The sequence below is a fragment of the Choloepus didactylus genome, chromosome 5 (assembly GCF_015220235.1).
Source record: "Choloepus didactylus isolate mChoDid1 chromosome 5, mChoDid1.pri, whole genome shotgun sequence".
In the NCBI taxonomy this organism is placed as follows: domain Eukaryota; kingdom Metazoa; phylum Chordata; class Mammalia; order Pilosa; family Megalonychidae; genus Choloepus; species Choloepus didactylus.
In genome coordinates, this window is record NC_051311.1 from 141293612 (window position 1) to 142351392 (window position 1057781).

Sequence of the window (1057781 nt, forward strand, 5' to 3'; positions counted from 1 at the left end):
GAAAGGACAATAGCAGTACTAAAGCTTACACTGGAGGAGAGTAGAACTGCTGTGTAAAATATTGATCAGTGATATGAAGGACAATTGTAAAAGTCTTTCAGAATCCAGAGAGTATATACATAATGAGAACAACAATGAGAAAAAAGAAGATAAACACTGAAGCCAAATATAGACAGTCAACTTGCAAATAACTATTATTTCTGAATGAAATCCTGGAAAAAGTAAAAATGACATAAAAGAGCACTTTCTGCATATTGCATACAAAGACAAAGAAATGACAACTACATCCTGAGATGATCCAAATAAGAAAAACAAGTTTTCTGCAAAGAAACTAATATCAATTTTGCTCATTTTCTCATTTATAACCCTAAATGCCAGTAGACAATGAAGTAATAATTTTCTTCCTTAGTGAAGAGTTTTCAGATCCAAGAATTTCAGACTTGGTCAATTGTTAGAAGGTAAAATAAATATATGTTTTGATAAACAAATGTTCATAAAATATACTGATAATGTACCTATCCTTCCCGATAAAGTTATTTGAAGATCCACTCCAACAGGCAAAGAGGTGAAGCAAAATCAGAAGCTCAAGAATGAAGAAATCATAATATAAAAGGAGGAAACTTGAGTACATCCAGGCCTATTTAACAAGTCTTTGTTTGAACAAATGCATAATGCATATACACAAATAATATAATATAATATAATATATAATAAGCAAGATTATAGTTGATATGAATAATATAATTAATACAGCTGATTTTAAAAATTTATATCACATTTACATCCTTACTACCTGAGAATCTACCTTAAATTCCAAAAATTCAATTGTACCAGCCTTAGTATCTTTATCTCTGGCCTAATACAATGCTAGAATATTAATGGCAAAATATTAGAATATTTATAGCAAAAGGTTAATCTATAGAAACATCAGTAAAAAACAAAAATCAGTAATAATAAATAAAAAATAAACTCAACCAGCTTGAGTTTTGGGGTTTTGTTTTTCGCTTAGGCACTAAGGGTTGGAAGTCTTCAGAAGAGGACCGGTTTTGGTTTGTTTGTTTTAATCTCAAAGATGGGTAGGGTTTAAAGAGGATTTCACATTGCTAGTTTACACAAAGTTGTGAGATTTAGAGAAGATTGGATTTTTTTCCTTAGTGGATTTTATTACCAAGTGATGCCTCACCCCTCAGATCAAATTGCTTTTCTAAGAACTATAAAATATTTTTCAAACCTGAAAGAAATTTGACTCCAACCAATCAAAATTTCCTACAGAGAAACAGGACAACATCAACCAAATCAGGCATGTATTTGCTCACCTGCCACCTAAATTCTGCATAGTCTTTTCCTTCCCCAAAAAGGTGAGCATTCACTAATCAGGAAGCGTCACCAAACCCCTTTCGTCTTCTCTTCTTGGCCTGTGTTTAAAAATGTTATCTGAAACATTTACTGCATTGTGCTTTAGTTGAAAAACCAGTCCCAGGAGCGCTGTGGAATCTTCCCAGAAGTTCAGCGGTGACTTCTGGCTCTTCTCCAGGCCCTGGGTCACAGAGTTGGGCACAGGCAGAACCACTGAGGGCAACTTCACTGGGCTCAGGCCTGTGGTTTGGTGGTGGCTTGACTTTCTTTCACAGCCCTGGTGGCCCATAAGCTTTGTGTTGCCACCTGGATGTGCTGCTCCATGGTTACGAGGTGAAAGAAAGCAATCCACAGTTTTTCAAAACAAAAAGATAAGTTTGATTCTTGAATTGCTCTTGAGTAAAATGCTGATACTTCTCTGCCATTGAAAGTGCTGGAGTTATTGCTTTGTTGAACCATAATGTTTAATGGCTTATAAAGTAAAAAAGAATATTTTTAAATGCGATTGAAGTGTAGTTCTTTGCTAGGGCTTGGTAAGATTGGTGCAAGAATTTCTATAGCAGGAAGCCAGAATCACTGGTTTGTTGTTTTTTTGTTTTTTTGTTTTTTTTTTGCCTATGACTGGTTCTAATTGCTCATGTTTTGAATCTACTTTTTTCTTAACACAGGATGAGAAAGATAGCAGATAGATATTTACTAAATATTTGTTGAAAATATCCCAAGAGACAGTGTGTGGTGACAATGCAGACTAGATTATTCTAGAACCTTCTTCATTTAAAATCTTCTGCTCCATGATACACAGAGATATTATTTTGTCTGGATTATTGGTTAAAGAAACATGGCTTCACTGTTCTGGGCTTTGGACAATTAAAGGAAGAAACTCTGACTGTGTGTGGATATTAAAAAGAAAATAAAAGCCATCGAAAATGGCAAAACATTATGATCACAAGATCAAAGAAAAATATTTCTCCCAAAGTTAACATAATTGGTAAGTGTGTGTGTCTATTAAGGAAAGCAAGAATGGGGGATTGGACAGGGAGAGAAACTATGGGGTCACATTTCCTAGACCCGAAACTCAGAATGCCCTTGTTCTCCTAATACCACACGCGTTGTCTTCATAGTCAACTCCCCATACCTCCAGCTTTACCTCCATAAAACAGGCAAAGTTGCCAACACTTGTCCTCCTAAAATGCCTGGGAAGGGAAGAGGAATTCAGCAATGTCTCAGTACCTTTATGTTGGGAAAAGAAATGTTTACTTCCACTCCCGCTCTTTCAACAGACCTGGGAGGATATTTGCAGTGCAGTCTATGACTCTTCAATTGTTAAGAAGTATTTCATTCAACATCACAAATCTGCTGCAAGCATTGCAGAATCATTCCAGTTTGGTGGAAAGCAAAGGCAGGAAGAAAGGAAGACTGTTTCATATGGGAAAACCTTTCACAAGTAAACCTCTATGATAATGACAGCCTCTGTATTTAATTGTGCTGACACTTGTTCTTTCTCTGGTGGAAATATAATGCATCTTATCACCAGCCAGAGCTGCTTCCTACCTCATTGTAATGGAATAACAGCATCATAGCTAAATTCCACCTGTGCCATTCTCTAACCACAAGGTTTGGCCAGTGGCCTAAAATACTTGGCTGCCATGCAGGGAAATTAGATTGTGAGTAACTTGTATGACTAACTCACCTCTAAACTCGGGGTAAATGAAACTCCCTTTGGCTAGGGGAGGGGGTAGAGGTTGTAATAGTTACAGAACCTGTTTCCAGCCCTCAAGAAGAAATTAGCAAATGAACTTGGACCCACTGACCAGAAATTTGTCAGTAATTGAAAAATAAAATTGGATTCAGTTATGCAACCTGACCACTTTCAGGGTTTAGAGATACCCTAGGAGCCTTGGTCTATAACACATCATGTGTCTCTTTACCATAGTAAAACCTTCTAATGCAGGTGCTAAATTGTCAATGCATTGCATTTGTACCAAGCACAACACTTTCAAATCAAGTGAGCATCCATTAACTCATTTGTGCCTCAAAACCAACCTCTGAGTCAGGCAGGTAAGACACTATTATCACCCCTTGGCAGATAAGTAAACTAAGGCTCAAAAAGTTAAGCAGCTGGCCACTGTTGTAGGGCTACTAAGTGACTGGTCTGGTTCTTAAATAGAGGAAATTTAAATAAACTACAAATTTATTTTGAGAAATAGAAAGTTATTTCTTCTATGTATATATGTTATATTCTACAATAAAAAATTTTGATTAAAAAAAACCCAAATGCATGGAGCATCTCCTTCTCTCCAACCACATCTCAATGCTTCATCCTGAGACCCAATATCAGGGTCACTTTGAGGGTCCATCGGGTTCTCCAGCCACAGTCCTGGCCCTGCATTTCTTCAGACTGATGCTCAGAGCTATCAGCTGTGTCTCACAAAGCTTTTTAGAAACCATTTCCTTTGTGAGGGCTTCATAGACACCGATTGTTATGTGTCCCCTCAACTATGCATGTTTAAAATACTCAACAGTCTATGTCACCTATAGAGTAAGGCCATGTAAAATACATTTTTGTAGCTTTTCATCCAGCATAGAGTCTAAAATGTAAAAGAAACTTGATATGTGTTTGTTGAAATAATGATAATTATATTTACAGTCCTATAATAATACTAGTAACGGGTGCTATTTACTGATGACCAACTATTCTCCAAGTGCTTTATACAATTAGATCATTTAATCCTCATAAAAATACTAAACTGGATGGAACACTAACATGGGCTTTGGATCCCTTTCTAAGACCCAATCCTGGAACTACCCCAGATGATAAAGGAAGACAAAGGTAATCTCCATCACCCTAACATAGACTATGAGACATTCCTGGGCAATGGAAGGCCAGACAGCAAAGATGTATGATTTGGTAAAGAGGGGATTTTAGATGCCCTTTTTCCTCCACATTTCCCTGGATAGACTATTGCCCTTCTTACTGCCTCTGAATGCAAACATCAGCCCAGCAGGGCAAGGGGCTAGTTAAACAACTTCAGGTTAGGGCTGGAGCCAGGCAATGGTGAGAACCAATGACAACAGACACCAGGCAACTGGACCAATCAGCATTTAAACATTTCTTCCTTAATCATCACCCTCTGCCACCCCAAAAGAAGTTGGGGGATGACAAGTGAATGGGAAAGCAGTCAGCACACTGCTATAAAACAGTGCCAGGAACTCTTCTTGCCAAAGGACATTCCTTCACTCTAAGCCCCTGTTTAAACTCATATGAGCATAAAGAAAGGTCCAGGCTTTAGCCCTTTCACACAGGTTCATATCACCATCTCAGATGTCCACTATATCCAGGGGAATATGAGCTCAGAGGGAAAAAATAATAAGGTCTCTGAGGAACAGACTGCATTAAGAGAGACATCAACTTTAACTGACTATACCAGAAAAAGCAATATTCATGGGCCAGAGAAAAATTGAGAAATAACCCCACACCCAGCAGACAGCACCACAACCAAATGATCAAGGTCAACATCACCATTAATGGGGCAAACTGACTTCACATGACTCTTGATGGTCTGCATTGAGAAGGACACAGAATAACTTTTTCTCTAACGCAATTTTATTGGGATATATTCACATACCATATAATCCATCCAAAGTATACAATCAGTGGCTCACAGTATCATCATATAATTGTACATTCATCACCACAATCAATTTTTGAACATTTTCATTACTCCAAACTAAAGAAAAAAATAAAAATAAAAATAAAAAGAACACTCAAAACATCCCATACCCTTTATCCCTCCCTATTATTTAATACATTTTTTGTCTTTATTTTATTACTCATCTGCCCATACACTGGATAAAGGTGGTGACAGTTACAAGGTTTTCACAATCACGATAAAAGTCATATAGTTATACAATCATCATCAAGAATCAAGTCTACTGGACTACAGTTCAACAGATTCAAATATTTCTTTATAACTACTCTAATACAGTAGAAACTAAAAAGGAATAGCTATACAATTCATAAGAATAACCTCTAGAGTGACCTCTCGACTCTATTTGAAATCTCTCAGCCACTGAAACTTTATTTTGTTTCATTTCTTTTCCCTCTTTTGTTCTAAGAAGGCTTTCTCAACCCCAGGATGACAGGGCCAGGCTCACCCCTGGGAGTCATGTCCCACGTGGCGGGGTGGGTAGTGCATTTATTTTCAGAGCTGGCTGAGAGAGGCCACATCTGCGCAACAAAAGAGGTTCTCTGGGGGTGACTCTTAGGCATAATTGTAAGTAGGCTTAGCTTCTCCTTTGTGGGAACAAGTTTCATAAGGGCAAGTCCCAAGATCGAGGGCTTGACTTATTGAATTGGGAGTTCCTAATGCTTGTGAGAGTATCAGGAATTCCCCAGGTGAAGAAGTTTAATATATCCACATTTTCCCCCAGTCCCTCAGGGGCACTTTGCAAATACTTCTTTATTTTCTGCCCCAAATACTCTGGAATACATTGGGGGTATATTACATTAACCTGTACAGAATTAACAAGATTTCATTCCCTATTCTAGGTTCCATGTAATTATGTTGTTTACGTAAACTGATCATACAGGTTAAATTAGATAAAGTGCTACAGAGAATATAAATGTTGTACCCAATAAATATCTCTTAAATAACAGTTAAAACTCAAGAATAGATGTGACTGCTGTAAGAGCTTACAATCTACAAACATTTACAGTCAGCCTCATTGAATACTCTGCACTCCTGCACTGTTGATTGCCCAATCTCTGCCACGTTCTATCCCCTGATAACCTATGCTCTGAAATTCAATTCTCAGCATTTGCTCATCATAGTTAGTTTATATTAGTGAGGCCTTACAATATTTGTCCTTTTTTTTCTGGCTTAATGTCAGAATGTCCTCAATGTAATGTCCTCAAGTTTCAGTCATCTAGTTGCATGCCTCACAGCTTCATTCCTTCTTGCAGCCACTCAATATTTTGTTGTATGTATACACCACAGTTTGCCCGTCTGTTCACCCATCGAAGTACCCTTAGGCCACCTCCATCCGTTGCAAATTGTGAGTGCTGCCGCCATCAACAGCAGTGTGCAAATGCCTATTTGTGTCCCTGCTTTCAGTTTTTCCAAGTACATACCAAATAATGAGGTTGCAGGATTATATGGCAACCCTATAATTAGCCTCCTGTGGAACCACCACACTGCCCTCCAGAGGGGCTGCACTGTTCTATTTCCCTACCAAGAGTCAATAGCTATATCTCTCTTTCCACATCTTCTTCGGCACTTGTATCTTTCTATTTATTTTTAAACAGTTTTATTCACACACCATACAATCCATCCTAAGTGAACAATAAGTAGCTCCCAGTATAATCACATAGCTATGCATTCATCACCACAATCTTTAAGAGAACAGTTCCATTTCTTCTGCAAAGAAAGAAGAGGGAAAAAATAAAAGAATAAAGAATTAAAAAAAGGAGAAACAACAACAACAAGAACTCCATACCCCTCTCTTATATCCCCCTCTATTGACATTTAGCTTTGGTATATTGCCTTTGTTACAATTAATGGAAGAATATTATAATACTACTGTTAATTATAGACCCTAGCCATTGATTGTATTATTTACCATATACCATCCCACTCTGCCTTGCAATGTTGACATTCACTTGTTCTCCCTCATGTAAAAACTTTTACTCACCAACATTGTCCACTCTAGGTTTTGCTAAGTTATACAGTCTCAATTTTTTCCTCTATCTTATGGAATCACTTTTGCAATAGTTCTGCCAAAAATGGATAGCATGAATCAAATCATGAGGGAACCTTAGACAAGTCCAAACTGAAGCACATTCTACAAGATAATTCTTCAAAATGTTGCTGTCTTGATACTCAAGGGACTCAAAGGATAACAAAATATATGACAACTGAAAGCATTTTATAATTCCAAGTTTCTTCTGTTAATAAGGACATTTTGGAACTGGGATTCTGAATAAATTCTATAGATTAGATTATAGCATCGTATCAATGTTAATTTCCTGCCTTTTTATCACTGCAGAATACACACACACACACACACTAAAGTATTTAGGGGTAAAAAGTCACCATGTCTGCAATTGACTCTCAATATGAGTTAGATCTAGCTATCTATAAGTAGATAGATAAATAGATATAGGTATACACATACACAGAGAGAGAGAGAGGCACAAATGTGGTAAAAATGTTAAGAATTAAGGAATAAGGGTGAAAGGCATATAGGAATCCTTTTCACTATTCTTTTTACTATTCTTGCAACTTTTCTCTAAGAAATGAATTTATGTCAAAATAGAACTTTTGAAAATATGACTCCCACTCATATTTTCTGCCACTCTCCTCGGTTTATAGCTCTTTTCTGCACTCATTTCCACCTGGCATGTTTATTTGATTATTTGTTTGTCTGCTCCCTCCACTATAAAATAACTTCAACGGCACCTGTTTTGTCCCAGCTGTATTCCCAGCATGGAGATTAGTTCCTGGAACATAATAGGTTGACAACAAATACGTGTGTAATGACTGTTGAATTCTCTCAAAAGATAAGGGAGGATACTGAAAAAATAAAGCTGGAAAAAGATCATCAAGAAAAACCAATAGAAATACAGGGTGCAAAATATGTAACAGTCGTATTACGGTGAAATTTAAGAACATCAAAGAAAAGAGAAAGTTCTAAAAGCCTCCAAGAAGGAAAAGAATGTCACCTGTATAGGATCAATAATCAGAATGACAACAGATTTCTCAATTGCAACACTGGATGTAAGAACACAATTAAATACAGTTTTAAAAGATTGAAGGAAAAGAGCTTTAACATAGAATTTTTAACCAGTTAAATTCTCGTCTAAATTTGAACATTATAAAAGATATCCTCAGGTATGTAAGATTTCAGAAGTTTTGCCAAACAAAGTTCTTTAAAAACACGTAAATGCAACAGAAAAGAAATAGAATTCAGGAAATTCTATGAAAAATAGGAAGTAAGAATGAATGAATAACTTCACAAAGTTTACTGTCTAAAATTAAGGACAAAAGCAAAACAACATGGGGGACAGTGTGCTTATTAAAATCCAGAAATAAAATCATAGATATTACAATTGGTTACTTACACATAAGTTTAAGAAATTGAAAGGAAGTACACAAAAGTATGAGTCATAGTAACTTACAGATCACCACCAGAAGAATAAAAATACAAGGGATAATTTTCAAAATAACAATAAAATTTTATTCATCCAATGGAAGACAGTGAAAGAGAAAACAAGCAACAAAAAGTAAATATGAAAAGAGGAAATATGAAATAAGATGGCTTAAATAAATTAAAAACAAGTAATAACTTTCAGTGTTAATGTTAATATGACCTCAGTCAAAATACAGAACAACTAAAAACAACGCACATTGTCTAAAAGAGCATCTTTCAAAATTAAAAGCTGAGAAAAATAAGAATAAAAATTTAAACAAAAATGCAAAAATATTTAAAATAAAGTGATGAGAAAAGTCAATTTGGATAATAAATTTTACATTCAGATGAAATATATGTACAGTGAAAAAATTAGAGGAAAACAAATTAAAAGATACAATGATCAATCATAAACATTTATGTATTTAATGATGTCTCTCAAGATACATAAGGAAATGAACAAGTGAACAAATAGATAAATAAATAGTAAATGCAGGGAAAAATAGGTAAATCAACCATTGTTTTTGAGATTTTAGCAAACTCACTTCTGAAACTTACAGATGAAGCAGTAAGTATAAACAAATATATAAAATATTTGAATAACCTTTTTTACAAGTTTGAATGAATAGTTATGTAGAGAACCCACAGAATTAAAATTCATATTATTTACAATAATAAATAGAACATTCATAAAAATTGCCTACAAATTAATTCCATATAACCAACATCATATAAAGTATGTTCTCTATCCAAAATTTAATAAAATTCAGGAAAATAACAAGAAGATAACTTAAAACCCGTGTGCTTGGAAACTATAAAAGTACTACAAAGTCCCAGAATATCCAAAACAATCTGGAGCAAGAACAAAGTTGGAGGACTCATACTTCGTAATTTCAAAATCTGCTATAAAGCTATAGTAATCAAGGCAGTGTGGCAATGGCATACGGATTGATAAATAGATCAATGGAATACAATTGAGAGTCCAAAAATAAACCCTCACATTTATGCATATATGATCAATTAAATTTTGACAAGACTGCTAAGACAATCCAGTGGGGGAAAGTACAGTCTTTTCAACAAATGGTGCTCTAATAGCTGAATAGCTCCTGTTAAAGAAGGAAGCAGGACCCCAACATTATATACTGTACATGAAATTAACTCAAAATGGATCATAGACCTAAATATAAGAGCTACAACCATAAAACTCATAGAAGAAAATATTGGAGTAAATATTCATGACCTTGGGTGAGGCAATGGTGTCTTAGATATGACACCAAAATCACAATGACAAAAGAAAACAATGATAATGATAATTGGACTACATCAAAATGCAAAAAAATAAAATGTTTTGTTGCAAATGATACCAATGAGAAAGTGAAAAGACAGTCCATGACCTAGGAGAAAATATTTGCAAGTTATGTGTATGATCAAGGACTTGTATCCAGAATCTATAAAGAACTCCTCAATTCAATAATAAAAAGACAAATAATTCAATCAATGGGAAAGGATTTCACTAAACATTTCTCCAAAGAAGATAATAGAAATGGCCGTTAAGCACAGGAGATGTTCAAAATCATTACTCATTTCTGAAATGCAAATCAAAGCTACAGTGAGATACTACTTTAAACCCAGTAAAAAAAATGTCAGACAGTAACAAGCCTTTCAAGAATGTGAAGAAATTGGAACCTGCATACATTGCTAACGGGAATGTAAAATGAAGTCACCAGTTTGGAAAAAAGTTCAGCAGTTCCTCAAAAAGTTAAAGATAGAGTAACCACATGATTGAACAATTCAATGCCTAGGATTACACCCAAGAGAAAAGAAAACATATGTCCACACAAAACTTTGTACATGAATGTTGGTAGCAGCACTATTTATAATAGCCTCGAAGTGGAAATAACCTAAATGTCCATCAACTGATGAATGGATTAATACTATGTGGTATAACCACACAATGAACTATCATTCAGCAATAAAAAGAAATGAAGTACTGATACATGCTACAACATGGATGAACCTTGAAAACATTATGCTACATGAAAGAAGCCAGTTACAAAAGGCCAAAATTCTATGATTTCTTTACATGAAATATCCAGAATAGGTAAACCTATGGTGACAGAAAGTAGACGGGTGTTTGCCCAGGACTGGGGGAGAGAATGAGGAATGACTGCTAAAGGGTACAAAGCTTCTTTTAGGGGGGAAGAAAATGTTCTAAAATTAGAGTGTGGTGATTACTGCACAACCCTCTGAATATACTAAAAACATTGAATTGTACAATTTACATGAGTAAATTTTATAGTATGTGAATTATATTTCAATATAGCTGTTTTTTTTAAAAAAATCTATCCAAATTCAGTTAATGCAAACTAAGGTCTATAGTTGACAGCAACATTGTAATATTCTTTCATTAATTGCAACAAAGGCAATACAGCAGAGCTAAATGTCAATAAGAGGGGGATACTAGGGAGGAGCATGGGATTTTTTTTTCCTCTTTCTTTTTGGAAGAAATGGAAATGTTCTCATATAGATTGTGGTGGTGAATGCATAATTATGTGATTATACCAGAAGGCACTGATTGTACACTTAAGATGGACTGTATGGTGTGTGAATAAAATGTATATATACACATACATATATATATATATGTATAAGTACCCAAGAATACTCGGGTTGTAGATAAAATTTCAAAGGAAATTTAAAAATATTTAGAACTGAATAAAGTGGAAGAACTGTGTATCAAAATTTATGAGACACAGAATACAACAATACATTAAGATTATAGTTTTAAATATATTGTCCTGTAAACAAGATAGATTTAAAACTCAATGTAATATGTAATTCAAGTAGCTTGATTCAGAGCAAGAGAGTAAACCTTTACAAATGAGAAAGGAGGAAACAACAAAGTTTAGAGCAAAAATAAATGAAGACAGAACCATAGAACAAACAATATAGACTAACAAAACCAAAACGTGAGTATGCCAGTTTGAAACTGTTATGGACTCCAGAGAGATATGATCTTTTAATCCAATCTTGTTAGGTAGAACCTTTTGATTGAGTGTTTCCATGGAGATGTGACTCACCCAACTGTGGGTGAAACCTTTGATTAAATTATTTTCATGGAGATGTGACCCCGCCCATTCTAGTCCTTTTAAGAGAGCTCACAGAAACAAGAAATTCAGAGAAGCTGAGAGAGACATTTTGGAGAGAAGCTAAAAGCCAACGAAGACCCAGATGCTTGGAAATGCAGACAGAAAGACGTTTGGAGATGCTAAGAGATGAAGCTCAGAGTTTGCCCTGGAGAAGCTAAGAGAGGACTCCCAGATGCTTAGAGAGAAATGCCCCAGGAGAACCAAAAAGAGAGCTGAGGGAAGCTAAGAGTGGCAGAAGCTCAGAGACATTTTGGAGAAAGCCATTCTGAAATCAGAACACAGGAGCAAAGGACCAACAGATGCCAGCCATGTGCCTTCCCAGCTGACAGACGTGTTCCAGCACCATCAGCCTTTCTTCAGTGAAGGTATCCTCTTGTTGATACCTCAGTTTGGACACTTTTATGGCCTTAGGACTGTAGGTTTGTAACCTAATAAAACCTAATAAAAGCCAATCCATTTCTGGTATTTTGCATAACAGCAGCTTTAGTAAACAAGAACAATAAGTCTTTGCAAAGATTTATAAACTAGGCATTTGTACTGCAAGATTAACCAGGTGAATAAAAAGATATTTATTAGAAAAATATTTCAAAAAAATTAAGAAGTAATTACTGACACAATGGAGAGTTTAAAACAGTTTTTAAAAATACCATTAACAACTATTGCCAATAAATTGGAAAATGAGCCAAATGCATAAATTTGAAGAAAGATATTAAATATCAAAATTGGCATAAGAATAATGGAAAACAAATAAATCATATCATCAAAAAAAATGTTTAACAATCTTCACCTCTACTGCTTTCACGAAAAGAAAGCCCAGGCTCAAATGTCTTTAAAGAAAAGTTATATCAATTTTTAAGTGAAATGGGGGTGGGGGGTGGGGAGGAAACTGAGAAATTTATTCTATCAGGCTAATTTACCTGTAATCCCAAAATTAGGTAAGAACAAGAAATGGAAGTTATGAAAATTTCCCTTAAAAGCATAAATGAAAAATTCAAATTAAATATTAGCTAATGGAATTCTTGGTATATTTAAAAGAAAATATGCTATTATCACTGAGGATGTATCTCAGGAAAATGGAACTTAAAAGGAAAATTTAACTCAGAAAAAATATTAGGCTACTAGGACTAGAAAATAGTCTCCTTAACTTAATAAGGTCCATATATTAAAGACCTTCAGCAGGCATCATATACAATAGAGAGAGAGATTTGGTCCTCTTAATGTAGGGAATAAGACAAGGGTAAGCTCACTATCACTACTGTTCAAAATACTGTTAGAAATTCTAGCCAACACAATAAGACAAAAAAGAAACAGGAAAGGAGAGGAAGGGAGGGGAAAGGAGGGGAAAGGATAGGAAAGATGTGGGGGGAGGGAAGGAGGGTATGAAGATAGAAAGGGAAGGGACAACAGACATTACTGTGAATTATATGATCATCTGCACAGAAAACCTAAAAATTTTCAAACTATGGTAGCAAATAAGAGAGTTCATCAAGGTTGACAGATAGAAATTTAAGTTATATGTATTATTATTGTTTCTATATACCAGCAATAACCAATTAGATAATGTAATAGAAAGCAAGTAGCCACTCCCTGTAGCAAGTAACTATTCATTATCTAGGAATAAACCTAAGAAACAAAGTATAAAACATTTAGTGAGGGAAAATGTTAACACTACTAGAGAACAAAGATGAATCTTACAATAAATGAGGAGATAAGCCAACATTATCAATGAGAAGAACAAAATTTTAAGATGTTAATTACCTCAAAATCATTCTATAAATCCAATGCAATGCCCATTAAATACCAGCTTGGGTAGTAAATTTCAGTATCTCTGAGTATTTCAACAAATTCATGATAAAATTTTAGGTAGGAATAACATCTAAGGCAATTTTGAAAAACAAGAGCAAAGAAAGGGGACTTGCCCTGCCAGTTATGAAGTTCTAACATAAAACTACAGTAATAGAAAACAGTGTGGTAGAAATGCAGACAAGTAGACAAATAGAACAAACTCAATACAGAAAGAGGTGCGGGGAAAAGAGCGAGAGATTTGGTATATGGAAGAAATGGCACCAGCAACAGGAGCAAGGAAAAGTGGGTGGACTGATGGACTGTTTAGTGGATGGTATTCAGAAAACTGACTCACTATAGCCTAAAAAATAAGGTTGGGTCCAGATTTTATATCCTATCTCAGAGTGACCTCCAAAGACATAAAAGACCTAAATGTAAGGACAAAACTTAAAACAAATGGGGGATTACACAAGGATATTTTTATGATTGGATGGGGAAGTACTTCTTGAATAATGGCCTCAAACCACAAACCATAAGACAAAAATTGGATTTAGCTATGTCAAAATTAAAGATGTCTGTTCAGTGAACAACTCAATAGATGAAATTAGTTTATATGTGGCAGATTAGGAGAACACACTGGCAACTTCAAAGACCAACAAGGGATTAATCAAGAAAATACAAAGGGCTCTTATGAATCAACCAGAAACAAAATGAACAATAGAAAAACAGGCAAAGATTATGAATATACAATTCAAAGAAAGGTGGGGAGGGAGGTGGAAGGATAACAAGTATATGGAGAGATTCTCAACTTCATTAGTGAGGGGCTAATAAAAGAAATAAAAATTAAAATAATAGATATACCATTTTATACCCATCCTTATGAAAATTTAGTAGCATCCAAAGTTAGCAAGTATTTGGGAAATGTATTGCTCCTGCTCTGCTGGTGGGAGCGTGGACCCTCTGGAGAGCAATCTAGCAGAAGTGGGTGAAATTAAGTGGGCATGAACCCTCCAGGGCAGGCAGTGGCCTGTCCTGTGAAGACTTGAGTAGGCTCGATGATACCATAAGTATAAAACAAACATAAAGCAACCAGATCATTCAGTTCTGCCATAGCATAAAATCCCCTCTGTGGTAATGAGAAGGACATTGACAACTGATGTTACCATGCCACCACCTTCCCACCCACCCCAGACAGCATAAATGACAGCCCAGGGGTCTGGGCCTCTCAGATATGGCAATGCCTTCAGCCTTTGAGGTCAGCTATGACCTCCAAATTTTGGAGTGGCTTCCTTGAGTTCAAAAGAGACCCCTGAGAGCTGTGATCATTCCAAACACCATATATCCTTGATCTTAAATACACTAGTCGCACAAAACCAAAGTAAATATAGCCTTAGCCATATCTGAGTCATCTTGACTCTGGATGAGACTTTCTGACCTTGACATCCTGACTTTGACCTTGCAATCTGCCTCCTAGGTATATATCCCAGACAAAGTCATATACAGGGACAAGAAAGGAATGTGAATCAGAATGCTCAAAATTTCATTATGGGTGACTGGGTAGGGTGGGAGACTGACAAAGGTTCCATCAATAGTGGAATGGATAAGTAAAATAAATGGATTGAGTTGGCCCTTAAAGGATGATTTGGAATTACACCAGGAAAGAAGTTAGGAGAAGTCTGTCTTAAGAATGGAAGCAGCATCTACGTGCAAAAACAGAAGACATTTGGGGTACTGCAAGCAATAACAATAGGTGAGTGGCAGGTCAGTTCACTACTATCTATGAAGATGGACTGGAGTGAGAGGAAGTCAGGAAGCAGGAAGATCAGAAAACTGGCTGCTGTAATTCAGACAAGAGCTTTTGCACGCCTGAGCTGGAAACGAGGGTGGAGATGGAAATAAAGGGATATGTTTGAAATGGATTTAGGAGAAAGGATCGACAGGACTTGGTTGTGAAAAGAATGAGAAGGAAGAAGGCATAAGTCTGGGATAACACCCATATTTCTGGCTTGGGTTTTGGATGAATGTTGATGTCATTAATTGACATCAGAAATAAAGGAAGAACATTTTCTGGAGTTATCAAGTACAAGGTTGGGCACAGGGTGTACAAAGATAAGTCATCCAGAATCCAGAATCTTTATTTAAATGCTAAAAAAGCCACATAGGCAAACATCTACTATGAGGTGTGGTAAGGGATGTTACAGCAGCCTTTCTAAGGTACAGTAGTAGCATCAGGGAGGGGAAACTACCTGTGCCTTGTAGGCAATATAGGGTAGTAGTTTGGAGTACAGACTCTGGAACCAATTACCAGCAAATCCTGATTCTCACTCTGAGAGGCTGTGTTACTTACCTTTTGGTGTACCAGGTTCTTTATCTGAAAGGGGAGAATAGCAGTAGCACCGTTATCATAGGATTTCTGTGTGGCTTAAAGTAGAACAGTGCCAGGAACACAGACAGGGCTCAAATAATTGATGAATTAGTCACTAAGGCGAGATTCAGAAAGGAGATAATTTTTCAGTCGAGCCCTGGCAAATGCTTAGGAGTTTTTCAAGTGGACCAACCATCAAAGAGATGTCAGGCAGAAGAAAAAAATGCTAGCAAAAGTGTAGAGGCAAGATAGAGCACAGCGAGCACAGCGGATCTGGGGAGATTAGAAAAGCTCAGTGTGGCTGGAGGGGACCATTTGTTTCTGGTATTCAGAATAGATGGGACTGGGACAGTGCCCAGAGCCAGACCAAGAAGTGCCTTATGTTCTGTGTTAAGGCATTTGACTTCATCTTGTAGAAAGTCCTGGAAAGCAAATGTAGGATGATAAAAAGTTGAGGATTGACCTGACATAGTCTCTTCTGCCAGAAGTTCTGTCCACACAACTCACCTCGGGCTGGGGAGATATGAGGGACATCACTGCAGGAATTTGAGGCTGGTGAAAGCACAACTGAAGAACCCCCTTAACTACACAGGGGGGATTATTTTTCCCTCCTGATATGGCTGTGAGGATTCTAGAGCTAGATCTGATATCTGATCTCTAGCTCATATAAAACATTTTGTTCTGAGTGAGTGCATGGATACAACAACCTAATCTATTTCTGCTTTATCTCTGTGATTCCTATGTTTAGCAACTTAGAGCCATATGCTACCGACACAGCCTACCTTGGGAAAGCAGCCCCCTTGGTGTGACCTGTCCCAGGATGTCCATCTTGGTTCTAGCCAAGTGGACGCCATGTCCTGCTTGATCCCGGCTCAGCAAGCAGGAACCAGATGTGGTTAGTGTGCAGCTGTGCCCTTTACTGATATCCCTTGTCCATGTTCTTTGGGGGCAGTTAGCTTTATGCCTATATCCCTCTGTGTCTAATTCCTCTTTGAAAGGAAACTGACAGAGATGCAGGACATGGGACTGAGCCTGACATAAGATCAAGACATCACTTATTTCATGATCTGTAGTTCATAGTCTTCACAGACACAATTAAGAAAGCAGCATCAGTGGAAGAAACAGAAATTGCAGACAGGTAGGCCATCCAAAAAAGACGTGAATTTTAGATTGCTAGAAGGAGACAGGCAGGAGACAGAACCTGGGAAAACCAGGTAAGTGCAAGAGAGGTCAAAGTCAAAGTGAAAGCAAACAGCCAATTCGTATAAGGTGCTGACCTGGCCAGGACATTGGAGACGGCTAGGGAAGTTGGGCACTGGACCAACTAAAATCATTTGGAGGCTATGGGAACTGCTCAGGAGCCCCTGGAGACCATCCCAGCAGCACAATTTACTGACTGTGGACATCCTATTTTAAGGGAATGTGCACGAGGCAGTATGATACTCAAGACTTGGAGATAGGAAAATGAGTTGTCGTTCAGGTCATGTTACCTTTGTACAAAGCACTTCACCGTTCTGAACTTTCACTTCTTACATGTTAAATGAAGAAAAAAACAAAAACAAAAACAAAAACAAACCCTTCCCTGCCCCTATCCTGGGTATCCAATAGGTCTTTAGAAACAAAGTCAAATAATGGATACAAAAGGACTTAATGAAGCTGTAAAGTCTATACTAATGAAGCATATTATAATCATTAATGTGATTTCACTAGGGAAAGAAATGTTGACACCAGTAGATACTTGCTCTTTCAAGGGTTTGCCGGTCTGTGGGAACAGGGAAATATCAAGGACTGAGATCTGACCTAGGGATAAAATTACCAATTCTTTCCACCTTCTTTTCAGGGTTCTTATGACAGTTAACTTGCCAAGTTTCAACCACAAGAACATATGTTTGCTAGATCACGTGGGGACATGTGGTTTATTCTGATTATTTCTTTGTATTAACATTATTAGTGCAGTGCCTCCTTTATTACACTGGCCCAAATTAATCTGTCAGGAGACTTCACAGCACATGAAAGTGTAAAAATACTCTACGATCTAAGTGATTTTTACAAAGGAGGAAGCTGAGCTCACCTCCTCCTCAGCAGACCTTGTAGGATGCACCTTGGTCCAGACAGATTGATGTTCATGCTAATGACAGTCCTGAGCCGTTCTTAGGTTGTGAAGAGCCTTCTGAATTGTCAAAGAAATAGCCAAATGTACTAATAGCTTTAATATTAAATGTACTGTAATTATTCCAATTATTTGGAAGTCAGTAATCTGTGTCCTTACCTAGCTAGGTCATCTGATCAACTGGAGCACACTGGGTAACTAAACATTGAAATTTCCTCCTCAATGCTTCTGTCACAATTACAAATAATCTGCTAAATTCAGACACTAAGGTGAAGAATCGTTATAATATCCAAATTCACAATGATTGCTTTCTAAGTCATAAGTTAGCCCAACAGACAAAGATTGTTCTTTCTTTAGTCTCATCTCTCCCCTTTGTTTTTACATACTACATGTTTACGCCCCACAAACTTCTTTGCAGTTCCCCAAATATAACCATCCTGTTTAATAAATCTCCACCTTTCTCTTTCTGCCTTCAACATCCCCCTCACAGTGTGAACGCTAGCCCAGCCCTCATTCATCAAGAATGCTCATCCTCTCTCCCTCTACGTCTTTCATACTCCCTCACAGACATTAACAGTTAAGTTTATGTTTGTGGCCCCCAAAAGGCTGCAAGCTCCTGAGGGGAGAGGAATTTGGTGTGTTCATCTTCAACATCTCCTTCTCCCAGTACAGGGTCTGGCACTTCGTAGGGCTCAAAAGATCCTGTAGGGTCCATGAAAGGAGATGCCTCCTGCCGTTTCGGTTCATTCATCTGAAGAGCCACTCTGTCCCCTGCTTTGGGTGTTTCCTGATCCCTTCAGATCAGGAAAACAGGTTTTTCCTTAGGACAAATGGGTGTGGATTATGAAAATATTATGCAAGATTAGTCAAACATTACACTGTTTCCTTCAGGAACTGTCCAGACACAAAAATTTCAGGCAGTTCAGTGTGGAGTTTGCTGCATGCAGGTGGATGAGGGCTGGTGGCGGGGGGTTGATGACCAGCTTCTTTAAGGGATTGATGTTGCCAGGTCCCAGAGCTCTACTACAGCCGGAGGAGGTAAGACTGTTTATCAAGAACTTTTCTTTGTGCCATAGCAACCTAAATGTTTTCCCTGGTCACAGAAAAAAGAGGCACAGAAAGTCTGCCTCCTTTCTCCCTCTTTCCCATCATAAGAATCTTTTGACTGTTCCGTTTCCAACAGGCTTGGATTGAATGCAGGAGAAATTGATCAGATAGGAGTTGTGAGAAACAAATAGAATGCTGTTAAATGCTCTGGGTGATCCAAGGGTTGACAAGTTCACTGGGGAAGAGACATGGGAATGAGTATAAAGTCTGGGTGATTTTTGTGGATAGAGGAGCAGTGTGGAAAAAATAATCTACAGTTATAGGGGCTACTAATAAGCAATTAAATGGTGCGGTCATGGAAACAAGCAGATTCCAAGGGAGCATATATAGAGAGAAGTCAAGGAGGTATGAACTCCTTTTCAGTATGGGGCTCCATTTCTGGTTTTCAGCCAGTGATATTCTTCGTGTGTACCCAAACATTGCAGAACAATTTTAGACTGCATAAATCAGAGTGGTACTTTGGTACCACATCATCAACAGATAGAAGTTGCTAATTAATAAAACATGTGCAGAACACTAATGAAATTGAATGTTCCAATCAGACAACAGAACACATTTACTTGTGTATATTTTTATCCCCTTATGTAATAAAAGCAGTTGTACTTTTAGTAGATATTCTTTTCACTTCTCCTGGTTGTGATGTGAGGCTGGCCCATTTCAATCACCATCACTAGGAAATTGTCAGGAGAGAGGAAAGTGGTGATTTCATAATTATTTATTTGTGTTTGACACTATGTAGTTAAATAATAACTTTACTGGATAATTCCCCCCAAATCCTACAAGATAAGAGATCAAGAAAAGAAGGGAGTTGAGGGAAATATTTTTTTTTTTAAGGAAGTTGTTGCAGGACTGCTGTTTTCATTCCTTTCACTAAAAGCAGTTAAAAATCCAATGAGGGAAATGCTTTGCTTCCTGCAGTGGTATAAAGAGAACCAGAGATAAATGGTATGCTCTTTCAATGGACTATATGGCCTCTAAAAAATGTCAGATTTGTGTGCTTGGATGTGTATGATAGCCACCATGCAGTCCTAAGTGAAAAAAGTCTGGAGGATAATAACTGGCAACAACTTTTATGATAATTACCTTGCAAGACTGAGAGTGTGGGGACATGAATTTCTCACTTCATTTTGTAGACAACTGTATCATTTAAAATGTTTGCAGTTAAAAAAAATTGTTTGCAATGAGCCAAACTGATATATTCCATATATAAAGAAAGAATGACTGAAGAAGGGGATGTGCATGAGAGACTGAGAACAAGAAAACAAAAGAGCCAGGGTGAAGACTGCAAGAATATGATTAGCAAGTGAAGCTTTTGGGAGGCCAGTGATCTATTTCATTATGAGATGATAAAGGTATTGTGTTAAGAAAATAAATAAACTATCTGTTTTGAATCATCTTTAATAGATTTTTTTTGCTAATAATATACTAGTTTTTTAATTAAACATTAAACTTTTAGCAAATTTAATGTAATATTTATAAAAGAGGGGCATCAGGGAAAGGAAGAGGAGTACATTTGGGAACCCACTTTAATTAAAAATAAAGAAAGAAAGAAAGAACTGGACTCCCAGAACCATGGGCAAACAGAACAACTTGGACACATTTCAGAGAATCACAGAGACATTAGGGTTGGGAAAGGAGAGGGACAGACCAGAAGATTAATAATAAAACTCTCTTTGTAAATACCATTTTATAATGTGCTTAATATTTCATAACCTGGTTATGGACATAAGTAGTTTTCCAAAGTTTTGTGTGTGTGTGTGTTTGCTTTGTTTGTCTTGTTTTTTTCTTTCTTGTGTGTGTGTGTGTGTGTGTGTGTGTGTTATAGGTTCTGGTAAATAACTATCGAAATATTTTCAGAAAAGAGAATTCATATCATATCTTAGACTTTTCATGTAAAAAACACCCAACCAGATTATAAGATCTTACTCATTTTCTACCTATTTATTTCTACTAAATCACTGATGTTTGATTATGACTCTCATAAAATAATTTAAGACAACCTATATGTCCCTCAAATGTCTCACAGAGAAATCTCAGGGATGGGAGGGATGGAGTATGAAGTTGGTGGAAAAGATGGCCAGGTCAGAGATGGCAAAGCTCAGAAAAAGAAAGCAGCTTGCTAAGTGTAAGAGCTATTAGGTAGTGGAGCCCAGACCTAAATTTAAGTCCGTCTGACTAAAAGCTTATGCTCCTAAGAAAAAAAAAAGGTTTTGCAAATGCAAAACATTACATAGTCAGGTAGATGTACTTAGAACCTTGTGTGTCTATTTGCACTTTCTGAAAGGGCAGTCTTATAGAACTGACAAAGCAGGTGGCTTCTCTGTGATGAGCTGTGACTGGTGCTGAAGAGTTTTTACTTGGAGATTGCCATGAAACTCTCATCCAGCACTAGTGACTCCACTTCGTAGGATAACAGGGGAAAGATGGGTGCTGTGGTAGACAGAATAATGCCCTTACATGGCAAAAGGGACTTCACAGATGTGATTAAATTAAGAATCTTGCTTTGGGGAGATTATTCTGGATTATCTGGGTGGGCCCAGTGTAGTCAGAAGGATTTTTATAAGAGGGAGGCAAGAAGGTCAAAATCAGAGAGAAGATATGTGGCAATGGCAGCAGATAGCATGATGCACTTTGAAGACGCAGGAAGGGGCCATGAGCCAAGGAAGACAGGCAGCCTCTAAAAGCTAGAAAAAACAAGGAAACAGATTCTCCTCTAGAGCCTCCAGAAAGGATGCAGCTCTGCTGTCATGTTGATTTTAACTTATAAAACCCATTTCAGTCTTCTGAACTCCAGAAATATGAGATAATAAATTTGTGTTGTTTTAAGCTGCTAAACTTGTGACTGTTAAAGTGGCAGGAGAAAACTAATAGAGATGGTAAAACCAGGCGTAGACAGAATCTAGGGTCAACTTCACCCCTTAGTGGTGTGATTCAGCCTGCTGAGTTCTGGGAATGCATCCACAGAGAACAGCAAGTGGCCTGCAGCCTGTCCTAAGCCAGGGCTGAGGAGAGAGTGGGCCTTGTGCATTGAAAAAAGTGGAAGGGGAAGTTTCATAGTAATATATTTTATCCACCTCCCTGACTTTGGTATTTACCCTTTCTCCTGTGGCTTCCTAAATGTGGTTTCTAACTCCCCAGGGTAAGAATGGTGCATGCGTTTGTGGGGTGGGGCAGGGGGGATGCTGGGAGATAGAACAGAGGATAGGGGCAGTGAAGGTCTTAATTGAAGGGCACTTTCATAATGACCTCATATAGGCATACTCTGCTTTAACAGTGCTCAAAGACAATTTTCCCAAGGAGCACTATAATGGGCTCTTCAAAGACACTCTCCAAGTCTACATTTTAACCTCCTTTTACATCTGTCTACTGAGATCTGAGACAGGAAATTGATTCCACTGTCACACAGCAATGTTAGACTAGCAGTTACATAGCCATATTTTCCTCTTCCTGAATTACAGCACATATTTTGATATGTAGTCCTTCAATGGTGCAAACTATTTGAAATTGAGATTGTTCCAAAAATCTTGACCATGATGGCTGGTTTTGAGGAAACATTTCCTGTTCTTGAATAATGAAAGTAACTAGAATTCATACAAAACCTTTAAAAGCCCCCTTATTTTTCCAAGATAGTTAGATGGAATCCTAAGCAAAGTCTGGGGAAGGGAACACAAAGTCATCACTCTTATTCTAAACCCCAATTTGCTAATCTAACTCAACTTTTGTAAAACTACATCCCAAAGATGTCCATGTTCTAATCCCCAGAACCTGTGAATATGTTACACTATATGAAAAAGGGGGATTGAGGTAGCAGACAGAATTAACATTGATAATCAGCTGACTTTATAATAGGGAGATTATCCTAGATTATCTGGTTGGGCCCATTATAATCACCATGGTCCTTAGATGTGGAAGAGAGAGAGAGAATTGTCAGTATGAGGGTTATGCAATCTGAAAAGAATTCACCAGTCATTGCTGGTTCTGTAGAGGGAGGGAGGTCCATGAGCCAAGGAGTGTGGGCAGCTTCTAAAAGCTGGAAAAGGCAAGGAAACAGGTCTCCCTAATAGCTTCCAGAAAGAACGCAGTCCTGCTGACAACTTGATTTTAGCCAGGTAGGACCAATTTTGGACTTCTGGCTTCTAGAACTACAAGATAATAAATTTGTATGGTTTTAAGCTACTAAGTTTGTGGTAATTTGTTACAGCCACAATAGGAAACTAATAGACTATAATAGGATCTTTTCAGTGAACTTGATCTTCTACCACAATCAATGTTTGAGATGAGGGAGGATAGGGATGGGATAATTAGAAAACGTTGCTGTGTGAGAGATGGATGAATCACTGATACTGGAAGGGCCTTATGGTTTGACTATGAGACATGTAGGCCATGAATTGTGTGCTTTTCTGGCATTCTTCCTTAACCTAAGGTCCAAAGAAAAAGCAGCATAATTAGAATGAAAACTATATAGCAAGATGCTCACTTCATCACACAGGGTATTTTCTGCATATTATAGAAAAATTGAACAACAATTCAGCCAAGGTCTTATGAAATAATTATCCTTGTATTTAATTCTTCAATATTTAACCATTCTCATTTGTTCAGACCTTTGCAAATTTGCAAGGACAAATTTAATTGCAAATAATTCATTATTTAAAGCCTACAGAAAAGGTTTCCTGAGCCAATTCCCATAGAGCAGACATCTTCCGAATCTCAATCTTACATCATCTTCCAGACGATGCAAAAGAAGAAATTGGGCAAATCACATAAACTCCCCAGCGTTCTTAGTTTGTGAAATCATGTGTAATTCCTTGAGACAGGCAGAGAATCTTGAATCTTAGATGTGGAAGAAACCCCAGAGATGATGGTAGCCCAAATTTCTCATTTTACACTTCAGAAAACCGAGGCAAGGTTGCACACTGCACTGTACTCTGCCTGTGCTCAGCACTGCACACTGCATTGCATTCTGCATGTATGCAAGACTGCACACTGCTATGCACACTGCCTGTGCCTCAGAAATTACGCGATTTTCCAGACTTGGTGTAAGACAGTATGAGGCAGAAATGAGAGATTTGTTTTTTGTTGTTGTTGTTTTTTACCTCGAAGCTTATAGTCTAGGTAGGAAGATAGGCAAATAATATTAACTTATAAACTTGTTTCTAAAGCATAATGACAGAGTTAATCACATAACCCAGACAGTTGTCCTTTACAGATACTCATTACTTTTTCAAAATCAAAGATTGTATTAATTTCTTTTCATTTTACAAAAAAATCGGTCAACTATTTTGAAAATATAGTTAAATAAAATGAGGAAAATAAAAATGTCTATAATCATAGCACTCAGAGATAACCACTCTTAAAATTGTTTTATATTTCCTTACAGGGTAATATTACATCTATACCTAAATACACACAGTTGTGTATCTATGTATATATTTCCAGTTTCTCTCAATATGTAAAGCTTTTAATAGTATCATCCTATACATAAACACGGACACCTACACACATATTTTAAGGGTATCCTGCTGCTATTGTCCCTTAGCACACCATCAAAAATATCTTATTTTAGAATCATTGAATGTCAGAGTAGGAGTGGATATACCAAATACAGTCTAGTCCAACTATTAACTTAATAAACTTTTTTTCAAAATAGTTTTAGATTTATAGAAAAATTGCAAAGTTAACTCAGAAAGTTCCCATATACTCCACACTCACCCCTATTATTAGTATCTTGCATTAGTATGGTACATTTGTTATAATTAATGAACCAATATTGATACATTGTTATTAACTAAAGTGTATGATTTTTCAAACTTCCTTTGTTTTCACCTAGCATCTTTTTTCCATTCCAGGATCCCATCCAGGAGATCATATTGCATTTTATCCTCATGTTTTCTTAGGCTGCTCTTGACCATGATAGTTTCTCAGACTTCCCTTCTTGTTTTTGATGACCTTGACATTTTTGATGAATACTGGTCAAGTATTTGTTAGAATGTCCCTCAATTGGGATTTGTCTGATCTTTTTCTCATGATTAGATCAGGATTATGGGTTTGGGGGAGGAAGACCACAGACGTAAATTACCACTCTCATCAGATAGCGTCAAGGGTACAATACTATCAGTCTGACCGATCAGTGTTGATCTTGACCTAGAACACCTCAATGAGGTAGGTGTGTCAGGTTTTTCCCCAGCAAAGTTATTCTTTTCCTCTTTTTGTACTGTGTTCTTTGGAAGGAAGTCTCTTACACACAGCCCACACCTAAAGAGTGGGGAGTTATGCTCCTTCTTGAGGGCAGAGTATCTACATAAGTGATTTGGAATTCTTCTAAACTGGAGATTTGTCTAATTTCCCACAATTATTTACTTATTCAATAATTTATAGCAGTATGGACCTATTGATATTTATTTTACATTTTCCTTTATAATTCAATACTGCTTTATTTATTTTGTTCCTCAAATGGTTTCAGCTTTGACCACTGGGAGCTCTTTCAGTTGGCTTCTTTGTCCCTTTGATATATTCCATATACCCTATCACTGGACTTTTTTAGACTTTCTTTACTTTCTAGCATGTCAAGATGTTATGGATTCATCTTTTATATTGTGTACCTCAAACCTGGAATCAGCCATTTCTCCAAGGAGCCTGGCTCCTTTTGTTGGAGAATGGTGTTAGAAACCAAGAACTGGGTAGTAGGTGTGCTCATTGCTACTGGGGTATTGTTGCTTCTAGGCTCTCTCAACTGACAGAGCAAGAAAATATGCATGTATATACTAACCCATGTATGCACACACATATATAAGTAAATAAATACATGTAAATATGTGTATATTTTTATATGTAACTATCTGTATCTACATTAAGCTGAACATACAACTCTAATACATTACCATATGGATAATTCTGGCCTCTTCCCCTTGTTCATCTGCTATCTCTCACTCCAACAGTAGAAAAACCTGGTTCTCACTATCTACCATTTATTTCCTTGAATCCCTGGCCCCTCTTGACTGTATATTTTTTTCCTTAAGTGAGACAAGAAGGTTACAGTGAGCCAGAGTGGGGAGAATATTCTTCCTCAACTGTGGATAAGGCTCTGGCAGAGTAGGCCTTTATTACGGAGAAGGAGCTGGGCATATTTCACAATCATTATTCTTCCCCTCCCTCTGCTAGACTCTTGAGGGGATCTTTCCTGAAGCTTCACTGTGAGACCCTGGTGAGTTTCCTGGAGGTACAGTCCACAAAAGTATGCAGCCTCATAAAATGAGGTGTTTCTCACTCTCATGCTGTACTATGCTCAGCCCCCAGAAATTCACCAAATTACCATTTCAGTAATTTGTCTCAGTAACTTCCGTTCCTGGTAAGCACATCTCAGATGTGTCTCTGGATTTTGGTGTTGTGATTTTCCCTAAGACCTCAGTTCTTGCATGTGACCAAGAAAATTTGTTGATTTCAGTTTGTCCAGCTTTTTCTTACTGTAAGGACATGAGCGACAATTTAGCTTTCTACCAGAAAAAAAGCTGAAACTAGAAGTGCCAACCAAAGTTTTTGATTCCTTTATAATGTCCCCACCCTGCCCCCCCCCAAAAAAAAAAAAAAATCAGTGAGCAAGTCTTTTCCTAAGTCCCACCAGGGACTGGAGCTCATGTTCCATCTCATTGCTGAGCATTAGAAAGTTGTTTTTCACATTGGCCCCACATCCCTTGCTATTTTTCCATGGTTCCATCCATCGGGTTTAATTCCATCCATCTCTGGTCTGCTTCCTTCTTCCACATGACCACCATTAAAGTATATGAAGACAGTGAACATATCCAATCTGATTCCTCTCCCTCAGGTTAAGCATCTGTTTCTTTGTTCCTCATTTGAGATCTTTCACCATCTAGCTCATTAAGAGTGCAGAGTGAAGGTTTATATTCATTATGATTGAGCACTCACTATGGCTCAGGTACTGAACCAGGGCCCTGCTGGGGATACACTGGTTAGCGAAAACATACACAGTTATTTTTCTTATGGGTCTTATGGCCTGGAGAGACAATGTCACTTAAAAACTTAAATAACTTTATGGGAGATACCCAGGAAAGAAAAAGCCAGATTTGTTTCAATAGAGTTTTACATTTATCTGCCTTCTGCAGTGTGAAGGGAGTCCATATTACTCAAAGTTAGGTAAATGACAAACACATTCCCCTGAAGAACTCTTTACTCAATATCAGTCTTTCTTATAAACTTCCTATTTGCTTCTGATCTGGTTTGAATACCTCCTCTGATTTTACCAGGCATGTTTCCATCATGCTAGGCTATTAGGCAGAAGTCTCAAGAGTAGCAACTTGTGGTAGAACACAATCTCAAATCCCAAGCAAGTTTAAAAAAATCCAAAAAACAGTCTTTGGTAGGTAGTTCACAAGAGGACAGGTGAATGTTTATTGACCTCTGGGTATATATAGGGTTAGTTTGACCCTATCTGAACCACATTTATCACTTAACCCAGATATAATGACATAGTGGAAAAATAAGTGTTTTATAGTTAGTAATATATGTATTCAAATCCTGATTCCTGATAACTATATGATCTGGGGGAATGTATTTAACCTGAGGTCCTCAGTCTCTTCACCTGTACAATGTGGATAATAATTCTGACTTCACAGGGCTAATACAAGTTTCACATAAGATAATGTCTGTAAAGTATCTACCATGGTGCTTGGCATTTAGTAGGCACCATATCGAGTCCCTTTCAGAGTTTGCTTTAACACAACTTTCTTTGTTAATACAACAAGATGGCTGGTGGGGAGGCTATAGATGCTAAAATGTGAGAAAAAAAATTCTTTTTTTAATAATCAAGGAAGAATTCAGCCCTTTTGCTTCTTCTCCGTAGGGTTGGGATGCATGAACTTGGCTCAGAGGTAAATACCAGGAAAAATGGCTATAAAGATTTCTTTTCTTTCAGTATTCCAGATAAACCCAGTTGATTTTGTGAACTGCTGGCCAAAGGATAAGGATATCATGTGGCGAGCTGCCCTGATGACATCCCTAAAATAACTCCCTAGCAAACTAAGGTTTATCAGGTGATCAAAGAGGTTCAATAGTGATCCATGAAGGCTTTTAGGTGCCCCCAAACTATTCATATTCACAGTGTTCATGTCATGGAATAGTAACACATGTAAGCTGTACCTCATCAGGATTGTAGCAGAAGCCTGGGCTTTCTTCTTACTAATTATGTGAGGGTTGCTGACATAAATGGTAATTATAAGGGTGTTGGTTCTTCTTGAACCACTGAAGAGCCATTTGGACTAAAATGGTCGGAACCACCAGCTTAGGAAAAATTAGGTATATTCTAGGTCAAGAAATCCATGGAAGAGGATATAAGAAGGGACAGGATAGGGTGTGTCCGTCAGTTATATTATATTTTATGATCTTGATATTTTTTGATTACCCAAGACAGTGTATAGGCAAGAGTTCTACTCACTGTTTTCAGTGAAATGTCCCTGGATATTTGATAATCTTCCTTCTAACCAAAACTATGGTGGCTTGGTAAAGAAAGGGCCAAAATCAGTGCCCACTTCTTATATTATTATGTCAAGTCAATTCAGTTCAATTTATCAAATTATTGAGCAATTATTTATTTTCTATGAGCAAAGTATATGGGGACACTGTCCACCTGCCTAGAGTGGCCTAGAAAACTTTCCCTAAATACCACTCATTTGTATTCTGACAGCATTTTATATCTCAGATACAGCAAAGCACAATTCACAACATATGCAGCCTTTTTAAGTCATGGCTAGTAGACTCATTTCAAGATTAAAGATTAGGGAGCTGCCTCCATTTTGTTACTTTTCAGTAAGGCCAGATTTTACGTATTAGTTGTTAAAAAGCCATTTCAGTTTTCTTATTGACTTTTTTCTATGCTTTAGAGTGGGTAATCTAAGTCATAAGAATGTATATCTTCCCTCATGGGAATCAGTAAAGTAATGTAGTAAAGATGATTTTTTCGTTGCCAGTTATAATGCATCCCATAAATGTTTTTATATTTCTTGAACTGGTCTGCATGTAAAAATACTTTATTGACCTATCTATCCTCTGTTAGCTTATTGTACATAGCATTAGATCTATTTGCTTATGATTCTAGTCAAAAAAAGAGTGAGAATGTCTTGTTTTTACATCCATAGTATCTGGAAGAGGGCTTGCCCAGAAATGGTGCTCAATAATTAATTGTTGAAATGAAGTAAAAACTGAACACAGTTTTGATCAAGGTCTCAAAAAGCTTGCAATCTACTAGGAGACAGCAGCCCTGCCAAAAAATCCTCATTATAACGTTCATTGTATTGAGTTTACAGGCAATATTTCACACATTATTCCTTTGACCCCTACAATAATTCTGTCATGGGAGCATCAGTAAATTATTGGCATTTTATTGATGAGAATATTGTGGCTCAGAAATTAAGATCTGCCCATCATTTCACAGCTAGTAAGTACTGGAGGAAGACTGGAAGTAAGCACTTAGTTAACTCCAAGACCTAAGGTCTTTATGCTTTTGTCTGGTCTAAAAGAGTGTTTCTTAACCTTGGCACTGCTGACATTTTGGGTCATATTCTTTGTTGGGTGTGGTTTGTACTGTGCACTGTAACATGTGTAGCAGCATCCTTGGCCTCTACCTACTAGATGCCAGTAGAAGCCCCAACCCAATTTTCACAATCAAAAATGTCTGTAGACATTGCAAATGTTCCCTGGGGGAGACCACTCCCAGTTTAGAATCATTGGTCTAATAGAATGCATGATGCTCTAAGTGCTCTGGGACATGTATAAGCAAAAAGAGGCAAAGATTGGCCCCCCTTCATAATGGAGGTGGCATTTGATTTGGATCATTATCAGAAAGATTGAATTGACCTAGCAGGATTTATTGTGATGAGAATGAATACCAAATATTTGCTGAGCATTTGTAGTGTGTTACATTTAATTCTAAGGGGGGAAATATAATAAGCATTGTTAAATGGCTTCCTAAAATGGAACACCATCTTAAAGTCCATCTAGTGGAACATAATGCTATCTGGGAACACTTAATCTCATGACATGCATTTAGCAGATAGATTTATCATATTATCTACTAAAGATTACTTAGAAAAGAATTGCCTCCCATTTATTCATGTTGCTTACTAACCTACAAATCAGTCCCAATCATCAGTTAATTGTACTGTACATGGAGATTGTGTTTCTAGTAAGTTTCTGGCTCATTGGGAATGTTCAAAACTATTGAGCAGAACCCCTGGACCGGCTTAGAAACTATCTCAACAAACACTACAAGCAATTCTCTGGCTTTGCTTGGTAGACATAGAACAGCTGGGTTAAATACTTCCCTACTATGCAGAATCATTGGAAAACTTAGAAAGATTCTCACATCCCTGAAATAATGTACTCTCCTTCCCTGAACTAACCATTTGGAAAGTGCAAAGGAGCTGTCAGCATACCTCTATTTGATCTCTAAGCATGTATTTATTTGTTGAGAGTATGGCTTTGGGAGTCAGATAGACCTAGCTCTACCTGAATCCTGACTCTACCTATTACTAGCTGTGTGAATGGGGATATCTGTAAACCTGTTTCCTCATGTATAAAATAGGAATAAGAATAACTTATGCCTAAGTTTGTTGAGAGAATCAAGTAAGAAAGTGTTAAAAAACTTTTATCTTGAGACTTGGAACAAGTCAATAATAAGTGGTGGTCGTCATTATCATCTCATCATCTTATTTTCAGCATCAGTGTTAAGCCCCAAATTTCAGTATAGGAAGGACTTCGCTGAAGTAAGAGTAGAAACCTTTGAAGTTGTGTTTACATAATCCTTTTTATAAGACAGAAAACACTTCAATTAGTCATAATGAAGAATGGGGGTTTGATGGAGATGCTAGGGAGGGCAAAGCTCCCTCCCTCACCCTCAGACTGTCTCTGACCATTGAAGCCATCATCACCATCATCATCCTCATCATCTGTTAGACATGTTCCCCCTGGTGAAGGTGAGAAGAGTGGCACAACACTTCTAAAGTCTAAAATAATAGGTCTTTTAAATGCATAATAACACAAAGGGAGTGTTGTGTGTAGAAAAACAATGTCAAGAAGCAAAACTGGTCAGACTTCAACAAGAAGAAAGGATGCACTAACCAGAAACAATGATTCTGAAATGCTGCTCTTGGGACTAGCTATATCAGAATTGTTGTAGCAGTGAATGATAATACAGATTTTCTTATCCCACCCAGACCTAATGACTAAAAAAACCCTAAGAACAGAGATTTGCCTACACAGTCGGGTTTGAGAACCCTTGAACCAAAAGTTTCAACTATTTGTCCTCGAGTAAAAATGGGTGTCTCTCCTTATGACAGTTTGAACCCATTAGACATTTCCAAATACTCTTCAAGCAAGCTGATAAGTATAATTTGGCTTCTCATGTAGATCAAAGGTTTTAATTCTCTAGAGCTCACAAGCCTGCTTTTGCTTTGGGCACTCTTAATCCTCCCCCATATCCCATCCCCATCCTACCCTCCATCTTGGCCAAGACCCTCTTCTCCAGACTCCTTCCTGAAGTGAACTTATTCATCATCTTGGCTTCAATTAGGAGATATTTGGTGGCTGGTCATGCATGTTAGCTGAGATTTCATTACTGAGCTCTAGACCCATGTGTTGGGGATTGAATCTTGTCCCCTATGAAAGACACACTCAAGTCTTAAATGCATTCCCATGGGTGTGAACCCATTTGTAAGTAGGACCTTTGAAGATGTTACTATCAGTTAAGGTGTGGACTCCTTTGTGAATACGACCGTATTTGAAGATCCTTTGCAAATGAGGCCAATTTGAATCAGGGTGGGCCTTAATCCACATAACTGGAGGCGTTATAAGGAGAGGAAGTTCTGATGCAGTCAGTGCATCAGAAGTAGAAGCTGGAAGTCAGAAGAAGCCAAAGAAGAGAGATCATCAGGTGACAGAACGCTACAGACTCTGGGAGCAATCATGGCCTTGCTGACATCCTGAATTTTGGACTTCTAGCCTTCAAAACTATGATACAATAAATACTTGTTGTTTAAGCCAACCCATTGTGTGGCATCTGTCCTAGCTCTAGGATCTTAGTCCTAGCCTGTGGTAGATTGAATTATGCACCCCAGAAAAAAATGTTAATTTTAATCTTATTCCTGTGGGTGTGAACCCATCTATAAACAGGACCTTTTGAAGATATTATTTTTAGTTAAGGTGTGGCTAACTGAATCAGGGTGGACTTTAATCCATATTGCTGGAGGCCTTATAAAGAAAACCCAGAAGTCATAGAATTCAGAAAGGACAGGACATTGCCACATGATTGCAGAGATACAAGCCAATAAACCCCAAGGATTGCCAGCAGCCAACACCAGAATGCAACAGATTCTGTAGAAAGCCAGCATTGCTGATGTCTTGATTCTGGACTTCTTCTCAGAACTGTGAGCTAACAAATGCTTGTTGTTTAAGCCAACCCATTGTGTGGCATTTGTCATAGCCACCTGGCAAACTAAGATAGGGCCTCAGTTTCTTCATCCCTGCCATCCTACTAGTGGGTTACTGTCTAGATCCAGAAAGATTAAGGTTATGAAAATCACTTACTACTTAAAAATATAGAAAAGTCACAGCATCACTTTCCCAATCTCACCTGCCATCTCCCTTACCTCCATACTAATTGGAGCACCTCCCATTTGAGTTTATTTCCCTCTCCCCTACCTTCTTGGCTAATTCTTATACTTCTTTAAGATCAAACTGAGACTCCACATTTTCCAGGATGCATTCCCCAGACCCTCAAAGCTGGCTAAGTGCTCCACCCATGAGCTCCCAAAGGACCCTTTATTTTTCCCAAAAAACACCTAGCAACCATATTGTCATTTTGGATTTACTTCTTTGTTGCCTCTATTGGACACTGAATTACTTCAACTTGCTTTAAGTATCTCTTTGTCACTAACAATGATATTCTTCCATATGCTGGAGGACAGACCTGGAAGGAAGTGTTCTATTTGAAAGAGTTTTCTTAGAATAACAATGCTTTGGCTATGAATTAACCATTGTTTCAGAGACCTCATCACATATTCATTTTCATGAAGACAGCTTTGTTTTGATTCAGTGAGGCACAGTGATGCACCTTGAAGTTAACTATGACTCTGTAGAGGAAACTGATTTTCCCAAGATCACTCTAGTTGGGACTAGGTTTAGATAGGTTCCTGATCTCCTCATTTCTAATGGAGTCTTCAAGGTACTGCATACTCTGGTGGTTTGGAGCTGTATGTACCACAGAAAAAACCTGTTCTTAAACATAATCCATTCTTGTGGGTGAGAACCCATTGCAAGTAGGATCTTTTGATGAATTACTTCAGTTAAGGTATGACCTAATTCAATCAGGATGGGTTGTAATCCTATTACTGGAGCACTTTATAAGAAGAATGAAATTGAGACACAGAGAAAAAAAAGCTGAAGGGAGCAAGAATCTGAAATTCGACAGAACCCAGAGGACAATGGAGAGGTCAGGAGAGGCCGCCATGTGCATTGCCGTATGACAGAGGAGCCAAGGACCAGGGATCACTGGCAGCCAGCCCCAGAATGCCAGTCTTTGGGAAGAAAGAATTGCCTTGATGATGCCTTGATTTGGACTTTCTCCTGGCCTCAAAACCGAGAGCCATCAAAGTCTGACTGTTTAAGCCATCCTTTTGCATGGTATTTGCTTGAGTAGCCTAGGAACTAATATGTATATACTCACAACTAATAGGTAATTTAAAAAATGGATAATTAAGGCTTACTTTTGTGGAGGCAATTGCATGCCCATTTTTACTAAAAAGTCAATTATATTAAAATCTTCTAGAATGAAAACTGTTAAAATAGGAACTTCATTTTGCAAGTGTAGTAGTTCTGGATATGCTTTGTCAATTAACTTTATCCAAGACCACCATGTCCCAGTGGGTGTTGCAACAGGTTCTGGTCTTTTCAGGGCTAAGTGAATAGTAAATACCACAGGAGGAAAGAAGGCTGTTTGTTATCTCAGGGTCAAGAAACATCTGGGCTGCTGAGAGTCTCAGCTCCTGGTAGTCAAGAGGTGGGAAAAGTGTTAAGACAAGAGAGAACTGCCATCCTAGGCTGAGGGCTAGTTTGTAGGGGATGACAGGATTCTAATCCTGCTTGTGGACACTGGGAGTTCTGCAGCAGACCCTCAAAAACTGTCACAGATGTAGAGGGAAGTGTCTATAAGTCTCCCTCCCTTCATTTCTTCTGCTTTTCAACCTCAGTACTTCATTTTCTCTCTTTTATGTATTGGGGTTCCTCCTTCTTTGAAGTTAAATATAATTTAAAATGCATAATGTTTTTCTCATCATTTCAAATTCTGACAGTGCAGCTTATTGAAATGAAAAGTACTGAAATGCATGACTCAAGAATAGGATTATTTGTAGGTAGTACTTTAGCATAATGTCATTCATAATGGTGCATGCTAAATGTGCCTGTGAAATTTAATTTAAAAAATAAGATTGATAATGTGCTTATTTACCTTTCTAATGTGAAATTAAATCTCATCTTTCAACTAAAGTATCCCAAAGGTATTGAAATTCCAAGGAGGATACGACTGACTGTGTTAGCCCCTACAGTTTGGCCCCCTTCTTTATGGTGGTGTGCGTATGTTTATGTTTTGTTCCCTCTGAACTTCCCAATAGCAGCCCCTGTGAATTGAATCTCTCCACCCTGAATATCAAGTTCTACTGTCCTCATTTCCAGTGATGGTTTGCAATGCAAATGGTTGGGCTGGTAACACATAGGACCGTGACCATGGTAACCAAAGGAAGACAAGCTTGTTTTACTTCCTCAGTGAAGTGCATTCTAGTCCTGCAACCAGACTGATACCACTGCCAACAGATCAAAGGGCATGAAAGGAACAGCAAGTGGTTTCATAGAAATAAAAGCACAACTGGAACCACTGTGTTTGTTTCCCATACACACTTCCACTGAGTCCAGGATTGGTTACTAATAACTCTCGCCATCTCTAACTACTGCTCTCGTTGCTGTAGAGAGGCGAGTAAAGAGTATCACTACATATCTTTGCTTCCAAGTTGACCATGGCTTTTGGACAGACTGTCCTGGCTTTATATGACTTTTAAACTGGGGCAGACAGGAACCCAGGTCACAGTTGTATAGTCACAAGGACTTTTCAGTCTTTGCAGCTGTGCCACTCAAGAAGACAGGAAGGCACCCAAGACCTCCACAAAGCCTTTGAGAGCAACTACAGCAAGCTACAAGGGCCAGCTCTCTACCGGTCTTCTTGATTCTGGTATAGTAGCTTTTATACTTGGGTTTTGTTTTGTTTTTCCCAGCCTGTGGGTAAAGGGGCATTAACTCTGTTCTAATTTTCTCTCAGTTGGAATGAAAGGGCAGCTATAGCAGGTTCTAAAACTTCTTAACCTGCAGCTGTGTTTCTGGGTGATTCCTAGGAAGAGAGACTATTAGCAATAAAATAAGGTGAAGCAATCTAATTGTCATGGATCCTGGCCTGGATAATTTTAATTCTCCCTTGAATGCCTGAATGGTGTCATTAACACCAAAAGGTCTAAGACACAGGGGATGGGAGTGCTCTAGGCTCAGTCATTAGGTTGTTTCCCCTATATTCTGAATAATATTTTAAACAATGTTTATGAAACAAGATTCAGGGATTATAGTTGCCCTTCCTTCTGTAGCTATTCTTTGTATCTTGGGGCTCCTGACCCATTTTCACTGATTTTTTTCCCCATACCCCCTAAGGACTAATTCATTAAGAAGAAGCTAAAGAAATGAAATAAGCTTCAGTGGCAGAGAGATTCCAAAACGAGCCGAGAGATCACTCTGGTGGGCACTCTTACGCACACTTTAGACAACCTTTTTTAGGTTCTAAAGAATTGGGGTAGCTGGTGGTGGATACCTGAAACTATTAAACTACAACCCAGAACCTATGAATCTCGAAGTCAGTTGTATAAAAATGTAGCTTATGAGGGGTGACAGTGGGATTGGGAATGCCATAAGGACCAAACTCCACTTTGTCTAGTTTATGGATCGATGTGTAGAAAAGTAGGGGAAGCAAACAAACAGACAAAGGTACCTAGTGTTCTTTTTTACTTCAATTGCTCTTTTTCACTCTAATTATTATTCTTGTTATTTTTGTGTGTGTGCTAATGAAGGTGTCAGGGATTGATTTAGGTGATGAATGTACAACTATGTAATGGTACTGTAAACAATCGAAAGTACAATTTGTTTTGTATGACTGCGTGGTATGTGAATATATCTCAATAAAATGATGATTAAAAAAAAAAAAAAAAAAAAAAAAAGAAGAAGCTAAAGAGTTAAACTCTTTAGTTTCTAACTAATGAGTGAATTCACTAAATATGAAAACTGAGCTTGAACGTGCTGGGGCCAGGTGGAGTCTTCTGGTAGAAGCAGAACCTGCTATAAAGGTGAAGATTTCTCCTTTTCAAAGAGCTGAGAAAGCTGATTCAGGGATAGGATTGCCAGATAAAATACTGGACACCCAATTACATTTGAATTGCATATGAACAATGATTTTTTTTTATAAGTATATCCTAAACATTGCATGGCCCATTCTTATGATAAAAATTATTTGTTTATCTGAAATTCAAATATGACTGGGCATCCTGTATTTTTATTTGCTAAACCAGGCATCTTTTATTCAAGGATGAAAATTGAAGAAGGCTGTAAGAAGACAGAATCCATTTCACACTAGAAACTTCTCGCTATAATTTTCCATTTAGCTGGGGCTAAAACCTTAAAAGGAGGAAGCAAAACAATCATACAAAGTCCAGAGTTTAGTGATATATGCTTCATAATATTAACACCTGGGATTGTTATCAGTTTCCTGACTAGATACTGCAAAGGATTATGATCATGATTACATGTAGGATTTGTGCCCATCTGATAGTTGGGACCTCAGAGTGGGGCCTAAATAGCTTTGCTCAGAGCTTCTCTACCAATGTGTCCCAGTGAGTGTCCTAGTGAAGGGAAATATTTGATTCCTTTTCTCTGGGGCAGGGCATGGAGATTTCCAAGGGTGGCCACTTCCCAGCTTCCCCAGAGCTCCAGAGGGGAACAAAAAGGGAGCTGGGTCCAAAGGCTAAAAAAGCTGGAAAGCGTTTTCCAATTTATAAGGGCATAGTTTGGGCAAGGTGATTTCTACATTCTACAAAGGTAAGTTGAGCAAGTTGAATTTTTTAGGAAGAAGGAAATAATATAGAGATAATTAATTTTATTTGGTAATTTTTATAATTATACCACAGGGCACAGAAGAAAATATTTTAAAGCGTGTATATTTTTCTGATTATGAAAATAATTCATGATCATGATAAAAGTTTACCAAATATGGAGAAGTATGAGAAAAAAAATTCAATTATACCCATCCCACCACCACCAAGAGAGGTTCCCTATCAACATTCTGGGCTAATTCCTCTCAATTTTGAGATAATATTATATTTTATATATACAATTCGATAAACTGTTTCTTTTACTTCATTGTGTATATGTCTATTTTGGGGAAGTTTTTTTTATACAATTAAAGTTTATGGTAGTGGCAGTGTTAATATTGAATAATATACTGCATCCTTTATTACAAAAGGATGGGTCTACAAATAAGGACAGTTTTATTTCCTCCTTTATAATCTGTATGCCTTGTATTTCCTTTCTTGCTTTATTGAACTGATTAGGAGTTCTAGAACAAGGCTGAATAGAAGTGACATCTTTGCCTTGTTAGTGATTTGAGGGGGAAATTTTCAGTCTTTCACGGTTAGGTGTGATATCAGCTGTAGGTTTTAAACAGATGCCTTTTGAATTTGAGGAATTTCACTTGTGTTCCTAGTTTGCTAAGAGTTTTTGATAATGAATGGGTGTTGAATTTTGTCTGTTGTCTTTTCTGCATCTGTTAAGTGATCATTTGGTTTTTCTCTTTTATTCTGTTAATACGGTATATTATATTGATCAATATTTTAATAAATAAATCTTGCATTCCTGGTCCTGATGTATTATCTGTTCTATTTGTTGCTGGGTTTATTTGCTCACGTTTTGTTTAGGATTTTTGCATTTGCATTAATGAAGGCCTATAGTTTTCTTTTCTTGTAATATCTTTATCAAATTTTGTTCTCAGAGTAATAGTGGCCCCATAACGTGAATTGAGAAGTGTCCCTTCTTTCTCTATGCTCAGAAAGTTTGTGTACTAATTGGTGCTATTTTGCCTTGAAAAGTTTGGTAGAATTCACCAATGAAGACATCTGCCCCCAAGGTTTCCCAGTGGGAAGGATTTTAATTACAAATTCAAATTCTTTAATGAATTTTTCATTAAAGTTGTCATTCAAATTTTTAAATTTTTTCCTTTGTTAGTTTTAGTAAGTTATGTTTTCCAATAAATTAGTCATTTCATCTATTTTGTCAAATATGTTGCCATAAAGTTTTTCATAATAGTCATCTTTTTAAATGTCTGTAGAATCTGTTGTGATATACCCCTTCCTTAGGGTTTTAATCACTTTTTTTTTTTCAAAAAAAAACTTTTCAGATGCCTAACAGTTGAGTTTGCTAGTTTGCTTTTTCTGTTTTCTATTTCATTGATTTCTGTGCTTATTTTTATTATTTCCTTTCCTCTACTTCCTCTGTGTTTAATTTTTCCTCCTTTCCTATCTTCTGAAGGTGGGACACAGGCAATTTATTTTCTAGATTTCTTCTTTTCTCTAAGTACTAGTTAACCTGCATCCCACAATTTTGATATATTGTATTTTCATTAATTTTTTTTTTTTTTATCATCATTTTATTGAGATATATTCACATACCACGCAGTCATACAAAACAAATTGTACTTTCGATTGTTTACAGTACCATTACATAGTTGTACATTCATCACCTAAATCAATCCCTGACACCTTCATTAGCACACACACAAAAATAACAAGAATAATAATTAGAGTGAAAAAGAGCAATTGAAGTAAAAAAGAACACTAGGTACCTTTGTCTGTTTGTTTGCTTCCCCTACTTTTCTACACATCGATCCATAAACTAGACAAAGTGGAGTTTGGTCCTTATGGCATTCCCAATCCCACTGTCACCCCTCATAAGCTACATTTTTTTTTTTTTTTTTTTTTTTTTTTTTTTTTAATCATCATTTTATTGAGATACATTCACATACCACGCAGTCATACAAAACAAATTGTACTTTCGATTGTTTACAGTACCATTACATAGTTGTACATTCATCACCTAAATCAATCCCTGACACCTTCATTAGCACACACACAAAAATAACAAGAATAATAATTAGAGTGAAAAAGAGCAATTGAAGTAAAAAAGAACACTAGGTACCTTTGTCTGTTTGTTTGCTTCCCCTACTTTTCTACACATCGATCCATAAACTAGACAAAGTGGAGTTTGGTCCTTATGGCATTCCCAATCCCACTGTCACCCCTCATAAGCTACATTTTTATACAACTGTCTTCGAGATTCATGGGTTCTGGGTTGTAGTTTAATAGTTTCAGGTATCCACCACCAGCTACCCCAATTCTTTAGAACCTAAAAAAGGTTGTCTAAAGTGTGCGTAAGAGTGCCCACCAGAGTGATCTCTCGGCTCGTTTTGGAATCTCTCTGCCACTGAAGCTTATTTCATTTCCTTTCACATCCCCCTTTTGGTCAAGAAGACGTTCTCCATCCCACAATGCCGGGTCTACATTCCTCCCCGGGAGTCATATTCCACGTTGCCAGGGAGATTCACTTCCCTGGGTGTCTGATCCCACGTAGGGGGGAGGGCAGTGATTTCACCTTTCAAGTTGGCTTAGCCAGAGAGAGAGGGCCACATCTGAGCAACAAAGAGGCATTCAGGAGGAGACTCTTAGGCACAAATACAGGGAGGCCTAGCCTCTCCTTTGCAGCAACCGTCTTCCCAAGGGTAAAACTTATGGTAGAGGGCTCAACCCATCAAACCACCAGTCCCCTATGTCTGTGGTCATGTTAGCAACCATGGAGGTGGGGTAGGCGAATACCCCTGCATTCTCCACAGGCTCCTCAAGGGGGCACTACATCGTTTTTTTTTTTTTTTTTTCCTTGTTTGTCTTTTTTCTTTTTTTTTTTTTTTTTTTAACTTTCCCTTCTTTTTTCAAATCAACTGTATGAAAAAAAAGTTAAAAAGAAAACAAACATACAATAAAAGAACATTTCAAAGAGACCATAACAAGGGAGTAAGAAAAAGACAACTAACCTAAGATAACTGCTTAACTTCCAACATGTTCCTACTTTACCCCAAGAAAGTTACATACTATAGCAACATTTCAGTGAACTTGTTCCTACTACATCCATCAGAAATTAACAGACCATAGTCATTTCTGGGCATCCCCAGAACGTTAAATAGCTTATCTGTTCTTCTTGGATTATTGTTCCCCCTTCCTTAATTGCTCTCTACTGCTAGTTCCCCTACATTCTACATTATAAACCATTTGTTTTACATTTTTCAAAGTTCACATTAGTGGTAGCATATAATATTTCTCTTTTTGTGCCTGGCTTATTTCGCTCAGCATTATGTCTTCAAGGTTCATCCATGTTGTCATATGTTTCACCAGATCGTTCCTTCTTACTGCCGCGTAGTATTCCATCGTGTGTATATACCACATTTTATTTGTCCACTCATCTGTTGATGGACATTTGGGTTGTTTCCATCTCTTGGCAATTGTGAATAATGCTGCTATGAACATTGGCGTGCAGATATCTGTTCGTGTCACTGCTTTCCGATCTTCCGGGTATATCCCGAGAAGTGCAATCGCTGGATCGAATGGTAGCTCTATCTCTAGTTTTCTAAGGAACTGCCAGACTGACTTCCAGAGTGGCTGAACCATTATACAGTCCCACCAACAATGAATAAGAGTTCCAATTTCTCCACATCCCCTCCAGCATTTGTAGTTTCCTGTTTGTTTAATGGCAGCCATTCTAACCGGTGTTAGATGGTATCTCATTGTGGTCTTAATTTGCATCTCTCTAATAGCTAGTGAAGCTGAACATTTTTTCATGTGTTTCTTGGCCATTTGTATTTCCTCTTCAGAGAACTGTCTTTTCATATCTTTTGCCCATTTTATAATTGGGCTGTCTGTACTATTGTCATTGAGTTGTAGGATTTCTTTGTATATGCAAGATATCAGTCTTTTGTCAGATACATGGTTTCCAAAAATTTTTTCCCATTGAGTTGGCTGCCTCTTTACCTTTTTGAGAAATTCCTTTGAGGTGCAGAAACTTCTAAGCTTGAGGAGTTCCCATTTATCTATTTTCTCTTTTGTTGCTTGTGCTTTGGGTGTAAAGTCTAGGAAGTGGCCTCCTAATACAAGGTCTTGAAGATGTTTTCCTACATTATCTTCTAGGAGTTTTATGGTACTTTCTTTTATATTGAGATCTTTGGTCCATTTTGAGTTAATTTTTGTGTAGGGGGTGAGGTAGGGGTCCTCTTTCATTCTTTTGGATATGGATATCCAATTCTCCCAGCCCCATTTGTTGAAAAGACCATTATGGCTCAGTTCGGTGACTTTGGGGGCCTTATCAAAGATCAGTCGGCCATAGATCTGAGGGTCTATCTCTGAATTCTCAATTCGATTCCATTGATCTATATGTCTATCTTTGTGCCAGTACCATGCTGTTTTGGCAACTGTGGCTTTATAATAAGCTTCAAAGTCAGGGAGTGTAAGTCCTCCCACTTCGTTTTTCTTTTTTAAAGTGTCCTTAGCAATTCGAGGCATCTTCCCTTTCCAAATAAATTTGATAACTAGCTTTTCCAAGTCTGCAAAGTAGGTTGTTGGAATTTTGATTGGGATTGCATTGAATCTGTAGATGAGTTTGGGTAGAATTGACATCTTAATGACATTTAGCCTTCCTATCCATGAACATGGAATATTTTTCCATCTTTTAAGGTCCCCTTCTATTTCTTTTAGTAGAGTTATGTAGTTTTCTTTGTATAGGTCTTTTACATCTTTGGTTAAGTTTATTCCTAGGTACTTGATTTTTTTAGTTGCTATTGAAAATGGTATCTTTTTCTTGAGTGTCTCTTCAGTTTGTTCATTTCTAGCATATAGAAACATTACTGACTTATGTGCATTAATCTTGTATCCCGCTACTTTGCTAAATTTGTTTATTAGCTCTAGTAGGTGTATCGTTGATTTCTCAGGGTTTTCTAGATATAAGATCATATCGTCTGCAAACAATGACAGTTTTACTTCTTCTTTTCCAATTTGGATGCCTTTTATTTCTTTGTCTTGCCGGATTGCCCTGGCTAGCACTTCCAGCACAATGTTGAATAACAGTGGTGACAGCGGGCATCCTTGTCTTGTTCCTGATCTTAGAGGGAAGGCTTTCAGTCTCTCACCATTGAGTACTATGCTGGCTGTGGGTTTTTCATATATGCTCTTTATCATGTTGAGGAAGTTTCCTTCAATTCCTACCTTTTGAAGTGTTTTTATCAAAAACGGATGTTGGATTTTGTCAAATGCTTTTTCAGCATCTATTGAGATGATCAATTGATTTTTCCCTTTCGAGTTTTTAATGTGTTGTAATACATTGATTGTTTTTCTTATGTTGAACCATCCTTGCATGCCTGGAATGAACCCCACTTGGTCATGGTGTATGATTTTTTTAATGTGTCTTTGGATTCGATTTGCAAGTATTTTGTTGAGGATTTTTGCATCTATATTCATTAGGGAGATTGGCCGGTAGTTTTCCTTTTTTGTAGCATCTTTGCCTGGTTTTGGTATTAGATTGATGTTAGCTTCATAAAATGAATTAGGTAGTGTTCCATTTTTTTCAATGTTTTGAAAGAGTTTGAGTAAGATTGGTGTCAGTTCTTTCTGGAAAGTTTGGTAGAATTCCCCTGTGAAGCCATCTGGCCCTGGGCATTTATTTGTGGGAAGATTTTTGATGACTGATTGGATCTCTTTGCTTGTGATGGGTTGGTTGAGGTCTTCTATTTCTTCTCTGGTCAGTCTAGGTTGTTCATATGTTTCCAGGAAATTGTCCATTTCTTCTACATTATCCAGTTTGTTGCCATACAGTTGTTCATAATATCCTCTTATAATTTTTTTAATTTCTTCAGGATCTGCAGTTATGTCACCTTTTTCATTCATTATTTTGTTTATATGGGTCTTCTCTCTTTTTGATTTTGTCAGTCTAGCTAGGGGCTTGTCAATCTTGTTGATCTTCTCAAAGAACCAACTTTTGGTGATATTTATCCTTTCTATTGTTTTTTTGTTCTCTATGTCATTTATTTCTGCTTTAATCCTTGTTATTTCTTTTCTTGTACTTGGTTTAGGATTGGTTTGCTGTTCATTTTCTAGCTTCTTCAGTTGATCCATTAGTTCTTTGATTTTGGCTCTTTCTTCCTTTTTAATATATGCATTTAGTGCTATAAATTTCCCCCTTAGCACTGCTTTTGCTGCATCCCATAGGTTTTGGTATGTTGTGTTCTCATTTTCATTCGTCTCTATATATTTAGCAATTTCTCTTGCTATTTCTTCTTTAACCCACTGATTGTTTAGGAGTGTGTTGTTTAACCTCCAGGTATTTGTGAATTTTCTAAGTCTCTGATGGTTATTGACTTCTAATTGTATTCCATTGTGGTCAGAGAATGTGCTTTGAATAATTTCAATCTTTTTAAATTTATTGAGGCTTGTTTTATGTCCCAGCATATGATCTATTCTGGAGAAAGTTCCGTGAGCACTAGAAAAGTATGTGTATCCTGTTGATTTGGGATGTAATGTCCTGTAGATGTCTGTTAAATCTAATTCATTTATCAGATTGTTTAGGTTTTCAATTTCCTTATTGGTCTTCTGTCTGGTTGATCTATCTATAGGAGAGAGTGATGTGTTGAAGTCTCCCACAATTATTGTGGAAACATCAATTGCTTCCTTTAGTTTTGCCAATGTTTCTCTCATGTATTTTGTGGCACCTTGATTGGGTGCATAGACATTTACGATTGTTATTTCTTCTTGCTGAATTGCCCCTTTTATTAGTATGTAGTGGCCTTCTTTGTCTCTCAAAACATCCCTGCATTTGAAGTCTATTTTATCTGAGATTAATATTGCTACACCTGCTTTCTTTTGGCTGTAGCTTGCATGAAATATTTTTTTCCATCCTTTCACTTTCAGTTTCTTTGTGTCCCTGTGTCTAAGATGAGTCTCTTGTATGCAACATATTGATGGTTCATTTTTTTTGATCCATTCCGCGAATCTATATCTTTTAATTGGGGAGTTTAATCCATTTACATTCAACGTTAAAACCGTGAAGGCATTTCTTGAATCGGCCATCTTATCCTTTGGATTATGTTTGCCATGTTTTTCCCTCTCTCTATTAATATCCTTTATTGTACCCATACCGAATCTCTTTAGTACTGAACCTTTCTCCAAGTCTCTCTGTCCTGTCTTTGTTTCTCTGTCTGTAGGGCTCCCTTTAGTATCTCCAGTAGGGCAGGTCTCTTGTTAGCAAATTCTCTCAGCATTTCTTTGTCTGTGAAAAATTTAAGCTCTCCCTCAAATTTGAAGGAGAGCTTTGCTGGATAAAGTATTCTTGGCTGGAAATTCCTCTCACTCAGAATTTTAAATATATCGTGCCACTGCCTTCTCGCCTCCATGGTGGCTGCTGAGTAGTCACTACTTAGTCTTATGCTGTTTCCTTTGTATGTGGTGAATTGCTTTTCTCTTGCTGCTTTCAGAACTTGCTCCTTCTCTTCTATGTTTGACAGTGTGATCAGTATATGTCTCGGAGTGGGTTTTTTTGGATTTATTCTATTTGGAGTTCGCTGAGCATTTATGATTTGTGTATTTATGTTGTTTAGAAGATTTGGGAAGTTTTCCCCAACAATTTCTTTGAATACTCTTCCTAGACCTTTACCCTTTTCTTCCCCTTCTGGGACACCAATGAGTCTTATATTCGGACGTTTCATATTATCTATCATATCCCTGAGGTCCATTTCGAGTTTTTCAATTTTTTTCCCCATTCTTTCTTTTATGTTTTCATTTTCCATTCTGTCATCTTCCAGGTCACTGATTCGTTGTTCAACTTCCTCTAGTCTTGTACTATGAGTGTCCAGAATCTTTTTAATTTGGTCAACAGTTTCTTTAATTTCCATAAGATCATCCATTTTTTTATTTAGTCTTGCAATGTCTTCTTTATGCTCTTCTAGGGTCTTCTTGATTTCCTTCATATCCCGTACTAGGGTCTCATTGTTCATCTTTAGTTCTTTGAGTAGCTGCTCTAGGTGTGTCTCTTCTGGTCTTTTGATTTGGGTGCTTGGGCTTGGGTTATCCATATCGTCTGGTTTTTTCATATGCTTTATAATTTTCTGTTGTTTTTGGCCTCGTGGCATTTGCTGACCTTGATAGGGTTCTTTTAGGGTTTGTAGACCAGTTGAAGTCCTTATCTCTAATTTATCAGATCTACAGCTTCGTGGAGTACACTTTCTCTAACTAACCAGCAGGTGGCGTCCACGAGCCACCTGTTCTCCACAAGCCAGATCTCCCCTGCTTAGCCTTTTTGGTGAGTGGGGGAGTGAGTCTTGTGGGGCCCAATTGGTGTCCCAAGCTTGCGTGTGTAGTTGGTGTTGCCTGCCCTGTATGTGGGGCGTGTTTCTGGGCAGTCGGGGAGGGGGGGTGGCCCTAACAATCAAATCTCCCTGATGATCCTAGAGTTTTAAAGCTACTGCAATAGTCTAATCCTTCAGTTCAGTCCTGCCACAGTTTGTCTCTGCCACTGACCCACAAGTCTTTGGTATTGGCGTATGGCTCCTGAGACTTGCAAGTGGGCCCCTCTTCCAGGCTGTGCACCCCGGGTCCTCTGTTGAGGGATGACTGTGCTATGTCGCAGGTGAGTGCCGTCCCCCCAGGGCAGTTCTGGGCTGCTGGGCTGTGTTGGGAGGCTCCCAGTCTGCTCAAATGATGGCTGAATGGGGCTCTGTTAATTCACACTGCTCCCCCTTCCCAGCTCTGGGACATTCAGCTGAGGTTGCAGGGAAGGCTAATGTCCACGCCCAGTTTTGTGGTGTGTGCCTGTTATTTGAAGCACTTCCGTCACACTGGGTTGTCTGGGGCAGCTCTGGGCTATGGGGCTGGCGATGGGCAGGAGTGTTTCCTGTCCACCAGGATGGTGGCTGTGAGCGGACACCCCCCTTTTCTTGGGAAGTTGTGTTGTTTAGTGAATTTTCTCAGCCACTGGATTATTGCCTTTTGTCTCAGAGCTCTCTTAGTTCTGCTCTTGACTTGACGTGCCCAAATTTCAATTCTTTGAAGCTTTCTGTATTGAGCTTCTTAGAGTAATTGTTTTAGAAAAAGCAAAAAGGATTTAAAAAAAATAAATAAATAAAAAAAAACGGCCCTCCTCAGAGATCTAATGGGTTATTGAAATGCTAATAGACAAAGCAACCAGGGCCATTAAGGAAAAGTGCCCAGGGCAGAGAGATCAGCCTTGCTTCGGGATTTGCATATGCGCCTCAAGGCCTGATCTCCGCCCTTCCCCTTTCTGTGTTCACCAGAACTCCAAAAATCCTCTGCTTTTATTTTGGAGTTTTTTCGTGTTGTTTTTTTTCTATGCCTGTCTCCTCTCTGCTGGGCTGGCTGCTCTCAGAGTCTCTGGTGTCTGGCCTCAGTCTATCTATGGTTGGAGTTTGAATCAGTAGAATGAGTTTCCGGTAAGAGCAGCCACTGCAATTCTCCCTTCTCCTTCCTGGAGCTGACAGCCCCTCCTCCCCCGGGACTGAGCCTGGCAGGGAGGGGCGCGGGTCCCCTGGCCGCAAAAACTTACAGATTTCGCTGATCTCAGCAGTTCCACGTTTTCATGAGTGTTGTATGAAGTATGCCCAAAGACAGATTGCTCTGTGGTGTCCAGTCCACGCAGTTCCTGGCTTTTTACCTACTTTCCTGGAGGAGTAACTAAAACATACAGCTCACCAGTCTGCCATCTTGCCCCGCCTCCATAAGCTACATTTTTATACAACTGTCTTCGAGATTCATGGGTTCTGGGTTGTAGTTTAATAGTTTCAGGTATCCACCACCAGCTACCCCAATTCTTTAGAACCTAAAAAAGGTTGTCTAAAGTGTGCGTAAGAGTGCCCACCAGAGTGATCTCTCGGCTCGTTTTGGAATCTCTCTGCCACTGAAGCTTATTTCATTTCCTTTCACATCCCCCTTTTGGTCAAGAAGATGTTCTCCATCCCACGATGCCGGGTCTACATTCCTCCCCGGGAGTCATATTCCACGTTGCCAGGGAGATTCACTTCCCTGGGTGTCTGATCCCACGTAGGGGGGAGGGCAGTGATTTCACCTTTCAAGTTGGCTTAGCCAGAGAGAGAGGGCCACTTTCATTAATTTTTATAATGAAATATAAATATTTTCAAATCAAAATGTTTCTTATTGCAGTTTATATTGAAGTTCAAATATTTTATAATTTTCCTTGTGATTTATTCTTTAACCCATGGGTTATTTAAAGTATTATGCTTTGATTTCCAAATATTTGGGAATTCTCTAGGTACTTTATTGTTATGGGTTCCTAATTTAATACTGTTTTTTGTCAGAAAACATGATTTGTGTGATTTTGATTTTCAAAACTTAATAAGATGTGTTTTATGGTCTAGTGTATGGTCTATACTGGTGAATGTTCCATGTGCACTAGAGAAAAATGTATATTCTGCTATTGTTGTGTTGAGTGTTCCATAAAATGTTCATTAGATCATTTGGTTCATGGTGCTGTTCAAATCTTCTATATCCTTTCTGAATTTCTGTCTACTTTTTGTATTTTTTTTGAGAGGAGGATGTTAAATCTCTAGCTATGATTTGGGATTTGCCTGTGTCTCTCTTTACTTCTGTCAATGTTTACGTTATGTTTTGGGGAGCTGTTTTATTAAATGTAAGATCATTTAATGATTGTTAAGCCTTCTTTTTGGTTTGACCATTTCATAATTGTAAAATTTTCCCCTTTATCTTGAAGCCTACTTTAACTGATACTTAATGTGGCTACAGCAGCATTCTCATGCTTAGTGTTTGCCTGGCAATTTTTTTCTTTGACTTTCAACCTATCTCTGTGCCTTTATGTTTAAAGTGCATTGTAAATAGCATATAGTTGGGTATTACTTTTTTTTTTTTTTAATCCAGTTTGACAATCTCTACCTTGTATTTGGGTGTTTGGCCTATTTACATTTAAAGTAATTATTGATATGTTTGGTTTAAGTCTACTGTGTTGGTGGATATTTTTGTATTTGTCCATATACTTTTTATTTCACTGTTCTTTTGTTTCTGCCTTATTTTAAGGAAGGAGTTGAATTAAGCAATTTTTATTATTCTACTTTATACATTTTATTTCAATACTCTTCTCTATTTGTTAGTTATGCCTCATTTTAATTTTTAAACTTTTTATTTAATTTTTATTTTTCAGTGTTTTCTCTAGAACAGCACTGTCCAATAGAACATTTTACACTGATGGAAATGGTCCATTCTTCACTGTCCAATATAATAGCTATTGGCCGTGTGTGGCTACAGAGCACTTGAAATGTGGCTAGTGCTACTGATGGACTAAATGTTTCCCACATATGTCTTCTGACTACAATATTGTACAGAACAGCTCTAGAGATTGCAAGATGCATCTTTAACTTATGAGAATCTACTTTTAGAATGTTATGATATTTTACAGCTTACAAAAGTATTCATCTAAATCCCACCCTCTGCATTTTGTGATCTTGTCACATATTTTGCTTCTGCATATGTTTAAATCCCACAAAGCCCTGCAAATATTTTTGTTCTAATCAATCAATAGTCTTTTAAGGAGACTTAAACATCTTATCCATCTATCTATCTATCTATCTATCTATCTATCTATCTATCATCAGCTATTGAAGCAAGGATGGGATTATAAGCAGGTGAACATAACAGATATGTAATTAATATATTATGTATTATATGTTTTGATGTATATGTCTAAATATAATATTCCTTATATAACAGGACTTTTTTATGTCTTTTATTTTTATTTATGTTTTACCTTTTTAGGTATATTCATTCTCTCTTCCTAAACCAGGTTTTTAACTGGTATAATTTCTCTTAAATTTAAAGCTCTTCTTTAAGCATTTTTGCAGCATGGCTCTGCTCAAGATGAATTATTTAAGTTTTTTTTTCTGAGAATGTCTTTATTTATTCTTCATTTTTGAAGGGTGTTTTCAGTGGTCATAATTTTGCAATTTCACTTTTTTTTTAGTTTCAAAATGGTAAGTTTATCCTTCTTTTCTTTTACCTTCCTTTGTTTCTGATGTGAAATCAAATATCATTCTTACTGTTGTGCTTCTCTATGTGATATGTCTTTTTTATCTGGGTGCTTTTAAGATTTTTCTCATTATTTTCAGTTTTTAGCAGGTTGACTATGATGTGCCTAAGTATAGTTTTCCTGCTTGGAATTCACTGAGCTTCCTGGATCCATGGGTTGATGTCTTTCCTCAACCTTGGAGAATATCCAGCCATTATATTGTGAAACTTTTCTTCTACCCCAGTCTCCCTCTCTTCTCCATCTAGGACAATTGTCACATATATTGGGTCATTTGCTATTTTCCTACAGATATTGGGAACTCTGCTCCATTTTAAAAATCTTTGCCCACTTTGTATTGCAGTCTGGATAATTTCTATTGATCTGACTTCAAATTCGCCTACAGTTCACTTATTTTTCCCCTGCTGTGTCTAGTCTGCTATTGCATCTATCAGAAGAATTCTTTATTTCTGATATTGTATGTTTTTCATTTCTCGAATTCCATTTAGCTCTTTCTTTCTGTATTTTTCATCTTTATGTTTAAATTCCCTATCTATTCATATGTTTTCTATCCTTTCCACTAGATTCTTTAATATATTTATTAGAATTATTTTAAAGTCCCTGGCTGATAGTTCCAGTATCTGGACTCTCTCTGGGTCTGGTTGTATTGACTGTTTCTGCTTTTAAAGAGGGGTCATATTTCCTTGCTTCTTTTTGTGTCTTGTAATTTTTTTAATTAAATGATAAATGCTGTATGTAAAAAAAGAATGGAAAAAGAAATAAATAATTTTATGCTCTAAAAAAGGCATATTCCTTTGGTCAATCACTTGTACAGAGGGTTGAATCCACATAGCCTGTAGTAATATTGGACCTAGGGTTTGCTGTTACTTTGTGCTTCTAAGCCATCTGTCAGAAACTTTTGCCAAAATCTTTATGAATTAATTATCCATACCTGTTTACTTATTCCATTCTTTCATGACCTCCTATAGCAGTGGGGAACAGTTGCTTTGAATTTGCTGAAGCTTAGAGATTGATGAGCAAGACCTGACCATCAAGAATGGTGGGAATTGGGAGACATATTTCTGGGTCAAAGAGCTTATGGCCACACAAAGTATGATTGATTGGTTGTGCAAAGGTTATTTTAAGCAGGGCAGCAGTAGGAACATACTACGATTGCTCCCTCTCTCTGTCTTTTTTAACATTTTTAAATGTGAAATATAACATAAATACAGAAAAGTGATAACTGTCAAAGTGCCATTTAACAAGTAGTTACAGAACAAATTTCAAAGAATGTTATGGATTACAGTTCCACCATTTCAATTATTTCCTTCCACCATTTCAATTTTTCATTCTAGCTGTTCTATACCTTAGAGGCAGATGACAGATGATAGACAGACAGATAGATAGATAGATGATAGATAGATAGATAGATAGATAGATAGATAGACAGATAGATGATAGACACAGACAGATAGATAGATAGATAGATAGATAGATAGATAGATAGATAGATAGATATAGATAAAGATTCAGTATTTGTAATCCTCTGTTAAATCCTATCTTGTCTGTTGCTACTCCTCCCTCTCATTAAATCACTATCTCAGTCTTCCAGGATATCTGGGCAGTGACCATCCTAACTTGTTCATATTGAAAAGGGGTGTCAACATTATGGTGAAGGGAGTTGTACCTGGTTGATGTTCTCGAAGAGGCTGTTGCCTCTGGGTTTGGGACTTATCTGGCCTAGGAACACTCTGGAGGATTTAAGTTTCTGAGGAATAAACTTAGTGAGTGAAACTTTTATATAGTCTCCACTAGGGACCTAGGTATTCTTTAGGATTTGGGGGACTACTGTTGATTTGGGCTTGACATACTGTGGCCATTTGCAATATATAGCTGAAGCTTGCATAAGAGTAATCTCCAGGATAGCTACCTCTCGACTCTATTTGAAATCTCTTAGCCACTGAAACCTTATTTTGTTACCTTTCTTTTCCCCCTTTTGGTCAAGAAGGCATTCTCAAGCCCTTGATGCCCAGGCCATGCTCATTCCTGTCATGCCCCACATCACCAGGGAAACTTACTCCCCTGGGAGTCATGTCCCACATAGTAGGAAGGGTAGTGGGTTTATTTGCAGAGTTGGGCTTAGAGAGACAAAGGCCACATCTGAGAAACAAAAGAGGTTCTCTGGAATTGATTCTTAGGCATAATTACAGGTAGGCTTAGCATCCCCTTTATAGCCATAAGTTTCACAAGGGCAAGCCTCAAGATTGAGGGCTTGACTTATTAAGTAGGGGGTTCCTAATTTCACGTAGATATATTCTGTCCAAGATAAACAATCAATGTCACACACCATCTTCACTTAGTTGTACAATCATCATAACTCTCAGTTTTAAACAATTATCATAACCCAAAACACCCCAAAGCCCTTATCACCCCAAATTATTTATCCCTAGTATTAGTGTGGTACTAGTAAGGTATTCCTATTAAATATAGTCCATAGTATGCAATAGGTAGTTTTTCCCATATACCACTCTGTTGTTAACTTTCTGTACCAGTGTCATACCTTAGAAGTAAATCATGCAACACTTACTTATGTTTGTAGTGCTAATCTGTGGGATGCATGCTTTTAAACAACCCCTTTCAATGATGTTCACCTTCAATACAGCACTGATACTTATAATCCTGTTAATGTACCATCATCACTCATGTCCATTCCCATACCCTTAAGTTCAACCTCATTAACAGGTCTGTACAGATTAGGTAATCAGTTACCCTTCTCTAGCTTTTGTCTATCTATAGGTCCCCTATATTCTACATTTTAAGACACTGATTTTACATTATTCAAATAGTTCATATTAGTGATAACATACAGTATCTCTTCTTTTGTGTCTGATTTATTTCACTCAGCATTATGTCCTCAAGGTTCATCCATGTTGTCACGTTTCAGGACCTCATTCCTTCTTACTGCTGCATAGTATTCTAACATATGTATATACCACATTTTGTTTATCCATTCATTTTTTGTTAAAGGGCACTTGGATTGTTTCCATCTTTTGGCAACTGTGAATAATGCACTATGTGCACGTGTGCTCGTGTCACTGCTTTCAGATCTTCTGAGTACATGCCTAGTAGTAGAATTGCCAGATCGTAGGGTAACTTGATATTTAGTTTTCTGAGGAACTGTCAAACTGTTTTCCACAGCAGCTGTACAATTATACATTCCCACCAGCGGTGGATAAGAGTTCTGATTTCTCCATCAGTGGTGGAAAAGAGTTCTGATTTCTCCACTTCCTCTCCAGCATTTGTAGTTTCCTGTTTGTTTAATGGTCTCTCTCTTTTTAATAGGATCCTATGGCTGAGCTTGTGGCATCTAGTCATAAACCTGGAACAATGATAAGCAAGCTTATATTTAGGTTTATTTATATGAAATGAATGATGGGGGCCTTTAGGATCAAATCTTCAAGTTAGAAAGCACCTTAAGTTTATTGAAGTCTACCTGCCTTAATGCAGGAATCCTTTAAACAGTGCATCCATTTCCTATTTCTACAGATGTGGATTTTTATCTAGAAAGGTTTGTCTTCTCAATATACTCAAAAAGGTACAAAGTTGTATTATCATGACAATTTCTTATGATTATTTATAAGGAATAAGAATCTTTCCCATTCTCTACTTCCCCAGGGATTTTATGATTATGATTACAGTGCAAAAGGAAGAAGGATGGCATCTCTGATAACAGAAGAGTAAAAAATACTGTTATAATTTGCTTCTATAATTAATACAGGTAGGAAAGAGGATTTAGACACATGACCTGGCTTAAATCTTGATTTCTTATCCTCACTAGCAGTTACTTCTTTGTTTTCTTGGCCATGGAACTTTCCATTTATGCAATTAAGAACTTCACCATTATGGTGGTTTCCTGTTGGACTGAAATGTGGTGCGATTTTTATTGTGTAACAAGATATTTTTTAAAAGTTATTATGTGCACCTGAAGATCTTGAATTGAATTACTTGACCAGCCATTTTAAAATACACCAGGAATTAAACGGAAGGAAGATGTGATGGAGTCCAATTAAAACTTTTCTTAAGAGAAACAGCCATGAGACAAGACGGCTTGTGATTTAAGTTAGCTAACATTAAAGAACATTTGTTTATCGTCACAAAGCCACTGTTGGTGGAATTTATGCTATAATTGCTCACTTGTATTTCAACCCCTTTGTCTGGAAAGTTTGCCCCATCTTCAAAGATGTGAGTCAATGCTTCCCCTTCCAAGAAGCCTTCTATTATGCCCCCAAATGTGCAATTTCCTCCTTTAGTAGTTGAGAACAGTTGTTATATACTTCTCTTACAATGCATAGTATATTCTGTTTCAAAGTATAGTTAATAAGCATTGTTCTTGTAATCAACTGTAAGCTCTTGAAAGTTTCCTCATACACAGTAGACATACATATTTAATTGACTTGAATTCATGGATGTCATTCTTGAATACATGTATTTTGTGGGTCATTTATATAATGCACTTTAATGAGCAGCTACTAGTCCACAGTACTATGCCTGACTCAATAGAGGCTACAAAGATGAGTGAGTCACAATTCTCAGCCACTGAGAGCAAAGATGGAGTCCAGGGTCAGAAGTACTCATTTATTCACCAGTTACTGCTGATCCTCTACTAATGTCCATGACCTGCACCTGGCACCATGGATACAAAACTGAATGTCACATATTTATGTAATGAATGAGCTTTTTTTTTATTATTAACAATAATATCCTTTCAGAAATTTCTAACTACTTTGTAACTGCATGACATAACCTGGTGATAAAAGCAGTTATTAAAAGTCTACCTTTTCCAAAAAAAAAAAAAAAAAAAAAATGAATGTCACAATTCTTGACTTCAAGGAGTTCATTTAATTCAGTGTGGAAGGAAAGAATGTAAATAAACCACTAAAATAGAGTCTGTGTGATAAGTGCTACCCTAGGGGCTTGCACAAGTTTGCTGTGAGTTCCAGAGGCAGGTGAGGGTAAGAATGGAAGGAGATAAGGAAAGAAAGTTCTACTTGAGTTCAGTGTTCTCAGTGAGCTCAATATTAAGCTCAGTGAAATGGTATTCAGTGAAGAGATGGGCAGCTTTAGTATAGGGAGCTACTTCCAGAGAGATCCAAGAAGAAGGCATGTTTGAGAATAACAAGTAGTTATGTGCATCTGGATTGTGGTGTGCATGAAGGAACATGAATTGCAGTGATGTTGGGAAGAAAGACTAGAGCAAGATTATAGATGCCCTTTGTCACACTGCTAAAGCCTTTTGGTTCTCTATCCCCTACAATATTAAAAATTGCTGAAAAAAGTCTAAGCTGAGTTAAGGGGTGCTCAGAAGTACTTTTTAGAATGATGACTGTCAGCTATGTCGAGGATAAAACAGGACCCAAAGACAAGGTGATTTCCCTTAGTGTGGCAAACATAGTGTGCATTGATTCAAAGTTGTGCCTCTTCAAAATTATAAATTACCATATTGAATGGGTACATGGAGTTGCTTTTAAATAGTCAAAATCATGAATGTCAAGTACAAGCATTTGCTGTTTACAGACACAAAGGTCAAACGTTAGCATTTCCTACTCCTAACTGAATGCCTACTACACACTTAACATACAACTTAATTAATAAACTTTACTGAGTGACTGTTTTCACATGTGAAAAGTTATGAGCAATAGATAAAGGAGCAAATCCATTGCAGCTATAGAGAGAAGATAGCATTTGATCTGATCACTGAAGGATGAACAGGTATTTTCCGGAGAGAAAAGCCATTCCTAGGAAGTAATGGGAGGAAAAGTCAGTAATGGAACGGGTTGGGGGAGAAAAGGTGAAAATGTATCCTGTGTAGAGTTCTAAAAGTAGTGTTAACCAGGATCTCTCCCAAATCCAGTTGAAGCAAAGAAACACTAATACCTGAAACAAAACTAATAAACTGGCAAAGCAATTCAGCCTGTCTAGGGCCAAGAAGTTTACTCCAAGGTTAAGCTAGTTTTCTGGAAATCGGTCTACATGGAGAAGTGCCTTAATGAAGTGGCCAAAAGCATGACACCGGAGGCAGATGGATTAAATTCAAATCTTAACATGTGGCAAGTTGCTAACCCACTCTTAGCTTTGGCTTTCTCATCTACTTTGTTGTAAAGTAAGATTGTTCTTATGAAGTAGGTTATTGTAAAGGTTAAGTGATATAAAGCACAAATAACATTTAGCTCAGTCATAATAGTTAGTAAATCCTCAATAAAGGTTATATTTTCATTATAATTTTATTTCCTTTAGAAACAATGTTATAAATGAGGGTTCATGATTCATGATGACTACCAAAGAATCCATTGCCTTACACCATATATGACACACAGGAGACGTTCAACTTCCTGTTGAATAAATGAATAGATGAATTAAAATTTCTTTTATATTAAGTCAAGTGATGTTAAGTGAAAGAAGCTTTATGTAACTGCTTTTACCATTTTTATGAGAAAATGCTCCTTGATATTCCTATTCTCCCTATAACCACCACCACATTGAAGCCTCCTACCTCAAAAGCAATAATGATTCACGACACGCATCCCATGTGCTGGTCCTGGAGATGAGATAAGACTTCCCCACTCATGGAGGCCCTGGCAGCAACACAGGGCTTTTGCCTTATTGTCTCAATATCAATAACCAATAGTAGCAAAAGGGAAAACTTTCATCTTCTCTTTCACAGTGACCTTGCCGGCAACATTTGTGATTCCCAAGTGGTAGCAGCATGGGGTCTATTCCTTCACCTAATTATTCGCAGACTGTGTGTTCATAATATACAGAGACATGTTACCAATGAGAGCAGAAGTGACTGGTGTTCATAGAAAATACTGTAAAAATCAAACAAAGGAAATATCACCAAGAACCAGTATTCAGGGAGGATGAGTGGCAGAAAAGAGACTTGTATTAGCTCCAGAAGACTAGCTGGGTTTTGAAGATAGAGAGAACTAGGAGACTTCTTCCAGGCTTTACAGCAAAAACTCTTCCTGAAGAATGAGCCTGTGTGTCTAGGGGACTTTGCAGATTGTCCTGGCTGGAACCAGGGATTGCACTTAGTAATAGCAGGAAGGGAGTATGGAGAGGTTAGAAGTTACAGTAAGAAAAGGAAAGAGAGCAAACAGAGAAGGAGGAGGAGAAAGGGAGTCCTGGATTATGAGAGAAGGAGGTATGTCTTATTTCAAGAAAGGCAGAAGAAACCAAGCTCAGCAGTTTCAAGAAGCATGAAAATGTATTAAAGACCATTAACTTTGGTGAAGAGGATATTTATTTCCTTCTACAGCAGTTTTAATAGAGCAGAGAGGACAAAAGGCAGATTTCAGGGATTTTATAACTAAGTACAAACCCAATGATGGCAGCAGAATAATTCAGCTTTGAAAGGAAGGAAAAGAAAGCAATACATATCCAATAAAAGGCTCACTCTCCCTCATAACCCCCACATCCTTTCTTTCCCCCTCCCCAGGAGGAACCAAGGAAAGTTTTGAGAAGAAAGAGTGGAAATGGTGGGGAAAAAGAGAATCATTGAGAAAAGAAAATCTCCTTAAAGTTGAAAAGGTATTGGAACAGCAGTGATGAATCATATAATCCAACTTTACCAGTCTTGAAGCCCTTTCAAGTTTCCAGGAAGCTGTCTGTATGATCCTGTAATGAACAATCTTTTGCTTATTTTCACCAGCAAAAGGTGAAAACTCCAAGCACAAGAGGACTAATTTTGGGTTCTGGCTTGGGCATGGCTGCCTTGTCTTTCAATCCAACTTGCTCCTAAGTGGCAGGAGTGAGCGTCCTTTACATATTTCATGGTGGGAGGAAGCCACCCACAGAACAAGTCATCACAGACTGCTTGTTCCTCCCAGCAGAGTGTTGACGGAACGCTCTCTTCCCCAGGATCTGCCTCTACTCCACTGAATCATTTGGAAATCTTTAGAAGATTGATTCTTGGATAGGGAGAGAGAGCAGGCGGCTATTCCTGACTTGACTTTGTTGCTTTAGTTTTTGAGGCTCTTAGAGGTCTTTCAAACTTATGAGTAATGGGAACAATGTCCTGTTATTCTCATTTTACAGTTGTGATTAATGTAGCTTTAAAATATTTTAACAATATGAGCTCCACTAGCCAAATATGAAACAGTCTACATGAAGGCTAGAAATAGAATAATTAAACTAGAGAATTATTTTATCTTATCCAATTGTCTCATTTCATGCAAGAGGAAATTACACTCCCAGAGAACTTGAAACTACATGCCCAATGTCATACAGCCAGTCAATAACTATTTGTTAATTAAAATAAATTACTTTTGTGTTTCTCTGGTGATGGATTAAGATCGTTCATTTGCTCATTAGCTGTTGGGAGGTCCATAACAGAAGTTAAGAGAAAGTATTTATTCAGAAAGTTTTGCTTTGAAATGACAGAAGATGTGCACATTAAAAGCTTGTTTAGAAAATTTTTCTTCAAAATGGAGCAAAAATATACATCTATAAGTGTTTGTGTACACGTCACATATATTTCATATATGTAATTTTTCTAATTCAGATCTACTATGCATTATTTTCTGATTCTGTGTACCTATTCCTGGCAAGTATATAGTACTTGCACCCTCTGAGAAATTTACTGCTGAATACCAAAACATCTTTAATAATTCTATAACAAAATTTCTTTTAATATTCCTTAATTCCTTGTTGGTATGCATTTAGAGAATCATTCATTCAACACAGACGTTAAGGACCTTTTCCAAGCCACTGTGATATGACAGCTATGATCTCTGTTCTGAACAATAGCCCAGGGTGGTCAGACAAAAGTGCAAACACAGACTTACAAAACAATGTGAAAGTACTTTAATAGTGATGAACACTGAACTATAGGATTACCCAGGAGCAATTACAGTGACAGTCATATAAGGAGGGCATGTAGATAAAGAGGATAAAAGGGGCTGAGGATTGAGGTCCAGAGAACTCATCATTTAGGGGCTGGAATGGAGAAAACCAGCAAAAGAGCTTGAAAAAAAAACTTGTGAGTGACATAGGAGGAAACCTGGGAGAGTGTGGTGTTAAAAATCAAGTTAAAAGTTTGTTACTATTAAGAGGAAGCCATCAACTACATCAAATGCTGCTGGAATTTATAAAATAAGAACTGAGAGTTGACCACTAGCCTATTGGAAGTCGATAATTTTGACAAGAGCAGTTGCAGTGAAGGTATGGCTACAAAAGTCTGATTTGAGTGGGTTATCATGAGAATGGGGGGTGTGGATGGTGCTGTAAAGAGGAGCCTTTTGCTATGATCCACATGAGACTATAAATTCTGGTTCACATCAGGTTGATTGGTTGGATCCGAGATATACTGTAAAGGCAGGTTTTGTTTGTTTCTATGATGATATGAGATGTGAAAGGACTTGAGGAATCAAGGAATACTCGCAAGTTTTTGGCCTAAGCAATGGTATGAATAGTGGTGCCATTTACTGAAATGGGGAACATTGGATTGGGGGCAGGTTTGTGGACAGTCATGTAGAAGTCAAGGAGAGAGTACAGAAGTCAGTGTGGGACATATTCAGTTTAAGATGGGTATAAATATCCAAGTGGAGACATCCAGTGAGTGGGAATACACTAGTCTGAAGATGGGGGCTAGGCCAAATTTGGAGAAATGAATTTGGGAATAATCACTGGTTAAACAGAAGACTGGGTGAGTAGTGGGAGAAGGTGGTGAGGGTGTCAATAAAGCATTATTGTAAGAAGGGAGATAACAGCGTGCTTGTAACCTGAAAGGATTGATACATAGGGAGAGCAAAATTGGTGACCAAGTGAAATCCATGAGTAGGTTATAGGTGACAGGGGATGCTTGAAATTGGGATTTTGGTGCAAGTGTCCTTACCAGTGATGAAGTAACCAAGGGAATCAATGACTGTGGTCAATGGAGGGAAACATTGTTAAATGAGCAGGTCATTGAACTGCGTGGCCAGGTGTATTAGTCAGGGTTCTCTAGGGAAACAGAACCAACAGGAGATATCTGTAAATATGAGATTTTATAAAAGTGTCTCACACAACTGTGGGGATGCACGAGCCCAAATTCTGTGGGGCAGGATGCACGAGTCCAAATTCTATAGGACAGGATGCACAAGTCCAAATTCCGTAGGGCAGGCAGCAAGCTGGCAACCCCAATGAAGTTGGAGAGTCTGGCTGGCTCTCCCCAGGAGAACTCCCCAGGAGAACTCCCCAGGAGAGGCTGGCTGGCTGCGAAGAAATGAAAGTTCTCTCTCTTGTCCCTTAAAAGTCTTCAAATGATTTGATTAAATCCAGCTGATTGCATTCTCTCAAGCAAAAGGCACACCCTTCATTGATGTAATCAGCCATGGATGCAATCAGTTGATGATTTAATAAACCAGCCTTCTGTTTTATTAACCAGCCACAAATGTCCTTGCAGTAACGGTTAGGCCAGTGCTTGCTTGACCAGACACCTGGGCACCATCACATGACTCCACTGACACATGAACCTAACCATCACACTAGGTATTAATGGGTCATCTACATTGATAATGAAATCTTCCACAGAAAGATGATAGGTGTGCTGCCCTAAAACTTTCAGAATTTCAAGAATGCCTTGATGTTTAAGATTACAACATAGTCTGATGGCATAGACTTCGAAGGATAGAGGATACAAGGTATGAGGACAGCAGTGAAGAGCAGGGAGGAAATCTCAATCTCCAAATCTATGGTCCAGATTGTAAGGGAGGAAGAAAAAATGAACCACAGATTGGGAGAGCAGTAAAGGAAGCCACGGCCATGTTTCAATTAGAGTAAAGAAGTGAAGGAACATTCAGAGAAGAATTTAGGATAAGGACATTTGGCAGGTGATGGTACCTGAATTAGAGAGGGCACAGAAGTTTGGAGGGTCCAAGTAGGATGAGAGATTGAGTCAGACGAGGAGACTTTCAGTGCCATGTGAGGACAGAAGTCTGGGTGACAAGACTTGGTTCTCAGTGGTCACTGAATTAAGCATGTCTCCTGGATATGATGGGATTACTCCTAATGGTCTCCTAGGGTAAGAACAGTCAGTCAGTTCTTCATACAACATCAGCCTCTCAGGACAGGTCTCTTAGTTTCTGCAGGTGATGTGAGTAGTATTGAGGCTCGGGGGCATCATCTTTTTAAGAGCATAAGGGGCTCTGGAGGCTTCTCCAAGAGTGGAATCACAGCATGTGGAGAGGTAGGCTTCTCTTAAATCCTACTATTTGGGAGTTCCTGAGTGTGGAGGCTGGAGGGGAACAAGGAAAGCCTGGTCACTATTTGAGACCTTATAAGGGTCTGAACAGAGGCTATGATAATAAGAATCCACAGAGGAGACATAAAGATGGAGTTAGAGATCCCTGTGAACCTAGGGTGCCTTGGAACTGTTCTCCCATTATGAAGTACTCCTCTTGACCACAAGGCACATTCCAAAGTGGTGGCCCGACTAGAGCTTCAGCCTGTGGTCCCTGGTGGAGGGAATGTTTAGACTCCAATGTGCCTTCAACTAGTCTCAGAGAAATCTGCAGTTTACATGCTTGCACGATCACAAAAATACTCTGTCTCTTGCTGTCCAATATTTCCCCTTCTCTTTTATCCAAACGAAGTGATCTCATGATGATGGCATTATCCACAAATTTAGTGCCAAAGGTATCTTCTATGAGAGCCTTCATCAGAAACATTGCATTGACTGGTGATTCTTCTCCTTTCACTCACCAGTTCTTGGCAGGACAAAGACAGAGGGCAATATGGAGAACAGAAAGAAAAAGAAAGAAAACTGACCCATTGGAGTGTTAATTGGTTCATAAACATTTTTTTCATTACATTTTCCCAATGAAGTGGTTATTTCATAACCATTTCAAAGATGAGAAAATGTGAAAATTCTCCTCAAGATATCAGAAAGCAGCAGAGCTGAGATTAAAATCCAGAGTTATATGACCTGAAAAACTTGCTCTTTTAACTACATAAGAACCATGAATCCTGGCTAAGCCAACTGTATATTCCTTTCCCAAATAACCAATCTATTGACTAATATTTATAGATAATGTACCCTGGGCAAAGTGTTGTACTAGAATTAATGGAGAACACAAAGATAAATGAACAACAAATTTGGAAAGACAACCTGTTTGACTTTAGGTGGGAAAAGTTCAATAACTCCAGAGGAAAAGAATATAATCACTCTCACTCCTTTAAGTTTATCTAAGTACCAAGTTCTATGATATCACTCTGGTCTGAAGGTTTCACAGGAAAAAGGAGCATGTATGGACGAAATTGTACAAGTTAAAGCAAATATGATGTAAAATTAATGCAGTAAAGTCCATTTTTCCTAATTTTGATTATTTTTAAAATTTTGAAAGCTTGAAAACATTTGGTAAATTTCATTTTTGTCTTTTTCAATACATTGGGTTTTTTGTTTCATTTTGTTTTACACATTTGAAGTCTTGGTATGGATAGAAAGATCAGTGATCAGTATAAGATTAGGGATGCTAGAAATATTTTTACATCTTTTAAAATTATGCATGATAATATAAGCAACTTCTCATGTAAAAACACATCGTTGTTCTTTACACACATAAGGATTAACAATGACATAGTGATCATAACAGAAGAGATCTGAAGAGAGAGACAGTACTGGGACCCTCAGACCTGGGAACCTCCAGGATGAGGTTTCCACTTTGGACCAAGTCAGAGCTGGCAAGAATTTGGATCCAAAATGGTCCTGGGGACAGAGGGGTAACTTGGGAAGTCAGCCAAAGTCAGCTACTTGCCATAACTTCTCCTGTTGAACCGCTGGACTCTTCAGGCTGTCACCTGACCTGTGTCCCTTTCCAAAGGGCAGCTTTTGGGGGACCAGGGATGGGGATCAAGGATGTAGATGCCAAAGGAAGCTCATTCAAGTGTTGGAGAATCCATTTCCAGAAACAGACTTATTTACTAACTGGGAAGGCATCCATGAAAACAGAAGGAACGAAAGAGTGTTTCATTACAAACTGGTCCCTGACCCTTACCTTGAGCAAGGGTTCCCACTTTCTTTGGCAGATGTTTTCCTGCCTTATGGCCAAGTACAACTTAGCTGGCAGAGAGGACATCCTTGCTGGTTGTGCAAGGCTGGTGGCTGAGGTCAAACATATTATCGAATTCAAGTTTGGGGACATCAGAATAAAGCAACACTTTTGCTTAAAAATGTAATGATTTTTACAATGTTGTATGTCAACTACTGATAGCTAAATTAAATTTTGACATTATAGTACAGAAGCAACTATTTGAGTACTGTCAGCTGCTTGATAGCTCCTTCTCTCAGTGCAGTGCAAATCTTCCCTGCTAAATAGACACTGAGGTCAGTGAAGGGGCAAGATTGTTTGGGGATCTTATTCTTCTTCAACCTTTATGACTCTTGATTGTCTTGTATTTTATAGATGTTGCTAAGCATGATTTTAGAGGTTTCCTCCTTGTGAAATTTTGCATTATCATTGATTCTCTGATTAGAATTCACACTTATAAGATGTGAGGCATTCCCAAAGAGAACTTTCAATTTGGAAGACCCATGGCTAATACAAAATCAAATAACTACAAATTAAATGTAATTCTTAAAGTTATTTTTTTTATATTATGAATTCTAGTATACCAAACAATTCTGTAAAGGTTAGAAATGTAATTTAATCTGCATTAATTCTGTCTTGTGTTACCACTGACATTTTATAACTATTTATTAGCTTCCAAAGGGTATAAAGCTTTTCCTAATTGGCTAAAATGCTAACTCATAATATAGAAGTTAACTCTTTACCTTTTGCCTTCATTTTTAACTAACTGAAATTTGTTTGTAATTGCTTTTTTTTACATAACATTAACAGTCATCACAATTATCATTAATTATTGTAGCAACTGACTGTTGCAACAATAAATGTATATTTATACTTCAACTAAATGATAAAATTTAAATACATAAAATATGCAAGGGGACTGTCACACCAATTTCACCTAGAATGCTCATCTGGACTTGACAGAAAATACTCCGAGGTTTACAATAAATCTGAATGACTTGCCTTGTTCAAGCATTGATTAGAAATGATGATCCACATTCATGTGATAAGTGATTATATATAAGTTGAGGGATGCTAGAAATGTTCCTGATGTTGGTGTTTGGCTATATGGTCATTTCTCTAAACTGGAAGAAAAAATCAATAAAAATTCAGGAGGCCGGGCAAGATGGCAGCATAGGGAGGAGAGGAATTTAGCTAGTCACCTGGAGCAACTAGTAAACAGCCAGGAATAACCAGAAAATAGTGTGAAACAATTGATGGGGGTACATCCATCACTGAACACACATCATACACCAGTCTGGAATGGGTGAAATGACTGAGATCACAGCATAGAACTGTAAGCAAAGCTCCCCAAACTGTGGAGCTGTTGCCCCTCCCCCACTAGCACAGCTGGTTGAGTTGGAAAATTTCACTATGGGAAAAATAAGCAGTCCCTGCCAGGAGCAAGGACATATAGCTTAACCAAGCTTCAACTGTGGTTTTAATTAACAAATTTGGACTACTGAGTACATGCTATGAGCAAAGATAAACTCAGAGCAAGCAGGAAAGGAACCTGGAGCTTTCTGCTGGAAGACAGGAGGTGGGGCTGATGGAAAAAAATACATAAATAAAAACAAAGGCTTTTGGAGTCAGCTGAGCTCAGTAAGTACTCTGAACAAAGAGGAGTGTGAGTATGGTTGAAAGAGGAAGGCTACGGGCACGTATGACAACAGAAAGAAAGATAGTAGATAAAGACTGGAATTACATAACTTAGTAAAACCTAAAGTGGTCAATGATGGTGATTAAATTTACAAATACAATGTTTTTAAATGAGGGAGAACAAATGAATGTCAACATTGCAAGGTGTTGAAAATTGGATGGCATAGGGGAAAAAATACAATCAATGCAAACCAGAGTCTATAGTTAACGGTAACATTGTAAGATGGTTCCACTAATTGTAACAAAGGCAACATATCAAAGCTAAATGTCTATAAGAGGGGGATATAAGGGAATGATACGGGATTCTTGGTGGTGGTGGTGGTGGTATCTGACCTTTTCACTGTATTTTACTTTTATTTTTCTTCTATCTTTTGTATTTTTCTTCTTCAATTTTTTTCTCCTTTCTTTGGGGAAGAAATGGAAATGTCCTCATATAGACTGTGGTGATGAATGCATAATTATGTGATTATACTTGGAATCACTGATTGTTTACTTAGGGTGGATTATATGGTGTGTGAATAAAACTGTTTAAAAAACAAACAGAGGGATACAAGTGCTGGAGAAAATGAGGAGAGAGGGATGTACCTATCCTCTATTGGTAGGGAGGTGGAATGGCACAGCCCAGCTGGAGGGCAGTGTGGTGGTTCCACAGGAAGCTAACTATGGGGTTGCCATATGGTCCTGCAACCCCCTTTTGGGTATATACTTGGAAGAACTGAGAGCAGGAACATGAGTGGACATTACACACTGGTATTTATGGCAGCCATATTCACGATTCGCAATGGATGGAGGTGGCCTAAGGATATATCAATTGATAAATGGAGTGGAACTGTGATGTATACATACAACAGAATACTGAGTGGCAACAAGAAGAAATGAAGTTGTGAGGTATGCAGCTAGGTGAATGGACCTTGAGGACAGTATGTTGAGTGAAATAAGCCATAACTGAAAAGACAAACATTATAATGTCTCACTAATATGGACTAACTATAATGTGCAAATTCTGAGAATTGAATCTGAGAGCATAGTTTATCAGGGGAAGGCTTACAGTGAAGTTTCGTAGATTGTAAGTTCTTACAGCAGTCACATCTATTCATGAGTTGCAACCATTGTCTCTAAATTCTGAGATGTTTGTGTATAACCAGGTTGGGCCCTGGAACTGCAGGTATCTGAGATGACACCCGAGACTCAGAGCCAAAGTTCAGCAGCTATAAATGTCAGCATTACCCCATACAGCAAATGTTAAAGAAGATGAAAAAGAATCAGACTTCAATTAGAAATATGACCAAAACAGACTTCATTAGAACTAAATGAACCAGACTAAAAGGAAAAGGATGATATTGACCATGTTTTAAAACCTCAACTTGTGTGTGAGACCAAAGGAAGAGATGTTTATTTGGTAGGAAAATCTGTATTTTCTGTAGCATGCTATATAAGTTATCTTGAATGGTCAGTTTATTCAAACACCATAATTACATGGAACCTTGAATAGGGGATGAGATCTGATTGGTTTGTACGTGTTAGCATGAAACCCTGATATATCCCAGAGAAATTTGGGCAAAGAATAAAAAGTATTTGTAAAGGGCCCTTGAGGGCCTGGGGGAAAATGTGGAAACAATAAAATTCCCTACCTGGGGAATTCCTGATAATTCCGCAAGCATTAAGGACTACTATGGTAGTAGGCCAAGTCCTCGATCTGTCTCTCTCTAAGCCCACTCAGCAGGTATACTCACTGCCTCCCCATTACATGGCACATGACTCCCAGGGGTATAAATCTCCCTGGCGATGTGGGACATAACTCCCAGGGATGAGCCTGGACCCAGCATCTTGGGATTGAGAAAGCCTTCCTGACCAAAAGGGGTTATTCTTATGCATTATATAGATATCCGTTTTTTAGTTTTTGGTGTCTTAGAATAGCTAGAAGGAAACACCTGAAACTGCTGAACTGCAATCCAGTATCCTTGATTCTTGAAGACTGTATAACTATATAGCTTATACGGTGTGACTGTGTGATTGTGAAAACCCTGTGGCTCACACTCACGTTTTCCAGTGTATGGATAGATGAGTAGAAAAAGGGGGACAAAAAGTAAATGAAGAAAAGGAGTATGACATGTTTTGTGTGTTTTTTACTTTTATTTTTATTCTTATTTTTAGTTTTATTTTTTGGAGGATTGAAAATGTTCAAAAAATTAATTGTGGTGATGAATGCACAACTATATGATGATACTGTGAACAACTGTACACTTTGGATGACTGTATGGTGTGTGAATATATCAATAAAATTGCACTAAAAATCAATACAAATTCGAATACATGTCATAGAAGAGAACAGAGAGAAAGTATGGGTGTGAATGCTAGCTTTGCTATTTTAGTTTAATACACATTTATTTAGCACATACTATGTGCAAGGAAGTCAGTAGAAACACAGAAATGAGCAAGAGGGTGGCCCTTGTTCTCAAGGTACTTATAGTCTGGTAGAGCTTGAGCAATTTACACAGCTACCATCAGTTTCTGTTTCCTTCTTTTACCCTGCAAGACGCGTAAAGATGCTATTAAAGTTCAAATGAGGTCATGGGAACATCTGATAGTTCTTGATAGTTCTTGTGCCGTGTGCATAATATATTTATTAATGTCCTAATTTTCCCAACAACCCTAGAGGGTACAGCTCTTCAGTCACAGGTATGGGTTTGAACTCCAGCACCTGGCTTTGAGTCCTGGCTGTCTGTATGGCTTTGGGGTGTAACTTAATGCCCCTGATCTTCAGTTTTCTATAAAATGATGACAATTATATTACCTCCTTCACTGCAATTACATTAAATAATGGATGTAATTCAAGACAGAACCAAGCACAAAATAAGAGCTCCATAGACGCTAACAGTTACTACAACACAGCACAATTTACCCACTGTCAGAGCCAGGACCTAGGCCTCTCCCTGACGTCCTTGAAATCCCAAAAGCACACAGCAGACTGCACCTAGGTCAGCTAATGTGTAAGCTAACTCCCTAAGGAGAGAGGGGTGTGCAGATGGTCAGTGTAAGCGAGGCACCATGCTCTCCTCTGCATAGGATGTCAGCCTGTGCCCTGCTCTTCTCTGGAGTCATTGAGGTATTATCTGACACTCTGCAGATAGTCAATCTTTCCCCTATATCACAAGAACCCCTTTCGGGTATCCATGTCCTCATGCTCTTTGGAATGTCTTTGTTTCAAGCCTCTGTAACTGGCCTTGCTAATCTCTGCCTAATTGCAGAGTACTTGCACACTAAGCTGTGAACCAGTGGTGTCAGAGCAACTTGACTGACTTCCTGCTTCACTTCTGTAAGTTCCCATAATAAAGTTTATGTCTCACTTTGTTCCTGATGTTTCCTTTTGTCTCCCTGCCAGACCAGCCCCTGCAGGCCAGAACACCCACAACTTAAAAATAAGGGTATTCAGAGAGGTTATGTAATTTGCCCCAGGCCACGTAATGTCTCAGAGACAGAACTCAGCCAGGTCTATCTGATTCCAGAGCCATCATTGTCTCCAAATTTTGGATCTTTAAAAATGATTCTACAGACGTAACTATTAAATAAATTTGAAGGATATTCATCACGCCGATCAATGTTTTTAAGCTTTCTCCTTGGCTGGGCATGTTCTCAAGTCCAGTTTCTCTGCTCTCCCTCCCCATTCCAGATCACCGAATTAAATCCTATCACACCACACTGTGGAGTGGCTTCAGAGTGCAGTGTATGTCCTGGTGAATGGTAAGGCCAAGCTAATCCCTGGTTTCCAGCTGCCTTCCCACTGAGAAGTCACTATTCCAGTACACTGATTCAGGCACCTCACTCAGGTGTGAGCCAAGCACCCATAAGATAGTAAAGGTTGATCAACCGATTTACTAAGAGTGTTCTTCTCTCTCTAGAAAGCTGAGCTCATTGTGTCTGGTTTGTTTGTGTGTATATTTTAAATTAGTTTGCTGAATTACTCTCCTATGATGATGGAGAAGTCACCGGGTTCTGCCAACCTTCAAGGAGGCCAGGAAAAGAGCAAGAGGGCGATCCTGAGGTCCACCAAGAGGGCATGGACCCCCCTGGATGAGCAGCTGCCTCCTGGCACTTTGGAGGAAAGCCATGGTCTGAGCATCCCCACGATGGGTGAGAAAGAGCCTTCGGGGCTGTTGGAAGGAATCTTATCGTTGGTGGGAGGGCACTGGAGCTTTTGGCTGGGGGGTAGATGATTCCAGAACAAGGACTTGGCTTTCCCTGGAATGATGCTGGAAACTTCTAAGAAATAAGCTCTTCTGACTTCCCACACAGATGCTCAGAACGCAGCCCCTCTTGATGGAGACAGACAACTAAAGAGTGGACACTGCTTCCTTCCCAAGCCAATGTCCTCTCATCTTGAAGCTCCAGGACCCTGAAACTGTGCCAGAGACATAGAGCTTCTTTTAGACATCAAATATTTTATTAAAAGGCTCTTATTCACATGAAGCCTTGATAATAATTTTAATGTTTAAAGAGTAGTAAGAGTGTACCCCCCATGACATAACAGTTTGATGGCTTTTCCTCCTTGTCCACCATCCTGTCCAATTCATTCTGCCCCTTCACAGCACTTCATTTAGCGGGTGATGACAGCCTTCCACACCCACTGTCCTCTTCAGTTCATCTTTATGCCTTGTGAGGGGTGATTCAAGTGCCTCACTCTTTAATAGGATAGAGTCACAGAAAATCAGCTCAGAATAGCCTGTAGCCAACCAGAATGGAAACAAATATTTAACAGGAAATGCTGCCTTTATAACCTTTCTGTTTTGCTGTTGACTATTTGTTGAGCCAGTATTAAAGATCCACCTTAAAAGATTGGTGCCTCTTCAACATAGGGTGCCTTTGGCTTTTCAGGATTCTGGTGCAAATTGTCCCTGGAATGTATGCAAATTTGGTTTCTAACCTGGCAGAGAACTCCTTGCAAATAAACATCACTGGCTGGCTGCCTTAGGTAAATGTTCTGATTCAATAAGGAGAGGCTCTGTGGTGATTTATATCCAACAAGGAAAACACAAAGGTCTCTTATGTTTTTTTCACCCTCCGTATTCACGCCAGGTAATTTGGAAATTACTCTAACATCTCTTGCTCTTTGGAGGTTTATTTTTCTTCCCTTTCACATTTTTTTTTCCTTTTTCATTTTTTAAAGTTACAGTCTTTGGCATGTTTATACCGCATACTCAGGAAAGGCTGATTATGGAAAAGAAGTTTGTCTTGGGAAAAAAATGAACATAAGTATTGGAACATAAGACTAAATATGAAGGCAATAGAACGATTTAATGGTGGCTGGATAATGAGAGTAATTTTAGCTGGTTGTGCTTTGGCTGACTGGTTTGTCTCTTTCTCATTTGTAGAAGATTCTAAACAAGGAAGTATTCAGCAGTGGCTGGACTCTGGATTTTTGTAAGTGTTTCTTTGTGCCCTTATTATGAAATTATTTTGCACTTTAGTATTTGAAGTAGTATCAGTGAGGCCCCTCTCCTACTTCCTGCCTGGGCTCCCACTCCTGAAAAATCCTTAAGAGAAATGGTTGTTTCTATCTAAAAGCCTAGTTTCAAAGATAAATTACTCTCATTTCTCTCTGTACCCTATCCCCAGAGTCTCTGGTCTGGTTTTCTGTTGCAAAGATCCATGAAAACAATGCAGGTGACACTGCCAGGGTGAGATGTGGTACATAGGGGTTTTTATTTTAATTGGGTACTTGCATGATTACCCTTTTAACGCAAATGCTCTATGTCAGTTTAAAAGTACAAACTAGACTATTATTTTAGTCCCTGGCTGTTTATTGGTTTCCAAAAGTCCTCTCTTAATAAAGTCAGACTGTAAATTTACTCTTGTCTGTTTAATTAAAAACGTAATTCAGTATAATTTATTTAAACATATTGTTTAAATCATGATTTTTTTTTGTCTCTTTATAGTGTCTCTGTAAATGAAAATTTTCAGCAAGGCATTGACCACTCTGGTAAGACAGGAGAACCCAGAAGCGTTACGTGTTGTGGGCTTCAGTGGGAGATGTATTAAAATGTTTGTTGGAATAAATCTTCTTAAAATGAGAATGATCATTGGCTCCTAGAAAAGGAACTCATTTCATAAACCATTCAGCTCAATCCTTTCACTTGGTATATAAGACTGAAGCCCAGAAAGGATGCGTATTTACCCAGGGGCAGGTCAGGGTCTACAAACCAAGACTCTTGCTGTATCAGACTGTGGCAGAGGCCTCACTGGGGTCTATGGAGGGCATCTGCAAGGGACAGAATCAATGGTACTGAAACTGCTTAATTTTTCCTCACTCTGCATTGTAGTTTATTTATAAATCTAGCTTCTTTCTATTCTTCAGCCTCAAAATTTTACTCATTGTTTCTCTCTGCAATGATGCATTTGTTCTCAAGAAGAAAAAATGACTGAATTCTAATGTTAACAGTACAAGTATTTCTAAGTCAGAAAATGTATCACACTTGTTTCACTGAGATTTAAGAACATTACAAAAAGAAAGATTTAATTACAAGTCTCATGGTTGCTATCTTCATTAAATGAAATACTATATTTCATAGAAGCCAAGATCCCTCAATTATAAGCTACACTTATATTTTAAGTACCACTCAGACAGAAAAAAATTGACAATTATAAATGAAAACCAATATTGACTACAAGGCACATCCTGATTTCGTAGATGTTAAAATGTGAAAACAAACTGCATCTTGAAACTGACAATAAATATACCATAAAAAATGTGAGTGAAAAACATTGACACAAGTTAAGAGTTTTATGATTAAAGGGAAAATTATTAGTCTAGTATTTACTTACTTTATGGTTTTAATTACGTGTCTTCCTCTACTGCCATCTTAAATTAAGATTGATCACTGGGTACAAACCAGTTCAAATCAGAGATTTTTTGCTTTTGCCTTTTGTTTTGCTTTTAACTAGGTGTATGACTGAAATCTCCTCCTTCACCAAGCTTCATTTTTTTTTAACATAAAAGTTCCATGATGCCGGAATCTCTGAAGATTTTTGGCAATAGACTGAATTTAAGTATCTCTGTTCATAATAGTTGACTCTCAAGAAAAGCAAGAACTTGAGAAATATAAACTAGCTTTTCATAACCCCCCGACAATTCCTGGCACAGGTTCTGGTATTGTAACTGTATTAAAATCCTCACTTCCTGGAAATTAAAGACAAATCATGGCCCTTTCTCCTTGGACTCAAGTCAGTGAACTGTAAAGGCACAACATGAGGTAAAGACCTGGAAGAAAGGAAGGATATTAGCCTGGCTCCGGGAAAAGCAGTGCACAGTTTCGATTTGCCAGGTCCTTTGTCTTCAGCAAGGTTTTTAATAATAATGGAATAGCTTCTTACAAGTTTCACTGAGCCTTCACTTTCACGGGGCCCTTTCTCATCGATCATATTCTGAACTCTGTAACCCATGTGGTGGCAAGGCTGGTCTCCTTTGGTTACGCAGGTGGACCATGAGGGCACAGGGTGCTAAGGGCAGTGGCTTCGGTCACAGCTGGTTAGAGGTGGGAGGAGGAACGCAAGGCCCAGGCTTTCCGTGAGCCCCACTGTGTGCTGGTTTCAGCCACGCTGAAAGAGCACACTCTGAGTTCGGGACCTGTGGAAGCTCGGATAACTGCCAGAAACCTGGGACCTGAAGGCCGCGGGCAGGGTGGCAGGGAGAAAAACCAAGTGGAAATGACAGGGACCTGAAGAGGAGATGAAAAGTAGTGGCTGCTGGAAGAAACATCTATTTGAAACTCCTAACTTCCTAATCTGTTGTAGAGTGGAATTCAACCTGAAGCTGTTTCTTGTGTTGAGACTTCAGAGGCTTTATACCTCGAGGTAGCAACTGGACTCAAGCATCTGCACATCTTGTAGGCGATCCCAGTGCCTGCCATATTGCGTGTTCTAGGGGGCCTACAGACCTGTGCCAGGCCCCAAACAAAATGGAGAAGCAGACTAAGGTTTCAATGGTATTGTTAGTTCCCCTGACAGCTGAGATGGCCAAGGTGAGGTCTTGGCTTTTGGTGGTGACTCTGTGGCCACCTGCCATCTTAGTTTCATTAAGCTGGTATCCGGTTGGTTCATTTCCCACGTTGTTCAACAGTGTTATGCTAGGGTAAAGCCCCTGGCCCTTGGCACTTCAGCCTGTCATCAGTAGAACCGGAAGGGAAAAGAAATTAAGACATATTGAGGGCATGTGTGCTGGGAACTTTACATACATTATCTCATTTACCAGAACCATCCTCTAAGGTGATTTTTACCATTAATTCTTAATAGGAGACAAACGAGGCGCAGAAAGGTTGAGTAACATACCCGAGGTAGCCCAGTTAGTAAGTGAGGGAGTCAAGAATTGCGCTTACATTCTGTCTCTCTCCACAGCTATGTTGCCTCCCTAGAGCTTATAGTAATTTAATAGACATGTTATATGTGGAAAGTCCTGAGAGGAAAGCCCTTATCCACACTCCCTGTTGCAAAAGTCAAAGCATAAGCAATGCAAGTTTGTTCACTGGTATTTATTTCCCTCTCCAGTTTTTCTGTGGTCTCATCTTCTGGGGTCACAATCCAGTTCTCTTGAATTTAATTCTTCTGATATGGGACAATACAAATCTTTCATGTTAAGCATCTATTGAAATGCAAAATGGCCTCATCTGGATCTTAAAATAAAAAAGATACATCAAATCATTGCTTTAGTAATCTGTAAGAAGTCATTTGATCCTGATTCCAGAAACGAAATTACAAGAACTTAAACTCTTGTGACTTCTGAAAATTGTGTCTTGTGAAAACTGATGTGGCCGAGAAACTAATGCTTAACAGTGTTTTTCTGAGGCTCACTCAATCTCTATCTTTTCTGATCTCTATACAAAACTTTCCACATAAGCAAGTACATCCCCTAGATATGAGAAGTGGTACAAGGCCACTCTTTGAATCATAAAAGCAACTCACTATCCCTCAGTCATTGAAGAAGTGTTATCTTCTTATCGACTCTAGACCAGTGAGGAAGAGTATCTTTCTATTATACATTTCTAAATTAAAGAGTATCTTTTGTATCCTTTTCATTAGGAGATAAGGGAGTGGATATATATGAAGTATTCACCCTTTTTATCCAAGTTGAACACATTTAGAAAAGAAGCAAAAGTATTCACACAAAACTAAAATGGGAAGTAAAAATTGCTCCTATGTCAACAGCTACCATTGTCTATTGGAATATATATTTTCAGACTTAAAAGTAAAAATAACATTAACTATAAATAGTAATTATTATTGTTTATCAGGCACTTACTGCATATTTAAAAACTGGGCCAAGTATTCCTCAAAATAAAGCAGCAAGGTGATTAACCCATTAAACATTGAAGTAACAGAGACTCAGAAAGTTTAAGTTGCCTAAAACCACACAGCCAATATGAGATGGAGACATGATTTGAATTTGAGTCTGTCTGATCTCAAAGTGCATGGTCTTTCTACCAGCAATTAGCACACCTCCAGTGATAGCACACTGGTGTAAACTCACTGCCATTGATTTTATCTCTAGCTTTTCCAGTCTTGGGTGGCAGAAAGGGAAAGTTCTGAAATGTAAGATTTTTAATGTTGGGCCACACTCCAAAACTTATTCCATTTAAAGCTAGAGGTAAAGTAATTTTAGGTCAAAGGGCCAATTATTGGCTAAATAGTATAAAAGTAAGAAAGAGGTACAAAGCTATTCTGCGATTAACCTAAAAATAATTCCTATCACTTGAAATTGCCTCAAGTCTCACCAGTCTGGGGGTACAAAATTTGGTTACAATAGCATCAGTACCCTAACGTTGATGGCTTTTGAACCCATCTTGGTGACGTAAGAGTTATCTGAACATTACTCCTCTTAAGTATTTTGGAGAGGCATCAGGGATGTCTCACATGCATCCATGAATGATTCTGCTTCCACTGTCACTCCTGCTACCCCACTAGATTCCCTTGGGAGCCACCATACAGACAAGTCATGTTTCATCACCTCCCGAGCATCACATCTGCTGCTGCCTCTCTGGGCTCCACCTTGAGCTGACATGCTGCTCTGTTTCTTGCAGAATTTGTAGAAACATTCATTTCCATTGTATTGCATGATCCTTTATCACTTGAGGACTCAGGCAGTATTACTAGGGTTCTAGGTCACACAAAACCCCTGGCAGAAATACTCTTTCAGCTTCTTTCTACAGTCCAAATCTCTTCTTAGACCTTAGTCCCTGGCTGAGTGATAGGAGAACATTTCCCTGCTCATAGGCACACAGCAATTCTGACAGATTCCCTTCTACCATTTAATCCATTATCTATTTAACACATATGCATTAATTGCCTCCTACAAAGCAGGCACTCTTTTAGGACTGGGGATACTGAAGAAAACAGATGCAGTGGAGATAGAGACAAGAAACAAATAAATAAATAGGTAATATGCCAGGTGGTGATAAATGCTTAGAAGAAAAATAACAAAGGGTAAGACGTATAGGAAGGAGATACAATTCATACACATTGTCCAGGGAAGGCATCTCAGATAAGCTTACCTTTGAGAAGGTACCTGAAAGAAGAAAGAGGGCAGGACATTTGCTTCTCTGGGGGAAGAGTATTTCCTGGCAGAGGAGAAAGCACAAGCAAAGGCCCTGGGTTGGGAACATGCCCACTGTATTCTAGGAATAGCAAGGAGGTCTGAATGGTTGGAGCTAAGTGAATGAAGAAGAGAGTAGATGGCTAGGGGTTGAAGAATTATCCAGAGGCCAAATAATTTAGGACCATATATATCCTTGTAAATACTTTGGCTTTACTCTGAGTTAGAAGAGAACCCATTCAAGTGTTTTTGTGATGAGGAGTAGCATAGTCTTGGTTCTGTTTTTATAGGACAACTCTGGCTGCTCTGGAGAAAAGATGACAGAGGAAGGGAATTTGGGAGGATGGAAGCAGGGAACCTAGTTAGGAAGCTAATATAATAATTCAGAGAAAGGAGGATGAACGTTTAGACTAGGGTAGTAGCGATGGTTATATAGGGAACTGTTGGATTCTGAATATTTTGGGAAGGCAGGTAGGACAGAATTTGCTGGAGGATTTGATATGTTATATGAAATAGAGAAAAGTCAAGGATGACTGCAACAGATTTTGACCTAAGCATCTGGAAGGATGGGGTGGCCATTTATTGGGATGAGAAAAATTATAGAAGGATCATGCTCAGGGGAAGAGATGAGAAATTAAATTTTAGGTGTGTCAAGATTCAAATGATTAATAGATATCCAAGAGATACTACGGAATAGGCAGTTTGACATACAAATCTAGATTTCAGAGGTAAGGTTCAGAAATAAATATATACATTTGGGAGTGGTCAGCATATAGATGGTGTCTAAAGCCATGGGGTTGGATGTATCCTGAGTCTCACTAATGCACTTCATACAGGGTGTCCTCTCAGTCACCTCCTGCCCTGTCTTCTGAGAAATATCAGGACATCTTAGCTGAATGGTCTCACGGTCTCTTTATAATCCTTGTATCTTCAGAGCATTGTCTGCTCAGGATGACTTACAGGGAAAAACCTCTTGGGCATCCTTCAAGTTCTTTTCCCTTTCCAAGAACTACCACCACTGATGGTGCAGATTAACTCCTGTTAGTGGTCATGAACTGCACTGCACAAGCAAGCAAGTTCAATTCTCAATGTGGGTTCAACCAGAATCCATGAACCATCCTATAACCACAAACACAATGAACTTTCAGAGACTCTTTGGGGTCAAACATGGTGATAAAGCATGACCAAGGTCAGGGGACTGTGAGGGTCTTTGTTCCAAGGATTCTGATTCATTCTTAATCCTAGATGCCATATTGAAGCTGTGTATAAGAAAATCTAAGAAGAATAACTGTTTGGTGGCAAATCCTTTCCCACGTACAAGAGAAAAAAACTAAACATCGGTACTGTCTGACCATCAGAAAGCATTGTTATTAGACACATAGGATGAAAGCACATTTCAACATATAGGTTTATATGATATGCACTTATTTAATAACACATCCAAGCATAACTGTGGGAAAATTAGAACTAATTCCAATAGCAAAGAGACAGTTTCTGTCAAAGATATGCTCAGTGCCATTTAATTCATTTGTCTTTGCATATTTTTAAATATTTCTTCTCTAAACCTTATAGAGGCCCCAGAAGAATAAATTTATCTCTTTCCAGACGGAATTTATGAAATAATAAGAACTTATAAAATCAAATTTTAAATTTTGTCACCTATATTATTTAAGAAGAGGTCAAAGTAAATCCAATCAAACATAATAGGTGTTCTGTGAGTGCTTGTTGAATGAATGCATTTAGAGCAAGGAACTATACTTGGTGGAGGGTACAAAGAAGAAAAAAATATGGCTTCTTCTTTCAAGAATGTCACTGTGACTTTCCAGGACCATAAAAGCTGTGTATAACCTATGCCAACCCTTCTACAAAACCCTCTAGCCTTATCAACAAAACCTTCTAGTCCTATACCCTCTTATTACATTTCAGATTCTGTATATTTCTTTGTCCAGTTCTTCCTGTCTTAAAACTCTTTCCTATTCTGTTCTCCTGTTACCCTGCTTTTGAGGCCTGACACCCATCTTCTCTATAAGGCTAGGGATTAGAGACTCATTTTCCCTTCTGAATGCCAGGAACATCCCTCATGTGTTCTACCCATGTGTCACTCAGCCTGTGCTGCCTCCTATCATTAGGGCTATGCTCTGCCTCACTAAAAAAACTGCAAACCCCACTAGGGCAAGAACCATGTCTAAATCATCTGATTTCTCCAAAGCCACTCAACAAAAGGATCTTAATAAAATTTGTTAATAATGAAGATGAAGTAATCAGGTTGGGAAATCTTCACGGAAGAGGTAGGACTTGATTTAGGAAATGAAAGAGGGATGTGTTTTTCTTAACAGTTTTATTCATACACCATACAATCCATCCTAAGTGTACAATCAATGGCTCCTCATATAATCACATAGTTATGCATTCAGGGATGTGGTTTGGAAAGAATAAAGAGGAAAATCAAGAAAATTTCATTTGGTGAAAGCAACTAGGACTTCAACAAAGGCATAGAAATGAGCAGAAAACTAAGTGTGTGCAGGAAAGCATAGAAGAGTGGTCAGACTAGAGAAATGGTTTCATGCTAGAGAGAAATGGTTGGAATTTTTCTTTTAAATAGGGTGTGGCCAGATTATAAAATGGTTTTACAATCCAGAAAGAGGGACTTACTTGATGTGATAGGGCAGGGATGGCAAAGATGTGTCATCTCATATTCTGGTTCAAACTGATAGGTGATTGTATTGGGTCTGGGTTGACTGGGAGTTTAAAGTCATACTTTTGTTCGCCTGGAAAGAGGGTCATGAATAATTAGTGATAACAGTCATAGGTACAACATTTGGGAATTGAAGCAAGTGTGTTTCTTGGTGAATTATGAAAGGTATTGGGGAAATGGAATGACAGATTGCAGTGTTTATCCTGGCAATGGGAAAAAGGTGCACACATTAGGAAGATGGTTATTATGAATTCAGGATTGAGATAACAAGGACTTGGGCTGGAATCAGCAGTGGAATGGAAAGAAAGAGCCTATAGCATCTTGGAAATGAACAGATAAGTGGGTAAAGAGCAAAGATCACAATTGGCTTTGAGGTTTTGGCATCAGAGAGAATGTAGGTGTCTCTTGAAAGAATAAGTGCTAATGATTTGCCAACCGAGGAAATAGATGCAGCTGACAACTCTAGTAAGGGTCCTGGTCACAGAAGAGTTAAATATTCAGAAAGCTGCAAAATGTTATTATTTTAGAGCCCTGTGAAAATGTAATTTGATTAGTCTATTGGACGATATTCCAAAGAACCAAATGTCTTCCATGAATCAGTCAGAAATGCTTAGGAAAACCAAAATAAAAATTGCTTTCTAAGCCAATAAAGGTGCTAATTAGTGCCTTCTGCATATCTAACTACATCTTCCCCAGTAATACATTTTGCAGGGTTAAGTGTGGAGTCTGCTGCTTCAGATGGCAGAAGTCCTAACAGTAGGGAGGGTGGCTGGAGACTCAAGCACATAAAAGGGAAGCAGAGCTGGCGTTTTAACCCAGAGAATGGGATGCAGTGATTAGAGCAGGGAAAAAATTTTTTTCTTGCTTTAATTTTCCTCCAAACTAACTGTTAGGCAATTTGGGGATAGTATGACCTTAGAGAAAATACAATATACTGTTTTCCATCTTCCTCCCTAATGTTTTTAGGGAGTAAAAATCTGGTTTAAAAGACTAACAACAGTATCCTGGGAGGGAAAAAAAATGGAGAAAATATCATAAGCAAGCAACTAGAGAAGTGACTGTGGTATGGAGGAGGGCTTTATGGGGGAAATTCCGGTATATTTGTAAGGCTCATCCAGGGTCAAAGGAGCAGTCTGTTTGCCCCACCATGACATTCCCTAGAACTGAAATTCCTGCTCTGATCAGAAGTAGCAAACTCGAATGCTTTCAGGAGCCAGACAGGTAACCACAAATGAGTTGAGCTGGATAGGGACTGTGGAAAAGTGGAGAGCACATCTCCAACAGATTGCTGCCCGGAAGAGAACTGGGCTAGCACTGATGGATCTTCCAAGTTTTAAGGAATGTCTAGGAATCCCATTGCCTGTGAGAACTGTCACATTATGGGCCACCAGCTGTGCCTTTTTGTTCAGGTTCAGTATTGAAAACAGGCACAGGACAGCATGGGCAAGACTCCTGACAAGCCTGCCATAGGCTCCAGGTTTACCTTAAAAATTAGTAAAATAGGAGAAAAAAAAATTAGCAAAATAGGAGAAAAAAAAAGAAAGAAAGAAAGGAATCCTCCAGTGAGCAAGGAATAGCAATTTTACACTGCCCTGTGCAAGAATCTCAAATGCCTAGGCCCAAAATCTGGAACAGCTTCAGCAGTCACAAAGAAGTAAGCACACAATAACACTCTGAAAACACCACATGGTTGACAGAACCTAGGGAGCCAGGGATAAGAAACAGAAGTCAAGCAGCAAACTGACTTAATTTTTAATAATTTTATTACAACTTTTTAAAAAATCAGGCTTATATTTTGAGTTCTAAAAATATCAATTCTCTTTTGGATTGGTTTTCTCAAAAATTCAAGCTTGTACTTATGTATGTATATATGTATGTATGAATTGCATGTATACATATGTATCAATTGGATGTAGGTAGACATTTTTGTCATTTTAAATAAGATCAAGAAGAGAAAGTATCAGGAGTCTAATGAAGGATGTCAATGCTGGTGTTTGTACACCAGTGAAGGAGGGATTCTGGGGTGGGGTAGTTAAAAATCCCTCCCGACTCCTAATTGTCAATGATGGCTGGACTGCAGAGGGAGCTACAGGGTGGAGAGCAAGAAGACTCTTTTTCCAGATGGTACTAAAATTATGTAAGGCTTTCATGTGTGCTATCAAACTAGAAAACCCCTACTGTGACCCAGCCACGTCCACTTGCATGCCTTTAGAGAATTCTTTTCCTCTCCCAGGCTGCCCTGGGTTCTCTGGTGACCAGATGGCCCCAGAATAAGGAAGACGGGGCTGAGAAATGTAGTCCATGTGGTATGGGTTCTGGATTCATGTAGGCACTAGAGTCCCATGAAGATTCTCTGGGTGAAAGGACTGCAGACTTTTCTGGATGACTAACTAGATTTTCTGTAGAGCTAGGATTTTTGAAAACTCAGCAAGCTGAACTAACTCTTCTAAAAATGGATCATTTCCTCACAAAACATTTGAGCGATTCACTGTGACCACAATGCCAGGTTCCTGACCCAGGCTGTACACATTCACTCACTCACTCTAGGAAATCCAGAGCATCAACAGACAGGCAGATTGAAACATGGAAAAGGGTGCAGCACTGGCAGCATAAGCAACTAAATGTTATAGAACCATAGAATGTTTTAGGAGAAAGGAGAAGAGGTGCTCAGAAACCCTCCAGAATTCTCTGGAGTAGCTAAACCATCAAGAATGGAGCCTTCCTTTGTGAGCTATGTGCAAAGCAATAGACAGAGGTGGTAGGGGTGTGGTGGGGTTGAGAGAAATGGAAAATTTTTGCTTAAAATGATAAATACTTATTTTACCTTCCATTTTGGCCAACTTATTACTTAATTCATTACAACATGAAGTCATTTCAACATGATTGACTAAAGATTATACTGTGCTTGCACCATAGCACAATTAATAACATAGCAAATGTGTTTTCTCTCATGTGACAACTTCAATCAATTGGCAATAGCTTCATGAGCTTGAAAAGCTCTGAGATTGTATTGAGTTCACTGAGAAAGAGTGCTGCAAAAGATTGGCAATGCCTGTCTAAATAAGAGTGTTGTATATTGAATAGAGTTGCATTTTTCAAACTCTGGATACTGGAGTTGCCTCATGGGTTGAAGGAGAAGCTAAATGAGAGAACACTTCATCCAAAAAAAGCTCCCTAAAACCCAAAGTTTTGAAACTATGGAGGTAATGGGCCAAAAAAAAAAAAAAAAAAAAAAAAAAAGATTGGAGTTCTGGTTCTAAATTCATTGCCGACTTGGTGCATAAGTTTGAATGAAATGTTTTATTTTCACTTACATGAATATTTGCCACCAGATATTGCACAGGAAATTTTTAAAATGACACGCAGTATCATAAAAATGCTCGTTCACCGTAATATTCTATCATTGGCAGTGGCTCCCTGAAATGTTTGATTAAGCAGTCTGTGTTTTCTTCAAGTTATCAACTTCTGAGGTTTAAATACATACTCCCAAATTATTCCATTTTTCTCAAAAAATCCACCCTTGAGTTTATTTTAAACAAAACATGGCAAATAAGCTTCACCTCATGTAATAATTCCATCTGATTGTTAATGGCTTCCCTGACAACTTTGAGAGCCCGTCTATGCTGGAGGAGAAAGTGATGCAATTGATTAAGAATGGCTCCTGGTGGAGTGGGATTGGGTGCAGTAGCTCAGGGGCCATACATATCCCTCCTCTGAATTTAAACCTTTAAAATAGATTCATGGTGTTCATCCTACATGGCTCTTGTAGTGACCAAGTTCCATTTGTTCTGTAGGGCATCAACTTTATCCCATTTACTTGTTTGCTCAAAATCTTTCAGGGTTTTCCATTTTCTAACACCTACATATAAACCCCTCTTTCTGGCTTTCAAACAAGCTACAAGACATTCATTCTGTTTAGCAGTGTGCTATTATGAAACGAAACAAAGAAACAACAGCAAAAAGAAATAAGCTGTGGCATCCTACTGGCCATGAAAAATTTACTTATAACCTCGTCCAGCCTCAGTTTTTTCCTCCGTTGAATGGGGATTAGTAAATAATGCCTACTTCATGGATTTGTTGTGAGCTTTTAAAGAGACTGTGTATGCAACATGCTTAGCACAGGGCTTCCCACAAAGTGAGTGTTAAATAAGTAGTGACTAGTATTGCTGAAATTAATAATAGAGGTAATAATAAATACCCAGATCTGCTACTGTATCATCCTGGGCTCATTACTTAACTTCTATGATTCTCAGTTTTTTATCTGAAAAGTAAGGAGAGTTCCTAAATTATAAGGCTGTTGTAAAGATTAGATAACATGAATGAATGGCAAATGCACAATAAGTGATGGGTCCTTCATGTATTTTTTTACCTGCCCCCACTCTTGTTCCCCAACCTTGTTATACCATGAGAGGACCTCCCAAAATGTCCTATGATCTAACTGGAACAGCTCTATCACTGCTTTTTTTAAAATCCAGTTTTATTGAGATACAGTCTACATACCCTATAATCATTCACAGTATACAATCCATTGTTCACAGTACTATCATACAGTTGTACATCACCAAAATCAATTTTTGAACATTTTCATTACTTCAAAAAAAAAAAAATGAGTAAGAATAAAACTACAAGTAGAGAAGGAGACCCAAAACATCCCATTCCCCGCATCCCCCCTATTATTCATTTAATTTTTGTTCCCATTTTTCTACTCATCTGTTCATACACTGGATAAAGGGAGTGCCTATCATTTTGCACTGCACTTGCTAAAGGCCCCTTCTTTACTATTCTTTCACAGAAATACCTCTTTTCCATCCATCCAATTCTGCTCATTCTTTAAAACTTCAAGACAATTACCATTTCCTCTGTAAAACCTTTGCTGACTACATTTGCCACTGACTTCCCTCTTCACTGAACAAGTACCTCACACCTTCAAGTGCCTGTCACACAATTCAGCCATTAGTTATCCTCCGCCTTGTTCACTACGGGGATGCCTTGTATCTCATGCCTATACCTCCTTGGATATGGAAATCAATCCCATGTTGGTTCATTTGGGGATGAAAAAATCTTCCAGGAGACAAAAAGAAATTAAATCCACCCTCCCTTTTTTTTATTGCAGTTTCTGTGCATGAACAAGGAGTGGTTCAAATGACTGTGAAAGACTACATGAGGTAGGTGGTAGAATCAGTGTTATTAATAGTTATAACTATAAATAGTTATAATGCCACTATTTTACAGCCACATCTTTGATAAATGAGAGAGACATGAGGAAGTTCGTTAATTATACCATGGATTTGGGATCTTGTGAAAGGTCACTGGTTTGTTAAACAAAACACAGTGCCTGTAACTTTTCCATCAGCCATGAGAGAAATAGGGGTTCTTTAAACGTCATAATATAGTGAGCAAATGAAATCAACAAATGCTGATTTAGAGGGAAATTTAATTAAAATATATATTCTAATGGCACTCTACTACACAAGTTAATAAGGACTTGTTCACAAAACAGTTACATTCTCAATTTCCTATTGCCAGGTTTATTATCATCATGCTGTTTGCTGGACAATCATACATACATTTTCCAATATTACATAGAAAGTAGTGAGCGTCTCTTGATGTGAGGACCAATTCGGTCTCGTGTGATTGCTCAGTAGCAGGATTGGCACCACCTGAGAACCTGACAGCAGTTCACATTCCTGGGCCCTGCCTCAGACATACCCAGGAAACCTGGAGGTTTCAGAGGGTCCTTCCAAGGACTCCAGTTCACACTCAGCTTTAGGCACTACTGAAACAGACTATGAGCTCTTTGATGTTGGGTCCTATGCTTTAGTTACCCTTGCATTTTCAGGGACCAGCATAGAGCCTGGCAAATGGGGAGTGTGGAAATATTTTTAAATGAATTGAACTGAATTAGACTACCTAAATCCCACAAGCAGGCAACACAAAATGTAAGGGATAAACAGAAAAACTTTAGATTAAACTGACCAAATAAAGACTAAAATGGAGTATTGATATTTATTTGGTCAGTCTGTGTGACATAATCAGAAAATTTGTATATTTCAGGAATAAAAGTCCTCTGTGTCATGTAGAAATTACACTGAAAAGGATGACAGTTCACAAAATGTTGGCATCAGGGTTCTTTTTTTAACACTTTCAAAATGGCAGGTGGTTCTGGGTTGGTCTGGATGTAATTTTCCCCCCTTTATTAGAAAAGTTGTGGGTTTACAGAACAATCATACATAAAGTACAGGACTCCCATATACTATCCTACCACCAACATCTTGCATTGGTGTGGAATATTTGTTACAATTGATGACAACACATTTTTATAGTTGTACTATTAATTAAAATCTATGATTTAACTTAGGGTTCACTGTTTATGTAGTGTAGTTCCATTATTTTTTTAAAAAATTTTATCCAGTTACCATATATATAATCTAACATTCCCCCCTTTAATCACACTCAGATATATGTATTTCAGTGTTGTTAACTGCATTCACAATATTTTGCTACCACTTGTCTCCATTTTCCTTTTTCCTCACCTGGCTTCACTGCAGTGACTGTAGTTGCCAACCTTGTCCTTGGGTGCAGATTAGAATCACCTGGGGGACCTTGCAAGAAATGCAGATGCCTGGAGCCCAGCTCCTGAGGTTCTGATTCTATAGGTTTCCAATGGGCCTGGGCCTCAGCATCCAGGTGATTCTACTGGGCAGTCAGGCCTGAGAACTGTCCCTTTAAGGGACACTTCCCTTGACTGCATGGAACTGGATTGCTGGAATGGTGGTATTTCATTTGGAATTTTTTGTTGTTTTCTTTCACATTTTTGAATGCTATATTTTATAAGAGAATTTTTTGGAGATAGTTTTATCAAGAAAAGAATCCTGCATAAGAAATGTAAACTCCTGGCTAGTCCATCCTACTGCTGTTCATAGTTGTTTGGTCATTTTCACCAAAGTAGTCATTAATTTGAAATTCTAGAGGCGTAGATGAAGGGAAAAGGGGGACATGAATCTCTACAATACTGTAGAAGATGCAGAAATTGGGCAATTGCCCTTTTCCATCCTTTCTCTTCTACCTAAGTGATTGGCCATAAATGCCTTACTACCCCATCAAAAGCAATGGCTCTAGTGCAGTCATAAGCGATCCCTTGAACTTGGTGTTAATTTGCCAAGTCATTGAGCTTTATGAATCTTCCTAAAGAACGTAGGAAAAATACTGAGAAATTTTCTAATTAAACGTCCTCATTTTTCAGGTGAGGATATGGAAAACCAGAGGGTAATGTGACTGTCCTAAGTCTCGTGGCCTGATAGTTGCAAAGCCGAGATAGAAGCCCTCCCAGCCCCACCACCTCCCACCCCATGCTCTGAAAGTTCAGTCACATTCTGTAGTCTCTCTCTCTGTTAAGCTACCAAATTTGTGCTTTGAAGAGCTGCAAAGGAACCAATTTTAAAAACTCTATTAAGACATCAGTGCCATTCCCCACTGCTGTCTTGTAAAAATTATTTGTGACATTAAGATGCAAAAGGGAAGGAGAAAGAGAATGGAAGACAATCAGGGAGAGAGAGGATGAGAAGGAAAGAAACAATATCAAATATGTGCATCATGTGGTGGAAGATACCCCAAGAGTGAACCCAGCTATATGGCTGGAGTCAATTAAGCTTAACTAAACATGTTTACCAAAGGATTTAATTATCACGAATGGAAAGCCAAATATTCAGTCAGTACTGTGTCACTCCCACTCTCACCAATTCATCACCAAAATGCTATACCGTATGTCTTAATGCTTGACCCTTAAAGGATTGGTTGTTTTTGCCACTCACAGAAGCACAGAGCTAGAAGGGACCACAGAAATCTCTTGGGAAACAGTCTCATTTTGTTGAAGAGGAAAAGTAAGAGCCAGGTCCAGGGACTCTCGTGTGCTCCCATGGCTTGATGGGAACCCTAATGTGACTATACATGGATTTTCCTGGGTACAAGGCCAGCTTCTGGGTGGCTCTGCTGAATATTAGCTACATTAGCTAGAAAATAAGGTGTGACACACAAACCCAGAATGAGAAGAAAATGTGGCAGACCTAATACAAACTGAGGTGAGGAAATCAGTGAAAGGGTACCTTCTGCCTTTCTTCCAGGCTCCCAGAAGCTCAACTGTCTGTTACCACCAGAGTTTTTATCATTTAAAAACATGCACTTTCTCTGCCTTAATGTACAGAGGTAATTTGAAGAAAGAAGAGGCAGGGCCACCTGTTCTTAATAAATGTGGACAGGACTAAGGCAAATGCAGCTACCCAAGTAGGTTTTAATGAAAAAGTCCTTCCATAACCTGATCTCCTTGGGAAGATTGATATGAGCCTTTTAGTCTGTGATAAATTCCAATTTTATGCCAGCTGGCTGTTACATTTAATGGGGCTAGATCCGATCCATGGTATATCTGAGATATAAAATTGAATTGAGTGACACTCCTTTTTGTGATAGTAAAGGATATTGCTACCTTTGCATACAGATGGCCCCCTGAGCCCTGCAAACAGCACTTAGAGCTCCTTAGCTCTGCAGTATGAAACCCTTCACCAGCATGAGAATAAATGTGGAATTGCTTCAGTGGCTGCTCGCTATACCTCTTTCATCACATAATTTCAACTTCTTCCCGGAAGTGGGTGCCTAGCAAAGCTGTGTTCCTGAAAGGTTCCCCAAAGATTTGCCATCTGTCAGAAGTGAGAGATTCTGTCACCTTTATAATGAGCACTGGTGGGTCCCTAACACCTACATTCTCACACCTTCTGTAATGCAGCACTCTCAAAAAGAGGAGCAGCTCTTCAGCTGCCTGCCCTCTCTTCTACAAAGGAGTGGCCATTGTGGGATTATTAGAAACTAAGAGGAAATGCAAATGTTTGCTCTGGAAAGGAAAGATTCACAACAAACCTCCCAGGGGACTATCTAAATCAACAAATCTCATGAGTGGTATTTTCCCAACTGTAGATCTCTGCATCAGTTTTCAGAAACTCCTGCCCTATCCAGAGGGACCAGTTTCAACTCTTGCCATTCTGCTGCAAATGTACCACAAAGGTATGTGATTTCCAGGCACTTATCATCCAGAGAAATCATTCTGTGGAACAATGGATTTCATGAAATTATAAATAGGCACTTGAGAAATATTTGTTGAATGAATGGATGAGAAAATTAATAAAGGATTTCTAAACTCCAACTTGCAAGATACAAAATAGATTCAATGAAACTGTAAACAAGCTAAACATCTGCCAATGGGGAAATGACCAAATAAATTGCGGGTCCATCCATCTTATAAACTTCTATACAGTGATAAAAGCAACAGGTAGAGATATACATCCTAACACAGATCTTCAAGTCATATTTTTGAGGGAAAAGAGCAAGATGTAAAAGGATACATATAATATGTTACTATTTATAAAGCAAGCATGTAAAAATGATAAAAGTATGTGTATGCAACTACATAGAAAAATGTCTGAAAGGATACACATAAATCTAACAGGAAAGGGGTTGGGATTGGTAGGGGTAATGACCAAATGAGAAAAGAGCCTTATATGTAATATTAAAATTTTTTACTAAGGTGAGCACATTTTATGTATTTCTTGCATAATTGAATATATATATAAATACAAAACAGAGTTAATGATACTGAAACTGTGTTAATGACAAATCAACCAATGATTACATTCTTAACCATTAGACTGTGGGCCTTTGGAAGGCAGGGACCACGTCTTTGTTTATTTTTGTGGCTGAAGTGCTGAGTCGAGAGCCTAGAAGATTACATTTGTTCAGTATATACTTGCTTAAATGAATGGAATAAAAATTCATAATGAGGTCTACATGATAGATTAAGTCATTCATGCAGAATTTAGATTTCTCTCAATAATTTTGCTTTCATCCACTGAAGCTTTTATACCAAGGTGACTGTGTTAATTTAATCAAGTGATATGGCACCCAGAACTGACAAATATTAAGAGATATATTATAAGAACTGGCTCATGCAACCATGGCGATTGAATTCCATAGGGTAGGCCACGAGTTGGGAACTCGATGATGACACTGAATTCCCCAGGAGAAGCTGTCTGGCTGAAATAGATACAGAAATTCTTCTAACTGCTGAAATCATCAGCTCTCCCTTTAAGTACTTCAACTTATTGATGAGACTTCTCTCATTGCTGAAGGCAATCTCCTTTGTAGATTGTAGGTGTCATCAGCTGTAGATCCAATCAACTGACTAATGATTTAATTCCAAGGAATATCCTCACCATAACAATGAGGCCAGTGCTTGCTGAACCAAACAACTGGACACCATAACCTAAGTTGACATATGAACTTAACCATGTCACTGGCCCAGTTATCCAATTAATTCCTGTGATTAAGATATCCAAGCTGAGCCATTTAAGCGCCACAGTAAGGGTTCCTGGTCTACCTTTCCCTGCTTGATCGAATTAGGAGCTAAAGCACCAGCTTCCTACATCACATCAGATTGCGTGAAGGTGATGCCAGTTGGTATCTGACAAGTGGGCCTGCCCAGTGAACCTAGAGGTGGCTGTTGTTGAATGTGCAGACAGTTAAGTGAATGATTTGTAATTATTCCAATTTAAATGATGGAATCATGGACGTAAAATCATTTAAACAATATCAATAAGCTCATTGGTATTTCATGTAAAGTAAAGGCATTCAGAAACTCAACAAAAGAGCAGAGCAAACCTGGTAAAGTGTTATCAAATGTTTTGATTCCCATAGAGTCCATGAGTTTTAAAAAGGGGATAGCCTATTGACAGAGAAGTTCAGTAATTGGGAAGTGAGTTGTTATACATAAATTCAATTTCCAGATAACTGGTGTTTATCATTTAAGTGCCAAAACTGAATAAAACAATTTGATAAAAGTGCATCTTGTTTCACAGCCAAGTCCAAAAATATATATACATACAACGTAACTTCATAACTTTAACCCTAGAGACTTAAAATCATTATTTGTAAACATCAGTCCTTGTGTCTACATTTAGTGATACCCCTACAGATTTGTGTAGCTGAGCATGCCCCAGATTGATACACTTTAAAAATATTCTTCTTTGAGTCACTGTTTCTAAATTTTTTTAGTTTCTTCTCTTGCTGTCAGTTACCACTTGTATAGCTGTCAGGGTACTGACTCTGGCTGCTGTCCCACAATATACCTGCCTTAATTTAACATGTGCCAATTGTGAAATGGAAAGCCAGATAAATAAAATCATTGGCATTGTATGTAAAGGCAAACAGTCCCTTCATGGGGGTGGTGAAACTCCCATTAAGTAAGTACATAAATAAGCTTTAGTAAATGAACCAAGTGTTTGTCTATTCAGGTCCCTCTTTTACTCAATTCCTAGAAGATGGGATAGTTGAGGTGACTAGAAAATTGGTTTTGGGTTAATTGAACTATTACTGGATAAAGATATTCATATTTTTACTGCAGCATTCCTGAATGGTTACAATTTTGGGAAGAAGATCCAGTGGAGATTCTCCTGGATTTGGGGTTTGGTGCTGAAGAGCCAGACATATGCACACAAATCCCAGCCAGATTTCTGGGTTGTGGCTCTGCAGCCAAAGGAATCAACATCCATGTTTTTCTTGAAGCACAAAAGCAGCGCATGGAAACTGAGAACCCTAGCTTGTGTGGTAAGTGAGGACTACGTGGTGTGTACATCACAGCCATGGCCAAGTGGACAGCCAAGGCCTGTGTCAGGCAGGGTAGACTAGGAGATCATGTACAGTAGCAACCAATCCCTCTATCTCAGTGGCTGGAAGCAGAGAAGACTGGGTTCTTGATCACTCTACATGTCACTGTGTATGTTTGGGGGAGGGAGAGCTCTGCCCCACATAGTGCTCACTCAGGGACATGGCTCCACCACCTGGAACATCGCTGGTTGCCATGCAAGGGGAAGGGTGAAAAGAACCATAGTTGGCTCTTAAATCCTTCTGCTCAGACCCTATACATACCAGGTCTGCTCAAATTTTATTAGCAAAAATGTCACCCAGCCACACTTAACTTCAAGGGAGTGGGGATGTGCAATCCTACTGGACACCCAGAAGGAAGAAAACTGGCAACAATGATGAACAGCACTAATATTTACAACAGCTACAAACCCAGTAGGCAGAGAAACCAGGTTCTGAGTCTTTAGGGGAAACCTGAACCGTATCCTCTAGGAGGTTTAAACATTACTTATTCCATCATGGGTCATGAGTGGCAGTTACTGATGAGTTGTCTGTCATACCTCCATTCAGGCATACTATGCCTTAATCTTATAGCTACCATGCATGCTACTATCTTTCTCCAAATGGTGGCAGTGGAATACTTTTCTTCAGAATATTACCAAGAGTGTTGTTGGGGTATGTATACTGTGCTCAAATATTTTGGGGAAAAGATACCTGAAAGTGAAACAGACTTAATTCCTGCAGTATTTACTGATTATGCCAAGGTACACACTCATCCTCCTAGGGAAGTTATGGTGCAGCACTTTCAAAGTCATTTAGTGTAGAACCCCTCTTGGAGTCTCATCAAAATATATACCCTCTATAGAACAGTGTTTGAGGAATTCTGAATTGGAAAAAAAAATGCCAAAATTCTGTTTCTGAAACAATTTATTTTAAATAAATAAATTCTCTGAAAGGAAAGCCAAGTGAGATGAAATAGTTTTCTCCTCAAACAATATCTGGAGCAGAGTTTGCCAGAAGTCTTCATTTCAGTTTGCTTTTCTCCTGGGTTTTCATCATTATGTGGATGAAATGGGTCTCAAAATCTCAGCAATGAGATTTTTGAAGAAGAGTATGAAACCCTGAAGGTGTTACTATGTAATATGTCTTTACCTTTTAGAAGAAATTAAAATTGCCCTTTGTTATGTCCTCTTCCAAGTAACACAGAGATGCAAGTTCTTTGATCAATTTCTTATTTTGAGTGAATAATAACACTTAACCAATATCTGAGTAGTGTTGGAGCTGATCTGTGAAGTAAACCTCTTAGAGATGAAGTTGACACATGAATTATAGAGGAACTGGGGTTTGGCCCCCGTTCCTGTGATTGTTGGCCCCCTCGTATTTCACTTCCACTGTGCTAATACTGCATGATGACTATTCTCACCCAATACTTATCAATACACTTTTAATTAAAAAAGCTGAGGTCAGATATCAAAGAAGCAATAGTAAAATCAATTGGCTGTTCATAAGATAGAATGGAAAACATGGAAAGTTATGTCTCCATTTGAAATCAATACAGAAGTTTGGAAGTTGGGTGGGGGAAGAGGGATCAATGGATTCATTGTTCAATCTACCCAAAGGCAAAAAAAAGAAAGAAAAAAAAAACTCATCCAACATTTCAGACTATTTTGTTCTCTGAACTGACTGAACCAATTTAATTGATAGGCTTGTCTTAGCCTAAGTAGAAAAACCTATGGGATGGATATAAAACAGTCATAAAAGCTGAACTGTGATTCAGTCATACCCTCTGGCTCACAAGAGAGATTTAGCTTCCGCTAAAGCTGGAACTTTGACAGAATTTAGGGAAGCCATGTAACCAGAATGTTTCTTCTGAGAAATTTCAGAACCCAAGAGTTCCTATAGATCTTGAAGCAATATCATAGCTCTCCATGAGAAACCCATCACATTTTGGACACAGAAGGATGATTAGTCAGTATTTTCCCCTTTTGGGTGAAGGAAACAAGTGATCATAAGCATAGGGAATTACTGTGAAGGTGTAAACAGAGGACAGCATCCTTACCCATGTGTGTGGTCTTGAGCACCTGAGCTGTGCAACCCCGGATGCTATCCTGAGTTGAGAGAAGGCTGTGCAATTGAAACAAAGCATTCTGCTTTCATTGCTACTGTTTCATTATCCTGAAAAACCAAAAATATTTTCCAAACTGGCAATGTGTCCCCAAATTAGCCTTGCTTCATTAGGTCTCTCCCTTCTGCTAATTAAGCCAATACCTACATAAAGCCTAAATGGTTGATCATCCAGAGAGGTCTACAAGTTGAGGAGTAACATCCATCTTCTCTTGGAAGATTGACCACAATATATACCCTTCATGAATTTTGCACATTTATAATCATTATTTTATTTTAACAACCAATATTTATACAGCATTGTGCTTATACAACTTTGCTTTGATGCTCACAGTAGGTGTGAGAGATACATGAGACAGGTATTATTACCCTCACTTTCCAGCTGAAAACACTGACCACTTACAATGTGCATGGCACAGGGCTAAGTACTATCTGTACATTAATCCATCGACTCAGTCACATGTCCAGGGACTGGCTGACTTGGGATTTGGATCCAGGTCTTCTGACTCCACATGCTATGATCTGTCCACACTGTAAGGTGAATACAGATGGAAATGATGGAGATGGTGATGAGGATACCTACTGGATAAAGTTGTGGAGGAATACACAAGATCTCCTCTTGTGAGAAGACCTTAAGTTTACTCCCTTAAATTTAGTTTAATATACCTAAGTGTACAGATTTGCCTATACCTGTGGTTTTTGTTTATTGCTTAACACATATAAAAACTATAGGCATATTTGAATCTATCTAGTTAAAAACTATAGGCATATTTGAATCTATCTAGTTATGTATATTCAACTAAATGGTATTCACTTTCCCCACAACACTGTGGGGAAATACCCCTTGCGATGTGGGGGAAATATTTCCATAATATCAATGACATGTATTGAGAATAACTTGAGTTTCAAGAAACTTACAGTCCTTCCCAACTTGAAAATCACATGTTCAGTTTTGACTACAATGATAAAATTTTATTGAAAAGACTCAGTCTAATAATTTGTGTGTTCCTTCTATTGTTCAGGCCGTTTCCGACAGCTGGAAATCCTGGACCATGTGACCAATGCCTTCTCCTCTTTGCTGAATGATATTAACATCCTACAGAACAAAGCTGAAGAGAAAGATGGAGGAAAGAGTATGCAAAAAGGCACAGTGAGTGGGGCCAAAGAACATCGAAGAAGAATAGATGAACTTTTCAGGACAGCTTCAAAATGGAGCATTAGCAGGGACTGTTACCCAGAAATGTTGGAATCATTGAAGACGAAGGACAAAGTTTTCATCCCCTCTGCAAAACCAGAAAAGAGTGGAGCAGAGTTACCAGGGATAACAAACAGCCACGATCAAAGTCATTTGTCTACTTCGGCAGAACCTCAGTCTCTCCAAGCCTGTGCTGACCAGATACCAAGGCATCCTCCCCCATCTCTTCTGGGCAAAAGCTGGCCTCTCTCATGCATGCTGGCCAAGCATGCACCCCCTTCCTATGCGCCTGGCAATTTGGTCAGCAGCAGAACCCGAAAGGAGAACTGGATTCAGACTAACAGACTCAAAAACATGTCTCATCTTGCGGATAAATCCCCAGACTCCTTTGAAATGGAAGAGGTCAGTGTTGTCGCTTTGTGCTCAACTTCCTAAGGGAGATAACCCGCAGCAAGGCAGCCTTTGCCTTCTAGCCCTCATCCAACCATTCCATCTTTTAATCCCTCAGTACTGCATTATTACTATTAACTTGTTATTCCCCAACTCTTGTTGAGTCTAAAACATTTAAGGTTACTCTTGTTGCTCCAGTCGTAAATATACTGCCTTTGCTTTCTCCCACTCCTTTTGCTTTTCTTGCTCACAATTCAATCTGCAGGTCATTTGTGAATTGGTTTTTGCTCAGTGTCTTATTAAACATCTCAGCATTGTTTTATCTGCCCTCTAACTTCCCATATTTCACTTTCTTCCCACTCAGGGAAACTTGCCCTGACCACTCCTCCTCAGCATTCTTACAGCCTTGGCAGGGAGAGGCTTGTTATGTGAGAAACTGGATGTACCAATGTCATCTCCCCTCTAGACTGTGAGCTCCTTGAGGACGAGGGGATGTGCCTTAGAAATATTTCCCCCACAAGGCCTAATGTAGGGCCTTGGACAAGGACGGAGAGACTCAGGCTTGTTTTTTGTTTCTTTGGGTTAGTATTTTGACTGCTTGCTTTGGAATTTATCAAAATTCACAAAGCTCCACCCCCATTTCATGTGCAGGCTCTGTTTCTTCAGCTCCACCATCACTCACATTTATCTTCACATTTATCTAATTGACATCCACCCATACTTCTCAGGGTTTTTCTTCCCCAAACACATTCTCACCATTTCTCTATTCATAATGGCAAACAACTTGAGGAATTAGCTTGTTCATAACTGTTATTTAAGAGATTTACAAAAGAATACAGAAGAGCAAGGTTTACCCCTCCTCAAGCCCCCCCCCCATGCTTCCCCCCTCCCCCCAGCTGCCTTTCACCTATATTATCCAAAGGTAGGGCAAGATCTTTACATGCAAACTCCAAGGTGGGGCCCACCTCTTCATGGATTCCTCAATGGGCAAGGCTCTGTGACAGGCTCTGGACACCAACTCAGTGGTCAAGGGAGCCAGCAGGACAACTGCAGAGGGGAGCACAAACCAGTGATGTGATGGGGACAAGGACAGCCCTAGACATATACTTTCATGTCACCAGGGTGACATGTTTGGGGCTCTGGGGAGCAAGAGGAGGTTTTTCGATAGCCAAGGGGCTTAGAGGATCAAGGAACTTGTAGGAAGCAAAGCTCAACCATCATCTGAAAAAAAAAACCTAGGAGTTAAGTGAATATGCTTATTGGTGGTTCTCTCCACCCCACAAAGATATAAAAACTGCTCCAACATGTCGTCGTTAGTAGTTCTAACATCTATATATGTATGTATGTATATTTGCACAAGTATGCTTAGGCTTTATATCGAAAGATTTTAAGAATCTTAAAATTTTAAACTGAATTTAAAACAGTACCATAAAAACAAACAAAAATTATGAAAGGAGGTAAAAAAAATAGACCTTCGGCCAAATGCCCTGATTTGAGAATAAACTGAGATGATATTACAAAATAGCATTTTCTTTTAACTCAATCTTGCAAAAATAATTTAATTACCAAGTGAACAGTTAAATTACTATAAAGAATGTCAACCATACCTCTAATCTGTTAGTCACTCTGCTATATTAACCAGGATCCAAATAAGAACCTTTGCCAAACCCCAGCTCATTTTCAAGATTCAGTAGACTCAACTGTCCCGGACTGACTTACAAGGAAAGAAATGTTCATTTTATGTCATCTATATTTGAGAGTACAGAGATTGATAAATATCAAATTTAACATAAAGAACTAAGAAATGAATTCAGCTATTTCCCAGTATATTTTCAAATATGTTTAAATGGCAACTGTTCAAGAAAAAACTATACCTAAGTAGATGTAGTTATGGGGGGGGGGGACTCCCTAAGACACCAAAATAAAAGAAAACAAAAGCACATGTTCCTTGACACATAGTAGATACTCAGTAAATAATTGTTGAATGCGTCAATTACCACTAAATGTTTGGGACACTATAAATTGAGTCCATGGGTGGTTTTCATATTGCTAGAAAAACAGAAAATTCCGTTCAACTTCATAGCCAACTTTGTTTATGGTATTTCCTTTACTATTTTCCCAGATACTTATGTGTGCAGTTGATGTGTATCTAAGGCAGAGATAGCCCTAAAAAAGATGAAACAAAACAAAACAAAACAACTCAGCACTTAGATTTCATTTTTCTAAAAAGTATATTTAATATACATGCTCATTACACAGCCTGAGGAAAAATTATTTGTTTTACTCAATGCCAGTGGAGGAGTAAATGACGCTTGGGTAGGTTGTATCCTAAACAGGAGCTAATGCCAGGTTTAATATTTATTTTTCAATGGCAATTCTAAAAATCCAATTATAAGAAATGAAAAATATGTGTGAAATTGGCAGATTTTCATGGCATTTAAAATGTGAGCCAACATACTTACATATCTAGCTATTAAAATTTCAATTACTTTTGGCCAAATTTTGCCTCTAGATCAATCTATGATGCTTTCCCTAAAGTCCTACGAAAGACTGAATTTGGCAATATTTGGATCACTTCTTAAAATTATGATTGCAACAAACTTTGCATAGATTTTTAATACAAAAATTGACATATTTTTGCTTTTATTTTTATTTTGTAGACTTGAGCTTACTCCTTTCTCTTTTACATTTTAAGTAAATTTAGTATTTATGAAACTTATACAATTATAAACTCAAGGTAGGATCCACAACAAATAATCTTTAACCTTCCACCCTGCTTGCATATAGGGATCCTACTGTCTAAAAGTCACATGTAAGAATATTACCCATGTTACTAAACAGTGCCGATCAGCATCTTGATTAGAAGAGGAACACTTCTAAAGTTATCATTATTTCTTGATTTTTAATATTTTAGAAGAGAAAAAACAATTTTATTCTTGAATTAGCATTAAACCAAAATGTGATGCATCATACGCAATCTGCAAATAAATTTATTTTTTTTAAATCAATTAATAAGAGTGCTTCAGGTGGAATAACCCAGGCTTCATTTTAGATAGGTCTGACTCTTTTTTGCTTTTTTTTCAATAGGTAAACGTGCTTTATGTTGCACGAAGTGGATTTTTCTCCTTGGTATTGGTCACAGCAAATATATTCTTAATATACTTGCAAATTTATATGCTGCACAGAGGGGTTTGTGTTACCAAAACCAATAAAAATAATGCTAAAAAGCATGACTAATTAATTACAGGTATAAAGTAACTTTTTTGAAAAAAAAACAAAAGAGATGAAGGATTGAAAAAGAGGGAATAATTATTTCTTCTTGCATTCTTGAGCAATATCCTCATGGGCCTCAGTTTATTCCCAAATTAAAGTTCATTTTTGGCCACATGTACCACCAGAAAATGTTTATGTCCTTTGATCCAGTTTCCAGTATTAAGAATGTAATTCCAAATAAATAATATGACATGTAGACATAGATTTATGTACAAAAATAGTCATTTAACCATCATTTCTATTTGCAAAATTTAGAAACAATTCTAACAGTGGGAGAATGGTTAAGTAAACCAATGTGCATTCAACATATGGCCTATTTTGCAGTCATTAAAAAAGGTGTTTTTAAAGAAATTTCATGATGTGGGGGAAAAAAATCCTCCCTCCAAATTTTTAAGTAAAAAAATGAAACTACATAAGTATATCCAGAACAAATTTTTAACCAGAGTACCTGCAAATAAACACCCCAAAATATTAATAGCAACTGTTTTCTTACTTTCTCAAGTTTTCTGTATTTATCAAGTATCTATAGTATCTATCAGGTATGACTGTTTTAAAGGTAATATTTATTATTTTGTTCTAGCAGTTAATTTTATTCTTATTAAGAAAGTAATACTTATTAATTCATAACAATAACTTAAAAATAAATTTTGCTCTATAAATTTAGAAATTAAATTTGCTTTGAGTTGTGGAAGCCCTAAACAACTCAGTCATGAATTTTCTGAATGGCTCTCCATAAATTTACCAAGTCCTAACTAAATTCCAAGAGGTCTAAGCTCACAATTGGGAAATGACTTGATTTCTCCAAATATGTTTGAAGTTCTTTAGGAGAAAAAAAACCAAGCCTATAATAATGACAATATTATCATTTAAATTTCTTTCATATGCCACATGGTCCAGGAAGGGCCTCTGATTCTGCCACTCAGAATGGTCTCCCCTGAACTCCTTTAGCTCGTTGAAAATTTGTCATGGGTACTTGGCACATGCTATTTGAGGTCAAGAAGTCATGCTCATTCCTCCTAGTGGTACCAGCAGACATCCAATATATGGTGATTAAATAAATGAAGTGACTTTATGGTGAAAAAATTTCTGAGATTGATGCATTTTGATTTCTCAGGTCCAGAGCTTTGAAGAAGAGATTGGCAAGCCTCTTGACATAACTTCAGGAACTCTAGGTAAGAATTCATCAAGGTGAGCAATTTCATTGATCACCTTTCAGAAAGAGAATGTAAATAACTGTGACTCAACTTTCTCTATATATACAAAGTTTTAATTATCTTCAGGAGAGGCCATACATCTCTGCAGCATCTGGAACGTTAAAAACCTACTAGCAATGCAAATGTACATGTGAATTTAAAAATACTTATCACAGAAATGTTCAACATCCTTGGGGATAATTTAGTAGGTGTCTTTTCTGACACTAACTCTATACGATCTTACCAGGATGGTGGAATGGGTTGCAGAAAGGAGTGGGACTAACCCATGAATGCTGCCTTATTCCTAAATTCACTTGCCTACTTGATGTTGCTCAAGTCATATCACTTTACAGGGCCTTAGTTTTCTCATTTGTAATAAAAAGATAAGCCCAGAGGATGTTTAAGTTCTCTGACAGTACTAATATTCTACATTAAATGATAATAGGACCTTCACATTATACTCTCAGTGGAAGTAAGTTGCAACTTTCCAAATCATCTCTTAGAATGAGTCTATATCATCCTAGACAACAGAGAAGGAAGCCTTTCTCTACTCCTTACTCATATGCTCCCATTCAGCCATCACTGTGATTCAGCATTTCCATATTCCAATAATGGAGCTAGAAGCAGACAGGGATTAGTCAAGCAAAATAGAGCAGATGAAGCTAGCACATTTCCTGGAAGAAAATATGCAAATTTTTAATTTAATTTAGTGTGGTGTCAAACACATCTTTTTCATTACAAAGTGTATGTATAGGCATCATTTTGCTAAATGCTGTTTTAGAAATTATGCATTAGTAATTATAGGGTCCTGCTGATTACATAAATTGTTATCCTGCTCTTCAAAGTAATTACCACATAACCTGCATTGAGGTTTATAAGACAAAAATAAGCATCTGTTTTCCATCTAATTGAATGCTTCTCAGTGAAGCTGGAGGCCCCCTTGCCAATAGGAATTGCCTTCCTTGACATTCAATTAAGAGGTCTGCTGGTATCATGGAAGTCACACCAATCATTCCAAAAAATAATCTGGGAAGTTAGGCAAAAGTACTAATCTACATTTAACCTCCAATTGAGGAAACAAAGTAAAAGAGATGAAGGTTAGCCTAATGGAGAAACAAGAAATGGGATTTTATTACCTTCAAAAATAGTGCTAATCTAAGAAAGAATAGGACTGAGGAAAAATAGGTAAAACAGTTTCAATCAATGGAGAAAAGGGGAAATCATCACTTTGATATAATAGTTTCTGATTGCACATGGACTCCCTTAACCAATAGACTATGGGAACAGTGGTGCTTGCTGGTTCCAGGCCACAGGCCCTAACCTGCCTGGAAATGTCTGCTCTTGGGATACCCACTCTTGGGATACCCACTCTTGGAACACTCTCTCTGGGAATCCAGTCACCATGTTGTGGGAAGCCTAAACTACATGAAAAGGCCACATGTAGGCACTCTAATGGACAGCCCCAAATGAGTTTCCATATGAATAAGCTATCTGGGATGTCCAGCCCAGTCAAGCTGTCAGATGACTCCAGTCCCAGATGCCATCTGACTGCAACTGCATGAGAGAACCAAGCAACAGCTACACAACTGAGCTGAGTCAACCCACAGAATCATGAAGATAATAACAACTTGTTGTTTTAAGCCATACATATACACACACAAATAGTTTAAGACACATGATACACTCTTCAGATACTTTTAAAACTGAGTTAAAAACCATTTTTAAGACTGTATTTTCTCTTCTCAAAAAACTTTTCTGAAAATTATCAGAAAATTGTATTTAAGCATTTCACTAAATAATTTTGAGCAAGTTGACTTCATACATAAGATTATGACCTTGTGACCAAGGCCACACATTTACTACCTACCTTCACCTTGAAAAATTATTACTGAAATGGCAAAGGAATATAAAGAGAAGAAGGAAATGAATCTATCATTCATATTCCAGAAGGCTTGAGAAATTTAAGTGGGGTATATTATGGGTAAAATTGCAAACAATCCCAGGGGAAGAGCCAACCTAGGGATTGAAGAGACAAGTCCACTACAAAACTTCACTAACACCTTAAGGTCATTAATTTCCGAAAGAATCTCATTTAATTCTCAAATTGGACAAACATCCTGGTCTTCTCATAAGATGAGCAAACATAGGAAAATTACCATAAAAAGATTAAACAGTTCAAAATCAGAGGCTATTCAAAAGAAATGCTCACTAATAAAGGAATGACTACAAAGACTCATTAGAAATCTTTAGAAAAGAATATTTTCAGTGATATGTGTGAGAACATTGCATCTGTATAACAGAATAATCTTCAATGTGTAAAGATGGCTTTCAGAGAAAAAGCACAACATCTGATTCTGCTTCTGATAATGGCTAAGCAGCTCCTAATGGACCAACCATCCCACAGATAATAACTATAAACTCTGGACAAAATATTTTTAAAGTTGCTACCTAAAGGTACTAGAGAATGACCAAAAGCAGGTACACAGTGAAGGGGATTTCAACACTTGGATGAATGAGAGGGCATTGGATGAGTTTCGTATTTTTATGAGTCCTTTATACTGAAGGCTGGCTCCAGTTGGCACCATTCATAAACTCTGATAGAAAGCAGCAGACTCACTAGCAAAAACAGAGTTTGGGGCAGTGACAACAGCTGCAAATCCCAAAAAGAATGAGTCAGAAAGGAAGATCCTCAGTTTCTGGCTGTGAAATTCATACAAATCTTTAGCCAATCTTTGAAACAAAACACATGAGAAAGACTTCAAGAATCTCAGTTAAGGCTAAAAGAATTGAATAGAGATTTCCATTTGGTGTTTGATTCCAGCCAAATTTCCTGCTTGTTAAAACAATGTATCATTCATAATGTCAAGGCATATTAAGAAAATTATTAGAAAATTATGAGGAAACATGAAAATATAACCCATACTCTAGAAAAGAGGCAATCAATGGAGGCAAACCTGAGATAACCTAGATTTTAGAATTAACAGATAAGTGTTTTTAGAAAGTTAATATAATCATGATGAAGAATGCAAAGGAAAATATGCTCATAATGAATGAAAAGAGAAAATCTCAGAACCATATCTCACTGTAAGTGATGCTAAATGAAGCTTTTCTAACCCAAGATAAATCTTCAGGAAGGAACAAAGAACACATTTCATGGTATCTATCAGGATAAATATAAAGATGCTTTTTTCCTGCACAAATTTCTTTATTTCTTTAAAAACACATAATCATTTAAAGAAAAATTATAACAGTATTATGGTGTTTGTACCATATGTAGTTGTAATGCATATGACAATTATAGCATAGAGATAGGGGTGTTAAATGGACCAAAATGGCTGTAAGGTTTCTACATTTTATATGAAGTGGTACAATATTAACTCTAACTAGAACGTAAAAAATTAAAGATACAAAACAACCACTAAAAAAAAAAGAGGAATAACAAAATGCCAATAGAGAAATTAAAATGCAATTGTAAAAACCCAATGAACCCAGTGACAGTTTAAATACTGCAGAAAAATAAGCAAATTATAAAAGTAGGAGAAGTGTGAGAAATTCCCTAAGAACTGAGTGGAAAAAGCTAAAGAAGCAAATGTAATATACAAAATGTCAAGGATGTCAGATCCTGGAAATATGCCATAGATGCAACAGGAGGTTGGGGTTTAACTGTTCAGATCTTAGTTTTGACTGAGGTTTAAGGAAGATAAATATCAGATACAAAGTCAGTGTGTGACAAATTTATACATGCAGCTTTCCTAAGAAAATTGTAGGAACCACTTGCATAGCTCTCAAGCATTTCCTCACATCATGGATATAAAGAGAGGACAAATTGCAGAACGGGGAGAAGACTGATGAAGAGATTCCATTGCGTAACACTGTTGCCCTGCTGTGGTTTTCCACTGCACTTTGGAGGAGGGTTGGGGATGCTAACTTTTAACCCCAAGAAGTAGGAAACATTCAAGGAGACCATGCTTCAAATGTATTAGTTCATTTAATCCTCAAAATAAATATTTGAAGTAGGCACTTGGTATCATCTGTGTTTATTAGAGAAGGGGATTGGGGCACAGAGAGCTAAATGATTTGCCCTGGTCTCACAAACAGCAAAGAGATATTTCAGGTTTCAAGTTCAAGGTGGTCTAGCTCTAGAGCCTTGCCTCTTAAATACTGCACTGTGCTGCCTTGGAACGCCTCCCCTGCTGTGAGGAGACACTTGACTTGTGCAAGAATAGGCTGCATAGGCTACGGAAAGGCTTGTGACTCCAGGTCGAGGGCTTGAGAGAGCAAGGGGAGTTGATTGCTATTTCTTCATCAATTATAAAGTGAAACATTTTTTCCAGTATGTCATCCTTGAAATCAAGATACATCTTAGAATAGTTGGAAGAACATATTTTAATTGGGAGAGGATTTTCTTAGTGGTACATAAAATAATGAGAACCTTAAAATTGATGATATCTAATATCTGATGGCAGTGGACTTAAAGAACAGGAAACGCCACCCGATTCTACTACTGATCTTGTAGTCAATCACATTTACTTACTCATAACACTGTAAATGCAGTTTATTGGCTTTCCTCTTTGGAAATCAATACCTAGACAAGCAGCAAGACTTAATTCTGGTCATATAATAAATTGGAAATATTATCAAAGTAATACATTTGGAAGATAAAAGTATAGCTGTTCAGAAATGGTAGGTGAAAAGTTTGCAGAAAGGTGGAGGAAAAGGAAGGAACTTTCATCCCCAAAGAAAAACAGATGGCACTCAAATTGGGTGATTGAGGAGCAGTGTCCACACAAGCATGAGCAAGCTTTAGCAAAACCAACAATGAATGGTTCCAAATCCTAGGTTTAGAAACAGCAAGGAGAAATTACCTCTCTAAGGACTGTAGGGGTAGAGGACAGCGTAGTGACTGGAACCTGAATGAGTTGCTGAATGGAAAGCTGTAGACCTTGGTGGAGAGAGGCAGCCAAGCTGTAGATGAACCAGAAGGGAGGCAGCTGGAAAAACAAATTCTCCAAATTCCCTTTCTTCCTGTTCTCTGATCTCCATTGGCAAACCCAAGCTAAAGCTAGACATCAAGGGAGCTCATTAATGCAGGCCATATGGGGCACATGCAAAAGAGGGGAGAGAAAAAAGGAAAGTGGATGTAGAGAGGCAAACAGAAAATGTTCAGTGCAAAGACTAATACCCTCACCTTAGATAGAGGGCACGTGAGATACTGACTGAAGCTGATGGCCTAAGAAATAGGGAAAAGTTTAGCTAGGTAGATAGATGAGAGAGAGATAGAGAGATAGAGACAGAGAGAGAGAGAGACAAAGGGAGAGAGAGAGAGGGAGAGAAAGAAGGAGAAAGATGAAAGAAAAAGGAAGAGGAGTAGAAGTGTAAATTAGCTAAATCTTTATCTTTTATATTGGAGTCAGATGGCCTGGATTCAAAATGTGGCAGGCTTCATTACTTACAAAATATGTAACTTAGAGCAAGTCACGTAATTTCTCTGTGCTTCAATTTTTTCATAGGTAAAATAATGGCAATCTAATTTATAGATTGTGAAAATAAAATGAGCTAATCCATGAAACTGTATTAGAAGACTGTCTGGAACATGTTAAGCCATCGAATAAGTATGTTGTTAAATTAATAAATCAAGAACTAGAGTTACAAGCATATTGCTTAGAAATAAACTACATAATTAGAAGAAGTCCAAATGGAAAGCATTCTACAATAAAAATGGTTTTTATTAATACCAGGCACATCAATGAAACAAGAACACCTAATTATGATAAAACATATGAAGTAGACGGATAACGTGGGGGGAGAGAGATAATCCTCAAAATTCTATCGGAAAAATACTGATTACCTAAAACGAGAAAAAAAAAAAATCAAACATCTTGTTAACAACACTAAATGGCAGAAGACAATAAACATATATAAAATAGAATGCATGTCATTTAGAATAAATGTAATTTAGAAATGGAAAAATGTGAACCAAAAATTTTATACCCAGCCACACTTTTGTTTATACATAAGGGCAGCATGAAGTCATTCTCAGAGATAGGATTTAGGAAGTACATCTCCCACTACTCTTACAGGAAAATGCCTGAAAGAAGTGGATGGAGCATGAACTTGGGAGCCAGACCATCTGAATTCCAGTTCCATGCCCTAACATTCCCCAGTTGTATGGGGGAATGATCCGAACTATTCAGTCTTTGCTTCTGTTTTCCCATCTAGGAAAAAAAAAAAAAACTTTTTAAAGGATAATAGTACCTAACTCATGGGATTGTTAAAAACATTAAATAAGTGAGTACACATAAAGACATAAAGCCCTTAGTTTAGATTAGATTGTTTTCTTACTACTTAAGCTGATTAAGGTGTTATTCAAAATAAAGTATGCTGGATAATAAAAATGGGATATGGAATAAAACAGGTTTAAGCAATAAAACTAACAAAATTTACAGTTAAAAGTTTAACTTAAACCTCATTTGAGACTTAACAATCATGAATCATTACATGTCAAGCAACTTAACATCCAATATATAAACCATAATTGGGCTGATTTGATTTATTTGTAAAGAACCTTTACAAATCAATGAGGAAGAGACCCATGATCTTATTAATGGCCAAAGAAAATGCACAGGCAGACAAGGAAGAAAAATAAAAGCTCCACAAAAATGGGAAAACATGATCTACCTCACCTGTAACTAAATAAATGCAAATTTAAACAATACTGATACCATTACACCTAATTATATTAGCAAATAATTAAAAATTCAGTAATACTCAATGATAGTAAAAGTGTGGGAAAAACACTTATCCACTGTTAGTTGAAGTTAAATTATCCTGGTTACTTTGAAGTGTGATCTCTCAATGTCTCAAAAATTTAAATGTATACACCTTTTGATGCAATTATTCCAGTTTTAGGAATTTGAGCTATTGATAGACTCAAATGTATAGGATTTTTTTCCTGCAACATGTTTATAACAGCAAACAACTAGAAAAACTGAAATGCTCAATGATAGCCTATTTTAAACAATCACGGTACATTCTTAAAATGAAAAACTGTACAGTCATTATTTTGAAAAATGAGGATGATTTTGATGTGTTGATATGGAAAGGTCTCTGAAATCTAGTTGTTAAATGAAAAAAAAATGCTACATGCAAAAGATTCTACATAAGTATCCCTTTATAATAAAAGAGTTTATTTCTATTGGTGAGGATTGGGAGGTATGCATATAATGTTCTGGAAGGATGTATAAACTGTTAATGGCAATTCATTAACAGAAGGGAAACTGGCATGTTTTAAATTAATTAGCATCTTTTAATTTTCTTTTGTTAGCATATGCATATGTCTATTTTCATAATACTACTTAGCAAAAAAAATCTGGCAATACCATAAGAAATTGACAGAATAAAAGTGGGAGATTTTAATATTCATCTCAGTCTTTTAAAGATTAAGCATGATACTATAATAGGATAGAAAAGATATTAATACTATAATTTGTAACATGTATTTAACGGAAAAATATTGAAATGAGTATTCTTTGCCAGTGTTCTTGAAATACTTACCAAAAATCTATCAATTTATAAATGCAAATATTATTTCATTGTTTCCTTAAACACACACTCACGTAAGGTACAGGCCACTTGTTTATAGACATAAATGCCATAACATTTGAAATAATAGAAGTATAAGCAACACTCTTCTCCTTAAAATAAGACAGAACAAAATACCAAAACTGAGTACTTGAGAGCTGGATTCTCCGTCTTACAGAAAAATACAGAAAAGGCTAAGCTAAAAATTTCAGATAATTTGAATAATGATTGATGAACATTTCACAGAATTGTGAAAAAAGCAATAGTCTGAGGCAAATTCATAGCATAAATTGATTTCATTATAAAACAAGAAAAATTAAAATGAAGAATTTAACTCAAGAAATCATTATGAAAACAATAAACATAATCAAAAGTTAGAGATTGATGAATATAAGTGGAAATAATTTAGAAAGCAGACAAGTGATTTGATAAATATAATCAAAGCATTTGTTTTTTTGTGTGGGGAAATGATGAAACTTTCATGAAATAAAAGATAATGCATGCAAACAAAATTAGGAAATTAAAATAAAATTAGAGAAAAGAGACATAACCACTTATATAGGAAGGAAATGATATAGTATGTAAAAGCTATATTTAAATTATAAAGGAATACCAGTGCAACTAGTGTAATTAAAACCAGAGGTAATTAACATGGATTATATTTTAGGAAATACATATGCATTTGTCTATATTTATAGGACCAAAATTAACTCAATACATAATAGAAAAGCTAAATAAAATAAAAGTACAGGGGAAAAGACAAACAAAAATTAAATTTATTAAAAATTAGCTCTGATAAAAGCACTGAAAAAAAACAAATTAACCTAGCCAGGTTCCTTAAATTTTTCAAAAAAGAAATACTCTTCTACATTATTTTAATAATATAAAAATAATGCAAAAATATGTAAATCTTTCCACTGTACTTTAGATTTTAGAAACATCAAAATATAACAAAAATGCCTCACAAATTGATAAATTTCACTTATGAGTATGGATGCAAAAAAATTTCACTAAAATAATGGTGTTTTGAATCCAGTAAAATATTAAATGAATATTTATCCTTTACCAAATAACTTTTATTTCATGATGGCCAGTTTGGATATATTCTGCCCCACCAAAAGCCATGTTTTCATCTAATCTTGTGGGATATTTGTATTAGGTTATTTCCATGGAGATGTGACTTTCCCAACTGTAGGTGATACTTTTGATTACATTATTTCCATGGAGATGTGGCCCCGTCCATTCAGCATGAGTCTTGATTAGTTTACTAGAGTCCTTTAAAAAGAGCCATCACAGGCCCAGACTTTTGCTGATGCTTTGGAGATACTAGCTCAGAGTTTGCTGGGAGAAGCTAAGAGAGAAAAGCCCAGAGACATTTTGGAGAAAGCCATTTTGAAACCAGAACCTCGCCAGCCACATCCCTTCCCAGCTAACAGAGGTTTTCCAGATGCTATCAGCCATTCTTCACTGAAGGTATCTTCTTGTTGATGCCTTAATTTGGACACTTTCATGGCTGTAGAACTGTAAATCTGTAGCCAAATAAACCCCCTTAATAAAAGCCAATCCATTTCTGGTATTCTGCATAATGGTAGCATTAGCAAACTAGAACAGATGATTTCAAGAATAAGTCAACAATTTAAAAACTGATATAATTACTGATATAATTTATCATAATAATAAAGGAAATAAATGATGTGACCAACTTAACAGATTTTGAAAAAGATTTGTGTGTGTACATAAATTATTTCCACATCATCCTTTACCAACAGAAATGCAAATGGGTTAAAAAACTAAATACAATCATCACAAACTATAAAGGGATTGAAAGTAAATGTAGGTGAATATTTATATAATTTTGGAATAGAGAATTGTTTCTAAAGCTTGAAACAAAATAGAATAGAAGTAACAGATATTTACTACTTAAAATTGATAACTTATATGAAAAAAGCATTAAAAAGTAAATCTGATATGACAAACAGGGACCATATTTCCTCATAAATGGCAAAGGATTATGATTTTTACTACATAAAGATTTCTCATAAATTAGACATCTAACAACAATAAGAACAACATTTGTCAATAAATTTGAAGATGGGTCAATGTCAGTAAAATCAGTTAATAAAGCATAATACATTAATAGTTCAAAAAAGTAAAGTTTAAATAATTTCAAAAATGCAGAAAAAGAATATAACAAAATGTGAATGTAAAAACCAAACTAGCAAACGAACAAAATTTTAACAAATAGAAGGAAAGTTTCTTAATCTAATAAGGTGCATCTATCAGATGTTGCTAGGAAATGTCAATCCAAAGAGTGACTCCTGAGGAAAATCCCATTAAACCAGGAACAAAACCTGCTAGCACTACTTTTGTTCAACATTGAACTAAAGGTCAATACAGGCACAGAACTCAAAGAAATGTACAAACTAGAAAACTGTTTTTATTTGAAGGCAAGATAACTATCTACATAGGAATCCCAAGTGAATCAATAGTTATATTGTAGAATTATTAGTAGCATAATATGTTTGTTGGATACAACCTCAAAATACACAAATCAGTATCATTTCCATGCATTAGCAATAACCAGTGAGGAAGACACTGAAGGAAAATTAAAGATTCCTTTCACAACTGCAACAACAATAAACGCATACAGGTATCCTAGAATATATATCTAAATGAAATTTTTTAAGATATTTATTGGGAAAATGATAAAATATTATTATATCTCAAAAAGAACTAAGTAAAAGCAGAGCCATATCATGTTCTTGAATAGGAAAACTCAATATCACAATGAAGTCAAATCTCCCTCGTTAACCTAGAAATGCAACAACATTCTGATAAAATTACTGATAGGGCTTTTTGTGGAACCTGCAAGGTTGCCCTAAAATTCATATATACCAGCAAAGGGCCATGAATTGCTAAGACAATCATGAAGATCATTGAGGAGAAATATGCCCTATTAAAAATTAAGACTTTTTTATATACTAAGTGCAATTAAGACAACGTGCTATCATTAAAAACACAGATAACAGACCAGTGGAACAGAGAGTTCAGAACAAACTCCGCCCCTGACTTATATGGAGATAAGTCAGACAGAATTGCAAAATCAGTGGAGGAAGCATGAACATAATTAATGCGGTAAATTGGTTATCCAAACACAAAATTAAATTCCATGTATAGCCAAGCATGAAAAGCAAAGCATTGCTACTTTCAGAAGAAAGAACAGTACATTTATGAACCTCAGAGAAAAAATTCTTTGATTAAGACCCCCAAAAAAGTACACACTATAAAGAGGAACTTTAATAATATGACTTCATAATAATTGTTAACATTGTGTTCCGGTTTGCTAATGCTGCTGCTATGCAAAATACCAGAAATGGATTGGCTTTTATAAAGGGCATTTATTAAGGTACAAATTTAGTTTTATGGCCATAAAAATGTCCAAACTAAGGCATCAACATGAGGATACCTTCACTAAGGAAAGGCCAATGGTGTCCAGAATACATTTGTCAAATGGGAAGGCAAGTGGCTGGAATCTGCTGGTTCCAGGTTGTGTTTCAGCTCCTCTCTCAGTTCCTGTGCATCTTAGTTGAGCATCTCCAAATGGTCTTCTGTCCACAACTCCAACCATCTCTGAGCATCTCTGTCAGCTTCCAAGTGTCTCTCCAAAAGTCTCTGATGTTCTGAGGTCCTTCTGTCTGTGAGCCCTTTAATAGGACTCCAGCAATTTAAGTAAGACCCACTCTAAATGGGCAGGGTCCACATCTCCATGGAAATAATCTAATCAAAAGTATAACCCACAGTTGGGAGTCACATCTCCATGGAAACAACCTAATCCAAATTTTCCACAACATTGGATTAAAACATGGTTTTGTGGGGGACATAATATATCCAAACTAGCACATTCCACCCCCTGGACCCCAAAAAAGACATGTTTTCCTATATATAAAATACATTCATTTCATCACAATATCACAAAAGTTTCAATCATTTTAGTAAGTTACTTATCTATTGTTACTGAAGTGAAAAATCAGTTACAGTTGTGATTGTCCTAAGACAAAATTCCCCTCTAGCTGTGGGCCTGTGAAACTTAGAACAATTATCTGCTGCCAATATATAAAGGAGGGACAGTCATAGAATAAACATTCCCATTGCCATAAGGAGAAACTGAAAGGAAAACAAGGTTTACAGGACTGAAACAGTTCCTAAAACCTGCAGGGCAGAGTTCACTGGAGCACTATGTAAGCTCAGACAGGAGTGAGCTTGCTACAGCCAAGATGGACACTTTGAAGAATGCAAAGGAGCTGAGAGAGGAACTGCAGTTTACAGAGACATTTTGGAGACAGCCTTTGAAAGCAGACTTTTGCTCTGGAGAAGCTAAGAGATGAAAAACACCTCCAAGAGCTGCTGAGAGTGATGTTTTGGAGAGAAGCTGAATCCTAAGAGGAACATCCTGGGAGAAAGCCATTTTTGAAACCAGAACTCCAGAGGAGACACCAGCCATGTGCCTTCCCAGCTAACAGAGGTTTTCCAGACATCATTGGCCACCCTCCAGTGAAGGTACCTGATTGTTGATGTGTTACCTTGGACACTTTGTGGCCTTCAGACTGTAACTGTGTAACCAAATATACCCCCTTTTTATAAAAGCCAATCCATTTCTGGTGTTTTGCATTCCAGCAGCATTAGCAAACTAGGACAGATTTCAGTACCAGAGAAGTGGGGTGCTGGTGCTGCTGAGTTTGCAAATACCAAACATGTTGGAATGACTTTTTGAATGGATAAGGGGAAGATTCTGGAAGAACTGTGAAGAGCTTGACAGAAAAGGCCTAAACTGCTTTGCTGCTTTGAAGAGACTGTTTGTGATAATATGGACTCTAAAGATTCTTCTGATGAGGACTTGAGCAGAAATGATGAATATGTTGTTGCAAACTGGAAGGAAGGTGATCCTTGTTTTAAAGTGGCAGAGAATTTGGCAAAATTGAGTCCTGGTGTTGGATGGAAGGCAGAATTTGAAAGTGATGACCTGGAATATTTAGCTGATAAGATCTCCAAGCAAAATATAAAAGAAGTAGCCTGGCTTTTACTTGTAGCTTATAGTAGAACGTGAGAGGACAGAGATAAGCTGAGAAATGAACACTTGGCTTCAAAGAAACCAGACACTGATGGCCTGAAAAATTCTGGGCTTCCAGGGGGTGAAACCCCAGAAGCTACAGCCCAATGGGAGGATGTAACCAAACATGGAACCCAGCTGCCATTTCAGTACAAGCCAAGATTGGAGAAGGAGTTAAGCAGAAAAGATTTGTGGAAAGTCCTATTGTCTGATGGCTTTGACCCCTGTGTGCTTCATGTGAAGCCAATAGAATTTTTGTGAGTTCTTTACAGATAGAGCCGCTGCCGGTCAGCACTGGAGGAGACAAACAAGGAACAAATTGAAGAAAAAATTTCTTCAAAAACAGAGCCATGGAGGTTGAGGTCTGGAGTCAAGAGGTCTCAGGCTGGGAGAGCAGAGTGGCCCACATGCATGGCAAGGGGTGTGACCTTTGGATTCAGTGTTTCCATGGAGATGTGACCCACCCAACTGTAGGCGATAACTCTGATTAGGTAATTTCCATGGAGGTGTGGCCCCGCCCATTCAGCATGGGCCTTGATTAGTTCACTGGACCACTATATAAGCTCAGACAGAAGGAGTGAGCTTTCTACAGCCAAGAGGGACAATTTGAAGAATGCAAAGGAGCTGAGAGAGGAGCTGCAGTTTACAGAGACATTTTGTAGACAGCCTTTGAAAGCAGACTTTTGCTCTGGAGAAGCTAAGAGATGACAAACACCCCAAGAGCTACTGAGAGTGACCTTTTGGAGAGAAGCTGAAGCCTAGGGAGGAACGTCCTTGGGGAAAGCCATTTTTGAAACCAGAACTCCAGAGCAGACACCAGCCACGTGCCTTCCCAGCTTACAGAGGTTTTCCGGACACCATTGGCCATCCTCCAGAGAAGGCATCCAGTTACTGATGTGTTACCTTGAACACTTTATGGCCTTAAGACTGTAACTGTTTAACCAAATAAACCCCTTTTTATAAAAGCCAATCCATTTCTGGTGTTTTGCATTCTGGCAGATTAGCAAACTAGAACACACATCTTGAGTGTGAGGATCTGTATGACCTGGAGAAGGCCTGGAAGAACAGTCATGTAGACTCCTACATGGGGACATGGGAATGGGTAGTGGAAACAGAAACACAGCCACAAAATGCAAATATACCTGAAGTGAACCTACCCTTCCACCTACCCTGAGTGAAAATCATGCAAAAGAGTCTTCTCTGATAAAAAAAAAAAAAAAAATGAAAAAAAAAATCTGCAGGGCATACTTCATTAGATCTCAAAGTCTGATAGTCATTTATAAAATGAGGTTTTATCCTTGGAACTTGAGAGAGCAGGAGTCCAACCCTTTCCAAGGGTCTTCGCGGCAGCCCTTTTCTCTCCAAATGCTGGGGTGAGTGCTCTAACGTATCCACACATTGGGGAGACCACCTTTTCCTTGGCCCCACCCTCCTCAAGCATCGGGGCAGCACGCAGACTCTCTTCCATCTCCAGAGCACACCCTCAACCCCTTCAGAAACAGTGGGGGCATGGCCAGGCTCTCCCTAATCCCTGGGGAATGTGTTCCAACCTCTCTGAGGCCTGGGGCAGCAGCACTCTTCCCGAGCATCAGGGTGGAAGGCCCGTGCTCTGCCTCCAGGGCAAACTCACCCTTTCCAAGTGTGTGGGTTGCTCTGCTCTCCTTTCCTGAGATTTCTTGACTCTAGACCTCAACTTCCATGCCTCTGTCTTTGAAGAAATTTTTCCTTCAACTTTTCCCTTCCCTGTGCCCTCCAGTCCAGACTAGCAGTGGTTCCATCTATACAGATGTCACAAAAAAACTTGTTGGCTTGGCATGAAGCTTACAGGGGTCAAAACTGTCAGACAATAGGACTTCCCACAAATCCATTCTGGACAACTCCATCTCCAATCCCAGCTTGTACTGAAATGGCTAGCTGGTTCCAGGTTTCATTAAATCCTCATATGGGGCTGTAACCTTTGGGCTTTCACTTTCTGGAAGCCCAGTGTTTTCCAGACCATCAATTTCTGGTTTCTTTGCACCCAAGTGTTCAGTTCTCAGCTTATCTCTTTCCTCTCACATTTTACTATAAGCTGCAAGGAGAAGCCAGCCTGCATTTTCAACTTTTAGTTTCAGAATCTCTTCAGCTAAGTATCCCAGCTCATTGCTTTCAAATTCTGCATTCCATCTGACACCAGGACTCAATTTTGTCAAATTCTCTGCCACTTTAAAACAAGGATCGTCTTTCTTTCAGTTAGCAACAACATATTCATTTTCTGTTTAAGGCCTCATCAGAAGTATATTTACAGTCTGTATTTCTGCCAACAGTCTCTTCAAGGCAATCTAGGCCTTTTCTATCAAGCTCCTCACAATTCTTCCAGAATCTTCCCCTTATCCATTTAAAAAGCCGTTTCAACTGCAAACTCAGCAGCAGTACCCCACTCCTCTGTTACCAAAATCTGTTCTGGTTTGCTAACACTGCTGTTGTGCAAAATACCTGAAATAGATTGGCTTTTATAAAGGAGATTTATTAAGTTACAAATTTGCAGTTCTATGGTCACAAAAGTGTCCAAACTAAGGCATCATTGAAGAAAGGCCAACAAAGTTAAAAGAATAGCTACCAAGTAGGAGGAGGTATGTGCAATTTATATATAACAAAATATCAGCTTCCAGAATTAATATATAATTTTTAAAAGTCAACAAAGAAAAGGTAAATGATCTGAAAAAATGGACACATGAATATACGACTATAAAATGCACAGAAAAATTGGCCAATAAACAACAAAAAATTATTTATTCCACCATAATCAGGAATGGATAAATTTAAATGATGAGATACCACTTTAGAGCTAAACAATTGGCTTGTTTTTAAATTTGATGCTACCAAGTGATGGTGAGTCTATAGCGAAGGAGGAGCACTCTTATTTGGCTAGTGGGGTTGTAAATTAGTATACCCACTTTGCAAACAGTTTGGCAAAATTTAGTAAATTTTAGGATACAAAGACTTTTTAACCCAGCCATTCCTCTTTTAGTATACGCCCTAGAGAAATCCTCACATATATGCAGAAGAGAGGTATAAGAACATTTTTTGCAGCATTGAAAGAGTGAAAACTTGAAACAAACAAAAGGGAAATCAAATCAATAAAAAATGATTAAATATATTGTAGCATATTCAGACAGTAGAATAATATTCAGCAATGAAGATAAATGAACAAAAGTTAATTTATCCACATGCATAAATGTCACAAATACAAGGTGAGGATAAAGAAATCACAGTTGGGTACATACAATATATAAAATTGATGTTAACCTTAGCAACATTCATTGTGCATTAATAAAATGCATACAAAGTAAAAGCACAAAAATACACAGTGAAAAATATAAACTCCAAGTTCAAGGTCATGGTTATCTCTGGAGAGGAAGGAAACAGGAGGAAATGAGGTCAGCGAGAGATAAACACAGGGCATCTACAGTGTCTGTAATATGTGTAATAGTCCCTAAAAAAATGTGAAGTAACTATGGCAAAAGGATAATATTTAATAGAGCTGGTGAGTGGTTGCAAGGAATGGACACTTGTGTTATTTTCTATGTGTTCAAAATATTTCTTGATGTGAAAAATTTAAGAAAACAAAGATGTCAATAGGAATTTTACTAAATAAGACATATATAAGTGAAACCATTTTCAACCTCAGTAGTAATCTAAGAAATACAAATTAAAATTCTCATAAAGACAGATCAGTTATTAAATGAAAATTTAAAAGATCATATAATCTAATGTTGGCAAGAATATACATTGCTTTTTGGAAGGCAATATAACAATATGTATCAGAAATCTTACAGCTGTTTACATTCTGACGTGTGTAAACCACTTAGAAATATATCCTAAGGCAATTATACAAGATGTATTAGGCCATATTAGACATGGCCTAAATACCTAATAGGGGATTATTTAAATAAATAATGATACATCCACAAAATGGAATATAATTTGAACATTCAATATGAGAACACAAATGATATTTTATGAAAAAGTGGCTAAAGACATAAAGTTAAGAGACAAAAACAAGTTGTAATATAAAATATATGTTCAGACAGAAAAATATCTGAATTCTCTAATGTAAAATTACATATGTAATCTGTATAATATATCTATAAATGGCATGTAGGAAAATACAGTTAACAGTTTGGTGACCATCCTATGGTAATGGTTTCAAGTAATATTTTTACTGTCTTCCTTTTACTTTGTTTATTGTTACAGATTTACATTTCAACATCCTTCTAACCCTCATTCCTTCCACGCAAAAAATGGACAGTGTGGATGATTGTCCCCCATAAATATGTTCAAGTGTCAGTCTGTGTTCCTGGGGGTGTGGACCTTGGAAGGTGTTATTAGTTAAGGTGTGGACTTGTTTGTGAATAGGATCTATGAAAATCCTATTTGGATGAGGCCAAACTGAATCAGAGTGGGCCTTAATCCATATGATTGGAGTCCTAAGGCAGAGGAAATTCAGGTGCAGTTGGTCTGAGAAAGCCACAAGAGGAGATCAAGGAGAGAGGGAGCCATGGGTGGAGCTTGGGGGCACACTACGGACTCCAGGAGCAAGCAAGCCCTGCCAAGCCCCTGATGTTGGACATCTAGCCTCCAAAATCATGAGACACTAGATTCCTTTTGTTTAAGCTGACCATTTGTGTGGTATTTGTCACAGTAGCCCTGGCAAACTCAGACAGTTTTAGATAGAGAGATGATTGATAGATCAATCAATAGATCAGAGTGGACAACTGCAATTCCTAGGTAATGGGATTTCATCTGATTTTTCTTCTTTTGCTTCTCTGTATTTTAAAAAAATTTTCCCCAAATTAAATGATCATTCCCAAAGATAACCATAAATGTTAATTTTTACAAATTGAGTATATTTGGGATTTAACGAGCATTAAACCACAAAGGTTTTGCTAGTAGGATTTTCGTTCCCGAGCACATTTGGAAAATGTAACTTTGATATAGGTAACTTTCATAACTTGTCTCCTGGCTGATCTTTAAGGTCCTCTTCTTCATCAGTTACCACTGAAGTAGATTCTGTTTATCATTCTCTTGCACTCGTGTTCTCTCCAACCCCCGCCCCCCCCCCCCAACTGCCTCTCTCTCTCTGTGCTATTTCAGAGGGGCTGATGTGCTAATTTAGAATTCCAAAAATGGCCCTTCTTCCTTTCCTCAGCTGGTGCTGCTTCTCTCCTTTGTTTTCTCTACCTGTCACATCCTTACGCTTTTGCTGATCTTGATAAATGACACCTCTACAGTACTCACCTGGAGAAACTGCAACTATCTGCTTGTATTTCTTTCTCATTGAGTTCTTCTGGAGAGTAGGAATCTTGTCTTATTTACCCTGTATTCCCAAGCCAAGTGCAGTGCCTGCCTCCTAAGGGAAACCCCATGTGCCGATCGCCCCCCCTGCAGCAGCCAGGCCACCATTTGAGCTGCTCTTGTTTTAGCCAGAAGAGTTCCCATTCTAATTTGCCAATGGTGATTTACCCTTTAGCCAAAACTTATGTGCAGTGTAGTAATAACTTTAAAATATTCCCAAAGGTATTTTTAATGATTTTTACAGGCATGGATATTAATATTTGTAATTTGGGAATGTATTATTTTCAAAATATGGTGTTTATTTTTGCATGTTGCCAATTATTTGTTCAGTAGTGGCCCCCTGACTTTAGTCACAAGTAATGTAAACTCATTTACTTTGGTTTTGTACACAGTCCAGCAATATCTCTCAGAAAGTTTGTTTACCTGAATATAGGTGGAGTCTGTTGCTTTAACTTTGTATTTCAGATCAATTACAATTGTCACTGGGGAGAAGCTCATCGTTAATTAACAATTACATTGACATATAGGTTTGCAGTGTTCCAGGCAGTTTCAATTATATCACTTAATGTGACCATCAAACTATTATTTCCTCTTTAGAGAGCTGACATCAACATATTAAGTATCTTTTCTTAGCTTCCAGAGCTGGCAAAGGCAATAACCTAAAATCAAGCCAGGTTCTTCTGAATTCAAATCTAGCACTCCTTCCATTCAAATTCATTCATTCAACAAACAGTTAAGCACTTATATGTACAAATTCCTGTTCTAGGTGCTGGGGATACAAAAGGAAACAAAAGTGATGGAATCTAGTCTCATGGAGCTTGTAAGTTTCAGGAGGCACTAACTCATTATTGAATTAAAATTGTGGTAAGTGTCATGAAGAAAAAGAAGTTGCATCAAGAGCTGCTAACATCCAGTAAAGAGCCAAATATAGGTTTGATTCACTTTATAAAGTGTCCTTTAAAATTTTTGGCAATACTTGTTGAGTGTTTACTCTGTGCCATGGATTCTATTTATCACCATCTGCATTGTACAGATGAGGAAACCAAAGCAGATTCTATTATCACCATCCCCATTGTACAGATGAGCAAACTGAGGCAGGAACAGGCACACATTTCAGAGCTCCTGCCTGCCCCCTGCTTCTGGAAGCCCTCTCTCTGAACTGACTTCCAGAAAATGTCCCTGGTCATGCATGCTTAGCACTTGCTTTAAATCCTAGTGCAAAAAGCTATTAAAACAACAAGATTGATCAAAGAAAACACAGATTCAGACTATGAACCTCAGAAGGTACTGGCTTCTGCAGTAACCACCTACATGTGGACGTACTTGGTCCTCTATGTTTTCATACTTTGAGTTGACACCACAGGCCTCCTTGCTGATGGAGTTGAGAAGGTCTGCCTGGTGAGAGGAGGGGCTGGAGCACCTGTCTTTTTGTTTGTTTGGTTTGGGTAGCGCTATTTGTTTTCAGGGTATCAGTGTATGAGGAAGAGGGATGCTAAGATGAAGGGAACTGATCGCTGCCGACTGCCTGTTCATAAGAAACATTAGGACCACAACACCGGAGAAGAACAAGTCCCGGTGGCCTTATCCCTTGGCTCAGTCACCTGGCCTCAATTTGAGTCCAATTGCTTAATTTTCTGCACATCCCATGAAAGCCAATTCCCTTGCTGCTCTGTGTCTTCTTTATATTTCTCCATAAAGTAGTTTCTGGCTGTTTAACTGCAGCAGGTTTTATGATAAGGGTTGTTGTTGGCTGTTTTTTTTTTTTCCTTGGCAGTAGGCAAAGACTTAATTTTAAAAGACACACTCAAACTCAAACAGCCCTGAATGACTTACACAGAAAGCAGGGTGTTTTCTAGCCTTGTTTTTAAAAATATTACAATTTTTTATTAGGCAATTTTATCATTGTTATAAATAAGTAATTGTACTGGGGAGAAGGGATAATCCTTATTTAATTAAATTCATCTATACTCCCAGGTTGGCAGCAACAAGACATATGTGAGACTAATACCCACAGCCTGCCTCTTCACATGTGCAATTAAAAATTCACTCTACAGTAGCACTGGCAGTTTAGTGTTGCTTTTGGCATTTACAAATTCTTTTATTTTGTGACTTTTTTTTTTTACCATACACATATGCTGGAGCAGATGTTGCTTATTTGTTGTTTATTCAAATCTGTAGGCTCTGGCAGCTAACTCCATTGTTCTGTAATGAAACTTTATTCACTGTCCTGTATTAGGACCCAGCGCCTGCACGAGAGGCTGCTTTAGTTCCCAGTAGGATGCCACAGTTATTGCCCTTGTAGTTGGCTGTTTATAGTTGGAAGCTTGCACTGGGGGAAACAACAACAACAAAGGACTGGGTGGTTACGGTCGGGAAGAGTGGAAGAGAACGGGCGGAAGGTCAGCCAGCAATCCTCTGCTCGGAATTTCTGCCCAGTGGCCTCAGACTGGCCTCCGGACTCATCTGCTGTGGGGATTTGGTGCCTGAGGCTGGGAAGCACAGTCTTCCTGCCCGTTCTCTTCTTTTCCCTTCTCTTCCTCTTTCTAGATACTTATTTCGTTCACAAGCAGGGTGTCTACCGCATCTCCCCTCCCCTTATTTCAAGTGCGTCCTTAGATTCATTAACGGTCACTTAGCTGCAGAAGCTCTGTCCAGCACAAACCTGTTTCTTCCACAGATCACACCCTCATCACATCTTTCCCCATCCAGATAGTTTTTGGCTGCCCATGTCTTGGGGGTAGCCACACTTCATAAAGCCGAAAATGTCAAGTCCATGTTGACCAAGATAAAGACCTGCTGATCCCTAGAGCTAGCATGCCAATTTGGAGACGTTTGCCTTCTGGAAAACCCCTGTCTTGGCCAGGAGGCAATCAATCAGAGATGTAACCACCTCCATCTGGCACATTATGACATGGAACCTCACTATGAACACATTTGTGATTCATCTTGTCCCAATGAGTGGTGCCAGGGATCAAACCACAACCTCCTTCCTCGTGGCAGCTGGGAGCACTCTAGCATCCCAGCATGCAGTTAACACATTGGCTCCTGTGACATAGCAAGTAACAATTCTTTTAATTATCACACCTTCCCTCCCCCTACCCACCCACTCCACAGACATTTTGGCACCATGGGGATATTTTGCAGCTGGCAATCAGTACTTTTCTTAATTGACTGAGTACATTCCAATAGCATGAAGTCTGGTATTATCCACTATCAAATGAAAAGGACAGTTGCCTGATGCTAAGTTCTGTAGACATAACACCCGACCCTTGTTGCGGGACTTTTACTTCCATAAGGATGCTACAGTGCTCGTTTGTAATTTATTTTCAAAAAGTTGATTTCTCTTAATTGCCTACACAATAAGAGAAATCTCCTTAGGATTGAAATCAAGGCATTTCACATTCTGGCCTCAGCCCATCCTTCCAGCCTCCTTTCCTCTCCCAACACCCAGACTCTGCATGCATTGGTTTGCTCAGTATGCACCCCACATTCCCGACCTTTATATCTCTGTCACTACATTGTTATCTTTTCAGGGAATCCACTTCCAACCTCCTTTTCCACATCAAAATGTACCCATCCTTTAGGTCCCAGTTCAATTATTACCTGAAGGGATACTCTTTCCTCAGTGCTTCCATAAATTTAGATCTGTCTTAATCTCCGGACTTGACACATCTTTGCTTCGTATTATAATTAGCTCTGTAAAACATATACCCCTGAATACATTGTTACTTTTTTTAAGGACTCCTTGCAGGCATTTTTGTAGCTATCTCCAGACAAGGAGTGGTGTGGCATCTGCAGAAGGGTAAGCACAAGTAGTGGATTATAAGGAATGAGAATAAACCTTCTTTGAACATTTTGTGGACTGTATACACAAACTATACAAGACATTTTACATTCTTAATTCATCCTCATGACAGCCATGGGAGTAAGTGGATTTTATCTTCAATGTACAGATAGGGATTTAAGACTCAGAGAGGATCAGTAATTGGCTCAAAGGTAACCCAGCCAGTGAGTAATGGAGCTAGGATTCAGAGTTCTGTCTGACCCCAAAGCTTTTGTACTTGCTGCAAGACCCCTCTATTGCCCTAGCAAAAATTTTAATTTTGCTATGTTAAAATATAGTTAAGATACCATCACTACCATCACCCCGAAGAACTACATTATACATAAAAATAAACAGGAACATGCTTTTTTATGCATCTTATAAAAATGCAAGAAATGTACAGAAATGTCAAAAGATATGTTTCAGAGATTTTTTATAGTTCATTTAATAATATATGAAGCCAAGAACCCTTTAATAATTTTAGCCTGAGATGCTGTTTTGGAAGAGGGCTAGGAAACGAATTTTCATAGGTCTTTTGAGTCTGGAAAGATGATTACTGAAGGAAGGGAGGGTGTGGCCAAGGTAGGTGATAGAAGGCACCAAAGAGGAAGGAAGTAGAGGGAGGGAGGGAGGATCAATGGGTTTTATGTCTATGTCTCAAGTTTTACCTTCTTGCTTCCTTGCCCCAGCTCATCCCTTTCACTCTTCATCCTTTCTTTCTTGGTCTCTTTAATTACTGGCCAAGTGCAAACATAAAGCAGTTCAGGGTGAATACTGCATCAGGTAGTCCAAGCCATTAATTAAGGAGTTTATATTTTTTCAAAAGTCCCAGGAAGTATTAACTAAATGTGAAGATCAGTGTGCAAGAGGAAATATCATAGCTTCCCACCTCCTTCTCGGGGATCTGTTGGAAGGAAGATCCCAGTGCTTGCTCTTGGATAGGAAGCATCATCCTTTAGGATGAGCATGAACCTCTAGAAAAGCTTGAGCACATAAGGCATCTGAATGAAAAAGGAACTGGTCATAGAAAAGGCTTTGGGTATTAGGGTTCTTCCTTCCATAACTGATCTTATTCTGGCTGTTCTCCTTACCTTGGAAAGAGAGTTGGCACTTCCCCCTCCTGGTCTTCCCTGAGAAAGTTGAAGCCAGAGGTGGGGCTGATTCTCCTTCCTAGGAAGAGAGGTTAGAAAGCAGCTCAGTGCCAGAACAGCTGAGAATATGATTGGTTTTTCTGCTGCCAATTCTTGTCTGCTTCTGGTGCCCACACAGACATCAGCCATGATGTCTGACATGGTGTATTTCCTTCAGCATGTGTAATTTGCTCATCTGCATGGCAATCACACTGGTTTAACCTTGGTCATGGACTGATACATTAACCAACAGGATATCCACGAATCACTTTATAAACTATAACATGATATGAACTTGCAGACACTCTATTTTTATGAAATGATTTTCTTTAAAAACGTGTAGAGTTGGTCTACAGAGTTTCATTATTGTTCCTACTACATTAAGTATTTTTTAAAAAGATGCTTTAAATTATGGTTACATAGTTTTATTGGAGTTGATAGATAAAGGTATTTGTTTTAGATCAATGTTTATAGGGCTTTTTAATGCATTTTTTATTGTGAACTTTAACATATCTACATAACAGTGATAACTTTCAAAGTACAATTTAACAAGTAGAGAACAGATTTCAAAGAATGGCATGGGTCATCGTTCAATAACTTCAGCTATTTCCATTATTGTAAAATATAACATATATACAGAAAGGTGTTAACTTTTGATGTACAGCTCAACAAGCAGTTACATAGGTAATTTCAAAAATTGTTACGGGTTACAGTTCTTTACTTATTTCATGAAATACAGGGTATATGCAAAAAGTTGAAGACTTTCAAAGCACAATTCAATGAATAGCTATAGAGAAAATTTAAAAAAATGTTATAGGTTACAGTTCCACCATGTCATCTACCTCCTTCTAGCTATTCCAATACCCCAGCATCTAAAAACATATGTGTATATATATATAAAGTTTCAGTATTCATAGACCTTTGTTAAATCTTATCTTGTTTGTTGCTACCTCTTCCTCTCACTTAATCTCTCCATCTTCAGGTGTGTCTAGGCAGTGACCACCCTAACTTGTTCATATTGAAAGGGGGTGTCGACAGTATTGGGAAAGGGGCTGCATCTGATTGTTGTTCTTAAAGAGGCTGTTGCCTCTGGGTTTTAGAACTTGTCTGGCATTGGAATAGTCTGGTGGATTTAAGTTTCTGAGAGAGAAAACTTAGTGAGTGAATCTTTTATAGAATCTCAGGTAGGGACCTTATTTGGGGACTACTTTTGGTAAGGGCTTGGCATACTGTGGCCATTTGGGATGTCTAGCTGGAGGTTACATAAGAGAAACCACCAGGATAGCCTCTTGCCTCTATTTGGAATCTCTTAGCCACTGTAACCTCAGCTTGTTACCTTTCTTTTTCCCCCTGTTGGTCAAGTTGACATTTTCAATACCTCACTGCCAGGGTCAGGCTCATTCCTGGGAGTCATGTCCCACATCGCCAGGGAGATTCATTCCCCTGGGAGTCATGTCCCCCATGGGGGGCAGGGGTGTTAATGAATTTATTTGCCAAGTTGGGCTTAGAGAGAGAAAGGCCACATCTGAGCGACAAAAGAGGTTCCCTGGAGGTGCCTCTTAGGCATAATTATAGGAGGGCTCAGCCTCCCATTTACAACCCTAAGTTTCACAAGAGCAAGCCTCAAGTCAAAGGCCTGATTTATTAAGTAGTGGGTTCCTAATTTCACTTAATATGTATTCTATCCCAAGATAAATGGTCAGTTTCTTACATTATCTTTACTTAGTTGTACAATCAACACTCTCAACAATTATCAGAACATAAAACATCCCAGAGCTCTTATCACCTGCAGGTTTGTGGTGCTACTCTGTGGGTTACACACATTTAAACAACCATTTATGAACATGTTTACCTTCAATGTGTCACTGATACTTCTAATCCCACTAACGAACCATAGTCACAACCTGACCATTCTCATACCATTAAATTCACCCTCATTATCATATATTTACATATTAGATAATCATTCCCCCTTCATTAGCTTCTCTCTATTTCTAGGTCTCCTATATTCTGCATTGTAAGACACTTATTTTACATTTTTCATGAATTCACATTAGTGGTAACAGACAATATCTCTCCTTTTGTGTCTGGCTTATGTCACTCAGCATTATGTCTTCAAGTTCCATTCATGTTGTCATGTGTTTCACAACTTCATTCCTTCTTACTGCTGCATAGTATTCCTTATGTATATACCACATTTTGTTTATCCACTCATCTGTTAAAGGACATTTGGATTGTTTCCATCTCTTGGCAATTGTGAACAATGCCGCTATGAACATTGGTGAGCAAATACCTGTTCGTGTCACTGCTTTCAGATCTTCTGGGTGTATACTGAGAAGTGAAATTGCTGGATCATAGGATAACTTGATATCTGGTTTTCTGAGGAAGAGCCAAACTGTCTTCCACGGTGTCTGCACCATTATACAGTCCCACAAGCAATGAATAAGAGTTCCAATTTCTCCACATCCTCTCCAGCATTTGTAGCTTTCTGTTTATTTAATGGCAGCCATTCTTACTGATGTGACTTGTATCTCATTGTAGTCTTGATTTGCATTTGCATAATAGCTAGTGAAGATGAACATTTTTTTTTCATGTGTTTTTTAGCGATTTTATTTCCTCTTTGGAGAAATGTCTTTTCATATCTTTTGCCCAACTATTGTTATTGAGTTGTAGGATTTCTTTACATATGCAAGGTATGAGTCTCTTATCAGATACATGGTTTCCAAATATTTTTGCCATTGTGTTGGCTGCCTCTTCACCTTTTTGACAAATCCCTTTGGGCACAGAAGCTTTCAATTTTAAGGAGTTCCCATTTATCTATTCTTTCTTTTGTTGCTTGTGCTTTGGGTATAAGGTCTAAGAAGCTACCTCCTAATACTAGGTCTTGAAGGTGTTTCCCTATATTACCTTCTAGGAGTTTTATGGTACTGTCTCTTATATTGAGGTCTTTGATCCACTTTGAGTTAATTTTTGTATTGGGTGTGAGGTAGGGGTCCTCTTTTATTCTTTTGGATATGGATATCCAGTTCTCCCAGCCTCATTTGTTGAAAAGACTGTTCTGTCCCAGTTCAGTGGATTTGGGGGACTTATCAAGAATCAGTCAACTATAGATCTGGGGGTCTATTTCCAAATTCTCAATTCGATTCCACTGATCAATATATCTATCTTTTTGCCAATACCACGTTCTTTGGACTACTGTGGTTTTATAGTAAGCTTCAAAGTCAAGAAATGTAAGTACTCCCACTTCATTTTTCTTTGTTACAATGTTTTTAGCAATTTGAGGCACTTGTCTCTTCCAAATAAATTTGATAACTAGCTTTTCCAAGTCTGCAAAGTAGGTTGTTGGAATTTTGATTGAAGTTGCTGAAGCTGTAGATCAGTTTGGGTAGGATTGACATCTTAACAATGTTTAACCTCCCTATCCATGAACACGGAATATCTTTCCATCTTTTTAGGCCCCTTTCATTTCTTTTAGTAAAGTTATATAATTTTCTATGTAGTGATCTTTTACATCTTTGGTTAAGTTTATTTCTAGGTACTTGAGTTTTTCAGTTGCTACTGTGAATAGAATCTTTTTTCTTGAGTATCTCTTCAGTTAGGTCATTTCTAGTGTATAGGAACATTACTGACTTATGTGCATTAATCTTGTATCCCATCACTTTGCTTGAATTTGTTCATTAGCCCAAGTAGCTGTGTCATCGATTTCTCAGGATTTTCCAAATATGAGATCATATCATCTGCAAATAATGACAATTTTACCTCTTCCTTTCTAATTTGGATGCCTTTTATTTCTTTGTCTTACTGGATTGTTCTGGCAAGAACTTCTAGCACAATGTTGAATAACAGTGGTGACAGTGGGCATTGTTGTCTCATTCCTGTTTTAGAGGGAAGGCTTTCAGCCTCTCACCATTGAGTACTATGCAGGCTGTGGGTTTTTCATATATGCCCTGTATCATATTGAGGACGTTTACTTCAATTCCTACCTTTTGAAGTGTTTTTATCAAAAAAGGATGCTGAATTTTCTCAAATGCCTTTTCAGCATCTATTGAAATGATCATTTGATTTTTTCCTTTTGATGTTAATGTGTTGTATTACATTGATTTTCTTACGTTGAACCATCCTTGCATGCCTGGGATGAACCCCACTTGGTCATGGTATACAATTTTTTTAATGTGTCTTTGGATTCGATTTGCAAATATTTTGTTGAGAATTTTTGCATCTATATTCATTAGGGAGACTGGCCTGTAGTTTTCCTTTCTTTTAGCATCTTTACCTGGTTTTGGTATTAGAGTGATGTTGGCTTCATAAAATGAGTTAGGTAGTGCTCCATTTTCTTCAGTTTTTTGAAAACTTTGAGTAGGAATGGTGTCAGTTCTTTTTGGAAAGTTTGGTAAAATTCCCGTGAAGCCATCTGGCCCTGAGCTTTTATTTGTTGGAAGCTTTTGTTGACTGGATCTCTTTACTTGTGATTGGTTTGTTGAGATCTTCTATTTCTTCTCTGGTCAGTCTAAGTTGTTCATGTGTTTCCATAAAATTATCCATTTCCTCTAAATTGTCTAGTTTGTGGACATACAGTTGTTCATAGTATCCTCTTATGATTTTTTAAATTTCTTTGGGATCTGCAGTAATGTCCCCCCTCTCATTTATTAATTTGTTTATTTGGGTCTTCTCTCTTTTTGACTTTGTCAGTCTAGCTACAGGTTTGTCAATCTTGTTGATCTTCTCAAAGAACCAACTTGGTTTTATTTATTCTCTCTATTGTATTTTTTTGTGTTTCCTATATCATTTATTTCTGCTTTAATCCTTGTTATTTCTTTTCTTCTACTTGCTTTAGAGTTAGTTTGCTGATAATTCTCTGGCTTCTTCAACTGTTCCATTAGTTCTTCCTGGAAGTCCACTCATAGGGTTTTATATCATGAGAGGCTTATAGGGAAAGATGATTTAGGAAAATAACTGGTGCATTTTCAAAACAATTGTCATAATATTAAGGGACTACCTGCTAGAATTTCAGAAATTGGTAGAAAAGGGTAGAAATTAGAGGTCACCTGGTCTAACAATTTCAATTTATAAAAAAAGGCAGATGACTTGTTCAGTGTAAACTAAAAAACTAATTTGTGGATAATTAAAAACCACATGCTCAGTTTTAAGACCATGAATGAATTTGTGTTTATTAGCATGCAAGTAAGAGTATGCTTGCCTTACCATCCCAACAAATTTATTAAAACATGCACTTTATTTCAGTGTCAATGTATAGCTGCTGTGTCAAATTTAAAGACAGACAATGTGCCTCTTAAAAGTTTGCCATATTTAAGGCAAAAACAAATTAACATCAATAAAAACAGTTAATGATAATAATATCAATAATGTAAATTCTTGTTTCCTAAAAATATGAATCTTTAAAAATTGAGCATTTGTTAAATGTAAAGTAAATAAATTATGATACTTTAGGAGTTCAAAAGCACTGATGTCTTCAAATCTTTTGCACATTTTTAAATTGGGTTGTTATTTTATTACTGAATTGTAAGAGTTTTTTTTTAATATATATTTTGAATGCAAGTTCCCTATTAGATATGATTTGCAAATATTTTCTAGTACTATTTTTTTTTTTAATTTTCTTTTTGGTGTCATTTGAACCTCACAAGTTTTTAATTTGATGAAATCTAATTTACCTAATTTTCTTTTGTTGCTTGTGCTTTTGAGAAACCATTGCCTATCACAAGGTCCTGAAGATCCTTCCCTACATTTTCTTTCAGGAGTTTTATAGGTTTGGTTCTTCTATTTAGGTTCTTGATCCACTTTGTTAATTTTTCCATATGGTGTGATAAAGGGGTCCACCTTCATTCTTTTGCAAATGGATAGTTTTCCCAGAACCATCTGTTGAAAAGGCTGTTCTTTCCCCATTGAGTGGACTTGGCACCCTTATCAAAAATCAATTGGCCATAGATGTGAAGGTCTATTTCTGAACTTTCAGTTCAATTCCATTGGTCTATATGTCTGTCCTTGTGCCAGTATCATGCTGTTTTGTATTAAGTTTTAAAATCGGGAATTGTGAGTACTCTGGCTTCCCTCTTCTTCTTCTTTTTAAATTTTTTGATGTTTGGCTATTCTGGGGCACTTCCCCTTCCAAATAAACATGATGATTGGGTTTTCCATTTCTGGAAAGAAGGTTGTTGGAATTTTGATTAGGATTGTTCTGAATCTGTAAACTGCATTGGCTAGACTTGACACCTTGACACTATTTAGTCTTCCAAACTATGAGCATGGAATATACTTCCATTTATTTAGGTACTCTTTGATTCCTTTCAGCAATGTTTTGTGGTTTTCTGGGTATAAATCCTTTACATCCTTGGTTAAATTCATTCCTAGATATTTGATTATTTTAGTTGCTATTGTAAATGGAATTTTTTTCTTAATTTCATCTTCAGATTGTTCATTAATAGTGTATAGAAACACTACTAACTTTTGTGTGCTGATCATATACCTTGCTACTTTGCTGAATTAGTTTATTAGCAGTAGTAGCTTTGCTGTAGATTTTTTGGACTTTCTATATACGATCATATTGTCTGAAAATAGTGAAAGTTTCACGTCTTCCTTTCCAATTTGGATGCCTTTTATTTCATTTTCTTGCCTAAGTGTTCTAGCTGGAATTTCCAGTACAGTGGTACCTTGGTACTTGTCATTAATTGGTTCTAGGAGTCGTGATGAGTACCAAAAATGACAAGTATGAAACAAATTTTTGCCATAAGGAATAATGTAAATAAATTTAATGCATTCCCAAACCAAAGACAATGATATTTTTAAGGCAAAATGTAAAAAGATATTATTGTATATTACTTTACATGATAAATAAACCAATAAATTAATAGACACTTAGATTAAATAAAATAAAAACTTCACTTTACCATGGCCTAATGGGATGGTGGGAGGAGAGTGGTAAAGAGGAGAGGGTACATGGAGTGATGCTTGGAAGGAGAGTCTCCCTCCAATAGAACATCAGGTGTCCTTTCTCTTTTCTGCCTTTTTTTCAAATTGCACCACAGGTTCGGACACAATCTTTGTCATCTTCACTAAAAACTTGTCCAGTGAATACTGCTTCTGTCTTCTTTTCAGAATTCCTCAAAAATGAAAAATTCTTTGGTCATTCAACAAATTCACGTTTCTGCCTGTCAGAGTTTTGTCCAGATGGTACTTCTCCACAAAGTTTTGAACCTCTGCCCATTTTGTACACATTTCTTTCATAAAGAAACTGGGGACATCCTCTCTTACCTCCTCCTCACCCAAGGAAATCTCTTCAGCCCCCTTCTTGTTGCTGCTCCTTCTGTAGTTCCTGCAGCTCCTCAGTGCTGAGCTCTTCAGGATGTTCCTCCACTAACTCCTCAACATCAGCCTTTTTTTTTTTTATCACTTCTTTTTTCTTAATGATCATGGAGACTGTTATTCTAGGTACAACATGTTCCCTAGCAGGATCAGTTATGTGAATACTGCTCTCATATTTGCCTATTGCTTCTGTTTTTTGCTCAGTGGTGTGGGAAGCAATTTTCTTTTCTGCTAAGCACTATCACTGCTCATTTTCTTAAGAACCATGATATGGGAAAAAAAAAAAAGGCACAAAAACACACAAAATGACCAGAGAAGCTAAGAAAAGATCACAAGGGGATGTGCACAGGGCAAGAGCTACTGCATGCCTAATGTGTGGCCCTTTGTTTCAGCTGAAAAGGGTAGCAAGTCACAAGGCAACTGATGCTTACACATTAAGTACTAAACAAATGATGAGTACCAGGACAAAACTTTCACATCAAAATGTGCTGAGTACCAAATTCAATGAGTTTCAAAGCAGTTGAGTACCGAGGTACCACTGTACAATGTTGAATAACAGTGGTGTCAGTGGGCGTCCTTGTCTTCTTTGGAGTGTGAACAAGAGAAGCATTTTAGAGGAATAGAGCAAATATCAAATCTTAGAGGGAAAGCTTTCAGTCTTTCGCCATTGACTATATTAGTGGTGGGTTCTTCATATATGCCCTTTATCATATTAAGGAGGTTTCCTTCTATTTCTAGTTGTCTCAGTATTTTTATCAAGAAGGGATGCTGGATTTTCTCAGATGTCTTTTCTGCATCAATTGAGATGTTCATGTGATTTTTTTCCTGTGCTCTGTTAATGGAGTACATTACATTAATTGATTTTCTTATGATGAATCACCCTTGCGTACCTGGGATAAATCCCATTCAATCATAGTATATAATTCTACTGATGTGCTGTTGGATTTGGTTTAATAGTATTTTGCTGAGGATTTTTGCATCTAGCATAAGGGATATTGGTCTGTAATTTTCTGTCCTTGTGGTATCTTTGTATGGCTTTGGTATTAGAGTAATGTTGGTCTTGTACAATGAGTTAGGGAATATTCCCTCCTCTTAAATTTCTTGGAAGAGTTTGAACAGGATTTGTGTTAATTCTCCTTGGGTTGATTGATAGAATTCACCTATGAAGACATATGGTCCTGGACTTTCTTTGTTAGGAGGTTTTTGATTGCTGATTCAATCTCTTTACCTGTAATTGGTCTGTTGAGATCTTCTGTTTCTTCCAAAGTCAGTGTAAATTGTTTGCTTGTTTCTAAAAAATTTGTCCATTAAGTCTAGGTTATTTTTTGGCATACAATTGTTCATAGCATCCTTTTATGATCTTATTTATTTCTGTGGGCTTCGTAGTAAGTACCCCCTTCTTGTTTGCTTTTGTATATGCCCTCTTTCAAGCAGAGGTTGTTCACTTCTGTTCCTAGATTGTTGAGTGTTTTTATCATGAAAGGGAGTTGGATTTCACTGAATTCTTTTTCTGTATCTATTGAGATCATCATGTGACTTTGGTCCTTTATTGTTTTCATACGTTGTATTACATTGATTGATTTTCAGATGTTCAAACAGCCTTGCCTTCCTGTGACAAATCCCATTTGATCTGGTGAATAATCCTTTTTGATATGTTTCTGGGTTCAGTTGCTAGTATTTTGTTGAAGAGTTTTGTTTCTATATTCACAGAGGCTATTGGTCTGTCATTTTCTTTTCTGATAATGTCTTTATCTGGTTTTGGTGTCAGTAATACTGCCTTCATTGAATGAGTTGGGAAGCCTTTTCCCCTTGCAGATTTTTTTGGAAGAGATTGTGAAAGATTGGTATTCATTTTGCTTTAAACATTTGGTAGAATTCTCCACTCAAGGCATTTGAACTGGGCTTTTCTTTATGGAAGTTTTAAAATTAAAAATACAAATATTTGACTTAAAATACAAATTAAATCTCTTGTTTAGATCTATTCAGATTTTCCCTTTCTTCTAGAATAAATTTCAGTAGTTTACTTCTTTATACGAATTTGTCCATTCTATATAAGTCATCTAATTTGCTGCTCATAGTATTTCCCTATAATCCTTTTTATTTCTGGATCAATGTTAGTGGTGTCTCTTCTTTCATTCTTGATTTCATTAACTGAAACTTCTTTCCTAGTCAGGCTAGATAGAGGGTTGCCATTTTTGTTAATCTTTTCAAAGAACCTACTTTTGGTTTTGTTGATTCTATTATTTTTCTATCATTTTGTTTTTCTCCTCTCCAGTGTTTCTTCTGGTTGCTTTGCATTTGTTTGATCTTATTTTTTTTAGTTTTTTAAGATGTAAAATTCGTTTATCAGTTTGATGTCCTTCTTCATTTTGAAATAGATATTTACAGCTATAAACTTCCCTTGAACCACTGCTTTAACTGTATCTCATAAGCTTTCATATGCTGTGTTTTGGTTTTCATTTATCTCAAAGTATTTTATAATTTCCCTGTGATTTCTTTTTGACTTATTAGTTATTTAGGAGTATGTTGTTTAATTTCCACAAATTAGTAATTGTCCAAATTTCCTTCTGTTATTGATTTTTAATTTCATTCCATTGTGGCCAGAGAACATACTTTGTGTGATTCCAATCCTTTAAATTTATTGAGGCTTGTTTAATGACCTAATATATGGTCTATCATTGTTGGAGATTGAATCATGTCCCCCACAAGAGTCAGGTTCACATCCCAATCCCTGGCCCTATTGGTATGAACCCATCTGTAAATAGGATGTTTGAAGATGTTATTAATTAAGGGGTGTCCAAACTGAATGAGCATATGCATTGATCCAAAATGGCTAATGTCCTTATAAGCAAACTAATTTGGATACAGAAAGAGTAGCTATGGGAGAAGCAAGAGGCTGAAACCTAGGAGAGAAAGGAGAAGTCACTGCCATATGCATTTCTCTGTGATGGAAAAGTGAAGGAACCCCAAAGATTGCTGGCCAGCTAGAAGATATTGCCTCCCAGGAGAAAACAAGCCTTCTAGCTTCTGAAACCATGAGCCAATAAATTCCTCTTGTTTCAGCAACCCATTGTATGGTATTTGTTTTAGCAGCTGAGAAACCAAAACAATCATCTATCCTAGAGAATGTTCCCTGTGCATTTGAGAAAAAATGGATGTATGTGTATACACACACATGCATGCTTTTTCTTTTCAATAGAATGTTCTATAGATGTCTATTAGGTCTAGTTGGTTTATAGTTCAAGTCTTCTATTTTGTTGTGGATCTTCTGCATAGTTTTTTAATCTATTGCTGAAAGTGAGGCATTGAGGTAATGACTATTATTGTTGAATTTTCTATTGCTCCCTTTAGGGCTGTCAGTTTTTATTTCACATCCCTTGGGGCTCTGTTTAGGGTGCATGTATGTTTTTAATCACTATATCTTTTTCATGGATTGATTCTTCTATCATTATATATCCTCCTTTGTCACTAGTAATAATTTTTGTCTTAACCTCTATTTAGTCTGATATTTGTATAGCCATTCCAGCTTGCTTTTGGTTATAGTTGCCTGTTAATGCTATTGAGTATCCCATGTACATAAAAGGTATTTTTCTCTTCTGCTCTCAAGATTTCTTCTTTGTCTCTTGTTTGATGATCATGTATCTAGACATGAACCTCTTTGAATTTACCCTACTTGGAATTCATTGAGTCTCTTGGGTGTATAGATTAATGTTTTATATCAAACTTGGGAAGGTTTTGGCCATTATTTCTTGAAATATTCTTTCAGACCCTTTTTTTCTTTTCCGTCTTGGACTACTATCATGTGTCCTACAGATAGCAAGTGCTCCACTAATTTTTCTTCATTATTCTGTCAGTTCTCAAGCTGAATAATATAAATTGACCTATCATCCAATTTGCTGCTTCTTTCTTCTGCCAGCTAAAATCTGACAATGAGCACGTATCACGATATTTTTCATTTCAGTTATTGTACCTTTCAACTCCAGAATATCTCTTTGGTTCTTTTTATAAATCTGCCTCTATCAATGTTCTTTATTGATAAAGAAAGATTTATAATGAGGCATTGTACTCATACTTTGCTTTAATTCTTTGGACATGATTTCCTTAGTTGTTTGATCATATTTTATAATGCCTGATATCATGTTTTTGTCTAGTGAGTCCAATGTCTTGACTTCATCAAGGACAGTTTTAATTGATTGCCTTTTCCCATGTATGGACTATATTTTCCTGTTTTCATTGCATATCCTATAATTTTTTGTTGAAAACTGGCCACTTAAAATAATATAATATGACAACTCTTGTACTCAGATACCCCTAGTGTTTGTTGTTGTTGCTGATATTGTTGTTTTTATTGTTTCTGTTTGGCTTTTATAGTGACTTTCCTGGATTAATTCTGTAAGCTTTGTATTATTTGTCATGTGTAGCTATTGAAGTCTCTTCTCAGATAGTTTAGTGGTCAGTTAATGATTAGACAGAGATTTCCTTAAATGCTTTGAAGATTTGCCATTTGGGGCTCCACGTGTATACTGGAACATGCCTTCAGTGATCCAATCATCCACAATTGTGCCTCGGTGCTTGTTCGGAACTTTATAGTCAGAGATGCACAGCCTTCTGGATCCTCAGAAATATGCTGGGGCTGTTCAAAATCACCTATGGACATCCCATCCCCCAGTTTTCCTTTTGTGTTTTGGTCAGCTTCTTGTTTGCCCCATCTGGTGTCACCGTCTCAGACAGCTTCAGGTTAAACTGCTTACTGTTTTTAACAAATGCTCTGAGGATAGGCTTTTAGTCACTGAGTGAGATGTGAGTCTGGTCAAATGAAGACAAGATCAGTAAATGGGGTTCTCCCAGAGAACTCCAAGAGAGGTCAAATAGTGACAATTATCTACGATGGGGCTTTTTTGGGGAGTTCAAAACACTTCTGCCTTGTCCAGTAACTGCTAGACTTCTGGTTTTCACAGCTACCCTTGTTCTGAGGCTGCTGACTTTCAAGGCTAAACACAGCTGGCAGAAGGTAATGGAAACAGAGCAAGTTAAAATGCCACAAAGCTCGCTGTTCTTATTGAGAGTAAGCCATTTTTTTCTTGAATAAATGCTCTTTGTATTTTTGCAAACCTTTGGTTACTATCTGTGGTTCTGAAAAGGTTGATTTGACCATTATTGCTAAGGTTTTTGTTAATTTTATGGAAGAATGAGTTTGAGGTTCTTTGCTATTCCAGAAGTGATTCTCACCCTGGATATCTTTTTAATTAAAAAAAGTTTTACAGTAGTTTAGTGGGATATTTGCAAATAAAAATAGGTAAGTTCATTCTAGAATTTTAACCCAGAGTCTGTGATTGTTTTACCACTAAGAAACAATGGATTTAAATTTTTCTAATACTGGAATGTCAGGTAAAAAGACCAGAAGAATAGATATTCTTGATTAAGACCATCCTTCCTTTATATCTCCATATGATGAGCAGCCTAGCACCAGACCCAGTGGCTATGTTTATATTTATGATGTGTACCAACAGCATTCTGGACCTTCCTGAAATTGAAAGGCAGCTTCTTAGCAATGCAGATCTCATTTTGAACCCTTTTTTGCCTCCTATATAGCATAATAATATTAAATTACATTTGTGTCATTCTTGCCATCAATAAGGGTGTCAGTATTCTCTAGCTCACACACATATATATATATATTTTTCCCTTTCAGTCACCTATGTGATAGCTCAGTCAGGATTATCCATATTTTTCAGATGCTGAACTTTGACACAGAGGAGTTAAGTGACTTGTACCAAAACAACCAGTCAGTATGAACTAAGCTTGAGAGTTGAATCCAGGTCATCTACATTAAAGTTCTCCACTATACCACCCAATGTGTTTGGCCCCAGATTCCATGAGTGTTAAGTTGTCATTTAGTCCTCATCATCCAATGTGTAAAAGCCCCATATAGCATCCAGTATCTTCTTAAGTACCTAAAGAAAGGGGGGGGGGGTAGAGAGATGACTCTATAAATGCTTTCCAATAAAATTAAGCCTTACAAGGGAAAGATGGAGATAGTTAACCTTTCCTTTCAGGGAAACAGAAGGAAGGGAGGGTGTAAGTCAACTTAAGCTCAATAGCTTATTAAAGAAATAACTTCTGTGTGAAGTATTTTGGACTTATTCTAGTAATTTAATAAATATTGATTGAGCGACCATTGTGTGTCCAGAGCTATAAATAAGACAGACAAATCCTCTACAAGGGAGTAGAACACAGACAATTAAAAGGATATATGTCTCATGAGAACAGTGATTTTGTCTGTTTTGCTTAATACTCTATATCTAGATTCTTAGAACTCCCTGCACTTCATGGGTGCTCAATAAGTATTTATGGAATTCATTTACGGAATGAGAGAATGAATAAATAAGAGAATTTCAGGTGACAGTAAAGGTTACGAAAAAAATAAATTGGAATAGTAGTATAGAGTCACCCGGTACAAGGAGCTACTTTGTATTGGATTGCTGGGGAAGGTTCTCTGAGAGACTACTGGACTCCCTTATTATTTGATTTTAAAACAGTTGCTCATTTTTTGTGAAACCTACTTCAAAAGCAACCATTAAAAAAGCTCCTGTCTCAGGAGGCCTGTTTATGTTTTCAGATCTCAGGGAACCCTGGCATATCCTTTCTTCTTCCCATGCTAGTAGAAAATACTGAACTTTACTGGGGTTCATTACTAACGTTCTTCATCACCATCAGCCAAGGGACTAACAGGATATTTCTGTTTCATCTGCAGCCTATATAGGCTTGAGAATGTAACTTAGGCTAATTTTGTATTATCTTAATGAGAATAAAAATGACTTCAAGAAAGTATAAATTAATTAGCAAAGTTCTAGAAGCAACCATAATCCAGAATATAGCCCTTAGAAAATAAAGGCATATGGGGTCACTAAACCCCTAATGCCAATATGTTCTCATTTCTTCTTTGGACTTGGATATGTAACCAGTGAAATCCCAAAGATCTGATAAGCATGGTTTAATAGAAAAAACATGAGTGTAGGAGCCAACAGATGTGGATTTGAATATTAGTTCTTCCAAATTATCACCTTTATGGCCTACAGTAAGTTATTTGAGGCCCACAAGCCTCAGAGCTCCCATCTTCACAATGGGCAGATACTACCTACCCAGCCTGGCTGTTGTGGGGATTAGTGACCATGTGTACAGAAGACAAGGAACAATAATAGCGAGCAGTAAATGGTAGCTGTCACTACTATTACTCCTACTATGAATTCATCCTGCAAGTCATCTGCAAAGTCTTTCAGGCCATATCTATGGGCAAAAACATGAAGACCAGCTCAGCAATTATTGGCACTCACTGGTACTCTCTTAAGGAAAATGAGCTGATTAAAACATGGAAATTATTTCATTGGTTCCTATGGGCAAATTTATCTGTAATTCTACTGACTTTCATTTTCAGATATGACCAAGAGTATTACTAGGAACACATTTAGTGACTTGTGAGGGGTTATACAAATGGTGTGCTACTAGAGTTTACTGAAAATTCTAATTCAGTATACTGCTAAGAAGCCTGACTTCTATAAAATGCTTTGACAATGTTGCAAGTTTCCTTCAGCACAGATAAACATGTAAACTGGTAAAATTCTTGCACTTTTCAAGAATTATGGTTTGTTATCAATATATTAATAGCATATCTTGAATTGGTTTCCAATTGTGGCTATTCTTGGTTTTTAAATATTAATTATTGTTAATTTATCTTTTAAATTTATTATGGATTAATGGTTATCCCTTCAGAGCGTAGTGATAGTGATAGATATTTACACATATGTGCCTATTGTTTTCAATAATTAGATTTTTAAACATGTAGGTCTTACAATTCAATTATGAATCATCCTTACTCTTTGTCTTAGATTGGGATCCCCAGAAGTGGACCTTAGGAGGAGTTTTGTGTTAAAGTGATTTATTAGGAAGTGTTCCCAGGAAAAACAGCAGACGAGTGGGACCTGAAAGAGAACCCACTCATTAACACACCTTTCCCCCTAATCCCAAAGCCAACTCCTGGATCCAGTTTTTCCATCGATCTTATTCATTCCACAGGCATTATTTGTCATTTTAGCTTTGAAAATTGTTAGTACCTTAAATCACACAATAAATCCCTGAGATAGGTGGAAGAGTAGTTTTCAATGGCCTTTTACTGGTTTCCTCTGTGTCCAAAGCAGGAAGCTGCCTCAGGATTACGCACAAGTGAATTAGACAAAAAACTTAACACCAAAAGGGTTTCTAAAATTCATATGTTGGCAGCATAAAAATGTTAGATTGACTTTCAAACAACTGGCAGACCCCCAAACCTCCCCTGCCTACTTTTTGCCTTTTTGCCTACTTTTTCCCAGTACTCCATGTATAAAAGGAGTGATTTTAATCTTGGTTGTTTGGAGGTATGTTCTTGTCCTGGTCATATTCAAATCTAGATAATTATATCTTAGCTCTTCCTTAGACACTCTGTTGCTTACATTCCAAATGTCATTCTCCTTTCCTTTTCAACAAACTTCCCAAGGCATCTCTGTGAGGTAGTCAACAGCTGGAGAGAGCTACCCCAGAGATGGCTGTACCTCAGTGGTAGGTGAGCTGGTCCCACTGCAATTTTTCTCTCAACTTGTTCAGTTTTAAAAGCATTTGGGGTTTTCCAGGAAGAAAAGCCTGGAGAACGGAAGATCCTATTATCACTGCCTATGAGCTCAGTAGATTTAAAGTACTGCTCTAATTAGAATGGCGCTAACACCACCAATTCCAAAGTAATAGACCTTTGCTGAGAGGGTGGATAATGTAAATGAGCTTCTCAATAACAAGTACTTCATTGATAATCTGTATTAAGAGTATTTCATTGATCATCTATATTAAAAGTAAGTCTTAAGTTTCAGATTGCCAAATATACCAAACCTCTATGTAGTGGTAAGCATTTCTAAATGAGGCACAGAGGAGCATTTGAAATAGTAACCAGATCACCCTAACAATTTAATTAAAAGAACATGAACAAGGGCATAAAATCAAAACCAGCTTGCTTTTTGTGAAGAAAATTTCATTATGGATGGAGTTAGAGTTCGGGCAAAATTTTTTAAGAGGAAACAAATTCTGATAGGTCTCCCCCATCAACAATGGCCATTAGTCAAGACCCTTGCCTTCTAAACGAATCCATGTTCCCTCTTTTAAAGGGAAAAAATCACTATACTATTTGGTAATTTTCTGGTTTATATTTGTGCACTATCACCACCCCCTCACCCTGCAATACTTTAGGAACACTGCCCTGCCTAAAATAAATTCTGTAAATTTTGTTGAGAGAATGCAGAGAAAAAATTTAAAGGATACTTGAATTTCAGAAGAAAATAACTGACTTCTTCAGAAGAAAGTGTGTAGATTTATTTCTAACACTACAAAACACCACAGGAAAAGAAAATAAAATCCCTTGTCTATTTGTAGCAAGAGAAATGGTGGGAAAAGAAGCACCGTTATATTTTTTGTTGTTAGAGAGATTGCTCTTCTGACATTTCCTGGTGGTTGTGGCCTCCCTGGGATCCTAAGGGAGCACAGAGGAGGCAGAGGCCCATCTGGCTCAGGGACCCTCCGGAAATGTTAGGCCCTCTTGATGGCCACAAATCAGTGTCTCCAGTGATTCAGGAGCAAGGGCTGTGATGCCTGTCACCCATATCCAAGATGTAGCCATTTCCCCAAACTTACACAGATTAAGATCTTTTCCATTTTACCTATATCTTCTCCAACCTTCACCCAAGCCCTCCTACCACCCCACCCCCAGCAGAACACAACCCATACCCCATAATAAATAATTAGGGCTGTTCGTGGGAAATCCAAAGGACACAAATTGAAGTTATTCTGTGGGGCATTTACCTCTTGCGCTTTTCCTCTGACTCCTAACACTGCTAATGAGCCTATTAAAGCTCCAGAGGCATCTGGCTGTTGCCAACTCTTGGCAGACAAGTTTCATGAATCAAGGAAGGGAAGGTACAGAATATTTCTTTGCTTGTCCACTGCCTGATTCCAAGTTAAAATGCCTCCAGGAGGCCCTTCTCCTTGGAGAAGGCAGAGATGAGGTTAGAAAATGTTTTTTAGTCTAGAAAGTAAAAGGGGTTCAAGAAAGGACAAAAGTGCATTTCTGAAACTTCCCTTCCTTAAATGGAGTTACCTTGTAGACCCCCTTAATTCTACTTGAGTATTGGACTTACCTACAATTATTTCTAATTATGAACAAGGAAACTAAGATTCATAAAAATTAAGTAACTTGTTCAAGTTCCTGTAGCTGCAAGTGTCAACATCAGGATGAAACCCAGGTCTACCTGACTCCAAATCACATGACCTGCCCCATAATCCATACTGTGAACAACTTAATAGATATAACTGCAAAGTGAACTTTGCTGATGCAGATTGTATTCTATAAGAATTTTATCCTGAATGGATAAAATGATTTATCGCAAGTATCATGAGGAAGTGAGTGAAACAAAGCATTTTAGGATTTACTATGTAAGATTCGATTACTCATCACCTTATTATTGTATGTCTAAGAAAGGAAATCCCTCTCTGCTCTCCTCCCTGACTCAATGTTTACTTTTGTCTTCTTCCAATATCTAAAACATACTAACTTTGCAAATAATCTATGTATATTAATCATAATATTTTATGAGCCTTTCTAAGATAGATTTAGTTCTCCATTTATTTTGTCTGGAAATACATGCAAGGTATATTTCCAAAGCCTTCACTGGACCATGTTGAGCCAGTATACATACATGTGTTGGGTATTCGGGGGGATTATGCTATTTTGAGGCTACCACATTTTCATCATTATAAAACAGACAGCTTAATGACTAGATTTCTAGGCCAACCCTCATACTTTACAAGCAAGGAAAGAAAGGCCCATGAGCTTAGTGATGCATTTTAGGTGCCAAAGATGATTAGTGACAAAGCCAGACCCAGGGCTCTCAGTTCTGAATTTTCAATTCTGATTATTTTATGATAACCAGTTGTTTGTGTAATGTGTTCATCACTTATTCTTTGTTCAAACCAGATACGTAAAGTTAAGTTTCAAGCAGGTAAATCCACTAAACTGTAAGTACTTTGCAGCTTGCAGCAATAATGTCTAATTTCTCATCAACCCCCAAAATTTACCTCAATGCCTCACACATAGCAAACACTCAAAAATACATATGCAGAGAGAGATCCAAGATGGTGGCACAGAGAGGAGTGGAAGCTAGTTAGTCCCCCTGGAACAACTAATAAGCAACCAGGAGCAGCTAGTAAATAATCTGGAATAACTGGGGGGGGACAAACATGACCATCCACTCATCATATACCAACCTGAATTGGGAGGAATGCCCAAGATCGCAGAATAAAATCTTTAAGTAAAAACTGCAGATCAAAGCTAGGAGCCCCCTCCCCAACAGCCTGAGCTGCAAAGCCTCATGGACCCAGAGAGCAGCTCTCTCTGAGTGAGCAATATAGCTCAGCTGAGCTCTAACTGGGGTTTTAATTAACAAGTGTGGACTGCTCAATACGAATCCCCAACAAGCAGAGGCTTTGGGTGAAGACTGACCTTGGAGAGCTGGAGAGTGGCTGCAGACTAGCCCTGAAGGGGGCTTTCTGTCCCTGTTTTGGCTCAGTGGAGAGAGCCTCAACCATTTTCAGTTCCCAGTGCTCTGACCCAGACAAGGGTGGAGATAGCACAGGCAAAGAGAGACCACTGAAATGCTAATTACCTCTTCCTAGGGGGACTATCTTTCCTAAGAGGAAAGGGGTGGGGCCCAACTCTACTACCCCTCTTCCATTCAGAACCAGACCCCATAGCCTGAGGGAAAACAGCCACAGGCCACACCTTCTTACACCAGTCTGGAGTTACAGATTGACAGGCACCACCTGCTGGGCAGAAAAGCACAGTGACCTGAGGCCTCACAGGGTGTACCAATTTTCTAAGACACACCCTCAGGAAAACCGGATACTGAATAGTTCTTCCTTCTGGGACCAGAGCCCGTTTTGGTCTGGGAAAACCTGACTGGGGTAACCAAGGAAACCATGCCTAGACAACATAAAACTACAACCTACACTAAGAGAAATGAAGTTATGGCCCAGTCAAAGGAACAAACTTACACTTCAACTGAGATACAGGAACTTAAACAACTAATACTAAGTCAATTCAAAAAGTTTAGGGAGGACATGGCAAAAGAGATGGACCATATAATGAAAACACTGGATGTACATAAGGTAGAAATTAAAAGTTCGAGAAACCAACTAGCAGAATCTGTGGAAATGAAAGGCACAATAGAAACATACAACAGCAGCTCTCAAGAGGCAGAAGGAAACACTCAGGAACTGGAGAACAAGGCACCTGAAAGCCTACACACAAAAGAACAGATAGAGAAAAGAATGGAAAAATATGAGCAAGGTCTCTGGGAACTTAAGGACGAAACGAAAATCAGGAATGTATGTGTCATTGGTGTCCCCAAAGGAGAAGAGAAGGGAAAAGGGGCAGAAGCATAATAGAGGAAATAATCAATGAGAATTTCCCATCTCTTATGAAAGACATGAAATTACAGATCCAAGAAGTGCAGCGTACCCCAAACAGAATAAACCTGAATAGGCCCATGCCAAGACACTTAATAATCAGATTATCAAACATCAAAGATAAACAGAGAATCCTGAAAGCAGCAAGAGAAAAGCAATCCATCACATACAAAGGAAGCTTGATAAGAATATGTGTGGATTTCTCAACAGAAACCATGGAGGCAAGAAGGAAGTGGGTGATATATTAAGATACTGAAAGAGAAAAACCACCAACCAAGAATACTACATCCAGCAAAACTGTCCTTCAAATATGAGGGAGAGCTTAAAATATTCTCAGGCAAACAGGTAATGACAGAGTTTGTGAACAAGATACCTCCTCTACAGGAAACATTAAAGGAAGCACTGCAGACAGAAAAGACGAGACAGGAGTGAGAGGTTTGGAAACACAACTTTGGGAGATAGTAGCATAGCAATGTAAGTACACTGAACAAAGATGACTGTGAGTATGGTTGAAAGAGGAAGGTTGGGACCATGTGGGACACCAGAACAAAAGATGAAGGATAAAGACTGGGACTGTGTAACTCAGGGAAACCTAGGGTGTTCAACGATTGTAATAAAAGGTGCAAATATGTTTTTACGTGAGGGAGAACAAATGAATGTCAACATTGCAAGGTGTTAAAAATAGGGTGGGATTGGGGGGAAAATACAATCAATGCAAACTAGAGACTACAATTAACAGAAACATTGTATTATGCTTCCTTTAATACAACAAAGGTAATATACCAAAGCTAAATGCATATGTGGGTGGGGAATATGGGAAGGTTATGGGACTCCCGGCATTGGTGATGTTGTCTGACTCTTTATTCTACTTTAGATTAATGCTATCTTTCCTTTTGTTGCTTTCTTGCTGTCATGTTTTTTTTTTGTTGTTGTTGTTTTATTTCTCGCTTTCTTTTCTTTTTCTTTTGTCTCTCTGCCTTCTTTGACTCTTCCTCCTCTTTCGGGAAGAAATGGAGACGTCCTTATATAGATAGTGGCGAGGGTGCTGAATATATAAATATGTGACTATACAGGGAACCAATGATTGTTTACTTAGGATGGAATGTATGGTGTGTGAACAAAACTGTCTTAAAAGAAAGGCGTTGATGAAGAAACCTTGAGGGCACTATGTTGAGTGAAATAAGACAGACACATAAAGGCAAATATTGCTGGATCTCACTGATATGAACTAATTATAATATGTAAACTCATAGACATGAAATATAAGTTACCAAGATATAGAATGAGCCTAAAGTAGGGGAAGTGTTTGCTTATTATGAGCAGAATGTTCAACTAGGGTGAACTTAAACATTTGGAAATGGACAGGGGTGATGGTAGCCATGTTGTGAGAATAACTAACAGTGTTGAAAGGTGTGTGAAGGTGGTGGAAAGGGTAAGCACAGAGTTATGTATAGTTGGAGGTTAGAAGATGGGAATGTATAAAACATTGAATCTTGTGGTGGACAATGTCCATGATTAACTATACAAATATTAGAAGTCTCTCTTACGAACTAGAATAAATGTATGACACTATAACTAGAAGTTAATATTAGAGAGGCATATAGGAAAAATATATATATCTATTGCAAACTATATACTACAGTTAGTAGTATTTTAACATTCTTTCATCAACAGTAACAAATGTACTATACCAAAACTATGAATCAATAATGGGGGGGGGAGTGGTTAGGGGTATGAGAGGATTTGAGTTTCCTTTTTCTGTCTTTGTTTCTTTTCTGGAGTAATGAAAATGTTCTAAAAATTGAAAAAAAAAATTGTGGTGATGGATACACAGCTATATGATGGTATCATGGGCAACTGATTGTACACTTTTGGATCTATGGATAGTTGTATGGCATGTGAAAAATCTCAATAAAAATATAAATATATATAAATACATATGCAGAGAAAATGAATGAGCAAATGGGTTTAGAAATAGTGTTCTACTTATAACTTTAGTTAAAAGATTAGACTAAGTTCATAGAATGTCTCTTTTTCTATAAAGTTATTTTATAAATGCTAAGTAAAAAATAAAGTGATCCCACCTAAAATAAAAATAACATATTTCAGATTCAAATGTTAATAAGAAGGCTCTTTATTTACAGATATTTGGTGATGATAAAAACCTTCAGCAAATTTTGTTAAGATTTCTTTTTCAATGACTAAATCTGTGATTTTTCCAATGTTAAAATGAGTCCAAGTTGATTCTAAAACCAAAGAACAGACAGAAGTTCAAGTGGGTTGTAAACTTGGCATAAACATATTCTACCAAGAAAAAAAGAATTCAGCCTCAAAATCTGTTACTGTGCATGGCACTTCTGGTTTTACTTTTGCAGGCACAAAGTCCAGAAAAATAGAATCAAATATTGCATAAAGCAGTGGAGTATACTTCACATGACTAAAGATACTGAAATTGCTTGAAATTAGGCCAACTTTGTAACTTACTCTCTTTGAAAAATCAATTTGAAATAAGCCACCTAGAGCCCTCCTTCATGTTTTCAGTTTGGGAGTGTGACCCTATAAGTTGTGCACTGTCATAGATAACATTCTAAGTTGCCATAACTAACATGAAGCTACTAGGTAGAAATTAAGTTTTTCTAATGTATTTTTGTTTGCATTGTACTATTTAGAGATCCATGATTAACCTTTCTATGTTATGCTTCTTTTTGCTATCATGAATATTACAAACAAGGATAAAAGAGATTAATTTGATTTTTTCTCCTGTAATAGGTATTCAATATTTCTCTTCTCTATAGTATTTAGTACTCTGAACCCTAACAGTTTTTTATATGTCAGAAACCATGTTTTACAGGAGGGGTCAGTGCTGCTGGGACCCCAGATAAGTCACATTGTTTTGAAAATACCCAAAGACTCTTGTTGTTATAAGATGGTTTTACTCTTCCTACTGAACATCCTTGTAACATTAGACTGAATTTCTGGAGAGTAGAGACCCAGTTTTATTCATCATTGTATTCTTTGCCTCTAGGACACTGCCTAGCACCCAGTAAGCACTCAAAAGATAAATATTTGTAGAATGAATGAATAAATAGAATAAGCTTCCTTTCGGAGGGTGGCTGGTCATCCAACTTTAAGATTAACCAATTTTATTCCATTGCTTAGGAAGTATAACTTGTGAATTGTGTTTATCTAAAACACATATGATGGGGAAAGGAGTATTTTTCATTGCTATTAAATTGAAAGGCATTCTTAGTATTTTTTTTACCATCTATTTTATCCTTAATATGTAACTGTGCACTAGACAAGCTCTGTCATAGCTGAGACTGTATATTTTATCTCTCTCCTTTGTCCATCCAGTGCCTGAACAGAGTAGCCACTCAGTAAATGCTTGTCATTAAATCAATGAATCAGAATATATATAAAATAATTTTTAATCATATTGTTAAATATTTTGGAGCAGGAAAGAATAACATTGGTAGTGTAAAAAATGATATGGAAGATACCCTTCAGAGAATCATCGGTGCAGGCAAACTGGACAGAGAAATAAAAGTGATTAAATATGACACAAACGGCGAGCAATGTCCTAATTCTCTGGCCATCTTTCCTCAAGCTTGGGTGGGACTTCCCCGAAAACCCAACTTCCTTTTCCTCCAAAAGGAGGTTTAATTAAAATGAAAAGATACAAATCACATAATATAGGTGAAGTAGGGTGAGGCATTAACTGGTTTATTGTACCAGTTATCATTAAGGCACTAAAGAGACAGCATATTGCAAAAGGTTTAGCTGCAGAGAATTTTGACAAAGGACCATTTACTGAGCTGCTCAGGGTTCAGGGAGCCAATAAGAAAAGCACCCCAAGACTAGCAAAAGCATAAAGCTTTGTCGACCCTAGGTCTAAAAGAAAAGAAGGAAAGAATCACGTTACTAGAACCTGGTAAAAGTTGGAGGCTTGGAAGAGGGACAAATCAACAAATTTCTCAAAAGAAAGGAAAGGAAGCTGTCAGCCATTTTCAACATTGTCCTAGAGGTAGGGATGGAGAATAAATACCCCAAGCTCTCTCTCCTGCCCTGCAATCTCCTCCTCCTTCCATTGACTGAACACAAGTGAAAATCTGGAGCAGAGCCTGGAGGGCAGAGAGTGGCCAGAGTGGGGGTTAAGGGAGGCAAGAGAGGACAAATGGAGACTCGCCAGCACACAACTGGCTTCCCTGAATTTCCTTTGTTTATGAGGATTCCAGCCATAAGGATTAAAGCCCACCCTGATTCAATTTGGCTTCATCTTAACAGGATCTTCAAATGAGTCCACATCTTAACTAACAATAACACCTTTAAAAGGTCCAATTTACAAAGGGTTCACGCCCATAGGAATACAGATTAAGAGTTGAACAGGACGTGATTCAATCCCCAACACCTCCCAAAAGGAAGAACTATATTCCCCCAAAGTGTCCATTTGACAGTCTTTGAGGTGGTGTGTTCTTGTGGCAGTTGATAACAGAATAGTATGAAAGGACATGGGAGGAAGCAGTGTAAGCTAGAGTGACCCTCTGACCCTGGGACCACTGCCTCTTACTTTATTCTTGTTCGCTCTTCTCTCAACGTCCTCATGTTAGACATCTGAAGACAGGAGAGGCATATCGATTGTTTTTGTAACAAGAATTCTATACCCTTTCAAGTTGTCACATATTTGTGAAAGCAACATTTCAGATAAGCAAAGGCTCTGGAAGTAGAGCACCTATATCTGTTTCCTGAAAAAGAAATGTCAAAGATGTACACAGCCTATGAGTGAGGGAGTCCTGTTCAAAAGATGGGCAAGGCAAAGTCTAAAGAATTGCTCTAAATTATACAGGTATCATGAAAATTCTTAAAACAGAAAAAACATAAAGAATAATTAAAAAACAGTATTCTGGATCTAAAATCCTAGAGCATATCGTAGAAAACTAAGTGGTAGAAGAAAATGAAACTATCAGTGCACACTGATTAGTTGGGGGACCAACAGATACTTTTTAATTCTTGATGTTGGTAACTGTACAGTTTGAAATATGTTTGAATTTTTAAAGTTACCACTAATTAAATTTAAAAACAGGTTGTATGCCTCCTGAATTACCAGAGGAAACAAAGCAATCAAAGAAAATATAGTCTACCTGGCAAAGAAATAAACATTGAAAATTAATCATATTAATAATACTGCCAAATATTGAATGCCAGGCACTAGGCAAAGTGTTTTACATTATCTCATTTAATTGTCACTTAAATCTCTGAAGTTGCTATTTATGATCCAGTTCAAAACCAGTTCTGCTTCAATGCGAAGTTTTATGACCTTTATTAATACAGCAGTAGGGTCGCAAATAGATTTTAACTTATGTCCCAATTCTGATTGATTAGTACTAGCTACTAGTAATGTCAAACTAAGAAAGATGCTGGGTCTGAACCCCAACTCATCAGAAAAGACTCTCATGGACAATTAGTGATGCCTGTTGTCCTAATGAGAGGGAAGTTCTCCATCAAGTGTGCCACAGGTTTACTGCAGTGATCACAGCTAGAAAAATAGCATAAAGTTACAAAAATAAGACCAAATGCATTTCTTTTAAAAATAGTTATACATGAAATAAACGGACCTAACAAAGAAAAAGACTCAATTATCATGTAACAAATTTTATCCATATTTAAAATAAGAAATCAAATAAAAGTTAAAAGCAAAATAAATGGAGAAAAATGTACGAAAAACTGTGACTGCAAACAGAAAGAACAAAGGAATTACAATATTATTAGAAAGAAAAGAATTCAAGAAAAAAGAATAAAACAAAAATTTATGAAATAAGGCCAAAGCTATGACAAGAAACAGTCTCTTCCCTTTTTAGAGAATACAGAATGAATATAAATTCATTATTTTCCTGATGATGTTAGGAAATAAGTTTTTAAAAAAACATTAGAAAATAAGTTTTAAATACCATTAACTTGAGAAGTACAACAACTATTGTAGAAATTAAAAGTTGTCAATGAGTTTCATCTTTTAAGATCTGTCGTGGTCAGTGTTTTTATGGCTGAGGTTTTTTAAAAGGTTAAGTATGTGATACCACCTATGCTTTACAAGCTGCTTGAGAGCATACGAGAAAAGAGAGAAACCTATTCAATCTTTATAGACTCATATAAATGTTCTGTTTCAAAAATACTTAATTGGAAAAAATTCTAACTTGTTTCATTCCAAGAAGTGGCACAATAGCATGTGCACACACACAAATTAAAAACTAAACTCAGTATTTCAACCTCATTTATCTAGTCAAATAAATGAAAATTTAAATCAACATTTTTCACCTCTCACACTGGCAAAGATTAAAATTTTTGTTGTTGAACTCTCAAAAACATTATAGATAACTGTGTGACCTGTTTGAACATTCTTAGAAAGAAATTTGATGCTGTTTCTATAGCCATAAAATTCTGCACTTCCAGTTCTACACTTATTAAATCTATTTTAATTAAGATGCCACAACTTTTATGTTTAAGGATATTCATTGCTTTACTGTTTATATTGGAAGCTATAAAAATTAATATATGGTACACCCATGCACCATTTTCAAATATGTTCTTTAGGAATATTTAAGGAGAAAAGAAAATTCACAATATATTTTGTGAAAAGCAGGATATAAAATGCGTATGGTATGATTTTTATTTTATAAAACACACACACACATACGTGCACAAAGAAAGTATATATAAATGCATAGAAATATTATAGTAATTTTCCCTGCATAATTAGATTATAGATGATTTTATTTTCCCATATTCTTTCATTTTCAAAATTTACTTCATCACCACACATTATTTTTATAATGCTGAAAAGCAATTAAGGATATCAAGTTTAAAAGAAGTTAATTTTAGAGAAAGCTTTTTATTTCTGTAATGATGAAGCACTTATTTTCTGACTAAAGAAATAAAAAAAAAAGAAACTGCTTAACCTAGAGCAGTAAAAGAGAGAGAGAATTTCCAAGCTGTACGAGCTTGAAACAAAAATGTCAACAAGACATTAATGGAAGTTATCAAAACATTATATAGAAATCTTTATAGGATAAAAACTCTTCTGCCTAAGACTTTTGGCAAAGAAGGAAGAATTAAATTGCCTGAAGAATATTTTCCACAACCACCCCCAATTATTCTCAGCCTTTCTTCAGTTCTATAATCAGAGTCAAATTAAATGTATGCTCCATGAGGGCCAAGTCCCTTTGCAGACAGTGTCCGTGAAGTTATCTAGAACACTGCAGCCCCCTGCAGGGGCCTGAGGATCACTTGTTAGAGGAATGAATGGGGTGTCCAGGAGAGCACTCTTCTTTGTGGCCTATTCTGGTGAGAATATTAACAGTGATTTGGCCACCCAGCAAGGATGGTTATTGAAGCCATAGATAACACAGATAGATTTCAGAAAGAAAATAAAAACTATACCTGACAGTTTGGAACCATGGTCCCAAATCAGCTAGATCAAACTCTACACAGATACAATTGAAATCATTCATTTAGGTTAAAACATTTATTTCTTGATTTCAAAATAGAGACTGCTCTCAGTATAGCTTAGCACTGTGACACAGGGTCTGACTAAGCCACCCAACCTTAGGCTGAAATTTCCAGAAGAGAAAATTTCCAGAAGAGGAAGCAGACAAGCCCTCTCTCTGCCATGCTGGACAGACCAGATCTCAAGGAGTAAGTCTAGTCCAGGTGCCAGATTTTACAGCAAGCACTGTTAAATAAGCACTTATTCAAAAGTGCAAAAGAATATGAATGGCCTGGAAACTCTGCTGTGTGGGGGCTGACTTAAAAGTTCTGGGTGCTGTCTTGAGGAAAAGCGGTTAGACATGTTCTATATTACTCCACGGTGCAGAGCTATGACCAACAGATGGAAAATGCTAAAGTAGATCTGTCACAATATAAAGAAGCATTTTCTAAAAGTTATGATATGTTCTGACTACATAAACAGTAAGTTCCCTGTCACCAGAAGTGTGTAGCACCACCTAGAAGGGCTTCCTACACTGGATGGCAGGTGGCATCATCATCCTGGTTTCCAACTCTGTGGTCTGTAGACTGACAGTGGCCCATAAAGAGCTCTTCTTTATTCCACAAAAAACATTTAAAGTTAGTTTTTTAAATGCCTTTGGGGGTCATACAATCTCTAGTCCAAAACCATCCACACTACTTCCTATTGTCTTGAATCCTCGTTATTTCACATATTTATGCCACCTGCCCAGCTCCTAAAGGCAGTTGAGTACATAATCTGTAATGGTCAATTCAATCCTAAAATAACTTGCTTCTGAGACCCGACTTTACCAGAAGCTGTCACAGAATTCTCTGTCACTGGTGAAACAGAAGCGAGAGGAACTTGGTGTGGAATAGATAAAGTTGATTGGGTGGAGGAAGATGTTCAATCACAGCGTCAAACTTGAACCACTGCCCTTGCTCTACATAACTACAACAACACACAAACCCCAGACCCCTTTTCTCTTTCTCCCTCCCCCAATACCCCCATTTATGTTTTCAATTCCATAGGCTTTTTTCCCCTGCATCTCTATGAAGTTGGACCCTGTTAAATGTAGAACTTTCCACTTAGGATTCAGAAGCTTTTACTACCAAAACAGGCCAGAAAAGCAGCCCTTTAGGTTGACTTTTCTTACTAATTTTAGCGGCTCCAGAGACTCGTGGCAGGGCCCTGCTCCACGGGTGCCGTGATTGGTGTGATGCTGCCATCTGGTGACAGTTCTCACAAAGTGCCCCAGGCATCTTAAGGGACAGCAGAGTGGTCCTGACACCAGGCAGGGACCACCTAACTTGGAAAGGTAAAACCCAACTTCATGAAAACAGTTGTGTGCTAAGAAAGGTAATTTCTACTAAATATTAATGATACGGAATAATGATGCTAATAGTGACTGAGTTCTAGTAGATAAAATTAATAATGAAGAATTCTGCAGCAAAAGCTATATATAAAATTACATCATCTTTTATGTGTTCAGAAAATCTCTGTGTATATATTATTGGATATTATTCTCACACAACCCCACAATTAACATTCTATTACTACATTCACTGTTTTCCCTATGAGGACACAGCTTCAGAGAGGGTAAGAAGCATGACAAAAGATCACACAGCTACTAAGTTGTGGAGTCAGAACTTGAACCCAGCACATCTGGCTCCACATGTTCTCGGTGACTCAGTCACAGGCCCTAACTGGATTTCAGTAGCATAGCCATAGAGATGTTAGTTCACCTAAGCTATGGGATTGGCAGGGTGGGGTAATCAGCAGCCTAAGGGGGCATGACAAAGTCAGATAGGTGGCGGTGGTAGTCAAAGGGCTCCAATTATCCAACAGGTTTGGAGCAGGACCCAGCCAGCAATGGAGGTTTTGGATGACAGGATCTAGCTAGGGGAAAAGGACTGGTAGGAGCAAGGTGGAGGTCAAGGCCTTGGTCTAGTGGAGTAAGGAAGAGCTATCGCTTACTGAGCATAAGGTGTGCCTAGGGAAAATTTCACTGGAGGTGACAAGCTTCTGAAGTTATCCAGATAGTTTCAGCAACTGGGTGGGACTGATCTGGAGAGGCTGGTATGACTTCCACTGCTCTTGCCAGATGCCATACTGCCTCCCCCAAACCCAAGCCTTCATATTACCTATTAGGGTGTGAACATGTGGGAATAATAGAGAAAAGATGGAAAGTTTTATTTATCTGTTTAATAATCTGTCATAGTCATCCCAGGCTAAGCAATTTCTCATGCTTATCCTCATTTAATTCCTACAATCCTAAGAGAATATTTAGAATTTGCAAACCTACTTTGAGATATTATAGGTAGGAAAGATTTTTTCAGCCTCCTGAAGAAATTAAACCATCTGTAGATTGGCCCATATTTTGCTTGGGGAATCTTAAAATAATTTGCATGCATGCCATCTGACTTCTAAACACAAGATAAATGAGCCTCTACTCTTGAGACAACTATGCCCAATTCCATCCTACCTCATCATCAAAGTGAGGTTCTCAGAGGCCTGGCTGTTCCAGATTTATTTAAATGAGTTTCGTAGTTTTCTTTTGCACGCTACACAAATGCAGTTAAATAAAGATAATATTTATATCACCAATGTATCTCTTTTAGAGAAAATTACTCTTTTTACTTTTAGGGACCCTTTCTGTTTGGGGTTACTTTCCTTTGAACCAGGCTGATATGGGCCAGCCAGCATATGAACATATAATTTTGTTCTAGTACTCTAACATAAAATTTCATTCTAGGGTTGTAAGAAGGTGAATAGCAACCATTTTATATGAAGCTTATGTCTCACAATAACTATTGCTTAGAGATTATCTGAAAAGTTTAAATAATAATAATGGTGTACAGGAGTCATTCGTGGTCTATGGTGCAAATCTTGCACCAAAACCTACAGAAATAACAGGAGGGCCCAGAATCTTGTCTTGTCCATCCTTCACCAAGGCCCAAGCCCTGTTTACTGAATATCTTTGGATTCCCTAATGCTTATTATAGAATGGGCATGATGAGTGAGGAGTGGAAGTTGGTCCTGGCTTGCTGTCTCCTATCCATACACTCTGCCCACTGCAGAAAGGCCCTGGGGACTGAGTAGGAACAAGCTGTGGAGAGTCCTGAAGCACATAAGGGGAGCTTAGGACAGGGAGCTTGTGTGGACAAGTCTTGAGGATGAGCTTCCCACCCTAGAGGGTTGTTCAGTGGAGAGGCTCCAGCCACAGTGGTGGTACCTTAGAAGTATTTGAATTTCTGCACCGAGTTTTTGAAATGTGTCTTCCATAATCATCATTTATTTTTTATCAATTGTTGATACAAGGGGAGAAATAGGTGATTTTTTCCTAACTCTAAAGGGATCTGAAGCGCTTTCAGTTGGCTGAGTTAACTAAGCAAAGCAGTGAAGTCATGGTCAATGGGTTAGATATTACACAAGTAAATTTCCTATAATAAATATGCAATGAGTATACACTAATTCCTCTGAAAACAAGATAACAAATATTCTATTACCCAGGTTAAAGTCTCCATTAAAAATTACACATCATAGTTAAAGGGAAATCTTGCAGGCAGCTCCTTCCATAGAAATTATTCTACTGTACATGTGTTGTTATATATAGACTCTTCTAGGTCTTGTTATGAGCCTGCACTGCATTATTATTTTTGCTTAGTCAATTTTCCTTTTAAGATAATAAATCATAAAAACAAAATCTTTAATAATTACCCTCATGGTTACCATTTCCAGTGAAGTTCATTCCTTTCTGTGCATCCATAATTCTATCTGGTACTCTCCTTTTGCCTGCAGACCTTCCTTTTTCTATGGCTGCTGTTAAGATTTTTTTTTCTCTTTATTACAATTATTAATTTTACTGTGCTTTGGTATGGTGGTTTTTTTTTTTTTTTTTCATGTTTCTTGTGCTTGGGATTCATTGAGCTTCTTGGATTTGCAAGTTTATAGTTTTCATCAAATTTGTAAAATGTCTTCAGATGCCTTCCTGCTTCTGGGGATTTCAATTACCTGTATATTAATCAGCTTAAAGTTGTCCAATAACTCAAAGATTCTCTTTCAATTTCAAAAATTTTTTTTCTCTCTGTTTCATTTGGGATTGTTTCTATGGCTATATCTTCAATTTCACTAATCTTCTCTTCTGCAATCTCTAATCTGCTGCTAATGCCATTCAGTGTAAATTTTATTTGAAACATTGTACTTTTGATCTCTAAAAGTTCAATTTGGGTCTACTGTATAGCTTGCATATCTCCACTTAACATATTTACTCTTTCCCCCAGTTTCCTGAACATATGAAATAGAGTCATGATAACAGTTTTAATGTCCTCGTCTGCTAATTCTAAAATCTGCATCAGTTCTAGGTCAGTTTTGATTGACTGATTTTTCTCCTCATTATGAGTCATCTTTCCCTGCTTCTTTGTATTCTGGTATTTTTTTTTGAATGCCAGACATTGTGAATTTTACTTTGTAGGTGCTATATATTATTGTGTTCTTATAGATATTTTGAATATAGGTCTGAGCCACAGTTTAATTACTTGGAAACAGTGTTTGACCCTTTCAGATCTTGCTTTTCAGATATGTTAGGTGGGACTGGAGCAATGATCATTCTAGGGATAAGAATTCCTGACTCCTGAGGCAAGACCCTCCTGAGGACTCTCTCCCCTAATGCCCTGCGAATCACAGGGGTTCCCAATATGGCTGGTGGGAGCATGCTCTATTCCCAGCCCTCAGTGAGTGCTGGGCACTGTACCCTCTAATTCTTTCAGGTAGTTCTTTCTGCAGTTTGTGGCTGTTTCTTCACATGCACATACTGATCAGTGCTCGGCTGAATACCAAGAGGAACTCTCTGCATTTCTCTAGAGTTCTCTCTGTGCCTGTCTATCTTTCTGGAACTCTGCCCTGTGACTGCTAGCTGTCTCAGCCTCCCAGGATTCTCAGCTCTATGTCCTCAACTTAGGAATTCTGCCAGTCTTTACCCCGACCTGCTTCCCTTCACCATGGCCTGAAAACTCTCTCAAGTCAGTAAACTGGGGCAATGAGATGGTTCACTTCATTTGTTCCTGTCTCTCAGGGATTTGTGTCCTTCATTGTCTGATGTCCATTGTCTTGAAAACCATTTTTTTTTTTTACATATTTTGTCCAGTTTTTTAGTAGTTTCAGGTAAGAGGGAAAACCTGTTCCTTATTACTCCCATCTTGAACAGGAGCAGAAGTCTTATTTAGGTCTCCATCTAGTAAACAGTTTCCATGGTTGACCCTTACTTATGTAACAAAAAGCAGGGGCTAGATCATGGCATTGTTTTCTCAAATTCACTTAATCTCCATGATTCAGCTATTAAAAATGTACGTCCTCTGACTTTAAGCATTTAATTTTACTTGAGACTGACTTAAAGGATTTGGAGTTCATTTAAAATTTTACAAAGTTAAGACTCTTTATTCTTTATCTTGATCTCTGGGAGGAGTAGTTGAGACTCGGGCAGGGTGGCCCTTTCTGCGATGTGTGTCCACCTGCTGTGTCTGCTCACACATGCGGGCAGTTAGGATTGTGGTGGGAGACAGCCCTCCGGGGAAATACACTGTTGCCCTTATTGGCAGAGCTGTCCTTGAAGGTTTGGCCTGGTTTGGGCCTGTGTTTTTTTCCTCTGAATCGTTCTGCAGCAGTTAGTTCTTCAAACTAAGGCAATCACCTTATTCAGGTACTGGATACCAAACATTATATCCCCCAACAGTTAGCCTTTCCTTTCAAGGCACTCCTCCAACACATGCCCAGTCTTTTCTCCTCGGACAGACTGTGCCCTTCCCTCTGCTCCTTGTATTCTAAGGGAGGGTACCCTCTAATGCCACTCCCCCTATGGATTTCTTATTCTATTCTATACCTTGGTGAGGCTGGAAGCATTTCTCATTAAAAAAGAGAAAAAGAGAAAAAAAAAAGTCCTATAATTTAATCTTTGTCAGATGAATCTCTAGTAGCCACCCAGTTCCTCAACCCTGCAATAGTAGCACAATATTTACCTGCAAATCTACAGATAGGTTTAGCATGTCAAGAAGCTCTTGTTTGCAAAGTGTTTAGCAGCCTACGCTTAACACTGTTCTTTCTCTGCCTGTTCCAGCCTGTCACAATTGACAGGAGCAGCAGTCTAGAGCATGAGCATAAACTATTAGTCATATAAATATGGTCCAACTGAACTTAAAAAGGGATTCTTACTCAAAATTTAGTAAAAAGAAAATATGTATAATTTAACATATATAAATTTTTTATCTTTATTGTCTTATTATAGTGGCATACAGAGCAAATGTTTTCTTCTGGACTTTCTTTACCTAACTAAAGATTCATCTCATGATCATATTGTTTTTAGTTTAAAACTTCCTTTGTTTCCATTGTTCCCTTTTTTATTCTTATATCAGGACAAAGTGATTTACATGGGCTTTCTGAGACTTGAGAAAGAGCTGTCCCTGGAGTTCCCATGTTTATTATATTTCCATGCAATAGGAATATATTGGGCACCTGTGACCTGCCAGGCACATAGAAGATTTGACTCCAGTCCTGTTAGCAGCATGTTTCCACTTTGCTATCCTCAAGGCCTCTTTCTTTCTTTCTTTTTGTTTCTGTAGGTGCCGGGGTGAACAGAGCAAACAGTTGTCAGTCTGACAGCAGTGGGTTCCTGGAGGAGCCACCAGAACCGCTGTCCCTCCAGGTAGAGGTGCTGCTGAAGGGTTGGGATGGGAATAGAAGGGAACATAATTTCAAAAGGGCCCCTCCACAGTTAGAAAGAGCCAACCAATGCCTATAAGGTGCATTGTACATGAACTCAGGAGGCAGCAGACAATGGACTCATGCCAGACAAGGTATCAGAAAGCTCAGGCTTCTTTTCCTTTTAATTTCTTTTGATTTTTCTAAACAAGGAAGCTGAGCATCACAGAGAGGAGATCCTAGGTAAAATAGTTAATTGATGTAAAATGTGAATTTATCTCCTGACCCATAAGTCAATGATAACTATAAGAAACCTAGTCCTCCCCCACCTTCCTGACCCATTTACCTTTATCTTGGTTTCACTTACAGATGCCTTCCTTGCCAAGCAACCAGAGCCCTATTGAGAATGGATGCAGAAAGGCAAGGGATCAGAGCCACAACTTAGCATCAACCCAGAACCGTCAGCAAGAGTCTTATAAGTCTGATTCCAAGAGTATGGTGAGCACACCTTTTTCAAGCCAAGACTGGAGTGTCTTGAAAGAAAAGACCTCAACATTTGTGGTGGACAAAGAGTCTCAGCCTGATGCCATGGAGGGTCCATCAGAGCTGTTGATCCCAGATATGGCCCCTGGAAAGACCCCCACCAGTGGGGGTGGATACACAATGAAGGACAGCTACCTGCAGCACCTCCCGTCAACACCCCACATTGAATATGACGTTGTTGGAAGCACAGTCACTTCCAAATGTGACTGCCTTCTGGGCTTTATGGCAGCCCACATCACAGAAGTGAAAGAAGAGCTTCTGAGGCCTGAGGAAGCAGGGGGAGTATATGTAGAAAGCCACCACCAGGAGTCTCAAAGGTCACCTGGAAATGAATGTGCTCAAGATAAGTTCATTCATGTCGACTCTGAGGCCCCAAGAGCAGGGAAAACCAGCAAACTCAGTCCTGACATCAGCAACATCTTGCTGACACTAGAAAGTCCACCACAGCTTATCTCCAAGCACAGTGAAGTCACCTCCCATAAAGGTAACCTTATTCATACAGCTGAGGATTCCACTGCCTACCCAGATAAACCGTCGGGAGATATCCTCCAAGCAAAGCCAAGCAGTAGTGCTTTGGGTCAGATGCCATGTAGGGCAGAAGCCAAGATGGGAAACACTTCTCCAAATGCTGACTCAAACACAGGCAGCTCCAGGTCTGTGACAGTCCGGATGCCCTCCAATCTGGTGTCAGCTGCTCAGAGTGCTCCCGCCTTAGGGACTGATTCTATAGGAACATCTTTGGAATGCATTGTGTGTGACCCTATTACCCCAGCAGGACCAGGACTGGGGATGGAGGCGAGGCAGTCCAAAGACGCTTCCGTTCAGGCTTATTTATTTGAGCCCAGACCCTGGCAATGCTGTTCGGCCTTAAGTAACAAGGCCTTGAAACACAGACACCAGCCCCTCACCAAGTCTATCTCTCTAGACACAGGCTTTCCTGGTGCCCACCTGGTGGGCATCTGCCATGCCTCGCCTGTGCACTGCTGCATCTGCCGTCATCGCCATCTCCACTGCCCCGCGGAGAGGAAAAGCCCCAGCCCCACGCCCTCAGCCTGTACCCATTGCCTGTGCTCATATATTGATCATCTGGAAGCCCAGGTCATGGAGACATTGAAAGTCCTCCAGGATACTACAGTGAGAGAGCTCTGTTCCGTAAGTGTTCACCTCTGCAAAGATGGGAAAGCAGATGCATCAACAACAGACACATCAAAGATAATGTTTGCCCTTCTTTTCCAAATGCAAAATCCCAGGGTATACCTTTCAATTTTAAATCATGAGTAATATTTGTAGAATGCTTTATTGCTTATGATATAGTCTCACATATTTCTTCCTGTTTGATGCTTCCAATTATCTTGTGAAGTAAGGAAAGTAATTTCATTATCAATCCTCATTTTACAGATGGGAAAACTAAGGCCTAGAACAATAAAATAATATGTCTAAGGTTATCAACATTAATGAATCGTCCCTCATCTCCAGTTCTAAGAAGTTCACTGTCTTAAGTTCACTTAGCTGTACAATCTTGCACAAGCCATTTCATCTTTCTGGGCCTGGTTTCTGTTTTGTAAAATAGGGAGACTACTTGTGCCACCAACACAAGATTGTCTTAGGATTAAAGGAGATAAAGCCAGGAAAGCACTCTGGCACATGGAAAGCTCTGGCATGTTACTATTACTTTTTTTACTATTTTTGTTACTATTACATGATTTTTGTTACTCTTATATTTTATTATATTATAATGTTCGAGTCTTGAATCCAGAGTTTCCAACATCAAATAGAGGGACTTTTGGTCTACCTACGCTAAGCTTGTTTAAAAGTGGAGACTGGGGTGCTGAGAACTGAACGACTCCAACGTTCTTCAGCTCCTGATTTACTGACACATATTTAATGACTCTTCCTGACATCCCCTATGTGGTGATGCTCAAGGTAAGAAATGATACAGACCTTCAAAGACAGACGCTGGTTAAAAATTTAAGGCTACCAGACAGTACAGAGAGTAAAAAACCATGTGGCACAGATAATTCAGACCTACTACCTTTCAAAGGAGAATGAAGGGGAGCTATGGTTTACTGAGCATGTACTGCTTGGTGCCTGAAGGGTTACTCTCCCAGTTCTTAATTCCAAAATATTTATTGAGCACCTATGCTAGCCACTTTGTTCATATTTTTTCATTTACTCTTCATTTTCATCCAGTCCGTAAGTAGTTAGCAAGTCATAACTGTGTGCCATGCTGTCCCTCTTTTATAGATGAGGAAAACAGAACTTGGGGAGTTTAAGTAACTTTCACAACATCACACAACTACAAAGGTGTAGGTCCAGATTCAAAATCAGGTCTGGCTGACAGCAAATTCCTGGACAGTACACTCTAGGCAAAGATGCGTCCAACATTAAAATATCTAAATCTATATAATTGTTCTATAACATTAGAAAGTAATTCTTTGAAAGACAGAACAAATTACTACCCAGGTCTTTCAATGCATAGAAATCTACATAAATATAATAGCAACATTAGAAAGTGATTACATAAAAGATAAAATAATTTACCACATCATTCTTTTAAATTGAAGAATTTCTAGGCATTTGGAATATTATCAAGTAAGCCACTAATGAGGGTCAAACTAGTAAGAGAAAGCTTTTCAGTGCTGAGATCAATTCTAGGTGTAATATTGTCTGAAAGTTCATTAGTTTTACTAAGTAGGAAAAAAAGCAAAGGCTAATGTGTAGCTGGGGGGCCTTCTGGAGAATCAAAAGGCCCAGGTTCAAATCCTGGAAAACAGTAGTGGAAGGAATAGCAAAAGAATAAGCGTACAAGTAAGAGTAAGAGTAAGAATAAGAATAAGAGGGGGAGAGGGTGGTTGATATTTATCGAGGTATTTTAAATGCTCCAAGACAGTGATTCTCAATTGGCGATGATTTTGCCCCCTGGGGGAAAATTGGCAATGTTTGGTGACGTTTTTGGTTGTCATGACCGGCAGGATGAGGCTCACTTGCTACTGGCATCTAGAGGTTAGAGACCGGGAAGCTGCTAAACATCCCACCATGCACAGAACTGACTCCCACCACAAGGCTGAAAACCCTGCTCTAAGGAAATAAACATTTACTTGACCACATATTCCACATGAGAAAATGTTAAGAATGAAAGACAGCTGGAGTAGTGGACATTCTGAGAGGCTGTAGGGGAAAAAAAAATTCAACCCCAAAATTAAGTACTCGGTTGCCATGATGAAAACTAGCTTGTTATTCTAACATATGAATACATATCCTGAAAAAGGTTATTTTTCTAATTTATATTTTTAGGATACGCCTTATAAAGATATACAAATGATTTCATATTTACTTTTACATTTAAAAAAAAATCGTATAAAATTAAAACTGTGTTCAAAATTGCAGAAGAAATGGCCCAACGAGACATATACAATATCATTTTTAGTGTAAATGCTGTAGATATTTATTTCATAATGAGATAATATCTAGTTTCTGTTCATATCACCACTATTAAAAGCAGCATAAATCATTCATTGATTGTGTTGAGAAAGAAAGAAAAAACATGTTCCCCTAGACTAGGAAGCTAAAAGTCTGTTGCACCAAACTATAATTCAGATTATCTTTACAAAACACCATCACTTAATTTATCAATACTATAATCAGGTATCTAATATGGCAACAGCTGTATGTTGATACTCAATTAGACAGTCATTTATTCAGTTACATGTCTATGAGTTAAAAACAAATAAAGGTAATACAGCCTCCCATGGTACAAATAGAAAACACTTTTCTTGCTCATCTCATAACAGGATGTATATGTCCTACCTAATGAGATTATCTGACACAGTTGGGTGCCCATGACAGATCAGTGCAGACAAAGGAGACATCAGCGTCTAGAGTAGCTCGGGGATTGAAATGGTGAGCCTGACTGCAGGTGTGGAAGATGTTAAGTTCCTCAGGCAAATAAGGGCATCCAGAGAACACAGCAGCTGAACTGGTACAGCCCAGTGAAACCACGAGTATTAGACAGTATTATACACTTAGTATACAGTACTGGTGTGCCCTTATGAATCTGTAGGAGCACGGTGCTGGTGTTGAAAAACCAGGTGGACAGCTGGTTCCTGGGGAGTATATTAGCAGATGGAGATTGCAGCTTCTTGGAGGAAGGTAGACTGGTGGGTGTAAGATAGGGCCCTGGAGAACTCAGGCACAGGACATAAAACCAGAGCCAGATACAAGGTAAGGCCTGGATCTGGGGAAGTAGGGAAAGGACCACTGCTTAGAATAGGAGCTAAAGAGCAAAGCTGAGTCAGTTCAGAGATGCCAAAAGACCTGAGTGCGGGTGGGCAGAGCTCCTCCCTTTACTCCATGTAACATCAAATGAGGTCTTGGCCCTGAGTAGGTGTGTAGAGTTGGCAGCTGGAAGCAGATGTCTCTTCTGACTTGGCAATATAAGGCCATTATGCACATGGCCAACTTCAGACTTGTGTGTAAGTTTTATATGTGTAGGAGTTTGAACAAGTGTGCATTCCACCATCTCACATCTCCCAAGGCCTCACCTCATGTTACTTTAGCCTTCTCTCCTCCTGGAATTTGCAATTATACCAAAGAACAGTACTTTTATATCAAATTGATTCAGCATTACCCCTGCTGAAGCACTACCATTTAGTGTTTAACCAGGTGACAATGCATCTCTCATTATCTAGGTCCAAGGAACTAGGAACAGACACACAAAAGACACAATCAAAACACACACAGACACATAGACACACACACACACGAGCCACATGCCTGAAAAGTTAGCAAAACTAAGGAACTATACTCATCTACAGGAGGAAGCTGCTTAATAAACTAAAGCACAAACTCAAGAACAAAGATAAAAAGGCTGATACACACAGCAGACTCTTCATGAGTGAAATCTGGGTTTGCAAAGATTTAAACTATTCTGGAGAAAAATGGCTTTGTAAATTAGATGCTAGAGTTAGAAAATCTATTTAAGAGAAAATTAACTAGAAAATAGGCCTTGGACCAAGTGAAGATTATATGCAAATACCATCCCTTACCCAACAAAGGGCACTCCATGCAGATGTTGAAACTAAAAACAAGTTTAGGTCAAAACACTTGAAGACAAGGAAACACCCCCATTTCACCCCCCACATTATGCAGCAATATGTAACAGTGCAGAGAAACACTTGACTAGCTGTGAACAGTAGAGTGCCATTTTTGTGGTCTTGAGGATTACCTAAGATAAGAGTTTGTTTCTATAATTAAAATAAATTTTTCACAATGAATTTTTATGTATACTAGGTGCTTCTACTTAAAAGCTATCACTTATTGAGCACATACTATATGTCAGGCATTATAGTAGGTACCTTAAGATAGCATTAATTTAATCAGTCCTGCAAAGACCTAATGGACATTTTTATCAGAAGGTTTTAGAAACTTGTACAAGAACACACAAGTAGTGGTACAAGTAAGAATTCAACCATTTTGTTTGATTGCAAAGCTTCTCCCTATATCTCACAGATGCCCCCCTGTGGTAAGAGGTGGGAATAGCACCCCTTTAAAATGGGGTGCTAATACAGGTTCTTCAATTGTTTAGCAAGACATTTAAAAAAATTGAAAGGAAAAAAATCTTTTCATGATTTAAAAGCAAAATATTCTTTAAGATAAAATATATATGGTCTTAAAAACATTCTTTCCTTGGGAACGTCCAACAGAGCATTATGTTTATAGCAGATTATTAATAAGTGTTTAATAAGTGGAAAGAAAAAATGTTTTAATAATAGGACCTAAGAAAAAATAATATCTGGGAATTGAAGCAACTTTTTCAAAATTGATTTGTTAGGGGCAATCCCAGTTGATCCTCATGGGAATTCTTTGGAGTGGTCAGATAAAATTTCACCCATTTCTAGATAAAGTTAAGTGACTTTTTTCAGGATTTATAAGCAGTAGCTAGAAAAATTGCTTGTTCTTTTCACAATATTGTAATGTTTCAGAATAAGAGAAAGCACTTGTTATTGTGTTAATATTAATAATTAATTAATATTAATTGTCCAAAATAATTGTTTTTATTCATATCAACAAAGCATAATTTCAAAGGTATCTGATAAAACAATGAAAATGCTGATATACAGAGCACTTCCAGGTAGTTACTGTACCTGTAATATAAAATCATCATTTTCCATAGAAAATAAAATAAGAAAATACTTATACTTGCTTACACACTTGCTCTGAAAATTAGGGACTCTAAGTTGGTGATTTAGTTTTAAAAAAAACTTCAGGATCAAACTATAAAATTAAATCAATTAGCAAACTAGTTAATTTTTTAATTAAAAAATATTTTTCCAGAAAATTAAATATTGTAAACAGGATTTTTTATTATAAGAAAATTCTTCTATGATGATTATAATTTTGGTTTAAAAAAAGTATATTCATTTTTAAAAGTAATATGGGCCAATTCAAAACTGAAAGTCCATTGTTTTTCTTTAACTTTATTTATCAAAAAATAAAAAAAAAACATTTCAAACAAAACAAGGGATATTTGTTTTTCTTATTCCTTTGTTTTGTTTGAAATGTTTTTAGTTCATTGGTTTTTGGTGGTAGTGCTCTTACTGTTGAAGTTAAAGTTTATTTTAATGGACTTAGGTCAATAGAGCAGCTCTTGTATTGTATTTGGGTTGTAATCTCTTATGTTGGAAAGAAAGAGTTCAAAACCTTCTCCTTTATTTCCTTGTGTAAATTTTCCTTTATTCCAAAACAACTTGTATACCTGTTCTAGAGCTGTTTCATTGTTTCCAAATGACCAGAAGATGGCAGTGTTTCAGAATCTTTCACATCACTCTTCACCGTGAATGGGGAGAGTCAGTTACCCCCAAATCTAATCCCCCCATACCTTCCAACCACAAAGAGTTACCACAAACTAAGAAGACAAAGCATGAACCCTTATCTATAAAATATGTCCTTTGTGGTCTCTAAGATCTTTTGTAGTTTTAAGAGCCCATAATTCTAATGGCATTTCAGGCACTCTTGCCAACATCAATCAAGCTTCAAATACCCCCCTAACTGGTTCAAACTCATTCACATTGAGGCAAAAGTGATTGGAGAGTTTTATTATGCAAAGTAAGTTAGCTCTGAATAAAAAATTAGAGGATAGAGTAAAACCAAGCTCTCAAAGCAAAATGATGAGAAATGTTTCCAATGTAAAAATATTATTCTTGGGAAAGTATTTCTGTTATGACAATTGCAGTCTAAACAGCCATCAGGCTGTTAGGATCTTGACCATGGTGGCTTTGGGGAGAAAGGTAAGAAAACTGGGACTGCCTAGAAAAAGGGCTGGGATGTTTAACCTGGCTGTAAGGTTGGTCTCCAAGGAAGGAGGAAAAAGAAAAGGTTAAAAGAGGCCAGCTAGATCAGTTCTCTTTAAAGAGCTTCCAGAAGCTCCACTCCATGTTCTCCACTTCCATGTCATTGTCCATCCTGTCTGCAAGGGAGACTGGGAAATGTCGACACATTGCTGCTTCTAGGGAATCAGAATTCTTTTAATAAGGATAATGGGGAAAAAGATACTAAGAAGGAAACAAGCAGCCCCTACCATACTGAGCCAAACTCACAGGCCTAGAAAGATAGCATTAGGGTCCAAGAAGCATTCGTATCACTCACGGCAGATGGGTAGTTGTACTCTTGTTCTGGGACGTGGATCTCTTCAAAGCCTGATCCAAGAAGGATAGCTGGTAAGAATTCAGCAAATTCGTCCCTGACAAAAGGACTGAGTTTGGGGACATCAAGAATATGGCATTTAAGTCAAGAAACTAAAGCAAAAGCACAGTCATAAACAGTAAGATTTAGAGGATGACACATCAGGAGAAATGAGGCGCAAGACTAGTGTTATGGGAGGAGAGCTAAATTCTAGACTCCAACTCCAGGAGAGGATGAGATGCCTAATCTATTCTTGCCCTAGTCTGGATGGGCTCATTAGCTGGGTGGAGCTGAACCTGCACTTTCAAACCACCAGCGACTGTGGTTCAGTAGGACTAAGACTAATAAAAATATTATGAGATTTTCTTTAATCACACACATACCATCCAAAAAGATGTGTTCAATGTTACTGATATTCAGGAGGCAGTACTCAGCACCATGGTTAAATAAGATTAAGCAAGACAACTTTTCTACGCACAAAGTCCTCACTCTGGCCCTTCCCCCTGCTCTGTCCACATCCTTACATCCCTATATCACATATCCACCTAGACTGCCAATCTGTCTCTGGGATATACTACTCTTCACCCAATGTCCACCCAACAATTGCTATCCTCCTGTCCCAGCCAAGTTCTTTCTCTAGTTGCTTCAAGAAGCCAAAGGCTGGGCTCTCCCTAGTCTCTTCCCTGGCGTTGGCAGCTTGGCTTCTTTGCAAATGGGTGAGACCAAATCGGGAGGCAGGCTCCATCCACTATGGTGAGCTTTTGCAGTGAATCAGAAAGGACTTCCAGGAAAGTTATTCTCTGCCCTTCCTAATTATTCTCAGTGCACAGTACACGAGATGGAAATGATGAAGACGGTATGCCACAGTTTCCGGGAGCATTTAGAAGAAATCGAACAGCATCTTGTGAGGCAGCAGACACTCTTTTCCAGGGACATGTCAGAGGAGGAAAGGTAATCATCTAAGGGAGCTATAAAAGTAAGTACCAGCTCACACACCTGGAGCAACAAAAGGTAATCAGGTCAGGACAGATGAGCTTCAGGGAGCAGGGCTAATGAGAAATCTGCCAGCTTTTCCTTTGCTTCCATTTGCTTGTTTTTGCTTTCTCCGTGGGAGTCAGTGAGAGCCATTCACTAGATAGCAGCACTTACGCCTTCAGTCCAGGAATACGTGAGAGGTCAGAAGGGGGGCAATCAGCTGGGAGGAGGGGGATTGCCAGCAAGACATCTTTAATCACTGTGAATGGGACTCAGGCAAATGCAAATGTTGGAGGGTATTAGGAGTTTGGAAAGCTACATTATTTTCTCATAAAGAATACCTGTCCCAAAAGCAGTTGTTTGGGGCTGGGGTGGGAATAGGGATTAACTCTAAAGGGCACAAGGAATCTTACTGGGGTAATGGAAATGTTCTAATACTGGATGGTGGTGATGGCTACACGATTCAGTAAATTAATTTAAAATCATTGAATTGCACTCTTAAAACAAGTGAATTTTATGGTATGTAAATTCTACAATAGAGTTGTTAAAAAAAAAAAAAAAGAAAAGAAAGACGGTCCTAGTACCAAACCAATGCCTGCAACAGATTCAACTTGTTCTTTGAACAAATTTCAAAGGCGTGACCTACGTTGTGCGAGAGACAATTGCAGACTGCACCTGGAGATACAGTTACATTTTCTATTCTTCACCTGCAGGGAGGAGGCCTGGCAACTGCAGACTCTACGGGAGGCCCTGCGACAGCAGGTGGCGGAGCTGGAGTTTCAGTTAGGAGACCGTGCTCGGCAAATCAGAGAAGGGATTCTGTTGGTATGGAGTGATGGGGTGTGGAGTTTGTACCCTGCCACCATAGGAGGGAGAAATTAAAGAAACCTGAGTGTGCAAGTCATTCTGGTTGCTACTGTGCACCAATTCTTCATATGCTCGATCTGGAAGGCAGCTTAGAGAATGTGGGATACTCATTTTAAGTATAAAGAAACTGAAGACCAGAGAAGTACATTAGTTTGCCTAAGGCCACACAGCCAGCTGATGGTGTTCCAGGACTAGAACTGAGGTCACCAAACTCCCATGCCAATCCTTTTTCCCTGCCCCATAAATATTATTAGTCCATTTTCCAAATGAGAACAAGAAACACAGGGATGTGAGGCTTGTCTTTTGAGCTGCTAGCAAAGTCCACTCTAGGGAATTCACCATCTCATGAATGCCTCTCCCACAAGTCTGAATTAGCTGTCTGGTGAAAATATGATATATTATGGTGTGTTAGCTGTTTGGTGCAAAGAGAATATGTTGTCCAATTTTTTTTGTTCTTGTTTTCCTTTTAGCAGCTTGAGCTTATCACAGGGGAACTGCCTGAACTCTATGCCCACCTGCGTCAATATAACTGGACCGAAGGAACAAATGGCCAGACTTTATGTGCTAAAGCCCTAATGCACCCAGCCACGGCTGCCAGGGCTGCCTTTCTTCCCAACGATGGGCAGCAGGCTCCTGGCTCAGGGGTGGCCCATTTGGTTGCCTTCGCTCCACCAGCCATGGAAAGCAGAATCAGGATGTCTCCTCCATCACCAGCTCGGCCAGAGTCAGGTTCAGCCCCTTTGTCAAATCGTCTTGCTGGTGAAAAGGATAAAAACAAAAAAAAGTCTTTCTTAGATCACAGTGGACTTGATGAACTTCCTGCAGATTTAAGACAAGATTCTAGCCCTAGAAAGGAAATCTAAATTTGACCCAATAGAGCCCCTATTCCTTGAGGAAAAGGGTCTATGAACCTTTAATCAGCTGTTTTTTTAAATATTCTACTCTATGGTTAAACCTAAGCAGAGCAGAACATTTTAACGCTCATTCAATATAGAATAACTAAGCACCTATTAAGTGCCTGGCCCAGGAATTCCATGGTGGCCACATGAGACACAGTGTCTGCCCTGGAGGGACTTACAGGCTAGTGGGGGGCAGAGGAGGCGGACAGAATAGGAACAGAAATACAGTCATAATTTTAAAACTGTGAACATGCTTTGAAGGCAACAGCAGGATTTTAGGAAAGAGAACGCAGCAGGGGGTCTGATTTAGACTCGGGTTTCAGGGTGGGCCCAGTTGAGGGAGAAGGAAAGTGGATCCAGGCCTCAGAGGTACCAGACTGTCCAAAGCCTAAGGCAGCCAGCCAGCCAGAGGTACTGATGGCACACCATGATGTCCCAGGGACCCTTCCAGTGCTGGAGACAGAGCTGTGAACAAGACAGGCAAAATTTCTATTCATAAGAGTTGGGTGAAGAATGGGAGAGACAGGAGGAAAACAAAAAAAAAAAAAAACAAGAAAACTAACAGGAAACAAATCAGTAAGATAATTCCAGATATCGACCAATGTCAAGGAGAAGACAGTGTGATGGTACACTAGAGTGACATGGTGGGGAGGGTGCACTGTGTTAGCCAGGGTGGTTGAGGAAGGCCATGCAGAAGGAAAGATACCTAGGTAAGACCTGAATGCAGAGGAGGAGGAAGCCGTGTGACATTCTGGGGAAAGAACATTTAAAGCAGGAGGAATCAAAACTTTAAAGGCTCTGTGGCATAGAAAAAGCCAGCAACTCTGGGTGCAGTGGGGGATGGGGGATGGAGGGAGAGGACGTTGGAGAGGTGGGCTGGGATGACCAGAGGCTGTGGCCAGCAATGTGAGTGCCAGATTCCTTTTCCAATGGCCATGGAAAGCCACTGTGGGTTTTAAGCAAGATTGTTATGTGATCCAATTGACATTTAAAGACTTGCTTGGCTGCAGGGTGGAGCATGCACCATTGGGCAGAGCTCCCAGTTAGGAGGTTGTGGCTGTCATCCCTGAGATGAGAACCAGAGGCTTGTCAAATTGCTTCCATGCAGCTGGGGAGGCTTGAGAAGCACCCAGCCCAGTGAAACGCAGAGAGGTGTACTCAAAGGCCAAACACACAGGCAGTCTCTGAGCACTAGAGAAATTCTAAGGGCTGGGGAATACATGAAGAAAGAAATAGAAAAGCAATGGAAAAACTGAAGCCTGAAGGATGTTTGTCATTTGTATAAGAAGAGGGGCCAGCAGAGGCCACTTCTTAGAAAGGAAAAGTAAGAAGCTACTTCCTTGAAACTACCCACCACCAGACCTATCTAACAGCCCGTTTTCAGTCTCCACCCTCCTTGCTCTTTGGAAACCCTTTGGCTTCAGAGAGCCCTCCCACCCTCAGCCCCATCTGCTGTTCCATCTGTTGACTGTCGTTGGACTGTGAGCATTCCCTTTCCACCCTGGACTTTGTCTTCCTTTTCTCCTTCCATCTTCCTCCACATTCACACTCATGCCATAGCATCTTTACCCCCCAGTTTCCATCTCTCTCCAGAATTCCAGCCCAGCATTTCCTTTTCACCTGAAAGACCGTGCCCGTATGTCTTACTCAGGATCTAAAACTGATCACCTCTTTCTCCTGACACTCCTCCTGTCAAGGGCACTGTGGTTCTCCTTCCCATGCAGACTAAGAACCATGAATTTGCATTGTCCCCCTCATTCTCCCTTCATCCTGTTCCCTCAGATTCAGTCAATAATCGTATGTCATTGCCAAGACGATTGCCAACACTTTTGTTCCCAGAAAGGCTTTCAGAACCAGTTACCTGATGAGGGCACAACTGAGAAGCCTCCTAACTGCCTCCAGCTCTTTCTCTCTGAGCTACACTGGCCTCTGCCAAATCAGGCACCACGTGGGTCATATTTCCCTGACCTAGGGTGAACCCCCAGGGAGTCCTTTTAGGCTATCCCAGGGAATTAAAGAAAAATTACAGAAATACTTCCCAGAACAATCTTGCACCAGAAAAGCTCTGTGCCCTGGAATTATCATTCCCCTCTCCTCCCCTCCTACTGCCTCATTTCCCTTTGCCACATCCCTATTTTGGCTCCTAGATTCTAGCTCAGGTTCCAGGCCCACCTTGGCTCCTGATGTATTGTATTTGCTTTTGATTCCCTTTCTAAATTCTTTCTTAAACTCTGCCTGGATCACACTTTGACCACCAGTTCTCTGATGTAGACACTGAGCCTACCTGTGTTTTCTGCCTTGCTCCTTCTTGCATCAGCTATTGAATGAAGAGGAACACCTGGCTGTGGAGCCACCCCCATAACCTGGGGGCCAGCTGCTTTGCAAGCCTCCTCTCCATTCTGCCCTATTATGAAACTTAAACCCTATTCCCCTAAACCATCTGACGCTTCCCCGTTCCCTCTCCTTTGATAATACACATGAAATATCTCTCCAATAAGTTCCATGTCAGATCCCATCCCTTGCAGAGGCATTCTTTGATGATCCCTGGTCAAAGGGATCCCTATTTTTATTATTATTATTATTTTTTGGAACTCATATAGCAATTTTCACCCTTACTACGACATTTATAACTTACTGCCTTGTGTTTCCATTATTTGTATAGGTCCTATCTTCTTCAATATTTTTAAAGCTACTTAAGGGCTGTGTTAACAGCCTCTACCATTGTGTTTAAGAGTGAGACTATCTGGATCAAAGCACAGGCTCCCACCTTTACTGTGTGTGCACTTAAGCACTTATTGTCTTTACTCCAAGTTTCTTCCTCTGTAAAACAGGAATAAGAAAAATAACACAGGGTTGCTGTGCAGAATAAATCATGTGCAGTATTTAACCCAGTGCCCATCACTCAGCAACTGCTCAATGAATGTTGGCTATTATGAGTGTTCCTACCAGATCAATAAATACAAGCTTTTATTATTTTCTTCCTTCTGTTGGAAAGTACTCATAATGTTAGTAAATTCTTGATGAAAAAATGAGATGGGAACAAGCTTGGCAGTCTAAGGATACAGTGAAGGGAAGGGTCAACTAGGGCTGAGACACCATTTTGGGCTATAGAATGAGCTAGGTTTGGATAAATAACAGGGCTTGTTCATGGATGGCTTTGACAATTAAGCAGATTTCAGATAAGGTACAGAAGGAAAAGGGCAAAAGGTAGCATTTAGAATCCCCAAGGATCTCCAGTCAAAGGTATTTCCTGGTTTATTCTCTCAACTCTCCAACAAAGAGCACAAAAGAAGAACCAAGAGACAAGATGGCGGCATAGAGAGGAGTGGAAGCTAAGTAGTCCCCCTGGAACAACTACAAAAAACCAGAAACAACTAGTAAATAATCCAGAATAATTGCGGGGGGACAAATGAGACCATCCACTCATCATACACCAACCTGAACTGGGAGGAATGCCCAAGATCACAGCATAAAATCTGTAAGTAAAACCTGTGGATCCAAGTCGTGAGACCCCCTCCCCCATAGCCCGAGCTGCAAAGCCTTGTGGTGCCAGAGAGAAGCTCTCCCCCAGCAAGCAAATATAGCTCAGCTGAGCTCCAACTGGGGTTTTAAGTAGCGAGCGTGAACTGCTCACTACAGGTACGCAGCCCCAAAAAACAGACAGAGGCTTTGGGTGACGACTGACCTTGGAGAGCCAGAGGGTCACCTTGGACTGGGTCTAAAGGGGACTATCTGTTTCTTTTTCGGCTCAGTGGACAAAGCCCCAGTCATTTTCAGTTACCAGGGCTGTGACTCGGAGAAGGGTGGAGACAGCACAAGCAGAGAGCCAGACCACTGAAATGCTAATGACCTTCACCTGGGGTATCTGTCTTCTCTAGGAGGAAAGGGGTGGGACCCTTTCCATTCAGAACCAGACCCCAGAACCTGGGGGAACACGGCCATACCTCCTCACACAAGTCAAGAATTATAGGCTAACAGGCATCACCTGCTGGGCAGAAAAGCACAGTGACCTGAGGCATCAAAGTGGAGCAATTTTCTAAGACATACCCGCAGGGAAACCAGATACTGAATATTTCTTCCCTCTGGGCCCTGAACCTGTTCTGGTCTGGGAAAACCTGATTTGGACAACCAAGGAAACCATGCCTAGACAACAGAAAATTACAACCTACACTAACAAAAACAAAGTTATGACCCAGTCAAAGGAACAAACATACACTTCAACTGAGATACAGGAATTTAAACAACTAATGCTAAATCAATTCAAAAAGTTTAAAGATATTGCAAAAGAGATAGAGGCTGTAAAGGAAGCACTGGGCATGTATACGGCAGAAATCAAAAGTTCAAAAAAACAACTAGTAGAATCTATGGAAATGAAAGGCACAACACAAGAGATGAAAGACACAATGGAAACATACAACAGCAGATCTCAAGAGGCAGAAGAAAACACTCAGGAACTGGAGAACAAAACACCTGAAAGCCTACACACAAAGGAGCAGATGGAGAAAAGAATGAAAAAATATGAGCAACGTCTCCGGGAACTCAAGGATGAAACAAAGTACAATAATGTAAGTATCATTGGTGTCCCAGAAGGAGAAAAGAAGGGAAAGGGGGCAGAAGCAATAATAGAGGAAATAATTAATGAAAATTTCCCATCTCTTATGAAAGACATAAAATTACAGATCCAAGAAGCGCAGCGTACTCCAAACAGAACAGATATGAATAGGCCTATGCCAAGACACTTAATAATCAGATCATCAGATGTCAAAGACAGAGAGAGAATCCTGAAAGCAGCAAGAGAAAAACGATCCATTACATACAAAGGAAGCTTAATAAGACTATGTGCGGATCTCTCAGCAGAAACCATGGAGGCAAGAAGGAAGTGGTGTGATATATTTAAGATACTGAAAGAGAAAAACCGCCAACCAAGAATCCTGTATCCAGCAAAGCTGTCCTTCAAATATGAGGGAGAGCTCAAAATATTTTCTGATAAACAGACAATGAGAGACTTTGTGAACAAGACACCTGCCCTACAGGAAATACTAAAGGGAGCACTACAGGGTGATAGAAGACAGGAGTGCGTGGTTTGGAACACAATTTTGGGAAATGGTAGCACAACAATGTAAGTACACTGAACAAAGGTAACTATGAGTACGGTTGAGAGAGGAAGGTGGAGAGCATGTGAGACACCACAAGAAAGGAGGAAAGATAAAGACTGGGACTGTGTAACTTGGTGAAATCTAGAGTATTCAACAATTATGATAAAATGTACAAATATGTTCTTTTATGAGGGAGAACAAGCAAATGTCAACCTTGCAAGGTGTTAAAAGTGGGGAGGCATTGTGGGAGGGATGCAGTCAGCATGGACTGGAGACTGTGACTAATAGAATCGTGTTGTGCTTCCTTTGATGTAGCAAGGGTGATGTGCCAGGGTGGATGCGGATGAGAGGGGGGGATGGGTGAGGCGTGTTGGACACTTGACATTGGTGATATTGTCTGATTCTTTATTCTACTTTGATTTAAGATTGTTTTTCCTTTTGCTGCTTCCTAGCTGTCATTTTTTTTTCCTCTTTCTTTTGCCTCTCTGCCTTCTTTGACTCTCCCTCCTGCCTTGTGGGGGAAATGTAGATGCCCTTGTATAGATAGTGGTGAAGGTGGTGAACACATAGATGTATGACCATGCAGAGAACCATCGATTATTTACTTGGGATGGAATGTATGGTGAGTGAACGGGACCATATTAAAAAAAAAAAATAGGTTGATGACAAAACCTCGAGGGCGGTGTACTCGGTGAGATGGGCTGGACACATGAGGACAATTATTGCAGGGTCTCACCGATTGGAACTAATTGTAATATGTAAACTCATAGACATGAGGTGTAGGGTGCCAGGATATAGGACGGGGCTTAAGGATGGGGAGTGGTTGCTTAGTGTGAGTGAGGTGTTCAATTGGGATGAACTTGGATGTTTGGAGATGAACGGGGGTGTTGGTAGCAAGATGTGAGAATAACTAACAGTGCCCAGTGGTGTGTGGGTGAGGTGGATGGGGGCGAGCTCAGAGTCATGTGTGTCACCAGAGGGAAAGTTGGAGATCAAAGGATGGGAGTGTGTAAGACTGAATCCTATGGTGGGCAATGTCCATGACCAACTGTACAGATGCTGGAGATCGCTTCCATGGACCAGAACAAATGTGTGACAATGCAATTAGAAGTTGATGGTAGAGGGGCATGTAGGGAAGAACTATATACCTATTACAAACTATATACTACAGTTAGTGGTATTTCAACATTTTTTCATAAACAGTAACAAATGTACTACACCAATACTACGAGTCAACAATTGAGGGGGTTGGTTAGGGATAGGGGAGGATTAGAGTTTCCTTTTCTTTTTTTCTTTTTTCATCTTTCACTTTATTTCTTGTCTGGAGTAATGAAAAGTTTCTAAAAATTGAACAAAAATTAAGTATGATGGATGCACAGCTGTATGAGGGTACCCAGGGGCAAGTGATTGTATACTTTGGATCTTTGGATAATTGTATGGTATCTGAACAATCTCAGTAAAAATGGAAAAAAAAAAAAAAAAAGAAGAAGAAGAACCAAGATACAGAGAGGCTGGTCCATACTACTCAGAATCTTTGGTGTCTTCAGTCCATGGTGAACTGATTGCCAATGCTATTTCCAAATATCACTGTTTCTAGTTCATGCCCTTTTTTTAATGGCTGTGAGAACCCTGCAGGCCCAGCCCCACCTAATGATCTGTGGATTAACTGTTAGTCTAACCCAGTGGTTCTCAATCCTGGCTGCACTTTAGACTCACTGGAGAGTTTTAAAAATAATGATACCAAGGCCCCACACAAATGAATTAAATAAAACCAGGGGTGGGGTCCAGGTATAGACAAATTTTAAAACCTCCCCCAGGTGATTCTGATGTTCAGGTAGAGTTGAAAATGATTGTTCCAGATGAAGAGGCTAACTTACAACTCTATTTTTCCTGTATTTTATTCTAAGAACTCTCTTTAATTTCTCTTCTTTTTTCCAGCTAAAGAAGTCTTTCAAGAATTCATTTGGTAGTGACAATCACTGAATGACAAATTGGGAAGACAAGAGAAAGAAAAAAATGACGTGGACTTTCTTTTTTGTTTTTACAGTTTTGACTTCTTCCTTACTTAGCTGTCCCAATTTTTCATCTTTATTCACAGAAGAATGAAACAGATGACTTTGCTGTTGGAAAACCTTGGTATCTGATTTTCCTTTCCTCCCAAAGGGTCTATTCCAAATTTGACAAGCTCAATTAAATATACATATTTGATTAGGTAGGTCAGGGTAAAGGTTATTTTTTTTCTCAAGGCTAACATCTCCATCACTTGCAGAGTATGTATGTATAAAATAGCCAATTACAAAAATTTTGGAAATATGAATAGGCTTTCAAATGTATCTAGATGTTTCACTGTGAGGATACAGCTGAAGCATTCTAGGAAGTTGGGCAAGTAAACAAGTCTCCTTTACAGTGGAAACATTAAAAGATGAGAAACTGGGTGACTGGGTATTTTGAATATTATTTATAGCACATGAGGATATGAAGCAAATCTCTCAAGGACTGAATCTAAAGCAAGCACTCAGATAAACGAAGTTATCTTTTAATGCCCCCTATATTTTTTTCTGCCACCTTTTTCATAAATACATTTCATAAAATTATGCATATATCATAATATGTTCTACTCCGACTCAACCTAAAACTTCATAAATCATTATGCATATGGACAAAATGTCAAAGCATTTTCTGCAGTTACCCTGCAAAACAAATATCTCCCACCTAGGCCTTCAGGCATTCCTAGCTGGCCTGTGCTTTTATTTCAATGTGACGCACAATGCCCATGCCAAACACATGGCAATCTCCTGCCCTCAAAAGCAGGTGCACAGCAAAGCTATTCATTAGACTTGGAACCCCCCCCTCCAAGAACCTAGTTTTAGCCTAAATAAGATTACATTTTTGAGCTCAGACTTCTTTTTTACCAGAGTTGCTTCCACACAAAATAAGTGGAAATGAAGATTTGGTGGTTATTACTTCATGTGATCAAACTGGATAAAATGACTGACAGTGCAAGTCGCCATTTGCTTGTGCAGAAATAGAAGTCTTTTGCAGGTGACCAATTTTACCTCATGTGAGCCTCACAACACCAAGGGAAGTATTCCCCATTTGAACAGTGAACAAGCTAAGATATGGACAGATTGGCCTACACAGACACACACCGAGTCTGCAGTTTATTATAACAAGAGGCATTTGAGCCCTGGGGCTAAGAAGGGATTGATTCTACTACTTACTATTTACGTGGCCTTAGATAAACTAGTCAATTTCCCTAGGCCTCAGTGTCATAATCTGTAAATTGACACAGTCAGTGCATATGTAACCCTTTGGAACAAACCTGGGACATGTAGGGCTCTGTAAATGATAGTATTAATGATAACTAGGATGATGACTATAATGAGTAGATGGCATTTACTGAATGTCTACCTACATTTAAGGTCCTGGGCAAAGCACTTTATGTTTATTATCACTTATCTTTACAACAATCTTGAGAGGTAGGAAATAATCTACAAACACACACACACACACACACACACACACACACACACGAGTTTAAAGAGACTGTAAATTGTCTGTCATCCAGCAACTAGTAAGTGCTTGAGTTCACTCTCTGATTTCCTGTTTTGCTAAAACAGTGGCTGTTATTATGTCTTTGCCAAGCCCTGGGCTTATGTGGAGACCACTTATGGGCCCATATCAACCAGAGTAGCCTTGCTTCTACTGGCATTAAACAACAGACTTTAGCAGAGATCTTATTTCAAGGAAAATGTCTCATTGCTATAGAAAAGTTGACAAGTAGTGCATTGGGTTAATCTCATTTGGCTCTGGCAGCTGGATATGGTTTTGAATTGCTTCTCTACATGGAGATGACTTCCACCAATGGGAAACCTCCCAATCTACCACCCTGGTAACTCTTAGCTTGCTACCATTTGCCTTACCACCATGCTTGTAAGAGTAACGTCAAGATTACAAGGGGTGACAGTGTGATTGTGAAGACCTTGTGGATCACACCCCCTTTATCTAGTGTATGGATGAGTAGAAAAATGGGGATAAAAACTAAAGGACAAATAGGGCGGGATGGGGAGATTGTTTGGGTGTTCTTTTTTCACTTTTTTTTTTTATTCTTGTTCTGGTTCTTTCTGATGTAAGGAAAATGTTCAGAGATAGATTGTGGTGATGAACGCATAACTATGTTATCATACTGTGGACAGTGGATTGTATACCATGGATGATTGTATGGTGTGTGAATGTATTTCAATAAAACTGAATAAAAAAAAAAAAAAGAGTAACGTCAAGAGTCCCTTTGCAGTCCCTGAATGATTATCTAGGGTTCTTATTGCTCTATCATCAAGTCCCAAGATCCTGCATTCTCTTTCCTCTTATACATGGACGATATTCAGGAAAATTCAGACATATATTTGAAAACAGAGGAGAAAATGGCAGCAAATATTTGCGGCTAAGTCAACATAGCAAACCCTTGGTTTATGAAACCAACTCAGGGCTGGAGTAATTTCATTTAAATGAAAACGAAGAAAGACATAAAATCAAACTACCTCATATTTATCAAATTTAGAAATCAGCAAGTGAACAATTTGATCTCTTCAACCTTAATGGACAGGGTCCTTAACGTGTATTAATTTCATTCAACCCAGGTTCCATTTTAGTATACAAACACAAAAATTTTGAACACAGAAGACTGATTTGAGAGACAATACCTGGAAACTCAAGTCAGAATTTCGTTGGTTTTGGTTATGAATGAATGAAGACCCAGTTTGCAAGATGGAGATAAAATGATAAAACCTTGAACCTTGAAGTTTGCCCTGAATCACAACATTTGCACAGGCCATGTAGATCTGTGCAAGGAAATTAACAGAAAAATACTCCCCTGAAAAGTGTCTCATTAGATCTTGTTTCTTTAACAGTTATTCCCTAACATGGATTTTTGTCTGCAGAGCTAGCATTTTTTTTTTTTTTCCGAAAGGAAATCATTCTCTTAAAGAGGGGAAAAAATCAAAACACTATCTAATGACATGAGAATCTAGTCTATCGTACCTGTTTTTTCTTTGGTGAGAAAGTAATCAGTTTCTGTGGTGTAACACAAGTCAAAAAATAAGACTTTTGTGAAGAGGTTAAAGGATAAAATAGTTTCCCCTTGAGAAGAAAAAGTCGCATAGTGTTTCCATGTGGGATGGTGGGCTGCATATCTGATTTAAAACTGTAATTTGAACAATAAAATGAGACTTAATTTGCAAGGATTTTAAATTACTAAGGAAAGATGTCAAATTGTGTTTCTTGAAAATAGGAAGTCAACAGAAGCCGAAGTATGAATGACCTCTTTCTCTAACCCAAACTCAGCCTCTAACAGTCCAATCAGGAAAACATCAACAGACTTAAAGATTGGTATGGGATGCTTCTTCTATGAATCTGCCCCAGTTAAGGAAAGAAAAAAAATCCTCCACATTAAAAATGACTTGAAATCTCAAGAATCAAATTGAAGAATTTTGCTGTTTAGATACTTCATGAACTAAACGCCATCCAGTGCTGGCAATCCCCTCTAACAAGCAAAGAACACACTTCTCTGATTCACCAGCAAAATAGAAGTGAAAGAAAACATTTCCTAAACACACCTACACTTTCTTCATTCCCAATGTCAATTAATAATTGCTTATTTACTAATCACAATGTACCAGAGTCACAGGACATCTATATTTTTCTTTTTTATAACTCAAATAATTTGGGAGGGATATTTTATAATTTTGTAATTTATAAGATTTAATAAATATAATAGATGTGCAGCATTTTCTCTCCCAAAATTCAAGTATTTATATATTTTTTAAAATGTTACATGTATCTAGTTCATATGGTCTATATTTTTATATGGATATAGACAGGCATTTGTAAAATGAATTGCTTTTTAACAATTCCTATGAGCAAAATAAAGGTATTTACCTCTATATTGTATTACCCACCGACATATTTTTCCTGAACTGCTGCAAACAGTGAATGAGCACTTTGCCAGTGGTGCACTGGAGGGGTAGATTTCCTGCACCGTTCAGCACTATGACTCTCATTCCTGCCCAGTTCCACCCCTTGTTTTCTCTCTTACATGAGCCCCACATTCCACCAACTCCTCTGCCTTCTCTTCTGCCCACAGTGAAGACTCCAGAGCCAGGTAGCTCAAGGGATGTACTAGGATATTTGTCCAATGTGTGTATGCTTCTGTATTTTGTTTTAGAAAACAACTCCCTGCTAGCTATTTAATCCAAATAAATGTAAAGCCAAGAGTTATACGTTTCCTTTCTATGAAAACTCTTGATTAAAATAGGGATCTTTTTGAAATCTAGAAAAGTAAGAAGTTTTCTTTCTTGTAGTTGCCTGATATGTTCTTTTAAGAGTTGCAGGTTGCAAAAATACCTTCTGTGCCCTTGTGCAAAACATTAAAGTTATTTGGCATTATAGCAGAAACTTGCAACTCTATCTTTTTCACTTTTGTATATTTTACTTCTGAAAATGGGGCCTTGCTTGTGGTCACTTCTCTATAAATGTTTATTGGAATAAATTAAATGGCTTTCTTTTGTATAAAAAAATGATTTGGGATTTCTCTTCTTTTATATTCAAACTGAAGTATATTCATACACATATCTATGTAAAGGCATAGTCCACTACATCTTGTAACATTCCCTTTATATAAAGACCCACAATAGAAATTTCTCTAAAATAATTACCAAGAAAGGCTAGAGTATTTCAGAGCAATTGATTTATTATTTTTGAAAATTAGTTGTGTCCCTCCCCATTTCTTTTGTTTAGTTGGTTTATTTGGTTTGATTAGGGAAATCAGAGACTATTTTGCTGTCCATTTCTAGTAACTGGGCATAAAAATTAGAATAAAATGTTTGAACAATGATAACTTCTGACTTTATCTTATTTTCCAATCCTTATCTTCCCATTCTTTTAATTTCCTAATCTTTTTGTATCATGGTATATTTAATGTTCCTTTTGGTAAAACATCTCAAATCTCTTGGACTAGATATTACATCAATCAATAAACGTATGCGTATTAGTTCAAATATGAATATACATATGTGGAGAAAAATAACCAGCAGTAATACCTAGCAGAAAATCAATCAAGATGTGTGTGTGTGTGTGTGTGTGTGTGTGTGTGTGTGTGTTTGTGTGTGTGTGTTTGGTTTTATTCTGTCAATCTGTAAACCTAAAATGCTACAGTTAACCAAGTTAACCAAATTCTAAGAGTCATCTTTGAATCCTACCTTTCTCACTCAGTAACTGTCCACATTCAGTAAAAAAAAATTATATAGAAACTTCAATCCCACTTCCTTTTCCTACTGCCTTAGATCTGCCCCTTTTCATTTCTCTTCTACACAACTGCAAGATTTCCCTGACTGACTTCTTTCTCTAAAATTTATACCTCTACTTCAAGCTCCATACCAGAATAACCAAAAACCTGATCATACTACTCTCCAAATTAAAAGTATTCATTGGGTCCTTACTGCATGCAGATTGTAGTCAAACTCTTTTCCTTTTCCTACAAAGCATCATGACCCCATCCCTATCTGGTTTGTCCCATTCAAACCTTTCCACAAACTCTGAATGCTAGTCGTAACTGTCAGTAGTGGACATTATGCAGTGCCACTTGTTCAGGAATTACAACATATTTTCCTGCTGCTGCGAATTATACTTGACTAAAGAGAAATACCTTGCTCAAAGTCAAGTTCCTATCCTCAAGACAACCTACATCCAATAATGGTTGATGTGGGGGTATCTAGGCTTAGTCCCTTCATCTTAACTTGAGACAACTCCCAAGGACCATCCAAGCTTCAGAGTTTCCAACAGAGACACCCGAGACCTTTGTTGTGACTAATCTCAACTTCACCCTCTGCCCAACCCTGCTTCCTTCCATTCTCTCTCAGATGTTCCAAGAGCTTTCCCTAATAAACTCTAAATTTCCCTATTAGAGTCTGCTTCTTGGAAACCTATTTGTGACACTGTTTTAGTTTGAGTTCTCTTAGAAGATGACCCTGAGAAAAGGAGTTTATTTGAGAAGTGATCTCAGAAAATACCAATACAATAGTGGGGAAGCACAAAAGAAGAGACAAAAGGCAATAAAATACACATTATCAAGCAAGTTACAACACTAAGCAACCAGAGAGTAATTCCACTGGGGAAATCTGAGACCCAGTGGAGAACATACTTAAGAGTTACCTTGCCCAAGGGATTAGGGAACTGGGGTATTTATTTATTTACTCCCATCATTTATCTATTGAGAGCTGCTCCAGGAACATTAATTCCCCAGTACTGTCAGACTGCTGTGTGGGGAGAAAGAGCTGGACCCAGCCCTCAATCAATGTGTTGAGGGACTGGCAGTTGGAAATTGGGTTGGAGTGCAAAGAAATTAGTGTTTAGCTATATCAGTGTATGTGCTACAATACCTGAGGTTGCCCAAGTGCACCAACAAACCATTGCAGGTTGTGGTCACATTTCTCCCTGTTACTAGAGGGTCTGCTCTACTACACTAGTCCCCTTACTCACTGGGGTGCACTTCTAAAGATTCAATTTAAACATTAGCTCCTCTTGAAAGTATACCTTGCCCCCCTCTTTTTACCTGAATTGTTCCTCCAGTGAACTCCTAACTTAACCCCTAACTTAACTCTTAACTTAACCCCTAAGCCTATGTGGCACTTAACTGCACATTTCCACTTTACCATGGACTTCAGAGAAAGATTCTTGTAGGGAGTGGCTGAGTCTTTATCTTTCTCATAGCCCTCCTGCCTAGTACTACGGGTAAAACACAGTAAGGGAATTTGGTAAATAAAAATTTACATTTTTAAATAACAGACCTAGTCCAAAGACTAAATTCTTGAAGGATATTTTCACTGGGTAAACAAACCTGGGTTGATAATTCTTTTCTTTCAGCACTTTAAAAATGTTGTTCCATTGTTTATTGGTCTCCATGATTTCTGATGAGAAATACGCAGTCATTCAAATCATTGATCCCTTATATGTAATGTGTTGTTTTTCTCTGGTTTTTCTTAATTTTTTTTTTTTATTTTGTTTTCCACTCTTTGATTATGATGAATCATGCCTGGTTTCCTTTGAAGTTATCATACTTGAAGTTTGCTAAGCTTCTTGCATCTGTAATTGTCCTCTGACAAATTTGGGAAATTTTGAGTCTTTATATGTTCAAATATTCCATTTGGTTCTTTGGAATACCCTGTATTTTTTAGCTGAGACCATCTATCTTTCCATTCATTGTAACAGTGTTAGCCCTTACTTCTTGGATCATTATTATAGGAGGTGTTTTAAAGTCTTTGTCTGTTAATTCCAACATCTGGATACTCTTGAAGTTTGCATCTGTTGATTATTTTTCCCTTGAAGATTATTGAGATTTTCCTGATTCCTTGAATTTTCAGTATTTTTGGATTGTATCCTGGACATTTTGAATATTATGCTACAAGTTCTGGATTCTATTAAAATTTTCTGGGGGAATGTTGTATTTGTTTGTTTGTTGTTTTGCTTTAGCAAACAACCAACCCAGTTAGGTTCAGAGCACAGTCCTGGCCCACCTGCAGGCTTTGGTTTCTAGGCCAGTTTTGTTTCACAATCTTTGCAGTATTTTCTGGTCAGAAAATTCCTTTTAATTTGACAACACTTCCTATGCAATTTATATTATATCAAATAAACCTATTTCTAGCCCCTCTCTTTTTATAAGGTAGAAGTAGATTTTTTGTAATTTTCCAGGGGCTCTCTGGAAAATCCCAAACACACTTTGAAATAAAAAACATATCATTTAGCATTTGATTTGAGGAGGCAAAATATTAAAAGTTGTCAGGAGGAACAAACATTTGGTTCAATAGGATCACAGGTCACTGTGAAATAATATTTGGCTCTCTTCTTTAATTAAAGTGGCAATAAAATATTTTAAAAGCAAATATAGGAGATAACATGATACAAAAAACCTTTATTTTCCTTAAAAGTGAGCATACTTGTTTCTTTTAAACAATTAAGGAAATGATAAAGTTAACATAAAGTACAAGAACTTATTTTCATGAAACATAGACTCCCTGCCTTCTACATTAATTATTCAGAGAAAAACATTTACAATCTTTTATTAAGAACAGACCAATAATCTAAGAAAAAACTGTCATTTTAATAGAGAGGAAACCAAATTTTAGTTTTGCATTAGTATACTATTTGATACTAAGGTTTTTATAAATTTTATAGATAGATTCATCAAACCTTATCCAATTTTAACCATAAATAAAATTTTTTTTTCTGGAAACCTTTTACAACCCTCTATACCCATTCAGGTTTTGTCTTACATTTCCTCTTTCTCACTCTGTAACAACCAAATCATTCTATTTTGGGACAAAGCTACTCTTTTTTTCGTTAATAAAAACACATCCTATATACTTTATATACCTAAATTACCAAAATGATTTTGGAAACTGTCCTCAAGCTGACACCTTACAAAACATAATTACTGTTAAATTAAGACCTATAATAATAATGACTCAATTTGATTAAATGAAATGTGTATTTATATATGTGTGTGTATATATACATATTCATTTAAACATTTAGTATATATAATACTAGCTTATTTGATTAGTAAACGTGTATATGTTAAGGAAAAATATCTCCAAAAACATGCCTTTTTAACACTGGTAACTCAGAATACATAGTTGTTTTCTTTTAAATTAACACTATTCAATTAATGACCAAACAGAGAATTTACAGCTTAAAATTTTCAACGATGAGTAAGAAAAAAACAGATTTAGAAACACAAAGATAAAAACATAGATATAAAACTCACTCATTTTATAAAAGAGCTGACTTTTTGTCCTTGCTCCACTTTATATATACATATATATTAATTAGAGTTTTTTTGTGTGTGTTTTTGGTAAAGAGGCTATTTTAGAATTAATATATGTGTTAGAAGCTTTTGAATATTAAGTAAAGAATGTACCCCATTTTTGGTGGAGTCTGGAAAAACTTTTTTAATGTACCTTTTTAAATGTATAACTTTGTTTAAATGAAAACTTCCCCATCATGGCTACTGCAGCTTTAAGCTATTTTTAAACATCTATTTTTTTAAAAAAAAAGCACATCAAGAACCCATTTCAAACTGGGTCTTTTATGTGTTCATGGCTCATTTTTATCCTTTAAAAATGGACAATCTCATTTTCACTGTTCTTGTTGCTGGAAATAAAGACAGCTATTGTCCTTAATATTTTTTCCCTTACAAAAAAAACCTCTATTTTTGTATTGATTGTCATTAAAGTGGCAATTGGGGACTCTTTTATAATTTTTTATTCCACTCTTTTGGAGTTGCTGTAATTATAAAGCTATGATTTTATTTGTTTGTTTGTTTTATTTTTATCCTCATCCAGAATTTTTTAAAAACGTTTAACAAATTTATCTAAAGGAGCAGATTTTTACTCAAGTTTACGTTTTTTTAACCAACTTCCCAAGATTAGGTTTAAGTCCACTGACAAATAATAGGACAGTGTCCCTTCAAATATGTCAACAAAAGATGCAAGACCTGAATGAACAACAAAGGTCTAAGACAATTACTTTTTAAAAATCCTAGATGAATTCATCTGTTTTTGTTAAGAAGTTTAGATTATTGACCAATCAGTTTTTGTTTTGTTTTGTTTTTTTGAGGTAAAACCCTTGGCATGGCATTTAATAAATCCATAGTAATTTTTTTTATTAGAGAAGTTGTAAGTTTACAGAAAATAATGCAGAAAATAGAGTGTGCCCCCCTATTATTAATAGCTTGCATTAGTATAGTACATTTGTTACAACTGGTAAGATAATATTATTATAATTATACTATTAACTCTAGTTCATGGTTTACTTTAGCTTTGGGGGAGCATTCCTACCTGTATTAGTCAGGGTTCTCTAGGGAAACAGAACCAACAGGAGATATCTGTAAATATGAGATTTATAGAAGTGTCTCATGCAACTGTGGAGATGTACTAGTCCAAATTCTGTAGGGTAGGATGCATAAATCCTAATTCCGTGGGGCAGTCAGTGAGCTGGCAACTCTGATGAAGATCTTCAATGAACTCCCCAGGAGAGGCTGGCTGGTTGAAGAAGAAATGAAAGTTCTTTCTTCTCCCTTAAAAGTCTTCAACTGATTGGATTCTCTCATTGCGGAAGACACATCCTTAGTTGATGTAATCAGACACAAATGCAATCAATTGACTGATGATTTAATAAACCAGCCTTCTGGTTTATTGCCAGCCACAAATGTCCTTGCAGTAATGGTTAGGCCAGTGCTTGCTTGACCAGACACCTGGGTACCATCACCTGGCCAAGCTGACACATGAACCTAACCATCACACTACCTGTAATATTTATAGGGTCCCTTACATAATTTTGCAGATTTTCCCATTTAGCTGTCTTCATTTATTTATATTTTTTGTTTCGCCTGGACTTCAAGCCATATGTACAAATTGAAAAAGGTCAGGCAATACTGAATTATAAACTCCAATTAGAATTCTAAATTCAATATATATATATAATTTTTTTAAATCTCCTTTAGGATTGGGAAATTCCTTAACAATAGCCCTGGGCGCTGCTCTTGATCAGGGGCTCAGAGTTACAACAGGTGCCATTCTGGCAGTCTCAGAAGGTCTTGACTTACAGGGCATTTGCCAAATTTTAGTAGTCGGGAAAGAAGGATGTAAGGAAGGAACACAACGGGGAGCAGTAGGGTTAGGAGAAGCAGGAAGGGCATCATCATCATCCAGTCCAGCCTTTTTAGTTAGAGGGTTATCAAGAGAGATTTTTATTTTTCTTAAGCTCTCTGTAAGGAGATCCTTAAAGAAGCAATTTTGGAATCAAATACTCTTCTGGCTGATTCAGCATACAATATCAGCTTGTTCAATCTAATAGCCCTTAATTCTCTAATTGAATATGCAAATACACTAATTTGGGCATATCAAAAGAGCCTTATTGCATCAATGTAATTCAAGATTGTCTTTAGTATGCCTTGTCCAGTGAGATAGGAATTTACATGATGCAGACCATAATTCTTATACATAAAATCAAATGGAGTACTTGATGCTGGTGCACCATTAGAAATCTTGAAGTATTAGAGTCCATTGTTTCTGATTGATAGCAATCCTAAAGTCTAAAAGCCCGACAGGCTCTATCTTAAGGTTGTTAATGAGGTATTTTACAGTGTTCCTTACAAAGGATACTTCTTTAACCTGGCAGACAGCCTGTGCTCTAGTTGTCCAACCTGTGACCAAGTCTCCCTAGTTGCACAGAAATTGTCTTGAGGGCAGCAGGTGACCTACTGTCAATCTTGCCTGCCCATAATCACCTTACCCTTACCCTGGAGTCTGTTTTAGTCTTTGGAAGCCAAGAATTCAAAGAAAGTGGTGGGTGCTCTAATAACGTGTAAGTGCCCACCTGTGCCCAACAAGATGCTTATTTGACTGCTCTCCGTCAGGACAAAGGTCAACTGAAATGTTAGAGAAAGAGAGAAAGAAGAGATTCCAAATATTTGAGTACTCACCAAACAGGAGAAATTCCTATAAATCAAAAGGGCATCCAAAAAGATGGCTGCCGCCAGTCCAAACCAAAAGAGCAAAGTTCAAAATGCCATCAACCAGCAGATGCCCAAACAAAGGCCCAAATCTCAACCAGAAGAAGGGAGATTTGGACCCAAGAGGACTCACCAACAGAAACCAAAGACATCAGGGAGACAGACAACAGAGCACAAGGGGCTCCAGCAGGTTTCATGCCAAATTCAATGGTGACTCCAGAGCAGAGGTGATGATCGCCTCGGATCCCTCTTCTGACTCCATGTAATGGCGATTGAGAAATTACGGACAGAGCTGCAAGGCAACACAAGCGTTTATTTGGGGTCTTAGAATTGCAATTCAAAGAGCACAGATTCAGATTCCGATAGCAAACTAAACTGTGTCCATCTTGGGGCGTCACGCCAAGGGTTTTTAAAAAGACAACTACATAATTTGTTTGTATAGAATTATGATTAGTGGATATTTGGGGCTTCTCAAATGTCCTTCAAGTTAGACAGTTTACTGATTTCTTTATCTTGTACTTGGTTCATGGCATCCAGATGTCCTCAGAAACATTGTTGCTTTTGGTTTTGCATACCTCGGCAGTTTGTGATATCTGTCTCAGATGTGCGTAACAACTTCCTAAATGGCCACCCAACTCTGTTTTAAATCTCTTAGACATGGTAACTCCATTTTGTTTGATCTCTTTTCTCAGTATTATCCTATTTTAGAACCTAAACCTACTTGCACTCCAAATTGCAGTGTCAAAGTAAAACACAGGTCACTTTATTTGTCTAAAGCAACTCTGTCCACACCAATTTCCTAGCTCGCAGCAGCCAAATGAGTTTCCTACATCACAAACAAACTGCAGTCTTCAGTGCAATGTTTGGAAAAGAAACAATAAGGCATCTGTAGAAAAACAGCATTTTCATCAAACTCCTTTTCTAAGGGGTTATTTCCTTTGTGCAAGCTAAAGTGGGTGGCAAAGAGGCAAGCTTTGTTAGATCATTACTCATGTAATGAGATTTAGGCCTGCTATTCAACACAATTTTCAATGGGCACTTTCCCCAGGGCTAAATTGCTGCCTACAGACATTTTGATTATCATATATGATTTGGAAATAAAAGAATACAAAATACTCCTTTCTTTTCTCTAGCCCTGCCCTTTTGTGTTTGTCAGTTTATCTGATAAAGGGGATTTGCACAGCAGGGTACTGTCCTTGACCTGGGAATGTCTCAGGCTCATCTGGGACTCCTCCAGCCCTCCTCCCACACTGGGGCCAGCTCCGTTTCTCTCCAGATGACCCAGATATTTCCATGTCTGGAGCCAATCAACCTTGAAAGTAGGAGAGACTTGACACCATATCTTTAAGCCAGCCCAAACATTCATATACCACATACCCACTTCGCCTAGAATTTAAGCCACACTCACCCACTGTTGATCCTACCAATTATTCCACAGTCTATGCATCACTTCTAAACCTGCTCCTGCCTCGGTATAATTTTCTTGCAGCTTCCCTCCTTTATAATTCTGCACTTCTCTACGTGAACTTTATTTTGCCCTTAATCCTCTCTGGCTGATAACTCTTTTCCCAGTTTAGGCTCTAGTTTGGGCACTACAGGCATCAAGATATGCTTTAGAGTAGATGTGCAGGTAACTTTAGGAATTCAGGCTCAAGCCCTGTCCATAAACTGACATAACACTATCTTACCACCTGTCTTAATTTCCACGGTATTACAGGACCAATACCATAAACAACAGGAATTTATTGGCTCACAGTTTCAGAGGTTAGAAAACTTGTTTCATCCTGGGGTCAGTAGTGCTCTGGTTGGCCAGCAATCCTTGGGAGCCTCGGCTTTCCTAACACATGGCAATGTCTTCTCCTCCGTCTTCTGGGTTCTATGGCTTCTGGCTTCTGACTCCTCCCCATGGCTTTCTTTGACTTTGTCTGAATTTCTTCTGCTTATAAAGGACTCCAGCAAACTGATGGAGACCCTCCCTCATTCAGCTGGGCCACAACTTAACTGAAAATAACATCTTCAAGAGCTTCTATTTACAATGGGTTCACAACAGCAAGAATGCAGTTTAAGAACATGATTTTTTAGAGTACACAATTCAACCTATTACAACACCCATGAGCTATAAGCTACACTGTGTGAAATTGTATGGCTCATCTCCTATGTCATCACTGCTTCTACTGCCAGACCCAGAAGTGCCTGAGTTCAAAATTGTCTGATGGCTCTGCCTCTATGCAGGACCTGACACTGCTGAGTTGGCCCTACTTCAGCTGAGGCTGAGATACCAACCCTCCCTGAGGCTTAGTGGCTTTCCTCCCATAGCTCCTAGCTTTAGGCAGTCCATCCTGCAACCTCTGCTATAAGGTCCCATTTTCTCTCTTTGGTCACTCTTGCCTTGTGCCATGGTGATAGCCTCACAGGTCCTGGTTCTCAACTGTTAGCTGCCTGCTGTGTGCCCCTAGTCCCACTACCAGACTGAGGCACTGTGAAATGTCTGGATCTCTTCCACACCATGCCCAGGCTGGGGGGAACCACAGCACACTATCTCACACCCTTTCTTTACCTAAGCCCACCACACTGGCATTTCTAATATGTTGTGCCCATTCCATATAGCCATGGGTCACTTTGCCAGGTGGTCACCCAAAGTCCAGATGGAAAGTTGGCCATAAGTCTCCTCAGCTCTGTGATACCCAAACCTCTCTCAGGAACCCCGGAAATCTACCAGCAGTCTAATGAGACACCATAACTAGGGCACAAATTCTACACCATAACCAAATTCTTTTGTCCTCCTCTCTGTCCTAGTTTCCCTCATCCCCAGCCCTACAAGGGATTTTAATTCACAAGGGATAGCAATGTTCCTTCTTTTATAACCTCCATTCTTTCACGCTCCAAAGATTGATTCCTGACTTAAGAAAATGCAGTTTGGGAATTTTCTAGAAAATTATTAGTTTTCTTTCCTAAAACTCTGCTAATATGAATTTTGTTCTTGATATGGACTTTAGAGTACTCAAAGCTGAACTATGGGTTCTTTATTCTAGGTACTATCTGTCCTCCCCTTACTGCAGCAAGAAGGGTCAGACTCATGACCAAGACTTAATGTCAGAAAAACTGCTTGGGAAGGGGAAGAGAAGTATACTTTACCAGGAAGGAAAATACATGGTGTGATCTTTCAAAAAATCATGCAGCTGCAAATAAAATGTAGGTATTGTTTCATGGCTGCATCATATTTTATTAAAGGTTGTTTTACTAATCCTGCTAATTTCCCATATTGATATTTAGATAGCTTCTCATATTTCCCTCTTGTTGCAACGAAATAGATGTCTTTATACATACGTCAAACTATTTTTGTAGATTAAACTCATAAAAGTGGAATTTCAGGATCAAAATATAAACATTTTTAAAATTTTAAATACGTGTTGACAAAATACCTTCCCCTCTCAACATCTGCATAAAAGACAAAACTTACCAACAATGATCCTTACTCCATTATTAGTCATTATCATTCATTTAAATCTTTGTCAGCTTGACAGGTGAGTTTTATTTACATTTATCTGAATACCAGTGAGGATAAACATTTTCTTATACTTTTGACCCTTTTTGTTTCTCTATTCTTTCCACTTTCTTTGGCTTTTAATTTTCTATTCAAATGTATTGCCTATTTTTCTATTAAGTACATGTTTGGAAATGTGGAAATAAATGAAGACCACTCAGATGTGAATAAGCCGGAACTGTTCATTCACACCTTGCTATATAGCAAGGAAGTCAGCCAGCAACATCACTAGCATTTGGCAGAGATTCAAGGGCAGGCAGGGGAGTGGGAAAGCTTTATAGTGGGAAAAAAGGGAAGGCTTCAGGTAAGTCTTGATTGGAAGATGCTGGCATGAGGAAGCTGGAGGCATAACTAGAAGCAGGACATCCCATGTGATTATTTTGGGATGCATATTTGGTTTTCTCTGGTTGGTCCTGTGTTGGAAACAGGAGCAAAAATTAGGAAAGCTGGCAACAATTATCAAGTCCTGACCATTCGGGGACTGCTGCAGGGGGTTGTGGTTTAGCTTCCCGGACTGACTGCTGCTGAGTTTGTGGGTCAGAGATATATTTTTACATAAGTTCTGGTCATTATCCATTTGTATATTCAGTCTCTCATGAGGGGGAAGCTATCCCTTTCTCTTTGATATGCAAGAACCCTATATTAAGGAGATTCAATCTTTGTCATATACGTTGAGTAATATGTATTCTCAATTGATTCTTAATTTTGATTTTGTTAATGGTATTATGCTATACCTGTTTTAAATTTTTATTTAAACAATTGATTTTCAGGGCTTCCAAGCTAGTTTAGAAAGATTTTTCACATTCAAAGATTATAAAATATTCTATTGTATTTTCTTCTAAGATTTTTATGATCCTATTTTTTTAACATATAATATTTAACCTATTTGAAATTTATGTTGGTAAAGGTGGGTGGGAAAGAACTAGTTTTCTTTTTACCCAAACTGCTATTTAGTTGTCTCGACATCAATTACTCATAAGCCTATCTATTCTCCAAAGGACTACGCATAGTTTTAGTTTTCTTGAGATTACAACATGAGCAAATAAATTTTCAATTACACTCTAAGCTGATGAAGTACCTCACAGAGCTTCAAATGGTAAGAGTCCCATGCGAAAAAAAGGGCAAGGAGTAAAATATCAGCATGGGCAGTTTAAAGAAATTCCAGAATTAATTCTTTGGAAATACTTACATTCATTAATGTATTGGGTCATGTGGTCTACAGTAAAGAAAACTGTCTGTCAAATTTTGGTACTGAGTATGGGAAAAAAAAAAGTCTCAGAATTTACCACACCAAGATTTGCCACATTTGAGTTTCCTACTTGAATTCACCATATCTGAGTGGTTCAAAAATCCTTAAGTAGAGAAATTAGATTACTGATTTCCTACATAATAGTTATTACAGGCACTTGGCAAAAGCAAAAACAAATTCTTTCTGGAGGAATCTCCTTCCTTTTTAGGTGTCAAAGGATTTCACAAATTAAGTTAAATGAAAATGAGAAGTTTGCCTTTTTAAAAGATCACAAAATACATAAGGAAACAAAGTAGCACATGCAAGAATCAGTAGGGTAAACAGATATCAGGATAAAATATTCAAATATTTCAGATATTAGAATTGTCAGAGACAATATTTCTTGAAAAGAATGTTAAATATGTTTGAAGAAATAAAAAGATTAGAAAGATATTGAAAGTCAAGAGCAAACATATCTAGAAAAAAACATTCATCTATTAAAAATGTAAATTATTGTAAGTCATTTAAAATGCAATGGATACAATATTGTTAAAAGACTAATCAGTCCCCCAAATAGACCATTTTAGAGTCACTGCAATCCCAATCAGAACCCCAGCAGGCTTTTAAATAGAAACTGAAAAAATGAATCTACAATTTATAGGAAAATGCAAACAATCCAGAAAAAGAAGAAAGAAGACTTATATCAGCTGACTCAAGACTTACTATAAAACAACACTAACCAAGACAATGTGCTACCAATAAAAGATTGACAAATAGACCAGTAGAACAGATAGAGGGCTCAGAAATAGACCTATACATACGCCATCCTCTGATTTGCAACCAAAGCACCAAAGCAATCCAATAGGGGAAAGGAAAGTCTTTACAAAAAATGGTGCTGAAATAACTGGGTATCCATATGGAAAAAATTAATTCAAAATGGAACACAGACCTAAACACACAGTCTAAACCCAAATTCTTTTTGGAAGAAAACATAGAAGAATATCTTTGTGACTTTTTAGAGAGGACACAGAAAGCCATAACTAGAGCTTTCATACCCTGCAGGAGGAAGGTACAATGGTTCAACCATTTTAAAAGAGTTCAGCAGTTTCACATGAAACTAAATATATATCCACTCTTTGTTTGACCCAGCGATTTCACTCCTAGACAAATAAAAGCATATGTCCACAAAATGACTTGTATCACAATGTTTATAGCAACTTATTCATAATAACAGAAAATAGCTAAATGTAGAAATAGCACAGTTGTCCATCAATAGGAGAATGGATAAATAAAAAGGAGTAACAAATACATAAAATAACATGGGAATAAAAAAAATCATTACGTGGAATGAAAAAACCTTACACAAAAAAGGATATAATCTATTATTCCATTTATGTGAAGTTCTAAAACAGGCAAAACTAATCTATGTTGGGAAAAAATCAGAACAGTGATTGCCCCTGTGGCGTGGGGCAAAAGCACACATTTTCATACACAAGAGTTTATTGAATGTTGATAGTTTTTTCTCCCTTTAAGCATACAATGAAATGCACAAATCTTAAGTGTACCATTCAAGGACTTTCGAAAGCATATAACTGTGCAAAACAAACCATTATCAAGATTTAGAATATCACAATCACATCAGAAGTTCCTTCCTATTCTTTCCCAGTCAGCCTTGCCCCACCCCACAGAGGCAATCACTGTTCTGATTTTTTCCCAGTGTAGATTAGTTTTGCCTGTTGTCTACAAATTACTTTGAAATGCATCAAAAATAGTAGGCATTGATGGAGGGATAGAGGGATGAATACATGCATAGTTACATGATAAAGCAAGTATAGCAACATATCAATGGTAAAATCTGGGTAGTAGGTATGTGTATATTCCTTGTACAGTGCTTTCAAATTTTCTGTATGTTTGGAAATTTTCATATTAAAATGTTAGAAAGGACAAAGGAAAAGCAAAAGCACAAAGAAGAGCTAAAAGAGTTCTGAAGGAGCTCAAGATCAAGGGAATATATCTTACTAGATATCAAGAATGGTAATAAAGTTATATGACTACAGTGTGGTGTTGGGGCAGAGAGAGAGAAAAATTGAACAATGGAGCAAAATAGAGAATCCAAAAGCGGACCCACACTTATGCAGTGGCTTTATTTATGACAGAAATAGCATTGCAGATTGGGGGGGGTGGGTAGACTTTTCAAGAAACGGTACTTAGACAATTATCCACTTGGAAAAACAAAATAAAATAGGATTCCTTCCCAACCGCACAATACCAGATGAATTAAAGACTTAAACAGGAAAGCAAAACCATGAAAGTTTTAAAGAATATGCTAGCTGAGGTTGACTGATGCTTAGAAACCATCCCCATTTCCTTCTGGTATGTCTCCCTGCACTACAGAAAAAATAATAATAACTAACAATAATAATAAAGACATTTCCCAAACTCCCAGCAGCTATAGATCTGGACCCAAAATAGGTCTCATCAATTAGGTGCACTCTCATGAGATTCAGAAGGTGGCAAGGAGACCAGTTTCTGCTCCTTTAGGCTCTTTTCTGATCTAGGCAAGACCATGGAGATTCCTGGTGGCAGCTTCTCTGACTGGTGGAAGAGGCAGGTGTGGGGTTGGCAGTGGCCAGCCTCCATTCCAGTCTCAGAAATCTGCTTCAGAGCTGTCAAGATGGGCTGATCTGATGCGGTGGCAGAATTGAGTTACAGCTTCTTGATCCTGGATCATAAATACAGTGGTATGCTATTGAATTCAATGGTTGCAGTGGTGGCTTTTTTCTTCCCTTCTTCCAGATTGTGAGCAGATATAAATTCCCCGTTAGTCTATTCTATGGTTTCTGGGAGTCACTGCTAGAAACTAGTCAACCTAGAGCTTACAGCTGGGAGACCAAAACAGATTTCATCAGCATTAACTCCCTGTTTTAAACTCCCCTCTGGTTAAAATTCATAGATTATGTTGCATGCACCATTTGCTGACTGATAGAAAACAAAATTGGAAAATATCCTTATCATCTTGCTGTGGGAAAGGATTTCTTAAACAAGATACATATAGGAACAGCCATAAATCAATCTAATTCACATTTGACTGCTGTTCATCAAACGATACCATAAATACCTATGGGTACATTGATGGGTGAATGGAACGGTGAACTGTGGTGTATACATGCAATAGAATATTGAGCAGCTGCAAGAAGGACTGAAGTTGGAAGGCATGCAACTTCATTATGTTGTATCAAGTAACCCAGAAACGAAAGGACAAATATTGTAAGGTCTCACTAATATAAACTATAATGAGCAAATGCTGAGAACAGAATTTGAGAGCATAGGTTATGAGGGATAGAACGTGGGCAGAGACTGGGCAATCGACAATGCAGGAGTGCGGAATATTCAATGAGGCTTATTGTCAAGGTTCCTAGACTGTAAGCTCTTACAGCAGTCGCATCTATTCCTGAGTCCACTGTTATTTAAAAGATGTTTATTTGGAACAAAATTTATATTCTCTCTAACACACTATCTAATTTAACTTGTATGGTCAGTTTATTTAAGCAACATAATTACACGGAAACTAGAATAGGAATATGATCTTGTTATTCTGTACGGGTTAATGTAATACACCAATACATTTTGGGCAGAAAATAAAAAAGTATTTGTGAAGTTCCCTTGAGGGACTGGGGAAAATGTGGAAATATTAAACTTCCCCACCTGGAGAATTCCTGATATTCTTGCAAGCATTAGGGGCTCCCAATTTAATAAATCAAGCCCTAGATCTGGGGGCTTGCCCTTATGACACTTATTCCTGCAAAGGAGAAGCTAAGCCTACTTATAATTACACCTAAGAGTCAATGCTGGAGAACCAATCTGGTTGCTCAGATGTGACCTCTCTCTCTCAGCCTACTCTGCAAATAAACTCACTGCCCTCCCCCACTACGTGGGACATGACTCCCAAGGGTGTAAGTCTCCCTGGCAAGGTGGAACATAACTTCCAGGGATAATCCTGGCCCTGGCATTGTGGGATTGAGAAAGCTTTTCTTAGACCAAAAGAGGGAAGAGAAATGAAACAAAATAAGAGTTTCAGTGGCTGAAAGATTTCAAATAGAGTTGAGAAGTCATCCTGAAGTTTATTCTTATGCCTTATGAAGATATTCCTTTATAGTTTCTACTGTGTTAGAATAGCTAGAAAGAAATACCTGAAACTGCTGAACTGTAATCCAGTAGACTTGATTTTTGTTGATGACTGTTTAACTATACAGCTTTGATTATGTGACCATGTGATTGTGAAAACCTTGTAACCAACACTCCCTTTTATTACTCGTCTGTAGGGCAGACGAGTAATAAAAAAAAACAAAATGTATATAAATAATGGGGGAGGGGGGTGTTAGGGGATATTTTGGGTGTTCTTTTTTATTTTTAGTTTTATTTTTTTCTTTATTTTGGAGCAATGAAAATGTTCAAAAATTGATTGTGGCAATGAATGAACAACTATATGATGACACTGTGAGCCACTGATGTATACTTTAGATGGATTATATGGTGTGTGAATATACCTCAATAAAATTACATTTAAAAAAAAGATACCATAAATAGAGGGGGGAAGCATGAAATGGTAGATATTCTTTGCCACACATAACTTGGCACAGGTTAGAATCCAAAATAGATCTTTAAAAAACCAGTGTGAATCAACAATAAAAAAGGGGACAGGGCAGAAAAATGGGCAAAAGACTTGAACAAGTGGAAGTGCAAATGCCCTGTAAACATATGAGCATATTTAACCTTGTTAGTAATTAATAGAAAGCAAATTAAAATCACAAGATGAAAGTCTAAACCCATCAGACTGGTGAACCTTTAAAAACTGGACCATACAAAGGGATATTAGGATATGGTACCACCAGAATTCTAAGACAATGCTAATAGGAATTATATACTGCTTCAGACCTTTGGAAAACAGTCTGGTGTTACCTAGAAAAGTCCAAAATGGACATTCTCTGCACCACAGAAATTCCGATGCTAGGTGCTCCTCTTTGGAAAACTCACATGTATGAATCAGAAGAAAAGAATCAGAATCTTTCTGGTCACATTATCTTTAATGGGAAAAACATTATCTTTAAAAGGAAAAATTCAGAAATCAAATTTTCACCAATAGTAGAATAGATAAATGAACAGTGTGAGATTTATTCAATGGAATACTATACAGCAGTGAAAATGAAAGAACCACAGCTAGTCATTGCCTGTTGCTCTGAGATCTATTTCTTGTCCTTCTGCAAACAACATTTCATAGATTTCTTTTCCAACTCATTTCTAATTAGTTGTGTATCCTGCTCAGTGGGATTCACAGGATGGGGACTGGAGACTTAGAGGAAGGAAGAACCCAGTTATTTCTTCCCCTATTGCTCTGCTTTAGTGGACTTTCTCTAGTCTAGTCTACATCTCTGCCATTCCCCACCAGACAACTCTTCCCTCTATGGATCCAGCTGCTGCTATGGTTTTAGACCCTGCCAGACAGCCGGCTCAGTTTACACCAGCTCCTGCCTATGTCTCTCCAGCCCTAATAGGACCAGTGGTTTTGGGCTGTTGCTAATAGCTGGCTTGCCTCCTCATCCCTTATTTGACTTCCTAGCTCTTCTAACTTCTTTGGAACCCATGCCCTATATTAAATTTCCTTTGCTTCATAACCAGAGTGTTTTCTGTTTTTCTGGTGGTTTCTGACTGATAGACACAACTATATATGTCACTATGCATGGATATCAAAACCTAATGAAAAAAAAAAAAAAAAAAACCCACAGCAAAATACCAACAATGTAATCCCATTTATATAAATTCCAAAAATATGTGATAGTAAACAATATATACGTTAGCATAAATGTGTCAAATTTAATAAAGAAAACCTGCAGGAAAATGACATCAGTAAAGGGATAATTTTTGAATCTCACTGTATTATGCACAAAACAAGAGAGCACAATCTAGTAGCAAAACCAAAACCCACAAGCAACATCTACAACAAAAGCAGGTGACAAGGCATCCCCTAAGGAACCATCTAGAACATGTCTCACGGTCAACTGCCTGAGACATGGAGAATATTTATCCACTGGCTCCCACCCCTGAGAGTTGCCACAAAGGATGTTAATGACTCGTTAAAAGGGTGATCCCTCCAAGTTTACACATGCACCTAAGTAGCTGAGCAGACTCCTGATGGTGCTCCACATGGCAGTAGAAGCCAAGAAATAGTAGAAAGTAGAAAGCAAGAGATAGTGCAGCTGAGGGAATGACTGCCCGCAATGGTCAGAGCACAACAGTGGGCCAGGATCTAGGATAAATCCATCACAAACTCTGAATCCTGACAATAGAAAATATATTTTCTTTCCAAGTACGCATGGAGCATACAGGAAAACAGACCATCGTAGACCACAAGGAAACCTTGATGAACTTCCAGGAACAGAAATAATATAAAGAGCATTCTCAGTACACTAGGGCAAAGGGGAAACTGCAGAATTTCTTGAAAATAACAAAAATGAAAATATTGCATATCAGAAGCTGGCATACAGCTGAAGCACTAGCAAGAGGGGGAAATTATACATGAGTATGTATGTATCATATTAACACCCAAATAAAAAAACTAAAAAAAAAAAAAAAAAAGAAACCAAAGTAAGGCCACAAAAGGAACTAATAAAGGCAAGAGAAGAAATTAAGGAGTTAGAAAACAGAAATATCCTAGAATCATTAGATAAATACAAAAGCTGTTTCTTTGAACAAAATTAATGAAATAAGCAAACCATTAGCCAAACTATTTAAAGAAAAGCATGGAGGAGAAAGTACATATAGACAAAACTAGAAATGAGGAAGGAGAATAATCTTAATTAGGGAATTTTAACAAACCTTAATAAACTTGTGTGCATACGGAGACCATGAATCCCACCTTCCCCAGGGCAGTTCAAGATTACATCTGTTGCCCCAGCATCCTGTAAAGTTTTGACAGCTTTAGGTCTAAAAAGTGTCCTGATTTGGAAAATGATTTGCATGATCACCCTAATTTTTCCAACTATATGAATAGATTTGAAAATCCAAATTGAAATGAATAATTCTGTAGAAAAATGTACCTTCTGTAAAGTGTCTGCTCAAATCCTTTGTCCATTTTTATTTACTATTTGCCATTTTATTGTTGATCTGGAGAAGTTCTTTATATACTCTGTTATATGTGATTATTGTGAAAATATTTTCCTGGTCTGTGGTTTGCCTGTCCATTTTCTTGATGTTGTCTTTTGAAGAGCAAAAGACTTTACTTTTGATGAGGTGCTGTTTATCACATATTTATTTTAGTTACTGCTTTTTGGTTCTAGTCAGGAAATAGTTATCTGCTCCAAGATTGTGAAATGGATTATTTTATGTTTTCTTCTAGAAGCTTTAGAGACTTAGCTTTTACATTTAGGCCTCTGATACATCTCAAATTAATGATTTTGCGTGGTATGAGGTATGGATTGAAACTTACTCTTCACCATATAGATAACAAGTTGACCCAGCATCATGTGTTGCAAAGACTTTCCTTTCCTCATTGAATTGCTTTGGCACCTTTGTCAAAAAACAATTGCTAATATAAGTGAGTGTCTACTTCAGGACTCTGAGGACTGTTTCATTGTTCCATCTGTCTATCTGTATGCCAGTACTTCTCAACTGGACAGTTTTGCCCCACCACCCTTGGGGAAGGGGAGCATTTGGCAATGTAAGGAGACATTTTTTATTTGTCACACTGGGAGAAGGGGGCTGGTTGCTATCGGCATCTAGTGGATGGAGGCCATCATAAGAGCCTACAGTGTACAGGACAGCCCCTACAACAAAGAATTTTCCAGCCCAAAATATCAATAGTACCAAGTTTGAGAAACCCTGCTCTATACCAATATTAACACTGACTTGATTATGGTAGCTTGATAGTAAGTCTTGACATAAGTTAATGTAAGTCTACCAACTTAGTTCCTCTTTATCAAGATTGTTTTGGTTATTCAAATTCCTTTGGGATTTCGAATGGGAATAGCATTAAATCTTTAAATAAATTGGAGAAAGTTAACTTCTTAATAATATTGTCTTCCAATTCATGAACCTGATATATCTGCTTTTATTTCGGACTTCTTAATTTCTCTCAGCAATGCTCTGGAGTTTTTGGTGTAGAAGTTTTGCATATATTTTGTTAAATTTATCCCAAAGTGTCTCATGATATTTGATTCTATGTAAATGGTATTTTAAATCTCATTTTCCAATTGTGCATTGCTACTACAGAAAAATAACTGGATTATATTGACTTTGTCCCACAACCTTGCTAAATTCACTTACACTAGATTTTTTTTGTACATTACTTAAGAATTTCTATGAGTACAATCATCTTATATGCAAATAAAGACAATTTTACATCTCCCTTTCTAATATTTCCATGTTCCTGATCCTTGGGAGGGGGGCAGAGAATTGAGGTTTTAACCAATAAGCATTGTATTAGTAGTAGGTTTTATTCCAGATACCCTTTATCAAGTTGAAAAATTCCCAGTTTGATGATAAATTTTACAATAAGTGGATTTTAAATTTATTTAAATGCCAATTCTGCATCTAATAAGGTGATCATACATATTCCATCCTCTATTCTGAACAATTGGTTATGATGTATTATTCTTTTCTAACATTTTAAGGATTTTATTGGAAGAGTTTTGCATTCATGAGGGATACTGGTTGACAGTTCTCTTTTCTTGTAATGTTCTTGTGTGGTCTTGGTATGAAAATCATGCTGACCTTATAAAATGATTTAGAAGATATTCCTTTATATCTAAATTCTGAAAGGTTTTGTGTAAGCTCAGTATTATTTCTGTCTTGAATGTTGACAGAATTCAGCAGGAAAGCCATCTGAGCTGGGAGTTTTCTTTCTGGAAGGTTTTAATTAGAAATGAAATTTCATTATAGATGAAGGGCTATTCAAATTTTCTACTTTTTTCTCCCAACTACTTTTGGTAATCTGTCTTTCTAGGAATATGTCTGTATTATCTAAGTTGTAAAATTTATTGAAATAGAGTTGTTAATAATATTGTCTTATTGTACCAAAGTTCCCTTTTTTATTCCTGGTATTAGAATTTTATGCTTTCTCTTTTCTTGATCAGTTTTGTGAGGACTTTTTACCAATCCTGTGGACATTTTCAAAGAACTGACTTTTGGTTTCATTCATTTTCCACTATCATTTATCCATTTTCTATTTCATTGACTTCTGCTATTTATTACTGTTCAATTTTATCTACTTTTCTTAGCTTTGTAATATAGGAGCTTAAATCATAGATTTTGAAAGTTTTTCATAAGTTCTCCTCTAAGAATTTTTAAAGGTATTCTACAAGTATTGCTATGTTGCATTTTACTATCATTCAGTTCAAAATATTTTTCTTAGATTTATTCCTTGACTAATGGGTGATTTAGAAGTGTGAGTCCTTGTTCTAGTTTGTTAATGCTGCTGGAATGCAAAACACCAGAGACAGATTGGCTTTTATAAAGGCGGGTTTATTTGGTTACACAATTACAGTCTTAAGACCATAAAATGTCCAAGTTAACACATCAGGAATCGGGTACCTTCACTGAAGGATGACCAATGGTGTCCAGAAAACCTCTGTTAGCTGGGAAGGCATGTGGCTGGTGTCTGCTTCAAAGTTCTGGTTTCAAAATGGCTTTCTCCCAGGACGTTCCTCTCTAGGCTGCAGTTTCTCAAAAACGTCACTCTCAGTTGCACCTGGAATATTTGTCCTGTCTCAGCTTCTCCAGAGCCAAGAGTCTGCTTTCAACAGCTGTCTTCAAACTGTCTCTCATCTGCAGCTCCTGTGCTTTCTTCAAAGTGTCCCTCTTGGCTGTAGCTCCTCTTCAAAATATCACTCACAGCTGCACTGAGTTCCCTCTGCCCATCAGCTCATTTATATGCCTCCAATGATCAAGGCCCACCCAATGGGCGGGTCAACACTCCATGGAAATTATCCAATTAGAGTCATCACCCACAGTTGGGTGGGGTGCATCTCCACAGAAACACTCAAAGAATTACAATCTAATCAACACTGATAATATCTGCCCACACAAGATTACATCAAAGATAATGACATTTGGGGGACACAATATATTCAAACTGGCATAGTCCTAATTACCAGTATTGGGGATTTTTCAAATATTTTGGTTTTTTAATTTCTAATTTAATTCTGTGGTCAGAAAATATACTCTGTTACTATTTTAGATTTAGAAATGGATTAATTGATTAATTGATTTTGTGTTTGTGTGTACGTGTGTGTTTATGGTCCAGCATATAGTCTTTATTGGTAATGTCCCATGTGTACTTGAAAAGAATGTGTTGTTGGGTAGAATGCTCTAAAATGTCAATTAGTTTAATTTGGCTGACACTGTTATCCAAATCTATTTTGTTACTGATTTTTCTACTTGTTCTATTGATTATTGAGAAGGGATTATAAAAATATTTGATTATAATTGTCAATTTATTTTATTTCTTCTTCCTTCAGTTCTGCCAGTTTTCTTCTTTACAAAAACTCGGTTGTGAGTTGGCTACACATTTAAGACTTTTATATATTCCTGATGAATTGATCTTTTTGTCATTGTTAAATGCCCCTCTTTATGTCTGGTAATACATCTTGTACTGAAGTCTGTTTTGCCTAATATTAATATTGGAATTCCACCTTTCTTAAGCTGTCTAAAATATTTTTCCAAGCTTTTATTCTATTTATGCTTTTATATTTTGTCTGTCTCTTTATACACAGCTTATAATTTTGACTTTCTTTTATATTAAATCTGACAATCTTTGCCTTTTAATTGGAGTATTTATTACATTTACATTTAACATAATTACCAATATTGTCAGTTTTAATTGTACAATCTTAATATTTGCTATTTGTCTATCTGTTCTTTGTTTTACTTTTCTCAATCCCTGCCTTCTTCTGAATTACTTGAGTATTTCTTAAGATTCCATTTTATAGCCATTCCTGGTTTAAAAGATATACCTATTTGTTTTCTTTTTTAATATATTGCTCTATGATTTACAATATGCAATTTCAACTCTTTACAGTATATTGTAAAGTGGTATTTTATCACTTTACATGGAATGGAAGAAGAAACATATGGGAATATGCTTCCCTCTACTTTTTTCCCCAACCTTTGCTCCCTTTTGTCATACATTTAACTTCCCATATAATTAAAATCTCTACAATAAGTTGTACTTCTTTATGCTTTCAGCATTAACTCATTTTTAAAGTAAGAAATTATAAAAATAGAAGTCTTTTATATTACTCACATATTTACCATTTCTATGGCTCATATTTTCTTGCTTCTTTACATATCTCACAATTTTTTATTGCATGCCAGATATTGGGCGATGGAGGTGGGGGGGGGGTGGAGAACAAAGAGACTGAAATAAATAACATTTACCCCAGAAAAGAGCACATTTATTTTTCTGTCACATAGTACCACCGAAGTCTGAATAAATCTAATCTGTGGTTGAGCTAGGCATGGGCTTTATTATAGGTTCTTCCAGTTCACTACTGGCTTCAAATGTTTTCAGGGTGGAATCAGAACTTTCTCTTCATCAGGGTTGAACTACGTGCATTAGTGATTTCAAATCTCTTTAAAATTCACTGCCTAGCTGCCAGCTTTCAGAACCATAGGCTAACCGTCTCTGCCTAACAGCTCAACTTGCAGCTTTTTGCTTCATTAGGGTATTTTCTTTGCTCTCTAGTCCCTCCTCCATTTCCTGTGTCTTGGGAGATCTCTCTCCACCATGCCACTCTGCTTCTAGACATTGACAGTCTCCAAAATATACTTTGTGATAGCCTGGAGTGCCTTAAAACAATTTCTTATTTTCCTGCTCTGCTCTCAGCATTCAAGTGGTCGCTACCTTCCCTTCAGCAAAGGTAAGTTGGGAACAGATCAAGTGAACACTGATTCTAGTTGAAGATATTAAAAATTGACCTAAAAGGCAATTCGTGTCATTACAATTTCCCAAAATTATTATGGGATTGTAAGAAAAGTTCCTCCAGAAGCACTGGCAGAGACAAAGAATGGCTGACAGCCTCCCCATAACCTGCATCAGCACCACCAAGACAAACTCAAACAAGCACACGATCTAGTAAAAACTGTGCGCTTGCTTTACAAATGCAGCTTACAGGCAGGTCTACTGATCTCCCCTTTCAACCAGAGCACACCCTTGAGCCCCTCCTAGGAAGGCATTCTAGAGCTGCCACTGTCGGGCCAGGGGGTACTGGAGGAGAGGGCCACAGCTCTGTTCAGAGACCCTTGCCAGAAATTGGGTAGCTGACCTACTCACTGGCAAAAGACAAGAGAGTTTCCCACTGGGTTTTATGAGTGTAGTAACATGAGGCATGTAATTTCCTTGAAATCAAGTACAGAAGTTATAACTGCTATTTTAAATACATGCTGGGTTTTAAATTTGCTTTCACATATTCCTAAATTGTGTATCATTTTTCATGCAGTTGAAACCAAAGAGGAAAGTCCTAAAGCTTTAAAATATTTTTTCCACATCATAAAAACCTTAGTCAACACTTTTCCCTATGATCATACAAAGTGAACAAACTTACTTATTAATATTTTTGTAACACAATTCAAATGTGATAACCTCTCATATTTTACCATGTCCCTCTGAGCAACAGAAACTTTAAACTGCATTGCACATACCTTAAAATTCTATGTACCCTTTGGGAAAAAATATGTGCTAGCTCCCTCTGTGTTTAGAAGCCCCATAAACAGAGTCTAGTGTCTGCCATTATTACCATCTGGTAACTGACATCAATTCCCTTGCCAGTTTCCTCCAACAAGGCAGCCTTAGCTGAGTGCTTGCAGTAATGTTTGACAGGCTTTGGCGGCACAGTGGGGATTAGGCTTGGTTCCTTTGTTATGCTACGTCTCCAGTGGAGATTTTGTAGAATCTACGCAAGTCTCAGATTTTGGAAGGAAGCAAGCAAGGCAATAAATTCAGTTCTCCACAGGCCTATTTCTTCTCATGTGCTGTAAGAGGTGACCAGTGACCAGACAGTATTCGGGGTGCCTGTTAATGAGTTAGTGCTGCTTTAGTCACCGTATTTTCAGGATGTTTCTCATCTTTAGTACTTCACTGAGCAGCAGAGATAGAATGGTAGAATTAATATTCAAACAAAGGTTTGGATTAGTAACCAAATGAAAGCCACATGGTTGTCTTGCTGTTCTGCTGAGTATGGTCACCATCTGATACAGAAGGGCAATGTCCAGTTTTGTGAGCACATTATTCAGGAAGAATAAAATCAGCTGTGGGGAATAGAGTTACTGCTTAAACAATGCAGAAATTTCTATTATGGGTGAAGAAAAAGTTTTGGTAATGGACAGTGGTGATGACAGCACAACACTGTGGACATAATTAACGAACTGGATAGATGAGAGTAGAGGGCAGAGTATGGGCCAAGTATTTTTAGACCTCTTCTCACCTGTACTAGGTACTAGTGTTTCTGGTTAAAAGGGGAAATTTTAGGTTGCATATATGTTATTAGAATAAAATTTTAAAAAATCATAGGACTCTCCAACTCAAACAGTGAACAACTCTATTGTAAACCACAGAGTATAGTTAATGGCACAATTGTATTAATATTCTTTTATCAATTGTAACAAATGAACAACACTAATGCATGGTGTTAATTAGGGGGGGACGTATGAGAACCCTGTATTTTCTACATAATTTTTCTGTGAATCTATAACTTCTCTAATAAAAAAAAAGAAAATAAAAAGAAAGAAAGGCTCAAAACTTCCCAAATTTGGTGAAAGACATAAATCTTTAGATCCAAGAAACTGAGCAAATCTCAAATAGAATAAGCAAAGAAATCCAAACCAGGCATACCATAATTAAAACTTTTGAAAACTAAAAGGAAAAGAAAAACTTTTGAAAGTAGCCATAGGGAAATGACATATCACCTATAGGGGAAGACCAAATCAAATGAGAGTGAATTTCTAATCTAAAACCACTGAGGCCTGAAGGGTTTGGCATAGTATTTTCCAAGTGCTGAAAGAAAAAATACTTTCAATTGTAAATTCTATATCTACTGAAATGACCCTTCAGGAATAAAGGGGAAATAAAACTATTATCAGACAAAAGAAAATGAAAAGAATTTGCTCTCAGCAAACTTACTCTAAAAGATTGGGTAAAGGAAGTGTGCCACTTTGGATGTATTATGTCCCCCAAAATGCCATGTTCTTTGATGCAATCTTGTTGGGGCAAATGTATTACTGTTGATTAGACTGGAGTTCTTTGATTGAGTGCTTCCATGGAGATGTGACTCAATCAACTGTGAGTGAAATGTTTCATTGGATAATTTCCATGGAGGTGTTACCTCACCCATCCAGAGTGGGTGTTAATTGGATCACTGGAGTCATATAAAGGAATTCACAGACAGAAGGACCTCAGAGTAGCTAAGAATGACATTTTGGAGAGCAACTGAGAATGACATTTTGAAGAGCAGCTGCAGCTAAGAGAGGACAAAACGCCCCAAGAGCAACACTTTGGAGAATGCCATTTTGAAACGCAACCTGGGAGCAAGCAGATGCCAGCCACGTGCCTTCCCAGCTAACAGAGGTTTTTCCAGATGCCAATGGCCTTTCTCCAGTGAAGGTACCCTTTGTTAATGCCTTACCTTGGATACTTTATGGCCTTAAGACTGTAATTTTGTAACAAAATTAACCCCCTTTATAAAAGCCAATCCATTTCTGGTGTTTTGCAAAAGGCCAGCATTAGCAAATCAGAACAATAATTTCTTAAAATAGAAATAAAATGACAAAAGAAGGGATCTAGGAGCATTGGGAAGGAAAAGAGAAAAACAGAAAGAGCAGAAATATGGGTACGTGCAAAACTCTTACATGAGTTTTATAAATCATATTGGATTATTACACCATGTGGCTTTCAATAAATTTGTGTTTAAAAATGGGGAGGTAAAAGGACGTGTTTCAGTTTGCTAAAGCTTCTGTGAGGAAAGGCTACTGGCATCTGGGGTTCCTCTGTCACACAGGAAGGCATCTGGTGACATCTGTTGGTCCTTCTCTCCTAGGCCTTAGTTTCAAAAATGGCTTTCTCAGTTTCTGTGGGTCCTTCAGGCTTCTCCCAGGGCATTTTCTTTCTAAGTTCTCTCCATGAGCTATCTTAAAGGACTCCAGTAAAGGGTCAAGACCCATCCTGAATGGGCTGGGTCACATCTCCATGGAAACAGCTTCATTGAAAGGTCCCACCCAACAATAGGTCTACACCCATAAGAATGGATTAAAAGAATACAGCTTAGGACCTAAATGGAAACAAAGTTTCCACACTTCATTAGAAGCAGTAAAATGTTGATAGAAACAATCTCAGTGATATATATAATAATACCCAGGGAAACTAATACAAAACAACTATGTGAAGAAATACAACCAGAAAACTATAAGTAAATCAAAATGTACTCGTAAAAAATATTCAAGTAACCTGTAAGAAGGCAACAAAAGAAAAACAGTGGAATGAAAACAAAGGAGGAAAATAGAAAACAAATAACAGTAACAAACCAATAATTTTCTTAAATTTAAATTATCTAAAATACACCAATCAAATGAGAGAGATCTGTAGAATGGACCAAAAAACAACACCAAATATATGCTGCTTTTAAGAAAGTCACTTCAAAGTTCATGACAGAAGTCGGTTGACAGTAAAAGAATGAAAAAAGGTACACCATGAAAACACTATTTAAAAGAGTAGGAATGGGTATATTAACATCTGACAAAGGAGAATGGAGCAAAGGAAATTCCTACAAAGTAGGACATTACATAACGATAAAAGGAAAAATCCACCAAGAAGACATAACAACTCTAAATGTCTACATACCAAATGACACAGCCTCAAAATACATGAAGCAAAGACTGATAGAGGTGCAGGGAGAAACAGACAAATCCACAATTAAAATTGGGGATTTCAATTCCTTACCCCGCAGCAACTTGTAAAACTACTAGATCAAAAATTAGCAAGGATATAGACAATCTGAACAATGCAGTCAACCAATTGCATCTAACGGACATAGAACACTACACACAGCAACAACAGAATATACCTTTTTATCAAGCATCCATGGAATATTCATAAAAACAGACCATATCCTGAGCGATAAAACAAACCTCAACAAATTTAAAAGAATTTAAATCATACAAAGTGTGTTCTCTGGCCACAGTGAAATCAAACTAGAAATCAACAACAGAAGGACAACAGGAAAATCTGTAAACATATAGAAATTAGTTCTATAGAGATTGTGGGTAAAATAGGAAGTCTCAAAGGAAATAAAAAACTATCCAGAATTAAGTGAAAATGAAAACACAACATATAACAAACATGTGGGATGCAGCAAAAGCAGGGCTAAAAGGGAAATTTATAGCACTAAAAATGCTTACATTAGAAATGAGGAAAGGTCTCAAATGAATAACTTAACTTCCTACCTCAAGAAACTTGTAAAAAAACAAAACAAATCCAAAGCAGCAGAAGGAAGGCAATAATAAAGATAAGAACATACATCAATGAAATTGAAAATAAGAAAACAATATAGAAAATCAATAACATGAAAAGCTTGTTCTTCAAAAAAAATCAATAAAATGGATAAACTTCTAGCAAAACTGACAAAAATAGAGATAAAACACAAATCACCAATACCAGGAATGAACTGGGTGATATCACTACAGATCCTGTAGCCATCAAAAATATAATAAAGGAACAAGTTTCCACTCATAAATTCAACATCTCTGAAGAAATGGACCAATTCCCCAAAAAACAAAAACCACCAACATTCGACCAAGATGAAAGAGACAATCTGAATAGACCATAACCAGTAAAGAAATTGCATTTGTAACTTAAAACTCTCAAAAAGAAAGCTATAGGCCCAGACGGTTTCACTGGAGAATTCCACCAAACATTCAAAGAAGAATTAGCACCAAATTAACACAAGTTCTTCCAAACAATGAAAGAGGAAGGAATATTTCCCCCCTCAGTTTACGAGTACAGGATTAACTTGATAGCAAAACCAGAAAAAGACAACACAAAAAAGAAAACTACAGACTAATCAATGCCTCTCATGAAACTAAATGCTAAAATCCTCCACAAAATACAAAAACCAAACCTGACAATGTGTAAAAAGAATTGTACGCTATGACCAAATGGGATTTATTCTATGCATGCAAGTCTGGACCAACACTTGAAAATCAATCTACCAAATCCAGAAATCAAGAAGAAAGTTCACATGATCATACCAATTTTTGCAGTAGAAGCATTTGACAAAATTCAGTACCAATTTATGAATTAAAAAGCTCTTAGCAAATTAGGGAGGAAAAGAAAAGAATTACTTTAACTTGATCCATTAAAAAAAAACTTCAGTTAACATATTTAATGGTGAAAGACTGGATGCTTTCTCCCTAAGATGAGGAACAAGGCAAGGATGTCCGCTCTCCCCACTCTTATTTCACATGGTACTGGAAATTCTATCCAGCACAATAAGGCAAAAAAAAGAAGACATACAGATTGGAAAGGAAGAAATAAAATGATCTCTACACGTAGATCATGCAATTGTCTATGTAGAAAATCCCAAAGAATCTACAAAATCAAAATAAAACAAAACACCTCCCAGAACTAATAAATGAGTTCAGCAAGGTCACAGGGTGAGAGACACAAAAATCAATTGCATTTCTATAAACTAAATGAACATGCAGAAACCTACACTTGAACCACTGTAGTGTCATTCAAAATCACTCCAAAGAAAAATTAATATCTAGGTATACATTTAACAAAACTTGTATAGGATCCACATGCTGAAAATTGTGAAGTGCTGGTGAAGAAATCAAAGAATACCTAAATTAACAGAGACATACTGTGTTCACAGATGTCAATTCTCCTCCAAATTGATGTATAGGTTTAATGAAATTCCTACCAAAATCCCAGCGAGGCTTTTTGTAAACACAAGTTTATTCTAAAATTTCTATGGGAAGGTAAAGGCTAAAATAATATTGACAAAGAAGGATAAAGTGGGAAGAATCAGTCTAGTTGATATTTAGGACTTCTATGTGTGCCGGTTTGAATGCATTATGTCCCCCAGAAAAAAAAGCCATATTCTTTGATGGAGTCTTGTGGGGCAGACACTTTAGTGCTGATTAGATTGTAATTCTTTGAGTGTTTCCATGGAAATGTGCCTCACCCAACTGTGGGTGATAACTCTGACTGGATAATTTCCATGGACGTGTGGCCCCGCCCATTCACCATGGGCCTTGATTGGTTTACTGGAGCACTATATAAGCTCAGACAGAAGGCACAAGCTTGCTACAGCCAAGAGGAACACTCTGAAGAATGCACAGGAGCTGAGAGAGCAGCTGCAGATGAGAGACGGCCCTTGAAAGCAGACTCTTGCTCCAGAGAAGCTAAAACAGGACAAACACCCCAAGAGAAACTGAGAGTGACATTTTTGAAGAACTGCAGCTTAGAGAGGAACATCCTGGGAGAAAGCCATTTTGAAACCAGAACTCCAGAGTAGACGCCAGCCACGGGCCTTCCCAGGTAACAGAGGTTTTCCGGACACCATTGGCCATCCTCCAGTGAAGGTACCCTATTGCTAATGTGTTACCTTGGATACTTTATGGCCTTAAGACTGTAACTATGTAACCAAATAAACTCCCTTTTATAAAAGCCAATCCATCTCCGGTGTTTTGCATTCCAGCAGCATTAGCAAACTAGAACACTATGTATCTACAGTAAACAAGTATGGTATCAACAGAAGAATAGACACACAGCTCACTGGAATAGAACAGAGAACCCAGAAATAGATCCATACAATTATGCCCAGCTGATTTCTGACAAAGGCGCAAAGAGATTTAATGGAATGTGCATAAGCAAAAATAATTAACTGTGACTTAAACTTCATACTTTATATAAAGGTTAATTCAAAATGAATCATGCACTTAAGTGTGAAATACAAAACTATAGAACACTTAGAAAAATACAAAGGAGAAAACTTTGGGGATCTAAACCAAGCAAAGTGTTCTGAGACTTGACACCATAAGCACAATAAAAGGAAAATTGATGTGGACCTCATCAAAATTAAAACTTTTACTCTACACAAGTCCATGTGAAGATGAAAACCTACAGACTAGAAAAATATCTTTGCAAACTACAATCCAACAAAAGACTCATATGTAGAATATATAAAGAATTCTCAAAACTCAGGAATAAAAATCAAAATGCAATTAGAAAATGGGCAAGGTATATAAAGAGACATTTCAGCAATGAGGATATACATGAGCAAATAAGAAGATGCAAAGATGTTCACCATCATTAGCATCAGGGAAAAGCACATTAAAACCACAATGAGTTATCACTACACACCTATCAGAATGGCTAAAATGAATAGTGATGGTACCAAATGCTGGAGAGGATGCAGAGAAATGGACCACTCATACTTTGATGCAGGATGTAAAATGGTACGGCAACTCTGGAAAACAGTTGGGTGGTTGTTTTTTGTTGTTGTTGTTGTTGTGTTTCTTTGAGATTGGATGTGCAACTACCATCTAATCCAGATGAGTGAAAAAAGCCAATCCCAAAGGTTACATACTGCATGATTCCATTTTCATAACATTTTGAAATGCAAAAATTATAGAAATGGAGGACAAATTAGTGGTTGTAAGGGCTTAAGGAACGGATGGGAGCAGGAGGAAGGTGGGAGCAGTTATGAAATAACAGCATAGGAAACATTCAGTATTCTGACTGTGGTAGCAGTTCCAAGAGGCTGATAAGATTGTAAAGAGCTGAAGTGCACACACACACACACACACACACACACACACACACAAGTAAGTACAAGTAACAATGGGGAAATCTGAATAAGGTATGTGAATTGTGCTATTGTGATATTTTACTACAGTTTTACAAAATGTCACCAGTGAGGAAACTGGGCACATTATACAAGGGATGCCTCTGTATTATTTCTTACAACTGCATGTGATCCTACAATCGTCTCAATAAAATTTTAGAAAAAAAAAGATGATTATTCACTTTATCTCGTATTTCATTGGTACTTATAAAGTATTTGACTATTAATTTCTAAAAGATCAAATAGGTTCTATATTTTAATTTCAATCAGAGGACAATAAACATTAGATTTTCTCACAGTGCATTAACTCAAATAGCCTCTTATTATCAAGAGTTAAAATGTGTTCAAAGCTGCTAAAAAGCAAGACATAGACACTTATTTCGCAGAAAGTATTGATTTGAGAATGAATTCTCCTCTCTGAGAGGCTGATGGAGACAACAAAAGACATCCAGCAACATTGCTGGGATAAAACCACCCTGCAAATATTTGGCGCTTTCTCCGTGGATTTGAGAGGCTAAAGCCCCACAACACAGTGGCCTTGGATTGATTTTGGAAGGCAGATATTTCAAGTGGATGTTTTATAGGTTATTGTCTGAAATCAATTATCTGGAAATGTTCGCAACTATGATCATCCTTATTTAAAAAGATTGAGTACTCGTGATTAAAATATATTCATTTAAAGCCAGTTACCATTAGGTCTCCATCAGGAATGGAGCCAAAAGTCAATTCAGCCACACATACGATGGCTCCTGGCCCTACAAATCATATCATTGACACAATGGCTCCTTGCACTTACAATGGGAGCACTGGAGTCCAAGGGTCTATGACTTCAGCCCTGCACATATGCAGCTGTTATTTAGAACTCTCTGAGGTATAGATTTACAATACCATCTGCCATTTCAGTTGCTGTTTACATCTGCCTTTAAAAAAGAAGAGGGGGTGGGCATAATCAATTAAAGTGTGTTGAGAAAACCCTGAAGGAAAAAAAAAGGGCAACCTGAATTTGGAAGAAGTGTGTATGTCCACTCAAAACAGAAATAAGGAATAAGGAATTCATACTCTCTTCTGTCTTTGAAAATAATTCCCTTTGAACTATGGAAAATTAAATGGCACAAGGGTTTGTTAAAATCCACAGAGTAGAATATCCTAACACAGTACAGCATTTCCAAAGAGCCTCAGAAATAATCTCAACTATATATCCTTTAAAATTAATTTAATAAGTTGGACTTCATGAAAATTAAAAACCTTTACACTGTGAAAGACCCTGTTAAGAGGTCGAAAAGTCTAGCTACAGACTGAGATTTCTTCAAATCAAATTTGCAAACCATATTTCTGATAAAGGACTAACAATCTAGAATATATAAAGAACTTTCAAAATTCAAAAATAAAACAAACTGAATAATCCAATTAGAAAAAGGGCAAAAGACATGAAGAGATTTCATAAAATAGGATATATAGATGACAAATAAACACTGGAAAAATGCTCTTGATCGTTAGCCATCAGGGGAATGCAAATTAAAATCACAATGAGATATCACTACACACCTATCAGAATGACTTAAAAAAAACACTGACAACAATTGCTGGCAAGGATACAGAGAAATGGATATTTCATACCATGCTGGTAAGAATGTAAAATGATCCTGTTGGATGTCATTTTTTCAGATTGCACATGCAACTCCCATCTAACCCAGAAATTTCATTCCTGGCCACTTATCCCAGAGAAATGAAAATTTATGTTTACCCAAACACTTGTACATGAATGTTCATAGCAGCTTTATTTGTAATGGCCAAACAATGGAAATAACCCAAACAACAGAAATAATCCAACAGGTGAATGGTTCAACAAACTGTGGTATTTGCATTCCATGGAATGCTACGCCACAATAACAAGAATGAATTATTGATACACACAAGAACCTGGATGAATCTACAGGGAATTATGCTGAGTGAAAAAAGCCAATCTCAAAGGTTACTGTATTATATAACTATAACATTCTATTTATATAACATTTTGAAATGGCAAAATTATGGAAATGGAGAATAGACTAGTGGTTGCCAGGGGTTAATGAATGACTGGGTATGGGAGTGAACTTGGTGTAACTATAAAAGGGCAACAATGAGGGATCCCTGTGGTGATGGAAATGTTCGGCATATCAGCTGCATCAGTATCAATATCCTGGCTGTGACACTGTACTAGAGTTTTGCAAGGTTGAGGGAAACTCTTTAAAGGGCACAGGGGATCTCTCTGTATTATTTCTTAGGACTACATGTGAATCTCCAATTATCTCAAAAAAGGTCAATTAAAAAAGAATTTAAGAGTCTAGGAAGAAAGTATATCTCTTCCACATAAGTTTGGAAATGGGATGCTGCTCAGCCATTGACCAACAAGGCAGTAGATATGAAGGTGGAGCAGGCAGTTCGGATCAGAGAGCTACTTCTAAGGGTTTTCCCTCAGCATCCAGGAAACTCTCTTCTGAGCCAGGAGCATCACCATTTGGAAGCCCCCATCTCTTTCCAGGAAGTTCCAACAAGGACCAAAACAAATAAGACAGGGAAGCCCACTCTTCGGAGATTTTTTACCAGGCCTCTGAAGATATTCTGACACCAGGAGTCAACCCAAGGAAGAGTTTACTATGGTTCCAGTTCTATGACTTGGAATGATGGCAGATGGGAAGGAGGCATTAACCATCCCATTGCCTGTAACTTGTAGGTAGTTGAAACCAACTAGCAGCTGCCCAGGCAACATAGATGCACTCCCATCTCTTCTGGGAGAACCCGTTTCTTGGGTGTCATTGGTGGGCTGCCTCTTGGGTGCCCTCGAGGGTCTCAAGCCCTTCCAGGATGTTTTGATCCCTAAATGGCCCCCCAGACTGTGTGCTCATGATGCCCAGACTGGTGACTACAAGCCTCCAATCAGTGCAGAACAATTTCCTCCAGTGAGCTTATCCGAAACAGACCCTTCCCCTCCAATCTGATAGCACATCATACCTCCTACCTTTGTTTAAAAACCCATTGACCCCAAGCCTTTCAAAGGGTGCCTGTGTATTCCTAATATTGGAGCATTTGGAGTAGTTCCTCTCAGGAAGCAACATGCTCCTGGCCTCCACACCCCCAATCTATCCAGTTAAAGGCTGCTTCTCTTTGCTATGTGCTATTTCTCTTTGAAATGCATTTTTTGGTGAGCATTATAGCAAAGTGGTTAAAAAATGGACTCTAGGTGTTAAGCATCTGATTCAAGCCCTACCCTTACCATCTACTAGCCATGGTGAGACCTTGGGCAGGTTATTTAACAACTCTGTGCCCCAGCTTCCTCATCAGTAAAATGGGGATAATGAGACCGACACTCATCTCACAAGGCTGTTATGAGAAGTAAATGAGTTGTTATGTGCAAAATGTTTGGAAGACTGCTGGGCACGTGGGAAGTGTTATATAAAGATTAGTGATTAACACTACTATTATTATTCTCATTATGATATTATGCTGAGAGGCAGCAGTGGTGAGTGAAAGTACTCTGAACTTAAAGTCAAACAGATCTGAGGATCAAAATTTGCTGTGGCATTTCTTGGGCAAGTCACTTAATCTCTCCATGCCTCAGTTTCCATATTTGCAAAGATGGGCTAAAACACTAATTCATGGGGTTGTTATGGAAAAAAACAGATGTGGCTCCTTTGTCTGGATTTTTCTGACATGCACTCTAGGTACTCAATGCACAAGTCTGTGTATTGCATTTTTCTAATGGACGCATATCACAGTGGAGAGCAGTGGTGGTGAGTTTGTCCTCTTTCCTTCTCCATCCCCCTTGCCCTGGAGCTGGAGAAACAGAGCATCGCCATGGCAACATCAGCAGCTGTTCCCCAGATAAGAGGAGCTGAAGCCGAGCAGAGCAGCCACAGCAGCCGAGGAGACTAGCAAGCACGCCTCCCCATCTCTTGCCTTCTCATCCCAGTACCTGCACAGATTGGTAAGTGCTTCGAAATTTTACTCCAAGAACTTTAGTGGAGAGAAAAGCAAGTTTCTGATAAGTTGCAGCTTCTTTATGATTGCTGGGACAAAGAAGGTAGCAGCTGGTGGCACGGGGTTATGCTTCATGGAGCAGGGTTGGCTGGGGCTTGGTGGGGAGCAGAAGTCACCACTCTCAAGTCATTTTTCCAAGGGAGGTGGGGTCCTGAGTTCACTAAGGGCCTCAAGTGCTCACAAATTAAACTGCAGAATCTGAGGCGAACATTGGTGCATCAGGATATTCATGGGGGACAGGGAGCTTTCACTTAACAACGTTGCCCAAGTACGCTTATCAAAAAAATCTCCATCCCCTACTTCAAGTTAGAGTCACTCCTCGAGGAATACTCTAAATTCAGGTCTTCTAAATGAACAAATTTGACTTTTTTAAAATTGGATACTTTTTACCGGAATTCAATCCGCAATTTAAAAAGAGGTTTGACAAAGGATGTGAATTTTACAATCAGAGGAGAGATTAACCAGACATCACATTGGGCTGTGGATATGCCCTACTAACTTTTTTACTGTATCAAGTAAATTGGGGCCCTATTACTTTGGGGAAATTATTCAGAATACTGCAGCCTAGCTGAGAGTCAGCGTGCTTCTAAGAACCTGTCTCACCCCTCTTCCGAGACCTGGAAATAGGTGTTCTGCAGTGGGTTTGCTCCTTGGGCTGCTCTAAGTCTCATCATTAGCTTCAGGGAAAGCCAGACATGGGACTATGAGTTGATTTTGATGGTTCAATGTAGACACACATATTATAATCACAGGGGGAGGACTGGCAGAGAAAAGAAGACAAACCATACCTGAAGTATTAGCATGAGCCACACTGTATTGTTACTATTTTCAACAACCCTGAAGAAGAGCCACTGTTACCCCATATTAAAGATGTGGTAACTAAGTTCCCAAGGGGACATATAACTTTCCTAATTTCACCCAGTCAGGGAGTGGTACAGACAGCCAAACATGTGCTTCGATCTCATATAGTCTCCCAGCAACAAATGCTTGCAGTCAGCAAGGAACTTTCTGTCCATGAGTTCAACTACATATTCTAACATCCAACTGAGAAAACTACTCATTGTTACAGAACAAAAGCAAAATGCCCAGACCGGCTTCTGGCGTCAGACTGGACCAACCAGTCTTTCTTTAGCTATACAGATAGCACTGTTGACCTCCCCAAATAGAGAACACCCTGGAGCTAGGGGAGGCAAGCCTCTGCAAGATGCTTCCTCAGTTTCCCCAGGCTACTCTGCTGCGCTGGCCTGTCTAAACTTAGTGGAGTTCCTCCCCAGCCACCCAGTTCTCTGGCCTTATTGGTTCCTGCTCTCAAAAGAGATCTGATCTTTGTCACAAACAAACCCTGTCTATTCTGGTATCAGTTAATATATTTCCTCTCTCAGTGGTATTTGCATTTACATGTTTCCCTCTGTCTGTGAAAAGAAAGGCTGCATCCCTTGTGAGAAAGAATGTAAGTATTAGCCAGAGACAGACACAACAATTTAGCATCTGGGATTCTGAAAGCCTCGCTCAAACCCCTGAAATCACATCACTTGTTCTGTTCTACGTGCTACATTCAGCCACCCACATTCTCTCAAACAAACAACAAAGAAAAAAACACAGATTCCCAACTCCTTATTCTCAATTAAGAAATCCGAAAAACAAAATCGTCTTTTTTTTTTCTTGGTAACTTCATCACAAACTCATTTGGTAACAAAACCTGACCTGAAAGGATATGGGTCTTTCTGTATTCTTTATTTATGTCATTTCTTGTGAATAATCATATTTTTGCTTCAGAAATAATGTTAGTGCATTTGATTGCTGGTGCTGCCTGAGACCCTGCTGGGTGTGTTACACAATAAAAATGTTCTGTTGTCCTCAGCACGTTTGGGTCCAGGCTTTCCAGGTAAGGGTATGTGGGCTTATATTGACAAGCACAGTGGCTGCCCAAGTCACACACTGTGTGGGGTTAAAATTCAGAGACCACACTGAACCAGTAAATGGCAAAAGAATATTAAATCTTTGTACTAGAGCACAGTTTGTAAAATGCCCCTGAATGTAAAGTATCAGTCAACATCTTTTAATGCCCTAACTTTTTGGTGGGACTCTGAAGACCACGGGGACCAGGTGTTTCAGTACGAAAAAGGAGCTAGTGCCCCCCAAAGTCCCCACATTCTAGGGAGCTGCTGAGGTAAATAAAGAAAGCTTCCTGGGCAGCAGGACAAGAGTGGCATACCTTTGCCCACGCAGGAAAGTGAAGTGAAGGGGGGAATTTATGAGCAGGGTCGCGATAGGAAATAGACACATTCTATTCCTAAGTTCAAGAATTAGACCAGCTCACGTCTTACAATGGCTCAGTTAGAAAGAGCACCTCTTCTCACTGAGGATAGGGTAAGGAGACTGGCTCATCTTTTACTAATAGGCAAGTAAATGACAATGATTAGTAAGGTGATGCTAAAACCCTAGTATCCCACTCCTCCACATCCTTGCTCTTTTTTTTTACGTGAAAGTTTTTCTGCCAAGAGGTTGTAATGATATCATCTATGTCATTCCATCATCTGTGATGGAAAGTGCTTCTAACCCCCCATGGGCAAAGCACATCCTGGCCCAGCACAGCATATTTTATGAATGTGATATCCAAAATCTGGAAATCATCTCTCAGCATAGACAATATGTGCTGTTTGTAGAGGACATGTGTGTTAGTTTCGTGAATAACCACAAATAATCACCTATAGACAATGTTTCATAATAATAGCTAACCTTTATTCAGTACCTACAATATGCAAAGCATGGAGCTATCCTATTTAATCTTCACAATAACTCTATGACGTAGATATTATTATCTCTATTTCACAGATAAGTAAACCAAGGGTAAGACTGGGGAACAGAGAGAGACATATGTCCCTGGATGCCTGTTTATGGGGACACTACAGTGATGCTAGCCTTTGAAACTTCTAGCAGAGAAGCAATGGCTTATAGAAAGAGAGGGAAAAAATCATTACATTGCCCTTGGGTTCCATTTACCTTCACTACACCATTCAGGTTTAGCAATTTCATCAAAGTCATATGGGTTTTTGGTGAAAGAGATGAGATTTAACCTTGGTCTATTTGATTCAAAAGTTCAGGTTTAAATTAAATATCTAGCTATTGGGTACCTAGGAGCAGCCATCTGGTCCAAGTATAAAGAAGAGCTTACCTTAGATAGGGGAGGAGAGGGATGCTATTGCCAAGTAGAGAAGAAGGTAGGGGGCCTGAGTTCAAGTGCTGACTCTGCCTCAAACTGTGTAACTAATGTAGGACATTTTAACCTGTCAAAGTCTCAGGTTCTTGTGGAGAATGAAGATCTTAACCAGATCCTCCATGGAGTTCTTTTCCACACTAAGTCCATGACATCACCCATGACTCTATGCCCAGAGGAGGAAGACTGGTTTAAGTAGGAGCACACAGTCACATCTGAGGCTATAATTGCCTCCAGACCTCAGCACTGAGCCCATTCATCCCTAGCGATGTTTCCATATCTTTCCTCTTTGCTCAAGCCGGTGGGGGCTAGCCCAACCCAAGTTAACAGCATCCTTCCTATGGCCCCGGGAATTGGCAGTCACTCTATTCATAAACTGAAAACAATGGTCTGAATTGATTTCTGTTGAAGTCACTCAGAAGCATCAGCCTGCTCAGAGTGACACTAAAAGCCGGGCTCAAGTGATCAGTTAATGGTTCCATCTGCTGTACAGTTATCTCAGAGACTGGAGAAGCCCTCCAGCCTTCCCAGAGAAGGATGGCTTATTTCGCAGAAGAAAACTGAGTTGCACTAATTCTATGAACTTGAAATGTTAGCACAACTGGTCTGTATGCCAATGACCCAGGAATTAAGAATCAGATGGGTCACTTTAATCATTTATTCTTCTCCAGCCATTCTTGCAAAGGTAGGACACAAGTAATAAATTACCTAAAAGGAACTCAATAAACAGAATCTAGTGGGCCCTAATGAATATTTCCTATAAATCTCAGCTAATGCATTTCTAATTCAGATCTGACACATGTCTATTCTGGATTTCCATTCCTCCTGGACAATGGCTACAACTAATAGCTCTGGAGACTTCAATGGTTTTGTGGTTCATGAAAGATGGAAGATGGGGAGATGGGAAAGGGAAACAGATTTGCTCTAATGCCGGGAATCTCTAGGGATAAAATAATAAAGCTCCATTCTAGACCTAGATTTTCTCCTATCATGCCTCTACCACCATGTAAAATGGATGAGGAGAGAGTCTCATTATTTATAGTTACAGGATTTAATGGCAGAAAACCAAAAGCCTGGTTCAGTTATGACTATTAGAAGTCATCAGAACTGGATCTGAAACCAGACTTAGCTACTTAATAGATAAGAGACTAAATAAATTAATTACATGTTCTGAGTCTCAGTGTCCTCAACTATGAAGTGGGCATGATCCTACTTTGCAGAACTTGAGAGAGAATATCAGTAAGGTCTAATCAAGATTTTCTGTAGCTCTCTGCTAACTAATTTCTAATTCTAATTTACTCATTCTGAATTTTCCTAAGTGCCTCTGACAAAGGGCAAATATTGAACATGTGATAAATGACAATTACTAGTAAATCTGTGTGTGTTTGTGTGTGCAAGTGTGCATGAGAGACTCATTCTATTTTGGCTTAAATCTCCAGTTTACTTCTTCTAATAGCTAAGTGTAAGAAGCAGACTTGAAAAACAGGATTGAATCAGGAGTGAAATAGTAATGCTTAATAAATACACTTACTTTAAAAACAAATGAATAAAAGAACAGAAGGCATACTAATGGACTCCTTTCTTATACTTCTGCAGTGCTTGAGAAGAAATACACACACCTGCCCTCCTTTGATGATGTCCACTGAGCAAATGCAGCCACTGGAGCTCTCAGAAGACAGACTGGACAAGCTAGACCCTCGTTGCAGCCATTTAGGTAAATGCTCCAGCATGAATGTCAGTGACTGGAAGTCACAAAGAGGGCTTTCCTGCCACTAAGTTTGCAGAAAAGTCAGAGCAAGCACCCTGAAATCTGATAGACTGTGCCTTCTGGTGGCAGCTAACTCCAGATGGACAGGCAAATAGCCACAGGCCTGTGGAGTCTGCCATGTAAATATTAGCTGATGCACTGGAGAGAAGTTCATTCAAGTTAAAAAGAGAGAAAAGGCATTGTCCTCTTTTTTGGGTCTGACAGAGTCCCAGGCAGAGCATTTCTGAGGCAATAAATGGAATGTGGCAGTATAGCTCGTTTCCAGTATTTTCCAGCACACTTACACCCCACGTGCAGTGCCAATAAAATATTTCAAATATCTCTTTGTCTATCAAGACAGAATTTTAAATAGCCTTCTTCTGCTTTATTGTCAATCTGTTTCCTTTCCAGAACTGACTTTTTGCATAACCTTTGTAATGAAAATACCAGAAACATTTCTGCCTCTACCCATTTCTAAAAATGAGACATGCAGACTTTTGATGGATGGGCCTTTTGCATATTCATAGCCTTTGTTTATGTCTTGCCTGGTTATATGACTCCCCCTCCTCTCCCCTCTCCCCATTTGCCATCAAGATATTTTATGTTCAGGGTTTTCTCCAAAAATGGGGAAAAGTGCAATCAAAGTAAAAAAATCAAAACTGAAGCAGAAGCCTTGCGCTCTGTATTATGCATTGAGCAGCATCCTAGGGACAAAGAGAGACCAACAAGAAGTTCATGTCCAGTCTGTACATCCAGAGAGCCCAAAGATGGACAGCCCATTCTGAGCAAATTAATTCATTCATTTCACAAATGTCTATGATGTATATAATACGGGGGAAAATAATTGTGTCGTGCGGTAATAAATTTTAAAAATTGATTTTTCATCCAGGCAGTAAGATATATAGTCCCAAGAGCCTGGGTTTAATCTTCATCCCATGATTTGCCAACAGAGTGATCTCCAGCCTCTCACCTGGCCTTATAAACCTCAGTGTCCTCATCTGCATATTGGGCATAATAGTATAACTTCCTTGTGGGCTTGTTGCGAGAGCTAAGCAAGATACTGTGTTCAGAGATGATATTAATATTTAACAAATGGTAAAGCACAGGCACTTACAAGTCAGAGAAGATGTTGTCCAAGCCCACAAACTGGAACATGCATGAAATGTATGTGAACTCACCTAGCACATGGGTGGTACTCAGTCAAGTCCCTCTCCCACTTCCTTTCTTTGTGTATGTAAATTTGACAGCATACAGTCCAGTGCCTTACACATGGTACAACCCTAATAAATGTTTATCAAATTGAAATGACTGAATGAAATTATCAAAATATTACAGGTGAAAATAAATATTTATTACTATTAAATGTGTCTGAAGAAAATAATGTCATTTGATTCCTTTGGTTATATATAGTGATCTTTGGATGATGCAGACATAGTGATGTATGGTTACTAAATATTTCTGGTGGTAGGTTCTGTTGGGTTTTCCAAAATAAAAGATTATCCAGACATAAAGACCAATAGAACATGCACAATGTGAAGGCTAGGATCATCTCTTGCTTGTATTTTTATGCCTGGAACCTAGCAAAAGGCCTGGCATACATACAGTAGGAGCTTAAACAACATTTGTTGAATGTGCAAAACTGAAAAGATTTGACAGTGATTACTGACTTATCATTTAATCCTCTTAGACATTTTAAAGAAATTTACCAGAATATATTTAGAGAGAGAGAGAGGAAAGGAAGGAAGGAAGGAAGGGAGGGAGGGAGGAAAGAAGGGGAGGGGAAGGAAGAGAAGAGGGAAGGGAGCAAGGAAGGAAGGAAGGAAGGAAAAGGGGGTCAGAAAGATCCAACTAACCTCTCAATTTCCCCATATTAATTCATATTTGTAGATATAGTAAGACTGTATAGAGGCTGTAGTTAGAGTTTCCAGAGAAGACAAATAAATACAGTTGCCTTGTGGCTGTCTGAATCCTATTAGAATAACTCCTTACACATAACATATTTTAGTTCCTTCACTGAAACACATATTCAACAAGCATTCAGTCATTGCTCCTAAGGAGATAAAAGATATGATGTGTCATCAAAGAGGGCAGAGAAACATGAGAAATAAGAATTAGATCACCTTTTTAAGATATTTCATGAGCAGAAATACTGTGGCTACTCAGAAACTGAGAAAGAACACCTAGGACTCGAGTTAGTAAGAAAAGACTCATGAAGAGGGGGGCTTTACTCTGGGTCTTGTGGACGGTTAGGTACGAGCAATAGCCAGAGTGAACATTTATTGAGCATTGACAATATATTAATGAAATATATTAGGTGCTTTACAAACATTAACAAATTTAATTTTCTCTCTCTCTCTCTCTCTCTCTCTCTCACACACACACACACACACACACACACACACATGGAGTGAATGAATATTATCCTCACCTTAAAAATTTAGAATATTAAAATTACTTGAAATTAAGGCCCAAGTTCATAGAACCACCAAGTGACAGAGACAGGATTTGAACTCAGATTATTCTAACCCACTTACTAACTTATCCATTCAACATGTATTTGTTGAGTACCTCTGGAGGGAGTAGCAATGAAGAATAAAATTATAGAAAGAATATAGACCTTAACCTCCAGGAAAGCTCTGCCTAGAGCAGGAGATAAATCATTACAGATCAATGATCATGTACTAGAACAGAAACAAAGGAGCTAAAGGAGAACATTAAAGCAGAGAAATGTAAGATAGAACAGAGAAAATACTTTAATGGGCAAGGAGTGACTGGATTGGATAAATCATTGCTGGAGATTGAACAAAAGACATGTTCAAGTCTTAATCCACATTCCTATAGGTGTGGACCCATTTCTAAATAGAACCTCAGAAGATATTATTATTAATTACTGGTCAAAGAGAATGAGAGCGGCCTTAATCCAATATGGCTAAAGTCCTTATAAGCAAAGGAAATTGAACATGGAAGTAGAAGCCAGAGGCAGGAGGAGCCAGAGAATGAGGCAGATTGCCACATGAGGCAAGAACCCCAAGGACTGCAGCCAGCAACAACTCCTATTGTTTAAGCCAACCCATTTTGTGGTATTTGTCATAGCAGTCCTGGCAAGCTGAGACAATTACATAAAACAATTTCTGATAAAAGTGATATAGAACCCCAGCTTCAAAAGCTTTAGAAAAGTAAAGCAATGGATAAGAAGATAAATAGGACCTTGGATGAGGATTGAAACATAGCAGGAGAGTTGCAAAGCCAGGGGTGGTGAAAAGGAAAATGGTGAAGCCCAGGCCTGAGCCATCCGGGGTACTTGGCTGGCCGCAGAAAAGAAGACAGGTGGGGAATTTACCGATAACCCTTGGGAAACTTCCCAAGACTGAGACAAGAGCCAAAGGCTCCATACTGGTTCTTTGGGGTCATCAAAGAGAGTACATCCTGAGGAAAGGGATTTGAGAAGGAACATTTAGAATAAAGAATCTATTCTATCAGAAATTTAACTCCAACTCACTGTACGACTTAACTAACCATATTTTAAAGTTCCTCTTTGCCTTGATTAACCATTCCATCTGAGTTTTCCTTAATTGGGGTTTTACATAATTCTAGTTTCCCATTTTAGTATATGTATCCATGCAAGACTACTAAAGTCTTCTGTAGAAGAGGCCAAAATAATTAACTGTTTTTCTTTTACAGACCAAATGGCCTGTATTCTGTCATTAGGTATAGCTGGAAACCAACCCGTGTGTAACTGGATCCTTACTCATTTTATATTCTTTTTTATTTTTCATTGTATTCTATCAAGATGATCTTTCAGACCAGTTCATTAATGATTGCAATCTCAAAAAGAAGACAAGAAAGGGGAAGAATGTCCAGGCTACCCAGAATGTTGAGTCAGATCAAAAAAAGCCAAGGAGGAAGGACACACCAGCACTGCACATCCCTCCTTTTATACCAGGTAACAGACAATGAGGTCAGTTCACACGTCTGTAAAGGGAAGCCACTTATTGTTGGATTTCATGGGTCTTACAGATTTTTCTGTAAATATTTGGGTATTTTTTAAATAACTGGTACACTCCCCACCTTTGTATTAGTTGTGACATGGTCAGCTACTGTAACAGATAAATTTGAAAATCTTAGTGGCTTTAACACATAGAGGTTTATTTCTTACTCACCAATAGTGGCAGATGGGAGTGGGGAAGGCAGGCTCTGCTCCAAATAGTCATTCAGGGACCAATCAACACATGGCTTCCAAAGACACCATGAGTATCAACGGCCAGCAGGGATGGGAGCAGAGGGCAGACCACATGGAGGACTGAGAGAGAGTTTTATGTGGCAAGCCCTGGAGGTAGCTCACATCTGGTCCAGCAATCATAAGGCCACACCTGACTGAAAAGGGGATGGAAAATGCAGTCTAGTAGTGAGCCCAGGAGAAGAGCAAACAGTTTAGTGAGGAGCTAGCAGGTCTCTATAATACCCCTGAGTTTGACATGTAATACTCTTATTCCCAAAAGTTTTACTTTGTTTTATTTCTTTTTCTCCTTCCTCCCTGGTCATTTATTTCATACTCTCTCTATGTACAACACACTTTGAGTGATAAAAGTAAATGAAACAGATCTTTTTGTGAAGGAACTTTCAGTTGTATACGAAATATCAGAAGTATGTAAATAGCTGAAATATGTACTAAAAATTGGGAGCTCAGTCTAGGCGATGAATTGTGGAAAGTTTCATAGAAGAGGTTGGTTTTAGTGAGATATTAAATGATGGAGAAAATTCCACACGCAGAAGAGAGGTGAGAGAGCACGTGAATGGAGGGTAGAGCACTAGAGAAGGCTTTGAGGTGGGAGTGTGTCCATGAGGACTGCAGAACAGCTAATGGTCCTGAACAGCTGAGGACGGGCTTTGAATGCAGACACACCTGGGCTCAAATCCTGTCTTTGACGCCAATGAGCTGTGCTACGGCAGGCACATTTCTTTACCTCACTTAGCCTCATTTTTCTCAGAAAGTTGATAATGGTAGTAATATTAAATTCCTCCAGAATTTGTGAAACTAAAATGAAATCATGCGTGTAAAATCCTTTGCCTATAGCATGTTCCATCATGTAGCCTCAATAAATGTTAATTCTTAGTATAAGGAAACTTCTATTATTAAAATAAGTTTGAAAAGCTACAGTAACTACATTCACCAGGTATATTTGCAAAAAAGTATATAGAGCCCCCGTATATTAGGACTTTGACCCTGTCTCTCCTTCTGTCCCCCTAACCATCCAGGTGTGCTTTCAGAACACTTACTTAAAAGATGTGATATCCAAGAGAGACAGCCAAAGGGCAAAATGAATTCAGCTCTTCATAATGTTGACCTGGACCAGAAAAAGCCCAGGAGAAAAGACACACCTGCTCTACACATGCCCCCCTTTGCAGCAGGTAAAAGAGCTAGTACAGGGCATTTGCAGGGGTGATGGGAGAAGGTCAACAGCCTGACCATCTGGAGGTGCATGGGCACGGCCCGCGCCCTGGCCCAGCAAGCTGTGTCTCACTGGAGGGCTCTGAGGAGAAGCCACATTTACTGCTGTCTTTCTGGTTTATCCTCCTGGCAGCTCCCCAAGGGCTGACCCAGGGATGGGGGAGAGTGAGAGCACTGCTTATGCTCCAGCAGAACTGGTCAAATTCACTGATCCCAGGAAACAGAAATGTCAGTAGGTCCTTGAGAAGAGTTAAAATACACCCTTCCCACTCCCACCCCCAAAATCTACCATGGAGAGGGCATCCTGTGGCTGATGGCTGATTCTTGAAGGAACCCTGGAATAACTGACAAAATCTGCAGAGCAAAAGGGGGGGAGGTGTGCAGAAATACTGACAGCTATTATTTGTGTCAAATTAAACCAAAAAATCCTACTGAACTATGTACACAACCCCAGGCTATTAGGGATCCAGCGTGTGAGGTACAGTCCTTGTCCATGAGATGTTTATGTGCCAGTCAGGAAATAAGACGTTTACATTCGTGATTAGCGTATGAGACAGTATGTGTATGTATGTACAGACACATACATACAAGCACACACAAATAAATTATATAGATAGGGAATGATAGAGAAGACATACTGATGTTTTTGAGCACCTACTAAATGTTAACTTCTGAGGTAGGCATATCTCATGACTTCTTAAAAATCAACTGAATAACACACAAGAATAGGTATTATGTCCCTATAAAGAAAGAAATTTAAAGAAAATTTAATTAAACCAGTCATCCTCTTTAAATTCTAGTGTGGCATGAAATCAGTGGATGGATGGATGGATGGATGGATGGATGGATGGGTAATAGATTGGATCAATGATTGGATGACTAGATGCATAAATGAATGGATAAAATTATACCCAAGACCAAACACTATTATGTTGCAGAGCTAGGGCTCAAATCCAGATACGTTTGACCTTTGGTCAATTTTCCATTGTATTATGCTGTGATTTGAACTTTTAGAATTATAGCCAACCAGGAGGAACACTTTGGGGAGAGATGAAATTTGGTTATTATTATAAAATCATGTTTCCCCGTTATTTCATTCAATAAAGAAAAAAGATTAAATACTCAGCTCAGAAGAATATATCATGACAAAGACAGGAGGCTTGACATTCCCAACCATTGGAGAATCTAGTCCGAAGTTCCATGAGATTTGTGTTCTTTGCCCTTCTGTTCTCTTCCCTCTCCCTCTTCCTCACTTCCCACCTCCTTCTCCCTCTTTCCAGCCCTCAGTCTTCACTGGACTGTAAACTCAAGATGAATGGTGAGTGTGTGACTCTACCCCTGGACAATACAGTTCAGTGACAACTCTCTCCCTCTCCCTCTCTCTCTCTAACACACACAAACACGCATTTCTAGAGACCAGCTTTTCTGAGCACCAACCACGTGCAAGCTTCTGAGACAATACAAACACAAAAATACAAGAAGCTTGGGACATGCAGAAGTCTAATTCTCAATTAATTAATTCTTCATCCTTTTAACACATGTTTATTGGGTACCTCCTATGTTCTAGCCACTGGTACTGGGAGAAAGGCAATAACAAATAAATTGGTAATAGAACATCTGCTAAGGATAAATGCTATGAAGAAAATTAAAGCTAGGTAGTGGAGGAAAGAGAGATGGCAACAGCTTGTTTAAACGGGGTATGCAGGAACAATATCTCCGGGGAAGGGATATGTGGACAGAGACCTGAAAGAAGTGCGTGGGGGGGGGGGGGGGGTCATGGGGATAAATGAGAAAAGAGTGTTCAAGGCAAGGGAACAAGTCCAAGAGCCCTGAGGTGGGACTTTCTTTGCTTTTATCCAATTAATATTTATTGAGAACCTATTATGTACCAGGCTTTTTTCAACTACTGGTAATACAACAGATGATAAAATTGAAAAAAGGCCCTGCCCTCCTTGAGTTTGCAGTCTAGGTGGGGGAGATTAAATAAATAATTATTTGGGCTTGAAGCAGAGCAGAGAGGTTTTCCTAAAACTCACAGAATGGGCATCACAAAATGATTTCTTCAAAGAGAGGGTAGGTTCTGAGTTCTCCCTTTATTTTCACCCTGTTAGCCCTCAGTACCTCCTCCATAACTATCTTAACTCACGAAAGTAGGGTCAGTAGAGATGTTAAATCACAGCCCTCTTACCTCATGTAGGCCATGAAGTGCAAAGTTGTTCTCTATTTTCTATCAGAAACATGGAAGCAAGTCAGAATGATATCCCCAAAAAAGGAGCCTTCTGTAAATAATTCTTTGGCATTATTTTATCTTATTTCAGAGTAGTTTTGCTATTGGGAAAGAGGCCCACAGGTCTTGGTATAACTGACCTAAGAATAATAGCCAATAGTCATAATTTGTTAACTCTGTTTTCCAAGGGAAGAAAGAATTGTTAAGTGGTGATATTTCCATAATAGAGATTCAGAATGCTGTTGGAATACTAAAGGCTCTGAGAAGTCCTGCAGTTAAGGAATCCATTTGACTTCATATAACTCAGCTCCCACCTATTTGCCATAGAAATTTTTTTTTCTTCTGCCTATCAGTCTAGTAATTCTATAGGTCATGCTCCAATATGGGAAATGCTTTCTTAAAATGGTATAAAACTTAAGCCTTTTCACCTTTTTTCTTTTTTCTTTCTTTTTTTTCTTTTTTGCTTTTGCCAAAGGATTGCTGGCCCTAAATAGAATGAGAGCCAAACAGGGGTACAGACAGGGTCACGTTTTCTGATTTTCAAGTAAGGAGCAGAGCCAGGCAAGGAGACAAGGAGCATGAGAAGGCTCATCTCTAGAGAAATGGACCAAGGACCAATTAGGAGGGGCTGAACATGCCTCAGCCGGCTTCTCCCAGGTTACACACATTCCTCTCTACACTGGTCCTCTAGCCTATGACACATTTTCCCCAAGCTCGGCCTCTGACCAGGTCACAGCTACCTTTCAAGGCTCTGCCAGCTCAAACCCACTACTAACAGATCCCTCCAAGACTAAAAGGACCATTCTCTTTTCTGAACTCACAGGCTTGCAATTACCCAACACTCTGTCATCTCTTTTAATATTGCCTTTATTGTTATTGTGGCTACTATAGCAGCTGCTGTTTAATTTGCCTTACATCAACAACTTGTTTGAGAAACTCACGAGGCCTGGGCCGTGACTGTTTCCGGTACTGGCCTCAGAGCCTAGTCCAGTCTCTTCCATACGTCAGAGCTCACTAAGTATCTGCTAATTTGATATTCTAGTTGGCCATCACAATTCTGCGGTTCGTAAAGGAGAGTGATTATTTTCTGTGCATTACTGAAGACCTTCTAGGGAAGACTCCATACAGGCAAATGAACATTTATGAGCAGGGAGTCATCCTAGCACATGGGATTGAACATGGGCTGTGGACTCAGAAAGGCCTGGGTTTGATCTCCGGTTCTGCCCCACACCAGCTCTGCGACCCTGGGAAATTAACATAAATACGAGATCCTCCTTCGTTGCCTCCATCCATGAAAGACAGACCATAAATTCTGATTCACAGGGTTGATGAGAGAATAAATAAAGCATATGGAACACTTAGCACAGTTCCTGGCATACTGGAAGTCCTCAGTAAGTGTTAGTTTCCCTCGGGTCTCTGTTGAATCTTACATTCTTGGAGATAAGTCAGACCTATTTATGAAGGTGAGAATTTCCCTGGCCACAGCGTTTTACCTCTCCATGCAAACCTGCTGATTCAGGGAACTTCCTAAATTGTTGAGCTTGTTCCACCTGGCAAGGGATGCTACCTACATGCCACTATTTATATACTGAGAGAGTAGCTTCCCGACCAAATAAAAAAATGTTTTTCAAACAGGGCAGAGTAAACAAGGTGGCAGGAGGAAGCTATATACCCAAAGACTCTATCCACATTATGGAATCCTTTGAATCAGCAAATCTCTGTGTTATAAGTATGTGCAATTATAGATTTTGTTCTATGATACCAGCTTTTCTTAGCATATTAACTGAAGTGCTTTATTTTTGAAGAGCTTTTTAGTATCTAAAGATTTGGCAGTAATCAAAATGCTAGTTAAGCTGATAAGGATAGAGCCTTCGGCAGATGTTTAGACAGATTCACATTTATTCTAATAAGGGTGTTGAGAGGAACTCACCGACAAATGCACCCTGGAGATAGCTCCTCTCATTAGCCCTTGGCATGTGAAAACTGGACAAGGATTCACTCTCCACTAAATCTCTCGCTAACTACCTTCATTCCCCTAGGTTATTTGTTGAGTTCCAACTGTCAGCACCACCCCTCAACAAGGAGTCATCTCAGGCTTCCCTGCCAGCCCAAGGTTTGCTCCTAACGTGGCCCACAGTTACCCCAGCTCCCCAACTTGCAGAATGCCTAGTAGGAAGCATTGGTTGTAATTGGTCAGATCTGGGTGATTGGGGTCTGTTTTAAGAGAGAAAGAGGCTTTAAAGTATGTCTGTGGGAAAGGAACCAGGCAAAGTAAAGAAAAACTGAGATAGAAAGCATTGAAGAGAAGCCTCCTGGAAAACTGGCCCATGAGTTACAAACATTTGGGCAATTCCAGACATCAAAGCTCAAAACACTGTACTTGTACAAAGAAAAAGGACCCATGTGTCCTTTGAAAGTGGCAACTCTTCTGTCCTGCAGGGAATACAGCATTCTCTGTTTCTAGGAGAGATCGTTTCTTAGCCCTGGCTCCCTTGGACCAGAGGTACACACCTGTAATGTGGGTGACCAGCTTCAGAAGGTTCATTGGGATGGGATCAGGATTCTAAAACAGCTTGCTGTGAGGCTAACTGCCCTTTAGAGACCACAGACTGCTTTGGCCTTAAACCACATCAAGCTCTAACAAACAGCCTAAAAAACTCCTCAAACTCTCCTATACAGAGAGAGGGAGAAGGGAAAGGAACTGACATTTACTGAATCCCTACTATATTCCAAGTCCTGAGCTACAAGTTAGAAATATTCTTTGAGAACCTCACAGCTCAGTAGGGAAGAAGGACGTATTGTCTACTGGTTCCTATGACATGAAAACTGCTTTTACAAAGGCTCATGCAAGGTGTGGCTGGAGCATAAAAGAATGCTGGCCTAAGTCTATCTGGGGACATCACAACTGTGAGAGATACACATTTTTTCTCCAGTTTTACAGATGAATAAACTGAGTCTCAGACAACAGGTTCAGTGACCTGCTTAAAGCAGAACGACCACCAAAGACAAAGCTTTCTGGCTTTCAAGTCTACATTCCCTCAATGACACACCTCTTCTTCCCACAGAATAGTATGAAGATCAGGAGGGGTTTAAACCAGACCAGTGTCTCTCAAACTTCAGTTGTCTTCAAATCACCAAAAACAGTGATATGAAGCATCAAGAAAAAGAATGCACTGATGGCATATAGTCACTACTGACTTATTTCAATGCCTCTTCCTAAGCAATGTTATGTGTGAATCAAGATTCTAATGAGTTAGCATTTATTTTTCATATGAGACATTAAAATTAATGCCTAGCTATATTAATAAAAAATTGTAGTTCACTTTCCACTTGAAATTGACCCTGTGCCCCTGTGGAAAATCCAGTCCATTTTGATTCCTCTTATTCCTGAAATCTCAGGTCTTCTCTTTTTCCACCTGAAAGTTATTACATGATTAGGTTTCAAGGAATCCAAAGCAACCAGAAAGTTGGCCAGGATCTGGGAAATTAAAGGTACTTACCATTTTGAAACTCCCCAAATTTGGGTTAACTTGGGAGGTCAAGGAAGGAAGGAAGGATGGAAAGTTTGTGGGTTCAGCATAGCTAACTCTACGCTTCCCTACCATTTTAGTGTTAATTCCAAATAAGAATCTAAACCTCTAAAATATCTCCCACTGTGTTTCATAAGTGATTTATGCAAAAGCCTTAGTTTCAGCCAGCCGCTTGAAATTGTTTTTCCCCTTCAATAAATATTAGCTAATTGGTAAAGAACCCATATGAACAAACTAGGAACTGAATCAAATGAATAATCATTAAAATCAACACATAGTTTCCAGTAATTTGCTGCCATTGAATGGTGACCAGTGTGGTAGGAAAACCTCTTGTGGTGCACAGCTTCTCTCCCTCAAGTTTAGATCTCTATGAAATTCTTCATGAACTGTAAAGTCTCTAATTATGAGCAGACGGTGGGTGTGAGGCAGTGGGGGGGAAGGGAAGTTGGATACCATGCGATGAAAGAAATCATGGAGGATTGGCCTCAAATCACAGCTTCCTTTTGCCCTTTTATTAAAATGACCCTACTTCACACACTGCAGAGGATTAGCAGAACCACCCAAACCAACTTGGCTGGCCTTTCTGGGCTGGTTAGTCCTGCAAAACTGTGCTCAGGCTTTTGAATTTCAAAGACCAGTAAACTTTTAAAAGCAACATATTGTAGTGACAATACAAGGATAGCAACTTATATTTTTTTCTAGAAAGGATGCTAAAACACAACTAACACCCCTAAAATTTCATTTCACAAAGGGTATTTCAACCCCCAAAAGAAGGAAAAGAATCATCTCAAAATAAAGAATAGCCTTTTACACTGTAACCATATAGCTGTCTGAAAAACTTACTATGCATCCTTATTTTCTCCTTTGGCTCTGAACCAGGCAATCTTTATCATCTTCTGCAACTGATATTTGGAAATGATATGTCCAGGACCTTAGCTCAGTATTTTCCCCAAATGCCAGCAAAATGTCTTGAGGTTAGACTTCATGAGGCATACTAGTTCTTTTCCAAAGGAAAATAATAAAGCAAAAAGTAAAAGAAAGCAGGAACTGCGTCTTATCAGTTGCTTGCTGGTGTGGCTCTGTGCTAAACATTGCCACATGCACCTTATTTGATCGCCAAAATAAGTATTAATGTCCTCACTTTACCTATAAGAAAATTTAGGTATGACAATGTTAACTGGACCAACACGCATTAACTGAGTGGCAGAACAAGAAGTCTAAGCAGCCGAACCCCCACATCCATGCTCTACATCCCACCATGCTGCAAGCTTGGGAGCAGGACTTAGAGAAGAGAGCGAAGGCTGCCTCCAACTCCCATGTTGCCAATTCCCAGACTGCACAACCCCTTGTAACCAAAGAGGTGTCCTCATTGAACCACAGCATCTCTGGGGAGGCCAAATGAGGCCACCCAGCTCCTTCTCTCGCCATTGATTTAGCAGTTAGCTTTGCACTGAAAGGTTTCTGGGTTGCTGCGCTCGAGTGCTGTGTCTATGCCTTAAGGTTGTCTAATATTTTCATTAAAGGCACTTAATTGCAGGTCTGTGCTTTGTTTTGCAGGTGTGAGACTGCTCAGGGACGAGAGATCCAAAGTGATCATGGAAGATGACGAAAAGGATGCTGACAAGATAGCTATTTAAAGATATTTCCCCTGAGACCACTTGTAAATAGGTTAGGTTGGTTCCCTATGGTGACCTGGAAAAAAAAATAGACTTGTTTCTGCTCTCATTTTGTCGTAGTCTGCCTTTAAGATCCAGACACCTTTTTCCCACAAGACACACTACATCAGATTGCCAGTCACCTCTTTGTTTCTATCTTCTTCCTTGAGTCTGGTTTCTATTCAGTGCTGTTTCACCTCCTAAATTTTCATTTCCCAATGTCATGAAAATGAAAGCAGATCATCCTAAAGAGGTGTCAGGGAAAGATCTGGTGGTCAGCCTCCACATTTTCTCTGTCAATACATGGAGCAAAGGACATGGATAACATGGGACTCCTTTATTTTGTCCATCTGTTGGGAAGGACTTGACTTAGCATCCAAACACCCAGTCCAAGTGAGAGAGGTGAGGATGTCTGAAGACTGCTTTGAGCATGCAGTCTTCTATCCTCTTGTGCTATCTCAACACTGCAAGCATTTCGGATGACACCCCAGAGATGCTTATAGCAGACATCTTAAAGGTAAATATAGGAGATGGAGGCATCAACCCAGTCAGCCAGGCCTTGGCCAAAAATACCAGAAGCAGAGAGTTCTGGTCTGTCTGGGAAGCTTAGGAATACATCCTAATATACATTTTTAATTTTAAAAGCAACAGTTTTTAGCCATGTTGTCCTACCAGTTGTGAGTCATGTCAGAAGTGATCCATTACTAATACTAGGTAAAACATCAACGGTTACAATTGACTTACTTTAAAAAAAAAAATTGATGATGGTTCATTGAAGACCATTCCTGTATTTTCAACATTTTCACTAATTTAGACCCTGATGTGCTTTCTTGCAGGGGAGGGAGAGGTGTGGTGTCAAGTAGGGAGCAGGGACATGTACATAAGCCCTGCCCAGCCTGCAAGCTGTGGGTGCTCAGGCAAGGGCTAAGCACATGAGCCTCATCCACCAGGTGACGGACATGGGGAAAGGTGAAAATTATTGTTAAAAAGAGAAAGGCAGCTCTTCAAACATTCACACATAAGAGTGATCATTTTTAAGCTATGTACATACCCTGGCTCTGAAAATGTGTTAATTCCTTCCGTCTGTCTGTACTCCTCACAAAGGTGGAGAGATGCAGGATCCTGCTGGTAATAAAGAAGCTCCTGTCCACGTCTCCATGCCATGGTGCATTTCTCCTAAAAATACTCTATTTTTTGTTCTACTCATTTTTTTTTTTTTTTTTGAGAGTCAAAATGAAAAATTTTGTTATTAATGGTTTCAACAAGAAAACAGGCAGAAGCACCTAAGAAACATGGTTATCTCCTCCAGCAGCAGGCAGTGGGGAGGAGGAGGCGGGGGGTAGGCCTAAGTTTCTCTCTCTGCCTCTGCAAAATCAGGGCCCTGCAGGCTCCCTCCATTCAGCTGGGGCCCCCAAGCCCTCCTCACCCAGGGAAGCCAGGACAGCAGCGGAGGTCAGGATGCTGAGCAGCCAAAGGCAGGCCTGGTGTAAGTGGATAAAGGACACTGGGAGGGGACCCCTCTGGCCTGGCATCACTGGTGGGGCTTCATGGGCTGCGTGTTCTGCAGATAGGACATCATCACCACAGAGATGGATGGCATGAAGCTACTCATTGTCTGCTCGGTGTCCTCTGAGCTCCAGGAGTTGGCAAAGCTGATGACGGAGCAGTAGACTGCGACCCAAGCACACCCACTTCAGCTTAAGCATGAGGCCGCACATGATGAAGATCATGCCGAGGAGGTTCATGTGGTCGGCGTCGGGTCGTCCAAGGCCGGGTGACATTCGCTCAACGGGGGCTTGTACCTCACTCAGCACTTTGTTCGGCCTCGGTGGATCCCACACACTGTTTGTGGACACAGTGAGTGGAAGGCCAGGCAGCGCCTCTTCTGCCTTGGAGCAACAATGATAACAAGTAGACGTTCAAAAGGGAGATTCCCAAGTTCTGTTTGTTTCAAACCACAGAGGTTTGAAAATGTCTCAATTTGCTATAACTAGTTAACAATCAAAGAAATTTACATAAAATGTTGGATATCCAGATTCTCTGGGAAAAATAACATTTCAAGATCTGGCAACCCTGGGCTAATTATCAGCACGGCAACCATCAGCTGGAACTGAGCCCTGGGCACCCTTTTAGAAGGGCCATGCCTTCTTCACTTTGCCATAAGCCCCATCTGGCCTGTTTCACTCAGCATTTCACCCTCCTCCAGATTCCTGAAGGCATTTGAATTTGGGGCCTCCAAGAAAGACCCTTACTCTGACTTCCTAATGCACTCTCACCCCTGTGCTTCCCAGTGTTCCCGTCCCACTGTGACAGCCCCAATTACAGCTTTGGAGGGAGGTAAGAGTGTGGCCAGGCTGCTGGTTGAGACAGAAACGGTGAAACAGGCCACCCTGAGGGCTTTAAGAAGCACAAAGCAGTGACGGGTATGCAAGTAATAGAACTACTTCACCACTAGCAATTTTTACCATAGGATCCTCACTCAGTAAATACACACGTACCCCAGGTCTATCAGATTTGCTGTATAAACCCAGTGCACACCTGCAGCCATGTCCGCAGGATGTGCTCGATAAACTGACAGTCTACACAGAAAGCCCTCGCCATTTCTGAGCTTCTGGGTGGGGTGGCAAGTACACTGGCTGTGAAGCCCTAGGTTTCACCCCCAGCTGTGTGACACCAAACAAGTCCCGAGAACTCTCAAGTCTCCTCTATCTTTAAAATGAGGATAATAACCTCTACTTTGTCATCTTCATAATTTGAGAATTAAATGAAATAATGCATGGCAAAGGGCTTTGTAAACTAAAATGCCTTGCCCAACTGTAGCAGAGGATAATTTTAGGACACCTTCAGAGCATGTACTGTGCCTTTTCTGTTACTGAATCCCCACTGCCTGGTTCAGAGTAGGTGCTCAATAACAGGTATTGAACAGATAGCAATTATGTGGAATTTACTCACAGCATCTGAAGAAGTACTTCAGGTAGGGAGATCCCATCACTTGTACCCATTAACTAAAGACCAGCCCTTCTCTTCCTGGGAAGATGGCCTTCATAACACAGTACCAGCCTCAAAGGAACAATTAAAGAATGGTGAGGGGCAAACCAGCCAAAATATCCAACCAACCCTAGACAACACTGGAGTGACTTAGATTGAAGTCAAATTCCCCTCTTCCCCTGGCCCCATGTGGCCCTTTCCTGGACAGGTAAAGGTTTAATGACTAGGGCTATGTTTCAATTAAAACAGTTCTCAATTCATTGTCAAGAATTTCCCTCCAACTAAATAATAGTTATATTAAGAAAATAAAAGCATTCAGTTGCAGCCCATTCAGAAAGAAGGCCCTAATTAAAGACATCCCAATAGAGCTGGCAACCCAGTTGACTTTTTGTGCATTCTGAAGGCATTTACTCCAATTTAGGCCAAGATTAGGAAGCACTAGACGTGAGAGACTTAGCTCTCTTACAAAAGCCCCACACAGGACTGGAGCCTGTCTTTAAACCCAGACACCCTTTAAAAGCCAATGGCTGAGATCACACAGCCAACTTCTAATGTCTAATTATCACTTGGGGGGGCAGAAGCTGGTGCTGGAGGATCGGGGTTGGGAACGTAAAGGGCTCAAGCAGTGTCTCCTTTTAAATGCAATAAATGAGATTTTCCCCCTCAGACTGTGTCATTCAGGTTGTTCTTTTAAAAGGATAGACTGAGACGCCATGTGGTTTTGAAAATAAGTTAGCCCAGCAATTATTTTTCCAAGCTGAGAATAAGAGGCTGGTTACATGACACCTTTCGTGGAATCTCTGTCATCTTGTATAAATGAGGCTCCCTTGCCACTTGCAATTTGTAGATGTGAAAGTGTTACCCTGAAAACTCCCCAAGGAAGTGGGTGAATGCACAGAAAAAAGGATGAACTGAGAATATTCTCTTCCCATTCTTCTGGATACAGTTCAGAACACTATGGTGGCCGTGATTCCTGGTGCCAAAATCCAGACAGAAGACTCTCCACAGGTACGTGTATGTAAAGGGAAAACAAGGCACTACTTTGAAATCAGCTCTGCCCTGAGAAATCCAAGATACCAGTTCACCTTCCTCAACAGGAAAGGCATAGGTGTCCTCTAACCTACAATAGCAGGATGGGGTTCCTAAAGGAAACTGCTAGAGAATCCTGAAAAGGAGCAACAGAAAACGGAGGACAACTGTGCTCCTCTTAGCCAAAGTGGCTCTTCGCTCTGGCATCAAATATATGCTTTGAGTGGGTTGAATTCAAACAGTAAACTATAGATGCTCATATTCTTATAACTACATGTTGAAGCTCTAGAAAAAGGATATATACATTAATATTTACCCTCAAATCACATATGAATTATATTTGAAATCAATTGCTTAAAAAATGAACTCCCCGGAAGGAACAGTGAGCTCTGAGTCCTTGCATTTTTTCAGCCATTTCCTGTATCCTCTCATTTGATCCTCAAAAGCAATTGTCAGAAAACCAAGTAGCCAGGGAAAATGAATTGGAGAAGAAGTCAGGACAGGAACTTGGATCTCTGAACTCCAAGCCCAGTGTTGTTTATACTGTGTGGAAGCATTTTGAAAATCTTCCTTAAAACAGAGTCCTAAGTATAGAGAAGGTTAGAGGGAGAAGTTTTTTTAGTGACCCAGAAAGGAGTAAATTATACAAGTGGTTCTTGTCAGTGTCTTTCCTTCACTTTCTCTGCCTCAAATTATGAATGAATAAGTATCAAATAAAAACGTCCATTTTTCCAACACTCAAAATGTAATCATTGCTTGCAGGCTCTATGTTTTGGGTAATCAGGGTATTTTTGCCTTTGAAGTTTACTAGAAACCCTATATAATCCATTCTCTAATTTGCAGCCGGAGTAACCCTTTACAAAACACAAATGGGCCAGAACCCTCTTTAATGTCTTCTCATTGCTTAGAATAAAGGCAAAGATTCCAAGCCCAGATTAAAGACCCGGCCTGCTCCGGGCCTGCTCCCTCCACTGCGCCACCCTCCTCTGTGCTTCAGTGACACTGGCCTCCTTACAGTCCCTAAACTGTGCCACATTCCTCCTTCGTCAGCATCTTCCCACATGCTGTGGACACTGACAGGAATGCTTCTTGCCCTCCCTCCACCCACACCCCACCAGGAACCCCATGCCATCCAGCACAGCCCTGCTCACCCTTACATCTCAGCAACATGCTCCTTCCTCAGGGAAACTCTGCCTTGCCTTTTTGACCTGAGCAGATTTCTCCATCATATGCATGTTCTAAAGCCACCATATTCCTTTCCTCCATAGTCCTTACTTCCTTTCATCATCATGCATTTGTGTAACTGGTCAATGTCTGTCTCCTCACTGTTGTACAAGGATTGTCTCTGGTTTTGCACCACTTTGTCCCCTATGCCTGCCACGGATGTAGATGTTTGAGAAATATCAATGAATGAATGAATGAATGAATGAATGAAAAAATGAACAAACTTTGTAAGAGGCCAAACCTGATAGTCTGAGGTTGCCCTGCCATCTGTCCAATTACAGGAACACCAGATTATTAACTCCTGCAATGGACCAGCTATCAGTATAGAGCTGAAAACAAACTAAGTCACAGCAAGCTGGTCTGTTTCTCTGACCCTGGGTATTCCCTACAGTACAACACATTCCCCTCAATAAGCAGCCCCCCTCTCCAAGAACAAGATTTCCTGTCAATCAAATCCTCCCACCTTCAGGAAGCAATGGTAGAGGCAGGGGGAGGGCAGCTGCCCAACAACTTGAGATGCTGGAATTGGGGAGTTTCAACCTGAGGGGTAGGGGACAGGCCAGTGTGCTTCAACATTCAAGACTTCTGTTTTTTAAGTTGCTGCATTATTACCATGTGTGTACAACCTCATGGTTTTGTGCAGGAGGAGAGAATGCCAATCATCAACGGCATTGGAGAGCTAGCAAAATGACAAGAAAAACTTAAGATGTTGGTTTAATCATGTAAAAAGTCACAACAATTTCAATTGCAGCCATTTGTAGGAATTGTTTATTATTCAAATATTATTATCATTTTGCACTTGGCAAGTAGGTTCTTCTGATTATTTGTGAAGGCATTTTTCTTCTACCTTTTTTTTTTTTTTTTAATTGTAGAGGGAACCTCTCTGTATTTTGGCTCTGTCTTCCCAGCCTGTTGACATGATAGCACAAATGTTCACATCTTAGATTGGGAAGCCCTGAGTCGTAGACATCAGCCTTTTCCCTGGGCCTACAGTTCTGGTCCTTCCAGTTAGCTATAGCCCAAATCTTTTGTGATATACAGTCCTGAGAATATCAGCTCCCTTGTTCTTACTGTATTGAATGCCTTACAAGTGAGGTAAACAGGAACTTAGTTGGGGCTGAAACTCATTAGGGCCCAAGTCATTCTCGTGGTTCCAGGTGACATCTAAGGAGTCGACTGGGAAGGTGGGGACCACGAGCCCCAGAGAGGCCATGCCTACCTAGGTCTGGGCCCTGGAGAATTCACATTTGCTGTGAGATTTGCTGAGACCCCCTGTTTCAAAAAATCCTGATCCTCTTAGGGTTTTGCTGTACAGCTAAGGACCAACTGCCCCTCATTGGTGCTGTGATCCTTGAAACTGTCCTTTGTCCTTTGGAGACTCTGGGCCTGGACCTAGGGCTGGGACTAGGGTGAGGCAAGCAAGGCACCCAGGACACAAAATTTAAGCAGATGTGCAGGGTCATGCTAGGACTGACCTGTCAGATTTGCATCTTCCTTTCCCTTGAATGCCTGATAGCTTCCCATTCATCATCCTCCACAGCCTTAATTTCACACGGTTGCCCAAAAAAACCAGACACTTGGCCTCATCTTTGACCCTTTCCTCCTCCTTAGCCTTCAATCTATCCACTCCTCTCCATCTCACCCTTCATCCTCACTCTGGACTTTGACACCTGCCTTTAACTGTCTCCCTCATCCACTCTTATCCATCCTATCCCCCAATCTATACTGCACTCAACATCCAAAGTAACTTTTTAAAAATATACAATTCTGATTTTTATTGCTTAAAGCTACTACATGGCTTCCCAATACTCTTATTAAAGATAGAGACCCATATGATAAATTTCTTGCAGGAGCTGTCTAGCCCCTTGGGACCTGGCACCTGCCCGCCCCTCCAGGCACCTCCCTGTACCCACTCATATCCTGTTCACCACACACCTGCCACTCCCCTTTCTTTCAGGCCCCCTCCCTTTCTGTTCTCTGCCCCTCTCCCTTATCTTCTAATCCTTCAGAGATCAGTTCAAATATCTCTTCCTCAAGAAACATGTCCCTGATCTCCAAAGCAGGCTCAGACCACCTGATACATAATCTAATAGCAACCTCTACTCTCCCTTTATCACATTTGTAACAATCCTATATATATATATATAATCATTGTTTATTTTCTCCTCCAGGCAGGATCTATGTTTATCTTTCACCCCTGGGTCCTTAATGTCTAACAAAGTGGCTTGGATAACATAACCATTCAATAATTACTTGTAAGTCAAATGAATGAATGAATACCTACAGGACATGATCCTACTCAGTATGAGCTGTCCAGGAAAAGAGAACAGGCAATTGTCCTATTGCAGTCACCAGGGTTTAGTTAAATACCACCATTCACCTGACAACACTGCTCAAGTTTCAGTTATCACGGTATATTAACTATGAGTAATTGCATAGAGTGCAAACTTCCCTGCCAGTTCTTCAATCCATAAATCACTACGTAAATAGCAGGTGCTCACCACGACCAGTGACCAATCGTGTCACTTCTGCGCATGTGTCATTCAGTTCATGCACAGACAGCAAAGCGTGGAATTGCACTGCCTCCTTGTCGCCTAGTCTAAGCCCACATGGCACTTTACCAAAATGGATATGTGAAAGAGAGAATCAGCCAATAAAGATGAAAATGCAGCAAAGAAACAAAAAACAATAATGCTGAAAATGAAATCTGAATTTGATGCAAATGGAGTTACAGAAGATGCCACTGACCATGGGAAAGCTGACACTGCCACCATTCGAGAGAATCTTGATGTACAGCCAGAGGAACTTGGAGAAGGTGAATTTATCAGCATAAATGAGTAAAGCAATTGTGACAAAAAGCATGACTATGTTCCAGAAGAAGCAACACCAACAAAAACTTTAACATTAAAAGAAATCTCAGAGATATTTCATGACTTTGAAAGTGCAAAGAATAAAATGTTGGAAGTTGATCCAAACTTAGAAAATTGACAATTCACCAAGGCACAGAAAAGACACTCACACTATACCGTAAGTTAGATGATGAAAAGAAGGCGAGTGCCATTCAAACTCTCTTGATAAGTTTTTTACAAAGAAATAAATATTTTCAACATCACTGTTTTAAATTACAATGTACTAAACAAATAGTTTTACCATTTTTTCATCCTGGGAATACTGCTCCTTGTGACATATCTTTATATGGAACCTCAGGCAACTGGCACAGGATTGAGACTGGGGGGAAGTCTTAGTCAATGATGATGGAGAATGGGTCCACTACGAGTTCGACTGGGCAGACTGTGGGCCACATTTATAACCAAAAATAACAGAATTTTTAATGCTTTGACAAAATGTTTAAATGTCATAGAACAATGGTAATTTCTCACATTTATTATCAAGATTACTTCGCATGCCTTCAGATTGCATTGTCATTTATATGGTCACAAACTACCTTGCAAAGCAAAGACCGCCGAAATTTAGATCTGGAGGCCAAGCCAAAGTGAATGAGTGTTACTTGGGGATGAAGAGAGGTAGTTGGGATTACATATTATCAGTTCACAGAGACCCTAACAACCAAAAAGAAATAAATCCAGAAAATGGAGCGGAAGTTCAGAAACCAGAATATTAACCAATCAGTCTAGAGACTAGGTAGAAAAACAATAAAACAGCAAATAAATATCAATGACAAGAAGACCAAGAGATCAAGCAAGTTCTTGATGCATTAGATATACCAGTTCTGGAGCTAAATGTGCCTGAGGCTTTGATTTTATTCACAGAAGTGGATACTTCCCTAGCACAGGAACAGGCCCTTAAAGGACCCAAGAGTTTCCAAGAGTCTATCCCTACTTTCCTAAGTCCCCTTCTGTGCAGAAAGAGAGCATGACTTCTTCTGCCCTAGGTTGTCCAGGGACTTGAAATGGACACAGGAGCCCATGTGACTGGACCCTGACTATAGTGGATGGAACAAAGGGAGAAGGAAAGGGAAGAGAAGTCACACTCAAATTACTTGAAAAAAATAATGGTTTAATGCACAGATATGAAAGGAAGGAGATGGAGCAGACCGCATGGCTTTCTTCACTGTGTGCTCCCTCTAGGCCTGACTCAAGGAGAAAAGTAATAAGAGCCTTGGTCTCACAGTATACCCACTTAGTCAGAGCTTGGTCCCACAGTCAAGGATGTGGCAGGGCCAAAGGAGCACTTCCCTACCCAGTATCTGGGAATACTGCTCCTTGGGAGGTATCTTTATATGGAACCTCAGGCAACTGGCAGGGATGGCACAAGACTGAGACTGCTGGGAAGGCTTAGTCAATGTGATGGAGAAAGGGTCCACTGGAGTCGATGGGGGAGACCGTGGGCCACAGTGTGGCATCACCAGCAGATCAGTGCACTCAGCTCTCCTCTGCTACACACAGGTCCATACACAGGGACTGAGGTCACAGTGCATAGAAAACCACGGCCCTTTCGGAACATAAGAACTCAACTTTGTGACTCCCAGCCAAGTGAAAAGCCAGGAAGTACCCCATGACTGTCTTCCTGGAGTTTGGGGGTAGTGGTTTAACCATATCTGAAGGAAAAGCAGGCCAGGGTCTCCAGGCTGCTGATGCATTGTCTCAGGAGGAGTGAGCGTCAGCATCAGGAGCGCTGGGGGCTGGGCACAGGGAAAGGCCTGAATCCTACACACAGCACATGTCCTTGAAGCTGGCAGGCAACAAGGAATGAAGAGGCATCTCCATTACCAGCACCATCCACCTATGGCATGAACTGGGGGCTAGAGGTGGGAACTCAGGGGACTGGCCTGGCAGCTGGGCAAGGAGAAATTACTACTATGTCCACCCTTCTGCAGCCACTGGCTTCTGCTGGGCACCCAGGCTAGCTCCTGTGAGCTTGTCATGGGTCCTTGGGGCACTTGAGGGAAAAGTGTCTGTAACACCCTCCAGAGTTAATAGAGTCAAGGCTATGACCCCTCCTGGGGTTCTGAAATGAGCCCTAATACCAAATTGGCCCTCAGTTACCAGACAGGGCCAGTGAGGCAGGCAAAGCAGGTTGAGAGACCTAAAGTTAGAAAGACATGTGTGGAACCTGGAGATAAGAGGAGCCTGTGGAATCAGGGAGGGGTTGGGCCCACTGGTAAATGCAGGTTCTATGGGCCTGCATCTGGCATAATTTGGCTGGGGGGGGGAGGGTATACTTTCTTTTAAAATTGCAATTAAAATCACAAGAAATCACTGGAATCTTGGACATTTGGGTCCCTTTCTTCTGTGAGTTCTTCAGCAATTTACAAAAATGTTTATATAGAAATGTTTCCTGATGGCAGCCTGGCTTCTCCCTCTCTTCAAATACTCTACAACTCCCAGCCACTCCCAGCACTCACGAGAAACCATGCAAGGGAGGGGCCCTGAGGCTTAAGGTTTATTAACTTCCAGGTGAGCCTCAGAGATAGATGGCCACTGTCCTGGGAGGGGCACAGAGCTGCTAAGAGCATGAACAAGCCCGGACACCAGCTTCTTTCATCCTTTGTGCAGGGGTTCTCAAATAGAATATGCTCTCCACACTTTCACTGACAGACTAGAATTTTCAGCAGCATGACTGATGGACTTAAAAAGTGAACATTAATAAGACAAAAAGGTCCATTTCAGAATGTCTAAAAAGGAAATCTTTCCACAGTTCTTGCAGTATCAACTAGATTGTTCCTCAGCCCTGTGTGACTGAGGATGATTCTGTACAGCCCTGTTCAGCGCGATTATAACTCCTTGGTGCCGAGTCCTCACATTGATCTTTCCGTGACACTGGCTGACATCCAGCTCTCCCTCCACCCTCTCCCTGCCCCATGTCCTCCTCCCTCTCTACTTCACTACATGGCCCACTTGCCTCTGTGTACAGTCCAACAGACAGCACTTGGAACAAAAATAAATGGTATGCATTAACTGAAATGAGCCATCACACATATGAAGGGTTTGAGGGATACTGGTCAATACCCATTGCTCCACAGCTTCTACTCAGAAAGAAAACAAGCGCACAGCCAATCTCATTCTTACACAAGCCCTTTGATCCCACAAGAGAGCTTCTTGCTTCCATTGTGAAATGTTTTGGGCATGCTTTTGTTTAAAGGGAACATACTTGGAAGCCCAAAGTGTAGAATACATAAAAGCTGAGGTGCTGTGTTAGAGGAAAGGGGCAGCCTCATGCCTTGCCCCACTTTCCCCCTCCACCCCACCACCTCCTCTGGTGGTCTTTAAAGAAACCCCAAGGACTTTGCCAAGCTGGGTTAGAAAACACTACACTAGGTAATCAGGCAGCTCTGAGAATTCCTTCAGCCATCTCCAACATGAGAGTCCTTGGTTCACACTCGGCCCCAAGCCTCCCATGTCGAGTGGGATGAGGATTTTCATTGTGTGGATAATGTATGGGTTTTAATATACAAGTTTGCAAGCTCAGTCTTCGATACACCCCATGCATTTCTGAATAGGAACAATGTCCCTGGCGACTCCTCTCTTTGAGCAGCAGCCAAATCTGCAGCCAGTCTCCTATAGAGCAATGCAAAAAGCCAGCAATAAAAAAACTAAATAGCAAATCAACAGGGTACAGTTCTTGAACAAATGCACATTCATAATTTGTAACTGTGTAGTTATAAATCCCCTCCTAGAGCTTTGCTCTAACGATCCAAAACAGAGAGGAAGCTTTTATTTTTTCCTCCATTTGGGTATTTGGTGAAGGAGCAATGCACAGTTGCCAACAGTACAAATATTTATTTTTTTAATACTTTAAAGTGTTACTTCAGATGTAATGGAGTTACAGAGATTATACTAACCCCTGGTTCTGAAATAAAATTAACATCAGCCATAGATATTAATTTTAGAAGCAAAAAAGTTTTCTTGATTCACCATAAGAGGTTTAAAGACAAAAATTCAATCACCAAGTCCTCAACTGTATGCATGTATGTATTTATGAGTGTGTGCATATAAATCTCAGCCTAGAATTGCTCTTTTCAACCAATGTCAAGCACAGTTTGACAAAAGACAGAACAACCTGGGGTCCATTTCATCTCAAGCTCAATCATGATCATGGGGGAAAGGGGAAGAGGTCAACAAGAAGAGAATTCTTTAAGCACAGATTCTCAGACATCTCTTGGGAGAAATGTGGGACGTAGTGAAGGAGCCGACAACAGAGGCTCAGGTTCTAGAGCTCCCGTCCAGGTACCTGAGGATCCTCCCCAAATGGCACATGTGGAGGGAACCACAGCAGGTCCTCAAAGGAATTGTGGCTGGTGTAGCTCCTGTTATCACTGGTGCTTAAATTAGGGAATGACATCTAGGTATTTGGAGCAGTGCTAATAGAACTGTTGGCTATGACAGAAACGTTCTAGATCTGTGCCATCCACTAAGGTAGGCACTAGCCACCACGTGGCTACTGAGCACTTGAAATGTGGCTCTCAAGACTGAGGAGCTCAATGTTTCATTTTACTTAATTTTAATTAACTTAAATAAAAAGAGACACAAGTGGCTAGTGGCTGCTGTATAGGCCAAGGCAGATTTGGAGGGTTAAAATAATCTCATTTGGGACACTGATTGGGAATAGAATCAACCATTCAAGTTGTCAGTTATTGTATTGCAAGGCATTTTAAGTTGGAAAATATCTTAACATCCTCATATAGCAAAGAGAATAAGGTTTAGGAACTTCATGTTAAATGCTAAAGGCTAAATAACCATAAGAAATGGGATTCAATAGGAGTAACAGTAATGCTTGGAAAATCCCTACTCGGGAGGCTCTATCCCAAATACAACCCCCTGCAGCAGTGCTCTTGACTTTGAGAGAGCCAGATTACATGAAATTCCCAGCTTCTTCCATTTTTGCACAAAGAAAACGCTAAACCCAAAAGGACAGAAATGATATTCCCTGAATAACTATCCTGTGCCAGACGCTTTCACCAAGAACTCAAATCTCATCCTCAAAACCACCCTACTCCCAGAGATTACAAAACAGAAAAAGTCCCAGAAAAGTAAGTGACTGACCCAAGGCACACACAGCTAGTAAGTGCAACCCCTGGGGTCAAACGCTGGTCATTCTTGCACCAAAACCTCTCGGAGGGTACCACCATCTCTCTTCTGCTAAGGGCTTTCTCTAGAGGACCACTCTTGGATTTGGCGCTTCTCTCCGGCTCAACTCTCTCCCTCGGATTTCTCACCCCTCCCAGTGTGCTTCAGTCTTACCCCTTATGAGCTAGGCGGCAATTTTGTACAGCACAAACTGTTTCTGCTTAAACAACAGTAATTTATTGACTCACGGTTTCAGAGTCCAGAAAGTTTTCTTCCTCGCAAAGCTGGCAACCCTCTGGCTGGCCGGCACCCCTTAAGTTCCTTGGCTTCCTTCTCACGAGAAGATACCCTCTCCTTTCTCTTCCGGGTTCCTGCAGACTTCCGGCTTCCGACTTCCGGCTTCCGGCTCCTGGCTCCGCCCTATAGCTTTCTCGGGTTGTGTGTGAATGTCTTCATTTGAGGAAGGTCTCCTGTTATCCGAATTAAGACCCAACCATTGGGTTACTCCTTAGCTAAAAATAGCATCTTCAAGAGATACTGTTTACAGTGGTTCACATCCACAGGAATGCACATTAAGATTAAGAACACGTCTAAATTAGGGTTCCTGCTAAGTCAAATCTACCACACTGAGGTACCCTTGGTTTCTCTCCAGCCTTGCTGCAAGCTCGGATTCCCACACCCTCCCTTGCTGTTGTAAGCTTCCGGCTCATGCTTCACTCTGGACAGGTCTGTTCTGAATCCATTGTCTCCTCGACCCGACTGCCTTTATGGTCTACATTCAAATTCTATGTTCTACTTGAAGTATAAAATTCAGTAGCTACATTCATGCAGCAAATACTTATGGAGACACTACAGACATGGTGGGAAAAATATAGACTTTATCCAGAGGCAGTTTACAGTCCTCCAGTAGGACAGGCATCAAACAGGAAATAACTCAATTATTTAAATACAATTACACTGGCTACATCAGGGCTATGGGAGCTTATAACAAAGGGACCTGACCTGGTCGGGGGGAGGGGTCTCCCCTGAAGGAATGGGATTCCATTTGAGACCTGGAGGATGCATATGAATTAACCAGGTGTAGAAATAGGAGGGATGGGAGGGGAGAACAAGCTGGGGGAAGAGCAGGTGTTAAATCCCTTAGGAAGTATCAAGCCTTCTTAGAAGAACTCAAAATAAGCCAGTGTGACTGCAATGCAGAAAGCAGGGGAGGTGGGAAAAGGGTATGGTGTGGAAGGAGGTGAAATGTCCTTTAAATCTGGAAAAATCTGTCTTTATTTTTTCAAGCATGTATCCCTTCCATTTATTTATTTATTTTTTTCTTCTAGGACTCCTATTGCACAGGTATTGGCAGTTCTTTTCTCCTACGTCTCTCTTAATGTGTGATATGTTTTCTCATATTTCATCCTTTTCTTATGCCTTCTGGGTGAGTTCCTCAATCTGATCTTTTAATTCACTAATTTGCTCTTTGCTTTATCCATTCTGCTCTTCAACTCATCTACCAAGTTTTTATGTCAACTAATATGTTTTCTTATCTGATTGTTATAATAACTGCTTATTCCTGCTTCATGCTACCAATATCCTCCCTTATCTTTATAAGGATATTTATTTTGCTTCTTTGAACATTGTTTTCTGCCTAGTCTATTAGATCGGCTTCATCTTTGGAAGTTTCCAGTTCAATGCCCTTTGTTTTGATTGTAGGTACTCTCCTCTGGTGTCTTCCTCTCCTTCTGTGTGTGAGCTCACACTCCCTGGGGTATAGCCGCTACCTTAGCTGATAATTTGCACCTGGGGAACAACTTAGGCCTAAATCTAGTTTGATCCCTTCTTGGTGATTCAGGGAGTGGGGCGTGAGGAGGGCCTGCCTGGGGGCACTCTCTGCTATCACATCTGGACATACATATTTCCATGTGCTGCTCCTCCCCAACTGACTGTGTGCTCAGGGAAAATCCCGTTATCTCCGTTTGGGATGAGCCAGCGCTCAAAACAGGTGGACACTCCTGGGGAAGGAGGAACACTCAGGGGTAGGCAGGTAAGTCTATACCTGCTGTTACCTGCTTCCTGCCCCAGCCAGATGTGAGCCTGACCCTCAAGTTTCTCCACCATCTCAGGTCTTGCTGCTTCTCTTTGCCACAAAGTGGCCACAGAGGAAGCACTTATTTACATACAATAATAGGGGGTGGGAGAAAAAAGGGGCATGATTTCAAAGCTTTTCCTAAGTTTATTCTCATTCGGAGAGCATCCTGGCCCCTCTGGTTCTGGGCTGCTCCTCTCCACCCCCACTCCCATGCCCCAAAATGTATTCACACACCCAAACATACCACACTCCTACTATCCCAATCTCTCTAAGAGGTTCTCACTGTGTTTGCATTATTTTCTCAGATGCTTCAACTTCCTTCTCACTTCCATGGTGTCTTCAATGTCAGCAGTAGGAGAGGGAGCCGAAATCCCACACTAGGTTACCGTCTCATTGCTGTTTACTTTTCCAAATGTAACTAGCTTAATTAAGAGTCTGAACCCAATGGTTCAGTTCAAAACAAGTCCGTATTTGTCCTATCCCTGCTTTCAACAACGCACTGCCTTCTCTATGTCCTGTCCTACTTGATGGCACCTTGGAAAGATGCCATAGTTCTGCAGTCACTTCTACTTACTAGAACGGTTTCAATATGGTAATTAAGACTGATTTTCCGCTACTAAAATGTTTATCCAAAATTAGTTAAATTTTCAATCTGAAACCAATCAAGTGTCTCCCTCCCCGTTGCCACCCCCACAGGGGAACTGCAAGGTCTGTCCTTTCAAGCCTGCTGGCTGGGTCTCTGCTTCACCCCAGGGCACTGTCTCCTCAGGTTCTGACTCTTAATGAGAATTACAATTGGAAGTTTCCAGTAGGAAAACCTCAGAGAAACTTGCTAAAGTGTCTCATGATGGAAAGAGCAGCATTAAACATCTGCCAAGCCCAGAGAGGAGACTATCGGCTTCAAAAAAGCTTTTTTCTTTTCCCCAACAGATTTCTCCAAGCACTTTTCTCTCATGCCTTCTTCCCACTTTACCTTTTAAAAAGTGGGTGATAGGCTAAAGGTTGCAAAACCATCCCCTTTGAAAGGTCTGTATTCGTGAATTTGCACCTTAGAATGCAATGGTATATGACATCTAGTGTTTCTGTGTTTAGCTTATGGAGCTCAGCCAAAGCGGAGACAGGAAAATACCATTTTAAGCATCTTATTACATGAGCTATTCTACATAAAGCACGGGGCACATGGTAGACATTTAAAATTTCTCTTACTTCCTTTGTAACCTCCCAGGACCTAGCACCAACTAGTTTGTGTGAAAAGAGTTAAGACTTGCTACTGTCACCGCATTTCCCAGTTGCTTTGTGCATCATTCATCCCTTCAGGAGCACAGAAGTCTGCTTTTGTGCCACTGCCTACAATACCCCATCTCCTGGCCATGAGCAGGTACTGTTACTACACAGGGAGCTCGTTCTACACGGCTGTTTCCACCAAACATCATGCAGGCAAACAAGAGTGACATTGGCTGTACAGATGAGGTTTCACACCATGATTTCATTCCATCTTCTGGTGAAGGTCCATCCAAAATTACGAGATCCTGCTGACTTTTTTTGGCGTGAAAGAATTTATGGCAGCTAAACTGCTCTCTCCTTACAATGGGGAACCTCTTAAGCTCGCATCAAACATAGATCCTGCTGGTGATGCTTTCCTACCAAATTAATAAATGCTAGGTTGTTGCTCTGTCCACTCCTTCTAAGGACCGTCCACTAGGAGTGAAGGCACCCTGAGTCTTTGAATGTTGAAATCAAAGAGGCACTGAATTGTATTAATATCAATTTCTTGGTATGATAATGCAAGATGTTACCACTAGGGGAAACCGGTATCAGGTTTCTGTGTATTACTTCTTACAACCACATGTGAATGTATAATTATCTCAAAATAAAAAGTTACTTTTTGAAAAAGGGACTGGAGATCATCAAGTTCAATACCTCCCATTATAAACGGAAGTTCTTACTCAGTTTACAATTATATCTAACTGTCCTTTATAGTTTATTTTCTCTTACAGAAGCAACCTCTGATTTTAAAAAAACAGAGCAAGAAATCCTGAAAAGTAGGAAGAAAATTAAAAACTGGAAAAAATTATGTTCATTCCCACCTCATTAATTTGATTATGGTGCACCTGCAGTATGTATTTCTTTTCATACAACCTTTACAAAATTAAAAATAATACTCTTATTTTGTATATTCAATTTCATGTTGTGCTTTTAAAATCAATAATTGAGAAAGAGAAAAGCTGCCCATGATAATGGGGGGCTGGCCTGGCACTCACACCGGGGCCTGGGTGTTCTGCTGAACATAAACAGTTTCACAGAACGGTATGAGGCCAGGCCATTCTGTGACCATGACGGATCAAGCCAAAAACAAGACCTCTCCAGAATCATGCCTGACCACAGACAAAACACAAACATTGTCCAAACCACAAAATGACCGATCAAAACACCCCCCATCCCAGCTAATATGAATGACTATTGTTTCTTTTTTTATTACTATTTTTTTACTAGAGACTATTGTTTCTTTACCAGTTACAGATTTTGCTTCTGTCTAGTCTTCCCTCCTTCTAGATAAGCTTTATTAAGATACCTGGTCATAGAATTCCCCTCACGTCCTCACAGCATCCAATCCTAACACCCTCCCCAAATCATCTATCACTAGCCTAAATCCTATAATAAGACCTTCCTAACACCTTCTTACTCAGACACCCCACAGTTCCCCATGGTGTGCGTTTTCTCTCACTACAGTATGTAATAAACCTAACTTGTTCCACTGCAGGTGTGTTTCTGGTGGGTTTTTTGCTGGAAGGCATTGATACAATATATTATAAGCATTCAATTCTGCTATCTTACATGCATCTTAACTCTACTTTTTAATAGTTGCATGATTTTTCACTCCATGAATTTACCTCTGATATCGGATCCTCCATTCTTCTCTAGGTTCTCCATATTGTAAATAAATACTGTGATGTGCACCTTGATGTTTAAACTTTTCTAGCAATATTTCTGGATAATCCCTCAGGTAAGAGTCATAAAAGTAGAATTCCTGAGACAGTATGGACATTTTTAAGGCCCTTGATGCCTATTATCCACCTTCAGTTTACAGAGGAGAAAACTAAGGAAGAGGTATGGAAAGTGACTCTGCCAACATCAACAACCAGCTAAGAACAGATTCAAAACACAGGTTTCCTGACTCTAAATACTGCTTTCTTTTATTTTTTGAGACTATAATGTATATATAAATCAGGGAGTGTCCATTTATGCTTGATCCATAATCATAGCAATTGTAGGGACTCATCAGAGGTAAAGCCCATGAGCAGTCGTCAATCATGCTGAGACTCTCTGAAGCCTGTCTGGCTCTTTAGTCTCTCAAAGGCCACTGTGGATAAGGTTCTTTTCCTAAGTGCTTTATGTGCAGAGGCCATTTGGGCACTGTTCCAGTTTGGTAATGCTGCCATTATGCAAAATACCAGAAACGGATTGGCTTTTATAAAGGGGGTTTATTTGGTTACAAATTTACAGTCTGAAGGCCATGAAAATGTCCAGAGTAAGGCATCAACACAAGTATGCCTTCACCTAAGGAAGGCCACTGGCGTCAGGAAAACCTCTGTTAGCTGGGAAGGCACATGGCTGGTGTCTGCTGATCCCAGGTTATATTCCAGCTCCTTTCTCAGCTCCTGTGTGTTCTTCAAAATGTTGCTCTTGGGGTGTTTGTCCTCTCTTAGCTTCTCTAGAGCAAAGTGTCAGCAAAAGTCTGCTTTCAAAGGCCGTCTCCAAAATGTCTCTCTAAGCTGCTCTGAGGTTCTTCTGTTTGTGAGCTCTTTTATAGGACTCCAATGATTAAATCAAGATGCACCCTGAATGGGCAGGCTCCATATCTCCATGGAAGTAATTTAATCAAACAGTTCACCCACAGGTGATTGAGTCACATCTCCATGTAAACACTCAATCAAAGGATTCCAACCTAATGAACACTAATTTGTCTACCCCCACAAGATTGCATTAAAGAACATACCATTTTGGGGGACATAATAATCCAAACTGGCACAGGCCAGTGGGTCCAGGGCAGCCTGGAGCTACCCTCTCTCCTCTGGGACAGAAAACCAGCCAGCACTTCTCTGTTGACTGAAGACAACCAGGCCCTCCCAAGGCACACCCCAGCAGCCCCAGGAGGGCCTCTAGCCTGTTTCTCCTGTTGGCTGAGAAGGATCATTCCAGGCCAACCAAATCCCCCAGCCTGAGAAATGCAGCATTTATCTTCTCTGACTCTGATATTTATTGAGTTATTTTGGAAGTTGCTTCATGGTCAGTTTTCTGCTCTTAAGTTCTGGAATTCGTATTAATTCATGTATGTATTTATTCACTCTTTCCTCAGATGTTAATGGATCATCCACTGTTTTTAGGCACTGGGGGTTCCGATATATTCTGAGACACAGTTCCAGCCCTCCATGAGCTCACACCACCTGGAAGAAGCTCTCATGCAAATGCTGATGATGCACTATGTTCAGTGCTAAATAAATATCAGTTCTGGAACTCAGAAGAGTGGAGAAGGGGTAAGTGCTGCCAGGGAGGTATTAAAAGAATTCACAGAGGAGGCAAAATTTGAACTTGCTTTGATTCATTTGGTAGAAAATGAGAGAATGGAAAAGAGAGCAGGCATTTCAGACTTCCGGACATCTTAATGAAAACCAAGAGGGACAGAAACAAAGAAATATGTTCCATATCTTTGGGTGATGAAACTTTCTGGTATAGAGTCTGGATATGATACTTTGTAAGTTTGTAGATCTCAACTAACCTCCAGCTCCATACCATCGACTTGGGGTTTGGCCCTAGGCAAGTGTCATTACCTCTTTGGAGACTTCCTTAGAAAAAAATAATTGATCAGACTTTGCTAGGCTGTTGTGAGATTAAATGTGATATGTGAAAGTTTCTGTTACTGGGCCTGACCTAAAGAAGGCACAAAATAAACAGTAGAAACTCTTCAGTAAAAGTTAATTTTTCTTTTTACTTTCTAGTGGACAAAGATAACCTTCCACTTGGGCCTTTCTCATAAATGACAGCCCCTTCCCCGGGAACCAGCTTAGGCTGAATGGATTCCATTTGCTCCCTATTGAATGTTTTACATTGACAAGAATCACAGATTTCATAAGAGCTCTAACTCCTAATATACCACAAGCCTGGAGAGTGGGCACTAGATGATGACCTAGCTGAGAGTAAAGGTAAAATATGCTTTGCATTTTTCAGCATTTTTACCTGTGTGCATTGAACTTTTAAAATTTAACCATAGCAGTAAAGTTAGCCTTAGGGACACCTGCTGATTCTGAATCTAAAAGTGCCCAGAAGGTGACCACCTTCCAAAGGAACAGCTGCTCACGGCAAGAGTATTTAGAGAGGTGGGATACAAGCTAAATGATTCCTACCCCAAATGTTGACTGGAGGAGAACAAGACCAGGTAATTGAGGCTGGCAAAGATCTTGGGAGTTGGGGTTGGCAGTGGATCTTGGGAATTGGGGCTGGCAAAGGATCTTAGGAGATCCGGGATTCCTAGCTACCTGAGAAGTATTTCTGACTTATTCTACCTTGGGGAGCAAAAACTTTTAATTTTCCTCAGGACCTTAAAGCTCAAGTTTGCTAAAGCTGCTGAAATGCAATGTACCAGAAATAGACAGGCTTTCAACAATAGGGATTTATTAGCTTACAAGTTACAGTTCTAATGCCGTGAAAATGTCCAAATTAAGGCATAAACAGGATGGTACCTTCTCTGAAAACAGGCTGCTGGGATCTGGGACACCGTCACATGGGAAGGCACAGGGCCAGTGCCTGCTGGTCCTTCTCTCCCTGGTTTCATTGGTTTCAGCTTCCAGCTTCAGTTGGCTCTTTCAACTTCTGTAGGTCCTTGCTTGCTTCTCTGGGGCTTTTCTCTCTCTAAGCTCTCTCAGCTTTTTCTGTCCTTTATCCTCTCATAAAGGACTCCGGTAAAAGGATTACAACCCACCTTGAATGGACTGGGTCACATCTCAAATTGAAACAATCTAACCAAAAGATCCCATCCACAATAGGTCTGCACCCACATGAACAGATTAAAAGAACATGGCCTTTTTGGGGGTACATAACAGCTTCAAACCAGCATAGGACCCTCCTGTAAATAAAGCATGAAAACATAACTTAGAGCAAAAATATGCATCTATGGAAGACATGTGATACAATGGGGAGCTTTCGAACCTGGCTCATGAGGTATAAATAACAGCTCAGTCCTTTGCCAGCTATGCATTCTGTGGCAAGTTGCTTAACCTCTCTTGGCTCCACATCTTCAGCTATAAAAAGGATTTGATTACACCTTCATTGCCAGCTTGACGTGAGAATGAATCAAGATCATGCTATAAATTCTCTGGCTCCCGTAGTCCTTAATTCATTCTTAGTTCACCTGCCCTCCCCACCAATTTCCTCCTGGCCACTGAGGCCTTGTTTTCACTAATTAGACAGCTCACCAGTAGATGCTGGGCTGCACTAACTCACACACAGCGTTACAGCACGACAGAAATATCTCAAGAATGTTGACCTCCAATCTCAGTTCCTGAATTCACTTTCTGCTCCCTTCACTCCATCTTCTCCTCACTCCCTTCATCAGGTTCCAGGTAACACCCCGGAAGCCCTCATTCCTCCACGGTGGGTGCCGTTATAGCCAGTGTTCCCATTTTATCTGCATCTGTCACACTTCAGCCTCCCTACTCTCCAAGCTGCCCACTGGCCAGGGGCTTTGCCTCGTCTGTGACATCTTCAACTCGAAACTGCCCCTTTTCCGTGAGGGAAAGAAATACTGAGCTTCCAGCTCAATTGAATTAAATAAACATTAACAAAGAACTCTTTTTTAATTTTTTAAATTGAAGAGTCAGCGCCTACTCTGTGCCAACTACTTTATTAGCTACTGCAGATATAGAAGTTGAATGGTTGCTGTCCTTGGTGAGTAAGGAAGGCAGACATGTAAATAAATACTAAATGCACTAACAGATATGTGTTCAAGGAACGGAGGTCACATGGGTGAGGGTGGGATTTACTCTGCTCGGAAGGAAGCAAGTGGACCAGAAAAAGCTTAAAGATGATTTGACACATGAGCAACATTTCAAAGGATGAATAAAAGTTCTTTAAAATGGATAAAAGAGGGAACGGCACTGCAGAGAGAGGAAACCACTTAAAATTAGCCTGGGCATTCAGGGTCTGGATTAACTGCAAGATCAAAAAATGCAAGGAAGGTGAGGGAGAGGAATGTCAGGAAATTAAACTAGAAAATTCCAGGTAGGCAAACCATGGGGGGCCTTGCAGTCCATGCAAAGGAAATTGAACTGTATTCCCCCATCAATGGGAAGCTATTGAATGGTATTACAAAAGGATGGACATGATATGATTTGTGTTTCAGAAAGCTCACCCAGGCTGCATGGTGGGGAATGGATTGGGAGTCAAACCCTGAGAGGGGCAGGCAGGGAAACCAGAGCCCACCACTCAGGATGCTCACAGTGACCAGCAGTTCTCTGCAGATGGGAAAGGAAGGCTGAGCATCACTGGGTCGACTTAGCTTAGCTCTTCTCAGGAGCTCCAACCAAGCCTGGCTAGAGGTCACCTCCTAATACAACTGTGCGTATTTGGGAAGAAAAAAAAAACCAAATATTTGAAAACACTTTATAAGTGTTATCAAATAACACTTAAAAATAAGTGTTATTATTTATAGCACTTACAACAAATAACAAATAAGCAGGCAAAATATTTCCAGAAATACCTTTTCCACAAGACTCCAGGTAGGATGCCAATCTTCTTCCAAGTTAACCTCCTGCTGTGAGCCTAATATGGCCCAAATTCTGGCAGAATGAGCTGGGGAGAGCTGGGGATGGGGGACACAACTTTCACCAAGTGACAATGTTGTGTTGTTTTGTTCCCCAGAGTTCTATCACCTCCAGTTGTGAATCTGATGAAGCAGAGTGGTACTCCCCAAAGGACTTGCCGAGGGGAAGAGGAAATGTGGATGAAATGGGTATATCCCACCAAAGATTGATTGCATCCTCATGAGTACACATGAGCAGATGTTCCCACACCCACTCAGATGTCCCCCTTCACTGCGCAGGGCCAGGAAGCCCAGACTTGGGTGCTGGAGGAGGAGCTTTAGTACTTCATTTTCCTAAGACATTTTCCTCCTTCTCCTCTCACTTGGTTTTTCTCATCTATTGTGAGAAATAGCTGGCTGTCAGCTGCTTTTGAGGGTTTCACCCATTTTCAGACACCCACACACTTAGAGTTCTTCATTCCCACAATGCATGTTGAGTCTATTTTATATCTAACAGTTAATAGTGCCACAATCATAGTGGGAAACTGTAAATGCAAGGGGGAATAAAAGACAGCCCAGCCAGAGACCCCTTGAAATTAATTGATGGGTGTTCCTGGATCCGATTCTCTAAAGAGAGGGCTGAGTCTGCAATTGGCAAGTGCTGGTGATCTAGTGAGTGGAGAAAGTGATTCATCCGTTATTCAGGTAGGCTTGGAAGGTGGTCCTATCATTTTAGGGAATGTGTTAGGCTCTATTCCTAAGGGAAAATCCTTCTGCAGGGTGGGCCTGAGAAGAGAATAGTTGGCATTCCACCTATATCTGTCTCCTCTTGTTTCCTAGATGAAGGTGAAGGGTTCTGTCCCAAAGGACACGTGACTACTTATGAAATAAATTGCTCTATGATATCTAATTTGTTCCTTCAAATGGATAGTGATTGAATGTCTCCTTGTCTTCTCCTGATAACTCCTTTCCATTTACCTGGACAACATCTGAGCCCCATAAGTGGTGTTGGGAAGGGATCTCCTCTCACTACTGTCATTCACTGAACAGATTACCACAGTTGGCCAATTCCATACCGAGGGGACAGTGAGAAATCTATGGGGCTTCCTCAGTGACAAAGCTCTTTCACTTTTGGAATGCTTTCTGATGCTCTTAGTTACCCCCTAGACAGACAGCAGCTCTTACGATTCCCATGAAATAGAAGAAAGAAACTGAAGTACTGAGAATCAGGTGACTCGCCCACATTTGCACAGCTAGTGAGCACTTGTTCTAGAACCGGAATCCAGGCCTTTTGCCTCTGAGTTCCCATCCATTGCCATTTATAGTCCTGCCCTTCTGCAAAGTCTCCACCATGTGCCCTCCTTTCTTTTTAAAAATTACTGCAAAAGCACTGACCAGCAAAGTGCTTCTTTCATGCATAAAAATGTTTGGAATATTAAAGAAGTAGTAAAAACTTCCACCAGGAGATTGATTAAGAGATTTTCAAATGGCATTTATTTCACATCTCTTTACTGAGCAAGTACTATGATGGCAGCACCGTGGGGGTTGATGCTAAAGAACATATCTCTCTTCTCTGAGAGCTTAATCTCATACAGGAGCAAAATCAGAATCTGATACTGTACAAAATCAGATATTGTATCTGAATGAGTTAAGTTAATGTGGTTTCCTCTCTCTTCAGAAAAGAACCCCAAGACCCCGGCAATCTGCTGAGGTCACACAGTAATTTAATGGAAGAGTCTCTTAGCTCCCAGGCCAAAGCTCTCTCCACTACTCCTCACTGCTCTTCTTTAACACAAATCAGGATGCATGAGAGCTGTGGTTCCTAGACTGTGCACCAAAGTGCTCTGGGATGCCATGGAATGTTTTGAATTTTTGATATTTTTTACTTCTGTCAAACTCCATATGAACTATCAGTTCCAGGTAGTTCATAATTCCAATGGGCTAACTTCTTCTGGATGATGTCATATCTTGGCAAAGCCAGGTTTTCAGCTGTTGCTGTGTGTTCCAGTTTGCTGAACTTGCTGAAATACAATATACCAGAAATGGGCTGGCTTTTAACAATGGAGATTTACTAGCTTACAAGCTTACAGTTCTGAGGCCGTGAAAATGTCCAAATCAAGGCATCATCAGACGATACCTGGGCTCCTCTGTCAGATGACCAGGCACAAGGCATCTGCTGATCTCTCCCATCCCTTACAGGCTTTGTTGCTTCCAGCTTCTGGCTTCAGTGGCTTCCTCTCTGTGTCTGTGTCCTTCTCTCTCAGCTTCTGTTCTTTCCCTCCATTTCATCCTCTTCATAAAGGACTCCAGTAAGAGGATTAAGACCCGCCTGGGGCATGCCTCAACTGAAATAATCTAATCAAAAGGTCCCACCCACAATACATCTACACCCACAGGGATGGATTAGTTTTAAGGACATTATCTTCTAGAGTCCATACAGCTTCAGGCTATCACAGTGTGCTAAAACCAAGTATAACAAAAAATCAATATAGAACAAGACACGAGGGTGACAGTATCCAATCCTATTCCAAGATTGGAGAAGTTGTTCAGGGCCCAGTGGCTCATATATCCCATTAGTAAGTAATTGTGATTTAAAAATAAAATTAAAATATTATATGCATTATTTTTTTCTTTATATGTATTATTTTTTCAAATGGCTACTCAGTTGTTAGGACATGACTATTTATTCAGTTGTTTGGACCTTACAATTCAATAAATAGAATAGGAATTTCTTTCGGCCTAGAGACCCCAAGAAAAAATTACTGACAATCAGAAAGTTTGGAAACCTCTGCACAGATTAAAGCCTTGGTAGAAGTGTGGGCTCCCAACCAGCAACTTTGGTATCACCTGGAGCTCGTTAGAAATGCAGAATCCCCTGCCCCACCCGAATCAGAATTTCATTTTTACAAGAGCCCCAGGTGAGTCTATGCACTTGGTTGACATTAGTGTCCTAGGGCCATGTTGGCAAATTCCAGGGTCACCACCTCCTCCTCGTACCACACAGAAAGTGCACAAGGGAGTCCAATTCCATGTCCTGCCCTGACACCAGCTACTGATCCTGGGTGATATTCTGAGTGTCGAGCCTCAGTTTCCCCTCCTGTCCAGGGAGGCTCTTCCTCCCAGCTTCTTAGTAGGGGTTAAATGAGATAACAACTGTCAGGAATGATGCCGGGTACATGGTCAATGAACAAGAGTTTCCTTTTGTTTCCTGGGGCTTCAGAGCAGGTTATTTTCCTCCCTTTGTGGCTATTTGTAAGGTCACAACTGCAGGAGCAAAACAGTTTATATCCAGTCACTGGAGCAGTGAGCACGCCGCTCCTAGAGGCAACCAAATGCTGCAAACACACTCTCTGGGTCTTGCACCAAGGTGGCTGTCTGGAAATGTGCGTGGGCCTGCCTTGGGGACTTCTTTGCTTCTGCCACTAGGGCAAACACCGCACACCCAGGGGCAGAGAAGAGCTTGCAGTGGGGTTGATTTTGCTTTTATTTCCCAAGAGCAGCATGAATGACCCTGCCTAATGGACAAGGACACGATCTCCGCTGAAAGACTGTGAGGTCCCCCAAGCAGGAAGACTCTGCCTCCCTCATGTTGGACGCTGCACCCCTAGGGCTTGGCGTGGAGGAGGCCAGAAGGGCTCAGTAAGTCTCCTCAGTGTGCCCAGCCGGCCTCCATTCTCCTCTATCCTGGAGACTTTTCCCAGAGTGTGGCTTTTCTTCCTGTGCGACATTGCCACCTGCTGGGTCAATTCTGACATTGCAGTTCCCGGGCGGCTAATAACTGGTGAAGACCGGGCTCTCATGCACCGATTTAGAACCCCCAATTCAGGTTTCTGTGGTCATCTAGACAAGGATGAGACTTCTACTTTTGCTTCACAAACATTCTGTCTCAGAGACAGAAATAGGGTCCATTTTTAAGTTTATGGGTGCACAATAGATCTGTGTGTATGTGTGTGCGTGTGGAGAGAGGGAGAGAGAGAAAGAGAGAGAGAGAGAGAGAGAGAGAGGGAAACATTCTAGATTAGTGAGCACAGCTCCTCTGGAGAGAAGCCCTGAGAGGGGCTGGAATGTGGTAAAGTTTGCAAAAGGACTCAGGAGGCCCAAGGCCTTTGGGCATTTTGGAAGGAACCACTGCCACTGATGTTCTAATTACAAACTATTTGTGCATGTTAACAAATCCTCTAAATTTAGCCATAATACAGGAGAAAATAATAATAAGTGAACACCACCACCATTAACCTAGTTTGATTTCTTTGTCTTCATAAACAATAAAACGGTTCCTTTTGAAACCTAGGATTGAGGATTTGACTTTTCAGTAGTTCAGACTGACCTCCACAAAATAATAGTCTGAATTCATCTTTGATCTAGAAAACATCACCCCAATCCAAAGATATCATAGTATGGTAAAATAAGTCTAAAACCTGAACTTATATATATTTCTTCTGCAAGAATCATTCCAAAATACTCTGATTTGGGTCATCATTAATAAGGAGAGGAACGATAGGGAGATTTAAGGTCTGCTTGCCTCGCAAGACTGTTATATAAGGTAAATGAGATAATTTAAAGCCTGAGAGACATGGAAGATCTCAATAAAAATGTGTTTCCTTTTTCACTGGGGCCAGAGTTTTTCTTCCTGGCCCCCATCTGTGCCTACCCGTGCAAGGTGCTCCAGGGGATGGGGTAGGGTCTACCAGCTCACACCTCCTCTAGCCACTCAGCCAGGCGGGCAAGTGGGAAGCCCAGGGAGAGAGCCTGTGTGAGTTGAGAAGAGGTGAGGAAAAGGAGGAACAGACACAGTCTCTTTTGAAATAGACACAGGTGTTTCTGAGATGCCAGGCAAAGGAGGCCAATTCCCACAGCACCAAAGACTTCACAAACAGGCCCCAGTGGACCTGGAGGGCCACAAATCCATGGGTTGTTCAGGGTAGCAGGGCCTGTCAGGGAAGAAGCAGGGGCTTTGGACTCAGGCTTCTCCAATTGCCAGCTGGGTAGCCTGGTGCAAGGCACCAACTCTCTAAGACTCGGTTTCCTCCTAAGTGAAACAGGGATGATAATTCCCGCCTCGTGATGTGGTGGAGATATACTATCTCACACGTGAAAGCCCCTCCCATAATGCCCTACTCATAGGAAATGTTCAGAATGTGTGTGTCCCCCTTGGGGAAACCAGAAATCCCCAAGGCACATTTCCAGACAGCCACCTTGGTGCAAGACCCAAAGAGCATGTTCACAGCATTCGGTTGGCTCCAATGATTGGACATAAACTGCTTTTCTCCTGCAGTTGTGACCTTTCAAAGGTCCACAAAGAGAGGACAAATAACCTGCCCTAGAGCCTCAGATCTGGGAAACAAAAGGAAACTCTTGTTCATTGACCACCTACTCGGGGCAGGCATCCTGAAACCCCTGTTACTGCTCCCAGGAGTCAGGAAGAGCCTCTCTGAACAGGAAGGGAAACTGAGGCCCAGCATTCAGAGTATCACCCAGGATCAGTAGTGGTGTCAGGGCAGGACATGGAATTGGACTTCCCTGTGCACTCTCTGTGTGGTATGAGGAGGAGGCGGTGGCCCTGGAATTTGCCAACAGTGCCCTGGGACACCTACATGCAGAGCTTTTCCAATCCCAACAAGGGCATAAGACTCACTCAGGGCTCTTGTGAAAATGAAATTCTGATTCGGTGGGGCAGGGAACATATACACTTACCTCATCCCATCCACCCCCCCTTATAAATGCCCCCACCTGCCCATCCCCATCCTCAAATCCTCAGCCTCCAAACTCAGTGGCAACTTTCCACTCATGCCGTGTTGTCATGATCTCGCAGATTCCCTGTTCACTAAGTGGTCAGTGACTGATGTCAGCAATGGCTTTTAGACACACACACACTCACTCACACAAAAATTGGCTTTTCTAGAGAGGATCTTTGGCAGTCGAGTCTTTAAACAAATGGGACAAAGCCTGACTGAGGCACCAGCCAGCTCGGGGAAAGGCCATGGAAAAGGGAGGGGAAATAGAGCCTTCAGGGGCCCTAGAAATCTATAGCATGGGTGAGCGCTAATGTCCTTATTTTTATGAAGGCTGCTGAAGTACTCATACTCTAGATGGAAATATAAACATCGTTTCTTGATTATTGATCATGTGCCGGGCACCGTGCTATGAGCTTTACATGCATCATATAATGCCATCATTCCAGCTATTATGTGCACTCAGTAGATCAGGAAACGGTTGCTGAAAGGATTAAATTACTTGTCAAGGCCACCCAGCTCTCAAGCCTTGGGGCTGCTGAATAAGCCCAATAAGGAAGGTGTGTCCTAGAGCCCAGGGAACTAGCAGGAGGGGTCACAGGTCCCCTCAGAGCACACTCACAGACGCAGATGGCACCAGAGCCCTCTGGCTACTCTCTCCCATCTCCCTCTGACCTTGAATTGTGACCTTGACTCACAGCAACTGCACTTGTCGGCCCAGGCCATGAGATCCCAATCAGCTCAGCCTACCAAGGATCAGGCCCCAGATGCCACCTCCACCCGCTGGGTTCCTACCCCACCCTACCCCCAATTCCAGCTCACCAGCCCAACCTAGACCAAAAAGGTCTTCCAAGCAGAGGGAACAAAGTATGCAAAGGCTATGAGTCCTGGGAACGTTGGGCATCTATCAGTGGCTGGAGCTTATGAAGCACATGTGTGAGGGACAAGAAATGAAGGCAAGAGGCAGGCAGGCCAGTTCCCAGAGGACACCTAAGATACTCTTAAGCGTTCAGTACGTGCCCTGAAAGCAGTAGGAAGTCACTAGGGTGTTGAAGCAGGGGAAATGACGTGATCAAATTTGGGATTAAAAATATCACTCTGGTAGTTTTAGTGGCTATGACTTTTCATTCTTCAGTCAACCTGTACTTTTATTCCATAATCCAGCAGATTGTTTCTAGGTATCTAACAAAATCTGTAGTATTTTCCTCTTTGTGGTGTTTCTCAGGTTTGCATATACTTGGAAGAAAACTGTGTTGGTCAGGATGGGCTAACTGCTGAAATAAACAGCCCCCAGATCTGAGTGGATTGTATCACAGGAGGATTTTTTTCATCACCCCACAGTCTGGTGGTTGGTAGCATTGGATGAGGGTTGGTGGGGGTGGAGATGCCCCTTCCACTCAGTCATGCAGGGGCCCAGGTGCCTTCCATCTCAGTTCCACCACCTTCTGGGGCCCCAGAGCCCCCTGCCCTCTGTATCTAGCAGCCGATCATCGTTGAAACTAGATAGGAGGTTTGGGGACCAGAACTGGAGAAGTCACACAGCCCTTCTCTCCATTTTCCAGAACCCAGTCAGATGATGAACCTGATTGCAAAGGATGCTGAGAAAGGAAGTCTAAGGGAGCAACCAGCAGGAAAGGGAGCCAGTATGGTGAACACCCAGTCAGTGTCAGCATCCCTACTCTTTCCTCCTCCCAAATTAAAAATCCCAAGAATTAGTATCCTTATCCCAGGAGGACCAAGCAGGCAGCAGACAAGGTCATCTCAAACAGCAGTTTGAGATACGCTTTACCATGTGCATGCATGAGGACTTCCCAAGGGATGCTGTATTAGTTACGGTTCTCTAGGGAAACAGAATCAGTGAGAGATATCTATGAATATAAGATTTATAAAAGTGTCTCACACAACTGTGGGTATGCACGAGTCCAAATTCCATAGGGCAGGCAGCAAACTAGCAACTCCAATGAAGATGTTCGATGAACTTCTCAGGAAACAAACCGGCAACTTCAACAGACTCCTCAGGAAACGCTTCGCTGGTCAGCTGAAGAAGAAGTGAAGGTCCTCTATCTGTCTCACTTAAAGGTTTTCAACTGATTGATTGGATTAAATCCAGCCGATTGCATTCTCTCATTATGGAAGACACGCCCTTCATTGACATCATCAGTCACAGCTGCATCCAGTTGACTGGTGATTTAATAAACCAGCCTTCTGGTTTATTAACCAGCCACAAACAACCTCACAGCAACAGTTAGGCCAATGCTTGCTTGACCAGACAGCTGGGTACCATCACCTGGCTGAGTTGACACGTGAACCTAACCATCACAGGTGCATAGACACAGGACACCTTAAATGACTCAATTTCTGAATGTTTAACTCTCTCCTAACACTGACCTGCCTGAGAACTGGTCTGCACATTCATGCATGTTTTCATTCCCAGCTCAACTTTCTCACTATAGTCCTTCTCCTGCTCTAGGAAAGGAAGGAATGCTATAAAATCCCAGCGGTGGAAGCCTCATTTCGTGGTTAATCAAGGCACCGCAAGCCTCTCTAGTGCTTGTTTTCCTCTGTCTTGAACCTTTTTCTGTGCAGGGATAAGTTCAGCGTTGGGAACTGGCACCCAGGCTCCCTTTGGTTGCTCTTGTGGGCTCCCTCTAATGGCAATGGGCTCTTTGCCGATATGTGGGGGGTGGAGGCAATGACATCACTCACAGCCTCATTCTATGATATGGGGAAAAAACCTAATGTCTCTATTTCCCAATGTGGTGAATGACTGATGCATAATTTATAATCTTTTGGTATACATGAAAATTGAGAAAGCAAATCACTCTAATGCCTGGGTTATAAATCCTTCTGGTCAAGTAGTTTCCAATTCTTCACTTACAACAAAATTGAAATAGGAACTTTTATGTGGCTCATCCCAAGGGCCACGAAGAAAGGTGCTTAGCTAGGTAGGGATAAAAAGAAACGGGATGACTGGAGTGGAAGGTATCTGGGCTGGGAAATGGTTGCAAATGACATTTGAGGTGACACAGGGGTTAGATCACATATACCCCAGTTCTCTTCCAATGGCCTCCCCCAAGCTAACAACTCTGTCGTTAGCTGTCTGTTCTTACAACACTTTACTCACAGCTGTTACAGCCCTCATTGCAATGCTTGGTCGTTATTTGTTCATAAAGCTGTCTACCCCCGAGATGAGAGCTCCTTGGGTACATCATGGGTGCATTCCCAGCACCTCACAAAGTGGAGGGATTCAATGAATTGTGTTGAATAAGAGATTGAATTAATGGTATTCAAGGCCAGGAGGAAGAGGCATGAATAAAGAAAATGAAAATGGTGTGTGTGTTTACCCATGGACAACACATCCTGTTCTAAGAAAACAAAATAGGAACAAACCTACCCTCAGGACTTCGTTTTGCTCAAGAAAGTCCCAAGGCTTGGATCTCTGCTGCTATCAGTCAGTGTCCAACATAAGCTGATAATCCAATGCCTTCTTAAGGCCTTACTTACTGATGACTCTCTAGACCCTGCAGTTTCTGTTCTTTTAACAACTACACGTTTCTTACCAATTAGAGCCTTAGAACTACATTTTCACTGAATTCAAGCAGCACTTCCCAATTTTTCTTCACAGAAACACTGCACTGGTGTAAGATCTGCTCTGGGATCTTGCTTCCCACATTCTCAGAGCTTAATTGCCCAGAAACCACTTAGACAACCAAAAGTAATGCTAAGGGCAATTGGGGCCAAGAGCAGGTGGAGTGTGAACTTTTGGGAATTATTCAATGTGGTCCTCCTGAAATTTCTGGCTATGATTCAAACGGTCTTCTGAGCTCTTGACCAGCAAATCAAACTGCTAATTGTGTGTTTTATAAACTCTACACGTGCAGAATTGAATGGGTGATTTCCATTATGTTCCTACGTGCTCTCTTTTTGTCCCCATCACCACCACCTGTGTGTTCTTCATACCAGTAACCAGTACCTTCATCTACATCGACTCATGCAGAAACCCCTAGCCAAGTTCTGTTGAGTCTACATCTCAAAGTCACACCAAACCCACCTCCTTCTCTATTTCCAATGCCATCTCCTAGTCCAGGCTCAATTTCTGCCAGCCTCTGTGGTCTCCTTATTGGCTTCTTAGTTTCCTCTTTTTACCCCTTCCAACCCATTCTCCATTTAGCAGACAAGGTGGTCTTTCTAAAATATGAATTTTATGCTGTTTGATCCCTGCTAACATTTTTTAAACCTTCCCATTACATTTAAAATCAAGCCCACAATCCTTAGTACACCTCAATACAGCACAGCATGATACAGGCCTTGCCTATTCCAAGAGGCTCATCTCAGGCCAGCTTCCCAATTGTTCACACCGTGCTCCTATAATACATGCCCTTTTCCAGTTCATTAAGTGTATGCTCCTTGTTCACTCTCAGTTTCTTAATTCCTATCAGAGACTGCCCTTCTGCAGTAATTAAGATGAAGGGAGTCGACAGGAGGGTGAGAAGAAAGGACAGAATGATGGGGTCAACAATTGAAGACATCAGATCACATGAGGTTGAACATTTGGTTGGAGAAAGCAGTGCACACACATGTGTACATGTGCACATACACACAACCAGTTCTGTTCTGCAAAAAAGTAACACTAATGTGTAAGCATCACATTGAAACTTTCTGGAAGCAAGATCTTCTACTTCATCAGGAACTGGTTTCCAGGGTAGCACCAGACATAGTAACTCGACAGTAACATAAAAATAGCGGTTTATTTTTCTCATGCAATAGTAGGTCTCAAGAAGTTAGCACAGGGCTGGTGCAGTGGCTCAGCGATAGGGACCCGGGCCTGTTCTAACGTGCTGCTCATTGGATTTCATTTTCATGCTTGTCTTCACCTCATGGACCCCAAATGGCTGCTGTACCTCTAGGCTCAAGTCAGTACTCCAGATAGGAGGAAGGGGGACTGGGAGTAGGCACTGTACACCTCACTAGCCAGCACTGTGTCACAGTCACATAGTCATCCCTAGATGTACAAAAACTAGGAAATTGAGTGTTTTGCTTCTACATCTTCTCTAGAAGGGACAGGCAAGGGGGAAAGGATTTAGAAATGGAGGTTGGGTCAGCATGCTAGCATATTAGGGAGAATAAATAGAAATCAGTGGTGCTGTAGCCATTGGTATTTATTTCCTTATATAAAACACCATGGATAGTGTTTTTTATTTAGTTCTGCCTTTATACATTTATTAGGATTTCTACAGTTTTATCTCCTGATACTTCCCCCAACTATTTTCTCTATAGGATATATAGAGAGAATATATATATTATATATATTTATAGTAATAACATTCAAGAACCTAAGCCCGGTGTTTGATGAAGTGACAAACATAGACGAAAACATAATGGCACTATTTTCAGAAGGAGAATGGCATTCCCCACAGCCTGCTTGCCCTCTTGAATTCTAAGAAGATTCATCCAGCTAAAAGCTTTCACCCTTAAAGATCGCCTGGGACTCAGCTAAATGGCTCAGGCCTCTGAACTCCACCAGGTGGCAATGCAGTGAAGGTTATCTACTCAGGTTAGCTCAGTAACAGGATGTCATCAAATTCAATAAACCAATACACTTAAGTATGTCCCTTACCCAAGTCCTTGTGCTGCTGATTCATTGTAGCTTCAACTTCATTTCTAGAAATGATCAAGGTGTGATGCACTTTATCCATTTTATTTGGCTTATTAACATCTGAATTCATTTATTGAAAAAAAAGCTGCGTTGTCTAATGAACACAACCCAAGGCATTTTTAGCCTATTTTATGAAATGGTGCAGTCACACCCTGAGATTTGTTTCCAAAATTCTGGATCATTATGGTGCCTTCATGGGTAGGATGTTAGAGGGTCAGAAATCCAAACAGCCTAGGCAAACTATCCATTTTCAAGGGTGAAGCTCTGAGGTTTAGAGCTGTATTCCTTTCCTCTCTAGGAATTTTGAGTCTTAAAGGTGCAACAGTGACATATGAGTAGCAAAGTAGGTTTAAACACTTCAATCTTTAAATATATATTCATTTTCCAATCAAGTGATTATTTTTGACACGTAAAGAAATGTTTCAGCAGTACAGCAGAACATTGGGGTAAAGGCAAAGCTAGGTTATATCTTCATGATAAATTGATTTTAATGAATGAAAACTCCCATGGATTAGAACCCATGGCCTGGAGCTCTGCACTGGGAGGGCTTCTGGGCTTGGTGAGAAAGGGCACGGCGATTACTTAGTGATTCTGCCATGAGTGCAGAGGTGAGGGGTGGTAATACACCTGCCATGTGCTTACACATTTTCTGTGCCTGTCTTACCCCCGTTCGGTACCACCTCCAGCCAGTAAATTTTTGAGGATCCATTTTATATCAAGCACTGTGTTGGCTGCCATACAGGACACAAATACAAAAAAGAAATGGGGTTATCCCTGTTCTCTAGGAGATAACATTGTAGAGAAGAAACAAGATCTATGTGATTGTGGCAAAATCACTTAATTATCATGAAGTAAAGATGGGGAGAGGATTAACCAGGGCCAAACACCACTTAGAGTTGGGAAGATCAGAAAGGTGAAATTTCCTGCTGGTCTTGAAGAATAACTAAGATGTCTCCAGAAAAAAAACGAATGTAGAGGGAATTCCAAAAAAAATGGAGTGGTGTGGACAAAAATGAGAATAGGCCTGGCTCAGTCAGGAAACAGCTCCCTGGGAAGGTAGATGGGCAAATAGTGCAGGAGGCGGTGGATGTTGCTTCATGGAGAATCTTGTCCTATAGACAAAGCACAGTTAATATATTCCCCACATATTTATTCGTTAAACAGAGCCTCTTGGTGATATCTACATGCCTTTATGCTTAGAATACTTGAATTCAAACCAAATGTTTTGGAATTCACTTGATCTCCTTCTGCTGAGCATGGTTGGGGTGTGGGAGGGTTGGGGACAGCGTGTGCACAGCTGTAGCAGCACTTGGTTCTCGTGTGAACTCTTCAGGGCTAATGGACCAATGCTGAGTCTCCATCTGCAAGAAGCCCACAGGATGAGCACACAGCCCACAGTTCTCCAACGCAGGGCACACTCACATCAGCAGACCTGTTCTGTGTGTCTCTTTTGACAAAGCCTCCGGCACTGGTCATTGGAAGTGGTTTTTGTTTTGTTTTGTTTCGTTTTTGTTTTCTGGTGCTAGGAGGTATCTGTCATGGGAGAGAATGTCATCTCTTGCAATGGAAGGCTATGCTTCCTAAGGACAGAACCTGGAGCTGTAGCAGAAGTCCAGAGAAGTAACAATGACAAAACATAAAGGCTGATTTGGGGGAATATAAAAAGTAAACGACTTTGATCCCACTTAACATGAATTATCTAGAATAAGCAAATTCATAGAGGCAGAAAGTAAATTAGAGGTGACTGGAGGCCTTGGGGAGGGGAAATTGAAGGAATTGCTGCTTAATGGATATAGATTTTCTGCTGGAGGTAATGAAAAAATTTGGGTAATGGTTGGTGGTGAAGTTCACACAACATTGTGAATGTAATTAATACCATTCAATTGCACATGATAGAGGTTAAAATGGGGATGTTTGAGTTGTATGTATGTAACTGCAATATTCTTTTTTAAAAATCAACAACTTTGAGAATGGGTTACCAAAAAAACAGTGGTAGCCATAACAGATGTACAGAAATTAGGAAAAAGGCTGCCTGGCAACGTGGAATATGACTCCCGGGGAGGAATGTAGACCTGGCATCGTGGGACAGAGAACATCTTCTTGACCAAAAGGGGGATGTGAAAGGAAATGAAATAAGCTTCAGTGGCAGAGAGATTCCAAAACGAGCCCAGAGGTCACTCTGGTGGGCACTCTTACGCACACTTTACACAACCCTTTTTAGGTTCTAAAGAATTGGGGTAGCTGGTGGTGGATACCTGAAACTATCAAACTACAACCCAGAACCCATGAATCTCGAAGACAGTTGTATAAAAATATAGCTTATGAGGGGTGACAATGGGATTGGGAAAGCCATAAGGACCACACTCCACTTTGTCTAGTTTATGGATGGATGTGTAGAAAAATAGGGGAAGGAAACAAACAGACAAAGATACCCAGTGTTCTTTTTTACTTCAATTGCTCTTTTTCACTCTAATTATTATTCTTGTTATTTTTGTGTGTGTGCTAATGAAGGTGTCAGGGATTGATTTAGGTGATGAATGTACAAGTATGTAATGGTACTGTAAACAATCGAAAGTACGATTTGCTTTGTATGACTGCGTGGTATGTGAATATATCTCAATAAAATGATGATTAAAAAAAAAAAAAAAAAGGCTGCCTGGGAGTTGCAGAAGAATTCGGGAGGAGGCTTATGGTACCTTCAAGACATTCAGATTAACAAATCCAGAGGGTACTTGTGAATGCAGATGTAGGCTTCAGAGAGTGATAGGGATTTATAGATTTAGAAGTCAAGTTGATGGAGTTGGTGGTTAATATATGAGAAAAGACACAGTTTATGAGAACAAATTTGAGAAAGACAAGAAGAAGTTTGAGGGCATGATCTTAGAGAAAGCCCTGTAAGTAGAAGTGGCAGACACTGGCAAAGCAGAGAAGTAAAAGGTGAAAGATAAATCAGGAGGATGCAGTGCTCACAGTCAAATGGTAGAGATTTCTACATGAAATGGTGTGGCCAACAATGTGAAAGCTAGCGGGGACGAGGGGCATGGGCCTGTGGAAATGGCACTGTGCTAAAGCAGTTGGGTACCTGTCCATTTAATGGTTGGGTTTCATTGCTGATTTTCTCTGAAAAGCAAATGTAAGTCTATTTTGGCTGTAGAAATAGTACATGATTCCATGGTAGAAGGTATGTTTCTTAAGAGGAGAAGAAATATGGCTTACTCTGAGACATCGGAGAAGATTAAGAGGATGATACACAGAGACAGATATCACAGAGGTGGGAAGCAAAATAATTAGGGAATGTTTTTCCCCATATGGACTCTGTTTTCTTAATGCTTTGATGGAGAGGACAGTAAACAGGAAGCAGAAGTTGAGGAAAGAGCCATCCATTTGGATTATCTGATGAGAAGTATGGAAGATGAGTTCAGTGACCAATGGTCAATGGAAGACTGAGATACAGGTGTGTGAGTGGTTATGTTAGCTCACCTGCAGGGCTTTTCCTAACAATGTTTCCTGACATGATTTTAATACAGGGCACTACTCTGTCCAAGGTGGGGAGGGAAAGCAAGAGTTTCAGGTGTAGGGAAGGACCATGCTAATGTTGCGGGCCCTTGATTCCATGTTGCAATGACATGAGCATGGTTGAAAAACAGAATATTCATGAGGATGCCAAGAAGGCTCAACAAAGAGATACACAGGAGAACTTCCAGGGAAGATGGTGGAGTAGGGAGCTCCAGGACTCACTCGTCGTGCAAAACAGCTAGTGGTCAGGCAGGCACTGTCTGAAACAACTGTCCTGGGCTCTGGAAGCCAGGGGAGCACTGTGCAACATCCAGGGAAGAGCAGAATGAAGAGGCCAAGAAACTGGTAAAGAATCGTGAATAGCTTGCTCCATGGTGGATACCAGCACTCAGACCCCACTCTTGAAGTGTGCCGCCTCAGGGTCCAGTCCTGGGCTGGAGACACGAAAGCAGGTCAGGAAAGTTCTCTCCCTAAGAATGGAGGAGGGGGAACACAGCTGAGCAATGATCACAGCTTTTGATCAGCAAAATTGGATCTCGGGGTCCTACTTCTGAGCTGCTGTTTCAGACTGCTCCAGACAGGTGCAGCCACAGCCATTGTTCAATCCCACCCCCAACATGGGCGTGGGCAGTGGAGGCTTAAACACACCGTGCCAACTTAGGTTGGCAGGAAACAGTGTGCTGAAGGGCACCATCTGCTGGGCGGGCCAGGAAAGAGCAGCTTCAGGGAGTTGTCAAAAAGGCTTTTGGCATTTTTCCTGACCCTCTCCAAGGGACTCTTTGGAGCCGGTTTGTGCCCCCTTCACGGGTCCCTGGCCCTGGTTTCACTGGGAAATCTGACGGGAAGGCCTCTCCAGAGTGACCCTCAGCTCATGGATCATTCTCCAGGGTAGACCACATGTTGTGTCACAAAACAAGTCTCAAACAAATTTAAAAAGATTGAAGTTATACAAAGCAATTTCTCTGATCATTATGGAATGAAGCTGTAAATCAATAACAGGTGGGGAAATGGAAAATTAACTGAAATGCAAGTTAAGCAAAACACCCTTACCAATCAGTGAGTCAAAGAAGAAATTACAAGAGAAATCAGTAAACATGTTGAGGCAAAAAATAATGAGAACACAGCATATCAAAACTTACAGGATGCAGTGAAGTCAGGGCTGAAAGAGAAATTTATAGCACTAAACACCTACATTGAAAAAGAAGAAAGAACTAAAATCAAAGACCTGACTGCACACCTGGAGAACTAAGAAAAGAACAGCAAACTAATCCCAAAGCAAGCAGGAGGAAAGAAATAACAAAGATTAGAGCTGAAATACATGAAATTGAGAATTAAAAAACAACAGAGCGAACGAACAAAATAAAAAATTGGTCTTTGAGAAGATCAATAAAATTGGCAATCCTCTTAGCTAGACTGACAAAGAAAAAAAGAAAGAAGATGGAAAAAAAAATCAGAAATGAGAAGGAGTCATTACCACAGCCTCCACAGAAATAAAAATGGATCATAAGAGGATATTACAAACAACTGTAAGCCAACAAATTAGACCAATTAGGTGACATGGGCAAATTCCTAGAAACATACAAACAACCTACACTGACTCTAGAAGAAATAGAAGACCGCATCAGACCAATTACAAGAGATTGAATCAGTCATCAAAAAGCTCCCAACAAAGAAAAGTTCAGGACTGCAGGACTTCACAGGTGAATTCTACAATCATTCCAATAAGAATTAATACTGATCCTGCAGAAACTCTGTCAAAAATTGAAAAGGGGGAAAAACTACCTAACTCATTCTATGAAGTCAACATCAGCCTAATACCAAAGCCAGATAAAGATACTACAAGAAAAGAAAATTACAGACCAATTCCTCTAATGAATACAGATACAAAAAATCCTCAAGAAAATGCTTGCAAATTGAATTTAGCAGCATATTAAAAGAGATATACACCTTGATCAAGTGGGTTTTATTCCAGGTATGTAAGGTGGTTCAACACAGGAAAATGAATTAATGTAATGCACCACAATAACAAATCAAAGGGGAAAAACCACAGGATCATCTCAATTGATGCAGAAAAGACATTTGAAAAAATCCAACATCATTTCTTGATAAAAACACTTCAAAAGACAACAAGAATAGAAGGAAACTTCCTCAACATGATAAAGGGCATATATGATAAACCCATAGCTAACATTGTACTCAATGGTAAAAGACTGAAAACTTCCCCTGTAAGATTGGGAACAAGAAAAGGATGCCCACTGTCACCACTGTTATTCAACATTGTGCTAGAAGTTCTAGCTAGAGCAATTAGGCAAGAAATAGAAATGAAATGCATCCAAATTGGTAAGGAAGAAGTAAAACTTTCACTATTCACAGATGACATGATTCTATATTGAAAGTCCCAATAAATCTACAAGAAAGCTACTAGAGCCAATAAACAAGTTCAGCAAAGTGGCTTGATAAAAGATCAACATTCAAAAATAAGCAGTGTTTCTATACACTAGTAATGAGCAATTTGAGGAGGAAATCAAGAAAAAAAATCTATTTACAATAGCAATGAAAAGAATCAAATATCTAGAATAAAAATAACCAAGGATGTAAAGGACTCATATGCAGAAAACCACAAAATATTGCTAAAAGAAATCAAGAAAACCCTGAATAAATGGAAGGATATCCTGCATTCATGGACTGGAAGACCAAATATCATTAAGATGTTAATTCTACCCAAATTGATTTACAAATTCAGTGCAATCCCAATCAAAATTTTAAAAGCCTACTTTGCAGAGAAGGAAAAGCCAAAAGAAGGGTAAGGGGCCCCGAATAGCTAAAAGCATCTTGAAAAAGAAGAACAAAATTGGAGGACTCACACTTCTTGACTTTAAAGCATATTACGAAGCTACAGTGGCCTAAACAGCATGGCACTGGCATAAGGATAGATATATTGATCAAAGGAATCAAGTTGAAAGCTCAGAAATAGACCCTCACATCTCTGGCCAATTGATATTTGACAAGGCTGCCAAGTCCACTCAACTGGGACAAACATTGATGTGAGAACTAAATACCCATATGCAAAAGAATGAAAGAGAACCCCTATCTCACACCTTATACAGAAATTAACTCAAAATGGATCAAGATCTAAATATATGAACCGGACCATAATCTAGAAGAAAATATAGGGAAGTGTCTTCAAGGCCCTAGTTTCTTAGACTTTACATGCAATGTACAAGCAATAAAAAAAAAAAAAAAAAAAAAAAGATAAATGGGACCTTAAAAACTTCTGTGCTTGAAAGGACTTTGTCAAGAAAGTGAAAAGGGAGAAAATATTTGGAAACCACATATCTGATAAGGGTTTAATATCCAGGATATAAAAAGAAATCCTACAACTCAACAATAGAAAGGCAAACAACCCAATTAAAAACTTGGCAAAAGACTTGAATAGACATTTTATCAAAGAGGAAATATAAATGGCTAAAAACCACATGAAAGAATGCTCAAAATCACTAGCTGTTAGGGAAATGAAAATCAAAACCACAATGGGATAATTTCACAACTACTAGAATGGTGACTGTTAAAAAAAAAACAGAAAACCACAAGTGCTGAAGAGGACGTGGAGAAACAGGAACACTTCTTCACCGCTGGTGGGAATGTAAAATGGACAGCTGCTGTGGAAGATGGCTTGGTGGTTCCTCAGAAAGATAAATAAAGAGTTGCTGTATCATCTGGCAACTCTGCTACTAGGTATATACCAAGAAGAACTGAAAGCAGGGACTCAAACATTTGCTCACCGATGTTCATGGCGGCATTATTCACAATTGCCAAAAGACAGAACAACCCATGTCCATCAACAGATGAATGGATAAACAAAAGGTGGTACATACATACAATGAAAATGTTCAGCTTCAAGAAGGAGTGAAGTCCTGGTGCATGCAACAACACGGATAAACCTCGAGGACATTATGTTGAGTGAAATACGCCAGCAAAAGGACAAATATTGTATGATCTCACTGATAAGAAATAATTATAATAAAGAGAGATAGAATCTAGAAGATAGGTTACGAGGGGATAGGTGGTGGTAGAGAATGGGGAGTTGATGCTTAATTTGTGCAGAATTTCTATTTAGTTTGATTATAAATGTTTGGAAATGTATAGTGGTGATGATAGCACATTATCATGACTGTAATTAAAAGTGCTGAATTATGTTTGTGAACATGCTTGAAAGGGGAAATTTGGGGTTGTCTTTGTTATTAGAAGGAAAGTTAGAAGATAAAAAATGGGACTGTATAACACAGTGAATCCTGTTGTGGATGATGGACTGTGATTAATAGTGTAAATATAAGAATGTTCTTTCATGAATTATAACAAATGCATGACATATTACAAGGTGTTAATAATAGAATGGTATATGGGAAAAATACACCTAATGTAAACTATGGACTACAGTTAACAGTGATATTTTACTATTCTTTCATCAATTGTTACAAAGTTACCACACTAATGCTAAGTGTCAGCAACAGGGAGGTATAGAGGAATGTCGTATTTTTTACATGACTCTTCTGCAAACCCACAACTTCTCTAATTAAAAAAAAGCAACAATATGTTTAAAGAAAACTTTATGTTGGGTGAAAGAAACCAGACACAAAGTACTACATATTGTATGATTCCATTTATATAAAATGTAAATATAAATAAGTTTATAGAGTCAGAATTAGATTAGTGGTTACATAGGGTCAGGGAAGGACGGATTGAGAGATGACGGCTAAGGGGTGTGGGGTTTTTCTTTTCGGAGTAATGAAAATATTCTAAAATGGATTGTGGTGATGAATGCACAACACCATGATTATACTAAAAGCCACTGATTGTACACCTCGGATGGATTATATGGTATATGTGAATATATCTCAATAAAACTGCTTTAAAAAAGAGAAACAAGGGCACAAGATAAAGGCTATATAGTTATACAATCACTATCAAAGATCAAGGCAACTAGATTACAGTTTGTCAATTTCGGGTGTTTCCTTCTGGCTATTCTAATAACACATTAGAAAGTAAAAATATACACCGATATTATGATTCAATAGTCATGATCATTTGGTAATTCCTAACTTCTCAGTTACAGTATTGTGGTTATGTGGGAGAATGTCCTATCCTCAGAAGCTGCATGCTAAAGTATTTAGGGGTCAGGGGTCATGATGTCAAGCAATTTACTTTCAAATGATTTAACTGTTGCTGAATCTAGGTGGTTCATTGTACTATAAACTTTTCTGTATATTTGAACTTTTTCATAATATGACCTGGGAAAATAATGCTAATATGGTAATTCCTTACAATTTGACAACAGAAGATGACAATAAGAAAGCTAGTTTGAAGCAACCCAAGTGTCCAGCAACAGATGAATGGATAAACAAAATGCGGTATATGCACAGTGGAATATTACTCAGCTGTAAAAAGGAATGACGTTCTGGTACATGCTACAACATAGATAAGGCTTGAAGACATCATGATAAGCTGCAACAGGTCTATGAATGAACTGATATGGAAGATGTATGCAGTGGAGAGAGACTGTTCTCGAGCAGCCTAGTGGCCTAGAAAGCTAAAAGTTTGCTGCTTTAAGAAGGGGATCAAGATCTGCAACTACAGCTACTCCAACACCACATTGGCCGTCAAGTTGAACAGGTAGAGGTTAATAGTATGCCTGGAAGAGTCTCCGTATATACACATTAGGGACATGAAGGATCTGCATACAATCAGGGAGATGCCCCTGAACCCTGCAGGCTTGTGCACACTGTCCATCAGCACCGGGGAGCGCTACCATGGGGAGGTGCAAGTCTTCCACACCATGAATTTGGGAAAAAAAAAAAAAAGATATACACAAACAAAGTCTGTGGGGGCAACATGGTATTATGGGAAAAATGCTTAACAAGGCAATCAAAGGGCCTGTAATTGAATTTTCTCTCTACCTTTTCTTAATAGCGCTGCAAACTTCAGCAAATAATTTAACTTCTCTGAACATCAGTTTGCTAATAAGCATAAGGATAATTCTTCCCACACAGGAAAGAGTTAAATTTGTTAGTACATATTAAAGAGCCTAGAATCTAGGGGATTTTCACAAATATTAAATCAATTTTCAAACCTATTGTGCTAATGTTTTGTTCCATAATTTCAACTTTTCAACAGTTCTGATTGGACAAATGTGTCTCTGTTTTCAAATTTACTCAGTATCTTTTTACATTTGTTTCTTAAAGTCTGGGATCTTCCTTTATCTACTGTTTCATAAGAGATGCTGCGAAAAGGGCAATGATTATAAATTAATTATTTCCATAGTGTCAGATTTTCAGACAAGGTGCTTCTGTCAGCACAGGTCAGCTGCCCCTCTTATTCAGCCATACAAAACAAAGCACGTCATGAAAAATCTTCAGACAGTCCAAGTTGAACACTAAAATATACAGGTGAGGAGAGTATTCTACAGTTATTGTCACCCATTATTCCCCAAAGAAACTTTTCATGTTCTTTGAATGTAACAGAAGTAAAATGAATGCTTATAAGCCTCCTAGATTAGTCCTGAAAATAATACTCACCACGAGGGATGAATTCCTTTCTCTACCTATGATCCCACAGGGCCTTCTCTCACCAGCCGGCCTTGCAGAGGACACCTGAGGCTGTACTCCAGGATGAACCTGCAGGCCAAGTCTAAAACCCCTAACCCACCCCACCCTCAGCCCTAAGGCATGTTCACTTCTGACCTAATTTTATAGACTCCCACTAATCCAAGGTGTTGGCTCAATAGGACTTTTTTTTTTAACTTGGAAATGGATCAAAAAGAATATAATTGATGAAGTGAAGTTGGCAGGCAACGGAAAAACAAATTCAAACCTTGTGGAGAAATAAGTGGCCTTCCATCTGTTTTAGGAACTGCAATTTGGATGGAAATGCTAGTCTTAAAAAATAGTGTTCAGCAACCATCTCTACAGTCTCCCCCTGTTTCATAGGGAATTCCAAGGAATTCCAAGCCGTTGTAACGGGAGCGGGAGCGCTGGGGTGCCTTTCTAATTCAAAAGCTCAGGAAAGGGCTTAACCAGCTTGTGGTAGGCAGTAGTAATAGAAGGAATTAGCATTCTCTAGCCCCTTTTGGTGACAGTCACCATGTTCCCCCCATGAGGCTGGTGTTATAACTAGATAGGGAAAAAAGTAAACAAAACAACAAAAGCCAACAACTAGAACTCCTGGGGCTTATTCCAGCAGTGGAAAGACAAATTTATATAGCTCTTTTCTTATGGGGTCTGGTGTGGGAGATTTCCTGCCAAAGAAATGAATTGTGTTAAGGAGAGAAACTGCCATTCCGAAGCTTCTGTTGACTCTTTATGCTTATAGGATCCAGAGTAAATGCTCTTTGTTTCTTTGTTTGGTAGAGCAAGCTCTTAGCTTTTAATATGGACTGAGCTTCTATGGCGTGAGGGGTGTTGCTCTGTATACTCACAGGAATTTGAGGGCTCAATTTTTTTTTTTTTAAAGTATGCATTATTTCACCGGAATGATTTGCCTTGAAAAATATCCTGTCCTCCTTTCTTTTTAATATACCATAATTTCAGGTAAAAAAACCACAAAAACAAAAACACAACAACAACAAAAAAACACCCTTTCCAAAGAAGATAGAGTATTGAAAAGGAAGAAAAATGCTGTTATTTAATATGGTTTCTTCCTTAGCCTTGGGCAGAATAGCAATTATTAAAAAAAGAGAGGGGAGAAGGGTCTTGGTAGAAGAAGAAGTCCTAAAGAAGACATAGGCAGTAAGAAATCCTGGGACACTAGTTGATATTTTGTTGTTGTTGTTGTTGTTGAATTTTTAATATAAGTAGTTGCTCCTGCTGCGCTGTCATCCTAGACCTTTAGGAAAAGTGGTAGACTTGTGTTTTTGGAGCTTTGGGAGAATAAAGGAAATGGGTATGAGGGATGAAATGGCCGAATAAGAACAGAAAAAAGGATAGCAGTTGCAGAAAGTGAGAGGCAGGGAGGTGGTTTGGGATTCAGAGTAAGTGGGGCATCAGAGCAAGAGGTGACCTTGACAGCTGGAGGCCTGACAACTCCAAAGGTGCGTGGATATGGGAAAGGGTACACTGAGGGTGGGGACATTAGGTGTCCTACTGAACATAAACATACACATTTAAAACTAAAGTTTAGGGTGATGCAGAAACCTGGAGCCTCTGGGAACAGCTGGATGGGTACTACATGGTTAAATTATTAATTCCTTTTAACTGAAATTGAAGGAAATAAAAAATCTGCCCAATGTCATAATAAGGGGCATTGTTCTCAAACTCAAAAGCCTAACTTATTTTAACCCCACTCCACTCTCTCTCCATACAATAACAGCTAATACTGATTTAACCCTTACTGTATGTCCTATGCTATGCCAAATTAAGTATTATTATCATCCTCATTGTACAGCTGAGAAAACTATTTAGAGAAATTACATAACTTTGTAAAGATCACAGAGCAAACAAAAGGCAGATCCAGGATTTAATTTTAGTTTTTTTTTCAAATTCAACAAAGTCCCAGTTCTTAACCATCACTATACCATTCAGCCTGGAATGCTATAAACTGAGTGTGGTAACACTGGTTTTCACCTACTGATTAGACACTATTACTGCTTACTCATATTAACAAATTAATTTCTTGGGTTAGTGGTGTAGGGAAGAGGGGGTTTTTAAAAAGCAGTCACTGGCATAATCAGTAAACAAATTTTAAAGTCTTAAGTTACATAATTCACCTTAACAAGATATCCAGGATGGAATAGTGCCAAAGTTATGGGAAAATCCAACTCTTTTCAAAAGAATTCCAAAAATTCTGGAAAAGGAAAAAGATGACTCACATACAAAAGTCCTTTAAAAGCATCTTTTTATTTGCTGTAAGAATATAATCTGGCATTTCTATACAATCCATCATGCAAAAAACATACTAGACATTTTACAAACAATGCAGAATCTCAACATCTGTACCTTTGTGCAACCAAAATATAGGCAAAGGTTGAAAAATAACATCTTGGGACAAAAGAATACAGAAGGAGCCAACTTTCTTCTCCAGGATCATGGCTTCTAACATCAAGAAGCACAGCCACAGAAAACCTTTAAGACTGAAGATATCGAGAGATGGGTGAGTGACATTATTTGTGGGTTGATCCATTGGGTAACAAGGTCATTACCTCACAGGCAGCCTCATTGTGTGGCCGTGGCTCTTGGCAGCAAGTACTAAGGAGTCTACAAACAGGTAGGAATTGCCTGTTAAGTTAACCTAATTCAGGTAGAAGAGAAACTAACAGCCTGCAGAAGAGGCTTCTTGCCCAGTCACCAGGCAGGGAGCTAAGAATTACAATTGTTTCCTTAACAAAAAGTCACATGAAGGGCACTAAACTCTGGAGCTGCCTCGACTTGTATAACTGTGGTTTGTTAGAAATGAGCTATGGGAAATAAGAGAGGACATTAAATCCCTTACAATCAAGCCCCAAAGGGTGTGGCCATCAAGGCACAGCGCCGTCATTGTGGGGGTGTCTGGGAGTCTGTCCTGGGGGCCGAGTCCTCCTGCACCTACTGTTCTCCAGGCTCAGCATGAACACTCAGAGTTTGCATTAACATTCATCTTCATCTCAAAAGTGCAGAGCAGGTATTACAAATCCTACTTACTAATTAAGCAAACGGAGGCTTTTAAAGATTATACCACTAGACTGACAACCTGCAAAGGGAATTATAGCCAGGACCAAGATTGGAGATCAGACCTACATGACAACACGCCTAGATTTTGCACTGTGCCAGTCTGTTTCTGAAGGGATCAAAGACTATTTCTGGTCTTGAACCTTGCTGTTTCCATGATTTTAGCCCCCAACTAAAACCTCTATAGAGAGACACAGGAGGGCTAAAAATGCCATCATGAAGAGAGGTAAGTTATGGAAACTTCTGTTCCACCAACAGCTGTGAAATCATCGGGATGCCAAAGGGCTTTGGGTATGTGGTCTGTTAGGCAGGCAATCTGAAATTTAATGTAAAAGCATCTCCAACCTTATGGAGAAAATCTGGAAATAGGGAATTCAAACTGGGTTCAGCATTTTACACCCTCCTGCCCCAGGATCACGTGACCAAATCAACATCTGCTGGGGTCAGTCTCACACCTGGAGCTGCTCGGGCATGGGCATCCCATTGATTTCTAGCATTTTCTAGTGTAGGTGGAAGTGAAGGGTCAGAGGGAAGCTGAGCCCAAATGCATCTCCTGCAAACTCAAATCTGTAAAGGTACGATGAGGCTATTAGGCCTGAGTTATAGAACCAAAGGGGCCTGTTTTTTGTTTTAGTTTTTTTTTTTTTTTTTTTTTTTTTTTTTTTAAATTTGGATCTGCTGTGTGAAGCCTGATTTCAGAAATAACCATGAAAACAACAATTCATCAGTCTTCTTTTCCCTCTAAGGTTACATTCAGGAGTACAACTTCTGTTTTGAATGCATTTCCTTTTAAGGTTACATATTTACTTGAATTTTAAATAAGTGCATTTAAAATTGGGAAAAGTGTCCTAAGAAGAGCATTTCTTAAAATGATGATTAATTACTACACCAATATTCTAATTGGGGCAAGTCAACTTCCAAGGATGAGAAAAAGTGGCAATGGGAAAAATTTCATTTTTGTACACAAGTGATATTATTTTAATTTGGGTCCAATTTAGACTTTGAAAGACCTATTCCAATTAAAGCCACAGGAGAAAATCCTCTTACTGTTTTTCTGCTGGACTCTGGATTAACTCTAAACCCAGGGAATGAGGAGTTGACAACAAGAACTAAAGAGGGGGAATCACATACTGTCTTCACCTCGCCTTGGAGGAGTCAACCATGAAAGTGCCAGGCCTGAGGGACCCTCAGGGGTCTTGGAGATGAATCCCACCATGGCTAATAAGCTCAGAGAGGCAGATAGGTGGGACTCTCCCTCACTCCCTCTCTTCTTTTCCACTGACCTATTTTCTATTCCAGTTATGTGAGATGTTCTGAATCTTTTTCATTTTGATCCTCTGGTCCAGCATCTTGTACCGTGCAGGGTGTTCGTCGGTTTTCTTTGGAATGGAAGGTGCATAGGAGCTGGACGCATAGGCAGGGCGTTTAAAGTGACGCAAAGGAGGCTTGATGACTGGAGGCCATGGAAAGGAAGACAGACAACCGTTAGCCTCACCAAGGATGTGGCGCAACCTAATACTGTAGGCAACTTCCCCTTCCCTAGACCTGTTTGCTTCCTCCCAAACCAAGAAACAAACAGAGCTGGACGCTCTGTTTATTGCAGATAGATGGATACACATTATCACCGTAGTCATTCACTTAAAATAAATAAAAACAAGAAATTCCCACCTATAGACAGTGATGACTCTAGGGCATGCAGGTTCTTTGACAACAGATGGATGGGATTAAGGAAGTGGAAGGGAAAAATGGGATTGCTATTCAGAACCACAAAGGCAAACATATGTGAGCAAAGCCGTATCATTAGCCAGCACTCAACACTGTATGCAAGCTTTTAGAGTTGGAAAGTGGGACGGAAAACTGAAGTGCTAATAAAATGTACAACACTGAGACAATATATGCAAAACACATATCTTTGTATCCAAAATATACAAAGAACTCTTAAAACTCAACAATAAGAAACAAACAACCCATTAAAAAAAAAAAATGGGCAAAAGATCTGAACAGTCACCTCCCAAAGAAGATAAACAGATAGCAAATAACATATGCAAAGATGCTCAATAGAATTTGTTATAAGGGATTGCAAGTTAAAAACAACAATGACATACCACCACATACCTAGTGGAATCGCTAAAATGCCAAGAACTACAGTACCAAACGCTGGTGAGGATGCTGAACATCAAGAACTCTCATTCATTCTTGGGGGTTGGGGAGCCTGCGAAATGTTACAGCAACTGTGGAAACAGTTTGGCAGTTTCTTACAAAGCTAAACATAGTCTTACCATATGATCCAGCAATTGCCCTCATAGGTATTTACCCAACTGGTATGAAAACATGACAACGGAAAACACTATGTATGAATTTTTATATCAATTTTATTTATAATCACCAAAACTTGAAAGCAACCAAGATATACTTAATAGTTGAATTAATAAAGAAATTGTGATACATCCATACAATAGAATGTTATTCAGCAATAAAAATAAATGAGCTGTCAAGCCATGCAAAGGCATGGATGAATCATAAATGCATATTGCTAAGTGAAAGAAGCCAGTCTGAAGGCTACATACTGCATAAAAAGTCTACATTTTCCTTTCTGGAAGAGGTAAGATTGTAAAGATGACAAAAGATCAGTGATTACCAGGAGTTTGCAGGAAGAGGAGGGTTGAGGAGCTGATGTACAGGGCATTTTTAAGGCATTAAAACTATTCTGTATGATAGCCTAATTGAGGATGCATGACACTATGCATTTGTCAAAATCCAAAGTATTTCACAGCACAAAGAGTGAATCTTAATATACGCCAAAAAAAAAAAAAAAAAAAAAAAAGAAAGAAAGTCATTTAGGAAGTCTGGGGATCCCAGGAAGAAATACAGAATGTAACAAAACAATCTAACTGCACGGCACATGTATGAAACAACCTCACTGAAGGGAGTGGGGGAAAAGATGCTGACCTAAGTAACTTTGAAAATGAGTGGAATTTGTAAGACTAAAGGCAAAAGAAATAGTACACAATTACTGTACTCTCGTTGATAAAGTTGTTTTCCACAGAAGTGCAGCTTTACAGCACGCATAACTAGAATTGAACAGTTAAATAAGTGGATGGTGATGATGAAGCCAGTTTTCTCTCTTGGAGTGTGAGCTTATGGATAAGCGAGAGGAGGAGGCTAGAATAATCTGTCTGGTAACAGATTAGAGTTGGAGACATCAGTATGAACCCATGTTGAGTTTAATATCGATACAGGTGGTTACATATAGAAATATTTATAGATATGTTTATGTACAAGGGTTAGTTTATACTCATATATTTCCTTGCTCTATCAGCTGAGATTGCCTAGTAGCAATGAACACACCTGCTACCCAGATACTGGTTTTTAGTACCATTCTCCTTGTAGAAAAGGCTGCTTTTAGCACTGGGGCAGAAAATAGACAAGATGAGCCTGGAACATCTTGTAGTGTCAATAAGTAAGAAAGTGTTCAAAAACAAAACCAAAGAAAATTCCACAAAGAAGGGCACAGGAGCCAATGGAAAGAGCTCCCAATGGCCAAAGCTGGAACAATTTGAGCAAAGAAATAAAGTAGTCTTGGATTATAACTCAAAGTATAAAACAATTATCCACAAGTTCGTACTGGTATAAATAAGTGAATGGATAAGTAAATAAATGTAGACCAATCTTTTCTACAGAGGAATCCAAATAATTTATGCAGATACACAGCCCTCATGGAGATGGAGCATAACTTTAGTGTAGAATGAGCACAGTAACTTCCTCCAAAGAGTATAGAATGGAAAGGAGAGAAACTTGACGAACACTACCGCAGCCAGGAGGTTGAAGTCAGCGTCAATAGTGATGTTATTCTGGCAGTATATACCTTGATATGATGTGATGAAAATAGCACTTTCCCTGTGCGGCTTTCTCCCCCAAATACCCACCGAGTCTAATAATGAGAAAATTATCAGATAAATGCAAATTGGGGGACATTCTATAAAATACCTAACCAGTATTTCTCAAAACTGTCAAGGTCATCAAAACAAGGAAAGTTTGAGAAACTGTTACAGCCAAAGGAATCTATTAACATAGTATCCCAGATAAGGTCCTGGAACAGAAAAAGGATATTAGGTAAAAACTAAGGAAATCTGAGTAGAGCATGCAATTTAGTTAATAATAATACATTCCAAAGTACATCGTTTAATCTGCCGATCTATAAACACAAAAAGGTAAGGTACTGACTGATTCTTCTGAGTGATTCTACTCCACTCTCTCCACCCCCACGTCCCCCTTGGCTTCACTGCTTCCTCTTCTTGATCCTGCTGGAAAGTGTTCAGTCAGTGAGATGACATCAACATGAATAAAGGTAAAAACAGGTTAAATAAATGATGAGCAATAAACAGGTTAGAGATATTAATCAGGCAAAAGGTGTGAAGGAGCAAAACTGGTGCAGAGTGACTGCCTCAAACGGAGGCTTACCTGTGAGGGCCAAGGGTGTGGGGTTTGGGGAGCACATCTAGCAGAGCACTGAGGCTGCCTTGGTGAAAAATCAGCTTTGCATCTCTTCCCCAAACAGGAAAATATATGGTGTTTATGATCAAGGGTACTTACCACACAGCTCTGTTTATAATAGCAAAAGATTAGAAACAACTTAAATATTCAATTATAGGGAATTGGTTAAATAAATCCTGGTACATTATCAAAATATACTACTTTGATGCTATGGAAAAATGATATAGATATCTATTTGTTAATATAAATAGGGGCTTATGAAATATTGTTAAATGAAAAAAACAGAGGTGGATATAATTTAATCTCATTAATATAAAATATATAAATATGTGCATAGGAAAATCTGGAAGAACATGCATTTGGATCATAGCAGTGATCATTCTGAGTAGTATAAATATGGCTGATATTTTATTTCTTTTTGTTTGTTTATACTTTCTAATTTTTCTATGATGATCAGGTTTAGTTATGTAACTTTAAAAAAGGAAAACATATTACTGAAATTTTCTCCTCTAGAGTACTATATGAGAGCTACACTACAAAGTCATACCTAAGAGAAAAAGTCAGTAAAGCTGAATTCATTCCGGGCTTTAATACTAGATCTCTCAGAAAGCCCATAGCTGAGTACACTTTTCACAACCTACAGACTAACATTCATTCATTGAAAGCGCTACTGTTCGCTGCTGATATAGCAGTGAACAAAACAGATGGAAATCCCTGCTCTCATGGGATGTCCATTCAAGTAATATCCTCTGAAAGTTGTGGCTTTCAGAAAAATGGTCAAGTATAAGAGATGCTATTGCTACAGGCTCCCTAATAGCCATGCCAACTTTTTCTTTAACACGTAGTAGAGACTTTCAGCAAATGATCCTGTAGTGATATAGATGGTGGTGATAGCAGCACGACATTGTGAACACAATTAACAGCACTGAAATAAATATCTGGATATATATTTTTAAAAGAGAAATGATAGATTGTATATATGGTATCAGAATAAAATTTTTTTTAAAAATCCATGAAACTACACTATACAGTGAATGGTACAATTATAAAAATGGTTTATCATCAGTTGTAACAAATGTCCTGCACCAATGCAAGGGGTTGGTGGCTGGGTAGTATATGGGAATCCTGTATTTTATACATGATTGTTCTATAAGCCCACAACTTCTCTAATAAAGAAAAAAAATTTTTAAAAACATATATATGCAGGGGACTGAGAACATCTTCTTAACCAAAAGGGGGATGCAAAATGAGACGAGATACTTTCAGTGGCTGAGAGATTTCAAGTGGAGTCGAGAGGTCACTCTGGTGGACATTCTTATGCACTATATAGATAACACCTCTTAGGTTTTTTTTTTTTTTTTTTTTTTTTATCATCATTTTATTGAGATATATTCACATACCACGCAGTCATACAAAACAAATTGTACTTTCGATTGTTTACAGTACCATTACATAGTTGTACATTCATCACCTAAATCAATCCCTGACACCTTCATTAGCACACACACAAAAATAACAAGAATAATAATTAGAGTGAAAAAGAGCAATTGAAGTAAAAAAGAACACTGGGTACCTTTGTCTGTTTGTTTCCTTCCCCTACTTTTCTACACATCCATCCATAAACTAGACAAAGTGGAGTTTGGTCCTTATGGCTTTCCCAATCCCATTGTCACCCCTCATAAGCTACATTTTTATACAACTGTCTTCGAGATTCATGGGTTCTGGGTTGTAGTTTGATAGTTTCAGGTATCCACTACCAGCTACCCCAATTCTTTAGAACCTAAAAAAGGTTGTCTAAAGTGTGCGTAAGAGTGCCCACCAGAGTGATCTCTCGGCTCGTTTTGGAATCTCTCTGCCACTGAAGCTTATTTCATTTCCTTTCACATCCCCCTTTTGGTCAAGCAGATGTTCTCCATCCCACGATGCCAGGTCTACATTCCTCCCCGGGAGTCATATTCCACGTTGCCAGGGAGATTCACTCCCCTGGGTGTCTGGTCCCACGTAGGGGGAAGGGCAGTGATTTCACCTTTCAAGTTGGCTTAGCCAGAGAGAGAGGGCCACATCTGAGCAACAAAGAGGCATTCAGGAGGAGACCCCTAGGCACAAATACAGGGAGGCCTAGCCTCTCCTTTGCAGCAACCTTCTTCCCAAGGGTAAAACTTATGGTAGAGGGCTCAACCCATCAAACCACCAGTCCCCTATGTCTGTGGTCATGTTAGCAACCATGGAGGTGGGGTAGGCGAATACCCCTGCATTCTCCACAGGCTCCTCAAGGGGGCACTACATCTTTTTTTTTTTTTTCCTTGTTTGTCTTTTTTCTTTTTTTTTTTTTTTTTTTAACTTTCCCTTCTTTTTTAAATCAACTGTATGAAAAAAAAAGTTAAAAAGAAAACAAACATACAATAAAAGAACATTTCAAAGAGACCATAACAAGGGAGTAAGAAAAAGACAACTAACCTAAGATAACTGCTTAACTTCCAACATGTTCCTACTTTACCCCAAGAAAGTTACATAATATAGCAACATTTCAGTGAACTTGTTCCTACTACATCCATGAGAAATTAACAGACCATAGTCATTTCTGGGCATCCCCAGAACGTTAAATAGCTTATCTGTTCTTCTTGGATTATTGTTCCCCCTTCCTTAATTGCTCTCTACTGCTAGTTCCCCTACATTCTACATTATAAACCATTCGTTTTACATTTTTCAAAGTTCACATTAGTGGTAGCATATAATATTTCTCTTTTTGTGCCTGGCTTATTTCGCTCAGCATTATCTCTTAGGTTTTAATGTATTGGAATAGCTAGAAGTAAATACCTGAAACTACCAAATTCCAACTCACTAGTCTGGACTCCTGAAGACGACTGTATAATAATGTAGATTACAAGGGGTGACAGTGTGATTGTGAAGACCTTGTGGATCACACTTCCTTTGTCTAGTGTGTGGATGGATGGGTAGAAAAGTGGGGACAAAAACTAAATGACAAATAGGATGGGATGGGGGGGATGGTTTGGGTGTTCTTTTTTTACTTTTATTTTTTATTCTGATTCTGATTCTTTCTGATGTAAGGAAAATGTTCAGAAATAGATTGTGGTGATGAATGCATAACTATATGATCATACTGTGAACAGCTGATTGTATACCATGGATGATTGTATGGTATGTGAATATATTTTGATAAAACTGAATTAAAAACAAACAAACAAAAAAACAAACAAAAAAACAAAAAAAACATGTATATGCAGAATAAATTTTTTTTAAGATCTCAGAGCGCCTAATTCTGCTTCTTAGGGTAAACAAGGGCTCATGGCCCAAAATACTCTAGGACAAGTGTAAAAACAGTTCTGTTTCCCTGGAGAATGGTTTCCGATTCAAAGCTGCTTGCTGCAAACGTCTGGGCTAACTGATTTATTGTTCTTGAAGCCACATCCCTCTCCATATTCATTCCATTTTCACTACTCAGCACGATTCCAGCCAAAGTATTATTGAATTTCCCACTTCTCAGCATGAAGAAACATTTACTGTTCGCTGGAATTCTGATTGTCAGAACAAAAACTCTCTTTGCCACTGGAGTCGCTGCAAATAGAGTTGAACCCGCTGGTAGACAGAGGCTCCCGACTGAGACTGTGGAAATACGTATATGCCCGCTGTCACCCTAACTCAAAATGTGGGAAAAAGGAAGCATTCATAAAGTGCTGTTTTTATATGCAGTCATTGCCTTTCTCCCTCTGCTGGGGAAAGTGATTTGATGGCAAAGCCAGACAGCAGAGCCAGGGGCGAGGGCACCATTTTGAATTTAGTGTGGACCTTTCTTCTGGGGTATTGTTCCAGTGGTGTCACTCCTCCCCTGGTAGAGAAGAACCAAGCGGGAACAGAACCCTGCCCCCACCCAATATTCTTGACTATCAATAAGCCGGACACTTCCTCCCCAGGACACATTCAAAAAGCCTGTTCTCATCCCTTAGCTAATTAGCTAAATGAAGATTTTGACAAAGGCCCATATTTCAGTTCAGAGACTGAACTTCGGAAACTGATTGTCTTCATTACTTTTAAATGTGCTTAGGAAAAGAAAAGTCCAAGACAAAAAATTGATGCATCACCATGCTTTATTTTACAATTACATACAATGCTTGTTTTTCATCTGAGATGCTCTTTTAAGAAGTTTTAATTCTCATCTATTTAACTCTCATCTTCTTCACAAACACCACAACTCCTCCCAAAGGTGACTTTTACTTTACCCCTTTCCTCTGCCACCACCATTGTATCATTCTCTCTCTCTCTCTCTCAAACCATTTTGCTTGGTGGATGGCTACGTTTTTTTGTCATTGCTTAAGGTTTGGTGGGGGAGACAATTGTGTAGGATTATTCTGAAAATAGATTTAGATTTACCCATATATAAAATAATATATCTGTTAGTTGGATTCAATTATTAAAACATAAATGAGTGTCCTAAAATTTCCTTATTTCAGCTTATTTGTATTGGTTTACTGTTTCCCAAAGTATCCTTCCATAAATCTGGGAATGCTGTAAGCATCACTGTGGAGGGAGGAGTTCCTCAGTTAAATTTAATGAAGGCTGGGTTAAAGTTAACCCATTATCTTCACTGCAGGACTATTCTGAGCCTTAAATAATAGCTACGTGCACTGTGAATCCCTAAGAACAACCACTAGCATGTAGTTTTTCTTAATTCTATTTGGCTCTGGAACCCCTTTTCTAGGAGCTCTCACAGAAGGTTCAGCAGAAAACACCTTCAGAAAGATGTGATGGATTCACTGAATATTCAGCTCACCCTGATGGTTTATACTAAGTGAGAGAAGAATAGAGAGAATTGTCACTGTCATTCTTTGACTCTGGGGTGGGTATCATTCTCTTTAGTTAAATGATATATTTTATTAAAATCAGTCTCCAGTCTTTCAGTCCCCTGGACTTGGGCATGATCTTTGAAACCACCACACTGCAGTGCAGTCACATCCTCGTATAGAGAGTTTCTGAATCTCGGTTACTGAGCATTACCTCAAATGGCACCAATGTGGTCTACTCGGAGCTTCTGAATAAATTACAATATTGGCAGCTTTTTTAAAAAAAAGAAGCATTGGACTTCTGTTTTGTTCTCTTTCAAAGATAATGTCATGATATAAACTTTGAAGAAAGCATTTCCATCTGTAGATATTTTTTATCTGCATTTACACACACACACAAACACACATTCAGATAAAAAAACATATGCTAACCTTACAAAATGAAAAATAATCATTTATTGCCTCTTAAATGTTGTTTTACATGAAGAACAAAATCCCAGTTCCAAAATCAGTATCCATTTGTGGTGTCTCCCTGAAAACTGATGGAAAACCTTTATAAAATGCACAAACTATCTGAGTTTTGAATTGCAAGGGATTGAAATGTTAACATCTGCTCCACTGAAGAAGGGACAATCTAAGAATTGAGCCTGCGATTTTCATTTCGGGAACCGCTATGGTAAAATAAGTACAATAGCTAACCTATATTGTATACTAAGTGTGGTACTAGGAATTTAACATGAATTAACTTTTAATCCTCACTACAATCCTACGAGACAAGCACTCTTATCGCTCCCCATTGTAGGTGAGGAAACTGAAGCTGAGGACCCTTCAGTAACTTGCTCACTGTCACACAGCTAGCATGGGGGGTACCCAGATTCAAATACAGACAGTCTCACTTCAGACCATTTCTCCCATATTTAAAATAACCTTGGGCCAAAGTTCAGAGTAAGTTTTAATAATTACCACAGTATGTTAAAAGAGTTCCAATTATGCTATCAATATTCAAGTGTATACCTGTGTCATATTCTGGATTCTTGAATGCCTTTGTTAGTAGCTATAATCAAGCTTCCCCCAAAGCAAAAGCAAATCCTCCCTCCTAAGATGATTTGTGGTAATGACTCAGGAAGTAACTTCATCAAGGTCCCGGTTAACATGTCTCTTGAGTAACTGCTTTTGTCTCTGCTCTCACCCTTGGGGACAGGTTAGAATGTTGACAGATATTCCGAAGTTCTGGGCCAGTTCAGACATTAGCCTGGGCACTGCAGGGGAGCTCCAGGATCATGGGTGAAGTTTTTAACTCAGTGGTTCTCAACCCTGGCTGCATATGAGAACCATTCGGGGAACATTTAAAACTTGTGATATTCACGATATATCCCAGACCAATTGATTCAGAATCTCTGAGAGGGAAACTCAGGTCTCGAGTGTTTTTAAAGCATTCCAGATCATTCCACTGTGCAGTCAAGTTTGAGAACTACGGCTTTAATCTCTCCCATCCTCTCCTCCCTCATATTCACGAAAGGGACAATGACGATAATATTTTGCACACACTGAGAGTGTTCTACAAACTGTAAAGTGCTGGCTAGTGCGGTTATATCTTGACCACAATGAACTGCTTGGGTGGGGGAGTCCTCTATGCATCTATTAAAGTTGCTTCTTCAAACCTATGCATTATTTTTCTCTCTTCTGTCCTCTACATTTTGTTCTCCCAGTTAGGACTGCCATGAAGACAAAAGCTCTGGGAAATGAAAAAAGCATCCTTTAGTCTGAGAAAACGACTTTGATGCTACCATGTAAGGAATGTGAGAAAATCCCCAACAGACGAGTCAACACGGATGTCAGCCAATCTTTCCTGAATAAATCTAACACTTGGAAAAACAAAGAATAAGACCAAACAAAGAGAATGTCCATGACATCTGGCTAAGAGTTAAGAATAAGAATGAGAGCTTTACAGTAAGATTAGATTTTAAAGCCTCCATCCACCTTTACTAGCTGTTTCACCTTGGGCAAGAACTTCATCTCCCTAAGCTTCACGTTTCCCCTCTGAAACCTGAACCTAATAATACTACATTTCTAATAGGGCTCAGTGAGATGGTGCACGCAAAGCATTTACCAGTGTCTGGCACAGAATATACCTTCACTTAATGGCAACTTTTACTATTAGTCACCACCATGTGATACTAAAACCCTAACAAACAGTGACCAGGGAGACTTCTACAACAGGCACTGCCATTTCTTGCAGTACTGTTTGGTGCTAGTCGAGCCAATGTTGCCCAGCTTATTCTTCCCTTTGTCTTCTCTCTGGGATCTTTCTAGCTTCTCTCTAGGACATCTTTTCAAATTCTCTGGATTTCAACCTTGGCCTATGCCTGCTCCTGATTGAGTCTGCCACATCAGCTAATTTTGAATGATCAATTGCATTCTGAAGGTGAGGTCATGGGAATGGGCCAAATCAGCCCCAAACTCCTCTCAATGTTAACATCATCTCCATGGAGGGCTGAACTCAAGAAAGGCCCACGTGAGTCCCCAAAGGCAGACACTCAGCCTCTAACTCTAGTAGTTTGGCTGAATTTGTTTGCAAACCTGGTCTTTTTCTTAAAGGCAAGGTAGAAGATCTTAATTTGTTTCACCAAATAAGATGGGAAAAGCCTCCCACAGGGTACTGGTCCTTGTTCATCACCTAGGCTTCCCCTGAGGCATTTTTAAAGTGAAGGTAAAATATAACAATCTCTGTAAACTCAGTACTTTGCTGTGGAAGGAGCCCCTACTCTGTAGCTTTCAGAGTGTTTTCACATCTGTTATCACAGTTGCACGATCCTAGGTGCCAGATTCAAATTCTGCCTCTGCTCCCATGTGAGTTTTCCACCTTAAAATATGGAGATAACATTCGCCTCTAAGAACCGTGGTGAAAATGAAAAGATATGGTGCACATGAAAGCACCTGCTTGGTCGATACCAATTTCTAATCCCTTTCCTCAGATGAAGCCCCTACATTTCAGAAGTTATCTGGAAGATATGCAATTGCCAGGAAATTCAGTAGCAGCATATTTTTCCAACTAGGGAACTGATCTGCATCCCCAAGATGCAAAAGCATTATAGTGAGGCCATCCTGATAGGATTCTCTTCCTTTTGTAGAAATAAAACTTAGCGACATCAATCCAGCCAGAAAATTACTCTTAAACCATGCACATGAGCTGCAGTGTTGTCTAAGGTGATAATCTATTCTTAAACTCTGTAAGGAGTATTTTATATTAAAAAATAGAACAATTAAATCCATCATCTACATTTTTAAAGACTCTGGCTCTCCAAGGACTTTACTTCAAGAAAATGAGAGTGCTAAATAAGCCAGTGGTCCCATAGTTTAAGAGACCACTCAGAGAACCAACCTAATGCCAGTCCAATATAGGAGGAATCCTAACAGCACTTCCAGGTCCCCAGAGGAACATATGTACATAGGGAACACATGAACCCATCTTTCTTGCTTTTGTCCAACCTGAAGCTGTTTGTTTCTATCTATGGTTCTCAAGCTTGGATGCATATTAAATTACCTAGGGAGCTTTAAAATATACAGATGTCCAGGTCCCAGCCCCCAAGAGTCTCTGGATTACTTATTTTGGAGCACAGCCCAAGCATCAATAAATACTCTAATGCCTCATGATTCTAATGTGTAGCCAGGGTTAAGAGGCACTGACTTGGGTGCTGAGCTCGTTTTGAGAACAAGTCGGCTTATCCTTAGATCTGGAGGCTTGGGGCAGCTGACCAGGTGTGGTCATCACACAAGGCCACCTTGCTCCCTGTTCCCCTGGCTGGGACTCACCAATCCTTGACCTGTGCTAAGACCTTGACAGGAAATGATCCCACGGAAGCCAATTTTTGGGAGAGGTGGTGTGATATTATGAGAGTAGCTTGGGCTCAGGGTGGAATGATCTGGGGTAAGTTAATTACCAGCTGGGGGATCCTAAGAAGATAATCTGTTCTGGGTTCAAGTGTTTTTTGTTTTGTTTTGTTTTTCATCTTGAAAATAGGAAAAATAGAAACTACCTTGCCAGATTGTTGTGATGTTTTTAAAGGTAACATAAATGAGAGAATATATGTATGGTACCTTGCACAGTGCCCAATATGGTGTAGGTACTTGGAATATGGCAACTATTATTATGTGGCTCAGAAATATAAAAGGTCACTACTGGTGCCTTTTAATGCTGCCCTCCCTCCTAGATATGCTTACTGTAGTGAAAAAAAAAAGTCACATAATTCTCCACAATGAATTGGTATTTACTAATGAAAAACCTCAAACACAATGAAGAGATTGACTTATAAATTTATTTGTGAATATTTGGGAGAGAATAAACTGCTTTGATTCACAAGAGACCAATCATACAAAATGTGCATTTGTGGAAATATATATACGTATTTGTGTGTGTGTGTATATATATATTTATGTTTTTTTTCCCAATCAGCTACCTGAGGGAACCACTTTACTGAAGCTGACTGCCATTTTACACAAATCAAAATCATCTAGCTTGCATTCTAAAATGTTTTTGCAATTTAAAAGCATGGAGGTTCATTTAATCACTTGGAGCAATGCCTAACCATGAGTGTAAAGGAATGCTCAGAATCCCAGATGGGAAGTATGGTTTAGACAACAAACAGGATGGAAGGGATTTCAGTCCCTGAATTTTAATCACGATGTAATTAGGAAAATGACAAGGTCACTTTTGAGTCTGAAGACTCTTTGAATTTCTCATGCTGAGTCGTATTAACTCTTGGAGGTGCCTTCATTGGAAGTCTTCCCTGAACCACTAGTTCCCTGATCTCTTAGTTACTTCTTTGTGCTTTACCCCATAGATAATTCAATCCTGGTTATAAACCTTATGAGGACAGGTACAGGGTGTTATGCATATTTACATTCCCAGAACTTAACTGCAGAACTGATAACAGTTGGTGCTGTGAAATATTTAATGAACGAGTAAACTTAGTAACCTTCATAAGAGGTAACATTCCTATTTTTTCCTATTTACTAAAGACTCAATGAACCACTCAGAATACACACCAGCTGGCAATATTGATTGCAATCTGGAGAACCTAGGATATCTCCTTTGTTTCAGTAATGCCCTGATACCTAGATTTGCTGCTTGTATTTGTTCCAGAATGTCAGCAAGTTCTTTTCTGTTCAAGTTTCAAGTTTGAGGCCTGAGCACCTTTGTTTCACATGAATGCTACAAACTCAGCTCATTTCTACAGGTCTCGCTTTGGTAGGGAGGAGGCACTGAGGGATAGTTTTCAAGCCACCTCCCTCGGACAAATAGGTAAAAGGGGAGGAGCAATTAAGCAAAGCTGAAAAATAGCTCTTACTCAAAAGACAGTTACTTACCAAATGCCCACAACCTTGTGATTTAACACTGAAGATATATATATATATATATATTTTTTTTTTTTTAAAAAAAAAAAAAGAATAAGGAAGCCCTCCCTCAAGGAGACAATAATCTTAAATATAATTATTTGTTTGCATTTTATTTGCCCTGGCAAGCACAAAGTACGTGATGCTTGCTTTTTCAAAGGACAAAACAATTTTGGGTATTATGCAAACCAAGCCCTTTGCTTGATTTTTCTCATCAACATGTGCATTTTTCCACGTGTATGTTGTATGTGTAAAGATGAGAATTGTAAGGCTAAATCAATAGTTCTATGTCCTTTATTCACACTAATAATGAGCTAAGTCAGAAGAGGCCTGTAAAGATAAATTTCTGCAGGGCAAAAAAGCTCTGAAGTGCTTAATCAATGCATAACAAATGAGCTTCAATCCAGTCCACAGTAAGAACGACAAATGCCATCCCTCAAACTGAACTCAAGGTAAAAGGCAGTTGCAGAGAGACCACTCATTTGAGTCCTCACTTAAAAGATAGTTCAGGATTCCCACCACACTCCACCTATCTGCTTGGAATTGATGGGCAGGCAATTGATCTAATCCCCAGGCAGAGCACAAGTGTGAAAGAAAGGAAGTTACAGTGTGGACTATTTGACGTTGTTCTTTACCTACAGGTTTGGGAGTCAAGCTGGGACTTTAGATCTGGCTCTCTCACCTGCCAACTGCTAGCTTTGGGCAAGCTATTTAATCTGTTTGTGCCTTAGTTTTCCAAGCTGTGAAACAGAGATAACAGTACCTTCATTGGAGGCTTGTTGTGAGGATTAAATGAGATAGTATATGTTAAAGATCTAGCATAGTCCTTGATATCTGGGTGTGCAGTATATATTGAAGTATTTGTTTGAAACCTGAATTAGGGAGCTCAGAAATCATCATTTTTGGGAAGTTAATTTCTCAAAAACTTACAATATTCTTAATGTTTTGGTAAAAAAAAAATAAAAGTTTTCTAAAATGTCTTCAGACCTCAGAGCTGGCCAAGTCTCTTCTGAGGAATCCTCTGGGTAGATGCTTTATCCGTAGTCCCCTGAAACAGGATACACAACAATGTCATTGTGAGCCAGCTGGCATGGAAACGCACAACGCTCTCTACAGCAGGCGGCGGAGTTTATAAGCAGAGCCACATCGACTGTCAATGCTACCGTGCAGCCTAGCAGAAGCACACAGAAGGCACAATCAGCTATCTGTATCCGCTAACAACTATGGTTCCGTACCTCTCCATCTAAGGATCCCTCCAGGAAAGTGATGTGACCGAGGTGCCCTGGGAAAACTGCTCAGAAGAGAGTCACTGACTAGTCTCCATTGTTAGTAGTCATGACTGCCAGCGGTAGTCCTCTTGCGAGAGCCAACATTTCCCCAGGTCTCCATCATTTAACCCACCCGTGGAGCTTGACTGGGTTTACAGATCCCATGGGGCATTAGGTAAAGTGGGCACTAGAAACAAAATGGCTGTGGGTGCTTTTACTTTATCAAAGAAGAGTCACTTTGCTTTGTACATGCAAGGAATCAAGGGGATGTCCCCAGAGCAGTTTTCTGGTGCTGAGGCTCCAGGATGTCCCCTTAGATAATCTTGGAAAACACACGAGCCGTTCTTTAATGAAGTGGTCTCTGGTAGCTTCTGGATTGAGACAAGTTACTTGCAAAACTTTCTTCATACCTGAATCCTCATATCCCAACACCCGTTTCAGAAAGCATTACATTTTTTTGAAAGATAAGTGAAATCAAGTCTACATGGCTGAAACGAAACAAAACTGTCTTGGAAAAGAGCCACAGAGTTTTCACTTAAATGTTATTAAATAGAAAGTATTTTAAGTATACAGAAAAGTATAAATAATAATGTAACAAATATCCTTGTACTACTCCATATGGTTTAATCAAATCTTACCATTTTGCATATTTGTTCAGAAAAGAGTTTTAAAGAAATTAAGTATCATAAGTAGAGCTGAAGTACCAAGTATATCCCTTTATGATACTTTCCTTTCTCCCCAAGAAAATCATCATCCAGAATTTGGTGCTTATTATTTCTGTGCATATATGCACGCAATTATTGCATTTGTATGCATCTATAACAATACATATGTCTGCATGTTTAAAACTGTTTCAACAAAAAATTGGACATTATTTTATAGTCAATATTTAATCACATTTACCAACATATTTTATGTTTTTGTGTGTTCACCATTAATTCTTCTCACACCTCCCTTTTGGGTTCATTTTCTTCTTGTTCAAGTAAATCTCTTACTACTTTTAGTGAATGTCTGTGAGCAGTCAATTATGTAACTGTATTTTTTACTAAAAAATGTTTTTATTTTCCTTTCATTCACGACTAAAAATTAAGCTATTTTAGCTATCATAGGTTGCCTTATTTTCTCTCAGCACTTGGAATATATTCTTCATTGGAATATAATCTTCAGTGTCTTCAGGCATCTACTGTTGCCAATGAGAATTTTGCTGTCAGTCAATTTTTATTTTATTATAGGCAATCTGCTTGCAGTTTCCCTGAACATAACCAGCTTCTCATAACATTTAAGACTTTCTCACCTTTGTTGTAATTTTGAGCAATTTCACAACAGTGTTTTTTTTGTTTGTTTGTTTTGTTTTGTTTTTTTTTTTTAATCTTCATTTTATTGAGATATATTCACATACCACGCAGTCATACAAAACAAATCGTACTTTCGATTGTTTACAGTACCATTACATAGTGGTACATTCATCACCCAAATCAATCCCTGACACCTTCATTAGCACACACACAAAAATAACAAGAATAATCATTAGAGTGAAAAAGAGCAATTGAAGTAAAAAAGAACACTGGGTACCTTTGTCTGTTTGTTTCCTTCCCCTATTTTTCTACTCATCCATCCATAAACTAGACAAAGTGGAGTGTGGTCCTTATGGCTTTCCCAATCCCATTGTCACCCCTCATAAGCTACATTTTTATACAACTGTCTTCGAGATTCATGGGTTCTGGGTTCACAACAGTGTTTTTGGATATGCATTTATTTTCAATTAGGTATGGCAATTAGGGTGCATTTTCCTTCTAATAATTTGAGTTTTTCTTCAATTCTGGGAAATTATCAGCTATTATCTCTTGACATATTGCTTATCCACCATTTCTTCCATTACCTACTAGAATTAATGAAAGATGTATCTTAGAGCCATTTAATCCATCCTCTATGCTCTTTCATTTTTTTATTGAGATGTCATTCACATACCATAAAATTCACTCTTATACAACTCAGTGTGTTTTAGCATTTTCACAAGGTCACACAACCATCACCACTTTATAATTCCAGAACATCTTCATTACCCCCAAAAGAAACCCCATAGTCATGAGAAGTCACTCCCCATTCTCCTCTCTCCTCAGCCCCTGGCAGCCACTAATCTGCTTTCTTTCTCTATGGATTTGACTTTTCTGGACATATCGTATAAATTGTACCATACAACATGTGGACTTTTTTGTCTGGCTTCTTTCATTTATCATAATGTCTTCAAGGTATACCCATGTTGCATCATGTAACAGTTCTTCATTCCTTTTCACACCAAATAATATTTCATTGTATGGCTGTACCACATGTTGTTCAAACATTCATAAGCTGATGAACATTTGGGTTGTTTACACTTTGGGGCTATTATGAAGTAATGATGCTATGAATACTTGTAGACAAGTTTTTGTGTGACTATGTTTTCAATTCACTTGGCTATAAACCTGTGTGCCAGTATGAAACTGTTATGTACCCCAGTAAAGGCTATGTTCTTTTAATCCAATCTTGTGGATGCAGACTTATTGTGGGTAGGACCTTTTGAGTAGGTTGTTTCCATGGAGATGCGACCCACCCAACTGTGTGTGAGAACTTTGGATTAGATTATTTCCATGGAGATGTGGACCTTGCCCATGCAGGTTGGTCTTGATTAGTTTCCTGGAGTCCTTAAGAGAGCTCAGGAGTCAACACAGACCCAGATGCTCAGAGATGCAGACAGAAAGACATATGGAGATGCTAAGCTAATAGATGAAGCCTAGAGTTTGCCCTGAAGAAGCTGAGAGGACCCCCAGATGCCTAGAGAGAAACGCCCTGGGAAAACAAGCAAGTATGCAACAGGAGCTGAGAAAGAGAAGTTAAGAGAGACAGAAGCCCAGAGACATTTTGGGGAAAGCCATTTTGAAACTGGAACCCGGGAGTATAGGACCAGCAGACACTAGCCACATGACTTCCCAGCTGACAAAGGTGTTCCGGACGCCATCGGCCTTCCTTCAGTGAAGTTATCCTATTGTTGATGCCTTAGTTGGACACTTTTATGGCCTTAGAACAATAAATCTGTAACCTAATAAATCCCCTTTATAAGAGCCAATCCATTTCTGGTATTTTGCATAACAGCAGCTTTAGCAAACTGGAATAACCTGGGAGTGGAATTGCTGGGTCACATGGTAACACTGTGTTTAACTTTTTGAGGTACTGCCAAATTGCTTTCCACAGTGGCTGCAGCATTTTACATTCCCACCAGCAATGTATGAGGCTTTCAATTTCTCCACATCCTGCTGAAACTTGCTATTGCTCACCTTATTTTATTCCAGCCATCCTAGTGGATATAAAGTGGTATCTCATTGTGGTTTCATTTGCGTTTTCGTAATTACTAATGAGGTTGATCATCTTGTCATGTGACATTTGTGTATCTTCTTTGGAGAAATGTCTATTCAAATCTGTTTCCCACCTTTTAATTGGGTTATTTGTCCTTTTAATGTTGAGTTGTAGGAATTCTTTATATATTCTGGATACTAGACCCTTATCGATATGTACTTTGCAAATATCTTTTCCCATTCTGTGTTTTGTCTTTCCTCTTCCATGGCAGTGTCCTTTGAAGCACTAAGGTTTTTAATTTTGATGTAGTCACTTTATTTTTTCTTTGGTTGTTTATGCTTTAAGTATTTTATTTGAGAAATCAGTGCCTATTCCAATGTCATGAAGATTTACTCATGTTTTCTTCTAAGAGTTGTTATGCTTTATGTTTTTTCACTTTTGATCTCGTTCCCTCTCTAATCTGTGTTTGGGGTAAAGTCCTCAGGACTATTTTCCAATATTAATTTTCTTTCAGCTATGTTTCCAACCTTGAGTTTATCCCATCAAAAGAGTTTTTCTGCCTTTTCAAACATTTTAATGACTATATGCTTGTTTGCTTTCTTAAATTTCTCATTTTGAATTTCTTCTTTTGCACATCTCTCTTCTTGTTTTGTTTCTGTATGATTTTACTTTATTGTTCTTTCAAGGACTACTCTTCCCCCATTTGGCACTCTGAATATTCTAAACATAGTATTTTAAAGGGTTTGATAGCCTGCATATAAAGTTAACTTCATCCAGAAGAAATCCATGTCCCAGTTGCTGATTTCTGCAGCAGTTGTTACTGGCACCAGTTCTTTCCCCCTCCCTCATCCAAGTGCCTGCTGTGTAACTCTGCAGTGCTCCCTCACCGTAGCAGGGCAGACTTCCCCTCTTCTTGACTTTGTGTTTGGCCATGCTGCTTGCTTTGTCCATTGCATGGGTGGGTATGACAGTGTACCAGTTCCTCATATCCATAAGAGGGGTGTGCCTGGCTGGACTCACCCACGGGTCCCAGGAGGAGGAGGAGAGACACATGGGCCAGGGCCAAGTAGTCCTGCCCAAGGTTAGCCTGCATCAGCTGACCCCCAGAGTGAGTGAGGCCAGCCAAGCACAGCCTACGTCAGCCTAGACCAGCCAACCTCCAGTCAACCCCCAGATCAGTGAGAATAAATGACTGTTTAAACCAAGGCGTTTTGGGGTGGTTTGTTATGCAACTGGGGTTTTTGGCCATATTTAACCAAAATTAAATATGATACTATCTGATGTTATTTCATGGGCTCACCCAATTAGCATTAGATTTCTTCATTGAATTTCAGCTCGTTTTTTGGCTTTATGCTCTTCTTCCTTCCTCCCTCCCTATCTCTCTTTCTTTATCTGCCACCCCCTTGCCTGTCTAGAGTTTTATGGTAACTTCTACTTGGCCCATTAGTTTCTATTTCCAGAGCCAGGACTTACAGTGGCATTTTACAACCATTGCCCACATTCATATTGGGGATATTGTAGATCCAATTCCAAAGCTAGCTTGGTTTGCTATAAAAGCTGAATCAACGTCCTCCTACATCTCTAGGTTGACAGCTTCCAGTTATTAAGCTGTAGCTCCAGGCAACAGGTCAGCAGCAGTTTTTTGAGTCTCCCCACTACATGCCCTACAGTCAGCCACTGACCCTGGCTCTGCTTCCCACTGTCCCATGGAGCTCTTAGTCCCTGTTGCTCTGCAGGAGGCAAACTCCTTGCTCATATTGCCTGCTCTCATGCTGCATCCAGCTCTGCCTGGCTTCCATCCTGCAGCACTGGTCTGCACATTGCTTACTTCTCTTTATGTTCTGGTCCCCAGAGCTGTTTGTCTTTGGAACTGCTCCCCCCCTTTTTTTTCTTTAAATTTGTTTATATTACCCATCCTTGTGTGTGATTAGAGCAGAGGGATGTGTGTCACAGAATGAATGAACTTAGGCCATTTTGAACAGAATTCTCAACAGATGCTTCATCTCTTAATGAGTGAATTGGATTAGCCTGCAGCTGATTGATTTGATTACACTAGATTTAGCCATGTAGAAGGTGGGGAAGAAAAGAACACAGAAACCTTGAAATCCCCAAACAGGCCCATTCAGTGACTGTGTCATGCAAGGTTTTTTAAAAAAGATGTTATTAATTGGTGATTAAGAAGAACTGTCTCTCGTGTAGCTGTGATACCAAAGAAAGGCTCCTCTGAGGTGTTGACCTGAAAGGTGAGCAGAAGCAGCCAGGCACGGGGAGGGTGGCAGAGTATCTGAGTCAGAGGGAGGTGACACGTGGTGTTCCTGGGGTAGGAAGGGGCGGTGAGCCGACCACTGTAATGAGTGAGGCAGAGGGTGTCTGCCAGACAAAGCATGGTTAATTATGCCCAATGTTTTGGAAATTACCCACTACACTCCTACAGGCTTTGGAGATGTTCAAAACTCAGAGCCAAAGACACAAAGTGTGGGAACAGTGTAGACGGCCAAACTATGGTCAAAGGCAAAGGTGACAGTGACTCCAACTCAGAGGCCCTGGACAGAGCACCAGCTTTTGGCCCCCAGCACAGCAGGCTGGAACCAGGTCACCTCACCATGTTCTTGACGATGACCAGATGACCTTGGTGGCCTGGTGCCCCTTTCCCAGGAATGTTCTGACCTCACCAAGCACTGTACACTGGCGTTGCTTGGCTTAAAGCTGTTTTCTTCCTACTGCCCTGTAGTCTTAAAACAACCACAGGCAGGGTCAAGATGAAAGGGGTTTCCGGAGACGGTGGAGCAAGGTCTACTGAATGCTAAAATGCAAGCTAGTAATAGCTGAAGCAAACCGTAACCTTAAAATGGGCCTCTGCTTGAGGACAGTTGCGTTCTGCATAACTGTAAATTAAATTGGGCTGTGCTTGCTCAGTTGGCCACACATTCAGCCTTCAACATTAATGAGCACCTGATATTGTGCTTGTCATCCTGGTAGAAAGGAATTAGTCTCTATCCTTTAAAATGCCACCAATCAACAGATAAAGGAGGCTTATAAACCAATAGCTACAATACAGTATTAATTCTGCCCATAAAATTAAGAGAGAACTGCAAAGAGAAATCAGCCAGGGGAAGGAAAGGATGAGGGCATTCCAGGCAGGCACAGAGGCAGGCAAGGTCCAGGGCTGCTCAGGGGAGACTGGTTGGGCTGGGACGGGGAGCTGCAGGAATTGAGGTTGGAAAAGCAGGAATACATAGAAACCATATTTCATCTAATCTAAGATGCCACCAAATGTAAAGTGCACTATTATTTTACGAACAACCAAGAACAAAAGTGCTGCTGATTAAACTATAATACACCTTTGATTACAAAACACAACCCGATTTCAAAGGGATTAAAATGCAAAGCAACATGCCTCCAAGAATGGATGAAATGTGGTAATGCCCAAAAGAAGGAATGTAAAAGATGAATTAATATTAGAAAAAGGATTTTTAAAGATAAATGAAATAAATGCAAATGTATAAGGATATCATTTTTCCTTATCAAATTGGCAAAAAGTTCAAAAACAATGTTCAGTGTTAGCAAGAGAAGGGTGCAATGGGCAAACTCATAATTCACTGCTGAAAAGTATAAATTAATCCTCCTTTATGGAAATCACTTTCATCATAACATGCAAGAACCTTACATATGTACATATTCTTTAAGCCAATAATCCTACCTATAGGAGTCTATCCTAAATCCATAGTTAAGAGACTCAAAGATTTATGTACAAGAATTTAAGGTTATTTATAATAACAAAAATACAAACTACATAAATGCCAAATTATCAATGAATCTATAAATAGATTGTGGTAAAATCATATGAAATGTTACCCAATCACTGGAATATTTTTTAAAATATTTAATAACATGAGGGAAATCTCACAATGTAATGGTAAACTTTTCTAAGAGGCAAGAAACAAAACTCCATCTAATGTATAATTCCAATCTAGAAAAAAAAATATTTAATAAAGACTGGAAGAAGAGATGATCTTGGGCAGCTCTGAGTAGGCAGAATTATTGGTGATATTTTTCTTTCTTATAATTTTTATCATTTTTTTCAATATTTCTACCATGCCCATGTTTACCTTTTGTAAACTTTTCTTCCATATAAACAGTTGTATTTTTCAAAGTTCTACTTGACAAAATTAAATTATAGCAGAAAATGCAGGCATATGCATGAAGTACGAATGACCCACAGGTGCCCTTTATATTACAAAAAGTAATTACATGCAAGCATCATGAATGCTTAAAATTTTCTAATAAATATAGATGGGATCCAATACAAATCATTTGTCACATCCCTATTTCTCAGTGATAGAGATTAGCTATGAGCACCCACTATGTATAAGTACAAAGCTACATTTACAAGCATTATTTCTAATCCTTATTATCACCCAGATGATAAAAGAAAGTTCCCAAAAGCTGGATGTATGTGAGCTTGCATAATTTGGACACAGTAAAGCTGCAGTTTGAACCTATGTCTGTCTATTGCCAACAGCTCACGCTTCTTCTCCTGCACTATCTGCCTCCCCAAAATATACTTCCGTAACAGGTTCAGATGAACATCTAGGTAAGTGATGAAGGAAGAGCAAGATTCTGTTCTTTCCATGGGTGAACGTGAGTGAATGCAAACCAACTATGTAGATATATTGTGTCACCTCCTTGAGGAACCTCAGATATTGGAAGACAGAGACACAGCTCTGGGATAACATGGAATGGCCTGGATAAACTAGGGGCCAGATTCTCAGTTTATCAAGTGTTAAGCTCAACTCCAGAGAAAGCAGTCCCTTCCCTCATCTGTGGTCACTAGGATGAAGGAACACAGCCATTTACCCACCTGGCAAGGTAAGGCGACTTGTGGAGCTGGTGCTTGGAGCTGGTGAGCCGTGGGAACGCCGCTTTGTGCCTGTAAAGAGGGAAAAGAGGATGAGGAAAGGTAGGACTGTGGGAAGGCTTGTCAGACAGGTAAATGTTCATCTGGGACAACAGCAAACAATCCAGAGTTTGGATCTGCAAACAAGTTTGGAAGAAGGTTGGGGAGGTTGCAGATGGTAGCAGTGCATATCCCCGTGGGTCAGAGAAGGCAGGAGAGCAGCCGTCACTGATGTGCACGTGATGTGCTCAGTTCCCCTCGTTGGCAGGTTGGCACACTGGCTGCCAATGCACCACTGAGCAGGGCTACCCCTTAGGATCACAGGAAAGCTTTTTTAAATATGCAGTTTCCTGGGTGCCACCCCTGAGGATTCTCATTTCACTGTACTAGGGTGGAGTCCTGCCATCAGTATGTTTAAAGTTCCCTGGATGATTCTAATGTGCATCCAGGGTGGAGAAATACTGATGTGGGAGGAAACGATCTGGACTTAGAATTGAGGAATCAGAGGTTTTGTCCCAGCTTTGTAGGGCCCCAAGCAATTAATCTAATCTCTCCAAGACTCAGGCCTTCATCTGCAAAATGAGAGAAATAACAATTTTGTCAAAGTGTTTTCCTGAGGATTAAAGGACCCAAGGTGTGTTTGAGTGCGTGGGGAGGGTGGGAGGCTAAACACAGACTAGGGAAGTGGGGACTGTGAGGTTCCCAGCAGCTGGCAACAAAATTCCTACTAGAAAGGGGATTGTCTTTGTTCATAGAAAACAATTTGATGGGCTGTGGGGGAACGAAAGGGCAGATATCAGGGTGGAAAACCAAGGAGAGAGCAGAACAAAGGGCTGAACTGTTCTGCATAGTAAAAGAGGATACATTTCTTAAATATTTTTTCTCCTTCTTTTTTCACTGTCTGGGGGGAAGAGTGGGGAGAAAGAGGCTTGGAAGGCAGAGTCCAGGAACATGGCAAATACTTGGAGGCAGAGCTGGCAGAAATGGAGAGGGAATTCTTAAAAGGAGGATATTCACGGTTCAATGCCATCATTTCTGTTACAAATCTCAATCTCCCCAAACTTACACACAGAGGCCTGGTATGCGTGGAAATTGTGTTCATTGAGGCAACCCCTGTCTGAATCAACACAGGCATGGGTAAGGATGACAAGATGGCCCTACACTGACTGACGTGAGACGAGGCAGGGGCTGGAGCTGCTGCTGAGCAGAAAAGCTGATGAGATGTGAGAAGGACATCTGGGATGGTGTTGGAGCCTGCTTCATTTTAGTCTCAATGAACAGGGTGTCAGCGCTGGCATTCTACATCATTAGTAGCAGTTGCAGTAGTAGCAGTAAAAATAGAAAACACAAAATTAATCCAAACACATTAGATCCGAGAAAACTGTGACTCTGTGGAGGTGAGAGAAGCTCTGTTTGGCCAACTTTACGTCTCCATTTTCCAGGTCTCACAGGTGCCCCGAGTGTCAGAGCTGGCAGGGAACCTGGAGAACCCGGACCTGCCATAACTATGCTTCAGAATCCCCAAGGTGATTATAAATGTGTATTCCAGGGTCTTTTCCTGGACTTCCTGAAGTAGACTCTCCAGGGGACAGGGCCAGAAGTCTGCATTCTAACCAGTTCCAGATGAGTTTGGTGATCATCAGTCTAACGAGATTTCTTAGGCACCCTGAGGTGAAAGGATTTGCCCAAGTGATCCTGTGGGTCAGGACCTCAGAAGTCTCATTGCACAACTCCAGGAGGTGCCATTCACACTGGATCTTACACAAAGAAGAGGATGCAACATTGGCCCTGATCAGGGACACTGCTGCACGGAACGACCTCTGTCCCACTGGATCTACCACCACTGTGGGGATGCCATTGGTTGCGTCTATTTACTCCTTCACTTGGCCCACCTCCCCTGCAGGACAGGGTTCCTCACAAGGGGTGCTATTGACATTTGGGCCACATGCTTCTTTTCCATGGCCTGTCCTGTGCACTGTCAGATGTTTAGCAGTATTCCTGGTCTCTACCCACCAGATGACAGTGGCATCTCCCCTCAGTCATAATAATCAGAAATGTCTCCAGAGTTTTGAGCCACATGTCCTCTGGTTGAGAATTACTATTAGAGGCAGGGTTGAGGTGCTTTCTTCTGAGCCATGATTCACAATTTGACCACTCGGTTGTTAGTCATTGTCACTATCACACAACAAGCAGTTACTATATCCCACACCCCCTATTAGCAAGACACCATTCTTATGACAAAATTATTCCAATTTTACAGATGAGGATTCAGAGACAGAGGGAGTTCAAATAATTTGCCCAAAGTTACTGAGTGCTGGATCCTTCAGAGTTCAAGCCTAGGGAAGCTTCTTTCCATGATGCTTGCTGCTTCTTGACCAACCCATTATCTAGAAAGTACAGCCTTCCCAAATTTGCCTAAGGATAAGAAAAACCTAGAAGAGTTATTTTAACAAAAGGGAAAAATAAAACGATATTCCCAGGCCCCAGGAAACCCTAGTGAGTTAGCATTTCCAGAGGTGCCCTAAGATGACTTTGATCCTCAGGTAGGGTTGAGAAACAGTGTGTGATAGAAATTTCCCTTCTCTTGTCTAATTAATAGAAAATGTGGCACTCTGCTTTCTGGGAAATCCTTGTGAAGCTGAGAGATCAAATTTTATGTTGCACATGTGAGATCTTGAAAAACTGAAAGACACTCAACAATTACAAGCTTTCAAAGTTATTACCTGTAGAAACATTCCCTATTGCCCAAGGGTTATTCCATATGAATGCTTGGCACAATTTTGTTATTGTTTTTAACTACCTACTATGGTCTTCCAAAAAGCCTGCAGCTCGGTGTCTTTTCCTTGGGGCAGTTTTTCATTCCCTTAGTATTTTCTTTGCAGACACTAAGATAGGATTGAACCTTGGATCAGTGAAAAGGCAGAACGTCAAGCCTTCTAGAAAGGCTATTTCCTCTAGGTTTGATGAAATGCCCAGTATATATATTTAAAAGGGGGGTGAAACTCTCCTTGCCTCTCATAATCATGGGTCATAAAAAGGTAGTGGGCGGGATGCATCAAATAAACCTGTTTGTGACTGCTCCAGCCCTTTGCTCGGCTCCAGCCGTTTGCTCGGCACCAGCAGGACACTGGGGGTGGATGGGCTGCTGGGTCACCCTCCCGCTGGCTCCCCGTTAACTCAGGCTGTATTCCTGAAATCATTTTCCATTCCCCAGCCACCAAATTACCTGTCACTTGACTCAACATTCCATTTGTAAGAATAATACTCACTTTATTGACGCTTCATTTTCTAAAACCCTTTACCCCTTTTTTGCCCCCTTTCCCAGGGAAAACATCAGACACAGAGTCAGAAGAGCCTGTGTGATCTCTGGCATGTGACAACCTGAACTGTACCATGCCTTGAGGGCAGAAAGAAGCCCAGGGGCAAACCCTCACAGAAAATTCATTCTTGGATGTATCCTAGAAATCTACTAGGGGACGCTGCTCACACATGACTCAGCATTCACTCTTGAGGTTTTCAATCCTGACTACATAATGGAATCATCTGGGACGTTTTAAAAATATGCTGGTGCCGGGGCCCCTTCCCCAGAGATGCTGATTACTTGGTGGGGTGGGGGCTGGGCATGGGTACTTCTCGAGATCCAAGATCCAGGTTAATTCTGATCTGCAGCCATGAGCAAGAATCCCCACCCTGGTTGTGAACACCCGAAGAAGAATTTTCTTTCAGCTCTCAGGGTGGAAGCATTCTTTTTTCTGAACAACTGATACACATTCTCCTCATGGATGATGTGAATCTTGTTAAATGTTTTTTTTTTTTTTTCCTTTTTTTATTTAGGTTTCCAGGAAGCTCAGATTCAATTTATTACTTAATACTAGGAACTGAGGAGGCCTATTTAGCCTGCAATTCTGCATACTAGCATTTCCCCTGATTTGTTCTATGTATATTAGCTCTACTTTCTGCCTCCAGTTTTATTCCTTAAAAAAAAAATTCTTAAAAAAATAAATTTGTCATTTTAGAACTCACAAAATTTTATAAATAAAAGCAAATAAGCAACTACATCAGTGCTGCCATTGCTAAGCTTCATTTTTCTCACCTATACAATTTTAAAAACACCCATCAATTTCAGGGCCTTATTGTGATAAGCAAAAAAGAGTACACGTAGGAAATGCAATATAGTGTTTATTATTTAGTTTATATTCAAAAGAAAGAGAAACGTGTGTGTGTGTTTGCACACGTATATGGGCGTGTATGTGTATGTGCACAAAGGAGTTAATATCTTATCTTTGGGAGCACTTTAAGGTCAGCAATTTCATCATCCTTGACCCTCAGCATGTGAATGTTCAAAGAATAAACAACCCAATCAGTCAGCCCGGGGCAGAAATGTCATCACCACAGCTGGTGTGACTTGAGGTACCTTTCTGACAAACAAATAGCTTTCAGATATTGCAAATTAATGTCCTTGGTTGGTTCAGCTAAAGGACAATGAATCCAATTCGTCAGGAATCTGGAGGAGAGGACAATGATGGAAGTGACAACCAAGGCTGCCAGCCTTAGGGGAACCCACACCTAAGAAACGTGAGGTTAGCACTAAACCCCAGTGATCTGTGGCTTGACCTCAAGCAAATAATTTCACCTCTGCAAAGTGGGGTTAGCACAGCCAGACCCAAAGTCTTCTGTGGAAAGGGAGATTTATTGAGCCTTTGAGACAATGTGTCATCGTTATTAATGGTCCAACAATATCAGTGTTGTTGAAATACAACCAGATCCCACTGGGTGGAGATGGATGCTGAAAGACTGAGGTAGAAAAAGTTTCCGTCACCCTATCGGGCATTTTCAACCTCCAGCATAATTGCAAATGCTTGCCTTTATGACACCCTCAAACCCCTCTGATCATTATTGTTTAGTGTATCTGCAAACATCTGTTCCATTTGGGCTACGGCAATGGGCAACAAGCTATTGCCTGCTGCCTCAGAACTAATCCTCAATTTTCCCCTATTACATGCAGCCTTGAAGAAGGAGCATCAAGAGAAGTTCAAAGTTCAGCTTAGGGCTGTGGAATCCCTAAAACAGTTTGAAGGGCTTCAAACTTGCCTGCATCTCCCTAAGAGTTGTTTTCCAGTTGTATATAAATTAGAACTACATATCCAGAGTGTTTAACAGCATTAATTCTGATTTTTCCCTCCACAATACAAGCATCATCAGTATGAGGCTTGATTTTGTATGACTTGATTATGTCTGCTCATTACAGAAAACAATGGCCAAAACCTCAAGCACATGCAACACTATATACTACTTACATATGCCTATTCTAATATTTGAATATGCTTCAGAATTGGGCATATGAATGAGTAACCCTGAAAATGTTCACAACCTTTGACCCAGTATTTGTACGTTTTAAGATTTTGCCCAGTGGAGATATTCAGAAATGTGGCAAAGCCTTACGTATAACTGCCAAAAATAAAATAAAAGCAATTAACTTAATTGTTCAAGAGCAGAGGGGTGGTTGAGTAAAACGTGTTAGAGCCACAAAATAAAATTCCATGTTGCTATTGAAATTATATTAAGGAAGAGCTTTTTAAAAGTGGGGAAATGCTCACAATCCAATGCTGTGTGAACAAACCATAACTCAAAATTAAATATACTGTATGTCTTCAAATGTGTAAAAACACATAGCAAACAACCACAAGGAAAGATAATGAAGTATTAACACTGATTTATTGCTGGATGGGGGTATTTACAAGTGATTTTAATTTTCTTCATTATACTTCTTTGTTTTCCAAAATAGGTAACATATCTTGTCTTTGTTTTCAGGGAAAAATAAATTTTAAAAATATGTTCCAATACATGCCAGGCATAGCCACTCTGGGAGACAGACACCAGAGCCCGTTTGTCAGTGTAATTATCCAGTGCAGTTGCTGTACAGGAACAATGCGATGACTTAGCCCAGACGAGGGTGTGGAATTTGTGAGATCCACATCATCGCCGCTAAGGGGTATCCTCTTAGCAGCCAGTTTGAAGAAGGCGGCCTGGGTGCCACAACGTACACAAATCACTCAGCGCCCCGAAAAACAAGGGTAATCATTATTCCCTGGTCAGATTCTTTATGCTCATGGCTGGAGAGAAGGAAAATATTGTCAAGTAGCTCTTTAAAGAGAAGGAAAAAGCTAAGTTTGGGATTCGGAAGCTGGTATCACAGGACTACAAAACCCTGGAGACAACTGAAGAACATGGAAGCTCACCTAATCCACGAATACTGAGATTTCTTCTGCCTCTGAGAAACTTCTGTAAAGCAATCTGTCCCACCCCTCATAATCAAAGCCGATGAAATGAAACATGATACAGTCATGCACTGCATGCAGGCAAAGGCACTCAGTCCTCCTGAGTATTATGTGGCATTTGGGGGAATACAAAGAGAGAGATGGTTGAGTGTGCTTGGGCAAGCCCTGTATCTGGGACAGGACCCCTACAACAAAGGAAATTGTTAAACAAACAAACAAAAAACAAAACAGAAAACAGCTTTTTTGTTATTCAAATTCCAATTAACAGGTTAACTCATTGTTTTTATTTGGTAACTGGAAGTACATACAAGTACTAGGTGCTGGGGAAAATTATACATTAGAGGCACTCAGCCTCATCTGTGTAATAAAGACTTATAATATACATGTTTAATTTTTTGAGAACAGTTTAGCATACTCTGTTTCACATGAATCCCTATGATTTATTTTTGCATTTGGAGATACGATGTTATGCCATTTGAATAGGTTGTTTTAATACAAACCAGCATTATAGGAAACAAAGCACTCTTCCTAAGAACAGATGGTCATTCTCTTGCCTTTTGATGTACAAATGCAAATTGCAACCTGAATTTTATCTGCCTCAAACATTTTTCACATCATAGAAGTACATTTTTAATCACTGAAGTAAAATAAAAACAAGTTCAATTTTACCATCATCCCTTTGGAAGGGCATTTTCAGAATGTAGATACAAATCCCTTCCTCACTGCTCCAAAGAATATTTAATCGTTATGATCTAGGTGGAGACTTGGGTTTTGGTTCTGCTTGTCTCCCTCTTTTGAGTCTTGTTAAACATTTTTTTATCTTAATCCAGATATTTCCCACAAATCCAGCAGAGCAGCAGCCAAATCTAAGGCTGAGGAGAGGAACAAAGTGTTTCCATTCACATATGGCAAGTGCCCTTAGGAAAGTCTACAGACACAGGGTGAGGGCATAGAATCATAAGAAGAAAAGCCCTGTCATTGCAAAAATTTTGCTCTACACTGAAGGAAGGTAATAGCATTGTATTAGCCTCAGAGTGACTCACCTTGCTTTTGGTAATTGATCTCCCAAGGGGATTTCCTCTTTCCTCCTCCTTTTGCCAATCCATTCCCTCTTCTACATCTATCCTCATCCCAATCTTAGCACCCAACATTTCCTCATGGGGATTACACTGGAGTGAGTTGCTTTTGTTTTTTCAGTACTTTTGTGTTTCTGTGTGCTAAAGTGATACTGCAAGCAGAATGTCTTACTGGACAGAAGCAAAAGAAGCAATCTGTGAAAGGTAGAAAAATAGGAGAAGAAGGGAAAGGTGTGGGAAAGGGCATGAAAAAGGGAGAGGACACTAAATTAGATGGGGGGAATCTGGCTGTACAATGGGCACAAGAGCTGATTAAAAACCTAATCAAGCTTGACAAACGAAAATAGAAAATATTTCTTAAAAATTTTACAGCATACAAAATTGTATAAAAATATCATCAAAACAAGAAAAAGGGAGAATGCATACTGTACAGTTCTATCTCTGAAATCAGTCATTGGACAATAATACTACGGCTATGGGTGTTTACATAATTCTATGTATACTGGGGTGTGGCCATCACACATCTACCCTACTGAAGACAAGGACAGTACACAAATCCCTACCCCAAGATCATGACAGAGAAGCAATATAATAATGATTTGCCTCTAGGACAATCTACTTAAAAGCCATTCCATAATCACTGGATTTTAATGGGTTTTATTTTAAATGAGTTACCCTGTACCCTAATCTGACCAAGAAGAGCCTCTGCAGGTTCAGAATCTAGCTCCCACGAAGATAACTGAGTGAAGTTCAGGAATCACGGCTGAAGCCTGTCTAGGTGAAGTGTAGGGGATGATGGCACTGATTCTGGCCTGCTAAGGTCGTTTTCCCCCTGAGCTGGTGAAGTCTTCCCAAGGGATACAGAGTAAGTGTGCCCTGCCTGAGCTGAAATGACCCTGTCACCACTCCCTGCTTCTCCTGGCTCAGGAGATGGCAACTGTGGTGACCCAGGGCCCAGGCCCCCCCTCCATATGGATGTCTGACTCTGTGTCTGGTGTGTTCTTTGGTCTTGCAGCTGCCCCAACGTGAGCCCTTCAAAAGTTGGGCTGGGTCCAAATTCACTTAGTGGAGCCAGGCTCCAGGGCTGTTGATCCACTTCTATTCGAGAAGAGAAGCTGGAATAAATGCATCTCAAATTATGGCTGCCAATATTTTAAAGAAAAACAGGTGGAGTAGAGGGAGGATTATATAGAAAATAATCAGAAATTCATGTTTACAATTTGACTTTCATCTACCTTTCAGTCCAGGTCTTCCATTGCACCCCACCTTTGTTTAACGTAAAACCAAAAAGTTCTTTCGATGAAAGAGAAACAATTCTTATTGTAGACTTTCCTGCAGGGGCACCTAGTCATTTACAAATGCCCAGTGAAAACATCTCGAGACCTGCTTCCCATTTTTCTAACCTCACTTATCAGATGAACTGTCTAATGTCGTAGACAGCTCTGTTCCCATTCTAATTCCCGTACCACTTCTGTTCCCATCAGCAACTTTGACGAGAGGAAAACTTAAAAACTGAGATGTGTCTTGGCAGGTCCTGTATCTCTTGGTTCTCAAGGGGATATTTCATAGGTGTATTGTAGCTGTTCATTATGGTTTTTCATCAAGTTCATTTACTAAGTGATAATGAGGCCGTTAATCATGGATCACTGCTGATGAATTACAAGTATTACTTTCCACTTATTCAAGAATAAGATCCAATATAACATAATTATTGCAACATTTTGTTCTTTAAAGTCCAATTTTGCCAATCATAACAGGGGTGGAGCTAAACCATGCCATGAGCCCCCACCCTGCATGTACAGAATCTCCTGTTTGCTCCAAGAGGATGGTTTGGAATTTAACAGTTTCAACTTGGATCCTAAGAAGTCCACTGGTGTCCCAGAAAGGCTGGTGTCTTATTTCCATCAACACTTACAGATAAATTCTTTTTTTTTTCCTCAAGTCAGAAGGCCATAGATTTCCCTTTGCTTTCAGTTTCTCAAAAAGAATGAATAAAATGAAATACAGCAAAATGTTAACCCATATAAAAATATACCCAAATATTGTAATGTATATTGCTGCTCTTAAAATTAAATAAAGGTTTTAAACCACTTGATCGGTAATTAATAACATCTCAGTTGATAACAAGTAAGTGTGCTTGGTATACATTAATATTTTCTTCTAAAGATGTGTCTTTGGTTAGAAACACACACAAAAATTAAAACGAATAATATTGTATGTTTATCATTCTCTACATATTTCCAGCAAATTTAGTGTTAACAGATCTGTCCTGGTAACTGTGTCTTTGGGATTTCATTTTGGTTCCATCAAATTAGGAAAAGAAATGGCTTAGTTGTGTGTGATTAGTTAGAGATTTTTAGAGCCAGACACCTGCTATTTAGGAGATACATGGTACAGAGTCTAAACTTGTCATTTCATTTCTTTTTCTCATAGAATAGCAAACCATTCCTGCTGTCTTTCCAACTACCACTGCCCTTTCAAAAACACTCTTGTCTCTATAATTACATGTTCAGAGTATGCATACACACCTAGCTAGGTGCTCAAATATTAATTTCCTTCTTACATTTCTTATCTACCACGTATCCTTCATTTTCCTACATGATTCAAACTCAATAGCAAATGACATTTACATGTTACGAAAACATCTGTTGTGTAAAATTGGGATACATCTATAGGGATAAAAGGAATTCTGACTTTCATATAGTAGAAGGAAAAATAACAGAGGAAAGTCTTCTTCAGGAGAAGATTTTTTACATTTAGGAAAGAAATATGGACAATTACTATGTAAATTTGCTCAGGTTACTTTGAAACACATGTTTTGGGTGGATTTTTTTTTCCTCAAAGAACTCTCCAATTGCTGGATTCCTCACCTGTCACCATGTTGGAAACCCTTATTAGACCTATTTTTGCAAGGAGTTTTGTCAGAAAACATTTTTAACTTGCAGCATTTAAAAGAATCATATTTACTGTTCTTAAAAATGTCATTCAAATCCATGTATTTTCTATTGTTTGGGATGGGAACTAGTTTTGCAAAAAACACCTAATGTTGTATAACAATGCCCCAGTGATCTTGCTGATTAAAAATACAGTATTTTTGACCATCAAAAAAAGGCCATAGAGAAGTTATTTTTCTTTATTTCATAAACTTCAAACAATTTCCCTCAAATTATGTGCAATTTCCCAGCTCTTGTGATAGGCTCACATATACTTGGAATGTAAGCGTTTAGCAATGTGCTTGGCATATAAAAGACACTGAATAAATTTTCGGGTAAATTTGAATTTTGTTTGCATTCACAAGTGGATAGTGAAATTCAGTTTGACAATTTTGCATATGTTTCCTGAATGCCTACCATGTGCCAGACACTGCAGTGGGGCAGAACTACAACTCCTGCTGGGTTGTGCGGGAACCTCAGAATTAGGAGAATGGAACTTCCAACTGGAACAATAAATTCTACCTGAATTCCCTAATTCCCCTTTTCTTGGGTTATAATATTACAGGCATAGGCTTCCAATCTCAGGATCTTCTCCATATTATTACGAGGAAAGAGATTTTGTGCTTTTTATGCTTGTTTGTTTTTCCCCCATAACTCCATGGGGAACATTACGAAGCAACTTTTATCATCCAAGTCTTCTCTCAGAGGTTAAGAATGAAGAAAATATATATCTATATCTATCAAGAAAAAGTGATCCATGAGAGAGGTGATAGTAATAAACCAGTATCCTTTACTCCCAGAATATGGGTTATAAGATTGCTCTCCACCGTTTTGTCTGCTCTCTATCTCACATCCCTTGATAATGTTATTCTTTACTTTTCACTTTTTACATTTATGTAATGTAAATAGTTCCAGGTGGAAAATATAACGTAATGGCTTAAATTTTGCAAATGAAATGAACAAGTATGCTACATTATTCTTTGGCTTTCAGCTGTTTAGATGTCATTTTATTGTTTAACTATATCATATCATTAATGGGATCCTATCATATGTTTTCATTAGTTTTTTAAAATCTCCAAGGATGAAATGGACAGTGAAAGAAAATCCATTTGAATTTAATGGGTTAGAAATCAGTCTCTTGCCTGTCACCATAAGCTATTAGGCATCAGAAGTTAAGAAGGTTTGGCGTGAATAAAAGATGGTACCAACCCTCCCTAAGGATGGGTCCTTATACCTCCACATACTCATTAACAAAACCTGGAAGTAAAGCTATCTGGTGACATGAGGGAACCAAACTCGCTGGCCGATGCCATTTGTCGCTCCCCCCACATGACACATGACATGTAGAACTTGTGGTTTGTCGGTAGTGAGAATGTTCTTCCTACTTTCACCACATACCCATCAATTCCTAATCCAGGTGTGTAAGTCTGTGCTTTCTGAGTGAAAATGTAAAACAGAGTAAGATTCCATAAGCTGCGCAATGAAAGAATGTTCATCACATGTTGCTCAACTTGGAGGAAGTTGCTTCAAAAGAACCAGAAAACCATAAAATATGAGTTAGAACTTTGGAAATACTGTTCTTCCGGTCAATACTGACTTGGAATAATTATCTTAATGTTTTATCAGCTCCAGTATCAATTCATAGCATAATAATACTTTGTTTTGTATTTTTCAAAATAGATAACTTGGCATTTTTACTCAATGCCCTTTCAAAGCACTTTTTTACGATTTAAAAATAAGTGTTACATGGAACTTTTGTTTTTTTCTCACTGAGAGTTGCAAGCAGAGCTCTTTATGGGCTGAAATTCTCTCCCCACTCTTTTTCAGCTAATGAATGACTTAAAACAAACAAAAACAATTTTCATCTTTATTGGCGCTAGAAAAAATGGCTATATTCCTGTTTCTTTCCAAATATTGTTTAGTTTTACTAGTTAGATTATAAAAGGGAGCTATAGATTTTCTATTTTGACAAGCTGCAAGGCCCCACGTACAAAACACAGAATAGAGGCAAGGTACAAAAAAAATCCAGCTTCCAAGCACGAAGAATTGACATACAGTTTGTTGTATTTAATTCCTATACAAAATCACCCCCCCTCAAAGAACTTAGCAAACCGATGCCCCGTGGGTTGAAGGCAGCTCAAATACATGGCTTGTTTGACCGGTATAGTATTTTCTGAATTAGATGCCAATATTAAAAAAATTGGAGAGTGTTTATATAAAATCCAGGTATCTAGCTCTGAGAAATCAGAAGATCTGGCAATGACACTGGACACCCATTCCTACTTGCCACTGATCCAGTAGTCAGCCAGCAGCTGCCTCTTTTTGACAACACATGCCCACTCCAATTCCTCAGTCCTTGCCACTCCCTACTGCCTCACTGATACTGAGGCTTATTATGAATTGCCATTTATCACAATATTGCTGACACTGCGTGGCTTGCTTTATTCATTTACTTTATCTGCTAGGCCCCTGGGGTGATTTGAATTGGTGACCATATTATTTATTGTAGTCAACTTTAGGAAAGAAGGAGGAGGAATAGAAAAATATGTGTTGTTAACAAGGCAAAATGTAATGCTGACAAGAAGCCTGCTCAAATAGCAGCCTGCTACTGTGAAATTCTCTACAACAAAGTCCCTCAAACCTTTCTGCTGGGGAATATTTCAGCAAGGCAAAAGGCCTTGTAGACCACATACACAGTCTTCTTTCTGTCTAAAGAAATACCAATAATTTTCCTTTGTAATGAGATTTTTAAAATGTCCCTTCTTGTGCTTTTTAATACTGAAATTAAATCTGCAACAGGGGAAACACTTAAATCTGTTGTCTAGCTCTCTCTCTTCCTATGACTATCCCACTCCTTCCAAAGCATATTCCTGTGATTTGCTTTTGGGAAGGACTCAACAATTCCTTTGTGGCCCATGGCCATGTTTTACAAATCACTTTTATACAAATTACACCACTCAGAGCCACAAAATTACACTTCACTCATACACCATTGAATCCCACCTTTAATTTGGTTTCCGGGGGGCTAAGTGTCTTTGCCCTCTTTCTATGCTAATTTGTTTTATTCTAATTTTTATTCATGCTCTTACTCAGTTCCTACCTGGTATTTTTAAAGACCTGCTAAAACAAAAAGAATTCTCTAATATACCTCCCTCAGACTAACCCCCTCAGAATTTTTCTGAATGAAAACAGGAGTAATAAAGGCAAACCACAGACAGCCCAAAGAAGAGGACTGGCCAATGGCAAAAATCTCAGTAACTTCTTACTGGATGATACTCAAAGAAAACAACGGATTTTCCAACTGAACAGCATGATCAACAGCTGAACCGTTCAGATTAATAATAATTAATGCCACACAAAATAAATTAAGCATCAAATAAAGGTTCCTCTAGGGCAATCTCCTTTTAAAAATACAAACAGAATTTCATATTGTATAAGTGAAAAGAAAAGCATAAGAGCAATTTTTAAGTAGGAAAGGAAGTTGGAAAAAAAGAATGTTCCTGACATGGGAAAGAAACAGTGACAGATGGAAGCGTCCTCTTAGCTGTGAAGAAGGCCAGCATGTGTGTATCCACTGTGAGTCACCAGTGCAAAAAATAACATTTAACATAAAAACATTGACAGTACAAAAAAATGGCAATTACGGTGTACGTGGCTTTTTCAGGCCTCTCTTGGCATATCCAGGAAGTCCGTTTTCATCGGGCCAGACAGGTGCCTTGAAAGCCAGGGCATTAGCAAAGGATTCTGAGGAAGTTCCTTCATGTTTTGTTTCTGTTTGTGCAAAAATTTCAAGTTGTTTTGATTTCTCAAGGGGAACTCCCCCCGAGTTCTAGACCTCAAACCAACTCCCAAAGAGTCATTCCCTGGGATGAAATGGCATGAGAGAAGGCCAAGGGTAGGGGCTTGTTTTTGAAAGTTGTACACCTTCCCCAGATTTGGGTCTTTGTGGAAGAAGAAGAAGAAGGAGGAGGAGAATGAAGAAGCTCAGCTAAAATGATGCAAGACCTTGGCAGTCTCTTTAATTGTATATGAGGTGTTTTTTACTCTTCTGAATCTGAAAAAAAGAAAAAGAAAAGTGTCAATGCTGTCTTCCCCCACCCCCTCTACCCTCCAGGTCTGAGGAGAAGAAAATCTGGGGGAGAAAAAAATGGGAAGGAATCAATTATACATTCCAATACTGGTCGTTGCTGTCTCCTCTGTGACACGATTTCTTCTATTCATAAGGAGAAAACCTCTGCAGAACTTGAAACACTGGTTGCATTTGAAATCTTAATAGTTGCTTTAAATTAGATGGTCAAACATTTGGTTCATGCAATACGGATGTTAAGACACCTGATTTTGCAATCTGAATGACTAGGGCTGTAAGAACTCATCAATCTGCCTCTGGGGTCAGTGGGATTGAATGAAATCAGAGCCATCTAATCGCAACAGTTTCCATACTAAAAGCAATGTTCCTCTCTCATAATTGCTGCCCACCCTCAGAAGATTCCCTAAAAGATTTAAAGCAAGATGGGTCCCAACCAAATCATCGTGCAGATGGGTAAGCCACTTGAATTCTCTACTAGTCCGAGAGTCAGGGGATGGAGGAAGAGGACAAAGATGGAAATCAGACTCAGTTAATGCAAACAGACAATATTGGATATCTTTTTTTCACATGGTATCGTCTACCACATGTAACCTCAATGGACTTGGACAGAACTGAAAAGAAACACATACACACACTATGTTATTGCTTTCCACAAACATTCTGTTCTCTGCAAGTCATCATGTCTTACAGTTAGAGAGGGGTTCCCCTCTGTGCAGGCCTCCAAGGGGACAGGAGTACAATGGTTTAGATTTCAAGAAGGGTGGCAGTAGCATCTACAGAGATGTTAGGAGTCATTGGAGGACAAGGAGAGTTTCCCAGTCAACTTTAAGCCTAAGATACTCTCCTACATAACACTTAGCTGAAATTAGGAAATGGAAGGGCACTTTCTGATCTATTGTAATTAGTTAATTCTCAATTTTTCAGGAGCCATTGATCCAAGCCTCCTGCTGTTGCTTTCTTCATTCAGGTCTTGACCTTTGGTATGCTCACTCTCCATTAGCACCCTCACCCATCTGGGAGAAAAATCAAAGAGAAGAGAAAAGCTTCTGACCAAACTTTACTCTGATACCAGAGCTGATAAACTTGCTAGTAAGGGTAAGAGGTGAAACAAAAGCACCAATCAAGCATCGGAATTGTCCACTGATTTTGATAGTTGACACATAGTTTGGTCCACACGGGAGTTGCAAGGCACGACTCCCGTGTTAGTGTTCTGGCCCTGCCATTCTCAGCTTGGGGTCACATGGAATGAGACTCTGTTTAGATGATCCTCATAGTGCTGGCCACCTTAAGAGATCTCTTGGCCCTCATATATAAAACTGTTTTTTTTATGATGACTAGATTGGGTTTGAGTTTTGAGTAACTGACCAATGGGTTGGAAGGAAGCTAGGGACACGTGGCTTGGGATAGTGGACAAGAACCACTGCTACACCCAACTGGTCCCATAAAAAGGGAAATGCTGAACCTCCTTTTCCAGGAAGCTTACATTAGCAGTGGCCTGCTCTCCAGACTGCTGGGACCGAGGAAGGGAAACAAGTCCGTTCGGGGTCTTAATGGGCCCCAGGGGTTGTTGAGAGATCTTCCAGCCTTTCTCATCATTGCTGTGCACCAACTGTGGGTGAGATAATAGGGTGTGACTGTTGGGGATGGATTTCAGCCCCCCTATGCCTTTTGGTCAAAGGACAGAGGGAAGGAGCTGGTGAAGGGGTAGAGGGAAGGGTTAAACAGAGGAAGCCTATGTGTTTGTGTGCCTTTTCATTAATTACAACAAAAAGTGAACAGAAGAATAAAAAGCTGATGTTCTATAGCTGCGTCCCCAGGTTTCTCAGGCATGTGCTCTCTCTCCAGTAACTTCTGTTTATGAATCTCGTAGGGCATTTATCCTAAGATGTCTAATATTACAGCTGTCTGCATAAAGATGTTCCACACCGGACCACAGACTCTTTGAGGACAGGGAAAATATTTATCTGTGTGACTCTTCTTGCACATAGTGCAATGCCTGGCACATAGCATATGCTCAATGAATTATTTTTCAATAGAGAAAAAATGAATAGAATAAGCATGTGGTAGATGGGATAGATAAAGGTGTAGAATGAGTAGGAAATCTTCCTCCATGCTTTTTCTAATTTCGACTTTCATAAAATGAAAGAAAAATTTAAAAGAAAATCACAAATAATTGATCTTGCACTTTATTCAACAAGAAGGTATGACATACATATATAAAAAAAATTTTGATTCCCTATGAAGAAATAGCTCCACTGAGGATGGCTATTCACGGGACTAATCTCCCAGAGAAGGAGTACCGGCTACCCAGGCAACTTTGACATGTTTGTAAATCAGGCCTGGGTTCCTCTCCTCACTCCGTTTGTCCTCACCTGAACCTCAGATGGATTTTGCATTTGCTTTGTTGTGTCAAGTTTGGTGTATACGTTTTCAATTTAACCTAAAATTGGGTAAGCATCAATAAGACTCCAGAGCATATGAAAATGAGACAAAGCATAAGAAACTGCTCTGTATTTAGGTGAGATATATAGATATTTTTGTTAGAGCCATTTTGAATTTCATTGATTCGAAATGTATTAAATTCTAGATCTTCCTCCATGCTTTTTCTAATTTTGGCTTTCATAAAAAGCATGGCCTTTTGGAGGGCATAAAAAGTGGTTAAAACCAACCATGTTCTTTCTTAACCACAATCACTAAACTGAAACGGAAAATTTCATCACCTGACTTGGGACAATTCAAGAAATGAAGTCACAGAAAGTGCCATCCCCTCACCAGCCCCTGGTCCAAAGGCCTTCCTACACCTCACACATGGACAGGTGTGGATACTTTGTATACTGAAGTGCACAGTGTATGAATTCCCAGAAATGTCTTTACTCTAGGGGAATGTTTTAGCAACTTCAGTTGGAGAAATGGGCGTTGGAGACTTAAAACATAGTGTCCATTTACCGAAGGTAAATGCTGCATATGGATCTTAAAACCATTTGGTTCAAAGACAATTATTTTAAGGAAGAGCATAAAGTGTGAGTTAATAGGATTTAACTAAAAATGTGTGTGTCAGTCATAGCGCTTATCCTTGGACCACATCTGGAGTATCTATGAGGTGGGCCTCATAAGAACCTGGTACAGCCTTTTTTAAAAGTCTGTAAATGTTCTACTTTTTCAATTTCCTTTGGTTTGACTTTTTAAAATCCTGATTCAACTATTGCTCAGGATCAAAGAAGAAAGCTGACCTGGTTGAGGACAGAGTTGGGATGCAAACCCAGGCTTTCAACGCCCAGGAACTTTACCACGGCTGCCTCCCCATGGAGTCGGCTTTCTATAAAAACAACACGATGATACAGTAAGCAACATAAAGAGTTGTCAAAGGCTAAATGGAAAAAAAAAATGGGGAAGAATAAATGTGGTGAAACCAAACCCAATTTTAAATATCAAGTAGAGCTTATGAGTAGCTTCTAGTTTTGTTTTTTAATAATAAGGAAATACTAAGAAAAAATTATTTTGGAGTCAGCCGTTAGGCTTTATCTAGTCATAGATTTCACTGTCCTAGGTCATAAGTGCATGACAGCTATTTTAAATGGCTATCACCAAATTCCTGAAAGCAAGTGTGCATGCTTTCTTCTTGCCCCAAAATAAGAGAGGATATGATGATAGCTAGTTTACTCTAAATTAATTTCACTGCATCATCCCAATGCTACAGCACTGCTAAAACAGAATACTCTGACCATCTAGCATCCCACACAGATGGATAAATACACAGGCAGACAGATCAACAGGCAGAATGAATGAATTTGTGGGAATATCAAAATTTCATGAAACCTTGCCTATGTCATCCTCTCCCAAAATTTACCCATTCAAGCCAAATAAACAGAATAAGAAAGGTACAAAGGATGGTAGTTCTTAGGTCCAACACTTGTCCTAATTCTTTGCTTTTCTTTTGGATCCATGGTACCTCCGATACCAGTGAGAATATGAGCAGCATTCAACTTTTCTTCTCTACATATGCTTTCTCTCTTCCTGTAGCATGCTCATTCTTTCCAAACTTAAAATATATGAATAACTTTTCTTCTGCTTTGCACTACCCAAGTATGTTACTGCTATTACTCTGTGTTAAGAACCTGGTACTTTAATAAGGAATTGAAGGGGATACCCAGCTCTCTAAGTATCCCCAGGGTCTATCTCACTCTCAGCAGGTAAATGAAGGTCAAGCATCAGATCCTCCTATAACTCCCTGACTCACAGAGGTGCAGGGGAGGATGGAGTTAAGCACCCTTGTCTGCAGAGAAAAATCTTGTTTCTGATCAGTCTTTGAATCTGCTCTTTTTGAAGCTAACAAGAAGCCAGAGACCATAAAGACTAAAGAAGCTCTTCAGAACAAGGAAATGAGGCTGGGACTTCAAACCTGAAACACCGTGACCAGTCTTCATGGTTTTCTCCACTGTATTAGTTCAGCAAAAGTAGGAAAAGATTCAGAATTAATGAAAGGGGGAAAAAAAAAAAAAGAAAAAGAAAAGAATATTTTTCTCAAATTTTCACTGTGACTCCAGGATATAGAATAAAAATAGCATATGTTGTAGAGGGCTAAATGTATGAAATACAGATGCTGTCACTTGGAGATCAGGGTGCCCTTCAGTAGAGAAAGCTAAGAATAAATATAAGGGGGGTAGCTTCAATACTTGCATGATACTGCATTTTTAACAGCTCTCCTAGCATTTGGATGTCTAGAAAAAAAATGGTATTAATGTTGTAGGCAGCAGTAGCTCCTGCTTTTGGCACATATTTATTTCAAAGGCGGTTGTTATTTTAAAGAATGTTTATAATGTTAATATAGTTTCTTTTGACAAATCCATTTTTACTTGTGTTTCTCCAATCTGTTATATAGAATCCGATAAAATATATTTGTTCTAGTGGGAAAACAGTTAAATATTTGTTTCATGATTACTAAGAAGTTTTTTTTTTTAATCCTGAAGTATCAAGGAAAAGAGAAAAATCACATTTCTGCAGTAGTTTTAAAATATTAATCCTCTCTGTCAAACAGGGATCCTTTAAAAACACAATGTTACATTAAGAGTGTAACGAAATGTCCAGAAGATAGAGTGAAACAATGAAAGCTTATATTCCAATAATTGCAAGGGAAAAGTTGTTTAAAAAGATTAATACTGTCATTAACAGCATGCCTAATATACTTTTATTTGACATTTTTATGAGGTAGTTATTTGGTAAGAGATTGGGATCTAAATGGCTATGTAAAAAGTTGTAATTATTTTAAAAGTTTCCTTTAGTATAGCATAAATTTAATTTTTTAAAAATCCACCCATTTACATCAAACATTATATATTCACATGCACACAAACACACATGAAAATTCAGGTGTTGCTTTGATCCTACAAATGTGAATATCAACAACACAAAAATCTACAAGAGGAACATTACAGTCTCACGTCACCTTTTTCATTTATATTACATACCCTCTTTGAAAACCACAAGAACATTCAATATATCTAAAGCTATATAAAAAAACGCAGTAGATTAAAATGGATATTTGTAACCAAAAGAGGTAACTAACCGCTCAGATTCGGTATGACTCATCAGTATTAGAACTGTAACAGGCATTGTACTTCCGTGGTCCCAAGAGTATAGCAAAAAGGAATAAGTGGATTTTTCAAATTCACCCATTTGACCACCTCCCATCCACAGATTTCCCCAAATCCATACAAAACAAAACAAAACAAAACAAAAAAAACAATCATGTGGGGCTTTGGCAACACTGAACTCAACTCTTACTGTTGGGTCAAACTATAGCATAGCTTCCAAAATTCGCTCTAAAATGACATTGAAATACATCAATCCAAATGTTTAAGCAAAAAGCCTGTTAGAGTCTAAATAATGAGGTCTTATCCAGCTGCTTGAGAATAACAGGCACCTAAAAATAATATTCAATTCTGCCCATCATTTATTACCATTCTGTTACTTTCCTTTAACAGAGACATTGGTGTAGAGTGTTTAAATACTTGGTATATCAAAATACTTGAAAAGAAAAAAAAAGATATAAAATGCTTTGAAAAACAAATATTTCATGTCTCTTCTTGCTACATCATAACTTTTACTTACTGTTGGTGTTCCATGTGTTAATATACACAAATATATTAAAGAAAGGGGTCACAGGAGTATTCAAGGACAAATGGCTAAGGGGAATGGGACACTAATCAGAACATGTGTGGTCATGATGACTTATCTTAATTGGAAACCAGGGCATTTCAGATGTTTGGTCCCTACACACTCATGGAATACAGTCAACAATCCTCGTGTTGAGGGAAATTCCTTTGCTAAAGAAATAGGCTTGCTTTTTGTCAATACCCAGAAGGCTACAGCGAAATACCTTACCGGAACTAGAAGTAAGGTTTTCCTCTGAGAGGGCAACAAGTCAAAATCTAAATAGAAACTTGAGTAGAAACTATCTCAAAGCAGCAGATGTCAATTTCAGTGGCACGGTAAATTGTGAGGTATGTTGCAAAGCATTTATTACCAAAATCAGTTAGGCACTGAAGTTATGGAGATTTAATTTTTAAAATTAACTCAAAGAATTCAAGGTTATTGCTATAGTAGCACTGTCTTGGGTGTGAAAGGAAAGGATGGGGTAACTGCAAGTGTTCCCTAAACAGTCCCCCGTTTTTGACCTGTCTTACCTACCACAGAATCCATGATCTATCTGGGCACACCTCTAGGGATGTGCAGAGCTTGTGAAAATCTGATATGCTAAGGTGGAAAAAATAATGAGAAAGTTAAAGTTTGAGAAGCCTGCCTTAAAGACAAAGAAGTCTTCTCAAGATTAAGGCCAGGACATACAACAAGGATGAATGAAGTGAATAAGAATGATCATCTACTGCAAAATATCAACATATCTGATGACTGAACATGTGACTGCAAAGAAGGCTAGAAGACAGAGTATTCAAGGCAGACAAGAGGGCTCATATGCACCCTTCTTGGCAGGTCATGCCAACATCCCTGACACATCTCAGATAGATATATATCAGGTCACAATTCCTTCACTAACACCCCTTACATTCTCAGCTCACCAAACAACTTTCTGATATGATATGACTTCCCAAGCAGGTTTTCCTTCAGGAGAGAAAAACCACTGATTGGCCAATTAACATGAGCATTACAGTGGACACAGAAGATAGATATCACTCGAGTTCAATCAAACCATGAATTGGTCACAAGTGTTCATTTTAGTGTCCACAAGTCCTCCGTAGCATAATCAACTCTTCATGCACTATAGAAATAGTGCATGAAGATCTCCATCATGTAAAGCCCTTCTTGCTAATCAGCAGACCTTTCTCTTAATTGTCACATCCATCTTATGCGCCCAGGTGAAGACAGAATTGCTTGTTCTCCAGCAAAGACAGTTTACATACAGGAAAAAACAATGAATCGCAAAGTGGACTTCACTTCAAAACTCCTATGGCAAGAAGTCCTAATTTGCCATAACCTTCTGCTGTTACTAAATTGTCTTCTGTGCAACTTATACAACATAAATTGAGATAGAAGTTTGAACTAAGATGGTCATTAAAACCACATTATTCTATAAATTGTTGTGAGCCCATTAGAATTTTGACCAAAATCATATTGACATTGCTTAGACACAAATCAATCTTTTAGAAATTAGGAAAATGCTAAATGAATGAAAAAGTATTCATTTCACTATTGCCCCCAAATCTAGGGTGTGTGGGAAGAATTGAATTATTAGTGTGCTGAAGATGAGTCTGTGTTCAAGTGTAGCTTTGGCTCTGCATGGGCCAAAGCACAGCCAACATTAGCTACAAGTGATAACAGAAAGCCCTGCAGGAAGAAATAGCAGGGAGAAGAACAATGAAGTGATAAAATAAAGCATCAGTGACAAGCGAGAGCTTTGATGGGTCTGAAATAGGGCACTTCTTTATAAAGACAGCCTGAGGCCATTCTCCTGAGTGACATGGGGAAAAATATTGGGAAGAAAATGAGGTGAGTATGATTGCATGAGATGAGAACACTAGGACACAGGTGTCTATGCAGACATGAAAACTGATGCGGGCCTCAGTGACTCTACAATGGGCCTTAGTGGCTCTATAACCAACAAATGCTTGCCTCGTGAATAATCGTCAATGTTCCTGTGTGCCTGTTTCTTCTCAAATCCCTGGGCATGAACCTCAGTCATAAATAATCTCTGTGCTAAAGACAGCCATGAGTCTCGGTTTTATCTGCACCCTGACATTCGACTGTTTCCTTCCACTACCTGCAGAGCAGGGAACATCCCCAGACTTGCAAAGACCTCATTAGTTGCTCACCGCCAGCTGCATCGCAGAGCAGGTCGGAATACTCATCTGCAGCCCAGGACTGGAGTCATGTCCTTTGAGCAACTTACAAAAAATATTCAACTAACACTGTGAATTGTAAGCACAAATCTAGTGTAAAGGTTCAGGCAGCAATTTGCTTCTACTGTTTCTATTAACAACTTGGTAAATGTGTCAGAATAGAACAGAAAGACATCTAACAAACTCAAAGTCATCCATGTCGTTTATTTATCCATTCCAAACTAACTTGTAGAGGTCATCTAGAAGGAAAACAGGAAAAACACATACACTTCTTCAGGTAACTCGTGTGAGCCCCTAGCAGTTAGGGTCAGGAGGCATCAACCCAGCCAAGGATCAAATCACAGGCAAATTCCTCTAATGGACACAACAAACTTTTAAATCACAATTAGCTGTTCCATTCAAACTAACAGGGCTATTGTGGCTGCTGCCTCCTCAATTTTTCCTGTACTGAGATCCTAAAGAGGAGCACATGAATAGCCTGGGAAATACAAAGAGTGGCTGTAAGCAATACCATTTCCTCCCTGAGAAAATGAGCTGAAAAGGCTGTGTCCTGACAGGCAAAGTGAAGTTGAGAGCTAAGAAATTACTAGAATATAATATATAAGTGTACAATCATTTCATCCCCATACATGAAACTTTGCTTTGTTTGATCTGGTTTCCATATGGTTTTTGGGTCTGCGCCATCAAGACAATTGAGTCACTTCATTTGTCTAGGCTCACTCAAAAGATGACTGATTCCTGATTTCGTGTTGCATTTATTTGTTTTGCTTTTGTTTTTGTTTTAGGAGAGTTTTATAGAGATATACAAAGAGTGAAGTCTGACTATAAAAGCCACCAATCTTAAAATCGATGATTATGTGTGGGTAGCTGTAGAGGGGGCTCCAACAGAGCCCTGCTACTCGCCTGTCTATTACGAAGATATAAATAACTGACATGATCTACAGGGCACACAAGGGCACTGTCATGAAGAGATCTGAAATTAACCACAGAGAAGAACAGTGATGCTGAGAAATATACACCAACAACTGCAAGCTCCCATGAGTCTCTTGTGAGATGGTAGACAACACAGACCTGCCTCCTTCTCCATGTTGAATGGATCATGAGATCTGATGTGTGTGAATATCTTAACCACATACATTAATGAGAACTTGGGCTCATTAAGTTCCAACATGCTACTGAGAGGCATGGGACCTACCAGTACGGACCAAATTAAGAATGTTCCCCCTATTTTTCAATATGAAACCTCATCAGGAGCTGCATGTATGAAAAGTGGCATCCTCTTTCCTGACTAAATCATCACCAGTTACAGGCAGAATGATTAGGAGGAACACTTCAAAGTAAAGTTCCCTTTGGTATTTATCTTAAAATATTCCAGCAGTCAGAAAGACAGGCTGCATCCTTCTAGAACCTTGTTGTCTAATGAGAAAGACAATGAAACAAGCAATTACTCTACACCATAGTTAGTGGTGTGGCAGAGCACGCAGAGAACATTATAGGAGGTTGGATCTCAGACAGAGATGTTAAAGTAAATAAGAAGGTATATAATTTATATACTAGGATATAGCTTAGCCTATTCACTCACAACAAATAGAAACTTATATAAGACTACTTTATCCTCAGACGTGCTAACAACAAGCAACTCAGTCCCATAGCCCTCATTTGCAAACCGCCCTTATTAGAGTTTGTTTTGAGAGAGCAGCTAGTTGTGAAAACTAGCCTTTTTTTTTAAAAAAAAAGCTTTATTGAGGTATAATCGGCATATAATAAACTGCATACATTTAAAATGTACAACCTGATAAGTTTTGACATATGTACACACCAGTGGAATCATCACCACAATTGATAAATAATACATCTACTACCTCCCAAATTTTCCTTGTGCCTCTTTATAATCCCTACCTCCTGCCCCTCACTTCTACTCCTCTTGCCCTGTCCCCAGGCAACTACTGATTTGCCTTATGGATTAGTTTACATTTTTCTGGAGTTTTACATAAATGGAATTATACAGAATGTACTCTTTTTTTGGTCTGGCTTTTTTTCACTTAGCATAATTTGGAGATTCATCCATTTTATTGTGTATATCAATAACTTATTCCTTTCTATTGCTGATTACTATTCCATTGTATGAATAGACCACAATTTGTTTATCCATTCACCTGCAATAGACATTTAGATTGTTTCCCTTTTTGGCTATTACAAATAAAGCTGATATGAACGTATGTGTATAAGTCTTTATGGAATGGAACGGAAATAGATTTTCTTTTTTCTTGTGTAAATAACCTAGGAGTCAAATGTCTAGATCCTATGATATGTATATGTTTACATTCTCAAGAAACTGCCAAAATATATTCCAAAAGTGGCTGGACCATTTTAAATTCCCATCAGTAGGGCATGAGAGTTCTAGTTGCTCCACATCCTCCTTAACAGTTGGTGTGGTCAGTCTTCTTAATTTTGGCCATTTTAACAGATGTGAAATGATACCCTGCTGTGATTTTAATTTTCAGTTCCCTAATAAATCAAGCATTTTTTTATTGTGCTTTTTTGGCTAGCTGTATATCTTCTTTGGTGAAGTGTCTTCCAAATCTTTTGCATGTTTTTAGTTGGGCTGTTTTCTTATTATTGAATATTGAGAGTAGACTTCTTTATACATTCTGGGTACGAATCCTTTATCAGACATAGGCTTTGCAAATATTCTTCTCCAATCTGTGGGTTGTCTTTTCATTCTTCTCATAAAGGCTTTTGAAGATTAGAAGTTTTAAATTTTGACAAAATATAACCTATCAATTTGTTATTTTATGGTTTGTACTTTTGTATCAAATCTAGGAAATCCTTGCCCAACCCAAAGTCACAACGATTTTTTCCTACATTTTCTTACCTAGAAATTTTACATTTTGTACTTAGGTTTATGATCCATTTTGGATTAATGTTTGTATATGGTGTGGTGTAGAGGTAGAAGTTCATTATTTTGCATAAGGATATCCAATTGCTCCATCACCATTCACTGATGACTCTCCTTTCTCTGTTGACGTTCCTTTGCCATTCATCCAAAATTTGTTGTCCATATACATATGGGTCTACTTCTGAATTCTCTATTCTATTCCATTGACTGACTATATACCTTGATGCCAACACCATGCTACTTTGATTCCTGTGGCTTTTTAATTAAAGCCTAGGAATCAGGACTACCTGATTAGGCCTCCAACTTTTTTCTTCATTATCAAAGCTGCTTTGTCTATTCTGGACCTTTGCAATTCCATATAAATTTTAGAATCAGCTTGTCAATTTCTATAAAAATCCTATGATTTATTTTGTTTAGGATTGTGTTGAATCTATAGTCAAAATTGAGGAAAAATGACATTGTAACAATCTCTAGAAAATCCCCAAATATTTGGAAACTAAACAACATCCCCTCTTAACAATGTGTATTCTCCTATTGTTGGGTGTTCTATGAATGTCAATTAGGACAAGTTGGTAGACAACATTACTCAAATCTTTTTTCCCTTGTTGATTTCATGTCTACTTGTTCTATCAATTATTGAGTAGGGATATTGATTTCTCTGACTAAAATTGTGGGATTTTATCTATTTCATTTTGTAGTTTCCTTCATGTGTTGTGGTGCATAAATATAAAGCATTATTGTATTCTCTTGATGAATGGACCACTTTATCATAATGAAATGACCTTTTTTATTCCTGGTGATAGCTTTTGTTCTGAAATCTACTTTGTCATAGATTAAAACAGCCACTTCAGCTTTCTTTTGATTAGTGTTAGCACAGAATATCAAATTCCATCCCTTTACTTTTTTTTTTTTTTTATTTTTTTTTATTTTTTTTATTTTTTTTTTATTTTTTATTTTTTTTTATCATTTTATTGAGATATATTCACATACCACGCAGTCATACAAAACAAATTGTACTTTCGATTGTTTACAGTACCATTACATAGTTGTACATTCATCACCTAAATCAGTCCCTGACACCTTCATTAGCACACACACAAAAATAACAAGAATAATAATTAGAGTGAAAAAGAGCAATTGAAGTAAAAAAGAACACTGGGTACCTTTGTCTGTTTGTTTCCTTCCCCTACTTTTCTTTTTTTTTTTTTTTTTTTTTTTTTTAATCATCATTTTATTGAGATATATTCACATACCACGCAGTCATACAAAACAAATTGTACTTTCGATTGTTTACAGTACCATTACATAGTTGTACATTCATCACCTAAATCAATCCCTGACACCTTCATTAGCACACACACAAAAATAACAAGAATAATAATTAGAGTGAAAAAGAGCAATTGAAGTAAAAAAGAACACTAGGTACCTTTGTCTGTTTGTTTGCTTCCCCTACTTTTCTACACATCGATCCATAAACTAGACAAAGTGGAGTTTGGTCCTTATGGCATTCCCAATCCCACTGTCACCCCTCATAAGCTACATTTTTATACAACTGTCTTCGAGATTCATGGGTTCTGGGTTGTAGTTTGATAGTTTCAGGTATCCACCACCAGCTACCCCAATTCTTTAGAACCTAAAAAGGGTTGTCTAAAGTGTGCATAAGAGTGCCCACCAGAGTGACCTCTCGGCTCCTTTTGGAATCTCTCTGCCACTGAAGCTTATTTCATTTCCTTTCACATCCCCCTTTTGGTCAAGAAGATGTTCTCCGTCCCACGGTGCCAGGTCTACATTCCTCCCTGGGAGTCATATTCCACGTTGCCAGGGAGATTCACTTCCCTGGGTGTCTGATCCCACGTAGGGGGGAGCCATCCCTTTACTTTTAAGCTATCGTGTCTTTGTATTTAAAGTTGTTCTTTTGTAGGTAGATACAGTTTAGTCTTATAATCTGGCAATTGTTGCCTATTAATTAGGGTGTTTCGGTCATTTTACATTTAATGTGACTACTGATAGTCTCTCGTCTTGTTGTTTGTTTTCTATTTGCCTCCTCTGTTCCCTTTCTACTCTTTTTCTGCCTTCTTTTGAATTAATTGATCATTTTTACAATTCCATTTTAACTCCTTTGTTAACTTATTAGCTATAAATCTTTGCTTTGTTATTTTATTGAAGGCTTTAAACTTTATGGTATGAACCTTTAATTTATTTCAATCTATTTTCAGGTGTTATTATACAACTTCATGAATAATAATAGAACCTTCTAATAGTGCATTTCTACTTCTTCTTTCCCAGCCTCTATGCTATTATCGCCATACATTTTAGTTATTACATGTTATGAACCCCACAATGCATTATTTTTGTTTAAACAGTCAATTATCTTTTAAAGATATCAAAACATTAAGAAAAACACACACATTTATCCATGTAATTACCATTTCTAGTGCTCTTCATTCTTTCGTGTCCATCTATATTTTCACCTGTCATAATATCCCTTCTACCATTCATTAAATATTTCTTGCAGTGTGGATCTACTGGTTATGGATTCTTTCAGTTTTTGTATGTGTGAAAACATCCTTTCAGCTGTCTTTCTGAAAGATATTTTTGCTGGGTATAGAATTCTTGGTTGATTTTTTTTTCTTTCAGTACTTTAAGATGTTGCTCCATTGTCTTCTTGCTTGCACTGTTTCCGATGAGAAATATACTTTGTTCATCTATATATAATGTATGCTTATATCTGGTTTATTTAATTTTTTTCTCTTCATAACTGGTTTTGAGTACTTTGACTATGATATCCCTTGGGTAAAGTTTTCTTCATGTTGCTTGAGCTGGGACTTCATTGAGCTTCTCAGATCTGTAGATTTATAGTTTTCATCATTTGCCAAATTTTAGCCATTATTTATTTGAATAGTTTTTTCCTCCACTTCCTCTCTCCTCTATTTTGGGGACTCCAAATGCACATATATTAGGCTTCTGGAAGGTGTCCAAAAATTCACTGATGCTTTTTACAATAAATTTTATTCTTTTTTCTTTCTGTGAGTTTCATTTTAGACAGTTTCTATTGCTAAACTTTTCACTAATCTTTTCTTCTGCAGTACATAATCCAATTTAGTGTATTTCCTATTAATCTCATCCAGTGTATTTTTCATAATGGGCATTTCATCTCTAGTTCAGCCTGGGTCTTTTAAAATATACAGTATCTTCCATGTCTCTACTTATCTTTTTCAGCATATTAACTACAGTTAGAGTAATAGTTTTAATGTACTTGTCTGTTAATCATTTCAGCTTTGTTTTGGTTTTGAAATATTGATTTTTTCTCCTCATTATGGGTAATGCTTCTTTGTTTCTTTGCATGTCCAGTAATTGTGACTGGATGCCAGACATTGTTAATTTGATCTTTTTGGGTACTGGATATTTTTGTATTTATATTTATATATCCTTGTCCTATACTTGGATGCAGTTAAGTTACTTGGAAAAACTTTGATCCTTTTTGATCTTGCATTTAAGATTTGTTAGGTGGGACCAGAGTCACATTTAGCCTGGATCAAATTATTCCCCACTATTAAGACAAGGCAATAAGGAGCATTCTACCCACTACCACTTCAATTGGAAGTATTCAAGCCTGGCTAGTGGGAACAGGCACTTCTCCCTGCCCTTTGTCATCAGGACTTTTTCCTCTAGTCCTCTTGAATGGTTCTCTCCTGACCTCAGGTAGTTTCCTCTTGGCATCAGTGCTTTGCTGAACATTTAAGGGGAACCCTCATCACATCTCTGGAGTTCAATCCCTCTGCAGTTGTCTCCCTTCCAGTACTTTAGTCTGTGAACTCCAGCTATCTTGGCCTCCCAGGAATCTTATTCAATCCCTCAACTCAGGGAGTCCACTGGGTTCACCTGGGTTCTCCCATGCCACGCCATCTGGAAACCCACTCAAGTCAGCAAGCTGGGGCAACTGCAGAGAGCATCTCATTTATTTCTGTTTCTCAGAGATCACTATCCTTTGTAACCTGATGTCCAGTGTCTTTAAAACTACTCTTTCATATGTTTTTGTCTAATTTTTTGGATGTTTCAGGTGGGAGAGTAAAACCAGTTCTTGTTACTCCATCTTTGGCAGAAGCATATGGCCAGAGATTGCATTTTGTCTACCCGTCCACTCTTCACAACTGACTTTCACATTTCCTGGACCAACATCCATAAACATTCCAATTCCCAGGACACTCAATGAAGGAGAAACTCCTGCTGATCTCACTCTCTGGGACTTGGCTAATAATCTAGAAGGGCCTAATTATAATCAATCCTTTGAAACACACAAAAGGTGGGTATCTTCTGTATTTCTATTAATGTGGTCAGGTGAAGTTAAAAGCAAGTTCGTATTTCCGGGCAACTAAAATTATGACAGGTCCAAGAAGCTATGTTATTACAAACACAGCTAGAAACACACTCAAAATAATTTATTTGTGTGGTTCCCCCCAAGTCTCCCAATGACAGTGGAAAAGTTTAGACACTGAGGAAATCTTTGCTTAAGAGACCCAGACCTCTTTATGCTAGCACATTTCTCCCTAGGGGTAAGCAAGGTACTTTCAAAGGGTATTCATTCTTTGAGGTCAGTTAGAAAATCAGTGCTGAAGGGCAGTGAATAGTACCTCAGTGGCCTGACAGATATAATGTACAATTTCAATGTGTTCATTATGTCAGGATGTAATTTACCCTTTCAGCACATACCGCTTCCCTCTGTGTGTGCCCCAGCTCATGAGAGTTTGAGAATAACCAACTGTGGGACAATTTGCATTGGGTTTCTCCCTGAATGTGCACAATGCCGAAACTTTAAACCATAGTGGGTTTGATTACACCAGGCAATGAATTGTGCCTAAATACTCCCTCACAAAAATTAGAGAAAGCTGGTCACTGATGATTCCCAGGGGTTGGATCAGGAGTAGGGTCAGTTACATTGACTTCATCTGGTCATTGGATATAATAGGATCCACTAAAAAGGAATGTTCAAAACATATCTGATTATTTCTAGAAAGTTTTTAAAAATCAGTTTATCTGCTGATCTACATATTCCTTTACACATTTTTTTTTCTAAAGTAGAGAACTTCAATGACTAAAGGGGAAGGAGTGACTGAGAATTAGCTTTTTTCCTGGTGAAAGTTTTAGACCAAGATAGTACAAGTCACTGAAGCCCTATGACCTTGGTCCTGAGGTTACTGGAGCATAACGTAATGGCTTAGGGCTGAAAGCTAAGGGGGCTTCTTCCTGTATAACACACTGTGAAGAACTGTGTTCAGATTTCTTCCTCCTCCTCAACCTGTTTACCCAGAATTTTTCTTCTAAGATGTTCTAGCCACATTATTTAAAGAATAGCTTAGCATCAAATATGTCTCCAGGGAGGTATGATTCAAAGAGAGTCTGAGATTCTAACAAAAACCACTCCCTGGAAACTTTCCATTTTACTTTTAAGATCTTGTACATTTATGAGTGAGTAACCAGGAATGTTAAAACAGAAACTATGTTAAAATAGAAACTATGAGATTTATGTAAAGGTTGAGTATAGGTTTCTCAGTCTGATAGCTCAAAGGTTGGAGGGTAATATATGAATTTTTAGGTTTTAGAAAGAGTGGAATGTTGTGCATGAAAAGTTAAATCAGTGCTCACAATGTAGGTTGAGTCTAACTTTGGTTTAGAGAAATCACTAAAGCCTTGCCTCTTCATGACTTGTTCTTGGTGGCAAACTATATTCTATAAACATGTATGTTTCTCCAGTACTTAAGTCTCCCAACACAATGATAATACTGATGCCTGAATTTAATTTTAACCAAAATAAATAACTCAATCAAGGTAAAAAAAAATTAAAACTGAAAACATGAAACAGTTCTAATTTATGCTGCACAATTCACAAAGATTTGTAAATATATTAGCAGTACGTGTTATTCCATTCCACTACACGTGTTATTCCATTCCACTACAATCAGCAAGTCCAGAATCAACTTTTAATAAAGTTTAAAATTGAAAAATCGCAAATAGGAAAGCAAAGAGTGCAGAAAGCATTTGTGATGGAGAAAGTATGATGGAGGGGAAATCAGACACAATAATTTGTAAATTATTTAAAAACATAACAGTACTTTTAAAATGTACTGAAGTGTTTTTTCAGAATATAAAAATATATTTACAACCACAATTTCAATTTTAGGTATAATTCTAACAAGCTTGCATTAAATTGCACATTTTATGGAAAAATGAAATGGGAATTATATGCTTACCATCTGTTTTCTTTGAATCACTTCTGACATTGGATTGATCCTTCTTGTCTGTCTTAGTTTTACTATCTTTCAAGTTACCTGAAAGTAATAAACATGACAAACAGTATATGTATACAGCTGAGGGGGAAGTTACAAATATCTTTAAACCTGTCAAGATTTAAAAAAAGCAGCACAATTTTATAGTCATGAAGGTGTAACATGTCTGAGTATAAATATCTTTTGTAACCACATATGTTAGGCTCCAGAATTTGGATCATGATTGGATTATGATCCAGAAATCAAGACTGAAAGTTCTTATTCAACAGGGTTGTATTTAAGTCCACAATATTTATCTTCAAAGAAAGGCAATTCAGCTTTATTGTTAGGCTATGGTAAGGAATAACCCAGGTTAAATGTAAGTTCTACTAATTTATAGATGTTAAACTTCTCTGTCCTTCAGTTGTCTGTGTAATTTGTAAGAAAGTTAAAAAAAAAAAAAAAAAACTTTCTTACAAATGTAGAATGAACATGGGTCAAAAATTTATTCAACTGATTTATAAAGGAACCAGTGAGATAGTGAGGCTGGTTCCAAAAGCATTTGAAGAATTGAGCACTTATAGGCACTAAAAACATATGTTAAAATAAGACTGCAAAATTAGAGACAAAGCTGGCTCTGTCCTACAGGATAATAAAATGATAATCTAGGGTTATCTTCTCTACCAGTCAAAAACCTACACGTTAGTTAAGACATAACCTTACAGTACCGTAAGTATGCTTCCCTGCATCAGAGGTCAGCAAATTCTAGCCCATGGGCCAAGGTGATCTGCCGCCTGGTTTTGCAAATAAGGTTTTATTGAACACAGCCACACCCATCAATTTATATATGGCCTATGGCTGCTTTCGTATTACAATAGCAGAGATGAATAGTTGCAAAAGAGACCTACACAGCTGGAATTATTTACTATAACTTCATATAAAGTTCTGCTGACCCCTGTCCAAGATAATTAAATCATCCTTTGGCAGGTCTGTTAAACAATCCGCCAGTGTGACATTGAAAACATATGGTACCTCTCTCCTCAGCCTTATTTTCAAATGTTGGATATTTTTCTTACCAATCTTACTAATGGCAGCTTTCTTTCAAAAGCTGCATAAAACCAAGAATACGTTACTATTAAAATACCAGTACTTATTGAAACCAAAAGATGCTAATAATAATTACAATCTGAAAAGAGTGAGCAGGGCCTGAAAAGGGGGAGGGGGTTAAAAAGAGCATTTACCTTTTTGACTTTCTTTGTGCCAGACAGTGTGCTAAATGCTTAGCATGCATCATTTCATTAGAGTCTTAGAGCAACCCCATTACAAAGAATGATTTTTGAAAGTAGACAAATTCATTAAAGATTAATTCATTAATGATCAATTTGCTGAATAACAAATTCACCATTAACCGAAGATGTTTTCTAAGTTTTGGTTTATCCTTGACTTCACTGCAGCCACTTTGGCAAATATCGGTCAGACCAGCTCCATTGCGCCCAGAATACTGCTCACCAGCACAGGCCTCAAACACCACCCGCGGGCCTGCCTCTGCCCCAGCCCTACATGCATCTCTGGAAACAAAACTGCTGCCACAGGTTACCGCAGATGTTGTTCAAGCCATTTGTCTGACAACTTTTGATCAAAAGGCCCAGAGAGCTTTCTACAAAGTGACTTTGCTTAAAATTGGCCAGTAAGGAATTGATCTGCAGCTTGTATTAGCACCCCCCACTTCATGGCTGAGGGACCCAAGGCACTGGCAGATTAAGCGAAGTTCTGTAAGATACATGCATCGGTGATTCCAGAGGCCAAGCTCTCGGCTACTAATTTTTGCTGGCTTCCGTGTGAAGCTCGAGTTTTAGATTTCAGGCTTCCTTTTACTGTTTCCATTTCTAAATGCCCTTAACCTAAAAAAATGTATAAAAGAATGGTGTGTAAGGATAATCTTTTATTTTGTTTTGTGCTCTAGCCCAACTCAACTCCAAGACCAAAGAACATGCCAGGCAACAAGTTACCCATGAGTTTTAATTAGGGACTTACAGGAGGATTTTTCCCAATGGCGGCTGGTCAGGAAATGGACGTCAATGATCCATGCAAACAAGAGGAAGAGGAACCTTGCACAGCTCAGCAGAGCCTTGTGAGATTTGGTTACAAGGCAAGGAAACCTCAGCTGCCTCTCCTTTGTAAAGTTGATTACCAATTGTGATTCAGCTCAATGACCTTCAATTTTCTGCTCTGGTCATCGGGCTGATGCGTGCTCAAGGCTCCACCCTTTTCCCTTAGGGAGTGGGTGGTGCCAACCCCTGGGCTGCCATATTTTGTTTTTTGGCTACGATATATTTCACAGACCAAACAGTTTTAATGGAATTTGACAAATCCTAAGCTAAGTTAGGAGTAAATAAACTCTAGGTTCCCTCTCATGATCCACTCTCTACCACAACCAATGGCCCAAAGATCTTCTGGAGGTTTCATGAAGCAACCCAAGTACTGGCTTTTTCCTGTTGTAAGGATTCCAGAGATGGACTCAAGTATCTCAAGTCCTGTCGTGAAACTAGCTCCCTGCAGAAATTGTTCCTCCTTCCCTAAATGTGCCTTCATCCCCACTAATGGACTCTAAGCCTTCCAGGATGTTCTGGACTGGAGCTTTACCCAGGGCTGCAGAGGACGAGGATGTCTTCCAGAAGCCTGAGGAGCAGCTCCATTTGCTGGATGCTAGCCAACAGCAGGGGCAGATCGCCTTCTCCTCAGCCAGGGTTGGGAGAGCCTGAGAGAGCAAGTTTTCTCGATGGAGACCAAAGCATCAGGGATCTCATTATTGCCAACAGGGAACCAAACCTCTAGAACTCCACTTAACCAATGTCTTTCGGCTCTAACCTGGAAAATACCTAGGGTAGCTGACCAAGAAGTGTGCTGGGAAAGTGACACACTCTTATTTGATGATGTTCCTTGAACAGAACCCATTAAGTAATTTCCCATGGGTGGTATATGGAGTAACGGCCAATGTGAGCTGTTATTCAATAAGCTGGGGGAAATAAAAGAGCCTTTCTGTACAGTTATAAATCATTTTAATTATGCTGCTATGATGCAGGCCCAAATCACCATTAGCAGTTCTTATTCCTCTAAATTGATTTTTTTCCCACCTCTTATTTAATACTTACATTTTTAAGGGAAATGGTAGACCACTGATTACTTTGGGAAATACATACATTTGTAAAATTGACCCAGCCTAGTTGAAGATTGAGGCTCCTGTTTTGTTTCTTTCAAGCATTCCCCCTAAATCTTCTTCAAAATCAATGGTTTCCACCTATGCACTTTCTGGGCCTCTGTTTATAACCCCTTGTAGAATTTATAACCTTCTTTATGATGGCCTTGTTTGTGATCATTGTTTCTCTCACTGACTAAAGCAGGAGTTGGTAGACTGGGGCCTGTGGGCCAAACCAAGCCCACTGCCTGTTTTTGTAGGGCCCGCAAAGCAAGAGTAGCTTTTATACTTTAAAATGGTTGAGGAAAGAAGAATACTGTGTGATATAAAAATTACATAAAATTTGAATTTCAGTGCACAAAAGTTTTATTGGAATTTGGCCTCAGTTATTTATTGACATATTGTCTGTGACTCCTTTTGTGCTAAACAGCAGTTGAGTAGTTACAGCAGAGACTGTGTGGCCTGCAGAGCCTAACATTTTACTGTTTGGTCCTTGACTGAAAAACTTTGCCAACCCCTAGAATTTATCGATTATAAGCTCTCTGTACTCAGCAATTGAATCTCAATACTTCTCTGATTCCCTCCTCCCCTTGATGGCACCAAACCTCTCAAATACTAGGGATATTCTGGCTAAAGAATAAAGAAATTGGACTCACACAGAACTGAGTTGGGCTCTAGATCTCTATTTAGTGGTTGTTTCACTTTAAGCAAGCTATTTAACTTCTCTGAGCCTCAGTATCCCCATCTGTAAAAGAGAAATGTGTATCTACCTAATAAGGTTTTTATGGTTTTTAAATGCTTTAATGTAGGTGAAATCTCAAGTACAAATATTTGGCACATACTAAGAATTCAATAAAATAGGAGTGGTTTTAAAGGTTACTTGGGGAGGGAATACCTTCTCCCTACTACTTCTGTGGCCATTGAGGGAAAGACATTTTTATACTATTCTCTAAAAGAAAAAAGAAGGAAAGAAAACAGCTTGCCTCTCACCACCTGTGGATATAGTATGTCCCCAAGAAAAGTCATATTCTTTAATGCAATCTTGTAGGGGCAGACTGATTAGTCTGTTGACTGGGGTAGAAACTCTGAATTATTTCCGTGGTGGTGTGGACCCCACCCTTTCAGGGTGGGTCTTAATTAGATGACTGGAGTCCTTTAAAGAAAGCACTCACAGAGAGCAGAGGACAAAACTCCTCAAGAGAAGCTGAGAGAGACATTTTGGAGACGACTGTTGAAAGCTGATGCTTAGAGTTGCTTGGAGATGTGGACAGAAGGACGTTTGGAGAAGAAGCCCAGAGTTTGCCCTGGAGAAGCTAAGAGAGGACCCCAGATGCTTAGAGAGAAACGTCCTGGGAGAAAGAAGCAAGGACACCCAGGAGCTGAGAGAGAGGAACCAAGACAGGAGCCCCAAGTCATTTTGGAGAAAGCCATTTGGAAACACAACCCGGGAGCAAAGGACCAGCAGACACCAGCTGTTCTTCAGTGAAGGTATCCTCACGTTGATGCCTTAGTTTGGACACATTTATGGCCAGAGAACTGTAAATTTGTAACCTAATAGATTCCCTTTATAAAAGCCAACCCATTTCTGGTATTTTGCATAATGGTGGCTTTAGCAAACTGGAACACCACCACTGCTTACACTTTCCTCAGCCTAGCCATCCTCTCCCCCACTCCCCTTCTAGATGTGTGTTCCACAGCCTACACCTCTTCAGTCCCTCCAGAATGGGGTGCTGGGGTGGGTGATGAGGCTGGGTCTGGGTGGCTCAGCCAGGGTCTATAAGCTCAGTTAGGGCAGATGTGTTAAGAAGCCCAACAGTCCAAATCCAAATTTTCCAATTCAGTTCCAGTTGGAGTAGAGCAAATATTTTGGCCACCAGCTTTCTAGTTCTGGTATCTATCTCTCAGTTGGTTCAGACCTCAGAAGGGAATAGAGAGGTGGTCTGCACTGCCCTCTAAAATCCAACAGATGCTCCGTACGTTCTTATTAAATCGAAAATATTTCCTGGACTATGAGGCATTTGAATACAAAGCAAACCAGTGCTTCCTTTGGTCAAAGTTAATATTCTCCCTCTCTGTCATTTCTATCTCAAACTTTCTTTAAAAATAGTCTGCAAGAAAAATTATCTGGTGAAACTCCTTTTAACAGAAGCAGCAACATGAAAATGCTGAGCTAAATCAACCAAGAGGAGAGTTAAATCAAATTCCCTGGATGCTAATTCTGGCATTACTATTAGTATCTATGACCTTGGGCATCTTATGTTCTCTCTTTTCCTCCATTCCACCATCTGCAAAATGAAGATGACAGCACCTACTTTGTATGAGAAAATGCTTGTTAATTGCTCAAAACAGAGCCTGGCATACTGTAGGTGATCAATAAATGTCACCCATCACCGTTATAGGTTTTGACTTCTTGGTACCACAAAACATTTTTTTCTTAAAAATATGTATCTAAAAAAATTCTTCTAGAATATTTGCCACCAAACATAATTCAGGTAATTGTGATTAAATCCCTGATTACGAGGTCATTAGCCCTATCTGGAAAAAATGAGGAAGCAGGGGTCAAAGGTTGTGCTGTGGACAGCCGAAGGATGATGTCAAATAGGTCAACTGATCCTGCTAGTGTGGAAGTCAGAGAAATATGGGCCAGAGATATAAAATGGAAATCATCAGCATGGATAGTATTTCAAACCATAGGAACTGACAAGATTCCCCAAAAAGAGATTGTAAGTGAAGAGAAGGTGATCCTGAGAAACCCCAATATTTGGGGGTCATACTGAGAAAGAGAATCCCCAAGAAAGACTGAGAAGAAGCAACAAAGAAGGAAGGAGGTAAATGAGGAGATGGTAGTATCTCTGAAGCAAGTGGGGTTGGGTTTCAAGAAGGAAAAAGTCACTGAGGTGAAGGCTCCTGAATGGCCCAGCTAGTTGAGTACCCAGAATGCCCGCTGGCCTCTCACCCTACTCACTGCCCCCAGTGCTTGCCAGCCACCCTGAACCTCATTAGTCTCCCCGAACGTACCACACTTCCTCCGGGAAGTCTTCCTGAACAGCCTCCCGCCACTTCCCCAGGCCAAATTAGGTGCCCAGGGCCCACTCTTTATGTGTTCTCTTAGCACCTAGAAGGTCACATATCTTACTGTGTCATGTTTCCCCTTCTCCATTGTAGGTTTGAGCTCCTCAAATGCTAGGGGGGCTATCAGATCAGTATTACCCAGCATTGTGTTCAGCACATGGGAAGTGCTCAATAAATATTTCTGTACAAGTGGCCTGGAGCGGCCTGTAAATGGGATTTCCACCACTCCTCAAGCTCACTCTCATGCCCCAGCCCAAACAGGGCACTGCCATGAACTAGACATGGCAGGAGGCTTACACACAACATCTCATTTCATCCTCGCAGTTTCTCTCCTTGCCGTATCTCACCCCCCACCTCATCACCCCCATCAGATAAAGAAACATGGTCAGATGGGCTTAATAGGTTGCCCAAGATCACAAAGCTGCAAAGAGAAGGAGCTGGAATTCCAACCCACATGTGTCTGGCTTCAATGCCACACTCTAATAAGTATTTCTGCTTTGCGTAGATTCGATTTCTTTCTCCACAAGATGGCAAGCTCCCTAGGATGATGAACACGGCCCCTATTTTCTTTTCATCTGCAAGTGTCTAACACAAAGCATGTGGAAGAGGTGATCGATAAATGCAATTTCATTTAGGCATTACAAGCAGTCTCCAGAAACAGGCTGCCTGGTTTAAATCTGGCTCTGTTCTTACCAGCTGAGGGGCTGGTGAAGTCAGGACAACAGATTTCCCTGCCTCCTTAGGAGGTCAGGAAGGTTAACTGAGCAAATGTATGCAAAGTTACCGGATGGTGATAAGAGCTATTATTATTATTATCATATGAATTAAAACGTTGTTTTGTGGTTATACCTGTCATATATGTTAATTGTAAAAATAACTGCAGAATTTTGTGCTAAGCACTTCCTGTTTATTTCTCATTAACTGAGGCTGCAGAGCCCAATGGCCAGAGTGCAACTCTGGAGTAGATCCCCTGGCCCTGCTAGGCACTGGAAATGTAAAGAGGGAACGTAAAACAGCACCCAACGCAGTTAATAAAGGCTATTTTGTGTTGCTGTTATCACTGTTCTTGCAATTATAATTACTAAAGGCTCACAGAGGCCCAGGCTGTGAATTGGTGTTATTATGTGCATTTTGCCAAAGTCACAGAGAAGTGAGAGGCACAGCTGTGACATGCATCCAGGTCTGATGACTGCAAAACCAATGCTCACAACTACCTTGCTACTGGGCCACAACTGGGCACATCAGTGCTCCAGAGACTCTGAACCACCTGCCCTTCCCCAAACAAGGTAACTATTTCATGCCCCTTTGCCTTAGCCCATCTTGTTCTCTCTGGCTGAGAATCCCCTTGCTGCCATCTGACCAGGAAACTTCTATTCAGGTGTTAATAATGGGGTAGGGTGGGGAAGATGTGGGAAGTATGTATTCACTGCATGGTTTTCCTGTAAACCTACAACTTCTGCAATTAAAAAAAAAAATGAAAAAAAAATTAAATTAAATTTTAAAAACCCAGCTGAGACATCAGCTCCTCTTGAAGCCTTCTGTGACATTTCCATCATCCCACAACCTCTAGTCCCAACAAAGCTAACATCTCTTTCTTCACACACGTCCTTTGGGTGTTCTCCTTGCCATGTCACTACTGTGACTTGCTCCCATTCTACTGAATAATTTGTGAGGATATTTATATCCCCTATGAGACTGTGGGCTTCTTGTGGCCATTCCAGTTCTCAACTCCCAATGCCAAGCACAGTGCCTGCTATACACACACTGTGGTGACCAAGCTCATCCTGTTTGCCTGGAACTTTTCTGATTTCAAAATGGAAAGTCCTGCACTCCTGAAAACCCTTCAGTTCCAGGTAAATGGGGATGGTTGGTTGCCCTAATATAAACACATGCACAGTATATAGATACATATTAGAGGACGAGAATTCAGGCAGATCCAAGGCCTGGCCCAGCTAGGAGGATGGTACATCTGGGAATGTGAACTTCAAGTCCCCATCTGAGCAGTAAGCACCCAGACATGTGCTGGGTGGTTGATGGTAACTTCCACTGGCTGGGCAGGTGGGCAAGTGGGCACAGGTGAGCTGCTTGCTGCTTCTGATGGGATCCTACTGGGATCCACACCCACTGAAGTAGGATCAGCCAGCAGCTGGATGGCAGGGAAGCCTGCTCGGTGAGCTGTCCTCCCAGAGAGAAGCTGTTTGCCAGTGTCCATTCATCATGTCGTTAACACCCTGGGAAGAGTCTTCCCAGCTGCAAATCCACTCTTGTGGCTGAGAACTCACCATTCTGTTGCTTTTCTCCAGAGGATTTCTCAGCTTTGGAATGTTTCCCACGAGGGTTGTCACTTTTGTTTGTGCGTGTTCCATTGACTTGATTCTTGGTTTCCCCAGATGTCTTTTTCTCAGCTTTGCCAGCTGTACCTTCCTCAGCCTGGCTTTTGGCTTCCATTTCCTTTTGCTTCTCCTCTGCGGCCAGGCGAGCCTTTTCCTCTGCTTCCTTCTTGGCCTTCTCCTCTGCAACCACAGCAAGTTAAGAAATGTGCAGAACAGATTAAAAAAAAAAAAAAAAAAAAAAAAAGTCATGCCATTAGGAGAATTGCCTCTTTGAAAAGCAAAAATTGTTTACACAGGGAACTAATACATTTAAAATGGCCCAAGGTGCTTACTTAGTGTTTTGGGTATACTTTTGGGTAATTCCAGTCAAAGTGGCAAGAACATTTGGGAAGCCAATAAAAGAGGTTTGTGGTGATGTCATTTCTGAAGACAGAGGGTTAGAGAGGGGGCAGGGAGAAAATCATAAAAAGGGTAATGATAATTAAGGAATTAATTTTGTAGTTGGCATTACTGTTATTTATTACTGGTAGCTTCTACTGTGTGCATCCTCTATTCAAAGTATTATGCTAAGTGCTTTCCAAGAATTGTTTCTTTTCATTCTCAAAACAACCTTATGCAGTAGCCCATATTGTAACCCTGTTTCATGAATGTGGAAACGAAGTTCAAAGAATGTATAAAACTTTCCCCTGGCTTCAGTAAGAACTGGAGCTTTATGTAGGTTGGCTTAAGACCTGGGGTTTAAAGATAAACAATTGATTAAAAAACAAAACATCAAGGAAAATAATCACCCCTAAAGCACAGTTTCAGGCCACTGTTTGTGAATTAAAATGTATGGAGAGGATAATTAGGCCTAACAAAAACATGGTCTTAAGACCACAAGATTAAGAGTTCAGCCAGGTATCCTAGTCCACGTCCTCCCCTTCAATGAAAGGATGTCAATGTTTCCAACTCAGCTGATCATAAAAGAGTCTGCTCTATGCTAAATCAAAAACACAGCATTTGATCCAGTATTGCATATGGTCAAGTATTTATGAAAATATTTGTTCACTCATTCAACTAATATTTATTGAGCATCTATATAGTGCCAAACACTATTTTAGGCCCTGGAAATACAATAGCAAATGAGACAGACTTTTGCAGTAGAGAAGACAATAATTAAGTAAACAAATCACTTAGATAATTTGAAGTAATGAAAAGCACTTTGCAAAATAGAAAACAGTGTCATATGGTGAAACACGATCAGCACAGGGGAGGAAGGTGGCATTAGATAGGGATGTGGAGAAAGCTTCTTTGAGAAGGTGATATTTGACCCAAGCCCCAATTGACAAAGATCCGGCCGTGCAGTAATGTGGGGAAAGAGCATTTCAGGCAGAGGAGAAAGCAAATGCAAGGGCTATGAGGCAGGAATGAGCCTGGTGTGTTTAAAGAACATTGAGTTGGTCAGTACGGCTATTTGAAAGTTGACAAGGCATTATCGAGAGATATGACCAAAGGACCAAGGGCAGACAGGGCCTTGGATGCAACAGGGTGGAGCTGGGATGGATGGAGTAACATAGGTGGAATGGCACTTAACAGAGATTAATCTTTCCTTAAGGTCTAGAGACCCACTCTGCATAGCATTCATCTCACTCAAAGGCCTTCCAGATTGTGCCATCAACTTCCATTGTGAAAAGCATGATTGCATCTTTCTGGAAGTGTGTTATAAATGCCATGCCTCTCATCATCACATGTCCATTTTCTTTCCTTTGTGTTATTCTTGGTCCTGAAAAAGCTGACTATTCTAGACATTTGTTTTTAATCTAAAAGACATCGGGGTGATTGTGCATCTGCTCATGTTTCTCTTTGTTTTAGCTGCTAAAGAACACGAAGTCAGATTTGGTCTGGGTTCCTGTGTTATTGAGGCTTTATGGCATGTGTATTGTGGGTTTCTATGACCACTGGCTTCATTTTTCTTTTCTGCCCTTACAATTGCTTGGCTCAGATGCCCCCCTTAATATATTATGAATTTCTCACTCATCCTTCATTGATCCAACCATCGATCCAACAAAACCAATGCCCTGGCCTCATCCCAGACACATTAAGTCAGATTCTGGAGGGAGAGGGGGCAGGAATAGGATATTTTAAATGCTCTTCAGCTAACTACAACATGAAATGGGGTCGAAAAGCACTGATTTAAATTGTAAATGTTTGCCATTCAATTTTTCATGGTGCACTATCTTCCATCAGGACATACTTAAAATTTACAGTGGAAAGGTAAGGAAAATTTCTTTACAAAATAACATAATTAGATGCATATACAGTACAAGAAGTCTGTTGACTTCTACAGAGAGGTAGAACTAAAGAGTGAAAGAATTCCCTTGCAGAAAGAGATGGTGAGACGGCATTTTCAGCAGACTGCAGGGACACAAAAGGCCCCTAGAATGTTCATACCAGACTTTTTGTCATCCTTCTTTAGTGCTCCAAGGACACAGGCCAAATGTCATCTCTATCACTGAACTCCCAGTGCTTAGCAGAGTGCCTGATAGAGCAGGTACTCATGAGTATTTGTTGACTGAATTAATGTACGCAATGGGCATGATTTGCCCTCCCTGCCAATGTGACCTTATTTGTATACCCTCCATCTTCAGCAATCAAGATGGATGTAAAATACACCAAATATCCAAACTCTAAAGTCTTATTATTAAAAAGTTAGTTATTTGACAAATGTTGGTTTCCTTAACCACTAATGTTAAGTAAGTAAAAAATGAAGACCATTCTTACGACACAGAGATGGGAACTGAGGCAAGGAGAAGGAGTAATCATCCACACTCAGGTAAAGGGTGTATAAACCTCTCACAGAATCTCCAATGAATCTGTGGCAAACTTTCAACATTCAGAAAAATATCCCCAACTTGAAAATAATAACACTGAAGGTGTTAACTTCTGGTTTGCTACAAAAGAGCATAAAATGTTATCTGAGCAAGAAAAATTCATTTGACAACTGAGTCAAACGAATTTTCTACAGGAAATCTAGCAAAAAATAAAAACGGGGTGGGGGTGCATTTCAGAAGCAAATCTTTTTTTGCTCAACTGCAACTGACATTGGACAATTAGTGCTGAAATGAATAAATAGTAGCCCTTATGACATCATAATCAAATCAGATATAAGTCTGCTCCAATGTATGATTCCTTTCCCTGGAATAATCATATTCCAGCAGGTGGCTCTGTAACCTCTTCAACTTCACTGCTCGACTTCTATCTCAACTTCACCCCTCTGAAGTATTTTCTATTAGTGTGATCAACTGCAGGCACCTAAAGGGGCACTACTCAAAGTAAGTGAACAAACCAAATAAACAGATAAATAAAAAAACAGAAAATAATTCTACAGGAGGTACTGCAATGAAACCCCATTATATTTTCAGGGTGAACGTAGAAGGACAGATAAAATTTTCCTACAATGGTGAAAAAGTAGATGAAAACACAGTTAATTTATGTGTGCTAATAGATTCCAAAGATAGCATGTATACAGAGAATTAACTTTTTGGGTCTTAGGTTTAACATCTTTGGCACTGCAAGGCTTCTATACTAGCAGAAAGCAAACATCATAGTTCAATTTTGTTTCCTTTTGTTTCCAAACTACCTGTGGGGATGCCACTGATGAGTAAATGGCCAAAAGCAAGCACCTAAGGAGCAAAGGTGGAGCAGAGCCCTCGAGATCCATAAATTACATCCTGGTAACTGATAGCTGCTTCTATCCCACACAGAATGCCAGTGCAGGCTTGAAGAAATATGCTGATTTCATCAATTAATTTGCCTTCCTGAATAATGATCCTGCAAGCTCTTGATTAAAAAAGGTATTGTGCTTGTTAGTCCTTGATATAATTTTCTGAAATGCCTACTTACACTGCCTACAAACAGAGAAAGAGAAACTGAAAAGAACCACCAAAATACTGTATGCATTTTGAACACTCAACTCTCACTTAAGTACAAGAACAACAGAAAGACACTTTCAGACATCTAAGGCCTCAGAAGTTCCCACAGGCCCTTCCTGAAATGATAAGCAAAGAAACCAGTAAAGCTTAGTGTCAAAAAAAAAAAAAAAAAAAATTGTTACTGAACTAAATATGAAACTTGATGCAAATATTAAAAATCATTATTAAAGGATATGGTAATGATAAATGTATTTACAATCTGCTAGATTTAAAATCCCATGTTATTTCAATGAAACATGAATGATGATAGGGGAATTAAATAAAAATTCACTAAATTTCTTAGCATTCACAAAGGAGTGTCAATACATACTATTCCACTATTTACACTGATAGAGACTTGTAGTTCAATAAAAACATAAAGATAATCTCTAGACAAATGAAAATTGGGTGTATAAAAAGCAAAGTTGAAAGGCATATGATAAATTGGGGTAGAAATTGCAACATATTTTGTCAACTAAAGAATTATCATCCTTAACATATAAAGAATACTTACAAATCAATAATAAAAATATAAACATACTAATGGGGAAAATGGAAGGGAAATATGATTGTGGAACCACAAAATTAAATAAAACTGAGACTTTAAAAGAAATACTATATTCACTTATAATACCAGCAAGGATGAAAAAGAATCATGATAACCTGTATTGGCCTATCAATCTACGGAAATATGCATTTTCATTATACTTCTACTGGGAGAGAAAATTGGTAAAAACTTTCTAGAGAGAAATTTGATAATTTGTATCAAGAGCCTTAAAAATATTCATCTACTATGACACAGGAATTCCACATTTAGGAATTTGTCCTGGTTAAATAATCAGAGATAGGCCCAAAGATTTGAACTTGTATGTTCAACGCAGTTTTACATACAATACTGAAGAATTGGAAATTTACATGTCCCTAATTAAGGGAATGGTTGATTATGGTAGTCAATACAATGTAGTCATTTAAATCAGATTTTCTAAGAATATTCAGTGTCAGTACAAAATGCTTAAGATAGAAGTATCCTGATTTACTTACAAATGTGCATGGTAAAACAAATTGAAATGAATTGCATCAGAATTTCAACTGATATCTGGCTATAGAGGTTAGTAGTAGTTTTTATTTTCCTACATATATACGTATATGTAAGTATATGTGTATACAGATGTGTGTGTGTGTGTGTGTGTGTGTGTGTATACAAAACATTATAAAACACTTCAACATTTCAGCATCTGTAATGTAAGCATGTATTATTCATGCTCCAGAAAAAAATTTTAAAATGTTTAGTACTGAATGGAAATTGATGAATATTGATCATACTTACAAATTGTTATACCAGCATATCTTTGATTGGGAATAACGCTTCTCAGCCCTAAGAGCTGTAAAGAATATTGAATTAATCTTTCCTAACCATTATGGGCTCTGTCGTGGCTAGCTTATAAATAAGGTTGGCTAGTAAAACCAAGATTTTAGGTCCAATCCCATTTCTGATCAGTTTAATAACGATATATGGTCACGCACCCGAAGCAGGGCAGGCTTTCTCAAAATCAGGGTTCTTGGTGAAAAAGAGCAATGAGCAAAATAACTGGGGATAATCTAATACAAATTAACCACCAATGGGAAAACAAATGCCAACTGGATTTCTTATCAACACCGGTCAACATTACTGAGAGGCTGAAAAATTTATAAAATATTAGTTATTGCTTGGTATTTTTACCCTTAGCTTCTTAACTTTGCATTCAAAGCTCCAAACTTCTTTTCCAATTTGTTTCAATAACAGCTACCGTAATCAGCTCTGTTCTCAGTGTTACACATGTAATTTTTTTTTGTTTTGCATCAGCTCTGTGGTATGTATTATCACCCCCCAAACAGAGCCTCAAAAACCTACCTGAATTTGCCCAAGAGCACAGGCAAACAGGGATTCAATTCTCTCTTTTTACATTAGCCTAAATTTGCACTGATAACCGAACTATCTTCTCATAAAATATCTATATATATCTATATCTCTATCTATATGTATATATCTCCCAGGTTCTGAGCTGTTATCCATTACCTTTCTCCTTGTTTCCTATCTCTAATTACAACACTTCCTTCAGGAACCAACCCCAGGCACCCTTGAGTCTGGCTACAAGATGCTTTCCTAAATGTCCCAAGTAGCATTAGGAACAAGTCCTTTTATGCTTCCAAAATAGCTTAAGCATATCTCTATCAGCACACCAACCATATTTATAAATTATTAGCTGCTTATTTATCTGTCCTTTTTTAAAGGGTCAGTTTTCCCCTGTAAAAGTAACTTTATAGTTCCCTAGGTGATTAGTTTGGGAAAGTAACTTTAGTAAGTCAAATAACTTCAAACAAATTATTCTGAAGTACCTCTTTAAATTGCATATTGTCAGGAGTTGAATTTTCGAATGTAATGAGTATAATTGATTATAAGAGAACGCTTCTTTTGAGATGATGCAGTAGGTGCCATCACTGTTTGCAATGCCTGCCAACAGGGAGGATTTCAATGTCTAAAGCATTTGAACGGACTGTTAGGGGATACATCTAAAATAGGGAGGAGGCATTGGATTCTTCCATAGCTCAGGACGTGTGTCCTGAAATGATAAGGGACCAATTATGCCCTAAAGCCACCATAAGCATAAACTCTGCCCCAAATAAAATGAACAGTGTACTTGGTCAGAATTTTGCAAGTCACAGCAGCTGCATTTGAATAACTTCAACAGAGAGGCTTCTCCTTCTCCCACATTAGAAGCAGATCCCCCAAGTACAGGAGACCAAGTGTCCAGAAGCTGCTCTTCCCCACCACCCACACCCTTCTTCTCGCCTGTTATGCTGAGATTGGGAGGATAATGTGGTGCAGTGTGTTGGGGGATAAAACCGTCCTTGGCCTGCTGTGAGGGTCTGGGGCAGAAGGCTGGTGGGCACTGGTGACAAGTGCAAGACCTTGAACTCTCGTTCTTCCTCTGAAAGAAACCCTAGAGTAACGTCTTCCCCTTCTTCTTATGAGACTGTGAACTTTGAGGACAGGGGTGTCTGTTACTCATCTCCGTACCCTTGGCACAGAACAAGAACCCAGCACATAGTAGGCCCTTGGCAGATGTAAGATGTTGCTGAGGTCTTGCCTCCTCAAAACTGGCTGGGATTGGTCTCCCCGTGAGCTCTGAGAGCCCTCCACGTCTGTGCCCCTCCCTGCAATCAGGCATCACAGCTTCGTGCTCTTGTCTTATGTGCTCCCCGGGCTCATGCTCCTCTCTGCTTAGACTAGTATGACCATGTAGTACGTGCTGATCATGTAGGATATGCTCAATGAATATGAATACATGTATGAACAGACAAATCTCAGCCACCAAAAAACCATGGATTTCAGTCCTTTCCTGCATATAGTACCAAGAGCAATGACTTTTCTTGTCTGAATTGTGGAGATGTTTGCTTTAGGGATTTGATTATCTATAAGATACTTCCATTTCAGGAGATCAGATCTGAGGTCTGCATAATGATTGAAGGGAAATTGGGAACATAAAAGGAAGACAAAAATTCAGGTAAGGAAATTAAAGGTTATTATATCCATTCACAGTGGCGTAGGTGGCTATTGACTGGGCTTTACTTATATGAAGTTGTGTCACATGGCATGAAATGAGAATGACAAGATGGTCTAGCAGAAAACAAGAAATAATCAAATTCATTCCCTGTAGAATCCCCCTACAGAGAAAATGAGTTCAGCCATAGAGCACCAGAGCATATTGACAGGATACTTGGAGACCTGATTTTATCATGCATTGAGTGTTGGATATGACAATCAAAAGATGGTAGATCTCTATGCAGATAGGTAGATAGATAGGTAGGTAGAAAGATCAATAGAAAGATAGATAGATGGGCAGACAGACAGACAGACAGATAAATGGTAGATCTTACTATCCTGCAATGTGAACTGTATCTTGAGTAACTGCGTTTCATTTGTAGAACCTATAAATCAGGGATGGTAATTGCATGGTCTTTAGGTGGGTGCTGAGTTGGTTTGGGCAGGTCTTCTGGAGGGTTCCCCTGTAGCACGTTACCTTTGGGCACTTTGGCCCTCCATCTCTCACGGTTGATGTGTACCACCTCCGTCCAAGTGGTTTTGAAACTCTTACAGTTAACAGGGATGACAGAATTGTTGATGGGGGCACTTCCTTCTGACCCACTGCTCTTGACACCTGATCGCTTTACATCTGATGAGCTGATGCTGTTCAAACTGGAGGGTGGAAAACACATCAAAGAGGAGGGTCAGTGCTTGAAAAAGGTATGCCAGTGAGCAAGCCCAAGAGACAGGTGGTTAGCATTCATGAAGTTACTGCTATGAAATTCCTGGGTCCTGAAGTTTGTAATTACCCTATTTTCCAGCTGTGACAGGTGGAAAATTCTGTTCTTTTTAACAAAAGAAAATCAAGATTTCAGCCTCATGAGTCCTGATAGTCTCCATATCTCTTCTCTATTGATTGATTGGTCTCATCTCTTCTCCAATATGAGTAGAGTGGCCTCCCATAAATTTTCTCTACTCTTTTTTTTAGGTTAAATTAAGAATAAGCATAAAAGCTATTATTTATTAAGCACTACATGTAGGCCAGTCTTTCTTCTTTCACAGTATTCTTAAAAGAGAGATATCATTATCACCATTTTATAGAAGAAAAACACAAAGGGCAGAAAGTAAAGTGAATTGCTAAAGATCTACTCTCTCTTTTGAAATTAAGTTATTGGAACTTGGACTTCTACTTGGTTCCACAGTTAATCTGCCTGCATCCATGCTCACTGCTCTTCCAAGTTACCCAGCAACTTGGTCCTCTTCCTTTCCAGCTCCACCCTCCGCCTGTACTTAGGGGCCCGTGATACTGGGATCCCCAAGGCCAAGGGCAGTGGTCATTGTCTTATGTTCCTGGGAGAAGGTACAAAGGCACAAACAACTTTGTGATTGTGGGAAAGCAGGTCATATAAAAAGCCTTTCTTTATATGAACATTACTCTATGCTTTAAACACAAATTACTTTGCAAATATTAGGACATTTATTAGAAACCAAAAACATTTTAATAAATATTAGAAATTTAAAAGCTTCCTCAATAAGCCCAGCATGTTTCAGCCCAGTGCTTGAAGAGCTGAGGAGACCCATGCAGGGGGCTCCTGCTCTCACTGTAAGCAATGAGACCCTGGTGGGGTCCATACCCCACTGAGTATTCTGTGCTCCCATTTTATTCAAGTTCCTCTTGCCTTCTCTTTTCTATATTTACTCCCTCGCCTACCATTTCTTTCTCTTCTTCTTCCTATTCATTCCATTCTCTCCTTTCTGCTTTACAGCAAATCCCAAGGTTTTGAATGGATGAGGAGGAGAGTAATAGTATTAGTAGCACTAATAATTTTATTTGTTTTATTAGTACTACTAATAAAGACTAAGTGCTAGCTTTATCGTAGCTAGCACTTCCTCTGTGCTTGACTCTAAGTACTTTACATTTATTGATTAACTCACTCAATCCTCCTAGCAACCTATGAGTATTATAATCCACATTTTCTCAGATGGGGAAATTGAGGCAATGTGCCTGAGATTGCACAGCTAATAAGTGATGGGGTCTGAATTTTTCACCTTGGCAATTTGACTCCAGAGGCTGAACTCTTAACTAATCTACATTTGATATAGTGATAGTGCAGCAGAAGGTGATTTTAAATTTTCACTGTTTTTCTCTACTTCATTCTCTTTCTGGACCTTGAACTGAAAGTCAGTTTCATTCCTTGTGATAACTCTGATCGGTGGTAGTGTCTTTCTGGAATATCAGAGACAAGGAGTCTAAGCCTCCTGGGCACCAAATGGATAAGTGCTGTGATTGGTGCCGCAGTAGCAAAGCCTGGGAAAGGATGGGGCACACGTGTCTGCATATCACAAGTGGAGCCTTGGCCTCCCACAGGCCAGCCTGGAGAATACAGATAGTAGAATTTCAACTCCTCTGAGAGAAGCAAAGGGGCAGACAGATGCCTCTTACAAGGAGGACCGCAAACACAACATCATTATGAAAGACCACCCCACCCCCGCCAAAAGGAGATGTCTAATCTCACGGACGGGCCAACCTCACCCCCAGCCCACTGTGTGTTCCCACAGACCTTGATCGCCTCTGTGCCGTCCCGCCAGTCTGGGAGGGCTCATCCATCAGTGGGTTCACGATCCTCTCGGTCATGTCCGTGAGCACAGTAAAGGTGGGCTCCACGATGAAATCAATAAAACCTGAAGAGAAACAGCAGAGCTTCAGGGGAACGAACTAGTCACTTGGGCCTTTCCACATTTTCCAATGGAAACCGATGAGTCTTTTCTTCCTTTTAAGGATCATCCACATGGGAGTTCTAGATGTGATTAGGAGAGAATGGGTCTTATTCATTTAATATATTCCTTGATTTGCATATCTTGAGTCAGTTCTATTTCCCCTACACTTTTCAGCAGATAATTCAAGAAAGTGCCCGTGACACACATATCCAATGCCTGTTCCACCATAATCACCGTGGTAGGAGTTCTTTAGAATACTAAGATGAATAACATGGCTGGCCTGCCCTCCAGGAGGTTATAGGAGAGATTTAATGATCACAAAAATGACCCCTAGAGTGTATGGAAAGGGACAAAGGAGAAGCCCTGAGAAAGGCGGCTGGGAAAGCAGAGGAGGGAGAATATTTTCCCTCCACCAAGAGGCTCAAGAACAGCTTTATGGAGGTGCCAATGTTTGAGCTGGGCTCAAAAGACCAAGCAGACAGGAAGATAAGGCTAGTTCTCTAGGTGGAGGGGGTGGAATAAGCAAAGGGACAGGGACGTGGAAAGTGCCGGATACGTCTGAGGAGTGATGAGGGCTTAGGGATTCTATTGGGGGTGGGGGATTGGAGGTGGAAAGCCAAGGAAGGCAGAACACGGATTGCTCAGGGAGAGAGGCTCCTAAGTGTCAGGCTGAGGGGACGGCCTCAGGGGAGCACTAGAAGCCCCTGGACTTAGGAGGGATTTTAATGAGATTTAGAAAACCTTCTTGAGGGAAATTAATCTGGAAAGATGGAAGGGAAAGGAGAGAGTGGGAGGGGATCAAGATAGGAAAATCATTTTAGGAGTTAGTGCAGTAGCTCAAACCACAGGTAAGGGAGGCTGGAAGTGGTACTGTCATAAGGTGGGAATGCAAAGCAGAGCACAGATAAACACAGTATAGGAGGTGGCTCTGCTGGATGTGGGATCTGCCAAAGATGGTTCTAAAAGCAAGGCTGGGAAAATCAGAGTGAGAAGGACAATGGGCTTGGTTTTAGATCTTTTGACTTGGAGGTCTGGGGGAAACATCTGGAAGAGGCCAGAGTTCGAAGAAACAGCGTTTGGAGATTGAGTGGGGGGTCAGAGCTGGAACGTACTTTTGAGAGATCCCCATGCCTTGAAGTTGGGCTAGAGAGACTGTTTCAACAGCTCAAAACTACCTGAGTGTTCTGGGGCACATTAGGTTAAAAATACATGATTTGGAGCTAATGGAGATAGTGGTGATCTGATATGCCAGATGAAAGCTGCAAGAAAGCTGTGAGCATTGGGAAAGTTAAATATCGACAAAAGGAGTACTGCCCGCCCTCTTCTGAGGGGGTATTTGGAAATGCATGAATGCATTTTTGGTCTTCACAATGACTTGGTGGGGGATGATACTGGCTTTTAATGCCCAGCAGTCAGAGATTATAAAAGTCTTGCAATGTAATGACAGAGCAAGCATTGCCCCAAGCAAATGCCAATAGCTTCCTGGTAAGGAAACAAGATAGCAGCCAAATTTGCATTATACAGTTCATAACAATATAATTTTAAGCTGAAACTGAAGTGTTTGATGGCACTAATAAAGTCCGAGGTATATTGATAATATGCACAAAATAAGGGTTATGAGATCTTTTATTGTTTAGTACCCTACGGTGAACGTATCTATAAGATGGTTTAATTTGTCATGTTCAAAAATACATATTAAATCAGTCGCTGTTTTCTGAAGTTAGAAGCAAAACCAAAACAATGAATATTTATTTTCTAAAAACATACTGAGAAGTTGGAACCTGCCCTTCCATTCCACCTTCATTTCTACTCTTTGTTCAAAACTGTTATCACTAGCCTAAATGTATGTAGATTCTTCTAACTGATGTCTCCAGATAAATTCGCACCCCATTCAATCCACCTTTTTTCTACACAGCTACTAAAATGTTCCTCTTGAAATCCATTATCTGTCTCTAACCTCTGTAGAGGCCTTCAAAGAGAAGACTCCCCCAGATTTGTAGGCCAATTTGCAAGGTTTGCTGTTATTAGGCCCAATGATTCATTGCCAGCTTCACCTTAACTATTTTCCTCCCCTCACCAAGTTGTCCTTCTTTATTCAAATATAAGGAAAGGTCCTTGGAATTTCCTCCTTCTCAGGGAAAAATAACTACTATTTGTCCAGTGCAAACATAGCACTTATCCATACCTCACCATAGGCACATATTTAATATATTTATACACATCTCTGTTCACCTAGTTACACACAAGATCCCTGAAGGCAGAGAATACATCTTATTTGTTCTACTATCTTCCCAAATCTATCTCAGTGCCTTGTACAAAGTAATCTACCCTTAGCCTCCCTTCTCATCCTTTTTCATTCTTTTTCCACATAATTCTTTTCAGGTGATCTACTACTTTCTTTTCAGCTAGCACTTCTCACAAACCGGTACCTATCAAATCTATATATCTAACGCAGTCTTGTCCCATGAGCTTTAGAACTGTTTATTAAATAGACTCCTGGATATTTTTTCCCCACAAGTTAAACTCAACATGTCCAAACCAGAACTAACTCATCAGCTTTCCCTCCAACCCTAAGTGGGACCAAGTTCCAGTCATTTACACAAGCTTGATTCCTGCTTTTACCTTAGCTTTCAACCCAGGTGAATCCCTCCACACTGTGTCTCCTGGATAGCCCCTGTTCACCTTAGCTCTGGCCATGGCATCTCTTCCCTAGAACCCTGCAGGAGGCAACCAACTGGTTTCCTTGCCTCAAATCTCATTCAAAACCCTCTGATTACTCTTCCACATTACTAGTAGAGAAATCTTTCTAAAACATGGGGTTGGCAAACTTTCTATGAAGGGAGAGAGAGCAAATATTTTAGGTTTTACATGCAATACAGTCTCTAGGGCAACTATTTAATTCTGCTGTTGTGGTGCAAAAGACATCAAGGACAATATGTAAATGAATGAGCTTAGCTGTGTCACAAGAAACTTTTATCTGTAAGAACCTACAAAAAGGTGCTAATTTTTTTCAAAAGGAAGGAAGGGAGGGAGGGAGGGAGGAAGTGAGGAAAGGAAGGAGAGAGAAGAAGAGTGGAGAGGGATACAGCATGGAAGGAAGAAAAAGAAAGAGAGGGAGGAGGGAAACATTTCAAAAGAGTCACCCTGAAAGTAGGATCACCCAGGAAATGGGGCTGTTCTGTAAACAGGCTAGAGAAAACTTAAATGAGGTGAAGTGCCATGGTGACTTCCAGCACTGGATATAAAACGGAGAGATTGAAATAGAATGGGCTTCCTGCCAATGGTACTTGTCATCTCCTTGGCAAGTCGAGGCCCTGTTTTATGTTGGCAGGGGATGAGGAGACACCAGAATGTCGTTGTCTAATCGTCCTGTCAACCAGTCACATTCTAGGGAGAAGGATGGAGGGAGAGGCTCCATCAACCCAACTAGCCAAAGCCATGAGCACAGCATGGTGGGATGGAGCCAGCATGGCAGGTTGGAGCCAAAGAGTTACTGGGAACTTCTGAGCTTACTTCTCTGGGTTTTTTCTTCCATCCAAAGTGCTGGCAAACACTTACCTACTTGTGACTGAGCTACCATGGTTGACTTTCGGTCACACAGAGGAGAAAATGGCAGCCCCAGTTCTGCTTCTCTGTCACCCTACAAAAACAGGAAGTCATAATAAATTAAAATCTGAGTCTTCCAGATTTTATTTAGCAGCTTCAGCTGCCATGAGGGTCACTGGTCTTCATTTTAATTATTTCAATTACAGTAGGTGATTAGCCCTTATGGAGCCTGCTTCTTTGCAAAAAAGACACCAAGAGGAAGCCCTCTGGGATCCAGTCATTCCATCCAACTGCACGCTGTTTTAAAGAAAGCTTCATTGGGCAGCAAGAGGTCTCCCATGGAAAATAAGAAAAGCAACATATCCTGTGGCTTGGAGACAACACTAGAGTCAGAATTTCTGTGTTTTCTCAACCTGCTCTGCAGTAACCACTACAGCCTGCTCAACTGTGTATGGTGTCCAAGACACTAATGCAAACTGGACCAATTTGGGTTTATTCTCTTAGAGCTGTCTAAAGTTACACATAACTGGAGCAAGCATTTCTGGGTTCTTAATCTTAGAACTCAGTCCATAACAAAAACTGGACCAAAGAGAAACAGAGCAAATAACTGTTTGGGTTTGCCAAGATAAAGAAAAATAAAACATGTTTCTCTGGCCAGTATACACTCAATTTCATTAAAAAAAAAATCATTGTAATAATCAAGAGCCATGGAAAGTCTAAACAATGATAGATACGATTTTAGAAACCTGAACCAGAAGTTCAATACTTCAGTCACATGTACAGAGGAAAGGGGAAAATCCTCAACTTTCTTATATCAATGAAGTAGGCTGATTCACTTAAGTCAGAAAGAATCTGCTCAGAATCGCCACATGGACTTTGTATTCAAACCGACTTATGCTTGAATCCCGGTAGGAGAACTACCAGTTCTGTGATCACAGGAAGGTTATTTTCCTTCCCTAAGTTTCAGCTTACAACTGGTGAATTTTGGGACAATAATCTCTACTTCATAGGGTTATAATGAGGATTAAATGAGAAAATGTATGTAAAGTGCCCAGAATGCTCCATAAATAAAAAGATCTGTTTTTGTATCCTAGTAGTTACCTCTAATATTTATGTGAAGATTTGAGAAACATTTAGTGTATTTGCTACATTGAATACACTCTTGCTTCTAATAAGTATCACCAATTAACTCATAGTAAATAAAGATTAACAAAAACTTGCAATCAGGCCTAGATCAAAACCTGAATGCCTCTTCCTTCCAATGCATGGAACTCAAGAAAAAAGATGCTAGTTTACATGTACATGTAACATCTACTGAAAGGACGGGAAAGGAATGGGTGTCTAAGGAAACTGAACAGTTGGGTCACAATGAGAGCTGGGGTCTCAGGAACAGTAATAAAGTGGCTCAGTTCCTTCTGCACCCTTTTCCTGTGCACGTCAGACCCTCCACGGGAAACAATGGCTCCTTTGATTCTGAGTACGCCTTGCTGACGGCTGCTCCATCCCTCAAGTGGCATGATAAAATGATGAACTCCTGAGCTATTTTGACCCAGGCAGAATGAAGAGAAAGAATAGTATTTATAACATAAAATTGGAGTTGGGTAGATAGCTTAGAGCCATAGCTCAGCTAAAACAACCCTTTTTCACTCCCTGTGTGGCATGGGTTCAACTTGTTCTGTTGGTACATTTTCATGGGGGCAATGAGAAGGGGAGGTGGTGAAACTGTTCCACTTTGACTTTTAAGATGCAGCATTAATGAGGATTTTATTACTGAAAACCTGTATGAGAGTAAACAACTTGTAATCCCATGGATTTGCCCATTCCCAAATCTACATATAATTTACATCTTTCAGATATAATTGAGCTGAATAGAATCAACTACTAAAATTCTACTTAGTTTTGCATTTCTCTGATGACCAATGATGTTGAGCATTTTTTCATGCCCCTACTGGCTATCTGTATATCTTCTTTGGAGGAATGCCTATTCAAGTCCTTTGCCCATTTTTATATGGGTTGCATGTCTTGTTTTGTATCACTTCATACCCACTAGGATGGTTACTATTAAAAACAGAAAATAACAAGTGCTGGCAAGGATGTAGAAAACCTGGAACCCTTATACATTGCTGATGGGAATATAAAATGGTGTAGCCACTGTGGAAATCTGTTTGCTGATTCCTCAGGTAGTTCAGCATAGAATTACCATATAACCTGGCAATACTACTTCTTAGTATATAGCCAAAAGTGTTAAAAGTGGGACTTGAACATGTATTTGTACACCAATGTTTATAGCAGACTTACTCACAAAAGCCAAACAGTGGAAGCAACCTAAGGATTCAACAACAGATAAATAGATAAACAAAATGTGGTATATACACACGATGGAATATTATTCAGCCATAAAAGGCATGAAGTTCCGATACATGGTACAACATGGATAAACCCTGAACAGATGATAAGTGAAATAAACCAGATAGAGTAAGTCAAATATTGTATGATCTTGCTCAAATGAAATACCTAAAATAAGCAAATTTATAGAAATATATAGTAGATTACAGGTTATCAGAGACTGGGGGCTGGGGATTATTGCTTAATGGATACAGAATATCTGCTTGAGGTGATGAAAAAGTTGGGGTAATGGATATCAGTGATGGTAGCACAATATTGTAGATATAATTATACTACTGAATTGTACACTTCAAAGTGGTTAAAATGGGAAATTTAGAGTTGTATATGTGTTACTACAATAAAAACTTTAAAAAACATATAAACAAAGCCTATTTAAAATGGTAATCATCTTGAATTCAGGAGGACAGATACACTTATGAAGTGGGGGGAAATGTGCAGAAAGTAATAGGAGGAATGTACTTCTACAAGTGAATCCAACTTGATTGATAACACAGTATTGTATGACTCTATAACTACTGGCTCTTGTGAAATTATTCATATACTTTCCTCTTTACTAAAGAGGTCAACATTTTCAAGAAAGAGCAAACATCTCAGTTGGCACAAAGAATTCTTTTTCAACTAAATTTTTTTTCTTTCAGGACAGCTCAGAAAAATAAGTTATCATTCTTGTAGAAGTTCCGAAGACTCTGATTTATAAAGTCATGTCACTGGCATGCAGAAGGAACACCATGAGTATTTGTTGAATGAATGAAAAGATGAACTTGGCTAGAAACACTTAAGTTCCTTTGGCCACTCAACTATGACAGTTGAGCTAGAGGTAGTAATTAGGCAGTTAGCTGTTCCCCAACTCCCCCTCCTTCTCCTCTACCTTTTCCTGTCTACACAGCTGAACTACATTTCCCAGAATGTCTGGCAGTTAGCCCTAGATAATAGAATAAGAGGGAAAGGATGTATTTCCACCATATTTCTGGCCTATAATATTGCTTATGGCTAGTTCTCCATGCTCTTCCCTCATTGTTGACTTGATGGGGACAAGCACCTTGGAAAGCTACATGTTGTAGAAGGCAGAGTCTGGGTCTAAAGTCACTGCATATTGGAGAATCACCTGCTAATCAAGATCACTTGTTCTGTACTTGCTCTGAATGGGTGATAAACGTCAATTATTTGTGTGCACACATTTTGGGGTTTATTTGTTGCAGCAGCTATATGGAAGTGGCAAACCAATCAAGAGAAACAAGGGTTCTCTCTGTACTGAAAGTTCACAGGGCAGATGGCATCTGTCAATGCAAGAGCTTTAAAAGCCCTTTGGACAACATCTCAAGTGAGTCTACTCAGGTGGAGTGAAGAAAAAGCAGACGTTTGGGGAGGCAATGAGAGCATCAAGCTGAACAAAATGCAACAATGTATAACTCTTCTTTCCCAAAAGAAGCCACAAATATGAGGTATAAGAAAATTATTGTTGTTTTGTAAGATAGTATAGCGAAGACATCTCTGCTTTTTCCTCTCAGAAATTGTCCCCCAAAATAAAAATGACAAGCAGAAATGTACATCATTATGAAGTCATCATTATAAAGTTAACCATGAGAAAAACTAAAAACAAAATATAAAACTTGTATATCATTAGAAAAGACAAATAAATAGCAAAGTAGACAATGCTGACAGTGAAATAGTAAAAAAAAAAAACTTAAAAAATGAAGCCATAAAAGAGACAGCGTTATATAAAATATGATAGAATATGATAGAACACAGATAAACATTTCTGTCATTTCCATAGACGTTTATATAGGCTGATTTCAAATAATAAAAGAAAAGAATCTCAGATTGGCTCATTTTTAAAAAGTCCACTAGATACAGCTTATAAAAGACACACCCAAACCAAAGTGTCTCTGAAAGGTTAAAAACAGTAATTTGTGCAAAGGTGGGAGTCATATTCTGAGTATGAGTTAAATTTGAATTTCATGTGAAAAGCTTAAATGAGGCAAAGAAGCAGATTTTACAATGATAAAAGGTACAATAAAAATTTTATAGTGTTGAAAATTCTAACAGTTCTGAATATCCATGAACCAAATAAAATAGAATTAGCATTCATCAAGTAAAAATGACACTGGACAAAAAGAGAAAATAATAGAAACACCTTTCAGCTTATGATAGATCAAATTTTTTAAAATGAGATATAAAATACCTAAATGATATCATAAGGTAAATATGCCTGATGTTCTTTGAACTTGATATCCTGCAAGCACAAAATAGATCTACTTCATAAGGGCCTTGAATATTTGCAAACAGTGATTATTCAGTAGATGACAAACATTTCACAATAAATTCCAAACAATTAAAACATTCTTTGATCACATTTCAATAAAGCACAAGTTAATTACAAAACTAGAAATTAAGAAACCTGGAGAATTATAAAAAGAAGACAAATAACGCTCTCTGACATAATTCTTAGGTAAAAGGAAAATGAAAACTAAAATTACAGAATAGTTAGAAAAGAATGCTTGTGAACACATGGCATACCAAAACCTATGAAATTTATGATAAGAAAAAGATAAGCTTTTCATTTATTAATATTAAACAGACAAGAATGAAAATAAATGAATTGGACATCCAACTCAGGGAGACAGCAAAAGAACAAAATAAAGTCAAGCAAAGGGAAGGAATTAATAAAGATTAAAACACAAAATAAGGCATTATAAAACAACAAAAATAAGAAAAACACAAAATAATCAAATAATTTTGAAGAGAAAAAGGAAGAAAACACAAATATGTGAAATAAGAAACAAATGATAAAATAACCACAGACACAGAGGAAATTAAAAGAATTATGAGACTTTTGCCAAATATAACAATATACAGCAATACAAAGGAAATGAACCTCAAGGTTCTGACAACAAAATATACTTACAAAGAGGCAAACTTTTACTTCTTTAAGCAAAAAAGGTCCATTCAAAAAGGCCATGAGGCAATGGTTTGAATTCCATAATATGTGGTTTTAAAACTCTTAGCAAAGCATGTAAGGTCTGGTCCATTGGCACTGAGGCCATGCCTTTATTTTAAAATATAACACAATTGTTCAAATGTAATTTTTTAAAAAAATTAACAGTCCCATTGAGATTCCCCTTTTGAACTGTCCAATTTAAAATCTATAGTCAAGTGCTGAGGCAACATTTCTACTACATGGGTTATTTACTGTGGCTTTTGGCATCTGGGTTAAAATATTAAGTCAATAAAAATAATTTACTAAATCATAATTACTAAAAAATAGTTCCAGTCCAATGAGCTCACATTTGGTTCCCAATAGGCAAGAAATTCAATATGACTATTTTCACATTGCCTCTAGCACATTTTCTTTCAATTTGAACATATATATATGCAAATTAAGTTCCTTTATGGGAAAAATCTCACATATTTAAGTAATTTCTCATATTTACTCCACAATTTTAAAAGGAATCACTTATGGACCTAAAACTTGTGTGAGTTAGCGATGATGTGCCAGTTTGAATATGTTATGTTCCCCCCAAAAGCCATGTTTTAATCCAATCTTGTGGGATATTTGGATTAGGTTGTTTCCATGGAGATGTGACTCACCCAACTATGGGTGATACATCTTGATTGAATGTTTCCGTGGAGATTTGACCCCACCCATTCAGGGTAGGTTTTGATTAGTTCACTGGACCACTTAAGACAGCTCCAGGCCCAGACGCTGCTTTGAGTTGCTAGCCCAGCATTTGCTCTGGAGAATCTAAGAGAGGACAAATCACCCCAAGAGCAGCTGAGAGACTTTTGGAGAGATGCTTGCTGATGCTCTGAGATGCTTGGAGATATCTGGATTTGTTAGCCCAGAGTTTGTTCCAGAGAAGCTAAGAGAGGACCCTGATGCTTAGATGCACAGAGCTGAAGAAGTTAAGAGAGACAAGCCCAGAGACATTTTGGAGAAAAGCCATTTTGAAACACAACCCAGAAGCAAAGGACCAGCAGACGCCATCCACATGTCTTTCCAGCTGACAGAGGGGTTCCAGAGGCCATCAGCCATTCTTCAGTGAAGGTATCCTCTTGTTGAATTTGGACACTTTTATGGACTTAGAACTGTAAATCTGTGACCTAATAAACCCCATTTATAATAGCCAATTCATTTTTGGTGTTTTGCATAACAGCAGCGTTAACAAACCAGAAAAGAAGATCTGTCCTTTGGTCACAAAGACTGAATACCCCTAGCTACAGGGGATGTTATTGGGAAAGTAATATCAAAGGAAGCATATGAGAAGGGGAGTTCAGATTTGGAGAAAATCCTTTCACTATTATTAGAAAAATAGTTTTTGGAAAAATGGCTCAAAATGAGCCCCCAATTAAGGATGAATTTGTGGTTTGTATGTATAACACAGCCATACCTGTATAGCTCTAGTTCCGATATCAGGTACCCTTTGAGAACTAATCTGTGAGGCCAAGTGATGGCTTTGCAGAGGGAGATGTCCACATGCTGAAAGGGGTGCCTGCTGGTGTAGTCATAATAAAGATTAGGGGTGCATGTGCATGTGTGGCACGAAGTGAAGGGTATGCAGGGCATTTAATGCTGGGAGGGCTGCAAGAGAACATCTGGGCCAACCTTCCCCCAAATCTCCCTCCTTAAAAAAAAAAAAAGTCACAGAAAAACACAGGGATCCAGAGGCATGATTTGATTAATCCCAGGTCACAAACTAGTTGGAATAAAAATTCCAATAAAAAAGGCTTCTGGCCTTTGTTCAACATGCTGTTAACTCTTGTTCCACTTCATTACCAGTTATTGCTCATGGCTTCAGAGAGCAAACAAACAAACAAACACAGGTGTTTTCTACAGTTTCTCCATTTGAACCAGAATCATAAGAGTAATTAGCTCCCCAAAGTCTGTGTAATCAGTGAAAGAAAGGAACCTGTCAGTTTAGGGTACAAAGTTGAAACTGGTGTTAGTAAGCCATGTTTGATGACCTCTCAGGGGTCTCTGAATACATGCTATGAACGTCCCTTCTTGAATTAATAAACATAAAATTTAGGTCCTATCTACATGTCATCCTGCCTTCTTCACCCTCAGGACCGTGTGCCTTGAAGCAGAAGCTTTAACAGCAGCTCTTCTAGAAATGAGACCAGTGCACATGCCTGACTTTAGGAATATGGCAGTCTTGGGACTGTGTGTGCCTCTTCCTTGCTATGTCTATAGTTTCATGCACATTTTAATTGTGTTTTAATTTTAAAGTAATGTATACTCATTAAAGACCATGACTATTCTTGTAGGAAACACAGCTCTGTGTCTTAGATCCTAGTGTCTTAGGTTCTAGTAAGCTTAACTATAATTGAAACGGTTTCTAGTGATTTTCTGACTCCACACTGCTACATATGACTTTGGAATTTTACAAGCTTGTCTGCATGAAAGAACAGTCCAACTGATTGTAACTGAGATGGAAATGAAAGATCAACACGTTAATTGCAATACGGGGACAACGACAAAGTGGCCGCCATTTTGTCAACCCATTAATAAAAGTAAATGAAGGGGCTCCTCACAATGTCTTTTGACCAAAGGCTGCCACAAGGAACAGCTTTTTTTTTCAAACAGAAATGCATGGCATAAATACCATAATGGTCTGAGAATCAGAATTTAGATAAGATTCAAACCTTATAAGACCAGGACACAAAAGAAGCTATGGAACCTTCCCTCCCCAAAGAAAATCACTTTTTTTTTAAATCTCAAAAGTCTTTATCATAGCACTGCTGAAATAGAAAATTCAGAAAATGTCCAAGCCCTGCTTAACTGGCTAACACAACAAGGTACCTGTCTGAAGAACTCCTCCAGAAGTGACATAGTCCAGCGATGATGGAGATCCCAGGCTTTTGCTGGATGGCTAATATCTGCTGTGTGCAGCATCAGGGATAAGGCTTTTGGCTTTTCAATTCTGTAAACCCAAAGGACCCAAACACTTCATGATCAAACACTTCAGAGCTTCAATAAGAATTAAAGAAAAAAAAAAACAGTAATTTTTTAATCCCTTCCCATTCTTCTATCTCAAACCCCACTTCAGCAGAATTGGGGAAAAGAAATAGCCCCATAACTAGGCTATTCATCAAGTTGGTCTCTGTTTTTATTGCACTGGACACCTCTGACTCAAAACCCTTTCTGGAGCTTTTGCATAATTCAAAAGGACAATGAAAACCCAAAAGTCACTGACTTGTTTTCATCTGTTACTTCTGCATTGAGTTGATGTTTGATAATTTGGTTTCTCACAGGAAGTATTTTAAATTCTAGTTGGGGCAAATAACTGGCCCTATTATTTATCCCCAGGCTGATGAGCACATTCTTAATTGTGAGATGTACAATTTCCACACTTTCTCCTCAAAGCATCACCACTTTAAGAGACTACTCAATAAAGTTATGTTGAAGGAGATGCTCGTTAATGGCTCAATGACACAGCCAAGTACCAGTTCAAAAGCCAATAAAAACACATGATGTCAAAGGCCCACTCACGCTTCTGGCTGCTGCAGGGCAGTCTTCATCGCTTTGATTTGTTGGAAGTGACAGGACATATCCGTGGCCATCACCATCTCAATTACCAAGGTCCGAAACTCCCTTTCAGGGACACCCCGTGGAGAAAGACGGATGGAAGGAAAAATTGAAAAGTAAAAATTAGTTTATTTTTTGCCACTTCTAATCAAAATCAGTTAATTATTTCTGACATTTCTAATCTAATTTGGGCCTCTAATGAGCTTTTTATGAGGAATTAATGAAGGTTAAGGATTACGGAAAAGATCATTTATTAAGAACACAACATGTAGAATGCACATATTATTTGGAAAATTAACTCATAGGGAAAAATTCCAATGAAGCTGAAAACATGTAGTAAAGCTTCTCAGCTGAATTTAAAGTGTTAAGAAAGAATCAATTTGGAAATAATCCTGGGAGATAGACTGTTAATACATATTACCCTTGGGGAATAGGTAGTCCACATTTTTTTTAATAGATTTTATTTTTCAGGGCAGTTTTAGGTTTACAAAAAAAATGTGGTAGATAGTACAGACTTCTTAAATACCCCCTTCCTCTGCACAGTTTCCCCTATTATTAACTTCTTGCATTAGTGCGGTACACTGTTAAAATTGATGAACCAATAATGATACCTGATTATTGACTGAAGCCCATAGTTTACATGTTGGTTCTTTGTTTGTGTTGGGTTCTATGGGTTTGACAAATGCAAAATGCCTTGAATCCACCATTACGATAACAGAATAGTTTCAACACCCTAAAAATGCCCTGTACTCCACCTATTCATCCCTTCCTTCCCTCCCCACCAAATCCCTGGCAACCACTGATCTTTTTACTGTTTCTACCAACTATATATGAGATGTAATTTTAAAATGAACTGTTTCCATATAAATTGTACAATTCAGTGAGTTTTAACAATTGAATATACCTTTGAAAACACCACTACAACAAGATCCAGAACATTTCCATCACCCTCGAAACCCTTTGCAAACATCCCTCCCTCTGTCGATAGGATCCCCAGGCAACAACTGATCTGCTTTAAAATGGTTTGCATTTTCATGAATGATATATGCACGCACAAACACAAACCCACACACACACGTATATATAAATGCATTCTTTTATGTCTGGCTTCCTTAACTTGGCAAAATGATCATGCAATGGATGGATGAGTAGAAAACTGGAGACAAAAACTCAATGAAAAATAGGGTGGGATGGGGGGATGATTTGGGTGTTCTTTTTTTACTTTTATTTTATTCTTATTCTGATTCTTCCTGATGTAAGGAAAATGTTCAAAAATAGATTGGGGTGATGAATGCACAACCATATGATGGTACTGTGAACAGTTGATTGTACACCATGGATGACTGTATGGTATGTGAATATATCTCAATAAAACTGAATTTAAAAAAAAGTAAAAAAAAAATGATCATGTGATACATACAAATAATGGTTCATCAGTGGTTCATTTGCTTTTATTGCTGAGTGGTATTCCATTGTATGGATATACCACAATTTATTTATTCATACACCAGCTGATGGACATTGGAGTAGTTAGATTCCAGTTTGGGGCAAATGCTAATAAAGCTGCTATGAAAAATCCTGTGCAAGTCTTTGTGTAGACACATGTTTAAACTTCTTTTGGATAAATACCTAGGAGTGGAATGGCTGGTTTATAAATAGACGATGTTTATTAGAAACTGCCAAAAATATTTCAAAGTGATTCTATCACTTTACATTTTGACCATCAGTGTCTGAGAGTTCCAGGTTTTCTACATCTTTGTCTACTCTTCGTTTCGTTAGTTTTTAATTACAGAATTCTAATGTATATATACGGTGTCTCATTATGGCTTTAATTTGTATTTTTTTGATAAGTAATGATGTCAAGCACCTATTCAGGTACTTAGGACATTTATATATCTTATTAGGGAAATGCCTCTTTTAAAACTTTGGCATTTTAAAAAATTGAATTATTTGTCTTATTGATTTTAAGAGTGCTTTATATATTCTGGATAAAATTCTATATAAGATATATGTTTTAAGAATAATTTTTGTCATTAAGGACTTGATTTTTTTTTTTTTTTTTTTTTTTGCAGTATCTCCTAAAGAACAAAAGTTCTTAATTTCCATAAAGTTCAACTTATTTTTTTAATGTTTTCTGCTTTGTATGTCCCAGCTAAGAAACCTCAAGTTACCGCCAAGGACTTTGCTGTTTTCTTCTGAAAGTCTTATCATTTTAGCATTTACCTTTGGGTCTATGATCAAATTTGAGTTAATTTTTGAGCGTGGTGTGAGATAAGGGCCAAGGTTATTTTTTTACACGTGGATATTTAGTCGTTCCAACACCATTTGTTGAAAAGATTTTCCTTCGCCCATTGAATCGTATTGGCTTTCTGGTCATAAATCAATTGACGAGTCATTTCTAAACTCTCAAATCTGTCCCATGGATCTGAATGTCTATCCTTTCAACATTAAAAGTGTCTTGATCACTAGAGCTTTATAGCATGCTTGAAATCAGGTAGTCTGACTCATCTAACTTTGTCCTTTTCATAAAATTTTGTTTCATTTCTATACAAATTTTAGAATAACCTTGGCAATTTCTAATATAATTCTGCTAGAATTCTGATGGAGGGTTGAATCTTTGGATACATTTGGGAAGACTTGACACCTTAAGAATACTGAGTCTTCCACTCATGACAATAATATATTTCTCAATTTAGTTAGCTTCTTTTAAATTTCTCTCAGCAATGTTCTGTTGTTTTTAAGTGAACTGGCATTGCTTGTGTTTTTTAAAGTTACTCCTAAGTACTTTGCTATTTTTTTGTGCTACTGTAAATGAAAGTTTTATTTCATTTTCCAATGATTTTCTACGTCTATCTGCCTATCTATCTTTCTCTTTCTTCCCCTTCTCTCTCTCTCTCCCCCTTTCTCTCTCTCTTACATTAACCTCATATCCTGTGACCTAGAAAGATTCATTATTAGTTCTAGTGGCTGCTTTACATATTCTTAGGATTTTCTGCTTAGACAAGCAGGTCATCTGCTATCATAGACATTTTATGATGTTGATGAGAATAAGAGCAGGCCTCCTTTTCTTATTCCCAATCACAGGAGGAAAGCATTCAATATTTCACTATTAAGTATAATGTCAGTTCTAAGTTTTTCACAGGTACCTGTCATCAAGTTGAGGCTGTTCTCTTCTGTTTCTAGATAGGTGTGCGGGTTTTTTTGTTTGTTTGTTTGTTTTAAATCATGAATGAGTGTTGAATTTTGTCAAATGCTTTTCATGCCTCTATTGAAATGACCATATGCTTTTCTCCTTTTTAAAAATATTGTGAATTATATTAATTGATTTTTTCAATGTAAAACTGATATCACATTTCTGGGATAAATCCCACCTGGTTATGATGTATTATCCTTTTTGTATACTGCTATATTCAATTTGCTAATATCTTGTTAAGCATTATTATATCTGTTTATGACAAATATTGGCCTCTATTTTTCATTTTTTGTAATGTTGTTTGTCAAGGTATGGTATCAGAGCTAGGCCTCATAAAATTAGTTGGAAAGTGTTTCCTCCATCTCTATTTTCTAAATAAATCTGCATAAAATTGGTGTTATTTCTTCTTTGAACATCTGATAGAATCCATCAGTGAAACTGAGGTGGGAGATTCCTTTGTAGAAAGGTATTTTTATGACAAATGCAAATTTTAAATAGACACAGAATCCTGTTTTTCTAGATTCAGATAGAATCAGATTTTTTGCTTCATCTTGTTTTTCAAGGAACTTACCCATTTCATCAAGGTTTTTGTATTTGTTGAGATAAAGTTGTTTGTAATCTTTTATTATCTATCTGATATTCCACAGGCTCTGTGATGACAAGCCCTTTTTCATATCTCATACTGGTAATTTGTGTTCTTTGTCTTTTCATTGATCAGTTTAGTTAGGGGTTTATAAATTTTGTTGATCCTTTTGAAGAACTGCTTTCAGCTTTAAAATAGTTTCTGTTTATTTTATATTTTGTTGATTTCTTTTCTTCTTAATATTAATTCCTCCTACCTACTTTGAGTTTACAATGCTATTGTTTTTCTAGCTTCTTGAAGTCATTGCAGTTAGACCTTTTCTTTTCTAATATGAGAATTTATAGCTACAAATTTCCATCTAAGCACTGCTATAACAATATTTAAAACATTTGAATATGTTGCTTTGTCATTCTCATTCAATTTGAAATATTTTATAGTTTCCTCTGTGATTTCTTTTTTGAACTCTTCAGACATGTGTTGTTTAATCTTCAAATATTTTGGGGTTACCTAGATATCTTATTCTTATTGATTTTTAATTTTAATCCATTTTGGTCAAAGAACATATCCTGTAAGTGTTAGATAATTTTAAGTTTCTTAAGCCTTTTTTATGTCACAGCATAGATTATCCTGAATTTAGCATGTGCACTTGAAGAGAATGCATATTCCACAGTTGTTTCGTTTAATGTTCTGTAAATATCAATTAGAGCAAAGTGGTTGTTGTTGTTTAAATCCTCTTCTTTACTGATATTTTTGCCTAGTTTTTTTTTTTTTTTTAATTTTAAAAATTGCTGAGTGGTGGGGTGGTGTTAAAATCCTACTATGATTGTGGAAATGTATCGTTCTGTCTTTTCTCCTGTCCTCTTTTACAGTATCTTTTCAAACTTTATAATTAGGTAATCTCATTTATGATTATCATTTCTTCCTGGTGAATCAACCTTTAACACATCAGAAAATTTCCTTCTTTACCTTTGGTAATACTCTTTGTCTTGCAGTCCATTTTTTCTGATATTAATATCAGGTCTCCATTATTATTATACTTAATGTCTGCATGGTATATCTTTTTATATACTTTTACTTTCTACCTATCTGGGAACTTATATTTAAAGGATATCTCTTGTAGATATCACATAATTGGAGCTTGATTTCCTGTTTATTCTGACAATCATAGTAGCCTTTTAACCATAGCCTTTTAATTAGAGTATGTTTAGTTCTTTAACATTTAATATAATTATTGATATGATTAGATAGATTTAAGTCTAACATGTTATATAGGTTTTCTGTTTCTTCCCTCTTTGTTTCCCCCTCTGTAACCTCTGTTCTACCTTTTTTGTTGGATTATTTAATTATCTTTGAATTCCATTTTAATTTATCCATTGAATTTTTACCTAATTTTATCTATTACATTTTATTTTTTAGTAGTTTATCAGGGAATTAAAATATACACCCTTAATTTTCATGGTCTATTTAGAGTTAATATTGTACCATTTCACATAAAAATATAAAAAAAATTGCAACAGTATAAGTCCATTTGTGACCTCTAGCCATCCTTTATGTTATAGTTCTTATATGTCTTTCATAAACCCTACAAAATAACGTAATTTTGTTTTAAATAGTCACATTTTAAAGAAATTAAGAAAAGTAATCTTTTTATATTTATCCAGATACTAAACATTTTATTTTTACCTGAAAATCTGATTTCCCTCTGATACCATTTCCCTTCAACCTACTTTCTTTAGCATTTCTTATAATGCAGGAATGTTAATGACAAGTTCCTACAGTTTTCCTTTATCTGAGTTTCATTCTTGAAGATTACTCTATTTCACTTTAATTCTTGAAGGATATTTTCAAGGGATTAATGTTAGACATTAATTTTTCTTTTAGCACTTAAAAGAAGGTATTCTATTGTCTCTGGCTTCCATGGCTTCTGATGAAATGCCTACAATCATTACAATTGTTGTTTCTCTAAATGTAATGTGTCATTTTTCTCTAATTGTAGCTTTGATTTTTAGAAGTTTGACTATAATATGTGCCTATGTGTGATTTTCTTTGAATTTATCCAGTTTTTGGTGTGCTGAGGTTCTTGAATATGTAAATTTATATATTTCACCATATTTGAGAAGTTTTCAGTCATTATTTTCAAATATTTTTTCTGCCCTATACTTTCTCCTCCTCTTTCTGGAACTGCAATTATCTTTATGTTTGATCATTTGAAGTTGTCCCACAGGTCTCTAAGACTGTTCTTGTTTTTCAATCTTTTTTCCCTTCTTCAAATTGGATAATTTTATCTTGATCCCTTTCAACTTCACTGATTCTTTCCCCTGTCTGCTCCATCTTGCTGTTAAGCTTATACAAAATTTAGACATTTTATTTTTCACTTCTGAAATTTGTTTTGTTCTTGTTTATATTTTTATTGCACTGGTAAATTTCAATATCTCTTCATTCATTACCAGCACATCTTTCTTCACCTCACTGGGTAGAGATATAATAGCTGCTCTAAAAATCCTTGTCTGATAATACCAAGACTTGGGTTCATCTAGGGGATTGCATCTGTTTGCTGTCATTTCCCTTGCAAATTAGCCACATTTGCTTGGTTCTTTGTATGTCATTTAGAGAGTGTAGCCTAAACATTATAAATGTTATGTTGGAGAGACTCTGGGTTCTTTAATTTTGCTCTGAATACTATTGATGTTATGGTTTTTGATAGGTAATTACTTGTTTAGACTCAAAATTCAAGTTCTTCACAGTTTTAGTGAGCAGCAGATCAGATCTTGGTTCAGACTGCTTTCAGTAGTCAGTCAGAGACTTGGGCAGAATTTAGACTAAGAATTTAAGTTTAATTTGGCTCTCTCCTTTTTAGGGTCCCACCTCACTTTCCAGCAGCCTTGGTAGTCCCTGATGCCTTACCCTGGTTCTTCTAAGCAGAAAAATGGTATAAATTTTTCTCATTTTATTTTGGTTTTTAATTTTACCCATCTAGTGTCCTTGCCTTGCCTGAAACTGACTTCAGGGTAAAGTTACAAAGAATGTGAAACTCACCTCATCCTGTCACTTTCTCCAAATTTTATTACTTCCCAAAATCTGCCTTCCTTTATTCACCCTCTAGAGCCTCAAGTAGTTGTTCTTTACTTTATGTATTCCAGACATTGAGGAAAACTTCTGCAGCAATATTGGTTTATTAGTAGCTTATTTGGCTGTAACTCCATGGTATTCCATTTGAAATGCAACAAATACCTAGCAATGTATTCACTTACAAATGTCCTAAAAAGTCTAAAGCACATATATATCCACATAGGACATACCAGCTATTTAAAGCGCTTTCCTAGAAAGACAAAGGATACTAAACATATGTGGTAATGAGCTTCAATGAGAAGTCTAAATAATAGGTTCATATTTTATTTATGAGAAAATACCAATGTCTTGGAACATTGTATCTAAAAATGAATAAAATATGATGAAAACAATACTTTATTTTAAAAACTATGCTTGAATGAAAATGTAAAATACTGAATCTATGTAACTTAAGCACAAGAGTCATCAGTTTTGGTCTTTTTTAAACCTACAGAATCCCACTAAAACAGGGAGTAGAAACAAGGTACGGTACTACAGGCCATAAGTACAAAGAAGTTTCCTCTGAATTGGGTTGTCCCAATGCCTGAGATACTCTATGATTCTAACAATTATATTTCACTCTCTCTTTGAGATAATAGAGTGCTGAATAAAAAACAAATATATGAGGCTAGCACATAAACAGGTTTCAGTAAACTGTATTGTCAAATAAATGACTAGTTTGACTTTTTTTAAACATTAAATTCACTGATATTTTGCTGAATCACTCAATTTTATAACTTGTTTTGGTCATAAATAATATTCAAATTACTCACAACTGGTACTTCACAGTACCCACCAGCAGAAAGGAGAACTAATGATAAATAACCCGTATGGTTGCACCAGTGTGTTCCAGTTTGGACTGGTGTGTTCCAGTTCTGGGTGACCTGGTGTAGATACCACCTAGGTCAGTCACACCACTCCAGCAGACTGAAAGAGTGAATGCATTCTAGAGTTGAAGCACAAATAATAGTTAATTTTTTGGTAAAACTATAGTCAAATAGAGGTAGAGATGCATTAAAAATATAAACAGAGGAGATACATCTATGCTTTGAAATTAAGAGGCAATTACACAATCTCTGGAATACTTTATTAGTTTGTAAGGCCAGGATTATATGCTATCTAAACAAACCTTCACACAAATCCTTCAAAAATATGATGAATGGGAATATGAGTGAAGCTGTTCTCTGCCTTATTTAAACCTTTTATTATATTTTTATAAGCATTTAAATTGGATAGAGGATTCCTTTTTTCCTGAAGATGTGCATTGATTAACTGACGTGTTCTGCATTTTCTGGATGCTGGCTGAATCTATCACTTCCCAACACAAATTCAAGCCAAATATTTCCTTATGTTTTAACAAACTAGACTGGCATGGAAACTACTAGCCAACTCTTACTGGAAACAGTTTCTCAGTATGGCTTATTTCTCTGAATCTTTGCATAATGGCTAGTGTGCAGGTTTGGATATATTATGTCCCCCAAAACGCCATGTTCTTTGATGCATTCTTGTGGGGGCAGATGTATTAGTGTTGGTTAGGTTGGAACCTTTTGATTTAGTGTCTCCATGGAGATGTGACCCACTCAACTGTGAGTGACACTTTTGATTAGGGTGTGACCTCTTGATTGAATGTTTCCATGGAAATGTGGCCCCACCCATTCAGTGTAGGTCTTTGATTTAATCACTGGAGTCATAGGAAAGCTCAGACAGAAGGAGCTGGCTGCTGCAGCTTAGAGAGACATTTTGGAAATGGCCATTGAAAGCTGATGCTGACATTTTGATATACAATCTGTGGGCAAGGAGATGCCAGTCACGTGCCTTCTCAGCTAACAGAGGTTTTTCGGACGCCAATGGCCTTTCTCCATTGAAGGTACCCCATTGTTGATGGCTTACCTTTGACACTGTATGGCCTTAAGACTCTAACTTTGTAAACAAATAAACCCCCTTTATAAAAGCCAATCCATTTCTGGTATTTTGCATAATGTCAGCATTACCAAACCAGAACAGCTAGCAAACAGATACTCAATAAACAGCTGATCATTTAAACAAAACATAAGTACCATTTGAGTCACAGTAGATTCAAAATTTTATAAAGATTTAAATGACTTTGCCTAAAAGCTTTGAAGTACTTTGACTTATATTTATAATTATAATCATTTGCAGGCTTGCTATATATGCCAGCAAGAGTGCTAAGCATTTAAAATGGATTATCTAATTTATTACAATCCTCACAAAATTACAGGAAAGATATTATCTCTTATTTAGAAATAAATAAAATGGCTTAAAGAGGTTGAGTAACTTCCCCAATGCCATATAACTAGTAAGTAACTGAATCCAAATTCAAACCAGGTATGATTAAACCCAAAGTCACACAGGATCATTTCAGCAAAAGTATTAAGTACTGAAGAATTTTTTTAAGTATCAGGAAAATGTGCAAAGCAAATTTCGACAGATTTTTAAGAATTCCAAATATTGGTTAAAAACAAATGTTAAATTGTAAAATTCAGATTTAAGGTGCAAAAGATAAGAGCAACTTAAGTTTCCTAAGCTAACCAACAGCCAATATTTCCAGAGTGCCTACAACTGGACACTGTTAGAAATGGGTGTTCAACTTTTATTCTTTGTGAATTTTTAGCACATTACTGAATTATTGGACCCAAACTGTTTCCATTTCTTGGTTTATTAATAGAAAAGCCATAAAAAGATGGCACAATAAAGTTGCTGAAACCAAATAACATCCTATAGCTTTTCTTGTCAAATATTTTGTGTCAAGAAAAAAATATGTGTGTGCGGAGAAAGAGAGAGAGAGAGAGAGAGAGAGAGAGAGAGAGAGAGAGAGAGAGAGAGAGAGAGAGAGAGAGAGAAAGAGAGAAGAAGAAGGAGGAAGAGAAAGAAAGAGCAATTAAACTTTTAAACGAGGTAAAGCAGCTTGTTTCATTCTTCCTCACAGTTCTTGCCCTGGCCTCCAAATCTCTTTCTTGTTTCATCCTTACCTCCAATCTTCCTTTGAAAGGTTGACCAAAATATTCATTTCTTCATCCTCTTGTAGAAGGCGATAAGTTGCACTTAAATGGTGGTTTTCCAATACAGACCTATCATTGTACAGAATGGCTGGATCAGATCTGAACAGAAAGTCAAGAAAAATTGTTTAGGATGTTAAACAGTTGGGATTTTTTCAAGTAACTTTCCTAAGCTGAAATGCATCATCTTTTTTTCCCCCATGTTTGGAAATTATCTTCTCTCCATGTTCTCTATGTCAACAAAAAAGCCAAAACTAACACTACAAATTATCAATATATGTGTATAGGGTACTTTAATGTCAATATGTAGAAGTGAAATATGTGACACCAACCTAAGAATTCTCTGAAAACCGTTTTATAGCCAGACCTCAATTACCTGTATTAGTGGCAAAGGTGATCTTTTAAAATAAGGGTAATAAACATCCTTATATTTTCTGGAACATCTTAACTCTTTTATTTTCTTTTCATTCAATTAACTCATTTGCTTACTTATTTTAATTGTACTTATCCATACAGTCAGCAGGCTGCCTCTGGTACTAGCTTGATCTTAAAATTTTACCATAGAAAAGCCAGATGCAGAAAACTGAGTTAGGAATAGAAAGATTACCTAAGACAATTGTCAGTCACTGCGCCAGTTTGAATGTATTATGTCCTGCAAAATGCCATTATCTTTGATGTAATCTTGTGTGGGCGGACATATTAGTGTTGATTAGATTGTAATTCTTTAAGTGTTTCTATGGAGATGTGACCCACCCAACTGTAGGTGATCCTCTGATTGGATGATTTCCATGGAGGTGTGTCCCCACCTATTCAGCATGGACCTTGATTAGTTTACTGAAGCACTATATAAACTCAGACAGAAGGAGCTAGCTTGCTACAGCCAAGAGGGACACTTTGAAGAAAGCACAGGAGCTGCAGATGACAGACAGTTTGAAGACGGCTGTTGAAAGCACTCTTGCTCTGGAGAAGCTAAGAGAGGACAAATACCCCAACTGCAAGTAAGAGTGACATTTTTGAGGAACTGCAGCCTAGACAGGAACATCCTGGGAGAAAGCCATTTTGAAACCAGAACTTTGGAGCAGACACCAGCCACGTGCCTTCCCAGCTAACAGAGGTTTTCTGGACGCCATTGGCCATCCTCCAGTGAAGGTACCCGATTACTGATGTGTTACCTTGGACACTTTATGGCCTTAAGACTGTAACTGTGTAACCAAATAAACCCCCTTTTATAAAAGCCAATCCATTTCTGGTGTTTTGCATTCTGGCAGCATTAGCAAACTAGAATAGTCACTTTCTCAAAAAACATTATACAACTTAATGTCACTAAACATGGGGCTGTATATTATTTTAACATCTTTAATTGAATAAAACCTTAGATTGTTCAAGCGTATTTGTTTCTCATTGGGGAAACCCTGTCCCAGAGATTTAAAATATTCCTTTGGCCCCCACTGTGGGTAAGTGTCAAAGCTAGGACGAAGGCAGTCTTCTGACATCCAGGTCAGCATTCCCAAAATAACTTCCATCTGCCCCTGGCCAAACTTTGGGAAGTGTCTAGCATACCTTTAAAGCTTAATACTTTGTCCATCAATGGACAAATGTACATTATCACAGACTTAGTTCTCTGAGCAGGGATCACATGGCATGAGATGCTTTGGATAAAGTTCTGTTAAAGGCGGCCAGTGTTTACAATGCATCCCAAACCAAGCTTAACCAACCTCCCTGGAGTTTTCCCACTCCTATGGAGATAGACAGAACATGCAAATCCTCAGGTGAAGGATCTGCTCTTTTATCTGTTGAAAAAGTAAGATACAAACTGATTTGCATTTCCTGACACTAAGCTATTTCCCAACCCCTGTAATTAAGCTATTTTCCTTTGAGTTGTGACAGTTTTTGATATTGGTCTCTAGCCAAGATCATCTGCAGTTGTCCACCCTCCTCTTTTTTCAGCAGAAGATATTTGCTGAGATTTTCTGTCCTCAGCACAAAAGTTCCACTCGCAGATACACATTCAACAGAGTTACCCCATGGAATCATCTGTATTTGAAGACCTTGGAAGAACCATAAAAGGCTATTTCCCAGCTGCCAGGGCTGTGAGGAGGCAGGAGGTGGGAAGTGAAGTGAACTCAGCCTAAGCCCCTTTGTCCACTTCCATTTCACCGAAATTCCCCTTCTGAACAGGGATCAGATGGTATTGTCTTCTTCTCTGTACCCCATAATTAAGTGTTGGGTTCATTAAATACATGTGGATTGATTTAATGCATACAAATCTATCTGGAATGTGCCTCTACCTTTTCAAGTGAAATCAGCAAGTATTTATTTAGTGTTAAGCTCCAACTCCTCCCTGTTTAGTTCTTTCTCTTTGCCTTGCCCCTTTTCCCAAACCCTAGCTGCTTTTGATTCCTATGTCAAGGCCCAATTAATCCTACTATCAGATTCTCTCCAGTTCCACATCATTGTTTTAGGAGTAGGTAAATTCTTAGGCCAAGGGAGGGCAGATGAGGTCTCATACTAAGTGAAAATGACAGTTGACTGCTACTGCCTGTCTGGAATTCTGGGCTGAAAGGAATACTAAGGATAAGCTCACAGCTTGGCAAGAAAAAAAATACCAAAGTCAGTTAGCGATGTCTGTGGCAGTTGAGGAGGTTCAGAATGGGGCACTTGGACCCACATTTACTACTCCTGAGGGAGGTTTCCATTTACCTTCACAGCTCCCCAGGGTTGCCTGTGGTGGAGGGTGGGCTGCACAAGATGGCCCTGTGCCAGTGAATCCAGCACTGAGCAGAGCAGAGACGAAATCAGGGAGAGTGAGAACCCCAAAGAACAGAGAGTAAGAAGGCTTGATTATTGTTAATGCCGGCAGAAACACCACAATCTTCACCAGTCCCAACCGATTTAGTTTACATGGCATCAGGAAATTTATGTAAACTTTATGTAAACTGCCCCTCATCCTGTTAGAAATAGGTAAAGTATGCACAGTGCACAACTAAGAGGAGAAAAGGACATTCAAGTTAGAGCTGAAGAAAATATCAAATCTGGGAGCAGATGGATTCTTAAACTACAAATCTTGATTGAGGTTAACCAGATGGATTCTTGTCTATAAACTCATAATTCATATTTTTTCCAGAAAGTCAAATTATAGCCACCAGGCAAAAGAAAGTCCCTTTCTGACCTCTAAAACTCTACCTGTCCCCTCTTGCCTCTTCTCAAACATTTCAACATTCTAACATTCTCACCGTGTCTGAATGTGGAAGTTGTTGGTGGTTCCAGTATGCTCATAGTCATGGATAGCAGCTGAGAAGATTATAGCAAAGATCTCCAGCTCCGTCAGCCAGTTCTGAAAGGGAGATTACAGAGCAATCAGTTAATGTCTCTTTCTCGGGCAGAGTCTCCAGCTTGCTGACAATACACCCACACGGCTGCCTTTCCACCCTGCAGCTGGCAAGCGATTGCCAAACGCAAGTTTTCTGACAGACAGAAATGAGTTTTATTTCTGGGAGGAGACTGGGGAACATGTACTTTGAAAACAGCATGCCCAGCAAGGTTGAAAGAGCTAACTAGTAGTTTTATCTTTTTCAAGCAAGCAAAAAGACGGTGAACATGAAGACTTTAAAAGCCCTCATGTATTCTCTCCCAATTTCCAAATAAAGTTCCAAGGTAGACACGGAAAAAGAAAAAAGAAAAGATTTAAAATGTCAACACAACACCAAGAACTCAGAGTAATAGAGGAGCTGATGTCTGATTATGAAAGGGACATCCACTGGAAGGTGGAAAGAGACAGAATACAAGAAACACTTGGCCTTCTGCCTCCTGCATGCTGGGGTTTTATGGAAACTGTCCCCATCCATGCTACCAAAATGTGCTGTAGTTCAGTGGTTCTCAAAGTGTGTTCCGTGGACCAACAGCACTAGCATCACCTGGAAGCTTGTTGGAAATGCAAATTCTCATGCACAGCCCAATCTACTGAATCAGAAACTGGGCGGCCCAGCAATGTGTGTTTTAACAAGCCCTCCAGACGATTCTCACGTAGCACACTTGAGTTTGAGAACCACTGCCGTGCTGGAAGCTCCCTTAAATGACACCCATTTAATGATCTCTGCGATCCACAGATGCTTGCCATCCCTTCTGTAAACCTTACTGCCTGGTGTGCAAGTGACAGATCATTCACGGCTCTACGCCTCCCTTTGGTGCCCTTTGCTCACCTTTGTAACCAGGTGAGTTGATGCTCACAAGATTCAGTATGGTTTATCCCAAACACTGTTGTGACAAATTGTACTTGTTATTATAATTATGTAATTAAATATGGCATAAACCAATGAACTAAAAGTACAAAGATGGGTTGTTATTTCCATAGAACCTATGTTCAAAGCTTTGGACAGCTACTAAAAGAACTGCTGCCAAATATATATGACAGCAGTAGAAACAATTATAAAATTTAGAGAGCTTCTGCATCTCAGCTTGTTTCACAAGTATCTCTGAGTTCCCATTTCATTTTAAAAAAGTGAAACTGGAAATCTAAGACAGGGGTGGGGTACATGCAAGACATATGAGTACTCAAATCAGTGGAACTCAGAAAAAGGTCTGGGGTCTAAATTAATATTAGTGAATGAAATGTAATTTAAGTTAATACAGAATGATTAAAAATGAACATACAAATTTTTATGATTCTCCATTTTAGCCATTTTTTCAATGAATTACTAATTTTTATCCTCAGCTAAGAAATTTCCTGAGAATGACTACCTTTTTTGAGGATAAGTAAGGAGAAAATAAATAAACAAACAACATAAAACCTATGGAAAAACTTCAGTCAGGGAAAGAATAAGCATGGTGATAACTAAGGAAAAAATATATATACTTTGGGAAATTATTTATTGGGGAATCCTATATGAAATGTCAGAAAACTTCTTGGCAACCTCAATAATGTGCTTCAAAAAAAAAAAAAAAAAAACAAATTGATGTACTAGGAGTAGAGAGGCATTAAGAGAAAACAGACTCAGATGAAAATCAACAAAATGAGATGGAAAATAGACAAGTAAAAAAAAGGGGGCGGGGAGGGAAGATTACAAGGAAACTAAAGTTGCAAAATCTATACTGAAGGTAGCCAAGAGCCTCATCACCAGGGTTAACACTCAGCAAGGCCTTCCTCTGAGTCAGGCAGGCACTTTTCTAGGTGCTTTACATATATAAGCTCGTGGGAATGCTCACAGCTCCAGGGAGGAGTACAGCTGTTGTCTCCATTTTATAGATGAGAAAACCGAAGCCTGGAGGTTAAGTAACTTATCTAAGGTCAGGTAGCTCGTCATGCGGCAAGTCACACAATGTGACTCCAGAGTTCTCACTCAATCTTTAAATTATATTTCCTTTGGGTTGTTGTTCATATATTTATTAAACATTGCATAAAGTTATGTAGGTATAACTTTATGTTACCCATTTTTCTTGACATTTTACATATATATATGTATAGTCCTGTTTGGTAATGTCTTTCTTTTCTTCTCCAGCATCCTGTCCCTAACCATCTACCCCTGCTGCCTTCTACCACCATTCACACACACTTATCTCTTTCTCCAAACTCATGCAAAGTTAACGTTTTAGAATAAGATTATGAATGGGAGACAGTGAACCATCAGCCCAGACAGCAGAAAGCATCTGGGGTGGGGGGTGGAGGCAGGAAGGGGTTTCAGTCAAGGACAAATATGAATTAAAGACGACCCCAACCCTCTAAGGCTGGGTTGCTGAAAGAACAGGTGGCATTACATGGCATGGTTAACAGAAATGGTGTAAGGAGGAGAAACTATCTTGAGGGTAATTTGGCTTCATATTTTAATAATGCACAGATTTCCTTGCCTCTTAAAAATGAATTGCTATGAACCCAGAAGGTTTTGTGTCAACCTGTAAAAAGCCATACGTTTAAGTCCCACATGAAATTTTTTCCAGAACTATCAAGCTGTGACACAGGACAAGTCACAGATCCTATCAGTGTTTTCCTGTTTATAAAATATGAGTGTCACGACTAATTAAATGACAGGGGTGCTATGACAATGGTTAAAAGTGGACTTTGAATTTCTTTGTGTGTGAGTCATATGGGCAAGCTGTTTGTGTATGCACATGGGGGCAGAGAGGGAGTGGTGGGGTACATAAGATCAGGAGATCTGAAGGAAAAGAATAGAGACAATTTCTCATTGCCAGAGCAAGAGACATTTTCAAATTATGGCTTTGAAACGTGAATGATAGAGTTTTTTTAGTAATTTGTTCCTACTTTTGTATTAGTTTTTTTACTGCTGCTGTCATAAATTACCACAAATGTGGAGGCTGAAAGAATAACACCTATTTATTAGCACACCGTTCTGTAGGTCAAAAGTCTGGCCTGGCATGGCTGGATTCTCTTTTCAGGGTTTCTCAAGACTGAACCAAGGTAATGCCAAGCTGGTTCCTTTCTGGAGGCTCTGGGGAAGAATCTCCTTCTAGGCTCATTCAGGATGTTGACTGAATTCATACCCTTCTCACGCTTTCCATGTAACCCCCTCTATCTTTAGCCAGCAATGGCCAGTGAAGTTCCTGCTCACTCTTCAAATCTCCATGACTTCTACCTTATCTCTTTGATTTTTAAGGACTTGTGTGATTACATTGGGCCCACTCAGGTAATCCTGGATAATCTTCCCGTTTCAAGGCTCACTGTTTAGTGACCTTAATTATATCTGCAAAGTCACTTTTGCCATGTAAGGTAACAATGGGAGTGACATCAGGGAGTGAGGGTCATAAGAGCCAAAATTCTGCCTACCATAAACCATAACAAAATTACTCAGCACTCTTTAGCCAGGATGTCATTTTAATATCTCTGATGTTTCCTTCATCCACATGATGATGTCATATATGATCAAAAGAGCAAAAACAGTTAGCTTCTCCTTCCTAAGAAATTAGGCAAAAGTAAAACTAGTGTGACCTAACCCAAAGGGAGCAATGAAAATGGCTAAGTGACAACTTTGGAGCTTGGAATCTTTTGACCTAAATCCAGAGCAAATTGGAGTTATTCAATCAACAACTCTTCAATCTAATTCTGTTCAAGGATTTTTCCTTAGAAATGAGCAAAAGAATTCTGAAAGGATTCAACCATCTCCTAGACACTTCTAGTTAAGCAATAATGAGTAATACAAACAGATTACAATGAGTAATACTGCTGATGTTGAACCCCAGACATCACTTTATCAATGAGATGTTTTAATTCCCAAGGTGCCTTACAGTTTATAAAACTGAAATGATTTAAAGCATTTTTCCCCCTCTTGGTTTGTAAAGAGAGGTTAGAGTAGCAATATGTTCTCCATTCATCAGAATGCTCCCCACTGTTTTTGTAAGCCTGCAATGAAAGAAGTTTGTTTTGAGCTGCATTTCTAAGAGGGAGTGGGTGGGAAGCAGTTTCTATATTTAAGCATTATTCTGAATATGACCTGAATTGATAATGAAAATTCAATGGCAAAAGGCAAATGAGCTGATGCAAGCACAGTATGAGTTCATCAAGATCATTGGCTGCTAGGACATAGCATTTATGTTAATGATAATTTGCATTACATAAATGCTTGAGAATTTTTCTTCAGGGCTGGAGCTGTGTATGATTCCATATATTCCCCATAGTATACTGTATCCAGTAGATAAAAACTAAATATATGCAGAAAAGTTAAACTACAATTGCATTTTTGCATCCATTTTTATCCTCACCACAATACCTTCATGTAAGTGTGCTTGAGGAAACCAAGATATAAGAATAATTAGGGACTCCATTTTGCCAAGGGTGTTGTAGAAGCACAGCTAAATAGTTCAAATCATGGGCTTAGAAGGCAAACAGATACCTTCCCTTTGGAGTGTTTCTATAATTTATAAAACAGCTTTTTAAGAAATATTTTCAAGAAATCAGCCTTCCAATAAAGAAAAATTGAAAAATGAGAAGAGGTTTTGGGAAAACGTTACAAAGCTTTAAAATGATTTCTAGTTGCTAACCTTTTATGACACAAAGTACTTTACATTTTTAATATTTTATTCTTAATTGTTGCAGCATTTCTATAAGGTAGAATATTTTGCATCATTTTGGAAATCAAGAAATTCTGGCTCAGAGATTCAAGTAATTTGTCATGGGTCACACAGCATAATAAGTAATTAAGCAGGGCTTTATATCCAAGTATATCTAGATCTGATATACACTACTTCCACTGTATTTCATTTTTAATTCAGTGAGATAATAGAGCAAGTCTTTCAACATGCCCTAGCGTAAAAGATAAATGTGTAGTGGGTTTATGGGCAAATTGATAACTGTACTCAAAGAATATCTATGTTGATGTTGATGTTAATTCTGAAGGAAATTTCAAAGTAAAAAGACATAGGACCCACTGTTTGTCACTATCAGCCATACTTTTTAAAATTAATGACTTAGATGAGGGCAAAGAGGCATAAGGCACCCATAGCCAAGCTGAGCAGGTTAGCTAATAGAATGGATTACAGACACTCAAAAATATCTGAAGAACTGAAAAGTTTAGAAGTAAAGATTGACACTTAGGTTCCAAAATATAAAATACAAATAAATAGAATGTGAATAATGGTAGTCCTGTGAAAAAGATCTGGTGGAGTAAACCAAAAGCAAACTTTGTGTAACACAGTTGCTAAATACACACAATGCAACTTCAGTATGCGTGAATGTCGTCATTACTCACCACAGCAAGAAATTAACAGGGGCACTCTCCACATCTGTAAATACATGCTTAGTTCTGTAATTATATTTTCATTGGTCATTACTTATGATGCAAGCCATTGCCAGCCATCTCTTTCATCAAGTCCAGGCTGGAGGAAATTTCAGGGCAAGACTGAGCCCCTAGACTTTCCATGAATTGGACAACTCTTGGGGAAATGGGAGTCCACAAAACCAGGCCCCTGCTGTGGGTTCAACCTCATCATAATAAGAACATCCTCCACTGAAACCCAAATCATCTTCACACCCTTTGTAATCTAAGAATTCCTATCTGTACTTACTGCTACTCCTGTCTTATAGAGGAGGTAGTGGACAGTCTGAGTGACGTCTGCAGCATGCATCAAATTGTGGTAAGGGTTCTTATGCTTGCTGTACCCCACTTCCAGGGCTTCCACAAATGAGACAAGTGCAGAAATGGGGATCTGAAAGAGAGCAGCAAGGGTACTTGAAATGAAAAAGAAAAGTCTCAGGCACTATGACTGTTCCATTCTGGAGGCATAACATATCAAATGAAGAAATAACTTCTCATAGTTCATAAAAATCACTGAAGAAATTATCAGATAATATAAAAGCTTGACAGGAAGTCTCTGGTTTAGGAATAGTCTGCTTTGGAAATTGTCCTTGGCTCCAAGGGGAATGCCATCTGAAAAGATATTTAGTTTTATTTAGATAAAAAGCATAACTTTTGATGCATATGTAGAAAATTAAGTTATTGATGACTGTACTAATTTTTTGTATTTGTTTATCCTCATCTACCCTTAAATATTTTTTCTTCTAGTCCTAAGGGGGAAGAGAAACTACACTGGACATCAAACAATGCTGTAATCAATATTTGGGGAATGTTGAAGCAGCACTAATAATTAGTTCCTGTTTGTGGAATCATTCACTATTTGTAACACAATATCTGTGGAATGAGACTTTCCAGATCATGTTACCAATAATAAATTGCCAAGTAATAAACCTAAGAACACAGCCTGTTCCTGTTTCCCTGCATAACATAACTTATCACAGGTCTGTTTAGGTTTTTTTCCCCATGTGTTCTATGTGTATACAATCACTCTTTTTAGAGGGCATAATTTTCAAGAGGTCAATATTTTCTCTGATGCTGGTGGTGGCTTGTGTTTGATTTGGAATGATTTTATAGCTTCAATCTCTGGAGACTTCTTGCTTTTTCACAAATAAATGAGATACATGGCATAGTATATGCTCATTTATTTCACAAGAAACAAAAGATTTGAACCTTTGCTTGGAACTACCAGTAACCTAGAATATTATTTCCAATGAGCCTGATTGCTTTTCTGCCTTAACTATCTATAAGTCTTCCTTTTCTATGTGCCAAAAAGTGAAGAAAAATTGCCAAATGCTTGTACAAATAAAGGGATCCTGAAAACATTCATCATGTTAGTTTTCTGGACCAAATCCAAAGTTTAGGGTAAATGATCAAGTACATAGCTGGGAGAAGAGGAAAGGGTATGTGTTTCAGGAGACAAGGATTAAGTGAGTAAGAAAGAATAAGGGAAAATGCTATTGCAATGCTGAGATTCTATAACACGTTCTCCCTCGGGCATCTTCTTCCATAGTTATCATTTGTGTATTTTTAGAAATTTAAATATGGCTTTTTAGAGGTCAGAAATTAATTTGTTATCATGTTTAAGAATGACGATCCAGTGATTCTGGGTTCCTTGTGTTGTTCTTCAGAACCCACTGAAGCCACCACAATGTTAGGTAAAAGGGGTGTGGATGTGCCTGAGAGCTTTGTCTGAGGAGAGGGTCTTGAGCATCCACTGGAGCCTCAAGTACATTTCTGAGGCAAAACAAATTGAGAAACTGTAAGAAATACATCCCCAAATAATCAGTCCTCAGAAAACTGATAAATGACTGTGGATGTCCAGAGACATCAATATGCTACATAGAAAAAGACCTGCACATTTCAGAGGCTCGTCCATGAGAAGAGAAACCCAAAGAGACAGATGTCAGCGAACAAACACACAGGTTCCCTGGAGAACCTGGTCTGACCTCAACAGTCAGGCATTAGGAAGCTGAGGGGGTTGAGCGCTGGAAATAATCCATGCTCTTTATTTAAAGTTGAAGGATTAATTTGAAGCATGAATATCTGGGAAATACCAAGGATCTGTCACAGATGATAAGCGAGACCATTTGTCTGCGTGAGCCAAATGGCAGGAAAAAGTCTGCAGCAATGGCAAACGAACATTCTGTCTCCATGACTGCCTCAGTGATGGTGGTGGTTGACAGCGTAGAAAATCAGGCTGAAATGAGCTCTGTGAGCAGATCTCACAGGGGAGCTCTGCTATAGCAGGCTTTGGATTGTGCTTCTAGGAAGGCTGGGCTCTAAAGGGGCTTCTTCAGCCTCTCCCTTGTCAACTAGCCCCACCAGGCAAAGGAGTAATGCAAAGGTTCCACCACTGAGGGGTCTGGCCACAGACACTGTGCAAAGGATGCTTCTCAAGTCATCCAGAGCAGTTTTCTGTTGGTAGTAAAAGGATTTTCTTGGTCTTGGCCCAGGAATCATACAAAGAAGAACAAATGGGTGGAGTTTATTTATTTATCTTATTAGTTTAAATGTGTTTTTAAAGTGTGCCTGAGAAGAAAGGAGACTTGTGTCCTAGTTACTGACCTTGAAACGGCTAATCAGGTCGTAGCGTGTGAGTAATTCATAGAAAATGAATTTCAGTGCATGATCCCCGCTGGCGTCATTGAGGGAAAAGACATCAAAGGACCACTGGTCCACATCCTGCAGGACAGGGAAGGGAGAAAGGACGTCATCAGTCCACGGCCACTCACAGAACCACTCAGGTCCCCACTTTTGATCTGGTGGGCAGCCCTTACTCAGGATTTCATAGCCCAAGACTCTAGAATCCTTTCCACTCTCAAACTTTTCCCACCCTGGTAGCTGAACACAGCATTTACTGTTAAAAAATTAAATAAAATGGTATTATTACTAACAACAATAGCCATAATTTATTGTGTATCTACAGTATGCTAGACATTGTGATCTGTGATAAATATGTAATTTGTACTGAAAACCACCTTCTGTGGTAAGTATTATTAGTCCCATTTTACAGATGAGAGCACCAAAAAGCTACTTAATTTCCCTAACATCAACTGTGAGCAAGTAGTAGGGACACAGGAAGGGCCTGAATGCAAACACAAAGTTTACTGACCCTAAGTCAGGCTCTTTCCATTATGCCCTTCAGCCATCACTACTTAATTTCAAATTTTTAATTAACTCCACAACAACCTCTAAACCTCTCCCCAACCCCTTGCCACTCTACTGGCTTCTTCTTAGTCTACGGTTGAGAAGGTTGACTCATGTATAAATGTCCAAAAACATGTGTGATATCAAATACAAAATAATGAGTCACTTCAATCTAAAATGCTGAGCTGAAACCAAGATAACCCTGAGCAGAAAGTATTCGTTTCACAGGACAGAAAAATGCTACCAGTTCTGGAGTCATTAATCTGGAGATCTAGGCCTCAAATCGGTAAATCACGTGATTGAAAAAAGTAAAACTAAAAGCTAAGCTGAATACACTCCTCAAACACAGTTCTTGAACTCCAAAGCCTTCTTTGTCCATAAATAGCTGCTCCAAAATATGTGTGCACATTGTCTGATGGGCTTTTGACCTACCATAATGAGCTTTTTTGAATACAGTAAACAACAACGTGTCTAAGCAACAGTTACTTGTTTACTCATCATGTCAAGAGTCTCACTTTCTGTCAGTAAAGAAAACTTCTTGACTTGAGTATCTGAGGGCTTGAGCATGACCGTGAGAACACGTGTGAGCCCAAACTGACTGCAGGCAAGGCTCAGATGGTTCCCCACAGAGACCCTGGATTTCAGGAGCACCTGGCCGAGTGGCTCTTGTCCCAGCCCCCACTGCCTCCCAACATGATCCATCCATCACAGCCCTGTCCCTGTCCAGACATCCCAACTGTCAAATCCACCCAGGGGACAGCAAGGCACAGGAAAGTCAGGGCACAGGAAAGCTAAATCATACCCAGAGAAAACAAACTCTTTCAAAGGGTTTCTATTGAATTCATTCAATTTGCAATTTGTGATGACTTCACCTCAGTTTCAATAATTTCCCTCCACTATTTTAACTAAAGAAAAATATCTACAAGTATGGAGCATGCTTTCTGGGCAACGTGTTTAGACATTCACAAAACTTCACATCCAGAAATAGGCATTACTTTCCCCAATTGTACAGATGACAACCTCAGAAAGATTAAATGAGTCAGAGTGAATTAAGCGTGGCAGAACTTCATAATAATCCCACTGACACCCCACTGGTCTCACTGTCGACAGCTGACAATTGTAAACTCAATGAATATATGTTGTGACCCAGGCCTCAACCCCTAAATATCCCTCTTGGACCCAGGCCATAAATAGTGGGGTCCTTTAAGATCAACCTAAGACTTAAAACTTCACCTAGCTCATGGTGAATTGGGATTATCATGAGTCATATCCACTGCCTGGCCATTAGTTCTAAGGAAAGGTCCACTGACAACTTAGTAGTTTGGAAAATATTTCATCATGTCTGAACATTTTAAGTATTAGTCCCCAGAATGAATAAAAAGGAGAAAAAGTCTCTGTCACTGGATTATTACAATAAAAAGCAAAGATTGATTCTGAACTGTAAGCCTTAGAGAAAAGGGAGGATGAGTAAATAGGGACAGTGACATGGATGTCCTTTGCCTCTCTGATCCCTCCTTTTAGGGATGTCTTGGCTGTGATTCTCAAATTTTAATGTTCCTCAGAACCACTTGGGGTGCTCAGTAAAAAATGCAGATTCTAGGGTAGGGGACTCTGAAAATCTACAAAACCAGAATCCTGGCAGTGGGTTCTGGAATCTGTATTTTAATTCATATCCAGTTTAACTGCCTGTGCAGGTTTGGATATATTATGTCCCCCACAAAGCCATGACCTTTTAATTCAATCTTGTGGGATATTTGGATTAGGTTGTTTCCATGGAGCTGTGACCCACCCAACTGTAGGTGATACTTTTGATTAGATTATTTCCATGGAGATGTGGCCCTACCCATTCAGCATGGGTCTTGATTCGTTTACTGGAGTTCTTTAAAAAGAGCCATCACAGGCCCAGACTGCTGCAGCTGAGAGAGATATTTTGGAGACAGCCATTAAAAGCAGACTTTTGCTAGCCCACAGTTTGTCTGGGAGAAACTGAGAACACCCCCAGATGCTTAGAGAGAAACATCTGGGGAGAAAGCCATTTTGAAACCAGCACCCCAGAGCAGACACCAGCCACATGCCTTCCCAGCTGACAGAGATTTTCTAGATGCCATAGGCCATTATTCCGTGAAGATACCCTATTGTTGATGCCTTAGCTTGGACACTTTTATGGCCTCAGGACTGAAACTTTGTAACCAAATAAACCCCCTTTATAAAAGCCAATCTATTTCTGGCATTTTGCATAAGGGCAGCATTAGCAAACCGGAACACTGTCTTAAACCATTCTTCTTCTTTTGCCAAACTTTGCCCAAGGACTCTTCTCATAGAGAAACTGCGTGGACTTCCTAGCAGTATAACGTAAAGGAAACCTGAAGCTCCTCAGTTCCTTTCCTTCCACTTTAAACTTGGAGTCACTCCAAGGTGTGTCTTCCTGAGTCACACAACAGATGTCCTCCTAAAGAACAGTACATTTCTACATTTCCAAAAACTCCACCCCAGATGACAAGAGATAGATAAAACACCCCAAGTTAGAAGGTAATATATATTGAATGCAAGAAAAAGCAAAAATGCAGCATATTTCAAATTGGGAGATTGGTCAAGATTATTTATTATCTTATGCCATTTTATGCCACGTTCTTTTCATTAATCACAAAGATTAATCTGACAGTAGTATCATGTTTATTTTATTGAACTGTATTCTCTCAGTCTTTGGGGAAATTTTCTGCGATTGAAGAAAACAGTAGTGATGCCATAAAAACCGCTGGCAGTAAAGTGTAAATAACCTTTTTTCTAATAGGAACTTCATAAAAAAGAACAACAAAAAAAAAATCTTTGTAATTTCTCCCACTCCCCTCCAATTCACTGCTAATAAAACCAGAGTCTGGGGAGGTGGTAAAATATTCAATTGTAAAAAGATTTTGAACTTCCCCAGGAAATAGGGGATGGGGCAAAAGAAACAGCAGCTTTAGCCTTCCTGCTTGTTATCAGTTATACATATGGAGAAGGGTAACAATGTAGAGAGTTAGTACTTATTCCCCATCTAAATAATCCTCCCTCAGAAAGACAACTTGTGCATCTGTGACTGCTTTTCCCCAAGCATAAAATAACAAGTCAAGCACATCTCAGGTTGTTCCACAATATTCTGTAGAAACAGGATGCTTCAACTGGGAAGAAACATTTTCATAAATTTCTTGGCATATGTATACCCACCTGTATATTTATGCTCACGATAAGGGAAGAAATTAAAGGTAGCAGATGCTTTTAATGTTCCTAAGACTTTCAATGACTCTTTCAGATTCGATTATGAAAAATCAATGGGACTTCATACCAGGTGTTATGCAACATCAGATCTCATAAAGTGACTTCACTGATTAAATAGGAAATGCTATAAATTATACTGGTGTATTGGGCATTACCACGGGGCTTAAGGAGGAATGCGAAAACATGCAAGTTAACATAAGAAGAAACAAAAAATATAGAGATAGGAAATAGAGAAATGAGAATTTGTGCATATAAGGACTCACAAACTCAGCTAGTGAATGTCTCAGAGATTGGAGACAGGATTATGAATATATAATCAAATGGTCCTAATGAGCTCTTTCCTGACATTGAATTAACCAAGAAACCCTCCCACCACCGACTCAATGAGTAGGTAATTTAACTTACCTTCTAGAATTATCATCAGGTAATAACAATGGCTTTATGAAGGTCAGAACGTTGTGATGTCTCCAAGCCTGTGGACCGCATTACATGTGTGGACACCAGGCAATGTCAACCAGCCCAGTGATCTTGGGCCTTAGCTCAGTCCCACCATCGGATCCCAAAGCCAAATCAGGTTAGGCACAGCTGGAATAGCCTGGGACCAGCGGGTCTGACCCAGCACACACCCAGAATACATCTACTTTGGAGCTTTTAGAAATACACTATACAATCCCAAGTGCGTTTCTAATTGGGAGTAATTCTGCAGGATTTAGCCCATTTAAACACAGACATTTGCAGGACTACTCATGGAAAATTTTGGCTCAGTGAGAGTCTTGGGAAAATAGGATATATGGAGAAGACAAGGCTCTGGAGGCCTTTATCATGCAATAAAATGTTACTGAGAGCTTATGATGTCTTGAGAATCTAGTATGAGATTTAGTTCTGTCTAGCAAACAGTGCCTTTAAAATCTCACTGAGTGTTTGTTTCTTCAGTTATGAAATGGACTTAGAGCGAGTGTTTGGATATTGGTACTATATCATCACCAAAGATCCCTTTAATGTTGAATATTTATAGCCAGAACAAATTTGATTCCCTATGGCCAAAGTCAGACCAGGTCTCATGAAGCCAGATCACTCTGCAAAACCTAAACTGCACAAGGGGCATAGAAAGAAATGCAACCAGAAGAGTCTGATTTTAAAAGAAAAAATTATTAGGAAGAAGTCTGAAAAGATAGTTATACTGTTAGATAGAAACAAAAAAACAATGAAATAAAAAGTCAGGAATGACTGGGAAAAGAACTGTAAATGAAAGATTTTTGTTCTCTAACAACAAATTGCACTGTACTTTTTATAGGGCACCAAATACATTTGACAACGCCTCCATTGGTTTTACCTTTAACGCTTCAATAACAGCAGGTGGGTAGCTCAGTCCAACCATGTTTGATGTCCGTCTGTACATTCTGGCAAAGTCAGAGAGGGAAATGCAACATGATATTTTAAAAGAAGGATTCACAGCTCATAGAATTAAACCAAGGATTGAAAACTAATTAGAAAATTTCCCCCTGGCAACTCAAAGAAACTTAAATTTCCTCTTTTACCTTTTCATAGTCACTCAAGTGGCCTAAGTGTTACATTCAAAATGTGTTAAAGCAACCCCAAACACATAAACCATTGGAAGCAAAAAAAAATTACATCTCTGTGCCCAAAATTGGGAATTATATTACTAAAATGGTCACCTCTTCTGCTAGATATGAATTATGACTGAAAACTCCCATGGACAACCCATTTAGAAGAGCACGTGCTTTAGAGCTGTTGAAAACAAGAAAGAAAAATGTGCCAGGTGAACTTTGAACTCAACATTGCATTCCTAAAATCTGTAATTGCACAATAGGGGTTCTAGAAAGATTGAGTTTCTGGAATCTGTTTCTGAGGAAGGGAGGGAGGGAGACAATTCACTTTCAAAGAGCAAGCTGGCTAACAAAACGAAAAGTGGCACAGGGTCCTCGAACCCTTGTGAATGAACCGTCTTCCCCAGGTCAGCAATCTAAGAGTACCCCTGACCTGTTCCAAATGTAGACAGCATCTGCATATGACAAAGGACGATGGATTAGACCGTCCTTCAAAAATTAGGGACTGAACTCAAACCAAACCTTCTCTAATTAATAAAAAGAATTCTGAGCAAATGCAAAAAGCTTATTGTAATGACTACAGAGGTTAAAGTAGATATTTGTCTGCCATTTCTTACTCAAGACTATGTTCTTGAATTCTCAGTATTTACTAAGGAACCAAAACTGCATTGAAACAAAGCTTCAAGTTATTGAAATCAGTGTTCTGTTGTGGCTTTGGTCGTGGTGTGATGGCCATCTTTACCTCTCCACAAATATCCCAGCCTGCACTGCATGGACGATGGTCTTGAACCGCGGTTTCTCCTCACTCCTTCTGAGCATCATCCCCATCTGCCGTGTGAAGGTGGAGGCCAGCCAGTCTCGGACCTCAGAAGGCACAGCATCAGACTGGATGTCACTCAGCTCATCCTCAGTATCCAGGAGTCGCCTGTACAAGATACATAAACAAGACACTGAGATTAAACTTGAAGTTGGAGCACTCTGTTCAAAGCAACTGCTCCTTCTCGCCACCCTGCCTGCATACACAGGTGCAAAGAAACTCAATTAAGTTGGCCACAAAAGACACAGCACCTTTGTGGTAAGGCTTGTGGATGCTTGCCAATTGTGTTTTAGATGGTTCTCTCTACCAGCCTGGGCAAAGGAATAAAGGGGTCAGGCAGAGTCAGATATCCCCCATCTCAGGCTTCGTGGGTCTCAGATCCATTGCACTCAGGAGCACCCAGTATATTTATTCCTAGAAGGTCTATGGAATTTGAGTTGAATATAAGCCTACCATTCAAAAATGCATTCACAGAAAGGGGCCTGGTTGCCAGTCAATGAATTATTTCACAGATGGACCTTGTGGCACTGTTTTCCCCAAATAAAAAGTGTGTTTAGGAAGGGGGGTGTTTGCATTTCAAGACTTTGCAAAAAATTAACCAAACTACAGCAACTGTCTTCTGCAGTATTGATCCTAAGTGATGTCAACTGATATTCTTTCCCATTTGATAGGATGTAACAGAAATTTGAATGTTTAAATTCAAGCAAAATTTCCAAAATAATGCACTTCTTTATTTGAGCACAGTGGTTTAAATCATCTGACAGCTGTGATTAGCTGATTTTTCAATTTTGTTCATAGGGCAGCCCACTAGAAAGGAACATAATTAAATAATAATAGTTTATAATAAAGCTGAAAATCATATTTTATACTTACATTAAGCCCTACTAAAAACAAGCAGCAGAAGCAAATGTCAATATAAGGTTTGATTTTGTTTTTCTTTTAGACACATCAATGGGGGAAGGAGGCAGAACTTAATATTAGAAAAAATATATATTAACTTTCCTTAAATTAGGAGCCATGCATGTCTGTCAATAAAAAATAAACCATACAATCCATAGATTAAGGTGAAATACTTTCAGATTGCAATTTGGCAAAGAAAAGTAAAATATCACAAATACAGTTTTTTTCCAAATCTATCTGAATTAGGAAAAAAAGCTTTTCACATTCACCATTTCAACATTTTTCAAAAGAAAACCAATTCTGTTACTTTTAAATGCTTAGGCACTGGAACTGCTTTAAAACTTTTGGATATGGTAAGGGAAACCTTCTGCTACAAATATCAATAACATACAAAAGACTGAAGGAAAATACTGGATATGCTTAAGAGAACAAATGCTTCTTAATCACTTCAGAAGTTGCTGTTTACTTGTGGATATTGTGAATAAAAACTTGTATATAGTTTTTAGATAGAGGCTAACAATATGTGATAATAGTGGAACCCTTCCTTTGATAAAAATCTTACTGGTTTTTTTTTTTTTTTTTTTTTTTTTTTTTTTTTTTAACTTTCCCTTCTTTTTTCAAATCACCTGTATGAAAAAAAAAGTTAAAAAGAAAACAAACATACAATAAAAGAACATTTCAAAGAGACCATAGCAAGGGAGTAAGAAAAAGACAACTAACCTAAGATAACTGCTTAACTTCCAGCATGTTCCTACTTTACCCCAAGAAAGTTACATAATATAGCAACATTTCAGTGAACTTGTTCCTACTACATCCATCAGAAATTAACAGACCATAGTCATTTCTGGGCATCCCCAGAACGTTAAATAGCTTATCTGTTCTTCTTGGATTATTGTTCCCCCTTCCTTAATTGCTCTCTACTGCTAGTTCCCCTACATTCTACATTATAAACCATTTGTTTTACATTTTTCAAAGTTCACATTAGTGGTAGCATATAATATTTCTCTTTTTGTGCCTGGCTTATTTCGCTCAGCATTATGTCTTCAAGGTTCATCCATGTTGTCATATGTTTCACCAGATCGTTCCTTCTTACTGCCGCGTAGTATTCCATCGTGTGTATATACCACATTTTATTTATCCACTCATCTGTTGAAGGACATTTGGGTTGTTTCCATCTCTTGGCAATTGTGAATAATGCTGCTATGAACATTGGCGTGCAGTTATCTGTTCGTGTCACTGCTTTCCGATCTTCCGGGTATATACCGAGGAGTGCAATCGCTGGATCGAATGGTAGCTCTATATCTAGTTTTCTAAGGAACTGCCAGACTGACTTCCAGAGTGGCTGAACCATTATACAGTCCCACCAACAATGAATAAGAGTTCCAATTTCTCCACATCCCCTCCAGCATTTGTAGTTTCCTGTTTGTTTAATGGCAGCCATTCTAACCGGTGTTAGATGGTATCTCATTGTGGTCTTAATTTGCATCTCTCTAATAGCTAGTGAAGCTGAACATTTTTTCATGTGTTTCTTGGCCATTTGTATTTCCTCTTCAGAGAACTGTCTTTTCATATCTTTTGCCCATCTTATAATTGGGCTGTCTGTACTATTGTCATTGAGTTGTAGGATTTCTTTGTATATGCAAGATATCAGTCTTTTGTCAGATACATGGTTTCCAAAAATTTTTTCCCATTGAGTTGGCTGCCTCTTTACCTTTTTGAGAAATTCCTTTGAGGTGCAGAAACTTCTAAGCTTGAGGAGTTCCCATTTATCTATTTTCTCTTTTGTTGCTTGTGCTTTGGGTGTAAAGTCTAGGAAGTGGCCTCCTAATACAAGGTCTTGAAGATGTTTTCCTACATTATCTTCTAGGAGTTTTATGGTACTTTCTTTTATATTGAGATCTTTGATCCATTTTGAGTTAATTTTTGTGTAGGGGGTGAGGTAGGGGTCCTCTTTCATTCTTTTGGATATGGATATCCAACTCTCCCAGCCCCATTTGTTGAAAAGACCATTATGGCTCAGTTCGGTGACTTTGGGGGCCTTATCAAAGATCAGTCGGCCATAGATCTGAGGGTCTATCTCTGAGTTCTCAATTCGATTCCATTGATCTATATGTCTATCTTTGTGCCAGTACCATGCTGTTTTGGCAACTGTGGCTTTATAATAAGCTTCAAAGTCAGGGAGTGTAAGTCCTCCCACTTCGTTTTTCTTTTTTAGAGTGTCTTTAGCAATTCGAGGCATCTTCCCTTTCCAAATAAATTTGATAACTAGCTTTTCCAAGTCTGCAAAGTAGGTTGTTGGAATTTTGATTGGGATTGCATTGAATCTGTAGATGAGTTTGGGTAGAATTGACATCTTAATGACATTTAGCCTTCCTATCCATGAACATGGAATATTTTTCCATCTTTTAAGGTCCCCTTCTATTTCTTTTAGTAGAGTTATGTAGTTTTCTTTGTATAGGTCTTTTACATCTTTGGTTAAGTTTATTCCTAGGTACTTGATTTTTTTAGTTGCTATTGAAAATGGTATCTTTTTCTTGAGTGTCTCTTCAGTTTGTTCATTTCTAGCATATAGAAACATTACTGACTTATGTGCATTAATCTTGTATCCCGCTACTTTGCTAAATTTGTTTATTAGCTCTAGTAGGTGTATCGTCGATTTCTCAGGGTTTTCTAGATATAAGATCATATCATCTGCAAACAATGACAGTTTTACTTCTTCTTTTCCAATTTGGATGCCTTTTATTTCTTTGTCTTGCCGGATTGCCCTGGCTAGCACTTCCAGCACAATGTTGAATAACAGTGGTGACAGCGGGCATCCTTGTCTTGTTCCTGATCTTAGAGGGAAGGCTTTCAGTCTCTCACCATTGAGTACTATGCTGGCTGTGGGTTTTTCATATATGCTCTTTATCATGTTGAGGAAGTTTCCTTCAATTCCTACCTTTTGAAGTGTTTTTATCAAAACGGATGTTGGATTTTGTCAAATGCTTTTTCAGCATCTATTGAGATGATCAATTGATTTTTCCCTTTCGAGTTTTTAATGTGTTGTAATACATTGATTGTTTTTCTTATGTTGAACCAGCCTTGCATGCCTGGAATGAACCCCACTTGGTCATGGTGTATGATTTTTTTAATGTGTCTTTGGATTCGATTTGCAAGTATTTTGTTGAGGATTTTTGCATCTATATTCATTAGGGAAATTGGCCGGTAGTTTTCCTTTTTTGTAGCATCTTTGCCTGGTTTTGGTATTAGATTGATGTTAGCTTCATAAAATGAGTTAGGTAGTGTTCCATTTTTTTCAATGTTTTGAAAGAGTTTGAGTAAGATTGGTGTCAGTTCTTTCTGGAAAGTTTGGTAGAATTCCCCTGTGAAGCCATCTGGCCCTGGGCATTTATTTGTGGGAAGATTTTTGATGACTGATTGGATCTCTTTGCTTGTGATGGGTTGGTTGAGGTCTTCTATTTCTTCTCTGGTCAGTCTAGGTGGTTCATATGTTTCCAGGAAATTGTCCATTTCTTCTACATTATCCAGTTTGTTGCCATACAGTTGTTCATAATATCCTCTTATAATTTTTTTAATTTCTTCAGGATCTGCAGTTATGTCACCTTTTTCATTCATTATTTTGTTTATATGGGTCTTCTCTCTTTTTGATTTTGTCAGTCTAGCTAGGGGCTTGTCAATCTTGTTGATCTTCTCAAAGAACCAACTTTTGGTGATATTTATCCTTTCTATTGTTTTTTTGTTCTCTATGTCATTTATTTCTGCTTTAATCCTTGTTATTTCTTTTCTTGTACTTGGTTTAGGATTGGTTTGCTGTTCATTTTCTAGCTTCTTCAGTTGATCCATTAGTTCTTTGATTTTGGCTCTTTCTTCCTTTTTAATATATGCGTTTAGTGCTATAAATTTCCCCCTTAGCACTGCTTTTGCTGCATCCCATAGGTTTTGGTATGTTGTGTTCTCATTTTCATTCGTCTCTATATATTTAGCAATTTCTCTTGCTATTTCTTCTTTAACCCACTGATTGTTTAGGAGTGTGTTGTTTAACCTCCAGGTATTTGTGAATTTTCTAAGTCTCTGATGGTTATTGACTTCTAATTGTATTCCATTGTGGTCAGAGAATGTGCTTTGAATAATTTCAATCTTTTTAAATTTATTGAGGCTTGTTTTATGTCCCAGCATATGATCTATTCTGGAGAAAGTTCCGTGAGCACTAGAAAAGTATGTGTATCCTGGTGATTTGGGATGTAATGTCCTGTAGATGTCTGTTAAATCTAATTCATTTATCAGATTGTTTAGGTTTTCAATTTCCTTATTGGTCTTCTGTCTGGTTGATCTATCTATAGGAGAGAGTGATGTGTTGAAGTCTCCCACAATTATTGTGGAAACATCAATTGCTTCCTTTAGTTTTGCCAATGTTTCTCTCATGTATTTTGTGGCACCTTGATTGGGTGCATAGACATTTACGATTGTTATTTCTTCTTGCTGAATTGCCCCTTTTATTAGTATGTAGTGGCCTTCTTTGTCTCTCAAAACATCCCTGCATTTGAAGTCTATTTTATCTGAGATTAATATTGCTACACCTGCTTTCTTTTGGCTGTAGCTTGCATGAAATATTTTTTTCCATCCTTTCACTTTCAGTTTCTTTGTGTCCCTGTGTCTAAGATGAGTCTCTTGTATGCAACATATTGATGGTTCATTTTTTTTGATCCATTCTGCGAATCTATATCTTTTAATTGGGGAGTTTAATCCATTTACATTCAACGTTAAAACCGTGAAGGCATTTCTTGAATCGGCCATCTTATCCTTTGGATTATGTTTGCCATATTTTTCCCTCTCTCTATTAATATCCTTTATTGTACCCATACCGAATCTCTTTAGTACTGAACCTTTCTCCAAGTCTCTCTGTCCTGTCTTTGTTTCTCTGTCTGTAGGGCTCCCTTTAGTATCTCCAGTAGGGCAGGTCTCTTGTTAGCAAATTCTCTCAGCATTTCTTTGTCTGTGAAAAATTTAAGCTCTCCCTCAAATTTGAAGGAGAGCTTTGCTGGATAAAGTATTCTTGGCTGGAAATTCCTCTCTCTCAGAATTTTAAATATATCGTGCCACTGCCTTCTCGCCTGCATGGTGGCTGCTGAGTAGTCACTACTTAGTCTTATGCTGTTTCCTTTGTATGTGGTGAATTGCTTTTCTCTTGCTGCTTTCAGAACTTGCTCCTTCTCTTCTATGTTTGACAGTGTGATCAGTATATGTCTCGGAGTGGGTTTTTTTGGATTTATTCTATTTGGAGTTCGCTGAGCATTTATGATTTGTGTATTTATGTTGTTTAGAAGATTTGGGAAGTTTTCCCCAACAATTTCTTTGAATACTCTTCCTAGACCTTTACCCTTTTCTTCCCCTTCTGGGACACCAATGAGTCTTATATTCGGACGTTTCATATTATCTATCATATCCCTGAGGTCCATTTCGAGTTTTTCAATTTTTTTCCCCATTCTTTCTTTTATGCTTTCATTTTCCATTCTGTCATCTTCCAGGTCACTGATTCGTTGTTCAACTTCCTCTAGTCTTGTACTATGAGTGTCCAGAATCTTTTTAATTTGGTCAACAGTTTCTTTAATTTCCATAAGATCATCCATTTTTTTATTTAGTCTTGCAATGTCTTCTTTATGCTCTTCTAGGGTCTTCTTGATTTCCTTCATATCCCGTACTAGGGTCTCATTGTTCATCTTTAGTTCTTTGAGTAGCTGCTCTAGGTGTGTCTCTTCTGGTCTTTTGATTTGGGTGCTTGGGCTTGGGTTATCCATATCGTCTGGTTTTTTCATATGCTTTATAATTTTCTGTTGTTTTTGGCCTCGTGGCATTTGCTGACCTTGATAGGGTTCTTTTAGGGTTTGTAGACCAGTTGAAGTCCTTATCTCTAATTTATCAGATCTACAGCTTCATGGAGTACACTTTCTCTAACTAACCAGCAGGTGGCGACCACGAGCCACCTGTTCTCCACAAGCCAGATCTCCCCTGCTTAGCCTTTTTGGTGAGTGGGGGAGTGAGTCTTGTGGGGCCCAATTGGTGTCCCAAGCTTGCGTGTGTAGTTGGTGTTGCCTGCCCTGTATGTGGGGCGTGTTTCTGGGCAGTCGGGGAGGGGGGGTGGCCCTAACAATCAAATCTCCCTGATGATCCTAGAGTTTTAAAGCTACTGCAATAGTCTAATCCTTCAGTTCAGTCCTGCCACAGTTTGTCTCTGCCACTGACCCACAAGTCTTTGGTATTGGCGTATGGCTCCTGAGATTTGCAAGTGGGCCCCTCTTCCAGGCTGTGCACCCCGGGTCCTCTGTTGAGGGATGACTGTGCTATGTCACAGGTGAGTGCCGTCCCCCCAGGGCAGTTCTGGGCTGCTGGGCTGTGTTGGGAGGCTCCCAGTCTGCTCAAATGATGGCTGAATGGGGCTCTGTTAATTCACACTGCTCCCCCTTCCCAGCTCTGGGACATTCAGCTGAGGTTGCAGGGAAGGCTAATGTCCACGCCCAGTTTTGTGGTGTGTGCCTGTTATTTGAAGCACTTCCGTCACACTGGGTTGTCTGGGGCAGCTCTGGGCTATGGGGCTGGCGATGGGCAGGAGTGTTTCCTGTCCACCAGGATGGTGGCTGTGAGCGGACACCCCCCTTTTCTTGGGAAGTTGTGTTGTTTAGTGAATTTTCTCAGCCACTGGATTATTGCCTTTTGTCTCAGAGCTCTCTTAGTTCTGCTCTTGACTTGACGTGCCCAAATTTCAATTCTTTGAAGCTTTCTGTATTGAGCTTCTTAGAGTAATTGTTTTAGAAAAAGCAAAAAGGATTTAAAAAAAAAAAAAAAAAAAAAAAAACCGGCCCTCCTCAGAGATCTAATGGGTTATTGAAATGCTAATAGACAAAGCAACCAGGGCCATTAAGGAAAGGTGCACAGGGCAGAGAGATCAGCCTTGCTTCGGGATTTGCATATGCGCCTCAAGGCCTGATCTCCGCCCTTCCCCTTTCTGTGTTCACCAGAACTCCAAAAATCCTCTGCTTTTACTTTGGAGCTTCTCGTGTTGTTTTCCTTCTATGCCCGTCTCCTCTCTGCTGGGCTGGCTGCTCTCAGAGTCTCTGGTGTCTGGCCTCAGTCTATCTATGGTTGGAGTTTGAATCAGTAGAATGAGTTTCCGATAAGAGCAGCCACTGCAATTCTCCCTTCTCCTTCCTGGAGCTGACAGCCCCTCCTCCCCCGGGACTGAGCCTGGCAGGGAGGGGCGCGGGTCCCCTGGCTGCAAAAACTTACAGATTTCGCTGATCTCAGCAGTTCCACGTTTTCATGAGTGTTGTATGAAGTATGCCCAAAGACAGATTGCTCTGTGGTGTCCAGTCCACGCAGTTCCTGGCTTTTTACCTACTTTCCTGGAGGAGTAACTAAAACATACAGCTCACCAGTCTGCCATCTTGCCCCGCCTCCTTACTGGATTTTTAAAAATTTATTTTTCTCCTCTTATACTATCCCACTTCATTGTCTTAATGGCTGTGTAAGACAAGTTCTATTAATTAACTCCTTTTACAGTTAAAGAAGCACAGAGGCTAAGTGACTTGTCCAAATCTACCCAGTTTGTCTGTGGAAACTAAGGCTCTATGGCCAGTATGTCTCCACCTGCCATGGGGACAGTTTCAGAAAAGCCAGTTAACAGAAAATTTACTGGCAGTGGACTTACCGTCTCTTGTTTTCAGCTTACCTGGTTTCATCAATATATACAGATTCAAGTACTGTGGCTGCATATTCCAAATTCTTCTTAAGATCTACCACTGAAGCCTCCCCTCTCTCTAATTGTTTGACCAAAGACCGCAACCTATGAGGAAAAAAAGATATGCTTCAGTCAGAATAGAAAACAAACAAACAAACAAACAAAAAAAACCCCAAATAATAATGCTATAATTATAATGACATTTTACAGTCATTTAATGTTCTTATTTATTCCAATATATCTGAAAGGAAAATAAGCATGGGGCAGACCAGTACTTTTCAAAGAAGTACATTAGGAAAGAAATCCATACATTTTTGCCATTGTGAAGCAAGAACAAAAATTTTCTTATCAACTAAGCTTCAACAATGCCTAACACTCTCTAGCTACCTTGTACCTTTTCAAAAGTTCCTAGGTTACAATGATTTTGTTTTCTCTTTAATTTTTTTGTTCTAGTTGGATATACTAAAGCACCCACCAGTAGCAACATCACTAAATTCCCCTTGAGATTCTGCTACATTTAAGGCACTGGGATTGGCAATGGGCAGAGGGAACAGAAGCATGTTACAAGACAGACGAGGAGATTTGCCCCACCAAAATATCCAGAAGAAGTTGCATAAGGAATAGATGAAGATAAATCATTTTACAGGAATAATCCCTACTAAGAAAATAAAAATCCTAGTTTTTTTCAAAAAAGACTATGGGTAATAAACCAAGGTGCTGAGAACATGCCTCCCTCCATTGCTAGCCAAGAGTTTCAGCCAGTATAAGAGAAAAAAAAAACACAAGCTCTGCTCTTATGTACATGAAGGTTATCCATACAGAGAATGACTTGGTATATATCTGAGCAATAAAATGCCTACAGATGATCAAAGTCCAGTAACTGGGAACACTTTTCATACCACAAAGATTTGGAGATTGGACAACTCTTTGGGTTGTTTGAGAGGCAACAATGAGAAAAACAGAGACTCTGAAGACAAACTTGAGTTTGATTCCCGCTTCGCAATGTACCAGCTGCGAGACATGAGGTAAGTCATTTAACTTCTCTGAGACTCATCTATAAAATGGAGAGCCAATCACCAAATTCCCTAGGTTAATATAAAGATGAAATTAAATTGAAATAGACAATGTGGCACACAGTAGTTTTTAAAAAAGGTACCTGCTCTAACCATTGTCACTGTTATTATTCAGTGGCCTTGATCATCATAGGTAACCAAAGGAGAAAAATCTAAGCAGAATTCTTAAGATTACTGTCAAGTCTCCACTTCACACTGATTTATATAATCTGCACCCATATTTTTCACCTTAAAATATTCTTAGACTTCCATTCATAGGAGACAATAGGTCAACTTGCAAGATGTGAACTCCTCCCTTCCAAATCTACATGAAAATGATCAACAAAAGAGAATGAGGAAAAATCATGCATTAACCTTTAAAAGCAGGCGTGAGCATCAACTATAAAAAAGAAACTTCCAGGGATTTCAGTGATGTAACGTACAGATGAGATTAGATTGAAGGTAGTCCCTACCTGACTTGTGAGTCTGCAGCAAGCAAAGGGGAAATATGCATAGGCAATTAGCAGAGGCCTCTGCAGATTTGGTGGTGAAGGTCAGCCACTGGGAACCCATAAGCAGTGCTAGGAAATGTCCTGGGTTTCTGAGGCAGCACGGGACAGGGAACTGGCACGCAAGGGCTTACTAATCACTTGCACTCATGGACAGCCAGCCTGCCAAAGAATGGGGAGACCATAGCAGCTAGCCCTGACTGCTGCCCCAAATAAGGACAGGCAGCTCTTTAGCAAACACACATTCCTGGCTAAGCCTACCTCCAATTCTGACTCTCACCTCAAAGAGCCCAACTACCCTCAGGCTGTTTGGTCTCTGCACTGGCAAAGTAAAATGAGAGTACATTTAAACTTTTTACTCCTCCCTTCTTTTGGGGCTTAAAGATTTTACTGGGGATTGACCTGAATCTCTGAAAGGACCCATCTCAATTCTCAAAACCTAAGGGAAAAGGACTAAGCAGGAAAAAAAGTGATGAGAGAAAATATAAGACAAATAGAAATAAGAACCAGAAGATCCTAACTACCCCTAGGAGGGCTTCCATAAGAAAAAAAGCAAGCAAGCTTTAATCAAAAATACAATAAAAACAAGTTTTCCTCGGCCAAAGAAACCCATATAAACAGATGAAAAGGGATCAAGTGAAACCAGAAAAAAAAAATGATGAGAAAACATCCACATGTCACAACATATGTGTTGTTACGATTTTTGAATTCAAAGAACAAAGAAAATAACTTGCAAAAATCTTTGGGGACAAAACCCAGATTACTTACAAATTAATGAAAATTCAAGCTTGCATAGACTTCTACTATGCCTAACACCAGAAAGCAATTTAACACACCACCAGAGTTTGATAGTAACAAGTTGCAATTTGAGATTTCTATATTTTTTAGAGTTTCCATGTACATGTGAATCCAATAAAGATATTCTCAGACATAAACAGCTCAAAAATTGTATCATTCATGTGCTTTTCCAAGAAAAAAAAGAAAGTAAGACATACTCTAGGAACAGTGATCTCCCAAGGGGGTAGGATTCATAGGTGTCCCATTAAATGGCTTGTGGGTTCATGATCTAGATTTAACTAAGCCAACCTTTACAAAACAGATAAAGCATTTTAAAAGATTCATAAAAGAAGTGGTAGGCTAAATATAATGCAAGAACAAAGAAATGACATGAAAGTGACCAGCGTGACACGTCTCCTTTTCCTGGGAGAATCTCTTATTTGTAGTCTAAACTCTTCCTTGGTCACTTCACAAAATAAAAACTAATACTAATCAGTTAAAAACCAATTAAAATTATTACGAACATTATATGGAGTGTGGATTGATATCCACTAACAATTCCCACTCCTGGGAAATCACAGTGTTGAGGGAATGAAGTAATGAAGTAGTGATGAAGTAGATCAATAGCACTGAAAAATGAGCGCCACTGAAGTCCCAGGCTTTGCGCCAGGACTGGCAGAAAATCAGCAGTGTGGGGTTTCTCCCTGATACACTGACCAGGAGAGCCAGGCAACATTGGATGCAGCCCCCTTTATGCATCCAGTGGATAGCCTGTCCGCAGTAGAAAGCTGTAAACAGGAAGCAAACCCCTAGCCCAGGGGCTTCAACAAACCCAGAGAAAAAATTACACAGCAATCAAGTGCCTGGTTTAGGTTGCAGAAGAGGTACTAGAGAGTTACCTCCACCCCGTCTTTCTAGCTTATGAGCAGAAGTTTCTACCAACACCACGGCAGATGGCGAGGGGAACATAAGACATCCCACCCATTCTGCTTATGGGAAAACACCAGCCTGCATTCACTTCTGTTTATTCAAGGACGACTAAACAGAAACAATATCCATGAAAAGATTCAGTACTCTTTAGAGGCAGAGAACACCACATTCAAAATGAAAAGGAAGGGCTCACTTTTTAAAACAATTCGCTAACGGAAACAGAAGTAAGTGTGGGGGTAGCAAATGCTTTGTGTTCACTTGAATTCAGGAAAATACAGATTCCCTGAAACAAAGGTGAAAGCTGAAATCATAAGGCAATAAGAAGTTTACAAACAGAGGGAAGAAATTAAAAAGAAATGAAACATGACAACAGAAAGTCAAAGAAAATTTTTTTAAAAAGGTAAAGGGTGATTAACTTTACATAAACCCAGCTCCCGTTTGGACTAGCACCCATGTCAGATACAAGCTACAGCTGTCTCCTGCCGCACGGCCACTGGCTTTCTGTTTTATGCGGCTGCCACACAAACCCTAAGAATTTCCAGATGCTCCTTCTTTCAAATCTTGTTGAGCTTTAGCAGAGCGTTCAGCTGTGGGCTGCTCCTCCAGTCCTTTATCCTTCTCATGTAGAACACCCTGCCCCTGTCTCCTCTACCCACCTTCCGCCTCTGGGTGAAATTGTTATTTCTGGGGCAGAAGAGTTTTTGCTAATTTGCAGCCACTACTCTCAAAGATAAAAAAAAATTGCTTAAACTTTCTGGGAATACAGAGGCACCTTTCCCTATTTTCCATCACAATATAGGTTCTCCCTAGATCTGAATCTATCTTATAAAGGGATGTCAGGAAAGAGCCAGGGTCTTTCATACCCACATTGTCAAGTATTTTCATTAAACCTGGAGATTAGCTGGGACAGAAAGGTTCAGTGATCTTCTTTTGTTTTCCAATTAATTTTGTATGGATGTTTTTCCCCGTGAATGCATTTAGCCCAAAAGACCAATGTTCCCAAGAGCCTGTATCTTGGGAAAGCTGAAAATTTAGCTTTTTAATACAACCCCAAAAGATTTTTGGTCTGGGTAACTGATGGGAGTTCATGTCATAAGCATTCAAAATAAATTCACAAAAAAGGAAGAAAGAAGGAAGGAAAGGAGAAAGAAAGGGAGGAGGGCAAGGAGAAGGGGAGGAAGGATGGGAGAGCTAAGAGGAAATATACAATAATAAAAATAGCAATAATAAAATTTCTCTTCTGAGTGAATTTTCATAGTTTCCAGCACTCCATCAATTTCTATCACTATGGCTGCCAAATACTAGTTACAGCATAGATGCGCAACACCGTTTTAGGAATAGCTTATGCTTTTAAACTTTGGCAAGATGCCTGTCTGTTAAGGTGGTGTATAATTTCACTGTGATGAGCCATTGCATCTTTACTCAAGTCTTTTGCTTCTCCACATAAACTCTTTGCTTTCCTCATGCTTCTTCACTGCAAGGCATATGATGAAAAGCTGTATCACATCAGTTCTCTGTACCCTCAAGTCCAAACCAGGGAGCGTGGACGCTAAGTTACCCTGAAACCATGCCCAACACATGGATGCATAAAGGAGATGGAAGAGGGCAACTAAGTGAGGATGAGTCCAAGCATTGTATTTTGGAATTTGAAAAGCTGTTGGGATGGAAGAGAGAGAGGATTTTTGTTTTTGTTTTTCTCCGCAAAGATAATCATGCGACCAATGGGCTTGATCTGATTAGGAAGCAACTAATTGATTCAAATAAGGTGAAACTTTCTGACTTAGGAAACTGCCCTACAAAGTACTCTGCACTATTGCCTTACTCAACTGAAGTCCCTGAAAACCCTATGATAACATGCCTCAAAAGCATGCACATTCCACTGAGATTTAGACATTGCTAGAAAGAAAAGATTGGAAAAGCACAAGTGAAAATGAACTGGAATAAGAAGCTACAGAGTTTTTTTTTTATATCGGTCCATTCTACCAAAGGTTATTCCCTCTGAGAATGAATATGCAGCTCCTAAAATGCCAGGGTGGCTGACAATGATTGTGGTCTCAGACACTTAGCTTACTTTGGAAGAATGTGAAGGGAATTGGGTTTTGACAGCATTTCCCATATATGACCCAACAAATCATGGGTCCTAAACACTTGTTTGAATAAGAAAACACCTTTTCAGTTCATCACATCCATGTAGTTGTAAGGCATAGCATCTCTGTGCAATTTTCACACACCTGTTTCCTCCACATCACTCCCACCCCTGCCACTTACCTAAATGCCATAGATCATACCTTAAAACCACTCCTCCACATGTGATGCTCCAAAGGGGCTTTCAGGCTTTTGCTTTAAGGCCATCTGATGGTGACATCTGACCACTCTTCTGGGGATTTTTTTCTTTTTCTACTTAATCCCCACTGATTAAGATGCCTGCACATGAAACACCCATTCAGCATTTACTGAGTGCTTTTTGTGTGCAGGCACTATGATTGGCTCTGGGAATACAGAAGTGGAAAATTCAGTGCCTTCCTTTAGTTAGGGAAGATGGCTCATCAGCACCTACAATAAAGTGCAGTGATTGTGACAGCAGAGGTGTGGCAAAGGTGTGAGAAAGCACAAAGAAATCTCTAGGTAGGAAGCAAGGGCTTCCCCAGAGGAGGTGACATCAGAGCTCTCCTGGAGGTCACACACAGGTCAGCCAGGCAAGCAACTGGGATAGAGAGATGGTGGTCTCTGGAGAGAGGCTGCAAACAGCATGTGCAAAAGGCCCCACGGGTGTGGAGATTGTGATCTACTCATGGCATTCATGGAGCTCAGCAGCATGTCAAGGGATAATATTTCAAAAGAAGGCAAGAGCCAGACCATCGTGGACTTAGTATGCTGGGCTAAAGACATTTAATCTTCCCCTGGAAATAATGGGGAGCCTGGAGAATTTTTAAAGGGGGGGGGGGGTGGCATGATAGCTTTTTATTTTAAAAAGATCAATCTAGCAGTAGAGAAGTGCAGGTACTTAGTAGGTGGGGAAATTCTGTTTTCATTGTAACCAGGCTCGTCTGAGACCCTGAACAGCAGAGTCTGAATATTCTCTCTAGGGTGACAGCCCTTCAATGGGGTGCTGCATGAATTTAGTGGTGGTATAGCTGGTCACTTTTTTTTTTCTCTTTTTTTCTTTTTTAATTGTGATTGTTCACATACAATACAATTATCCAAAGTTCCAAATTGTACAATCAGTTGCCCCCAGTATAGCTGTCACTTTTAAGAATTTATGGGAGAGGGCATGTTTTGGACCTAGTATTTCCTCAGCCTAGTGAATGCCAAACCCAAATCAAGAATGCCACCAATAAAAATAATGTCCAGAAAGAAAAGTCTAGTTATATGTAACCTTTACCTTTCGATAATGTTGTAAATAAAAAAGACTTTTGCTTCTATGGCTCCCAATTATACCTGCTTAAGGCAAATTTAAAAATAGATTTAAATAAGTTATTAGGTTCCAACTACTTTTTCCAGTAAGGAAAAAAAAAACGGTACTTAGGTTCATATCTGTATTTTTACATACCTCTCTATATAAGTGACTAACTAGTAGAAAATTAATAGTTACAGAAAATTTGAACATCATTAATAAAATTGATCTAATTGACATATACTAAATACTACACACAAGTACTACAGAATGTACTCTTCTTTTCAAGTGCATGTGCAACATTTGCCAAAATGGACCACATGAAGGCTTAAAGGGAAAGTCTCAACAAATTTGAAATTATTCAAACCACATGGATTATATTCTCTGATAATAGTGGAACGAAGCTTTTAAATAACAACAAAAAATAACTAGAAACATTCCAAATATTTGGAAATTTAGCAATATACTTCAAAATAGCAGCATGCATTTAAAATGATAATGAAAGGATATCATAAATAAATTCTGAAGATAATATTTCAAATTTAGATGAAATAAAAATTTAATCGAAGCATAACTTATCAAAACAGACAAGAAAAATAGAAAATATGAATAGTTCTCTATTGAAGATACTGAATCCATAATTTAAAATTTTCTTACAGAGAAAACTAGTCCTAAATCACTTCATTGATGAATTTATCTAAACATTGAAAGAAGAAATAACAAAGTCTTCCAGATAATAGAAAAAGGGAATACACTTTCCAACTCATTTTATGAGGCCAGCATACTCTTGATTCCAGCACACTGGAGATTACAGGAAAAGAATTTTAGGCCAGCCTGTCTTGTAAATGTAGATACAAAAATCTTAAATAAAATTCTAGCAAGTTGAATCCAGCAACAAATAAAAAGAATAACAAACACTGAGCATCACTTGTATAAATGCAACATTGGTTTAACATTTAAAATCAACAAGTAGACAGCCACATTCAAAAGGAAACAAAAAGGATTTAAACACAGATCTTTACACTTTTTACAAAAATTAACTCCTATTGAGAGAAGTTTAAAATAACCCAAATAAATAGAAAGATAACCCATGTGCATAAATTTAAAAACTCTGTATTTTAGAGATATGAATTCTCCCTAAATTTATGTCTATATTAAACGTAATCCTAGATAAATTCCCCACAGGTTATTTGGTGAAATTTAACAGATCGATTCTATTTTTTTTTTTTTTGAAATGTAAAGAACCAATTACAGCCAATAAAATTTTGATCAAGAACAACAAAGCTGAGCAGTCACACTCCCAGCAATCAAGACTTACTATAAAGCATTTGTTTTTAATTCTAGGCCTGCGTCTATCACCTAGTGACCTCTAGCCCTTCTCTTAACATCCAACTGTGTGTGCTGAGGAATTACACATGTATTTTTATTAATCAACATAAGCAAGGAAACCTGGTATAAGAAAAAAGAAATCACATTACACCTGAGCCAGTTATCAATTGCTTTTGAATTATCCAATTCTACCCGTGACTGTCCTATTCCATCAGCATGGACCCATTCTTTGGATACCCGGTTAAGGGTATCACTACCTACTTTCTTGATGGCTGTGGATTTTCTGATCAATATTTGCATTCCTTTTGTTTCCATGAAGCTGTACCACAAAGAAGCCCTGCATACTCTATCTTCTTAGAGTTTCTGCTCCACAGGGAGGTCTCCTTTCAGGATGTGTGTTTGTGGGCATGAGAGTGAGTGACTGTGTGTGCACATGTGTGTATAAGCTCAGTGTAAATGTGAGTACTAGGCAGAAAGTTCAGTTTTGTCCAAGAGAGGCTTCATATTTTTATGGTATTCTAGAAAGGACTATGACCCAAGATTAAAGTATTAATTCACTTTGAATTTATAATATTGATTTTGTGCCTCTGTAGTTTTTGTAGTTATATAAAAGGCAATAATATAAAAAGAATTTAAAAGTCTTATAAAGAACTGGTTCTTAAAAATCTGTTTATTTCTTGCCTGTTTTTACTGCCACTCAACTCACACATTTTGTTAAAAGGAAATAATTAAAAAAAAAAAGTGCAAGATTCATGATCATGCTAAGAGATTGCTTATTCCCGAAGGAAAGTGTTGACTCTCTAAAACAGAATTCTCTGTGACAGAGCTTATGGGAAAGAGCATTGATATAAGAACCCACTTTATTGGCCATTGTCCTTTGGAGAAAGAAATAAAAAGAACAAGAAATAAAACCCAGAGCATCATTCAGGATCCACCAGAGGTTACGCTGGGGACTGGAGAGGGGGAGAAAGGTAAAATCCTTTCAGGCAGCCAAGAGGAAAGTTCCAGAAGCCATTTTTCATTTGCAGCTATTCATGTGGAAAGAATCACCATCTCTTTTCTCTGCTGACAAACACACCACTTCAAAAACATCTGTCTCGAAAGATCAAAGCAATGAGAAGAACTAAAAAACATCTTTGAATGGCTCTAATGAGAAAAGGAAGAAAGTTTGCAGGAAGATTTTGGAAGGTTGAAACCCATGCATAGACATGTTTCCCAATGACTCCCTCATTTTCCTTCCCTGAGTTCAGTTTCTCATTCAGTCTAATAGCACTGGGTTGATATGATTATCCAGAAAAGCAAATATCCCTCACCTACAGGAATCCCACTATATGAGAAACATAATGTGTTTTAGCATGATAAACCCAAGATTACCTTTTATCCTACTTCTGCTTTTATTTTTTCATAATAACAAAAATAAATAAATAAAATTAATTCATGGAAAACACTCAAGTAATGGTTAATAAGGCATTGAATTAGAAAGCTCCCTTCCTCAAGATAAATTCCAAAAGAATTACAGAAAGAAAAAGCAAATATCAAAGAAGAACTTCCAGGGAAGATGTGAGAAGTAGGGAGCTCCAGGGCTCACTCCTCCTCCAAAATAGTAACTGGGCAGGCAGGAACTGTCTGAAACAACTGTTCTAGGGCTCCAGAGGGCAGGGAAGTCCTGTACATCATCTAGAGAGAAGTGGGATGAAGAGGCTGAGAAACTGTGGTGAAGAATTGTGAGTAACTCGCTCTGTAGCAGCAGCTGGCACCCACCCCCCACCCTACAGGAGGCCACCTCAGGGTCCAGTCACTGGCAGGCTGCTGAGGTGGAGAGGGTCATGGAAGTCCTCCTCCACAAGAATGGGGGTGGGTAGAAAGACTGAGCACTGATCATGGCTTTTCATTGACAAAGTTGTATATTGAGCTGCTGTTTCAGCCTGCCCCGGACAGGAACAGCTGTAGCCATTGTTTCAACCACACCCCAGTTATAACTTCTTCTTAAGTGCTTATGGATCATTCTCCATAATAGACCCCTTGTCGGGTCACAAAACAATAGCCATGGGTGTAGGCTATGGAGGCTGAAAGACATGGTGCTTCCCCAGGGCTGCAGGAAACAGTTTGCTGAGGGCGCTATCTGCTAGGCAAGTCTGAAAAGTACAGCTTTGGGGACTTGTCAAATAGGCTTTTGGTAACTTTCCTTACCTTCTCCACAGGGCTTTTTGGAGCTGTCTGCACCCCCTTTGTGGGTCCCTGGCCCTGTCTTTGCTGGAAAATACTGACTTGGGAAAGTCCTCTCTGGGGTGACCTTCCTCCCAGAATTTGCCCTCCAGTCAAAAACAGCTAGAGGAAATGAAAGGAGTGTAAAGAAAACTATAGATGCAAAGCAAAAACAAACAGAATAGCTCAAGATTCCTGGAGAAGGAATGGTGGAAAGGAAACTTTCTCTTGGGAGTGAAATTATTGCAGTTAGTGCAATTTTAAAAATTGCCCCACATATCCAAGGCAAGAATCAGATGAAAAAGAACTGAAAATATCTGATCAGCTAAACACGAGCAATACTAATGGTCTAGAATAAGTTGAACCAAGAGTCAAAGAAAAGCCTTAACACAAAGCCAATCAACAATAAAACCCTAGGCAAGAGAAAGAAACAAACTTACATAGTAAACTCATCAAGTAATCAGACTCCTAGACATCAGCAAAAAATCACATGCAAATAAAGAAACGGGAAGATATGGCTCAGTCATAGGAACAAGTTAAATTTTTGGAGGAAACACAGAATTTGAACAGCTAATCAAAGATGTTCAAACAAATCTCCTAAATCAGTTCAAGGAAATGAAGGAAAATATGACTAAAGAGATAAAAGATATTAAGAAAACACTGGGTTAGCATAAAAAAGAATCTGAACATATAAAAAGAAACATATCAGAAATTATGGGAATGAACAGCACAATAGAACAGATCAGAAACACACTAGAGGCATGTGACAGCAGATTCGAACAGGCAGAAGAATCAGTGAACTAAAAGACAGGACAATCAAAATCTTTACAGACAGAACAGATGGAGAAGAGAATGGATAAAAATGAGCAGGGTCTCAGGGATTTGAATGACCACACAAAGGGCACATACATACACACAATGGGTGTCCCATATGGAGAAGAGAAGAGAAAAGGGGAAGAGAGATATATTTGAGGATATAATGGCCCCAAATTTCCCAACTCTTATGAAAGACATAAATACACACATCCAAGAAGTGCAATGTATTCCAGTGGTTGAAGTAAGTATTGCCTTTACAGTAATAACGCTGAATGTTAATGGAGTAAACTCCTCAATCAAGACAGTTTGGCAGAATGGATTTTACAAGTATGAACCAACAATATACTGTCTACAAGAGCCTCACTTTAAACCCAAAGACACAAATAGGAGCAGGAGTAGCTGTACAAAAATCAGACAAAAGAGATTTAAATGCAGAACTGTTATAAGAGACAAAGAAGAACACTATATATTAATAAAATGGGTAGTCCGTCAAAGAAGAAGTAACAATCAAATATTTATGCCTGTAACCATGGTGCCCCAAAATACATGAAGTAAACACTGGCAAAAAGAAGGGAGAAATAGACATCTCTACAATTATAGTTGGAGATTTCAATAAACCACTCTCACTAATAAATAGAACATTTAAACAGAGGATCAATAAGAGAACAGAGAACTTGAATAATATGATAAATGAACTAGATCTAACAGACATATACAGATCACTGTCCCCCAAAAACACAGGTTATAACTTCTTCTTAAGTGCTTATGGATCATTCTCCATGATAGACCACTTGTTGGGTCACAAAACAAGTCTCAATAAATTTTAAAAGACTGAAATTATACAAAGCACTTTCTCTGACATAATGGACTGAAGCTGGAAATCAATAACTGAAGGAGAACTGGAAAATGCACAAATACATGGAAGTTAACTAACACACTCTTAAACAATCAGTAGGTCAAAGAAGAAATTGCAAGAGAAATAAGTAATATTTCAAGATGAATGAAAATGAGGGCACAGCTTATCAAAACTTATGGGATGCAGTGAATGCAGTGCTGAAAGGGAAATTTATAACCCTAAATGCCTACATTAAAAAAAGAAGAGCTAAAATCAAAGACCTAATTGCACCCCTGGAGGAACTAGAAAAATAAAAGCAAACTAATCTCAAAGCAAGCAGAAGGAAAGAAATAAAGAGATTAGAGCAGAAATAAGTGTAATTGAGATTAAAAAGAAAAAAAGCAATAGAGAGACTCAACAAAACTGAAATTTGGTTCTTTGAGAAGATCAATAAAATTGGCAAACCCTTAGCTAGACTGACAAAAAAAAAAAAAAAGAAAATAGAAAAATACAAACGAATAAAATCAGAAATGAGAGGGAGGACATTACTACTGACCCCACAGAAATAAAAGAGATCAAAAGAAGATACTATGAAAAACGGTATACCAACAGATTAGACAACTTAGATGCAATGGACTAGTTCCTATAACACATGAACAACCTACGCTGAGTCTAGAAAAAATGGAAGGCCTCAACAGATCAATTCTAAGTAAAGAGATTGAATTGGTCATCAAAAATCTCCCAAAAAAGAAAGACCCAAGACCACAGGACTTCACAAGTGAATTCTATCAATCATTCCAAGAATTAATACCAATCCTGCTCAAACTTTTCCACAAAATTAAACAGGAAGGAATACTATATAACTCATTCTATAAAGCCAGCATCACCCTAAATCCAAAGCCACATAAAGATACAAGAAAACAAAATTACAGACCAATTTCTATAATGAATATAGATGCAATAATCCTCAACAAAATACTTGTAAATCAAATCCAACAGCACATTAAAAGAATTATACATCATGATCAAGTGGTTTTTATCCCAAGTATGAAGGGTGGTTCAACACAAGAAAACACATTAACAAACTGAATGGGAAAAAACATGTGATCATCTTGATCAATACAGAAAAGTCATTTGAGAAAATTCAACATATTTTCTTGATAAAATCACTTCAAAAGACAGGAATAAAAAGACTAACAACCCAATTTAAAATGGGCAAAAGATTTGAACGGACATTTTTCCAAAGAGGAAATATAAATGGCTAAAATCCCCATGAAAAGATGCTCTTCAATAGCTACTAGACAAATGCAAATAAAAACCACTATGAGATATCATTTCACATCTATTCAAATGGCACTGTTAAAAACAAAACAAAACACAAAACTACCAATGTTGGAAAGGATGTGGAGAAATAGGAACACCCATTCACTGCTGGTAGGAATGTAAAATACTACAGCTGCTGTAGAAGACAGTTTGGTGATTCCTCAGGAAGCTAAGTATAGAATTGCCACATCATCTGGCCATCCCACTATTATATATATACATATATACCCAGAAGAACTGAAAGCAAGGATGCAAACAGACATTTGCAATCCAATATTCAGAACAGCATTATTCACAATTGCCAAAAGATGGAAGCAACCCATCTGTCCATCAACTGATGAATGGTTAAACAAATGTTGTGTATACATATGACGGAGTATTATTCAGCTTTAAGAAGGAATGAAGTCCTGATGCATGAGACAACATGGATAACCTTGAGGACATTATGTTGTGTGAAATAAGTCAGACAGAAAAGGAAAAATATTGTATAACCTCACTGATATGAACTACTTATTATAAGCAAACTCATAGAGTTAGAATCTGGAATATAGGTAACCAGGGGATAAAATGTGGGCAGAGAAGGAGGAGCTGATGCTTAATTTGTGCAGAATTTCTACTTAGGTTGATTATAAATGTTTGGAAATGGATAGTGGTGATTGTAGCACACTATTGAGAGTGCAGTTAACAGTGCTGAAGTGTGTATTGCAGTATCACAACCAGGATATTGACACAGGTACTGTACCTGGATCTTCTTCAGACTCCCCCAGTTTTACCTGTATTCGTGTCTGTGTGTGTCTGTGTGTGTATTATAGTCTTGCAGGATGTTTCCATTGGGGTAAATGGGTAAAAAGTGCATGGGGATCTCTTTGTATTATTTCTTACAATAATGTGAATCTACGATTTTCTAAAAATAAAAAGTTTATAATTAAAAGGAAATGAAGCATAGCCATCAGCTTGGTTGATGATGATAGATTGGGCATAGGCTGCCCTCACCCTAGCCGGTTTTATAAGTGCCTCTGTGGTCACACCATAACCTACCCTGTATCTCCCAGATACTCCTGCTGAGCTTCAGCAGCAGTAAGAAGGAAAGGACAAGCGTTCACTGGAGAGCTGTTAACCAAGTCTGACAACTTTGGAAAGGCTCCAAAGAGGGCTTACAATCAGCAATGCTTGGAGCATGGTGAGAACCAGAGAAAGACCCAAGTCGATTTCATGCAGAAACTGAAATGCTAGCCAAGGGCTCCACACAGATAAGATGAGGGGAGAAGAATCCAACTTTACTTTCAGCAACCCCTGGGGCTCTCTAAGGTAGGATACACAATTTGCATTTTCCCTGTGCCTTTTCAGTTCATCCTCAGAAGTCTGTTTGATTTTGAAGGCAATTTCACTAAGTCAGGCTGGCCATGAACGGTTTATAAAGAAAGGAATTCAGAGCTAGGCATGAGGTTGAGAGAGCAAGTGTGAGTAAGTAGGGGGTGAAACAAACTGTCATGGTGATTGTGTTGTATTTTATAGCCATTTCCAATCAAATAGGAAAACAATTTGCATATTATTAACATTTTAAGTTTGTTTACAATATAATTAGCATTTAATTTCCTCCCAACCATAAATTATTCTGTAATAGTGGTGGGGGTAGGGGTGGGGGGTAGAGTGGGGTCTAGACATGATGTTGCATTTTTATTTTTTGCTTGCTCTCATGTCTAGTGTATTATAACAAATGAATATATATATATATAAAAGAAAAAAAAGAGTTGAGGAGTCATTTACTGTCACTGCCTCCTTTGTACATGAGGACTGGGGTTACATTTTCCATTCTATCAAAATAGCTCCTCAGTGGTTCAAACTACAAGCTTGTTATTGCTCAGGTAGCTAAACAAGGTAAATGGGGCTAATACAGGACCTAACTCTTAGGAAGAAAACTCATCCCCCATTAGCTATTTTCTGTCAGAATTTGTGAGGAAAGCTGACTTACAGAGGAATTAGCAGCCATTGTAACAAATGCTGATGAATCAATATGGATCAAACACTACACTTGCCCCAAGTAGACTATTCCTCATCGTTCACAAAGGCAATTTTTGGGTTTTATAAATATGGTCTAGGGCTTTGGAGTTTTTCCCTTATAAACAGTCTGAGTTTCCATTCTACTAGGACTTCCTCATTTAGCATTTTTTAAACCTCCTACATCTGTGCACTTACTCTGTAAGATTTTTTTAATGACATTTGAACCTAAGTGGTGTCTTAATATATTCTATCATTGAATGTAAAAAGAAGAACTGTTTTCGAAGAGCTTTGTTGAGCTTTAGACTCTGGCTTGGGGAACTGGAAAAAGGAAGGAAAAATTCCTTTACGTGATTTTCTGTTAAAGGAAAAACAGACACCAAGGGACTCACACTATGCTTGATACTGACGCTCTGAAAGTGTACATGGGATTTGTGAAATCTCAAGGAAGGAGTGGTGTGCTTTTCACACTTTTGCTATTAAGTGTTTCTAGAGAAGGGGTTTTCCTTTCTCCCTGCCCAGCTGTGGACATGAATAAGGGGTCTCAGTGATGGTCCTTTACCTGGCATCCCTGCCGAGAGGACACCTGCTCTGTCCCCAAACTGGCTCTCCCATTAGCTTGAGAAATGGCTGAGTTTTGCCCATCTGTGGTGTGAAATGAGAAAAAAAATGAGTGCCTTTACTGAACTTAGGGCTGGTCTTTAAATTTTATATTCATGTGTATGGTGCAACAAACAGCCTGAGTCTCTTCTGAGGGCAACTTTTGCTCTTGCTTGCTGTGGACTAGTTGCTGCTTCCTTCCTTCTCTTTTCTCATAGCCCCCACACTCACACATTTCCCCAACAAAGGTGCCATTGGAATCAGAAGCGCAAAGCTGAAACCTTTGGTTTGCGTGACCTACTGCTTTTGAATCCCCTCACCTCTTGCAGGGATTTCCACTGATGTATAACAGAGAAGAGCACTGTGCTTTTTCAGTGCCCACCCCAACACTCCTCCTCAGCAGCATTCCACCATGACAAGCCCTGGGGAGTGGTGGGGCAGGTTTCACTCAGAAAAGGAGTCGATGATGTAGGGTAGTGTCCCAGGCCAAGGTCCTGAGGTGGGATATTGTTAGGTTAAAAATTAAGGGAAACTTTTTTGGACTCAGCAAGGCACTGGCTGCTCAGAAGACTTCCAGGCTGCCCTTACATGAACACAGGACAATTACACCAGAGTAAAAGCAGCTGCATGTTATGGTGAGGCAGATCCCTTGAATCTCCCTGGGCTCCTGGGCAGGAAGAGGAAGGTCTGAGGCCCCCGTGCACTGCAGAGGGATACAGAAAGCAGCCGATAGTGTGACTGATGGGATCACAAGGGGTATTCATGGCTGATGGCCACAGGATGTCCTCCCAAGCCAGGGACCAAATGAGAGTTACGGCCAGACTTCAGCAAGGAGCCACAGTGCCTGCCAGAGCTGAACAGGGCCACACTGGCAGGGAGAAGCACAGCCACGGACCTTGGCAAGATACGTCACTAAGACATACAGTGCCACTTGGTCAGGAGACAATACCTTGGAGACAAGAGGTACCAGAGAACCACACAAGGAGAGGAACAGGGCAGGGATAAGGGAATCTGGAAACGTGAGTTACCTAAAGAGACTCTTCATTAGATTGGGTGGATTTTCAGGAATCGAAATATAATTAGCTTTTCTCCCTCCACCCCTCTTGCTTTCCCTCCTCTTTCTCTGTGTGTTTCTGTCTCTGACTGACTCTCTCTCTTCTCTCTCTCTCTACACACACACACACACACACACACACACACACACACACACATTACAGACACAGATCCAGCAGGGTGGGGGCTCGTGAAGATCAGATCACACACAGGAAATAAAAAAGCCACAGTTTCTTTGCACATCTGAGTGTGCGGTGAATAAATGACCGACCCCGCTACATTCACAGCACTGAGCCCCTCCTGTGGCAGGCAGCGTGCATGGGACGCAGGGATGGATGTGATGCAAGGCCAGCTCCCAAGGCCCTCTCAACCCGCTGTGGAGGCAAACGCAAAACAACTATAACAGTATGTGGTTAGTCCTGTGACAGAGCCATAACCAAATATTATTCAAGGACAGAGAAGAGGAAAATTACTCCTGATAATAACTAGTTGGGCAAGGCTCCACTGGTGTCCACATGGGATTCAACAGTTCAATTTAACAAATATTTAATGGGAATGGATAATACGTCTGCCACTGTGCTGAGTCCCACACATAAGCCCATGCATCTTGAGGGCACAGTCTGATAACAGGGAGGCAGACACAAACAAATAACATCCACATAATATGTTAAGCCTTGAAATAGAATGTGCATTGGGCATTATGGAAGAATTCACAAAGTTAGAGTTTTCCAACCTCAATTTCTAAAGAACACCAAGAGACCCACAGTTGAAAGCAATCAGTGGCAGAGTTTATTGGAACTTTCCACCTACTGTTTGTAACAGTGTATTGAGTAGGAACAGAGGACTTTGAAAGAGACATTTCCAAATAAGGGATAAACAAGAGATTATTCCCAAGTGATTCCCTGAACTTCCTCCTTTCTGATTTGGGAATATAGGATCTTTGGTCCCATTGAAGAGGAAGGCAATTATGAGTCCAGTATACTGTGCATGCCTGCCTCAAGCACGAACACTGCCTGTGCCAGCCCGCAGCCCTGCTTCCCTAGCCAGAGAGGTGGAAGAACCATCAGTGTAAACTGAGAGCGAGGAGGAGGCTGGGCAGCTGTTAAAAAGACAGCGCCGAGGACGCTCCCACCCAGGACAAGGAAGAGCAGCGGGTCTTCCTGTGAGGTCTGCTTTGCAAGGAGAGAGAGACCACCCACTTAAAATGGCTTCCTGTGGGCAATGAGAGTTACTGCCTCACACAGAGGAGAACGTAAGGGGAGGAAAGAAAAGTTATAAAGATTAAGAAAAACTTAAGTTTCCTTACTCCAAAATGTGGGCAGTAAGGAAAAAAAGGAATTCCAAAAGGACAGAAAGGTGAGTAAACAAGGCAGGTCTTGCAGTGACTTCTGTGCTTTTATACCTGCCTGAATCTCAGACGCCCAGGGCAAACGTGGGATGGAAGGAACCCCCTGCTTGGGAGAGTGATTTGCTGTTGGTCATTTCAGTTTACATATCATTGGAGCCAAGCTCTGGGATCGTTCCATAGGGATGACTACAAAGCTGCAAAGAAGGTTAGACATCTGTCAGTGATTCCTCCTAGAGCACTGCCTGGGTACCCATGACCAGCCGAAACCCCCAGATGCCAGGGAAGTGGGTGTTCTGAGCACCCTGTTGCACCCATGGCTTTCCCAGGAAGCCGAGGATGCCTTCTCCTGGGATCACAGGGAGGAAGGTGGGGTGGAAATGGAACTTGTGCAGAGAATGGACTGAAGTGGGGCAGCCATGGGAAGCAGAATCAGCCAAACTGCTTGATTTTATGATCAGAAATAATGATCCTTATTAGGAGATGCTCTCTGTTTCCATGTCCTCTTATCCTCTCACCAGCTCTTCTGACCCAGTTGATAAGGATTTGTTTTCCACCTCCATGCTGCTTAAGAGTAATGGCCGCCAAGAGGGTCTTTATTCAAATACAGTCTCCAGAATGCTCTCCTTGGCAATTGTTGTGGTTTCCTTGCCTTGCTGGCTGCTAGTGCCCAGGCATTGACAACAAGGTAAGAAGGGAAAAAGAAAGTGTAAAGGAGATAATGATACTAGTATTGTCATTATTCTAAATTGCTTCTAGTACAATGATTCCCAACATCAATTCTGCATTTGAATTTCCTGGGAAACTTTTTAAAAATATAGAATCCCAGGCTGACTTTAGACTCAAGTGTAAAATGACATAATATTGATGATAATTCTGACCTTGTGGGGTGGGGAGAAAACCTTCAACCAAAGAATCTGAATAATTAAACTATCTTGTTATGGGTTTGAATTCTCTTGAACGGTGCTTTCTAAATTGTATTCCATAGGACAGTTGGTCCAGGGGATGTTAATAGGAGTTGCTAGAGAATAGTTTGTGTGTAAAAGTTTTGGAAATCCAGGTTAAACAAAGTGAAGTAAAGTGTGTTTGGTCTATGCCTGCTCAGAGCTTTTTACATTATTGTGCCCTCAGACTCTCCAAGGGGAAGCTGTTGTGCACAGCACAGATCTGCAAAAGAGCCTTGTGTTTCTCTGTAGATTCCCTAGGATTAGAGGGTCCTATTGCATGGGATTTGGGGAATGGTTCTAGGTTGCTGCCACAGGTCTCCGCCCAGATCTGCAGGTGTAGTCATTAAAGTCAAGGGATCTGGCAAACTTGAGATGAAACGACAATTGTCAACTTAAAACGAGACAATTCCCCTCCTTTTTATACACTGAAACTGTTCTATGATCTATTGAGAAGCAAAGGTAAAGAGCAGAAAACATGCAAGATTATACATTCATGGAAGCAAAATAATAAGTCACGACATGCTGCTATCCCTGAAACCATCTTCCTATTTTATGAACATTTCATTCACTTGTTTGGCTTTCTCTCTTTTCCAATTTTGTGGCATTACTACATTATTAACCTATGATGTCATAAGTTAAATGAGAGAGATCAGTCTCAGATAATTTGATGTACTTCATTTTTACCTCTGCAATAAAAGGATATTAAAAAGTCTTCTCCCTTTGAATACTACTTCTCTCTAATATTTTTCCTCTCTCTGACTGAATACATTCTGATGACAAGTTAATATGATCTACAAGACAAATGGGCATATCATGATGATTACCAATTCTCAAGTGCACTGTTAGATAGGTGGATTATTTGTGAATTAAGGACAGAATACCCAAGTCTATTTACTTTTCCACATTCACATGCCTTTGGGCAGAAGAATTTCTCATCAAGACGGTATATAATATAATATATTAATTTTTAGTTCTTTTTTTTCCAGCAGTCAGAAAATCAATAAGTTGTTTACTGACCATAGAACATTCTCAACTATGATGCTGCTATGAAATTATTCCCAGGTTTTGTGTTTTTTTAAATGCTTTTCCTAATATTCTTTTAAGTCACAGAGGTTTGCTGTTGTTTTCTTATTTATTTTTTTACTATAACATGTGGAAAAACATGAGATGAAAATAAAGTTTTCTTAGTTCGTGTTCTTTTTAAAGTATCAGACAAGATTCAAAAAGAAATAAGTATTTCACAAATTATAGACACATCTGCCATTGGTATTTCTCTTCATAGTTCCCCATCAGATTTTTTCATTTTAAAAAAAATCTTTGTTTTATTTTGGTTCAGAAAGATACACAGTCATTATGGGAAATTTATAAAATACCTCTCAGCAAATAAGATAAAATAAAATTACACCAAATTGTTCTACCAGGGATGACAACTATTAATATTTTGTCACATATCCATAGATAGATGTTTAAAATTGTGATTTTGTTATCCTGCCCTATAAAAATTATTTTGTAGCTTGTTTTTATACTTATATTACGGATATCTTTCCATATTATTAAATATTTTTCTCCAACATCATTCTTTTAATACCTACATAGTTTGCCATTAAATGTATGTACCATAATTTATATAATCTGTCCACTTACGCAGGATATTTAGGTTGTTTCTAATTTTTGCTATTGTGAAATGCATTAAAATGAAATTTTTATAGCTACATTTTTGTGCACTTCTTTCATCATCTTCTTTTGATTAGGACAAAATTTAGGAGCCCAATATCAGGATTAAAGGAAAGGAATATTTCTAAACATTTTGACATTTATTGACAAACTTCCACCAAAGAATTTATAGACATCTCCACTCTTTCACCAGCAGTATACATGAGCATGGCCACTTTCCAAATCTTCACCAAAATCTGGTTAAGACTGTCTGAAACGCAATGGAAATACATTTGCATTGATATTTATTGTGTCTCATTTTTATATTCCTTGGATTTTCAAATGGTAATTTTGGAAAGGGGGAAATCAAGGACTCGAGGTAAGACGATCATCTTTAACTGGAATAGCTCCCTCCATCCCAAACTAGATTTTAACCTGTGAAGGTTGTTTATATGTCTAAAATAAAACACTAAAGAAGTCACTTTCTGTCCTTCTCGCTTCTCTGTCTGGTAAAATGAAGCTTCACATCACTAGTGCGGGGTAGTGTCCTTGTCCTCAGCACAGCCCACTTTGCAGGTTTATTGATTCTAGTCCTTATCAATGGCACAGGTTTTCCCAGACTCAAATGTAGATAACAGTGAAGTGCAACTGATACTGTAAACCCCAGGAGATACAAGGATGTCCAGTGGTTAACAGAAGTGTTACCCTCCAAAAAGCATCACAGATTTTACAAGTCATGTATGAGAAAGCTATTGGGTTCAAGGAAAGCAAAGGAGATGTAATGAAAGAAAAAAATGAGGGAGAGAGATGAAAAAGTTTTGTAACCCCTTAGAATGAACATGCATGAGTTTTACTCAGTAAGTGGAAGGAAGCAGGTTAATCTATTGCCTATTTCATTCTGTCCAAAGGTTTCCACGACAGTAAAGTGACTCTTGAATGTATTCATCATCTTTGTGTCATTCTAAGGCAGTGGTTCTCAACTAGGGGCGATTTTGTCCCCCCAGGGAACTTTGGCAATGTATAAACACATATTGGTTGTCACAACTGGAGGGTGCTACTAGCATCTGGTGGATAAAAGTCAGGGATGTTGCAAAATAAAGTAAAATGCAGAAGACAGCCATGCCCCATCCCAACAAATTATCTGGCCCAAAATGTCATGAAGTTGAGAAACTCTAAGGACAGCAAATCTTTAGGTATCTATTCTCATTGGAGAAAAGCAATGAATGCCATTTGGCTATCTGTCTCTTCAACTACTACCACCACCACCACCACCACCAACCACACACAGAGAAATAAGTTCAAAAGCACAAACAGAAAAATATTTTGGCAGATCTCAGATTCCCTACTTACCTAATTAATTGCTGTTCATACATATTTTAATTTCCATATTCTCTTTTATGTACACTATTTATCAATTTGCATTAAATATCTATTGCATTAATCACACATATGCAGTAATTTCTCTTATCAAATGCTTATTTTTCCTTAACTGAAATACACCATTCTTAAAGTTACATCCTTTGGAAAACAAGAAAAATGATTAGGTAACATTTATTAGCTTTCTCTTCCTAGTTACTTGTTTACCATGGTATGCAATCCTTTACTGGAGTGGTGATAGTACTACCAAAATATTAAATTATAGATAGTTTATCTGTTATATTCATGTGTAAATCAAATTTTACTATCCAAACACAACTACCAATCAATAAAGCTATAAATCAAACATCTCTCAAGAATGTACTGTGTCCAATACTCTACATATTTATGTGAAAGATACAAAAGCACAATGACATCATGTATCTACATATGTATGTATGTACGTATGTATGTATATATGTATATATATATTAGTGTCCATTATGTCATAATTTAAGTCCAAAAATTTTAAATGGAATCTTAACAAAATATATTATGTAATAATCCTTGTTTTTCAATAATATTCCCAATATAATATGGATGTTTAATGATTCAAGGTAATTCTGACTACATTAATTAGTTTTATACTTATATCATCAGAAGGGAGCAATCAGTAACATTTATAGATTTAATTACCTTATAGCTATCTCAGATATAACACAACAAAATAGGAGTGTTGTCTAGGGAGCCCTATTGACACCCTAAGTAGCCCAGAATTTCCTGTTTCAGAGTTTGGTTTTCAGTTTTAAAAATGTAAAAATTCAACCTTTTCAGTGGATCCATAGTTTAACAAGTTCTTAAGATTCACATTGACCAAGTGTTCTGGTTTGCTAATGCTGCTGTTATGCAAAATACCAGAAATGGATTGGCTTTTATAAAGGGGATTTCTTAAGTTATAAAGTCACAGTTCTAAGGCCATAAAAGAGTCCAGACCAAGGCATCAACAAGATGATACCTTCACTGAAGAAAGGCTGATGGCATCCTGAAAACCTTGGATAGCTGGGAAGGCACGTGGCTGTTGTCTGTCCCGGATTGTGTTTCAGCTCCTCTCTCAGCTCCTGTGTGTCCTTAACTTAGCGTCTCCAAATGTCTCCAAGCATCTGCTTTCAACGTCCATCTCCAAAATGTCTCTGTCAGCTCCTCTTGGGGTTTTTGTCCTCTCTTAGCTTCTCCAGAGCAAACTCTGGGCCAGCATTTCTTAGCTAAGCATCTCCAAACTTCCTTCTGTCTGCATCTCCAAGCATCTCTAGGCATCTCTAAGTGTCAGCAGCATCTGGGTCTGTGTTGGCTCCTTTTAAAGGACTCCAGTAAACTAACCAAGACCACCCTGAATGGGCGGGACAAATCTCCATGGAAACATTCAATCAAGAGGACACACCCTAATCAAAAAGATTAATCAGTCTGCCCCCACAAGATTGCATTTAGAATATGGCTTTTTGAGGGACATAATATAACCAAACTGGCACACCAAGGATGGTTCAATATTTAAAAACCTGTTAATAGATGTACCAAATTAATGTCTTAAGAGAAAATCTATATGATCTTTTTCATGGATGCTAAAAAGAAATTTGATAAAGTTCAGTATTTTTCCTGATTTTAAAAAACCCATAGTAAATTAGTAATTTAATAACTCTTAAAAAGTGATAAAGGACATATATTTGAAAACAATAGTCAGGGTTATATTTTGTGAACAAACTCTAAAGGGATCTCATTCAAGACTGGGACAAGACAAGGATACCTTCCAGTATCACCGTTATTTAGAGAAATTGTTGGAGATTGTAGTCAATTAATAAGACTAGAAAAAATGGAGATATAAATAATGGAAAGATTATATAAAATTTTCATTACTTCTTGATTATGGAATACCAAACAGAATTGATGTAAAAACCACTAGAACCTATAAAGAAATTTGATATTGTAACTGGTTACAAAACAAATATGCAAAACAAAACAAAAACAAACAAAAAAACAGAAACTCTCCATTAAAACATCAATAACAGATTAGAAAATACAAATAAAAATGCCCCATTCAGTATAGCAACCCCAAATATTAAATATCTAGGAATAAATTTTAGAAAGCAATACTGTGGGTTTATGTGAGGAAAACTATAAATTTCTACTGAGGGAGTAAAATAAATATTGGATTAATGGAGACCCATATCATATTTCTGGATGGGAAATCTTACTAGTTTAAAGATATATATTTCTTATCCAGTTAAAATATAAACTAAACATGTGTTGTAGAATTTTAGAAATTATTCTAAAATTAATTTACAAGATTGAACTTTGAAAAATAGCCAGATATTTTTCAAACAAAAAGTAATTCAAAATAAAAGTAATTTTATATCTTCTCTTGCCAAATGTAAAAATACAAAGTTTTAAAATAAAAACAATATGGCACTACTGTCAATATAGAAAGAACAGTGTGATATAAGAGAATAGAATTTCTGGGAAAAAATACTGTCGTATAATAATATTATATGTGAGAAATGCATTTCATAATAGCATGAAAAGTTTGGATTACTGAACAAATAGTATATGAACAAACTTGTTAAGCAACTGTAGAAAGAACTAATATTCTTCACACCTTACACCAAAATTGTTTTCAGATGTACAAAAGATTTAAATGTAAAAAATGAAACCATGTAAATACTCAAAATGAGTATTACTTTTAAAGTTGTATAATTAAATGAGAAAACAATATTTACAACTTATGTAACAAAGGATTATTTCTAGAGGATTTTTGAAATCAGCAAAACTACAAACATGCTTTTGCTGAAAAAATATCCAAAGGAAATGAGCAAAAGCACTTCACAATAAAAGAAATATAAATGTCCAATAAGCTAGAAAATTTGATCAGCCTTGGAAACGCAATAAAAATTTCATTGGTATTTCATTTTGCTTATTAAATAGGCAAGAATCATAAATGATAATAAAAAGTACTGAGAGGCATAGGAGAAAATGGTTGTTCTCATAAGTTGCTGATGGTTCCATACATTGGTAAGATCTTGGTGAGCAATTTGGCATTGTTTGCAGAAAATGTAGGTATCCTTTGATTTTACAATTCCTCTTCTAGTTATTCAGCCTAGTAATTGATTACATACATTATTGTGATACTGTATGTGGGGGGTTGAATAATGAACCCCACAAAAGTATGTTCAAGTCACAACTCCTGGTCCTGTGAGTGTATAAACAGGACTTTTGAAGATGTTATTAGTTGAGGTGTGCCCAAACGGAATGAGGCTGGGCCTTATCCAGTAAGGCAGAAGTCCTTATAGACAAAGGAAATTGGGCACAGGAAGAGAAGCAGCCAGAAGCTGGAAGTCATTGGAAACTGGAAAAGAAAGAAGACACCACTATGTGCATTGTCGTGGGACAGAAAAGCCAAGGACCAAGTACGGCTGGCAGCCAGCCCCAGAACACGACAGTACTCAGGGGGAAAGCATAAGCTTTGCTGACAGCTCAATTCTGAACTTCTCTTAGCCTCAAAACCTTGAGCTAATGAATTCCCATTGTTTATGCCAATTCATTATATGGTATTTGTTTTAGCAGCTGGCAAACTAATACGACCATAAAATGGAAAAGTCTTCAAATTTCGTAGTTATATCTAATAATTATAACATATAATTTTCAATTATATAAAATATGATTATTTATAATATTTATTAAGACTGAAAGATGGTCATAATATATTAAGTAAAAGGGGTATATATACATACACTTATCAGTTACCTTATAGAGTCCATATAGTAAGAGATCCTTTTTACCCTCCCCAAACCAAATGCTGAAAATACTAAACAAGTAAGTCTTAATTCTGAAATCAAAATGCTATTTTTTTCTGTCATATTTTGGATATTGTATAATCTTGTGTTCCACTTGAACAAAGGAATTTCACATATTAATGTGTAATAAGGCAAAAGGCATACTGGCCTTTCTTAAGGAAGTCATTATTAACAAGGTTTTAAAGCACTAGCAATGAGTAGTGATTTATGCAACATTTCATTTCTAATGAAAACATAATTTTTAAAGATAAAGGAATTTTTGAAAAGAATATAAAGTTTTTGCAAATATTAGAGTTATGGGATACTATGAAGGATTGTTTAAAAATGTTCAAATAAATATTTCCATAGAAAACAAAAATATTTGAAGACATATGCAATGATCAAAACTCTTAAGTTGTATACAGAGTCAGGACATATCCTATTTTTACAAATATGCCATAAAACAAAAGGAAAAACATTTTTAAAACTTACAGACATTACTGATAAGACAAATCAATCCAATTGGAAAGGGATTCTAAAGCTTCAACTTTCCTTACATCTGTGCCCCAGTGAATTGTAAATGGCACTCAAATACCATGAGGTCAGAATCTTAGACCAATTAGTGCACTGATACTCATTGTATAACTTGTCAATCTTGTCAGACCTTAGATTAGGTAATGATTTTAAGAATTTAAAATTTAATTTAATTTAATTTTAAATTCTTATATAATTAATTAATTGTATAAGTTTACAATTATAATTTATATAATTAAATTATATAATATAATTTTATAATTATATAATTATATATAATTAAAATTATAGCCAGTGCTTTGGCCAAAGTTTCAAAGTGGGAAATTTGGAATGGGAAGACTGCTTCCAAATTTAAGGGAGATTTCTCCAAAGATAGCAGTCTGACTCAAACAGGAAAACACTTGGTCAAACTTATTATTATTATAATCTGTTCATGTTTTACAGCTACCCATGGGAAGTCTAGGAAATTACATGCACAGCTTTAATCATGGGGCCAGCATTAATGCTTATTTAATAATCAGTTCTTTGGTTATCTCTATTATTGAGATAAACAAGATTGGGACAAGATAGGAAGTGATAATTTCCCTCTTAAACTTATTCTGACCCTCAATACTGATTTCCCGATTTATAACTACACACACATAACTGCAGCAGTGAAACTAGGCTCGTAAGAAAATTCTCACAATGAGGATGTCCTCAATTTCCTGTCAACTTTGTGAGTACACAGGAACACACAGGGCTCTATGCACAGTGTTTTGGAAAATGCTTGTCCTTCCAGCTCTGTACTAACCCAGGACAGAGGTTGAATCCAGCCCGAATTGGCAATGGACCCAGCAATTGAAAAATAAACCATTTTTATCTCTTGGTTTGATAATTACCAGAGAGAAGCATAGAACAAAATGAAAAACAATAACAACAATAACAGAAAACAGAAACAACTTTAAACTTTAATGAACTAATAGCTCTAAGGAAACCTTGATCAAATCACATAGTTTTTTGTTTGTTTGTTTGTTTGTTTAGTTCAAATTATTTTAAAGGCTACTTAATATTTAGAAGCAGAAATACATTAAAATAGATCTCAATGGGAGACTTTAGAATTTGTCATTAGGGGTAAAACTGAATCCAGATTTGAAAACATTGATCTCACAACATGAAATTTGCAAGCAAAATCACTGAAGATAAAAATTTGTATATGATTAAAGAAATTTCTCTTATATTTAGGATCCTACAACAATTGTCAATTTTGCAGATCCCTCAGATTCTCCTGAATGGGGATCTAACATCACCACTCCCATTTTAAAAATTGAAATACAGTGTGTCCAGAAATTAAATAAGCAGCAAGCAGTTTTCATGAATAATTATTCTCCTGCTGATTGCTACTAAGCACTACTTCAACTCACTGTGAAAATGGCTAAAAGTAGCCAACAATTTTTTCCAGCATTCACTGACTTTCCATCACCCTTTCAGATTTCATTAAAGCTCCCATCTTGATTGAAGTGACTAAAAATAATATTTAAACAGTAAACTATTTTAGCTTATCTGTCCTCTATGCTTCATACCTATAACTGGTTAACTTTAAATGGCTTTTGGAAATAGTGTGGATGCTCTGTCAATAGACCATATTTGTTGAGAGATGATTTTATCATCACAAACGAGGAGCATCTTCATCAGTAGTTGAATGTATTACCTAATTATTATTCAATTGAAAAACCTGACAAAAACTATGCTAAAACTTTTGTTCATTTCATTCTTTTATACATTGGGTGAACATGCCTATATATATAAGCTGGATACCATGTTAGATTCCGGTGACTATCAGTCAGATGAACCAGACATGACCTTGGCCTCATATTGTTCACAGTACAAGTTCCACTTAATATAATAAACATTTGAAGACTGCTAATGTGATAGACATTGCTTTAGACCCTAAGAAACAAAAGCAGATAAGTTACAAATTGAGAATATTTTAGTTGGTTTCAGGTATATATATAAGGGAGACTGAGTATTCTTACAGACTAAGCATTATCACTGTATTACATTACATAATCAGATAACAGTAGACCTGGACTTTGTTATCTTGACTCCTGAAAAAACACACTAAGATCAAATGTCATGCCATCTATTTTTAGAAATTTTTTAGAGATAAAACGATCTACTTGAAAAGATTATGCCTTTACTTGCAAAATTATCCTCTATAAGGACCCAAGAAATACATCCCTTCTACACTTTAGAGCCAGGAAATAATCTCCCACTTCATTTGGACAGTGAGAGCTATATAACTTAATATGCATAAAATTTTGCTTTTTGTAAAAGCCCTTGAAGTCAAAATTTTCCTTTATAGTACTATGTTCTTAGTGGACTTTTAATAAATAGGTTGTATGAATGATGAATGTCAAACCAAACTTCACTTTAAGTAAGGACCATTTCTCTTATGCTTAAGTTGAAAAAAAATTAGTGACTACTAGTGTCTTCCCCTATTTTCATACATATGAACATTATCTAACCATAACCTTTTCTTTATGTTAAATATTCCCAAGTCATTTCCCCCCAAGTACCTACATTTACCACCTTTAATCATCTTTCTCATTCTTACAGACTTTGAGTTTCTCCAGGTTCTTTATAAAATGTTAGTATCATAAGATTCTAATTAGTTAAATTCTAATTAGATATTATCTTTCAAATGTCAACTTCTCTTAATATTTCCCTAGAGCATGCTAATTTTTTGCATAGCAGTAGAAGCTTAAACTTGGGCTATGGTCAATCGGTGATTCATGTGTTTTCCTTCACTTTAAATAAATCAGCTGTACTTTCCTTGGGTTGGTCTTCAAATAGGAAGATGTTTAGATCAAAACTCCCATGCCCCAGGCCAAGTGTACTGTTGAGTCAACAGCATTTGCTGGTGCCAAGTACATGGGTTGCAGAGACAAATGACGTGAGTAGTTTCCGGTCGAGTGCAGGGGAGTGGCATTCTTTTGTGCAACAACAGTGAACAAGAGATGGCAAAGCCAACAGTCTAGTATGTGGGCTTTGACGTACAAATACTTCCATTCCAAAGCCTGACCTTGTTCTCTTAGTAGCTGTATGACCTTGAAAAAATTTTCCAAACTCTCTATATTTCCATTTCTTCTTTGGTAAAATAGAGATGGCACGAGTATCTACCTTAATAGGTTTGATGATGATTACATGAAATAATGTATGTAGAGAGTTTAGCACACTGCTGTTAAGCCCTCAGGAGCTGTTTATGTAGATATAAGTATATGTACATATATTTACTGATAGTACACACACACGCATACATATATAGCAATACTTTGTGCCCCAGGTACTCTGCTATGTATATAAATAATACGATGCAAGGCAGAATAGGAAAAAAGAGATACAGTCAAGAATAGAGGTTGAGACTCAGCCTACTGTCCCCAATGTGTGGTATGTGTATACCTGTTTTTTACTTCAGAGTCAGAGCTAATCTTAGAGGGTGCACAGTTCTAAGCTTACAGGTAGAAGCAAGATAAATATCCCAATCCAAGGAAGCAAAAGGCAAGAAAAGTGGCAGTCGAGTTACATTACACGGAAATCCACCTTCGTTATTTGGATTCCTTTGTGTGACGGCTTCCTTCCCAAGACGTACAGGTCTGCATAGATAGGGTTTACTGTGATTCACAGCTCACACAATTCAGACTATCACAGAGGAAAATCAGAAAGCATAAGAGGTATTTAATACATAAGAACCTATAAAACTTTATGGGAAGCAAGTGTTTGGGTCCCATTTTATGGAATGTGAGCCTGAAGAGAAGGATTATATATACTACTGTGAGGTTGTTCCACCTGTGAACAACGATGGGCATGTAAGCATATGCCTCACAAGCTAGACCATGATAAGTCTCCTGTTAGGATAATGCCATTTATACAGCTATTTAAAATTTTATATACCTCCCTTTCACTTCATTCTTTGTCAAAAGTTAATGTACTGCAATGCATCAGCAGGCAATTTATTTTAGGGTGAAAAGTAATTTAATAAAAAAACAATACAAACTGTGAATGTGAAAAAATATCCCAAAGATATAAGCAGATGTATTATACATAACTGGAAAATACATCTCTTACATGAAGGCATTCATAAAGTGAGTTAACTTCTCTTTGCAGAAGTTTTTTGAAAATATACTCGTTGTGCAGAGTCAACTTTCAATGTCAGAAATCACCTGGGAACAGGTGAAAATTACTTCTAATTCCTACAAGTCAAGAAGTATTTATATGCAGCAAAATAAGTGAAGCAAAATAAAACTTTATGGGAGAAACAGAGGAATGCACTGGAGGGGGAAAGGAGGAGAGAAAGATGCAGAACACTAATTTAAGTTTAAATGCAACCTAGCATCTGCACCATGACTGAATTAAAGAACATCCATAATCTTGACTTCATTTGTCAACTTTTATCAGGGAAATCTCTAAGAAAGTGACATTTCATCATTTCTTAATTTTTCTCTTCATATCTAGAAATTGTTCTTTAGAATCTTCGAAGGGTGAAAAGATTCAATATAGTTTTGTTTCATTTTTTTCCTAATTATTGCTTCTTGAGTCAACAGTTAATCTATTATCGCCTCATTAACCTCAATGCCACATTTTGAAGGTGATGCTGAGGTTCTCTACCTGTGTGGGCTCCACGATAAGGGCACAGGGGCACAATCTTTCCAGAGTGCTCCCACCATGCTCTGTTACCCACCACTCCATGGCACAACACAGTGCATTTTCATCTGTTTTGTCAGTTACCGTGCTGTGCCATGGCATAAAAAGATGGCAAGTAAGGTTCCTGACCTCAAGGAGTAAATAATCTGGGGTTTTCTTTGCAATGGATAATCTCACCTAATCCTCAAAATGAATCTATGAAATAGTTACTATTATTATCCCCATTTCAGAAATGAGGAAACTGGCTTTAGGTGATTTTCCAGGGTCACACACCAGAAAGTGATGGCATTTGAGTCCAGAACTTATGCTTTAGGCATTATGCCATTCAACAACACATTTGGATTGGATAAATTAACAAGTGGCTAAATGAATGAGTGAGACATATTAAAATGAATTAATTACCATGAACATATCCCTAATTCAAGCTCTCTAGTTTCTTTGAGATAAAACATTATTGAATTTCATTCTGAAAATTTCCCAAGTCAAAATTAGATCCCAAACACCATGTGTAGTATTACGGACACTGCCATTGAGTGACTGAGCTGTAGTACTGAAGAGAAACTTTAGTAGCTAGAGATGTATCCTCAAGATGCTGATATAACTAGTTACACACTTAAAGTCTTAGTTTGTAAACTGACCAAATAAATAGAGTCTAACATAATTTCATTTCACTGATTCTAACAACTAACTGTTGCAATGTTTTATAAATACAGCTCCCAAAATGAAATAATTTCCAAGTTCTGTTAGAAAATTAACAGTGGATAACACAGTATGGCCATTACTTATCCATAAAAAAATGTAAAGCAAATTTCTGTCAAACATAACTGTGACGGTATTTTTGATGTGTCAACCTGGGTAGGCTACAGTCCCCAGTTATTCAGTAAGAATAATCTAGGTGCTGCTGTGAAGGAATTTTGTAGATGTGATTAAAGTTCATAATCAGTTGACTTTAGATAAGGGAGATAATCAAAGATAATCTGGGTGGGCTTAATTAAATCAGTTGAAAGTTCTTAAAAGCTGAACTGAAACTTCCCAGAAGATGAAAAAATATTGACTGAGGACAGTAGCTTTAGCCTGTGCCTGAGATTTCCACATGCCCTTCCTGACGGTCTCCCCTACAGATTACATACTTGCCTGGCCAGTCCCCTGTAATTACAATGGTCTATTCATTGCAATAAGTCTCTTAATATATATCTCCTATTGGCTCTGGTTTTTCTGGTTGAACGCTGCTGGTACAGTCACGCTTACACAACAAAGAGTTGTGGTTATTCTAGTCAGTTTATCAGCCTCTTTTCATGAGCTGCACAGGATTTGAGAGCGATATAAAACTTAACAATGGCTAGAACTTCCTACTACCATTTTAGTGAGGAATAAATTAGAGAACAAGACACAGATATGTGGATTTTTAATAAAGATCTTGAACTCTGATTCGTCTTTGTAACTTCAGTGGTTATCACATAGTAGGTACTCAACAAATGACTGATAAGTGCATGAATGAGTGAATGAACGAACTGATTTGACTGGCAGTTCTCATGAACTTTATCTCTGATATTCTTCACTGCAAGGTTTGGGATACATAGAATACAAGACCCCAGCACAGAACCCATAGCTCATTCTTTAGAACTCCTATGTGAATTCTCCATTTTTAAGATGGTGATTTGTACCCACAAATTTCATAGCTCTCTTACTCAAAATCCCATTAGAACAACCAGTGAAATATAAAAATACAGTGTCATTACAGAGGAACAAGAAAATGAGCCAAAGACAAGAAACTTCTTAAATGTGCCCTAAGTCCTCTTAGCTTGATACCAGATGTCAATTTCTAATTATAACTAAATAAATACGTGGTTTTGGCCACCATCACTATTTCCAAGTATTTGTTATCAGTGACTTAAATCATTGTTCGAGAACAACACAGCTCCTTGGATGTCATCTAACACCATAAACACACAGTCAGAACACTCCAAAAAGACTCCATGCTCTCTCAACAAAGGAAATGACTTCAGATACTCTTCCTATTGTGGCTTTGACACTCAAACACAACTCTTTTTGGCTTCATCTCTTTGCTCCCTCACTAGGTTCCACTTGGAGCTGATGATCAGGATCCAGAAGTATGCTCTGTTTCAGAGGAAGCCCCCAGGGCCCTGGCTCTTCTAGGTTCATTAACACCAAAGAGGGAACTGGTAGTAAGAAAGAAAAGGAAACTTCCCTTCTTCATTCCCCATTGCCTCTAAACCTCATAGAGCACCTCGTTTGTCTCTGGAACTGTTCTAAGAAATTTATACGTATTTATTCATTTAATCCTTCCAAAACCCTATGAAATACATCTGCTGGGGAAGTCACAGAGGTACTCAGAGGACTTCTCCCAGCCCCTGACTATCCCCCTCTTTTTCCCATCTTGCTTGTTTTGGTGCAGGTATTTGTTATGTTTCCATTCTTGCTTGTTTGCATGTAGCTGTTTAATACGTGTCCATTCTTGCTTGTTTGTGTGTAGTTATTTGGTATGCTTCCATTTGTTCTTGTTTACATGCAGGCATTCAGCAAGTTTTTACTTATGTGTGTCTTTGGGTCTAACATGAGTCTCTTGTAAACAGTGTATAGATGGATCATATTTGTTATCCATTCTGCCAGTCTGTGTCTTTTGATTGGAGAGTTTAATCCATGAACATTCAATGATATTTCTGTATAGATAGCACTTTCTTCAACCATTTTATCCTTTGTTTTTTATATATCATAGCTTATTTTTGTCTCTCTTTTTACCCTTTAGTTACTCTTACTGATAATCATCATTGCTACGCTCTCCTCCAAGCCTCTCTCTCCTTTCAGCTTGCAGAATCCCCTTTAGTAATTCTTGTAGGGGAGGTCTCTTGCTGACAAACTCTCTGTTTCTCTGTGAATATTTAAAACTCTATCTCAGTTTTGAAGGACAGTTTTGCTGGATAAAGAATACTTGGCTGGAAGATATTCTCTTTCAGTAACTTAAATATATCATACCACTGCATTCTCGTCTCCATGGCTTCTGATGAGAAATTGGCACATAATCTTATTGTGGTTCCCTTGTATGTGGTGAATTGCTTTATTCTAGGTGCTTTCAGGATGCTCTCTTTATCTTTGGCATTGACATTCTGATTAGTATGTGTCTTGGAGTAGGTCTACTAGGATTTATTCTGTTTGGAGTATGTTACACTTCTTGGACATGTGTATTTATGTCTTTCATAAGAGCTGGGAAATTTTGGGCCATATTTCCTCAAACATTCTTTCCCTTCTCTTTTCCTTCTGGAACACCCATCACATGTATGCCTGTATACTTCAGGCTGTCACTCAGATCCCTGAGACTTGCTCAATTTTATCCATTCTCTTCTCTACCTACTCTTCTGTCTGTAAGTTTTGGTTGTCTTGTCTTCTAGTTCACTGATTCTTTCTTCTGCCGATTCATCTCCTATTGTATGTCTCTAGAGTATTTTTAATCTTTTCTATTCTGCCTTCCATTCCCATTTCTGTTGTTTCTTTTTATACCTTCAAATTCTTCTTTTTGCTCACCCAGTGTCTTCTTAATATCATTTATCTCTTTAGCCATATTTCCCTTCATCTCCTTGAATTTTAGGAGATTTGTTTGAACACCCTTAATTGGTTGTTCAAAATTCTGTGTCTCCTCTGAAGTTTTAATTTGTTCCTCTGGGTGAGCCATAGCTTCTTGTTTTTTAAGTATGGCTTGTGAGTTTTTGCTGATATCCAGGCATCTGATTATCTTAATGCATTTGCTCTGAAGGTCAGTTTCTCTTTATTGCCTAGGGTTTTATTGTTGATTGGCCTTGTGTTAAGGCTCTTCTTTAACACTTGGTTCAACTTACTCTAACTTTTAGAATTGCCTGTGTTTAACTGTTCAGAGTTTTTCAGCTCTTCTTCATTTGATCCTTACCTTGGATATGTAGTACAATTTTTTAAGATTCTATTTCCTTTCATCTGTTCCTTCTCTGGGAATCTTGATCTATTCTGTTTGGTTTTTGTGCATTCCTGTAGAGTTGTGGATTTTTTTTCTTTTTTTTAAACACTCCTTTTGTTGCCTCTAGATGCTTTTGACTGGAGGGCAAATTCTGGGCAGGGGGATGCCCCAGAGAGGACTTTCCCAAGTCATTATTTCCCAGCCATAACAGGGCCAGGGACACATGAAAGGAGTGAAGACCACCTCCAAAAATCCCTGTAGAGAGGGTCAGGAAAGATGCCAAAAGCCTTTTGACAAAGTCCCTGAGGCTGCTCTTTCCTGACTTGCCCAGCAGATGGTGCCCTCAGCACACTGTTTCCTGCAGCCTTAGGGAGGCACTGTGTCTTTAAACCTCCACCACCTACGCCCCTGTTGGGAGTGGCACTGAAACACAATACACAGACACACACACACACACACAAGTAAAATTCCAGTAATGGTAAAATTACCAGTATTTTACTAACAATGATTCTGAATATCTGAAATACTATACTATATGTTGTTATTACAACATACACAAATACATCAATGATCGTATATCCTGAAGTGCCTTCTGAAGCATAAAAATTAAATAATGGTTGGGACATTTTAGTATTCATATTTGTATACTTCATGGAAATTTAATCCCTTGAAAATCGAGAGAGGTCTATATGGTATCTGTGGTATGACCCATGGCCTTTCTGCCTGGTACGTAATTCCTAGGAATAGGAAAATCTCTAGGGACCAAGGAACCCACTAAGCTGCCCTGCAGAACCCACTACACTTACTATAGTTTTTATATCAGTCATCATAACTGATGGAGCGAACCTTCTCCTGTTGCTGCTGATCTCCCTAACCCCATTCCTGGAGCCCCTTCCCTGACACCCCAGGGTAATCCATCCATGAGGTGTGCAGCAGGGGAGGCCTTCCTGACTCTTACTCTATGATAGTATATAGTATATAACAAATCGTTTTCACTTACTATGAGCCAGGTGTACCATTAGTCAATGGCAGATGCAGAATTTTTACCCAAGATGTCTGCATGAAGACTCCATTGCCTATATTCAATGCAGCCACTGAGATTCCTGGTTTACTTCTCTTAAAGTGTGCTCCCTGTTATCTATGCTTCCTGAGGGAGCAAACTTGGTTTCATTCCCTGTACCCCTTTCCAAGACTACCAACTGCTGTCCTTTCATCCAAAGCCAATTCTTCTAGCCAAAGCTTCACAGGACCTTTCATCTTATCTCCCATTTCTGTTTAGGCAAATGGTGCTACATTCAGTGTGCTACTTTTCTTTTAATCAAAAGTTCAATCCCTTGATTTCCAGGAAGGAAACAGCTACTCTACAGAGGTAGAAGTGATGTTAGCTGAGTATAAATATATACAGGTCACCATGGTCAGTAAGGAAGATAAAAAATCAATAAAACCTATTAATTCTGAAACAACAGATGGGGAGAAAGAATTTTTCCTCAAATCTATTTATTCTTCTGATCTAATAGTCTTATTTCCATATAACTATTACATAAATATTCAGAATATTTATGACTTGATATAGAGGTTTCTTTCCATTCAGGTAAAAATGTATTTCTAAAATAAAATTTATTTTAAAAGAGGTACTCTTTTCATATCATGGTGTATTAAAACCCAGAAATTGTTTTCTTAAACTGGGCTTTGGGACAAGGAGTTAGCTCCTTGTAAGACAGCAAGATGTATTCAATAGGCTTGTATACAGAGTTAGCTGACTAGAAATTACATGAAGTCTATTGTGTTTCTCAGATTAGTACTATAATATTGGTCTGCATAGTCGGACTTGATTTTTATCTTCTTGACCCCAAATGGCTGGTTAGGCCAAATGTTTCACAGGTCAGCCTGTAGTTTTAGTGACCAGGAGACACAAGGACTCAGAACTGAGATGCCTTCCCAGTTCTGTTGATTCACCACGTAAATTCAAGTACACGAGCACCCCAGACTTCAGCTTCATCCCCTGAAAAGGAGTGGTCATAAGGGTTCATTATTATTGTCACAACGAAAGGCTGCATACATTTGGGGCTATACTAGGTCCCACAATATTTACAATTCACAAGCCCTGTTTTCAACCTTCACTTTAGCTCTCTGTGTGGTAAGCAGCCAACCACATTAATTTTCTATGAACTTTCTATACTGCTTAAAAGAAAATCAGTCCCCAAGGTACAAGCTAATGTTTTGCAATAGTTCTGTCTGGCTCCATTTGATTGGAGAATGAACTGGGAAAACATGCCATCAATAACAAACTGTACACTATTTGGTTCACAGGAGGTAGCAGGAGAGAGGCTAATTGTGACAATCAACACTGGGCCAGAAAGACAAAGCCAAAACCTGGAGCAGGAGGGCAGGAGTTCTACAGCTGGTGTGAAATCACAAACGTGACTCTGGATGAACAGAAAAACACCAGACAAAAGTCACTGAAATTTGTATAGGGCAAGTGAAGGGTGATTTGAAGTTTAAAGGCAACCCAAGTGATCAAGTCAAACACAGGATTTGTGATCTGGGACGAGGACAAGAACTCTCTGGAGCAATATCGAGACATGGTGGTGCTGGCTCCCTCTTTGAAGGACCACGTACAAACTGGTATCCCTCCTTAAACAGAGTTCTCCAAACCTAGCTTCAAAAAAACTGGATCAGCTATGGCTATTGAGCACTATTTATGGCTGGTTTGCCATTTCTGTTCATGCACTCAAAGAACAAAGTTTTTCAAAAAGAACCTGCACGGTCCACTTCATAAATCACCCTTCAGCTCACCACCTTCTGTCCAACTTCTCAGTTAAATCCACAACAGAAATATTTTTAAACCAGCAATTATCCTCATTCTTTCTCACTGATGTTCCATTCAGTTAATCTGGTTTAGGTCCAAGACTATAAATATACACTAGCTAAATAAATTCACTCAGACATAACTAAGATGGGCTCAAAATCACTTAAATGATTTTTAAAAAGAGTTTCAATCTGATTTACAGGTCAGATTCAAAGTTGGTTCTATATCAAGTATGAATCAATTATCACAAATATTTTCAAAATAACTATGAAAGAAATCAAAAGCCAAAATCTTAATTAAAATAAGATTTACTTTAGAGAAGGTAGACATTAACATTGTAAAGCCCTATCACATCAAGACAAATGTAATAGCTTGGATTATATACGCAAAAATAAACCCAATGTTCTTTTTTACTTTTATTTTTTATTCTTATTCTGATTCTTCCTGGTGTATGGAAAATGTTCAAAAATAGATTTGGGTGATGAATGCACAGCTATATTGTGGTACTGTGAACAGCTGATTGTACACCATGGATGACTGTATGGTATGTGAAAATATCTCAATAAAACTGAATTAAATAAATAAATAAACCCAAGCTGTAAGGGAAAACTTTATGACAAAGAGTTAAGAGAATAATTTAGCAATTCTAGGTTTATCCGTCTACATCCAAATGTCAACATATACTATGCTTGTTCTATTTGTTTATTAAATATGGATGCTTATACTGGCTCTGACGGTTAACAGGAATCTAGGAAAGCAAATAGCAGATCTAACACAATATCTCTCAATTTAACTGTAGTCATCTCACTCTATCTATATACATGTTTTTAAGGCAAGATTATGGGAATTAGGCAAATTGATTCCTCCTCCTTCAATCATCACAAAGGTTGAATACTAAGCTACCAAATGCATACGACATTACCTCAAGAATAATTTTGGTTAAAGATCCCACGCTACACAGACTAATTTAACTTACAATTATCATAAGCTTCTTTTTTTAATGCTTCCTGTTAACATCAATAATTGCAAAAATTTCTGTCCAGTTGAAAAGTATTTGGAAGAGAAGGCTCCAATTTAATCATTAAGGACAGTCTTCATTCCTCCGAAGCTTTGAGAGGATTTGGGGCAGACATGGAGGGTGATGATCAGGGAAGGGTAGGGGCACTCATCTTTTGTATCCTCTCCCAAGAAATAACGCAAGCAAACGGTGGAGACTGGCTAAAGAGAGACAATTACCCAGAAAAACTTGGAAAACTGGTAAACTAATTAAAACTAAATAATGAAGCTATTATCACAAAATAACCACTTATGAGACAATGTCTGCCTGTTTCCAATTTACCCAGCTCTACCTAATTAGCCTCACCAAGATAAAGTATCTGAAGGTGCTGAACTGCTGAACACATTGCCCGACCTGTAGTAGACACACAATGATGCTCATTCATTCATTTCAGACATTCCTTCATTCCATCATCCCTCTAGAACCCTCTATAACCAATCAAGCCCAAGATGGGATTGGAGGTGCACTAAGAATCTAATCGAAAGTCAGCCTTATTGCTGGGTAGACTCTGACCCTGTGGGCTCCAAGCCTGTGTCCTTTAGTAAGATCCTGTTTCACAAAATGAGAGTTATAGTCCCGTGTCTCAACCTCTGTCATAACGGTCTGACGCAGATCCTCCCCAGTGGTCCCAGGCCCAGCCTTGGCCTTGCTTCATTGTTCTCATCACTCAAGGTTCAGCTTCTCAGTTACAGCACTTTCACCTGAGTCCTGGCTGGAGCATGCTAAATCTTCTTAAACCCCCAGCCTGCCCTCAAGGACTGCTTTTGCTACCCTGCCCTGAAAATCTGCTCAACAGTCAGTTTTAATATTGATGAAGCGGTCTAGACTGATACTATTTTTGCATTTTCTAAATTAATGATATCCACATATACTTCATATTTCATTGAATCCAAAGAATTTCTCTGGGATTGCCTAGGCTTAAATGGCTATATTAACTTCTTGTTGTCTTGGTTTCCTTATCTGTAAAATAAGAATAATGTTAGTATCTACCACAGACGATATTCGTAAAATATATAGAGAGATGGATGTATCTTAGAAACTTACAATGATGGTACCTGGCAGACAATACATACTATATAAGTGTTATTGTTGACTTCCTACAGTAAAGTGCAGGATCCTTAAAGATGGAAACTGTGTCTCTTTCATTCTTAAAAACCTGTTACCTACCTGGTGATTTGCATATCTCAGGCAATAAGATGCTGTCAAATAAAATTTAATTACTGAGTACTTTACAGAGATATTTAGGAATATTATGATGACTATGACTATCATGTAGTTGTAGAAAGTAAGTGAGACCATGGAATTCAAATTGCTTACTTAAGAACATAAAGTCACTAGCAGACAGGAACGCAAGACAATCATAACCCGCTGGTTCCATGTACCATCCTCACGCCACACTGCTTTTCTGATATGAGAACCAATGCATTTATTCCTACATTACGTTTTCTGAAAATCTGCTTCGCTTGGGCAGGAGCAGGGCATAGGGGTAGCTTTGGCATTCTTCATTTATTTGTGTATTTATTGAGTAGCCCTGTGTCAGACACTGTTCTAGGTGCAAAGAAACTACAGCAAAGCAAATGGATAAAAAAGCATTTCCTCATGGAGTCTAATTCTTTTGGAGGGAGAGCTTGACAAACAAAATATTGTTTCTTATTCAATAGTGATAAGTGTGAAACAGAGCACTAGGAGATGCTCCATCATATCCCCTTTAATAGGAATGTCATCTCCTTCCCCATTTAATCATGTCCCCTTCAGGAGGCCACAGGACTAGTTTCTCTCCAACACTCAGTCAGGGAACAGAAATATATTGGTAGGCTGAGAGTGGATATGACATTGTTATTTTGCTGTCAAGCCTCCTGTCAGAGCATTATAGGGTACAGCCTACCTGGGAGAAGAAATCCACTACCAGGTATGGATAGAAACTTAATTGGCCCTAGGACAGCCTACCAAATCAAAACAAGGTAGCACCCTTGGGTGGAAAAGGCATCATTTCTACCAGCCACAGGTAGAAAAGTAAATGGCCCTAACCTTGACACAGTTTCTATCTAAAATACAACCACAAGAGAAACAGAAAGTTAAACTTGATACCAAAAGAGAATTCTCTTTCTGCAAGTAGAAAATACAAGTTAGATTAAGTGCTCTAAGAAGCCAGGTAATTTTTTAGAGAAAAACAAGACATTTACAGCCATCAATTTCATTTTGAGGTTTTGTGGCCCCTTTAAGATTTTTACAACCTTTCAAAAATGCAACAGTTACAGATGAGTATTGCTCTTTAAAGCAAATTAATGTTAATGTAAGTATAAATGAGTCAGGCCTATGAGTCTCTGAGCATTATGTTTCATTATGCTGCCAAAACCAAGCCCGTGTAGAGCAGTTATAATACTCTGGCTCTGTGAATAAACCTGCTAAAGAAATATTCTACTTAATGACATTAATTGTCTTGAGGCTGGGTTTGAATAAGATGATTTTCATATACCAATTGAATTAAAAAGAAAAACACCAAACCTTACAAGAGGCATAAGAAATATCACAGAAATCAATCAATAATGTTCTTTTCTCCTAAATTACTGTACTAAATCTGGATTAAGGGGCTGGAAAGCTATCGATTGACTCTTCATAATTCTTCATGTCTCTTTCACATTCTTCAGTAAGAAATTACTCTTCAGTCATAATACTTAATAATCAACTTGAATAACCAAACAGCCTATTAAAAATACCCATACTCCTTCTCTGGGAAAGCCCCTGTTAGAAACGACATATCAAATAGTTTAGATTCAAATCACTGCCTTTATTTAAACTTGTGGAAATAATAATACGCAGTAAATAGTATTGGGTGCCATACACCACAAGTCCATACATCAAAGAGTGTCAGAGATACTTAGTATTGAAGGTCTTTCCAATACTAAACCCCTAGAAATGTGCAGGAGGTCAAACTGATAAAGATAATTAGAATGTAAATTCATTTATTGATTTATTGTATCAAACCAATCCATGAGTAGCTACTGATTTCTTTTAACACTTTCATTTTCCATTACAATGTCAGATATTAATTAAATATTCATTAGAATCTCCTTTCAATATTCTGGGCTCAAGTTAAGCATGACTGGGACATTCTATGTCACAAATTTGTCCCATTCTGGCTTTAGAGTTTAGAAATAGAATACCCTCCACTAAACAAAATTTGCAACAAAATGCCAACTGAGGTAAATTATTATTTTCTGTAGATCCATATATCATGCACGTACACCCAGGAACATAGTAAATACCACATAAATATTTACAAATACAGTTAAGGAAATGAATAAATAAAAATAACAAATGTTCCACTGGCCAAGAGAAAAAGAGATCCCACCCCCACTCCACCTTTTCAAACTGGACTTTGGCCTCTGTTTCCCTGAGAAAAATGACACCAAGCCACAATGTAAAAAGAAAGAAAAGAAGCTAAATCTTTACTGCTGAGCTTCTAAGAAAATAAGTTCTTGAGATTTATAAGCAATGTGAGTATTCTGCCTACACAGGATATTTAATATTAAATTTGACTTAAAACTCAACCCTTACATAAGGGGCAAGTCCACTCACCCTCCTGGAGGCTGGCCCTACAAGTCCCCCTGGGTGTAGTAATATTGAAAACCCCAAGTTACTCAGGAAAGTCCAGCACCCAAGCTCATGGTGCTGCCAATCTATCTTCAACTGGGTAGACGTAGGTTGTGTTTTCCATGTTATTCCTACCAGCCCCATCTCCTTGGAACCGGGCTCTGCTCCAACCTCCCTTGCCAGTCTTGGGGAAGATTCCTATAATGATGCCAGATCTGCCAGTCATTCCCTTATTCACCAACATTCCTTTTAACTTCTCTATGCTTTATTTTCTTGGGTGGGATCTGCCCTGAGACGTCCAAAGCCTGACCTGGAAGTGGACCATATCTGCCAGGCCTCCACTCAGAGTTGGAGTTGCACCTGTAGGGCTCAATGTTCTTCCCAACCTGGGTCTTGGCTTCCCTGGAACTCCCTGGCACCAGTACCTCCTCCTCCTTTGCTACCAGGAGGCCACAAGGCAGACAGCGAATCCTAACCCCTTGGAGGCACCAGTATCTCCAGAATGACCTTCAGAAGAAGTGGCATCATCTTGTCTCTTCTTCTTCCTGTCTCTCTCAATCAGGGTATTCTGGTCACTCATTCTTCTCTGCTCTCTTTAGCAAAGTAGACCCCCCTCAGAAGTTGCTGCCCCCTGCAGCCTTCTGTCCCTTAGCAGAGAAGACTCCTGCTCCCCATAAGTTGAGATTGGGATGACCTGGCTAGAATTCTCCTGTCACAGCAAAAGCCAAAGAGAGAGAAAGTCAAAGGAGACTGAGCTGAGAGTATAACTACCTTGCAACTCTTTTTACCACCACTTTTATTAAGAAACATTTCATAAGTACAAAGAATATGAAAATGTATGAAGGTATAAAGAACAATGAGAAAATGATAACATGTTCCCACAACTCAGCTTAAGAAGGAGCATACCAATCATAAGAAGATCCTTCCCCAAGCATTCATCTCCCTGACTCCCCCAAAGTTGATCATTACCCTGAATTTACCCTTCATTTAGCCCCATTGTGAGGACAATAACACAGTCTCCCAGAAACATGGCAGTGTCTGATTCCAGCTATTTACTACATTTCTCTTTACCCCCTGCCTAGTGGAAAACTCATAGCCAGATCCAAGACTCAAGCCTAGAAACTGTATTAAGCTTCTCAAGGGCTTGATTTCTTATCCCTATTTGTTTTATGAACCTCATGTGTATACGTGTCCTGACTGAGTCTTCATTAGAGGTTGTGAATCCCTCAAGGAATCAAAGCCATTCAGAAATGCTCACTCAAAGCCTAAATCAAACTCCAGCTACTGAAAAATCAGAGTTCAAGTGTGGCACGTAAGATGGATGAGCATTCACGTGGCCTCGGCTCCAACTTACTTCTAGTGGGCCTTCCAGGGCTGTTGAGTTTGGAAAACACAAAACTCGTTTTCTAAACTCTCTTGCAACTAGCGTTCAAGAGGTGATTCAGTTTCCTCCAAGCAGGCATGCTTGCACGAGACTTGATTCAGCACTGAGTTAAGAAGGGACAGCGCCTGCCGTCCCTTTTATTGGGGATTTGGGAGGGTCATGGATATAGCAGGTAGGTTGAGCCCGTGGAGCTGGTTGCCCTCACAGCAGCTCCTGATCTCTACACAGTGGCTCAAGTGACGTGATACTAAAGTCAGAAGTTGGGACGCTGGTTTCCTGATTCCTCAGCTTCCCGAATGTGGCAGAGTGAGTTGCCCCCTCAGTGGTTTGTCAGTTCTCTGGGGTTTTCGAGGAGTCATTCCTCGAAGTCAAACTAAGAACCTGCTCCAGTCCTTCTAATGATTTTGTAACCATTTAACTCCCTGTATTAAATCCCTTTCCGCTTAAAATAATGACAGTCTTTTCTGTTGCCCACAACTTAATTCTAGCTGATATATGGAGTAAAGAGAGAGGTTGGTGAAGAAAAGCTTGAATCATAAAAGAACACTACCTCAAGTTTTTGTCAAGGAAACAAGAATCACATTTATTTTTAAATAAACTACTTACTTTTAATGTCATGTAATACCACTTCTATTATAATTACTAACAACCATTTATTGAGCATGGTTATGTAATGTTGCTTCCATTATTAATAAATATATTTATTATAATAATGATTTGTTGAGCAATTATTTCGTATCAGGCACTATGTCACATATTTTATATATATTAACTCTTTTAATCCTCACAACCAGATGAGATACAAGCTATTATTGATATCGATTCTATAGGTGAGAAAATTGGACTTGAGAGGTTAATAAGCAACATGTCAAAGTCACACAGCTGATATGTGGTAGAAGTAGAAACTGAATCCTATCTGTCAGCCTCCAAAGCTCACCTCTTAAACCTTTTATTATACTACCTGTCTATGCTTATGAAACCCCATTGCATGAAGTGTGAAAAGGCAGTATGTATTGATAATATTTAACTTTTCTTTAAATACCTTCTTGTGTGATGTTCTTGTCCCACTTACAAATACTTCAGATTATTTTGGGTAGACTCTATTTAACAGTCTTAAGGAAATGCTCTCAAAGTACTGATGGAATTGAGCTATTACAATATAAAATCTTATTGTCCCAAGCAAGAATGTGCTCTAAAATTAAAGCCAGATTTTGCTTATAGTTTAATAGTCTTGTTTCTCCATCATTTGTATACTAATATAGCTTTTATGGAGTTTTAATTCCGAATTTATATTCCAGTAATGTTGATTTGGAGGCTGTAATCCTACTAACTTTTCTGCATGCCTACTTTTCTGAACACTTATAAATGATATTTTCTTTAAGCAGCATATTCCAGAGGTAAAATGTATTTTGAACACTTTAATCTATGCACAGGCCATCAAAATACTTCCCTGGCATATCCTTCTCTTACAGTTAACCAAATTACCTTTGGGTATTTGAGGCAAATGAAGATATATAACAAAGCGATTTGAGTGGATGAAATATATGAACTGCATTCTGTTTATGGAACATTTTTACAATTGCATAGGCTGACAACTATGCTTGGAGAAACAGTTGAAGAAGCAAATAAAATCATTCTCTCAGTGGTTTATAAGCAAAAGGGAAATGAAAGGATGTTAATCTTCAAGATAAAAGTATGGAGTCAGGAATGAGTTTTATGGAAAAAAAATCCTCATTACAAAAGCCCTTGAAAGAATATGTAAAAGACAACACAATTTATAATGACTGTTGGAAAAGTGGATGTGCTATCCCAGCCTTGGAAGTCTCTGTAACTTCTTTCTTTCTGTGTATCTGTTGGCTTAGGTGGTAGAAGTAAATGTACATGTACATTTGGGAAGCTATGACTCAGCATAGACCAATGGCACATGCTGAATCGACTTGGGCAGAGAGAGGCAGGTTCTCAGAGCAGCTGATGCTGAAGCACAGTAGGGAGGTCTGTGCAAGAGGCATTAGGATGCTCAAAACAGGGAAAACATACAGAGATTTTAGCATAAGCCCCAAATGAATAGGCCCAATGGGAGATGCTCTGAATTGCCTTCCTGATTTTGGATTGAACTGCTTCTCACCTTGACCACACAGCATGTTTCGGATGCAATGGTTTTCAACCCTGACTGCAAGTTAAAATCACTTGGAGGACTTGTAAAAATTATGGATGACCAGGTCCCATCCAGATTAGTTAAACTGGAGTGGAGGGTGGTCCCAAGACACCTGCATTTTTAAAAGCTCCCCAGCAGATTTTAAAGTGTTGCCAGAATTGAAAATCAGATTCAGGGTGAGTAGCAGCCAGAAATTATTTAATGATGGCTAACAATTCTCTCCCGAGTAACATGGAGACCAAACAGTATTATATAAAATTAACATGACACCTTGCTTATGAATAGTTGAAAATATTTTAAGTTAACATATGTCTGTGTCCCACCATGTGCATGCAAGAAGCTTAGACAATGAACAGTTAGAAACTTACAGGAGAGCAGAAGTGGGATTTGGTCTCAGCAAAGCCAAAGTAAGGTGCTTCCAAGTCCAGTGCTTACGAGAGGGCTTCCTTTAATCACATGTTCCAGGTTCCTAAAGTGAACTTTTTTCTATTACACATGATCCCACTACATTGTAGCTCTTGTTTTAAGTCAATAGCCACCTGAGTTTTGAAATCCCAATGTGGAGGATTCCACCATCTTGGCTAGCACTATCTATTCTATCTTCAGAAGAGGAAAGCTAGGGTCTGCAAAAATGGGTAAAGGGGCCGGGCTTAATTTGTAGCAAAGTCAAGTAGCAGAAGATGCCTCTGAGTTTACAAACATTTGCTACTCTTCCCATACAATCAGTTTTGGATTCCAGGGTGAGGAACAGAAGGGACTGGCTTGTTGCCTGCAGGCATCAAGGCTGGCACTGACAAATCCCTGCCTTGAGGCATTGCAGAAACTTTGATCAACAAATCAATGAGAACTACAGACACTTTGTTTCTGTTGAGGGCCTCTGCTGTCAAGTTTCATTCCCCCACTGATCCAGCAGCTGCTCCTTCCTTTTGGGAACCCCTGCATTAATATGGACAAGGTGCAGGGTTTACTCTGTTGGCCTCTCCATTCAATGAAATCAGCAGTGGCCAACGTTCTCTCCTGCTGCTAGAACCAAATGGAGAGTCCAAAGCATAGGGTTTTCCCCAGGGGGAAAAGTTGGTGCTTTATGAAAACAATATGGTCCTTCCTGTTATTAAAATAATTTTAGCATTCAAGAAACTGAAGGTCAAATACAAGACCATCAGCAAAAAATGAGAAGAGGCTTAGCCTCCTGTAACTAATTATGTTTATGCCAGCAGTGTACTTTATTGTGGTCTAATTAATTCAGATTACATTTGCCAAGTTAGCTGACATACTCCCCAACCCGATGCTAAAATATATAAAAGACAGGAGAAGAATGAATGAGGGAAAAGATGCTGTGTCATGGATCTAACTTAGAGCCATGACTTTGTGAGACGTGAAAGACAGAATCGTACCAATCAACCCCAACCAAACTACAGGAATCAATGAGTTTTCATTACTGTATCTTTAACGCAAAATCAGAGCTAACAGAGCCAAAAAAAAGGAGTCCTTAACTCAGATATCAATATAAAATTTCCAAATAAATGACTCAATCAGCTGGATTTATAGAAATGAACTGGTAGAAATTTTATTATATTTGCTTGAAGCGGCTGTCTAAGAACAGATATTTCTTTACTATTGTGTTTGGGGCAGATGAGAAGGGTTGGGGAGGGACTGGAGGAAAGCGAGAGGAGGGAGAGGAGGAAGAAAAAGAAGGAAAGAGAGGGAAGGAAGTAACCATGAGAGACAGGAGCAAATCAATGTTCTTTCCATTGATCCTGTGGGAAAAAAAAAAATCTCCTCTAAATTATTTGTGTAAAGGGAAGAGGCTAGGCATGGAACAATCATCCAAAGTGACACAAAAGTTTTTAAAGCCTCTTTGGTTTTGAAGATATTTTTAAACATTTTTTGATTTGAGGTTCTCGTGACTCATATTTAAATGAAATAGAGTGAGGCAAAAGGCTAGAATATGATTCAGTTTTTTCTCTCCTATCTCTTTATTCATAATATTAGACAAGGAAAGTTGTGGACTTCTTCACAGAAGAATGTAATTATCCCTATCATGAAATACCAAGATAAATGGCCAATCCATTTCTTTGCTATGGTCTCAGGCACTGTAACTTGTGCTTCAGACACAGTATTTCATTATTCTTCACCTTGCTATAGATGAGGTTCAAAGAGCCTGTCCTTTGCCTTAAGTTCTAGAGCTGGTAGGTAGGTAAGATTTTAACTCAAGTCTTGCCCCTCAACCCATACTCTCTCCACCGTATGAACAGTTCTCCTTTTTCTGCAACAATATGCTTCCCAGATAACATTTGCAGGCGTAAACACTCCCAACAGGCATTCCCAGGTGAAAGCAGGATAGTGGTGGTAAAGAGTTTGCAGTCAGACTGGCTGGGTTCATAACCCAGCTCTACCGCTTCCTGACTGTGTAGTCCTGGATACATTAACTAATCGCTAGGCCTCAGTAAACTCAACTGTACAATGGGGACAATAATAGTAATACCCACCCAATGGGTTGTGCTATGGATTAAATGAACTGTAATGTATAGTTCTTAGACAGGAATAATCCACCCATAGTAAACATGACATAAGTAGTTACCCTCAGTATCCACATTTCTGAATACAGTAGATTTCCTGCAGCCCATTCTTGCCTACTCAAGAAAGCATATTGAAAAGCAAAAGAATGACAGTGACCTTAAATGTAATTCATAAAATAAATCCATCAAAAAATTTGATACTTAATTATCAGTAACAATGCCTTTTGACACACCTCCCAGCTGATATTGAACGACCACTGTTTGGAAATGCCTTGTTTCTGCTCCACTAAAAGCTGGATTTGTCATGGATAGGCTCTTTACATATTGGAAAAACAAAGAAACAAAAAAACAACAACAACAAAAAAAAACTGATGGTAAAAGACAAATCAACCAGGCAACAAATCATTACTATGCCACAAAAGATAGCCCCCAAATTTTCACTATATTCCAGGAATGCTGGGGCCTAACTTACACATTTATAGAGGAAACTTGATTAGATTTAGGTGGGGAGGAGCGGAGTTGGTTGTGCATAAGTGACTTTTGCCAAATAAACCAAGAGACAGATATATGCGTGAGATCAGATTCACTATTACCAAGACCTGAGCTGAAGAAGAGCTTTAAAATGAGCCCCACCGCTAAGTAGACTCCAAGGAATGATGGTTTCTAGTGCTCACTTGCACCTCATCATTAGTTTTGCTCATTATTAGTTTTTTTTTTCTTGACTATGTCAGTACTTATCAGTGAAATGACTCTTATCTATCAACGGGGAAAACAGTCAAATTATTAACTTTATTAAGTCAACAAATATTTATTGATAGTCTATCATAGGTGAGGCACTAGTTAAGACTCTGGTTCATCCATACAATAATATTCCATGTAGTTTTTTAAAAGAATAAGGAAAATCTGTATGTGGTGCTTGGGAAAAATTCCAATAAAAATTCAAAGATAGTCATTAACATGTATCTTACATTTGTGTTTAAAAATTATTATATATATACATATGTAATCGTATGTGCATGTCATTACATGGGAAGCTTTTGATATAATATACATGGAACCATTGACAATCTCTTGGGAATGGGTGCTTCTGGGGTGGAAGGGAGACTCAACTTCCCTCACAGCGTCTGCAATTTTTTACCATTTGCTTCTGTTATTTTCATCATTAAAAGGGAAATGTTTAAGGCACAAGCACCATTTTCTAGAGGAGAAAAAAAGAAGAGCAGATTTCAAAAACCATGAAGTTTTATACTTTTATAAGATATTCAAATATTTTAAGCCTTAGGACTAAACAATTTTAAATACAGATTAGTATAATTAGACCTTTACTTCTCAAGGGTTTGGCAAACTTGAAAGTTATACCCATCAGCACCCACCCCCTCCCCAATGTCCAGGTGTGCCTTTGTGCAGCTCCATGTCCTGTTGCCTTGTCTCCCTCTTCCTGCCCACTGCAGCCCACCCCCAAACAGGCTAGTCCTCTTGAATTGGCTGTAACATGGGGCACAAGTGTATCTGTTATTACCCATTGAAGTTTATGAGCAGAATATATAGATAGGATACATTATATTTACCCTACACACATGCACACACACAATTACACACGTGCATATAGCCCAAAATTCACATTTCTTTTCAATTCTGTGTCCTCAAATGCATTTTCTTTTTTAGCGAGTTGTTCACCAGCCTATGATATAAAATGTTTTCCTATTCAGAGATTTACAATGCGAACATTCAAACCTACATATGGTATTGTTATGTGAATTAGAGCATGTGAGAACCCCTAACTCAGATCCTAGCATACAGCAGTCACTCAATAAATGTCTGTGGAATACGAATGTGTTGAATACACATATTGACTGTGAATGCAAACCTATGAACATTTTAGAAAATAACCTCTAAAAGATAGAGCTATGTTAGAAAACTAAGAAGTTGAATAGTTTACTAGATGTTTTGCTCTTTTATTAGATAAGACAGCAAAATATATCAATAAAAAAGCTTCAACTTATTTAAACAATTTAAAAACAAGGATAAGAATAATACCCAAGTATTTACTTCTGGAAGTGATGCTAAAAATACATGTTGAAATGGAAGGATGGTTTCTAATTCATTTTCCAGAATTGAAGAACCTTATGCATTTTTAAAAGCAATTATCGTATTAGAAGAAACTGCCAAGCAAAGCCAATGGGGCCCATTATGTAAGCAAATTTATAACAGTTTTAGGATGACACTTAAAGAACAGCACCCAAAAAATGAATTTTACTTTTTTGAGGTACTTTAACATGCACTCTTCCATTTGATGCTTTTTCCACAATTTTGTGAATTCAAAAAATGCTATGAAAAGAAACAGGGACTTATCTTACTAGAATTAGGTGCTACCTCCCAGGTCACTACCAGGAGACTCCATATCCTTATATATTCTGGTTGCCACAATACTAAGACAACATCACATGTGGGACTCCCCCAGTTTAAGAAGAGCTTTAAACAGATGCCTGATTAGATGTACATTTCTGCTGTGAGAAGTGCACCAATTTAAAAAATGATTCAATTTTTTAAAATGTGCTTATGGTATGTATTTCTAAGACTCTTAACCTTAGTCCATTAACACTTCATTGAGAAGTATAATTCAGATAATAAAATAGTAAGTAGTGTAATCCCTGTCATTTATTCCAGTGGTAACTGTCCCTGCGTGCAGGCTTTGTATTGTAACTAGCTTTTGTGAACAGCCCCTGTTTGAAGTAGCAAGCATGTGACAAAAGATCTCTAGCAAATTCACTTAGCAGCACCAACAACAACGAAAAAAATCACACTAGCTTACGAGTTGATACCAATCTGGTTTACACGGTAAACTGTGACTTGTGTCTCATAATTTAAAAGTTCATAGAAGGAACCCTCTGGAGCTATCCAATGTGCAGTACAGACGGGGAAGGACAATCTCTCCTCGTTCCTCCCTTCTCTTAAGTGCTCCTTTGTGATCAGAACTTTTACTAAAAGGACCTTGTGACACCTGATGTTCTCAGCGTGACTAAGGCCAGAACTGCCACCCATTTCCTGTAGGATCTCTGCAAGCCAGAAGAACATGAAGGTCTCGTTCTACAAGAAAGAAATTACTGAATTTCTTGACCACTAATACAAACACTTAATTTCATAAAAGAAAGAAAATGGAGGAAAGTGAAGGATTATGTTCCAATTTCATTTTTTAAAAGCAATACTACTACTTTTTTAAACTGAAGATTTCATTTCTGAAACATACATGTAATGATAAAAATGTCAAATTAATGGCGTTTCTTATTGTATAACCTTCTCTACAATGAAAGCAACAAAAGTTCAAATGCTTTCTTTAGTAACAGCCAATAGATAAAGCTATTCTCTAAACATGGGATTAGAAATTCTAAAATGTCAAAACATGGAAAGAGTGATGAGAAGGCATCCTGGGTAGATGGAAAAGAATAAAAAGTTTCACTAATTGACACAAAAATCATTGGTTTAAATGAGATTAACACTTTGCAAAAAACATGCTTGGCTGAGATGGGCCCTGGGCAGTCTCCATTTCCCTAAAAAATCAAGCCAGTTATTTCAGCTCTCCCCTTGCCTCAGACCTGCACTTCACTCTATTACAGAAGTCCCCTCGTATCGATTTCGGGATACAAGTTCATTCTCCTCCAGCTTTTGTTTTCCACACTGAAGTTTCCATCCCTAAAAAGAAAACTGACAGTTCATCTCTCAGGACAAATGAAAATCCAGCAATGCCAAGGTTAGAGACAGGTTCCAAGGTTAGGAGGGCACCTTCATTCAGTTATTCCGTTATTCACAAGCACTTATTAAGCCCCAGAGAAGATATAATGACCAATGGGACTCCATCCCTGGTCTGAAGGTGTTTAAAATCTGGTTGGGGAGAATAAAGTCTATTAAAGTTATGACACATGGGTTAAAAGCAATTTAAAGTGGTGCTATGGGATAATCAAGCCAGAAGATGGTTCCAGGGATCCCCTGCGCCAAAGCTTCACTGCCTCCTATTTTTCAGGGTCTAACGTGACCAAGAAGCAATGGGTAGGGGAAAAAGGCCATTCTGAAGTAACAGCTTCTGCAGGCTCACTACCCTGAGCATGGAATGGTGAGGGGTCAGGCAGAAAGGGCCTTTGGCCTCACTTCTCACATGGAAGGGGACTTCACCCCACTCCCCATAAGGGAACACAGGAGGGAGCACCTTCCAGGCCCTGTCTCCACTCACAGGAGGAAACAGGAGCTGTCCCGGAGCCGGATAGTGTGAGTCGGACACCCTTGCATCTGATGGGGAGTTAATGTTCTATAGATCAGTGATCTTTAAACTTCTCTGCTTTCTGAATCCTTAAAATAATTTTGAAAAATCACACACTTCACACATTTTTAAGTTGACATTTAACATTTTTCATCATAAAAAAAAATTAAAAAAAAAAAGACAATTTTCTGGAATATTGGAATTTTAACATGAAACTGTTGTCACTATATAAAATACATCCAATAAAAAGTTTATATACTAGCAATTTGATACCCACCATTATCCACTTAAAGTATCACACAAACACACTCTTTAACAGTCAGAAATTTTCCATCATTCTTTATTTTCTTGAACTTATATTTGCATTCCACTTCCCTAGCCAATTTTAACAATCTTACTGTAATATATTTTATACTTGAAAGTCTCTTATTCAGCATGTAATCTTCCAGTTGTTTGAAAGACTTTAGTTGATGATTACCTCTAAGCTGTCACTTAGACAAGGTGGAGAATTGGAATAATTCTAGACCCTGGAGGCAGCAACCTCTGCCCAGCACCTAACATCGGAACATGTAGTCTGACAAAGAATAAGTTTTCTTTCAGATTAGAAAATAAGTGTATTTTTTATGAACAGCTTTGAAGACCTAAAGACTGAATCACATGTGGCTATATACTCAAAAATGGCCTTTATTAAAAAGAACTAACTCATAGGAATTAGGGAATGGCCCTTAAAATCCATTACTCATGTTGGGACAGTAATAAGTAGCAGACAGTAACAAGTAGTACCCATGTATTTGCTTCATGTATTTGCTTTCATCACAACCAAATTACATTGGTGCTGATGCTATGAAAACCCAATTTAAAGGGTTATTTCTGCCAGTTATTAATAAAGGTTTAAGTTCTCTTTTCTAGAGATTTTAAAGAAAAGGTTTACAGAAAGAGAACTCAAAGATATGTTCTTACAAACCATATTTGTGGCCGTCTAATTCCATTTCTTCCAGGGGAGAGAAGAATTCCAGAAAGCTATGAACCTCATTTATTCCAAACCTATAGGTATCAGAAATACACATTTGAGAAGAAAAGAGGCAGGAGGTCCAAGAAAAACTCCACTAAGTTCAGGTTCTAAGCTTTATGAGGGTGATGATAGCAAGCAAGAAATGCAGAGCCTCACGGATCCATTAACTCATATTTTACATACAAGTCTAATAACTTTGCTTCTCTGATTTACAGATCATTGTAGATTAAAAACAAGAAATTACAAATGGGGTAGAGGGAAGAATGACTTACGTTAAGCATACAAACAGTGCCTGGGACATAGTAGATTCACTCTATGAATCCCAGGGATGAATAAATGAATGACAAAATGAATCACACCTAATAGCTTTACAATAAAAATACAAAATGCATTAAATGCTGATCAAAAGATATCCAGGACCATGTAGTACCCTTATAAATTTCTATACACATCAGTTATGCTCATTATTATTCACCAGTGCTAACGATACTGACCAAGAGATAGTCAAATTTTATTCAGAACATTCTGCTTAAGAAGACAAGACACAATGCAAAATAATTAGCTTTTGCAAGTGGCATTTGAAGTAGCAAACTTCAGCTGTTTGTAAAATTCATTAACGTGGGGACTCCATTCCCAGACATTGCAAGGTAAACAGAGTGTTTCTATATGAAACTTCAAAAAAAAAAAGTTTTCTTTATGGAGGTATTTTATGCACATTTAAAAGAAACTTCTTTATGATGAAGGAAAAGTCTTTTTTGTCCTTAACTATTCCAGACAGGAGATCTATATTGATTGAGCCCTCTGGATAATTACTCACCAGTACATTTTACGTTGTGGAGAAACAATCCAATGCCCACTATAAGACTTACAAGCTATTTTGAAATTCTTTCAGGAATGGCATTTCGGAAGATGGATACATTTCTGATTCAACAACAATTATTAATCCAGTATCCTGGAAAAAATCAGTAGGTATCTAAAACATTTAAAATTGGTATACAGAGGTATAGGATTTGAAGTTTCCAAAAGCATTCACAATTTTGTGTAATTCCAAATAGTTTCTTTGTAGTTTTTGTCTTGTAAATTATCTCAAAAAGAAGAAGGCAACTCAAATAAACTGAGAGCAGATAGATGAAACAGTTTAAAGCCACACTCAATTTTACTGCTAGAAAGTCTTTTTTACTTATTATAATTTTTGCTCTTAGAATATGTTCCTTTCAATCATGTGTTCAACGCTATAAGAATCTGCCTCTACTTCATTATTGCCAATATAATTGGCAATAATTTACTGTGGAACTTTACAAAAATCTACATTGGGTCATCTTCTTACATTATAATTAGCTCCTAGCACTTAAAGGTATTCAATAATTCACAATTTTTGTTGAATGAATGATTCAGTGAGTGGTTTATCTTACAGATCTCAGTGACACAATGACAAATGTTGTATTTCTAACCTTAATTATGCTCACAGCACCACACTGACACAGCTCCAATGTTAGCACCTCAACACCACCACCCCCCACACCAGCACCAGCTCACTGAGCTCCTAGTGGCACTCTCTAGTATTGCACAGGACAACTGAGGCACATAATCCAAGTCCTTTAGGAGAGTCCAAACTAAACAAGCACAGGCAAATCTTTTTTTTCTTTTTTTTTAATTTGGTTTTATTGAGATATATTCATATACCACACAATCATCCATGGTGTACAATCAACTGTTCACAGCACCATCATATAGTTATGCATTCACCACCCCAATCTATTTTTGAACAGTTTCCTTACACCAAAAAGCATCAGAATCAGAATAAAAAATAAAAATAAAAAAAGAACACCCAAATCACCCCCCCCCATTCCACCCTATTTTTCACTTAGGTTTTGTACCCATTTTTCTACTCATCCATCCATACACTGGATAAAGGGAGTGCAATCCACAGGGTTTTCACAATCACACTGTCACCCCTTGTAATCGACATTGTTATACAATTGTCTTCAAGAGTCCAGATTACTGGGTTGGAGTTTGGTAGTTTCAGGTATTTACTTCTAGCTATTCCAATATACTAAAATCTAAAAAGCGTTATCTATATAGTGTGTAAGAATGTCCACCAGAGTGATCTCTCAACTCCATTTGAAATCTCTCAGCCACTGAAGCTTCATTTTGTTTCATTTCGCATCCCCCTTTTGGTCCTTTTGGTCAAGAAGATGTTCTCAATCCCAGGATGCCGGGTCCAGATTCATCCCCAGGAGTCATATCCTGTGTTGGCGGGCAAATCTTTTAATTTAAAATTATTATGCAAACAATGTGAGTACAAAACAATTATTTAGTGTTCTCTCACACATACACAAACACACACAGAGTAAAAGAAGTAGCTAAATCATTTACATGGTTATTAAGTAATGCATAACTGATTTGAGTGGGCAATGACTTGACAATATCACCGAGTTTTCAAGATTGGTATCTATATAGTTGGCAGAGTCCGACAAGAGTTAAAAACAAAGTTAGTGTTAAAAGTTAAACTCTTGCTTTGTTTTAATTTTCAGTGATATAATCTTCATCAAGGGACCATTATATTGCTGCACTGCCAGAAAACACAGAAGAGACATTGGTAAGCATCTTATACAAGACAAATAAGAAGTCAATCTGAGAAAGAGAGTATCGACAAATCCCAAAGAACAAACCACCTAGGACCAATTGAGATTCATGGACAGAGGAAATGTGCTTGGCTTTCCACAGCCTGGGCAAAGGGAATGTGGAAAAGATGAGTCAGCCACCATCAGGAGAGATGGGCAATATAGAAACTGCAACAAGGAGATTCCCCCCAAACTGGGGGCTGTAAGTGGGAGAAATTTTAGACCAATGGTGCTCAACTCTGACTGCACATTAGAAATGCCTGGAGAACTTTTAAAAATACTGCTGCCCAAGCCTCACCTGGGAAGACTGGTTCATTTGATTCAGGTTGGATCCGGGTATAGAGAAAAATTTTAAAGATGTCCCAGGGATTCTAATGCACGATCAGGGTTGAGAATCATGGTTTCCATTCTGACTGTTTGACAGAGGATAAACCACAGCAAAGAGGGACTGTAATTCATCCTCTGCAACAATTTCCTGGCTTTCTCCTCTCAAGGATATCTTTTGGCATCTCTTGGTATCATATTGTAATGGAAAGAGCATCAAACTGGGAAGCTAGGGACTTCACTCTGAGTACTGATTTATCTACATCACCTGAAGCAAGGCTTTTAACTTTCAGCAAAGATAAAGAGCCAGTTAAACAAATTCCTTGGCAATGTAAAGAGGCCACTTTTCTGCTAATGTAGCCTTCTCCAAAGTGGTTTATCATCTTCTTCACTGCTACCAAAGTCTTTTGATTTATCAACAAATTCAAATCACTTATTTCTGCATCACCATCAGCTGGCGCTGGTGCTTCTCTCAGCACTGAGCTTACTCTTGGGATATGAAAGAGGCTCTTCCTTCTTCAATTCAGAAATCATAACTAAGTATTCACAAGAGGGTTTCCTCCAAAGTCTGTAAATTCTTCATCAGAAGATATTTCCCCATGTGGCGATAATATTTTCAGATATGATCCCAGGCCACAATCTTTTTTAAGTTCTCCAATAATGTTTTACTCCAAAAATAATTCAAAGCATAAGCAAAAAGATTAATGGCTTAAATGGCATTTTTAGTATTATCTTGATAATGAAATTCTATATATGGGATCTACTTGATGGATAGACTTTCTCATAAAATATCTGTAGGAATATTTTGTATTCCAAAAAACACTCTGGACCCAAAATTGAATTAGCAATATTAGACTAGAGCAGTGGTCAGCAACTCTAGCCCAGCACCTATTTTTGTAAATAAAGTTTTATTGGAACATAGCCATACCAATTCATTTACATACTGTCCATGGCTGCTTTCACACCACAACAGCAGAGTTGAGTAGCTGTAACATAGACCATGGAGCTCACTAGGCCTAAAATATTTCTATCTAGCCCTTAACAGAAAATGTTTGCTGATCTATCCTTGCACTAGACAGTTAGACTGAGGATGCTGTCATCAGATACTGACCCAGCACCCTCAGAGGACCTTCTGCCACTGCCCACCCAAGAAGACTTTGCTCTGCTATACTGTGAAGAGCCTCCAGCTCTAATGAGATTTCTCACTGATTTTAAGAATTGTGATCTAATCAGCCAGAGAGTGAAAGAAAAAAAAAAAGTCTGTGTCCTCCCACGCATTAGCCTTTGAGAAACAGATAAACGGGGATTGGGTGACTGACTGAACACATGAATTTTCTCTACCTCCCACCTAAAATTCCTTGAAATGACCAAAAAGATATTTTTTAAAGAGAATAAATGTATGACATCCTGGGAAACCAATAAAAAATAGCATGGTGAAACAGGAAAGTTGAAGAAAGAGCATAAAGAGACAGGATCAGCAAAACCAGAAGAAATCATATTCCAAAACACACAGAGGCAAAAATGGCTTATGTAGAAACATTTGGGGGAACCCAATCCAAGGTCAACTGATGCAGGGGGCAAGAGAAGCTCCTGGGCCATTCATCAGGGTGATGCACGGGGAGCTCGATTCTGAGTTCTTTGGCCATTTGAACTCACCTCTATCTGACTTCAAATCCCAGGTCCTTTCTACTGTGCCATGCTGCCTCCTCCCAGCCCTGCCCATCTCACTGTACTGGTGAGGCAGAGATGCCTGAGCTGCATTTTCTCCTCTAACATACCCTCAGGTAAAGGCAAACTTGTTTGTTGCCTGAGATGAAGGCAGAGGATTTGGGAGAGCAGATGGAAGAGAATTGAGTTGGTTTCCCATGAATGATTTCCAGTTCTTCTGCACAAGGTAGATTTGTTGATCCATCCTCTTCTGGATTAGAAGAAAACATGTGCAAAGGCCTAAAGTCAACGCAAAGCATAGAGTCCTAGCAGATGTGCAGATGGTTCAGTATATCTGGCCTAAAGAGCCTGAGTGGAGGTAGGGGGTGGGTGGAGTGGGAGTGAGAGCAAGGGGTGAAACAATTCCGACTTTACCCTGAAGGGGACGGGGATCCACAGAACCCATAGACAGGGATGCTCTGAGGTATTCAGAAGAGGGGGGCAACAAGGGCTATGTCTAGAAACCTGAGCAGCCACCTGGCCTGTGGACACACTTGCTCCCTCACTGGTCCCCATTTGCTGAGCACTAACTGTAGTAAGGAGTTGGGGATGGCGAGAGGAATGAAAGTCAGTCACCTCCTGTGGGCAGGTGAATCCAGAGTTTCACCCTGAGCATCCTGACTGGGCCTCCCCTTCCAGCCACACAGAATCATCGATTCATTTCCATACCTCCCCTCTCTCCAGGTCCCCTAGTCTACCCATCCCACCCCCTACAAGAATAGGCAACAGACACAATTTCCACTTCACACACCGACATGTAAATTCAGGGCTAATCTGAAATAGGAAATTAATTCCAGCTAAAGCTCCATTTCTGCTCATAATAGAAAATAAAGTATCAATCTTAGCAGCCACTTACCTAAGCTGTCCCTCCAAGCACAGAGCAGTCACCTAAGGTACAAGGTTATAAAAATACCCCATGGTAGAGCGAAGGTGGCCTGAATTCTGGGGTACTTCAAACACACTGGGCAATGATGCACAAAACAAGGAATAAATACTTCCAGAAACACTGTGAGTCACATATCTATTTGAGAAACAGGTATCTATTCACGTGAATATTAAAAAAAAAAAAAAAAAAAAAAACATTTCTGGATTCTCTTTTTGCATTCACTTCTCAAAGACAGTGGCTAAACATCTTCCTAAGAATGGAGACAAGAACAGTCCTATTCTTCCCTTCAAAAGTGGCCTGGGGGTTATAGGAGCCCAGGTGTGGATTCTACCTGAAGAGTCTGTCTAGACCTCTTTTCAAAGCTGAGGAGCATCCCATTTTGTGAAAATCTGAATCATAACTCCCTCCAAAGTTCTCCAGGAAAAGTATCAGTTTCAGGGCTGCTAGTTCCCAATTTATGCCCCTAAATTAACCTTTTATCATGCAGCCCTTAGTTGACCCTGAAAGGGAATTCATTTACAAAGTTATGACCCTCAATAATTTATGAACCCAACAGAATGTTGTTGAAGCCATCTGAATTTCCAGATGAAATACACTCTAGAAATGTCATGAATTGAAACTGATGAAGGGATCTAAAAATGGATATGTGCCTCCCTTTGTCTCAATCGTTGCTAGTATCTGGACTTGCTTTGCTACTTAAAAGGTATATTGCACTGATGTATTGTCTTGTCTTCTTACACATGCATCCTATACCCTGGGACTCAAAAACTTTGAAGCTGCTAAAGGACAGGGTATTTTTTTGGGGTGGCCTCATCAGGGAACACACCTCCACTCAAAAATACTAAATGAACACGTATTACTATCAAGTCATTGTGGAGATACAAGGTAGTGGGTACCTCAAGGAACTCAAATTATAGTTGAGAAGACAAGACAATACATCAGTGCAATATACCTTTTTAAGTAGCAAAGCAAGTCCAGATACTAGCAACGATTGATCCAGGACGGTCCACTCCAGCTCTATTACTATTGCAAAGAAAATGTGGTAAGAGTCAGAGGTTGATGGTGGTGAGATCTGACTGACATCGTTAAAGGAGACTTATCTCTATTTTTAGGATCATGTCAAAGTTTGGGATCCTGAAACCAGTACTAACCAGAGTAGCCACAAGGTTCTGCTACAGGTACAGGCCTCTCCACCTGCACAGCACCTGAAACTTTGCTAGCCTCAACCAGGTCTTCTCTCCAGGACTTTTTAACAACCCAGCTCACCAGACTACAACTTGACATCCATTCAAACGCTCAGATTATAAAAATGCATTCTGATTTCTCTAGAGATGTCAGTTTCAGTGATTCATGTGAGCATTCCTCCCCAATAGTTAGGTGTACTTTGAACTTGCCTCATGGGAATTCTCTCATACCATAAATATAGATCTCTTAGCTAACTGGCAACCAGGAAAAGAAGCTGTGGATACACAGATACAGTGCACCTTCCCTTCAAAACAACAGTATAGATATTGACTGAAGAAAATGTCATCTGAAGTTCAAAACAGTTAATTATTTCAAGCTATAGTTGAATTTTATTTTATTAATATCATTTGGAAGTGACTCATCATTTTTCAGTTAATTAGCTACATGAAGTCTGTGACTCAATCAGCATACTTGTGGTTTTAAGCATAAAATAAGGGAAGGTATTCAAAGTTACCGTTTCTTAACATCTTCTCCAGACCTTTTTTCTTCCTCCTGTCTTCCTTTCCCTACTCTTGATGTTTCAGTCTTCCTTATTCTTTAACAGGGAAAGGTTGTTTGGAGGGGAATACTCTTTCCTGATCATCTAGGTGAGTTAAAACTACAGATCTCAGTTTAATAGTCATCACAAATCTGGCAACCCAAATGCATGTCAAACCCTAAATTGGAGTAAAGCAAAAAGAGTACCCCAAAGCCAGCACACTAAAATGTTTGTAGTTTGCTGCAAAGCCCCTTATTTTGCAGGCAACCCTAGCTTTGGGTGACAAACTGGTTTACCACAAGTGTATTAGAAGAGGTGGACGGGGGCAAAAGGCAGGCACAATATCTGCAGTAGGAGATCATATTGGACACAAGAAAACCTAGAATGAGCAGACAAAGTTGCTCCACAAACAATGAAGGCTGGGTTGGTTCAACTGATGAACCATATTCAGCAGCTCTGTCCAGTGTGGGCTAAAAACATTACTACCATGTTCCACTTTTTAATATTTCTGAAATTGAAACAAAAATTGAACTGATGTGTTCTTTTAGTGTAAAAGTGTTTCTTGACTTCAATGAAATTCATTGATGGCATTTCTTATGATCTAGAATAGATGAAATGAGGCACTTAGAATTCATAAAGAAGTTGAGTAGGGTTCACTGTCCTGTGGAGTGATAGCTTTAAAATATTTTATAAAATTTTTCACCCAAAACAGAGCATTTTTATCTCTGAATTTGGCTTAAAGGGGTAGTCTGGAAAATTAAGTTATATGGAGTACCACATTCCCTGAAGATGTCTGATAAATGAACTATATTCTTAGGTATATGGAGCTCCCCAAAAAGAAGCCAACAGCAGCTGGTTTGCTTTCTTACTAGGTTTTCTTTTTTCCTGATTAACTGGTGTTTGACACTCCTGTTTCTTCAAAGACCTACTCCAGTGAAGTATGGATGCCCCTTATGGCTGAAAGAATAATTTTTCACCTTCCCACATAAAAAATGTACACATTGTTCTATTCTCACTTAATAAAGAAAAGTTACATGCTTAAAAGCATGTCATATTTCTTGGCTGTTTCTTTTGCTTTATTTTTGTAACAGTTAATTAAACTAGTCTTCAAGCTATCCTTCGACATGTTTAAAAAAATTCAAACTTCCACTTGAATATTTTTTAAGTCTTTATATGTGGCTTAAATATAAGTCACATTCATGTGCATGCATGCAAAGATAAAGAAGATGCAAAATTCTACTCCCAAGGGCTTGAGAGAGTGTTGAGATGAAAAAAAGAGCTCTTGTAATTAAAGGCTTAACATTAATCAATACAAATCATGTGAAATATACTCCATACCCAACCCCAATTTCAATAAATGAAACATGTTCAATTTCTATAACACCCCAATTTCTATAAAACCCTCAGAAGTTTGCAAAGTAGAAAAGAATAAATAGGTTATTGCTGCAACTGCAAACCTCATGTCAGGTAAGGGTCTTCTCTGGCAGAGATCATGTGTATGTGTGTGATTTGAAGTGTGTACACACATAGTGTATGTTTCTGCTCTGTCTCCACTCCCTTTCACACTCAGTCATGAAAGCATATTTGAAGGAAAGTAAAGGTTGTAGGAATAGCTTTGAATTCACTCATTAATTTAAGTGAATCATTCACATACTTTAGCGTGTTATTATCAGCAACAAATTACTGTGACAACCAACAAAACCAATCCAGAGTGGACATTACCCAGAGAATCTAATCAGGTGCAAATTCTACAAATTAAATCAGAACAGTGAGATTTAAACTTGAAGGAATGTCAGAGATGGTTAGAAATTTCAGCTATCTTTACCAAAGTACAGAATTCCCTGACTGCCTAGTAATCCTCAGGAATTTAGTTTTTACTCCTCCTAAAACAAGAATCATCTGACCCTGGAATTGTCCATGTCTCAAAGAAGAGTGGATTCCAAACCCATCAAGGCACACCTGCTAGTTCAGCCACTGGCTCCTGGCTTCAGCCCTCAGGTAAGCTGTCACCCCCTCACCGAGTGTATTCTATTTCCCACTACAGTTTGCTGTCGGCAGTTACTAGTAGCCAAGTAGGTCTAAACAATGTGGCAAAGGAGAAATGGTGAAGCCAATGGTTACAACATTTGTTACGCAGGTTGTCTACTCAGCTGTGGGCATCACTCAATCAGCTGTCCTCTCGGTCTCAGTCCTCACACCCACCTCAGCCTAAACCCTGACTTCCCCCATCCACTGGACACAGAACATTGGCCGCTGTCCCTCTGTCTGCCATGGAGAGGCGACAGCTGGTTTCAACTCTGTCCTTCCATTGGGCTTCCACAAGGGCACACCAACGTATGGTTCCACCTGCCCCATCACTGTTATGAAATCCATAAACAATTAAGAATATCAAAATAAAATAACTGAGTGCCTACTGTGTGTCAGGCAATGTGCTAAGTGTTTTCCTTACATCATTTCATAAATACTCTCCACCAACCGAAGAGAGTATCGCTAACTCCTGTTTTACAGAAGGGAGAATTGAGACTCAGAGAAGTTAAGTAACTGCCCCAGGGCCACACAACTAGTAAAGGGCAGAGTTAATATGCTAATCTCTCTATTCCCAACACTCAAGTTTTATCTATTATCTTTCCTGCTTGCCTAAGTATAAAGTTCCTACCCTCCTTAGGTATAAGAATGTACCTATATTTGGGGACTACTTATTTTATGCAAAAAGTTATTTTATAGGGAGACAGAGGTCTAATGGAAGAAGTACTACTTCTGTATTAGTCCTGGATTTCACACACTAAGTATCTCCAGTGGGGCTACTGCTATGCCTCCCTGTGCTTCTCATTCCACATCTGAAAAATGGACTAACAATACCTGCTCTTCACATTGCACAGAGTTGCAAAAATAGAAATGAGATGCTTCATGTGAATGGGTTTTGAGAAAAATCAGTTAAAAAGTTAATAAATTTCATTATATTATGCAAATTTCAAGGAGGAATAATATTGTTCTATCCTCCATGGTGTCTCCCTTGACAGCCTCAGCCATCCAAGATCCCTCCCTCCTCTGAACCCCTCTACTAACTTACATTTCACTCTCTGTTTCACTCTTTTGGTTCCTAAACATACGCTACACCTGATATTATTTAATTCTTACATGTATAGATCTAGAGACATCGATGAGCCTGTAAGTACCTCAATTTTGCAGACCATGTTCCTTATTCTTGATATTTCCTATAGTGCCCTGCGTGTTTTTCTACATACCATCATGCTGTTGGACTGACGATAAATATGTATACCCACTGTTACAGCCAGAGAGCTGGCAACAACTGGCAGTCACTGAAAATAAGACATTAACTGAGTATTCACTGTGTATCTTCAACCAAACTGCCTAAATCTGTTTGGACCTACAAGGACACAGGTTTGCAGCCATGCTGATTCAATAAGTTACCACGGTAGGTTCTACACATCACTCGGCTTAATGGACTCTACCATTTGCATCTTATTTCCATAGCAAAGGGAAACAACACCCCATTCTGAAGGCAAAGGGGCTACATTTGGGAGAGAAGAGGGAGGCTTTTGATTTACTATCAAAGTGAATGCAAAACCATTTGTCCCACTGTGTAAGCTGGATATGGACAGATCTTCAGCAAAATCACTGAAATTATGAGGAGTCACAACTGGAAATTGATAGCTATCATGGCACTAGAGAGCCCTATATAAGAACACTTTCACTAGGAAGACTTTGCTTGCTGGATTTCCTCTATAAATACAGATTTTGTTTTCCTTTCAAATCAGTCTCTCCCTAGAAAATATCTACCCATCATGCCAGGTACATAATACTCCCATGTGCTACATTTGACACATCAGAACAGCAGTAGAAACTGTCTCAGATGAAAGCTTCAACTCAGAGAACATTTTCTGGTCTCTTAAATGAAAAAAAAAAAAAAAAAAAAACGAAAGAAAGGAGACAAAAATAGGGCAATGAGTCCTGTTCTTTTGAGTTTGTAAAATGTTACTCATACAAAAAAAAATGAACAATAAAACAAGAGAAGTAGAAGTAGAGAAAGAGTGTATCTTAAAACTTTGGTGTGTAACATTTTTGATAGGAATATTTTACACTGTGATGCTCTGCAACTTTGCCATTTGAAGTTAAGCACCACCACCCTATTCCTTTCACCAAATATATCCTTCAATTCAATCCTCTGCTATAATAGGCAAGCACAACTCATGTACATGAGGCCTATAATGCTAAAGAAGTCTCTGTGTTGCCAGATGTCTGATGGTCTGCCAAGGACTCATGCACCCCCTTCCATAATGTAAAATCATGGCTGAGAAGTGACTGCCCAGCCAGTGGCTACAGTTCCCAACACCTGTGCACCTAGGGGAGGTCATGTGGGTAGTTCTTGAGAGGAGGTGATAAGTGTACCACAGGGCCAAGGGCTTTAAGGGGCAAGTGTCCCTTCTTCACTCTCTCTTTCTCCCCCATTTTCTGATTACATGCAGAGGTTTCAGAACTGTTAGGAGGAGGTGGCTCCACAAAGTGGAAAGAGCCCAGGTACCTGAATCACCAGGTAGCCCACCCACTGACTAGCAACAGGAGAGCAGGAAGTGAAGGTCAATAATGCCAAGTCACTAAGAGTCTGGGGTTTGTTGTTATAGCATCGAGCAGTACAAGACCTGACACAATTTGCTAGTATAGTTTCCCTTCTATTATAACCCTTTTAATTTTAATGTATTTTTTAATGGCTCTATTCCTATATAAGTAGCAATTTGATTTTCTATGATCTATTCCTGGTTTATATCTTGACCATGAAGATTGTCAAGAATCTGTCACTCTGGCTTACTAAAATACTTATCTATCCTTTCTTTTCTCCATTTATCTGTAGCATCTTGGCTTAGCATACCAAATACTACTTGATGGGAATGATTATAATGGAATTGTAGCATAGTGTATATATTTAAGTTTAAATGTTGGTCCTGGACAAGTTACTTAGTTTCACCAAGCCTCAGTTTCCTAATTTGTAAAAAGAAAATAACACATTTAACCCCTCCTTTGACATTTTGTTCTCTAGTCTGTGAAGAGATGACTTTTCACTCAGTCCAAAATGGCTTCATCTGTATCACTTTTAACACTTTGAACACCACCCCAACAGACCTGGCAACAGTTCTGGTACTGAGGAATCTTATTCTAAATAACCGACAAGAATCCCTCTGACGCAGGGCGGTTGATCTTGAGAATCCTTCCTGGCGCCGTTAGGATTGTTACGTACAATTTGATACAGCTGCTGATTTGTCACGTATGATTTATCAAACTGATATCTACTATGCTCATTTCATTAAATGCTCTCCAAGGAAACAGAACACTGAGGTATACCCAGAGTGTATTTCCTCCTCCTTTTTCTGACAGATAAGGAAATAGCACTGAAGCTCTACACTCACTGTAAAGCTAATCACACTCAAGTCAAAACAAAACAAAATGTTGAAAGCCTGTGTTAAATATGAACTAGTCTAAAAGAGAAGCCTGAAAGTTTAAACTTCAGGAGGCAATTTCCAAAGAATAGATTCAAAGATGCAAATTTCTTTCTGCCCACAATGAGGTGGAGTAGTATGAAGTATACTGATTGTTTTCACACCCCAAAATCCCCAAATCCCAACAAATAATTGCAGTACTCCAGATTGGACATTAGTCTAATGGAAGTGCATATTTGAGCACTTAAAGAATATTATAAGATGCTGATAGTATCCTGTACAACTGTCCCATTTTCAGGTCAGGAAAATATCCCTGGGAGATTAAACAACTTACCTATGGCCACCAAAGGAACATATTAATGTATCCAAGAGATTCCCACTTGCTGGAATCCATGTCATTCTGGTGTCAGAAATTCACCGTCAAACCTCCTCTTCTCTGAGGCTGTCTTCCTTCTGAAGCAATACAGCCTGTGCTTAAGAGTTCAGGGGCACACAGACCTGATTTGAGCTGAGTGACCTTGAGCCACTCACTTACCCTCTCTGAGTTTCAGTTCCTCGCCAGTAAAATGGGATTAATAAGACCCTTCGTCAAAGGGTTATGGTGGGGAAGAAACAAGCTTGGATGTGTGATGCACAGACCCTTAGCTCCTGGCACGTGTAGTGACCTCAGGAAGCGTCCACTCTTTCTCCCCTTATGGGCATTTGGTCCCGTAATGTCTGTAACAGTGAGGCAAGAAGGTTCTGGCTATTTCTTTGATCACAATTAAGAGGATTCTGGTTTTAAAAATACCATGCAACTTAAATATATATGGATGTGCCCCTGTGCAAGCAAGTAGAAAAGTCCTATTCATGTAAAGAGAAAAACCTTCTTCCTACTCAGAGATGTGAAGTTGATGGGTGGAAGGAACCATCCCCGGGTGAAGTAGTTCAGAAGTACCAGGACAATGCTTTTGTTTGCCAGTACAGAGTTGAAGCTGATTAATTTGACTTTGAGGCAATGCATCAAAAATGAAAGGTTTTCTATGTATTTATTTTCATGGGAGAAGTTGTAGGTTTACAGAAAAATCATGCATAAAATAGAGTTCCCATATACATGCAATTGTCCCTATTATTAACACATTGCATTAATGTGGTAAATCTGTTACAATTAAGGAAACAATATTATAATAATACTAACTATAGTCCATAATTTATTTACATTAGGACTCACTGCTCTGTGCAGTCCTAAGGTGGTTTTTTTAAATATTATTTTTATGCTAGTACCATATATACAACCTAAAATTTGCTCTTCAAACCACATTCAGATATATAATTTAGTGGTGTTCATTACATTCACAATGTTGTGCTACTATTACCACATCTATTACCAAAAACTTTTCTACCACCTCAAAGAGAAACTCTTGACTATTTAAGCATTAACTCCCCATTCCCTACCACCACCCAATCCCTGTTAACCTGTATTCTAGTTTCTGAATCTAAGAATTTGCTTTTTACAATTGTTTCATATCAGTGAGATCATATAATATTGTCCTTTTGTGCCTGGTTTATTTCACTCAACATGATCTCTTCAAGGTTCATCCATGTTGTAGCATGTATCAATTGCATTATGGTTGCATACTATTCTACTGTGTGTATATACCACATTTTGTTTACCCATTCATCAGTTGATGAGCACTTGGGTTACTTACACCTTTGGGAAACTGTGAGTAATGCCACTATAAGCATCCATATGCAAATATGTGTTCAGGTCCCTGTTTCAATTCTTTTGGGTTTATACATAGAAGTGGATTCCCAGTAATGGTAATTCTACACTTAACTTTCTGAGGAACTGCCAAACGCTTTGGTTGAGGTATTCAAATTGTAAATGATCAATAATTGGATAACACTGACTCATCAGCTCTTTCTGGAGTCCTAACTGCTGGCTATTTGGGGGTCCCAAGGTCTCAGAAGTTATTCATTTAGCATTGCTTACTCCTTGATACATAGCAGCTTCACCATTTTACATTCGCCCCAATGATGAACAAGTTTTCCTATTTTGCCATGTCCTTTCCAACACTTCTTATTTTTATAAGAAGTATAAAGTCTAAGAAGCCATTACCTAACAAAAGGTCCTGAAGATGCTTCACTATTGCTTTCTTCTAACAGTGTGATAGTTCTGGTTCTTATATTTAGGTCTTTGATCCACTATGAGTTGATTTTTGTAAATGTTGTGAGGTAAGGGTCCCCCTTCATTGGTTTGCAAACGAAGACCCAGTTTTCCCAGCACCATTTGTTGAAGACACTATTCTTTCCCCATTGGGTGGACTTGGCACTCATATAAAAAATCAACTGGCCATAGATGTGAGGCTTTATTTCTGAACACTCTGTTTGATTCCATTGGTTTATATGTCTATCCTTGTGCCAGCACCATACTATTTTGATTACTCTTGCTTTGTAATAAGATTTAAAACCAGGAAGTGTGAGTCCTCCAACTTTGTTTTACTTTTTCAAGATGATTTTGGCTATCAGGTGCTCTTTACCATGCCATATAAATTTGACTATTGGGTTTTCCATTTCTGCAAAGAGGCTGTTTGGATTTTGTTTATGATTGTTTTGAAACTATACATTGCTTTGAGTAGAATTGAAAATCTGGACTAAATTTAGTCTTGTGATGTATGAACAAAGAATGCTCTTAAATTTATTTAGGCCTTCTTTGATTTCTTTTAGCAATGTTTTGTAGTTTTCCATGTATAAGTCCCTTACATCCTTGGCTAAATTTGTTCATTTAGAAAGAATAGGGAGGTGGTCCTAGAATTTACATTTATCACAAGCACTACTGATGATTTTGATGCAGGTAGTACACAGACCACATTTTTCAGAGGGGAGGATTTTCATTTATAGGATGAAATTACTTAATTCAGGGATCATTTCAATGACCAAATAAAATCAATAGCCTGATTTGATCAACTGTGCAGAAACTGGTCATTACCATGGCAAAGGAGGGAGGGACATTAAATAAAATGGAAAAAAACAAACAAACAAACAAAAAACAGTGCATTAAACACTACTGATTTTGTGTGTGGTCTTGTACCCTGCCAATTTCCTGAATTCATTCATTGGCTCTAGTAGCTTTGTTGTAGTTTTTCAGGATTTTCTATATACATATGATCAGCTCATCTGCAAATAGGGAAAATTTTACTTCTTTCTTTCTAATTTGGATATCTTTTATTTCTTTTTCTTGCCTAATTTCTCTAGCTACAACTTCCAGTACAATGTTGAATAATAGTGGTGATAGTGGGCATCCTTGTCTTGTTCCTGATCTTAGAGGGAAAGCTCTCAGTCTTGAGTACTGAATATGTTAGCTGTGGGGTTTTCATATATGCCCTTTACCGTGTTGAGGAAGTTTCCTTCTATACCTAGTTTTCTGAGTGTTATATCTAGAATGGGTGCCAGATTTTGTCAGATACCTTTTCTGCATAAATTGAGATGAGCACTTGCTTTTCTTCCCCTTTGTCCTATTAATGTGGTGTATTAATTGATTGATTACCTTATGTTGAACTACCTTCATACATGGGATGAATCCCACTTGACCATTATGTATAATTCTTTTAATGAGCTATTGGATTTGGTATGCTAGTATTTTATTGAGGATTTTGGCATCCATATGTATAAGGGATATATGTATATTAAATTACATATTTAATTTTCTTTTCTTATGGTTTGTTTATCTGGCTTCATTTTTTAGGGTTATGTTGGCTTCTAGAATGAGTTAGGGTGTGTACCCTCCTCTTCAGTTTCTTGGAAGAGTTTGAGCAGGAATGGTGTCGATTTTTCTTGGAATATTTGGTAAAATTCCCTGGTGAAGCCATCTGGTCCTGGGCTTTTCTTAGCTGGGAGGTTTTTGAGCACTGATTCAATCTCTTTACTTTCACTGGCCTGTTGAAATCGTCTATTTCTTCTTGAGTCTGTGTAGCTGGTTTGCCCACTTCATCTAGGTTATCTCATTCATTGGCATACAGTTGTTCATCGTAGCCTCTTACAGTTCTTTTTATTTCACTGTGGGTTGGTAGTAATGTCCCCCCACTTTCATTTCTGATTTTAGTTATTAGCATCCTCTCTTTTTTCCTTTCTCAGTCTAGCTAAAGGTTGGTCAATTTTATTGATCTTTACAAAGAATCAATTATTGGTTTCATTGATTCTCTTGATTGTGTTCTTATTCTTTATTTCTTTTCCCTCTGCCTCTAGTCTTTGTTATTTCCTTTCCTCTGCTCACTTTTGGTTTAGTTTGCTCTTCTTTTCCTAAATCCTCCAAGTTGTGAGGTTAGGTTGCCGATTTGAGATCTTTTTTCTTTTTTAATGTAGGCATTTAGAGATATAAATTTCCCTCTCAGCACTGCCTTTGCTGCATTCCATAAGTTTGGGGTTTGTTGTGTTTTACTTTCATTGGCTTGAAGATATTTCCAACTTCCCTTGTGATTTCTTCTTTGACACACTGGTTAAGAATATGCTGTTTAATTTCCACACATTTTAAAATTTTCCAGTTCTACCTCTGTTACTGATTTCTATCTTCATTCCATTGTGGTCATAGAAGATACATTATGTAATTTCAATATTTTTAAATTTATTGACACTTGTTTTGTGAACTAACATATGGTCTATCCTAGAGAATGATCTATGTGCACTAGAGAGGAATGTGTATTCTGCTATTGTTGGTCATGTATTCTATATATGTCTGTTAGGTCTAGTTGGTTCAGAGTATCATTCAAGTCTTCTATTTCCTTATTGATCTTTTGTATAGATGTTCTATGCACTATTGAAATTGGTTTATTAAAGTCCCCTATTATTACTGTAGAACCATCTATGTCTCCCTAAAGTGAAAGATTTTTTAAAACTTTAAATATTTATACATTTGTTCTTAAATATGCAACTACTAGAGTTTAATGTATTTTCAGAAGTTGCTCAATAGCAGATTTCCAAATAAAATGAGCTTTTAACATGTGTGCCAAAACTTTCTTGCTATGGAGAACATGCTATTTAAACCTTTCAGTAGGTAAAGACAAATTAAGACGTGAACATTTGTTAACTAGAGTTATTTTCAATTAATTTCTCATTCATCCACAGTATCAACTTGTGAGTCACCTCAACTTGTCCTTTGTGAAACCCTGTCCTGCATTTTGCCACTGTTTGACCTACCTATCCATGTGACCTGCAGCCACGAAGGGAGTAAAAATGCAGAATGAGTTAACCTAAAATGCAAACTAAAGCCAAACTCACTTGTTTTCCAAGAAAACAGAGTCAACAACCAAACTAAAATTCCTAACCTTTATCACAACTGTGGAGTCTTTCGAATATTCATAAACAGAAAGTTCAGCACCAAACAGTCAAAACCATGGGCAGACATACAGTGGAAACTATTCATATTTGTGCAAGTCTCCACTACCCATTTATAAAATGGCATGTTCACATGTGCAGAAGAGATTTTTCTCTTTGAGTACAAATATTCTTCCTAACAAGCCTACCTAATTTCCCTACAAAGAGATCATAATCTAAATATATGCCAGAGCCAGAGGCAAAATTGGCTGATATGTAAACTAAGGAATAAAAATTGGAAAATTAATTAATGATCCTTTTCAAGGAGAAAAAAATTGATCTTCATTAAAACCATAATGCTAATTAAAGTGGAAATTTAAAAATAAACATGATTTTCCCTAGTCCTGCATTTCATACTGGAGAGCCATGTCAGTTACACCTATGATACACACATAAAGACTGTCTCTGCAACCTAATACTTTGCATTTCAAGCATAAAGTTAACTTATCAGTTTTCCATTTGTTCTTCCTAATGTGGGCACTGGATAGCTTGTGGTTATTAGGCACAATTATAAATGTTTTTTCTATAACTTTGGCATCACCCTGTTCTGACACTCAACAGTTTCCTTCTACATGGTCCTTGCAAACAGCTGTAGAAATGCTGGTAGAGTCTGGGTAACCCATCAGCTGTATGGGACAGAACAAATCACACAATCCACACAGATGCACTGGGTAATTCCATGACTCATCTTCAAGTTGCAGAGCAAGGGGATGGTAGTAAGTAACTAAGCATTTGGGAACTGGGCCTTCACTGGAAGTTTTGGACTGACTCCCTGTACGATTTAACAAGAGAATTCTTTCTTTTCCCATCAACACTGTAATTTTTTTTTTTTTTTTAATGGGGAACACTGGCCACATGAGCACAGTTTTCATCCAGCATTACCTACATCATGGACCCTTCCTGATAGCTCAGCAAAAGTGCATTTTCTCAGCAGCTTACTCTCCATGTGTGACTTTGGTTAAGGCTAGAGGTGGGTGGGGACAGGTAGAAAACGTTATCCACTTCAAACCACCAAGAGGCAACCAGGATCTGATGTACTCGATGTATTTTTAACAAGTTGTCATCCAGATATTAAGCAATTCTGAAAATCAACTGGGTTGTATTAAAAGCACTGTTTCCCCACTGGGGACTGCCAATTCAGTGGGCCGAGCCCTTGATCTGCAAAGGAGAGGCTAAGCCTACTTATAATTGTGCCTAAGAGTCACCCCCAGATGCCCCCTTTTGTTGCTCAGATGTGGCCTCTCTCTCTCTAAGCCCACTCGGCAGGTAAACTCACTGCCTTCCCCACTAGGTGAGACATGACTCCTAGGAGTATAAATCTCCCTGGCAATGTGGGGCATAACTCCCAGGGATGAGCCTGGACCTGGCATCATGGGATTGAGAAAATCTTCTTGACCAAAAGGGGGAAGTGAAATGAAACAAAATAAAGAGTCAGTGTCTGAGACATTTCAAATGAAGTTGAGAGGTCACTCTGGAGGGTATTCTTATGTGCTATAAGCTATATAGATATCCCTTTTTAGTTTTTAGTGTATTGGAATAGCTAGAAAGAAATACCTAAAACTGTCGAACTGCAACCCAGTAGCCTTGATTCTTGAAGACAACTGTATAACTGTGTAGCTTACATGGTGGGACTGTGTGATTGTGAAAACCTTGTGGCTCACACTCCCTTTATCCAGAATATGGATAGATGAGTAGAAAAATGTGGACAGAAATTAAATGAAAAATAGGGTGGGATGTGGGGATGGAATGCTATGGGTATTCTTTTTTTACTTTTATTTTTATTCTTATTTTTATTTTTTAAAGTAAGGAAAATGCTCAAAGATTGATTGTGGTGATGAATAAACAACTATATGTTGGTACTGTGAATAGTTGATTGTACACTGTGGATGATCGTATGGTTATGTGACTAAATCTCAATAAAACCGAATTTTTTTTAAAAAAAGGCACTGTTTGCTGCCACAGTTCTCTAGTTTGACCCAACATGGAATGCTGAATATGCCAGTGAACTGCTGACTTTCCATTCACTCAGGAGCTCTAAACTTTAAATACCACAGTGATTAAATGAAATGCTTTTTCTAGCTTACAAATTATTTTAAAGCTAATGATGTACAAAAAATATTTCCTTAACCAAGCATCTGCAGGGCAAATTACATTGCATTCATTCTAGAGCCAAGCCGAGTGACAGATAGGAAAGACTTGAACTCAGTTTCCCCATTCCAGCATATCAATATACCCTAATGAGTCTCCAACCAGTACCCTAATTGCCTCCTTGAAATTCAATCATATTTAGACATGTTTCAGCTTTTTAAAATACTTGTTTCAAGGACAAAGGTATATCTGACATTACATGGTCAAAAGATTCCTAAGGACCTGTCTATAAATTAATTTTTTTTTGTAAATTGAGCAATTTAAATATGCAGTAGAGGGTACTCATTATTTACAGAAACCATGCGATTAATTCTTTCGCAAGGCAAAGTTCCCTTCTGCAATCTGAACATCCAGCCCTGATTTATCTATCTGTAAATCCCAATTTTCATACATCAAGCATATCTAAAAAGTGCCTACCATAGCACCTGGCAAATAGCAGCCACTCAATAAATGTTCTGGTTTAATGATCTTGCTGCAGTTTTTCAAGAAATCTGCAAAACAACTTCCTATAGATCATAGTGCACCCATACACAACCCATAAATCTGTACACAAGATTGTGACCTTGAAATAACTTGGGCATATTGGTTCCCTTTCACATATTAGATGGCATTTTTGAATTCCAGAGAAATTTCTGGCTTGGGTTAACTAGCAGAGCATTATTTATCTGGGTTACTTCATGCTCTCAGGGCTCCACAAGGATATTACAAGGTATACGCCACACAGATAAATTTAAAGGAATCAATTGCCAGATCCTCAAGTTCTATGCATTTTTTTTCTCAGAACTAATCTACAACTGAGGCTTCCTAACAGTTCTCCTCCTCACTATCCCTTTCACAATTATCCTTCACCCAGATGTAAAAAACTCAGAAGTGGCGAACAAAAAGATAAGACAAATGAGGAGCCCTCAAAGCCTAATTTAATCAGGTTTCGAACCACCTCCATTGGTTTCATTAAGAGATGTATTGCTATTTTAGTATTTATGTTTAATAATTAGTTATAAAAATTATAATCCATTAATGTAGTTTTGGATCAATTTTATACTAACAATAATTGTATACACAAAGCAATCCAGAAGAAGGTAATTTAACACTTAAAGTCTTATGGTCACAGGAAATTGAGACTAAATAAAGTTCAGTCAACATTCACTTTTTTTTTTTGGAAATCATGAAAGGGTGATTGTGGTGGTTTGAAGCTGTAGGTATTCCAGAAAAAACATGTTCTTAAGTTTAATCCATTCCTATAGGTGTGAGCCCATTTGTAAATAGGACCTTTTGATGAGGTTACCTTTGAGGTGTGTCTCACCTCAGTCAAGACGGGTCTTAATACTATTGCTGGAGTCCTCCATAAGAAATGAAATTCAGACACAGAGAGAGAAAGCCACAGAAGCAAGAAGCTGAAATCAACAAAATCAGGAAAAGAAGAGACAGGCCAGCAGGTGCCACCATGTGCCTTGCCATGTGAGAAACTAAGGAGCAAGGGTCACCAGCAGCCAGCCCCAGAATGCCAGTTTTGCAGAGAAAGCAGTGCCTGGATGATGCCTTTGATTTGAACATTTTCCAAGCCTCAAAACCATAAACTAACAAATTCCCATTGTTTAAGTCCAACTCAATTCATGGTATTTGCTTAAGCAGTCTAGGTTAAACAGAGATCAATAAGAGATGTTCAAATATAGGATAATATTCAATAGGAGAAATGGCATAAAAATAGAGTCTCCAATTGTTAAAGAAGACCTTGTTCCTGATAGTTTTTAAGGATGATATTAGGCATCAAATAAAATAAAATCAAAGATTCCATTGCATGCACTTTAAGGATTAACATAAGAATTTCACTGTAAATTATCAACCTTTACAACACACCAGAAATATCATAGTTTTCACCTTGTTAAAACTGAAAATAGTAACTTTACAGTGGAGGAATCAGGCAGACATGATCTTAATGAGGTGATCAAAGTTAACAGACCCATAATGAGACAACTGACATCTATGCCTCCTGACATGACAGACTGAGGACACACATCACTTCTGATATTCCTGCCAAATATTCAAAACCTGAATCCAATCTTCAGGAAAAGTTCTGACAAACCCAAATTGAGGGACAGTCTACAAAATAAATGGCCTTGACTCTTCAAAATGTCAAAGTTACTAAAGCAAAGGAAAAGGTGGAGGAAATGTTTTGGATTTATGCAACAGGTAATCCAGTGCTGGAGAAAAAGTGCTATATATAAAGACAAGTGGTGAAAATTGAATACAAACTTTAAATTAGATAATAATATTTTATCAATGTTAAAATTCCTCGTTTTTGATAATTGTAGTCTGATTATGTTAGAGAATGTCATTGTTTGTAGGAAATACATACTGAAGTATTTAGGGGTAAAAGGGCACTTATGCTTAAATGGCTCAGGAAAAAAAATGAGTTAGATGATAGATAGATAAATAAGTAGGTAGGTAGATAAACAGATAGATATAGACTGACAGAGATAATGAATGATGAGGCAGAAGTGGCAAAATATTAGCAATTAGCGGATATGGGTGAAGGGTATATGGAAGTATTTTGTACTATTCTTGCAATTTCTCTGTGAGTTTGAAATTATTTTAAATTTAAAAGTAAAAGATAAATAAATAAAATGAAATCTACATGTCAAAGGAAAATATGGGAGCAATTACATAATTTCCAAAGTGTCAAGAGGGTATCCATCAAAATGCGGCAAAACACTGCAAACGCTGGATTGTCTTTTTGTTTCTCTCTAGGATCCCTGTCAGTCACATATCTATTCTCCTGAGCACTTTCAGTTCATGTGTTTTCCAACAACAAGATCTGCATGTTCAATTTGATCATCTCCTTTCTCAATCTGGTCTAACAATTCAATACTTTCTGTCTGCCACCCTCTTAAGGAATAGAAAAGAAATTACTGCTTTCTGTTCAATAATCATGAACTGTTTTGCCTACAAAGCAAGAAATTAATTAAGTTTAAAGATGAAGGATCTACAAATAATCTAGCTCAGTTTATCTTATTGGTATATAGAGAAAAAAAGAAGAGCCTTCAGGTAGAAAATAAAATGCATCCAAAATTCTTCACTACTATTAAGTCACTTTTATCTATACCCTATCTGTAATATTTTTCATATGTATTATATATTATATACAGTACATATATATACATGTGCACAGTGTGTGTATATATATATAGTACATATATATATATACAGTATATGTGTGTGTGTTGAGTTTTGTGTGTATGACTAAAGTTACTCTATATATAACTTGGGAAAATATACACAGTATAATATTGAAATTTTTCAATTTAAACATAAACTATGAGTTACCTACTAGTAAAGATTCCCTTAAGCCAGTATTTTAAAAAGAATGAAGTGGCTCTAAATGCCATATTTCAGATTTGCCTTACATATAGGTCTCCGAATGTGCAGGACACACACTCTCATGTACTCCATTCTTCTGAGGAAGAGAGCAAATCCCATCTGACAGATAAGTATACCAGGGCAAGGTAGGACATGGGACTTGCACTCTGTAAAATCGGAGGCAGAAAGACCAGTAAATTAGAGCAAGAAATCAGCTTGCCTGAATGTCTGTGTATATAGGTCCATACTGGGCCATGCTGAGTTCTGTTGGAATTTTTCCCATTTCCACATACATAAATGTATCTACATGTGCATGTACATAAACATATGCACACACAAATCATTTCACCCAAACTCAGGCAAGAAGCAGCACCAATAAAAATATCTTCTTCTTTATGCCCTTATTAACAAAAGGAGTTAATGAATATGTGAATAGAAGAAAGTGGGTATTTGCAAAGACAAATCTTACCTCATGTTGCTAAGATGATCCTTAAGTCACAGAGAGTTCAAATTTCAAGCCCCAGAGACAAACTTACAGCCAGCAAGTTCTATAAAATCTAGAGTAAATGTCAACCAAAAATGAATGGTATACTGTCTATCTGTCCAGAGTTTCATAATTAGAAATCAAATTCTCACTTCTAAATGTTCAAAAATCTTCCAGTATCTTTTCATCAAAATAGCAAAAAATAAAGAGGCCCTTTGTTCCCACTGACCTCTCAACCCTGTTACTAAAAGCAACCCAGTTACAACTAAAGGAACCTAAATAATATTTTAAAATATAGTGCTACTCCTAAAATGCCTTTCCTGTGGAACCATTAAAGTGCAAATGTCTTTCAAAACAAGTTCCCCTCCACTGGTCAGTGCTGATAACCACCACACAGAAAAGTGAGTCCCTCAGCGCTATTTGCGTTGGTTGAAAAGCAAAGCTTTCCAGTTCAACATACGTCAGTCTGTTGAGAGAAAATAAACCCTGCTGTGGATGTGCTCACGACCCACATTTTCCACTCAAAGAGAGTGACTCATGTCTGTGTCACCTGCCGTCCCTGAGGGGCTGGAGTGGTGGAGGGATTTGGCAGGAGGGGGCGGTTAGAGGAAGGATAAAGGAGGTAGGGAATTGGAACTAAAGCAGCACAGCCTTAAAATGATCTAGTCAGAGAATCTAGAGAAGACTCCAACACAGAAGAAAGGAGAGAAGACTCGTTTGCATCATGAATCCTAAAGGAGAAGGTGGCTGGCAAATGAAAGGAGCCCTGGGGGTCAACAAACTACTATGAGGCTGTCAGATGCCCGATGTGCCCATCCAGATCAATCTCAGCCAAATGACTCGGCACCCGCACTTCTGAGTTTTACATCTGCAGTCCCTCTATCTTCAGTTCAGACAAGACTCACATACGCTCAGGGGGCAGGCTAGATAAAAGGTCAGCAGAAATAATTTGAGAACCAAGACAGGCCATGAACTGGTCACAAAACACACCAAGAGGCTCCTGACAAGACAAGTTTCCTTGGCCTGTGACTAGGACCAAGTTGAAATATCTTGCTTATGATGCCTCTGTATTCTCCCTTTTTCCTTCTAATTAAAACCAACCTTTGTTAACGTCTTGTTACAGAAGTAATGCTTTAGAAAAATTATAAAATGCATATAAGAACACAAAGGCATATGCCTACCACAGAGATAAACATGAACATCTAGGTCTATAATAAAGGTAATAACAAAAGCAAATAAGAATAACTGCCCATATTTATCAATCAATTACTATATGCCAGGCACCCTACTAAGCATGTTATAAATATTACCTTATTTAGTCCTCACAGTAAATTTGCCAAAAAGACATGAAGCCCATATTACAGACATCTGGCAAAAAATATCATGTCAAGTCACTAGGTTATATCTGCCCAGTATATATTTGCTGGTTTGTTCACTTGTTTATGTATGTCTACTTAGTGATGAAACAAGTTCCATCTTAAAATGTGACATCTTCTTATTCAGAAACATGGACTATATCTCAATTTATTCAGACCTTTTTTTATGTCTCTCCAGTAAAGAACTACAGTGTTCTTCATAAAAGTTCTGCCCATATCTTGGCTGACTTTATTCGACATTGGTATTTTGATGCAATTATGACTAGGATCTTTTTCTTCCAATTACATTATTGCTTGCATAGTTATTCTGGGTTCCCTGTAATTTGAGAGTAATTGGTTATACTTGAGAAGAGAATCAAGATATTTACTAAAAGGATTAAAAGATGGGGTGGGACAGGGGAAGGAGGGATAACTAGATGTTAATTTGAATCAGTTTCCTTGGAAGAGACAGAAAGAAGCTTAGGACATGGTAAATCTCTATCAGCATCTACTTATTGACTTGGCTTGGCATTGAATCTGGCACTGGACGGTTATTTAAAAATTCTATAACTGCTGACCTTGGCATGAAAGAGTTTGCAAAATGGTTGGGAGGTTGCAAGTTAATGCATGAAAATCAGCTAGAGCCTGTAGAGAGTGTTAACTAGTAAATGTGTTATATGACTTTACCTGTGCTAGGTTTTAAGAAAAAAAAGTGTTTAGAGAGCTGAGGGGGACAAAAGGCTTCCTGGAGGAGCAGGGGAGATGGAAGAGAACAGACTACTTTGATTGGCTGACACCACTGGGTCTTGCCCATTGGCAGCAGCTCCAGATCAGGCACCTACTTGGTTCTGCAGACTTTTCTCAAAGGCAGGCACCCAATAAAGCCTCCAGAGACTGAGAGACTGCAGCATTCCCCTGAGACTCCCTGCAGAACCTGACCAGGCTGTAGTTCAGCTCTTTTCAGGGGTCAGTGAGGAGACCTGAACTCCTGAAGTTGGTGTGTGAAACAGGCAGGATGGAGCTGCCCTGCCCTCCATTCTCCAGCCCTGCACAGCCCGATGCACAAAGTCCTCCTCAGACTTTTCCACCTGTTAAAATCTTACACCTCCTCCTCAATGAAGCCATTCCTTATCACACTCCCTCTGGCATAATTCATTGGAATTATATCATCATCATTCATTCACATAGCACTCTCCCATCTTCAGACTGTGGATTCTAAGAGAGCAGGGAGTGTGTTTTATTTAATTTGTATCACAAGCACTTAGCATTGGGTCTGACAGTAGTAGGTATCTAATGTTGGTTTAATTGAATTATTTATCTTCCTTTCCATAGCACTTTGCTTATACATTTTCTGGGTCAAATGTTTTGTGCAATTTTCTTATGATAGGAACGAAGATTCGGTGGTCAGAAGTATGCAGAATGGACCCTGGAGGCAGCTGGATCGGAGTTCAAATCCCTGTCCCCCACTTACTAGCTGTGACTTCACACATGTGACTTTACCTTTCCAAGCCTCAGTTTTCTCATCTGTTAAAGGATGAGGATCCTAACAGTACCTTCAATTATCTCAACACATATTCTGATGGGTTAGCTAAATTGGAGATGGAGGTATTTTAACCCTCATCAGTTCTAAATTTTGAAGATCCCAACAAAATAAGAAGCTTACATATCGCTGGGTCAGTGGGCAGTTGGCAGATAAGAAGACAATGTAAACACAGAGATGTTTTTAATAGGTAAACCAGAACAACATTGTTATGCTGGGCCCTGATATCCCCTTAAACCTTAACACTGTACCTCCTCAAACAGTGAAAACAATCAACAATACACCCTACTGCAAAATCTTGGGGGTCAGAAGACACGGATATATGAACCTGCTTCTCAGCATTGAAACAATATGTGTTACTAAGATGTGGGAAAACCAGAGCATGGGCTGACTTTGTCCTTGAGGCCTAATGTATTCAATTGTTCTGGACACAGATTTCCTTTCTTTGGTTAAACACTGAGCATAGTTTCACCTTTCCTAAGAAATGAAAACTACAATTGTTGAGTAAACAACTTGTAAAGCTATTTTTGCTGACACTTAAATACCTTTGCTCCCTGAATTGAATTTCTATTTAGTCACTTCCCTCAACACGTCACTAGATCTGAACTGACACCTTGATTATAATCCTTCAAGGGAGAAGGGAAAAGACTTTTTAAAGCTCTCACTGGTGAGGAAAACGTCCTAGCCACCTGGGGCTGCATATCACACTTTTTTTTTTTCTTTTTTTTTCCATTTTTATCTGGAAAGGAGAATCATGACAGAAAAGGAACCTGAAGGGAATGAACCACTGTTGAGCACCTACGTTCCCAGGATGGTGATCAATGCTTTCCAGTGTTTTTCTCACAATGACCTTCTGAAGGAGACAGCGTATCCTATTTCACCGGTTTGGAAGCTGAGGCATACAGCACATAGGCTTCAGAAACATAAAATTAGGGCTCAAATACCAGCTCAGCTGCTTACTAGCTGTGTGACTTTGATTGAACCGATCACTCTGAGGATCCATTTCTTTGTCAAGAAAATGGGGGTGAGGGTGGGTGAGGCTCTTTTAGGGTCACTGTGAGGATTATGTATACAGGGCACTTAGCACAGTGCTTGGCATATAGCAAAAATCCAATAAATGGCAGCCATTATTATTACGATCTGCACTGATTGTTCTCTGTTTGTCCCCAAAACCACTCTGAGTTATTCCTCCTGCCTTCTCTGCCCTGCTCTATGTCCGAGAGACTTCCTTCCAAAGATGTGTTATCTGGGCTCTTTCACTAGCTGGCTTCTGTTTGGATGAGGCCAATGGGAGGCACTAGCAAGAGCCCAGAGGTCAGGAGGAGAGAGAAGTTGCAGTACTTCCTCCCTACTCCCTTAGAGCTATGTGTTCTGACAATAGTTGTGTTCCTCTAGGACTCTGCTCCTGTAGGAGACCCATCTTGGCTTCCTGTACTTCTTAGTCCTCCCCTTTCCCCTTAAGAAGAAAGGGTAGTAATAACTTCCCATTGTTACACCCCTTGGTGGCTCCCTCACCTTGCCCCCACATCTGTAGGGAGGCCCTTCATTAAATTTTCTTGAACCATCTTGAGTTGGAATTTAATAGACCCTGATTGATACCCAAATTCAAAAACCATGCCAGCAAGTGAGGGACTTACCTACCACTATGATCCATCATCAATCTTTTATGAAGCGCTCACTTGCCAATAGTAATTGCCAATGGTAATAGTAATTTAAACTGGAATGGCAGTTTATGATCAAGTATTCTTAAAAGGGAGCAGTCTAAATTTGGTGATTTATTCTGATGATATTTAATATGTTCTGTATCTCACTCCAAAAGCCCCACCCCAAATACACAGGTTGGTGCAAACCCAATCCTGCATGTATCACCAACTGCGATCCAATTTCCTTTCTGAGAAACTTCAATCTGACTTTATTCTGAGAAATAAAATGTAACCAGCACAGTTTTTCTCACTGTTCCTAAAAAGTGTTTATCACAATCTCCAAGCTCTGGAAACTACTGTTACTAAAATACCACCAGAGCAATTTTGCAAGCCGTCATTTTCAACTACGTTCAGTAAAGACTTGGTGGAACCCAGTTTAGCAGGTCTCATTTTTTCCTTAGCAATTCCAAGTATAATTGCTAATCAATCCACGGGGCATGAATAAGCATGTAATTACTCAGTTAAAGAGTAATTATATGGGCATTTATTGGTACTCTCCAAGCTCAAGAGATATTGGATGCAATATACAAAAGGGGCGTACTGTATGTTTTCAAAGACTCAAATTTGTGTTTGCCTCAGTGTTTTATTTTTGCTGTTTCTGTGGATTTTTTTTAATAGCTTTGCTTTGGGTGCACAGTTTTGCTGTGTGAAGTTTAAGCACATTAGATGAAACACTCAGAGTAATGTGCTACAGCATTTCACATGATTGTATAATCAGTTTTGAGGATTAGAAGTAATTTTATAAGTGACCCCCCATTATTAGTGAATCATTGCAAATTTCTCATGTTGGAATGAAGCAATAAGTTGGTGGTCTTGACAATTGCCAGTCTTCAGCTAGTTTCTATGGGGCTGGTAAGGTTGGCAGAGTATGAGCTCTGAGACCCTGGCAGCTTGCCACTTTCAATAATTACATTCTGCCAATCTTAATTCTCAGCTGCAATGTCAGCTGGATATGGAATTCTTAACCCACTTCCTGCCCTGAACATGGCACCATGCAGCCACAGAGCTACTGGGTGTTATCTCAGATGCCAAGGCATTCCACAGTGGGTTAAGTGATGGCTTTGAAAGGTCATCATATCAGAAAGAAGGTGCCATAAAAATTTGTTTTGGAGTCATATGGGCCCACGAAGAAAGGGGCAGCCTCAGTCACGCTTCCTTGTCATCTGGGTCTTCTTGCATGCAAACTCTGTTCATTCAGGCCTATTCATCATTTTTGCCAGGATGTCTCTGAATTAACATTTCTCTTTCCTGTTGTCAACCCTCATATTTAGCTTTCTAGTTCTTCCCTAGTTCGTAGCAGGCAAAAAATAAATATATGATAAACGAGTGAGTGAATGAATGTCTGAATGAATGAAAGAATGAATGAGTCCTCCTGGGTGTCTAAAAACAGAGCTGATTTTCCCATCTAATAAATAGCCCTCTCTCCTGGCTCCATGAGACATCCTACATCCATAAGGCCCTGCTGGGTTTACATACATCTGAGAACCCAGGTTGTGGCTCCACCTGGCATCCCTGCTGTCTCAACCAGAACAATGAGTTTGGCCCCTGCCTTGCCCCTATCCCAGCTCCTACAACAGTTTGCAATGGATTCATTCAAAAAGGCACACCATGTGACTCCAGTCTTGCCCTCACAGAGCTCCCCTTCCTTTCTTCCTTTGTACTCCCCATGCCTGACCCATTGCAATCAGCCACTACAGAACAAACTGTACCTGGCACATAGCAATCCATAAATTACAGTTTGACATTCTAGTCAATATGAACAATTTACCAGTAAAAAGAAAAATGCTATACCCTCAGATGAGTGCTACATAGTGGAAATTATAGAACTGAGAAATACAGCTGAAATAAAAAGCTCATTGGAAGGATTCAATAACAGAGTGAGTTAGGTAGAGGAAAGACTAAGTGAACTTGAAGATAGAACAACAGAAGTTACCCATCCTGAACAACAGAGAAAAATCGAAAGGAAAAAAAATGATGAACAAATTCCCACACACATGTGGGACAAAAAAGAAATTTCTAACATTCATGTCATTGGAGTACCAGAAGGAGAGAAGAAAGACAATGGGTCTGAAAACATATCTAAAGAAAAAAATGACAGAAAACTTCCAAATTTAGCAAAAAGAAACAAAAAGCAAGCAAGCAAACAAACAAACAAAAAACCCCCAACCTACAGATTCAAGAAGCTGAGAACACCTCAGATAGGATAAACTCAAAGATATTTACACTGACACATCATAATTAACTTCTGAAAACTAATGAAAGTAATGAAGTTGATATGAGAAAGAGTCAAAGTTTGATGATATTGTGCACTGGGGGACTTTGCATCCCAAGAAAGCTTTGCCAAGTAGATATATTGATAGATACAGATATTAATATAACAGAATATCATGCTTACAATGCCTGGTACTTATAAATTCTTTGATAATTATTAAATTCTCTAAAGAATCCGACGAGGTAGGCATTATTATTCTTATTTTACAAACAGGGAAACTGAGTCAGAGAGCAGTGAAATAACTTGTCCAACATTGCACAACTAGTGAGTGACAGAGCCCAGAATTCCAACCCAGGCCGTATGGGTTGACAGCCTATTCTCTTAACTACTCTGCATGGAAGTAATTTTATAATCAGCTGCCAGAAAGGACAAGGTCTTTATAAACTAGATGATGGGACAAGGAATAATCCAAGATTTGTTTCCAATTTTGTTTTTATAGCATATGTAGGCCTGGATATTTGCAGCTTTTTTTTTTTTTGAACTGTGTCTAAATGGAAGCTGTATTTGATGAGACCAGTATTTTTCTTTCAGAATTGTATAGTAAAAGACAGCCGTGATTTTTTTAAAACTATGAAATTCAGCAGTAGTCTCTTTGGCTTACTGCTTTCATTAAACATCAGTGCTAATGTCTTATTTTCCAGAGACCAATGTCCTAAATGGTTTTTATTAAGACAGAAATAGTTTCAAATATTGAAAGCAGATGTCTTAATTATTCAATTAATTAAAAGGGAAATACTAGAAAAAGAAGGAAGACAGGGAGGAGGAGGAGGGGGAAGGAGGGTGGGGAGGAGGAGGAAGAGGAGGAGAAGGGGGAGGAGGAAGAAAGAATCAGACAGCTAAACAATACAGGCACATTTAACACTGAAAATATTTTGTCAAATTAGAAAATGGCACAGGTCTCAAGATAAAATTGTCCATCTTAGGATTGCCCAGCCAATGTTTTCTTTTAGTTGCAATATGGAACCATTTCCAGAAAGTCTTCTGTCACCCTAAACTACACGAAGGCTCACTGTAGATGGCAGCACTGCTCATGAATGACATTTACTCTGGGACTGGAGGAGGCCATTTGGACACAATATTTCCAGTATCACTCAAGGCCCATGCAACACAACCCTTCCAAGCAATCAAGAGACTTTTACTTTAAGCTATTTAGGCCTCCGCTTCCTTGTCAACAAGAAGATTAAGGGATGTAGCTGCATGTTCTCTTAGATCCTTCTGGCCGGCTGCTTCTGTCCTTCCCCCACTGCTACATCCCAGCCCCAATCCAAACCCTCACATCTCCATGACCTGCATCTCACTGATCTGCTTCTCTCCCAGTGCCAGGAATGCCCTCACCCTCTCTGCCCAGCTGGTGCACTTTTCTTCAAGTCCCCCTTCCTGAAGCCTTCCCTGGGCTGTGCATTCTCTCCCAGGCAGCCCAGTATTCCTTGTAGTTTCTCTCACACTGTAATGTGATAACATTTTACCATCTGTCTTATTCTATCAGACTGTGAGCTCCCTGAGGGCAATGACCAAACCTTATACTGATAATGTGGGTGATATTCCAAATACTTAAAAATTGGTTCAGCAGGGGAACCAACCAGCTAGAAAAGACCACAGCCACATCACTGGCAGACAGTCCTCTGGGGCCCCTCCTGGGTCAGTCATGACCCCTTTTCTAGCTGGATAATAGGAGACCGAGGAGCTGATACTGAGGTCCTAGGATAGGGGCCACGGTGGCCCAGGAAATGATTTAGCAACTGGGCCTAGAGCACTTCCACATTTTAACATGCACATAGCCAAACAGGTACACACCAGTGAAAATCAAACGCTTGTATGCCTGATAGCATAAGGCCTGTGTACATACAAAGTGTTCAATAAATATAAGCTTGATGGATAAAAGGGAAGGAGGAAGATATCTCCCCACATAAATGCATTCTCTATTTTGTCTCTAGAGCTCTTGAATGAAATGCAAAGCTAACGCCTAAAAAACTTGCAAACAAAGGTCCCACACTAACGCAAAGTGTTAATAATGGGGTGGAGATACATGGGAATACTTTATGTTTTACATAATTTTTCTGTAAACCTATGAAGTCTCTAATTAAAAGTAAATACAGTGTGGGAAATTAACTGTAAATAGGCACAAAAGATCTTTTTGGGGTGTTGGAAGGTTTCTAAAACTGCTGTGGTGATAGTTATACAATTCCAAATTTACTGAAAATTATTGAATTATGCACTTAAAACAGACAAACGTTATGGTATTTAAACTATACTTCAATAAAGCTGTTAAAAGAAAAAAAGAAAAAGTCTGTAGGGTGTCCCCATGGTTTTGAGAATAAAGCCCAAATTCATGAAAGCATAGAAGATCCTTTATGATAAGGCCCCTGATTATCTCACTGCTTATCTTTTGCCACCTGTGTTCCCCCAATCTAAAAACCCACCACTCCAGTTATGTGCTATCTATTGAGCAACTTGCAGTTTTCAAAAAAATCTGAGGTGGTTTTACACCCCCCTGTACCTGTTCACCTGCTCCCTCTCCTTCTACTTTGAAATATCCCTTGTCACGGCTGCTGAGCAAATACCAACTGGGGATTCAAGACACAACTCAACCAGATTCCTAATCTATGAATTTTTCCTGACCCTCTGGGAAGAACAGGTCATTCCTTCTTGTACACTTTCAAAGACCTCAGTATAATTCAATGTCTATAAATACTTTATCCTTAAAGATGGCAAATATATCTGCAATTCTGTCAAAATATCCATAAGGCACCAACATCTCCTCCCTGCACCTATACGTGTAATGAATGAGGCTGACAAAGAGTTGATCCATTATGGAAAGGAAGCAGAAGAAGTCAAACAACTATGTTAGCAGCAATGAAAAGAATGGGTTAAAAAAAAATTAGCCACAGATAGTAGAAAGAAGATAAGCTTTGGAGTCAGAGAGACCTAAGTCAAACCCTATTCTACTATTTACTAGTTATATGACTATACAAATTATCAGTGTCCGGAATGAGCACATAATTTTCTCATCTGTAAAATGGAACTATCTATACTTACCTTGCAGGTTATCATAAGGACCAAGGAATAATATTTGATTAGCCTAGTAAAGTTGTGGCACTTAGGTGTTATTTCACTTTCACTTGCCTTCCTTATTTAGGTTGTTGGTTCTATAATTAATTCTTTTAAACCAGATGTGCTAAGAACCTTATCATGATTTACTCTCTGCTCCTCAAGTTCGACTCAGAGGTAACCAACCAAAAAGCATTACGATTGAGATAGATGGGTATTCAGTCTCACGTCACACAGCATCTCCATCTGCTTTTAAAACCACAGGTCTATAGAGCTTATTCCAACAAAAAAATGTTCATAGCCAGGCCGTGGATCATCAAAAAATGTTCAACTCTACTTCAAACGCTCTGCTTAAGAAGGTGGGGAAATATTTAGGGATTTTATACTGGCTTCCTTAAAGAAAAATTAACATTTTAGCACATAGAGAATTAACACACAGTATGGGAAACTAAATATATATGCCTGCATTCTCTCCCAGTAGATGAAGAATTATGGATTTCTGTTTTCAATCCAGTGTGGGGAAGAAGTTTATTCATTTGACAGCCATTCAAACATTTGTTGAACAAATGACTGAATGGAAAGATGAAAGAATCAGTCCAGATGGTGGTTACTTGAGATGTGCAGGTTGAATACATGTTACAAAGATGCTAAGAGGAATGCTGTGGGGTCCTTAATTTCAGAAAGTTAACAAAAGACTCAGAGTCAGTGATAACTAAATTCATAATGAAAATCTCTTAGCAGATATGAAATTTCCATTAAATATTAATTAAGTCATCCTTGACTGATATTTTTTCCTCTTGCCATATCCAAACTATCACAGCAAGAATTGGAAGGTCTACCTCCAAAATGCCTCTGAAATCATGCACCCCACTGCCACCATCGTGTTCCAATCCACCATGGGCTCTCAATTGGGCAGTTCCATTAGCCTCCTAGCAGGTCTCCCTGCCTCTACTTACCTGCAGCAGAATCTTTTAAAACATCAGATTAACACTTTATAAAGACTTCCCATTGTACTTGGAAGAAAAGGCAAATGCTTTCTCATGAACTCTGGGACCCTCACATCCTGGCCCCTGCCAGCCTCTCTCTCTTCATCTCTACCACTCACCAGCCCACTGTGCTCAGAACAGTGGTTCTCAAAGTGTGGTCCCTGAATCAGAAGCAGCAACATCACCTAGAAACTTGTTAGAAATGCAGATTCCCAGGCACACCCCAGATATACTGAATCAAGAGACTCTGGGGCCCAGCCATCAGTGCTTCAACAACCCCTCCAGTGGTTCTGATGCAAACTCAACTTGAGAACCACCGCTCCAGACACATTAGCCTTCTTTCTATTCTTAGAAAATGTCAAGCTCTTTTATATCTCAGGGCTTTGTCTAGAATGCACTCCCTTCTACCCCACATCACTACCTTTACCTTTCCTCATCAGCTATGTAAAAACTCCAGCTGACGGAAATACTATCATATCACTCCATTGTAACCTTTGGCACAATCTGATTTTGTCTTGTTTATCTTTTGTGTGTTTTATTTGTTGCTCCTTGAAAGCAAGGACCTTGTCTATCTAATAAACCAATTGAGCCCCAAGATATGCCACACACTAGTTGCTCAATAACTATTAAATAAACTAATGAGTAAACCCAGGGGTTGCCATTTAACATGACAAGGTTTGAATAATAAGGTTAGAAAAAATAATAGTCATAAAGATCTGACATGATTTATAATGACAAGTATCCAAATTGGCCTGCGTACTCCAGGCCCTGGGCTAAATACTTGTCCAGCATTTTCTCCTTTAATTCTCCTTAGAGCTAAATGATGTAGAAGTATCATCACCCCCTCTTTAGAGATGAAACCATTACGATGTAGAGAAGTTGAATTGCCTGACTCTAAGAATCTACTGAGCTGGTCATTTTGCACAGCCAGGTTTCAAACCCAGGCTGTCCAAACTCCATGGTTCATACTCTTCACCACCTCCCTAAACTGCCTTTGCTGAAAAAGGCATCTGCCCAGACATTTTCAATGTGGATTTCAGCCGATTCTCTGCAGGGATGCCCCAGTGAGGCAGCAATCTTCCCAAGTCAGATCTCCTACAGACAGAAGCAGAGCAGTGGGGTAGCCAATTCTGTCATCAGAGCCTCATGAAATTATTATGTAAACTGATGGGTACTTAAGGAATATACATTTCAGAAGATTCTTAAATTGAGTACAGATGTTTAGAAGATTAGGTGGTATTAGGAAGACATTCACGTAGACCAGATTGGTCTTTTCTGAAAGCTGGGTCAGGATAGCAGAAACGTGTGCTTAGCAAAGCACAGGTTACTCAGAGGCAGGCCCCCTAACTCTGAAATCAGTGAGCGGGGCCAGCTTTGCCAGAGGACTAGGCAGGGTAAGAGGCCTAAACCCCAAGGCTGGGGACGTGGGGAAAGAGGGTTGGATTCTCCTGCCAAGTCTTCGCAGCAGCATTGCCCCTGGTCTGTAGATGCAGCACTGGAACCTGAGAACTCCGGAGTGTCTTAGCTATTAACCTGACGCTGGGGACGCTGGAACTGTCTTTGACCTCCCAGCTTTTTCAACAGAGATCACTGGAAGAAATGAATCCTACCCCCTAAAGAGCAAGCTCACATCACCCACCTATTGGTTTCCAGGAGAGCCAATGGTCTCTGAGGCTCTTTTGAACCAAACCGTAGCTTTATTTTCATTCAGTGGTTTCATCAAATTCAGCAAGTTTAGGTATATTTCCCTCTTATGAAATCTCACTCTCAAAATTCCTTTTGGAATATATGTGTTTCTCTCCAAATGATGCTACATGTCCAGCCACACCTGATTCTAAGACTAGATGGGAATAATAAACCCTCAGGCTAAGATATTTCATCTTGTGCGGCAACAATGCTGACCATCTGACTTTCCAACTCCAGCACTCTTGGCTGTCATTGTTAATTAATCACAGTCTTAGACTCCTTCTTAGTCCATCAAGCAGAATGATGTGCCTCCCCTATTATGAGTAATTTGTACAGAAATAAAGAAGAATATGAGGCAGCATTGATTGGCAGTTAAGAATTCCACTCTGGAGTTCAACAGACATAGGTTCACATTTTGGATCCATCACCTATCAACCATGTAATAACAGACAAGTTATTCATGTCACAGTTTCTAAAATGGAATAAAGAGTTACTAACTCATCATATGGAAGTTAGAAAGATTAAATAATTCAGGTAATTTTATAGTCACCATATTATAAAAACGTACCAGGAACTACTCTCGGTGCTTTTCACATAACTCATCTAATCCTCAAACAATCGTAAGATGTAGAAGCATCATAAGTTCCCTTTTGAGAAAACGGGCACATAGAGAAGTAGAGTACGTTGTTGGGATTCAAACCCAGGTGGTGTGGCCCCAAGCAAATAAGTACTGAATTATTAAGAAGATAATCCCCAGTCTTACTAGCTTCTTGTTCCAGGAATTCACTAGGGCTTTGTCAAAGTGAGTAAAAACTGTTTGTGGCGTTGGCTTTGAGATCTCCACATGAAAGCAGCTAGAGAAACATAATCACTTTATTGCTCAGCACCTTCCAAGGAGAAACAGAAGCAGCAGGACAAACTGTGCTCAAGTACTGGATGGTTATTTTGCTCCAGGTCAACAACTCTAGCAGGTGATGGTGTCAACCTTCCTGACAGGTGGCAGGTAGTGCCTACACTACTCAAATCATAAGATCTCAAAGAAGTCATCTTATCCAGCACCTGACTGTAGGGGTCAGGGGTAGGGGGCGTGAAAATCACGATAGGAAGATGGAAGCCTAAATAAATGTTCCAGAAAATAGCTCCTTTAGCACAAAGTATCCTTCTTCACATTTGTTCAGACTTCAGAAAGAAGGCACCCTATAGCTGTCAGCTCTTCTCTGCTCTGCAGATGGCCAGCTTTTTCTAGCAACACAATCCAGCATTGTAACCCCAGCCCAAAGCTGGGCAGGGCCACTTCATGACAAGGTTTCAGGTGAGTCACATAAAAATGATTCCTTAAGCATCAGGGAGTAATATTTCAGGAAGTAATTTTTTTAGAAATCATATTTAAATTTAAGAAGTATGGAAATTAAAGCTTTACGGTGTGCAGAATGATTTAAACTGTGGTTTAATTTCCACCTACTAATACAATTATGATGACTAACCTTGATAAAAATACTTTGTATTTGCCTAACACTTTCTAGATGATGAATTCCAAGGGCTTCAGTCATGCCTGGGTAGCAAGATTACTGTTATCTTTTTAATTCCATAAGACCTTTGGGTTGTCATTCTAGGAAATAAGCCACAAGCAGGTTTTCACCTTCCAATCAAAATCACAGTTATACTCGTGACCAACTTTCTTCCTGACTGTATTAGTTTCCTACTGATACCATAACAAATCACCACCAACAGCAGCTTAAAACAATACACATTTCTTATCGTACAGCTCTGAGGGGCAGAAGTGGAATGGCGCATTCCTCCACCTTCAAAGTCAGCCTGCCCAGCATCTTCAATCTCTCTCTCACTCTGCCCCCTCCTAGAATGGCCCTTGTAGTTACAACAGGCTCACCTGGATCATCTAGGACTGTGTCCTGAAATGATATTAATGACCTTGAAAACATTGTGAACACGTTGACCAAAATCTGAATGTAGACAAATTGAGAAAAAATCCTGAATAGTGTAACCCAAACATAGAATGTAAACAAACTGAGACTAACACTTGCCCCAAATAACCCGCCCAGGGTCACGCAGTGCTACTCTCAACATCCTGCCGCCGCCCAGGACCAGATTCCCAGTCTGTAAGTTCCCTGATAAACTGTTACTATTTTGCTGAATGGAGTGGCCTGCTTCCATTTTTTCGGTCTTAAGTGCCCATCAAACTTTGACAGAACCTATACTATAGGCTCTTGGCCGGACATTCCATATGGCTGGGGTGATAAGAAGCTGCCCTCAGCTCCTCCAAAAGCCCCTTGCTGCTTCTGCTTTTTGCACCATGTAGTTTGGAACTTCCAATCCCCAGTATCTGCGGGAAAGCCCTAACGCTCCCCTTTGGGTCAAAATACAGGCAAGAGCCCAGCCCACATGTGCTCTTTTTCCCCGCCACCTCTTCCACGGACCCTCCCAGGAGCCTGGGTTAGGTCAGCCCAGGGTCCCTACGCCACCATCATTCTCCCCTCACCCCTCCAGGGCCCCTGCTCTAACAAAGCTGTCCTTTCATGGATTCTCCAGTGTATGGTCATCTGTGTTTGCACCTCACCACCCAAAGAACTTCCACCCAACATGCAAAACACCCTTGTCTTTAATTGGTCCACTTCATATATTTTAATTACAAAAATTTTTGCTAACAAAATTTCATATCAAGTTAATTTGTTTCCTTCTGCAAATCTTCCTGAATGTTGATCAATAATATTTGTTTACTCATTAACAATGAACACTTAAAAAACTATGAACTACAGTTTATCCCATTACCTCAAATAACAAATTTTAATCACTGCTTTTAGCTTTAAAAATATGTTTGCCTACAATCACTTTTTCAAGACTACCATGCCTACTTACTTAGCTTAAGGAGAAGGTACATATGCCACTATATCTGTAGTTGTATGTGTCAATACACATAGAAGGAAAGAAGAGATAACAGGGAAGGTGTTAATCTGCATATACTATATATTTTGGTAATAGAAAAGAAATTTACAAAATTCCATATATGAAAACATTGTAGGGTAACAATCAACATCATCTTACAGATGAAATTGATGCCTTAGAAGCAGGAAAAGAATGGAACATTTTCTGAGTATTTATTATGTGTTAAGCCCTATTTTGTGTGCTCTACTCAAACAACCATTCTCAAATATATCTTTTGTCAATGTCTTAATAAGAGCCAATTATGTTACCATAAATAACAACCTTATAAGCCGTATAGTGCAATTCATTCACCATTCTGACCTGATATTCCATCTGAAGTGTACAGTAAAGCATTATGCTTTCCATTTGCAAATACCCAAAGAGAATTATGTGGAGGCTAAGCAACTCCTCCAAGGAACAAAAAAGGCAACCCAGGGAATGGTTCTCAACAAAACCCTGATCTGGCAGACATTCAGTCACAGTGCTCTAGGAGAAGTCAGACTAAGGTTCTGCTTCACGGAAGTGTCTCTCCCTCAATGAGTACATCAATATGTATTCAAAAGAATGAAAAACATTTCCATATGACAGTCATCTGATTGTTTTTTTCTAGGAGTGGCTACAGTAAATAACAAACCAATCATTTAAAGTCAAATCCCTGTGCTGGGCTCTGCATGACAGCTTTCTGGAGCCTAGAAAAAAGAAAATGAAAGGATAAAGAACAATAAAATTCACAGAAAATGGGAATACTTTGGAACTAAAAGGTGAGACAACTTCCTGCCATTTAAGCTATTTTTAGCATATGTTAATGGGTCTCTCTTAAGTTTGGAAAATTCTGAGTGACAAGCCAAAACCAATAGACTTTGAATGGGACCCAAGAATAACACTCAAAAAAAAAGAGCTTTTAATGAGCTAAGCAGAGTCAAAAAAACAACTCACTACAGCAATTATTGAGTCTAGGTGGTAAGATCATAGTGTTCATTATGCTAATCTTTTAACTTTCCTGTATGTTTGAAAAAAAGTCAAAATCAAAAGTTTGAAATAAAAAGAAGGCTACAAAAAGAAAGAACTCAGAAGAAACTTTTGAAATGTTTGGACTTTGAGAAATCTGTTTAAATTTGAGGCATATTCAGATGTAACCAAGAAGTTAGGATTTAGGGGATGATTGTGATTATTGAATCATTATATAGATATTCCTTTTTACTTCCTGGTATACTAGAGTAGACAGAGAGAAATACCTGAAACCTGAACTGTAATCCAGCTGCCTTGATCTCTGATAATGATCACATAGCCTTTATCTTATGCCCTTATGATTGTAAAAACCTTGTGACTGACCCTCACTAGAACCCATTTTATCCGGTTTTTCAACTTTAGAGTCTTTTATGATCACTAAAGACAGCCCCCAATATTTATTAATGAAGGACCTTGAGTCAGCCCAGAACTAACCCACCCAAATTCCAAAGATACCTTGAAAAAGCAATCTGTATCTAACCAAAACGGGCCTGACATGCGTAGTAGCTTCAACTGTAACCAACAAGTAGCTTCAACTGTAACCAACAAGTGACCTGCCCCTCATTATACACTAAAAATCATGCCCATCATCATATTAAGGCCACCACTTTCTTACATATGTTCTGTGACTAAGCATGTAATCAATCTGCACATGCTCAATAATTAGATCCCCCCCTAATTACATCATTTAGAGCCATTGTGCTCATTACCCTAAAACCTGCCCATCTTTTGATCCTATAAAACCATCAGTGACTACAGTTTTGGGAGACAGCTTTTTAGGCTGATATGCTGTCTGATCTGCTTGCATCGAGCAATGAACTCTTTCTCTCTTTGAGACTCTAGTGTCTCAGGAATTTGTGATTTATGCACATAGGGCAGAGAACCCACCACTTTTGATCAGTATCGCAGACAAATCAGTTAGTTCATCTCTCCAGACACAGTTCCACCCCCCAAAAAGTTAATACATAAATAAAATCTACCACCTGAGAAAAACGGAGATCTACATTGCTTCATTCATCTTCTGAATGAACAAAATGTGACTGGTGTAGAGTTAAATACTTTAGAGAAATTTCCTTCTGCAGGTCATGTTATGTTGACATGTACTAGAGTGGCAGCTAAAATCCCCCTTTCCATATTAACTATCCTTGTTATACTGTCTTCAAGTCAGAGTACAAATTGTCCCAGAGCTAAGCTGTGACAGAAACATCTCTCAATTGCTCCTGTTACACAGATCAAAGATGGGAATAATAAACATTCTGATGTCTACACAATCCTTAGTGAATTCAAATTTTCCAAAATGATGAATGATCAAAAAAAGTCATACGAAAGCTTCTACATAACAAAAAGGAAATGAGAGTCAGGGTAGCGGGGAGAGGGACAGCAAGGAAGAGGAGGATACAGATAGATTCTTAAAACCTATTTATGGGTGACTCTAATACCCCACGTGAATGTGATACGAAAGAATGCACTGAAACATGCATCCCATTTACTATCACCGCTGATAACCCAAAGTATTTTGTTGTTATCAGACAGTGAAACAAAAGCTCCTGCAAAAGTGAAAGAAGAATCAAAATGCTCCATGATTTTATTTCCCAAAGCATTGTGCAAATGCCTCTTTGTGTCTATTCTTTTCACTAAACATGGGAGTTCATTTAAAAATTAGAAAGCCATCTGATTTATAATCCCAACACCTTGCTTATTCTGTCTAACCAACTAAACGAAGAATGAGTAAACTCTTAACAGAAGTACCAAGAACTTCTGCGAGTTACTAGGGGTTACTGTCTTACAATGAAAAACTCAGCTGGCCTTTGGCCCCCAGTTCCTGGGGAGGTAACCTCTGAATCTTTGGAGTTTCCCAGGACAGGTGTGTCTTTTATTATTTGTGGTGGGCACAGCACCACACCTGATATGCTAATGAGATGTCAAGGTGGAGCCAACCTAAACTGTAGCCTTGGGGCGGGTGCTGGCCATACCAGATGGGCCATCCATGTGATTAGGGAGCTGGAGCCCTGAGTCGCCTCAGGTCAGCTGCTTCCGGACCTCTGAGAGGGGTGGGCTGCAGACTGAGCTCAACCAAGCGGGCATTGAGCCCATCAGTCATGCCTATATAATGAAGCCCCACACAACTGCAGGACACTTGAAGTTCTCAGGAGCTTCCATGATTGAGAAAATACATCTCTGTGCCAGGAGGGTGATGCGTTCTCACTCCACATGGAAAGGACATGGATGCTTGTGTTTGAGACCCTCCCAGACCTCACTCCATGCCTCTCTTCTCTTGGATTCTTCTTATTTGTATCCATTTACTATAATAAAATTATAATCATTTGTATAGCACTCTCTGTGAGTTCTGTCTTTCTAACAAAGTATCAAACCAAGGAGGTGGCAAGAACCTGCAAATTTGTAGCGTTTGTCATGAATGTGGGCAGCTTGGGCTCCTAAACTTCTGACTGCTGCCTGAAGGGGAATATAGTGGAGGATTCTCCTTATTCTGGGGAGTCTGGCCTAACTGCAGGTATTTAAGCATCAGAATTGAATTGATTGACTTAGTGTAGTGTTTGCGGTTGGTGTCAGAAGCTGTTGGAAGGTGTAAATGTTTTTCCAACCTACCTAGTTGTGCCAGCTTGAATGTATTATGTCCCCCAAAATGCCATTATCTTTGATGCAATCTTGTGTGGGCAGACATATTAGTGTTGATTAGATTGTAACTGATTGAGTGTTTCCATGGAGATGTGACCTACCCAACTGTAGGTGATAATTTTGATTGGATAATTTCCATGGAGGTGAGGCTCCGCCCATTCAGCATGGGCCTTGATTAGTTTACTAGAGCACTATATAAGCTCAGACAGAAGGAATGAGCTTGCTACAGTCAAGAGGGACACTTTGAAGGACGTACAGGAACTGAGAGAGGAACTGCAACTTACAGAAACATTTTGAAGATGGCCGTTGGAAGCTGATGCAGACATTTTGGAGAACACCATTTTGAAATGCAACCTGGGAGCCAGCAGACGCCAGCCACGTGCCTTCCCAGCTAACAGAGGTTTGTGGACGCCATCAGCCATCCTTCAGTGAAGGTACCCTGTTGCCTTGGACTCTTTATGGCCTTAAGACTGTAACTTTGTAACCAAATAAACCTTCTTTATAAAAGCCAATCCATTTCTGGTGTTTTGCATTCCAGAAGCATTAGCAAACTGGAACACTAGTTAAATAGTTCATCCTCCACCCACCTCATGTTCTTCTCGCCCTACCCCTCAGACACACTTCTCTTCTGGCTGCTTCAACAACCCCCTTTTCGTTTTCCATTTTTGTCCTTCTACTTTGCCTGTTCTTTTTACCAAACCTTCAGCCCTCAGTCCATGACCATCCCAGTCGGCTGTACTCAGTTCTAAAGCAGTAACATTGGCAGGAATTAGTGACCGAATTGCACAGAAAGCTGTAATGTAGAAAAATTAGAAAGGACCTGCTTATCCTTTGAAAACCTTCAACAAGCAGATGAATCTTCAATGAGTGACTCATCAAACCAAGTTAAGTTGAAGAGAGTACTCAATGCACATGCAATGCTTTAAAAAGTGAGTAACCCCAAACCCTCTGTAAAAACATTCACTGAATGGCAGCATTTGTCATAGAAAGATCAGTGGCTTTGGAATAGGCAGATCTAGGCCACCACCCAGCTGGGAGACCTTGGGCAAGTTATTAAAACTTTCTGAGCTCTGTCGTTTAATCTGTAGCAAGGAAATGACAGTATCTACCCAGCAGCGCAAGAGAAAATGCAAGAGTACTACATGTAAAAGGGTAAAAGCTGTAGTATACATTCAGTAAAAATATGAAAAAAAAAAAAAAAAATAAGCTACAGGTTAGGTATTGAGTACCAGGAATTATGAAGAGTGACTTGCATATGCTGTCTCATTCAACCTTTACAACAACATGATCAAATGAAATTTTAGGCCCTTCCTCCCTGGACAGATCAGAGTCAGTATCTATGCAAGTGGTTCCCACACTAGACTTTATTTTTGGATCATGTGGGGTGTTTTAAAAAATGCCGATACCTGAATCCCACCCTCTGTGATTTTTCTTTTATAGTTCTGGGGTCTGGCCTGGGCTCTGGGATTTTTAAAGGTTCCCAGGTGACCACAGTGCAGTCAAGATTGAGAATTCCTGTTCTGGAAGCACCTTCTCCCATGCCCCTTCTGCCTTGCAGCATCTGTTGGGCAATACTTTCATCTCTGAGAAAGCAAAATGCATTTCTTCCACACAATAGGATTATTTCCTTCTCAAATTCTGGTGGCCCTTATCAATGAATCATTCATTCATTCATTCATTCATTCATTGGGAATATGGAGAGAAATAGGATATAATCACTGCTACAGAAAAAGCTCAAAGTTCAGCATGTGCATAGATGAGTAAACAAACAATAATAATTCAGGGTGCTCAATCATGCATTAAACAGATATTTGATTACTGTGTATCTAGTCTGTACTGGCACAATGCTAGGCATTGGAGATAGAGCAAAGGAAAAACATGGATATGTTCCCTGGACTGAGGGAGCTTCCTGTCCCTTGATAAGAACTATAAACAGAGATAAGCTCTGGGTGCTGTGGAAGTGCAGAAGTGACCCCCCTCAAGAGTCTTCTTTCCAGAATTGCCCTTCCAGTCGGGAGAATCATAAACCTTCAAGGAGACAGGCACTCAGGATGGGAGGGTGGGCAGATGGAGGAGAGGAGAGGTTTGGCTAAGTACAGGCGTAATTAGAAGAGCCAAAGTGCAAATGCTAAATTATTCCCAATGCCCAAAAGCATCTTGCTCTCCCACACCCAGCCTGGGAATCAGGAAAGGCCCCACGAGGAGGGGACCACGCCGCTAAAGGATGAGAAAATGTTACTCGGGTTGAAAGCTGGGTGAGAAGAACCCAGGGAAAGAGGAAAAGGGCAGCAACTTTGAGGCAATGTGGGTGGCAAACTGCCTCCAGGCAACCTCACCCTTTCCCTCTTCTCCTCGCCACGACACCCTTCTCACACATCTTTTCTTCCCGTCTCCCAAGACCCACCCCTTTTATTTTTCTGTCCTTTATCTTTTCCTCCTTATTCTTTGCTTGTTCCTTTTACACATCCTTCAGCATCTCTGGATTATCCCATCACCCCCGCCCTCCACACTACTAGTTCACCCTGGTTCGTTGCATTCTGGAATCAGGGCCGGCTTCACGGGTGTGTGGCCGACGCAGCCACTCAGGGTCTAGCACTCAGAAGACCTCACACTTGACTGCATGCTCTGCTGATACCGTCTTGAAATTCTTCATAATTTCTTATTTATTTATTTATTTATTTATTTATTTATTTATTTATTTTATTTTATTTTGAAGTAAATTCAAAGTTAAAGGAACAGTTACAGAAACAATACAAACCCCATACACATAACTCCAGCATACCCTGACCCCCCTCCCGATACCCCAATCCACCAACTTTAACATGCTGTCACACTATTTCTTTCCCTCCCTCCATCCCTCCCTATCTATCATCCACCATCTATTGCTCTGTCTTCTGAACATACTTCATAATTTCTTTACCAGAGGACCCGATTTTCCTTTTGTGTTGGGCCCTGCAAATTATGTAGTTTGTCTGCATTGAAGATTTAGGGATACAGTGATCTAGAGAAAGAGTTCTAGAAAATAGTTCCTGAGGAAGGTCACTTTTGGTGCAGTGATCTTTTAAAAATTGATTCAGTGGGTGAATTCTCTATGACCCTAGTTTATATAAACATCGACTCCTATATTAAATGTTGACACAAATGGATCTTGTCATGTGGAAAAATAACCTCTTTTTTCTCTCTGAGAAATTCCACTAACTCAACAAATTGCGATATGGATCCCTCAGTCAGGAAATTCGGGAAGTTAACGAAGACATCGTTTTTCAGAGCAGAGTTCATTAAGCTTCCTACCCCATCTCTATTCTTCAGCTCCTCTGAAAGAAAAATGTCCCTTTTCTCAAAGTATTAGACAAGGAAAGGTAAAGAAATGACTCTCAAAAATCAGTGCTTAAAGAAAAAATACTGGAAAACTGTTATTGAGACAACCTCAGCCAGGAGTTCATAAATTTCTCTTCTGAAGAAAGATTTATCAGCCCAGGACAAGGACAGAGAGAAGACAAGGATTCAGTTCCTGAAAGATCATGAAATAACACCACGTCCTCACAGGGAAGGGATGGTTTTCTCTTGATTCTCCTTTGCGCAAGGGTCTACTAATGCAGAAAATGGTGCAATGCCATAATTTTTAAAAAATAGCAGGGTTGTTTCAGTAATGCAATAAATTAAAGTAAAGATTGACTCCAAAGAAATAGTTTCTCTGAAACCTTAGAAATCTCTATCTTTAAGAGAAAAGAACTTTGCACTTCAATTAAAAAAAAAAAAAAATGAGTTGAAGTCCCTGCTGTGCCCCTTCCCTCCATGCCTTGCTCCTCATTTGTATAATGGGTAGGTTAGCACTTCCCAACTCTCCTCACAAGGGTGGGTGTCTCAAGGACCAAATTAGAAACATTTAGATAAAAGTGCTTTTGACATTATATGAAATAATTACCAATGTAAGTTGCTGCCAACATTCAATGGGAATGCTCCCTTTCCTCGCCTCGAATCAAGATGCCCTAAGACTCCCTTTTCCTCTCTCAGGCAACGTCTGCCAATTGTCCCACAGCATCCTGCCCACCAGTGTCTGCAGAGCTTCTGCCTCCAAGTCTACCAGGATCCCACTCTTCACCAGCAGGGTGGACTTTGAAACTAGAGCACCTGTACTTTGCCCCAAGATTGACTCATGCAGGGTGAGGCCCCTGCCAGACCACCCACCTACCCTCCACACAGCAGCTCTCTCTCTGAACCCCCAACTAGGCATGCGCTGCTCTGGTTTCCTTGAATGAGAGTTCACTCTTCATTGCTGGTTTCAGTGTCACATCTTCCCCCTCACACACACACTCCCCACGTATGGGCATTCCTACGTCCCTCCATACCACTCTGCATTCAACCCTGTCCTAGCCCTTGGCACGGTACGTTGTAATAGTTTCCCTTGAGTGTTTTTCTACCCTTTTCTAGACTGGGAGCTTCCTGAAGGCAGGACCTGAGTTTATTTCATTTTTATGGGCCCCTCACTTGGCACAGTGCCTCACAAGAGCAGGTACCCAGCAAATATTCGAAAAATGGAAAAGAGGATGAGTTGGGGAGGGGGAGATGAAAACAGAAGAGTTCATGACTTGAACAAAACGATCATAATGCTATGAACTTCCACTTTCAAAAAAACAAAAACTAGGAAGAAATGCATCTGTTTTAGGGCAATTAATCTCAATATTGATTAAACAGAAGGAATGTAAGAGTCTAAACTATTTCAATACTATTGGCTCAGAGTGCCTTACACAGCTGTGTGGAAGAAAGCACACTTGCGTAGACTGGGATTAAGCTACTGGATATTTCCTTTATCCTCTCATTCACTTATGTATTTAATTATTTAGTGGAGTGGAGTTTAAAAAAAGAGAGACCTTTAAATTGTTTATCAGGAAATCCCTGCTAAAGAAACAACCAGCTCTTGATAAACCAGGGATTCTTGAGGAAATTAAGAAAAGTAAACAGAGAGATGCAAGATGTGCAAGTCAAAGCATTCACTGACCAAGTGGGAGGCTCCCCCCATCCCCGGCTGAGGTCTTCTTGCCTCCACCTCCCTCTTCCAGAAAGTGTCTGAGTTAAGTCCTTCCATGATCACCTCCACCTGAACAGTAGAAGACATTATAGAGATCTGGAACTGCTAAAATTGCCTAAAGAAAAGAACCACAGCCTGGCCAAAAGGGAAAAGAATGATTCTTGAAACTTTGAAATGTCTTCAGAGGCTCTCTCTTCTGGGGCTTTGTTCTCTCCATTCATACCTCTGTAAAGTACCCCGATCAAATGAAGAGGCAGGGTCTTGGATAATAAAATATCCCCCTCCCTATTAAAGCCAATTTATTTGAACATCACCACAGCTTTTTCCTAGAGAACAATATCATGGCCTCATAAGCATACAAAGTAGACTTAAAAGAACTTCTGGTACCTTCAGTAACAAAATCATTTTGAATGATATCAAATATGGAACTATCTTTTGCTGAATTCTTCTATGATGCAGTTTTAGAATGAACTTTAAGTATAAAGCTGGAATCAGTAGAAAATGTTATGTATCTGCCTCAGTTCTCTGGCAGCTCATATCCACTCTACACCCTTCTCTGTGCCCCAGGAGGAGAGGAACTCCAGGGACAGCATCACTCTGGCTCCCTGTTGAGTTCCCACTGGAGGCAGCAGCAGATCAGAAAGTGGAAAAAGAAGGAAGCAGGAGAAGGTAGGGTATTTATTACCCATACCCAGCTCCCTATCGGTTTGGCAGTGAAAGTCAAGCAGTTCCTCTCGCACAGCTCTGAGCTGTCTGCAGACTCCTGTAACACCTCCCTCCTCATCTTGCTCCTTTCGGTTCTGTTAGCCCTGCCCACAGGCCTGTAAAGAGTACGTGCATGGAACACTCCTCGGTTAAACCCCTGGGACCACCATTGGTTTCCAGACAGAACCATGACTATTAAAGACGTCAACCCCTCTAAGTCACTCTTAAATGTATCCATGTGACTCGTGTAAATCAACAGAACAGCTCATAAGATGACTTTGGCTTCCCTGCCTGCCTTCTCTCCATTCCACCTCTATCTGCTGAAATTCTGCCATCCTTCAAGGATCATCTTCAACCTCTTTTCTAACTGCATATATAGTTTCTCCCACCTTTGGGCCCATATAATGGTTTACTTTTTTATTTTTTATTTTTGGATATGATATTTTTCTCCCTCTGTTTTATTTTCTTTTGTGCTCAGGTCATACTCTCCTTCTCTGGCTACCACATCCTTAAGATCAGAGATGGAGTAGTACTAATTTCTGCATCTCTCCCAACCCAGTACCAGCCCCATGCCAGTACATACACTCAACGAATATGTGCTGCTATAAACTCTAGTCAGTTATGTATTTTCAACTAGTTTCCCATCATCAAACCAAGAACAGTTCCATAAACATGCAAATCAGCTTTTACATATTATGTACATACATCATATCTTATATATCTACATATACACCTTGAATTGAATTATTCTTCTGACTTTTCCTCTTTTTTTTCACCTCAGTCAAGTAGCTTTCCAAACACTTTATGTATTCTTGTACTACCATGTCTCTGCTAACCCAAAGACAGCTTCCTTTCTTTCTCATTCCCTTTTCCCTTTAATGAGACCCTACGATGTCCCTCATTGGAGCTGTAGCCGACCCCTAACTACGATCTTTTGCTCTCCCTGACTACGATAACTCCAGAGACCAGCTGGGTCTACGTCTTCAGCCTTTCCCTGGGCAGGCCCTCCAACCTGCTCCATCATTTATTATTTATTTACATAATCATATGTAAGTTACCTATCTTGTCAGAGCCACATTTTCCCCAACTAGAAAAATGGTAATAGTGCAGTCATTCACTGATTCAATTATTCAGTAACTACTTATTGAAGTCTAGGAAGTGCGCTGGACCCAGAGAGGAGGGGAATCTGAAGCAGTCCCTCTGCAAGGAGCCTAAAGGCTGGGGGAGGGGGGGGGGACAGAGGGACAGAAGGGCAACTAAAGCTGCCCGTGGTACAGGAGATGCTGGGCGTTTGTGCAGCAGGGGTGTCTAATCTAGTGAGTTGTTGGGAGGAGACAGGGGAAGACTTCCCACAAGAAAGGACTGCTAAACTGATTCCAGAATTCCAAGTTGGATTTAGACAGACAAAACAATCCCTTCAATAACTGATTGGCTTTAAGAATTTTAAAAATAATTTCAGTTTCAGTTGCAACAGCAGAGGGAGGCTTCTCTTAAGTGAAAGTAATACAAATTTACTTGAATTCTACTGTGTGTAAAGAGAAAGTATTTGCTTTGGTGAATCTGACTACTGAACTTAATTTAGCTTCAAAATTCAATTATTCCTCTTGTGCCAGTTTGAATGTATTATGTCCCCCAGAAAAAGCCATATCCTTTGATGCAATCTTGTGGGGCAGACAGAATAGTGGGGATTAAGTTGGAACGTTTGAATTAGGTTGTTTGCAGGGAGATGAGCCCCACCCAACTGTAGATGATAACTCTGATGAGATATTTCCATGGAGGTGTGGCCCCACCCATTCAGGGTGGGCCACGATCAGTGGAGCCATATAAATGGGCTGACTCAAAGAGATGGAACTCAGTGCAGCTGTGAGTGACGTTTTGAAAAGGAGCAAGCTTGCTAGAGAGGAATGTCCTGGGAGAAAGCCATTTTGAAACCAGAACTTTGGAGCAGACGCCAGCCACGTGCCTTCCCAGCTAACAGAGGTTTTCCGGACGCCATTGGCCATCCTCCAGTGAAGGTACCCGATTACTGACGTGTTGCCTTGGACACTTTATGGCCTTAAGACTGTAACTGTGTAGCCAAATAAACCCCCTTTTTATAAAAGCCAATCCATCTCTGGTGTTTCGCATTCTGCAGCATTAGCAAACTAGAACACCTCTGCTGGAGATTCACTTGGAGCAGCAATATATAGGAAAACAGGAATTTAAATTAAAATTGTGCTTCCAAATTCAATATATCATTGTAATCTCACTATGATATTTATTTCACTTTTAAACTTTTACAATTTTCTTCTCACATCAAGGAGCCTCTTGCACAGCTTTTGCCAGCAACTCTGAGGCTGCATCTGGATGATGAGTGAGGTTCCCAGCTCCTAAGTCCTTTCACTTGACCAAAAGAGAGGGCTATGGACACTGATGGAAATGTTTTTATTTTTAATAATTTAACTATTTTAATACTATGCACATCCAATTTAAAAATAAGCTACATATTCAAAGTTTATTTGTAATTAATTTAATTGGAATGTGATGTCTCTTTTTCTGTAGAAATAATATTTAATAGTTCTTAGGACCCCAGGCTAGCCCTCCAAAGTCTGTTTTACCCTACAGCATCTGGCCACCATATCAAACAATATCTCTATGAAGAAAATGTGGACAATAGTCAAATTCAGACCCCCTGAGTCCTGATTCTGATAAAGTAAATGAGATTAGGGCCTCTAAGGTGAAGACTAGAATTGGGGTGGTGGGTAGAGAGCTACGGGGGGGTGGGGGGGTGTGCAGGTTTGAATGTATTCTGTCCCCCAGAAAAAGCCATATTCTTTGGTGCAATCTTGTGGGGCAGACATACTAGTGGGGATTAAGTTGGAATGTTTAGATTAGGTTGTTTGCATGGAAATGTGCCCCACCCAACTGTAGGTGATAACTCGGATGAGATATTTCCATGGAGGCGTGGCCCCACCCATTCAGAGTTAAATTGTGAGGATTTAACCAAACATGGAACCTGACCACCATTTCAGTACAAGCCAAGATCAGTGGAGCCAGCCAAGAGGGACACTTTGAAGAATGCACTGGAACTGAGACAGGAGCTGCAGTTTACAGAGACATTGTGGAGACGGCCTTTGAAAGCAGACTTTTGCTCCAGAGAAGCTAAGACAGGACAAACACCCCAAGAGCAACTGAGAGTGACATTTTGAAGAGAAGCTGTGGCCTAGAGAGGAATGTCCTGGGAGAAAGCCACTTTGAAACCAAAACTTGGAGCAGATACCAGCCATGTGCCTTCCCAGCTAACAGAGGTTTTCCAGACGCCATCCGCCATCCTCCAGTGAAGGTACCCGATTGCTGATGTGTTACCTTGGACACTTTATGGCCTTAAGACTGTGACTGTGTAGCCAAATAAACCCCCTTTTATAAAAGCCAATCCATCTCTGGTGTTTTGCATTCTGCAGCATTAGCAAACTAGAACAGATTTTGGTACCAGAGAAGTGGGGTGCTTTTGCTGCTGAGTTTGCAAACACCAAGCATGTTGGAACGGCTTTTTAAATGGATAAGGGGAAGATTCTGGAAGAATTGTGAGGAGCTTGATAGAAAAGACCTAAACTGCTTTGAAGAGACTGTTTGTGGAAATATGGACTCTAAAGATACTTCTGATGAGGGCTTGAACAGAAATGACGAATGCGTTGTTGTGAACTGGAAGAAAGGTGATCCTTGTTTTAAAGTGGCAAGGAGTTAGCAAAATTGAGTGCTGGTGTGTCAGATGGAAGGAAGAATTTGAAAGCGACGACCTGGAATATTTGGCTGAGGAGATCTCCAGACTACGTGTGGAGGATGTACCCTGGCTTCTTGCAGCTTATAGAACAATACGAGCAGAGAGAGATAAACTTAGAACTGAACTCTTGGGTTCAAAGAAACCAGAAGCTGATGGTTTGGAAAATTACGGGCTTCCAGGGGGTGGAATACTGGAAGCTACAGCCCAACATGAGGATGTAACCAAACATGGAACCCAGCCACCATTTCAGTACAAGTGAAGATATGAAATGGAGTTATCCAGAAAGGATTTGTGGAAAGTTCTATCATCTGATGGCTTTGACCCCTGTGTGCTTCACACAAAGCCAACAGAATTTTTGCGAGATCTTTATAGACAAAGCCACACTGCCCGTTTGGACTGGAGGGGACAGACAAGGAACAAACTGAAGGAAAAATTTCTTCAAAGACAGAGCTCTGGAGGTTGAGGTCTGGAGTCAAGCAGTCTCGGGCTGGGAGAGAGGAGTGGCCCACACTCATGCAAAGGGTGAGTTTGCCCTGGAGGTCCAGGGTGGGCCTTCTGCCTCGATGCTCAGTGAATGTTCTGCCACCCCAAGCCCCAAAGAGGGTGAAGCACATTTCCTGGGAATTGGGGAGAGCCTGGCCACCACCACACTGTTCTGAAGGGGTTGAGCATGTGCCCTGGAAATGGAAGGGAATCCGGGTGCTGCCCTAATGTTTGAGGAGGAGGGGGCTGAGAAGGTGGTCTCCCCAATGTGTGGATGTGTTGGAGCACTCACCCAAGCATTTGGAGAGGAAAGGGCTGCCACAAAGGCCCTTAGGAAGGGTTAGACTCCCGCTCTCTCAAGCCCCAAGGAAGCAACGTTGTTCTGTAAATGACTCTCAGACTTTGAAATCTAATGGAGTTTGTACTGTGGGTTTTAGGAACTGCTTTGGTCCTGTTAACCCTGTTTTCCTTACTGTTTCTCCACATGGCAATGGGAATGTTTATGCTATGAATGTCCCTCCTTTGTATATTGGAAGCACATAACTTGTTCTAAGTTCACAGATCCACAGCTAAAGGAGAATTATGCCTTAGTACTGACCACACCTATAATTGATTTTAACAGGATCTTGTACTTAACTATTGTTACTGAAATGATTTAAGTTTTTGTGATATTGTGATGGGATGAATGTATTTTGTATTTGGAAAGAATATGTTTTTCTGAGGTCCAGAGGGTGGAATGTGCTGGTTTGAATGTATTATGTGCCCCAGAAAAAGCCATATTCTTTGATGCAATCTTGTGGGGCAGTCATATTACTGGGGATTAAGTTGGAACATTTATACTAGGTTGTTTGCATGGAAATGCGCCCCACCCAACTGTAGGTGATAACTCTGATGAGATATTTCCATGGAGGCGTGGCCCCACCCGTTTAGGGTGGGCCTTGATCAGTGGAGCCATATAAATGAGCTGACAAACAGAAGGAACTCAGTGCAGCTGTGAGTGACATTTTGATGAGGAGCTACAGCCAAGAGGGACACTTTGAAGAATGCACAGGAGCTGAGAGAGTAGCTGCAGATGAGAGACAGTTTGAAGATGGCCGTTGAAAGCAGACTCTTGCTCTGGAGAAGCTAAGAGAAGACAAATACCCCAAGAGCAACTAAGAGTGACATTTGTGAGGAACTGCAGCATAGAGAGGAACATCTTGGGAGAAAGCCATTTTGAAACCAGAACTTTGGAGCAGACGCCAGCCACGTGCCTTCCCAGCTAACAGAGGTTTTCCAGACACCATTGGCCATCCTCCAGTGAAGGTACCCTTTGTTGACGGACACTTCATGGCCTTAAGACTGTAACTTTGTAACCAAATAAAACCCCTTTTATAAAAGCCAATCCATTTCCGGGGTTTTGCAGCATTAGCAAACTATAACGGGGGGGATCTGGGAATATACAAAGGAAATAGCTAGGGCTTTGGACTAAAACAGGTCAGGTTTAGAATCTCAGATTCATCAGTTACCAGCGCTGCAGCCACCGACAATTCCTTTTCCAGCAACACAGCCTGTGAATTCTGACTCACCATTCTATCGCTGGTCCACTACAATGTGGAATCATAATGTCTCTTCCAGCAGTCCCCAAACCATCATTTTTATGGATGGCAATATTATATGGGGTTCCTGCCTGGATCCAGACCACCTGGGTTAGTCTGGAGAAGGGGTAGGGAAGCAGCCTGAGGTTATCCATTTCCAAGAGCTGTTCTGCACGGCCTGACAGGGGCCCTGGGGTCAGAGATAAATATGAGGAGAACAACCTGGTATCTGTTCTCCACTGGGGTCCCACACACCAGGCAAGAGCCAGTGGGGAGAGGGGCTTTGGTAGAAGCTGCAGGAGAATTTTCACAAGGAGATCTAGGGTGTGAGCAAGTGGAGAGGAAATTTCTCTGGGTATATATAGAACACATATGGCTTCAGCACAGGGATACCTATAGCATCACACGCCACTGGGGCTATGGCAGAGATTGCACTTTTAGGAGAATCAGGAGTCCTCACCCAGGGCAGGCAAATAGCTACAGTTACAAGGATGGATGAGACACTAGTAGGTTGTGGCTCCAAGCACTTGGACACCAACAAAGAACAGGGTCAGGGAAGGAAACCCTGAGAAGGCTGTTTCCTGATCACATATGAGACACCCTGGGAACGTCCAAACAACTGGGAGAAGACTTTCATGGGCAGCAGGGAGGGAGTTCTAAGACTTCAAGGGGGATGCAAGCCAGGAAAATGTGATTTCCCTTGACCTAATTCCTTTTGCAGCCACAGAGAGGGTGAGGTCTGAGGAAAACTGGGGTGCAGTAGTAGGGTACATGCAAGAAGTAAGGCCAGCATTCCTAAGTCAGGCATGCCTGCAGCAAGGGTCACAGGCTGGGGAGGAGATGAGATTTAATGTTTACATTATAGCTGTGTAAATAATAAAATTCCTAGATATGATGGCACCATTATTAATAAATGTGACTCTTCTTAAACAGACATATGCTAAACCTTGATTCTCCATTGCCATACAAAGATAACAGATGATGACACCTTGCTACTGCTTATTCAAGGTCTTGGGCAGAAGACACTGTATAAATACAAATAAAAATCAGTTGAAGTTTTGTTGTTTTCCATTCTGCGCTAACATTTTACATGCAATATAATGAAATGTTGATCTCTAATTCTCATACCACTCAATCAGCACCTACTTGGTCAATTGTCTATAATAACTATATTCTGATTAACTTATGCCAACTGCTACAGTTACATTTCTCTCAGGAGCGTTACTTATCCAATAATTATGCATTTAGTGCCTTCAGATGCATGTCCAATTTGTACTGGTTAATATTTAAGTGGTTTCACACAGAGAATATAAAACAATGCTATAAATAAAGAATAGCTGTAACTTTTCTCCCCATTTGAACTTGATCTCCTTATGAAACATGATCATTCCTGCTTGTTCCGTATGAATGTTTAACCTGAAAATTGCTGCTTTCCAAGCTAACACTTGCGTTGGCTGATTTTAGGACATTGGGAGTAAAACATTCTGAGATATGCAAAGGACCAAACTCTGAACTAGACAAGGCTAAGAAGGGCAAACACAAAGACCAGAGGGCCTGGTTGGCAGTAATTGAGAATTATAAGTTAAGAAAAACAAGAAAGGAAAGCCTAGAGACCCAGGACCTATATTTTCAAATCTCCTAAGTGGGCAAGAAGAAATTAAGAGGGTGAATGCTAAGCCTCTATCCTTATATTTTTCTCCTATTGCATAATATATTATATAATAGGTTATAGATATAAAAGCTTTAGATACGGGTGATTAAAGGAGGAAATTTGGGAGTAATGAGACTCATAAAATCTTGCAAATCAGTAGGAAACATAATTAAGTAACAAATAGTTTGAATCCCTAAATATGCAAGAGATGTAACAATAAAACGAGTATGGAAAAGAAATCTAGAAGGCCTAAGATCTAGTCCTAAATCTTACACGAACTTACTTTGTGAGCCTGGCAAATCTTTAAATCTCTCTCAGTCTCCTTCCTCATCAGTAAAGAGAAAGCGATGAACCAGAAAGTGATGGTCCAGAAAGTGACAGCTGACGAAATATAATAGCCCCAGATTTTCCCTAAAAGGGCAGTATTTACTTTAAAAAGCATAAAATCCCTTCAGTATATCATCTCAATTTCCTTATTTGGAAGACATAGGGAAGAAATCATCAACCCTCAAGGAAGAGAAACTAGAAAGTAGAAAATCCAGGATATTAACTAAATCAAAATGGTATCTGATGCCCAAATCCCATTTTCCTTATATGTCCTCATTATCGCCATGCAGTACTTAGTGCTCCAAGCCTGAGGGAGCTCCATACAAAGGCAAGTCAGAGTCACAATGTGTGGCAGAAAGGGTCACAATTCCCCTGATGTCCTATCCCTAATTTTATGTTATGTCCTGAATAAGTCCCCCAACTTCCTATGTCTTGGTGTTCTAGCCTAGATATGTAATTAATATTACCTAAACTACCTTTGTCATAAAAAGATAATGAAATTAAATAAAAATACTCAAACTCAAAGCCTTTCAGCATAGAAAGTACCAGTTTTGAGAGCTAATGTGTTTAATGGAAACAGTACTGACTGTGGAGTCTGAAAACTGGGTTGGAAAGCAGCTTTGCTATCCATGAGCTCTGTGACCTTATGACTTCTCTCTTAGTTTTCTCATCCAATAAGTGCACGTTTTAAAATCTTTCCTGGCCACCCCAAGATTTCCATGTTCAGATGGGATCATAAAAGGCATGCTATAAAAAGTGAGTGCATGATAGATTCATCACAACTGGAAGGAACCAAATGATCACCTTTCCGCTTTCCTTGAATCATTGGGTTTCACAGGTCCAACAGTCGTGAATCGAGGAACTTCACGGCAAGGAACATCTGCACAAGAAGTGAATTCAACCTATGGTTCGTAGCTCTTTTGTAAATTCAGGAAGAATAACTGCATAATTGTTAGAACCTGTTCTGTCTTCATTCTTAACTGGTTTGTGAAACAATTGCAGCAGGTGTTAGTAAAGGCTTATTTATCAACTGGTCCATATTGCGGCAAAATTCCTGGTCCCACTGAAAATGTAGCAGAGCCAATGTGAACAAGCATGGGTCTTTACCCATGAACAAAAACCCACATTGGTAGGACTTACTGGACCATGACAACACTATCTAGAACTAAGTTTTCAGTCTTGTATCTCAAATAGGACCATCCTGGAGAGAAGCACAAATATTTCCAAGTGATCTTTACTAGTTTCATGGAAATGCTTGTTTCTAGATACGATTTTCGGTATTTTTTTCCCTTTCATGTTCTTGTTTACTCAGAAAGGCAGTTTTTCTTTCCCCTGAGTTCCTTTTAATTTCCCCTTAATTCCCTTTAATCACAGGTATAGTACTGCCAAAGGGGCTCTTAAAATTATAGCAGGAAAGGGAGGGGAGGGGAGAAAGTTAGTGAGGCCCCTCTTGGTTGGAAATCTATTTTGTGAAATACTTAATGGGCAAGAAAGCCCATTTTGTGATTTTTTTGCCTTAGTACCAAAATACAAACTTGCACACCCACCGGCAATGACTCATTCTCCACCATACTCCAATGCCCAGAAGCCTATTCTACAGTAAAGAACACATCTTCAACATTTTCACAACTCTGCATCTAAATCCATAGAATAGTAAACCATTTTATAAATATGTTTAAAAACACAACATAATCATCATATTACATTCTTAATTTTGCATGAGGGAGTTTTCTTTTAGTCTCATTCCCTCCAGATTTTGGCACTGGCAAAACTGACTGGATTGCCAGCTCCCTGTGAGCAAGAACTTTAAAATTTCCCAAAGCAGCCAACAGAATTTTCTTTCTATACAAAGTGAGCTTTGATGAGCCAACTGGTCTCCTAGCAAAAGGCACCAAATCTTAGAGCCAAAGCAAACAACAAAAGGCACCAATTCGGAATTGTCACCACCATCCAGGTGAAACAAATGCCTTTGTATTCGTTCATGATTTCTGATTGCCCCATGTTCCTTCCTTCTGCTTGGGGTGCAGGCTGCCTATCCAGGAGGCGGACGAATCCTTGGCAATGGCTGCAGGTGCCAGAAGCATAGGTTTCTTGGGCAGCCTTCATTACTCCAAGAGGGACATCTGTTCAGCAGGAAGCTCCCACTCCGTTCCAGCCCTTCAGAACCATCTGCCTCTTAATACTGCATGACACACACACACACACACACACACACACAAACACACACACACACTCACCTCCGTGCATCCATTGGGTATGAAACCCAAGTGGGGGAGGGAAAAACTGGCAAATAAAACATCTCCCATTACAGCAGCAGCTGAAGGAGCAATATGATGAAGAGCCATCATGATTATGATTATTCTACGGGCTTCCTGTCCCTGTATGGGAGGAAAACAGTTTTCCCACCTGGTCCATGCCCTGCTCTAGTCCCAGTCACAAATTAGAATCGTAATTTACGGCCCTGGAATACTTAAAAAAGATCACCCAATATGTTCTCCCAAACCAATTTCAAGGTCATTGATCTATTGCAAAGTCTTCAAACAGCCAGAAAACTCCCCTTTGATAACAGTTTTCATATGGGAGAGTTAAAACCGCAAGGCGGAAAGTGTGTTTTGAATGGATGAGCTTTAATTACAATCTGTGGTTGGTCAGATGAGGTGGTTAGAGAACCAGGCCTATGAGAACAGGGTCAAACAAGACAAATGCCTGTAAGCCACTGGCCAGGAGACTCGAGGGGCTCATCTTATCACCGCCTGTGTGTGTGCACACACGCGTGCACTCATACACATGCATGTCAGTGAAAGGAAAGGACATAAAAACTGTTGCTTAAATGGTTCTAGTATCTCTCTTTTGCTATATATTTTCAAGCTGATGTTCAAGATGGGGAAAGCTGTTGAACTCTGAAAAATATTATGATGATTTTACAGTTCATATCTCACTGTAAGAAAAAGTTAGATGCTTATTTGACAAAGGCTGTTAAAATGAGAGTTAAAAGGGTGACAGAAATTCTAGAAAGAAAGCGGGAGATAATAGTACTAGAAATCAGAGATGAGAATTACTGCAATTGAGCACTCAGTCTGGCTCTCCAGTCAAGCAAAAAGATGATCATGAGAGTGACAAAGCGTTCACAGTCTTAAAAAAAGGCAATATTAGCAGCTTACAGAAACACAAGCCTTTCTGGCACTGAATTCTTGGAGGAATGTATTGCATGGATATGTAGAGAGATGGACTGACAGAGTGACAAAGATTGACAAAACAGCTAATGGTAACAACTAGTGCTTCATGAAGAATCTTAGCACAGAAGTTTTCAGCATGGGCTTTGCAGTAAACAAAGCTGGGTTTGAATTAGTAAGTATCACATTAAGCAAATTACTAAAGCACACCAAGCTTCTTATTCCTCATCTCTAAAATGGAATAGATGGCACTGACTTGTTAAAGTTCTCTTGAAGGTTAAATGAGATGACACAGGTAAAGCAGAGTAACTGGGCAAGTAGATGCACAAGAAATGTTGGTTCCATCTTCCATCCTTTCCCCTCACTCACAATGATTGCATTGAGGTCTTCATGTGGACGGAATAAAAGTCAGAGGCATAATGCCCTCGACAGCATTTCCACTAAGAGAGTAGATACTACAATGGTCCAAATAATTTGTTAACCAGGTTAACAGAGCTTGGAGAACCTGGAGGAATGATGGCTGGCCTGTCTCTTAGATTGACAATGGTGTCTACCACAATCAGGGAGTTGCTGCAGGAGTGTCGGGACTCAGCTGTCTGAAGAGTACCTAAGATACAGACATTCTGGGTTGCTGATCAAAGAGAGGTTGATGTTTGCTACACCCAGTGCTCATGCTGTAGGATTAACATCTCTTTCGCTGTCTCACCAGATAATGGACCATCCCACCTCTGCATGGAGGTCTGGCTGTAGGCATGATTGTGGACAACGCCAATTCTTTGACTCAAAGAAAAGATACATGTGAACCTCTCAAATGCTTAGACAAGAAAGAACTGAGATTCCAGAACTCTGTACCATAGAGCACTGGAGCAAGAGTTTGAACTTGGAACATTTATAAGGATCAACATCACCTACTTGAAAACCTCCAGAATGCTTCTATTTGACTGCTAGAATATACATGGTTTTTAATATCACTGCCACCATATGGAAAGGGGTCTATAGATGGAAAATGAAATATTTATCCATCCTTTACCATATGCCTATCTCTGTGCTAAATCTTTGCAAGTTGGGACTAATATCAATTAGTTCCAGAAACAGGAATTATCATCACACCAAGGCCCTTGCCTCATGGTGTTGACGTTCTAGGGGGATAGATCACTGAGGCTCTTCACACAAGATGTGCCTTGCCGGAGCTTCTGCCACCCACCTGCTATACCTGATGCTCTTCTCTGGACCTCCATGGCCACAAGATCTGCTTAAACCTTTTGAGATACAGGGGAGTGGAGCCCCTGAGTGCCTCTGAGGAGGCAGCTCACTTCCCAGTAATTTTTCTTGTCCCAGCTTCATCACACTGCCCACCCACACCCCAGCTGAGATCCCTTACTCTTTAGCACACATAAGTCATTACACAGAATATTTCTGGGCATACAAATAGGGAAAAGGATAGGTTGGGACTAATATCAGTTAGTTCCAGAAACAGGGAATTATCATCATCAACTATGCTTACACACATCTAGGTACAACTATAATATAATAGTTAGTAGTAATCCATAAAAGAACCATTCAACTAGATGAAATCATGCTACACAATAATGTATATGGGCCATAATATCATTAGAGGCATTGAAGCAGAAAATGACATTAGCAAAGTTATTGTAGTTTAGTCACCATGTATGTTGCTTGGAGCATAATTAACAATTCGGTTAATGTACCCAGATGCTCATGCTAGAAGTGCTTTAGCTAAAGGAGAGATTAACCAAAATTCATTTCCACAGCCAAATTCCAGCCCCTGGCAAATTTTCTAATATCTTCACATTTTCTCAAATGAGGAAAGCAGGTCAACAGCACTAAACCGGAGCCAGTTTAATTTTAGCAACTCTTTGTGCAAAAGCTACTGCAACCAAAAAAGTCACGGCCAAGGTTACTGTGCCACCTTCCAATGGCTGTGCTGTCAGAAATACTAGGAATTATTGGCAAATACTGAAACAGGAATGAGATGTTGAAGGTCAGCAACAGAGGAACCAATAACACTTGGCACATTTTCAGAAACTCTTCCCTGCTCAGAACCTTTCTCACCTCCCTAAAAACATTCCCATTCATTCATTCCACACTTAGGGACTGCTTACTGTGGGCCAGGCCAGGCTTCCTAGCACTTACAGACTATCCTTGCTTCCGTTACATTCTTAGACCTAAGCACAAACTTTAAGGTGCATTGTTAAAGAAATAAAGAACTTAGAATCAAAATGCAGGCATATTAACATGCAAATGTGCTCTTCATAAGGACACACCTTGCATCAACATGCTCAAATTATACTTAAGAAAATGATCCAACATAACTGATAGACTATTACAATTCCACCCAAATGCCCCTTGCAGGGTTCCCACAGCCAGGCGAGAGTGGGGAGCAGGAGCTGCATAAGCCACACACACTGAAGCCCGTGAGAGCCCAGAACAAGCACCAGCAAAATGCCTGGGACCCCCCAGCTCTCTGATCCTGCAGCCACTTCACATTCAGCTGCAGGACAAGCCCTATATGACTTTGATAAATAATTAAATGGTAGAGCACAAGACATTCCTACACCTTCAGGCAAGAACACAGACAAACACAAGATGAGAAGTCAACATGAAGATATCACATGCTTTTATACTTTTTCATATATCCTTTCAAAACAATTCCAGTGAGGTGAGACACACCTTTGCATTTAGGTAAGGTAAGGAACCCTCTCACCAGAGCAGGCATGAGAGAGACCACTCCTGAAGCAATTACCCACGGAATACCTTCCATATGCCAGACACAGCACTGAGCATCGATGTTGTTGGGGGAGAAACGTGAGACAAAAGGTGTATGTGCAGAGGCAACAAGTTAGAGAGGAAAGAACATGGAATTTGGATTGAAAATCCATTTCTGCCACTTACTACCGCATGACTTTGTTAAATTCCTTACCCCCTCTGAGCTCCCATTTCCTCATCTTTTAAAATGGAGACAACCACGCCTACCCATGGTTACTGTGAGGAATAAGTGACAACAATTACGGTCATTATGGGCAGCAATGGAACCATCATTTGAAACTGAACTTCACCAATCACTGAATGTGTGACCTCTCTGTGCCTCGGGCTTCCTCATCTGTAAAATGGGGGTGACAGTCTCTTACAGGATTATTGGGAGGCCCCAATGAGTAAATTAATGTAAAGAGCTTAGAATGGGGTGTCTGGCACACAGTGAGAGCTCAAAACAAGTTAGTTTTTATCACTGCTAGATTCCCAAAGCTGCAAAGGAGCCATGACAGTATTGGGGGAAGATTTTGAGGGAAGAGTAAGATTTCAGCAGGAGAGGCTGGTGTGGTAGGGGTGGGAAGGGTAGAAATGAAAGAAGCATAAAAGAGACAGAAAAGTAGTTTAGGAGACTGGAAACTCAAAGATGGCAGCCATTGCCTTGTCAGATCCCCATCATCAGCTGTTAGTGCCTCACCCAGTTCCAAGCCAATCCCCACCAGCACACCCCTTCTCTCAGCCTCGACATTAGCCAGAGGCATGGGAATCAGTGCTGTCACCACAGAGCAGGTGCCCGAGGGAGCCCTGGACACGCACATGCCCAGTGAGGCTTTCTTCTCCCCACCCCCTGCCCACACAGCTAGTTCCAGCCCTCTTTTCGCCTACTGGGGATGCCAAGTCTACCGAGGAACCAGAGCCCTTTCCTGGAGGCCCTTACTCCAATACCTGCTCAGTTCTTATCAGTCTCTTCTCTGGGGGATCATACCCTGTTCCCTGAGCCCTGCCTCGGCTGCATTTTTCTAGGGATGAACTGATTCATTTATCATTCATTCAACAAACATTTGTTCAGCTCCTGCTATGTCAGCTACTACTCCGGCAGTAGGGATACACCAGTGATCAAGATGGATAAGGCCCTTGCCCTCATGGTGTTGACGTTCTAGGGGGATAGATCACTGAGGCTCTTCACACAAGATGTGCCTTGCCGGAGCTTCTGCCACCCACCTGCTATACCTGATGCTCTTCTCTGGACCTCCATGGCCACAAGATCTGCTTAAACCTTTTGAGATACAGGGGAGTGGAGCCCCTGAGTGCCTCTGAGGAGGCAGCTCACTTCCCAGTAATTTTTCTTGTCCCAGCTTCATCACACTGCCCACCCACACCCCAGCTGAGATCCCTTACTCTTTAGCACACATAAGTCATTACACAGAATATTTCTGGGCATACAAATAGGAAAAAGGATAGGTTGGGGCCACAATTGAGGGGCCTTGAACTCCACATGCAGAAACAATCGAAAATATAGCAGGTACACACTCACTCATCCAGCTTCTAGAAGTCATAAAGAGCCAGTGTGTCCACTGAGGCTAGAGCACCTAGACTTAATTCTCCAAGATTTGAATTACTTCTTTTAATGGGACCATTATTTCTGAAAGGCCCTTAGAAAGAAGCAAATAAGTTACTTAGAAGTAAATTAAACTACAGCACTCTCTCGTTAGCACAAATGGCTTCTCTTTTCCTGAGGGAATCCCAAGAGAACAAACCTAAGGGCAGCTACATTTTGAGGGAAATGGTAGGAACACAGTGGTCCCGAGAAGACCAAGTGACAATGAGGCTTCAAAGGATTGATGACAGTGGACGGAAACATGAACTTGTGACATATACCCTGAGGGTCTGGGGTTAGGAATTGGGGTAGGGAGTGAGTGAACAACGTGAGGGCACACTGAATACACTGGCCTGGGACCAGCCTGGGTTATATTACTGTATTATATTTGAATGACACCCCCCTTTAGTTTTACAGAACACTTTGCCATGACATGACTTTTTTTAATCCATTTGATTCCAAGAGCCCTTGTCACCAGCTCACAGGCAGTTTTAGACTGTGGTTAAGGGCGTAACCTTCAGAACCAGGCAGCCCTCAGGCTGAAGCATACCTTGCCAACTCTTGGCTGTAGGAACTTGAGCAATTCACTTGGCTCCTCTGAGCTGCAATCTTTTCATCTGCAAATGTGGACAATAAAACCTATCTTAATACAACCCACAAAACTCTATCAGTAAGGGAACAGAGAACTAACCAGCTATCAAAAATCATAAGGCAGAGATTGATCTTTCTCTCCATATATGTGCGTGTGCATGGAGAGAGAGAGAGAGGGAGAGAGGGAGAGGGAGAGAAAGAGAGAGAGAGGGAGCACTAAGTGAAAAACCAAGGTGTGGAATTTTACATTTTATTAACACATTTGTATAAAACAAACCAGTGTGTGAATACAAATTCCTGAAGGATACAAAAGAAAATGTTTACAGTGAATTTCTCTGGAGATTAGGACTGAGAAATTTACAGTGGAAAAGACACGTACTATTCATTTAATATATTTTTGTTGTCTTAATTTTATATTTTGCATATGTACTGCTTTAAAATTTAAAAAAAAAAATTAGTTTAAAAAATAAACAAGAAATCCCATACCAGAAGTTGATCTAACGTCTAAATAAAAGTATGTCTTCCTGGCACATAGAAAGTTGTTGGTAAAGAGCAACTGCCATTGCTGCTACTATTATTATCAGGCTATCACCGTACATCATGGTTATTTTTGCATGCCGGAGCTCTTCATTAAGGTCGGGAACCATGTGAAGATGCTCCTGTCTGTCTGGCCTTTGGACCCACCACCGCGTCCTTCACACAGAGGCAATCATCATGACTGACGGAAACACACGGGAAGGGAGGTCTGACAGATCCCATGCCCAACAACCCCATTGGTGAGGGAGCAAATAAATGTATTCTTATCTTCCTTTTGCAGATGAGGAATCTGAGGTCATGTGAGTCTCCAAAAGTCAAAAAGGTGGGGAAGGAGCTAGAACAAAATCCAGGTCTCTGAGGCTCCCACGTATAACTTCTTTCCATCAGCAGTGGCAGACACTGTACAGCACACCAGATCTGACTCAACGCCAGAGGCTGATACTGAGAACCCAACAAGAACTGCAGACAGGACTACCTAGAAGTGAGCTTTCTAAAACAGGCCAAAAACCACCACTTTGTTATACACATAGGTAGTGAGGTTTTCCATGATGACTAGTGACATAATCATGGATTCCAGATGGGCACCTGGAAGACAGTAACCTGCAGGGGAAGGAAACAGCTCCTTAAGATCCATAGAGAGCACTTCCAGGAGAGTCCTGCCACTAACATGGGGAGGTAAGAGGCAGGTGGTACTGGGCAGCAGCTGCTGACATGAATGCAGGCTCCTCCACATGACCTTGGTCAAGTTACTGATCCTCTGTGGGCCTCAAGTTTCCTTATTCGTAAAATGGGGTTGATCCAGATACTTATCCCACAGGGCCTGCTGCAAGACACACATGAGATAATACGTGTAAAGAAATGAGCACAAAGCCTGGCATAAAAACTCTCAACAACTGTTAGTTGTTGTTCTTGCTGTTCATATTATTATTAGAGATTTAAAAAACCATAGCTGATGCAGAAACACCACACACACACACATACACAGTCACCATCTCTATCCTGAGAAGTATTATTTTCCCCCTCCTATGGTATTTTGCACAGACTTCTATCATACTATTTATGGTGCATACTAAATTCACTGTGTACAGATCTGTCTCTCCCTTCTAGACTGGGCATTTCCCAAAACTACAACGGGTGGTATCTGATTCGACTTCATATCCTCAATGCTTAGTACCTGGAAAGTGCACATACATGGTTGCTGAAAATGTCAAATTGGAATGAAAAATTTTGAATAATTTAGATCCACAGAGTAGTAACTGCAAGCAATATTCTGCACATTGAAACTCAGTTTCTTTTCATTTTGTTGAAGTCTTTTTAGATAGTTCACCATAAAAGCAATATCTATAAGTAAAGCTACCTTGTGCTCTGAAGTCCACTGATGTGCTAAACCATCAGCCCTGTAGCTTCTCTTGATGTTCATTCACTTTCATTACTGCAAAGTTTAAGCCTATACATTTGACCAAATGAATCCAATTCACCAAGGAGCCCAGCTTGCCACAAACTTATTCAGAGATGCAATCAGCAGGCTCTCTCTGAAATGAGAGAATGCAGACCCCCTTTAACAAGTTCAGTCACTGGAATTAGTTCTCTTTCTCATGGTTTTGGGGGTGGGGGACATGGAGGAATTAACAATAAAAACTCTAATTCATTTGCAGGCACTATGGCAAAATCCTGTGCATGGAGTAATTACTTCAATATCTCTGCCAAGTGAATTGTAAGATTGTGAGCTGCAAGAGTGCATTATTAACAACCCTCATTCCATTTCTATATAGAACAATCATGTTTGTCCTCAGATGCAACTGCGTGGTTCAAGATAAAACACTCCACTGTATAATACTCATTGTCTTTAAATGTAAGCCCCATCCATCATGGAAGCCAAACTCATTCCTTGCCGAAAGCCGGTAATATTTCTTCTGGATAAAGTAACAAACTTTGGGAGTTAATAACTTCATTACATCACAAGGCCCATCCATTATAACAACACAGCTATGGGTGTATCCAGCATTGTAGTCACTCCATACGATCTCATTTGCAAAGCACAGTTTGTGCCACAGGGGCAGAACCTAATAGAGCATTCATGACGTAATAAGGGTTTACTGAGGGCCTACTATGTGCCACAATCTGTTCTAGATTCTGTGGCTACTGAAAGAAACAAGATACACAAATTCTTGCTCTCATGGGGCTTAATGTTTGTGAGAGAAGATAGGCAAAAAAATAACAAAAGCTAATTTAAGATAAGTGTTATTATGAAAACCAGGCAGGCCCTTCTGATGAGAGAGGGGCATCCATGCAAAGATTGCCCTTTGCACAGAATTCAGTATGGTTGCTCTAGTCCTGCTTAGGAGTTTTGTAGAAGAACCATATTGATCCGTTTGCCAGAAAGTCACAGCCAAGAGTGATCATCAGGAATTTGAACTCAATGTCCTGTACACAATACCAGGACTCCAGATGGATCTTGTCATTGAGTGCAGTTTAAACATTTGGGGAAGACCTCTATTGTTTTAGTGCCTATGAATTCAAAACAGCCCCCAAGCCACCTGAAAAGAGATAGGGAAAATTTAACAAACCAGACTATTTAGAACTGTCGTCATCTCAATAAAGATAATATCCTTTCTGTAAACTTTACCTAAGAAAGAGTGAGCTACAAAGGTATGGAAAAGACAACCAAGGAGTCCGTAGATGGAGTGGACACTTACCATATACAGGCCACCTGGTGTTTGCTCCCATAGCACACTCACTTCCTCCTCCATTCTCAGATCATCTGCTTTGAGAGAGCCCCACTTCCGGCTCCAAGGGGGAATGCCTGACCCAGACCTGCTCAGGGTGCACACCAAATCCACCCCCATCCCCACCCCTCCAAACACACGCACATAAGAGGTGAGGGAGAGGTGAGCCTCTGAACCTAGGGGGAGGTGAGCCAAGCTGCTAAGGTTGAACTTGGCAGAGAATTGAGCCCACACAGAGCAGGAGTGTGGGAAAATGCAGAGAGACACTGGACCCAGATGCTTTCATCTGAGCCACTGGATCAAGCCACACCTAAGTCCAATATACTTTCAGATTCTCAATTTCATTAGTTAATAAATTATCTTTTCTTTCTTATACCAGTTTAGAATGGGTATTATATCAAATGCCACAGAAGGAGCCCAAATTCCTATAATATGTATGTTCTCCTTAATGCCAAATTATTGAGAATGAAACACACTCCTTGGTATATGCAAAGGGCCATTTTTTTTATTTTTATTTATTAATTTTTTTTTTAGAATGCTAGGCTGTTTGTAAGAGGAAAATGAAGTCTCTTCTGATTTCCATTAATCAACAATTATTTATTTGGCATCTATTATGTGTTCATCATGACGCCAGCTCCTATGCAACATGCACATGTGTAGCACATGGCTTCCCTGCCTCAAAGTGCATCCTACAACCTATCACCATTTCCAATGCCTTACTGATCTATAGCACTTCAAGGTTTATACAGCATTTTAAAACCTTGAACTTCAGGTGCATATGATTGGATTAGATCAATCAAAATCCTTGGTTCATGAACTCTCCTCATTGCTCCATGCATGGCCTCTTTTTATCAAGTCCCCAAAAACCCCTCACACACATCATCTCATTTATCACCACAAATGAACAAGGAAGATTCTGAGAAACTGCTGAAACCTCACAATACTGAGTGCCAGATCTAGACTTCTGACTGTGTTCTTCCCACTTCTTCTCATCTCTCCAAAGAATGTCACAATGAGGAAAAGCCAACATAATATGAAAATACTGAGTAAAGAGTTTCAGAAAAAAAAAAATGAAAATAAATGGTAGAAATGTGTTGCTTACAAACAACACCTTCTGATAGCAATGCAAACATAGCTTTTGGTCTTGTTTTCCAAGATTCCTTCAAAAAACATTATTTTAAACACTCTTTTCCAGATGTTTGCCACTACCCTGTGGATGTTCAAGCCTGACCCACTTATATACAACACGCCAGACATTAAACATGGCAGCTAGGGATAATCTAGTGCCATTTGGGTCAAAGGTCCAAGCTCCTACTCCAAAGACTTAACTTCCCACCCACTGGCATTTGATTCTATGTCCACTTGGCTTCCACCACTTGATTGTCTCCAGTTTTCACCACAAGTTCTTGCTCTCTGAATTTGTTGACTAGCCTCTATTTCTAGGCTTGACTTTCAGTGTTCATCAAGGTTTCTGGGTCAGGCACATCCCATTAGGGTTCCTTTCCATACAAGACTTTCTTAGGTACACAGTGAAACTCAAGGTCCAGTCTCTGAGGAACTGTATTTGGGTATAAGTGCCCCTGTCAGGCCATCCTTGATCCCCACATGGTGTTCATATAATTAGACCACAAAACTATTGTGGAGGTCACTGAATTCATGACACCTAGAAAATAGCATTTAACTGACTGTGAAATGAAGCACACCTCTAATTAATATGCCACATATAAATACCATAGGCCGATGATTCCCACCCTAGATTCCAAGAACATGTGGGGGAGAAAAGCCATTACTACAATGGAGCCCTTGAATTCCTATGTACACCAAGCACTGTTTGTGGACTGAAAGAATAACATGACTATATAATATGACATTTACCTTGGTAATTTTCAATGGTCTACATGTGCTACCATGCTTCATCAAAAGCAAGGTTGTTTAAAAGTATTAATGAATTTATAGAAGTTTTTACTTTATGTATAAATCAACAGATATTAAAGATTCAAATGAAGGATCCAAAATTGTTTTGATATTATAAAGGGGTTCTATACCTAACAAAAGATTGAGAATCATGGCTAGAGATCCCTCCAAGTTAGATAGCAATGATTAGACTCTTAATAAATACACAGTAAAATGTACAGTTATGGGGGAAAAATATAGGGGATTTCCACTTCTGACCAAAATGGCATATCAGGGACCAGATATACCCCCCCACAAGAAACAACAGGCAAAAAAACAAAACAAACAAAAAAAAAAACAGGCAAAATATATAAAAACAATGGTTTTCAAGACTCTGGACATCAGGCAATAAAAATACAGAACAGAAAATAAAGAGTGGAACCTGAGACATAGGGAACAAATAAGGGGAACCCTACTGTTTCCACAGCTTACGACCATGAGAAAGATTCCAGACCTCAGTGCAAGAAGGGGTGTCCCAGTTAGAGCCCAGTGGACTCTCTGAATTAGGAGATGGAGCTGGGATTCCAGGAGGACCAAAGCAGCTAGAATTCCCAGAACAGAGTATCTGAGAAAGGAGAAATGCACAAAGAGAAAACCCCGGAGACCTGCAGAGAATCCCACTTGAGTATACAGCTGAGTACTGATGAGCCCATATGTGTGAGGGACCTACCTGAAACAGGAGAAAGAACCAGAAGACTCCAAAGAATCAAAGTGTTTCTAAGTAACTGAACTGCATCCCAGAATGATGTTAAAGAATATAGGAATACAAAAATAGCCAGACCTGACAAGTAAAAATTCACATATCTAGCATGGAAACAACAAATTACCAGGTTTGCAAAGGAGCAAGAAAATGTTACCAATGTTGAGGAGAATAATCAATCAATGAAAACCAACCCAGTTAGAATTAGCATGCAAGAATACTAAAACAATTACTATAAATGCATTCCATTTGTATGAAAGTTAAGTAAAGCTGTGGAAAATATAAAAATAAATCAAGCTTCAAGAGATAAAAATTCTAATATCTGAGATGACAAATACACTGAGTGGAATTAACAGGAGAGCAAAAAATTCAGAAAGGAAGATTAGTGAATGTGAGAACATATCAATAGAAATTATCCAAAATGAAATACAAAGAAAAAAGGATTTTAGAAATTGGACACCAGTAAGCTATGAGATAATTTCAACCAGTGTAATCGAAGCTCTCAAATGAGAGGGATGGGAATAGAAAAAACATTAAAGAATAATGGCTAAATTTTTTCCAAACATGAAAAAAATCTATAGCCCATGTAATGAAGAAGATCAAATAACCCAAAGGATAAGCAATATGAATAAAACTACACCAAAGCACATTTTGTAATCAGATTGTTCAAAACCAGTGAAAAAGAGAAAATCTTAAAGATGGCCAGGGAAAAAAAGACTCATTATAAACAAAGGAACAAAGATAAAGATAACAATAAATTTCTTGCTGGAAGAAAATTGCAAGTGAGTAGACAGTGGAGCAATACCTTTAAAGCACTGGAGAATAAAAACAAATTGTCACCCTAGAATTCTATACTGAGAAAAAATATCTTTCAAAAATTAAAGCAAATAAAGACTTTTTCAGGCATAAAAGATGGAAGAATTCATCATTTGTAAACCCTCACTAAATAAAATAAATGTTAAAGGAACTTTCCCAGACAAAAGTAAAATGACACAAGATGGAAGGCATATCTACACAAAGCATGCTGGAAATGGTAGCAACATGAGTATATTCTTTTCTTATTATTTAAATTTTTTTAAAAATATAATTGACTATTTAAACAAAAATAATGTAGTGTGAGATTGATAATATAAGTGTAGGTAAATTATGACAATAACATAAAGGCCAGAAGGGGAGAAATAGATGTATACCATTATAAGGTTCTTATCCTTTTTGTGAAGTGTAATAAAATTGCTTAAAGGTAGACTGTTAAGGATATGTACTATAAACCCTAAAGCAACCAATAAAATAATAAAATAAACAGTTATTTCCAGTAAACCAAAGGAAGAGAAAATGGATTCATAAAAATTACTCAATAATCCAAAAGAAAGCAGAAAAATAGGAAAAAGGGAGTGAACACATCAGATGAAAAGGAAACTTATACCAACCAGATAGACTTAATCCTAACCATATTGATAGTCACATTGAATATAAACACTCTAATTAAAAGGCAGAGATTGTCAAATTGTTTTAAAAAGCAAGACTTAATTATATACTGCCAACAGAAATAAGCTTTAAATACAAAGACATAAATAAGTTAAAAGTAACAGAATTATGCCATGCAAACAGCAATCCAAAGAATGATGGAATGACAATATTAACATCAGACAAAAATTTCAATGCAAAAAAATACTATCAATGACATAGAAAAGTTATTTCATAATGATAAATGGGTCAATTCAACAAAATGACATGACAATCCTATATATTTATGTACCAAATAACAGAGCACCCAAATATATGACTTAATACTAATAGAACTGGTTTAACATGGGAAAATTACAGTCAATGTAATTCACCATATAAAAAAGTAACAAAAATAGTACATCATCTCAATAGAAAAAAGAGAAAAGAAAAACACAGATAAAAATATTTGAAAAATCCCACCATCTATTCTTCATAAAAACTCTCAGCAAACCAGGAATTGAAGAGACACTACCAAAAACCTACAGCTGACATCAGGGTGCCACAAACAGTCTAAATTCAAACAGGTCTATTCATTTATATACCATCTATGCCTCCTCTTTCACTACAACAGCAGAGTTGAATAGTTGAAACAGAGACCAAAAGGACCACAAAGCCAAAAATTTACTACTTGGTTCTTCAGAGAAAAAGTTTGCATTTCCTGATTAGCATCATACTGAATGGTAGAAGACTGAATGCTTTCCTCCTAAGATCAAGAACAAGACAATGATTTCCATCTCATCACTTCTATTCAATATTTTCTTGGCGGTTGTAGCCAGTGTACTAAGGCAAGAAAAAAAAAATAAAGACAAACATATTTAAAAGAAAGAAGTAAAGCTGTCTTTATAGAAATACATGATTATTAAGCAGAAGATCTGATGAAATCTACCAAAAAGCTACTACAACTAATCAATGAGTTCAGTAAGCTTTCATGATATAAGATCATTGTACAAAAATCCATTGTATTTCTATACACTATAAATGAGCAATCAGAAGCTGAAGTTTTAAAATAATACCTGTTATATTACTATCAAAAAATAAGAAATACTTTGGAATAAATCTGAGAAGACACTGACAAGATCCTGCATGAAAACTACGAAACGTTGCTGAGAGAAATTAAAGAAAAAATAAAAATATGGAGAGATATACTGTGTTTATGTGTCAGAAGACTCAATGTCATTAAGATGTCAAGTCTCTTCAAATTGATCTACAGATTCAACAAAATCCCAATCAAAATCCCAGCAGTAACTTCCCAGTAGAAGTTGGCAAACTTTTTCTAAAATTCATATAGATATGCAAAGGGCCTAAAATATCCAAAGCCTCTTTGAAAAACAAAGATAAGGACTAATGCAACCTGATTTCAAGTCTTATTATAAATCTTCAATAATCAAGTCAGTGTGGTATTATCATCAAGATAGAACAAATACATCAATAGAACAGAATAGAGTCTTGAAACAGACCTACACATAAAAGCAAAATTGATTTTTGACAAAGGTAGAATAGCAATTCAATGGAAAAGATGTTGAAAGCCTTTTCAATAAGTGGAGCTGAAACTACTGTATATCCATATGCCAAAAAATTGAGCTGCAAACCAAACCTCACACCACATACAAATACCAACTCAAAATGGATTATGGACCCAAATGTAAGTCCTAAAACTATAAAACTTCTAAGAAAAAGCATAGAAGAAAATCTTTGTGGCACCAAAAGCATAATCTACAAGAAGAACAAATTGATAATTTGGATTTTATCAGAATTACAAACATCTGCTCTTCAAAAAAACAAATACTGTTAAGAAAATGAAAAGTAAACCACAGAGTGCAAGAAAACATTTTCAAGCCATTATGTATGGTAAAGGAATAGTATCTAAAATATATAAAGAATGCTCTAATTTCAACAACAAAAGAAATTTTAATGAGCAAAAGATTTGAATACTTTACCAAAGAAGATATATAGATGGTAAATGAGTATACAAAAATATACTGAGCATCATTAATTGTTAGAGAAATGCAAATTAAAACCATGATGAGATATCTGTGCTCACATATTAGTATGGCTAAAATTTAAAAAGACTGACCATTCTAGGTGTGGATGAGAATGTAGAGAAACAGGAACTCTATCATATTCTGCTGGTGGGAATGTAAAACAGTATAACTATTTTGGAAAATAGTTCGGCAGTATCTTAAAATATTAAACATGCACTTTCCATATGATCTAGTCATTTCACTCCCAGGTCTTCACAATAGAGATGTGAAAGCCTATGTTCAAACACATACACAGACTTGAATATGAATATTATTAGCAGCTTTATTTTTGATAGCCTAAAACAGAAAACAAGCCAAATGCAATCAATAGTGAATGAGCAAAAATAGCTTGGTATACCTATATAATAGAACAGTAATCCACAATAAACAGGGATGAACCACTGATATGCTTAAAAACACAGGTGGTTCTCAAAACAGTTATACCAAGTGAAGAAAGCCAGATTAAAAAAAGAGCACATATATCTAGGTGAATATATATAAAATTCTAGAAAACGAAAGATAACGATAGTGCTAGAAAGCAGACAATCGGTTCCCCAGGGATAGGAATGTGGGGTGGGGGTGGCAGGGTGGAACTAGAGGGAGTGAATAAAGGGTTATGAGGAAACTTTTGGAGATGATGGATATTTCCTTTTTCTTGAAAGAAGTAAAGGTTTCATGGTTATACATATACAACAGAACTTATCAAATTGCTCACTTTAAATATAAGAAGTTGATTGTATGTGTATTTTATCTCAATAAAGCTGCTTTTAAAATATCATTTTAGAATCAGATGGCCTAGGGTTTCAAGCCCTGGCTCTACCTGTTTTTCTAGTTTGGCACTTTGGTCAAGTTATCTCTGAGCTTCACCTTTTCCAGCTGAAAATGGTAATCCATGCCTGTATTTCATAGTTACTGTGGATATCAACTGATACCCAGCTCAGTGCCTGAGACATAAGAGATAATAAATTGTAGCTATTATTGATACTAACAATACTAAAGTTACTCATTCTTACTTCTTAACTTCCTGTAAAAGCTAATTTGAAAGTCAACATGTACAACCCATATTTTTAGAACCGAGGAGGCTGAGTTTTCTCCACTTTCTTATTCAGTGTTTCAGATAGTGCCAAGGCAATTATGTTTTCGTAAATCAAAAAGCACATTGGCTGAAAATCAAAAGCACCTTTTTATGATAGTCTAAAATCACATTTTCAAATGTGAACTGTAACCTACCCTGCTATAGATACAATGGGCCTAAGTGGTTACACAGTCTCTGCAAATAACACTCCTTGTATAGATATGTAATCCCTCCTCAACTGGGGAAACATGCTTTTGAGCTTTTAAAAATACACACACACACACACACACACACACACACACACTTGTGTCTTTTTACACAGGTGGCTTAGTTCTGACTCCTGAGGAAAGAAAAGATTAACTATTGATGCCCCTCTTCCCGTAGACCACGGGTTGGGTCTGTGGGTCTGTGCAGAGAGAGGAGATGGGTCTGAAGAGCATCCTCACAGCAGGTGCGTGGAAGGCCTGGCCTGGAAAATGTTTTAAGCACCACAATCACTGGTTAAAATGCAAGATACACAAGTATTGTGCTGAAACCTTGGAAGATGAAATCAGGAAAAATTCAAATGCAAAAAAGACATTAAATTTCAAGTCTAAGAAGCTAATTTGAAAACTGTAAAAGATATACAGTCAAAACAAAAACCTTCTGGTATAATCTGACTTCAAAGATCACACCATCATAGCAGAGGTTCCCAGGTGACATCGTCGAATGCCTAGATACCTGGTTTGTTTAGGAAGCAAACACTTTCAAGAACTTGCATTTGCTGTGTTTTTAGGAAATATACTTCAGTCTTGTTTAACCCTGAGATCCCAAAGTACCCATTTTATCCCCATTACATGTTTTCCAGATTTATTGCTTACCAAGCTGAAAGAGACACGGTATGCATAAAAATCTCAATTATATGCATTTAGTTTAAACCCTAGTTTTCTAGGTGTATACATTTAAAACTTTCAGAGATAATGTGTAACAAATGACCAAAGAATAAGGAATCAAATGTTTAGTAGACAATAGAAGAGTTGGGGCTCTAATTTATAGTCCTTTCTAAATGTAATAAATAACAGATAATGATAAATGTTTACAAAATGTATAGGCATTAAGTTTTATCTGTATATGTGTAAGTAATACTATACTTAAATTCAGTAAAGTTATTTACCTCCTTTCACCTACTGAGCAACGTGTTACAGAACAGACCTACAGTCTGAGGCATGGATTTAAGTTACGAGAACCACTTTCTGGCAAATTGATTTTGGGCAACTTCCTTAACTTCACTCAGACTGCTTCTTCCTATGCGAAAGAGGCGTTAAAAAAAAAAAAATGAATTTTTTTTGTAAGGATTAAATGGGATAAACCTTATAAAGTGTTCAGCACAATCTTTTTGCAAAAGAGAGTACTTAGTATTCACTCCTAACAAAGGCAGAAACATTTCTAGTCTTCTCTGTCTAAACCATTTGACAGAGAATAAATCTGAAATGGAGTTAAGAGTAAAGATTAGAAATGTATTTCATAATATGGGAAAACCAGATGTTGAAATGAAAAAAATTTATTTTCTAAATCAGTTGTGTAAAATCAGTCTGGTTGTCATCAACATTTTAACCATATATCAAATTAGGAGGCCAGAAAATTGTTCCACTGCCTGAGGAATAGCCAGTTTGCTAAGGCAGAAAACCCCAAATCTCCATGTTGTGCTAACTGAAGTGGCTCTTGAGTGAAGTTCGTGATTGGATAGCATGTGATTTTTTTAACCAAAGTTCCTATAAACATCCTATAATGTTTGGGTTATAAGATCAACATTACTAAATGCTAGGAGCAAATTTAAATGAGTAAAAACTGCAGAGTGGAAAATATTGCTGAAAACCATACAACTCAGAGGAGACTCCAGTTCTCTATCGCAGCCTGCCTCTCCGTTAGCATTTTTAACACCAAATGGTTAACTTGCTCCTTTATGTCCCTGTAGCCTAAGGACCATATATAATCAATGTTTAAGACAAAAGATTCAGGGAAGATAGGAAGGAAAATTTCTATGATGTCTGATATCCCACACCCACACACACACCCAGAGCTCATGGAAGTAAGGCGCTGGAAACAATATTTTGACCTTTATTTAAATCATAAAGACACCATAAGAGACAGGATGGAGATATTTTTGCTGATATATTTTGCAACTTAGAAATTTAAATCTTCTATAGATCAAAAATAAGAGAAAAATTTAAAGAACAAACTAGGAGGAAAATGCAAAAAAAATAATAATTAGTGGGTAATATTTTTAGTATATAAAGATCTATTGGACATGAATATGGGTTAAAACATGCAAAGGTAATTCACAAAAGAAAAACTAATAATCATTGATGCTTGTTCAATCTCACTGATAATCAAAGAGATGCACAATAAATTACACTAAGAAGGAGATGCACATTAAAGTCAGGTATCATAAATAAAATAAAAAATATTAATGGTAGGTATGTACAAACTTCCTGGAGAATAATTTGTACATATTGGAAACTTTAATCTTTTTCATACTCTAAATTCTCAGGAGAGGATTTTTTTTCCTTATCCTAAGTGGAAAAAAATGTGGAAAAGTACATTAAAGCTATGCAGCAATTCAGAATGGTGCTTTAGAAGTAAATGTATGAACATGGAAAGCCAATAATGATATATTGATAAAGCAAATAAAACAGTTTCAAAAATGTATATGCAGAGAAATCCTGTTGTTTTAACATTTTTTTCATAGAACAAAGTTTGGAATGTTGTGCATTAAAATATTAACAATAGTCCTCTGGATGGTAGAATTATGGCTTTTTAAATTTTTATGTCTATTGTATACAAGACCCAGTCAGTATAGCGTGATGGTTAAGAACATGTATTCTAGAGTCAGCCTGCCTGGGTTCAAATCCTGGCAGTATCACTTACTATTATCCTAGCTGACACTTAGCAGCTGTGTGACCTTTTTCTCATGTCTTATCCCTTCCATGCCTCTGTTTTCTTATCTGTAAAATGGGGATAATAGCAGTGTCTAAGTTATATAGATATTGTGAGTACTAAATTGCAAAGCTTTTAGAACAGTGCCTGGCATCTAGTAAAGAAAGGACACAATAATATTCATTATCATTATTATTATTTGCTACCATAAATTACTTATATGACAAATAATAATATTGAGAATTAGCACAAAAATACCTTGACATCAACGAGGAGATAATAAGTCTTTTCAAAAAAATAGTACTAGGAAAACTGGATTTCCACATGCAAAAGAATGGAATTGGATTCCTACCTCACATCACACACCAAAATTAATTCAAAATGGATCATAATCCTAAAAGCAAGAGCCAAAACTATAAAGCTCTTCAAAGAAACATTGGAGTAAATCTTTGTGACCTTGGATTAAGCAGTGTTTTATTAGATATGACACCAAAAGCACAAGCAACAAGGAAAATAATGAAAAACTGGACTACATAAAAATTTAAAATGTGTTCTTCAAATCAAGAAAGTGAAAGTGAAGAAAGTGAAAGGAAAGTGACAGTGAAGAAGACAAGAAAGTTGGTTTTAAGAGAGTGAGAAAGGAAAAAGACAACAATTAGAATGGGAGAAAATATTTGCAAATCATAGATCTGATAAGGGACTCATACCTTGAACATATAAAGAACCCGAAATAATAAAAAGACAAATAATCCAATTAAAAACATGGGCAAAGGATCTGAATAGACATTTCTCAAAAAAAAAGATAAGCAAATGGACAATAAATAAATGAAAATATGTTCAATATTGTTAGCGATTAGGGAAATGCAAATCAAAATCACCATGAGATGCCATGTCAAAACCCACTAGGAAGACTATAATCAAAAACACAGATAATAACAAGTATTGGTAAGGTTGTGGAGAAATTGGAACTTTCATACATTGCTGGTGGGAATGTAAAATGGTGCAGGCACTTTGGGAAACAGTCTGGCAGTTCCTCAAATGATTACACATAGAGTTTCCATATGACCCAACAACTTCTAGATATTACCCAAGAGAAATGCAAACATAACCCACACAAAAATCTGTATACAAATGTTCATAACAGAATTATTCATAATAGCCAAAAACTAGAAACAACCCAAATGTCTATCAACTGATAAATGGATAAATAAAGTGTGATATATCCACACAGTGGAAAATTATTTAGCAATAAAAAAGTAATAAGGTACTGCAACATGCTAAATGGATAATCTTGAAAACACTGTGCTAAGTGTAAGAAGCCATTCAAAAAAGATCACATATTGTATGATTCCATTTATATGTAGTGTTCAAAAAGGGCAAATCCATATAGATAAAAAGTAGATAAGCAGATGCCTAGACTTGGGGTGGGGTGAGGGAAAAATAAGGAAAAGATTGCTAACGCGCAGGATTCCTTTTTAGAGTGATGAAAATTTTGATGATGGTTGGCACAACTTTGTGAAGATACCAAAGCCACTGAATTGTGCAAACTTTAAATGGATGAATTTTAAGGTATGTGAATTATATTTCAACAAAAAGTTTTTTAAAACTTTTTTTAAATACCCTGACAACTCTGAGCTTCTTAAGGATGGCCTTCAAAGAGTTAGCGATTCATGGTGGAAGCAATAAACAGAGCCGGAACAGATCTCCTGCGCACTACTGTGGCTCCAGACACCTCATTCCCATACTCACAGGCCCCTCCCCTATGCGTTTTTTGAGAACTCTTTATTGAGTCTCTATGATAAGCCAGGCAGAGTGCCACATACTGGGACACAACGATGCTCCAGCCCTAATCGAGCTGACAGTGGAGTGGAGGGGCACCTCAGGTCACACCATGTTGCAAAACATGCCGGAAGGGCAAAGTACAAGGTGCCTGGGGCCTGTGGCAGGCTCATCAACCAGGTTCCCAAGGGGAAGCTTCCTGGAAGAATGACTTCTGAGCTGGAAATTGAAGGGTGAATTAGAGATAGCCAGCAAATGTTCTGGAGAAAGACAGAATCATGATCTGGGCATAAGGGACATGTGTAAGGGACTGGAGGCACATGATGTGTGATAAACTGAAATAGATACAATATGGCTGGAGTGTGCCACATGCAATGTGAGGGAAAGGAGAGAGAATAGCACGGGGCAGAAGGGAAAGTTCTCCTGAAAACCTGGTACACCACGTGAAGGAGTCAGGACCTGAACTGGAGAACAATGCAGAACCATTAAACAACCAAACTACACGATCCCACTGGTGCTTTAGAAAGATAATTCTGGCTTTGATATAGATATGCATGACCCAAAGGGAATAAGACAAGAAGCAATCATCTGAAGTAGGATGCCACAGTAAAAAGTCATGATACCCTAAACTGTGCTGTTGACGTGGAGTTGGAGAAAGGCAGATAGATTCAAGAGGTATTTCACAAGTGGAACATACATAGCTTTGGGATTGTCTATGTATGGAACTGAGAAGCAGAAGAAGGGAAGGGTGACCCCCAATTTTCTGGCTTTGGCAACTGGATGGATAGTGAGGCTGTTTTTCAAAACAGGAACACGGCAAGAGCAGCAAATTTGGAATGGCAGATTTTTAACCTATTACTTTTGGACTTACTAAATTGAGATTCCTAAGGGCATTTCTAAGTGGATAAGAAGCTCAAGGAAGAGACCTGGTGAGGGATACAGATTTGGGAATCATGAGCAGGAAGAGACAGGAAGCTCCAGGAGTAGGTGAGCTGCCAGGAAGAAAGGGAAGAGGGCATGGGACAGGCCTCGGGAATGTTGGAAATCCAGGTCATGGGCCTCAATTCCAGCCCCCTCAGCCTCTTAGACGTTCCCCTCTATCCTCAGGGGTCAGCTTGGTACACCGGGGTCACCCAGGGACTGCCCACTGATGACCTTGGTCTTCCTCCTAACTCCCACACACGCTAGCCCATTTGGGTAACTCCCAAGCAGCATTTGTTCCAGGAATACTGAGGGAACACTACGTGTCAAGTGCCATCCTGAGTGCTGGGTAAAAAGAAGCCGACAAATTGGGCAGAGGGACAAAAGAATGCAACGATATCAGGCCTGTGTGGAAAGTGGCTCTAGTGATGCCAGCCCTGTAAGGGAAGCTCCAGGCCTGGGAAAGGAGAGAGCTCTGCCAGGGGCGGGGTGGGCACACCCCAGGAGAGGGCGCCTCTGGAAGAGGAGATGCAAAAGAAGAGAAGAAATCCCTGTGATGACAGGGAGCCAGGGCAGGCCAAACGCACAGAGGTGAAAGGTAGCCAGGAAGGTTTGGGGGGGGCAAGCATTGCAGAATGGCTGTAGCTCAGGCTGCAAATGAGGAAATCTTTTTATTTCAAGAAAGTGGGGAATCACTGAAGGATTTTGTTTCGGGGAGTGCTTTGATGGGGTCTGTTTGTTAAAAAGCAAGCATTAAAAGGAAAATTCTCATTGATGAGCCAGATCCCAGGTCCCACTCACCAGGATGCCTATCAAAAGCACAGTACAAAGGTTGACTTTATAATCATTTTATTATTTGCTAATACAGTAACTGGAGAAGCAGCTGTCCTGCCACTAGGAAAAGGAGAGTTCCCGCTGAATCTCTATGTGATTATACCTGAAAAACAACCAAAGATAAACATGCCAAAATTCTCTGTATTTTTTTCCTCCTTTATTTGTGGGCAAAAATTAAAGGGAGGTAATTTAATTTCATAAATTCTGAATTTTTTTTTCTGAAATGGTATGCATTGAATAACACAAGGACTTCCAAAACACCAAAGTTTTAATAGGTCTTTTACTTAAAATTGGACATGTAAGCCAAATCCCATAGATCTGAAGCAAAAAAATTTGGAAATACTTTAAAATTAAGAGAAACACACCCACCCACCCACCCACCCACACAGATACTTGTTTATACAGAACAAAAACATTTACTATAAAATTGCAGTTATATTTTCTGAAAAGCACACTAGAGCCTTAAATCCTGCCAATCTGTATAATGATAAACTGTATTCAAAAAAGGCCCAAAAGTGTTCAGTCTCTGTCAGACAAATTTCACACAAATCTAAATTTCACTCAGGGAACAAACTGAAATCTTTGTGATAAAGTACAGATCCTATAGCATTTGTTTTCATCAAAGTTGTGAGGAACAAAAATCCAAAGCCAAGATTTACATGCATAACAAGCAGTAATGTCTGCATCCTCAGTCTGGAAAAACTCTAGTATGTGTGACATACGTGGACAGCCATATTTCTCTGTGGCCAGATGCTTTCCTATAGAAACCAACAATACACAGGAGAGAAACCACAACTAACTAAAGGCTTAGGAGGATATACAGTTAATTCTCCTCATTTGCATTAGTTATATTCCATGTCTCCAGGAACACAGAGTTAGCAAATATTGAACCATTGCTCCAAGGGGAAATACAGGATTAGGTATCTGTAAGCCTCCAGACACATTTTTGTCAACCTACCAATACATAGCCTTATTTTTTGTTGCTTCTGTTTAACGACACCTTATTTAACATATTGTTGATTCTGTGGCATTGAACTCTTAGCCAATGGCACTATAACTCATGCCTGAATGAAGCTTATCTAACACACATATTTTCTCCAGAAGGCACAACACAGCCTTCTTGCACATCAAAACACCAGACAGCACTTCAGCATTATGCTTGGAGGACATTTCAAACAGCAAGTCACCAACAAGAGCACAACAATGCAGCAAACAACAACAACAAAATGTGTCACCAAATATACTGTGAAAAGGACACTTGGTTTCAGTATGAGAGTTGAAACAAGAAGGCATAATGTCAACTTGTTTGACCGCAGCTGGAAACATGAGTGCCAGGTAGCTCAAAATTTTCACCACTGTACATGTCCACAAATGACCAGAAAAAACACTCTGAGTATTGATTTGGGGATTACAAATATATATTAATGAGCAGGCAAACTCACAAATATGGAATCTGCAAATAATGAGGATTGACTGAATAAGCAAATTCTAGGAAGAGTTCATTCCCAATTTGCTTTCCTAATTACACTGTGGTTTGGTTTTACTGGGGCCATCACTATCAGTTTTGTCCCAAATGAGGCCAGACATTAAAGGACACACTTGTGCCCCACCTCCATGCTTTCTCAGTCCATATCTGTGCCTTGATATTTCCTACATTCATTAGTTGCCCAGGCTTTCCTCATTTCTGGTGAAAGGAATGTTTCCCAGGGATTTTGTTGTTTGGAAATGAAACTCCTCAGTCTCTTTACATTTTTTTCCTTAAAATATGGGGCAATGAACTTTTCAAGCTTTGTAGACTTTTCCCCAAATCCCTACATCACTGACTTCGTTCTAAACAAAACATGCTCAGTGGAACTTTCCAGCTCTGTTCTTGTACAGTATGTTCTTTCCTCAGTAACTTTTCAGGGGAGAAAGGCAGAGGACTGTTAGAGGATTTTATAAAGAAAACACATTCTGTCTCTTATAAACACTATTCTTATTTACCATTTATCATAGAGCAAGATACAAAATTAGATAGAGCACAGGTAAGTGATAAGGAAAACAAATACTTAATCTCTGCTTCCACTTACTTTTTTTTTTATTTCAGAGCTATATCCTTTGGCTGGATCACCTTGCATACTAACAAAAGCTTTCTCGAAACATATTGAATTCCAGCTGATATCATCAGCTGGCACCACAAACAGTTGATGTCTACTGATGAAATTTAGGAGCACAGTTTTTCTTAGGTTCATAGAATCCCAGATCTGGTGCTGAAGAGGGTCCTATTCCACCTACTGCCATGAAGGAAGACTACATTTACGTATCAGTCTCAGGGAAAAAAAAAAAAAAAGCAACTAGTTTATCTTCTCTAAAATATCCAGAGAAGAATATTCAATACTCTCTCTTAGGTTGTCCCTGATCTCTCAATTTAACAATCGGGAAGATTTTTTTTTAATTCCTAAGTTTAACCCAGGGATATGTTTTAGTTCTCCTCTCCGCCCAAAGCATCTACTATAGTGTGTGGCACACAGTAGGTGTACAGTAAATATTGAATGAATACCTGGAAGAGATAAAAAAGAATGAAGGGACAGAGGAATGAAAGAACAAAGAGTGAAAGGTTGGGAAGTAAGGAAGGGAAGGAAGGAGAGAACCAATAAATACCAAGATGAATTAAACATGAACCCGGCACTCAATAAACTAACAGTAGAAGTAGCAGACATCGAAATATGCATAAATAACTACAATACCAAGTGGAAAGTATTAAGGGTCACAGATAAAATGTTGGTCAAATCAGAAGAAATTTGGGTAATTTCTAGCCAGGGGAAATCAGGAAAGCACCAATTGAAGAGACAATGTTTGAGGTGGACCTTAAAGAACAAGTAGATTTCAGATATGTGGTTATGACGGACCAATGTAATTCCAAGGAGAAGTCAGGAAGGTTGGAAAGCAAGCGGGTGGGACATAATGACTGGTCTAAGGGGAGCAAAGAATACAGGATGGGGGTCCTTTTAATACCTAGGCTTATAATGATATAGCAGATGCATTGGTAATGATTTAGGAAATCATCTGAATGAATGAATTATGAATGAATGAACGGACAAATGCATGAATTAGCTTAAACCTGGCACTTCAGGAGATAAAAGAAGAATATGAATATGGTTTCTGTAATGCATCGTTGATATCACTAGCAAATTATACCTCTATCTCGGTAAAGGGCCACGTGGGAAAGTTCTCTTCCAACAAATTAGATCTACTTGGAGTAAAAAAATTTTCAACAAAATATTAATTCTTTAACATTGTTTTTAATGTTTCAATTTTAAAATTTTTATCACAGAGATTAATTTGATTATAATCCCAGGGACATAGAAAACCAAGATGAAATAGTTGGTTATTTTCTTACTAAAAACACAATACTCCAGTGTGGTCTTGCTTTCTTTGCCTTTCTTTTTATTTCTGATATGTTTGAACATTGAAAAGTGATCAAAAAAGGCTCCTTCTCTGCTCTTCCTCCTCATATATGCTCCCCACCATTTAAGACACATACTCACTGAAGAATGGCCAACAAATTTGTCAGTGAAGTACCATCCTGCTGGCTTTCATCACTGAGTTATTTCTATTAAAGAACTAAGAAATAGGAAATACTCCCACACAACTGGTTCTGGCAGGAACGTTAACTCTAGAATAAGAGGGATACAATAAAATCAGTATAAAAGCCAGTGGGATTAGCAAAAGCTTTAACACATGGCTTGCAGCAGTGAAAGCTCTTCTGATCCATGTTTATTAAAGATTATGTTTGCTGTAAAAAAAAAAAAAAAAAAAAACCTTCAGCCACTATCATTAATTTCTAACTGAGTTTTCACTCTATGGTCATCAAACTTACCAAACAACGTGATGATACTTTTTCATACATAGATGCAAATAAATTTCTAAACATATATTAGAAAAAGAACTTAATCTCTTTTTCACACTTGAACTTGTACACAAATGTTCACAGTATCTTTATTTACAACAGCCAAAACCTGGAAATTACGCAAATGTCCTTCAATGACTGAATGGCTAAACTGTGGTACATCCATTCCAGGGAACACGATCATCAATAAAAAGGACGAAGCATTGACATACACAACAACTTGGATGAGCATCAAGGAAATTAATTATGCTGAGTGAAATAAGTCACTCTTAAAAGGATATATACTGCATAATTCCATTTATGTAACATTCACGAAATAAAATTATAGGGATGGAGAACAGATTAGTGATTGCCATGAAATAGGGATGGAGGGGAGGAGACGAGTGTGGCTAAAAAGGAGTGATGTGAGGGAGTCTTGCAACTGTAGAACTGAGTATCTTGATTGTGGTGGTAGTTATATAAAGTTATCCACATGATAAAATTGCATACATACTGTGCTGGTTTGAATGTATTATGTCCCCCAAATGCCATTATCTTTGATGTAATCTTGTATGGGCTGACCTATCTGTGTTGATTAGATTGTAATTCTTTGAATGTTTCCATGGAATGTGCCCCACCCAACTGTGGGTGATAACTCTGATGAGATCACTTCCATGGAGGTATGGCCCCACCCATTCAGGGTGGGCCTTGGTCACTGGAGCCATATAAATGAGCTGACAGACGGGGGGAACTCAGTGCAGCTGCGAGTGAACTTTTGAAGAGGAGCTACAGCCAAGAGGGACACTTTGAAGAAAGCACAGGAGCTGCAGATGAGAGACAGTTTGAAAACGGCTGTTGAAAGCAGACTCTCACTCCAGAGAAGCTGAGAGAGGACAAATATCCCAAGTGCAACTAAGAATGACATTTATGAGGAACCGCAGCCTAGAGAGGAACGTCCTGGGAGAAAGCCATTTTGAAACCAGAACCAGACGCCAGCCACGTGCCTTCCCAGCTAACAGAGGTTTTTCTGGACACCATTGGCCATCCTCCAGTGAAGGTGCTGATGTGCTACCTTGGACACTTTATGGCCTTAAGATTGTAACTGTGTAACCAAATAAACCCGCTTTTATAAAAGCCAATCCATCTCTGGCATTTTGCATTCTGGCAGCATTAGCAAACTAGAACACATACATACATACATACATACCTACATACGGATTGTACCAGTGTCAATTTTTTAATACAGCACAAGACGTTAACACTGGGAGAGGCTGGGGGAAGGATGAACAGGACATACATTTCTTTGTAACCTCCTATGAATCAAAAATTATTTCAAAATAAAAAGTTAAAAAAAAATACATGGTCAAGTCAAATCAGAAAGTGTCATGAGATTTATCTCTACTGAGCCGAAAACTACTTATTATGGCCCAGAGTGCAGAGTAAGGCCCAAAATGAACGTTTTTTTGTTTGTTTGTTTGTTTTTGTTTTGTTTTGTTTTTTAAGAAAAGAAGGGAGGGAGGGAGAAGAGAAGAGGTGCACAACCATCCCTGGTAGATCTAAAATTGAACCCGATTCAGGAAACAATTTACAAAGTTGTCTTAAATGTTCAATATACCCTTATATAGTGGGGACACTAGCACTAACTTTATGAGGAGGTTGTGCAAATTACATAAATTAATATATACAAAGCATTTAGTAACATTCCAAGACTCAAGAAGTATTAATTCTCCTTCCTGCCCCCAAAACAAAGCAAAAACCTTCTCTATCATTTCAACATCATTCTTCATTCTTTCCTCCTCCCTTATGGCGTAACCTTTCTTCTTGGTGAAATTATTTCTTCCTCCTTCTACAACTATCAAAAACAGCAAAGACTAAACATAAAAATACAGCTTGTTTCATCTAGGTGCATCTGTCTTCAGTAGGGTTAAATCACTGAACCACTGAATTATAATTCTGTAAGCTTTCAGAACATGAACACCAAACAGTTCAGCCACTGGGCTAAAATGCTGCAGCATTTTAACAGGAACCATGCTTAAGACATTTAACACCCAAACTCTCTCTACCTCAGACTCCTTCCCAAGTCAACTGCAATTCCACTTTCCTCAATGCATATAACCATATAGTCACCCCCCGCCACCTTTTTTTTTCCTTTTAGTGAACTCTAGTGACCTGGACAGTTGGTCAACAGAACACTGGAAAAGCAATATCCTCTAAGAGCAGCCCAATGAGGGAATCCATTCAGGGGGCTTAAAATGGAAGAGTCAAGCAGGCCAAGGATGAGCTGGGCAGTCCCAGAATCAGCAGAGTTGAATATTCCAGAATGCAATGGGCACTCACTGACCCCAAGGGTCAAAGCAGAAAAGGCAGAAGGCTTGGCAGCAAGCTCAGAGCCATTCTCACGTAGGGTCATCCTCTTTTCAGAAGACACTTTCCGTATCTAATTGTGCCAACTTATTTACATAAATGTGTATGCCAGACACCAAAAAGACAGCACAAGGACACCCTGAAACCTGAGGCCAGAAGCCAGGCCAGGGCAGTGGGCAGGGTGGGGAGGGAGGAGGAAGGAGACGGGGATAGTCAGTAGGAACCAATGGGGCATGAAGACGGTAATTAGGAGAATATATGCATTCATAGCTTGAAGACATTGCTGAAACAGCTGTCTGCTACCATTCAGGAACAGGAGGAGCTAATCCCACCAGGGCTGCCCGAGGCTTCCAAGATAGGACAGACAACCAGGGCTGGCAGAAGCAGGCAGTGCCAAGGGAGAGCGGGAGCAGCCTCTCTGGTGTGCAAATCTAATGGCATCAGAAATGAAGCAGAGTAATGAGGTAGGTTCACCATGGGTGGGATTTCACTACAGGGGCAGAGGATGCTTAAGGTCAATAATTATTGTCTGATTCAACTTGACATGCCCATAATTACTTATTCAGCACCCATGTTGTGGATGGAGTTCCCAATCCACAAATACAGCCAAAGGTCACACAGTCAGGGTGCTGACCCCTCTTCCACCGCTCTGTTCACAGGGTGTCTGTTTTCTTTTTGATCATAAAGAGGAGGATCCAAACACCTCTCTAGCTGCGCCTTTTCAGGCCAGCCAAATTTTGGCAGCTTCTGTTTCCTTGTAATACCTTCCCGGGAATCCACTCTGTTAACGAGGCCTCTCCATCTGACAGCTGGTTACACAAACTGCTTTCAGAAAACAGAAGCTGCATGTTGAGGTAACCAATATCACATACATACACACACACACACTCCCCAATACAATTCAGAAACTGTGGTCAGGATGAATCAAGTACCAAATGGAACAAAGGCTGCCTCCCCAGATAATTAGAGCTTGGATTGAATTTTTTCCAGCTTAGACTCAGTGTTCCCACTTTTATGTTTGCCAAACCCACAGCCTGCACTGTACTAATGTTCACCCATAGAGCAGATCTGAACAAAGTCTGAAGCTCTAGATGAAATGCTGGTGCCATGCTCTCTTCTGCTACCCTCTGTTATACCTTCATAGCCACCTCAGACAGGTTCACTCAGAACCTCAAGAACACACCTCTGTCCTTTAAGAACACCACTCCACTAAGAAGGGAGTTCCAACTGTTCATATTAAAACAATCTTCAAAGACTGACAAAAGCCAAACCAAAAAAGTGCTGGCAGGCAAAATTAATGGTGTATTGCATTGTGTGTTTATATTTGCGTGTGTGTATGCATTTACATAGACACAAGGACATAGTGTTCTAAAGAAATGTTGCCTTTACCAATATGGGAAGATACAAGACTTCACAAATAAACGCCATTGCTTCAATTTTCTTTGCAAAGGCAAAGAAACACACTACATTAAAATACACTCAGCCCATATCGTAAGATGACAGCAAAAATAGTAAGGAGGCTCAAGGAAAGCATTTTATCAATCAAAAGTCACAACTCTTATCCTCTATCAAGTTGAGCCTTGCTGTTATGAACGCCATTACAAATGACTGCAGCAAAACTTTTAAAAATGTTTTTATCTGTTAGGTTAATGTAGTGATCATCATTTTCCCAAATTCTTCACTTTGTTTTCAGAGTCACAAAAAATCTAATGTAATGAGCCTTATACTGAAACAATATTAAATCTTCAAAAACCAATCAGAAGAAGCATAGGCAAGTCTTCTTGAGATTCAGATTTCATCACGTTTAGGGACTGAAGTTAGGATCATGTGCCGGTTTGGAAGTATTATGTCCCCCAAAGATTGATGCAATCTTGTGGGGGCAGACGTATTAGTGTTGATTGGGTTGGAATCTTTTGATTGAGTGTTTCCATGGAGATGTGACTCAATCAACTGTGGGTAAAATGTCTGATTGAATTATTTCCATGGAGATATGGACCACACCCATTCAGGGTGGGGCTTGATTTAATCAATGGAGTCCTATAAAAAGAGCTCACAAACAGAAGGACCTCAGAGCAGCTGAGAATGACATTTTGGAGCAGCAGCAGCCAAGAGAGACACTTTGAAGAATGCACAGGAGCTGACAGTGGAGCTGGAACACAACCTGGGATCAGCAGACACCAGCCACATGCCTTCCCAGCTAACAGAGGTTTTCCAGATGCCATTGGCCTTCCTTCTGTGAAGGCATACTTGTGTTGATGCCTTCATTTGGACATTTTCATAGCCTTCAGACTGTAACTTTGTAACCAAATAAACCCCCTTTATAAAAACCAATCCATTTCTGGTATTTTGCATAATAACAGCATTAGCAAACTGGAACAGATCAGAACTTAAGTGTGTCCTTAACAAAGAAGATGATACAAAAGCAATCCTGGCACAGGGCCAGCCTTCTGATTTACAACTAGAGCAGCAGTGGCCAACAGAAGTAGGCCACCAGTCACAAATGCAAGCCACATGTAATTTGTACTTTTCTAGTAGCCGTATTAAAAAAAAAACTGTTAATTCAATATTAATAGTATATTTTATTTAACTTAAAATATCTGAATTTTTATCATTCTAACATGTGGCAGTAGCCACATTTCAAGGGCTCAACAGCCATGTGTGGCTGGTGGTTACCATATTGGTGAGCACAGATTAACTTTCAGGCTAAATCTAAAATGTTCCAAGTTACCTTTCTCAAATACTGATTTTACATGGAAAATCACCTATGTTACATGGAAAAGCCAAAGATTTCTCTTCCCAAGTATATCTTTGTGATTCAAAGTGAAGTACTTGTTTTTGTTTTAATAATAATCTATGGATTTTGAGGAAGCAGAATAAATCAAGAAATAATATGTGAAAAGCTACCTGGGGCCTGCAACTAAAGTGGAGATAAGAATGGTGAAGAGTGGAAGGGAAAGAAAGAAGGAGTAGAGGGAAGAAAGTCATCCTCCAGGGGGGGACTGATATAATAGCATTTCATAAAAATAAACACAAGGAAACAAAAGTTTAAGAGCAGGATTTTCACATCGAATGATTTTTATCCAAACAGGTGAGGTAATCCGGATTTTTAAAAATGTTTCAGAAGGGTTTTCAAATCAATGAACAATTATTACATGCACCAAAACTTCTGAAAAAGCAAGAATACACAGAATTTAGACCTTGCATTTATGACTTTTAAAGACTGTCTCCTAATAAAAAACCATTAGCCTTCTTATTTCATTGCAGCATTACTTACCACAGCAAAGGACCAGAAACAACCTAAATGACCATCATTAGGAAAACAGCTCAATTATTAGGTACACTGTGAAATTTTTATAGTAAGAGGCAAATTTGTATGAACTGACAGAAATATCTCCAAGATATGACTGAGTGAAAAAGCAGGATGCAGAAAAATACAGATGAATCACATACACACACACACACACACACACACACACACACACACACCAACTTTATATACCTAAGGGAACATACCTGTGCTCCCTTAAAGCTGATAATAGTTATAATTTATCAGAAGGAACTTACAAAAAGGATGGTTGAGGGGACAGAGAGATACTTAAAGAGACTGTAGACTTGAGTCTTCTCAGTAATATTTTAATTTTTATAGGGAGAATATAGTCATATTTTACTTGTATAGAAAAAAATAATTTGAAAACAACACACAACCTCAAATGACTTTATTCCAAATCAAATTTTAATATACTGAACCCCACTACACTCAAGCTTGTGCTGACCTAAGAATAAAGCCTCTCCCACCATATCTATGTATATATTTGAGATGGGAATGTATTCTTGATTGCAGAGAAATTGTTCCTTCAAATTACTTAAAAAAATTCAGATCTCTGCAATTCTTCTCATGAAAAACTGAACCCATCAGTATGCTGCTACTTATCTCTCCAAGCCAAAGTCTTCGAGAGACTGTGAAATAAAAATAAAAGGGAGAAATCAACTGGATGTGGAGTTTGATGTAAGACGGCAAGACTGTGTTGACGCCTCCTCACTGACCATTGCCTGATGTTATAATAAGGGCTACAAACCTGAAATTATAAACTGTGTACACTGTGGTAGATGCTATTACGGTTTGCTGATACAATGCAATCCTCCCCATTGGGAGGACCACACTTCTCCACCCACTGATGTTGGACTTGCCCATGAGACGGGCTGTGAGTCCTGATACCCACTACAACCAAGCAGATGCTTTAAAGGTGACCAGGTTTGTCTTTCTCCTGCCTCTCTCCTCTAACACAAGAGGTATGTCCCTGTATGGGATGTCCTGTTTGTTTCTCTCCTGGGTCTCAAAACTAGCAGACGTGTGGAGAGGGCCAAGCAAAGTGAGCAGAACCATAGCAGCAACTGAGCCACAACCCTGACAGGGAACACAAACAGGAAGTGAAGGTTTGATGTTGGAACCCCCTGAGATCTGGAGGATGTTGCTACCATAGGAAAACTAACTAATACATATTAGAATGAGAGCACCGCTCTTTACCAATCTTACATTTTGAGGTTCCGTGTGAGATTTCATTTGTAGAAAGGGCTCTCTTGCTTAAAAATGTTTGACAATCACTTCATCAAAAAGCTCTCTAAGGACACTTCCAGCTATAAAATTCTTCTAGTCTAGAAGCAAGAGAAAACAAGAGCACTTTGATTATTACCAGGATGAAAATAGGACCCGATTCCCTCAGGGGAAAAGGTGTCAGATGAAGAGGAGCATTTTTCACCCATGGAGTCAGACCATTCTGGACTCCACCATTGGAGTCTGCCCTGCACCTGACGTCCCCACTCTCCTGGGCCACAGGCTAACCACAGAGCATGCAGAACTCCTTGTGGAAAGCACACCAGCCTGATGCCTCACTCTACGGCTGGTTTCTAGAACACACACTGTACGTGGCTGCACTCAGCAAATGTCTACTGAACTCCAGGGACACGGAGAGACCTTTTGGCTGTTATGAAGGACACTGAAAGGAGGGATAAATGGACACCGTACCACACAGAGAGAGGGGCCAGCCAAGTGCAGGTACCTGAGTGCTTGTCTTCCACCTGCAGTGAGCAAGATCCCAGACAGGGCCTGACGCACTGAGCAAAAGATGTTCAGAGTTATATCACCCATCACAAGAAACCATTTAATGATTTATTTATGTGCGTTTTCAATTTTCAATCCATCCAGAAATCACAGCCAGAACCTTCTCAGGACTCACGCTGTGCCCAGGCCACAGGTGATACAGAAGGGCTCAATCCTAGAATCTAAGCAGGAGAGATGAAACTACCAGATAAAACCATCAGAGAATAATTACAAGCTGAATTATGTCAGGATGAGGAAGATACTTCTGATCGTGAGCTGCAGGAAAAATCTTTGTGCTTCACAGGAAAACTATGCATTGTTTGGAGCATGCTCTACCTGGTTATCTGATTCAGGTTTTATGGGAGCCCTGCCATTCATTGTCTTTGAGCTATTTTATATAACTCTAAGTTGTAGATAAGTGAGAGCAATGCAAAATAATTCTTGCCTTCAGACATGCTAATACATTCTATCTCAAAAGGTTCAACTGACTTTCCTCTTAGACTGTGGAAGTTATGCCCTTCATTTGCACATTCCTAGTCTGTAAACGTGTCTGTGCTGTGGATTACCCTTTGAACTGGTTGTAACATCTTACCGGTTCCCTCATTAATAATGAATTCAATAAAACCTTTACACAAGTTCATTTTATATCTGAATGAGTCAAGATTTTACCTTTTCTGAAAATTATCTTTTAACAGTGTTTACAATGTGCTAGACAATTTTACTATACATTTAATCTCCTAACAACCACATCTTTTTCTGATGCAGAAACTAAGGCCCAAAGAGAATAACTTGCTTAAAGCCACACACTCATCAACAGCAGAGCTGGAATCTTAACCGGGGTCTGGCTGACGCCTTCTCCACCCTGCCACAAGGGCAACCATTCTGAAAAAGGGGAGATTAATGTGGCCGTGCAGCTACATGAAATCACAGAAATTGAAAGGGCCAGTTCCTTTGTTTGCTGTATGAGGGAACCGAGGCACAAAGGTATAAAGCCCATGTTGGACAGCTTAATGTTGGTAGAGCCAGAACCAGAACCCAAGGCTGCTGACACCCAGCCTCCTGATTTTGAGTTCAAGGAAGAAGTAGAATTTGATCTGGGCCTGACGGATAAATAGAATCAACAGAGCTGGCAGAACACAGGAAACTGAGGCAAGGACATAGTGTGGATGTGCACTGTGGAGACTGGGGAGAAGGTCCTGGACACAGGGGTCCACGGGGCATTTACATAGGAAGGAGGGTGGGAGTGGGAAGTCATTGTCAGAGAGCCCTGGAGGGCAGACTCTTGGCCTGAATGGAGAAACACCAAGAGGTGGTGAAATGAGTTCTCTGCTTCCCTAGAAGTCAGGAGACTGGGCTACCTGGCCTTGGGCACAATCCTTCACCATTGGAGGTCAGTTTTTTCATGTGAGTTTGTACAAGATGACATCTAAGATGCCTTGTAGGGCCAAAAAGCTACAGAAAGTTCAAAAGAGTAGATGTATTGTGTTACAACATGTGTTACAGAAATCCAGAATGCAGCAACTAGCCAGAAAAGCACATGTGAAGCCCAGGAGAGAAGAGGCCACATTGAGGATTTTCGTGGGGAGGAGGTGGAGACCCCACAGCCTAAAGAAGAAAACAAAGCTACTTGCCTTCACCTGGCAGGCTGTGTCCCAGATAAGCAGAAACATCATACCAAGACCAGGCTTTTTGCCAGTTAGATGTGTCATTATCAAGAATTCCTCACTGCCTGACGGTTTTCCCACTTGCTGCCACCTGGGCAAACCCTGCTTCTCACAACTCTAAGGCAAGAATCAAGTTCACAGAGAATCTGTTCACTGTGGAGAGTGTGTGGAGACAGCCAACGACTGGAAATGGGAACCTTTATTCCCAAAAGGCAAACATAAAATAGAAGATGAATGCATAAAGAAAGGAGATCAGACTGGAGGGGAAAGGCCAACTCTATCTAGAAGGAATGATGATTCCTGATTCTATTATAGGTAAAATCTACCATCCCATGGCCGCACGCTGAGTTTTATGAAAATGATGGGCATATACATGGTGCCCTCTTGGTACCACACACCATCCTGTGGACCCTGCTACTCAAAAAGGGGCCAGGGACCAGCAGAATCAGCATCACTGTGAGAAATGCACAGCATCCAGTCCCACCCCAGACCTAGTGAATCAGAAACATATGTTAACACCCCATTGATTCGCAATGAAGTTTGAGAAGAACCATTTGTAGAATGTCCAGGAGTGATGCTGACCTATGTAAAAGGAAAGCCTGGTGTGCCGGTTTGGATGTATTATGTCTCCCCAAATACCATGCTCTTTGATGCAATCTTGTGGGGGCAGATGTATTAGTGTAATTAGGTTGGAACCTATTGATTGAGGGTTTCCATGGAGATGTGATTTAATCAACTGGGGGCAAGAACTTTGACTGGATAATTTCCATGGAGGTGTTATCCCACCCATTCAGGGTGGGTCTGAATTAAATCACTGGAGTTGTATAAAGGAGCTGGCAAACAGAAGGAACTCAGAGCAACTGAGAGTGACATTTTGGAGAGGAGCTGCAACTAAAAGAGACATTTTGGAGAACACCATTTTGAAACACAACCTGGGAGCAAAGGAAGATGATGCCAGCCATGTGCCTTCCCAGCTAACAGAGGTTTTCTGGATGCCAGTGGCCTTTCTCCAGTGAAGATACCCTATTGTTGATGCCTTCCTTACCTTGGACACTTTATGGCCTTCAGACTATAACTGTGTAACCAAATAAACCCCCTTTATAAAAGCCAATCTATTTCTTATATTTTGCATAATGGCAGCATTAGCAAACTTGAAACACCTGGGTATACAAAAAAGGTAAGCAGATGGGGGAAGGCCAGTCCATGAGCCAGAAAATGTGAGTGGGGGAAGAAATCATATACCTCATATACCTGGATTGGTGCTTTATTACCAACACAATCATCCAGAAGGTGACTTTCCAAAACTCATTTTCAACTGAATCAGCTCAACAACCCTAAGACCTTCCTACGATGAACTGAGTAATGAATCTACAGGAAGGCACAGGGAGAGGGGAGCGGGGTGGGGCTGAGCTCTCTCTTGACTGCTCTCCAGAAGAATCAAATGTTAGTTTCCAAAGCTGTCCTCAGATGCGTGATGCTCTATGGTGAATCTGCTGTCTCTTTGTGACTTGCTCACAGACGAATGGGCTTAAAGAAAAGGGAGAACTGAGCCATGAAATACGGTAAATTACAGCTTAATCATCCTTGCCCTGGAATTCATTCAGTAGTTTTAATGAATTTACGGTCTGGAAGGCAGGGTGAAGGATGCATAGGAAAGACATTAGCAGGGAGCACTTCATGACACTCTGCACATCAAAGAAGCCCAATTCCCCTTGCTAATAAAGGGATAAATGTCCTTCCTTTATTCAGTACTTGGCAAAAGGAAAAAAGAAAACCCCGTTTTCCATTACTGCTGTTATCTACTATGATGCCCTGAAGAATGCAGATTCTCTAGGGCTTATCAGATGAAGAAGTGGTTCCCAAGAGCACAGTCAGCTTCCGTGACTCTGTGCTTTCACCGTGCACTGACACGGCAGGCAAAGGCAGAGGGCCTTGCACCTTCACGTTGACACTCCACTAAATTCTCTTCTCTGTGGGCTACTTTCTTTGGCTGGACTCACAGTCCTGAGAGAGTGGTTCAAAGGACTTGCTTTTAATTCAGGTGAGAGGAAAATCCAAAGACCCCTGGAAGGATAGTGAGTTAATCCTAGAAAAAAATACTGTGCCTGGATTTATTAATGCATTTAGGCTGAACTAGGATGTGCAAATTCATCCAAAAAAGGATGCAGCTTATGCTCCTATATTCAGCTTCCATTGATGACCATCAGAGAACCCACAAACAAGCTCAGTAATTTCCAAATTACGGGATGATATCCAACAGAGGATAATGCTGATTTACAGCCAGCATTTTTTATGTTAATAAAGCAGAATCAAATATCCTATCCAATAACTGGTAGTAAGTATTGTTTCACAAACCTTTTATTTCTGTTATGAATCTGTTATGAACATCTGTATGAATGTGTTTACATCTGAATCATGATGTAAAATGGATATCTTACAGTGGGTCACAAATAACCACAAAAGCCACTTCACTTCTTTATAGCACCTGGAATTTGGCCCCTCGCTGGAAAGAGAAAGGAGGAATCAGGAGAACTGGAAAAGCAAGTTTCCTGGAGGAGCTTCTAAAAGAAGAAAGAAGATATCAGGACCTCTTGTGGCCCAACAGATAAGACTGGAGCTTCTGGAATTCCACCCTGTGCCAGTTTGAGTGTATTGTGTCCCCCAAATGCCATTATCTTTGTAGTCTTGTGTGGGGCAGAAATTTTGGTGTTGGTTGGATTTGCTTGGAATGTGCCCCACCCAGCTGTGGGAGATGATTCTGATGAGATGTTCCCATGGAGGCGTGGCCCCGCCCATTTGGGACCTATATAAATGAGCTAACTTGGGGGGAGAAAAGAGAGTGCAGCTGGGAGTGATGTTTTGAAGAGAAGCAAGCTTGCTAGAAAGGAACGTCCTGGGAGAAAGCCGTTTTGAGGCCGGAGCTTTGGAGCAGATGCCAGCTGCCTTCCTAGCTAACAGAGGTTTTCCGGACACCACTGGCCGTCCTCCGGTGAAGGTACCCGATTGCTGAGGTGTTACCTTGGATGCTTTGTGGCCTTAAGACTGTAACTGTGTAGTGAAATAAACCCCCGTTTTATAAAAGCCTGTCCATCTCTGGTGTTTTGCATTCTGCAGCATTAGCAAACTAGGACAGATTTTGGTACCAGAAGTGGGGTGCTTTTGCTGCTGAGTTTGCAAATACCAAACATGTTGGAACAGCTTTTTAAATGGATAAGGGGGAGTTTCTGGAAGAGTTGTGAGGAGCTTGATAGAAAAGGCCAAAACTGCTTTAAAGAGACTGTTTGTGGAAATATGGACTCTAAAGATACTTCTGATGAGGACTTGAGCAGAAATGATGAATGTGTTGTTGCAAACTGGAAGAAAGGTGATCCTTGTTTTAAGGTGGCACAAAATTTGGCAAAATTGAGTCCTGGTGTCAGATGGAAGGAAGAATCTGGAAGCAACAACCTGGAATACTTAGCTGAGGAGATCTCCAGACTACATGTGGAGGACATATCCTGGCTTCTTCTTGCAGCTTATAGTAAAATGCGAGCAGAGAGAGATAAACTTAGAACTGAACTCTTGGGTTCCAAGAAACCAGAAACTGATGGCTTGGAAAATTACAGGCTTCCAGGGGGTGGAATCCCAGAAGCTACAGCCCAACGTGAGGATGGAACCAAACATGGAACCCAGCCGCCATTTCAGTACAAGCCAAGATTGGAAAAGGAGTTAAGCAGAAAGGATTTGTGGAAAATCCTATTGTCTGATGGCTTTGACCCCTGCATGCTTCATGCAAAGCCAACAGAATTTTTGCGAGATCTTTATAGATGGAGCCATTGCCGGTCTGGACTGGAGGAGACAGACAAGGAGAAAATTAAAGGAAAAATCTCTTCAAAGACAGAGCCATGGAGGTTGAGGTCTGGAGTCAAGAGGTTTAGGGCTGGGAGAGCGGAGCAGCCCACATGCATGGAAAGGGTGAGTTTGCCCTGGAGGTCGAGGGCGGGCTTTCCGCCTCGATGCTCTGGAAGAGTTTTGCCACCTCAGGTCCCAAAGAGGGTGGAGCACATTTCCAGGGAATTGGGGAGAGCCTGGCTGCCACCACACTGTTCTGAAGGGGTTGAGCGTGTGCCCCGGAGATGGAAGGGAAACTGGGAGCTGCCCCGAGGTTTGAGGAGGGTGGGGCCGAGAAGGTGGTCTCCCCAATGTGTGGAAATGTTGGAGCACTCACCTAAGCGTTTTGAGAGGAAAGGGCTGCCAGAAAGGCCCTTAGGAAGGGTTAGACTCCCGCTCTCTCAAGCCCCAAGGATGCAACATCGTTCTGTTAATGACTCTCAGACTTTGAAATCTAAGGGAGTTTGTCCTGTGGGTTTTAGGAACTGTTTTGGTCCTGTTAACCCTGTTTTCCTTACTGTTTCTCCTTATGGCAATGGAAATGTTTATCCTATGAATGTCTCTCCTTTGTATATTGGGAGCACATAACTTGTTCTAAGTTCACAGATCCACAGCTAAAGAAAAATTATGCCTTAGGACTGACCAAGCCTAAACTGATTTTGATGGGATTTTGTACTTGACTATTGTTACTGAGATGATGTAAGTTTCTGTGATATTGTGATGAAATGAATGTGTTTTGTATTTGGAAAGATAATGTCATTTTGGGGTCCAGGGGGTGGAATGTGCCAGTTTGAGTGTATTGTGTCCCCCAAATGCCATTATCTTTGTAGTCTTGTGTGGGGCAGAAATTTTGGTGTTGGTTGGATTTGCTTGGAATGTGCCCCACCCAGCTGTGGGAGATGATTCTGATGAGATGTTCCCATGGAGGCGTGGCCCCGCCCATTTGGGACCTATATAAATGAGCTAACTTGGGGGGAGAAAAGAGAGTGCAGCTGGGAGTGATGTTTTGAAGAGAAGCAAGCTTGCTAGAAAGGAACGTCCTGGGAGAAAGCCGTTTTGAGGCCGGAGCTTTGGAGCAGATGCCAGCTGCCTTCCTAGCTAACAGAGGTTTTCCGGACACCACTGGCCGTCCTCCGGTGAAGGTACCCGATTGCTGAGGTGTTACCTTGGATGCTTTGTGGCCTTAAGACTGTAACTGTGTAGTGAAATAAACCCCCGTTTTATAAAAGCCTGTCCATCTCTGGTGTTTTGCATTCTGCAGCATTAGCAAACTAGGACACACCCCCACCCCCACAAAGGCTCAATCAGAAGCCACAGCTCATTATAAACCTCACACGAAGCAAGAAAAGCTGATTTGTGCCAGAAGGAGATGCCAGTCTGGTGTATGTATTCCCTTTAGCAGTGTGAGAAGAGGCTGAGCAAGTTGAAGATCCTTTTTGGGGGGGTGGTTTTCACTGAGGTCCCAGTTCTCTAAAAAGATCCTTCTCCTTTTCTACACCAATCCCCCCCCCCCCCCATGCCCCGGGATGTTTATGTTAGCCCCAGAGCAATGCTGGGCTGCAAATACTCCTGAAAACTAAACAGAAGGCTTAAGCAGATGTCCAAATCCCCCTTGTGGCTGTCATCAGCACTGAGGATGAATTTCAGCACAAATGCCAAGTCATAACTTCCAACATTCCCAAAGTCAAATAGAGAGTTCAGAGCTTGGGGACAACAGTCAAGTCAGCTTCAAGACTTTCCTCATCCTAGGCTGTTTGGTTTGAGGTCCACTGCCATTTATTTAAAAGTACCAGGATAAAGAAATATTTTGTCATGAATGATTCATATTATAACAGACTCCATGGAATTCCCCATTTCCATTGGGGGAACAAACATCATAGTTCTTCTCCCTTTGAATGAGTTATTTAAAGGAAAAACAGAAAACCCTTGCATTAAGAGTTTTTATCTGTGAGGACCCAGGAGCTCCAAATTCTCACAGGACGAATGATTATCTGTTCCAGGATATGGAGTACATCAGGGAAGAGCAGCTCTTGCTTGTGACAGCAACCGACACCAGCTGCTGCTTAGGAAATGGGAAAAGGAATCCCAGATTTCAGCTATAATGCACCTGGTCAATTGTGAAACACCACTAGAAGGGGGAGAAATTCGATCTTGACCCCATTTTGGTAATGAGCCTAATGCAGAAAGGGCAGCCCTATGCCTAAGGAAATGCCAGAGGGGCCAGCTCTGAGAAAAGTCAACCAACTTAGGCAGGGGAACAATATTTTCTGAGTGCCAAGCCAGCCTCACAGCTATCTGCTAGAATAGGTTTTCAATACACAGGCTCCTCTACCTAAAAATACTATTTCCTCTGAATAAAATACCCACACCACCTTTCCACATCTGACTGTTTTTTTCTTAGCCATCTTAAGCCTCGGCTTAGGTGTCATCCCCAGAAAGTCTTTTCTGAATCCCCAAAGTAAGCAGAGAATCCCTTCTCAATGCCTTTGCACCACTATCAAAGAACTTACATTTTGGTGGACTTCCTGACCTGAGTCTTATCTCTCTCCCATTGCACCATTAACTCCTTGAGGGTAGAAACCATATCTTGCTCATTTCTTTTCCTCTCTCACAGTGCTTGACCATCACAAAGCTGATACTCAGTAAATAGGTACTGAAACGAAGAGCCTGGGAGTGGTATCAGACAATTCCAAATTTGCACCCATAGCTAAAATACGTTTAACTTTATTTTCCTCAATATTTTTGGTACAACTGATTTTAAAGTGAATACTCTCAATTTGCTCTTCATCCAACCTCTTGGAGGTAGTGCAAACCACATGGACTATCATTTTGCAGATTTGCCCTATGTCTTTGAAATATCTGGTGGGCATGTTAGGTCTCTGCCCACTGACCCATGCAATGCAGGACTTATTAGAGGATGAATACAGGAACCGAGAAAGTAGCAGTGGACAGATGACACCCAGAATCCCTGGCTAAAGGAGGAGTGGGCAGTCCTTTTTCTTTTCTTTTCTTTTCTTTGTTTATTTTTTAAAAAACATTTTTTATTGTGAAATATAGAAAAGTGATAAAATTCAAAATACAGTTTAACAAGTAGTTATAGAGCAAATTTTGAAGTATAGTATGGGTTAGCATACACAATTTCAGGTATTTCCTTCTGGCTGTTCTAATATGCTAGAAACTAAAAAGAAATACCTATATAATGATTCAGTAGTCATAATCATTTGCTAAATCCTAACTTCTCTGTTACAACTCCTCCTCTCATTTGATCATTTTCTCAGTCTTCAAGGATATTTGGGCAACAACCATTCTAACTTCTTAATATCGAAAAGGGATGCTGACATTATGGAGTAGGAGAATGCAACTGGTTGATGTTTTGGGAGAGACTGGAACCTCTAAGTTTCAGGGCTTATCTGGCATAGGAACAATCTAGAGGTTTTAAGTGTCTGGAAAATAAACTTAGTAAGTGAAACTTTCATAAGTCTTAGACAAAGCCCTGGGCTTTCTTTAGGATTTTCAAAATACTGCTGATTGGGGCTTGAAAAACCATGGCAATTTGTAACATCTGGCTGAAGCTTGCATAAGAGTAACCTCCAGAATGACCTCTCGACTCTGTCTGAAATCTCTTAGCCACTGAAACCTTATTTTGTTACATTTCTTTTCCCCCTTTTGGTCAAAAAGGCATTGTCAATCCCACAATGCCAGGGCCAGGCTCATCCCTGGGAGTCATGTCGCACATCGCCAGGGCAACTTAACATCCCTGAAAGTCAGGGCATTCCTTCTTTTATGCTCTTTGTGTAGACCTCTACTTTGTCTTTACAAGCCTGTGGATCAAACTGAAGTGCAAGGCAAAAGCGTCCCATAATTTGCTGGCACCATTCCAACTAATTCTCTGACAAATGAGATCCTGAAGATTTAATCTCCTATAAACAGAATAAGTCCTTGAGGGAGGCCAAGTTTTGCAGAGTTTAAAAGGTCTCATATTTAATTATGTTGAAGGATGGAATTCTTTAGTCATTAATTTTTACTGGGGAGGGGAGCAAATAATAATAGTCATGTATTAACATCTAATACTTATTAAGCACTTAACTATATGCCTGGAATTGGGACATACACCATATATACATTGTCTCATTTAATTCTTACTACAATCTTAGGAGTTAGGTACTAATAGCAAGCCTTGCCCTGAGGATATGTGTGCTTAACTGGCTACAAAATCACAAAGTTAAGGAACGATGGAAATGGGATTTAAATTTAGGTATCTTGGATCCTAAAATCCATGCTTTGGATTTTGAATGTCAATGAGATATGCCTTGTTTACAGACTTCTGGCATAATTATTCCCCTACCATGTCCCACACAAACCAACGGCAGAAGTACATCACTGATATCAAGGAGGAGGGGGGCATCTACCTCACCACTCTAAAGACCAAAAGTACCCTTTAAACACAATTCCTTTTCCACACAAGAGACTAATTTAAGGAAAATTTCTTTCCATTCAAAATAATGATGCTGAATGGGAAGTGATTTAAGCTTTACAGTGGCTTCATCAGAACCTCATCTATCAAATCCCAAAACCATGCTTCCAGAACACATTTCTCAATACAGAGAAATCAGCAGGGGGGAAAAGCAGATGTAAAGCAAACAAGTGAAAATATGACGTTAGAGTGCTCTAATGAGCATAAAGTACAGTTTTAATGAATAGCTGAGCCCATGGGCCACCAATAACCACTACCTCCACCACCATCATCATGATCCTCATTACACCATCACCAGTATTGTTATTAAGTACCTTCATTCCCAAAGGAGCATAGTGTGTCCTATGAAACCATGAGGCATCTGTTAACCCAGTAAAAAGGGACCCTCTCCATTGCCAAAACAGTTAATTTTCTATCCTTCCCTGTTGAAGATGGGTCATGAGCGAGCAGTAGAGACTACTAAATATATTTCTCTTAATAACAATACAGAATACTAGCAACTGGTAAAATTATCACAAAATCATGGCAAAAATATCAAAGATTTGGAATTACAGATTTGGTGTAAAGGCAAAAGGCTGACCCTGTATCTCGCAGGCAATACTGTGCACATCAGGTTCTTTTCTTACGCTATTTCATTGCTGTGCTAACTCTGAGAAACTCTTGATTATGGTCTAAATGATAAAAGACAACTTAAAGACTCTTTATTATGGTCTAAATGATAAAACACAACTTAAAGACTAAGGGATTGATTATTTAAAACGAACAAACAAAAAAAAAACTTCAACCACAAGTTCTCCATTCATTTATACCAGAAGGCAACAAGACAAATGGGATGAGGCTAGTCCCTAATGGTAAACCATTGCAACACACAACCTCACAGAGAGCTATTTGCCCCGTGGCTCCATTGTAGCCATGCATTCAGAAGTACTGCATTTGCTACTGGGCTTGTACCAGTTTTAAGCGATATATTTGTTGTTTTGGGTGTACTAAGTAGGAATTCATCCCAATTTATATTCTAGCTTGCTTTGTGGCTACTAGTTTTTTCTGAAATTACAATGACAATTTACTTTCCCATGCCCCCAAAAGGAAGGAATGATATTTTATTTCCCAGTAAATTTGTTTTGGTTTATTACTTCCTATTTGACAATGATACTAAATTATTTCTTTAATACCAGTGATTTTATGCTTTTTCAGGGTTAGTAGAATATAATAGCATGCCGAACTTAAAATTTGTGATTTCTTTCAGGATAGATTATGCTGTATTTACATAAACCAAATAATACCTTTGCCTTCAAAATAACTTTAAAATCTCTTTCAATGCATGATTAAAAAACTTCAAAACTTTTTTCTTGTAAATCTCTATATCCTATATGTCAGCTACATAAACTATGAAACATAAGTCCTACATCTGCTACATAAGCAATGAGTCATAAATCATAAAAGTAATTAATAATAATAGCTAAAATACCCTTAACTCTTACTAAAAGCCAGGAAGTACGCTTAATGCTTTCATTCTTTATTTCATTTAACCCTTGCAACAACACTGTGAGGTAAGCACTACTATTCCTCCCTTTTCACAGATGAAGCAAGTGAGGCAAGGTTTCTCCACCTCAACACTATTGACATTTGGACCAGCTAATCCTTGGCTGTGGGGGGCTGTTCTGTGTACACTGCATGGTGTCTAGTAGCATCCCTGGCCCCTCTAACCACCAGACAGTGGAAGCAACCTCCCCCACCCCCAGCTGTGACGATCAAAAACATATCCATTGTATGTGGTGAATTGCTTTTCTCTTGCTGCTTTCAGAACTTGCTCCTTCTCTTCTGTGTTTGACAGTGTGATCAGAATATGTCTCGGAGTGGGTTTATTTGGATTTATTCTATTTGGAGTTTGCTGAGCATTTATGATTTGTGTATTTATGTTGTTTAGAAGATTTGGGAAGTTTTCCCCAACAATTTCTTTGAATACTCTTCCTAGACCTTTACTCTTTTCTTCCCCTTCTGGAACACCAATGAGTCTTATATTCGGACGTTTTATATTATCTATTATATTCCTCAGGTCCGTTTCAATTTTTTCAATTTTTTTCCCCATTCTTTCTTTTATGCTTTCATTTTCCATTCTGTCATCTTCCAGGTCACTGATTCGTTGTTCAACTTCCTCTAGTCTTGTACTATGAGTGTCCAGAATCTTTTTAATTTGGTCAACAGTTCCTTTAATTTCCATAAGATCATCTATTTTTCTATTTAGTCTTGCAATGTCTTCTTTATGCTCTTCTAGGGTCTTCTTGATATTCTTTGTATCCCGTACTATGGTCTCATTGTCCATCTTTAGTTCTTTGTGTAGCTGCTCTAGGTGCTGTGTCTCTTCTGATCTTTTGATTTGGGTGATTGGGCTTGGGTTACCCATATCGTCTGGTTTTTTCATATGCTTTAGAATTTTCTGTTGTTTTTTGGCCTCTTGGCATTTGCTGAACTTGATAGGGTTCTTTTAGGATTTGTAGACCAATTGAAGTCCTTATCTCTAATTTATCAGATCTACAGCTTCGTGGAGTACACTTTCTCTAACTAACCAGTAGGTGGCGTCCACAAGCCACCTGTTCTCCACAAGCCAGTTCTCCCCTGCTTTGACTTTGTGGTGAGTGGGGGGTGGGTCTTGTGGGGTCCAATTGGTGTACCAAGCTTGCGTGTGTAGTTGGTGTTGCCCGCCCTGTATATGGGGAGTGTTTCGGGGCGGTCAGGGAAGTGGGGTGGCTCTAACAATCAAATCTCCCTGGTTATCCTGGAGTTTTAAAGCTGCTGCAATAGTCTAATCCTTCAGTTCAGTCCTGCCACAGTTTGTCTCTGCCACTGACCCACAAGTCCTTGGTATTGGCGTATGGCTCCTGAGACTTGCGAGTGGGTCCCTCTTCCAGGCCGTGCACCCCCTGGTCCTCTGTTGAGGGATGACTGTGCTATGTCACAGGTGAGTGCTGTCCCCCCAGGGTGGTTCTGGGCTGCTGGGCTGTGTAGGGAGGCTCCCAGTCTGCTGAAATGATGGCTGAATGGGGCTTTGTTAATTCACACTGCTCCACCTTCCCAACTCTGGGACAATCAGCTGAGGTTGCAGGGAAGGCTAATGTCCACACCCAGTTTTGTGGTGTGTGCCTGTTATTTGAAGCACTTCCGTCACACTGGGTTGTGTGGGGCAGCTCTGGGCTATGGGGCTGGTGATGGGCAGGAGTGTTTCCTGTCCACCAGGATGATGGCTGTGAGCAGACAACCCCCTTTTCTTGGGAAGTTGTGGTGGTGTTTAGTGAAATTTCTAAGCCACTGGATTATTGCCTTTTGTCTCAGAGCTCTCTTAGTTCTGCTCTTGTCTTGACCTGCCCAAATTGTAAGTCTTTGAAGCTTTCTGTATTGGGCTTCTTAGAGTAATTGTTTTAGAAAAAGAAAAAAGGATTAAAAAAAAAAAAAAAGAAAAAAGGGCCCTCCTCACAGATCTAATGGGTTATTGAAATGCTAAGAGACAAAGCAATTAGGGCCATTAAGGAAAGGTCCACAGGGCAGAGAGATCAGCTTTTCTTCGGGATTTGCATATAAGCCTCAGGGCCTGAGCTCTGCCCTTCCCCTTTCTATGTTCACCAGAACTCCAAAATTCCTCCGCATTTATTTTGGAGTTTTTTATGCTGTTTTTTTCTATGCCTGTCTCCTCTCTGCTGGGCTGGCTGCTCTCAGATTCTCTGGTGTCTGGTCTCAGTCTATCTATGGTTGGAGTTTGGATCAGTAGAATGAGTTTCCGACAAGGGCTGCCACTGCAGCTCTCCCTTCTCCTTCCCGGAGCTGACAGCCCCTCCTCCCACGGGACTGAGCCTGGCAGGGAGGGGTGTGGGTCCCCTGGCCACAAAAACTTACAGATTTCACTGATCTCAGCAGTTCCATGTTTTCATGAGTGTTCTATGAAGTATGCCCAAAGTCAGATTGCTCTGTGGTGTCCAGTCCACGCAGTTCCTGGCTTTCTACCTACTTTCCTGGAGGAGTAACTAAAACATACCGCTCACCAGTCTGCCATCTTGCCCCACCTCCTGAATGAATATATTTTAATTTTACTCTTCAAGTGGGCTTCAAGAAGTAGGCTACCATAACTGTGGCTGAGAAATGGCCATGTGCCATTCTTGGATGACTGAGCTCAAGTCATGTAATAATGGCTTGTTATCAATAATGATAATATTTTCCCACTAGCAACATACACATAGTGTCAGATTCAGCTCTGAGTTCTTCTCATGCAAAGAAATTATTGGGGAAAACTTCCCCAACCTTCTACACAATATAAATACACAAAGCATAAATGCCCAGTGAACTCCAAATAGAATAAATCCAAATAAACCCACTCTAAGACATATTCTGATCAGACTGTCAAATACTGAAGAGAAGGAGCAAGGTCTGAAAGCAGCAAGACAAAAGCAATTCACCAGATACAAAGGAAACAACACAAGATTAAGTAGTGACTACTCAGCAGCCACCATGGAGGCGAGAAGGCAGTGGCATGATATATTTAAAATTCTGAGTGAGAAAAACTGCCAACCAAGAATACTTTATCCAGCAAAGCTCTCCTTCAAATTTGAGGGAGAGCTTAAATTTTTCACAGACAAACAAATGCTGAGAGAATTTGCTAACAAGAGACCTGCCCTACTGGAGATGCTAAAGGGAGCCCTACAGACAGAGAAACAAAGAAAGGACAGAGAGACTTGGAGAAAGGTTCAGTACTAAAGAGATTCGGTATGGGTACAATAAAGGATATTAATAGAGAGAGGAGAAAAATATATATGACAAACATAAACCAAAGGATAAGATGGCTGATTCAAGAAATGCCTCCATGGTTATAACATTGAATGTAAATGGATTAAACTCCCCAATTAAAAGATATAGATTCGCAGAATGGATCAAAAAAAATGAACCATCAATATGTTGCATACAAGAGACTCACCTTAGACACAGGGACAGAAAGAAGTTGAAAGTGAAAGGATGGAAAAAAATATATCATGCAAGCTACAGCCAAAAGAAAGCAGGTGTAGCAATATTAATCTCAGATAAAATAGACTTTAAATGCAGGGATGTTTTGAGAGACAAAGATGGCCACTACATACTAATAAAAGGGGCAATTTAACAAGAAGAAATAACAATCATAAATGTCTATGCACCCAATCAAGGTGCCAAAAAATACATGAGACAAACACTGGCAAAACTAAAGGAAGCAACTGATGTTTCCACAATAATTGTGGGAGACTTTAACACATCACTCTCTCCTATAGATAGATCAACCAGACAGAAGAACAATAAGGAAACTGAAAACCTAAACCATCTGATAAATGAATTAGATTTAACAGACATATACAGAACATTACCTCCCAAATCACCAGGATACACATACTTTTCTAGTGCTCACGGAACTTTCTCCAGAATAGGTCATATGCTGGCACATAAAACAAGCCTCAATAAATTTAAAAAGATTGAAATTATTCAAAGCACATTCTCTGACCACAATGGAATACAATTAGAAGTCAATAACCATCAGAGACTTAGAAACTTCACAAATACCTGGAGGTTAAACAACACACTCCTAAACAATCAGTGGGTTAAAGAAGAAATAGCAAGAGAAATTACTAAATATATACAGACGAATGAAAATGAGAACACAACATATCAAAACCTATGGGATGCAGCAAAAGCAGTGCTGAGGGGGAAATTTATACCACTAAACGCACATATTAGAAAGGAAGAAAGAGCCAAAATCAAAGAACTAATGGATCAACTGAAGAAGCTAGAAAATGAACAGCAAACCAATCCTAAACCAAGTAGAAGAAAAGAAATAACAAGGATTAAAGCAGAAATAAATGACATAGAGAACAAAAAAACAATAGAGAGGATAAATATCACCAAAAGTTGGTTCTTTGAGAAGATCAACAAGATTGACAAGCCCCTAGCTAGACTGACAAAATCAAAAATAGAGAAGACCCATATGAACAAAATAATGAATGAAAAAGGTGACATAACTGCAGATCCTGAAGAAATTAAAAAAATTATAAGAGGATACTATGAACAACTGTATAGCAACAAACTGGATAATGTAGAAGAAATGGACAATTTCCTGGAAACATATGAACAACCTAGACTGACCAGAGAAGAAATAGAAGACCTCAATCAACCCATCACAAGCAAAGAGATCCAATCAGTCATCAAAAATCTTCCCACAAATAACTGCCCAGGACCAGATGGCTTCACAGGAATTCTACCAAACTTTCCAGAAAGAACTGACACCAATCTTACTCAAACTCTTTCTAAACATTGAAGAAAATGGAACACTACCTAACTCATTTTATGAAGCTATCATCAATCTAATACCAAAACCAGGCAAAGATGATACAAAAAAGGAAAACTACTGGCCAATCTCCCTAATGAATATACATGCAAAAATCTTCAACAAAATACTTGCAAATCGAATCCAAAGACACATTTAAAAAATCATACACCATGACCAAGTAGGGTTCATTCCAGGCATGAAAGGATGGTTCAACATAAGAAAATCAATCAATGTATTATAACACATTAAAAATTCGAAAGGGAAAAATCAAATGATCATCTCAATAGATGCTGAAAAAGCATTTGACAAAATCCAACATCCGTTTTTGATAAAAACACTTCAAAAGGTAGGAATTGAAGGAAACTTCCTCAATATGATAAAGAGCATATATGAAAAACCCACAGCCAGCACAGTACTCAATGGTGAGAGACTGAAAGCCTTCCCTCTAAGATCGGGAACAAGACAAGGATGCCCGCTGTCACCACTGTTATTCAACATTGTGCTGGAAGTGCTAGCCAGGGCAAGACAAAGAAATAAAAGGCATCCAAATTGGAAAAGAAGGAGTCAAACTGTCATTGTTTGCAGATGATATGATCTTATATCTGGAAAACCCTGAGAAATTGACGATACAGCTACTAGAGCTAATAAACAAATTTAGCAAAGTAGCGGGATACAAGATTAATGCACATTAGTCAGTAATGTTTCTATATGCTAGAAACGAACAAACTGAAGAGACACTCAAGAAAAATATACCATTTTCAATAGCAACTAAAAAAATCAAGTACCTAGGAATAAACTTAACCAAAGATGTAAAAGACCTATACAAAGAAAACTACATAACTCTACTAAAAGAAATAGAAGGGAACCATAAAAGATGGAAAAATATTCCATGTTCATGAATAGGAAGGCTAAATGTCATTAAGATGTCAATTCCACCAAAACTCATCTACAGATTCAATGCAATCCCAATCAAAATTCCAACAACCTACTTTGCAGACTTGGAAAAGCTAGTTATCAAATTTATTTGGAAAGGGAAGATGCCTCGAATTGCTAAAGACACTCTAAAAAAGAAAAACAAAGTGGGAGGACTTACACTCCCTGACTTTGAAGCTTATTATAAAGCCACAGTTGTCAAAACAGCATGGCACTGGCACAAAGATAGACATATAGATCAATGGAATCGAATTGAGAATTCAGAGATAGACCCTCAGATCTATGTCCGACTGATCTTTGATAAGGCCCCCAAAGTCACTGAACTGAGTCATAATGGTCTTTTCAACAAACGGGGCTGGGAGAGTTGGATATCCATATCCAAAAGAATGAAAGAGGACCCCTACCTCACACCCTACACAAAAATTAACTCAAAATGGACCAAAGATCTCAATATAAAAGAAAGTACCATAAAACTCCTAGAAGATAATGTAGGAAAACATCTTCAAGACCTTGTATTACACAGCCACTTCCTAGACTTTACACCCAAAGCACAAGCAACAAAAGAAAAAATAGATAAATGGGAACTCCTCAAGCTTAGAAGTTTCTGCACCTCAAAGGAATTTCTCAAAAAGGTAAAGAGGCAGCCAACTCAATGGGAAAAAATTTTTGGAAACCATGTATCTGACAAAAGACTGATATCTTGCATATATAAAGAAATCCTACAACTCAATGACAATAGTACAGACAGCCCAATTATAAAATGGGCAAAAGATATGAAAAGACAGTTCTCTGAAGAGGAAATACAAATGGCCAAGAAACACATGAAAAAATGTTCAGCTTCACTAGCTATTAGAGAGATGAAAATTAAGACCACAATGAGATACCATCTAACACCGATTAGAGTGGCTGCCATTAAACAAACAGGAAACTAGAAATGCTGGAGGGGATGTGGAGAAATTAGAACTCTTATTCATTGTTGGTGGGACTGTATAATGGTTCAGCCACTCTGGAAGTCAGTCTGGCATTTCCTTAGAAAACTAGATAAAGAGTTACCAATCGATCCAGCGATTGCACTTCTCGGTATATACCCGGAAGATCGGAAAGCAGTGACACGAACAGAGATCTGCACGCCAATGTTCATAGCAGCATTATTCACAATTGCCAAGAGATGGAAACAACCCAAATGTCTTTCAACAGATGAGTGGATAAATAAGATGTGGTATATACACACGATGGAATACTACACGGCAGTAAGAAGTAACGATCTCGTGAAACATGACAACATGGATGAACCTTGAAGACATAATGCTGAGCGATATAAGCCAGGCACAAAAAGAGAAATATTATATGCTACCACTAATGTGAACTTTGAAAAATGTAAAACAGATGGTTTATAATGTAGAATGTAGGGGAACTAGCAATAGAGAGCAATTAAGGAAAGGGGAACAATAATCCAAGAACAGATAAGCTATTTAACGTTCTGGGGATGCCCAGGAATGACTATGGTCTGTTAATTTCTGATGGATATAGTAGGAACAAGTTCACAGAAATGTTGCTATATTAGGTAACTTTCTCGGGGTACAGTAGGAACAGGTTGGAAGTAAAGCAGTTATCTTCGGTTAGTTGTCTTTTTCTTACTCTCTTGTTATGGTCTCTTTGAAATGTTCTTTTATTGTATGTTTTTTTTTTAAATTTTTTTTTCATACAGTTGATGTAAAAAAGAAAAGAAAGTTAAAAAATAAAAGAAAAAAAACACAAGGAAAAAAATATGTAGAGCCCCCTTGAGGGGCCTGTGGAGAATGCAGGGGTATTGGCCTACCCCACCTCCATGGTTGCTAACATGACCACAGACATAGGGGACTGGTGGTTTGAAGGGTTGAGCCCTCTACCATAGGTTTTACCCTTGGGAAGACTGTTGCTCTAAAGGAGAGGCTAGGCCTCCCTATAATTGTGCCTGAGAGCCTCCTCCCAAATGCCTCTTTGTTGCTCAGATGTGGCCCTCTTTCTCTGGCTAAGCCAACTTGAAAGGTGAAATCACTGCCCTCCCCTCTACGTGGGATCAGACACTCAGGAGAGTGAATCTCCCTGGCAACGTGGAATATGACTCCCCGGGAGGAATGTAGATGTGGCATCATGGGATGGAGAACATCTCCTTGACCAAAAGGGGGATGTGAAAGGAAATGAAATAAGCTTCAGTGGCAGAGAGATTCCAAAAGGAGCCGAGAGGTCACTCTGGTGGGCACTCTTACGCACACTTTAGACAACCCTTTTTAGGTTCTAAAGAATTGGGGTAGCTGGTGGTGGATACCTGAAACTATCAAACTACAACCCAGAACCCATGAATCTCGAAGACAATTGTATAAAAATGTAGCTTATGAGGGGTGACAATGGGATTGGGAAAGCCATAAGGACCACACTCCACTTTGTCTAGTTTATGGATGGATGAGTAGAAAAATAGGGGAAGGGAACAAACAAACAAACAGACAAAGGTACCCAGTGTTCTTTTTTACTTCAATTGCTCTTTTTCACTCTAATTATTATTCTTGTTATTTTTGTGTGTGTGCTAATGAAGGTGTCAGGGATTGATTTAGATGATGAATGTACAACTGTGTAATGGTACTGTGAACAATCGAATGTATGATCTGTTTTGTATGACTGCGTGGTATGTGAATATATCTCAATAAAATGAAGATTAAAAAAAAAAAAAAAACATATCCAGACATTGTCAAACATCCACTGGGGGCAAAATTGTTCCTGGTTGAGAATCATCGGCTTAAATTTACTAAAGTCTTACTCTTAGTAACTTAATAAAGGTCATATACTTAGGAAATATGGGAATGGGGATTAGAACCCAAGCACGCTGACTCTAGAACACATGCTTCTAACCACCAAAACATAGTGCTATGCACTCTGCAACAGTTAAAAGAATATAAATTTCCCCTCAAATCAGAGCACTAAGCATGAAGATGAACTATGAGCGCCATCCTGTGGAAAGATCTTCCATGACCACATAGAATGGGGCCCTTCCAAACTTTTTTCCTGATTAAGCCCCACGTCCATGGGTATCTTTCTCCCCAGCCCCACCTTCTCAAACCATTTTTTCAGTCCTGTTCCACATGCCCCAAACAGATAATCACCAATCACTCACTAAGGTTGATTCCATCCTTCAGTAAATAAGTCACAGCCTCTGCCCTCACAGAGTCCCCAAAAGATCAAAGCCTCTCTGCTTCCTATCAGTCTCCTTAAATGGGTGACCCAAAACTTCCACCCTGCATCATCTCAAAGTGCAAGGCCTCCACACAAGTCCAGTGAACTCTGGTTCTCACTCTGAAGGGCCTCCCAAGCCCTCAGTGCCCTACTCACTTTCCATGAGCCAATACTTGCCCTGTGCTTCTTTATTCTTGACTCACAGGAACCCTATGAAGGAAGTTTGACTATTTTCATTTGACCAAGATGAATCTGAGGTTCTGGAGGGTAAAGGAACTTGCCCAAGAATTACATGGTGTTCATACCAGGACTCAGATTTCAACCTAAATGTGGGTGACTCCAAAACCTATGCTTTTTACCCCAATCCTATATCCCAGTCATTTGATGGGCTGCAGACATGCCTCTTCCAAAGTGCACTCTCAGCTTATTCTACACCCTCCAGCTTGCTTAGAAATCCTTCATTCAGGTTCCCTCTCCCTGACATCACGAAGTTAAGAGAATAACAATTGAGAACTCCGTGTAATTAAACGTACAGAGAGGCAAAGTGAAAAATTTCAGGCAGTGAACTCACGAACTTTGAAAAGGCAATATCATGTTAATCAGAGGACAGAAAAATAAGGAACAAATTTACTTTTATCTGATTCTATTTTTGTTGTTTACTTTTTATGCATAAAGAGTTATAAATTCATGTTGACTGACCACATCATTTAGTACTTTAAGCTAAGTACTAAAATAGATGATTTTGAAAAAAAAAGAAACCTGGTAGTGGAAGTTAAGGAATGTTTCCCCCTCAATAATAAATGTTTAAATATGATTTTTTTTCTTTTAAGGCTTCATTAAACTTTCCTGAGAGCATCATCTTTTGGTTCAAGGCTAAATATGAAAATTTTCAAACATAAAATGTTCTATTGAGTAAAGAAGTATTGGCAAAGTAGGGAAAAATGTACTATAACAGGCATATCTTTCTGACCTTTTGACTTTAATCAACTTTAAGCTCCTTCATTTGGGGGGGAAAAGGGGGAGAGGGGAGAATATCACAGCTATAAAAAATTATAAAGCCACTGGGATGGAAAGAACTCAAAAAGCTTTCGACATCTGGAAGATCTGCCTTTAAACCCTGGCCCAGCCACTTCTCTGCTTTGTGATCTCAGTCACGTTACTGCTTTCCCTGAGTTCCTCATCTGTAAAAAGGGCTCAATGTGAAGATTAAACAAGATAATGCATGTGACATGCCTGGCACACAGTAAACAAACAAATTTAATCAGTAACATGCCCGTTAAACATACCCATTTTTGCCAAGCTTTGTGCTCTGGCAATTATCCTTGTAATGCTCTTCCTATGATCTGGTTCTCATTATTGAGGTGAAATTAGATGTATCTAAACCTAGGGTGACCTGGCTGGTGGCCACAGGTCCATCGCTATGGGGCACAGACTGTGTTAACTGCCCAGTAACCTCCGTGCTAACTGGCAATTTTGCTCTTCTCTGATGATTCACTTATAGGGAACAGGGTGCCCACAAGGGCTTTAAATGTTGTTTAGTTGCCTAGGTGTCTTTGTGAAAGGACCTCAGCAGTCAGAATCTGAGAACCGTGTTCAACCTTATCTCCTTATGGATGAGGGCACTGAGGCCAGAGAGGAGAGATTAGGCACAGCTAAATCAGTGACAGACTCCAAATGCCCTGACTCTTAATCTTTCATCCACACCAGTGGTTCTCAACAAGGGGCAATTTTGCCCCCTGGGGGACATTTTCGGTTGTTACAACTGGGTGTGGAGAGGGATTTCTACTGGCATCTAGTGTGTAAAGGTCAGGGATGCCATTAAATATCCTACAATGCAAAGGTCACACACACACACACACACACACACCAAAGAATCAACTATCCAGGTGAAAACATCAATAGTGCCACAGTTAAGAAATTCTGATCTATACTGTTGGACCATGTCTCCAGGAACTCCAAATGCTGCCCCTTAAGCTGCTGCTGTTGGGAGCTGACCTAGTCCCCCAGTTTGGAGAACCTCACCAATCACTGACTCAACCCAGCCAATCCTGCCTCTTTGGTAGTGAGGGCCCATGGGAATAGGAGGGCTTTAGAGGTTGGCCTCTTAGGGACCTTAAACTGGGCTTAACCCTTGAAGCAAAATGATACGCCCAGCACTAGTGCTATTGATAGTCTTAAAGATGCACTCAGGTCATATCAGGCAACCTAAGAAAATGCTTCTCAAAACCATTTTGGTAAAACACCACAAAATAGCCAAGTGACGCATGACCACGTAGTTTTCAAATATAATACACTTCAAACAAATACATTTGACACTGCACTCCACAGGGTTTGAATGAATGGAAGAGGTTGAAGCATTTATACAGAGCAAAAATATTCTCAGAGTTTCTACAAAAAGCTAGAGTTTCATATTGGAGGAACTGAAATAGAAAAGAAAAACAAAGTCAATGATCCAAGCAATTACATATTTCTGGTTCTTGCTCATGCATGCCATCTGGCTTGCTGACCTCACAGGCCTCCACTCTGGTCAGTGTGAGGGCCAAATGAGAGTCTGGGTGTGGGAGAATGTGGTGAACTGCAAAGCCATTTGTGAGTATGAGTCATTTATCAACCCAAGCTTATTTACCCACAGCTCCACTTGTGGATAATATACCCACAGTTCTATCTGGTAACCATAGTTCTGACTCGTGGCAGAAATATATGAAAGATCACAATTCTATTCATTAATAAATCCAACCCCCATTTAATAAATACTTACCATATCCAAGGCACCATATGTTTTTGGTGAGCATATTCTCTACTCAAAAGAATCACAATGAGACCAGAAAGAATGACGTGCACCCAACTAACTCTTGTTTTGCTCTTAGATCAGCAAGTACCGGAAGAGAAAGATTTATTTTAGGTGGGAAGATATAAGAAGGACTCATGGAAAGAAATGGCATTGTAACTGGATCTTGAAGAAAAGAAGGGATTTCAACAGGTAAAAATGAGAACACTGAAAACATCAGAAAGACTATGAATGAAAAAGGGATGATAGAAAACACAAGCCAAATATGGCAGACAGTGAGGAGTCTGGCTTGACTATAACTTGGGTGAATGAAGGAAGCAGTAGGTGACAAAGCAGGGAAGTTGAAGTGGTGGAAGACGGTAGAGAACTTTAAAATCCTAGACAAGAAGATAGGACTTCCATAGCCAACAGGCTTTGTTTGTTTGTTTGTTTGTTTGTTAGAACAGATATGGCATAATCAAAGAGGAGCTGTGAATAAAATAATCAGACATGGGTGTGCAGAATCGAGAAGATGAAGAAACAAAAGTCAAGAAAGCAGTTAGGAGGTTATTTAATACTTCAAGAGATGGGTCATGAGAGCTGGACCAAGATTGTGGAATGGAAATAATGGGATGGGCAGGCCTACAACCGGTTAGTGGTGCATTTACCACGGGTGAAGAGGGAGGACAAAAAGTTAAAGGTGAGGAAATACATAAAAGAAACATATAAAGTGATGCAAAATTTTTGATTTCAGATGAGTAGAAGAATGGTAGTTAATTGTCAGACATGGAAGGTGGAAGAAAAAAGATTGAATTATGCCTAGATGATCCTCTTGACTCAGAAAATGACAGTTCAATACCCAGATCACTGATGCTACTGGTACCTAGATGTACCCCCTGCCCTCAGACTCAATGCCCAAGCTACTCACTACTTCCCAGTACCCTCTCTCCCCATGCCCAGCTCATACCTCCTGCTAAACAGCATTTCTGTGTCTGGATCCCTGCACCTGTCCTCCCCAGACACCTGCTCATATATTTGGAGGGTAACTGAGTAAGGGGTGAGTCAGTGGATAATGCCTGGAACTTTGAATTCTGGCCCAAACTATCTACCTATACATTCCATCCCTGTCCTTTCTCCCTTGGCTATGTTTCACCTGAAATTCCACTACTTGTGGGCCCTTTCCCATGCTACTTGGGCATTACCCTTTGTGGGCTAAGTCTCAGCCACCATCTGTGATTTCTGATCTTAGCAGATCACCAGTGTTGGTCTTTCTAGTCTACCTGCCCTGCCACCACTCACTATTAAGTTGTCCTGATTCTGCTGGCAAACTTGCAATGAAAACTGTGCATATTCTCATGGCAGACGCACTTGTTTTTACTATTTTGAGTATTTATTAGTTATCACAAATACAGGAAAAGGATTTATAAAAACAGCTCTGTCTTTTAGAAGATCCTCTTGTCTCTGAGGTCACCACTAATCCTCAGGTTTTAAATATCAATATGACTGGATAAAAGTATGCAGAAATACGTCCCTTGATTTATCTCCTGTCAGCCCTGTTAACTTTCCCAATAAATTACTTAGCAGCTGTTTCTAATTGCAGAAGTAAGGATAAGAGGACAACATTCTATGACAAAGATACTGAAAGAGCTTCAGAATTCACCAGTGGAACTTAGTATTTTCTGGGCAGCGAAGGGGAGCACAGTTCAGCAGAAAATGCACCTGGGAACACCAGGATACAACTACTTGGAAGGCAGCCTTCCCACCCCTCAGCATCAATCTGTTATTAATAGCAAAGGTGGCAGTTCTGTGATGACTCACTGGGGGAGCTGATTCATGAAGGCTGAACATGGGCACACCTGACTAAGGGAGTCATTTGCTGGATTTTAATCAATTACTGAGTTCATCAAATGTGATTACTGAGCCACATCAAAATCCAAGTGAAAGAAGGCATTAGACTCTCAGGATGGGGAGTGGGGGATAACTCCGTGTTTTGCCTTAGAACAGATGTAGGCCATGGCATTATATACATGTGCAATAACTACTTTATGGATTATCTCCACAAATGTCTGTATCCTGTGCTGTCTTCCCCCCAATGTCCAAAATACTTTTTTCAGCCATTTTCCCCTTGAGAATAAGCCTGAAGACTCAGAAAGACATACATTTTAAAAAGAACTGAAAACATGGGGGAAATTAGCCATTCCAGAGTCAAAGAGAAACAATTCTGGACTGTTCTATTAGACTTCCAAACCCCCATACTTTTGAGCACCATGGGTAATAAGCAACGCTGTAGGCTCCCTTTGTGATCTAGTGAGAGAAGAGTACACAATAATATAAGTATCCCGAATCAAGAGACCTCATTCTTCCCAACAACCTCTAATACACAAGTCTATTACAGCACTTACCACATCCCATTATAATTCTTCACACGCTTCTCACCGAAAGCCCATATACCTCCTGACAGAGAACTATCTTTTTATTTCCAGTGTTTACCAAAGTATATGGCAATTGTAATTATTAAATCATAAATATTTAATGTTAAATTGAAAGATTTTTGTAGGGTACTATCCATGTGACTATCAAGTATTATGTGACTATTAAAAAGCTGAGATATAGGTTCAAGGAAATATCTAAATTTATAAAATGAGTACATCAGATATGGTCAGAACCAGAAATCAGAACTTGTACTTAAACTATCTAAGCAAGGACAGGATTTATAACAAAGAAATAAACAAAAACCTTCATGCTAATGAGGATTCTGCTATCCGGTGTGGCTTACAAATTAAAACTCCAACCCCTGCCTATCCTGACCAAAGTATTCCCCTGCCCAAATACATGAAAACTGGACATGTATCTGCAGAGGTACCTCAGGTTTGCAGATATCTCTTTATTTGTAATGCATCTGATTTATACTTAATTAGCATATCACCTCCCATAGTGAAATAAGGGTGGGTGTGTGTGTGTTAGAAGCACTAAAAACCTAGATTCAGCTTATAAAGTTATCTCTCATAGCCAGTTTCCTTCGTCAAGAGAAGTCTAGAAGTATTAGACTATTTCTAGGTGTTTGTGATTATATTGTACACGGTCTGATACTCTTTCTCAAAGATAAAAACTTCTCAGAGCCAGGCTTGACACCTGGGAATTGAAGCTATATTAAAAACAACCTGATACAGATTTTATAGGGAAGCAGGTTTAATGTGTAATCCTCTCTAGCTATCAAATTACCACTTTACCTCTTCAGCAAATCTTTTGGAATGATTGGCCCTTCATGGATAAGGCTCATTCACAAGGCAAAAAGATGGTTCCATTAATCACATTGATTTAAAGTGCAATCCAATCCAATAAGGTTTTCTGTGCAGGGAGAAGCTTATCTCCTACCTATTGATGTCCTTGCTAACCTGTTAAAGAGCATTTATAACATCACTCTTTAAACTGAAATTCTGGTCTTGGAAATGATGAGTATATTTCCATTAACACCAAAAGTGAGACCCAGTAGAATCACCATCTTCAAAGCATCCTCTTGTGCTGCTATGATCTGCCTAGAATATTATAAAGTATCTAAAGAAAGATTACCTCAATTCATTTGTGTAGTATTGTGGTGATTACTTTGAAAACTGATGGATTTTTTTCTTTTTTAACTTGGCTTTGAAAGGTAAATATGTAAGGGAAACAAAATTAAACCTAGCAAAAACAGTTTAAATAAAGGTAGAGTCACACAAAGAAAAGGTACGAGATTTAAATTTTTTAATGTAACATTTATGTCATTTAGTTGTCCTACATGAAGCCACCAGACTTATTTGACTAATTATTAACTGAAGCCAAATATCTATACTTAGAATTCAGCTAACCAGAGTCCACACTATATGCTTGTCTCTAAATTGAAAAAGGAATCACAGCTATTCCCAGTCCAAATGAATCACCAACTAGAAAAGCATACATTTTCAAACATCAGCCCTTGACATGTGGCGCCAAGATATATTTGAAAGTGTTCACCATTTTGTAAATGAGTATCCACATTCTCTGAACCTACAAATCACCAGAACAGGTCTCAGGCAATATCTTTCTGAAAAAGGTTGAAGGTTTTGTACATGGATTTTTAAAAGAGGCAGCACATTCTTTAATACTCCTTGCTCAGAGGTGACCTCTTCTCTGGAATCTGGGTGTGCTCTGTGAAAGCTTGACCAATAATATACAGCAGAAGTGACACTGTGCTGGTTTCTGGTCCCAAGCAATAATTAAAAGACTGGAAGCTCCCACTGTCTGTCTCTTGGAACTCTTGCTCTAGGAAGCCAGCAATAAATAGAACTACCCTGTGACCACCATGCAGTGAGAAGACCAAACTAGATGGAGACTGTGGAGAAGGAAAGATATGTAGAAAAAAAGAGCGACAGAGAGAAAGAAGCACCAAGTTCCCAACACACATTGAGGAAGCCATCTTGTATCCTCCATCCCCAGCTGCCCCAGCCAGCACCAGGTGGATCTGATGTAAACCACCCAGCTGAGCCCTTCCTGAATTCCTGACCCATAAAATCATGAGCAAAACAGTTGTTTAAGCCACTAAATTTGGGGATAATCTGTTACTGAATGATAGATAATGAGAACATAGAACAATTTCATATGAAAATATATATCTGGTTAAAAATAGAAGCACTCAAATCAATCCTCTATTAATTTGCACTTTACACGACTTCAATGAAGTTGGTACAAGACAGTCTAATTTTTTATTTCAGTAACATAATTAAAAATGCAAGTGTTCACATCAGATATGCAAAAAAATATGCTTTCAAAAAAAACTGACATAGTAATTTGAAACCTGACAGGTTTGAGCAGCTCTCTTGTAAAACTCCCTCTTACCTGTATATTTATCTCTCCTTAAAATAAAACTGAGGCAACTTTGAGGTATCTCATACCCTACGTTAATTACATGTGAAAATGATAAATTACCTTTTACTACTGAAGACTATTATGCCTTCTAATCCAAGTGATTAATTTACATCCTGCTCAGTGTTTCTCATGCAATTACTTACTATCATGAGCCCTGTGAACCTGAAGAAACCAGAATTGTTTAGCCATCTGCATAAGCTCACTATATTTAGAAAGGTATATCAACCTTTCTAAAGCTAGGAAGCTTTAAAGTTTTGGTTCATTTTCCTTTCAGTGACTCATGCATCTATACATTGCATAGCAAATTCTAATACCACTACTTTGGATTGTTGATTTTATTTGGAAACAATGTGATATAGGAGTCTCTGCTATGAGAAGATCGTTAGAAAAAGTGAGATTAAAGTGGATTTATCTGATAATGCCATTGTTGAAAACTACTGGCAGATTTTAAGTGCAGTAGCGATTTTTCATCTGAATGTAACATATTTAAATCTACAATACCTAAGCTGAATACATTGGAAAACAGACACTGGCCTTACAGACTGAGCCTTGGGCTTCAAATGCTTTAACAAAAGATCTGAACAGCCTTCATTTCTTTGGAATGTGCTTTCCAAATCCTTCTCAACAAAATGGAATAAATATTTTGGCACTTGCATTAAGTATTTTCCCAATGTCTCTCCTTAGTGAGGTCATTGAGTCCAGAGTGGCTGAAGTCAGAACATTACTTTTATTAAGAAAATATCTGAACAATAAGAAATACTATTATTTTTTAGGTTTTCATCGGATCATAACATTCCAATCCTGGTCCTTCCAGAATTCATTCCTGAAAAAGCCCTGGGAAGATTCACATGTTATCTGATCTGTAAAACAGGGAACATACATATCAAGAGAAAGTAACACAAGCTTATGGTTCAGTGAACTCAAGACTAAACTAGTGTATGATACAGCCATGGCACTTTCTTCCTGATGCCATCACCAATAGTCTGAAAAACACCAGTTTAAAGGTGTTCAGACTGTAAAATTGCAGTTAGCATTATTCATTCATTCATTCATTCATTCATTCAACAACATTTACTGAGGGGCTGCTATATTCTAAACCGAGTAGAAGATGAAGAAGACACCAGAGGGCATATTATGGGAGGTGCTCAGTCAGTGAAATGAGGGCAAGTACAGGAGCACAGAGAAGACAGACACAGCTCAAAAGACTGTTAACTACAAGATGCGGCAGGGTGCAGACCAGGAAAAAGGAACAGCATATGCAAATACACAGAAGAATGAGTCAACATGATGTGTTCAAAGAACTGTGATTATTATGATGGGCAATATTTACCCACTCCCTGCAGCTGAACTGGCTTCCTGGGTAACTTTGAAATTAACACCCTCATCCCACCTTACTCAAGAAAAACTCCCTGACAGCCAAGAGGTCCATGCTCTAAATAAGACTAAAATTGTAACCACTGACTACAGCGTTTTTACTTTGTTACTGTCATGGTTATTTTAGCTTAGCTCCACTCCCTTACAGGATATCATAGTTGTTTATACCCATGACTGTAATGGCTACTTCCCACTGCTTTACATGATAGTATAGTTGTTTATACCTTTTATTGTGACGGCTATTTTAGCTTAGTCACTAGTTATTGCTATGGTAACAACTCCATTGCCCTTTGTTTGAATCCATAAAAACCCTAAAGATTTTTCTCATTCCTGTCTCCTTTCTTGATGGCTATGAAATAAAGCCCTTTCTCTCTCTGAAGCACTGGTGTCACGATACAGATTTCAGTGAAACCGGGCAGTGAACCTACAGTTTTCGGCAACAAATTCTGGTGACTCTGGTGGGACCAAGGTGTCCTTAGGAAGCCACTGCCCAGGGCCACTGGGATCCTGACAGAGCAGTGAGTGTCTGAGCCAAGTCTGTGTGGTCACCCAGACCTCTTTTGTCTGGAGACTCAACAACCAGGTTCCCTTCGCCCTCCTGGCACCCCAGAGCCAACGGCTTACTACGAGACTTGAGGGGGAAAAATGGTATCTGGACCTGACTCCTGGACCGGGTGAGGAGGTTATCACGGCAGAAGTTGGTTGGGGAGAGAAAGAGATGGGGTTCGAGTCCCCTGGACCAAGGTCACCACCTGGGGCCCCCCTCCCAGAACATTCACCCCTAGCTCTGACCACTTGATTTCTGGTTTATTTCTAGTTTATTGGATTATTTGGATCTCTGTAAAGTACTAGTGCTGTGTTTGTAGTAATACTTGCTAATATTGTGAAATTAATTGTTGTTTTAGATAATCATGGGAAGTGTAAATAGTAACTGATTGTAGGTAGCCTTTTAGGATGTATATTGAATAACTAGTCAATGTTCATCCATGAACCCATAAAAGAGTATGATAATATTCTACTGCAACCCAGCCTGGCTCCAACATAAAGAAGAATTTGGGGAACAGTGGCCAGAGAATGGGTCTCTTAATTGCAATTAGATTTGTATCATACAAGGAAAAAATGGGATGAAATCCCATATGTACAATCTTTCACATCTTTATATAAGAACAAGAATTTGCAGAAAGGTGCAAAATTGTAATTCAAACTAGAGAGTTTTATATAATTCTGTGTTTCTGTGTTTTTGTGTCTGACTTTCTATTTGTGTTTGTTTGATGTATATTTTCCTACCTCCAGATGGTAATACCAAATTAACAAATACAAATTCTTAGGAGAGTTCTAATCAAATTGCTAAAGATGAATATATAAAGTAGCACTCCTGGAGAAATTGGGGAAGCTCAGTTTCTAGCACTCTTTGAATTCTTCGTGTCCTCCCCTTCTGTGTCCTGCCTTAGCCTAGCTCCCTTCTATAATAAGATTTCCCAAATCTTACTGAAGACTCAGTGGGTTTTGCAAAAATTCAATCTTATCATTTCAGACTTATGAGTCTGGATAGTCAGACTTTTACCAATTAATTTACGGGATGACTGGTGAAGGTCATGCAGAAATCTGGATAGCTTCAACTATTTGGGGGGGAAAAAAACTGAAAAAAGAGGAATCCTCCCAAGCTAAAACAAGCAGCTATAAAAGAGAAAAAAAAACAAACCTCTAGGCACCAGGGTTCAGGGTGTTAGTAATTGTAACTACTAACAACAACCTGAACATTGGAAAGAAATGGCCTGGAACTTGCTGAAAGCAGTTAACACCTCCTCTAATGCCTCTCGGCTCTATAAGAAAGCAAAATGTCTTTCAATGTAACCACTAGGGCTGCCTCGAGGAAATGGTAGCAAATTTTCCTACTGTCCAGTCACATCTTTAGACGAAATGGATCTGATAATCCAAAACAATTAAAACAAGGGCATATGAATTCTGATCAATACTAAGGCCACTTTTACCTGTCTTAAATCCCACCGCCCTCATCTGAAACTTTTAAAATCAGATTCAACAGATCAAGTTAGGAAACTAAGGCCCATACATACCTGTCCCTTCAAAGAAATAAAATTTAAACTCCATCCTCTTTTAAAGACTATTGCAATCCATTTAGCCACATTCTTTCTGTCTCACCTATTCCTGCCTCCAGAGCCTTTTCCTATAACATTAGTCGAATCCAATGCATTACAAATTTCCCTCCTCCCAAGATCAAAGCCATCAATTAAAGATTTTTTTTTTTTTTGGCCTTGCAGGATATTGTAAAAAATTAGATTCCTAGTTTTTCTTTGATGGCACAATCTTTTCATGCCTTGTTTAAAGCTGGGCAGATTTAAGCCCCTTATGTAGGACGAGCAAACCAGGCAGGGCAGCTATAGGGGATGGGCTGGGTGCAGAAAGATGGGGGAGCTGTGGGCTTGGTTTACAATTCTTTCTACTGGGCCTTGAGATTAGGAATGAGAGGCACAGAGGAAATATTGCAGAACAGGCCATATTTGTTCTGAGGGACTCCCCAAATTTAAAATAATTTTTTTTTTCCTAATAATAACTTTGTGGCAATAGCTGCAATAGACAAATCATTATTAAAACATTTACAGTCTTGGAATGGGAGTAATTGAATGAAATCTAATTGCCACATTTCAAAAGGTCTAGTAGGTAAAGGGAAGCATGTCCTCAAGAATCATGGAAATGTGTTCCTGGATTATGCTTGGCACAAATTAAACAATTGTAGTATCTTTTCCAGAGCTTGATAGCATGCTTTTGAGGTTGTTCATAATTTTAGGATATCATGAAAACAAAGATATTTTTAACCTCCAATGGAGGAAAAAAATATTTCTTGCATTAAGAAATTGCTGGATGTCCAAAGGTTTTGGTTAAAATTAAAATTCCTCGACATTCTTAGGCAAATATGGACAAATACACTGGTAACCATGAGGCAAATACAGCTGCAAAAAATGCAGTGGCAAATTCTAGTATTGTTCCTATTCCTTTGATGACTTACGAACCAAACAACTCTATTTAAAAAAAAAAAGGAAGAAAAGAATGGAAAAGTGCTGGCTGCTTTTATAAGCCTGCAATTAAATCATGGTTTTAAACTAGCCCTCCTTTCTTGCCTCCAGGAAGCTATTTTAGAAATTATTCATAAATACATATCACTGGAATACTGATAAAATGGTAAACTGAAGAAAGCAATCAATTTTGGAAACCATCTCCTAAAAATAGCTATGCCCTCTGAACTATCATTGTTAAGTGCAATACAAGCATATAATTTTATTCTACTTGGGTATGTTCTCCCTAGATTTATATAGGTACTGATAAAATAAGCTAGCATTATAGCTATTAGATCTTTAAGATGATTAAAATATAAGTTTATGTTTAACAAAATTAAGTTATTGCTTTGACAAAATTTAAGAGTAATTAGGTTTTATATGATGTTTGAAGACAGTTTCAAAGATCTTTTCGGTAACTTAATGCATGCATGTATGTAAAGTATACTGGATGTACTTTGTCAAGGAAAGAAGTGTAGTTTTGTTCTAAAGTAAAATGACTGGTTTTCAAAGAACGAAAAGCAAGAGTATGTCAGAAAAAGCCTGGGTAAATACAGAAAGCTGTGGAGGGTTTGTGGAAATGAATTTTGTCATGGTCGATGCTAACTAGGATTTGATGAGCTTATTTATAATATTTTTAAGAGCTTTTCATATCAAACTCCATATTCATGCAAAACTATAGTGTGGTTTTCTCTCTGTTAAAATAATGAAATTTTCTAGGATTACTGGTCTGCTCTTAATAAGAGTTTATAAGAAGTTTTTCTTAACCATCTGAGTGTTCTGCCTAAAAGATAAAACTGCTAAGCCATGTCAGAATATCCTCATTGCAAAGTCAGAATCTATAATAATAGATTGACCTTAACACCTGTGCCAGTTTGGATGTATTATGTCCCCCAAAACACCATTATCTTTGATGCAATCTTGTGTGGACAGATGTATTAGTGTTGATTAGATTGTAATTTTTTGATTGTTTCCATGGAGATGCAACCCACCCAACTGTAGGTGATAACTCTGATTAGATAATTTCCATGGAGGTGTGGCCCTGCCCATTCAGTGTGGGCCTTGATTAGTTTACTAGAGCACTACATAAGCTCAGACAGAAGGAGCAAGCTTGACACAGCCAAGAGGGACACTTTGAAGAACGCACAGGAGCTGAGAGAGAAACTGCAACTTACAAAGACATTTTGAAGACAGCCATTGGAAGCTGATGCAGATATCTTGGAGAATGCATTTTGAAATGCAACCTGGGAACAAGCAGACGCCAGCCATGTGCCTTCCCAGCTAACAGAGGTTTTCCGGATACTATTGGCCATCCTCCAGTGAAGGTTCCCAATTGTTGATGCATTACTTTGGACACTTTATGGCCTTAAGACTGTAACTTTGTAACCAGATAAACCCCCTTATAAAAGCCAATCCATTTCTGGTGTTTTGCAAAAAGGCAGCATTAACAAACTAGAACATCACCCTTTATGTTTTTGGAAGACAAGTCTTCTAACTTTTAAAGGCATTAAGTCTTTTTCTTACAACCATATTAATGCCTATTTTGCTCTTATATTGTCACTGGTTAAATAGGGAACCAAATATTGTTTCACAGTAACCCATTTTCCTGTTTAACATAATATTCAAGCCTGATAATTTTTGACATTTTGCCTTACCAAAATCAAACCCTAAAGAATATAATTTCATTTTGAACTGTTAGAAAAGATTGTTCTTTCATCTTTTAAAGAGAGAGTATTACAAACAATTAGGTTCATCTGATATGTTGCAAGTTGTATGGGAAGTATTTAGGAAGTGTTACACAAATTGAAAAGGATTTTGTAACCTTCTGTTAGTTAAATATATATGGGTGAAATGTTCATATAAATATTTAGATTGTATAAAATCCCTCAAGACTTGACAAAGTTCTCACTGTCCATGTTATGTCCTGACACTGGTCTGCACGATATTTAGACAGCAGTATAGTGTTGTTAGTCATGGTTTTAGTTATTTTTAAAAATGTTATATGTTTAGTTATTCTTCATCCTTGTTGGTTAATTTGTTTTATTCTGATGCATCTCTGAAAATGTAGGTGGTCACTACAGGTCAGAACTTCATTTTAACAAAAAATGACTTCAAAAGAGAAGCAAGGCAAGTGTATCAATTAACACAACCCTGGTAAAAGTATAAAGGTGAGACAGGAGAAACCTGCTATGGTCTGTGGTTGAAGACCCCAGGATCAGTTAACGGTCAAATGTTTTTATTTCTGGAAATGGCTTCATTTGGAAAATGCCCATAAGGGAACTGGGACTTAGACTATAGGCTCTGGCAGCAGTCACATTTGTTCCCGGGCTTTATTTGTTATTTCTAAACTCTGAGATGCTTTGCTCTTTGTGTGTAACCTGGTAGCTCCATGGAATTTCGGGTGTCTGTGGGACACCTGAAACTCAAGAGTTGGAGTTCCCCGGCTCTGAAAAAAATGCAGAAGCAGCATTAATTCTAAAACACGACTCCATGCAGCTACTGTTGAAGAAACTGAAGAAGGGATCAGACTTCAGTTAGGGATGTGAATGGGGCTGATCTGGTTAGGACTAAGGTGAATCAGAACACAGGGTAAAGGATGATACTGTCTATTTTGAGATTTTAATTTCTGTTTGAGACCAAAAAAAGAGAGATTTATAAGTCAAAAATTCAAACCTTCTGTGGTACACTATCTGATTTAACCTGTCTGGACAGTTTATTCAGATAACTTAACTCAGCTTTATTTGACACGAAACCTAGAATAAGGAATGAGATCTTGGTATTCTGTACAGGTTAATGTAATACCCTGATGCATTGCAGAGTGTTTGGGGCATGAAATGAAAATAATTTATCAGGTCCTTTGAAGGAGTGGGGACAGAAAGCATGGAACTGTAAACTTCCTCACCTGGGGAATCCTTGCTATTTTCTCAAATAATACGGACTCCTACTTTACTAAAATTATAATCAAAGAACTTAGCAAAATCTAAATCTAAGATCCACTCCTTTTAGAAAACATAAATTATCCCCATTTGAGCTTGTAACAAGGACACCTACGAAAATAAACTCTGAAATATATGAGCCCTGCCTAATAGAAGGATATATGCTAATAAGCCAAGCCCTCAATCTTGAGGCTTGCACTTCATGAAACTTATTTCTGTAATGAGGAAACTAAGCCTAATTATAATTAATGCCTAAGAATCACCTTCTGAAAACCTTCCTGTTGCTCAGATGTGGCTGCTCTCTCTAAGACAAACTTTGCAAATGAACTCACTACATTCACCCCACATGAGACATGACTGTCAGGGATGAACCTCCCTGGTGCCAAGGAACTAATATAATATGTTGATCAGCAAAGCTTTCGGGGAAAGATCTTGATCAAAAGGGGGAAAAATAAAACAATAAGATTTCCATGGCTAAGAGATTTCAAGTCGAGTTGGGAGGTCATTCTGGAGGCTACTCTTACGCAGGTCTCGAACAGATAATTGAAAACTGCCACAGTATTCAAAGCCCCAAGAAAGAATGCTCCCCAAAACCCTAGGGGCATCCAGACACCATAAATAAGCCGCACGGCTACATAAAATTAACATCCTGGGCTCTATCTGGGAATCTGTGCAAAGGTATTTCCCTAATGTGACATAGCTAGATTCATTTGTAAGTCCCCCAATCATGATCCTTCTACTCCTTTCTAAACCTGTAATTTTCAATTTACTTGTTAAGTTTGTTCCTCAGACTTAAAGTCTCCAGATTGTTCCTATGCCAGTTAAGTCCTGAAACCCAGGGGTGCCAGTCTCCCCAAGAATGACAACCAGGAACTTGTGAATATCTTCAACTACAGGCAAAAAGGTTTCACTCCTCTACCCACTAATAACATTGCCCCTTTTCAGCTAAAAGAAACCAGAGAGGTCAATCTTCCAAAAATCCATCAAGACTGAGGAATGAACAGAAGTAAGGAGGGGACTGTAATCGCTGACTACAGTGTTTATACTTCTTATAACGGTTATTTAAGCTTAGTTTATCCTTGTTACTTCTAATGGTTACTTTACTTCAGTTCCACTCCTTTACATGATAATATCATTGCTTATACCTGTTATTGTGATATAACACTAGACAGCTCAGCAGTAACAAGCATCTTAATCCACATGATGCACTCTTGTGGGAAGATATACACCTACCATGCCACACTAAATGCCTGCCATAAAATGTTAGTTTAATTACTTGTTATTGTAACAACTCCACCTCCTCTTGTTTGAATCCATAAAAACCCTAAACTCTTTAGAATTGGGGAGACAGATTTTAGATTTTTTTACTCCTGTCTCCTTTCTTGGTGGTCATGAAATAAAGTCCTTTTACTCTCTGAAGCACTGCTGTCATTATATTGATTTCAGGGTGCCTTGGGCAGCAAATCTGCAGTTTTCAGCAATAAGATAAAAATATTCACTAGAAGTTTTCCAAACTTCTTCCTAAGAAAGCATCCACAATCATCTGGACCTTTGGAGTAACAGCTTTGATGGAAAGCAGTAGCTAAAAGTTTAGAGAATAAAGAGGGAAGTTGGAAGTCGCAAGAGATGATGTTGGAGAAATGAAAGTCAAAGGAGGCCTTATGTGTCATTAATTTTCCAATTAAATTTATGAAAACAAATAATTGTAAAAACAAAAACAGAACACCAAAAAAGTATACACAAGATGAATCAACACATAAATTTTACCATGAGGTACATGGCATTTGCTACACTCATTTCATTATTCTATTATTTGGAGACTGCCGTCTCTGACATCACAACTTGTCCACATACACAAATATGCACAGAATTACTATAAATCAGTGAAGAGCATTTGTCCAGTGGCACTTTAATGGGGAGTTAACTTCACATAGGCTCTGAAAAATGGGCTCTCCATTGGGGCTTGGAGGCCATGCACTCACGCCGTAAGTCATTTCTGAGCTGGAAATTCAGAGGATGCAGGTCCAGCATTTAATAGCCACACAGTCCAAGGCCAATGCCAGCCTGAACCGGCCATGGCTCATCAACCCAGAGGGCCTGCAAATCTTGGTAGATTTGTTTTTCCATGCAATGAATGCATGGAGGGTGATGACAGACGATATTTTACTTTAGATTATCCTTTCCACAGTTAAACCAAAAGACCACCACTGTGCTTAAAGGCATCTGAACCTATGCTTTGAGCTTTTTTCAACAAGTCAGGCAAAGGAGAATTTGAGGCAAAGGAGAATGAAGACACTAGAAGTGTATTTAAAAACCTTGCTGTATTTCCCATCCATCATCTAAAAACCTCTAGACCCCCATCAGCCCAGTTCCTCTTTGGTTAAGGTTTTAGCAAAATCACTAGACAGCTCAGCAGTAATGAGCATCTTAATCCACATGATGCACTCTTGTGGGAAGGTATACACCTACCATGCCACACTAAATGCCTGCTATAAATTGTTAATTACAGCAGCAAGAGCGATCAGAAGATAAAGCAGGCCACTCACTGAGAAGGAGCCAAGAGGCCATTTATTACACTTAATATCCACCAGGGAGTCAGATTTGTGAAGAGTTGTGTCGCAAAAGACTCAACCAACCACTCCTGGGTAGCTCCCATTGCTTGGAAAGACGTGCTTACCTCTGGGATGTTTTCTTATATTTCCTCCTGTAGGAAAAGAAGTATAAACACACATTAGAAGAGGGTTTGTGGAAGGCAGTGGGTTAGAAAAGGATAATTTCAGTGGGGTTGGGCAAGGAGGTGAATGTTTCGTAGTGGGCTCTCTCTGACAGGCTTATGTGTTTCAAAACCCAGTTAGAAGTTCTGGGTTATTGAGTTATACTGCGGTCAGCTGTATGTAACCATAGTCATAACAGTTACAAGCAGCATCTCAGAAGTTCAGTGGCTCTTCCCCAATGGTCTTCCCTTTCCCCTTTGAGGGACTGTAGCATCTTGCTTGAGGATGGACTTTGAAGAGGGCTAAATTGTGTACAAATCTCAGCCCTTCCATTACCAGGTTCATGGAGTGGTTATGAGAAAGAAATGGGAAGATGTTGTATAAAGCATTTCTTTTGTCTGGCACACATTAAATGCTCAGTAACCACTGGCTATTTGTATTGTCACTATTATCCCCACTGCTAGCACCCCAAGTCCCTTTAAGGATGTGCTTTTTAAAAATGTAAATGTGTAATCGTGCAACCAAAACCATAATAAGAGGAGATGTGAGGTCTTCAAAGAAGGAAGAGGTGGGAAGGAGCGCATGAGGATGTCTAGAAACGAAACTGGTGAGAGTAGCATTAGGAACTTGCCAGTTGCTCAGTTGTGGGTTTAGTTTCAATCTCTCAAGTCTCCTAGGAGAATCCTTCCCCAGGAAGCAAAAGCAGCCTAAGTTATAGCCCACCTCTGCTCTTCACAGTGGTCAGTTAGCCTTGGGCTTGATAACCCATAAAATGGAGACAATGCCTGTCCTGACCACCTCACACAGGTCACAGAAGCATTCACGGGAAAATGGCCATATAAAGTATTTTGTACAATACCTCAGTTTTCTTCAGGGTTGTGTTAGTTTTTGTAGACTCTAGAGAACTTCAACTGAGTTTTAATAGGGTCTTCACCAGAGGGGACTAGAGGAAAGGAAGTGCTGGGAGAGAAAACTACATCTCCCGTAGCATCTGGAGGAAATGCAAGCTTCCCACTTGTCATCAGTTCCACACCTGCTTTCCCTTTACAGTCACCGAACCCAGGAAATCCAAGCCACTGATTTGTACTAAAGCTTATATTACATGTTAAAAAGAAGGGCACAAAAAAGAGCAGATGTTTCAAATTCAGAATCACTAGGACTTGTTACATCTCGTTAAAATAAAAGCATATATGGCAATGCTAAGTGTTACTTGAAGAAAGCAGCACACAACACAGAGCCTACAATGTGACCTTGACCAGATATCTACCAATATCTATGTATCTAAAAGAAAACACATCAGAATTGTAACTATGAGCCCTAGGTAGAAGGTGAATGGGTGACTGCTTTTATTTTTACCTTATCAATTTTCCAAATTTTCTTTGAAAAAAGAGCATTATAATTAGAAAAACATTTTATAGAAATATGCATACACATACACATATATAGTCACATATATATAAATACACATTGTGGGAACCCCGGGCACAGGGCATTCACCAAGGGCCTTGAAGATTGCACACAGCAGCTTGCGTGACCTAGGTCAGTTGAGATTTGACCTATTCTCCTTATAATATCAGATTCTAACTGTAATCTATACCTGAAACTAGCTCCTCCCTGAGATTCCCTGAGATACTGTTATCTCTGTAATCCTCTCCTCCTCCCTGTTGATTATGGCCCTGCTCCCTGCCTTACCCATTGGAATTTTGAGCCTTTATAAGCAGCTTATTCAGCCCCCAAAGTGCAGACTATTTCCACATTGTGCTCTGAACTGGCCGCCACTCACAGGAGCTCCTGAATCCATCCAGAGAAGCTCCTGATTTCAGGGCAACGTGGCTCAACTTCCCAACCCTGTAGGTAAGCCCTATAATAAAAGCTCACATCTCAGAACATGTCCGGTGCTTTTGTTAGTCCTTTGGCTACAAAAGCCCTCTTGGGCCATGACACACATATATGACTATGTACATATACATATGTATAGGAACTTGTATGTAGATAGATACATACATATTCAGATTTCATCACATATATATGAAGGCAGGTCATCTATCACAGTGGGTTAGGCTTGGGTTTTAAATCAAATTACCTGTGTTCCAATCTTAGCTCTGGCACTTGTCTCTATGATGTTGGACTAGTAATTGAACCACTTGCGGCCTCAGTTTCTTTATCTGTTCTCAAAATGCTGTTTTGAGAAATAAATGAGATAATCCACCAGAATGGCAGTTTCCCAAGGGCAGATTCTTTGTTTATTCCTGGCTGTATCCCAGTGCCTAAAACAGCACCTGCACTCCCTCCAAACCCTGTGATGGCTGTGCACTGTCTGTCCACACTCTCTCCCAGATCCCATCACCAGGAATAGCTCACGCTCTCCAGGCAGCCGGCCAATGGCAGAGGTTCTACCCACAGGCCCAGAGCACCGTGTGCGGTGGGTGTGACCCAGCCCTGGGCCCTCACTAGCACTGCTGTCTAATAAACTGCCCCAAAGAGCCTCTGGCATGACCAGAAAACAACCCACTGAGAGTGTGCAGGGACCAAGGGCCAGGGGGCATCCGGGCCAGTTGAATGCCCCTGGCTTCTACCCAAAGCCCAACTTATTCTACCAGCAGAGAACATCTTCAGAGGTCAGAAGAAGACAACCTTTGCTATTGGCTCCCACAGAATACTCCCAGCATTTGCTGTGAGCCCTAAGAGAATCAAAGATGAACAAAAATTAAAATAACTTCCTTTTTCAGCACCTACTGGTAAAAGGCACTTAACTTACATCACTGATCTTCATAATAGCTACAAGATCCACTCTCTGAAAGAATTTGCATTCTAGAAAGGACGTTAAGATGTGTCTAAAGTGTTATATTATTATAATAACAAATACCAGGGGTGGCTCAAGGAAGCTCTGTGGAAGTAGTCTTGACTGATGAGTGGGATTTCAACAAGCAGGAATATCATGTAAGTATGGGGCAGGTAGGTAAGGAGGCAGCCTAGAGCCTTAGTCCAGCCCATCCAGCCCTGCAAGCAGGGGATATAGAGAAAGATAGCAGGGGATAAAGCAGAAGACAGGCCAATCAAGAAAAAGAATAAATATATACTTTTAAAAGATGATACCTGGTGTAGGAAGGTCACTCTTATGGGAAATGGGGTTATATAACCTCTTCTGTGTTCCAACAGCACCCAGAAACATCATATACTAGATCCCATTGCATTGCACCATCTCATGTCTATGATTATGTGAAAAGATAACAAAGTGTGACAGATCTGGTTCAAAACCCACCTTTACCCTCTCTAGCTGTGGAACCTCAGGGAAGCGCTGCACTGAATTGAGCTTTAGTTTCCACATCTATAAAATGTATGGCATGATCTCAAATGAGATAATGCATTGAAACGGCCAGGCACTATGCCTGCCATGTACTAGGCATTCTAAAAATTTTAGGCTTCTCTGTTACTAGTTTTGAGCTTCCTGAGGTCAGGGGCCCTTTCCTATGGATCCCCCCCATCTATCCCAAGGCTTCACACTGACTAACACACGGTTGACAGAAAACAAATGTCTGTAAGCTAATTAAATTTGCCCATACCTGTCAAAATATGTACTGTGCATTTGGAACACCCAAAGAAAGGGAAACAAAAAATCTGATTTTCAGTCCAAGTCACCTTCCCGACACTCACTTCATACCTTCATAGATGAACTCTTGGCTTCACAAGTTGTGAAGTTCTCCCCTCCCATCTTACCCCATTTAGGCACGGACAGCCCCCAAACCAACACAGACCCAGTCCAAATAGTGCTGTCTTACACTGGAGTATGAAGGTCAGCGTGGATAGCTGACTTAAAGCACAAGAGAAAATGCAGCTCCGTGGAATTACCCTAGTCAGGACCCAACTCACAGATCATCTTGACTGGGCAAGACCCATGAGGCATAACTGAGCTCTCTTCATCCTTCATTCTCAGCTGGGGCAGTAGTTCCTCCAGGCAACCTTCTAGGGCTTCCAACACTGAATGACGCCCCTTCTGTGTGCCCCGGGTGGTCAGAGCTTACTCATATCATGGCTCTCCTCCCTCTGAACAGTTACAATCCATTTTGCTAATGGCAAGACTGATGGCTTGTCCACCAGCATATCTCCCTTGCTTACCAAAGGAGTTGGTAAAAGGCAGCTGCTCAATGTATGTTGTTGAATGAATGAATGAATTTATTAAGCAATTGATCAAAACCAGTGCTTTCTTTTTACTCATTTCTCTTCTGTTTAGGGATGATTTACTACAAGCAGTGAGGACATCTATGCAGCCATGGTTTCCCACACACAAGAGGAATGTAATAGGGGAAGGATGGGGAGCTCACAGTTGGGCACCTCCTCTGCCCCATCCTGTTACCTAAGTTCACTCAGTCCTCTGACAAATCCTACAAGGCTTAACCCACTTTGTTCCTGACGGAAGTGAGACTCAGAGTGGCTAAGTAACCTGCCTAAGGATACGGGGTCTAAAAGTGGCTCAGACAGAAAGCAAATGCTGAAGCCTTCCAAGAAAATGGAGGAAATTATGCAAAGACGTCCAAGGACTCCAGAAGGAAACTTAAGCACCAGACAAAAACAAACAAAACCAACAACGATAAAACATACTGAGTTCTTTCCTCAGGAAAGAACTGGAAATGAGCTGGAAAAGAAACCCAGTTTATTTTGGGCCTTTTGTTATTAAGAACTTCAACAGAATTTATCCCTGATTCACAACCTGAAAAATAAAGGGAATGCTTTTAAATGATTTGTATTTTTCAGATTTGCTTTAAATTTGCAATTTTTTAAAACTTGAAACAACTCAAACCTCCAGACTCGTGTGACTAGATTGAGCTGACGTAGACTGAGCTACAGGGTACGGCAAACCCTACCATGACCAAGAACTATCGGGCTCAAGGATCTGGCAAAGCTGCTGGTACGGGAGAGGGGAGAGGGTTCCCATTTCAAGGTCAGTAGAGGGCAGGGTCATCTTCGGGAGGCCACGCTAAGGAAGCCACCTCAAAGAAGTTCCAGAGCAGTGGTTTTCAAACTCTGTTCCCCAGGATGGATTCTCCCCTTCACGTACACACACAGCTTCATTTGTTTGTTCATTGGTTTGTTTCTTTTAAAGAGAGGCATTACAGCATAATGCTTAAGATCATTTGCCTGAGTTCAAATCCCAACCCCAACTCTCATAAGCTATGTGACCTTTAACTTGCATCTCTTCCCTGATCATTTTCAACCCTATAAATTATGGGTAACAATAATATCTGTTTCATGGCATTATGTGAGGATTAAATGTGATGAAGAATGTAAAACATTCAGCAAAGTGCCAAGCATCCAGTAAATATTCAAAATAAAGTCAGCTACTGCTTTAAAAACAATAGTATTAAATAAGTAATAATGGTACTGTAACTCAATAGGATTCTGAATTTTGTTCGGGAAAAAAAATTTCTTTGATTGAAAAACGAAAAAGGTCAAAAATGGCTTCTCTGGAGTGGAAAAAATTAATACTCCCAATTCTTGTCTTGGAACATTCAAGTCACAAAAAAAGCGAGTGCTTATCTCAGTCGTGCTAAAAAGAAGATCTGCTGGAATCCTGCCCAACTCTCCCCTGGGCTCAAGGGAACCCCCTAAGAGCTGTATGTCCCACCACCCACCCTAGCAGTGATCTTCTTCAACCTGCAGAGCCTCATACACCCCTCTAATGTCAAAGCTGGGCCACTGCTTAGAGGGCAGTAAAATAAAAAAGAAGGAAAAACTGGGTATTTATGAACTGGGCACCAAACAGTCCTTAGATATTTCTAAAACTATATTTTAACAAAAATCCTTTTTATCCATAACTCCCTAAAAAACTGCTTACACGGCATCCTTCAGCACCCTCGGGAAGTTCTAACTGGATGCAGAGAGATCAAGTGCTACAGCTAGAATTATGGCTTGGCCCATGTTCACTTACCTCTAAGCAAATTAAAAGACTGCTGGACTTCACTGGAAATCAATGCCTGTTTAAGTCTGGAATGTTTCTATAGATCTGAGGATTGTCCAAGAAGTGTCAAAGGGTTCATGTACACATGTGCACGCACACGTGTACAGATCAGGGGGAAGCGATGAGACTGAAAACCTCCCCTTGAAAGCTTCAGTCCATTTTCATATCCAGGCTGATCACATTCTGACAAGTGGAAACTGAGACAGGAACACCATAAAAGCACAAAGAGCACTGACCCAGTATTCAAAAAGGTACCCCAAAGCTCTCCATGGCTACAGCATCTGGCAGAGGCTTCTAAGCCCTGAACTCCATTTTTCCTCTCCTGGACCCAGTCAGGGAGAGAAAGGGTGACCTAGCAAACAAAAGGAATGATTCTGTCCACAGTAAGCATGGGCCTACCTGGGAAGTGAGCAGAGACAAGCAGGGAAACATCAAGAAACAACAGTGTGGTGGGAGCACGGATGCTTTAAGGGTTTTATTTGCTTTTTAATGGCTAGGAGTTCCCAAAGTAGTGGACACACCTGCATTCAAATGTAAGACTCAAGTACTCCAAAGTCAAAAAGATGATTGGGGAACCATTTCTGATAGCCTGGATTAGTGAGAGTCGATTAAACATTGATGTAAAATTATGAAACGCCTGGCAGTCTTTCATTTTTTTAAAGTGAGTTTCTTAGTGTAAGAGCCAATATGGGTGTTGCAATAATGAGGTTATAAACAGGCTTAATATTCTAACAAGCTGGCTTTGAAAAACCAAAACTCGTGCTCAGTATCTAAGCTGATAACAAGGTACCTCCCAGTTAGGCACAGGAAGGTTTTCTGGTATGGGAAGTTGACGATGCATCAACTGTACACATAAAACGAGACTTCCAATTCTGTTTTCAGTGTTCTGTAGGGTTTCTGGGTAATAATGACTCACATTGCCCCAGATCTTATCCCCGTTTCCAATCTCGGTTTTCAGCCCTTTTTTTTTCCCTCAAGGAAGAGGAGATTGAGGGACAGAGTCAGAGAACAACAAAGCACACAGCAAGGCTCATACAATCAACTCCATGTATTCTCACGGGCTTGGGTCACATGTGGCTCACTTATGGGAAAGTGGACTGAGAGAAAATGCCACGAATAACCATGAAATGAGCGAGGACGTGAGCAATCATCTGATACCCTTGTTTAGTTTTTCATTGGCATATGGGCTGCAGACTGAACAGAACTGGGTATCTCCAGAAACTTCTACTGAATCTGTCTTAAATCATTTCTAAGAACTAATCTACATTTCCTGAGAATAGAAGGTCCTTGTACATTTCTTCTCACTCCTAATGCTGATTTCATTTCCATAATATATACATTAAAATCTAGATTTGCCTAGCTATGTACATTATTCATTGCTAATTGGCCTTTCCTGTATTTTGAACAAGTAGAAGCCATTAGGAGAAAAAAATATATAATATATATATTATATATGAACTTGGTCCTCTGGCACCATCTGTCACACTATGTGGGGGGGGGGTGGATAATGGAGTCAGAAAATCTTTTCTCTGACTGTCTTGAATATTTCTTAACTGGTGAGCTAAAAAATAAAAGTCCATAGGCACAATGACTCTTTCCTTGCTTGGCCAAAAGTTTCAAAGCAAGGTTAAAAAAAAAATTAAATAACTAAATAACAGAACCTATGTTTCACCAGGAAGAGCCAATAATTAGGGAAGAGTTGTTTTTGTTTAAATTTCCTAGGGAATTCTTCAGCTAGGTTTTCTATTGAGGACAATCGTCCTACAGATTCAAGCCCTTTCATTTAGCCCTCTAGAAGGAACGTCTTATTCAGGAACAGACTTCTCCCAAGGATATAAAACTCCAATAAACCAAGCCAGAAGTGAGGAGATCAAATTCTAATGAAGGAAGCCTTTGACAGCAGAGGATGGGGATGGTGAACCTGAAGAATGGGAGAAATCTAATCTGAAACAGAGCTGTAAATAAAAGACTCATTTTCCACTCACTCCTAGAAGCAAGTGTGCTTCTGTCTACAGCTGGCCGGGGAGGGGAAAGAGGCTACTCTGAGGACAAGGTAGCCTAATCCAAACTACAGGAGCCCACAGGAAACCCCACGTGGTTGGGCACCAAGCCACAGGGCAACCCCCACTGAGTCTGGGTCACACACTCCTGAAGACCCAGCTCCCACCGTTCTCCGCCCTCCCCAGCCCTCTCCTCCAGCCTTGCCACAGACAGCTGGCTAGACAGAAAACCAAATCTCCTCATGCCTGCTTCTCTCCTGGGCTGCGTCAAAAATTCCAGCTCTCGGATTACTGTCTAATAGGCCCCAACATGGGACCTCTACCCAAAGAAAGTTGAAATATTCTTTTGGAAAGCAAGGTTTTGTTTTTTTTTAGCAGAACAAAATCTAAGTATTTCTCTCAAATTAAAAATCTGTTGCTTAAAGCAGGCAGTGAGATAATCAGTGCAAAGACTTGTAGAGAAAGAAAACAGAAAGTAAACGTCAAGCTTGTAGAAGTCCAAGTAGTACACTTTTGGCATGAATGATTTCTTCCTCTCGTCGTGTATTTACAACTACTTGTGTTATAAGCACAGCAAAACTGAGTGGGTGGGAATGGAGGAGATTTTTGCAGCCTCCTTCCTGGAAGCGTGGCTCCTATTTAAATAAACATCAGTGAGAATGATGGAGAACAAAAATATTTCTTAATATCTGTGATGGCACTGACAACTCCAAGACAAATCCAAAGGATTAAGACAAAGGCTCACTCTTCACGGAAATAACCCTGTCACTAGAGGAGGGGTGGGTTTTTAATTGAATTATCCAGAGAGGTGCTTCAATTCTCTACTTGGTTTTTCCCATGTAGATTTACCCAGAACAAAAACCACTTTTTGCTGAGTTTAACGTCACTGACCAGCCTAATCTTTCTAGGCCTTTCCTATACACTCTAGTGGAATCCCCTTCTTTCTCTCCTAAGCACTTCCTCTCAACTTTCATCAAAACCTACTCCTGGCAGCAGTATTCATCATTTGCAACCTGTGGAGGTGGCCTAAGGGCACATCAAAGGAAGAACGGAATGGTGAACTCTGGTGTATGCATACAATGGAATATCGGGCAACTGAGAGAAGGAATGAAGCTGTGAGACACCTAGCAAGGTGAATGGATCCTGTAGAATGGATCCTGTAGACAGCATTTTGAGTGAAGTACACCAGAGACAAAGGCAAACACTGTAATGCCTCACCAATGTGGACTAAGTACAACGTGTAAACTCAGAATTGAATATAAGAGCACAGCCTTTCAGGGGAACGATTAGTGTAATGATCTCTAGATTGTAAGCTTTTACAGGAGTCAAATCTATTCCTGAATTGTAATGGCTGTCTACAAACTCTGAGATGCTGATCCCTTTGTGTATAATCTGATTGGTCTCTGGAACGTTGGGTATCTGTGTGACACCTGAAACCCAGAGCTAGAGCTCGGCAGATATGAATGTCAGTATTAACTCATACAGCAATTGTTAAAAAAAAAGAAAAAAAAAAAAAGGTGAAAAAGAGCCTAGACTTCAGTTAGAGATATGAATGAAGCAGATCTGGTTAAGACTAGGGCAAATCGGGCCAAAGGGTAAAGGTCAAAACTGACTCTGTTTTAAAACTTCAACTTCCATGTAAGACCAAGGGAAGAGATGCTTATTTGGTAAAGGATCTGTATTTTCTAAACAATATAACTTCTGTAGTCAGTTGGTTCAAACACCATAATTACATGGAACTTTGAATAGGAAGTGAGATAGGGTAGGTTTGTATGGGTTAGAGTGAAATAGCGACACATCCCAAAGTAATTCGGGCAGAGAATAAAAATATGTACGCAGGGCCCCCCTGAGGAGCTGGGGGAAAATAAGGAAGTGTTGGACTTCCTCACCTGGATTGTTGCTGATGTTCTCACAAACATTGAGGACTGGAGGTTTGATATGCCAAACCCTCTATCTTAGGGCTTGCCCTTATGAAGCTTGTTGCTCCAAAGGAGAGGCTAAACCTGCTTATAATTGTGCCTGGGAATCTCCTCCTGGGTACCTCTTTGTTGCTCAGATGTGGCCCCCTCTCTCTAGCTAAGACAACTCGGCAGGTGAACTCACTGCCTGGCCCCCCACCACCACGTGGGACCTGACTCCCAGGGGTGTGAATCTCCCTGGCAATGCAGGATATGACTCCCAAGGATGAATCTGGACCCGACATTGTGGGCTTGAGAACATGTTCTTGACCAAAAGGGGGGTGCAAAATGAAACGAAATAAATTTTCACTGGTTGAGAGATTTCAAATGGAATCGAGAGGTCACTCTAGCGGATATTCTTATGCACTATATAGATAACCCTTTTTAGGTTTTAATGTATTGGAATAGCTAGAAGTAAACACCTGAAACTATCAAACTTCACCCCAGTAGCCTGGACTCTTAAGGACAATTGCATAACCATGTAGCTTACATGGGGTGACAGTGTGATTGTGAAAACCTTGTGGCTCACACTCCCTTTATCCAGTGTATGGATGTATGAGTAGAAAAATGGGGACAAAAACTAAATGAAAAATAGGGTGGGAGGTGGGGATGATTTGGGTGTTCTTTTTTACTTTAATTTTTTATTCTGATTCTGATTCTTTCTGGTGTAAGGAAAATGTTCAAAAATAGATTGGGGTGATGAATGCATAACTATATGATGGTACTGTGAACAGTTGACTGTACACCATGAACAACTGTATGATATGTGAATATATCTCAATAAAATGGAATTTAATTAAAAAATATTATGAACAACAACAAAAAAAAAAACCCTACTCCTGACAGAAAGCCACTATTAGTCATTTACAATTCCAGGTGAATCTCAGCCATTGCAATAACTTTTTGGAAGCAGAAGTCCATCCTATTTTCTCTAAAACCACATCTCACAGCAGCATCATCCAGGTAAGCTCTCTCTCTGGATATGAAATCTGTAAATTTTAACAATTAAAAGATGGCAAAAATGAGGCCAATGCATAAAATACAGAAAAAACAATTAGCAGATACATTCCTTAGAACAATTTGAGCTCTATACTCAACTGATGTCAGCTGAGCACTCAAAGCAAATTCTCTTTAGCCCTATTTACCTACACTGAAACTAGGCTGAGGATCCCAGAAATGGGTGCTTTGAACAATCCTTCATTTTCTTAACAAGGACCAATTTCAGTGAGTGGTGTTACAGACAGAATGGTAGTTCTAATCAACTTTCTTGATGCCTGACTTATGGTAACTAATCCTTATATTTCTTAAATGAACTACAACAGGACCTAATTACAAAAGTGGCTATGTTCCTCATGGTTTCTGCCTAACAACCAACTGAAATTGGTTACTCAGAAACCAACAGGGTTTCCTAAGAACAACTGGGAATAGTATACTAAATATGATATACTTTGGGGGACTTAATTTGGAGGTATTGTAGGACCCCACAGAGTCCTCATCCTTAGACAAGAGTCAGAGAGAAACAAAAAAGGGGTAAATAATGGTCTGAATTTGGACTAATTCTACAACAGTTACTTGGCGTGTCTCTCTCTCATAAAATATAGAGTATTGGAAAAGTCCTGGTAATTTAAGCATTTAGGTTGTTTGGAATTTGGATAAACAAAAGTCTGATGTTCTTTGGATGTCAAATGGTGATTTTCAGCCAAAATGCTCAAGGCACGTTCACACTTAAGGGAAAGGAAAGCTGCATTTCTGCAGAATATTGAATACTGGATCCCTAAGCTAGACCTTTGGAGGGGGTTAGAAATGGAGGGAGTGAGGACCATTTTTGGAAAGCCTTAAAGAGCAGAACAGGCCATGAATGAGGCAGACGGCTGAGGAGAGGGAAGGCAGGCTGTGGAGGGAACTATAGATGGCTGCAGGAGGCAGAGGCCTGGCCCGGTCCACTGCAGGGCATCTTTCAAGCAGCAGCACGGAGGCTGTGCCCCCTGACCAGAGCCTAGAGAACAGGAAGGCCTCCAGCAGGGGCTGGGCTCCAATCTTCTGGTTTCAGCAGCCTGGTTTGTGCCCTGTAGCTCCCAGAAGGTCCTAATGGGGGCCTCACCAGGTCTGGCTTCCTGGGCCACAGCCCACTTCCCAGCCTCCTTCTGCTCCTGGAATACTGGGAATGGCACTGTCCACATCCACATTTCTGCTTCTGTTCCAAACTCCACATGGTGGTGAGCTTGATGCCAAGTGGTCAATATAAGGGTTCCAAGGTCTCCTTGTTACATGAGCTGAAATGCTGAGATATGGCTCGGGAGGTATCTTTTTCTGGCAATATAAATTATTTTCTTCTAACTTTGCTGGTTTGTACACCATAGCTCCCATCTGGACTGTTCATTTAGACACCAGACCCATGTATCCAACTGCTCATGCCTTCACCACACCTCCTCAAGGGACGTCTTCTAGTATGCTCAAAACTGAACTCATGATCTATACTGCCCAGTCATCCTGCTCCCATCCATGACCAACTGGCAAATTTGTCCCCCTACCCCCTCAGTGACCCCAATTAAGTAAACAGCACCTGGGGACTCAAGCTAAAACCCTGGGAGTTATCCTGGATTCCAATTTCTTTCTCATCCCTCTATCCCATGCTTTGGCTCCTGCCTCCTGAAAAGTTCTCAAACCCATCCCTACAGATGCACAATGACTTTGCGTTGCCCAGGTTCCATGACCTAAAAGATGAGGCAGGATCTGGCTGCTTTCCAGTCATTTCCCAGGCCATGTATCTCCTTAATGTCTATGCTGTACCCTCTAGGCCTTCTATCATTTTCTCATAGATGCCATGCACCTTGTCTTTGGAGCTTTGCACATGCTGTTTCTCCTGAACTTAAAAATCCTACAACACACTTCCCCAACTCTTAATTAATATCTACTTATTCTTCATATCTCAGCTTAAATATCACGTCCTCAGAGAAGCCTTCCCTGATTCTTGGGCCAGGTTCTGGCCCTCTCTTATGTTTCCATAGCATCCTGTACCTCTTTGTGGCACTCATCACAGTAAATGATTATTGGTGGAATCAGTGGCTTATCTGCACGGTCCCTGGGGGGGGGAGCCTTTCTGTCTTGTATCCTGATGCCTAGTCCAGTGCGTTGCACATGGTAAGTGCCAGAGAAATGTTTGCCGAGTGAGTGAACAGTGGATGAGTCTCCTGGTTAAGTGTAAGTGTATATTCCTTCAAATGTATAAATAAAACTCATTTCCTATAATCACAAGATTTTATGTTTTCTTAATTAAATTATTCTCTTAAGCTTTTTCATTATTTCCAGTAACACCTAACTTTTTCTTACATTCATGAAGACTCGTTTGTTTTGTTTAATAACAAGTGCCAAAAGGCCTTTAAATAATGAGTACACTACAATAAAAGCATGAACAATACTTTCTCCAGAAATAGTGTTTCATTTGTCATAGAATGCATTTTTATTGCTAACAGGAAATTGTGATAGTCATTCTCAAAGTCATCACAGACTACTTTATGTGACTCATATTTGACAATTATTTTTCTTTGCCATTTCTCAAAAAGCCATGAGGTGGGTCACAAAAGCACTTTCCCTCCATATGGGGATCCTGGAAAGTAGTTTTCTATGAGCTAAAGAAAATTAAAGACCAGGAATTGGAGCTAGAATGCAGAAAACTCTTTGCTTAGGACTGCTTCCCAACCAACAGAGGAATGCTGTAAAGCTTGGTCAAAATAATGAGCACTTAGCTGCTACATTCTGAGTTGCAATTAGCTTATAAATTAGCACTACCACATCAGGGTAAGCAAGTGATGATGTACTAATATACTGCTTTAGTATTCAAATAAAGAAAATTTCACTCTAATCGTGAGAGACTACTTACTCTTTTTAATAGTCACCTCTTTTCCTCTTCAATATACATTAAGAATGTATTTCAGCAGGGATTAACTTGATCTTTATTAGGAAAAGAAAAACTTGAAATCAATCCCTCAAACACAAGTGCCTTCCTTCTCTGAACTCTTAGTGTAGAGTGTTAATATAAATCAGTTAGCAATTTCTTACTGTACTCTCTTTTATTGCTGTTACTTAACTTCTCACGTGTATTAGAACTGTCACATTCGTCTAAGTTGACTAAGTTCCTGGAAGGCAGGGCCTTTCTTAAGATACTTTCATGTCCCTTCCAAAGCAACCAGCACATGGTACATAAATGGAGCCTAATAAAATAATGCTGAAGCATCTGACATCGCCACTGAAATGGCAGGATGGAAGGACCAATTAATACACTGAATATGTAATCTGGGGGAAATAACATCTTTTAATATCATTCTTCTGGAATTGCTCTTTGAATAAGATTTATGCCAAGACCCTCTTCCCTGGGTCATCTGTTTCCAAGGCTTTCCCCAAGACCCACGAATCTCAGACGCCGCCCCAGGTCAGGGGTCTCTCCCTAGTCTGGACTGCTGTCACGAGCAGACTGCTAGCACCTACAGCTACTCAACCTGTCTAAACCCACAGTCATCACCCTACTTTATCGAAACCTTCTCTTCTCTCCACGGCCCCTAACAAGGCAAATGATACCAAACTAAAACATCACAGCCAAAATTTTAAAATCTGGAAGATAACTTCTCCTGCCCTCAGCTCCAAATCTCAGTTCCGTGCATTCCAGTTTCCAGTGTGGCCCCTGTGCTTCCACCTTCAGTGGCACTACCCCACTCCAGGCACCTTCCCCTGCTGGTCTCCAGGCCTCAAGTCTCATCTCCAAGCTGTCCTCCACACTTCTTCCAGAATAACCATTCTAAAACTCAAGTCTCATTCCATTAATCTCCAGCTTAAGAACTTTTATCCTTATAATTGAAAGACTATAATACAAACTCCTTAAAATTACATGTAGTAAAAAAAACAAAAATGATTCTTCTGGAAGGTATGAAAGGGGAGTGCCTATCAAACCCTTTTTTGGTAGTAAAATCTGTTTAACTATCTGCTTCATTAAACTGTATTCATATATAATTTCAAGTAAAATAAAAAGTAAATTTTAAAAATTCCAGGAATCTCTACCTTGCCCATGCCTTCCTTTCCAACATTCTCTCTCCCAGCCTCCATCCATCTGAGCCTGTGTACACACCATTCCCTCCACTCATGAACTTCTATCTATCCCTCAGTACCGTGCTGGATGAGCTACAAGAGGATGCCACACAGCAACCATTAAAGGAAAGTACCTAAGGTTCTAGGGGACTAATCTGTAGGGTAAGGTAACCCTGTTACCTGGACAGCTGATGGACCAGGGACTAGTTCAGGGGCCAACTGCCTCTGAGGTGACCTGAGAGATTCCTGCCCAATATCTCCATGTTGAATGGCACAAAGAGCCCCTCTCCCACTTTCTCCTTTGGGAATTACCAATGTAAGGTGAGCAAAGAGAAGGTCACTGGGACATGGGCTAAGTCCCTAGCAAATATAAGCAGCTTTCCCAGTTGTCCACAAAGACAGGTCAGAAGTCTGGGCTGATTTACTCAGGGCTGACTGGACAATTCCTTGTCTTCCCTGCATCCCGTGAATCTTTGCAAAAGGCTGACATCAATGAAAGGAATCTGTGCAAGTATCTTCCTTGTGATTCCAAGGACTCTGCTCTGAATGAATCTACAGCTTTCTGCATGTGTGTGACACCTTCTCTGGCTCTCTCAGGCCTAGGCAGAGGCCTGTGCATCCCTCTGTAACTGTATTTATCACATCTGGTTATTCACATCCATCTCTTTCCCTAGGAAGAAGAGGTAAGTAACTTAATCACTTCTACAGATCCAGGGCTTAGCAAAGTGCCTGACACTAACAGACACTCAATAAATGTTCATTAAATAACTTAATGTTGCCTAAACATTATCTATACTATTGGAAACTCAGATGAGTATAGAGAAAATACAGAGTGAGAGAGCAAAATAAGAAATATGAAACCAAAGATCCAGGCTTCTTTGACTATATCCTCCCCCACCCCCACAGTTGCTTTATGTTTTGGAAGTCATTTAAATTCTCTGTATTTAGTGGGGTTATCAGTTAAGACTCTTTCAGAGAAACCAAAATCAAAACAGCCTAAGCAAAAACAGAATCTGACTGGCTCATGCAGCGGGTATAGCTGACAGAATCAGTGAATCATGTGCAGGAAATGGGGTCTCCAGGAGTGGACCCAGGGACTTCCATTGCCAGGATTTTCTCTCCATCCTCTCGCCTCTGCTTCTCTGTGGTCTTCATTGTCTCCTGCCAGAGAAGGGTCTTATCCAGAAATGTAGCTCAGAAGAAGAGGAGAGCATCACTCTCCCACGGCCAATACAGAACTCTACTGTCCCTGTTTGGGTACCATGCCCACCCTGTGACCAGTCACTGTTGCCAGAAAGGTGAACTTCTATGATTGACCTGTCCTGCATCATGAGCCCAGCCCTATGGTGAGATGGAGTGGACAGGGTAGGAGACAGGCTCTGCTACTATAATAAGGAAAGTGGGAAAGCTTGCTGCATAGACAAAAACAACAGCTGCCCCAATCTGCCCTGGGGGTATTAGGGTAACTTATCTAATAGCCATTCACCTGCCTTTATATTCACAAGATTACTTAAGATATTGCAAAAAGGTATCATCACCTTCATGGAGAGGGCTGTATAAGCATAAAATTTATTATAATGACTACCTCATATTTGGGCAGAAGGAATATATGATAGTTTAGATAATTACAATTGTGACATAAATGCCAAGGAGAAATTCAGCTTAGTGAAACCTATTCTCTTCCTCTTAGTTTAAAAAGAAATACCATAGACGTACCTTTGGATCACTGTACAGCAGGTAGGCAATTAGAAAAACTCTTGGTCAGAAATCAGTGACAAAGTAGATCCAACTGCTCAAACCCAAGCAGCCCTGAGGCTTCCCCACATCCTCAGGAGAATAAAATATGTCCATAGTCACATTCTCCCCAATTTGAATTTTCCCTAACAAAACAGTGATTGGGAGAGCCTCTTAAAAGATTCTACCCACTCCTACAGAGGAAAGAGGCATGGCAACAGATCCTGGGAGAGAATTTATGAGGTTTATGGAAAAGCAAAAATGAGGATCCTCAGAAAAGTAAGAGGACAGCATCCCTCCAACAAATTTAATCAAGAAAGTTCAGGCATGCAGTAATTGCTTCCTTAAAGCCTCAAGACATGTAAACATGAGTATATTAAGGTGACAAGGCCACAGAGAGGGCTGAGGACATCACACCTCTTGAATTACAGTTGGCCTCTCCTCATTAGTGCGAAGCACCTCATGCAAGGGAAATGGGAGTCCTCATAATAGGAAATAACTAAGCTTGAAGATTTTTTTATAATTTCAGTGGGGGTAGACAGTACTTAAAGCTACTATTTCCAATATTCGAGGGACCATTAGCATGCTGATGATACTACAATCCTAGGTTATGAATTTGCCCTAGTTCTTTCCTTGAGAATATATGAAGGAGCACTAGGTTTCAAATATTCATTGATAATTTACTAGATATCAGGTAGTATTACAGGCCTTGCGGATACAACAGTGACCAAAACAGATAAAACCACCTGTCCTCGTGGAGTTTATATTCTCATTTGGGGAAACAGACACTAAGCATAATATTTAAATAAACTATATAGTATTTAGATGGTAAGAAGTGTGAGGAATAAAAGATAAGGCAGGAAAGGGGGCTGGGTGAGGACTGCAACATATACAGGATCATCTCCAGTGTTATTCTTTGCTATAGATCCCTTGAGGATGATGACCATGGCAATTCTCTTGCTGCTGGTAAAGACCGCTCCTCATCAGTCATAAAGGTTAAGTTCATGTGTCTACTCAGCCAGGTTATGGGGTCCAGTTGTTTGGGCAAGCAAGCACTGGACTGATTGTTACGTGAGGATATTTCATGGATTTAAATCATCAGTCAGTTGACTGCATCTCTAGCTAATTACATCCACATTCAATTAAGGAGATTGCCTTCAACAATGAGAGAAGTCTCATCCAATCAGCTGAAGGCCTTAAAGGGAGAAGTGATGATTGCAGCAGTCAGAAGGAGGAATTTCCATCTCTACTTCAGCCAGCCAGCTTCTCCTGGGGAAGCCAATGAAACCCTTCATCAGAGTTCCCAGCTTGTGGCCTGCCCTGTGGAATTCAGACTTGCCCATCCCCACAGTCAGTGAGACAATTCCTAGAATAAATCTCATAATATTTGTATTATATATATACACACACATATATACATACATACATGTATATATATTTGTGTATGTGTGTATCCGATCAGTTCTGTTTCCCCGGAAAGCCCCATCTAATATGCCAGTATAGTAAAGGGGAAGGATAGGGGAGAGAAAGAGAGAACCTGGATAAAGACAAAAGTAGAAATCAGCCCTGGGTTGTGGCCTTGCCATACCTTTCCCAGTTAGAATTCTACGCCCCAGTCTGGGTAATGATGCTAATAAAACCTGCCTCCAACTAGCTCGTAGAATATTGTGTTGTAAGGTATCATGACCACTCAGGTGTTTATCTTCATTTCAAAATTTAGAAGCCCACATTTTGGTCTTTATGTTTCCTCATTACTTATTGATTGAGCACTTACTATGTGCCAAACAAATCCTGTTCTAGGCACTGGCCATGCAGCAGTGAGAAACTCTGGGTCTGCCATCATGGAACTCACATTCTAAAGGAGGAGATAAAAAAAAAATCAATAACAGACTGACTAGAGAGATACTGATAAGAAAAGGACAAGGTACCACTGAATAATTCAGGCGTGGGGTGATCAAGTCTTGAACTGGGATGGCTCTCAGACAAGCCAAATGGAATCCCTGACCATCTGTGGTCACTTTTAATGCCCTCTCTATAAGGGTGTCACGGTAATCAATTAATATTAAAATCCACTTGTGGCTATTAGGACTTTCTACAATATTGAAAGAGCAGCTTCCTTTGTCTGACCCTCGGTCTGCTGTGTGGACGAATATACACACACACCCTTCTGCCTCCTAAGGGTTTCTATTTTGTGGACTGCAAAAGTGTTATTACAAGTTATATAAACGAGCATATGTTTTAGTTTTCAGAGTCTTTAGCAACATATTTTAGCACTACTGTTTAGTTTTGTTTTAAGCATGGTAGTAAGAATCACAATAGTAGTACAAAATATAATAACAATAGCATGTCCTTTTCAGTTAGACAGTGAGTCTACAGCTCTCATGGGATTGAGGTAGGGCAGGTCATTTCGGTATGGAGGGTGAGGAGATAGATTCAAAAGCACACATTTGGACAAGAATCAACCAACACCTTTTATATTCAAAGGCACCAGGTGCTGGGTAGAGACTAGAAAACGAAAACACAGTTACACCACACTGCAACACCTTGGGGAGAGAAGCCTAACAGATTAGAAACAGAGGAAGTTATAAGGCAGTGTGTTAGAAGTGCTAAATGCTTTCTCACACTATTCCAATCTCAGCCTTGCTGATTTGGCCAAACACTTGTCTCTAGCCTGAGTGGCTCAATGGAGGAGTCTGTTTGAATTATAAAGTGGCCCAGGAGAAGCAATTCCTAAGTGTGTGAAAATTAATCCCTCCAGTCAGGATGGCAAGAGAATAAGCTTGACAACACTTAAACATTGTATACTTCAGATTCAGACTTTGTGGATGAGATAAACTTTCCGTATGAAACACAATATACAAACTAGGAATATACAATGTTCCCAGCATATAACATGAGCGTCCTATAAAATGCCAATCAAAGAGCTGTTGCAATAAATGTACTTCAATTGTCAGGAGAAACTGTGAGCCAGGAAGACAAGAATTCCAAATAAGTTTACAGCCTCTACTTGCAGCAGCCAGACAATTCAAAAAACAAATCATTTGGCACGGCTTCCCATTTAGATCAATGGCGATGAAGCTCACTTGGATTCTTGTCAGAAGGGGGCTTTCATAACTTGCACTTTAAATAGAGACCCGTTAAAGAAACACATACTCCCTTACAGCTTCTCCTTAGAAACTCTGAATATCCTGGTTGAGATGTGGTCTCCCATTAGATGAAGCCACCTTGTATCAGGGCTTTTTTGGATCATTTTGTTTTGTTTCATGTGTGTGTATGTGTGTGTGCTTTCAAAACCAATAACTGCAGCAAAACAAACTGGTGAGCAGCTGCTTCTCCCTTCACTGTCGTTAGGAGGAAAGGAATGTCTGGAGAATACACTTCGACAAAAACTACTTTTTAAAAGTGCACTAGATATCTGATGCCAAGTATCTGATGAATGGTAGTTATGGAAGGTGTCCTTGGGACCTGCCTGGTCCACTGAGGAGCAAGCTATAAGCGTACAACTATCACTACAGCTTTCTGTTGGGGTGGCCAGCAGTTCATTGCTCATGAAATCTTTTCACAGAAAATACCATGTATTTTCAGGTCACCTATCCTCAATACCCAAACCAGACTGAACTCAATGAAGTGAATAGAATTCTAAGGCCTCAATCCAACGAGAATGCTGGGCACTGTATTAAAGCAAACATCCTATTTCACTATTTAGGTTTTGCTACGAAACACCAGTACTGCCTCTGACCTCCACTTTCTCCAAAACAGCCCTTCATTCCTGTAAAAATTTTTCTGCTAGAGAGAATCCTAAGAAAATATCAGAAATTGAATTGAGCTGGGGAGAAAGAGGAAAGAAAAGAATTTAGTAGCCAGAATGCATGATGAATTTAAACCTTTGGTAAGTTCTTGGACACCAGGCAGACTATCTGCAAGCAGCTTGCAGAGGAAAACTCTTCCTTTGATTAAGTATCCCTGACTGGAGTCCCCAAACTTTTCTCCCTTGGCAAAAAGGACCAGAAACACCTCAATGCTTATTGAGCTACTACAACTCTCTCATCTACCAACATCTCCCCTTCCCCAAAGAAAGCATGGCTTGGAAATAACAAGGCATTCTAAGACAGTCTTTCTAGACAGCTATTCTCTCGGTTGGAAGGAAGGTAGCAGTGACTGTAATTAACAGAGAAGCAGTTGTGGAACTTCTAGGTTGTATTTAAAGAGCCATGCAGGAACAGGGTGAGCAGTGGTGACTTGCTGTGTAGTAAAATGATGATGGTAGAGGGAAATGGGGCAAGAGAAATAAATAAATTTACTTACAGTCCTCGCAGCCGAAGCCAGATTTTCTCGATCTGTTCCGGTTGCAGGTATTTCAGAGAGTTGCTCTCAAATTCTTCAATCTCCTTGGTCGGTGACTCCATGGCTGCAAGTTATCACTGGGGTTGAGGCTGAGTGAGTTTGGGCTGTCCCCTCCCCGCCTCCTCGCCCAGTCAGGCCCGCGATCCTCAACCAGGCGCGATGCTCCTTAGCCGATCTCTTTCTGCGTGGCTCCTCCTTCTGCGCCCCCGGATCCTGGACTTAGAGCGGGCGGGGAGGGCGTACGACCCCGGCTCCAGGTGCGCCCCAGGGGCAGCTGCAGGAACCAGCCATGGTTCTGGGCTAATGCCCAGGGATAGAGCTCGTACTCCTGCCCAAGGAGAAGGCACCTCGGATCTACTCAGATTCTTTTTTGGCAAAGCCACGGAAACGATCGACGCGGCAGCTGAAGGATTTGGAGAAGAAAGGGAGGACTGGGTGGGGAGGGGAGGAAGCCAGGAGGGAGAAAGTGAGAAGGGAAGCGATTAGAGGGGAAGGAGCCGAGGGGAGAGCTGGCGCGGGGCGGGGTGGTCTGGACCCGGAGGCCGCACACCCCCCGCCGCGCTCAACGGCTCCCCCGCGGCCCCCTCTCTCCCCTTCCTCGCTGCCGTCGCGCCCCCTCTCTGTTTTCTTTCACTTACCAGCAGCTCTGCTGACAAGCGAGAAAACTGACAACTGAGAGAAAAGTCGTCTGTCAGCGCTCCGGGGCTGGCGTGTGGTCTGGCACCGCAGGCGCGGAGGAGGGGCGCGCCCGGCACAGCCGTCTGCTGAGCGCACGCCAGCCGGGTGCAAAGTCGCGAAGCCGGGCACCCGCTCCCGCCAGGGCTGCCCGCGGCTGAGGGTTCGTTCCAGGTTTTAGGGGACGCCGCACGCAGGGCCCCCAGCCTGAGTAATTCAGTGGCTCCTGACTCCGGCACGGGCGCCACGCGCAAAAATCGAAGGGAAGGGAAGCCTGTAAACACCCGCGGCGAGGTTCCGCGGACTTACTGCTTGAAGCTTTCATTTACTTCCACACCCGCGAGAAATAGCCGGTTCCATTTTGATAGATTAAAACAATTGATGGGAACTAAAATAACCACACAGCACACTTAGAAACTCCTGATATTTTCTCGCGAATGAGAGTTTTCGTTTTTTTCTTTATTTTTTTTTTTATAATGGTGCAAATAAAAGGTGAAAATAAACCAACAGTGATTCCGGTGATTAATGCCACATACCCCTCAAGGGGTCTCTGTTGGGTGATTCCTTACTAGCTGGCTAGAAGGACAGATGGACGTTGAGACTGGCAAAGAATTTCAGCTCTACAAAGCCTCAGTTCACTGTCAGTGTTCCCCTAGGGTTATTCACAGTTGTCAATGAAGTAGAATGTGCTGGAAGAGTAGGACAGGCACGGCGGAAGGGAGGACGAGGGTCTAAGGAAAGGGGCTGAATCCAAAAGACAAAAACAAACAAAACAAAAAGATCAGTGCTCAAGTTGATTGCAGCCCTTACATCTAGGAACTGATCATCAAACTCCCTTCTAGATGACACCGTCACCACTTCTCAGGTGCCATTTCAAACCTCAGGGTTCCTGAGATACGGGGTGCAGCAAGCCCTGTCACAGTGTTTTTCCTCACTGGCAGGTAATGTTTCTTTTAGCCACACTCCAAGCATTCTTTTTCTATCCATCAGATAATTCTCTGCTTCTCAAAAGTAAGATAAACTTAAAGGTGAGGACTGGTTTGTTCATTGCCCAAGTAAAGACTCATTCATGTGACGCTGACAACTAATCAAATGATGGTGCCTAAATCCTAGATGCTCACACATTTAGTGGTCGGCATTTACTTTCCAGAAATTAGAGGTGGCAGTGACAAGGATGGCATGACAGGCCCCATGAATTCAAGTGGCGAAGTTGACTGATTCACGGTGAGATGACAGATCTGTTTGATAAAAAGGATACACCTGTTCACCTGCCATAGAATCTGAAGTCACTCTGTCAAAGTCAGTCCGTAAAGGTTTTCTGGGAGCATGTACATTTTCACAGAGTTAAGTGACTATTACCAGGCAGAGATAACATTAAGCAGCCAACAAATTAACACGGAGTTCACTTATCTGAATAAAACCAATTACCCACCCAAGGTTACCCAGAAGGAAGCAGTGGCCTGGGGGAATGGATGCCAGAAGAAGAAATTATTTTAGCTACTTGTTTTGAGAATGGAAGAGAGGAGCATGGTCCCAATAACAGGGTAATTCCATCAGTTTGGGAAGCCTGCTATACGAATACAGAAGTGTAGCAATGATTAATAATAACAGCCAGCATGTATTAGAAACTTTCTATGGTCCAAACACTGTTGTAAGGGTTCTGGGCGGCTCATGTAATGCTCACAAAAACTATATGTGGTTGATACTATTATTATCTCCATTTTACAATAAGAAAACTGAGGTACCAGGAGCTTGTGTAAATCTCCTAGAAAGAGAACTCGCCTGGAGAAGACCTAAGTTTGAGTTATGGTTCATGACATAATCCTATACAAATCTGTCCACTTTCATGGGGTCCCATTTTCCACAACAGTAGAGTGAGGAATTTAGGCAAAAATAATTTTTGTTTCCCTTCTACATTTTTGATCCTATGGGGTCATCTGGAGGGACTAGGGGAAAATAATTGCTGAAAAAAAGAGATGAATATTTCCAAAAACATATTTTAGCTATGTAATGGTTTCTCCAAGGACCAGCCTGGGATGAAAGGATAGAATGGAATAAGAAAGGATGAAATTCATCTTCCTGCCCGACTCCATGCCTACGACTTTTTCCTAGAGTTAGTGGGGTTTTGATTAAGTAAGAGAAAAGCAAATTTTGGAGGAAAAAAAGAGAGAAACAAAAGAGCAGCTTTTCACAGCAATTAAGCAAATCAGAGAGAGGGGACAAAAAAACTCTTTAAAAAGTTACTGAAATATAACTTTGCTTCTTTTTAGAGAAAACCTTAAAATTAAACATATATTGGAAAGTTGATAGAAGCATAATGTTGCCTTATTTTAGGGTCATAATAGTTTGGGGAGCTGGAAGGGACTTCGAAGATAATCTAGTTTAGAGGTTTTCAAATTTTTTAAGCAATAGCATACTTTATTTCACATAAAGTCTTAGACTCAAATGCATGCATCAGCTTTGATGAGATAGAGCTGCTCATATGGAATGGGAAAGAGAAATAGTTAGTTCTCAGGGACAAAACCCACCTCTGCCTCCCCCTTCCCCCTTCTGTGAGTGCCCGGCTCTCCCACTTTATAGATAATAAACTGAGGCCCACAAAATAAGTTAGGCTTCCTTGCTCCTAGTCCATGGCTCTTTCTAAACCACATTAGCAAATAAGCTTGTCTTCTCTCTGTCAACAAAATATTACTGTTTTTAGATGCACCATGTTATTTCACTGAGGTGTTTTTTTTTTTTCTCTCTATCCATCACAGTGTATGCCTGATAGCTACAGAAACTTTACAATCCACAATTTCTACTGGCAACCTGCTCAGGGGCAAGCAGAATAGATGCAAACCCACCCAGAAACAAAAGGCCTAGGAAAACACAAAGACTCTTACAATTTTGCTTTGGAAGTTCATTTCTATTATGACTTCTTGACCCAGATTTTTGAGTGAGACTCAAAAATGACCATTAGGAAATCACACATGATCAAACATCACTAAATATATATAGACAAATACACATATACATAAATATATACAATTATACACATATATACACATATATAAATAACTGCCAAAAATTTACATACAGAGTTGCCAAATGTACATACAGTAACTTAGCCTAAGTACTAGAGAACCTCTGCACAATCAGCATTAAGTGTCATAAGAGCAGAAAGAAGGTGAGCTCCCTATCTGACAAGGCAGTGGGAATCAGACTTTATATATACTGAATGACCCCTAGAGTCCCTTTTATCTCTCTGATTTCATGATTCAATGAAAATTATAATAACCACAACCATTATCCCTACCAGTTATTGAGAACTCGTGTGTGGCAAGCACCAGGCTATGCACATCACAAGTTGGTTCGTGGCATCCTCCACCAAACACTTCAGTTTGATTATGCCCATTTGCAAATAAAGACAGAGAGGCTCCCAAAAGTCAGATAACTTTTCCAAAGACATAAGGACATATTAAGTGGCAGAGCCTGGTTTTAAGCCCAGACCAGAGTGCAAAGCTATGTTCTTTTCCCTTTGCTATACTGCCTCCCCACAGATACGTAAAAAGACTAGTAAAAAGGGCTACAATGGAGAGGTTCGGGGCTACAGGAGCACAAGTCAAGGGGTCACTAATTCTATGGGGGAATTAGGAAGGCTACATAGTGGAGGTGACATTTGAACTGGATCTTGAAGGTGGAGGAGTGGTCATAGGTGTAAGATACCTGCTGCCCTGAATATGCTGTGTGCATCATGCACTGGGGTCAGTTCCCCGGGAACCCACCATGGGAGCAGGCATCAACCATAGGGCAAATAGCAACCAGGGCTCCATAGGAGGGATCTGGCTACCAAATGCAAATAAGCTGCTCAGCTTACAGAGAAAGAAAAGAAAAGAGGACAAAGAAAAGAGACAAAGTCAGAAAAAGCAAAGCATTGCTTGCCATGAGCATCCCTCTTCCAGCTATGAGATTCTCACTGCTTGCTTTGACTTCCACGAAAACAACCTATGCCCTTGACTCACTTCTCATGATGTGGCAGTGGCATCACCAATGCAGTCTGTTGAGGGGGAAATTCTAGAGAAGTATTTAGGACATCGGAAGTAGCCCTAATTGGGCACAGCAGACCCTTCTTCCCGCCCACACCAGATTTGAGCCAACCCCCCAAAATGTACTGTCAACCAAGGCTGTTCTCACCCATGGGCTTCTCTTGCAGGCAAGGGCCTCTTTGGCAAAATTGCCACACTGCTTTTCCCTTGAACATCTCTCTAGTTTTATGATTTGGGGCAGAGTCTGTCCCAGGCACTACCACCACTGGAAAGGAGAGGTACAGGAAGAGAGAGTGGGCTGGGTAAACCCAGAGGTCCCCATTCTAAGCCCTCCTCTGAAACAGGGATCTGAGCAGGCAGCATATCAGCTGCATGCCCAGAGAGAGGTCCAGAGAGGCAGGAAGAAAAAGAGATGCAAGAAAAGTCAGGATGAATTCCCAGCTCAGGCAGCCCAATGTAACCTACATGTGACCCACAGCTTATGCCCCTCTCTGTGGCAAGATCCTTTAGCTCCTCTTACAGGTGCAGCTCATTCGAATCCTTCCAGTGGAGGTGGCACAAGAAAAGAAAGGAGTGGCACTGACTTGTTGCATGGCCCAGGATAAGAGACTTTTCTTTTCTGGCCAGTCTGGATTAGATTCAGTGATTTCTGGGTCCTTTTCAAACTCTCACATACCCTAATTTGAAACCCAGAGCCTTACCAGGGCTAACCAAGCTTTCCTTGTATCCCCTAAAAGCTTCAGAAAAACCTGAGTCTGGTTCCTGAGCTAGAGTTGACTATAATAGATACAAGTTGGCCAATGAGAACCACCCTCCATTCTGTACCTCAGAACAAAGTGATTGGTCCAGGGGGGGTGACATGTGACTCAAGAAGATCAGATCAGTGTTCTTTAAGGGAAATTTGATGTGGCCACTGGAAGGGGGAAGAAGGGGTGGAGTCTATTTCTCTTTTCTTTGAGATAGCAAGCTATAAGACTTGAATAGAAGTTGAGTGAAACACATATTCATAGCCCCTGGCTTATCTTTTCCACCATGTGGAGACAGCCTATCAGAAAATAACACTATTGCAGTTTGCCAATGCTGCCAGAATGCAAAATACCAGAAATGGATTGGATTTTGTAAAGAGGGGTTATTTGGTTACAGTCTTAAGGCTATCAAGTGTCCAAGGTAGTGCATCGGCAATGGGGTACCTTCACTGGAGAAAGGCCACTGGCATCCGGAAAACCTCTGTTAGCTGGGAAGGCACGTGGCTGGCGTCTGCTTACTCCCAGGTTGTGTTTCAAAATGGCATTTTCCAAAATGTCTCTGTGTCAGCTTCTCAGGGCAAACTCTGGGCTAGTACCTCCAAAGCATCAGCAAAACTCTGCTTTCAATGGCTGTCTTCAAAATGTCTCTGTAAATTTCAGCTCTGAGTTCCTTCTGTTTGTGAGCCCCTTTATAAGACTCAAGTGAACTAATCAAGGCCCATGCTGAATGGGCGGGGCCACACCTCCATGGAAACATTCAATCAGAGGTCACACCCTAACCAAAGGTGTCACTCACAGTTGGGCGGGTCACATCTCCATGGAAACAACCTAATCCAAAGGTTCCAACTTAACCAACACTAATACCTCTGCCCTCACAAGATTGCATCACAGAACATGGCTTTTTCCAGGGGACATAATATATACAAACTGGCACAAACACCAACATAGAGAAAAGCAAAGAAATTAACTAAAGAGAAGAAAATGTGAAAGAATCTTTTAAGCACCTTGATCCTGCTATGCCTAAAGCCAGAGCTACCCAAGGACATTTAGGTTATTTGAACCAAAATAAATGCCCCTCCCTCATTTTTTCCCCTTAAACTAGTTTGGGTCAGATTTCTATCACTGACAACTAAAAGAATCCTGACTGATATAAACTCCTCCCTTAGAGGACTGCTGTAAGGAGTTAATAAAACAATGTACAAACAGTGCCTTTGTATAAATTGAGGTTCTCTAGGGAAACAGAATCAACAAAAGATATCCATAACTACAAGATTTATAAAAGTGTCTCATGCAGCTGTGGGTTTGCACGAGTCCAAATTCCGTAGGGCAGGCAGCAGACTGGCAACTCCGACAAAGGTGTTTGATGAACTCCTCAGGCAGCAAACTGGCAACTCCGATGAATGTGTTTGATAAACACCTCAGGCAACAAACTGGCAACTTCAATGAACTCCTCAGGAAACACTTCATTGGTCAGTCGAAGAAGAAATGAAGGTCCTCTATCTGTCTCGCTTAAAAGTCTTCAACTGATTGAATTAAATCCAGCTGATTACATTCTCTCATTGTGGAAGACACGCCCTTCATTGACATAATCTGTCACAGCTACAGCCAATTGACTGATGATTTAATAAACCAGCCTTCTGGTTTATTAACCAGCCACAAACGTCCTTGCAGTAATGGTTAGGCCAGTGCTTGCTTGACCAGACACCTGGGTACCATCACCTGGCCAAGTTGACACATGAACCTGACCATCACAGCCTTGAACAATGGAGGCACTCATTAAATAGGAGCTCCTCCCCCATCCCTCATCTCCCCCATCCACAGGTCTCACTAGCCCCTGCTACCACCCATCCCATCCATCCTATACGACATGAAGGGAAGGGAACTGGAAAACAATACCGGGACCTTGGAATGGACAGAACATCTGAGGTAAATATAAGGAGACTGCGCTATATTAATAAAGAGATACATCAGTAATTTTGTTTCACTAACTATTTGAGAATGACATATCATAGCATTGCCATATTACACACATTAGCCCCTCGAAATAAACTTGAGGTGAATGAAACACATATTTGTGTCCGCAGTTTGGAAATGAGGTGGCTGAAGTCTGAGAGGTCCCCAGGCTGGTCTACCCTCCATCACTGGCAGGGCAGTATGACAGCACAGGCTTCCTGGCTCCTGGGGCCACTCTGCCTGTCCCCAAACACTGCCAACCCAGCAGAATTAACTTGGCTGCCCTAATGAAATTGAAAATTTTGCTCATGTAAAACTGCTGATACTACAATCAGCCAAATTCTGACCCAAATGCACATAAATCAGTGGGTTGTTCTTCCCTTCCCAGTAGCAAATTTTAATATGGAAGATGTCAGAGCAGAAAGGGACCTTAGCAATCCCTAACCCAAGTCCCAAGTTATCTTGATAAGGAATGAGCATCCCAAGCAAGTGAATTAACTGCACCCAAGGTCCAGCCCCTGTTCACGGCAGAGCTGGGACCAGAAGCCACCTCCCTGGACTCCCAGCCCAGTGCTCCACAGTCTCCAATCTTTCTTCCCTGGGTCTCTAAAATGGCTCCTGCATCCACACAAGGATTTGTTCACAGGTTTGTTCATAGGTGAGAAGAAGGAATGCTCACTGAAAGCACAGGCCACTGGCGAAGGCTTCCTGAAGGAAGGGGTTCTCTTGGCAAATGAGCAGAACTAGAGAAGAGAGGCTCCTGGAGAATGGAAATGTGAGTGGCGGCTCCAGCAACAACAAAGAACCTGTTGTGAGGGGTGTAAGGAAGTCGAGAAGGGTACAAAAGGTTGGGTTTACAGATGGGGTAGAATTGGAATACCACTTTACAGCTTAGGCTTTTTGTGCTCTTGCCAAAAGGGAATCACTAAAATTTGTTGAGCAGGTATGTAATAGATGTGAAGTGGAATTGTGATATAACAAATATGACTTGTAAAGAAGGATTAAAAGGTTTTTTTAAAATATGATTTCAAACTGCCCCCAGAGATAAAGATTTTGTAGTTCTTGTCTCTATATCTGGGGTGAAACAATTTTCACAAGCAAAAGTTAGGAGCATTTAAATCCATTTTATTTCATTCATTCACACATGCATTCATTCTGCAAACAGTTCCTGAGTGTCTCCTATGTGCCAGGCACTCTGTGGCACCAGGTATGCAGACACGAGAATAGTCCAGGGCCTGCACCACAGAGTGCCAATCTAGTTAGGGAAATAGATGCTAAACAGATTGTAAAACAACAAATGTATCATTGAAAATTGTGAAAGCAGCTGAAAAGAAAACAGCATGCAGTACAGAGAACAATGGAGAAGGCTGTTTGTAATTGTGTTTCAGCAATCTGCTGCTGTGTAACAAATCACCTCCACGATTTAGTGACTCAAAACAACAGCAGCCATGTCCTATCCCTCATGACTCGGTGGCTGACTGAGAGTTCTCTGCTGGTCTACTTTGGGGTCGCCCACGCAGCTGGAGTCAGATGGTAACCGGGGATATGGCTGTACTCACATGTCTGATGCCCTGGCAAAGATAGCTAGAAAATATTCGTTTTCTCTCTCTCTCTCTCCACATGGCTAGCTTAGACTTCTTTACGTGGCCACTAGATTGTAAGAGCAAGTATTCCAAGAGGGAAGAGAGAGAAGCATCACTTCCACATGTTTAACTGGTTAAAGCAGTCACAGAGCTAGCCTTGATTCAAGATGAGGACAAATAAACTCCATCTCCCCACCAGAGTGACACAGATTTTGCAGTCATTTTAAATCCAAGATGGCCAGGGATGGCCTCCATGGGGAGGTGACATCTGAGCCAAGACCTGAAGGAAAAGGAGTCAGCCAGGTAATAAGTAAGAGGAAAACATTTCTGACAAGAGAGAAAAGCAAGTGCAAAGATCCTGAGGCAGAAAGGAGCTTAATGTGTTCAAGGAACTGGAAGGAAGTAAGCTGTGGCTGGAGTAACGTGGCAAGGAGAGACTGGCCTGCAAGGAGGTCAAGGGTCAGCACGCAGGCAGGGGCCAGAGCAGAGCCTGAGGGTAGATTTAAGGGTCAGCTTTCATTTGAAATACAATGGGAAATCATTGAAGGATTTTAAGAGGAGATTTGGGTTTGTAAAAGATTACTCTGATTGCTGCATAGAGAATGATTGGAGAGGTACAATAATGTTCCCTAAGATGCTAAATGGTCTCAAGAAATGGTCTGAACTGAGAGAGACTCTGTACCAGTTTGTATATATTATGTCCCCCAGAAAAAGCCATATTCTTAAATGCCATCTGTGGGGACAGATATATTAGTATGGCTTGGGTTGGAACCTATTGGTTCAGTGTCCATGGAAATGTGACCCACTCAACTGTAGGTGATAACTCTGATTGGATAATTTCCATGGAGGTGTGGCCCCACCCATTCAGCAAGGGCCTTGTTTAGTTTACTGGAGCACTATATAAGAGCTCAGACCAAAGGAGCTCATAGCTAGCTGTAGCTGAGGCAGACATTTTGAAGATGGTCATGGGAAGCTGATGCAAACATTTTGGAGAAAGCCATTTTGAAATGCAGCCTGGGAGCCAGCAGACGCCAGCCACATGCCTTCCCAGCTAACAGAGGTTTTCCGGACACCGCTGGCCATCCTCCAGTGAAGGTACCCTGTGTTGATGTGTTACCTTGGACACTTTATAGCCTTAAGACTGTAACTGTGTAACCAAATAAACCCCCTTTTATAAAAGCCGATCCATTTCTGGTGTTTTGCAAAAAGATAGCAATTAGCAAACTGGAACAGACTCCATCTAGTGCGACAGTGAAAATACTAAATTAATCCATCTGTGGTGATGAAATAATTTCCTTATAGTAGATCCCTATTTTTAAATGATCCACTAGGCTATAATTTCCTTGAGGGCAAAGACCAGGAATTGTTCATCACTGTCTCCCCAATACCTAACAGAAGAAATGACCAGCTGGGCTTCTCAGAGACAAACTGTGAAATTTATTTCATTTACGGTCCAAGGTTAGTGATTCCTCACACATAAACTATATTCAAAGAGCCCACCCGAGACAGAAACAAATGAGTCGTCAACTAGACCAGAAGTTCATGTGAGGCTGCTATTCAGGGAAAGGCTAGAAGGCACTCCTCAAAGTCACATTTATTTCCAGAATGGGTTAACTTTCAAATGGTCCATTCTAGTCTCCGTGACTCTCAGAAGTGAAAGGATTTGTAAAACCCAGGAGAATAAGAGAATAAGTCTCCATGAATGCCTTCCAATCCCTGTGCTTTTCACAGATTAGTGCTAAAAACAAACCAACAAACAAACAAACAAAAAAACCCTGAAGGCACCCTGATGCTTCCCATAATCCTTCAAGTATTCACACTGGCAAACCCATCAGAAGTTGATATATACTTATATTTCTACTTCTGAGATATAAACAGACTTCTGAGACTCCTGCTTCTGAGAAATAAGCAGAAATAAGCAGGGAGTGGGACTAATTTATGGAAAGGGTTGGAAACTTATGGACACAATCCAAAACCAATTAGCATGCAAAGTGCATCTCAGTAAGACTCAAGCACTGCTCCCAGGCCACCAGTACCACCGAGGTACAAGACCGGCTCCCATGCAGACAGTTACATGGCTTCCCCACAGCCTTGGTTAATTGGAAATGAAAAATAAAAACTATTCTCCTCAATGAGATTTAGGAAGCACTTGAGAATTTTAACCAAGGCATTGAAGGAAGAGTGCTGAATCCTTGAAAATAACTCCAAAGCTGTTAAGAAGCCATTCTGCTTTCACTACGGGCAAACCAAACAGAGCCTTCTAAATCAATCAGTAGCAAAAGAAAAACGATTTCATAAAATGTTTCCCCTTGCCCACCAAGACACAAATAGCATTTGTGAAAATCAGTTCCCCTTCACCCATCCATATAATATAGTAGACGTACCCTCTGCATCCTGTGCAGAAATCAGCCTTGTTTGTCAGAGAAGGTCCAATTTTAAATTATCAGAGTAATAATTTCCCATACAGTCTTGCTGCATTTGTGATTAAACCTAGCAAAACCCAGCCGTTTCTGCCAAATCAATTCCAAGCAATTCCTAAGGATGCTACAATTGCTGGGACTTTTTGCCACTTTTCCATTCATTCACCCTGCGATTCATCTGTCTCAAACTATGTGCTGCAACCCACTGGTCAGAGAGGAAAGTTTAATACATGACCTTTTCAAAACCCCTCTTTCCCGCATGGCAAACTCAAACTCAGTTAAGGATTTATTGACAGGTCCTTTAGTACTGGTGCCCGCTGGAGCTTTGATAACTGTAGCTGTATAAACAACATTCTCATCACAATGAAAATGTATTTATGTCAATACTGGCAAGGAGACTTCCGTCATTCAATTTGATTTTAAATTTGATTGGAATTTCAGTAATAGCCTACCTACCTTCCACCCTTACTCTCTAGCCCTGAAACCACTATTTGTGAATGCATCAGCATAAACCATTTAAAACATAAAATAGGAAGAAAAAAGAAAAGCGGGAGAGATCTTATAAGAGTTTGCTCTTCAAAAGTGCATATGAATGCATTATCCTGGGCATCTTGGCTGCAGCCTCGCGCAGCGTCATTTCGTGCTGCCTGCAACCCCACACAGACACACAGATCCAGATCCGCTAGCTGAGCCCATCTCGCCTGGCGTTTGCACACCATCGGGGCCACGCTTTTCTAACCGGCCGGGCCGGCCAAGGCGGCCGGAGCCCCGCAGTGCGGAGGAGGCCCCGTTTGTCCCAGCTGCTGCCAACCATCGCGCCAAATCAATATCCCGTCAGATGGCGCTTTCACGGCAGCAATCGCTGGCGTTGCCAAGGCTGTGACGTCGCCGCCGGGTGTTTGCGAGGCGGAGGAAAATCCCTTCCCGCACCACCCGCTCTGACCTCACTCCCGCCTGCTGAGCGCACTTGCTTTTCTTTAATCACCCGTGAAATGGCGCAGGGGAGAGGTGGCGGCGGCGGCGAGGCTGCACGGAAATAACCCACCGGGGCGACCAGATGTGACTCATGCTTTTCACCTTTGAAGGGAAGTAACATTTGAAGCAGGATTCCACTCTGGCCTGCCTCCAAGGCACACAGGCAGAGAAAACCCTTCCTGTTCTCGGCAGACAAGGACTGTGCAATGCAGCTGAAAGAAAACGGCCAACATAAATAATACGTCTGGACCGACGGCTAACATCTCTTTCTGCTATCTGGATAATTGAGCAGTTGTCACAATGCAGTCCTACAAAGGCCATGTGTGGATAAAGCCGTGACTGGCTGAAAGGGCAGGTTTAACCCTGGATGATATCCAGAGGGCATATTCCAATTTCTCTCCTTTCCCCCAAATAAATACTGCCACTAACACTAGTAGTAGTAGCATTACTAGTAGTAATAGCAATAATAGTAGTAGTAATTATAATAATAGCTACTGTTTACTGTATGTAAACAGTTGGTACTACCTATTTGCAAGCTTGGTATCTTAAGAAATCCTCACACTGAAACTTAAATAGCTCACCCAAGGTCATACAGTATAGTGGCAAAACTGGATTTGAACTGAAGTTTGTGGGACTTGACCTACCACACTATGTTGCCTCTCAGAAGTGGGTAATTTTTGCCAGTGTTAATTGGCTAAGTACATATCTGATCAACAAACAGCCCTATGACAAAAGGCCCTTTGCAATTTCCAACCACTTGGAATCATCTGTTAAGCAGCTTTACACACAAGGACAAGGGGACAAAGTAGAAAAGAAACCACTGGCCCAAGGCCATACTTCTAGTCATTGGCAATGCTGAAAAGGAAAAAAGGAATCAGTGATTCTTGCTACAGGGATGGCTTCATTCAGCCCTGCAAATAGAACCTTAGCTTCAAAAGCTAAAGCATGGCTGTGTGCTGGTATCTGAGACCTCAGGGGGTATGTAATGGGGTCTGGGAGGCGTGCTCCCTTCCCAAGGGTTCCCAATGACAAAAAGGGAACATACAAGCAGACTAAGCAATGAGTAAGTTAAGGACCCTGGCTAAGAAACTCCTTGTAAGTGCAAATCCACGTTCTTACTTTAGCATCAGCAGCATTTTTCCTTCTCTCCAAGAGGAGGACAGACCACAGTAAAATTTCGCCTTGCTTATATAAGGCACGACAAAGCAGATCCTTGGTACCATTTTTTTGCCTTTTAATCTCCCATTCCTTTCATCTAATTTTTCTCTTGCAAGAAATCAAAAGAAAATGTTTTCCCTGATGAAGTTGGAAGGCCTGTAGCTAAATGCGCAGGCAGCATGGTTGAAAATAACATGAATAATAATAATATTAGCAATAACAATAACACCACCACCTCTGCATTAATCTCCCTTTGGGACACTCCTTTTCACAGGCTCCCCAAATCAGAGCATAGCATTACGCTGGGTGCAGAGGAACTCTGCCCTCAGTGTACTCAACCTGGATTAATGAAGCATTCTAACATCTGTGCTTACATTTCTTGCCCTGTCATACCAACTATCTCATGTTCATCTGCATGGGAGCAAACTTGCACAGCTTCAAAATTCCAGCGGTACCAGAGATTCAGAAGGGAATGATCTTCACATACACAGGCTTTCCTCTCACTACCCAGGAAGCTGTGCACAGGGCATCAATACCAGACAGAAGCCATTTCCACACTGGAATTAATCGTCATTTCAGTTTCCACTTCAAATTTTGTTTAGAGAGAAGCACTGAAAAGCAGAGCAATTATGGGATCTTGGAAATCTTTAAACCTTTTCCGATCAAGGGCACCCTTTGAGAATCTAATAAGGTATAGACTTTTCTGTCCCCATTTAAAAAAAATGCATGTACAGTGCTTTGCACATATTTTTTAAGGGTACTGGACCCCCTTGGAGCTCATCCAGTCCCCTCTCCCAAAAATCCTCCAATGTCTCAATGACTTATTATCTGTGTGTGTATGGTTTTGTTTGTTGTTTTTGTTTGGGAGACTTCTTTTTAATCAAGTTTGCTGTTCTCAGCACTAAAAAGATGCTATGAACTAAAAAGGGGAATGTAACGAATAAAAGATATATTCAAGTTCTTCAAAAAGGAAGCTGTCTTTAATGAGCACCAAATACATGCCAAGTTCTCATATTATATTTGTTTTTCCATTTAAGCCTCTTTAAAATCTCTGAACAGCAAGGACTGAATTCACCTCTCTATCCCCAGTGCCTTCCACAGTGCTGGTGCTTATTAAAATATTTGCGGAGTAAACTAATTGTTCCCATTTCAAAGATGAGAAAACTGACTTTGTGAGGTCAAGTAACTTATACACATCAGTGAATAAATGGTAGCGGTGGAATTTGAACACACGCCTGTCTGGCTCCAAAGCCTGTGACCTTTCTGCAGTCTTGATGAACATTTGATATGAACTTCTCTGAGACTAAAGCAAAGACATAAACATGATAAATAAATTATATGGTGTGTTAGTGGCAAGGGCTGTGGGGAAAAGAAACGGTAGAGTAGGGGGACTGGGAATATGAGGCGGGTAGAGGAGGCAGCTTGCAGTATTAACCACTGTGGCTAGAGTTGGCCTGCTTGAGAAGGTGAGATTTGAGAAAGCTTTGCAGGAGGTGAGGGAGTGAGCTATGCAGAAGAGTATGCCAGGCAGGGGGAGACAAGAAGAATCTGGCCCTCCGTGGAAGTATGCCCGCTGTCTCAAGGAGCAAAGAGGCTAGTGTGGCTGGAGCTAGGTGAGCCATGGGGAGAACAATGGGAAATGAGGCTGCACTGGTGATGGTGGAGTTGGGGTAAAACCACGTATCAGTCCCTGCAAGGACGTCAGCTTTTACTCAGAGTGAAATGGGGACTCATTGCAGGTTTCTGAGCAGAGGAAGGACATCATTTGACTTCCACTTTTGAAAGACCACTTTGGCAACTGGATTGAATATGAGCCATGGCGGATGCAAAGGAGGGAGTAGGGAGACCAGGTGAGAGGCTGGATCTGGTTATCCAGGCAAAAGCTGATGATGGCTCAGGCCAGGGAGGTGGAGATGGAGAGAAGTATATTCTGGACATATTTTGAAGTAGAGCCAGGAATGGATTTCCTGGCCCATTGGATATGTGATGTGAGAGGAGTTGAGGATGACTCCAGAGTTTTTGGCCTGAGGAACAAAACTGACATCTGTTTAGGCTCACCCCTACATTCTAAGAAGACAGGCCTTAAACTCTGCTGCCTTACTCAGAGGTCCTCAAAACGAACAGAGATAAATAATACGATGTTTCGCAGTTTCCAAAGATGTTCCCTTTTTCCATGAGAGATGATTACTCCACATAGCCTTGTGAAAAAGGAAAGAAGAAAGGAGTTCCTTAAAAAATGCATCATGCTTTTTACTTGATTTGAAGTGTGTCAAGCAAGCTTTGGGAAGTGTTTGTTTTTTCTAGTCCCATACCTTCATGTCTAACACCATATGATCGTCTCTCTTGCTCTGCAGGATGCTAGGTCAGTGACTGGAGCCACCCCTGATGCTCACTCAACACTGGGGCTTCCAAACAACTTTCTGAGCTCTCGACAGACGCTGACTCCCAGGTGATCCGAATCTGACACCAAGAGTGAAAAGGCAGGGTTGTCCCCTTTTCCCTCGTGGAAGACAGGCATTTCTGGATAGCCTAGGCTGCCAAACCAATGTCAAGCCATCAGCTCTGGACACAATCAAGAGTGATCTGAAGCTCCCATCCAGTCACACTGCCCAGCCAAAGAGACAGTTCAGGAAGTTAAAACAGAAATTGCCCAAGATTTTGCAATGGGTAAAGTCTCCCACTTACTTTCTTTGAGAGTTTGCTTTTAAAAAACAGAAAAATGTAAAAACCGAGATGGTAGACAGACTATTTTTTCAGAAAAGAAAAATGCATTGCACATTTCTTCTACATTCTAAGAAAAATGCATTCCACTTTGCTGAGTGTTTTAAATCCATTAACTAGCTGAATCTGTATAACATCCTGGGAAATCAACATTTTCTCTATTTTTCTGAGAAGGAAAGTTTAGAGACATTAAGCAACTTGTCCAAAGTGATCCAGCTAGTTGGCACAGATGCCTGACTTCATATTAAGAGCTCTTACCACAGCTGCTTCTAGGCTGATCAACTGTCCCAGTCTGCCTGGGTCTAGGAGGGTTCCCAAGATGTGGGATGTTCAGTTTTAAATTCGGGAAAGTTTTGGGCAAACCAGGACAAGATGGTCACCCCTGCTGCTTCTTAAAATATGCACATAGAAAATAGAGTCATTTCAAGAATACCTATCAGAGTCTGTAGCATAACTGAAGTCTTTAAATACATCATTGAGAAAGCTAAAAGTACACATCTTTATTTAAGGTAAATATGGGCTCATATGGGCTTCACCTTTCAGAAGAACAAGCTTCTTTCCTATCCATCTAATGGCCAATCTTCTGTAATCACAAGCAGTAGGGTCCTTAGTGAGAATCTGCTATAACACACTAATCCCCCAATTCCCACACATTCAACCAAACACCAGGAGGACTTCCTCCAGCTGACTCCCAAAGAAAACTTGCCAGTTGTGAGTGTTCCCAAAATCTAATTCCCTTTTGCATCTGTTTGCTGCAAAATGTCAACTGAACCTCTTGCTCTGATCATTATAATTTATACTCCTAACTATTTTACTCAAGAACTCTGACCCAATATCTTGCTGAGGGGACATCAATGAATTCAGATGCTCGGGATAAGATTCAGTGGCTTTAAAAGGTGGTGTTATTTCTCCAGAGCCTGGATTGCACTGTGTACTCGTGCTTACTCATTCATTTCAAAAACATATGCCTTTTTGTGCGAGGCCAAGGGCTGCTGTCTTCTCTTAAATTGTCAATTGGCAAAGTTCTCTGTTTTCAAGAAGCCTCATTGGTATAGTGTCCTGGAGGCCTAGATCATCCTCTTTGTCATCCGGTGATTTGATGGAAGAAACAAGAGCAAAACATAAGCCAAAGCAGCTGAAGGGCTGCACTGGGCCCTGTGGGTTTTGAGCAGCTAGCACAGCTGTGCCTGGAGTAGAGGCTCTTGACACAAGCTTTGTGCTTTGGAACACAACTAGGCCCAGGGGAGAGAGAAGTGCTTCTGTACACCTCTCTCCACAGGCTTGGAACACAAGGATAGCACAATCTTCTAGCTCCCTTCCCTCAAGCTTGGGGACAATGCCCAAATAGAGGGAAAGGTAGAGCACATCACTCTGACCCAGAAATAGAAAGGAAGGGACTCCTTCCAGTCTAGCAGGAGCTCATGGAACACACTGCCTGTCACTCTCTTACTCTTGAAAGTGTCCCCATTGCAGTGATGTCCCGCTAAATGTTTAACAATCAGCTCTGGGGTTTAAAAAAAGAAAAAAAAGCCCTCTTTTGTGACATTTGCTAATTTCTGTGGTGTAAACGCTCCCACGATGGCCAATTTCAAGCTACCAACATGACATTACTACACAGAAAGCTGGGAAGAGGTGCTTCTCAAGAGCTGGCTCCAGCACACCACCATTGGCATCCCCATATCCTTCTTTAGTCCTTCCCTCTTCCAATTCTTCAATAAGAGAGGAAGAGAGTTCTGTTGTAAGAATGACCAGACAACAAAGGCAGATGAGGGAGCACACGACATTTTGCTTGAGTCCAGAGAGAAAAGGGATGAATTTTTGCTACTAAAGTCAAGTAATTTCTTTCTCTAGTGTTAAACAAGTTCACAGGCATTATTTTGTTGCAACTTTAAACTTTGAAAGAGGGGAAGCAGTCATTATTAAAAAGATAAGGAAACGAGTCCCAGTTGCAACCAACTAAATCTGAGTCCCAAACCCTATTATTTAGTTATTCATTTGTTTGTTTAAGCACCCACTATTTCTCCCCAGAGAGGAGCCAAGGGTCTGTCTAAAGCATAAGTGTGATGCTGGCTCTCCCCAGCTTTAGGTCTTTCCCTGGCTTCCTGTTACCTATAGGATAAAGTCCCAGGTATACAGCCATCTTTGTCCTGACCCCACTACCTCTCCAGCTTTATATCTTGTTTTAAACTCTCCTCACCAGCCCTGAAGCCTTGTCTAAACTCCAGGCACACTGCTTGGAGTTTCCCTAAAATGACTGGCTGTTTCACAGCTTTAGTCTCAGTACACATCTTCCTCCTCACCACAACTGCAGACACTTCCCCTTTACACACAGCTCCCACTGCCCAGCAAGGCCTGCATATCTTCCTACTAATTTATTGTCCTCCTTTCTTTAGAAGAAAATGTTTAGCCTGTAAATAAACTCTTGGAAGGCAGGGATCGGGCCAAATTTGTTCCCTGTAACATATAGGAAATGTTCAATAAATGCTTGTTGAATCATCTTGTTATTTCATTCAAAAATAAAAACCAGTCCTGGTACTCAAAAAGACTGTTTCATGGTCAGATTGCCCGAAGATGGAAACTCTTCTTGGAAAGAAACCAGACTGCAGTAGCATTTCTGATGATGGTTGGCCTCATCAGAAGGGAATACAAGGGTGAAGTCAGACAAAGACTGAGTTCCCAGGACAGGCAGATCTGGCACCCCTCTATGGGTACACATGAAATTGCGCTTTCGTCTTCAGTTAGTTCCTCCCAGACAGTGGCAGTTGAGATGCGTCACTCTTGGCAGCCTTCCTCTGCCAGCACTGCCCTTCCTCCTGCAGCTGTGCCCCAGTGTGCAGCTGCAGAGGTTATGCATGTTGGCCAGATCACGCAGGCCCTGACCTGGGTCAGGGAATACGGGTGGTACACAGGGATTTAATATAGCTCAATAGACCACTTTGGGTCTCAACCAAATATGTGACTTTGCTTCATCCTTCTAACATACCCAATATGCTACTTCTAGCATGGCTGTTCTTCATCAACTCAGTAGGCAGAATTAGAATGCTGCATGTGGGGAAGTTTCAACTGGTTATTTTTTCTGCTTCCAGAACTTTAGAATCAGGGTGCATCAGGCATTGATTACCCTTATGCAAATGCAGGTGTACCCTCCAGGCTTCACCCTAGTCTGTAAGTAAACTGCCTAAAAAATAGCAGGATACCAAGTCCCTCACACCTGGCTCCTCTCCAGCCTCCACAAGGATTAAGTCCCAACATGTACCCTATGTTTAGGCCCTATGCTTAGGCCAATATTTCCCGTAATACTGTGTTAAACAAAATTATTAATTGGCACCCCCCCAAAAAACGAGCTTTGGTCAAATAAATTATAGTAATGCTGAATTTTAGAATATGAAGAGGGAATCTTTACTGGAAGATATCTGAGAGCTTTGTATGCTATGGTATGTTATGAACCTCCAAAAGTGGGGTACAGTATGCAGTGTTTCCCATTCTTAATGGACCATAGAAATACCGTTTTGCAGGCTTACCTTTAGGCACTGATGCTCTCCCAACACAACTCTGGGAACCTAGCTCTAGCTCCATGAACTCACTTAATGAGTGCCGAGCAGGCAAGGCACTTTGACTATTTCCAAGAAGAGAAAGCATTAATGGTGTTAGAAAGTGGTTTGATTTTTTTTAAGCAAACAGAAAATGTTAAAATAGCTCCAAAACACAATTTTTAATCCTTAATTGTAGAGCTATAAAGAGTATAAAATATTGCCGAGAGAATAAACTGTTTGCTCCCCCTGACCTCTCATCAATTTGCATCGTGGTGGCACAAGGACAGGCTCGGGAATTAGACACAACTGGATTCAAATCTTGGCTCAGCTCCTATTCAATGCATCTAAACCTGTCTCGCAGAGCTGTCATGAAAATTAAATAAGAAAAGGAACACAAATACATAATGATAAGCAATTAATACATGCTTTAAAACTATTTTTTCTATGATATGGAAAACATCCTACTGTGTCTTATGCCAATAACATGCTCCATCCGTATAGAAACGATGGTTCTATTCCAAGCTCTCATGTACATCCTGGTCCAAGGACACATCTAAATACAGCGACTGAATTAACTAGTTTGAGTAAATCTGGGATCTGGGGCTGTCAGGAGAGCCTAATGCCAAGCAGCAAGTTGGAATGCCAAATGACAACCCAACTCCAGTGCTGAGATGCCTAAATAACCGGAGTGACCATCCAATATTCTAGTGCGAGTGATCAGTTAACTATTGGACCGTCTTATCTCCTGCCTACTGACTGACCCCTAAAGGTCAGCAGACCATGGCTCCAACTTCAATGCCAACAATTTGTGGAACTATAAACGAGAAGGAAAGTGCTCTAAGATATCAACTTAGTAATTTTGCTTTCTTAAAATCACATAGCCCTATGCTGCTGGTGTAGAGTAAAAGAAAAAAAAAATGATGAAGCACAGTGAACCTCTGTTAGCACTGATAAAAAATCAATAACTAAAGATTGCAACTGAGAGGACCACTGGGAAATGGGTGGTGAACAGGAAGAACAGTTGCTACAAACACTAGAACCTCAATAAGTTTCATTCTGTTGGACTTCGCACACTCCACTTTTGGCAAGAAAACAAATCACAGGATAACATGGCATGAAAAGAGAAAGCAACTGACAGCTGCCGGGCACCCATGTGCCACATGCTGTGCCCGACCCTTTAGAGAAACTGGTCCACACAATTCTCACCCAGTCCTGAGGCAGGTGCATTTATTACCCCCATTTTATAGATGAAAGAGCTGGGGTTCATAGAAGTTACGTGACTTGCCCAAGGTTATATGATCTCGGAAAATCTCCTGAAGGACAATGAGAATCATATAAACAATTGTATTTGCCCCTTTGTGGAAGATGCCAGGAAACTCAAATTCAAATGATCTTAACGTAATCCCTGATGATGGATTTTATTTTATTTCTATTATGTTCTTATAAGCCACAGGAAAAGACAGAGGTATAGGTAGAGAAATGGGTGCCTGCAATATCTGGAACCACAATCCAGATTCATGTGATTCCACAGCTCTTATTCATTCTAGTTCATTAAATGAGAGAAATTTGGTTGATCCAGGTTTTTGCTTTGTTTTCTTCACTTTGTTTTGTTTTTTTCAGTACATCCTTCAAGACTTTCTAGGGTGAGTCCGGGGCTATTGATCTCTGTTCTGAGATGGACTGTTGGATGATTTCCTCTAGCATCACCCCATAGTATCTCTCCTGTTGGATGGCCCCAGAGCTCTTTTCTAAAGCACTCTGTGATCAAGTCAGTCCCCTGTTGTTGAAATTAAAAACATCTATTTACTGCCATAAAAAATGTTGAACTCAGGGTAAAATACGCATGCTAAAGTGTTTAGGGGAAAGGGTACTACTGCTATCTGCAACTTACTTTCAAAGGCATCAAAAAATAACATGGAAGAAAAATAACAAAGCCTGATGAATGACAGAACGATGGATAAATAGAAAAATTTATGGTAAAGCAAATATAGCAAAATGTTCACTGTAGAGTCAAGGTAGTGAGTATATTGTGTTCTCTGTACAATCATATCATCTCAGCTGTATACTTGAAAATTTTCATTAAAATGTTGGGTGGAGGAGCAATGAATTATTCTGCAAAATTGCTATAGCAACAATAATTGCTCCTGACAATTCACAGAAAGGATAGAACATGGAAAGTAGTTAGAGATATTTACAATTTTTTACGTAAGAAGCAAAAAAAATGAAGTGAAATATATAAAATAAGCCAGACACAAACGTTTTAAGTCTTTAAAAATGACTTAATTGGTTTCAATAGAAGAAAGTAACTGAAGGGAGGAAATGCCATCTTTGGTTTTGTAAAGAACCCTGGAATGAATCAGAAAATGTGATTTTTGTTCTAAAAATTTCCACTAAATAGTTATGTGCTATCTGCAAACTGTGTTATCTCCACTGTTAGTATTGTCATCTAAAAGAAAAATGTTAGATAAGTTATACTTCAATCCTTTTCAACTCTAACATTTATAATTTGTCTTTTGCATGTTTTGTAAAAATTCTTATACATTATATGGTTAAATAAGTACAAAATTAATTGAATAATGATTTTAAAAAAAGAAAAAAGCCCACTAGATCCCTAGTATATGCAGAATCCAGCTTGAACTCCTGGGCTTGGCAAACAAGGTCCTCAAAGTCCACCAGTCCAGCCTCCTCATTCATTTCCCATCACTCTTATATTTTAGAGGCCACAGTCATTTGCCTTTTCTCAAGGGTAAAGTGTATCATCCATCATGCCTTTGAGTATGCTCTTTCTGTTGGCTCGCGAACCCTGCTCTGCCTGCCCTCCCCTCACACCCACCCCCAACGTAAGTATACATTCCTTGGGTCTACTTTGACTCTTCCATTGACTCAACTCAACTATCGCCTCTTCTCTGACCTTCACCTTCCCACTCCCCCTGCCATCATCATCACCATCAACATAAAAGCAGTTGCCCTACCTTCTGCATCCCACATTTTCTATATCCCACTGTCTATTGTAGTCACATCACACAATGCTTTATCCATGGAGGGCGAATCTGTGGCATAGAACACCCCTTAGACTCCATTCATCTCCAGGTGCCTAGCACAGCAGGCAGCACATAGAGGTCTCTCAGTTTTTGTGGATAGAATGGAAGGAAAGAATGGAGGGAGGGAGGGAAGGAGGGAGGGAAAGCTGGAAAGGAAGGAATATGTCCCATCAAACTTCAGACTGTTTTACTATGACATTCTTTTTTTATATTCAGTTTCATTAAGATATAATCACATACCATACAATCATCCACAGTGTAAAATCACTTGTTCACAGCACCATCATATAATTGTGCATTCATCACCACAATCAATTTTTGAACATTTTCATTATTCCAAATAAAAAAATAAGAATAACAATAAAAGTAAAAAGGAACACCCAAAACATCCCAACCCCCATTCCCCCCCATTACTCATTTAATTTTTGTCCCCATTTTCCCACTCATCTGACTATGACATTCTTAAAGAATAATTTCTTATTTGAAAAAATAAGTGGTATAAATTCTGCTATGTTTGATAGGAAAATAAATCCATAGTTCTGTTTTCCCCCATTAGTCATCCAATGCCATCAATTAAACTGCTGCCTGGTGACATATTAATCTACTTTCCCTTAAATTACAAACTCATACTGTAGGCTTTCTGCTGCCAATCTCTACTAAATCAAGGAAAAACTGAAGATGATGTTTTATTTGACTTTTCTGAAAATCCAGATAAATACTTCTGTTTGGGCTAAGACAGTATATAATGCGTAATATTGAGTCAAACATTGTCCACATGTCCCCTTGAATGTAGACTGACCCATCCATGACCCACCAATCTGCCAGAATAGAAAGGTGAGTCCAAAACATCAAAGAGAACCTGAGGCAAATGCCCGAGATCACCACACATATCATGCATGCACACACATACACACACAGACATACACAGCACACACACACAGATGCATACGTTTACCCACACACATACATTCATGCATACACACTTGTTTTCCTGCTCCTGACTTTGCTGAACAACTCAGTCCTAACCTCAATCCCCACTGGAAGCCTGTCCAGACCTGGGGTTCCTACGTTCTCCCCAGTACTTGAACAAGCGTGTAAGAGGAAAGAAAGAATTGAAAAAACATGCCCCAAAGAACCGATTGATTTGATTCACCATTATCTTTTTCTAATGAATGGAATTACCACATGACACAGTAGATTGGACTGATCAAATGCTGCAGTTACATTTGATGTCACTTTCCACACTAGAACCCCAGGCTAAACATAGGACCATAGTGATGGAAATATAAAACAAGACCCAGATCTAAATTATCTTGCCCCTTGAATATAAATTGCTTCTTGCTCATTACTTTTTAAAACATCCTTTTGAAAATTCTCACAAAAGGAGGTTAACCAGCTTCTCAAACATATGGATGGGATGCCAACTAGCAAAATTTTTCTCACAATAGGCTCACCATAGAGAGTCCTGCAAGTAATGACAAAAATTTGGTTTGGGTGTTATGAGATACCCAAGATATATTTCTTGGTCATTAACACAGTTGAAAGTTGGTGACAGATTTAAATTTCTGGATTGTTCTAGACAATGATCTATAATTCAAAGTCTTCCTCAAGCTCTCAGAGCAGTTATACAAAGAGCACCCTTCTTTCCTTCCATTTGTTCACTCAAACCACATACATAGAGCACCTCTAGGAATGTACCTAACACAAAGCGTGGCTGCCTTGAGGTTTCCTGGGACTGGAGGCTTCCCTTTTCATCTTCAATTACAGTGGGCTACTGGAAAGGAAATAGTTTTTGAGCTTGACAAACCAGGGTTCAAATCCCCTTTCTGCCACTTAGTGGCCATGCCTTTGGGCAAGTTACTTAACCTCCCTGAATCTCAGTCTCCCCCTCTGTAAAATGAGAGTTATAATATTATCTTCAAAGGTTGTTATAAGAATAAGGTTAGCAAACCTAGATAAAGCACCTGGCATGGAGCCTACCTCAGTAAATGTCAACTTGCATCCCTGCTTCCTTTTCTTTTTGGGAGGGGGCAAATGTTCGGGAAAAATAGCATTCATTCCTGAGGGGTCAGGAGTGACAACTACTTCCACAGCAGGGTGTGTGGTCAAAAGGGAGACAAAGGGGCAAAGGGCAGTCTTTTGAGGTAACTGCTGCTTGGCCTCTGTGTTTCCGCTCTGGTCTCCTGGAGACAGTTGACAGGGGCACTGGCCACTCTTCTGCTGCCCAGAGCAGGCCATGGAGAAACCAGCTCCTTCTGGACATTTTTCACTCTGCACACACACACACAGAAGCCTCCTGGCCCTGTTTGCCTCAATGGGGTTGCCTCACGTAGACAGAAAAGTCAGGATTCAGAAGTATCCCCAAGCGATTGAGGAGGACACAACAAGCTACATAAAACAATACCTTATTCAATAGACAGAGAGGCTCCTGCCTTAGCCAGAGGAAATGTAGTTGCTTCTTATAAGAAAGGAAAAAACCAGTGAAAAATCAGGACAATGCAGTGAAAAGAAGAAAACTTGGGGAGAAAAAACAAAACAAAACTTACTATCTGCAGAAATAAGAGAAAATATTGCAGGTAAGAAACAAGAATATGATGGATGTTTCCTACCCCAAAAAAAGGAAAAGAGAAAAAAAGAGCTATCAAAATTAAAAAATATATCAAATAAAATAAAAAGATTCAACAGAAAGGACAGAAAATAAGGTTTGAAAAAATCTCACATAAAGTAAAACAAAAAGACAAACTCATGGAAAATAACATAAAATCTTTAAACATGATAGAACATTACAGAATATCCAACATAAGACTGAGAGTAGTTCTGAATGGAGCAAAAAAAAAAAAAAAAAAATGGAAGGGAAGAAATTATCATCAAAGTAATAATGCAGCACATTTCCCAGAATTGATGACACAAGTTCCCAGATTGAAAGGGTTTTGAAAGCTCCCACCATAAGGAGAAATAGAATGTATATCAAGGTATACATCATAAAATTTAAGAACAACAGAGGTAAAGGGAAGACACTAACAAATTTCTGAGAGGACAAAAGAAGGTAACAGTTCATAAACAAAAGAACAGGAGTCAGAAGAACGTCATAATTCTTAATTATAACATGAGAACCTAAAAGAAAATAGAGAAATGCCTTAAAAGTTTAGAAAAAAAAAATTATTTTTCAGTTTCATAGAATTCTTTGCCTAACTAAAATTTCAAACAATTATAAGTATAGAATAAAGACATTTTCATAAATGTGTTTCCCTCCAAAAAAATCTATGTATTTCTTTTCCCAGGAAGCTATAAGAGATATGTGCTCCCAGGGACTCAATTTGACTTCTCTCCTGAGTTGTTTCTTGGGTCCCTTGTCTCTATTTGGCTCAATGGTCAAGATAATATAAACACAGAATTTTGATAATGGAGACAAAAAGGATAATGAAAATACACTGGGAGGATGAAGAGAGGGGAAATGAAAACAGAGACGTTAAGAATGCTGAGTCTTTATCTATCATGACAAGAGGTCAATAGGGTATGCCTGTGCAGGTTTGAATGCGTTATGTCCCCCAGGAAAAGCCATATTCTTTGATGCAATCTTATGGGGCAGACGTTTTAGTGCTGATTAGATTGGAATTCTTTGAGTGTTTCCATGGAGATGTGCCCCACCCAACTGTGGGTGATGACTCTGGATAATTTCCATGGAGGTGTTACCCCACCCATTCAGGGTGGGTCTAAATTAAATCACTGGAGCCATATAAATGAGCTGACAAACAGAAGGAACTCGGTGCAGCTGAGAGTGACATTTTGAAGAGGAGCTACAGCCAAGAGGGACACTTTGAAGAACGTCCAGGAGCTGAGAGAGGAGCTGCAGATAGAGACAATTTGAAGACAGTCGTTGAAAGCAGACTTTTGCTCCAAAGAAGCCAAGACAGGAAAAATGCCCCAAGAACAATTAAGAGTGACATTTTTGTGGAACTGCAGCCTAGAGAGGAATGTCCTGAGAAAAGGCCATTTGAACCCAGAACTTTGGAACAGAGGCCAGCCACATGCCTCCCCAGCTAACAGAGGTTTTCCAGACGCCATTGGCCATCCTCCAGTGAAGGTAGCAGATTATTGATGCATTAATTTGGACACTCTATGGCCTTAAGACTGTTAACTGTGTAACCAAATAAACCCCCTTTATAAAAGCCAATCCATTTCTGGTGTTTTGCATTCCGGCAGCATTAGCAAACTAGAACAATGCCTAAACTTAAGAAAGTAAGAATAGTGCTATGTGCATGAGTTATCCTGATTTAAAAAATGGACATTAATTTAAAAGTGTAAAGGGCAACCACTTAACATGGCTCACCACAGAATTTAGTCTGGTTACTGAAAAAGTATAAGTGACTAGCTAGCTAGCTCAAAGGTAAGGCAGAAAAAACCCTTTGAAATCTTCTTTTTGAGATCCAATTTTAGTTTGTTTTCCCTCTTCAAGACTCCAGGTAGAAAAAGTTAGGTTTAGTTCCAAGAACCTGACAAAGTCCTCCCAAACAATTTGTGGTTGAAAAGCCTACCTTTCCCAGGGTGGTGAAAAGAAGGGTCAGACAGCATATGCCTGTTCGAAAGTCTCTGTGGTTGCCCTGACCAACGAGATGGTAGGAAACAGAGAAAGGAGGCATGTTTCCAGCTGTAAGTGCCAGCTCAAACCCACACATTTACACCCCTCACTCCTAAATTTCCACTAAAACGGGCATGAGGAGATTTTTTTTTAAGGCTTAAGCTGCAAGGACTAATAAAATGAAAGAAGATGAAATAGCAACAGAATTTTGGAAGTTAGAGAGCAAAGAGATGAAGGGTAACTGACTCAAGAGGCCCAGTAAAGAATCCCCAAAAGGCTCAGTACTTGGTAGCAACATGTTCCTCTGGAATAGAAGACACTGAAAACAGGGCGACTGGTTGAAAATCTTGATAAGACTCTGATCCAAGATTGCCTGCCCTACTCTACATAGACAGTCAATTCCAATCCCCTGATCCCAGCAGACTGAAGGCTTGGTCACTGGGGAGGGTAAAGCAAACACCTCTGGAGGGAAAGGGGGTGGATGGCCCTCTGTCCCTTTAGCTCCCAGAACTTTAGCAGACAAGCATTTGGCCTCCAGGAAAGAGATTAGAAGACTCTTCCCTGAGCAATCTGGACTAACCCAAGAGAAAACCCAAATATATTGATACACAGAGATTTCACCCCCAAACAACTCAACCGGATTATGGTGAAGCTCACAGTCAATAAACATTGCCCCACCACTCCCTCACCCCCACCCTCCCGTGCAGAGCTTACAGCCAGCGTTTTAGTGGCCTCCTCTTAAAACATGAATGGTCAACCTAGGAATGCTGGACAGCTGAGGAAAGCCTCTGTATTAGTTTTCTGAAGCAGCTGTGACAAATTGCCTCAAACTCAGTGGTTTAAAACAAGAGAAATTTGTTCCCTCCTAGTTCTGAAAGCCAGAAGTCTGAAATCAAGGTGTTGGCAGGAACATGCTTCCATCCGAGGCTGCAGGAGAGAATCTTTCCCGGCCTCTTCCAGCTTCCAGTGGCTCCAGGTGTCCCTTGGCTTGTGCCTTCACCCCTCCAATCTCTGTCTCTGTCTTCACGGGGCATTCTCCTCCTCCTACATATGCACCTCCCCTACATGTGTCTCTTACAATAAGGACACTTGTCACTGGATGCAGGGCCACTCGGGTAATCCAGGATGATCTCATCTTGAGATCCTTAACTCAATTGCGTCTGCAAAGACCCTTTATCCAAATAAAATCCCATTCACAGGTTCTGGGACTATACCATTCAGTTTCTAACAAATAAGATGGAGAGAGAGAGAGAAACTGAAAGGGAAGAGAGATTTTACAAAAACTTTAAAAAAAACTATCATATTTACTTTCAGCAAGATAAGGGAATAAACTGTATCTAGTTTTTAAAAAAGAACAAAATGCTATTGTTTAAAGTAAAAGAGAACAAGAAAGAATTCTTGGAAATGAGAGATATGATAAAAGCAATTAAAGTCAATAAAAGCATTACAATATAAGTTGAAGAAATGTTCAAGAGTAGAAAAGAAGAAAAAAAATGGAAATAGAAAGGATAAGAAAATTAAATTGGAGGGGATATAGTCCAAAAGAGAGAGGGAAGATTCAAAGGGCTTGCCCAAATGGTTTCTTAGACTTTATACCGAAAGCACGAACAACAAAAGAAAAAAATAGATACATGAGACCGCACCAAAATTTAAAACTTTCATGCATCAGAGAATTTCTTTGTGAAGGTAAAAAGACAACCAGCTATCCAATAAGGGTTTAATATACAGAATACATAAAGGAATCCTACAACTCAACAACAAAAATATAAACAACCCAATTTAAAAATGGGTAAAAGACTTGAATAGACATTTCTCCAGAGAAGATACACAAATGACTAAAAAACACATGAAAAGATGCTCAACATCATTAGATTTTAGGGAAATGCAAATCAAATCCACAGTGAGATACTCACTAGAATGGCTACTATTTTAAAAAAAGAATACAGAAAATTGCAAGTGTTGGAGAGGATGTGGAGAAACAGGAACACTCATTCATTGCTGGTGGGAATGTAAAGTGGTGCAGCTGCGGTGGAAGACTGGCAGTTCCTCAGAAAGTTAAGTAAGGAATTACCATATAAGCTGGCAATTCCACTTCTAGATATATACCCAAAAGAACCAAAAGCAGGGACTTGAACAGATTATCTTTACACTGATGTCCATAGCAGCAAAACTCACAATTGCCAAAAGATGAAAGCAATCCAAGTGTCCATCAACAGATGACTGGAAAAACAAATTGTAGTATATCCATACAGTGTAATATTATTCAGCTGAAAAAAGAATGAAGTTCTGATACATGGGACAACATGGATGAACCTTGAAGACATCATGTTGCATGAAATAAGCCAGACATAAAAGTACAAAGGTGTGATCTCACTGATAATGAAATAATTATAATAAGCAAATCTACAGAGTCAGAATTTAGAATGCAGGATATCAGGGGCAAGGGTAGGGGTGGAAAATGAAGACAATGGTTAATTGGTATAGAATTTCTATTTGGGGTGATGAAAAAGTTTTGGTAATGGATGATGGTGATAGTAGCACAATAATATGAATGTAATTAACAGCACTGAATTATATATTTAAATACGGTTAAAAAGGAAAATTTTGGGTTGCGTATATATTACTAGAATAAAAATCTTTTTAAAAAATCATAGGACTGTAAAACACAAAGAGTGAATCCTAATATAAACTATGGACTATAGTTAATAGTAAAATTATAATAATATTCTCTCATCAGTTGTAACAAAGGTACCACACTAATGCATGGTGGTAATAATAGGGGGAGTATATAGGAACTCTATATTTTCTGCATGATTTTTCTGTAAACATACCACTTTTCTAATTGATATATATATACTCATACATATATATATATATACACATATATATACATATTTAAAATACTTTGTGATATAAAACAACAACAACAAAAAGGAAGAGCCTGCCCAGGCCATGATTGCAGAAAGAAACTCTAGAGATGTGTGATATGCAACCCTTCACTTAGCATTCATTGGGCACTTACCATGGTACCCAGTACCATACCAAACACAAACATTTGGCTCAAAACCTGTGCCAACTTGCTTCCTCTTTGTTTAAGTAAGCATAAAGGGTACCCAGCACCAACATTCATAGTTTTCTCCTACATCCCACATTGTCAAGGCTCAAGCCAGGCCCCCTCTGGCTGATCCAGGCCTCCAGAACCAGGCCAGCCATTTGTGGCAGAGCCTGGAGATTTTAAATGAGAATCGAGTCACTCAGTGCAGGACGCAGCTAACACACCCTCTGTGCCAAGGTCTGTGCTTTCTCTTCAGTTAAGCTTTACCCCTGGCACACAGATATCCTGATTCACCTGTTCTAAACGCCAGGACTTACGGTAAAATAAGGCCCTTTGGCCAAAGGGACATGCAGAGAATTGGCCACAGATGTGCAGGAGCAGAGGAAAAGAGGAGGAATGGAAGCTCAGCCACGAGGCACCTGTTCTGAATGTCCATCCTACACTGAGCACAGTGTGAGTCATTGGGGCTACAAAGCCTAACCCTCATAAACGTTTATGAACAAGAATTCTCCTGACAGTGTCATATAGGAGGGGAAATAGGGAGATAACCTAAATATTTGAAAGTAAGGAGGGGACTGTTTAAATCCTGATACATCCATGTGAAGGAAGGGATAACACACAGACTCTAATAATGCAGAGATGGGTCGACATGCATCAAAAGATGTTTATTGCTGAGTAGGAAAAAATTTTAAAAAATAGTATTCATCTTTGATTCCATTTTTGTTTTCTAAAAAGTGCATAGGGTACATCTAATGGGTCTAAATCAGGGTTTCTCAACCTCGGCCTAATTGGTTTTGGGGGCCGGATCATTCTGTGTTGTGGGGGCTGTCCCGTGCATTGTAGGACCTTTAGCAGCATCCGTGGCCTCTACCCACCAGATGCCACAGGATCACACCTGCAACCAACCGTGACAACCAACAGTGTCACCAGACATTGCCAAACATCACTGGGCAGGGTAGGCGGCACGAAGTTGTCTCTACCTGAGAACCACTGGTCTAAATGAAAAAGTCTGGTATGGGGTGTAGATTTTGGTATTTACTATTCAACAAAGTCTTAACAGTAGCTGTCTCTGGTTGGTGGGATAACAGGTGATTTGTATTTTCTTCTATTTAGCTGAAAAATAGCCTCTGAGGTGCCTTTTTGATTTTTTATAACACCAACATATGTTTCTTGAGTAGTCATTACTATTGTTTTAAAAACACTGAATCATCAAGTTGAAACAAAGAACTCACCTTGGTAAACAAAGTTTGTTAATTAACCCAAAAAAGAAACGTGTTATTCCTTTCCTTGGACCTTGAATATTTACACTGAGATATACCTAAAATAGAAATGATTTTTTTAATTAAGAGAATAACAGAATTTTAGAGGTCGAGGAAACCTCTAGTGATACTCTAGTCCTGGGGTCAGCAAACTACTGCCACGGGCCAAATCCAGCCCACTGCCTGGTTTTGTAAATAAGTTTTATCTGAACACAGCCAGGGCCATTTGGTTATATATCACTTATGGCGTCTTTCACACTACACCAGCAGATTGAGTAGTTGCAACACACTATAGAGTCCACAAAGCCTAAAATATGACTCTATGGCCTTTACGGAAGAAGGTTGCCAGCCCCGGCTCTGGTGTGCAGGGCAGGATCACTTCTCTGGGACAAGGGGCCTCGCTGGTTCACTCCCAGGACCTGGGGCTGCACTACTACCCAGGAAGCCCATTTCCTCACGGGATAGCTGTGAGTGTTAGCATTTGGTTCTTGTTTCCTTTGTTGCTTAGCCGAACTCTGCGTCTCTGAAACACCTTTGTTCCCAGTTCTGCCTTCTAGAGCAACATTGGCTATCTCTGTCCCTGAAACTTGTCCCCCAACTCCCACCCTGCTCTCCCTGCTCCAGCCACACTGTCCTCCTTGATGTTCCTCAAACAGCTTCCTCCTCCAGGCCTTTGAACCGGCTTTTCCCTAAGCCTGGAATTCTTGCATGCAGGTCTGCATGACTCACTCCTTCACCTTCTTAGGGTCTCTGCTCAAATTCAACCTTCTCAGTGAAGCTTTAATTGAAATTGTTTCCCCTCCCTTTCCCAGCACTCCCCAACCATCCCCTTTCTCTGTTTCACTTTTCCCCATAGTTCTGTCTCCCTGTGACACATTCACTTTATGTCTTACTTATTTAGCACTAGCTTTAGAATGTGAACTAAATAAGAACAGGGATTTTTTTTTTACTATTTTGTTCACTGGTGTGTGTCCAATGCCTAGAACGGCGTCTGGCACACACCCTGTTCTGGTTTGCTAATGCTGCCATTATGCAAAATACTAGAAATGGATTGGCTTTTATAAAGGGGGTTTATTCAGTTACAAATTTACAGTTCTAAGGCCATAAAAGTGTCCATACTAAGGCATCAACAAGAGGATACCTTCACTGAAGAACAGCTGATGGCATCTGGAACACCTGTGTCAGCTGGCTGGCATCTGCTGGTCCTTTGCTCCCAGGTTGCATTTCAAAATGGCATTCTCCAAAATGTCTCTGGGTCTCTCTCAGCTTCTCTGGGGCAAACTCTGAGCTTCATCTCTTAGCTTGGCATCTCCAAATGTTCTTCTGTCCACATCTCTAACCATCTCTAAGTGTCAACCAGCATCTTGGTCTGTGTCATCTCTTAGCTTCTCTCTTAAATACTCCAGTGAACTAATCAAGACCCACCCTGAATGGGCAGGGCCACACCTCCATGGAAATAATCTAATCAAAAGTATGACCCAGAGTTGGGTGAGTCACATCTCCATGGAAACAATCAAAAGTTTCCACCCTAATCAAAAGACTAATGAATCTTCCCCCACAAGATTGCATTAAAGAACATGGCTTTTGGGGGGACATAATTTATCCAAACTTGATATCAAGTCTGCTGATTCACCGCCATGGATACACGTTTCCCACCCAATACTCATATATGTGCATGAATTAGGTTTCTTGAGGCAACCTACAAAGAACCAGTTCTGGCTGGGGAGGTGTGAGTGCATTTTCTTGATAAAGTATTGGAAAGCTCTTCAGAGTATATTCATTACCCATTTAACTCTGCCTGACTGCAACTTGGCCCTGCAGAAAGGGGGTGGCAGGGAGCAGACCACTGCCCTCTGCAGAGCTTTGCATTTCAAGACAGACGTGAACATGCACAGGACAGAGCAGTGGCCAAACAGACTCACAGAATCATTACATGAGAAGAGGGTAACAAGTTTAGATCATGCACAAGGTGTGTGTGAGTGCATTTACAAAGGGCAAGATAATTGCATATTTGGGGCTGAGATGAGGTGTCATGTCCCATATCTAAGAAAAGAGGAACCAATGAAGGATCAGAAAACAAACTGCCATCAAGAGTCCATGGTCTGGGATGGGGGGGATGATTTGGGTGTTCTTTTTTCGCTTTTATTTTTTATTCTTGCTCTGGTTCTTTCTGATGTAAGGAAAATGTTCAGTGATAGATTGTGGTGATGAACGCATAACTATGTTATCATACTGTGGACAGCGGATTGTATACCATGGATGATTGTATGGTGTGTGAATGTGTTTCAATAAAACTGAATTTAATAAAAAAAAAAAAATGAATACTACAGACCAACTCACTTACGAATAACAATGCAAAAATACTAAGCAAAATATTAGCAAGCACCAGAAGAATAATGAAGAAATGGAGTTTATTTCTGTAACACCAGAATGGTCATATGGGTATTGCCTTGTATATTATAATATGTGTGTATGTAAAAAAAATTTATGCATATTTGAAGAAAAATCATATGATTTCCACCAAATGCTAAAGAAATCATTTAAGTAGTAATTCAAAGTCATTTTTTATAAAAAAATATTAATAATATAAATATGTTCTTAAATGATCAAATACATCAAGCCACAAGTTAGCCTGGGGCACAATGGAGGAGCATCAGAAGTATTCTCTTTAAAAATCAGGAAGAAGACCTGGGTGCCTATTTTCACCATTGCTATTTATCAATGACCTAGAGATGAAGGAAAGAAAAGTATAAAAATAAAGGGAAAAGGTAAAATAATCTTTATTTGCAGTTTATTAGATTATATACTCAGAAAACAGAGAATCAATCAAAAAACCATTAGAGACAATAACAGAATATAAGTTGGCTAGACAAACATTAGCATAAAAAATCATGCACTTTCATATATACACATATTCAGTTGGAAGATGTAATTGGAAAAAGTTCTCATTTAAAACAGCAGCAAAGAAAGAAGAATCACATGGAATAAATTTAAAAAGAAATACATAAGATCTATATGAAAACAATTGTTAGAGACACACACACAAATAGCAAGGCTTTATCATTAACCAATGACTCCCTAAATGAATCTATAAATTTAATGCAATCCAAATAAAAATACCAAGAGAATGCCTGATTTTGTGGCAGGGGTGAGGGTGAGGGATATGGTGAAAGCTGGAGAAGTGAACTTTAAAATTCATACATCAAAATAAAAAATGAAGGTCAAGAAAGTTTTGGGGAAAAAAGAGTATTGGAAAGAGGGACTGGCCCAACAATATATTAACATACTGGAAAGTGACAATAAAGGTTTGTAATAGCAAAATATTAGAACTTCTAAACAAGTAAGTAATATGCAGACTTTAAAAATGAAAGAATAAGGAACACTATTTACTGATATAGACGATGCATAGTATTTTGTTAAAAGAAACAAATCAATGTAATGGCCGATATCTTTGTCATATTTGTGCAGAAAAATCGAGATGTAAAGCAGTATGTACTTTTCTGTATATATATGTTATATTTCACAAAAAAAAAATGTTAAAAAAAAAGAAAAAGAGTCCATGGTCTGGTTACTATGTCAGGTTCTTTTACTGCCCTTCAGAGTGAGATTATCGTTTAAGATCTCACAAATGAGAGATCCAGGTATGTCTGTGTCCAAAGCCTGGGAGCTATCTACTAAATGATGAATATTGTCAAGAATTTAGAACAGTACCTGGCACATAGTAAGATTAAATAGACAGATGATGATAATGATGACAGAGAGATAGACAGATAGAGATCACATATACAAATATGTACCAGTAGTTACCACTACTATTTTCACTACTAATTCCTGATGTCTCTCAAGAAGAAACCATGATAACTAAGAACTAAGGAAGGACCGGTCTTTCCTTTGATTGGCCAAAAGAAGACTGCCACTCTACATTTGGCCCACCAAGCCTCTCCCCTCTTACCCTCAGTCCTCATCTCTTTCCATCCCTCTTTACCTAATTTAAAGCAAAGGACTAACCTCAATCCAGATAGCATCATGGCAAAGATGCCCAGTGAATTATGTCCCTTAAGATAGAGACCCACCCACGCAGCCTGTCAGAGGCTTCCATTTGATTAAACCCCAGAGATGGGTGGTATTTTCTCAACAACTGCACTTAAGTTACCAGAAGCAGGTGGAGAAAGTAACAACCAAGCTTATTAGAAGAAGACTTTAATTGCCTAAGAGGAAACTCAAAATCTCCTTAAATTCTGCAGAGAAATTTAAAAACACCCCAGCATGACTCTGAGCACAGCTACATATTGCCTACAAATAAAGCATCTCACATTGAACGTACTCTCATTAAGTGAACAAAGCTGGAGGGTGCTGCTGGGGCATACGGGGGGATGCAGTGGACTGACACAGATTAAACCCACAGTGAGGCTTTTCACACACTGCAGCAGGGAAAAGGGTTTGTAACCGGATGGCAAAGCAGGGCTTCTGAGAGTGAGGAGATGCTCACAGCCTTCAAGACATGGCTCTTCCTCTCTCTGTCCCAGAGCTAACTCAAGAGCATTTGCTGAATCAAGCTTGACAAGGTCAAATCTCTTAAGGACCTGCAAAACATACAAAAATGAATCAAAAAGCAGACAAAATATGTATCACTAGTTCAAAGTCCCTAGATTTTCAAGCTCTGAACAGCAGAGCAGGTGTGAAGTGACAATAAGGATGCATTTCTGAGACATCAAGGACAGAAGGTTTGAATCCCAGTCCTGATATCTTCTAAAGCATATCACCACATTCATAGCATTTTAAAGACACAACATTGTGTGGGCTACAGGGTGTTGGTTGGATTAAATGTGTCAGAACTACACCCACCCCCAACCCCCGCCCAAGCCATCATGAGAAGTGGAACAGGAAATGGGATTGGGGTGGCAGGCAAGGATGGTTTGGTCACACCAATTAGCGTGGCACTGTGGAACCACTGTTGGGGTTTGAGTTCTTCTGCTGGTAGCAGGGGATCTCCTGGGGCCACAGAGATGTTAGGAGCCCACCCAAAGTCTGTTGAGGTAGTTGAGGTTCAGACCAGGAGACCCTTGGGCCACAGTCAGGCAGCAACCAGAAATGCAGAAGAGAAAATTCCGAGGGAGCAAGCACAGATTGGGAATATGGATGGTGTATACTCTTCATTCTCTGGGGTTTGGTAGCTCACCTTTATGGGCCACCACATGGATGGCGTGAGCGTGGCTTACAGGTCGGAAACAGGGTAGACAAAACAAGATTCAGCAATAAACCCCCATAAGTTACCTGCCTGCTCATTGACTTATGGTCAAATAAATGAAGCTGATTTTTCCTGATGTTCTCCCAACTGCATCTGTCTTCATCCATAGTGAAGACTACTTACAATACTGCTTTAACTCGTTTATGGTTATAGAGAGATAGACGATAAACATATACACACACACATTCCAATAGTTACCATTACTATTTTCCTACTAAGTCTAGTGTCTCTCAAGAAGAAACCACAATAACTAACAAAGAACTAAGCATTTTAAAGACACAAAATTCTGTGATTTACAGTGTTGGTTATCCTTCAATCATGAAACCGTAATTCTCTCTTCCCAAACAGATGGGTCATTAGAACCTAAACTTTCTAACTATCCTGGGAATCATAATGGAATCTCTCTATTGGAAAGAAAGTGCCTCCCTCAAGGGGGCTGTGGGTTTTCCCTTGGTTTTAGGCACTCATCCCAGACTGCTGCACAGCTCCACCACTCAGCCTTCTTCACCTCCTGATAATGCTTCCTATGCTTTCTTCTACTTCCTTAGTTTTTTGTTTGGTTGGTTTGTTTATTGTCTGCTACCCACCCTCCCAACACTTCTTCCTTCTTCCTTGCCCTTACTCCTCTTCCTATTTTTCCACCTTCTCCTTTGACTCGCCTTCTTTTTACATTTTTTACTTCCAAATTTTAATTGTGTAAATGGCATAAGGGAACTAATTTCATTTTAACAATGACTTACCAATGGTCTCAACACTTTTTATTGAACTAGTCATACTTTCTCCACCAATTTAAAAAGATTTATTTATTGCACAGAAAACTCATATATACTTGGGCCCTTTCTGGAGTTTTTACTTTGTCTCATTCATCTCTGTCTATCTGTATCTGAATCTGAATATGTGTTTTAACCTTTATAGCTTTATAACATAATTTTTAACAGGGAAAATCCTCCCTCGTTGTTTTTCTCTTTTTAAAAATAACGGTCCTTCTATTTCTACTTTTATAAATTTTATTTAGAAATGGGTATTGTTATTTAAATCAAATTATCCAGTAATGCAATGATTTCCTAATAAAGAGCCACCCTTGCATTTCTGACATAGACTTTACTTGATCATGATACTGCTGGATTCAATTCGAGAATATGTTTTAGAGGTTTTGCATCTATATTCAGAAATTACATTAACCAATAGTTGTCTTTGAAGTACAACTTCTGAGAAAAATCATAACCAAGATTGTGAAGCTGACCTCACCATATCTTCTGGTCTCTAAACTCTGGGATACTAAAGAGTCCTAATAAGGAAGGATAAGCCAAAAAACCTAACAAGTCTCTGCAGTCTGCCAAACAGTTGGTCAACACAGTGAGATGACTTAACTGTTACAGGATACAATTATAAATACAGGAGAGTGTACCACCTTTGCCCAATTCCTTTGCCCTTTCAGTTTCTTTCTGATCTCTGGCACTCTGAAAACAGAAAGAATGAAAGCTGCATGGGCCAATTCTGAAGAGAACAGCCATCAGAGAAAAGAGTTACAGCTCCCCAAAGACTCTGCACAGCAGAAAGATGACATTGGTCAGAGGCTCATCGTGAGAAACTACACACGACCAAGATGGAAGGGACAAAGCGGCATGGAGTGCAGGTCTGCTCAGGTAAAAACGTGAGACAATCCCAGGAGATTGGGAAACTAAAAAGAATTAATGAGAGTTTTTTTTTTTAAGTTTCCTTAAACCAAACCTTAAAATCTCTAAAACATCAGAGAGGTGTGAATAAAGATTGAAAGTTTTACTCTTAAATGTAGCATTTATCTGGAATGCAAGGAACTATAGCAGTGTTTTAAGATTTCAGGCGATGCTTTTCCCCCTTTTAATTCTGCACCAAGGTTTATTATGGGGCGCTAATCTTCTGTTACTCAATTTCTAGATCTAATGTACTTTTTTTCCTCCTAGCACAGAGCTGTACCTACGTCATTGCCAAAGGATGCTCCTAATGGGCTCAGCGAACCCCAGAAGACAATACACCTGCTATTCCCAGAGGCTTGGAGAAGCGTGCTCTGGCCGCCTCTGATTAAAGTTGATGCATCATAATAACCAACAAGCAAGCAGACGTTTGTCAGATTTATTCCAAGTAAACACCTTAATGACCTCCCCAAATGGCAGGGGTGCTGCTCATAATAGGCACATGCATATGTAAAACAGCAAAAGAGAAGGTGCCAGAATCTTTCTGCCACCTGTACTTTCCTCTCATGATTCCACCACCTGGGGTGAAAGGGATGATCAGCTTTTGGAAACCCAGAAGGTGCAGTAACCTTGAAAAACTGGGAGCTGAGGGAGCAGTGAACCAGAGAATGAGAGAAAACCAGAGAGAGGTTGATCTGAAAGTCCTCTTAGTTCTTATTCCCTGTTAGGTGATGTTTGTCCTGTTTTGCTATTTTGCTCAAGACTACAAGTTTATGAGATTGTAATGCTTGCACCCCTTATAGCCACATAGTCATTGCTTCCCAGAACTTCAGGCACATCTATGGACAAGCTCATCAAAAGCACCATACAGCCTATTTCAGGGCAATTGACCAAGCATCTAAAGGCATTGTTAGCAATCTTCTCCTCACTGTGAGTTCCTCAACCATATGGGAACAAACACCTTCATTTGCAAGTTATTGCTCAACTAGGCAAGTGGGGATCTCTCTGCTTCTCAGCTTTTCTGCTCCTGGGAATATTCAGGTGCAAAAGGAAAAAATTAAAGCCATCACTTGGTATGCATCTGGAAGCCCATCACAGAGAAAACATCCTTGAAGTTTCTACCTCCCTTGATAAGGTCATCTTCTCCTTCTATTCAACCCCTCAGACAGATAATGGTTTTAAAAGTCAAGGAAAAATATCGGTCTCAAGTAGCTCGGTTGGCTAGGTGACTCAAACAATTTCACCAAGAGCTATTTGATGAAACTCCACTAATAATAATAACAACTATAATTAAACTAGCTTATGTGTGCTGGGGAAGTCACAGACACAGGCTCCCACCCTCGCCCGGCCCTGCCTCCTTTTCTGTTGTTTCAGGCTGTTTCCATTCCACAGGTGGGGAAGATGTTAGTCTAATGAAACAGCCTGACCAGACCTTAAACCCGTGGAAACAAGCCAGCCCCAGATGCTTACCAAGGCAGGAAATTCTCAGGGCAGGGATCCCCTCCCCTTGGGGAGGATAAATCCCCCCCCCTCCGGGCAGCACAAACCTGTCTCTCCCCTGTGCGGAGCTGCCATCCACCAACACTGACTGGAGCAGTTTGGCTTCCCCAGGAGACCAGCCATGATGGGCTCTCTTCCCCTGCTCTGTTGGACCCTTTGTGCTATGTGAGTAATAAAGTGGTCATTTGCTGAAAGTTTCTGTTGTGCCTGAGCCTGTGCTCCCACAACGCACCATGTGGCAACTCAATCCACAATATGTACCTAGAATTTTATAGTTCATATGGTGACTTCACGTACATGATTCCTTTTGGGCCTTGTGGCCAATGGGTGAAGGTATATTACACTATTTTATAGATGATAAAACTTAGGCCCATAGCCATTGAGTGACTTCCTTAAAATTATTATCAGAGCTATAATTATTAACACAGATAAGCTTTCTAACTCCGGTGTAACACTCTTTCATCACTTTGTATCTTCTTTCAAACTTATAATAACAATTGTTAATTTACCATGTACATGTGCACATACCCATGTATATACTGGAGCCTATAGTGATGTCCTCTCTTCATTCCTGATATGGGTAAATGGAATCTGCTCACATTCTCGATCAGTCTGGCTAGAGCTATATTTCTTATTGGAGATTGAGATCAAGAGTGTTTGAAATCCACTGCTCACCCTTTTTCCCTGAAAGACTAAATAATTCCTGAGGTAAGTGAGTTATTGACAAAGTAAATTGCTATCACACTTTTAATTCTTTCTGGGATAAAGGGGTTTTATTATGAACTTACTGGACAAAAGAATTCAAACTATTTCCCCTTCTGTTCTCAAGAGGAAGCAAGGCTTTGAGTTTTGAGGGCTGGATTTCTGTTACCCTCAGAAAAGAGTTCACAGGGCAATGCTTCAGGATAGATTGTCCAAGAGGAGGGCAGAATGGACATGGCTGCAAGAGGAAGAGGGACTTGTTTGTTCCCTAAGGTTTGGATTCTCAAGGCTGCTAAGTCATGTGAGTGAGTTTGTGGGGGGCAGGGATGGGGAGGGTAAGTGGGGGGGTTTCATGGCATTTCAAGGTCACTTTGCAGTCAGTGGAGAGGAACCCTGAGAGCATCACCACAGACAAGTGTGGAGGCCGAGTCTGTCAGACACAAAGGACCAGGCCTTAACTGCATCATCCATAAGCAGAGGGGAGATACCGACAACGGTAACCGCCACAGACTTGAGGCCAGGTCCTTCCTCCAGTTTCCAAGAGACACATAAGTGCCGAGGTCCTTGCCTGATTCAGTGGAAAAGGAAGAAAGCTCTAATAAAGATGAATATTAGAATTCTTCCCCAACCACGGCTGGTGGGGCTTAAGCAGGGTTCAATTTAATTTAGAAAAATAAAATGTGACATTACCTGTACCTTTAGGTCATGAAGCATTTTGCTATTGCTCTATGGCCTTTGTGATATGTGGTGATTTCGGGCCCTACCCAGAACTCCCCTGGAAGGCCTTCTCCAGGACAGGGGTACGTCCCAAATGCCTAACCAGAAAATGTGTGAGAGGGTATCCAAGGGATGGGACCAGGGAGCAGAAAGGTACCCGCCTCAAATGCAAGCTGAAAGTGAGTTTTTAGTTTCTCTTTTCTCTGTCTCCCACTAAATCCCTGATTTTCATATTTAGGAGGGGCAGCTAAAACCAATGATCATGGATGTTCTTTGACATCCTTGGGAAAATGGAAGCAAGAAAGGGAGACTGCAAATACTCCAACTACTAAGCCAAAACTTCCAGCTGGGAACATACAAAGTGACACTGAAATGCTCTAGGTCAAGCCAATGTCTTAAACACTACTCAGGGCTTGCCCCAGTCCAGTGTGAGCTGCCAGAGGGAACTCAGAAAAGTGACAGCTTAATGGGAATGCCCCAATTTCCATAATAGTTTAATACTAGATTAAAACAACAGAGATAGTAAACTTTCCAAATACTGAAAGCATCAGGTGGTTGGATAACACTAAAGATTAATAAGATTAAATAACCCAGAAGCAAGTTGTTTTCCAGCAGTTGCTGGTGCCCCTGATGATAAAATGCCTCAAGACACTGGTCCCACATGTCATAGGTAACCTAATTAGATACAGAATTGGAACTGTTGGAGCAGGCATCCCCCATAGAGAAAATTGGATTTATAGAAGAGTTTAGCATTGGTAACATGAGGAATGGAATGGGAATTATGGTTCACTGGAGAATTACTTCTCCTGCATACAAGAGTTTTTAAATGACCATCAATCACAGAACCCCACACATTATTCTCAGTTTTATATATTCATTTAATTCTCACTGCAACCCTATGAAGCAGGTGCTATGGTTATTTCATTCATATACTTGGAAAACTGAGACAGAGAGAAATAAATCAACTTACCCAAGGAGGAGCGGGAGCCAGGATTTAACCCCAGGCAGCCTGACTCCAGATTGCAGCCATTTTACCACTACAGGACATTACAGCTACCACTCACATATATCCAGAGAAGAGAAACAAAGGCAACCTACTGAACCTATCAGCTGACAAACAGGGAGTCTTGCTTAGATGGCTAAGGGCAAAAAACAAAAAAGCATAGGATGAAAAACTTTTAGAGGTTGGGAAGCTGAATTTGGATTATTCAGAGAAGGGGTATATCTCTGATAATAATCTAATGACAAAACCAAAAGATAATTTTCAATAACTATTTGGCATTCCCAATATAGTAAAAAAAGGCATGATCTCTATGAAACAGGAATAGAGATAAAATGAGTGGAAATAAAATATTTGCACAAAAAAGAAAGGTGCTAGATGAGATAAGGAAGACAGAAGAAAATTGAAAGTGCTAGTGGCTAAATTAATTCAAATTAGAAACAGTAAAGGATGGAATTAACTTTGAAAAAAACTAAGGCAATAATGTGGAAAATCAATTTAACGAGCTCTGCAGAATACAAAGAAAAACAATGATAGTGGTTTAATATAATAGGTATTCCCAAAGAAAAAGCAGAACCAATGAAATAGAAGCAATAAAGACATGATAAAAGAAAACTTGTCAGGGTGTAAATGCTATGATTATCTACCAGGAAAACTCAAAGGAGAACCCATAAGGACTCAGAAAGAAAAATAAAATGTTAGTGTATAACTTCCTATATACCCATAATAAGCAAGATGATATAATGGGGGAGGGGTAATCGTCTAATGCAGAATGATCCCATTTTGTTTTGTTTGCTTTACACAAGCACTAAAAAGATCTAAAAACAAAATTACAATGATTATATCTGGTACTGGAATTACATTTTTTGCTTATTTTTATACTACTTTAATATATTAATACATGTTTATCTGCTTACCAAATTCTGTACATTAAAGTACATGTAACATGATACTTTTGTAATAGAAAAACGAATTATTTTTAATTTGTGAAAACATAATGGATAATAGTTCTCAAGTTTCACTTTCTCATGGATTTACATTAGTGCTGGTTTATCAAAAGAACAAAACAATGCTAACGAACTCACTCTTCCTTTTCCAATTGCCTTGCTAAAGTTAGCACTACTTTTCCTCAGTATCAAAACTTTTTGCATTTACTTTTTTCAAGACACTCTACATTGACTAGGAAAAAAAAAAAACAACACAAAAATAGTCTTGTAATAGTATAACTTCTTTTTTGCTTTCATTCAAAGGCCCTAAATTGTTTTAATGGATTTATATATTTTTCTTCTTCTCCTGTGTTAAGACAGAAATAAACCTTCCGATGACTTTGTTATCTCAGCTCAGTATTAAAATAGAGCACACATTGTTCCAATATAATTAGGCCTAAAGTTCTTTTATATTGTACTTTACAAAGTTAGAAAATTATAAAATTGTAATTTTAAGCTGCCAAGCTTTTACTTCACTGTTACCTGGAAACAGTGTACCTCAAACAATAATAATGGAAAGATATTTCCAATACAAAAGTCCAAAAACCAAGCTAACTGCTTACGTTGATCCGGTTTTTTTTATAATATAGTTTGCTCTTTTTGGTTTGTTATTTTTGTTTCTATTTTAGAAAACTGCAGATAAGGAAAGGTCTCTCTTTCACATGCAAAACAACTCTCTCTTTCACTACAGAAGCTATGTTATCTGCCTTTGTAGGGAAAAATATCATAGATTTTTTTCTGGGAAAAAAAGGTGAACTAGTATTTCTCCATTACAAACTATAGAAGGTAGTTAAGACAAGGAAAATACATTACAAATCTGGTGAAGATATGAATATTAATTATGCATTTCCCCCTCTCCTTCCCTACCATTCCCTTCCTTTTCTTTTCTCTGTTTCTCGCCTGTAGTATCATGGAAAAAGTACCTGAGTAAGAGCAGGACACCCAAGTACTCCTGACCTAGAATGGCCACTATTCAAATGTATTACTCACCAAAATGAGTTTCTCTCTTTGGACCTCTGCTTGTTTAACTGCAAAATGATCTCCCTGGTCATTTATTTCCCTGTCTAATTTCCTATGGTATGTGTTACAAACTCTTACTGCTCCTGTAATATACATCAATAATCTAACTGGCAAGTAAACACACTCCCTTACATCTCCCTTTTTTCCTTGATCACCTCTGGTGTAGGAGATAATGAAGTAGTTAAATAGCATCACCATGGGCATTATATGGAGAAAAAGAAGAGAGGCAAAGACCCTAAAAACTTACGGCCTCTCTCTCTTTACTATCTCCCAACTGGTGAGTGATGATCATATGTAGGAAAGCATCTCCTAAGTGAATGCTCTGCCCAGTTCCCATTAAAAGAATAATGGTAATAAAAGCCATGATCACTGCTCACTTTTGTTGGGTATTATGTCTTCTAAGCTCTGTTTCACACTCCTAGGCTTTGCAGGTTGATGAGGTCAAAATAAATCCATGTATTCATCGTGCAAACAGATTCTACTATGACTATTATGCAATCATTAAAAGCAATAATGTAGAAAGATAGAGTGCTGACAGCAAAGTATATTACCTCAGAGTTAGTATTTGTGTGTGTATCTATTGCACAGAGAAATATCTAGAAAGATGGTAATCTGGGTGATAGGATTACTGCTGAATTTTTATTTTCTTATGCATTTCTATATCACTTAAAGTTTTTATAATGATCATGAATCCTTTATAAAATCAAAAAGAATGAAATCTACTTTTTCATTTGGAGGGAAATAAAATTTATTCTTTATCAATTTAAAAAAAAAAGATAAATCTAAGTGAATCAAGTCTGCCACATTCCCCCCCAGAGTGCTGGGATTTTCCCCACAGGTTATGGACCTCTTTTAATGGTTACTCTACATGAAACTGTACATACGGCTATCCTTGGTACCTGGGGAGCTTTTATTCATCCTTCAAATGTCACAAATCAAGTGCATTCTTCTCAAAATGTTCTCTGAAACTTGCACACTTAGTGAGAGTCCCTATGATTGTATTTATCATGCTGGATGGCACTAATTTTTCTGCATGTCTGATTCTACGAGTCTGACAACACAAGGTCTGTATCTAATCACCTCTGAATCTCCAGGGTCAAGCCCAGGATTTGATTTATGGTAGATACGAAGTAAGGGTAAGTGGTTGGTTTGTTGTTTGGTTGGTTGTGTGGGTGGGTGGAAGAATGAATGAACTGAAAAATGTAAGTCCTTGAATGCTTGGAAGAAAGCAAATGCCTTATTCTCCCTTTAATGAATTAGTCAACCTAAGGAGCCCTGATGAAGCCATCTCATTAGGGTCAATGAGGCCTGTTGGGTCTAATTCATTCACTTTCTGCTTTAGGATACTTTACTTGTATTTAATCTCAAACTGATATGATAATATAATTCAAAATAAGATACCTTACTATGTCTATCTTCTCTTCCTCCTGAGTACCAATGTCCTAGTTCAGCTCCTCCTTGCCTAACCCATTCATTGCATTCCAAATGGCTTCACATTAATTCCCTCATCCTATCAATAATTATTTATTCAGCACTGCCACACACTGTTCTAAACAATGGGGACAGAGCAGTAAACAAGAAAGACATGAACCCTAACTTCATGGAGTTTAAAGTAGGGGAAAACAAAGAAACAAAATAAAGGAAGTAATGTGGTTGAGTTTGGGTGGTTAGAGAAGGCCTCTCTTAGGATATGACATTGTAGCTAAACCCTGAATGACAAAGAAGGGGCCAGCCCCCTTGGCAAAGGGTGTTCCAAGCAGAGGAAATAGTAAACATAAGGCTTTTGACAGAAGGATGGTTGGTAGAGCCAAGGCACAGAGAGAAAGCAAGGGAAGCTGTCACTTAATGAGTAGAAGAGGGGACTCAGATATAGTGGGAAAGACAGGCAAGAACCAAACCATGGAGAACCTACTAGGTCTTGGTGAGGAGTTTGGATTGTTGTCTAAGTGAAACGGGAAGTCACTAGAAGGTTTTAAGCAGGAAAATGACATGATATGTATTTGGCTTTTAAAATGTCAGTTTAGTTGCTATGCAGAGTATATATCATTGGGGACAAGAACAGAAGCCGAGAAACCAGTAAGGAGGCTACTGTAGTAATCCAGATGAGAGATGGGGGTGGCTTAGAGCTGGGTGGAGAAAAGAGAAAATTCAAGATATGTTTTGGAGGTAGGACTAGACTGGGCATGGGATATATAAGAGAAGGAATTCAAGAATAATTCCTAGTTTTTAATTTGAAAACTGGAGTGAGGAATGTTGCCATTTACTAAAATAGGAAATACTAAAAGAGATTAAGATTTGCAAAGGAAATTAAAAGTTCTGTTTTGCATATATAAAATTTGAGATGCCTATTGAACACCCAATGTAAATATTAAATAAAATGTTGAGTAGCTGAGTCTGGAGCTCAGGGGTCATGGTTGAGGGTCAGGTGGGATGGCAAGATAAAGACGTAAATTTGGGAGTCCTGGGCATGTATACAATATTTAACACATGGGCCACAGCTGCTTCCAATATGGAAGAGAGCACACCTAACAAACTGATCTTTCACAAATAACAGCTATAAACTCTGGACGTGATTTAAAAACAAAACAAAACAAAACTAAGAGCTCTTGAGATTAAACAAAGGAAGGAATATTTTGTAGGGAAGTTGAAACTGGGGGCAAGTAATCAGCATGAAGTAAATTTCCCCTTTTTTGCAACTTCACTCTGAGGGCAGTCGTAGTGGTAGAGGAGAGAGCAATTAACATTCAGACAGAAAGCCTATCATCTTTCTAGAGGGAAGGAGCCTGGGGTAGCCAGTGACTTCAGGGAAAGGAACGCCAATTTAATGTCTAAATTTATCCCAAATGTCTGACTGACCCCTTAGCTTACAGCTAAGACTTAAAGAACTGAAATGATATCTAAGCCACCACCCACCACAGACATAATAGTTTACAGTTAGGCAGTAAATCAAGTTAATTGCTTTCTAAATCAAACACTTCAACACTCTTTGGAGAAATAGACCATAACCTAGAATTTCTACAACATAAAGTTCACAATGTCCAGGATATATATGAAGAGCCAGGAAAATATGACCCATTCTCACCAGTTGCTTACCCTAAGATGACCCAAATGTTGGATTTTCCAGAGGACTTAAAAGAGCTATTATAACCAAGCTCACTGACATAAAGGAAATATGCTCATATCAGGGACTGTTTCACTTTGCTAAAGCTGCCAGAATGCAATACACCAGAAATGGATTGGCTTTTACAATGGGAATTTATTAAGTTATAATTTTACTGTTCTAAGGCCATGACAATGTCCAGATTAAGGCATCAAGAAAAAGATACCTTCTCTGAGGAAGGGCTGCTGGCATATGGGGTTCCTCTGTCAAAGGCACATGGTAATGACTGCTGGTGCTTCTCTCCTGGGTCTGGTTTCAATGGCTATCTCCAAATATCTCTGGAGCTTTTAATGTCTTTATCCTATTCACAAAGGACTCCAGTAAAAGATTAAGACCCATCTTGAATGGGCTGGGTCACATCTCAATTCAAATAACCTAACCAAAATGTCCCACCCACAAAAGGTCTGCCCCCACAAGAATGGATTAAAAGAACATGATCTTTTCTGGGGTCCATAAGAGATTCAAACCAGCATAGGGACTATTAGGGGATAAATAGAAAAATATAAAAAAGGACCAAATGGAAATTTTTGAATTGAAGATTTCTACCTCTGGAATTTAAAATTCTCTGGATAGGCCTTAACAGCAAAAAGAAAATGGCAAAGGAAAGAGTTGATGAATTTGCACATAGATATAATAGAAATCATCTAATCTGAAAAAGAGAGGGAAAAAATGAGAAAAGAGAGAGATAGAGAAAAACCTCGGGAACTTGTGGGACAATTTCAAAAGGTATAACATAAGGGTAATTGGACTCCCAAAGAAAGAAGAAAAAGTAATCGTGACAGAAAATATATTAGAAAAATATTGGTCAAAATCCCCCAAATTTGGTGAAAGATAAAAATTTTCAGATTCAAGAAGTTCAGCAAACCCCAACAAGGGTACATTCAAAGAAAACCACACCAAGCACATCGTAGTGTAACTATCAAGACAAAGGATAATGACCTGGGAAAGATACAATCAACTAAGGAAAGAGTAAGGATAGAGAAGAGACCCAAGACTAAGCCCTAGCACCCTCTAAGATAGAGAAGTTAAGTAGAGGAGGAAGAGCTAGTATAGGAGACAAAAATAAATGGCCAAGGTGGTATTAGAAAAGCAAGGAGAATGTAGTGACAACATGAGCTTATGGAAAAAAGTGTTTTAAGAAGAAGGGAATGGTTAACTATATAGCATGTAGTAGCATAGATCAAGTGAGATGAAGGCAAAGAAGTGGCAATCAGATCTGGCAACATGGGAATTAGTAGAAACACAAATAAGAGCAGTCCCAATGGAGGGATAAAGAAAAAAGTACAATGGGAATAGTAAAGGAAAGAAAGGAAGGCAAAGAAGAGAGGGCAAGGGCTTCTATTCTTCACTCTGATGAGAGAGCATTTTCTAATTTGAAAAATTCATTCTGCCTTGCTCCTAAGCAGAAGTGGACACTTGAAGGCCTTAAAAGAAAAGTTCACAGCCAGATAACGTGTCCTGGGGGCTGCTTCCTGAAACATGCCAATATAGAAAGAACACTAAAACATCAAGGGAAATGTAGCAAGATAGATAAAATTGTATCTACCAGAACTCCTCTCATGGTGAGACCTGTAGGTTATGGCAAGGAACACTTTGAAAAAACTCTTGGGGCAGGGATGGTGGGAAATGACACTCTCAAGCGGCATGCTCAAGGAAACACAGATATTCCTCTGTGGTTGAACCCCCTGACCTTAGCGTAATTCATTCATCCATTTTTACTTCCCCTGTGCACAGAAGTATCTAGCACATACTAGATGACCAATAAACATTTGTTGAAAGAATGAATTGGTTCAAAATAGCTCAATGTTACTCCTCCCTTGAATTTTATACTTTATCAATGGACTCTTTGTGATAAAAGTGCATATTTGTTCACAAAGAAAGAGAAAGCCAAAACAGGCATGTGCTAATAATGGCAAGACCAAAGTTGCTGAAGCATTGATCCATGCTGAGGCTGCTTTAGTTTGGTTCTTTGCTTCCAGGATAAATCTGTAGTGCACTATAATTAAACAGCACAAGTATCTGGGCCTAAAAGAATGTAAAATGTCTACCTCCTTTTCCAAAAAGTTGCCTTCATGTGAAAAGACATGCAGAGATCCCCTGTTTAATTGGAAGTAGCTTGGTGTTGTTTATTTAGGAGTCCTTAATAGAAAAGAAGGAAGTCATTACATCTAAGAGATTTTCTTTTTAAACCCAGCATTTCTAGAGCATTGTCTTTTCTTGATATCCTTCACCCTTACTCAGAGTCCTGGATTGACTCATTCATTCATTCATCACTCATTTCACTCCTGAATATAGTAACCTAGGTTGAGGCATGAGAGCGTCATGGTGTGTATTTATATAAAGTAGGGGTCTGGTTCAGTAAAGACCCTACAAAACACTGAATACAATATGTATTATGAAAGGAACTTTGCTTCCAGAAACCAGGTTTCGTGCTACAAGCAAAGACATATAGCAAGCATCATAGCAATCTAAAAATAGACCAAGATTTACCCTCAGCCCTAGCATTTTCTATCTTCACTCTCCAATAGGAAATGCATCACAATCACCTGGTTCATCAAGGGCTGTGCAATTGCAGCACCCTTAAAACCCATGTTCCAATTTCTGGGCAACACAATCAAATTAATCCCTGTCATATGCTTTGCTTGGGTGTCACCATTATTAAAAAGCAAAGTGGAGACTGCCTGGAAAAAAGCTGATTAACAACCTTTCAGTTACACAAAGGCCCTAAAATTGAGTAATCAACAAGGTGAGCAATGGCCTCATTACCAGCTGTTGTATGTCCTCCATCCCCTGGAGAAGCAGCAGAAGGGGAAGTGACCAGGGCTGTTCATCATCAGATAAATAATTAAAAAAGCAAATAATCATTTGCTACTTCAGTATTTTTTATCCAATTCACTCAACTTGCTACTCAAGTTCTGTCTACACCAGATGAAAGAGTGCTTCCTCTCTGGAGACAATATTAACAGAGAATACTTGAAAGAAAAGAGATGCATCTGTCCCTTCAGTTCACCACCCCCTCCCCACCCTCCTACTCTCTGTGACATCAACCTAGTCTCTTCATGGAAATGGTTACTTAGAGTAAATAAGAAACCTGTGTTAATCCGTAAAGTGTTTACATCTCTGATTAAGCAAGGAGCTTCCATTTTATAATTCAGTGTACCTTTTATATGAAGATCCCCAAATTCTTTCATGATGACTTATGAATTGAGTCCATTTATTTGGTATTTCGAAACTTCCTATGAGAGTTTAGTATGGCCTTTTGTCAATTATCTCTGGGAAAGGGGAAAAGTACAAAGATATAGTGCAGAACAAAGAAAAGCAGCCAGAGATAATATGAAGAGCACTGAATTTGGAATCAGGAGTCCTGGGTTCAAATTCTAGTTTTATAACTTTTTGAAACACATGCCAAGTATACTCAGTAAGAGTTTCATTGATCCACATTTTTTATTTTAATAAAAAAAATTACCCCAAACTAATGTACCACACAGCAATAATCTAGTCTATTTTCCTGCCTGAAAATATGGATAATATAATTACTTACAGATTTGTTAAGAAGGTTAAATGGAATAACAAATGCGAAAGGAATATTCAAATATAAGGTAGTATCATTAACAATGCCATTAGATAATTAATTAGATAATTAAATAAATAGCATTAGATCATCCAAACTCCTTATTTGAGCCAATGTCCGCCCACAAAACCTTCACTCAAGACTCTGACAGCTGTAATTTTTTCATAATTTGAAAAAAAAAAAAAAACCAATGGCTTTAAGGTGGAAACAGCCCAGATGTCCATCAATGATGAAAGGATAAACAAAACGTGATGTAGCCATGCAATGGAATATTATTTGGCCATAAAAAAGTTCTGATACATGCTACAATGTGGATGAAACTTAAAAACATTGTGCTAAGAAAAAGAAGCTGGACACAAAAAGCCACAGATTATATCATTCCATTCATATGAAATGTCTAGAGCAGAGAAAGAGAGAGAGAAATGGAGAGGGGATTGGGATAGCTAAAGGGTACTGGGTTTCTTTTTGCAGTGACAAAAATGTTCTAAAATTGACTGTGGTGATGGTTGTGCGACTCTGTGAATATCCTAAACATTATGGAATTGTACATTTTAAATGGGTGAATTGTATGGTGTGTGAAATACATCTTAAAAAAAACTGTTAAAAATTAAAAAAAATAAAAATAAATTTTAAAAAAGCATTCTGATGCTGCTACCGTCTATTAAGTGCCAGGTAGAGACTTAACAGGCATTATCTTACCGAATCTTTGCAAGGACCATCCAAAGGAAATTGTATTAACTACATTTTGCAGCTGAGAAATCTGATGTGCAGAGAAATGAAGTTGCAAAGGTTACTTGACTAATAAACGGCAGTATCAAGATAGAAACTCAGGTGTGCCTGATGCCAAAACCCTTCCAGGTCCCTGCCTCTCAGAACTGTATGCCACAAAGAGCATGTGAATTAGCAGACAGTCTTAGGTGGTCTGATCCTGCACTCAGCAGCATTACTTTTCACATCGTCTGTGGAGTCTCACGTGTAGAATAAAGTGATCCAACCAGATGATCTCACCAAAGTACGATTATAAATGGAAAACAAAGCTGTGATTCATTTCAACTTTTATTTCAAAAGCACTCTCTTCATGCTTCTCCTGACAGCAGAGAAAGCAGGCTTTGAAGCCGGAAATCCCACCTCCCCTCAGACATTCTGCATTTCCCTCTCTGACTTGCCTGATCCACCTAGCTGCCTGAGCAGGGAGTGATTGTGGCTGTTACAGCTGCAAAATGCACCCTCCTGCCCCCTTCCCTCACCAGCCAACAGAGGGCCCCAGCACCTTGGCCTGCCATAAAGGCTGGGACTAATTCTGAAAAGCTGAGGCACCTCACCACTTCCACCCAGGAGAGAGGAGGTGCATTCATGAATAATTGGAGGCACCAAGTGAATCAAGCAGCATTTTGCAGTTAGCCACCTCCAAGGTGGGTGACTTCACAGAATGATTATATGCAAATAGGTTCATTTGCTTGCTTTGTTTTGATTCCTCAGGATGGACTCTTTTTCTTACCTGTGGAATAAAAATTTGCAAGGCCCTTCATTTAGTTGTCAGGGAGACAGCTTCTGAGGCCCTGATTTATGTCTGCCTTTGAGACTCAAGTCCATTCAGGTACTTGGAAAGCATGTAAGTTGGGAAACCAAAAGAATAGGATGTTTCAAATAATATAAGTAGATACTCCCCCCTTCCAGAAGGTAAAATTTAATCCCACTCCCCTTCAGTGTGAACTGGATTTAGTGACTGGTATTCAAAGTACAGAGTATGCAAAGAGGAAAATAGTAACTTGACAGTGGAGAAAGCTGGTAAACACTATCTTAACCAAGTGATCGAGTTTAACATGTGTGACGTCAAGTGGACTTCATGTAACCTACCCTCTGAGATGATGTGATGAGGAAAGGATTTCACCTCTGTGGTTTTCCTCCCAAAAACCCAGATCCCCAGGCTAATCATGAGAAAACATCAACCAAACCCAAAACGAGGGACATTCTACACCATACCTGACCAGTCTTCTTCAAAACGGTCAAGGTCATCAAAAACAAAGAAAGACTGAGAAACTGTCATAGACCAGAGGAGACTAAGGAGACATGACAACTAAATGCAACAAGGGATCCTGAAACAGGAGAGGGATGTTGGTAGAAAAATTGGTGAGATCTGATTAAAGTTTGGAGTTTAGTTAATAGCAAAATGGTAAAAATAGGGTGGTAGTGGGGGAAAAATACAATCAATGCAAAGTAGAGACTATAGTTGACAGAAATGTTGTATTATGCTTCCTTTAATGTAACAAAGGCAATATACCAAAGCTAAATGCATATAAGAGGGGGACACAACGGAGGGGTATGGGACTCTTGGCATTGGTGATGTTGTCTGACTCTTGATTCTACTTTAGTTTAATTCTATTTTTCCTTTTGTTGCTTCCTAGCTGTAATTTTTTTTCTTTTGTCTCTCTGCCTTCTTTGACTCTTCCTTCTTCTTTGTGGAAGAAATGGAGATGTACTTACATAGATAGTGGTGATAGTGGTGAATGCATAAATATGTAACTATACAGGGAACCATTGATTGTTTACTTAGGGATGGAATGTATGGTGTGTAACAAAACCATCTTTAAAAAAAACAGGTTGATGAAGAAATTTTGAGGGCACTATATTGACTGAAAGTCAGACACATAAGGATAAATATTGCAAGGTCTCACTGATACGGACTAATTATAATATGTAAACTCATAGACATGAAATATAAGTTACCAGGATATAGAACAAGGCTAAAGAATGGGGAGCAGTTGCTCATTATGAGCAGAATGTTCAACTAGGGTGAACTTAAGTGTTTGGAAATGGACAGAGAAGACAGTAACACGTTGTGAGAATAACAGTGCTGAATGGTGTGTGAATGTGATGGAAAGAGGAAGCTCAGAGTCACCAGAAGGAAAGTTGGAGTTTAAAAGATGGGAATGTATAAAACAGTGAATCTTGTGGTGGGCAATGTCCATGATTAACTGTACAAATATTAGAAATCTCTTTCAAGAACTAGAACAAATATATGACACTATAACCAGAAGTCAATAATAGGCAGGCAAATAGGAAAAAAATATACTTATTGCAAACTATATACTACAGTTAGTAGTATTTTAACATTCTTTCATCAACAGTAACAAATGTACTTTACCAATACTATGAGTCAATAATAGAGGGGGGATGGTTAGGGGTATGGGAGGATTTTAGTTCCCTTTTTTGTCTTTATTTCTTTTCTGGAGTAATGAAAATGTTCTAAAAAGTGAAAAAAAAATTGTGGAGATGGATGCACAGCTGTATGATGTTACCATGGGCAACTGATTGTACACTTTGGATCTTTGGATAACTGTATGGTATGTGAACAATCTCAATAAAAATTAAATTTAAAAAAAAACAATGGAGTGGATGAGAGTATCATCAAGAGCGCACAGACTGAGAAGAGAACAGGGCAAAGAATAGACTATGGGGTCCTCTGGCATTTAAGGAAGGGTAGAGAAAGGAAAGCCTGCAAAAGAGAAAATAAATGGCCAGAGACTTAAGAGACTCAGGACACTGGGATGTCAGAGAAGCCAAGGGAGGAGTTTCCAGGAGGGGGGGTGACCAAAGGTTTTAGATGATAAACAGAAGCCAAATAAACATGGCGCATTATTATTTGGTCATTGGTAACTTTTAATAAAACACTCACTGCTATAGCTGGTGTAAAAGCCGGAGATACTAGGGAGTTGAGGAAATGGGAATCTAAAGATAGTAGAAGAGAGAGAGGACGGTAAGTATTTGTTGGAAAAGAGAGTGTGTATGCATTTTGTTAATATGGAAAGGATCTGAGTAAGTTACAGGGTAAAAGAGAGAAAGGCAGGAAATATGGGTCCGGGTGGGGGTGGGGAATTATGGAAGAAGGACCTTGAGGTACAATACAAGGGGGTGTGCAGTGACTATGTAATTACTTGACCCAGAAACCTGCTCTATTCCCACAACTCAGCAGACACTGAGTCTGGCAGTGTAGGGAGATGGTTAAGAGTGTGACCTTGAGACTCAGAATGCCTGGATTTGAATCCTGGCTGTAGTACTGATTAGCCATATGACACAGGGCAAGTTATTTTTTTTTTTTTATACTCCGTGTGTCAACTTATGGTTCACTGTTTGTGTTATGCAGTTCCATGGATTTAATTTTAATTTTTATTCTAGTGGTGATTTAAAGTCTTCTATTATTAATGTAGAACCATCAATTTCTCTCTTCAAATCTGTCAATATTTGGTTCAGATATTTTGGGGTTTTGATGTTAGGTGTATATATTTTATAATTGTTGCATCTTCTTGTTGAATTGACTCCTCTAGAAGTATATAATGACCATATTTGTCCCTCATAAGGGTTTTTGACTTCAAGTCCATTTTATCTGATAATAGTGTAGCCACTCCAGCTCTCTTTTGGTTACTCCTTGCATGGTGTATATATTTTTTCCATTCTTTCACTTTCAACCTACTTATATCTTTGAATTTAAGGTGTGTCTCTTATAAACATATAGTTGGGCTACACTTTTTATCATTCTGCCAATCACTGTCTTTTTTTTAATGCAATTTTATTGAGATATATTCACATACCATACAAACCATCCAAAGTATACAATCTCTGGCTCACAGTACCGTCAAATAGTTTTGCATACATCCCCATGATTAATTTTAGAACATTTTCATTACTCCAGAAAATCTCAGTTATTTGACTGGAGACTTTAATCCATTTACATTTAAGGTCACTGCAGATAATGCAAGACTTTCTTTTGCCATTTTTCTATTTAGTCTTCGTAAGTATCATACTGTTTTCTTCCCTCAATTCTTCTGTTAATGCCTACTTCCAAATTTATTTGATTTTTTGTAGTATACTATATTGAGTCTCTTCTCATTTCTATCTGGACATATTTTTCATATATTTTCCTTGTGGGTAAAATTTAACATCCTAAATCATATTGATATGACAATCATATTTGATTGATATAAACTTGACTTCAGTAGCATACACATACACTGTTCTTATCCCCCTCCACCCCCCCACCTTTTTTTGTACTTCTTACAAATTATATCTTTGTATGTTGTATGTTCAAAACCATAGATTTATCATCACTTCTTATGTATTTGCATTTTAGCACCTGTAGGAAGTAAGAAGTGTATTTCATACCAAAAAAATACAATACAACAGTACTGGCATTTATATTTACAAAAATGGTTACCTTTTCTGGAGGTCTTTATTTCTTTATGTTGCTTTGAATCACTGTCTAGAGTTCTTTCCTTCCCATCTGAAGGACTCCTTTAGCATTGCCTGTAGGGCAGGTCTGGTGGTGATGCACTCCCTCAGCTTCTGTTTATCTGGGAAAGTCTTAATCTCTCTTTTTTGAAAGAAAGTCCTGCCAGATAAAAAAGTTTTGGTTGGTGATTGTTTTCTTTTAGCCCTCTTTAGGAATTCCAGTCTGCTGCCATCTTGCCTCCATGGTTTCTGCTAAGAAACTGATAATTAATCTAATCGGGTCTCCCTTTTACATAACACGTTGCTTTTCTCTTGCAGCTTTCAGAACTTTATCCTTGTCCTTTGCTTTTGACAGTTTGATTGATATGCGATGGGACATATTTTTCTTCAACTTTATCCTGTTTGGCGTTTTCTCAGGTTCTTGGATGTACATATTCATGTCATTTGCTAAGCTTGGGAAGTTTTCTGTCATTATTTTTTGGAATATTCCTTCTGCTCCTTTCTCTCTTTCTTCTCCTTCTGAAACTCCCATAATGCATAAATTCTATGCTTGATAGTGCACCACAGGTCTCTTAAGCTAGTTTACTTTTTATAATTCTTTTTCCTTTCTGCTCCTCAGCCTGACCGATTTCAATTATTGAATTCACCGCTCTTCTGCCAGCTTCAGTTTGCTGTTGAAACCCTCCTGGAACTTGTCATTTCAATTATTGTGGTTGCAACTCCAATAGTTCTGTTTGGCTCCCTTTTAAAATTTCTGTCTCTTTATTGAAATTCTCACAGTGTTAATTCATTGTTTTCCTGATATCCTTTAGATCTTTCTCTTATTTTCCTTCATCTCCTTTAGTAAATTGACTGTTTTCCTATAGTCTTTAGTTCTTTCTCTGTGTTTTCCTTCATTCATCTACTTGAGCAATGAGCATATCAAAGATTATTTTTTTAAAGCATTTATCCAGCATGTCCACAATCTGGTCTTCTTCATTGATGTTTTCTGGATTTTTACCTTCCTCCTTTGGATGGGCCATCATTTTCTGTTGCTTTGTTTTGTAATCTTTTTTTGCACACTGTATGTTTTAATATTTTAAAATGTTAACTCAGAAGTATTTGTCTCTTGAGTTTGTAACCTGCTGGTGAGATGACAGAGATTTTCTTGAGGGTCAGGAGCTAACAATACCAAGCAAACCTAAGCAAAAGGCATCTTTCACCATCTTTGCAAATTGGCTTTGCGTTGGCTGGTGCTCTCCGTCAAAAGACAAACGCATGGTGCAGGGGCCTCCCTGTCTTTTCTGCGCCTGTGTCTTGCCTTGGGCTTGTGCTTGCTAATGGCCTTTCACAGGACTTTGAATGCCCCCTTCACTTCACAGGAACAGACCTTCCTCCCAAGTGTTCCACTGCAGGCCTTAAAGCAGGTAAGCCTTTGGCCCGAGACTTCTGCCTCAATTATTTCTTACTCTGTTTTTGTTTTCTCAAACTGTTTTTGCCTTAGGGAAAATTCTGAGAGATGGGGATGGGGGCAAGGGGGGTTGGCAGGCAAGAGAGGAGTTTCCCAGGTCAGTCTTTCCCAGCTGAAACATGGCCAGGGACCAACAAAGGGAGTGCCAGCTGGCTCCAAACTATCCTGGGGAGCGGAGGAGGAAGGGGTCAGGAAGGGTGACAAGAGCTTCTCCCATGGCTCCCCAAAGCTGTGCTTTCTTGACCCAGCCCCTGCCCAGCACAGCTCTGAGGAAGCTACTGTCTTTAACTCTTCCCCACCACCTTTGTTTGGGGTGGGTTGGAACAATGGCTGCCCTCAGAGCCAGGCTCCCAGTGATCCAAAGTAGTTCATTAAAAGCAGTGAAGTGATCAGTGATTTGCCCACCGCCCCCCCCCCCCCAGATCTTTTATGTCCCTTTCTAGCACCAGCAAACTATGCCAGGGCCCGGCTCCCACTGCTGCCTGCCACAAGAGTGGGGAATGGGTGACAGTAACTGGTAAACCAGGAATTTACTGGTATTTACCATAATTTACCAGTCTCTTCCTCCCACTCTTCCCTGGATGTTGTACAGTGTTCTACTGGACTCTGGAGTTCAAAATAGTTGATTCAGGCAGTTCCTGCCTGTTTAATAGCTGTTCTAGTGGAGAGACTCATTTCTGGAGTTTCCTACTCCACCGTCTTCCCCCATCCTTCCTTTTAGACTGAGACCACGGGACTCCGTTCTGGTCCGCGGAGTGGAGGTGGAAGTAACATACACCACTTCCCAGTTGAGCCTGCCTCTAAAACTTCTCACACCATCCAGCATTCTACCTCTCTCATTCTCTCATGTTCTCCTTCTCTCCCTCTCCAGACATGCGATTGTAAGCTAAAGCCTCTGAGAAAGCAAAGTCATATACAGAATATGCCCATATTGCTGAATCCCTGCTGGGAGGGGCTGGGACTCATGGAAATGATCAAGTTGCATTGGTTGATGGATGAGTAAGAAATAAACTTTTATTATTGCATTAAGCTACTGAGATTTGGAGGTTCTTTGTTATAGCAGATAGCCTATTCTAATGCAGAATATATATATGCAAATAACTCTAATGTACACAATGTTTGAGGGCAGTTCAGAGGGTAGAGAGGTCAGTTCAACTGATAGGTGGCTTTAGAGAGGAGGTGGCATTAGTCTCTGCCTCAAGGATGGCAACTTCTGTTCATGCAGAATGAGGAACTGAATATTCCAGGTGGAGAAACCTCCCTAAGAAAACTACCAGGGCAGTAAATGGTAGGGCTTGATCAACAAGAGGGCACAGTGCAGGTTCACTTTAGGTAGAACACTAGAGAGAGGAAAGGGAGGTCTGGAAATGAGTCTGTGAAAGTGAGTTCAGGCCACACCATAGCAAGTCCTGAATGCCTCTTTAAAGAGATCTGTTAGGTATCCAAGGTTTGTAAGCAAGGGGGTGACAGGAGCAGGGCAGGATCTTCTCTGACCCGAAATATAGGATAAATTGAAGTGTGAAGGAAGAATGTAAGGAGCTCTGTGAGACGGCAGAAGTCCAGTGCAGAAGACTAGAAAATGGTAAGAAGGAAAGAGTCCTGAGAGACGTTCCAGAAGCTGACATCCATCAGCTGCTAGGTGGTTTTCAGCCAGGCAGGACACCGTGTCACGGTTAGTGACTTTCTTTATGTCACTTAGATGGAATCATCTCTTGAGCCTCTCTTCTTGCCAACCCTAAGCACTGGGCTAAATTCCCCCTGTCTAGGGGCTACCATGTATTTTGCAGCTGTTGAGTACAAACAGTTTCCAGAAAGAGATTAAAGAGTTTTAACTTGTTATTCAACAGGTGGTTCCCAACTTCCTTTACCTACAGCCCAAGTCCAAGACATATTTTCAAAGGGCATGAGGCATCTTCTTTCCTTCCCTTCCTTCCTTTCTTTCTTTCTTTCTTTCTTTCTTCCTTTCTCTTTCTTCCTTCCTTCCTTTTTCTTTCTTTCCTCATTTTATTAGTTCTAATTTTCTGTTAAATTCAGTTCAACACATTGTTATTGTTTATTCACAGGAACCATTCAAAGTGTTAGGGATAAAAATTTAAGTAAGACAGTGTCTGAAGTTAAGTACCTCAGAAATAAAGAGTCAGAAACTCTGCTGCACATGCAGCTAACTATAAGGCAAAGTGTGATGGTGTGTTGTGATCCTGGGCTATAGAAACACAGAGAAGAGGCTGATTCTGCCCAGGGAAGATGGAAAGGCAGTGGGGATATATAGATATTGTTGGATTCAGAGTCCAAGAAGGGCATTCCAGACAGAGAGAGGAGCCCATGAGCAAAAACACACAAGCATAAAGGGCTTGCCAAGATTGGGAATATTAAGGAGTGCAGTAAATTGATCAGAATCCTTGATTTGAAGTGACAGAAACTAACCTCAAACTGACCTAAGAACAGAGAAAGGCTGGGGTGGGGGAAGCATGCACAAATGAGAATGCATTGGCTCATAAAACCAAGAAGTCCAATTGTTTCTAGCTTCAGGTGGATCCAGGGGCTCAAATGCTGCTTCTAAAACTTTGTTTCTACCTATCTCTCAGCCGCTCTCTTCTGCATTGGCTTCATAGTCAGGCAAGCATCTCTCCATGGTGGCAACATGGCCACTGGCAGCTCCAAATGAACATCTAACCAGCTTGGCAGTCCTTGTGGAAAGAGGGCACCACTTTCCCAATACTTCCTGCAAAACCACCAATTGGTTCTGATGCCCGGCTAGAGGCACCTGCTCATCTCCAGCCAACCACATGGTTGCAGGAAGCCCTCACTTCCATAGGCCAGTCATGGGACACAGGAACCATCCTAAGGGGCTGGAGGTGGGACCAGCCCCAACCACACCCCATGAGCTGAAAGTAGGGGAATGGAGCTTCCCTGGAGTGAAACTAGGCTGCTGCTATCCCACAAAGGAAGAACACATGCTGACTAGGAAATAAATGTCATTACAATTGGTGTGGCTGGAGAGTAGCATAAGGCGTGGGGATGGTAGAATTGGTGAAGTGGTGAGAGGGAAGGTTCAAATGAAATAGAGGTCAGATTCACAAAGGACCCTTTATGGCATGTGAAGGAACATGGATTTTATATTTCAGATTACTGGTTTCCAACCATTTTCCTTTTGAAACATAAATGATGAATGGATACCGTCTTTGGATATATGGGTGAGAGGACACATGATTTTTCTGTGCATGAGCTCTAAATCCATTCTTAGTCTCCCATGCTAGAAAGTAATAACACAGTGAACCTTGCTCTAATTAGTTTTTAAAGTGTAAAACAAAAGGAGAATAAATTATTCTCAGATGTCTGCTCTCTAATTATTAGCAGTAACAAATTACTTTTGATTCAACAATATCTCCCAATGCCTCAATTGAGCACAGATGTTGTAGGCAATGGGGAGTCACTGAAGATAAATTTAAGCAGTAGTATCTCTTGCAAAAAGATCACTGTGATGGCAAAGTGTAGGATGGATTGGATGAAGAGATTCTAAAGGTGGAAAGGCAAGTTGGGTGGCTATTAGAGTAAAAAGATAAGAGGGGCCAAGGACTCAGGCCAAACTAATAGATAGAGAAAATGGAAAAGGAGAAACTAATCACAGAGATACTGTACAGAAAGTAATTACTTATTGAATGGGGAACATAAACAGAAAGATTCTTCAAGTTTAGCTTCCAAACCACCCATCCTCAAGCCTATATCCCCCCATTAACTCTTTCACTTGCCCACTAGCTATAATTACACACTGAAAAACACTAAATGATTTGGGGACATCTGTGGATCCCCACCTGGTCAAAGTTCCTACTCTCAGGTTCAAGGGAGTATTTCTTTACATCCACTTATTAATTGTACTTTGAAATATAATAAAATAATAATTTTGTAAAAAAAACAGCTGTTGATTTTGATATGATTGTTGATTACGTGAGTGTTATTAATACTCTGTTTTGGTGCTCATCATTTTCAGAGAGAAAATAAACTTGTGTCCCAATCTCAGAACTGGATTATCATCTAGCCTTTAGATCTTTAGTTAAAGTCATTTTCCCAGGAGGAAATTTAAATAGGGAGTAATGAGAAGGCATAGGTATGTTGGAGGAACTAGATGTAGATAACCAGCCCTAAGGGCAGATGGACTGATGGCAGCCAGGCTGTTTAGTTTTGAGGATTCCCCAAGATTCTGTCTCTGCATCACTAAGTTACTCTACCACTAACTACTGCTCTGTCATAGTGCCTGAAACTATTTGTCTGCATCTCTTTTGCAGCACTATCTCCAAAATGCCCCAGATAATGTGCTACCTGGGAAGAGTGTATTAGTTTCCTATTGCTGTTGTAACAAATTAACACAAATCCAGTGGCTTTAAAACAACACAAATTTATTATCCTACAGTTCTGGAGGTCACAAGTCCAAACTGAGTTTCACTGGGCCAAAAACACTATGTTGGCAATGCTCTGTTCCTTCTGGAGATTCTGGTGGGGAATCTGTTTCCTTGCCTTTTCCAACTTCTAGAAGCTGCCTGCATTCCTTGGCTTGTGGTCCTTCCCTCCATCTTAAGGCCAGCAGCACAGCATCTTCAAACCTCTCTCTCACTCCTGACTCCCTCTTTTACTCAAAGGGGCCTCTGTGATTACATAGGACCCACCTTGAAAATCCAGCATCATCTCCCCATCTCAAGATCCATAACTTAATCACATCTGCATCATCCCTTTTGCCATGTAAGGTAACATCTTCACAGATTCTGGGGATTTAGATGTGGACATATTCGGGGGCTATTATTCTGCCTACCACAAAGAGTAACACATTAACAGATATCAATGCGACCAACTGACCAGATTAGATACCCGTCATCTTTTTGAAAGCAAAATATTAAGGGAATGAGACAAAGAACACATACATTTTGATAAAATTAAGGAAGTCAGGAAAGTTTACTAAAGTAAGAATTCTTAACCAGGAGTCAAGTTTGGACATTTTCCCGTGGTTACTCTTACAAATTGTTGATGAGGGTGTAAATAGTGGAAAAATTTCGGAGACGAATTAGGCTATATCTATCCAGATTTTAAATACACATACCCTCTGACTCAGCAATTCCACTGCTACAAAAGACAAGAGTATTTTAAGATGTAAGCACAAAGATATATACTAAATGTCTAAACGAAGGTCTGGCTGAGTAAATTAGAATACATCATTAATATAATACTCTGAAGTTTTTGAAAGACGAGGTAAATCAGCATACGCTGACATACAAATAATACCAAAAACATATCACTAAATGTAAAAGAAAAAAAAAAAGATGTTTTAGAGCCCATTTAGTGTCATCTCATTTGGTAAATAAAAAGTCACTTATGGATACACTTGATATTTGCATGAATGTCTTCACTTTAGAAGGATTAGGGGTCACGGGGCGGGGGTGAGGGGAAGCCAAGAGTTTTCCTTTTCCTTTTCTATCTTTCTGTACTAGCTGAATTTTTAATCACATGCATATATTAACTTTGTTTTTTTTTTTTTAACTGTTTAAATACACATGCCCAGACCTCACCCAGAGATTCTGATCCAGGAGGTCTAGTGTAGAGCCTACACATGGGTATTCTGAAAAGGCTCCTGAAATGACTCATTTGTCCATCCCAAAGGGTGCTATTGATATTTGGGGCAAAATAATTCCTCCTTGTGTTGGACTGTCCTTTACATATACCACCTGGGATGTGGAAATCTATCCCAAGGAAATAATCCTGAATCTAGGGAAACCTATTTGCACAAAGATGCCCATCTCAGCATTGTTTATATTACATTTTCATAAACACCTGAACAACCTCAGCATCCAAATACTGAGAAATGGTTGACTAAATTATGGTGTATACATTAAATGATATTTACAGTTGTTTTGATGTTTAAGAAAATGTAAACGTAGGAATATGTTAGGTGGGGCTACAATGTTAAATTTTTTTAAATGCTGTATGATCAAAGAGAAGTTAAACATATTCATAGAGGAAACAGATCATATTTTAACAATTTGGAAAGAAAGAGCAATAGGTGATGTTTTCCCCTTTTCCCTTTTCTATGAGCATGTATCATTTTTATAAAAGAAACATATTTTTCAAAACTCATTAAACAAACAAACAGGCAAACAGACTCAAATTTCTTTTTCTCATGGATAATGAAGCCTTGACAAGGGACAAGCTTCTTCCACATTCTGTCTAGAAAATAGGTTTCCACTCACAACTGAGATCATCGTTTTCTCTGAGTTGTCAAGAACTATCACTCTTTGGAAGGATTCCCCAGTTTAATTCAATGCCTGGGGAGCTCACTTTCCCAAGGTGACACAGCTCTGCAAAACTGAGCCCAGGCAACAGGGGAAAAAAAAAAAAAACCTTAACTATCACAGCAGAGCTGTTCATGTTCCCAAAGTAACCTAGGTGGGTTCCAGCAAAACCACTTCACATGGGCCACGTCGGTGCAGGGTTGCCTTACATCCTTGGATCATCGCCGCCCAGCTCTGGGGGATGTTGTTCACACTATCCTAAAACAGTCGGCCACATGACATGCTCAGTGATAAAAGAGCCTGGAATGGGAAATGTCCTTGCAGCAAGCCACAAGCTGGCAAAGAGCTCCCAGTCCTCTCAGGCTCCCCGCTGGCCTTGCCGATGAAATCGAATGCCTATCTATCTTTTCTAAGGTCAGTAAAACTTCTCAGGATCTCGATACTTCCCAGAGTGATTTGGGCAGAGAGTACAAGTCTATTTGTGGAGCCCCCTAAAGAACTGAGGAGAAATGCGGAAATGTTGGGACTTCCCCACCTGGGCTATTGCTGATTCTCCCAAAAACATTGAGGACTGCCAATTTAGTGGGCCAAGCCCTTGATCTGAGGGCTTTCCCTGTGAGGCTAGTTGCTGCAAGGAAAAGGGTAAGCCCACTTATAATTGTGCTGGGGAGTCCCCCCCCTCCCCAAGAGAACCTCTTTGTTGCTCAGATGTGGCCTCTCTCTCTAAGCCCACTTGGCAGGTGAACTCACTATCCCCCTGCTACATGGGACATGACTCCCAGGGGTGTAAATCCCTCTGGCAATGCAGGAAGTGACTCCTGGAGATGAGCCTGGATCCAGTACTGTGGGATTGAGAAAATCTTCTTGACCAAAAGGGGGAGGAGAGATGAAACAAAGTAAGGTTCCAGTGGCTGAGAGATTTCAAATGAAGTCGAGAGATCACTCTGGAGGATATTCTTATGCACCATATAGATATCCCTTTTTAGTTTTTAGTGTGTTACAAGGAAATATCTGAAGCTGTCAAACTGCAACCCAGTGACCTTGGTTCTTGAAGATGATTGTACAACTATGTATCTTGCATAGTGTGACTGGGTGACTGTGAAAACCTTGTGGCTCACACTTCCCTTTATCCAGATAAGTGACAGATGAGTGGAAAAATGGGGACAAAAATTAGATGAAGAATAGGGTGGGATGGAGGGGATGGAAAAAGTTAGGAGTTCTTTTTTGCTTTTATTTTTATTTTGGAGTAAGGAAAAGGTTCAAAAATTGATTCTGGTGATGAATGTACAACTGTACGATGGTGCTGTAGATAACTGATTGTACACTGTGGATGACTGTAGAGTGTGTGAATATATCTCTATTAAACTGTGTTTTAAAAAAAGTAAATGAACAATGGGGGTAATGGGATGTTTTGGATGTTCTTTTTTATTTTAATTTTAATTTTATTTTTTGGAGTAATGAAAATGTTCAAAGTTTGATTGTGGTGATGAGAGCACAACTATATGACGATACTGTGAACAACTGTATGCTCTGAATGACTGTATGTTATGTGATTATATCTCAGTAAAATTGCATTTTAAAAATGCCACAGCTGAATATGGGTGGGGGGACACTTCTCAGGGAAGAGCAGGGGCTGAAATGCAGAGAGATCCCTGCCCGGATGGCAAAATCTCACACCTCGGTGACGGCCATCCAGAGGGACAGGCAGAGCCAGTCAAACTCGGCTGAGGCCGGAGATTAGTCACTTGGATTCTGGGGCCAGAATGCATGGGTTTAAAACCACTCATGAACTAAGTGATCTTGGACAAGTTATGTATCTACATTTTAGTATTTCCATCTGTAAAATGAGAATACTAGTAGTACCTATCTCAAACGGCTATTGTAAGGATTAAATGAGCTAATGTATGCAAAGCATTTAGAACAGGGCCATCCCTATAGGAAGAACCATGCAAGGGTTAGGGCCTCATTCATTTGCAATTATTGGTTGAGCGCCCCCTAGTGGTAGGGAGCCCACATGTGCAGTCCACCAACACGGGCCAAGCCCTGTGCTGTGAGTTTCGCATACTGTATCTTTTTTAATCTCCACAACCATCAAGAAATATGACTGTATTTCTGTTCTATAAATGAGGAAACTAATGCTAGGAGGGGTTGAGCAGCTTGCCAGGGTCACACATGACAGAGTTCCCATTCAAACTCAGGTCTCTTGGGATCCAAAAACAAAGTACCTTCCAGGGTGAGGTCCAAATTTAGATTAAACCTATCTAGGAGAAATACATATGTTTCTTCTCATACTCATTTATTAAACAAGTTTACTTACTATATTAGGTAAGTGGATGTGCCGGTTTGTATATTTATGTCCCCCAGAAAGAGCCATGTTCTTTAATGCATTCTTGTGGGAACAGATGTATTAGTGTGGATTGGGTTGGAACCTATTGGTTCAGTGTCCATGGAGATGTGACCCACCCAACTGTAGGTGATAACTTTGATTGGATAGTTTCTATGGAGGGGTGGCCCCACCCATTCAGCACGGGCCTTGTTTAGTCTACTGGAGCACTATATAAGCTCAGACAGAAGGAGCTCATAATGAGCAGGAGCTGAGACCGACATTTTGAAGACAGCCACTGGAAGCTGATGCAGACATTTTGGAGAACACCATTTTGAAATGCAACCTGGAAGCAAGCAGATGCCAGTCACATACCTTCCCAGCTAACAGAGGGTTTCCAGATGCCAATGGCCTTTCTCCAGTGAAGGTACCCTTTGTTGATGGACACTTGATGGCCTTAAGACTGTAACTTTGTAACCAAATAAACCCTCTTTTATAAAAGCCAATCCGGAGAGGCAGGGCAAGATGGCAGACTGGTGAGCTGTATGTTTTAGTTACTCCTCCAGGAAAGTAGGTAGAAAGCCAGGAACTGCGTGGACTGGACACCACAGAGCAATCTGACTTTGGGCATACTTCATACAACACTCATGAAAACGTGGAACTGCTGAGATCAGCGAAATCTGTAAGTTTTTGCGGCCAGGCAACCCGCGCCCCTCCCTGCCAGGCTCAGTCCCGTGGGAGGAGGGGCTGTCAGCTCCGGGAAGGAGAAGGGAGAAGTGCAGTGGCAGCCCTTATCAGAAACTCATTCTACTCATCCAAACTCCAACCATAGATAGACTGACACCAGACACCAGAGAATCTGAGAGCACCCAGCCCAGCAGAGAGGAGACAGGCACAGAGAAAAAAAAACAACACGAAAAACTCCAAAATAAAAGCGGAGGATTTTTGGAGTTCTGGTGAACATAGAAAGGGGAAGGGCCCTGAGGCGCATATGCAAATCCCGAAGAAAAGCTGATCTCTCTGCCCTGTGGACCTTTCCTTAATGGCCCTGGTTGCTTTGTCTATTAGCATTTCAATAACCCATTAGATCTCTGAGGAGGGCCCTTTTTTTTTTTTTTTTTAAATCCTTTTTTCTTTTTCTAAAACAATTACTCTAAGAAGCCCAATACAGAAAGCTTCAAAGACTTGCAATTTGGGCAGGTCAAGTCAAGAGCAGAACTAGGAGAGCTCTGAGACAAAATGCAATAATCCAGTGGCTGAGAAAATTCACTAAACACCACAACTTCCCAAGAAAAGGGGGGTGTCCGCTCACAGCCATCATCCTGGTGGACAGGAAACACTCCTGCCCATCGCCAGCCCCATAGCCCAGAACTGCCCCAGACAACCCAGTGTGACGGAAGTGCTTCAAATAACAGGCACACACCACAAAACTGGGCGTGGACATTAGCCTTCCCTGCAACCTCAGCTCATTGTCCCAGAGTTGGGAAGGTAGAGCAGTGTGAATTAACAAAGCCCCATTCAGCCATCATTTCAGCAGACTGGGAGCCTCCCTACACAGCCCAGCAGCCCAGAACTGCCCTGGGGGGACGGCACTCACCTGTGACATAGCACAGTCATCCCTCAACAGAGGACCCGGGGTGCACGGCCTGGAAGAGGGGCCCACTTGCAAGTCTCAGGAGCCATACGCCAATACCAAGGACTTGTGGGTCAGTGGCAGAGACAAACTGTGGCAGGACTGAACTGAAGGATTAGACTATTGCAGCAGCTTTAAAACTCTAGGATCACCAGGGAGATTTGATTGTTAGAGCCACCCCCCACTCCCTGACTGCCCAGAAACACGCCCCATATACAGGGCGGGCAACACCAACTACACATGCAAGCTTGGTACACCAATTGGACCCCACAAGACTCACTCCCCCACTCACCATAAAGGCTAAGCAGGGGAGAACTGGCTTGTGGAGAACAGGTGGCTCGTGGACGCCACCTGCTGGTTAGTTAGAGAAAGTGTACTCCACGAAGCTGTAGATCTGATAATTTAGAGACAAGGACTTCAATTGGTCTACAAATCCTAAAAGAACCCTATCAAGTTCAGCAAATGCCACGAGGCCAAAAACAACAGAAAATTATACAGCATATGAAAAAACCAGACGATATGGATAACCCAAGCCCAAGCACCCAAATCAAAAGATCAGAAGAGACACAGCACCTAGAGCAGCTACTCAAAGAACTAAAGATGAACAATGAGACCATAGTACGGGAGACAAAGGAAATCAAGAAGACCCTAGAAGAGCATAAAGAAGACATTGCAAGACTAAATTAAAAAATGGATGATCTTATGGAAATTAAAGAAACTGTTGACCAAATTAAAAAGATTCTGGACACTCATAGTACAAGACTAGAGGAAGTTGAACAACGAATCAGTGACCTCGAAGATGACAGAATGGAAAATGAAAGCATAAAAGAAAGAATGGGGAAAAAAATTGAAAAAATCGAAATGGACCTCAGGGATATGATAGATAATATGAAACGTCCAAATATAAGACTCATTGGTGTCCCAGAAGGGGAAGAAAAGGGTAAAGGTCTAGGAAGAGTATTCAAAGAAATTGTTGGGGAAAACTTCCCAAATCTTCTAAACAACATAAATACACAAATCATAAATGCTCAGCAAACCCCAAATAGAATAAATCCAAATAAACCCACTCCAAGACATATACTGATCACACTGTCAAACACAGAAGAGAAGGAGCAAGTTCTGAAAGCAGCAAGAGAAAAGCAATTCACCACATACAAAGGAAACAGCATAAGACTAAGTAGTGACTACTCAGCAGCCACCATGGAGGCGAGAAGGCAGTGGCACAATATATTTAAAATTCTGAGTGAGAAAAATTTCCAGCCAAGAATACTTTATCCAGCAAAGCTCTCCTTCAAATTTGAGGGAGAGCTTAAATTTTTCACAGACAAACAAATGCTGAGAGAATTTGCTAACAAGAGACCTGCCCTACTGGAGATACTAAAGGGAGCCCTACAGAAAGAGAAACAAAGAAAGGACAGAGAGACTTGGAGAAAGGTTCAGTGCTAAAGAGATTCGGTATGGGTACAATAAAGGATATTAATAGACAGAGGGGAAATATATGACAAACATAAACCAAAAGATAAGATGGCTGATTCAAGAAATGCCTTCACAGTTATAACTTTGAATGTAAATGGATTAAACTCCCCAATTAAAAGATATAGATTCGCAGAATGGATCAAAAAAAATGAACCATCAATATGTTGCATACAAGAGACTCATCTTAGACACAGGGACACAAAGAAACTGAAAGTGAAAGGATGGAAAAAATATTTCATGCAAGCTACAGCCAAAAGAAAGCAGGTGTAGCAATATTAATCTCATATAAAATAGACTTCAAATGCAGGGATGTTTTGAGAGACAAAGAGGGCCACTATGTACTAATAAAAGGGGCAATTCAGCAAGAAGAAATAACAATCGTAAATGTCTATGCACCCAATCAAGGTGCCACAAAATACATCAGAGAAATACTGGCAAAACTAAAGGAAGCAATTGATGTTTCCACAATAATTGTGGGAGACTTCAACACATCACTCTCTCCTATAGATAGATCAGCCAGACAGAAGACCAATAAGGAAATTGAAAACCTAAACAATCTGATAAATGAATTAGATTTAACAGACATATACAGGACATTACATCCCAAATCACCAGGATACACATACTTTTCTAGTGCTCACGGAACTTTCTCCAGAATAGATCATATGCTGGGACATAAAACAAGCCTCAATAAATTTAAAAAGATTGAAATTATTCAAAGCACATTCTCTGACCACAATGGAATACAATTAGAAGTCAATAACCATCAGAGACTTAGAAACTTCACAAATACCTGGAGGTTAAACAACACACTGCTAAACAATCAGTGGGTTAAAGAAGAAATAGCAAGAGAAATTGCTAAATATATAGAGACGAATGAAAATGAGAACACAACATACCAAAACCTATGGGATGCAGCAAAAGCAGTGCTAAGGGGGAAATTTATAGCACTAAACGCATATATTAAAAAGGAAGAAAGAGCCAAAATCAAAGAACTAATGGATCAACTGAAGAAGCTAGAAAATGAACAGCAAACCAATCCTAAACCAAGTAGAAGAAAAGAAATAACAAGGATTAAAGCAGAAATAAATGACATAGAGAACAAAAAAACAATAGAGAGGATAAATATCACCAAAAGTTGGTTCTTTGAGAAGATCAACAAGATTGACAAGCCCCTAGCTAGACTGACAAAATCAAAAAGAGAGAAGACCTATATAAACAAAATAATGAATGAAAAAGGTGACATAACTGCAGATCCTGAAGAAATTAAAAAAATTATAAGAGGATACTATGAACAACTGTATGGCAACAAACTGGATAATGTAGAGGAAATGGACAATTTCCTGGAAACATATGAACAACCTAGACTGACCAGAGAAGAAATAGAAGACCTCAACCAACCCATCACAAGCAAAGAGATCCAGTCAGTCATCAAAAATCTTCCCACAAATAAATGCCCAGTGCCAGATGGCTTCAGAGGGGAATTCTACCAAACTTTCCAGAAAGAACTGACACCAATCTTACTCAAACTCTTTCAAAACATTGAAGAAAATGGAACACTACCTAACTCATTTTATGAAGCTAACATCAATCTAATACCAAAACCAGGCAAAGATGCTACAAAAAAGGAAAACTACCGGCCAATCTCCCTAATGAATATAGATGCAAAAATCCTCAACAAAATACTTGCAAATCGAATCCAAAGACACATTAAAAAAATCATACACCATGACCAAGTGGGGTTTATTCCAGGCATGCAAGGATGGTTCAACATAAGAAAATCAATCAATGTATTACAACACATTAACAAGTCAAAAGGGAAAAATCAATTGATCATCTCAATAGATGCTGAAAAAGCATTTGACAAAATCCAACATCCCTTTTTGATAAAAACACTTCAAAAGGTAGGAATTGAAGGAAACTTCCTCAACATGATAAAGAGCATATATGAAAAACCCACAGCCAGCATAGTACTCAATGGTGAGAGACTGAAAGCCTTCCCTCTAAGATCAGGAACAAGACAAGGATGCCCGCTATCACCACTGTTATTCAACATTGTGCTGGAAGTGCTAGCCAGGGTAATCCGGCAAGACAAAGAAATAAAAGGCATCCAAATTGGAAAAAAAGAAGTAAAACTGTCATTGTTTGCAGATGATATGATCTTATATCTAGAAAACCCTGAGAAATCGACTATACAGCTACTAGAGCTAATAAACAAATTTAGCAAAGTAGCGGGATACAAGGTTAATGCACATAAGTCAGTAATGTTTCTATATGCTAGAAATGAACAAACTGAAGAGACACTCAAGAAAAAGATACCATTTTCAATAGCAACTAAAAAAATCAAGTACCTAGGAATAAACTTAACCAAAGATGTAAAAGACGTATACAAAGAAAACTACATAACTCTACTAAAAGAAATAGAAGGGGACCTTAAAAGATGGAAAAATATTCCATGTTCATGGATAGGAAGACTAAATGTCATTAAGATGTCAATTCTACCCAAACTCATCTACAGATTCAATGCAATCCCAATCAAAATTCCAACAACCTACTTTGCAGACTTGGAAAAGCTAGTTATCAAATTTATTTGGAAAGGGAAGATGCCTCGAATTGCTAAAGACACTCTAAAAAAGAAAAACGAAGTGGGAGGACTTACACTCCCTGACTTTGAAGCTTATTATAAAGCCACAGTTGCCAAAACAGCATGGTACTGGCACAAAGATAGACATATAGATCAATGGAATCGAATTGAGAATTCAGAAATAGACCCTCAGATCTATGGCCGACTGATCTTTGATAAGGCCCCCAAAGTCACTGAACTGAGTCATAATGGTCTTTTCAACAAATGGGGCTGGGAGAGTTGGATATCCATATCCAAAAGAATGAAAGAGGACCCCTACCTCACCCCCTACACAAAAATTAACTCAAAATGGACCAAAGATCTCAATATAAAAGAAAGTACCATAAAACTCCTAGAAGATAATGTAGGAAAACATCTTCAAGACCTTGTATTAGGCGGCCACTTCCTAGACTTTACACCCAAAGCACAAGCAACGAAAGAGAAAATAGATAAATGGGAACTCCTCAAGCTTAGAAGTTTCTGCACCTCAAAGGAATTTCTCAAAAAGGTAAAGAGGCAGCCAACTCAATGGGAAAAAATTTTTGGAAACCATGTATCTGACAAAAGACTGATATCTTGCATATATAAAGAAATCCTACAACTCAATGACAATAGTACAGTCGGCCCAATTATACAATGGGCAAAGGTATGAAAAGACAGTTCTCTGAAGAGGAAATACAAATGGCCAAGAAACACATGAAAAAATGTTCAGCTTCACTAGCTATTAGAGAGATGCAAATTAAGACCACAACGAGATTCCATCTAACACCAGTTAGAATGGCTGCCATTAAACAAACAGGAAACTACAAATGCTGGAGGGGATGTGGAGAAATTGGAACTCTTATTCACTGTTGGTGGGACTGTATAATGGTTCAGCCACTCTGGAAGTCAGTCTGGCAGTTCCTTAGAAAACTAGACATAGAGTTACCATTCGATCCAGCGATTGCACTTCTCGGTATATACCCGGAAGATTGGAAAGCAGTGACACGAACAGATATCTGCACGCCAATGTTCATAGCAGCATTATTCACAATTGCCAAGAGATGGAAACAACCCAAATGTCCTTCAACAGATGAGTGGATAAATAAAATGTGGTATATACACACGATGGAATACTACGCGGCAGTAAGAAGGAACGATCTCGTGAAACATATGACAACATGGATGAACCTTGAAGACATAATGCTGAGCGAAATAAGCCAGGCACAAAAAGAGAAATATTATGTGTTACCACTAATGTGAACTTTGAAAAATGTAAAACAAATGGCTTATAATGTAGAATGTAGGGGAACTAGCAATAGAGAGCAATTAAGGAAGGGGGAACAATAATCCAAGAAGAACAGATAAGCTATTTAACGTTCTGGGGATGCCCAGAAATGACTATGGTCTGTTAATTTCTGATGGATATAGTAGGAGCAAGTTCACAGAAATGTTGCTATAGTAGGTAAATTTCTTGGGGTAAAGTAGGAACATGTTGGAAGTTAAGCAGTTATCTTAGGTTAGTTGTCTTTTTCTTACTCCCTTGTTATGGTCTCTTTGAAATGTTCTTTTATTGTATGTTTGTTCTCTTTTTAAGTTTTTTTTCATACAGCTGATTTAAAAAAGAAGGGAAAGTTAAAAAAAAAAAAAAACAAAACAAGGAAAAAAAAAAGATGTAGTACCCCCTTGAGGAGCCTGTGGAGAATGCAGGGGTATTCGCCTACCCCACCTCCATGGTTGCTAACATGACCACAGACATAGGGGACTGGTGGTTTGATGGGCTGAGCTCTCTACCACAGGTTTTACCCTTGGGAAGACGGTTGCTGCAAAGGAGAGGCTAGGCCTCCCTATGGTTGTGCCTAAGAGCCTCCTCCCGAATGCCTCTTTGTTGCTCAGATGTGGCCCTCTCTCTCTAGCTAAGCCAACTTGGCAGGTGAAATCACTGCCCTCCCCGCTATGTGGGATCTGACACCCAGGGGAGTGAATCTCCCTGGCAACGTGGAATATGACTCCCGGGGAGGAATGTAGACCTGGCATCGTGGGACGGAGAACATCTTCTTGACCAAAAGGGGGATGTGAAAGGAAATGAAATAAGCTTCAGTGGCAGAGAGAATCCAAAAGGAGCCGAGAGGTCACTCTGGTGGGCACTCTTATGCACACTTTAGACAACCCTTTTTAGGTTCTAAAGAATTGGGGTAGCTGGTGGTGGATACCTGAAACTATCAAACTACAACCCAGAACCCATGAATCTCGAAGACAGTTGTATAAAAATGTGGCTTATGAGGGGTGACAATGGGATTGGGAAAGCCATAAGGACCACACTCCACTTTGTCTAGTTTATGGATGGATGAGTAGAAAAATAGGGGAAGGAAACAAACAGACAAAGGTACCCAGTGTTCTTTTTTACTTCAATTGCTCTTTTTCACTCTAGTTATTATTCTTGTTATTTTTGTGTGTGTGCTAATGAAGGTGTCAGGGATTGATTTTGGTGATGAATGTACCACTATGTAATGGTACTGTAAACAATCGAAAGTACAATTTGTTTTGTATGACTGTGTGGTATGTGAATATATCTCAATAAAATGAAGATTAAAAAAAAAAAAAAAAAGAAGGGAAAGTTAAAAGATAAAAAGAAGAAAAACAAGGAAAAAAAGATGTAGTGCCCCCTTGAGGAGCCTGTGGAGAATGCAGGGGTATTGGCCTACCCCACCTCGATGGTTGCTAACATGACCACAGACATAGGGGACTAGTGGTTTGATGGGTTGAGCCCTCTACCATAGGTTTTACCCTTGGGAAGACGGTTGCTGCAAAGGAGAGGCTAGGCCTCCCTATGGTTGTGCCTAAGAGCCTCCTCCCGAATGCCTCTTTGTTGCTCAGATGTGGCCCTCTCTCTCTGGCTAAGCCAACTTGAAAGGTGAAATCACTGTCCTCCCCCCTACGTGGGATCAGACACCCAGGGGAGTGAATCTCCCTGGCAACGTGGAATATGACTCCCGGGGAGGAATGCAGACCTGGCATCGTGGGACGGAGAACATCTTCTTGACCAAAAGGGGGATGTGAAAGGAAATGAAATAAGCTTCAGTAGCAGAGAGATTCCAAAAGGAGCCCAGAGGTCACTCTGGTGGGCACTCTTACGCACACTTTAGACAACCCTTTTTAGGTTCTAAAGAATTGGGGTAGCTGGTGGTGGATACCTGTAACTATCAAACTACAACCCAGAACCCATGAATCTCGAAGACAGTTGTATAAAAATGTAGCTTATGAGGGGTGACAATGGGATTGGGAAAGCCATAAGGACCACACTCCAGTTTGTCTAGTTTATGGATGGATGAGTAGAAAAATAGGGGAAGGAAAAAAACAAACAGACAAAGGTACCCAGTGTTCTTTTTTATTTCAATTGCTCTTTTTCACTCTAATTATTATTCTTGTTATTTTTGTGTGTGTGCTAATGAAGGTGTCAGGGATTGATTTTGGTGATGAATGTACAACTATGTAATGGTACTGTGAACAATCGAAAATACGATTTGTTTTGCATGACTGCGTGGTATATGAATATATCTCAATAAAATGAAGATAAAAAAAAAAAAAAAAAAGTCAATCCATGTCAGGTGTTTCGCATTCCAGCAGCATTAGCAAACTGGAACAGTGGGTTTTCTTTTTGGTGTGGGTTGTTTTCTTTTCTGGGTACAGTACATGGGGCCTACTCCTTCCTACCACCCCTCCCTCTGCCCTTCCCTTGGCTCTTGCTTCTCACCACCAGCTCAGTTGAGGCTCAACAGCAACAGTCCCAGGGCTTGGGCAAATTAAAGACACACACGGAGATATTAGAAAAGACTGTTGATTAGCTACATGATAACTGGGAAAGATGTCACGTGCATCCTCTGGCTTCTCTCCCTGCTCTGCAGGCCCCGCCCTAGCCACCACCTCCACCACTGTAATCTGAGACAGTTTACCATGAACAATAATCCACTTCGTTTTATCATGAGCAATAATCTGCTTTGATTTGCACAGTATTGGGCCATTTACTAAGAACTTTCATGCACAGCTCTCCTTTGGCCTTACAGAAGTGCTGAAGGGTAAGGGAAAATATTGATCCATATTTTACAAATGATAAAACTCAGGCACCCAAAGGTTAACAACTTGCCTGATATCATACACAGAAAGGGTCAGGTCTGTCTATTCACCTATTCAATGCTCCTTCCAATACACCAGTGCTTCTCAAGCTATTTTTGAATCATAACCTCTCATGAGAATCTATGGAAAGTCTTTGATTTCCTGAAAAATAAACATACAACCATGTGGTCCCATTTCAGGCATTCCCAGAACCCCTGAAGTCATCCATGAGTGCCTGACCCCAAGGTAATCGAAGCTACACTACACTCAGGATCAGTCCACATTAATCCAAGGAGAAAAGCTGAAAGGCTGGAACCTCAGAGAGATGCAGAGACCTTGGTCACCACACACTCTCAAGAAAATCTGTGACATATACTTTGCTTTAGTCAATATGGAACAGGGCAGGGGGAATTCACCAGAATCTTCCGAGCATGCCTGGGAGAAGAAAATTTCAGAAATTCCCTTGTGAGGCAAATGCCCAATACCCCCAGGGTCTAAATTTTTTTAGAAGCAAACCTAGTATTTGGCCCAATGATTCCCATGACATTTGATTAGGGCATTATGGCCACTTTGGTAGGCCTCTTTGAGGGCAGGCTTGGGAAAATCCTCAGCTCCCTGCCAGGTACCAGGGTATAAACTCTGCAGGGACAGACAACAGGTCTGTGTTGTTTCCATTGTATACCCAGTACCTACCAAGTACCCAGCACAAGGAAGAACTCAACAAAGGGCCATTATCAATGAATGAACCATAAGGAGTCCCCAAATCCATGCCTGACCCAACTCCCCAACTTTCCTAAAACCACTCTTTTTTAAGCCAGCTTCTCTCATATAGTATATCCAACCACATTCCCTGGTGAGACTTCCTTTGTATGATGGACATGGTTTGGTGGTATTTCTGCCAAGTGACTGCTGCTTCTCAATGATGAATGAAAAGATCAGAAAGGAACATTTTGAGGTTGTGTGGAATGAAAAGCACCACTATAAATGTAGGTTGTTACTCTCGAAATACAATTTATTATTCACTGAGAGGAAGATGTATAAACTTTGAAGGGCAAAATAAAGCAGCTCAGTTTTTCTTTTTACGTTTCTTTTCCCATTAACTTTGAAAATTAGCTCTTTTCCATTCTGTATATCTAAAATGAAGTTAATTTAAGAATATGTCTAGATAGGGAATGCAAAGAGTTTTTAAAGAAACCTTTACAAAAAGGACTCATTCTTTAAAATAATCTTAAATGTATAAAATCCTAAAAACAGTACTTACCCCTGCTCAAAATCAAAAATCATATTCTAAGGATTAAATCCTCCTTTAAACCAAATAACTCCCTGTAAATCCAACAGTGTTCCTTAGTAATCATATGTTCAAAGTCCCCAAACAAGCTATTTTCAAGTGGGAACCAGTCTCATCCCCACAAATATAATGAGAAAGATCTCCCGAAGAGGCAGGTTCTCCATTTACCACCCACTCCCGTGAGATGATGCAAATGCCCTCCACTCCATAGCTCTTTGCCCAGGCCTAATTTCCTGGCATTCTTCGAACAGATTGTTTCTCTACCATGCTCCTCTTAATGACATCCTTGGAGCTTTTCAACATAATGTCAATCATTGCAGATTCAACCGCTGGTAGCAGGGAGCTTGTAAAACTTACTGTGCCCATCTCTTCCCAATTCCATGTTCCATGGTTTCACATTGGTAGCTTGAAATTGGCCATAATGGGAGCATTTACACCACAGAATTGGCAAATGATACAAATCAGGGATATCTTTTCTTTTTTTGGCCTGGAGGGCTGATTAAAAGCACACACTCTTCTCTCTGAGCAGCTGTACCTGGACGTTCCACAAACTCCTGACCTCAACCTGTTCAATTTGCCCCCAAAGCTGCTCCTTCTCAGTGAACATCACTGAATGGTACCCAATCATCCAACCTAAGATTTTGGAAACGAATTTTAAACCACTAAAACTCTCTGAGGTCCTTCAGAATACCTACTCAACCTCAATTTATAGAGTTTACCTCCATCTTCCAAACAGCTGTCATAGGGATTTCTGTAAAAACAAAATCTAATCTGGTCACACTTCTGCTTAAAATGCCACGGTTCATCTTGATTTTGCCACTATTACTGCACCTCTTGCTACTTCTGCAGGTATATTCATTGTTCAGTCAGATTACATAAGTTCCCTAAAATGAGTCTTGCTTAGTTCGCCTTTCCATAGCTTTACAATATGCTGTCTCATTTACCTGAAATATTCTTCAGCATTATAATTGTTTCTCTTCAAAACTTGGACCAAATGTTTTCCTCCAAGGAAGCCTACCTCGGCCATGCTAGTATAATTTTAAATGCTTTTCTCAAATTTTCCTTCTGGATAAGAAGAAACAACAGGAACTGGACTTTCCTCCCACCCAAAACAAATGAAAAACAAGATAAAATATATGAAGCAATGGTTTGAAGATATTAGTCATTGGGCAACAAAAGATACTGATACCTAAGAGAAGAACAAAAAATGAAGTGAGGTCTATGATTGCTCCTGGCTTAGCTTTGAGAGAACTTCCAGGACACAGTACAGGCAAGAAGTACACAGGTAGAGCCTGGTGGTGCCCTTGGGTTAAGGAGATGTTGCTGGGAATTCTGGGGGGGGTCAAAGAGGCCAGAGTCCACAGGGAAGAGTGCAGGAGAGAAGAGAGATGCAAAGAGAAAGAACCCCGGAGATCTGCAGAAGGTTGCCCTCCAGGCTTCACTTGAGCACTGATCAGCACAGGTATGTTAGGAAATTATACAAAGCCAGGAGAGAACCATCTGAAGTAATTAGAGGTAACAATCACCAGGAGTCACAAAGAGCCAGGAATAACCTCATCACTGTTCCTGCCAGCCAGGATAATCTTATCATTCACTAGGCAACAAGTAGAGTACTCAGAAAAGTTTTGTCTCAGTAGTGGGATAAAATTAGTCCTAGGCTAAATACTGCCCTGATCCCACATTATAAAACTTAAAAGAAAGACCCCAAAGAAACTCACATGTCCAAATATCTTAACTAAGAATAAAACAGAGAATACTTACAGGAATACAAAAATAGGAACCAACAAGGTAAAATTCATGTCTGACAACCAATCAAAAATTACCAGGCATACAAAGATGCAGGAAAATATGACACATAATGAGGAAAAAACTCAATAAACCACAACTCATCCAAAAATTACACTGATAATAGAATTAGTCAATGACATTAAAAAATTATTATAACTATATTTCATATGTTCAGATTGAGCATGTTCAAATAGAGACATGGAAAAGAAAAGACTCAGATTGAATATTTAGAGATGAAAACTACAATGTCTGAGATTTAAAATATACTGAATGGGATTAAAGGCAGATTAGATATTACAGAGAAAAAGGTCAGCAAACTTGAAGACATACCATTCAAAATGAAGCCCAAGAGAAAAAGACTGAAAAAAATTGAACAGAGGATCAGTGAACTCTGGGAAAAATTCAAGTAGTCTAATAATAATGCAATTGGCATCCCTGAAGAAGGGGTGGAGAAAAAACATTTGAAGAATTAATGGCCAATATCTTCCCAATTTCACCAAATCTACAAACCCACACACATAAGAACTCAACAAACCACAAGTAAAGAAAATGACCAAAGCACATCTTAATCATATTGCTTAAAACCAGTGGTAAAGAGAAAATCTTAAAAGCAACCAGAGAAAAGACATATTCAGAGGGATAATTAAAAGATGATGGAAAATTTTATGCTACCTCCAGATGATCCAACCATTCCCCCTAGGTATTACCCAAGAGAAATGATACCATGTGTCCATGTATGTACATGACTGTTCATAGCAGCTTTATTTGTAATAATCAAAACTGAAAACAACCCAAATGTCTAATGAGAGTTGAACAGAAAAACAAATCATCATGTATCCTCATAATAAAATATTACCCAGCAATAGAAAAGAAAGCTGCATCGATACAAACAACAACATGAATTACTCTTAATTTAGTTATACTAAGTGAAAGAGGCCAGAATTTCTTAAAAGAGTACATACTGTATGATTCCATTTATAGGAAAATCTAGAAAATGCAAATTAATCTGTAAAATCTATACTGACAGAAAGTAGATCAGTGGCTGCCTGTGGATGGAGTGGGGAAAGATGGAGGGTTTGGAAGGAGAATTACAAAAGGGCATGAGGAAACTTTGGAAGGTGATGCATATGTTCATTACTTTGCTTGTAATGATGGTTTCACAGGTTTATACAAATATCAAACGTATCCATTTGAGTACACATGGTTTATTCCATGTCAATTATAATTAATAAAGCTGTTTTAATGTGCTCTTCTCTATTACTATATAGCATTTGTTTTTATTAATATTTGAGAATAATTATATAAAATAATTAATATTTTAATAAATGTAAACAAATATTATTTGACCATACAGGAATTAGTGATTTACTTCTCTGTTTCTTCCACTAAACTCTAAGTTCTTTGAGGGCAAGAACTTCTATGAAGTCTTGCCTAAGCATACATTTTTTTCCTCTCCTTTGGCCCCAATTCCTTGCCCCAGGAATAATTCATTATTCCAATTGCTGTGCTCCTGTTTCCAAACAGAAAGTTGAGTGCAACAGAAAGCACAAAGGCTTTCGGGACAAATGTTGTATGTTTAACTCTTGGCTCTGCTGTTTTACAATTGTCTGCCCTTAGGCAAGTCAGCTAATTTTTCTGAATTTTACTTTGCTAGTATGTATCCTACCAGGAGCTGAGCAAAAAGTAATTATATTACTCCCGTGAGCAATGTGTCAACAAAAGACACAGAAACCTCCAGTTTAGGCCTCATACGGTGTTAATGAAAGAGCTGGCTACCTTGAGAAGAAAAATAGTCCTAGGCGATCCAAATCTGTGAGGAATGAGCATTGTCACCAGTCTAAGGTGTTAATGATTATGGGACTTGATGGAAGACGCCCGATTAAAAGGGCTACTCAGGACCTCACGTATGTGGTTTATTAAGTGTCAAGATGCTCTTTGACCCAGTGTTTTCACTTCTAGTTTTCTACTATTTGGATACAATTTAAAATATGGAGATGTCTAGATACATGGGATTTTATCATGGCATTTCTTTAAATAGTGAAAAACTGGGAACACCCTAAATGTCCAACAATAGCGACATGGGTAAATAAACTGTCATGTAGTTACACACACACACACACACACACACACACACACACACACACAAACAAACAAACAAAAAAAAAACACAGATAAAATATGTGGCCACACAGAAAAACGCCTATGATAAAAATATTCAGTGAAAAAAAATTAGGATATGAAATAGTATCCATGCTATAAATAGAACTATACATATAAAGCATAGACATAAAGACTTCAGGAAGGATGCCAAAATGATATCAGGGATGATAGTTGAGATTTTTTTCTTTTACCATTTATCAAACTTTCTATAAGGTAAGTTATTACTTTTATGACAAAATTTCATTTTGAAAAAGATGAAGAAAGAACTGGTAACTGGAAACCAAGGCAATGTCTCAAAGTCAGTTTTTATCCAGAGGGTGGTGAAAACATGCCAGCCATTGGAATAATCAGTAAAAATAATCAGAGCCTAGCAGGGTTTTGAAAGCTTCCACATCTCTCTCTCTCTCTCTCTCTCTCTCTCTCTCTCTCTCTCTCTCTCTCTCTCACACACACACACACACACATACATACACACTCAATTTGCCTGCATTTTGTTGAATTGGCTTTTGAAGAAAGACACAACATAAGGGACATTTGGTGACTTCAGTTAACTAAAATGGCATGGACATATGGATCTCAGGGAGTGGGGGAGCTCATTCCGTGATCATTCCAAAACTCAACACTCGTTCCAGATACGTACCGTCACCTGGGAGGAGAAGACAAGAAAAGCCATACCTGGAGACTGCGGCCAAGAAAGGCCTTAAGGTCAAGGCAACGTGAGCGCAGAAGGAAGGGAAAGACTGAAAAGGCAAAAGAGGGGCTGAGGTGCAAATAGAGCAGGGGTTTTCAATCCAGCTGCCCGTCAGGAAAGCCAAAGATTATAAAACATACAGCTGCCCGGAGATGCCGGTTTAATCCAACTGGTTTGGGACCAGCTCCTTAGTATATTGTGCAGTCTGGATTAAGAACCACTTAGTAATAAATCTGAAGAGGATAAAGACCATGAGGTGTAATAAAAGGCAAGGTTTTCAATAGGGAAAAGATGAAATTAATCAAGGGGGAATTCACTGGTGGTTGCCAGTAATGCCACTGATTGTTTAATGTATTAGCGAAGAAAAATAGTTTTAGAATCTGTATGATCTAATTTCTCTTAGATGGATGCTTTACACACACACACACACATAGACACATCTCAAAAAGTTGAACTTGAGCCAAATAGCATAATTCCTGGTGACATTTTTTAATTTTAAAAATTCCATTAATAAAGATTAGGCACTATGCTAAATGTTTTCTTTTAAAAAAAAAAAAAACTCCTTTTTTGAAATAATTATACTCACAAGAAGTTGCAAAAATTGTACAGAGAGGTCTCATATGCCCATCACCCAGCTTCCCCCAGAAGTAAGAGCTTATACAACTAAAGCGCATTATCAAAATGAGGAAATTCAATTGACACAATATAACTAGATTTCAGGAGTTTTTATGCTAAGTTTTTTATGTACATTTTCTCATTCCATCCTCCCATCACTACAATTTCCATTTTGCAGAAGAGAAACTGAGACCAAAAGAAGATAAGTAGCTGACCCAAGCTGGTAAGTGACAGAGTGGGGACTGAAACTCAGATTTGTCTGATTCCAGGCCCCAGTTCTAAACTATTTACCTCTACCAAGTCCCCCATACAAGTACAGCATGCACCTCCATGGTTCACAGCCACTGGAGGGAAAGGGTTCTGTTGAGCCCATAGGTGATGCTGGTGAAGAGTTCAGAGGAGAGGCCTGTGGGTGGCAAGTGTGTGGCAGCCCTGAGCTGACAGCCAGGAGGGCAGTAGGTCTTAGGAAGGGCTTTCTAGTCCTTCAGCCAAGCAGCTAATGATGCATTCCCAGGCTGAACAATTCCCAGGCTGCACAAGAGGAACAGGCACGCAGAAAGCAAAGCTCAAAAGTAGCAGATCAGTCAGTGCTGCAGTAAGAGGTCCAAAGCAGGGGGGAGGAAAGGGACAGAAATCGAAGCAAGTAGGCTGATATTGGCACCCAGCATTGTAAAAGGAGGACGGGGAGGCAGGCAGGAAACAGGAGCCCTAACTGGAAAGGAGGTCCACAGCAGCACCAGCCACAGACCCAGAGGACACAGACCCACCATCTCGACTGCTAGACCAGGGAGGCAGTGTTGCCTGGTGGTTAAATGTGGGCCCTGGGGCCAGACTGGCTTTTAAACTCTAGATCTAGCAATTGCTGGCATGACATTGGATAAGTTATTTAACTTCTTTGTGTCTCTGTTTCCCCATTTGTAAAATGAAGGTATAAAAATACCTATCTCACAGGATTGTTATAAGGATTAAATGACTTACATGTAAAGCATATAGAAGAGGGCTTGACACATATCCTCATAGCATTAGCTATTATTAACATCATACGTGATGTGACCAGACAAGGGTCTAGAAATGAGAAAAAGAGAGAGCACCTCAAAGGTCTCAGGTGTTGCAGCAGCTGTTCAGTGCTGAGGACTTGTGAACATGGCTGTTTAACCTGGATAAAGTTACTTCCTTCACATAACAGAGTCTGGAGATAACTGTACATCTTCCAAAAGCAATAAGCAGGATGGTGGTGCTAAATATCTGCTGTTTATAAAACACCTGAAAATGCCAGGTACTCTCCTAAGCACTCAACCTGCATGACCTCTTTGACTCCTCACGGGTATCTCATAGAGGAAAAGGACATCAAATCCCATTAAACAGATGGAGAAACTGAGGCTCGGATTAAACTATGTGCTCAAGGTTCCACAGCAAGCAAGGAAGGGAGCTGGGATTAAAACCACAGCTGGGATTAAAACCAGGTGTTTCCCACTTAACACCCATCACTGTTAAGATGGAGGCAACTCTTCATAACAAAGGTTTGGCAGAGCCCTCAGGTACAGTCAGCAGCAGCAGTGAGCAGCACTAATTGGTCAGAAAGATGCCAGCGAGAAATGACTTGACCCAGTTGAAAGTTACAATGACCCATTCAAACCCCTTTCTCTGGCTAAGTCACACTTTCCCCCAGTCCATTCCAGTTGACACCTACCACTCTGCAATTTTCCATAATTCCAGTGGCACAAACATGTCCCGGTAAAAGATTGTTTTCTATCAGATTAGCAGACCCCCCAGGGAGCCCCTACAGTCCAGGCCTGTCTCCCATTCACACCCCCTGCAGTGCAGGAGGATTAGACCCTTCATTTGCTGACGTACTTCTTTATCTTCTAAGTGGAAGATTACCTTCATCCTATAGGCTTGACGCATTTTAGACTGACAGACTGCCCGTAACTCATCTCTGCTTGGTCTTTCCCACAATCTCCTGGGCTCCAGGTAGGTTTACAGAACACTGAATAAAAGAAGAATCCAGAGTCCACACTGACAATAAAATGTAGAAAGGAAGAGAGGGAATCACAAAGACAGGGAAAGACAGAAGTAAAGAGAAGGCCCTTCTTTACAATCAAACATCACCTATTAAATGGAGAAGAAATGACAGATAGAAAATTACCATCAATTCAGACAAGAGTTATCAAGTGATGCTAAAACCATTACATTAATGTTTGTTGGGAAGGAGGTTATTTCCTCAGATTCAAAGTATCTCCCCACAGATTACTCATTATTACAAAGGGAAGAAAGGTAACTTTACAGTGGACACATTGAGGGAAATGACCTTAACCAAATGATCAAAGTTCACATCACCAGAAATGGCATCGTGATAAACCTGCTCCTCATCGTGGCACTGAGGAAGGCACAACATCACTTGTGTACTAACCCTGTCAAAAATGAAAAACCTAAATCTAACCACAAGGTAGCGGGCAGACAAACACAAATCGAGGAACATTTTACAAAATGAAACACATGCCTGTTTGCTTCAAAATGGCAATGTCATGAAAGTCAAAGGCTGAAAAACTGTTTCAGATTAAAAAAAGACTAAAGAGATATGAATGTAATCTGTGCTTCTGGAACAGATTCTGCACCAGAAAGAAGACTGCTATAAAAACCATTATTTTGGGCCATTTGGTGAAATTTGAATATGGGCTATATGTGAAATAATAGTATCAAACCGATGCTAAATTTCCTGAATTTGGTAATTGTACTGTATCCATGTAAGAAAATGGCCTTTCTCTTAAGAGAAACAAGCTGAAGCTGAAAGGTCACAATATCTACAACTTAGGGTTAAAAGATTCATTAAAAACAAAACCTATAGAAGATAGATAGATAGACAGATGAAAGATAGATGACAGATGATTAGATAGATGACGGGGAGAGAAAGAGAGAGAGAGGAGGGAGGGAGGGGGAGGGGAAAGGGAGGGAGGGAGAGAAAGAGAAAGATGTTAGATAGAAGGAATGTAGCAAATTGGTAAAAAAAAAAATGACTCGGGGAGGATAGAGTGGTGTGGATTTTACTAGTCTTGCAACTTTTCTAGAGTTTTAAACAGTGTCAAATAGATATTTAAAAAAACACAAATGCAAAAGCATTTCTTAAATACAGGGACCTACCAGTTGGCTTGTAGCTAGACACTATAGCCTGGTTCAGGGCTACCCTTGGAAACTTAACAACCAAGGAAACTCAACCCCAACAGAGGTAGACACAGTTCAAGGACAGAATAATTCTGTTCAAACCTAGTTAAATAAGTGAAATTCAATCCCTCTCCACACATACTTTTCATATTCTAAATCTGGAGCATTTTCAAAGAACAAAAATAATGAACAGATCAAAGTGTACAATTTTGGATCTCTAATCCAAGTTTGCTATTTGATTCACATCTTCCTGTTTCTGACTTTGCAGAGAGTACATGAGCCACACCCTTGGGCAGTTTGCAGTGTGTCTGTTTTCACATACTTGAGCCCTATCACCTGAACCAGACACATCGCCTCTTCCAAATGAGGACAAGTATGTCTGACGCTCTTGCGCAAATAACAACCCTCCCTCTAACTAAGCTGACCTCCAGGGTTCTGGAGGGAACTCATCCCAGCAAATTCAGTTCTGGTTGCACTTAAAAGTAATCAATAAATGGGGAACAGCTAGTTTACAGTAATGGGGCTGTCTATTCAACAACCATTAGCTATAACTGCATTTTGAAGTAATAAAAAAATTGTCTCTGCTCCAGTCCATGGCGGAAAACCTATTTTCACAAGTTTCTTCACAAAATTGTCCATACAATTGCTCCAGGCACTGCAGAACACCCAGTCCCCAGCACTGTTTGTTCTCCAATTCCATTATTCCATCTCTGCTACAGGCCAGGAAATGTTCATTTTGATGTCATATGTATAAGGGACTGAGGCATGGAAATGTAATTCCTAATTCTGTAACTTAATGAAAAAAGAAAAAAGTCTCCTTTCTGCTTCCCCCGAGATGTCCAGGGGCACTCCTCTGCTGTGGAATAAAAAAACAACTTCTCATGGCAAACAAGGCCCCGCTGTATCTGGTCCCAAATTGCCTCCCCAGAACTGCCTCCCCTTCATGTGGTTTAGCCACAAATCAGGTAGTTCCTTCGACCTATGCCAATTTTTCTGCCTCCTAGCCCTGGTCCACACTGGTCCTTTTGCATTTCCTTTAAGGTCCTCAGGATCCAGGGTGTCCTGTTGATGGTTACACCAAGTGCCATTCAACCCACTCATTGATCTAGATGAGGTCGGGGGACATGCACGGGTCCACGTCACCCCCATGGTCCTAGTGCCTGGCTCAAGATGGACCTGCAGAATGTTCACGGAGCACTTAAAGGGAGGGGCTTTTGTTATTAGAAAGATCCTACTAAGTAGGAAACTGCTCCTTTCCTGCTAGCAAGGGTAAAAACCCTGACCTAATGCTGTAAATAGGAAGGAAAATTTCAACAGCACTAAATTCAGGGACACATTACTGTGAGATTAATAACATGACCGGGGGGTCATTCTGCAGGTGACAGGGACCAATTACCAACCAAGGGACATCAAAATTGCCTTTATCACAGGAGCAATTCTACAGAGTTTCACTTTGTTTTTACTGAGGGTACCTTAATTGTACTGCACATAAACAAACGAACTAAGTCATTCATCACTGAAAGATTGGAAGGGGTAACATATGGTGATTTTGAAATATTTCCCAGTGTAGGGTCCCATATCAGTAGGCCAATCTGTCCCTTTACCTCATCCATCACTGAGACTTAGCCCAAGGCCTGGTATTGGGAAGGAGGAGGATAGAATGTAGGAAAAGTGGAAAGCCTGAGGTCCAGCCTTTCTGGCTAGGGGAACCATAGGGAAAAGGGAAACCAGGGTAGAAGAGGCCAGAAGTCCCCCTTTTCTCTCTTTAGAGGGACATCTGTCTACCAACAAACAGAGCAAAGTCAACTCAGTGCCAATTAGAGGTAGGCAAAGGGAAGCTGGGGTTTAGCTTTCCCAAGCTGATCCTTAGGTTCTGTGTGGTTTGGACAGCTCCTGAGGCCAAACCTCAGAAATAAGCAGGGCTTGTGAGTGGGGAGTTGGCCACTGAGGTTGACACTGGAACAAAGTAGCTAAAGGCTGAAGTCTGGACCACTTGACCCAGATCCTTATGAGAATCACTACCATACTTGGGTGGGGTCCAGAGCACTGCCTGGGGAGAGAAGTGGGGCTGAGTGAGCTGGGAGGACTCCCTGGCTGAGCAAGCCAAGAGCAGATCACACCTGCAGCCAGAGGCCCTATTTCCTCCACCAGCTGTGACAGGATCCATCACAGGAGGCACAAAACTCAAGATACCATTTTGGCAAGGTGCAGGGACAGAAAGGGCACATTCAAAAGAGTGAGCATTCTATTTAAAGAAACTAAATCATTAACCAAAATAGCACTGTCCCAATGGTGGGTTCAGATTGATATTGGACTTAAATGTAGGGTTTTCTCTGTTAATACCCAGTAAAATGGGGACTTTCAAGGAAAATCAGCTCATTGAAAAAGAATAAAGCTACATTTTTTTTTCTGCATATATTAGAGTACTGTCAGAAAAGTGTGACCTAGTTACACAGGTATTTCTCATGTTATGATATCAGACTATAAAGTACATTTTCTATTATGTGACTCCCCATTACCTTCTGACTGACATGAATAATTCCTCTATGCTCTATTAAGCCTAGTCAAACACTGTAGTAAAGAAAGAAATCCGATGGCAGCAGCCCCTGGCAAGCTGACTTCAGTACACACCACCTACACTTGTCCTTCCTACCAAACCTCAGGGAATTCCCAACAGCATTTCTGCTGTCACCCTCTCTCCCAACCGGGGATTTTTCTTATGCCCAGGATGTACTAAATTTATACTTCCAGTTCCTGGAATTGTACCACTTTTCCCATTTTAGGCTGGTTAGCTTTAAACCAGAAAACATGAGTTGGGCTTCCAAAGCACGGCCCATTCATTCAATCAACAAGTACACCCCGAGCATCTGCTAGGCAGTCAGGTCGCTTCCCCCAGAAGGATGAGTGTCCAACAGGAAATATGGACAAGGGATGGTGGGAAGAGCTGCAATGGGGAACTGGGAGGTGTTCAGGGAGCACATGGGTGGGAGGTCACCAACCCAGACACGAGGTACCTAAGGGTGAGCACACCCTGCTCCTGGTCCCAGGCTACACCCGTGATTTCCAGGACTCTGCTGCTCCCCATTCCCATACCTTAAGTGCTGTCTTTACACATTAAGCACTCTGTAGGAAAGCTCCTAATGGTGAGTCTACAGGTTGTGCACAATGAAATTATTGCTTCTGTGACTGGAGAGGAGATGCATTCAGCACACCTTCCTCCTGACCGTGGAGAGCTACTTGCCCCAGGCAGATCAGGAGTCTTCACGCTGCCTTCACTTAGGTAGAGAGAACATCAGGAATTCTCTGCATACTTCTGGTCTGTGTGGCCTAGGGCAGAAGGTCCTATAGCTAAGCAAGAAAAATAGGGAAGTCTATCCATACTTCACACTGGCAGGGAGATTTAGAGGAAGGCTCGAGGGGGAGTTTCCCACCAGCCCCTACTCCCTGCCTGACAGCACTGAAGCTCCCAGCCCCTTTCTGTAGGTTATTCTAGGATGAACAACTTACACTTTGCAAATAGACTGCTACTTGCTGTTGTGTTTGTGGTACACCATGAGGTGCTGAGGGTGCCTCGAATGAGTTCCATCCCAGTGAACAGAAACCTGGATTTCCTAACGGTCCAGTGAGAGCACACTCTGGTTTGGAGAAGGAAGTCCTTTCCAGGAGAAATTAGGTTTGGAGACATGTCTACTGGCTGTGAACAAGACAGTGTCCATGAGCAAACCCTCACCATTTTTGAGCATTTTCTTTAGATAATAGAAACAATCATATTTCAGGTACAATTTAAAATTCTCCTTTCTTATGTTCTAAGTACTTTAATTAGTACCAATGTTTCGGCAAAGTCTGTTGTAGGCAATAAAAGTACAAGATACTAAAGAAAATTGTGGCCTGACTCATGCTCCCTCCACCACTGGAGCCTATGGAGAAGATGCAGTATCAAATATAAAACATTAAATCAAATATACTGAGACTGGCCCAAGATTTCCAAGCCGGTAGCACTGTAGATATCAGAGAAGTGAGAGATGCATTCTCATGGCCATCATGGAGACAAACCCCCTCTTCCCCAAAATACCAGTGGAAGGACCAGGAAGAATGCAAGGAGAATGGTGTCTGAGTTATATATCTTTAGTCAATTTTCCTGTAGTTGAAAATCTGTCTATAAAAACTTATAAAGAGAGACAAACATTTCCCCGATATGAAGCCACGGTTGCAATACAAACAAGCAAACAAAAACTTGTCCTCGCTTTAAAAATCCTCAGAATCCATTCTCTCATTTTTCTCTTTGGCAAACTTGAGGAAGAGTCTACTGATTTAGATTAGTAAAGACTAGATGTGGAAAAATCAGCTCCAGGAGGCAGTGCTAAGTCAGGGGAGTAAAATGTCCCCAGAAGTTCAGAGTGGGTGACAACCCAGGGTTGTAGAGATAGATGTGTGAGCAGACTTCCCATGAGCTAATCTGGAATTTTAACCCATGACTCATCCCAGGGAGGGGCTCAAAACGGCAGGGGATGCCACCCCACACCATGACATATCATCAGCCAGATTGCACATTTCCTGAAAGTAATCATGTCAGAAACTGGCTTCTTGGCAGGAGCCCCTAGTGGAAAAATGACTGCCAAAAGCCAAAGTGAGGATGAGTTCAGTGATTTAATTCTGCATGGAAAACACAATCTATTATATGGGATCTGACAAGGCCTTAATCTCATCAATAGTGGAGGGCGTTGGCTCATTGCGGTTCTGCTCCCTGAAACACAATCTTAGTAAGCGATATATAGAATCTGGAAAGCCTTTGCAAAAGCCCAAATAAGTCGGTTCTAAGTGGGAAGAGAAGCTCATCAAGCCCCCAGCGTTTCTCTAGGGAGTGAGCATGCTATTCTTCCAAATATGAAATCAAAACCTGGAAACTCAACCTGTGTCATAAGTCACACGATTCAAGATAAGCAGCCACGGTGACCAACACATTGGAGTGGCTTCAGAATTTCCACTACTGCCCAAGGAAGTCAGACCAGGGGCCAACCTTGCTCAAAAAGCATCCACCAGACTCATTTTCCCAGCCTGGGGCTCATTGCACAACCCAGACACAGAAGAAGTGGTTGGGTGTGGAGGGTTAGTCTACTCCTAAACAAGGTTTTAAAAACTTGGAGAGAAGGAACTAGGGTCTGTCACATTCACTTGCTCCCTAACCTAGCAACAACCCTCAAGGCCTATGTTATTTTCTTGTTTCCATTTGTGAAATGAGGCAACTGAGAGTCAAAACCCTGACTCCAATCACATAGTTTAGAAGAGCATTTGCAAACTCATACCTGTGGGATTCCAAAGCACATGCCTTGTTATTCAAAGAATGGTCCTCAAACCACCACATCAACTGGGAGCTTGTTAGAAGTGCAGAATTGCAGGCTGCACACCAGATCTACAGAATCAGGATCTGCATTTGTCAGAATCCCCCAGGAATTCATCTGGATATAAAGTTAGAGAAGTACTGCCTTAAAGATCTCCTACCCAAAAGGGGTGAATTAAAAACATAAGTCTGGACCAGATAAACAACATTAGTACAACAGAAAAGGGTGAGTCTCATAGGAGAAGCACCAAATTATATAACCAAAGCACACAGACCCAGAAACATGAAATCCAAGGTGGACCCCATGGTAGCAGCAGATGCTGAAGATGGCTTTATAGACAGGTGGACTGGGTTGAAATTTCCAGCTCACCATCTGTTGGGTGGTTTTGGGCAAGTTGTTTGATCTCTCTGAGTCTGTTTCTTGACATGTACAACTATGATAATAATACTCACCTTGCATGTTTTGGGAGGTTAAATGAACAAACAAACAAACATACAAGGTCTGGCACATATGCTCAATAAACATTGGTTTCCTTGACTTTGGTGCCACCTGGGTCGGGTCCCCATCTGCAAATCTGCACACCAGACGCTGGAAAGAGAAAAGGCTCTCAGCAGCTCTCTCCTGTTCTCACATGTCCTCTAGTGGTGGGTACTGAGATTCCTGTTACTAATCTGACTGGCTAGACTTCTCTGTCTTCCTTAAGCCCCAGGTCCAGTTTATTCTCTCTTCTCTTTTAAGAAAAACATGGGCAGAGTGACAGGTCCCAAGTGGCAGGATATGAGGAAAAAGGAAAACACATACCCGGGGTGAAGGTCCCAGGAGTGTCTGCTTTCAATCAGAAGTATTTTTATTTATTGTTCCCACTTTCTTCCTTTCTAAAGACTCAGGTTCTGAAAGCAGCTCTTCATTCCAGAGTCTCAGGGAGCCTTCAGGGCCCACAGGGTCTGCACCAGGAGCCACAGAAACGCAAGTCTGATCCTATTTGCTGTGTGTGTGTATTGGTCAAGAGCATGCAGTTGAGATTTGTCGTGAAATACTTGAGTACATTCCAGGTGCCGGACACTATGACTCTCTTCTGTGCCCTTTGTTCCTTTAAATCTTCCCAACAACCCTGAAAGTGGCTGTCTTCCTCTCCATTTCAAAATAAACTGAGGCCAAATTAGGTAAGTGACTTGCTCAAATTAACATGGAAAAGTATTTCAGAGTTCAAAGGATATTAACTATATCTAGTCCAACGGTACTCAACATGTGTACCTGCACTAGCAGCTCAGCATCATGAAGCCTATTGGATAAGCAAAATCTAGGGCCTCACCCACACCAAAGCATGAATCTAGCAATCTTTTTGTTTTTAGAGAAGTTATAGGTTTACAGACAAAATCATGCAGAAATACAGAATTCTCGTACACTCCCACTCACACATGGTTTTCCCTACCAATAGGACTTGCATTCGTGTAGTACCATTGTCAGAATTGATGAAAGAATACTATTATAATTATGCTATTAACTATAGTCTATAGTTTACATTAGGGTTCACTCTTTATGTTGTACAATCCTATGATTTTTTAAAAATTTTTATTCTGTAAACATACATACAACCTAAAGTTTCCCCCTTTTAATCACATTCAAATTTATAATTAAGTGGTGTTAATTACACAATATTGTACTACCATCACCACCATCCATTATCAAAACTTTTCTGTCACCCCAACTAGAAACTCTGTACCAATTAAGAATTAACTCCCCATTCTCTACCCTTACCCTGGCCCCTGGTAATCCATATTCTAGTTGCTGACTATGTGAATTGCTTATTCTACTTACTTCCTATCAATGAGATTATAAAATATTTGACCTTTTATGAGTGGCTTATTTCACCCACCATGATGTCTTCAAGGTTCATCCATTTTGTCCTGTATATCAGAATTTCATTCTTTTTTATGGCTGAATAAGTTTCCATTGTATGTGTACACCACGTTTTTTTGTCCGTTCATCTGTTGATGGACATTTGGGTTGCTTCCATCTTTTGACAACTGTGAATAATGCCACTGTGAACACCAGAGTGAAAATATCTGTTTGAGTCCCTACTTCCAATGTGTGGGGTATATACCTAGAAGTAGGATTGCAGGGTCATATGGTAACTCTATGCTTAACTTTCTGAGGAACTGCCAAACTGTCTTCCACAGCAGCTGCACCATTTTGCCTTCCATCCAACAATGAACAAGTGTTCTTATTTCTCCACATCCTTTCCAACATTTCTTATTTACCATTAGCCATTCTAGTGTGTATGAGAAGGTATCTCGTTGTGGTTTTGATTTGCATTTCTCTAATGGCTAATGATGTTGAGGAGCAACTTTTCATGTGTTTATTAAACATTCATATATCTTCTTTAGATAAATGTCCGTTTTTAAATCGCTTTGTTTATCTTTTTGTTTTTGAGTTGTACGATTTCTTTACATATTCTGGATATTAAAACATAATTAAAAAAACATTATTTCAAATGTGATTTCCACATATTTTCCCCTATTCTTTTTACTTTCATTATGAGGTCCTTTAATGAACAAAAGATTTAATTTTGATGAAGTCCCATTTATCTATTTTTTCTTTTGCTGCTCGTGCTTTTGGTGTAAAGTCTAAGAAACCATTGCCTAACACAAGGATCTAAAGATGCTCTCCTGTTTTATTCCAGGAGTTTTATAGATTTGGTTCTTTTATTTACCTTGTTGATCCATTTCGAGTTAATCTTTGCATATGATGTGAGGCAAGAGCAGACCTTTATTCTTTTGCATATGGATATCCAGTTTTCCCCACAGAGGATTTATTTCTGAGCCCTCTATTTGATTCCTTTTGTCTGTACATCTGTCCTTGTGCTAGTACCATGCTGTTTTGATACCTATAGCTTTGTAATATGTTTTAAAATCGGTTAGTGTGTTTCTTCCAAATTCATTCTTTTTCAAGACAGTTTGGCAATTTGAGGCCTCTCACTCTTTCATATGAATTTGATGATTGACTTTTCTACTTCTGTAAAAAAAGGCTGCTAGACCAAGGGTGTAAGTCTCCCTGGAGACATGGGACATGACTCTCAGGGTGAGCCTGCCCCTGGCATCGTGAGATTGACAATGTCTTCTGGAACAAAAGGGGGAAAAGAAATGGAACAAAATACAGCTTCAGTGGCTAAGAGATTTCATACAGTGTTGAGGGGTCATTCTGGAGGTTATTCTTATGCAAGATCTAGCCATATATTGCAAACTACCACAGTATGCCAAACTCCAACCAACAGTATTCCTGAAAACCCTAGGGAATGCACTGGGCTCTATCTAAGTCTCTATAAAAGTTTTTCTTCATAAGTTTATTTTCTCAGAAAATTAAGGCCTCCAGATTGATCCCATGCCGGATAAGCCCTGAAACTGAGAGGTACCAGCCTCTCCAAGAACATCAACCAGTTTGATTCCTCTACCCCATAAAATCAACACCCCTTTCCTGCATGAAGAAGTTAAAATGGTCATTGCCCAGATATCCCTAAGATTGAGTTAATGATCAAATGAGAGGGAGGAGGCGTAACTGAAAAATTAGGATTTAACAAATGACTGTGGCTACTGACTCATTATATAGATATTTCTTTTTAGTGTCTAGTGTCTTAGAATAGCCAGAAGGAGACATCTGAAGTTGTTGAACTATAATCCAGTAGCCTTGATCTTTGATAATGATTCTATAACTATATAGCACACAAAAAAAGGGGGTCGGTTCCACTGATCTATATATCTATCTCTGACAACAATACACTGTCTTAATTAACCTACCTCTATTGTAAGTCTTAAAATTGGGTAGAGTGCAATACTAGTGATCAATAAGAGGGAGGGGTAAGAGATATGGGATGTTTGAGGTCTTCTTTTTTCTTTTTATTTCTTTTTCTGGAGTAACACAAATGTTCTAAAAATTATCATGGTGATGAATACACAAATAATTGATGATACTGTGAACCACTGATTGTATTCTTTGGATGGATTGTATGGTGTGTGAATATAGCTCAAGAAAATTACATTGTTTTAAGAAAGGCTGCTGGAATTTTGATTGGGATTGCATTGAATCTGTGTATTACCTTGGGTAGAACTGATATCTTATCAATATTTAGTCTTCCAATCCAGGAACATGAAATGTCCTGCCATTTATTTAGGTCTTCTTTGGTTTCTTTTAATATTGTTTTATAATTTTCTATGTGCAAGTCCTTTACATTCTTTGTTAGATTTTTTTCCTAGATATTTGATTCATTTAGTTGCAATTGTAAATGGAGGTTTTTTCCTTGATTTCTTTTCAGATTGTTCACTACTAATATATAGAAATACTACTGACATTTGCTTGTTAACACATCACTTTGTTGTATTTGCCTATTAGCTCTAGGAGCTTTGCTGTGGATTTTTCAGGATTTTCTGTATATAGGATCACGTCACCTGCAATTAGGGAAAGCTCCACTTCTTCCTTTCCAATTTAGACACCTTTTATTTCTTTTTCTTGCTGCATTGCTCTGGCTAGAACTTCCAGTACAATGTTGAATAACAGTGGTGAAAGAGGGCATCCTTGTTTTATTCCTTATCATAGAGGGAAAGCTTTCAGTCTTTCACCATTTAGTATATTAGCTGTGGGTTCTTCATATATGCCCTTTGTCATAGTGAGGAAGTTTCCTTCTATTCCCAGTTTTCTAAGTGTTTTTAATCAGAAGAGATGCTGTCAAATGCCTTTTCTGCACTAACAATTACATTTCATTTGATACTAACACAACTTTAATAATATATACAAACACGTTGCTATAACCCGCCATCCCTGCCATCTTTTGTTGTACTTGTTACAAATTATATCTTTTTATGTTGTATATCCAAAGCCATAGATTTATCATTACTTTTTATTCATTTACATTTTAGAACCTTTAAGAAGTAAAAAGTGGAGCTACATATAAAAAACTACAATACGATAATACTAGCATTTATATTTACCGTATGGTTACCTTTACCAGAGTTCTTTATTTCTTTACGCAGCTTTGATCCACTGTCTAGTGTCCTTTCCTTTCCATTTGAAGAAGTCTCTTTAGCACTGCTTGTAGGGCAGATGCAATGTTGACAAACTCCCTCAGCTTTTGTTTATCTAGAAATGTCTTCATCAGTCCCCTATTTTTGAAAGTCTCACTGGATATAAAATTCTTGGTTGGCAATTGTTTTCTTTCAGCATTTTATATATTTCATCCCACTTATTGCTTGCCTTTGCAGTTTCTGATGACAAATAAGCACACTGTTTTTCTCTTGCAGCTTCCAGAATTCTCTCCCTGTCCTAGCATTTGACACTTTACCATGTATCTGGGCATGGTTGTTGTGCCAGTTTGGATATATTATGTTCCCCAAAATGCCATGTTCTTTAATGAAATCTTGTGGGGGCAGACATATTAGTGTTGATTAGGTTGGAATCTTTGGATTAGGTTGTTTCCATGGAGATGTGACCCACCTAACCATGGGTAATACCTTTGATTAGATTATTTCCATGGAGGTGTGGCCCCACCCATTCAGTAAGACCACTACTGGAGCCCTATAAAAGCTCAGACAGAAGGAGCTCAGTGCTGCTGCAGCTTAGAGATGGCCATTAAAAGCAGAGTTTTGCTGATGACTTGGAGATACTAGCCCAGAGTTTGCCCCAAGAAGCTAAGCCAAGAGACATTTTGGAGAAAGCCATTTTGAAACACAACCTGGGAGCAAGCAGACGCCAGCCATGTGCCTTCCCAGCTAACAGAGGTTTTCCAGACGCCAATGACCTTTCTCCAGTGAAGGTATACTCATGTTTATGCCTTGGTGTGAACATTTTTATGGCTGTAGAACTGTAAATTTGTAACCAAATAAACCCCCTTTATAAAAGCCAATCCATTCCTGGTATTTTATATAACGGCAACATTAGCAAACCAGAACAGGTGACTTCGAGTTTATCCTATTTGGGTTTCACTGGGATTCTTGAACATGTACATGCGTGTCTTTTCTTAGATTTGGGGAATCTTCTGCCATTATTTCTTTGACTGTTCCTTTTGCCCCTTTTTCTCTTTCTTCTCCTTCTGGGATTCCCATAATGTATATATTGGTATGCTTGATGGTGTCCCACAGGTCTCTTAGACTATTTTCACTTTTTATAATTCTTTTCTTCTTTCTGCTCATAAGCCTGGCTCATTTCAATTGTCTTGTCATCAAGTTCACTGATTCTTTCTTCTGCCAGGTCTAGTTTGCTGTTAAAATCCTCTAAAGTAATTTTTCATTTCAATTATTGTGGTCTTCAACTCCAGTGTTTCTGTGTGGTTCCTTTTTAAAAGTTCTCTCTCTTTATTATGATTCTCATATTGTTCATTCCTCATTTTCCTGATATCCTTAGTTCATTCTCCATGTTTTCCTTTATCTCCTTGAGCATACTGAACATTATTTTTTTAAAGTGTTTGTCCAGTGTGTCCAAAGTTTGGTTTTCTTCATTGATGGTTTATGATTTTTTATCTTGTCACTTTTGATGTACCATCATTTCCTGTTTCTTTGTTTGTCTTGAAATCTTTTGTTGCACACTGTGCAACGTTTTAATATTTTCATGAGTTAACTCTGGGAAATAGGACCTAGTCTGTCTGTTCCTTAAGTTTCTATAAATATAGTGACATGTCAGAGATTTCATTGAATGCCAGGAGCTAACAAAAACAAATGCAAAAACTACCTTTCACAGTCTTGGAAAATTGGCTGAGTTTAGACCTCCTATCAAGAAGCTCAGCCCAAGGCAAACATGAAGAGCAAGGTCCTCTTTGTCTCTCCTCAGCCTGCATCTAAATATCAAAGTCAAAGAGAAGAACCCAACACTCCAACCTCAGCAGAGGGAAGAGTGTGCCCATTAGTGGTGAAAGAAGTTATTTTAGGAGCTGAGAGCACTGATCATCCATGTACCCATAAAGTTTTAAAAATGTAGGGATATAACACAACATTCCTCCTAGTTTCCCCAGAGTCACTATCAGAAGTCAGCAATTATCAGACTTTTTTCACTCCTTGAGTACATGATTGAGAAAGAGCACATGAGTGAGCACCTGAGTGATGCAATTCTATGAGCATTATTTAAAATCCAGCTCAACTCTATTCCCTTCTTTGCAGTCCAGGAAGAACATATAAAACAAGTGACATTATTAGAAGGGTAACCTTGACTCTGCTCTACTTTAGTTATTGGTAAGTTCTGGTACATGTGATGACAAGGATGAACCTAGAAGACATCATGTTGTAAAAAAAAAAATAATAAGCCAGACACAAGAGGACATATATTGTATGATCTCACTGATATAAAGTAAGTAAAATAAGCAAATTCATAGAGTCAGAAACTAGAACACAGTTTACCAGGGGCCGGGGTAGTTGTAGGGAATGGGGAGTTAATGCTTAATCAGTACAGAGTTTCTGGTTGCGGTGACAGAAGAGTTTTGGTAACGGATGGTAGTGATGATAGCACATTGTGAATATAATGAACAGCACTGAATTACATATAGAACATGGTTAAAAGGGGAAACTTTAGCTTATATATATGTTACTAAAATAAACATTTTTTGAAAAACCATAGGACTGTACAACACAAAGAGTGAACCTTAATGTAAACTATAGACTATAGCAATAGTATAATTATGATAATATTTTTTCTTCAATGTAACAAAGATACCACACAACTGCATTAACCCACACTAATAGGAAAAACTGTGTGTGAGGGAGGTATGTGGGAACTCTGTATTTTCTGCATGATTTTCCTGTAAACCTACAACTTCTCTAACAAAAAAAAATTAAACAGAATCTAGCTACAATACCATTCATTCCTTTGCAACACAAGAAACATATAGAAAACAACTGACATTATTACAAGGGTAACCTTGACTCAGCTCTAATTTATTTATTGATAAGTAAGTTTCCTCACACTTCATTACTTTGTGTGTAACAATTTACACAGAACAAATCTCACACCTGATCACGACTATCAGAGTTAAGAACAGTGCATTAGAGAATATTTATTCTCCCACATTGCAATTGATATCAACTATCTTCTTTGGAAGAGAGGATGCTTATGGAATAGGATGCAGTTTTATTAAGGAGAACAATAAATAAATAACATATACCAGTCAGTTGCTACCTTTAATTGCTAGAGGATTGGCTTATTTGTACCTGCAGTGTCCTTCCTACCGCACCAAGTATTACACAACACCAGAAATAAATCTAGACCTTTAAAATCTTATGATTTAGTCTCCTTCTGGAACCAAGATATTGACACACGATACAACTAGCAGATCAAATGAGTTCATGGCCATCAACACGTTCTGTCTATTAATGAGCACGGAGGGAATGCAAAGAGAAGGGATAGTGGTAATGGAGCAGAGTTACTCCTTTTCTTAAGAATAACTCTATGGGCCTTCATTGAAGAAGATGTTGAGCATGGTTTGGGGTGGAAGGTGTTACTATGAGACCATTGTATGTGAAGAGATTGACTCCACCATAAAACCTTCAAAATGAGAATACAAAGACCAAGAACATCATTCACCATTCCCCCTCTCCTCACAGATCTTTGCAGAGAGAATCACAGGTTTATAAGATGTACTTCTCTCTAAGTGAGTTTATTTTATTTTACTTAAAACCTCACAACACAATAAATAAACCTTTACTAGGAATAAAAAACATTTGCCTGCAATTCTTGTTCTGCCATGGCATCAGTCACATTATATAAAGAAATTCAAGCCCCTATTCATCACTCCTTTTTAGAACTCATCTATAATTTAATCTACACTAAGAAACTTCACAAGGTGAAGTGGTTTTTACTGAGCAATTACACAGATCACCTTGATGCAAAACAGAGCACATTTTTCAAATATGTTTCATGGACTCCAAGAGTTGTCTGAATTTTCATGGTGGGGGGTGGGGGGGCAGGTGTGGAAGGTTTATATGCTCTATTAGCCATGTGGGAAAAGCCTGTAGTAGAAAGAAAGGGAAAAGAACTAAAATTAGGGTAACAAGGAAAAAGGAAGGGAGAAAGGCCGACTGGCAAAATGATTAAATCATAATTTCTGATACAGTAGTATGTATTTCAAGAGTGAGTTTGAAGACCCCAGTCAGAACTGAAAAAAAATCACCTTTATGTACCACAAACATACCTTGATCAATTTTTATCAATGGAAGAGAAGTTAAGGGACAGTGTTATGATGAAAATGGAGTACAATACAGAAAGAAAAAGTACAAGAGCCCTTTGCAGGATGATGAAATACTAAACCAAGAACAAGAACAGAGTAAACAGTCACCTGGGAAAAAACACAAGAAGATTCCTGCTTCATTTGAGGCGGCAGCAGCTCTAACATCTCATACAACCAGAAACTTTCCCCCAGCAAGAGACTCTGAAGGCACAGGGCTGAGTAAATTCCCAGCACATGCTTTTCGCTGCGCACTTATCTCCATGAGTCATCCTCCTTTGAAGCAAAAGTCTCATTAATCCAATTCAAATTCCCAACATCAGTAAATCATTTGCCTCTCAGCACTTAAATGTCAGTACCAATTAAATACCAACAGCAACTTAACTACTGATAACTTAACTACTGTGATATCTTCACAGCACTCAGGAAATCCAGTCAGAAGCCCAACTAGCATTAATTCCAACACTCCTTCATCAATTCTAATTTACTCACGTAAAGAAATGAGGTAATTGGCCAGCCACACTGACTAGCACCCAACTGGATTGAAATAACTCTACAAGCAAACTAAAAAGGAACAAACTGAGCTGCAATCCACCAAACCTGAAGGATGTCTTCACCAAAGCTTCGGGACTGTCCAGCTGCGGCAGCTCATCAGCTAGGATTTCCTCGGGTGGCCGGGGGTCGTGAACGATCGTTGGCTGTGGCTTCTCCTTGACACTCCCTGTGAGCCCATCGATGAGGGAATTCCACAGACAGTTCTGTGACTTAGACCCTGCGGCAGGAGACAAAAAAGATGTGCAGGTGAATCAGTAGCAGATTCCATCACCATCTTAGGATTTTCAAAAGCAGAACAGGGAAATTTATACATTTCTTACAATCTCTGCCAACATCAGAGGGTTCCAGAAGATACTGATCAGGCAACATATCAGGGAACCAGGATTGTTTGTGGGGTTTTTTTTGTTGTTGTTTATTTGTTTTGTTTGTTTTATTTGTTTGTTTTTAGTGTGAATGCAGAAAATAGGCTTACACTCTAAATATTTGGGTTCTAAGCTAAATATTATGAATATATCCTGGTCTCCTTGCTGTGGTCATCCAACCCCAGACTCCATATAGAGGCACAGGCTTCAGCAATTTGGAAGCATACAAAGGACTTCCATTTAGAGAAGAGTGAAGATGGTCACACATAAGTCTCTGCTATGCAGCTCAGCTTTTCTGAGGCCCAAGTATAGAGACTCCCTTCTGTGGAGACACCCACCCCAAAGAGGTATCTCCTCCAAGAACTAGAACCCACCATAGACAGGTTTGTTTCTCTGTAGGATCAAGACCCAAGGAAAATTACACTGCATGCATATCAATACCCTATTATACAAACACTTCAAATATACAGGAAGAACATTAAAGGTAGACATGAAGAGAAGATGGTGTCACAAAGGTAAAGACTAATCAGCCAGGTGATCAAGGTCAACATCTACAGTGATAAGTCATGTTGATAGCATCTACCATTAATATGATTATGATGAAGATGGCACTTTACCTCTGTGGTCTTCCTCCCAAAAACCCATAACCCCAGTCCAGTCATGAGAAAAACATCAGACAAATCCCAATTGAGGACTACTCTACGAAGTACCTGACCTCTACTCCTCAAACTATTAAAATCATCAAAACAAGGAGAGTCTGAGAATCTGTCACAACCAAGCAAAGCCTAAGCAAACATGATGATTATATGTATTGTGACATCCTGGAACAGAAAAAAAGATATTACATAAAAACTAAGAAAATCTGAATAACATATGAACATTAGCTGATAATATATCAATATTGATTGATAAATGCATCATACTAACATAAGATGTTAACAACAAGGGAAACTAGCGTGGGGTATATGAGAACTCCTTACTACCTTCACAGTTTTTTTGCAAATCTAAAATAGCTCTAAATAAAAATATTTTTAAAAAGAAGTCCATGAGCAAATTTTTAGGAAAAAAACAGAGGCCAGAGGGCAGAAACTCCCATTACCATTGGCTTTTGTAGGTTATGCTCTCACCAGGGGAAAGGAAGACTTTACTTCTGCCCAGAGACACCGTGGGGTCACCAAGCTGTGCACCCATGGAGCTGTGTCCATCCAGAAGGGGATGGCTTTTTCTAGCTCATCCATGTAGAAGGGAGTGACTTTTTCTAATTCACACAAAGGCTCTTCATGCTGCATGGACTATGAGGAACAGTGCCAGCTAATGTCCACAGCTCATGCGACAGGTGAGAAGAAAATAGATTCGTGTGCAAACAGGGATGCCTGCCCCCCAGGACTCTGACCAGCCACCTGCAGCTGACCACAGAGGAAACCACCCTGGTTTGTCGTGCCTGAAGGGCAGCTCTGCCACTAAGATCTAAACAACTTCACACCCAAAGGGGAGCACCTCAGGAGGATTCCTAAGCCTTCACCAAGGACACCCATGGGGTCAGCAAACTCTTTTAATGACAGTAAGCCATGACTACCCTTCTTGGGGCATCCCATGTCCAAACTGCTTTTGTGTCAACCAAAAGAAAATTAAAGTAAATTAATGGCAGCAAATGGACCCCTCTCACCTCTGAAATGCAAGATAGCTTTTTAAAAGCCCTAAATATTTATATTAATAAGATCTAGTCCTAGGTTAATGAAGTTCTGCTTCTATGTTAATGAAGATCTGTTCTATGTAAACTAAGGTCTAGTTCTAGGAGGAAGAACAGCGGCAGGAGCCTGTTCTCCTAAATTCGGTCTAAGTAAAGGCCTTATAGAAAACTCCCTACACGTTTCCCTTCGTTACTTCATTTATTCATTCAATAAACATATATTGAATTTCCACAATGTGTCAGGTTCCAGCCTGGCCCTAGAAATAGAAAGATGAATGTGACAATATCCCTCCCCTTGGGAACAGTCAACCCAAGCAATTACAATAAACAGGGAATACTCCATGACTGAGGAGCAGACAAAGTGTCAGGGGGGCCCAGACAAGAGCTCATGCCTCTACCTCAGCGACCCAGGGAAGGCTCCATGGAGAAAGTGGCATTTGATCTGGGTCTAAAGCATAAACAGATCTTCAGCAGATGGGGAAAAGAGGAAAGAGCATTCATTGAGAACAGCATGTGTAAAGGATCAGAGATATAATGATACAGCTTATTAAGTCTGGGAGAAGAAAAGAGGATGGAGAGGCCAGGGAAAAGGCAAAGGATTGCTTGGGCCAGTTGTAAAAGGTATTGAATAAATGCTAATTATTTTAGACTTTCTCCTGAGGCAAAAAAAATAAATAAAATTAAAAAATAAAAAACTAAAAATCTGTAAGCAAGACTGTGGCAATGTGGCCGTATCGGAGTTTCAGAAAGAGACTCTGGCATATGTAGAGCAGTGAACCCATAAGGAATAGCAGAGTTATCTGAAGGTTCCATGAGTCCACATGGGAGACAGGTGTTTTATCTATAGGCAAAATAACAGCCTTATGTATGTATACATGTATGTATATATATATATTTGACTTTCAAATAGATGTGATTAATAAGCTATAAACTCATTTAATAGCATTAATGAATTCATAATCACTTTCTCACCATTTTCCCAATCAGTGAATAAGAAGGATCATGCAACCCAAGCCATCTCTCCATTAGGGGTTCCAAATGACATTTGATGACATCTCCAAATCTGTACCAACAACTACAAAGATATACTAACAGGTTTGAAAGAAGACTGTGGTAGAAGCTATAAATAGGATCCACTCAACATCCATTCCCAACTCCTTCTCACTTGTCTTCCTCTTCTTTAGAGGTTGGAAAACTAAATACTTGATTTCCCAGCCTACCTTATTGCCATGGTTAGCCACGTGTTATATTTTTGGTCAATGAGATGTAGGTGAAAATTCCTAGGAAGGGTGTCTCTTTCTAAATACAAAATGTAAAGACTCAATAGAAGAAAAACAGCTTTGTCCTATCAAACTCTGCCTTTCCCTCTTTTCCCCTTTTGCCCTTCTTTCTTCTTTCTGCTGGAAGATGGACATGGTGCTGGAACTGCAGCAGCCATGTTGTGACCATGAGGTGACGAGCATCATGAAGAAAGCCTAATCTTACAGGAGGAGGGAAAAGGTGGAGAGAACAAGGCATCCCTCACAGCAAAGTTGAGCAGCTGCCTTGGACCTCCCCACCTCCAGACTTCTTTATATGAAACAAAGAAACCTCTATTTATTACACTCTTAGGTCTTTCATTGCCTGCAGCAAAATGGATTCCTAACTGATACACATATGCTCATCGCATAACATAGACATGGTCCCCCATATCTAAACTCTGTCATCTGTAGGGCACAAGGAATTAATATTTTAACAAATCCTTCACCCAGTGAAAGGCATAATTATGTTGCATACTTTCCTTGTGGTGAAATTGTTAATTTGTCAAATGCAAGCAGTTGAAACACACCACAATTTTTATAACTGTTTTTTCTTCATTTTTTATTAATATTCTGGGAAATTCAAAAAAGAGAACTGCCCTAGGCTTATTTTGACCTTTGAGAGCCCAGAGAATAATTACTATCATATGGTGGCACATTATTTTGGGGGTCTTGTTTTGTTATTTTTGGAGCTCCTTGTTCAAGAAAAGTTTGGGAACTAGTGGTACAAAGAATGTTCAAGTTGGGAGGTACACATGAGCAAATTAGCTGTGAGAAAAGGAGGGGTTTAGAAAATGCCAGTGACAGAAGGAAAAAGATGGTTTTGAAAAACAAGCAAGTAAAATCCATAAGACTTGGTGACTGTTTGGGTATAGAGGACACAGAAAAGGGAAAAGTCAAGGGGGACTGAGTTTTCTGTTGGGCAGCCAGGTAAATTGAGGCGCCATTAGAAATTCTGAGGGCAGAATAGCATGGCAGCCCATAGTTGAATCATGTTCTGAAAAGTTGTGTTTCAAGGTAGAAAATACAGACAATGATCCTTTCCATATTCATGAAGCGAATGCATGCAGATGACAAATATATGATTCAAAGGAGAATACTATATTTCAGTGAATACTTCTATCACGACGGAGATAAGAAAAACGTTCACAGCTTAATGAAGTAGAAAAAAATCATCCTTCTTACCAAACTCAGAAGATAATAAGAAAAGTTTTAAAGAAGTGAAATAGCAAAGCCCCACTCCTGGCCTTGCATTTGCCAGCAGTTACCCCACGTCATGCAAGCAGTAATTAAGTAGAACATGGGCTCCACCACATCATAAGAGTTCGTTTAGTGCAGTCTCACCTATAAACTGGCCCTTGGGCATCAACACCAGAGAGGTCCTAGAAGCTAGCAGAATTTTTCTTATTTCTGTTTTAATCTCTTTCAGAAGGTAAATTATTGGCAATGGCCTGCTTCATGTGGAAACACTTAACCCAAAATGGGAAGGCGTAACAATGTCAGAAATGCTTGGGGGATGAGTCCACTGACCAGCGCCAACCTTCAAAAGATGGAAACTGATGTTTGTGCCCCCATACTGTGGCGCAGTGCTGAGCACTTCAGAGCTCTGTGCTGGCTACTTCAAGGCAAACCAAAACTTCTACTACACTATCCCTGCCCTCAAAAGGCTCCAGAATAGCAGGAAAAGTGGCACTGGTAATGACCAATTCAGCCTTAAAGCCAGTATTTGGAAAAATGAACTGATCTTCCTCTACCCCCATCCCCATCCTAGCCATAAACATTGTTAAAAAAAAAAAAAAAAAACTGTTAAAGATTTGGCAAAGACACAAAATGGTGGAGTAGGAAGTTTTACAGATGGGTCTTTCCATCAGAAAAATTAATGAGGTGGAAAAAGGGATTGGAATTGACTAGGCGGTGACTCAAGAACCAGATTGGACATTTAGACCAACCATAGGTGTACCAGGCAAAGAGAGAGGCTGCCCGGAGCTCAGCTTTCGTGAGTGAGTGAGAATCAGTGACCAGCCCCCATTCCTCAGGTCAGGGCAGTGGCTATAAAAATGCAGCCTGGACTCCAGGAGCAGCCAGTGGGCACCAGGGCAGGCAACAGAAACTGCACCTCAAAAGTTGGGGTTGAAGGTTGAGGCCAGTCTAGGGGATCCCTGATGGACCAGCGTGGATACTGGCTCCAATTTCAGCCTTTGGACAGCAGAAGCTTCCAGCCTACCAGCAATATCCACAGGAAAATAAAGAACCAGTGTGCCTTTTTTTGGTTGTTTTTTTTTTTTCCCTGAGTGTGAGTGTTTCCTGGTCTGGCAGATACCTTGGTTTCAGCCCTCTCCGCAACAGCAGCTTCCAGCCTCCTACAAGGCTTTATGTCCACCAGGAACATAACAAGCCGTACACCTTTTTTGTTGGTTTCCCTTATTTTATGTATGGGTGTTTCCTGGTTTAGGCTATTGAAGTTAAGTTAGCATCAGATCAATACAAATCAAATTGTAATATATTTAGGATGTTAAATGTAATCCCATGGTAACCATGAAGAAAATATCTAAAAAATTTACACAAAAGGAAGTGAGCAGTGATTCAAAATAGAAGAAAGGAGGGGCAAAAAAAGGTATAAGACTTACAAAAAGCAATTAGCAAAAGTGGCGGAAGTATGTCCTGCCTTATCAATAATTATCTTCAGTGTAACTGTATTAAACTCCCCAATTAAAAGGCAGATTGGCAAAACAGATTAAAAAACATGACCCAATTATATACAGTTTACAAGAGACTTGTCTTAGATATAAAAACACAAACAGTTTGAAAATAATAAGATGGAAAAAAATTACATGAAAATAGTAAACCAAAGAGAGTTGGAGTGCTATATTAATATCAAATAAAATAGACTTTACATGAAAACATGTTACAAGGGACAAAGAAGGACATTATAAATCAATAAAAAGTTCAATTAAACAAGAAGAATAACATTATAAACATCTATGCACCTAACAACAGGGTCCCAAAATACATGAAGCAAACATTGACAGAACTGAAGGGAGGAAATAGCCAGTTTTAGAATAAAACCTGGAGATTTTAATACATCACTTTCCATACTGGATAGAACATCTAGATAGAAGATCAGTAAGGAAATTGAGGACCTGAACAATACTATAAACCAACTGTATCTAACAGACATATAGAACTCTTCACCCAACAACTGCTGAATACACATTATTTTCAAGTGTGCATAGATCATTTTCTAGAATAGAACATATATTAGAATAAGAGAAGTCTCAATACATTTAAAAATGTGGAAATCATGCCAAGTAACTTCTCTGGTGATAATGGAATAAATCTAGAAATCAATAACTGAAGGTAAAGTGGAAAATTTTGAAATATATGGAAATTAAACAGCAAACTCTTCAACAACCAAGGCAGTAAAGAAAAAATTTAAAGAGAAATTAGTAAATATTTAGAGACAAATGAAACTGAAAATAACAACATACCAAAACTCATGGGATGCAGCAAAGGCATTGACCACAGAGAAATTTATAATTAAAACCATGTATATTTTTTAAAAAAGAAAGACATCAAATTAATAACCTGATTTCCTATCTTAAGTAACTAGTAAAAGAAAAGCAAAGAAAACCCAAAGTTAGCCAAGGTAAGGAAAGAATGAAGATTAGAGCAGAAATAAATGAAATGAATTGGAAAAGAGAAAAACAATTGACAGAATCAACAAAACAAAAAGTTGACTCTTTGAAAAGTAATCAATAAAATTGACAAACTTTAGCCAGACTGACAAAGGAAAAAAGAGAAAATATGTAAATAATTAAAATCAAAAATGAAAATAGTGGTATCACTACTGAGCTTACAGAAATAAAAGGATTATACAAGAATGTTATAAGCAATTGTATAACAACAAATTAGATAATCTAGACAAAATGGAAAAAAATCCTCAAAATGCAATATCACCTAAATTGACTCAAAAAGAAATAGAAAACCTCAACAAACCTATAACAAGTACAGGTATTTAATCAATAACTAAAAACTTTCCCCAAAGAAAAGTTCAGGACCAGGTGGGTTCACTGGTGAATGCTACCAACAATTAGGGAAGAATTAACACCAATCCTTTTCAAACTCTTCCAAAGAATTCAAGAAGAGAACACTTCCTAATTTACTCTATGAGGCCAACAATACCCCGATACCAAAGCCAGATAAAGATATCACGAAGAGAAGAAAATTACAGACCAATTTCCCTTATGAATAGGGATGCAGAATTCCTTAACAAAATACTACCAAGCTGAATCTAACAGTATATTAAAAAAATTTTTCACTATGACCAAGGAGTGTTTATCCCAGGAATGCAAGGATGTTTCAACATAGAAAATCAATCAATATAATATACCAACAAATTGAAAGAAGGAGAAAATAAACAAGTGACTACCTCAAGAGATGTAGAAATGATATTTGCTAAAATCCAGCACCCTTGACTTATGAATAATTCATAAAACTAGGAAGAGAAGGGAAATTTCTCAACATGATAAAGGCCATTTATGAAAAACCCATAGTTAACACTGTACTCAATGGTGAAAGACATAAAGCCACCTTCTTAAGATCAGGAATAAAATAAGGATGACCACTTTCACCACTGCTATTTAATATTGTACTATATTTCTAACCAGAGTAAATAGGCCAGAAAAAGAAAAAAAAAAACATACATATATCTGAAAGGAAGTAGTAAAATCATCTCTATTTTCAGACAACATGATCTTATATAGAGAAAATCCAAAGGACTCCACAAGAAAACTACTGGAGCTAACAAATGATTCTAGCAAAGTGGCAGGGTACAAGATCAATACACAAAATTCAATTGTGTTTCTATACACTAGTAACAAACAATCCAAAGAGCAAATTAATAAAACAATTCCAGTTACAATAGCATCAAAAAGAATAAAATATCTAGGAAAAAATGTAACCAATGACATATGCTGAAAACTACAAAAGACTGCTGAAATAAATTAAAGGAGGCCTAAATAAATGGCAAGACATCCCATGTTCATGGATTGGAAAACATATGATAAAATGTTAGTGTTACCCAAGGCAATCTACAAATTGAATGCGATTCCTATCAAAATGCCAGAAGGCGTTTTTGCAGAAATGGAAAAGCCAGTCCTCAAATTCACAAGGAGCTGCAAGGACCCCAAATAGCCAAAACAATTTTGGTAAAGAACAAAGTTGGAGGATTTATACTTCCCAATTTTAAATCGTACTATAAAACTACAGTAATCAAGCAGTGTGATACTGGCATAGGCTTTTGTTTACAGAACTGCAAATTGTGTCTTATGAAATTCAATTAATAGTTGCTCTGTAGATACTGACCAGTTTTGTCAGTTTTGCAACAATTAAGCAAATTCAATTCAGCATTCCCAGTGGCCTTATATATTTGTCCACTTTTGGATTCTCCCTCAAATCAGTTGTAACATCATACTGGTTCCCCCATTAATGAATGAGTTAAATAAGATCTTTGACATACATTCACCTCATATGTATGAATGCTTTTTAATTTAGCAACACCAAAGTCCTTATGCTGCATGGCCAGCATTTGATGCGCTCCTTGAGAAATTTTCTTATAATTATCTGAGCTTTATTTCTCTTGGAGCCTAACTTTTGCTGCCATACATGGCCATTTTCATTCAGAGGGTTTGTAGAAAGCTCTGTGGCACCTTCTTTTTAGGCAGTAGAGATCTGTTGTGCTTTATTTTCATTTTAGTGATTTTTTTCCTTCTCAACTTTCAAAAGATTGAATCAATGGTTACATGCTAATGAGCCTTTACCCAGCTCTTCTTTGAGCATGGAATACTCTTGTATTGCCTCACTCTCACACCTACAACTCCACACTTTGCCTTAGAGGCTTTCATCAAACACACCTCCTTCAGGAAGCCTTCACTGGTTGTCCCAGCTGGAACAGAACTTCACTTGTTTTTGAACACTTTCCACTTTCTAACTTTTTTATAACTATATTATGCTCCTTGAGAAAAGGATGATGCCCACCACTTCTTTATAGTTTACATAGCCCTGTGCAGAGGATATACTCAAAATAACTATTCTATATACTACTCAACTACTGAACTGAATACAGGTACAAAAGACCTAAGAAAGGTAATATGCGCATACCCCGTTTAACAACAACAGAAGTATAGAGAAAGTATCTGCCAAAGAATCTGTGGACTGTCAGGGCTGGCTTCAGTTGAAAAGATGGATTTTGAAGGATGAGTAAGATTTGAATAGCTGTAGGGTAATAAAGATAGGGGAAGGGTAGGGAAAGAAGGCATAGAGGTAGGAAGGAGAGGAGTAGCCAAGGAAACAAGAGTTGAGCAGTGCCTTACTCAAGTATGATCAAGGTCTGCCAACACATCAGTTCCATTTAACTAACCTGAATCGAGCACTTATTATATGCAGGGCATTGTGTTAGATGCTGGAAAAACAAAAAAGCCTCAAGAGCTTAAAAAGATAATGCCTGTGGTAGTTTGAATCCTTTATCCCTACAAACAAATGTTCTTAACCTTGATCTGTGTTCCTGAGTGTATGAGCTAACAGCTCCTCTCCAAAATGTCCCTCTCAGCTGCTCTGAGATCCTTCTGTCTCTGAGTTATCTTATAGGACTCCAGAGATTTAATTAAGACCCACCCTGAATGGGCGGGCCCATATCACCATGGAAATAATTTAATCAAAGGTCTCACCCACAGTTAATTGAGTCATATCTCCATGGAAACACTCAATCAAAAGATTAATGTGTGCCCTCACAAGAATGCATTGAAGAACATGGCTTCGGAGGGACATAATATATCCAAACCGGCACAACCAGCCTCTCCTCGTTAATACAATGTCCATCCTTCATCAATGAATTTATTATCTTAAACCCTTCTTTAATCTCAGATGGCAAATCCATCTAGTGGCCACCTGAATTAACTATGGTACAGTCACAAAACTGAGTCCTACACCACTGAGGTATATGCCAATGAGAAAGATCCGTATGAACTAATAAGGAGTGATTTCCAAGATGTATTGATAAATGAAGAAAAAAGCAACATGTAGAAGACTATTTATATTATTTTCTCTTTACAGTAAGAAACACGGGGCAGAAATCAAGAGAAAGTACTACTGCCAGAGCATTAAAAAGTGGGCCAAGAGAAGCCAAGGCCAGGGTTAGTGTGCCCAGTATGCAGCCAGAATCTCAAGGATCACAACGGGCCTGGCCAGGCCCATCCCAACTCAATTTGGTGTGAGCCTTTTGGAGCTAACAGTCTTTTCTTTGAACTTCGGGAAAGAAAATGAACACTTCCTCTGATTCTCCACAAACGTGGGCAGAGTACTCTCCAGGGGCACTGGAAAGGTCTGCTGTGACAAAATAAAAATAAAATTCCCCTGCTCTGATTTATTTTAAGCTGATTCTGAAAGCATAAAATGTTTCTGACTAAATAGAAGCCAAATTACAGAAACAGATGAAGTCACACAGGTCTCTCTCAATGATATCAATAAAACCCATGAGGGAATGCAGAGGTAAATGAAGCCTTAAGATTATCAAAAATAATGCAGCTCTGGTGCAAGAGACAAGCATCCCCCCTACAGCCAGCTAACAAGAGGACATGTATTCACTTATCTTTGCAAAAAGGCAAACGAGAGAATGAACCAATGAAAATAGTTACCTAAAGGGATGCACTTGGATCAGGAAGGACAGGACAGAGATAAGAGACATTTCACATTTGTACATACTTTTTTCTTTTGAACTATGAAAAGTTTTAATATTCAAAAATAAAATTAAATCAACAGATTTTTAAATTCCTAAAACCGAATACATATAGAAGCAAATAAAACTGATGATACTGATCAAAAGCGGTGGGTTCTCTACCCAATGTGCTCAATGACCAATTACTGAGACATCAGGGTTTCAAAGAGAAAAAGTTTATTGCTAGGCATGAAGCAGGAGATCAGATGGCCTATTGGCCTAAAAATCTGTCTCCCTGAACTGCAGTAACTTCAGTAGTTTTATAGTATCGAAAGATGGGCAGGTTTTAGGATAATGAGCACTATGGCTTGAGATGGCAAGGTTATAGGTGATCTAATTATTGAACATGTGCAGATTATTACATGCAAAGCCACAAAACATGTCAAAAAATGGTGGCCTTACTATGATGATGGGTGTGATTTTTAGGATTATAATGAGGTATACGTCACTTCCAGGTTAAAGTCTAAGATACTGCACATGTCAGGTGTACCAATTTTGGTTAGATCCAACTCCGTCTAGCAAGATAGTTTTGGAATTGGGGGCACTTAGTTCTGGGCTGACTCAAGGTCCTTCATGAAAAAACATTAGGGGCTGTCCTTAGTGATCATAAGACTCTAAAGTTATAAAACAGGATAACGGGGTACAAGTGGGGAGGCAGTCACAAGGATTTATAATCACAAGATAAAGTTATATAATTATATAGTGATTATCAGAGATCAAGACAGTTGGGCCACAGTTCAGCAATTTCAGGTATTTCCTTCTGGCTATTCTAATACACTAGAAAGTAAAAAAATATCTATATAATGATTCAGTAATCATAATCATTTCTTAAATCCAAATGTCTCGGTTACACTGACTATATATCAAACTGATAACATAACCAAATGGAAAATAAAAATTAACGTATGCTTTGAATACACTCTTACAGAGGTCAATTCTAGGCACACACACACACCCTTAGAGACTATACACCCTGAGAGAGACCAATTCTAAGTGCACCCACACACACAAACTGCAAGGAAATCTTGATCTTTCCTTACTAAGTTTGCTATTAGTAATAGTTGTAAAGCAGGAACTCTAAACTATTATGTGTCTTGTAGGATGCAGCAAATGAGCAACTATAATGAGGATGTTGGGAACCAGCACTTTCATCTTGGGAGAAAATAGAAATAGGCAATGGGAGAAGAAGAAGAACCCTGTGGTGTTGGATTTGAATTGGAAGTACCCATATGAAGCCATGATTATATTCAGCAGGCCCTGATGAGACGTTTACTGAATGAGGTAATTCACAAATGATCACCTATTTTCCAAAATGGTTTACAGAGAAATGGGGTCTTTCTCTGCCCATCTGAATTGCTTCCAACAAGGCCCAGTGTCCTTCCAGAAAGTAGACCCTGAAACAAGGGCTTGTGGCAAGGAGTTTATCTGGGGAGTGATCCCCGGAAGCAGGAGTAGAGGATGGGGAGAGAGAATTGGGGAACAAGATGGGAAAGCCAACACATGGTGAGACACTGAGTGGCTCACCACTATGGGCAACCGGGGCTGGGTCCTGAGGAATGGAAGAGGGAGAAATATCTGCCAATTGGCATCCCCCATGGATAAAACCACATGGGGTATTAACTCCCCTACCCCTAGAGTCTACCCTGCAAAAGTGAGGGGCAATTCTCACATTATCTTGACTTTTCTTAGTCTCTTCAATGAAGCAGTTTGCAGCTTCCTTTGAACAAGCAAGTTCCAGCTGCAGGGAAGGATAAATAATGCAAGGTGAGATTCATGGGTTGAGAAAAGACAAGAAAGCAAGAAAATGAGATGAGAAAAATCCAAATCAGAAATAACTACAGATTCATTCTCAAGTATTGTTAATGGTGGTCATTTAAACACAACAAGTGACTTAGCCCAACTCACAAAAATATACAAAGATTGTGCTGGTAGAAGGCTGAGAATTCAGGGTCCTGCAGAGAACAGAGAGAACAAGTTAAAAAAAAAAAAAATCATGGAATTTTTCTAAATTCAAAAGGTTCTAAAAGTGTATTTGACCTGGGTTTGTAGGCATCCTCTCTCACTAGGAGCATGGGGGTCAGAAAATTTCCAGCAGGTAGGAAAGCTCTCATCCAGATAGATGATTGTTCCTGTGGGGTAGATCTGTGGTATTTGTTCACCCAGCACCTCTTCCTCCCTTATAATATCTCCTCTCACTTTATGTTGGGAACATCTCCTTCCTCATTATCCATTCCATGAGTCTGATATGCTTTCAGTTATGTCACTCCATGACCCTGGCCTCGGTGACTATTCAAGGAGTGGGTATATGACCCAAGCTTAATAGTCAGTTCTTCCTGGGTACTTTTCATTCTGAAAGCAAAGAGAAGAGTCCTTTCTTTCCTCTTAGATTGAAAGTGCCAGCAGCCATTTCCCAGTACATAATGGAGCTTGAAAAAATGAAGCCAGTACTCAAGGAAAGCACAAGGAAAGAGAAAGCATCCCCAGATCTGTCAACTTTCCACACTTCTTCTATAGGTCCATGAACCAGTATCCTTCAGAAAATCCCCTTTTGAGCTAAAGACAGTTTGTGTTGACTTCTATCACCTACCACCCAAAAGGTCTTTCCATAGATCCAAGACTGTTATTTCCTTCAAAAAAATTTTAAATTATTTTTTTATCCTGGAAAAGTTTGTTCCTTGAACATTTTATGTTTGCCTGCTCTTGTTAGTAGAATAAAGGTTTAGATAGTATTTTCTGCCTCATTATTGCTGGAATTATAAGAAAGCTATCCATTTAGTGTATTTACTTAACAGTCTGTCTCCTTACTCAAGTCTTACTCTTCTTACGGATTCTTTCCTTGTCTTTTGTTTTTGTTTTCTAAGCACATATATCATCCACAATAATTTTTCCTTCTCTGTAATAACAGTTATGCTTCCTATTTCTGTTTCTTATGTTATTACATTGGCTAGAACTTCCAGAAGAATGTTTTACCCTATTGGCAAAAGCAAGCAACCTTACCGTTTTGTTTCATTATTTTCTATTTATAAAATACCTATGAAATTTCTTGTTGTAGCTTTATTATAAATTTCCCTTCCATAAGCTAGCTTGAGAGACTGCCCATACCAAAAAATTAAAAATACAAGATAATGGTTTTACCATGTGTTGAGATGATCATGCATTGTTTTCCCTCTCTCTCCCTCTGTCTATCCATCTCTCCTCTCTCTCTCTCCTTTCTGACCTATTTATATGATGTATTATATTGGTACAAGACTGGAAAAAAAATATTTTCAAGTTGGCATCAAATTTCTTCTATGGAGCTTTGTTGGCAAAAAAAAAAATTTGATAAGATGGAGGGTGTTGCAGGGGGGAGGGGAGAATCATTAAAGGCCAAGATTGACAAGACAACAAAGAGTTAATCTTCTCTGAATAGGAAATGAACTGAATTCAGATTGGGCAAGAGCAGAGGCCAGGGAAAAGAAGGAGGGGAGAAGGAGCTAGATAACTGTAAGCTGAAACCTAACTTGACAGAAATAAGCCAGGAAATTTCAAAGAACATACCAATCTGCTATTCATGTTGAAGTTAAATGCTGTATGTAACTGCAATATAAGCACCTCTTCGGTACAGTAAAGGTCTCACACAGGCATTAGTAAATGTCTCACACAGGCATTGCTTTTGAAAGAGTTACTGGGGAGACAGGTGGAAAATTGTGAAGTATGGGCTGTCCCATCTTTTGTTTATTGGCTGGGTAAAAGTAAATCAACATTTGCCAGACACAAAGTATAAGAAAAACTTGAACAGACTCAGGAAAACATAGCCAGAAATAATGAGAAAAAAATCTGGGACATCCCTTAAAAGTCACAGATACCTTCAGGATTGAAACTAGATGTGCGGTGCAGCGTTGAGTCAATCTTATGTAGGTCTCAACAGGCATGTCCAGATGACATCTGGATCATACATCAAAACACTTATTAATAGTGAAGCTGATTTTCACTGCTCAAATAAATTCTATTTGCTCATATTGTATTATTATACTATATTTATAGATTTGCATTGCTAGAATTCTAGTTAAGGCTTTTCACAATTATATTCATAAAGGAGATTAGCTTTTTCCTTTCTTCTTGTATGTAATCCTCATCATGGGAATAATCTCTTCTATGTTTGAATAAAATTGCCTATAAAACTCTTAGGATTTAGTCTTTTGGGTGAAGTAATTATTTCACAAATTTTCAGTGTCTTCCTTTGTTATTGCTGCATTCAGTTTATTTCTTCTGGAGTTAGTATTTTCTTTTAAAAATTAGAGAGACTCAAATTTGTTAGCATAGAGTTTTTTGCATTTCAATTTTAATCTTCAACTACGTATTTAAGAAATCTGAGTATTTATCTATTTCTATTCTTCTCTCATTACTTTCTAGAGCTGCACTGGCGAAGATGGTAGCCATTAGTCTTTTGTGGCAATTTAAATTTAGATTAATTAATATTAAATGATATTACATATTCACTTCTTTGTCATACTAGCCATATTTCAAGTGCTCAATTGCCACATATGACTAGTAGCTACCATTTTAGATAGCACAGATACAGAACATTCCAACAACGTGGAGAATTCTGCTGGACATTACTATTCTACAGATTTCCTCCTTTTATTGCCTTTTGAAAGAAGTAGCTCTTCAATTCATTGGTTCTACTGCTTTTCTCATTTCTAATTCATTTTTTTTTTGACATTTTATTTTGAAATAAATTCAAAGTTATAGGAACAGTTGCAAAAACAATGCAAACCCCATACACAGAACTCTAGCATTCCCTGACCCCCCCCCCAATACGTCGATCCACTAACTTTAACATGTCACACCGCTATTTATTTCCCTCCCTCCCTCCCTCTCTCCCTCTCTCCCTATCTATCATCCATCATCTATTGCTCTGTCTTCTGAACATATGAGAGCTAGCTGCACACATCCTTGAACAAACACTATAATTCACATATACAACTCCCATGAACAAGAACATTCTTTTATGCAATCCCATTAAGCGCAGCTAAGAAATACAAGAGATTCAACAATGATACAAAGCTTACATTCTATATTTCCTTTTCCTTATGTCTCAACTGTGTCCCTTTGAGCTTCCTGTCCTCCATCCTCAGATCCCATTCAGGGTCATCCTTGGCATTCAATTCTAATTCATTTTTGTGTTTTTCCTTTTCTGTTTGCTGTTTTCATTTTCCTACTTTCAATAGGTTTATCTTCTTTTTTCCCAAATTTGTCCTTTTAAATCAGAGCATATGTATCCATGGCTTGGCTGAATATACTTTCCAAGAAGCCTGAGATGGCAATTTTCATTTCCTTTTTGACCCCAAAGTTGACTATTTGTGAGAAATTATTTCAAGTTCTTAAAATATTCTTGAGTTTTACTATCTTTTAACATTTTTCTTTCTTTCTTTCTTTTTTTAAACTGCCTAGTTTTTATAGCAATGTGTTCAGAGATTGTGTAATTTTGATTTGGAAAATCTACTGAGGTTTTCTCTGTCATCCAAGTTATCGTGACTTTTGTAACTATTTCATGAATTTAAAAAAAAAAACAAAAGGATCATCTCTCAGCTCTGTGTATAGATTACAAGATGTAGAGCTATCACCTCTTCATAGTGTACTGTATCCATTTCTTCTGGAAAATGCAAAGCAGCATTTAAAATATTTTGGCTTCCATATTAAACCATTTCAGAAGTCTACTTTACTCCTAAATCTTTAGAAGACTTTGGGATGATGTTTCATTTCTCATATCTCTTTATTCCTTGAATTCCGCTTTCTATAAAGTCAGTACTGCCACAGCAATCTCTTTTTTTCTTGTGCTTGCCTGAAACATTCCTGCCCATGATTTTTTGTTTTAGTTTTGCTTCTTAAAAAACATATATTGCTGCAATGTGTTTTAATACAGGTTGGAAAACCATGCTAGTTATCTTTAAATTTTAAATTATTCATTCTTTCAACTGTTTCTAACAGTATCCATTGACTCTTACCTGTATTAGATAATAAGAAGATTACCCATCCCTCCCCTTCCCTCTCCTCACATCCACTGATATTATGTGAATTTTTAGATTTTATTACTGAATTTCTATTTTAATATTAAGAAGCTTCACTGTTAACAATTGTGTTTTACATTACATTTTGTTTTCTAGCCTTATGTCTAACAGTCCTTTGAAATGATAATTTATAATCAAGAGCAACTCTGTTTAGTAGAACAGATACAGCTACACATGGGATTTTCAATTTTCTAGTGGCTACATTTTTAAAGTAAAGAGAAACAAAATTAATTTTAATTATATGTTTTCTTCAATCCAAAAAGTCCAAAATAACATTTTAACATGTATTCAATGTAAAAAATCATTAATGAGATTTTTGCATTCTTTTTTCTTTTCCCCAAAATCCAGTGTGTATTTTACACTTATCACACATCTCAGTTAGGACTAGCCACATTCCAAGTGCTGAATAAGCACAGGTGTCCTGCCGTATGGGCCAGCACAGCTCTGAAGAATTTATTCTGATCCATGCTTCAGTTGGCTGAAGTATATCCTTAAATAATTCTTAGCATGCCATGTAAGTTAATGAGACACACATGAATGACAACTTAGGCACAGATTTATTAAATTTACATTAAATTCTGAACATATGCCTCGGTTGTTTTCTGCTGTTTACATGCTCAGAAGAGGATTAGGAACCAAGTCTGATTTTATTTTTCCTTTGTAAGCAAATTCAGACTTCCTTTGAATTATCTTTGTAATGCAAAAAATTTGCTAGTATATATGTAGCTGTAGGGGTTTTTGTTTTTTGTTGTTTTTTTTTTAATTAACTGGTTTTTAGTTTTTCTTTTTTAGAACGTAATGAGCCCTTTCAACCTGCAAATGCAAGTCTTATTTTCTTCTGTTCAGGAAAGTTACCTTCAATTTTGTTCTTGATTATTGTTGCTGTTCTAATTGTTTGGTTTTAGTCTCAGAATACCTATAATTCATTTATTTATGTTGATTCCTCTCTGACCTATTATATCTTGTTATATCACTTTCAAATCTTCATTGTTCAAGTGTTTCTAAAGTTTGTCTTCCAATCATTCATTAAAATTTCTTCAACATTATCTCTATCTTTTTGTGTAGATTTTAATTACTATGTTGCATATTTACTTTCCTTGTATTGTTTCCTTTTGCATCTGGAAATCAACCTGCTTCTCTTATGGCTTTCTACTCCTATTTCATAGAAGCTATGTCTTCCTGCTTCTTATGGAAAATGCAAACCAGCATTTAAAATATTTTTGGCTTCCATATTAAATCATTTTCAGATGTCTACTTTACTCCTAAATCTTTAGAAGACTTTGGAACGATGTTTCATTTCTCTAGTTCTTCATATTCTGTTTGGAGTTTTACTTTGGATTTATCTCTAGTTTAATCACTCCGAAATGCAACGAGCTTCGTACAGAGTTTGTTTTCCAAAAGACAAGGAATGTGGATTACTTTAGGCTCCATTCATTGTCTACTTGGGCTGCCAGATAAACCCTGCAGAAAGAACCGAGAATAAGACTGACGTTCATATCCAAACAGCAAGTTATCATAAGCAACTGTTAGGGATTAAATTTCATGTCCCCCACAAAAGGCATCTTCAGATCTCAACCCCCAGTCCTGTGGGTGTGAACTCATTTGTAAATGTCTGAAAATGTTAAGCTGTGCCCAAACAGCAGTCTTAATCCAAAATGGCTAAAGCACTTACACACAAAGGAATTGGACATGGAAGGAGAAAGCACGGGAACAGCAGAAGCTGGACATCAATGGAACCCAGAAGAGAAAGGAGAAGATGTCACCATGCACATTGCCTGTGACAGAAAAGCCAATGAACCCGAAAGATTGCCAGCCAGATGGAAGATACCTATCCCAGGAGGAAGCCAGTCTTCTAGCTTCTAAAACTGAGAACCAATAAATTCATGTTTGTAAGGCAACCCATGGTATGGTATCTGTTTTAGCAGATGGGAATCTAAAACAGCAGTGCATAACTCAAGGCTAAAAAGTGAGCAGGAAGAGCCATGTCCAGCTTGCTTCAAAGCACAGCCTGCATCTATCCTTACCCTGGACACAGGGTAGTTTTCAAAGTCTATTAAGAAATTCATTTGATGTAGTAGATCACCATATAGTGAGAACATCAATTCTAAGAGGAAAGGTCTTGATTTCTCTTTGTCATACACCAAAAAAAGAAAAAAAAATAAATCTGTTCAGCAGAGTAATAATGTAGACGAAATTAACGGGAGAGTGTTTTCGAGATCTTTGACAGCATTCATTTAGCATACTAATTAAAAAGAAAAGCTTATCTATCAAGAGCAAAATCTACTTGACAAACATGTTTTTAATGGTTAGTGAAAGTTAGGTACTTGAGAGGTAGAAGACAGCAATTTAGAAGTTTTCTATAGTTCAGATTTCACTAATTCAAAAACACACACCTACAATTAAGGGAAAATTTTTCAATGCCTAACGACCTGGAAGTATGCTAGTATCTGCAAAGCACGCAAAACTCCAAGTCTTACCAACTGTTGGATGGTTCATTTGTAAATCTGCCTAGTAATCCTTTGGGAAGTTCCAGGGCTAATTTTTAACCTCATTATAAAAACTTGGTGGGCATGAATTCAGTAATATAGTGCCTATGAAAGTGCTCTGGGCTCTTGAAAGAATGTGTCACATTAACCTTAGATATTTTAAATGGGATATATATAGTGATCAAAACTAAAAGTATTTGAAAGCATTTAATTGGAGTTTGGGGCTCTTATTAAGAGTTCCAGCAAAACAGAAGCTTTGGGTAATACATTGGTCACAAAGAAGAACTTTTCTACTTTTGATCCAAATAAGCCATTGTGATAGTAAATAAATACATTTGGTCATTTGTTGATGGTAAGCTCATTTAGGGAAAGAACTGTGACTTAACTCATTTTTACTGTGACTTAACTCATTTTTACACCACTGTGCCCAGCAGAAAATGTCCTTTCAAAGTTAACTTTTTCATCTACTACTAACATGAGTGCATGCAGCTGTAGACACCACACCAAAAACTTGGATGAGCACCTCATTTCAGCCTTTTGTTCCCTCCACCTGCTTCAGTTGTATCATCAATGGGTTTTCTTCGGTTTCTGACCTAACTGGCTTCACATCTTGGCCTCCCTTCTTATTCTGCCATTAGATGACAGAGCCTGGCTTCATAATTAGGGACCTGGAAACCTGGCAATTCTTTCATGGGTTCCAAGAATTGCAGTTGCAAACATGAGAAATTCAACAGAACTTCCAAGGCTACAAGCCAGAGGGGGTGATGTTCATATTACAGTCTACAGGATGATGTCCCCAGGAGTTGTACATTTCATAGCTTACAGGACTACATGTGTCCACTCTGGGATTGAAACCAAGGCTAAGCCTAGGTAAGGACACCATGAGAAGAACCATATCACTACCTTGCTCTACAAGCCTTTCCCAAGAGGGAGATTAGATACAGTGCTTGGCACACAGTAGGTGTGCCATACATATATGTAGAATAGAAGGCAATGCAGGAAGTTGTGACTCTTAAATCATGGTAGTCCCTTACTTGCAATGCATCTGACTTCTTTCTAGTAAGGTAACTGAGCTTGAATCGCTAAGAACTATCCAGGCATGAGTGGGTTTTCTCCCCTTGTTTGGAGTTGTTACAGATCTGGAATTTTGCCATTCACTCTGCTTTCTGTCCAACTAAACAAACATTTATTGAACACCTATTATGTACCAACCGTATTTCTGTTTTCAAGGAACTCAAAATTTAGTGGGTAGTCATTAAAGAAATATTTATAATGCAGTGTGAAGCAAGTAATAATATAACTATATAGAAATGTATAGATGTTGAATAAAGGAGGGGGTCATAAATTTTGTCCTAGAAGTCAAGCCAAGCTTTATAGAAAGGGGACCTAGGACCAGAATTTTAAGAGATGAATGGGTTTGCTTGGTGATCAGCAACAGGAAGAAACACTTCAAGCAGAGAAAACAGCATGTGTGAAGGCATGACGGACTGAAACAGCACAGAAGGGCAACTAGCTTAGTTTTGGGCTTGAACGATGAAATAAGACTTGACAGGAGAGGTCAGCTGGGACCAGAATTTCTTTATTATTAATTTTATGTACACACACTCCTCCTTCTCCCTGGTAACCTCTACTTTCTGTCTCTGAGGATTTACTGTTTCTAAACATCTCTTATAAGTGACATCATACAATATTTGCCTTAAGTATCTTGATGATTTCACTGGGCATATTGTTTTCAGCATTCTTCCACGTTACAGCATGTCACAGAATTTCATTCATTCTTATGGCTGAATAATATTGTATTATGTTTATGTACCACATTCATCCAGTCATTTCTTGGTGAATACTTGGGTTGTTTCTATCTTTTGGTTATTGTGAATAATGCTACTAAAAACAATGGTGTACAAAGGGTGTGTTTGAGACCGTGTTTTCACTTGCTTTGAATATATACTTAGAAGTGGAATTGCTGGGTCATATGGTAATTCTGTATTTAATTTTTTGAGGAACCACCATATTGCTTTCCATAGTGACTGCACCATTTTAAATTCCTACCAACAATGCACTCGAGTTCCAATTTATCTGCAAACTCTCCAACACTTGTTATTTTTCATATTTTTAATAGCCATCCAGTAAATCTATTTGGGACTGAAGATGTCCTTTTGTCTTGAGAGTTTTTAAACAAATTCAAGGTCCTTAATAGCCATAAGGCTATTCAACCTACCTATTTCATACTGGGTGAGTAGCAGTAATTTGTGCTTTTCAAGAAAAAACAACTTCATCTAAGTTGTCAAATTCATCTGCATAGAATTGTTCTTAGTATTCCATTATTATCGTTTTGATGTCTGTGTGTTCTATATGATAGATACCCTGTTTCATTTCTGGTATTTGCAATTTGTGTCTTCTCTTTTCTTGTCAGTTTTGCTGAACGTTTCTTAACTTTCTTGATCTTTTCAAACAGCCAGCACTTTGTTTCTTTGATGTTCTCTACTGTTTCTGTTTTCACTTTCTTTAGTTATTGCTCTTATCTTTATTATTTCCTTTCTGCTGCTTGCTTTGGAGTTATTTTGCTCATTTTTTTCCTAGATTCTTGAGGTGGGAACTTAGATTATTGATTTTGGACTTTCCCTCTTTTCTAATGTAGTCATTAAAGCTACAATTTTCCTTCTCAAACCTGAGTCCCACAGATTTTGGTATGTTGTACTTTCATTTTCATTCAATTCAATGTATTTGTTATTTTCCTTGAGCCTGCCTCTTTAATCCATAGATTGTTTCAGAGTCTATTGTTTAGTTTCCAAGTGTTTGGAAATTTTCCTGTTATCTGTCTTTTATTCTAGTTTCGTTCCATTGTGGTCAGAGAACACACTTTGTATGACTTCAACTCTTTAACATTTTTTGAGATTTATTTTATGACCCAGGATATGATCTGTATGTCCTGTGGGCACTTGAAAAAACACAGCATTCTGCTGTTGTTGAGTGGCGTGTTCTACAAATGGATTAATTTTTATTTTTCTCTTTGGAACTATGTATTACTCTTGAATCTGAACCTTTGTATCACTGAACAATTCTGGAAAATTCTCAGCCATTAGATCTTTGGTTATTATTTTCCCACATCTCTCCAGGTCTTTCATTACGGAACTCCTTTATGATATATGCTAGACCTACTCACTCCAACATCCACATATCTTAACCATTCTGTTATGTTCCCCATCTCTTTATGTTGCATTCCAGATAATATGCTCAGATATATCTTCTAGCTCATTGTTTCTCTTTTCCTATCCAACACAGTTGGATAAACATTTTTAGATTGGTTTTTTAAAAATTATTCTTACGCTATGTTTTACATTTCTTCAAATTCTATCAGTTCTTTGAACTATCTTCCTCTTCTTTTTCAGAATGTCTTGTTCCTTTCTTAGAGTTTCAATTCCTTTTATATTTTTAATCATTTTAAGTAGACTTAGTTTATCTTCTCTTTCAGTTTGTCATTCTATTATCCAAGGTCATAGGGTTCTAATTCCGTATTAGTTGCGCTCACTGATTTGCTCACTGTGGTGGAAGGCTGCCTCCTCCGTTGCTGCTGCTTTTTGTTTTGATTGTGAGCTCATATTTAGTGGGCCTTGTTTTCTCTAAAAGAACACCTTATGGCTTGGATTGAATTTCAGAATAATTTTGCATTTAGTTCTGCCAGGTATTTTCATTTGATCCTGCCATTACCAGAACCAATTTTTCATTAATTTCATTAATTTCTCAGTTTGGAAGGATTCTTGGACCATGCAGGTAGTTTCAACAGCCCAGAGGAGACTTCTCCTCAAGAGCCAGAGGAGACAAACAATTTCTTTGCCATCTCCCTATGCAAATGAGTGCATTTTGTTTTCCATTTCCTCTTTCACTCATGACATAGTCCTTTGTTCCAGTTATGAATTGCTGCATATCACCCCAAACTTAGTAGTTTCACACAGTAACAGTCACTTGTTTTGCTCATGAATCTGTACTTTGGGGAGGGATAAGCAGTGGGCTCTCCAGTAGACCCCTGGTTCCTCACAGCACGATGACAGTGTTCCAACAACAAGCCTCCCAACAGGCAGCAGGTGGAAGCCACATCACTCTTCCTGATTTAACTTTGCAAGTCACATAGTATCATTTCCACCACAGTTGCAGCCCACCCAGATTTAAAGGGAGGAAACATGGGATTCACAACTCAATGGGAGGCCTGTTGACATTACATTGCAAGTAGAGCATGTGGAACGGGAGATACAGTTGCAGCCATTTTTGGAAAACACACTCTGCCATGTATTTTAAGAGTCCCAGGTTTAAACAGAAGTCCCAACTCCCCACTCTGCACAGCTCAAGGCCCTACCTCCTCTGCCTAGGTGGATGTTAGAGCCTAAGTTTCTAGGGTCTATGGACTTCGGTTACACCACCCCCCATGCAGCATAGCTGCAGAATCAGCAGAAGGTGTTAACAGCTTACTGTATTGATATTAAATTCCTCCTTCCTTTCCAGCACCTGTGGAGTTCCCTTTCTTTCTTGCAAGTTGAACTGTGCATTTAAACATATTTTTAAAATATTACTCAGCATCTCTATGTGCTTATAAAAATGGGAGGGCTTTCAAGTTATCCTAGTCCACCTCTTGCTGAAACCAGAAGCCTCTTGCTAACTTTATTCAAAGACAAGTACATTAAGATAGTAGAGGAGAAGGCATTTGGAGTACAAAGGCCAAGCCATGTCTTCCTTACCCTCCCTGGGGTCATATCACACTGAAACATTTCTAATAAAATTTATAAATGATGTAAATGTATACACAAGTACAAGGAGTAAATTTTTGTTATTATCCTAACAGGTGGTACCACAATTCCAATTAAGTAAGAAATTGGTCTGCATTTAATGAAACACCCCCATAAGTTGAAAGGAGTAGAAGGTCAGATGCTGAGGGCAAGGATGTCAGCAGATACCAACGCAACTAAAGACACAGCCAAGCTTCTCTGTATGAGATGCTGGAGGAGTGTCCTTTTATTCCTAAGTGGGACAGGGAAATAAAGGGCAAACAACAGAAGAGGGTAGGGAGAGAAGAATCAAGAGGGGGTAGGCCAGGAGCTGCCTGGGTAAAGTAGTCTTCAGAAAGAAAAGATTGGTAGTGGCACTGCTGAAAGGACTGTTAAGAACAGGAGAATGGATTTAACTTGTCCGCATGCAATTGCAGAGCTTATTATGATCTCTCTCGTTGATCCTCTATTCTTCAGTATAGTTCTGCTTTGACCAACAGCCTTTGTTACTCTGGAGGAAGAGAAGAAGAAGGGGCTTTGTCCCACAGTTGTGCAGATGTCAAAGCAGATATGAAGACATCCAAAGCATATAGGGGAGAATAAGTCACGCCGCGTGTGAGGGTGATTTAGAGGTATAGGCTAGAAGCCAGTGGTCCAGCCAAGAAGCTCTTATATCACCTTGTTGTGGAAGGGGAAAGGTCAGGATTATTAGGAGGAACTTCAGAAAGAGGAAGGAAGGATCAGATTCAAGAGATGATGCAGAGTAGTATTAGTTCCAAAGGTTGGGGAGGGGGGACCTTTAGACCATCTCCCCATAGTCTCTATCAGTGCCCCCAAATCCCTACAATAAAATTAAAATTACAACAATACACTATTCTTTGATGTGGACAGTTGACTTTTGCTTATGTATAAATGATTACAAGTGCCAGTAGAAAATGCCGTGTTGATCTGTAGTACAGGAACTAAATAAAAACACTGTACTGCTCTGAAAATATAGCTTCTGAACCTCTGGGCCCCAGCCTCTGCCTCCACCTCCACCATCACAGTCCTTTCAACTAAAGCAGTGGTTCTCAAACTTCAGCATACTTCAGGCTCACCAGTAAGATTGGTTAATGCAGATTGCTGGGCCCCACCCCAAGAGTTTTTGAGTCAGCAGGTCTGGAGTGGAGCCCCAGAATTTGCATTTCTAGGAAGTTCCCAGGAATCTTACTTTGAGAACTACTGGGCAAAATGTCTCTAAACCCTCCTGTAGAAATTCTAGAATTGCCATTTTTGAAGATAACCTTCTGCTAGGATAAGTGGGAAATAGAGATACCACTTCTTGAATGTTGTTGAGGTGGGACCTAGAGTTCTGCAAAGGATCTGGACTTTTTAGAAATAGTCAGAGCTGTCTAAGCCAAATCAGGAACTCTCCAAATTTCCTTTCCTGCCCTGAGCCCTTTGTATGGCTCTGGCTCATCCATGATATATAGCCCTGAGAACACTGAAAGCACAGCCACCAGCCCCCTGCTCATGGAATTTCTCAGCCAGCCTCCCACCCATTTTATCCTCTCCTCTTTGTTCTCATTATCCTGATTCCACAACCCATTCACCCCCAACTCAAGCCCCCAATGCTTGTAATGACCCTCCTAGCTATGACAATCAATTGAGAAAAGTTCTTGTGTACATTATTTTTTTTATTGAGATTGTTCACATACCATACAATTATCCGAAGATCCAAAGTGTACAATCAGGTGCCCATGGTACCATCATACAGCTGTGCATCTGTCACCACAATTAATTTTTTTTTAATTTTTAGAACACTTTCATTACTCCAGAAAATAAAGACAAAAAAAAAAGGAAACTCAAATCCTAACCAAATCCTAACTCAAATCCCCTAACCACCACCCCCCTACTCCATTGTTGACTCATTGTTTTGGTATAGTACTTTTGTTACTGTTGATGAAAGAATGTTAAAATACTACTAACTGTAGTATACAGTTCGCAATAGGTATATATTTTTTCCCTATATGCCCCTACATTATTAACTTCTAGTTGTAGTGTCATACATTTGCTATGGTTCATGAAAGAGATTTCTAATATTTGTACAGTTAATCACAGACATTGTCCACCACAAGATTCACTGTTTAATGCATTCCCATCTTTTAACCTCCAACTTTACTTCTGGTGACATACATGACTCTGAGTTTACCCTTTCCACCACATTCACACACCATTCAGCACTATTAGTTATTCTCACAACGTGCTACCATCATCTCTGTCCATTTCCAAACATTTAAGTTCAACCTAGTTGAACATTCTGCTCATAATAAGCAACCGCTCCCCATGATTTATCCTCATTCTATATCCTGGAAACTTATATTTTACATCTATAAGTTTACATATTAGAATTAGTTCACATCAGTGAGACCCTGCAATATTTGTCCTTACATGTCTGACTTATTTCACTCAATATAGTGCCCTCAAGGTTTCTTCCTCAACCCATTTTTTTAAGACGGTTTTGCTCACACACCATACATTCCATCCTAAGTACACAATCAATGGTTCCCTGTATAGTCACATATTTATGTATTCACCATCATCACAACTATCTATATAAGGACAGCTCCATTTCCTCCACAAAGAAGAAGGAAGAGTCAAAGAAGGCAGAGAGACAAAAGAAAAAGAAAGAGGAAAAAAAAAAACAAAAAAAAATAAAAAAAAAAAACCATGACAGCCAGGAAGCAACAAAAGGAAAGATAGCATTAAACTAAAGAAGAATAAAGAGTCAGGCAACATTACCAATGCCAAGAGCCCCATTCCCTTCTCTACGCACCCCCCCCCAATGCATATAGCTTTGGTATATTGCCTTTGACACACTAAAGGAAGCATAATCCAGTGTTTCTGTTAACTATAGTCTCTAGTTTGCATTGATTTTATTTTTCCCCCAATCCCTCCCTATATTTAACACTGTGTAGGCTGACATTCATTTTTTTCTCCCTCATGAAAAAACATATTTGTACATTTTATCACAATTGTTGAACACTCTAGGTTTCACTGAGTTATACAGTCCCAGTCTTTATCTTTCCTCTTTGCTTCTGGTGTTCACATGCTCCTAACCTTCCTCTTTCAACCATACTCACAGTCATCTTTGTTCAGTGTACTTACATTGCTGTGCTACCATCACCCAAAATTGTGTTCCAAACCTCTCACTCCTGTCTTTTCCTATCTGTCTGTAGTGTTCCCTTTAGTATTTCCTGTAGAGCAGGTACCTTGTTCACAAACTTTCTCATTGTCTGTTTGTCAGAGAATATTTTAAACTCTCCCTCATATTTGAAGGATATAGGATTCTTGGTTGGTGGTTTTTCTTTTTCAGTATCTTAAATATATCACACTACTTCCTTCTTGCCTCCATGATTTCTATTGAGAAATCCGCACATAGTCTTATCAAGCTTCCTTTGTATGTGATGGATCATTTTTTCTTGCTGCTTTCAGGATTCTCTCTTCGTCTTTGACCTTTGATATCTGATTATTAAGCATCTTGGTGTAGGCCTATTCAGATCTGTTTGGGATATGCTGTGCTTCTGGGATCTGTAACTTTATGTCTTTCATAAGAGATGGGAAATTTTCACTGATTATTTCCTCTATTATTGCTTCTGCCCCTTTTCCCTTCTCTTCTCGTTTTGAGACACTGATGACACTTACATTCCTGATTTTCATTTTGTCCTTAAGTTCCCAGAGATGTTGCTCATATTTTTCCATTCTTTTCTCTATTTGTTCTTTTGTGTGTAGGCTTTCAGGTGCCTTGTTCTCCAGTTCCTCCGCGTTTTCTTCTGCCTCTTGAGATCTGCTGCTGTATGTTTCCATTGTGTCTTTCATCTCTTGTGTTGGTCCTTTTCATTTCCATAGATTCTGCCGGTTGGTTTTTCAAATTTTCAATTTCTACCTTATGTATGCCCAGTGTTCTCATTATACAGTTCAGCTCTTTTGCCATATCTTCCCTAAACTTTTTGAATGGACTTATTATTAGTTGTTTCAATTCCTGTATCTCAGCTGAAGTGTAAGTCTGTTCCTTTGACTGGGCCACAGCTTCATTTTTCTTAGTCTAGGTTGTAGTTTTCTATTGTCTAGGCATCTGGTTTCCTTGGTTACCCCAGTCAAGTTTTCCCAGACCAGAACGGGCTCAGGTCTCAGAAGGGGGAAATATTCAGTATCAGGTTTCCCTGAGGGTGTGTCTTAGAAGATTAACACACCCTGTGAGGCCTCAAGCTGCTGTGCTTTTCCTAACCTGCCCAGCATATGGTGCCTGTCGGCCTGTTGCTCCTGACTGGTGTAAGGAGGTGTGGCCCATGGCCGTTTTCTCCCAGACTCTGGGGTCTGGTTCTGAATGGAAGGCAGGCAGTAGAGCTAGACACCACCTCCTTCCTCTTAGGGAAAATATACCCCCTATGGAGTTATCATTTGCATTTAAATAGGTTCTTTGTCTCTCTGACTCTGCTATCTCCACTCTTGTCTAGGTCAGAGTGCTGTGAACTGAAAATGGCAAAGGATTTCTCCACTGAGCCACTCAGGTTGAGAGAGAGAAAAAGGGACAGAAAGCCCCCTTTCAGGGCCAGTCCACAGCCACCAGGTTCACCCATCAGACAGAGATAGCACCCGATCCTCTGGGCTCCCCCTCCCAAGACAGAGAAGTCCCCTGGCTCTTCAAGGTAAGTCGTCACTAAAAGCTTCTGTCTGCTTATTGAGGATTTGCAGCTTACATTGAGCAGTCCAGGTTTTGCCAATTAAAACCCCAGTTGGAGCTGGACTGTGGTATATTCACTTGTTCAGAGAGTGCTGCTCTCTATCACAGCGAGGCTTTGCAGTTCAGGCTGCTGTGGGGGAGGGGACTCCTGGCTCGGGTTCGCAGTTTCTACTCACAGATTCCATGCTGTGATCTCAGGCATTCCTCCCAATCCAGGTTGGTGCATGGTGTGCAGACAGGCACAGTTGTCCCCCAGCAATTATTCCAGATCATTTACTAGTTGTTCCTGGTTGTTTATTAGTTGCTCCAGGGGGACTAACTAACTTCCACTCCTCTCTATGCCACCATCTTCTTCTGCGTCCAGACCTGTCTCCTGTGTACATGATTTTGCATTTGCCCTTGGGCTCCACACAAGGGCATCACCATGTAATAGGTGCTCCCTCACCCTCTGTCCCCACCCCTGTGCTCACCACCCCTCACTGTATACCCCTGCCCAGCCTGGCCCCTCTCTGCCCAGGGAAGAGGACCATTCACCCAGCACAAAAATAGTACATGGCCTTCCCTTGCTTCATCATCCATCCACTCAAATTACTCCAGGAAGAAACTATAGAACAATATTTCCAACAATATCTAGATTGTTACCTCCCTAAGCAATAGATGTCAAATGTCAAGGCATTACTAATTAGGCTCCATTTTCTCACTGCTTTTGATACCACTATCTTCTTTTCAACCATGCACTCCTCTTAGGGAAGAAATTATCCTCCCTCCCCACCTCAATTAGGGAAGCAATAAGAACTCCAGAATGGAACTGCCCAGCTCTACAAGTCTGGGGGCCAATGCGTCCTCTGCATAGTCTCTCCCAGTTCTCCTGAACTCCCTTAACAAAAGCTCTGTCGTATTGCACTGAATGCAGCCTATTTTTGTCTCCTGGAGTGGAGTTGTAAACCAAAATCTGGGCTTTTCCTGCCACACTGTGGCCATGTCTGAACACTACATGGGGACTTTATTCCCTTAAACATAGTATTCCTTTTTTTTCCGTTTAAGATTAGAAGTTACCTTTTCTGTGAATCCCCACTTTATCTCCAAGCCTCAGCTGGTGCTTGTCTCCTCCAGGATTTCCTTGAAATCCACCCCACCCCAGGAGGAGGGAGGCAGCCCCTCTGGCACTCCAGTCTCCAGCATTTCCCCCTACAGACTGGATTATAGCCATATACCTCTGTCTCCCTGCTGAGATGGTGAACTCTTTGAAGACAAATTTACTCATCTTTGTATCTCCAGGACTTAGCACAGAAAAGTCTTCAACAAATATATGTGAAAAGGAGGGACAGAAGGAGTGACGGAGGAAGGGAAGAAGATGACTCCAGGTAAAATATATAATAACAACCACCTATACTGATTGAGAACTCATTATGTGCAGACACTGTTAAGGGATTTATATAATTCACCCATTGTCATCAGGCCGATATGAACCTCAGCTGCCCCAGCCTCATCTGGGAGCTGAAGGGTTAATGCCTGGTCTATCAGGGGCCTCCAGGATCCTGCTCCTTCACACACACACACACACACACACTGTCCTGCTCCTTCACACACACACACACACACACTGTCCCATGGCCAACATCTGTCCTGACCGGTTCGTGTCTTAGTTTCCCAGGGCTGCCCTAACACAGTACTGCAAACTGGGAAACTTAAAGCAACAGAAGTTTATTGTCTCAGAGTTCTGGAGGTTGGAAGTCTGAATCAAGGTGTCACCAGGATCTTGCATCCTCTGAAATCTGCAGGAATCTGGCAGTGGCTTGATGCAACCCCAAAACCCAGGGCATAACTCAATCTCTACCTCCAGCACACAGCTGTCTTCTCTCTCTCTGTCTCCTGCTGACTGTGCCCAAGTTTCCTCTCCTCATAAGGACACCAGCCATATGGGTCAGGGCCCACACTAATCCAGTGTGGCCTCGCCTTAACTGATACCATCTTCAAAGAACCTGCTTTCAAATAGAATCACATTCACGGGCTGGGGGTTAGGACTTGAGCATACCTTTTATGGGGACACAATTCAATCTGTAATACCTGGTGACCATACCACATGCTTTTAGGTATTTTGACACTCCCTCCCTGCATGTGATCTTCTGGAAGTAAGTTCTAGTATTGTCCCCAGAATTCAGGTGAGGAAAGTGGCTTAGAGAGGATAAGTTACCTGCCCAGGATCACACAGAATTCAAACCCAGGCCTGATTCCAGAGTCTGTGTTCCTAATGGCTTCTGAAGACACTCAAGGTGGTGCGAGGGAGACCTCGGAGGAAGAACTGCAGGGGTGCTGCTTTTCCCCCAAAGGGGTTTTGAGAGTGTGTGTGCTCAGCACCGGGATAGCTACAGCTGCTTGTGAAGTTAGGAGGAAGAGGAGGTGTGGGGAACAACTGCAGGCAGAGTGTTCGTTTACTCACTCTTCACTCAACAAGCATTTGTTCCCACCCCAGGGACACACCACACACAACTCAACCAGATGTGGGCCTTGTTCTCAAGGAGCCCACTGTCTAATGGGGGACTGACATAAAACAGACATTCCCAGGAAGAAACACCATTGTTCTAGGTGGAGGTGTCAACCACAGAGAAAAGAAGATGCCAGGGGTGGGAGGGGGCAAAAGAAGCCAAGCTCCAGGGTCGTGTCTAGAAGGGGCACTCCAAGGAAGTGGATCCGAATGAGACCAGGAAAGCTGGTAAACCAGTTGGCCAGGGTAAAATCAAGAAACTAGAATCATATACTCTATTTCTCTTTGATTTTCCTTTAGGATTTCATAATATAATCATCACAACTCATCCCTGTTGCAGTATGGGGAAGCCAAGAAAAGTGTACTGATTCAAGCTGGGGCAAAATCTATAGACATATGAGCAGTATATTCCAGAGACATCAGGAATCAGAGAATGAGGACCACAAAGGGAGTGAAAAACTTGGAACTACGTGAGGGGACCCTGGGCCAGCCCTCCCCCAGACCCGGAGCTCTTCCCTGCTGACCCCTGCAGGGTCCAGATTTCACAGTGGAGGTTCTTGCTCCCACACCCACCCTGCCTTATTCTGTGCTGACCAATGCACACTGTCAGGGCTTTCTGTATGTCTTGTTGGATGCAAAGACTAGAGAAAGTTGCAGTACTTCATCTTGCAGTCTCCAAAAAGAAATTTATCATCCAACTCCTCCCAATCTTCCCAAACAAACATTTCATTTGCCGGACATGATGGCCATTTTCAACGTGTTATAGTGAAGTAAGAGTCAATCAGATGACGCTATTTTAAGAAATTTTTTTCCTTCCTAAAAACCACCTAATTTTTTCCCCTCTTCTAGAATTTGCTACAAAAAGATTTAGTAGTTAATGTGCCATCTAACTTTTTTCCAGGACATTGCACTAAATCAAGAGATTTATTTTCCTTTCTCTTCTTTTTTTTTTTTTCTGAATCAGCCCAACCTAATTGGTTTGCCCCTAATTACTTTTTTCTTATTTAGAAATTCTTTTTCCTCATCCCTCACTTATCTCCTACTAATAAGCTTTCAAATGACACATCATCCCTCCACTAACAAAGAGAAGTTCCACACTTCTCTGTGTGAAAGGACTAACTGCTCTAAGTCTCACGCTGGCTTCACAGTTAAGGAGCCCCATCCACTTTCTACATCAGGACGTTAGGAACGGCTGTGGGGTGCAGCCAGAACAGTGAGGTCGGGTAACGGGTTCCAGCTTATTAATTTGCCTGACTGCTGCTCACAAGAGGAAGAAATAAAGGCAATGAAAGCATATGCATCATCCTTGGTGAACTGTGGGATAAAACACTTATTTTGGAAATAACGATTCCAGGTAGGAGGGCAGTGAAAAATGGGGTCCATGAGAAGAGAGTGTTTTATTACACAATTTCTAAATTGTGAGCACTTAATGCTCTTTCATTATCATACATTATCACACAATTCTATAAAAATCGTTTCTAGGAAATCATTCCCAAAGTTCTGAAGCCTCCCAAAAAGAGAGAGAAAGCAGAGTTTAGAAGGAGCCCTGTAAAGAGAGAAATTGTACTTTCAACTTTACATGTTAAGGCTTACTATGTCAGCGTCCATGCTACAGCCTTGGGCAATGCAGTGACTGAATGTTGTGTAGCTGCTCTCGGGCCATGACTTCAAAAGACAGTGCCATTTTTATAAAGGAAAGAAGGCAGTTAGGACTCTTCTATTTTTCAGATATGAAACTAAGGCCCAGAAAGAATAAGTGAAAGTTACTTAAGTGAAAGCTAGTGCAGTAGTGAAGGTGCTGGAAAAAAGAATCCATCTGTTTAGATCTACAGCTCTACCATTTCCCCTCTAGATGCACAGCAGGGTTGGGGAGCATCTTGAACTGGCCCTGCTTCATCTCATCAGCATTTCCACGCCCTTCGCTGGAGTCCAGGTTTCATTCCAGGGGGTACGGTAATGTGCTATATAATTTGCTGATCACGTTGGCATAGAAAACATTGAGGAACTTTTGACTCCTGCTCCCTCATTAGTATCAAGACCTGGAGATAATGGAATCAAGTGAATTTGATAGGAGACTCCATGGCCTATCCCAGATATCCCAGGAAAACCATTCAATCTATCTGAGCCTCAAAATGGCACCAAACTTTTTAAAATATTTACTGTCTTTTTAAAAGAAACATACACAACTAACAACCAAAAAAAAAAAAAAAAGAATAATAAATTTGCTAGCAGAATTAAAAAAAAAAAAGTCACCAAACTGAGGACACTCAGTGGAGCTATCCCATAAATCCACTTTGGATGATGATGATACTTTTGTATAGATCTTGATGGCTGCAAGAATTTCAGGTATACTTCCTCCCTTCACCTTCTTCAAAAAGCCCACCCCTCTGCAGTGCACTCCAAGGAGACTCCCTAGCGCAGCTTTGCTCATACTCCAAGGTGCTCTGGAATCACCTGGGGATTTGTTAAAATGCATATTCTGATTCCATAGGTCTGGGGTGGGGCTTGAATTCTCAGGTTTCTAATGAAAGCCCCCAGATGCTGTTCACTGGCTACACTGAAGAAGTCACTTTGAATAGCAAGGCCCAAGGGCACAGTTTGAAACCCACGGTGCTAAGGCTTCACCAGGCAATGATGATGTATCACTCACCCTTGATGGGGCACCAATGCAAAACTCACCAGCAGAAGACATTTCCTACTGTTTGTGCAGTAAGGAATTAACTTTACCCAAAGAGAGGTCTGGCCTTTGTCCTGGCTCCTGGAGGTAACCTCTAAGCCTCTGGAATTTGCCAGGTGATAGTGTCTTTATTGTTCAGGGTGCCCCCAGCACACCTGCTAGTGTACGTTCATGAGATGACACAGCAGGGCCGGTCACTCTGGTAGTGTCAGGGTGTGGACTGGCCACAGGGGAAAGACCAACCCTGTGATTAGAGGTCACTTCAGCCCAGCCTCTGGGAGCAGGGACTGGAGATTGAGCTCAGCCAGGTGGGCACCGATTCAATCACATATGTCTATTGTACCAGTTTGAATGTATTATGTCCCCCAAAACACCATTATTTTTGATGTAATCTTGTGCAGGCAGATGTATCAGTGTTGATTAGATTGTAATTCTTTGAGTGTTTCCATGGAGATATGCCAAATGCAGGTGATCACTTTGATGAGATAGTTTCCATGGAGGTGTTACCCCACCCATTCAGGATGGGTCTAAATTAAATCACTGGAGCCATATAAATGAGTTGACAAACAGAAGGAACTCAGCGCAGCTGTGAGTGACATTTGGAAGAGCAACTGAGTGACATTTTGAAGAGGAGCTTTGCTACAGCCAAGAGGGACACTTTGAAGAATGCACAGAAGCTGAGAGAGTAGCTACAGATGAAAGACAGTTTGAAGACAGCCATTGAAAGCAGACTTTTGCTCCAGAGAAGCTAAGAAAGGACAAACACCCCAAGAGCAACTGAGAGTGACATTTTTGAGAAACTGCAGCCTAGAGAGGAACGTCCTGGGAAAAAGCCATTTTGAACCCAGAACTTTGGAGCAGACACCAGCCATGTGCCTTCCCAGATAACAGAGGTTTTCCAGACACCACTGGCCATCCTCCAGTGAAGGTACCTGACTGCTGATGTGTTACCTTGGGTACTTTATGGCTTTAAGACTATAACTGTGTAACCAAATAAACCCCCTTTATAAAAGCTGATCCATCTCTGGTGTTTTGCATTCCAGCAGCATTAGCAAACTAGAACACCTACCTATCGAAATACCAATAAAAACTCGGGACACCGAAGCTCAGGTAAGCGTCCCTGGTTAGCAACAGTCTTAGAGTACTGCCATACAGTGATGTGCCAGGAGGGTAATACATCCAACTCCACGGGGAGAGGACAGTGGAAGCATCCTGTCTGAGACCCTCCCAGACCTTGCCCTATGTGTTCCAGTGGATTCTCGAACCTGAGGGGGCAGGGGGAACCCCCGAACTTGCAGCTGGTGTCTGAAGTGAGGGCAGTCCCAGGAAGGACTGCACTTAGCCGGTGGAGTGAGGCCCACTCGGGTAGTGTCAGAACTCCTTGCCCCACGTTATTGACAGGGACACCTGGCGGGATCACAGGCCTGAGCCACGCAGTGAAGAGGCTCCAGGAGAATGTGCTCTGGAGGAGTCTAGGACAGGACTAAGACAAGAGTTACTTACGGGAGAAGCGGGCAAGTGGTCTGGCATTTTTGTCTCCAGCCTCATTTGCAACTGGAAAACAAAAAGAAACAGAGGAGGCAATTAAGAACAAGGCATGTTTTGATTCTTGAAGACGGTTGTATGACTATGTAGCTTACAAGGGGTGACAGAGTGATTGTGAAAACCTAGCGGCTCCCACTCCCTTTATCCAGGGTATGGATGGATGAGTTGCAAAATGAGGACAAAAACTAAATGAAAAATAGGGTGGGATGGGGGGGATGGAATGATTTGGGTGTTCTTTTTTACTTTCATTTTTTATTCTTATTTTCATTCTTTTTGGAGTAATGAAAATGTTCAAAAATTGATTGTGGTGATGAATGCATAATTATATGATGGAACTGTGAACAGTTGATTGCACACCATGGATGACTGTACGGTATGTGAATATATCTCAATAAAACTGAATTTAAAAAAAGAAGAAGAACAAGGCACAGGTGTTCACAGAAAATGCCCAACCTACAGCTAATCCTGGGGATGATTTGGCATTAAGCTATATTCAGGAGTCTTTGTAAGAGGATAAAGGGAACTTTACTCCCTTTCTGTCTATATTTCAACTCCTAAATGAGGTCAAATGCCATAAGCATTTTGATTAGAACATTTGAATAAAACTGGAGAAGACTTTAAGAAAATATAGTTTAATATGCCTGGAGAAGTTAAGTACTAAGAGGCAGACATGCAGGATTTCCAAACTAGTTGTACGTCTTTCTGCTCCAAGTTTCCACCCAACCACCTGACAGGAGTCCCAATTTTCTCTGATCCATAGGGGCAAAGCCAAGGCAGAGATCTCAGAAGATAATGACAAAGTTGGGTTTTGTTAGGAACATTTAAATTGGACATTAAACAGTTAAGCTCAAAAAGAGAAGGATCAAGAAAATTGTTCAACAAACTGCCCTTGAAAACCTCACCTCTAAAGCTTCTCAGCATGGTGGTGTATCCTCCTCTAAAAAGCCTCTATTTTATCATCATGTAGATAGAGCCATAATCAATATCCCCTATAATTTATGAGACCATATTTGCAAGAAATAGATCAATTATTGAGTAAAGACACAAATTTCACTTACTTTAAATATTACCTTTACTGGTATAAAAATTATGCCTTGTTCAACAGTTTTGTGTATACATAGTAAATAAGCATAAAAATCTGTGATTTAGTGGAATGAACACCCATATCAATCAACTGGCAAATCTGTTCATTTTAGTTGGTGAGGGTGGGGGGGAATCAAAGCATAAGAAAAACAAAGGAGATTGCCAACTTAATCATTAATATAAAAGTGGCAGCAGCAAGACAATAGAAATAACTACTTTTATCATTTTGCAGAGTGAAAGAAGTCAAAAAATTCCTTTCACACTCACAAATATAAACATTTTAAAATTCACTACATTTGGAAAATTACAAAAAAATCCCACTAATGCATTTGATCACAGTCTATTTTTGTATTCCTGTAATTTGCATTGCCTTTCTCTCTACATCCTCTTTGTACAGTACAAATAAGACTTCAGACTAAAGCAGCCAGCAGGGGGTGGTAAGAGTGCATCCTGCTACCACTGTCTCATACCATCACATTCAAAAGAGAAAGAGGGGCAGGAGTGTCAAAGAAACTCTGTACCAAACAAACCATGAAACAAATTATTTCAAACTCAAAAAAGGGTCACGAGGTCTAACAGCAGTTGAGTATTTTCTCTGTCTTTCAAAACCAATCTTGCATGTTTGTAGAAACACCTCATGAACATAAATCACATTCTTTTACCTGCCTACAGGTAGAGCTACATCTAAAATACTTCAGTCTACTGCCTTTGAGACTTTAAGTCTTTATGCATAATTTAACATCCTCACATGGATATTATCACAGCTAAGGATGAGACACATGAATTTGGATGATCACTTGGAATACTCTGAGGAGTTTTCCCAAAGTTGCTTTATAACCAATAAAAAAGGATCCCTGGTTCAGTATAGACATGAAGTTCCTCAGAAAGTTAAATACAGAGTTACCATATGACCTAGCAATCCCACTTCTAGGTATATACCCAAAAGAACTGAAAGCAGAGACTCAAACAGATATTTGCACACCAATATTCATAGCAGCATTATTCACAACTGCCAAAAGATAGAAGCAACCCAAGTCTCCAACAAATGATGAATAAATAAAATGTATTATATACATACAATGGAATATTATACGGCACTAAAAAGGAATGAAGTTCTGATACATGTGACAAGGATGAACCTTGAAGATACCATGTTGAGTGAAATAAGCCAGACACAAAAGGACACATACTTTATGATCTCTCTGATATGAAGTAATTAGAAAAACAAGCTCACAGAGTCAGAATCCAGCGGACAGGGTGGGCGTAGGGAATAAGGAGTTGAGGCTTAAAATGTACAGAGTTTCTATTTGGGATGATGGACAAGTTTTGATAATGAATGGTGGTGATGGTAGCACAACATTGTGAATGTAATGAACAGCACTGAATTACATATTTTAATGTGGTTAAAAGGGGGAAATTGCATATATATTACTAGAATAAATTTTTTTTTAAAATCCATGGAATTGCACAACAGAAACAATGAACCCTAAGCTAAACCATGGACCATAGCAAGCAACTGATGTGCTTTCACCAAGTGTAACAAATGTACCACACCAATGCAAGGTGTTAATAATAAGATGTTACATGGAAACTCTGTATTTTATGCATGATTAGAAAAAAAAAATAGAGCAAGGTTTTTTCCAGAATATTGCTGCAGAAAGTGAAGGGCTGCTTTTAAAGCAGGAAATCAAAACAATCACTGAGAACACCAGCAACCCCCCTAAATTCTTGGTTTGGTGGGTGTACACTTTCCCAGGAGGAAGAAAAGAGGAGGGACAGTAATGTCACGGACACCCAGCGAGGGCTGCTTCCTGGATCAGCCTGAGACCCTCCCTTCACAGGCTGCTGCTTCCTCCTCTCCCCCAACCCATCCATGGACTGGAATTGCTGACCCAGATCTGAGTCACTTCAGGAGAAGTAGAAATCAAGATCTAGGCCAGTGGGATACCAGGAGGGTTGTCTCTCCAGAAGGAATCTGAGCTCCGCTACCAGCCTCACTTTAAAGGCAGACCTGCTGAGCCATTCCCCTGCTTGAAGGTCCCAGAGCCAGCAGTATACAGCGCAGCTCACTTGGCCCCAATCCATCCTTCTCCGCTTACCTCCCACTGTATTTCCCAGAGCATCTTTTTGTGCCCAGCAACAGGCACTAAATCAACATTCCCATGCATGTCCTTCCCACACTCGCCCTTCCTTACTATTGCCCCTTCCGTCCCTGTCCCCTGGGACACCCATCCCCACAGCTTCATCTGGCCAACTCCTACTCATCCTGTAAGATTCAGGGGGAGCCCTTCATTTCAGGAGAGCTTCCCTGACCCTCCACATGTTCTCCATCCAGTAGAACTCTGGCCCAGACATCTGACACCCCTTCCAGACCAGCAATTTTCAAACCTCCAAGAAGCATCAGAATCACCAGGAAAGGTTATTAAAACGCAGATTGCAGGGTCTAAGGAAACACAGTGTCTGATTCAGCAGATCTGGGGTGGGGCCTGAAAATCTGCATTTCTAACATGTTCCCAGTTGATGCTGAGAATGCTGCTTCAGAGACCACACTTCGAGAACAGCTCCTCTAAACTATAAGCTACCCCAGGGCAAGGACCGTAACTTTTCCCCTTTGTATCTCCAGTCCTTTGAGCAGTAACTGGCACACAGAATAATGCATTCAGTCAATAGTGTTAGAACTGAACTGAAGTAGACTGACTAGATACCAGTCACCACAGATGGCTTAGTAGACCAGAGATTTCAGGCTGGCATCCAGAGGATAAGAAGCCCCAGATGTGCTTTGTTTGGCCCCACAATGTTTTTAATTTTTAAACTAAATTAGTTGTCCGTATTTAAAAGTCAGAAATTTTCAAATATAAATAAAGATTACCAGCTTCTCTCAAGATCTGGAGAAACAGAAACACTGGGCCTCCCATTGCACAGGATAGCAGTGGCTGGCCCCGAGGTGCCCCTTTGGGCACTGCTGCCTCCTGCATGTTCAGCTCTTTGCTGACCACTTGCTGGGCTTTCTGAGCTCTCCATCTGTCTAGAAGGCAAGTGAAAACAGGACCTTTAAAGGGCCTAAAGAATGAAATTAACACCAACACACAGCAGCACCTCTAAACCTGGCTACAGCCAGACTCGCTCTGTCCCCAGCGCCCACCCACACATCCCCACTTGGCGTTCCATCAGCGAGTGTGGACCTGCTTGGGCACAGGTGGGCTTTGTGACCAGCACAGGACTTTATTCACTGCTGTTTGCCCTCCACTGGAAAAAAAAAATGTGTACTTTTAAAAATAAAGTCGATGGCCCATTTATCAGGCACAATTAGAGCTTGAAATCGGGAATTTGGCAGTATCTCATAAAAATGATTATGTAGAAGTATGGAAAGTTATCTGCAGCATATTATTGTGCAAAAATGCAGATTACAGATCTGTATGTATACTAGATTCCACCAAGGCTGAATTTAATATCTAAGCTACATGTGTACACAGGCACAGAGAGATGAATGGAAGGGTACCTACAAAAATATTAAGTTATTTATTTAGCATGGTGGCTTTTGGGGAGATTTTTAACCTTGCTTAGACTTCTCTGCATAAACTCAATAGTTGTGATAAGCATATGTCATGTTTATAATCGGGGAAAATGTCTTTATTGGAGGAATAAAAAACAATTCGCTATTGGTCTTTTTCTAAAATAAATGTGTGTGTGTGTGCATGTGTGTTTTGGATTCCGATTTAAGAGCAGTGTTGGATCACTCAGCCCAAGTGACCTCCCATCTCTAGTCCAAGAGGAGTGCCAGGAAGACCCAACAAAAGGATCTCCCACTCTATTCTCCAGGGAGTCCCAGACCTTCTAGGTCAGTGGTGTGCAGCCCTGGGTGCACATAAAAATAACCTGGGGAACTTTAAAAATCCCGATGCTCAGGTCACACCCCACACCAGTTAAACAGAGCCTCCAGGGATAGGAACCCAGGCATCCTACCCCAAGGTGATTCCAATGTGCAGCCAAGCTTGAGAACCACGAATCAATGGTGTCACTTCATACATCTGTATCAAAGCAACATTTCGGAGACGAGGGTGTGGCTTGGATTCCTTCAGAAGTGATCACCCCCATTCAGTTCTTCCTTTCCATATGCTCTCCTTCTGTCACTAAAATCCTAACCTGAGGCGTGCCTTTGCTGTAAGTAATATTCAGCAGTAGGGATGCAAATATAACTATGGGGATCGATTTAGTAGGCAGTGCCATACATTTTGAAGGGTTCCCTATAAAAGGATTCACCTCGCGTCGCCTCTACCTTCAGCACATGCATACTGTGCGCCGCCCGAGAGCTGGGAGCAGTTAGGAGGTAAGCTGTGCCTCATACTCTGGTTTATCAAAGTGTGATCAGCTAGGGAACTGAATTTAAGATCATAATAATGACGAAGATGATGCAGATTGCTTTGTTCGATACCAGATCCACTGAATCAGAATCCCTGCAAGTGGGAGTCTCGGTTTTAAACAATTGCCTAAGAAGCAGCATTCTAAATGAAGTGTTACCCAGTGTGTCTGCTGTATATTTCACCTCCTCAAAAATTCACCAGAAACAAATCTGAAAGTAAGGACATGCCATACAGACCAGTGGGAGGAATGGAAGTTAACTCAGAGCAACAAGCATCCCAACCACACACAGGTGGTGAAGGGGGCTCAGATGTCCAAGTTAAGCCACTGACAACCCAGGCCAGCAGAACAGTGCAAGGGAGGCCGTCTAAACGGCCGTGCCGGTGGCCTAGGCAGGTGTGTACTGCTTCGTAACCAAAAGCAGCACCACAAACACCAGCCTTGTTTTGAAAGCCCTGACACCTGGGTGAGTATAAACTCAGCTGAGGGTGCTGGGTGCCAGGACAAACACACAGAGAACAAGCAAGCCCAGGCCAGAGCCTGGCTTCCTGCAAGGAAATCTGTCCAGCGCGCTGCCTGGCTGCTGCTTTGCCACAAGCTGTGTCCAGCCCAGGGATCCTCTCCAGTTGAGGTCCTTTGGAAAGCCTGGTGGCTGGAACACCAGGCACCAAGGACTCCCGGAGAAGACAGCGGTGGAATGAGGTTCCAGGCACCTTCCCTAGTTACAGTTGAAGATGAAGCACAGAATCACTCAAGGTGTTTGGTCTGTCCTCACCCTGCCTTCAACTTGCAACAACCTAAGCAACAGCAGGGAAAACAGGATGGAATGCTGGGGGTGAAGAGGCTTGGTCTGAGACCACCCTCAACCATCTGTGCTTAGATGTTGTGTGCTAAGTAAGGCCTTCCATGACCTCCTGAGGATGGCAGCCCCCAACCTCTCCCCTCTCTATGCTCCCATCCCCTTCCCTGCTCTGTTCTCCCCACAGCACGTAACCACCTTCTCATTTGCTCTATACTCTATTTATTGGGTTAGTGTTTCTCCTCTCAGTACAATGTAATCCCCACATAAGCATGACTCTGTCAGTGAAAAAAAGCTGCTTATCCCCAGTGCTAAATGCTGGGCACACACTATTTCTTGAAAGCATCAATGATAACCTCCTACCAATCTACCATCTGGAATGGGACTGGGACTGAGAATGGGGAAGGAGAAGAGGAAGTACAAGGATATTAACATCCACTAAGCCCCACAAAGACATGTTCCAGTCCTAACCCCACGACCCACGGGTATGAACTCATTTGTAAATGGGATCTTCAAAGATCCTACTTCAAAGATCCAAACTGAAGCAAGGTAGGCCTTAAACCAATATAGCTAGAGCCCTTATAAGCAAGGGAAACTTGGACACGGGAGTAGAAGCCAGGGGAGGGGACAGAAGAAGGAAGTTCGCCCTGTGGCAGAGGCAGAGACTGAGCCACCACCAGAAGGCTATAGACTTCAGGGAAAGCACAGCCTGACAATATCTGGATTTTGGTCTTCAAGCCTCCAATAAATTCCTGTTGTTTAAGCCAATTACTTCTAGGGTACTTGTTATAGCAGCCCTAGCAAACTAAGACAAGCACCTATATGGACTTTAAACATCCATCCAGTCCTTTGAAAATATTTATCAACCACCAACTAAATTGCAGATACCAGATAAAGCTGTGAACAACCAGTCATTGTCCCTGCCTTCACATTGAATAAGACTCACTCCACTTTAGCAGGGAGGGCCCTGAAGCACAGAATGGTTGGGTAATTTTTCAAAAGCCACACAGCTAGTAACTGGCAGAACCCTAATTCAAACCCAGGTTTGTTTTGTCTCTGAAGTCCATGCCCTTCCACTTAGCCTCTCTGCCTTCAAGCAGAGTAAGTAGGTAGGAAACATGCTCCAGAGCGTGTGGTCCCACCCTCTTCCCCATGCCACTAGACCAGTGAGAGCCCTACACCAGCCTGCAGAGAATGGGGAAGGTCCCCTGCCTGGGACCTGGGACAAGCCCAGGAGATTGTTGCTAAAAAGAGGCGCTTTTGTGAGGTGGGCAGGCAGGTCAGGACTCCCAGCAGGAAGATCCAGAAAAGGGAGAAGCTAGTTACAAACAGGGAGCTTCACTGCCCAATTCCTGCAAGAGCCTCACTGCCAGGTGTATCCCCAACTATATTAAAACCTGCCTTGGGTAGAAAATAGTAACAAGGGAATAGGAACAAGAATCAAATTCATTTTACCAGGAAGCTGTACAACTCACAAAACAGTCCCTAGGAGGTAAGACCTATTCTTCTTAACGGATGAGGAAAAGGACATTCCAAGAGGTTAACTGACTTGTCTGAGACTTGCCACAGCAAGACAAAGCAGCAGAGCTGCAAACAGAATCTGTGTCCTCTAGCTCCAAGTCCAGCAATCTCAGATAAGGGAATGTGACCCCATCTATTTAATCCCCCAGGAGTAATTTGTCAAAGGTAAAATAAAAGCATTCCTTCATCCCCATTTGATAAATGTTGTCATTTGTCAATCCTGGGATCTGTCTGAAGCATAAAAATTTGTAACTCCATGGGTGAGGCCGAATCGAGTGCTATGTTGGGAAGACTTCTGATGCCAAGTCTGAGCTTAGCAAGATGTGTCTGTGACACGTTACCAACACCTGCCATGAGTGGGGGTGCGAGGAGGCTGCAAAGGCAGGATGGCTGGACAGTAAAACCCTTGCCAAGTCAGAGGGAACAAAAAACAGTGTGGCCAGAAAATGTATAATTCACAGAGATAATCAAGTTAAATATTTAGATAAGATATACCATTGGAATTGCTGAAAATGAGAGATGCTATGTATATAACATGATTAAGGACTATGATAAGCACTGATAATTTGTTACCTAATTTTATCTTCACAGCAACTCTTTGAGGTTATTGTTATTATTTTCCCATTTTCTGGATGTGGGAACTAAGGCTTTGAGAACTTAAATAAATGGCTGGAGATAAAACAACCAGTATGTGGCAGAGCTAGAAAGTGAATCCACTAATACCTTACTCCAGAGCCAGTGCCCTGTGCTATCCATCACATTTTAGTACATCCACTATTTAGTACTATTTGATGAACCTTTTGCTGTGGAGCCCAGGCCTGGTTGGGAAACCCTTGCCTCCCCTCCACTGATCCTTAAGACAGAGGTTCACAGAAGAATGCATTCTGCTCTCCTGCTCCTCGTATGAGCAGGGTCTGCAATCCCATTGGAATTTGCCCCAATGACATAAAAGGTGTCACCACCCCCCAAGCCTGTTCCTTTTTCCCCTCCTTTATTCAGCAATGCTCAGTATTGCCTCATTATACCTTCCGGGCCAATTTGGCTGTCAGATATACTCTGAATCAGGCTCTTGCACAAAAGAAAATAAAACCAATTTGTAGTGATGACTCACCAGGGCTGATGATTTGAGAGTGGCAGGGATGGTGCACCCTCCAGGCCCTTCTCTCCTAGAGAAATGGGCAAATCCTTACAGAGGGCAAGGCCTGCCTGCCAGAGGGCTGAAGGGCTCCCGGCTCAGCTCAGCCCAAGGTGCAAAGGACAAAGAGAGCGAAAATCAAATAAGCCTTTGCCAACCTGAGAAGACAGCTATTTTCTTTACTTTTTTTTTTTTTAATTTGGAGAAATTTGGGCCAATGGAAAGGCTTATGTAATATATTTCTTTCTTCCCTGATCCTGATTTTGTATTTGCTTATTTATCTATAAACCACCTCTGCCAAATACATTTTATTTATATTTTGCTCTATGCACCAAATTCTTTATGGACCAAAGTGAGATATTAGTAAAAGTAAAATTTATTTCAATCAATTCTTTGCTCCCTTACCCTGACCCCTCTTTCCAAGACCTCAAGTTGTTCAGGATGACCCTCCACCCCTTTCTGTTACTCAGAGAAAACTATCAATGAACCACTACTGAGCACCCAGCGACCCTCCTCCCCATTTGGCTGGATCGGAAGATGGATACAACATGGTCCTTGGGGACAGCAGTCCAGCTGGGACCTGGGACGCCTGGCACTGAGCTTCCTGACAGGGATCATTCAAGTCAGCACAATATGAATTTCTCAAGGTTTGAAACCACCAGATCCTGACCTCTGGCAGCCTGAGGCCTGGCTGGGAAAACAATATTAATACACGGTATGATCCAAATGCTGCTGAAGGCTAAATGAAGTATCCTCGTTCACACAAAGCAGAGATACTGGTGGACTGGAGGGAGTAGTAGCAGGAGGAACCCAGGGGCCAGTGAGATTTAGTGAGGTGGAAAGGATGACGGAGGGAAAGGGGGTGGTGCATTCTAGGGCCTGGGGCAGACTGAGACCTCCAAAGATATTGTAAATCTCTCATATGCAAAGAAAGATTTTAATTTCTTGGGGAGAGGAGGGTGGTAGGAGAAAGTAGTGGAAGGATAGCACTCATATCTTAATAAATTATCAAAATACCTCTCTGCCAAAGCCTTTCCTTCTTTCTAGTCCCACCTACAAATGTGTAGTATATATGGATGGGAATATGAATCCAACTTGCTCTAAATCCAGGTGAAGTCACACCAGTCAGTGCCATGGCTCACTACAAAGCCCACCGGCTTGGATGCGTGTTCTTCCTGACCGACATCCTGGCGACCACGATGGACATGGATCTATAGGCCTGCTGGCCCACATCAGGGGTGCAGCCTTGTAGGCTAAAGCAGTGCACACACTGCACCCCTACAATTCTGGCCTCATTAAAACACTTGAGCAAACCAAAGCCCAGCAGTAACAAGAATCAGAAGTGTATGAGATTAAAATACGCAATCAAGCCAGCTGCCCAAACTGTTACCTAACTGCATAGAAGGACACTAAAATTTATTGCGCCCCTACTTCTTGTCAAGCTCTACTAGGAAATTTACACCTATAATTTTTCTCTAATTTTCACACTGTCTCATAAGTTAAGTAATATTATTCCTATTTTAGATGAGGAAATTGAGTCTTGGAAATAACTGGTCAAATCAGGGCTACTAAGCGCACTGGATTGAAATGTGCTGGAAAGCATGTTACAAATCATCCAGCCCAGCTCTGCCTCTCCGGCTTGGATCCCCCACAACATCCAGCTCTGGGGATGGGAGCCCACCCCCTCTGGACTCAGGCCCCTTCACCTCCAGGCAGTTCTCTGAACCTTAGGAAGCTCTCCTTCACTGAGTTGAAATCTTTCTAAAGGTCTTAATTCTGCCCCACCCAGAACAGGTCTGATTGATTCTCTTTCCTCTGGAGGGCCGTTTTTAACTGTGAGGACAACTGTCATGCCTGGCTCTTGAGCCTTCTCTTCAGCAGACTGACAAGCCCAGTTCCTTCCTCATGTGATGAAGGGGGGGGTGGGGGGAGGAGGGAAAAGAAAGAAAGAATAGAAAGAAGAAAAGAAATAAAGAAATAAAGGGAAGGGAAGGGGGAGGGGGAAGGGGGAAGAGGGAAAGGAAGGAAGAGAAAAGAAAGGAAAGGAAGAGAGAGAGAAAGAAAAAAAGAAGGAAAGAAAAGGGAAGGAAGGAGGGAAGGAGGGAAGGAAGGGAGGGAGGGAGGGAGGAGGAAAAAGTCCCTAGACCTTTACCCACAAACATAAACCACATCACTGCAGAAAAAGGAGACTGTTTTGTTTCAAATGAGCCTCAGCGACCCATTGTTTAACAGCAGTCATTTCCAGTGATCTTTAGGCTAAACCAAATCTCCAGTTTCCTCGGTCATGTCTCTCTTTTTGTTTGATTCACAGTAAAAACAGAGGATGTCTGGGAACCATCCAAACAGACTGTCCGATTTCCAGAAGGCAGCCATCGAAAGCAGTGTAACTCAGACTTGAGTGTGCACATGAATCCCCTGGGGTCTTGTTAAAACGCAGATTCCGATTCAGTAGACCTGGACAGAGCCTGGACTCTGCATCTCTGACAAGCTCCCAGGTGCTCCTGCTGCTGCCGGTCCTTGCGCACACTGTGAGTGGCGAGATGCTTTCCACATTGGAAAGCAAAAGCCAACTATATTTTCTGAGAGCTCGCTGGAGAGCCCCTGGTGGTTTTGAAAATGCACAGGACAGGATTTAATGTCCAGTTCCCTTGGTTTCTTGCAGCAAAATGTGAGGAAAAGGACTGCTAACAGCAAGCCTTTGAAACCTACTTAATAGATATTGATAGTGTGTGCATGTAAGAGGGAGCATCCAGGGCAGAGGGTGACAAAGAGAAACTCACACCTCCAAACAGTCATTAGATAAACAGAGCTCAACTAGGTGCACCCTACCCCCTGGCACGCCTCCAGCAGGGCTCAAAGCCCAAAACTAATGTAGCAATCCTCAGAGTGGATGCAAGGAATCAGTTTCACAGCCAAGACTAATCTGAGCTGCTCTGTATTTTATTCACGTTCCTCCCAGTATCGGGAGCTTGAGCTCGTGCAAGCTAGATTTCACACACACACATGCACATGCACACACAGGCACACACGTGCACACGCACACGCACACACACCTCCCAAACATCAGCTCAGGCAAGCAGCCAGTGCTGTTAGGACCAACAGCAAAAATCATCACATAATGACCAATGGGGCTGCAGGCTAAACAGATCAAACTACATCAAAGAAATAAAACCAGAGCGCAGGAAATGGTGCCCTGGGGCAAGGGGCCAAGCTGGCTGCCAGGCTGGGCTTCCCGTGGCAGAGGCTGCATCTTTTCACACCATTTCCCTTGACCTACCCCAGGGCCTGGTGCATTTTAGGTGCTAAGTAAAGGGCTGATCTTGACATCAGAGCCGGTCCACCTCCCACGCTCTCATCTTGGAGTCCTATCTTCTAAGCAGGATGGAGTCTGGAGACCTGTGGGGGTCACAAACTGGAGGCAGGCATGTTTGATCTGGCACACATGGTGCTTAGAAATAAACTCTCAGACTTCCCTTGGGAAGTCTGCCACAGCCCCCAGGAATCCCTGCTGCCCACAGCAGGCCTGCTTCATTCCAGCAACCACAGAGCCCTCCACGTGGATATGCGACGGGCTCTCAGACCCAACACGCCAAGGCAGAACTGTCTGTTTCTCCCAGGAATCTGCTCGTCCCCAGGTTTTCCTATCTCAGTAAATAGCACTGCTGTCCTTTCCCCCAGGTTGCTCAGGACAAAAATCATGAAGTTATCTTTATTTCCATCCTTTCCCTTGTGCCCTTCCATTAGTAAACCCAGAGCCTTTACCTCTACACATGTCCTAGCTCCTCCACTCCTTACAGCTCCTCCCTAAAACCAGGCCCCAAGCATCCAGGGCTCTCGCTTAGACAACCCAACATGCTCCTGGGGTCTCCATTTCCGGCTCTTGCACCTTCTCCACACAGCAGCCAGAAGATCAGACCACATCACTTCCCTGCTTAAAACCCTCTGATGCTCCTCGCTGTGTTCAAATCACTGCCTACAAGCCCAACTTGCCTCGACCTCAAGGCCTCTTCTCCTCCACCAGCTGGCTCGGCTCTAACCACCCTGGGCACCTCTCTATGTCTCAAACCTGCCAAGTTTGCTGCCATTTCAGGGCCTTTCGCTTGCTTGTCCTGCTTGGAAGGCTATGTTACAGGCATTAATGACCCTGGTGGTGGTGGCTATGCTTTCCGATCCCCACCCACCCTATGCCAGACACAGGTCCAAGCACTTTATACACGCCGACTTATGCAATCCTCCTAATGACCCTAGGGAATAGTGCCATTGCTGTCCCCACATTACAGATAGGTACCTGAGGCACAGAGAGGTTAGGTGACCTACCCAGGGTCACACAGCTCGTAAATGGCAGAGCCAGTTTCAAATCTAGGCAATCTAGTTCCAGGGGCCTTGCTCTTAACGATTACACTACCTGCCGCTTACAGATCTCATCCCTTGCATGCCTGCCTTCTTTTCACCATTCAGGTTTTAACCAAATGGCATGTCCCCAGAGAGAGGGGCCTGCCCTCCCTGCCCACCCCTGTCTCAAGCACCTATCAGTCTCTGGAATTAACCTATTGCTTATTTGCTTACACATTTCTCCATTACAAAATCCCCATGCAAGATTCTATAGGCCCCCTGAAGGCAGCTCCCAGCAATATTATTCTCCTTTGTATCCCCAAACTTAGAATACTGTCTGGCACAAAACCCCCCCCTCTCCTCTCCCAGCCCCACACATACACACAAATATTTACCCTGTGTTCATGTCACCTGCCTGGCCCCTGCAGGCATTTGAGTTTTCAATTCTCCATCTTGTTCTGTCTTACAATATTGCCAATAATCTCCCCATGGTCTGGCACAACGTCCTCCTGGCCTCACCCCCACCCTCCCTCCAAACACTAATTTTCATTTTTCTCTCTTACAAGCTTCGCTTGCTAATGAGCACAGAGTCTAATAACTGAGGATTGCAATAAGTGTTACGATAGAAAAGTCAAGGGCAGTCTCAGAGGATCGTTGTAGGGGAGTATATTTTAGTTGGAAATTGGAATAGAGCTCTCTCTGAGGAAATTAAATTTAAGCTCACAGTGAGGGTTTTTTAAATACAGAGTTCTTTCGGTTTTCAAGGGGGACTACTTCCCTCAGCTCACCTTTGCACCAAATCCAGCAAAAATGAAGTTCATTTGCAAGGACATGTACAACCAACAGAAACCATTTTTTCTACACACTTTGGGCAACTGGGTGCTAACAAAATCTGTGTTGTGAGAGTTGCTTTTAATCGTGTGATTGTGGACTTTGATATCCATTGTAATTGAATTGTGATTTACTACATAACATAGTACAAAGAGAGAGTCCTGGTTTTAGACTCACGGGGCCTGGCTTTGAATCCGCCTCTACTTGCATAGCCCTGACTCCCTCACTCAGCCTCTCAAAGCTTAAGCTGCTTCTTCTAGAAAGTGGCTTTACCAAAACCTGTCCTGCCTACAATTCACAGTGCTGTTCTAAGAAAACACCCTGTGAATTACAAAGTGATGAGGGAAGCAAGAGGACTTCCTATTGCATTGTAAAATTTTACATCTCAGCTAGCACAGAGAATTATCATGTTTTACTTCCCTGGACAAGCACTGTGACCCCTGTATTTATCTTCAGAGTTTGTATTTAAATTGGTATAATAGCAGATGTGATTAGTATAATGAAGAGAAATAAAGCCAGGTAAGAAGCTGAAGTAGTTTAGGGTGCAGTTTTAGATGGGGTGGTCACACGAGGCCTCTGATGAGGGGAGCTTTGAGCAGAGACCCACATGAAATGTGGAAGAGACTGATAGGGAGACCCAGCAAAAAGCACAGCAGGCGGAGGGAGCATATGTGCAAAGGCCCTGTAGTAGAACATGATGCATTTGGAGATAATGCATGGCAGTGCCTAGCACATAATAAGCACGCAGTGAGCAGGAACTACTGAGATAATGACTATCAGGCCCTTCCTTGGGAATTCTCACTGGCTGCCAGAATAGCTGGTAGATGATCCTCACTTATAATGATTATCACTTGTAGATTAGCCAAAGCCAGGGAAACCCAACATATCACAATGGATACCACTGAAAGCTCCTTGAGACCACAGCTTCCAAGTTGGAACTTCAGCCCCAGGGCCTCTCTTTTTAACACTCTTGCATAAAACACCATGTGTGGGCAGAGGCCATTAAGAAGAAGTACAAGCACAGGAGGGTGGTAATTTCACTCTATTCATCCTCAGTTGCATTCTACCTCCTCCATATTTGTTTTTCCATACTGAGGAATGTTCTCTGCTGGAGGCAGAACATGCAACCACTCAGCTCCCATTTGGGCAGCCAGCTCTGGGCTAGGTGCTAGGGACCCTGAACTGCAGCGAGGGGAGATCTCTGCTCTCAGGGGCTCACTGTTTGGGGGCGGGGGTAAAGGACATTGGTGGGGGCACTCAGGAGGAAACATCCTTGGGGAAGAGCCGACTTCCACCCCCGACCCAGACTACATGAAGTATCCCCACTATAAGCCCCATTATACTTGCTTCCTTTCCTTTCTTTCCTTCACAGCACTTTTGAAAACTGTAATTGAATAATGATTTGTGGGATTTATTGTTTAAGGTCTGGCTCACCAGCTGGACTGTGGACTCCATGAGACAGGGGCCTTGTCGGTCTTGTTCACACCTGTAGTGCTAGCCCAAGGCTGGCACGTGGCAGGGGCACAGAAAGATACCATAAATAAAAGAAGGCTTCTGAAGGCCAGCACACTTAACTCTGTTGGGGAAATGTGAGACCATCCCCTAAGGTGGCCCCTATTGAACCTCACCTTCTGGTACCCAAACCTGTGTGACACCCCCTCCCACACTGGAGCAGGACCAACCCATGTGACCAAAAGAACAGTGCAAAAGTGATTCTGTGTCTGACTTCCAAAGCTTGGTCATAAAAGACATTGCCATGCCCACCCTGCTGTCTTTGGGATCCCTTGCTCTGAGGGCACCAGACAACCATGTCGTGAGGACACTCAAGTAGTCCTGAGGAGAGAGCCACATGGTGAAGAACTGAGGCCTCCCACTAACAGCCAGCATCAGCTCACCAGGCACACGAAGGAGCCACCTTGGGAGCAGCTCTTCCAGCCCCAGGAAAGCCTACAGATGCCTGCAGCCCCAGCTGACAGCTGACTGCAATCTCATGAGAGACCCTGAGCCAGAACCAACAGCCAGGGCACTCCTGGATTCCTTGCCCACAGAAACTGTGTGAAATGATAAATTTATTATTGTTTTAAGCTGCTAAGCTTTGGGGTAATTTGTTACTCAGCAATAGAAAGCTGATATAAGAAAGGACTAGAGAATCCTCAAAGAGCAGGGCTTTGAAGAACAAGGAGGATTCCACAATACCCAGAAGAGGCAGACATTGTATTTCACACATAAGGAACAATGTGAGATAAGGCATGGAGAGTGCATGGGGCACCATGTCTTCAGGAAATGGGAGAGCATCTCAGATGGCCAGGGTGCGAGCTACGAAGAATGACATTGGAAAAGGAGGTGGGGGCTGGGTTCTGACAGCCCTTGAATATCATTCTAAAGGATCTGTACTCTTTAGAGGTGGGAATAATTATTTCCATCTTATAAATGAAGAAACTGAAGCTCCGAATAAAGAATTTGTCCAAGGACACCTAACTAGTAAGTGGCAATCCTGAAATTCAAATGCAGGATGAATTAACACCAGAGCCGCAATCTTGCCAATATCTGTATACCTGGAAAGCTCCATGGCTTCTCAACCAGGGGCCACCAAGTCTGGCTCCCCACAGCCTGACCCAGTGGGTGGCCCTTGTTCCTGCCCTACCTGCTGGGTGGAGAACGGTTAGGCATGAGCAGCCCAAGTGGTCTCCTCCCCGCCCTGCCAAGGGCTCCCCAGGGTCACAAGCAAGAACTCCTCACGGCCTGTGTTGCTTTTCCTTTATGGCCTCAGGTCTCCAGGGCCTCCCCACTGCCTTGCAACAGTGACGCCACTCTGCATCCCTAGGTGATCAGGCCCCACCCCTGGGGGCTCACATTCCCTCCCACAGGGTAAGCCAAGGCAGCATTCCAAGGCAGGTAGGAATGAAATGCCAAGAGAATGGCAGAAGCTCAAGAAGGCTGACAGGACATGTTTCCTAGCTCTGAGCCATCCAGGAAAACAGTGGGCCACCCACCACCTGCCGCTCTTCCAGAAAGAGGAGGTGCTTTGGGCCCTGAAGACCACCACATCATAGGAAGAGTACCCCTCAAAAAAGGGAAGGGAGACTCATATTTCCAGAGTAACCACACTGTGGGGGTCTTGGGCTTTCTTTGCATATCTCTATTTTCACCACAACCCCAGATCTAGGCATTAACATCCTCTTTTTCTGGTTTGGATGTATTAAGTCCCCCAAAATGCCATGTTCTTTGGTGCAATCTTGTGGGGGCAGATGTACTAGTGTGGATTAGGTTGGAATCCTTTGACTGAGTGTTTCCATGGAGATGTGACCCAACCAACTGTGAGTGACACCTTTGATTAAGGTGTAACCTCTTGATTGAATGTTTCCTTGGAGGTATGGCCCCATGGATTCAGTGTGGGTCTTGATTTAATCACTGGAGTCCTATAAAATGAGCTCACAAACCGAAGGACCTCAGAGTAGCTAGGAGTAACATTTTTGAGAGTTGCAGCTTAGAGAGAGAGACATTTGGAGATGGCTGCTGAAAGCAGATTTTTGCTGACACTTTGGGAATACTAGACCAGTGTTTGCTCCGGAGAAGCTAAGAAAAGACAAAGCACCCCAAGAGCAACAATTTGAAGAATACTAAGGAGCTGAAAGAGAGATAGGACACAACCTGGGATCAGCAGACACCAGAGATGTGCCTTCCCAGCTAATAGACGTTTTCCGAACGCCATTGGCCTTCCTTCAGTGAAGGTGTACTTGTGCTAATGCCTTAATTTGGACATTTTCATGGCCTTCAGACTATAAATTTGTAACCAAATAAATCTCCTTTATAAAAGCCAATCCATTTCTGGTATTTTGCATAATGGAAGCATTAGCAAAACAGAACAAGTAACTTGCCCAAGGACAGACAGCTGTCATGTACATTTAGACAGGGTGTATACTGCACAACTCTAGGGAGCACAAGTCACATCATAGTCACCAAAGATTTATATATTTGTCATGACAATTTTCTAGCAGAAACTGACTTCAAAAGGAGCACCCTTTTCTAATTTTCACAAAGGCACATATGGGTCAGCAACAGTTGTACAAGAGCACGCTCCCGGTCAGTAGGGATTTGATCCTGTATCTGTCTGACTCCAAAGCACTTGCTTTTCCAAGCTCTATACCTTACCTGGGATAACTCCAAGCATCTCCATATCAAGTGCTTCACTGTTTAGTTGGCAGAGATAATTCAAAGACCTCTGGACCATCACATGTGGAAAAGATCTTGGTAGACAGTAATCTACCTCAAAACCTTCCCTTTGCAGTGAAGGAAACCAATGCCCAGACAGGAAAGTGAGATACCCAACGTCACACATCACACTTGCATCCTGCTCAACTGAAGTAGTTCTAAGTACAAGCACAGGCAATCACAGCTGGATTGCCTAGGCTGGTGGTCTCGGCTTTCGTTTGCCACAGAATCACCTTTTCAAAGCTTTCTGGCTAAATCAGGGATGTAGGTGCCTGGAACTCTCCCAAGTGCAACACCTCTTCCTTCAAATCAGCACTCTTGGACACCCTCATTGAACCCTGGATTTCCTGAGAGCACAATGAGAAGCTGGCTAATCACCCCTGTCTAGTCCCCTCCCACTGGAGTCCCAAGCCTAGGAAAGAAGTGGAGAGCTCACTAACCCCCTTCTTCCCTGGAATTCAGAAAATAGGTGACTATAACTGCTCCCATGACAATCACCCTGTTCCTCAGCGTGAACCAAGTTGGCTCAACACCTTGATTTCCAGGAGTTTATTAACTTCATTACCATCATCTTCCCACCACTCTTCCCAGACCCTTGGATGGGTGGAGTATAGCAGGAGCACTAAGGTGGTCTGTGTGAAAGACACGTCCACTGGGCTTGGCGAGCCCTGGGGGCTTCAGAGGTGAATTTATGCTGGGAAAGCCCAATCCCAAACCTGAAGGGAAGGGAATTGGGTCCCTCATATGTAATAAGCCGTTTGGAGAAGTTGGCAGAGTGGTAGTGGATCTGGAGAGCCAGCCTTGGTGCCTGCTCATTCCCAGGATGCCGGCCTGATCCAGAAGGAGAGATTACGCACATACCCCCCAGGAGGCAGGGTCTGCTGCCCAGTACTGAAATGCTTTTGAAATCTTAGATGTGGAAATATTTTTTCAAATCTGAAAATGCAGCTGGTAGAATTTCGATGGAAGCATAATCCATGTAAAATATATTTTAGTTGATATTTTGTAAAATGCACTTTGTGTGTGTGTCAACCCTGGTTTCCCAGATCTGTATTTCAGTGTTTACAAGGAAAGAAGGACCCTTCCTCACCTTCCTTTTGACAGCAATTAGAAGTACTTCTTTAAGAAAAAAAAAATTTAAAAATTATTAAAAAAAAACAAAACAGCTTGCACTGCCACCTGATAATTACGTGACCAGGAACAAGTCTGCTTGGCTATTAAATAGAAATAGTGTTATCAGTTTTACAGATGGAATAAGTAAGAGTTAAATGAAATAACATCTCTTTAAAGTGCTTTTAGAACTGTTTGATTATGTGCAACGGAACGTATTGTCAGTTGTCTAAGGCAGGATTCTTTGCTTGCAAGTAACAGAAACTTGGTCCAAGCAACTTAAACAAAATAAAAGGCATGATGTTTTAAGAGGCATCAGGGTTCCCTCAAGGAGACAATGCAGGTAAGCAGGTAAGGCAGGCGCTGGAGTAGGAATTGCAAGGCCACCAGGAACCCAGGGAGTAGACACCATCCACGCCCTTCTTCCCTCTCGTATCACTTTTGCAGCTTTCCTGGTACCCAGAGGGGAATGCAACTGCCCAGAGCCCCTGAAGGACACAGTACTGGTCCAGACTCAAGAAGAAACAGACGGGTTCAGTCATAATTCTAAATTCAGCACACAGAGAATTTGATTAGCTAACCAGGGCCAGGTGCCCAGCTGAACCAATCAACTTCAGCCAAAGGGCAGGCCCAGACCCAATCCTCCCAGCCTGGAGAAGTGGGAGAGAGTGGTGCAGCTGCTGGAGAAAACAGAATCCTTGTTAGCTGGGTAGATTGCCCCAAATCTGAGTTTCCATGACGGCCTTTTTTTTCAGTCATGTTGATACATCAAATAATTTAGTGTTCCCATAATTTGATGGGAACGAGGAGTTCTCATGCCAGTTTAAATATAAAAATGGGGGTGAGAAGCGAGGAGCAGGTAGGCAAGAAAATAGAAGTGGGAGAGACATTTACAATGTATCAAGATGTAAAGTCAGGGCCTCATTTTTCATCACAAATAAAACACACTGGGTATTACTATTGCTATATCCCAGGGTCAGCACACTACAACCCAGGGGCCAAGTCAAACACTGTCTATTTTTATAAATGAAGTTTTGTTGGAAAACAGCCATGCCCATTTGTGACGTACTATCTGTGGCTGCTTTTGTACTAAAGCAACAGAGTTGAATAGTTGTGACAGAGACCGTACGGCCTGCAAAGTCTAAACTATTTACTCTTTGGACCTTCACAGAAAACAATGTGCTGGCCCTCGTTATTATATACAAACCAGAAGCCAGATGAGCACCTGCTGTTTCTCACCTCTGTGCTCTGTCCACGCGGCTCCCCCAGCACCCACTCCGGTGCCCCTAAGGACATCATACCAAGTCAATCCATGCGGACTGACACACATCGGGGCACTTTATATCTGGAACTCTCCCAATACACTACGAGCTCCTTAGGGCAGGAATTGTGTCTTTGTACATTTGCACCCTCAGGGCCTGGTACCCGGCAGATGCTCAATATTGTTCCATGAATAAATCAGTATTTGACATAAACAATCAATCAATGAGTCAAACAATCAGGTAATCAGTGACTGTTATTCTCCTTTCCCAATTACCTGAAGACTCTTGGGCCCAATACACTTGTTTATTGCAGCATAAGGCAGGGACTGGTGGGCAGAGGCAGTGAGTGAAGGGCTCCTAAAGGACAGCATCCCTCCCATGACAAATTTCTGCAGTCCAAGCTTAAAGATAAAGGGGGTTAGAGCGAAGAGGAGAATTGGAAGGGCCACAACCTAGAAGCCTCCCCAGAAGAGAAGAACATTCCTCTCTAGGCCTCTCGGGTCCTGGGAGGGAAACTGTTGCTAAGTGGAAGCTTCTCAGCATCCCCAGGAGGCTCTCAAGGCAGTCGGCATCCACCTTGAAGAGAGGACTCAGGCTCTGCAAAGGCCTCACTGGGAGCCCTAGAAAACCATGGCGACAGCCCCCAAGGAGCACCTCAGTTGTGTCTAGGCCCCAGCCAAGGGAGAGAGAACACGGGGAGGAAATCCGAGCACTTAATTTGCTGTTCTGTGGAAGATGCCAATTAAAATGATTCACCTCTGGAGGTTGCCTGCTGAGTCCCAGCTCCTGCTGCTCTGCCTCATTAATAGCCCCTTCTGAGCCCTCCTCACCAAGCTTTGCTTCTGGACAATGAGCCCAAGTATACCCAAGTTAGGCTAAAGGCACGGTGGCTTAAAGACCTCTAGAGCTACAGAGAGCTCCTGGCCACTGACTTGCCCAGAATTACTCAACTGTCCTTCCTGGCTCCTCTGCATCCATGAGATGACATATTAGAGATCACAAAGGAAGGAAGGCAGAAGAGACAAATAACCAAAATCAGGAATAAAAGAGGTTATGTAACTACAGACCCTGAAGACATTGAAAAGATAATTTAAAAACTACTACAAACAACTCTATGCACATAAAATTGACAACTTAGATGAAGTGGGCCAACTCCTCAAAAACTTCAAACTACCCCACTCACCTAACATGAAATAGATAACCTGAACTTCAGTCCTATTGCTATTGAAGAAATTGAAATTGTAGTTTAAAATCTTCTGTGATGGTTTGAAGCTGTTATGTACCCCAGAAAAAGCCACGTACTTTTGTTCCATTCCTGTGGGTATAGATCTATCATGGGTGGGACCTTTTGATTAGGTTATTTCAATTAAGATGTGACCCACCTCATTCACAGTGGGCCTTAAAGGACTGGAACCCTTTATATAAGAGATGAAATTAAGAGACACTCATAGAGAAAAGCCCTGGAGAAACTAAGAGAGGACCCACAGAAGCTCAGAGAGGAAGCCACTGAAGCCAGAAGCCAAAAGCAATGAAATCTGGGAGAGAAGGACCAGAATACAACAGCCACGTGCCTTCCCATGTGGCAGAGGTGTCCAGGATGCTGGCAGCCTGTCTTCAGAGACCAGGTATCACCCAGTTGAAGCCTTGAGTTGGACATTTTCAAGGCCTTAGAACTGTAATAAACCCCACATTGTAAAAGCCAACCCAATTCTTGTATATTGCATTTCATCAGCCTTAGCAATCCAAAACACCTTCTGAAAAGAATATTAAAAGTCCAGCCAGCTTTACTGGCAAATTCTAAGAAACACTTAAAGAAGAAATAACACGGACTCTACACAATCTTTTCCAAGAAATAGAACAGAAGGAAAGATTTTCTAATTCATTTTATGAGACCAGCTTTACCCTGATACCAAATAAGACAAAGACAGTACAAGATAAAAACAAAACAAAACAAAAACAAAACTGTAGACCAATATCTCTCGTGAACATAGATGTAAATACCTCAACAAAATATTAGCAAGTTGAATATAGCAACATAGGAAAATAAACAAGTGGAGTGTTTATCCTTGGGATACAATGGTGCTTGAATATTAGAGAGTCAATTGATATATTCCACCATATTAAAAGTCTAAAGAAGAAAGTCATCCAACCTTATCAACTGATGCACAAAAATGTTTTTGACAAAATTCAATATCTATTCATGAAAAAAAATTTCAACAAACTAGGAATAGAAGGAAACTACAAGATGAAATTCATCTACAAGAAAATGAAAAACCACAGTTAACATCATACTCAGAGCTAAAAATTGAATGTTTTCCCCCTAATGTAGGAAACAAGACAAGGATGCCCACTCATGCCACTTTCTTTCTACACAGTGCATTAAGTTCTAACAAGTGGAATAAGGTGAGAAAAAGAAAAGAAAGGGCATACAGATTAAAAGGGAAAAAATAAAACTGGCCCTATTCATAGATGACACAATTTTTATGTAGAAAATCCCAAGGAATCTACCAAAAACTCCTAGAACTGAGAAGTGAATTTAGCAAGGTCACAGGATCCATGATTAACATGAAAAAACAATCATTTTTCTACACACAAACAATGAACAATTAGAAACCAAAATTTCAAAAACAATACCATCTATAATTACCTCCCCCCCCCAAATAAAATACTTATGTATACATCCAACAAAACATGTACAGGATATACAACCTGAAAAGTACAAACACAGATGTAAGAAACTAAAGAAGATGTAAATAAATAGAGGGACACACTGTGTTCATGGATTGGAAACTTAGCATACTAAAGACATAAATTCTCCATAAATTTACCTATATTTAACACAATTCTGGTCAAAATGCCAGCAGAATTTTCAACAAATGGTGCTGGGAAAACTAGAAATCCACATGCAAAAGAATGAAATGGACCCGTACTTCACACCATATACAAAAATTTAACTCAAAATGGATCAATGACTAAATATTAGCGCTAAACCTATAAAACTAATAGAAGAAAACATAGGGAAAAATCTCCAGGACCTTGTATTAGGTAATGTATTCTTAGACTTTACACCCAAAGCCCAAGCAACAAAAGAAACAATAGATAAATTGTACTTTAACAAAATTGAAAACTTTTGTGCACCCAAGGATTTTATCAAGAAAGTTAAAAAACAATATACAGAATGCGAGAAATTAATTGTGAACCATATATCTGATAAGGGCTTAATATCCAGAATATGTAAAGAACTCCTACAACTCAACCACAAAATAACAAACAATCCAATGAGCAAAGGGCTTGAATAAATGTTTCTGCAAATAAGATATACAAATGGCCAATAAGCACATGAAAAGATGTTCAACATCATTAGCCATTAGGGAAATTTAAATCAAAACCACAATGAGATGTACCTCACAACCACTAAAATGACTACTATTTGAAAAACTGAAATAAGTATTGAAAAGGATGTGGAGAAATAAAAACACTCATTCATTGCTAGTGGGAATGCAAAATGGTACATTTTGCACAATGTTTTCCACATTGTGAGAAACAGTTTGGCAGTTTCTCAGAAAGTTAATATAGAATTACCATATGACTTACTTCTAGGTTTATACCCAAAAGAATTTAAAGCAGGTTCTTGAACAGATATTCGCACATTGTTCATAGCAGCATTATTCACAATTGTCAAAAGATAAAAGCAACCCAAGTGTCCATCAACAGATGCAATAAATAAAATCTGGCCTATACATACAATGGAATATTATCCAATTAAAAAAGGAATGATGTTCTGATGCAGGTTACAACATTAAACCTTGAAGACATCAAGTTGAGTGAAAAAAGCCAGATACAAAAGACAGATTTTGTATGATTCCACTTACGTGAAATAATTAGAATATGCAAATTTATAGACAGAAAGTAGAATACAAGTTACCAGGGGCAGGCAGAGGGGCATCAGTGAAGGGGGAGTTAATTCTTAATGGGTGCAGCATCTCTGCTTAGGGTTACAGAAAATTTCAGTAATGGATGATGGTGACGGTACCATCATATTGTGAATGTGATTAATTATTGTGAATGTGATTAATACCACTGAATTGTCTGCTTATGAGCGGCTGAGATGGGAAAGTTTATATTGTATATATGTTACCACAATTTATTTAAAAAAAAGAGAGAGAGACTAAAAACACAATGACAATTAAATGCAAGACAAAATCCTGGACTGTACCTGATAATGGAGAAAATGCCCAAAAAGACATTATTGGAACAATAGAAAAAAATTGGCATATAGACTGTACACTTTTATATCGATGTTAAATTTCTTGAACTTGATAGTTATAAGTGGTTACATAAGTGAATATCCATGTTCTTAGGAAATATACAGGGAAGTATTACATGATACAGGAGCATAATGTATGCAACCTACTCTCAAATGTTTAGAAAAAAGATGACAGATGAGACTAGACAGATGAGAGAGAGAGAGAGAGAGAAGTATAATGATACCATAAATGTGGCAAATATTAAAATCTGATAAATCTGAGTATCTCAGTAGGGGATATATTGGAATTCTCTGTATTATTTTTGTATTATGTTTGCAACATTCTTGTAATAATAATTTTGAAATTAATTCAAAACAAAAATGTTTAAAATGCCAGCAAAAATTTTGGTAGATATATACAAACTGATTCTGAACTATATATGGAAAGACAAAAGAACTAGAGAAGCCAACACAATTTTGAAGAATAAGGTTGGAGGAATCACACTATCTCATATTAAGACTTAAACTACAGTAATCAAGACAATTTGGTATTAATGAAGGGATATGCACACAACTCAATGGGAAAAAAATAAAGAGTTCAGAAAGAAACCCATACAAATATAGCCATTTACTTTTGACAATATCGCCAAAGTAGTTCAATGGATAAAAGATAGTCTTCTCGACGAATGGTATTAGAACAGTTGGACCTCCATATGCAAAAAAATAAACCTCAACCTAAACCTCAGATGTCATATAAAAACTAACTCAAAATAGGTCATAGATCTAAATAGAAAATGTAGAAACTATAAAATTTTTAGAAGCAGAGCTAAATAAATGAGAGACATATCATGTTTGTGGTGTTCTTACATATGAACACCGAAAGTATATAATCCATAAAAGAAAAAAATTGATAAAATGGTCTTCACCAAAATTAAAAATGTTAGCTCTCTGGAGGACAGTGGGGTGGTTCCACATGAAGCTAAGTATGTGGGTGCCATAAGGTCCTGCAACCTCATTAGGGGGCATATACTTGGAGGATCTGAGAGCAGGGACAAGAATGGACACTTGCACACTGGTGTTTATGGAGACAGTATGCATGATCTGCAATGGGTGAAGGTGGCCTAAGGGCACATTGACTGAGGAACAGAATGGTGAACTGTTGTGTGTGCATACAATGGAATATTGAGCAACTGCAAGGAGTGAAGCTGTGAGACAAGCAACAAGGTGAAGAGATCCTGTAGACAGCATTTTGGGTAAACTACACTAGAAACAAAGGCAAACACTGTAATGACTCACCAATATGGACTAACTACAATGTGTAAACTTAGAATTGAACCTTACAGCACAGCTTATCAGGGGAACGCTTATTGTAACCGTCCCTAGATTGTAAGCTCTTACAGTAGTCACATCTATTCCTGAATTATAATGGCTATCTCCAGATTCCGAGATGCTGATCCCTTTGTGTATAACCTGACTGATCCCTGGAATTTTGGGTATCTGAGTGACACCTGAAACTCAGAGCTAGAACTCAGCCAGTATGAATGTCAGTATTAGCACATATGGCAACTGTCAAAAAAGCTGAAAAAGAATCCAGACTTCAACTAGAGAGATGAATGAAGCAGATGTGGTTAGGACTAGGGCAAATCAGGCCAAAGGGCAAAGGACAATACTGACTGCGTTTTAAAATTTCAAATTCCATGTGAGACCAAGGGAAGAGATGGTTAGTTGGTGCAAGAGCTATATTTCCTAAACAATCTAACATGTACAGTCTACTCAAATATCATAATTACATGGAATTTTTAATAGGAATTGAGACCTGGTAGGTTTGCATAGGTTCGTGTGAAATAGCGACACATCCCAAAGTAATTTGGACAGAGAATAAAAATATATATGCAGGGCCCCCCTGAGGAGCTGGGGGAAAATGCAGAGGTATTGGGCTTCCTCACCTGGATTGTTGCTGACGTTTTCACAAACATTGAGGACTGGTGGTTTGATGTGCTGAGCCCTCTATCATGGGACTTGCCCTTATGAAGCTCATCACTGCAAAGGAGAGGCTAAACTTGCTTATAATTGTGCTAAGAGTCTCCACCCGAGTACCTCTTTGCTACTCAGATGTGGCCCTCCCTTTCTAGCTAAGCCAACTCCACAGGTGAACTCACTGCCCTCACCCCTACATGGGATATGACTCCCAGGGGTGTAAATCTCCCTGGCAAAGCAGGATATGACTCCCGGGGATGGATCTGGACCTAACATCGTGGGATTCAGAACATCTTCTTGACCAAAAGGGGGATGCGAAATGAAACAAAATAAAGTTTCAGGCACTGAGAGATTCCAAATGGAGTCAAGAGGTCACTCTGGTGGTCATTCTTATGCTCTATATAGTTAACTCTTTTTAGGTTTCAATGCATTGGAATAGCTAGAAGTAAATACCTGAAACTATCAAACTGCAACCCCATAGCCTTGACTCTTGAAGATGATTGTATAGCAATGTAGCTTACAAGGGGTGCCAGTGTGATTGTGAAAGCCTTGTGGATCACACTCCCTTTATCCAGTGTATGGACGGATGAGTAGAAGAATAGGGACAAAAAACTAAATGAAAAATAGGGTGTGTGTGGGGGGGGGGGGAGGTGATTTGGGTGTTCTTTTTTACTTTTATTTTTTATCCTTATTTTTACTTTTTCTGGTACAAGGAAAATGTTCAAAAAATAGATTGAGGTGATGAATGCACAACCATATGATGGTACTGTGAACAACTGTACACTTCGGATGATTGTATGGTATGTGAATGTATCTCAATAAAATTGAATTTAAAAATATTGGCTCTGTAAGAGATACTGTTAGGAGAATGAAAAGACAAGCTACAGACTTAGAAAATATTTGCAAATGACATATCTGACAAAGGACTTGTATTCAGAATACATAGAGAACTCTCAAAACTCGATAGTAAGAAAAGAAACAACCCAATTAAAAATGGACAAAAGACTTAGATACTTTACTTAAGCAAATATTAAGCCAGAAAGCACCTAAAAAGATGTCCAACATCATTAGCCATTAGAGAAATGCAAATTAAAACCACTATGAGATAGCACAACATATCTCTTAGAATACATAGGATAGCTAAAAAAATATATATATATATGACAACACTAAATGCCAGTGAGGATGCAGATCAACTGGAACTCTCAAACATTACTAATGAGAATGCAAAATTGTACAACCACCTTGGAAAACAGTTTGGCCGTTCCATATAAAGCTAAACATACAATTACTATAGGTATTTACCCTAAAAAATGAAAAATTATGTTCACACAAAAACCCATATACAATTTTTTATGGCAGCTACATTCATAATCACCAAAAACTGGAAACAACCCAAATGTCCTTCACTGGATGAGCAGATAAACAAGCTGTGGCACATCCATACAATGCCATACAGAGGGGCAGGCTATTGATACAACTTGAATGTATCTCATAGGCATTATACCAAAAGAAAGAAGCCAGTCTCAATAAGTTACATACTGTATGATTCCACTTATATAACATTTTTAAAAAGAAAAAAAAAACTAGTGACAGAGAACAGATCAGTGGTTGCCAGGATTTAGCAGTAGGGAAGAGTTTGACTATAAAGGGATAGTACAGGGAAATACGGAGGGGCAGGGGGTGAAGGAACTGTTGTGTATCATTGTGGTGGTGCTTATGCAAGTCTGTATATGTATTAGAATATATAGAACTGCAACCCACAAAACAGTCTCTATTAATTTAAAAAAGAAAATTAAAAACAAAACAAAAACTCTCAGCAAACTAAAAATAGAAGGAAATTTTCTTAACTTGATAAACAGAATCTATCAGACACCTATAACAAGAATTCTTGTTAGTGAAAAAATGTTCATGGATAGGAAGACTAAATGTCATTAAGATGTCAATTCTACCCAAACTCATCTACAGATTCAATGCAATCCCAATCAAAATTCCAACAACCTACTTTGCAGACTTGGAAAAGCTAGTTATCAAATTTATTTGCAAAGGGAAGATGCCTCGAATTGCTAAAGACACTCTAAAAAAGAAAAACAAAGTGGGAGGACTTACACTCCCTGACTTTGAAGCTTATTATAAAGCCACAGTTGCCAAAACAGCATGGTACTGGCACAAAGATAGACATATAGATCAATGGAATCGAATTGAGAATTCGGAGATAGACCGTCAGATCTATGGCCGACTGATCTTTGATAAGGCCCCCAAAGTCACTGAACTGAGTCATAATGGTCTTTGCAACAAATGGGGCTGGGGGAGTTGGATATCCATATCCAAAAGAATGAAAGAGGACCCCTACCTCACACCCTACACAAAAATTAACTCAAAATGGACCAAAGATCTCAATATAAAAGAAAGTACCATAAAACTCCTAGAAGATAATGTAGGAAAACATCTTCAAGACCTTGTATTAGGCGGCCACTTCCTAGACTTTACACCCAAAGCACAAGCAACAAAAGAGAAAATAGATAAATGGGAACTCCTCAAGCTTAGAAGTTTCTGCACCTCAAAGGAATTTCTCAAAAAGGTAAAGAGGCAGCCAACTCAATGGGAAAAACTTTTTGGAAACCATGTATCTGACAAAAGACTGATATCTTGCATATATAAAGAAATCCTACAACTCAATGTCAATAGTACAGTCGGCCCAATTATAAAATGGGCAAAAGATATGAAAAGACAGTTCTCTGAAGAGGAAATACAAATGGCCAAGAAACACATGAAAAAATGTTCAGCTTCACTAGCTATTAGAGAGATGCAAATTAAGACCACAATGAGATACCATCTAACACTGGTTAGAATGGCTGCCATTAAACAAACAGGAAACTACAAATGCTGGAGGGGATGTGGAGAAATTGGAACTCTTATTCACTGTTGGTGGGACTGTATAATGGTTCAGCCACTCTGGAAGTCAGTCTGGCAGTTCCTTAGAAAACTAGATATAGAGTTACCATTCGATCCAGCGATTGCACTTCTCGGTATATACCCGGAAGATCGGAAAGCAGTGACACGAACAGATATCTGCACACCAATGTTCATAGCAGCATTATTCACAATTGCCAAGAGATGGAAACAACCCAAATGTCCTTCAACAGATGAGTGGATAAATAAAATGTGGTATATACACACGATGGAATACTACGCAGCAATAAGAAGGAACGATCTGGTGAAACATATGACAACATGGATGAACCTTGAAGACATAATGCTGAGCGAAATAAGCCAGGCACAGAAAGAGAAATATTATATGCTACCACTAATGTGAACTTTGAAAAATGTAAAACAAATGGCTTATAATGTAGAGTGTAGGGGAACTAGCAATAGAGAGCAATTAAGGAAGGGGGAACAATAATCCAAGAACAGATAAGCTATTTAACGTTCTGGGGATGCCCAGGAATGACTATGGTCTGTTAATTTCTGACGGATATAGTAGGAGCAAGTTCACAGAAATGTTGCTATATTAGGTAACTTTCTTGGGGTAAAGTAGGAACATGTTGGAAGTTATGGATGGATGAGTAGAAAAATAGGGGAAGGAAACAAACAGAGAAAGGTACCCAGTGTTCTTTTTTACTTCAATTGCTCTTTTTCACTCTAATTATTATTCTTGTTATTCTTGTGTGTGTGCTAATGAAGGTGTCAGGGATTGATTTCGGTGATGAATGTACAACTATGTAATGGTACTGTGAACAATCGAAAGTACAATTTGTTTTGTATGACTGCGTGGTATATGAATATATCTCAATAAAATGAAGATTAAAAAAAAAAAAAAAAGACATAATGCTGAGCAAAATAAGCCAGGCACAAAAAGAGAGATATTGTATGTTACCACTAATGTGAATTCTGTGAAAAATGTACAATGTTTTATACTGTAGAATGTAGGGGACCTAGAGATACCAATTAGTGGAGGGGGAATGATAATCTAATAAGAACAGATAAACTATGGAGGGTAATCTCAATGTTATGGGAATGCTCAGGAATGACTATGGTTTGTAAACTTTCTTGGATATAGTATGATCATGTTGGAAGCAATAGAGTTATTTTAGGTTTTTTTTTTCTCTTATTCCTTTGTTTTCTTAGGGGTTGTTAATTTTCTTGGGGTATGGTAGGAACATGTTGGAAGCAATGTAGTTATTTTAGATTATTTGTTTTTCTTACTCCTCTGTTTGGACATGGTTTATTAATTTTCTTGGGGTATGGTAGGAACATATTGGAAGCAAAGTAGTTATTTTAGGTTATTTGTTTTCCTTAATCCATTGCTTTGTTTGAAATGTTGTGGGGTTTTTTTGGTTGTTGTTTGCCTGTTTGTTTTTAATTTTTTGATAAACAAAGTTAAAAAATTGAAAAAAAATCAGTAGAAAAATGGGAGTAAAAACTAAATGACAAATAGGGTGGGATGGGGGGATGGTTTGGGTATTCTCTTTTCACTTTTATTTTTTATTCTTATTCTGATTCTTTCTGATGTAAGGAAAATGTTCAGAAATAGACTGTGGTGATGAACGCATAACTATATGATCATACTGTGAACAGTTGATTGTATACCATGGATGACTGTATGGTTTGTGAATATATTTCAATAAAACTGAATTAAAAAAATAAAATAAAATAAAATAAACGTAAAAAAAAAAAAAAAAAAGGAATGTAAAAAATTCGTAAAGGATCTGAATAGACATTTCTCCAAAGAAATGTCCAATAAGTGCATGAAAAGATGGTCAACATCACTGGTGCTCAGGAGATTGAAAGTCAAAACCACTTCACTTCCACTAGGGTGGTTATCATCAAAATGACAGACAATAACAAGTGCTGGCAAGGATGTGGAGAAATCAGAACCCTTGTACATTGCTGGTGGGGATGTGCGTTCACTTTGGAAAACAGTCCCACTGTTCCTCAGTAAGTTGTACATGGAGTTACCATACGATCCAGCAATTCCATGCTCAAATGAAAACATCTATACACACAGAAACTTGTGCAAGGATGTTCATAGCAGCATTAGTGATAATAGCCCCAAAGTGGAAACAACCCAAATGTCTAAACTGATGAATGGATAAATAAATGTCATACATCCATACAATGGAATATTACTCAGCAATAAGAAAGAATGAAGTACTCTTACTTGTTTCAACATCAATGAGCCCTGAAAGCCTTCTGCTAAGTAAAGGAAACCTATCACAAAGTATTGTGATTTCATTCGTATGAAATATCAAGAACAGGCAAATCTATGGAGACAGAAAGTAGATTAGTGGTTGCCTATGTCAGGGGGGATTAGAGGGAAATGGGGGTGATTGCCAAAAGGGATGGCATTTCTTTGTGGGGTGATGAAAATGTTCTAAATTGAGTGCAGTGATGGTTGCATGACTCTGTGAATATACTGGAAACCATTACATTGTATACTTTGAAAAAAAAATAAAAAAAAAATAAAGGGGTCATTCCAACTGCTGTGTGGTATAGACACACAGTGGAATATTATTAAGCCCAAAAAAGGAAAGAAGTTCTGATACATGTGACAACACGGATGAACCTCGAAGACATCATGTTGAGTGAAATAAGCCAGACACAAAAGGGCAGATATTACAGATATTATATGATCTCACTGATATGAAATAATAAGAATAAGCAAATTCACAGAGTTAGAATCTAGAATATAGGTTACCAGGGGACAGGCTTGGGCTAGGGAACAAGGAGTTAAGGCTTAACATGTACAGTGTTTCTATTTGGGACAATGGACTAGTTGTGGTACTGGATTCACAACATTGTGAATGTAATTAACGGCCCTGAATTATATATTTGAAGTGATTAAAAAAGAAAAAAGTTAGGTTGTGTATATGTTACTAGAATAAAATTTTTTTAAAAAAATCCACAGAACTGTACAACACAAACAGTAAACCCTAAGTTAAACCATGGACTATAGTTAATAGTACAATTATGAAAATGTGATTTTCAATCAATCGTAACACATTGTACCACAACAATGCAAGGTTTTAATAATAGGGTGGTCTATGTGAAGTCTGTATTTTATGCATGATTGTTCTGTAAACCCACAACTTCTCTAATAGGAGAAAACAAAAACAAAATATTTGGAAATTAAAAAAACCAACAACAACAAAAAAAGGAAGGAGGGAGTGATCAGCGTGTCAAACGCTGCTCTGGGTCAATTTGAGGGCTGCTGAATTTGACCAATGTGGAGTTCAAGGGTGACCCTGACAATAGCAATGTCAACAGAGTTGTGGAGGGGTGTGGAATTGGAGTATATTGAAGAAAGAAAACTGAGTCAGCATGAATAAAAATGATGATGAGGAATTTTCTACAAACAGGATCTAAGAAATGGGGCAATAGCTGGAGAAGAATGTTAGGTAAATAGAAGGTTTCTTTTTTTTTAACTGGAAGTTATTAGAGCATGTCTACATATTGGTGAGGATGATCCAGTAGAAAGGGGAAAATCAATGATGCAGTGGAGGGGGAACAGTTTAAAGCGAAGTTCTTGAGAAGGTGGGGGGATAGGATCTATTGCACAAGTGGAGGTGCTGGATTTAAACAGAGTCTGTCTACTGGGAGAGAGGATACGGCTAGAAGCAGGAAGTTTATGTGTACAAATGCAGAATATGTGAGAGCAGGTGCAGAAGAGTGTAGAAGGTGGCAATGGGAGCATGTAGAGGTTCTCTTCTGATTGAATCTATTTTCTCAAGAAAATAAGAAGCTAGGTCATCAGCAGAAAATGAGAGGGGAAGAGTTGTAATATTTTTGAGCAGAGAGGAGAAGATGTAAGATAGTTGTATTCCTGAGTGGGAGACTGTATTGACTAAGGTTGTCAGACAGCGCAAGGGTCTTTCTGAGATTTGTGGTAATGAATTTTTAAATAAGCCAGGCAGCATGGTTATGTGTTTTACTCCAGCCATCTTCATCTACCACAGAGTAGGCAGAAAATTGGCAGTTTAATTAGGTTTGGGATTTTACCAGGTAAGTATAATGGAGAGAGAGTTGTAAGATTAGGTGAGGGAGTGATTACAACAGTGGCCCATGGAAACAAGATGTTGAAGAAAGGAACTGAGGATGACAGAGGTGATGGACAGAGAAGAGAAGTAGGTTCAAGAGTTGGAGTCCCCAGAGTATTGAATAATTGTTGAAGGTGGGCTTCTAGAAGGAATGATCTGGAAGGAAAGAAAGGAGTAGGCAATGAGTGGGATGGTCTTAATGGGATTACGGGGGGGTGTCTCATTGGTAATTACAGTCTAGGGCATGCACATGGGAGTGAGTAGCTAACAGAGGACAAGATCTTTCAAGGTGCAGAAGTAAATTAACTGAAAGAGCAGGGTGTAGGGAGGATCATTGACTCGGTATATTAAACCCACTAAAAAATGATGACAAGAGTATTGAGCCAGGTGCACAAATCTTCCAGGAATGACTGGAGATGGTTTATAGATGACTATACAAAGGAGGGCGGTGTGTGGTATAGACAATGGGAGGAGCTCTAAAAGAGCTGGGGAGCTTCTGGGGGTGGGGCAAGAACAATGGCCTGAAGCAGCCATGAGCAGTGAGAAGTTCACCCATCCACCTCTGGGTCCAGTGGCCATGGAGCAAAACAGCCAATGGAAATAGTGTCATCAGAAGACAACCCAGTTTAGTTACACCAAAGAGTAAAAGAGTTGTTCAAAGAAAAGGTTGAGAACACAGGGGATTTTGCTGATGAAGGAATGAAGATCCTGTAGGGCCCATGGCAGGTTCAGGGGAACAGGCAGAAGTGAAAGGTTGAGTCAGATTAGAAGCCTACAAGAGTTGTATGGGATGAGTGTCCAGGAGATGGTGAAGAATAGCCCAAGGTCTAGGGTTTCCTGGGGTACCAGATAGAAATTAGTTATTCCTAGTTATTCCTAGTGAGCTCCTTGGGAGAGAGTTGGTCTTAGGCAGATTGGGCTGGGAAGGTGAAGTCATATTGGAGGATGGAGAGCAGGGCTTGCCTGGATCACACAAGCACTACACACTTTCTCATAAAGAACACAGACATAATTTATTATTTATGGAAATGATTCAGAGACAAAGAGCTTTTTAACAAATGAGCACAGTAAGGGGCAGTGGCTCCACAAGCACGGTGTGCCTATCTTGCTGGGTTGATATGCACATGCTACCAGCAAGGCAGGGAGAATGGGGAACACCCAAATTATTCCTTTGAGCCCTTATAAATAAGCAGTTTAGGGTGATGTGTTGGTGGGAAAGGAAGCTAAAACATTTTAGACGTTGGCTAAAAACAGGGCATGGAAATTATCTGTGGTTTTTAATGATTCATGCTCTCCTTGAACCGCCTGTCATGGGAACTGGCTCTGGGTCAACTTCAAATTGTTCAAACTGCACACCAGAAGGAGAATACAAACCCCTCCTCCATCACACAGATCTGAAGAAAAGCCAGATTTTCAAAAACATCACAGTTGGCATGGGGAGTGGCGATGGTAGGACCCGAAGACTCCTTCTATCTACAGCTAGAGGAAAGAGTCAGGCAGTCCTGGGTTCAAATCCTGCCTCTTTCCTGGGAGAAGTTAATCATCCAAGTCCTAGTTTCTCTGCATGTAAAAAGTGGGGGATGGGGGTGGTAATAACATCTGCATTTGAGGATGTTTGTGAAAAGTAAAGCCTGTCGAGCTCCAGGTACTAAATCAGTGCTAGTTTTCTCTATCATCTATTTTCCTGGAAAGAAACACTGAAATCTGGGACATAGAAACCTGAGTAAGAGGACTAGAAAATATCAGTACTATATTCCTGATTAGGATGAACACTTAAACACAGAGTTTCTGAACTGGCTGTAAAAAGAATGAAGCAAGTCTCAAATGCATTTTAAGATGGGAATTTATGTGACAGTGGGTTTCCAAGGAGATAGATGCTACAAAAGCTACTATGAGGTACATTCTCCGTACAAAAGCATGATAACATCACTCCTGCTCTCAGCAACCCCCTTCTACATTCTGACAGATGATGGGGGTGTACGAGGTAGAGGTCTCAACATAGGCTATGAAGACAGCCTCTCACACCCGATTTGTGGAATGAATGAATACTGTGTTTTTCCTTCATGCAGAGACGGGGACAAAGAAAGGAGGAGATGTAAAAGTGGCCACATGGGGCCCAAGGAGGGAGCACTGAGCAAATCAGGGACCCAGCTGCTGGGTCTGGGACAAGAAGTAGGTGCTAAATAACAAGAAAAAAGGCAAGAGCCCAGACTAGTTCTCTATCATGGGACTTGCCCTTGGGAAAACTGTTACTGCAAAGGAGAGGCTAGGCCTGCTTATAATTGTGCCTAAGTGTCTTCTCCTGGCTGCCTCTTTGTTGTTCAGATGTGGCCCTTGCCCTCTAGCTAAGCCAACTTGGCAGGTGAAATCACTGCCCTCCCCGCTATGTGGGATCTGACACCCAGGGGAGTAAATCTCCCTGGCAACGTGGAATATGACTCCCGGGGAGGAATCTAGACTCGGCATCATGGGATGGAGAACATCTTCTTGACCAAAAGGGGGATGCGAAATGAAATGAAATAAGTTTTAGTGGCTGAGAGATTCCAAAAGAGCCAAGAGGTCATTCTGGTGGATATTCTTACACACAATATAGATAACCCTTTTTAGGTTCTAATGAATTGGAAGAGCTAGCAGTAAATACCTGAAACCATCAAACTACAACCCAGAACCCTTGAATCTTGAAGACGATTATATAACAATGTAGATTATGAAGGGTGACAAAGTGAATGGGAAAGCCATATGGATCACACTCCCCTTTGTCCTGTGTATAGATGGATGAGTAGAAAAACAGGGGCAAAAAAAATAAATTAATTAATTAATTAAAAAATAAAAACTTTTGGTGTCTCCAAAGACAGTGCAACCAAAATCACACATAAAAGCTGGCTTCCCAGTTTTCTCCATATTCCTGAACCAGCTGCCCTAACCTGGCCAGTTCTGCACCAAAGCAGCATTTTGAGAAGAGGTGTCCATAAGTCCTGACATTGAACCTAGAAACTGGAATACACTTTAGTTCATTTTCCCTTGTAGATGTTTACTATTTCCACCTAATCAACAGCTCCCTGAGCCTGGGGCACTGTTTTTCCAAAGTATGTTCTGTAGCACACCAGTCCCATAAGAGAGTCCATGCAAGAAGGATGCCTCGGTCAAATAATGTTGGAAAAGCCTCCAATCTCTCCATCATGGAGATATACAATGTGTATTAGCACAATAAGGGTTATGAGGTTCTACTGTAAATAAACCTGATTAATACAGTGCTACTAAAACTTGTATAACTAGAAAACCTTGTTCCCCCATCCAACCATGAAACATCCCCCCAGAAGTGGGTTCTCCTGGGAATCACTGCACTAGTCAAATTCCTCAAACGTGGGGCTCAGATAGTATTATCAGCCAGCAGAGTCTGCCCAGCCACCCACTAAACTGTCCCTGAGCTAAAGACCTGCCCTCTGAAAAACTGAGGGGACTTTGCATTCTTTGATTCTAGAAACAAGTACAGAGGAATATAAAGATGGAAAGATAATTGGCATCATGAAGGAGAAAGAGAATGCTGTAAGACTTCAGAAGAGGGCAAGGTGGGCAATTTTGCTGAATCTATAATTTCAGGAGAAGGTATCTTGAAGATCATCTTAATTTTAGTGTTCTCTTTGAGTGTGTCATGGTCCATTAAGCAAGATTTGGCAATCTTTTTAAGCCTCACTTTGAAGACATGTATTTTATATCTGGTTCTCCAAAACTAAAGTTTGTTTCCATACATCCACGGATTAAGAAGCATTACATGAATTATAAGACCAAGTGGGTAAAAGTGTTGTTTATTAGAGTAGGCAAATGTTTCTCACTGTGTCATCACCCTACCCCTTGCATTGGACTCGCCAGAGAAGCTTGTTAAAATGCACATTTCCAGAGTCACCAAGAACTTCTAGATCAGAATCTCTGGGGATAGGTGCACAGGAATCTTATTTTAATCAGGTTTCTCCACATGATTCTGATCCATGCTTGTATCTGAAAGCAATCTAACCAGAGAATTTCCAAAACTATTAAAAGACCACAGAGGGTATTTAGGAAAGACATAATTTTAGGGAACCAAGAACAGAAATTGTTGGCACCAAGCTCATGGTTACTAACAAAAAAGGAAACCCAAGAGAAGGCATTTATTTGTCAGTATGCCTTTAACACTGTTCTAAAGCTGCCCTGACAGCAGCCACAGTTTTTACAGTCCTATTGGCAGGGACACTCCAAGGAGGAAGTGGGGTGCCTTAGCTGATCACAACTTGTCAAGAAGAGCCATTAGGATCACGCGTTTTTCAACTCCAACACTAATCACATCAAGAACACTGCTGAGGGTAATTTGACTTTTCATGTAAACTGTCCACTGAAGAGCCAACCCCTCCTGCCTGCCCCAGCCTGTTGGAGGAGTGCTGAGTGCTCAAATGTGTCAGGTCATGGGGCCCCAGGAAACCCTGAAAGGCCTTTTAACCCATTTTAGAGATGAGGCAACCAAGGCTCACCAAGGCAATGAGACTTGGCCAAACTTGCACAGCCTGACAGTGGCAGGGTGGGACCCCAGCAAATGTCTGAGGGACCCCAAAGGCCATGCTCTTTCCTGTACCATGTGCTCCCCAGGGAGAAAATGCACTGACTGCCAACATGAGTGTTCTAGTCCCCTTGGAAGATAGACTGCTCGCTGTAAATAAATAAGATGATAGTAGCCATGGTGACCCCACCCTGGTACAGCCATCCCATCAGGCCCAAGCATACAGCCAGCCCCTCTTTTTGCTCATCATTAGCTGAAACCCCTAAGGTACCTTCCAATCCTGAAATACCAGGATTTTATAAAATCATTATGCAATATAATTAGCTTCTTGCTTGCCCAAGGTTGGTCCAAGGTGAAGTTATGAAGAAAGCAGAGTTCATTTCCATGAGCCTTTGCTTTCTAATACCTGTAAACAGATAATTATAACCTTATAGGTTCAACAATAGAAGTACATAAATTACTGCTGTGGAAATTCAGAAAGAGTGACTAACTCTACTTGGGAGAGTCAAGGAAGGCTCCACAGAGAGGTGACACTTGAATCTATAAAGGATGAGTAGGAGTTCAACAGATGAAGAAAGGCGAACAGGTATTCCAGAGGAAAGGGATCAGTGTCTGCAAAAGCCAGGAAGAGTTAATGAGCGTGGAGTGTTTGGGAGTGACCAGCAGAGGCACTCTGCAAGATGAAACGAGAGACACAGACTGGGGCTTGAGAGCAAAGGGCCTTGTTGGTTAAGCTCAGAATTCTTGGCTCTTGTCTCACTCAAAATGTCAGCTCCATGAGGGCAGGAACTTTGACTTGGGTACTGCTGTGTCCCCAGCACCTACAACAGGGACTAGCCTATTGCAAGTTCTCAAGAACAATTTGTTAAGTGAAAAAAATAACTTTATCCTATAGACGATGTGTTGGCCATGGAAGGACCACTCTGGCAATGGGGTGAAAGTTCTTCTGGAGGAAGAATATACAAGTGACACAGTGAGTACTAGGAAATTATGGCCGTAGTGAGGCCCTCCAGGGAAGCACTGCAGTGGAGATGGAGAAGAAGGAATGGATTGCCTGGACATTTCCAAAGTACAATTGACTCAACTCAATGAGCAACTGAATATGCTATGTGGTCAGGGGCAAAGTTTGGCTGTTAGTTGAAATGAGGCATGTTGCTATTAAGAATACGCTTGGGTGGCTTAGGTGAGGATGTAAAAAAATAACCAATTACTACTGTACAGGTTGAGTTTGAAGTCGCTGTGAGTAGAGAGGCCCAATCAGCAAAGGGATACACAGGTCTGGAGCTTGATAGAACATTGGGAGACTCCACACTTTAAAAATCACTGCCATTGGTGAGGTCCCCAAAGGAGAGAATTTGTAGTGGAAGAGAAGATCAAATCTTCTTCAGACCAATGTCATATTATTGAGCACCAAGAATATGAAAAGTACTGGACTAGAAATACTAAGATGAACAAGCCAGAATACTGTGTTCAAATGAGCTAATAACCCAACAGGGGAGACAAGGGATAAACATAAGAAATGTGAGAACAGCATGTAAAATTGAAGCAACAGCTTGATTCAGCCCCAGCAGGGATTTCCCAGAGCCTAGAAGAAACCCTGCCCAGTGAATTGTGCAGACACACAACAGACCCACAGAAGGCCTCCAGAGAAGGTGAGCTCTGTGGAGACCCAGAAGGATGGGTAAGATTTACAGAAGGATAAATACAACCTCCACAAAGAACCATTACTACCTCTCATCAAAGAGAATGCCAGAACCCTCTGCAGCAGCAAATACTCACTGGCCCAGATTTAACTGGCCCATAATTAACTTCTAACCACACTGATGGGCAAAAATGCCATACACTTGAAGAACAAAGCACCGAGAGAGGAGACTTTGTGAGAATATTCCTTTTCTTTTTGTGCTTTGCACACAAATAGTACTGCATATGTGATAAACAGACATAAGACATGTTGGATAGAAGCATGGGGAAGTGTTCATGGTAAGGAAGAGAAACATCCATAGTCTGCAAATGTATGCAAAGCCGACATATAGAAGAACGTAGGACGTATCCTCTAAGACACCAAAGGATGCAAGCTCTGTGGAGTCAGAATCCACCCAGTCCATTATAAAGATGTCTAACAGTAAAGATGTCTAAAAGGGAGTGGGCCACTTTAGGGGACAGCAAGTTTCCCTTCATTGATGGCAGTGTTCAAAGCAGGTCTGGACAACTTCTTATCAAGGAGCAGACTGAAATATGGCATAGAAGGTTCCTTCCAAGATTCCAGATCTTCACTGAAGGTGGTGCTGCTAAATGCTACAAAATATGGCAAGAGATTTTCTCCTTTCCTGGAGGTGGGTACCTGCAAGCTGACAGAAGCAGGCGTTTGACTGCAGTTAGAGGGTCTGTTCAGCACTAACGCCCTGACCATCCTTGGAACATGGGAAATGGCACCAGTGCAGTAAGAAGGGTGTCCCCTCAGGGGCTGCATTAGAAGAAGGGGGAAGGACAGAGGCCCCCTTGGACTACAACCTAACTTAAGACTGTTCACAGCTGTGGCAATAGGATGAAAGAAACCCCAGAACAGTTTATGGGAGACGAGCTACCAGTGGCTAGCTTTTATCAATTCTAATTTGGACTAATTAAAAACTTTTTCATTTTAAGAACTAAATGCCTTTCACAAGTGCTATCTCAACAGGCCATGAGATGTCATTTTTTTCTAGTTTTCAGATTAAAAAAAAAAATCAATGCACAAAATAAGTCAAATATTGTATATTAAGTATAGTGGAATAATGTCTTCTCTGGGGGTGAGGTTCCAAAGTTAACTACAAGACAAAAATCCCATATGCCCAAGGAATGCCTTTAATTCAATTGGAAAGGATACAATCCGAAACTGTGTGCAACATAAACGCATGTAATAAAGCAAAGGACTTAATCTAAAATAAACATGCAAAATATAAATATGCAGAATTTTAAATCACATAAGAAAGATAAAACAGGGTATAGAGTTTTAATATATCAAATATACATACACTATTGCTCCATCACAGGCACACAGCACAGCTCTGTACTGAGCTCTGTATTAAGCTCTAGGCCTGTCCAAGGCTGAATAGTGACACAATAGCTCCCATTTACCAGGCACTTACTGTCTGCCAGGCACTGTGTTGAGCACTTTACTGAATCCTCCCAACCACCTGCCTATGGGGTAGACGCTGCTACTTTCCCATTGTAGAGATGACACATCTGAGGCTGGTCCCGCACCCAGCCGATAAGTGCCAGTGCCAGAGCCAAACTGAGATCCGACTCAAAACCGTGGGCTTTCAACCTTTGCAGGAGTGATTCTCAAATGAGGCATGCATGGGGGAAGGAAGCATGTTATAAATGGAGCTTCCTGGTCCTTCTCAGCCCAGTTGAATCAGAATCCCAGCTCATTTTCCAATGGACTCTGATGCAGGTGGTCCACAACCCACACTTGGAGAGACCCTGCTGCAGGCTCTAACTCCCCACCTAATGCACACTATACTAAACCACATGTCAGTGCTGGCTGCCCAGTGCCATGGGGGCTATTGATAAAATGTCTGGTGAAGATAACTGACAGTGCTATAGCCACATCCTCTTATGGCTCATCTCAAAGGCAGCAGGCCCAAAGCCCCTCCATAAGTACACGAGTTTGTTGAAATGACTCAGAGCAGAGCAAAGCTCTTGAAACTGTGAGACCTTTCCCCACACGAAATCTGTTTCACAGTTAATCCAAATAAGCTTTGTAGTTTAAAAGAACACCTCAAAGGCTGACTACAAGTTCAGAGTTGGTTGTGACACACCATAAGGGCATCAAGCTATGGCCCTGCATTTCTGGATGGAATCATTCTGCTCCTTTTGATTGAAAAGGCACATGATCTGGTGCCAGATGGTGACATCTGTACAAGTCAAGCTGGATTAAGTCAAGCGCTTTAGTGGAGCATGATGCAGATAAAGAAAATGACAGATTATCAGCACAGACACATGCACACATATAACTAATGCTGAATTCCTTAAACTGGCAGCAGATTCCACATCAGCCTCTCTGCGGTCCCCTGCCTCTCACAGCTGGATATACTATTGCATCCACCCCACCTGCAGCTGGTGTGTCTAGACCTAAGTCAGGTAGCCCAGGTCTAAGCCCCCAACGCCTTCTCCCACCCCACCTTAACCTATACCCTTGGAGTTGGTCTGGCTCAGTCTAAACAGAGCATGAGCAGCTTGAAGCTTTGGCTCAGGAAACAGCACCATCATCCGTTCAGTTTCCCAAACCAGGCACCTGGGCATCTATCATCCTTCATTCCTTTCTCCTCACCTTCCACATCCAATCTGTCACCAAGTCCTGTCAATTCTACTTCTAGTCTCTGTCTGCCCCTTTCCAGCTCCCCACTGCCAGGATGATCCTTGTTTCCCATTCTAGCCACCATTCTTTCTCTCTAGATGTCTCCTAACTGCTCTCCTGCCCCAAAGTCTTTCTGTGTCTTGTCTTCTTGATTGCTCTCCCCCAGCACCTGTACAATATCTGGCTCATGGAAGAGTAAAGTTCATACTGGACCATCAGCCTGTAAAAAGTAAAAATATAACTAAAATATTCATAGCCTCCTGTTCTTTATCCATTCTCTGCTCTGCCCCCTTGTAAAGGTAAATACAAATCTAAAAAAGACAAAATTGCATTTTCCCTGGTGCAAAAGGGGAAGAGACCACCTCTTTCTTTGCTCATTTCTTTTAGAAAACTTGTAATTGTACATTCTTTCTCTGTCCCTTTGAGATGTGTATAAATCTTTTAAGAGTTAAATAAGCCTCTTGCCAGCTTTACAACCAAGGAATGTCTCTCTCAAGGTCCTGGGAGCCATCTCTTGAAATATAATCATCAAGGAAGATGATTAATTCCCACAGGAGGGTAGTAGCCTAACTGCAGCGGGTGCTTGACTCCAAGTTGCAAAACTTCTCCGCTTTCTAAATATATGAGGAGCTGATTTTTCCTTTGAATAAAGGAAATTCGCAAACACAAAGGCCACCGCAATCACCAGATGAATTTAGGATGAACCATGTGGGACAAATGGTGCTGCTGAGTCCTTTTACCTGAGGACTAGTTATTTATCTTGAGAGCAGGTATGTAATGAGTTGTGTTTCAGTTTCCTAGGCTGCTCAAGCAAATCCTGTGCGGTGGTTTGGCTTAAACAATAGGAATTCATTAGCTTTTGGTTTTGAGGGTAAAAGAAAGTCCAATCAAGACATCATCAAGGCTTTCTCCCCGAAGTCGGTGGCATTCTGCTGCTGGCTGCCGGTGATCCTTGGTCCTTGGTTTGTCACACGGCATGGCACAGGGCAGCCTCTCCTAGTCTCTCCCTTCTCTTCCAGGTTCCATTGATTTCAGCTTCTGGCTGCTTCCTCTGTGGCTTTCTCCTTCTCTGCCTGAATTTCATTCTCTGATAAAGGACCTCAATCAGGATTAAGACCCATTCTTATTGAGGTGGACCACACCTTTAACTGAAGAAGCCTCATCAAAAGGCCCTACTTTACAATGGGTTCACTCCAGCAGGAATGGATTAAATTTAAGAGCATGTTTTTCTGGTGTACATATAGCTTCAAACCACCACAGGTTGTGTCTGCCTGGTTATGTCAAAGCGTGACATTTTTTTTTTTCTGTCTTCACAATCTCTTGAGCAGATTGCCTCTGACAAGCATCACATTTATTCTTATGAGATAATAAAATTGTTTTCTTTCTCAACTGTCTTTGTGGAGAGGTTTTCTGGATTGGCAGGAGATTTTGCTTTTAATTGTATTTTCCCAACATCCCTTAAATCTTAAATCTTTGTGGCTCCCCCTTGCTTACAAACGTTGATCCTCATTCCAGGGTTGTAAACCCTATTGATGGTTAAAGGCCATGTCTCCAGAGTTCCATATTGTATTTCCCCATAGAGCCTAGATGCTTAGGGGTTATGAATATTTTAGACAAATTTCAATTATTCAGGGGGCGATGATCTAATTGTGTTTTATGCAGATCATTTGTGTCCCCTCCTCTCTGGCTGGCCTACTCTTGGCCAACTGCCCTCTTGTTTTAAAGTTATAGTATAACTGTATAAACAATGTACAAAGCACATTTTCACACCCATCCTTCACTCACTCATTCTGCAAATATTTATTGAGCATCTACTATGTGACTTACAGTGTGCAAGATTCCACGGTCACAGGGAACAAGCCACAAATCAGGCACAGTCCCTCACATGGAACATATATTCTAGTGGGAAACAGGCTTTAAACAAATTTTACAATTAATTATTTGATGATTTTTTAGTACTATGAAGGAGAAGAACTAAGTACAAAGAGAACATATAATTGGCTAGTATTAGGGCGAAAGAAAAGCTTCACTGAGAAACTGATATGTGTGCTGAGACCTGAAGGATAAGCAGGAATTAAAACCACGGACAGGACAGGCAGGGAGGGAGCACTCCAGAAAAAGGGAACAGTGTTGGCAAAGCTCCACATGGAAGTAGGATGCGTATTTGAGAAGGCCAGTGTGGCTGCGGCAAAGGGGAGGATGGGGAAAGAACCAAAAAACAGATCTAGAAGGGCAAGCAGGGGCCAGAACTTCAGGTCTCACAGGCCAATGCTGCTCCAACTATTTGCTTATTTTCAATTTGTCACTGACTGATACTTTCGTAAAACACAGTAAAAATGAATTGTTAGAAAAATGAAATTTAAAAAGATGTACAAAATACAAGCCTCAATTTTTTATTATTAGATTTAACAGATATAGGATTACCCTGCCAATTACTATAAAAGTTTCTAAACAGTCTCAGTTTTTGTCCTTTCTCACAGCTTAACAATAACAAACAGCTCACAGACTGGCACCAGTCCCCGGACCACACTTTGTTTGAGTAGCACAGTGGATGGGAAGCCATTGAGGGACTTGAAGCATGGGTGAGGCAAATTCCGAGTTGTGTTTTCCAAAGAACATTCTGGGTGCTGTGTGGAGAATGGGCTTGGGGTGAGGGGCAATCGGGGCTTTTGCTGGAATCTTGATGTGAGATGATGCATTGCAGAGAGGAGAATGATATTTAATGTTTGCAACAACCTATGAAGTAGGCATCAATATCCATTATTAAGTGAAATTTAAGCTCATCTCCGGAAGAAGAATTCCCTTTTCTAAAAACCTAGTAAATCCAGACTCTCCAAACCCTTATTTAAACACAGTCATTAGGGCCACCTTATTGGTGACCTTATAACAAGAGCCTTTTCGCTACTTCAGTAAATAGCATTTCTGTGCCATTCACAGCCAAACTGGCCTTTACTGAAACCCCATGATGATCCATCAGCATTACCCTGGCCTTCCAGAGAACACAGATGCCATTCTTTATGCAAATGTCTTGCAATGAAGGAAACCCCAGAGGTAGAAAGAGAAAATACTTGTAATGGGTTGTTCTTTCCACCGTTTTCTCATTTCAAAGGGAACCGATGACTTTTAAAAGACAATAGAATTTATGCCGCTGGGGAAAGGGGTGAGTTCAGGAAAGGCCAAAAGGCAGCCCAGAGCAGGAGAAAGAGCAGAGAACTATGCATTTACAGACAAGAATCTATGACCTGCCTTCTTCATACATCTGCTGTTAGGACCCACAGGCAATCCCCAGCTTCCCTGTGTCTCAGTTTCCTCAAGACGGAGCCAGTAATTTCTGCTCTGGCTCATGCACAGGGCTGATGGAAAGATCATTTCAATTTAATTCAAACAAACATTTCTGTGGCATAAGCAAGGCGTCACGCATTGAGCCAGACACGGAGGTTACACGGGAGTCATGGGGAGACCTGGGAAATGAAGAGTAAATGATAAAGGGCAATGCAGACACACACAGAGGGAAGCCCAGGAGAGGCCCTATCCACTCTGAGGGCAGGGCCAAGGGGTCAGGGAAGGCTTCCTGCAGGAGGTGGCGGCTGGTCTGGTTTTAAAGCAGGGATAAAAATTTTCCAAGCAGAGAAGCTTGAGATCACCATCCCAGGGAGCGGTGTCAGCAGGATGCACTGGAAACCACAGGTAGCTCACTACTCAGAAAATGTATGGGAATAAAGGGAATAAAAAGGGAGTAACACAGGACAGGGATTGGGGGGTGTGGAGAGTCACAAAGGGGCTCGTGCACCAGTGCAACAATCCAATGAGGCGATATGACATGTGTCTGAGGAACTGGGGCCAGCTTAGGCCCCTGGAGTAAATCTGAATAGGAGTGTTGTCACTATCGTTGTAGCTAAAAGAGAACAAAAACGTGGTTTCGTACATGTAACACACTTCAGGGACAGCTCCAGAAATAACAGGAGGAGACTCTATCAGGACTGGAAGTCCTATGTTATGCAAGTGATATCAAAAGTCAGTGACACTGCCCTCCCCCCTACGTGGGATCAGACACCCAGGGGAGTGACTCTCCCTGGCAACGTGGAATATGACTCCCGGGGAGGAATGTAGACCTGGCATCGTGGGACGGAGAACATCTTCTTGACCAAAAGGGGGATGTGAAAGGAAATGAAATAAGCTTCAGTGGCAGAGAGATTCCAAAAGGAGCCGAGAGGTCACTCTGGTGGGCACTCTTACGCACACTTTAGACAACCCTTTTTAGGTTCTAAAGAATTGGGGTAGCTGGTGGTGGATACCTGAAACTATCAAACTACAACCCAGAACCCATGAATCTCGAAGACAGTTGTATAAAAATGTAGCTTATGAGGGGTGACAATGGGATTGGGAAAGCCATAAGGACCACACTCCACTTTGTCTAGTTTATGGATGGATGAGTAGAAAAATAGGGGAAGGAAACAAACAGACAAAGGTACCCAGTGTTCTTTTTTACTTCAATTGCTCTTTTTCACTCTAATTATTATTCTTGTTATTTTTGTGTGTGTGCTAATGAAGGTGTCAGGGATTGATTTAGGTGATGAATGTACCACTATGTAATGTAATGGTACTGTAAACAATCGAAAGTACAATTTGTTTTGTATGACTGCGTGGTATGTGAATATATCTCAATAAAATGAAGATTAAAAAAAAAAAAAAGTCAGTGACATTTGACTTATGACAGTGACCTCACTTGTACTGACAGGTCCAGGAAACTCAGGTCCCTGCACATTTATGAGGAGGTCCAAAACTCTGGCTGCTGACCTTAGGTGCACAACAGCAGGATTTTTCTCTAGCATACCTCCAAAGAGAGGAGAAACAAAAACCTCTAGTTTCCCCAAAGTCTGAAATGTAGCCAATGGCTCTTTCACTGGTATCATCATATTCCAAAAACAATGCAGATAAACCTCATTTTATGTGCTTCATTTTATTGAGCTTCACACTTCTTGCATTTTTTACAAATTGAAGGTTTGTGGCAACCCTGCATCGAGCAAGTCTATCAACACCATTTTCCAACAACATGCACTCGCTTCATATCTCTTCTGTCATTTTTTGGTAATTCTCACAATATTTAAAACTTTTTCATTATGATTATACATGTTATGGTGATCTGTGGTCAGTGATCTTTGATGTTACTAATGTAACTGTTTGGAGGCACCACAAACCGTGCCCATGTAAGACAGTGAACTTAATCAATAAATGTGTATATTCTGACAGCTCCACCATCTAGCCATTTCTCATCTCTCTCCGTCTCCTCAGACCTCCCTAATCCCTGAGACACAATACTGAAATTAGGCCAATTAATAACTCTACAATGGCCTCTATGTGTTCAAGAAAGGAAGAGTCAAGTGTCTCTCATTTTAAATCAAAAGCTAGAATGATTAAGCTTAGTGAGGAGGCATGTCAAGCCAAACCAGGCCAAAACCTAGGTCTCTTGTGCCAAACAGTTATCCATGTTGTGAAATGCAAAGGAAAAGTTCTTGAAGGAAATGAAAAGTGCTACTCCAGTGAACACATGAATGAGAAGAAATCAAAACAGCCTTATTGCCAATATGGAGAATGCATTATTGGTCTAGATAGAAGATCAAACCAGCCACAGCATTCCCTTAAATCAAAGCCTAATCCAGAACAAGGCCTTAACTCTCTTCAATTATATGAAAGCTGAGAAAGGTGAGGAAAGGAGCAGAAGAAAAGTCTGAAGAAGTGGGTTCATGAGGTTTAAGGAAAGAAGCTGTCTCCTTAACATAAGCAACCAGTGCTGGTGTAGAAGCTGCAGCAAGTCATCTAGAAGATCTAGCTAAGGTAATTGATGAAGGTGGCTATGCTAAACAATGGATTTTTAATGTAGACAAAACAGCCCTCTACTGGAAGAAGATACCATCTAGGACTTTCACAGCTAGGGAGAAGTCAATGCCTGGAGTCAAAGCTTCGAAGGATGGGCTGACTCTCTTGTTAGAGGCCAGTGCAGCTGATGACTTTAAGTTGAAGCCAATGCTCATTTACCCTTCCCAAATCCTAAGGCCCTGAAGAATTATGCTAAATCCACTCTGCCTGTGCTCTATAAATGGAGTATCAAAGCCTGGATTACAGCACATCTGTTTACAACATGGTTAGCTGAATATCTGTAGCCCACTATCGAGACCTGCTCAGAAAAAAAGATCCTATCCAAATATGAGTTCTCACTGACAGTGCACCTGGTCACCCAAGGGCTCTGCTGGAGAGGTACAACAAGATGAATGTTGTTGTCTTTCCTGCTAACACAACATCCATTCTGCAGCCCATGGATCAAGGAGTCATTTCGACTTTCAAGTCTCATTACTTAAGAGATACATTTTGTAAAGCTATAGCTGCCATACACAGTGATTCCTCTGATGGATCTGGGCAAAGTAAATGGTAAATCTTCTGCAAAGGTTCATGATTCTAGATGCCATTAAACACATTCATGATTTATGGGAGGAGACCAAAATATCAACATTAACAGGAGTTTGGAGGAATGATGACTTTAAGGAGTTCAAGACTTCAGTGAAGGAAGTCACAGCAGATGTGGTAGAAATAGGAAGAGAACTAGAATTAGAAGTGGAGGCTGAAGATGTGACTGAATTACCACAATCTCATAATAAATGGATGAGGTGTTTCTTCTTACGGATGAGCAAAGAAAGTGTTTTCTTGAGATGGAATCTACTCCTAGTGAAGATGCTGTGAACACTATTGAAATGACAACAAGGGATTTAGACTATTGCATAAACTTAGTTGATACAGCAACAGCAGGGTTTGAGAGGACTGACTCCAATCTTGAAAAAAGTTTTACTGTGGGTAAAACACTATCAAACAGCATCACAAGCTATAAAAAAATCTTTCATGAGAGTCAACCGATGTGGCCAACTTCATCGTCTTATTTCAAGAAATTGCCAAAGCCACCCCAACCTTCACCACCCATCACCCTGATCAGTCAGCAGCCATCAACATCAAGGCAAGACCCTTCACCAGCAAAAAAAATTACAACTCGTTGAAGGCTCAGACAATAGTTAGTGTTTTTCAGCAGTACAACATTTTTTAATTAAGGTATGTACATTGTTTTTTAGACATAATGCTACTGCGCACTTAAAAGACTGCAGTATATTGCCCTCCCCCCTACGTGGGATCAGACACCCAGGGAAGTGAATCTCCCTGGCAACGTGGAATATGACTCCCAGGGAGGAATGTAGACCTGGCACCGTGGGACGGAGAACATCTTCTTGACCAAAAGGGGGATGTGAAAGGAAATGAAATAAGCTTCAGTGGCAGAGAGATTCCAAAAGGAGCCGAGAGGTCACTCTGGTGGGCTCTCTTATGCACACTTTAGACAACCCTTTTTAGGTTCTAAAGAATTGGGGTAGCTGGTGGTGGATACCTGAAACTATCAAACTACAACCCAGAACCCATGAATCTCGAAGACAGTTGTATAAAAATGTAGCTTATGAGGGGTGACAATGGGATTGGGAAAGCCATAAGGACCAAACACCACTTTGTCTAGTTTATGGATGGATGTGTAGAAAAGTAGGGGAGGGAAACAGACAGACAAAGGTACCCAGTGTTCTTTTTTACTTCAATTGCTCTTTTTCACTCTAATTATTATTCTTGTTATTTTTGTGTGTGTGCTAATGAAGGTGTCAGGGATTGATTTAGGTGATGAATGTACAACTATGTAATGGTACTGTAAACAATCGAAAGTACAATTTGTTTTGTATGACTGCGTGGTATGTGAATATATCTCAATAAAATGATGATTTAAAAAAAAAAAAAAAAAAAAAACTCTGAAAAAAAAAAAAAAAAAAAAAAAAGACTGCAGTATAGTGTGAACATAACTTTTATATGCCCTGGGAATCCAAAAAACTCATGTGACTCACTTTAATGCCATATTTGCTTTATTGCAGTAGTCTGGCACACAGCCCTAAATATTGCCAATGCATGCCTGTAAATAAATACTATTTATAAATTCTATTTTCTAGGCAGATGATAAAGAGAGAAAGATCCTGATTTTTTTTTCTCTACTGTTTATCAGAAACAGCACTGCCTTAGGGAAGTCTACTCAGAGGGAGCGAGAGATCAAGCAATCAAGCATGCATGCATGCATGTTTGCGTGCTACGTGCCTATCCATGAGCAGGTGAGAGAAGGAAGGCAGAGGAGACAACACAGATCCCTGCTATGGATGATTGCCCACCTCCAAGAAGGGCTGCATTAGACAGGGATTTAGGACCATGCAATCAATTCTGTGCTTCCAACAAGGACACTCTCTGCCGACTAAATTCCCTCAGAAGATAAAAATGGCCACCCCAGAAAGCCAAATACACACCCTTAAATCTGACTTGGGAAAAATCAATGAAACATCTTTGTTTTCTTCTTTGCAATCTGTCAAAAGGAGCCAGTCTAAAGTAGCTGAAACACTGAAACTTCCTCTGTCACCAACCTATTCCCAGAAGAGCTAAGAAATTCAACTGTCACTGTTTTGGAAATTGCCCACATTGATAACGAGGCCCCGGAGGTCAAGCGAGAGCCCAGAGCATGCGGGCTCATCGGGGTGGCTGACGTCACTTTGCAAAGCTGTTAAGAGCATTAATGAGTTCATGGAAGTCAAGGCCACTCAAATGGAAGAAACCAAGAAAAACCACCCAGGATTTATTTCTGTACCAGCAGGGTTTTGCCCACATCCCTTCCTCTTCTTGCTGGGAAAGAGGCAAAGTGAGAGAAGAATGAGCACTGACTTTGGAAATGTGTAGACCTCATTTCAAAGCTTCTTAATCTTGAGCATGCATCACAACGACCTGGAGGGCATGTTAAAACTCAGATTGTTCGACTCCACCACCAAGTTTCTGACTCAGTGAGGCTGGTATGGAGCCTGAGAATTAGCATTTGTAAATGTTTACTGTTGGGCTCCTTGTAAGCATTCTATGAGTGTTTGCTGCTATTCATTTTATTATTAATTATTAAGTAATCATGAAGCAGAAGAAGGGGTGTGTTCCCAGTTTGCTAATGCTGCTGTTATGCAAAATACCAGAAATGAATTGGCTTTAATAACGGGGATTTTTTAGGTTACCAACTTACAGTTCTAAGGCCATAAAAGTGTCCATACTAAAGCATCAACAAGAGGTTACTTTCACTGAAGAAAGGCCAATGGTGTCTGGAACACCTCTGTCAGCTGGGAAGGCACGTGGCTGGGCATCTGCTGGTCCTTGGCTCCCAGGTTGTGTTTCAAAATGGCTTTCTCCAAAATGTCTCTGGATTTCTCTTAGCTCCTCTCTCTCAGCTCCTGTGCATCCTAGCTTCTCTCTCCCAGGATATTTCTCTCAAAGGGTTTGGGGGGTCCTCTCTTAGTTTCTCTGGGGCAAACTCTGGACTTTATCTCTTAGCTTAGGATCTCCAAACGTCCTCCTGTCTGCATCTCCCAGCATCTCCAAGAGTCTCCAAGCATCAGCAAGCATCAGTATTGGCTCTTGTACTCTCTTAAGTACTCCAGCAAACTAATCAAGACCCTCCCTGAATGGACGAATGGACAGGGCCACTCCTTCACGGAAATAATCTAATCAAAAGTGTCACCCACAATTGGGGTGAGTCACATCTCCACAGAAACACTACATTGAAAGGTTCCACCATAATCAAAAGACTAATAAATCTGCCCCCACAAGATTGCATTGAAGAATATGGTTTTTGGGGGGACACAATATATTCAAACTGGCACAGGGTGGTTGTCTCTTGGACAGCAGAACAGACAATGCCACTCAGGTTCACATTGATCTCTAGTGCCCAAACCTAGCAGAGGCTCCTGGTGAGGCTAGAATTCCAGGAGAGGAGGCTGCTCCCAGCAGACCAGACACCAACAACCACCTTGCCCGGTGCTCACTTTCCATGGCCACATTCTGTCTCTGGGAGCAGAACCACATATCCTCACTGCATCCGAACGATACCCCCATGAGAGACAGGAAGAGACCAGCCCTCAGGGAAGCTACTCTGCAGTCCAGCCAATGCATACAGCAGATTACATGGAGTCCATCCCATCTACCTGCTTGGGCAAACTGGATATTCTCCAAGGAGTCAACCAGGCAGATTCAAAGATACCAAGCCCCTCTTTGGAGTTTCCAGGGGCAGCAGATGACTGGAAAAGTGCCCCCAAAGGCACAGGACAAATGCCTCACTGTGCTCAGGGCCAAGGACAAGCCTCTGTACCAAGAAGGACACTGACCTGGAGTCAGCACAACTGGATTCAAATTTAGGCTCTGTCTTCTACCACCTGTATGACCTTGGGCAAGTCCCCTAACCTCTTAAAGCCTATGTGTCTTCAACTCATATTCCTCACCCAGGAGATGGGGAGAAGCCAGAAAATTCTCTTCACTGCTCTGCTAGTTCACTGTTGACCTCCTGAATGAGAAGCCAAGAATTAAGCCAACTTTGATTTTTTTATTGAACCTATCCAGGAGAGTCTGAAATGCTGACAGCTGGAGAAACAGGAATCAGAAAAGCTGGACAGTCATTTTCTTGGCTGTAAATCATACATTTTTCAAATCATTTATCCCCTACTTTACAGATTTTTTTTTAACATGTTATCAGTTTTAAAAAGTTGTCCCTAAGGGCAAAGGGAGTTAGGAACTAATGGGCTAAAATTATCCTGAGGCTTCCATTCTGTTTTTTTTGTTTTTGTTAATCTTCATTTTATTGAGATATAGTCACATACCACGCAGTCATACATAACAAATCGTACATTCGATTGTTCACAGTACGATTACATACTTGTACATTCATCACCAAAATCAATCCCTGACACTTTCATTAGCACACACACAAAAATAACAAGAATAATAATTAAAATGAAAAAGAGCAATTAAAGTAAAAAAGAACACTGGGTACCTTTGTCTGTTTGTTTGTTTGTTCCCTTCCCCTATTTTTCTACTCATCCATCCATAAACTAGACAAAGGGGAGTGTGGTCCTTATGGCTTTCCCAATCCCATTGTCACCCCTCATAAGCTACATTTTATACAATTGTCTTCGAGATTCATGGGTTCTGGGTTGTAGTTTGATAGTTTCAGGTATCCACCACCAGCTACCCCAATTCTTTAGGACCTAAAAAGGGTTGTCTAAATTGTGCGTTAGAGTGCCCACCAGAGTGACCTCTCGGCTCCTTTTGGAATCTCTCTGCCACTGAAGCTTATTTCATTTCCTTTCACATCCCCCTTTTGGTCAAGAAGAGATACTCCGTCCCACGATGCCAGGTCTACATTCCTCCCCGGGAGTCATATTCCACGTTGACAGGGAGATTCACTCCCCTGGGTGTCTGATCCCACATAGAGGGGGAGGGCAGTGATTTCACCTTTCAAGTTGGCTTAGCTAGAGAGAGAGGGCCACCTCTGAGCAACAAAGAGGCATTTGGGAAGAGGCTCTTAGGCACAATTATAGGGAGGCCTAGACTCTCATTTACAGCAACTGTCTTCCCAAGGGTAAAACCTATGGTAGAGGCCTCAACCCGGCAAACCACCAGTCCCCTATATCTGTGGTCATGTTAGCAACCATGGAGGTGGGGTAGGCCAATACCCCTGCATTCTCCACAGGCTCCTCAAGGGGGCACTACATATTTTTTTCCTTGTTTTTTTTTTTTTTTTTTAACTTTATTTTTCCTTTTTAAATCAACTGTATGAAAAAAAAAAATTAAAAAAAAAAAAACATACAATAAAAGAACATTTCAAAGAGACCATAACAAGGGAGTAAGAAAAAGACAACTGACTTAACTGCTTTACTTCCAACCTGTTCCTACTTTACCCCAAGAAAGTTACCTAATATAGCAACATTTCTGTGAACTTGTTCCTACTATATCCATCAGAAATTAACAGACCATAGTCATTCCTGGGCATCCCCAGAACGTGAAATAGCTTATCTGTTCTTCTTGGATTATTGTTTCCCCTTCCTTAATTAGTCTCTCTTGCTAGTTCCCCTACATACTACATTATAAACCATTTGTTTTACATTTTTCAAAGTTCACCTTAGTGGTAGCATATAATATTTCTCTTTTTGTGCCTGGCTTATTTCGCTCAGCATTATGTCTTCTAGGTTCATCCGTGTTGTCATATGTTTCACGAGATCGTTCCTTCTTACTGCCGTGTAGTATTCCATCGTGTGTATATACCACATTTTATTTATCCACTCATCTGTTGAAGGACATTTGGGTTGTTTCCATCTCTTGGCAATTGTGAATAATGCTGCTATGAATATTGGCGTGCAGATATCTGTTCGTGTCACTGCTTTCCGATCTTCCGGGTATATACCGAGAAGTGCAATCGCTGGATCGAAAGGTAACTCTATATCTAGTTTTCTAAGGAACTGCCAGACTGACTTCCAGAGTGGCTGAACCATTATACAGTCCCACCAACAGTGAATAAGAGTTCCAATTTCTCCACATCCCCTCCAGCATTTGTAGTTTCCTGTTTGTTTAATGGCAGCCACTCTAATCGGTGTTAGATGGTATCTCATTGTGGTCTTAATTTGCATCTCTCTAATAGCTAGTGAAGCTGAACATTTTTTCATGTGTTTCTTGGCCATTTGTATTTCCTCTTCAGAGAACTGTCTTTTCATATCTTTTGCCCATTTTATAATTGGGCTGTCTGTACTATCGTCATTGAGTTGTAGGATTTATTTATATATGCAAGATATCAGTCTTTTGTCAGATACATGGTTTCCAAAAATTTTTTCCCATTCAGTTGGCTGCCTCTTTACCTTTTTGAGAAATTCCTTTGAGGTGCAGAAACTTCTAAGCTTGAGGAGTTCCCATTTATCTATTTTTTCTTTCATTGCTTGTGCTTTCAGTGTAAAGTCTAGGAAGTGGCCGCCTAATACAAGGTCTTGAAGATGTTTTCCTACATTATGTTCTAGGAGTTTTATGGTACTTTCTTTTATATTGAGATCTTTCATCCATTTTGAGTTAATTTTTGTGTAGGGTGTGAGGTAGGGGTCCTCTTTCATTCTTTTGGATATGGATATCCAACTCTCCCAGCCCCATTTGTTGAAAAGAACATTATGACTCAGTTCAGTGACTTTGGGGACCTTATCAAAGATCAGTCGGCCATAGATCTGAGGGTCTATCTCTGAATTCTCAATTCGATTCCATTGATCTATATATCTATCTTTGTGCCAGTACCATGCTGTTTTGACGACTGTGGCTTTATAATAAGCTTCAAAGTCAGGGAGTGTAAGTCCTCCCACTTCGTTTTTCTTTTTTAGAGTGTCTTTAGCAATTCGAGGCATCTTCCCTTTCCAAATAAATTTGATAACTAGCTTTTCCAAGTCTGCAAAGTAGGTTGTTGGAATTTTGATTGGGATTGCATTGAATCTGTAAATGAGTTTGGGTAGAATTGACATCTTAATAACATTTAGCCTTCCTATCCATGAACATGGAATATTTTTCCATCTTTTAAGGTCCCCTTCTATTTCTTTTAGTAGAGTTATGTAGTTTTCTTTGTATACGTCTTTTACATCTTTGGTTAAGTTTATTCCTAGGTACTTGATTTTTTTAGTTGCTATTGAAAATGGTATCTTTTTCTTGAGTGTCTCTTCAGTTTGTTCATTTCTAGCATATAGAAACATTACTGACTTATGTGCATTAATCTTCTATCCCGCTACTTTGCTAAATTTCTTTATTAGCTCTAGTAGCTCTATCGTCGATTTCTCAGGGTTTTCCAGATATAAGATCATATCATCTGCAAACAATGACAGTTTTACTTCTTCTTTTCCAATTTGGATGCCTTTTATTTCTTTGTCTTGCCGGATTGCCCTGGCTAGCATTTCCAGCACAATGTTGAATAACAGTGGTGACAGTGGGCATCCTTGTCTTGTTCCTGATCTTAGAGGGAAGGCTTTCAGTCTCTCACCATTGAGTACTATGCTGGCTGTGGGTTTTTCATATATGCTCTTTATCATATTGAGGAAGTTTCCTTCAATTCCTAGCTTTTGAAGTGTTTTTATCAAAAACAGGTGTTGGATTTTGTCAAATGCTTTTTCAGCATCTATTGAGATGATCATTTGATTTCTCCCTTTCAAATTGTTAATGTGTTGTAATACATTGATTGATTTTCTTATGTTGAACCATCCTTGCATGCCTGGAATGAACCCCACTTGGTCATGGTGTATGATTTTTTAATGTGTCTTTGGATTCGATTTGCAAGTATTTTGTTAAGGATTTTTGCATCTATATTCATTAGGGAGATTGGCCGGTAGTTTTCCTTTTTTGTAGCATCTTTGCCTGGTTTTGGTATTAGATTGATGTTAGCTTCATAAAATGAGTTAGGCAGTGTTCCATTTTCTTCAATGTTTTGAAAGAGTTTGAGTAAGATTGGTGTCAGTTCTTTCTGGAAAGTATGGGAGAATTCCCCTGTGAAGCCATCTGGCCCTGGGCATTTATGTGTGGGAAGCTTTTTGATGACTGATTGGATCTCTTTGCTTGTGATGGGTTGGTTGAGGTCTTCTATTTCTTCTCTGGTCAGTCTAGGTTGTTCATATGTTTCCAGGAAATTGTCCATTTCCTCTACATTATCCAGTTTGTTGCCATACAGTTGTTCATAGTATCCTCTTATACTCTTTTTAATTTCTTCAAGATCTGCAGTTATGTCACCTTTTTCATTCATTATTTTGTTTATATGGGTCTTCTCTCTTTTTGATTTTGTCAGTCTAGCTAGGGGCTTGTCAATCTTGTGGATCTTCTCAAAGAACCAACTTTTGGTGACATTTATCCTATTGTTTTTTTGTTCTCTATGTCATTTATTTCTGCTTTAATCCTTGTTATTTCTTTTCTTCTACTTGGTTTAGGATTGGTTTGCTGTTCATTTTCTAGCTTCTTCAGTTGATCCATTAGTTCTTTGATTTTGGCTCTTTCTTCCTTTTTAATATATGCGTTTAGTGCTATAAATTTCCCCCTCAGCACTGCTTTTGCTGCATCCCATAGGTTTTGGTATGTTGTGTTCGCATTTTCATTTGTCTCTATATATTTAGCAATTTCTCTTGCTATTTCTTCTTTAACCCACTGATTGTTTAGCAGTGTGTTGTTTAAACTCCAGGTATTTGTGAATTTTCTAAGTCTCTGATGGTTATTGACTTCTAATTGTATTCCATTGTGGTCAGAGAATGTGCTTTGAATAATTTCAATCTTTTTAAATTTATTGAGGCTTGTTTTATGTCCCAGCATACGATCTATTCTGGAGAAAGTTCCGTGAGCACTAGAAAAGTATGTGTATCCTGGTGATTTGGGATGTAATGTTCTGTATATGTCTTTTAAATCTAATTCATTTATCAGATTGTTTAGGTTTTCAGTTTCCTTATTGGTCTTCTCTCTGGCTGATCTATCTATAGGAGAGAGTGATGTGTTGAAGTCTCCCACAATTATTGTGGAAACATCAATTGCTTCCTTTAGTTTTGCCAGTGTTTCTCTCATGTATTTTGTGACACCTTGATTGGGTGCATAGACATTTATGATTGTTATTTCTTCTTGTTGAATTGCCCCTTTTATTAGTATGTAGTGGCCTTCTTTGTCTCTCAAAACATCCCTGCATTTAAAGTCTATTTTATCTGAGATTAATATTGCTACACCTGCTTTCTTTTGGCTGTAGCTTGCATGAAATATTTTTTCCATCCTTTCACTTTCAACTTCTTTGTGTCCCTGTGTCTACGATGAGTCTCTTGTATGCAACATATTGATGGTTCATTTTTTTTTATCCATTCTGCGAATCTATATCTTTTAATTGGGGAGTTTAATCCATTTACATTCAACGTTATAACCATGAAGGCATTTCTTGAATCAGCCATCTTATCCTTTGGTTTATGTTTGTCATAAATATTTTTCCCCTCTGTCTATTAATATCCTTTATTGTACCCATACCGAATCTCTTTAGTACTGAACCTTTCTCCAAGTCTCTCTGTCCTTTCTTTGTTTGTCTGTAGGGCTCCCTTCAGTATCTCCAGTAGGGCAGGTCTCTTGTTAGCAAATTCTCTGAGCATTTGTTTGTCTGTGAAAAATTTAAGCTCTCCCTCAAATTTGAAGGAGAGCTTTCCTCGATAAAGTATTCTTGGTTGGAAATTTTTCTCACTCAGAATTTTAAATATATCGTGCCACTTCCTTCTCGCCTCCATGGTAGCTGCTGAGTAGTCACTACTTAGTCTTATGCTGTTTCCTTCGTATGTGGTGAATTGCTTTTCTCTTGCTGCTTTCAGAACTTGCTCCTTCTCTTCCGTGTTTGACAGTGTGATCAGAATATGTCTCGGAGTGGGTTTATTTGGATTTATTCTATTTGGAGTTTACTGAGCATTTATGATTTGTGTATTTATGGTGTTTACAACATTTGGGAAGTTTTCGCCAACAATTTCTTTGAATACTCTTCCTAGACTTTTACCCTTTTCTTCCCCTTCTGGAACACCAATGAGTCTTATATTAGGACGTTTTATATTATCTATCATATCCCTGAAGTCCGTTTCGATTTTTTCAATTTTTTTCCCCATCCTTTCTTTTATGCTTTCATTTTCCATTCTGTCATCTTCCAGGTCACTGATTCATTGTTCAACTTCCTCTAGTCTTGTACTATGAGTGTCCAGAATCTTTTTAATTTGGTCAACAGTTTCTTTAATTTACATAAGATCATCTATTTTTTTTATTTAGTCTTGCAATGTCTTCTTTATGCTCTTCTAGGGTCTTCTTGATATCCTTTGTATCCCGTACTATGGTCTCATTGTTCATCTTTAGTTCTTTGAGTAGCTGCTCTAGGTGCTGTGTCTCTTCTGGTCTTTTGATTTGGGTGCTTGGGCTTGGGTTATCCATATCGTCTGTTTTTTTCATATGCTTTATACTTTTCTGTTGTTTTTGGCCTCTTGGCATTTGCTGAACTTGATAGGGTTCTTTTAGGATGTGTAGACCAATTGAAGTCCTTATCTCTAATTTATCAGATCTACAGCTTCGTGGAGTACACTTTCTCTAACTAACCAGCAGGTGGCGTCCACGAGCCACCTGTTCTCCACAAACCACTTCTCCCCTGCTTTGCCTTTGTGGTGAGTGGGGGAGTGAGTCTTGTGGGGTCCAATTGGTGTACCAAGCTTGCATGTGTAGTTGGTGTTGCCCGCCCTGTATATGGGGCGTGTTTCTGGGCAGTCAGGGAGTGGGGGTGGCTCTAACAATCAAATCTCCCTGGTGATCCTGGAGTTTTAAAGCTGCTGCAATAGTCTAATCCTTCAGTTCAGTCCTGCCACCGTTTGTCTCTGCCACTGACCCACAAGTCCTTGGTATTGGAGTACAGCTCCTGAGACTTGCAAGTGGGTCCCTCTTCCAGGCCGTGCACCCCTTGGTCCTCTGTTGAGGGATGACTGTGCTATGTCACAGGTGAGTGCCATCTCCCCAGGGTGGTTCTGGGCTGCTGGGCTGTGTAGGGAGGCTCCCAGTCTGCTGAAATGATGGCTGAATGGGGCTTTGTTAATTCACACTGCTCCACCTTCCCAACTCTGGGACAATCAGCTGAGGTTGCAGGGAAGGCTAATGTCCACGCCCAGTTTTGTGGTGTGTGCCTGTTATTTGAAGCATTTCCGTCACACTGGGTTGTCTGGGGCAGCTCTGGGCTATGGGGCTGGCAATGGGCAGGAGTGTTTCCTGTCCACCAGGATGATGGCTGTGAGCGGACACCCCCCTTTTCTTGGGAAGTTGTGGCGTTTAGTTAATTTTCTCAGCCACTGGATTGTTGCCTTTTGTCTCAGAGCTCTCTTAGTTCTGCTCTTGTCTTGACCTGCCCAAATTGCAAGTCTTTGAAGCTTTCTGTATTGGGCTTCTTAGAGTACTTGTTTTAGAAAAAGAAAAAAGGATTAAAAAAAAAAAAAAAAAGGCCCTCCTCACAGATCTAATGCGTTATTGAAATGCTAAGAGACAAAGCAATTAGGGCCATTAAGGAAAGGTCCACAGGGCAGAGAGATCAGCTTTTCTTAGGGATTTGCATACAAGCCTCAGGGCCTGAGCACTGCCCTTCCCCTTTCTATGTTCACCAGAACTCCAAAAATCCTCCACTTTTATTTTGGAGTTTTTCGTGCTGTTTTTTTCTATGCCTGTCTCCTCTCTGCTGGGCTGGCTGCTCTCAGATTCTCTGGTGTCTGGTGTCAGTCTATCTATGGTTGGAGTTTGGATCAGTAGAATGAGTTTCCGATAAGAGCTGCCACTGCAGTTCCTTCTCCTTCCCAGCGCTGACAGCCCCTCTTCCCACGGGACTGAGCCTGGCAGGGAGGGGCATGGGTCCCCTGGCCACAAAACCTTACAGATTTTGCTGATCTCAGCAGTTCGACGTATTCATGAGTGTTGTATGAAGTATGCCCAAAGTCAGATTGCTCTGTGGTGTCCAGTCCATGCAGTTCCTGGCTTTCTACCTACTTTCCTGGAGGAGTGACTAAAACATACAGCTCACCAATCCAGCATCTTGCCCCACCAAACCACATGTTTTTAAAACCAAATTAGAGGGGCCTAACACCAAGGCCAGAAATGTGGTTACATCACACACGTTCCTGCAGGCCCCGCAGGGCACTGCCACTGGGGTTGATAGGGCTGTGCTGGCTCGCACCCCCGCTCAGTCACTCCCATTCTGTTTTATAAAAAACTTTGTGCTGACCCTGAGATGAGTGGCTTGCACCTGTGGCTGCACAGGGATATTTTTAAGAATAACATCTAGTGGTTGAGAGAAAACAGCTGCCAAAAACCAGGCGAAAAGGTAGAAGTCACCTGATTCACCCACATGGGATTGCTGATGGGAGTAAGTTCTGATTTTTTTAATTCTAAATTGAATTATACATGGAAGATTAAAAGCTATGGGTCAGGATAATTTTTGACAATTTGTATTTTGTTCTTTGTGGTTCCCCACCTCCACCTCACACCCAATTCCAAGCAAGTAGCCATGGAGCTAAGTCTGCTCACTCTTGTAAAATGTGAAACTCACTAAAGAAACTATGGTGATGCAGAGGACACTGAGGGCCTTTTCAGGCTTTGAAAGAGGACAGGCAGACAAATCCCCCAAGAGGTAAGAGATCCAAAGGGGTAGGGTGTGTGCAGGAGATGCAGCGGCCAGGATCCTTGCTATACAGCCATGCACAGAGTGGAGGCAGGACAGGACCCTCACAGGGTAACAGCAAGAGGCATCCAGAAAGGCAGCAGCACCCCTGGCACTCAGGTGCCCAAATTGGCCAACGATTCCCTGTGCACTGAACATGACAGAGAAGCAGCAAAGCCACCACACAGACCTTCAGGGAGCCAGGCTGGGCCCAGGTGATTCCATGGTTCCCAGTGTGGGCCACTGAGCAATGACCCAGCCTTCCCTCTCTCAACATCCTCTGTGCTACTCTGATTCCCAGCACCTCTGGGAGACCCAGGGAGGGAGGGAACCCCGGTAAGGACACTCTGAACTTCCTCTGAACCTGATGGGATGGGAGCTTGGAAAAAGATTAAAGCTGATTCTTAGAAAATTAAAAGATAGAATGTCTTGCATACCTAGGTTTGTAGGCTAAATTTGCTACCTAAACTCTTTCCTTGCTCCAGAGGGCCCCTCTTCCCTCTTTCTTTCCTGGATCTTTTAGTTCTTCAATCACAAAGAACGCTTCCTTCAAGACTCTGCAAAATTATGATTCTTGGTTTTAACACCTTTGAATTGTAATTAAGAAATTAAGATGGCAAATGTGATTGCCAACCATAAATTCCGTCTCTTTCCTTTCAACCAGCTGTGGTTAAGAGGATATGTCATCTTATCCTCCTCTGGAAAGGAAGATATGTCATCTGGATAGTTGTTTCAATGCACACTGAGTCATCACCACCAACTCGGTACCCTTGATACACCAGCATCTCTGGGGACAGGGAAGGTAAGCAGAGCATGATTGTATTACTTTTAACATTTTTAGAGATAATTTCAAACTTACAAAAAATTACAAAGTTAAAAATACTACAAAGAACACCCATACACCCTTTACCCAGAAAACCTTGTGGCTCATACTCCATTTACCCAGTATATGGATGGATGAGTAGAAAAATGGGGACAAAATTAAATGAAAAATAGGGTGGGATGGGGGGATGGAATGTTTTAGGTACTGTTTTTTACTTTTACTTTTATTTACTTTTTTGGAGCAAGGAAATGTTCAAGAATTGATTCTGGTGATGAACACACAACTATATGATGGTACTACGAATAACTGATTGTACACTGTGGATGACTGTAGGGTATGTGAATATATCTCAATAAAACTGTATTTTAAAAAAAATCCTACAAAGAACACCCATACACCCTTTACCCAGATTGACCAACTATAAACATTTTACCCCATGTGCTTTATCTTCTCTCTCTCCTCCTTCCACCCTGACACTCTCTCCATACACATATGTCCATGTATATGTAATGTCTGTACATATATGTGTGGGTGTTCATATATATATATATATATATATATATATATATATATATATACATACACATATATACACACACACATATATATAACCATTTCACAGAAGTTATATACATCATGGTCCTTTATCCCTAAATACTTAAATGTATACTTCCTAAGAATTGGGATAACCACAGTACAGTTATCAACTTCATAAATATACACTGATACAGTCCTTTTATCAAATCTACCATCCATATTCCAATTTTGACAGTTGATTCAATAATGCCTTTTAAAGCATTTTCTCGTCCAGAATAGGATACAGTCTAGGATCAGCATTGCATTTAATTGTCATGCCTCTTTAGCTTTCTTTAACCTGGAACATTTTCAATAGCCTTTTGTTGTCTTTTATGAAACTGACATCTTTGAAGAATACAGCCCCACCCCCACTTTCTTTTTATAATAGCAAGTTCCTCATTTTGTGTGTGTCTGATGTTTCCTTGTGATTAGACTGAGGTTTTGTGTTCTCAGCCAGAACACTGCAGAAAGGATGTTGTTTCCTTCTCGGCTATCACATCTTGAGGTACACCATGTCATCTGTCCCTCATAAGTCAATTTTGATCATCTGATTAAAGTGGTGTCTGATTTCTTCTCTGTATCCCTATTGTTTTTTTTTGTTTGTTTATTTCATTTTATTTTAACTTTATCAAAAAATTAAAAACATCACACAAACAACATAAAAACACTATATTTCAAACAAAACAAAGCAAATGATTAAGAAAAACAAATAACCTAAAGTAACTACTCTTCCTCAGCACCATGTTCCTAGCTTGCATTAATGTGGTATCTTCAATGCAGTTGATTAAAATTATATTTCTAGTATTCCTAACTGTACTGTGAATTCAAGCCATGTGTTTTCTTATGGGTCCTATGCTTTGCTACACCCTGCTATGTTTCTTAGTTTCCTGTATTTCCTTCTAGTTCCATATGCACTATTTTGTGTCCCAGTTACCCACTTTCAAATATATATTTCTCTGTGAACAGTATGTTCAGAAATTGCTACAATCAACACCTACAGTTATTGACTCTTTTCCATCAATCCAAATAGGAATCCCTGTCCCAAGAGTTGCCCAATATAAAGCAGGAATTCCCAGTGCTAAGAAACCTCAGTATAAAACCTCATTTCAGCTAGAACCTGGGGATAACACATCTTCAGACTAAGATCTCAAAATGGCCTAGATTCCAGGTGGTATCCTGGAATGTGCATGTGCAAACACCAAGCCACCTGCCCACATGGTATGTATCCCTCTTGTTTTATTTTCTCTCCTACAACTAATAAATGTTCTGTAAGAAGACACTTTAAGATGAAAATATCATGCCCTTCATCAAAATCCCACCTTCACCTAGATTTAGTATACATTGCTGATTCTTGCCTGATCCAATCTTTACCATGATGTTTGCAGAATTATTGCTGTATAAGTCCCCCAAATCACTAGGATGCCTCTACACTCCAAACAATTGAGAACCACCAGAGTAGAGAGCTCCCAAAATACGGACAGATGTTGAAGAGTTATTGGGCAAACCACAGGACTCATGAAAGATAAAGTGTTTATTAGAGAAGGAACAGAAACCAACACTTACCAAGCATCTACTATATGCAAGCCCTTTATATACATTGTCTCAAATGACTATTCATGACTACCCTATGAGCTAAGTATTTTTACTGTCTTTTCTTGATTAAAAAATTAAACCTCAGAGGAATTAGGTAACAAGCTGTGATGATTAATTTTATGAGTCAACTTGGTTCAGTTATGGGGTCCAGTTGTTTGGTCAAATACTGGCCTGGCTGTTACTCTGGAGGTATTTCACAAAATAGGATTAGCATCTACAATCAATTGACCTTAAGTAAAGGAAATTACCCACCATAATGTGGGTGGGACTCATCCAATCTGTTAGAGGTCTTAACAGCAAGAACTGAGGGTTCCAGAGATCAGAAGATTTCCTGCCTCAAGACTTCAACATCAACACACTGTAATTTCCAGTCTGCCAGCTTCCCCTAAGGAATGTGGACTGAAGACTTCAATGTCCCCTTTACTGGAATTTCCATCCTGCAGCCAGCCCTACAAATTCAGACTTGCCAGCCCCCACAATTGTGTGAGCCAATTTCTTATAATAAATCTCTTCAGTTATACACACACATACACACACACATACACAAGCACACACACATCTTGTTGGTTCTGTTTCTCTGGAGAACCCTGATACACATGCCCACAATCACACAGCTACAAAGTGACTGCACTTTGGTCCTAGTTCTATCCAACTCCAAAGGTCAAGCCTTTTACACTCTGCTACTTTCATGGCTAGTTTCTCATTACCTCAAAAATGGATCCAAGCTGTTAGAGCTACTCATTACATTGGGTGTCCACTGGGTTGGGAGATATGCAGGAATATCCTATACCATCCAGAACTTTGGTTGAGTGCCACCCACTTGCAAAGCTCAAAGAAATGCTAATAAAGGCCCTCAGCCATTATGCCAACGGTTCCACTGGATTCAGTGCCCATATGATTCTATTTTTTTTTCCTATCTGTCCTGAACTTGATGAACCAAATTCCATACCCTACCTTCAGAGCCAGAACACAACCATATGGCACTAATAAAAATTCTGCTAATGAGATGCCCTTCACACTTCTCTCTTCCTTTCACGTAGGCGTTTTCAAAATGCCCAAACAGATGCTTTTTTGTTCCTCAAGTTTTACACTACAATGTCCTCTATTGTTCTTTAATCCAAATTACATTTCCCTTTGGAATCTGGGATGACTTTGCCTAGAAGCAAGTTCAATAGTCCAGTCTGCAATGAAACTCATTCACAGAGTTCAGACTAATGGCAATCTATAAAATTTTAAAAGTAGTAATGGGTTTAAGCAGTTCAAACAGGAAGGGTAGACCACTCCAGAGAGCACAAGATTAGCAAGAGAGAAGTAAAAGAGATGGGAATTCACCTCACCAGTGCTTTGCACAGTCTCACTAACCTTCAGCCCGGATAATTACTGTGCTACTAACATTTAATAAGCAACTGTGTGCAGGGTGCTCATACCCTCTCAGCTGATAAGATTTGCATAAAGCTGGCCCTACCCTTTGGTTCCAGGGGCGGCCCCTTGACTTAAGCCTGGCCAATCAGTTCATCCAATTATCCCCCAACAATAGCAATTGGTTAAGACACAGGCATGTGATACAATCCAAGCCAGACTATTATAGGACTTTATGCTGGAATTACAGGGAAAGAGAAATTCTTTCCTTTTTGTTTTAATGATAATGTGTAAGCCACCACACAGATGGTCTGTGCCTGAGAGTGGAGCCAACACAAAGGAAAGTAGAACCAAGAAAGGGAGAGAGACAGAGAACAGAGACAGAGAGGACATGAATTCAGCTCTGCCTAAAGCTCAGCCATCCTTGGAATTTTTCTGTTTTGTGAGTCAATGAGTTAGGTTTTTCAGTGAAGTCAATTAATCTGGGTCTTTGTCACTTGCAACCAAAAGAATCCTGACTAACAGAGATGTATATGTCAAAATAACTTTAAAATGGGTCAGAATGCTAAGTGTCAGAACAGAGGAACAAATGAGGTTATGCGTGTTCATAGGAGAAAGATACCACTTCCAATGGAGGAATCAGTGAAGGGTGCATGGAAGAGGTGGTACTTGAGCAATATGTAGAACACCCAATGCATGTGTAGGAACATCTGGGAGAACTCCCCTCCAAAACTGAGGTGGGGTGCAGTAGCAGAGTAGCAGTGGCAGGAAGGGAGGCAGTACCAGGCAACCAGAACAACATATAAAGGCACACAGATGTAATACCCAATCTGTGTTCAAGTTTCCAATTGTCTCCAAAGTGTCTTTTTCAATTTCTTTTGTTCAAATCAAGATCCAAACCAGGCACCAGAGGCTTTGAAGAGTCAAACTTAACATTTTTTAAAGATCACTCTCAAAATTTTACAAGATAAATCTACCAAAGACAGACAAGCCATAATTTTGGTGAGAAACATGGACAGGGCAGTGGTTATAGGGATGACGAAAAAGCAAGGATTTGAAAAATACGTAGGAGGGAAAAATCTCCAGGGGAAGAATCAAGGATGATTACCAACTTTCTTATTCAGGCAAAATGGAGGGTGAGCAAGTGACACCATGAGCAGAAGAGAAACTCAGAAAAGAAATCAATTACTTTCAAGAAATAGTTTTTGAGGGCCTGCCATACGCTAGGTACTATTCTCTGCACTGGAACAGGTGAGAACAAGACAGACAAAATCCCCATCCTTTTAGAACTTACATTCTATTTGAGGGGTGAGGGAGAGAAGGAGGCAACAAAATACAAGTTGGGAAAATCAAAAAAAATTTGGATATGCTATGAAGGAATTACAATCCATAATGGGATAGAACCCCTATGGGAGGCCTCTCTGCAGAGAAGGCATTTGAGCAGAGACTGAATGATGACCTGACATGGAGCTGGTCATGAGAAAGAGCATTCAAGGCAAAGAGAACTGCATGTGCAAAGGCCCGGCGGTGCGAATAAACTCCAAGAATAGTTGTGTGTTAATCTCACCTTCAGACAAACAGATGCCAAAACGGGATTAAATGTGCAAGGATTTCACTAAGTGGAATGCTTATGAGAAAAAGTAGGGAGAGGCTGGGGATGCCATTAGACCACAACCCAAGGATCTGACCCCGAGAGGAGGAGAGAAGAGGAGATTGGGTGGAAGCATCCTAAACCATTGTGCAATCTAAAGAAGGCCTGGCAAGGCTAGATGGATTTCAGAGCATGGCAGCTGGAGCCCTTGGTAAATGATGTTCCCTGTAGTTAAAGCTTTTTGAGGCCCATTCTCACTGAAAGCGTTGCTGAAACACTGTGATCAAGGCCAAGCATGGTGGAGATGGAGTCAGGAAGGGATGCCAAGGCCTGAGCATAGAACGTCTGGTTAGGGGATTTTACTCTAAGGGCAGAGGGCGAGCCAAGGCAGAGCCAAGTTGGGACATGCTGAACTGAAGTCATCTATGGGACACTAGGGAGGAGATATTCAGTGGACAGTAGAGATCCTGGGTCTGGAGTTTGGGAGAGATCTCTGAGATGGGCACACAGATTATAGCAAACACCTTGGAAGGGATGGGCAGACTCAGAGCTTGTGGAGTGAAAAGAGAGGGTGGGCTAAAGTCCAAACCTGGGGACACCTCCATCCAAGGAATAGGTGGAGAAAAAGGAGACAGATAGAAGGGGGGTGGAGTGTAACCCATCAGGTGCTGGAGGCAGGGAAGTCTACTGGGAGAAAGTGGAATTAAACTGGCCTTCTCCCCCCACACTACAGAGCAACCACAAATCACGCTCCTGCATACACCCTTTAATATCTGGCAAGATAAGAGAGTTGAATCATGACTCCCTGCACCGCCTGAAGTGGGGTCTTCTCAAACATGCCTGGCAGTCACTGGGGAGGGAGATAATGTCACAGTGGGAGGAAATCCCCTGGGGAAATCTCTTTTTCTCCTAGCCACTGCCTCATTCTTCACCCAGGAGGGGCCACACACACACACACACACACACACACACACATTTGCCATCAACAGCAAGTATGATTCCTCCAATTTAGGGAACACTTAGGATCATCACAACTCTCCTAGGAATTATGTATTATTCTCCCCATTTTACAGAAGTGGAAAGAGAGGCTCAGAGTGGCTTAGTGAGCACAGCAGTACTGAAGGTGACATCGAGTGACCATCGGTAAAGGAAAAATCACGCCGACAGTGCTGCCAGGACAAGCACAAGATGCAGGAGTCACAGGAAGATCGGGGGGCAGCAGCCTCCTCACGGGTTACCAACTCACCCTGTAGGGTCATGCCAGGCCTAGACCCCAAGCTATGGAGGTCCATTCTTAGACCCCTCCCTGAGGGACTGCAGGTAACTCCCGAGGTCAGAAATATAAGACAGTGCAGTCTTGGTTCTGACTGGTCCACTGCTGCTTCTTCCAAAAGGCTTAGGATGACAACAGGGGCCAGGACTGGGGAGGCTGACTGGGGGAGTTTGGGACACAGACCTGGGTTTAAATGCTGACTCCACCGCTTACTGACCCCATGACTGTGGGCAAATCACCTAAGTCTCCAACCTCAGTTACTTTGCTAGAAAATACTAAATAATGATATCCCTCCTTCTGGAATGATGAAAGGACCAAATAAGATAACGTGTACAAAGGTTAGTACATAGAGGTTACAACAAACGTTACAGCTTTTTTAAAAAAAGTAGAACTCTACATTTGTTTATTTCTACTTTGCCCTCTTCCAAAAGAGATTTGAGGCAGCTGGTGCAAAATAAATATTTGTTGACTGGGTAAATGTAAAATAGAGACTAATGAGCTTGATCTCCCACAGAGAAGCTCAAAGAGAAAATGAGGAAAAATTGCCTACTGTAAAACTCATTAAGTTGTTTTTAAAATCAGTGATATGAGAGCCGGCCTTTCACTGAGGGAGCTGGGTGTTAAAAATTCAGTTAGGATAATATGTAACATTTCAGACAGCATGCACTTTTCACTAATTAATAGCACGGAACTAGACCAGCTCTCCCCATCCTCAGACACATACATCTGAAGCGATTCCTGAATGCTGACCAAAGCGGGGCAAGAGAGATCCCAGGACCAGCCAGCAAACCCAGGGACAAGTTACTAGTTTATTCTCACTCGGAGACAATCTTTCAGCATGTTGTGAATTCTTCTAATGAGCTGTGAAACAGACAGTGAGTTATAAAACACAAGTCACCTGACCTTGCTGAATAAATGAAGATCTCCAGTGAAGGAAACGTCATGGGAAAATATAAATGCCAGTACCATTATATTTTTGGTTTGTTAACTTCATTTTTTAATTCCAACAGGATCTAAAATGCAAATACATAAAATGTAATGATAAATCAGTGGCTTTGTACTCATAGTGCATAAATAATGTAATTTGTGACAAGAACTACATAAAGGTAGGGGTACAGAGAGGTACAGAAATATAGATTGTGTATACTATTAAAGGTAAGTTTGTATCAAAGCAAACGAGATTATTATATATTTAAGATGATAAATTTGAGCTCCAAGGTAACTACTAAGAAAATATCAGAGAATATCAAGCTCACAGAGACAGAAATCAGAGTACAGGTTGACAGGAGCAGGGGGCAAGGGTAATGGGGAGTTAATGCATAACAGATGTAGGGTTTCTGTTTGGGGATATGGCAATATCCCTGTACTGGACAGTGGTGAGGGTACTGTAATATTGTGAATACAATTAATCCCTTTGAATGGTATACTTAGGAATGGTTCAGATAAGAATGTTTATATTGTATATATGTTGCCACAAGTAGAAAAGAAAGAACTGAAAAGACAAGGACAATTAAATTCAATACATGATCTTGGATCGGATCTAGGGAAGAAAAGGCTCAAAAAGGACATTATTGGGACATATGAAAAAATTGGAATATAGACTATAAGCCTTATATCCACGCTAAATTTCTTGAACATGATAACTTAAGGTGGTTTCATAAGTGAATATTCTTGGCTTTAGGAAAAGAACATGGCAGTATTGAGTGTTCCAAGAGCATGATGTATATAACCTACACTCAAGTGTTCAGAAAATGTATGTATGTATGGATGGATGGATAGATAGATAGACAGATAACTAGAGAGAGAGAGATAGATGAATAGATAGAATGATATGGCAAATGTGGTAAAATGTTAAAATTGGTAGTTCTGAGTATCTGGGGGTAGGGTTTCGGGATATATTGGAGTACTCTGTATGGGGTTTGTATTATTTTTGTTACTATCCTGTAAGTTTGAAAGAAACTCAAAATTAAAAGTTAAAATAAATAAACAGGAAATGTAAGATTTCAGCTATCAAAAAAAGCACAGTCCAAATTAGTACATATATTGCAGTCATGGTTTATATATAAACACCTGTAATTTTTTAAAAAATCTAAAATAATATACTCTAAAACCCAACAGTAGTTATCTTCAGGTGGTGGAATTTAGAGTGATTTTAATTTATTTTTCTTTTAATGCCACTGCATTCTAAATTTATTTTTACAATAATCAAGCAGCATTTGGGTAGTAAAAAAAAGAAACCTGCAAGAGGTTATGAAAACCTGAAAAATGTTTTCTTGTCTAAGAATCCATATATATATATATATATATATGAAGTCGAGAAAGGAAAGAGATGAAAGACCTCTCAGGCAATCAAGCTAATTTCAAAGGCAACCACTCCACCCACGAGAATCGTGCACAAAAAGCCTTCAGAAAAGGAGATTGGTTTCCAGTGGTTTGCTGTGAAGAAAAGACTTGGTGCATGAGAAACTGCAGCTCCACATGTAAGGGGCTGGTTAGCAATAGTGACCAGGTCACCACCTGGCCTGGAGATCTGAGGTGCCCCCAGCCTGAGGTAGGGGCTGGATGCTGTGACAACCCCCCAAGGTCCTTTTCGACAATCTTATGGTACATGGGGATGCACAGTGCAGGGCATACAGGCTTTGGAGTAGGTGGGAGCCAGATTCAAACTCCAGCTTTCCATGTAGGAGAAGTCCCTCAACCTCTCTGAGTCTCAAATGCAAAATAGAGGTGTAAGTCGGGCTCTGTTTAGGGTTAAATGAAATGAACTTGAGAAGTCCCTTCCACAATGCAGGGCATGGTAAGCCCTCTGGACAATCCAATCAACTTCTCAGGATCAGAACAATGGAATATTCTTCTCTGCAGTAAAAATTGTGCTAAATTGAGTACACATTCCTTCCTTTGGATGAGTTTGTGTGTGTCATAATGCTATGGTATTCTAGAACAGATAAACAGTAAGAGCACTGTTTTTTAAATAAAAAATGTATGGGAGAAAAAGTTTAAGAGTAAGGATGTTCTTATCCCATTCTGAAATAAGAATGATGCTATTGTGGAGGTAGTTTTCATCAGAAGAAAATCCATCATATTGAAGGAAGATACCATATCAGATTAGTTAGTTGGCATTAAATAAATTACTACTGTAAATTTAGAAAATAAACAGTCCCATAAGACCCTATTGACATATGAACAAAACAGGACAAGCTGGCACATCTGCAGTGGGTTTTGCACATGCACCATCCCTCACTACTCTGGCAATGGGGCCTCCACTTTCTGATAGTGATAAATGGGAATTATTTGCAAATGAAACGAACAGCACTTAGAGGTGGAGCCTCTTGTAGTCTACCTACCTCCACCTTGGGGGAAGGACTGGGGAGACAGCTGGGAGGACTTTTTACTGCAAATAAAGAATGAAGTGATGAAGGGAAGAGTTTGAGTTATGTGTCAAGTTAAACTGGGCCTTCTTACTGGAGAACTTCTGCGGTGCTGTAAACCCATTGTACACCAACTGGTTCAGTTTTACCAGGTGCCAACAAATCACTTTTGCTTCATCTCACCTGTTCTCACAGCAGTATCTCAACCTGGGAAGATGCTCATTTCTTGAGTAGGTTGATTGGTAATCGCAGCATTGTAGCACCCTGAAACTTAGAGAGTGCCCCCTGCCCCTTGCAATCAGCCAGGAAAATGAAGACCAGCCAGGGGGGGTGAAACGGCAATAAGGCCAGCAGGGCAGCTAGGCACAGTGAGCAGGGCAAGGGCCAGGCTCAGTGGGAGCCCTCAGAATCCAGCTTGACCTGCCTGTGCTAGGGGTGCAGCTGGGCTAAGAAATGATTAAATTCTCACACATCTAGGACAAACATTCCAACCATTCCACCAGACCAGATCATACATACCCACCTGTTTCACAAGGAAATTTCAGAACTTCTCATTGAGCCAATGATATAATTCTTGCACTTAAGTAAGTTCTGAAAACTCTACATTTATTTGAACAAATCAGTAGGGTCACAGAGCCAAAGTTCATTGCCTGCAATGAGATTTATCACATATTCTAAAACAGAATTATTCACAATTAATTTTTTTTACTTTCTACCAGTAAAATACTAAGTTAGGTTGCCTGTGTCAGACACTCTTGACTAACCAACAGCCATTCTCCCTTCTGCAACTTCCCAACAGAACCATGATTATGTCTAGTTGCAATGGATCCAGTCCCATGGAATGACTCAAGATTGGTCTAAGCCAACAATGACAAGCCCATTCTACTAAGCCAGGGATTTCTTTAGGAGTGTGCCTGGGACTCAGTTCTGGCCAATGGGATTTAAGGGAATAACTTCTGGGAAGGAGGCAGTGCCTCTGGCAGAGATTGTACTCCCATCCCTCCTGCTTTGAATGTGATTTTGTGAGGATGTATCTGGAACTGAGGCAACCATATCGTCACCATGAAGTGATTAGCTGGAGGACACAGGCTGAGAACTGCAGAGCAAATTTTAATGGACATACATATTAAGTGTGACACTATGAAAGAACACACTGGGCAAAAGGAGTCAGGTCTGTGCTGTAATGTTATCAAGTATTTATTAAGCTTCTACCATATGCTTATCTAAGCCATATGATACTAGGTATAGAGTAATTAATCATAGCCTCTCTGTCATCTGCTTTGAGATGGAGATGGGGTGAAAGCATTTCAGGTTATTACAAAGGAAGTGCCTTAGCACCTCACAAGGAAGAAATCTATTCCAGCTTGAACCTTACCCAGGAAGTGACAATTCCAGCCAAGCATTTGCATGGTATTAACTGCAAAAAAAACGACAGGAGTTGAAGTAGCAGCAATGACTGCTGGTCGGCAGCAGCTTCTCACAGTCACTCCCATGAACCAGGGAAGCAGGCAGCCCACATTTTTTGAAGCATAGTAGAGGAAAGCAAAGCTGTCCATAAAAATTAATTGAGAAAGACTTGGTCCTTTGCTTTGAGCAAATGTCTAAACATAAACCAAGAGCTCCATGTAATTACGATGCCTTAGAAGCAAGAGCCTGGCGGGACTACACCAAAGGACACGAGGTCATCCTGTAACTACTTCCTGAACCACAGTGGATACAGGGTTATCAATGAGGAGAATCTGGAGCTCTACTTTAGAACCCACTGAATTTCCTCTGTGGTCCTTGCATTCATTTGTTAATCAAACAGTATTCCCTTCAGGGCTAAATCGAGCTGGACAGGTGAGCATGGTGACAGTCAGAGGAGGAGGAGATCCACATGGACCAGAAGGGCAGAGTTTGAACTGTGCCTCAAGGACTTGTGCAAAAAGTTTGAGGGGGCATTGCAGCTACAGTCGTGTCTATAGGACAGCATAAAAGAAATCAAATGCAAGAGTCCCTAGTCTAGAAACTCTGATTCTGAGTGTCCCCACATGTTGAGCCCCTGAGGAAATTAATGTGCTTAGCATATCAATTCATGCTGTTTTCTCTCTACCAGAGATGTCAAAGCATGATGTGAGCATAGAAGAGAGGAACTGAAGATTGTGTACTAACAAACACACACCAAAGGACAGGAGGAAGGCTTAAAGCTAAATCTTTAGAGTGCTTTAGAACTGGAAGGAGACTTAGAAATATCCAGTACAATATCTCAAACATTTCTAACAGTAAAACCTTTTATTAAAATGAAATTTTACACATAACTTCAATATAGATATAATGGTATTTAATTAGCATAATTTATTTTTTAAATGAGAGCTTCTTATTTATCATAAAGCAGGTCAATGAATCAATGTGGCTCTCTTTTTGGACATGAAAATTTCAAATCAGAGGTTGTTGTGCATTATATCAGCTTCAGCACCCAATACATTTCTCTGTTATGTTTTGATTACAGAGTATTGAAAAATTCTGATTGGCTCCTGTAAGTAGGGATGAAGTGAGCTTTGCTACTCACCATGCAATCTCAGGATACTTTTTGACTATATTCTAAGGTCTACTAGAAAAAGAGCTAATCTTGTATCATAAATTAACATGTTTACAGCTGCTGATGTGTTAAGGAAAACTGTTACATTCTATAAAACAAACGAATACATATAATAGTTTTTTAAAGTTAAAAATCTATGTTTAAAAAGACACATTCAAATATTTGCCCAATTCCTAAAGCACCTCTGCAAGGTCCTAGGATTCCGCAGAATAGTTTAAAACCACTAATCTAATTAAATTCCTTTGTTTTATAGATGAAGAATTTGGCCTAGAATAGGGAAATTATTGCTCAAAGTCACGCAGTTAGAGGTGTACATCTACGACAAAAACCCAGAACTGTTTACTCCAAGTCTGAAGACGCTTCCGTTAAACACACTGCAGTTCGAGGAAAAGTTGTTCCCCTTCCTATATATGTGGTGCCTTTTCTACCTCTGCAAAAGAGCAAACTCATGTATTCCATCAGATGGGACCCTGACTGCCTTGACCTGTATTTCCAAGTTTAAAATGTGAAAGGAAAAAAAAAACAAAACCACTTCTGAATAAAAGCTTCTCTGCGGGATGCCGACGCCCAGCCCCATTGACGTCAGTGGGCCAGGAGCCAAGCAGGCTCATGCAAACTCCTTTAGCACATAATCTGTACACGGTCATTCTCGCTGGTGACCTCTCTCTCCATGACCCACACTTTGTACTTCCTCAATGAATCTTGCTGAACAAAAAGTGAAGCCAGTGAACCTGAAAATACGCTTCAGGGTACAAGCTTAGCATCAAACAAAGAAATACCAGCAGCAGGGAAACAAATGAATTTGACTACCAACTTTCTCTTATGAAACTATCCAAACCTCCTTTTTGTATCCCAGCCTCAGCCTAAGACATCCTCTACCTGCAAGTTGGCATAAATACCGGCGGGGAGGGGGATTCCAAGCCTTCCCAGATTGCCCCTGCAAACAGCTGCAGGAAATGGGTTGTGGTGCCAAGGTGGCAAGGAAATTAAGAAAACTTTGTTTGTGGTTTATTTATACACACACTCCCAAACCTCATGACCACAGAGAGTGGATAAATCACTTGTTCCTGAGTTTAACTGCAGGTCAAAGAAAAGATATGTTTGCAATGGATAAAAACAGCTAGCAAATTTGTTGACATGATGCCATGATACACAACAATGCTCACTTAGTAAAACTCTATAATTGTAGATAGCTGCTTATCAAGTTGGCCAACTTTAAGTATGAACTGCAAGATAAATGAAACTCAATTTTCAGTTTGTGAAAATGCAAACATTTCAATTTCATTTAAATGACCATAAGGAAAGTAGAAATTTTTATTACAATACTACTAATAATAACAAGAGCTAGAGTTATTGATCATATACTGCTTCTCAAGCACTGTTATACTCTACATGTACTACCTCTTTAATTTTCATCATCATCCTTAAAAATAGGCACTGTATCATCCCCATTTTACAATGAAACACGTAGAAAGAGGAAGTAAAGTATTAAACTGAACCCCAAAAATCCTATAAGAACGAGTGACTGTTTTTTTTTCCTATCTCAATAATGGGTGATATCTAATCATGACTCCAAAATAAAGAAGAGAAAAAACTTTAAATTTTCCCAACCTGCTACATTATCTTCAGCTCTCCTGTTAATGCAGAGGAGAGGCATTTCAATCCAGAAGCAAACAGACACTAAATCATATAGTTCAGGGACTAAATGGAATCTTGGAATCTAGGAGGAGGCTTGGGTACTACATGAAAGGCAGACAGTACAGTGAGTGGTTAGAAGACGGGGTTGTGGAGCCAAAGATCCTCAATTCAAACCCTGGCTCTGCCACTTGTAAGCTCCATGATCTCAGCCAAGTAGTTTAATTTTTCTGTGGGAATAATAATAACAGTAACTATCTCACAGGGTTACTCTGAGGATTAAATGAGTGACTACATGTGAAGTCTTAGCATAGCACAGGGCCCAGAGGAACCCAAACATCAACTACTATTATTATAACCCTTACCACCACCATCTGGACAAAGAAGGTACTAGGAAATGAGGCTCTGGTTGGCATAAAGAGCCTAAACTCTGACTTTTATGAGACAGTTGCTCCCTATTCTGTTCCTGGGTTAATTCATGGGGGAAAAAAATCCTGATACCACATCACTTACAAATTGCACACATGACAAGCTTTCTCACAATAAGCTACATATGATAATACTCAGAAATGAATAGTTAATTTTTTAAAAATTTTCTATCAATCCCATTTTTCTAATCCTTCCAAATTACCAATGGGCATTTAAAATTTTTACACAAGTCTTAGAAAATCAAATGTGATGCTTCTGGCCCAAAATGGTATAAAGCCACAAGCCCCTAAAACCGAATCTCCTGAAGTTCTCATTAAATGAAGACATAGAAAAAGATAAAAATGTCATAACAAAACTAAAACTGACCTCAGCCCAATACCAGAACCTGAGAACAATTGATGAGAATTATAAAATAGATGGCAGTGGATTAAAACAATAGCTACCAAGATACCGGGTCTTGACACTCTAGCTTTGATGAATGAGAGACCACAAGACAGAGAGGACAATGCTTCAAACCTTTCCCTTCATCACTCAGCCCAGCTGCTCTTCTCCCACCCTCATTCCCAGCTGTACTGCCACCTCTTCCAAACCTAAGCAGAAGCCACAATTCTAGAGAACACAATATTGTCGCGGTGAGAAGAGACTTGGTGGCAGCACAATGCTTTCTTCTTAGATGGAGGCAATCAACCATCAGGATGAGCCTGGATGGCGATGCACACTCGCAACTAGGTTTTGTCCATGGTCAGAGTTCCAGAGAATCAAGCAGTGGGAGGAGACAGGTGATGTCACTTCAGAGGAGCAGGGCACACAAGGCGATGGCAAAGGAAACAGGAGTCTGCACTGGGAGCAATGCACAACAACATGCCCCAAGCATGATAAAGGAATTGGACTATGCTACAAAAAAAGTAGAACCATGGGCAGATGGAAATTAAAATGCAACAAACTGCAAAGAAAACAAATGCAGGAGCAAAGGACGGATTCTAAGAAAAATCAAAACGCAATAGCAGAATTAATCTACACATTGGAAACAGTTAAAGAACTAGATTGATGCTGTAGAAAATTCATTTAGTGATGTGGAACACAAATTTGCTAAGTTCCACTAGAATTCAGACAGAAAGAATATGAAAACAGAGAATGCAAGGTCAACACGGGAATAATGGGTGTTCCTGAAGGAGGACTCTGAACAAATGGAAAAGAAGTAATAATCAAAGAGATAATAGAAGAAATCTTTCTTTATCTGAACCCACATAAGCAGATCAGAGGGTCTTGAAAGTAACTAAAAGAGACCCACATCTAACCACATTCTTCCAAAACTTAACTACAAAGACACGTTGGGGGAGAGGGGGTACAGAGGAAACACCTATAGGCACCCAGGCAGATAAACCAGGGGTTGCTTGGAAAGTATGAAAAAATCAGCCAGGCCTTAGATTTCCCCATTGCCAGACAAAATCCAAAGAGATACAAAATCAATGCCCATAGCAATGTGAAGGGGAAAAGGTCATGATCCAGGAATTGAATACCATGGTTTTTTGTGTCATGTTACAAAGATATTTTCAGATACATAAGCTCTTAAGGTACACAAAGGCTTCTAGAAACTTTCTTGAATTTGTAATCCAACAATATAAAGATTAAGACAAGGTAAGAGCAACAGAAAAGGAACAAAAGTGACTAGCAGTGAAAAAGATAACTATTTAAAAGAGAGAAACAATTGGCAGAAAGCTGGATATAAAACTGGATTATAAACTGGACACTAAGACAAGATATTAATAATAGGATAATATATGGGAAAAATATACCAATGTAAACTATGAAAAAATAATAATACATCAATATTACTTCGTTAATTATAACAAATACACCATATTTAAGAAGGATGTTAATTATAGGGAAACTGTACCAGCTGTACTCTCACCTTCCAAATCTAAGCAAAAGGCAGAGAACTGAAAACTGTCCATATCATCTGCTCCATTTTTCTCTAAATCTAAAACTATTCTAAAATATAAAGTCTATTAATTTAAAAAGAGAGAAACAATTGGCAGAAAGCTGGATATAAAACTGGATTCAATGAGGTAAATGGCCATAAGTATTCTTTTGGGGTAATAGAATGCTCTAAAATTGGATAGTAGTGATAGCTGCACAATTCTGTAAATTTACTAAAAATTATTGAACTGCATGCACTTAAAACGGGTAAATTTTATGGTATGTAAATGATGCTTCATTAAAGCTGTTTCAAAAACAGAATTAAAATGTAAAGATCTATTTAAACAGAAAATTTGATAAGCTAAAAATAATAATATAAAAACCATCTGGATTTTAAACCCAAGATTATTAACATACATTAACATAGCTTAAGAAGTGGTCGAGATAAATAAAAGTATGTTAAACCTCAAAAGGTTCTGTTTCACTCTTGACTTAACAAGCTGAGAAAAGTTGATTAAAGAATGCTTTGGTAAAACTTAAAGGTAACCACTAGTAGAATATATGCCTTCCAAACACTATAAAAGATAAAGAAAATATAGTCCATATAGCAAAAACCAAAAAATAAAAGGCATTTTTTAAGTAGGAAAAAAAAAACTGTTAATGTGTCAGAAAAACAGCAAATATAAAAATTATGATGATAATTATATTAACCTTCCCTGTTTAAAAATAAAAACTATCAAACTGGGTTAAAAAAAGAAATATTGTATCTAAAACAAAGCAAAACAAATAAGATGAGGGCAAAAGAATGGGAAGCCTAATTTCTTTGATCTGATGAAAAACAAACATTTCAAACCTATAAGAACTTAAATTGTTACTTAGCTCTATGTTAATTGCAACAGAAAGACAGCCATTTTTTGAGTGACAAAAAATGTGGATCACAAAACACCATATCCAGAATGATTCCACTGATGACAAATTGTGAAGTGTGAGTTCATGTGTACACATACCCATTAGAGGGTATAAAAGGGCTTTCATCAAAACATCAGAAGCGGGTTTGGGGAGATTTATGCTTTTTTTTTGGGGGGGGGAGTCTTATTAACCTCAATTTTTAACAATGAGAAGATGATATATTCACACATTACAAAGCTATTCTATATTGTAAGTGTAACGAACAAAGCTGAGTGTGGGTGTGGTTGAAAGAGGAAGGCTAGGGGCATTTATGACACCAGAAGGAATGATAGAGGATAAAAACTGGGACTCTATAATATAGTGAAACCTAGAGTGGACAATGATGGTGATTAAATGGACAAATGTAAGAAAAGTTTACTTGAAGGAGAACAGTTGAATATCACCATTTCATGATGTTAAAAATGGGATGGTATAAGGAAAAAACACAATTAATGCAAACTACGATCTATGGTCAATAGTAATATTGTAATATTCTTCCATTAATTGTAACAAAGGCAATATACCAAAGCTAATTGTCAGCAAGAGGGGGATATAAGGGAGGGGTATGGGATTCTTGTTGTTTCTCCTTTTTTTCTTTTTTCTTCTCTTCTCCACTTTTTTCTTTGCAGAAGAAAAGGAAGTGTTCTCATATGGATTGTGGTGGTAAAATGCATAACTATGTGATTATACCAGGAACCATTGTATACTTAGGATGGATTGTATGGTGTGTGAGTAAAACTGTTTAAAAACTATGCAGAAGGATACAAGTGCTGGAGAAGATGTGGAGAGAGATATGTATCTATTCACTGTTGTTGGGTAAGTAGAATGGAGCAGCCCCTCTGGAGAGCAGTGTGGTCCTTTCACAGGAGGCTAAGTATAGGATTACCACATGATCCTGCAACCCTGTTATTAGACAAAGACTTGGAAGAACTGAAAGCTGGGAGATGAATGGGCATTTGCACACTGGTGTTTATGGCAGCAGTATTCATGATGTGCAATGGGTAGAGGTGGCCTAAGGGTACATTGACTGAAGAACAGAAGGGTGAACTGTGATATATACATACAATGGAATACTGATCTGTTGCAAGAAGGAATAAAGATGTGTGGCATGTAACTAGGTGAATGAACATTGAGGACATTATGTTGAGTGAAATAAGCCAAAAACAAAAGGACAAATATTGCATGGTCTCTCTGACATTAACTATAATGAGCAAATGCTGAGAACTGAATTTGAGAACATAGGTTATCAGGGGATAGGAAGTGGGCAGAGATTGGGCAACCAACAATTAAGGAGTACAGAATGTTAAAATAAGTTTCATTATAAAGGTTCCTAGATTGTAAGCTCTGCAGAAGTCACATCTACCCCTGAGTTTTAACTGTTATTTCTCAGTTCTGAGATGCTGTGCTCTTTGGGTATAACCTGGTAGTTCCTAGAACGTCGGGTATCTGTGTGACACCTGAGACTCAGACTTAGAGATCTACAGCAACCGTTACTCCATACAGCAACTGTTAAAGAAGCTGAAAAGAGATCAAACTTCAATTAGAGACATGAATGAAATGGACCTGGTTAGGACTAAGGTAAATCAGAATGCAGGGTAAAGGATGATGTAGTCTGTATTTTAAAACTTCAACTTCTGTGTGAGACCAAGGGAAGAGATATTTATTTGTCACAAAATTTAAATTTTCTGTAGCACACTAATTTAACCTGTCTGGCCAGTTTATTTAAATAACATAATTACATGGAACCTAGATTAGGAAATGAGATCTTATTGTTCTGTACAGGTTAATATAATACCATGATATATTCCAGAGAATTTTGGGCAGAAAATAAAAAAGTATTTGCAAAGTCCCTTGAGGGACTTGGGGAAAATGTAGAACTATGAAACCCCCACCTGGGGAATTCCTGATATTCTCCCAAGCATTAGGGACTCCCAATTTAATAAGCCAAGTCCTCAATCTTGAGGCTTGCTCTTATGAAACTTATTTATGCAATGGCGAAGCTAGGCCTGCTTGTAATTATGCAGTCATCCCCAGAGACCTTCTTTTGTTGCTCAGATGTGGCCTCTATCTCTGTAAGCCCAGTCGGCTGATAAACTCACTGCCCTCCTGCCTATGTGGGACATGACTCCCAGGGGTGTAAATCTCCCTGGCAACATGGGACATGACTCCAAGGGATGAGCCTGGCCCTGGCATCATGGGATTGAGAAAGCCTTCTTGACCAAATGGGGGAAAAGAAACGGAACAAAATAAAGTTTCAGTGGCTAAGAGATTTTAAATAGAGTTGAGGGGTCATTCTGGACATGTTGCTCTGTTCCACTGATGTATATATCTATCTCTTACAATACTACACTGTCTTAGTTAACCTACCTCTATTGTAAGTCTTAAAATTGGGTAGAGTGCAATACTAGTGTTCAATGGAGGGGAAGAAGGGGAAAGGGTATAGGATGTGTGGGGTTTTTGTGTTTCTTTTTATTTTTTGTTTTCTGCAGTAATGCAAATGTTCTAAAAATGATCGTGGCGATGAATGCACAACTATGTAATGATAGTGTGAATCACTGATTGTATACTTTGGATGAATTGTATCATGGATGAATATATCTCAATAAAATTACATTTAAAAAAAGTTATTGTAAATTTGAAGAAAGAAAATGGTAAATACCATTTAGTGATACCTGCCAGAGCACCATTTTCTATTGATAGTAAAATTGACAGTGAAGATTCAATTCTCAAAAATCCTAAGAAATAAGCTATGGTGTACCAAAATACATATAAAGCTAAAACTGAAATACAATGAGAAAATTATAAGAACAAAATATAATATTGTGAAGGCTTTCATAAACAACTAAACCTTCATCAGATCAAGCAGCCAAAAAATAATAACAATAAAGGGTATCTTAATGACAGTATTAATATAATTACAAATCTGCATAATTAACTAGTCTGGATTATACAATTCCAATATGATTAAATTAATTTAATCAACATATATGGAATGAAATACAGAAGAAACAGAAAATACACTCTATTTTTCAGCACCCATAGAAGAGTTACAAAAGTTGACTTAAAATTACACTAGGAAGTTGCTAAGTCACACTCAACTATAACGCTATCAAAAACCCTAAAGATTTTTAAAGCAAAATAGCAAATTTAAAGTCAATCAAGAAGAAAAATGAGTAAGAATAGACAAGAACATTTTGGAAAAAGATGAGTAGTAAATAGAGCCTTGCCATATTGGAAGTTTAACTGTATCACAAAGCTATAATAGCTAAATAGCATCATGCTAGCATACAAAAACACTGACCAACAAAAGAAAAGAATAGATATTCCAAAAGAAAGCGCAAATATGTGCATGTGTATGTGTGTGTAACACTACCATATTATGAAGTTAATATTTTAAATCAGTGCAGAAAAAATGGATACCTTTAGAAAAGGAAACAAAATTAAATCTCTACCTCCTCCCAGAATAAATTTTAGATGAATTAAAGATTTAAATATAAAAATAAAACTATAAAACTACTAGGAGAAAATATGAATGCATATTTTCATAATCTCTTAAATGTAGAAGGTTTTTCTAAACATGAACCATAAATGAAAAACATATGACTGGTTTACTTTTAAACTTATGAACAGCAAACAAGGTTGAAAGCATACTCGTAAACTCTGAAAATTATTTATAGCAAATATGATGAAGAAGAAATAGCCCTAATATATAGAGTATATATGAATTAGAAGAAAACACTACAATAGAAAAATGGACAAAAGGCCTTTTTAGAAAAGAACTCCGGACAGTCAACTAACATATTAATTCAACCTCACAAATAATCAAGTAAATTGAAATTAACAGAAGAATTATATGTCATTTTTCACCTATTAAATTACAACTTTTATAAACATTAAACCCAATATTGGTAAGGGTCAACAGGCAAACATACTTTTTATTTTGAACTGTAAACTGGAACATTTACAGGGGTTCCAGAGAGGGTTAATATTTACATTTCAAACGCTTCAAAAGTATTCAATTCTTCTTACCCAATAACTTTACTTCTAGGAATTGATCTTGAGGCTAAAGGATTTACAAAGATGTAGAGACAATAATCATTACAGCAGCTTTATTTGTGACAGCAAGAAAGTTGAAAGAATAAATGCCCAACAACAGGAACTACCTAAATACATCATGGTACCTTAACAACTGTAAAGGAAAACTATTGATTGAAAATAGACTAATTATACATTGTTAGGTGGGGAAAAAAGTAGCCAGCAAAACGGTAAAGGTCCCATATTTGGAAAAAATAAGGGCAATAATGAATGTACATATGTGTTAACATGCAGGCGGAAAAAACCTTCAGAGAGATACTCACCAAAATGTTAACACTGATATTATGAGGAGTTTGTGTTGTTCTCTTTGCCAATCTTTATTTTCTAAGTTTTTCTACAATCATCATAATCATTGTTAAAATTATAATTAAAAATAGTGATGTCATGCTGACAATTGTAAAACTTTTTCTCCTTTTCAGAGAGCACTGACATGCGAGGTCTTTTTCTCCTTAGCAAGGAACCAAGCACCATGGATCCCCGTTAATGGAAAAAGACGTGGCTCGCCATCCCCCTGAGGGACACCTTCAGTAGAATGATTACAGCTGCTATGACAACAAGGGGAGGATGTGATGTCACATAATGATCCAGTGAGTGAGATGTCCCCGTCCCAATGCAGAGCTCTCGCTGCCAGCTGGAAATCCAGCAGAGAGCTCATTAAGAGCATCTGTTCAGTAATTACTACAAGTTTCCCCTCATCACGCATCCAACTCCAAAAACAGCCCTACCACAGAACTCCAACTCCTGATTCACAGAGGGCCTTAATTTCCCACTTAGGTAAAGCTCAGACTGACAGCTACCTGAGATTCTGGGTCAAGTTTCAGTAGTCAGTAAATGCAGCCTTCCTTGATCAGCAGGGACCAGAAAGGAAGCAGCAGCCAGAGGCTTTTTATTGAAGCCCACATAAACTAGATGCTCAAGGTATTGAACAATGGTCTCTCACATGGCATCCCCCTGGCATGTTTAAATATTACAATTTCCATTAGAGAGAATCTAACATGCCTCTCACCCACAGCAAAGGAAGGCAAGCAGCAGTGACTCTTGTTTACACAGCAAGCCAGAGAATCAACTGCAATATTAGAATGCAAAATGAATTCTTCTACAATGAATACAAAATCCCAAAACCCTTTTTGCACAGCACTAGCATGGTGCCAGTGCAAACTGCTGCAGTACAAAGACAGGGTTGGTTTCAGCTCCCACTCCTATTACTTACTAGATTGGGCAAAGTTACTTAATCTCCTGAGCCTGTTTCCTCACCTGAAAACTAGGAATAATAATGAATCAAAAGGATTGCTGAAATTCAAATATCAAGTTCTAAGTCTAGTGCCTAGAACTCAAAAAACAAGTTAGTTCCCACTCCAAAAAAATTTCACTGGAACACTGGATGGTTAGGTCGATGAATTAATTGGCCCCTTATGTCTTAGCTGGACCAATGCAAAAGTCTCCTAACCACTCCTGCTGCTAACCATTACAAGCACACATCATGCTGTTTGCATCCATGTAGTTCTCTCTGCCTACAATGTTCTCAAAATTTCTCTCCTTTCCCCTCCATCCCCAACTTCTTCCAGTTAGTAATTCCAAGCCATGGCTTGGCTCCATCCCATAACTATGGAATCAGAATCTCCAGAGGCTGGGGCCCAGAAATTTTTAACAAGCTCCGTGTTTGGTTCTTCTGCAGCCAGCCTTGCCCCACACTTTTGAAAACCACTGATCTAGGTGATCTCTAATTCTTTAAAACTCAGTCCAAGAACCCTTTATACATTGTTAGTGAGATTATAAAATGATGCAGGCACTTTGGAAAAGACTTTGGCAGTTCCTTAAAAATTAAACATAAATTTATCCTATGGCCCAGCAATTCCACTTCCAGGAATCTACAAAGGAATGAAAATATATGTCCACACAAAGACTTGTACATGAATGCTTATAGCAGCATTGTTCAAAAGAGCCAAAAAGTAGTAACAACCCAAGTGCCCATCAACTGGTGAATGGATAAACAAAATGTATATACCCATATATTGGCAAACTATTCAAGAATAAAAGAACAAAGTACTTACACATAGTGATGATTTCACAACCCTGAAAAATTACTAACAATCTACTAAATTTAATAAAATGGGTAAACTATATGATATGTAAATTATACCTCAATAAAGTTGTATTAAAAAAAGGAAGAAAGAAAGTCAGGGCAAAAAAGGGAAGAAAAAGGAAGGGAAGGGGAAGGGGAGAGGATGGGAAGAAAGAAGTAGCTGAAAAACTGAGTTCAAGCCTTTCCTGACACCTGCAGGTAGTTATATCTTCTACCTCTGTATTCCTTTTGTCCTTTATAAATCCAGCAACTAGGACATGGAATAGGCATGAATGTCAGTCTCCTCACAAGCCCACACATTTTTCAAGAATGAGAAAGTTGTCTAATTGCCTCCTAATATTTGCAGACAGTCAATGGGCATTCAACAAATGAAGGAATGAGTAAACAACTAAGCTTTCAGTTGAAATAAACTATAGAAACATTCTGGTCCTAACAGCTTAACTTTACCCCTTCACACAGGGTCATAAACCCTCTCATCCAGATGAAAAGAGGAAACATTGTGTGTCCCAAAAGTGTCTTGGATTTACCAGAAGTTGAAGAAGGGGTCCTTCCTCGGATATCCCCACTGCATAGTCAGGCTCACAGTAAGCATTTTAGGATTCCAATCCTGGTTTCTCCACTTCCCTGGACAAGGGCCCTTAGTTTCCTCATCTGAAAAGGGGAGATTAAATAAACTAGTGCTTACAAAGCCCCGGCATATAGCAAATGCTCAGTAAACACATGTGTGTATGTGTGTGTGTGGTTGGTGAGGCAGCACTGCTAAAGCAGGCCATACTGTGCAATGCTCAGATAAGTTTCCCCTGGCTCATGGGGTATTCCAAGTTAGGAAAGCTGAAATGAGCACCGAAGACAGTCTAGGCACTAAGCTGGAGAGAGAGAAAACTGAGTAATTTAAAATGTCCATGCATACAATTATGTTTTAAAAAACAGATAATAGAACACCATGTATGATCCCATTCAAACAGAACTACAATAGAATATTATGTGAACCTACGGATAGAGACATATATGGAAACAGGTTCACCTGAATGTTAGCAGAGGTCATCTCTGGATAATGAAGTTTTCTTTCCTGAATTCCTAAAATAAATATGTTTCATTTTTACAGGCAAAAGAAATTAATAATGTTATCCTGATGTTGTTTAAAAAAATGAATTAAGTAATTAGGAAAAAGAAGAGAACCTCTGGCCTCCATATTACCATCTATGGTTCTGGCAGCATGAGAATTTGTCTGGTTTGTTCCAAAAAGAGAGTGAACACTCAGAAGGACACAGGAAGGTTCAGATACAGAGGAGGAAAGCCACATGCACTGAGATGGGTAGTTATGGTACAACAGCAGGACCACCAACAAACTCACATCGACTGCTCCCCACAGCACAGCCAGAGTGGGCTTCTGTAAACACCAACAGGATCATGTCACCCTCTGCTTCAAAAGTTAGTTGCCTCATGACTCCTAGTGATAAGCCTGGACCCAGCATCGTGGGATTGGGAAAATCTTCCTGACCAAAAGCAGGAAGAGAATTAAACAAAGTCCCCGTGGCTGAGATTTCAAACGGAGTCGAGAGTTCATTCTGGAGATTATTCTTATGTGCTGTATAGATATCCCTTTGTAGTTTTTAGTGTATTGGAATCGCTAGAAAGAAATACCTGAAACTGGAAAAGCAACCCAGTAGCCTTGATTCTTGAAGATGATTGTATAACTATATAGCTTACACTGTGTGACCATGTGATTGTGAAAACCTTGCGGCCCACACCCCTTTATCCAGTATACGGACAGATAAGTAGAAAAACAGGGACAAAGGTTAATTGAAAAATAGGTTGGGATGGAGGGGGTGGAATGCTTTAGGGGTTCTTTTTTACTTTTATTTTTATTCTTTTGTGTGTGTGTGTGTGTGTAATGAAAATGTTCGAAAATGGATTGTGGTGATGAAGCACAACCATACAATGGTACTGTGAACAACTGATTGTACACTGTGGATGACTGTAGGGTATGTGAATATATCTCAATAAAACTGAATTAAAAAAAAAATTAGTTGCCTTCCCATGGCTCTCAGGAAAAGGTGCACAGTTGGACCTCTGCCCACTTCTTGAGCCATGTCCCTCTCCTACCACCCAGCGGCCCATCACTACCCTTCAGCTGTCTGAAGCTCTCCCACCTCCTCCCCCACCTTCTTCATCAGACATAGCTCAGACTGACCTCCTCAGGGACACCCACCTCAAGCAATGCCAGCACACTCACAGCACCCTGGCCTTTCATCAGAGGACTTATCACAGTGATAACCAATGACGTCAGGGCTGGCCTGTTGTGCTTGGTCACATCCCCACTGCCTAAGACAATGGCTATCACGTGGTGGGCACTTGAAAAAAAAAAAAAAAAAAAAAAAACAGGAGAAGTGAATGATGACAACCCAGAGGCAGGTGGTGCAGGCAGGGGCAATGCAAAGTGTGAGCCTGGAGAGAGTAGAGACGATGGCCTGTGAGCCCTTCTAGAGAACATGACTTGATCCTGCAGTGATGGGAAACTACCCAAGGGCAGGATCAGAGTGTGTTCCAAAAGAACATTCGTGCTGCCGTGTTGAGAGGAGTTTGATAGGGCAGGCAAGTTGAGAGGCAGGGAGACCAGTCAGGGAAATATTGCAATAGACTGGATGAAAATGAGGAAAGACTGAACTAAAACAAGGGAGATTGAGGGGAAAGTATAAATAAGAAAGATGCTAGAGAAGAAAAACCCACAATTAGATGGGGGGGGGGGGTGGCACAGGGAAAGGAATCTAAGAAGGCTCCCAGATTCCTGGTTCAGATGCCTGAGCTTCCCAAAACGTGGAAACAGAATTTGAGTCACTCTTCTGAAACAAGTCGCTTTGACTTCTTGGAGCCTTCGTTTCGCCATCTGTAAAATGGAGCTGCTCACAGTTCCCTTGCGGGGTTATTGGTAGATTCAAATGAGTTGATATTTGAGAAAGTGCTTCACAAACTGTAGAACCATGTCATTATCATCAACGACATGAGGGCAATAGCTTGGTTATAACAGCTGCATAATCAAACACCCCCCCAAAACAACACAAAACAACAGCATCCTTGAAGTGGTCACTAATTTCAGGCTTACAGCCTTACATAACAACCAAATCCTGCCTCTTTTAAACTTTTTTCACCACCTTAAACTGTTGGCCTCATGAATGACACAGATGAGAAAGGAAGAAATTGCTTCTTGTTGGAGAGTTAGGTTTCCCTGGGGCCCATCAGATGGTGAGGATCTGGTTCTGATCATGGGCCTGCTGCTTCCCTCTTTAAGAGACACTAGACTCCCCTTTCATACTTACTGATTTGACAAAATTTGATAAAGTGAAGTAACTTCCAACTGTTAGAAAAGATGAGTCACTAGGCACAGTGGCCTTTCCTGGAAATTGTCAACTAATGACTTTAAAACACAAATTGAACAACTTTCCCACTCATTGCATTGCCTAAATCCTGTTGTATGAATTTGGGTTCCCTGTGTCCAAGAGTCAGAATCAAACAATGCTAGCTTTCTCCTGGGGCCTCTCAGAGAGACAAAGCTTCCAAAGAGCTGAAGAGCTCCCATACTTTGTGGTTATAGGATGAAGATCTAAGGCAGCTGAAATACTTTCAGATTTGGCATGAAGTAGGGAAGGAGAAGAAGAAAGGTAAAGGATCAAAGATTTATAAGCACCTGTGATGGTCTCATTACTGGGCCAGCACTTTTCATATGTCATGTATGTAATAATGACATTATTATTCTCACTTTACAGTTAAAGAAACAAAACTCAGAAAGATAAAGGAAGTGGTCAAATATCTCAAAAATAGTGAACATCTGAGCTCAGCAATTTACATTCTGATTTGTCCAATAATAAAGACAGGGATATTCTTTCCACCGTATACACCACGTTAATTCTCTGAGATGATCTCCAATGACGAAGATGTCTGATGAACAAAATACATAATTCAACCCAGCATTTCAACCAAAAAAAAAAAAAAAAAGAAAGAAAGAAAGAAAGGAAAGAGCACTGGATTTGAAGTCTGGAGATCTGCATTGAAACTCTCACTCACCAGCTTGAACTTGGGCAAGTTACATCTCCATCTGTAACCTTGTGAAAGCTGAATTTGACCATCTATTTAAAAAGTCCTTTCTTAAACATTAAACAAATGCTGGTAGTTACTAGTGATGCAAGTTCAGGATGGCTGATCCTTTTCCTATTTTCTGCTCCATGCTCACAGAATCACACCTGAGCCACTCAGTGGAGAAATCAACAAGAAGGCAGCACAACTGTCTAGAGAAGCAGAGAGAAAAGGCACGAATCGGCAAATCAATGTGGTTTCCTTTCAGAGAAGCAAACCTCGGCATCATCACATGTGGACTAATACCCATGGATGGAGTCTTGAGTGGTTTGGATCTTTGTCCAGAAGGTCTGATTCTCAAGCCAAGCTCCCACCACCTTCCAGAGCCTGCCTGCCAAACAGCTCAGGAAGCACCAACCAGCCCTCCCCAGAGCAGCTGGCACCAATTACCCAGACCCAGCTGGAAGCTCTCGGCAGGCACTCCAGATCCCCGGCCTGGTCGGAAACCCCACGCTAAAACAAAGACAGCCTTGCAGCAGTGCCAGCCCTTCACATAAGTGACTGGTCGGTGGCTGTGAGAGGCAGCCAGGTGGCAGGCTGGGGAGTGCCTTCCAGGGAAGCAGCTGCGGGTCTGGGAGACTTGCCCGCACCCCGATTTCAGAGCCTCCATCGTCACAACCAACAGCCACCAATTACTGGGCACCTACAGCCTGCTGGGTCTGTCCATTACTCATGCTAACTGAATCCTCCCAACAACACAACAAAGCAGGGATTCTTCCCATTTTACAAATGAGGACCTGAGGCTCAAAGAGCTTAACTAACTTTCTCACGGCCACAGGGATAGGAACTGCCAGGAGTGGGTCTAGAACCAGGTCTTCTGGGTCACTTTTCTTTCCACCTAGTCTCCTGGCCTAGGAGAGCTCACCATCTATGAATGGCCCAGTTGCCAGGGACTCACTCTGCAAAATCATCAGAAATAACACATTAAAACCCAGAAGAAGATAGAGGTTGAGGAGAAGGGAACATTTGGTAGTCCACCACGGGGTCTCCAAGAACAAGTGTATGCATGGAGAGACCAGTGCCCATGGGAGTGTAAATGAACTTTTTGGGGCAGAAAATACCAACTTGGAATAGGAAGCAGAAAGTCCAGGTCCCCCTTACAACTTTCTAAGGAAAAGCACATATGGGTGTTTGATCAGCAGAATTCTGATTAGGCTATTATTATTTCATATCAATAACAATTTAATTATTTTCATAATAATATTAATAACAAACACTTATAGAGCCCACCATGTACCGGGTGCTTTATGTGCCTTAACTCATTTAATTCTCTAGCACCCTAGGAGGTAGATAATATTATTTTCTCTGTTTAACAGACGAGCACATTGAAATGCAGAGAGGTAAGTAACTTGTCCAACCACAAAACTAAGACATTATGAAGCCAAAATTCAAAGCAAGTTAGTTGAGCTCCAGAGTCCACGCACTTAACATCTGCACCTACTGCCTCTCAAATCCAGTGAGGATTTATTAAGCAGGACCTGTGCTTAGTGTTTCCATATCTATTATCTATTATGGAATTTATTCTTAATAACAAACAAACCTTTTAATATGAATTGAAGTCAGAAAGGCTTCATATCTCATCAAGAAGGAGTCAACACTGCAGAAAAGCAGAGACACTCGGAAATCTCCACCTATCTCGCCCCCTCCCTGCTCCTGATTCCCTCTAGGGATTTGAAAGCATAAAGGTAAAATAACTGGAAGGCCCAGGCAGCTACATATTGACTTGCCTGTGGATTTTTCCTTGAGGTTAGCTCAATGGTTATCGAACTTCACTGTGAGTAAAAGGAACTGTACAAAGTTGTATATACAAAACCTAGAATATTTCAAGAATAATTTTGACTCGGTGAAATCTTCACTAGTCCTACACACAATGTGCAAAGCATCTTTCAGAAGAAATCACTGGTAAGCCCCACTTAGCCATTGTCCTCCACCTTCCCCAGTGGGGGAAGGCTATGGTAGTCACTAGAACTCACAGCTCACTTCCTTCAGGGAATGGCAGGAACCTCAGAGGTTTTCTCTTCCCTTACAGACAGAAAAAATGAAGCCCAGGTTAAGTCATTTGCAAGTAAAGGGCAAGTTAGAAAGGAGCTAACCCATCTCCTGATTCTGGTTCCAACATGTGTTTCCCACTACACTGTGCTGTTACTCTCCGACAGTACCCCCCGCCCTCCTCAGTGTGCAGTTCAGTGCTATATTCAACACATATTAATTAATAATTCCAGCTAACAATGCCTGAATGCCTTGTATGTGCCAGGCACTGCACTAGGACTGTGCTGCATTATAATTTTCATGAGCCGCAGACACTAGGCCTTCATGGGCTCTGTGGTGGTTTGGAGCTGAATGCACCCCAGAAAATCATGTTCTTAAAGCTAATCCATTCCTATGGGTGCGAACCCATTGTAAGTGGGACCTTTGGATGAGGTTACTTCAGTTAAAGTGTAGCCCAGGGTGGGTCTTAATCCTCTTACTGGAGTCCTTTAAAACAGGATGAATAAAGAGAGAGAGAGAGAGAGAGAGAGAGAGAGAGAGAGAGAGAGAGAGAGAGAAAGCCACAGAAGCAAGAAGCTGAAAGCAAAGAAACCCAAAAGAGAAGGAAGAACCAGCAGGTGCCACCACATGCCTTGCCATGTGGCAGAGGAGCCAAGGTTCACCAGCAGACGGTCTTCAGCAAGAAAGCACAGCCTTGATGATGCCTTGATTTGGACATTTTCTCAACCTCAAAACTGTAAGTAAATAAACGCCCATTGTTTAAACCCGACCCATTTCACGGTATTTGTTTTAAGCAGCCTAGGAAACTAAAACAGCCTCCTTCATTAAAATAAAATAAAGTAAAAACATACGTTAGGGCTGTATTGGCATAAATAAATTATATTAATGTTTTGTATTAAAACATTTTATTTGACCTAAAGATGCATTTTTTTCCTTCTCATTTTAAAAGAAATATTTTCATGGGCCCCTAAAACTACTGTGTGCCTACTGTGCCTGATGGATAAGTTTGACCTACTGGAGCTCTACTTGCATTATCTTGTTTAATTTCCCAAACCAGCAAGGTAGGTACAATTTATTATGTCCATTATACAGTTTAGGAAGCAGAACTTTAGCCTTGTAACTCCACCTATCCAATATCACAACAAAAGGAAGATGGGGTTCAGGATATGACCCCAAGTGTCTAACTCCAGAGTTTGTTGTACTCTGGACCCTACTAAGTCCAATTTAACCATCCTGGTTCCCTGGTCTTGCTGTGTCCCAGGCTGGATCCCCAAGCCTTGGGCATCATTCCTGCAATGCCATTCTCTCCACTACACCCAGCTTCCCCATGGCTGCAGGCAGACTCTGGCCATTGCTCAGCCCAGGTGGGAAGACAAACCAGGACCAGGGCAATGGCCAGCCCTGGGGAGGGCAGGAGGGCTCCCAGTGCAGTTCCCTCTTGTTCCTGTCTGGTGTCAGGGGCTGGCATGGTCCTACGGGGCATCTTGGCAGCTGGCAATAAGGACCCGGCTCTAAGCCTGCTCTAGAGAGTGTGCCCACAAACCTCAGGGTCACATCCCTGACCCTCACCATCCTACCAGCCAGAGCTAGCTCTGTTCACTGTTCAATTTCAGGCGAAGGGAAGACCATTCACCTAACACTCACAAAGAGCAGGCTACTGTCCGTGACCCTTTACTCCCTGTCCGTTGTTAACCTGCTAGGAAGTTTTACCAGCCCTATTTATACTGAGAAGAGCGAGGCTCAGAAAAGCTAAATGAGTTGCCTGGTTGGCACTGTAATTCTTTGTGTGACTCCAAAGCCCAGGGTTTCCTACTACAAACGCTGCATCTCATCAGACACACACCCCTAAAACTGTGTACTCCAATTACTGGCTGACAATTAAAACCCCATTATGAAAACTTCATGCCTCAAGCTAAAGGTATGTGTTCTCTGTTACAGGGCAAATAACGTGAAGAGGGGTACATAAGTTTTACCCATCAGTCAAATTTTCCACTAATGATAACAATGAACTAAAAACAATACACATTTTAATGGCATTTTTGAATTAACAAAGCAATTTTTCATACATAACTTCATTTGATCCTCACCACAGCTCCATGACTAAGGATGACTCTCCCGTTTTACAGATGAGGAAACTGAGGCTCAGAAAGATGAGGTCATTTGACCAAGTTGCAGAAGGGTGGAGGGGCAGCCCCTGTCCACACAATCCCTTGCAGAACAAGCCCCAGTCTGTATAATACCTCTTTCCAAACCACCTCCCCCACCACCACCACCCCTGCCCTGCCTCACTCTGGCTTCAACCCTCTCCAAGATGTGAGGTGTGGGATTTAAATCAAAGGGTACAGGATGCAGCTGCAGAATATTTTACCTTGGATCCTTACTGCATTCCTCACTCCCCACCTCCCCACCCCACCACCAACCAGCCTTACAATGCCCAGAAGACTTGTCTCCACCCAGACATACAAGCAGGCAGGCGGAAGACAGATGAGAAGATAAGACTGAGATAAGAATGATAGGGCTGAGAGAGGACAGAGACAAGTCTGGGCAGAGAAAGTCCCCAGCCATATGCACCAAGAAAGGCCAGGGGTTTCTATCCCTGGGCTGGAGAGTGGGCCACACCCCCCAGCACCTGCTGCCAAGTAACCTGGCCTCAGCCACCTGGGCCCCCTGCCTGTCCTAGAGACCCCCTGAAATGAGCAGTCAGCCCGCAGGCCTCCTTCCCTTGGTCTGCGCCCCAGTTCCCAGCAGTCCAAGGGTGGGATGGAGAACCCGCACTCGCAGCCTTTCAGGCCTCGTGCTGCTGTCTGGGGGCCCCTTGTTTTTCCTCCTTTGGGACAGCCCCAAGGAGAACAGCACAAGGGCAGGGAAGCCAGTGGCGGTTGCTACAGGAAACACACCTCTCTGTTAGCAACACCTCTTCAGTACAAGCCTAGAATTTTCCACAACACTACCAGGTTCATTTTTGAAGGAAGCAGCCTCTCAGCCATGCACCCCACTGACTCCAAATCCTCCCAGCCCGTAGGCTCACCCATTTCCTTCTGACACTTTGGAGGTTATCGCTGAGGGGAAGGGGGAAATGAGGGCCCTCCCTGACCATGTTTTCTCATCTGCAAAATGAACAGTCAGGGGTATCAAAACAGATCACCACTTGCATGTTCCACAAGAAAAAAAGTGGTTTTGTTTTTTGCAGGCACACTTTACTTGATGGGAGGGAGGTACTTGTTTGGATTTCAGGCAGCCTCATAAAGTAAGAATCTGTGAATCCACTTCTTACAAACCCAAATAGATTAGGGGAAGTTCTGAAAAACAGTGATGCTGCACCAGCTCCCAACATTCACTTCATATTCAAATGCTAATTCACACGTACATACCCAGAGTCAAATTACACTTGAGCTTATACACATGTCCCTCAATTAATTCTAATTGTTACAATCATTTTCTGCAACCAAAAGTTCAGTGGTTTCCTAGGGCTGGAACTGTCAAATCATGGTGGCTTGATGACAGGCAGCATTTTCTGGACGTGGCACATGTTCAACCTCATAGTCTTATGTTCAAGACCACTGAAATAGCTCTTGACCATGTATTCCTTTCGTGATCTGAGAAAGTTCTATTGAAAGGCTGCAAGACAATTCGCCCTGGGACATGGGGGAGGATGGGACTGAAGGGGAAACCCCGGTGAGAGGCTCTGCTTTGACCTGATCCTCCTCCTGGGAGCAGCTCCGTCCCACCTGTGGCAACAGTAGCGTCCCTTTCTGGTTTTGCTCCAGCCTGTGCTGGCTCAACAAGCCTGGCAAGCTCCCTGATCTCTCTTCACCGGGCTGCTTCCAAGGCCCAGGAAGAAATCAAGTCCACTGTGGACAGCATGGCGTGGGGAGCCAAACCCCAGGCTGAGTGTCAGATAGATGTCGGTTTGAATCCAACTCTGCCATTTCTGTGTGCATCTGGCAAGTGACTTACCCTCTCTGAGGTTTAAGAGTTGCTCCTCCTAAATTGAGGGTCATACCAGCTGTTGGTCAGTCTTTGTGAAAACTGAAGTAAGGAGCTAAAAGCCTCAAGTTCAGTACCTGGTATTACATGTGGAGGCACCTGTTTTCAGTGCCAGTGCTGCCTGAACCAGTCAGCTCCCTGGAGATCCCACAGCCAGGGCACAGGCCAGGTTGGGAGCTGCAGGGTTCCATGCCAGAAGGAGCCTCACAGTTTCTCCATGGGGATGTGGTTGTGTTCAGGGCAGGACAATTCCTCACCGCGGGCCTGTCCTTCCTACAGCAGAACATTTATCTCCTCTGGCCTCTGCTCACCAGCAGCCTGCCAAGCCCAGCTCCCAGCCCCCAGTATGGGGACTAGCAAAAATGTCCTGAGTACATCCAAACACCCCCTGGGGAGTATCACTCTGCTTGAGAACCATATCTGCAACCTTATTCCTGCCTAATCTGAACCAGAAATGGGTGACTCCCCTCAGCCTAAAGATGCGGGTTCAGCAGAAAGAAGGTGTGGCGGGAGCTTCAAGGACAGTTTGTTCCCGACCTTCCCACCTGCAGAACCCCCAGGGTCAGCACTGTCATCATAGGCCTCCCTCCTGTAAGAATCTCTTGAGTCACCAGTCCCAGAATATGAATTTCTTCAGGAAAGTCCTTTGGCCTGGAAATTGTGTATATTTAACAGACTAGAAGAGGGGGTGATCCCTAATGACAGCATGTCAAACACACGAAAAGGAGCAATCTGGGGGCCACCAGGATCTCATCAGATTTCTTCTCTCACGTGGTGGGAGGGGGACTGTCCCCCTACTCCTCTCTGCTGAACCATGTCGCAAACAGGCACCATGGGCATGGGCTACAAAGTGTCTCTACATTCTTGGAGCAAGTCTTGACAACCACACACTCATGTTGCAGGAATGAGTCCTCACACACACAGAAGAACTAGGACTATGACAAGGAGACTTGTAAGTTATACACACACATGTATGTATATTTATTTAATGTATATAATATGCATTAATTACATAACCATATGTGCTTTATATAGCAAAATATATGGTAATTATAATTATATATTGCATATAATTAATGTATTAACTTTATATATAATTAATATATGTTATATATTAAGAGTACTTGCAAATTAATAATAAATAATGAACTGCCCCAGAGGAAAAACACATAGGCAAAGGATATAAAAAGACAGTTTTACAAAAGAGGTAAAATAACATGTGAAATAATGTTCAACATCACTAATAGACAAATTAGCTACTTTTTTTAAATGATAATGCCCTCTCGTGACAGTATGGGCACCTGATACTCTGCTAACAGGAGTGTAAACTGGCAAGCATTTCCAGGGGACAGCTGAGCACTAAGTTTCAAAATCCCCAAAAATATGCATACTCTTGAACCAAGCAATTTGACCTCTAGAAATTTATCCTAAAAAAGAATTCATGGATGTACTCAAATATTTAGTTTTTATCATTGTTTATTATGGTGAAAAGTAAAGTCAACCTAAATAGCCAACAGTAGAGGATTGAGTAAATAAATAAATACTTTATACATGGCATGGAACCAATAATTTTATATTATAAAATAACAAATCACCGAACAATATGATTGAATTTTGTAAAAAAGATAAAAATTATGCATATGCAAAACTACTGGAAGTATATACAAGAAATAATAATATTAGCATTGGGTGATAAAATTACAAGTGATTTTCTTTCTTCGTTTCTTTTCAGTTACCTGTTTTCTAAAATGTGTGTATTGCCTAAAATTTCTAAATGTCTTTTGTGGCACTTAGTAGTCTACTTTATAAAATGACTATGTATATACATATCTCATCACCTTAACAGAGTACAAATCATTTGAATACAAGGCCTAAGTCTGATTTATCGTCATAAACTCACCATAATATTAGCTGAATTCCTTGAATAATCACAACATGCCGTTTACTGAATGCTTGCCATGTGTCAGGTACTGTGCTAAATTGTATCTTTTGATAGAGTAAAATGTAATAAACACTTGTTGAAGGAGGGAAGGAAGAAAGAAGAACCAAAGGAAAAGAGGGAAAGAATAAATGCCCAGCCCAATCTTAAATAAGCTGACACAAGTGACCAGGGCACTTTTGGGGCCCCTTCGGACTCCTGGACCCTAGCAATCTGCCAAACCCTGTCTTCTAATGGGGATAGGAGCAAAAGGAGGCAAGGAGTTCAGAGGAGGACCACACTGTAGATTTCCGTTTTAGAAAGCCAGACTTTTTAGGGGATAAAGAACTCCCAGATAAAACTTTGAAATCACTTTGAAAGTTTTCTTACCAGATTCAAGAAAACTAGCATTAAATGGCAATGGCCTTTCAAAGAAACACATTTGACCATGGCAACCTTAAATTCATTTTTACAAATACTTCCTGAGCATCCACCATCACCCTGTGATGGTGAAAGGTAAACAAGAATCAGAATGTGTAGCTCAATGAGGACCACAAACAGGTGCCAAAATAAACAACTGAAAGCAAGGTATGAGCTCTAATAGAGGATACAGAACTAAGGGAACTGCAAGGGAGAGACTCTTTCTGACAGGGAAGGAGGACACAGGACGAGGAAGGAGGGCATAGCAAGTGAGAACTGGGCAAGATTTCTCACTGCAGGGTTGGGGGAAAGGCATTCCTGTCTGAGGGAACAGCCTGAGCTAAGTCTCTGAAGAGTGGGATGTGGAATGTTTGGGCAAGGAAAAGCCATGATGACTATGTAGAAGAGACAGCTCTGAAGTGACAGTTGAGGCAGAAAAGAAGAGCTCAAGTCAGACTGGAGAGCCTGGGAGGCAGGCTAAGGAGTTTGTTTGCACTTAACTCTGGGAGTTACATCTTCAGTGAGCCCTAGAAACCTTGAGCCATTTCATTAGAAGAAACCAAAGTGGCCCAGAGATTAGCTCTAACATGTTGGTCTCTTCTTGCCCCTAGGGCTTTCCCACTATACCCCCAGGCAAGCTCAGCCCAACACAAAGTAGAATGAGATTCTGCCCTTAACTTCAAAGGTGATGGGATTAAGTTCAGATTTAAAACTACAGTGACCTGAGCACTCCCAAAAGTATAAATGCTGGAGCAGCTCCTTGTCACCGGCCTCTGCCCTTCTGGTCAACCAGTACTGACATTCCAAAGGACAAGCCTTCAAAGCTCTAGCCGAGACTCCCGGTTCTGCCCACCTCCCAGGAAGATGATGAGGGAAGCCCTTGACAGGTTATTTCAAATCAGTTAGCAGCATGGGAATATTAAAAATATCAAGGACCCATCTCTTCAAACATTCCACCTCCAAAAGGTCAGCCCTGTGGGCCTGCTTCCTCTAACCCCTGTGAAGATACTTCCAGCCCTCTCTGGTACCCTTCTTGGGGAAAGGTGTGGGAAGGAAATACAAAAGGCAGCCACTGGAATCAGGAGGCAGGAGAGGAAAACCCCACCAGGCAGTCACTGACACTGCAGCTTTACCTCAAATAGTTCAATGACATTAAATATCCCTCCTTCCCTGCATTCGGCCTCTCTGAGAGACTCCAAATGTCTTTTTCTGCTTCATCTTCTCTCAGTTCCTCTGTGTGTGTGTGTGGGGGGGGGGGGGTAGTGTGTGGGTAGTGTGTATGCAGTGTGTGTGTACGTGTCCCTTTCTCCTTGTTTCAACTTTTCTGGAAACTTGTTCCTTTGTGTCTCCCTTTGCCTCTCTCTGTTTCTGAATTCGTGTCTTTCTCCATGTCCGCATCTTTCTGTCTTCTTTCCCTTGGTGTACCTCCATCTCCGTCTCCATCCCTGTCCCTCTATCTCTCCTCTCTCTGCTTAGGTTACTCAAATTGCAGCAAGGAGCTCGAGCAGGTCAGAAAAAAAGGTGTGATCCTGAAAGCCGGCTTCAGCGGGATGCCCAGTGAGAGCCTGCGAGGAGCGCCGCGGGGAGCGCCGCGGGCCCGGGGACCCGGCCTCACACGCGACTTTCCAGCTCTGCGCGCCGCGCCCGGGGACTCCCCCACGCCCTACACCCGTTCAGCGAGGGTCCTCCGGCGGCAGCTCGCCCCGACCATTCCCCCCACCCGTCCTCCCGCTAAGGAAAGGACGCTCGCTGCCACCGGAAGGGGTATCTGCCCAAGCCAGGAGTCGGACAAGGGGTGAAAAGTTCTCACCGATAGTGAAGCTGTAGCCATCGATGCTGAAAGTGGCGCTCCGACATTTTTTGAAGCCCTCCTTCCTGTTGCTGGCGTCCGTCATAGCTCGGCCGGCGGCGTCCGGGGTCCCCCCGCGGCGGAGCGCGCACCCTGGCGCCCGCGCCCTGCGCTCGGCGGCGTCCCCTCCCTCGGCCGCGCCGCGCGCTGTCACCGCAGACCCGCCGCGAGCCGAGCGCGCCGGCCGCAGACGCCGGACCGCAACGTGAACGAATGCGCTAGGCACACAGCGGAGTCAGAGAGCCTTCGCAACTGCCGTCTGCAATTCCGAGTTCCAAACACGAGAGGAGCGTTCATGAAGGCGCGCCCGTGAGTGGGTACCGGGTGCCGGGGAGTGGGGGTCGAAATCCCTGCCGTTTCCACTCTACTCTCCAGCAGCCGCCGGAGCCAGCGCGCTGCAGGCACGTCTGTTTTCTATTTCGCCTCCGCCGCCTTCTCTCAGGAGGCTGGTGGGGTTTGGGGACCCAAGGGAATGCTGAGATTTGGCGTCGTGGTTCTTCTAGATGTTTTCTCTGGCAGGCCAGAAGACTCCCAAAAAGCACATCAACAGATGGAAAAGCAAACATCTAAGCCGTCAGATGCTGCCAAAGTTTACTCCAAACAAGGAAGTCGGGAAAATCGCCACGCCCACTTCCTCCCAGCATCTGTCCCCATAACCAGCGCGGTGCCCCGACAGCATTACCGTCCCTGGCCGGAAGGTAATAATCAAAGTGACCCACATTTGTGGGCAAGCCCTTTTACACAGAGGTTATAAGATACGCAATTTTCAACGAACTCTAGCCCCGTTACCATCCATTCCAAATAGTCTGTCCCCATTCTTTTGAATTTGATTTTGCCAAATATGATAGACTCCTGAAATTTGTGGAGGTAAGAGAGATCTTACAAATCCTGTAGCTAACCTGTTTGTTACAGAAGAGGAAAAGGAGGCAGGGAGGGGCTTGACTAAGGTCCTCTAGCTAGAGACTGGCAGAGTTTGGACATAGAATTTTCACTTGATAACACCAGCTCAGTCATTGGTCCTTCTGGTACATGAAATGAGAGGCTTAGGCTTATCCAGAGAAAATCATTCCCTCCGACCAGGAGGCAGTTGCAGAGAATCCACTGTTGCCAATGCTCTGTGTCGGGGGGCTGGAGGTGCACGTATGAAAAGAGACTAGAGCTAAGTCCTATGGAAGAGCAGACAATCTCCACCCTGTGTGATCTGTGGAATGGCGGTGCTATGTTGAGGCTATCACAGGAATACAATTAGTTTAACCTCATTTGTTGTGATGGAATTTCACACAATTAACAAAAACTTGCCAATATTAATAGAGTCAATTCCAAATTGGTTCCAGTTGAGTTTAGAGGGCATTGGATCCAAATGTCTTAAAAATCTAATGAAATCAGAAATGCTTTAAAAAAAAAAAAAAAAAACAGGCAAATACACACACATATACAGGATATTCGACATACAATTTCAGGAGACCCACAAAACCACCAAGTGCACTGGAACCCAGGTTATTGTATGTCTCAGGAATTTAATTTTCTTCACCATATTTTTAAAAGAATTTTTTTATGTCCAAGTGCAGTTGGAACTTCGTTATAAATTCTTTCAGTGAAAACCTAGAACCACACTCATGTTAATAGTTTGGTTAGTTCAGTGGCAAGATTAATGAATCTAAAAAGCAGCAAGTGTCATGGACCTCATGTCATACAGAATGGAATGGCACGTCTCAGCATGAAAGCCAAGGGGTGACTCAAAACCATGAAACTCCTTGAGACTAATACTGGTTACAACATGAAGGCATGAAAAGGACTTTACAGATAGACAGAGCTGGGTCTGCAATCTGGCTCCCCTACTTACCAACAAAATGAACTTGAATAAGATGCTTGACCTCCCTGAATCTTACTTCCCTCATCTTACAATGAGGATTAAGATAAAGTGTGTGAAACCCAGGCACACAGTGGGCATTCAGTTATTGCAATCACCAGGTGACTCCCAAGTTACATTCTGGAGACACTGTAGAAAATTCTTCTCTGCAAGGATCATATATTTTAATTATTGATAGCACCATAAATGTTAAAAGTAAAGAGCAAAAGTATTTTGTCTGTAGTTAGAGATTGCAATAACCACCAAGTTACTAGATCCCACAGTCCTATATTTCTTCCGCTTTCCCAACTCAAGCAACTGCCTTCTTTTGTGTCAATGCAAGTCCTGAAATGAGGAGCTTGAAAGCCCTGAGTTGTAGTCACCCATCATAAATTATCACACACACTCAAAAATTCTAATGCAATGGAAATTTTTCCTTGAGTGAGTGAAATTAAAACTTGGCATTTAACCACTCTTAGCAGAAAAGCTTTTTGAAATATAATCTATAAAAATAATAACAATGTGATCATTTATCCGTCCCCTAAAGACCGGTAAAAATAACTTGCCTGAACAGTTAGAACTGTTTTTAAACCGCTTCTCCCCAGAATCATTATCTCTCTCTCCCTGGTTTTAGGGACTGCACACCTACAGAACCACTAAATGCATTGCTTCAAGTGCAAAACCTTTCAGCAAGCCCTTTCAACGCAAGGCTCTTCCACCAAATCAAGTGAAGCTGACTGCTAATGTTACATAAGCCAAGAAAGAATTAGTTCAAAACTAAGATAAAAAAGAAGCATTGCTTTTGCTTGCTCTCTCAGAAATGCTTCCTCAAAAAAGCCTGTCAGGTAAGAAAACTAAACCAAAAACAACCAAGCAGATGTGCGAATCCTATGCCCTTGTTGTGACAGCAGGTGTTGGCAAACTGATGCTTGTGAGCCAAATTCAGCCTGCCACTTGTTTTTGTGGGCTCTGTGAGCTAAGAATGGTTTTTACATTTTTAAATGATTGAAAAAATTCAAAAGATGAATAATATTTTGTGACGTTAAAATTATATGAAATTCAAATTTCAGTCTCTAGAAATAAAGTTTCATTGGAATATAGCTATGCTCATTTCCTTACCTATTGTCTACAGCTGCTTTCACATGACAAAGAAAGAGCTGAATAGTTGTACCCAAGACTGTCTGGCCTGCAAAGCCAAAAATATTTATCTCTGGCTCTTTTCAGAAAATGTTTGTTGAATCCTGGATTATAGTAAGTAAACTTTATACATGTCAGGGCTTGGAAAACTTCTAATTTTATTATATTTACTTTAAAATTTAAGTGTGAAAAAGAATTGGTCTCTTTCTGATCTACTGGAATGGATTCTAACAAGGAAGGCACTGCAACAATGTTTGATGAAGGAAGGAATGAAATGAATAATATATAATTAATAGTTTGATCCAGTTGTTAGCCAAGAGTTTTTAGGTTCAGATTAAATTTTTCCAAAAGCATAATGCATGACCCTGGCTTCATCTCAAGAGAGTAAGAGCTGAACATAAAACCCATATCAGTTCATAGCTCATAGCTCATGGCTTGAATGATGTCCTTTGAAATATAACAACTATGTATGAAAAATATAAAAAATTGAAAGCTTGCAGGACACTTCTCTGATTCAGTTGCTAATCACATCCTTTGACATCTGCTGTGGAGGGGCTGATGGTAGATTCCGCTACCTGTTTTATTTCAGAAAGTATTGATGCAAGTACATGTTGCTCACTGATTTTTAATTCATTTTTATTGAAATATATTCACATACCAAGCAGTCATAAAAAGCATACATTCAGTTGTTCACAGTACCATTATATAGTTGTGCATTCATCAACAAAATTAATTTTTGAACATTTTCATTACTACACACACAAAAATAATAAGAATAAAAATTAAAGTGAAAAAGAACAATTAAAGTAAAAAAGAACACTGGGTGCCTTTTTTTTTTTTCTTTTGCCCCCATTTTTCTACTCATCCATCCATACACTGGACAAAGAGGAGTGTGGTCCATATGGCTTTCCCAATCACATTGTCACCCCTCATAAGCTACATTTTTATACAATCGTCTTCAAGATTCATGGGTTCTGGGTTGTAGTTTGATAGTTTCAGGTATTTACTGCTAGCTAGTCCAATTCATTAGAACCTAAAAAAAGTTACCTATATTGTGTGTAAGAGTGCCCACCAGAGTGACCTCTTGGCTCCTTTTGGAATCTCTCAGCCACTGAAACTTATTTCATTTCCTTTCACATCCCCCTTTTGGTCAAGAAGTTGTACTCCATCCCACGGTGCCGGGTCTAGATTCCTCCCCGGGAGTCATATTCCACGTTGCCAGGGAGATTCACTCCCCTGGGTGTCAGATCCCACATAGCGGGGAGGGCAGTGATTTCACCTGCCAAGTTGGCTTAGCTAGAGAGAGAGGGCCACATCTAAGCAACAAAGAGGCATTTGGGAGGAGGCTCTTAGGCACAATTATAGGCAGGCCTAGCCTCTCCTTTGCAGGAACAGTCTTGCCAAGGGCAAGTCCTGTGGTAGATGCTCACTGATTTTTAACTTCTAAACTTCTAGAAAAAAAGATGAGCTGCCATATGTAGAATATGTTATCTAAAAGTGAGCTTTCTAAGAAAATAACTTCTTATTTTTCATGCCAGAGAGAAGATGTCACCTCATCATTTCATTAATGCATTTCAACCATTCTCGGGCAGAAAGCCATCTACCATTTAGAATTCTCCCAACAACCAGTGGTCTGAGAATTGTAAAGCCAAGTTGCTCCAACAAGAGCATTATGAACACCCCTCATGGACATCTGGAGCTGTCTGACAACCACTCCCAGTTCTGGGAAGGGTACCCTCCCATTCACGTGATCACAGAAACAGCTGTAAGCAATGAGTTCCTGAACTGCAACCCTGCTCCTCTGGCTGCTAACAGTAGGATTTAGGTTTGGCTAATGAGCAGCTTCACTGGGAATATGGAATTGTGAGAGGTGAAGAGAAAGTTCCATTATATTCCAGGCCTGTGTTCTAACCAGTATATGAGAATCGGATCTTCTCAAATTCCATTAGATGTCCTAATATCCTAAATTCTAATTTACTAAATTCTAATTCTAAATACTAAATTCTAATATACTAAATTCCCTTTCTGTGGGTAACCCAGCATAAGGGAGTTTCTGTTGCTTGCAACCAAGAGTCCTAACTAATCCACCAAGCAAGCTCCCTTCAAGAAGGAAAGGAGAGAAGGGAGAAATTAACAGAGAAAGGGAGGAATTAAACCAAAAATTTTTAGTGCCACCTACGACTACTACTACACCCTTTTCCATTTCATTTTACTTCTGCCTTACTGTTTCCCTAGAACCCACTCTTTGTTTCTAATATTCATTGGGCCCAGGGATGGCAAAGACAATCTAACTAAAAAGAGAAGATAAAAAAGCAAAATGCCTACACACCTGGGGGCTCAAGAGTACCCCAGAAAGGGACATGGAAGGCCCAGATGGAGATTACTGAATTCTATTTGCACAAAAAAGCAATTTTTTCTTTGTGATATAATTGGCATCCTGACCATTTTTTTGACTTTTTTCTAAGTTTACATATTAGTGCATCAGTGAAAGGAATTGTTCTTCAGTGTCTCAAAAAATTCATGTCTCAATATTTATTGTTTGAGTGACTCTCTGCCCAATGTTCTTCTCATAACATTACATGGAAAGTAAAAGTAAATTAGATTTCTTTTTTGCACTAAGAATATGGAGAAAATTTTACAGTAGCCTTTGCAATTAGATTTTGAAAAATTGGGACAGCCTCTGGGGTACAGAGAAACCAATGTAACTGCTTTGAATTTCTTTTTCATAATCCAGAATATCAAAGCCTGGATTGTCCTTCCCCCTTAGCCCACCTGGTTTGCCTCAAGAACCCCTCCTTATCCTTCAAGTCTTCACTGATGCCCCAGGTCCTCCAGAAAGCATTTCCTGCCTGACCTTCCTAGTGAAGAGGGAGAAGATGGACAGGGGTGATCACTTGACCCTCCATTGGACCCTGTTTTCCATCTCCATCATAGAACCTTCCAAGCCCAGGCCTGCCTTTACCACTCTCTTTCCAGCTGCTCCCACAGGAGGAGAATTTCTTATCTGCCTAGTCAGAGTTCCAAGACATTCCTTGGGTCAAACTCACTAGGTCAAGGGTCTCTGCTGGGCACAGCACATACGACACCTCCATGAGGATTAGAAAAGGATGCCCTTCCCTCCCCTTAAGCCCTCATAGTCAGGCATTTCTGGGTCCCTACCCATCATACTTCCATAATATCATTGAACTCTCACTCTTAAACTCCAATAGTCCCTATCTCTACAAATACTTCTCCCATTCTCTCTACTGTCCAAATATAGAACCTGGGAGTCATTACCATCTCCTCCATCTTTCTCATCTAAACAGTCACCAAGTTGTGGCAGAACAACTATCTAGATATGCCTACTCCTTCCCATGCCCTCTGCCCTCACCTCCCTTAGTCAGGCTACCATTAGCTCTCACGTGGACCATCACAACAGCCACCTAACTCCCCAACCTGTTTGCATTCTTCACTCCAGCCCATTCTCTGCTCTGCAGCCAACGTGATCTTTTTAAATAAAAATTTTGTCATACCCTTTCTCTGCTTAAAGCCCTTCAGTGGTCTCCTTCACTCAAGAACTCTTAAGATAAAGTAAAAACTCCTCAACTTGGTTCATAATGCCCTACAGGATCTTGGTCCAAGGAAGCATAGAAGATTCTTGGAGAGATTAGAGTCAGAGCATGAAGGGCTGTTGGGGATTAAATCATGTTCCCCACAAAAGACATGTTCAAGTCTTAATCCACATTCCTATGTGTGTGAACACATTTGTAAATAGGCTCTTTGAAGATGTACTAACAGGATCTTCAAGGGATCTTCAAAGATCTTATTTAGGTGTGGCCAAACTGAATCAGATGGGCCTTAATTCATTTGTCTGAAGATCTTCTAAAGAGGAAATTCAGATGCAGTCGGAGAAGCCAGAAACCAGGTAGAAGCAAGAAGACAAAGAAAGCCACAAGAGGAGACCAAGGACACTGCCATGTGATAGAGGCAGAGATGCAGTCAAGGAGCCCCAAGAATTGCAGCAAGCGATCACCAGAACGTTATAGACTCTGACAGAAAGCAACTTGTGTCCTCTAAAAACATGAGCCAATAAATTCTTATTGTTTAAGCCAACCCAGTGTGTGGTATTTGTCATAGCAGCTCTGGCAAACAAAGACATAGGCTTTGGTTTTCACACTGAGAAGTTCAGACTTTTACCTCTAGGGAACAGGAAGCATGAGAAGCTTTTAAGCAAGAGATGGGAACTATCAGTCAGGGAGCAGGGAAGTTAGGGAAGAAAAAGCAGCCAATAAAGGCAAGTTACCACTATAGACAACTGGAGCTCAGTCTTCTTGGGGAACATTAGAAGCCAGAGTAAAACACATGACTCAGTTATCCCACCTGAGGGGAGAAAGAGCCCAGGGATTCCTGTCATTGTTGTTTAGGGATTGGTCCTGGAAGTCACCAATTTCATGGTATTTCTGGCTTACTGCAAAGGGAGCAAAGCCAGATCTGGCAGTCAGATAAAGCTCTCAGGCAAAGAGATGCTGATGCAGCTGTTGGAAATCAGGCTGGAATATAAGGAAGTGGGAAAAGCAAGGGGATATGATGGGGCCTTGACTGAGTCATTACAAAGATATCAGATTTGCTTCTCAAGCCCAAGAATGGGCATTTTGATGTCTTGTTTATCTTGCACACCTTGGTAGGTAGTGAGCATGTGAAGAGTAATGGGGTAATAAGAAAGAATCTGGAGAAGATGGGAAATAGCTACAAGTGGCCATCAAGCAGTTTGAGAGGACTGGGGGATCAGAGCATCTGCAGGGACAATGTTCCACATCGCAGGGAAGGCTTGAGTGCCAAGGACAGTGTGAGAGAAGTAGCGTGAGCTCGAGAAGCCTCCGGCACAATGACTGTCTCAGTGAGATCTCTCTTGGCTCATGAAGGCATCCTCTCCATAAGCTCTGATGCTGAATCTTGGCCCACAAGCAGCCAAGGGCACTGGACAACCCCTGAAGACCCCTCCTGGCCACCTCTGTTTCCTCATCTGCATTTATCCTCACACATGTTTCCCTGTAGTGAAGTGATTAGAACAGTCTTAAATTCACATTTATGCCTTTATTTCCTAGGTAGGTCTGGAAGGGGACATCAGCCTTGGCCAGAAAGTCTCCCTGCTACCTTTCTGCATACACTGGCTCCTCTCCCTGGGGAGGCCACTGTGGAAAACCCCCCTGAACTGGAGTCAGAAACCTGGAGGCAAAACAGGTACTGCCAGCTGTGTGACCTCAGGCAGGTTGCTTAATTGAGTCTTACTTTCTCCTCCTGTAAAATGGGGATAATCAGGTCTCCCTTGCATGGCCTTGCAAATGTAGAAACTACAAGTGTAAATTCCATGCTTTATTCATTTGTTCAGCACCTTGCACAGTGCCTGACATATAAGCCCCATTAGATGTTGAATGAATGAATGATACACATGGGTCACAGTACTAAGGGGACCCCTTAGTACAAAGTGTTTCATAAAGAAGAAAAGTCAAATTACAGCTGGTGATTCTGCCTACAACACAGTCTAGGTGGTGCTAAATTTGACAGGATTTTCTGAGTTCATAGCAGGTAGTTTAGCTCAGTTTAAACCTAATTTCCACTCAACTTACCAGTGTTCTCAATGGTATAATATTTTCCTAGCAACTCACTTTCATTATTCCTTACTATCCACAGTGGGCACTCTCTCTCCGCAATTTCATCTCTATATAAAGCCAGCCTCATAGACATGAAGCTCCATCATTCCCTGAAAAAGCATGAACATGGCTCGTGATAGCTCTGGAGGGGGGACTTTCAGCTCCAGAACTGTGAGATAGTCCCCTGACCAAAGCACCCAGAAAACAGAAAACAACTCCAAGACACCATGAGAATTCCACAGCTAACTTTCCATCTCCTCTGCAGGAAGGAGGCTGACCTTCACGGGGAAAAAAAATCATTTTCCAAGATGTCTTGGGAAATGTGGTATTTGAGCCATAGTTTCTTCTGGCTGCAAATCATCTTTGCCCTTTATGTAGCATGCCATAGGATTACTAGGTACCTTTGGGTCAAGCCAGTTCACCTCACAATAGTTCACACTGCTCAGTCAAGGTAAGGCACAGACGGCTTCAATACAGTTGACAGCAGTGGTTGTCAACGCCAGCTGCGTGCCAAAATCACCCAGGGAACTTGTAAATCGTGCAGACATCAAGGCCCCGTCAAAACAGATTCTGATTCAGCTGATTCTGGGTGGGAGTGGGGGTCTGATCATGGGTGTTTTTCAAACCTCCTCAGGTGGTTTTAGTAAGACACCAGTGTTGAGAACCACAACCAGTTTGCAAAATTCATCTCCAACTCCCGGTCTATGTGCAACCTGTTTCCATCATGATGTTTCCTGACTCTAGACCATGTCTGCTACTGAAAACCTACTGTGTGCCATTGGCAAGGTATATGGTTTCCCTGCTTGATTCCTGACTTTCTCCCAAGCACTTGGCTTACACATAGCCCCTATCGCTTGTCATCTCAGACTTCCTTGAGAGGACTCTGACATTCTGGGCTTGTGCTTCCTGGGGACTAAGAGAAAAAGCACTAGTATTTACTGGGCACCTACAAAGTGCCAAATCCCATATTCGTTTACATAGCTGACCTCTGTAACAAAACCTCCAAAGTCAAAGGGGTCTAACACAATAAAGGTTTATTTCCTGTTCATTATACCCAATGCAGATCGGGAGAGGGAGGGTTTTTAGGCTCTGTTCCATGGAGTCACCCAGGGACCCAGGCTCCTTCTGAATAGTAGCTCCAACATCCCTAGGACTTCAGAGTCTTCCACTAGATCCTCCACAACTGGCCAGCAGATGAAGTGAGAGAAAAGAGGTGGAGCATTATGAGGAAGGATTTTAGGGACTAGGACTGTAAGAAACACACATCACTTCTTCCCACATTCCATTGGCCAGAAATTAGTCATATGGCCCCACCAAACTGCAAGTAGGGCTAAGAAATAAAGTTAGAAAAGAAAAGAGGGTTTAGTGAACATGGACCCTTTGACACCTTATCTTCTCCACTGGTTTGACCCAATTTGTCCTCCAACTCACCAGGTGGAGACAAGGTTTATACCTATGTGTCCAAGGACTGAGGTGAAAAATCTTCCCCCAAACCTTTCAATCTTTAGCTCAGGCTCACTCAGTCGAAGCACCTGAGTCCCAGCACCATGATATAAATTAAAGCCCACATTTTCCAGAAAAAAAAACACCTCTTGTCATGTGGTCTGTTGTTGGTGTTATCACTTACAGAAGACTTAAGGCTATAAACAATTTAATAGTAGGTTATAGCTATGGCTTTAGAAAGCAAGCCAAAAATATAATTCATTTGTAGTTGAAAATTGCATCATGTTGTGGCATATTTTTTTTCTGTAGTTAGAAAGCATAGATATATAGAAATACAAAAAAAAAAAAAAAATGCCAGTATATTAAGAGGAAAGGGGAATAGAAGAGGAGTAGAAATTCAATGCATAATCTTCAATAAACCAGCACAATTTGCGACATCAAAGATGCATGATGAGAGTCTGGGGACCAGGGGATTAGAATAAATACAGAGCCTCCAAGGATACAACTTGCATAGCAAAAGGTCCCAGATGGGTAACCACTTATGGGTAAGAGTCACACTCACAGTTGCACTTGCACTCGGACACGGGGAAAAGAACACGGTTACTTAGGGGTCTGACGTTTCAGGCACCACATGCCAGCCTCTGTGCTAAGCGTTCTATGTATGTATCTCATTTCAAGACCTCTATTAACTAAGGATGGAATGATGAAGTTAAATTTTCTTGCTGCAGTTCTGAAATCCCTGGAGAAGGTAACTCCTCTCAGTGGCAACCCTGGCAACAGAATTCTCAAAAGCACTGAGAACGATGGAATCAAAAAGAAGAGGCAACCCAAAAGGAGATTTCTGACATGGAATGGATCCAACTATTTGCCAAAATGACTTATAGTACAGATATTCTCCTCCATATGTTGTTCACTGGCAGCTAAATTCATCTAGAAATTTCTTCCAGCTTAGTGATTCACCTCAAACAGGACCAAAAACATGTCCCTTGTCACCAGTAAACACACACCCACACAGATACACACAGCTACACACACACACGCTCCCACACATTTGTGTCCTGGATGTGACTTCTGCTGTTGATGGCAATAAGGCTGTGTTTTGAAGAAAGTGTCACAGAACAAGTCAATTAGTGAGAGTAAACATAAACTATATGTTAAGAAAAAAAGAGCAAACTACAAAGTAGAATACAATATGGTCGCAGCACTGCAAAAAATGCACTTAAGAAAGATAGGAGGGAAACACACCAAAATGCTAACAGTCATCATGTTCTGGTGCTGGAATTACAGGTAACTTAGTTTCTCAGAGCCAAAGAATTCAGATTTTTCCTAGTTCCTAGGAACATAGATTGGCCATTCCCCTGGTGGCTTCCCACACAGGAACTTTGGGGGTAATTTAGTTCATTGTAAGTGTCCTCCAAATTTTCTAACATGCCCATAATTAGAAAAAAGAAAAATAAACTTTTTAAAAGTCAGTTATCAGTACAGGTATGGGTATCTAAATTACTTCCTGTATTTTTCTTTTTGATGAAAATATTTTATAATTTAAAATAAATATTAAACTACATTTTCCTGAGCCAGAGCAACAATTTTGCAATATCATGTTCTCACTGGACTGTAAGCTTCATAAGGGTCAGAATCTGTCTGATTTGTTCACTGATGTATTCCAAATACCTAGAACCATGCCTACCACAGAGTAGGCAGTTAATAAATATTTGTTGAATGAGTGAATACATGAATATTCTGTTTCTGACAGTAGTTTTAAGAAGAAATGCAGAAATTAACATGTCCACCTTCTAATTTGAGATATGTTCTAACCATGTCCCACAGATGAAGATAAGATAGTCCATGCTTACCACTGATCAGGTGAAGGAAAATTCACATTCATCATCTGAAGACTACCTGCTCCTCTTTCCAGAGGCAGCTCCATTCTCCCAACATCCCAGGACTTAATGAAACAGCACATGGTCCTATCCCACAGTCTTCATGGTCTGATCCATTTGGACAAATGTCTTCATTTACCCCTTTTCTTTTCAGTGAAGTCTCTTTTTCTCTAGTTGTTTGAGGATTTTTCTTTCACAAACCACCTTCACACAAGTGAATGTGGCTGAGATGATCCATTTCCTTTATTACTAACATTACTGGTCACACCTATGTTCAAGTCTTTGTGCTCAATGCTATGACTATAAAGACTACTAAGCCGAGGTACCAGCTTAAAGGATCTGATGGTCCATAAGGAGGACAGACTCAGAATTGAGCAATTTCAGTGGAAGATCACAAGTGCTGCAACACAGATATGCCTAAGATGCAATGGCTGAGACTGTCAGGAGAAATCTTTTTTTTCTTGCCACATTCTTGGGAGGACACTTCATTGTCATCCTCTTGTCGTCACCAAAACCTCCAGAGATCAAAGGCTTTTAATTCCCTCCAAAGCACATTTATTTGGAAGACAATCCCTAGGACTTACTAAACTGAGCCTTCTTAGTGAAGGTTTGTTCTTGTTCTCTCGTCTTGCTATCACGTCATCAAAATGTGACACCTTAACTATTTATACTTTACAAAACATTAGGCATGTTCACCATACAAGGCAAGCTGATGCCAAGAGAAATAGATTACTGGCTTATGTCCTTGAAGGTCTAAATTACGACACAAATTATAAAAGTCTTCAAGGGTGGAGAAAGCATGAAGTCACTACATTGACAAGGTAACTTAATTCTCAGCAATTTCTTCCAGATGTTGATTACACTGCTGCCCAAAAACTCTACCAGAGAATCAGACAATCTGTATTATCATGATGAAAGAAAACAGTTATAGTTGGCAGCAGGTGGGAGTATTAATTATTTAATGCCTGAGATGCCCTCGTCAGATATTTAAGCTGCCCAAAGGTGTTGTATATTGTGGTAAATTCTTGCACATACATTTGACAGCCAAATTTTCAATGTACTGCCTCTCAAGTCAACAAAGGGCATTTGTGAGGATGGGAGGCCATTTGGTTTCCTCATTACACATGGTTACCTCTTGGCTTAATTAGTTCCCCTTCTGATTTTGAAGATGTCCTCCAAAGCACAAGGCACTGTACTGTACACACAGCCATATAGATTTGATTCAAAATGTATGGCAAGTCACAAGGAAAATGGAACGCACAGTGCCCTAGAAACGCTCAAGACCGCCTGCTGGAAAGAATAAGTGGAAAAGCAGTAAAGGTGGGATGCTTATTCTGTGACCAAATTGAAAGAAGCAAGAGAAAAGAAAATGAATCCTTTGGTTTCCTTCTTTTTCAACTCATGTTTGTTGAGGTCCACACTGTGAACCAGGCACTGGGCCAGACCCTTCCACCTGTAGGCTCATTTAGCCCTGCCAGCAATTCCTGTTTCACACAGGAAGAAACTGAGGCCCAGCGGTAGGCAGGCGGGCGTGAGATCCAAAGGGATGGGTAAAATCCCTCCCTACGGCTCCATCTGCCACGTTAAGTCACCTCTCTTCCTCTGAGAGGGTGTGATGTTCCAGACGCCCTCAGTGCGTGGCCTCTTCCAACCACTCTTACTTTTGCAGCCTCTTCCTTTTTAAATGAAGTCCAAAGAAATAAATAAGCAGAGAGGAGATGGGTCCTAGTTGGAGCCCATGGAGTAAGGGCCATTCCTTACCCATCCCCTCAACTGGGATACAGGACCTGTGTGTCCCTGTGTTTTACTGCCCTCTGGCTGCCTTGAGGTGTCCGTCCCTGGAGGAGGGAGCCCTTAGCTACCCCCCAATCCTGCCCCTGCCCAAGTCATCCCAAGGATCTTAGAAGGGCTTAGTTCCCACCCACAGTACTGGCACAGGCCCCTGGCGCTGAGCACACATCAGCTTCCCTCTGCACAAACAGAAATGGGAAAACCCCAAGGTCAAGAGCATGACTCACTGACTCACCCTGAGGCCAGCCAGCCCCTCAGAAGATTACAGATCTGCTTCCCCATACATAAATGGACCCCTAAAGCCTCTCTCCAGGACCTCTGCTGGACAGATGGGAGGGAGATCCAGCTGCCTCAAAGGATTAGGGGGTGTTGCCACTCAAAAGTGAGTCTTTGCCCAATGTGCACCAGAGTCAATTAAGTGACACTGGGATTTTGAGACGAGAAAAAGTGTATTTAGCAAAGGCTAGCCTTGCAAAGACAGGAAAACATTTCCTCAAATCTGTCTCCCTGACCTGGAGAAACTTTCGGTGCTTTATAGCATTCAAATAAAGGTGGGCAGGTTTAGATGACGAGGTTAGAGATAGTCTAATCTTTGAGCATGCACAGAATGATTACATGCTTAGCTCATTTGAAGTTTGAGGTTTAGGCTATTGCACATGTCAGGCAGGAACCAACTCTGATTAGAACTAGCTTGGTCAATTCTGGGCTAATTCATGTTATTTCATTAATAAACTACAGGCAGGAGTATGAGACTTCGGGGTTGCAAAACAAGATAAGGGGATACATGCTTGGCCAGTCACAAGTTATCTCGTTATGGTCCAGTTGCAGAGCAAAGATTATGCAGTTATAAAATACAACATCATCATCAAAGAAACAAGTCATCTGGGTTACAGTTCAGTGAGTTACAACAGTCACAGATAATTGCTTCTGGCGACATTATAACATATCAGAAAGCTCAAAAGCATTTAGATAATGATTCAGCAACTATAATTATATTTGTTAGCTCTTGGTTCCTGGGGGAAGAGATGAAGGGGAGAAAAGGCCAAGGGTACCGCGAGGACAAGCATGCAAGCTCCACTGTCCTCCTCTGGGACAAGGCTGTGTGTCAAAGCTACATGGGGCTCAGTCCTGCCTTCGGTCAGCCACAGGCCACATGGGCAGACCCACAAGTGAACAGAGAACAGTCTCATGTGGTGCTAAGACGGACGGAAGCTCAGGGTGTGGAGGATCCCAGCACAGAGGCCGTGAATCCAGACCACCATCTCCTGGAGGAGATAACATTTATACTTGATTCCTTTTTGAGATAAGAGTGGCATGAGAGAAAGTGATAGGTGTTTTGATTTGCTTTTTACATTTTACGTGCCATTTTCACCCTACCCAAACTCATGCCACTTCATCCTACCCATACTTCTGTTGATGCAGTAAAATGTCGTGGTTACTAGCACAGGCTCTGCAGCCATCTTGCCAGGAATCCTGGATGAACTTAGGCCACACTTAGTTTCCTCAAGGATAATAACAGTATCTCCTATGGTTATGGTGAGGACTAAATGACTTAATACACTGTTATGGGTTGAATTATGACTCCCCAAAAAAGATATGTTCAAGTCCTAATCCCTGCTCCTGTGACTGTGACCTTATTTGGAAATAGAGTCTTTGAAGATGTGATTAGTTAAAATGAGGCCAAATTGGATTAGGGTGGGGCCTGGATCCAATATGACTGGAGTCCTTATGAGAAGCAGAGTGACAGCACACACAGGGGAGAATGCCCTGTGATGATGGGGACAGAGATTCAAGTGCAGCCCTGCAAGCTAAGGAGCACCAAGGATTGCCCGCAAACCACCCAGAGCTGGAAGAGGCAAGGGAGGATTCTCCCCTACGGGTTTCAGAGGGAGCATGGCCTTGCTGACACCCTAATTTCAGTAGGACAAAGAATTTCTGTTGTTTCAAGCCACATGGTATGTGTTCCTGTATTACAGCAGCCCCAGGAGATGAAGTTATACCCAAATAGTGCTTAGAGCAGGGTCTGGCCCATCATCACTGCTCAATGAAATCAGCTAGTGTATTGCCATCGTTATTATATTTCAGTACCTTCTGCATCTCCATGCACTTTTCACACAATTTCCCACTTGAAATGCTCACTTGGGGAAGATGCAAAGTCATATGGTAAAGGGGCAGGGGCAGGGAGGGGATTGCCGGCACTTTACAAAGTTATTTAAAACCCTGAACTTTTAAGAAAGAGCTCCTTTTAAAAACCCATGATTCCAGTGCTCCTTTCACATAAAGAAGGAGGGAAACTATGCTGGGACCCAACATTCAACATGCAACAGATCTGGGGACCCCACACCGAGGGTTAATTTATAGATACTTAATCCAGCCCTGATCACCCTTCTCAGTGTGATAAAATCCCTCCCCACTCTAAATGGTCTCACCAGCTTCCTCGGTCCAAACATCCCCCAAACCACCACAGCCCACAGCACCAGGAACCTCATTTTGGAAAACACGGTTTCTTCCTCCTCCACCTCTCTCCCACCAGGCCAGCGGCCCCGCCGTCCACACAGCTGTGCTTACAGGCAGCACTGCCTGGGGCGGTGCCAGCATGGGTGCTGGCGGGACTCCACGCCATACCACTCAGGACTGTCACTTAGCAGAAAGGCAGCAGGACACAGGGGGCAGGAAATACCAGGGACCCAGAACAAGTGAGAGGTGATATGTGAGCAGGGAGTTTTCTCCTCCAAAAGTGTGCACACCTTCTTGGGCTGCCCCGATGGCCTCTTTGCACCAGAACATGTGTGTCTCCCAAGTATGTAGTGGAAGTAACCTGGGCAAAGGGCAGTGTGTGCATGAGCAGGAATAATGGCAAGAAACCATAAAATGATTAGCCACAGGGACGTGAGGATGGACCACATTTGCCCGGATATTATCCCACTGCAGAACCCCACTGTATGGACAAGATACCACAGCGAAGGTGGCTTTGCTAACTGCCCAGCTGGGGCTTTGGAACTGGAAACACTGAGGACACTCTCATAAGTCACTTCCGGTCCAGTGCAGAAGGCTCTGGACTGAGGTTCGAGAGAACAAGGTGTGAATCCCAGCTCCACCATAAAGACTGGAAAAAAGCAGGTGGTACCCTGAGTCTGGGTTTTCCCATCATCTCAACAGCCTTAATAGTGCTTGTCACTTCTGTGCTCCCTTAGGCTGCTGCAGAGCACAGAGAAGAAGATATGTTGGAGGATGTTGAAAGAAAGCTAGAGCACGCAGTGTGGCTCACCTTGCTCTCCTGTGCCCACGAGTTTCCCCACGGTTTCCTCCAGGGTGTTCCACTCCTCTGCGGTGGCTCGTCTCCCGGCTCCCACCTCTGTTAGCAATCACAGACAAGAAACATCCAGTCCTTGACCTGAGATATCAAGAGAAGCACACCCCCGGGGACCCCTCTGGGCTGTCTGATGATGCCAACTCATTCCTCTGCCTTGACTTTCCCTCCTCTCACCCTCCATACCCCATCTCTCCTGGCTGGCCTTCTACCCTCCCCTTGCCCCTTAAAGGTGGGTGTTCCCAAGGCTTCTGCTCCTAGCCCTTTTCTCTTCTCACCCTCCCAGGGAAGGCATCTGCCCCCTCAGGTTCAGAAAAATTAGGAAGAGGACTCGAAAGTGAAAATGCTCCTACAGAAATTTTTCCAAAGATTGTTTTTAATTGCACCTATTTTATGTCAGCAAAAGTAGTTGCTCAAAGTTTTGTATCATTTCTATGGGTACATAAAAATCTACTGTACATCTTTATTTTCCCAAGTCTAGAAATAAATGGGGTAGATAAAAGACCCCCAAAAAATGCTATGGCGTTGGACACAAAGCAAAGCTTCTCTGCCCACAACCCAGTCAGATGGAGGAGGGAGTGAGGGTGTATTTAGTCCAATTTACTGAATGTTAATTTGCTGAACAGCAACTCACCAGAATACCAATTGACAGATTATTGACTCATCAACACCTCATTTCTAGTAACACATTGTAAAGTTTACAAAAGTCCACGTCACACCAAGGCCACCCAAAGTACAGTATATTTTTAGAAAAACAATTTCTTATGTATTTTGGATTTCAAGCATTGTGTTTGTCACATATATCAAAGATTTTGTAAACACAAAATGGGTTTCTCTTGTCCAATTCATTTTCAGAACAGTCCACGACTTTTTCTATTCTTCTTAGTTAATGATTTGCTCTCTTGATGAAGAGAGGTATAGTTGAAGATACTACACAGAATATTGTAATAGGAATATTGTCACACTATGCATGTCCCCAGATGCACACGCACAAATACACACACACTCACTCATTCACAGACCTGCATACACTCACAAAACCAAAGTTTCATCTGCATGTTACTTTGCACATATCCACATGTCTTTAAGTAGGTTTAGGGAACATCCACTGCTCCTATAACATATACAGCTTCTGGGGAAAATGAACTTTGATAAGAGAGTGCAAGAGAAGCATTATTTCTTTGGTACTTATTTGGTAAGTCCCGAGGGCTCTCCCACAATCTCCCTGAAATCCACAGTCAGAGGCCAGTGGGTGTCCTCATCCCTGTTCACAGAGGAGGAAAAAGGCTCCAAATGGAAAGTGCATCCCTGCCCTAGGTGACTCCCTAGAAAGGAAGTCCTGATTCAGACTCAGATATGACTTGCCCAGGAGGCCACAAATGTTGGAGTGGGATGAGGGCTGAGGATAAATTTCACAATTCAGTCCTGGTCCTTCTTATATAGCAGCCCTCTCCCCTCCCAGCTCTTGCTCTGATCACTCTTAACAGCTCAAGAGCAACTGCTCAATGACAAAAGAATAAAAACCTCAAAGAGAATTACATCGACCTCAATCGCGGCACAGGTTTTAAAAAAGACAATTTTAATTTAAAACTTCGCTTCTTTTGTGAGGCAGCCTCTCTGTGAGCACAATTGCAGGGCAAGCATTATTAGCCTGGCTTTGATTTGCCAAGAGACAGCACAGGTGAGTTCCTAAAGAAGAATGATTCACAAAAGGCAAAGTGACAATGGCACATGGGAGGGGGAAGAAGCAAGGGGTAGCAATCCCTAAACCCTGGCAAAATTACTTTTGGATGACTGTGGGATGTTGTCCTATTATGATAATTTCTCCCATATGCATAAAATAGATGCCCCAGAGTCACGGGAACATTCCTGACTTTTTCCTGTTTCTCTTCAAGTGCATCGTCAATAATTAAAATCTATTATATTCCTGAAGCAAAACACTTAGTAACACCTAAGCAGACGCGGGGGAGGAGAGAAATGGAATTTTGATAGCAGGTCTGCTACTACCTTGATGAAATTAGCTTAATGCTAATTATTTTTTCACATTCAGATTCTATATTTACCAAATGGCCTAACATTCTGAGAGCCAGATTCTTTCTACCTATGCCTGCTGAATTAACCTTCCCCATCTATCCACTCCATTCAAATCCCATCAGTTTGTTCAAATCCCCTTTCTCCTATTCAAAACAATTGCTCCCTTCTCCACCTTGGTTTGCACTTTCACTCACAGAGTTAGCAAATATTTATTTACTATATATTTAATGCATTCAATATTTATTATCTGACATGTACCAGACAGTATGATGGAAACTGAGGATAAAATGATTAGTAATAATGGCTGAATTTACTGAATGCTTACTAAGGATAAGTATTTTCTAGGTGCTTTTGATTAAATTATTTAGTCCTCATAGATGAGGAATGTCCTACTTTTACCCCAATTCTACAGATGCAGTCAACTAACTTGCTTAGTACTTGCTCAGGGTTGCCCAGATCGTGAGTGATGGAGCCAGAATTTGGACCCAGGCAGCCTGGCTGTACAGCCCTTACAATTACTCACTACTCTACAGCTACCGCTCATAGCGCACGTTCATAGTTGAATTAAAGACAGTCATGTAATCAGAAGGTGACACAATGGTGTGATAACTGCTATGACTGGTCGCACCCAGGAAGGGCAACCAGTACAGACTGGGAAGGTCTAACAGAAATTAATCAGACAGGTATGGGGGTGGGGAGATATTCCAGGCAGGAAGAATAACAAAAAAACAATTTGGGGCAGTTTAGCAATTGGCACTATACCTGACTCCAAATTCCTCCTAGCACCACTATTCTATAAATCAATAAGTGGAGTTGAGTCATAACCTAAAGAATCACTTTAACCTGGGCTTATGAAGAGTGGTGTGCTAGTAAACCAGCTTTCCTGGGCAGAAAAAGGAAAAGAAAAAAAAAATCCCCAGTACATACCTATATAGCACTTGCAGACTTCTTTTGCTGATTTCCATGGTGTAAATACTCCCACCATGGCAGATTTCAAGCTACCAACCAGACATGACTGAAGTGGGAGTTGGGAAGACATGCACACGTTTGGATCTCACAAGCAGGTGTGAGCTGGCCTCAGCACACTACTGCTTGAAATTCTTGTAGTGAGTGTCAAAAACTAAGAGAAGGAGCCAAGAGCTAGGCTGGCAGGAAAATGCCCATCCCCAAAGGAGAGATGCCTAGAAAACTCAGGAGGGGAGAGAACGTGTGCTGAACCTGTATCAGCCAGATGTCACCCAAAAGGCAAAGCCTCAAAAGTAAGCTGAGGGCAAATGGGGATATGAACCTCACAGAACTGAGGGAGCCAGGAGGAAAAACTTAACACGAGAAGAGAGTGAAGAGATGCCCTATCAAAAGGGGAATCACCTGAATGCAGTCAGGAGCAGCTATCGGCAACACCCAACAGGGTCACAAGGATGGAGCAGAAACTCTAAGTCCAGAGAGTATTCCCTGTTAGCTCCCTTCCCAACCCACCCAAATCCCCCACCCCAGCATGGGTTGGGAGCCCCTCCTCTAGACTTACAAAGTATCCTATGCTGATGTCTAATTCAACCCTTCCCACGACACACTGTAGTTATCCTTGTCTATGTCAACCTCTGTGAGCTCCTTCAGGTATGCAGCATAGAGGAAGGGTCAGCAAACATCAGCTCATGAACCAAATCTGGACCATCAACTACTTATGTCCACAAGCAAAGAATGGTTTTAATGTTTTTAAATGAAAAACGATTTTGATTTTGAGAGAAATCATAGTATTAGTATTTTATGACACATGAAATTACATGAAAATGAAATCAAAGTGTCCATAAATGAAGTCTTATTGGAACACAGCCATGCTCATTCATTCACTTATTTTCTCTGGCTGTTTTTGTACTATCACATGGCAGGCAAAGCCTAAAATAACTGCTATCTGGTTTTTACAGATAAAGATTGCCAACCCTTGTCATACAGCATGCCATAAGATAGGAAACAATAAATGTTTCATTACTGATTACTTGACGTTGGGTCCAAATCCAGCCCTTTTCAATCCTGTAATTATCCAGACTTTCTGAGTTGGAGGACCCCACTAATCCTAGAAACAAGCTTGGTTTTCCAGCTCCTCTCACCTCTGGATGTGAGAACCCAATCAAATCTTCCCAAATAAGTTGTAGTTCCAACCTGTCCACATAAGCATTTCCCAGTTTGTAATTCTGTGGAATTTAATTAGAAGCTCCACTTCAAAAAGGATTCCACAGCTAAATAAGCTTAATAAATGTTAAGCTAAACAACTAACCATGCTTTACCACAGAAGTCTTCAGAGTTATTTAGATGTCAATGTTCTCTGTGAAACTCCAAGAAGGGGAATGTTCTGGTTTGCTAATGCTGCCATTATGCAAAATACCAGAAATGGACTGGCTTTTATACAGGGGGTTTATTTGGTTACAAAGTCACAGTCTCGAAGCCATAAAAGTGTCCAAGCTAAGGCGTCAACAATAGGTTAGTTTCATAGAAGAATAGCCAATGGCATCTGGAACACCTCTGTTGTCTGGGAAGGCACGTGGCTGGCGTCTTCTTCCTTTGCTCCCAGGCTGTGTTTCAAAATGGCTTTCTCCCAGGATGTCTCTGTCTAGGCATCTGGGGTATTCTCTTAGTTACTCCCAGGTGAATTCTACAGTAGCAAAAGTCTACTTTCAATGGCTGTCTTCAAAATGTCTCTCTTGGTTGTAGCACGGAGTTCCTTCTGTTTGTCAGCTCTCTTATATGGCTCCAGTGATTTAATTAAGGCCCACTCTCAATGGGTGGGGTAACACCTCCATGGAAATTATCCAATCAGAGTCATCACCCACAGTTGATTGAGTCACGTCTCCATGGAAGCACTCAATCAATAAGTTCCAACCTAATCAACACTAATATGTCACCCCCCCCAAGATTGCTTTAAATAACATGGAGTTTGGGGGGACATAAGACATCCAAACCAGCACAGGGAGCATTCCCCAAACTTATTTGACCATGGAAACTTTTCATGGAGAACTATCTTTCCACACTAATATTCCTTGGAATCCACTTTGGGACACTGATCCTAAAGGAAGTAGAACTCTAACAAATGTATTTTTATCAAGGCAATGCTGAGAGCTCATCGTTTTGACCTAAGTCATTTGGCTTAACTACTCGGCTGTGGGTAGCAGAAACTACATGGCAAGTGGGGGCTTCCCTGTGTTGCTGCCTGCACCACCCTGCAGAGACAGCCATTGCCGGGCTCCCAGCATACCACTGCCTGAAGTCCCCACTACTGCTTCAGCACTACCTTCCTCTCCTCTTTGAAGTCATTGCTCAGATGTCACCTTCTCAACAAGACCACCCTCTTTAAAACCGCAGTACTCTCCCCCAGCACTCTTGATTTCCCTTACCCCGTTCAACCTTTTTCTCTAACACACATTTCCTTCTAACCAGAATGTAATTTATTTATGTACGTTCCATGAGGCAGGGACATTTTGTCTGATTTGGCACTGATGTATACCAAACACTTAGAAAAGTGCTTGGCAAATAGTAGGCTCTCTATAAATATTTGTTGAGTGAATGACTGAATGAATAAATGACTATAACCAGTGATTCCTCTTCCAATGCCTTACCCACTGGCTTTGCATCTAATGTCTAAGACACAGCAGCAGAGGGGACCAGATTTTACATTTATAAGGACTTTTACTTTCACTCTGAGATGGAGAAACATTGGATAGTTTTGAGCACAAGAGGGAGATCATCTGATGTAGCATTTTAATGGATCACACAGGCTGCTGGGCTGAAAATAGACCAGATAGGAAGCATCTGCAATAAGTAAGACAAGACATCATGCTGACTTGGATCTGGATGGAAGAGTAAAGGTAGTGGGAACTGGAAAAATTCTAATTATAATTTAAGAGGAGAGACAATGGGATTTGCTGATAGATCAGATATGGTTATAAGAAAAAGACAGAAGTCAAAAAGACTCCAAAATTTTTAATCTGAAAAGTGAAATGATGGAATTGTGAAAAACTGAGCAGGAGAAAATTGCAGATGAAGTAGGTTTGGGGAGGAAGAGCACACGTTCTGTTTTGTACAAGCTTGAGCTGTCACTGAGACATCTTTGAATTAGACGTCAACAATTGTTGAACAAGGCAGTGACATACACAAGTCTGAGTGCAGGATAAAGGCCTGGGATAGAGGCATAAATTTGGGAGCCACTGGCATGTAGATGCTCTTTAAAGCCATGAATGAGGTAACCAAGGAAATCATGTAGACAGAAAATAAAAGACCAAGGACTAAACTCTAGGGCACTTCAACAGTAAGAGATCCAGGAGAAGAGAAAAAACCAGTCAAGGAGACTATAAAGGACTAATCAGTTTGTAATCCAGAGACTCTGGCATCTTGAGAAACAAGTGAAGAAGGAAAGACAAAGATCAACCAAATCCAAAGTCTATGACAGCTCAAGTAAGAGGACTATTGGATTTAGCAATGTTGGAGTCATTGGTTACCTTGACAGGTACAGATTCAGTGGAGGAGCTAAAACCTTGATTAGAGTAGGTTTAAGAGAAAATGGGTGGAGAGAAATTAGAGACAGCAGGTATAGAGAACTCTTTGGAGATGTTTTGCTGCACACAGATGCAGAGCAATGGGGGTGGTAGCTGGTGGATAAAAGACATCAAGAGAACATTTTTTAAGGTTGCAGAGATAACAATATGTTTGCATGCTGGTAGGAATGATGCAGTCCAGAGGAAAAACTAATGACGCAGAGCAAAGGAAGGGAGAATTACTGAAGTGATGTCCTTAACCAGGTAAGAGGAATTGGGGTCTAACGCAAAAGTAGATGTCCAACAAATGGCACCATATCCATCTAATAGCATGCAAAAAAAAACATGTGTCATCCTTCATTCCTCCTTCTCTAACCTCTCCTACCAGCAGTTCATGCACATTCATGCACTCACATACACAAACGCATGCACCCCTAATCCATCAACAATCTCCATTGGCTATATTGCCAAAACATGACAACTTCTGGCTGCCTCCACTGATATTGTACTGGCTCAAATCAAATTTATTTTTCTATGAACTACTACGATACTCTCTCACTCTTTCTTTTTTTTCCCAGACACTCCTCTTCCCCACTCCACCCCCATCCCATGGCAACTTTTAATCTCCTTTCTGTCTCTCCAAATTTGCTATTTCTAGCCATCTCTTATAAGTGATATCTACAATATTTTTCATGATGTGCCTTGCTTATTTCACCGAGCATCATGTTTTCAAGGTTCTTCCACATGGGCAGAATGTCTCAGAACTTCATTCTTTCTTGCGGCCAACTAATATTCCATTGCCTATATGCAGCACATCTTGTTTACCCATTCATTTGTTGATGGACGCTTGGGTTGTTTCCACCTTTCGGCAATTGTGAATAATGCCATGTTTCCACCTCTGCAGGGCTGAGGAATGGGGGTTGAGGAATGGGGGCTGGTTGCCGGCTCATGCTTTCACTTAGAAAAGCTGAATTCTCGGCAGCCTCTCACTTCTTCTGGAACTCCTGTGGTTGTTCTAAATGTCCACTCTGGTTCCAGGTTTAGTGCCTAGTTCGTTCCAATCTCTTTTTCTAGTTCATTCATTTTTCTAGTGGAGGGAGTGATCTGCAAAATTTTCTACTCCGCCACTTTGTGCCTGCGCTGTCCTCTTCAGTCTTTGTCTTTTAAAGGAAACCCCTGATTGAAGTATAACATACACATATCCAAATAATAAGTATACAGCTTCATCAATTTCCACAAAGTGAACACACCCATAGCGAATGTAACCATCACCCAGATCAAAGAAATAAAACATTACCACATCCTCAGAAACCCTTCCTGTGCCCCCTTTCCTGGCCGTCCCCCCATCCCAAAGATTAACACTATCTGGATTTCTATCACCATAGATTGGTTTTGTCTATTTTAAAATTTATATAAATGGAATCATACAGTGTAATTTCTTTTGTGTCTGGCTTCTGCATTTCAAATAATGTTTGTGAAATTCATCCATTTTGGTTGCATGTAAAAATAATTCATTCTTTCTCTTTGCTGTATTGTATGTATTCTTTTGTGTGAATATGCTACAAGTTATTTATCCATTCCACTGTTAAAGAATATTTGGATTATTTCCAGTTTGAGGCTATAAGGAATAGGCTGTTCTAAAAATTCTCTTTCATGCCTCTTGTGCATAAATCATGCATTTCTGTTGGGCATATACTCAGAGATGAAACTGCTAGTCCATAAGTTTATATATGTACTTTTGGCTTTAGTAGATCCTATCAAATAGTTTTCCAAAATGGTTATGCCATTTTACACTCCCATTTCAGTTTAGAAGAGTTCCATTGCTCCACAACCTCCAATACTTGATACTGAACTCTTTTGCAAAATTTTTTAACCATTCTAGTGATGTATAGTGCTATTTCATTGAGGTTCTAATTCAATAAGCCTTTTAATTAGTTTCCCTGCTTCCACTTTTGCCTCTTTCCAATCCTTGCTCCAAATAAAAGCCAGAGAAATCTTTCTTCAAACACAAACCAAAGCACACCATTCCCCTTTCTCTTAGTTTCCCTAAGCTGCTATCACAAACAACACACAAGGCACTGGTTTAAACAAAGGGGATTTGTTGGCTCATGGTTTGAGGTTAGAAGTCCAAAATCAAGACACCAGCAAAATGATGCTTTCTCCCAAAGTCTGCAACATTCTGCTGCTGGTTGCCTGTGATTCTTGGGGGTCCTTGGCTGGTATCCCTGCTTTTTGCCACAAGGTGACTTCTTCGCCTTCCTCTTCCAGGTTGTGTTGACTCCTGGTTTCTGGCTCCTCCCTGTGGCTTTCCGTGACTATGTTTGAATTTTTTCTGCTTATGAAGGATTCTAGTAATACGGCCTAAGACCCAAACTCACTCAGGTGGGCCACCTTAATTAAAAATAAAATTTTGAAGAGATTCTCTTTACAGTGGGTTCACACCCACAGGAAAGTGGATTAAGATTAAGAACATGTCTAAATTGAGGTACATAATTCAATCTACCACACCCTTCTTAAAATATTCCAATGGCCCCCAACTGCACTCAGAATAAATCCAAACTCTTAACCACAGTCTCCGAGTCTCTGCATGATCTGGTTTCTACCTACCTGTGCAACTTTATCTTATACCACTCTCCATATTGTTCACTGGGCTCCGGTCACACCAACCTTTCTCTCCCTTGAACAAGCCAAGATCTTTCCCACTTCAGGGAAATGTTCCCTCTGCCTGGAGCACAACCCGACTCCCTACCCCAACTGCTTCCCTGCCTACCTACTGTTAATCCTTCAGGTATCAACTAACAAGCCACCTCCTCAGAGAAGTCCCACCTGACCTCCCTATCAAGAGTTCATTTCCTCCATAGAACTTAAACAACCAGCACATAACTTGTCTCTTGCTTATTTACTCATTTATGTCCTGTCTTCTCCACCAAATTATGAGGTCCATGAGGGCATGGACTTGGCTGTCTTGTTCACCACTATATTCTCAGTACCTGGCACATAATAGAAACTCAATACATTTTGTCAGATGATTGATTCAAAGAATATCCTTGCCAGGGGGATCTAACTAAGCAGCCCTTTCACACTGAGAAAAGTAGATAAAGCAAAATGTTCTGCGATGCTCAGAGGAGAAGCATCATTTATTCATCAGTTTTGCCATTATTTATTGAGCACATACAATGGATGAGATAAGCCCTGTGTACTCTGCCTCAGAGACCACACGAGTGCACCTTCTCCATTGCCTCTGAGCTTTTAGTGGGTGGTCTTGAGGTGACTTCTTTCTGTCTTGGGATTCCTGCTTCCTGCTTTTGACCACTTTATATAGGTTCCCCGTTACTTCCCAAATACAGCGGTATTTAAATTAATTTGCCCAGTTTTTTTTTTTTTAATTCAGCAAGTTTGTGTGTTTTTTCTGATAATAATGCTAATTAAATTACCACTTGCAAAATTTAGAAAACTGATAGAAGAATAATAACCAGTCATAGTTCCTCAGAAAGCTAAGTATAGAATTACCATATAACAACAACCCCACTTCTAGGTATATACCCAAAAGAACTGAAAGCAGGGACTTGATTATATATTTGCAAACTGATGTTCCTAGAGGCATTATTCACAAATGCCAAAAGATGGAAGCAACTCAAGTGTCCATCAACCAGCAAACGGATAAACAAAATGTTGTATATATACACAATGGAATGTTATCCAACCATAAAAATGAATGAAGTTCTGAAACATGCCAGAACTTGGATGAACCCTGAAGTCACAGTTGAATGAAATAAGCCAGACAATAAAAGGAAAAATATTGTATTATCTCACTTACATGAAATAATTAGAGTATGCACATTCATAGTCAGAAATTAGAATATCGGTTACAGGGCAGGGATGAGGAGGTAATGCTTAAATGGTAGAGAGTTTCAGGAGTGATGGAAAAGTTGGTAATAGATGTTGATGATGACAGACAACATTATGAACGTATTCAACACCACCAAATTATACACCTGAATGTGGTTAAAATGGGAAAATTTAGGTTGTATATATGTCACCAGAATAATTTTTTTAAAAAACCCCATAGAGCGGTACAGCACAAAGAGTGAGCCCTAATGTAAATTATGGACTATAGTTAATATAATAGTTTTGTCAATTGTAACAAAGGTACCACACTAATGCAAAGTGTTAATGATAGAGAAAACTGTGAGAGGGTACATGGGGGCTATGAACTTTCTGCATGATTTTTCTGTCAACCCAAAGTAATATTACTCTGCAAAAACATGGATGAATCTCATAATAATTATGCTGAGTGAAAGAAACCACATAAAAAAATATATATATGTATATACTGTATGTTTTAGTTTCCTGAGCTGCTCAAGCAAATACCATGCAGTAGGCTAGCTTAAACAATGGGAATTTATTAGCTCACAGTTTTGAGGCTGGGAAAAAGTCCACATCAAGGTGGGTGTCATCAAGGCAGTGCTTTCTTCCCAGAGACTGGCGTTCTGGGGCTGGTTGCTGACAGTCCTTGGTCCTTAGCTTGTCACATGGCATGTCCCCGGTGGTATCCATCTCCCAGTCTCTCCCTTCTCTTCTGGGTTCCATTGATGTTCAACTTCTGGCTTCTCCCTCTGTGGCCTTCTCTCTCTTTCTGTATGAATTTCATTCTGCTTATATGGGACTCCAGTAATAGGATTCAGACTGATCCTGACTGAGGTTGGCCATACCTCAACTACAGTATCCCCATCAAAAAGTCCCACTTACAATGAGTCCTCACTCACAGGAATGGACCAGGCTTAAGAACATCATGTTTTTCTGGGGTATAGCCCAAACCACCACACTGTATGATTCCACTTATATAAAATTTTAGGGGGAAAAAAAGAACAGCTATCCATATTTCTGCAACCCAGGAAGAATCGGGGATTTTGTCTGCATCTTTATTCCCTCTTTTTCCCTTTATTGTCAGTGTTGGTCAAAGAGTCAGTAACAGATTTGGCCAAAACTAATTTATAAGTAGGGCATTTGGGAGATTCTAATTATTCAAGCCTGCAATGTCCTCAATGCCCACAACTGGTAGGGATGAATTGGGGTAGATTATTAAAAGCTTCGGAGTTTGGGACTGTTTCCAGCTCATTTGTTCAAATTGCCTTCCACATTTTGCCCTTGTCTCTCCATCAGGGATGCCAAGGAGGAGTTCAGCAGCATTGTCACAATTCAGCAAATCCTGCCCTGAAATCAAGAGAGAATACAGTGTCTGCTAGAACAACCAAATAGACTCAGAAACCCTACTTGTCCACCTTTCCCAGAAGATGGGGAATTCTCTTTGGGAAAAGAACTATCACATACTGGACCTCTATTTTGTGCCAGTTATCATGCTGGATGCCTTATGTAACTTGTTTAAACATCACACCAACCCTATGAGGCATGTATTATCACCATTTTGCAGATAAGGAAAATGAGGCTCAGAGAGGTAAATGAACTGTTGAAGGCCCCACCTTGTAAGTGGATGAATCAGTTTGAACCCAGGTCTCTCTGACCCCACATTCTTGCTCAGTTACATGAATAGATTTCACCCTGGCTGCAAACTTCTGGAATGAAAAGAGGAATATCAGAGGAGGACCCTTTCCTGTGCTGAATTTAGAATTGCTCATGAACCCATAGTGCTGAACACAGACTATCTAAAGGGGACAGGGGAAAACATCAAATTAATTGAGATCATCACAGGGTTAGATTACTGCTTAATGGAAAAGCTAACACTGGAGACACAGCCTCAATTCATTCAGATTTCAAACCACAGTCTTGTCACTTTCCCAGGATATATTTGGATGTCTAACTCCCTGCCACCACCTTTGATAAGTTTGAGTTAAATAATCCATATTTGGGTATGAAGCTGGGACATTGAGAGATGGGCAATGCCCATCCAAAGCCCTGACCTAGGATTTGTTCCACTCCAGACCTCAGATCCAGAGGGAGAGTCAGAGGCAGGGAATGGATGGGAACAGGATCAACCCCAAGTTTGTTTTGTCCCCAGAACAGAAGTGCACCAGATACCCTAGAAACACTGTAGGTGGGAGAGAAGTTGAGGCCAAAGAGCCAGGAATTGTGTCTGCTAAACAAGATAAGTTTTCCAAGTTGAAACTGTTAAGCCAGTACAATGGTGCCCTCACGAGATTTTCCTCTGCTCCCAGTCTGGCCAAGATCCTGGACCTCCTTCAGCGTATGCACATTCGCCTCCTGTTTGCATCTCCTCTGTCCTCTCCTTAACATCTGGCTGCCCTTGAGGCTGACCCAGGAGCTAAGATACTCTTGACCAAGTCTCCTCCATGCCTCGGGGAAGAGACAGAATCATTACCATCACCTCAGAGCCAGCTACCCCACAGTCCAGGAAGATCCTAACCCACCACCTGACCGCAAAACCCCTACTTTGAACCCTGAAGTTTGATGTGTTGCTTTCCTTTCAAATACAGGATGGATAGGCTAAGGGATAGTGAGCTCTCCAGCCCTGGAAGTATCCAGAAAAGGGTAGATGACCATTTGAAGGAGGGGTTAGGAACTTGATTTGGATTTGACATGGTGCATTAATTCAATCACCTACATTCACATTCAACAACTATTTATTGAGCTGCACTGAAGTACAAAGCAGGCCAGATCCCTGACTTGTGGAGTGTAGGGTCAGTGGGAAAGACAGACAGTAAAACAGATGTAGAAAGAAACATATAATTACAAATTGGGCTAAGTGCTATGAAGCAAAAGAATGAGGGTTGTGAAGGATACGGATAGGGAAAATAAATAAAGAATTCTGAATAGGAGTTCCAATTTATGTTTTAAAGCAATCATTGTGGCTGCCGTAGATTGGGTTGGCAGGGAGAGGCAAGTGTGGATGTGATGTGCTATGTGGATATCCCTTTTTAATTTTTACTGTATTGGAATAGCTAGAAGGAAACACCTGAAACTGTTGAACTACAACCCAGTAGCCTTGACTCTTAAAGATGACTGCATAACTATGTAGCTTACATGGTGCGACTGTGTGTTTGTGAAAACCTTGGGGCTCACACTCCCTTTATCCAGTGTATTGATAGATGAGTACAAAAATGGGGACAAAAATTCAATGAAAAATAGCATAGAATTGGGGTGGGGGGAATGGAATGCTTTGGTGTTCTTTTTTACTTTTATTTTTATTCTTATTTTTATTCATTTTGGAGTAAGTAAAATGTTCAAAAATTGATTGTGTTGATGAAAGCACAACTATATGATGGTACTGTGAACAACTGTATACTGTGGATGATTTTATGGTATGCAAATATATCTCAATAAAACTGAATTTTAAAAAATAAATAAAACAAGGAAAAATAGGATAGTGGTTAAAAAAATACAACTATATTTTGGGTAGACTTTGTTTGTAATAAACTGGAGAAAGGGTATTTGACTTTTGACGAAAATAAAGAGATGGAGAGCTTCTAGGTAAAAAAAAAAAAAAAAAAAGATATTGTCCTGAGGCAGGGCTGAAAGAGAAAGGAGGTAAAGTTTTACTTGGTTCCCCAACCTCCCTTTTTGTTCTTTCCCCTTCTTTAACACAGATTTCAGGATTCTAGGACTCATCTACTGTCTCCAACCATATCCTCTCTGGGATATACATATAAATCCTATAATCAATAAGAGACATAGACAACACAATAGAAAATGGACAAAAGACCTGAATGGGATTTCCAAAAAAGGATTTCCAAATTTTCAATAAAAATAGGAAAAGATGCTCAACTTCACTAGTCACTAAAGAAATGTAAAATAAAACCATAATGAGCTATGACTACAGACCCACCAGGTAGCCAAAATGAAAAAGACAAATAATACCAAGTGTTAGTAAAGATATGGAGCAAGAGAAACTTTCAGATATTGTTTATGGGAATTTAAATTGACACAACTACTTTGAAAAAAATATATATGGCAGTATCTACTAAAGTGAAACATACCCAGAAATTCCACTCCTAAGCGTTTATTCAAAAGAAACATGTCCACATTTGTGATGCATACAAGAATGTTCTTATTGGCACTATTTGCAATAGTAAAAAACTGGGAACAACCCAAATGTCCATCCACAAGATCATGGATAAAATAAATTGTGATGTGTTCAAAATAATACTATATAGAAATGAAAGTGAATAAATAAATGCTATGTGTAACAATATGGATGAATCTTACAAAATAATGTTGAAAAGAGAAGCCAGATGCAAAAGAATATATTCTCTATGATTCAATTCATCTAAACTTCAAAAATAGGCAAAACTAATCTATGGTGATAAAAGCCAGGAGAATGGAAACCTTTGGGGAGGGGGAGAAGGTGGTTAAACTAGGTACAAGCTTTCTGGGATCCTTAATCTGGCTGCTGTAGACAGGTGTGTTCACTTCATGAGAATCCGTCAACTTGTACCTTATGATTTGCCTTTGTTTATGTTACACATCTATAAAAATCGACTCTAAACACATCTAGGAAGCACATTGTCTGTGACAGCCAGAGGTAATATGGCTGCAATAAAATCATAGTCAAGGGACACCAAGGTCATAGCCAGAGAATCTGTGCCAAGCATCAGGGGATGAGAGTGAGGATGAAAATATAATAATAAATAGCAAAACCATGGTGTTTCCAAATTTTAATTTTCTGAGCATTTTTCAAGTTTTTGGCTCTGATATATTGTGATCAGGCATTTGGCTCCCTACTTTTGTTTTGGCTGTGGGATTTGGCTGTATTATGGGGGTTTACAATGGTGTTATCATACCCTGTTCAGGTAAGTATTTTGTACATGTATATATGTACACACCTGTGTGCCCACAAGAATATGTACTGTACATAATACAGAGAATGTGACTACAGAACAATGAGAGTGATTCCCATCACCACCCACAAATTGGTCTGATGATTCTATCATCACACCTGCTCATGTGTGCATGCTCTTTGCCACTGAATTCCCATTAAAGGAGTCCAGAAACTATTTGAGTAGCTGCCTTGGCCATCAAAAATTGGTGTGTTGTGTAATGAACAAAACACATGCTTTGGAGTCTACCGTTTATCATCTATGTACCCCTGGACAAGTTATTCAATCTCTCTGATGCAGTTTCTGCTCATGTGAAATGAAGGAAACAATACCTGAACTGTGGGACTAGAGCAATAATTAAATTTTTTGTGAGAAAGTGACTAGCATGTAGTAAGCCCTCAACAAATGCTATTTCCACCCCATTCTCAGCCCCCGTCTGTAATATTCAGACAGTTGCAGTAATTTGGAAGATTTTTTTTGTCTTGGAATTTTACCCATTTTAAAGTAAACATATTGTTTTCTATTTCCTCAATACTTCAATGAAGAGAAAAGGTCAGATCTTTTGAGCTTGCTTCATAGACTGGACATTCTCAGAAAATGTTTAAAAATAAACCAGGCCCTGTCATTTCAAGAATAAAGGCAGACAAATGTAAGGAGGAGGGGAATTTGAATTCATGGAGAAGATGACTTTTCAAGAACAGATACTAAAAGTAAACATAAAATTAACCACCTATTGAATGAAAAGAAGGTGAAATTAAAAAGTCAGAGGGATAAATTTTACCTTATTTAATTTCATATTCTAATCAAATTTCTTTCAGTAACACTAAACATTAACATTTAAGCCGTGATTAAATGCACTTGCTGAGAAGGAACAACTTCAATTGCAATTGTCTAAATGAAGATCCTTTTTGGAAGCTGAGTATACACTATGTCCCTTAACAAAAATGTTTTTCCTGAATTATATTGTTTCACCATAATTCCACTAACATTTTGTCCACGCTTCTTATTAGGAAATGAATTTGTTACACCAGAATATTTGGATATTAGTTATACAGGGTATAGCACATTATATAGTGGATATTAAAATACAACCACAAAAAGTTATATATACATATTTCAAAGAATATTTGATAATTTGGGAAAATGTCCATGAAATATTTCTAACTGGCAAAAACAGAGTGTGTAATTTCATTTTTGTAATACATATGGATGTTTGTGATGCATAGAATAAAATTTTGGAAGGACAATTATTCAAATGTCCATAGCCATTATCTTTGAATGGTAGGACTGTGAGAGATTTATGTTTCCTTCTTTAACCTTTTTTTTTTTTTTTCAAATTTCACACCATAAATATCTATTACGTTTTGTTTCAGTTTCCGGACTGCTAAAACAAACACCATGCTATGGTTTGCCTGAACAACAGGACTTTATTGGCTCATGGTTTCAGAGGCTAGAAGGCTTGCTTTCTCCTGTGGCTGGTATCATCTGTCTGGCTGGCAATCTTCGGGGTTTCTTGGCTTTTGAGTCACATGGCAATGTATATGGCAATGTCTTCTCCTTTCTCTTTTGGGTTCCAATGACTTCCAGCTTCTGGCTTCTCTCTGTGGCTTCTTTCTCCATCTGACTTTCACTCTGCAAATAAAGGACTCCAGTAATCTGGATTAAAGCCTAACTTAACTCAACTGAGCTACACCTTAACTGAAGTAACATCTTGAAGAGATTTAATTTAACATGGACCCACATGTAGATCAAGACCAAGAATATGTGCAAACTGGGGTACACAATTCAATCCACATTACTTTTATAATGAGATAAGAAAATATTCTTCTTTGTAAAAAGTATTTGTAATTGTTTTTTTTTAATGCTTTCTTTATTTTTAAGTCTTGGCAGAAATCTAAGTGTAGATTTGTAAAATCTCTCCTCCTCCGTCACTGCTCTCTCCCTTAAAATGTCTTTCATAGAATCATATAATCATATAATCTACAGAAGAATGAGCATCCATTTGCAACTAATTACATTGATATATTCACAATTTTAGGCCTCAAACTATATTTTCTCAAAGAGGCTACAAAATTGACTTGTCCAAATCTCAGTGGACAGCATGGTGAACAGGGAACTCAACTCTACAATCTGCCCCTACCTGGGTGTATGGCTCTGGACACGTTGTTCAATTGCTCTGGACTTTTATGCCTCACCTGGGCCATTAAGACGATTACTTCTCACATCTCTAAGGCCAAGGAAACCCTGGCGATTGGCTGAGAGAACTCAGAAAGGGCAGACATGTTTGGTCCAAGAAATGAACATATAAAGGGGAAGAAATGGGTCTGGCAGAAGTGGAGAGTCCAATTAAAGGTATAGTATGGGATTATCTACAAAGTTTCCAAAATATGGATGAGTTTCATTTTCCTCACACCCCTTTACAGCTGGGCACTGCTTAAGAAAAGTGCCCTCAGTGCAGGGGACTATTTTATATTATCTTTTTATATTATCCAGTCCAAGCTAGCATACCAGTAGTTAGCTCACAGCTCAATTTTAGCAGCATCTCCACTTGTATCCATTAAAAAGAGAGTGGTTTTGCCCTTACTTGAATATTTTACTTGTTTTGCTCTTGTTATGTCAAGTAAATGTGTAGAAAATGAAAAACCAACAGGCTGAAACTAGTGGTTAGAAATGTATATGCCTCATAACCTTACTACAATTGACATAAAAATGTGAATTATCCAAACAAGTGCAGTTAGAAGGTCCAAAAAAATGCTATTAGAAAATGTTTACTGCTGTACATTTTCCTTCTTGGGGAAGACCAGCAAAGAGGGAGATGGGGAAAACTTAGGAATGAGCAGATTTCAATGGGGTGATCAGTAGATGTGCAGTTTAAGACGTCTGTTAAACATCCAAGTGCAGATGTCAAGAAGGCAAGTGGGAATGTGAGCCTGGAGTTCAAGGCTGGGATGTTGATTGAGAATGAGGGGTTGTCAGTATTTAAAGGCATCTGATTGTGTGAGATCACCTAGGAAGTGGAGAGAAAAGAGGGAGGGAAAGAAGCGAAGGAGGGCAGAGGGGAGGGGAGGGAAGGGAGAGGATGGGAGAAAGAAGAGAAAGGAAAGGAAAATAAAGGGAAGAGACAAGAACTGAGCTATGGAGATACACCTTTTAGAAGTCAGAAAGATAGCGTAGAACCAGCACAAGCAGGGGCAGGAGGAGTCGCAGAGCGTTAGAAAAGAAAAAGTGTTTCCAAAATGAGAAAGTGGTCCACTTTGCCAGGAGGTTGAATAAGATGGGGACTATGTATGTCATTAAAACCATTTCAATAAAATGAGTATAGAAGCCTGATTGAAATATTGATGGGAAAGAGAATGGAAGGTGAAGAAATAGAACTAGTGAGAATGCATAACTTTTTCAAACCTTTTTATCTGTGAAAAGAAGCACAGAGATGAGACCATAGATGGAAGAGGACATGGGGTCAAGACCAGAGGGTCAAGATGAGTGATATTTAAAAACATTTGTAGGGAACTGCTGTGGGGCCACCTGGGTGTGGGTGGCCTTTTGAGATCTGCAGTCTTATGTTTGTAAGAGTCCCCTGGACATGGTTGTGTGCTTCCTGAATCAATGCTCAGATGCTGGGTGTAGGTGCAGGATGGGTGGTAGTTAGCTTTAAACAGAGGCATGGTGAGTTTTCTCAGGACAGGATAATAGAGGAAGAAAGATACAAGGGATTTACAGGACTTTGCAAGGGAATGATTACAATGTTGGGCCATAAAATCCATGCTGTTGTGGTTTTAAAGCACTTTAATAGCTTCCCTTAGGATAAAGTACAAACAAGGAGGGAAGTGGGGTATGCAGAGGGGGAATCAATAGAGGAGTAAATGCTGCATGAAGGTATGGAACTCACCTGAGAGGGAGCACTAAGTAGTGAGCTGGAGGCACAGGAGGGGAGGATCCGAATACAGAATGGGTGAAATCAATATTTCGTAGGTGGGGAAATTATTGTCGACAATTTTTGTACAGGTGACTGAGTAGAGTAGAAGCAAAGGTCCTTGGAGTGAAGGAGGTCAAGGAACGGAGAGTCCTGGATACTGAGTGGATTACCTACATGGACGCCGACGTCACCCAGAAGAATGACAAAAGAGGAGAAGGGGAGGACAGTGAGCAGGGGTGGAGAGTAGGGGAGGACTTGAGGCAAGGGGGAATGGCATGTGCAAAGAGCCTGAGGTAAGTGATAACCATGTCACTTTGAAGAACGGGAATAATTTCACTGAGACTTAAGAACAAAGTACCATCCGGGAGATGAGACTGGAATGGAAAGTAAGGCCATTTGGGGGAAGACTTTGGTACACATGCTAATGAGTTTTTACTTTATCCAAAGGGAAGCTATTAAAGGATTTTAAGCAGGGGAATCACAATCAGATTTGTGTTTTTAAAAAATCACTCTGAAGTTCCATGTGGAGCATGGATGGGACAGAGATTACCCCAGAGAAAGGAAGCCAGAAGAAGAGGTTGCTATCGCAACTCACTAAGACAATGAGCACAGAACAGGAGCAAGTTTGGGGATTTGGGAGCAGACATAATGAGTTCACTTTGGAGGGACACGTTAACTCTGAGTTTCCCAGAGCTGAAGGTAGTCCATGCCCAGTATTTTTCCTATATAAGGACTAAGCACAGAAAAAGCCCCTCAGTGTGTGCCTCTGCATCTCTGTAACCACACTCATGGCCAAGGCCAGCTCAAGGCTGTTTGAGTGAGGCTGCATAAGGTAGTGGTTGACTTCATGGTTTCGGGAACCACACTTCCTGGTTTGAATCTCAGCACTGTCATGTACGAGCTTGAGCAAGTTCTTTAATCTTTCTGCCTCCATTTCCTTGTCTTTACATAAAATGGCAAATATTAGTAATAACCACTGCTAACGTCATTGTAGATTAAATGAGTTAATACATCTATGTAAAGTAGTTAGGAAAGTGTGAATCATAAGTGCCATATGAGCATTTGCTATTAATATTATGAATAGTTATGGATTTGAATAAAGTTTAGCTTATATATTTATTCATCCATTCCATTGTTCATTCATTCAACAAGTTTTGATAGAATGCCCACTATTGGCACTCAAAGATAAATTAGATACCAGTTCTGATCTTGAGAAGCTTAGATCATCAGAGATACAGACATGCAGAATTTTAAAATTACAACTCCAATCTAAAGAACAACTTGAATTAACTAAATGACAGCAAATGTTATGGTTGAAATATATGCATCATAAAATGTATAAAAACATGCAATGTACAAAGATATAAGTGATAACAAGTACAAAAACAATGGTGGGGGGACAGATGAGTATAGGAAAAGTATATGTGCATGCTACTAAAATTAAGTTGGTGTCAAACCAAATATGATTGTTACATATTTAAGATGTTAAATTTTAACCCCATGGTAACCATAAAGAAAACATATAAGGAAATCAGAAGCAAAATTATGAAATATCTTGAAGCGAAGGAAAATGAAGATACAACATACCAAAAGGTATGGGATGCAGTAAAGGTAGTGCTGACAGAGAAATTTATAGCTCTAAATATTTACATGAAAAAAAAATTTCACTCGTAGGCCTAACCTCAAAATTGGAAGAAATATAAAAAGAAGAGCAAACTAAACCCAAAGCAAGCAGAACAAAGGAAAAAAAAAATATTATAACAGCGATAAATGAAATAGAAAAAAAAATAGAGAAAATCAACAAAACCAAAAGTTTGTTCTTTGAAAAGATCAATAAAATCAACAAACCTTTAGCTAGACTGAAAAAAGAAAAAGAGAGAGGCTACTAATAACAAAAATCAGAAATGAAAAGGGGGACATTACTATTGACCTTGCTGAAATAAAAAGGACTATAAGTGGATACTATGAACAACTGTATGCCAATAAATTAGACAATCTAGATGAAACGAACACAGTCTTAGCAACACACAAACTACCTACACTGACTCAAGAAGAAATAGAAGATCTCAACAAAACAATTACTAGTAAAAAGATTAAGTCAGTAATCAAAACCCTCCCAACAAAGAAAAGCCCAGGACCAGATGGCTTCACAGGTGAATTCTACCAAACATTCCAAGAAGATATAACTCCAGTTCTGCTCAAACTCTTCCAAAAATTTGAAAGCAAGGAAACACTTTCTAACTCATTCTACCAGGGTGACATCACCCTCACAACAAAGCTAGATAAAGATACTACAGGAAAATAAAACTACAGACCACTATCTCTTATGAAGATAGATGCAAAAATCCTCAACAAAATACTAGCAAACAGAATCCAACAGCATATTAAAGGGATTATACACCATGATCAAGTGGGATTTATCCCTGGTATGCAAGGTTGTTTCAACACAAGAAAATCAATTAATGTAACACTTCCATTAACAGAATAAAGGGGGGAAAATGCATGATAATCTCAATAGATACACAAAAGGCATTTGACAAAATACAGCATCCTTTCTAGATAAAAACACTTAGAACACTAGGAATAGAAGGAAACTTGCTCAACATGATAAAGGGCATATATGAAAAGCCCACAGTTAACATCCTACTTAATGGCGAAAGATTGAAAGCTTTCCCTCTAAGATCTGAAACAAGACAAGGATGCCCGCCATCATTACTGTTATTCAGCACTGTACTGGAAGTTATTACCAGAGCAATTAGGCCAGAAAAAGAAATAAAAGTCATCCAGATTGGAAAGGAAGAAGCAAAACTTTCCTTATTTGCAGATGATATGATCCTATATAGAGAAAATCCTGAAAAATCCACAACAGAACTCTGGAACTAATAAATGAACTCAACAAAGTGGTGAGGTACAAGGTCAACACCCAAAACTCAGTAGTGTTTATATATACAAACAATGAACAATTGGAAGAAGGAATCAATACCATTTACAATAGCAACTGAAACAATCAAGTATCTAGGAATAAATCTAACCAAGGATGTAAAGGACTTGTACACAGAAAACTACGAAACATTACTAAGAGAAACCAAAGAAGACCTAAATAAATGGAAAGACATTCTGCATTCATGGATTGGAAGACTACATATCATTAAGATGTCAATACTACCCAAAGCAATTTGTAGATTCAATGCAATCCCAATCAAAATTCCAATAATCTTGTTTTCAGAAATGGAAAAGCCAGGCATCAAATTTATATGGAAGGGTAAGGGGTCCCAAATAACTAAAACCATCTTGAAAAAAAAAGAATGAAGTTGTAGGACTCACATTTCCCAATCTTAAAACTTATTACAAGCCACAGTAATCAAAACAGCATGGTATTGGAACAAGGACAGACATATAGACCAATGGAATTGAATTGAGAGCTCAGAAATCAACCCTAAAATTTATGGCCAACTGATTTTTGACAAGGTGGTAAAGGCCACTAAAGTGGGAAAGAATAGTCTCTTCAAAAAATGATGCTGGGAATACTGGATCTCCATTTGCAAAAAAAAGAAGGAGGACCACTACCTCACACCATATACAAAAGCCAACTCAAAATGGGTTCAAAGACCTGAATATAAGAAGCCAAACTATAAAATTTCCAGAAGAAAACTTAAGGAAGCACCGTGTTAGGCAGTGGTTTCTTAGACTGTACACCCAAAGAACAGGCAAGAAAAAGGACAAATAGATAAATGGGACCTCATCAAAAGTAAAAAGTTTTGTGCCTCAAAGGACATTAGCATGAAAGTAAAAGACAACCTACATAATAGGAGAAAGTATTTTAATGAAATATCCAATAAAGGATTAATATCCAGTATATAAAAAGAAATCCTTCAACTTAACAAAAAGACAAACAATTCAAAAATAGGCAAAAGATTTGAATATGTATTTCTCCTAAGAAGATATACAAATGGCCAAAAAGCACATGAGAAGTTGCTCAACATCATTAGCCATCAGCGAAATACAAATCAAAACCACTAATGAAATACCATTTCACACGGACTAGATGGCTAGTATTAAAAGCATGAAAAATTGCAAGTGTTGGAGATCATGTGGAGAAATAGAAACACTCATTTGTTGTTGGTGGGAATGAAAAATTATTCAGCTACTGTGGAAGACAGTTTGGCGGTTCCTAGAAAGTTAAGTATAGAATTTCCACATGACGTGGCAATCCCTTTACTAGGTATATACCCAAAAGAACTGAAAGCAGGGACTCAAACAGATACTTACACACCAATGTTCATAGGTGCATTATTCGCAATTGCCAAAAGATGGAAGCAACCCAAGTGTCCATCAACCAAAGAACAGATAAATAAAATTTGGTATTATACATACAGTGTAATATTATTCAGCTGTAAAAAAGGAATGAAGTCCTGATACATGCAGCAACATGAATGAACCTTGAAGACATCATATTGAGTGAAATAAGCCATACACAAAAGGACAAATATTGAATGATCTTACTGGTTTGAAACAATCAGAATATGCAAACTCATAGAATCAGAATCTAGAATATAGGTTATCTGGGGATGGGATGGGGATAGGGAAGTTAGGGCTTAAAACATACACAGTTCCTATTTGGAATGATGAAATGGTTTGGTAATGAGTGGTGATGGAAGCACAACATTGTGAATGCAATTAGCAGCACTGAAATATATATCTGAATATGACTGAAAGGGGAAATATTAGATTGTATATATGGTAATGGAATAAAAGCTTTTTAAAAATCCATGGAACTATACTACACAAACAGTGAACCCAAAGTTAAGCCATGGATTAATTAATAGTACAATTATTAAAATTTCCTATCATCAATTGTAACAAATGTTCCACACAAATGGAAGGTGTTGGTGGTGGGATGGTATATGGAAATCCTGTATTTTATGCATTATTGTTCCATAAACCTACAACTTCTCTAATAAAGGAAAAAAAAAAAAAAGAATTGTAAGGACCAAAAAGTTTTAGTTATTTTGTTACCATGCAGAAACGACTCACCAAGTTTTCTGTACTTATTTTGTGCTTATTTATTTTTAAGCCCATTTAGCCTTCAAGTAATCTTATTAAACTCTGAAATATGCATCATTAACAAAGGGAAATGCTAGATTTTACACAAGACCAGTTTGTACAGGCGCTTCTCATTAAATAAGAAAGGCTCTTGATGAAATGTGAACTCCAGGACATTGCCAGATAGTCGTCATTCTGAGGCTTGAACCTGCCACCAGGCGGCAACAACGAGTTTCTCATAGAGCTGTGCAAAAGCTATCAGGAAAAGCAGAAACAGACCAGTTTTCAGCAGAATTACTTCATGGCCCACTAAAATCAGCAGTAAGAAAAGCCGGAAATGTTTTGCTAACTGAGGCAGGCTCTTACCTTCATATTTAAAGATCCAATCTCAGCAATGTAGGACTCTATAACCTGGAGAACTTTCTGATTAAAATGATTGATTATATTGATTTGAGCTTTGAGCCACATACTCCAATCATTTTTCTCCGAGTCATATTGCCACCCAACTCTTTTACTTACCCATTGATGGTGAGCTCGTTCCCAAACCACTAATGCTGAGCCCAGCCCACTCCATACAGAGAACTAGTACATTCATGCTTTACCTCCTTCCAAACCATGAGAATGTCTCAGAGTGCAGAGGGAGGTATTCTGTTTGAATTATTGTCCATATTATTCCAACTTATTCAGGTATACATAAAAATATCTTTAAGTGTTCATCTAGCTTGTATATAATAGTTACATATTCTGGTGAGTCACTTTTTAAGTTTATGTCTCTATTGTAACATTGTTCCTTATTTATAAACTGCTTTGTCATAAATTATCCTTTCTAATGTCCTACATTCTTGGTTTCTCATGAATTAATTTAAGACTAGTTTTAAAGAAAATAGTTGCCCCAGAAGAAGAAGAAAAGAGTAGAGGGCTAGGAAGAGTGTTTGAGGACATAGTTGGGGAAAACTTGCCAACCCTTACAGAAGTCATAAATATGCTAATCAAAGAAGCCAAACAAACTCCAAATAGAATAAATCCAAATAGATGCACTCTGAGACATAAACTAATCAGATTGTCAAATGATGAAGAGGAGAAAATCCTGAAAGCAGCAAGAAAGAAACGATTCTCCACATACAAGAGAAACAAACAAACAAAAAGAGAGAGAGAGAGAAAATGGATGCATTTTTTTGTTTTTTAAATTTTATTCCTTTGGGGTAGGAGTAGGGATGGGGAATTTCATTCTCAATTGGTACAGAATTTCTGTTTGGAGTAATGGAAAAGTTTTGATAATGGATGGTGGTGATGGTAGCATAACATTATAAACATAATTAATAGTACAATTATACTAATATTTTTTCATCAATTGTAACAAACATACCACATGAATGCAAAATGTTAATTATTGGTAGGGGTAGGAAATCTGTATTTTCTGCATGATTTTTCTGTAAACTTAACTTCTCTAATAAAAAATGTATTAGAAGAAAAAGCAGGCTTAAGGAAAAAATTTATTCATTTATACAAAGGCCAGTATATTCAACTTTTTTGGCAGCTTTGTAAATAATATTTCAGATCATTTATTATCTTTCATTATCAACACAGTCTTATTTGTCACTTTAAAAAGTTAACTATTATTCAATGACACACCAAGTTCCTTGTATTGTTCAGGAAATAATTTGAGGAAAATGTAATTATTATACACCTAAAAGGCACAGGAAGGTAGGGATTATAGTTTCACAAAATTTTGTTCCAGTTCACTCTATGAAAAGATTAGATTCCTGACCAATGGTTTAAAGGGCCTATATTATCTGGCCCCATCGTTTCCTCTGTGACTGCATCTCCTGCCTTGCTTTTCCTGGCTCATTCTACAAATCCTTGAATATGTTGAGCCCACGCAGCCTCAGCTGTCACTTCCTCCCCTCAAATGATGATACAAGCTATCTCCTGCTCAGTGAATCCTGGAACCCCCAGGAGCCCGAGAGAGCCTATGCTCGTCCTCCCCCGCAGTATCCTCATGCCTTAGAGTATACAACATTAAATAGCAAATAAAAACACCATGCAAGTGAGGAAACTCCAGAAGAAAGGAAAAAGCCTTATATTTTGGTACCTTTGATGGCACCTTTTTTCCTGCCTTTTGAAGAAAACAGGAAAGCTTTTTGCACCGGACCCTGCAAATTTCTGTAGCTGGTCCTAAATGCAATACTATGCAGTAACAGAAAGAGGAGCAAACCGATGATACGTGCAACAACCTGGATGAACCTCACAAACCTTACACTAAGTAAAAGGAGCCAGACACCGAAGACTACGTATAACATGATTCCACTTATATGAAATTTCTAGAAAAGGCAAAACTGTAGTCAGAAAGCAGATTTGGGGTTATCTAGGGCTGGGGGCCGGGAGCAGGGATTGAGCACAAACAGGTACAAGGGAGCTTTGGGATCAAGGAAGGATTCTAAAACTGGATTGTGGCTATGGTTTGAATGTACAAATGTACTAAAACTCATTAAACTATACACTTAATATGGCCAAATTTTATGGGATGTAAATTATATGTCCATAAAGTTATTTTTAAAAAAAAGAATCAGAACTCCTCAGCCCTACCCCCTGCAACCCACACACACATCCTGGAACACAGCCTGGTCAGGCTGGCAGAGACTCAGCTCACTGCCCAGAATATACAACCCCTCCATCTATGGTCACGGGAACACTATTAGTCATGAGGCTGAAAACACTTAGAGCAATTACAGGACCCCCTCTTCTGCGAGGCATGGAATAGTGCAGCTGACACCTGGGTAGTATGTGGTATCAAATTTGATGAGGCATGTGCTGGTTAAGTTCATGTGTCAACTTGGCTAGATTTTGGTGTCTAGTTGTTTGGTCAAATAAGCACTGGCCTGATTATTGTGATGGTATTCCATGGATTTAAATCATTAGTCAGTGGCTTGCATCTATGGCTGATTACATCTACAATCAGCAAAGGAGATTGCCTCCAGCAATGAGAGAAGTGCCATCCAATCAGTCAGAAAGAAGAATTTCTGTGGCTACTTCAACCAGCCAGCTTCTCCCAGGAAAATCATCAAAACCTTCATCAGAGTTCCCAACTTGCAGTCTGCCCTATGGAATTTGGACTCACCAATCCCCACAGTTGTGTGGACCAATTCCTATAATAAATCTCATAATATTTACATATGTGTGTGTGTGTGTATCCTCTTGGTTCTGTTTCTCAGGTGAACCCTACTAATAGAAGGAAACATGGAACTCTTTTGGTCATTCTCTGTCTTTATGGATCCTGCAGTTTGTTTTATTGTTATATTTGGAATAAAAAGAACTGAGAGCAACCTTATTATGGTAGGCAGAATTATAATATGGCTCCCATGGATCCCTACCACCTAATGTTCGCACCTGTATAACCCTCTCCCCGCAGGACCTGTGACTTGCTTCTAGCCAATAAAATATGGCAAAAGTGAAGGTATTTTGCAGATATAACTAAGGGTTGGTTTCGAGTTCCTCAAAGGGGAGTTTACCCTGGGTGGGCCTGACTTAATCAGGTGAAAGCCCTTCTGGAGGTCAGGGATTCTCCTTGCTAGTTTGTAGAAGCAAGCAGCCATGTTGAGGAAGTACAAATGGCAAGTAACTGTGGATGTTCTCTAGGATTGAGGCAGCTCTCAGCTGAGATCCAGCAGAAAGCTGGAGTCCTCAGTCATGTAGCTGCAAGAAAAGGCATTCTGCCGATAACTGGATTGAGCTTAAAAGGAGATTTTTCTCCAGAAGAGAACATAGTCCAGCTGACACCTTGATTCCAGATTGCAGCCTTTTGAGACCCTCGGCAGAGTACCCAGCTTAACTGTGCCAAGCTCCTGACCCACAGAAACCAAGATAATAAAGGTCTTTTTTTAAACCACCATGTTTGTAATTTGCTACACAAGAGAAAACTCTTACCCACATGAAAGGAGCATCCTTAACTTTTTCCAACCTTAAGACAGATGGTTATTTCTATAAAGGTAGCTGAGCCTTTATTAGAGCATACTATAAGTGTGGCATCTGTAATTACTGAACTGAAAATTAGGATCTATGGTCTGATGACTGGAAATGACTTTATGAGCGAAATGGGACTGGATTTGAAAGCAATTTTATCCCATAAAAATCAGAACAGGTGATCACCATAGCTTCAAGATGGTAAGGTAAGGAAAGAGCTTAGCATAATACAGGGCACACAATAGGTGCTCAATAAAGGTCCATTTACTCTCTACCCATGTGCAGACTCCTCCTCTCTGCCTAGTCCAAAGCAGAGGCATGCATTTTAACAATGGCTTTCTAGAAACAATAGATCCAGCTTCATTTTCTAACCTAGGGTAGGAGGACTCCAGGACACTCTATGAGGCCAGCAAAAATGCATCATCAAGCCAGTGACTGACTCCCTGAATCTCTTATTACAGAGCTTTAAGTGGCCACCCAATTTGCACCAAGGGGACCTGGACTTTTGCAGGTGAGCTCACCCATCCTGGCCACCCTGCGTTAAAGGGCAATAAGCAACCAAAAGTTCCAGGTTGCTGCTTAAATTTATGACAAGGGATTATAAATCCTCTTCTGTCACACAACCAGAGCTTTGAGGAAGACATTCTAACAGAGAACCACAAGGGGGAGTCAAGCTATCAAAGAAACCATCAAAGAACCTGTAAGGGAATCCCTTCAAATTCTCATTATCAAATGCCAGGAACCTTTTCCAATTCCCACCACAGCGGCAGCCCTCGGGGTGGTCTGTGGCCTCCTGGAAGTTTTCTAGGATATAGCAGAGGGTTCACGGACTGGTCCAAATTTGATTCAGTTCAGTCCAATTCATCTCTTCTGAGCCCCGCAACACTCCCAGCTGTGATTGGGGATGTGGAGTTGGATGAGGCACAACCCAGCTCTTAAGGAACTCTCAACCCAGTAATGCAGACCATCGCATATAACAAATACTCTTGCTCTAACAAAGGCATAGACAAGTGATAAGAGAACATAGATGCGTGATGTAGGGGTAGAGGGGTGGTGGGCAAGTTCCAGATAGGAGATCCAAAACTCAATCCACACAGAAATGTAGGGGAGGGCTAAAATTAACTTTTGCACCCCCTGGGGAACTGTTTTCTAAGAACATCTAGAGCAAAACATTTTCAAAACTAGCCCTTTGACATCTATTTGCATTTAAGTAATGCATCTGCCAATTAGAGCTGGCTCCTCTATTCATTAAAGTGGATTCTAACGAGTTCTGTTTAGATTCTCTGCTAGCAATGAGTTCCTTTACTCCATGGGCAATAATATGTTCCCCTTTTGTATTCCTGTCCCTGATCTCTTATGAGATACTTAGCAATGTCCTGCCTTTGTGGCTTTTCTTTGTTTGTATTGTCTTTTTTTCCCCTAGGTTTTTATTTTGGAGATTTTTTTAATACACCCAAACATAGAAAAAATAATATAATATAAAAATAATATAATGAACCCCATTGCCCAAATCCAACAACCATCAACCCTCTGTCACTTCTGCCCTCTCTACACCCACTTCCACTTCTCTCCCTCCTTTATAATTTTGAAGCAAACCCCAGATATCATATAATTTCATCTTAATTCCTCAGAATCTCTCTAGGGACTCTCCCTCTCTCTCTTGTGCTCTCTCTCTCTCTCTCTCAACATAATACCATTATCATAACAAAACCAACTTGAGAAAAATGCCTAAATGTCATCAAGTATTCAGTGTTTGAATATTCTGTTTCCTAAATGTCATAAATGGTTGTTGGGTTCTTTCTTAGCTTGTTAGAATCAGGGTACACTAAGATCTGTACATGGCCCTTGATCGATGTCTTTAAGTCTCTTAATGTCCATAGGAGTATTAGTTAGGGTTCTCTAGGGAAACAGAATCAATGAGAGGTGTCTCTGACTATCAAATTGTAAAAGTGACTCACGCAACTGCGGGTATGCACGAGTCCAAATTCTGTAGAGCAGACAGCAAACTGTCAACTCCAAGGAAGATGTCCGATGAACTCCTCAGGAAACGAACCAGCAACTTCAATGAACTCCTCAGGAAATGAACTGGGATCTTCGACGAACGTGTTCGATGAACTCCTCAGGAAACGAACCGGCAACTTCGATGAACTCCTCAGGAAATGAACTGGGATCTTCGACTAACGTGTTCGATGAACTCCTCAGGAAATGAACCGGCAACTTCGACGAACTCCTCAGGAAACGCTTTGCTGGGCAGCCGAAGAAGAAGTGAAGGTCCTCTAACTGTCTTGCTTATAAGTCTTCAACTGATTAATTGGATTAAATCCAGCCAATTGCATTCTCTCATTGTGGAAGACACGCCCTTTGGTGAGTCATCAGTCACAGCTGCAGCCAATTGACTGATGATTTAATAAACCAGCCTGTTGGTTTATCAACCAGCCACAAACGTCCTCACAGCAATTGTTAGGCCAGTGTTTGCTTGACCAGACGGCTGGGTACTATCACCTGGCCAAGTTGACACATGAACCTAACCATCACAATAAGTGTCACCTCCATTCTTTTTATTTTCTTTGCAATATATTCATAGAATGTATTGCCTTTTCGATTGTTTAAATTTGTTGTGTGAGAGGATCTGAATGGAGCTTGGAGGAGTTTATAAAATGATATAGAAGAAAGCATTCTTCTATTTTTCATATAAGTCTTATTTTATAAATGTCCATTTTGGAGCAGGGATAGGAACATCCATGTCCTCACTCCCAGAGTGTCCAGTTGGGTATCATGAAATCAAATATAGCTTCCTCAGATCCAACATGTCAAATATGTACTGTTTTCTTCAAAGTCAATCCTGGATCCCAAAGAACCAAAACCTGCTCAAGGAAGGACATGCAGTTTCTGGTAGAGCCCTCAGCACATTCATCCATTTCATGCTCACCTGTCCTCTTTCCCCTAGACAACTGCCAAGATCCCACCTAAAGCATGATTCTATGATCCGGATGGGTTATTCTGACACCTAAAGCTCTTAGAAAGACCCAACTGCCAAGTAATTTGAGGATAATAAAGTACCCAGTTTCCCAGTTCATCCCCTTGAACTTGGAGAATCTCTCTCTTCCTTGGTCAATTACAGTTGCTGGGTAGCTTTTCTCTAGTTAACTCCCAGAAATCTCTGCATTTACTGATTTTTAAGAGTTTGTAAAACAAACAAACAAACAAACAAAAATCCTTGCAGGGGAAGAGCCTATGCCCATGGTTTGGGGATGGCTACACAACCCATCCCAGAGTCCTGCCTGGGAATCAGGAGATCTGGATTCTATCTCTATCTCAGCCACTCATTTGTCAAGAGGTCTCGCATCAGGCTCTTTCCCATTTGCGAAATGATTGGAAGTTGGACGAGGTCAGGGATGGCAAGTAAATGCCTCACTGCCTCTCCCCCACCCCACACGCAGGGCACACATGCTCATGAGTCACAGCACTCTTTCCCGTTTTTGCAAAAGCGTCTTCAACCCAGCCTTGCAGACAACTGTCACCATTCAATGAGAGTTGGTATAAAAGATGAAATGTACTCGTTATCCATGGGCAAGAAGATCTCTATAAGCCTAAGGGTCCTTACAATGTTTTAAAATTTTTTTGGATTCTAAATCTTTGCAAAGTTGACTCTGATTTCACAGTGGCTGTTTCCTCGCTCAAGGACCTCCAGTTCCTTCAGAGCTTGGCACCTATGCACAAGTACCTCAGAACCAGGAGCTCTTTGTCCTTTAAGTTTCTTGGCCCCTCCCAAAATACTGAGGCTCTTGCAGCCCTAGAAGGGGCCCAGGTAATTGACCACCACTCCTTTATCCCTTCCACTTCCCCCAAAAAACAAAACGGTTCAGGACACCAGATAATAGGACACATGATAATACAGAGTCTAGGGAAGTACGCTGGGATCATTTCCGTCCTAAAGCACACCAGTATCCCTTAGCCCTCACCACAGACCAAGTAAATGGGAAACAATCAGCCCTGCACAAGCACGCACTAGTTGAAAGGATTTTGAGTGAAACCAAAGAAAAGAGTGTCACGACGCTGTTCCCTTTCCTGAGAGGAACTCCTCCCCACCCTCCCCATCCCCACCTGTCTCCTTCTCCCATTTCCACTCCACCAAATCTGGTCAGCTCCTCCCCATGCTTCAAGTTTCAGCAAGAGCCAGCTGGATGGCACCACCTTTCTCAGCTTTTCCTGCCTCCCGATACCGGGGTGAATGAATTGCTCTCTCATCTGAGTCCACTTAGCAGTTTGTTCCTATTTCTAAGATAGCTCTTAATGAGCTATTTACAGTTATCTGTTTATTCATCTGACTTCCAGGTAGACCATGAGCTCCCTAGTGACAGGGACCATGGCTTATTTATCTTTGCGGCCCCCTGGTTTATCCCAGAATCTGACAAGAGGAAGGCACTCAACAAATATCAGTTGAATTATGATGAAATTTAACTACAGCCACTCTCATCACTGCAATTTTATGAACTAGATATTCCCTGGTGGAACTGTGAGCATTTATAAATATTAGAGATGGATTTTTCTAAAAGTCTCCATTGAATCTATGGTGTAAATTTATTTCCAAAGCTCCCGCATGGTACTCTTGAGTATTAAAGCATAATCTACTTGGCCATCCTTTTTTCATTTTACTGGGATGTGTTCCTCACTGAGAGAAAATCCACTGATAATACCTTGAATGATGACTCTGGAATAGGCTGCAACTTATGGAGAGTGGACAATGGAAGAACCAAGAAACACTTTCAGATGGAAAAAATTCCATATTCAACCAGAAAGTGTATGAAAGATCTGTCAGGGACACCTTAGAGGACAGGGATGGAAAGTTGAACCAGATGATCACCAAAGCTCCAGCCAACCCTCAGGTTTTAGAACTCCAGGAAATCATTAGTGTTTTCATCCGCAAAGGCCCCATAATGTCTTCTTGGGAAACAGCATTCCCATGTGCTGGGAAAGCAATGAGAAAAAAAGTTCTGCCCCTTGTTAATGACAATGACCTTGCTTGATGACCTTCAAGAGAGAAGGCCTGCTCCCTGCACCTAAACCTTAACATCCAGACATGGGCCCTGAGTGAATGGAAGACATCTGTTTAACCTAAGTGTTTTAAGTTATCCAAAATCTCATTTGGATGGGCATGTTCCAGGCATATGCTCACAAATCATCATAGAAATTGTAAAAATGTGTCCCAGCTCCTCTTTCGACAATGGAAGTAATACGCACAATTTGTTAGAATCCTACGGAAGTAAAAAAAAAAAAAAAAAAAGCCTCCTCACCCTGTAAATTAGCTAAAAGTTTGTCAGTTTACTTTGTTTAATGTGACATGATTCCCTAATCATCTACTTCCACTACTCCAACTTGGTTTTACAGATTTATATTGAATAAGTTCATATTTTTAAAAAATCATTTACTTTACCAATAAATTATGAATAGAGTATATTCCAGGCTCATTTCCATACCTAAGAGAAGGAACCATTCATCCCAGGGTTGGAAAAGGAAGAGGACAGCAGAACTCACGGGATGGACAGTCCTAAAGGGGATGTGCTTGGTGACTGCCACATATCTTTTGTCGAGATCCACATACACTACATCTTTCCTAATCTAGAAAAATGCACTTTTTGAGCATATAATTTTTGTACTAAAACTTTAGATGACTTGCTGTGGCCCAGCAGCATATAATTCAGAGGAAATGTAAAATAAAGCACATGCTTGAATTTAAATTTGATGCATCTTGTTAATGTGCTTTATCTTTTTGTTGTTTGCTCTGGACAATGTCTTCAGAATGAAAAGATTTTAAGATGAAACCCATCCTAGTGTCCTTTGCAGGAATTTAAGTGTTAGGAGAGGTTTAGAAAGGGGATGTTCAAATAGAACTGGGTACCCAGCTTAGGGAGAAAGCTCTTAAGTCAGCAGATAGCTCAAATTCATCTTAACCTGCCCTTCTTTTCCCTTTGTCTCCCTAGACAGCGCTTTTATACCCTGTCACCCAGCATTTCTTGATCTGCAGTGCCACCTGGTGATTGCATGCATCCACTATTGTAACATGTGGATAAGTGGAGCCAGGACTGCCTCCAGGCCCCTGTGTGCTGCCTAAGTCTGATAAAAGATTGGCATCTGTCTGATCTTCTGTTGATGGTCACTAGGAAGGGCAAACATCCTGAGGCCCAAGAAGTTGTGAGTGTCCAGCTCCATATGGGGCCTCCAGTGCTCATGTGCTTAAGAGTTTGTGTTTTATGGCTAATTTGCAACTCTGATGTTTTCTAAATTGTTCAGGGGGACAGGCAGTCACCCTGGCAGCACCCAGCTGACGCTATGCTCTTGACCAGGGTGCTGTACAGTCTTTGTAGGAGAAAGTGCCTGGCACAACTTCTGTGTCATCCAAACAGACCCTAACATTTTTGTTTTCTTTCTTCCTCTTCCCTGTCCCACTCAGTCTGTCCACTGTCAAAGTCTGTCCACTCCAGGCCCACAGCTTAGCAAACATCCCCAAACCAGATTCAAGGATCTGCCCATGCCTTCAGAACAAGTTTGCCAAAACACTGGCATCTTATCTTCTATGATCCCAACAGGGGCTTTTGTTCTTTGAACATTTATTTTGATCTCAAAGGCCAGAGAGAGCAGAAAAGGAACAATTCTCATATGCTGAGTAGCGACATAATATAACTGAGTTCAAATCACGGCTCCTGTTCTTTACTAGCAGGTACCCTAGGACAAGCCACTACGCTCCTCAAGCCTCAGTTTCTTCATTAGCAGGAGGAGCTGATGACACGGGGTTATGGAGCGTATCAAGTCAGGAAATGTCGGGCTCTGTAAAGAGACCAGATGGGGGGAAGGGATGCAGTAAGGGACTGACTTGGGTGTGCATGGATGACCTCCACACCCCAGAGCCTACAAGAGAGCTGGGCACATAAGTACAGCCTAACATTCACTGAGCATTACAGGGTGCAGGGCACTGTGCTAACACATTAACTCCTTTAATCTAGGAGCACGAACTATTATTATTCCCATTTTACAAAGGAGGAAATTGAGACACAGGAAAGCTAAGTAATTGGCTCAAGATCATAGAGTTCCTAAGTAGTAAAGTGAGGATTCAGATCCAGCACTCTATAGCCCCCTTTCCTTCTTTATTTTTTTCCATAGTGTATCTCATTATCTAACATTATAGGTGCATATGTAAATGTATATTACTTATTTATTTTGTTTATCATCTATTTCTCCCACTAGAATGTAAATTCCATAAGGGCAGGAACTTTTGCCAGTTTTTGTTGCCATATAGATCTCCAATGCCTATACTTACTAGTGCCTGGGCCATAGTAAGTGCTCAATTAAAGTGTATTGATTGAATGAATGAATGTAGCTCCAAAGCTCACACTCTTAACCACTGTTATATACCTCTCTATCAATGTCTGTTCTTTTTACACTATTTAAATATATACTGTATAAATATAAAGGACTGTTACTAAATATTTTATTTTCAACCCAAATCATTGCTTTCTCTTTTGCTCCATTCGGCTCAGTTTTCTTGATATCCTCAGCATACCTCCGTCATTCCCATGATTGAGCCTTTGCTCATGCAGCCTCTCCACCTGGAATGCCCTCCTTCCTCCCTATCCCAATTAAGATCAACTCAAAACCTGCCTCCTCTAGGATGTCCCCCAAACCTCCAGCCCACACACATCTGTCTCTCTTCCAAATTCTCCAGTAATTACAGATATACTCACTGATGTTTGATTGTTTTAAATGAAGTGGGGTCCCCTTACTTGGTCAAAGATTCCTGGGGGACAGTGATGATGCCTTCCCTGTTTCTTAACCCTGCTCAGAGCCCAGCAAGGATCAGACACACATTAGGTGCTCTATGACCTCCACTTTCAGGGTAAAGGCCGACTGCTCAGCTCATTCTTGCTGACCTGGCAGCCCTGGGATATAGGGTTTCACCTTTCTGGAATGAAAAGAAGCAACTAATGGGGCATCTGTGTTTTATCACTAAATGCTAATTTCATTTATAATCTATTGGTGTCTGGGATCAGAATATGATCAGTAAAATGAGAGACCCAAGCCAGGCTCTCCATCCCTATTTATTGCAATGATTACCATTATCAAAAGCAGTAACGAACCATGTCCAGTGGGTTTTTAGAGGACAAGGCCAAAAACAGTATCAGTTTCCCCATCTCTTCTGCAAACATGTAGGTCTTATTTTGAAATCAGTGTAATCTGACTTAACTTTAAAGGGAAGCAGTGGGAGAGCATTAAGTGCTCCTCTTTCTTTCCTTTTGAATGCTGTGAAATCAAAGCTTTTTAGGAGAAGAAACCCAGGGCCAGGTCCATGAGCACACAGCCTGTGCAATAAACTGGGCTCCAAGAAGAGCCCAGCATTTGGTTTAAGTCTCCATAATCACCATCTTGAAATTCTTACTAAGTTTTAAAGAAGTGTCCCGCATTTTCATCAAGCACTAGGCCCTGTGAATTATATAGCTAGTACTGAGGAAACCTTGAGGATTTAGAGAGAAAAGCACATTTCCTTGCGCTTCCTGAAGGCACAAAATTCCCATTCTGAACTTGGGCTCACCAGTGGAAAATACTGGAAAATATTAAAACAGAGACCATAGAACCCCTGCAGTGACCTAATAGTAACAATGGGGGCAGCTAACACTTATTTACCACATACTATATGCTAGGCATGCTTTAAGAGCCTTACACGTATTAGTTTATTTAATCTTAAAAACAATCCTATGACCTAAGATGACAGCACAGAGAGGAGTGGAAGCTAGTTAGTCCCCCTGGAACAACTAATACACAACCAGGAACAACTAGTAAATAATCCAGAATAACTGCAGGGGGACAAACGTGACCGTCCACTCATCATACACCAACCTGAATTGGGAGGAATGCCCGAGATTACAGCATAAAATCTGTAAGTAAAAACTGTGGCTCCAAGCCAGGAGACCCCTCCTCCACAGCCCGAGCTGCAAAGATTCATGGTGCTAGAGAGAAGTTCTCTCCCAGCAAGTGAATATAGCTCAGCTGAGCTCCAACTGGGGTTTTAATTAACAAATGTGGCCTGCTCACTATGAGCTACGAATTCCCAACAAGCAGACAGAGGCTTTGGGTGACGACTGACCTTGGAGAGCCGGAGGGTGGCTGCGGACTGCCCCTGAAGGGGGCTTTCTGTCTCTGTTTTCGCTCAGTGGAAAAAGCCTCAGCCATTTTCAGTTCCCAGCACTCTGACCCAGACAAAGGTGGAGATAGCACAGGCAGAGTCTATTCAAATGCTAATGACCTCTCCCTAGGGGGGTTATCCTCCCTAAGTGGAAAGAGGTGGGGCCCAGCTCTATTACCTGCCTTCCATTCAGAACCAGACCCCAGAGCCTGGGGGAAAACAGCCACAGGCCACACTTTACACCAGTGTGGAGTTACAGGAAAAGAATGGGAAAATATGAGCAACATCTCCAGGAATTTAAGGACAAAACAAAAAGCAAGAAGGTTCGTGTCATTGGTGTCCCAGAAGGAGAAGAGAAGGGAAAAGGGGCAGAAGCAATAATAGAGGAAATAATCAATGAAAATTTCCCGTCTCTTATGAAAGACATAAAATTATGGATCCAAGAATCACAGTGTACCCCAAACAGAATAGATCTGAATAGGACTATGCCAAGACACTTAATAATCAGATTATCAAATGTCAAAGATAAAGAGAGAATCCCAAAAGCAGAAAGAGAAAAATGATCCATCATATACAAAGGAAGCCTCATAAGACTATGTGCGGATTTCTCAGTAGAAACCCTGGAGGCAAGAAGGAAGTGGGGTGATATATTTAAGAAACTGAAAGAGGAAAACTACCAACCAAGAATCCTGTATCTGGCAAAACTATCCTTCAAATATGAGGGAGAGCTTAAAATATTCTCTGACAAACAGACAATGACAGAGTTTGTGAACAAGATACCTGCTCTACAGGAAACACTAAAGGAAGCACTGCAGACAGAAAGGAAAAGACAGGACTGAGAGGTTTGGAAAACAATTTTGGGAGATAGTAGCACAGCAATGAAAGTACACTGAACAAAGATGACTGTGAGTATGGTTGAAAGAGGAAGGTTGGGACCATGTAGGACACCAGAACAAAAGACTGTGTAACTCAGGGAAACCTAGAGTGCTCAACGATTATAGTAAAAGGTACAAATATGTTTTTACTTGAGGTAGAACAAATGAATGTCAACATTGCAAGGTGTTAAAAATAGGGTGGGATTGGGGGGAAAATACAATCAATGCAAACTGGAGACTATAATTTGCAGAAACATTGTATTATGCTTCCTTTAATATAAAGAAGGCAATATACCAAAGCTAAATGAATATGGGGGGTGGGGAACAGGGGAAGGGTATGGGACTCCTGGCATTGGTGATGTTGTCTGCCTCTTTATTCTACCTTAGGTTAATGCTATCTTTCCTTTTGTTGCCATCTAGCTGTCAAGTTTTGGGGTTTTTTGTTTGTTTGTATTTTTTCTCTCTCTCTCTTTTCTTTTTCTTTTGTCTCTCTGCCTTCTTTGACTCTTCCTCCTTCTTTGTGGAAGAAATGAAGATGTCCTTATATAGATAGTGGAGATGGCACTGAATACATAAATATGTGACTATACAGGGAACCAATGATTGTTTACTTAGGACAGAATGTATAGTGTGTGAACAAAACCGTCTTAAAAGAAATGGGTTGATGAAGAAACCTTGAGGGCACTATATTGAGTGAAATAAGTCAGACACATAAGGACAAATATTGCAGGGTCTCACTGATATGAACTAATTATAATATGTAAACACATAGACATGAAATATAAGTTACCAGGATATATAATGAGGATAAAGAATGGGGAGCAGTTGCTTAGTATGAGCAGAATGTTAACTAGGGTGAACTTAAACGTTTGGAAATGGACAGGGGTGATGGCAGCATGTTGTGAGAATAACTAACAGTGCTGAAAGGTGTGTGAAGGTGGTGAAAAGGGTAAGCTCAGAGTCACGTATGTCACCAGAAGGAAAGGTGGAGGTTAAAAGATGGGAATGTATAAAACAGTGAATCTAGTGGTGGACAATGTCCATGATTAACTGTACAAATATTAAAAATCTCTCACGAACTAGAACAAATGTATGACACTATAACTAGAAGTTAATAATAGAGAGGCATATAGGAAAAAAATATATACCTATTATAAACTATATGCTACAGTTAGTAGTACTTTAACATTCTTTCATCAACAGTAACAAATGTACTATACCAAAACTATGAATCAATAATGGAGCAGGGGTGGTGGTCAGGGGTATGGGAGGATTTGAGTTTCCTTTTTTTGTCTTTGTTTCTTTTCTGGAGTAAGGAAAATGTTCTAAAAATTGAAAAAAATTTATGTTGATGGATGCACAGCTGTATGATGGTACCATGGGCAATTGATTATACACTTTGGATCTTTGGATAATTGTATGGTATGTGAACAATCTCAATAAAATATACATTTATTTATATATATATATGTACACATACACACACACACATACAGTCTTATGAGGATGAAGGCATTAGCTTTATCCCCATTTTACAGACATGAAGGAAAGGTGGGGGAGAGGAAGGGACTTATTTATTTGAACAATGTGGCCTCAACACTCACAGCTTTCTACAGGTTGGGACACTGAGATGAAGATAATTGTCCAGGTCCTCACAGGAGGGGACTGGTGGAACCAGGTATCCAGGCCAATTTTACCCCTAGATCGTTCTAGGAGCCCCTCACAGGATGCAAAAGTGGACACCCTCGTGCCCCTGAGGAAGGAATCCCTGTCCACACCCTGCATGTAAACTGCTCCCTGATCCCCAAACATGCCAGCCATGCATACCCCTCCCTCATCATGCCCTCTGCCCTTCCACCCCTAGATGAAATCCTGAGCTCTCCCCCTACCTTTAACATCAACCTCAAATGCCCCTGATGACGCATTCCCTAAATCGTCTCAGCAGAAGGAAACCCTCCCTCATCTCTCCCTGAGGTTCTCCAGGCACTCTGCCCATTTCCCTCTTACACCACTAATCGCAGTGCATCATGATCATTTATTTAGAAGTGTATCTCCCTCTCAAACAGCCCTCCCTTGGCCTGGCACCATGTGGGTACTCAGAAATGTTCCTTGGATAAAAAATAAATGAGCCTACTCTTTTGCCACAAGAAGTTAGAAAGGGTTCTTAGTTCCTCCAGACTTCCATTCAACAGTGCCTACTATGTGCCAGATTCTATAGTTACAAAGATGGATAAAAAGCTCCCTGTCCCTGGAAGACAGGCAAGTCAGTGTGCAATTTCAAAGCAGCAGAGTGAGGGCTACAATACAGGTGGCAGGGGATGTGGCAGGAGCACAGAGGAGGGGCACCCTATGACCATGGGAGGATTATGGGGTCAGGTGAGGTGATGTCCAAGCAAAATTAAAAGATGAGTAGGAGCTAGATAGAAGGAGAAGAGAGAAAAGACATCCTAACCAGAGAGAAGAGCATGCGCAAGTTCATAGAGGTGTGTGTGCACGCGTGTATGGGTGTGTGTGAAATAGGAGAGGGATGTGGGAAACTCTGGATATCTTTCTTCAAGGGTGTCCAAGTGCTCTGCATACTGCTCTGTTACAAGTGTCAGTCTGGAGCCTTGCACACCTGCCTCTGTGCACATCGTATCTCAGCCATGTCTCTCTCAACAGCTTTGGTCACTTGATTCAGAATCTCATTTACCAAGAGGAAAGTATCCCCACTATTTTCTCCCTCACTTTGATCTCTCCACATCCTCATTCTGCTGGGTGTTCTAGGCCACACAGTTAATAATAGATTTAGTTCATTCTCTACTTCTTGGGGTGGGGGGGAGCGAGGGTAGATAATCATCCTAAACTAGCAAGTAGACCACAGTGCTTCCTGATCTGGTAATGCAGCATCCTAATCAGTTAAAATATTCCTTTAATGAAGATGTTCCCTGAGAAAATATGCCAGTTCCCAAAGGTAAAGGATAGATTGAGCAAAAGCAATTGGGATGTGGACGAGTGATACCTGGCAGGAAGGGGTAAGTCCCAACTGCATAAGGCCTTTCGGAGAGATCATTCTGCCTTTAGGAGGAGAAAGTGCTCAGGGATGAGAGCAAGGGAAGGAATCCAATCATGAAACAAACCCATTCACGGGTGAAGACCTAATAACGGTAGCTAACATGTATATAGCATTGTTCTGGTTTACTTATGCTGCTGTTATACAAAATACCAGAAATGGATTGACTTCTATAAAGGGGATTTATTAGGTTACAAAGTTACAGTTCTAAGGCCATAGAAGTGTCCAGGCCAAGGCATCAACAAAAGGATACCTTCACTGAAGGAAGGCCGATGGCATCCAGAACAGCTGGGAAGGCACGTGGCTGGAAGTCTACTGGTCCTTTGCTCCCAGGTTGTGTTTCAAAATGGCTTTCTCCAGAATGTCTCTGGGCTCCTCTTTTCTCAGCTCCTGTGCTTCCTTGCTTTTTTTCTCCCAGGGCGTTTCTCTTTCAGCATTTGGGGGTCCTCTCTTAGCTTCTCCAGGGCAAACTCTGGACTTCATCTCTTAGCTTAGCATCTCCAAAGTCCTCCTGTCTGCATCTGCAAACATCTCCAATCGTCGTGAAGCACCTGGGTCTGTGTCATCTCTTAGCTTCTCTCTTAAATACTCCAGTGAACTGATCAAGACCTACCCTGAATGGGCGGGACCACACCTCCATGGAAATAATTTGATCAGTTTCCACCCTAATCAACAGACCAATTAGTCTGCCCCCACAAGATTGCATTAAAGAATATGGCTTTTCTGGGGGACATAATATATCCAAACTGACACAAGCATTTTCTATGTACCAAGTACCATTCAACTTTTCTTATAAATAGTGACCGTACAATTTATTGTCTAAGCCAAGAACATGTTTGTGAGTGAATTACATTGGAATCACAGGCATAACCAGGGACACACTGGAACAAGCTGAAATATATGGTCATCCCATTATATGTAAACAACTCATTTAACCCAGCAAGGTAAGTTTTATTATTATCCCCACTTTCAGGATGAGGAAGCAGGCTCAAAGGGGCTAAAATAACTTGCCCAAGGCTACCCAGCAAGTAACCAACAGAGCTGGTGTTTTAGTTTTGCTAGGCTATGATCACAAATACCACAAATTAGTTTTGGCTTAAATAACAGGAATTTATTGCTTCACAGTTCTGGAAGCTGGAAGGCCTGTTTCCTTCCAGGTTCAACAGCATTTTGGCTGGTGGGCAATCCTTGGGTTCCTTGGGCTTCTCCATCACATGGCGATGTCCTTGCCTTTCTCCTCCCAGTTCCCAGTGGCTTGTGGCTTCTGGTTCCTCCCAGGAGCTTTCTCTTTATAAGACCTCTGATGATAGAATTAAGACCCACCCTAATTCAGGTGGCAACATCTAAACTGAAAATAGGTCCTAGTTACAGTAGGTTTACACCCAGAGGGGCATGGCTTAAAATTAACAATATGTCTAAATTGAGGTATGTAATTCAACCTACCACAGCTGGGATTCCAAGTCAGGCATTCTCAACACAATCCTCTGCCACTTTCTGTGAAGCACAGTATTGTACCAAAACCCAGAATATTTCCTAGAATATAGAAATTTCCTAGGATACAAAAGACCCCAGAGATTATGAAGTGAAACCTAATTAATCTGAACCGGTTGCAAAGTCACATTGAACTTTTAATACTTTCCAACATGCACAGAAAGATTGCCAAGCAGTGGATTTGGGGCTCTTTTAACAAATAGATCAAAATGATGCAAAATTTGCATGTAAATTATATTTAAATGGCCACTTCTAAAGTGGTTAAGATGTTTTCTTAAGTAAGCTAAACCTCACACAAATGCACACTTATCTTTTTTTACCATTAGCTGCTGCTGTTCACACTTAGCTGCTAGCTGACAGTTGCCGATGACAAGATTAAATATTAGCAGCTTCCCTGCTAGAAACCTATTTCATCTAGGATTAACAGTATCTGTACTCCCACTACCCACCCCTCAATATCTTAATGTCAGCATTTACTGATCCCTTACTACGTCCCAGGTTTTACTCTACGTTTTTACATGGACTAAGTCACTTATTCCTCATAATGACCCTATTAGCTAAACGCTATTACTGTCCCCATTTTATAAATGAGGAAATTGAGGCACATAAAGGGCAAATACCTCGCACAAGGATATACAGCTTATAAGTAACATCTGCAGTTCAGCATCTACACGCTCTTTAACTTGGCCCGCAAGGTACAGTGCAGTCTGGCCCTTGCCTGCCTCACTTAATATCACACACACCATCCCCCTAATCTCTGCATCACTGTCTCATTTGGAACTTACTTCACTTCCCTTTTTCTGAGCTCCTCTAGGTCTCTGGTCCTTTGTTGATGCGGTTTCCTCTGCCTGGAACCCTGTCCTCCCACCACCCACCCCCCGCATTGCTTGCCTTTGCCTATCTAACGCCTACATCCTTCCAACCTCCACTCCAATATCACTTTCCAGATGCCCCAGGCCAGGTCCAGTCCCCGAGGTATAGGCGCTCATAGCAACCAAAAGTTTCCTTCACAGCACTTCTCAGTTCATGAATCGTAACAATTAGTTAGTCATTCTTTGATTAATTCCTGTTTCTCCCCTTAGTTGGTATATCCGGGAGGTCAGCTACTGTGCCTGCTTTTGCTACCACAAGTATTCCCAGTGCTGTTGATTCCCTGGCCACGGTGCATACTCAGTCAGCATTCACCGAATGGCATGGATGGATGGTTTAAAAAACAAAGGCTGCAAACAAACAAACAAAAAAGGCACCCAGTGTTCTTTTTTACTTTAATTGCTCTTTTTCGCTTTAATTTTTATTCTTGTTATTTTTGTGTGTGTGGTAACGAAGGTGTCAGGGATTGATTTTGGTGATGAATGCACAACTATGTGGTGGTACTGTGAATAATTGAATGTACGAACGTACACTTTGTTTTGTATCACTGCATGGTATATGAATATATCTCAATAAAATGAATTTTTAAAAAATGGCTGCAGAATTAAGACAACAATTTCATTTAAAATGGTACTGAAAAGAATAAAAATACCTAGGAATAAATTTAATGAAGTAAGTATAAAAGTTATACTATCGAAACTAAAAAACATTGTTAAAACACATTAAAGAAGACCTACATAATAGAAAGACATCCATGTTCATGGGTTATTAAATAGCAATACTCCCCTATCAAGACAATCTCAATCAAACTCCCAGGTGGCTTTTTTGCAGACACTTACAAGCTGATCCTAAAATTTATATGGAAATGCAAGGAACCTAGAATAGCCAAAACAGCCTTGAAAAAGAACAAAGTTGGAGGACTCAAACTTCCCAATTTCAAAACTTACTACAAAGCTACAGAAATCAAAAGAGTATGGTACTGGCATAAGCAATGAGATGTAAATTGATGCAACAGAATTGCAAGTCTAGAAATAAACCTATACACCTATGGTTGATTGGTTTTTGACAAGGGTGCTGTGGTGGTTTGAAGCTGTGTGTGCCCCAGAAAAGTATGTTCTTAAAGTTAGTCCATTCCTGTGGATGTGGACCTGTTGTAAGTAGGATCTTCTGGTGAAACTACTTAAGGTGTGACCCTCCTTTTTCAGCATGGGGCTTAATCCTCTTACTGGAGTCCTTTATAATTGAATGAAATTCAGGAAAGAAAAAAAAAGGGAGAGAGAGCAGAAAGTCATGGAAAAAAGGAGGAGAAAATAGCAAAAGCCAGAAGAGAAGGGAGAGACCAGCAGATACTGCCATGTGCCTTGCCCTATGACAGAGGAGTCAAGGGTCACTGGCTGCTAGTCTTCAGGAAGAAAGCATTGTATTGATGATGACTTGATTTGGATATTTTCACAGCCTCAAAGCTTGTAAGATTGTAAGCTACTAAATTCCCACTGCTAAATGCCAACCTATTTTAAGATATCTTCTTTGAGCAGCTTAGCAAACTAAAACAGGTGCCAGGACAATTCACTGGGGAGACAACAGTCTTTTTAACAAATGTTTCTGGAACAACTGGATATCCACATGCAAATGAATGAAGTTGGACCCCTGCCTCATACCATATTCAGAAATTAACTCAAAAGTGATCATAGACTTAAATGTAAGAGCTGAAACTGTAAAAACTCTTGAAGAAAATATAGGAGTAAACCTTCCTGATCTTTGGTAGACAAAGCCTTCTTAAACATCATACCACACACAAGCAACAAAAGAAAACATAGATGAATTGGACTTTATCAAAATTAAAAACTTTTGTGCTACAAAGGACACAAAGAAGAAAGTGAAGAGACAACCTACGGAATGGGATAAAATCTTGGGAAACCATATATAGCTGATAAAGGACACATATCTGTCATATATAAAGAACCCTTATACTTCAATAATACAAAAGATAAATAATCCAATTTAAAAATGGGAAAACAATATGAATAGACATTTCTCCAAAGAAGATATACAAACAGACAATTAACAAATGAAAAGGTGCTCAATACCATTATCCATCAAGAAATGCAAATCAAAATCACAATGAGATACCACTTCACACCCATTCGGCTGGCCATAATGAAAAAGACATATAATACCAAGAATTGGCAAGAATGTGGAGAAATTGGAACTCTCATAAATGGCTGGTGGGAATATGAAGTTGTATAGCTGCTTTGGAAAACAGCCTGCAGATTAACCTATATTTAACCTTAAATGTCAAATATAGAGTTACTATGTGACACAGCAATTCCACCCCTAGTTATATACCCAAGAGAATTGAAAACACATGTCCACAAAAAAACTTGTAAACAAATGTCCATAACAGCCCTATTCATAACAGTTTCAAAGTGAAAATAACCCAGATGCCCATCTACTGATGAATGGATGAATAAAATGTGGTATATACATAAAATGGAATATTATTCAGCCATAAAAAGGAAGGACATTCTCATACGCGCTAAAACAGGGACGAAACTTGAAAACAATATGCTGTAAAAAAAGCCAATCACAAAAGACCATATATTATATGATTCCATTTATATGAAATGTTCAAAATAAGGAAATCTACAGTGACAGAGAGTAGATTTGTGGTTCCCTAGGGCAGGGGAGGAAGGGATTGGAAGTAAATGGAGAGTGACTGCTAATGGATACAAGGTTTCCTTTTGAGGTCATGAAAGTGTTCTAATATTGATTGTGGCGATGGTTGCACAATTCTTGAATACACTAAAAACCATTGAGTTGTATATTTTAAATGGATAAATTGTATGGTACATGAATTTTACCTGAATAAAGTGGTTTAAAAATTGCCAAAAAATTCTTTGACGCTCCTTCCATGAAAAAATGGGGTTTGTGGCCTCTCCCTGTGAATCCTTGTGAATCCTTGTGACTTCTTCAACCAACAGAATGTGATAGTGACACTATGTGACATCAATGGGTGGTCCATTGGAACACTCACACTTGGTGTCTTGAGCCACCACGTGGGAAGTTTGACCACCCCGAGGCTCCTGTGCTGTGAGGAGCCAAGTCACCGGAGAGGCAGCCTAGCTCTTCCAGTCAGCCCAGCCCAGGTGTAAGATGTGCGAGTGAGTGAGCCCCCAGAGAAGCCCAGCCCCCAGCTGAGGGTTGCCCAAGCCGAGAGGCTTCCCTGCTAAGGCTCCAGACATCGCAGCAGACAGACAAACCATCCCCACTGTCTGTCCCAATTCCTTACCCACTGAATCATAAAACTGTGGTTGTTTGGTCACTAAGTTTGGGGATACTTTATGATGCAGCAATAGTAACAGATGTCCAAAAGGCAAACTTTGCCTAAGGTTTTGGCCAGATAGAGGTTGTTCTGAATCCCTGACATCACATGAACTCAGTTTTACCCCCAGCTCATCAGTCTTCAAAAGGAAGCAGGGCTGGTTCTCACTTCCATTGTGCCCAGCCCTAGACCAGCCGAAGGCAAAACTGGGAGTGACGCATCACCTCTGCTACAGGGCACACACCACCCAGATCCCAGGAGCCAGGCTGCCCAGATTCCCTGTATCCTTTTAGTCCTATCAGGAAACAGATAGTAAAGAGGTTAATTTGAAGAAGGCTCAAAGGGACTGTTTATAAAATTGTGGGTGAAGAAGAATCCAAAGATTCATGCAGTACCCAGGACTAGTAGCAGCAAGTTATTAGCTTCCCTAGGCTCACAAAGTCTGAGGAGGAGGTGGGTACCAGGAAGAGAGCTGTGTGGAGTCAGCTGCTTTTAAGAGGAACAGAGACCTTCCTTCAAGCCACACTGCCAGCCCCAAGTAGCCTTAGGCAGAGGACACAAAACCCATCAATATAATCCTATGGCTCAGAGTCCAGGGCAGAGAGGATGGAGATGTGATCAGTGCATCTGAAGGGCAAACTGAAGATAGCAGAAGATAGCCAGCAAGTTCCCCATGAGGCTTCTTATAGACATCCTACTCAGGGTGATTTTGCCCCCCTAGAGAGACACTTGGCAATGTTTAGAGATGTCTTTCGGTTTTCGCAGTTGAGATGCTAGTGCTACTGGCATCTAGTGGGTAGAGACCAAGGGTACAGCTAAGCATCCTCCAATGCACGGGACAGCTCTCACAACAAAGAGCTATCCTGCCCAGTGCCAGGCTGAGAAACCCTGCTATAGGGTGTTGTCCTTGGAAAAGCACTGGCCTTGGGGCCTGGGACAGTCACAACGCCCCTGAGGCTCTTTCCCATCTGCCAGATTAGGCCCATGATAATATAGATCAGTTGCTTTGATGTGAGGGATGCATTCTTGAAGACTTGGTATAATTCAATCCTTGAATAATTCAAAACCAATCCGAACAAATAGTGGTGGGTAGTTCTGTTTACCAGATGATCCATGCAGCCATGGGCATCTGGCATAAACACAGTTTGTTATTCCCTTTGCCAGCCAGCTGTGAAATGATGTGATTGTTAATGGATTTTTACACTTGGGACGGTTCACATTAATTTCATGCCTAAAGTAAGATTTTATTCATATTTTATATCATGCTTTTTCAAACTCGTATCATTCAAATTCTCATAAAATGCAACTCCTCTGCACTTGCCCTGCTCTGCCCACTGGGGTTGCTGGTGGGGTCAAGCAAGGTCTTTAGTATTAGAGCCCTGCACCCCTAGAGAAGGCTGCTGCTCTTTGTAGATCTGCCATGCAAGGGGCTTCTCTCTCCCCTAACCTCCAGGCCATCTTTTTCTTTTTCATGGAGCTTCCTCCCTGGCAGTTAATCTGATGGACTAAATCTAAATCAGCATTAGTCCTAGTTTTCTAAACCCATGTCCCTTTGAAGAAACATAAAAATATGATGATTTCCCCTTCTGAAGATCCTGTAAGTCACACACACACACACATACACACACACACAGACCAGTGGGGCGCCCAACCCCACCCACCCCCCATGGACCCAGGGAAGAATTCACTGTGTTTTCTGATGCAGCCATCTCCTCCCCCTACCTTTCTGCTCCCCACCCAATCTAGAGAATGAAACACAGAAAGGATTAGTCAATGGCCTACAGACAGTCAATTGGGCAAGGTGAAGTCAGGCATTGGGAGCTCTCCAGAGGGGTCCAATTAGTCACGAGTGTGCAAGGCCGAGTCTCTGGGAAGGAACTGGAGAAGCCTAATTAACCTCCCTCCCTCCTCCTCCACTTCCTTGGACCAACAGCAGCATGGATGCCTCCAATTTCCCAATGCACTTTGTTCATGCCATCTTTATAACCACAATACTTGTCTTGGATAAATGTGCACTTTCTATGAGCTATTTTAAAAAGAGTCTATGGGCTCCCATCACTGCCTCTTTGGTATCCCAGTTAGGAAGAACTATTTTGGTCTTGCCCCACTGCCCCCACCATCTTCAAATGTTGCAAGTCATCAGTAATAGCTAAGATGCATTCATTCTTACTATGGCCAAATCCTATTCTAAGTACTTTATAAGCATTAATTTATTTAATCTTTGCAAGATATAGGGTTCTATTATCAACTCCATTTCAGTGATGGGGAAACTGAGGCACAGAGAGGTTAACTAATTGCCCAGAGTTGCTGGTAAATGGGGGGAGCTGAGAATCAAATCCAGGGAGTCCAGTTACAAAATCCATATTCTACCAGTACAGTCTACTGCCTCTCACCAGTCAAAACAAAACAGCCACAGAGGAAGAAAGGCTGGAAATGGCTCACAAGTTTCCTTCATTGTCTGTTTGGTCTCAACCTCCTAAAGACTGGGATTGTGATCTGCAGTGCAGGAGGGTGCAGCCCCAGTCTGATGAGAGGAGAATATTTCTGGGAAGAGGGAAACAGTGTTTAAAGTTGCACCACTGCTAACCCCATATATTGGTAAGAGCCAGCACAAGGACTAAAAGGGATACAATTTGTACAGTCTCTTCCAAGTTACAACTGAATGCATTTACTGTCTTTAGTGTCTGTCCACCCACTCCCTGCCACTCCTGCTGCCACCTCCTTAGCTCAGGCAGGTGCAGGGATGAGCAAAGCCTCCTGCCCCATCTTCCTGCCTCCACCAATTCATACTCCTCAAAAGCAGCAGCCAGAGATTCTTCTAAAATGCAAATCTGCCCATGTCACTCACCTTCTTGAGCTTTCAGTGGCTCCCCATTACCCTTAGTATAAAGTCCAAACTCCTTACTGTAACCTGCAATAATCTCTCTAAGCCTGCCCATCTCTCCAGCTTCTTCTCCATCTCACTTCTGCTCTAGCACTAGGAAAGGCCGTTCACTTCCCGGGGGTAAGGCTCATACTCTCTGACTACTCTCTGTGGTTTGTCTCTCCACTGTACTCTGGGTCCCAGAAAAGGGTTTCAGTGCACATTAAACAAATGAGGCTGGTCCCCTCAGCCAGATAGAGATTCCTTGGGCTCAGGTAGGGGCTGGGGTGCCATCTGCCTGCCAATCAGAACATGGGGCCCGCAGTCTGAAACTCTGGCAGCCATACTGGGCAAGCTGTGCAAGGAAGGACAGATTGAGGCCCAAGTAACAGGACACAGAAAACCACGGGTGGAGACTCCCTGAGCCAAGGAACCAAGCAGTCCCCAGAGTCAGAGACACACACAGAAGCAAACCCTTTGACAAAACTGAAGGGACAAAGAAGGAAGGTTGGGCTCTCAGAAAGAGAGAAAAGCAGAAGCAAAGTCAAAAAACAAGGAGAGAGATGCTCTCAGAAGCAGCAACATCTCAAATGTCCTGTTTGGGGATAACACCACAAGCTTTCTCAGCTTGTTTGCAAGGTTGTAAGCTATATTTAGGGCTGGCAAGCAGAGCCTTCCTTCAGCAATACAAAATTCCCAGAAAAAGGATGAAAACATAAGGCCCAAGAATCAGAGTTGTCTTATTTGGAGGGCCTTCCTCACAGATTGTCAATTCCCAGCAACACTGAAATGAAGTGGCTCAAGATTCCACCCTCACAAGAGGCCTAGAAAATCTTTTAAAAGCCCAGTAGTGGACTTTCATCTCATTAATGTTCCTGAGGGTTTCTCGCTGACTCTTTTAATGCAAACACAGCTGACAAACTGCCGATGCCTGAAAGCTTTAATTGGGCTATTGATTGACAACTGCATAATTTGGAAGCCAAGAATTTCCTACAGCTGCTGTTAGTAGCTGCCCTGCCTGGTTTCTAGTAATAAGTTCATCAAATTTGCTGACCTTCTAAGTCCAGATATCTGTGACAATAAAAAGAACTTAGCATTGGTCGGTCCTTGGAATGAGTCTTTCACTATTCTCTGCAGGGTTCACTAGGTCACAGTTGCCCCTTTTCCCAGGAAACACCCCATCAGCACCCAGGGCTCCTTTGCCGAGTGTGAGCAGCTGTTTAAGGCCAGCAGCTCCCCCAGGGCACTCACGTTCATCCCCTGTTGGCCACTCAAGGACTTGGCTCCCGCAAATGCATTATCAGTTTTCTCCCTCTCTGCTGGATTATTCCCATCAGCACACAAATTTATTTCTTCCATCATTAAAAAAAAAAACAAAACTAAACAAAACTAAATTTCATATTCGCTTCCAGATACTGCTCCATGTCTCTGCTGCCTTTTATAGCAAAACTCCTCAAAATGACGGTCTATAGTCACTCTCTCCCCTTCCTCTCCTCCCATCCCCTCTTGAACCCACTCCCATCAGGCTTCCATCCCCACCCCTCAGCTGGCACTGCCCTTATCAAGATCAGCCGTGGCCCTGGGTTCCCAAATCAATGGTCCAGGCTCCATCCTCACCTACTCAGCCTCCGTCTGGGCAGGCTGTGACACCTTCGGTCACTGCTCCCTTCCGGCACCTCGCTGGCTGTCCGACACCACCTCCTGGTTCCCTCTCCTCACTGGCTGCTGCTTCCCAGTTGCCTCTGCTGGATTGTGCTCATCCCTCTGAAGTCTAAACATTGGGATGCTCCAGGGAAGACCATGGAAGTCTTTTCTCCTCTATCTGCACTCACTTCCCCCCTCAGGTGACCTTGTCCATTCTCACACCTCTACCAGCCACCTTCATGCTAAGGATGCCCAGTTTGACACTCCCTTCCAATCTCTCCCTCAACAGTTTTCCTGGCAACCTCAATTAGGTGTCTCATAGACACCTCAAGTTTAACATGTCCTAAACAGAAAGACTCTCTTCCCCTCAACACCTTCCCCCTCCCCCAGACTCCTTCATGTCAAAAAGGCAAGTCCATCGTTCTAGCTGCTCAGACCAAAAATGTTGGGATCACCTTGACTCCTTTCTTTATTACCTCACAGCCCCTCTACCTCCAAAATACATGGAGACTATGATGGCTTCTGATCATCCCATCACTTCTTCCCTAGTCCCAGCTACTATTCTCTCTATTGCAATAGCTTCTAGTGTTTTCCCTCAATCCCCTTACCCCACTTCCCCACCCCAATAGCTGTGCTCCACTCAGCAGCCAGAGGTTGCTTATTAACATACGTTGGGTGAAATTTCACAGCTCTGCTCCCTCCCCCATGGTGTTCCATCTCTCTTAGAATAAAATCCACTATCCTCACTCTGGTTTGCCCTGCTCCTATGGTAATTTGCCCCCAACTACCTCTCTGACCTCACCCCGCCCCTCACTATTCTGCTTGCTCCCTCCACAGCTGGCTCCCTTGAACACCTAAGGGTGCACCCACCTCAGGCTCTCCGCAGTTACTCTCCATTCAGCCTGGAATGCTGTGCTCCCCTCCCCCGCAATATCCACACGGTTCTCTCAATTTTTCAAGTCTTCTAGTTAGAGGGCCACCACCACCACCGCCACAACCCTTTCACCTGCTTAGCAGTCCAAAAACTGCCTTTATGTATTCTCCCTTGGTGGTATATATTTATTTGTGTGTTTGTTTATTGTCTGCCTCCTCTCCACTAGAATGCCAGCTCTATGAGAGAAGGAAATTTAGTCTCCTGCCACTTTCCTGGAGCCTAGAACAGTGCCTGCACCTAGAAGACTCTCTAAATATTTATTGAGCCCTGCCATATTTCAAGCACTGATTTGAGTCCTTTACATAAATTAACTAATTTAATCCTCCAAAGAGACTGTGAGGTAAGTGGTATGATTATCATTCCCATTTCACTGAAGAGTAAGTTAGGCACAGAGAGTTGTGTATTTTGCTGGAGATCACACAGCTAGTGAATAGCAGATTTGAACCCAGGCAGTCTGGCCCCAGCACCTGCTCTCTTAACCACCACAGTGCACCTCCCTTGAGGAGCTTATTGGCTAGTCTGGAGGGATTTATGAGGCTCCATCCAGCCTGGCTTTTTGGACTTACCATGCAGCACCTTGACTGCTCACCAGCTCAGACCTTGGGCTGCAGCTCTTCTCACAGGGCTTTTGCCTTGCTCAGAGAGCTGATTCCCCACCCACGCCCACCCCACCTGGGCCGCTATCCTGGTAGCTTCATCCCTGGTTTAATCCCCAGGTCCCAAGTCTCTGTCCTGGCCCACCTGCCTAGTTTCCCTGTCCCCAGGACTGGATCCTGCCAGAGCCCTTCCAGAGCCAAGAAGGCTTGCAGCTCTGCCACAGACTGAGACTTTCTGGGGCAGCCATCTGGGTAGCTGGGCAGAGCTTTTCCAGGAGTTCCACCCCTTGGACCATGGCTAGCAGCCCAATAACTGCCTCCAAAACCAGTGCATGGGGATAAGCCTGTCCACAAGCCCCTACTCATTAATCACACCAGTGACCAGACTACAGTTCATTAACCATTCCTGACTTTCCATGTGCCAGGCACCATGTAAGCACCTCCCACACATTACCTTATGTCATCCTGAGAGATGAGGCTCATCAAACCACCTTCATAAACTTCAAGAATATAGAGATGCACAAACCAAGAAACCTGCCAAAGGTCAGAGTGGGAAAATGAACCCAGTCCATCTAACTTCAGTACCTGTGTTCTCACTCACTCCTCCTTCCTCACTGTCACCAGTGGCCCTTTCCCCTTCTGTGGAAATATCTGCTGCCTCCTCATGCAGCTCAATGACAACAGGGGAAAGAAAATTCTGAAAAGCATTGCCCCATCGTCTGGGTGTTACTTTCGAATGCATACACACACACACACACACACACACACACACACACACACACACACAGCCATGGGTTGAGACCTCAGCCAGTGGATGTCTTCATTCAGAATTAACCAACAGCTACATTGGGGCATCTCAGGACCATTCACATTTACATTTAATAATAACAATCAAGTTATTATCTTTGACACTAATTGCAGGAGTTTAAACAGATAATTGTGCTCAGAGCACCACCTTCTCCTCGTATCTCTACTAAAACTCATAATTGCCTGGGACTGAGGCATGAGTCATGACATCCACTGCAAGACCTCCCAACACTGAGTACAATCACAAGATCAGCAACAAACATGTATTGGGCACTTATGGCGTACCAGGCAGTACAACCCAGTGGCTAGGGCTCTGAACTACCTCATAAAGGCCAGGGTTTGAATCCCAGATCTGCCACTTATTTGTTGTGTGGCCTTGGGTCAGCCACTCTGTTTCTCTGAGGCTTGATTTTCTCATCTGTGAAAAGAAAGTGAGACCAATGGTCTCTTCTAGAGTTGACATTCTATGGAGAGGCAAAGAGGCTTCAGATCCCACAGTGCAAGGACCAAAGGAAAGGTCTCTTTGGGGATCTGCTGCCAATGGAAAAGACCAGGAAGGCTTGTTCTATGTGAGAAGTAGATGCCTTTTAAACATGAAATGGCTGGTATACCAGAGTAATTGCTGGAATGATAAATGAATGGATGGATGGATGGATGGATGAACGGACTGATTCACACATTAAGGACAGAAATGACTAACCTGAACCTCTACTCAGTTCCTGACTCTGGACAAGTCCCACCTTTAGAGTCAGCCACTCCTGGGTTGGAGTCCTGGCTCCACGTATTAATTCAATACAATCTTTGGCAAGTTGTTTACCTTCTCTGAACATCAATTTCTACATCTTTAAAACAAGATACTATTTGTCACCACCTCCACTCCCTGGTCTCCAGAAAACTTGAATAGACCTGTTTGATTACACTCAGATGGAAGAAAGTGAAGATTTATTTGGTCACATCACCCACACTGGACTGCTTTCAAGCCAAAAAGAGCTCCCTTAATTCACCAAATAGGTCATTTATATCCCATATTCATCACTGAATGAATTGGAGCTCACGACTCATTCAACAAGCTATTATTGAATGTCATTTTTTGCTAGGTATTGTGGTAGGTTCTAGGATTCACAAGTGAATAAAGGGAAAAAATAGGATGGTTTATGTCCACACCAAGCTTTCAGTATAGTAGGGGAAATAGATATGCAAACAACAGCTATAGAAAAGGGTAATCTCAGTAACTTGCATCTCAACACCTGGCAGACAGGTGTTGCAGAAACATATTTTGAGAAATTAAAAAAAATAAACAATTAATTGGTAAGATAATGGAAGTACAACTGCTAGAGGAAACATACAGAGAAGAAACATAAATCAAATACGGGAGGTCAGGGAGAGCTTACCACAGCAGAACAATATTCCAGGCTGAGGGAAAATCATGTGCAAAGAACTGGAGGTAAGACACAGGGTTCAATCTGCCAGAAAACTGAGAGCAGTTCAGTGTGACAGTGGCTCGGAGGTCACGGGCAGGGAGTGGAGAGACAATCCTATATAGAACCACAGGGGCTAGATTGTAAAGGGCTCTGGGGGGACATTTAAGGAGAGTGGACTCTCCTGAGGGCAGTAGGGAGTCTTGAAGGGCTTTTACAATGAAGAAACATAATTAGATATTTATTTTAGAGCCACACTTCTCAAACTAAGGAATTGCCTGGGGATTTTGATAAGTGCGATTCTGATTCTGTATATCTGGCGTGGGGCCTGAGATTCTGCATTTCTAATGGGCTCCCAAGTGACCCCAATGGTGCTGGTCCATAGACACACTTTGCGTATCATGGTTTTACAGTGGTCACTCTAGCTAGTTTCAGAAAATGGACTGGAAGAGAACAAGAACAGGGAGGCAGGGACACTAGTTGGATAAGTGACAGTGAGGAGGTGGGCTGAGGAAATGGTAAATAGGACAGAAATAAATGAGCAAAATGGAATATTATAGGACTTATTGAGAGACAGAAGGCAAGGAGGGAACTTCAGTTTCTGGCTCAGGCAACTGAGTCAGTCGAGGTGATATTCAGGGATACAAAGGAGAAGGCAAGTTTGGAAGAGAAGATGAATCCACCTTTTGACATGCTGCTTTTGAGGTTCCCCTGAAAATTCTAAGTGGCAAGACCATGTAAATGGTTGCATATACAGATTGGGAGTTCAGAAGAGAGTTCTAGACTGAAGAACTATATCTGGGAGCCATCAGCAGGTAGATTATTATTTTTCCATCTCCATGAGGCCAAAGGGACTAGAGCTGCAAAATCCTTCCTTCTGGTAGCTTTTGAAATATTCCCAATGTGATGGGGGAGGTTGCAGGTGGCTCCATGGCATTCTTCTCCTTATTGCTCCCTCAAGGTCCCCCACAAGCAAGCGTGATTAGGACCTGCTGGGTAGAGGGGCGCTCCCTCATAGAAGCTGATGGGAAGCTCATCCAGGGTCTTCATTTTAGTTCACTGATATCCAAACTCAATCTCATTCACAGAGTATTTGAGAAAAGAAAATGAGAGAAAATTATGGAGAGCGCCTGGCACAATGCCTGACAGAGTGGAGGGAGGGAGGGAGGCTAGCATCATGGGTGAAACCACACCCAGGACCAGCAAGAATTTGGCAGGACTAAAACCCCAGAATCAGATAGGCCCCACACAGGAGCAGGCATGGGAAACAAATTCAGAAGGGAACAGGTCACAGGCATCAGACTAATTATGGAAATCAAAGCAGGTAGATTGGCAAAGGTTGCTACTTGCTCATACACCAAGATACTTGCCTGGCCTCTTTAATACCCTCAAGACCAGGACTTGCACCTGTCCCAGGGTCTGGCGGGGGAGGGGGGGCGGGGGTCAAGTGGCTCTGGCTGTGGGATTGGGAGGATGCTATTTCACAGTTCCATGCCTATACTGATTTGGCTACTTCTTCCTGGAATGTCCCTTCACCCTTTCCTTTCAATGTCCAGTTCAAGTCAGTTCTTCAAAGAAGACTTTCCTGTGCAGCATCTGTAAAATTGATCACTCATGCCTTACAGCCCCATTTACCCAGTAGAGATGACAATCACATCATCTACATCAATTTATTGTGTATAATAATCTAAATTTCTCTCTCCTTCACTAGATATGAGTTCCTCACAGCTGTCATACTGGGATGATATCAAGATAAAACCCCAGTGCAAAAGCCAAGCTATTTTGTTTAATGAATAGATTGACTTCCATTTTCAGCAATATAAACAGACATTGTTATCAAGGGAAAAGATTCCATGTTCAGAATACCTAAAATAGTAGGAAAACATTTTTTTTTAATTTCTTTTTAGAAACATGGCTGAGATGGAAAGAGAATTTTTTTAAATGCTCAAAAGTCAGGAACCATGAGAAACCAGAAATCCAGAGAGACAAGCAAGCACTGGAACTGGCATTTTCTCTGAAGGCATCTGTCAATTCCTGGTGGCTTAGGGTCTGATTTTAAGGGGCTGCATGAGCATGAGAGGGCAGGAAATAAAGCCTAGGACCAGAATGGGGTAGAAGGTAGGATTATCAATCTTACCAATTCCTGGGACTCCCAAAAAGGCAATATCCTCAGTGGATGAGGTAAATTTTTTTCTAAAACATTCCCCACAGTGTGGGGAAACAGTAAAGATCCTGAGTGATTTGGCTTTGACTCTGATCAAGAGCAGCGAAAAAATGGGAGAGGCAGGGAGGAATGTCTCTAGAGAATTCTTTTTTTAATGCAATTTTATTGAGACACATTCACACTCCATAAAATCCACACAAAGTATATCATCAATGGCTCCCAGTATCATCACATAGTTATGCAATCATCACTACAACCAATTTTAGAGCATTTTCATTACTCCAAAAATAAGAAGAAGATAAAATAAAAATATAAAAGAAAACCCAAAATATCCCATGCCCCTTACACCCCCCCCATTGTTGACTCCTAGTATTGGTGTGTACATTTGTTATTGTTGATGAAAGAATATTACGATATTACTGTTAAATATAGTCCATAGTTTGCAATAGATACATTTTCTCCTTGTAATAGTGACATACATTTATTCTAGCTCATAAAAGAACTTTTTTATATCTGTACTGTTAATCACAGTCATCATCCACCAGAAGATTCACTGTTATATATTCCCATGTCTTCATCTCCTAGAGATTCTTAATCACAAGCCTTCACTCACATGGATTTGGAGCTGGAATTTATACTATCTGTGGGTATAGAAAAACTCCAAGTCAAGTGAGGTGGATCCAAGATGGTGGATTAGGAGAGACAGAGTAAAATTCTCCTCCATGAAAAACACTAGAGACAGGAGAGAAAGCACTCCAGAACAGCAGTTCCAGGGTGCCACCAGCTGGGCAGGGACTTCTATACCCATAGAGAGTGTGTACTTAGAAAAACTGAGAGGCTGCATTTAAGATGGATGAGTGATCGGCCCAGAATGCTGCCAGGGAATGGTCAGATGGAGCCAGCTGACAGCACAAAGGAGAACAGCCTTCCACACCCTGGGTACCCGCCTCAGTACCTGGCATGGGTGATAACCCTTCACGGGTCTGTGGCCAAGAACCCCTGTGCCAGGGACTGGCCAGTGGAGCAGGCAGATGATTGCAGAAGGGGATAGCTTTCCTTGCCCTGTGCAGCCATCTTTGCAGCTGGCTGGGAGACAACACTTCACAGCTCCACGTCCAAGAGCTTCCTTGAGGGAATTCAGGATTCAGTGGCTTGTGACAGCATCCAATCTTCCTCCATGGAAGCCCCCTATATGCACAGCCTAGAGCCAGGGATGCCAAACGGAAGTGCCAGGAGCCCTCCCCCAATCCCAGGGACTTGTAGATACATGGCAGAGAGGGACTGTGGAACATTTGAGCTGGAAGGTGAGACACTCAGCTCTGCAGCCCCAGAGTACACCATCCATAGTCCCAGGAATGGCCAGAACCACTGTGTCCTGGAGCAGCCTCCCTGCCAAACTGCACAGGGCATACCCTCACCCACAGGGCTGGTAGTCCCCAGTGCACATGGAAAATTGATGCACTGATTGAACTTCCACATGGTTTGGACTCCTACTCAGTGCATAGGCAAAGTTGGGGAGAACTGGCTTGAAGGTAAGAGGTGACTCAGAAGTGCCATCTGCTGGTAGGTCAGGGAAAGTGCACCCCACCAAGCTGTAGCTCTGTCAAATTATAGATAAATATTCAAATAATCCTGCATATTCTAAAAGAACACTGTCAAGATAAGCAAATTCTAAGAGACCAAAATTATAAAGCATATGAAGAAGCCAGAAGATATGGATAACCCAAATGTCCAAATTAAAAAGCCAGAGGAGACAGAGAACTTGGAGCAATTAATCAAAGAAGTGCACACAACATCAATATCATGGCTCAGGATATAAAGGACATGAAGAAGATCCTAGAAGAGCATAAAGAAGAATCTGCAAGAGTAAATTAAATAATCTGGATCTTATGGAAATAAAAGATACTGTTGATAAATTAAAAACATTCTTGAGACATATAACACCAGATTTGAAGAGGCAGAGGAATGAAACAGCAAACTTGAGGATAGGTTGATGGAAAGTGAAAGCACAAAAGAATGAATGGTGAAAACAATTGAAAAATTTGAAATGGAGCTCAGGGAAATGATGGACAACATGAAGCACTTAAATATAAGAATCATTGGTGTTCCAGAAGGGGAAGAGAAGAGTAAAGGGCTAGGAAGAGTATTTGAAGACATTGTTGGGGAAAACTTCCCAACCCTTTTAAACTACATAAATATGCAAATCACTATAAATACAAATAAACCCATTCCGAGACATATTCTGATCAGACTGTCAAATGCTGAAGAGAAGGAGAAAGTTCTGAAAGCAATAAGAGAGAAATGATTCACCACATACAAGGAAAACAATATAAGACTAAGTACTGACTGTCTAGCACTGTGCTAGTGTGTTACCAACATGATCCTCAACACTCGCAGAGCCCTGTGAGGAAGGTATAATTATCTTCATTTTACAGGTTAGGAAACTGATACCCAGAGGAGAATTAACTTGCTAAAGGTTATATAGCCTGGTCCAGGGATGCAAAATATATGGTAGAGCCAGGACTCGAATGATGTAGGACTTCATCCACTACATCATGGTTCTCAAACTTAGGCTTGCACCAGCATGATCTAGAGGGCTTCTTAAAACAGATTGCTGGCCTCCACCACCAGAAATTCTGAGTTACTAGATCCAGGGTAGGGCCCAGGGGTTTGCATTTTTAACAAGTTCCCAGGTGTTGCTGATGCTGCCAGTTCAGGCACCACTGAGAATCATTGCACTACTCCACACCCCATACACAGCCCCACACAGATATTTCTGCCCCATCCTCACTACATAGTTCTGGGTTATTCCTGGGGCCTGGGTATAGGCACATACTGGCTAGTTACACTGAAGCACCTCTTCTGAGGAATATCCTGAAACATTTTATATCCTAGGGTCTTTGTGCAAACTCAAGAGCCACATACAAAGTCCTAACCTGGTTTTGAGGGTCCCCAGCTGCAGAATCTGAGGGTTCCTTTCCCCCAGGATCTTTGTGGGCTTTGCTTTCCTCTGTATTTAGCCTGTGACAGCTGTCAGCTCCTTCAGTCAAACGCGGTTCCTCCTCTGCCTGCTCAGGTTTCAGGGGGGCAGGGAGCAGGGAGCAGGGATCGGGGCCCTAAAAGACCCACCAAGATAGGAGCTGCTACCCCCCTTACATCCCAGCAGCAGCCTCCATTCAACACTGTAGCTGAAGTAGAAGAGCAGGGAGCCTGGGGTCTCTAAACTTAGGAAAGGGCAACAGCATCTCCAGAAGCTTCCTCATCTGCCCCCACATCCCCCAGCTCCTCGGTTTGTACCCTCATCAGCTGCTCTGGGGAGCAAGTCTTTCACAGAGAGGATATGTTTAAATGAGTCATTGTTCCATATCTAAACTCTATTTAACTCATTTAAATGGCTTCATAATATTCTACCTTATGACTCTATGACAGTTTGTTTAACCACTCCCCCAATGTTCAGCATTGTGTAAGTCAAGGTTCTGGAAGGAAACAGATGGTACCCTCATATTGGTAATTTGAGAACAGTTTGGCTAAGAGACACTTTACAAAGGGATGTGCAGGATGTAAGGTAATCACAGAAGATCATGCATTGCCCACTCCCAGGCCTGAAAGGGCAAGTGAGGGAGCAGGTACTAGAATCCAGAGAGGGAGCCCTGTGGAGAAGCCTGCAGGAGCTGTGACTTTTGGTGCAAGGACACAGAAAGCCCCTCGTAATCCTGCATGGAGGGAACAGGAAGTAAAGTCCTCACTTCTCCTTCCTTCGATCTCTTGCCAGAGCTCCCATTCACCAAACCAAACAAGAAGCCTGAAGGCAGGGGCCATTGACAAGAGTCCAAATGGGACAGCCTCTTCAGGTACAGAGCAAGGTGGAGAAGGATGGAGGTTGGATGCAGAAGGGCAAACGGAAGACACCGAGCACAGACATTTAAAGCTATTTCCAATGGAATGGCAGTTCTCAAAGCATAGTCTGTGGGCCACTGGGGTCCCTAACACACTTTCAGGAGGTCCATGAGATAAAAATTATTTTTATGATACTACTAAAATGTTACTTGCCTTTTTCAATATCCTGATGTTTGCATAGTTGCTGCAAAAGCAATGCAAATAAAACTTTTGGACCCACAGAATAAATCAAGGCGGTAGCACCAAATTGTACTAATACTCATTGTGTTCACCACCATGCACTCACAGTTAAAAATAAGAAGACATTACGTTAAAGAATGCCCTTGATGAAGCAGTAAAAATTATAAACTATATTAAACCTCAATCTGTGAGTACACATCTTTTTAATCTTCTGTATGACAAACTGGGAAGTATGCACTTCTGCTGTATCTCAAAGTACGATGGTTATCTCCAGGAAAGCACTAGGGCAATGGTGTGAGTTGCGAACAGAACTAACCACTTTTTTTCATTGAACACCATTTTCATTTGAATGACCTGACAGACCAGCCATGGTTATTCAGACTTGGGTATTCAGCAGACATTTTTCTTGTAAATGAATAAAGGTGTCAAGTCAAGGAAAACAATGGACAATATTTGTTGCTAATGATAAAATTTGAGCTTTCAATAAAAATTAGAATTTGGGGAAAATTTAAATCCTTTACCATGAAATTGACAGCTTCCTAATATTTAAAGATCTTTCTAATGAGTTTAGAAGCAATATTTTAAAATATGATTTTTTGATATTTGGAAGGTTTTCATAACTCAATGAACCAATATTATTGAATTAGTTATTTAAAATCTTCCTAGAATAAATAGCCCAGACCCGGGTGGCTTCATTGTGAATTCTACCTAACATTCAAAGGAGAAATAATGCCAATTCCTCACATATTCCTCCAGGAAATTGAAGAGGGGGAAGAAGGAATATTTCCCAACTCATTCTATGAGGCCAATATTACACTGATTCCAAAGCCAAAGACATCACAAGAAAACCACAGATAAATATGCCTCATGAATATAGACAGACACAAAAATCTCACAAAATATTAGCAAACCAAATCTAGCAACATGTAAAAAGGACTGACTATACACCATAACCAAGTGGGATTTATCCTAGAAGTCAAGAATAGTTTAACATTTGAGAATCAGTTAACATAATAGACCATATTAATAGAATAAAGGACCAAAGCCACGTGATCATCCCAACAGATGTATCATAGCATTTGACCAAATCCAACCTCCATTCCTGATGAAAAGCACTAAATAAACTAAGAAAAGAGGTAAACTTCCCCAGGCCAATACAGGCATCTATGAAAGTCTTGCAGCTAACATCATGCTTGAAGGTGAAAGACAGATTACTTTTCCCCTAAAATCAGGAACAAGGCAAAGATGTCTGCTGTTGCCTTTTAGATTTAACATTGTCTTGGAGGTTCTAGTGAGTGTAGACAACAAAAAGACATAGAAGACATTCAGTTTGGAAAGGAAGAAGTAAAACTATCTTCATCCACAGACAGCATGGTCCTGTATATAGAAAATCCTAAAGCATCCACTAAAAAACTAGTAGAACTATTATGTTAAGCAAAGACACAGGGTATAAGACCAATATACAAAAGTCAGCTATATTCCAAATACTAGCAATCCACAAACAGTATTTGTGTTTATTCTATTTCCATGTCTTTAACAAAAATGGAAAATGAGTAATAAAGGAAATATGCTAGTGTTAAAATCACTCACTATAAATCTTGGGTAAAAATTCCAGTTAGGTCCTAACAAATCTGAGGGTTTACATTTAAAAGATGGTGTATTCCATTTAAAAGGTGGAGCAGAAAAAGAATCTAAAATATTTTACAGATTTCTTCTTCTCCTTGTAAGCTATGTACTATGTTTAAGGATCTAGGAAAATAAAAAAATTAAAAATCTGATGTATCATTTCACTGCTTTCATTTTTAAAGTTAATCTTCAAAGCTATGACTTAAGGGGACAATGCTGGCCCTTAATTCCTAAACAGTTTTTCATTATTGCCATTTTCCTAGGATGGATCAGCCATCCTATTCAGGAGTTATTTCATGAATAATAGGATGGATCAGCCATCCTATTCGGGAGTTATTTCAAATAATATTTGCTGCAGTTTCTAGGAGCCTGAGATATCTGGCATTTTTACACAGCAATGACCTTGTCTTCACATAGTTTAAAACTGTAACTTTATGCAACTTGAATTTGGAGGCCTCTTCTGATTTACCGCCAAGTGTTTTGCCTGAATTTGTTCCAACACTCAAGTCTTATATTTTGTCTTATTTTTGCCAGAAGGTTGTTAACACTAACCACATTTTATATTTTCCCTTAAACACGTTTTACAAGCTATTTTCCCAATGCCACAAACAGTTCCCACTTACAAGAAATGTACATTTCTGACTATGCTCTTTGCTTAAGAATGATAAAAGAAAAAACACAGATTTACTAGTGACTCAGAAATGATGTCGTACAGAGCTACCATTGTACAAAGCTGCTTGTGGAAAAATTAATTGTTGAGAAATAAGTACACATAAAGCTTCTGAGTTATCTGACCCATGGGGACCCCTGGAGTTTGGTAATTAAGGTACATGGTCTGCTGGTGATGCAAATGTTACGGAAAACTATGAAATGTTGCTTTGGTTAAATGTTTCTTAAAGGGACAAAGGGATTATCTGCAAAGCATATCATAGGAGAAATTGTTAAAAGAGCTAAAAAGGAGAGACTAAAGGAGAGACATAATAGGGACCTTCAACTAACTATCTGAAGGAATGATATATGGAAAAGGTAATAAATCTGGTCTGTAACCATTTGTTTATTCAATAAATATTTGACTACTATGTGCCAGGAACTGTACTAAGAGCTACTAATACAAAGATGAGTAGAAACAGGCATCGAGGAAGAAAAGACATGTAAAACACTTCACCTCACAATGTCTTAGGTGTGGCAATCAAACCAGGTACACGGAGGAGGGTGCTATAGGCGTAGGAGGTCAGGGAAGGCTTCCTGGAGGAGGCGATTCTTCAAATAAGTTTATTCAGAAAAGTAGTTTACCAGACAGATGAGGAGGGGCAAGGAACTATAGGTAGAGACATGATCAGGCACAGAGGCATGAAAAGAGATGGCATGTGTGGGGAAATAGGTGATTCCATATTGCTAGGTATGAAGTAAGGGTGGGAGGTAGTGATAAAGACGGTGGAGAGATGGACAGAGGCCAGTCAGGATGGGCTTAAACACCTGATCTACATCCTATGGGCAAGCTGGGAAGGGAATTTAGTTCGTAAATGTTACTCTGTCAGCTAAAGTAAAAGTTGGGATAGGGTTATAGGTTACAAGGAAAAATATATTTGGCCAATATTTAAAAAAAAAAAACCAACATTTTAATTAGCTAACAGAGGATTTATCGATCTTTTCCTTTATAGCATCTGGATTTTGAGTCATAGTTAGCAAGATTTTACTTATACTGAGGTTATAGAGGAATTTGCCTTTATTTTTACCCAGTACTTGTTTTGTTCCGTTTTTTACCTTTAGATCTCTGATTTTTTTTTGGTGATTTTTTTTCTCTTGCGCATGTTATGAGGTATGGATCTAATTTCATCTTTTTCCAGTTGGCTATCCAGTTGTCCCCAAACCATTCGTTAAATGGTTTGGGGACAACCTTACCCTTTGCTCTTTTCTGAGCTCTAAACCCGTGGCACTTAAATCCTCTGCTCCACCACTTTCCATCTCATAAAGCAGGTAATCAACATTGGCTACTGGGCCACAAGAGCAGGCAGGGAGTACTTTAAGGCTTGAAGACACTCGGATAGAAGAAGCCATATCATAAACGTAGACCAGCGCTAAATCACTCACCACTTTAATCATTAAAGGAGACTTGAGGTATGGAAACATTTAGTCACAATAATCAGACCCTCCTCTCTAAATTGGTAGAAATGTTAGCTCAGCTCTCCCTCTTCCTGTCAGCCTGAAATCATTCCATTGTTCAATTTGATTCAATTCAATTAGCACATCTTATACCCCTCCACTTTGGCAGGGAGCCTCTTAAATCTTCCCTAAATCACATTGGCTTTATTTTATATTTGACAGATTCAACAATATACACAATAATTTTTCTTACCTAGTGCCTGCCAAGGGCCTTGTCACAGTGTTAGGTACCAAGTGGGGGAGGGTACAACAAAAGATAGAGGGTGCTTTTATCCATTTTTTTTAAATTTACTTTTATTTTAAGGATAGCAGTACAAGGTTAAGGAAACATGAAAGTACAATAGCAATAATTCAAAAATTATCCATGTTACCGCTTCTACACAAGAATCTGCGCTATTGCATCAAATCCTCAGTGCAAACATACAAAAGTATTAGCCAAATGGCTAAGCAGGACTCTGGGGTGAACTGCTGGGATTGAATCCTGGCTGCCTCATTCAGGCAAGTGGACTTTGGACCTTGGCCAAGTTCTCTAACCTCTCTCTGCTTCCCTTTTCTCACTAGTAAATTGAGAATTATGGTTGTGGTGCCTCTTAGGGTTGTTATGAATGCTACATGAGCTCATATAAGGAAAGCATTTATAAAGTGCCTGCCTCAGAGCAAGCAGTAAACGAATGGGGGCTGTTAGTACTGGCATCCACACTAGTGTTCAATTTATTTTTCAATAGCTGTCAATTGCATGTTCACTGACACTGATGACTCTCCACATTCTTTGTGCCCATGTGCTCCGTCTACGGTGGGATGTAGGGGTGCTCCTGTCATTGTTTGATTTTTTCTGGCTAAGGCAGGAAGGAAGCCAGATAGACTTTCCAGTCAAAACACAGCCTAGGCAGGGTGGGAAGGGCAACTAAAAGCCAGGATGACACAGGCCTCTTTTCAGTTTTTGCTTGCCCCCTTGCCCTCAAAGCCAAACACAAAACTGGACATAGATTCTTGTCCCTGACAGCTGCCAGTGAAATAAAGTTAATTCCTGTTCCCTTCCTGGAAACACTGGCTGGAGTTTTAGGATATGAAATAAAATGTGTGCTGACCATCCTGCCAAAGAATGCCCAGAGGAGGCAGATGGATGGCTCATCACTGGGATTGTTTTCTGCCCAGCTCCACCTCTGGATCTCTGGTACAAGGGAGGTCTGATGCTGGAGAGAAGCTAAACTACCTATTCCAGGAAAGTCCATATGGAGAGAAGCCCTGGGCATGTCCAGGATTGAACTTTGCCATAGTTCTTTTATGCCCCCCTCCTAGGACTGATTCCATTGCCTCCCTTTCTTTTAATCCTAGGAAATTGTTGCCAGACTTTTTTGTAGCAAGTGCCCCAGTAGAATTCTAGGAACTTCTCTTCATAAACCTCATAAACCTTTCCTGTGTGTCAGCTTACATGCAGAGAGAGCTAGTTTTCCGAGTGGGGAACAGAAGTCCAGGCACATCTTGCAAACCCTAAATCACTCTGTCCTGACAAAAACAACTGTAGATTCATACAAGAGCATGCACATGAAATTATGATGCTATAGTTACTCATCTTTTAAGCCACAGTGACCAGAATCTGGGGAGCAAGATACAGTTGTTGGAAGGCTCTAGTCAAGGGTGTCAATCTGTACCAAAAAGGCTGTAAAACACTGATAGGGAAATAAATGGGGAATCCTGCCCATTACGGCTATTGGCTGTGATAGTTGGTGCCATTAAAAAGAAAATAAATCTGCAGCTCAATACATGGACATACTCAAAATTAGATAAAGGACTGCAGCTTATATCTGGCCTCCAAACCAGACAGCACAGAAGTTTTAGTGCTCCTTCAAGCCTTGCCAAATTAAAAATAAAATGTGCTATGATTTTTTTTATTTCAATGGCTTTATATTTTATTGTGTGATCATGACAACTATAGGAATCACTGAAAACAAATCATTCTGGGATGAAAAGAGTAAAATCTGTAATTCATAATAACCAAGTATCATTACCATTATTACATCTCATACATTCTTCAAAGTGCTTTGTGTATGTTATCTCATTCAGCCCTCACAAGAAACCCACGAGGCAGGATACTATTTTAAATCCCATTTTGCAAAACAAGAAACTGAGGCGCAGTAAGGTTAATTTGCCCAAGATCTCAGAAAATTGGCAAAAACAATATTAAGAGCTTTAAGATTTCATCAGAGAGAGACATTGTCTTGGAGGCAGTGGTTGGAATAGGTGTCTCAGAGAAGAAGGTGTAGTAGTAGCTTGGGCTAAGCTTTCGGATAGAGTCGGGAGGAACTGGGGAGCTTTATGTGACAGCGAAATATGCTTGTAAGGTTCTGGAGAGCGCTCTTTCTCAGTCGACTCTGTCAACCGCTGCCTTCTCTTGATAACGCCTTCCTGTGAGGTTGTATTTCACCTGCCAGCACCTTTAACATCATCTTTAAACTAAATAATACTATTTTGGGAGAAAAATAGCTTAGTCTTTCTATAAACTTATCCTATGTGTGTGACCATTATGTTACCTGGATTTCCACAAGCCTTTCTATAAATGATCATACAAAAGATCAAACATATCACGTGTCACTCCGTGGTGAGGGTTATACAATTTTCAGCGTATCTGATACAATTTGTTTCTCATCTACTCTCCTCCTTAAATTGTTGAGAGATAAGGAATCGTGAGTCAACTTTACGTCATGAAAGAGAGAAGACTTGGGGGAGGGGAGTGGTTCCTAGCCCTGCTGGGCTGCCACCACGTTGGGATATAGGGAAAAAATACCTTCAGGTTGCCATTGCCTATCCAGCACCCTAAGCCCTGCCGCAGGTACCCGGCACAGCGCAGTGAGAAGGCGGGTTGGTTTGTGCCCTCGGGAAACCTCTGCCTGGTGGAGTCGGGGGAACCTGACAGCAATGATATGCTAATAAAACCTCACACAAGCTCCAAAACAGAGCATTACTTAGGTTGTTATCAGTGTATACACAAAAGAATTATCCTAGGGAAGAAGAACTGCCTAGAGGGAATAATTCTTTAATATTTCAAGTGAGATGGGAAGAAAGATTAAGACTAAACTGTAAGTGAGGGAAAGTGAAAGGGTGGGTGGAACTTTCTGTAAGAGGGGAGTGACATGCGAAGGCTCTGTGGACAAAGACAGTTCAGGATGCTGAAGGGATTGAAATAGGACTGAAATGTTCCCTGCAAACTGTGAGATTAATCCAATCCTAACATGGGTGGGAATTTATATTGCATGAGATGCCATCAAAATTACAAGTATGAAATTTAATTATTTAAGAAATGGTGGTACTCACCTGACACCTGACAGAAATAAATTAAAATATTTTCTGGATGACGGCATCTTGAACCCAAGACAGTAAATTATATGATTGAAATAAAACTTTGTATACTTGAATGCATGCAATAAATATATATGAATAAAATGCCTAACTACATACATAAATACATAATTATACATATGTAAATTTATATTACATTGTAATGTATATATTAATTTTTAGATCAGGCAGAAAATTAAAAATATTTAACATGTGAAAAATAATATTAACAAGCTTAAAATAATTGATGTTAGTCTCATATCCAATATTTATTATAGATTCTCCTAAGTACCTATGAATATTTATGGAAGTCAGCCATATAACTCCCATAAGATAAATCTCAACATATTTCAAAAATTGGCACAAAACCGAATCACAATGAAATAACCTTGATATCAACAATAAAGACAAATCTTTGTGAATTAAAAAGGAAACAGATTTCTAAATAATTTTAGGATAAAAACATAAATCATAATGAAAATTTAAAACATAACTAGAGCTAAGTGACTATTAAATTAAAGTATTTAAAAATATGTGCCACCAAAGCAGTATTTTATTGAGATTTATAAGTTTAAAATATTATTTAAAAATAAGAAATATTAATAATTCATGATCTATGCCTCCAAAATAAAGGTTGAAGTCTAACAAAAAAAAAATAAATTCACATAAAATAGGGTATTAAAAGGAACTAAATATAAAGGAAAAAGACAAATAATAGGGGAAAATTTTTAATGGTATTTTCAAAAAATTAGTATAGGTAAATGTCTGGCAATAATAACAAATAGAAAAGAGAAGAGAAATATATTGAAAGTATTATGAATAAAGCAGGCCAAGTGTAGGCCAATCTCACCCCAAATACAGATGCAAAAATACTAGCAAAATATTAATAAACCAATTCCAGCAAAATATAAGAAATATAATTTACCAAAATTATGTCACTAGGTGGTGTAAAAATTGATGAATTTCAAAGCCGGTGCACAATACAGCAGGAAAATTTCTTACAGAGTGCCGACCCAAATCCAAAGCAAGTTGTCTATATGTAAAACAGGAATAAAGATTGTCTATCTACTATTTTTTCTGCTATTTGATGTTGACCTGGAATATTTAGCCAGAGAGGCAACAAGATATTTTCAAAGTAATTTAAGTATTTTCAAAAATACTCAAAATAATCAAGTGGATTATTACAATTAAAAGGCTAGTTTTGAAAATTTCCTGAAAATAGATAAATCTTTAAAAAAAATAAAAAGTTACATTTCTGTATACAACAACAATACAAATGTATTTAAAGAAAAGCCACATGTTTTATGTCAAGCTGTAAGAAACCTAGGGTTAATTAAACACAAATTTCTACCTATGGGAAAATTTTTAAACTTTATTTCATATTATGAAAAAAATAAAATTGCAACAAGAAAATGTTTTAGCAAGTTCAAAGACAGAAACATTCAATAGTAGTCCCAAGACTAGGTAAGAGATGCTCCTAAAGAAAAATAAAAAGAAATATTTCAACAACAAATATTAAATATTTTGTTAGTATTAATAGTATAATATTAAATATTATAGTAAATCAAACCAATTTAATAATGCAGGGGTAGATGTAAAGACAAAAGGAACAGAAAGGAGAGTCCAGGAAAGGATTCATGTAATGAAGCTTCATATTTTACAGAAGGATCATTGAATCAATACTGAAAGGTGTACTACTCAATTTATGGTACCCAGATAATTTTTTATCCATATAGAAAAACAAATAAGTTTAGATCCTTTCTCATACAAAACACAAAACTCAATTCCAGGTGGTTTAAATACTTTACTTTGAAAGGTGAAATTTTAAAACAGAGGCAAATAGGATATATTTTTATGATCTCACAGTGGGTATAATTTTTTAAACAAGGCACATATGGGCAAGCCATCAAAGATAAGACTGTCACATGTGCCTCTCTTTGAGTTATTCTGTTATAAAGTAACAAGAAGTGTGAGACAGTTTAAAGTGGGGAGAAAATATTTCCTACACGTAAAGTAGAATAAATCTAGCATCCAGAATATATGAATAAGAATGAAGAAGAACAGTACTGTACAAGTTAGTGTTGGTTAACTGCTATACCAGACTATCTCCAAAATCTCAATAACTTAACCCAATAAAGCTTTATTCCTCATGCATGCTTCAGTTCTTTTGGTATTGGAAAGTGGGACTTCCAACGGTGATTCAGAGAATAGGTTTTCTTAAAAGTAACTCATCATCACCTAGGGCATTAAATCCTCCTCTAGATCTTCTAGATTTTGATGGATAATGATGATATAGAGACAATGTGGCAGATCATGCAAGAAGTTTTAGGGGTCAGTCTTAGAAATGGTATATGACTGCTCACATTCCATTGCCAAGAATTCACACACACACACACACACACACACACACACATGAATATACTGTAGCTGGTTTATCAGGAAGAGAAGGAAAGAGGGTTTGGTGAACATACAGTGTTTCCTCTACATTGTGGTAGTTTGAAGTTGTATGTACCCCAGAAAAGGTCATGTTCTTTTAACCCATTCCTGTGGGTGTTGACCTATTGTGGGTGGGAACTTTTGATTAGGTTATTTCAATTGAGATGTGACCCACCTCATTCGAGATGGGTCTTAATCCTCTAACTGGAGTCCTTTATAAAAGGATGAAGGATGCACAGAAAACCCAGAGAAACTCATGGATAATGCCCCAGAGAAGCTAGGAGGAAGCTGTTGAAGCCAGAGGAGGGAAGCAACAAAACCCTGGGGAGAAGGACCGTTAGACGTCACCTTGTGTGCCTTGCTATCTGACAGAGAAACCCAAGCTTTCTGGTTACGGGTCTTCAGAAAAGGTATTGTCCTACTGATACCTTAATTTGGACATTTCATGGCCTTAGAAATATAAACCTGTAAGTTGATAAATCCTCATTGTTAAAAGCCAGTCCATTTCTGGTATACTACATTTTGTCAGCTTTAGCAAACAAAACAATCACTAACACTAGGAATGAAACAGAAAAATGGGCAAAAATCATCACGGGGAACAATATCTGATGAACAGATTAAAAGGTTTTGAATCAAATAAATGCAAATTAAAACTATAATGAGTCATGAACATTTTACAACTACTAGATTAACAAAAAATTTAAAAGTTGTTTTGAGAATGTGGAATACCATAAATTCTTACCTACTGTTGGTGTTAATGTAAATTGATAGAATCATGTTGGAAAACAATTTGGAACTATCTAGATAAGTTTGAAAGCATGCTTAAGTTAATGCCTAATTATGCTACTCAATGACCATAATAGCAGTAAATAAGTAAATAAAAATAATAAATAAAGCCAAAAAATTTAAGTCTGTAAATATTTGAGATTGTTATCAAGAGGAAATGGAATAAATTGTTAGCTAGTCAATGTATAATGGAATTAATGTATTAGTGAAAATGAACACAACCCTACCTACGTGAATGGGAAAAAAGTAAGACAAGAAAGCATACGTATACTTAACACTAAATTTTAAAACCCACACAGCAAGAGGGATTGACATGTCTGTAAGAATTTAAGGAAATAATGTATTATGGGACCTAGGGTAGAAAAGGGAGATAGTTTACAGATTGAGGAGAAAAGTAAAAGAGTTGGTGGATTGGAGGGTATCATGAGATGTATGATTAGTAGTACTTGGAGTTGTTGAAAAGATGAGCAAAGAGGATTTTAACATAAAGTTTAAAAAAATTGAGTCCGTAATTCTATAAATAATGAAGGAAGGGAGGGAGGGAGGGAGGGAAAGACAACTCTTCCTTACAGAAAAATTCCAAATAATATATGTAGACCCTTCATCACCCCAGAGGTGGAGTTCAATCTCTTGCCCTTTGAGTATGGGCTTTAACAGTAACTTTGCTTCCACAGAATACAGTTTTGAAAGGGAAAAAAATTAGCTTTCCAGAGGAAAAACCTGGTGCACACAACCTTAACTAAGTGATCAGGGTCCACATCCTCAGTGATGCCATGTGGCTATCATGTACCCCTGATGTGGTGTGATGAGAAAGGCACTTTGCCTCTGTAAGAGTCTTTCCAGAAATCCATAGCCCCTGTCTGATGATGAGAAACATGTCAATCAAACCCACACTGAGGGACATTCTACCAAATATCTCCCAGTAGGCTTCAAAACTGCTAAGGTCCCAGAAAACAAGGCAACATGGACCAGACAGAGGAGATTAAGGAGACATATGACTAAATGGAATGTGCTATCCTGGATTGGATCCTAGAACAGAAAATGGACATTAATGGGAAGCCTGGTGAAATCTAAGTACAGCCTGGTGATTAGTTAATAATGATGTATGACTAAGAGTAAGTTTTGACAAATGTACCACAATGGTATATCATGATAACATTAGGAAGAACTGAAACTCAGTGTGGGATATGTGGAAACTTCCTATAATGTCTTCTAAATGTAATCTAAATGTAAACTTAAAGTATTCCAGAATAGAAAAAAAATTATTTTAAAAAATGTGGGCAGATAGGGGAGAACCAACTGATCTGGGTGATGGGTGTCTGATTTTGGAGTTCTGAACTGGGGCCATGTGAATGTGTCACTTAAGTAGAACGGACTAGTTTACTTGGAAATAAGGACATTGAAATACTGAGAAGCCAGAGATTTGGTTTGCTATCCTCATAGCGAGTGTAGGGTTTGACAGAAAATTTTGAAAGATGGGGAGTTACTGACATGTTCGTTGAGGACAATAATTAGAATTGCATTGCCCTTTTTAAAAGAACATGAAGGAGTAATTGTTTGGAGGCAGAAATGGAGAACAAAGAAAACTTCGAGTCATTAATTGACTTTGTAATCGGTGGGAGTTTTAGAGTAGGGATTTAAAAATGAAGGGGAGGTGCCAACACTTGAGTAGGTTGCCTTGGAAGTGATGAGCATGGGTGAAATCCTGCTTTCATTAAGTGAGGGAAGTAAAAGAAATAACTGTGGACTAGTATAGTGTTCTCCAGTCTTCACAATATCGCCCACTGATTCTTGCCTCTTGATATTCGTGACCTTATATAAACTGTTGCCACATTGACTAAGGCTTACCTGTGTCACCAAAAAAAAAATATTTCAGAAATAACTATGCATGGCATCTGAGGATGGGGCTAAAGGACATTGTGCCTTCCTCCTTGCTCTCTCTTGGATCACTCATTCTGGAGGAAGGCAATTGCAACGTCGTGAGCCTTGTGGAAATGTCCATGTCGTGAATTGCTGATGCCTCCAGCCACAGTGAAAGCGTCTTCTCCATCCCTGTGAGGGTTTCACATGCCTGCAGTCCTCACCAATACCTGGACTACAACCTCATAAGAAATCTCAATCTAGAACAACCCAGGTGAATCTCTCCCCAAATTTTCCACCAACAGAAACTATGATATAATAATTATTATTTTGTAGCCCATTAAGTTTGGGGGGTAATTTATTATGGAGGAATAGATAACTGGTATGAAATGCAGAAGATAGTGTTTATTATGTAATCCCAGACACAGCTGAAGGGTTCAAGAGGTAGAGAGAGTTTGAGTGTCAAGTTGACTTAACTACAAAGTAAGATGATTGTTTTAGTACTTGTAATGTTCCTTTCAACTCAAACATTTTGCTGTTCCATTTCATTTTGTTGCATGTGAAATGTACTCACTTTGGTATTTACTGGTATTGAAAATTGCTCTCTAATGCTACTGGGCTTATGCTATGAGTGATGGTAAAGTAGTTTTGAACTTAAGCTTTATTTTGTGAACAAAACATTTTGGTTTTCTTTCTTTTATTTGTGCAATATTGTAATTTAAATCGGCTACTATCCTGCGGTGCAGGAACATTGTTCTACTGTGTTTCTTTTTATGGGAACTAAGCTTAGTTTCATTGCGCTTATCAGAGATAAAACCTATAAGCGTTACGGACGTGTAACTCTCAGTCAGAATGTGGATGATGTTCAATGAGTTGGAAGCAGTAGGCTAGAAAGCCTTTCAGACCTACTTGGGTAGAAAAATTGTAAAAGAAATGTCTTATTTTCTACTTTATTTTAATGCTAATGACAAATGGAATCACAGGATTGTTGGGGTCTTGAGAAATCCTTTGCTCCATAAATCATTCCTTCCCCCAACAAATAGGTGAAAATTTAACCTGTTTGAAAAATCCTTTAAATGAAACTCATTTCAAGTTTATGAACCAACATTGCCAAGGCATAATAATATAGGTTATTGTGGAATGCTCAATTTCATTTTGATATATGATTTAGATAGTATTTGTAAATTACTCCTGGTAAAAGTACTTACAAATAAGAGTGTATGAAATGTTTTTATTAGGGTTATCATGTCAACCTCAAAATAGCACTAGAGGTAAATTCCATTTTTCAGCACCATTTTATGAAGGCATCTGAGGTAAGGGGAAGGAAGGAAGTAGAGATTACTTAAATAAGAAGCTATAAAAGAATTCCTTCTCATCAACAATCAGTTGGCCATAAACATGAGGGTTTATTTCTATTTGGCCTATATGTCTGTCCTTGTGCCAGCACCATGCTGTTTTAATTTCTGTGGCATTGTAATAAGTTTTAAGATTGGAAAGTGTGAATCCTCTAACTTCATTCCTTTTCAAGCTGATTTTGGCTATCCCGGATCCTCTACCCATCCATTTAAATTTGACGATGGCTTTTCCATTTCTGCAAAGAAAGTTGTTGGAATTTTGATTGAGATTGCTTTGAATCTGTAAATTGCTTTGGATAGAATTGACACCTGGGCAGCATTTGGTCTTGCAATACATAGATACTGAATGTCCCTCAATTTATGTAGGTCTTCTTTGATTTCTTTTAGTAATGCTTTGTTTTTTCTGTGTACAAGTCCTTTACATCCTTGGTTAGATTTATTCGTACATATTTGATTCTTTTAGTTGCTGTTGTAAATAGATATTTTTATTGATTTCTTCTGAGTGTTCAATACTACTGCATAGAAACACTACTGATTTTGGAGTGTTAATCTTGTACCCTGCCATTTTGCTAAAATCATTAATTAAATCTAGGAGCTTTGCTGTGGATTTTTCAGGATTTTCTGCATGTAGGATAATGTCAGATATGGAAAGTTTTACTTCTTCTTTTCTAATCTGCATTTCTTTCATTTCTTTCTGTTGTCACAGAACTCTGGCTAGAACTTCCAGTACAATGTTGAATAACAGTGGAGACGGTGGGCATCCTTGTCTTGTTCCAGATCTTAGAGGAAAAGTTTTCAGTCTTTCACCACTGAGTAAGATGTTAGCTATGGGTTTTTCATACATGCTCCTTATCATGATGAAGAAGTTTCCTTCTATTCCTAATGTTTATATCAAAAAGAGAGGCTGGATTTTATCAAATGCCTTTCCTGTATCAATTGAGATAATTGTGTGTGTGTGTGTGTGTGTGTGTGTGTGTATTTTCTTCACTCTGTTAATGCAGTGTATTACATTAATTGATTTTCTTATGTTTAACCACCCTTGCCTATCTGGGGTAAATCACACTTTATCATGGTGTATAATTCTTTTAATATGCTATTGGAGTCAGTTTGCTAGTATTCTGTTGAGGATTTTTGCATCTTTTTTAATATCTTTATCTAGCTTTCATGTTAGGGTGATGTTGGCCTCCTGGAATGATTTTGGGAGTTCCCCCTCCTCTACAGTGTTGTGGAAGTGCTTGAGCAGGATTGGTGTTACTTCTTCTTGGAATGTTTGGTAAAATCCACCAGTGAAGCCATCTGGTCCTGGCCTTTTCTTTCTTTGGAGGTTTTTTGATTACTTGTTCAATTCTTTGTTTGTAATAGTTTTGTTGAGATCTTATGTTTTCTTCTACAGTAAGTATAGGTTGTCTGTGTTTTTCTAAGAACTTGTCTATTTCATTTAGATTATCCATTAGTTGGTGTACAGTTTTTCAAGTATCTTCTTATGGTCTTTTTAAAATTTCTGTGGGGTTGGTATTAATGCCCCCCTTTCATTTTTTTATTTTAGCTATTAAGTTCCCTATGTTTCTTTCTTTGTCAGTCTAGCCAAAGATTGTCAATTTTATTGATCTTTTGAAACAAACCAACTTGTGGTTTCACTGAGTCTATTTGTTTTTCTCTATTTAATCTGTCTCTCCTCCAATCTTTGTTATTTTCTTCCTTCTGCTGGCTTTGGGTTTAGTTTGCTCTTCTTTTTCTAGATACTCTGGTTGTGATGGTAGGTTTGTGATCATTCTTCTTTTTTAATGTTAGCAGTGACTGGTATAAAGAAAAGAGTGAGTGGATGTATCTTTTAAAAAGCAGTATTCTGGAACTTATTTCAAGAATAAAGCAGGAAGGACCAAATCCTTCAGCTAACCAAGAACAGCCAAGACTCTTGTTGCAGGCAGAATAGCGGACCTCAAAGTGCCCACATCGCATTTCCCAGAATCTGGGCATGGCTATTTAACATGGCCTGGGGAATTAAGTTTGCAGATGGAGTTAAGGTTGTGAATAAGCTGACCCTAAAATAAGGTTATCCTTTAGTATCCAGGGATAACTAATATACTCAAATGGGTCCTTAAATTGGGAGGAGAGAGGTAAAGTGTCAGAACCAGAGAGCTGGGCAACCTGAGAAAACTCAACCAGCCATTGTTGACTTTGAAGGCAGAAGGAGGCCGCAAGTCCAGGAGTGCAGAGGGCCTTGAGCAGCTGGGAGAGTGTTAATAAAAGAGTGGTACATGGGAATCCTGTATTTTATGCATGATTGCTTTGTAAACCCACTTCTCTAATAAAGACAAAAAGATTGTCTGTTTTTAATGGTATTCTAGGAAGTCCATGACCTCCATCAGATATTTCCCCCATCCTGAATTTGCTGCCATTTTATGAGAGAATCATTAGGTTCCCCTCATCATTAAGGTTCTTGTGAATCCAGAATTTCTGGGATGCTCTTAGGTTCAGTTTGTGCTTATTTGATTCAAGTATTAGCCACATTGTTCAAACTCAAATGTAATGAAGTAACACAAATTTTATCTGTTTACTTTTCTACCTTATGAATTTATCTGAAATATTTAATTGTATGTCATCATTGCAGTGATTCCATTTTACAATTATAAAAAACAAGGAAGGAAAGTGGAAAAAGACAGAGAAACAATTTCTAAACAATTACTACACTTTTTTGTTGTTTCTTTATTTTTCCTTCAGGACCATCAATTCTTCCCTTAAATCTTTTAGCTACTAAGTGGAATTGAGCTAGAAATTGCTTGTCAATGTTTACTCAGGAACACTTTAATATTTGTGTAATCAGCATATTAAATAACAATTGGTTTTGTCAAGTCATTTTTGCCATTCCCGGCAAACGTTGATAAAATGTTCATTCACATACTATTTTTAAATGTTGTTTAAAAATACTTGTGTCTTCATTTCTAACTTTACTGGCACAATGAGGGTCCCTATAGATGTAAGGACTTCAATGGGAAGACTCAGATTTGAATAAAATTAAACGGGATTGCTTAGTGCTTGATTGTTTAAGACAAGGAGTTTGTGCAAAGAAAAGAGGGCAGAGAGAGAACAAGGACACAAAAATAGCTAGAGGGATATTACAACATTCTGCAGTTGTTGGGGCAAAGTTTAAGGAGGAAAACTGGTGTTTTCAATGTACAACTTAATTTAATTTTAGATAAAATGTGTTCGATGTTGAAAGATATAACCTGGTATGAAAGTTAAAAATATTGGAAATGTAGAACTAGAACATAGAAGACAGGAGGACCTGGACAGATTTCAGAATAAAAGATTTTTATACACATCATTTTATATAAAAGAAAGGAATAAGGGAGGGAGAAAGATGAGCATAAAACAGAGGTAACAAGAGAAGAAATGGCAATGTATTCTAGGAAAAAAATTGTAAGTTACTCTGCTGTTTTCTCCTAGCCATTTATAATATTTATCTGCTGCTGACCCACACATTCTTCTCTGAGAATGTCTCTCTCTCTCTCCACACACACACACACATACACACACACATCTGTGTATGTGTGTGTATATGCATATACAGTGATCCCCTGAAGCCATAGGTGCTCAACATTCCAAGCTCCTATCTGGCTAAAGATGATTAGTTCAGAATTGGACACTCTACTTAAGACAGCAACATATTGTTGGCCTTTTTCTGTCTATACTTGGCAGAAGGACACTGAACACCTATACTTAGTAGCAAATATTGGCTGACTAAGTAATTTGAAGTGATCTGAAGGTTGTTTGGAAGCAATGTATGTTGATGCGCATGTTTCTCTGTGAACAGGATCAGGTCAATTGTGCAGATAAACAATGAAAACCAGGCTGAGGCAGCAGCTCTATAAACTTTCTCCTCACTTGCTGGGTCCCCCCACTACTGACCTCCTTCTTGGGTAACTTCAAATACTCCTGATACTTAATAACACTTTCTTCTTTGGGTTAAGGTCTGTCTTGGGTGTTAGCTTGTTTCAACCAACTTAAATTTGACTAAAACAAAACAAAACAAAACAAAAAGCAAGGAAGGTTTATCAGTCATGTTCTCCCAAAAAACAGAACCAATGGGCTGTTTGTATGTAGTATACACCTATGTATGTAGGTGTACAAATATGTATTGTGTGTGTGTGTGTGTGTGTGTGTAAAGGCATTTATTTTAAGGAATTGGCTCATGCAGTTGTGGGGACTGGCAAGTCTGACATCCATATTCAGGTTGGCAGACTAGGGAAGTTTGGTAAGAGTGATGGTGTAGTCTTAAGTCTGAAATCCACAGGGATGGCCAGCAGACTGGAAACTCAGAGAGAAGTAGATCATGCAGTCTTGAGGCAGAAATTTCTCTTCCTCAGGAATCCTCAGTTCTTTACTCTTATGGCCTTCAATTGACTGGGTGAGGCCCACACATGCTATGGAGGATAATCTCCTTGACTCATAGTCAACTGATTGCAGATGCTAATTCACTCTCCAGAAAACCTCCACCTCCATGGCAACATCTAAGCCAGTGTTTGACCAAGCAACGGGTCACCGTAACTTAACCAAGTTGACAAGTAAACTTAACCATCACAAAAGGGAATACAATCTGGTGGAAGCACAAACTTAATTTACAGTTTCTTTTAACATTAAAGGAAGAAACATATTTCTGTATAAAATATAAGCTCAGATTTTAGTTTCCCTCAGATACATAGCATTAAAAGATTATTCAAAATAAAATAGGGGCCAAATCATCATGTGTTTTAATGACTATTATCTTGATTTTCACATGGATTGGGGACTAGAGAGGAGAAATGGACAAAAATATTTCACTTCTAGTGTTCTCCTGTGAACAACCAATTAATGAAACAGAAACAAGGAGTTCTTTGAAGACTGAATTCCTTAGGCAAAAAATAGTGAATGGCAGTTGTTAAATGAATTTGAATAACATATATAACAAAGTTTCTGATTATTGAAATCTATGAGGGAAACATGAAATTTACAGGTTTTGACATTAGGCAGATACTGTTCTCTAACTCTGGTATGTATCTATGCTCAGTAAAACAAAACAAAACAAAACAAAAGCATCATTTAAGTATAGCCAGTATTGTTTACTCAACGTGTTTAGAATGTGGTAAACACATTCCCTCTGAATGACAGATGTTATCATAATTATTGCATCAATCCTCCTTACTTTGGGGATCCCTGCCAGCTCCACGGTTACCCCCGCTGAACATCTTTATGCCCGGGCCCTTCAGTTTCTCCAAACTAGGCCTTGGACATGGAGCTAGATGTGCTGCCTCCTCAGGAACTCCCTTTCTTCTAGAAGGGTCTGGAAAACTCTTTGCTTTCCACATCTGTTAGCCACTGATAGATTCTGAACTAGCTGTCGTGGGGGAGGAGGGCAAGGAAAGCCTGACAGTGAAGGTGATGCCAACTGAAGCTGATTCCAGCGGCACTGGAAGACTAAGCCAGGTGAAAAGTTGGACACATTGCCACTAGCAAACTCACATCATTAGAAAAACACTGTCTCATGGGGTGCAGTGGGCAGCTGTGATAAATACATGTTCAGCAACGAGTAAAAGGGAGGGTCGCTCAAAGTGACTGAGGCTGGGGAAGTGGGCAGAGGTCAGCTCTGAAATCTCCCTGCACAAGGCAAGGGGGCTCCGACTTTGCACTAGAATTCTTAAAATTTAGCATTTTCTTTCCTTGTTTGATAATTGAGCTATTTTTACCCTTGGAAAGGGTCATCATGCAAGAAAACATAATTTCCCAAAACATAACATATTTACTTTTTTTTTTTTTTTTTGCTTTGAAACATCAAGGCACAGATAACAGGAAATGCAAAGGGAAGTCAAAGCAAATGAGAAAAGGTATTTGATTAAACTTAAAATATTTAAATATATGTATAACTCATTTGTGTATATGTGACAAACAGTCTGAGCTGAGTATCTCAGATGCATTGCTGAACTGGAGGATGCTGCCAAATATTTCTTTTTTTGCTTGAGGAAGTACATCATCCTTTGATTATCAGGTTAGTTATCTAGAGTGTATCATTTTATTTTCCCACATTTCTGTGGTCATTCAGGTATTAATGAATGTTACAAGGAAACCACCATACTGGCTAAAACAATGCTTTATTTTTTTCCCCTATAATTGTGTTCTATGGACTTTGACTCTGTATGTCCTCCTCTCTCACATTGTGAAATTATAAAAGTGATCTTGAGAGGTCAAGAGCAAAAGTCAAAGTTTGTTTCTTGCTGGAAGAGTTCAGCTAACATCATTATTCTTTGTGATTCTTGCTGAGGAAGTATGAATCGTTAGCATGGTCAAAGCCATCAGCCAGAGTTCCAATTTGCTGTGTTAAAAAAGAGAGAAAACATCAACTGTTGGTGTAATTTATTTATACTGCTTTGGCTTCATTTCCCTCTTTCTATTTCAAATCCAAATAATTTCCTAAATTATAAATGCTAAATTTATTGTATTTTTAAACAGTGTTATCAACTTTTCCATAAGCCAATTAAAAACCTGAGAATTTGAAATGAAAATAATGAGGCTTACTCATTTATCACTAATAAAGTTACAAAACAGATGAAATTTAATAATAATACAGTATTGTCTCATATTATTTTTTAATTTCTTAATAATGGAATGCAAGTAGAAATATTAGTTCATTAAATGAGACAACAGAGTAATTCACTTACCATAATCACATTTTAATGCCCTAATTGCATTTTTTACCTTTCAGTATACTATTCTACTTTTCATAGTTAGATAGGTAATATTTTCCCATGAATAACAGATTTGTTAATAATTATGAATTGCTATAGCTTTAGGATAACAAAAAGTCTTGGCTACAAAAATACTGTAATTGTAACTGTTTTTACATTTTCAGTGATTAATTATGTTGGCATTTGGCTCATAATAAAATTGTATTACTTTGCATTTCTTCAGCATTGTTTTTCTAAGAACATCAAAGTAGTTTCTTGTCTTGTATCCTTGTCTTAGTGTGTAAGCATAATCATCTCAGTTTTATAATGCTAAAGTAATTAGCTAATTCTTTAAGAAATTATGCATTCTTTAAAGTTGAAAATGGAAAAATAGCACATTTTGCATGTTTTTTAAACCAAGAACTTTTGGGTGCTGACATTTGATTTTGTAATGCCTCCACTGATATCTAAGTAACTGTACTTGTTTCATTTAGCCTCTTTTAAGATAGAACGTTAGTAAATTATAAACTGAAAACATTATATGAATGAAAGATGTTAGTATGTGTCTCAGTAAGCTTAGAGCTAAAATTCTAGCTGCTTTTGTGTCAAGTATTTGGGTCTTGTGTATTGCATTTCTACATCTGATATATTCATGGCATAATTTTATAGTCATACTTAATAAATATTTATTTTTAATGCTGCTACTCTATAATGAAAATATATCTCTGTAAGCTACTTTAATCAGTCTTTCAGAAATGTTCATTAGAAAATAAATACACTTAAAAGAATTTTTCAGACCATTTCCAGATGTAATGGCAGCAAAATAAAGAGAAAAGTTTATATAGCTCACCTACAAATGGATGAGGCTGACTGAAAGAAGAATCATAACATAAAAGTAACAATTAGAATTGATAAATACATGACCAGTGGTATAAAATTCATGTAAAGGGTTAAAATATATTTGGAGATTTCTTGGTATTGACATAATCCTCAAAGTCGACATATTTTTTGTGCCAAACAAAGTTTGTGTCTACCCTCTGATCCAACCCCAGGTAAAATTCATGAGATCAATGTTTACTTCTCATGGCCATTTCTACTCTATAGATTTTCATCCAAAATGACATTGGAATAGATTGCACAAAGGAACTGGTAAAAGTTTACATGAGGTAGATGTTAGTAGCAGAGTGCTCATTTTCAGGTGATTCAACTACATTTTTTTGTTTCTCTGGAAAAAGAGAATCATAATAGGGAGCATAAAATAATATTTGTAATATTACTCAATTTTAAACAACAGTTTGCTCACATTTTGAACAATGAACACTGTTCTTCAGGGGAGAAAACCCTAAGACAAACCTGACAATTGATTTAGCTGTCTCATCTAAACTAAAATTAGAAAATTACAAACTATAGTAAACCTCTTCTTTATAAAATTAATTGGTTTCTGGGTCACAGAAAGATGTGAGACTTCAGTGGATATCAGAATTTTTGTTAAGAATGTACTCCCTCCGTCAGCTGCCTTGGTTGGGTTGCTATATAGAGACATTTTTGAAGAATCTTACTGACTTTCTGAAAACAAAGAAGTATAAGACCCCTTTGCTAGTGTTCGGGTTAGCTAGAGCTTCACTGAAGAGTGGCTGATGGTGTCCAGAACACCTCTGACAGCTTGGAAGGAATGTGGCTGGCATCTGCTGGTCCTTTGCTAGCAGACTGTGTTTCAAAATGGCATTCTCCAAAATGTCTCTGGGCTTGTCTCTCTCAGCTTCTCTGGAGCAAACTCTGGGCTAGCATCTCCAAACGCCTCCAAGCATCTCTAAGCATCAGCTCCCAAGCATCTCTCCAAAAGTCTCTCTGAGCTGCTCTCTGTGTGAGCTCCCTTTAAAGGACTCCAGTAAACTAGTCAATACCTACCCTGAATGGACAGGGTCAAATCTCCATAGAAACACTCAATCAAGAGGTCATACCCTAATCAAAAAGATTAATAAGTCTACCCCCCACAAGACTGCATTAAAGAATATGGCTTTTAAGGGGGCATAATATATGCAAACCAGCACAACTAGTGAGTAGCTTTCAATCCTAACAGAAGCTCTGGCCATATAATTTATGAAAACTCTGAATAACTTTGAGTGTGCATAATTCTTCATTGAATTAACAGCTGCTGTTTTGTTTGATTTTGGCAGAATGAAAAGACAAGAGATTAAAAAAAATTTTAGGAGAATGATCAAATTTAAGAAGGACATCGATGACAATGTGTAAGGAAAATTGGTGACACCAAATAGAGAATATTTAAAATGGAAGTTAAAAATATAATTAGACATAAAATATAGAAAATTTTCCAGGAAATGAAAATGGAATCTATTTAATAGAAGGTAATTCATATCTTGGTTAAGTTACTGGAATTGAAAGATAAATCATTATTCTGAGATGCAGCAAGAAGCTGTCATTCTCCTACAATGGGAAAATATCTGACTGGTCTCATATTAAACACAACAAAAACTCAATAACTAAAGAAAAATATGCAATTTCAATAAATTTCTAAGGATGAACTGTATCCATTTTTTTAAAAAAGGCAGCCAAAATAAAACATCTAGGATATAAGCGGATATAACATGGGCTGCTTATGGAATTTTTTTTCCCTGAACTCCAACCACCCAAGATATCAATCAAAAAGGTGGAAAGGGGGGATAACTTGTGAAAGTAGAATCAGTAATGAAAACAGCTACATCACCGCAGTTAAAAACATAAAAAATAAGAGTATATTGTGAATAAATTTACACTAATTATTTGGCAGTTTGGAAAAAATTAATAAATTTGTTAAAAATGCAACCTGACAAAGAAGAGAGGAAAAAAATTAGAAATCTCATTTTCAATCTCTTCTTAAAGACCTTCTCACAAAGGAATTAATTAATTCTTCAAAAAATTTTATGCAGGAAATTACATCAATCTTGCACAGTATTCTAAAGAAGAAAGAAAGAACATTTGCCAACTCTTTATAAGATCAACATATATTTGATACCAAATATGATAAGGACAGTACAAGAATGGAGAATTATAGATCAATATTCTCATGAATAGAGATGCAAAATAATCTCAATAAAATATTGTCAAATCCAGCAATATATAAAAAGAATAATATGACAAGACCAAGTAATGTTTAATCCAGAAATGCAAAGGCTATTTAATATTCTAAAATCGAAAAATGCAATTCACCGTGTTATCAAAAATAGAAAAAAAATTGTTGTTTCAATGTTAGTAAGCTGGATATGATATATTTATACAAAGGTAATTTAGAATTTGTTTTCTGTTCAAAATTCTGTAAATTCAAAAAGCCATAATACATGTGACTATAAATAATTAACTATTAGAAAAAGTAAATTGAATGAGCCAATCTGGAAAAATGGGAGTCAGAAACAGAGAAATAGTCTATCTAGAGTAATAGAAAGAAGCCAAAATGAGATCTAGTAACAAAAATTACATAAAAATTACAAGAGAATGCTAATGTTTGATGTATAAAAACTATTTGTAATTCTCAGTTACACACTAAATATTCTGACATACATAACTTTCAAACTTAGTGATTATTAGTGGATATCAAAAGCAATTCAAAAATTAAAATTCTAATACCTTCAAAAGCTTACATTTTAAATAATAATTGATGTAGTGTTCTTTAACATTTTAAAGTTTGTACTTGCTAGACCAAGACAATTATTTTAATTAGGAAAAACATTGGAAGCATTTCCATTAAAATAAAAATAAATGTTTCATTGACTCTTAATTTTCCAAAACTTCAGAAACTCGGCACAATGCATCAAAGATACGGTATGATACCCAAACCATGTCAGGCTACTAGGTTTAAAAAAAATAAAATTCTTAAAACCAATACAATAATTAGTCATATTATTGAATTTCATAGAAGGAGTGCTTTAGAGCACTTTCAAATCCAAATATTGAAAACATTTATAAAGATATTTTCATAACGAAATATGGCTCTTTTATTCTAGATTTATTTTATTAGAGAATATCAGAAAAAATGGCCACAAGGTTAACGATAGCCAGGAAATTAATTATGGTATATCAACTGAAAAAGATATTGCTACTAAAATTTGGAATTAAGGAATAGAGTTAGAATAATAAATACAATGATAAATATTAAATTAGAATAACAAATAAGTTGAACTTGTGAATAAACGAAATGTTTTTAAGAGATACATGTGTTTTCTGACGACTTGACAGCTATTAGCATTATCCATCCTTGCTGGATTGACTCTCAGTGGCAGGTGCCCTTACCTGGGTAACCTGCTGTCATTCTTCCCAACCCTCCTTTTTGACGGAGACGGAATATTCTTCCCATTGTTGGCTCTTCATGAGCTAATGGAAGGTGGCATTTCCCTAGTTCCAATATGTAAATTTTGTTTAATCCAAATCAAATTATGGTAATTGTTTTTCAATTGGCAGAGAATGGCTTCTTCAGGGTTTGTTAACGTGATTAGCTCCCTGGCCAATGAAATATGCGAAAACCTCTTCCGGGGGTTGTCCAGGGAGATTTTTTTCTCCCTGATTAATGAAGATGTGCCTGGAGATATTCTTCTTCTTCTTCCTTTTTGATTGTGTTTGTGAGGATCTCAAGCCTGGAGTTGTGGCAACAATCTTTAAATCATGAGAAGTCAAACCTGAAGACATTTAAAATGTCAAGGATGCAAAACAGAAATATCAAAGACACCAGGGTCCTTGGTGATGTGAGTGTGTTGCTCAATTAACCAATTCCGGAATCACATTCCCCAGGACTTCTTATTAACTGTGGTATTAACCCTTAATTGTTTAAGAGGCTGACTATTACTTGCAAACAAAAACGCATTAACTGATACAACTAAAAGTAACACAATCAAAATTCAATTATTTCAATATGGTGGAAAGGAATTTTAAAGAAGATATTTACATTTTAAATGACTTTTTATGTTTTTAATGTTATGCAGCAAAATGGATAAGGAGGTATACCAGTTTGAAACTGTTATCTATGCCAGGAACATAATCCACTCTTGTGGGTGCAGACTCACTGTGGATCAGACCTTTTGATTAGATTATTTCCATGGAGGTGTTACTCTGCCCATTCAAGATGTTCTTCGTTAGTTCACCGGAGTTCTTAAGAGAGCCAGCACAGACCCACACACTTGGAGATGCAGAAAGCAAGACATTTGGAGATGCTAACCTGAGAGATGAAGCCCAGTGTACTCCTCGGAGAAGCTAAGTGAGAACCCATGGATGCCTAAAGACAAGGCCGCTGAATCAAAAACTGAAAGCAACACAACCCAAAGAAATGGCAGATAGCAGCCACATGCCTTCCCAGCTGACAGAGGTGTTCTGGATGCCATCAGCCCTTCTTCAGTGAAGGTATCCTCTTGTTGATGCTGTGGTTTGGACACTTTTCTGTCCTTAGGACTGTAAATTTGTGAACTAATAAACTGCCATTGTAAAAGCCAATTCATTTCTGGTATTTTGCATTCCGTTAGCTTTAGCAAACCAGAACAGGAGGGGTCAAAATGTTTTTGATATCTACAGCGTGTCACTAAAATGGCCATATGGATTTTCATTATGCAGTTTAAGAAAGCATGATTTCAAGGTTTGTTTACTTATTTAAGACTTAAAACAAGTCAGTTGTAAAGCAAAATATCAATCCTAAAATCAAGTAAGTCAAATATACTATGCTTCTCTGAAATAACATAAAGGAAGGCTTCATATGAGCTAGCAAGTTGACAGAGGGAAAGCTGGTGTTGTTCTAAACTAAATTAGTAAAACTCAGTGTGTGGATGTGTTGAAGGTCCACAAGACCAATCTCAGCTTCAGTAATTCTCTAGGAGAGCTTATGGGACTCAACATACAGTTGCGCTCATGGCTAAAATTTATTACAGCAAAAGGAGGCAAAGTACAATCAGCAAGGGGAAAAGGTGCCTGGTGTGAAGTCCAGGGAAACCAGGTGCAAGATTTCTGAGTCCTCTCCCAGTGAAGTCACGTGGGACGCCCTTAGTTCCCTAGCAACAGGTTGTGACAACTCATGGGGAGTGTTGTCCACCGTGGAGGCTCATTTGGAGACTCAGTGCCCCAGGCGTTTACTGGAGGCTGGGCACATAGGCACCCTCTGTCTGACATGTCCAAAAAGTCCAAGCTCCCAGAAGGAAAGCATGTGGTCAGCTTAAACCACAGTTTAGGTATAATGGCCCATTCTTTTCAGTTGTGGGAGTGATTGGAGCTTTCTTGAAAAACAAGTTCCCAGAAGACAGCAAACAGGTCTTTAAAACAGGTGTTTTAAAGAAGAGGCAGATAAACTTGCTATGTTAACTTTTTTCAGTACAATAGGGAAAGAGGCAATGCAACCTCAGTAATGTGTAGGAAGATGAGCCTTGGCAATATCTTGATTCATTTTTGGTTTCTTACATTGAATGTGGGTTGAACATTCAAGCTCTAAAGTGCATTGAAAACACAGTAAATGAAGAATTCATGATACTTTTTGCAATGACTGTCCTTTAAAGTAGAGAAGGAAGACAATTGTCTGAATGTCAAGGAAAAATACATTAACTATATATATAGGCAAGCTTGTCCATTTAGGTAAGCTTTAAATTTCCAGTTATATGGAGAATTTCACATTTGGGGTAAAAACAAAACAAAAACATAAAACAAAGAAACCAGAAATGGCCTTAAGCTATTTTGGTTTTATTTATTGTGCAGTCATCTTTGAAATTCCACACATACACACAGTATATGAACTTAGATTTACCTTAGCTACAATGTTCTATAGCATGGATACATTAAACTAAAAGGGGAAAACTCTGTGTAGAGTTATTATATAGTCATTGGTGTCATTATTAAATTTGTAAGAAGCAACAAATTATTGCCAAGCAATTATGTGTAAACTTCCATTATTGATGACTTTTAGAATTTAAATTAAAAAGGTCTTATTTTTCTATTCTTTTTATTGCATACACAAGAGAGAAGACTCCACATAATTGCATTTTAGTAGGTGATGTTTACTTTTCTTTGCCACATGCTTGACAAACAGCCTTTTTACTTTTGTCTCTCTCTTAGGGCACATACACAAAATGATAATGCAGTTCCACAAATTATTTGGCAGCTGGTGATGGAATATTAAAGTCCATTAAATTAAGAAAGCACTCACCAAGGCCCCCACCCCAAATTGTCTATAAAAATAGGAGTAATGCTCCATAAAGCAGGAGTTTTGCACATGAACAATTAGATTCAGAGTTTGAGGCCCTACTGCAAACAGACAAATCATTCTGTTTAGTTCTGCTTCACAACAGGAAGTTATTGCTATTGGGAAAATATGCCCACATTAAAACTGCAAATTGATATTTGAAAAAATGAAGCTATCTATAATGTAGAAAAAAATCAGATTCAGGTTGAGCAGAAATGGATAACACTAGTTAAACAATACAATTAAAAAGAACTGCCAACAGAGATGTTCTTGTGAAATAAGTGAATCTTGTATATCACTACTTATGTAAAAGCACACTGAGGTGAGGAACAAAACAGATGGAATTATCGTTTGACACAAACTGATGTTCCTACTATGGTATTTCAATGATTTAATAAATTCTTGACATTTTGATTTTTAAAATGTTGGACTTCCACTTCTAGATCTAACATAAAGAGCTGAGGGGTTGTTAGCCCATCCTTCCAACATTACAAAAATGTTGAATAAACAGAAAATCAATAATTTGATTTGCATATCAGGGAACCAAGCTTACAGGACAAACCACCCTGAAATCTGGAGAAAGAGGGAAATCCAGAGAGTCACTGCCAAGATCTGCTTTCCTGGAGCCTCTGGAACCATAAACTGATAGGAACGATTCAGTGGTGTTTTGAATCAGCTAAGTTGGGTTTTGAATTTGAGTCTGGGTGGGGGTCAGGTAGGGCCCTGGAGATGGAGACACCAAAGCATGAGAAAAGATAATCGGTTTATTCATGAGTCCGAGGGATACAGGGGTGCTGCAAGGGGTTGATGGGAAGTGCTTGAGGGGCAGAGAAAGAGACCTGAATGCTTGTGCCTTTGTTGTGGTCCAGAGGCAGAAGTTAGTGGATTTCCTGCAGGAGTCAAGGATGGGTTAGTTCAAAGCAAACACGAGATTAAAGGGAAAAGGGCTGGGGACTCGAGGGTGGTGAGGATGGTTGGTTGTGGGTTTGGCGTGAGGCATGTTGGTGGCAAGCACAGATGTGCTTTTGAGCTCTGGGGAAATTCTGTGCTTCAAGGAGTGGAAAGCTGTTTATTAAACCAAACCAAAACAGTGTTGGGGGCAAGCAGCCTGGCCAAAATAAGATGAATCTGACTCATTGCATAAAGAATGCTGTTAAAGTTTAGAGCAAATAGTAGTTCTGAAAAATTCCTGGAGGGTCAGTAGGAACTGACAAAAGGGGCCACAGTCTTGGGAGGGGGTCACCCCACTTTCATGGGTTTTAACCATCACCACCTAATCAGGTTCCCAGGGTAAGAATCCACGAAAGACCCCTTCTGACTGGCAGAGGGAGGGGAAGACTGATCAGTGTGAAATATGCTCAGATCATTCTCCATCACAAAAGCCTATTCTCCAGGAGGAAAGATTTGTAAGAGCCTTTATGCAACTGCTGAAAGGGCAGGTCACACTCTCCAGTGCCCTGTAGTCTAATGTTCTAACTTGGAGGGAAAGCACCACTGTGGACACTCTTACAAAGTTCACAGTCTGGAGACACAGGCCCACTGAAAGCCTGCAATTTAATTGTAACTTTCTGGAGCACTCCCACTCTCCCAAACGTGGTCACACAGGGCTGCAGTGTAGGTGTTGTATACCTGGAAGAGCTGCAAGACCCAGTCTCTGAGAAGGAGAGCTCAGAGAAGCCCAGAGCCAAGAGGAGAGACAAAGAAAAGACCCTAGAGGACTTTAAAGTCTCTGACACCCACAGGTACGTGCAAACAGTAAACACAGCACAGCCTCTGACCACAGTAACATAAAACCCCACATTAAAGATCTATACCCCCCAGTTCCTATCACCCATTACATGAGCCCCAGCTGCCAACGTTGTAATGCACCACAAAAGTAAGAGTAAGCAGTCTGGAGAGGCAAAGATAGCATCAAATCCACGCTCAAATCTGATTCAGATTCTGGAATTATCACACAAGGAAATTGAAATAACTATGATTAATATGTAAAGGACTATAGTGAATTAAAATAAAACGGGGTCTCAACAGCTCCTTGGTCCACAGTAACATAAGAGGCTCTTGCACTGTCACGCTGACTCAGCATTCCGACCCTGTCCTTAAGAGTACAGGGGCTTTGCACTATCATGCTGACTCAGCATTCCAACCCTGTCCTTAAGAGCACAGGGGCTTTGCACTGTCATGAGGCTTTAGCATTTTAGACCCTAGAATTAGGTCCTCAAGGCCACCCCTGGCACCTGCTTACACAAGATAAACAGCCTCTCCCCCTCCTCCCTGGTCAACTGTAACTTTGGCTGGATTTTCAGACCCATGTTCTGTGCCCAGAAATGAAAATTATCATGAGAGAAAAAAAGTCTACAAAATATTGACACACTTCTCTCAGTTCTCCTTTTCAGGGATCTCTGCTCCTACAGGTTTTTGCTACAGCATCTCTCCCTTCAATGAGGTATAGAAACCAACTGAATATCAGTCAGGCTTGTGGGGCTGAAAAGAAAATTTAGGAATTTCAGAAGGAACAGACAGAGAAATTAGTCTAACCCTCAGCTGGTACTTGTGGAATTTGGAAACTACATTGGGCAGGGTGATATAAAGCAAAGCAGAAAATATCTAAAGAGCACATTGGGGTTTTTAGCAGTCTTCTGGTGCTGATGAAACAGGTATTAGTGTTCAGGACCCAGAGCAGTGGAATTGGGGGCAGTGAACACCCCCACAAACATGCCCTAAGGTAGAAAATGTGAAAAGCCACACAATAGAAACCAAGGAAATTGAGACACAAAAAGCCCCACCAAAAGGGCAATGCAACCTTGAGACAGTTCTATCCAACCTAACTTTTCTACCATGCAGTGGCTAAGTAAAGCACCCTGGAGAAAGAATTCTCATCTAGAGCCTCTTTAATTTGCAGTTTCTGACACCATGCAAATTGTATGCACAGAACATGATGTCTGGCATTCAATAAACAAAAATGCAGATAAAGATCAAGGACAAAAGGCTTAAAACTAGGATATAAAACAGAATAGATCTAGATATTAGAGGCAACAGACAAGAACTTAAAATATTGATGGACAATGTATTCAGGAAAATTAAAGATGGATCTTATAAATAAACAAAATATAAGTTAAAATTAAGAATTCAGTAATCACAGCTAAAGACTGTAATGGTGAATAAGAAAAGTAGGAAAGTGGAAAACTTCCATATAGATATATACAGAAAAACAATGGAATGCACTGAAAAGAATATTTTAAAAATAGATTATATTATAAAAATCTTGCATACACATCATTGGAGATGATGGGAAAGGTGAGATGAGAGCAAATGAGAAAGAAACAAGACAAGCTGTAGTGGGTGAGGATTTTACAATATGAATGAAGAACAGAGAAGAAGGGAATAAAGGACTCTATAAACATAAAATAAAAGAAGTTGAAACACACATACATCCACATCCACAAACATCTGTTGCTTTAGTTGCCTTGGCTGCCCATGCAAACACCATGAAATGGACAGGCTTAAACAATGAGAATTTATTAGCTTACAGGTTTGGGTCTAAACAAAAGTCCAAATCAAGATGCCATTAAGGTGATGACTTCTTCCTGAAGACCTGTGTGCTGGGGCTCACTGCTGGCAATCCTCGGCTCTCCTTCACATGGCGAGGCACATGGCAGTGTCTCCTGGTCTCTCCCATCTCTACTGGGTTTCTCTGATGTCAGCTTCTACTTCCTGTGACTTTCTCTGTGTGTGTGAATTTCTTTCTTATAAAGGATTCCAGTAAGAAGTTTAAGCCCCATCCTGATAGAGGTGGGCCACACCTTAACTGAAGTAGCCTCATCTAAAGGTCCTACTTACAATGGGTTCACACCCACAGGGATGGATTAAATTTAAGAACATGTTTTTCTGAGGTAAGTACAGCTTCAGACCACCACATCTGATTATGCACATCCTTATTAAAACCCAAAGAGTTTTGGGAATTTTATGTAGGATATAAAAACAGCAAGAAGAAAAATTAATGAACTGTTTCAAAGAAACAATGAGAAGGCAGGTGGGTGACATCAAAATAAATGCTGTAAGGCAGAAAACAATGCAGTGATGTCTCTGAAGTAGACCCACAAACAGTGCTTCAGGTGCAGATGGTTTTCTAGGGAAATCCTCTAAATATTTATTGAAGAAATAGCACCAATATTGCATGAACCATGGAGAACAGGGATTTAGGAAACAGACCCCAACTAATTCTGTGAGAAGGACATAACCATTTACTAAAACATGAGCTAGAGGAAAAATGCAGACAGACATTACAAAATTTTACAGACATTGCACAAAAAATTATACATTTCATAAATCCTCACCAAAATGTGAGAAAATCAGATAACTGAGGATATAAAGCAAAAATGGTAGCGATGTACTGTGTGTTTTAGTGGTACAGAACTAAAATGTTTGACCACAATATCCCAAAAATGGGAAAGAATAATTAGAAGCATAGTTTTATACATTGCTGGTAGAAATGCAAAATGATAGACACCTTGAAATAGAGTTTGTCGGTTTCTTATAAAGTTAAACATACATTTATTTACCAAAATAGCTCAAAATTCCCTCTTCTGGGTATCAGTCTAAATGAGTTGAAAACCTGTGTTCATACAAAATCTGCACGTGAATAAGTATAGGGGCTTTATTAGTAGTCATTAAAAAATGGAAAATAAATCCAATTTTTCTCCAGCTGGAGAAAAGATGAACAAACTATGCTACATCCAAATAATGAAATATACTCAATAATAGAAAGGGACAAAACACAGATACATGCAATAATATGGATGAATCCAAATGCATAATTTTAAGTGAAATGTCAAACTCAAAGTGCAACATAACATATGAGTCCATCTATATGACATTCTTGTTAAGGCAAACTTATAGGGACAAAAATAAATGTTTGGCAGGGACTCAGGGTGGGTGAAGGGTTAACTACAAAAGAATTTGGAAAATACTAATGTAAGTGAAAGAAGCCAAACACAAATGCCACTTATTGTAGGATTCCATATATGTGAAATACATGGAATAGGAAAATCCACAGAGAAACTTTTCCAAGGGTTGGGGGAGGGGAAAATAGGGAGTGAGTGACTGTTCTATGAGTATGTGGTTTTCTTTTATGGTGATGAAATATTTTGACTCTAGATAGGTGGTTGCACAACCTATAAATGTAGTTCAGTGTCACTATATTATACCTTTTAAACTGGCTAATTATATGTGACATGAATTTCACATTAATAAAAGAAAATGAGAAAATGCATGAAAACTTTCTGCTTCAATTAATATATTTCAGAAGATTTGAAATATTAAAGTAACTTACAGAAAGGAAAAATATACATCAGTTTAGCAAAGTCACTCTGTATAAGATACAAGGTATACAAGGAAAAATATACAATAAAATTTTAAATGGTACCATTTACCATGGTTTCAAAAATATCTAATATCAAAAAACAAAACTTTGAAGGTTGTGTAAGATTCAAACAAGAAAATGTTAAAAATTTACTGAAAGAAATTAAATAAGACCTACTATGTTGGTCATGTTTCATTGAAAGATTCAACACTGCGAAGATGTTAGTATTCCCCAAAATTGCTTTATAGGTAAATACCATCCTAATCATAACTTCAGGAAATTCGTAAGTGTGGAAATAGGAAAGCTGGTTCTAAAATCTATCTGGAAATCCATAGGGCCTATAATAATTATGACTAACATGAAGAACAAGCAAGGAGGACTTATTCCACTAGATAACAAGACTTATTTTAAGGCCATAAGAATTCATGAAAGATACTGTTGACCAAATGACACAAAAAATACAAAACAAAATAGAATCCAGAAATACACATGCAAATAGAAAGATTCCACTTAGAGCAAATGTGACATTGCAGACTAATGGTAAAATGATGTTCTTTTCAAAAAAGGATGCTGACTTATTGCACACTAATATGGAAAACAAATAAAAGTTGATGCCTATCTCATAGCAAAAATAGAAATCACAGTTGGAATAAATAACTAAATATGAGTGGTAAACCAATAAAGAAGATAATATAGGGGAATATTATCATGATTCATATTAGGTAAAGAGTTCTTAAACAGAGCTAAATCAAAACAAAAAACATGAACTATAAAGAAAAGGACTGATAAATATGATTGCATTAAAAGTAGGAACTTCTGTTCTTTGAAATGTACCATTTAGGGAATGAAAAGGAAAACTGTGAACTCAGAAAAAAAAATATTCGTAGCAAATGCAAGTAACAGCATAATTGTATCCAGAATTTAGAAATGAGCAAGAAACTTGAACAGGCACTTCACCAAAAGAACATTCAGATGCTCAATGAACAGTCTCCTCATTGATTACTGAAAATCATAAAGAATACTAATTAAAACCACAATTTGATACCACTTCATACCCATCAGAATGGCAAGAGGATTAATAATATCAAATTGACCAAGAATGGGGAGTAATGGGAACTGCTTATATTTCTGGTTAGCATGTTAAATTGATGTAACCAGTTTGAAAACCACTTGATGGAAACTATTAAAGTTGAACAGGTGCCTTACCAATGACCTAGCAATTCCAATCACTGGTTAAAAGTTAAAAGTAATGTGTACATACGTATTTGAAAAGATACATGCGGAAGTGTTAATAGCTGCTTTAGTCACAATAACACCAAACTGGGAACAAGGTGAATACCATCATCACCCCCCATAAGACCATTAAAATGAACAAATTACTGCTACTTGCAAGGGCAGGAGTGAATGCTACAAGCACAGTATTAAGCAAAAGAAGCCAAACAAAAACAGTACGTAGCATATGATTTCACTCATATGAAAATCACAAATGGCAAAAATAATCAATGATGTTAGAATTTGGAAAAATTTTTAATTTGGAGAGGTGAAGGGTAAGTGACAGACCCATGGGGGCCTTCAGAGAAGACACTGGTATGCTTTATTTGTTGGTCAGGATGATAATTACCTGAAGTGTTCATTTCTCAATGATTCATCAATATTCAATATGTGTACTTTCCTGTGTGCACCTTTTACTGAATTATGAAAGATCATTTCAAGAAAGGCTTTGATACTGCCTGAAATTTACTGTACATGTTAATATCTGAAAGCGTATCTACATATACCCATCAACTGAATTGACTTTACAGAACATTGTTATTTATTTGTCACAAGCACACTGTGAAAAAAACTACTCATAAAATATCTGACCACTTAACATTATAAAAATTGGTATAAGTGTCCTAATGAAATTTAAATGACTTGACTACCTTATAACTAAGAGCTGCAACAAAGACCAGTGTTGAAAGAGAAGAAGCTGCTCCACAGGGGTGAAATGACAGTAAAATGATAATTGATCTGGAGACATGTTAATTGTGTCTTCAAAAAACCTCTACAGCCTCTTTTTAAATAGTTCTCTAAAGAAATGTATGCACAGGACATGATGACCAGCAAGGTATAGAATTATCTCCAAGTCCCTATTTGAAATCCTACAAAGCTAGGCTGGACTGCGTGGAGATGTGTCTCTTGCTTAGGCAAAAGATAACCTAGAACCTTATCCCAAACACTGGCCAAAATACTTGCTTTGCTTCCTTGCTTCTGAGATGTCAACCTTGCCACTGCAACAGTAGAAACAGAGAGGACCCCAGCATGCTAATGCGAAGGAAAATAACAAGAGCACAAGACCCAGCAGGAGAGACAGGCAGCCCAATAACAGAAAACCCTCTCTGATTTCATCAGGTTGGTGATGTGGGAACAGAATCCCCATTCACCTGCTCAACTGAATAAAAGAGACAGAAACAAACAAACAAACAAAGAAAAACCTTAAGAAACAGACTTACACTCTTTGTTCAAAAATTTACTTATATTTTCTTTCAAAATCTACCTATACAAGCATAAGCTCTATAAATTTCCTTGAACCTGACAAATTCATGGTTGTTTGCACTTGTATATGTGTGAGTGTGTGAAATTGAAGAGTCTAAAAAGCTTCCTCTCTACCGATGCTAACCAGACACAATATAATTTAAAACAGGGCACTGGAGAAAGACTCCACTAAATGGCTGAAAGTTGAGGACAGTATCTGTTCCCCAGAGAAATTCCAGGATCACACAGCTATAGCCATCGGTTCAGAAATGATACAGGAACTTGGTAGCATCTAGTCTACACTTTTACATGTTAGTAGAAAACAGGGCTAGTGAACACATTTACTGTTTTATTTTTTATATCTTCTCTTCTCCAATGTACTCTGTGCACTTTTACAGGATGACTCATTTTGTATTTTAATCATCAAAGAACTTTTGTGCTCTTCCTCCCTGATCACTAGATATATTTACTGATTTATTATTTTCTTAGAATTTCATTAATCTGCTGTTGACTCCCTGCCACAGATCATTAATGAAGATATTAAGTAACATCTAAATAAGCACCATTCCTGGCAACAGTTCTGCATAGGCCAATGCATGATGATTTGGTAATAACATTTAAAAAATTTTCCCCTATTAGAGTGTGTATATCTAAATCAATTTAAATTAATCTCTCAATATTAATATTTCATGAAATAATGTATTAAACTGTGTACTCAGATGCCTAACTGGTACTTCTGCTGTGGAATCATGAATTAATTTGGGTAATTCCACTTTCAAATATCATCTTGCAAACATATAGCATTTCCTTAAGTAATTGATTTCACAGACAATTTTTTATTACTTCTTTGAACTCATGGTTTCAAATATAATATGAATCCCAAGGATCCAGTCAGTAGATGAACCTTTTTTGAAGGTCTGACAAGATCTTTAAATCCAGTGCCTTCCACAGAGCATGTGGTGTTTTGGAATTCCAATCAGAAAGGGGCATACTGCTCAGCTTGGATTTTACTATCAACGGTCCCGCAGAGCCATTTTGTCCCACAGAGCCAGCTCAAAATCCCTTTGCAAAACATTGAGACCATTGTCTTAATTTATCATTATTGATTTTTTTTATGAATCATTTCATAATGGTATTATAATCTTGAAAAAGTTCATTTTATCATACTAGAACTTGCCGTTATATGGCATTTGCAATTCATCACGTGTTTTCATATGCAGGTGCTCTTTGATCACAACCATGAAAATAAAATATTATTGAATCACAGCCAAGTCCATTGTTCAGGAATTGCCTGTGGCTGCTTTAGTGTTACAGTGCCAGAGGTGAGTAGTTGTGAGAGAGACCATAAGGTGCAGAAAGCACGATGAGAAGAAAGTGTGCTGACCCTGAATTACATTGCTGGAACACGTCTCAGGAATTTAAAAGAAATGGGAATAAAAATGTTAAGCACGGAGGGGAATTAATGCTATTCTAAGATTTATACCTTGGTAAATTATCATTCAGTGGTATAGGTAAATAGAAAATGTTTTCAGAAATGCAAATGCTGAGGGAATTATCACATACATAGTTGCTAAAATAACTATGCAAGAAGATATCTCAGGAGGAAGAAACTTGAATCCAGATGGCAGGAGGATGATGCAAAAAGCAATGAGCTATAAAATTGTAAGACTTATAGGTAAAATTCCTAAAGATTGATGATTTATCTGGATCTTTCAAATATATTAAAAAAGAACATGCTTGACAAAAAAAAGATGAATGGTAGACAGTAGGTGAAACTGTAACATTAATTCTGGATAAAGATAGAAATGTTGATTAACTTTATAACTGGTCAAGTAATGAGAAAATTTAAGATTTACCTTAGAAAAGGAAAAAAAAAATGATGTAATCATTCAAACAAAGTGGGACAATGGTAATTCAATTTTGAAAAATAAAGTATGGAAAGTAGAAAAAATATGTTGTGAATAAATGCAAACATATTAGCAATAAAAATAAGTGTAAAGAGATTAAATCCAGACCTTGAAAGAAAGTCTCAGATTGCGGGAGAAAAAACACCTCAGTGAAATTTATACTTGACACAGTTTAAACATAAATAAATACTGAGTATAAAGAGATAAAAAATGAATTATGTCAGACTCAATGAATAAAAGAAAACAGAATATAAGTGTAAGGGCAGGAAAATTATTTGGAATAAAAGTCATTAAATAATGTTAAAAAGAAAATTTATCAGAAGCATATACACATCTGATCATGTATCTACTAATTAAAATTAATAAAGCAAAAATCAACATAATTACAAGGAGAAATTAAGATTCCCATCATTGTGGCAGATTTTAAAGATGGATGCATTTCTAAATGGATGAATCTTAAACAGTAAAATGAGCCTAGAAGTTATTTCACTGACAGCATTAACAATTTAATTTGGAGTATACATATTTTTTTAAAACACATATAAAATGTTACCCCCCCAAAAAAAATCACCACATAAAAAGTGGAGTAAATCCACCAAATACAAAATACAAAAACATTACAGAACATGTTTATGACAATAACGCAATAAAATTAGAAGTAAGAAAAATGAAGCAGCAAAAAAAATACAGATTTTGAAAGTCTAAGTCAGTCATTCTCAACTGAAGAAAAATTTAGATTTGCCTCTGAAGTTTCAGATAAAGCTGTGTATGAGGACATGTATAGTTCTAAATGTATACATTAGAATAGAAGAAGAAAATTAATTGGTTCACAATTCAACTAAAAAACTTAAGGAAGCAACTAAAATAGCACAAAAAAGGTAAAGATACAACATTTAAAATGCTGAAATGAGGAATAACGGGAGAATGAAAAAGATATGACAATTACAAATCAAATGGAGTATTTAAGATTATGGTAAAACACTATGACCCTCATTCCATTAAATCTGAAAATATATAGTTAAATAGACAATATTCTAGAAAGGTATAGATGACTACAATTTATTCATGAAGAAATAAAAGCCATGAGAGGGTCTATAATATTTCTCAAATTTGATTAAATTTTTCAGATATTCACTGTCTCGTGCAAGAGGTTTCAGAGAATGAAAAAGCATGAAATCTCCCTGACTTATTTAATTATGGTATTATAACTCTGATAACAAAACTCTCAAGGATAATATAAGAAAGGGAAAAAAATTATTGCATTATCATCAATAAACCTGCATGCAAATAGTCCAGATAAAATATTCACAAAACCAATATAGCAATAAATAAATGAAAAAATAATTCTCAGTGACCAAATTGTGTTCATTACAAGAATGTAAGGGTGATTTAACATTAGTATATCAGCATAACCACTGCTTAATGGTGAAAAAACGGTAACTCTATCAAGAGATACAGACACAATACACACACACAAACACACACACACACACACATAAATATAACACATTCAAATAAATACTGTTAGAGAACTAGGAGTGTTATTGATGTGATACAAGAATTCCAGGGTACAACAAAAATAATATTTAATGATGATACTGTAAGAGAATTTCCTTTTTGTTAGAGATGATATCAGAACTATTACTTTTACCTCTATCATTAAATGTCATACCAAGGGACTCGGGCAAGATGGCGGCATAGAGAGGAGTGGAAGCTAAGTAGTCCCCCTGGAACAACTACAAAAAAACAGAAACAAATAGTAAATAATCCAGAAAAACTGCGGGGGGACAAACGAGACCATCCACTCATCATACACCAACCTGAATTGGGAGGAATGCCCAAGAACACAGCATAAAATCTGTAAGTAAAACCTGCAGAACCAAGTCGTGAGACCGCCTAGCCCATAGCCCGAGCTGCAAAGCCTCGTGGTGCCAGAGAGACGCTCTCTCCCAGCAAGCGAATACAGCTCAGCTGAGCTCCAACTGGAGTTTTAAGTAGCGAGTGTGAACTGCTCACTACAGGTATGCATCCCCAAAAAGCAGACAGAGGCTTTGGGTGACGACTGACCTGGGAGAGCCGGAGGGTCGCCTTGGACTGGATATCAAGGGGACTATCTGTTTCTTTTTTGGCTCAGTGGAGAAAGTCCCAGTCATTTTCAGTTTCCAGGGCTGTGACTCGGGGAAGGGCGGAGACAGCACAAGCAGAGAGCGAGACCATTGAGATGCTAATGACCTCCACCTGGGGGCTCTGTCTTCTCTAGGAGGAAAGGGGTGGGGCCCTTTCTATTCAGAACCAGACCCCAGAGCCTGGGGGAACACAGTCATACCTCCTCACATCAGTCAAGAATTATAGGCTGACAGGTGCCACCTGCTGGGCAGAAAAGCACAGTGACCCGAGGCATCAAAGGGTGAAGCAATTTTCTAAGACACACCCGCAGGGAAACCAGATACTGAATATTTCTTCCCTCTGGGACCTTAGCCTGTTCTGGTCTGGGAAAACCTGATTTGGATAAGCAAGGAAACCATGCCTAGACAACAGAAAATTAAAACCTACACTAAGAAAAACAAAGTTATGGCCCAGTCAAAGGAACAAATGTACACTTCAACTGAGATACAGGAATTTAAACAACTAATGCTAAATCGGTTCAAAAAGTTTAGAGAAGATATTGCAAAAGAGATAGAGGTTGTAAAGGAAGCACTGGACATGTATACGGCAGAAATCAAATGTTCAAAAAAACAACTTGAAGAATCTATGGAAATGAAAGGCACAACACAAGAGATGAAAGACACAATGGAAACATACAACAGCAAATCTCAAGAGGCAGAAGAAAACACCCAGGAACTGGAGAACAAAACACCTGAAAGCCTACACACAAAGGAGCAGATGGAGAAAAGAATGAAAAACTATGAGCAACGTCTCCAGGAACTCAGGGATGAAACAAAGTACAATAGTGTACATATCATTGGTGTTCCAGAAGGAGAAGAGAAGGGAAAGGGGGCAGAAGCAGTAATACAGGAAATAATTAACGAAAATTTCCCATCTCTTATGAAAGACATAAAATTACAGATCCAAGAAGCGCAGCGTACTCCAAACAGAAGAGATATGAATAGGCCTACTCCAAGACACTTAATAATCAGATTATCAAATGTCAAAGACAAAGAGAGAATCCTGAAAGCAGCAAGAGAAAAGCGATCCGTTACATACAAAGGAAGCGTCATAAGACTATGTGCGGATCTCTCAGCAGAAACCATGGAGGCAAAAAGGAAGTGGTGTGATATATTTAAGATACTGAAAGAGAAAAACGGCCAACCAAGAATCCTGTATCCAGCAAAGCTGTCCTTCAAATATGAGGGAGATCTCAAAATACTTTCTGACAAACAGACAATGAGAGACTTTGTGAACAAAGCACCTGTCCTACAGGAAATACTAAAGGGAGCACTACAGGGTGATAGAAGACAGGAGTGTGTGGTTTGGAACACAATTTTGGGAGATGGTAGCACAACAATGTAAGTACACTGAACAAAGGTAACTATGAATACGGTTGAGAGAGGAAGGTGGGGAGCATGTGAGACATGACAAGAAAGGAGGAAAGATAAAGACTGGGACTGTGTAAATTGGTGAAATCTAGAGTATTCAACAATTGTGATAAAATGTACAAATATGTTCTTTTACGAGGGAGAACAAGCAAATGTCAACCTTGCAAGGTGTTAAAAATGGGGAGGCATTGGGGGAGGGATGCAATCAGCATAAACTAGAGACTGTAACTAATAGAATCATTGTATTATGCTTCCTTTAATGTAACAAAGGTTATATACCAAGGTGAATGCAGATAAGGGGGGGGGATAGGGGAGGCATGTTAGACACTTGACATTGGTGGTATTGTCTGATTCTTTATTCTACTTTGATTTAAGGTTATTTTTCCTTTTGCTGCTTCCTAGCTGTCTTTTTTTTTTTTTTTCCTCTTTCTTTTGCCTCTCTACCTTCTTTGACTCTCCCTCCTGCCTTGTGGAAGAAATGTAGATGCTCTTATATAGATAGTGGTGAAGGTGGTGAACACATAAATGTATGACCATGCAGAAAACCATCGATTATTTACTTGGGATGGAATGTATGGTGAGTTAACAAAACCATATTAAAGAAAAATGGGTTGATGACAAAACCTTGAGGGCAACATACTGAGTGAAATAAGCCAGACACATTAGGACAATTATTACAGGGTCTCACTGACAGGAACTAATTATAATATGTAAACTCATAGACATGAAATATAAGGTACCAAGATATAGGACGAGGCTTAAGAATGGGGAGTGGTTGCTTAATATGAGGAGAATGTTGAATTAGGATGAACTCAAATGTTTGGAAATGAACAGGGGTGTTGGTAGCAAGATGTGAGTATAACTAACAGCGCCGAATGGTGTGTGAATGAGGTGGAAAGGGGAAGCTCAGAGCCATATATGTCACCAGAAGGAAAGTTGGAGGTCAAAAGATGGGAATGTATAAAACTGAATCCTATGGTGGGCAATGTCCATGATCAACTGTACAAATGCTAGAAATCACTTCCATGAACCAGAACAAATGTATGACAATACAATTAGAAGTTAATAATAGAGGGGCATATAGGGAAGAACTATATACCTATTACAAACTGTATACTACAGTTAGTAGTATTTCAACATTTTTTCATAAACAGCAACAAACGTACTGTATCAATACTACGAGTCAACAATTGAGGGGGGTTGGTTAGGGATAGTGGAGGATTACAGTTTCCTTTTCTTTTTTTCTTTTTTCATCTTTCACTTTATTTCTTGTCTGGAGTAATGAAAAGTTTCTAAAAATTGAACAAAAATTAAGTGTGATGGATGCACAGCTGTATGAGGGTACCCAGGGGCAAGTGATTGTACACTTTGGATCTTTGGATAATTGTATGGTATCTGAACAATCTCAATAAAAATGAAAAAAAAAATGATACAGCAGGGCCAGATGAGTTCGAATAACCCCTTCAACTTTAAAATACAATGTAAAAATAAAAAATAAAAATAAAAAGAATGAAAAATAAAAAAAATTTAAAAAAAAATGTCATACCAAAACAAATAGAGTAAATACCATAAGAAAATAGAAATATATGACAAACAGATTGAACATAAAGAAATGAAATTTACATTATTTGTTAGTGCATATAGAAAATCTAAGGGGCCTTGCAGGCTAAGGATTAGAACCCAGAAGTTGAGCAATGTTGCTGAATACAATCCCATCCCACAAACATCAGCGCCATTCCTATTCCTAAGGAAATTACGATAAAGCTTTAAATTTTAAATAACTTAACAATAAGTTTTAATTAGTATCTTTCACCAGTTGATGCAACTTACAGTGTATGAGAATTGTTTCAAATTAGGTGAATTGGATTTTAAATTTGGGAAAATGGGAAACTGAGACCATTAAGGCGTGAACAAGGATAGTTACTCACAGGTCCCAAGAAAGAGAGGAGACCGTGAGGGATCCCTGGGATCCACTGGCTCGTGTCTCAACCAGTGGGTGGGGATCACACACAGAGTCAAGGGGAACGGGGAGCTTGAGACTTTATTGTGGTCCAGGGGTGGAGGATAGTCTATTTCCCATGGGATTCAAGGAGTGGGTACTTTAAAGCAAATGTGCTTATAAAGGCAGAGGGACAGAGGCTCCACGCACAGTGAGGGCGGTTAGGTTATCATTTGGGACGAGCTGTGGCTTTTGGGTGAAGCAGGTGGGTGGTGTGGGTGGTTATGGACACCAAACCTAAAAGCAAATTAGCACTTGCTCTCTTTACTCTAAATTTTTTAAGTTGCGATGCTAATATCCTCACATGGGAACCGCTTGTGGGAGCCGGACCAGCTGGATCACAATGATGCAGCGAAAATAATTTGAGACTGAATCACAAGTTGCAAGAGCAAGAACAGCTCAAGGGAGAGTATTCTGAAATTTAAGAAACAAAAATTGGCAGGCATGCTGATAAGAGATAAGCCTGGCCTTGGGAGTGAAATGTAGTGAGTGCTGGGTTGTAACAAAGCAGGATGTTCCATTGTTTGTGACAGGAATCAAGTACAAACATTGCAAGATAGTCCCATCGTTTGTGATGGGAATTAAGTGACATGACACTTCTCTCGTTTGCGAGAGAAGCCAGGTATGAGAAGCTGCACACATTATAGATCTTTATCTACAGCAGTCCCACAGGTGGTGGCCACAGATGTGGGTTTGAACTCCAGGAGAGTTTATGCCCCAGGGATGGAAAGCTGCTCATTAACTAGGCCAAAGCTCTGTGTTGAGGCAAGTGGCTTAGCCAAAAGAAGATGGATGCTGCACAAGGCAGCACAGACAAAAATGTGGGTAGTTAGGGCAGAAAGATATCTCACAAAAATAAAGAAGGCCTTCATGAAGGAACTGTAAAGCATTGGAAGGCCTTAAAGATGAACTGCATTAGATACACTACCATGAAAATTGCAGTACTTGCATTGATGAGAAGCCTCAGTTTTGCAAAGAGTGGCAATACTTTTTCAGGTCATCTGTGTGTCAACTGGAATTTTAATCATAATTCCATTAACTTTTTTTTAAATTCAGTTTTATTAAGATTGTTCACATGCCATACAATCATCCAATGTGCACAATCAACTGCCCACAATACCATCATACAGCTGTGCATCCATTATTCCAGAAAAGAAAGAAATACAAAAAAGAAAACTCAAATCCTCCCATACCCCTAACCATACCCCTCCATTATTGACTCAAGGTATAGTACATTTGTTACTGTTGATGAAAGAATGTTAAAATATTCCTAACTGTAGTACATAGTTTGCAATAGGTATATTTCCCTATATACCCCTCTATTATTAACTTCTAGTTATAGTGTCATACATTTGTTCTAGTTCATGAAAGAGATTTCTAATATTTGTGCAGTTGATCATGGACACTGTCCATCACAAGATTTACTGTTTTATATATTCCCATCTTTTAAACTCCAACTTTCCTTCTGGTGACATACATGACTCTAAGCTTCCTCTTTCCACCTCATTCACACACTATTCCACACTGTTAATTGTTCTCACAATACCAAGTTACCATCACCTCTGTCCATTTCCAAATACTTAAGTTCAATCCAGTTAAGCATTCTGCGCATAATAAGCAACCACTCCCCATTCTTTAGCATTATTCTGTATCCTGGTAATTTATATTACATGTCTATGGGTTTACATATTATAATTAGTTCATATCAGTGAGACCATGCAATATTTGTCTTGTGTCTGACTTATTTCACTCTATATAGTGTCCTCAAGTTTTCTTCATGATCCTGTTTTTTGTTTTTTGTTTTTTTAAGATGGCTTTGTTCACACACCATACATTCTGTCCTTAGTAAACAATTGATGGTTCCCTGTATAATCACATATTTATGCATTCACCACCATCACCACTACATATATAAGGACATCTCCATTTTTTCCACAAAGGAGGAGGAAGAGTCAAAGAAGGTAGAGAGACAAAAGAAAAAGAAAGAGAAAGAAAAAAAAATGACAGCTAAAAGCACCAAAAGGAAAGATAGAATTAAACTAAATTACAATAAAAGAGTCAGACAACATCACCAATGCCAAGAGTCCCTGTGCCAGTTTGAATGTATTATGTCCCCCCAAATGCCATTATCTTTGGTTTAATCTTGTGTGGGCAGAGGTATCAGCATTAATTTGATTATAATTCTTTGAGTGTTTCCATGGAGATGTGACCCACCAAACTGTGGGTGATGACTCTGATTGGATAGTTTCCATGGAGATGTGGCCCCACCCATTCAGCATGGGCCTTCATTAGTTTCCTGGAGCACTATGTGAGCTCAGACAGAAGGAGTGAGCTTGATACAGCCAAGAGGGACTGTGAAGAATGCACAGAAAGCTGAGAGAGTAGCTGCAGATGAAAGACAGTTTGAAGACAGTCACTCAAAGCAGACTCTTGCTCCAGAGAAGCTAAGAGAGGACAAACGTCCCAAGAGCAACTGAGAGTGACATTTTGAAGAGGATCTGTGGCCTAGAGAGGAATGTTCTGGGAGAAAACCATTTTGAAACTCAACCTGGGGGCAAGCAGATGCCAGGCACATGCTTTCCCAGCTAAGAGAGGTTTTCTGGATGCCATTGGCTACCCTCCAGCGAAGGTACCCAATTGTCAATGCATTACCTTGGACACTTTATGGCCTTAAGATTGTAACTTTGTAGCCAAATAAACCCCCTTTTATAAAAGCCAATCCATTTCTGGTGTTTTGCAATCTGGCAGCATTAGCAAACTAGAACAGTCCCATACCTCTCCATTTTTTACCCTTCTTATAGGCATTTAGCTTTGGTATATTGCCTTTGTTACATTAAAGGAAGCATAATACAATGTTTCTGTTAACCATAGTCTCTAGTTTGCATTGATTACATTTTTCCCCAATACCACCCCATTTTTAACACCTTGCAAGGTTGATATTCATTTGTTCTTCCCCATGTAAAAACATGTTTGTGCATTTCATCACAATTGTTGAGCACTCTAGGTTTCACTCAGTTATACAGTCCAAGTCTTTATCTTTCCTCTTTCCTTCTGGAGTCCCACATGCTCCTAACCTTCCTCTTTCAACCATACTCACAGTCATCTTTGTTCAGTGTACTTACATTGTTGTGCTACTGTCACCCAAACTTGTGTTCCAAACCTTTCACTCCTGTCTTTTCCTATCAGTCTGTAGTGCTCCCTTTGGTTTTCCTGTAGAGCAGGTATCTTGTTCACAAACTCTCTCATTATCTGTTAGTCAGAGAATATTTTGAATCCTCCCTCATATTCAAAGGACAGTTTTGCCTGATATAGGATTCTTGGTTGGTGGTTTTTCTCTTTCAATATCTTAAATATATCACACCACTTCCTTCTTGCCTCCATGGTTTCTAATGAGAAATCTGCACAAAGCTTCCTTTATATGTGATGGATTACTCTTCTCTCACTGCTTTCAGGATTCTCTCTTTGTCTTTGACATTTGATAATCTGATTATTAAGTGTCTTGGTGTAGGTCTATTCAGATCTATCCTGTTTGGTGTGTTCTGCACCTCTTGGATCTGTAATTTTATAAGAGATGGGAAATTTTCAATGATTATTTCCTTTATTATTGCTTCTGCCCCTTTTCTCTTCTTCTGGGACACCCATAACTTGTACATTCATGCACTTCATGTTGTCATTCAATTCCCTGAGACATTGCTCATATTTTTCCATTCTTTTTCTTATTTGTTCTTTTGTGTGTAGGATTCCAGGTGTCTTGTTGTCCAGTTCCTGAGTGTTTTCTTCTGCCTCTTAAACTCTACTGTTGTATGTCTCCATTGTCTTTTTCATCTTTTGTGTTGTGACTTTCATTTCCATAGATTCTGCCAGTGGTTTGAAAAAAAAACATTCAATTTCTACATTATATGCACCCAGTGTTTTCTTTATATCCTTCCTCTCTTTAACCTGAACTTGCTGATTTGATTTTTGATTTGATTTATCAGATTTCTTTGAAAATCTTTAGTTGACTGTTTCATCAAGTGAAACAAAATCTCAGCTGTATCTTCACTGAGTTGTATATTTTTTCCTTTGACTGGGCCATGTCTCCACTCTTCCCAGTGTAGTTTGTATTCCTCTGCTGCCTAGGCATCTGGCTTCCCCAGTTACTCCAATCAGATTTTCCCAGACTGGAATGGATTCAGATCTCAGAATGGGGTTATATTCAGTTTCAAGTCTCCCTGAGGGTGTGTCTTAGAGTTTGACAGACTTTTCTGTGAGGTCTCTAGTCACACTGCTTTCCCTAACCTGTCCAGCAGGTGGTGCCTGTCAGCCTGTTGCTCCTGACTGGTGTAAAGAGGTGTGGCCCCTTTAATTCTTAACTTAGGTTGTTTCTGTTTTGACTGTTTTCTACCAGAGCCTGGGGTCTGAGTTCTGAGGGGAGGGCAGGCCCTTGAGTTGGGACCCACCTCCTTCCTCTTAGGGAATATATACCCCATAGGGAGTTATATTTTGCATTTGAATTGTTCTTTGTCTCTCTGACTCTGTCATCTCCACCCCTGTCTGGGTCAGAGCACTGGGAACTAAAAATTGCTGAGGCTCCACTGAGCCACTCAGGTTCAGAGAAAGAAAAAGGGAAAGAAAGCTCCCCTTCAGAGCCAGTTGATGGCCTTCTGGTTTCACCTGCCAGTCAGATAGAGTACCTGGTCTTGTAGGCTCCACCCCCTTCCCAGGGAACAGGTGTTTTCCAGCTCTCTAAGGTCAGTCTCTAAATGTTTCTGTATTGTTTTTCTTTTTTTAATTAATTTTTTTCATCTCTGTCAGCCCCACCTCCTCTTCACTGGGAGTGAACTCAAGGCACCTTGCTTCTTGTCTATGTTTGTAGCTTGTATTCAGCACTCCACATTTGTTAATTAAAACCCCAGTTGGAGCTGGGCTGAGCTATATTCACCTACTCTAAGAATGCTGTTTGCTCCCACAGGGAGGTCTTGCAGCTTAGCCTGCTGTGGGAAGAGGGGGCTCCTGGTGCAGTTCTGCAGCTTTTACTTACAGATTCTGTGCTGCACTATCAGGCATTCCTCCCAAACCAGGGTGATGCATGACATGTGGACAGCCACGGTTGTCCTCCAGCAGTTGTTCCAGATTGTTTACTAGTTGTTCCTGGTTGTTTATTAGTTGTTCCAGGGGAATAACTAAATTCCACACCTCTCTACACCACCATCTTAGCTTCTCTCTCCCATTAACTTTTTAAATAATTATTTTCCCAAAATGATGATATTTACCGAAGACCACAGGGCCAAGGTTATCAATGGCAGCATTGAGGACTATGAAGGTAGACTCACATCAGAGATGGGCCAAAATGATCCGTGATAGTGACAATTCAAAAAGGAAGGTGAGTGTATTTGTAAACATTTTTAATGATAGTGAGTAATGATACAGTGAAATAGGACAAGACAACTGAATACAATAGCTTTTCTAGAAATAACCACATGAATAAATGTATGCAAAAATATAAGGTAGCATTAAAACCAGTGAAGGGGAAACATCCCTAAATAAATTAGGCCAACACAACTGACTTTTCACATGGCGGGGGGTGGGGGTGGACAAGGGATAAAATTAGTATCCTAAAACAGAACTTATAATCACTAAAATTTCAGATGAATTAAAATGCAAAATGTAGGAAGTATTTTTTGACTCTTAGGAAGAGGACAGAAAGAAGCACAAAATATAAAATAAATGTGGACAAATTTCACTGCATTATAATGAAAAACCACCTATTTAAAAATGGGACAAGGATGTCATAAACCATTGGAGAGTGTCTTCAATTAGATGTTGTCATCATTTAAATATTGGTAGATATTACATATAAACCTAAGTGGACTGCTTCTCCTGCAATTCAGATTAGCAAGCATCACATTTATCCCCATTTCCACATGTCTACAATTGACAGGAGCTGAGGAATGACTACCTTGGTAAGGGGGATTCAGTTTGCAAGAATCCCACTACCATTCATCTCGATGACACTGAGGAAGTATCAGGTGCAATTTTCATTCTTTTTGCATTGTCATGTTTGATACAGTAAAGCCATAAAATGAAACATTTTCTTATACCTGGGTCTTCTCACCCTTAAACTTATCTTTCTTTTCCTTGCAGGCATAGGAGTCATTTTTCTTGTACTACAAATTACTATTTCTGCTATTACAAAATGTATTATAATACTATGATTAAACTTTACTGAAGATATATTAACATACAGACATGCTATTTATTAAAACTGGAATGATTTTAAGAGGTAAAATCATTTTTGTTGCTGGCCCTTGAGAAAGTAAGTAGACCGGACTGCACAAGTGTGGTGGTTCAAATAAACAATGTCACTATGGGCCTGAAAACTGAAGCTACACATGTAGCTGTAACTAAAAAATTTAGCAAAATACCCGTGGTTGATCCTGCAGCTTCTTTTTCTGACTGCCTTCTGATTTCCCATCTCTACACCATCACTCTGGCTTATTTCCTAGTAACTGACTTTAGCTTAGCCTTCATCTAGGACTATTTGGTCATGCATGCAAATATCTTTATCTTCCTGTACTGTTGCATTTTTCTGTCATTAGTTACAAGTGTTCACCCTCACCAAAAGCAGTGAGGCTGAAGTAACTCTGGGAGCCAATCAATTTCTGGCATAGAGAATACCAGGTTTCTTGATTACTGTTTGCACCACCTTAGCCATTTGTGAATGTTTGATAATTGCACTACTTGGTATTTTTTGAAATTATTCCTTGGGATCCAATATATATGCAACTTTATTAAAGGAAAAATATCTAAAAAGTTATCTAGCCTTTGAGATGAGAGGAAGTTGCAAGAGTAACTTACCAGATGCCCTTCTGAACTCCAGATGGATGATGTTCACTGTCTTGACTGATGGTGCCGCCATCCATGTGCAGTTTAGATGGACACGGCTTCTGAGTGAAAACGAGTATTTCCTGAAAATATTTCAGATTTTCCCCTTTATTCATACAAGTTACAAAAAATGTATTCATTGGTCTACATTTTGCAGCACTGAAGTTCTTTAGTATCTTGAAAATTGGAACTATATTTTCTCAGACTGTAGTCATCCTGTACCACTTCGTTTTTGCAGAATTCCCCAAAGATCAAAGTCACAGTGCTCAAAGATATAATTTGTGATCAAATATTTTCAGGACTAAAGTACGGAACATTTTTAATTGGAATTTAAAATGTAATAAATCAATACATTGATGCTTAGAATATATTGTTATATTTCTTTTTAGATTTTCTTAAAAAGTTTATGTTTTAAGGATCATTTTAATTAATTCAAGTCACATTAATAAGAGTGTGGTGTAAGCTCATTATCACATCAAAAAATCCATGTACTTTCCACTAATAACTCACAGCCAAGTAAATTTTGTGGAAATTATAATTTCAGGTTATAGCTGCAATTCCATCATTTTTATTTTGAATTATAAATCAGACTCCTTACTTGGTATCTTCCAAATTTTATTAAAATGTCTCTTTCTTATTAAAAATTAACACAATATAAATTTATTGCTCTCTCTTTTGAGTCAGTAAAAAAACATTAACCTGCAGACATGACACAAGTAATCAATCTGAGATCAAACCTATGTGGTGGTGGGTACAATAGGGAGTTTGAAAGGAAAAACAATTACATTAATTTGTATGTTCAAAGGAATCTCATTTCCAAATAAATCTCATTGGTAAACAAAGCTTGATCAATCAATTTCCTAGCAAATAACATCTGTTCTGAGGTTGCTAAACACATTATTTTCAGCAGACATGGATATCAGTATTTTGGCTTTTAGGATGATTGGTCATAAAGTAAATCAATATAGCCAATGCCTCCATATTCAATCACCTATTTAGTTGTATTCAGACATAACCATAAACTCATAAAACCTTACCTTATCTTTGTCCTGTTGTTTGTCATTGCCATTTTACCCATTTGCTACTGATATCTAAACCTTTAGATTATTGAGATCATTTATCCAATTGAATTGCACTATGTTTTCTGTAAATATGACCCAATTGATCAATAAGGCAAAGTCCATATTGTCTCCACAGTGGGACTTTTTTGTTATCAAATAAGCCATTCACGAGGAAGCCTGTGGGTTCCCGAGTCAACAGGAAACACGTGTGCTTTCTTGCAGTTAATCATTCATGACTTGCATTATTCTTAATACACTTTAGAACATGAGACCATCTGAAATGATCCTAATTAAAGAGGGGCTGGCTGTCAAAGAACATGTACTACAGTGTCAAAACCCGTGGTGCTCATCTTTCTTAAAAGCTACAGAAATATGTTTCCTACTGTGACATCCAGTCTACTCAAGAGCCTTGTCTGGAGTTCACTCCTTCATTATATCTTTGTAATTACTGTTTTATATCTGATGAAAATTATGGACATTGTGAGACTTTGAGTTATGGATCTAGGAAAGTTCCAAGAACATAATTAGCTACAGATCGCTCAACTAATCCTTGTTTTCCAGGCAGGCCCTGTCAGGGCTGGCCACTGTGTCATCTGTATTCATTTCCAATGAATTGATCAAAATATTAACTTACAGGACTTCGGGGTAAATTTTTCATTTAACAAGTGCTGAGCAACCATGGCAGGTAAGATATTGTATACAGCAGCACTCAGGAGACATATTTTGCCCTTAAAACTTTCATTTCCAGGAAGAAATAGTTCAGCATGAAATGTCACCTTGATTTTCATTCTATGAGCTTTAAGTTTTGATTATAGAATTATATCTGAAAGGGGCATTAGCAATCAAACATTTTGATTCACCTGTATTTAGCAAACTATTGGCTAAATAATAGGAGCTCAATCAAGAAAGAATGCAGTGGCATGAAATTTTTCTCCAAAATGCTTGCCAAAAGTGTAACAGATCTAAATGGAAATTTCTTTATGGAAGCAAAGTTCATGAACGTAGGGTAAAAGCTGAATCTTTCCAAAATGCAGAAAATACTCTCCCAATGAGCATATATTGTCAGTCCATATGTCACCTACTATGCTCAGTGCTGGCTTATAATCTGGTAAAAGGGACTCAATGTGTGAATGACCTTATATTTTTGAGATATAAACATTTTATAAAATAGAATGTTCTGCTTTTCTTGATCAAAGATGAGACCCTTAATCAATGAAGTTAATGCTCTAGCAGACTGAAACCTTGTGCAGGTGAACTTGGAGCAGGATGGAAGGAAGCAGTTGCACAGTCAGGCACATCAACCAATTCAATGCAGGCTAGCAATGCATGACAGAGGTCATGTAGAGGTCAAGATCAGATGTCAGTCACCAGCTGGCCTGGTGGTTCTGAACCATGGCTGACTATTAGATTCACCAGGATAGGTTTCAAAGTAAATTATAAGCATATTAATAGAACCTCCTACAGACCATTGAAATCAGAATATCAAGACTTGGAATTTTCCAGATCATTCTAATATGCATCTAGGGATGAGAACTTAGGCTCTAGACCAGTGCATTCCAAACTTTAAAGTGCATACAAAGCCCCTGGTGATCTTATTAAAATGCAGAGGTTGATTTAATAGGCCTGGGGTGGGGCCTGAGGTTCTGTATCTCTAAGATTATGACCAGTGATGCTGGTCCTTAGGCAACTAATGAGCTTGTTAGAAATGCAGAATTTGGGACCACACCTCAGGCCTCCTGAATCATAGTCTGCATTGTTCAATAATATCTTCATGTGATTTGTATAAACATTAAATTCTGAGAAATGCTCAATTTTTTTTCCATATGTGGAAACTGAAACTCATTATAATTGAGATGTCAGCAAATATTCCTCTTTTGCTTCAAGATATAATTTAAATTGGTTAAACACCCAACAAAGTCTTCCTCCTGGAACCAGATATATACAGAATTAAGGCTATAGCAGTGGTTCTTTAAGTGATTTCCCTGAGCAGGCACTATCAGCATCACTAGGAATTTGTTAGCAATGCAAATTGTAGATCTCCAGCCAGACTTAACTACTGTAACTGATGAGAATGTAAAAAAAAAAAAAGTTATATTTTTAATTTTTTAAAAGATATGCAAACCAAATATTAAAGTCAAATATCAACTCTAAGTTTCTTAAGATAATAGAAAAAATATTCAAGGAAAAATAGTAAATTGACAGCAGTACTGGAAAATGAATGGGGCTCCATCAATGAAGCAGATATTTTGAGGCATTCGCAGATAATAGAAAACAGATGGAAATGAATCATTACACACTTGTGGACATGCACATGCGTCAGGGTAAAAATCAAATCCAGGGGAAGCCCTGAGTGCACAATTAAAAGGAGTTTTAGGGAGTTCTGTGACAATCTTTACAGTAACTTAGGATATTTATTCCTAGATGCAGAATCTGGTGAAAGGTTCCTCCCATCACTCCTCTAACAATAAACTAAAGAGTGAGGTGTGAAAAGATGTAAAATTATAAAGGTCATTCACAAAGAAGGAGAATGACCTATAAGGAAGGGCTTGTAACATTAGGAGGTTAGTGATCTAAAAAAGAAGACATTCAGATATTGAATTAATTCTGAACTTCACGATCCACCACAAATCTCTGGTCTCGATATATACACAACACTGCTCCAGAAGCAAAGCCACATTACGACTCCAGGGGTGCCTTCTTCCATTAAAACATGTATATTAAAATTATGTTTTACAAGTCTGTCGGTATAATAAGAACATATGATTATATCTTAAATTTTTTCTTGTGACCTAAAAATTCATTTCTCCATCCCACTTTAAAATAAATTAATTTGGAGGAACCCTGATTAGCTTGGGGGAATGCCTAGCTATGGCACCCACTGTGGCAAATGGAGAAGTCGGCCCTGGAACAGGGTAGACAAGGTCCCCTTTCTTTTCGAGGCTACATTCTGGTTGTCATAAACTTACAGCAAACACTTAAGCAAATGAATAAAGAAGTTAATTTAAGTAAGAATTTAGTGTCAAGAAATAGTAAACCATCCATGATAGAAAGGGGCTGGGAAGTACTATTTTAGATCGGCAAGGCCCAAAATGGGGAATAATTGCTTTAAATGGCAAAGTACTAAAAGAAATTGCATAAAGAGCTTATTAATGGGAAATAAAACATCAGGATTCTAAGATTTAAATAGCAAAGCTTGAAAATCGAATTCAGACTAAAACACATACACACATATAAGTTAATTTCCAGGTTTGGTAATTTGTGATAAAACTCACTCAAGTAGGCATTAACATACATTATATTTTGAAAAGCAGTTTCTAACACGCAGTTTTTGACCTGATGATTCAAGAGAGAAAGGCCAATCAGGTAAGTAAGGAACCACAAAGAGGAATTGAGTTGAGTTTATGGATCAACTCTGCTTCATGTGAATCGAGTTGAGTTTATGGATCAACTCTGCTTCTCTCCAGACATGTGGTAAAATTTACTAACATTTCTGCCTGTATTAAAATAAATGGAATACACAGAAATATGTAAGAGTTAGAAAAGTTTAGATATATATTTAACATAATTGAGAAGACTATCAAAAGCTGCCCAACTTCTGACACCAACTACAAATACGGCGGTAACTCAATCTAATTCAATTCTGACTCTTTCCAGTTAGGCCAAACCACACAGGTCAAGGGCAATGTTCTACAAAATTCCTTTCAGGGACCAGCTCCAAGGGCCACCTGCACTTTTGAACAACTGGATACAAATTTGGGGGTTCCCACACACCCAGGTTCAATAATCCAATAGAACTACTCACAGAATTCACTGAAAATGCTATACATATAATTATAGATTTATTATAATAAAAGGATACAAATAAGAACCCCAAAGAAGAGATGTATAGGATGAGGTCTGGGAGGGTCTCAAACACAAACTTCCTTGTCCTCTCCACGAGGTGCACGTGGAGAAATGCATCACCCTCCTGTCACAGAGATGTGACTTATCAACCGTGGAAATTCATGGGGTCTTTGAGTGTTCCATGTATATGGGGTCTCGCTACACAGGCCTGAAGGACAGCATCTATGTCCACGTGGTTGTACCAGTCTGCAGCTCCTAGAGGTCAGGGAGGTGGGGCTGATATATGCATATCAGCTCCAACGCTCTAATCACATGCTTGTGTTTGGTGTGGGCGGGCCCAGTTCTGAAACTGCAGGTGTGGTTGTCCCCACCTGTCATCTCATTTGCATATGAGGCATTAGGTTCACATCTGAAGGGAAGTCCTCCATCCTTTGAAATCATATCAGACAGAGAAGGGGCAGTGGAAGCTGGGAGAAAGAGAAATGGATGATTTGGTCAAGGCAGGTCTTTGGGAGAAACTCCATCTTTTTATTTTGTTCTTGTTTCTTTTCCCTTTTCCATTGTCTGGATAACTGAAGACAAACTCTAAATTTAGTAAATAGCCTCAGAATAAAAAAGACTTGTAAATTAATTGTGGGGAAAAAAACAAGTCCTCTGGCTCACAAGTGATTTATTGAATCAAGATTTTAAAAATACAATCTTATTAGCTGTAGCCATTTTGTACCACATTTTACATTTTTGTACTACTAAGTTGTAAAAATACCCTTTAATGTAGTATTTCTCCTTTTTCTCTTTTGATTCTTTCTTATTGATTTATATTTGTCAGTATATTTCTAAGCTATGCTATTTGGTCCGTTTCATGGTTCATATATTTGCTGCATATTACATCCTTTGTTATAATTAAATGATCCTACAAAAATAAAAATATGAGAAACTTACATCTAAAGAGAATTACAAACTCACATTCTTTTCATTTTACCCACTGTACGTGAGATTATCTATTTCTATGACAACCTTGCAACGATGAACATTAGCATAATTTGTTTTTGGAAATCTGATAGGTGAAAATATGGTATACGTATAAATTAAAATTTATAGAACATTTTTGAATATCTTAACATGTTTATTAGCATTTGGCTTCACTCATATAAATTGTCTGGTTATATTTTTATAGTTCTTATTTATTTTGTGATTTGTTTTCTCATTAATTTTCAGTTTTTTACATCCGTGGGATAGTATAGCCTTCTACTGCAACTTGCTTTTAAATGTTTTGCTCAATTTTATTACAGGCAGGACTTTAAAAACATTAAATATTATGAACTTTTTAAAATGGTTTCAAGCTTTTTAGTTTTTCTTAAAAAATGTCAAAGAAGGAGCTTGGAAGTGGGCCTTTAGCATTATATGTGCTTAAATTTTCAAGACAGTTTTATCTACTATGCATGTAATTCATTAAATATGAAAAGGCCTGCCTCATTCCCAGTAAATGAAACAGTACTTCTAATTTTAACTGCTTTGATAGTTTCATTTTTACATTTACAATTTTGCTTAAGTGATAGGTAGATTTAGGTATTCTGCTGTCTCATCAGGTATCCAATTGTTTAGATACCTTTTTTTTTTAAGTAGTTCATTATTTTCACACTGATTTTAAAGGTTATCATTACCTTATATTGAATTTGTACATATCTGCTTGATGAATTACTAGTCTATCCTAGGCACTTATTTGTCCATCTTGTATCATAGTGTCACACCTAAATGATGCAAGAGGAGAGGCCTTACTTTGCTTCTATTTGCAGTGAAATCACACTTTTCTAGTCTCCTGCAACACTGGTTTGTAGGAAGAAGAGTCCTTGTGCTCTTGGTAAAACTGAAGAGCATTAGGGTCTTTCTCTGGGTTAGGTTTTGGCTTCAGGGAATGTTGTGGCTGGATTGGCCTTCTCTCCAGATCACTGAAACATTCTCCATATCAGTGATAAGGCTGTTTTGCTTTCTTATTAATTGCAATTTCATTGGAGTAGGACTTTTTCTTAAATGCAATTTTATTGAAATATATTCACATGCCATCTAATCCATTCAAAGTATACGATCACTGGGCTCAGAGAATCATCATAGAGCTGTGCATTCATTGCCAAAATCAATTTTAGAACATTTTCATTACTCCAAAATAAAGAAGAAAATAAAAATAAGGAGGAATACCCTAAACATCCCATACCTCTTACCCCCTATTATTTATACATTTTTGTCTTTATTTTATTATTCATCTGGCCATACGCTGGATAAAGTGGTATCAGTCACCAGGTTTTCACAATCACACAGTCACATGATAAAAGCTTTATAGTTGTACAACCATCATGAAGAATCAAGTCTGGAGTAGGACTTTTAATTTCCTTCAAGAACTTTTCCTTTGCATACACAGCTTGGCTAACTGTTTGGCACAAGAGGCCAGCTTTTGATCTGACTGCACTTTCGACATGTCTTCCTACTAAGCTTAATCATTTCTAGCTTTTAATTTGAAGTGAGACCTATGCAACTCTTCCTTCCACTTGAGCACTTAGAGGCCACTGTAGGGTTATTAAGTGGCCTAATTTCAGCATTGTGTTTCTCAGAGAATAGGAAGCCTGGAGGAGAGAGAGAAATATGGGAATGGCTGATTGATCTGTGGAGCAGTCAGAACACACATTAATTGATTAAGTTTTCTGTCTTATATGGGAGTGTTTTGTGGTGCCCCAATACAATTACAAAAGTAACATCAAAGATCACTGATTACAGATCACAATAACAGATATAATAATAATGAAAAATTTGAAATATTGTGAGAATATTAAAATGTGACACAGAGACAGTGTGCCAGTTTGGAACTGTTATGGACCCCAGAAGAGCCATGATATTTTAATCCAATCTTGTGGAGTAGAATCTTTTGAATGTTTCCATGGAAATGTGACCCACTCAACTGTAGATGAGAACTCTGATTAAATTATTTCCATGGAGGTGTGGACCCCACCATTCAGGGTGGATCTTGATTAGTTCATTGGAGTATTTAAGAGAGCTCAAGAGCCCATACTGATGCTGATGCTTGGAGACACTTGGAGATGCAGAAAGAAAGATGTTTGGAGATGCTAGGCTAAGAGAAGAAGCTCAGAGTTTGCCCCAGAGAAGCTAAGAGAGGACCCCCAGATGCTTGAAGAAACACTCTGGAGAAAGAAGCAACAACACACAGGAGCTGAGAGAGAGGAGTGAAGACAGAAGTCCAGAGACATTTTAGAGAAAACCATTTTGAAACACAACCTGGGAGGAAAGGACCAGCAGACACCAGCCTTCCCAGCCTACAGACGTGTTTCAGACGCCACCGGCCATTCTTCAGTGAAGGTATCCTCTTGTTGATGCCTTAATATGGACATTTTGATGGCTTTAGAACTGCAAACTTGAAACCTAATAAATCCCCTTTATAAGAGTCAATCCATTCCTGGTATTTCACATAACGGCAGCATTAGCAAACCGGAACAGACAGGAAGTTGAACACATACTGTTGAATGATGGCACTGATAGACTTGCTTGAAGCAGGGTTGTCACAAATCTTCAAAGCACAATTAAGTGAAGTGCAATAAAATGAGATATGCCTTTACATTCTTACATGTATGTGTGTAAACTGATTGTGCTCTTTATATGCATATATGTATCTGTATATAGATCCATAGCATGCTTTTGAAACATTTATACCCAAATATCTGTAAATATTCATGCAAAGGCACTATGTGCTTGCCAAACATATATAAGTATATATGTATAACATTAAGTATTACAAATATACTTACACTAACACATGATATAATCTAAACATAATTAAAGAGTAAAAGTCAGAGTAAGAGGAGGTTACAGAGTCATTGAGTGACAGATAATAATCAAAATCACAGAATTACATAAACTAAAGAATATGAAGAAAGATAAGGTACATTGTGATCAGGAAAAAAATAAAATAAAGCATACTTTGAAAAAGTCAACACAACTAGAATAAGGCACTGGGGATTAATTCACAGTTAAGGACAAAGAATGTATAACAATATTTTTTGAAGAATGCTTAACATTCAAATCTACAAATCTATGGGCTTATTTCTACACTTACTTTGTATTTCATATTTGCTAGTAACAAATACATTGCTCACATATTTAACAATTTTGATATTGCATTAAATAATAAAAACATCAAAAATTTGTATTATTTTTTGTTTATGATATTTACTCAGAATTGGTTTTGATTGGGTTCATCATGTTTTTCTAATTCAGTTGATGGGATTATGTCCTGTGAATTTTTATTGGTGCACTCAGTCATTCTGCTAGTGGCCACAGAATAAATGTCAATACTATTTATTTCATAATCAGGCACAGCTTATGTTGCTATATATTTTTTTCAGAACAGTACAAGAATATTTTTGTGCTGAATTTTTATTTCTCACATGTAGCATTCTCTAAGAAAAAGCAGTAGTTCTGGAAAATAACTGTATTATATTTTAGAAAATGGTAGAAATGGTTCATATAAAAAATAATTTTCTTTCCCATTCACTTAAAAATATGATTGTTCCCAGTTAATTGTGACATTTCTCTAAGAAATTGTGAAATTTTTATATTAAGTAACAAAGTAATAATCATTTAAGCAATTATAACTCTCAACATCTCTTGACTTTGGAAAATAATAATTATAATTATAGTTCATTCACATCACTGGCCATCTTAAGCTGTAATAAATTATTTTTTTTTTTTTCAGAATGTGGTAATTTTATTTACTTAAGAATGAAATGGAATCCTAGATATCTAAGAAATGAAGGGTGTTATGTCTATTAAGACAAGCATCTTAGTCCTACAGCTCTAAAGAGTTACTCAACGCAGAGGATTTTGGCAGAGGATTGTTCAAGGAACTAAGATTTTTATTTTAATATTATTCTCAAGTTTTCCTTCAAGTCTAAAAGAGCCTTAAATTCAGTTCTATTCATTGTTTGTCTGTTATAAGTTGACTACAATGTAAGATGTTATGCCTTTTAAAATAATTTTCATAAGGTGTCTGCCCCAATTTTACACTTAAGACAAGTTGTTCTAACTGATGTTACCTCTAACATCTATTATACAGAAATTAGCTACCACTAGGTTCAAGTTACTTTAAAAATGTTAAAACCTAGGTCTTTTTCTTAGTCATATATACCATCAAATTCTTAACTGATTTGCTTGTATTAAAAACTAATGCTGAAACACATGCCCTAAAACTTACCATTAGGCAGTGAAGCTCTTTATACCATTTATATAAGTTTCTTTGCCTAAGTGCCACTGAATCTATGTAAATATCACTTACCATAAAATATTTTTGCTAAACAACAGTGATTTCAAATGATAATTTTCATGAAACTATAGATGACAGAAATTTAAATATAAAAGCATTCCAAAATAAAGATAGCGTTTATATATTTCAAATAAAATTGTCATTTACTTTTTACAAGACTGCCACAGACACATGACGTTTTGTCCAGGTTTTCTCATTGGATCTCCGTGTTGACTGGATGTACTGAACGGGGAAGGCTGAGAATTGTTAGGCTGGCCCTGCACTTGCACAGCTGGTGACAGTGTCATAGGAGTGTTCTGTGGGAGCACATTCTGTACGTATGTTGGTGTATGCTGCTGTTTTTGCTGAACAGCACTTTCTATTGCTACTTTAGCTACAGTGCTTGGATCTGCTCCTGCTGGAACGGCAACCATTGTTGCACTGCAGGCAGCATTGTTGGGGTCACTGATTGTAACAATTCTAACTCCTACTTTATTTGGAATTACTGTGACTGTTTCCCTATCATTATCCTCTGCTGGCCTCTTTACAGTTTTGCATTCTGCTGTGCCATTTGTAGATGGAACTTCAGATGACAGGGCAGGAGACTGGGATCCTCTTGATCCTGAGTGGGGAACTGCTATGATTTGATGCCCCTGTATAACAGAGGTTGTAGAATGTGGTGAGACAACTACACTAGGGCGTTGCTGAGGCACATCTGAATTCAAATTTGAAGCTAGAGGTCCATTAGGCAAATCAGTACCACTAAATTGCTGTGCTGCCACATTTGAAGCCTCCTGTATGCTGCTCACAGATGGTGAACCACCCAACATTAAAATAGGTCCATTAGAAATTCTTTCTAGTTGATCACCTTTGGCAGTATCTTGCTGGGTAGCATCTAAAGTTCCTTGTGGTTCCACTGGAGGTATCTCACCATTTCCTACATGATTGGAAGTTTTGTGATTTGGAATGTTTTTGCTCAAATGTGAACCATCTCCTTTATCAAAATCACAGATTCCATTAACTAGGGGTTTTTTCAAATCACTTTTTATTTCCTGCATGTCCATTTGTTCTGAGTTTTGTTTTCCAGATGCTCCGTTCTCACCTAATTCTAATGATGGCCCATTACTGATTAGTGAGCACTGATTAGCCTCACTTTGAATTTTCCCTGAGTTTGAAGGAGGTAGACTTGAGTCACTGTACTTTCTCCCATTTAAAAGACTTCCCACTTGCACTTCGTTTTCCTTTGTATCCCCATTGCTGGTGCTAGCTCCTCGTCGGCAGGATGGATTTTCCATGACTTCAATTTTACGTTCATGAACATGTAAACCTGTTGCTTCCTTTGCTTCCTCCTCCTTTTGGCAAATTATTTTATCACCTTTGAATGGGGGAGTAGCAGTAGTACACGGTGATTGTCCAGCTGGAGATGCTTGAGTGGCTGGAAGCGTTTGCACCTGCAGTCCAACTCCTGTCTGTGTTCCGCTCATGGTAATTCCTGCTGGAGCAATGAGCTGAGTTGCATTTCCCTGACTCACAGTTGCAGTTGCAAAACTTGTATTTGGCACAACTGTTATGGTTACCTGGTTGCCAGAAGTCCCTTGGAAAATGGTTGCTGGGCTATTTGAGATCAGCGGACCTGGCAATATTTGTAAGTTCGAGATGGGTATGGTTTGCACTCCCCCTGTGGGTGGCATTGCACTTTGGACCAACTGAACATTTTGCTGCCCAACCAATAGCTGCTGAGCTGGAGTTTGCCCCTGTACCCCAAAACCTGCTGCTTGGTTATTGGCCACCTGATAGACCACCTGAGGGCTAGGAGCTCTTGCATTATTAGGGGGAGGAATCTGTGGAGCTGGGAGAATAAGCTTACCACCTGGAGTTGAAGGCCCACGCTTCGGAAGCAGCAACTGTTTTATCAGACTTGACTCACCAGAAGCAGGCTGACCAACACCTGCATTCGTTTGCTGTGGCTGTACTTGTACTTGTACCTGCTGTGGTGGGGGTGCTGGTGAATGCTGCTGCTGTTGCTGCCTTTTCACAGATAGCATTTGACTGACAGTAGGAGGTGGTCCTTGTGATTGAGGGGTGGAAGATGATGATGACATGGCAGTAGGGGTTTGGTTATTAGTTGCTGGGACAGGTGATGGTGAGGAAGATGGAGTTATGTTTGGTTGTCCAGTTAGCTGAACTGTCTGGCCAGCTGGAAGAGCTGCTGGATTAGCAAGAACAATTTGGTGAATGGCTGGTGCATAAGTTTGACCTTGTTGAGCTGGCTGGCTTACAATCACTACACTTTGTTGGGTTGGCTGTTGTGGTTGTTGAATAGGCTGCTGTACCACTGTTGATGAAACTTGTTGAGAAGGGAGAGGTTTTGGTGCAATGTTCTGAAACCCTACCCTTGAGGGTTGTGGACTTGGGACACCAGCAATGGTAACCATTTGTCCTGCAGCTACCTGAAAATTCTGCACTGAAGCTGCTGAGACAATATTGGATGCTGAAGTTGTAACATATTGTGGAGGTGCTATGATAACAGTGTCTTGTGGCTGGCTACCAACTGATGTCTGTTGAGATGAAGTTTGCACAGGTTGGGGTGATGTGGTGATTAACTGCTGACCCTGTGTAACTGTAGAAGTACAAGCTGGTATGTTCTGTACTCTGCCAAATATATGACTCTGTGGTACAGCTTGTTGAATTACCGTAACAGGAGTGCCTGAAGGTATCTGTCCAGGTACCACTGTGTGTAATGGAGGCTGCTGTGGAATTACAGATGAATGGTGAAGCAAAGTTTGAGAATTTACAACTGTAACAGGTTGTGGCCCTGTATTATGATTCTGAACCACAGAACTCTGTGCAGTTCCTCCTCCAACAGGAAGACTAACAGGAACTGCTGACTGGGGTACAGAATTCTGGATTACTGCAGCTTTAACAACTTCACAAGGAATTGGAGCTTTATTTTGAATGACAGTCACCGGAGCATTTTGCTGCTGGTGGTTATGAACTGAAGGATTTGGTGGAATTCTTGAAACAGTCTGTGCCACAGAATGAACACCTTGTACTGGAAAAGACATTTGTGTTGCAGTCAAATTTGAAGATTGGTTGGTAACAGGAGTCCTCTGAAAATGGTTTCCTACAGTTTGTGGTCCATGAGGGATTCCTAAGACATTTATAAAATCCAGTTGATGTTAGAATTCCACCACGAGCTAATTTACTGCAGGTTGAGAGGTATTCAGAATACATTTCTGCTCGAGAGACAGAACAATCTGGATTTACTTCAAAATGAGCATTTAACCACTGACAAGCAAACTTCTCACTGTCTATTTCCACTATTCCCGGAGGTGGAGCAACATGCTGTGCTACAACTGCTCTGGAAGCTGGGGCAGATGCTACATGGGTCTGGGTTTGGACTTGCTCTACAGCTTGTGGCCTAATTTCAGATAAAACTTGATTGGAACTTGGGTGTTCAACGAGTTTTACTGCAGCTAGTGCATCAGGGCCAAACATCTGAATATCCATAGAAATGAGACAGACTAACATATCTATGCTCTTTTCTACTTTTGCAATTTTTGTGCAAGCAACATCTCCCATTTCTGTGAGCATATATAGCACCTCGAGTGTTGAGATTACAAGCAGCACATCAGGTAAAGTGAGATGACAAATGATTTCTCTGTATGAGTCCTGATCCACATATTCGCAAATTAGAACACCATTATCTTCTGCTTTGCAAAGATTTCCCAAAATTTCCATGCCCCTCATCTTTAAAAACCTATCCCTTGACATTAGGCATTTTGTAACGGTATGAAACATCAGATGAGTAGTTTTGAAATCAACAGGGTCCAATAAAAGCTCAGCTGCAATATTTCCTAATGTGTCAAGTCCCAATTGCCTTAGAGAAATAAAATGACTATGTGCAGAAAGTAATAAGAAACGAAGACAGGTACGATTAGCTGCCAAGAACTTAACATTGCCCTCCTCAAAGGAAAGATTTCTCAAAATCACTGCAATCTGAAGTACCCGTTGTCCTTTGATATCATTAATGCCCAACTTTCGAGGTGGATGAAATAAAGATTCCCAAATCCATTCTCCTGATGTACCTTCATGAGACTTGTTTCTGTCAGAAATGAGGTCACGAACTTCATTATCATCAACGTCTTTCCAAAACTTAACAAAATCTCTATCAGTCTTCTCTTTCCATTCTTCTCCAAATACAGAAGAAAAGGATCCTAAAGTGTCATCAAATACCCCAGCATTAGCAAGTAATAAGGTGATGATTTTAGGGTCTTTTTCAAGTTGCATGACATGCTTGCTTTCATTTGATAGGAGAGTGCATACATTAATAGCAAAGTCCACTTCATTTGGTAGTCCAGATAACAGTGAAAGCACCAATTTATTATAATCATTTGGCGAATTGAAGTCCATAGATAGCCCATAACTTTGACGCAGATAATCTGACACACTGTGTTGCTGGTAATTGTAGGAAGATGGAATTGCACCAATAGGAAGCTGTGGCTTTGGATTGCCTGGTGGTACCTCATCATCATCCTCCCCAAAATGATGAACTTTCTCGTACTTTTCTAGGTAACGTAAGTAATACTGTTTTAAAGCAAAGGCAGCGTTAGAACAACTTCTGGGAAAGTTGAACTCTTCAACAATTTCTCCCCACTGATTCTTCTCAGAAACCTTCGCGAATCCGCCTAAAGTAGTGACTCTGGTGTAGAGACCGTGAAGATCCAGCTCCTTCCCACCCACCGCAGGGATTTTTTTAAAGGGCGACCCTCTGCTGTGGTGGAACTGCCGCAGCTCGTCCAGGAAAGCGAGTCCCTTTCTCCGCTCGTCCGGAGGCGCCTTTCCCGTCGAGTTTGCCATTATTTTTTCAAAGGAGGTTTTTAAAAAAACCCAGATCGGTGTTCTAAAAGCGCCCCCCGTTCCCTGCGCTTCCTACCAGAGCCCGGAGCCCATTCCTCGGCCGGCGGCGGCGGGGCTCAGTCATGGTGGCGGCGGGGCTCAGTCATGGTGGCGGCGGCGGCGGGGCTCAGTCATGGTGGCGGCGGCGGCGGGGCTCAGTCATGGTGGCGGCGGGGCTCAGTCATGGTGGCGGCGGGGCTCAGTCATGGTGGCGGCGGCGGCGGGGCTCAGTCATGGTGGCGGCGGGGCTCAGTCATGGTGGCGGTGGCGGCGGGGCTCAGTCATGGTGGCGGCGGCGGCGGGGCTCAGTCATGGTGGCGGCGGCGGCGGGGCTCAGTCATGGTGGCGGCGGGGCTCAGTCATGGTGGCGGCGGCGGCGGCGGCGGCGCAGGGAGGGAGGGAGGGGGAGGAGGAGGAGGAGGGGAAGGAGGGAGCAGGAGGCCAAGGGGGAGAGGAGGGAAGGAGGGAGGGGAATTTCTAAAAAAGTTTAAAGAAATCCGAGCGAAACTAGAGGGGCAAGCGAATGCCGGATCCGCGCGAAGCCGCTGGGCGAGCGCGGCCCCCACCCCCACCCCTTCCTTCCCTCTTGCCCCGCGCCGGGTTGTGGTCCGCCTCTCAGCGCCGCCGGCCCAGGCGTCTCGGCCCGGGGACGCCTGTAATAAATTAAATATTATGTTACATTTCTCAGAATGATTATTTAAATTAACATAATGCTTGGAATATATTATTTTTCAACTTACCATTTAATTGAAACCAGTAGTCTTTCTATAGGATATGCCCTTCCTTTCTCTTGAGTTTCTCTTTCCTCATCTGTTCATTCTCAGTAGCAGCTCTGCACTGATGTTTATGGATAAATATGGTATAAGCCCAGCTTATATCATCAGCCCCACAGTGCTCAATAGTCAAGCTCATTTCCTTTTGCATTTTTTCCTATTCTAAATTCTCGGCATAAATATTAAGGGGTCCTTGAAACAGAGATGTGCAAAAAAAGAGGAGACAAAAAGCCTGTGCTGAGGGGAAAAGGCAGAAACCTGCCCCTTTCAGGTGGGTCCATATGTGCTCAGGATTAGCAGTTAACTCCTCAGGAAAGAGACACTGACACAGATAAATCTTATCCAAGGAAATTGCTCCAAATGTGCCTATTTCTACATGTTAACTCCTAGCTCAGGTCTTATTATTTCCTCTTGAGTTTTTCAGTCCAGATAGACCCCAAAATTCTCCTGCTGGGGCTTGAGTGCCTGTGTTTTCCCTCCAGGTCACTGACCTCCCCTTACACTAACCCTATTTACAAGTAGGCTGGGGGCTCATTTCACATTCTCCTGTCTCCTGACAAAGGCCCTCTAGGTGGTTTTCATCTCTATCTTCCATGATTCAGCATGGCTTGCCCTGTGGCAGCCCTATAATTTTGCCTATGGAGCACCATAGTTTTGCAGCAAAATTGGTAACCCAATAAATTTAATTTTTTATTTTAAAATAATTTTAGATTTATGGAGGAGTTCCTGTATAATCTTTACCCGGGATAGCCTAATGTTGATGTCTTCCAGAGCCATAGCATATTTATCAAAACTAAAAATTAACATTGGCACAATATCATAAACTAAACTATAGACTTTCATTTTGATTTCACCACATTTTCCACTAATGTCCTTTTTCTGTTCTAGAATACAACTCAATATACATTGTTGCATTAAATCATGATGTCTCCTTAGACTCCTCCAACCTGTGACCTTATGATTTTCACAGTTTTCTAAAATGTCCCTCAATTTGGGCAATGTGACATTTATAGTAGTTAACAATGAACTCAAAATATCTTGGAGGAGGAAAATTATACAAAAAGCTTTTCATGGTCTACAACTTTTGGTTAAGGTACATTTTTAAAACAGTGATCACATTTACATAAGTGTTTTTGAAATGAATATTAACTATGCTTTTCATTTAGTTCAATGTGAATGCAACACCACTTGATGAGGGGTGCTGCTAAATAAGAAGGAAAGAGCAAAGAATAAGAGAATAGTGCATTAGCAATGACAGGATGGACGGCACAAAAAGTGGCCTAGGATAGGAATAAATTAAGCCTAGTAAAGGAATTAAGCTGGAAGGAAGTTTAAGTGTCTGGACAACTGTATCAATCACTCTGATTGCTGCCAGTTTCCTATTCATTTAACATCCCTGAAGTATTTATTGAGGGTCTATATTGATCCAAGGATTTTGTTAGGGCCTAGGGATATGATGGTGACTGAGACCCCGAGGAAATTAAAGATTAGTAGGCAGATACCAAATAGAAAGGGAATTCAATACAGTTTGATAAATTATAGTATATGGGCAAGCGCAAATTTCTATGGGAACATAAAAAGATGTCTAGTCAAGCCTTGGCAGATGAAGAGGTTTTCTTGCTGTAGGTGATTTAGGATTAACAATAACTGAGACTTTTAGGATATGTAGAAGTCAACTGCAGAGAAGTCTTGGAGGGGAAATGAGGTGGTGAATGGAAAAGAACACAGTTTTGAGCATGGCAAAGTTTAAAAAGCTGATGGATTAAGAATGAGATAATGTTGGAGTTAGAAGGAACAAGACTACAAAGCTGTGTAGGGGCTACTTTACTATGTAATGGTTTGTTGGGGGCAGTCTCAGTTGACACTAGAAGTGAGGAGAGAAAACAGGAGTTTCTTTAATTTGGGGTGGTTGAGATATGCACCATATATGTGGAGATAACCATTGCATAAGTCAACCAATGGAAAACATGACAGACATGAATGTATGTGAGTGTGTGTGTGTGTGTGTGTGTGTGTGTGTGTGTGTGTGTGTGTAGAAAGACAGAGAGATAGAGAGAAAGAGAGAGAGAGAACAAGAAAGTTCATAGAATTGGTCAAAGGAGTGGTGTATCCTAGAAAATATTCGGAGAGATACATTGATTAAGCAAATATATTTGGATTTGGTTAATTATGTCTCTGGTTTCTCTGGCCTAATATTACCCAACTGACAACGTTCTTAAAGATTAAATGAAATATTATATAAGGGCTTGTGCCTAGTAATATGTTTATAGCTACTGAGATTGTCCATATCCTGATAGCTAATAATATATATAATTTCTGTTCCTGAGTTGCTGTGATACAAGAAAAAGGGCAGCTCTCAGAAGAAAACCATTATTTTGTACTAGGACTGTAGGAGATCATCAAGTAACCAGAGGTTTAAAGGGAATGACTGAGTAGTGGAGGGCAGTCTGCCTGAAGACAGAATGAGAAAAGAAGAATAGTAGAACCATGAGATTGTATTATTCTTTTTACTAATGAGAAATTAGAATTTTGGCTTTGATGATGCTATCTCAGTGCATTTGGTTTTCAGGGATCTTGAAGCATCTGGGTCTTAAAGTTTCCCCCACGCCTTGGGTCAGCTAAGCCTGTAAGAACATGCTTAATGAGGTTTAAACATCTTTGCTAAGAATTACCTGAATTCCTCAGAGTAAACTCTAGTCAAAGGTGGAATATGGATTTTCCTTTCAAGAGATAAGACAAGAAGGAGTAGATGATTAAAGGCAAATAGATCCATGAGTTGTTGATGCTGTAGAGTCATACAGAATACAAAAAGAAATAGAGATAGAAAGAAGTTGGAGATCAGGCATTTGATGCTGAAGGACTACAGAATGTTCAGCAGGATTGATTGCACAGATCCAGAAATAGATGGCATAATACTGAGTGAAGGTAGCACAATACTGTAAGTACACTGAACAAAGATGTCTGTGGGTGAAGCTGGAAGATGTGGGGTGGGGGAATGTATGACACCAGAGGTAAAGATGGATGGGGGAGACTGGGACTGTATAATCTGGCAAAGACTGGAGTGGCCAATGACTTTTGCTAAATGTACCAGTGTAAGGGTGTTTTTACATGTGAGAGAACAAATGAATGTCGACCACGCAGAGTGTGGTGAGGGGGATGGTATTTGTGTAAAAATGTTATCAAAGCAAACTGGAGTCTATGGTCAACAGTAACATTGTGATATGCTTCCACTGAGTGTGGCAAAGGCAGTGTGCCAAGGTTGGGTGTGTATGAGAGTGGGATGGATGTAGGGGAGGGATATGGGATTCTTGGTGGCAGTGTTGTTTGCTGTCCTTACTATTATATTGTATTGTATGACATTTTATTTTTCTTTTTATTATTTTTTTTATTTGCAAAAAAACACACTTTTTCATAATAATATGTTCAAGTGCTGACTGGCGATAAATGTACAACTATATGATGATACCATGAACAACTGACTGTACACTGTGGATAATTGTATGGTGTGTGAATATATCTCTATAAAATTGTAGGAAAAATGTGAATATGGGTAAAAGTGCTCAGAGGACATGGAGAGAAGGATGTGCCCATTTATTGTTGATGAGGAGGTGGAGGGGTGTAGCCTTTCTGGGAGTTGGTGTGGTGGTTCCACGGGAGGCTGAGTGTGTGGGGGCCATGGGTCCTGCAGCCTCACTGTGGGGTGTGTACATGGAAGATCTGAGAGCAGAGACATGAATGGACACTTGCACACTGGAGTATGTGGGGGTAGTGTTCATGATCTGCAATGGGTGGAGGTGGTCTGGGGGTGCATCAACTGAGGAACGGAGTGGTGGGGAATGGTGTGTGCATGCGGTAGAATATTGAACAATAGTGAGGGGGAGTAAAGCTGTGGGACACAGTTAAGGGTGGGTGGATCCTGTGGACAGCATTTTTTTTTTCTTTAATTCAGTTTTATTGAGATGTATTCACACACCATGCAATCATCCATGGTGGACAAACAACTGCTCACAGCACCATCACATAGCCGTGCACCCATCACCCCAATCCATCCCTGAAAATCTTCCCTACATCAGAAAGAATCAGAATAAGAATAAAAATCAAAAAGAAAACCCAAATCTTCCCCCCAACCCTCTTTTTCATTTAGTTTTTGTCCCCATTTGTCTACTCATCCATCCATACACTGAATAAATGGAGCATGATCCACAAGATTTTCACAATCACACTGTCACCCCTTGTAAGCTACACTGTTATACAATCGTCTTCAAGAATCAAGGCTACTGGGTTGGAGCTTGGTAGTTTCAGGCATTTACTTCTAGCCATTCCAATATATTAAAACCTAAAAAGTGTCACCTATATAATGCATAAGAATGTTCACCAGAGTGATCTCTCAACTCCATTTGATATCTCCCAGCCACTGAAGCTTTATTTCATTTCATTTTGCATCTCCCTTTGTGGTCAAGAAGATGTCCTCAATCCCACAATGCTGGGTCCAGATTCATCCCCAGGAGTCATACCCTGTGTTGCCAGGGAGATTTACACCCCTGGGAGTCAGGTCTCACATAGAGGTGAGGGCAGCGAGATCACCTGCCCCGGTGGCTTAGTTAGAGAGAGAGGGAGCAGACAGTGTTTTGAGTGAAGTACGCCAGAGGCCAGGGGGAACACTGTAGTGTCTCACCGGTGTGGACTGACTGCAATGTGTAAACTCAGAATTGAATCTTAGAGCACAGCCTAACAGTGAAACTATTATTGCAATGATCCCCGGCGTGTCGGCTATTGCAGCGGTCAGATCTTTTCCTGGGTTGTGGCTGCTGTCTCCAAAGTCTGTGATGCTGATCCCTTTGTGTGTGACCTGGCTGGTCTCTGGAGCACTGGGTGTCTATGTGGCACGTGGGTTCAGAACTAGAGCTGGGCAGATATAAATGTCAGTGTTGAAGCAGACAGCAACTATTAAACAAACAAACAAAAATGCTGAGGGGAGCCTGAACTTCAATTAGGGATCTGAATGAAGCAGCAGATCTGGTTGGGACTGGAGCAGGTCGGGCCGGGGTGGGGTGAAGGCTGAGACTGACTGTGTGTTAAGGCTTCGGCTTCCGTGTGAGCAGATGTTTTTTGGTGTAGAATCTATATTTTCTAAGCAATATAACTTCTATACTCAGTTTGGGCACCACAATTGCATGGAGCCTCGAGTGGAAAGTGGAATGTAGTGGGTTTGTACTGGTTGAAGTGAAATAGCAACACATTCCAGGGTGATTTGGGCAGAAAGCAAAAATATATGTGCCCCCCCCCCCGCCCCGGGGAGCTGGGGGAAGGTGGGAGGTGTTGGGCTTCCTCACCTGGATTGTTGCTGATGTTCTCACAAACATTGAGCACTGGCGGTTTGATGTGCTGAGCCCTCTATCACAGGACTTGTCCTTATGAAGCTCGTCACTGCAAAGGGGAGGCTAACCCTGCTTATAATTGTGCCTAAGGGTCTCTCCCGAGTACCTCTTTGTTGCTCAGATGTGGCCTCTCTCTCTAGCTAAGGCACCTCAGCAGGTGAACTCACTGACTTCCCCGCTACGTGGGACCTGACTCCCAGCGGTGTAAATCTCCCTGACTCTGGGGGGGTTACTCTGTACCCCGCATTGTGGGATTGAGAACATTTTCCTGACCAAAAGGGGATGTGAAATGAAACAAAATAAAGCTTCACTGGCTGAGAGATGTCAAATGGAGTCAAGAGGTCGCTCTGGTGGACACTTTTACGCACTATATAGATAACACTTTTTAGGTTTTAATGTATTGGAATAACTAGATGTAAATACCTGAAAATACCAAACTCCAACCCAGTAGCCTTGATACCTGAAGACGATTGTATAACAATAGATTACAAAGGGTGCCAGTGTGATTGTGAAAACCTTGTGGATCGCACTCCATTTATCCAGTGTATGGATGGATGAGTAGAAAAATGGGGACAAAAACTAAATGAAAAATAGGGTGGGATGGGGGGATGATTTGGGTGTTGTTTTTAATTTTTATTTCTTATTCTTCTTCTGATTCTTTCTGGTGTAAGGAGGGTAGTTGGAAATGGTTTGGGGTGATGGAGGCATAGCTGTGTGATCGTGCTGTGAACAGTTGATTGTACACCATGGATGACTGTATGGTGTGTGAATATATCTCAGTAAAACTGAATTTATTTTAAAAAAAAAAGAAAGAACTAGTTGACAGAATTTATACCCAAAAGAAATAAAACAGGGACAAATAACCATACAGAAGTGAGTCAAAGAATCCACTATACCCTTTAGTTTTTAACCACCAAGGGAATTGTGTGTCATATCACTGACTCAATTACTACAGAACATACAGAACATACAGAAAAACTAGGTCAAAATTTTCTTTCCCAGCAGCAAGGATGACTATATAAGAATTAAATTTTAAGAGGTCTAATTAAAAATTCAAACACTTTTGTAGGTCAGATTGAGTGTTCTTTCTTACAATAATCTGCTAAATTCAGTCCCATTTTGGGATCAAACTGAATTTCTGTTGGTATTTCCACTATGAGTCTTCCAATCTGTGTCCCTCTTCCTACTTAATAGGTGTTTTGAAGGTTTAAGATAAGGGAAGATATGCCAAAAAGGGGCAATATTTTTCTGAGTAAACTGTGTGAATACTTAACCCCATCCTTCTGTTGATGATTGATCCTGGTGTTATAACCTTCAAGATTGGCACCATTTTCTCCTGGCCTGTAGTCAGATATAAATAGTAAACTGGATGTTTATACATACAAGGACTCATAAAAGCCTTTATCACCTAATGGATCAAAAAATTAATAAAGGCCTCCAATGCATGTGAAAATATGTAATAGCTAAAATTTCACCTCCTCCAGCTATATATCTCTATATCTGTCTATCTATCTATCAATCTATTTCCTGAACCCTCCCACAGTTTTAATATCAACACTTCCTAGATTCATTTAACCAATATTTTAATCACTTTTTGTCTTAATAATTCAGACTGTAGGGGGGAGTACAATGAAAGAATGTGCATTTTTCTTCTCTATCTGGGATCATTTCCTGGTTCCAATTCTTCCCAATCTTCCCTCAATTATACTTTCCTAATACTGTATATGTCTATGATGGCTTCTAAATTAACTGTCAGTAAAAGAAATATGTTGAAAGCTTGCGGTAACTTGAATAGGGGAAAATTTAGCAGAGAGAAGAATATTTCTCTTTTCATGTGGTAATAAAGCATGAATCCAATTCACTTACAAACTTTGTTTTAAAACAAAGGCTCATAAGTTAGGCTTATTTTACTCCATTTAAAATCAGAACTCTATAAAAGACCATTACATCCAGTACCCATTCTGGAAGTAATTCTGTTGTGATGGTGAATTTCATGTGTCAGCTTGGTTGGCTACGTTATGTTGTCCAGTTGTTTGGCCAGGAATTCTGTTAAAATTAATCCCCAAACTATTATATGTACAACTGTTGGGTCAAAGACTTTGCAAATTTTTAGAAGTTCTGGTATATAATACAAATTTCCTCTTAAAAAGGGCTTCAGATTTTTTTAAGTATTAGAAGTGTGTTATCATTATTTCTATATTTTTTATTTTACCATCCAGACATGTTAAAAATTGTGTTTTGTTGTTTTGTATTTCTTAAATATTCAGTTAAGTTGAATGTTTTCCCACATGTTACTGACCATTATTATTTCTCCTTTTGTGAATTTCATTTTTATGCATTCATTCAAAACTATTTATCGAATACATGGCATGCTAGATTCATGGCTCATGCATGGCTTTGTTTTCACTCATCTGTCTTAATGATTTGTATCAGCTCTTAATATAGCGAGGATATTATTGCCTCTGTCCATCCTATATGTTACATATTCTTTTCTCTAGTTTCTTTCTTGTCTTTATGTACAGATAGTTTATATTTATAGTAATTGTAATGGTTAAGTTCACATGGCAATGTGACCAAGTTATGGTGTCCAGTTGTTTGGTCAAGCAAGCATTGGCCTGATTGTTACTGTGAGAATATTTCATGGATTTATATCATTAGAGATTTTATTACATATATGGCTGATTACATCTGCAATCAGCAAAGGAGTTTGCCCTCAGCAATGAGTTAAGTCTCACCCAATCACTTGAAGGTCTTAAATGGAAAACTGATGATTTCAGCAGTCAGAAAGAATTCCTATCCCTCCTTCAGCCAGACAGCTTCTCCTGGGGAATTCATCAAAACTTTCATCAGAGTTCTCAACTTGCAGCCTGCCTTACAGTATTCAGCTCACCAAACCCTGTGGTAACATGAGTCTGTTCCTACAACATATCTTATATTTATCCTGTCTTTTCTGTTTCTCTGGAGAACCCTGACTAATACATTTGTCTACAGACTTTGGGAAAGAATCAAACACCTGGGATCAGTGCCAACCCCAAGGCACAGTGCCTGACCCATAGATAGTTGAAATATATAGAGTCAAAATCAATTGAGAAATTAAATCTTGGCAAAATATCTAATACTGTTATTAATAGAAGTCCTGAAAGGATAAAGCTGAGTACACCAACTATCAATATTGGAGTAAAGTAGCTGAGTCAAAAAGTTCATTGCCCATCCTGAAAAATACTAATATTTTAAGACTAAATGCTATAATCTCATGAGAAGAAAGATATACTAAATTTCTTTCATGAAAACCATTTTTAATATTAAAAATATTTCTACATTTTGAAAAAGGGGAAAAATAAAAGACAGACTAAAAAACTGTCATGGTCTTGCTATCTAGAGGAAACTGTTGCCAGTATATAATTCCAGTCTTTTTACTATGTCTTTACATACTTATATCTCAGTCTAGATAGATATTTAAAAAGATAAAGACACCATTAATCATATGAAATGCAAATCATATCACAATGAGATACTTCTGCAGCCACCAGAAGGGATAGAAATAAATCAGACTCAATAACGAGTGTTCACAAGTATGTGGAGAAATTAGAACCCTGTAACATTGTTGCTGACGATGTAATCCGGCAAAGCCACATTGGAAAACAGTTTGGCAGTTTTTAAAAAGTTAAATGTAAATTGACCATATGACCTAGCAATTCCACTGCTAGACATCTACTTAAAAAGATGAAATGTTTGTCTGCACAAGGACTTATATGTGAATGGTCGTAGCACTATTTACCCATTATAGCCAAAAGGTGGTAACAATCCAAGTGTCCATCAACAGTTGAACAGATAAGCAAAATGTTCTATAAACACACAGTGGAATACTATTCAGTCCTAAAAAGAAACAAAGTGTGATTCTTGCATAAAATAGAATGTCACATTATTTTATGTTAAAGAAGCCAGACACCAAAGACTACACATTATATGGTCCATCTATTAGAACTTCCCAGAAAAGCCAAATGCACAGAGAGAACAGGTGGATCAGTGGTTGTCTGGGGCAGAGGTGGGAATGAGAAGTGACTACTAGCGGGCATGGTCTCTCTTTCTGGAACAAGACAAACGGTCTAAAATTGGACCTCAGTGGCAGCTGCACAACTCTGTAGTTTCACTGAAAATCATTTTATAGTACAAATAAAATGAGTAAATTTCAGGATGGTTAAATAAGGTCTCCAAAAAGCTACTAAATTAAAAAAAGCAAGATTACATTTTAATATGCAAAAATTAGCTCTTCTGTTTTGTTTCTCCTCATACGGAATTCCCCCTTGTTTTGTTTGAGACATCCACTGTGTGCTGGGAAGTTTAGGATTATTAATGTATGAATTCAAACATAAGGAGTCAATAGCTAGCTTCTAACACTGAAACTGTAATTTTGTACAAGTTAATAATATTGAAAACTAGGCCTTGCTGAGTGGAGACCCTTCTAGGTTCCTTTCTCTATCCACTTCACATATTTACAGCTACAGACTGCATCCAGAGCACAGGAGTTGACAACCTATGACCTTTGGGCAAATCTAGCCCACTGCCTGTTTTGTACATAAAGTTTTATTTGAACAGGGCCATGACCATTCATTTACACACTGTCTATGCATATTTGCGTTACAACATCAGAATTCAGTAGTTCTGACATAGACCATACAGACCATAAAGTCGAAAATATTTGCTATCTGGCTCTTACAGAACAAGTTTGCCAACCTATGAACTAGACCAGCCAGCTTTCTAAAGGACAGACACTGGCTAAGAAGGAAATCCAGTTTCTTTCATCCTCAGAGGTTATTTAAGGAAATGGAAGATAGAAGGAGAACAAGGAAGTTAAGAACCAAATGTCTTTTTTCTTCCTATGTACAGGAGACCCTTCTATGGGGACCAGAAGGGGGAGATAAAATGAATTGTTTTCAACTTTTTAAACATTTAATTAATTTCCTGCTTAACTGGGAAAGAATTTTCTCCAACAAATGGTGTTGTGAAAACTGGGCCTCTGTTTGCAAAAGAATGAAGGTGAATCCTAAGCTCAATATACACAAAAAAATCAACTCAAAATGGATCAAAGACCTAAATATAAGGGTCACAAATATAAAACACCCAGAAGAAAGCATAGGGATGTATCTTCAGTACCTTGTGTTAGGCAATGGTTTCTTAGATTTTATATCCAAAGCACAAGCAACAAAAGAAAATATAGATGAAAGGGACCTCATCAAAATGTAAAACTTTGCACCTCAAAGGACAGTTCATAAAAGTAAGATAACAACCTCCTCAGTTAGAGAAAATATTTGGAAACCATATATCTGATAAAGTTTTAATATCCAGAATGTATTAAAAGAGCTTTCAACTCAAAAAACAAAGAACCCAAATTAAATATGGGAAAAGATATGAAGACATTTCTCTGAAGATATACAAATGGCCAAAAATCACGTAAGAAAATGCTCAACAGCGTTAGCCATTAAAGAAATTCACATCAAAATCACAATGAGATGTCATTTCACATCTGTTAGAATGGCTGCTATAAAAAATATGGAAAGTTACAAGTGTTGGAGAGGATGTGGAGATACGGTAACACTATTTCATGGTGGGGATTGTGGCAACCCATGGCCTGAGCAAAACAGGCCTGCAGATCTTTGGTGCACAGCAGTCTGCATGACCTAGGCAGCTAAATGTTTAACCTATTGTCTTTCTAAGCCAGTGAAGGAAAAAAGGGTAAATTGACCTTAAAATGCAACTTTATGCAAGCAGGCAGGAAGTGAGAGGCTCTTAGTCTCACAAAAAGAGCAAAATGTAATTGTTTAAGTGCTATTCTAGTCCTTCCTGCACCACCCCCCAGGTCAAAGTAACCTGTTCCTGCATCTAGACTCCCCCTGCCCTTAGGAGGGCCTTTGTCTTAAACCCTTATAAAAGGCTGTTCTAGTTTGCTAATGCTGTGGAATGCAAAACACCAGAGATGGATTGGCTTTTATAAAAAGGGGGTTTATTTGGCTATACAGTTACAGTCTTAAGGCCATAAAGTATCCAAAGTAACACATCAGTAATCGGGTACCTTCACTGGAGGATGGCCAATGGCGTCCGGAAAACCTCTGTTAGCTGGGAAGGCACGTGGCTGGCGTCTGCTCCAAAGTTCTGGTTTCAAAATGGCTTTCTCCCAGGACATTCCTCTCTAGCAAGCTTGCTCCTCTTCAAACCGTCACTCACAGCTGCACTCCCTTCAGTCTCCTTGAGTCAGCATGTTTTATATGGCTCCACTGATCAAGGCCCACCCTGAATGGGTGGGGTCACACCTCCATGGGAGTATCCCACCAAAGTCACCACCCACAGTTGGGTGGGGCACATACCAAGCAAATCTAACCAGCACCAAAACCTCTGTCCCACAAGACCACAAAGATAATGGCATTTGGGGGACACAATACATTCAAATCGGCACAAAGGCTTTCTGCTCTTTTTGCATCGCTCGGTCGTCTTCCCTGAGAACACGATGCCTGCCTGGCCTGAGAGAGCCGTCATGATCTCTCCACGACTTCTCACCCTGTAAGTAAGCCCTGAATAAAAGTTCATGCATCAGAAAATGCTCGTCTTCTTTGGCCTCTGGACTGGCATGGCCCTCTTGGGCTGTGACAGGGATGTAAAATGGTGCAGCTGTGGAAGACTGCTTGGCAATTCCTTAGAAAGTTAAGAATACAATTATCATATTATCCAGCAATCCCACTACTGGATTTATATCCCAAAGAGCTGAAAGCAAATGGGTATTTTCATACCAATGTTTCTAGAAGCATTATCACAGTTGCCAAAAGATGCACTCAACCCAAGTATCCATCAAACCATGAATGGATAAACAAAATGTGATGGTAGATGCACACAGTGGAATGGTACCTGACTGTGAAAAAAGGAATGAAATTCTGAAAAACGTGGCAACCTGGATGAATCTTGAAGACATCATTTTGAGTGAAGACACAAAATGACAAATATTGTATGATCTCACTGATATGAAATAATTAGAAAAACAAACTCACAGAATCAGAATCTGGAATATAGGTTATCAGAGGTTGGGGTAGAGTTAGATAAGGAGGGAATTAAGTCTCAAAAAGTGCAGAGTTTCTGTTTGGGACAATGGAAGTATTTTTGTAATAGATGGTGGTGATGTTAGCACTAAATTGCAAATGTAATTAGCAGCTTTGAATTATATTGTTGAATGTGGTTAAAAGGGGGAAATGTTAGGTTTTAAATATAGTACTAGTATAAAAATTAGAACAAAACCCATGGAAATACAATAACCCTAAGTTAAACCGTGGACTATAGTTAGTAGTATGATTATGATAATATTGTTTCAATTGTAACAAATGTTCCATACCAAAGTAGGGTGTTAATAACAGGATGATATATTTTTTATATATGATTATTCTATAAACCCAAAACTTCTCTAATAAAAAAAATAGCAATTTAAGTGACAAAACAACTATATCATTAACATTTCCCATAGCTTTTAATATTTTATAAACACTATTTTTATTGGTTGTTTCATTTAATGAAATATTTTTGGACATGTATAGTGTTTATAATTTTTCACTATTATAAATGATTTTGTCATGGATATTTCTTTATATTAATATTTTTATATACTTAATGGTAACCTTCTTATATTCTCCTAAAAGAAAATTTACTGGATTAAAAGCATGTATTTTTTAAGAAGGAAACAAATTACAAGCATGTGCCCAAATAATTAATAATTCCCTAACTTGCATTGGAAAAGGACTCTTTCATTCTTAGAAACACTAGTATCTTCATTAAAACAATCTAAAAATCATACAAACAAGAAACTGCTAACTTGATGGACAAGCAATGCCATCATATTTTAATTTGGATATTTTGATTGTTAATGAGGTTGAACAAATTTCTTATGCTCATTGCTTACATTGCTTTCAAATCTTAAAAATACAATAAATGTGATAAAATGCCAGGGAATAATTAACAATGATAAAGGGATTTTTTTATATCCTGCTTCTTGCTTTAATGAAATGCTTTCTTGCATGATGATTCTCAAACTTTGTTCATTGTACTAAAAACAATAATAACAAGATGACAAAACCTTTCCAACACTAATTCTGGTTTACTAGGGCAGGAAATCTCAGCAAAAGGGCTGTGACTGCTGTGGGGAGAGAAAAAGTTTATTCCCAGACTGGGGCTCCCGAGTGATTCTTGGAAGCCTTCCTAGGAGCACATCCCTTCACTGTTAAACACACAGCTCCAAAGCTTTAGGTATAATAGCAGGCATGTCTGACAGCTTATTTTCTTAATCATATGAGCCTGTACTCACACTCCTACAAACGAAAGTATAGTAAACAAAGAATGTATATCAAACTTCCTCCTACCTGTTTTATGGGGGATAATAGCTTTGTATGTTTACTTATAAATTCTCTCAATTGTACTTAAAATATCATAATGAACCCTTTGCCATGATATGGTTTCTTTAAGGGATGCTGGGGTTTCCAAGCACTCTTTTACTGAACAATATCAATAACCTGTCAACTTTGTTGAAATTTGGTAAAGGCCGAAGCTTGTTACAATATGATCAGATTCAGCAGATAAGCAATTAGCAGGGAACTCTCTCATTGTAATTCTATCAAAGCTGTAATGTTATTTGATGGCTGAAACGTGCTTATTTAATTGTAATATTCTTATTCTTGAAAAGAAATTTGGAATACACCAAAAAGATGACTAGGTGTCTCCAATGGAAAATTATTAACATACACGTAGTTTCTTAACAAACACAAAAGCATGGGTCTACTTGTTACTTTGTACATGACTCAGAGCACATGCCTCTGGGTTGCTGTTGATTGCCCTTATATATTTTTACAACTGTGTAAATTGTAGACACCTGATAATAATGAAAATAATTCTTGTCTATAGACACACAAATGAATTCTGTTGATTGGAGTTTCTATTGACTCCCTCCTTCTCGCCACCCCTCCAGGAAAAAGTCAGTTCTGAGTTTATTTGTAAATTCATTTCAACTTTACTCATACACACACACACACACACACACACACACACACACACACACACACACACACACACAAATGTGCTCCTTTGACTTCTCTTTGCATGGGTAAAACATCTTTCTGGTTTCCTCATGAACAATGAGTTAAATTCTCTACTGTCATCCTCTTTCTTGGGAAGATCCTCTTCTTGGAACCAAGATGCTGCCTGCATTTTATGTCTCTTAGACATTTGAAAAACAGTATTTTTATTATGAAGATAAATAATGCTGACCTTTTTTTTTTTTTTTTCAGATGCAGTGAGAACTTGAGTTTAACTAACATTCTGAGTGTTTATATTAAGCAGATATGTTAACAATTTAACCCAAGTCCTGTTTATTAATAATCCCTCCATTCATTTTTTATGGAACTTTGAAGACATCTTATTTGATCTTGACAAGGCTGACTAACCAATGAGGCAACATTTAGATTCATTCATATCTGTTAACAAGATTGTCATTTTCCTATGTTTTTATGAATAATAAAAAACATTTTTGAGATTACTCCCATTTTTTCTAAATTTCTGAACACATCAATCAAAAGAAATTTGGAATACACCTTTGATGATGCAATTGTGCTTACATTTATGCATTCACTGAAAATAGCTATTTTGCACCATTCCAGGCACTACAGAACACATTATAAATGAATTAGCCAATGAAACTTTGTTTCTCATGAATTTTACACACTTAATGGGCAAAACAATAAGTAAATTGTCACACAAATTAATAAGAAAATTTTAAGGGGGTATTAAGTCAACAGGTATTTGAAGAGGCAGGGGCATAATGACACTACATAATTCAAAACATTTTCTACTTTATGTAACAAATTTGTTGGGATATTGCCAAACAGAATAAGAACTCTATTTCTAACACATGCTAATGTGTACATGCCGACTGCTACATATAGAAAACATGCACGCTGAGAGCAACAGTGAAAACTCAACTCCTAGGCAAAGCATTTTATGAACACTACCAGAGGGTAAAAATAGTTGATAAAAATAAAATCAGCATTTAGATTGGAGTTTTTCTGAACATTATTTAAAATTACATGCAGCAGGGGGAGAAAAAAGGTCTTATTTTTCATCCTTTTACACAATCTCATATTGAGATTTTAAAAAAATAATTGCAGTGTAATCTGCCAATTCATAGCTTTGTATGGCACTATTAATATCACGATTACCTTCTCGGTAGATTCTCTTTTCATAGAAAATTTCAGCTGCAAGAGTGAAGGTAGGCTGGGAAGAGGCTCTGATGCCTGTTCTCATACACGGCAAAGCTTTCCCCTCTCTGCCTTTTCCTCACTGAGCTAGGGTTGTGAGTCACAGAGAGAAAGCAAACAGCTGTAAAGGTGACAAACACAACAGCTGCACCCTTTGGCTTCTGATGATCCCCAGGCAAACAGAAAAGCCAGAGTGAATGTGCATACAGGCTACTGAGAAGCATTTTATATGAAATACACACAGCCATCGTGAAATATTACAGGTCATTGATATTTACTCATTGTATTTTACATCTGGCCTAGGTAAACATCTTATACTTCATTTTAGGTTTGCCGACTGAAGGAACTAGACCATGGATTATAATTGCCTTCAAAATTTATTGGTGGGCAACAAGTAGACCTGTGCTTTTTGTCTTTGCTAAGAAACCACATGTGAATCCTGCCTAAATTACATGACAATGTGTTTTCTTGAAGCAAAAACATTAAAATTTAGGCCATTCTTTTTTAAGTAAGAGAGATAATTTGGGGGAAACACTGTGGTATAGTTTGAAAAAATTGTATTTATCAATATGAAATTAATATACTGATGCATAGAGTTGTTATAATGGATGAGTCACATGATAAAGCAAATAGCTTAGGAATAATTAAAATAACATAAGCATTTAATTGTGGAAGGAATGAGATATGTATACGCTTTCTTAAAAACTCTACTGATTGATTTCAGCTCTAGGATTCCAGGTCTTCATTCACTCTAGATTGTATATCCCAGTCCAATTCTGGAAATAATGCATTTACTCATTCGTTCAACAGATATTCATGAACCATAATTACTTTCCAGGTGCTGTGATCCATCTTATAGATACTGTAGTTGATAAGAAAGACACAAACTATAATGTAGTTTCTTATCTAGTGGAGAAACATAATTAAATAATTACTTTACTAATTAATGTAACAATCTAGGAGACAACAAATGAAGAATGGAAGGAAATATTTCTAGGCATGTGCTGAGAGGTGTTACACATTCAAGGAAATGAAAAGAAAAAAAAAAAAAAAATTAGTGTAACTAAAACATAGAAGCCAAAGACGGCAGTGAGACAACACTGGAGAGGCTATGAAGAGCCATAGTAAACAATTTGGAACTTTTTCCAAAGAAGGTAAAGAAGCAGTTACAGGTACCCTGTGCTTCTGTAGAAAGCTTAGAAGCCATGATCTTAGGAACAAGTAAAGTAAGAAAAAGCAAAGAACTAAAAGTCTGAGAGGTACTCAGTAAAAATAACAAGAAGGATCTGAAAGTAGTGAATAGAAAATCAGGTTATAACCTGTAAGTGAGTATGGATATAAGCAGTAGTACTAAATCATAAGAGATTAAACAATTAAAATAATTTCATGGAGGAAACTATATTATCCAAGATTCATAGCCCACTACATGTTATAGAGAGTCAAAATAATAGTGGTTTAATTTACACAGATGTGTCTTGCTCCTCTATGTAGCAGTTAACAATATTTCCCAAAGTACACATGATAATGAAAGAATTATATTTTTAAATCCATTGCAGAGGATAACCTTGTAAAATGCAACAAAAAAAATCAGCAATATCAAGTTGCTGTAAATGCCTCTACATGTTACTCTCACTTGCTGTACTTATTCCCTGACGGACTGGTAATAAACAGTGTGCCAACTGTCACTGCCCATGGACTACAGTGTCCCTGGCTAGAAAAAGGTGATCCTGAAAGGATATGGTAAGTCGTCTTCACCAGTTCATCCAGGGAATCAGGCTTCTTATGTCTTGGAGTTCTTTATCTCCTAGACTCACCCACAAAGAAGTCTGGGAATTGTGGTCTTCGTTGGGAGCCTCCTAAAGTGAAAAGAATCTCTTACTCTTAGATGAATAAGTAGTCTGGAGAGAAGAATATAGCAGATATTGAAGGGCAAATGCAGTCTCTGCCAAAGGAGCATATAGAAATGTCAACTAGTCTGGAATTTCCTAGAGTTTTGTGACTTAGTTTACAGTGGCTCTGTTGTTCATGAGTGTTTCATTTTCTTCAGTTTTGCTCAGCAATCCAACTGTAGTTAATGAAAATCATATTCATCCAGAGCACAGATATTGACAGATATATCAGAAAAGTAATGAGTTGGGAGATATTAAGAGCAAAGCAATAGGATGATTAAAGTACTGAACTTGGGAGTCTAAGTAGAAACTACAAGGGACTGCTATATAGGGATAAAGCTGAAGGGCTGGTAGAGTGGACTCATGAGAGCTTGAAGAACCAGCACATTAAGTATAATTGATCAAGTGATCTGGAGGTAGAAGAGGTGTGGTCAGAGAGTGGGATGTATGGATTTATTATTTCACATGGTGACAAGGATGAGATTGTCAAAGGTTAATGGTGTTGGTATACAGGATATTGGGGATTGAATTATGTACCCCAGGAAAACATATTCTTAATCTTAATGCATTCCTGTGGGTATGAACCCACTGTAAATAGGACCTTTTGAAGATGTTATTTTTAGTTAAAGTTTGGCCAACTGAATCAGTTTGGGCTTCAGTCCAGATTACTGGTGTCCTTTATAAACAGAACAAAATTCAGACAGAGAAAGCCACAGAAGGAGCTGGAAGTCAGTGGAAGTCAGAGGAGAAAGGAGGAGATGCAGTCACATGCATTGCTGTGTGACAGAAAAGCCATGGACCAAGGACTGCTGACAACTGACCTTTCTTTGGGGAGAAAGCATCGCCTTGCTGACCCCTTGATTTTGGACTTCTCCTAGCCTTAAAACCATGAGCCAATAGATTCTCATGGTTTAAGCCAACCCATTGTATGGTATTTGTTTTAGCCGCCAGGAAACTAAGACATGGGTATTATAGAAAATGAGTGAAATATGCTATTGGAGATAAGGAGGTAACAAAAAATATGTGTCTGAGGATGTTGAATGGGATATCCCTGTGGGTCTTCCAGTCACCCAAGGAGGGTGGAAGGGCTTCAGGTACAACACAGAGCAAGTCTGTGAGAGGCATGACACATTTTTAACAATTGAAAAAATAAGTAAGAAGGAGTGAACAGTAGCAAAGAGGAGCACTGAGTAGTAAAATAAATATAAAAAGCAGGGTTTTTATTTATGGATTTATTTAAGAGAATGGTGGAGAGTAATAGTCTGGAATTGGTAGCAAGGAAAAAAACGGGCATCACATTTCTCCTTTCTGAATCTGTAGGAAAGAATACCGTGGAAGGTTTTAGAAAATGCAATCCAGAGGGGGAAAGAGAGATTTTGGATAGCAGTGGGGTGAGTAAAGGGCTTGATGAGCCATGAAATCTGTATTCTAGGGAATCCAGAGAAGAGAGGAACAGAGAGCAATGGAGTGAGGGAGAATTAGCACAGAATTGTTAATTTCTGTTGAAATTGGGGAATGAAAGCCTTGGTGAGTGGGTGGTCTCATATTTCCTTTAATCTAATATTTCCTGTAGTAAAAAAGCTTAAGAATGGGATATGCAGTTGTTTTAGCTGGACATTTGGTTGCCAAGAAAATATGGCTGAATTCTCCCTTAAAAGTTGAATTAAGTGGAGGGGTACAGCCATGGCTCCTGATCCTTAGAAGGGTAAAACTATCTCCTGAACACTTCTAATTTAAGGAATTAGCAAGATGAACATGAAGGAAGGTGAGAAAGAGGCAAGACAAAGCCAAAATAACAACCAGATTCTTGACATATTTGGAAAAGTTGATGTGATTGAGCTGTGGCAGAAAATGTCAAAATTAAGGATTTCTCCCCTTCCTTGGCTAGAAGTAATAAGGATTCTTCTGTTTTGAGGATCTCAGTGATATGGGGTACTGGAGATTGAATCATGCCCCCCACCAAAGGCATCTTCAGGTTCCAACCCCTGGTCCCATGTGCAAACTCATTTGTAAATAGGACTTTGAAGATGTTATTAGTTGAAGTGTGCCAAAACCAAATGAGGCTGGACTTTAATCCAGTATGGCTGTGTTATAAACAAAGGATATTGGAAGCAGAAAGAAAAGCCAGTGTGCCGGTTTGAATGTATTATGTCCCCCAGAAAAAGCCATATTCTTTGGTGCAATCTTGTGGGGCAGACAGAATAGTGGGGATTAAGTTGGAATGTTTGGATTAGGTTGCTTGCATGGAGATGTGCCCCACCCAGCTGTGGGAGGTGACTCTGGTGGGATACTCCCATGGAGGTGTGGCCCCACCCATTCGGGGTGGGCCTTGATCAGTGGAGCCATATAAATGAGCTGGCTCAAGGAGAGGAAACGGAGTGCAGCTGTGAGTGATGTTTTGAAGAAGAGCAAGCTTGCTAGAGAGGAACGTCCTGGGAGAAAGCCATTTTGAAACCAGAACTTTGGAGCAGATGCCAACCACGTGCCTTCCCAGCTAACAGAGGTTTTCCGGACACCATTTGCCATCCTCCAGTGAAGGTACTTGATTACTGATGTGTTACCTTGGACACTTTATGGCCTTAAGACTGTAACTGTATAGCCAAATAAACCCCCTTTTTATAAAAGCCAATCCATCTCTGGTGTTTTGCATTCCTCACAGCATTAGCAAACTAGAACACACAGGGAGTAGTCAGACACCAGAACAGACCCCAGAAGAGAAAGGAAAAGGCATCACCATGTGCATTGCCCTGTGACAGAAAGGCCAAGGAACCCCAAGAATTGCTGGAAAGCCAGAAGATACCCACCCTGGGAAGAAGCAAGAACTCTGAAACAATGAGCAAAAAAATTCCTGTTTTAAGCCAACTCACTATATGGTATTTGTTGTAGCAGTCGAAAAACTAAAACAAGGGGTTTTCCTTTTTTTTTTTCTTTTTAAGCTTGGTCTATATTTATACATTGACTAAATAATATCCAACTATTTCCTAAGGTGGGATACAAAGTAATTAGCATATTTCTGGGGCCTGGAGCCAACATTGTTCTTTTCATAAATGGGAGTTGAAAATGAGGAGGTTTTCTGTTCCTACATCAAAGGCATTATAAAGATTTCTTGATATCTGTTTGATAAACAGAGGTTTTTTTTCCTGACCCTCTTAAAATTCTTCCAGGGCAGAGTTACTGAACTCAGAGTGAAAACCAATTACAACTTATTTTTGCCTTATTTGTGATATAAATTTCTGGCTATCCACACACACAGGATCTAATTAAAAGAGAAATCTCTCTCTCTCGTTGAAGGCCACATGAAACTTCTATTCATTACTGGGTTGGTAAAAATTTAACAACTGGCTCTCCAGGAAAAAAAACACACACACAAAACATAGTATTAGAAAGTTTACTGATATTAAAAATGTGTAATATTCAATTTACAAATAATTGCATTATATAGATGCTTCATTAGTATCTGATTCAGCAAAGAAGTTTCTCCTAACAATGAACAAGTATAGTTCTGACATGAGTATTTTATTTACATTGATATATTTGATGAAAGTGAAAGTATGGCTAGGTGTCAGAACTTCACTTGCTTTTCAGTGACATTAGCAAATTCCTACCTGAATTAATAATTATTTTCAAATAGCATAGGAACATTTCCTCATTTTCGTGCTGATCACAATGCATTGGCCACAGATGTAAAATAATTTTCAGTTTAATCTGAATTATTTTCTCTATCACTTTCTTAAGTCTAGAAATCAACAGAACCATCAACAAAACAATAAATCAGGCCCTGATTTTTAGAACTTTCAAATTCCCATGGTTGAATATTCCTATTATGACTAATTTCAAGTGACCAACAAGACTTTACTGAATGTGGAGCTTGGGAAAAGATTTGGAAAAGCACATCATTCTATACTATTTTTCATCATACAGTTACAATAGACATAAGTAATCTCAATGTCACAAAAATTAGGAAGTAGTATGTTTGGGGTATTTAATACCTTTTATTTTGGTACCATTCATTTAATTATGTTTATGTAATTTAATCTTTAATAACAGCTGTGATGAAAAATTAGCTTGAAAATTCTGGATAAGTGTTTAGTTTTCTCTTGCAAGCCAGGTCCATCACACTTTAGGAAAGTGTTTAGGAACATTAGCATCTCTTAACTAAAACAATTGCTAAAATCTAATAGTTCTTCCAATGGACAAAGGAATAAATGGATACAAGATAGTGTCAAGGGATTCCAGATCTGTATTTGTAGAGCAAGATGCTACAAACTACATCATGGGAACACTGCCTCAGGCACAACAAAGACTTTCAGCAAATGATCACTTTCTTAGTGACACAGCACAAAGGGTCCAAAAGTGCAGGGGAAGAGAGACCCCCATGGCCTGTCTCTTAGGAACAGCAACTGCTTGGGTCAGGTCAAAGGACAGCAGCTCTGCATGCACCACGTCATGTAGGACAGAGAGACAAATCTGTGCTGCCCAAGGGGGTGTCTTTATCCACCCCTGGGGAGGCGGCCCTGCCACTGAGAGCCCCCTCCCTGCCGTAAGGTGCTGGAGCTGCTAATTCAGTTTCTGGGACTAAGCAATGGCTAGGCCTTTTCATTAGACCTCACATCTCCCAGGGAATGGAAACATATTGAAAAATCTGCACACAATAGATGAGGAGGCAAAATAGGCTGGGAGATGATGACCACATGTGTCCCTGACTTCCACAGAAGAATGGTCTCTGAACTTCCCCAATGTAAACATACTGCTAATACGTGAGTTGGGCAGAGTGGATGCATGTGAGCCTAGAAAGATGCTGATCTAAATTAGGGCTAGCCTGCATGCTATCATGCATTGTAGAAGAAACGTCAGTCCTTAGAGTGCAAGTCGGGACTCCTGGTTCCACTACTTGCCGGCTCTGTGACTTAGGGCAAGTCACTCAACTTCTTTGCATTTGTTCCCCCAACTATTAGCTGGGAATAAAGATAATGCAATCCTACAGGGTTCTTGTAAAGTTTTGTAAAGTTTTGATGGATTAAGTACATAAAATCTTAGAATATTGCCTGGTATATACTATGTGGTAGATATGGCTGTGATCGCTTAAATCTTCAGGCCAATATCACCTCCAAACTCTAACTGGGTACTGAATGCCTCTCTATCTCTTTACTCTCTGTTCCTGGAATTCAGCAATTATTTTGGTAGGGAATAAAGTTTAAGTATACAGTCATTTACACTAATGATAGAGTTAATTGAACAAAGAAAATATGGTTTAAAGAAAATCTTCTTGGAGATAGAAAAATACTGTAGATAAATTCCTCAACAGAACATTGTATGGAACAGTGCAAATACTATGGTTTAGGAATTCAGACATGTTGAATCATGTCACTGACACTCATCAGTTTTTTGATTTAGGAAATTTTGCTTATCTCTCTGAACCTCAGTTTCCTCCTCTGTAAAATATAAAGTTTATATTTTATCTGTAAATATCTCATTATTTACCTCTGAGGAATAAGGACTCTCTTTTCAAAACAAAATAACCATGGTCTAATTTTGCCACATAAAAAGAAAATCAGTGATGATTTCTTAGTCATAATGAGTATTTCACAGAATTGCTTGGGGGATGAGACTAATACATGCAAATTGATTCCCCATTGTCAGTCTCTTGAGACTTTTATAATGCCATTATTTCTTTATTAATGTGCAAATATTTCACCTCTTTGTGTCTAAAATATAATGACAAATAAGTGAACTTTCACTTACTTCATTTACATGAAATGAGAATTAACAGGTGTAATATACTTGAAAATTTGTTTTCTTTCTTAGTGAATTATTTTTCTGTAAAGACATCATTGAGCTATTTCCAGATTTTTAGGTAAAGGTTGTAGATAGTACCATAGAAATTCTCTAAGTGCTAAAGCTCATGCAGCTGATACATTCAATTTAAGTTGATTAACTTCCTTACCAAAATGCTATACAAGTAGATTCAATTATTTTGTTAACTATTGTAAGAGAGTCATTGAGTTTTCTTTCCATCAACAAGTTGAAGTTTACCCAAAAGTGCATGAAATATCTAATGCTTTGAACTTTCTCCAAATTTGGTTTTCTATTTCCCTTTAAATTGTCTTCTCTTGACACTGGTGCTCAGTGGCCCAGTAATTCAACTTGACAAACACTATCAAGTCCGGGAGAAAGCATTTGCATATTTAATTATAACCTACAATTATTATGACAATTAGTTCAATTATTTCATGATGAAATTGATTCTGCAAATAAAATATGTACTGTGGTCACGACTCTTGCTTGAAGCTATTGTTGATGCTAATGAAAGGAACAGAAATTACTTCATTACTTCATATTCATAACTGTAGCTAACTTTGGCTTCTTAAAATGCCTAAAATTAGAGCTTATTACGTATGACCAATAAAGTCTCAAAGTTTGTCACTCTCGGAGACTGGCTCTGAAGATTTAACTTCTTATGGCAATGAAAACTATAAAGATAGCATAGTTAAAGAGGTGCCATACAAATGCCATTAGTTGGTATAGTTTCTGTTTGTTTTGTTTTATGTTTCTTTATGAAGATTGTGAAGGAGAGAGGGGGAGACAGAGGGTGAGAGAGAAAGAAAGAGAAGAGAAGAGAAGGAAAGAGATGTTATAACTTATTATTCTCCCTTCATTTAATTTTCAACTTTGAATTATCTGGTAAATTTCCAAGGCATTTCCAGGTTATACAGAAAATTGAAGTAGTTCAAACAGTTGTAAACAGAGTTCTGAAAACTTGATTTATGAAAAAAAATGTACTTTGGGAACATATTTTTGAAATGCTTACTATCTTTTAAGTGTGATAATTTCTAAAGAATGAAAACTCCTATTCATAATTAAAGATTTCTGCTGCTTACCTCCCTGTCACAGTCATGATTAATTTCATGATTGATTCATTCATCTATTCCAAAAACTGGGTCAGCTATTTAGCCCCCTTCATTGTGCCCTACTCACAGTGGAACACATTTGATTCCAGTAGAAAATTAAATTATTGATAAACAATCCTACTATTGAAGTTAAGCAACCATTATCCATCAGTAACTTTTGTTATTCCCAAATCTCTGTGGCTTAAAAAGAAATTACTGGTATTATATCCAACAACTTTTATTTGCAGCTCAACTTGACACCTTGGAAAAGAAGATAAAACAGGGAAACACACTTCATCAAGAAAGGACACCTCCAAGGGTGAAACAATGAAATTTTGGATAAGTTCAGACCCCAAGTCAATGTATTGCCATTTGTAAGTGGAATCTGTTACTTGAGCTGCATATCAATGGCTGAGTCCATTCATACAGTGAGATCTATGTGGTGGTCTTATTTATCCTAAATCACACACTGTGCATTTTGCCTTCTTTTCTGTATCACCTGGTAAGCTGCATTGTTGTTAGGTTTCCAGTCTCCTGCAATGTAATCCCTGGTTGGCATCCACAGATAAAGTTCTTCCCCATCTCTCATGGGGCTGCCTTGCAAAAAAAAAAAAAAAAAAAAAAAAAAAATTGTAATAAGCATAAGCTTATAACAGAATCAGTAAATGAATGAAAAGTGTGAAAGTGAGAAACTCACCCTTGAGGCTTTAGAGTCTATACGAAACTATTCTATAATAACTGTTTACACTGCATATCTTCAAATGTCAAACCAGTATTTACATGCCAGGTCACAGGTAATCAATAGAGGAAAAGAAAGTAAAACATCACTTAGATATGTAATCTAAAACTATCAAATACCAAAATGAGAAAAAAAAAGCTAAGGTTATTTGCTTTCCAGTAAAAAAGATGGTTCAGCTTGTTTCTATTTGTATGGCCATGCAACTAACTGATCTTAGCAGATATTTTAAGACGGTGATTATTTCTTATAACTAGTAAAATGCCCTTTCATTTCCTATTGCCATATATGTGAGGAAATGCCTCATTTTGTATGATTCCTATTTATTATATATTGAGTGATGTCTCTGCAATGACATTTCAAGTCCCAACCCCTTGTTCTGTGGGTGTGAACCCATTCATAAATAAGAATTTTTCATATGTGTTATTAGTCAGGGTGAGATCAATCTGAATCAGGGTGGGCTTTAATCCAATGTGCCTGGAGTGCTTATAAGTAAAAGAAACTGCACAGGAGTAGGAGACAGAAGGAGACAGATGCCATGTGACGGAGGCAGAGATTGCGTTATAAACTGACAGCAAGCCATCCCCAGAACGCTGCAGACTTCATAGGGAGCGCGATGCTGCAAACACACTGGCCTTGGACATCTCGTCTTCCAAATTTTGAGACAATACATTCCTGTTGTTTAAGTGAACCAGTCTGTGGTATTTGTCATAGCAGCACTGGCAAATAAGGCATGTCACCTGTGAAGAAAAATTCAGTATATCTCTAGGCAATTAGAAGAGATTTTTATATGTAGATGTGGAATGAGGAGACTCCTTAGCAAATGCACATATATCTTGCTTACTGTGCTCTTTTATCTATTAGTTTATAATGTAATTGCTCAATACTAGTGACCCACAGTGAGTTCCAAAGGAAAGATTTACAATTTAGTTCCAGCTCTGACATCCATTATCTGTTTTTAAAAGTGACATTTTATCTCCGATTTGGTAATGCTTGGCAACTGTCAAAAATTAAACACATTTTTACCCATGGGGAATCTCCAAACATTATAACACACATCACTTCTAATTATTTGACATCAGGCCTGATCATTCACTTTTTTTTTTTTTTTTCATTTTTATTGAGATTGTTCAGATACCATACAATTATCCAAAGATCCAAAGTGTACAATCACTTGCCCCTGGGTACCCTCATACAGCTGTGCATCCATCACACTTAATTTTTGTTAAATTTTTAGAAACTTTTTATTACTCCAGACAAGAAATAAAGTGAAAGATGGAAAAATAAATAAATAAATAATAAAAGGAAACTCTAATCATCCCCTATCCCTAACCAACCCCCCTCAATTGTTGACTTGTAGTATTGATATAGTACATTTGTTACTGTTTATGAAAAAATGTTGAAATACAGCTAACTGTAGTATATAGTTTGTAATAGGTATATAGTTCTTCCCTATATGTCCCTATATTATTAACTTCTAATTGTATTGTCATACATTTGTTCTGGTTCATGGAAGTGATTTCTAGTATTTGTACAGTTGATCATGGACATTGCCCACCATAGGATTCAGTTTTATACATTCCCATCTTTTGACCTCCAACTTTCCTTCTGGTAACATATATGACTCAGAGCTTCCCCTTTGCACCTCATTCACACACCATTCGGCGCTGTTAGTTATTCTCACATCTTGCTACCAACACCCCTGTTCATTTCCAAACATTTAAGTTCATCCTAATTGAACATTCTGCTCATACTAAGCAACCACTCCCCATTCTTAAGCCTCATCCTATATCTTGGTACCTTGTATTTCATGTCTATGAGTTTACATATTATAATTAGTTCCTATCTGTGAGACCCTGAAATAATTGTCCTAATGTGTCTGGCTTATTTCACTCAGTATATAGCCCTCGAGGTTTTGCCATCAACCCATTTTTTTAATATGGTTTTGTTCACTCACCATACCTTCCATCCCAAGTAAATAATCGATGGTTTTCTGCATGGTCATACATTTATGTGTTCACCACCTTCACCATTATCTATATAAGAGCATCTACATTTCTTCCACAAGGCAGGAGGGAGAGTCAAAGAAGGTAGAGAGGCAAAAGAAAGAGGAAAAAAAAAAAAAAAGACAGCTAGGAAGCAGCAAAAGGAAAAATAACCTTAAATCAAAGTAGAATAAAGAATCAGACAATACCACCAATGTCAAGTGCCTAACATGCCTCCCCTATCCCCCCCTCTTATCTGCATTCACCTTGATATATCATTTTTATTACATTAAAGGAAGCATAATACCATGATTCTATTAGTTATAGTCTCTAGTTTATGCTGATTGCATCCCTCCCCCAATGCCTCCCCATTTTTAACACCTTGCAAGGTTGACATTTGCTTGTTCTCCCTGTTAAAAGAACATATTTGTACATTTTATCACAATTGTTGAATACTCTAGATTTCACCAAGTTACACAGTCCCAGTCTTTATCTTTCCTCCTTTCTTGTGGTGCCTCACATGCTCCCCACCTTCCTCTCTCAACTGTATTCATAGTTACCTTTGTTCAGTGTACTTACATTGTTGTGCTACCATCTCCCCAAATTGTGTTCCAAACCACACACTCCTGTCTTCTATCACCCTGTAGTGCTTTAGTATTTCCTGTAGGACAGGTGTCTTGTTCACAAAGTCTCTCATTGTTTGTCAGAAAATATTTTGAGCTCTCCCTCATATTTGAAAGACAGCTTTGCTGGATACAGGATTCTTGGTTGGCAGTTTTTCTCTTTCAGTATCTTAAATATATCACACCACTTCCTTCTTGCCTCCATGGTTTCTGCTGAGAGATCCGCACATAGTCTTATTAAGCTTCCTTTGTACGTAATGGATCGCTTTTCTCTTGCTGCTTTCAGGATTCTCTCTCTGTCTTTGACATTTGATAATCTGATTATTAAGTGTCTTGGCGTAGGCCTATTCAGATCTCTTCTGTTTGGAGTACGCTGCACTTCTTGGATCTGTAATTTTATGTCTTTCATAAGAGATGGGAAATTTTCTTTAATTAGTTCCTCTATTATTGCTTCTGCCCCCTTTCCCTTCTCTTCTCCTTCTGGGACACCAATGATACATACATTATTGTACTTTATTTCATCCTTGAGTTCCCGGAGACGTTGCTCATATTTTTTCATTCTTTTCTCCATCTGCTCCTTTGTGTGTAGGCTTTCAGGTGTTTTGTTCTCCAGTTTCTGAGTGTTTTCTTCTGCCTCTTGAGATCTGCTGTTGTATGTTTCCATTGTGTCTTTCATCTCTTGTGTTGTGCCTTTCATTTCCATAGATTCTACTAGTTGTTTTTTTGAACTTTTGATTTCTGCCGTATACATGCCCAGTGCTTCCTTTACAGCCTCTATCTCTTTTGCAATATCTTCTCTAAACTTTTTGAATTGATTTAGCATTAGTTGTTTAAATTCCTGTATCTCAGTTGAAGTGTACGTTTGTTTCTTTGACTGGGCCACAACTTTGTTTTTCTTAGGGTAGGTTGGAATTTTCTGTTATCTAGGCATGGTTTCCTTGGTTATCCAAATCAGGTTTTCCCAGACCAGAACAGGCTCAGGTCCCAGAAGGAAGAAATATTTAGTATCTGGTTTCCCTGAGGGTGTGTCTTAGAAAATTGCTCCACCCTTTGATGCCTGGGGTCACTGTGCTTTTCTGCCCAGCAGGTGATGCCTTTTAGCCTATAATTCTTGACTGGTGTGAGGAGGTATGGCCGTGTTCCCCCAGGCTCTGGGGTCTGGTTCTGAATGGAAAGGGCCCCACCCCTTTCCTCCTAGAGAAGACAGAGCCCCCAGGTGGAGGTCATTAGCATTTCAATGGTCTCACTCTCTGCTTGTGCTGTCTCCACCCTTCTCAGCTTCACAGCCCTGGAAACTGAAAATGACTGGCTTTCTCCACTGAGCCGAAAAAGAAACAGATAGTCCCCTTCAGACCCAGTCCAAGGCGACCCTCCGGCTCTCCCAGGTCAGTCATCACCCAAAGCCTCTGTCTGTTTTTTGGGGATTTGTACCTGTAGTGAGCAGTTCACACTCGCTACTTAAAACCCCAGTTGGAGCTCAGCTGAGCTATATTCGCTTGCTGGGAGAGAGCTTCTCTCTGGCACCACGAGGTTTTGCAGCTCGGGCTATGGGGGAGGGGGTCTCCCGACTTGGATCCACAGGTTTTACTTACAGATTTTATGCTGTGTTCTCGGGCATTCCTCCCAATTCAAGTTGGTGTATGATGAGTGGATGGTCTCGTTTGTCCCCCCGCAGTTATTCTGGATTATTTACTAGTTGATCCTGGTTTTTTGTAGTTGTTCCAGGGGGAATACTTAGCTTCCACTCCTCTCTATGCCGCCATCTTGCCCCTCCTCCCCCTGATCATTCACTTCTGATGTATTGATCAAGTGTTGGCCAAAACTAATTTACACATTTATAAGTAAAAATGCAAGGATAAGTTCATGATCTAAGATAAACAGGTAAAGTTATCAATAGCTGTACTATTTATTTAATATTTATTCTATTTCTGGAAACTATAAAATTAATGAGATTCCTTTCTGACCTTAAATTCCTCCCTTAAGATATAATCGGTCAAGCCCACTAACACTAACAATATATATTAATTAATGTGGGCATGAAGTTACAAAATTATGTGGGAATTCTTGAATTGTTTTTAGGTCAAGAAAAATTAAACAAGTTTTCATGAGATTTTCAATTTTGTTTTCAAACTGTATAGGTTCAATTATAGTGAAGTAGTACCTAATTTGATATACTTATGTAACACTATCAAATTTTATGTGAATAGTTGATGGTACTATATAGCATTTCAGCTTATATTGAAGAAATCCCCTTTTTCCCCCATACACAGAAAACTAGAGTATTGATCTAGGTAATATTTAAGAACAGCAAAATGATTGTTTTTAAATTATAGTTAGGCATGAATTCTCTATGGCCTTCTGTGGATGAGATAATTTTACATTGAAGAATTAGCTGCAATCATAAAAACTGAAAGTCTAGAATCCTTGCTAGAGTATTAGGCGCTGATGCTTATTAGCAAGGGTGGGCTTTCTTCTGGTTGCCTGGTCAGCCACTGTAGTGAGCCAAATCATGGCAACCCAAACACAACAGGTTCTAATGACTGCAACCTGTAAACGTTACCTTATTAGGAAATAGGGATTGTGTAGTGGTGGTTGGGTTAAGGATCTTGAGATGTAGAAATCATCTTGGATTACATGGGTGAGCATTAAATTTAATCACAAGCATCCTTACAAAAGAGAGGGCAAGGGGGTATTTGATGCACGCAAAAGAGGAGAAGGCAGTGTGACCAGATTGGAGTGACGTTTAAATGAGTCAAGGTATGGAGGCAGCTAAAAGACTCTGAAAGAGGCAAGGAATGGATTTTCCCTAACAGGCTACAAAGAGAGAGTAGCTCTGCTGAAACCTAGAAATCTGCCTAGTGAAAGTGAATTTTGTCCTCCAGTACTGTGAGAGAACACATCTTGGTCATTATAAGCCACTGTTTGAAGGAATTTGTTATGACAGTCTCAGGAAACTAATAGAGCCACAATCTGAAAGTTGTACTGCATTGTGCATGAATGGAAGAAAAATGGTTGAGTGCTGCATTGTGAATAACCAAGAAAGGAAATGTTACAGGATGATACAATGCCATTACATTTTTTGAATAAAATGGAACCAAAGATTAAACAACTGGATAAAATAATTTATTTTATTTCTCACTGGATATTAGACACTCATTTGATATTAATTACCTTTAATAAAATATTGCTTGTTTAAAAAAACATATACTTTTAAAAGTATATATTATGTAAACTTTTTAAAATTTTAAACCAGTTTAAATGATAAAATACATGTATTGGAGAGAAAAATAATTGTGTAACTAGAAGTAAAATGCCCCAATTTATATTCATATCTCCATTCCAAACACCCCATCTCTGTCATTACAGACATTAATTGACCACAGTTTTGTGTGTGTGTGTGTGTGTGTGTGTATTCTCCAAGAAATTTAAATGCACATAATTCTATCTCCCTAGTTATTTTCTTTAAATAATAACATCTAAACTTTACTTATTCTACTAAATCCTAAAGTACAATATATAGAATATATTATATATTCATTTGGTATATGGGTAATTAAGTCTGCTGCCCAAACTCTCACTTTAAGGTTATTTTGTTAGTTTAGATTAGCCTATTTTAATCATTTAAATGTTCTCTTCAGGTAACACTAGTTGCTTCAGAGAAAATCAAAACAAGCCAAAAGAAAAAAAACCTACTTATTACCCCTATCTTCTCTCCTAAGATGATAACTGGGTATAGGGAGAAGATGGATGAATGTTTTCTGGACATTACAATAAAGGAAATGACCAGTTTCCTCTGGCCCACATGGTCATGGAATGTCCTGTTGGCTTCTGAAAAAAAAAGCAAACAGTCCTGATAACATCCAAATACAGTATTCTTAACAGAACCTAAAGAATGCTGAGAATAAGTCATTGGCAAGACCATTCTGCAAACACTCAAAAACTTGAGTATCCTCTTCTGTCTAATATAGTCTTGCTCAGAGTGATTATTACTATTTTACCAATGGCAGCTCCCAGCCCCACTTTACTCTCCCTACCTCAATAAAAAATCATTAAAATGCTCTACTCAGTCAGAGAATTGTCCTGTCTCTTGACAGCATCCAATCCGGTACTGACCCCCTAACCCTAATTCCTCCTTTGAATCATCTAACTCAAACCTAAACCACATGAAAATCTCCTCCCAACCTTCCCTTACTGAGATTCCTCTAAGTTTTCATATCGCAACCAGCTAACCAACCCTCACTTTTTTGTCTTCAGGTAGGTTTCTGGTGGTCCTTGGTGGGTGGGCTTTGCCACCTACAAAGCTGAAGTCTGCAATTAGTGAAAACTGTATCTCTTCTTTCTGATTGGGTAATACCCAGCCTCCTCTTCTCTCATCCCATCCCTTCACCACATAACCCTTTGCTTTAAGGTAGCTTTTCTTCTCTTCTATATCCATGTTTCTTCATATCAATGAGCAGACTAGTTGCTTAGGCAGATGACATGTCTTTCTCTACAAATCTGTGTGATGGTTTGAAGCTATTTGTATCCAAGAAAAGATCATGTTCTTAAAGATAATCCATTCTTGTACATGTGGATCTCTTGTAAGTAGGATGTTTCAGTCAGTAGGACCTTAAGTTGAGATGTTATCCACCTCATTCAGGGTGGGTCTTAATCCTATTACTGGAGTCCTGTATAAGAGGATAAAAGACAGAGAAGACACAGAACAAAGCCAGAGAAGCTTAAAGAGGACACATTGAAAACACAGAGAAACCACAGAAAAAGAGAGGAAGCCACTGAAGCCAGAAGCTGGAAGCAATGAAATCTGGGAGAGAAGGGAGAGACCAGCAGACACTGCCATGTGCCCAGCCATATGACAGATTTGCTGGGGATCGCTGGTACCCAGTCGTCAGAGAGAAAGCATTTCCGGTTGATGCCTTGATTTGGAGATTTTCATGGACTCAGAACTGTAAACTTGTAAGTTGATACATGCCCATTGTAAAAGCCAAGCTTTAGCAAACTAAAGCACTGTGGAAGATGGGTGCTACAAAACAGGTTCCCAATATGTACAGGGTGATGAAGGTGTCTAGCAGCCCCTGTACTCCAGGGTCTAGCTTTCCAGCCTGTTTTTGTGGTGTGTAACTTTATTTGCATTACAAAAGCTGAGTATTGCTTCAGTCCATCTTCAGTACTTCTCTAATCTTCCTAAACATGCACCAACACCTGCCCCCACCCCACCAAATCACATGCCCTAGATGGATGGACTGTTCAAGACAATTATTTTGCTATGCATACTTAAATACAAATGGGACTTTATTTTCAGAGTGTAACATCTCTGAAATATTTTTCATAAGCTACGGTGAAATGAACAGGAAGCTTACTCTGAGTCATCAGGGCTAAAAGCTAGCTGGGATCAGTGTCTTGAGGTGTGCTGCACCCAAACTCACCTTCCCTTGCCAGGTGCAGCTTCCTCGCCCACAGAGGGCAATCGGCCAAACCAACAGACCCCACGATTTGCAGGTGCTGTGATGATGTTCTAATGAATAGCTGTCACTAGAATCCAGACTGTCTGTCACCAAAGAAATCTGATCATTCCCCCACTGAGAAGTGTAGCTCCTCACCACTACCTTATGAAAAGTGTAGGGACAATGCCCCTAGCAAGGGAAAAATGTTGAATTTTGCTACAGCAGAGCTTAGCTTTCTGCAGACAGCCCTCTTGACCTCTCTGGAGTTATGGGAGGGTGGGGAACTTGTGGTTCCTCTTCTTTGGGTGGTCTTGGCTTAGTTTCCCCTTTCCACATCAAAGCCAATCCCGACAAGTGTAGTGGAATTCACACTAAACTCTAGTATAAGGCAGGCAGTGACTTAGGGAGGATCTAAATTCAAGGTACGGTCACATGGAGAACTCCACCATCATTTTAGAGAGTGTAGAGTATGCTATATGTAAAGAAAGTATACTCTAATTATTGGCAGCTATATGTCATTTTATTTCACATCATATCCCACTCTTACATGTGAGCATGCCTCTCTTGGCATGTAAATAAGATAAAGAATTTTCCTGTTTAAAGGAGTTTACATTTTGGGCATTGATCTTTTTAGGTATCCACGAAGGATTTATCAAGAATGTGTTTTTCTCTTCCTTTAGAGGAATTTGTTTTACTTATTTTCTAATTATTTAAAATGTTATTTTGAAAGTAATTTGAACATTAACAATACAACAGAAGAAATAAAACTATATAATCATAAAGCCTAGACACAGCGTTAACTTTACACTACGTTTTGTTACAAAAAAATTAATGTCCATATTTTACAAAGCTGGGATGATGATATAGGTTTAATTTTATACCCTGCTTTTTAAATTTAAATTTTAGTATAATAATATTCTATTTTGCTAGAAATTCTTATGGAGTCATTATTTACATTGAATTTTGTATGCTGTTCTAAATAGGTACTATAATTTTCTTAGCGATGCCTATATTTTAGACATTTTTAGGTTCTAAAATTTTGTTATGAATAATAATAGCATAAGAATACATTAATTCACTACTTTAAGATTTATTTTAAGATGTATTTTTACTGAGATAGTCAAAATGAGTGGTAGATTGCACCAATTTACACTCCCATTTCTCTTTTATGTTATTTCTGTCCTACTGTTCCTTGACAAAAATGTGTTTATTTTATACAAACAGACACACACACACAGACACATATGTGACAGAAAAAATGCACTCACACCATTTAAAAACATGTACTAAATTGGTATGCCAAAGCAAGACTTTTTGATTTTTATCACTTGGATACAGAATAATGAACAAACCTAAATGTGCACTAGGGTGAAGAGAATAAATAATAAAATCAAAAAATAGGGAGAGGAAATGAATAAAGCTTGGAATGGAAATTATTTTATTAGTAATAATTATGCACTTCACAAGTGCCCTGTGGCCACAAATATGATGAGGTCTATAAGGCACTTACCAAGGACAGGCACTTATTTAACATTTGATAAATGACAGCTTTTGTATTTCTTTTGCAATACCTGGGCCAAACTCTCACCTCTGAAATGAGACATTAAAGTCAGACCCTTTTCTGCATGAGGGTTATTCAGAAATTTGAAAGCAGGCATCACTTCTCCCTTCAGTCATTTATACATTCTCTCAAACATTTCTCTTAAAATGAATTTCCGGCTGTTTCATTTGATCAACTTTCTATAAACGTGCTCTATCTGGAATGTCCAGATCTGCATTATTCAATACTTATTTCAATTCACTCTAAATTTGTTTGTTTATTTAAAGCAATATCATCACACCCATCATAAAGATGAACCAGTGAGTATTTAAAATCACTGTCATTTGAATACAGGCTTCAGGGTTCAAGCTTAAGCTCATTCCCAAAATAAGATAGATCGATTTATATTCTAAATTTTGAATTTTAAAAATTGCTTATCTGTATTGAATGTGATTATAGACTATCAACATCATGCTGAAATTCAAACAATTTATTTCATCATTTTTTTTTGCATTTGTCCACTTTGTCTTTATCAAAATATGATGCTAATAAGAAAGTGTGGCCTTGAAACAATGCTGAATGAGAGACAGCAGAGAACAGAGAACTGTGGCTCCTCAATAAGATCTCTCTCAAATCTGATTTTAATTCCTTAGTAGACAAGATTTTTATTGAATTTGGCTTTCTTAAAACTCTTGTAGGCATTAAAATATGTAACGTGTGTTACTCTGCTAATATACCATGGGTGTGTAGTTGTAGAAAAGGGAAATGGATTTGCTCTGCCATGCTTATTTTTTTAATAACAGCCTAGTCTTTAAGGATCACATCACTCTGTTCACAAATATGACAAATTAATTTCTCAATAATTCTCTTTAAAATTTTATTTATGCTCAAATTCTGGCTCTCTGGTATGCATTGTATAAAACCTATTCATACTCTTTTTGAAAATTGCCATAGTAAAGTAACCATTAATTTATATGTAAGCCTATGGTAATTCCCATTCCATTAACTTGAAGTACGATTGTATGCATACGTGTTGTTGTTGAAAAGATCATAAAAAGCTTGTTAGTTTAGTTATTGGACACTTGAATAACCTGATTTCAAGCTGCCATGGTAACTGGATCTTCGGACTATGAGTTACATTCAAAGTAATTTAAGAATAAGATATAAGGTAAATAAAGTTAAAAAGATCAAGGAAGAAATGAAAAAATAAAATGTTAGAAAATGAATCCGCCACCACATTTTTGAAATAGTACAGCATGATAAATAGTATTTACAGCACAAATTTATGGATGGTTCTGTATAACAGCACTTATTAATATAAGTCACCACATCAAAGGATCTAAGGAAAATTTATCTTTGATTAAAGATAAGAATTAGTATGAATTCCTGTTGTGAGGATATGATAAAGGACTTTGTCCAAATTCAATATACATTCCTGATTAAATCATTAAAACTATGAATTAATATTAGTTGATACTTAGCTATTTCTTTACCTACCTCCTCTCTCTCTCTCTGTCTCCTTCCCATACATACACCCACATACACATGCATATAAGCATCATCTTGCTTAAAAGGAAAACACTAGAATTATCCCTACTATAGTCAGAAACCAGGCAGATACCCATTATTTCTAGTACTTTTCAATATTGTGTTGGAGATACTATCCATTAAATTAGATAAGTGAAAACAATTAGATATTGAATAACAACATGTAAAACTGTAAAAGTAGCACTATTTGCAGGTTTATAGTGTAGCATAGTTAGAAAACTCAAGAAAATCAGTGATAAACGATATCAATGATAAAAACTAGCTCAAATAATAACAAAAAAATCAGAGGGTAGCAAAATATAAACATAACATGCAAAACTCAATAACTTTTATACACAGATATAACAACCTTTTAGAAAATATAATGAGAGAGAATCTTAATCTACATACAAGTATACAGATAAAATACCTGGAAATAAATATAACAAGAGTGATCAAATAAACTTATAAAAAATATTGGAACTTTAGTACTTAATAAAGATAGCATATCAAAATTGTTTAATAAATGTGGTTTATTAAACGTGAGGAAGCCATGGGGAAGCCACTGTAAAAATATATAATTGGTTTTGGCACATGCTATAATACTTCAAGTGGATGTATCTAAGTATAAAAATAAACACTGCTTTTACCAAAGGAAACATCAGGGAATTGCTTGACACCTGCTTAAAAACAAAGGATGTCATAAATATTGCTCAAAATCCACATGTGATGAATGCACAAAAACATTTAAAAGTAAATATGTAAATAAATTTTTGTATGCCCAAATAAAACAACAGCAAAAACACTATATACACAGTACAAAGAAAATGATGAAATAAGAGGAAATACTTGGTTTGGAATTTGAGGCATTGTATGTAACCATGCTTTTTACTGTATAAAAATATATATATATATATTTAAAATATAGACTTAAATATAGACACACGCATGCTCTATTTCCATCCACTGACAGGCACTGCAGCAGTGAGCACACCTAGCTCCCAGAGCTTGGTTACTAAATAGCATTGTCCACTAGAAGAACCAGGGTACTATGGAAAAATTATTATCTTCATGTTTGGGGCTGGGAAAGTACTAAATGAGACTGAAACATTTTATTGTGCCAAAAGATATGAGGTGCTCAGTAAATAATGAAGACAAATCAAGGAGATATGGAAGCCAGAAAGAAGGTCAAATCTGGAACAATTTGTGCATTAAAATAAACAATGATAGTCACTGATTACACACCATTGCTTAAACAGACATCTATGGGTCAACATTGATAAAAATAAATTAGCAAATTAACAGTTTATGGGAAATACTTTGGTTACCTAATTTCCAAATACCTATTCTCAAAATATCTATTAATACCCAGAAAAAAAGAGTAATAATACATAAAGGAAAAGACTGCCAGATAATTTTAATTAAGTGATCAATGTTCATGTCACCAGTAAAGGGACAAACTGATATTGTTTGACACATTTTTGTGATATCCCTGCCAAAGATACATAACCTGAATCATGAAGAAACACCAGACAAACCCAAACCCAGAGTAATAGCCATGTAATCATCAAAATGTTTCAATATCACTTTGGCACACATACCCTAAGGTAAAAACCAATGAGTCATAGTTTAGAATAATCCCCTCCTACTGAGTGCAAACAGAATTTGGGATTTGTTTCTAGCAAAGAGAATATGGCAAAGGAGAATTTTGCAGATGAAATTAAGACCCCCAAAAGTAGTGGATTTTCAGTTAATGAAAAGTTCAATTATCCTAGGTGGGCATGACTTAAGAGGTGACAGTCTGTAAAAGAGAGGCTCTCCTGTTGACTATGACGAAGTAAGCTGTCCTGCTGAATGACAGCTACTTGACTAAGACCTGAGCTTGGTCTCCAGGAGCTGAGAGCAACCCCTGATTGACAGGAAGCATGAAAGCATGGACCTCACACTGATTACCACAGGGAACTAAATTCTGCTGACATCAAGAACGAGTCTGAGAGAGGATGCTGACCTCCAGATGAGAGCAAAGACCAGCCAACTTCGTGATTTTAGCCTTGTCAGATCGTGAGCAGAGGACTTAGCTACTCACTGCCCAGACTTCTGACCTACAGAAACTGGGAGATGATAAAGGAATGTTATTTTATACTGTTATTTATGTGGTACTTTGTTATACAGCAACACAAAACTAATAGAGTCATGAAAATTTTGTTAACACCAATGAACTATTTCAGCCTGGAGGAAAATACATTTTCAAGAAAATTAAATAAAATATGGGGTTCTGGAGTGGAACTTTTCCTAAAAAAGAATATTATTGGGAAAACTGGCAAAACTTGGAGTCTGAAAATTAGAGGTGGATCAATAACAATTTCCTTGGAGAAGCAGGGCTGCTGTGAATGGCATAGACTAAGGGATTCATTACAGGAATGAGACCATTTGCAATTATGGGAGTATATGTAGGATTGTTTTATCTGCATGGAGAGCCGGGCCTCCAGTCATCAGAGCTAGCAGTTGGGAAGAGAAGATGGATGGGAAGTGCATCTCTCTCTCTCTCTCTCTCTCTCTCTCTCCACCTACAATTTCAGAGATGCAAGTGACCTGTTGCATAAGTTTTCAACTTTCACTATGGAGTAACAAAGTCACTGGGTCCAGGATTTAGAGAAGATGAAGGATGAGACCCAGTAGGAGGTGGTGGAAGATATGGGTTTTGCAGCTACCGGATGCCAAAAATGTGAGCTAGCAGATAAGCAGCAACACGTGTAAGCTGCAAAATCACCAGCTCTCCACAGCAAGCACATATGTAAGTTTCCAAAATCACTAGCCTACACTGACTTCAGAGCATAAAAAATGGCTACAACTTAAATTCAAACTTCCATATATCATGTAAATTTCTCTTGTGACCAGACCTAATTTTAAACAATATAAGCAAGGAAAGTCTGGGACTCTGTAATTCCAACTTAGGTATGTTTCACATAGTACAAAGCCACCACAGATGCTAACAATATAGGAACATCAATTTCCTTATCTAGATAATTGTTTTGGAATTATGTTGGTTAATATCATTGTATATAAGAAATACTAAAGATTTCAGGACTGATAATGCATCATATTGGCAACTTATCCTCAAGTGGTTCATGAAAATTTACTTTATTTTTAGTATACTTGCAACTTTCCTGTATGGTTGAGATTTTTTTTTTCTAAATGATAATTAATTTTAAAATGACTTCTACAGTCATGGAGTCAGGAGCATGGCAAATCTTCTTCTCCAAGAACAATGACAAAACTATGCAACTTTGTCAAACCAATCACTTCAAGAGAGACTGGAGGGGTGCAGTCTCTCTCTAAAGCTCTGTCTGGACTTGAGGACCCCCACATGTGTAGAGGAGACCCAAGAGGGCCTGATGGGAAGTAAATGATGTGGAAGATTGCAAACTGTCAGAATATGAATGTGCCCCTGAACCAAACACAAATTTATTGCCAAGCAATATAAAACATAGGCTGAAGGTGTCTGAGCATAACCTCTGACAAAGCACTGGCTCATTACTAAGCAATGGTGGCACAAGAGCAAATGCTAGGAATCCAGATTAAAATTGAAAACAAATATTGAAGATTACAGGGGAAAAACATCAGTAACTCCACACTGAAGGAGAAAAACTCTATAAAAGTAATCCAGGTGAGCAAATAAACAACAAAAAGAAAAGAGCACTAACATCCTCTGGAAGGAAGAATCCCAATTCAGAGTTGCTACAATATATACTCCCAAATGTCAAGGTTTCAATAAAAATTAACAAACCTGCTAAGGAAAAGAAAATGTGAGCCACACTTGGAGGGGGTAGGCAGGGATCAGTCAATATTAACTGTCCCTGAGGGGGCCCAGATCTTGGACTTAGCAAATACATCATCACAGCTATTGTAAATAGTTCCAAAGCATTAATGAATTTCATGTTCAAATATTTTAAAAAAATGAAAATTACTGAAAAGTAGAGAATGCAATGAAAAGATAAAAATCATAAACAAGGACCCACTGGAAATTACAGAATTAAAAGTACTTCTAAAATTAACTATCCACTAAAGGGTCTGTAGAACACACTTAAAATGACAATGGAAACAATTAGCAAACTTGATGAGAGACCAATAGATACTACCCAATCTGAAGAAAAGAAAGAAAAATGAAGAAATAATAAGAGAGTCTCAAAGCTTGTTTGGACATCATTAAGTATAGGAATATATATGTACTGGGGATTCCTATGGGAGAGAAAAAAAAAAAGAGAAAAAGAGTAGAAATGTATTTGAAATAATATAGCTGACGACTTCCAGAATATGATGATAAACACTAATCTATGAATCCCAGAAGTCTACTGAACTTCAAGGAGGATTGAAACAAAGAGATCCACACATAGATACATTTGTCAACCAAAACCAAAGAAAATCTTGAAAGCAACAAAAGAAAAATGACTCGCCATACAGAGGAGAACAATAACATGATTATCAGCTCATCAGAAATCGTGGATAGAAAGCCTACCCTCCAAGAAATACTGACAAAATTCTATCCGACTGAAAGAAAATGATGTTACATGGTAACTCAAATTCACAGACAGAAATAAAATTATCAGTATATATGTAAAAACAACATAAAAGTTTATTAAATAATTTTAGCATTTATTCTTCTTATTTAAAAGAAAGTTTCATAAACAGTATTTATAAAACTATATTGATTGGCTGAAACACTTAAAAACATAACATATGTGACAATAATAGCACAAAGGAAGGGGGAAAACAGAGCTATAATGGAGCAAAGCTGTGTGTTTCACCAAAATAAAGTTAGTATTAATCTGAAGTAGATTTTGATAAATTAATAAGCATTCTGTAATCTCAATATCAAACTATAAGGAAATAAAACCTTTGTAATAAAACAAAGAAATTTAAATGGTGTGCTAAAATATATATTTAAAACAAAAGTTTGACAAGTAGAACAGAGAAACAAACGAAATAAGATATATAGAAAATCTATAGTAAAACGGCAGACATATTCAACCATACCAACAACTTGTAATTAAAGCAGTGATTATTACTAATATTAGAGAATTTAAAAGGATTATAAGCTAGTGTGAAATATTTTGTCCCAACAAATTAGACAACTTCACTAAATTTCTAGAAAGCAAAAATCATTCAAACTGATTCAAGAAGAAACAGAAAATCTGAATGGACTGGTAACAAATAAAATAATAATTACTAAATATCTTCCCACAAAGATAATCTAAGGCCAGGTAGCTTCCCGAGGTGAATTCCGTAAAAGATTTAAAGAGAAATAATACTAACCTTTCACAAACTCTCCTAGAAGATGGAAGAGAATGCAGTACTTTCCAACTCATCTATGAAGACAGTTTACCCTAAAATCAAAGTAAAAAATGACAATACAAAAAATTAAAACTACCAAATAATACATACAAATTCTCAAAAAAAAATCCAAATTCAGCAAAACACAAAAATACTTTTACAGCATAATGAATTTAACTTTATCCCAGTAATGTAGGTTTGCTTTGACATCAGAAATCAATGAATCTATACACTATCATCTCAGTAGACAGAGAAAAAACAACTGACATAATCTTATACATATTCAGCATAAAAGCTCACAACAGACTAGGAATAGAATTAAACTTCCTCAATTTGAATAAAGTCATAAACAGAAATCAACCTTATTGGTAAAAGACCAAATGTTTTTCCCCTAAGATCAGGAATAAGTAAAGAATGTCCTTTCATGACTTCTATTCAACATGTACTGAAATAATCAGTGTAATAAGGCAAAGAATAAAACAGACAAGCAAGCAATTAAGCAATAACAAAAACAGCAACAACAATAAAATTAGATATTCTGCAAATAATTCTTATAAGGATTTATAAATGATTTCAACATATGTAAAGACTTGAAAATCAATATAAATCATCAATTGCATTTTTAAATACTAGCAATGAATAGTAAAAATGAAATTAAGAAAAGAATTCCATTTGTAACAACATCAAAGCAATGTAAAAAGAAGTAAATTTAACCAAAGAGGTAAAAAGAAAAAAAAAAAGAAAAGAAAAGAAACATGTATACCAAAACTATGAACATGGCTGAGAGAAATTAAAGATTCGAATAACTGGCGAGATTCAATATTCAAAGACTGGAACACTCAATATTTTTAAATGATAAACCTTCCCTTATTGATTCACAGATACAAGGCAGCTCTTACCAAATCCCATCAGGATTTTTTTTTCCAGAAAATAACCAGCTAATCCTAAAAGTCAAAGGTAAAAAGAAAAGACCCAGAGTAACCAAAATAATTTGAAAAAAGAACAAATTTGGATAACATTTCTGATTCCAAAACATACTTTAAAGCTATAATAATTAGGAAAGTGCAGTATTATCGCCAAGACATACCTGTAGAGTAAAGAAAATGATTTGAGAATACATTCATAATCAAAGATTTTCAACAAATATGCAAAGGGAATTAAATTGTATATTGATACACTTCTTAACAACTGGTGCTGGAGGAATAGGATATCCACTTGACAATAAAGATTCATTTGAACCTTTACACCATTCTCAAAAATAATATTCATCATGGATCACAGGCCTAAGTGTAAACGATAAAATTACCCTTGAAAGCTCAGCCGCTGAGGCTCCAACGGCTCCGAGCAGGGGCTTCGGCCGGGTGGGGCGGGGGGTTCTGTGCCCACCGACCCGCGCGCTCCGCCCCTCCAGGCGCCCGGGCCGAACGAAATGACCATTAAGAAGTAGACGCCCAGGTGCAGAAGGGATGGAACAGCCCATTTATCATAAAGAAAGATGCAGTGGAAGCCTTTCAACCAGATTGGAACAAAATTACGTCTGTTTTTCTCGGAAGAGAATTCCTCAAGGTTAAATCAGCAAGCAAAGAAAACATGGTATCTTGAAGTATGGTTTAACTCCTGACGCTGCAGCAAGGATGGGAATAGCAGTGCCCAGATCTGGAGCTCACACGGTCTTCTGAAGAAGCCATGGGTAGCTGTTGTAGCTGTGCAGATAAAGACACTGTCCTAGAAAACCGTTGGAACCAGTTTTAGGTGATTAATGTGGATGATGACGGGAATGAGTTAGGTTCTGGCAAAATAGAACTTGCAGACACAGAACTGATTTTATACACCCACAAATGTGACTCGGTAAAATGGCACTACCTCTGCCTGCGTCGCTATGGCTATGATTCAAATCTCTTTTCTTTTGAAAGTGGTTGAAGGTGCCTAACTGGACAAGGAATTTTTGCCTTTAAGTGTGCCTGTGCAGAAGAATTATTTAACATGTTACAAGAGATTATGCAAAATAATAGTATAAATGTGGTAGAAGAGCCAGTTGAAAAAAGGAATAATCATCAAACAGAATTGGAAGTTCCCAGAATACCTCAAACACCTACAACTCCATGGTTTGCTGCTCAGAACTTACCTAATATATCCCCCATATCCCTTATTTGGAGACACTTCATCCCATCCTTCAAGCAGGCATCCATCTGTGGGAAGTGCACGCCTGCCTTCATAGGTGGCTGAGGGACAAGTACATCCTGTGTCAACACTACTGGTGTGCAAGAAAAGTGGAAAAATCAAACAAGTGTGCATGTCGCATTGGAGGCAAGGGTTTCTAATGCTGAAAGCAACACACCAAAAGAACCAAGGAGCGGTGAGGACAGGGACCCTCAGATTCTTCTTGAGCCAGAAGGAGTCAAATTTGTTTTAGTACCAACCCCTGTTCAAAAGCAATTAATGGAAAAAGAGAAACTGGAGCAACTTGGAAGAGATCAAGTTAGTGGAAGTGGTGCAAATAACACAGAATGGGACACTGGAAATGACAGTGATGAACAAAGAGATGCACCTTCTGTTAACAAACTGGTGCATGAAAATGTAAATGGGCTGTCTGTCCCTAGTGCCTCAGGGGTCAGGAGAGGTCATCTGATATCCACCAGTACCTCAGATATCCAGAATATCAACAACTCAGCTCAGAGAACTGCATTATTAAGCTATGAAAATTTACCATCTTTGCCTCCTGTTTGGGAAGCCTGCAAGCTAAGTAGGGATGAAGATGACAATTTAGGACCAAAGACCCCATCTCTAAATTGCTACCATAGTAATCTAGATCCAATGCATAACTATGTAAATACAGAGAATGTAACAGTGCCAGCAAGTGCTCACAAAAAAGAATATTCAAGGCATCAGTACTGTACGCCAACAGTCTTTAACTTTGATACCAGGTGCCCAAGTTTAGAATACAGGCAGCTCAATTACATACAGGTTGACTTGGAAGGTAGAAGTGACTCCGACAACCCTCAGACTCCAAAAACACCTACTACTCCCCTTCCACAAACTCTTACTAAGTGCCCAGAGCTGTGTGCCGTGATAGACATTGAGAGAACTGCTGCTATGTCAAATTTGCAGAAAGTGCTGCCACAAGATGATGATACATCTAGAAAGACTAGGCATAGTAGTACTGATCTGCCCATGTGAGCCTGGAAAGCATTACATTGTTTGCACCTTTGTGAAGTTTTTAAAAATGAAGACACAAGTGCTTCATTTTCATTTCTAACACTAACTCCTTTTATAGACTGGTAACTTTTTTTCTGCATATTTCATGTGCTTCTTTAACTAAAGGGAATTAATGTAGAGCAGGTACTCATTAAAGAACACTAATTTCATTAAGTACCATGCATTGTACAACAGCATTCCCATTTTCACAGTGCCTATTTAAAATGATAGTTGAAGTGAGTAACATGCTGGTTGGTTTTTATCAATATTCTGGACTTATGCATTTCATTCATGTCTAAGTCATGGTTGGCATTTAAAACATTTTATAAATCCTCTTGATAATGTATGTGTATTGTTAACAGACAACTCTAGGCTCTGCAAGTAATATTTGTAGATTCACTATTCATGGTATGAGGCCTCAAGCACGTAACATGAGGAATCCTTTATTTCATTAGCTAAAGGTTTTTCAACTTGAGCCAAAACATATGTAAAGGAAATATAAGAACCACACTTCTTTAAATACCAGGCAGCTCCTTTGCCTTCAGCATTACTAGAAAGAGTACTATGTTCATTAATATGTTTTGCTGTTGGTGTGTTGAAAAGGCAGGAAGGAGACAAGATTTTCTGTTTACTCATCTCATCATGTAATTTGAAGGGCATGTCCAAATATCTTAATCAGAATCACAATAGGCTCAAGAATCAGTCTCAGGTCATACTTTACCCAAAAACATTTGAAAAGCTGAACCATGATTTCTTGAAAATTTCTCTTCTATAGATTATTAACATTACCACTGTTTTCTGGAGACATTTGTGCAATTAGGTTCCCATATATCTTCAGTTTTTTTTTTTTTTTTTCCCCTTTGGTGTTTGGGATGTTTTATTTTGTTGTTTAATGTCTTTTTGGATTTTAAAATGTTTAAGTTTGTATATAGATTGGATTTATGTTCATTGTTTGGTTTACATTTTTGTCAAATTATGGTTTTGAAGGTTCATTTGGAACTTACTGTTATTCTATAACAGGGTTGCCCTTGACCAGTATTTATTTATATGCTGTTTTTTCAAGTTGATACAAACATTCTATCAATTTTAAATTTCTCTTGTGTCCATAAGGTGATCTTTTAGCAGCTGAGACAAAAAGGAAGATAATTTTAACACGCAAAGTTCCCTAAAGGTGCCATGTTTCCTCCGTGGACACCCTACCCAGCACTTCAGCAGTGAGTCACTCAGTCACATGGCTGCAGCTGTGCTCTGCCCACAGGAGAGTTCCTCAGCTCTGCTGTCCTTTCATTCATAGCTGGATCCCTGGTTATGTGTTGACTTCAATAGAATGTTCGTATTGCTACAAACATAGCAGGTGCAGTGTAATCTTGTAGCAATGCAATTATGTCATAATTTAGAATTTAGAATGAATCAAAGTTTATATAAAATGATGAAAGTTCTTATGTCAAATTCTTGGAACATCAAGAATGCTCCAGTTTCCCAAAAACTAGAGAATACAAGAGAAGGTAGAGAAAAAGTTAAATCACCTTACAAAATATTTTACTGTTTTCTCTAAATATGAGGAAATTTTAGACTATGTTCTGGATCTACCAGATATAACAAAGGTTAATTTAGCAAGAAAAAGCTTCAGTCAAACAGCAACAACCTATAAAATGAATATTAGTCATAGGACCTTGAATGGATTAGCAGAACAGTAGAGTGGGGCCATTATAAAGAAAATGAATTATTAAAGGTGTCTATAGATTTTGGTGCCATTGGTTTATGTGCATAGCAGAATTTTCTTTTTTTAGTCTCTTTTTTTCCTGTGAAGTTGGTGCTTACTAAAGTGTTTGCTGTTCTCTAAAAAAGAGAACAGTGGCATAACTGTGCAGTTTCTAATACAGTTTGCAATTTTAATATATTTTTCCAGTTATACTTTCTTCTGAGTAGATTGCTAATTGTGTTAAATTTATGTGATGGTTTTTGTGATGTGGAATAAGAATTGTGATGGAAAGAATGCACATGGTTTTTTCGGAGAACAAGCGGTCAGCACAGAACACTAACCTCCAAACAAAAGGGGTGACTTATTTATTCATTTTGGAGGTTGAATATTTTCTTTTCTTTCCCTCATCCTTTTCATTTTTCCTTCAGTTTCTAATTAGTTTTTGTATTTTTTTAGTTAACTCCAATATAATAATTACAGTTTATGCATTAAATACTCTGTGCTTTAAAAATGTAAATGGGATCAATTTGTCTGCCAAAAATTTGATTTTAGGTACTGTATGAGTTTTTTAGGAAGATGTATACAATTGGTGTTAATTTCTAGATGACTTATTTAATAAAAGTAATTTAAAGCACTGAAAAAAATATAAAAATAATATAAGAAAACATAAGGGAAAATCTTCACAAACTTTGGTTAGGCAAAGAGTTCTTCAATCACAGTATAAAAACCTAATCAAAAATATAAAATATTAATATACTAGACTTCAGGAAAATTAAAAAAAAACTTTTGTGCTTCAAAAGACAGTGAAAATGAGCATGAGACTGTTAGAAGTTATTTTAAAATCATATTTTTGTTAAAGAATTTGCAATGGAAACAAATAAAGAACTCTTAAACCCAGTCATCACAAGTCAAACAACACAATTTAAGCATTGGAAAATACATAGACAGCAATGAAAACAAAATAAACTCCAAAATTTGTGGAGTGCAGCTAAAAAATAGTGAAAAGAGAAAATCTGCAGCATCAAATGCTTAAATAAGACAAGGGGAAAAGTCTTAAATCAATAATTTAAGTTTTCATCTCAAGTAACTATTAAAAGTAAAGCAAATAAACCCAAAGGAAGCAGAAGGAAGGAAGTAAGAAAGATAAGAGTATAAACCATTAAAATTAAAAATGAAAAAACAGAAAATGTCAGTGAAACAAAAAGGTGGTTCTTTGGGGAAAAAATCAATAAATTTGAAAAAGTTCTAGCAAGACTGACCAAGACTAAAGGATTAAAGAAAAAATTTACCAATGTCAAGCATGAAATAGGAAATATCACTTCAGCCCCTCCAGGCATTAAAAACATAAAAAGAGAATACTATAAAGTAGCTCTCTCTATATATATTTGACAAGTTAGATGAAGTGGACCAATTTTAAAAACAAAACAAAATGAAACACTATATACTAAGTTTCATATATTATGAAGTAGATAATCTGAATAGTCCTATAACTCGAAGAAATTGAATTCTACTAAACATTTAATGAACTAGCACCAATTCTAAAACAGCCTCTTTCAGAAAATGTAACAGGTGAGAATAATTCTCAACTTATTTTATGGAGCCAATATTGCTCTGGTACCATAAACAGACAAAGAACACACACACGCACACGCGCGCACACACACACACACACACACACACACACACACCGGACACACACACACACACACACACACACACACACACACACACACACCGGAAAACTAAAATCCAATGTCTCCCAAAAACTTAGATTCAAAATCCTCTAAAATTATTAGTAAATTTTATTCACCAAAGCGATTAGACAGCATGACCAAAACTAAAATCCAGTATCTCCCAAAAACTTAGATGCAAAATCCTCAAAATTATTAGTAAATTTAATTCACTTAAGCAATTATACATCATTACCAAGTGGTATGTATTTTAGCTGTTTTCGAGTGTCACAGCCCAAGAGGGCCATGCCAGTCCAAAGGCCAAAGAAGACAACAAGCATTTTCTGATACATGAACTTTTATTCAGGGCTGACTTGCAGGGCGAGAAGTCATGGAGAGATCATGACAGCTCTCTCAGGCTGGGCAGGCATCATGTTCACAGGGAAGACCACCGAGCGATGCAAAAAGGACAGAAAGCCTTTTATAAGTGTTTAAGACAAAGGCCCTCCTAAGGGTGGGGGGAGCATAGATACAGGAACAGGTTACTCAGACCTGGGGGGTGGTGCAGGAAGGACTAAAATAGCACTTGAACTATTACATTTTGCTCTTTTTGTGAGACTAAGAACCTCTCACTTCCTGCCTGCTTCCCATAAAGTTACATTTTAGGGTCAAATTACCCTTTTTCTCTTTACTGGCTTAGAAAGACAATAGGTTAAACATTCAGCTGCCTAGGTCATGCAGACTGCTGTGCACCAAAGATCTGCAGGCCTGTTTTGCTCAGGCCATGGGTTGCCACACTAGCTTGGTTCAATATTTGAAAAGCAGCCTATACAATCTTCCATGTCAACTGGCTTAAGAAGAAAAGTGCATAATCGTATCAATTGATGCAGACAAAGTATGTGTTCAACACTGGTTCATGTTAAACCTCTCAGCAATCTGGGAATAGAGGGAAATTTCCTCAACCTGATGAGGAACATCTGCAAAAACATAGAGCTAACACTATGCTTAATGGTGAAAGACTGAGTATTTCCCCTCTACTCTCCAGAACAAGGCAAGAATATCTGTTCCTAACACTCTAAGTCTGCCTAGTGCTGAAGGTCCTCACAGCACAATAAGGCAAGAGAAGGAAATAAATTGCCTACAGATTAAAATGGAAGAAATAAAACTGGCCCTAGGTGCAGAAGCTATGTTTGTCTATTTAGAGTATACTAAGAAACCTAGAAAACAAACGGAAAAAAAGAAAACCTAGAACAGATAAGTGAGTTCATCAAGGTTTCAGGATACAAGCTCAACACAAAAAAAGTACACAAAAAAAAAAATCATATTTCAATAATCTATTGATGAACTTGTGGAAACCCAAATTTAAAATGCAATACTACTTAAAATAGGTCCAAAAATGAAATAATTAGGAATAAATTTTACTGAACATGTACATGTACAGGATGTGTATGCTGAAAACTACAAAATAGTTATGAAAGAAATACAATATCTACATAAATAAACAGACATACCATGTTCACTGATTAGAAGATCAGCATAGTAATGAGGTTAATTCTCCCCAAATTGATATATAGGTTTAACATCATTTTTCTCAAAATCCCTGCAAGCTTTTTTTTTGTAAATATACCATGCTTATTCTAAAATGTATGCAGACAAGCAAATGAACTAAAATAAGAATAAACTGGAAGGAATTATTCTCCCCATTACTCAGATTGTAGTTCCAGAAACCAACACTGTGTGGTATTCTGCAATATCCAGTATCAATATCTGAATTGTGGTTCTTATACTTCCTAGCTACAAAAGAAAAAAAATTGATAAAGAGGACTTAGTCAAAATTTTTAACTTTGTTCTGGAATAGACCCTGTTAAGAGTTTGAAAAGACAAGCTACAGACTGTAAGAAAATATTTTTAAACCTCTTTTATCTGTCAAAAAATCTCCAATCTTAGAATATGTATAGTCCTTTCAATAATCAACAGTAAAACCTTAATCTAAATAGTAAATGGACAAAAGACAGGAATAGACATTTTACCTGAGAGAATATACAGGTAGCAAGTAAGCATATTTGCCGTTAGAGAAATGCAAATGCACATTAAATCCTCAATACACTATCACTACATTAGATTTTTTTAAAATGCTGATAACAACAAATACTGGCAAGGATGTGGCAAAATGAGATCTCTTACATATTGCTGGTGAGAATGCCAAATGATACAGCCACTATGGAAAATAGTTTGCTCTTTTATTTATTTTTTTTTTCTTCTCCTTTTTCTCGTAAAACAAAACATGCATTTACTATATGTTTTAGTTTGCTAAAGCTGCTGGAATAAAATATACCAGGAATGGGCTGGCTGTTTCAATGGGGATTTATTAGTTCACAAATTTACAGTTCTAAGGCCATGAAAATGTCCAGATTAAGGCATGAAGAGGAAGACACCCTCTGTGAGGAAAGGCTGCTGGCATCGGGGTTCCGTTGTCGAATGGGAAGGCTCATGGTGACATCTGCTGGCCCTTCTCTCCTGGGCCCTGGTTTCAAAATGGCTGTCTCCAAAATGTCTCTCTGTGGTCTCTGAGTTTCATCTGCCTTTTATCCCCTCACGGAGGACTCCAGCAAGGGGATGTAGACCCACCTTGAATGGGCTGGGCCACATCTCCATGGAAACAACCTAATCAAAAGGTCCCACCCACAATAGGTCTGCTCCCACAGGGATGGATTTAAAGAACATAGACTTTTCCAGGGTACATGATTGCTCCAAACCAGCACACTGTGTAACCCAGAAATAATACTCTTTGGCATTTATCCCAGAGAAACAAAAGCTTATATTCACACAAAAACTTGTACACGAATGTTCATAGCAGCTTTTGTCATATCCTCTAACTGGACACAGTCCAAATATCCTTTGACAAGTGAAGGGATAAGCAAACAGTAGTGCATTCGTATGATGGAATACTACTCTGCAATAAAATGGAACAAACTACTGATCCATGAAACAACCCAGATGGATCTCAAGGGCCTTATGCGTAGTGAAAGAAAGCCAATCTCAAAAGGTTACATGCAGTATGACTGCATTTATATAACATTTTAAAAATGACAAAACCATAGAGATGGAGAACATATTATTGCTTTCCAGGATACAGAGATGAAGACATAAGCAATTATAAAAGGGTGGCCTGAGGGAGTTCCTTTTGGTGATGAAGCAGTTTGGTATCTTGATTTTGATGGAGGCTACAAAATATATACCTCAGATCAAATGCATAGAACTACACAAACACCTCACAAATGACTGCATGAAAAATTTTCAAAAAGTAAATAAGGTTTGTAATCATGTTCACATTATTGTACCAATGATAATTTCCTGAAAGCTGAATAAAGTGTTCGTGGAACTATACTATTTTATAACTCCCTGTGAGTCTATTGTTATTTCGAAATAAAAGGTTTTAAAAAATGGGCAAATGATTTCAAAACATTTTAATATTTTTAAAAAGAGCATGCTGTGGCACATAGTATCTGTAACTATAAATATATGACTCTAGTACATCAAAAGAAGCTCCACATTATTAAACATTAGGGAAAAAAATGTCACTTCTAAATAGCTACCCAAGAGAAAAGAAAACCAAGTACATAAAAAGACTTGTACACTAATGTTCACAGCAGCTTTCATTATGACAGCCACAATTTGGAAACCAACTAAAAGTCCATTAACCAGTGAAATGGATAAATAATATATATATATATATATATATATATATCCATTAAATGTCATACTATTTAGGAAAAAAAAGAAACAAACTAGTGTCATATTCTATAACATGGATGAGTCTCAAAACCCAATGAAAGTGGCCAGATAGACAAGAACCACATGTTGCAAATTAAGTAAAATTGTCAAAAAACAGAGTGATGGAGACAGAAAGCAGATTAGTGGTTGCCAAAATTGGCTAAATGCCAGAGTTTACATGCAGGTTTTGGGGGAAAAAATCTAAATATGTGCTTTTTTGTCAAAACAAGATGTGCTTAGGCTGGGCTGTGCCCAAGATTACAGCAGCCAGAGCTTCCACTGTGTCATGGGGAAGGGATCTCCAAGGAGGAGGCCTTCTTCACGCAGGAGATGCTGCAGGCATCACACACTCTCAAAGCCCGAAACATTTACCAGACTTTATATGTTAGGGGCACGTAGTAAATATCTTCTGTGCTCACTGTTGCAGCTAATCAAATCTGCCATTGCAGTGTGAAAGCAACCATAGCCTAAACATAAATGAATGAATGTGACTATGTCACAATAGACCTTTATGTGCAAAAACAGCGAGCCAGTCCAGGGGCTGTAGTATTCAGTCCCCTGTTCTGACTGATCATTTATTGTCACTTCCTGACATCCACCCTACATTGCAGCCACTCCCAGCTTTTACAGTCCAGTGGAGCTGCCATATTATACTGCCTACTTCAAGATGTGCCTTAAGTGTTGCTTCCTCTGTGATCCTTTTCTGACTTATTATTTGGACTAAGTTAGATGATTAAACCACACTTTTTAGCATATCCCATGAAACCTCAGGTTTCCTCAGCTTTCTTCCCCTTCTGATTTTGAGGTTGGTGGGAGAAAGGCTAAGTTCTTTTCACCACTCTGTTTTCAGAACCTAAAACACTTTTTGAACCATAATAGGTATTAAATTCTGAACTAATGAATAAAAATTAAAGAAATGACTCTAATATTCTCTCTTAAATTGAGCATAAAAATCGGTGAATAAAATCTTTTCGTCAGCTCTGAAGTATATCAAATTAAAATTTTGAAAAAAATAAAAAATAAAAACCTGAAGACCGGCATGATGGGGCAGTAGTATAAGTAATTTTAAATAATTCAACCTTTTGTTACTTAGAACCATTTAATAAGTTGATTCCCTGAAGGCTAGAAGGAGCTAGCCTATTTTGTTACATCTATTCAAAATATTAACCAGAATAACCCAGCACCAGATGCTTCATCCTCTTCAAAGCATTGTGTTTTTGTTATGCAATAAAGAGTTTGAGTGGTTTATATGTCCAGATTTGTATTGGATGAATAAGGAGAAAAAATTAGCAGATGCTAGATACATTTATTCTAATTAGTATTATGAGTTTATATTGCTGGCAATTTTTTCATAGGCTTTAGTACTCAAAAATTTCAATTCATCTGCCAGAAAAACAATCAGTGTTTAAAATCAGTGTGTTATTAATAAGGTGTATTACGAAACATCTATCCTTAAAGATGTGAACTATAAGGACCCCCAAGTGGCTCACTACTTTTGATATAATGTTTCATTAGACTTATTTTTATAAAAGTGCTTGCAAGGTAAAACAAGGATATTTTAAAGCTAATGTTAAATTTGTGTGTTTCTATTTCATGGTGTCTCTTTTGCATTATTTCTATATTCATAAGCAATGAAATAGTGATTTGATTTGCTGTCTGTTACTGAGAATAATATCTTACAATTCTAGGTTGATCAAGAAATGTCAGAGGGAGTTGTTAACTAAGACTCAGTTTGAAGAAATGCCCTAGGGTGGGCATAACCTCTATTCAATTTATAGTTCATGGTATGTGAATCATGGAAGCAAGAAAGATTTGTAGAAGCAAATATGGGAATTCCTGTGATCTAAATATGCACGTTTAGTGGCACCTGTTATTACCATCCAATTTCTCTAGTATTCAGACAACAATCATTAACAATGGTGAATTTGGTATGGATCTACAGTTTAACTTCATTTCATTTTTTCCATTTGAAAATGGAATCATATCTTCTACTTGTATCCTCATCCTAGTGTTCTATACATGTTCGTGAATAAGATATGCTACTTTACACATTCTTTCCTGCTAACTCATGTATTTCAAACCTATCCTTTAACGTAATCAAATCTGGTGGTCATTGCATTGTTTGGAATTATGTATTTTGAAGACAACATGGTTTAGTTGAAAGAAAATGGATTTTAGTTGGCAAAACTGAATTTAAACCCATGTCTTATCGTTCACAAACTACATGACCATATAGAGGTGCTGAATGGCACTAAGCCTGGTTTCTATCAAATTCAAATAGCAAATAATATTTCCTACCTCTTTCTCAGGGTTGTTATAAGGTTGAAATGAGAAAATGATATGAAAGAGCTTTAGAAAAGGTATTACTATATAAAATTATTTTTTAATTAACACTGTAGTGACCCAAGGTTTTGCTTAAGCAGATTTCCACCTGAATTTAGCATATCTGAAGCAAACAGAAGAATTAGTGAATCCCAATGAACCACAGGGTCACTGGGGATATCCTTCCAAGAAAATTTTTGGTCAAAACTTTTCCAAAGAGCAGAAAATGTTAAAGGCACACATAAATTTTAGAAAAAATGGCCAGGGGCTGAGGGGTGGTTAAAAACACCGAACTGTAACTGCCATACAGATTGCTCTCTGCCCAGTCCTAAAGTCCTTAGAGTTAAGAAATTCCCCAAATTAAAAAAGACTGCTAATGAACAGTCAGTAAAACATAGAAACAGCATTCCCTGAAGTACAGTAGGATGGTGAGAAGAAAAAAATGCTTTCAAGAGCATTCACATCAAGCTTTCAGAAGCAACCCTATTAAGTTTTCAGGATGTTGGGTGCCAACATCCCAGGCAGTGACATCAGGAATTGTCTCATGTGACTGTGGGGGGCACAAGTCCTAATTCACTGGGCAGGCAGCAAGCTCAGAACTCAGATAAAGGTCCTCAGTGAATTCTCCAGGAGAAGCTGGCTGGCTGAAGTAGATATGGAAATTCTATTTTAGCAGATGATATTAATTGCTAAAATCATCACTTCTCCTTTTAAAACATTCAACTGATTGGATAAGATGTTTCTCCTTGTTGAAGGCAATCACTCAGTTGATGTAGGAGTAATCAGTCATGCATGCAATCAACTTAACATGATTTAAGCCCACGAGATATCCTCATGGAAACAATCAGGCCAGTGCTTGCCTGACCAGACAACCCGACACAATAACCTGGCCAAGTTGACACGTGAACTTAACCATTACAATGAAGATCAATACCAAGTGGTAGGTAGTTGAGGCCTCCCCATGGCTATTCAAAAGTATCTAGAAAGAATTTAATTAAAGCTGGAGTTCATATGCTGCTGGATGGAACAAACATTATTCAATATAGTGTTTAAGATCATGGATTTGGGTAAATGATGTGGATTTAAGTACAATTGCTTATCGTTATTCACAGTAGTTATGCTTTACAAAGTTGCACACAAAGAATGAATTTGCAGATATTGAACCACTGCTCCTAGAGGAAAACACTGAGTTAGGTTCCCACGAGCCTTTGGTTACAACAGTCTCATCAACCGATCAATACGTAACCCTGTTTTATGTGAGTTTCTGTTTAAAGACACCTTACTTAATATGCATTGCTGATTAATTGACATTGAATTCATGGCCCAAAGCACTATGACTCATGCTTAAACAAAGCTTATCTAACATATGTGTTTCCTACATAAGGACATCAGAGCCTTCTAGCACCTAAGAAAACTAGATAGCATTACAGCAGTAATCTCCAGGACCATTTTAAACAGTGGAACCACCAACAAAAAGCAAAAAAAACTCAAAAAACATGGTACTAACCATATATATATATATGTATATATATATATATATATATATATATATATATAAAGGATACTCATTTACAATATGAGAGTGGAAACAAGAAGGCAGAGTGTCACCTTGTTTGACCTCAGCTGGGAAGGAGCTCATTGGTCAGCTCAAACTTCTGGACACTGCGCATGTCCATGAAAGATGGCAAAAGTGCCATGGGTAATGATTTTGTGTTACAAATATATTTTTAGTTTCTAGCCAAATTTGCAAATACAGAATGCCTGGATAGCGAGGGTCAGCTGTACCTGCTCTGGTAGTTATGATCTGAATAACCAATGCAGAATGAGTCAATGAGTCGACCTCACTAAGCTTCAGTTTTTGCATTTAAAAAGGAGGGGTAATAATACTATCCACCATGCAGATCTGTTGTCAGGATTAAAATAAAATTTCATGTGCTTCAGGAAAGAAGACAAAATGAAGAAATTCTCAGTTGCAGGAAAACTACCTTCAGATCTCCCCTAAAATAATACTTCATGTAATAACACTTCATGTAATTATTAAGTCATAATAATTAATACTTCATAATAATACCTGTGGCATGTAATAAACTCTCTATACATATTCAATATAGATTATGACCTCATTTTCTCCCCAGATTCATGTTACTTCAGAAAAATGGATCTTATTAAATTCTACATATTCGCTTGATTCCTTAAAAATCTTCCTGCTTAAAATATTTGATCCATTGTAACATATTCCCAAAATTAATTTGTGCAAAAATAAAACTTTCCCTCCATTTAGTTTCAATATTCTAAGAAAGATTTAAAATAGACATCCTTCATTTCCCTACCAAAGCATATTCTATAATTCCAATAGAATATACTGCATTTTTAATAGCTTTTCCATCACTTTCTTCAAAATTTAGTCACTAAAGTCTCATACTGAGCAGGTGACATCCATTTATTTAGCATATGTTCTATACATATTTACAGGCTCTGAGGTGGGGATGAGGGATTGAGAGAACTAAAAAGAAAATAAAACAAAATGAATCCCATCCCTGGATTGATATACTATCTCAACTTGGGAACCAACATTCCATGAGACGAATGAGGGTGTGTTGTTATAGACGTCGCAGTAGAGTATGATTCTATAAAAATAAAAATTTTAATTGGGAAGATTAAAGAGTATTTCTTTTAAGACTGTGAGGAAATAAAGACTAGAGTCAAAAAAATGACTGTAAAATTATACTAAGAATTGAAAGAAAAAAACAATCATTGAATAAATGTAATTGTACATCCTCCATGCACTTTTCACTCGTCTAATGGTGGAGTGAGTTGCTATGTGGTGTGTCATGGGAACCCAAGCTCAACAAATGACTGCTTTATTACTTACACATCAAGAAGGGTCCAAATAGCAGGGGAAGGGATCCCACCATGCCCGGTCTCCTGGCGAGGCCAACTGTTGTCAGGGTCAGGGGATGGCAGCTCTGCATGCCCCACTTCACATCAGAGGGGACAGACAAATGGATGCTGCCCAGGGGTGGGATATCTGTATAATCCAGGGGAAGAGGGTCCTGCTGTGGAGAGTTCCTGCTCTGATAAGCAGCTGATTCTGCTTATTCGCATTTTAGGTGTAAGGAAGGGTCAGGCCGCTCTGTTAGACCTAACCCTTCTCACAGAGAGAATGGAAACATATTGAAACATCCACACATAATAGAAAAGTTGGGAAGGGTTAAGTGAGGGTTTGGAGACAGCTTTGTCTTCCCCAGGACTAATTTAATTTGATAATATGAGTCCTATGACATGCATTACCTTGAAAAAAGATTATCTTACATAAATAACTTGAACCAAGTTTTATCAATATGCAAAAGAGGCAGAAAACTAACATAAGGAAGTAGATGGGGCGATGTATGCAGAATGCGGGCACAAATTGGAAATAGTCATTTGCTTTGGATGGAAGGGTATAGCTTAATGTACACTGAATTAAGACATGTCTGGGATGAAAACAGTTCTCTGCTATTTTCCTAGCTTTTATAAGTGTAAGCCACATTTTGTTTAGAACCATAAAATCATCACCGTATTACTTACCTTTAAGTACTATTGTTGCAATTTAATGACCTAACCAATAAAAGGGGCCAACCATTCATAGTAAGTGACCAGTTAAATGTTGCCTTTACTTCTCTGACCCTTAACTATTTCTAACACAAACATTGACAACTTTTCTAGGAAGCTGTTCTGAAGCTTTTCTTCCTTTCTTTTTCACCTATCTACATATATAAAAATCATGTGTTTTCACATGTATATCACACACATACATACATACATAGTGTTCCATGTTCCTTCTTAAAGATTGTTACATGAAGCTATATTGTACATAATCAAGTCAGAAAATTCCTTCTTCTCAGACCATAAACCTTCTGGCTGGAAATAAGGTCTGAACAGGAAATCCTCTAAGTGGTTAGTGAACAGCAGAATATTGTCAGATCCCTGCCAAAGAGTTTACCTATTTTTTTTTCTTTCTTTTGTTTGTTTCTTTCTTACTGCTTGTTGCTTTGTTTTTGACTTTGCAGAGTAACCCAATGGAGTAGAAATTCAGTGGTGTAGTGGGACTGGCTTAAAATGGTGGTGAGAGACGATTTTGTGCCTTTCTACCTTATTCTGGATTCAATGATGTTACTTTGGTAATCAAAATTGGCCATGGTAAGAGTACTTACATCATAAAAATTAGAAAATGCTATAAATAAGTCCATTTTTTGAGACTTGGTTGTTAGTTATTTACCAATGTATCACTGAGTTAGACAGACTTTTAGGTGAGCCCTTCCTTGGCCACATGAGCTGAGTAAACTTTGGTGTATTACTTAACATTTTGTCAGCCTCAGCTTCTACAATCTGTAGAATGGGGAAAATAACAGCTATTCTATGTGATTATTTCTTTAAATGAGATAATGAATGTAAAGTGTATGATGCACTTGATACATTGCAACCCTTAAATGGTAGCTATAATAATTATTATTATTCACATTAAGTTTCTTAATTCTTTAGCTCAAGTTAGGGCTCAGGTGCACCCAGTTTCTGGATGCAGCTTGGTAATGACACTATTCAGGCAAAGGCTCTAAGGGTGCTGACTGAGTATGGCCTTCATTTCTTTCTAAGGTACGTAATGCATGAAGAATGAAAGGCAAGACCTGCCATTTATAACGACTGGTAAAACCAATTTACTGGTCCTCTCTGGTCTGCTTAGCCTTGGGATCAGCAGGTACATGCATTATTCATTTACAGAAGAAAAGCAGGAAACAGTGGAGGAGTCTCAGTAGTTTAGCTCAGATACTGGAGGGCTCTAGGGTTATCACTGTGCATCTGTGCTTCATTTTACCTTTTACATTTTAAACACAAGTGTAGCAAAATTAGATGTGTTTTTGTATATATATATGTAATTACATTTTTAAGGCTGGAATGTATATATATTGTGCAAACATCCTTTTACTCCAGTTGAAATTGTGCATGTAAAAATCATTGTCAGAACTTAACAAAGATATTCCTCTTATTTTATTTATGTATCATGCTAGTTTTTATGTCCCATTATCACAAGAATGAACACAAACATTCAGGGACATTTAAAATGCAAGACCAAACATTGGCAATCTTATTCTTCCATTATTTATTTTTAGGTATATTATTAAAATAAATTCTGTGATGACTTCTAGATTTCTTGGTGTTGATTCCTATATAGTTTTCACAGACCTGTTCAGGATTGATGCAGGCTTTGATCCTTTTTTGGGGGGTGAGGGGCATAGAAAGGGTCTCCCTTCTCCAGTGAGATTGGTTAAGAATTCTATTGGTATGAGGGAAAAACAAGAGTAATGAAAGCAGAACTTTTGCCTAGAATCCTATATAAATGACAGCAAGTCTCACTCCAAGGAAATGTGAAATAGCATACAATAGCATCTCCTTTCTATTCTCAGAGGACCCATATACTCTGCAGCAGATGGGAGTAGCAAGCTCATTTCCTTGAACTTGGAAATGTAACTGAGCTATAATACATGGTAGTTAAATGAATATAATGCAAATACATTTGCGCACAGGATTTGATAAGCTACATCAGCCCATCAGGCCATAGCTGCATTCTATCAGTTACAATGACTTAATCCTACCCTTCAAAGGAAGGTGAAATATCCCAATAAGTTCTCCCTATAATTATGCCATTGGTGGCAGGATGTTTCTCCCTATGACAATCAGCTAATGTTCTCAAGCATGACATTTGATTACCATTATTTTGGTATGGAAAGCTAAAACATAATTGTCATAAAATTACCAGCATCCCTTGTTTAATGTTCAATAGCAATCACATTGTCTTATCAAAAGCACCAGAAGGTGCTTTATTGAATATTGATATCAAAGTCACGCCAATGTAAGAAATCTGAAAATGACTGGAGAAACTGTTTTCATGGCCATCTTCCTACTTTTCAGAAAATGGGAATTTAACAATATGCTTTAAATATAACGGTATACATATGTAATTTGTGTTATTCTGATTAAAATAGAGAAACTACTTATAAGAGATATGCTAAAAACTCTGCCTATTCTCTCTTCTCTAGATTTTACAAAGATGAGAGGCAAATATTGCACCTGATGATTTTGAGTGTATACAAATCTTCAGGATGCATTACGTGGTATTCTCTTCAGTGGAATTTATCGTACAGTCTGTTTCTGCTCTCTTGACTACATTCATAGCCAACTTTTCCATCAAGGAGTGGAAGAATGACAAAAGCCTCCATAAAGGGTACAATCCTTGAACTTGGCTCCAGAATAATGAAATGGTTTTCAATTACACAAGGTGGAGATGTGTGATCAAAGGCATACAGTCAAAATGCAGTATCCTCTATTGCTTTTTTCGCCATGCCTCCAGAACAGTCGGAGAATGAGGGCTGAGTGTTTATTCCCCTGGTTCTCTCCCTGCTGGCTCACCTCTTGGCAGTAGCTGTGTTCCTCCACCGAAAACCAGCTCTTCTCTGGTGGCCTCCTGCTGCTGCCAGTGGTTCCGATAATCCCTGTGCCCTTGTCCTTCATTTTAGTAATGGAAAAGGTTTTCTGATTTTGCTAGCCCTGAGGGTGCTTACCATAACTTTGTATATACTCATTTATTTAAACACTCAATTTCCCAAGAAAATATGAAATCTCTTTGTTACCAGCAGCCTTCCTGTGACATATACATAGCAGCAGATAAAAAATGTTAAAACCAAAATAGAGCTCTGATTCTTATAACACCTGTATGGTATCACCAACTCCTGAGGATTATACAGTGTAAATAATTTTGTTTCTCAGATTTCTCCATTATCTGTTTGTGGCTTCTGCTCTACTGGTACTGATAAATCAGTTATTATGTAACCATCTGCTTTCCACATTTCAAAAATGAAGTACAGTTATCTCCTCTAAAATTCTAACCATTCTTGTGAGCCTAGAGCATTTTAAAATATTATTTTACTGTAATTTTAGTGAGAATTCAAAAAAGATCAACATTATACACATGTAGCTAAACAACTACTTTCATCTGGGATCCCCCACATGTAGGTTGTATTATTTCTTAATTGTTGGATCACAGAATCTAAGATCTGTGAAGCAGTTTATATGCCATGATTCCTAACATTACCCAAACTTAGATTCTTATTTTGTAAGCAACTTTAATCAGAATAAATTGGCATACAGTGAACTGCACATTTTAGAGTAAACAATCTGGTAAATTTTTTCACATTCACTCCTGTGAAACCATCCCCACAATCAAGATAATGGATACATCCACCACTCCAAAAGTTTCATTGGTCCTCCTTGTATTGTCTCCCACTCCTTCCTCCCACGTCCATGGGCATTAGCTAGAATAATGGTCCCCCGAGGATGCGGATGGCCTACCTAATCCCAGCACCCTCTGACTACACTATCTTAAATGGGAAAAGGGATTTGATAGATGTGATTCAGGATATGGGCAGTGAGAGAAAGAGATTAGCTTGGATTTTCCAAGTGGCCCAATCTAGTCAAATGAGTCACTTCTTAAAAGTGTAGAAACTTTCCCAATTGCAGTGAGAAAGTAATATAAGTGAGAAGAAGGAGGAGATATTCAAAGGATGAGAGGGACTTGATCTGCTGTTGCTGCCCTTGAAGATGAAGAAAGAGGGCCATGGGCCAAGGCCTTTAGAAACTGAGAATGACCTTCAACTGACTCACCACAAGGACAGGGGTCTTCAGCCCTATAACCACAAGGAAGTGAATTCTGCCAACAACATTAATAAGCAAAGTAACAAATGGCTTCCTAGCCCTTCAGTAAGGAATGCAATCCATTCAACACCTTGATTTTAGACTAGTGAGACCTGGACTGACATACAGAACTATAACATGATAAATTTGCATTTTTTAAACTATTAACTTTATGGTATTTTTTATGGCAGTGATGAAAAACTAATGTACCAAGCAACTACTGATCTGTTTTCAATCACTATAGATTAATTTGTATTCTTTAGCATTTACATAAATGGAATTATACTGTGTCTAGTCTTTTCTTCAATCTGGCTCTGACACTCATCTTAATTATCTAAATACTCATCTATGTGGTTGGATATATCAATAACTCATTTATATTACTTACTAATATTCTGTCATATAGCTCTACCACAATTTCTTGGTCCATTCATCTACTAATGGTAATCTGTGTTGTATTCATTTTGTAATTTCAAAAAAAATACTAACAACCAAAATGTCTTTCAACAGATATACATTAATTTGCCAGGGCTGCTATGACAAATACCACACATTGGTTGGCTTAAACAATGGGAATTTATGGGCTCACAGTTTGGGAGGCTAGAAGTCTAAAATCAAGGTGTCAGCAAGACCATACTTTCTCCAACATCTATAATGTTCACAAAGTCTGTAGGGAGCACTGCCTTTCCCTGTTGCAGTGAAAAAAAAATATGAGAGAGAAGGAGGAGGGATTCGAAGCATGAGAGAGACTTGTGATTTCTGCCACTTAAGAAGCAATTTGAATTCTGACCTCCAGACTGATAAGACAATGAATTGTATTGTCTGAAGTAACAAAGTTTGTGATTATTTGTTACATCTGCAAGAGGAAACATTCAAAGTTTATGTAAATCTACAATAATCTCAAAATTAAAAAGTTAAAATATGAAAAAAAAAACAGTTAGACATTACCATATGTATTAGCTAGGGTTATCTAGGGAAACAGAATCAATGAGAGATCTATAAATATAAGATTTATAGAAGTGTCTCATGCAACTGTGGGTATGCACAAGTTCAAATTCCTTAGGGCAGGCAGCAAACTGGCAACTCCAATGAGGATGTTCAATGAACTCCTGAGGAAATGAACTGGCAACTTCAACAAACTCCTCAGGAAATGCTTCGCTGGTCAGCCAAAGAAGTGAAGGTCCTCTATCTGCCTCGCTTAAAAGTCTTCAACTGATTGAATTAAATCCAGCTGATGGATTCTCTCATTGTTGATGTCATCAGTCACAGCTGCAGCCAATTGGCTGATGATTTAACAAACCCGCCTGTTGGTTTATCAAGCAGCCACAAACATCCTCACGTCAATGGTTAGGCCAATGTTTGCTTGACCAGACAGCTGGGTACCATCACCTGGCCAAGTTGACACATGAACCTAAACATCACAGTCCACTCCTTGTCAACTTGGCAGTTGAACACATCACCTAAAACCATACTTTATCTCTAAGTAGAGGACAATAACAGACATATGCTTCACCTAACAATAACTCTGCTGGGCAGTGTACAACCAGAAATGCACTAAATCTCTCCAGAATAGGGTGCAAGTCTTTGGGTGATTGTGAAAGCCTTGTGGATCACAGTCCTTTTATCCAGCGTATGGATGGATGGGTAGAAAAATGGCGACAAAAAACTAAATGAAAAATAGGGTGTGGGGGGGGGGATTATTTTGGTGTTCTTTTTTACTTTTATTTTTTATTCTTTTTTTCACTTTTTCTGGTACAAGAAAAATGTTCAAAAAAGAAATTGGGGTGATGAATGCACAACTATATGATCATACTGTGAACAGTTGATTGTATACTCTGAGTGATTGTATGGTATATGAATGTATCTCAATAAAAATGAATTTTAAAAATTGCAGGGAAAAGGTAAACAGAGGGATACAAGTGCCAGAGAAAACATGGAGGGAGGAATGTACCTCTTCACTGTTGGTGGGGAAGGAGAATGGAGTAGCCTCTCTAGAGGACAGTGTGGTGTTTCCACAAGAAGCTGAATATGTGGGTGCCATAAGGTCCTTCAACCTCATTATGGAGCATGTATTTGAAGATCTGAGAGCAGTGACATGAAAAGACATTTGCATACTGCTGTTTATGGTGACAATATTCACAATTTGCCATGGATGGAGGTGACCTAAGGGGACATCAACTGATGAACACAATGGTGAACTGTGGTGTATGCATACAATAGAATATTGAGCAGCTGCAAGAAGGAATAAAGCTTGAGACACACGACTAGGTGAATGGATCTTGAGGACAGCCTTTTGTGTGAATTACACCAGAAACAAAAGGACAAACATTATAATGCCTCACTAATATGAACTAACTCAGAGCACAGCTTATCAGGGGAATGCTTATTGTAATGGTCCCCAGAGTGTAAGGAGCACATCTATTTCTGAGTTGTAATGGTTATCTCTAAACTCTGAGATGCTGAGCTACTTGTGTATAACCTGGTTGGTCTCTGGAAGTTTGGGTATCTGTGTGACACCTGAAACTCAGAGCTAGAACTTGGCACCTATGAATGTCAGTATTACCTCAGACAGCAGTTGCTAAAAAAAGTGAAAAAGAATTCAGACCTCAATTGAATGAAGTGAATGTGGTTTGGACAAAGGCAAATCAGGCAAAAGGGTAAAGGACGATATTGACTGTGTTTTAAAATTTTTACTTCTGTGTGAGACCAAGGGAAGAGATGTTTATTGGGTGCAGGATCTATATTTTCTGTAGCACACTAAATTTAACTTGTAGAGTCACTTTAGTCAAATGCCGTAGTTACATGGAACTTTGAAAAAGAAGTGAGATCTGGTAGGTTTGTACTGGTTAGTGTGAAATTCTGATACATCCCAAAGTTATTTGGGCAGAGAATGAGGATATATTTGCAGGGAAATGGAAATGTTGGACTTCCTCACCTGGGTCGTTGCTGATTTTCTCACAAACATTGAGGACTCACAGTTTGGTATGCCGAGCCCTCTATCTTGGGGCCCACCCTTATGAAGCTCATTACTGCAAAGGAAAGGCTAAACCTGCTTATAATTGTGCCTAAGAGTCTCCCCCTCAGTGCCTCTTTGTTGCTCAGATGTGGCCTCTCTTTCTAGCTAAACAGGTGATCTCACTGACCTCCCTGCTGCTTGGTACTTGACTCCACAGGATGTAAATCTCCCTGGCAATGCAGGATGTGACTCCTGGGGATGAGCTGGATATGGCATCCCTGGGTTGAGAAAATCATCTTGACCGAAGGGGGAATTGAAATGAAACAAAGTTTCAGTGCTGAGAGATTTCAAATGGAGTCAAGAGGTCACTCTGGAGGGCATTCTTATGAACTATATAGATATCCCTCTTTAGATTTTAGTATATTACAACAGCCAGAAGGAAATATCTGAAACTGTTGAACTGCAACCCAGTAGCCTTGATTCTTGAAGACAATTACATAACTATGTAGCTTTCAGGGTGTGACTGTGTGATTGTGAAAACCTCGTGGCTCACACTCCCTTTATCCAGCGTATGGACAGATGAGTAGAAAAATGGGGACAAAAACTAAATGAAAAATAGGGTAGGATGGGGGGGATGGAATATTTTGGGTGTTCTTTTTTATTTTTATTTTTATTTTGTCTTTTTTTTTTGGAGTAAGAAAAATGTTCAAAAGTTCATTCTGGTGATGAATGCACAACTGTATGATAGTGGGAATAATTGATTGTACACTGTAGGTGATTGTAGGGTGTGTATATATATCTCAATAAAACTGTATTAAAAATGTCATAAAAAGCAATACATGGTTAGTATTGAAAAATTACAATACAGTTGGGAAAGAAATATATTCAAATTTCAGTATCAATAAATACTGTTAATAACTTTGGTTTATCACTTATGCCTATATATAAACTTATATATGTATAATATATAAACACACACATATATATACATATAAACATTTGAGTTTATATATATATATATATATATATATATATATATATATATGAAACATTCAGTAGGCAATTAATATATGCAAGGAATTGTGCTAAATGTTTCTTATGACTTATTTATTTCTCAAAATGACCATATAAAATAGGAGCTATTTTAATCTCTGTTTGACACAGAAACAAACAATGAGAATTTGAATAATCTGCTTGAGTATTGCAGGGAGTAAATACAGAATAAGCCACCTGAAAAAGCCATGTGTTCAGTTTCTCCCAAGTACCATTTACATGTCTCTCTGTCTTTCTCTCTCTCTTATATTTAAAAGAGATTCATCTATTTATATTTCTAATAGCCACTTTGTTTTTTTTTGTTGTTGTTGTTGCTTTAAAAAGCTCTGTATGTCTGTTTAAAATGTGTTTGATCTGCTTTATTATTCTTTTTTCAGCCTTTCATTTTTTTGAACTTATTTTGTGTTTTGTTTACACTTTGTGTGTGTGCTTTTTAAGAATAAGTAGTTGACTTGACCTACCTACTCATTAGGGATTGATCCATTGACATTTATTGTGATCAGGAATGTGATTTGTCACACTTCACTGATTTTTTTTCATGGACTTTTCTCATTATTTCATTTTCCCTGTATATTCATTTTTATACAAGTGATGTGGGAGTTACAGTTAGTAAGGGTAACACATATTTATTTAAAAAATATAATTGAACTTGTTTTTTGCTCATGGCTTGGTGTAATAACTAAACATGTTGCCAGAATATTTGCAGACATTTGTAATGTCATTCTCATTAAGAATTAAAGCTCCATATCTCTTGCTCTCTCTCTCCTTGCTGGGCTCGCCCTCTCCCCTGCATTGGACAGCAGCTAGGCCTCCTGAGCTGGCTACTCAGCTGACTCTCCAGGTCCTTCCCCTCCACTGGACACACCAGAATATCTGGGCTGGGAGAAATTGTGTGCACTTTCACAAATCAGATTAATATACTTAATTTTTCATTCTATATCAAATAGGCAATAAAAAAAGCTCAACATAATATGAGCTAGAGAATATGCAAAAGAGATGAAGTAAGATGTATTTATAGAGAACATGATTTAAACACAGGGATTTGTTTTAGTTTTGTTACATTGTAAACCTGAGAAACTGAATTCTGCAGGATTTGTGAGATTATGGGCAAAACTTTTTTAAATAAAGAGGGAACAAGTTATAATTATGAAATAAGAAGTACACTGACATTAGGTTGGCACAATGGATTCCCCAAAGTGCCTTACTGCAAGGGTGACGTGAGCTGCTCAGAGCAGCTGGCATCTGAATTGGCTTTTGAATGATGAATCCTTTTTTCCTGGAGACCTTGGCCTGATGTTTAACCACTTTGACAACTTAGTTTAGGTGAATTTCTATATAGGCCTATGTCAATTCAGCTATTTTTTCCAAATGGTCAACAAATGCATCACCATGTTTTAAATCAGTTGAGTGAATTTCTGTCCAAATTGATGTTTAATCTTCCAAAATGTAAAGTCATCACCAGTCAATTCCATACCATGATATTTATGATGATTAAATAATCAGTTCTTTTTGTATCATAAAAATCATACCTGCTTGACATTTTCTTCATTGCATTTCCCAAATTCTTTTCATATCAAGAGTTTTATGTTCCTTCATAAGGTTTTTTTAAGTTTCACCAAGCTATGCCCTCAGAGACTTTTCTGTCATTCCCTTATATTTCCCTATAGGAACTTAAACCATCTGGTTTCTGGAGAGAGAGCACACTGTCCTAGCTTCTTGGAGTGCTTCTCATTAATGAACAGTAATCTGTAATACATTTTTAAAGTTTGTATTTGGCATCACAAATACACATATATGGAAATTTCTGTTCTTCACGCTAACATTTTACAATTACCTTACTTGATGAAACAAGCTATTGGGAAAACCAATCTGTTTTGCTTATGCTTTAAGCTCTTTAGAGGTTAACTCCTGTGCTTCATACACATGGTTTCCTTTATATTTTATCATAGGGGAAGTAAAGAGAAAATCTGTTCCCCTGTGTTATAAATGCAGTCATAGAAGAATTGACAGTTGACCTACTTTTTGCTAAATCAAAAAAAAAAAAAAAGCTACTTTAAGCCAATTAAGATGGATGCTATCTTACATGTCAAAGAATAATGTGGTTAAAATAGGAATACCTTTCCTTTAAATAAATGAGTTTCTTCCTTGGATTTTTTCCTTCTCTCTTTCTGTGTGTAACTTTAATTATTATATTAGC

General features: G+C 39.4%; 4 protein-coding genes, 2 long non-coding RNA genes and 2 pseudogenes across 15 annotated transcripts; 4 read left to right on the forward strand and 4 right to left on the reverse strand.

The window, feature by feature from the left end:
- Positions 1-18885: 18885 nt before the first annotated feature.
- On the forward strand, positions 18886-174360 carry ITPRID1 (ITPR interacting domain containing 1). Of its 6 annotated transcripts, XM_037837018.1 has the most exons (15): positions 37146-37243; positions 68042-68223; positions 69462-69510; positions 70026-70069; positions 82480-82531; positions 86331-86417; positions 88810-89012; positions 92195-92769; positions 97145-97202; positions 154165-154247; positions 154613-155938; positions 163290-163417; positions 164155-164266; positions 164779-165037; positions 172242-174360. In XM_037837018.1, exons 2-15 carry the CDS (start codon positions 68061-68063, stop codon positions 172271-172273), a joined length of 3171 nt encoding a protein of 1056 aa, XP_037692946.1. In that variant the 5' UTR covers positions 37146-37243; positions 68042-68060; the 3' UTR covers positions 172274-174360. The 6 variants fall into 6 exon arrangements, with proteins under 6 accessions (XP_037692942.1, XP_037692944.1, XP_037692946.1 ...); XM_037837014.1 differs by lacking the exons at positions 37146-37243; positions 172242-174360 and adding an exon at positions 18886-18991 and having other exon boundaries at positions 164779-166030; XM_037837016.1 differs by lacking the exons at positions 37146-37243; positions 172242-174360 and adding an exon at positions 34959-35342 and having other exon boundaries at positions 164779-166030.
- A 37689-nt stretch (positions 174361-212049) lies between these two features.
- On the forward strand, positions 212050-230443 carry PPP1R17 (protein phosphatase 1 regulatory subunit 17). Its single transcript, XM_037837552.1, has 5 exons — positions 212050-212495; positions 217362-217479; positions 221303-221455; positions 222769-222921; positions 230276-230443. Exons 2-5 carry the CDS (start codon positions 217398-217400, stop codon positions 230353-230355), a joined length of 468 nt encoding a protein of 155 aa, XP_037693480.1. The 5' UTR covers positions 212050-212495; positions 217362-217397; the 3' UTR covers positions 230356-230443.
- A 1461-nt stretch (positions 230444-231904) lies between these two features.
- Positions 231905-232974, reverse strand: LOC119535462 (annotated as a pseudogene).
- A 46046-nt stretch (positions 232975-279020) lies between these two features.
- On the reverse strand, positions 279021-846062 carry PDE1C (phosphodiesterase 1C). 3 transcript variants are annotated; one of them, XM_037837021.1, is made up of 19 exons: positions 845418-846062; positions 744971-745021; positions 709214-709385; positions 401603-401716; positions 392905-393087; positions 391928-391994; positions 386758-386874; positions 384404-384544; positions 378628-378728; positions 375368-375496; positions 365458-365559; positions 364768-364888; positions 356574-356655; positions 352859-352979; positions 350794-350969; positions 342732-342962; positions 334167-334244; positions 302259-302327; positions 279021-279565 (listed from the first exon to the last, which is right to left on the reverse strand). In XM_037837021.1, exons 1-19 carry the CDS (start codon positions 845500-845502, stop codon positions 279396-279398), a joined length of 2310 nt encoding a protein of 769 aa, XP_037692949.1. In that variant the 5' UTR covers positions 845503-846062; the 3' UTR covers positions 279021-279395. The 3 variants fall into 3 exon arrangements, with proteins under 3 accessions (XP_037692949.1, XP_037692950.1, XP_037692951.1); XM_037837022.1 differs by lacking the exon at positions 279021-279565 and adding an exon at positions 292871-293847; XM_037837023.1 differs by lacking the exons at positions 279021-279565; positions 302259-302327 and adding an exon at positions 314043-316635.
- On the forward strand, positions 845511-852477 carry LOC119534557. 2 transcript variants are annotated; one of them, XR_005217055.1, is made up of 4 exons: positions 845511-846154; positions 847940-848150; positions 849981-850207; positions 851177-852477. It is a non-coding gene; the product is annotated as an uncharacterized LOC119534557 (long non-coding RNA). The 2 variants fall into 2 exon arrangements; XR_005217054.1 differs by having other exon boundaries at positions 849981-852477.
- A 10025-nt stretch (positions 852478-862502) lies between these two features.
- On the reverse strand, positions 862503-974855 carry LOC119534556. 2 transcript variants are annotated; one of them, XR_005217052.1, is made up of 4 exons: positions 974730-974855; positions 973666-973775; positions 962945-963029; positions 943733-943960 (listed from the first exon to the last, which is right to left on the reverse strand). It is a non-coding gene; the product is annotated as an uncharacterized LOC119534556 (long non-coding RNA). The 2 variants fall into 2 exon arrangements; XR_005217053.1 differs by lacking the exons at positions 943733-943960; positions 962945-963029 and adding an exon at positions 862503-862541.
- Positions 974856-982846: 7991 nt separating this feature from the next.
- On the reverse strand, positions 982847-988958 carry LOC119534553 (AT-rich interactive domain-containing protein 2-like). Its single transcript, XM_037837020.1, is given in 2 exon segments — positions 982847-987051; positions 987053-988958. Coding segments are annotated over 2 exon segments (4695 nt in total). The 5' UTR covers positions 988759-988958; the 3' UTR covers positions 982847-984062.
- Positions 988959-1032873: 43915 nt separating this feature from the next.
- On the forward strand, positions 1032874-1034364 carry LOC119534555 (annotated as a pseudogene).
- Positions 1034365-1057781: the final 23417 nt, after the last annotated feature.

Bases quoted from the DNA above. Each gene is read 5' to 3' on its own strand.
- PPP1R17 (XM_037837552.1), top strand. From the start codon at position 217,398: ATGATGTCCACTGAGCAAATGCAGCCACTGGAGCTCTCAGAAGACAGA. The intron at 221,456-222,768 runs GTAACAGACAAT...CTAACCATCCAG, and splicing joins CATCCCTCCTTTTATACCAG to GTGTGCTTTCAGAACACTTA. The intron at 222,922-230,275 runs GTAAAAGAGCTA...TTTGTTTTGCAG, and splicing joins CATGCCCCCCTTTGCAGCAG to GTGTGAGACTGCTCAGGGAC.
- ITPRID1 (XM_037837014.1), top strand. From the start codon at position 68,061: ATGATGATGGAGAAGTCACCGGGTTCTGCCAACCTTCAAGGAGGCCAG. The intron at 68,224-69,461 runs GTGAGAAAGAGC...TCTCATTTGTAG, and splicing joins TCTGAGCATCCCCACGATGG to AAGATTCTAAACAAGGAAGT. The intron at 155,939-163,289 runs GTAAGTGTTCAC...AATTATTCTCAG, and splicing joins CAGTGAGAGAGCTCTGTTCC to TGCACAGTACACGAGATGGA.
- PDE1C (XM_037837021.1), bottom strand. From the start codon at position 845,502: ATGACGGACGCCAGCAACAGGAAGGAGGGCTTCAAAAAATGTCGGAGC. The intron at 401,717-709,213 runs GTTTGGTGGATT...TTTTCCTCATAG, and splicing joins TTGGTGAAGACATCCTTCAG to GTTGCGGTCTTTGGTCAAAC. The intron at 334,245-342,731 runs GTGAGTTCTCAG...TATTACTTTCAG, and splicing joins TGGAGAAAAGCAACAGAATG to GTAACTTGAAAGATAGTAAA.